The sequence below is a fragment of the Schistocerca gregaria genome, chromosome 7, assembly GCF_023897955.1.
Source record: "Schistocerca gregaria isolate iqSchGreg1 chromosome 7, iqSchGreg1.2, whole genome shotgun sequence".
Classification (NCBI taxonomy): Eukaryota; Metazoa; Arthropoda; class Insecta; order Orthoptera; family Acrididae; genus Schistocerca; species Schistocerca gregaria.
The window spans coordinates 475843429-476996861 of NC_064926.1; the positions used below are offsets into that span (position 1 = coordinate 475843429).

At 43.1% G+C, this 1153433-nt stretch overlaps 1 protein-coding gene and 1 non-coding gene across 3 annotated transcripts; both read right to left on the reverse strand.

Annotated features, from left to right (window-relative positions):
* Window positions 1-71270: 71270 nt before the first annotated feature.
* Window positions 71271-955190, reverse strand: LOC126281270 (soluble guanylate cyclase 88E). 2 transcript variants are annotated; one of them, XM_049980094.1, is made up of 16 exons: window positions 955085-955189; window positions 736361-736489; window positions 433379-433517; window positions 211749-211924; window positions 193802-193928; window positions 189099-189253; window positions 183051-183256; window positions 162700-162823; window positions 162452-162593; window positions 134244-134370; window positions 126085-126289; window positions 120126-120272; window positions 111473-111605; window positions 89462-89689; window positions 75735-75959; window positions 71271-75639 (listed from the first exon to the last, which is right to left on the reverse strand). In XM_049980094.1, exons 4-16 carry the CDS (start codon window positions 211914-211916, stop codon window positions 75062-75064), a joined length of 2565 nt encoding a protein of 854 aa, XP_049836051.1. In that variant the 5' UTR covers window positions 211917-211924; window positions 433379-433517; window positions 736361-736489; window positions 955085-955189; the 3' UTR covers window positions 71271-75061. The 2 variants fall into 2 exon arrangements, with proteins under 2 accessions (XP_049836051.1, XP_049836050.1); XM_049980093.1 differs by having other exon boundaries at window positions 71278-75639; window positions 736357-736489; window positions 955085-955190.
* On the reverse strand, window positions 153647-153753 carry LOC126282675 (U6 spliceosomal RNA). The gene has a single exon (XR_007551363.1). It is a non-coding gene; the product is annotated as a U6 spliceosomal RNA (small nuclear RNA).
* Window positions 955191-1153433: the final 198243 nt, after the last annotated feature.

The window sequence follows — 1153433 nt, forward strand, 5'->3', positions numbered from 1 at the left end:
ACACATCTCCTGTGACAGACTCGTTTTTTGGTGAACTTCGAACACTTCGGAAGGCTGCTTGTGACAGTGTCTAAAGCTCTAACTTAGCTGATTATTTACTGTGGGTCCTCGATAACCACAGAAAGAAAGTGCTGAAAATGTATGCATCACTTGGTGTGCTGACTCGTTTGCAGTGTATTTCAAGTGTCTCAGAAGACAGCTGCTAACAGGGTCTACAAAAGTAACTGTGTTTAAACTCTCCCTGTATTGGCCGGTGTCTTGTGATCTTACGGCACTGACACAACCTTTAGAGTACCACTTAGCTCTTTCTGACTAGGACAATATCTGGTGATTCAGTGTTCAACGGTGTCAATAGTTAGCACACATTTTACCCAACCTTGGCGTTCGTACTTACGTGAGATTTTTACGTTTTCTTAACACGGACAGAAACAGAGTTGATGCCTTACTTGTGGATAGTTTTCTGCAGTGACTATCTATGGTTACATTTTTTAAAAGTATTTTTCGTGTAATCGTTAATGTCAATTGATGAACTACTTTTTTCCAAAACTTAATATTTCACAATATCTGATCCTGGCTGATCAAGACAAGAAAACTGAAGCAGTGTACTGTTGCAACATATTTTTCTATTTATTGTTATTTATCATGATGAATTTCATTGATGTTTAACATAAATGTGAAGTGAGTGTGGACGTTATGTTTTTGTGTGTTCTAGGTAACAATGTCTGCTCTTCGTTGTGGAGCAAAGCAAAAATAAACAATTAAAAATAATGCAGTACCTCGTGCAAGTAATTTGCAAGTCCTTTCGAATGCACACTCACGGAAAAGAATCGCAATACCACGAAGGAGGCCGGCCGGAGTGGCCGAGCTGTTCTAGACTCGCGACCGCTACGGTCGCAGGTTCGAGTCCTGCCTCGGGCGTCGATGTGTGTGATGTCCTTAGGTTAGTTACTTTAAATAGTCCTAAGTTCTAGGGGACTGATGAGTTCAGAAGTTAAGCCCCATAGTGCTCAGAGACATTTGAACCACGAAGGAGCTCTGCTACACAAACGAAATTTGGTAGGCATTTTTCTACATCTCACAGACGACGCCTCTTCAGATTTCGCGCCAGTCGCACAAGACTGCCGCTAGCAGCGCCACTGTGAGGATGCAAATCAGGTTCGCTTTAAATACAGGCTGTAACGGTTGTGAGCGTTATTTGCCGTCGAGGTAGGACGTGGTGAAATGATTTCAGTCAAGAATGCCTTTTAGGCGACAAAGGCGCCATTAGCAGCAACTCACTGAGTCCGAACGTGGTGGTTTAATAGGGCTACGAGAAGCTAGATGTTCCTTCTGCGATATTGCAGACAGACAGGCACTAATTGCAACTGTACAAGGTTGCTGGCTGTGCTGGGCACGAGAAGGCCGGGTTCCGGACGGCCATGTGGGACTGCCGAGACGGAAGACCATAGTGTTATGCGTGTGGCTTTGGTGCACCATACTGCTTCTGGGCAGCAATTGGCACCACAGAGAAACCACGAAACGTTACAAATCGGTTTCTTCAACGACAGCTCTGAGCCAGACACCTTGTAGCGTGTGTTGCACTGCCACCTGCGCACCACCATTTGCTACTTCAATGGTGTCAAGCGAGAGATCTTTGAAGAGCAGAGTGCAGTTCTGTTGTGTTTCCTAACAAAAAGTGGTTCTGTCTTGATGCCAGAGATGATGGCCGTTTGTTGGTTAGTCGGAGGCCAGTTGAGGCCCAACAATAAAACTATCTGTGTGCTAGACACATGGACCTACACCTAGAGTTGTGGATCTGGGGTGCCATTTCGTATGACAGCAGGAGCACTCATGTGGTTATCCCACACAGCATGACTGAAAATTTGTACGTCAGTCTGGTGATTCGATCTGTTATGCTGTCATTCATGAACAGCGCTCCAGGGAGTGTTTTCAAACAGGACAACGCCCTCCTACACACCGCTTTTGTAACTCAACATGCTCTGCAGAGTGTCGACTTGTTGCGTTGGCCTGCCCAATCAACAGATCTGTCTCCAATCGAGCACATAAGGGGCATCATCTGACAACTCCAGCGCCGTCTACAAACAGCCTTAAATGTGCCTGTATTGACTGACGAAGTGCAATAGGCATGGAACTCCATCCCACAAACTGACATCCAACGCCTGTGCAACACAATGCATGCACGTGGGGAGTATGCTTGCATTCAGCGTTCTGATGGTTATCCCGGTTATTAATTAATCAAATTTCACTTTTGCAATCTCGTATCTCGCGCTTACATTAACCTGTGAATTTGTAGTGTTCATCACTTAAATATGTTACATAGACGAAAGTATTCGCGACGTTTCATTGCTCTAAATTTTTGGTATTGCAATTTTTTTCCATCACTTTCTTTCACATGTACCTCATGTGTAATTACATTTCGTGGAAAAAGGGGAGAGAGAGAGAGAGAGAGAGAGAGAGAGAGAGAGAGAGAGAGAGAGAGAGAGAGAGAGAGAGACCGGGGGGAGGGAGGGAGGGAGGGAGGGAGGACGAGAGGGAACTGAGATGAAAAATATTAATGAGGTACCATCACAGTTATTTGATACTCGATTTGCGTGGGCATGATCTGTTAGTTTCAATCCAAGTTCTTCGTCAGTGAGGTGGTATTTCAGTGATTTCCCAAAATCAGACAGAGCGAATACTAATCTTACTGTCTGTTTCCTTCCATTAGGCCATGGTCATTTACTGCTCCAAACACATTCCAGTCAGTCTCCTACAGTCCAGAATTCTGAAGTTTATATGAGCACTGTGAATGAAAAAAAAGGAATAACTGAGTAATATAGTTGTTCAGTAACTGACTGATAAAGAAATGAGAAATAATGCAAAATCAGTTCCTTCCTGCGAGTGACGGCTTTCTCAGTTTAAATATAAGACAGTATAGTAAATATAATGAAGCGCCAAAGATACTGGTATAGGTATGCATATTAAAATGCAGAGAGATGTTGAAAACAGGCACAATACGGCGGTGCGGTCGGCAACGCTTATGAGACAACAAGTGTCGCGCAGTTGTTAGATCGGTTACTGCTGCTACAATTGCAGGTTACCAACATTTAAGTGAGTTTGAACGCGGTGTCAGTCACCGTATGAACGACGGAACACAGCATCTCCGCGGTAGCGATGAAGTGGAGATTTTCCCATGAATGTCAGGAATTCGCTAAAACATAAAATCTCCGCCCTCGCTGCGGCTGGAAAAAGATCTTTCAAGAACGGGACCATCGACGACTGAAGCGAATCTTTCCACGTGACAAAAGTGCAACCCTTACGCAGATTGCTGCAGATTCCAATGCTGGGCCACCAAGTGTCAGCGTGCGAACCATTCAACGAAACATCATCGATATGGGCTTTTGGAGCCGAAGGCCCACTCGTGTACCCTTGATGACTGCACGACACAAAACCTTACGCCTCGCTTGGGCCCTTCAACACCGACATTGGACTGGTGATGACTGGAGCCATGTTGCCTGGTCGGCCCAATCTCGTTTCAAATTGCATCGAGCGGATGGATGTGGACGTGTATGGGTACGGAGACAACTCATGAATCCATGCACCCTGCATGTCAGCAGAGGACTGTTCAAGCTAGTGGAGGCTCAGTAATGGTGTGGGGAGTGTGCTGTTGGAGTGACATTGGACCCCTGATACGTCTAGATACGACTCTGACAGGTGGCACGTCCTCAAGCATCCTGTCCGATCACCTGCATCCATTCATGTCAATTGTGTATTCCAACGGACTTGGACAATTCCAGCAGGGCAATGCGACACCTCACACGTCCAGAATTGCTACAGAATGGTTCGAGGAACACTCTTCTGAGTTTAAACACTTCCGCTGGCCACCCAACTCCCAAGACTTAAGCATTATTGAGCGCATCTGGGATGCCTTGCAACGTGCTGTTCAGAAGACATCTCCACCCCCTCGTACTCTTACTGATTTATGGACAGAACTGTAGGATTCACGGTGTTAGTTCCCTCCAGCACTACTTCAGACATTAGTCGAGTCCATGCCACGTCGTGTTGCGGCACTTCTGCACGCTCGCGGGGGTACTACGCGATATCAGGCAGGTGCACTAATTTCGTTGGCTCTTCAATGTAAAACACATCATATGGAATAGTTAATATGGATAGTGACCAGGGTTCAATTCCAAGTACTGGCGAGGATGTTTCGTGGATGGGAGGATTGCAACGGCGTCCACGTAGCCTCGTGATACCAACTGTGGAGCTGCTTGAATGAGAAGTAGCAGCCCCATGTCTGGCAAACCATCGTCAGGTGAACAGTCTGTTGACAGAATCTCTCCGTACCACATGCGAATGTCTTACTATGGCAGAGGGTGACACAGGGACCGGTCGACAACATTCTGTCGTCTGGGCCTGATCGTGAATTTACTTTGGTGCATTACTGAGGGATGAAAACTAAAAATACTGGTATTTTATGTATCGAGCAACTATTAAAATACTTAAGAAATGGCGGTGGTGGTTAGTGTTTAGTGTTTAACGTCCCGTTGACAACGAGGTTACTAGAGACGGAGCGCAAGCTCGGGTTAGCGAAGGAAATCGGCCGTGCCCTTTCAAAGAAACCATCCCGGCATTTGCCTGAAACGATTTAGGGAAATCACGGAAAACCTAAGTCAGGATGGTTGGAGACGGGATTGAACTGTCGTCCTCCCGAATCCAGTGTGCTAACCACTGCGCAGCTCGCCCGGTAAAAATAAGAAATGAAACCATAATGGAAAATTTACTCCTAGTTCATTTCATCACGATGTAATATCTACGAGAATCCTAACCCTTACGCAAACAGTATTTGCCGTGTATCAAAAACAAATTTGAATTACTTTGTATGATCACAAATACAGATACTGCTGTCGCATATTTAAGGTCTTAAGGATGCTGTTAATGGATAATAGCTTCGACAATTTAATGCGGATGCGCAACAGGGTCTGAGCCGATTACAGGAATATTGATATCGTTGTGAGCAAGTAGGTGAACGGACAGTGGACGTTACTACCGTGTGACAAGCTGCGAATTTGCATCGGACGATAAGCGTGTCTGGATGCACGAGGAACTTCGGGTAACCCCTTGCGTTAGTCGGGAGATCAGGGTTAGTGTCCCAGTTCGGCCCAAATTATCAACTTTCCCCATAGCATTATTTCGATGTTCCACAGCGGCTGGTACCGGACTATCCTTCGAAAGGTTAGATAACATTCACTTTCTGATGACTGTACGAAAAGATACAAAGGGCATTTTTGCTTGAAAATGACATTAATACCCATTAATGTTAGAGATAAGTATCATACACTACTAGGATAAGAAAGAGACTTAACCTGCTGACTATTCCATTGGCTCAGAAACTTGCGAGCTACATGGCTTCAGAAATATGATAAATGGAACAGATAGTAAGTAGCAACACATTAGGAACTGACTTCTCTGTGACAAACATGATTTTGCACTGTATGAAAGTAGGAACTGTTCATTAGTATCTCTCAGGTTTCAGACCAATCTGTTCTACCACAACATATTCTGCCAGTCACAGATTTCATTTATTCATTAATTTTATAACTGGCTTTCGATATATGCCAACAGTGCAATCTCAATAGGGGAAAGTCAGTTACGACGATTCGAGCGTAAGGACAACACAGCACTCAATCGCAGAGCGGAGAAAATCTCCGACGCGGCCGGAAACGAACCCGGGCCCCTTCTGATAGCAATCCGAGGCGCAGCTACTGGAGTAAACCTGTGACGCTGTTTCGACCAATATTGGTAATACAACAAATTGTAGGACTAACTCCTGAACCGAATTTTCGGCGGTGGGTATCGTTCTTACTATTTGTATGACCACCCCTCATATGCTATTACACATCCGAAGAAACGTCTCGTTTCCACACCCATATTTACCGTAACGATTTTGCTTTTGTCATCTTGTACTTTCACGTCTATTAGTTTCGATATTACTTGCGATACACCCTGTATGGTCGACAAATATCTCAGCGATAGCACAATGGACAACTTGGGTTGTTACATAGAGTAATACAAGGTAAACATGCTTTCCTTTGAAAAAAAGAAATGAAAGGAAAAAAAGTCATCAGTCTGCTTTTATGCGTCCCGCCACGAATTCCTCTCCTGTGCGAATCTTTTCGTCTCAGAGTATCAATTTCATCCTATGTCTTCGATTATTTGTTGGATGTATTCCAATCTCTGTCTTCCTTCCAGTTTTTACCCTCTGCAGCTCCCTCTAGTAATTCCACAATGTTTCAAAGACGTCCTTCAATTCTTTCCCTTCTTCTTATCAGTGTTTTCCATATATTCCTTCCCTCCCCGTTTCTGCGTAGAACTTACCAGTCCACCTGATTTTCAACATTGGTCTGTAGCACCGCATTTGAAAGGCTTGGATTCTCTTCTCTTGTGTTTTCCCCACAGCCATGTCTCACTACCATACAATGTTGTGCTCCAAACGCACATTCTCTCTCTCTCTCTCTCTCTCTCTCTCTCTCTCTCTCTACGCGTCGGAGAAAAGTACTCTTCACATGCTGTCTACGTGGCAACGTCTGCTGCTGGATAAGGGTAGACTGCTTAGTGGTAGCTTTTCATAAAGATAGCACTGCGGCCAGTAATTTCAAACTAAAGGTGACCGCAAATTTGATTGTTCCTTCGACACACAAATTTAATAACAGTGCTAATGAGCTGCAAGTCGGGATTACACCCATTGTAATAGAGCTTCTTTTTCACCTTTGAATTTCAATAATTTCATGTCGTGTGTAGATACAGTGAATGTTTGTCCCCGTACGTCATTCGTATCTTTCACAGTATTTAGAACACCATGCCGATCAGGTGCCATCGTTTGCCATTGGAGATGCGTCGTTAAAGGCAGAATAGTTCACGCACTCCTTCAGTCTTCCAGACCATATACACCTAAGATTGTCATTCAGAGGCGCAGCTATTATGTGAATTGCTAATTCAGATTACCGTTCTTTCCGGCCGGCGGTGCAGTTGGTTCGCAATAATGTTTACGTAGTTCACTGCTGTCATGGTCTCTTAGATTACCACCACAGACCTCACGGAAGCCCAACTCAGTGTACCCCATAGCATAATTCTCACCTCATCGGCCTGAATCTGTGGCTCGGCGCACGTTTTGTGCAGCCATTCGCCTGAATGGCGGCTTGTGCAGACCCATCCATCAACTCGGTGTAACAAGAAATGCGGTTCATTCGACAGGCGACACATTTCTATTGATCCATGATGAAAACTCAGTAATGCTCTACCCACTGAAATAGCAACTGACAACATCGTTGGGTCAATACAAGAACACGTAGGGGTCATGTGATGTTGAGCTCCATGTTAAATAATGGCCTTCGAATGGTGTACTCGGAAACACATGTGCCTGCACTAGCATTATACTGTGTCGTCAGATATGCTACAGATCACTGCCCATCGCAGATGGGGGATCTGCATCTACATGGATACTCTGCAAATCACATTTAAGTACCTGGAAGAGGGTTCATCGAACCACCTTCACAATTCTCTCTTGTTCCAATGTCGTATAGCGTGCGGAAAGAATGAACACCTGTATCTTTCCGTACGAGTTTTGATTTCCCTTATTTCCTCCCTATGTAGGTCGGTGTCAACAAAATATTTTCGCATTCGGAGGAGAAAGTTGGTGACTGGAATTACGTGAGATGATTTCGTCGCAACGAAAAACGCCTTCTTTTAATGATGTCCAGCCCAAATCCTGTATCATTTCTGTGACACTCTCTCAGATATTTCACGATAATACAAAATGTGGTGCCTTTCTTTCAACTTTTTCTATGTACTCCGTCAGTACTTCCCGGTAAGGATCCCACACCGCGCAGCAGTATTCTAAGAGGACGGACAAGCGTAGTGTAGGCAGTCTCCTTAGTAGGTCTGTTACATTTTCTAAGTGTCCTGCCAATAAAACGCAGTCTTTGGTTAGCTTTCCCCACAACATTTTCTGTGTGTTCCATCAAATTTAAGTTGTTCGTAATTGTAATACTTAGGTATTTATTTGAATTTACTGCTTTTAGATTAGACTGATTTATCGTGTAACCTAACTTTGAGTTCCTTTTAGGACTTACGTGGATGACCTCACACTTTTCGTTATTTAGGGTCAACTGCCACTTTTCGCACCATTCCGATATGTCTTCTAAATCGTTTTGCAGTTTGTTTTTATCTTCTGGTGACTCTATTAGTCGATAAACGACAGCGTCTTCAGAAAACAACCGATGATGGCGGCTCAGATTGTCTCCCAGATCGTTTATATAGATAAGGAACAGCAAAGAGCCTATAACACTACCTTGGAGAACGCCAGAAATCACTTCTGTTTTACTCGATCACTTCCCATCAATTACTACGAACTGTGACTTCTGTGGCAGGAAATCACAAATCCAGTCACATAACTGAAAATCCTCCGACTTCTACGTTTTGTGATGACTAGACGTGGTTTTCCGACGTCAAACGCCCTGCTCTTCACGACCTGCCTCTTTATTTGACCATCCTTCAACCACTTCCCATAGGTGCTGATGACAGTATTACGTAAACGGGCGACCAACTTCGACGTTTCAAAGATTCTCGTTTCAATGGATTTCCTGATTTGTGACCCGTATCTTATTCGCCTCTCTTCCGCTTACGTTCTTTGCTTATTGCGTCGCGTGCTCGCAACACCACCAAGAGGCATTCACCGTCGCGGTGGTCTGTGCTCATCATATTTTGCGTGATCAGTGTAAGTGTATACTGTACAGTTGTGAGGGCCTGTGAAACTGTAGCACGCACACGTTAAACTTCGCGGCCCCTTGATGCTATTAGAGAACAGTAAGCTACCACCACTATCATCATCATATCACCATGACATACAACGCGAACATAACGAAACCCTACAGGCGCATCCATTACACTCACCTACACTCCGCAAATACTGATCAAAAACAACTCTCACGTATCTGCAAGAAAAGTGGCAATTTCGCAAGAATACCGTTTCCGACTAGGCAGCTGAAACTACACCCCTTGGGGCTCCTAGCCAAAAGTGCTGTAAGACTTCACGATGATATACTGCGCACTTCTTCACTATGTAATAATTCTACAAATAATAACACTACAATTTAGCAACAAACCCAAATCTCTTCTTAACAGATTTTTATCGTCCCAGTGTTTCTCTGATAGGGTTTTTAAAGAGCGTCTTCCAGAACAATGTACAGATTATGATGCGGAGTTCTATGGCATTCTAATGGCACTGGAGAGGGTTCACAGACATCACCGGACGAGTTTTCTTATCTATTCCGACTCTCTTAGTGTACTGCAAGCGCTTCACCAAATGTATCCGATAGACCCGCTGATTCAGCTCATCCATAACTGCTTACAGCGGCTCCAACGCCGTGGCAAGATGGTGATCTTTTGCTGGCCACGTTGGGATACAGGGTAACTACATGGCTGATAAAGCTGCCAAGGAAGCATGTTGGGATGGTGGTGTCCATAAATGTCCCTTCCCGTTGCATGCCATTTCATTTTCTGACAGATGCGTCATGCGTCAGTGGTTGCAGGTGTCGGACAACAAACTGCGGTCGCTCAAACCGACCACAAAAGCTTGGCGGACTTCGAGTCAGCCTCGCCACGGGAAGGAACTGCGCATCGGGCATAGCCCTTTCACACATAGCTTCCTCCTCCGGGGGTAGGATCAACCTTTCTGTGAAGCTTGTGGCGTGCCGCTTTCAGTTCAGCATATTGTGGCTACGTGTGTCCTGTATACTGATAATAGGGCAGCCCTTGGTCTCGCTGGAGATCTGCCCACCGTCCTCGCAGATACCGATACCATTGTTAACACAGTGGTGAAATTTTGTGAGCTATCAAGCCTCATCCCCAAACTGGTGGGGAAGGGCGGCAGACATTAGTAAGTTATAAACTGCTCTTCACGTGGGGACAGCTTTCGTCCCCACCCATGAGATTTCATGTTGACTTTTTCTTTTGTCAGGGCGCTGATGATCGTGATGTCGAGCGCCCTCTTTACCCCAATCATCATCATCATCATCATCAGTGGTGTGTTTTTAGGAACTTACATTCTTTTATTCTTACTCATACAATAACTATTAAATTCAGTATTTTCAAGGATTTCCAGCTTGCTGCATTGATAGCAGGCCTTGTGTTGGCCAGTCCGACATAGAAACAGCTAAAGTAACAAGATTTAAATTTTTAACTGATGGCTATGTGGCAACCCAATGAGCTCAGTGGTTGTAATATGTCATAATGACCGAGATGCATCGTTTGGGAGAGAGGGTTGACTCACACTGAAGATTGCAGAGAAACACCAGCAAGAGTGTCAAGGACGCTCTTGCATCGAAGTACACACAGGCCTTCCACTGATCCCGGTGACGGCGCCGAGTGGAGTGCATGTCTGGGTCAGCGCCAATGCCAACGCCGGAATCGGCTGCGTCGACGTCCAGCCGCCCAGCCTTGCACATGTAGTGCTCCTACACACGGCACGGCTGCGTGGCCGCCGCGTGTGTTGGCTGCGCCGCTCCAGCCCTCCACCCAGGCAGCTCGTTCAGTGACCGCAGACAGCTCTACACCCAGAAGGCCGCAAGTTCGTGCTCCCGGTCCACCCCTACGGACGGCTTGTTGCAGTCCGCCGGACGATGTCACCCAGAGACTGGAGGACAGCAGCCTTCTCGCGCCGATGCAGCTCTGAGGCGCTGTCCAGCCCATGCAGAGGAGGTTGGAGGTAGTTTCAGCGGGCCGGTTGGGCGCCGATACCCATCACCAGAAGATCGTCGTGATTGGCCTGCAATTTAAACAACTTTCACTCTCTCCGGTTCTGGACACTGACAGAGAGGCGACATGACTGCCTGATTTGAGCCTCCGGGCTCGCTCATTTATACTTCTTTTCCCTAGGTCTCTGATGTAGTGCCTCTGGAGGGGACAAGTGGCGTGCTCTTTGGTAAGTATGTCAGCTTTCCTGAGCCCACTCCGGCCCCTACACCCAGGTCACTAGGTGCTGTTGTGACTGTAACGTATGGGCTCTTCAGAGCACGTCAGTGCCCTGTGCTGCCCTGACTACTTCACACTTGCATACAGTACCTTGCCGGGCCGTGCCTTCTCGTCTGCGAACGGTGTCGTACACCTGCCTCGCAGACTCGTTTACAAAATATCAACATTGCCTGCACCTGCCATCCAATGTGTCAATCCGTCCTTTAACTACTACCTTCCAGCCATAGCTGTACGAAATTTACAAGAATTCCCCAAATTGTACTTACTGGTGGCACAGCATATATCCCCCTTCCGAGAAGATTCGTCTCTAATCTTTAACATCCTGAACCACTCAACTAATTTAACTCTAATAATTTACTTACTGAGGACAATCTCCCGAATTTACCGTACAGGACTTACGTTCCCACTTTACTACTACTGTGTATCCCTTATCATACCCTTACACAAGTATTAAGAACTCTAAAACTAATTGATTCCCCGACCAATGTCGGTCAACCATACTGGTAATTAGTGTGTTTGCATGTCCACAGCCTGTGGCCACTTGCGTCTTACCCAGAGAGACAGTGCGCAAAAGCTTGCTAGAAATACACCACAACTGGTGGCCAATAAGCTCACCACTAATAACTTTTTCTCCTGTTTTTCCCGGAAATAGTGTATGAGACGCCCGAAAAACCTGCAGGCCAGAACAGGTGATTAGGACTGTCAAAAGGACCAAATAAGGTGTCGGTCAGGTTCACTCAAAATTGCAATTTTGTAACACCTTTAAACCAAAAAGGCACTAAGAATTTAAAAAAGGCAATTATTTCGCGGCTGAAGGCCTCCAAACAAGAAATCTTAAAAGTCAAAAAAACAAAAAATGCAGTTCAAAATCAATTAAAATAATTAAAGTACATATGGTATCACAGCTAGGTTGGAAAGCCTCAACGCAAAAGAAGACAGAACAAACATAGGGAAGGTGCAATACAGTCGGCTGAGGGCCACAATTAAATTTGAAAGTTTTAAAATATCCTACGATAATCTTTTAAGGCAGAAGGCCGCAATGTTTTTGCTTAAAGGATAATTTCAAGAATAAGGTTTTAATTGGCTTAAGCCCACAATTGATTTTCCAAAATTCAGAAGATATATTAAGTCCAGTAAAAGCTAGAATTTTTAAATCATTGTCTATGATAGATTGTAAACAAACACCGGTGAGAAGGACAATAAAGAAAACGGCATTCTCTCCTCCAGGGAGGTCAGTCTGCCCTTGTTCAGAGACAGGTGGTGGGCCCAACTACACTTGATCCGTCGGAACCCAACCATGGACCGACCGACACGACGGATTGCTTGCCACCAATCAGTACACGAGAATTCAAACACAAAAGGTTACCAACGTAATTATCCACACTGAAATATATATTAGGTGTCCCAACTTCACACCATGTTGGACAGCGACAACAGGTGAGGAAAGGACGCTGCCTGAAGTTACGTCAGTGGCCAGGGCAGGTAACCAGAACACTAACGCGCACAAGGCAGAAAATTATGTTGGTGCACTCGAATTGTAGTCAACCAATATATTTAATTGCACCGCATGGCTGCTAAATTTCAGCAATAGAAACACCTCGGTGTTGCTCACAGGAAAACCTCCCCAACAGCGAACCACCTAAACGAACCACACCACATGAATGGACGTGGCTTGGGTACTTGAAACCACTACTCAACTTTGACGTCCTAGGTCGGCGAACCACGGAGCTCGTAGCGATCAGACAGCTCCACACACGCTCCGGCACTGTGCAGAGACTGCCAGCGGACCCAGCCGACTGCACCACTTAGAGATAAATTCCCTGGTCCGCGGCAGTCGACCGGCTCCCTGCAGACCCCCTAACCGGAAACTATGTGCAAAAAAACCAAAGATGGTACACGGTGTAAATATCGATACACATCGCTGTTGCCACACGTAGAAGGAAGAAGAACTACGCCGTAACCGCAACAAGGGCAGGAAACCAAATATAGACAGCGAAGTTCACGAAAGCGCATAGTTGGCAGTGAGCACGGCTCAGTGTACATGCTGCCACATTTGTTCGATCGATATTCCCCTTTTTGGGACTCTATTAATCTGTCCAAGGACTGCAATTGCTTTGGACTGTGTATGTCATCTATATACGTTAAATTTTGAACAGATAACACCCTAAGAGATCCTTCTGACCAATACGATGTGTTCCACGACAGTGTCATAACGGTTGAGCCTTTATGTGTAGCTAGAAGACGAAAATCCGTCTCAACGACAAGTCGTGCCATTAATGACCATTCCACTTTCCCGAAGCTCGAGTTTTGTCAACCATACCGGTCTGCCTCCTTCACAGCAATTCAACGACAGTTTCCTGCGTGAATGCTAAGTATAACCAATATGTACCCATCCTCTGGAAGTGCATTTGGGCTGGTAGAAGGTCCTTCCCAAAGCTCGTCCCATTTACTCCCCCACAGAAATACTCTCTTCTCACATGTGGCCACTCGGACAGATCAAAACTTTCCCTTGTATACACCTTTCCAACTCTACCTGTGACATTACCACATGAGCCTGTCTGTCCTATGAGACTATCAGTATCTCCCGTGTTCTCACCTTCACCCAATGACCCCCATTTCACTGCATACAGGTGAAAGCTGTAGCAGTGAAACCCAGACTTTCTCCCTGAAACAGGTACACAGATAGCTAAATGCACCCTGGCTCCATCTGTTTCCACCTCCACCCTAACTCTACGATAGAACAGTGCCAGACTATCCTGCAACACTTCGACTATATTCTGTAACTACTCAGGAAGCTGCCTTTCTGCCCGCCACAGTCCCATCATGAATTCTGTCACTGTGACGAATATGGGACTAAGCAGCCCGTTCACTGCATGAAACATTGCCTCCTCTGATATCGCCACTTTACTCCTAGCATCCTCAAGTCGGTCCGCTAGTAAACACAGCAACCTTGCCACATTCAATTCCCTGTCCAACGCACCTAACTGCTTCTGCATTTTTTTTCCTTATTAGCACCTCCCTCGCTTCATTAGCACAGCAGTTTAGCTCTGTTGCTAATTCCTGTACTAGTCTCATGTTATTCAACACCCTTGTTCTACGTCCTATAACCACACAGTGCGCCACTCCGTGGCATCCTTCATAGAACTTGCCATCTGCTGAACCTGAACAACTGTGCTATTTTACTCCTTCACTTCCTTTAGTCTGTTGTTCCAAATCTGCTCAAAAATTTTCATCCAGCATTTATCCAGCCCCTCTTCCGTCGACTCCCAGCTCGAGGAACCACATCCACTAACTGTGACAACTGCGCCCTTAATATATCGTAAGTGAACTGCAACTCCTTATAGTCTCCCTTTATCTCCGCAAAATTTATTCCCCCGTGCCTCCTTATATAATTCCGAAAAGGCATCCTACAACCTAGGCACCTCATTCCTAATCTCCCAGACCTCTACTGTTGTTTTAGGCGTCCGGTTATAACTAGTAAACCACACATTGAGTTATCTCGAGAACATCACACCTGATTGTATAGGCTGAACAACCGCTACCAGTTCTGCCTCGCCCTTCCAGACATACGGCAACAGCAGGCCTATTCTCGCTCCACAAGATGTCGTTAAGCATTTGCCATCTGTAGAACAAAATCATTCTACCATCCGCTTCACCATTCTGAGAATGCACAATCCATAAAAAGCAATATCAGTAATAATGACATGAAAAGCAAACAACTTAGGAAAAAATTCCTATGGCAATAAAATACATACTCCCTGATATACTAAACAAAAAACAACAAATTACAATTATACAACATATTTACGCGACTGTAGCCTACACGACATGTCATACACCTTACGTTGCTCACCAATTCTAGGTTTCTCCTTTTTACCATACGTAACTTTAACCTCCTGTTCGGTTGCTGATAACTGTGGTATCCCCTCTACCATTCTTTTAAACGGTTTTGAGCGACTGACGTGTATAACAAACGTTTTGATAGGGAACTTTACCTTCACGTAAACCAGTGTAGTCATTTCGACGACCTGGTGTGGTCCTTGGTATTGAATCGTTTTCCCATTTGTCGTATCGCGACTAGTGACCATTACCCACTTTCCCACGTGGTGATGCGTCAGTTTGAGCATGCATCTGTTCGATTGTGCCCGGCGTTCTAGTGCCTTTTGTACTTTCCTCCAAATTTTCCTAATTCTCCTGGTAAACTGCTCACTGACTCTCAATCCGATCCTAATTTAGGAACCAAAATGTTAAAGGGGAGACTATATTTTCCTGCCATAGCCCACGTCAGTTGGCCACAGCATGAACCTTCGAATTATATGGAACATTGTACAAAGGTAAGTAGGCATCCCAATCACCTTGCCTGGAACCTACTAATATCTCAACGTCTTTGCAGTGGTCTTGTGCACACGTTCAGTTCTTCTATTCGTCTGCGGATGAAACTCAGTTGTCAGTAACTTCCGTATATCCCAACGTGTGGCATAGTTTTTTTTCTTTAAATCCTAGACAAAATTCGTATTCTGACCCACAATTACGATTTCAGTCACCCCAAACTTTAATATCGAGTTAACTGACGCTTGCACTAGAATACTAGCCCATTTGTCCGCCATTGATACCATTGTCAAAAATTGGGAAAAATGATGTATGAATATGAGAACCTATTTCCTGCAAGTGTTCTATTTTATAGCCCGAGGACATCCAACCCTAACGTAGAAAATTGACTGGACACTTCTGGTAATATTTGCAATGGCACTTTGTAATGCGAAATGTTGGCCCTCTGCATACATGGCACACAGCCCTTAACATACTGCGTCATATCACGCTTCCTATTCCTCCAGCAGCACTGCTCTGTTACGTCTATCAGTCACGTGTCGCCCACCATGACCTGACAACATAGTCATGAGCTTGATGAAGAACTTCTATCCAAAATACTTCTGCAACCTCGTTCTTCACAGCAAACACTCACATGAAACAGTGCTAAATGGCCACACTGGATGTGCTAGGACACAAATTAGTGAGCAAACAATATCGCCTACAAAAAACATCACACATTATGCATGCATGGAGATCAAAAACATTATTGAACAAAAAATGGATAACTAATAACTCAAGAAAGAATGCAAGATGGAGTGCCAGAGTGACACCAGCAACTACTAGCTCTAAATACAAAATTGAAAATAAAAGGTAAATTTTGATTTTAAAAATTGAACTATAAATTCTAGATCATGAAATTCATTATTATTTTTAAGCTTCCATTAGAAAATATAGAAAAACTTACTTTTATCTTACTTACTAAATTTATTAAACGACAAATTAAAAATTAATTTTACTACCCATAAGGCACTGTACCTTAATTTTCTAGAACTACTCCTTATCATACTGAAGTGAGAATTCTTTCTTAACTTGATTGTTTGTTAAACTTTTAGTGTCTCCATCTCTTGTTGTCTGATTGTACTCTAACTGCATCTTTTCTTCCACTTCACTCTCAATCTCATCATAGATTCACCACTGAGTTTTTCAACGTTCTTATAATTTAAATTAAGTCCCTTTACCTTCATCACTGCTCTTTTATCATTTTTCTCTTAATAATAACTTTTAGTCCAGTCAAAGCCCAATTTCTAATCCATTTATTGTCTCCTATTACAGAAAACCTTTTTCCACAAGACTTCACCATCGTCAGTGTATATTACACTGCACTTTTGAAACATTTTTTACAACTATGCCTAAAACAGCCAGAGTATTGATAAGTAGCATTGGTTTCCTTATCAAAGCCAAAATAATACTTGAAATTGTAGTTCATCTGTACTATATTCTCATAAATAAAATTTATATCTATATTACCTAATCAGTCATCCAGCAGTATTTCATAAAAGTGTGGTAAACATACTCATTTTCACTCATGTCACCATCCAGATTTTCTCCCTGATAAATTGAGATCTATCTTGGCAGCAGCTCGTTTTCCTGTTTTCTTCATACATTCAAGATATGAGTCAATATTCAATTTTTCTTTCTCTTTTGTGATACATATTTCACTGCTTTCAGAATTATGTTTATTGGTTTCTCATTTTGTTTTCATATAGTCTTGCACATAATTACGTTCTACATTTATTCAATACACAAGAAAATTAAAATTACATAGGACCAATTCTGATTTCAAATATTATTGTGGTGATACCATGAAACTGAAAGATAAGGGAGCAATTCTCTAATGCCGCAGTCAAAACGTTAAAGAAAATTCTGTATTCAATATGAAGTGAAAAATTGAGTACTGTCATTCTGATGTAGGTACATTGAGAAGAGGTTGCATAAAACAAATAAAAAAAATCCTAGAGATAGCTAATATAGATCCATTTTGCTGTTTAACAATTGCTGGAGTCTGTATGGCTATATACAGATCTAAACATTTGCCTGAAGGAAGAATTGCTGTGTTGGATGAAGAAGAGAGAGAAAATTATGGTAAAGAATCCACAGCCTGGTTAAACAGTTTCAACAATAATAATATTCAACATGTTCTTAATGGTGGTGTAATAAAAGTATCTGGAGCTAAAGGAAGTGGCTGTGATAAGGAAACCAATGCTACTTATCAATACTCTGGCTGTTTTAGGCATAGTTGTAAAAAATGTTTTAAAAGTGCAATAATTAACAATAAAAGGTTAAGAATCGATGGATGATCCATATCAAAAGATATTAACAAGAAGTACAGAAATAAGAAATGCTTGGATATAATTTAGTGTAGGTGTTGGAATTCGACTGACTTAACTTAGCAGAGTTAAAAAAACTGAAAAACTAAAACAGTTACCCAAAGTTGTCAAACCATTGAATTCAAGAGATGCTTTTTATGGTGGTTGAACAAACATGATAAAATTGAGAGATAAAGCAGGTGGTGTTAAGACAAAAAGAAAATTTGTTGACATGTATTCTAAAAAAACTGGTACAGATTTATACAAGTACTGGCCCCAACACGATTGTATCAACTAGTTTCAGGAGTACGAATAAAGACTGATAAAAATGAAAAACTGTTGTTTCCTTGTTCAGAAGAAAAAAAATAATAAATGCAATCACAACTAGGAGGAGAGAGGTTTTATTGGCACTTAGGTAACTGAAGAAGTAGAGAAGTCTTTGGAAAAAGAAATGACATTGTAGATGTCTATGAAGTGATGAGAAATAAAAACAACAGGTTGTTTAAAAATTACATTTAACGAGAATAAAATTAGAAACCAGTAAACAGAATTTTGCAATCAGTGAGAAGTGAAAGAAAAATTGAATATTAACTTAGATCTTGATAGTATAAAGAAAGCCAGAAAAATGAGCTGTTGCCAGATACGTATTAATTCATTATGGAGGGGAATTTGGATGATGACAAAATATGAGTAAAACTTAATCTGTTACAGATTTACAACAATTTTATGAGATACTACTGGATGACTGCATAGATAATATAGATATAAATGTTGTTAATGGGACTACGGTTGACATGAAATACAATTTCAAGGATTATTATGTAGAAAATAATACAGCCAAATACAGGGTGTGCATAAAGTTCGGGATCACTTTCAATTATTTATTGCACAAGAACTAAACATTGTCCCGAGTTCGAGTCTCAGTCCAGCACAGTCTTAATCTGCCAGGAAGACTCAAGTTTCACTTTTTTTTTTTTTTTTTTTTTTTACAAGAATCCGGTATGCGAACCATGAGTGAACCGGCAGACGTCAATACGCTAATCGAAATCTTGACATACACATCCCTGTACGGCATCGTCGACTGTGACAGTCGCTTGCCGAATTATCTCCCGAAGCTGTGCTACATCACGTAGCAGAGGCGGTACATACACCAGATCTTTGATGTTTCGCCACAGAGAAAAGTCACACAGAGTGAGATCTAGTGGGAGTCTATTTCGTGTAACAGCTGTCTCCTTCTGTAGCACGCCATGTTTGCGACTAGCGCTGACGATCGGCAAATTACCAAATTACGCTACATGGAAAAAAATCTTTCAGGGTCTCTTCAAAATGACATATGTATGATATATGTACAATGTTTGGTTCTTGTGCAGTAAATAATTGAAAGTGTTCCCGGACTTCATGCACACCCTGTATTTTTATAGCAGCATTCACCATATCAAATGCAAGCCTTAGTTTGTAGGACAGGTTAGAGAAGTTAGTAAAAAAAAAAAAAGGCCAGTGTAGTATACATCGGCGATGGTGATGCCTATCTAGAAAATGGTGAATGACGCTTCAGTGCAGAACCGCGCTGCTGCTACGGTCGCAGGTTCGAATCCTGCCTTGGGCATGGATGTGTGTGATGTCCTTAGGTTAGTTAGGTTTAAGTAGTTCTAAGTCTATGGGACTGATGACCTCAGATGTTAGGTCTCATAGTGTTTAGAGCCATTTGAACCATTTTTAGGTGAATGGACAGATTAATTAGGAGACAGTAAATGGATTACAAGTTGGGCCTTGGCTGGACCTAAAAGCTATTATTATGAGAAAAATGATAAAGGCATTTTGATGAGGGTAAAGGGATTTACTGTAAATAATTCCAGTCAAAAATTCGATGGTGAATCTATGATGAGTTTGAGAGTGAAGTCAAAGAAAAGATAGTTGCAGTACAATCAGATAACAAGAGATGGAGGCGGTAAAAATTTAATAAGCAAACAAGTGGACAAGTATTCTTATTTCTGTGTGATAAGAGAATGCTAGAAATTTATGATATCGGGCCTTATGGCTGTTAAAATTAAATTTTAATTTATTATTTAATAAACTTAATAAATAAAATTAAAATAAGTTTTCTTTATCATGTACTAGAACCTTAAAAATAATAATGAATTTCATGACAGATTTCTAGTTCTATTTTTAAATTCAAAATATAATTTTTATTTTCAGTTTATTTATAGCTCTTAGTCGCCGGTGCCCTGCTACCACGATCTGTTTGATTATTTTTCGAGTTATTAGTGACCAATTTTTTATTCAATAATTAATGTTTTTATATCAATGCTTGTAGTATGTGGGATGCTGTTGAGTCTTATGTAGACGATATTGTTTACTCATTAATTTGAGTCCTAGTGCAGCCAACGTACACGCTTACTAATCATAACGAAATGTGGCTATGGCTTAAACGGCTGACACTCCTAGTCCCTTGGGTGTGCCTGCTGCCACTTTTCAACGTTCTGATGGATTACCTCGTACTCGAATTCACTAAGCTTAAGTGCCCACCGAGATAATCCACTAGCTCGATCTATCAAACCAAACAGCCGTTTCAGTGAGGCATGGTCTGTCACGACCGTAAACTGCCTACCATACAGATAACACCGAAAATACATATTACAATATATGATGGCCAACATCTCTTTCTCCATTGTTGAATAGTTATCTTCCACCTCCTTTAACTGCCTAGAAGCGTAAGCTGCCGGATGTCCCTCACCATTACCACGTGTCCCAAAACATAGCCGACTGCCTCATTTGAAGCATCACACGAAGGGTAACTCTTTCTCGAAATCCAGAAAAAGCAGTACTGGATCTGAAACTAATATGTCTTTAATTTTTTCCAATGTCTCCTGAAATTTTTGTGACCAATGGAATTCCGCCCTCTTCTTCAGTAGCTTGTTCAAGGGTCTGGCTATTTTCACAATGCATTTTGCGAGCCGTCTATAATAATTATGGAGGACAATGAACCACTATATCTACTTAGTTGCTTGTGTCGGATAATTTTGAACTGCGTCTGTAAGATGACGGTCTGTAGACGACGGTCTACATCTACATCCATACTCCGCAAGCCACCTGACGGTGTGTGGCGGAGGGTACCCTGAGTACCTCTATCGGTTCTCCCTTCTATTCCAGTCTCGGTCTGTGTGTCACTGTGCTTCTTTTGAGCTTGGCAGGAAACACACACAACGTATTTTATTTCCACATGACACACATACATGGATAGAAGCCCTCCATTTCAACACATCATAACAACAAAATAACAAACATATCAAAAGTGACACAAGAAAGGTAGTCCATATCACACTGACACCCCCGCTGGTCCACGACCCGCATTAACTTCAGAAGGGTTTTAAACTTCAATTGTCGACTGCCGTTGTCAAACAGTCAGCGATGCTTTCTAACTTTCGACGATTCCAAACTGACGTTGTTGGCCTCCACCTCCTGTGCCACGAACATCTTCAGATCCTTATGTTTAGTTCTTTCTGAAGCCTCACGATTTTCAGCAGTTTTCTTCGCATGTTGATGAAAACGTTTATAGGATGGAACAGAAAATAATCTTGACCACTCTCACTGCGAACGCTGTTCATCAACTTCGCTTCTCCAAGCCTCACTCAGTGCAACGAACTCTACTTTAACAGTACTTAGCGCCACAGTTAGTTGTTTCTGCTGCTACAACTTCCGGCTGCACCCTCTGATACTGACAAATATTCACTAAAGGATATACAAAGATTCGGATCAGCTCTCCAGTCTGCGTCAGTATGCATGTCAGTCTTCTCACCAGTCTTCCGGTAAGCAATTTTGTCATTCACTGTACTTCGCAAATAAGGTAGTGTGTGTTTCACAGCATTCACACGGATTGCTGCTGAACTGGCCTTGAACCCGTTCCCAAGTAGAGATGACTTCCGACTGCGGTTCTGTACCTCTCTGCATTGCGTTCGTTGAGCTTGTCTTCATCCACTGCATTTTGTAGCTTTACGTTCATGAGTGGAGTTTGCACCGGTTTACAATTTTCCACTTGAAATTGTTTTAAGATTTCTCTTGCATATGCTGTTTGGTCTAAAACCAGTGTTCCATCTTACCTCGTGACTCGAATTGACTGTACATGTCGTGCTACTCCAAGGTCCCTTACTTCAAATTCAGTGCTTAAAATATCTATTATTTACTTCAGTTCTGTCTCCTTACAATATTGTATCATTTAGATATGCAGTTACTATGAGCTGATGCTGTAGATCATAATAAAACATATGTCAGTTACTGACCGCAGCATTCCTTGCTTGCGCAGGAACTCTCGAGTGTTGTATTTCATCTGCGGGACTGATACAAGCGATAGATCCACTTTACAGGTATGCAGATCCACTCACCATTTTGTAATTCTTCATGACTCGGTATGCAACTGAAATTTCTTGCTAGTTTGTCGATAGCATATCTGAAACCCATGGGTAGTTCCACATAGGCTTCAACTCGTGAATCAGCCATCAAATACGCTGCAACGTCGTTTAAATGATAGACCTCCCACTCCCATTCAGCTGCTGTTCCCATAAGTAGTCTCATACTTTTCATTTTTACGACTGGATTGTCACATTTGTCAAAGTATCTGCCTGGTCTTTGCTCACTTTCTAAAGCCACCATTTGTGTTCTGTGTCTAGCAATTTTTCCATTCTGATCATATTTCCGCTTGAAGACCCATTTTGTTCGTACGGTTTTTCTGTTGTTGGTACATGATACAGATGTCCAGGTTCGGTGTTTCCTTAGGTTTTCTAGTTCTTCCAACATTGCTTTTTGCTTAACTTCAGCTAACATAGCTTCCCATACACTTTGTGCGTCTCTTTATTTTGGTGTACTCTCATTTTCAACCGCATATGTCGTCTTCTTTTCGTATGTCTTGTAATCCATTAGCCATTTCGGTGGATTGACTTGACTTGTCGCCCAGAACGTGTTCTGCAGTTTCCATTTATTTCAGGTTCTTGCAGCTGACAGTAATTATCCTGTTATGGAATAATCATTGTCAGCACTCTCCCTGCCCCTTTCCGTCCCCTTTTCTATGTCAGTTTTTTCGGAAAGGATACTTGTTTCCGTAGCTTCACTTCGTTTTCAGAAGCTTCTCCTTTTTCCATAATATCCACATTCTGTAATGGTTCTTCATTATCTATTGTTGTTGTGATCTTCATATAGATTACTTGTGCAACACCTTTGTCTAATTCTGAAGAAAAGATTCTTTCATCAAATTCAACACCTCTGGCAATAGTTAAATTTCCTGTTGTTGGATGCGACAGTCTGTAGGATTTCATGGTTTCTGAAAATCCAACCATCGCATGAGGTTGTCCTTTCGGTTCAAATCTGAAATGTCGGTTTTTCATTTTTGTCCATGCTCGACATTGGAATAATCGCAGATGATCAATATTTGGTTCTCGTCCATGCCATCGTTTGTAGAGACTTTCTCCATCGTTTGCTGTTGTCGGACACCTATTTCGCAAGTAATGTGTCGCAGCTATTGGTTCGCCCCTGAAATTTTGTGGTAATGCGCTCTCGAATAGCATACATCGCACGATATTTAAAACAGTTTGGTTGAACCGTTCTGCTACACCACTGTTTGTTGAGGTGTGCCAGGGACGATCAACTGCCTCCGAATTCCTCCTTTTAGAAGGTATGTTTCGAATGCTTTATTCATATATTCGTCTTCATTGTCTGAACGCAGTGTCCGTATGCTTTTCTGTTGACAGTTTTCTGCATACGCTTTATATTCTTTGAATGACGGAAACACTTTGCTTTTGGCTTTTAGTAAATTTATCACCGCATATCTCAAGTAATCGTCAATGAGTGTAACTGCATATTTTGCTCCGACAAGTGACTGTGAGCCAGAGAGACGCGTTAAATCACTGTGTATTTGATCTATACTCGGTCAAGTTGGGGAAATGCGAAACTTTTCATCTCGCCTTCAGTGCAGACACTGAACATTTAATTTATCGTCAGATACTTCGAGAGTTATTGCACCGCATTTGATTTATTTCTTTGCTTTATAGACGTGAATGTGGCCTAGCCTTCACTGCTATAAATCCAGTTTCCGACTAGTGTTAAGATTTGCGACAAGGCCACATTCACTCACTGTAGCACTGGAATTGTCTTCGCTAAAGTGATAGAGATTGCCTTTCCTTGAACCTTTCGCAATTATTTCCCCACATTGTTTCATTCTTCTAGCTTCAGTTTTTACTAATGATGCCAACATCCCTTTATCAGTCACCTGAGGAACTGATATCAAATTACACTTGATGTCTGGTATGTACAAAGTGTTGTCCAAGTCAGCTATTCGTCCTCCACATTCTTCTGACCAGCATATGCGTACAATGCCGAAACCGGGACCCAACAAAAATCCATCCCCAGCTATCTTTACTGACGCTTCATGGGCGGTGAAAGTGACGAATTTATCACTTTGTTAGGTCATGTGCTCTGTTGCTCCATTGTCCAGAATCAACACATGGTCTCTTTCGTTTCCACACAAAGTGGGGTATGTCACACGTCGATACACAGTAGAGTCCACTATGATCGGATGTAATTCATTTGCACAGTGACATTTCGTGTCACACCGTTCTACTGCCAATAATTCTCTTTTGTTGACAGTTAACGTAACAGAATTTGAAGATGTTTCATCCACCTCTTTCCTATGGTTTGTTTGCTCGTTGTATGAAATGTAATCACCGAATTGAGGGCGGCATTTTCCACTGCGTTCGTATTCCGGACAAAGAAAACATCGTGCCCCACGGTCATGTGTTTTCTCGTTATTTCCTTGAATGTTATCACGCTGGCCGTTCACACCGCTTCGTCCGCATTGAATACTTCCGCCACTATTTGCTTGTTGTGGCTGGCCTCTTCTGAACGTCGGAACTTTAATTCTCTCCCATCACTTTTGCATTCCATGTTTGTAAGCAATCTTTCTTCTAACATTCGGCTTTTGAATTTTTTGAGGGAGAAATACGTCTCGTCACACCGCATACTTCTTGCAAAAGTCTCTTATTCAGCAGGTAAATCCATCAAGGTATGCACAGCTGCTTGTTTATCTGATGATAGCAAGCCAGAATCGCGAACTTCGTACAGCAGTTCTTTGCGTCTAGCAAAGTTAATCTAACATCGATTCTTCCTCCTCCTTTTCGATGTTCGCGTGATGTTTTAACGCAAGCATTCCGTCCCACAAATCAAAATGAGTATGTGAATCAGCGCGTTCAATATCTCTTTCGCTGTTTGGCAGTCTTGTATATCACCAATTGAGTTATTATCTACCGTATTTAGTAGAGTTCCCACCGCCCTTTCATTTGCTTTTCGTTCGTCCACTGTAGGTGTGTATCCCATGCCAGGGTCGATAGCGCAGCAAATTAGTTTATCCATTATTCACTAATTATCTTCATTCAACAGTTCTAGTTTTCTCTCATCCGACATGTTTGAACTGTAAATACATCCCGCAGTAAGAGAGAGAAAAACTTTCCGTTCCTTTATTTTTCCTCTTTTTTTTTTTTTTCGAGGAAATCAGTCGCACATATCACTTTAACGCTGATTGCGTAATATCGTTTACGAATCCTCTTCGCAATCCGCAAAAGGGAAGTTTTCAATACCCACAGTTTCTCAGCCTTTCGAATGATTTTCCAGCCTGTCTTCATTTAGACGTCACCTTTACTCCCAGTCGCAGTGGATCGGCGATCCTCGGCCCATAACCCGTTAATCTTCTGAGTGCGGCAGGGAACACACACAAATGTGTAGCACATCACAGTTAAAAGAACGTATTTTATTCTCACATGACACACATACATGGAAAAAAAACCACTATTTCACACATCGTAACAAAAAATAACAACATATCAAACATGACACAAGAAAAATAGTCCATGTCACTGACAGTCATGTGCCCCAGATAGTTTACCCGAGTTTGCGCAAAATAGCACTTGTCTACAATTAACGTAAAATGTGCCAGTCGTAGTCCACTAAAGGCATCTCCAAACGTGTCACATGTTCTGGTAAATCCTTCGAATAGACGATAGTCATCAAGGTAGACCAAACAAGTTTTTGGCTTTAATCCTCTCAGTACCCCATCCAGCAACCGGTCAAAAGTTGCTGGTGCGTTCTTTAGTCCAGATGGCATGCATCTGTAATAAAAATGTCCCGATGGGAAGGTAAATGCTGTTCTCTGTCCATCTTCAGGGGCGTACTGATCATGTGTGTAGTAGGTGTACTGAGCGTAGATTGGCTGTGATTCACCAGAGAAATTACTTTGTAGTTATATTTTTTGTGTAGGGTTATGGGAGTTAGTGTAACCTTTTTTTTCTTTTTTTTTGGGGGGGGGGGGACCAGCACAATACGTTGGCTTGGAAAATTATAGTGCCAGTGAGATGTCCATTTTGCAACTTGAGTGGGCATCCGCCATTGCCTCTAAACAAAGATAAGTTCATGTGTTCCTATGCCTTCACAAAAATAACTCTAAACATTGAGTGCCCTAGCTCACACAACTAACTTTGTCAGCGAGAGCAAACCTCAAAAATAATATAAATAAAACTTAGACCCACTGCACCATATTGTGCTGAGCTGGTACCACCGAACCTATGTCAACTGCCACTTCCTCACACACCACTCACCAAACTGTCTCAAGAAAACATAGTGCTGGTCATGGAAATTAAAATTTATTCAGTCAACTGTTACAAAAATTATTGAGAACATATAACAACATACAGAACGTATCACACCAGGGTGCACGTACCACACAGATGAAACAGTATTTTCCGATACAGTGTATAAACCAGGTCAACTATACATATACGCACAACAAAGTCAATTTTAAACACGAACAGCGACAGAACAAATACATAACTTGTGGTCTACTCCCCACACTGCCACAAGGAAAACTCAGGTAGACGGGCACCGTATCAGGATGTAGGGAATGTCTTTCTTACCACCTCCAATTAACAAGGAAAAAATAACCAACACAAAAGTACAAATCAGTTACCACACGTAACCTCTTTAAACTTTTTTCCAGAATCAGCAGGGTGTTTAAACCAATGAACAGTAAACAGCACAGCGCCACATCGGCGTATACAAAGTCGTATGTTACGGTGACACTTTACATTGTTCTTTGTGAACGATAAAACAGTGCGTGCAGAAACCAAAACTTATATGACACTGAAAAACCATCAGCACCTTTCATGTTACATGACACTCGTAACATGCTTAACCAGAAACAAATCTAACAGAATAAATAACTGTAAAAATTAGAAATTTGGTGATGATTTTTCGGTGTCATACTATTTTGTGATTCTTCTCATGATTGATGATATCTGTTCTGGAAGAAAGAAAGAGTTTTTAAGTCCGTAAAACGAAATGGTACGCCGATTTCCGAGTTAACAGTAGAAAGATAAAATTAAGAAGGAGTAGCACGAAAGGGAAATCGAAAATACTAACACTCGTTAACTGTGTAAAGTACAGTACAGGATATGAATCAACTGCAAGAGAGAAATTTCGTGGTTATTCGGAGAAGCTCATTTTCTTCCAGAAAGAAATTAAATTTGTCGTAGGGACAACCTACCGATACCGGACATCAGCTTGCCTCGTGACGTAAGAGTGTAGCGTGTGGCGCCATACGTGCACGAACCGAACAGAACATTGATAATACTTATTTTGCTTCTGTATTATTTATGACTGTAGTTTGTGGGGACAGATTGATCTGCAGCTTAGACTAGGTTGGAAGTTGACAGTTTGGTTGGAAGCCGGCAAGAAAACATAAATAAATAAATAAAACAAAATGGCTCTGAGCACTATGGGACTTAACTTTTGAGGTCATCAGTCCCCTGGAACTTGGAACTACTTGAACCTAACTAACCTAAGGACATCACACACATCCATGCCCGAGGCAGGATTCGAACCTGCGACCGTAGAGGTCACGCGGTTTAAGACTATAGCGCCTAGAAACACTCGCCACTCCGGCCGGCGAAACTGACAGAGCCAACGAATGTGTTGTCATGGTATATGTTACGGCACTTACTTAATGTTTACTACATTTTTAACGTTTTGTCCGCAATTTAGATCGTGTCACGAGTTACGGTATATACATGGTATAGACAGGTTCAAAATTTCCGAGACAAGAACCTAAAATAGGAACTCATGACTGAAACTGTGTTTTGTGATAGAGCTCGGGATTAAAAGTGGAATTGTACAATGAGCAATTGGAAAAGTAGAGATAGGTGTGTTAGTAATTAATTGGTCTGATCTGATGAATGAGAAAATATCGCTGGAAGCGTTTTGCGAGAAGAAGGAACAGGATAGCCATAAGACAAGACGAAACTTTTCGACATACTAAGTTTAGCAAACGAGAAAATAACTAGCGGAATACTGAGTAGGAATAAAATGGCTCTAAGAGGAGAAAGTATATTAGGTTATGAAGATGGCATCTGTTCTTTCGGACATGTCCGAAAGAGGAGATGCCATTGGTGACCGTGTGGCTCTCTAGAAAGAAATTACAATTAAATCAGTACCATTAGCTGCTGACGGTCGTTGATATACATCAACGAGGACGTTGAAAATGTGTGCCCCGACCGGGACTCGAACCCGGGATCTCTTGCTTACATCGTAGACGCTTTATCCATTTTTTTTCATTTTGTTCGGTATTGTTCGTTGCGTTTGTGTGTTTGGATTGGACGGACGTCACAAGACATCCGTTCAAGTTGATCGTTAATTCCATTACTCATATTTTTACTACAGAGAGCGATCAGACTTCTGACCGAACACGCTGAGCTACCGTGCCGGCATCCATTTGACCCACCGAGGGCACTGCGTGCAAATATCGGACGATGGTGGAATGATCAGCTTTATCACACTTGCCAGTTCTCGTGTACACTGACGTGGATCATAATGGATTAATGCGTCTAAACGGTCGTCTTCAAACGCAGACGGTCTTCCTGGACATGGAAGCCACTAGTGTCAAAACGATACTCCGTAAAACTAGGAAACCATTTTCTTGCCCTGCTCTCTCCAATGGCATTATCCCATACACAGCGCGAAAGTTTCTGCCTGTCTCCGCTGCTACCACCCCTCGACCGAACTGAGACAGAAGAATATGTCACAAATGTTCCGATTTTTCCGCTTGACACTCCATTTTCTAGCATCCCCACCTCCACTCACTAGCTCCAAATAACAAAAGGACAAAATGTAGACTGAAATAGCAACGGTGAAATACAAATAAAAAATAATTATCGGCAAATAAACCTATAGCAACCGGAATACCAACATGTAAAACACAAACGCTGCGTACTTGGCACCAACGTAACATCTCTGCGTATCGAGGACACCTTTGAATTTACGTGTTTAGGGAACGAGGTATTCAGGGCAGAAACAGAACGGAAACAGCGTCCAATCAGTCGAAAGGCTGAGAACAGCAGAAAAAGGGAGTCACGTCCTTTAGCAGTGACCAGCGATCTAAAACTATCCAACAGACTGCCAACTCATAATTAAGGTCATAGCCATCCAGACAAGAAATAAACGAGAAAATAACAGATGGAATGTTGTGTAGGAATACAGAGCCTGTAAGAGGTGAAATTTGGTTCAATTTGGTTTTCGTGTCCTCAACTCAGGAGCTAGGGCTAGTAACAGTTCCCCCTATCGCTGTAAATGAGCGAGACGAATGAGGGAGTTTTCGCTCTGTACGGGAATCGTTCGAATATTAGACCATTTTCTTGAGCCCATACGCAGTCTGCAGCAAAACGGAGATCTCTGTGTTAAAAGTAAATAAACCTGTGCTTTATAATCACCAGAAAAAGCATAAAATCTATAATTGCGAAGTGTACTAACAGGGGGTGTATATGAAGGGACAATGTGTATTATGTGTACCATCACGCTTCACTCTACAATGTGGCTACATTTATGTCAAAATATAGAATTAATGAGACGAATGACGTATTCCTGCGGTATCACATTGTTTCTACCCCAGTCTGTAATAAGCTATTATCAACTTCCGGAACACTGCATTGCTGAATCGTCTTATTCTACAAGTTTTCCCCGTACAGATATATCATATATCTGTCACAACTGCCTCTACCCAGCACGACGAGAAGAGGTGCTTCGTACTTTGGTGTACAAGGTTCATGTTAATAGTAACCTTGAAAGTCCATATGCTGAACCAGACAAACTCAACAACGCATTCAGTCACAATGGTTCCAACAAGCAACACCTAAAACTTCACGGCTTTAAATCGGTCATATTCGAGTATATTGGTGTATTCAGATCCCTCCCGATGATTAGGTCCTTACCAGATTACTACAATGTTGACAGTGCCACTAAGTCAGACTTACTAGTCTCTTTTTTTCCGAAATTCCCCCGCCAAAGAAGACAAAGTAAATAGACACAACGTATCTTATTTCAATGCGAGGCGAATGAAAAGTGTGTTTTATACTAAGGTATTTTAAAAATCTATGTATTTACTTGGAAACGAGTTTTTCGTATTTCTGACAGATGATACGGATTTTTACTTCGGTTTAAAAGGTTAATGACAGTTACTAAATTATAAATTTATATCTAAATAAATGATTAACTTTTTTCTCTATTTCCTTTCCTCCTGATCTCCACCCTTCAGCAATATGCTCTTTCGTTAAATGATGTGACGTGAACAGAAAGCATGTAAGACACAACTTTTAATTGCTTGGTGGCTTAATGTCTTGCAGGAAATATTGCTTTCACGAGAATTGCGATCATCATTTCTTCAATTAATGTGGTTTCGGTACATAAATCATCCTTGTACACTGAAGAGCCAAACAAAGTGGTTCACCTGCCTAATATCGTGTAGCACCTCCGCGAACACACAGAACTGCACCAACACGACGTGGCATGGACTCGACTAATGTCTGAAGTAGTGCTGGAGGGAACTGACTCCATGAATCCTGCAGGGCAGTCCATAAATCCGTAAGAGTACGATTGGGTGGAGATCTCTTCTGAACAGCACGTTGCAAGGCATCCCAGATATGCTCAATAATGTTCATGTCTGGGGAGTTAGGTGGCCAGCAGAAGAGTGATCCTGGAGCCACTCTCTAGCAATTCTGGACGTGTGGGGCATCTTATTGTCCTACTGGAATTGCCGAAGTCCGCCGGAATGCACAATTGACATGAACGGATGCAGGTAATGAGACAGGATGCTTACGTTCGTGTCTCCTGTCAGTCGTATCTAGACGTATCAGGTGCCCTGTATCACTCCAAACGCACACGCCCTACATCATTACAGGGCCTCTACCAGCTTGCACAGTCCCCTGTTGACATGCAGGGTCCATGGCTTCATGAGACTGCCTCAATACGAGTACACGTCCATCCACTCGATACAATTTGAAACGAGACTCGGTCCACCAAGAAACATGTTTCCAGTCGGTGTTGATGGGTCAATGTGAGGCGTAAAACTTGTGTCGTGCAGTCATCGGGGGTACACAGTGGCCCTTAGGCCCCGAAAGCCCATGTCGATGATGTTTCGTTGGGTGGTTCACACGGTGACATTTGTTTGTGATCCAACACAGTTTGCGGAAGGGTTGAACTTGTCACGTTAAACGATTCTCTTCAGTCGTCGTTGGTCCCGTTCTTGCAGGATCTGTTTCCGGCTGCAGCGACGTCGAAGATTTGATGTTCTACCGGATTCCTGACTTACTGTACACCTGTGAAATGGTCGTACGGGAAAATCCCAACTTTATCACTACCTCAGAGATGCTGTGTCCCGTCACTTGTACGCCGACCATAACAAGACGTTCAAACTCTCATAAATCTTGATAACTTGCCATTGTAGCAGCAGTAACCGATCTAACAAGTGTGCCAGACACTTGTTGTCTTACACAGGCGTTGCCGACCGCACCGCCGTATTCTGCCTGTTTATATGTCTTTGTATTTGAATACACATGCCTAAACCACTTTCTTTGACGCTTCACTGTGGAAACCGTTCAGGAAGATTCAAAAAGAAAGAACATCGTGCATGTCACTGAACAGAGGAGGGTTGCGAGTTTTATTATCTCACAGACACTACACGTTACACTCAACATGAACACGCGGTCTTCTAGAAACATCGAAAAGCTAGTCCATTTGATTCCACACACGAATGGACAGCTTCATCAATTTGGTTTCTCAGATCTTGAAGAGTAGCTGGCATAGGTGAGAGGAAGATTATTTCAAGTATCTTTACAGAAAAAATTGCAAGGTATGAGGTAAGGTGATCTGGGAGGCCAAAAGCAGTGAAGATGTTGTTGGCCACCTCTTCCAGTCCAATGTTGTGAGACTGTGTTGCTAAGAGGACGCCGCATTTGAAGAGGGAAGTGAGGCGGTGCGCCGACATGCATAAATATGACGTTATTGCTATCCTCATGAAGTTGAGAAAACAGTTCTGCCCCGTGTCCGCATATGACATTTCTGTTACAGTTTACTCTGCAAAACAGGTAGGTCTATAAACTTTGTGAAAGGAAACTACACACAACACAATCAGTTTCAGCGAGTCTCTTTCATGCTCGACGACACCAGGATTTTGTGACCTTCAAGTTCTTACACTATGGCAGTTATTTTTCCAGATGGATGAAACGTCTATTCGTTCGGGAAAAATGTCCTCTGCCATATTCTGGAGAACTGACACGCAAAAGTCGTACGTTCAGTTACGGTCACCGGAACCCAGTTGCTACTGTAACTGTAACTTGGAAGGCTTCATATGCAAGCGTTGTTTCAGGAGACAGCATGTCGTTGTTCGAGGAATGTGGAGTTCCTGCACTGCCATCTTGTTGACTTCCGAGGGCTCCCTGTGAAGGCATGTCTTATACGCTCGACATTTCATCAAACGTGCCTCGCCGACCAGTAATCTTCCCTTTGCAAATGCAACCGACGTCCATGAATTTTGAGCGCCAGTCAAAAATCTGCTTTTGAAGAATGGCTTCTAACTGAATCTACTACGAAATGCACGTTGCATTTGAACGATGTGCAGCAGACATAGCGTGCTGTAGTCGCCGTGTTGCTACAAAGAACAGCGCAGCTGTGTCTGTTTTTAACATTCCTCTATCCAGTGACATGTGCAATGTGTTTCTAACTTTTACTGTTTGTCTGTAATAAGCAACTGAAATCTGTCATTTCTTTTTTTAGCCACTCGGTATATCGCAATGAATTTATCTTCAGAATCACTCTTTATCCTACTATGAGTTCCCATTCTCACACCACTAAGCATTTCGGCATTCTGATCCACACTATTGAGTAAAGGCTTATTCATAAAAATGAACGAAAAATTAAACCAAAAGCTACATATCGTTCGATGAAACACAAATTTTGGAATGACAGTAAAAATGCTGACAGGCGATGTCAGGGTGTAGTCGGCAATACCGATTTAACAGTGCCGAAACCGAGCGACCGCTACGGTCGCTGGTTCGAATCCTGACTCGGGCATGGATGTGTGTGATGTCCTTAGGTTAGTTAGGTTTAATTTGTTTAAGTTCTAGGCTACTGATGACCTCAGAAGTTAAGTCGCATAGTGCTCAGAGTCAAAAGTGCCAAAACGATCGAATGTTTCCGCTCAGAACTCAATGCGCCGTAGGCCAGATGGCTCCACGTCTCTCTCCCGTGCATTCCAGAGGGATTCGAACGTTGGTACACTGTTCCCAGTGATAGCATGAGACAGGCTTATTCGTGAAACTGGAGCACCAATATGTGAATATGAATAGCACTTCATGCCTGTCAAATACTATACCTGCTTCTTTTTCACAGGCTGTGAAATGTAAACAGGTTTGTTTGCATTAGTGTGATGTGCACCTACGTAGCTGCTGACGTAATTTTCTCCACAATAGATTTACCTTCCACAAGAATAAATAGAAGTGTTTAAGGGCTTTACAGTTATTTTCAATTAATGATCATCATCATCATGCCTTTTCAGTTCCACGGAATGCAAACAGTGCTAAAATATGACAATTTTTCTTTCTTCTTCGTATATTCGTAAGGGAAACGTTTATGCTCAACTTTGTACCACTCCTCGATGACAAATCAGCTTGATTACTTAAATGTTAATTTCATCTGGAACAATTTAATTCACAGCATACATTAATCAGTTTTAAATAATGGAAGAAGAATTATTCTATTCAGTACATAATGAAATGAAATGAATATGAATAATGCCTATTTTACGTACCTCCTAAGATGGCTTCACGCTCCGCTTGGGTAAAGTTACTCTCAGGGGGTATGTGTACCCTCGTTGTATACTACCGGTTTAGTTCAACTACTGACATTACTCCAGACTGTTTTCACTCAGATGAATGAATGAATAGTTCTGTCAACTGAAACACGAAATGGTTTCAGTTGAAAGAAACACACATGGCTCAACTAACAGAAAAACTATAGTCTTGTTTTACTTGAGGAAAAAAAATGAATAATTCTGTTAATATGCAAAACAACGGACGTAGTCAAGTATTTTCATCCGGTTGCGCCCTTAGACTGGTTTCACTCGAAAAAATGAATCAATAATAATTCAGCCGATACGTAAAGTGCACCCGACTCAATTGTGTTTATTCGCTTGCTACCAGTCTTGTACAGCTGCTTCGAAAGTCAACACGCAATGGAAATATTTTACAAAAAAAGGTACAAATGGCTCTAAGCACTATGGGACTTAACATCTGAGGTCATCATTCCTCTAGACTTAGAACTACGTAAACCTAACTAACCTAAGAACATCACACTCATCCATGCCCGATGCAGGATTTGAACCTGCGACTGTAGCATCAGCGCGGTTCCGGACTTAAGCGCCTAGAACCGTTCGGTCTCAACGGCCGGCGAAATATTTTACACCTTACAGCTACTAATGTTAATAAATCAATCAAGAAGGCTAAAAGAGTATTTGTGTTAGAAAAAGCAGATTAGGAGTCAGTCGCATCCCGCTTAGACAATGAACTGACATCATTTAGTTCCAGTAACATCGATGAAGAGAAATTATGGGCAAATTTTAAATGGACTGTAAGTCAAACTCTGAAGGAGTATGTGCTGATTAAGTGGATTAAGGACAGAAAAGATCCGACATGGCTTTACAACGAAATTCGAAAAATGCTGATGAAGCAAACCGGTTCAGAAAAGAACGCGCAAATGACGGCAGGCAAAAGTCAATACAAATTCGTGTGTTCGTAAAAACATCGATGCACGAAGCTTGAAACAATTGCCACCGTCATACCTTAACAAAAGATCTTGCCGATAACCCGATGAAATTCTGGTCCTACGTAAAATCGCTAAGTGGGTCTAAGGCTTTTAGCCACTTACTCGTTGACCAGTCCGGTGTGGTAGTAGGAGACAACAAAAATAAAACCTAAGTTTTAGGTTTCGCGTTCAAGAAATCGTTCACGCAGGAGAATCGTACAAACATGCCGTCGTTTGAACATCCCTGAGTGCCGTACGGAGGATAGTAATCAGCATACACGGCATACAGAAACAACTGAAAGAGTTGAATGTAAGTCGCCATGTCCTGATGGATTTCAGTTCGCTATTACAGAGAGTACTCTACAGCATTGGCTCCTTACTTAGCTTGTATTCATCGCAAAGTCCCAACTGACTTGAAACAAGCGCAGGTGACTCACGTATACAAGAAGGGTAAATTACACGCCAATATCCGTAGCATCAATTTGCTGCAGAATCCTTGAACATATTTTCAGTTTGAATATAAGAAATTTCCTTCAGGGGAAAAAAAGTTTCTTACCGCAAATCGGCGCGGTTTTAGAAAGCATAGTTAGTACGAAACTCAACTTCCCCTTTTCTCAGATATCGTGCGAACTATGGATGAAGGGCAACAGGATGATTCCATATTCCTAGTTTTACGCAAAACATTTGACGTAGTGCCATTATCGACTATTAACGGAGGTACAAGCATAAGAAATAGTCTCCCAGATATGTCACTCGAAGACTTCTAAAGTAACAGAACCCAGTATGTTGTCCTCGACGGCGAGACAAGGGTATTGTCAGGAGCGTCCCAGATAAGTGTGATAGGACCGCTGTTGTTTTCTATATACACAAATGATCTGGCGGACAGAGTAGCAGCAGTAGGCGGCTGTTTGCTGATGACGCAATGGTATACGGGAAAATATCGGCGTTTCGTTGAATGACTACAGCAGGATACAAGATGACTTTGTCAAAATTTCTAGCTAGTGTTATGAATGTAGAAAAATGTAAGTTAATGTAGATGGGTAGGAAAAAACCCATAATATTTCAGTACAGCATTAGTAGTATACTACTTCACACAGTCACGCTGATTACAAATTAGGCGTAACGTTGCAAAGCAAAGCAAAATGAAATGGAATGATCGTGTAAGGATTCTAGTAGGAAAGACGAATGGTCGACTTTGTGTTATCGGGAGAAATTTAGGAAAGTGTGTTTCATCTGTTAACAAGACCGCATATACAGCACTAGTACGAATCATTGTTGATTAGTGTTTGAGTATTTGGAATCCTCACCAGGTCGGGTTAAAGGAAGACATCGACGCAGTTCAGAGGCGGGCTGTCAGATTTGATACCGGTAGGTTCGAACAACACTCAGGTATTACGAAGATGCCTCCGGTACTCAAATGTGAGCCACTGGAGGAAAGGCGACGTTCTTTTCGAGGAACCTATTGACGAACTTTAGACAGCCGCCATTTGAAGCTTATCGCCGAGCGATTCTATTGCCGCCTACGTACATTTCGCGTAAGAACCACGAAGATAAAATTAGAGATTAGGGCTCGTACGGATGCATATAGATAGACTTTTTTTCTCGCTCGCTCTGTTTGCGAGTGGAACAGGAAGTAAAATGACGATAAGTGGTACAGCGTACTCCTACTATGCACCACACGTTGACATGCGGAGTATGTATGTATGTATGTATGTAGATGCAGATTGGTATCAGATTCAGCTGATATGTAAAACTACAGCCGCATGAGCCGATTGTTCTCCAACAACCGACTGAATCGATAGTTTTCATTCGGTTGTCCTCATCACTAGCTCAGGCGCCATCTTATTACAAAGAAACAACATAGACCGCCTGGAACCGGCTTTTCAGAAGGTCGCTCCATGGATTCCTGCGTAACCGGTAACTGTTTACTGGTTGTCCCGAGCATGATGAGCTAAAAGACCTGTACCAAGATTACAGAAACTGGTAAATGGCTGAAAATCCCACTACAAGATAATGGAGAAATTTAATATAAAAGTAGAACAACATCTGAAGTATGGGAAACTTGATATGGTGCCAGAGACGAATAGGCCAGACGTTAGAAGAGCTGCTGTATGTTCGTCCATAAAACAACCTTCCATAAGAAGACTAACAGGAAAGGTACGTAGCAAGGGCCTAATGAAACTGATTGTATTTTATTAAACAGTAATAAAACTGTATGATACCGGTATTAGGGAAAAAAACAACTCAGCAGGCTGGATTTCAGTAATGTAGTTGATGTGAATTTATTTACGAGTTCAGAAGTCTAGTAGAATAAATTACGCAACTAGTTTGGCGCCTTAGATTATTTAATAAAATCATATTTTCAAACACAGAAAGTTATTGCAGGTTTAAAGAAGGCAAAATAAAATAAAACTAGTTTAAAGAGTTTAACGTATCAGCTCGCCACTCCAAACTTTTATCGTTCTTTGGTAACTTCCAAGAATGATTGCCTATCGAAGTCGCGGGGTCCAAACGATACATATCGAACGTGCGATATTAAATCGATCACGCGACACTGGTGGCTGGCGTCATAATCAAATATTTGTGACAGTCATTATTATCTGTTTTCCATCATTCCCTTACTTGCTCTAAATTACATACATCCGCGAATTAATGGCAAAAAGGGAATTGTTACTGTAGCATACACGTTACATGGGCTTTCACATGACATCATCACCGACGACGAGTAAGGTAAGTCATCTCCTTTGTAATTACAAGTATATTTGAAACGATCTTCTTTTGTCATTGCTGTAGTGACAACCGTAAACATACTCATAACGCCCGCCACCAGAGTAGCGTGATCGATTTAATATACACGTTCGATATGTATCGTTTGGACCCCGTGACTTCGATAGGCAATCATTCTTGGAAATTACCCAACCGTTTTTTAATAGTTGCAGGATGCTAAAAGTTGCCTATAAAGTGGGAGCAACTGCAATCCTCTTGAATTCCGCTGACATTTTACACAGATTTTAGCCTTGTCAGTCATAGTATTAACCAAATTTTGTTTATTCTTACAAGGAAATCAATGGCCCGTTTTCTGTCCTTTTTGCGTCATTGCAGCTAGACACAACAGAGGTAAGTCCGTCCTTGTTTTTCTGTGTAAAGTTTTTACGATCCTGATTATTTTATCATCTCTGACAGGCGTCAGACGGATAATCATCCTTTCACAAAAATTCCCGCAAACATGACATCTTTTTTACATCACGCTCAATATCGATGATCGGTTATTGACTATCGACCTACCTGTTAACTCGATTCACTCTCAGCATTAAGCTGTACTCTTAAGTTCCAGTCTAACCACTGACTCGGAAATCTCCACATATTCGGAAATAAAGAGCCAATATTTGTGAGAAGGAGTAATATGAATTTTATTGTTGCTCGTTTCAGTTGCAGCAAATCAAGGTGTCCTCTTAGGATCGCGCCTAACCACATACTCGGAAATAGCTAAATATTTATTTCGTCAGACTAAATATAAATAACATCTAATAGTGCAGAAATACTTGTATTACATTCATAAGAAAGTAACAGAACGCGTTAAGAATGAAAACAGGAAAAAATACACGTAACCGTATGCGAACCAACAACCATAGACTCCAGTAACCACGACAATATTCATTATGCTAGCATTTGGCCATCCAATATCTAACTCCGGTCTTGGAAATCATATTTGATCTTGGAGGTATGAGTCGTTGATGCGTTATTAAGTGACATTCAGTCAATGATAAAGTGTTACCGATAGTAACGAATTTTCAATGCTCCGTTAAATTGAAACGGCATACTGCAAATTATAAAAGAAGTGTGTTTCATTCGTAATATGTAAATTACTGACGACAAAATCTCACTCCCAAGAAAGCGCACTTCTATGAACGCGTGTCATTTTGTTACAGCAATAATTATAATAAATCATTCCAAGAGTGATATGTTTTTGTAACTCTCCGGCACGCTAGAATGAAATCTTGAGAGAGGCCCGTATCGAACGCTAAGAAATCGATGGCCGATCGAGCGGTCGCAGATATTATATGTGACGTCAAAATGACGTCACTGTTGCTGTAACTGTTGTGAAACGAGCGTTACCCATCGTCGGAGAGATAGATAAAAAGATTCAGTAGGACGTCGCAGACATACAATAGGCTGTTTAATCGACTGAAAAAGCGAAAACAGCAGGGAAGTTCAAAGGCGTTATCGAGACGAAACTCAATTGATTGTCTTATGTTCCCCCAGGGGTGACGATATCACACAAGGCAACTAATAGTGTCGACAGTAGTCTGAAGCAGACGATAATAGGAACACGATAACATTTCTGAATTAAACAAGAGTATTCGGAAATTTCTTCGACAGAGATGACAAGGTGCAATTAAAATTTATTATGAAAAATACTTGGAAACAATATGACCATGAAAAAAAAATATTACGTCTTGTTACTGAAAACTGCAGATAACACATTAACTAACAATTGAATTCGAGATTTCGTTAAATGTTTGTATCGTTTAAGTGACAAATCAGAAATACGGAAAGATAGTAATGAAAACAACCACAGCTCAGATGAACGTCGTCTTCAAGGGTGCAAACTTAACTGTACTACATCAGAAGAAAGGAACCAGATAAGATAAAGGCATAGGCTGAGGTGCTTCCTCGCCGTAACGTAAAAGACGTTCACTAGAATTAGCACCAACCACATAGAAAAGTATATTTTAGTCAAGCAAAGAAACATGCTGGCATTAGAAGAGTGCACATTATAATTCACCAACTGCTAGTCGTCGACAGTGATTTCTGGTATGCATAAATTTTGATAAAATAGTACCAGAATTACACTATTGGCCATTAAAATTGCTACACCACGTTGATAAGGTGCTACAGACGCGAATTTTAACCGACAGGGAAAAGATGCTGTGATATGCAAATGATAAGCTTTTCAGAGCATTCATACAAGCTTGGCGCCGGTGGCGACACCTACAACGTGCTGACATGAGCGAAGTTTCTAACCGATTTCTCATACATAAACAGCAGTTGACCGTCGTTACCTGCTGAAACGTTGTTGTGATGCCCCGTGTAAGGAGGAGAAATGTGTACCATCACGTTTCCGTCTTTCATAGATGTCGGATTGTAGGCTATCGCGATTGCGGTTTATCGCATGGTGACATTGCTGCTAACGTTAGTCGAGATCCAATGACTGTTAGCAGAATATGGAATCGGTGGGTTCAGGAGGGTAATACGAAACGCCGTGCTGGAACCCAACGGCCTCGTATCACTAGCAGCCGAGATAACAGGCATCTTATCCGCATTGCTGTAACGGATCGTGCAGTCACGTCTCGATCCCTGAGTCAACAGATGGGGACGTTTGTAAGACAACCACCATCTGCACGAACAGTTCGACGACGTTGGCAGGAGCATGGACTATCAGCTCGGAGACCATGGCTGCGGTTACCCTTGACGGTGCATAACAGACAGGAGCGCCTGCGATGGTGTACTCAACGACGAACCTGAGTGCACGAATGGCAAAACGTCATTTTTTCGGATGAATCCAGGTAATTTTTACAGCATCATGATGGTCGCATCCGTGTTTGGCGACATCGCGGTGAATGCACATTGGAAGCGTGTATTCGTCTTCGCTCTACTGACGTATCACCCGGCGTGATGGTATGGTGTGCCATTGGTTACACGTCTCGGTCACCTCTAGTTCGCATTGACGGCACTTTGAACAGTGGACGTTACGTTTCAGATGTGTTACGACGCGTGGCTGTACCCTTCATTCGATCCCTGCGAAACCCTACATTTCAGCAGGACAATGCACGACCGCATGTTGCAGGTCCTGTTTGACTGCTGCCCTGGCCAGCACATTCTCCAGATCTTTCACCAATTGAAAACGTCTGGTCATTGGTGGCCGAGCAACCGGCTCGTCACAATACACCAGTCACTATTCTTGATGAACTGTGGTATCGTGTTGAAGCTGCATGGGCAGCTGTACCTGTACACGCCATCTAAGCTCTGTTTGACTCAATGTCCAGGCGTATCAAGGCCATTATTACGCGCAGAGGTGGTTGTTCTGGCTACCGATTTCTCAGGATCTATGCACCCAAATTGCGGGAAAATGTAATCACATGTCAGTTCTAGTATAATATATTTGTCCAATGAATACCCGTTTATCATCTGCATTTCCTCTTGGTGTTGCAATTTTAATGGCCAGTAGTGTAAAAGAGAAAATATGTACTGACACCAGTAGCGTATCAATTGTTATTAGTGTGAAATAGACGTAGTTCTTCATTTTTCAACAAAACCGATAAGCACGCGCGCTAGTGCGCACACACACACACACACACACACACACACACACACACACACACACAAAAAAAAATTATATATAATTTGCATGTACTTGTGTCGGCAACGAATGTCGGTATGTTTTCCGTTACGACCAAAATGACTTTTTAAAGCGGAATTGTACGTACTCATTCGAATGAGATTGCCTAAATTGATGTAGCTCGATTTTTCTTGTAATGATATGCGTTAACAAGGACGTAAAACACGTAGAAAATCCAGTACTGCGGCAGTTAGTGAGCAGCGGTGCCGCAGTAGTCAACGAGAGCCTGGGCCGTGTCGTCGCTGCAAGAGTACTGGTTATTCTTCGTGTTTTTCTGTCCCTATAGAAGCTTTCGGAATGTGGTGCTACAGAAGAATGCTGAAGATTAGATGGGTAGATCATATAACTACTAAGGAAGTACTGAATAGGATTGGGGAGGAGTTTGTGGCACAACTTGACCAGAAGAAAAGATCGGTTGGTAGGACATGTTTTGAGGCATCAAGGGATCACCAATTTAGTATTGGAGGGCAGCGTGGAAGATAAAAATCGTAGAGGGAGACCAAGAGATAAATACACTAAGCAGATTCAGAAGGATGTAGGTTGCAGTGGGTACTGGGAGATGATGAGGCTTGCACAGGATAGACTAGCATGGAGAGCTGCATCAAACCAGTCTCAGGACTGAAGACCACAACATAACAACAACAACAACAACAACAACAACTAATTCATATAGATAAAATAACTATCGCACTAGACTAATCTGGGACCGCTCACTCGAATGAGCACTTAAAATTTCGCCTTTAAAAACAATTTTGTTGTAACGGGAAAGTAAACGACGCTTCCATCGACAATGGGCGTCGCAGGAAAGACGTGATGAATAATATTTGTTTGGGCTGACTCCATATACACATTGCAAAAACGAAATTGCAAATGTCTGACCAAACACCTGAGGAGTTGCACCTTACAACCTGTAGGAGGGACATTGGACACAGTCACTTTGTTGTTCTACAAAGAGAAACAATAGATTTACAGGGTTATCATGACCGGGCCAAATATCTCACGAAACATGCATCAAACGAAAAAGCTACAAAGAACGAAACTCGTCTAGCTTGAAGGGGGAAACCAAATGGCGTTATGGTTGGTCCGCTAGATGGCGCTGCCATAGGTCAAATAGAACCCCTATTTTTTATTACATATTTATGTAGTACGTAAAGAAATATGAATGTTTTAGTTGGGCTACCTTTTTCGCTTTTTGATAGAAGGCGCCGTAATAGTCACAAACGTATAAGTACGTGGTATGACGTAGCATTCCGCCAGTGCGGACGGTATTTGCTTCGTGATACTTTACCCATTTTAAAATGGACCGTTTACTAATTGCGGGAAAGGTCTATATCGTGTTGATGTAAGGCTATTGTGACCAAAATGCCCAACGGGCGTGTGCTATGTATGCTGCTCCGTATCCTGGACGACATCATGCAAATGTCCAGACCGTGTGCCGGATAGTTACGTTATTTAAGGAAACACTAAGTATTCAGCCACATGTCAACGACCTGCAACAAATGATGATGCTCAAGTAGGTGTTTTAGCTGCTGTCGCGGCTGATCTGCGCATCAGTAGCAGACAAATTGCTCGAGATTCGGGAATCTCAAAAACGTCGGAGTTGAGAATGCTACATCAACATCGATTGCGGCAGTACCATATTTCTATGCACCAGGAATTCCATGGCGACTACTCTGAACGTCGTGTACAGTTCTGCCACTGGGCACAAGAGAAATTAGCCGGCCGGTGTGGCCGAGCGGTTCTAGGCGCTTCAGTCAGGAAACGCGCTGCTGCTACTGTCGCAGGTTTGAATCTTGCCTCGGGCATGGATGTGTGTGATGTCCTTAGGTCAGTCAGGTTTAGGTAGTTCGTAGTCTAGGGGACTGATGACCTCAGATGTTAAGTCCCATTGTGCTTAGAGCCATTTTTGAACAACAGAAATTACGGGAAGATGGCAGATTTTTTGCACGCGTTCTATTTTGGGACGAAGCGTCATTCACCAACAGCCGTAACGTAAACCGGCATAATATGCATTATTGGGCAACGGAAAATCCACGATGGCTGCAACATGTGGAACATCAGCGACCTTGGCGGGTTAATGTATGATGCGGCATCATGGGAGGAAGGATAATTGGCCCCCATTTTATCGTTGGCAATGTAAATGGTGCAATGTACGCTGATTTCCTACATAATGTTCTACCGATGTTACTACAAGATGTTTCAGTGCATGACAGAATGGCGATGTACTTCCGACATCATGGATGTCCGGCACATAGCTCCCGTGCGGTTGAAGCGGTATTGAATAGCATACATTTCATGACAGGTGGATTGGTCGTCGAAGCACCATACCATGGCCCGCACGTTCACCGGATCTGACGTCCCCGGATTTCTTTCTGCGGGGACAGTTACAGGATATTTGCTATCGTGATCCACCGACAACGCCTGACAACATGCGTCAGTGCATTGTCAATGCATGTGTGAACATTACGGAAGGCGAACTACTCGCTGTCGAGAGGATTGTCGTTACACGTATTGCCAAATGCATTGAGGTTGCCAGACATCATTTTGAGCATTTATTGCATTAATGTGGTATTTACAGGTAATGATGCTGTAACAGCAATGCATTCTCAGAAATGATAAGTTCACAAAGGTACATGTATCACATTGGAACAGCCGAGATAAAATGTTCAAACGTACCTCCGTTGCGTATTTTAATTTAAAAAAAAACCTACCTGTTACCAATTGTTCGTCCAAAATTGTGAGCCATATTACAGCGCCATCTACCACAAAGCGAAAAAGTGATCCAAGTAACATATTCATATTTCTTTACGTACTACACGAATATGTAATAAAAATGGGGTTCTTATTTTTTAAAAACGCAGTTGATATCCGTTTGACGTATGACAGAGCCATCTAGAGGGCCAACCAAAGCGTCATCTGGTTTCCCCTTTCAAGCTACACTCCTGGAAATGGAAAAAAGAACACATTGACACCGGTGTGTCAGACCCACCATACTTGCTCCGGACACTGCGAGTGGGCTGTACAAGCAATGATCACACGCACGGCACAGCGGACACACCAGGAACCGCGGTGTTGGCCGTCGAATGGCGCCAGCTGCGCAGCATTTGTGCACCGCTGCCGTCAGTGTCAGCCAGTTTGCCGTGGCATACGGAGCTCCATCGCAGTCTTTAACACTGGTAGCATGCCGCGACAGCGTGGACGTGAACCGTATGTGCAGTCGACGGACTTTGAGCGAGGGCGTATAGTGGGCATGCGGGAGGCCGGGTGGACGTACCGCCGAATTGCTCAACACGTGGGGCGTGAGGTCTCCACAGTACATCGATGTTGTCGCCATTGGTCGGCGGAAGGTGCACGTGCCCGTCGACCTGGGACCGGACCGCAGCGACGCACGGATGCACGCCAAGACCGTAGGATCCTACGCAGTGCCGTAGGGGACCGCACCGCCACTTCCCAGCAAATTAGGGACACTGTTGCTCCTGGGGTATCGGCGAGGACCATTCGCAACCGTCTCCATGAAGCTGGGCTACGGTCCCGCACACCGTTAGGCCGTCTTCCGCTCACGCCCCAACATCTTGCAGCCCGCCTTCAGTGGTGTCCCGACAGGCGTGAATGGAGGGACGAATGGAGACGTGTCGTCTTCAGCGATGAGAGTCGCTTCTGCCTTGGTGCCAATGATGGTCGTATGCGTGTTTGGCGCCGTGCAGGTGAGCGCCACAATCAGGACTGCATACGACCGAGGCACACAGGGCCAACACCCGGCATCATGGTGTGGGGAGCGATCTCCTACACTGGCCGTACACCTCTGGTGATCGTCGAGGGGACACTGAATAGTGCATGGTACATCCAAACCGTCATCGAACCCATCGTTCTACCATTCCTAGACCGGCAAGGGAACTTGCTGTTCCAACAGGACAATGCACGTCCGCATGTATCCCGTGCCACCCAACGTGCTCTAGAAGGTGTAAGTCAACTACCCTGGCCAGCAAGATCTCCGGATCTGTCCCCCATTGAGCGTGTTTGGGACTGGATGAAGCGTCGTCTCACGCGGTCTGCACGTCCAGCACGAACGCTGGTCCAACTGAGGCGCCAGGTGGAAATGGCATGGCAAGCCGTTCCACAGGACTACATCCATCATCTCTACGATCGTCTCCATTGGAGAATAGCAGCCTGCATTGCTGCGAAAGGTGGATATACACTGTACTAGTGCCGACATTGTGCATGCTCTGTTGCCTGTGTCTATGTGCCTTGGTTCTGTCAGTGTGATCATGTGATGTATCTGACCCCAGGAATGTGTCAAAGTTTCCCCTTCCTGGGGCAATGAATTCACGGTGTTCTTATTTCAATTTCCAGGAGTGTAGACAAGCTTCGTTCTTTGTATTTTTTTTTTCGTTTGACGCTTATTTCTTGAGATATTTGGCCCGGTCACGATCAATGGACCACCCTGTATATTACAAATTCTAAATGTCAGCCGAATTTTAAAGGTCCTGATTCTGGTAAAGAATTTCGTTTGAAAAATATCACATAGCAGAGAAGACAATAGTTCTACTTTTCTCTGAAGTCACTTACAAACAGTAGTATAGATGTACTGTAGACTGTTATAACAATGAGCCATTGATAAACCTATTTTTTTATTGCTAATAGATGAACCGAGGATCACATTCCAATGTCAGTTCTTTCCTTTTCTTCCAGTATGGTTTCATCTGTTATTCTTCCTGTCTTCAGACCATTTTGAACCAGTTTTTTTTACCTACCCTGCCTTGGAATCCTTCCAGTTTCAATACTTATTCCCTAAGGCTTCTCTGTTTTTATACCTTCTGTTTTTATATTGTTTCTTAATAAATCCTTTTTTACTTTGTTGACCCAGCTTGTTGTGCACTTCTTACCCCATGAATATTTGAAAATCTTAACAGTTAATCTACTATTGTCTTGCACTCGAAATAATTGTCCAGAAAATATGAGTCTTCTTTTCCTTATTACATTTGAAATATTTTCTGTATTTTGGTATATTTCAGCATTGCTTCATAATCTCCAACCTTCTGCTGTGTTTTGTGGTCTTAATATTTTCCTTATAATTCGCCTTTCTAGTACTTCAAATTTATCTAAATTATAGTTTAATGCCACGCATTCGCTTACATATAGGCGTTCTGGCTTTACTAGTGCGTTGTAATGCCTAATTTTTGCATTTTTGGATATGCAGATTTTATTGCAGAGGTCTTTGGTGATACCATATGCTCTCCCCATTTTATGCAAGCTTTCCTCTACAGCAGATTTTTCTAAAGCATTTTCTTGGATCATCTCCCCAACGTATTTGATTTTTTTCACCTCCTCTATTTGGCCAAAATCTGTTTTCAGGAATTTTGGGGCATCCTTAACTTTGTTACAAAGTTTGTTTTTCTGCAAAAATTCTTGAGCCAGTTCTGTTGGCTATTTCTTTCGGGAGATTTATTTGTGTTATAGAAGATTCCACATTTTCTGAAAGTATAGCAAAATCATCTGCAAATGCTAGGCAGATGATTTCGATCTTCTTGCTTCCTCGGAAGCCATATAGGCGAGATGTTGAATTCAATAAGTTTTTCGTACCATATTCATACTGTTTTCTATAGCACACTGTTAAAATGAATTGGGGATAGGACGTCACCTTGCCGTACATGTGTATTTATTTTGAAAGGCTGTGAAAGTTTTCCCATAAATTTTACTTTTCAGACTATCTGTAACTATTTCACGGATTAGATTTGCCAGTTTAGATTTTGCACTAAATTCTCGAACTATTTTCTCTCTATTTGTCCTCATTACACACCTTTTCCCCCTATTTATTGCACAGCCTATAATCTAAATGACGGGACTCCACAGCAACAAAGAAATTAGAGGTATGGCAAAAGAAAGAAACGGGTAAGACTACGAATTCGCACTCTTAACCTCTTCATAATTCACCATCGTAACCACAGTCGACGTTTTGATGCAGACTGAAACATGGACAAAGTCTAACAGAATAATTTCATTAAAACATTATTAAAACGCCAGCAATCCTATAAGGCTTAAGACGAATCATCTAATATTCAATAACATAAAAAATATTATACTTTCATGAAACTTATTTAAACCGTAGGAAAAATTGTTACTAAAACGGTATCCACTTCCAAGCCTCTGTTCTCAGTAAAACGACCAAGTGAGTCTAATTGAATAGACATGCCTGCAGAGCGCGTTAAGGAAGCAGTACCGTAATGTATGCAGCACCATCTGTAGAGTTACTGGAGAAATTAAAAATTCAACATCTTAGACTCCTCGTGAACTTATCCAGCCTTCCCCCAGTCTAAGTAAGGTGATTTTCTAGAATGTTTTCTAATGCGTAATCTAAAAAGTGAGAAATTATGTAGAATGGAACGATTCAAAATTCCACATACTAACTTTGGCAATACTCCAGAAGATAGATCCATTCAAAAGACGCACATCGCTGCAATTATTATTCATAGAAACAACATAGTCGCGCGGGATTAGCCGAGCGGTCTAGGAGCTGCACTCATAGACTGTACAGCTGGTCCCGGCGGAGGTTCGAGTCCTCCGTCGGGCGTGGGCGTGGGCGTGGGCGTGGGCGTGGGCGTGGGCGTGGGCGTGGGCGTGGGCGTGGGCGTGGGCGTGGGCGTGGGCGTGGGCGTGGGCGTGGGCGTGGGCGTGGGCGTGGGCGTGGGCGTGGGCGTTTGTTTGTTTGTTTGTTTGTTTGTTTGTTTGTTTGTTTGTTTGTTTGTTTGTTTGTTTGTTTGTTTTTAGGATAATTTAGGTTAAGTAGTGTGTAAGCTTAGGGACTGATGACCTTATCAGTTAAGTCCCATAAGATTTCACACACATTTGAACATTTTTTTGAAGCAACATATGGTAACTATTAAGTTTTAAGGTATTGGTACGGCAGTCAACAGATTGTTTTTCTTACTTATTGACTAGCCCCGTTGGGTAAATTGTAGAGTGTGATTGGCGTGCAGCGAGCTATGATTCTACAACTTACTCTTCTCGTTTAAAAGTTTTTGGGTTTACATGAAAAAGTGTGGTTTTCGTATAAATGTTCACACATAACTCGCGGCTTTTTTTAGTTCTGAAATCGAACAGAAGTAGTGAACATGTAACAAACCATTCCCTTTTCTTTCACATTCACGTAGCGGCGATCTCCAAGCAACTCACCTAGATCATTTGCGCCAAGCAACTTTGTAATTTCCTACATGGTACGCTAAGGGTCACAGCATTCGCGTGACGTGGTCATGCTACATTGAAGAGCCAAAGAAACTGCTACTACACCTTCCTAATATCGTGTAGGGCCCCAGCGAGCACGCAGAAGTGTCGCAACACGACGTGGTATTTACTTGACTAATGTCTGAAGTAGCGCTGGAGGGAATTGACACCATGAATCCTGCACGGCTGTCTATAAATCCGTAAGAGTACGAGGGAGTGGAGATCTCTTCTAGACAGCACATTGCAAGGCTTCCCTGATACGATCAACAACATTCATGTCTGGAGAGTTTGGTAACCAGCGGAATTGTTTAAACTCAGAAGTGTTCCTGGAGTCACTTTGTAGCGATTCTGGACGTGTGGAGTGTCGCATTGTCCTGCTGGAATTACACAAATTCATGGGAATGCACAATTGACACATCAGAGGTCCCACATCACTCCAAATACTCACGCCCCGTACTATTACGGAGCCTCCACCAACTTAATCAGTCCCCTGCTGACATGCAAGGTCCATGGATTCATGAGGTTGTTTCCATACCTCTAAGCGTCCATCCACTCGATACAATTTCAAAAACGAGACTCGACCGACTAGGCAACATGTTTATTGTCAATGTCTTGTTGACGGACCGAGGCGAGGCGTAACGCTTTGTGTCGTGCAGTCATCGAGGGTGCACGAGTGTACCTTTGGCTCCGAAAGCCGATATCGATGATGTTCCGTCGAATGGTTCGCACGCTGACAAAGCATTGAAATCTGCGGCAATTCTGTCACGTTGAACGATTCTCTTCAGTCTTTGTTGGTTCCGTTCTTCCAGGATCTTTTTCCGGCTGCAATGACGTCGGAGATTTGATGTTTTACCGGATTCCTGGTATTCACGGTACACTCGGGAAATGCTCGTACGGTAGATCCTATGTCTCATCGCTCGTGCGCCGACTACAAAACCACGTCCAAATTTACTTAAATTTTGATAATCTGCCATGGTAGCAGCAGTAACCAATCTAACAACAACTCCAGACACTTATTGTCTTGTTTAGATGTTGCCAACCGCAGCACCGTATTCTGCCTGTTTACATATCTCTGTCTTTTAATACGCATGCCTATACCAGTTTCTTTAGCGCTTGAGTACGACTTCCGTGAAGATACGCTTACTTTTTTTTTTTTTAGTACCGCTCAGAATTCCGAAGTTTTCATGACGCTTGCCACCGTACTAGCCTATCTACACGAGCTTACACTACATGCCACTGGACTAGCCTCGACCTGGAGCTGTGTATTGACTTAATTTAATTTCATATTCATAGTTACAAATAAGTACCAGATGTGAAAATGAACATACCGGCAGCGGTAACACACTTTCACGAAACCTTGTTACTTGCTTGCGTCATTTCCATCACAGTAACTGGTCAGAACGTAAGGTGGGCACTACGAGAGATTTTCCTCCATAGCATTCCACTGAATGAGTTATACTGCTATTGTCACATGGCAGATAAACAGGTCTGCCATACTTGATTTACATGATTTCGTCGTATTCCACAATTTTTCGTTTTCCCCACATTGTCATCATTTTTTGTGGTTTCCTAATGAACGTAATTCGAAGATTTTCCCAAAGGTGCGTGTTACACTATGTGATGAAAGGTATCCGGACACTCCTAAAAACATACGTTTTTCGTAATAGGTGCATGTGCTGCCATGTACTGCCAGGTACTCCATATCAGCGACTTAAGTAGTCATTAGACATCGTGAGAGAGCAGATTGGGGCGGTCCGTGGAACTCACGGACTTCGAACGTTGTCAGGTGCTTGGGTGTCACTTGTGTCATGCGTCTGTACGCCAGATTTCCACACTCCTGAACAAACCTGGGTCCAGTGTTTCCGATGTGATAGTGCAGTGGAAACGTAAAGGGACACGTAGAGCACAAAACCGTACAGGCCGACCTCGTCTGTTGACTGACAGAGACCGCCGACAGTTGAAGAGAGTCGTAATGTGTAATAGGCAGACATCTATCCAGACCATCACACAGGAATTCCAAACTCCATCAGGGTCCACTCCGAGTACTATGACAGTTACGCGGGAGGTTCGAAAACTTGGCTTTCATTGTTGAGCGGCTGCACATCACGCCGGGAAATGCCAAACGACGCCTCGCCTGGTGTAAGGAGCGTAAACATTGGATGATTGAACAGTGGAAAACCTTTTTGTGGAGTGACGAATCACGGTACACAATGTCGCGATCCGATGGCAGTGTGTGTGTATGGCGAATGCCTGGTGAACATCTGTCAGCGTTTGTAGTGCCAGCAGTAAAATTCGGAGGCGGTGGTGTTATGGTGTGGTCGTGTTTTTCATGGAGGACGCTTGGACCCATTGTTGCTTTGTGCACAGGCCTACATTGATATTTTAAGCACCTTCTTGCTTCCCACTGTTGAAGAGTAATTCGGGGATGGTGATTGCATCTTTCAACACGATCGAGCACCTATTCATAATGCACGGCCTCTGGCGGAGTAGTTACACAACAACAACACCCCTGTAATGGACTGGCCTGCACAGAGTTCTGACCTGAATCCTACAGAACACCTTTGGGATGTTTTGGAACGCCGACTTCGTGCCAGGCCTCACCGACCGCCATCGATGCCTCTTCTCAGTGCAGCACTCCGTGAAGAATGGGCTGCCATTCCCCAAGAAACCTTCCAGTAGCTGATTGAACGTATGGCTGCGAGAATGGAAGCTGTCATCAAGGCTAGGGTGGGCCAACACCATATTGTATTCCAGTATTACCGATGCAGGGCGCCACGAACTTGTAAGTTATTTTTAGCCAGGTTTCCAGATACTTTTGATCATATAGTGTATAAGGCATAATTTGCAAGCGTGGCATGTCAGGGAAAGGATCGGCAGCCCTTACAAACTATTGGCGAAATGAAACTGATTCGAAGGCAAAATAATATCTTACGGTATACCAAACTATAGAATGGCTTCTTTGTGACCTCTCTGTTCCTCGATACGGCAGGTTCTGTGGGCATAGTAATTACATCCCCAGAATTAAGTGAGTAATGAAACATTTTCTGTTCGGTTATGGCTCTGAGCACTATGGGACTTAACATCTGAGGTCACCAGTCCCCTAGAACTTAGAACTACTTAAACCTAAGTAGTGGTCTTGTGGTTCCAGACTGAAGCGCCTAGAACCGCTCCGTCACACCGCCCGGCGAGGAATTAGTATTTTTCTTTGAATTCTGTCAGACGTAATACAGATACAGTAGTCTGAAATATATGCCACACTGCTACCCATCTAGACTCCGTGAAACTTTGCATCAGGGGCACGAGCAAACTTTCAATTGTGAACCTTTTAAGTGGCTTCTGAGCATGCACGACTGGCATAACGGATTGCCCTAGGGGTCAAATACATGCGGATCAGATAAACAACGCGCACGGTACATGGTGTGCACAGCTAGGCCTTACCACTCAACTACAAGTCTACGTCAACACCACTAGATGGTAGAGCAATCCATTTCGTTGGTAATTGACGTTAGGTGGTAGGTCACTCATCAGATATTGCAATTCTTTCGACATAATACTAAAATTAAATCGCACTTCAGTATATGTTATAGTTACACTTTCAGAAAAACCTATTTGTGGACTTTTGAATGAGTTACAGTATATTAAGTTTTGGATTTTATCATACAGTAATCCTTCAGTGTTCCTAACAGGAGAGTGCACCAGTTTAGTTGGTTTCATTTACATGTAGTTATGTGACTATGTTGATAGACCTTAAGGCGTTACTACCTGAATACATGTAGTTAGGTTCAAAAGGTTCTGAGCACTATGGGACTTAACATCTGAGGTCATCAGTCCCCTAGAACTTAGAACTACTTAAACTTAACTAACCTAAGGACATCACACACATCCATGCCCGAGGCAGGATTCGAACCTGTGACCGTAGCAGTCGTGCGGTTCCGGACTGAGTGCCTAGACCCGCACGGCCACCACGGCCGGCTGTCGTTAGTGACTATGTTGGTAGACCTTAAGGCGTTACTACCTGAATTTAATCATTTCCATGAACGTCAGTCTGTGTTGTTATTGTTGGTTGGATACTGTGTGGGTGAAAGTACAGACATGAAACTACAAATTGGCTTTAGTGTGCAGTGTCAAGATGAATCCTGTTGAATAGATTTTAAGAGCTAACAGAAAATTAAATTGCCAGGACAAGTTAGCCACAAAGGAACTAGCGTCCCTCAGACCAGATTTGTTGATTGAGAATGTTACAAAACCAAATAAGCGTGACTATACGCAAACATTTAACAAATAAGTGTACAATAAGCATAAGTGATTGTGTGGGTACAGCGTAAGACAAGCTTGACAGCGTATACAGAGAGTTTGTCTGGAAACATAATGAGCAAGGCAAGAGGACAGGAGTAGACATACCCTCTCCGGGTTAATAGACTGCATAAAGTTTTGAGGAGCGTTTCCGTCACGATGAAAGGGCAGATTCAGAAAACCCAACCGTGGACTTTTCAATTTAATAAGTACTATTGGATGGCTCAAAGAAGGAACACTTAGCCTCGTGATGACTGGGTGTTGTGTAATTTCCTTAGGTTAGTTAGGTTTGAGTAGTTCTAAGTTCTAGGGGACTGATGACCATAGATGTTAAGTCCCATAGTGCTCAGAGCCATTTTTTGAGCACTTAGAAACTGCAGACATGTTTAAATGTACATCCAAAACAGTTCAAAATGAACTTCTGGATCGTATGCTAAATGTACGCAGAGAAATAATAACGCAAGAAATTTTAAGTGCGCATTATTTGGCTATAATGGGGGACGATCAACAGATGTATCGACCACGCAACAATTGCAGATGGAAAGAAGGAAAAGGCGGTCGCACAATGCTATGATAGTGCTGTTGTTATGAGCGAAGGCATTAAAGGTGTTCAGGCTAGGATTAGGCAGGTATATTCTATGGCTTATTATGTTCACTGCCATGCTCATTAATTGAATCTGGCCCTGAAAAACTTCCATGTGTAAACAAATCTGCTAGAATATTTTTTTTTCTGATCTCTCCAGCTTTTCTCTCCCGCTTGCCACACAGAACAAGTGTGCTAGGCAGAGTTGTGCAGACTAGACTACCATGGATAGCAGCTACAAGATGGCTGTTTAACATTCGAATGAAAAACCCAGATGACAAAGTTACGGCCTCCTCTCCAGTCTGAAAGACCCTGAGTTCATATTTTGGTTTAAGTATTTTCATAGGATCATGCCACATGCAGTCATACTCTTAAGGAAACAACATCGAAATCTTGAAGCAATAACCACTGGACAATATTTATTGGAGTTTGAAGATGTAATTACAGGAATAAGAAATACTGCTATTGAAGAAATTTCATAATCATGTGTAGAACAAATTCAGAAGAAAAAGAAAATCAGAAAATAAAGTAGCAGATACAAAGAAAGTTTGTGACGCAATAATAAGTCATATGAATGACACATTTTCATTCACTAATCACCTTGTTGTATCAAAATTGTTAGATGTGAACACACATTCTCTATATTCGACAAATTTTTCCGAGGAAGAACTTGACATTACTGTTGAAACGTATCCATGATTATCGAAGGCGCATTTGAGGGCAGAGCTAGAAGCACTCTACAACAGAAAAGTCTTTCAACGCGCAGGTGGCGCTGTTGCAATGCAGCAGCTTCTACTAGCCAACAACTTGGATCTAGACACATTTCCACAATCATGTGAACTAATCAGGAACAGCTCATCTCACAACAATTGAACCTGAACATTGTTTTTCAACAATGAAAAGGATGAAAACATTTCTTCAAAACACGACAGAACAGGCATTCGGTGTTGGCAATGCTTGCAATTGAGAAAAAGTTTGTGAATCATACTAAAGACTTCAATCATAGTGTGATCGAGACATTTGCGTGATTGGAAAACAGACGCATGGATTTTCCTTATAAATAGACAATGTGAATCATGTTGCTGTATAGTTCTCTCTATTTAACGTGTATTAATATAAACCTTTGTCTGGACTATATGGAAGGACGGGACATTTCATAAGAAGAGATTTTGCTGGTTCAGAAACTGAGACTAGGTAAGTGATATTTGGCTGACGAGATGAAGAGTAGTGGAAGTTTCTACATTATTTCATTCTTGCCCTAAACTCTACTCAATTATGTACAAAAAACCGCAAAATATCACAAAAGAGAATTTTCTTTTTTCAGACGATTTATGCCTATTATAATAATTATTACTATTTCTATTATTATGTTATTATTGACAGTGACGGCAGTTGTATAAATTTGTTCATAACCATAAGTCAATTGTTACAAAACAGATGCCATTTCTCTAAAAATTTGTTATGTACTCAGTAAAGGAATAAAATCTTCGTATTCTAGGTTCCACGACTGGTGGTGGTGGGGATGGAGGGCGGCAAGTGCAAACTATTGCCTCCGCTTGCTGACGTCTATAAGTACACTGTTGTTACATCACTTAAAATTAAACTCTGAGACGCTCAAAAGTCTAAAGCATTAAGGGCTTTCACGTGCCTGGTAATCAATATCTTGTTCTTTTGTTAGAACTTTTAGTTCTCTAACACCCTGTAGTTCTGCTACGTAGATATTGATAAAAGTCAAGTCGGTGCTAAGTTAAGCTTCAGCCTTCATGTTGTGTGAAATGTGGAGGAACTGCAGGAAGCAGAACTTTGTGCCGACGTTGTGGAGGGACATAAGAGTGGACGTATCATCTGTGTGCTATACAGTGAGGCCACATTAGGCATTCATGCGTGCAGATAATCAGCAATTATTATATAAATTACACAGAAAAGTTACTAAGTTATGTGATTCAAGCATATCATAGAGTTGTTCATACTAACATACTCGTTACGCTTTTTATACTTCAGTTGACGCACACACACAGCACCAGATTGCTGTGCTACTTTAGTGCTACAGTTGCTACTAGAGTTGATAGCAGTCGTGAACATCAAACAGTTGACACGAAGCATACACTCATGTGCTGAGTGCTGAAGGTCAACTTACTGTCACATTGTGCCACTTTTCAGTGCTGCCAAACTTTGAATCTAACAGTCATAGTAAGCATCCAACAGGCAAAATGTAATCTCGTATTTCTTACAGCTAATAATTGTCATATTTGACCGTGAGGGACATTGGAGGGGAAAAAAACCTTGATGGCTCTAGGACACAGTGTGGATGGGGGTCTTGGGGGCAGTTGGGGGGGGGTGGACACCCTCCCTCCCCTTCCCCCTCCCCCCCATATTTAAGCCCCTGACGCAATTAACTTACTTTTTTAATCTTGATCCCTATGAGAGCAATGTATAGGAGTTATCATTTAAAGCCAGTTCTTGATCCTTTGTAAATAGGCTTTCTTGCGATGTCTATCGTCAACCATCTGCCACTATAGTTCCTTCTGCATCTCTATGCCACTCTCCAATGTATCACACAAACTTGTGCCCATTGCTGCTGCATTTCTCTGTTTACATTGAATTTTTGTTAAGGTACCACACACTTGAGCAGTACAGTATTCTTGGCTGGGCCACATGAGTGATTTATAAGCAGTCTCCTTTGTAGACTGACAGCATTTTGCTTATATTGCACCAATAAACCATTTGTAGACTGACAACATTTTGCTTATATTGCACCAATAAACCAAAGTCTACCAGCATGCTTTACCAACAACTGAGACTATTTGCTTGTTCCATTTCATATTCTTACGAAGTGTTAAACACAGGTGTGGGGGTTGGCTGATTCCAGCTGCCACTTATTGATATTATAGCCATAGGATACAAAGTATTTTTTTGTTTTGTTTTGTGATGAGCGCAATTTTACATTAATGAATTTTGAAAGAAAGTTGCTGACCTTTGCAAGTGCAATGGCTAGCACACTGGACTTGCATTCAAGAGGATGATGATTCAAACCAGCATCTGGCCATCCTGATTTAGGTTTTCCACAATTTCCCTAAATCGCTTCAGGCAAATGCTGCAATGGTTCCTTTGAAATGGCCTGGCTGACTTCCTCGCGCATCCTTTCCTATTCCGATGGGACTGATGACCTCGCTGTTTGGTCCCCACCCCTAATCAGCCAACTAACCAAACTTTGTACCACTTTGAAATCTTATAAAGATGTGACTGAATATTTGTGAGGCTTGTTTTAGATAGTAATTCGTTATAGGTAACTACATCATCTGCAAAAAGTCTGATGTTATTATTAATATTACCCAAAAGGTCTTAATACACAACGTGAAACAACTAGGATCGCAACACAGTTTCCTCGGACACACCCAAAGTTACTTTTACATCTGTCAATCTCCATGAAAGTAACAGTATTATGAAAAGGAAAGTTGCTTCTCCTCATATAGTGGAGATGCTGAGTTGCATATAGGCACAACAAAAAGACTCTCACACTTAAAGCTTTCGGCCATTAAGGCCTTTGTCAACAATAGAAAACACACACACACACACACACACACATATATATATATATATATATATATATATATATATATATATATATATATATATGCAAATGCAACTCACATACATGACTGCAGTCTCGGGTAACTGAAAACACACTGCAAGTGCTTGATGGGAGTGGCAACTGGGTGGGCGTGAGGAGGAGACTGGGATGGGGAGGGGGAGGGATAGTATGTTGGGGGTGGCGGACAGTGAAGTGTTGTAGGTTAGACAGAGTGCAGGAGAGAGGTGGAGAAGGGGCAGAGGAAGTAATGGAAAAGGAGAGAAATAGAAATACTGGGTGTGGTGGTGGAGTGACCGCTGTGTGGTGCTGGAATGGGAACAGGAAAGGGGCTGGATGGGTGAGAACAGTGGCTAACGAAGTTTAAAGCCAGAAGGGTTATGGGAAAGTAGGATGTATTGGAGGAAAGGTTCCCACCTGTGCAATTCAGAAAAGCTGATATTGGTGGGAGGATCCATGTGGCACAGGCTGCGAAGTAGTCATTTGAATGAAGGATATCATTTGTGGCAGCAGATTCAACAATGGCATGGTCTGCTCGTTTCTTGGCCACAGTTCCATCCTAGATTTCCATCCTAGATTTCCATCCTAGATTTCCATTGTTTGACTCTCTATCAAAGATAACTAGCTACATCCTCCTTGCCAAAAATCCTCAAGTCAATCACGAAGTTCGTTGATACCCCATACAATCATACTATTGATAATAAGCATTGATGTGGTAATGAGTTAAATGCTTTCCAGAAATAAAGAAATACTGCATCTACCTGACTACCTTGATCCAAAGCTTTCAGTACTTCATGTGAGAAAAGTGTGAGTTGGGTTTCACATGATCCTTGTTTAAAAATTCAGTGCCGGCTGGCATGGAGGGGGTCATTCTGTTGAAGATATTTCATTACTTATGAACTTACAGCATGCTGGAGCAGCTTGGGTCAGCAACTTCTGTTAATCATTAGATCGAAAAACCAGTCTAAGTTGCAGATGTTTACTTTTTATTCATTCAATGACTAGTTTCAGGTTGAGACCAATTTTCAGATCATCATAACATAGTTGAAACCAGCATTTCTGAAGGTCTCAAAAATGCACAATGAACGTCTACAGTGCATACAGATAACTAGTGTCTTCTGTTCAAGGTATCAATATTAGATGAGATTTAACGTGGACTAGCTCTGCCACATATTCAATATAGAATATAATATTAATAACTTCAAAGATTCCAAGACTTGACAAGCGGGAAAGCGCCGGTAGGCAGGCACAATAAAATAACACACAAACACACACACACACACACACACACAAAATTATGAGCTTTCGCAACCGGCAGTTGCTTTGTCAGGAAAGAGGGAAGGAGAAGGAAAGACAGACACACAGAGATGTCAGTCGAGGCGGAAGTGCAGTGGCAAAGATGATGTTGAATGACAGGTGAGGTAAGAGTGGCAGCAACTTCAAATTAGTGGAGATTGAGGCCTGGTGGATAACAAGAAGAGAGGATATATTGAAGGGCAAGTTCCCATCTCCGGAGTTCGGATAGGTTGGTGTTGGTGGGAAGTATCCAGATAACCCGGACGGTGTAACACTGTGCCAAGATGTGCTGGCCGTGCACCAAGGCATGTTTAGCCACAGGGAGATCCTCATTACCAACAAACACTGTCTGCCTGTGTCCATTCATGTGAATGGACAGTTTGTTGCTGGTCATTCCCTCATAGAGATGAGAATCACCCTGTGGCTAAACATGCCTCGGTGCACGGCCAGCACATCTTGGTTATCCACCAGGCCTCAATCTCCGCTAATTTCAAGTTGCCGCCACTCATACCTCACCTGTCATTCAACATCATCTTTGTGTGTGTGTGTGTGTGTGTGTGTGTGTGTGTGTGTGTGTGTGTGTGTGTGTGTGTGTGTGTGTGTGTGTGTGTGTGTGTGTGTGTGGAATGGCTCCTTACCCTCCTTTAAAACCCACATCCTTTCATCTTTCCTTCTCCTTCCCTCTTTCCTGACGAAGCAACTGCCAGTTGCGAAAGCTTGAATTTTATGTGTGTGTTTGTGTGTTATTTTATTGTGCCTGTCTACCGGCGCTTTCCCGCTTGGCAAGTCTTGGAATCTTTGTTTTTAATATATTTTTCCCATGTGGAAGTTTCTTTCTATTATATTAATAACTTCGATACAGAAGTTTATTGACATGGAACTGATAGTATTACATGTCATACATATAATTTTAACTTTCTCATATCTCAACTGTATAAAATGTAGTTTTTCCTGTGTCAGATATAAGGGATAATACTTGATATTTTCGAAAAGTGATTCAATAAAAAAGGAAGGTAGCTGAAGGTGAAGGGAAGTGCAACCACCCATTATGATGATGTGATTAGCTGGTTTGGACCACAAATTTAAAAATATATGATGCAAAATTAGAGAAAAACTAAAGCTTAGATTAAAAAATTTTAATTTAAAAAGTCTATTTTGAATTAAAAAAGACATCAAATCTATTAAGTGACATTCCTGGCAAAATTATGAGCAGCTGACAGCTTGGTTAGAACTGAATGATATAAAGATAGCGAATCACAGGTTGTATAGGAAAGATCAACTTGCACAAAAGTGAGAAGCTCAACTTAGAAGTAAGTGTAGATGGCACAAGAGTAGACATTTGACAGGATCAAATAAACTTGAGTTGTGTCATGTACTAGTTATTTAATGTAATGTTCCTTTTACATTCCCATTTCACACCCGTATCTAAATATGGCTGCATGCTGACCACTTACAATTTCATTTTATTTTTTTTTCCTCTCAAATTACTCCTCAAAATTGTCAGATATTGGAAAGAATTTGAGATAGTAGGAAATAAATTAAAATGTAATAAAACTCTATTGGGTAAAATGGTAAACTTAAATAGATATTTTCCTGGGAACAATTAACTCGCAACACTCTACTGCGAATCTGAACAATTGATTATGGACTCTTTATGTTGCATCCAGTGCGAGCCATGCATATGGACCATTTACTTACATGCCACACTGTAAACAAGTTCAGAATTATGCAGAGTTTGAGTGAAAATTCTCAGAATAGGAAAAAATGCAAGTGCTTCCACAACCTACCAGAACACCAGAGATGGAGCAGCTACCAGAAAAGTGTGTTGTGAGTAGAAAGTGAAGGGGTTCGATATTGGCACTCCTACATGATGGTAATCTCCAGAAGTCCTTTATATTGAGACCTATGTGCTGCCTGGGAGCTTGTTTAGACAATGACACAGGTGATACTGCAAAAGATGTGGGACATAGCTAACAATATTTCGTAGTAGTTGGTAACATCAATACTTGGCTTTTGCAGCAGATTATCATCTCACTAAATCAAAATGCAATGCATACAGTGTCTAACATGAAAATCTTCTAAAATTTTATTTACCTTAGAGTCAATGAAGTTGACCAATTTAAATTCTTTGGACTGATGATGGATTGAAAGCTTCTTTAGAGTTATATATATGTAGGAAAGTTCAGGTAGAATGTAAATAATTTAGGAGTCCTACTTGGTGCAACCTTACTGTGTGCTGACCTCAACCTCTCTGATGTCTCCATCCAGAGCTCTGTCCATATTAAACCCACTAACTACCAACATTACCTGCATTTTGGTAGTTGTCCTCCCTTCCACAGCAAAAAATCACTGCCATACACACTAGCCACCCATAGGTGGTCTACCTGCAGTGACAAGAACTTCCTTGCTCAGTACGCTGGAGATGTCACAAGGGCCCTAACAAACTGGCACTCATACAGTCACTCACATGCCCCCCCCCCAAAAAAAAACACAGTCTGTGTACAAATTTCCCATGCCATAGCTCCCACATCCAATTATCCTCCCTCTACCCTAAGAAGCAGCTACAAAGGAGACTCCTGCTCACCACCTAGTATCATCCTGGACTGGAACAGAACCGTATCCTTCTCTAGAGCTATGATTACATATCATTATGCCCAAAGAGGAGGGTATCATACCAAAGATCCTTCCCGCCCCTCCTAAAGTGGCCTTGTGTCTGCCACCTAGGCTACATGACTTCCTGGTCCATTCCTCTGCCACTTCCACTCCCAATCACTTACCACAGGGATCATATTTCTGTGGAAGACCCAGGTGCAACACCTGTTCAATCTATCCAACCAGCACTTCCTGCTCCACTCTTGTTACACACTTATCCTATCTCATCAGAGCTTTGAAAGCAGCCATGTCATATACCAGCTCCACTGCAATCACTGTATAACTTTTCATGTCGGTATGATTGTCCGCTTGAATGAATGGCCACCATCAAACTGTGGCCAAGAACAAAATTGACAAACCAGTGGCACAACATGCGGCTAAGCAGAACATAATCATTTTCAGATGAGGCTTCACAACCAGAGCCATCTGGATGCTTCCCTCCACTACCATATTTTCTGAATTACGCAGATGGGAGTTATCCTTCCAACACATCCTTTACTCCAACAATCCTTCTGGTGTCACTCTCCATTAACCCACTGTGCCCACAACCTCCATCCAAAGTTTCCTCTTCCTCTGTCCTGTCGCCCCCTCCAAATTGATGTCTCTGTGTCACCTTCATTATGCAATGCCCCCCCCCCCCCCCCCCATCAGCTCCGGCACCCTTGCCTCACTTACCTAGCCCTTGTACCTGCCACCACACTTTCCTCCCTCACTTCTAGCCAGTGAACCTGCTGCCTCCTGAACCACTAGCGTTCCCTCACAACTGATCTTCCCGTCTCCCCCCTCCTCTACCCACCCAACCCAACACAACCCAAATCCTGCCCCCACACTAGCCCACTTTTTACTCCAGCTCGACAAAGCATTTATTCCAAAAGCTAGTTTTCTTTCTCTTTTGGTTGTACCTGTTGATGAATCAATCCCTCTGTTGTTTGGTGAGAGGTCTCATTTATTCCTAAATTTCTTGGAAGTATGGTATTTAAGGTGGTGTACAGAAACTGTGTGCTTCTGTCTGCACTACAATAATAGTGTCCACTGTCTCTGGCACTGAAACATGACGTATGGATTACTTTCCTTACTTCCACTCCATTATCTTTTATGGTGTTATGTTTTGGGATACCTTGGTGCACTCACAAGTAATATTCTTAGTGCAGAAATGGGCAATCAGACTGAACCATGGTGTCAGTACACAAAGTTCATGTAGGCTGTTGTTGAGGTATTTCAGAATTCTAACTCTGCTAACCATATATGTGCATTCCATCATGGAATTAGCTGGTGACAGTATTGATTTATTCAGTAGAAACTGCAACATTCAGTCTTTGAGCATTACACAAAAAAATGAACTAGACTTGTATTACATTTTCTTAAGCACTATACAGAAAGGCAAGCAATATTACACAGATTTCATTTTCTGTAGGTTTCCAGTGGAACTGAAAAGTATGTGATAAACTATAGGTATTGAACTTTTATCTGTAATGTATTATTTATTCTTATACTCCTTACAGTTTTTTGATTTATTAATGTTTTAATAATTTTCTAATCATAATTTAATATACTGACTCATTCCATAACAAAACAACTTTGGCTTGTGTTGTCCCATGGAACCTGATAAATAAAAAAATAAATCATAAACACAAATTGTGGCTCCTGATTGTCCATTGGATTTCAGAGATGGGAGCCATTTATCTAATACTAGAGTGGTTTGAAAAGTTCTCAGAATTGACTAGAAAAAAGGTACATCACTGAAACTTTTTATTTTTTTTATTTTTTAATGTAGTCTCCTTGTAGATTGCTGCACTTGGTCCAACAATGTGCCAGTGCCTTGATGCCATCTCAAAAATGAGTTTCGTCCAGGCCTGCAAAATAATTGTCAACTCCAGCTATCAATTCTTTGTTTGAAGTGAATTTTCAGTTTTGGGGAGAGATGGAAGTCTGACAGAGCCATATCAGGTGATCAGGTGAGTAAACGGGGGGGGGGGGGGGGGGGGGGGGGGTGTAATAGTTCATGTAAGTAATTTTGCCATGGCGACAGCACGTGTGCATTGGCGTATTGTCTTGATGGAAGATGACTTTCTTCCTTGCTAAACCTGGCCTTTTTTCGTGTTTGTTTGTTGCTATTTGTCCAGGAGGTTAGCATAGTATTCTCCAGTAATTGTTTGCCCCGTGCAGAGATAATTTACAGATACAATCTCCTTCGCATCCCAGAACGCTAATGCCATGACATTTCTCACTGAAGGGGTTGTGTTTGCTTTCTTTAGTGGCGGAGAGTCAGTGTGTTTCCACTGCTTTGACTGTTTTTTGTCTCTGGGCTATAGTATAGCAGTTTCATCTGTGGTCACAAACCAGCACAAAAAATCTTGTTTCTTTCTCCTAAAACGGGCCAAACATTGTTCTGATATGTACATTCTCATGCGTTTTTTTATCCAAAGTCAATAGTCACAGCACCCATCTTGCAGATAATTTTTTCATTTCTAGTTCTTCAGTTAAATGTGATATATCCTTTCAATGATATCTGGAAAGCATGAGCAATTTCACGCGGTGATCCTCCATGACCATTTTTTGAACTTTTGCAATGATTTCTGGAGCAGTGACACATCTTGGTTGACGGCTGCGCAGATCAGCATCTAAGCTCTCCGGACCAAATTTAATTCATTTGTCCACTTGGCAACAGTTTGAATATGAAGGAGCAGAGTCCCCCCATTGTATTCTGGAAATGGACATGAATGTCCTTTGCTTTCATACCCTTCTTCATGAAGTACTTAATCACTGCTCGAATCTCGATTTTTTTTTTTTTTTCCACCTTCGCAAATCACTGCGTGGGAGCAACAACAGAGTCATGCCACTGCCACAGCTCTCTTCCAAGAGCATTGACGTGGCACGTGTTTACAGGCAACAGTCCAATGAATATCAAGTGAGCAACTCGTGCTAGCGCTAACCTCTCATAGTGCTTCCAAGAATTTTTCAAACCGCCCTTGTACCTTGTAAGACCTCATTTTACTTTATTACTGCACTCACCTTCAGAGGTCACTTTCCACTAAGTTATGATATGAAGAATTTGTGTCCATTCTTCCAGCCAGTTTTACGTGTCAACGTGTGAGTTGTTTGACACACAATCCATCCCAAATATGTTAGAAGAAAATCACACTAGATATTTGAGCAGGCCAGTCCAGCTAATTCACTTCATTTTCTTCAAGCCATGATATGGTATATTACCATGCTGATACAGGACATTATGGGAAGCAAGTTCATTCTGCTATGGGAAATAAGTAATGGTATGTGCTCCAGCAGAGAAAAACAATTTCAGACTGTTGTTGTGGTCTTCAGTCCTGAGACTGGTTTGATGCAGCTCTCCATGCTACTCTGTCCTGTGCAAGCTTCTTCATCTCCCAGTACCTACTGCAACCGACATCCTTCTGAATCTGCTTAGTGTATTCATCTCTTGGTCTCCATCTATGATTTTTACCCTCCACGCTGCCCTCCAATGCTAAATTTGTGATCCCTTGATGCCTCAAAACATGTCCTACCAACCGATCATTTCTTCTACTCAAGTTGTGCCACAAGCTCCTCTTTTTCCTAATTCTATTCAGTACCTCCTTATTAGTTATGTGATCAACCCATCTAATCTTCAGCATTCTTCTGTAGCACCACATTTCGAAAGCTTCTACTCTTTTCTTATCCAAACTATTTATTGTCCACGTTTTACTTCCATACATGGCTACACTCCATACAAATACTTTTAGAAATGACTTACTGATACATAAATCTATAGTCGATGTTAACAAATTTCTCTTCTTCAGAAACGCTTTCCTTGCCATTTCCAGTCTACATTTGATATCCTCTCTACTTCGACCATCATCAGTTTTTTTACTTCCTAAATAGCAAAACTCCTTTACTACATTAAGTGTCTCATTTCCTAATCTAATTCCCTCAGCGTCCCCAGACTTAATTCGACTAATTATCCTCGTTTTGTTTTTGATGATGTTCATCTTATACCCTCCTTTCAAGACACTGTTTATTCCGTTCAACTGCTCTTCCAGGTCGTTTGCTGTCTCTGACAGAATTACAATGTCATCGGCGAACCTCAGAGTTTTTACTTCTTCTCCATGAATTTTAATACCTACTCCAAATTTTTCTTTTGTTTCCTTTACTGCTTGCTCAATATACAGATTGAATAACTTCGGGGAGAGGCTACAACCCTGTCTCACTCCTTTCCCAACCACTGCTTCCATTTCATGCCCCTCGACTCTTAGGACTGCCATCTGGTTTCTGTAGAAATTATAAATATCCTTTCACTCCCTGTACTTTACCCCTGCCACCTTCAGAATTTGAGAGAGAGTATTCCAGTCAACATTGTCAAAAGCTTTCTCCAAGTCTACAAATGCTAGAAACGTAGGTTTGCCTTTTCTTAATCTTTCTTCTAAGATAAGTCGTAAGGTCAGTATTGCCTCACGTGTTCCAACATTTCTACGGAATCCAAACTGATCCTCCCCGAGGTCTGCATCTACCAGTTTTTCCATACGTCTGTAAAGAATTCACGTAAGTATTTTGCAGCTGTGACTCATTAAACTGATAGTTCGGTAATTTTCACATCTGTCAGCACCTGCTTTCTTTGGGATTGGAATTATTCTATTCTTCTTTGTGACACCAATAACTGAATTTCATACCACTGTAACAAATTGGGCATCCACTAGGGTTGTGCATGTCCACATGAATAATACATTGCGTACTATGCTCATCACTTCACACCATCTGTCACTGTGCCACAGATAAATGTTTTTGCACCTTGGTAAGCAACTGCGTGCACTCAGTCTCATGATTAATGCCTTATGAGCAAAACAATCAACCATGTAAATAGAGTGAATTCTATGATCTCTGCAGATGATCATATTAATGGTTTCTCTACAGGAGCTGTAAAGCAAGTCCTCTGTAACAGTTAAGCAGCATACCTGAAATTGCCCTGAAACGACATGTTTTATAGCCAGTGGCCATTTTCAGTTCATTATGCCTTTCCGTGTGTTGGTTGATATAAACATTTTCTGACAGCATCATTGACAGTGGAACTACCAAGTTATGTGACATAGTGGTGCAGTGTAGCAGTTATGACAAAAAAGTGGAACTACCAAGTGATGTGTCATAGTGATGCAGTGTAACGGTTATAACAAAAAAGCCATTGTCGGAACAGGTAGAGATCAAATCTCCAACTGGATAGCCAAAATAAACTTTTCCACTGTTTCCCTAAATTGATTAAGTTGAATGCTGGGGTAGTTCCTGTTAAAAGATGTGGTTAATTTCCTTCCCTTAATTTCCTTCCTCATGTCTGAGCTTGATTCCAGAGAATACTATCAGCTGTTTGTATACTGTAAGAGTTAAAACCTGTTAAATATTTATATTGATGTCAGCTGGAATTTATATCCCTCGGTTCAAGTATTTTGCCAATAACTTACAGAAAGAGTGGTCAGTAAGTACTCTTTTACTTTGCATTCACTTCAAATGTATAACCTGACAGCAGACTTACTGCATTCTGTGGGTTATAGAAAACTTCTTTCTGTATAATTTACCTGATGAACCTTGTAAGGTCATGCAGCTATTTCTCAAATATTTTCTAGTCATCCTGATCACACAGGAAGCAGTGGGGATGGTGAAGAGAGAATTTATATAACTTTTAGAATCACATTTAACAGCAATTTAGGAAATGCGAATGATGCAAGGTATGTCAGGTGTTCAGAGACTGTACGTATGTATCTTGAGAGAACAGCTTGGATAACAGTGTGAATGACTGTATTCTGATGCACACTGTACCAACAAAGTAACTTTTGTTCACTGTATTTCATTTTGCTTCTCGTATAAATGAAACAGCTGAAACTGTGAAGGCAACAGGATTTATCAAGCGTGGAGCCTCTCTCTCTCAAATATGTACATATGTACATTCAGAAGAAATCGGTAAGTTGTCATCCAAGGATTTCATTTTACTACTCGGCGGCTCTAATGACATGTACCGCAATGAAACATTAGTAGCCTGCCAAGAACTAAAGAAGTGTTTGTGTTATCTAGGACACACAAATGTAATATATGTAAACACTCCACAGAGGTACGTCTTACATCAGTCGTCTTATGTGAACAGAGAGATCAAACTTGCAAATGAACAGCTCTCAAATGTATGTAAACAGTTTAAAAATGTAAATGTGCTAGATGTAAGTGGTGTTGGTCGAAGATTCCATACCTCACATGGGCTTCATTTGAACAGTGTTGGGAAAAGGTTCCTAGCACAAAAACTAATTGAAATAAGCACAGGCTTCAGTTTTACTACAAATTAAACAGTAATGACAAAATTTGTTTCATCGCCAACCACAGAAAAGAAAAATAGTGATTTTTTCCACAGCAACACATTCCAGTAATAGTCAACACTCAAATAAGATATTTTTAGGCTAAAGAACAGAAGAGAGCACAGTGTAAGTGTTGTACCTTTTGATAATTTAACTTGTGTGAAAACTAATATTAAGGAACCAGTTAAAAATACGATTGATAAGCTATATTGTTTAAAAATGTTTCATCAGAATATAAGACGTCTTTTGAAAAAAAAAAAAAAAAACAAAACAAAAAAAAAATACAAATAAGAAAAAGAGCTGATGCTTTCACTGCAAGAAACAGCTGACACAGATGGTATTATTCCTGATGTGCTCTGCCTAACTCATCACTTGGAAGCCACAGAAATTAATCAGCTACATTTAAATAGTTATAAAATTGAATCTTCCTACTGCCGGAGCAATTTAAGATAAGGCGGTGTGGCAATTTACACACACAATACTATTAGGTCACAAGTTATAGATGTATCTAAATATTGTATTGAACAGCACTTTGAATGTTGTGCATTCAAATTAGAGCTTGAAACACAGTTCCTGATCATAGTAACACTTTACAGGTCACCTACGGGAGACATTCAAAAATTCCTCTCTCAGCTAGAAACAGTTCTTACCTAAACTTTATAGAAACAGTAGTAATGTCATCGTATGTGGTGACATTAACATAAACTTACTCACAAAAAATAACAACCAGAAACTATTAGAATCACTACTGTTAACCTTCAATCTGTGCCCCATGATCTCATTCCCAACAAGAGTATATCGGCAGAGCAAGACCCTGATTGATAATCTGTTCCTAGATCCCACAAATTACAATGAAGTGATGACATGGGCAGTAACAAATGGTCTGTCTGATCACAACGGTCAAATGACAACCTTAAAACTTGCCAGCTGAAAAACAACAGATGGCCATTGTAACCAAGTTAAACATGTTAGATCAATAAATGCTGAATGTACTTGCTTGTTCAGAAATAGTTTATGCCATGAACAATGGGAGGAAGTATACCAGGCTGACAAAGTGAATGAGAAGTTCAACTCATTCCTGAACTTATTCCTTAAACATTTTAAGCTTCTTTCCCCCAAAGACAGATTAAAATCACACCAACCTGTAGTAAAAGGAAAGAGTGGCTGACTACAGGCATAAAAATATCATCTAACAAAAAGAGAGATCTGTATGTACAACAGAGGACTAGTACAGACCCAGCAGTAAAGTTACATTACAAGAAATACTGTAAAATTCTAACAAGTGTAATCAAGAAGGCCAAACAGTTGCACCATGCACAAAAAATTAGCAATTCAAACAATAAAATAAAAACCATATGGCACGTCATAAAAAGTGACACAAATAGGAACATAAAACCTGACAATAATAAACACAAAGCTGCAGCTTCAGATTTCAACAATTTTTTTCTCTCTGTAGCTGAAAAAACAGTGAACCATAATAAACAGGCTCACACAAAAGCTGTTGAACTACTTAACCACATGCAAATAACATCTAAAGTAGCACTTCATTTCAGAGGTACATCCCCTAAAGAAATTGAAAAAAACCATAAAATTACTCAAAAACTCAGATTCCTGTGGATACAATGGCATATCAAGTAGGATTCTAAAATCATGTGCAGGCTTAATCAGTCATATATTGTGTTATTTTTGTAACCAATCTATGGAAACTGGTGTGTTCCCAGATAGATTGAAACATGCAGTAGTGATTCCAATCCACAAAAGTGGAGCAAGGGATGAAATATCCAACTATCGGCCCATCTCCCTGCTGCCAGTATTTTCAAAGGTATTTGAGAAAATAGTGTATGATAGAGTTTATAGTCACACTACACAAAATGGCTTACTAGCTCCTACACAGTTCGGCGTTCGTAAGGGCTTCTCCACAGACAGAGCTATGTTTAACCTAACACATGAAATTGTAGGTGAACTAAATTACAAAAGGTATCCAGTGGGGATATTTTGTGACCTTGCCAAGGCATTTGATTGTGTAGATCACAACACACTCTTAAAGAAGCTTTCACATTATGGCATTAAAGACAAATCTTTGACTTGGTTACAATCATACTTACAGAACAGGAAGCAAAGGGTTGTTTTAAGGGGAGACAGGAACAGCATTAACATCAGACTGGGGAAATATAAAGTATGGAGTCCCACAGGGCTCAATTCTTGCACCATTAATTTTCCTGATCTACATTAATGATCTACCAATCACAATTAACAACAGAGCAAAAAATAGTAATGTTTGCCGATGATACAAGTGTCCTCGTAAAAGGACCCAACTCCACAATGCAGGATACAGCCATGACAGTCTCTACTCAAGTACACAAATGGTTCACAGCGAATAGCCTAACCGAAAATATTTCAAAAACCAATATGATACAGTTTCTGTCAAAAAATAAAAAAAAAAATTAAAGCTCCTGAAATACATGTTAACAATCACAAAATTAATGAAACCACAAAATTCCTAGGTATCCAGATAGACAGTCACTTAAGATGGAAAGAACAAATTGATCAGCTGGTCAAGAAACTTAGCTCATCGTGCTTTGCACTAAGAGCTCTCCATCAGTTAGTAGACAGAGAAATAATGTTGTTGTCATACTTTGCATATTTCCATTCTGTTCTCTCCTATGGCATAATCTTCTGGGGAAATGCTGCAGGTGTTGAAAAAGTCTTCAGAATACAAAAACGAGCAGTGAGACTAATATGTGGGGTCCCTAATGGGACATCTTGCACAGGTCTCTTCAAATCTCTCAGGATACTTACCATCACAGGTCAGTATATATGCTCACTGATGTTATTTGTAGCCAACAACAGGTAACTATTTCAGAAAAATTGTGACATCCACAACCATGACACAAGACAGGTGAAAAATTTTCATCAAGGCACTGCATCTCTCACTAAAGTACACAGGGGAGTTACTGAGTCAGGTATAAAGATCTTCAATAAGCTCCCCATCAATATAAAAAAGGAAATAAATAATGTACAGGTTTTTAAAAGGAAACTAAAATTATTTCTCATTGAACAAACTTTCTATAAAATGAATGAATACTTAGAGTTAGGATGTACAAGAGTGGGGGAAACTGCCTAAGAAAAGCACTCCCTTAAAGATAGTGTGATGCTGTTACTTCTAGTTTAACTGAAATTGTGGTGATAAAATGTAAATTTATCTGTTTCATTATGATAAAATGTGAACTCCCATGTATCCCACTCTCTTGAGCATTCACTTAAACCTCTTCTCGAGGAATGCAGTTAAAACTTGTATTCATTCAAACCATGACCATGAAGAAAATTTACTTCCTTATATATGTCAGCAGCATAAAAATATGGACTGTCACTTATTCTACTATTTTAAACAATCACTTAAACTGTTTTTGGCATAATGCAGGCTTTAATACTGCATGCAAGTAAGTGTTCTTGTAAAATAAACCAATGTCTGTGCAATGTGATATATAAATGTTAATGTACTACTGTAATTGCGTCAATTGACTTGTCCTATATTACTTGTACACTGGCTGTATAATATGTAATCAACAGGACCAAATAAATAAATAAACAAATAAATAAATAATTTAAAAAAAGACGGTATACCAAAAAAATTGTTTACCTTTCTATTGTTAGTTGACACTAAAAATAATTTTGTCTAATATAATTTAATTTTATATGTTCTAATTTCTATTTCTATTGAATATACTTCCCCTTGAGCTTTCCAAATAAATCTTGCAGAGTCAGTTTCAAGCATTTCATTTACATTTCAAGATCAGCACTGTTTCATTGCTGGCATAATTTTGTGTAGTCTAGATTTGAACCTGTTTTCAGTTTCTTCCTTCAATTGTTAAAATTATTTTCATAACATGTTTGCCTTTCATTATTTTCCTCTATTACTGTAAAAAAATTTAGCATATCATGCTCTACTATATTTTTAAATCAGATTAAAACTGCAGTGTGTATACAACAGTCCTATACTGTTTTGTGTAATCAGGTACATAGCTAAACTCCAACTCTAAAACACTATTTACAGTAACAAATGGATATCGCATACATTTAGAGTAAAATTATCTTTTATTACAGTCTTTTAAAACAATTACATTGTAGTAAAATCATTATCATCCAGTGCTTGTTTCTTCACAAATGACAGCACAACAAAGGCTACATTATTTAATTATCTCTTAGCAACTGATTTTATAGGCAACACATGTCACTGAAGAGCTTCATTTAAACCAGTAATTTTTTTATATTAATTTGTAGGTTGCTTTATATATGACTTTTTTGGCTGATAACTTACATACTTTCTTTTTCAAAAATTGTCATTTTGAACTGTTTTTAAAGCTTAAGTTAATAGGCAGCTGCATTCCTACACAACCTACTGTACTGGAAGAACATGAAGGAAGAGTAGGGTTTAACACTGGAAGAATTTCATAGAAACATGAGAAGAAACAACAATCACATACTGATTTGAATGTACACCTGGTGAAAATGATATATACAGGACATGTATAAAACCGACTGAGTACAAAATACATTTAAAAGTCTTAGTTCAGGACAATGTACAGAAATAATTAAAGCTGTTTTTAAGCAGAAAACAGTGTAAAGCAATGGATAAAAAGCAAAGCACAACTTTTGTTGGAAGCAGTTAATCTCATAGTAACTGAAATCAGTCCCTATTGATCAACAGTATGTGAAACAGATAAGTCAAATACAATGTGTGACTGTAAAACAAGCAACTTAGTTATTCTTTTACAGACTGCAATTTTTCTAGAAGTAACCTGTGAAAATATCACTTAGGCCTATATTTGAATTTTGTTTTCATTTGTTGTGTTGTTCAAATAATGAAACCTTGTAAATTACTGTTAATGAATAAATGTGTGAAATGTTTGCTCATTTCTCCAAATTTCAGTTGTGTATCCATATAAGTTTCCCATGTTAATGAACTAAAACTGTGATGTACAGTATCTTATTCTCTGCACATATGTCAGTAACTAAATGTTGATCAAGAATCAAGAAAAATCAGTAGTGTTCCATGCATGAACGCTAGAATATATCATTAGGAAATTGTTGATGATAAACAGTCTTATTTTCCTGCAGTGAAACTGAAATCTTTTATCCTTGAACAAATAGTGTCGTAAGAAATATTTCCAACATCAGAAATAAAGTATCTCATTATATCTACATAACATATGTTCCTCATTTCCTTCAATTTCAAAACATTCATATACCAAATTATAGTACCTTATTGCTTGAACCATAGAATCATTGTTGGACCAGCAATAAGTGTGAGAGATGAACAGTGCTGCCTTCAGAGTTATTTCTGCCCGCATTACCTATATGGAGTCATAAGTGAAAAAAATGAAGCAACCATATGGTATTATTGCCAGGGAGATCCAATGTGGGGTTGTTCAGTCATCTGGTGCAAGGCTTTCTCTTTGACACCACTTAAGTTACTTTCACATCAATGAAAATTACATGAAATGACAAACACAACACAAACACCTAGTACCCAAGTGAGAAAATCTCAGACCGAGCCAGAAACTGAACCTGGGATCCTGCACCCTAGAGGCAGCCATGCTAATGAGTAGACCCCAGTTGTAGACTAGTCACAGGTAAATGGGAGTTTATTAAAAAGCAAATCTAGGAGCAGTTACAAAAGCATCCATACCACATATTATTGTCATTGAAAAAGGTTTTCTCAGAGAGCAGAATGCAGTGATAATTCTATAATTGTAATTAGCAAGAAACATTTTTCATATTGTTGCAAACTATCATATTACTACAAAATCAATAAAGACACTGCTTACAGTGGTTGAAGACTGTGTCTAAGAGACAAAGAAAACTTATATATGTTGTGGGTGAGGTATTTTTTCTACACATCCTACGTCATGCATAAATAAGTCTCTCAGCTCACAGTCAGAAGTATACTTCTTTGGCCATAAATTGCTGAGTCTGGGCATGAGTAATATTACATTATTTGCATGAAAAAGAAATGCAGTGATACAAAATAAAGAATAGAGCACTGAGACAATGAGCAGACCAACAGATGTAAGTGAAGTTTCAAGGAAAGCTAAAATATAATTTTAACAATCCCAGTAAAGTATAATGTAGTAAAAATAATATGATTCTGTGTGCATTTGATTTTATTCTTTCTTTTGCCTATACCCTCTTCTTGCTTTCCTAACACACTTTCTAGCTCCTTCTGTTTCCCATATCATGTTCCTCAGCCCTTTGATTCACATCTGGACATTTTCCCTGTTCTTTCTTTTCCTTCTTGGTATCCATTAAAACAACATCTTTTTAAAAGTTGTGCACATTATTTGTATGGTTATGATTTTGTTCTGTTACATGTAACTCAAGTCCATTAATTTTCTAAGAATAACAAGAAACTTGGTTTTTCTTTAATCATTTCCATTATCAACAGTTTTCAGTTCTCACACTGTCTGCATGTGCAGTGTATTGGTGTAAGTATGGAAATCACCAAAAAGGAATGCAGTAAAATGTATTAAATGGGAGGTATCTGATTTAATTCTTGCATACTTGTTTCATGCACTTAACACTGTTTTGGATACTGAGATTTTGTGTCCTGAGATACTAAAAAAGTTGGTGAATGTCTTTGTAGTAAAATAAACAATACAGAAATGAATGTGCAGAATGATACTAAATGTAAGGAAAAATTACAATTGGAAAGTCATTGTGTCACAAGGCTATTTAACAAATGTAAAATTAAGTTTGTATCAGTATTTTGCTAATATTAAAAGTTATAGTTTTCAATAACTTAGATTATACTAAGGTTTCATAACATAACACAGCCTGGTTTGTGAATAATCTTCAATGGTAACATTTAATAAATTAACCTAATAATTAAGCAAACACAGCTATGTTCAGACACAGGTACACGAAGCTAAATTTAGCTATTGTAACTACATGGCTATAAAATTTAACATTTTGTGTAACAGATGGTCAACATTATGAGGACTCTAATGGTTTATATATTTTCAATAGGCAGTTTAATATCTACATGTGTCAATAGATAACATGAATTGTTACTTGCATATGGAAATGTACAGAAGTTTTAAAACAGTTTAGAATGTGAGTATCCTTGATGAGTATTGTCTGTAATAGACACCATAACAATGCTCACTGCTTTCAGAAAAACATTTCACTCAACAACACTCATTAATGTTCACAACATAAAATGAATTTGCATACAAGTGAGAGTACACTAATATTAGAAACATTTGATTTGAGACGAACTACTTTTGTTACATTCTTTATGGTCATGAAAAGGAAAATTGAACAACATAAAACTTCAAAGGGATGACAAATAAATGGTAAAAAGTAATAGATCCCAAAAAATTACACAGACAGAAATTCATTTATCATTTTGTAATGTTTGTTGCTGTCTCCTTTTTATGAGTATGAGATTCATCTGATCTCTATGCACAAAAAGAAAAACACAGTAACTAAAGATGTTAAATGTTGTGATTTTATGTTTGGTTTCTCTTTCTATGGAAGAGGAATGTGGAAAGTAGAAGAAGATTATTTAAATATGTTCAATAACAGACACACAATTTCATGTAGAGGAGTGAGAAATAAGATGTAATTTATTTCTATGTTAAGTGATGATGTAAGATCTCTTTCTGTTTGTTAGCTACTTTTTCTCCTGTTGAAGGATAAGGCAGTTCTGGAATATGAAACTTTTTATTTTTTTTCTCTGTCATGCCTCCTCCAGCTGTTTGTCTCACATAAAATGAAATAAACACTTCAACACTTGAAAAATACTTCCATGGTACAACTGTATGCAAATTCATTAATGTTAATAACTAGAATCAATGTTTAGCTTCAGAGAATATCACAAGAATTGCTGTGCTGCTTGTCTTTTGACCCAGAATTGCCAAACCCACCACAACACTGTTGCTGGACCATTCCCTGTCCCTGGCTACGGTGAATCACTTTCTTAGTGCGGATGCATAGGCTCCCATCAGAACGTGAAGTGGGTGGAAGCTGCATCTTCACAGGCACACTGTCTTCTTCCTCATCTCCCTCTTCATCTTCTTCTGGAACTACTGTTGAGCTTTGTATATTTCCATACGTATTATGATGCATGTCACACAGAGTACTTTCCTTGTGACAAGTCAGTGTAGGGCAGTTACCGAAGTGAGAATTAACAGTTTCACAATCTGTGCCAGGAACTGGAGAATTTAGAGGAGGTATAGGCAGAAGAGCTCCATCTGAGGACACACTGTTTATTGATGGAAACTTCATCAAGGGAGCAGCCTTCCCTTGTGGTGAGATAGCTGTACATGTAGTTTGTATCCGTGCGAAGGAAGTGATTACATCTGCCCGATCAATGTCACTTACTGAAGATGTTGCCATGCAGGAAGTTGCAAATACAGCTCCCATGGAGTTGGAACGTATTTCTGTTTGTGTGGATGAATATATAGAAAAAAATTATATTAGACTGTTGAGTTGGATGCACATTATACCACATGAAATAATGTACTTTCCTTATTACCTCGATTCCCTGTGGTTTTAACAGGTGAACTTGCTATAGAACGCCTTGCCACATCTTGAAAAGTGACTGGTGAATAGACACGGCGTTCATCTGAGGGGCCTAGCAGACCATGCATAGATGCACGATCGGCATCATACTCCCACTGTGGTTTTGGGCCAGGAATAGCCATGCGCATTAATGGATTACGATACTCTTTTTTGTCCAGCCAATATGTCTTCATTGAACCTGCAACATTGTACAGAAAAAATCCCATTATGCAGAATGTACTCTAATAAAAATATATCTTCTTGTATCAGGAAAAATGTGTAACTGACTTTTACCTCTATCCTTCATTTACTTTTTGGTGTACTGCCAGGAATATGCCTCTTTAGATTTAGGGGCAATAAATGAGATTCTACACCATTGCCAAATGTTTCTGTAGAATATTACTGCAGTCACCACGAATGGCAATCTCATAAAAGAAAACATAATCTTTATAGATGGGTACTGCATGGCATTAATGTTCAATGATATACTACTTAATTCAATGCTGTGTGGCCCTCAGCCATGTGTGCATTCCTTTATTACGGCCTCTTGAAAGAAACTGTTGCAATAGAAAAGAAAATGCTTGAACTGTTTTTCAGTAAATTGCATATTATTTACGCGTATCACCTCTCTGTCATCTCACACTATTTCTCCCAGTATCTTGCTGACTCCAAAACGATAACCTTTATAAAGATGGTGAAATATGTCTTCATCTACGACTCCTGTAAGTGTAAGATACAAAAGAAGTATGGCATGAGCACACGCATTTGCCAAACCACACTGTGTAACACAATTAAAGGGTAAATTTTTTGAAACTCTGTAATTGTCTCCCATCGCAATGTAGAAGTTGGAATTGGTTCGAAGGTGTCTACAACCTTCTTTTGTAATGGTGCAGAAGCTTGGTACCCTGAAACATCACCCTCAGGCTCAGTGACGCTTCAAACAATGAGGTGTTGACAAATGTGAAAAAAAATCCCAGAGATCAGAAGTTCATGTGAGGTGTAAGGATGGAGTTATCATCAGAGTTCTGCCCAAAGTCACCATGGACACATCACATAATAGGAATGTCATCGCAATTCCTCTTACCCACATTTCACCCCTTATTTTGACACTTGTGTGATGAATGTCAGAACTGCAATACCCAATGTTTAAATCGCGCAGTTTTCTTATGGGTGCTGAGAAAACATTTCAGACACACTACTGCTCAGAATCAACACTAAAAGGTCTTAGGAGGTGGAATAAAGGGTGTCAATGAAATGACCCCTTTTCCTCAGGGCATTTATACACACATATTTTGCGGCTGAAGATGACAGTTCGCAGTGTGATGAACAGCAGGACGAAGTTCTTGACAACCCTTGACATTCGGATGATTCAACCTGTCTCTGAGGACATTGTGGACCAGCAACCACATTGAATGTGATCACATCCTTTTGGAGTGCAATGTGACTACTGTTTTTGCTCTGGCGTATAGGATGAAGCCATGAGGAGCCATTGAAGACCAGTTGATGAAATTTGAATGTGATCTGAAGCAACACAGGGGTGCTTATGCTTCTTTGGCCCTCTTTTTCATGGCCTCTTAGGGTGTGATCACAAAGGGTGACTCATGTGTGACTAAAACAGCAAAGGATCCACTAAGACTATCCAGTTTGGCAACACCCTCAGCGCCACCTTCTGCCATTTTTGAGCGTGTCAAAAATGTACCTGTACAGAGACAAACTGTGATAATAGTCCTAGGGACATTCAGGCAGGCTATGGTGCTGCTCTTGTGGGTGCCAGTAGGCATGTGGAACCAGAGAGGTTGCCTGTCTGGAAGCTCCTAGGACTCCATCACAGTTTGTTTCTGTACAGGTACATTTTTGAAGTGCTCAACAGTGATGAGCAGGTGGAACTAAGGGTGTTGCCAAGCTGGGGGTGGGGTCTTAAAGGGACTATTTTCCATTTTATTCACACATTTGTCAAAGTTACACCCCTCCTTCCACCCCCGGTCACACCAGAGTGGAGGACGTGAAACAGGAGGGCTGAAAAAGCATGAGCAACCCTGCTGCTTCAGATCATGTTCAAATTTCGGTGAACGCTTTTGAATAGGTGCTAGTTCACCCTGTACAACAGAGCAAAACTGTTGTTTTACTGCGCTCCAAGGGGTTGCAATCAAATTTAATGAGATTGCTGATCTATAATGTCCTTAGTGAAGGGTTGAATCTTTCAGGTGTGTCACTTGTGTCAAGGATTGTAAAGAACATCGTCCTGCTGGTCATCACAGTACAAACTGTTGTTTTCAGCTGCAGGGTGTGTGGGAGTCAGTGTCCAAAGGAAAGGAATGGTTTCATTGATGCCCTTTACGCCACCCCTTGAGGCCTTTTCATGTTGATTTCGAATGATGGTGTGGCTCAAATGTTCCCCTCAGCCATCAATTAGAGAACTGTGCCATTAAAACGCTGGGTGTTGTGGTTCGGACCTCCAATACAGTGGCAACTAAAGAAAGGATGAAAGTGGGTAAGAGAGATTGTGACGATTTTGACATCATGTGACACATCCATGGTGGTTGTGGTCAGTACTTTGATGAAACTAAGTGCCAATGTGCCAGCATCAACCCATCTTACACTTCTGGCCCTTTTTTTGCATGTGCCAGTACCTATCTCTTTAAATTGTCACCAGGCCTGAGGGTGACATTGCAAGGTCCCATGGTTTTGCACATTTACAAGGGATCATTATAGGTATCTTTGGCTCTAATTCGAATTTCTGCATTGCAATGGAAGACAATTACAGCATTTCTAAAATGTGATCCTTTAATTGTGTTGTGAAGTGCTTGCCACTGAGAAATTCCTTTAGGTTGAGGGACAAGTGAAAACCACTCAGCACCAAGTCTGGACTATGCAGTGGATGGGCAAGCTGTTGCCATCCAAAAGATCTGATCAGATTTTGTACGTGAATGGCAGAATAGCGTCTGGCATTGTCACACAGCATCAACTCTCCAGCCATCAGAAGGGCAAGTCGCTTGTTCTGTAATGCACTTTGAATTTTATTCAGGGTAGCACAGCAAGCAGCTTCATTTATTGTTGTTCCTTGCTGCATTAACTCAACTAACAAGACTTTATGTGTGAATGTATGCTTTCCCAGCATCTACAGCTGGTGAAGAGTTCTCGGGCTTCCAGCCGGGTGGTGGTGTCTTCAAATTGTGATGTTTCGATGAGTGACATACTCATCATCTTCTGATGAAGCGCAGAGACTTTGCGGATGCCGGTCCCTTTATACCTGCACCTGGCCACAGGAGGCTGGATCCAGAGGAGGTGGCAGGCTGGGTGGAGGGGGAAGTGGGTGCACTGTTCGTGTCTCCATCAGAGCATTCCAGTCGCATCTCACGAGCTGGATGTTTCTTGGTGCATTCACTGCATATTGTGGCTAATGCTGGATTCCAGGCTGCACTAAGTTGATAACTTTCATCCCTGTTCACAAGATTCTTGTGGACCCGTATTTCTATTGATTCTTTAATGACGCTGTCCCAATAGCTCCCAGCTCAGCGCAGCACCCTGGTGTTCTCGAAATCAGAGGTGTGGTTTTCTTTGATACTATGTTTCGCTATAGCAGATTTCTCTGTCTGTCCAAGTTGGATGTGTCTGATGTGTTCCTTGCACCTTTTCAAGATGCAGCACTGTGTTTGTCCGATGTACATATGCAGGCAATGCTATATATGCCAGGTGTGTTGAGTTTGAGTGGGTCTTTAGCTGAGCCCAGCAGCTCTTTTGTCTTTGGCGGTGGTTGGAAGATGGTATTTATGTTCGATTTTCTCAGTAGCCTCCTGATTTTGGCTGACAGGGACCCCAAATATGGCAGAAAGGCGAGTCTCTTGTTGTCTTCCTCTTCTTCTTCTTCCTCTTCCCAAAATTTGTCAGCCTGTCTCTTCTTAAAGGCCCTACCAATCTGTGTTTCACTGTACCCATTTTTCCAAAATACCTCTCTTAGGTGGCATAATTCATCTGAGAGGCTTTCTTTGTCACAAATGACGCGTGCCCTATGTACCGATGTGGTCAGTTTTGACTGGCATTGCACCGGATGGTGGCAGCTGTTTGCATGGAGGTATGGGTCTGTGTGCGTCTTCTTTCTATACACTGAATGGCCCAGGGTGCCGTCCGCCTTCTTCATCAGTATGTCCTGGAATGGACATACTGGACTCTATGTGCATCCTAAAACATGGTTGCAATAACCTTGAAAGTTGAGATTGTCTGCTTGGCATTGACTTTGACTGGTGATGATGTGTGACACCATTTCATTGACTGATGTTTAGACTCTGGGGTCATGTGAGAAATCCGGAACTTGTCCCCTGTGACAATATTCTCAAAAAATTCACCTTTATTATGATATTAGTCCAAAAAATCAAAAGCACAAGGCATTCTTTCTATTTTGTGTATCACAGCAAGTAGCCTGGGAACCCAACAAGCACACAAGTTGCAAAATTCCAACTTTTTAGGGCCATTTTCTGCAAAGTTGTTCTTCCTATATCTGGAAATTCTGCTAAATTTGAAATTCCGAATTTCTGGTCTTCATAAATCTTTTTGTCCTTGGCTTTGACCAAATCCTCTGAGATCACTGATGTTTGGCCTCATAGAGGTTCAGCATGGACACTTTCCCATCCATCCTTGAAAGCTCTCACCAACTTCTGCACTTTGCTGTCACTCATTAAATTAGGATCATACACCTCACTTATCTGTGGATGAATTTCCAAGGTTGCAATGTTCCTTGCTGTCAAAAACTGAATCACTGACTGTATTTCACAGTCAGCAGGCTGATAAATTCTTTTAAACATTTTGAATTGATGTAAACAGCACACAGTGACCATACAAATGCAAATGGCATGATTTGATGAGTAAGGCTTGCTGGGAGTCAGTGCTCATGCAGTTACAGTGTTCATGTGTCATTATATTACCTACAGTGATTCAGACCTTACTTTCCAAATAACCTTCATGATTACTTTGCCAACACTCACACGAAAAAGCACATCCGAAATTGATAGTCCACATGTAATCACTATTCAGCTGCACACAAGGCTTTCGTTTTTATCTGTATCACCCTCCGCTATGAAAGGTGAACTTCTGCAAATGCTTGGACAACAATTTATCATGCTCTGAAAAGAAATATTTCCATTGTGGGGGAAAAAAAACCAGTTCCATGTTTTCCAAAGAGCATTCAATTATTTATCCAACATACTAAATTTACTGTTCCACCCTTATACAGTGAAACCCTGCTTTTACACTTTTCAAGGGACTTAAAAAAAATGGTGCAACATGCGGGAAAATTTAGAATATGTAAAATAACATTTTAAGCTGTAAAAGTTACATATAGGATACCCCCTTGCATTTTCTCATTTTATGTGTGATATATGTACATAACAGGAATCAAGAGACTTGTTTATTATCTTACAAAAGTTTATTATCTAATAAAAATTGCTGATGTAACTGGAACTGGTAACTGTCTGGGAAGTAGGAACGTTCAGTTCAATTTCATACGTCACAACAGGTGTTTTTGAAAGCGTGCAGCAGTCATTCATTACTTAAATAATGAAATACTGCACTAGTTACATAATTTTTCATGCTTAGCATGACACGTTTTGAGAATTTTTTCTCGTTGTCAAGTGCAAATATGCACATAAGTATTTTGTGTGGTGTTTGGATGTGTATTGTTCTGTATCTTTTGCACTGTAGTCATCTTTTTGAGGTTATCAGGCACTGTGCCTCCTCAGTCATGTGGAAAACCACACATACACAAACTGTCACTCACATTGTTTGTGTACCATCACAAAAAATATGTAAATACAGCTCTTGACAATTGAGGATAAATTTGCGAAACAACTTTTGTTCAGCATGAAAAAAATACTTAATCAGCACTGTGTTTAAACTAAAAACATTTGAGCACCCCAAAGTCAATGACAGTGTCAACTAACACTGAAAGTAGAGTGGCCAAGTGCCGAAACATGCTACAAATGGTTCGAAAAAGGTGTCACAATGTTCACAATAATCACAAAACTGCCTTTGTGCAGTAGAGATGGTTTGGAAATGGTTGTGATTGGTCATGATATCTTTACTAGAATGAGCCTAGTTACTCCCATCAGCCACTACATCAAGTAGAGCTTGGCAGTGGCAGGAGATATGGCATAAATTGTTCCAACTTTTACATGTTTACTGGTTAAATCTGCTGAGTAGAGTGCCCTGGTGTCAAGAAACGTAACCACATAATATTTGTAAACACTACTGGATGGTCAACATCATGCCAGCATCAGTTTTTCCTTCATGAACATTTTTTTCATAATGCGTAAATTGTGGACAAATTATAAATATGTTGACACAAAATCAGGTGCAAATTAACATTGAGGGCATAGGAAATTTGACAGGAATGATAAAAAAATGACATTATCATTGGGACAACATTAATTCTGGGAACGCAGAAAAGGGGTACTCTAATATTCCTGTTTCCAAGTCCTTGCAACATGGATCATACATATGTGATACTTTCAACTGATGTGCAAGACTTGTTCCATCTATCCATCAGTCCAGCACAGTTGATTTCAGTCCTGTTACATGGAAATTAAGCAGGTAATTACACCAACTCCACTGCAATGACAATGTGGTATTTTACTTGCACATGTTTGTTGTCCAGTTGTTAAGTCACGTAAATTGTCACTACTAAGCTGTGGCCAAAATGTTTGATCACTCTATGACAAAACATTCTGCTGACTACAGCATGGCCAACTCCAGCATATTGCTTTATAACATGTACAGGAGTAATCATGACCTTGTAATGGTGCAAGATCCATTCAACTGAATGGATGCCTGCCAGAAGCTGGTACACCATATATGCCATCTGAGTACAGTAAAGGATAGTTATGTACCTTTAGATTTGAGTATGTAATACCTTGTTGGAGTTGCATGTGAATGTAACCAGTTCCACAGTAATTGAAAAGCACATTTTTGTGTGCACAACAGCATAAGGAAAAGAATCAGTTTTTAACATAATAAATTAACTGGATAGATAGAAAAATGTTATAATTAGGCAAGCTATTGGAGCCAGTGGCTCTTTCTTCAGGCAGAAGAGTTGAAGAGGAGGATAAAGGGGTAAAGGGAAAGGATTGGAGAGGTCTACACAAAGGGGTATATTTTGGGAAACTCACTCAGAACTGCAGGTCAGGGAAGACTTACCACATGGGATGAGAAGGAAACCTGATTGTTGGGGACTGATTCTGACAAGATTTGAAAACCTGAGAGATTAAATGGAGAAGAGTGGGTAATATGCAAGACAGAGATTACTGCTTAAATATCATGCATGAGTTAATAAGAGTGAAAAGCTGAGTGTATTGCACATAACAGAGATGGGAGGAGGTGGTGAAAAATATGTGGGTAAGACAATGAAAGATGTAGAAAACTAAAATGGAGTGAAAAAAAGAGTAGTTACTGTGAAGAAATGCTGAGACAGAAGAAATTAATGTAAATTTATGCCAGAAGGGTGGTGAGAACCAAGGACTGCAGAGTTCTGAGAAACTGGTGTCTGTAATCCCATTAGCGCATGTGGTGAAACAGGTATCGAGCCCACGACTGTCATGTTGTAGAGTATGTGTCATTTCACAGGTGGATCTCCCTTTGATAGTATATGCTTTGCCAGTTACAGGGCTGGTATAGGTGGTGGTAGGAGGGTGCGTAGGAAAGGTCATGCAGCGGGGATGGTCACAGTGGTAGGAGCCAAAGAGTAGGGAGATGGGTGCACAAGGGGTGTAGTGTGTGACAAGAATAGTGCAGAGATTGGGAGGGTGACGAAAAGCTATTCTAGATGTGGTGTGTAAAATTTCAGACAGAATGGATCTAACTTCAGGGTATGATTTCAGTAAGTCATGGCCTCATTGAAGTAGCTAATTAATTCATTCGAGACCAGGATAATACTGAGTGACCAGTGGTGTGTTCTGAAGTTGTTTTGTGGAGGGATCACCAGTACTGTGATTGGATTGGTGGACCACCTATACCAGCTCTGGAACTGGCAAAACGTATACTATCAAAGGGAGAGCCACCTGTGAAATGACACATGTTATAGAGCAGCTGTTATGTAAAAACTGTTCGGCCTTTCACATTGGCATGACTACCACCAAATTATCAATTAGGATGAACGGGAATAAGCAGAGGGTGTATACTGGTAACACCTCACCGAAAGCCAGCTACACACTTCTGTCCATATTAAACCTACCAACAAAAAACGGTACTTACATCTTGACAGTTGTCATCCTTTCCATGTTCAAATGTTCCCTCCCATATAGCCTTGGCATTCAAGGCAGAAGTATTTGTTTGGATGCAGACTCTACAGCAATACACCTACCATTCTCACCTCAGCCTTCACTAGATGTATTTAACCCCCCCCCCCCCTCCCTCCCCTGCCTTCCTATAGCCTAGTTCAAAAGAAGATTTCCCGAGCCTTCACATCCAATCCTGGTACTGCTGATCCCTTGTAAAAACAAGTTCAGAACACACCACAGCATTTCTTCACAGTGACTACTCTTTTCTTCACTCTATTTTAGTTTTCTACATCTTTCATTGTTTTACCAGTCTTCACAGCCCCCCTCCCACCTGTTACATAGAATGTGGTTAGCTTTTCACACTTATTAACTCACACATGGTGTTTAAGCAGTTATCTCTGTCTTGCATATTACCTTGTCCTCCACCTTTAAGCTCTCAGGTTTTAAAATCTCATCTGATGCAGCCCCAAAATCACCCTTTCCTTCTCATCCTGTACGGTAAGTCTCCCCTGACCCACGGATCTGGGTGACTTTCCTGAAACCTACCCATTTTCGTGGACCTTTCCAGTCCTTTTCCTTCACCCCGCTGTCTTCCTCTTCAACCCTTGTGCCTCAAGAAGAAACAGTTGGCTCTGAAATCTTGCCTAATTGTAACATTCTTTATGAGTGTGTTCTGCCACCACATTGTGAGTAGGTTTTTTTATCTACCCTATTAAATTATTTTAACATGAGGAAAAGGATAGATTGCTACCCGTTGTAAATACGATATGATGAATTGCAGACAGACACAATAAAAAGACAGTTACACATTTAACTTTTTGCCGAAACCTTCTTCAGAAAAGGAAACACATGCAAATTCTTTCACACAAGCAAGTGCACCTCGTGCACACATGACCACCATCTCTGGGAGCTTGGATCGGAATGGTGCATTGTAGCAGTTTTCGACCATTGTGCATAAAACCTACACAACTGTAAGATCTGTGCCATACCAATGATGTTAATGAACATTCTGTAGTGTCTAAAGTGTTCCCCTCTCTCTCCACACTAACTGGTGGCCAAAATCTCTTGCCCCAGGGAAATGAATTTCCACAGAGAATGTCACTCTGGACCGCTGTTCCTAAACCCAACCAACATGCTCCTTACACCAATGAACTCTTTCTCAATAATAGTATGTTGAAGGGGGATGTATTTACCTAGCTTCCAAGCATACAAAACAGCCTGATTTGATTGCCATGAAATGGTGTCGGCAGAGGCATGTGCACTAGTAGCAGTCGCAAGGTCTGCAGTGATCTGCCAAGCAGTGAGATGTCTGCTTTCCTTCACCACTAGGGCTACGTATCAATCCTTTTGTGGTAAGGGGGGCTGTCTATGACCACTGGCATGCTTCTACATAGCATTTTCAACTTCAGCTGCCTTTTTCTTTGGATCACCCCCACTACTGTGGCCACAGTAGTGACAGTTTGACCAGATTTGAGCCGTTCCACTGCTTGTCAATGGTTGTAAGCACTCAAATTATGCCTGCAGACTTGTCACAGTACCACACAGAATGTCATACTAATTGGTTCCACAACAACCTTTGTCAAAAACTGACTGCATTAACTGTCAAATGCATACAGAGCTTTTGTGCACAGGCTTCACTGCAGTTAACACATGCCACTTTCTATATGTTGCTTTACTAGCATTGGTCAGGTGTTCCATAGCGATTGTCAAGCAGTGTAGTAACTCTGATCCTACCACTATCTTTTTGCTTTCAGACTAAAATTTCTGTAAGTGAATTTAAACTTCTTGCCTACTGTTATTCTTGTCGTATAGCACCTACCACACTATTTAGCCTATTCTTATGATAAATACTTTCTATTTCTCTCAGAGATCTCAACCCTCACTGTTTATGGTTCTAGCCAACATTTAATACTGAGTATTATGTGAGCTAAAATGTGTTTGGAAATGTTTCAAATTTCATTACTTTTATGCCTCATTTTTATAGTCATTTACTAATCTGTTAATATATAAACATCTTGGAAGCATTTCCTCCCAATGTTTTACAGCTTGGCAGAAATTTACATTCATACTCGCCAGACAGTGACATAATTAAAAACTCAAATGAAAAGAGGTAGGTTCTGTGCACTCAGTCTGTGCACTCAGTGTATATGAGGGCCTTACTAAAAGTAACTGAGGACCATACTGTGAAAGTAACTAGCAATAGCTTTCAAAATTTTTAATCTTCATATTTTAGACAACCCAAGTACATCAACTTCATCTACATTCTTTGTTGCTTTTCAATGTAATCTCCGTCCACCCCAGGTAGCTGAGTGGTCAGCGCGACGGACTGTCAATCCTAAGGGTCTGGGTTCGATTCCCAGCTGGGTCAGAGATTTTCTCCACTCAGGGACTGGGTGTTGTGTTGTCCTAATCATCATCATTTCATCCTCATTGACGCGCCAGTCGCCTAAGTGGCGTCAAATCGAAACACTTGCACCAGGCGAGTGGTCTACCCGACGGGAGGCCCTCGTCACATGCCATTTATTTATTTATTTAATGTAATCTCCTTTTATTTGCACACAGTTTTTCCATCATTCTACAAGTTTGAAAATGCCCTTACGACAGAACTCTACTTCAGCAACCCCAAGATGGAAGCATTGCATGCCAAACATTTTCCACCATGTTGCACCACTGCCCTCACATCTATTCTGTAACACAACTGAAGTCAGAGGTGAATTTCAGCAGCACATTTTCCCATCTTAAGCAAGGAATTTAGTGGCAGCTCGCTGTTGTAGTGAATTTTTCATGTCAATTATTTTGAAAGTAATGTCTATTGTCACGTAACAGACATTAATGGCAACACAATATGGCAACATGAGGTGTATAGTCTGCAGTCATTTATGTTACATTTCTGGAGATATAATTTTAATAATGAGTTTCTCACCATTTCTAGTATGGATCTTGTACATTCAATTTAAGAAGTGTCTACCTCAACTTTTTAATAAACGCTGGAATCAGCTTTCAGCCCTATGACACATTCTTGTTCTTGTTGTTGTGGTCTTCAGTCCTGAGACTGGTTTGACGCAGCTCTCCATGCTACTCTATCCTGTGCAAGCTTCTTCATCTCCCAGTACCTACTGCAGCCTACATCTTCTGAATCTGCTTAGTGTATTCATCTCTTGGTCTCCCTCTACGATTTTTACCCTCCATGCTGCCCTCAAATACTAAATTGGTGATCCCTCGATGTCTCAGAACATCTCCTACCAACCGATCCCTTCTTCTAGTCAAGTTGTGCCACAAGCTCCTCTTCTCCCTAATTCTATTCAATATCTCCTCATCAGTTATGTGATCAACCCATCTAATCTTCAGCATTCTTCTGTAGCACCACATTTCGAAAACTTCTATTCCCTTCTTGTCTAAACTATTTATCGTCCATGTTTCACTTCCATAGATGGCTACACTCATACAAATACTTGCACAAATGACTCCCTGACATTTAAATCTACACTCAATGTTAAAAAATTTTCTTCTTCAGAAACGCTTTCCTTGCCATTGCCATTCTACATTTTATATCCTCTCTACTTCGACCATCATCAGTTATTTTGCTCCCCAAATAGCAAAACTCCTTTACTACTTTAAGTGTCTCATTTCCTAATCTAATTCCCTCAGCATCACCCAACTTAATTCGGCTTCATTCCATTATCCTCATTTTGCTTTTGTTGATGTTCATCTTATACCCCCATTTCAAGAGACTGTCCATTCCGTTCAGCTTCTCTTCCAAGTCCTTTGCTGTCTCTGGCAGAATTACAATGTCATTGGTGAACCTCAAAGTTTTTATTTCTTCTCCATGGATTTTAATACTTCTCCGAACTTTTCTTTTGTTTCCTTTATTGCTTGCTCAATATACAGATTGAATAACATCGAGGATAGGCTACAACCCTGTCTCACTCCCTTTCCAACCACTGCTTCCCCTTCATACCCCTCGACTCTTATAACTGCCATCTGCTTTCTGTACAAATTGTAAATAGCCTTTTGATCCCTGTATTTTACCCCTGCCACCTTCAGAATTTGAAGGATTGTATTCCAATCAACATTGTCAAAAGCTTTCTCTAAGCTAAGGAGTGGGAAAGGGGAAAGACATGGGCAGGAGTGTTGGCAGAGGGTGGCACACAAAGAGGGTGGGAGATAAGAATAGGGAGGAGGTGAGAGGGCAGAGAGGGTGGAAACTATTGAGCAGAGTGTGTGAGAACAGTATATTAGCATAAGTTGAGGCTGGGATATTTCAGAAGCAGAGAATGTGTTGTAAGGATAACTCCTATTTGCACCGTTCAGAAAAGCTTGTGATGGAGGGGAGCATCCAGATGGCTGAGGTATTGAAGCAGCCATTGAAATCGACCATGTTATATTCAGTTGCATGTTGCGCAACATGGTGGCTTACTTTGCTCTAGGCCACTGTTTGGTGGTGGTCATTCATCCTGATGGACAGCTGGTTTGATAGTCATACCAATACAAAAAGCTATGCAGAGATTCCCACTCCTCTCCTTTTTTGCTCCCTGCCCCCCCCCCCCCTCCCACCTCCACCCCACCATCCTTCTCCCTGCCCTAGAGAGTCCCAGTGCTGCACCTGTTGACAGGGTAGTCCCTGCACCCTGCACCAGACAGTGCTCTGATCTCTGCCCCATCCATACACTGCTATCCATTCCTCTTACCCACACCCCTCCAGATAGGTGCTTATATTCTATGTGACTTCAATTCTATGTGACAGTGGCATTCCAGTCCAAGCTGCCACAGATGACGGTCATGTGTGCATGAGGTGTGCTTTCTTTATGAATGAGTATGTGTGTGTTTCCATTTCTGAAGAAAGCTATGGCCAAAAACTAATGTGTAAGTGTCTCTTAGTTGTGCCTGTCTGTAACATAACATGCCATCTTTATGGTAAGTAGCAATCTATCTCTTAAAGCATTTATTAATGACTCTGTCAACAGTTGCAGTAGTTATATTGGGTGACTAGTTTTGAACCTTATAGGTTCATTTTCAAGCCTGGCCTAGTGAGCCTGCACTGACAATGCCTGGTCTTTATAATAAACATCAAAGTGGCAACACATGCTTTATAAATGTTTGCAGAATGAATGCCACAATCCACACATGCCTCTTACCAAATTCAAATCATCAGTTTGATTTTGATTTGGTAAGAGTCATATGTGGATTGTGGCATTCATTCTGCAAGCATTTATAAAGCTGATTCAAAACTAGTCACCCAATATAACTACTGCCACTGTTGACAGAATCAGTAATAAATGCTTTAAGGAATTTAATAAAGCTGCTGGTTCCCTGTCAACAAAATGCTGAAACTGATGAATCTATCTTTTTCTCACATTGTAGAAAGTAGAGAATAATTGAGGACCATCACAACTTCATTTTTAAATGGATCTTCAACTCTTATATTTTTGTAATTTACCTTTTCCTTTTACTTGTATTTCTCCTCTCTCTGATACGTGGTATGTTGATGGAAGAAGATCACGTGTTGACTGTGAAATGTGTATTTTCATTGCTTCACTTGTTGATTCCATTCGTGATGCTGTATTAACTGAATCTCCAAAGAGGCAATATCGTGGCATTTTGAGGCCTACAATTCCAGCCACAACAGCTCCAGAATGCACGCCGACACGTATCTGTAAATGAGATCCTAAAACAGAGACACTGTTACTTACTATTAATTTTCGAAGCCACTTCCTTCTGTAGCACCATACAGCTAATAAACACATAGATAAACCTCTTGTGAAATACTAAGGTCAAACAGTCATATCAAATTGGTGTGCACTGACGTCACACAAAGTCTGAGTTATAAGGGGACAAACCCTTAGCATCATTCCTTTATTATAAAATAAATATAAAACATTTTAAAAAAAAACCAAGAAATTGATGTTGACACCTGTTCATCCGCCAACTCTTCATATGGTATTAGCAATACTGATTCCTTTATATTGTGAGTTTCAGAGCTTCCTCTGAATTACAGGGTGGTGGCATTGATCTGAAAGTGTTCACCTACCAATTTTGGGCAGTGAGTGTGTCTGCTGCTGACAACTGGTCAGATGGAAACTTTGAAAGAATAGGCAAACAGAAACTGCAGTGATGTAACAGTGGCTTTGATTGAAATTAATATCAACACAAAGTTTTTCAATTAGTGTCCTTTTGTAAGACCTTGTGTACTGATCAGAGTACTTATAAGCTTCATGTTGATGTCATTTAATAAGTGAATGTTACATATGAAGTTCATTAGTGGCTTTGATTGAAATTAATATCAACATGAAGGTTTTTCAATTAGTGTCTTTTTGTAAGACCTTGTGTACTGATCAGAGTATGTATAAGCTTCATGTCGATGTCATTAAATAAGTGAATGTTATATATGAAGTTCATCAGTGAACATTTTGGTATCTACACCTGCTCTAAATCGAAAGAAATATGTCAACTGAAAATCAAAAAACAGAGCAAGTGACTAGAAAGATGGCATTAAGGTAGTGGTGCTTTGATCATCACTGCAGGGTCAGTTTTTGTACATAGGTTGTTGCCTGTATTTGTCACATTTACAATATGGATGGTTTGAAAATGGACACAGGTGTCAGAAATTAGTCACCATCAAGAAATAAAAAATGATACTTCTCAGTGCAACTCACAACAGAGCTACAACCATTTATTTCAACTGTAAGACAAGTTGTGGAACTATTTTTCATCTGCAACATGCTGCAAGTTCATAAACAAATCAAGAAGTTAACCTCTAAAATGGGGATTACAGTCCTAAAGTAATACACACAACTGGACTCTTGCAGAGTGTAATTTCAATGTAATTTGTCCATAAGCACTGATTTAAATTTATGTTTTTGATTTCCACACTTAAATTTCAGATATATAAATTAAATACAAAGTCTTCCAGAATAAAGATTATACCATTCATTGCAATATGATGTACATGTTCTTACCTTTCAGGTTCAGTGAGATAATACTGTAGTTAGAGGAAGAACATTCACCCACAGAAATAAATCCTAAATTAAATGGGAGCAAATGGCCATTGTGTGAAGTCCAGCTGAAAAGTAGCACTAACAAAGGGCAGTGTGATGGAGGAAGATGAAGAGTCGCAAACAATACAACAAAAAAGACTGATAAACAAGTGAACCTTTGGCCAAATGGCCTTCTAAAGTAGACATCACACACACACACACACACACACACACACACACACACACACACACACACACACATTCAGGCAAACAGAACTCCAACACACAAGTCTGCTAGCTCTGGCTACTGAACCCAGACTGCGAGCGACTGCCAGACTGCGAGCGACTGCGCATGATGGGAGAAGCAATCTGGGTGGTGGGGGTAAGGAGTAGGCTGGGGCACGGAGAGGGAGGGATAGCAGAGTTAAGCTTTAGCTTGTACAGTTAAGTTCCTTGCTCAGACTATGAGAGCACCTTAAACTGTACCCTATGCAAATTAGTGAACATAGGCAGAAGTTACTTATCTTCACTCTCCAAAACATCAGTAACATTTCCAATCTTGTTTATATGATTCTTATCTGCCCAGCTTGTCAACTCTACAAGCACTGGCAACTGACCTGCACAGGCTTGAGATAGATGCAAACCATCCTGATGAAGCCTACTTACATGTTCCTAGAATCAGCTTTAAGTGATGAATCCAGGACTGTACAACTCCTTATGTATCTCTTAAATGGGAATCAAGAGGACATTATTAGTAATTACAGCACATGCAAAGGCATTTAAACAGTCATTCACCCTGTACTCTAACAACTACTAAAGAACAACTACTAAAGTAGGGAATACCCTCTGCTGTGTGTTTTGACAGTGGTTCATACAGTGTGGATGTAAGTGTAGAAGTAGAAGTAAGTGTGATGAGTTAACATTACTGTATCTGTTATTTACACTACACTTATCTATGTTGATGTTTAGCTGCTAGCCGCTGCTTTAAGTGCAAATTATCTTCATACATGCTTGCATTTCCACAATGATATGACCACTGTGTATACAACTGCTTTATCCACCAACAACATCCAAGTAGGACAAAATCAGGCCACTTACGCTCAACACATAATGAAATGTTGGAGAACTCTAAAGTTGTACATTTTGAGATTTCCAGTCTAGTTTAATTATGTGCCTGTCAACCACTCAGTGCTTCAACTATATGGTAAGTGGTTACCTATAACCTATTATTTACATTACATTTATGTATGCTGAGGGTTAGCTAGCAGTCTTTGTTCCAAGAGTAAATTACCTTCAGATCTGCATGCATTTTTACAATGAAGTGGCCACTCTGTTAGGAATGCATCATCCACTAACAGCCACAAGAGCAGTCAGCATTAATTATCAGGTCATTTACATGCAGCGTGATTTTTGTAAATGAAGACAAACTATGCAGGAATGATCCTTGAAAATTATGAGAATGATATGGACATATGGCTGAAAATGCATTCCAAGGGAGGTGCACCCACTTGAAGGTAGAGATACAAGATGTTGAACACTACAGAATATTACACCAGTATCAGCACCATGCAGCCCACAAGTGTGGGATAAGCCAGATGTCCATGTTTCTCCATGCCAACTGCCATTACCTCTTTTGCTAACAATACATGCAGAGCTTATAACCTATGGACTTGCCCATGTGGTGATGGTTTTGTCAATAGTTCATCGTACTGGCCACCGGGGTGTTGGGGTTCCTGTCATGCATTCCATTCAGGAATGAGGCTGTTTTTATGAGTGATGGTCTCACAACACTCATGTATGGGCTACAGAAAATCCCCATGTCATGGTGATACCAAATCCTCAACAATGGATCAGCCTCAGTGGGTGAACTACCTCTTGAGTTTGGAGCTAAAACACTAGTGCAGACAGAGCATTCCCACTTGCCTGGGGTGTTCTCATAAGTGCTTTCAATCATTAAAACCTGCACTCTTATAGATCTGTTATATCCACCTACAAATAGGTGTACATCCCTTGAACCTCATTTCTGTCAATCTTTTTTTTATTCCTTATTCTCAGATCATTTCCTACTGTTTTTTCCCAATTACTCCATTAGAGAACTCCAATGCTCTATTCCTGACTATATGTAATGGTTTGTAAATGAACATTGTTTCTGAAACTAGTCACCAACAAATTTGAATGTGAATGCAACTGTGTTGACATATTCCACATCCATGATCTACGGAATGAGTAACTAATCTAATCTAATCTAATCTAGAAAACCAAAACAGTGGAATGAATTCTATTATCTGATCCTTCCATGTGCATCAAGTTGGAGTCCCCAAAATAAAGTGCAAAAGTGGGTATTATTAGAGACTGTTATAGGAATTATGAATTTGAATAAATGCTAATTAAAAAAAAAGTATCTCATATCATGAGAACTTTCAACTGTGACTACTGTTTCTCAGTGATGGAAATTACTGGAAAGTTGAGAAGCCATCAGTTTCGGTTCCGATTCTGATGTTCAGATTGTAATGGAACTGTTCAATGTACCTCTCTTTTTTATAAAGTGTCAGAGAACTGGATACATTATAATTCAGAACATGACCGAAGAGATTGAAATTGCAGATAGTATACTTTCTATAATTTTGATGTAACTGTACATTGGTGAAGTATAAAGCTGAAACAGATTAACTGTTTTATTGGAAATATAATTGTTTTTGTATTTCTAATATACTTTACAGTTTTTTTCATTGTGAAGTCAAGAATATTGAGATTTAGTATCATAACCATTCTTATTCTTTCCCATGATTGTTCAAAAAGATGAAATCAGTAGAAGACTGTATATCTTTTTGCTTGTATGAAACTTTAATCAACTGTATATCTTTGGCCAAGGACATCAGTTATATTGATCATGTATACATATCTTTGTACTGAAATTGTTATATGCTGTTCTTGTCCATGCAGATGAAGAGAGTGTGTGTTATGTTTAGATGAGAGATAGTTGGAAGTTAGTAGTTCTTTTTAAGAAGTGCATTAAATTATGGAAAATACAAAATATGAAATAAATTAATGTTTAAGAGAAATTACATTCCTGCTTCATGGTATTACTGATTTTATGTAGGGATAAACCAAACCCGGCTACCTCTTTGCACGAAGGAATCACTGACCTACAACTACTGTGCCAAGAACAAGAATAACCTACACTGAGTGACAAGAAATGAATGAAGTGCAAAATTCTTTTCTCTGCTTCTCTCACTCTCTACTTCATGTGACAAACAGCTGAAGATTTCTAATCTCTGGTATACTTCCAGTTATTGCATAAAATGGAATAATTAACAAAACTGCTATTAGACTTAGGTACTTTTAATTGATCTAAAAAGAGTAGAAGGGTCAGAGGATCTCAAACACTCTCTGTCCTGCAATACTTCAATGCTGTGGCTAACAAGAGAACCTGATATTCATCCAATTTCAGTTTTTCTTAATGTCACTTTATTGGTCCCATGAAAATTTAACTGAAATGTAAACAACAAGCTTAAATATGACAATCATAAATAAGAACACAAACAGAGAGTTGACCTCTTTCCAAATAAGGTTGAAATCATTGTATGATCAGTGAAATTTAATTAATATACACTTTGAGCTTTTACAGTCTTATTCTGGGTGCATTTTCAAAAATTGCTGGAGAAATGAAAAGAGGGTAGTCATGGCTGAAGTCTCCTGAAATTAATATAAAAATGTTTGATCAGCTGTGAGAAAAGAGAATAGTGTGGTTCTAATGTCAAATATGTAAGACTGAATAATGCAGAAGTCATTTTACTTGCCAAAGGCAAGAAGGAATGATGCTAAGATGAGTCAGTTCAAGTTTTTCAACAAACTGAAGATCATGTGTCCTATAAAGTAACCAATAGTTTTTCTTTTTATGAGGATACTTAAAAGATAAACAAGCTAGTGTCCATTGAAAGATAAGTGGTGCAATTATTGATGAATATGTATCTAGTGTGTTAATTTATTTTACATCTTTGGTGTTCTTTAATAATTAAAGTCAGTATTTTATGTTCCGTGGCTGGTAATATGCGCCTGTGTATGGTTTCTCTGTATGTTGTTGTTGTACGTGCATTTTGTTGATTCGGTACCTAATGAAACATGTGTATTTCCAAGTATACAAGTATTTGTTTTCTAACAAAATTTCAGTATGTTATGGGCCCAGGTGAGTGTTAAAAGGACAGGTGTATGAAAATAATAACATAATTGTGTGCAAAATGTTTTTTAAAGTTATCCCCAAAAAGTCATTTTTGGAGTTGTTACTTCCACACAACCAACGATGGATTAAATGAGAATTATCACAATTGGACTTCTGGAAGGCAAAACAAATTGGAACACTTGTAAATACAAAATAAGTATTTGTCTGCGAGGGATTCCTGGCGCACTTGATGTCGAAGAAGGCAGGTTAGTGAAACCTAGTATTCTTTCAGAAGGTGCTACCGTTAAACAAAGGGTGATCTACAAAAGTGAATTTTAATAAAGCAGACAGTGATGCTCTTCTTGTTTTGACTACAAATATGTCGGAAGAAACTTTGCAGAAAATAATGCGTCTAAATACAGCTTGTAAAGTGTGGACAGAATTAGACAAAATATTTGATCCTGTCTCTGATGACAAAGTTAGCAACCTTTGTTTGCAGTTCTTTAGTTACACAAAAAGGTTCCTGAAGACAATATTGCAACATATATTTCCAAACTGAAAAATTTGTGGAGTGAATTGAAACAGGAAATGGCTAAAGATATTGTATATAATTCAGAAATGCCTGATGAGTTTTTGATTTGTAAAATATTAGGTACACTACCAGAAGACTATTTTTTGTTTAAAATCTAGTTGGATGCTAATGTCTAGAGATGACAGAACAACCGATAATTTAACAAATCAATTGTGTGCATATGACAAACCATTGAGCACAAAGGAGGATGATTTTAGTAAACAAGAAGCTCTCACTACAGACTCATCAAGGCTGTCATTTCAGCAAGTAAATCCAATTGAGATAAATAAGAAAAATAAATTAATATGTAATTACTATAAGAAACGAAACCATACAATTAAAGTGTGCAGAAAGAGGGCAGCTGAGGGAAACCTCCAAAACCAGCTACCACAGATACAAATATGCTACTTCCTTCTGTGATTCTGAATGTAGATATCAAGACTGGTATATAGACAATGGTGCAACAAGTCATATTACAAATGATAAAAATTGTTTCAAGACATTTCAGCCTTTTCTAAAAAAATACTCAGTTGCTACAGCTAATGGTGACATAATTGAAGCATTTGGAAAAGGTTCAGTAGACATTGAAGCAGCAGTTGGAGGAAAATGGAAAAGAATTACCTTGACAGATGTATGGTATGTACCTCAGATTCGCAAGAATCTATTCTCTGTTCTTGCAGCACAGGGTAAACATCCAGAAAGTAAATTCACATCAACTGCAGAAATTTGTCATCTTAAGATTGATAATGTCACTAGATTGGTAAATGTCCATGATCACTTCGGAGGCCTTTTTAAACTTGCTGTATGAAATTTGAAACCTATCTCCCTCAGTAAAGGTAATACCATGAGCAGAGACAATATATTGCAGCTTATCGTGAAAGATTTGGACACCAGAACAAGCGCCATGTGAAGTCTGTACTTCATAGCGAGTTAAATATTGAGGTGGAAAGGGACAGTGAACTTTGTGAAGGCTGTATTTATGGCAAGGCTCATCGTTTACCATTTGGCACCAGAAAGAGGACAGCAGAACCAGGTTAGCTTATTCACACTGATGTATGTGGTCCGTTTCAAGTACCTTCTGTGTTAGGGCATTGGTATTTTGTTCTTTTCAAAGATGATTGTACAAAGTTAAGGGCAACATATTTCATAGAAGATAAGTCTGTAGTTGCAGAAACGTTAAGGCAGTTCATAGCTGAAGCAAAAGCTGCTGGACATACCATCAAGGAACTTCTGAGTGATAATGGAGAAGAATTTGACAACAAACAAGCAAAAGAGATTCTTCACAAAGAGGGTATAGTTCAATGCCTCATAATGCCATACACTCCAGAACAATGGGTGCAATGAAAGAGAGAACCGCACAGTTGTGGAAACTGCCAGAGCCATGATGCTTGCACACAAAAACATTCCACAGAAACTTTTGGCAGAGATGGTGAACACTGCAACCTACATTCTGGACGGAACAAGGCCTTCCAGTATTCCAGGGACATCTCCATATGAACTGTGGTATGGAAAGAAGCCAAGACTGAAACATCTGCGGCTGATAGGCTCCACCTGCTATGCTCATATTCCAAAACAACAGAGAATGAAGAGGGCCCAAAAAGCACTGAAAGGTGTCCTTATTGGATATGATCACAGTGAGGGTTACAGAATTTATTGTGGGGAGGTGTGCAAACTCATTAGGTCACGAGATGTCATCTTTGAGGAGAGGCCACTGAAGAGTGAGAAAAGTTCAACTCTTCCTGTGAATGTTATCAATCATCAGGATCCAGCACCTCAGACTGAAGACCAGTATGGTATTGATAGTGAGAGTGAATAGGATGGCAGTTCTTTGGATGTAGATGAAGACCCTCAGGAGGAAGATCAGGAGAAGCTTTACCACGTCTGTGTGATAGGTTAAACCTCAGACCTCCACATAAATTTAATGATTATGTAATGCACCTCTCAATGTCTTTCCAGGAACCAGAAACAGTGATGCCATGAGGTCTGTTCAAAACGATTTCTGTAAGAAAGCCATGGATTCTGAAATAAAAGCTCTCCAAGAAAATAAAATGTGGGATCTGGTTGGCCTGCCATATGGAAAGATGGCCTTTTCTATTAGATGGGTGTATAAAGTTAAAACAAATGTTAATGGCTAAGTCAATAAATTCAAGGCAAGATTGGTGATTAAGGGTTATTCGCAGCAGAGAGGAGTTGACTATGACCATACATGCAGTCCTGTAGCTAGAGTGTCTACCATTCGAGCATTACTAAGTGTTGCTGCAAGTGAGAGCATGAAACTTTTACAAATTGATGTTTCAACTGCTTTTCTTTATGGTGATTTAAAAGAAACCATTTATATGCAACAACCTGAAGGATGTGATGATGGGTCTAGAAGAGTATGTTGCTTGATGAAAAGTCTACACAGACTGAAACAGACTCCGCGTTGCTGGAATGAGAAGTTCAGTAATCATCTCACTGAATTGGGCTTCCAGAGGAGTGAATCTGATCCTTGCCTTTTCATGAGACAGAAACGCTGTAAGAAAATATTCCTTGCACTTTATGTTGATGATGGTCTGATTGCAGCTCACAGTGAACAGGAACTTTTAAAACATTGTCAGTGATTTAAGAGAAGAGTTTAAAATTACTTCAGTGCCTGCATCATTTTTCTTAGGTCTGGAAATTGACCAACAAGAATGTGGAACTGTACATGCAAGTCAAACTCATTGGACAGAGAAAATACTAGAGCGTTTCAACATGAAGAACTGCAAGACTGTAACTACACCCATTATAAAGGACAGTGATACAGAGGAAAGTCCTTGCAACTCTTAATTTCCATACATGTAAGCTCTTGGAACACTGATGTTTCTGATGTTGCATATGCTGTCAGTGTTGTATCAAGAAATCTTGAAAAACCAACAGATCATGATGTAGTGAAAGCTAAAAGAATCTTACGATACCTGAGAGGCACGACAAATTGTGGACTTTTCATATAAAAACAATTAGAAGAAGCAGGTTTTAGAGTGTTGTAGTGATGCTGACCATGGTGGTGATCTTGGCTCTGGGTGCTCAATGTCATGTGTTCTTTGTCTGTATTCTGGGGCACATATCTCCTGGATTAGTGTATTAGTCAAAGGAAATCTGTTGCCATATCCACAACTGAAGCTGAGGTTGTGGCTGCCACTGAAGCTGCTCGGAAAATTGTCTGGATCAAGAAGCTTCAGACAGAATTGGACCAATTGGAGGCAACACCAGTTCTGCGGGTTGACAATGAAGTTGCTATCTGGCTTGCCCAGAATCCCGAGTTTCACTGAAGAACGAAGCATGAAGCATATTCGTATAAGGCATTTCTTTGTTCATGAACTAGTTAGTGCTGATGAAATCACAGTTGGAAAAGTAGACACTGAAGAACAACTTGCTGGTATACTAACAAAGCTACTGTTTTTCATTAGATATCAGTATTTATGTGATAAGATTGGACTTTGCAAGTTATTAAAAAAGGGAGAGTGTTAATGTATTTTACATCTTTGGTGTTCTTTAATAACTAAACTCAGTATTTTATGTTGGTAATATGCACCTGCGAGAGGTTTCTCTGTATGTTGTTGTTGTTGTTCTTGTTGTTGTTGTTGTTGTTGTATGTGCTTTGGGTTGAACCTAATAAACCATGTTTATTTCCAAGTATGCAAATATTCATTTTCTAACAAAATCTCAGCATGGTGATTAATGGCTAGTAAGTGCTTACATCACCATTTTGTAAGAATATTTCTGATATTAGTGAGAGATTTAAAGTAGTTCACTCCTACTTGCATAGTTAATCTCTTGCCACATAGGTCATTTCTCAGTTGAGGATCTTGTCCTATGCACCCAACCAGTAAATTCCATTCTTTTCTGTTCTCATCATAGCAATATTCTATCCAGTCAGGGGCAAGGCTACCTGTGAAAGCAGTCATATCATATAATAACCCTGCCTTTAATGTGGACATGGTCACCCATACGAATGGCCACTGCCAAACTGTAACCAAGAGCTAAATTGACCAGCCAGTGGCTGAACATGCTGCTAAGTGCAACATACTCAACTTCAGTTCCTGTTTCAGAACATATACCATCTAGATTTCCCCCCCCCCCCCCTCTCCATACCAGCTTCACTCAATTGCATAGATGGGCACTGGCCATACAATAATCTCCAATCTTGTCCCCATGCCTTCTACTTATTTCTGTTGACTTAAACCCAATGTGTTTCCCTTTTCCTCTGTTCTAGTGCCTACTGTAAACTCCATACTATCCCCACACTCACTTCATCTTGTACCATTTGCAATTTTCACTATCTGTGTAAGAAGGAGCTCATTAGTACCACATTTCTAACCTGATCATTGGCCCTCTCCCTCCCACCCTTTGATCCTTCCTTGCTCCAATTCTCCCTTCCCCTTTCCTCCTCCTCCTCCTCCTCCTCCTCCTCCTACTGCCTCTCACCAGCCCCACAAACACAATATCTCACGCCAGATGAGTTCAAGAGCTAGGATGTTGTGGTGAGTATGTTTTGTTTGTTACAAAAACACATATCATGTATTAAGTGGAAAGGTCTCAGCTCCATGTTCAAACTAAGTTTTTCTGTTTTTACATTGAGTGGGTGGGATGATGGATGTTCCATATTTCACTCAATATGTTCCATATATCATTCACTGGACTAGTTAAAGAGCTTTTAGTCAGCAAAATTACATATTTGGTATATATAACTGATTTTATGCTGGTATCGTCCTGATAGCCTTATACATAGTCTCATGGCTTCTCCAAATCTACCATGGAAATATTGTGGTAAAATACTTACAAGAGGTAAACATTAACTCTAATGGTATGAGCATGCAATGAAAATGCACACCAGAATAACCAAAATGTGTTTTGTCAGGGAAATTGAAAGCAAAAACATCAAGAAAAGAACACTAAAGACATAGGAGGAAAAAATGGCAATAGAACTTGAAGAGATATGATCTGAAGTGGGGAAAAGTACAGTAGTAGCAAATTTATGACTACAGGAAGCTATGATGACAGCTTGTGAATCTTGCCGAGGGAACTATTATAAGGAAGGAATAGCAGAGGGATTTTAATGGTTAGTAGTATGTGATAGTAAACAGTAGCTGGATTGTCCAGTTAGAGTTTTGTGCAAAACAAGTTTCAGTAACACAAAAACCAAAGTTATCTAGTTTTCGTCACTGTATTTCAGGGAGTATTCTACATACATAAAAGCTACTATCACAGACACACTTCTTTTTCCACAGAAGGGTTTAATAACGGCAAAAACTATGCTTCATATATATTCAAATAATGAAACAAAGAAAAGATAGATTAGAAAGAAAGCAGATTAAAGGACTATTGTTGTAGACTTAAATGCTGCCTATGACACACATAACCATCAATACTAATAATGAATAGAGAGTCTAACCGACAATCATTCTTCCTACGCACTATTTGTGAGTGGAACAGGGTTGGAGGGATCAGATAGTGGTACTGAAAGTACCTTCTGTGACACGCCATTAGGTGGTTTGCGGAGTATGATGTAGGTGTCTAACATATTATTACACCTTTATCAGCATTATTAGGTATCTCCTTCACAGAAAATATTTCTACCTTGAACTCCAAAAGAAGAGTATAATTTAACTAAGTGAGGTCTCTTCTGATGGACTTGTCCAACAGAACAGACACCACTCATGATGATGCAGCTGGTGCATATATTTATATGAAACAGAAAATGAGGAAAGAAAGGGAAAGGTCAAATGGGAAACTCAGGACTTCCAGCTCCTCAAGAAATTGCGGTAATGCAATGGCAAACCTTGATGCTCCACTTCTTTTGAATGGCTGCCTTAACACCCTCAGCCATATAGACGCACTTTCCATGCAATCCAAATTGCCAACTTATTGCATGCTGCAGTGCAGCATGCAGTAAGTTGAGCATCTTGATCAGACAGAAAGTGTATCCAGATGGCCAAGGGGATTAAGACAACTGTTCCAGAGAAGTGGAGCATCCAGGTTCGAGTCCCAACCCAAATCAAATTTTCAGCTTTCCCCATTGCAGTATCACAATTCCCTGTGCTGCTGCAGGCCACAAGTTTCTCACACATCATTTCTCTCTCTTTCCCCATTCTGTGTTTAATATAGAAGGGCATCAGCTAGGAAGTAAAAAAAGGAAAAAAAAACTTACCACTAAATCAATGTGGCTATGCCTATAATTTTTAATGTGTACACATAATGATCAGCCACTTCCACAAAGTACTCATAGCTTCATTTGTGTAGATGAGAGCATCATAGCAACTGAATTAGATAGTTTAACATTCTATGTGGAAACAACTACTGGCTGACTGAAGCTCACTGTGCACTATGTTAATAGTTAGCAAAGTCAAACCAATCCAAATTGTAAATGTAAGTAAGCCATACAAGAAAATAGAAGTATCAGTAAATCAATCTCTACTAATGCAGCCTAAGTGGTAAACTGGTCATTTCAACCATCTGAGTCAGGTGCAGCCATGGACACTGAGTAAGTGCTGGAGAAAGCTTCTGCCAAGCCACGAGAAACAAGAAATTCTGCATTGTTTCCTAGGTGGCCAGCCATATTGCTACAGGTGGTGTTTCCACAGTCAGTTACATAATGGGAGCCTGCTACCTATGACAGTACACCTGGCTCAGCCAGCAAAATAAATATGCGTCCTCCATTTGACTAGTTTAGTTTCCTTGCCAAACTTTGATGGAATGCATGGCTAAAACACACCATGCCTCACTAAGCAGTGGCATCTATTGGTCACAACTGTTGGTCTACAAGCCAACAACTGGCCCTGATGGTTCTGGGCTTTGAACGGGACTGAGTGGGATGACACCACCATCTGACTTGCCAGCCAGTCTCAGGTGAATCTGGGTTCAACTTGGAATGCCTGCACATGCCAGTGGGTCACCATTTGGTGTATGTCAGCTGTCTGGCCTTACACTATCTAAGCTGACATGCTACTGGGTCAGCAAGGATGCCAACACCACCAGCTGCTGTTGCAGTGTCAGTGCCAAGTTAGCAAAGCATTCCTGGTTCTGTGTCTGCCACACTATTGAAGAACACATTCTGGAAATGCAGCACTGGAGTCCAAAGCAGCTGCACTGCAAAACTGCTGTCAGAAGAGCCAGTAGCTGGAAGTGACATTCCAGAGCAGCAGTCTCATCATGGATCACCTCATTACAGAGTAGAAAAATAAACTGTTTTCTTGCAGTGTCTAAATTGCCGAAAAGATACATCTTAGAGGTGAAGGTTGATTTTGGGAGTTTGATTTTTAAAAGTGAATTCAGGCAGTGATTTGAGTATCTGTAAAGGACACAGTGAAAGACAGATGGAGGTTTATGTCTCATTGCAACATGTTGGGGGCACAGTGCTTTAAGTGTAGGATGTCTGGACATTAGGCCAGGTAGCTTAGAGATTGCTCATAGAATGCATTGAGAATTAAGAAACTGATTTAGGTGTGTTCACTGGCAGTAAGCATGGCTGTTGTGTTGATGATTGGTTGCTTTATTATCATTTTTTGTTGTTGTGGATGTAGGCTTTGCAATGGTCAAACTATGTAGTGAGAATGTTACTACCACAGAAGTGGTTTTTGACCTTACTGAATCAGATGGTGTAAATGAAGGTAGATAATCTGGAGCTTTGCAAGCAATTGTATCATTATGGGAAAACAGGAGGGAACAAGCCCAATCTAGTATGTCAGTACCCTAGTCTTTCGTTTTGTGGATAAGGCAGGGGAAGACATGTTGGCATTCATAGACAAACTGTGAACTGCCACAAAACTAGGATGTTGGTCAAAAGAAAAACTCTTATATCTGGTCAAGTTACACTTGATGGGAGATGCTAAAGCAAATGTGATGTATCACAAAAAGTTAAGAAATGAGTGTAAATCTGAAATTTTAATGATACGTTTTGTGCAATGTTACAGAAGGAAAATTACCTGTAGACATTAGAGACAGGATTAAACAATGTGCTGCAAAAGCAGAGAGAGTCCATGAAAAACTTTCTAGGCGGTGTTAGATACAGTTTCCCAAGAACTTAGCAGGACCCGTAGCTGCTGCAACAGCATTACAAGAGACTGATACGGTGATCTGAGTTTGGGGTATGGAGCTAAAAGTTCCATGTGCAGACAGGCATGGCACATAAAGTGGAAATTCTATTAATGACAGTGTAGGAAATGGGTGTGAACAGGGCATCTGGAATGGAAGAGTACGCGGAAGTCTACCAAAGAGCATGACAGACTGATTAAAGTTAGTGTGGCTCAACAGCCTGCTGCAAGCCTTTCAACTGGCCACCACTTCAGTGACTATCATGTCAGTAACCTACCACATTAGCAGTCCTGCATCTACATGGATACTCTGCAATCCAGCCACACATGGCGGAGGGTACCCTGTATCACTACTAGTCATTTCCTTTCCTGTTCCACTAAAAACAGAGCTAGGGAAAACAATTGCCAGGATGCCTGTGTATGGGACATAATTTCTTGTATCTTATCTTCATGGTCCTTACACACAATGTATGTTGGAGACAACAGAATCATTCTGCCATCAGCTCCAAGTATTAGTTCTCTAAATTTTATCAGTAGTGTTCCATGAAAAGAACATTGCCTTTCCCCAAGGGGTTCCCAGTTGAGTTCCAAAACCATCTCCATAAAACTTGCATGTTGTTCAAAACTACCAGCAACAAATCTAGCAGCCCACTTCTGAATTGCTTCAATGGCTTCCTTTAATCCAACCTGACACAGATCCAAAAAACTCTAGAAGTACCCAAGTATAAGTGGCAGTAGCATCCTATATGCAGTCTCCTTTATGGATGAATCACACTTTCCTATAATTCTCCCAATAAACCAAAGCTGACCATTTGCATTTCCTATCTCAGTCCTCTCACGCTCTTTCCATTTCATACCACTTTGCAACGTTATGCCCAGATGTTTAAATGACAATACGTTGTCAAGCAGGACACTGCTAATGCTGTACCCAAGTACTATAGGTCTTTTTTCGTACTCATCTGCACTCAATTACATTTTTCTACGTTTAGAGCTAGGTGACATTCATCACACCAGCTATAAATTTTGTCTAAGTTGTCTTGTACCTTCCTACAGTCACTCAACTTTGACACCATACCATACACCACAACATCATCAACAAACAACTGCAGATTCCTGCCCACCCTGTCCAGAAAATCATTTATGTATATAGAGAGTGACAGTAATCCTATCCTGCTTCTTTGAGTCATACCTGATGATGCCCTTATCTCTGAGAAACACTCGCTGTAGAAGACAACTTACTGGGTTCTATGACTTAAGAAGTCTTCGACCCACCTATATATCTGTGAATGTATTGCATAAGCTTATACCTTCTTTAACAGCCTCCCGGAAATCTATAAATATGGAATCTGCTTGTTGCCCTTCATCTATAGTTTGCAGTATATCATTTGAGAAAAGGGCAAGCTGAGTTTTGCATAAGTGGTGCTTTCTAAACCCATGAAGATTTCTGGATGTAAGCTTCTTGGTCTCAAGAAAATTTATTACATTCAAACTGAGAATATGTTCAATGATTTTGCAGCAAACCAGTGTTAGGGATATTGGTCTGGAATTTTGCAAGTCCATTCTTTCACCCTTCTTATACACAGGAATCACTCGTGCTTTTTTCCACTCACTTGGGACTTTGTGCTGGGATAGAGATTCACAATAAATGCAAGATAAGAAAGGGACCAATGCTGTAGAGTACTCTGAAAAACTGAACTGGGATTCCATCTGGATCTATCTACCTATCTATCTATTGCTTGTGCCTGTATCCTGTGGTAATGCAGGATCGGCATGGTTAGGTATGGATTTGGCAATGTTAATGTTAAGAAGTGGCCAGATGCCCTTCCTGCTGCCACCCTGTACCCCTGGGGACAGAATGAGTGTACCCTAGCTGTCTGTGGCCAGCGCAATCCATGGAATAATGCGAATGTGTTCAGATGTCTGTGAGTCATGTAACTGAGGCGGGACACAGGGACCATCCCAGTATTCACCTAGGGGAATGTGGAAAACTGCCTAGAAACCACATCCAGGCTGGCTGGCACATCAGCCCGCATCGTTAATCCACCGGGTGGATTTGATCCATGGCCGGCGCATCTGCCTGAGTCCAGGAAGCAGCGCATTAGCACTCATGGCTAACCTAGCGGGTCTTGGATTCCACCTGGATCTGGTCACTTATTTGTTTTCAACTCCTTTAGTTGTCTCTCTATCCCAGAGACACATATTACTAGATAATCTGTAAAGGAATCTGTACAATTCTCCTGTGTGAACAATTTTTTGAACATGAAACTTAAAACTTCAGCTTTTGTTTTGCTGTCTTCAACTGCCACACCAGACTGGTCAACAAGTGACTGGATGGAAGCCTTAGAACCAATCAGTGATTTTATGTAGGCCTAAAATTTTCGTACATTCTCTGCCAGACCTGTTGATAAGGTATGACAGTGGTAGTAGTTGTATACTTCATGCATAGATCTTTTCCCAGACATTAGAAGCTCTACTAACCTTTACTTGTTGTCATTTGTATCTTCTCTTTTGAAACAAGAGTAACAGCCTCTGCTCCTTCAGCATTTTCCAACTCTTTTTATTACACCATTGTGGGTCTTTTTCATGCTTAATCCACTTACTAGGCACATAATTCTCCAGATCACAATTTGCCCATAATTCCTCTGTGTCCATTTCACTGCAACTAAGTCCTACTAGGGAAAGGGGACCTATGGCTAGTGTGGAACCTGGACCACTTGTCATTCCTGGTGAATCTCCACGTTCTTTGGAGGTGAAAGCTTGGTTAAAGGCAGACCAGGATCCTAACCTATGATCTCCAGGTTTCCAGGCATGCACTTTTACTGTTAGATCATCAGTCCTGACATAACAGATGGATGTGAGGTGGGAATGGTAACCCAGTGTTAAATAAAAATGGGAGGTCCAGAGCTGTCAAGCAAATGCTCCAATTGAATATAAACACAACCAAAATATGTGCAATGCAAAATTTTGTTTATTGAGTGGAAAGAAACATAAATTTTTATTGAATGCATGTTTGTAGGTACCTATGGCAAGTTTGGACCTCATAGGGGTAGGAAGTTGGGTGCATCGCAGTGTGTAAGTCAAGTGAGGTGGGTGGAAATGATGTACATTTGCTGTGTTCAGATGTAGAGTTTTCAGGTTGGGGCAAAAAATTTGTGGGCTTTTGCAGATGTTTCATATCATTTAGACAATGACTTCTGTGCAATCTTAGGATAGATTTCTTGTCTGTACCTTGTGCTGGAATTGATCTTGAGCACTTGGCAGCACTCAGAGCTACATGGCTGCAAGGCTCATTCCAGGTGCATGAGGAACCATTTTAACTGCATGTACAACCACTAAATATCAGTTTGTGTGGTAGTTGGGCATGCACTGGATAGATATGTACCCAGTAGGACAGTTCATAATGGGAAGGACCCTCCATGGTATATAGTCACTGTAAATAAACTTCTAAAGAAACAGAGACTACTGCATAATAAGTGTAAAACATAGTGTGGGGCTATATATAGAGAGATGCTGAAGGAAATGTATTTGGGTATCATATGAGCACTCTGTGATGTCTTCAGTGACTACTGTTAGTGGGATATTGTCAGACAATCTTACACAAAACCCACAGAAATTCTGGTCATATGTAACAGCTGTCAGCAGCATGAAAAGATAGTGTCCACACACTTATGGATGTGTCGGGAACAGAAATTAAGGGTAGGAAAGCAAAAGCAGAAATGCTAAACTCTGTTTTCAAATGTTCCTTTACAAAGGAAAACCCACGAGAACCTCCCATTTAATCCTTGTACTACTCAAAAGATGAGTGAAATAAGTGTTATGTCAGTGGTGTTGAAAAACAACTGAAATCATTAAAATTGAGCAGAGCTCCAGGGTCTGATGGAATTGCTATCTGATTTTGGACTGAATTTGTGGCTGAATTAGCTCAGCCTTTAAGTGCCATCTAGTATAGATCCCTCCGACAAAAGAAATTGTCCAGTCACACCCCTCTACAAGAAGGGTTGCAGAGTTGATCCATAAAATTACCACCCATTCTTGACATCCAATTGTTGCAGAACAATAGAACATATTTTGAGCTCAAACATAATGAGACATCTCAAGTAGAATGACCTCCTCCATGCCTGACAGGATTGATTCCGAAAATATTAATCATGGGAAACCAAACTTTCACTTTTCTAACATAACATATTGAAAGCTTTAGATCAAGGCAGCCAGGTAGATGAAGTGTTTCTTGATTTCTGAAAAGTATTTGACTCAGTACCACATCTACACTTATTATCAAAGTAAAATAGTATGGCATAGCAAGTGAAATTTGTGACTGAACTGAGGATTTTTGTGGAAGGAAGGATGCAGCAAGTTGTCTTGAATAGAGTGTCATTGACAGATGTAGAAGTATCTTCAGGTGTGCATGAGGTAAATCTGTTGAGAACCTTGCTCTGCATGTCATATATTAATGACCTCAAAGAAGATATTAATAGTATCTCAGACTGTCTGAGAGAAACTGCATAAATATTCAGTCAGGTTTTGATGAGATTTCAAAGTGGTGCAAAAATTGGCAACTTGCTTTAAATGTTCAGAAATGTAAAATTGTGCAGATAACAACAAAACAAAAAGTATTATCATATGACTATAATATCAATGTCTCTGATAATCGATCAGTGACATCTGGACAGCAAATGGACATGGAGTACTTGAAAAATGATAATTGAAACCAAAGCTGTATTGTAATCCAATGTCATTTATTCAAAACATGCTACCAGTTTCAATGCTGAAAAGAATCATCTTCAGGTCCCAAGTGTAATCTGCCATCAAAGTATGAACCACAGTGACAAACTGAGCCTTCAAATGGAAACAGCATGCATCAAGCATGCTTATTAAGCATGTGAGCATATACAGCCAACAAAGTTGAGTGCAGAGGGCCAAAATCAACTGGATTCCATAACTTCCAGTAACAAGCCCACCAATGGGTAGATGTCTGACCATTAGTGGGCTTGTTACTCGAAGTGCTCATGAAATTTGAAACTGAAAGATTAAATAAAAAGATTGTTTCAGCACAACTGAATCTGTCACAGAAATCCAGTGCTCTGTTCCCTAATCATACTGTGTGGCACCATTTACTAATTATTTGACATACATATTTATATAAATTAGTTAATGGGGAATCTGTGTGGCATCATAGTATTAATAATATTGTCCATACAACTTTGGCATTTTCCACTTATCTAACATGTTGTTACGGCAGATTACTTCCAGATCACTGTGATTCCAACAACATTGGTAAGGTCTTACGGGACTAAACTACTCAGGTCATTGGTCCCTAAGCCTACACACTACTTAATCTAACGTAAACTAACTTATGCTATGGGCAACATACACACCCATGTCCGAGGGAGGACTCGAACCTCCAATGGGAGGGACCAAACTGCTCAGGTTATTGGTCTCTAAGCCTACACACTACTTAATCTAACGTAAACTAACTTATGCTATGGACAACACACACACCCATGTCTGAGGGAGGACTCGAACCTCCAATGGGAAGCCCACAACACTATTTTGCCCTTTTTGTCATTATAAACTAAAACATAATTGCCAAATTCCACAATTATCCATACACTTGTCTATAACTAGAGCCACTAGACACTAGTTGGGGTAGTCCTTGTCTAGCTACCAACCACTTAATACCTTACAACCACCACAAGTAAAAATGTATCCAATTTTCTTTGTTTATCTCCATGAAGTTAGTTATGTACACGAACTGTGTCAACTAGCCTGCTTTTGGTATTCATGTTTTTAACATCTCCGTGTTAAATGTTTTTGTGACTCACTCGATGAAGAATCCAGTACTGACAATAAACATTTAACTTGTGGTTTATGAACATTTAAATAGTCACAGTGGCACAGTTCTGAAATAGGACTAAAGTATGTTGCCACTGTTTAAAGTGTGTACCTGATAGCTTGCATTGCATAAACTACCTATAAAATCAATAGAAGAAGCTGCTAATTGCAATGTGTTTTGAGAGTAACAAATGTAAAAAATTTCATGTTTATCTCAGTGGTGTTATACGAGTTATTTAACATCAGATTACTAGATTCACCAGACTGAGGAAGAGTGATGTTAATATTTCAAAGCTGTCATGGTATTGCTGTAAACACAGATTCGTAATTCTGCAGACACCAAAAGATTTATTTTGCTTCAATGACTATTAGCCATATCACAGTTTGTCAAAAGTATTGCCAAGGGAAATTGCAAATATATAAATTTTTAAGTGAAGTATTTCCAGAATGAAATGTCTGTTACAATGTGTGGCAACATAGTAGGTGATCAGTACCATACTTCAGGAGGTAAAATTGTATGTACTTCCAATGAACACATAAAAAAATTAAAAAAAAACAATCAAAGCTATTAGTTCCTTCCTCAGGAAAGAAAGATGGGCAGGTTGGAGACAGTTAAAATGGAACCTATTCCTGTTTTCTCTCTGAGGAAGGTACCAATAGCTCCTAATACTAGAACTGTTTTTTGTGTTTTTATATGTTTCTGTTGACAATATGTACAATTTTAGCTCCTGGAGGTAAGCACTAGACAACCATTTTGTCTTAATGTAAATTTGTAGTTTTGCCAGTTGAATATTCCCTTTGACAGAAGAATTACAGATAGACTTGTGCCCAAATCCTTAATGCAAAATTCACATGTATATATCCAGCACTTCAACAATATTTGATTACACACAAACCTGACTGTCATGTAATGTCAAAAGAATGGCATGAGGATATAAGCCACAAGCACCTTGATATATTTATATATAAGCAGTTCGTGGGTTATTAAGTGAATCATTACTGTCTTACTTTGCTGAGGAATGCCAAGTGACAGAAATTGGGTTGGCCTCTAATGAAATCATGCAGGCACTAATTTTTAAAAAGCATTTCAGAAGGGTTACTGAAAGGGTATAAAATTGGAATGACGCAGAGAAAGGATATAGATATGAAACTTCCTGGCAGATTAAAACTGTGTGCCCGACCGAGACTCGAACTCGGGACCTTTGCCTTTCGCGGGCAAGTGCTCTACCATCTGAGCTACCGAAGCACGACTCACGGCCGGTACTCACAGCTTTACTTCTGCCAGTATCCGTCTCCTACCTTCCAAACTTTACAGAAGCTCTCCTGCGAAACTTGCAGAACTAGCACTCCTGAAAGAAAGGATATTGCGGAGACATGGCTTAGCCACAGCCTGGGGGATGTTTCCAGAATGAGATTGCCCGCGAAAGGCAAAGGTCCCGAGTTCGAGTCTCGGTCGGGCACACAGTTTTAATCTGCCAGGAAGTTTCATATCAGTGCACACTCCGCTGCAGAGTGGAAATCTCATTCTGGAAACATCCCCCAGGCTGTGGCTAAGCCATGTCTCCGCAATATCCTTTCTTTCAGGAGTGCTAGTTCTGCAAGTTTCGCAGGAGAGCTTCTGTAAAGTTTGGAAGGTAGGAGACGGATACTGGCAGAAGTAAAGCTGTGAGTACCGGCCGTGAGTCGTGCTTCGGTAGCTCAGATGGTAGAGCACTTGCCCGCGAAAGGCAAAGGTCCCGAGTTCGAGTCTCGGTCGGGCACACAGTTTTAATCTGCCAGGAAGTTTCATATCAGCGCACACTCCGCTGCAGAGTGGAAATCTCATTCAGGATATAGATAGTTAAAAATCAGATTATCTTACCTGTTGAAGGATCTTTGAGATCTGTGATTGCCTCCACCATGTCAAGGGCCATATCACATACTTTCTCTGCATGGTTCTTTTCTTTCTCTGGAGCACCGGACACAACCATGTAAGCATCACCTATGGTCTCTACCTGGCGGCGCAAGACAGAAATATCCTGGTCAGGCCTATTTCGCACAAATGCCTTTTGTGCGTGAGACAATGATGGAGGCCAAAGAAAGAAAGGGAAAGAAAAGAAACAGAAAACTTAAGAGAGTCATGCAAACTGTAACTAAAAGGATCTCACTGAAAAGAAACCACTAAATGAGAGAAAAAGTGGATAGATATCTTACAGGAGGAGCAGCTAACTAGTTTTAATATGGGTGCTAGAAACTAATACGCAGAAAGGTTTAGTGACTTGCTGTAATTATTACTAATAAATAGGCTATTTTCCATCAAACAAAGGAAGCATCAAAGTTTAAGTCATATGTGTAGTGGAATTCTTGTTATTATTATTCCTATTATTGTTATTATTATTGCTTAAGTTTAGGAAAATCTTTTGCTGCACTAATTAGAAAAGTACAATTCAGACTACATTTATTGTTTTTAGAAAATTTAGAAATAACACTTATTTCTTAATGTTTCAGTTTCCCAATTTTGAATTGATCTGAAATTAACTAAATAAAAACTTTTATGTTGTGGAACGAACATAATGAATAACATTGGAGTTATTATATTTTGTACTTTCTCATCATTCAGGATAAAAACATTCTGCTTCTAACTGTGGATAAGAACATTACATTTCTTGCTCTGTGTAAATCACGCTCCCCCCCCCCCCTCCCCCACCTTTTTTTTTTTTTTTTTTTTTTTTTTTTTAAAAAAAGAAGGCTTTTAAACTATCCATCTAACACAGTGATATGTAACACTTAGATTTAGGATTGGTGGATATTAAATTATCAAATATGTTTTGGCATGTTTTAAGAAACAATATAGCAACAATGAATAGAAATGCTAGGTACATGATTTTTAAAAATGTTGACTTTCATTACTTTTGTTTGTTCAGTCTGTAATAGGGATATCACTTTTTATCGTTACACTAATGTAACTACCAACACTTAACATCTTAGAAGAAACGAAGTCACAGGAACAAATAAATAAATAAATAAGAAGCAGGTAACAGAAAATCATAAAAACAGGTTTCAAACACGTATTAACTTACATTTGTATGCTGAAAATAGACTTATAGCTTAATAAGCAAGTAGGCAAATATACATTTTTATGATAGTCCAGCTGCATATCTTACATAGACATGTTGGATAACACAAGCTGGTCTTCCAGTGGGTATTATGTAAGCCATACACACACACACACACACACACACACACACACACACACACACACACATACACACACACACACACACACACACACACACACACACACTGCAAGCCACTGTTAGTGTATTGTGGAGATTATTTTTTACCATTGCTCATTATTCAAGTTTCTATTAAAAGCACATGTTAAACTGTACCATTTTAGGAAGTAAAACACAGTTAATAATAAAGCCAGAAAAGAAGGTTATGTGTTGTTATAAGCTTCTGTCAAAAGATTGGTTTGATGCAAACTTGGGGTATCTGACCTGGGTGGCAATTTTTTTTTGGGGGGGGGGGGGGGTGCCAAATGCATTCCTGTTGATTTTTTAACATATTTTAAGTTGGTTTCTGAATGTATCATAAACTGATTTTTGAATGTGTGCATAGGGTACCTGATGTCACTGCCAGGGGAATCCTCTTCGCATCTAGGAATAACTGCTGACAAAAGGGGACAGGGCTGTACGAGCTGAGCGGAATAAAGCCAAATGGATGAATGACAATCGCTGTTTGTCTGTGTGGTTGACTGGGTTTGCAAATGATCAGTGTTGTTAAAATTACTAGCAAAATCAATAAATAACTAACAGGAATAACAGATAAGAAAGATTGTTATTAACTTCTCGGTATATCCAAGAAAATGAAATTTTGACAGAAAATTTTTGGCCTGATTGCTACACTAGTAAGGGCCAGTTTTACAGTCTCTGGCTAGCAGCCACAGGAAGTTCTATTCTGGGAGTACCACGGGAAACACATTGCACAAACACATAATAATACCTATTCAGAGAATATTCGCAGGTTAACTAAAGCAGTGATTCTGGCCGGGTTAGTAAAGATAACTGGAGAATAAGTTTTGACACTGGCAGCAATAGTTACAGAATTATTGATGACAAGATTATTTGTTAGAACAAGGAAGGAGAAGAAACAGGGACATCACGCAAATTATGGAAGAATATGATGATTGCAAATTTATATAAAAATTTTGTACTACTACTTTTCAGTCACTTGCTTCAGATAACTGGAGTATATTAATGAAATGTGAAACTGTTTCTTAACATAAAGCGTTTTGCTTGTAGTAGACCTAATAGGCATTTGATATTGGTAATTTGTGAATTATATTCTGTCGCATTATAGAAATGAAATTTTTGTGCCAAAGCAGTCTCATTTATTTTGTGTGTGCTACAATTGCTGCAATATTAGAAAGACCTATTTTGTTTTATCTAGCAGACAGTGACCAAATAGATGTAATCAGATCAAGAAACCAAACAGTCTTGGGTACTGGTACTACTTGCATTAACAGCTTTTTCAGTATTAGATAATGACATTTCGATTTTTCATGTGGCAAAATGTTTGATGAAGTTTGCTGAGGTAATAGATTCTTTCATAGGAAGGAAAGCAAACAATGTAAAGCTGTAGCAAGATTAGAGAGAAAAATATGCTAGGACGTAAGGACTGAAGAAGTATGTACTGTCTTGCTTGTCTCTTATCTTTACTAGTTTTATGTATCCTACATTTAATTTTATGTAACACAAAACAGCAAGTTATTAGCTAATAGGCAATAAAGAGTGCATATTTTCTGAATAGTTCTTGTTCGCCCACTTACAAATAATCCAATCAAGTATTAATTTCGATTTTTTTTTTTTTTTTTTGGGGGGGTGGGGTGGGGTGTAGTGGTGTAGAATATGAAACTGGCTGACTTAAGAACAAATAACATGTCTTACATTTCCTCAAGAAATGTTGATTTTTTATAATTTTTCTCAAGGGACGGAAAGGGGGGGGGGGGGGGGGGCTCACCACCATGTAGTATTGCCACAGTGTGGAAGTATCGTAAATCCGTGGCTGACGCGCAGAGCAGCTTGAGTTATAGTGCGGAGGAGGGTAGTCTCCATGTGTGTTTACAATTAGTGATTTTGCTGTTTGCTCTTTGTTTACTGCTCTCACATCAGATGAAAACAAAATGGAGTTAGCCCACTGGACCCGCATTCGAGAGGACGACAGTTCAGTCCCGCGTCCGGCCATCTTCATTTAGGTTTTCCCTAAATCACTCCAGGCAAATGCCAGGATAGTTCCTTTGAAAGGGCATGGTCAACATCCTTCCCTAATTCAATGAGACCAATGACCTCACTGTCTAGTCTCTTTCCCCAACCAACCCAACCCAACCACACAAAACGGATTGCTGTGGCCGGGAGCTATCAAGTGAATTAAAATACATTCACGTAATTACAGAAGGCTAAAATATGTTACTAATGTCAGATTTTATTTTATTTCCACCTTTCTGACAGTCAAGCATTAATCACCTTGCTTCCAATGTTAATTTATTTGAATCAAAATTTCTAATTCCACGCTATTGGCTAGTTTCAACTGTTCACTGCATTTCAAATGCACATTTTCATCTTCTAGCACCTTTGGCATTATGGCATAATACAGAACCAAACATGAGATAATAAAATACTGGTACTCCAAGAGAATTTATATCCTGGAAACCACATTGAAAAGCTTAATATCAGGTCGAGGCCTACTTCATTGGGAAGCTGGACGTAGGAATGTACACTTTAAGTGGGATTATGAATTTTAGTATGGTTCACAACATTCTGATGCTCTTGGAGTGTCCTCTAATGTCTTGTTTCTTTTATGAGACAATGTAAAATCTTTTAATGTTTTGCACGTATAAATGTATGGGCTAGCTGTGCAAGTGATGCCTGTTATCTGACCCTTTTTGGCAACTGCTGAAATGAACCTATTTCTAATAGGTCACAGGAAAATATTTGGAATGATGGTTTCAAAAGCATTACTTTCAAAGCAAATTTCCTTTTACAGAAGATGAACTATGTGCGAGAATGTACCATGAATTTCTTAAATCACAGAGCATTTGACTCTCATTTAAAAATAAACTCTTTGATGACAAGCCATTTGGAAGAAATTCAAGCCCAGAAGATCAAACATTTATGTCATTATTAAAAATTTTACTGGGAGATTTGTGTGATATATCTTAAAGTGTAAAATGTGCAAAAAAGATCAGCATTATATGAGAAAGCTTAGCTTCTCTTGCAGCTTATTAACCTTCGTGACCAATATTAGTGAAAGCTTTGCTTTCCTTATAGCAACACTATGTATATTAATTTAAACAATTAACTTTTGCTGTTTGTGTGTTCACACTACATAACAGTGATGTTGCTATTGGCTGACTACATCACGTGTCCTATGATCTGAATATCCACTGTCATCTGCTGATGAGATAACGAGACATGAGCTATGACTAGCTTACAAAAGCGCATCACATTCTCGATTTCAATGCTTTGAAAGTAATGTGGTTTTTGGTGGAATTCGAATTTATACTTAAGTAATATAAAAATATGCAGTGTACATGTTACTGCACATCAAAGATCTTTCCAAAAAGTGCTTTTTTCCCCTGAGTTTTGTTTTATAAAGTGCCAAGAAATTCTATGTCAGTCTATAAAACAATAACCATTCAAAGGATTGATTCATTTTACAGCTCCAAGGGAAATTATACTGTCACTTAACAAGGAAAAAGTGTATTTTCACCCGGGAGAAGGTGTGTTTTTAAAGGGGAAATCCAGGAATTTCTTTTCCTTGTTTGTGTATACACCCTGTACCAGTACATTTTACTTCTGATATTTAAAATTTTCGCAGAATATACCTTGTTCTATGGTATTTCAGGGAAATGCTGGATGTCAGTAGCTTCTTGTCATGATACTTTAACACCGTCTTCTGGTTATCTTCTGTTTTACACTGATGATGGTATATAGAGCACCTCAGATTAAATTAAGCCCACAGCGAGACTCAATTTTGCATGTCTTTGTTGCATGGCTGAGTCGAGCCTGAGTCAGCACTGCTGTGATTCTGACTCACAACATGTTCCCATGTCTCGAAGCTGTACTGCAGGTTTAAAATGATTTCTCTGGAACAATGTTGTATGACATTACAAGTGTCAATGCATTCAGGAAAAGTTTAGTTCAGTCTGGTATATAGAAGTTAGTGTTACTGTTGTCACCTGAGGTGGTTGTATTTTATATTTTCCTTTATGCTGATGATGGAATCTTTTTTGTAACTAATTGAAGATCTTAATGTAAAAAACTGCTTGTGGGATATCACACATATCAAATACAGAATCTATGAGAAATGAGGACAGGCATTAAAATGTTTGTTGGAACTGTTTGGCATTTTATTAGCGGAAATGGAAAAAAAGTCACACTTTGATACGCCAGTCTTGGTGGAAACACAAATTAGAGCAAAGTAGTAACAGTGGCTCTTCTCCTAACAAATGTTTATGTTTCAGATGTGAAACTCACGTTTCTCCTGCATGCCAGTCAATCGAAAGGAGGTCATAACACTGACATAGAAGAATATTAGGTAAGATAGTACAACATTGATATTTGTTATGAGCTTCAGATCATATGTATCTTCTTTACAGAAACTCAGAACAAGAATTAGAAAAAGGTAGCGTGTGCATGTGTGATCACACGATCACACACACACACACACACACACACACACACACACACACACACACACGCACACACACACACACACAAACACACACTGATGGAAAAAGAATTGCAACACCAAGTAGGAGTTATGGGCATCTCAAATATGGTGTCTATTCAGATTTTTAGCCAGGTGCATCAGAGTGGTGCTAGTAGCTCCACAGTGAGGATGCAAACCAGGTTTGTTTTAAATACACACTGCAATGATCATGAGCGTTAGTTACCTTCAAGATTGGGCATGAGGAGTTGATGTTAGCTGAGTATGCCTTTCAGGTGGCAAAGACACAATTACCAATACCTTACCAAGTTTGAACAAGGTTTTATAATAGGGCTATTAGAAGCTGGATGTTCCTTCTGCATTATTACAGAAAGGCTGGCAGAAATGTAGCCGCTGCACATGACTGCTGGCAGTGGTGATCATGAGAATGTACTGTCGCAAAAAAAACTGGGCTCCAGACATCCACATGGCACTACTGAGAGGGAAGATGATTGTATTCAGTGAATGGCTGTGGCACATGGTACGGCATCTGCAGCAGTAGTATAAGCAATGGATGGACCCAACACTGACACAATAAACTGTTACAAACTGGATACTTCAATGACAGCTCCAAGCCAGATGCCCTGTAGATGTATTTCACGTACTGTAAACCGTGACTTTAATGGTGTCAAGCAACAGTTCATTGGAGGGCAAGGTGGAGGTCTGTTGTGTTTTCTGATGAAAGCTGGTTCTGACTTTGTGCCAGTGATGGCTGTATGTTGGTTAGAGGGAGACCAGTTTAGGGCGAGACACAATGGACCTACACCTGGAGTTATGGTGTGGAGTGTGGGTTTTTATGACATCAGGATCACCCTGGTGGTTATCCCATGCTTGCTGACTGCAAATGTGTCTGGTGATTCAACCTGTTGTGCCGCAGTTCATGAACAGCATTCGACGGGGTGTTCATAACTTTCAACCATGTACCGCTGTTGTAACCCAATACACTCTACAGAGTGTTAAAATGCTGCCTTGGCCTGCTCAATCACCAGATCTGTCTTCATTTGAGCACATATGGGACATCATAGGACAACAACTTCTGCATCATCCACAAACAGTATTAACTGTCACTGTATTGACTGACAAAGTGCAACAGCCATGGAGCCCCATACCATTAACTAACAGCTGGCATACACATTTGCATGTTAGCATTCGACATTCTAGTAATTACAGTGGTTATTAATGTAATAGAATTTCAAATTTGCAATAGCTTTTCTCACACTTACGTTATCTTGCAATGTTTATCACTTACATAATGTTACCTAGACAAATGTATTCCAAAAATTTCATTACTCTACATTAATTATTTTTTGGCATTGTAATTTTTTTCCATCACTGTATATTTTAAAATCATTACATCCTGCCAATGCACTGAATTTCACATGATATAAAGAAATCTCTAAATTAATTTCTGATTTCCTGTATTTTATTTGGAAATCTCCTTTGTACAGTTTGTAGCCCAAGAGGTTCTGGTTCTTGTAGTTCCATCAGAATCTTCTTTGCCAAAAGGACCAAGTGGAGTGTAATTTGTTTTTGAATGACATTATAAAATATCATGCAGATAGGCACTTTCAAGAACCACTGTTTCCACCTTACTGTACTGTGTAGTTCTATAGGTTTTACCAAAGTCCAGAATTTTGTGGCCCATATGCCTAAAAAGTTTTCAGTAATGTGGTGCACGTGGCTTTTAGATGGTAATTAAATATTGTGTCAGGATGTGATAATGATCGTTTGTTTCAGCCACCAAATTTCTGAACACGGGAAACACACACAAATAAAATGAGATTTTCTATCCTTCATAATGAGGTGGGGTGAGGCAAATCCAATGTCCCATTATTTACTTGTTCATAAAGTGCTGAAAGCCTCTCCTGTCAGAAATTTTTGCATGGCACCACACATCCAAGTATATGACACTGGAGTTGGAATCAGCTACAGCAAGCTCAACAATATTAAAGAACTGTATTAATTAATTTAAAAAAAGCATGTCCAGAGTGCTCTGGAGCCACAATCTATATGTTTTCACTTTTAATCAGAAGTAGAAGCTAAACAGAGAGACCTGCATATACTTTAGTTCCCAAGACATTTCAAGCAGAACTGCCCCATGTACTGTGGACAAGGCTCTCTGTTGTGGTGCTGTCACCTACAGATGTGAGGCATTGAATCAGGGCAGCTCCACAACAAAGGCCAACAACATCGCTCCAGTGTAGATGAGGCTGAAAACTTTATCAATTAATGCAGGTTGCACTTGTAAAGTTGTGTGCAGGCATTATTTAAGGATGTGCACTTTTGTTGCAGGTCTGTATTTTGGCTCAAGCACCCTCTGTGCCTTATCAATGTTAGATCGATTATCCTCATTTTGGAAAACTGCAGTGTCAGAATTCCAACTTCTGTCCAGATTACTTTGGACCTTAGAAAGTTATATTTCCACTGATTTTATAATGATGGACTCACAAAAGTTCAATGTGTGATCCACATTGTTTATCCCATTATAATCCATTGAATGACTAGTAGAAATACAATGTTCGGTAACAGCAGATTTACTGGCTTGCCCCATGTGAGATTTATCATATTCCATTTTGTTCTAGAGATACTTACACTGGATAAAGAGAGGGACCTCTGAAAGTAGTTAAAGCTTTCAAGGTTTTTCAAAGACGGCTTTTAAGTAGCACATCAGTTATATGTAGGTGAGTGGTTGCATTACCTATTTTCAGTTTGCTTATGGATCTTAGACAAACACTTGACAGTTTTAAACCATTAGTGAGATTTACCTTATAGACACAGTTCCTTTCTGTCAGTGTATCAAAAATAGAGTACATAGCATTCAGCATTGAGACAACTTCCATTGGTGTGATCCTGCTGCAGATTTCTGTGAAAGTCACCACATCTGAGAATAGTATAGACACAGTGTCAAACATCTGCAATTAAAAATACAAAATATTTTAGTTAACTCTGAACTTGATTTAAAATGCTACATACTGCTTTAGTAAAGGTAATAAGATTAAATTAAAGTTAATGGTCAGTCAAACATTTATGAATAGAAATGCTAATAATGAAAACATGTCATGGCAAAATATAATGATTTACTATGGGATTTATTCGTTTAAATCTTGGAGCACAAGTAATTTATAAAGATTTGTAGCTGCACTGTTTAAAGGCAACACAGGAATCATAATAAGAGAGATCATCTTCTAGAAGGAAATGGAAACAGACTGGACTGCTTGTATGGAGTCACAAGTGCATGGCCACAGCCTTGAAACACTGGCATTGGGGCACCTGTGTCAAAAGTTGTTACCTCTGGTTGCAATCGAATCCTGTGGAAGCCATTATGTTAATAATACATCTTCCAAACCACAACATCTGAATGATTTGTCTTCACTTGCGGGCGAATTGCTAATAGTAGTAGGTTCATGTACCTATGGGGAGAAGGTTAATGTGGTAACTGGACACACAGGTGCCCCTTACTTTTTAGTAACAAGTACAATGTGCTGCTCTGTGCTAATATTGCACCTGGGTCAGCATAGGATGCCTCTTACGTTGAGGTAGTGTCCAAATTTCCTGCTAAGTGTGGACAGGCATGAAGGTTGGGTATCTTGCTCAGTCATAGTTCCAGTGTCAGGTGGGTAATGGTGCCCCCTCAGAGAAACACTTGACATGTCAGAGAAAGGCCAGTGTGCACTTTACGCGTTCATCAGGAGGTCTTGTCTGAAACATGGAGGTTGCTCTGTCATTGGCTATTGAATGCCTTGTGTGCAATTGACAACAAATCGTAGCTCATGTCAGCATAAATGACACTTTCTGCCTGGGTTCTGAGGCCATCCTCAGCAACTTAAGATGATTGGCTGTAAGTGGTCAAGACAGCTAGCTTCACATGTAGGGTTGAAGTCTGCCTTACTTCTGCAATATATTCAGAATCAGACATGGTCCTCTGGTTTGGAGATGAATGGAAGGCCTGATAGAGGTGCTCAGGCAATTCTGCATTGACCTCACATACAAACTTTTTGATTTGTGCTATCAAGTGAAGAAGTGTTCTTCCCTCTCAATAGATAAGTCAGTAATGTACTATGCAAAGGAAGTGGCTATTCATATAGCAGAGTATGTGTGGTGTACACATGGGGATTTTATAGGTTAGAAGAACCCCTCCATAGAGTCAATGTTGAACTACTTGTCATAATCGAAGAAAGCTCACACACATTAATGTGATATTAGAGAACTGCAGGAGTATTCAGGTTTAAGATCCAAGAGTCAGTGTCACTTGTTAAAGGTAATAAGAGAACATGGTGGTTCCAGGTTCAATGCCTCTTCTCCAGCCCCTCCCGAACAGTCTTAGCTTCACTCAGCTTGCTGTTAAGATGAATACAATGGATCAGGACCAGGGGTGGGGCAGGTATGGGGTGGCTGGGATGAAGGAACCACAATCCTTCGTTCTACTACTGGTCTGGCGGATAGAAGGGCTGTACTCTACTGGCAGTCAGGCCAACAGTCTGGTCACAGACTTTAATGTGAAATAATCTGGAGGAAGGTAATTGTCAAAGTTGGTTCACACATATTAATCAGGTACTTTTGTAGATCTCGAGATTCAGGGTCTGTAGTAGCAGACTGTTTGGAGAAAACTCCAAGAATACTGCACGTAAGTTTCTTGATAATGTTATTGTAATAGAGGAACACTGCAGACTGATATTAACAGAATGGGATACCCACATGATTACAACTGGTGCAAAGACTTGGATTTGTGAGAGATTGTTCCATATGTGTTGTCTGAAAATTACTTCATGCTGATGATTAGAGAACTCTACTTCTTTCTATGTCTCTCTGCGCACTATGTTCGTACATTCTTATTGTATTCGCCTTGTTCATTGTTTAAATAAATGTTCCTTCGACTGCGAAAGTGGGTTATTACCGATCTATGACTCGTAATATCCACAGTGGTGACCTCAACATTGTCGTCGTATGTTCGCTAATTGTTTTGTGCTTCTTTTCATCATTAATGGAGTTTGTGTGCCGGTCCACATTGTCTTTGGAATGATGGGTCAACCAGTGTAGCAGACCTAATTGACTTTGCTTCCAATCACGATTATACAAGAATACCTAAAGTGCATCTGGTTAAAAGTGAACAGTTACCTACGCCTAGCCATACTGGCAGCCACTTAAGCTTAACTGGCTCAACATGGCCACTGTCAAGTGCAACTGGGGCAACTGCGCAGCAACAGCTGCTTCATGGATAGTGCATGCCGCTTAGTGACATTGTGAACGATAATACAGTGAAGGACGTTGTGTTTCAACGCTCAGCTTTGCAGTCTCCTTCGGTTTGGTGGATGCACAGCCCACTTCCCACTGCCCTCCCTGCATGCTGTCTCAGTGCCGCTGCTTGCCTCGACCGCACCAGTTTTTGCGCCCATCGCTCCGTGGTCACTTCACGATCACCTTCCGCCCACTTTCGTAACACACCGGCCATTCCAGCTATGACAGTTACCAGATCAACCACCCCATGACTGCACCGCAAACGCCTTCTGCCCACTGTTACAATCCCTCTGGCCGTTACACCCACACCGCGTTCACCATCCCTCCTGCAGTTGGGACACATCACGGCTTCAGTTCAGTTGCACCCGCACACTCCACATCGTGTGATGATTGCGCCCCTCCTCCCCTCCCCCCCATGCACAGCTTGGGCGACACACCATCCACTGCTACTGCACTCCTGGTGTTGGGGTCTTTCTGCACCACTCACATAGATATTTGCCTACCAGTGCTGCATCAACAAGTTACCCGGTAGGTTTTCTAAGCTGGCTGCATTGCAAAAGAACAATCCTGATGATGCATGTTTTGTGTGCCTGGTGTGCCACCTCCATGAACATCCAGACCTCATCAGTGATCTGCTCCTCTTGCCGCCTGCCTCGCCCAAGTATTTAACGGCCAAAACATTGCTCATCGAATGCCTTTCTCGCCCACCAGCAGAGGCTATCCACCACACATTCTGTAATGAGCACCTCGACGACCGCACACCTTTGCAGCTTTGGCGGCACCTTCATGCAGTAATTGATGATTAAGCAATACCAGACACTGTGCCTTGGACTTTGCGGATGGTTAAACTGCCATTGGACCTACAACTTCACCTGCTATCTCACGTCACTGACCTTCTTGAAGTTTGCCTATGCATGGAAAATCGGGCCTACGCAATCATTCATCACTGACACCGCACTTCACAGTTGACATCCCCATCACCATCAGTTGTCACGCCTGCACCTTCAGTTCTGCACTTTGCTGGCAGAGACCAGCTCAGTTGCCTCCCTACCTCAGCTGCTTGTCAGGAGCTGCCACCTAGTGGCCTACGGGGGTACTGCCTGCAGCCCCCCTACAACTGCAGACCTCACTCGAGCAGCAACCCGATTGGCTTGTGGCCCCAATGCAGTCAGCTGCGCTGTGCTGGTTCCACACTACTTACAGGGACAGTGCCCACAACAGCCGCACACCTTGCTCCTTTTCCAACTGAGACCATGATCCTTCATGGCTCCTACTGTCTGTCACCGCATCGCTTGTTCCGGCGGTGCCACTCCTCTATGTCACTGACTTGTCATCAGGCACTCGCTTTCTCATCGACACAGGCACCAACATTAGTGTTATCCTGGCCAAGCACGTGGGTAGCATGCTTTCACCTGATAACCTTGCTTTGATCGCTGCTAATCATTCTCTTATCACAGTCCTTGGCTCCATCAAGATGTTGCTTCACCTGTCACCAGTCGCCACCTTTCCTTGGACTTTCAACTTCACCAATGTGGATGAACCTGTGGTTGGGTTGGACTTCCTACAAAATTACGAGCTTTCACCACACCTGCAGGCTGCCATGCTCTGCCACACATCTGGTTGTACCGTTCCATGCTAGAACGAGTTCAGCACAACTTCACTCTCTGCCTCCTTGGCTACACTTTCCACATGTGCATCTCTGCTTGAGTGTATTACTATACAACTCTCTGATTTGCCGGCCGTGCACCCACAAATCAACGAGCTCCGCACACAGAAAGAGGTATCATGCGCCCGCATTGCTGGTGCCTCCACTGAATTGTCACACATGTGGAGTACGATTGGCAGCCTGTGTGCAGAGCCGCAATAAGGTGAACCAACACTCACATCTACTGCATCTTTGCACTACATGGCTCTTGTGTCGAGGCATCCCCCACCTGCTGCCATTTCCATGCCATCATGGACAAATCTACAGGATGTTCATGTTTTGGCTTCATAGGTTTCCTCGCATCGTGTTGCTGCTACGCGATGCCTTTCATCGTTGTCTGCTGCGAATGCCTTGCTCACACTGTTCCATCCTGGCAAGGTCAGTGAACCATTGACAGGTCCCCCTTGCCCTCCCCTGCCTGGCTCCCTTTGCAGGTTTTGGCCATCAGCATCACAGATGGCTCACCTATATGTAATAAAGCCTGGCCTCTTAACGGTTCCAAACTACTGCGCACGAATGAAATCAACTGCCTTTACCCACCTCTGCCTCATGCTCATTCCATGCCACCGGTGTTTGTACACAAAGACCTGGCATTGTGAAAATTCGTCGCACTACGAGACGACTCCATAAGTGTGGCCCTGCAACCTCCTTACTCTTGTCTGCACCACATCTTATGCTGTGGAGTGAATACTTTTGTGGTACTGCTCAATGGACGACTGAGTATGGTTTCAGTTAACCAATTAAAACCTGTGTGGTCCCTCTCCGAGCCACGTTCCGACACCCCCGGCTGGCCTGCCATTGCTGACACCTCACCCGCTGGCACCGCAGACGTGGTCTCCAACAACTCTCCACCACCTGCGCAGCAGTCCAACGCACTTGCCCCTGTTGGCGGGGCTTCCAAGGCACCCACTTCGCATGCTGGATGCTGCCTTCAGATGCCGCACTGGCACCATGATTTTGTGTTGAAGTGAGCTGGCTTCACCCTGCTGTGCTCCACATTGCTGGGTGGGGGGGGGGGGGGGGGTGTCTCTGTGGCGCTTCAGGTGTGAAGCATCATGTCTTTGGACCTGATAATCTTTGACTCTATTTCTTTCTATGTCTCTCTGCGAGTTATGCTTCTTACAGCCATTTTGTATTTGTCTTGTTCACTATTTAAATAAATGTTCATTCAACTGCAAAAATGTGTTATTACCAATCTATGACCAGTAATATCCACTAACCCATTTCTTAGGGCAGTGTGTTAGACTTCCCAGTGCTAGACAGACATGAAATGCTGGATATGTTATATTGCATATACACTGAATCATTTCACTGTGCCTTTATAGGTTGTGATTCCTTTATGATGTTGCAGATCTGACAAGAAATTTCTGTTGAAAAATGGTAAGTGCTGTGCAACCCAAGGTTTAAAACAACTATGAATCTACTACGACAAGTTTTTCTTTTGTGGCTACATCCTGGGATATGGGCTATGGAGAGAAGGTAAAATGCTACAATCTCACACACACTGAGGCTCACTGAATCACAAAGAGTCATACTGACTAGTTCTACTTTTCACCAGATATTTAACAACCATAGAACAAAGTGAACAAATCATTGTGTGATTTACACATAAAAAATTGCTGGTACACAAATTGTAATAAAATAAACATTAAAATTAATAATAATAATAATAATAATAATAATAATAAATCCCAGAAGACATGCTACAATTGTGTGTGTCAACAGATTCACAAGTTCATAATAATTCATCAATTTTGAAACAAAAGGAGACAGGTTTAAGTCACCTCACAAGTATCGATAGGATTCTCGCCAGTTCTCAGTCTGTCAGCAACTTGCTTTGGTATCATCTGGTAAAGCAGTTCATCTGTCCTCCGCATCTCCTCATCAAGTTTTCTCATGGATTCTTCCAATTTTTTTGATTTCTGTTGTTCTTGATCCAATGCCAGTTTCAGCTCCACAGACTGTTGGGTGCCAGCTAGCATGAGATCTCTGCACAAAAGTATTACATTCAGAGTTCAGTGATACAAGTACTTTATGTTTGTTTATTGGTCCTTTGAATCAGTTTTTGTATGAAGCATGCAAATCATGATATAAAGGTACATTATGATATGGGAAAATCTGATGACATGAGGTGATATGATGAAAATGTAAAAGCGTTATACTAACATGTTTTACTGAAACTAACATGTTTCACATTACACACACTCACACACAAACACTCTACATGACTCGCTTGGTTATGGAATAAATAAACATGTAAAATATTTTTGCACAGATTTTTACATTAGTGGTTATTTCTGTAATGATAATCATTCCCATGTAGCTTCTGTTCTTGATAACATAGAGTATAAACATTAGTGCTTTGTAGATTGCTTTAAAATTGGAACATGATAGTACACTGTACACTCCCTTAGTCCTTTGGCAGTGACATATGTAATGCAAAGCACATTACAAAATTCATGAGCAGATGTTGAGATGTTGCATGAAGCAGAATATCCAGTTTAAAACTTAACATCTGAGCACATAAGATTCACCACTGAATGTGTTATTATTTTCCTGGAACGGCAAATTTAACCCTTAATCACAGTCCTGAGTACTTCTCAAGCAGCTACATTTTCATGTGGTCCCATGGTCTGCATACAGGAGATGAGAAAAATACTTAGAAACCACCATCTAATGCATTTAGTACTACATATTTATTCTTCAGTTATACATAAATGGTAAAATATGTACAAAATATTGCTTCAGTGCTGTGGAGAAGATCTATTCATAATGCACTAAAAATTCTCATCAAAATTTACATTGATGGACATACATCGAAATATTTAAGAGCAGTTCTTTACATGAAACTTGGTTGTTGCAGGTTGATGTTGAATAGGTACCATCACTGTTAAAATTAATGAGTATTGTTGACAACGAATTACATGAAAAACATCTGCACTAGTGAAAGTGGGCACATTTTGAGTCATCTTACACACACTGCAGACACACCTTACTTGAGTATTTGAAACAAATTGGGACATTGCACTGTCAACACAAATAGCTTGTCATCCTCTTCTTTTCTGGTGGACAATTGCGACATGTCTTCCTTCCATCCTTAGGTGGTTTGTCCTTCTTTTCTAGGACTTCATAGAGATGTACTTCAGCTGCTAGAACTTGAATGATAGAAAATCTCAATTCTCGTGGAAGGTTTTGTCCATTAGTCTTTTGTGCTATGAAGTTTTGACCAGTTCTTTTGCCAGAGCTTTCATGAAGTTCATCCTGTAAGTCCAGTTCTTTCCTTGAATGACTGATGAATAATATATGCATTGATTAAACTCATATCAGTAATAGAGGAAAACACAGTCATGGGCAAGCATTGAGGATGGCAACTTGAACAAAATTTAGCACTCTTTTCATATACATTATCAACACCACCCTTTGTGTTATTATAGTGGGCTATAATTACAGGTTTTTCACCTTACACATCATCCTGTGTGGAGTGATGCATTGTTTATATAAGAATTACTGTTCTTCCTTTCTTAGGCATGTGGGAAATTAGCACTATGTGTTTGGTAAATGTATACAGCATTGTTCCAACTTCACATTCATGGGAAGGTAAGAAAGATACTAGAATTTCCTTTCAGTTCTTTTACATTGTTCCCGCCATGGTCAAAACCATTTCTCTGCAGCACATCTGCAAGTTTGATTGACACATGCCAGTTATCATCAATAATGTTTCAGTCACTATGTGCTACTGGCTTGCACTATCTGAGGACAGCCTGAGTGGGAAGGGTGCATTTCTTCCCATCTGGGGAAGACTTGCTCCATTGGAACCTTTTTCACAGTAAAGATATTTGTTAAAGACACAATTACTCCTGGAATGAGCAAGCTTCAAGCTGTATTTCACCAATTTAGATGTAATATACATTTTGAACTTACAGCATCCACTAAAGCATTTCATCAACTATAGCATCAACACCTATAACATAGGACCACTCAGAATTTTCATTGAATTTATGCCAAATGTTTGTTATAGTCACTGCTGGATCAGAAATCTTATGTAACTCCCTGTCAGGGTTGTCCAATCTCAAGCAGTTGAGAACTGCAAAAAAACTTGCTGCTGACACATTGTTATGGAAAATATCTCAGCCAGTCCTATCAGTACAAAAGAGAGAACGTATATCATTGTCATGTGATTTGAATACAAATGTGTAGATTAGTGGGCTGATAAAACTCTTTATTTCATGCATTATACAAGGTCTGACTTCTGTTCTCTCTGTATTTGTGTATTTCCCCAGTTTCTTCCAAGTTTTTCATTTGTGCATGTGAGCATTTCGTTCTTCATTTCATCACTAAAAATATAAGTCCAAGCGGTGAGTGGGTCAACCTGTGATTGTTTTCTGCGATTGTGGTGAAGTGCTGGTATCTTCATTATATTATATGCTGGGATTCTGACATTCCTGTATGGGTCTACTGCCAACCATTTGAACCTATTTCTGCCATAGAAGTATTTCCAAGCACATTTCTCACCATCTTTGCTTTATAATTTTCCTTCAGCCCTTTCCTCACCACTTCCACTCTCACCAGACACTCTGGATTCTGAATCATGTTCACTGTGTATAAAATCCCCGTCCTCCATGCAAGAAAATTCGAAGTTGGATGTGTCACTCCTCACTCCATCAATAACTCTTGAAAGCTTTTCTTCAAATATGGATCATCTGCTCTCACATATAATAGGTCGGGGTTACCTGACATAGCTCCAGTGTTATTGTCACTAACAGACATGAAGAACAAAACAAACAAAAGCAATGAACACGGCAAACAAGAAAAATATCCAGTGTGGCACTGAGTTACAATAACACAGTTTTGGGGTCCACTGGACATTATTTCATTGAAACAAAAGCAAACAAAGTGCTTTCAACAATGACTACCATGGAAACAAACAGCAGACTAAGAATATGAAGGCTACTGGGCAGCCCAACTCTCCAATGCCAATAGTGTTCCTAGAAACAGAGGTGTGAAAAGCAGTGCGGTCCCAGGGATAGCACAACTGCAGTTAAGGGCTTACATCAAATAAGTTTTAGGTATGCTAATGAATACAAAACAAATTTTCATTAGTTCAGCTGCTACATGTGTCAAGAATTTGTCCGAGTCATATCAATAGGGACAACTAATGCTGAAACTACTCATTATTAGAACAAAGAATAATGATTGGTTATAGTTCCATCATCTTCAGAACAGATGGCTCTCATAGTGCATATGTCAAAACTGTTAGTTATTGACAGTTAATGGCCCAAGCTCAAGATGTGCAATATGATGTGCATTGCAAGAATCACATCATCTTGCTAGTGTGGTCATGGTATTGGACTACAAAGTGGGTACCATTGTGCAAATATCCCTTACACTTCTTTTTTTCCCCCACAGAATTATGAACTTTTCATCTGGTCATTGACATTATCCTGTTGGAAGGCTCCCCCTGGAATGCTGTTCATATTAGCAGCACAACAAGTCGAATCCCAGACTAACGTACAAATTTGCAGTCAGGTTTCATCGGGAAATAACGAGCGCGCTCCTGTTGTTATACGAAATCTCACTTTGGATGATAACTCCAGGTGCATCTAGCATGCAGACTGGTTGGTCGCAGGTCCTCAGCTGACCTTGTTATAACCAACACACGACCATCACTGGCACTGGGTCAGAACCAGTTTTCATCAGAAAACGCAACAGACCGTCACTCTGTCCTCCAACTAGGTCTTACACTACTGGAAATTAAAATTGGCAAGAAGAAATGCAGATGATAAATGGGTATTCATTGGACAAATATATTATACTAGAACTGACGTGTGGTTACATTTTCATGCAATTTGGGTGCATAGATCCTGAGAAATCAGTACCCAGAACAACCTCCTCTGGCCATAATAACGATCTTGATACACCTGGGCACTGAGTCAAACAGAGCTTGGATGGCGTGTACAGGTACAGCTGCCCATACAGCTACAACATGATACAACAGTTCATCAAGAGTAGTGACTGGCGTATTGTGACGAGCCAGTTGTTCAGCCACCATTGACCAGACGTTTTCAGTTGGTGACATATCTGGAGAAAGTGCTGGCCACTGCAGCAGTTGAACATTTTCTGTATCCAGAAAGGCCCTACAGAACCTGCAACATGCGGTCGTGCATTATCCTGCTGAAATGTAGGGTTTCGCAGAGATCGAATGAGGGGTATAGCCACGGGTTGTAACACATCTGAAATGTAAAGTCCACTGTTCAAAGTGACGTCAGTGCGAACAAGAGGTGACCGAGACAAGTAACCAATGGCACCCCATACCGTCATGCTCGGTGATACGCCAGTACGGCGATGATGAATACACGCTTCCAATGTGCGCTCACCGTGATGTCGCCAAACACAGATGCGACTATCATGATGCTGTAAACAGAAATTGGATTCATCCGAAACAAAGATGTTTTGCCATTCATGCACCCAGGTTCGTCGTTGAGTACACCATCACAGGCGCTCCTGTCTGTGATGCAGCATCAAGGTTAACCGCAGCCATGGTCTCCGAGCTGATAGTCCATGCTGCTGCAAACGTCGTCGAACTGTTCATGCACATGGTTGTTGTCTTGTAAACGACACCATAAGTTGACTCAGAGATCAAGATGTGGCTGCACGATGCGTTACAGCCATGCGGATAAGATGCCTGTCGTCTCGACTGCTAGTTATACGAGGCCGTTGTGATCCAGCACTGCATTCCGCATTACCCTCCTGAACCCACCGATTCCATATTCTGCTAACAGTCATTGGATCTCGACCAACGCAAGCAGCAATGTCGTGATATGATAAACCGCAATCGCGATAGGCTACAGTCCGACCTTTATCAAAGTCGGAAACGTAATTCTCCTCCTTGCACTAGGCATCGCAGCAACGTTTCACCAGGCAACGCTGGTCAACTGCTGTTTGTATATGAGAAATCGGTTGGAAATTTCCCTCATGTCAGCACGTTGTAGGTGTCGCCACAGGCGCCAACCTTGTGTGAATGTTCTGAAAAGCTAATTATATGCATATCACAGCATCTTCTTCCTGTCGGTTAAATTTAGCGTCTGTAGCACCTCATCTTTGTGGTGCAGCAATTTTAATGGCCATTAGTGTACTCGACACCACTGAAGTCGCAAATGGCGGTGGTTGGGGGTCAGTGGAATGTACTGTACAGAGCGTCTGGCTCGGAGCTGCCCTTGAAGTAACCGATATGAAACAGTTCGTACTAAATGCTATTTCAATATTTGATGTATAATGTATAGCTAAAAATAGTCCAGTTACGATTTGAATTACCAAACACTGTGGTACCAAACGCTGCCCAAATTGCAGCTGCAGAAGCAGTACAATGGGACAGAGCCATACACCATGATAGTCTTGTCTCTCGGTAGTCCCATGTGGCCGTCCCAAGTCCGGTTTTCTTGTGACTATCTCGTGAACACCGCTGCCAGCAGTCATGTAGAGTGGCTGTGTTCCTGGCAAGTCTTTCTGTAGTTTTTCGAAAGGTACATGCAGCTTCTGGTAGCCCTGTTACACGACCTCATTCAAACTTATTTAGATGTTGATAATGGCATCTTTGTTGCCTTAAAGGCATTCTTGGCTAACATCAACTCACTACGTCCGATCTCAGAGGTAACTAACGCTCACAACTGTTACAGCGAGTATTTAAAACAAACCTGATTTGCATCCTCATAGTGGCGCTATTAACGCCACACTTATGCGACTTCCGCGAAAGTTGAATAGACATCATATTTCAGATGCAAAAACACGCCTATCAACTTTCGTTTAAGTCGCACAACTTCTTGGTGTTGCAGTTTCTTTCTCACTAGTTACGAGGGTCACTCCAAAAGAAATGCACACTATTTTTGTAAAAATAGAGTTTTCATTCTGCATGTGTGAAAGTTTTACAGAGTGTAGATACATCCTTCCCGCTTGTTTTCAGATTTAGTTCAACTTGTTCCCGTGAGTGGCGCCGTCACAGCATGTCTTCAAGATGGCTGCTACACTTGATGTTCGCCAGAAGCAACGTGCTGTCACAGAATTCCTGTGCTGTGAAAACGAGACAGTGGGAAACATCCACAAGAGGTTGGAAAAGGTATATGGAGATGCTGCTGTCGATCGCACTACAGTTAGTCGGTGGGCGAGCAGGTTACGTGATGAAAGCGGGCACGGCAATATTGAGGAATGTCCTCGCAGCGGCAGGCCTCGTACTGCACACACTCCAGACAGTGTGCAGAGAGTTAACGAATTGGTGACTGCTGGCAGGCGCATCACAGTGAACAAATTGTCGCGCTACGTTGGGATAAGAGAAGGACGTGGTTGCAGAATACTGAAAGTGTTGGCGTTAAAAAAGGTTTGTGCCAGCGGCTCACAAAGAAACAAGGAAAACGGTATGCAGCGAACTTTTGGAACAGTACAAGAATGGTGAAGATGAATTTCTTGGAAGAATTGTGACAGGTGATGAAACATGGCTCCATCATTTTTCAGCAGAGACGAAGAGGCAATCAGTGGAAAGGCATCATGCAAAATCACCCAAGAAAAAAAAATTCAAAACCACATCCTCTGCAAGAAAATTTATGGCTACAGTGTTTTTCGATTATGAAGGGCTCTTGCTTGTGGACATCATGCCAAGTGCAGCAACCATAAATACTGATGCATATGTGATGACACTGAAGAAACTTCAAGTTCGACTGAATCGTGTTCGACCACAACGGCAAAAGCAGAATGGTTTGCTGTTGCATGACAATGCACGGCCACATGCCAGTCAAAAAACCATGGAAGCGATCACAAAAATCGGATGGGCAACACTGAAACACCCACCTTACAGTCCTGACCTGGCTGCATGTGACTATCATCTCTTTGGGAAACTGAAAGACTCTCTTCGTGGAACAAGGTTTGAAGATGATGACTCCCTTGTGCACGCTGCCAAACAGTGGCTCCAACAGGTTGGTCCAGAATTTTACTGTGCGGGTATGCAGGCGCTGGTTCCAAGATGGCGTAAGGGAGTTGAGAGGGATGGAAATTATGTGGAGAAATGAAAATATTGTTCCTTAAGGATGTATCTACACACTGTAAAACTTTCAAACATGTAGAGAAAAAGATGGATTTAAAAAAAAATACTGTGTATTTCTTTTGGAGTGACCCTCGTAGTTATCTACGAGTATAATAAAGTGTGGTCTAAAAAAAGCTATTTCATTAGCATTCACAGTCAGATGTTGATAAGACTGCAAGGCTATCAAAGACTGGTAACTTTATTTAAATGTTCAGAAATAAGAGACTACAGCTGTCATAAAACGTAGATACATAGTATTCTACAACTACAATATCAGTAAGTTACAGTTCGAATTAGCCAGTTCATACAAATACCTGGGTACAGGAATTTATAGATACATGAGATGAAATGACCACATAGCTCATAGGAAGGGGCAAATTTCGTTTCGTTAGTATTGTACTGGGAAAATTCAGTCACTATATAAAGGAAATTGCTTGCAAAACCCGTGTGCAGACCATTCCGGAATACAGTTATAGCATGTGAGACTAACAGGGGATACTGAATGTAGGCAAAGAAGTACAGTACTAGTGGTCACAGGTTTGTTTGACCACCGGAGAGAGCCACAGGGATATTGGAAAACCTGAACTGCCAGATACTTGAAGAGAAACTCCAACTGTCCCACGAAAGACAACTTAAAAAGTTTCAACAATTGGTGTTATGTGAGTAATGTCCTACAAACCCCTACAAATCATACAAGTAGAGACACCAAAGTTACGATTAGACTAGGTAGAGCGAGCTCCATACGCGAGTGGAACAAGGAGAATGGGAAATACTCTCTCGCATTGAAGGGTATAGATGTAGATGTAGTTTATGCGGTACGTAATGTAAATCAAATTAAAATAACAGTTTGCTGCGTATGATGACACTATGGCTTACCTGCTGAAGTCATGCATTGAGAGATCGTTGATGTAGAGCCCTGTAGTAATGAGGGAATTGAGGTCAGGCATCACCGGTGTTCCCAGGTACATCATCATTTGCCAGCTGTCCATGTATATCATTTGCCCTGCAACAAGGGTGACAGTGTAAACACACACACACACACACACACACACACACACACACACACACACACACACACCAACACACACACACACACACACACACACACACACACACACACACACACAACCATTGTAAGTGGACAAAAATATTTGCACGACATTTTTCTAATTTATTGCACCAACAAAAATGATGGTGACCTATTTTTATTACACTACTGGCCGTTAAAATTGCTACACCACGAAGAAATGCAAATGATAAACGGGTATTCATTGGACAAATATATTATACTAGAACTGACATGTGATTACATTTTCACGCAGTTTGGTTGCATAGATCCTGAGAAATCAGTACCCAGAACAACCACCTCTGGCTGTAATAACGGCCTTGATACGCCTGGGCATTGAGTCAAACAGAGCTTGGATGGCGTCTACAGGTACAGCTGCCCATGCAGCTTCAACACGATACCACAGTTCATCAAGAGTAGTGACTAGCGTATTGTGGCGAGCCAGTTGTTCGGCCACCATTGACCAGACGTTTTCAATTGGTGGGAGATCTGGAGAATGTGCTGGCCAGGGCAGCAGTCGAAAATTTTCTGTATCCAGTAAGGCCCGTACAGGACCTGCAACATGCGGTCGTGCATTATCCTGCTGAAATGTAGGGTTCGCAGGGATCGAATGAAGGGTAGAGCCACGGGTCGTAACACATCTGAATTGTAACGTCCACTGTTAAAAGTGCAGTCATTGCGAACAAGACGTGACTGAGACGTGTAACCAGTGGCACCCCATACCATCACGCTGGGTGATACGCCAGTATGCCGATAACGAATACACGCTTCCAATGAGCGTACACCGCGATGTCTCCAAACACGGATGCGACCATCATGATGCTGTAAACGGAACCTGGATTCATCCGAAAAAAATGACGTTTTTCCATTCGTGCACCCAGGTTCGTCATTGAGTACACCATCGCAGGCGCTCCTGTTTGTGATGCAGCGTCAAGGGTAACCGTAGCCATGGTCTCCGAGCTGATAGTCCATGCTGCTGCAAACGTCGTCGAACTGTTCGTGCAGATTGTTGTTGTCTTGCAAACGTCCCCATCTGTTGACTCAGGGATCGAGACGTGGCTGCACGACCCGTTACAGCCATGCGGATAAGATGGCTGTCATCTCGACTGCTAGTGATAAGAGGCGGTTGGGATCCAGCACGGCGTTCCGCATTGCCCTCCTTAACCCACCGATTCCATATTCTGCTAACAGTCATTGGATCGCGACCAACGCGAGTAGCAATGTCGCGATATGATAAACCGCAATTGCGATAGGCTACAATCCCACCTTTATCAAAATCGGAAACGTGATGGTACGCATTTCTCCTTCTTACACGACGCATCACAACAACATTTCACCAGGCAACGCCGGTCAACTGCTGTCTGTGTATGAGAAATCGGTTGGAAACTTTCCTCATGTCAGAACGTTGTAGGTGTCGTCACCGGCGCCTACCTTGTGTGAATGCTTTGAAAACGAATTATTTGCATATCACAGCATCTTCTTCCTGTCGGTCAAATTTCGGGTCTGTAGCACGCCATCTTCGTGGTGTAACAATTTTAATGGCCAGTAGTGTACATTGCCATCTTAATTTTCAATGCTTTTGATGCATCGTTGCAGAAAGTTTCTAATACTCTTAGAAGAAAGAGTGTTTAGGCCGAGAAAGAATCACATATGCAGCTCTTCCTCCTCCTCTTCAACAGACGTCTGTAAGTGGACCAGATAAATGGAAATCCGATAACACGATTTTAGGACTATATACAGGATACTCCAACACATCGAAATGAAGAATATGAAGCGTTTAAACGATGCAAGAGCATTGTCATGGAAAAAAAGAACTGTTACGATGGACCTAGGTGTTTGTTTTGAATTGCAGGCCTTAGCTCGTTGCAAAACATATCACTGTCAAGTATGTTTACTGTTGAGCCCATTTCCAGAGTTGGTCCTTGTATGCCCCAAAAATCTTGAGCCGCGAAAGGTTGACTCTTGAACAGCATTTTGGAAGAAGATCCGGTGTGTTTCCATTCTGCAGGATAGCATTTGCTCTCTGGTTGAAAGTTTAAACCCATGTTTCATCTTCAGTGATGATTCGTTTCAGAAACATTTCCTCTCCATTAGCATGTCAGTCCAGTAGCTGCTGACAGATTCTCATACGACTATGATTATGCTCTTCACTGAGTTGTTTTTGGACGCATCTTCCGCAGACTTCAGTATATTTGAACTTGTTATGGATGACATCATATGCAGAACGATAACAAATGTGCATTTCGTTTGCTCCTTCCTCAACAGTCACTCTTCGGTTTTCCAAAGTCACTTGACGGATTTGCTCCATGCTGGAATCAGTATTGGAAGTCAGTGCATGCCTTGATCTTTCCCCTTCCTTCACGCTTATTTGGCCGCTTTTGAATTGTTTAGTCACGGTAAAACATTGCCACAATATTGTGTCTCTTGCTCCTGGTACACCATTAGACCTCAAAAACCGGATTACAGTACACTGTTATTCATTTGTACAAATGTAAAGTGGGGCAGCCTTAATTTCTTCACAACAGCACACCTCGAACTCAAGAGTAAACTTATGTGGCGACGCTGAACCCTGCCATAAGCGAAGAGAATGCTATCTTCTACTGGCTGGCGAGCGCCCCGAACTGTATAACCAATCTAAAGACGCTTAGAATGGAAGTACACACATTTATTTGCTTGCTTTCATATCATAAAAAATTACAACGGTCGTTGGTTTCATAATTGTAGGTATCAGATTGTTGCTGCATGTGATATTTTTCCTGGTGATGATGATTATGGGTTTAAAGGGACTACACATATTGGTTATTAGTCCCTTGGTGCTCTGGAAATTCACGTAAAACGTTGTGGAATGACCAGCTCCAGCGTGTGTGGCCTTGTCGCCGTGGTCGAAAATTCTCGTGACAGTAGCTGAAGTCAGTAAAACCCAGGAGCTAAAAACTGTAGCCAGTCACTGAAGGATACTCCACGAAGAATCATTATAGGCAGTACTACTAAATGGCGTGAGAAAATTAAGAATGTACGGATTAGACAGATAGTTAAGCTTAAACTGGTCGATAAATAAAATTCCTACCCAAAACATTAAAAACACAGTGCAGAGGTAAATAACTTGGAGGCTACTAGAGGCACACGCCGTAGTGAGAAGTGTCCCCTCCCCCTCCCCGCCACACACACATACACACACACACACACACACACACACACACACACACACACATCCCTGACACTGACTCTGAGATGCATTAAATCTTATGTCTATTACTAACTGCACCCCGTCGTGTTACCCATGGCGAAACAGCAATTTACAATACAAAAAATGTTGCTACTGCAATATGTCTCGACTGCTACGGTCGCAGGTTCGATTCCTGCCTCGGGCATGGATGTGTGTGATGTCCTTAGGTTAGTTAGGTTTAAGTAGTTCTAAGTTCTAGGGGACTAATGACCACAGCAGTTGAGTCCCATAGTGCTCAGGGCCATTTGAACCATTTTTGCAATATGTCTCTGCTGACAACATTCTGAGACTTGTCATTCTCTGCATGTATGTAGAGAGAGCTGAGTACCTGGCATTGCCCGGGTATGTATTTACTCCAGTCTTCTATTCGTCCATCTCCTCCCTCCTCATCTCTCTGTTCATCTTCCCCTCACCCCCTCCCCTCCCCGCCATGTGTATCCGTTAGAGTTCTGTATGGCCGAGTAAGTGAACACACAATGCGAGATAGCGCGAGTACAGCCTAACTGAATTGGCTGCCCGCACCAGCTATTGTGGCCAAGCAAAGACACCATGATCGAATCCTAGGTAATGTCTGCCAAATATGGTAAACGTGCGTTGATGTGCAGCTGTTGCCAGCATAGGCTTCTCATTCGTGATGTGTCTGCCTGTAATCATGCAACGTGAGGAAGCCCGTTCGGTAAGAATGAAAGCACTCCACAGACACTGAAGAAATGTGAGGGGTAAAAAGCAAACTACAAAATAAATTTCTATTGGCTGTAGACGAAAACAGCAAGTCCACTGGTTACGTATCTCACATGGACTGCTCTGGACTGTTGTTTCCAGTCGGAAATGATTCACTTAAAGAAACAGAGTTTTACTAAATCCCACACTGACACAGCTCCTTCAGTCATATCGGCATTGATAAAATAAGTATAACGGTGAAGTGTGTTGCGCTGTGTGCGATTTGCATGGACTTAAGCTAAGGAGGTCTAGATGTACATCCCTCTAGATGCACATCCCTCTTCTAGGAAGAGACATGCCAAAAAACAGGTTGATACAATTTGAATCAGAATAATACCTCCTGTTATGAAGGAAGTTATTAATGAAACATGTGCTGCAACAGTTGATACGTGGACTGATTCACTCAATGAGGTGCATTATCTGATGCTTGCAGCGCATTACATAAATACGGATTGGCCTCTTGTGAATAATGTTTCATTTATAATTTAATTTTCAGGCGTCTAAAAGATGGGAGTAAATTAACAAACATAAGGGATTATGTATTTTCAGTAGGTTTTGCCCCACAGCTCATATATATTTGAAAAAATGTCATACGAGTGTGGTCTGAAAAGTTCTCGGAACGGAGTAGAAAAAAAGTATTTACATCACTGAAACTTTTTTTAGTTTTCAATATAGTCTCCTTGTAGATTAATGTACTTGGTCCAATGATGTTCCAGTGTCTTGATCCCATCTCGAAAATGAGTTTCCTCCAGGCCTACAAAATAGTTGTCAACTTCGGCTATCAATTCTTCCTTTCAACTGAATCTTCGTCCACCAAGTAAAATTTTCAGTTTTGGGAAGAGATGGAAGTCTGATGGAGCCATATCACGTGAATACGGCGGGTGTGGCAATAATTCATACCTTAGTTTGTGTAATTTTGCCATGATGACAGCACATGTTTTTGATCCAGAAAGAGTCGTGGCACCCGTCTTACAGAAAATTTTTTCCATCCTAATTCTTCAGTTAAAATGTGATATACCCTTTCAGATGACATCTGGCAAGCGTGAGCAATTTCACACACTTTCAATCGGCGATCCTCCATGACCATTTTGTGCACTTTTGCAATGGTTTCTGGAGTAGTGACACATCTTGGTCGATCTCTGCGCGGATCAGCATCTAAGCTCTCCCGACCAAATTTAAATTCATTTGTCCACTTGCCAACAGTTGAATATGAAGGTGCAGAGTCCCCCAGTGTATTCTGGAAATCGACATGAATGTCCATTGCTTTCATACCTTTCTTTACGAAGTACGTAATTACTGCTCGAATCTAGATTTTTTCCATCTTCGCAAATCACTACGCGGGAGCAACAACAAAGTCACGTCACCGCCACAGCTCTCTTTCAAGAGCTCTGACGTGGCGATTCCGTGAACGTTTCAAACCACCCGCGTGTTATCACTCTGAGCTTGTGGTAAAATACTTTATAGCCAGTTTTAGTCGTCTGATCATCATCAGGTGATACTGAAAAATGCACTGTATGGCACATGAAGAAAAGTGATATATTCTAATTTTTTACCTAGAGGTGATGATGGTTTGGCGACTGAAACTGGTTGTATAAATAAAGAGTTTTACCAGCAGGTCAAGGTGGTAAAATTAAATTTTTTTCCCAAATAAGAGCGTATGGCTGATTGAAACATTTCACCAGACATGTTGCACTTTCTTTTTTATTGGTCACAGACGATGGTGCCAATATGGTAAAAACATCGGAATATAACGAAAGGCTTATTTGTGCTGCTCATTGTATTAACGCAGCACTTAGCCACACTTTCGATGAAGATAGTTTTTTGTTAAATGATGCCCCAAATTTTGCAGGAACAATAAATACTGAAAAATGTATTGCACAATACATGAAGAAAAGTGGTGTCTGCTTGATACAATAGGTCAGTACACGGCGAAACAGCTAGCACATTTACGCTGAAGTCCACACACATTTACTATAACGAAGTTGCTGCTTTAATGGTGCAAAAATAATTCCAGTAACAGGTTACAGAGATATGACAATGAGTTTACAGGAACAAATGTGGACAAAGAACCTACGATCTACTTAGTTCTTCTTTGGTTTGACAACAGATCTGCCGTGTCAACGAAAATGACCTCAAATCATGTGAAGTGTGTTACATTAGTGCAGTTGCAAGTACTTTTTCATTATGATACGTAGGAAGGATAGACCTGTAATTAACTAGCGTAACTGATGTATTCTAACAGATATGTATTTTTAATACGAGATACAATGGATTAAAAATTGAACCCCGACTTTTGTACTTTAGAAGGTCGTAATTATCTCCAACCATAAAATTGCTACTTTCCTTTGGTCCTTCCCTTGATGTCAATACGCTTGACAAAAATGATAAACGGGAAATTCTTAGGAGTGTGTGTCAAAGTAGCGAAAGGGAAATAAAATAATTTGTGTGCTTTTTTATCAATGTAAAATACATTTTTTCCAGCTGTACCTTCGTTCAGTTCTGTATCACTTCTCTCTCTCTGGTGTTTGTTAAGATAGAGTCGTGAGGTACAATGTCATCGCCATCCAGAAAGAGAGATAGTTTCAACAACTGCGACAATAACTAGCTCTCCGTTGCAGACAAGGTAGGTCTCTGTATATCAACACACGTTGCAGATGACGAGTCGATCTTAAAATGCTGGAACAGACATATTCTTCCAGGGATGGCTGCAGTTACAAGACGTATTTTATATATTCCAGCGACAATCACACCTAGTGAACGGTACTTTAGTAAAGCTGGCATGTTATTAACAAATCGGCAAATCCATTAAATCCCGAGTGCGTCAGTGGACCACTGCTGATCAACAGTAACTATAAATTTTCTTCAAGCAATAATTGTGAGTAGTTACAGCCATGAATATGTTATGTTCTTCATATATTTTCTTTACAGATGTAGTCATGTCCTAAAGTTGCGGAATGGTGTTTATTTGATGCGTACATACACTCCTGGAAATGGAAAAAAGAACACATTGACACCGGTGTGTCAGACCCACCATACTTGCTCCGGACACTGCGAGAGGGCTGTACAAGCAATGATCACACGCACGGCACGGCGGACACACCAGGAACCGCGGTGTTGGCCGTCGAATGGCGCATGCTGCGCAGCATTTGTGCACCGCCGCCGTCAGTGTCAGCCAGTTTGCCGTGGCATACGGAGCTCCATCGCAGTCTTTAACACTGGTAGCATGCCGCGACAGCGTGGACGTGAACCGTATGTGCAGTTGACGGACTTTGAGCGAGGGCGTATAGTGGGCATGCGGGAGGCCGGGAGGACGTACCACCGAATTGCTCAACACGTGGGGCGTGAGGTCTCCACAGTACATCGATGTTGTCGTCAGTGGTCGGCGGAAGGTGCACGTGCCCGTCGACCTGGGACCGGACCGCAGCGACGCACAGATGCACGCCAAGACCGTAGGATCCTACGCAGTGCCGTAGGGGACCGCACCGCGACTTCCCAGCAAATTAGGGACACTGTTGCTCCTGGGGTATCGGTGAGGACCATTCGCAACCGTCTCCATGAAGCTGGGCTACTGTCCCGCACACCGTTAGGCCGTCTTCCGCTCACGCCCCAACATCGTGCAGCCCGCCTCCAGTGGTGTCGCGACAGGCGTGAATGGAGGGACGAATGGAGACGTGTCGTCTTCAGCGATGAGAGTCGCTTCTGCCTTGGTGCCCATGATGGTCGTATGCGTGTTTGGCGCTGTGCAGGTCAGCGCCACAATCAGGACTGTATACGACCGAGGCACACAGGGCCCACACCCGGCATCATGGTGTGGGGAGCGATCTCCTACACTGGCCGTACACCTCTGGTGATCGTCGAGGGGACACTGAATAGTGTACGGTACATCCAAACCGTCATCGAACCCATCGTTCTACCATTCCTAGACCGGCAAGGGAACTTGCTGTTCCAACAGGACAATGCACGTCCGCATGTATGCCGTGCCACCCAACGTGCTCTAGAAGGTGTAAGTCAACTACCCTGGCCAGCAAGATCTCCGGATCTGTCCCCCATTGAGCATGTTTGGGACTGGATGAAGCGTCGTCTCACGCGGTCTGCACGTCCAGCACGAACGCTGGTCCAACTGAGACGCCAGGTGGAAATGGCATGGCAAGCCGTTCCACAGGACTACATTCAGCATCTATACGATCGTCTCCATGGGAGAATAGCAGCCTGCATTGCTGCGAAAGGTGGATATACACTGTACTAGTGCCGACATTGTGCATGCTCTGTTGCCTGTGTCTATGTGCCTGTGGTTCTGTCAGTGTGATCATGTGATGTATCTGACCCCAGGAATGTGTCAATAAAGTTGTCCCCTTCGTGGGACAATGAATTCACGGTGTTCTTATTTCAATTTCCAGGAGTGTAGTTTCCTGTTATTGACAAGCAGCGTAAATCCATTTGGAACTGAGTGTTTTTTGTGCTTGTACTCAATATCGAATTATTTTATACATACTGTATCAAGTTAATTGTATGACGTAAGAGTTCTTGGAAATGTTAATTTTGTGGAGAGAGAGAGAGAGAGAGAGAGAGAGAGAGAGAGAGAGAGAGAGAGAGAGAGAGAGAGAGAGAGAGAGAGGAAGGATGACAGAGTGAGGCATTTTATGCAGTGCGACGAGTCGGAGTGAGATGTCAGCGATGACCGGACACGCTCGATTATTCGCATGTCCGGAGCATAGACTAAACATGTCTGTGGAATGAGCATTAGGATGCACAGAGCTACAATTCTGTCCGCAAAATCTCCTGGAGCGCAAGTCTGTGATTCTGGGACGGCGCTTTTTAGCCCGCATTTTGAGTGCTATTACTTCTCTTAGAAGTACTGTTAAAACCTATACGGCCGGCCGCGGTGGCCGTGCGGTTCTAGGCGCGCAGTCCGGAACCGTGCGACTGCTACGGTCGCAGGTTCGAATCCTGCCTCGGGCATGGGTGTGTGTGATGTCCTTAGGTTAGTTAGGTTTAGGTAGTTCTAAGTTCTAGGGGACTGATGACCACAGACGTTACGTCCCATAGTGCTCAGAGCCAAACCCTATACACCTTTTACAGACATCTTAACAATTTACATCAGGAACTGAAATGAAGAGCAATGGTATTGCCCTTTTTCGCCATAGTACCGTAACTTTCCACTTTATTTACGTTTTTTTCTGTAACGGGTGAAGACGTGACAGCCAACATTTTTTTTCGTTTTATATTGCACTTATCCATATTGTCGAATCTCTGTTCTAATTAATTACATTGACATTGTAGACGGCGTCAAAGTGTAACGAAAAAACAATGCATTTGGAATCATGAAATTATTACAGTAAATACGGTACGCGATTTGCACCAACTGCTTGTCCGTTATTATTTACAGTTTTCCCCTCATTCAAGCCTCTGACTTTTATAAACAAGTAAAGCGTCTAACATTTTTCATCATCCCATTAGAAAAGAAAAATCACACACTATGCACACAAAAAATACAAGATCAGGGTTAGAATTTTGGAGTAACAAAAGAATTGACAGGCAACAATATCTTTTTACGTTTTCTATTGCACTGATTCATACTGTCGAATCTGTTTTAATTAGTTACGTTACAATGTTACTATATAGGGAACTGTCTCACGCAGAAATTGTTAGATGTACAGATAAGGGTTGGAGAACCTGCATAAACTGGAGAAAATTAATCAGACTGTTATGTATAAATTTTATCTGCGTATGAAATTAAGCCCAATGTATATTCAGTGACTGGTAGTTTACTCAAACGTACTTGCAAATTTATCCAGCAATTTTCTCGCGAACACAATGGCTATAAGGTCACAGAAATTATGCATATAAGTAAGACTTTGTAATACCGTGTCTCGATATTTTTCAACATATGAAGTGCCTCATATCATTACGAAATTACGAGTATACGTTTGTTGTACGTACTTACGAAAAGTAAATGATTCTCCTTTGCATACTTCCGTGTACATCCGCAGCAGCGACAATACCATAGCTGTTACTAAAACTCAGACGTGTAGAAACGTTTATGTACGTCTGAGTTTTAGTAACAGCTATGGTGCAGTGTTGTCGTTGCTGCGGATGTTTACGCGTAATCTTTAAGTTTTGCTATTACTGCAAATTGTAGAGAACGGCGTCGTCCCAAAATCACGTGACAAGCCCGCTTTCATATAGAGAACATGCGCGGTAGGCTATGCTCATTCCGTAGATGTATATATTCTCTATGCTCCGGAGTCCGGGCATAAGACATTGACGGAGTACGTGGCCGAGCAGAGCCGTAATGGGGCCGGACAGGGGTGGCTCGGTCCCCACTTCAGCAGACGAGCCGTAACTGGTCAAAAATTGAGCTTTGCAGCAGTCGAGTGTCCATCTGCACGTACGCCTTCTCTCTCCACGTTATCACCCTCACTCCAAAAGGAGGACGGTGGCTCTTACCCCCCACAATATTTCTTTTGAGATCGTAACTGCAAAGGGCGATCAAAAGTTTCTGTTCGAAGACCGTACAGTCAAGGATCGGTATGCCAATCAGTCAAAATCACAGTGAGTATCGAGGCAATCATCCCACCGATGCTCCAAGTTGGAGATATCAGTTTGGTAAAACACTGTGTGAAGATGCTGCACATCCTCCTCCAATAGAAACTGTGGGTGAGATCAGTACTATAGGCCGGGTGTTCGAGTGTCTACCGCTTGAGCTGGTGTAACTTGGGGACATGGGTTATCATGAAGCAGCATGGAATTGGCACGCCACTCCATAACTGTGGTTTCCGACAGTCATGCTGCCGCATGCACATTATTCACTCTCTAATGCATGTCTATCTGCGTTTGTCCTTCGGCAACCAAGACAATAATAACAACGCGTTGGTCCTGTTTGGACACATTTCCTAATAACGTCTCCATAGTCCAAGGTTCCGCATTTACCACACGCACGTCGGAAAGACATGAATGGCAACTAATCTCTTGCATACATGTCGGCACTTACGTAGCTGCGTCAGAGTCACGCTACGTTGCATATCTAACTCCCTCAAACGGAAAGCGTTTGATCGACTCTTATAATAATAATAATAATAATAATAATAATAATGATAATAATAACACGACGAATCACGAAGGAATTATCATAATGGGACGTAAATCGGTAGGTATCACGTACATAAACAGACAAACAAATGATTACAATTTAAGGAAAATTCAATGATTTATTCAAGAGAAAGAGCTTCACAAATTGAGCAATTCATCAACGTACTGGTCTCCTCTGGCCCTTACGCAAGCAGTTATTCGGCTTGGTATTGATTGATGGACTTGTTGGATGTCCTCCTGAGCGATATGCCAAATTCTGTCCAATTGGTGCTTTAGATCATCATAATCCTCAGCTGTTTGGAGGTCCCTGCCCATAATTCTTCCAACGTTCTCAATTGGGAAGAGGACCAGTGACGTTGCTTGCCAAGAAAGAGTTTGCCAAGGCGAAGACAAGCAGTAGAAACTCTCGTCCTGTGCGGAGGGGCATTATTTTGTTAAAATATATGCCCAGGATTGCTTGCCATGAAGGGCAATAAAACAGGCCATAGAATATTGTCGACGTACTGCAGTGCTGCAAATATGCCAGGGGTGACAACTGATGGAGACCATTGCTCCTGATTGCTGGGCCATATTGCGGGCGACGGTAAGATTGGTACCCCACTGCTGTCAGGGGCCTCTCCAGACGCGTCTTGGCTGGTTATCGGGGCTCATTTTGAAGTGGGCCTCATCACAGATGACTACTCCTGTCAATGAGATTCCAGGTCGAAGACGTCACTCGAGACGCCCTGGACAGCGGTGGGATACCAACCTCACTGTCACCCGCCATATGCCCCGACAAGCAGAAGTGATGGCCTGCGTGCCATTTCTTTTCCCCCTTTGGTTGTCATCCGTGCTACCATTAAGCACAGCGGTATGACGATGATATTGTACGCCCCGTTTTGTTGCCTTTCATGACAAGCCATTGAGGGCTTACGTTCCGCAAGCTAGTGCTCGCCCGCTGACCCGCTGACGGCTGGAGTTGCTAGTGATTCCTTTCGTGCTCGCAAAACCAGAAATTCACCAATAAGGTGATCTCTCCCCAACTGGGGAGGGTTTGGAGCATTATGAGCAGTGCCGTCCAACGGTCTGGGGATTTTGACGGTCTAAGGCGCCAGTTGGACAGAATTTGGCGCGGTATCCATCAGGAAGAGATCCAAAAACTCTGTCAATTAATTCAATTAATGCAAAGCCGAATAACTGCTTCCATAAGGGCCAGAATTGGATCAACGCGTCATTGACTTGACCAATTTGTGCAGCTATTCCTCTTGACTAAATCACCCGATTTTTCTAAAAATTTAATTACTTGTTTGTCTGTTCATATGCATCACATCTACCGATTTCCGTCCCATTCGGATGATTCCTTCGTAGTGCGTCGTTTTCTTTACTTATTTTTTTAAAAATTATGTTTGCAGTGTATTTCTATAAAACTTTGTTAAAATAATTTACGACGAGCTTTTCCCAGGTATGCAAATGTCAAATCTGTTCCACGTATATTTAACATATTTCTAAGGTTTTTGAACACATATTTCATCTGTATATATAGCGAATTTCTCCCTGCAATGTCATTTTCGCGCAGCTGTATGTCGCACAACGATATACATCCTGTGATATATGTGCATACTGTCTGCGAAATGTGTTGTGAGTAGAGTTACTAGCAATGAAGTACATACAAGCAGCAATACATGATGCGGCAGTATGTCACGCACTCAGTGTTTATGACGTTCTGTCTGTTGACCTATGTGCCATACAATGGTATAATTGTGCTGGTACAGTCAGTGGTATGTATGAAAACTGTCTGTAAAATGTATCACGAATACAGGTAGTAGTAAAGAAGCAATAAATTAATACGTCACGCTCCATGCGGTAGTTTTACTGCCCGATAAGTGAAAAGTGTAGTAAACGATAAACTTTTTTCCTTTCATCATTTTGTGGGGGTTGTCGGCGAAGAAAAGTTTCTTAATGCTCTGAGATTACGTGTAAAGTTTGTTGCAAGTCATTAAGTGCACTCATTCTCAAATACTGGATAAATAAGAATGGGTATACGCACGTATGGGCTGCACTTGTTTGTCAACCCCACTCCCCATCCGTTTGACGTTAGATAGCGCGTGTCAGGGTACAAGCTATCGCCATTCCACATTTCATCTAAATCCATCCAGCCATGTCATTTACAAGGAGTAATAAACATTCTAACACACACACTCACAAACTTTCTCATTTATAATGTATAATGATGTAAGATAAGCATAAGGAGAAAGCAAACTTGAGTCGAACAACAATGTCGTTACCTGACTTGTTTTGTATCTAGACATAATAAAACTTATGGAGGTCGAAATTTTATGACTAACACATTGCATTAGGTATTGTTGCTTGAAATACTTTTGTGCGATGTGCCAAGTTTGAGATTCGTTAGTTGGTATGAAATGTTATGGTCGCCAATTTCCCTATGAATGGGATTTACAAATAGACATAATCAAACAGGTTTACTTTATAATATGTTACAGCAAGACTTACTGAGGAAGAAAAGTTATAAAATATTTTTAATCGGGTATATTTGACGGTCCGGCTCAGACGTTGATTCCACCGTAATAAATTATTAAGTTATTCAGAATGAGATTTTCACTCTGCAGCGGAGTGTGCGCTGATATGAAACTTCCTGGCAGATTAAAACTGTGTGCCCGACCGAGACTCGAACTCGGGACCTTTGCATTTCGCGGGCAAGTGCTCTACCAATATTTTTTTTTTGTTTCTTTTTTTCTTTCTTTCAGTTATTGGCCTGGACAATCATTAACGAAACCTCTTATTCATTTTTTATTTTACATTTAATCAGTTGGGCATCTGTGTCAATGAAAATGAGGTTTGGCGTTATTGGCCAGGAGGCCCCTTGCAGGGCAGGTCCGGTCGCCTTGGTGCAGGTTTTATTATATTCGACGCCACATTGGGGGACCTGCGCTCCGAATGGGGATGAAATGATGATGAAGACAGCACAACACCCAATCCCTGACCGAAGAAAATCCTCGACGCAGATGGAAATCGAACCCGGGCCCATAGGACGGCAATCTATTACGCTGACCACTTTTTTTTTTTTTTTAATAATTTGTATTGAAGAAACTAAAAGTACATATATATTCACTATGCAAGAGTTCTTCAAGGTACCATTCCATTTAAACATATACAAATAACTGTTAGTTAAGCAAAAAAATAAATACATTAAAAAGAAAAAAACATTAAATACAACAAAGTATAACATATTCTGTATTTTTGCTTTTTTTAATTATTTTATTATTATTATTATTATTATTATTATTATTATTTTTTTTTTTTTTTGGTCGATGCATGGGAACGTGGATAAGGGTGTTGCATCATGTGACAGGTACACCCCAGCTTTGAGGGGGGTCAAGAAGACGCTGCGGAGATAACCGGCAAAAGTTTGTCGGTAAGATGGTTTTCGGGTGAGGGTGCTATGCGAGGTCACAACTTTGTACCAGAAGTCAAGGACTGTATGCGGACCATTTTGAAAGAGGTATTCTAAAGCCAGTCCTCGAAACCAGATGAGAGTATGGTGCTTAGCAAAAGGGTAGTGAAAAGTCTGGGGCAACAACAGGAAATCCGGGGTTACCGTCGTTGGCGGGGCACGGAGGTAAAAGCCCACGATTCGTTGGATGAGGAACCATACGTTTTGTTTCAGGGAGCACGTAAGACGGTGCTCGTCGGTGTCTTCGAGCTGACAGTCAGGGCAGAGTGGGGAGGTGGCCAGTCCTATGCGATAAAGTCGACTGTTAGTCGGGAACTTTCCATAAACTAAAACATACCAGAGTGCAGACACAGACGACGGTAAAAAGGGTGCATGCACACAACCCCAAACTGTGCGCCAGTTAATGTCAGGATGCCGTAGCACCATGGGGTCGCAAGGGTTGGACAGCATAAACAAACGATAATAATCTTTTGTACGGGGAGGACGGGCGACTGGAAGATCGGCCCGAACGTAGCTGAGTTCTATGAAACAATTGGCGACGTGGTACAATAATGGAGAAATAGGTGCCACATTGATCGGTGGATCGAGAGAAGCTGGTCGGAGGATATCTAAGAGACTACGTGTTAAGGACGGAACCGTCCCCTGCCAGTGCCGCAACAGAGTGTGGACAAAGAGTGCAGAAGATCGTGCCCGCACGTTGACGAGTCCGAGGCCACCTTTTGCAGGAGGCAATGTTAAAGTGCTGTAGCGGACTTTGAAAAGTGCCCCTGCTGACACGAAATATCCAAAGGCTGATTGGATGCGGCGGCCAAGGAGTAACGGCATTGGGAGGATCTGGGCGACGTGTACCAGTTTAGGGGCTATATACATGTTGACATAGGACACACGTTGGAGTAGGTTTAAGTTACGGTGCACTTGACCGCGGACATGGTGCCGAATCGACTGCAAAAGCCGCCGGTATGCCAGGGCCACTGTGCGGTGTGTGGAGCTCGTAAATTCGATACCCAAGTAACGAAGGGTGGTACTGACTGGGAGTGGGTTCGGCACCATAGCCGGGAGGCCGCGCCCAATGTGCATCATAGTCGATTTACGGACATTAAGAATGCTACCAGAAAGATGTCCATACTGGTGGATCCATTGGATGGCGTCATTGAGTTCCGTGGAGGAGCAGGTGAGAAAGAGGAGATCGTCCGCATAAGCCCTACAGTGAAAAGTGTAGTCACGCAAAGTGAGGCCTTGCAGTCTAGAGGTAAGTCCAGTGATGAGGGGCTCAAGTGCAATGGCATATAGTAAAGTAGACATAGGGCATCCTTGACGTACAGAGCGGCGTATAGGAATCGGTCCTACAAGCCTCCCATTGACTTGTACCATCGAGACGGCGGGAAGTAGTAACCGGCGAATGGCATCGACAAAAAGTAATGGGAACCCCATACGTGTCGCCACCATGAGGAGGAATGGGTGTCGAACGCGATCGAAGGCACTCGTGAAATCGACGGATACCAGTGCTGCACGAAGGCGACAAACCGACGCCAGTGCAATGAGGTCACGGCATTCTCCTAGGGCTGTTTGTAAGGTGGCCCCACAACCACGTGCAGTCTGCTCAGGTGAAAGGACCGTAGGTAAGACGGTGCGCATGCGCGCTGCTAAGAGGCGTGCATAGATTTTATAGTCTGCATTCAGGAGGGTAAGGGGGCGATATGCAATGAGACCCTCCCTTCGGTTTAGGCACAGGTAGAAGAATGCCAGTGACGAATTCAGGTGGAATTGGGAAGGATGGAGTAAAGAGTTCCTGAATCATTTCCGTCCAGCGAGGAAGCATCAACGTGGTGAACGCCCGGTAAAACTCCACTGGGAGACCATCTGGTCCTGGTGATTTGTTCTTGGCCCCTCTGTTGATCGCATCTACTACCTCTTCTGCGGTGATTGCAGACATCATGGACGTTGACTCCGCTACGGTGAGTGTCCGGTCAGGGGAAGGGCGGAGATCATCAGGAATGGGCGTCGCCATCTGTTCATCATCATAAAATTGGCGATAATGTTCAGCAAAGGCAGACACCACCGCCGCCTGTGTTGTGTGGTGCACACCATCGGAGGTCGTGATGTGGGAGACGAAGAGTCGACGTCGACGACTGTGGTCGGATGCGGCATGGATTGTGGATGGGGTTTCGTCGTGGAGGAGGTCTTGTCGTCGGGAACGCACCACGACACCATGCAGTCGTGCACGTTGAAGAGAGAGGAGACGAGCTTTGGTACGTTGTCGTTCCCTGTGGGTGTCAGGTGATGGAGGGAGTGCATCGAGCTCACGGAGGACGGCGTAGTAAAAATTTGTGGTGTCTCGATGCCATGCTGCTGCTTCCTTGCCACATTGTATGAAGGCCTTTCTGATCGCAGGTTTGGCACATTTGAGCCACCAATGGAATGTGGATGTGTACTGCGGAAGGCGTCTTTCGCAAGACGCCCACGTAGTGGCAATACATTGTCGGCAGTGTGGATCATTAAGGAGGGAGGTATTAAGCTTCCAGTAACCTCTGCTGCGCCACACTGACTGAGGTGGCAGAGCCAGGGAGCAAATGACGGCGCAGTGGTCTGAGAATGCAAGGGGCCACCGTTCAGCTTGGGCGACGTCATTGCCAAGGTGGGCAGAGACATATAACCGGTCCAGTCTGCTCGCAGAATGTGCTGTATAATGGGTGAAACCGGGGGTATTGCCATGAATTTTCTCCCAAGCGTCCACTAGGTGAAAATCTTCGATTAAGGTGAGAAGCGCCGGGCATGGCGAATAACCAGGCATTTGGTCCTGCGGATGGAGGACACAGTTGAAATCGCCTCCCATGATAAGGCGATCATAGAGTCCAGAAAACAGGGGCGCCACGTCATGTCCGAAGAAAGTGGACCGCTGCCGACGGTTTGTGGAGCCAGACGGAGCGTAGATATTGATGACGCGCGTGTCGAAGATGGTAACAGCCATGCCTCTTCCACAGGGAAGGATTGTCGTGTCCTTGAGTGGGATTCCTTCGCGTATGTAGAAAGCTACTCCACGCCCTGATTGATCACATGTGGACGTGTATGAGTCATAGCCGTAGACTGGTGGTAGTGTGGCAACGCGTACTTCCTGAAGAAGGGCGACGTCGACGTCAGAGGCCCGAAGCATGTCACACAGGAGTTGTAGCTTGGGTACAGTGCCGGTCATGTTGATGTTCAGCGTGGCAAACCGATACGTTTGTTTCAGTGGTGGTGGACGCGCATCTACCATCACCAAGGCAAGTAAGAGGAGGGCACCGACAGGAAGTCCCGTCCCATCAGGTGCAGGGCCTCGCTTTTGATGTTAACAGGCAGCCTTGTCCGGCGAAGGCAACTCATCCGGAGGAGGGGGCGTATCTTCCTCAATCTCGTCGGCCCATGTTCCTATGCCATGGGTCCGTCCAATGTCCATGGGAATTGCGTCGTGGTGAGAGAGATCTGGAGTTGTCGGCGGGGAGACAGGCGTCTCAACCGGCGCACCGATCGTTACATTGTGCGTGGCGACCTCCATAGAGGTCCCGTCCTGCGAAATGTCTTGATCATCATGAAAGTTGTCCGCCGACCTCTGCATGGAAATGTCGGTTGGTTGGGTGTCGTCTTCGTCGTCGCGGGTGGCGACGCTTTGAGAGCCCGTGGGTGAACGGCGACGGCGCTTGCGCCTACGTGGCGAGCGTTGTTTGCGCACGTGTTCCTCAGTGTCGGACGACGGCAAGGAAGAGCGTCGACCTGGTTCGAATGCGTCGGTGGGTACAATGAAATTGTCAAACAGGTGTTGTGAAGAAGTACTGTTCTCCTCAGCGTCCGGTGCGGGAGCCTGTTCGGCGGCAAGGTTGTCAGGTGGGACGTCCGCACCGTCCATAGGTGACTGGGACGGTGGGACGTGCCGATCGGAAGGAACGGGCGACGGACTGGACGAAACTGTAGACGTGGCAAGAGCCGCTGCGTAAGTGACCGGTAGGGCGGTCATAGTGGGTGTGACGGACGCTTCCGACAACGGGAGCTGCGCGACACGTCGTTGAATGCATTCAGACCGTAGGTGACCTTCTTTCCCGCAACCGGAACAGGTTCGAGGTTGGCCGTCGTACATTATAATGGCACGGCAGCCTCCGATACGTAGATAAGAAGGCACGTGTTTCTGCAACTCGATGCGGACCTGTCTAACACCGTTTAAAACGGGATAGGTCTGAAATTGTACCCATCGTTCGGCAACATGTTCCAGAACGTTGCCATAGGGACGGAGCGCCTCGATGACGACGTCTGCAGGTTGTTCGAACGGCAGTTCGAAGATCCTTATCGTCCGTGTGCCGAGACCTGCGTGATCGACGGTAACGGGTCCGACGTTGCCGTCGGAATGGCAGAAGCGCAGTCCACGTTTTGCCTCTTGAAGCACCTTGTCGCACGCCGCATCGTTGATCATTTTGACGTAGACGGTACTGCTAACTATCGACAAGTGGATACCAATTAGATCCGTTGGTGGTATCTTAACTTCATCGCGAATAAATCGTTCTACCTCCAGGGCCTTGGGTCGGGCAAAGTCAGAACAAAAGTTGAAACGTAATGTCTTCTTCCGATAGTTGTGCGCCATGGTGGTCTATGAGGGAAAACGGCACTTACAGCGGCAGAAGTAAACACAAACACACCGTGCGCGCCTCGCCCGCAGCGCTCTGGCGCGTGACCGCCTCGCAGCACTGCCGGCGGCAGACTGCAAAAATGTGGAACGCTTCACGATTTTGCGTGTCATCCTTGCGCAGGGGCCATGCTAATCTTCTCTGTATCGTTCCAATTTTAGTATATGTACCGCCGAAGCCAGTACGACAGCTTTACTTCTGCCAGTATCCGTCTCCTACCTTCCAAACTTTACAGAAGCTCTTCTGGCAAACATGCAGAACTAGCACTCCTGAAAGTAAGGATACTGTGGAGAAATGGCTTAGCCACAGCCTGCGGGATGTTTCCAGAATGAGATTTTCACTCTGCAGCGGAGTGTGCGCTGATATGAAACTTCCTGGCAGATTAAAACTGTGTGCCCGACCGAGACTCGAACTCGGGACCTTTGCCTTTCGCGGGCAAGGGCTCTACCAACTGAGCTACCGAAGCACGACTCACGCCCGGTACTCACAGCTTTACTTCTGCCAGTATCCGTCTCCTACCTTCCAAACTTTACAGAAGCTCTTCTGGCAAACATGCAGAACTAGCACTCCTGAAAGTAAGGATACTGTGGAGAAATGGCTTAGCCACAGCCTGGGGGATGTTTCCAGAATGAGATTTTCACTCTGCAGCGGAGTGTGCGCTGATATGAAGGTAAGAGACGGATACTGACAGAAGTAAAGCTGTGAGTAGCGAGCGTGAGTCGTGCTTCGGTAGCTCAGTTGGTAGAGCACTTGCCTGCGAAAGACAAAGGTCCTGAGTTCGAGTCTCGGTCGGGCACACAGTTTTAATCTGCCAGGAAGTTTCATATCAGCGCACACTCCGCTGCAGAGTGAAAATCTCATTCTGGAAACATCCCGCAGGCTGTGGCTAAGCCATTTCTCCACAGTATCCTTACTTTCAGGAGTGCTAGTTCTGCATGTTTGCCAGAAGAGCTTCTGTAAAGTTTGGAAGGTAGGAGACGGATACTGGCAGAAGTAAAGCTGTGAGTACCGGGAGTGAGTCGTGCTTCGGTAGCTTAGTCGGTAGAGCACTTGCCCGCGAAAGGCAAAGGTCCTGAGTTCGAGTCTCGGTCGGGCACACAGTTTTAATCTGCCAGGAAGTTTCATATCAGCGCACACTCCGCTGCAGAGTGAAAATCTCATTCTGGAAACATCCCGCAGGCTGTGGCTAAGCCATTTCTCCACAGTATCCTTACTTTCAGGAGTGCTAGTTCTGCATGTTTGCCAGAAGAGCTTCTGTAAAGTTTGGAAGGTAGGAGACGGATACTGACAGAAGTAAAGCTGTGAGTACCGGGCGTGAGTCGTGCTTCGGTAGCTCAGTTGGTAGAGCACTTGCCTGCGAAAGGCAAAGGTCCCGAGTTCGAGTCTCGGTCGGGCACACAGTTTTAATCTGCCAGGAAGTTTCATATCAGCGCACACTCCGCTGCAGAGTGAAAATCTCATTCTGGAAACATCCCGCAGGCTGTGGCTAAGCCATTTCTCCACAGTATCCTTACTTTCAGGAGTGCTAGTTCTGCATGTTTGCCAGAAGAGCTTCTGTAAAGTTTGGAAGGTAGGAGACGGATACTGGCAGAAGTAAAGCTGTGAGTACCGGGCGTAAGTCGTGCTTCGGTAGCTCAGTTGGTAGAGCACTTGCCCGCGAAAGGCAAAGGTCCCGAGTTCGAGTCTCGGTCGGGCACACAGTTTTAACCTGCCAGGAAGTTTATTAAGTTATTGTTAGATACACATCTGGCCGTTAGAACTGCAACACGAATGCAACCTGCAACAAACGTCAGATTGTCATGAAAGGAACTGCATGCTTGGATATGCAAATTATTAGTATTTCAGTGAAACCACTGTGGGTACCAACATGTTCAGTCGTATATAAGGAAAGATTGGGCAGCGGGTTTCTGATTCCGAAAGTCCATTTGAATGTTGGTCGTTTGTGATAAGATTGTGTTATGCCTCGCATAGGAAACTGAAACGTCTAGAAGCCATGTGATAGTAAAATCCTATGCCTTGGACTCTTGCGTCTCGTGAGCAAAATCCTTACCAGCTGAGCTCTCTAGAGTCTACTCAGATGATGAGGGGGGTTTTAGTGCAATCGAAATCAGAGTGCGAGACAACGCAAATGTCTTGTCGGAATCGAAGGTGATACTTACGTAATTACCATTTCTCAATAACAACAGCACTGCCCAAAATTTAGAGTTTATTTATGTATTCCACAAAATAAGTTTTATCGGAAAATTATTCATGAAAGATTACTAATAAACAATTTAAAGATTCAATAGAAATCAGCTGAATCAAATCCTGAAACTGTAAAACAGTAAGTTATATTTAATGAATTTTAACTGAAGGGATTTACATACGTGGCTCATGGTGTGGATTCCTGTAGTTATGTCCTAGTTCATGAACTACGGGCAACGTATGAGTGGTCCCGACAGTCGGGATACGAGTTACTTTGGAATAAGGCTGGGCATCGCGGACGTATTCTGAGTCGTGGTCACCTTTGTGCTCATACGGCAAAGACTACCAAATCCACCGGTTAGTCCCTCAACCGTTAGGGGTAAAACTCAATGTGACTCGGGGCAAGTAAGGCTAGCAACCTGCTTCCCTGATACTTTAAATATGATGCTGGCAACAATCAGAGCAAAATGCCTCAGACCTTTGGAGGTGACGGAGTCCCACCTCTAACTGACAAACCAGGGACTCCTAAGATACGACTTGGCAAACAAATGGTAATGAGATGGGGAGCTATTAATATCAATGGGGGCTACTCTGGGAAGAAGGTAGAGCTGGCAGAGGCTGCAAGTAAGATGGGACTGGACGTTTTAGCTGTAAGTGACATTCGGGTAAGGGGTGAGAAAGAAGAGGAAGTGGGAGAATACAAGGTCTACCTGTCAGGAGTCAAAGCAGGAATAGCACAATGGGGTGTAGGGCTTTATATCAGGAAAGAATTGGAACCCAGTCTAGTTGCAGTAAGGTATGTAAACGAACGACTGATGTGGGTAGATTTGACAGTGTTTAGCAAGAAAATTAGGATTGTGTCAGTATATTCGCATTGTGAACGGATAGATCAAGATAAGATGGATAGTTTTTATGAGGCACTCAGTAATGTAGTTGTTAGAGTAAAGGACAAGGACAGTGTTCTGCTCATGGGTGATTTTAATGCCAGGATTGGAAATCGAACAGAAGATTTCTGTGCCAGTATGGGCTTAGTAATCACAAACTCCTTTTTTAAACATAAGAACATTCACCGGTATACTTGGGAAGGCAGGGGAACCAGATCTGTCATTGACTATATAATAACAGATCAGGAATTCAGGAAGGCTGTGAGGGACACACGTGTATTTAGGGGATTCTTTGATGACACTGATCATTATTTAATCTGCAGTGAAATGGAGATTGTGAGGGCGAAAGTGCAGGAGGTCAGGTCCATATGTAGGAGGATTAGAGTGGAGAAACTTCAGGATAAGGAAATCAGGCACAAGTACATAACAGCGATCTCTGAATGGTACCAGTTAGTTGAATATAGTCAATTACAGTCATTGGAAAAGGAATGGAAAAGGTACAGGGACACAGTACTAGAAGTGGCTAAAGAATGTCTTGGAACAGTAGTGTGTAAAAGTAGGATGAAGCAAACAGCTTCGTGGAATGACACAGTCAAGGCAGCCTGTAAAAGGAAAAAGAAGGCATATCAAAAATGGCTACATACTAGAACTCAGGTAGACAGAGAAAGTTATGTTGAAGAAAGAAACAAAGCCAAACAGATAATTGCAGCATCCAAGAAGAAATCTTGGGAAGACTTTGGAAACAGGTTGGAGACTATCGGTCAAGCTGCTGGAAAACCATTCTGGAGTGTAATTAGCAGTCTTCGAAAGGGAGGTAAGAAGGAAATGACAAGTATTTTGGACAGGTCAGGGAAACTGCTGGTGAATCCTGTGGATGCCTTGGGCAGATGGAGGGAATATTTTGAAGAGTTGCTCAATGTGGGTGAAAATAGGATCAGCAATGTTTCATATTTCGAGGTAGAATGGGATAGGAATGATGATGGAAATAGGATCACGTTTGAGGAAGTGGAGAAAATGGTCAATAGATTGCAGTGCAATAAAGCAGCTGGGATGGATGATATTATGTCGGAACTCATCAAATACAGTGGAGTGTCAGGTCTTAAATGGCTACACAGGATAACTGAAATGGCCTGGGAGTCGGGACAGGTTCCATCAGACTGGACAAAAGCAGTAATCACACCAATCTTTAAACATGGAAACAGAAAAGATTGTAACAACTACAGAGGTATCTCTTTAATCAGCGTTGTGGGTAAAATCTTCTCAGGTATTGTTGAAAGGCAAGTGCGAGTATTAGTTGAGGACCAACTGGATGAAAATGAGTGTGGGTTTAGGCCTCTTAGAGGTTGTCAGGACCAGATCTTTAGCTTGCGGCAAATAACGGAGAAGTTATGTGTGGAACAGCGAATTATATCTATGCTTTATAGATCTAGAAATGGCATATGACCGGGTTCCTAGGAGGAAGTTATTGTCTGTTCTACGAGATTATGGAATAGGAGGCAAACTTCTGCAAGCAATTAAAGGTCTTTACATGGATAGTCAGGCAGCAGTTAGAGTTGACGGTAAATTGAGTTCATGGTTCAGAGTAGTTTCAGGGGTAAGACAAGTCTGCAACCTGTCTCCACTGTTGTTCATATTATTTATGGATCATATGTTGAAAACAATAGACTGCCTGGGTGAGATTAAGATATGTGAACACAAAATAAGCAGTCTTGCATATGCGGATGACTTAGTTGTGATGGCAGATTCGATTGAAAGTTTGCAAAGTAATATTTCAGAGGTAGATCAGAAATGTAAAGACTATGGTATGAAGATTAGAATCTCCAAAACGAAAGTAACTTCAGTGGGAAAGAAATATAAACGGATTGAGTGCCAAATAGGAGGAACAAAGTTAGAACAGGTGGACGGTTTCAAGTACTTAGGATGCATATTCTCACAGGATGGCAACATAGTGAAAGAGCTGGAAGCGAGGTGTAGCAAAGCTAATGCAGTGAGCGCTCATCTACGATCTACTCTCTTCTGCAAGAAGGAAGTCAGTACCAAGACTAAGTTATCTGTGCACCGTTCAATCTTTCGACCAACTTTGTTGTATGGGAGCGAAAGCTGGGTGGATTCGGGTTACGTTATCAACAAGGTTGAGGTTACGGATATGAAAGTAGCTAGGATGATTGCAGGTACTAGTAGATGAGAATAATGGCAGGAGAGTGTCCACAATGAGGAAATCTAAGAAGAACTGGGAATGAACTCTATAGATGGAGCAGTCAGAGCAAACAGGCTTAGATGGTGGAGTCATGTTACACGCATGGGAGAAGCAAGGTTAGCCAAGAGACTCATGGGTCAGCAGTAGAGGGTAGGAGGAGTCGGGGCGAACCAAGGAGAAGGTACCTGGATTCGGTTAAGAATGATTTTGAAGTAATAGGTTTAACATCAGAAGAGGCACCAATGTTAGCACTGAATAGGGGATCATGGAGGAATTTTATAAGGGGGCTATGCTCCAGACTGAACGCTGAAAGGCATAATCAGTGTTAAATGATGATGATGGCTTTACATACGTTTAATCTCTTTATTAAAAAGTGGTGTATTAAGCAGCTCGACTAAAACATTTCTCTCTTGCCACTGAACCCATCGATAGACAATTACTTCCGTAGTATAAGAGGGAACATTTTTGTGTTTGTGTATTCTCAGATGTGAGAGTACAATTATTATTACTGACTAAAAGCATTTCCTTAAAGAGAATTAGCGTCAAGTATTCCCGTAGCTCAGATTTATCATTAATATCTTCATTATAGCAGCTCATTAAAGTATTTGGTAACAAATACTGGACATTGTTATTTCCTATGTTGTCACAGTTATAGACTTAGTGCGAGTGTCAGTAGCTTCTGCTGGGTTAACTGTCAACAGTTTTATCGTTGGTCGTTTATGGACAGAGGCACCAGAATCTTCAGTTTGGCTAAGAGACTCGTACAATGCATTCAAATACACAAATAAAAAAGGAGTTTTGCATCACGTCGGTTCCGTGAGTTCCGGAACCTGTACAGAAAATTGGAACAGAGATCAACATAAACATCATTTCCGCCCTTTTTAATGCTCATTAAATCCTCACATTGCATGTTGTACCGCCACACAGCGAGACCTTCAGAGGTGGTGGTCCAGACTGCTGTACACACTGTTACCTCTAACACCCAGTAGCACGTCCTCTTGCATTGATGCATGCCTGTATTCGTCGTGGCATACTATCCACAAATTCATCAAGGCACTGTTGGTCTAGATTGTCTTACTCCTCAACGGCGATTCGGCGTGGATTCCTCAGAGTGGTTGGTGGGCACATCGTCCATAAACAGCCCTTTTCAATCTATCTCAGGCATGTTCGATAGAGTTCATGTCTGGAGAACATGCTGGCCACTCTAGCGATGTCTTTATCCTGAAGGAAACCATTCACAAGATGTGCACGATGATAGCTCGAATCGTCGTCCATGAAGACGAGTGCCTCGCCAATATGCTGCCGATATGGTTGCACTATCGGTCGGAGGATGGTATTCACGTACCGTACAGCCGTTACGGCGCCTTCTATGACCACCAGCGGCATACGTCGGCCCCACACAATGCCACCCCAAAAAGAGCAGGGAACCTCCACCTAGCTGCACTCAGTGGACAGTGTGTCTAAGGCGTTCAGCCTAACCGGGTTGCTTCCAAGCACATCTCCGACAATTGTCTGGTTGAAGGCATATGCGACACTCATCGGTGAAGAGAATGTGATGTCAATTCTGAGCGGTCCATTCGGCATGTTGTTGGGCCCATCTGTACCCCGCTGCTGGTGTCGTGGCTGGAAAGATGGACCTCGCCGTGGAAGTCGGGAGCGAAGTTGCGCATCATGCAGCCTATTGCACACATTTTGAATCGTAACAAGACGCCCTATGACTGCGCGAAAAGCTATATTCAACATGATGGCGTTGCTGTCAGGATTCCTTCGAACCATAATCCGTAGGTAGCGGTCATCCACTGCGTAATAGCCCTTGGGCGGCCTGAGCGAGACATGTCTTCGACAGTTCTTGTGCCTCTGTATCTCCTCCATGTCCGAATAACATCGATTTTGTTTAATCCGAGACGCCTGGACACTTCCCGTGTCGAGAGCCATTCCTGGCACAAAGTAATGCGGACGCGATCGAACCGTGGTATTGAGCATCTAGGCATGGTTGAGCTACAACACCAGCCGTGTACCTCCTTCCTGGCGAAATAACTGGAAATGATCGGCTGTCGGACCCGCTCCATCTAACAGGCGCTGCTCATGCATAGTTTTTGACGTCTTTGGGCGGTTTTAGTGACATCTCTGAACAGTCAAAGGGACTGTGTCTGTGATTCAATATCCACAGTCAACGTCTATCTTCAGGAGTTCTGGGAACCAGAGTGGTACAAAAAATTTTTTTAAATGTATGTATAATAGTTTCACCGCATTTAATCTGTAACAGTGTCACTGAAAAGCTTTGTTTTATACTGCAAGTGTAAAACGTGGAACTTCATTAAACCATTCTGAATCAGATATACCCTGGGTTGCCAGGTACTAGGTTTTATACTGAACAGTTCGGTATTTCAGTCCCGTGTTCGGCACCGAAGTATGGATGGTTCGAGATTTTTGGAATTTCGTTCATGTCACTAATGTAGACAGTTTATACGAAGAGATGCGTATAATACATAAAACTTTGGTATAATTACAAAGTTAAGCTTCTATGTTTCGTGGAATGCGTATAATACATAAAACTTTGGGATAATCACAGAGTTAAGCTTCTACGTTTCGTGGAAAACGTTTTTAAATGGAGAAATAACGTCTAACATACAAAAATATCAGAAGAGGAATGACACCGAGCGAGGTGGCGCAGTGGTTAGACACTGGACTCGCATTCGGGAGGACGACGGTTCAATCTCGCGTCCAGCCATCCTGATTTAGGTTTCCCGTGATTTCCCTAAATCACTCCAGGCAAATGCCGGGATGGCTCCTCCTAAAGGGCACGGCCGACTTGCTTCCCCATCCTTCCCTAATCCTATGAGACCGATGACCGCGCTGTCTGGTCTCCTTCCCCAACCAACCAACAAACCAACCATGAAGAATGACTGTTCCATGCAGCATACATATTTGGAAAGAGTCTTCAATCACATGAATCATGTATGGTCTGTCACTAGAAACAAATTGAATGTCGATATGATAGTTCGTTGTAATTTGAAGTGTGCGCCGAGCAACGGCTTTTATTCAGAAATTAAAATTATCTAAAATTCGAAGAAACCTTCAACTATTAGTAATCAATACCGTTTTAATATTCAGTGTTTTATTGTGTTCGCCATCATTTCAGCAAATTATTCGGCCAGGCGATGTTCGGTAATTTTGTCTTTGTAATGTGGCAACCCTAGATACACCGGAGATGATTTGTGAACAGCGGTATTCGTTCGTGGTGGGCCGAGACAGATCGTTAGCAGTAAGGTTCTTTGACCGATCATGTTATATTGTTGGCAGCGTTATTACTGCAGTTTTATTTTTGATATTTGAGGTTCAGACTTTGAACCTTCACCTTCTGTAAAACATTTTCAAAAGTGTAGAGTCGGAGATGGAATTTCAGCCGGAAGTCCCGACCTTTCGGAGTCGGAGACGATGCATCGATAATCCAAACACTCATCGCGTTGCTCTTTCGTAGTTTCAAACTGCCTTCGCCCTTCTCCGACGTTTTAAACTCCACACAATTTCTCCCGTAAATCTCGCTGAACTAAAACTCCTATGTTTGCTTTTTCATTAAATTGATCATATTCTACAATTAATACCAAATTGCCTTACCTTTCAGCCTAAGCTTTTTCTCGTCGACTGAATCGGACTGGTCGCTGAGTATTATCTCGTGTTTCTTCCTGTCCGACGGCCGCTCCGTCAGAACCGGTTCCACGGTGACCAGCTCGAAAATATTGTTTGTGCGGTTCAAGATCTGAAACGGAAGCACAGGCGTATGACAGTTACCGAGACAGATCCACGTGCGTAGACTGACGGTTGCCAACACTCAGAAATAAAATACCTTTGTAGAAAGAGCTTACAGTTTCAAATCTGAAGGCAATTAAGGGGCGCACGAGGTCAAACCAGTTTGTAATCTTCTTACTGATGAGGTCGGGCAGAATAACCATGAGAGAGTTCCCGATGCTCCGAATCACCATGTCGTTCCTAAGTAAACAGAAAACATCAGCAAGTCATACAACGGGGGACTGCACTGCGGGCTGTTAGCATCAGCATCTAAAACAACAAAAGACTAGGGTCATTCCGAAGCTAAAGCCTCCCATTTCTTTTCATGAAAATTACAGCAGGTACAGGAAGTACAATAACATACTTAAATAGAAAAATATCTCAGCTAAACACTGTCGTTTTTCCACATAGTCAACACTATTCGTTATTGCAGTGTTGCCAACGATCGACAAGAGCGAACACGCCGCACTCGTAAAAACCTGGACCAGGCGAAATTAGAATTATATTAATACCTTCAGCTGCTGACGGGCGTTGATATATACCAACGGGGACAGATGAAAATGTGTGCCCCGACCGGGATTCGAGCCCGGGATCTCCTGCTTACATGGCAGAAGCTCTATCCATCCGAGCTACCGAGGGCATAGAGGATAGTGCGACTGCAGGGACTATCTCACGCACGCTTCCCGCGAGACCCACATTCTCTCCACACACTACATTCGTAGTGTCCCACCCCAGCTCACTCATTACTCGTGGAAGACATTCTTACCAAGTCCCGTAAGAGTTCGGGGAATATGTGCGCATTCGCACAGAAGAAGGAGGTCACGGCCAGTATAGCCAGTACTATATACTTATATGGATATGGTGTCTTTTCTTTCGGACATGTCCGAAGGAACAGACACCATATCCATAAAAGTATATCCATGTAAGTATGTGAACCAGACGAGGCTAACTACCGTCTTGCAGCTTAGTGGCCGAGTTTGGAAAATGGTGGCCACGTAGTCCATCTTTCTTAGGCCCGAAAAGAAGCACGTCTATAGGTGATAAATCAGGACTATGCGGTAGATGTGATAGGACAGCCCAGCCAAATTTGGCATTGAGTCCTTTCATGGTTACAACACTGTTGTGGAATTCCGCGTTATTGTGTTACAAGACGCCAACTGGCCTGACAGTAAAAATTCTTTCAACACGGTCAATGTCGTCTTGTAGCGTTCTGAACTGACAATTGCTTTGGGTTTCGAGATATGCAGAAGACCCTCACCCTGGCTTCCCTTCAAGATAGTGCACATCAGTTTGCCTGCAGATGCCGTGTCTTGAACTACTTCTGTGTTGGAGGACTCGCACGTTGTCACCCCTTGGACTGTCTTTTGAATTCTGCCACGTAGTGATGGCAACACGTCTCATCTCTGGTGCTGACGGTGTTCAGAAGGTTGTCATCTTCAGCAGAAGTTTCCGACAAGTTTCCGTTCGAAGACGTTTTGGTCTTAGCATCCGTGGACCTCTCTCCGTCACAGTTTGCGATACCTGAGGTTACGTAACATCTTATTTAGCTGCTGACAAAATCTCTTGGTCGTAATCCCCCGATCATCACGGCTGAGCTGACGAAGCCGCTGTTCGTTATGAAGAATGCGAGCTGAGCATGGTAGACTTCGACGTGACTCATGCACACTCTTTTCACCACTATTGAAATCCAGTACCCACAGCCTCAAATTTCCCTTGACAATTGTAACTTCACTATACACCTTTAGCATGCCTCCATGGATTTCAATTACCGCTGTTTGTTTATCAGTGAGGAATTGAATGGGACATGTCTGATTAACAAGCATCTCGTTGTCCAGAATCCATTTCCGAACGTTTCCCTGCTGGTGTTAAACACTATATGATAAAAAATGAAGGCACACCTATTGTTGTTGTTGTTGTTGTGGTCCTCAGTCCTGAGACTGGTTTGATGCAGCTCTCTATGCTACTCTATCCTGTGCAAGCTTCCTCATCTCCCAGTACTGGTACTTACTGCAACCTACATACCTCTGAATCTGCTTAGTGTATCCATCTCTTGATCTCCATCTACGATTGTTACCCTCCACGCTGTCCGCCAATGCTAAATTTGTGATCCCTTGATGCCTCAGAACATGTCATACCAACTGGTCCTTTCTTCTTGTCAAGTTGTGCCACAAACTCCTCTTCTCCCCAATTCTATTCAATACCTCCTCATTATTTATGTGATCTACCGATCTAATCTTCAGCATTCTTCTGTAGCACCACATTTCGAAAGCTTCTATTCTCTTCTTGTCCAAACTATTTATTGTCCATGTTTCACTTCCATACATGGATACACTCCATACAAATACTTTCAGAAACGACTTCCTGACATTGAAATCTATACTCGATATTAACAAATTTCTCTTCTTCAGAAACACTTCCCTTGCCATTGCCAGTATACATTTTATGTCCTCTCTACTTCCACCAAATAGCAAAACCTCTTTACTACTTTAAGTGTCTCATTTCCTAATCTAATTCTCGCAGCATCAGCCGACTTAATTCGACTACATTCCATTATCCTCGTTTTTCTTTTGTTGATGTTCATCTTTCGTCGAAGTTGTTATGGCTCATCTTGTTGATTCTAGGGTCATTCCGCTTTGACTGCTAGAAGGTCCAGATGTGTATTTTAGCAATATTTGAAGACCTAACAAATGCGTTTTTCAGGAAATACTTAATGATCAAACAATCCCAGATCAGAACAATGGTATGGTAGAAATAATTTTTGACTTGGTGTTCACGATCCTCATTTTTATTAAACTTCTCGTAAATTCACATATACCTCTTCTTAATTGTCAGATCATGAAGAAAACGGTTTTGTATCAATCTTCATATATTTAATTTCCACTTGAACCAAACACAAGACTTGACCTTTTACAAAGCGAAATAACAACTTAACTTCTGCAAAGTGAAACAAAGACTGCTCTGTGCGCATTCGCGCCAAAACGGTTACAAGTAAGTCAAAGATTATGACAGTCTCACAGAAATGAATACACACCAGGGCCACTGTAATCACTGTAATATATCGATATATCGGAGTACCTATACATTAATAAAACCAAATGTGAATATTGTAAAAAAATATGTCTCTTACTTCGCAGAAAAGTAGTACGATATTACTGGTATCGAGAACTGGGGTTGGAGTGCCGTAATGGTCACGTAAATAAAGAACCATTACAATCTGTTACTCAGGTGACATTCAATGACCACTTTCGAAGCCACTGGCCGATCTGTTCTGCAGTTATTTACTGACAACGAAATAACCTCCGCCTACTTATAAAAGTGTCCAAATACTTTTGATCAGATAGTGTAAGTCGCAGGACAAAGAAATCGTCAGGAAACTAGTTGCTAGATTCAAAAATTAATACTAAATAGGAATCTACAGAAATTTATAAAGGTGAAGGGCAATACTGTAAAATTGCCATTTTTTATGTAAAGGAGTTCGTCAGTTTCGAGACGTGTCATTCCTCAAGAAGGTAATTTTGTGGATAGCACAAAAAAAATATTTTACCACAGAGAATTGATGGCTATCGACTGGATATTTTTATAAGTTGTGGAATGAATAAAAACTCTGTATTGCTGTCTTCAGGGCAGTGAGAAGCGGGAGGGAGGGGGGGGGGGTTGGTGGTGTTTGGAGTGATCACTTCTTGCCCCCCTCGTCCCCCTCCCCACTTGTGGCGGATGCTTGTGGGACTACATCTACATAATTTGGCCCGGATACTTAAAGTCAGCACAGAAAACAGGAGGCATTAGTTACAGAATGGTCCTCGAGATACTAATGAATTGCTTAAGGATGAAAAAGTGGTATAAAAAGATTTAAAACAGCATAGTGCAACTAACAAATCTTTCCTCATCAAATAAATCGAAATTAAATCCACTTTTATAAAATTAAAGCGTTATTCTACATGTTTCTTATATTTCATGAATAAAAATGTTTCGTTGCATTGTTCCTGCTTCTTACGTTTTCTGGCCAGCACTTCTTTGGCACTGTTCCGTCACGTATAATGCTTTCTCTTTCCAGTCAAGCCACTTCACAATTAAAGCGAACACTATTCGTACATTGGAAATTTCGAAAAGTTCTATTTGTACTCGAGTATAAAAATTTACACCTCTGCCTTATGTATATCACTTTATTCCGGTAAAGATTCTGAATCTTTCTCCATTTACACTATTTAAAACAGGGAATTTCCATAGATGATAAACAATACTTTAAATTAAAAGAGATAACGGCACTTGGCGCACAGTTTACTCAAAATTAAAAGAGATATCGGGAAACATTAACATGTTAAAGCCTGTGCTACTTATCAGTCATTTGTGCTTGAACACATCTGTTTTGTTTCATGATCTTCGCACTTTGTTTTTAATGTGTGTCATGTATTTCCAAATTTTAGACGTTTGGTTTGACAGAGATTTTATGAAGCTGTCCACCTGGGTTTCTTGTGACATTGCAGATTAACGCCAGCCGCGGTGGCCGAGCGGTTGTAGGCGCTCCAGTCCGGAACCGCGCGACTGCTATAGTCGCAGGTTCGAATCCTGCCTCGGGCATGGATGTGTGTGATGTCCTTAGGTTAGTTAGGTTTAAGTAGTTCTAAGTTTTAGGAGACTGATGACCTCAGATATTAAGTCCCATAGTGCTCAGAGCCATTTGAACCATTTTTTGCAGATTAATATCACACTGGCGGAGCCTTGGTGCACTCATAACATTACGAAATACAACGTATTTTCGATTTAGTTTCAGAGGTAGAGGCACTACGAAGAGATGAATGTCATTCAATGCTTCTGAAGCCGAAATTGTTACTGCATAATCACAGCCGAACAGAATGGGGTAAGTCTTTGCAGGTGGTAAGGCTATACAATAGCTTCAATGATGAGCCAAAATATTACGAGTACTACCCAGCGTGAGACTGAATGGCTTCTGGTGGCACTGATGCACGTGATGCGGTGAGGAAGATATGTAAGCCGTGCAGAGGTGAATGAGACATGATTATAGCGACGACACGGGCCGGAAATGGGACAGTCAACTGACAGAAGCGACTATGACAAACGACAGACTGTTATGGCACAGCGCCAGTGAACAAAAATCTCAGAATGGTAAAGCTGGTTAGTTGTTAGCATGCTACTGTCTTGAGAATCTATAAAAAGTTGGTGGGGACCGTAAAACCATGAGTAGGCCATCAACGTTTTCGAAGTTCACACCTTATCACAGCACGAGGAGGACGCAGGCCTGCCCACTCTGTAAAGCGGGACAGATGGCGATCTGTGGGAGATATGATGACTGAGTATAATGCTGGTGCAGGCACAAATGTTTCGGAGCACACCGTTCAATGCATATTTCTCGACACACGGCTCCTCAGCAGATGGCACCCACGCTGGCCAAACGACATAGTCACTTATGATTATAATGGGCAAAGGGTCATCGAGATTTGATTGCACATGAACTGGAACTGTCGCCTGGTCGGAGGATCACATTTACTGTTACACCAGGTCCATGGTTGTGCTGATAAGCCGTCATTGAAGCGAACGGCTGCTAGATCAGTGAACTGCGCCATGACACAGACTGGTCGAGGCAGAATTATGCTATGTGAGACATTCACCTGAGATTTCATTGGACTTGTAGTTGTAATCAACGGTACGACGAGAGCTGTGGAGATAAAGTAGCTTGAAAGCTTTTCTCGAAAATGGCAAGGAATTAACAAAAGACGTTTATTCATAACTACAGTATTATTTTCGTAGTCAAGCTACCAAAGGCTTACTAACCTGGGTAGAACAGCCGAAGTGGAAGACGTGCCCACAAATTTCAGCTGCGATCGTCTATAAACATTAGCCACAATCATCGATATGCAAAGAATTAAAATTTTTCATAATCACACCCAAAAGTAGCTGTAATCGAAGGTACGACGAGAGCTGTGGAGATAAAGTAGCATGAAAATGGCAAGGAATTATAGAAGTTATGTGCTGCGTTTACCACAGGATATTCAGCTGCTTTCTTGGGGACTATCCATGTGCATGTGTTTGTGGCCTGACTGCCTGCAGAGAACATTACAGCCACAGACAAGCACTTTTCACAAGCTGATCGTACCTGCCACCAACACAGGTATGTGAGACTACAGGCAGAACCTACAAAACACAAGAACTTGAGTAAAGACAGAAAGGGGAAGACCGTACAGTAAGAGGGATGTAGAACAAAACCTTTTTCTTATGTGGTATGTCCATGGAGAGCTGCATCAAACCAGTCTCTGGATTGAAGACCGCAACAACAACAAAACATGTGCGGATAGCAACATTGGGGAAGGGAAGTGGCGCCGAACCGTGACTTACCCTGCTGCAATGGGTATGTTTTGAATGAAGTAAATGGACTGATATGTAATGAATGGATTGATGAGCATGAAATTAATAGTGCGAAATGGCAAATAATACCACATATAACACATTAACATCACGATGAATCTGCTATACCCCTGACAAACTGAGAGGGTAAGGTAACACCTCTTTACTTGCTTCGATTAAAGTACAAGAGGACAGAAGTGCTGTGAGTAGACAGATGACAAGAGCTCGAGCCCAGTCTGCACTGTTACCAGATTTTCCCCTCCCTCAACAGTGTTCAAAATTTCCGCCCTCCCTCTCCCCCTCTGACATGCGCCACTTGCTCTTTGTGTAAATTGGTAACAAAATAAAAAAAGGCAGGAAATCAAAATATGGCAGGAAATAAAAAAAATGGCGAGAAATTCAAATTTTGGTAGGAAGTTAAAAATAGCCCAATTGAGCTCCAGGGTGTGCAACCTCCTATGATGTCACTGTTGTAAGTAGGGTTATCATATTAAGTATAGATTAATGACAAATTCTAAAAAATCCAAGAATTTTAGTTCTCCTGTTTGTGTGAAATTTAAAATTCCAAATAGCTATACAAGATGGTGACTTTTGTGTACTGACACAGGATCTATGGCATTAGCATCCAAGACGGCTGATCTGAGACACTGGCCTACTCTGCGTTTCTGTGAAGGTAGGGAGCGCATTTTCCATGGTTTCTGGGCACCCTGGTTGTGAAGTCTGCTTGCAGCTATACAGGGGTGGGACCACATGCTGAGCCAGGTCTCTTTTTTCTCATGCACCACAGGTCGCAGGAGAACTGCCTTCATAGCGATGTATGAGGCCATAGCTGACATATGAGTCTGGCACAACCATATACGTAACCCGAAGTCGGCCCACTATCTGCCAGCAGCAGCCTTGCAGACAGAGATTCTTCACACATCTGATGATTCGATGGACTTATACAAAGTGGATGACAAGAGGTCTGATTTCCACTGCTGATGTGCTGTTGTGATGTCACTGTATCCATCTCCACAACCTCTCAAATACCACAGGCCGCATGAGCCAAGTTAAAATGGCGAGAAACGTGTAAAATACAAGAGGCACACTTTTACTTTAACCTATATTGAAAAATAGCTGAAAATTCGAAACATCCACTAACCCACAAGCACACTCTCCAGGGTAATTAAGAATCTGAACATTGAACTCTCTTTAGGAGAACATGTGCAGTGCCTCAGAATCTGAAAAACAGAAGTTGCTGTGCTCATAAAATTCACCATTAACAATCTATGCAATGTGAGACCTATAAAACGATCAGTAATCTGCCTTATTTAAAGCCAATCATCCTAGTTCCTCCCAGATTATTTGATACTATGTACACATAGCATGTATGAGCAACATTAAAGATCTAACGTGGTTGTACGTATTTACAAGTCAAATTGTGTCAAGAAATGTGGCAAATACAAAGGTCTAAAAGAATGAACTGTTATGAGAATTTTGGTCTCTATCATTCATGTGCATAGCATTTCAACTTGAAAAACCTCTGCTTTCCACAGTGACAGAGTGTGGCACCATCCAGTGACTGCATCCCGAATTCATGAGAAATGTCTAAACATTTAACGTCAGACACCTCTGGAAACCTGGAAGAACACATGATGGCATGTGTGGTCTGTTGTCAATCCTAAACACCCAAGTATAGTGCTGTGTAAGCTGTAGCCACAATAGGTTAAGATACTGAGTTGGACTCTTTCCATACAAATGAATATATTGTCACTGACTGAGAGTGTAATTTCTTAGGTTATCGTGCTTACAATTATGTTTCACAATGGTATCTAGAAAATTTAGCATTAATCAGTATACTAAAACTACTAACAGGCTGAACTTGGGGATTACACCCCATCACTATTCTCCACATCCACAAAAACCCTGATCTGACTCATCCTCAGCTATGCAAATGTTAAATGAATATCTGCCCCATCAAAGTTCAATAAGTCCCTCCAAACCCTCAAATGCCATGCACTCCATCTCACTTTCCACATGTGTTTACCTTCTACCACCTGGATCCTCTACCATCTCATCAAATTCCTACCACTCTTCACCCACATCAAACTCCTCAGGATTTCCTATACTTTCCACAAACTGGATTCCAATAGCCAATCGTCTCCCCTCTGATCACCAACCCTGGTATGCCTTCACAAACACATCTCCCCATCCATGCACTTACACATGCTCCATATCCTATCTGAACACAACTTAAATCAATTTCTTCTCACTGAAAATGGAATCTGACCCAATATTTATCCCTCCTACCAACTTTAATTCTTCCCCATCTACCCCACTCCACATCAAGGCTCCTCTCTCCTTTCTTGTTCCATCTATCCCCATCCTTTACCTTTGTAACCACTACTCTACTCAAACAACACACTACTTCCGAACCTCTGTCTATATCAGTGACTGTATTTCCCATTGTCCACCTCAGCTCCTACGTATCGTCTCCATGATTATCCTATCTAACAGACCTCTATCTTTTCCCCACACCCTTCTACCCTCTATGCGGTATTAAATTTCTACGCACAGGTCATGTACACAATTCACGTAACTAACAAGTTGCTGCTTTGCGTTCGCGTACGCACCGATAGCGTTGGATAGGGACACAGATGCGTTCCATAGGATTTACATCCGGCGAATTTGTTCGCCTAGACTTCAACGTGAGTTCACTGTAGTATTCCTCTAAACACTACAGCACGGTTCTGGCTCTCAGACACAGACAATTATACTGTTGACACATGAAATAGCCACCGAGGCAGACATCAAGCATGAAGGGATGTAGTGTTTGCAGCTATCAGCGTGTCTTCGATTACTACCACAGGCCCAATGTAAGCACAGGAGAATGCCTCCCACAGCATAATACTGCTCCCACAACTCTGCGTCCGTGACGCGCAGCTCGTTTCGAGCCCCCGTTCACCTCGATTGTGGAAACGATCATCGATCTACTGTAGCAAAAATGGATTCACCAGAAGAGCCGACACGTTTTCAGTGATAGACGGTCGATTTCCGACGGTCCCGTGCCCACTGAAATCGTAACTGACGAAGTCGTTGGGTCAACATGTGAACACGTAGGGGTGATCTGTTGCGGAATTCCATGTTCAACAATGTGCCGTGAATGGTGTGCTCCGAAACACTTGTGCGTGCACCAGAGTTGTGCTCTTTCGGCAGAGATGCCACAGATCACAATCTATGCCACTTTACAGAGAAGACAAGCTTCCGAACCCTACATTCTGTTAAGAGTCGTGGACGTCCAACCATTTAGCACCTAGTGGTAGTTTCACTCTCCTATCTCTTTCCGTCGATGCTCACTTAGCACTTGAACATTCGACCAGCTTCGCCGTTTTCGAGATACTCGATCACATGCTCTGAGTAATAATAATACGTCCTTTGTGAAAGTCGCAAATCTCAATGGATCTCGCCTTTGCACCCCACATCTTCGCGAGGGTGCTCCACCGTCTATGTTTGCTCCGCTTACATACTTTTGTTACCGCGTCGCGTGTCTGCAGCGCCACCAGGTGGCATACAGCGTCGCGGTCGGCACTGATCATAATGTTCTGGCTTATCAAGGTGCACTACTGTTAATACTTGTATTAACGATTACTACTAAACTTAATTCTTTTGCTGTTGGAGTGGTGTAGCCAAGTATTACCTACATTGGTATTGATCAAATGCCTTAATCTTTAGGTTTACTCATGAGTCAATTTCATTATGAGATCATTGATAGCGGAACTGCATTAGTTCCAAATTATTTTTTATTTACTTAACTTTGAAATATACACTACTGAAAAAAATCAGATGTAGGTTTAATTACAATCTGCTCTATTCCCTTTTTAAGTACTGACTAATTCAACCATAGTAGTGAAAGGACTGGAGTAGTATTAGCTGGTGCTCTTGATATGGAAGACTTGTGGAAGAACTCGTACCTTTACACACTATACTATGAATATACCTTACACGCAATTTCCCGTGCAGTCTTACTCTCACTTACTTAGTAATGGTACACTTTAGTATATAGAGGTAAAGCTGTCTTCAGCTCGAAGACTGGCTTGAACGTCACATTTCTTTACTAGCTACAGTCGTATTGGAGTTGGTACGTTGCACCCTTCCTCCATTTTCAAAATATCGAGTTTTTAAAATTGCATTTTTGGATCCATAAAAGTGTTTAGAATCCACCCCTGAAACGGTTTTTCCGAATACGGAACGGAAATGTTTGTTATTCGCGGTTGAACAAAAAAAAAATGCATCTGCCTGAAATCGGCCTTTTTCAGGCACCGGTTTTTTTTGGTAATTTTGACTTTGTAGCCGCGAAAACTCATTCTGCGTGCTTTCCCATGACTAAAAATGATAACCATGACTAAAACTGATAAAGTGATCAAGGAGCTTACGACGTACTACGGCTTGGCAATCCGACGGCATTACAATTCGGTGGAACAGATGGTGGAGGCAATTTGGATAGCATATTTCCACAAGTGTTCGACGGATGACCACCCTCAACATCAAAACTGTCCGGCTGGGGAAACTAGATGGTGCAAGTTATTGTACCGGTGCTTGGGAGTAAACGCACAAAATTCAAATGAAAGTTTGCACGCGTGTGTTAGGAAGTAAGCCTCCAAGCATTTGCATTCTGGTGCGAAGACTGTGGAGATTGTGACTTTCCTAGCAGTGAGCAGCTTCAACGAAGGGTATTCAGAAATTCTGAAGACCATGACAACGATGGACGTCACCCTGGGACTCTATTCGACACACTTGGCCAAGCATTCGGACGACCACCGGATTCAAGCGGCCGAAAACCGCTTGTCACTGGCCGTACGAGCAGCGCAGGATGGCCCAGATCGAGCAGAACGCCCTCTATGAGGAGGAGGAGGAAGGACTAGTTTATGGATCCGGAATAGCAGATTGAACGTAAGTTTCATAATATTGCATTTATATGTAGTCAAAACTTCAAACGCGTTTTTCTCGAGATGACCATTTTTTATCGCGCGGTATGGTAACTCCAAATCTACTGAACCAATTAGCATGATTCTTTGTTTCCGACGAACCTAACTAAATTGTCTATGAGTTGTACCACTTTTATTACGATCTATCAACTATAAATATTTTTATTTGGCTGACGAAGTCGAAAAATCGACGAAAAAAACACTATATTTTTTTCAAATGGACATTTTGTTTCCTATGGTCCAAATTAAGCGAGGTACAACTCCTAAAGAATCTTATTTACGTCGCTAATGTCAACTCAATTTTGATTTCAGACGGGTCTGCTGACCTGTGACATACCGCGCGCTGAGATCTACATCGAAATTTTGTTTCGTTCCGACGGCACTTACGCCTTTGCTCTTCTACATTTCCGGTCGAAAAAATTCCAGTTTGTAGAGGAGATAGCAATACAAATTTTGACCAAATTTGACATTGATATCTATAACATTTCCCAAGAAAAAAATTCTCAAAGAACATGCTTTTTTTCGGGCCAAAGATAGTAAACTTCCCCTTAATAAACATACACATGGTCCTTAGTAGGCTGTAATGCTATGTTTACTTAATCGTGCGATAAGTTTACTTCGACTAAGCGTCATTATCAAGCACATTTGTAACATCTGTATTTCATCTCATTTTCAAATCACTCTTACTTACAAATAAAAAGTAGCCATATCGTAATATGTATGTAAATATCGTAAAGTGTCTGTAATTAGGAGTGATCTGAAAAGTGACGTGAAAACAGATGTTACAAATGTGCTTGACAATGACGCTTAGTCGAAATTAGCTGATCGCACGATTTACAGCGTACTATGGACCGTTTACGTTTATCAGAAACCGCTACAGATTCTTAAACGGAACAAGAAAATATTAACGTTCTACATCTTTATTCTTCGTGTTTGCATATTTATTTATCAACGTAGTCACACCGGCGACGAGCACATTTCTCCCATGAGTGGACCAGTTTGCTGATACCTTCACTGTAGAATGTTTGACATTCTGACGGAGCCACAACCCGACCTCCACTTTCACTGTTTCATCATTATCGAAGTGAAGGCCTCGAATGTGTTCCTTAAGATTTGGAAACAGGCAAAAATAGGATGGCGATTGTTGAAAATGAACCCAAGGCGTCGCATTGTTGCAGATGTCGCATCGCTTGTGTTTGATCTGCCTCTGTCACGCTCAAAGAGAGGGAGCTCCATGGGTGGACAAATTCTTCGAATCCGAAATTAGATTACAGCATGCTGTCTCTCACGCACCGAAATAGTTACGATGACACTGCCATGTTACACGCTACATTCGAAGCCCTCTAGCGGCAGAGGGCTTAAAAAATACTGAGTTTCAAAAGAACTGATGGAAAAAGAAATTACAACACCAAGAAGGAGTTGCGCGATATAAACGAAAGTTGGTGGGGGTGTTTCTACATCGGAGAGATGACGTCTATTAAAATTTCGCGCCCGTCACACAATAGTGGCGCTAGTAGCACCACTAAGAGGATGCAAATCAGGTTTGCTCTACACTTTGAGCGTAGTTACCTTTGAGTCTGGACTTCGTGAGTTGATGTTACTCAAGAATGCCTTTAAGACGACTGAGTTTGAACGAGGTCGTGTAATAGGGCTATGACAAGCTGGATATTCCTTCTGCGGTACTGATGAAAGGCTTGGTAGGAATGTAGCCATTGTACGTGGTCATGGCAGCGGTGGTCATGGGAATGCACAGTCGCAAGAAGACTGGGCTCTGGACGGCTACGTGGCACTGCCAAGAGGGAAGACTATCGTGTTCAATGTGTGGCTGTGGCACATAGTACTGCATTTGCAGCAGCAATTTGAACAACAGTTGGCACCTCAGTGACACAAGGAACTGTTAAAAACCGGTTACTTCCGAGCAAGACGCCCTGTAACGTACATTCCACTGACCGCAAACTCCCTCCATTTGCGACTTCAGTGGTGTGAAACGAGAGCTCATTGACGATCAGCGTGGAGGTCTGTTGCGTTCTCTGATGAGAGATGAAGCTTCGTTGCCAGTAGTGGTCGTGTGTTGGTTAGAAGGAGGTCATTTGAGGTCCTGCCACCAGCCTGTCTGCTTGCTAGACACACTATACCCGGATTTATGGCGTAGAATACGATTCTATATGACAGCAGGGGCACTGTAGTGGATATCCCATGCACCTAGACAGCGAAATTATACTTCAGTCTGGTGATTCTACATTCGTGATGCTGTTAGTGAACAACATTCCAGGGGGTGTTTTCCAACAAGATAACGTTCACCCACATACCGCTGCTATAACTCAGCATGCACTAGAGGGTGTGGACATGTTGCCTTGGTTTGACAGCTCCAGCGTCTTCCACAAAGAGCATTAACCGTCCTCGACCGACCAAGAGTGACAAGCATGGAATTCCATCCCATTGTATTAAGCATTTTGGCTGTTACACCGATCGTTAATGTACCAGCTTTTCACCTGTTCAATTGCTTCTCTCGCGCTTACTTTAGCCTGTGAGCTCACAAAGTTAATCATTTAAATCGCCTAATGTCCAAAAGTGAAGCAACAAACGGATCTTTTGAAAGGTTGGCTTTATTTTGCCACAAAATATAAACAGGTGATAGTAAAGTAGAAACAATGTGAAGAATACAGAACGTAATCAGCTGCAACTGCGCAGCGGCAGACAAAAATGTTCTTCATTTTTTTTCAACTTAACGGATTTGCAGACACATTCTGACAACTGGTTAATGTGCTCAGTATGGGATGTGGCCACCCCTGGCACCAATACAGATCTCACAACGACGGGATATGCTGTGAATGATGTCATCAATTTCACTTTGAGGCAGTAACACCCTTCTTCCTGCAGAGCTGCTCACGAATCTTGGAGAGTGGTTGGTGGATTCTGACCTGATGCAGGCCGTCTCCATCGTACATCCCTGATGTGCTGTGTGAGATTCAAATCGGGAAGCGAGCAGGCCACGCCATGCGTGTAATACCTGCTGTTTCCCAAAAACATCAACCACCCGTGCTATATGATTGTAAGATTCCCTACAACATCCACCAACAACTCGTCTGAAATCACGCACACCACCCTCGGTTGATTCAGAAAGTATCGGGGCTTCCGTTGCGACCTCCAAGTGGCGAGAACACTGTAACGACCATCCACCCAAGAATACTCACCTGGTACAAGAGCCAACAAAGAAGCCTGAGGGATTAGAACTACTGCGCCAGAACTTGTCGAAACTGAACCGCGTTAGGACGGACTAAGGGCCACCTTGAAGAAGGGGGGTTTCGGTCCATGTGCTGAATGAGAGTGCAGAGCGGAAAAGCAAACAATATATCACATTCGTAATGAGTACCCACTTCAGTCATTTGGGGGTGATGTGAGGAGCCTACTATATCAAGTGACTCCGAGTGCTCTGTACTCGTTTTCAAATTTGGACATTAACATTATAACTTGTGTGTGTGTGTGTGTGTGTGTGTGTGTGTGTGTGTGTGTGTGTGTGTGTACCATATACTCGTACAGTGTGTTTCAGAAATACGTTTACAAACTTTGGGACAGGTTCGTTAAACAAAAACAAAACAAAAGTTCATAAACAAATATCCAAAGTCCGTCGCTTTCGAGTTATTAACGAAAGTTTATAATTTAGGGACTGAAGCTCGTCAGCACATGAAGTCATAATACATGCTCGAAATGTCCTCCTCTTGCATCTCAACACGGATACACTTGCCTAATCACGGACTTCCACACCCTTTCAGAAGCTCCCTGACGGTTTCGAATGTTGTCGCAGGCGTTCATGACTCCTCAATCAAGAGTTTCTACATTTGGGTGATCTGCTGGATAGACCAGTTATTTATGGTTGCCCCATAAACTATAATCCAAAGAACAGAGGTCAGTGGAACGTGCAGGGCACCGAACTGGCCCTACTCTATCTATCCATATGATACCAGCCAGTGGCAGTTAACAGCCAGTGCTTCTGGAATACTGAGAATGCACCAAGCAAAAAGTACATGTTGCTTCTTATTTGCAGGGAAACACCTAGTAGCAGATCTTGGAGAATGTTCTGACTCAAGTTCCTGTAGACAGCACCTGTGAGACGTGCTGGGAGAACGTATGGCTCTACCAGACAGTCACTTACAATTCCAGCCCACACATTAAACTTATGCATGACGATTGCGATAGGTCGGTATGTGTCGGTTGTGGAAATTCGTTATTCCATCTTTCCGACACGTTGCCTTGCCTGTGAACAAAGCAGAAGAGACAATCAACGGACTGACAGTTTGTGCTACAAACCATCGGCAAAATTTCTCCCCTGGTGGGTGATTGGCAGCTGTAATGGTTCAAATGTCTCTGAGTCACTGAGGTCATCAGTCCCCTAGACTTAGAACTACTTAAACCTAACCAACCTAAGGACATCACACACATCCATGCCCGAGGCAGGAGTCGAACCTGCGACCGTAGCAACAGCGCGGTTCCGGACTGACGCGCCTAGAACTTCTCGGCCACAGCGGCCGGCTAGAATCCTTTCTCTTCTGCCGGCCGGCAAGTGTAAAACTCTATACATGTTCAAGATGATACAGATACATGAGCTTCCCGTGAAGTATCCTCTATGCTCAACTTTAGCGACGTACAACATGCCAGGACTGTTTGTCTTTTTCTGATAGCTGGCTCTTCTTTGACAGCCCGTAGGAAGCGCTCTTCCTGGTCAGGCGTACGAGCAACGCGTGGTTTTCCTCTACCAATAGTATGTGACGCTACGGATCCTATATCGGCATCGCGAGGATACACAGCACCGTATGTTGAATTACTCGGTTGTCTTCGACCTGGAAACGAAGTATGATACAGCCGCGCCACCTCATTCCCTTGCCATTTGCGCGGCCGTACTTAAAAATCATGTCTGCCTGCTCTTGAAACGAATATCCTGCCATGTTTGAAAGGAGCACTTTTCGCTAAAGAACGACGAATGAAATCAATTCTCCCTGGCAACACAACTCAGGCTAGAATACAACAAGTGAACGGATGCATTTTAAATAAGTGAAGTTGTTGGGTTTTACCGGGAAAGCCACTGAACGTTAATTTTCATAAATATCTCGAAAAAAATGATTTTCGGACATATGTTTGTATGGACTTCTCTCTTTCTTTCTGTATGAAACTTGTACTCAAAGATAGTAATGAAATTTTTGAAGCACCCTCTACATAAATAATGAAGTAAACGGTACCTTTTGTTCCTCTTGTTTGGAAATTGAATTATTTTTCGTCATGTCTCTCACTTCAACAGATTCTACAATAACTTACGAAGATTAGAATTTGAATCTAATCAATTTTGTGCATAGAACGATCATTGACCTGGAGTACTTATCGTCGTGCTGTATTCTGCAGTTAGATTAAAACGGCTTTGTGCTGACGTGTCAGCGAGTCGAGCGAAACTGGCTAAGCACCAGTCAGTTGTACGTTTTTCTTGAGGGCCGCGTGTTCCCTGCCTTGCCGCTATTGTAAGTTTATGATGAGTCTTGTCAAGAATGGTTCGCTGCACAGTGGCACCGCCGCCCCAACCCTTTTCCAGTGGTATACTGTCATAATAATTCCTACCTTGGAAGCAACTGGATCCTCATGTACATATTCCGCAAGCCACCGTAAGGTGCGTGGTGGAGGGTACCCTGTACCGCTGCTAGTCATTTCCTTTCCTGCACCATTCACAAATCGACCGAGGGAAAAACAGTCGTCTGCATGTCTCCGCATGAGCCCTAATTTCTTGTATCTACGTGGTCCTTATGTGTATGTTGGCGGCAGTAGAATCGTTCTGCAGTCAGCTTCAGACGCAGGTTCTCTAAATTTTCTCAATAATGGCCTTCCTTCCAGGGATTGTCATTTGAGTTCTAGAAGAATATCTATAATACTTGCATGTTGTTCGAACCTACCGGTAACAAATCTAGCAGCCCCCTTCTGAATCGCTTCGATTTTTTCCTTTAATCCGACGTGGTGTGGATCCTAAAGATCAGACCAGTACTCAGTAATAAGTCGCACTAGCGTCCTATATGCGGTCTCCTTTACAAATGAAGAACACTTTCCCAAAATTCTTCCACTAAACCGAAGTCGACTACAGTCCTCAAAATGCTCGCATGCTTGATGCAGGCTGCAATATTTTCTGGCCGCAGCCATGTGGAAAGATATGAATTATTATTAAAACCTTAGTGTTTACAGACAAGGGAACAATTAACTTTCTGAGGCTTTACGGACTACATACATTGGCTACAGGTGGTCAACCTCGAACACAATGGACAACAGACTTTGCCAGCGCCCCTTATAGCTCCATACCTCTAATACTCTAATGATTTATTTTGCCTTTTGTTTTATTTAATGTTACATCGTTGAGCTTCTGTAAATGTTAGATCGAATAGATAACACAAAATTGTATACTCCTTTCTTTGTAAAAACTTTGATGTCATGATTTGATTTTATATAATGTAGTGTATCTGTCATTAAAATTCTTTGTCCCAGTTGGAGGGAGACAAAACTTATTTTTGGAATTTGTTTAAATAATTTTTTAGAGAAATGTCAATATGTGGAAAGGTTCTGTTTTATTTAAAATGTTTGTTTGCTGTTATGTAAACTGCTGACCTTCTCTTAGGGTTCTTAGTTATTTTGTATGTAAAAGGTGTCATGGTTCCCCTAGGGAACGGAACTGTGTAGCGCGCGCAAATTGTGGTTGGCCTAGGTAGAAAAGATGGAACCAAGAGTCAGTCGGGGACGAGCTACCAAACAGTGAACTGATCATGTAGAAGTTGTGTTCCGAGAGAGGCTTTTCCTGACTCTTTGCAATGCCTCGGATGGATGGATAAAGAGCTGGAACTATTCTGAAATTGGTATCTATCATCGACACCAAGAAATGACAGAATCCAGCCATTCTACTTGCGAATCCACCTACCAACATGCATTCGCCACCACGTGGCGCAATCACTAGAAAAGAACCAAGAATTGTAAATATGTAAAGTGAAGGATCAGCTCATTGGATGTTTTAGTGTGCGCAAAAATAAGGTAACTTATACTCGAACTCTTATACCTACCTTGATTTCTTTTATCCCTAGTCACACAACTACTTAGCGTTCTTCCCATGCTAAACTGATTACCGAGTGTCCTTATTAAAAGAACATTAAAGCTCAGTGTTATAGCAGAATTGAGTAATGTAGTGAATAATGCTTGCTGAAAATAATTTTTCTATTAAAACTGCTTATTAAATTTTTTTTGCCAGCTTCTAAAGTGAAAGTTCTCAAAACTGAGGCTTACAAAGTTTTGTTTAGTAAGTGATCACAGTGCAGTCTGTTGAAAATCAACCAAAGGTGAGCTATTGTCGTATAACCACATCAAGTTGTGTTCTACTGCAGTAAGAGTTGAGAACTGATACTGTTGAAGGTTACATGTTCATACTTGTTAAGGGCTTGTTTCTTAAGTGTATTGAAAGTGTGTTTAGTATGCGCTGCTACAATGGTCAAGATTAAGGGCCCCCTTCCACTGAAAGTAGTTCAAATGCACGAAGTTACTTAATTATAGTATGTTTCAATTACTCTTCCTATTAAAGTGAACTTCTGTACAATATTGGACTCCCCTTGTGTATTAATAGTGCATATTTATGGTGTAACAAGATCAACAGTTTTTCTATTGTGTTCATGCTAGATAAAGATTAATAGAAATATGAACTCAATAATTTCTTTATTCAAAAGACAGTGAGAAGTAATCTGTTAGAGAATTCCATTTAATTTTCATTCTAAATAAAAAGGTATTTAGCTGAGAGAGACTTAACCTATGACCAGTTAATAATCTTGCAGTGAAATGCATTTACAATTTTTTGTCAGATAGGAAAATGTTTGAAAAGTGATACTGAAATTATACCCAATTTACGATCCTGCAGTGAATATTAATAGTAACATTATTGAGACCATTCAGTTTGACTAAGTCCTCAAGGTAATACTGTGTTTTGTTGTCTGTTATATTTATGTAAATAATTTGTTCTGCTCTAGCTGTTAGTTTCAACGTTAACGTTAACATACTGTATTCAGGTTCCAGGGTTCATTGCACTCTCGTGTAGGAAAATATAGGTTGTGTTTGTCCGTTAAAGTTACTCATACTTATTTTCTTGAACTAGAATGTCAATCATTCTCTTGCCTAATTAGTCTGGCGACCGTTTTCTTTATTCTTTGAACAGTGTAGATAAGTAAAATATTTTTTGGTACTGTTTAAATATTTACGTAATTTTGAGAGTGCAAGAATTCAAATACCTAGGGGCACTTTTCACTGAGAACTCGTCATGTGAAGCAGAGATCAATGGCAGAATACAAGCAGGAAACCGATCTAACCACAGCCTAGCACAACTGTTTCGGTACAAACATCTCTCCATACAGTTCAAGATTCGACCGTGCAAAACCGTGATCCAGCCTGTTGTTCTATATGGCTGTGAGACATGGAGTATCCGGAAACAGGACTTCCATAAGCTCCTTGTTTTTGAGAGAAAAGTGGTTCGGAAGATCTTCGGTCCGGTTCTGGATGCAGATACAGGGGAATGGAGGATCAGATACAACCAATAGCTTGAGGAACTATACCAGCAGCGCAGCATAGCAGGAACTGTCGAAGCCAAACGAATGCAGTGGCCGGCCATGTGGCCCGGATGGAGGATCACAGATGGCCTCGGAAGGTCCTGGATTTCACACCTACAGGAAAGAGAGCGCCAGGGAGACCCAAGAAGTGGTGGAGGGATGGACTCCATGAGGATTTAAACCAAGTGGCAATAGATGTGAATGGATGGCGGATGGCAGCAATGGACAGAATACAGTGGAGGAGGAAACTTGTAGATGGGTGCGGTCCACTGGGCCTGATCACGTAGTAGTAGTGACTTTCACTTCCGATGAGCCACCTTCGTTAGGTACAACACGGTCAATATAACGAAATTCCTCTTAGAAGGTAACACTGCTCTGTTGCTTTATACCATAATTTAACAAAATAGTCCCATTACACGATCAGCTTCCCACTTTCAGGTTATGGTATAACAGTAGCAGACGGTATCGTTATACCCTGACTGATCGGAATAGGCTACTCACCCGAAGACGATGCAGAAAGGGAAGATCTCGAAGAGCATGGAGGCGCTGATGGGCAGGTGCTTCTCCTCGCGCGTCATGGTGAGCGAGGCGAGCGTGAAGGCGCGGTTGTCGAACGTCAGCTGGAAGGTGACGTGCACCGTGTCGAACAGCAGCTCCTCTCGCACCAGCTCGATGCGCATCTCCTTGTGGTAGAAGTGCCTCGCCACCTGCCCAACGGCAAACAGCGCCACGTTAGTAACGACTCCAGTTGTCCCCGCCGTTCCTGCAGTGTATCCAGGCTGAGGGCAGGCGCGGCCAGCAAAGACCTACTGCGCGAATACGTGGGTAGGTGGTTACCAACCTATCTTAGGCCATTACCCATGATTGCAATCAGACATTAGCTAGCATGCCCGTCCACCTTCTGCCGTCTGTTGCCATTGCTGCTCGCGTTGGTCGAGATTCAATGACTGTTAGCAGAATATGGAATCGGTGGGTTCAGGAGGGTAATACGGAATGCCGTGCTGGATCCCAACGGCCTCTATCACTAGCAGTCGAGATGAGAGGCATCTTACCGCTTGGCTGTAACGGACCGTGCAGCCACGTCTCGATCTCTGAGGCAACAGATGGGGACGTTTGCAAGACATCTGCATGAACAGTTCGACGACGTTTGCAGCAGCATGGGCTATCAGCTCGGAGACCATGGCTGCGGTTACCTTTGACGCTGCATCACAGACAGGTGCGCCTGCGATGGCGTACTCAACGACGAACCTGGGCACACGAAGGCCAAAACGTCATATTTTCGGATGAATCCAGGTTCTGTTTACAGCATCATGATGATCGCATCCGTGTTTGGCGACATCGCGGCGAACGCACATTGGAAGCGTGTTTTCGTTATCGCCATACTGGCTTATCACCCGGCGTGATGGTATGGGGTGCCATTGGTTACACGACTCTGTCACATCTTGTTCGCATTGACGGCACTTTGAACACTGGACGTTACATTTCAGACGTGTTACGAACCGTGGTTCCACCCTTCATTCGATCCCTGCGAAACCCTAAATTTCAGCAGGATAATGCACGACCGCATGTTGCAGGTCGTGTACGGGCCTTTCTGGATACAGAAAATCTTCGACTGCTGCCACGGCCGGTACATTCTCCAGATGTCTCACTAATTGAAAACGTCTGGTCAATGGTGGCCGAGCAACTGGTTCGTCACAATACGCCAGTCACTACTCTTGATGAACTGTGGTACGGTGTTGAAGCTGCATGGGCAGCTGTACCTGTACACGCCATCCAAGCTCTGTTAGAATCAATGTCCAAGCGTATGAAGGCCGTTATTACGCGCAGAGGTGGTTGTTCTGGGTACTGATTTCTCAGGACCTATGCACTCAAATTGCGTGAAAATGTAATCACATATCAGTTGTAGTATAATATATTTATCCAATGAATACCGGTTTACCATCTGCATTACTCCTTGGTGTAGCAATTTTAATGGCCAGTAGTGTAGAATGAAAGCCTTTTCTTGGAGCACTTCAATTTTTAAAGTGATGAAAGATGAATGATGTTTAGTTTGTGTTTAGTTTGTGTGTGTGTGTGTGTGTGTGTGTGTGTGTGAATGAATGATGAAGGAATTCGTGGTGCATCGAAAGTGCTACCTACAATTCCTTGGCAGATAACAAAGCTAACTATCCACAGTGAGGGTAGACACTGCTTACAAAACATCCTTTATTACCCCTCTCCATTGTGGCACTTGCTTGACCTGAACACTGCAACCCCATTTGAAACTAAACAAGTCCAGATGTGTGCACTATACTGACTGTTTGTAAATTACTTGATTGCTGCACTCCTTCCTTCCGATCTGGCAGAAATTGGACAATTTCAGGCTGTTAATGCTTTGTGTGTAACCACTGTAAAATAATAATAATAGTAATAATAATACTGTGTGCAGCACTATAGTAGACCTTATGTAGTTGCTGCTGTGTTGAGCTGGCAATTAATTCATTTATCTGTTTCGAAGCGAGTAATTAAGCAATTTCTTGAGTACTGCAGGTACTACCTACAACTTGAAGAAGACGTTTTCTTGAGATATTTAGCATTTGTTACGTAATGTCTCTCTTTTATTATCAGCAATGTACAGGACAAAGCACAAGGTATGTAGGTAGTGGGTGGACTGTGTGAGGAATCCGTAATCTCCACAGTAATGCCAGTAATTGAGAAAAAGTAACTATTGATACTTATATAATCAACATTAGAGCCTTACAAAATTGTGTTAATAGTGACGATCCTTTGAAAATAATTGACAGAAACATAATCGAACCGTTTAGTTTTTACCCCACAGAAAATTTCGTTTTACCCCTCAGGCGGCAATTACCCCAGGCAAGGAACAACTAGTCTAGGTAGTGCTGGGGTCATTTAAATGGGTCCAGGTATGCGAAATGTGACAGGGGAAGAGCTTTAAGGTTTCCGCTGTGTTTTGCCTGCAGTTTTCTGACACTCTGTGCTTTGTTTCGTTGGAAGGCACTATTCATGCTGGACGAGGCGACCAGCGTATGTTAATAGTACTGATGATGGATGCACCTACAGAGCAGCTGGACACTACGACGAAGTCACAGCTAGTTTGCTATTTTCCACCGATGACTGGTAGGTGCTTGTTCTTCGTTGTTACATACAAGCTGATTCAGCTGCCCCTACTGCTAAGTTTCATGCTACCCGCAGTCCCTTCAAAAGATTTTTCATACTCTGTCTCTTGCTGTGCATAAATATACGTCCTATAGAAAAAATGAACAGGATCTTTTTGTAGGAAATTTAATGTAGTTAAATTTTGTACTGGGATGCTTTTTCGTTAGAGGCCGCATTTTTCGAATTATTAAAGAAAAACGTGAATAAAAGACTTTTAATGGCGTTTTTCTTACATAACTCGAAAACTGTAGCTTCAGGCAAAACTGTAACCCAATACTATAATTTAACTACACTAAATTTCACACAAAAAGTCCTGTTTATTTTTTATGTAGGATCAATAGTCTGCACATAGGGGACGACAGAATACGAAAATCTTGCACCTGGTATTTGATGGCGTTGCAGGCTGCAAAAAGTCCAGTAGTAGCGGCCGCTGACCGTCCTGTATATTACTTCAGTTATCAACTTCACATATAAGTAGTATACGATACTTACTATGTACTTCTGTAGATTAAATACCTTTTAAACATCAGTTGCATCGTCCCACGTGCGACTGCTACGGTCGCAGGTTCGAATCCTGCCTCGGGCATGGATGTGTGTGATGTCCTTAGGTTAGTTAGGTTTAAGTAGTTCTAAGTTCTAGGGGACTAATAACCACAGCAGTTGAGTCCCATAGTGCTCAGAGCCATTTGAACCATTTTTTTGCATCGTCCCAGACGATTAGGCGGTAGGAAAGTACGGAGTGAAAGTAGTTGAATTATGCCAGCAAAATCCCACATGCATGTCAACTCAATGGGATAGATATGCAGTATTTATGCAGAACGGAGCTTTCTTGTCAGCCTATCGACATACCGTGCCATCACAGTTTTTGTATCTATGTGGATGCATAGAAATTTCACACATGGAGAAAATACGTTAGAGAAGTATTATATTACAAAACTCGGTTTGCTCTACTTATCGGCAACATATTATCATCTGGGGTACCATGGGGCAAGACCAGCAGTTATCTAAGAGTGGCTCAGCGTTACGTTATATTCCCTTGTTTGAGAAACATTTACATTATCTGTTTATTTGAATAAGAGCGACTGAAGCTACACTTCAGCATTCTTGTCTGTCGGAATATCTATTGAGATTTGTCATCTGTAAGATTGTCAAAGTGTCCATTTTGAAATTTTTTTGTATTTAATCTGATCAGGAGTGGAGAAACAGTCACTAGCAACTCCATCTCCCAACAACACTACTCGCAGTGGTACACAACACAGGAACTTGTTTCAAATACTCACACGTAAAAAAACGGAATCACTACACGCCAGTTGTCATATATCTTTCAGTCACACACAGCTATTTGTTCATTTCAGCTGCTGTACCCAGTAAACGTTTCTGTAAGGGGGGTCATGTGGATTGACACGTGCTCGTAGATTACTTCCATGGAAGTTGATGGGTCATTTACAGAAAAAGAAGCACCTTAATCTGATGTGCTGCTACTTGTTGACAAAAGTTTGTTCCTGATTACTTACATCTTTGATGTCGTTCATGATATACACTCATGCTCATAAATTAAGGATAATGCTGATACGTGGTGAAACAACGCTCTGGTGGGCGGTTTGTGGGTTTAAATCACGTCTGCGTATGACCTTGAGATGCATTTGACCTGCGGTCGTCGCATGGTGGCGCTGGCAGCAGTCCACATATGCAGAGATGTGTTGGTGCATGTCAGAGTACGGTGCAGCGAGTAAGTGTGCAGTGTTTTCAGGCATGCTAATGGTGACTGTGTGTTGAAAATGACCCAAAGAACACATATTGATGAAGTTATGAGGGGTAGAATACTAGGGCGACTGGAGGCAGCAGGTCGTAGCTCGGGCCCTCCGTGTGCCACAAAGTGTGATCTCAAGATAAAGGCAGCGATTCCAGCAGACAGGAAACGTGTCCAGGCGCTACAGTATGGGACGTCCACTGTGTACAACACCACAAGAAGACCGATATCTCACCATCAGTGCCCGCAGACAGCCACGGAGTACTGCAGGTAGCCTTGCTCGGGACCTTACCGCAGCCACTAAAACAGTCGTCTCCAGACACACAGTCTACAGACGACTGAAAAGACATGGTTTATTCGCCCGGAGACCTGCAAGGTGCATTCTACTGACCCCTGGTCACAGGAGAGCCCGTAAAGCCCGGTGTTAAGAAAACAGTACATGGTCATTGGAACAGTGGTCCCAGGTTACGTTCACGGACGAGTCCAGGTATACTCTGAACAGTGATTCTCACCGGGTTTTCATCTGGCGTGAACCAGGAATCACATGCCCACCCATTAATGTCTTTGAAAGGGACCTCTATGTAGGTCGTGATTTGATGGTGTGGGGTGGGATTATGATTGGTGCACGTACACCCCTGCATGTCTTTGGCAGAGGAACTGTAACAGGTCAGGTGCATCGGGACGTCATTTTGCACCAGTATGTCCACCTTTTCAGGGGTGCAGTGGGTCCCACCTTCCTCCTGATGGATGATAACGCACGGCCTCACCGAGCTGCCATCGTGGAGGAGTACCTAGAAACAGAAGACATCAGGCAAATGGAGTGGCCTGCCTGTTCTCCAGACCGAAAATCCATTGCGCACGTCTGGGATGCTCTCGGTCGACGTATCGCTGCACGTCTTCAAACCCCTACGACACTTCAGGAACTCCGACAGGCACTGGTGCAAGAATGGGAGGCTATACCCCAGCAGCTGCTCGACCACCTGATCCAGAGTGAGTCAATCCGTTGTGCGGCCTGTGTACGTGTGCATGGTGATCATATCCAATATTGATGTCGGGGTGCATGCGTAGCACGTGTTTCGGGATGGTTTTCGCAACTTATCACCAATACAGATTTTACAGATCAATACAGATCTTACAGATCTGTGTCGTGTGTGTTCCCTATGTGCCTATGCTATTAGTGACAGTTTTGTGAAATGCCACGTTGTGTGGCACCACATTCTGGAATTATCCTTAATTTATGAGCACGAGTGTAGTTGCAGTTTGGTTTACCTTACTATGAGTTCTACAGTGAAGAGTGTGAGTAGCCTTTTTGATATAGCTTGCACGGTAACAAATTTTTGTCATACCTCCCTCGCTGGTCGTATGGTGTAGAAGGCCTATGACTGGGTCCTCTGGACTGCCCTACTGTGTAGTAGTAGGTTTATGGATTACCTCGATGGTCTGCTCCATGATGTAATAGTCTTACTGCTGAAGTAGAGGTAAAGATTACCTTCCTGATCAGCCCCATGGTATAATTGGCCTATATAGTACCTCACTGTTCTTACTCATAGTTTAGTACACTTATGGTTTACCTTCCTGATCTGCCCAATGGCGTAGTACACTTACGGCTTACGTCCCTCAACCCGTGGTTTACAGCTTACCTCTCTTATCTGCCCCATGGTGTAGTAGACGAAGCCGCGTCGCTTGCTGCGGTAGTGCAGGGTCAAGCCGTGGCGCGTCTCGTTTTCACAGATGAAGGAAGGCGCGCGCATGCGCGGGTACGAGAACTTCAGGTATTCGTGGAGGTTGTCCAGACCTGTGCAGAAACATGTGGCAAGAGATTCCAGCTCTGACTGTACCTTAAAGAATACAAGAGGCAGTCAAATGAAAACGAGACAGATGGAAAAATTGTAAGTGAACTGTTTTTTATTTCTAAAGAAACCACTATTACTGTTAATATGTTTACCGCTTGTAATACAACACGGCCACTGACTCCGTGGGAAAATGTATGTGTTTGCCTACCGAACCACGACTCTATCCAGCCATACAACTCTTCATCTGAAGCATATTGACTGCCATGAGCGTCTTTCTTCAGGAAATCAAAAACATGGATATCGCATGGGGTGAGATCTGGACGGTAAGAACGATGTGTAAGGCCTTCCCACCGAAATTTCTGCAGTGTAGTGGCCCCGCCCCCTCCCCCCACCGAGAAAGATATCCATTACTGAGGAACGCATATGTAGAATAACACACCAGCAGCTAAAAAGTTGATCTTCTGTTAAAGTGTTTATAGGGGAAAGGGGTATATCTTTCCTCCCCTCTCCCCGTTTCATATTTTCCTTACTTCATGCGTTGATAATGCTGTCGAGTTATGAGTATCTCTGTACTCTGGAGCGAAGTCTGTTGGTTCAGATTGCTTTGCGTAGGCTAGAATGTGGATGGAGACGTAGGAACGAACACATTTACATCAGTTTAGCGACCGAAAATGTTTTGGGTAAGCATCACATTTGGTTTACGATTAAATTCGCATTTAATGCTTAGTCTTGCGATTTTTGTTATTCGTAGTCCTAGTCAGACCACGTGCCATCAGCACAGTCGTTTTGATATAGGTCAGTCTCTCCCTCATGGCCAATAAGTTAATCTATGTGAGTTCGAGGAGAGCTTAACTGTCGTAGTGTGTAATTTGAATGAGTGTGGTCAGATGTAACAGATTTTACGCATCATGAGTCTTGGGACAGAGTGCTGGTTGCTGGTAGCCTAAATTTCACAAATCATTTCTCACCTAACCTCCTTTAGGGAACTAACAACATAAACTTGATTGCGGTTCCCATTGGCGCATCAACTTTTTACTCTCATTTGCCTCTTAAGTATCCTTTTTCTTGTACTGACCAACATGTGTACTTGAATCTGTGATTCGTGGTTAGGACTCCTTCCTATTAGAGAGCTAAACATAATGAGTAAAGCGAACCTCTATTCCGATGTTGTCAGTTTCAATAAATTAATTTTATCGGAATTAATATGTCTTTTGCGAGCTCTCTCATCCCATTGTCTGTCCCTAGCTTACTTCTCTAACTGCATGGTGCAAATTTACAGTTTAGCGGAGCCGTATGTATCCACATGTTGTGATGTCAAGTGCAATGGACTGAGCTTCCATCCTTTGAGACGTCCTGTAATCGTAGGACTCTTTTTGTATTGGGACAGAATGTAGTGTTTTCCTTTAATCTGCCTCTTGTGTGATTGACTATTCAGTACAGTTTAGAAGTAATCATTTCCCATAAAATCCCAAACACATATTCTAAATCCTCTCGAGAGGTCTTTGCTATTGATTACATTAATGGAATGTGTTAATTTTTCCGTGTATGTATAAAGGACAACGCAGAATCAATACTTGAGCGTGGTGTCCCCTTCATGTAATACACTAAAGAGCAAAAGAAACTTGTACACCTGCCCAATATCGTTTAGGGCACCTGCGACCACACTGAAGTGTCGCAGCACGACGTAGCATGGACTCATGTCTGAAGTAGTTCTGGAGGGAACTGACACCATCAGTCCTCCAGAGCTGTCCATAAATCCGTAAGAGTACGAGGGGGTGGAGATGTCTTCTGTACAGCACACTGCAAGGCATCAAAGATGTGCTCAATAATTTTCGTAGCTGGGGAGTTTGGTGGCGAGCGGAAATGTTTAAATTCAGAAGAGTGTTCCTGTGGCCACTCTGTAGCAATTCTGGACGTGTGGGGTGTCGCATTGTCCTACTGGAACTGCCAAGTCCGTCGAAATGCACAATGGACCTGTATGGATGCGGTGGTGATCAGACAGGATGCTTGCGTAGGTGTCACCTGTCAGAGTCGTATCTAGACATATCAGAGATCCTATATTACTCCAACTCCACACGAATTACTCCATTACAGAGCTCCACCAGCTTCAACAGTCATCTGCTGACATGCAGGATACATGGATTCATGAGGTTGTCTCCATACCCATGCACGTTCATCCCCTCGATTCAATTTGAAACGACAGTCGTGAAATCAGGCAACATGTTTCCAGTCATCAACAGTCCAATGCCGATGTTGATGGGGCCCAGGCGAGGCGTAGAGCTTTGTGTCGTGCAGTCATCAAGGGTACACGAGTGGGCCTTCTGTTCCGAAAGCCCATATCGATGTTGTTTCGTTGAATGGTTCTCACGGTGACACTTGTTGGTGGCCCGGCGTTGAAATCTGCAGCAATTTGCGGAAGGGTTGCACTTCTGTCACGTTGAACGATTCTCTTCAGTCGTCCCGTTCTTGCAGGATCTTATTCCGGCCGCAGCGATGTCGGAAATTTGATGTTTTACCGGATTCCTGGTAGTCATGGTAACTCGTGAAATGGTCGTACGGGAAAATCTCCACTTTATATCTACTTGGTTGATGCAGGTGATCAGACAGGATGCTTACGTATGTGTCCCCTGTCAGAGTCATATCTTGACGTATCAGGGGTCCCATATCTCTCCAACTGCACACGACCCACACCATTACAGAGCCTATACCAGTTTGAACAGTGCTCTGATGACACGGATGGTCCATGGACTCAAGAGGTTGTCTCCATACGCGTACACATCCATTCACTCGATACATTTTGAAACGAGACTCGTCCGACCAGGTAACATGCTTCCAGTGATCAACAGTCCAATAACGGTATTGACAGGCCCAGGCGAGGCGTAGAGCTTTGTGTCGTGCAGTCATCGAGAGTACACGAGTGGGCCTTCTGCTCCGTAAGCCCATATCGATTATGTTTCGTTGAATGGTTCGCACGGTGACATTTGTTGATGGCCCAGCACTGAAATCTGCAGCAATTTGTGGAAGGGTTGCACTCCTGTGACGTTGAGCGATTCTGTTCAGTCGTTGTTGGTCCATTTCTAGCAGGATTGGCACCGGAGATTTGATGTTTTACCGGATTCCTAATATTCACGGTACACTCGTAAAATGGTCGTACGGGAAAATCCATACTTCATCGCAACCTCAGATATGCTGTGTCCCATCGCTCGTGGGCCGGCTATAACACCACGTTCAAACTCACTTAAATCTTGATAACCTGGCATTGTAGCAGCAGTAACCGATGTAACAACTGCGCCAGACACGTGTTGTCTTATGTTGCGTTGCCGACCGCAGCGCCGTGTTCTGCCTGTTTACATATTTCTGTGAACCGGCCGCCGTTTCATCCTCTGCCATATGGAATTACTCTGATGCGGTATGGAGGAGCATGGGACAGCACACCAGCCTCCCGTCTGTTGTCGACATTTAGACCTAGGACCCGTCACTACTTGATCAAGAAGCTCCTCGACAATGAGTCCACTCTGGGCCACTTTCTGTAACGAATCGTTACGGAGGTCGAAAACAGGGTGCACCACTTTGCCCCGGAAACGAAAAGGCAGTCCATGGAGTGGCATCATCCTCATTCACCACAAAAGAAGAAATTCAAGTCAACCTCCTCTGCCGGAAAAGTCATGGTGACAGTCTTCTGGGATTGTGCCGGCGTCATTCTCGTGGATGTGATACCAAGATGGTTAACCTTCAATTCAGAGGCATACTTGAAGGCTCTGAATAAACTCAAGATCCGTTGCCGACGTGTTCCATCGGTTAATAATCCAGCAGAAATCTTGCTCCAAAACGATAATGGACACCCACACACAAGTCTGAGAACCCGGGATCACATCGCCAAATTGGGTTGGACACTCAATGCCCCATCCACCCTACAGTCCAGACCTGGCATCCTTGGACTTCCATATCTTTGGGCTGCTGAAGGATTTTCTACGAGAAACACGCATTGAAGATGACGAGAGTGTCAGTCATGCGGTGAAAATATAGTTACGTCTGCAGGCCGAGAGCTTTTAGCAGCAGGGAATACATGCTCTTCCACAACATTGGCGTACGGCCATAGAACGAGATGGAGACTACGTGAAAAATAGGACATGGACAAGACATGTTGATATATATTGTCACCGGATTCTGACTCTTAACAATAAATATGTTCTGAGGAAAAAAAATGTGGGGGGGGGGGCATTTCTTACCGAACGATCCTCGTATCTATCTATCTATCTATCTATCTATCTATCTATCTATCTATCTATCTGTCTACCACCAACTGACACAACACGTACTATTACGTGAGATATTAAATGTCTAACGACACGCTTTTAATATTTTATCACATGCCTGTCTGAAGCAGATCGCTTATGTTTTTCAGTGCAATCGGTACCACTCCGGTTTGTGGGATAATGATTTCAGACAATTTGCTTACCCCTTTTTTAATGCAAACATGCTTAGCATTTACACCATGGCGTACGTCAACAGCCTGGGACGTGGAGCAGGAGGGTAGACAGGTGACGTACCGTTGAGGAAGTCCCTCATGTGGCGGCCCAGCACGGAGAGGACCCGGTCGTAGCCGTACTGGCTGACGAAGCCCACAAAGTGCACTCCCATCTGGTCGAAGAACTCGCGCTCTGTAATTCCCAGCACCTGCAACGGAACGCCGCCACACCTGAAAATTGCTGCCACTCACTCCAGGCGCCGGATTAGCATTGCCTTGCGTCTCGTGTTGAAACCAGTTCAAGCACGCGTGCACACGTGCACATGCACGCACACAAACACAGACAAACACGCACACACACACACACACACACACACACACACACACACACACATTATACAGGATGGAATGCCTCATGTTTTTGCTTTAGATTAAAATCAAATGGCTCTGAGCACTATGGGACTTAACTTCTGAGGTCATCAGTCCCCTAGTACTTAGAACTACTTAAACCTAACTAATCTAAGGACATCACTCACATCCATGCCCGAGTCAGGATTCGAACATGCGACCGTAGCGGTTACGCGGTTCCAGAATGAAGCGTCTAGAACCGCTCGCCCACACCGGTCGGCTCACCTCAGATTACTTTTGGGCCGTTAAAGACATTTGTAATCCGTTTCCACCAAGATGGACAGTGACCAACGTGTCATGAAAGAAGCAGTAATGCGTTTTCGCAACTTCATTAATGATCAAGATACAGGTATAAAATCTGATTTCTTAAATGAAACCATCTCGTTTTTGCCGCCAGAGCAGCAGATCTAGATGAGACAAAGTCATTAATATAACTCTTGAGAATTTGGCGTAAAATACACCGCGCAACAAAATTAAAGGGTCACTTTTTCGAAAACGCTATTCCGCCTCGTAAGTTTGAAATTTGGCTAAAAGGTGCCTACAACCTTCGTTTGTAATGGTGCAAAAGCTTAAATCCTTGTGATGTTGTCCTTGGGCTCGATGACGCTTCAAACAACAATATGTCGACACACGAGGAAAATTGACCACTTCTCAGTAGTTAAGGTGGGTTAACGATGTCACAGAAAATCCAAAGAGATTCTGATTGTACGTAAAGTATGCTAGTGGCAAGATGCAATCAATGCCTGTTGTGCTTGATAGCAATGGAAATGCTCTAGACGACAGTGCTGTGAAAGCAGAGTTACTGAACACAGCCTTCTGAAATTCCTTCACCAAAGGAAGATGAAGTAAATATTTCAGAACTCGAATGAAGAACAGCTGCCAAAATGAGTAACTTAGAAGTAAATATCCTTGGAGTAGTAAAGCAACTTATATCATTAAATAAAAGTAAGTCTCCTGGTCCAGACAGTACACCATTTAGGTTCCTTTCCATATATAACGATCACATACACTCAATGAGACATACCCAAAGACTGGATAGTTGCACAGGTCACACCAATATTCAAGAAAGGTGACAAATCATATCATTAATGTCAATATGCAGCAGGATTTTGGAACTTATATTGTGTTTGAACATTATGCACAACTAGCTCTTTACTAACTTCAAATGAAGAGTGACAGCTAGCTTTTTACTTACTTCAAGTGATGAGTGCTATTGACAAGGGATTTCAAATTGATTCCATCTTTCTATATTTTCAGAAGGATTTTGACTCTGTGCCATGCAAGTGGCTTGTAGTGAAATTGTGTGCTTACGAGTATCATCTCCGTTATGTGTCTAGATTCGTGATTTCCTGTCAGAGAGGTCACAGTTCATGATAACTGACAGAAAGTAATCGAGTAAAACAGAAGTGATTTCTGGTGTTCCCCAAGGCAGTGTTATAGGCCCTGTACCATTCTGTATGTATATAAATGTTTTAGGAGACAATCTGGACAGCCGTCTTAGGTTGTTTGCAGATGATGCTGTCATTTATTGTCGGATAAACTCATCAGAAGATCAAAACAAGATGAAAAATGATTTAGAAAAGATATCTGAAAGGTGCGTAAATTGGCAGTTGACCTTAAACAATGCAAAGTGTGAGGTCATCCATTCGAGTGCTAAAAGTAATCCGTTAAACTTTGGTTACATGATAAATCAGTCAAATCTAAAGACTGTAAATTCAGTTATGTGCCGAGGAATTACAATTACAAACAGTTAAAATCGGAAAGAACACATACCCAGTCTTGTGGGGAAAGGAAACCAGAGACACTGTTTTATTGACAGAACACTGAGAATGTGTAACAGATGTACTAAAGAGACTGCCTATGCTATGCTTGTCTGTCCTTTTTTTTTTGGAGTACTTCTGCACGGCTTGTGACCCTTATCTGGTAGGATTAAAGGAGGAGCACATTGAGAAAGATCAAAGAAGAGCATATTGTCTTGTATTATCGTGAAATAGTGTAATGAGTCACCAACATGATACAGGCTTTGGGGTGGACAGCACTAAAACAGAGGTGGTTTTTTGCTGCGGTGGAATCTACTCATGAAATTTCAATCACCAACTTTCTCATCGAAATGCGTATAATAAAACAAGGAAAGTGAGAACTTGCACAGAAAGATATAGGTGTTCGTTTCTTCTGCAAACTGTTAGAGATTAGAATAATAGAGTATTATTGTGAAGGTGGTTCAGTGGACCCTCTGCCTGTCATTTAAGGATGATTTGCAGTGCCCATGTAATTCTAGATGTGTGCTTTATTGGACAGATGGCCATTGGCATGTACGGTGTGAAACATCTGAAAGTAGACACTGTGTCACAATCGTCAGATGGATCCAGGCCGAGGACGGAGCGATGTTTTTGTGACATTATCTGGGTGATGTCGTCATTCTGGAAGGCTCAGTGGATCAACAGGGGGGACAGGGGCGGGTTTCTTTTTCCATGGCATGATGGCAGGACAGTGCAGTATACATGCGTGGTTTAAAGAGTACCAGGATGAATTTACTGTACTCACCTGGCTATCATACTTCCCAGATTTAAATCCAGTTGATGCTCTGTGAAACCACCTCATTGGGCTGTTGGCACGATGGAGCCTTACCTTCGAAACCTGGTACACCTGGACAACGATTTTGAGTCCATACCATGAACCATGGACCTTGCCGTTGGTGGGGAGGCTTGCGTGCCTCAGCGATACAGATAGCCGTACCGTAGGTGCAACCACAACGGAGGGGTATCTGTTGAGACGCCAGACAAACGTGTGGTTCCTGAAGAGGGGCAACAGCCTTTTCAGTAGTTGCAAGGGCAACAGTCTGGATGATTGACTGATCTGGCCTTGTAACAATAACCAAAACGGCCTTGCTGTGCTGGTACTGCGAACGGCTGAAAGCAAGGGTAAACTACGGCCGTAATTTTTCCCGAGGGCATGCAGCTTTACTGTATGATTAAATGGTGATGGCGTCCTCTTGGGTAAAGTATTCCGGAGGTAAAATAGTCCCCCATTCGGATCTCCGGGCGGGGACTACTCAGGAGGATGTCGTTATCAGGAGAAAGAAAACAGTCGTTCTACGGATCGGAGCGTGGAATGTCAGATCACTTAATCGGGCAGGTAGGTTAGAAAATTTAAAAAGGGAAATGGATAGGTTAAAGTTAGATATAGTGGGAATTAGTGAAGTTCGGTGGCAGGAGGAACAAGACTTTTGGACAGGTGACTACAGGGTTATAAACACAAAATCAAATAGGGGTAATGCAGGAGTAGGTTTAATAATTAAGAGGAAAATAGGAATGCGGGTAAGCTACTACAAACAGCATAGTGAACGCATTATTGTGGCCAAGATAGATACGAAGCCCACACCTACTACAGTAGTACAAGTTTATATGCCAACTAGCTCTGCAGATAACGAAGAAATTGAAGAAATGTATGATGAAATAAAAAAAATTATTCAGATAGTGAAAGGTGACGAAAATTTAATAGTCATGGGTGACTGGAATTCGGTAGTAGGAAAAGGGAGAGAAGGAAACGTAGTAGGTGAATATGGATTGGGGGAGAGAAATGAAAGAGGAATCCGCCTGGTAGAAATTTGCACAGAGCACAACTTAATCATAGCTAACACTTGGTTTAAGAATCATGAAAGAAGGTTGTATACATGGAAGAACCCTGGAGATACTAAAAGGTATCAGATAGATTATATAAAGGTAAGACAGAGATTTAGGAACCAGGTTTTAAATTGTAAGACACTTCCAGGGGCAGATGTGGACTCTGACCACAATCTATTGGTTATGCCCTGTAGATTAAAACTGAAGAAACTGCAAAAAGGTGGGAATTTAAGGAGATGGGACCTGGATAAAATGAAAGAACAAGAGGTTTTACAGAGTTTCAGGGAGAGCATAAGGGAACAATTGATAGGAATGGGGGAAAGAAATATAGTAAAAGAAGAATGGGTAGCTTTGAGGGATGAAGTAACGAAGGCAGCGGAGGATCAAGTAGGTAAAAAGACGAGGGCTAGTAGAAATCCTTGGGTAACAGAAGAAATATTAAATTTAATTGATGAAAGGAGGAAATACAAAAATGCAGTAAATGAATAAGGCAAAAAGGAATACAAACGTCTCAAAAATGATATCGTCAGGAAGTACAAAATGGCTAAGCAGGGATGGCTAGAGGACAATTGTAAGGATGTAGAGGCTTATCTCACTAGGGGTAAGATAGATACTGCCTACAGGAAAATTAAAGAGACCTTTGGAGATAAGAGAACCACTTGTATGAACATCAAGAACTCAGATGGAAACCCAGTTCTAAGCAAAGAAGGGAAAGCAGAAAGGTGGAAGGAGTACAAAAAGGGTCTACACAAGGGCGATGTATTTGAGGACAATATTATGGAAATGGAGGAGGATGTGGATGAGGATGAAATGGGAGATACGATACTGCGTGTAGAGTTTGACAGAGCATTGAATGACCTGAGTCGAAACAAGGCCCTTGGAGAAGACAACATTCCATTGGAACTACTGACGGCCTTGGGAGAGCCAGTCCTGACAAAACTCTACCATCTGGTGAGCAAGATGTATGGAACAGGCGAAATACCCTCAGACTTCAAGAAGAACATAGTAATTCCAATCCCAAAGAAAGCAGGTTTTGACAGATGTGAAAATTACCGAACTATCAGTCTAATAAGCCACAGCTGCAAAATATTAACACGAATTCTTTACAGACGAATGGAAAAACTAGTAGAAGCCGACCTCGGGGAAGATCAGTTTGGATTCCGTAGAAATACTGGAATACGTTAGGCAATACTGACCTTACGACTTATCTTAGAAGAAAGATTAAGGCAAGGCAAACCTACGTTTCTAGCATTTGTACACTTAGAAAAAAGCTTTTGACAATGTTCATTGGAATACTCTCTTTCAAATTCTAAAGGTGGCACGGGTAAAATACAGGGAGCGAAAGGCTATTTACAATTTGTACAGAAACCAGATGGCAGTTATAAGAGTCGAGGGACATGAAAGGGAAGCAGTGGTTGGGAAGGGAGTGAGACAGGGTTTTAGCCTGTCCCCGACGTTATGCAATCTGTATATTGAGCAAGCAGTAACGGAAACAAAAGAAAAATTCGGATTAGGTATTAAAATCCAGGGAGAAGAAATAAAAACTTTGAGGTTCGCCGATAACATTGTAACTCTCTCAGAGACAGCAAAGGACTTGGAAGAGCAGTTGAACGGAATGGAGAGTGTCTTGAAAGGAGGGTATAAGATGAACATCAACAAAAGCAAAACGAGGATAATGTAATGTAGTCAAATTAAGTCGGGTGATGCTGAGGGAATTAGATTAGGAAATGAGACACTTAAAGTAGTAAAGGAGTTTTGCTATTTGGGGAGCAAAATAACTGATGATGGTCGATGTAGAGAGGATATAAAATGTAGACTGCAATGACAAGGAAAGTGTTTATGAAGAAGAGGAATTTGCTGACATCGAGTATAGATTTAAGTATCAGGAAGTCATTTCTGAAAGTATTTGTATGGAGTGTATCCATGTATGGAAGTAAAACGTGGACAATAAATAGTTTGGATAAGAAAAGAATAGAAGCTTTCTAAATGTGGTGCTACAGAAGAATGCTGAAGATTAGATGGGTAGATCACATAACTAACGAGGAGGTATTGAATGGGATTGGGGAGAAGAGAAGTTTGTGGCACAACTTGAAGAGAAGGGATCGGTTGGTAGGACATGTTCTGAGGCATCAAGAGATCACCAATTTAGTATTGGAGGGCAGTGTGGAGGGTAAAAATCGTAGAGAGAGACCAAGAGATGAATACACTAAGCAGATTCAGAAGGATGTAGGTTGCAATAGGTACTGGGAGATGAAGAGGCTTGCACAGGATAGAGTGGCATGGAGAGCTGCATCAAACCAGTCTCAGGACTGAAGACCACAACAACAACAACAACGATGTCACACTGGCACCAAATGTCACCACACTTCTGTCCAACGCCACAGTGGACGAGTCACAGTATGGGAAGGTCGTCACAGCCTCTGCTAACCCACATTTCACCCCTTATTTTGACGCCTTTGCGTTGGAAGTCGGAACCACGACGCCCAGCGTTAAAATCACGAGGTTTTCTTATGAGAGGCCAAGGAAAATATTTCAGACAGGCCGCCACTCAGAATCGAAAGAAAAGACCTCAGGGAGTGGCATAAAGGGCGTCAATGAAACTTGGATGTTGATCCCCACACATATCGCGGTCGGAAACGGTAGTTTGCAGTGGTTCTAATGGCCCTGAGCACTATGGGACTTAACATCTGAGGTAATCAGTCCACTAGAACTTAGAACCACTTAAACCGAACTAACCTAAGGATATCACACACATCCATGCCCGAAGCAGGATTCGAAAATGCGACCGTAGCGGTCGCGCGGTTCCAGACTGTAGTGCCTAGAACCGCTCGGCCACACTGGCCTGCAGTTTGCAGTGGCAAGAGCATCAGAAATACGTTCTTGACAACCTTCTGTAGGTACCGCCTGAGCGATTCAACGCTCCTCGACAGATAGCAAGGCGCTATAACCCTACTGAAAGTGATTTCGACCATTTGGAGTGGAGTGCGACTACAATTTCTGCTCCGATGCGCAGGATGAGACCACTAGGTACCGCTCAAATGCAGTCGACGAAATTTGAACATGATGCGAAGCAACACACTGTACGTATGGTTTTTCAGTTCTTCTGTGGCGTGATCAAAGAGGAAAACGACACTGACACATGGGTGAATGAAATCACAAAGGGTCCCTCTAAGATTTCCCTGTTCGGCAAAATCTTCTGTCTCACCCGCCCGCAGTTATCGAGAATTTTAAAAATGCACCTTTACAGAGAAAACCTGCGAAGTAGCCCGAGGTGCCTACAGGTAGGCAACCGCTTGACACACCTTTGAGGCCAGTTGCCTGCCTACCAGGCGTTCTAGAGGAAGGACTGGCTTCATTGACGCCCGCCCTTTATGCCCCTCCCCCCCTCCCCCAGCCCTCCAGCCTCCCCCCCCCCCCCTCTTAGTGTGTTTGAAATGTTATCCTCGACCATCCTTTTTTCGCTTGTGTCGACGCTTTGCCGTTTGAAGAGTCGCCGTACCAGAAGGTGACATCGCGAGGTCCCATGCGTTTGCACCGTTACAAAGTAAGGTTGTAGGCACCTTTGAGCGAAGTTCCATACTTTGGCGGCATTGCAATGGGAGATAATTAGGGGTTTCAGGTTTCAAAAAGCGATCCTTTAATTGTATTGCGCTATATAGTGTGAATAGACATACGTAGGTACAAGGAATGTAACTGCGAAGAAACCTTGGGTAACAGAATAAATTCTTCAACTGATCAACGTAAGACGGAAATACAGCATTATAAGTCATTTATGAAAGAACTAAATGGAAAGTGCAGAGAGGCCAAGGCTAAATAGCGGCAGGCAACATGTGGCTAAATCGAAAACAAATGGTCATCCGAAGGACTTATTCAGCATACTAAAAAAATTACAATAACCTGTGGGGAAATTTGAGGGAAGGGCGTCAACGTTATTACAACAACTGGAATTCCACAGTCAAACTCAGAAGAAACAGTAGGCAGGTGAAAGGGTACACTGAAATCGTCTACGATCGGGAGGAACTGTTTAATGACGAGACAGAAGAAGAAATGAGAGTCGATATGGAAGATATAAAGGATCTAGTATTAAAGTCGGAATTTAAATGAGCTCTGGAAGACTCGGGATCAAATGAGGCATAAGGGACAGATAAATGTCCTTCGAAATTTCTGAAATCATCGGGTTAAGTGGCGACCAAACGACTATTCAATTTTCTGTGTAGCATACCATCAGACGTTCGGAAAAATATGATATAAAAAATCCCGAAGATACCGAGGGTATACAAGAATGACAACTACCGCATAATCAGCTTAACAGCTCCTGCAGGCAAGTTTATGTTAAGAATAACATATAGAAGACTGGAGAAGAAAACAGAAAACCTGTAAATGGTGGTCAGTTTGACTTTAAGAAAGATGGAGGCACCAGAGTGGAAGTTCCAACTTTCTTCTTGATAACTAGAAGCAAGAATTAAGTAAAAAGAAGACACATTCATAGCATTTATCGACCTAGAAGAAGTGTTCGACAATGCTGAATGTTGAGAGATGTTTTAAATTATGAGAGAAATAGAAGTGAGCTATAGGGAAAGATGGTTAATATACAATATGTACAAGAACAATAAAACTGGAAGACGAGGAACGAAGTGCTCCCATTAAAAAGTGTATAAGACAGGGATGCAGTCATTCGTCCCTATGTTTTAATCTATACATCTAAGAAGCAATGACAAAAATAAAATAAAGCTTCAAGAGTGCAGATAAAATTTTAGGTGAAAAGCCATAACTAGTAAGACTCGAAGATGACATTGACAGTCTAACGAGCACATAATACGGTTTGAGTGTAAACTGAAGAAAGATGGAAATAATGACGAGTAGCAGAAATGAGATCAGTGATAAACTTAACATCAAAACCGGGACCATAAAGTAGACGAAATTAAGAAATTATGCTACCTTGGAAGCAAAATAACATAAGAAGGATGAATCAAGTAGTAAATAAAATGTAGAGTAGCACAGGCAAAGAGGGTATTCTTGGCCAAAGTAACTCTGGTAGTATGAAACATCGATCTTAATTAGGGGAAGAAATTTCTGAAAATGTATGTTTGGAGCACAGCGTTGGATGGTAGTTAATCATTTTGGAAAATCGGAATGGAAGAGACTTCAAGCACTGAAATGTCGTGCTCTAGAAGGATGCTGATAATTAGGTGGAGTGAGAAGGAATGAAGAAGTTCTGCACAGAGTCGGCGAAGAAACTGACATACGAAAAATAGAATGGAGAAGAAGGGACAAAATGATAGGACATGTGTTAAGACATCAAGGAAAAACTTTGATTTTGCTATAGGGAGCTGTAGAGGGTAAAAACTGTAGAGAAAGGCTGAGATTAGAGGTAGGGTAAGGTAATGTAGAGTAATCCACCGTTTCTTAGTGTGCCATAGAATCATACGGATACAGGAATGTGTGCAGCAAAAATTCTATTTACTTGCGAAACTGCCGTGACCGCAGACAAGAGAAGCATCCTGGATGGTCTGTCAAAAGAAGGGAAGAATTACAGTCGGATCCGTTGACACCTACCCACTCCCCTCTGGAAACGTCTGCCCCCCCCCCCCCCCCCTCCAGCCCCCTCGTCCCGCCCCAAATTCCTGACCATTACTCGACCAGCCAGGAGTGAACAGTTAAGAGCTGATGACAGACCTAGTGACACAGCAACATCAATAATATCACCATTATCTGTAAGACCGATTACACTTTGACGCAGACCAAAAACTGGTCATGCCCTGGAGACATCGCGCGAATGCCGTGTAACACAGCCTCTAGCATTGATTGTGGTCTCAATGCGGCGAGGAAGAGAAGTCTGTATGTTTGTTCATGTGTGCCATATCCGGTTCAGACTACTGATGGACAAAAATATTCCCATAAATTTCCTGTGGCATTAAGATCGGATGATTTCGCGGGAAAGCTGAAGTGTTGTAGAGTACGTGAGAGTCAAACCCGAAACGTACACGTGCAGCCCTGATGAAACGACTGTTGTCATCTTGGAAGACAGGAGTACATCAGCATAGTCATTGGAGAAGTAAAGAAAGGGGAACATTTAATCACCGGGAATGTACAAATAAACATTCCCGTTCATGTTCATGGTAACCTGAATGAGTGGGGTGCAGAACACTGCAGAAGCACTTCTGTACTTTACATTAAATGTGGGCTGAATGCCTCACTGGACCATCGGTGCATTCGACATATGATTCACAAATAAGGTAAATGTCATTCGTCGGAACACACTTCCCTTCCACTCAGCTACTGTCCAGTTTCTGTGCTGTTTGATCCATTAAGATGTGCAATATTATTTAATGCCCTAAACAATGAGGTTTTTGTGAGGTGCATGCAATTTCCTTCACATTATTAGCTTATAAACTAGTTGAGATAGACCTGAAAGCAGAAATTCGTGTCGGGTTTGAAGCCGATTATCTAAATTTATATCACTACACTCGAATTTAGAATTAAGTTCTAGGCAGAGGGTTAGCAGAACCACTTTCAGACTATTTTTTGACCGTTCCACTGTCCAATAGCATTCGGGTAAAATCAGCACCAGAATCTTTCCACGTGAGCTCTTATATGTCTTACTTTATTACAATGACCATTGTGGTGTGTGTAGGGCCCCTGAATATTCGGTCACCAAGTTGACGGATATGCTTCGCGCGCCAGGGACGGCCCCTGGCTCGCCTTCGAGGTTGTTTGTCAGCAGAAGAGTCGCTGAGCTGTTTACAGCCAAGCCTCTTGCAGCCGCCACAATCCTCTGGGGGGCGCAAGCCTCTCCGTTACCTGGCGTGTAGGCCGCAGTAAACAGCGCTGCAGTCGCAGGCACCTATTTGCATCCGCATAGTCACGTGGCCACGTAATAGTGTGCCTGTGGTATTTCGGGGGCGGGTACTTAGATCGCCGGTCAGCCCCTCGACAGCCACGCCAGTGATGGGGAAATGTAGCCCCTAGCCGCGTCAAGCGACTACGGACTATCCAGAAGAAAATCCTGCACCGAGTGTTCCATGTGCCCTACCACTTCCCAGAACACTACCTGCATGACGTAGAATGCGGGCCTTACTGTCTGGATAGATGCCAACGCTTGGCAAGAAGACTCTACACCAAGTAGGGACGAGGAACGGCGACCGTGACTGCTACAAGCGGGTAGTGATGCTGCGCCATCGGTTGGCAGAGCCCAACGATCATGAATTTTCATATAAGACAGGCACCCAAAACGACGCCAAACACACGAAGTTCCTAACCATGTATAACATCTCAAGGCTGCAGTACGCTAAGCCGTAGGTTGAACATTGCGATAAGCTCGTTGTTGATTTACTGACCTGCCCCGAAGAAGCAAGCCTGGTTGACTGCCGCGTGAACCAGTTCCGCTCCGGGCTACAGACCGACCACCAGCCACTCTCGAGTCTTCGCTACGATTCAAAACGCCTGACGCTGTTAGCCAGTCTCTTTAATGGAGTTGTTATATTTTTGAAGCGTTCTGCCAATAAAGCATGGTCTTATAACTAACGAGGCATGACACTATTTGCTAGTCGATGTGGATAGATTGTTTTAACAACTGCCGTTCTCACGTTGTGTGATAGGGCTATGCGTGGTACGCGATAACTAGTAGGGATGTAATATATGAACAAACCACGTAATTTAATTCACGGAGTGGTCACAGGCACGTCCAAATCAGTACCTCGTTTCTGCCACTCTGTCACATGTCCACATCGATCCATCCTACTGCACTGATTCCATACGACTGACTGGAAAATACACATCACTTCACTGCCACGACCTGTAAGAGCAGCGGATGGTCACATGGAGGCCTGGTACGTAGTTCTTCCCCATTTACTGTGCTCCACAGTGACTAGTGCGCTTAATGGGGTGAGTAATATTTTACTCGATGAGCTTATAAACAAATACTGCCACTGTTCGTTGAGCAACAACATCCGATTTCAGTTCTGATTGGAGGCGTTTTACTCTGACCAGACATCACGTTTTGGACGACATTTGGACAGTTTAGATTCCGTTTAGACCTTGCCGTGAGCCGCTCTCGAGGGCCGCGATTCGTTGGACCTGCGCATGGACTAATCAAAAGCCACCGCCACATGGGATCTCGTCGCTTATCGTTACAACAGCTGGTTACTCATCGGTATATCCACGACCCTACAGCCTCACGGAGGCAATGGCCTTCCCGTCAGATCACCGAAGTTAAGCGCTGTCGGGCATGGCCGGCACTTGGATGGGTGACCGTCCGGGCCGCCATGCGCTGTTGCTATTTTTCGGGGTGCACTCAGTCTCATGATGCCAACTGAGGAGCTACTCGACCGAATAGTAGCGGCTCCGGTCATAGAAAATGATCATAACGACCGGGAGAGCGGTGTGCTGACCACACACATCTCCTATCCGCATCCTCAGTGAGGATGACACGGCGGTCGGATGGTCCAGATTGGCCACCTTTGGCCTGAAGACTGAGTGCTTAGCCTCAGGGAACCCTGTCGCGGCTCCTCCATGGCACGTTTTTGTTCTTCGCCAATCCGATGTTCATAGACTTCGTCAGAGTAAGCAACTGTTACGCATCATCAGATATTGACGTTTCAATTGTAATCAGGTTGTGTGGACATCCGTCCTCAGAAGCAGTACTGAGCGTGGTTAGTAAATAGACAGTTGTCATTGCTCATGTGTATTTCAACTCTACTGCCACTCTACATCAAGTTCCGACTTTACCAGAAACCACTCATCCGCGAGCTCAGGACGAGGAACGACTGCTAAAAGCGGGAAGCGGCACTACTCCATCGGTAGACAGCCCCCACCGATGTTGAATTAACCTCATAAAAGATCTGCAGTCGAAAAGACGCCAAACAAACGAGGAGCCTCAAAATTTATCACACCTCCACACGGCAAGGTCAGAAGAGTAATTTCTCCTTATGTAGGTGAGTGTCAACAAAATATTATCGCATTCGCTTGAGAAAATTGGTGATTGAAATTTTGTGAATAGATCTCGCCGCAACGAATGTCTATATATTAATGGCTGCCACACCAGCTCTCGAAGCATGTCCTCTATTTCGTGATAATACAGAACAAACTTTCGTGTTTCGAGCTTTTCCGAACTTTCCTTTTTCGAACTTTCTCGGCGTCCTCTCTGGTACGTATCGGATACTACGGAGCAATATCGTACCAAAGGACGGACTAGTATAGCCAGTCTCTTTAATGGGGTTGTTATATTTTTGAAGTGTTCTGCCAATAAAGCGTGGTCTTATAACTGACGAGGCGTGACGCTATTTGCTAGTCGATGTGGCTAGATTGTTTTAACAACTGCCGTTCTTACGTTGTGTGATAGGGCTATGTGTGATACGTGGTAACTTGTAGGGATGTAATATATGAAAAAACCAGGCAATTTATTTCACGGTGTGGCCACAGGCACGTCCAAATCAGTACCTCGTTTCTGCCACCCTGTCACATGTCCACATCGATCCATCCTATTGTACTGATTCCATACGACTGACTGGAAAATACACATCACTTCACTGCCACGACCTGTAAGAGCAGCGGATGGTCACATGGAGGCCTGGTACGTAGTTCTACCCCATTTACTTTGCTCCACAGTGACTAGTGCGCTTAATGGGGTGAGTAATATTTTACTCGATGAGCTTATAAACAAATACTGCCACTGTTCGTTGAGCAACAACATCCTATTTCAGTTCAGATTGGAGACGTTATACTCTGACCAGACATCACGTTTTGGACGACATTTGGACAGTTTCGGCAGTATAGGGCTGAATTTTAATACGTAGCCCTTTGACACCGTTGCATCTTGCCAATATTAGAGCCCGAAGAGAAAACTTCAAGTGTTCTTTTTTCCCACGCGCTGTTCGAGAGCGGAAAGTTAGAGATATAGTCTGAAGCTGATTCGATAAACCGTTTGTCAGGTACTTAAGTAGCGACATCGATTTCGCTACGGAAGATATTGACGGTGTGGCCACCTAGGAGCCGGAATGTCTTCATAAGCAGCGCATGGTGGCTCAGATGACATATCTTCCGCCCTCTGAGGACTGTTGACATCGTCCTCGTGACACACTACTTGGACCTGACTGCCCTGTACCAGACTGGACTATGGGCTGATATACGGGCTGTTAATTGCTCCACTGATGACGACTTTGCGAAGTGTTACGAAGTTTGTGGTACTTTTCATCCACCATCAAGTTTACTCGTAGATTCAGCACGTTCAGGTTTTGTGGATTTTAAATTTGATCTGTTGTTGTTTTATTGTGGATTAATAAAAGCTCTGCATTTTGGTTCATATTCACTCTTAACCATCTCATTGAAAAGAGACTAGAAAGGGGAATGATAGTTCATTTAAAGTTTATTGATCTGCAGAAGACGTATGATACATTCCAACTTGGAAAGTTGTGGTTAGTAATGAAAAATTTTAATATCGCTAATAAGTATGTTCAGGCAATGAGAAACTTGACAGTTGCAACAATACGGTTAAGTTACGTAACAAAATTTCCTAAGGATTCTCCGTAAATAAGGTTTGCAGGCAAGCACGTCCACTACCACCGACTTAGCTTAAAGTATAATTAGAAGAAGCTTTTTAAACCATGGAAGAGCAAAAGCTTTGAATGGGAATTTCTGCAGGACAAGAAATACTGTAGACTTTATTTCCTATAATCTTCGCCGATGACCAGCTCCGTATAGAGAGAGACAAAGATAACTCCAGCTACATGTTCAGAGAAATGCAAGAACAATAATCAAAATAAGGCTTGACAATAAACATATCAAATAGGGAATATATGGTAGCGGTTGAAGATGAACGAGAAGACTTGGATGTAGGATTCGGCATATTAAAAATTTCTGCATATTTAAATACTTAGGTTCGTTGTTACAAGAAATGGAAGAAGCGCACATGGCATCTCAAATAATATTGGTCAAGGACAAAGAGTAACTTGTGGACTCAAGTTCTTGCTATGAAGCGCCAACATTACGAACAAACAAAGGTCTTGCTGTACAAGTCAGTCGTAGAGAGCATCACCACATATAGCGCTCAAATAAGGGATCTAACCAAAAAGGACAAATAGAAACTGATGTCCCTTGATATAGATTTCTGACGAAAACGTGTCGCATCGCTAGACTGAAACACATCAAAAACGGAGGAATACGGGTAATGATAGGAGAAAAAGACATTTTTCGCGATTCCACATACGGTAAAATATTAACTTGGTATGGCCACCAATGGCCAAAAGGAATCAATGGACAATAGCTCAGCGGAGAAAACGTGGAAGACCACACTGAAGACGAATACAAAATACTAATGGTGCGGTGAATTCACGAGGCATTCAAGAAGAAGACTGGACACGTAAGGAAGCTAAGAAAGTTGAGAAGCAGAAGATGACGACCGCCATACAAGCGGCACAATATACAAGATAGTCAGAAACAGCCTGGAAAGCTCGTAAGGGTGTTGCAGAGTAGGCTGTGTTGTGAAATAATTGTTAAGAAGAAAATTCGATACGTTGCGCCGTTTCTGGTTTAACAAACATTCACGTTAGCCAATCAGGTAACTGCACACGCAAATTCAAGCACTTGCACGCGCTAAAAGAGGGCAATGCATAGAAGTCTGGAGATAATTGCGTTACCATTTGTTGAAATGCTCATTACCAGTTGAAATATGCCTTTTATGGAAGAAATAAATTACAGCTGGGTGTTCGTTCGGTTTGAGGAAACCAAACGAAAAACATGTTTGGCGACACTGTCTCTGGCAGGATGCTTGAATTTGGGTGCGCAATGACCTGATTGGCTAACTCCAGTACTAATTCAATCGGAAACGGTGCAAATTATCGAATTTTTTAACGTTTATTTCCAGGATAACCTAATACGCAGACAGTTGCAAGCTTTTCAGACTGTTTCTGAACACCCGCTTTATATGTTACTACACGGAATTGAATTTTATACATGCGGCGTCAGTCCTTCCGAAAGTAATTTCTTTTCGATTTCTTTACATTTTTCATGCAGTCATTTGACATTAGCTTACCTACACTTTCTATTTAATTCATTCCTAAATGACTTAGATTTCTGTAGTCCTGAATTCCCCTGAACATTTGTGTATTTATTTCTTTTATCGATCAACTGAAGTATTTCTTTTGTTACCTATGGTATCTTCCGAACTACCTTCTTTATACCTATGTTTTTCTTGCAGGTTCTGTGATTGCCCTTTTTTAGAGACGTTCATTCCTCTTCAGCGAACTGCCTACTGAGCTACTCCTTATCACAGTACCCATACGTAGCCTTAGAAAACTTCGAGCGTATCAATTCATTCCTTAGTACTTCCGTATAAGACTTCTTTGCGCATTGATTCTTCCAGACTAGTCTTCTAAACTTCAGTCTTCTTTTCATCACACTAAATTGTGGTCTGAGTCTAACTGCTACCGGTTACACCATACAATCCAGTAATTTATAATAACGTTAGAGTAATGATATTTTTGGATTTTCATTGATTCCTGAATATCTTCAATCTTGTGTAGCTAATCGATTAAATGACTAAAATTACATGAAGGCGTAACGTATACTGAAGAGCCAAAGAAACTGGTACACCTGCCTAATATCGGGTAGGGCCCCGGTGAGCAGTCAGAGGTGGCGCAACGCGACGTGGCATAGACTCGACTACTGTCTGTAGTAGTGCTGGAGGAAATAGACACCATGAATCCTGCAGGGCTGTCCATAAATCGTAGAATACAAAGGTGTAGAGATGTCTTCTGAACAGCACGTTGCAAGGCATGCCAGATATACTAAATAATGTTCATGTTTGGGGCGTTCGGTGGCCAGCGGAAGGGTTTAAACCCATAAGAGTGTTCCTGGAGCCACTGTGGAGCAATTCTGCACGTGTAGGGTGTCGCATTGTCCTGCTGCAGTTACCCAAGTCCGCGGGAATGCACAATGTACATGAATGGATGCAGTTGATCAGACAGGATGCTTACGTATGTGTCACCTATCAGAGTCGTATCTTGACGTATCAGGGGTCCCATATCTCTCCAACTGCACACGACCCACACCATTACAGAGCCTATACCAGTTTGAACAGTGCTCTGATGACACGGATGGTCCATGGACTCAAGAGGTTGTCTCCATACGCACACATCCATTCACTCGATACATTTTGAAACGAGACTCGTCCGACCAGGTAACATGCTTCCAGTGATCAACAGTCCAATGTCGGTATTGACAGGCATAGGCGAGGCGTAAAGCTTTGTGTCGTGCAGTCATCAAGGGTACACGAGTGGGCCTTCGGTTCCGAAAGCCCATATCGATGTTGTTTCGTTGAATGGTTCTCACGGTGACACTTGTTGGTGGCCCGGCGTTGAAATCTGCAGCAATTTGCGGAAGGGTTGCACTTCTGTCACGTTGAACGATTCTCTTCAGTCGTCCCGTTCTTGCAGGATCTTATTCCGGCCGCAGCGATGTCGGAAATTTGATGTTTTACCGGATTCCTGGTAGTCATGGTAACTCGTGAAATGGTCGTACGGGAAAATCTCCACTTTATATCTACTTGGTTGCTGCTGCGTCCCATCGCTTGTGCGCCGACTATTACACCACGTTCAGTATCACTTATATCTTGATAACCTGCTCTTGTGGCAGCAGTAACCGGTCTAACAACTGCTCCAGACACTTGTTGTCTTATATAGGCGTTGCAGACAGCAGCGCCGTACTCTACCTGTTTGCGTCTCTCTGAATATGCATGCCTATGCCAGTTTCTTTGGCTCTTCAGAGTATTTCTGGTGGAAACCTGTTGGAACTGCAAATATGTGTTTAATTTCGTTTTGTATGTCGCAGCACCTCAAACTGTATGGGAGGCCATCGCGAAAACACACACAAGAATATGTCAAGCGACTACACATGTGAGCTGCGACCTTGTATAGGGCAATGCTTACTGTGTATGTGATTACTTAGAGTACTACTAACCCAACGCCATATGCAGTGCGCCCCCTCGTTCGGCCGGCCGCTTACCTGGATGGCCTTCTTGGCGAGGCGCGGGATCAGTGTCTCCGGGTAGACCTGGTGGACGCTGAAGCTGGGCTGGTCCACTGCCGCCTGGCGCCGGATCTCTTCCCATCGGTCCTCGCCGTACACCTGCTTGATGTACTCGGACATGTTCTCCAGCAGCAGCCCGTACATCCTGGCACCTGTCGCGAAAGAGAGCAGAACAGCTGTCAGTGAAGGAGGGCGTCTGGCGACTGGAACATCAACTGCTTCACAAAGGTAACCTAACTTCACTGGTGGCCATTGAAATTACAACACCAGTATCGAAGGAAACTTTGCGGATTTTACATATACAGTATAGCAGGAAGAATAAATCATTAAATTTGTAGGTGGTATCCGAGTATACATTGTAAGGGTTTTGTTTTACACAGAAAATTGTAATTTTGGTAATGTTTTGGATGTCATGCTGAAAATTAAAGTTCAACAGCGTCTGAATAATAGCGGGTTGTGCTGCGAAAGATTATTAGTAGAAACTTTCAAAATGGTTCAAATGTCTCTGAGCACTATGCGACTTAACATCTGAGGTCATCAGTGCCCTAGAACTCAGAACTACTTAAACTTAACTAACCTAACGACATCACACACATTCATGCCCGAGGCAGGATTCGAACCTGCGACCGTAACGGTCACGCGGTTCCAGACTGAAGCGCCTAGAACCGCTCTGCCACACCGGCCGGCAGTAGAAACTTTGCTTGTGAGTGGATGAGTGGAGTGGAGTACAGTCTAGGAGAGAGAAAGAGAGAGAGAGAGAGAGAGAGAGAGAGAGAGAGTAGGAGGCATCGAGTTGTATCTTGTGACGTGGTAAGATTGTAAGGTGGATGTAATTTCGCACCTTACAAGCACACACCTACATACTTTGCCGTGATTTACAATCAGAATTAGGTATCATTTGATAGGTTGTACATCGTATATATGAATATTTTTGGAGACCGACATTGTCAGGTACACCTAGTAAATAGTTGTTAACGCTTATTGCATGAAAGGTGACGGAGTGTCTTTATTTTCAAAACGGCCTAATGAATGACTGCCTATACTAGTAGAGGTTGGAACGCCAGTGGAAATGAAAAGGCAGGCGTAACTCAACCCCTATGTGGAAAAGCCCGCACATGTGTGTTGATCCTGCTTGACACAGGAAGTAGCCAAGACGGACGGTCGGGGCACGTGAGAGCTGAAGCACAATACAGCGGCGGGGAATTATAGCGGGGCCGTAAGGATAACCGGATAATACTTCGGAAACTCTGAAAAACTTGGACGCAGCAGAGAGGAACGAGGAAACGTTACCTAGGAAATCACGCAGGCTGCGTTATTTCCGAGGATATTTACTTTGAGAAGCGTACCATTGTATGTATTCCTAATTAATGGGGATAGATATTTCCTTGCAAACTTTCCGAACTGGACGACCAAAGAATAAAATATGGTTGGTTGGCGTTCGGAAGAACCTGTAGAGAGAGAGAATATTCCGTGGTTTCGAGAATATGATTCGCCTTCTGCAGTTATGAGGGAGGGGAGCGAGCTTTGCTGGGTAGCCAGCGGTGGAACAAATGAGGTTCTTCCCTTTAGAGCACCTGTGTCTGACGGTTGGTCAGTATCAGCTTTATTGGTTCAGACGGACTTGCTATCTTTGCTCTCAGGAGATTTTATAGTTAGACGGTTAGGCACTGTACTGTTGCGAATTTACACGATTCTGGACTTCACCTCCGGGTAGGGCGCCGTCGTTGATTACGCAGCGTTCAGTGATTGACAGCACTTCTTCTGCCTATACATTCGTTGATGCGTTATCTGAACTCCGTCCTTGCGGCTGGGAGTTCAAGTTTCTCGTCTGTAGAACACATAGAGGAGAAGACAGTATTAGGTTATACTAGTCAGAGGACCGCCATCTGCCGTCCTAGTGTTTGAATGAGTTTTTATTTTGTGGCTGGAGTACTTCCACCATCGCAGACGTGTACGAGAACCAAGTCTCCGACACTCCGGACGCAGTACATACTGTGATAATGCTGATTGCTTCGGCTTTTAGGGCTATAAAGTTAAACAGATGTGATCACGTAAATTTTATTTCCACTGAGGTTGCACACCACTGTGGATCATCTTTGAAAGTAGTGTTTCTAGTGTTTGGTACGTAGGTGGTGTAAGTCATCTCGCGTTATTTATATTAGATCACATAGCCATAAAAAGGGGCAGATGATAAAAAGTTCGTAGATTACTTTAAACTTAGTATCGTTAAATGTATAAAAAAGACCATTATTCCATCTACTACCGTTAGGAATATGGACGATAAAAAAAGCACGTACATGTCACAAGATCCCTTATTTTGCTACTATCTAGGAAAAAATAGGCCGCGGGGGAACAATACTGAACCTGCCTTTTTCATCCCTAACAAAGTAGGCGACAAGCATAGCCACAGAGAGCAGCCTACTAGTGCTAAATTCAATGCAACAGGCGTGTACAGAAATAACTAAAATGATTATTCAAAGTGTTGTGTAGGGAAAACACGTAGATGTGTTTCAGTGTTAGATTCAAAGAATATCTTAAGGGTTAGGGTTGTAGATCGGTACGTGCCCACTTCCGGAAGCAAGGGCATACGGCAATTGATACAGCCTCAAATTTGTCCATTTTACATCGAAAAAGCAAGGGGAACACACTTAAAATCCTTGAGAAGTGTGAATTATGAAGTCCGTTGAAACAGTCTTCAGAGCAGACGCGAAACAGGAAAATGGAACTACGTCGTCTTAACATTCTGGTTAACTTTAATTTTTTAAATAAATACTTCAGGTAAGATTTTCTGTTTCTTTAGCATTGCATTAATGACTGTGTGTTTTTAATGCTTCAGTGTACATTACTTTATCCCTTATTTTATGGTTTTCGGTTACTCAGATTTTGTAACATAAAAAAGGATTTTTTGTGATGTCATTACTTTACTATTGAAACAGCATGTCACCTTTGTTCTCTAAAGCGTTCAGTTCTGTGTCGTTTACTTATCATTTATTTCTCACAATATGCTTAAGTAAGCACCCGTCAAATAATAACATTATACGTTCCATATCCTGCTACTGATTTCCATCTATTTTATTTTCATCAAATGCTTAATTAATAAACAAAAAAATGTATCAATTCCTGCTCATAATTCTTTGTCACGTATAACTGTTCTGTTACGGGTACTATATGTTATTCGGGATCAGGATTTTAACATTTTTTGTCTGCGAATGCGATCGCGCCACGCTAATATTTCTGCAGCTAATATTTTCCCACTGCACATGCGCGGTCCCGGTTTCCATCACTGAGCACGACTTAGCACTGCAGGCTGATTTATTTCTTGTGTGCCACTTTCAGAAGCATACAAAATTCCCTATCAGTTATCGTTTTAATATTGTTTTTGTTACCAAGTGAGTTCTTATCGATTCTTCCTGCGCTCTTTTTTATCAATTTATGAGCACTTTGATGGATTGTGATCCTGAATGTAATGGTTAACCGGTTATGTCTGGTCTACTGCCCTCCTCTCCGGGTTCATGGTAGATGTTCTTATTTTTCACTGTGTGTTCGAGTCCTTTATTGGTTTTATGTCACACTGAGTTGGGCGAATATTTCTTGAAGATTCTTACAGCTTTTTAAAAAAGTAATTGAGGCATGACTGAGGAATCGTGGACCCATAATTTCCACTTACTGACGATCCGCTAATTATGTAATTTATTCATAGACAAAGAATGTTCGGTCCCGTCCATGTCGGAAGTTTAATGTCATGAAAGTACTTACCCTTTCGTATGCAGCTATAATGGATCACAACTGTAGAGAATGCTTTTTCTAATTTAACAGATCTAACCTGATGATGTGACTTATAAGCTACGAATCGGTCGTTAAATAAATTATTTACAACGGCAGCCGAGCGTCTGTAACTTTTATTTTGTGGCCTTCCGAGCAGCAACTCAGTTTAGCCATCAATAACACATAGTTACAGTGTACATAGAATTGAATAAAAGAATACAGAAATGCAAAATTACAACGGCGCCTGTTATTCAAGACACTAACAAGGATGTTTCCGATGACCACGTTTTGTCATTTGTAAGTAAATGACTGCTACATCTTGATGACGGACATACCATCTCCCGCCTTCCAGGATGGTAACAGCACTGTTCAAAAGCGCGAAAGCATACGTTAGTAGTTTGAACAACACCTTGATTGGTCCACAAATCTTTCAGTCTTAGCCAAACAGAAAATATTTGGAACTCTTTGGAATGGCAAGTGAAACGTAGAAACTTGTTAGCTCTACGGGATCTGATTGTCAATGAGTGGAGTGAATTGGATTTGGTACAGATGAAGAAACATAGAACTACGTTGTCGAACTGAGGCTACTGTGAAGGCTAGAGACGGCGTTACTCGGTATCAAAGTAATGGCTATCGCGCGGAGGACCCGGGTTCAATTCCTGGTACTACTGGGAATTTTTCCTCGGCAGGAGAACTAAGCTGGGGCCCCTCAATCTCCTGATGCCAATTGAGGAGCTGTTCGAAATGCTCCAGACCCAGACTAATAGTCAGGAGATCGGTGTGCTGATCATACACTCCTCTGCACCACATCCAAGTGACGCCATTGGTTGATGGATGACATGGCGCTCGGTCGAAGCCAACTGGCCGGTCTGTGGCCACAACAGCGGAGCTGCTTATGAGGCAGAGCAACACAGTACGCATGTTTGTGACTTTATGGGTCCTGGCAGTTGTCAGGAAGTAATCGGTAGCTGTTGCTTTTCTTTTCAGTCAGTTGTAAACAAATTTCCTTTCTGTAACCCGTGCAGCAATGGACTTTAGCTGGGCAAAGACGGGAGAGTGTTCGTGAGCTCCGTAGTGCTGCGTGTCGCAAGTGTTCTGGAGGCTTTGTGACTGTGAGCCATAGCCATGTCGGGTCCTGACCGCCCACCCAGAGGCTGCCGGAGAAAACGTCGCACGTGTGTAGTACGTGCGTGGCCATCTGGGGATGCACGTGTCCATGTTCTGTGTGCCAACGAGTCGTCAGAAGTTGTAATCTGCACGTCTCCGTTTGGCACTTCATAGTTACACACGCCTCGTACGTAAACAAAATACGTTGCGACCATTTAAAGATCTTTTTAATGTCAAGCATGCTGTCTGGTGTCCTCACTTACGGATGTGTGTGTGTGTGTGCGTGTGTGTGTGTGTGTGTGTGTGTGTGTGTGTGTGTGTGTGTGTGTGTGTGTGTGTGTGTGTGTGTGTGTTCGTGTGTGTGTGTGCGTGTGTTTTCCAGGACATATCTGGAACTCGTGGGGAAATTTCAAACGAACTTGGTACGCCTGTAACTCAGTACCATTAAATAATTACTCTGTGGGTAAGGCATCCTTAGCATCCAAATACTTGGTGGATGGTGTGGTACAAAGGTGACATGCAACTTCTGGAGCAATTTCATTCACAGGGTACAAACAGCGTATTAAAAAATTATTCCATATTTTGAGAGGTGATAGTATGGATAAAAGGAAGAAAAACTGCCTCGTAAACATGCGCTCTAAAATGCATAACTTAATCCTTTGAGTACCAATGGTTTCTTCCTGAAATCACCACTGTATTATTATTATTTTTTAAACGCCATTACCTTTAGTATGAAACCACCGATGATGTTGCAAGACAGAGACATCTAGTGGTAAACTGAGGTGCTTCTACGAATCTAATGTAACAGTCATAGAGTTCAATGAAACAGTCGGCGCTGAGCTTGTGTTATTTGACTGTAGGAGATTGTGACATGTGTATTTTTTTCTAGTGCCCATCTTGAAGAGACCACTGACAGTGTAAGAAGGCAGGCTATATCTAAGGTCACTGTAACGTAAATTGAAGTTTGTACTACTGATTTTATGAATGGCTCGAAATATTATATAGTCTTCACACAACTTTTGTTATAATTTGAAGCTCATTGTTGCTCGATATTTATGACTGTAATTTATTTGAGGCATTATGAGTGCGTGGAGTTTTGTGATGCGGGATTGTCTAGGAAAAATAAGAATTTGTTTAAACATGAAATTACAATGAAATGAATACCTCTAGCTGCTTAGAGGCGTTGATATAAGTCAACGGGGACAGTTGAAAATAACTGCCTCGACCGTGACTCGAAGCCGGGATCCTCTGCTTACATGGCAGACGCCCTATCCATTCTGAGCCACCGAGGACACAGAGGATAGTGCGACTGCAGGGATTTATCTCTGGCGCGCCTCCTGTGAGACCCACATTCCCAACTTATTGTCCTGAGCTATATTCATGGTGCCCCTGCTCATTATACTCATTTCTCGCGGCGTGTTGCTGATTCCCGTAAGAGTTCGGGCACCGTTTGTGCATCCGCACACAAGAAGATGGTCAAATGTACGGGTATTCGTTGGACAAATATATTATACTAGAACTGACATGTGATTACAGTTTCACACAATTTGGGTGCATAGATCCTGAGAATTCAGTACCCAGAACAACCACCTCTGACCGTAATAACGGCCTTGATACGCCTGGGCATTGAGTCAAACAGAGCTTGGATGGCGTGTGCAGGTACAGTTGCCCATGCAGCTTCAACATGATACCATAGTTCATCAAGAGTAGTGACTGGTGTATTGTGACGACGCAGTTGTACGGCCGCTATAGACCTGACGTTTTCAGTTGGTGAGAGATCTGGAGAATGTGCTGGCGAGGGCAGCAGTCGAAAATTTTCTGTATCCAGAAAGACCCGTACAGGACCTGCAACATGCGGTCGTGCATTATCCTGCTGAAATGTAGGGTTTCGCAATGTAGGGTAGAGTCACTGGTCGTAACCAATCTGAAATGTAACGTCCACTGTTCAATGTGCTCTCAATGCGAACAAGAGGTGACTGAGACGTGTATCCAATGACACCCCATACCATCACGCTGCGTGATACGTCAGTATGGCGATGACGAATACACGCTTCCAATGTGCGTTCACCGCGATGTCGCCAAACACGGATGCGATCATCATGATGCTGTAAACAGAACCTGGATTCATCCGAAAAAATGATGTTTTGCCATTCGTGCTCCCAGGTTCGTCGCTGAGTACACCATCGCAGGCGCTCTTGTCTGTGATGCAGCGTCATGGGTAACCGAAGCCATGATCTCCGAGCTGATAGTTCATGCTGCTGAAAACGTCGCCGAACTGTTGGTGCAGATGGTTGTAGTCTTGCAAACGCCCCCATCTGTTGACTCAGGGATCGAGACGTGTCTGCACGATCCGTTACAGCCATGCGGATAAGATGCCTGTTATCTCGACTGCTAATGATACGAGGCCGTTGGGATCCAGCACGGCGTTCCCTATTACCCTCCTGAAGCCAACGATTCCATATTCTGCTAACAGTCATTGGATCTCGACCAACGCGAGCAGCAATGTCGCGATACGATAAACCGGAATCGCGATAGTCTACAATCCGACGTTTATCAAGGTCGTAAACGTGATGGTACGCATTCTCCTCCGTACACGAGGCATCACCACAACGTTTCAACAGGCAACGCCGGTCAACTGCTGTTTGTGTATGAGAAATAGGTTGGAAACTTTCCTCTTGTCAGCATGTTGTAGGTGTCGCCACCGGCGCCAACCGTGTGTGAATGCTCTGAAAAGCTAATCATTTGCATATCACAGCTTCTTCTTCCTGTCGGTTAAATTTCGCGCGTGTAGCACACTTTCTTCGTGGTGTAGCAATTTTAATGGCCAGTAGTGTATATTTATATAAAAAACCATTTTAGCAACAATCTTCAAATTTATTTAGTTCAAACCCACGGTGAGGGCCTGGTGTGAGACACTGTCAGCTTCAAGAATCAGACCTCTAGACAAGAAGAACTGGAGCCGTATCAGCATGACAAGCTAGGTAAACTTGAAAGTTTACTGTAATCTTAGCTCTTCTCAAAATCTTCATAAAGGCTTTGCTTATTAATTACTTGTACTGCGCGTTATTTAATGTGGACAATAGCTGGAAGAAGAAAGGTGGGGGGAGATTACATATTCCTCGAAAAGAACGTCTCCTTCCCTCCAGGAATTCCCATTTGAGTTCCCGAAGAATCTCTGTAACGCTTACGTGTTGTTCCAACCTGCCGGTAACAAGCCTAGCAGCCCGCCTCAGAATTGCTTCAACGTCTTCCTTTAAGTCGATCTGGTGCAGTACTCAAGAATAGGTTGCACTAGCGTCCTATGTGGGAACTCCTACACTTTCCTAAAACCCTCCGAAAAAACCGAAGTCGACCATTCACCTTCCCTAGCACAATACTCACATGCTCCTTCCATTACATATCGCTTTACAGCGTTAAGCCTAGGTTCTTAAACGACATGACCGTGTCAACCAGGACACTACTAATGCTATATCCGAACATAACTTGTTTGGTTTTCCTAGTCATCCACATTACCTTACATTTTTTTACACGCAGAGCCAGCTGCCATTCATTACACCAATTAGAAATTTTGTCTAAATCATTTTGCATCGTACCACAGTCAGTGGCACACCTTCGACATCCGCTCATACACCATAGCATCATAAGCAAACAACCGCAGATTGCTGCTTATCCTATTCAGCAGTTCATTTATGTATAAAGAAAATATTTTCGATGCTATCACTCCGACGCACTCCTGACGATATCATTGTCTCTGAACACTCGCCGTCGAGAACACCAAACTGGATTCTATGACTTAATAAATATTCGAGCCACTCACAATCTGGGGACCTATTCCATATGGTTGTACCTTAGTTAACAGTTTGCAGTGGAGTATGTGTCTAATGCTTTTCGGATATCTAGGAGTACTGAATCTACCTTTTACCCTGCATTCGTAGTTAGCAGTATATAATGTGAGAAAAAGGCAAGCTGAATTTCACATGAGAGATGCTATCGAAAACCGTGCTGATTCGTTGACATAAGCTTTTCGGTCTCTGGGAAATTTGTTGTATTCGAACTGAGAATATGTTCTGGAATTCTACAACAAACCGATTTTAAGGATACTGGTCTGTAATTTTGGGAGTCAGCTCTTTTACTCTTCTTATATACAGGAGTCACCTGCGCTTTTCCCAGTCGATTGAGAATTTGCGCTGGACGAGAGATTCGAGATTAATGCAAGTTACGTAAGGGTCCAGTGCCCTAGAGTAATCGTTGCAAAACCGAACTGGGATTCTATCGGGATCTGGTGAGTTATTTGTTTTCAGCTCTCTACTTTGACACCATTACCTGGAAGGAGTGCTAGAGGAAATAGAGGACACATAAAGAAAAGAATTCGCGTTTCCTAAGTTGTAAATTTAGTGAGCGCTCAAGCGTGTTCGGAATACTCTTCCAATTCCAGTAGCTAACGCAACAAGACAGGCGTTGTGTACCACGTTGTGCTGCCGTTAAAAATTCCGAGAGCGTCCGCTCCTAGGAGAATGACCGAGAAATCCTTATTCGCATGTTTCTTCGCAAAATCACCGTGATGGTAAAAGCAGAGAGATTCGATCTGATACTGAAGCCCACAACTATCCCGCGCACCATTGGCGACTGAAATGAGAAACACGAGAAGTGACAACGGTACATGAAGTGCCCTCAGTCACACATCGTACGATGGATTGTGAAATATAAGAGCCAAAGAGACTGGTAGACCTACCTAATATCGTCTAGTGACCCCGCGAGCACTCAGGAGCGCCGCAACACGACGTGCATGGACTCGACTAATGTCGGAAGTAATGCTGAAGGGAAATGACACCATGAATCCTGCAGCATGCCTGTACATCCGTAAGAGTACGAGGGCGTGGAGATCTCTTCTGAACAGCACGTTGGAAGGAATCCCAGGTATGGTCAGTAATGTTGATGTCTGGGGAATTAGGTGGACAGCGGAAGTGTTTAAACTCAGAAGAGCGTTTCTGGAGCCACTCTGTAGTAATTCTGGAATTTCCAAGTCCGTCGGTATGCACAATGGACATAAAAGGATGCCGGCGATCAGACAGGATGCCTACATAACGTGTCACCTGTCAGAGTCGTATCTAGAAGTATCAGGAGTCCCACATCACTCCCCTCCACCAGCTTGGACAGTCCCCTGCTGACATGCGGACTCCATGGATTCATGAACTTGTCTCCATACCCATACACGTACATCCATCGATACAATTTGAAACGACAGTCGTCCGACCAGGCAACATGTTTCCAGTGTCGGTGTGGACGGTTCCAGGTGAGGCGTAAGGCTTTGGCTTTGTGTCGTACAGTCGTCAAGGGTACACGAGTGGGCCTTCGACTTCGAAAGCCCATACCGATAATGTTTCGTTGAATGGTTCGCAATCTGACACATGTTGATGGCCCAGCATTGAAATCTACAGCAATTTCGGGAAGGGTTGCACATATGTCGCGTTGAACGATTCTCTTCCGTCGTCGTTGGTCCTGTTTTTGCAGGATGTTCTTTCCGGCCGCAGCGATGTCAGAGATTTGTTTTATCGGATTCCTGAAATTCCCGGTACACTCGTGAAGTGGTCGTATGGGAGAAACCTCACTTCATCGCTACCTCAGAGATGCTGTATCCCATTCTCGTGCGCCGACTGTAACTCCACGTTCAAACTCACTTAAATCTTGATAACTTGCAATTGTACCAGCAGTAACCGATCTAACAATAGCCAGACACTTGTTGGCTTATATAGCCGTTGCCGACCGCAGCCTGTTAGGTGTGTATGTGTTTGAGTACGCAAGCGTATGCCAGTTTCTTTGGCGCTTCAGAATAGTGCTCATGCAGACAGATGACCTCCAGAAATCTCTGAGTATTAGTGTCCTCCCGGTCTCAGCAGGAGAGTGACCAAGAAATTCTTCTTGGCACGTTTCTTCGCAAAATAACCGTGATGGTAAAAACAGAGAGATTAGCTCTCATACCGAGGCTGGTAGTGAAGAACGCCATAGGCAACTCGCCGGAAGGCGAGCGACAGCTATGATGCAGAAAGCACGTTCCTCGCACCCGTATGAGCTCGCTGTTGGGTGCCAGCTGGCATACGGGCGGGGCGACCGCCAGATAAGCGGCCCGGCCGCACCTGCCCAACTACACTCCTGGAAATTGAAATAAGAACACCGCGAATTCATTGTCCCAGGAAGGGGAAACTATATTGACACATTCCTGGGGTCAGATACATCACATGGTCACACTGACAGAACCACAGGCACATAGACACAGGCAACAGAGCATGCACAATGTCGGCACTAGTACAGTGTATATCCACCTTTCGCAGCAATGCAGGCTGCTATTCTCCCATGGAGACGATCGTAGAGATGCTGAATGTAGTCCTGTGGAACGGCTTGCCATGCCATTTCCACCTGGCGTCTCAGTTGGACCAGCGTTCGTGCTGGACGTGCAGACCGCGTGAGACGACGCTTCATCCAGTCCCAAACATGCTCAATGGGGGACAGATCCGGAGATCTTGCTGGCCAGGGTAGTTGACTTACACCTTCTAGAGCACGTTGGGTGGCACGGGATACATGCGGACGTGCATTGTCCTGTTGGAACAGCAAGTTCCCTTGCCGGTCTAGGAATGGTAGAACGATGGGTTCGATGACGGTTTGGATGTACCGTGCACTATTCAGTGTCCCCTCGACGATCACCAGAGGTGTACGGCCAGTGTAGGAGATCGCTCCCCACACCATGATGCCGGGTGTTGGCCCTGTGTGCCTCGGTCGTATGCAGTCCTGATTGTGGCGCTCACCTGCACGGCGCCAAACACGCATACGACCATCATTGGCACCAAGGCAGAAGCGACTCTCATCGCTGAAGACGACACGTCTCCATTCGTCCCTCCATTCACGCCTGTCGCGACACCACTGGAGGCGGGCTGCACGATGTTGGGGCGTGAGCAGAAGACGGCCTAACGGTGTGCGGGACCGTAGCCCAGCTTCATGGAGACGGTTGCGAATGGTCCTCGCCGATACCCCAGGAGCAACAGTGTCCCTAATTTGCTGGGAAGTGGCGGTGCGGTCCCCTACGGCACTGCGTAGGATCCTACGGTCTTGGCGTGCATCCGTGCGTCGCTGCGTTCCGGTCCCAGGTCGACGGGCACGTGCACCTTCCGCCGACCACTGGCGACAACATCGATGTACTGTGGAGACCCCACGCCCCACGTGTTGAGCAATTCGGCGGTACGTCCACCCGGCCTCCCGCATGCCCACTATACGCCCTCGCTCAAAGTCCGTCAACTGCACATACGGTTCACGTCCACGTTGTCGCGGTATGCTACCAGTGTTAAAGACTGCGATGGAGCTCCGTATGCCACGGCAAACTGGCTGACACTGAAGGTGGCGGTGCACAAATGCTGCGCAGCTAGCGCCATTCGACGGCCAACACCGCGGTTCCTGGTGTGTCCGCTGTGCCGTGCGTGTGATCATTGCTTGTACAGCCCTCTCGCAGTGTCCGGAGCAAGTATGGTGGGTCTGACACACCGGTGTCAATGTGTTCTTTTTTCCATTTCCAGGAGTGTAGTTCTTTTGCACTGGGTAATAATAAACCTCTTCAGCTGTATTTAGTTTTTTATTGCTGCATCGCTACAGGCTTCGTGGCACTGAAAGCCACGTCTTCAGGTGACGGACAATGAAAGCTGGGTAAAAAGGTTCCGAGTTTTTCCGCCCTAATGTTTTAGTTGTATGTTCACCTGAAGATGTGTCTTTTAGTACCACGAAACATGTTGTTGTTGTTTTTGTTGTGGTCTTCAGTCTTGAGACTGGTTTGATGCAGCTCTCGATGCTACTCTATCCTGTGCAAGCTTAATAATCTCCCAGTACTTACTGTAACATACATCCTTGGTGAATCTGCTTAGTGTATTCATCTCTTGGTCTCTCTCTACGAATTTTACCCTCCACACTGCCCACCAATACTAAATTTGTGATCCCTAGACGCCTCAGAACATGTCCTACCAACCGATAACTTCTTCTAATCAAGTTGTGCCACAAACTCCTCTTCTCCCCAATCCTACTCCTTACCTCTTCATTAGGTATGGGATCTACCCATCTAATCTTTAGCATTCTTCTGTACCACCACATTTCTAAAGCTTCTATTCTCATCTTGTCCAAACTTGTTACCGTCCATGTTTCACTTCCATACATGGCTACACTCCATACATATACTTTCAGTAACTTCTTCCTGACACTTAAATCTATACTCGATACAAATACTATACAAATACTTTCAGAAATGACTTACTGATACATAAATCTATAGTCGATGTTAACAAATTTCTCTTCTTCAGAAACGCTTTCCTTGCCATTGCCTGTCTACATTTTATATCCTCTCTACTTCGACCATCATCAGTTGTTTTGCTCCCCAAATAGCAAAACTCCTTTACTGCTTTAAGTGTCTCATTTCCTAATCTAACTCCCTCAGCATCACCCGACTTAATTCGACAACATTCCATTATCCTCGATTTGCTTTTGTTGATGTTCATCTTCTATCCTCCTTTCAAGACACTGTCCATTCCGTTCAACTGCTCTTCCAAGTCCTTTGCTGTCTCTGAGAGAATGCAATGTCATCGGCGAACCTCAAAGTTTTTATTTCTTATCCCTGTATTTTAATACCTACTCCGAATTTTTCTTTTGTTTCCTTTACTGCTTGCTCAATATACAGATTGCATAACATCAGGTACAGGCTACAACCCTGTCTCACTCCCTTCCCAACCACTGCTTCCCTTTCATACCCCTGGACTCTTGTAAATGCCATCTGGTTTCTGTACAAATTGTAAATAGCCTTTCGCTTCCTGTTACTCCTGCCACCTTCAGAATTGGAATGAGAGTATTCCAGTCAACACTGTCAAAAGCTTTCTCTAAGTCTACAGATGCTAGAAACGTAGGTTTGCCTTTTCTTAATCTAGCTTCTAAAATAAGTCGTAGGGTCAGTATTGCCTCAGGTGTCCCCATATTTCTACGGAATCCAAACTGATCTTCCCCAAGGTCGGCTTCTTCCAGTTTTTCCATTCGTCTGTAAAAAATTCGCATAACTATTTTGCAGCCATGACTTATTAAACTGTTAGTTCGGTAATTTTCACATCTGTCAGCGCCTGCTTTCTTTGGGATTGGAATTATTATATTCTATATTTTTTCTGTCTCATACATTTTGCTCACCAGATGCTAGAGTTTTGTCAGGACTGACTCTCCCAAGGCTGTCAGTAGTTCTAATGGAATGTTGCCTAGTCCCGGGCCTTGTTTCAACTCAGGTCTTTCAGTGATCTGTCAAACTCTTCACGCAGTATCATATCTCCCATTTCATCTTCATCTACATCCTCTTCCATTTCCATAATATTGTCCTCAAGTACACTGCCCTTGTGTAGACCCTCTATATACTCTTTCTACCTTTCTTCTGTCCGTTCTTTGCTTATAACTGGGTTTCCATCTGAGCTCTTGATATTCATACAAGTCTTTCCCTTTTCTCCAAAGGTCTCTTTAATTTTCCTGTAGGCAGTATCTATCTTACCTGTAGTGATCCAATAATAAAGGACTAAATAAAGCTGAAGCAGTTTCCTAACACCCAAGATGACTACTCATAGCTGTGCTTCCTCTACCTAGAAGGTTATCTCATTTTTCTGCGTCTCTTGCCTTTCTGGGAACATTCCCCTTTTAGACCAGAGGTCTGGAAGAAAGTACTGTATGCGTTCATTGTAATAGTTAGACACCTGGTGATAACTGATGCATAGGAGTGGGTGTCGTGGTCGAGCCGGGTGGAAGTGGAGCGACGTGAAAAGAATTTGTCGAACAATTTCAACCAAACCTGGTACATATATAAGATATTGGCTTGGAAAAACAGCCGGCCGTTGTGACCGAGCGGTTCTAGGCAATTCTGTCCGGAGCCGTGCGACCGCTATGGTCGCAGGTTCGAGTCCTGACTCGGGCATGGATGTGTGTGATGTCCTTAGGTTACTTAGGTTTAAGTAGTTCTAAGTTTTAGAGGACTGATGACCTCAGATGTTAAGTCCCATAGTGCTCAGAGCCATTTGAACCTTTTTTTTTTTTTTTTTTTGAAAAACATTGGGCGGGAGACACGTCTAGCCTCACTAGGCGTGGGAATCACTTGAAAGTGGGTGTTAATACATTGCCTGACAGAGAAAGTGGAGCACCCATAAGACATGGTCGGATATCAGTGTAATTTCGTACACGTACACGCCATAGACGGGTATGCTCCCTGCCGCCGTTGGATAAGCAGCTGCAGCAGCAAGTCGTATAACCCTAGCTTCTTATTTGTTACATAGTTTAATTTCTTTGCGTGTTTTTGGGTACTTGCATTGTTTAATTCGTATATTTCGGGCGTATTATAGTATTTGAGGGTTGTAGCATCGCGCCTTAGTACCTGAATAGTGCAAATTTGCGTAGTCGTCTGTCTTCTGTTTTTGTTGTGAACGGCCAGAGTCGGTTGGCCAGTCAGTGTGCTCCCTGCCGCCGTTGGATAAGCAGCTGCAGCAGCAAGCCGTATAACCCTAGCTTCTTATTTGTTACATAGTTTAATTTCTTTGCGTGTTTTTGGGTACTTGCATTGTTTAATTCGTATATTTCGGGCGTATTATAGTATTTGAGGGTTGTAGCATCGCGCCTTAGTACCTGAATAGTGCAAATTCGCGTAGTCGTCTGTCTTCTGTTTTTGTTTTGAACAGCCAGTCTCGGTTGGTCACAGTCATTGTGCTCCCTGCCGCCGTTGGATAAGCAGCTGCAGCAGCAAGTCGTATAACCCTAGCTTACTTATTTGTTACATAGTTTAATTAATTTCTTTGCGTGTTTTTGGGTACTTGCATTGTTTAATTCATATATTTCGGGCGTATTATAGTATTTGACAGTTGTAGCATCGCGCTTTAGTGTTTACTTCGTAGATTCTTATTTAAATTGCGTGTGAGTTTCGTATAGGAGGTGCAGTTTCGAGTTTTAGTTACTGTAATCGTAAATTCAGCAGATTGTAGCGCAGTCGTTAGGCATTTGTACAGGTTAGTTGATACATTCTTTGCGTGTTCCGCTTGCGTTATCTAGGCACCGACTCGTGTTTCAGTAACTGTTGTTAAACATCGATTAGAATGGACAGGGACTGCGATTGCTGTGTTCGGATGAGGGCTGACTTGGCATCCCTTCGCTCACAGCTGCAATCGGCGCTGACTTCGGTCGCGCAGCTTGAGGCTGTTGCCAATGGGCACCACTGTGGGGAGCCGGACTCGGGTATCACGGGGATGTCAACCTCATCCCGTCTGTCCCCAGATCGGTCTGCCGCTGTGGTTGCCCCGGTTGCTGCCCGCAGTGGAGCTGAGCCCTCGCCTGTGGTTGATTGGGAGGTCGTTCCAAGGCGTGGCAGGCAGCGAAAGGCGTCCCCGGAAGCTGACCAGAAAGCCTCCCCGGTGCGTCTGACAAACCGGTTTCAGGCACTGTCTCTGGCTGAGCCAGATGCAGCTGCCTGCCCTGTTTCAGAGGATCATTCTCAGCCTTCAAGGTCCGGGCAATCGCAGAGGTTGGGCTTACTGGTAGTTGGGAGCTCCAATGTTAGGCGCGTAATGGGGCCCCTTAGGGATATGGCGGCTAAGGAGGGGAAGAAATCCAGTGTGCACTCCGTGTGCATTCCGGGAGGAGTCATTCCTGATGTGGAAAGGGTCCTTCCGGATGCCATGAAGAGCACAGGGTGCAGCCAGCTGCAGGTGGTGGCACATGTCGGCACTAATGACGTGTGTCGCTTTGGATCTGAGGAAATTCTCTCTGGATTCCAGCGGCTATCTGATTTGGTGAAGGCTGCCGGTCTTGCTTATGAGATGAAGGCAGAGCTCACCATCTGCAGCATCGTTGACAGAACCGACTGCGGACCTTTGGTGCAGAGCCGGGTGGAGGGTCTGAATCAGAGGCTCAGACGGTTTTGCGAGCGTATTGGCTGCAGATTCCTTGACTTGCGCCATAGGGTGGTGGGGTTTCGGGTTCCGCTGAATAGGTCAGGAGTTCACTACACTCAGCTGGCGGCTACACGGGTAGCGGAGGCTGTGTGGCGTGGACTGGGCGGTTTTTTAGGTTAGAAGGCCTCGGGAAAGTGCGGGATGGGCTGCAATGTCAAAGGGTGCTTGGCAATTACAGGACGTGCTTGGATCAAGGAACAGTCGGAATTATAGTTGTAAATTGTTGTAGTTGCGCTGGAAAAGTCCCTGAGCTTCAAGCGCTAATAGAAAGCACAGAAGCGGATATCGTTATAGGTACAGAAAGCTGGCTAAAGCCAGAAATAAGTTCTGCAGAAATTTTTACGAAGTCTCAGACGGTGTTCAGGAAAGATAGATTAGGCAGAATTGGTGGTGGAGTGTTGGTGTCTGTCAGTAGTGGTTTATCTTGTAGTGAAGTCGAAGTAGATACTCTGTGCGAATTGGTGTGGGTGGAGGTTATACTTAACAGCCGAATTAAGTTAATAATTGGCTCCTTCTACCGACCCCCAGACTCCGATGATACAGTTGCGGAACAGTTCAGAGAAAGTTTGAGTCTCGTAACAAATAAATACCCCACTCATACGGTTATAGTTGGTGGGGACTTCAACCTACCCTCGGTATGTTGGCAAAAATACTTGTTCAAAACCGGTGGTAGGCACAAAACGTCTTCCGAGATTGTCCTAAATGCATTCTCCGAAAATTATTTAGAGCAGTTAGTCCAGGAACCCACGCGAATTGTAAATGGTTGCGAAAACACACTTGACCTCTTGGCCACAAACAATCCAGAGCTGATAGAGAGCATCATGACTGATACAGGGATTAGTGATCACAAGGTCATTGTAGCTAGGCTCAATACCATTTCTTCCAAATCCATCAGAAACAAACGCAAAATAATTTTATTTAAAAAAGCGGATAAAGTACCACTAGAAGCCTTCCTAAAAGACAATTTCCATTCCTTCCGAACTGACTATGCGAATGTAGACGAGATGTGGCTCAAATTCAAAGATATAGTAGCAACAGCAATTGAGATATTCATACCTCATAAATTGGTAAGAGATGGAACGGATCCCCCGTGGTACACAAAAAAGGTCCGAACGCTGTTGCAGAGGCAACGGAAAAAGCATGCGAAGTTCAGAAGAACGCGAAATCCTGAAGATGGGCTAAAATTTACAGACGCGCGAAATTTGGCACGTACTTCGATGCGAGATGCCTTTAATAGGTTCCACAACGAAACATTGTCTCGAAATTTGGTAGAAAATCCGAAGAAATTCTGGTCGTATGTAAAGTACACAAGCGGCAAGACGCAGTCAATACCTTCGCTGCGCAGTGCCGATGGTACTGTTATCGACGACTGCGCCGCTAAAGCGGAGTTATTGAACGCAGTTTTCCGAAATTCCTTCACCAGGGAAGACGAATGGAATATTCCAGAATTTGAAACACGAACATCTGCTAGCATGAGTTTCTTAGAAGTAGATACCTTAGGGGTTGCGAAGCAACTCAAATCGCTTGATACGGGCAAGTCTTCAGGTCCAGATTGTATACCGATTAGGTTCCTTTCAGATTACGCTGATACTATAGCTCCCTACTTAGCACTCATATACAACCGCTCGCTCACCGATAGATCTGTACCTACAGATTGGAAAATTGCGCAGGTCGCACCAGTGTTCAAGAAGGGTAGTAGGAGTAATCCATTTAACTACAGACCTATATCATTGACGTCGGTTTGCAGTAGGGTTTTGGAGCATATACTGTATTCAAACATTATGAATCACCTCGAAGGGAACGATCTATTGACACGTAATCAACATGGCTTCAGAAAACATCGCTCTTGTGCAACGCAGCTAGCTCTTTATTCGCACGAAGTAATGGCCGCTATCGACAGGGGATCTCAAGTTGATTCCGTATTTCTAGATTTCCGGAAAGCTTTTGACACCGTTCCTCACAAGCGACTTCTAATCAAGCTGCGGAGCTATGGGGTATCGTCTCAGTTGTGCGACTGGATTCGTGATTTCCTGTCAGGAAGGTCGCAGTTCGTAGTAATAGACGGCAAATCATCGAGTAAAACTGAAGTGATATCAGGTGTTCCCCAGGGAAGCGTCCTGGGACCTCTACTGTTCCTGATCTATATAAATGACCTGGGTGACAATCTGAGCAGTTCTCTTAGGTTGTTCGCAGATGATGCTGTAATTTACCGTCTAGTAAGGTCATCCGAAGACCAGTATCAGCTGCAAAGCGATTTAGAAAAGATTGCTGTATGGTGTGTCAGGTGGCAGTTGACGCTAAATAACGAAAAGTGTGAGATGATCCACATGAGTTCCAAAAGAAATCCGTTGGAATTCGATTACTCGATAAATAGTACAATTCTCAAGGCTGTCAATTCAACTAAGTACCTGGGTGTTAAAATTACAAACAACTTCAGTTGGAAGGACCACATAGATAATATTGTCGGGAAGGCGAGCCAAAGGTTGCGTTTCATTGGCAGGACACTTAGAAGATGCAACAAGTCCACTAAAGAGACAGCTTACACTACACTCGTTCGTCCTCTGTTAGAATATTGCTGCGCGGTGTGGGATCCTTACCAGGTGGGATTGACGGAGGACATCGAGAGGGTGCAAAGAAGGGCAGCTCGTTTTGTATTATCGCGTTATAGGGGAGAGAGTGTGGCAGATATGATACACGAGTTGGGATGGAAGTCATTACAGCATAGACGTTTTTCGTCGCGGCGAGAGCTTTTTACGAAATTTCAGTCACCAACTTTCTCTTCCGAATGCGAAAATATTTTGTTGAGCCCAACCTACATAGGTAGGAATGATCATCAAAATAAAATAAGAGAAATCAGAGCTCGAACAGAAAGGTTTAGGTGTTCGTTTTTCCCGCTCGCTGTTCGGGAGTGGAATAGTAGAGAGATAGTATGATTGTGGTTCGATGAACCCTCTGCCAAGCACTTAAATGTGAATTGCAGAGTAGTCATGTAGATGTAGATGTAGATGTAGATATGTAAATGATAAGAGATGCAATTCTCTGCAACAGGCGATGTAGTGTAGTTTGTGTTTAGTATTGTTTTCAGACCTGATAGCCTACGGATGTTGACTGATCACCGAGAAGGAGACAGAGATGCCGCGTAGTCTTGTGAGACAGCGTTGTCAGCTGTTTGAAATGGGCCTCTCTGTGGATCTTCGTTGGATCGAATCGTGCCGAATCCAGATTTGCTGGTCACTCTCGTGTTGGACAACATGGGAAGGTGAGCGCAGGCATCCTCGTCGGCAGTGGTTCTGGTCGACCACATCTTGACCAACACAAGCATGAATCGCCTTATTGTGCACCAAGCACTTCGCAAATTATTCAAAGCTGTACATACCATAAGAGTAGAAGCGATTGATTCCCTTCAGAAACCTGTGTCATCTCGGCAGCTGGACTAGGGAATTACCGTCCCATGAGTTGGCTGATATTAACACCACACCACGAACGGCTGCGTCTGGGGTGGTGCCGTGGCTGGAAAGTATCAGCTGCGGATGAGCGGCGTCGCATAGCGTTAAGCGAAGATCGTTGTTCTGTAGTACTCTGGATGATTACTGAGGATGGAAGAGGAGGAGATTAGCGTTTAACGTCCCGTCGACAACGAGGTCATTAGAGACGGAGCGCAAGTTCGGGTGAGGGAAGGATGGGGAAGGAAATCGGCCGTGCCCTTCCAAAGGAACCATCCCGTCATTTGCCTAAAGCGATTTAGGGAAATCATGGAAAACCTAAATCAGGATGGCCGGAGAGGGGATTGAACCGTCGTCCTCCCGAATGCGAGTCCAGTGTGCTAACCACTACGCACTGAGGATGATTGTGGGGACTACATGGGGAGAGGTCCCACTCTTCCAATGTCTTGGAGAGGAGTGTGAGTGTGAGTTAAGGTCAGGGTTGACAGTGATGGACATTCTGCGTTCGCCTCTTATGCGACATGGTACCTGTCTGATCTGTTTACGTGATATTGTACTACTCTTGAGGCCAGCAAGATTCCCAGATGAGATAGATAAAACACCTGTGGGATCAGCTCGGTTTTCACTTACGTCTCAGAATGACACCTAGCCGGCCGAGCAGTTCTAGACGCTTCAGTCTGGAACCGCGCGACCACTACGGTGGCAGGTTCGAATCCTGCCTCGGGCATGGATGTGTCTGATGTCCTTAGGTTATTTAAGTTTAAGTAGTTCTACGTTCTAGGGGATTGATGACCTCAGCTGTTAAGTCCCATAGAGCTCAGAGCCATTTGAACCATTTGACGACACCTTTCAAATCCGAAGCAATGGCTCTGGCTCTGAGCACTAAGTGTCTTAACTTCTGAGGTTATTAGTCCCCTAGAACATAGAACTACTTAAACCTAACTAACCTAAGGCCATCACACACATCCATGCCCGAGGCAGGATTCGAACCTACGACCGTAGCGGCCGCGCGGTTCCAGACTGTAGCGCCTAGAACCGCTCGGCCACTCCGGCTGGCCCGAATCAATGGACGGATCCAGACCAGAAATGGTGCAAAGTCATAGTGATAACTGGGCTATTACTGCCAAGTTCATAGTAAATCTGATTTGGTTTTGTAACGACTGTAACAACAAAAAAATGGCTCGGAGCACTATGAGACTTATCTTCTGAGGTCATCAGTCCCCTAGAACTTAGAACTACTTAAACCTAACTAACCTAAAGACATCACACACATCCATGCCCGAGGCAGAATTCGAACTTGCGACGTAGCGGTCGCGCGGTTCCAGACTGTAGCGCCTAGAACCGCTCGGCCACCTCGGTCGTCACTGAAAAAACTCCACATTCACTCTCGGCCCCTGTCCTTCCCTTCTGCATGCCTCGCTTTTTTTTTTTTTTTTTGACAGTCAGTCTAGATATTCAAAGGCCCCTGAGGTCGTTAGATGATTGGTGACGATCCCGACGACGGTTCACCCCTACTCATTGAGTGGAGGTAGGTAAGGAAGCTTGCAATGCCGAGTAATCTAGTACCTTTTTTAAAATTAAAATTAATTTTTATTTGTGTTTCTCCCACGCATTACGTGCCAAATAACATGACCTTTGCAGCTAGATGTAGGTTAGATGCGCTAAATGAATTTCCGCGTCTATGAAGACAGGTGCTACGACTGTACTCTGCCCTGGAGCACTCTGCGGCCATTACGGCGGCCAGGTCTGGCACGCTGACGAGAGAATGCGGTGTGCTTGCTCGCTCGTGGGCCGCCCGTAAAAGCGGAGAGCATCTGCCCGCGTCTGCTCGCCTTCCCAGTGCTCCTACCTTCCTGACAAACGCCTAACGCGAGGGGTCTGCGCCACTTAGGACTGCCCAGCGGAAATGAGACCGCCGAATTTGCAGTGCAGCGAGTTCCGTAATGACCTATGCAATTGCGGGAACAAAGGAGACGCTCCGGAAACCGCCTGGGGAAGCCTGCGGTGCCGTTGGCTCCGTCATATGAGGCGGAACACTAGTAGAGTACTAAGAGTGATGCTGCTGCGGCACAGTGTTTGTCTCCAGCTCGCAGTAGAACGTGCAGCCACGAAGACAACGTTGAAATATTGTATAGTGGATAGTAACGCAAGCACGGCTGAAAATTCGAGGCATGTTCCTGAACCGACAGGACAGGATGATAACAGGATGAAGACACTCAGAATCTCATTGGGTGTTAACGCTTGTTCCAAATTTTATTCATTTGTCTCCTGTTTCCTTTATACGGATAGTGAAGGGTGGGATGTTCAACATGCTGCGCTTCAGTCTACGAATAAAATAATAGAAAAGAACTTAAAAGTAATCTTTCACAGCCGGTGTTTAAGTTTTTGGTGATTTTTGGGCACTAGGCTGTGGTCCATACCACATTTTATTACAGAGAGAACTGTGTCACATACTGCTGCTGTGTAGGAATCAAAGGCACTATTTCTTGCATAAGAAAAGTGAGCTTTATCATTGCACTACCTCTGATTTTTATTATCTCTGTTGTTGAATGCAATATTAAGGACTCTGGGTTTGCTCTTGCTGTGGTAAACACGAAAGGGACTTATGATTGTGAATATTACGTATTACAATTCGATAGTAAGTGTAAAAGTTATATTAAATGAAGAAATAAACTAGTGCTCATCTCTGATAAATAATTAGGTGAATCTCGGACGTAAATATTACTCTTTCTAGTCATTCTAATTACTATAGGAAGTTTCGCGTACAGTACGTCGATGTGGAGCTGGAGAGTCGCTGGTGAGATTGGCGAACGAACCTGCAAATAAAACCTGGGACACTGAACGGATACAAGAGTAAGAAACAATAAATCTGCCACAGCTCTTTACCAACTGTTTATGACATTTCAGCGCTTTGGTCGTAAGTAAAACAAATTTTTCAGTGGACAAACAAATTGACTTCAAAATAGCCGCTTAATTGTCTCTACCTGTGAACATTGAAGGATAAATATTAATACTATTTTTGCGTTAAACGATTTATAGTTTTGCAATAGTTTTGTATGGATAAAAGTAAAATATATGTAACTGCCACATTTTACTTTTCTCAGCACAGAGATACTGTTTTGAAGAATAATTAAAAAAAATATTTAGAGCAACTTTCATTTATCGAGTTTATTTCAGTGGTCTAGAAGTGTTGATTACATTGAAACCAAACAACAATCCATAAAGGCGCGATAGGATGAAACCATGTGGTGTTTATGTTACACTGTATAGGTATAAGCGGAAATGACTGCTGGAGTTCCCCACCAACGATACAAAATTCCTCAGGAAACAGTTTTCTGATGACATGCAACTATTCTGCAGGTATAAATGTAAAAGAAGCTACTGCTCCTGCAACACTGCATGAAATATGTAGCTTATGATATCTTCTATTTAATTGGAACTTCATTTAATGCGCCTATTCTTTGGTGTTTTCTTTCAATCCAGACATCGAGAGAGAGAGGGAGAGAGAGAGAGAGAGAGAGAGAGAGAGAGAGAGAGAGAGAGAGAGAGAGAGAGAGATAGGAAAGTGCAGAAATTAAGACACCCACTCATTTTCAGACTCCTTTTAAACTGAAAACTGTTGTAGCATGTTGTGGATAAAATTAGTAAGTACACACCCACCCTCCCACCCACCCACCCACCCACACACACGCACACACACACACACACACACACACACACACACACAGGTGGATTAAAAGGAGAAATGAAGACTTATACAAAAATACAGTAAAGATCACAGATACAATGAGGAAGAGACGGCTCCAATTTTATGGACATTTGAAAAGAATGGAAGAAACACGGATTAGAAAGAAAATTTTTAATTACGTTAGCAAGCTGAAAAAACTGTAGGATGTATAGAAGCAGTAAAGAAAGACTCCAACAAAATAGTTGTTACGGAAGAAATAATACGTGACAGGAATCACTTCAGGCTACTGATAGAAAATGCAAACTACGAAGAAGATCAGCCAAAACCTCAACCCAAGAGAGTGTGCACAGATGAGCAGAGACGAGCAGTTGGCGAGAAAATGAAGAAGTACTGGGAAGAACGAAAGAAAAAGAAACACCATAAGTCTTAAGTTGTATGCAGTCCATAGCTGGCCAAATTCATATATATTAATTACATCTGTATAAAGCAGAATGTATCTGTGTATGTTCAGGATCTCCACCAAAAACCCCTGGATTGACTTCAGCCAAATTTGGCACGGAAACAGCAGGCCACACGACCGTCAGCACTGTGGGGTATGTGACTTCCAAGGTTCAATAGGAACAGTGAGATGGGCTGTCAGCATTTTGTGTGGGAACAGATCAATGTGCTTTGCAGGGCAGCCTACACTGCTTTGGTAGGATATAATTTTCTGAGCCCAGACATGTAGGCGGTCCTGCATGATATGTCAGTTGTGTTAGAGTAGCAACAGCCCACTTTGTGGACCTGCTTGCAGATGAACGTCAGGGGCAAATAAACGATATTCAAGCCACTGATGTGTAGTCTGTCGTGCATGACAGGTGTGTCGTGGTAGTAGTGCAGCCTGAACTGTATTTCACTGGCAACATATGCCGATGAGCAAGACTGGGGACAAGTTGAGATGGATAGAGGAAGGTATGGACAGATTAAGGGAGAGGAGGAAATCGACAGAGAGGAGGAGGGGCGATGTATGAGGCAAGTGGAAGGTGAAGAGGGGTGGGGGCGAGGTGGAAATGGAAGATGGGGAGCTGGAGGTGCAGAAAAGAGGGGGTGAGATGGATATAGTCAGAAGGAGGGGGAGGAAGATGTTGGCAGAGGGATGGTATGGAAGAAATGGGCAAAGTGAGGGGGAGAATGAGTAAACAGATAGAGATGGAAAGACAAAGTGGAGAGACAGAGAGAAAAAGAGGGGGAGAAAGTGTGTTGAATGAATACACAGGTGAAGCTCTGGGGAAAAGGCTAATAAAATAATACTTTGTGACACAATTTTTTCCAATCATTACACTTTTGCAGTTTTCAAAATAAATTAAGATGTATGGAAAAGTATTAAATGACGTGAAACATATTAGAATTTTGAAATCGAGGGCTGTGGAATGATCTGGTAGGCTTCCTTTTCAGCTGTTTCATTTTCTCACTTTTCAAGAAAAGACTTAACGATTTTTCCCCCCTGAAATTTCGTTTGAAAAATCTATAATATTGTATCTTCCTTATGTGGCTGTTTTTCACAAAAAAGCTTTCCCTACGAAGACAATACCAAACTAACTCTCCTTCACTACCCTTATCCAAATATAGCCCTAATCTTCTAAATTCAATAAAGGTCGAAACAAATCAGTTATGTACTAAAAGCAAGCCCCGTTTAAATACACCTTTATGTTAAAAACACACTGATGTGTCAAAACATTATGACCACTTGCTTGATAGCGTGTTGATCCAATTCTGAAATCCAATACAGCAGCGATTTTGCACAACATGTATTTGACAAATCATTGCTAGGTTTCCCGAGTATGTGGCTCCAGATGTCTACACACAGGTCACGTAATTTCCAAAAGGTTTTTGGTCTGTGGACGTAGAAATGTCGCCGGACAGTGTCCCAGATGTATTCCAACGAGTTTAGATCAGGTCAGTTTGGTGGTCAATATATCAACGTGAGTTAGCGTCATGAGGCGGTGCAGGTGATGACTTTTCTTACTACAACTGGACCCATGTAAGTCCAGATGCGACCTGCCTCGATGGCGCGATGCTTGTTTCGAGCATTCGTTTGCCTGAATCCGGACACAACCATTGGCCTACTGAAAAAATACCACTGGTCTACTGAAAAAAGTAGAAAATTCTCCACTGCAGTTGTAACTGACGATTCCGTTGGGTCAATATAGAAATACACACTGATGTGGAGCTGCATGTTCAATCATGCACGTTGAACGCTGGTGTGTTTTGACAGTCCTTCAATCACTTTCCATAGACACTCAAGACAGTAGCTCGCAAACGAGAGCCACCAGCTCCGGCGTTTTCGAAATGCTCATTCCCAATCGCCAGGCTGTAACACTCTAACATTTGTAAAAATCGTCACTCGCGGCCCGTATCGTTCCTAGAATGGTTGACTGTACTTCCCTCGCCACGTCACGTATCACCAACGCCACCAGGCGGTATTCAGTCTTGCGATGGGCAATGGTGACAATGTTTTGGCTTGGCAGCGCATTTACCAATATTTAGGAACAATGTCGAAATAACTGGTTGTGTTGTTGTTGTGGTCTTCAGTCCGAAGACGAGTTCGATGCAGCTCTCCAAGCTACTATATCCTGTGCGAGCCTCTTCGTCACTGAGTAACTACTGCAACCTACATCCTTCTGAATCTGCTTACTGTATTCATCCCCTTGTCTCCTTCTACGATTTTTACTCCCACACTTCTCTCCAACACTAAACTGGTGATTCGCTGATGTCTCAGAATGTGTCCTCTCAACCGATTCCTTCTTATGGTCAAGTTGTGTCACAAATTTCTTATCTCCCGAATTCGATTCAGTACCTCCTCAGTACTTACGTGATCTACCCTTTTAATCTTCAACATTCTTCTGTAGCACCAAATTTCGAAAGCTTCTTCTCTGTCTTTGTCTAAAGTGTTCATCGTTCAGGTTTCACTTTCATACAAGGCTACACTCCAGACAAAAACCTCCGGAAAAGTCTTCCTAACACTTAAATCTAAATTTTCTTCTTCATAAACGTTTTTGTTTCCATTGCCTCCTACATTTTATATCCTCTCTACTTCGGCCATCATCAGTTATTTTTCTGCTCATACAGCAACACTCATCTACACCTATAAGTGCCTCGTTTTCTAATCTGTTTCACTTAGCATCACCTGATTTAATTCTACTATACTCCGTTATCCTTGTTTTACTTTTGTTGATGTTCACCCTAAATCCTCTTTTCAAGACTCTGTCCATTCTGTTCAACTGCTCTTCCAAGTCCTCTGTCTCTGAAACAATTACAGTCATCGGCAGACCTTAAAGTTTTTATTTCTTCTCCCTGAGATTTAGTTTCTACTCCAAATTTTTCTTTCGTTTCCTTTACTGCTTGTTCAGTGTGCAAATTGAATGACATCATGCCCCTCGTCTCGTGTAACTACCGTCTGGTTACTGCACAAGTTGTAAAAAGCCTTTCGCTCCCTGTATTTTACCCCTATTAAGTAGCTGGTATTCTTTTAAAAAGTCAGTATCAATTATTGATGATCATTCAAGCAAGAAATGAAGTGTCATGTGAACTGCGGTGCAGACTGGTGGGAATTTAGACGCCTGGTCTCGGTAGACATCAAGTCAATAGACAGGCAAAGGATAACATTTAGAGGGAGGGGTTCTAACTGGGGCAGTTTTCTATCTATTGTTCCTACCGTCTTTAATTAACTAATATTCCTACAGAACACCTATATTCTCTTTGAGTTTCGTTGAAACTTAATATTTTTTCTTTGACTCTGCATCCAGATGTGCGCTGTTTTGAAGCTTGCTGGCCGCTGTGGCCGAGCGGTTCTAGGCGCTTAAGTCTGGAACAGCGCGACCACTACGGTCCCAGGTTCTTATCCTGCCTCGTGTATGGATGTGTGCGATGTCCTTAGGTTAGTTAGGTTGAAGTAGTTCTAAGTTCTAGGGGACTGATGACCTCAGATGTTAAGTCCCATAGTGCTCAGAGACATGAGAACGGTTTTTTTAATCTTCCTCCTACTGTGTTAAGTTCAGAGTAACACCTAATGCATAGCAACGAGCACATACCGGTACTAACAAGCGAAGCTTCCCGTTGCACCCCCTATGATTTACTTGTAAGGGGGCCCATTGGATAGCCAGTAAAAAACTGAACACAGATAACAGGAAGAAGGTGTAATGAACTATAAAAAAAAGAGCAAAATAGAGACAGTGAACGTCCAATGTCAAGATATGCATCATCGAGCGAATTGGGCGAGCTACGATGTCGTGGTTATGTCGTCACGGCGTTGGACAGCAATGTGAGAAATCCCTGTTCTAATCTCCCTCCTACCGCATTTTCTTTTTTTTTTCATAAAATTGTAAACTGTCCGTTCGTTCATTGACGTATCTCTCCTCTTTCTGTAGTCTTGGTATTTGTCATGCTATACATTGGTTATAGAATATGAGTTATGTGGGAAGAATATGAGTCATGTGGTAAGAATATATTACCGTCGCACGTAAATGTGATGAATAGTGAGAGCAGGCGAGATGCCGCTTAGACCTCTAACAGAAATCAAAACAACGAATAAGACGGTGTGAACTATGTTATAACAAAGGAATTGAAGAGTCAAAACTTCAAAAACGTTAAAAACGTCTGTTTTGAATGAGTACAGGGAACACTTTATGATTGTGAAATTGTCACGTTCATTTGTTGCAGTTTATGTGACAAACTATTATGTTTTCATCACTTCTTTGGGAGTGATCACATTCATACGAGTACCTAAACCGGGCAGGGAGGGATATGGTACTGACTCGCCAGGCGTACAAGTCACATGGGTCTACAAGAGATTCCTGTTATATGACACACATACTGTCACCAATGACGAGTACGACTTATCAGAGTTGTTTTCCGATGGGAGATTCGGTTGCATCGCCGCCTGGTCATCAAACGTTTGCGGTTCCCATTCAGGAGCAACTTCCTTTCGGCTGCTATCAGAATAGTTGCGCGCAATCAACTTTCATTATAGGTCCCTTCCTTACACCTCGCTGTTACACAATGACACAGACACATATTCGAATGCAGCGATCAGACACGTCAGTGACCGGACGGACAAAGACAGGGCACGGGAGAGATCTGAACACCACTCTGGACATAACCAGAATGCCACGGCGCTTCGTATTCGCTCCATGTAGCACACCTTGAGTTTGAACCGTTCACTGTTTCTATTTTGCTTCTTTTTTCACATTTCATTACATCTCCTTCCCGTTTTCATGCTTGATCTGTGTTCATTTCTTGGCAGGCTACCCACTGGAGCATCTTACCACTAAATCATGGTGGGCGCAATGGAGAATTTTCCTTTTAAGAATGTACAGGGTTTTATTTGTACTGTACAGATGGTTCCAAAGCCACTAAGAATTTCTTGGGGGAAGTCATTTTCCCGCGTAGGCTGTTTTTATTTTTGAAACAAACAATTTGTTTCATGCTTTTGCTACTAGCTAATGTCGCTCCCCTTGTCTGCTTGCAAGCTACTTCTGCCACAGCGAAAAACTTTAGTCACGTGGTCTCCTTTCTTTCACAAATTTGTATAGCAGTATCGTTAGATGGAAACGACTCCACACAAAAGCGTGAAAGATAAGATGTTATCTGCCTACAGTTTTCACTGTGGCAGAGGTAGGGGGGCGAAATTAGCTAACAGCACAGACTTAAATGTAGTAAGACCATCAAGGTCGCAATAATCATTTGTTTAAAAATGCTGACCGATTTCGGCCTTTATGCTGACCATCTTCACATCCAACGCACAGAGAAGAAAAAAAGAGTTCCAAATCGAATACGAAAGTCGGAAAATAATATAGTATGCGAAGAAAGAAAGAAAAAAAGAAAGAAAAGAGAGAACAAGAAGAGTTAAAACAGCGTAGCATTTACCCATGTGGCTGCAACCGGTGATGCTGTGAACAGTTGCGTGAAATCACAATTGTTTACAGCTGCTGGTGGCTAATCTGCCTTCAGATTAAATAATGTGGAATACGCGAGCTTCGGTCCCATGAAGTAAGCCTCAGCCAATGCGCAATAGCTTACGTAAGACACCCTCAAATTAACATATCACTGCCCTACTACCAACACAGTCTTCCTGTGCTTCACTGCTTCATTCTTGCCAGTGCATATCGGTAACTACACGCCCTCGTCCTGGTACATCCTTGACTACCAGCAGTATCAATCAATGCCACCAGGCGGTAATCGGTTATCATGTATCCTATCACATTCGCTCTTTGAATTTCAAATGTTTTTAACTTACACGATTATTAACAACGAGCTGCGATAGTTATTTTTAAGCTACTTTTCGTCTAATTTTATACTAATATTTTCATATTTCGTTTTATAGTTTACTCGTTCATTACGCATCTTGCTAAAGTCATTGTCAATGGCTGATGCTGACATCATGCGGCATAAACGCACGTTTTCATCTCTATTTAACCTGTGGAAAGTTAGTCATCAACAACTGTGAAAAACAGTGATTTCACGCAATTGTTTTGTGCACCGCTGGGTGCAGCGAAACGGGGAATATACTGCGCTATTTTAACTGCTGTTGGTCTTTCTTCTCTGAAGATCTGCACACTATTTTTGTAAGAATACAGTTTTTATTCTGCATGTGTGAAAGTTTTACAGTGTGTAGATGCATCCTTCCCGCTCGTTTTCAAACTTAGTTCAATCTGTCCTCGTGAGTGCCACGGTCACAGCATGTCTGCTACACTTGACGTTCGTCAGAAGCAACGTGGTGTCATAGAATTCCTTTGCTGTGTAAACGAGACAGTGGGAAACATCCATTGAAAAAGGTGTGTGGAGATGCTGCTGTCGATCGCAGTGCAGTTAGTCGGTGGGCAAGCAGGTTACGTGATGACAGCGGGCACGGCAATATTGAGGATTAACCTCGCAGCGGCAGGCCTCGTACTGCACACACTCCAGACAATGTGCAGAGAGTTAACGAATTGGTGACTGCTGTCAGACGCATCATAGCTCGACTGAGCCGTATTCGACCACATCGGCAAAATCAGGATTTTTTGCTGTTGCACGACAATGCACGGCCACATGTCAGTCAAAAAACCATGGATGCGATCACAAAAATCGGATGGACAACACTGAAACACCCTCCTTATAGTCCTGACCTGGCTCCATGTGACTATAATCTCTTTTGGAAACTGACTCTCTTCGTGGAACAAGGTTTGAAGATGATGACTCGCTTGTGCACGCTGCCAAACAGTGGCTCCAACACGTTGGTCCATAATTTTACCGTGCGTGTTGCAGGCGCTGGTGCCAAGATGGTGTAAGGGAGTTGAGAGGGATGTAAATTATGTGGAGAAATGAAAATACTGTTTCTAAAGGATGTGTCTACACACTGTAAAAAATTCAAATATGTAGAATAAAAGATGGATTTAAAAAAAATAGTGTGCATTTCTTTTGGGGTGATCCTCGTATTATCTAAGTTTTCAAATAAAGACTTCATTTAAAAAATAAAAAGTCCTTTCCAGGACAACGACTTCCCTGAAGACAGTAAATAGTACTAGAATGAGATTTTTCATTCTGCAACGGAGTGTGCGCTGATATGAAACTTCCTGGCAGATTAAAACTGTGTGCCGGACCGAGGCTCGAACTCGGGACCTTTGCCTTTCGCTGGCAAGTGCTCTACCAACTGAGCTACCCAAGCACGACTCACGCCCCTTCCTCACAGCTTTACTTCTGCCAGTACCTCGTCCCTTACCTTCCAAACTTTACAGAAGCTCTCCTGCGAACCATGCAGAACTAGCACTCCTGAAAGAAAGGATATTGTGGAGACATGGCTTAGCCACAGCCTGGGGGATGTTTCCAGAATGAGATTTTCACTCTGCAGCGGAGTTCGAGTCTCGGTTCCGGCACACAGTTTCCATCCGCCAGGAAGTTTCAGTTACTAGTACTGTTTCTCATGGAAGCCTTTACTAGTGCAGCACTCCACATTGACAGTTCGTCGCTTGTCTTGCTACAACCTGTAGCCCGTGGCACGGATGATATGGGATCGAAGTTGGCCAATTCGAAAAAGGGACCCCGACGGGAGTGGCAGAAGCGCCGTCGCTTCGCGGAGGCAGTCGTATCGGCTTATTGAGCGGCTAAGCCCCGACGCAAGGTCGCCACCCGTCCGTCGTAAAGTCTTCCCACAGGCACCGAACCTCGTTGTCGAGCCGTAAGGCTGTCTTTAGTGCACATCCTGGGTAATTTAGAGACGGCCTTCGTCCACGAATCCGCGGCGGTGCCGACAGCGCTGGAGCTGCGGCGGGCGCTCTCCCAACACTGTACGGCAGCGAAGTTACACTAGAGGTGACGAAAAGTCAGTGGATAGAGATATGCACATACACAGTAGTATCGTGTACACGAGGTACAAAAAGACAGTACACTGGCGGAGATGTCATTTGTACTCATTTGTGATTCATGTGAACAGTCGTGATTGTGGCCGCATGATGAGAATTAAAAGACTTTGAGCGCGGAATGGTAGTTGGAGTTAGACGCATAGGACATTCATTCGGAGATCGTTAGTTGATATAATGTTACGAGAACTAAAGTGTCAAGAGTGTTGTGGGGCGGCGGCTGGAAAAGTTTGTTATAATATATAGGTGCTGTTCTCAACATAGGCTCTCTAACTACAATGTTGTCAACCAGAAAGTGATTAGCAAAAACATGATGCCTGTGATTATAGTTCACTGTGCCCACTCTGATGGAGAATTAGAGTCATTGATTATTGAAGTTCATTACTCTGAGGATTTACGTTGATGACAGGGATTCAAAAATGGTTCATATGTCTCTGAGCACTATGGGCTCAATATGGCTCTGAGCACTATGCGAATTAACTTCTGTGGTCATCAGTCACCTAGAACGTAGAACTAATTAAACCTAACTAACCTAAGGTCGCTCAGTTCCAGACTGTAGCGCCTAGAACGACACGGCCACTCCGGCCGGCATCGCTATGGGACTTAACATCTGAGTCGTCAGTCCCCTAGAACTTAGAACTACTTAAACCTAACTACCCTCAGGACGTCACATACATCCATGCCCGAGGCAGGATTCGAACCTGCGACCGTAGCGGTCGCACGGTTCCAGACTGTAGTGCCTAGAACCGCTCGGCCACTGTGGCCGGCGATGTCAGGGATTCATAGATAATGCAGTTTACTATAACAAATGGTTCAACTGGCTCTGAGCACTATGGGACTTCTGACGTCATCAATCCCCTAGAACTTAGAACCTCTTAAATCTAACTAAAGTAAGGACATCACATACATCCATGCCCGAGGCAGGATTCGAACCTGCGACCATAGCGGTCTTACTATAACAATTTTCACTATATTCTGAAAACGATAAGGCATAAAATTCCAACAAATGATTACCCACGTCAGCTACTGTACTATCAGAGCTGCTCATAGTCTATTGCGCGGATCCTATCCCTAGATAACGAAACTGTTCAATAACTGTTATCGATGTAAATGTTCAAAGTGAATGCTCGCCAAAATTTGATGTTAATACTCATGAAACGCCACGCTAGTAATGGTAGGACATTCGTCCTGAGGCGACACGTGAAAATACGACATACGCAAACTGAGACTAAATCACTGGAGTCGTTCCGTAATTAACACTTTACCCCAATGCGAACTCATTATTATGTGCATACCGAGTTATATAATACGGTATCCAAGGCTGTTCCTGGCAATTGCACAAACGCGATGTGGCTTCCGACATGAAGAGCGCACTGATACGAATCTAGAAGAGAACTGGGGCCTCACTCTAGCTCGCACACTCTTATTTATATAGCCACGGTGCGGACCGCCAAATGCGCAGCCGACAACATTTGCCTTACTGACTTGTCGCTGGGCTAGCAAAACACCACTTCAAGTTACTAAATAATTAATTGCTTAATTTGCCGAAGGCCAATAAAGCTCTAGATTTAACTGTGCAATCAGAACACAGGTAAGTATCTATAATAAAATTCTAATGTGGCTAGGTTAAATACTTTTGGCGAGAGAATTATATTGTACTGCACGCAATAGATCAGGTCTGAACTTGCCCTTTGGAGAGACGCTACAGCTATAGTTTTATAGCTACCTTTTTGAAACTTATCATATCTTTGTTATTATAGCGTATCTCCCTTCTACCTAGCTTTATATAATCACTTAGTTAATCTATCTTGCTTCTGAACTTTTAGGACACAAAAACAGAAAATCATAAATTTCAACCAAAATATTACTTTGTGAGATCCAGCATGCTGTTTCCATTAAATTACAACGAAAAAGGAATCCGAATATAAATTCTGAATTTTCTAGCCCCTTCCTGTTGCGCCGATGATTTTTACGTAAAACGTCCAAATTTCTAAAACTGTTTAAGTTACTAAACTGAAACTTAATACATTATCATTTTAGCATCATTCCTGACATGCTATGAACTTTTCAGATTGTTTACTTTATTTTTAAGGTATTGTGCAACATTCGTGACGTCGTAGCTAGTTACAATGGACTAGGCTGGCATACAGTGGAAAGCATATGATTTTTATGTGGCTTGAGTAGGCTGCTTCCCTACAGTGTGCCGAGAATACCAAACTTCGGGCATTATATCTCACCACGGGCAACGCAGTCTTTCACGATACGACCGAGTTGCAGCGTCTGCATAGGGTTGACAGTGCTAGCAGACAAGCAACACTGTATGAAATAACCCCAGAAATCGATGTGGGACGTACGACGAAAGTATCCGTCAGGACAGTGCGGTGAAATTTGGGTTTGATGAGCTATGGCAATGGCGCGAGTGCCTTTGCTAACAGCTCGACATCGCCTGCAGCGCCTCTTCTGGGCTCGTAACCATATCGGTTGAACTCTAGACGATCAGGAAACCGTGGTCTGGTCAGATTACAGATTTCAGTTGGTAACAGTTGATGTTAGGGTTCGAGTACGGCGCAGACCCCACAAAGAAATGGACTCAAGTTATCAACAGGGCACTATGCAAGCTGTTAGTGGCTCTTTAATGGTATGGGATGGTCCACCTGAAGAGACCATTACCAGAAATGGTTACTTTCGGGTACTTGGAGACTTCGTGTTCCCAAACAACGATGGGATTTTTGTGGATGACAACGTGCCATGTCACTGGGCCACAACTTTTCGTGATTGGTTTGAAGAACATTCTGGAGGATTCTAGTGAATGATTTGGTCACCCAGATCGCCTGACATAAATCCCATCGAATATTTTTGGAACATAATCGAGAGGTCTTTTAGTGCACTAAATCTTGCACCGGCCGCACTTTGGCAATTGTGGAAGGCTACTGAAGCACCTGGGCTCAATATTTATGCAGGGGACTTCCAACAACTTGTTGAGTCCATGCAAGCCGGCCGGGGTGGCCGAGCGGTTCTAGGCGCTTCAGTCTGGAACCGCGCGACCGCTACGGTCGCAGGTTCGAATCCTGCCTCGGGCATGGATGTGTGTGATGTCCTTAGGTTAGTTAGGTTTAAGTAGTTCTAAGTCTATTGGACTGATGACCTCAGCTGTTAAGTCCCATAGTGCTCAGAGACATTTGAACCATTTGAACGTGTGACTCGTCAGCTGACAACTCTTACAGAACTACGTGAACAGGAGCAGGCGTTGTATAATGTATCCCAGGGCAGCATTCACCATCTGTACGATTGACTGAATGACAGACTCAGTACAAGTATAAGTGGTACCTGAGAATCGCTTGAGCCATTGATCTGTAAAGGCAATCATTTCATGTAGTCCACATGCACTGTTGCAACAATAAATCTTGAGTGAGTTGGAAACTTCTGAAAGGGTGCACTAAATTTTTCCGGCAGTATATTTTAAGGAAATGTTTCATTTATTTCTTTTGTAAACGTATGTCTTCAAATTATTCAGGGTGTAAGGTTTTAAGAAAATAATGTGCAGCACTGGGGAAGTGCAAACGTGTATTAGAACTGGTGTGTCTTTAATCACAATTGCTACTGGTAATCAGTGAATTTTTATATTATCATACGGGGTGTTTATAAATGAATATCGGGGTTTTAACGTTTTATAATATTTATTATATTAAACTTACAGTTATAGATGATATGTCAAATGAAAGAGCAAACTCAAACAGCTTTACCAAGAACCTTATAAATTTCAATGTGAGCACCATTTGTCACACATCAAGTCTGTAGCTGAGTTCTTCCCAAACGTTGATAAGTGTGTCTTCAGTGATTGTAGCAACAGCTGCTTCAATCTGGTTTCTTAATTCAGGGAGGTCTGCTGGTAGCGGAGGCACTTATACACGATCCTTGATGGAGCCCCAAAGGAAAAAATCGCATGGTGTTAGGTTCGGTGAACGTGGAGGCCATGCAAAGCAAGCCCTGTCATTGGGCTTGGGAAGAACTCGGCTATAGACTTGATGTGTGCCGTGTGAGAAATGGTGCTCACATTGAACATTGATAAGGTTCTTGGTAAAACTGTTTGAGCTGCTCTTTCATTTGACATATCATTTATAACTGTAACTTTAATGTAATAAATATTATAAAGCGTTAAAACCCCGACATTTATTTATAAACACCCACTATATTTCTAAATTAATTGCATCGTAACGGTGAAATTTTTGAAGAGAGAAATATTTCAGATTTTGCATGTTGTGTATATATTCAGTGATAGGTAATCCTGCATCTTGAACTGTTGCTTTGAGACCCGATAGAGTGTAGAACCATATAAAATAAGAATAAATTAAACGAATTCAATACAGTGAAATGAAATGAATCAATCGATGAGGACGCAGACGCAATTAATGATTAAATTTGCATTTGTTACTAAATATTTGTTCAACTGCCGGCTTAGGATATCATTTCAAGCAATTCGCGTCTAGATCTTTTTTTCGCAAAAACTCTTTAGTAGTGTTCCTAAAACAACACACCAGTTTTTGTTTTTTTCTCATACGTCTTCTTCTCGTATTTTAGCATTTGCAGCCTATGGCGTACACCATCCTGCGCCAACTTCTCATTTTCACTCTGAGTTCTTATAGAATTTTCGAAGTTTTCCGAAGAGATCAGCCTGGCATCGTAGCTGCTGCAAATGAAGCATGAAAACTTGGCCGAAGTTAATCAGAGGTACGTGACGGAAGCCGTGGCGCCGCCGGCAGAACTAATCAGACATGAGCGGTGGTTCCAGTCGCTTCACGGCCTCTGAGAGCGAGCGAAGTCCCGATGGCGCCGCACTTGACCCAGATCGCGCCCTGCCGCCTAATCTCGTCATCCCGAGTGTGAAATAACGCCGACCTGCGACAGTAGGGTAACGGCTGCAGCCGACCCGCTGACCCACTGCGCACGAGAACCATACTTGGGAAGCTTGGCGGAGTTCGTACTGGACCAGTAACACATCGGCGTGTGGAGACCATCGACAATACTTTCTAAGATCGCTTGAGAACAAATTATCATTTTTTTCTGTTTCTCACTGGTTTATTTCGCTCTAAAAGGAAAGGAATAGGTCTGATTTCAGAGCATCGATTATTAATCTAAATTCTGGGTCGTCAGTGAAGATGCTTGCCAGGCTAGGCTGCCAGATGGAATCCATCATATGAGGAAGGCATAGTGCAACTACTGTAAACGGATAAATAATTTTTTTATTACTCCGCTCTTCGAAAATTAACGAAAACTGTTCCTTTTCCCGTGAGACAAAATCTTTGAGACTATCTGAAAATGAAAATTTATAAAGAAAGTATAATTGAGAACTGTTAATGTTTTGTTGGCTTTAAATAACATGCCAGAGTATTATTTTTGTTTATTACATATAAATGATTCAGCAAGTATTTCAGGGTACATAACTTTCAGATTTTACTCTGACATACGTTAATTTAATAAACTTACGTAGACATAAAAATAAGATGGGTTTGCGAAGTATGAAAAACAGGGGAACAAAATAGGGAAAACATGTTCAGAAGGTACTGCGTGCATCTGCCGGTTTCAAACTGAACAAATGTGCGTATTAATCTTTTAATGACTCATTGATACTTTCAACTGCTAATTTTTATTTATTTTTGTACCGTTTTACATTTCGGCCTTAGACCAGTTCAAGTACCGCTGTAACATCATTAGATCTAAAGGTCACTGGTAAACTGCATATTTACAAAGGCGATACATGTGTCATAAGTTTTCCATATCCTTTTAATATCGTGCACATGGGGCTAGGAGCAATGACTAACTTTAATGACATTTCCACTACGACAGAACATAATCTACAAGTTACAATCATATAATAATAATAATGCCGTGAGACGAGGGCCTCCCGTCGGGTAGACCCCTCGCCTGGTGCAAGTCTTTCGATTTGACGACACTTCGGAGACTTGCGCGTCGATGGGGATGAAATGATGATGAGTAGGACAACACAACACGCAGTCCCTGAGCGGACAAAATCTCCGACCCAGCCGGCAATCTCTTTTTGTCCGCTTTTGTTCGTTGTGTCTGCTCTGGGCGGACGTCGTAAGACATCCGTTTCATTCCGTTGATGATCGGTTAACTCAATTTTTTTTTATTACAGAGGGCACGTAACCCTCTGACCCAACACGCGGAGCTACCGTGCCGGCTCCGCTCAGCCACCGGGGGCGGACAATAACATAATAAAATATGACTGTATTCAAAATCTACTCATTAAAATCACGGCATCTTAAGATTAAGGACTATATAATTATCTGTGGGACGTCCGCTCATAGGTTGTAAGGTGCTGCAGCATTTTGTCGAAGAACAGATACAAAATACTCAGGGAGTTCGTTACTTCGTAAATCGTCCGGTTCAGTTACAAAACTTTCGGACTGATTTCTAAAGTTGTTGCAAATTTCCACTTACTGCAATTACACACTTAATTTACCTTTATGTATTTTGTGGAGAACTTGCATCGAGTGATTTGTGCTTGGATTTCTTTAAATGTGCTGAGAAGTTGGAAGGGGTAACTATCACACAACATCGTATGTTCTTTAACACATGTGCTGAACGTTCCCCTTCGGTCTAGGTAGAAGTTTGGGCAGCTTTCACAACCGATTTTGTAAATTACAGATTCTGAAAATGGTCTAGATTTACGGGGTGTATACTGCAGTGTCCGTCGTAAGTTATTGTTTGTTTTGAGATTGGTTCTGACTTATGCGATCTTCAAGTAAAGCGTTTTCTTACCAGTAACTGAGTCTAAATATGCAACACAATCGCCCTACTCTTACTCTGTTCTTTTCTATCTCTAGCCTTGCTTATTTGCTCTACAACACTGATGGTTACATTTTTTGTGTTATTCGCGAAAGTAATTATAGTTACCATATACAAATGAAAGATATATAAATAAGTGAGAAACAGTAAAGAATATAACAGTGAAAATTGTGGAACATTAATAATAATCCAGAACGAGATTTTCACTCTGCAGCGGAGTGTGCGCTGATATGAAACTTCCTGACAGATTAAAACTGTGTGCCAGACCGAGACTCGAACTAGGGTCCTTTGCCTTTCGCGTGCAAGTGCTCTACCATCTGAGCTACCCAAGCACGACTCACGCCCCGTCGTCACAGGACTGCTTCTGTTAAGTTTGGAAGGTGAGAGACGAGGTACTAGTAGAAGTAAAGCTGTGAGGACGGGGCGTGAGTCGTGCTTGGGTAGCTCAGCTGGTAGAGCACTTGGCCACGAAAGGCAAAGGTCCCGAGTTCGAGTCTCGGTCAGGCACACAGTTTTAATCTGCCAGGAAGTTTCATTAACAATGATGTTCCTCCAGCTCTAAAACTGTTTCCTTCTCTATTTCGTAAGTTATTTCGTTCAAATTTTGCATTTTTTGGTATACTGTGAACTAATAGTCTGTTGCACCCTTTATTCTGTGGAATGACAGATTTAGTAGCACAATGCGAGCTGTTCAATGGCTTGAAGAGATAAAGATGACAACAGATTCTGTTTTATTAATTAACACCTTTTGGTGAGTAAATGCAAATGTGGTTACTACATAATCTGATATCTTCTCGCACATAACCAAGTTCAAACCAATAAGGGATGTTAATTTCTGACACTACATACGTACATCGCATTCGCGCAAGTTCCAGCAGTCAGCCTGCAAGCACTCAGACTATCCACAAACAAGAGAGCAGCATTGATCGTGGCAGAGAATGGAAAGCCTTGACTTTACGTTGGGAGCGGACCCGACAAGATGGATGAGGGTACCGAGCTCCCTGCTAATTAACCACACCTGTCTGGGTACCTCGTAGCGCCCGTGATGGACGCGGGCACCATCTGAGGACTCCAGAGGCGGCAGGAGAGCGGGCAGCTCTGACAAGGACAAGTAGAAATTGTGTCATCCTAGCAGTGAAGGACTGAAGTGTATCCTAAGCAAATTACTTTTAAAAATACTCACAGAAAAGCAGAAATATTGGGTTGTTGATAGGCATACACAGATGAAAGACAATTTTCTAGCTTTTGGTGTTATAGTCTGACAAACTAGAGTAAAAGTCTCTCTCTCTCTCTCTCTCTCTCTCTCTCTCTCTCTCTCTCTCTCTCTCTCTCTCTCTCACACACACACACACACACACACACACACACACACACACACACACACACAACAACAACAACAATAACACACACACACACACACACACACACACACACCTCAGCCCCAAAATGGTGCCAGGTGGACTAACAGTGCCAATACTTTATTTCTTGGCATATGGACTGATTGTGGTGGGGGCAGTGTCGGGTGGGCTAAGTAGAGAGAGAGGGAGGCGGGAGGCAGGAAAGGAGAGCCAGTTGGGTTTTGGCTAGGAATGCAGAAGGCAGAGGAATCAGATATGGTATAAGGGCTATGCATGTAATGCATGATTTTAGGGACCAGTGGGGAGTGACACACGCTGTAGGGACATTGGAACGTGAACTGGGAGAAGGTAATTCGATGGAGGAAAGGTAAACTGTTTTGTGGAGGGTGCATGGTTAGTAGGTTACCTGAGACTGAGACGAGGACGATTATAGGAGTGGAGAATGTTGCAGAACCTGGCCAATCTACCCACCCTGCAACTCCTACTCCTGTCCTGTCACAAGCTGATCCTACTTCATCAGATCCTGGGCCGCCTGTGCAAGCAGCCATGTCATACACCTACTCTACTGCAAACACTGGACAGCTTTTTATGTTGGTATGACCACCAATCAACTCTCCATTAAGATGAATTACTTCTCTCAAGCTGTTGCAAAGAACTAAGTTGACAACCCAGTGGCAGAACATGCACATGAGCATAAATTGTTCAGTTTCAATCTGGATTCTGCCCTCCACCACCAGCTTCTATAAACTATGCAGATAGGAGTTATCTTTTCAACCCATCCTCCACTCCTGTAGTCGTCCTCGCGTCAATTTCAGGTAAACCATGGTCCTCGCACTCTCCACCCAACAGTTTCTCTTTCCTCAACCCACTCATCCACAACAAAATCAAACCTACATGTCGCCTTCAGCGTGCGCCACTCCCCATTGGCTCCTAGAATTGTGCATTACATGCTTAGCCCATATACTTGCTACCTGTCTCACCCACATTCCTGGGTGGCAAACCAACCGCCTCCCTCTGAGCCGCTAACCACCCATCCCACCTCCCTGCTTTCTACCTATCCCTCCATCCATCCCACTCAATAAAACCTAACGAGAAACAAAACATTGATACTGTCAGTCCAGCAGCACCATGTAGGGACAGAGGCGTGTGTATGAGTGTACTCACTTGTGTGTGTGTGTGTGTGTGTGTGTGTGTGTGTGTGTATTTTACTTTAGTTCATCAAAATATAACTCCGGAAGCTAGCAAGTCTTCTTTCTTTTGTGTGGGGCTATCGATAACTCAGTACCTCTGGCTTCTGGTGTGTGGTCTCCTTTAATCCAAAAGTATTTAAATTCTACAAGAATTTTGGTGCTAATTACTTTTTCAAGGTAGTTGTCTTTAACGTCTGAACACTTTTCTTATATTCTGGCCCATCGAAAACTCAATTTTTACGTTGGTATTAACACAGCACAATCGCTAACATACACCTCGACCTGCGCTAGGTGTCGATCGCAAGTACATGTGCTATCTGATCAAAAGTATCTGACTTTTATTCGTGGATATTAATCTGGGGTGTGTCCACCATACCCCTTTATCGCTGGTTTAACTCTGCTGGGGATACCTTCAATATGTCGTCTGAATGTCTGTGGGGGAATGGCAGTCCATTGTTCCTGAAGAGCCACAACCAGAGGAGGCAGTGATGTTAGACTATCGGGTCTGGAGCGAAGTGTGTGGTCTAAATCATCCTAAAGGTGTTCCTGTTTTGTTCAGGTCTGGACTCTGGACAGACCAGTACATTTCCAGAATGCCACTGTCCTGCCTCACAGACGCTGCCTTATGACATGATGCATTGTTATGTTGATCCAGTCACTCATCGTGCTCGAGCTGTTCCTCTACTGTACGCAGTAGACAATGCTTTAAAAACGTTCATATCCTTCCGAACGAAGCGTTTTCTTAAGCGCAATACGGGGACGACACTCTGAGTGCAAAAAGCTCTCCAACACACTAACACTCCCTGCTCCGTAAGTCACTTTCCGCATTACAAGTGATGGCAGGCAACGCTATCCAGGCAGTCGCCAAACCCAAACCTTTCAATCAGACTTCCACAGGGTGGATGATGTCATTATCCAATGTTTCACGACCTATCAGTCGAGAACAGTTCTTACGCAGAAAAATACCTAACTTAACGGAAAACGATCAGCAAATTAATTTCAGAGCCGGGGCTTTCTGTCTGCGATTAAAAAAAAAGTTAACGATAGAAGACGAATAATGTTCGGTCGTTTCATAATCGAACAATTGGCTTCCTGTTACTCGTCTGCGGCCACTGGAATTCATGAAGACGCAATGAAAATTATATTCATGACAGAGGAAGTGAGAAAGATCGCTGATTCTGAAATAATTGCCAGGACCAAGTATAGTAAATAGGTCACTTACTGTCAGCAAACAGGAATGAAATACAGTTATACGTGACCTCTCCGAGCTCACACTGCGAAAAGGTCAGAAAGCATTTACAAGACAGCTGAAATAATGTGCCTTCGTTCGTCATAAACAACGTAAGTTCTACAGAATTCCAGACTCTGCGATTGTTCGATAAATGTTCACTTTGATTACGTAGGGAAAAAGATAACTTTTTGGGTACTCATTTCTTTCACACACAGAGTGGTTTAAATAGCACTTTAAAATGTGACCAATCTTCAAGAGATAAAGATTCTCTCCACCTCTGAATTCCGTATACATTTTTTAAATGTTACAAGTGAAGGAACGCAATCACTACAAATTATAACCAACTTTGACTAACCTTCTTTTCACGTCAAACGGTCGAGAGATTTGTGCTATCATTTACCTTTCTCTGCTTTAGTGGTCTTCAGTCCGAAGACAGATTTGATACAACCCTCCACGCTAGTCTGTTCTCGATAAGTCTCTCCATCTCTGCGTAACTACTGAAACCTACATACACTCGAACCTGTTCACTGTATTCGACCCTTGGTCTCCTCCTACCATTTCTACCCTCCACGTTTCCCACCACTGCAAAACTGACGATCCCTTGGTGTCTCAGTATGTGTCCTATCAACAGATTCTCTCTTTTGATCTGATTGTGCCTTTAATTTCTTTTCCCCCCAGTTCGATTCAGTAGCTCATTTGTTATTTATTTACCCATCTACTTTTCAACTTTCGTCTGTAGAGAAATGTTTACTGTTCACATCTCACTTCCGTGAGAACTGCACTTCCAACACTTGAATATACATTCGACGTTAGTAAATTTCTCTTTTTCAGAAACACTTTGCTTGATATTACCAGGCTGGATTTTATATCTTCTGTACTTCCGCCATCATCAGTTATTTTACAACCCAAATAGCAAAACCCTTCTCCTGATTTCAGTGTCTCAGTACGTAATGTAATTTCCTCAGAATCGCCTGCTTTCTTTAGTGCTAATGGTTTAAGAGATTGCGTCCTAAAGAAGGTCAAATGTTTTGCAAGCCTCGAACTAGTATTTTATGTTTCCAAAATTCTGACAATCATAATCCCCCTACTATACATTTGATACCAATTTACGTAGACTGGAGGTGCGCAACGTGTAGCAAATAAACTAAAATAAATAGTGGTATAGAATCATTGTGACTGATACATTAGTATAAATAAATTTTTAAAAAGTTGTATTAACAAGCCGTCCCGCATAGGATTATGACGCTTGGCTTTTGTTATTGCTGAACATATACAGGGTGTTTCAAAAATGACCGGTATATTTGAAACGGCAATACAAACTAAACGAGCAGCGATAGAAATACACCGTTTGTTGCAATATGTTTGGCACAACAGTACATTTTCAGGCAGACAAACTTTCGAAATTACAGTAGTTACAACTGTCAACAACAGATGGCGCTGCGGTCTGGGAAACTCTATAGTACGATATTTTCCACATATCCACCATGGGTAGCAATAATATGGCGTAGTCTCTGAATGAAATTACCCGACAACGTGTCTGGCGGAATGGCTTCACATGCAGATGAGATGTACTGCTTCAGCTGTTCAATTGTTTCTGGATTCTGGCGGTACACCTGGTCTTTCAAGTGTCCCCACAGAAAGAAGTCACAGGGGTTCATGTCTGGCGAATAGGGAGGCCAATCCACGCCGCCTCCTGTATGTTTCGGATAGCCCAAAGCAGTCACACGATCATCGAAATATTCATTCAGGAAATTAAAGACGTCGGCCGTGCGATGTGGCCGGGCACCATCTTGCATAAACCACGAGGTGTTCGCAGTGTCGTCTAAGGCAGTTTGTACCGCCACAAATTCACGAAGAATGTCCAGATAGCGTGATGCAGTAATCGTTTCGGATCTGAAAAATGGGCCAATGATTCCTTTGGAAGAAATGGCGGCCCAGACCAGTACTTTTTGAGGATGCAGGGACGATGGGACTGCAACATGGGGCTTTTCGGTTCCCCATATGCGCCAGTTCTGTTTATTGACGAAGCCGCCCAGGTAAAAATAAGCTTCGTCAGTAAACCAAATGCTGCCCACATGCATATCGCCGTCATCAATCCTGTGCACTATATCGTTAGCGAATGTCTCTCGTGCAGCAATGGTAGCGGCGCTGAGGGGTTGCCGCGTTTGAATTTTGTATGGATAGAGGTGTAAACCCTGGCGCATGAGACGATACGTGGACGTTGGCGTCATTTGGACCGCAGCTGCAACACGGCGAACGGAAACCCGAGGCCGCTGTTGGATCACCTGCTGCACTAGCTGCGCGTTGCCCTCTGTGGTTGCCGTACGCGGTCGCCCTACCTTTCCAGCACGTTCATCCGTCACGTTCCCAGTCCGTTGAAATTTTTCGAACAGATCCTTTATTGTATCGCTTTTCGGTCCTTTGGTTACATTAAACCTCCGTTGAAAACTTCGTCTTGTTGCAACAACACTGTGTTCTAGGTGTTGGAATTCCAACACCAGAAAAATCCTCTGTTCTAAGGAATAAACCATGTTGTCCACAGCACACTTGCACGTTGTGGGCAGCACACGCTTACAGCAGAAAGACGACGTACAGAATGGCGCACCCACAGACTGCATTGTCTTCTATATCTTTCACATCACTTGCAGCGCCATCTGTTGTTGAAAATGTAACTATTGTAATTTCGAAAGTTTGTCCGCCTGAAAATGTACTGTTGTCCCAAGCATATTGCAGCAGACGGTGTATTTCTATCGCTGCTCGTTTAGTTTTTATTGCCGTTTCAAATATACCGCTCATTTTTGAAACACCCTGTACAACCATAACTACATCGATATCAGCGCCATACGTGGCAGTCAATACTGACCTGATGGTTGCCTGACTAGTAGGCGCACGACGAGCCCTTCGCAGTCGCTGTGGTGTGGAAACGGAATAGGAAGAATCGATTGTGACGTGGAAAACAGGCTCTTTCGGAAGAACGCTGCACCTGCCGTGCAGAGCTTTTAGAATGTTTCCCATCTGTCACGGTACAGCGTTCCTAACGATAATTATGTTAGTAACCAGCGCTTGTTATTGCTATTTATACATCTCGCGAGTTACATAGTGCTTTAGTTGGTTATTAACTGTGTTGTTTTTATTTAGACAAGAGATTTCTAGGCTTCCTGCTTAACAAAATTACAGGAAATCAGCCGCAATGAAACATTACCCTCTGCTAATACTTTGGCCGTAAACCGATCACACATGTTCGTAGAAATCAGTGAAGATTGCCTATAAAACGCCCCTTTCTCCATTACAATTTGTAGAGTCCGTTGCATTTGCCTAAAATTATCCACCGAAGGTGATAAGGGATGTCAGCAATCTATTCGTAAAATTCCTTATTAAATAGAAAATAATTCGGGGAGAGCACGTGTTGGAACAAGGTTTATCAAGATTACTTGCACTCTAGTGTAAGGGGAACGTTTTAAACCTTTCTCTTTTGGAAGTTTTCGGATGGCAGTTTTGTAGTTAGGTCCCCTTCAGGAAGATCTTCATGACTTCTTGGACCATATGAATGCCATTAAGGGTAACATCGAATTCGCTGCCAGCTGTAAAAGGACTGATGCCCCCTTTTCTTATATCGAAAAACCAAGGGCACTCTTTGAGACTTTGTCAGACATATACTGATCTGTATCTGAGAGCGGACAGTTCTCATCATTTCGCGCAGTCCATTCGCCATACACACTAAGTACACAGGGCACATATACTGAAGCGCCAGAGAAACTGATATAGGCATGCATATTCAAATACAAAGATATACAAACAGGCAGAATACGGCGCTGCGGTCGCCAACGCCTCTGCCAGACAAGTGTCGGACGCAGTTGTTAGATCGGTTACTGCTGCTGCAATGGAAGGTTATGAAGATTTAAGTGAGCTTGAACGTGGTGTTATAGTCGGCGCACGAGCGATGGGACACAGCATCTCTGAGGCAGCGATGAAGTTCGGATTTTCCCTTACGACCGTTCCACGAGTGTACCGTGAATATTAGGAATCCGGTAAAACATCAAAGGATCTTGCAAGAACGGGACCAACGGCGACTGAAGAGAATCATTCGATGTGACATAAGGGCGACCCTTCCGCAAAATTGCTGCAGATTTCAATGGTGGGCCATTAACAAGTGTCAGCTTGTGAACCATTCAACGAAACATCATCGATATGGGTTTTCAGAGCCGAAAGTCCACTCGTGTACCCTTGCTGACTGCTCGACACAAAGCTTTACGCTTCGCCTTGGCCTGTCAACAGACATTGGACCGTTGATGAGTGGAAAAATGTTGCCTTGTTGGACGAGTCTCGTTTCAAATTCTATGGAGAGAATGGCGTGTACAGGTATGGAGACGACCCCATGAAACAATTGTGGAGGATCAGTAATTGTATGGAGCGTGTGCAGTTGGCGTGATATGGGACCCTGGTACGTCGAGATACGTACGTAAGCATCCTGTCTGATCACCTGCATCCATTCATGTCCATTGTGCTTTCCGACGGATTTGAGCAATTCCAGCAGGACCATACGACACCCCACACGTCTAGAGTTATTACAGATTGGCTCCAGGAACACTCTTCTGAGTTTAATCACTTCCGCTGCCCACCAGACTCCCAAGACATGAATATTATTTAGCATATACGGGATTCCTTGCAACGTGCTCTTCAGAAAATATCTTAAACCCTTCGTGCTCTTACGTAGGTGTGGACAACCCTGCAGGATTCATGGTGTCAGTTCACTCCTGCACTACTTCAGACATTAGTCTAGTCCATGCCACGTCGTGTTGCGGCATTTCTGTGTGCTAGCGGGTGCCCTACACGATATTAGGCAGGAGTACGAGTTCCTTTTGCTCTTCTGTGTATGATGGCTCAAGGGACCATCTGCAGAGAGTGCTCGAACACCTCAAAAATGTTTTTGAAGGTGATGGCTATCTACCATGGAAGGTCCACAAGTATTTGGAATTCGAACCGACTATTCGTAGAGAATCTGTCGTAATCTGTCTACACATAAAGTAAAGCTTATTTTTCTTTAATAACCAAAGAAAACCGTACTCCTTGCCTCTGAGAATAATGACTCGGCCCTAAGGAAGGCAAGTGTTCTTAAGATTCGCTGTTGTTGTGGAGTTTCATGTATCGGACATACTTCACTTGCAGTTCGAATATGTTATGTGAAACATCGACGTTAAGCGCTCCTGTTAGAATTTATCAATCTGTCGTGGCCATGCATTGTATTGAGCCAGGCTGTGTATACGAGAACGTCCAGATTTTGACATGTGTAATATCTTTATGGAGTTCGGGATTCAGAGAAGCCAGTGAAATAGGTATGACGTGTGATCTAATTAATTGTGAAGATTTTATTTTTGAGTCAATAGTCTTTTGAGTGCTTTGATGGGCCCGCCACTACTTCCTCTCTTGCACAAATCTACACTCCTGGAAATTGAAATAAGAACACCGTGAATTCATTGTCCCAGGAAGGGGAAACTTTATTGACACATTCCTGGGGTCAGATACATCACATGATCACACTGACAGAACCACAGGCACATAGACACAGGCAACAGAGCATGCACAATGTCGGCACTAGTACAGTGTATATCCACCTTTCGCAGCAATGCAGGCTGCTATTCTCCCATGGAGACGATCGTAGAGATGCTGGATGTAGTCCTGTGGAACGGCTTGCCATGCCATTTCCACCTGGCGCCTCAGTTGGACCAGTGTTCGTGCTGGACGCGCAGACCGCGTGAGACGACGCTTCATCCAGTCCCAAACATGCTCAATGGGGGACAGATCCGGAGATCTTGCTGGCCAGGGTAGTTGACTTACACCTTCTAGAGCACGTTGGGTGGCACGGGATACATGCGGACGTGCATTGTCCTGTTGGAACAGCAAGTTCCCTAGCCGGTATAGGAATGGTAGAACGATGGGTTCGATGACGGTTTGGATGTACCGTGCACTATTCAGTGTCCCCTCGACGATCACCAGAGGTGTACGGCCAGTGTAGGAGATCGCTCCCCACACCATGATGCAGGGTGTTGGCCCTGTGTGCCTCGGTCGTATGCAGTCCTGATTGTGGCGCTCACCTGCACGGCGCCAAACACGCATACGACCATCATTGGCACCAAGGCAGAAGCGACTCTCATCGCTGAAGACGACACGTCTCCATTCGTCCCTCCATTCACGCCTGTCGCGACACTACTGGATGCGGGCTGCACGATGTTGGGGCGTGAGCGGAAGACGGCCTAACGGTGTGCGGGACCGTAGCCCAGCTTCATGGAGACGGTTGCGAATGGTCTTCGCCGATACCCCAGGAGCAACAGTGTCCCTAATTTGCTGGGAAGTGGCGGTGCGGTCCCCTACGGCACTGCGTAGGATCCTACGGTCTTGGCGTGCATCCGTGCGTCGCTCCGGTCCGGTCCCAGGTCGACGGGCACGTGCACCTTCCGCCGACCACTGGCGACAACATCGATGTACTGTGGAGACCTCACGCCCCACGTGCACGGCAAACTGGCTGACACTGACGGTGGCGGTGCACAAATGCTGCGCAGCTAGCGCCATTCGACGGCCAACACCGCGGTGCCTGGTGTGTCCGCTGTGCCGTGCGTGTGATCATTGCTTGTACAGACCTCTCGCAGTGTCCGGAGCAAGTATGGTGGATCTGACGCACCGGTGTCAATATGTTCTTTTTTCCATTTCCAGAAGTGTATTTTAGAATCGCGCTCCCATTCTTCGCCTCCTACAGTTTTCCCTCTCTACAGTTCCCTATAATGCATGGAAGTTATTCTCTGATGCCTTAACACATGTCCTATAAACCTGTGTCCTTCTCTTGTTGATGCCTTCCAAATTTTCGTTTCTTCTCCGAGTCTGCGGGAAACCTTATCAGTCCACATAGTTTTCGACATCCTTCTACAGGCAAACCTCAGACGCTTCGATTATCTTCTGTTCGGTTTTCCCCATTCCATGTTCAGTATCACAGAATTCTGTCCTTCAAACCTACATTCCCAAAATTTCTTCCTCGGGTTAAGGCCTACTTTTGATTCTAGCAGACTTCTTTTCGCCAGGAATCTCCTCTTCGCCTGTGATAGTTTGCTTTTTGTATTCTCCTTTCTTTGTCTGTCGTGTTATTTTGCTTGCAGAGTAGAAGTATGTCGTCACTTCTTCTACTTCATAGTCTCTATTTTGATGGTACGTTACTTACGTATCTCATTTCTGCTTCTCCTCATTACATTCGTCTTTCATCGATTTACTCTCGGTCCATGTTGTGTGTTCTGTACACTGTTCATTCCTTTCGGTATTTCCTGTAATTCTCCTTCACTTAACGATATCATCATTGAATCTTGTCACTGACCTCCTTTCACCGTAAATTTTAAACTCACTCCTGAACCATTCATTTATTTGTGTCATTGTTTCTTCGATATAGAGCTTGAACAGTAACGGGAAATACTGTATTCCTGTCGTACACCCTTTTTAATGCGAGCACTTCCCTCGTGATCTCCAATCTTTATTCCTTTTTGTTTCTTTTACGTGTTCTGTACCACATCTTTCTCTGTAGCATACACCAATTTTTACGAGAATTTCGAACATCTTGCACCATAGCACAACTGTGTCAGTGTCATGAAGCAGTTATGCGACGGAATACGGAATAGTCTACTGAGGACAAGTCGTTGACTGGAAGCAAGCAGACTTTATTGTTCTAATATTACTCGTTTTCGATATTGCCATCATCAAACATGTGTTGGAAATAAGATAAAAATGCTTAACTGCATATGTAATAAAAATTGGTTACAAAAGCAACGTAATCTGACATTCAAATTATTGCAATTCATTTTGTAACTAAGACACACACCGTGATACAAGTCTTCTAAAGAACTGTAATAATTTGAATGTGCGACTATGTTTGTTTTGTAAGATATTTTTATTTCATATATAGTTATGTATTTCTATTTTATTTTCGATATGTATCTCATGATGACAATGGTCAAAACACGTAATATTGGAATAATGAAGTCAGTTTCCTTCCAGTCAACGACTTTTTACTTCAGCGACCTATTCCGTATTTTCGAGATTACAAGTATCTTTAACCAGTTTACATTGTGGACAAATCCTGTCCTCGGTCGAGAAATCCTATGAACGTGTCTTCATTTTTTTTAAGTCTTGCTTCCATTATCAAGCGTAATTTCAGAACAATCTTTCTGCTGCCTTTACCTCGCCGAAAATTAAAGTGATCATCTTTTCCTATGATTGTTATAACTCTCACAAAATGTGGAATCTTGCACTGGCAATGTCGACTAGAATTTGCGACACAACATTTTTCACTCAGGGCGTCACAGTAACACATATATCTGCTGCCCTTGTGGTATATCTTCCACTGTCATCATCTGTGTATACTTGCGCAATGGGCTCGGGCTGCCAGTATGTAAGGTGGCTGAGAGAACTTTACCGTCAGTCTTCACGGATCGCTCCGAAAATGGGTGAACGAGTTACAGCTCACCAGTCAGTAGAAGACAAAGTTTTGGTACGACAGAATTCCTGCAGTTTTGTTGATCATGACCAGAAGGTATTTGAACAGTCGAGGGACTTAAGATGTTTCTAACATGATAATTGAACAAATTGACGTTTTTATTCGGATTAAAAAAAGCAAGGATACCGCCTGTGATGCGCTGAAGTTGTACTGTGCAGAACTTCGTTGGCAGGTGATGTACTATAACTCGCGTCATGTAAGAAGGCGCTTCCACGCATAGAGGCGGAGCAGTGGAGGGATGAGAACTGTGCATGCGTGGCAGCAGAGAACGGGCAAACAAAGTCCACATTGCCGAACTGCATTGCTGCAGACAACAGTCTGACTCATTTTTGTATGGTTCATCGTATTATACGTTCAAATCTATGAGGGGAATAGTAAATATTAAAACCTATTTCAGTCAGTCGTTATGAGAGAAATATTAATCCAGGTCTTGACGACGTTGCATCCACATCTCCACAGATTTACTCTGCATGACGTCGGGAGGCAAGAACAGCTGTCACAGCTCCGTGGAGACATGAAGTACAATTTTGGTCAAAATGACAATTGTCTAACGACGAGGTCATTGACACTGCTTGCAATAATTGTCATTTATTGCGATTTGAACTGTATTATAAGTAAAAATTTAATAAACAACGAAATTCACTTCAAGCACAAACCGAAATCATTATATTTGCTCGATAATTGCTTCTATTCAATAGAATTTTTAAAAATGTGTGCAAGGTGTGTGTGTAGATGTTTATGACAGTAGTAAAGTGTAATCACTGTGCATAAAAAAGAATTAGTGGTAGAAAAGACTAATGAAAAGACTATCAAAAAATAGTAACTATGTTGTCATATTCTTCGCTGTTAATGGGCATTATGAGTGTAAACTAAATCGTTCGACATTAAGTGGGAGACCACATTTATAATCCATTGAACAAGCAAACAACTAACGATAACCTGTGAATAACTCCAGGGAATGATGACCGATAAACCGAAAACCAATGATATCTCGACAAGTAACAGTTACTGTCATTTCATACCCTTATCCAGTTCGTACCTTGAAAATAACAAGGGTGTACATGTGGAAATATTAGACTTTCGATAAATTTATGCAGCTGCATTCTCACATATTATTAGAGCATACAATACGGTGGGAGGAACTTAACTTCTCCTTGGGTATTATGTTCAACATTATAGTCTGCACAATTCAATGGATACACATCCTAATCAAAAAGGCTACGAGGTTCTCATTATTATGTATGCAACTGATATGTTGATGAACACATGTTTTAAACCACGAGTCTTTAAAACTAAGAAATATTATTATTGCTTTGTTCCAAAGTCTACATCGTAATACCATCGTCACTTCTATTTGACTCTGTTTCCGAACGATCTGATTCTAAATTTACGATGGTAGGTTCAAGGCTTCCATCATCACTTCCATGTCAAATCATTCTTTCTGAAGCTTTTCAGCATGCTGCACAGACTGTGCCCACGCTACAGGTGGGATGTTGTCTATTGCCTTATGCACAAGTCATTCAGTGAATGTTATCTTGAATTTTTTTCCCCTCCCACATAGCCTTATCGTTTGCTCAAATTAATTCCATGTGGCTACACTGAGAACGACACGTGGGTAAATGCAACACTATGTGACCCCATTCATGTGCAATGAATTCACATTTGTACGTTCTGTCACGTGACTTGTGTAAATTAACGAGCTGCAGGAGAACGACAAGAAACTGGTTTATACTGTGCTTAGTATCTTTATTTTTAAGCCAGGGAAAGATGTGCTCTTTTCTGTTATTTGTGCTTGGTGTTTTCTCTGTATCAGTTGAAACATAACTGACAATGACCGACTTCGAAGCAAGGTACGATAAGAATTGTGAAACACGTCACGAGCCTGGCAGCATTCATTTCCGAATGGTATTCACTACTGTTTCTCTTACACGTAAATGCAAGTTTACTCTCAGAAACAAAACCAGGAGTAGAGTCAGCATGCATAATGATTATCCCAGAACCAATCCTATGAAAACTTTAAAACTGCCACTACCATCACTCATTTTTCAGCAGATCTTCCTGGAATTATTCTAATCGACCCATATTTGAGCAAGGTAATACGCTGTTGAACTACCTCCTTCTGTTGTACCGTGAATCTTTGTATGGGATGTAGTTTCTGCTGCACCTATGTCACTTCTTTGAACGAAAACCTCTCTTCTTATCATATCTAGAACCAATGTCTTTTCAAGTTCTTTACATTGACGAAGCGCTTACCACTGAAGCCAATTTTCTCCTGTAGATAACACGTATTTGTGATGTTGGACATTCATAATTCACACTTTGAAATATCGTTGTTAAGACCCTTCATTTGTGTTACAGATTCCTTGCGATTTCGATGCTTTTCAGATGGCACGAAACCAACTTTTTCTACAGTTCCTACAGCTCTGACACTTTCGTTTACAATTCTCTTTACAGTTCTCTTGCTGGCACCACATGGTTCTGATGTTCGTTTCCGTGTCTTCAAATGTCAACAGTAGGAGACTTGCTTTCAAATTCACGTTTGAAAAAATTATAAATGCAGTAAATAATACTCCTCGCCTGCTTCTGAAGCACTTCACATTATTGCTGTCATCTGCCTTTTTTTAAAAAATCGCGCTTAAACATTTACAGTGGCACTAAATGAATAATTCGGCTGTCGCGAAGTAAGGAAACAGTGCAGCATTTAGGAGCGAGATTTTCGCTGTCTAGCTGTAACTCGCTGCTAGCCGCTCGGAAAGAGAATGAATATTATTGGCTGCCAGTGACTAGTGGAGAGGGACGCGCAGAACGGCTTAAAATTGGGCCACCTTCCAACGTGATGCGGGTTTTAGTCGTAGGGTATTTAATGTTCACGATACACGAGTTGAGTGTCATATTTCGCTGCAGTCACTCACATTACGGCTACTGAGTCCATTTCTGAGAAGGATTGACTGATATGTAACTAATCCGTCAACGTTTTTCGATGAATCAGACGACATTCACAGCACCATTCTTGAACGTAATCTGCTGAACAAACGGTTTCCAGCATCTACATGTCTACGAGCAGCTAAATAAATTAAAGGAGAATTGGGACTGGAAGAATATGCCTTATTCATCAAAACTAAATAACTTTACTGTGGAAAAAAAACAAAAAGTAACGAAAATGGCGATTTATTGTTATGCGCACTCCTCTGAAGTCTCCCCTGCGCACAATGAAAGCCTAGTTTCTCGTTGGTACGTTGTTCGTAGCAAGGTCGGAAACGATGCTGCTCAAGCGTGTCCCACACTCCGATGGCAGTCCAGTTGAGGTTACCCACTGCTTATTAGCTGACTGAAATATGTAACATGGTTTGTGGGAAGATAGTACAGTGAGCATTATGACTGATGTTCATGAGCCTTCGGTAGCATTTAAGTAATATACTGACAATGGATAACCATTCTGTAGTTCGGTTGAGGGTATTTAATTCATATGACCGATTTCAAAATTATACAATTTGATCCTCAGACGTGCTTTCGGCAGTTCAATTAAAGCGAAACAGTCAAAGTGATTCGAAAGCCAACCTCACAAAAACCGTTTGAAGTACAGCAAACATAAAATGGACCTGTCATTTATTATATGTACCCTTTGAGGGCCCTTTTGTGTAACATTATCTTGCAGTGGTCCAAACGAAGAGCAGTTTCTGGTATGCCGATTAGCTAGTTGAATGTCTTTGTTTAAAATTCGTACATAATTAGAAAGTATTAAAGGAACGGACGCTCAGTCATTTTATCTTGTTACAGGTTGGCAAAAAACAATATGGAATTGTGGTCCGCCTTGATCCAAAACAGTTTTATACCTTTTTCTTTATTTATTCCCCAAACTAGTTTCAGCGATAGTCTCGCCATCATCAGTGGATGCTTTAATTGTAAAACATGCAAAAAATAGCGTATTATATTTATAATACCTTATTCACTGTAAGTCACATCATGGTTTTTACGTTTTTTGCCACTGTCACCGGCATATTTTGTGCGATTTTGATGCCGTTTCTTCGTCATACAGTGTAACTGCATGAGTTGCTGTTAGTAAACAAATATGAAATAGTGAACTTACATACGTCAGCGGTACACTGTTGGGATTGCGATAATGTTGTGGATACAGTTCTGTGTTCGTTAGGTTGTTACGTAGTTTGACGTGTACTCACGTTCACTGGTTGGCATGCACTTGCTTAAAAAAATCATAAACTTTCCACTTTCTTCGTAATTCAAGTATTAGGTCATCTTGCTGTTCGCGTGTGTCGCGAGAGTGTATCGTTTATTGAGAGGTTGTTTTAAAAATTGTAGCGAGAGTTCTGACGACTTCTGTTCCATATTTATGTCTCTGTGTGTGTGGAAGTGTGTGTGTGTGTGTGTGTGTGTTTTGTTGTGTATCCTGTGTCAGTTCTCTTAGAGCGCTAAAGAGTGTGTTATTGCAAAGTGCTGTGTTTTCGTTTATTACGCTTTTCCCTTCCACTATAGCCTCTTGTGTGTAATAATTTTCATCTATTGTCAGTTTTCGGTATAAATTGTTGCTGTGTTTCAGGATGTGTAGATTAGTTTCGATATTAACGGAGTGGTGGTTTTTATATATTAGGTGTTCTGAAAAGGTGGAATGTGTACTGTCACTTTCCAGAGTTCTCATGTGCTCTGTGTACCATGTTCGGAAATTTTTGCTTCTTTGTCTTATGTATTGGCACGATAGGAGTTATATGTGAGTTGGTATATTCCTGTATATCTGAATTTTTCTGAAGCTGTTCTGTCTGATCTTGGCTTTTGTTTGTTTATTCTGAGTGTTACTTGGATCTCTTACTTTTTCAATATGTTTCCAATACTATGTGCATCTTTGTTATTGTACGTTAGTGTGTACCATTTGTTTCCTTTTTCTTGATGTGGTGTAGTCTACTGTGTTATCTGTGTGTTCTGCCTCTGTTTTTGTCAGACTCTTTGGTTGAGCTCTTGAGTGGCTAGCCGTTGTCACTATGATTCATTTTTACCTTGTTGTTGAACTTGTTTCTGGTGTCTGTTTTGTATTAATTTTCAAGAGCAATTTTTTAATTATATTTAATTTCGGTGCGTATTTTTCTGGTTTAAGAGGTGTTCTGTTTATCCTATGGAGCAAGTGTGTGAAACTGGCATATTTATGAGCTGTCAGGTGGCTGGATGAGCTATGGATAACTGTGCTTGTGGTTGTGAGTTTTCTGTAGATGAAAATTCATGTTGGTTGTTGTTTCTTGTGATTGTAAGATCCAGAAAATTCAGTTTATTGTTTTTGTCATCTTCCATTGTGAAGTTGATTTATAGGTTTGCTGTTTTGATGTTACTTTGTAGCTCTTCTATCCCACTTTGTGTTCATCTATGAGGCACATTATATGTTGATATCGGTACCAGTACATTATTTTGTACCCTTCTTGTTTTACAATGTTAATGAATATTCTGTTCTGTATATGATCCAACAAAATATTCCACTGAAGGGGGACTCTATGGGTAGCCCCTCTTTTTGCAAATAAAAATTATTGTTGAAAGTGAAGTGATTTTGTTCTTCTGTGATTAGCCTAAGAATGAATTACATTTAATTTATTTGTATATCTGGGAATTTCTTGATTTTTAGCAGTTTTTGTATAATGGTTACAGATTCTTCTTTGGGTATGTTTACTTACAAGGATGTAACATAAAAAGACATCCGTTTTGCTGTTTTGTGTGTGTGTGGGGGGGGGGGGGGGAGGGGGGGTGTGGGAGGGGGCGGGGGGATGTTGATGTTCTTAATTTTTTCTACTATGCCTCCTGTGCTTTGAGACTTCTGTTGTATGTGTATGCGTATGTTTTCTCTAGGAATGTGTGCATGTGTCTCCCTAGGTAGTAAGATGTGGCTTTTCAGAAATCAACCACTCGTTTGACTGGAATGAGAGGTTTGTAGACCCTTGAAAGGCTTGTTAAGAGTGGAGCTTTAGGATGATTTTGTGTCATTGTGTCTGGTTCTGTATCAGGCTGTCTGTGATGCTTTTCAAGAGAGCCTTCAGGTTCCTTTGGTATCTGCACTATATTGTTTTAATTTTTTGCGTATACTGTTTATGGTTTTCTCGACACATGTTTTTATATTTGTGTTCATGGATGGTTTGTTCTTTCTGATTATTAGTTTCATTTCCTCTGTCACTAATTCTGTTTGTGTCATTTAGATTTTTCATGTACCTTTCGTGAACGGGAGATGGATGGAGGAATTAATTATTTTTCAAAAAGTCACTTGTGGCGACGACGACAGCAATAATCGCATCTGGTTGTGCTGAGCTGGCAGTTGGAGTACCACTGAGAGTCAACACATGGCAGCGCATTTGCCTTAATACTTAGACACCGAGAATGTAACAAAGAATATGGTATTTCTTAGTGTAACATCCTTTTTGCATCAGGCTATAAAAGTATGAAAATCTGTAGCTATTGTAATATGTATAACTTCATTATAGCTCTTGCATTCAGGTATTTTTTTTACTATAAAAAGAATGATTTCGTTTTAGAGTTGGTTATTTGATCTGAGAGGGAGACGAATAGCAGTCTGAGTGAAAAACATAATAGTTCGCTATTAATCAGATGTTGTAACTGAGTCTTTGACAGGTTCATTTACAATTGTTATTCACACTGAAGCAGCATTTTTTACATAGCATCACGCATATGCTCTATGGCACTCATAATACTAGCAAGAAAAATAGCGTTTGATAATGGCGGTAGTAAAAATGGACAGACTCGATGTTACATCTAAACTAAAACAAATTATTATTATTATTATTGTTATTATTATTATTCTACTCGTTTGTGCCTCAGGCGCGGGTGATAACTTCCAGTTGCATGACAATTACTGGTCTCATTGCACTTAAGACACCTTAAGAAAAAGTATTTGCTTAGCATTGTCATAACTTGTAGTAAGTTGAAGCCGACGTTGAAAATAGGCTTTCTTTGCCATTAGGCCGGTAATTTTCTTCGCGTGATTCAGCCACATACTTACTTACGCGTAACGTCTTCCATCAACACCATCTGTCGAAGACATCAGTTGGGCTCGCGGTCCAGGTCTTGCAGCTGTACAAGTACATATGCAGCACCAGTGATTCCACAAAACGTGTCTTCATTGTTTTGGATACTGCATGGTGAGTTCTATCACCACGGCTCGGCCAAGGATGATTCATGGTTCTAATACTATCGTAAAATGTAGTCTACGATACTAGAGGTCTCATTAACCAGTTAGAGCCCATATATTGCGTGGTGTTTACTACTGGTATGCTTTGTGGCTGTTTTCCAGTCATGTAAACGTACCGATGCCACAGCGTAACACCGCGAGCAGTCCAGTATTAACAACAGCTTCATTCAGTTTGTGTTCAGCACTGCAGTAACATGCCACGTAGAGGCATACAACACTTTTGATAGAGTGAGGGCAGTAGCTTTACTTTCAGCGGGTCACACACAGCAAGATGTTGCCGATCGGTTACATGTCAATCAAAGTGAAATGTCTAAAGACTAGCATTTGTAGACTTGGAGAAAGCTTTTGACAATGTTGACTGGAATACGCTCCTTCAAATTCTGAAGGTGGCAGGGGTAACATACAGGGAGAGAAAGGCTATTTACAATTTGTACAGAAACCAGATGGCAGTTATAAGAGCCGAGGGACATGAAAGGGAAGCAGTGGTTGGGAAGGGAGTGAGACAGGGTTGTAGTTTCTCCCCGATGTTATTCAATCTGTATATTGAGCAAGCAGTGAAGGAAACAAAAGAAAAATTCGGAGTAGGTATTAAAATCCATGGAGAAGAAAAAAAAACTTTGAGGTTCGCAGATGACTTTGTAATTCTGTCAGAGACAACGAAGGACTTGAAAGAACAGTTGAACGGAATGGACAGTGTCTTGAAAGGAGGGTATAAGATGAATATCAACAAAAGCAAAACAAGGATAATGGAATGTAGTCGAATTAAGTCGGGTGATGCTGAGGGAATTAGATGAGGAAATGAGACACTTAAAGTAGTAAAGGAATTTTGCTATTTGGGGAGCAAAATAACTGATGATGGCCGAAGTAGAGAGGATATAAAATGTAGACTGGCAATGACAAGGAAAGCGTTTCTGAAGAAGAGAAATTTGTTAACATCGAGTATAGATTTAAGTGTCAGGAAGTCATTTCTGAAAGTATTTGTATGGAGTGTAGCCATGTATGGAAGTGAAACGTGGACGATAAATAGTTAGGACAAGAAGAGAATAGAAGCTTTTGAAATGTGGTGCAACGGAAGAATGCTGAAGATTAGATGGGTAGATCACATATCTAATCAGGAAGTATTGAATAGGATTGGGGAGAAGAGAAGTTTGTGGCACAACTCGACTAGAAGAAGGGATCGGTTGGTAGGACATGTGTCGAGGCATCAAGGGATCACCAGTTTAGTATTGGAGGGCAGTGTGGAGGGTAAAAATCGTAGAGGGAGACCAAGAGATGAATACACTAAGCAAATTCAGAAGGATGTAGGTTGCAGTAGGTACTGGGAGATGAAGAAGCTTGCACAAGATAGAGTAGCATGGAGAGCTGCATCAAACCAGTCTCGGGACTGAAGACCACAACAACATGTCTAAGGTGTAGAGAAAGTACAAAGAGACGGGAAATGTGAATGATTGACCTCGCAATGGTCGTACTCGTATGACAATACCATTCCAGGATCGTTTCCTACAACTGGCGGCCTGCAGGGGCCCATCAACTGCCAGGAATATTGGAAATGATTTCTCCCAGTCAACAGGGATTTGTATCTCAGGCGAAACGGTGCGTAGAAGCCCGCGTCAAGATGCTCTTCATTCCAAAAGAACAATGAGAAGTTTTACACTGAACCAGCGGAACCGACGCAATGGAAGAACCTGGGTCCTTGCTCATCAGCATTGGACCATATTTGCTCACGGGACCAACATCGGTTTGAGACCAAACACAAGACGTGTTTGGGTTTGGAGAAGCGCTAGATGATACCAAAGAGGCCGATGCGTTCAGGAAGCCCATTCGTTTGCAGGTGGAAGTGTAATGTTCTGGTCAGCAATAATGATGGAACGGCGGACCCCTCTAACTCGGATCTACGGTAATTTAACTGGTCCTTGATACCTCCAAGACGATTGTAAGGCCTTACAGACGTGACGTCGGAGACAACTTCATCCTAGTCGATGACTTTGCGAGACCGCAACGTATTCCAGCAGTGTATCGGTGTCTTCAAAGAAGTAACATCAACCGAATGTGTTGGCCAGCACAGTCCCTAGACAGGAATGGAATTGAGGATGCTTGGAAACTGTTGAAGGTGGCTGCTGCACAGCGTCCGAATCCACCCAACCATCTCCAGGATCTCATTGAAGCTGCCATCGATGACTGGGACTTGACACCCCAAGATAAACTTGAGGGTTTCATCCAGAGCATGCATCGTAGAGAAGAAGAACTCATCCGTGTGCAGGGAGGACATATTCACTAACAGAGACTGCTAATCATCACCATGAGATAAAGATTTTCGCAGTTTTTGTTTCCAGGAAGTCCACTTAGGAGAGAGACTGCTTTGTTTTGTAAACATTTTTTATAATTAATCAAAATCATTCTTGTCTGCAGAAGGAATTATCTTCATTTTGTTAATAAGGTATTGTACAAACCTCAAAAGGTGTACTATAAGAAGCCTTTATAGTAAACTATGATATTCCAAACTTTTGTAGAGGTGTGTATTTTTTTGTGTCATTGATCAGAGATTCTAGGTATACAGAATCATTCAACACTTTTAAGCAACTTTTAAGCTGGACTGATCTAAAACTTTTCTACTAGTAACTATAAGTTTGATGTTTCTTCATCTTTATCTGCGAAGCGAAATTTAAACCATTAGTCTTCACTGTGTAGAATGGAACACTATGTTCTTTCTCACCTCCTGCAATGAGGGTAGTATCACCAGAAAAGCGCAAATTGTTAATTTTCCTGTCGCCAATGGAAATTCCATCATTCCAGTCATCGCGTGAGCCGCTGATGACATACTCTGGATACGTTTTATAGTATTAATGTGACGTTATACAGCCATGTTTGACTCCATCCGCCACTACGAAAAACTCCGAGTATTCACCATTCACCTTTATGAGAGTAATATGACTGCTATAAACACTTTTAGTAATGATGCTATGTGTTTTGAAACCCCGAACTCATTGAGCACAACTTGTTCCACACGACGCAGTCAAAGGCACTTTTTGTGTCTAGGAAACAGTTGTAGAAAGGGATACTAATCTCAAAACATTTTTGAGTTATGTTCTTCAAATTTATGATTGTCTCTTGAGTACCTTTATTTGTCACAAAGCCTCTTTGTTCTCCAGAAATCTGAGATCAGGCCTATGTTAGAGGAAATGTAATAGATTTAGAGATTAAAATGATACAGTTAAATTGAAATTTCATTTCATAGGTGAATAACTTCAAGTAGAGCACATATAACTTAAATTATCATTTAAATAAAAATTAATTTTTAATTTACCATATTTTTAAATCGAACTAAAAGGTATAAAACAATTTCCCTTAGTTACTTCCAGATTCATAACCTCACACAGATAGTCCTCAAAACTGGAGGCTGTGAATTTTAAATAGCTATTAAAATACTTGAAAGATTTGAAACGAAAACGTGGGGCACATGCAGTAGATAATGGTAAGGAGGTGAACTATTCATGCATCAATTAGTAAGTAGTATAAAAGTAAGAAGTTGAACTATTCGCGCATCAGTTAGTAAGCACTGTAACAGTAAGGTAGTAAACAATCAGTGCATCAGTTATGTATTGCATGCAACCCATGTTCATCGTTTTAAATCTTACAAATATTTTCATAGCTACTACAAATTCATAGACAGAAATTTTAAGGACTTTCTGCATGAAGTTAAGAGCAATTACTTCATACCTTTCAGTCTGATTTAAAAAGTGATACATTAAAAATTCGTTTTCTCTTAAATAATAATTTTCTGCTTTTTAGTCTTGAATGTGTAAAAATTTTCGTTCGATTTCCAACATTTTGTTGAGATTACAACAGAGACACGTGGTAAATTTCAGGTTTATTTTAGTTTCTCTTTACGTGGCTTAACCAATATATTGGAATCGTTTTTCCCACGAACCAATCGCGACTGGAACAGGAAAAGAGAGGCTTGGCAGTGAGACACAAAGTGCCCTCCGCCGCACACCAGACAAGAATGCCAGTTAATATTGCATTGTAATCCAATTCTGAGCTATGTTTAAAATTTTAAGGCTCTTGCTCACCAAGAAGTTGTTTTAAAATTAATTGCAAAATTTATACCGAACGGACAGAGAAACAAGAAAGCGTTCGAGTGAAAACATACTAATAAAACTTAACGAATGAAACTGTACGTCAGTATTATTTATTTAAGGATGCGCTTTTCAGAAGGGAACTCTCTCAAATTGCAAACCTGATGAAGCATTCAGGGAGATTAAAGACAAGGGCGAATAAAGGTCGTGTTGGTGAAGCACTTTCCCGCGAAAGGTTAAGCTCAAGATTCGAGTCTCAATTATGATCTCCCAGGAAGTTTCTAATCAGCACACACTCCGCTACAGAGTGGAGATTCGTTTCGAAATTAAATTTGTGTCTCTTCGATGTTGTTTCATGGCGTATTGCTGTGTCGGCGGCGTCAGCAATGGAAAGGAGCTACCCGTCTTCTCCGACAGAAGCGAGCTGTGAATCGCACACTGCCACTGATTTCGTCCTCAGGGACGTCCAGTATCAGATCTAGCGGGCGGGTGGCAGTCTCCAGTCCTAAGGGGTAAGGGGGATGGATCCTCCTGGAATTACGACTTCAAGACGAAAGCTGAAACGCTCCCTCCCCCCCCCCCCCCCCGCCCCCACCTGCTCAGTCATCCATCCGTTAAGAGGTGAGGGGACGAATTTTTTTGGTGGTTGAGGGAAGGAAAAAGGGGGGGCTACTGTGGCAATCCGGTCACGATCCGCCCCTGCAATCTGCCGGTTGGAGTGCGCGCTCTTACTTGAGAGTCCCCTTGCGGCCCATTAGCGGAGGACGTGACGTCACGTGACGTCTCTCTCTGAATGGCAGCTCCTGCGGCACCTGCCGAGGGGGAGCAACAGGTGGGACTCGCAGAACCGGCTCGGCTCGCAAGTCCGCTGGGAAACCAACTGCTGCGACATGCAACTCCCAGTCTATTCACTGCTCTGCTCCCAGATGAAGCAGCTCCACAGAGAGACAGTTCCACGTTAATTGGTAACAGAGATTTATTTAGAAGGATTCTTGTAGCTTTGACTTTATGCCGTGATCTAAGACTGCAGTCACAGTGGTACCGATATCGGTGGATTCCGCCGACGACCGACATCGTCCGAAGATGGGCGATCTTTTCAAATCACTATGGCACTACGTGCGCGGCCAGAATGTAGCCTCCCTCATCGCCCGAACGTACAGATTTCGGACGAAATTCGGTGAAACTCAGATCATTTCTTTTTTGCTCATAATTTCCGACACGTTACGAAACACGGGTAGCGAGACTCTGGTAAGTTTACTCAAAGGAGTGATTTGTGGCATCCTGAGGATGAAAAACATAATCGGGACGTAGTTCGCAATCTGTGAATTGAAATCGCGGATTTATTAGGCAAAATATTTATCGGAAATTTTAGGCGTAGATTATAACTTCGAAAAATAATTTGTTCAAGTGACAAGGATGATGTAATGTAAAGTATTCGGGCACTTCTGGCACCAAATGTAGAGTATACGGGCACTTCTGACACCAAATTTTAATGTTTATGATCCCACTCCTGACACCAAATGTAAAGTATACGGACTCTTCTGGCGCCAATTATAAATGCATACAGTGTTTGGGGAAGGGGGGAGGCGGTTGTTGGATGTGCCTCATGGCGGCAGTGTGCAGGAGGTGGAGCGGTCACGATAAGAGAGTGGGCATCCAGGGCTGCCGTTAAATGACAAAACAGGAAATTAGGTACAATAAAGAGGATGTATTTCAGTGTACGGTGTACAAGGGGAGCGTCGAGGGTCGGAAGTTACCAGGTTTAGGCCAGTCTAGGAGGTCGAACAATTAACTGAAATAAGTAACGGAAGGGGAAGCGGTTCGTGTTAACTTATGCTGGTGGCCGGTCGTGAAAAGCAGAGCGAGAGGCTCTGCCCTCCATGAAGACGTCTGTTCTGCTCGAGGGCTGGATTACAAGAGAGAGAAGCAACTGTGTTCTGCACTGCAGGACGCTCTGGCGTGCACACACGTGATCGGCATCCCGTGCACGCTATTGGCTAAAATCAATGGCGTGAATTCGCTAGCAATTGCAGCAGAGGGATCAGGGAGTCTGCTGTCAGCAGCTTTAACTGGACAGAACTGCCTCTGTTTTTAAAGGCAAGCGACTTGTGCCACGTAGACACACCGTGAATTGCTTTGGGAGAAAACTTGTAAAGATTCCACTGGGCCTTTGAAATAAATATCTTAAACAAATTCCCTAAAATATTCCTTGACTGGCTGCCATGTTGTACAGTATCTTATGTTTAAGAATGTTGTAGAGGATCTTTCTGAGTTGTGGTAGGTGGACATTAGCTGTCTACAAATCATTATTACTACTTACTGGTGTTTTTGCGCCAACAGGCTGGTGATTCTGTTACATAAAGTGGTTTCCAGAAGTGGTGCCACACTGTTTGGCATTGGTTGTATTCGAACAGACAACGGCAATGTCAAATATGCCTACATGAGATGAGATTTGTATTCAGCCTGTGTGCTCACTTTCGTGAGCTTTGTACCTAAACTTGACTTGTTCACTTCATTCCACAGCTTCAGTCTGATGATGAAATTTTGAAACGCGTAACTCTTAGTAAAGAACTGTGCGATCAAGACCTTTCCAAACTGAAGCGCCAAAGAAATATTCAAATACAAAGAGATATAAATAGGCCGAATACGGCGCTACGGTCGATAACGCCTATGTAAGACAGCAACTGTCTGGAGCAGTGGTTCTCCCTCGCTCTCCCCTCTGCCTTCGTACTCTATAGAACAGTTTTCCGTGAGTTTTCAGTGTTGTGCGTCCCCTTTTCTAATGTTGCGACCAGCCACCATACTGTTGCTAGGTGTTCTTTTTACTTTTGAGAACAGAAACCAGACTGTCGCCATGTTTTTTAATTGTACCTGTCTAATTACTATGTGTTTTACCCAGCATCACCGACCCTATGTTTTTACATTTTCTTCGCAAATTTTTCGCCATTCTTCCGTTTTTAACAGCCACCGTTTTATTGTTATGATCTCTCCTAATTCTGTTTTTAACCTTTTTGTAGGCTGCAGAGCGGCGCATTATGCTGCTGCCAGCTAACCCCCCCTCCCCCCTTGGGGGAATTGAAATCCAATAAAGAAAAAAAAGAGCAATCGTTAGACCGGTTACTGCTGTTACAATAGCAAGTTATCAAGATTTAAGTGAGTTTCAACGTGACGTTATAGTCGGCGTACGAGCGATGAAGTTGATATTTCTCGTACAACCATTTCACCAGTCTACCGTGAATGTCAGGTATACGGTAAAATTTCAACTCTCCGATATCGCTACGGCCGGAAAATGATCCTTCAAGAGCGGGACCAACGATGACTGAAGAGAATTGTTCAACGTGACAGAAGTGCAATCCTTCCGCAAATTGCTGCAGATTTCAATGCTGGGCCATCAACAAGTGTCAGCGTGCGGATCATTCAACGAAACATCGTCGATATGGGCTTTCGGATCCGAAGGTCCGCTCGTGTACCCTTGATGACTGCACGACACAAAGCTTTACGCCTCACTTGCGCACGTCAACACTGACATTGGTCTGTTGATGATCAGAAATATGTTGCTTAATCGGACCAGTCTCGCTTCAAATTGTATCGAGCTGGCGGACGTGTGCGGATATAGAGACAATCTCATCAATCCATGGACCCTGCATGTCAGCAGGGGACTTTCAAGCTGATGGAGCCTCTGTAATGGTGTGGAGCGTGTGCAGTTGAACTGATACATCTACATCTACATCTACATCTACATCCATACCCCGCAAGCCACCTGACGGTGAGTGGCGGGGGGTACCTTGAGTACCTATATCGGTTCTCCCTTCTATTCCAATCTCGTATTGTTCGTGGAAAACAAGATGGTCGGTATGCCTCTGTGTGGGCTCTAATCTCTCTGATTTTATCCTCATGGTCTCTTCGCGAGATATGCGTAGGAGGGATTAATATACTGCTTGTCCCTTCGGTGAAGGCATGTTCTCGAAACTTCAACGAAAGCCCGTACCGAGCTACTGAGCGTCTCTCTTGCAGAGCCTTCCACTGGAGTTTATCTGTCATTCTCTGTAACGCTTTCGCGATTACTAAATTATTCTGTAACGAAGCGCGCTGCACTCCGTTGGATCTTTTCTATCTCTTCCATCAACCCTATCTGGTACGGATTCCACACCGATGAGCAGTATTCAAGCAGTCGGTGAACAAGTGTACTGAAACCTACTTCCTTTGTTTTCAGACTGAATTTCTTTAGGATTCTTCCAATGAATCTCAGTCTGGCATCTGCTTTACCGACGATCAACTTTATATGACCATTCCATTTTAAATCACTCCTAATGCCTACTCCCAGATAATTTATGGAATTAACTGCTTCCAGTTGCTGACCTGTTATATTGTAGCTAAATGATAAATGATCTTTCTTTCTATATACGTTACACTTGTCTACATTGAGATTCAATTGTCATTCCCTGCAACATGCGTCAACTCGTTGCAGATCCTCCTGCATTTCAGTACAATTTTCCATTGTTACAACCTCTCGATATACTACAGCATCATCCGCAAAAAGCCTCAGTGAACTTCCCATGTTATCCACGAGGTCAGTGATACATATTGTGAATAGCAACGGTCCTGCGACACTCCCCTGCGGCACAACTGAAATCACTCCTACTTCGGAAGACTTCTCTTCATACGGGACTCCTGATAGGTCTAGATACAACCGTGACTCGTGACACGTACGTAAGTATCCTGTGTGATCACTCTCATTGATTCATGACCATTGTGCATTCGGACGGACTTGGGCAATTCGAGCACAACAATGCGACACCCCACACGTCCAGAACTGATACAGAGTGGCTTCAGGGACACTCTCATGAATTTAAATACTTCCGCTGGCCACCAACCTCTCTAGACACGACCATTATTGGCCATATGTGGGATGCGTTGCATCGTGCTGTTTAGAAGAGATCTCCACCCCCTCGTAGTCTTACGGATTTATGGACAGCCCTGCAGGATTCACGGTGTCAGTTCCCTCCAGCACTGCTTCAGACATTAGTCGAGTCCATGCCACGTTGTGTTGCGGCACTTCTGTGTGTTTGCGAGGGCCCTACACGATATTAGGCAGGTGTACCAGTTTCTTTCGCTCTTCTGTGTCTATGTCAAAGTTGTGCCATTTAATTTTTGGTTCGGGGCCTCCTCCCCTGTCTTTGCGACGTATTTTGTAGACATTGCTTCAAGGGGAAGTTCTTGTTTCTAGCTCTCTTTCCTTCTGTTGATTGGGCTTAAAGCGTAGTCGGTTTTATCTTCTTCAATTAGTGTTCTACGATTATGTCATGGGCGCTGATGACCTGTTAATTTTGTGCCCCCCCCCCCCCCCCCCACTATACTCGGAAGTACACAGAAGGTTGCCATGACCACAACTGACATTGAAACGTGCTGAGGACATTGTACATGTGCCGTTTGTGGTCAAATACAACAGCGCAACTTTGCAGACTTGGCGACCATCTGCATTTATGTTCAAGCACACATCTCTCGCGATATTCCCATATTTTAGTCCAAGCCCTGTATACCTTGTATGGATAAAGCTAGCGGTGTATCACACGATTTTGCATTTCTCCAGGAACAATTTCGGAGCTCAGGATTTGCACCAGGATCCTGCGACAGACGGTCGTCTGCAGTTCTGGGCGAGGCTTGTACCTACAGCTTTTAGGGGGGGGGGGGGAGGGGGGCGGCAGGTAGTGCGGGGAGGCTAAGCCGCCGAACTGGCGCGGGACCATCCGTCTCCTGCCGTGAGCGCTGACCCGGCACTCTTATCAGCAAGGCGAGGACACGGCCCACGCCCTGTGCCGCCGCTGATATCAGTGAGAATTGATGAGGCGCGAACTGCCAGCCCGGCCGTACAATGGGGTCACGGCTGCTCGCTCCACGTAGGTTATCCAACTTTGCCGCAGTCGCCTCTGCTGATGCCTCGGATGCCTTCAAGTGGAAGGTGATCTGCATGGCGTTCCCGCACGTGGGGTACTTCTTCACTTGTAACTTCATAATGGAGACCAGTGTGATCAGTGTATAGTAGAAGTAAAGCTGTGATACGAAAAGTACTAGTATTGATTCGTGAACCGTGATTTATTTTCAAAGAATATTCTTAGGAATTTATTTTATTTACTAATGATTCATCAAGAACATTAACACATTTAACCACACTATGTAAGCTTGGAAGTAGTTGCCACGGAGTAACTGATGAAATCATAACCAAATTCCTTGTAACAAACGGGAATTTTATTCACTTTAATAGTGCCTAAAAACTTTTTTTAAAGAAACAGATTTAAAATTATAATCAGAAAGCACCCTCTAAATATCAAAGTTACAATTTCTTCAGAGGCAGAAAGAAACAAGTTTTGACTGTATGAGCTTTCGGGCAGAGAACCTTGCTGCTCCCTTTTGACACGGCTGTAGTTAAGCCAGTTCACAACAGCCTCTGAAAGACTACACCGGTGCAAATCTGCAACACCAGATAACTTTAAACTAAGAGTTTTAACAATTTACACAAGCACACAAACTCTGCACTTCCCGTAGGAGGGATGGAAATGATACAAAACACTAACAATTAAAATATTAACCTTGCCACCGAAGGTGCAACTTGATTTTAACTTATAAGAAAAGTCTTACGGTGAAAGGGTGGCATCTTTATATACTAAAATGATCATTTAAATAAAAACCCATGAGATGCAATCTTATATAAAATTATACAAGGTTGGCCAAACAACAGTTAAGATGCTCTACAGTACACACATACCGCCTCTCAAGATCATAGGCAATAAAATCAAAGTTTCCAAAGATCAAAACATTTCAGGCATTAGGCCGTTACACTCCAAGCAATAAATTCGTTAACACACCAAATCCGACAAACATGACAGAGGCAGCTACTAACGTACGGTAGATTGATAGGGAGATTACAGAACAACACGAAACGCAGGTTGCTCTAATCCGCCCCTACTCCACATGGGAAAAACGGACCACCCAATTTATAAACAACCACATTCCCGCGGGTGGGCAAGCGGAGACGAATGCAACTTAAATTACTGACCTCACAAAGAAAACAAGTAGAATTTAACAAGAGTAAATCAAGCAACATATCACAAATCACTTAACTTCTAATAAATCGCGATTTCTCGAGAAGACCTGTTGCAGCACCCCCAAATCGCTCTCCCGAACCATCCGCTGCCAGCCGCTTCAAAGGACGCAGGAAGGCGCGCCGATCTCCCGTCTCACGGCGACACGGCTCGCACCAGCCAGACCAATGTCGTGGGTTGACTTCTGTTGCTCTCGTGTTGACAGCGAAGTCACCACCCCTCGCTATTCGCCGCGGCCCACTGGACTCACGCGGCGACCTCACATGCGCCTACGCTCAAGATGGGCAAGTCATCTTGTGTCTCAGTGCGCGATCGACCAACCGATCAGTTCATCCGCCAATGACCGTTGCCTCAGCAAACTCGAGCAGACTGGCGGCCTAACGCGCAGACTCACGATGCAGGAACTAAGCCCCGACCGGGCGACCACTCGCTGAGTTCTCTTACTGGAGGAGTGGAAAGTCTCTCATTTGCTGGCTTTGAAGGTTGATCCGAACGACAGACATACTAGCACTCCGAACGACAGACAGACAGACACTGTTTGCCCCACACTGGCCCGGCTGACCAACTGACCGACTGGCGAGCTCATAGACCCCTTAAATGCACGTGAACAGCCAACCTTTCCCCTTTCCCACCAGAGGGAGACACCAAAGGTGCGATTGACACAGCGGCGCCACCGCCAGAAACGGAGCGCGACTGCTTCACACTACGTGCTGCGGCGTGCTCTTCAAAACAGCAATTTTTACTACGGCTCAATTCGATTTAAATGCAAAATCACAAACGTTTGTAGCAATGCATTTGCTCAAAGACTGAAACATCGTGAACGTGGTACTACGCTGCTGCAATGCAGAGCGTGTTCGTCTGTTCTTTTATAATAGATATCACCATACAATACGTTTGCGTGGAACGAAATTCATGTTCCTCTTCAAGAGATGTAATCAAATAGCAGTTCAAAAAACGTCCACCGAAAACAAAATACACGTATTGGCAAATATATCCACTCGGGAGAACAATCGTCTCTTTCAGTTTAATGTAGTATTTTTGTTCATTTTTAACTAATTCTGCAATGCCGTCACTTGTGCTATATTATCTTTGTTCCTTTTGCATTTCTGTCACTCATGTTGGGCGCGTACGTGTTCAACTACGCCCTCTCATTTTGTATTCCAGTAAATTAAGTTGCATTCTGTTCAAAATTTTGAGTTCCCGACGCACATATCGTGCTGTCTTTAACCAACTGACGTTCCACGCATATGCATTTTGCGATCTTGCCGCGTATGTTATTTTCTCATCGCTCATGTCGTGTTCCTATTCTCACTCATTTTACGTTACATCATCTCGTTTTGAGCATCTTCATTTATGAGACACGTTGGATATGATGCGTTGCTTTTGTGCACATTATACACCCTTCAGTCCCTTTGGATTTCCTTCAGTCATGTTGTGGTCTCCTCACTCAGTCTGAATTCTTTTCACCCAATTTTCTTATCATTACTCAAGTTAAGGTCACTTTCGTTATGCTGCAGTCATTTCCCTCATTTTGCATTCTCTTGACTCATGTTACTGTTCATTAACTCACGCTGCTTCACTCACGTTGCATTCTTTGAACTCATTTTACAACACTGTCACTTATGTTTTGTTCGATTAATACCTGTTCCTGTCCATTCATTCATTTTGTGCTCCCTTCAAAAATTTTCAGTCCTCTTTAAGAAAGTTTTGGTCTCTTCACTCAGGTTAAAATTTACTCAGCTGCATTTCCATCACTGACGTTATATTCCCGTAAATAAAGCTGCTTTTCTATCGGCCATGTTTCACGGTCACTCATGAAGAGTTCTTCAGTCATTCATGAAACGCCCCCTCCTCGTACATTGTATTCCTTTCACTCACTTCTGGTTCCCTTCACTCATTGAGTTTTGTCTACTAACGATCATTCCTGTCCCATCCAATCACGATTCCATTCAATCATGATTCTTACCCATCACACATGATGTGTTCCAGTTACTCATGCTGTAGTCTCTTATGTTGGAATCCAGGTACTGCCGCGAGGCGTTAGCCGATCGGTCTCAGGCGCTGCAGTCACGGACTGTGCGGCTGGTCCCGGCGGAGGTCCGAGTCCTCCCTCGGGCATGGATGTGTGTGTTTGTCCTTAGGATAATTTAGGTTAAATAGTGTGCAAGCTTAGGGACTGATGACCTTAGCAGTTACGTCCCATAAGATTTTACACACATTTTTTGAATCCAGGTACTAGTTTCGGAATTCTGTCAGCCAGTTTGCTTTCTTGTCACTTAAGCTGTAATCCATTTCCTCATGTTGAGTTTACTTCATTCATGAAGCACATTTTGCTGTCTCGTCACTATTTTTGCGTTCTTGTCGCTCCTTTTATTCACCTCACGTTCCTGTTTCTCAACTGGAATTTCTGTCAGTTATGTTGTGTTTTAGTTACATTGTGTTCACTTAACTTCTTATGTGTACCCTTCATCTTAGTTGTGCTACCTTCACTCGAGTTGTGTTCGGATCAGTCACGATGCATTCATCTACGCCTACATCTACATCGATACTCCGCAAACCACCGTATGGTGCGTGGTGGAAGGTACCCTGTACTACTGCTTCTCATTTCCTTTCCTGTTCTACTTGGAAATAGAACGGGGGGGGGGGGGGGGGGACAACTGTCTGTATGCCTCCGTATGAGCCCTAATTACTCGTACCGTATCTACGCGCTCCTTACGCGCAATCTATGTTGGCGACAGTAGAATTGTTCGGCAGTCGGCTTCAAATGCCGATTCTCTAAATTTTCTCAGTAGCGTTTCTCGAAAAGAATGCCACCTTCCCTCCAGTGATTCCCATTTGATTTCCCGAAGCATTTCCGTAACACTTTCGTGTTGTTCGAATCTACCGGCAACAAATCTGGCAGCCCCCCTGAATTGCTTCGATGTCTTCATCAATCTGACCTGGTACGGATCCCAAACACTCGAGCAGTACTCAAGAATAGGTCGCACCAGCGTCCTGTAAGCGGTCTCCTCTACAGGTGAACTACTCTTTCCTAAAATTCTCCCAATAAACCGAAGTCGACCACTCGCCTTCCCTAACAAAGTTCTCACAAGCTCGTTCCGTCTCATATCGCTTTGCAACATTACGCCCAGATATTTAAATGACGTGACTGTGTCAAACACGACATTGGCAATACTGTATTTGAACATTACAGGTTTGGGCAGGCAGTCCACAGCTCACTTCTTTCACGGTTCTGAGATACCTGCCTTTCCTAGTAGACCCTCAGTGTAATGGTTCTCTGCAAACTATTACTAGGAAATCAAATACTGGGCTTTCCCTGTGCAGTGAACTTGAACGCAAGATTTCTTTGGCTCAATACCACACCTACTCTTAGTACCGAACGTACGATCGCATCGGATATCATGTGAAATTTATGACTGGATTGAGGATTCCTTGGTATGGAGGTATATCAATGACCCTGCTGACAGTACGAGTAGAAACCTCAGGCTCTTTGTAAGTGATTTGCTGATCTGCAATTAAGTACTGTCTGAAAATAGCTGCATTAACATTCACACAGATCTTTACATTTCAGTGGTGCAATGATTAGCAACTTGCTCTAGATGTTCAAAAACTGTACCGTTAAGTCATGCAGTATCATGCCTTTAAAGACACTCGCTTCTGTAACATAAAGGCACAGTATCATTATCTACAGTGTATCTGTTAATTTGAATCGATAATCCCATTTTAGGTATTTAGAGGTATGTTCCAATGTTCTGTAAATGAAACAAGTAAGGCCGTCTCTTAGTACCTTAAAGAACTATTTGGATAAATGTTGTCATATTTCTGGCTGAGGAACTAGGACCTGCAGGTATTATTATTTTTGTGGTCAATTTATTGCAAGAATTAAGCACATAAATGTAGGAACTGTAATAAGTATATACATCATTTTATTATATCTGTAAGAGAACTGTAGTATATGAGCAGAGACTTTATTTGTTGTAACAGCATAAAGAGTGGTAGCCTGTGGCCGTCTGCCGTTGTTGTGATGTGTGCTCTGTGTGCAGCTGTGTTTGTTTGTGATGATAGAGAAAAAGCATAAGGAGAAATACCTGTAATACCGTTATGTATGGTGATATCAGAAGAAAACGTTGGATACTATGAAAGGCTGCACAGAAGGAATGAAAGAGATTATAAAAATTCTGTATCCACCAATGAACCGCAAAGTCTGTTGCAAAAGACCACCTAAGTTTCATTTGTAAAGTGCAGTTGCGATTCGAGAATTAAATGCACTGCAGACAGTTTGTTTCTTATATTCACTATTTTTGGAGTCCACCATAATACATTATTTTGATTGATGATACACTGAAAAGCCAAAGAAACTGGTCCACCTGCCTAATATCGCGTGGGGCCCCCGCGAGCACGCAGAAGTGTCGCAACACGACGTGGCACGGACTCAACTAATGTCTGAAGTAGTGTTGGAGGGAATTATACCATGAATCCTGCAGGGCTGTCCATAAATCCGTAAGAGTACGAGGGGATGGAAATCGCTCCTGGAAAGCGTGTTGCAAGGCATCCCAGATATGCTCAATAATGTTCATGTCAGGGGAGTTTGGTGACCTGCGGAATTGGTAAATTCAGGAGAGTGTTCCTGGAGTGTTTCTAGAGGCCTTGTGTACCAATTCTGGATGTGTGGGATGTCGCATACTCCTGATAGAATTGCCCAAGTCCGTTGGAATGCACAATGGACATGAATGGATGCAAGTGACCACGCAGGATGTTTACGTCCGTGTCACCTGTCAGAGTCGTAACTAGATGATATGAGGGGTTTCATATCACTCCAACTGCACACGCCCATACCATTACAATACCTCCACCGGCTTGAACAGTCCCCTAGTGCCATGCAGGATCCCTGAATTCGTGAGATTGTCTCCATACCCGTCCACGTCATCCGATCGATACAATTTTAAACGATACTCGTCCCACCAGGCAACATGTTTCCAGTCACCAATAGTCCAATGTCGGTATTGACGCACCGAAGCGAGGCGTAAAGCTTTGTGTCGTGCAGCCATCAATGGTACACGAGTGGGCCTTCGGCTCCGAAGGCCCATATCGATGTTGTTTCGTTTAATGGTTCGTATACTGACACTTGTTGATGGCCCAGCTTTGAAATCTGCAGCAATTTTCGGAAGATTTGCACTTCTGTCACGTTGAACGATTCTCTTCAGTCATCGTTGGTCCTGTTCTTGGAGGATCTTTTTCCGGCCGCAGCGATATCGGAGAGTTGATGTTTTACCGGATTCCTGATATTCACGGTGCACTCGTGAAATGGTCATGCGGGAAAAATCATCAATTCATTGCTATCTAGGAGATGCTATTTAAGTATCTCTGTATTTGAATACGCATACCTATACCAGTTCCTTTGGCGCTTCAGTGCAGAAATTAGGCACTAAAGTAATAAGTTTCTTTTGAATGTACTATTCGTCCATTGCAGTAAGTGAATAGATTTACACACATCAAAAAAAAGTTCCCAGAACTCCTGAAGTTAGACGTTGACTGTAGATATTGTATCACAGACATAGTCCTCTTGACCGAGCGAGGTGGCGCAGTGGTTAGCACACTGGACTCGCATTCGGGAGGACGACTGTTCAATCCCGTCTCCGGCCATCCTGGTTTAGGTTTTCCGTGATTTCCCTAAATCGCTTCAGGCAAATGCCGGGATGGTTCCTTTGAAAGGGCGCGGCCGATTTCCTTCCCAGTTCTTCCCTAAACCGAGCTTGCGCTCCGTCTCTAATGACCTCGTTGTCGACGGGACATTAAACACTAACCCTACCACATAGTCCTTTTGACTGTTCAGTGATGTTACTAAACCCACCTGAAGATGTAAACAACCATGCATGTGCAACGCCTATTTGACGGAGGGGTCCGAAAGCCGATCAGTTCCAGTCATTCCATCATGAAGGAGGTACACGGTTCGTGTTGTCTGTAGTTCAACCATGTCTAGACGGTCAATACCGCGTTTCGATCGCGTCTGCATTGTTACTTTGTGCCAAGAAGGGCTCTCGACAAGGGAAGTGTCGAGGCGTCTCGGAGTGAGCCAAAACGATGTTGTTCGGCCATGGAGAAGGTACAGAGAGACCGGAACTGTCGATGACATACCTCGCTCAGGCCGCCCAAGGGCTACTACTGCAGTGGATGACCGCTACCTAAGGCTTATGGCTCGGAGGAACCCTGACTGCAACGCTACCATGTTGAATAATGCTTTTCGTGGAGCCACAGGACGTCGAGTTACGACTCAAACTGTGCGCAATAGGCTGCATGATGCGCAACTTCTCCCCCGACGTCCATAGCAAGGTCTATTTTAGCAAGCACGATACCATGCAGCGCGGTACAGTTGGTCCCAACAACATGCCGAATAGACCTCTCAAAATTGGCATCACGTCTCTTCACTGATGAGTGTCGCATGTGCCGTCAACCAGACAATCGTCGGAGACGTGTTTGGAGGCAAGCCGGTCAGGCTGAACGCCTTAGACATGCTGTCCAGCGAGTGCAGTAAGGTGGAGGTTTCCTTCTGTTTTGGTGTGGAATTACGTGGGGCCGACGTACACCGGTGGTGGTCATGGAAGGCGCCATAACGGCTGTACGATACGTGAATGCCATCCTCCGACCGATAGTGCAACCGTATCGGCAGCATATTGGTGAGGCATTCGTCTTCATGGACGACAATTGGCGCCCCCATCGTGCACATCTTGTGAATGGCTTCCATCAGGAGAACGACATCGCTCGACTAGAGGGGCCAGCATGTTCTCCAGACATGAACCCTATCGAACATGTCGGGGACAGATTAAAAAGGGCTGTTTATGGACGACGTGACCCACCAACCACTCTAAGGGATCTACGCCGAATCGCCGTTGAGGAGTGGGACAATCTGGACCGACAGTGCCTTCATGAACTTGTGGATAGTATGCCACGACGAATACAAGCATGTATCAATGCAAGAGGACGTAGTACTGGATATTAGAGGTACCGGCGTGTACAGCAGCCAGGACCACCACCTCCGCAAGTCTCGCTGTATGGTGGTACAACATGCGACGTGTGATTTTAATGAGCAATAAAAAGGCGGAAGTGATGCTTATGTTGATCCCTATTCCAATGTTCTGTACAGGTTCCGGAATTTTCGGAACCGAGGTGATGCAATCCTTTTTTTGATGTGTGTATTAACTGCACAGTATCATCTGTCTAAATGTTTATCTCGATTTTTTATGATTAGTGATATAGTCTGCAGGTATGATTGTGTAAGTGTTTTCCATATTTATTACGATGCAAAGTTATTATATGATTCAGTGATACATTATTTTATATCATTAGTAAACGTACGTCAATTCTCCAACTGCCGTAAATTTGTTTGTTTTTTTCTTTCTAATTCGAATTTAAGCATGTGTACTTGACAGTGAAATGTTAGTACAGTGTATAGCTGAATTTTCAGCATAACACGGCGTTGAGGGGTCGTGTGCATTCACGGTCATAATTTTAATAAATCAGTATAATTAAAAAGTAAATCCCGACGGCAGCGTCATAAAATTACGAATGTGCATTTCACAACATGAAAAAACTAGTATCCTATGACTACAGTATTAACGAGCAAAACCTGGATTCGGCCAAATCGTAAAAATATATTAGTATACCATTATGTAAGGATATGAAATGAACAATCAAATAGGTTCAGTCTAGGTTAAACAGGTGGCATTGTAGGATATTATAAAAATGCAATGTCTGCAAAACTAGCTGCTTAGGAAGCACATATGCGACCCATCGTAGAATATTCGTCATATTCTAGGACGCATACCAAATAAGACTAACGAGGGTTTTAAAAGTATACTAGGATGGAAGGCACATATAGTTATAGGTTTGTCTGACCTGTGGGAGAGTGTCGCGAAAATGTTGAGCGGAACTGGCAGACTCTTCATGATAGAAGCAGACTGTATCGCGAAACCATACTTACAAAGATTCAAGAACTACATTTAAGTGAGGGATCTGCTCGTATATGTGCTAGATGCCCCTGCGATCGTTCCCGTAGGAATTGTGGTGGCGAGATTAGATTGCTTACAGTGTATACAGAAGCGTTTGACCAATCATTCGAGCCGCGCTCCATACTCAAACGGAACGGGAAGTACCCTCTGTTATGAATGTAACAGTTGTTTGTGGAGTATAGATGTAAGTGAAGAACTGGATTACCTATTAAGCCTTAGGCGACAGACGGCCTGTTTTGCGAAAGTATGTGGACCAATGAGTCGCTGTCTAGTAGCTCTCACTAAAGTTTTCCACACTTTAACGTGACTGTCATGTAAATGGAATGAATGGAACATCAATACAGCCTCGAAGACAAAATACTGAGTCGGTTTGTGTAATCCCCTTATGACATTTGACATCAAGTTATTTAGTATTTACATTTTCTTGTACTTTTAATTTACGTTTACGAACCTTTCGAACATTGTTGTACGAATAAGGTGTTCTCTAGTAAGTCATTTAGTTCCCAAGAAAGGCATTTGTGATATACCATTATGACATTTAACATCAACTTATTGAGTGTTTACATTGTCTTAGACATTCAATTTTAGTTTTAACAACCTCGACTTATTTAGTGTTACATTGTCTTAGACGTTCAATTTGGGTTTACTAACTTTCGTAATATTTCTCTGCGAGTACACACTGTGAACGTTTTTCCAAGAAATAATATTTGTTTATCAACTGTGAGAGAGAGCTCCGCATTCTGTGCCGTGCAGCGCTACTCTGTGGGACTAACATGAACTGTTAAACAAAAATGTATGATTACTCTGTTCTTAACTCTCACGAAGAGTGAACGTGTTTAATAGATATTGTCTTTTGTGTAATTGCGAACTTTTGTTGCAAGCCATCATATTCGAATTCAGGTTAATTACAAAGTTTCACGTAACGTTACGGCAATAACATTAGCGGATGCAATGGGACTTGTAACCTGAGTCTGAGGATCCTTCAGAATATAATTCAACTTTCTTTTGAGAAAAGGTAATTAATGTTATTTATTCCAAGATTGAGTGAAACCCAGTCTCGATGTGTTGCTAAGCTTTGTAAACATTCGGAATTGATGGACATTGGTTTGGCACCACGAACCTGAGGACGGTCCAGTTCTCTAACGGATGAATCTCATCCAACATCGAACTGTGTTTTCCTCTTTCAGTTTTTTTTTTTGGGCCGACCTATCTGACCAGTATCCAGATGAGTGTATCTTCACTGCACAACGATAATCTCCAACTGATCTAAGAGAGAGCATTTCACAGAGCCGTCTCACAAAGGATGACGACATATTTAGCAGCGAGCAGCAGAAGAAAAATTCCATTCAGTTGCCGAATGCTCAACATATATTATCAATGCCATTTAATGAGCGCACCATAGACTGCTACAGAGTTAAAAGCATTTTTCCTTTTTTTCTTCAAAGCTACCTAAAGTCATTTCACGAAATTTAATTACGAGTTTCAAATTTAATTAATCAATTTTCAATTCAGAGTCTTCTTTATTTCGTGGCAAACAGATTGGCTTCCATTTCAGGGGTTATCTATTTCAAAAGCTAATTTAACTCTAAGTATCTTTCACCTGTAAAATTTTAATAAGTTTTTTAGAGTATAATGGAAATCGTTTCCTCACAAGAACATTACACATTCTGCAGTGCGCGGCGAAGAGGACGAGAAGGCGGTGAATGCTGTCATGCAGCGCCGCTACACCCGCCAAGAGGACCGCGTGGCGAGCGGTGCAAACAACAGCTGCGGTCGATCTGCGGTCGATAGCTCGTGAGCGATCGACAGTGAGTGCCTCCCCCTCTCTCTATTTACTGGGTGAGCCACTCGATTGGCCGATAAGCGACTGACGTAACCCATTAAGGACCCTTTCAGCGAGCAGAAACGTAAAGAGATGTGCGCCGACAGCGCCATTCACAGAGGGCGGGCTATTTCCCCCTACGAGTTTGGCAGCGCAAGGAACACGGAGTTTGGTCCAGTCGGGAACGCATATCATGCGTCTCAAAATAAACTGATTCAGTACATTCATTATTCAAAGAGGAATATCTATCACATTATTGTTAAAGTAGCTTGGATGTTCGAGCTGAAAAGTTGTTGTTGTTCCTGTTGTTGCTGTTGTGATCTTCAGTCCGAAAACTGCTTTTAATGCAGCTCTCCATTCCACTCTATCCTGTGCATTGTACTTAATCTGCTTGCTGTTTTCCTCTCTTGGTTTCATTTCCATACATGGTTACATTTCGCAAAAACACTTCCTGACCCTTAAATCTAAACTCGATGCTATTAAATTTCTCTTCTCCAGAAACGCCTCTCTTGCCTTCATGCATTTCATATCGTATGTACTTCGACAACCATCAGTTAATTTGGTGGCCAAATAGCAGAACTCATCTACTATTTTAAGTGTCTCATTTCCTAACCTAATTCCCTCAGCTTCACCCAAGAATAATATACAGAAGAATGGAAAATAAAATGGAGGATCCGGTAGATGACGATAGTTTGGCTTTAGGAAAGGTAATGGCACGAGAAAGGCAATTCTGATGTTGCGGGCCGGCCGGTGTGGCCGAGCGGTTCTAGGCGCTTCAGTCTGGAACCGCGCAACCGCTACGGTCGCAGGTTCGAATCCTGCCTCGGGCATTGATGTGTGTGATGTCCTTTGGTTAGTTAGGTTTAATTAGTTCGAAGTTCTAAGGGACTGATGATCTCAGATGTTGAGTCCCATAGTGCTCAGAGCCATTTGAACCATTTTGATGTTGGGGTTAATAATGGAAGCAAGACTAAAGAAAAATCAAGACACATTCATATGATCTTTCGACTTGGAAAAAGCACTCAACAATGTAAAATGGTGCAAGATGTTCGAAATTCTGAGAAAAATAGGGCTATGGAGAGAGGCGGGTGATATACAATATGTACAACAGCCAAGAGGGAATAATAAGAGTAGACGACCAAGAACAATGTGCTCGTATTAAAAAGGGTCTAAGACAAGGATATAGTCTTTCACCCCTATAGTTCAATCTGTACATCGAGGAATCAATGATGGGAATGGAAGAAACGCTCAGGAGTGGAATTAAAAGTCAAGGTGAAAGGATATCAATTATATGATTCACTATTGGTATTGCTATCCTGAGTGAAAGTGAAGAAGAATTACAAGATTTGCTGAATGGAATGAACAGTCTAATGAGTACAGAATATGGATTGAGATTAAATCGAAGAAAGATGAAGGTATTGAAAAGTAGTAGAAATGAGAACAGCGATGGTCACGAAGTAGATGAAGTTAAGGAATTCTGCTACTTAGGAAGTAAAATAAGCAATGACGGGCGGAGCAATGAGGACATCAAAAGCAGACTAGCAATGACAAAAAGGGCATTCCTGGCCAAGAGAAGTCTACTAATATCGAATATCGGCCTTAATTTGAGGCAGAAAATCCTGAAGATGTACGTCTGGACTAAAGCATTGTATGGTAGTGAAACATGGACTGTGGGAAAACCATAACAGAAGAGAATCGAAGCATTTGAGATGTGGCGCTACAGGCGAATGTTGAGAATTAGATGGAGTGATAAGGTAAGGAATGAGAAGTTTCTGTGCAGAATCGGAGAGCAAAGGTATATGTGGAGAACACTGATAAGGTGAAGGGAAATGATGATAGGACATCTGTTAAGACATGAGGGAATGACTTCCATGGTACTAGAGGGAGCTGTAGAGGGCAAAATCTGCAGAGGCAGACAGAGATTGAAATACATCCAGCAAATAATAGAGCACATAGGTTTCAAGTGCTACTCTAAGATGAAGAGGTTAGCACAGGAGAGGAATTCGTGGCAGGCCGCATCAAACTGGTCAGAAGACTGATGACCCATAAGAAAAAGTAAAAGATCGCCAATCCTGGCGATTTTTCATTCGTTTAAACTTGGCATGCATTTTTTGGGGATTCTGGAACAGTGTTTTGACGCATTTTGTGTACCAAGGAGGGATCAGCCTTATCGTTTGTTATTTTATTTGGTATAAATCTCTCAATTGGTGTCAACACTATTAAATTCAAGCCACTTCTGGTTCGGCTTATTGAGCACAATGCACACTGTAACTCCATCAACAATTCACATGTTGTATCTGTACAGGTGCGAGTATCCAGAGTATCAAGGACTACTTAAAACGGTAGTAAGTCAGCTTGTCTCAGGATGGGATACAACGGCTTCATGGCACCTTTTAACACTGATCAGTGTATTCATCCAGGCCAGTGTAACACCATACTCGTTAGTGGGGTCATTCTGCCAAGTCCTTTTTATTCACTGAAATAACACCTCAAACCATCTCACAGGAAGTTTCACTTCGTTTCCACCTGCCATTGCAGGTAGTTCAATTTCTTTTTCTTTTTTTTCTTGGCAGGCAGTGAATTTCACAACTTCTAAATTGAGAATAATCTGCTTGTTTAGTCGTATTGGTATTGAGGAACAGTGGTGGCAGAATGTGTGTGTGTGAGAGTTGTGGTGTATGCAGGTATTTACTTATCTATGTAACTGATTTTGGGGACAATCTGAGAAGCCTTATTATGTTGTTTGCAGATTATGCTGTCAGTTATTGTGCTCGCATAAGCTGGCGCCAGCACTCCAGGCGGCGAAGAGGTTTCGAGAAAATCGATAGAGGCCAAAGAGAGACCCGCAAGAACCGCGCCGACAACGCCCTCTCGGCCCCCACTACTTAGACCGCCGCCGCAGACCAGAGGACCCCAGTCAGTCATCCAGTGAGTTCCAGTCTGTTATCCAGTGAGTCAACGAGTCGAGTTATCAGTCATAGCGCAGTCACTTGCAGTCGTAGACAGTCGCAGGCAACACATAGAAACCAGAATAGTGGATATAGTGGGACTTCGTACTTCATCAGCAGTGATGCTAACGTGGACTATTACAGAGAGCTTGTACCACAACACCTGGACTATCATAAGTAGCATCCAGTTTATATTAATAAAGAACACTGTTAATAAATGCGTGTAGTTGTGTTATAGGAAGAGGCTACCCCTCACCAAACAACGTCCTATCCATGCTTCTCATGGTACAAGCCTAGAGTGACAACGAGAGGGCACAAAAATTGTCGTCTAATAAAGTCATCAGAAGATCGGATCAAGTTGCAAAACGAATTAGGAAAGCTATCTGCAGCCGGCCGGGATGGCCGAGCGGTTCGAGGCGCTACATTCTGGAACTGCACGACCACTGCGATCGCAGGTTCGAATCCTGCCTCGGGCATTGATGTGTGTGATGTCCTTAGGTTAGTTAGGTTTCAGTAGTTCTAAGTTCTAGGGGACTAATGACCACAGAAGTTAAGTCCCATAGTGCTCAGAGCAATTTTTGAAAGATATCTGTATGGTGCGAAAATTGGCAGTTGACCCAAAATAATGAAAAATGTGAGGTCATCCACATGAGCGCTAAAAGGAATCCATTAAACTTCGGTTACGTGATAAATCAGTCAAATCTAAAGGCCGTAAATTCAACTAAGTATCTAGGAATTACAATAACGAACAATTTAAATTGGAAAGAACAGACAGTAAATGCTGTGGGGAAGGCGAACCACAGACTGCGTTTTACTGACAGAACCCTTACACGATGCAAGAGACCTACTAAAGAGACTGCCTACACTGAGCTTGTCCGTCCTCTTTTGGAGTATTGCTGCGAGGTGTGGGTTGCTCACCGGATAGGAGTAACGGAGTACATCAAGAAAGTTCAAGATGAGGAGCACGTTTTGTATTATAGCGAACATGGGGGAGAGCGTGCCACCGACAAAATAAATGATGGGTGGACATCTTTAAAACAAGGGCGATTTCAGTTGCAGCGGAATCTTCTCTCGAAATTCCAGTCGCCAAATTTCTCCTCCGAATGCGAAAGTATTTTGTTGACGCCGACCTTCATATGCAGAAACTATTATCATAATAAAATAAGGAAAATCAGAACTCGCACTGAAAGTATAGGTTTTCCTTTCTTCCGCGTGTTGTTCGAGATTGGACTAATAGAGAATTATTGCGAAGGTAGTTTCATGAACTCTTTTCCGGGCACTTAAATGCGATTTAAGTAGTATCCATGTAGGTACATGTAGACGAGGTGCTGGCAGGACAAAAGCTGTGAGTCGGCGATTGTGGCTGTGCGGAAACGGGGACGCAGTATAACTCTCGGTTCTCTGATAACCGCTTATCACCTGGTCCCATCCGTCCGTTCAGATGCACAGTACATACGCCGAGCGCCAGATACGTATACCCCTTGTTGCGAGCGGCGTAGGGGGCCGTGGCAGATACAGGGGGATGTGGCCATACGGGCTAGAATTGTGCTTTCCACAACGCGCGACGCATGCTGATTTCAGGGCGTCCCTACTTCTCCCTAGCGCGCCACTGAGAAAACCCAGAGCTCACTGATTACTGTTTATATTTTCCTGCTACATCACACTTATTTATTTTAAGTTTAATGTAACATATTAAAATGAGTTTCCAGCATAAAACCGTCAGAGCTCTTGACGCTCTCGTGTTTACAAAATTACCTGCAGCCAACGCAACAAGTATTAGACGTGCCCCACTGAGAAAAATTTTCTGAACACGATTTAAAGAACATTTAGAGAACATTCAAAGAAGATTTAGACCTGAGAAACGTAACAAATCAGTGGTAGCAACACACATTAATGACGTAGGCTATCTTTTGAAAATCAAAGATAATCTTGAAATTTTGCACAAAATCGAAAAATGTGAAAGAATGGATATCATAGAAGGAATGGAAATTTCAATTCACAGTACAAGAAAATGGACATAATATTCTTATAGGTATAACTGAATTATAAAACTTAAAATTTTTCAATAGACTCTAGCCAGTTCAAATCGAACGGGTTTAAGAAGTACCAGTGCAAAACAAATGAGTACCTAACACTTATGTAGTTACACGAATGTCGCTGTAAAGAAGCGATTGTCGATACTCATCCACAGACTGCAACGCCGCCATATTGTATTAAGTGTATTCTGTTTACATCTACACTCCTGGAAATGGAAAAAAGAACACATTGACACCGGGGTGTCAGACCCACCATACTTGCTCCGGACACTGCGAGAGGGCTGTACAAGCAATGATCACACGCACGGCACAGCGGACACACCAGGAACCGCGGTGTTGGCCGTAGAACGGCGCTAGCTGCGCAGCATTTGTGCACCGCCGCCGTCAGTGTCAGCCAGTTTGCCGTGGCATACGGAGCTCCATCGCAGTCTTTAACACTGGTAGCATGCCGCGACAGCGTGGACGTGAACCGTATGTGCAGTTGACGGACTTTGAGCGAGGGCGTATAGTGGGCATGCGGGAAGCCGGGTGGACGTACGACAAATTGCTCAACACGTGGGGCGTGAGGTCTCCACAGTACATCGATGTTGTCGCCAGTGGTCGGCGGAAGGTGCACGTGCCCGTCGACCTGGTACCGGACCGCAACGACGCACGGATGCACGCCAAGACCGTAGGATCCTACGCAGTGCCGTAGGGGACCGCACCGCCACTTCCCAGCAAATTAGGGACACTGTTGCTCGTGGGGTATCGGCGAGGACCATTCGCAACCGTCTCCATGAAGCTGGGCTACGGTCCCGCACACCGTTAGGCCGTCTCCACTCACGCCCCAACATCGTGCAGCCCGCCTCCAGTAGTGTCGCGACAGGCGTGAATGGAGGGACGAATGGAGACGTGTCGTCTTCAGCGATGAGAGTCGCTTCTGCCTTGGTGCCAATGATGGTCGTATGCGTGTTTGGCGCCGTGCAGGTGAGCGCCACAATCAGGACTGCATACGACCGAGGCACACAGGGCCAACACCCGGCATCATGGTGTGGGGAGCGATCTCCTACACTGGCCGTACACCTCTGGTGATCGTCGAGGGGACACTGAATAGTGCACGGTACATCCAAACCGTCATCGAACCCATCGTTCTACCATTTCTAGACCGGCAAGGGAACTTGCTGTTCCAACAGGACAATGCACGTCCGCATGTATCCCGTGCCACCCAACGTGCTCTAGAAGGTGTAAGTCAACTACCCTGGCCAGCAAGATCTCCGGATCTGTCCCCCAATTGAGCATGTTTGGGACTGGACGAAGCGTTGTCTCACGCGGTCTGCACGTCCAGCACGAACGCTGGTCCAACTGAGGCGCCAGGTGGAAATGGCGTGGCAAGCCGTTCCACAGGACTACATCCAGCATCTCTACGATCGTCTCCATGGGAGAATAGCAGCCTCCATTGCTGCGAAAGGTGGATATACACTGTACTAGTGCCGACATTGTGCGTGCTCTGTTGCCTGTGTCTATGTGCCTGTGGTTCTGTCAGTGTGATCATGTGATGTATCTGACCCCAGGAATGTGTCAATAACGTTTCCCCTTCCTGGGACAATGAATTCACGGTGTTCTTATTTCAATTTCCAGGAGTGTATATACAAACGCACTGTGCAGTGAAACATGTCCAAGTCAGTGTCAGATTAAGCAATGCAAATGTCTGATGTTACATAAGCACTATGGGACTTAACTTCTAACGTCATCGGTCCTCTAGAACTTAGAACTACTTAAACCTAACTAAACTGAGGACATCACACACATCCATGCCCGAGGCAGGATTCGAACCAGTGGCCGTAGCGGTAGCGCGGTTCCAGACTGTAGCGCGTAGAACCGCTCTGCCGGCGTTACATAACAGTTCCGCCGGTGTATCAACGACTCCAAAATCGTAAGTGAGCAACCGGAAATATTGGAAATGTCTCGCAAGATAATCGCAACATAACAACTGATGAAAAACTATTCGCATCCCACACTGGCCTTCGTTTCAACCACAGTAAACGAGTCACAGCTCCACGCCAGCAGCAAATCCACTTCTGACTATCCTCTAACTCCTCTCTCCCGAAATACCCCGGTAGCTACTCGAGCAGCGGGACAGTGAACAATGCAGTCTGTGTTAATCCAGATTAAGACATTTTATTTATAAGTAACATGCGCATGTATGCATAAACGCCTGATAACGAGCAAAGACAAAATGAATACATGTGGCTAGTGGCAGAAATATAGAAATAATTTTTCCACTTAGTCGCGGTTCCAGAACTTAACCAACATGGATACAATTGATTCAGATAGTGAGCTTCAACGTTTTGTTGTAGTCTTCTTTCTGAACTTCCAGAGTCGTATAATGTTGCGGCCGCAATCAGAATGTGAATGGAACGAGTAGAAGCCGTAATACATGGTCCAATGGAAGCACGCTTTGCGATTCGCTTCATAGTTGTATGCAACCTCTGGATTTACATGTAAATATTTTGTTGTGAGGGGAGGGTATTATTAGAAACTGAGAAGAGTTGCACTGCGTCATGTGACTATTATGATTATATGATAGCGGAACAAACACTGGTAGCAGTTACTTCTGTAAAATATCTGGGAGTATGCGTGCGGAACGATTTGAAGTGGAATGATCATATAAAATTAATTGTTGGTAAGGCGGGTACCAGGTTGAGATTCATTGGCAGAGTCCTTAGAAAATGTAGTCCATCAACAAAGGAGGTGGCTTTCGAAACACTCGTTCAACCTATACTTGAGTATTTCTCATCAGTGTGGGATCTGTAACAGATCGGGTTGACGGAGGAGATAGAGAAGATCCAAAGAAGAGCGGCGTGTTTCGTCACAGGGTTATTTGGTAACCGTGATAGCGTTACGGAGATGTTTAGTAAACTCAAGTGGCACACTGTGCAAGAGAGGCGCTCTGCATCGCGGTGTAGCTTGCACGCCAGGTTTCGAGAGGGCGCGTTTCTGGATGAAGTATCGAATATATTGCTTCCCCCTACTTATACCTCTCGAGGAGATCACGAATGTAAAATTAGAGAGATTCGAGCGCGCACGGAGGCTTTCAGACAGTCGTTCTTCCCGCGAACCATATGCGACTGGAACAGAAAAGGGAGGTAATGACAGTGGCACGTAAAGCGCCCTCCGCCACACACCGTTGGGTGGCTTGCGGAGCATAAATGTAGATGTAGATGTATTTACACGGAGCTCAAAACTGTGCAGTTCACTTGCAGGGAATAATGTCCGAACGTAAAGCAAATACACTGAAGAGCCAAAGAAACTGGCACAGCTGCCTAATATCTTGTAGGGCCCCCCGCAAGCACGCGTATGTGCCCCAACACGATGTGGCATGGACACAACTAATGTCTGAAGTAGTGCTGAAGAGAACTGAAACCATGAATCCTGTAGGGGTGTCCATAATCCATGAGAATACGGCGGGATGGAGATCTCTTCTGAACAGTAAGTTACAAGGTATCCCAGATAAGCTCAATGATGCTCTTATCTGGTGTGTCTGGTGGCATGCAGAAGTGTTTAAACTCAGAAGTGTGTTCCTGGAGCCACTCTGTAGCAATTCTGGACGTGTGGGGTGTCGTATTGTCCTGCTGGAATTGCCTAATGCACAATGGACACGAACGGATTCAGGTGATCAGACAGGATGCTTACGTACGTGCCACCTGTCAGAGTTGTATCTCGATGTATCAGGGGTCCCATATCAATCCAACTGCACACTCCCCATACCATTTCAGAGCCTCCACCAGCTTAAAATGTCCCATGCTGACATGCAGGGTCCATGGATTCATGAGTTTGTCTCCATACCCGTACACGTCCATCCGCTCGATAGAGATTGAAACGAGACTTGTCCGAGCAGGCAACATGTTTACAGTCATCAACAGTCCAATGTCAGTGTAGACGGGCCCAGGCGAGGCGTAGAGCTATGTGTCGGACAGTCATCAAGGGTACACGAGCGGGCCTTCGGCTCCGAACGCCGATATTGATGACGTTTCGTTGAATGGTTCGCTCGCTGATACTTGTTGATGGCCCAGCATTGAAATCTGCAGCAACTTGCGAAAGGGTTGCACTTCTGTCACGTTGAACGACCCTCTTCAGTCGTCGTTGGTCTCGTTCTTGCAGGATATTTTTCTGGCCGTAGTGATGTCTTAGATTTGATGTTTTACCGGATTCATGATATTCACGGTACACTCGTGAAATGGTCGTACGGGAAAATCCACACTTCATCACTACCTCGGAGATGCTGTGTCCCATGGCTCGTGCACCGACTATAACACGACGTTCAAACTCACTTAAATCTTGATAATATGCCATTAAAGCAGCAGTAATCGGTGAAAATACTGCGCCAGACACTTGTCTTACATAGGCCTTGCCGACCGCAGCGCCCTATTCTGCCTGTTTACATATCTATGTATTTGAATACGCATACCTATTCCAGTTTCTTTGGCGCTTCAGTGTATTTGCAGAAGCTGTGCAGCACTTCACGTGGCTCTGATACATGTTCTCCACTACGATAAACATTTTTACGGTTATTTAGCAGTATTTCTGTAGGACATTTTCTTAGCCCTGATACTGTACATTCTATTTGTCACCTTTGCCCACTTGACTTGACAGAAGATGCTCACATGTTAGTCAGTATTCTTCCTAGAAAAGGGTCTGTGCTTCTTGATTTGATCTACGAATAGATAATTTTACAATACAAACCAATGTATCAGATTTTTAAGAAACTGGCATATTGACATAGGGAAGTATGTGACGTGTTAGTTCTTTATATAATAATTTATTACGTCGGGATAGCTTCATAATTATAGTGTTCACATTACTGGTGTCGTAAATCTTAACGTAATAAATTGCTATACAGTCCTTCAGAAATCGCTGCATAGAATTCTATCCGGTTGTGTAAAGTTCCTAAAATAAATTCTTACACAATAACATTTACTAATTACGGATTCCTTTGAAGTGTTAACGTTAAGGGTATTATTTAATTATAAGTCTTATTTACTATCCCCATATCCACTCATTTTTCAACAGAATGCTTCTTAACAAAATGTGGTTTTGTACAAAATTGTGCATGGTATGTTTTCTATTTTTTTCTTCCTGACTGAGATACGTCGTTTTTTTACAAAATTGTGCATATTACTGTTGCTATTCTTTTCTTTCTGATAGGTATACGCTCTAATTAAGTTGAATTGCTGTTACTTGTATTCAAAGCTTTTTTCCTTTCTTTGAGACACACCACTACAGTTGGAAATGCCATTGCAGACCCGACTGCACTTATACGAATTCTTGCTTTACGACACCGATCTAAAAAAAGAACACTTCCTAAAACGTTCAAATGTGTGTGAATTCCTAAGGGATCAAACTGCTTGGGTCGTCGGTCCCTATACTTACACACTACTTAAAAACTAACTTATGCTAAGAACGACACACACATCCATGCCCGAGGGAGGACTCGAACCTCCGGCGGGAGGGGTCGCGCCAACGCTTCCTAAATCGTGCCCATTGTATTCCGTGTTCCGCCATTTCGTTCGGTTTTATTCATATGGTTTATAATTCCAGAGGCTTATAGGAAGCAGGCTTTAGGCAGTAAATACAAAGAGAGAAGTCGAAACAAAAGAATAAACCACAGACGCGCCTAATTGTTTATCGGACGTGGTTGTGGATGATTACTGAGGATCATGGCCGCCGGCACGTGCACTGAATGTTGTTCCGGTTGCACCGGGATTAGAGCTATTCATAGTGTTTGATGCTTCAGTTAAAAACTATTACTGTTACATGTAGACTGTGAAACTTATGGACAGCATATTTTCAAAAACTTCATCTATCACTCATTGGAAAAATTAATACGTCTAGCGTGTACAGCCAAAACACAAATGGCCACTAGCAACTGCGACGTTGCTTGCCGCCTGCTGTTCTTGTGGACACGTGACGCAGTAACAAAAAAATGGCTCTAAGCACTATGGAGCTTAACCTCTGAGGTCATCAGTCCCCTAGACTTACAACTACTTAAACCTAACTAACCTAAGGACATCACACACATCCATGCCCGAGGCAGGATTCGAACCTGCGACCGTAGCGGTCGCTCGGTTCTAGAAACTTTTTAGTAGTAGTAGGGAGTACATTATCGTGGATGGAAAATGTTCATCAGAGACAAGGCTATCTTCAGGAGTTCCTCAGGGAAGTGTGATAGGAATCTGTTGTTCACTATATACATGAAAAATCCAACTGCTACTAACGATGTAGCGTAGGGGAAAATGTTGTCTTTAAGTGGATGTACGAGTGTATAAGGTGACTTAGGCAGAAATTGGATTTGATGTGATGAATGGCAGCGTGTTGTAAATGTGAAAAAATTTAAATTAATGGAGAAGAGTACGAAAAACAGTTCCTTATCTTTCGAATAAATTATTAGCGGTTTACTGCTTGACACAGGTTCAGTCAATTTAGGTGTAATATTGCGGCGTGAAACGGCACAGACAGAAAAGGACGGTAGTATGAAAGGTGAATAGACGAGTTCTGCTTATTTAGAGAATTCAAGTGTAGCTCTCTATATACGAGACCGCGTGTAGAACAATAGGGCGACCCATTCTTGAATACTGTCAGAGTGATTGGGATGATCAGCAGGTTGGGTAAAAGAAAAACATCGAAACAATTCAAAGACATGCTGCTATATTTATTACCGACAGGTCTGATCAGCTCGAAAGTATTTCGGAAATGCTACGTGGCCTCAAATGAGAATCCTTTTTAAATGGTTCAAATAATTCTAAGAACTATGGGACTTAACACTCTGAGGTCATCAGTCCTCTAGACTTATAACTACTTAAACCTAACTAACCTAAGGACATCACACACATCCATGCCCGAGGCAGGATTCGAACCTGCGACCGTAGCAGCAGCGCGGTTCCGGACGGAAGCGCCTGGAACCGCTCGGCCATAGCGGCCGGCTAGAATACTTTCTCTTCGTGAAACACTATTGAGAAAGTTTAGCGAACCATCATTTGCGACAGAATGCAGATTGAACTGACTACCACAGCATACATTTTGCCTAAGGACCGTGAAAACAAGGAAAAAAAACCGACTGTCTATATGCTGCCGTACAAGACCTGATTCCTTTTACCTTGCTGTATATGCCACTGGAAGAGGAAAGGGAATGACTAGCAGTGTTGAAACGCATCCTCTGCCATACTCCATGTGGTGGACTGCGGAATATATATGCCGATGTAGGCGTAGATATAGAATGTGGTAGGACGTTCGTCCAGGGATCTGGAAACAACTGCAGCACACCATACACCTAAGAATTTTTCACACTGTGAGTCAGTTACCCAAGAGCTTGACAAACTAAAGAAGAACAGATTAAGGAATGGTTGTGAAAGTCGGATTTTACTGATCGTAGGAAACAGAAATCTAATATCACATACTGCTGCATTTTCGGAATAACCTCCCTCATTATATTAGAGAACTGAATAGCATCTCCAGCTTCAGAAGACGGTTAATTACGTGTCTACTAAAGCAGCAATAATGAATACCATTGTCCGTGTACACATTGGTTGCCCCTGAACATCATTGTTTCCAACTGCAATTTGTTCATTTCCCAGTATTCTTAGCTGGGGCAGTCTCCTTAAATCTCCTTTCTTCAGGACTCCATAAATCAGAAAACATCTATATTGTTACCTATAAATTCTTTTTATATCTGCCACTATCACCAGTGTAATTATTACTATCATTATTATTATTGTTATTACCGTCATTAGTGGAGCAGCAGTAGTAGAAGTACTGCCAGTATTAACTTTATTAAGTTTCCTTTAATTTACGTCCATGGTCACAAACGTTTTGTTATCAGATTACCGGTTTCGATCTACAATGACCATTATCATATTCGTTTTATAAAAACAAAGTTCTAATATACTGTTTTTATAAAACAGAGCTGATTCTTGTCATTATAGACCGAAACCGGTAATCTGTTAACAAAACTTTTGTGATCATAGACGTAAATTAAAGGAAACTTATTGTATATACGCGTCACTGTTTCATTCGCGACAATGTCGCAGCTTGGTTAACTTTATTAATTCACAGTCAGTACTATTTATACACATTGCCACTGCAGACTTTGCCTGTCTTATTAAAATTGTCGCTTCTCTGTAACTATGATGTAAAAAGGTACTGTATGTGTGAAACCCTTGTCTGATGTAAGAGCACGCCTGGTGGCCCTCAACATATCAGATTAAATAAATACATAAGCTCATATTGCAGTCTTTCCTTCCTCGTGTTCAACATATACAGGGTAGTCATAAACTATATGTCAAAAATGTAAAGGCGGGTAGAGGAAATCTAAATGAGCAGATTATGTATAGGAATGAGTGTGCGGTAATGACACATTACAGCGCTAGCTTGTGCAGCAGTATGAATCACAGGAAACTGAAAAGGCACGTGGAGACAAATGACATCAGCAATTTGTTAATAATGTACAAGTGCTCGAACGGCCGCCATCAGCGATATAGGATTCACAGCGAAGGCGCTTGGATCGGAGTACATTAGAAAAGACGTCAGGCATGTCGATCACACGCCCAGCAGAAACAGACACGCGAAGCACTAGATTTTCTTTAGATTGACGGGTTCTCGTACACCAGGCTTTTCGTATGAACTGGACAGGAAAACATCCACATCCACATCAATCGGAAGAATGCGTTGTCCAGGGAACTGGACAGCTCCGTCTTATTCGGTGCTGGCCGTAGATACTGTCCTTGTGATTCCTGAAGTTTCGACTGAAGTTAGCTGGTGCTCCATCGTGCTGAAACCACATTCGTCTGCGGACAGCTAGAGGAAAGGCCCAGAAGTTCGGGTAAGACTTCCTGTAATTGTGGCCAATTAAACGACTAGGTAGAACGTACCTTCCTACTAAGTTCTTGTGCACAGTGCCTGCCCAAACATCAATGGAAAACATTTCTTGGCAGGTGTGTGCTATTGTGCTATGTGGGTTACCGTGAGCCCACTGGTGAGAATTATGGATGTTCAACATACCTGGCCGCGTAAAGGCAATAAATGAAACATTTGTAGGGAAAGTTTCATTGGCTGCAGTCTTCTGTAGGCAGCTACGAGCAAAGTTGAGACGTGGAAGATAATCACCTAGGGTAGTTGCTTGCACTCTCTGTAAATGATACGGACGCATTGCGTCTTCACGTAAAGTCTCCAAAACACTTTGATAGCTCACATTCAACGCACGTCCTACAGCTCTCGAGGTTGTCGAAGGATTAACCTCTACTGTGTTTTGTATTCCTTCTTCTACTGCAGGAGTTCTGCGATATTTACCAATGCCAATTCCGCGCCTGGAAGCATAAAACGATCCACTCACGCGTAACTCCCGATGAAGACCCTCGAATATTTAGCTATCCGGCTGATTCCTATCCAGCAATCGCTCCTTGTACACCCTTTGAGCAGCTAATCCATTTTCTTGTGCAGACCCATACACGAAACGCATATCGGCCAGCTCCGCAGTGGTGAAACGATGTATGCTGCTCCAGATCCGTGCAGGAAGTGATACATCCAGCTGGCACGCGCTTTTTTACACCGCGGTCATCAGTGCTCTCTACTGGTTCAAAGCGGGCATTATCGCACACAGATTCCTAAACATCTGCTTATTTCGATCCCCTCTACCTGCCGTTACATTTTCGACATATAGTTTAGGACCAACCTATATATCAAAGACGTGTCATGTCCTGACATAGGTGGGAGAGGGAAAAAAGGGGTTACTGGTCAGTTTACGCTCCCGAGCGGTACAGAGGAGAAGGCAGAACGACAGTTCACAGTGAAGGCATTTGACTGTTTTCTTCTATCTGATCCAACACTCGTACAGGCAATTACTAAAAATGCAGGTGGTGAGACTCGGTAGGGAACTCGTTGTGGAGACTCTTGGACAAACAGGATATTGAAATAGTTGTTTATTCCAGACAGGACTAACTAATATACTGCAGGCTAGTCCTAGGATTAGAAGAAGCATGAACAACACTGTTGCAACGGAAGCCAGAGCAGAAGTACCAGGAGTGGATGCTAGCCACAGTAGCAAACACTAGCAGCATCTTAAGGCAACAACTTAGTTGCAAAACAAAACACACTGAATGTGACACTGTTCACTGAGGCACTGCAAGTGAGATAGCAGACTTACGCGGAGCTGGACCGAGGCTGGAGTCGACGGACGCGAATTCGGTGCCCAGATCGTCTGACTGAGGACTCCGCCAAAATGCGGAATCTAAGGGTTTTAAAGAGTCGTGTGGGGGTACTGTTTTTCCCACTTAAAGCCATCCAGCAAATCCCGCAGGTCTCTTGCAGGCGCCTGACAATCATGGTTTAGTTAGGTCCCCTCTACTGCTCCTAAGGCGGGGATGTTAATGCAGTTGCACTAACTAAGTCCGTATTTGGTATCAACATTTTTCAGCTGAAAGCTAAACGTAGCTGCTCTGCCAAATAAGGCTTGCAACGTTATTGTTATACGTCATTTAGCCCCCTCCCTCTCAGAACCCCGGTGTTGGGACTGCTAGGTCAACACTTTTTGGCGTTTTCGCTCTCTTTGTAACACTTGTGAGCCTACTGACGTTGCTGTTCTCAGGGCAGTTATCAGGCTGACTTTATACTCTCCTACGTGCCTGTTGGTTACAAAGTTCTAGGGTGGCAACCTGCCACAGCATCTAGACGACATATGAAGTTACATGTTAATTCCTTGAAGAGAAACTGCGTCTGGGGGCGTCTGCATTTTCGCAAGGCTCTCCCCTTACGGTTTACTTCATGTAACAGTATCTCTCCTAGTTTCGTCTGCCCTCAGCATCGTCTCTGCTTCTGGGCCTTGGAGCGCCCGTCCTCCTTTCTCACAGCTTCAAGGTAACACTACAGTAGCAAGGGATAATCAAGATATTACAGAAGCAGTGAAGATGTTACAACAGATGGGGGGAAGTGGGAGTACAATTGAGGATGAATGAACATAAATGATAAAATTCGCTTCTGATATTGCTATACTGTGTGAAAGCGAGAACGAATTCCAGGATATGTTGAGTTAACTAACCTAAGGACATCACACACATCCATGCCCGAGGCAGGATTCAAACCTGCGACCGTAGCGGTCGCGCGGTTCCAGACTGCAGTGCCTAGAACCGCTCGGCCACACCGGCCGGCCATGTATTACGTGCCAACGGCCGTCTGCCCGATGGAGCATAAAATGTGATTCATCTGAAAAGGACACATGTCCTCTCCCAGTGGATTTTTCAGTACCAGTACTTACTGCCATGCAGACTCCACCTTTCGTCGCCGATGAACGGCAACCAGCATGGATGCACGAAAAATGCAACTGCTACGGAGGCCCATACGCAGTAACTTTCGCTGAACGGTCGTTGAGGAGACTCCATTGGTAGCTCTTGGCTCGTCTGGTCGGTCAGTTGCTCAACAGTTGCACGCATATTCATCTGTACGCATCTCCGCAGCTGTCGTTCATCACTGTCATATGTCCTGGTTTTTGGACAACGCCTTTTTGCCACGTGTACTTAAGCGAACATTACACAATCCAACCTGATCTGGAAAGTCATCCACCGTTGGCCCAAAAGCCAATGATCACGCCCTTTTGGGTGTCAGATGAATCACTCGCTTTCCGCATTACGACAACGATGCACTGTTTTTCACGTCCCCTCCACTGCTAGTGCTGCCAGATGCCATCTGTGAGTCGTTATTGCACACTGACGTCGAACATTGGTGGCGGTTACAATAATGTGACTAGACAAAATAATATCCAACACGGGTTTTATTTTGAGAAAGAAAATTCTGAACATGAACGTCTGAAGTACAGCATCATACGGAAGTAAAAAAAATGGTTCAAATGGCTCTGAGCACTATGGGACTTAACTACTGTGGTCATCAGTCCCCTAGAACTTAGAACTACTTAAACCTAACTAATCTAAGGACATCACACACATCCATGCCCCAGGCAGGATTCGAACCTGCGACCGTAGCAGTCGCGCGGTTCCGGACTGCGCGCCTAGAACCGCGAGACCACCGCGGCCGGCTCATACGGAAGTAAATCACTGGCTGTGGGAAACTTGGCAAAGAAGAGAATGATAGCATCAACGTTGTGGAGCTATAGGAGAATGCTCCGATGTAAAAGGACAGATAAAATCAGAAAAGAGGAAAATCGGCGACGAAAGGAAAATGTGGAAAAGACTGTCTATTAGGAAGGACGGGATGAGATGTCATGTTTCAAGACATAAAAACGTCCATGGGACTGGAAGGAACCGTAAAGGGCAAAAACTAAAGAGGAAGGAAGAGGGTAGAATGTTTCCAACAGATAATCGAGGACGTCGGGTGCAAGAGCCGCTCTATGATGAATAGGTTGTCACAGGACAGGGAATATTGGAGGGGCGCATCAAACCACTCAGAAGAGTGATGATGAAATGACGGAAGCATCAGCCACTCCTCGATAAATAGATGTCAGGCCGCACTTTACGCCTCGGATGCCAAATAAATTGACTGCAGATAAGACTTATCTTTGATGTAGTAGATCGTGGTAGCCACAAACCGCTAGCACAGAGTAATGAAGTGGCTTTCTGCAGGTCAGCCGACACGTGATAAATTGCCTCTCTTCTACCATTACTGGTCGAAGTTCGCTGCAGACAGCTGAGTGAAGGTGGCAGCCTACCGGCAAGGCAACGCTACAACGGCCGATTGAGTTCATGGCACCTGTTGCAGACGTGTCTGTGTTCCTCTGCAACTGCTGATCCCACAACGCGATGGTTCGAAGACTCTGTCAGACATTACGGACATTACGTCGCCGATGGTAGCCCAGAATATGAGCACGCAACTAACGTAAAACCTGAATTATGCATCGCTGCTGTAGAGAAAGGGAGCTTATACGTCGTCTTTGTGGAACACTTCACTGACAGAATTAGATACGCATGTTCCCTCGTAGTCAATCAGTCTAAATACTGCTACTCTGGCTGAAGCCCCGCATAGGAACATGTTTTGGTGACTCTGACACGTACAGGGTGATCAAAAAGTCAGTCAAAAATTTGAAAACTAAATAAACCATTGAATAATGTAGATAGAGAGGTAGAAATTGACACACATGCTTGGAATGACATGGGGTTTTAATAGAACAACAACAACAAAAAGTTCACAAAATGTCCGACAGATGGCGCTGGACAGAAAAACGTCAGTGAATGAGCACGACAATCGTGTATAAAAGGAGCTCTAATGAGAGAGAGAATCAGATGCGCCAGCAGTCGCAGTATGTTGACGTTACCTGAAAAGGCGCTTTTAGTGAAGCTGTATCATCAGATGCGTGAAAGATCGCTTGCGCGCGTCGTTTGGTGGTGATCGTGTGCTCAGCCGCCACTTTCGTCATGCTTGGCCTCCCAGGCCCCCAGACCTCAGTCCGTGCGATTATTGGCTTTGGCGTTACCTGAAGTCGCAAGTGTATCGTTACCGACAGACATTTCTAGGTATGCTGAAAAACAATATCCGACGCCAATGCCTCACCATAACTCCGGAAATGCTTTATAGTGCTGTTCACAACATTATTCCTCGACTACAGCTATTGTTGAGGAATGATGGTGGACATATAGAGCATTTCCTGTAAAGAACATCATCTTTGCTTTGTCTTACTTTGCTATGGTAATTATTGCTATTCTGATCGGATGACGTGCCATAAGTCGGACATTTTTGAACGTTTGTATTTTTTTTGTTCTAATAAAAACCCATGTCATTCCAAGCACGTGTGTCAATTTGTACCTCTCTATCTACATTATTCCGTGATTTATTCAGTTTTCCAATTTATACTGACATTTTGATCACCTGGTACAGTAAGTCCGATGATGACAGCAGTTGAAACGACGTCATAAACAAAGAAGTATATTAAGTGATCTAAACAATTTTATTCACAAAATGTACACTATGAGCGCTGACTCAGCAAGGAAATTTATTTCCTTTATTAATACTGCTTGCGTGTAATAAGGCACTGAGCGGCAGTTTTCAACACTGGCTAGTGGTCAGTCACGTGTAGACTGTACTAGGTACATTACAGAAGCAACATCATGTGTTTCTGTTGTGGTACAAATCTGACGCTTATGAAATTTTAGATTTGTAATGTTGGTGTATATTGCACCAGTACCGTACCATAATCTGAGGAAAAGTTACATGTATTTGAAGCAGAAATGTATTAGCTGGAATGTACTTGTGCCATAAAGTCATTTATTTTAGACGGTTAAGGTTACAGGTTTATAAGAATATCCTCCATCGTTTTAATTAATTTAGAAATCATTTAGAAGTCACAAACCTCATTCCATGAAAATGATGACATGATGGACGTCCAAGACAAAGACCACAGATCAAATTTCGATATACCAATCTGAGGTAAACTACTTCACCCCTGAATCACTCAACTACCTGGCGAGTTGCCACGAGGCCGGTGTAACAAAGTATAAGTTTATTTCCGCAAGCAAATTTACAAACCACTATCCTTAGTTGCTTAACTGATGAAGGCAGTTAATACTCACTACCTAGATCCGTGGAAGGACATCAGTAATGTTTCTAATATCAGGTTCACAATTTCCAAGTTAAAGTCAAATCTTATGACAGTTTAGAGAAGATCAACGTCAGCAATGTCAGAAGTAAATGGACCAAATATTTATGCCGGCCGAGCAGTTCCAGGCGCTACAATCTGGAACCGCGCGACCGATACGGTCGCAGGTTCAAATCCTGCCTCGGGCATGGATGTGTATGATGTCGTTAGGTTAGTTGGATTTAAGTAGTTCTAAGTTCTAGGGGACTGTTGACCTTAGAAGTTAAGTCCTATAGTGCTCAGAGCCAATTGAACCAAATATTTATGGGTCATAGGTAGCATCACATTATCAAAATTCTATTGCGTGTTTGAAACGAGTGTCCCATATCGTTAAAAGAGATTGTTGAAGCTAGAAAATAATTCTATGTGTCCGTAAATACGTACATACTGTTACATGGGTACGTTACTCGTCTCGCGAACGGTCAGTACTCACTGATGTGGTCAGACTTTTTGTTGACGTTCATTGTTCATTCTGCACAAGCTCTTAGTTTATCCGTATTACACAGAGAGTGCTCTAGATATCAGGCCACTAAACTACCATCCTGATTGCAATTCTGCCATTGGATTTGAATATGGAGCGCTGAAGAGCTGCAGTTGACAGCTTGCATTTTTATTACGGATTTTAAATACTAGACTTAGAAACATAGCAGAACCATTACTGTATGAGGAAAAAATGGGTGTTAGGACAGGACGCACCCCAATAGATGCAGTTTTTATTCTACAGCAAATAATTGAAAAACGGAGAGAGTATAATAAAGAAACACACATTGCTTCTATTGACTTTAAAAAAGCTTTTGACAGTGGCAATAGACAGAAAATTTGGAAAATAATGACGAATCGCGGATTTCCAAAGCATCTAGTAAATGCGAGAAAAAGTTTATATCAAGACACAAATATCACTCTAGATCTCAAAGGTAAAACACCTAATGAGGTGCCAACTAACAAAGTGCATCTCTCCAACTTTGTTCAACATCTACATTGATGAAATAATACGTATATGGAAATCAGAATTTCAGAAAGGCATCTGCCTAGATAGGAACCTTCTTTTAAATAGTTCACTTTATGCTGATGATGCAGTGATCCAACAGATAAGGAATCTACTTGGTAAAAAAAAAAAAAAAAAAAAAAAAAAAAAAATACGTGCAAAATTTAACTTGGAAATTTCAAAAGAAAAAACTAAGATAATGGTCTTCATGGGGGAAGGACCAATCAGAACCAAAATAGTGAGAGCAGAAGATTTTAGAGCAAGTAAACTATTTCAGTTACCTCGGATGTGAAATGACAATGGCTACAGCAGAGATATTGAAATTAAGCTTAGTAAATTCAGTCGGGTCTGTGGAACAATCAACAGGAACCTAAAAAATAAAACCAGGAAAGACACCCAAATTAAATTTTACAAAACTGTTGCATTTCCCACACTTCTCTATGGAAATGAGACATGGGTGATTACCAAGAAGCAAGAAAGCCAGATTCAGGCACAAGAAATGAAATTCCTTAGAGGTGCTAAAGGTTGTACAAGAGAAGACAGGCTAAGAAATCAAGATATTAGAGAAGAAATGCAAATCTTTAGCCTGTATGATAAAATTCGAGATTACAGAAGAAAAATGGAACGAACATCTGCAAAGAATGGAGGGTGAGAGCCTTCGTTAAAGGCAAGAAATTATAAGTTCCATGGGAGAAGAGACAGACGGAGACCACGACAGAGATGGGTAGCGTAACAGGCAATTCATGCCTGATACATGAGGAGAAGATGAAGATGGTAGGATTCACACGCAATGGGATTATAAATCACAATAACCATGTGATTCCAGATGCTAATCCCAGAGCATCCTTGGTACCAACGTATCAAGAGGTCAGTGTGGGTAGCTTACGGAGCCATATAATTTAAGATGTTGCAGTGCATGTGTTGTTAAGAAGAATGATGGAATGCTCATTCGGACGTGCATGCATGTCCTTAGGAGCAGGGACTGCGGCGACTACATTAGTTATGAAATACATGAATTGTACTCGCAGTTGCTAATACGAACAACCATCAGTATACAGGGTGTTACAAAAAGGTATGGCCAAACTTTCAGGAAACATTCCTCACACACAAAGAAAGAGAATATGTTATGTGGACATGTGTCCGGAAACGCTTACTTTCCATGTTAGAGCTCATTTTATTACTTCTCTTCAAATCACATTAATCATGGAATGGAAACAGAACGTACCAGCGTGACTTCAAACACTTTGTTACAGGAAATGTTCAAAATGTCCTCCGTTAGCGAGGATACATGCATCCACCCTCAGTCGCATGGAATCCCTGATGCGCTGATGCAGCGCTAGAGAATGGCGTATTGTATCACAGCCGTCCACAATACGAGCACGAACAATCTCTACATTTGGTACCGGGGTTGCGTAGACAAGAGCTTTCAAATGCCTCCACAAATGAAAGTCAAAAGGGTTGAGGTCAGGAGAGCGTGGAGGCCGTGGAATTGGTCCGCCTCTACCAACCCATCGGTCAGCGAATCTGTTGTTGAGAAGCGTACGAACACTTCGACTGAAATGCGCAGGAGCTCCATCGTGCATGAACCACATGTTGTGTCGTACTTGTAAAGGCACATGTTCTAGCAGCACAGGTAGAATATCCCGTATGAAATCATGGCGGGGAATCGAGGAAGTACAGTACACACTGACGAAACTAAAATGAGCTCTAACATGGAAATTAAGCGTTTCCGGACACATGTCCACATAACATCTTTTCTTTATTTATGTGTGAGGAATGTTTCCTGAAAGTTTGGCCGTACCTTTTTGTAACAGCCTGTATAAAGAATGACGACACTGAAAATTTGTACCGGACCGGGACTTAAACCTGGATTTCCTGCAGGATAACCTGCTTTAGCACACACATTATATAATTGCCCCTCAGGGGAAGACCCTTTAATCGAAAGTAGCTGCCCGGTATCAGAAGATAAATACGGTAGTGCAGTGACAGACAATTCAATATTGCTTTTATCCGCCGATGCCATCCCCCCTCCCCCATGCACGGGCCTACACGAAGCCGCAAGTCGTGCACGGATAGCCAAATGGTAATGCGGCCTCTCACGTGAAGCGGGAAATCCGGGTTCGAGCCCCCGCCCGGCACAAACCCTCACTACCGTCATCCCTATACACAGCTGAGGGTTCTTCGCTTTCGCATCTGCAGGTACATTTCATGTAGGGCATACAATTTCTTCTCTTTTTTTCTTATTTTTCTTCTTCTTCTTCTTATCTTCAGGTATTAGGCAAAATTGAGTGATACGGTACCCACCGTTGCTAGAGTCCTCCTCTAGCTCTTCTTCCTTGGCACTTATAATTTCTAGCCCTTAAGGCGAGTCTGTCACCATTCATTCTGGGTGTTCGTTGCATTTTCTGCTATACTCTAGACTCACGGAAACAAACCAAACATTCAAGAGTGGAGTAAAATTTCATGGTGAAAGAATGTCAATAAGATTGGCTGATGACATTACTATCCTTAGTTAAAATGAAGAAGAGTTACAGGATCTGTTGAACGTAATGAATTGTCTAGTAAGTACAGAAAAATGATTGACAGTAAATAGGGGAAAGACGAAAGTAACGAGAAGTAGCATAAATGAGACCAGTGAGAAACTTAATATCTGAATTGGGGATCACGAAGTAGACGGAGTTAAGGCATTCTGCTACATGGGTAGCAAAATAGTCCATAATGGACGGACCAGGGAGAACATAAAATTAGACTAGCAATGGCAAAATAGGAATTCCTGGCATTAGTATCAAATGGTTCAAATGGCTCTGAGCACTATGGGACTTAACTTGTGAGGTCATCAGTCCCCCAGAATTTAGAACTATTAAAACCTAACTAACCTAAGGACATCACACACACCCCATGCCCGAGGCAGGATTCGAACCTGCGAACGTATCGATGGCGCTGTTCCAGACTGTAGCGCCTAGAACCGCTCGGCCACCCCGGCCGGGCATTAGTATCAAACATAGGTCTTAATTTGAGGGAAAAGTTTCTTAAAATACATTTTTGGAGCACAGTATTGTACGGTAGTGCAACAAGGACTGTGGGAAAATCGGAATAGAAGAAAATAGAAGCATTTGAGATGCGATGCGACAGAAGAATGTTAGAAATTAAGTGGGCTGATAACGTTAGGAATGAGGAGATTTTCGTGAGAATCGGCGAGGAGAGGAATAAGTGGAAAATATTGACAAGAAAAAGGGTTAGGATAATAGGACATCCGTTAAGAAATCAAAGAATAACTTCCGTGTTACTAGATGGAGCCGTAGAAGTCAAAAACTGTAGAGGAAGACAGAGATGGGAATGTATCTAGCAGATAATTGAGGACGTTAGTTGCAAGGGCTACTATGAGATGAAAAGGTTTGTGCGGGAGAGGAACTCGTGGCGGGCTGTATCAAATCAATGCGAAAAAAGTCAGCAAATTGAGTCAAAATGGAAAAATAAAAATGGTACACCAAGAACGAATAAATCGGATTAGAAAGGGTATAACACAGGGATGCATTCTTCATCCACTACCATTCAATTTATACAATGAAGAGCCAAAGAAACTGGTACAAGTATGCGTATTCAAATACAGAGATATGTGAAAGGGCAGAAAACGGCGCTGCTGTCGGATACGCCTATATAAAACAACAAGTATCTGGCGCAATTGTTAGATCAGTTACTGCTGCTACATTGGCAGGTTATCAAAATTTAAGTGAGTTTGAACGGCGCACGAGTGACTGGACACAGCACCTCCGATGTAACGATGAAGTGATGATTTTCCACTAAGACCGTTCACGAGTGTACCGTGAATGTTAGGAATCTGGTAAAACATCAAATCTCAGACATCACTGCGGCCGTAAAAGGATTCTGTAAGAACGGGACCAACGACGACTGAAGAGAATCGTTCAACGTGACAGAAGAGCCACTCTTCCGCAAATTACTGTAGATTTCATTGCTGGGCAATCAACAAGTGTCAGCGTGCAAACCATTCAATGAAACATCATCGATGTGGGCTTCCGGAGCCGAAGACCCACACATGTTCCCTTGTGACTGCATGACACAAAGCTTTATGCCTCGCCTGGGCACGTCAACATCGACGTTGGGCTGTTGACGACTGGGAACATGTTGCCTGGTCGGGCGAGTCTCGTTTCAAATTGTATCGACCAGATGGAAGTGTACGGGTATGGAGGCAACCTCATGAATCCATGGACCGTGCAGGTCAGCATGGGACTTTTCAAGCTTGTGGAGGCTCTGTAATGGTGTCGGGCGTGTGCAGCTGGAGTGATATGGAACCTCTGATATGTCTAGGTACGACTCTGACATGTGACACGTACGTAAGCATCCTGTCTGATCACCTGTATCGATTCATGTGTATTGTGCATTGCAACAGAGTTGGGCAATTCCAATAGGACAATGCGACACGCCACGCGTCCAGAGTTCCGAGGGAGTGCCTCCAGGAACTCTCTTCTGATCTTAAACATTTCCACTGGCTACGCGTCCAGAATTGCTACAGAGTGGCTCCAGGAACACTCTTCTGATCTTAAACACTTCTGCTGCCCACCAAACGCCCCAGATATGAACATTTTTTAGCATATTGGGGATGCCTTGCACGTGATGTTCAGAAAAGATCGCAACCCCCTCATACTCTTACGGATCTATGGACAGGCTTGCAGCATTTATGTTGACAATTCCCTCCAGTACTACTTTAGACATTAGTCGAGTCCATGCCACATCGTGCTGCAGCACTTTTGCGTGCTCGCTGGGACGCAACACGATATTAGGCATGTGTATCAGTCTCTTTGGCTCTTCAGTGTATTTTGAAGAAAGAATGACTGTTTGGCAGCGGGGTTAAAATGTAGAGTGAAAGAATATTAAGAGTAAGGTTTGCTGATGTTATTGATATTTTCAGTGAAAGCGAAGAAGAACCTAAGGACCCACTGAATCGAGTGATGTGTAATAAGTACACATTAGAGCCTATGAGTTAATCAAAGAAAGAGGAAGTGAATGAGAAGTAGGAGAAAGAGATAAGCGATAAACTTTAAGATCAAAATTGGGCACCACGAAGTAGACAAAGTGGAGGAATTCAGCTACCCAAGAAACAAAATTACGCATGACTCACCCTGGAAGGAGAAAATATAAAGCAGTTTGGCATAAGCAAAGAGGGATACCCTGGCCAAAAGACGTGTACTATTGCAGTTTCCTTCCTACAAGAGAGCAGACTGCAACCAACCACACACTTCTGTTCTGCGGGTTGCGACGGTTTAGGCGCCGTCTGCCGCAACGAGTTTCAGCGCATACAGCCGAGCACTGATCTGCTCCCACCTGGTGTTTTGGTAAGCTTTCCGAGCAACAAGAGCAAGTGCAATCGTTGTCCAAGGAGCCTCTGGCAGGCAGTACGAGAGGGCCCAGGTCCTCTGCCACCAGAGCGTTTTTCTACGGCGACGGTCCTGTGATCAGGGGCACTATTTTCCTACAGTACGTCACTGCCCGCGAACAGGCCGCGTCTACCCGTGTGTAGCGACTGCGTTAGAGGCCAGTGCGCAGCCACGTAACTGAAGTTCGGTCTCAGTCATCGAACCAGTCTATTCCTTCGAGTTCTCTGGGGCAGGTGCTGACCACAGGAGTGGCCCATCAGTCAGAGCTATCACTAAGGAACCACCGTCGAATAGCCGCTGTTCTGTATTTGATCACTATCGAGCTTATAGCAGTGACTTTACTTGTTCAGACTTCGGTCTTGTGCCAGCTCAGTGCATGTGGCTTCCCTCTGCCGACGCCAGAATTACTACTCCACATCATTCAGAATAAATCTGAACTTGAGCCTTTCTCGCACTCACTTTGGCCCTCGTCTACTTACTCATTATTTGTGTTCCTTATTGTTACTCAAAGAACCAAATGAACTTCAATTTGAAACTTCCTGGCGGATTAAAACTGTGTGCCGGATCGCGACTCGAACTCGGGAACTTTGCCTTTCACGGGCAAGTGCTCTAACATCTGAGCTACCCAAGCGCAACTCACGCCCCGTCCTCACAGCTTCACTTCTTCCAGTAACTCGTCTCCTATCTTCCAAACTTAACATAAGCTCTCCTGCGGATCTTGCAGAACTAGAACTCCTGAAAGAAAGTATATTGCGGTGACATGGCTTAGTCACAGTTTTAATCTGCCAGGATGCTTCATATTAGCGCACACTCCGTTGCAGAGTGAAAATCTCAGTCTGGGAACTTCCATTTCTCTGTAGCTTGAAATCCCACCAAGGAGTCTTTATTCTTGAATATTTAATAAACTTGTTCTACATTGTTTCCCTCTACCGTGTTTCCACTGCCCCTCCACAGGCACGCAGTAGGTCTTAATTTGAGGAAAAAATTTCTGAGGATGTACAAGGGACGTTCAGTAAGTAATAAAACACATTTTTCGGCCAATTTAGATTGTAAAAAAAAGCTCAATTTGCTGTGGGACATCGCAGAATATTCCCACTCTAGCCCCTTTAGTTCCACGATGTTCCGACAGGTGGCGGCGCTGGAGGTGCTTTCCCAGCAAAGAGCTGTCATCGAGTTTCTTTCCGCAGAAAACTAGAGAATGGCAGACATTCATAGGTGCTTGCAGAATATCTACGGAGACCTGACAGTGAACAAAAGCACGATGAGTCGTTGGGCGAGGTGTCTGCAATCAGCGCAATAAGGTCGCATAAACCTGTCCGATCTCTCGGTTGACGGCTTGCCGCACACAAACTGTGACTCCTGTGACGTTGGAACGAGTGGAAAACTTCATTCGAGGTGATCGACGAATCAAAATCAAAGACCTCGGTGCTCAACTGGACGCCTATGTTGTTAGTGCTGGGCGGCCGATGTGGCCGAGCGGTTCTAGGCCCTTCAGTCTGGAACCGCGCGAGCGCTACGGTCGCAGGTTCGAATTCTGATTCGGGCATGGATGTGTGTTATGTCCTTAGGTTAGGTAGGTTTAAGTAGTTCAAAGTTCTAGGGGACTGAGGACGTCAGATGTTAAGTCCCACAGTGCTCAGAGCCGTTTGAGCCGTTTTTGTTAGTGCTCACACACTCGTCAACCAGTTCGGATACTCAGTGGTGCGTGCCGATTGGTTTCCTTGCCTTCCGACTTCCAACAGTTTGGCCAAATGAAAGATGCACTCCGCGGGAAGCATGTGGACTATGGGGAGGTTACTGATGCAGCAAGACGTTGGCTCTGACGTCGACCAGTAGAGAGCTACCATTCGGGCGTAATGACCTCGTGGTAAGGTGGCGTAAGGCCGTCGTATTGAACGGAGATTATGATGAAAAACAGGGTCTTGTAGCCAGAAGAGTGGAGAGTAATGTGGCGTATTGGAATCTTGCATAAAACAAACCTGCTTTCAGAAAAAATGTTTATCATTAATTATTGAATGCTAGGTTTGGAGTATAAAATTGTACAGAAATGATTCGTGGAATCTGGGAACACTCTAAAAGAATGAAATCAAAGAATTTGAGATGTAGTACTTTAGAAGGACGGTGAAAATTATCTAAAGTGATAAAAAAAATGATGAGGTTTCTCTGCAGGAACAGTGATGAGACGAACACGCGGAAAACATTGACAAGAAGTGGGGCCAGGGTGAGAGGACGTGTGTTAAGACATCAAGGAATAATTTCCGTGGTACTAGAGGGAAATGTGGGGGGCAAAAACTGCAACTCAAGACGAAAGACTAGAATATATCAAACATAACTAAGGACGCAGTGTGCAAGTACTATTCGGAGATGGAAGAGCTTGCTTGACACAGCAGAGGAATTGGTTGTGAGTTGCATCAAACTACTCAGAAGACTGATGTACTGGACAACTTTATGATGCATATGATTGGACTTTATCCGCCCTTTTTCCTTTTAAAGCAGGTCATCATCATCATCTTCTTCAGGATTTCCTTCCAGCTAGCAGGGAAGGAACTCTGTGAACGATTTATGGGCTGGTATTCACTGCATTCCACGCTACTCCTCTTCTCTCGAGATTTTCATTAGTTTACTGTATATCTCTCTTCCTAGGAGGTCGCCCAATGGGGTTCAAGTCGGGAGCATTCGCTTCACATAACATAACCAGTTTAATGTTTCAGGGCTCATTTTTTTTCTCTGTAGTCAAGATCACCTGCAGGTCTCTTCTTACATATTCGTTCCCGACTGTCTCTCTTGGTTTTTTGTTGAGGTGACCTAAGAAACATCATCTCACATACCTATATCTGATTCTCTTCTGTCTTTTTTTGACACAGATCTCCAGACTATAGGTCACAATTGGAAGGAGACAGGTTTTATACACGGTCTGTTTAGCTCTAAAGGCACTCCTTTGTCCCAAATTAGATTTCGTACTTGGTGGCAGAAGCTAGACCCGTTTGCAACTGACTTTAGAACTTCTAGTTTGGTAGTTTGGTCATTTGATATGATACTACCGAGGTAATTGAAACTTTTAACACATGCAACCTTCTCTCCTACCAGTGTAGTGTTACAGGACGAAGGTGTGCTACTCATCTTCCTGGCCTCTGTCTTGCTCTTGGTCACTGTGAAATTGAGTTCATTAAAATTTCTACCCGAGTAATTCAGTCTCTTCTGAACCTCCATTTCCGTCTTACGCCAAATGGCGCTGTCATCAGCAAAAGCAGAAGCACAGAGATCTTCATTTTCTACTTCCTTAATTTCTTTCATGATTTTGTAAAGAGGCTAACAAAGAGTAACAAGGAAATTGAATTGCCCAAGAAATTGGATGCTATTCTTTACTTTAATGACTTCCGTGTTACTTTCTTGTTGATTTTTCGCAGTTCAGTAACCGGGGGGGGGGGGGGGTTCCTTTTCAGGCCAAAGGTCATACCCTTAAGATCCATCCGGCTGATTCTCCTTTTAGTTTCTGTGATATGTGTTTTTTTTTTTGGTGGTGCCGGTTATGAGCCCACAGCCCCCGAGTGTCCTGGTGGGGTTGCCACTTCATGGCCTGGACACCTGCCAAGGTTTTATTTCAGGGCCTTACCCCTTAGATAGCTTGTCTTTACCACGACTTCAGAACGCTATCCATCCATTTACAGTAAGGCCTATGTGCATCAACATTGTCCTGGTTTCCAAGGATCTTCCGCTGTCCACATTAGGGGACTGTGTCTGCTGCCACACAATCACAAGCAGGGAAAGGAAAGGAAGGGAGTGTATAGAATGGGACAGAACAGAATAGGATAGGACAGGACGGGGCAGGACACTAGACGGAACGTTGTGAGACACATTTTGTCTGGATCCTCTGGGGAGACCTGTCTGGCTTGGGAGGCCCTGCTGGTAGTTACACCACCGCCGGCACAGACCCCCACTTCATTGGATCACACAAACCCCCTCGCCCACACAGACAGTGTTTCGTTAAGGCGGTGTCTTCTGAGAGGGCCCATTCAGTAAGATTTCAAAATAATTCTTCATCAGTTCCCTGATGCCTTCCATGTCTCTGTTTCGATTGCTTCTTAAAGCACAATTTCAAATTTTCTGTTACAGTCGTCGGCTGCGGCGACCTCTGTCCAGTTGTTACACTCGGTAGCCTCATTCACTGTGCTGGACTGCTAGGCGCTTGGCATGCAAGCGGCGGCGCCGGTCGCACAATGGGCCGGCCGTGCGACACCTCGAGCACGTGGCAGCTGTTTCGAGCTCCCGCGGCCATCGCCATGCGCGCGCGCGGCCGCCAGACGTCAGAGCGGCCGCCTTTCCCGGCGTCGCCGTACATCAGTGGCGCACGTGCGCGTCGCACAAGGCGCTCCGGCCGGCGCGAGGCGGCCGCTTCCGCTCTGCCGCTCCATCCTTGCCAGCGCTGGAGTCGTGTATGTGTAAGCGGACGGCTGCGTGATGCGTTCTGCCCAGGCGGAGGCCCAGAATACATTTCGACGCCGTGCACCCTGTCTCGATCACACACTGCGCTCCCTAGCTGCCTCTCGCCAGGCACTGGCAACAGTGTGTCACTCTCCATATGAAGCCACTATTTCTGTTTCTGACTTTCTTTCAAAAGCTTTTATTTCATCGTCACTGTAATTCTCCTGTGTGACAAAATACGAGGGTGAGTCGAATGAAAACCTTAAATATTTTTTTCAAAAATATTATTTATTTGTGAGCAAGGTGTATGAGACAGGCGAAATTCCCTTAGACATCAAGAAGAATATAATAATTCCAATCCCAATGAAAGCAGGTGTTACAGATGTGAAAATTACCGAACTATCAGTTTAATAAGTCACAGCTGCAAAATACTAACGCGAATTCTTTACAGACGAATGGAAAAACTTGTAGAAGCCGATCTCGTAGAAATGTTGGAACACTTTACTTGATTTGTAACGCTACGACTTATCTTAGAAGAAAGACTAAGGAAAGGCAAACCTACGTATCTAGCATTTGTAGACTTAGAGAAAGCTTTTGACAATGTTGACTGGAATTCTCTCATTCAAATTCTGAAGGTGGCAGGGATAAAATACAGGGAGCGAAAGGCTATTTACTATTTGTACAGAAACCAGATGGCAGTTATAAGAGTTGAGGGACATGAAAGGGAAGCAGTGGTTGGGAAGGGAGTGAAACAGGTTTGTAGCCTCTCCCCGATGCTATTCAATCTGTATATTGAGCAAGCAGTAAAGGAAACAAAAGAAAAGTTCGGAGTACGTAATAAAATCCATGGAGAAGAAATAAAACTTTGAGGTTCGCTGATGACATTGTCATTCTGTCAGTGACAGCAAAGGACTTGGAAGAGCAGTTGAACGGAATGGACAGTGTCTTGAAAGGAGGATATAAGATGATCATCAACAAAAGCAAAACGAGGATAATGGAATGTAGTCGAATTAAGTCGGGTGATGCTGAGGGAATTAGATTAGGAAATGAGACACTTAAAGTAGTAAACGGGTTTTGCTATTTGGGGAGCAAAATAACTGATGATGGTTGAAGTAGAGAGAATACAAAATGTAGACTGGCAATGGCAAGTAAAGCATTTCTGAAGAAGAGAAATTTGTTAACATCGAGTATTGATTTAAGTGTTAGGAAGCCGTTTCTGAAAGTATTTGTATGGAGTGTAGCCACGTACGGAAGTGTAACATGGACGATAAATAGTTTAGACAAGAAGAGAATAGAAGCTTTCGAAATGTGGTGCTACAGAATAATGCTGATGATTAGGTGGGTTGATCACACAACCAATGAGGAGGTACTGAATAGAATTGGGGAGAAGAGGAGTTTGTGGCACAACTTGACTAGAAGAAGGGACCGATTGGTAAGACATTTTCTGAGGCATCAAGCGATCACCAATTTAGTACTGGAGGGCAGAGTGGGGGGTAAAAATCGTAGAGGGAGACCAAGAGATGAGTACACTAAGCAGATTCAGAAGGATGTAAGCTGCAGTAAGTACTGGGAGATGAAGAAGCTTGCACAGGATAGAGTAGCATTGAGAGCTGCATCAAACCAGTCTCAGGACTGAAGACCACAACAACAGCATATTATTTATTGTGTAGAAGTGGTACAAAGATGTTCACTTTTCAAGATAATCACCCCCACGCTGAATTCAAGTCCTCCAGTTCTTTAGAAAAAAATTCTTTTGGTAGTCCGCGCAACCACTCATGCACCGCGTGGCGTACCTCTTCATCACAACGGAACACATTTCCTCCCATTGCATCGTTGAGTGGTCCAAACATATGGAAATCGCATGGGGCAAGGTCTGGTGAGTATGGTGGATGAGGGAGACACTCAAAATGCAGGTCTGTGATTGTTGAAACTATTGTACAGGCAGTGTGGGGCCTTGCATTATCATGTTGCAAAAGCAACAGCACAAGCTGACAGCAATCCACGTCACTTTGATTTGATTGCAGGCCACAGATGTTTTTTTTTAGGAGATGCACTGGTGACAGTGGTCCCTCTAGGCACGTAAGGCTCCAAAATGACGCCTTTTACGTCCCATAAGAGAGTCAGCATTACCTTCCCTACTGGTGTTTCTAATAGAAACGTCTGTGGTTTTTGTCATGAGGAATGACGCCTTTCCCTGCTCGCTCTCTTCGTTTCCGGTTGGTGGACGTGAACCCAGGTATCGTCCCTAGTTACGATTCTTCCAAGGAAGCCATCACCTTCTCGTTCAAAGCGCCAAAGAAGTTCTTCACAAGCATGAACACGTCTTTCTATCATTTCAGGACTCACCTGCCGCGGCACCCATCTTGCAGACACTTTGTGAAACTGGAGCACATCGTGCACAATGTGGTGTGCTGACCCATGACTAATCTGTAAACATGCTGCAATGTCATTCAGTGTCAAATGGTTCAAATGGCTCTGAGCACTATGGGAGTTAACTGCTACGGTTATCAGCCCCTAGAGCTTAGAACTAATAAGGCTAACTAACCTAAGGAGAACACAGACGTCCATGCCCGAGGCAGGATTCGAACCTGCGACCGTAGCGGCCGCGCGGCTCCAAACTGTAGCGCCTAGAACCGCTCTGCTACTCCTGCCGACCATCCAGTGTCACTCGGCGGTTTTCGTGCACTATGGCTTCAACTGCTGCACTGTTCTGTGGAGTCACAACTCGTTTTGCTTGACCTGGACGAGGAGCATTCTCCACTGAGGTCCCACCATTTGCGAATTTCCTACTCCATTCGTAGACTTGCTGCTGTTACAAACATGCTTCACCGTACTGAACCTTCATTCGTCGATGAATTTCAATTGATTTCACACCTTCACTAGGCAAAAACCGAATAACAGAACGCCGTTCTTCCCTGGTGCAAGTCGCAAATGGGACGGCCTTCTTTATACTGATACTGCGACGGTATGTGTGCATCTGCATTATGCTGCCACCTATTGGTCATTCTGCACGCTGTTTGGAGCACGCTTACCAACTTACAGGATGACGGCCCGAAATTTCGATTTGTTCTTAGCATAAGTTAGTTTAAGTAGTGTGTAAGACTAGGGACTGATGACGTCAGCAGTTTGGTCCCATAGGAATTCACACACACACACACACACACACACACACACACACACACACACATACACACACACAATCTGAATCAATCAGTCAATCTATCTATCTATCAACAGGGTAACACGGTGAACATTAAGAAACCGAAAAACTGCAGGGACGCATTCTTGACTGGAAATGGTGGAAAGAAAGGTCCTATGAAGAAGTGTCGGGAAATCCGTCATTGCCACTGTAGATGGCGCTGACGAATGACTGTTTTACTGACCACATGTCGTGTGTTCCTTGTATGTTGCAGCCCGTGTGATAGACAAAGCTTTACTGTGAGCAGCAAAATGGTTCAGTATTCATATCGGTAAAAAGCCTATGTGGTGTATGTGTACAGCCAAGTAGATGGAAACAGACGAGATTCAGCATGGCACCAACCACATCGCATATTTCAAGCCTATTTTGGGGTCCTTCGAGAGCACGGAGGCGGCGGACTATACGGTGCGCCAGATCTAGAGGACAGGGTGCTACAGGGTAGTGGGACGAATCCCTGTGCAAGCTACCAGGCAAGTGGTCCACCAACATGGTGTAAGAAAAAGGACGATTATGTATATCCTGCATGAGAACCTCTACTATTCCTGCCACCTGCAACGAGTGCAAGGATTACCATCTACGTGCATCTGCGTGATTACTCTGCTATTCACAATAAAGTGCTTGACAGAGGGATTCATTGAACCATCTTCAAGCTGTCTCTCTACCGTTCCACTCTCGAACGGCACTCGGGAAAAACGAGAACTTAATTTTTTTTCTGCGAGCCCTCATTTCTCTTATTTTATCGTGATGATCATTTCTCCCTACCTAGGTGGGTGCCAACAGAATGTTTCCGCAATCGGAGGAGAAAACTGGTGGTTGAAATTTCATGAGAAGCTCCCGTCGCAACGAAAAACGCCTTTGTTTTAATGACTGCCACTCCAATTCACGTGTCATATATGTGACACTATCTCTCTATCTCGCGATAATACAAAACGAGCTTCCCTTCTTTGTACTTTTTCGATGTCATCCGTCAGTCCCACCTAATGCGGACCCCACACCGCACAACAATACTCCAGAAGAGGGCGGACAAGCGTGGTATAAGCAGTCACTTTAGTAGACCTCTTGCACCGTTTAAGTGTTCTGCCAATTAATCGCAGTCTTTGGTTTGCTCTACTCACAATATTATCTATATGACCGTTCCAATTTAGGTTATTTGTAATTGTAATCCCTAAGTATTTAATTGAATTTACAGCCTTCAGATTTATGTGACTCATCGCGTAATCGAAATTTAGCTTATTTCTTTTAGTACTCATGTGAATAACTTCACACTTTTCCTTGTTCAGGGTCAATTGCCGCTTTTCGCACCATACAGATATCTTATCTAAATCATTTGACAAGTCGTTTTGATCATCTGATGACTTAACAAGACGGTAAATGACAGCATCATCTGGAAACAATCTAAAACGGTTACTCAGATTGTCTCCTATGTCGTTAATATAGTTCAGAAACAACAGAGGGCCTATAACACTTCCTTGGGGAACGCCGGATATTAGTTCTGTTTTACTCGATGACTTTTCGTCTATTACTACTAAATGTGGCTTTTTTGACAGGAAGTCACTAATCCAGTCGCACAAATAAGGTGATACTCCGTAGGCACCCAGTTTGTTTAGAAGACGCTTGAGGGGAACGGTGTCGAAAGCTTTCTGGAAATCTAAAAATATGGAATCAATTTGACATCCCGTGCTGATAGCACTTATTACTTCATGAGTATAAAGAGCTAGTTGCGTTTCACAAGAACGATATTATCTGAATCCGTGCTGACTGTGTGTCAATAAATTGTTTTCTTCGAGGCACTTCATAATGTTCGAATACAGTATATGTTCCAAAACCCTACTGCAAATCGAAGTTAGTGATATAGGACTGTAATTCAGCGGATTACTCCTACTTCCCTTTTTGGGAACTGTTCAGCAACTATATCTCCTGACTCGGGGGTCGGTAAAACGATCCAATTAATAGTTTAGTCCGATTGTCAGGTATAACCTCTATCCATACTATTTCACACGAACTATATACTTCAATTTCGCTACAAGGCAAACTACCTCTGACAGCAATAAATACTCCACCGCCAACTTTATTTAATCTATCCTGTCTGAACACTGTTAGATCGTTTGAAAAAATTTCGGCTGAACTTATTTTCGGCTTTAGCCAGCTCTCTGTACCTACAACTATTTGAGCTTCAGTGCTTTCTATTAGGGCTTGGAGCTCTGGTTCTTTCCCAACACAGCTACGACAATTTACAACTACAATACCAATCATTTCTACTACTACCTTACTGTGTTTTACCTGCCCACAGCAGCGGATTTTCCTCCACGGGAAGAATTTGTCGATGATTTTTTGCACCAGACCATCACAGTCGTGGTATTTCTGTCATCAGTCCTCTTTACCGCTTTACAGTCGAAGCAAATTTTTGTTTTTTGACCCATTAGTCTTCTGACTGGTTTGATTAGGTCCTCTTATGCCAACCTCTTCATCTCAGAGTCTCAATTGTGACCTACAGCCTCAATTATCTGCTGGACGTATTCCAGTCTCTATCTTCCTCTTCAGTTTTTGCCCTCTGCAGCTTCCTCTAGTACAATGTCATCTGTGGCTTACAGACAATTCTTGGGGAATCGATGAGACGTCTCATCAGCATCGGTTCAGCAGCAGTGTGTACGCAGTGTTTCTTGGGGACCAGGTACTTGTATTGGTTATTAGTCCACAACGCTGCAACAGAGGAACGTACCCGGACTTCCTGAGGAATATTCTGCCTGGGCTGCTTGGGAATGCGCCTTTGACAATACGACAGGTTATGTGGTTTCTGCATGACGAAGTAACGCCCTACTTCCGCATTACAGTTCGCCGACACCTTAACATCTTGCCCCGACTGCGGCGCGGTTGGGTTGGTAAACTGCGTTGTGATTTAATTATTAATGTACACCTACCTCAGTATAGCGTTTATTCATCTCCCGTTGCTCTGCATTCGTAGGTACTATGTAGTCGATGACAAAAGCAACGTTGAAGAAAACCAACGTCCATACTTACGATTACAAAGTCTGCGTAACTCAAGCAACAAGATAAACCTGTAAATCTCTATTAGTAACGGTCAAAGTGGGTGCTTCCTCCCATAACTGAAAATGTTTGTTTGTAGATATTGATGTTTTATTACGGTCCTTTTCATTTACGAAGCCCACATTTACGTTATTAGTACATCTACTACTAGTTAGTGCAGCTTATATCACACGTAAGACAGCCAGAAATGTGCTAAGTACAACCCGAAATATTACGAGTCTCACACAGGCAACACACTGTTACAAAAACAGTTCAAGTCCGGTCCTTTTCAGTGGATTCTTCGGAAGAATATTCTCGTGAAAATGTTCTGTACATGCATACGGAACTTGCCACGCAAAATATTCACAAAGGCCGATAGCTACACACGCGACTTATTGTGCAACCAACATTCCAAAACCTTTCAAAACTTCAGCGAAATTTCCGTAATTGCATCTGCTAGCACGACGATATAAACGGAGCGCGATTTAACCGTGATTTCTTCATCTTATAGATAATTTTTTCGGACACATTTAACATGACCTCGTCCGACAGCGACTCCACTACTGACTCAATGTCGCCGCTCACAGGGCATATAACTCATTCAATTACGCGGTAAAGACTCTTCTCTCATTGGTTAATCAAAATGATCATAAAATCAGATTAACCTCTCACGATTAATTTCGCTCGCAAACCGCTTTACTCAAATCAGCATTCGCAGATGCATCTACGTCATTTCATATTGCAAAATTTCACAAAATGTTTCACAAAACCAAAGGAAACGAAAATCAAAAGAAAACTGCCTTATTACAAAAGCAAACGCTTCCGGACGTACGTCATCCACCAGTTATAGGGGTTCACCGTTTTCAGGACATCGTGGTTACGCAACACGTGTTAGTTACGGATGGTGTAATACACTATAAAATTGAAATTTGACGTATGTCCCCACATACACACTCACATTCACTCTCATCTACTCCAACCCTAACACAAAATATAAATATCAACTTTTAAATTATTATTTTCCTTATGAAAGCAAAATTATTAAAAGTTTAGAAGTAAATTCTTTAAAAATAACTTGTGCGCACTGAGAGTGCTGTTAGTATTTTCAAATGACAATCTCAAACTGTCGTGATTTTTATGTGAATTTACTTTACTAAGTGTCGGTTAGGTACTTTTTTAATAGGTCTTTTATATTTTCAAAACTATTAAAGTTATCCGCTTGAAAATTTTACACACTGTTCTTCTAAATTATAAAAGTTCCTATACCAAATTTGAAAACAAACAGATAAAATTTATCACAGTTCTTTAGTTTCGTAGGTGAGTTGAATAACTGATCTTAGTACACCGCGACAGATGGCATTATGACGCCAGCAGCCGACCACACAACGGCCGGGGCTGGAGGCTTCATTGCCAGCCTCCAACACAGCTTGACCTAACGGAATAGAAGTACTTCAAAACTCTGCAGCCGTGCAAATAGCTGCGACGTTACACGACGTTGGATAGGACGAGGGGGCCCTGTAGCATGGCTTGCTAGATCACACCCTGATTCGGTTCCGGATGTAAAGACCCTTCAACAGCGCCTTCACGACGTCTGTGACGCTATTCGGAGAGAGGCCGGAACATACGAAAGAATGCGGAAAGGCATGATGCGACGTGTGAAAGAGTGCATTGCATTCCATGGAAGACACATTGAACATCAGTTGTAACGTGGATGCGATGGAGCTCTGTACTGTATTCCGGGACGATTTGTTGTCGTTTAATTCACACTGTCCATTTTCGGTCACATGTTCATAGGATCTTTTTTCCTCCATTTCCAATAAGGAATTCGTCGCTGCAGTTTGTCGCTTCTATTAACTGTATAAAAGGCTCTCGTGTGCATGTACTGACAGATTTTTCTCCATGACCACCCACTGCCACCGACTCGTGGTTGTGGTGGTATGTAGCTCTTGGTCTCATGCTGCAAGTAAGGTAGTTCGGTTACGGCGCTTGGCAGTGGGTGAGTGTGGCGAGCAAAAATCTGCGAACTATGCAGCTATAAATACTCTTAGAAAAAAGCTATATACTATGTGACTTACGAATTTTAGCGTACATGTGAAAATGTGTTTATCGTTTCATTCGTCCGACGTATGATTGCTCGGTTACATCATTCAGACTTTAATAACGACGTGTAATATCAAGTAGATCAGTTTTTAATCTCTCAGCGCGCTTTCATCAGTCACAATTTACCGAAGATGTGAATACAAAAAACTGCAACCAGTCACTTTTTGAAACAGTTATTTATTATTCCATGAACCGGTTTTCGAACTATTAATGCATCATGATGAGTGTTGTTTACTTATCAATTTGGGTCAAAAATTTAGTTTTGGACATACTGAAACAATATAGAGGCTTTTTCTCTTTATTTTTAGTATTTATCTGTCTGCTTCCATTTTGATGGCCAATTCGTACTATAATGCAGTACTTTTATACATGTTACCTTTAGCTGATATAAACAAAAGCTGCCTTTACTAATATTCCAGATCACGTTAATCTTCATTTTCTTGAGGCCTTATTCCCACTGCAATGCAGAGTCGGTCTTATTACTCCATGGTGTTAGTTGCTGGATGCCCTTCGTGCTGGCACCCCAAACCCCCGGGATGGAATTAGTGTACCCCAGCTTCCTGTCTCTAGTGTAAGCCATGGAATAGTGTAAACGTGTCTCAAATGTTTGCAAGTCGTGTAACTGAGGCGTAACATTGGGACCAGCCCGGTATTCACCTACTTGGATGTGGAAAACCACCAAAAAACCAAATCTAGGCTGGCCAGCATACCGGCCCTCGTCGTGAATCCGCTGGGCGGATTCGATCCAGGGCCTGCGCGCCTACCAGGAAGCAGCGCGTTAGTGCCTACGGCTACCCTGGCGGGTCATTCCAGATCATGTTAATGTAAGATCAGAAATAAGTCAGCAGTTCATATGACGGTTTGGTCTTGTTTTTAAATTTAAATGTAAAGTTCATGGTCATACAAACATCTTCAGTTCATTGCAAATACTATAACTCTGTATTATTTTATTTCTGAGCATTCATGTTAATGCCAATCTTGATTAAAGTATTTGCTCCTAAATTGGATGTATTACACATTAATATACGAACAAAAATAAGACATCATATCACTTGAAGTTCATTCTTGTAGTAAATTATTTATTTACTTTATTTCGCGCTGTCACGTTAGTACCAGTTTTGATTAAAGTATTTGCCCATATATTGATTTTAATACATGTAGACAAAAACAAAAATATCGCTGAGCAAAGTAGGCCTATGTCATATCTTTGTGTGAAGGCCTTTGTATCGTATCGCACATGCTGGATGCTGGCAAAGTATCGCTGTCACAGTGTATTTGCATACATATTGTGTAAAAGTGTGTGATGTGGTACCAACTGGCCATCAAAATGGATGCAGACAGATGGACAAAAGAAGCTTCCCATACTGTTGCAGTAAGCTCAAAACAAAAGTCTGGATCCAAATCGACAGATATACGATACTCATGGGAATGCTTTAAAGCATGTCCCCTCTTCTTGTCACAGAGCAGCACCAAGCATTATACATGAAACAGATATGTAACGTCTGGAAAACCGTGTGAAGATAAACCTGAAAATGTTCTAAAACCGATTCATGGAATAATAAATAACTATTTTATAAAGTGATTGGTTGAAGTTTTATTTATTTACATTAAATAAACGGTCACGGGTTCTAAAGCATCCGTAATGGATAAGCTTCATCGTTGCCGAAGGTCAACAAAGACGCAAGTAAAAAATCCAGGTATACTCAACGATATAAATACTCGTAACGTACAAATGAATAGTCGAGCGGTACACTACAGTGATTTCAGATAAATATTTCGCTTATAAAAATACTCGTAACTAACACAACAATATTCGAATGGTATACTACAGTGATTTCGGATCAATTTTTCGCTTATTCTTCCTGAGTATAATCCTTTTCATAATTTAGCACGTTTCCGTAATCATTTCGCTAATTCTTCTTCGTTAGTCTTGTTGAGAATAATCCTTATCACATTTAGTTCCATTTCTTTTTAGTTTCATTTAAATTATATTATGTTAAGACCATATTACTATACTAGCATTGGCCCCATGCTGCTACACTGCGTTATGTAATGTTAATACCAGTGTGGACTGAACAGTTGAGAATTTCATAAGCGATTATATTCACTGATACGGTAAAGTTCAAAAGTCATACAGAATATACCCTTTTCTAAGGGAACTAAGTGTTCCACATTGCGCATTATATTGAGATATCTGCCAACAACAATCACCCACTTAGACCCACCACGGGATGTCATCAGTACATTGCATAGTGAATGAAATAATAAAAACATTTTCACATATACAATGAAGTTCGTAATTCATGTATTACTTCGCTTTACCTAACAATTCGCGGTTTTTTGCCCACCACATTCACCTACTGCCACGCACCGCTATCAAACTTACTAACAGGATAACATCCCTAATGAGATATACGTCTGCATGCATTTCATGTCCAGAATGGTACTCAAGCCTTCTCACACGCCATATATTCTGATCCGGACAACGCCAGGTTTATCATCTAGTGATAACTATGGGACTAATAGTGCGTAAACAATGGCTGAGCCCACAACGGATCGCTTAGTATGTACATGTCTGTCGCTCAGTATCTGTTTGACCTGATACGTCACAATACCAGCGCAGAGGCACGCTCAGCTTTGTGTAAAGCCATAAACTAGGGTAGCCTGGAAACACGTTCAGCTAGGACACCGATTCGCGTGTCATTGTGAAGAACTGGCGAAGCCCTAGTACGACCGACAGTAAGGCAACAAAACTTTTCGCCAAAGTATAAGTGAAAATCGGAATTAAGTTGAAAATCACAAAATAATGAAAGATGTCGTCCCATATCATTTGTAAATACGTCCGGAGCCATAGAAAACCCAGAAAGAGGAGAAGTCGCCTCAAATGGAAACGGACTAATGCTAAAAGGAAATGAAGAAAGATTACGAAGATGACCCTACAGGAATTTAACGGCGCCGTATTATATCGAGTCTATTGGAACTCATGTCATGTACTCCTGTGATCTGCTTCAGATGGATATCTATTTCATGAAAAATACCACTGCTGATCATACTAACCTCATCCAGGCCCAGATCTAGGGGAGGTGAATGCGGGGAGGGGGGGGGGGGGGCATACCGGGGTATCTGCACCGGGCGGCAATTTCAGGCGCCTCAAATTCATGTTCTTGAAGAAAAACATGTGTAGTGTGGTTATTGGGTGTGCAAATGATAAGAGTTGTTACAATTAATGGCGAAATCCATAGTTTCACACTGCCAGGAATAACGACTAACAGGAATAACAGGTAAAAAAACATTATATTCTTGGTGCATCCAAGAAAATGAAATTTTGACATCGAATTTTTGCCAGATCGCTACACTACTAACGGATAGTTGTACAGTCCCCCGTTAGCAGCCGCTCAAGTTCTAGTCTCGAAATAGCGAGGAAAACGCCTTCTACGAAGATGCAATAACGTCTAATAGAGGATAACTAAATTGGTGATTCTGGCAGGTTTAATGAAGTTAACCGGAAAATAAGTTTTGACAATGGCAGGAATAGTTACAGAATTAGTGATGAACCATGGACCTTGCCGTTGGTGGGGAGGCTTGCGTGCCTCAACCATACAGATAGCCGTACCGTAGGTGAAACCAAAACGGAGGGATATCTGTTGAGAGTCCAGACAAACGTGTGGTTCCTGAAGAGGGCAGCAGCCTTTTCAGTAGTTGCAGGGGCAACTGTCTGGATATTTGACTCATCTGGCCCTGTAACACTCACCAAAACGGCCTTGCTGATGTGGTACCGCGAACCACTGAAAGCAAGGGAAACTACAGTCGTAATTTTTCCATAGGGCATGCAGCTTTACTGTATGATTAAATGATGATGGCGTCCTCTTGGGTAAAATATTCGGGAGGTAAAATAGTCTCCAATTCGGATCTCCGGGCGGGGACTACTAAGGTGGACGTCGTTATCAGGAGAGAAAAAACTGGTGTTCTAGGGATCGGAGTGTGGAATGTCAGATCCCTTAATCGGGCAGGTAGGTTAAAAAATTTAAAAAGGGAAATGGATAGGTTAAAGTTAGATATAGTGGGAATTAGCGAAGTTCGGTGGCAGGAGGAACAAGAGTTTTGGTCAGGTGAATACAGGGTTATAAATACAAAATCAAATAGGCGTAATGCAGGAGTAGGTTTAATAATGAATAAAAAAATAGTTGTGCGGATAAGCTACTACAAACAGCATAGCAAACGCATTATTGTGGCCAAGCCCATGCCTACTACAGTAGTACAAGTTTATATGCCAACTAGCTCTGCAGATGACAAAGAAATTGAAGAAATGTACGATGAGATAAAAGAAATTATTCAGGTAGTGAAGGGAGACGAAAATTTAATTTCGAGAGTAGGAAAAGGAAGAGAAGGAAACATAGTAGGTGAATATGGATTAGGAGTATGAAATGAAAGAGGAAGCCGTCTGGTAGAATTTTGCACAGAACATAACTTAATCATAGCTAACACTTGGTTCAAGAATCATGAAAGAAGGTTGTATACACGGAAGAACACTGGAGATACTAGACGGTTTCAGATAGATTATATAATGGTATGACAGAGATTTAGGAGCCAGGTTTTAATTTGTAAGGCATTTACAGGGGCAGATGTGGACTCTGACCACAATCTATTAGTTATGACGTGTAGACTAAAACTGAAGAAACTGCAAAAAGGTGGGAATTTAAGGGGATGGGATCTGGATAAATTGAAAGAACCAGAGGTTGTACAGAGTTTCAGGGAGAGCATAAGGGAACAATTGACAGGAATGGGGGAAAGAAATACAGTAGAAGAAGAATGGGTAGCTTTGAGGAATGAAATAGTGAAGGCAGCAGAGGATCAAGTAGGTAAAAAGACGAGGGCTAGTAGAAATCCTTGGGTAACAGAAGAGATACTGAATTTAGCTAGAGGGCAAATGTAAGGATGTAGAGGCTTATCTCACGAGGGGCAACACAGATACTGCGTTACAGGAAAATTAAAGAGACCTTTGGAGAAAAGAGAACCACTTGCATGAATATCAAGAACTCAGATGGAAACCCAGTTCTAAGCAAAGAAGAGAAAGCAGAAAGGCGGGTCTATACAAGGGCGATGTACTTGAGGACAATAATTTGGAAATGGAAGGGGATGTAGATGAAAATGAAATGGGAGATAGGATACAGCGTGAAGAGTTTGACAGAGCACTGAAAGACCTAAGTCGAAACAAGGCCCCGGGTGTAGACAACATTCATTGGAACTACTGACAGCCATGGGAGAGCCAGTCCTGAAAAAACTCTACAATCTGTTGAGCAAGATGTATGAGACAGGCAAAATTCCCTCAGAAGAATATAATAATTCCAATTCCAGAGATAGTAGGTGTTTACAGATGTGAAAATTACCGAACTATCAGTTTAATTAGTCACAGCTACAAAATACTAACGCGAATTCTTTACAGACGAATGGAAAAACTGGTAGAAGCCGGACTCGGGGAAGATCAGTTTGGATGACGTAGAAATGTTGGAACACGTGAGGCAATACTGACCCTACGACTTACCTTAGAAGAAAGATTAAGGAAAGGCAAACCTACGTTTCTGGCATTTGTAGACTTAGAGAAAGGTTTTGATAATGATGACTGGAATACTCTCTATCAAATTCTGAAGGTGGCAGGGGTAAAACACAAGGAGTGAAAGGCTATTTACAATTTGTACAGAAAGCAGATGGCAGTTACAAGAGTCGAGGGACATGAAAGGGGAGCAGTGGTTGGGAAGGGAGTAAGACAGGGTTGTAGTCTCTCCCCGATGTTATTCAATCTGTATATTGAGCAAGCAGTAAAAGAAGCAAAATAAAAGTTCGGAGTAGGCACTAAAATCTATGGAGAAGAAATACAAACTTTGAGATTCACCGATGACATTGTAATTGTGTCAGCAAAGGACTTGGAAGAGCTGTTGAACGGAATGGACAGTGTTTTGAAAGGAGGGTATAAGACGAACATCAATAAAAGCAAAACGACGATAATGGAATGTAGTCGAATTAACTCGGGTGATGCTGAGGGAATTAGATTAGGAAATGAGACACTTAAAATAGTAAAGGAGTTTTGTAATTTGGGGAGCAAAATAACCGATGATGGTCGAAGTAGAGAGGATATAAAATGTAGACTGGCAATGGCAAGGAAAGTGTTTCTGAAGAAGAGAAATTTGTTAACATCGAATATAGATTAAAGTGTCAGAAAGTCGTTTCTGAAAGTATTTGTATGGAGTGTAGCCATGTATGTAAGTGAAACATGGACGTTAAATAGTTTGAACAAGAAGAGAATAAAAACTTTCGAAATGTGGGGCTACAGAAGAATGCTGAAGATTTAATGGGTAGATCACATAACTAATTAGGAGGTATTGAACATAATTGGGGAGAAGAGGAGTTCGTAGCAGAACTTGACTAGACGAAGGGATCGGTTGGTAGGACATGTTCTGAGGCATCAAGGGATCACCAATTTAGTACTGGAGGCAGCGTGGAGGGTAAAAATCGAAGAGGGAGACCATGAGGTGAATACACTAAGCAGATTCAGAAGGATGTAGGCTGCAGTAGGTACTAGGAGATGAAGAAAGTTGCATAGGATAGAGTAGCATGGAGAGCTGCATCAAACCAGTCTCAGGACTGAAGACCACAACAACAACAACAAGATTGTTTGTTAGAATGGGGAAGGAGAAGAAACGGGGACATCACACAAATGATGTGGAAGAATATGACGATTCCAAATTCATACAAAAATTTCGTACTACTACTTTTCGATGTCATGCTTGAGAAACTGGAGCGTATGAATGCTGATACTTTATGAATTACCTTCAGTCGTGTTATTCATGTAAATGAGCTTGATGAAAATGACCATTTGTGTCAAAAGAGTCTGCTTATTTGGAATTTGGTACAATTGCTGCATTACTAGAAAGGACTATTTCGTTCTATCTAGGAAACAGTGACAAAATAGACGTACTCAAATCGAAAAAGGACACAAGTCTTGAGTCTATTCGTATTAACATCACTTTCAGTATTAGACAACGACATTATCATTTTTCATGTAGCAAAACTTTTGAGAAAGAAATAGATTCTTTCGCAGAAAGGATACCACGCTATGTAAAGTTGTAGCACGAGTAGAGAGAAAAACTGCTGGGACCTAAGCATTGAAAGAATGTGTACTGTCTTGCTTGTCTCTTGTCTTTACTGGTTTTATGTTTTCTACATGTCACTTTATGTCATCATAAGAGAAAGTTATAGGTAATAGGCAATAAAGAGCGCAAATTTTCTGAAGAGCTCTTAATCTCCCTGTTACGGGTTGCAAATAATCCCACCCAGTATTAAGTGTGAGGTTTTTTTAAAAGGTAGTATGTCAAACCAGCTGACTGGGAGCAGGAGAGGCCCCATGGGATATTTTAATTTCCACTGACCTGAATATTGGTTTGACAGCTTCCGTTACAAAACATACAAATTTGAATTCCACAGAGCGAAATACAGTGACGTGCGACAGAAGAATACTGTGTGAAAAGGAGTGGCTCTGCACTCTGGCACACTTAAGAACTGAAGTCCGAATAACATGTCTTACGTTTCCTCGAACGTATGTTTTATATATCAAATTCTTCAGAAAGATGTGCACTACAAGTGGAACATATTTTTGAAAAAGCTTTTTTTTTAAATTTTTGATGTCCTATCTCAAACGCTCGGGCCGTGGTGGAGTGGGGGGACGCCACTATTTTTTTTCCCCAGTTCGGAAATATCGTAGATCAGGGGCTGACCTCATGGACGACGATACTACACACATAGTTAACGATCCATCGACAGACATAAAGGCTCAGACCTTTGCTACATGCGATAAACTTGTGATTTACCTATTCTGTAACCATGATAGTATAGTCCGATTGCCAGCCGGGGTGGCCGAGCGGTTCTAGGCGCTATAGTCTGGAACTGCGCGACCGCTACGGTCGCACGTTCGAATCCTGCCTCGGGCACAGATGTTTGTGATGTCCGTAGGTTAGTTAGGTTTAAGTAGTTCCAAGTTCTAGGGGACTGATGACCTAAGAATTTAAGTCCCATAGAGCTCAGAGCCATTTGAACCATATAGTCCGATTAAAGTTACGTGACAGTGAAGTCTGTCACTTACCGCTACAGTGTTGCCACGTCGGCCGCCAGAAACCGCTCAGTTATAGAGGGAACACAAACACGGCGGGTCGTTTCATATACGCTATTAATGTACTACGCCGATCGGTGTTGGCAGCGGCCGTCCCGACGTGTGACAGAAATACGAGTTACTCTATCGACAGCTGGGTTTAAGTGACCAATGACTGAACTGCGGCAGACAGCGCATTTTATAGCCTTGAAAGCTAATCTGTATGAGCAAACTCACGAAAGAAAAATTTTAGTTTCAGCGCTGAAAGCAAATTGCAGTTTCTCGCTATCATTGGTTGCCTAAAACTGTTACTGGCTACCGTGTTCTCAACCGATGAGCATATTTGGCATTTGGTTGCAGATTATGGGGGAAACAGGCAGATTCAAAATGTAAACAGAAAGACAGGAAGAAAAATTAGAGCACATCGAAAGTCAGTAAAATGATGAAAATGGCGCGGCAAAGTACTAGAAAAAAATTACATTTAAATCAATTAATTGAATAAAAATAATAATCCAGTCCTTTGGATTAAATTTAGAAATAAAAAAATTTCGGTGCATTTGACGAGATCTGAACACACGATGTCCTATACATCGGGTTTATAAGCTAACCACCGCGCTTCGCCTCTACACTGCTTAAGGATGTTATATTTACGACACTGCTGATCTAGTCGCAATGATAGATTGCAGGCTTATAAAATAGTGCTTGACGCAGTGTCATGCGAAGTATTCGTAAGCCAATCTCTGTGATAATTACGTTTCTTTTTTTTTAACGTAGTTATAATGTGTGATGAATTATAAAATGGAAGAGCCGTTCCCAACTTTCGGGATCCAAACACATAAAGATAGAAAGCCGGACAAGGAACCGGAAGTGAAATGCGCAGTTGCTGTGGCAGTTTGGTAACGGCGAAGGTGTCGGGCGTGAAGTAGAGCGCTTTGATTAGAGGAATCCAGATGCCACACCTTAAGTTCAAATGTTCAGATGTGTGTGAAATCTTATGGGACTTAACTGCTGTCATGAGTCCCTAAGCTTACACACTACTTAACCTAAATCAACCTAAGGACAAACACACATACCCATGCCCGAGGGAGGACTCGAACCAACGCCTTAAGTGTCAAGTAATTTTAATCAGACTATAGTTGTGTGAACTATTGTATTAAAGAGATTGATAATTAAATCACTCACTAATACAAAACATGATTTGATCTTGACGATTTCATGAAAAACACTAAGGCGCGGACCCGAACTGCGAACACAGATTTGTTTTGTTTTTCTTGTTTTAGACTTTGGATTATTTCTTTTCCTGCCGGAATTTCTGTATTCTTTCGCTTCTTCTTTCTTTCGAGACGATATTGGTCCTTGTTCTTTGCCTTTCCTGGAGCCTTTTGATTTTTGAGCCTTCATTCGAAATGTCTTTTTATCCCAGATCTCTGGGCGATTGATCCCAGCTTCCTCCATATTCATTCTTCTTCTCTCAACCTATCTTGTGATTGTATTTAGTTGGAAGATGTAGTTGAAGATTTTGTTTGACAAACTGCAAGCGCTTATTTTAAGGAAGTGTCCATAAAAATTCAGCCTCCTTTCCCGTATTGTGTCTGTGATCTTTTCCACCTGTTTGTACAGATCTTAATTTTTCCTCTTGTTCCTTGTGCCATCGTTTCTTGTTTGCTGTCCTAGCATCTTCCTTAAAATTTTTCTTTCCTTCTTCTCTAATTCCTCCAGCTCTTTTTTTCGTATTTAGCATCAGGCACTCTGAACTGAAATCGGTTTGTGGCTTAACAACTGTGGTGTAATCCACTAATCTCTGCATTGTAGGAGATTGTTTTCTTGTTGTATTATCTGTTCTGTACTAACCTAAATTCTGATTCTATCTTTCTGGCTCGTCTTTTGTTCGTCCTATTATCAACCTCATTCAGTTGGATCAGTTTATCAAGATACTTCAATTTATGTAGTTCTCCGTGTTATAGCAGTAGTGGACAACATAAGATCCTGAGGAAGATCGCAGCAGAGGGGTCGAAACGTCTATCATTTTTGTAGGAATATGACGCAGCCAAATAACCCAGAAGATATTTTCAATGCTTCAACTTACGTGTCTTCTTGACTTTTTGAAAGCTTGTTTATGAGTTCCTCGATGATGTTTTTAATCAGTGCATTCTGTTGTTTATTTTTGTCGAAGGAGATTACGAGACCTGTTTTTTGCCGTATATCGTCTACTGTTTCGAGCGTCATTGGAGCTGTTTCTCTATCTGTAAGTTACAACGTCAAATAATCTCTCCAAACGCTAAGCATTACGTCTGCAAATCATGCTTCATTGGACCTAAACAGATGTCTTCTGTTCCTTTTTCAAGTCCGGAGGCATCATCTGAGGTTTTAAGGACTTAGTGACTAGGTAGTAATGATGTAGAGGCATCTTACCCTAGGGGTAAGATAGATACTGCTTACAAGAAAATTAAAGAGACCTTTCTGAGAGCCACTTGTATGAAATTTGGCAAGGACTTCAATGCGAGATGCCTTTAATAGGTTCCACAACGAAACATTATCTAGAAATTTGGTAGAAAACCCAAGAAATTCTGGTCGTATGTAAAGTACACAAGCGGTAAGACGCAGTCAATACCTTCACTGTGCAGTGCCGATGGTACTGTTACCGACGACTGTGCCACTAAAGCGGAGTTATTGAACGCAGTTTTCCGAAATTTCTTCACCAGGGAAGACGAATGGAATATTCCAGAATTTTTAAACACGAACAGCTGCTAGAATGTGTTTCTTAGAAGTAGACACCTTATGGGTTGCGAAGCAACTCAAATCGCTTGATACGGGCAAGTCTTCAGGTCCAGATTGTATACCGATTAGGTTCCTTTCGGATTACGCTGATACAATAGCTTCCTACTTAGCAATAATATACAACCGCTCGCTCACCGATAGATCTGTACCTACAGATTGGAAAATTGCGCAGGTCGCACCAGTGTTTAAGAAGGGTAATAGGAGTAATCAATCGAACTACAGACCTATATCATTGACGTCGGTTTTCAGTAGGGTTTTGGAGCATATACTGTATTCAAACATTATGAATCACCTCGAAGGGAACGATTTATTGATACGTAATCAGCATGGTTTCAGAAAACATCATTATTGTGCAACGCAGCTAGCTCTTTATTCTTACGAAGTAATGGCCGCTATCGACAGGGGATCTCAAGTTGATTCCGTATTTCTAGATTTCCGGAAAGCTTTTACACCGTTCCTCACAAGCGAATTCTAATCAAGCTGCGGGCCTATGGGGTATCGTCTCAAGTTGTGCGATTGGATTCGTGATTTCCTCTCGGGAAGGTCGCAGTTCGTGGTAATAGACGGCAAGTCATCGAGTAAAACTGAAGTGATATCAGGTGTTCCCCAGGGAAGCGTCGTGGGACCTCTGCTGTTCCTGATCTATATAAATGACCTGGGTGACAATCTGAGCAGTTCTCTTAGGTTTTTCGCAGATGATGCTGTAATTTACCGTCTAGTAAGGTCATCCGAAGACCAGTATCAGTTGCAAAGCGATTTAGAAAAGATTGCTGTATGGTGTGGCAGGTGGCAGTTGATGCTAAATAAGGAAAAGTGTGAGGTGACCCTCATGAGTTCCAAAAGAAATCCGTTGGAATTCGATTACACGATGAATAGTACAATTCGGAAGGCTGTCAATTCAACTAAGTACCTGAGTGTTAAAATTACGAACAACTTCAGTTGGAAAGACCACATAGATAATATTGTGGGGAAGGCGAGCCAAAGGTTGCGTTTCATTGGCACGACACAGAAGATGCAACAAGTCCACTAAAGAGGCAGCTTACACTACACTTGTTCGTCCTCTGTTAGAATATTGCTGCACGGTGTGGGATCCTTAGCAGGTGGGATTGAAGGAAGTCATCGAAAGGGTGCAAAAAAGGGCAGATCGTTTTGTATTATCACGTAATAGGAGAGAGAGTGTGGCAGATATGATACGCGAATTGGGATGGATGTCATTACAGCAAAGACGTATTTCGTCGCGGCGAGACCTTTTTACGAAATTTCAGTCACCAACTTTCTCTTCCGAATGTGAAAATATATCGTTGAGCCCAACCTACATAGGTAGGAATGATCATCAAAATAAAATAAGAGAAATCAGAGCTCGAACAGAAAGGTTTAGGTGTTCGTTTTTCCCGCGCGCTGTTCGGTAGTGGAATGGTAGAGAGATAGTATGATTGTGGTTCGATGAACCCTCTGCCAAGCACTTAAATGTCAATTGCAGAGTAGTCATGTAGATGTAGATGTAGGTCAAGAGCTCAGATGGAAACCCAGTTCTAAGCAAAGAAAGGTGGAAGGAGAATGTAGAGGGTCTATACAAGGGCGATATACTTCAGGACAATATTATGGAAATGGAACAGCATGTAGATGAAGGTGAAATGGGAGATAGGATACTGCGTGAAGAGTTTGACAGAGCACTGAAAGACCTAAGTCGAAACAAGTCCCGGGAGTAGACAACATTCCGTTGGAACTACTGACAGCCTTGGCCTTGGGAGAGCCAGCCCTGACAAAACTCTACCATCTGGTGAGCAAGATGTATGAGACACGCGAAATTCCCTCAGACTTCAAGAAGAATATAATAATTCCAATCCCAGAGAAAGTAGATGTTGACAGATGTGAAAATTACCGAACTATCAGTTTAATAAGTCACGGCTGCAAAATACTAACGCGAATTCTTTACAGACGAATGGAAAAACTGGTAGTAGCCGGACTCGGGGAAGATCAGTTTGGATTCCGTAGAAATACTGGAACACGTGAGGCAACACTGACCCTACGACTTATCTTAGAAGAAAGATTAAGGAAAGGCTAACCTACGTGTCTAGCATTTGTAGATCCAGAGAAAGCTTTTGACAATGTTGACTGGAATACTCTCTTTCAAATTGTAAAGATAGCAGGGGTAAAATACAGGTAGCTAAAGTCTATTTACAATATGTACAGAAGCCAGATGGCAGTCATAAGAGTCGAGGGGCATTAAAGGGAAGCAGTGGTTGGGAAAGGAGTGAGACAGGGTTGTAGCCTCTCCCCGATGTTATTCAATCTGTATATTGAGCAAGCAGTAAAGGAAACAAAAGAAAAATTCGGAGTCGGCGTTAAAATCCATGGAAAAGAAATAAAAACTTTGAGGTTCGCCGATGACATTGTTATTCAGTCAGAGACAGCAAAGGACTTGTAAGAGCAGTTGAACGGAATGGACACTGTCTTGAAAGGTGGATATAACATGAACATCAACAAAAGGAAAACGAGGGTAATGGAATGTAGTCGAATTAAGTCGGATGATGCTGAGGGAATTAGATTATGAAATGAGACACTTAAAGTAGTAAAAGAGTTTTTCTATTTGGGGAGCAAAATAACTGATGATGGTTGAAGTAGAGAGGATACAAAATGTAGACTGGCAATGGCAAGGAAAGCGTTTCTGAAGAAGAGAAATTTGTTAACATCGAGTATAGATTTAAGTATCAGGAAGTCGTTTCTGAAAGTATTTGTTTGGAGTGTAGCCATGTATGGAAGTGAAACATGGACAATAACTAGTTTGGAGAAGAAGAAATATAAGCTTTCGATATGTGGTGCTACAGAAGAATGCTGAAGACTAGATGCGTAGATCACATAACTAATGAGGACAAGAAGAAGGGACCGGTTGGTAGGACATGTTCTGAGGCATCAAGGGATCACAAATTTAGCATTGGAGGGCAGTGTGGAGGGTAAAAATCGTAGAGGGAGACCAAGAGATGAATACACTATGCAGATTCAGAAGGATATATGTTTCAGGAGGTACTAGGAGGTGAAGAAGCTTGCACAGGATAGAGTAGCATTGAGAGCGACATCAAACCAATCTTAGGACTGAAGACCACAACAAGAACAGTAACTAACTCGAAATGTTTATACAGTGCGGGTGGTGTCAACAGACCGCTGCCCGCAATTCCCGAGACGCACGGATGTGTGATTCGTTAAACACTAATTCCTACAACTAATTTAATTTCAATCTTTCTTTTTCCTTGTTAAAGCTTTATCGTGGCTGAAATTTCTATATCCTAACGCACATCCTTTTATGGTAACACATGATCCGCTCACAATGTGACCAGTGCCTGCGTTCGTTATCAACACACAGTAACTCAAAGGCTGCAGGTGGCAGCAGTAGCAGTGGAGGCTATAGTAAGAGTGTTGAGAGACACGGAAAACGTTGCCGTCGCGGAAATGCGGAAACGTAGCAATTTATCTGACGTCCGAAAGGACATGATCATTGACTTTCGAGCCAAGGGCGCAAGCATTTTTGAAACGGCTACCTTTATAAACTGTTCACTTGCCACCACGGTTTAAGTGCCGTACACAGCCAAATGGCACTATCCCAAACCGGCGCCGGGGCAACGGTGGCGCAGCAACGGGCCATAGACGACAGGGGTGAACGACGGTGCACGGTCGAATAGACATGCAACCGATGAGCAACAGACTGTCCTGATCAACCAAGTGGTCACCAACAGCGTCTCCTCGATGACTGTTCAGCGGGTTTCGCATCAGACACCTGGTTCATGAACCCATGATGACTGCTGTTCGTCGGCGACGAAGGCTGAAATTTGCACGCCAATAAAGCAACTATGCGTTCATTGAGTGGTTACAGGTGGCCTTTCTAGATACAGATGTACGTTAGTGTGAAAAGTCTTGTAACGATAGTCGGAAGGTTCAAATGGTTCAAATAGCTCTGAGTACTATGCGACTTAACGTCTGAGGTCATCAGTCGCCTGGAACTTAGAATTAATTAAGCTTAACTAACCTACGGACATCACACACATCCATGCCCGAGGCAGGATTCTAACCTGCGACCGTAGCGGTCTCCTGGTAGCGCCTAGAACCGCTCGGCCACTCCGGCCGGCAATAGTCGGAAGGATCCAGGCCGGAGGGATATCCCTGGATGATCTCGTCATTCTGGAAGATGCAATGGATCAACACTAGTACGCATCCATCCTTGGGGAACGTGTCCACCCCTACATGCACTTTGTTTTTCCACAGCAGTATGGCACCTACCAACAGAACAGAGCAACGTGACACACAACTCACAAGCGCCCGTGCGTAGTTCGAAGAGCACAAGGATGAGTTTACGAGCTCCCCTGTCCACCAAATTCCCCGGATTTAGAGCGAAGCGAGAATCTGTGGGACTATCTCTATCAGGCTGTTCGCGCCAAGGTTCTGTGCCGTGTGCTCCTACGATTTGATTGTCCCGCTGTAGTGTGTTCGATATCTTTCGATTCGCTTTGCGGTGCGCGGGTTGATGTGCCCTCTGGGATTCCGTGGGGGGAGCAGGAAGGGAGTCTCGGGCAGAGAGAGACGAGCGGGACTGGGCGGAGCGACGCCGGAAAACCGCGGAAGTCACGTCGGCAAGTGGTGTGAGCGTGGCAGTTGCATTGGGGCCGGCCGAGCAGCAGAACTGGAGGCGTTGCAGTGACTCGCTGTCGTTCGTCCTGTTTGCGAGTTCAACCTTCCTCCCGCTGTAGGTACGGGTTGGTGCTATTCTGGACATTAACTTATTAGCGGCATTTCGTTAATATTGTTAAAGGTGACCTGTTAGTTTGGTGCATCTTCATCTGGTGGAGTTACATCGAGACCTTTCTGTCGTATTCTGGTTTGCGCTGCTGAGCAGTGAGTGTTCCCGCGTCGCGTGTCGAAATACTGACTTGTGCCCTGGTTGATTTACGTATGAACTGGAGTTCCTATGTGGGCGTGTTTGCTTAAATTGTCGATGAAGTGTTTCACAATACCTTTATTTGAGTGTCTTTAAATTGCCCTTCAGTTTGTTACTGAACTTATGTCAGTTAAGGGACGCCCAAATTGTCACGCTAGAGAAGTAAAGTTTAAGTCTACTGTGACACCACTGTTTACCTGTTGGATTAAAATTAATTCAGTCTCAACCACAGCTAGGAATAATGCAAAAGTGCCGTGTGTGTTCGTTTTTTGTCCTTTTCTCGTACTCACTACTGTTGAGTGTTTAACTGTTTTGGAAACCCCTTTGACGTCATTTCACGGCGTGGTTTTAGAAATAGTTCTGTGGATACTGTTGTTAACGGCTCCTGTTGCAACGGTGTTTCTGGCCCATACATCTATCGCACGCCAGGGGTTTAGTGACAACCGCCAACAGTGCGGTAACTTGTTATCAGTCCTAGCCTACCACTACAGATGGATTTCTGTGGCAAAATTCAAATGGAGGCACTGTCTTGTTAACTTGCCTAAACTGAATGTGCTTGCCTTGTAAAACAGTTCATTACTGTTTCTGAGTGGTTTAAGCAGTGGTAGGGCACTCGTTATTCTGGACCAGACTGTACTTGGCATTAGTTGCATTGTCTTGGTAAATCGGTGTGCTACGTAAGATTATAACGCAAGCCCCATTGAGGGTAATATTTATCATTTAACTATATGAGTTGGTTCTGTGAATCATTATGGCACGCAAGGTCACGCAAGACGGTGCTGTAGTGGGCAGATATTGCTATACGTCTTTGATATTATTTCCTGTAAGCCATTGTGCCCATTAGGTTATATAAGGCTTCAATACAGTGACCAGTTTGGTAATTCTCTGTGTTTCGTAATAACATTATACAAGCATTTAAATTTTGGGAAAGGTTTAAATCTCATATTTGCAGATTGTTTGATGTTAGATAACTTGTTGATGATTCATGTTAAATCAGCTGATGTACATTTAAATTGAACAAGTTAAATGTCAATATGTTATTACCAATACCTTGCACGAATTTTCTTTCGTAATAAATTAAATTTCATATTCTATCCCCAATTTGTTGCTCAGACTTCCACTCCAGCAGCCCCTGTATCCTGCTCCCAACCATATCAGGTTCCTCAACTGAGAAACCTAGCACGGCTAAGGCACTGCAGTCGGCATGGCTCCACATGGCCGTCTGTCCCTTCGAGAGCTTCACTGATTCTTTTTCTGCACGTCTCGCACCGATCTGCGCTGCAAAAGGTTACTATCTGGCTTTTGACAGGTGGTCACATTACTGTGACTGGACAGAATAAATAGACCTGTACAAAACTACAGCGTCCAGAAACGAACATGGCTGTTCCCTGATCCCAGTGTATGACTGCTTCTTCCAAATTATCCGGATTGTCCAACTACAAACTACACTAGTCAACACTGAAATTCTTTCCGACTTAAAAATTGCTATTTCTAATTCATCTCGTCACTGGGAAAACTAAAATGACATTTGAAACATTGTTAGCTCTTTGTTCTCAGATATAGCTCATTTAATCATTTAAGGATAGTTGCTACGAAATTTGACGCCTGGAGATCGTGTTGACGCGTCTGAGCATAGCAGTGATAAGTGATGAGAAATTTGTATAACTAATAGGAAAATGTGGCATCTGCAGGTAAAGTTAGCGCAACTGACTGCAGGAATCACCAGTCACGACTGCTAATGTATTTTGTCATTCGCTCTGTAAAGTTTCTTTCGTGTATTAAATTACATAGAGTTTTTATTGCTTTGTGTGTAAATGAAAGATACAGTTTATTCCGAAAAAATAGTTTTTTTTTAAATTCCGGTTACATAGACTCGAGGATGCCTTTTAACCGCCAAAACTCTCCTGATAGTTTTTGACAAGTGTGTTATAAGGTGACTTTTCTCTCCAGAAACGTCGAATTACTCCAATAACAGAGACAGCATATCACCACTATTTTTGAAGGAAGGGGGGGGGGGAAGTTTAGTGTTTAACGTCTCGTCAACAGCAAGGTCATTAGAGACGAAGCATAAGGGCTGATTAGGAAGGATGGAGAAGAAAAGCAACGTTGACCTTTCGAAAGAACTGTCCCGGAATTTTGCCTTAAGCGTTTCAGGGAAGTCACGGAACGCCTAAATCAGACCACTATTTTGGGATGCAATTCTGTGACTCTATGTACTGTTTGCATCATGTATAATTACTCCCGTAGCAAAAAAGACTCCCGGTTCCTCCCAGATCTGTCGCCGATAGAACATGTGCGTTACCAGGCGGGTCATTAACTTCGTCCCAGTGCCAGTATCTTGCATAACAGGGACGAACTTGCATCAGCAGAGGAGAAAACGACTTTATGACACCACCTCCCAGTCGAATCAATGAAACCATCCAGGCCAGAGGGCGTGTAACGTCATGTAAGTGGGCTCCTACTGCTAAGTTCTGTGCAGTTTTTACTCGATTTTATAATCATTGAATAACATCCCATATTCTCTCAAACGGTAAAGTTCCATTTAAGTTCATTTTCCTCTCCTGGCTGTTGTGCTGTTTTTGTCAGGCAGTTTACGTAACTACAATATTCAAGCTAGTGCTTTTAGCACGAAGCTGTGGCGGATCGTTAGTAAGTACATATTTTCATCTGCTTCAAACCAGAACCCAGATACTTGTAGCTCAATGACGAATAACGCTCCACTCGACTGCTCTTGAAAAGTGGTCGCCCGCTGGGATTCGATCACTAGGTTTATATAAGGAGCGATCAAACAGTTTCCGACTGGGGGCGTTTCTGCAGCTTATATGCAAAGTAGAGCGACTCCGAAGCGGGTTAATACCGGGGGGGGGGGGGGGGGTGTTTCGCAGATTCCCATTATAAATTTATAGAAATTTATAGGAATGAGTTCATAATATTATGCGACGGTTTCAGTTCAGTATACGTAACGCGTCACGTCTGCTGGGGGAAAGAGCGAAGTCTCGAGAATTTCTTGTTCTGGTATGCAACGGGGAAGACAGGATGACGTGTACCACTTTTTGTGGGGTCGTATGCAATGTTTAATTTACGAGAGTTCTGTAGCGACAGAGGAAGATTTGCTAGCACAAATTTTGACGGCTGCACTAGAAACTGAAGAGACATCAGGTGGGATGGAGAATTTGTACCAGAACATGCTTCGTAGGTGCAAAGTCTGTAACAGCGCTGGTTGTTGCCACATTGAGCCGCTCTTGTAATGCATCTATACTGTTCTGCACGTACAGTGTGCTCAGTTCTTTATTGTTTTACATAATGTAAACACTTAATGGTTAAGTGTTAATACAAAAAAATGTGCTTGACTGATAAATAGATGTTTCACTATGTTTCCTTTGGAATTGTTACCTGATAATTTTACTGTGTCAAGACAAGTTCTCAGGCATAAGTCGATGAGTAAAGCATCGGAACTGAAACCGCCATAGGACGGAAACGGTATGTTTCCGGACATGAGTTCCTGTTCATAATATTATGTACTTACTTTCCTCTACAAGTCCTAGAAGTATGTAACGGAAATTTCCAAATTTCCGAAGGACCAACGTGCTGCTACTCATTTCTTTGCTGCCGAAGGACAAGCACCGTACACATTCAGGGGGGGGGGGGGGGAATGAAGGATGTATATGGGGCAAAATGTCTATTAAAAACCACCGTTCCGGAATCTTGCGCCTATTTCCATGGTGGTTGCAATTCGACACAAGACGGCAGTCGATCTGGGAGGCCAGCATCATCAATTGCACAAACTCAAATGGGAGACGCTCTAGCATCCGGTCTAAAATCTGATCTCTTACCATGCGAACATCACGCCTTCGGTCCCTTAAAAAAGGTCTAGTAGGGACGACTGTACCTGCCACGCGAAGATGTACAGCAGGCAGTCACAAACTTCTTCACGCAGCAGAACAAATGGCATATTGATGGGATGATTGCCTCAACGCTCACTGCGATTTTGCCTGATTGGCACGACTGTCTTGAAATAGACATGCTTCAGTAAGGATAATGGATGATGGATGTTCGACTTTGAAATATAAACAAGCACTTAATGACGTATCTCATTATCATCCAAAGGATTTACGAAGGTTGGAACTTTAATAGTGGCAACTATTTATTTACAGCTCGTACAAAACAGATACGTTTTTCAAAGTTTTACTGACCTTCAGAGTAGTCACCAGCATTGTGTATAGGCTGTTACCAGCGATGTGGAAGTCGTAGGATACTCTTAGCAGTGCCAGTTGTGTTGACAGTTCGAGTGGAGCTGTCTATTGCCCGACGAATTTGTAGAAATTCTGAAGACAATGCCTTGAAGTGTTTCCTTCAGTTTAGAAATCAAGTTGAACTCACTTGGGCTTAAGGCAGGAGAGTGCAGTAGGTGGTATAGCACTTAGCAATCCCATCAGTCAAACAAATCAGTTACAACTTGCACTGTACGTGCTTGAGCATTGTCCTTCAAAATGATCGTCAGGTCCTGCTGAAAGTGTCATCATTTCTGTATCTAAGCTGATCGTAGGTTGTGTTCCAAAAATGAACAGCACAGAGCCAGAAGTGATGACACTTTCTGCAGGACCTGACCATCATTTTTGAGGACAATGCCCAAGCACGTCCAGTGCAAGCTGTTACTGATTTGTTTGACTGATGGGGCTTCTAAGTGCTATAGCACCTACTGCACTCCCCTGAGTTAAGCCCTCGTAACTCGATTTCTAAATTGAAGGAAACACTTCACGGCATTCGCTTCAGAATTGCAACAAATTAGTCGGACAATAGACCGCGCCGCGCGAACGGTCAACACAACTGGCACTGCTAAGAGTATCCTACGACTTCCACATCGTTAGCAATGCTGGTGACTACTTTGAAGGTCACTAAAACTTTGATACTCATATCTATTTTGTATGAGCTGTAAATAAGCAGTTGCCACTATTAAAGTTGCAACCCTCCTATTTTGGTAATCGGCCAATCCATTCATCATTTTTCTACCCAGTTTTAATCTTCGATGATTTTCCAGTCTCCGGCTTTTTTTACAGTAGTTTATATTTTGGTCCTAAACTGCAGGAGCTCTTCCAGCAACCTTGACAATGGAGATATGCGGGTTACGATCAAATTTTTCTTTCTCGAAACAGACCACAACTCATCTCGTGAGATAATCCCATGCTCAAGAGAACAACGTCGAATGGTTCTGCTCATAACATTTGACGAATTTGCTTGTGACACAGTTCAGCATCACACAAAAAATTACATTAATAACTGCGACAGACACAAGAAACAGCAGGATGTTGCCGTGGCTACAGCTCTTAAGGGATTGGAAGAATGTCTGCCATGTCTCCAGTACGAGCCTCCCTCCACTACCTCCTCCGTAGCTACGAATCCTAAGGGAATTCTTAACAGAATATCGATGCTGTCGTCACCCTAAAATACGCAGCTCTGGTAGGCCAAATTTCACTGTGCTCTCGCTACCAAATACGTCACTGAATTGCTGTTTTGCTCTTGCAACGCTTTTGCGATACAGGAAGGAGACACAATATTCTTTGTAGGCCACAACCAATACGAAAGCCATTGTGATTAACATCAGGGGCACGCATCTCTCCTTGCAAATAGGTGCAGATGTCTAGATTACTTATGCAAGTGACGAATCATAATAACTTTCGCCGGGAGTGGACTGATTTGACAGGCAGAGCGACGCCTCCCGGAAGGGACCGCCTGTTCCCGCTGCATTTCGTCTCCGGGTTGCCACACCTTGTTGCCGTAACACCGCGCTGGGAGAGCAGGGGATTGGCTGCGAGCCGGCAGTGACCTCAGCGCGGCGGCCCTGGATTTGGCAGACTTCCTGCGCCGGCGCGCCCCGCGGCTTAGTGAATGAGTAGCGAGCAGCGCCGGAATGCGAAGCGGGGGCGGATGGCCGCAAGGTCGCCTTCGGTCGCTGCCTCCATCTTTACCGACGCCTCCACCGCGCTGCGCCGCGAGACACGCCACTATGTCGGGCAGTCTAACATGTAGGCGCCAGCCGCTGAGGCCGCGGCTTCTACGGTCTGTCTCTAATCCTTCATCAGGGCTCTATCACGGCTCTCGGACATGTTAGTGGACATTAATATGGCTGTGAGTACACTTTGCCCTTACGGTGGCTTGAACTCTGCTAGAGATGTTTTCGGTGAGGTGTCTGTATGTCTGTGGAGGATTCTTCCTCAAGAGTTGAAACCAGAAAAGGTACTACATCTACATGGATACTCTGCAAATCACATTTAAGTGCCTGGCAGAGGTTTCATCGAACCACCTTCACAATTCTCTATTATTCGAATCTTGTATAGCGCGTGGAAAGAATGAACACCTATATCTTTCCGAACGAGCTCTGATTTCCCTTATTTTATCCTGGTGATCGTTCCTCCCTATGTAGGTCGGTGTCAACAAAATATTTTCGCATTCGGAGAAGAAAGTTGGTACTTGGAATTTCATGAGAAGATTCCGTCGCAGTGAAAAACGCCTTCCTTTTAATGATGTCCAGCCCAAATGCTGTATCATTTCGGTGACACTCTCTCCCATATTTCGCGATAATACAAAATGTGCTGCCTTTCTTTGAACTTTTTTGATGTACTCAGTCAGTCCTGTCTGGTAAGGATCCCACATCGCGCAGCAGTATTCTAAAAGAGGAAGGACAAGCGTAGTGTAGGCAGTCTCCTTTGTAGGTCTGTTACATTTTCTAAGTGTCCTGCCAATAAAACGCAGTCTTTGGTTAGCCTTCTCCACAACATTTTATATGTGCTAAGTTGTTCGCGATTGTAAGACCTAGGTATTTAGTTGAATTTACGGCCTTTATATTTGACTGATTTACCGTGTAACCGATGTTTGAGTTACTTTTAGCACTCATGTGGATGATCTCACACTTTTCGTTGTTTAGGATCAACTGCCACTTTTCGCACCATTCCGATATTTCTTCTAAATCGTTTTGCAGTTTCTTTTGATCTTCTGATGACTTTATTAGTCGATAAACGACAGCGTCATCTACAAACAACCGAAGACGGCTCCTCAGATTGTCTTCCAAAACGTTTATATATATAAGGAACACCCAAGGAGCTATAACACTACCTTGGGGAACGTCAGAAATCACTTCTTCTTTACTCGATGACTTTCCGTCCGTTACTACGAAGTGTGACCTCTCTGACAGGAAATCACAAATCCAGTTACATAATTGAGGCGATATTCCATAAGCACGCAATTTCACTACGAGCCGCTTGATGGGTATAGTCTCAAAAGCCTTCCGGAAATCGAGAAATACTTAATCGATCTGAATCCCTTGTCAATAGCACTCAGCACTTCATGTGAATAAAGAGCTAGTTGTGTTTCACAGGAACGATGTTTTCTAAACCCATATTGACTGTGTCAATATACCGTTTTCTTCGAGGTAATTCATAATGTTCGAACACAATATGTTCTAAAATCCTGCTGCATATCGACTTTAACGATATGGGCGTGTAATTTAGTGGATTACTCATACTATCTTTCTTGAATATTGGTGTGACCTGTGTAACTTTCCAGTCTTTGGGTACGGATCTTTCGTCGAGCGAACGGTTGTATATGATTGTTAAGTATGGAGCTAATGCATCAGCATACTCCGAAAGGAACCTAATTGGTATACAGTCTCGACCAGAAGACTTGCTTTTATTAAGTGATATTGGACACTGGGGTTTGGAGCGAATTCGACGATGTAACTCGTACTATAGATGTTCAATTGGGTTAAGGCAGGGGCTGTAGGCAGACCAGTCCTGTTCAGGAATATTATTGTTGGAAAAACCATTGCCTCAGCGATGCTGCCTTATGCCAGTGTGCGTTGTTATGCTGATACAGTCACGATCTACCTACTGTCCCTGCAATGTACGCAGTACAGAATGCTGTAAAATGTTTCATATTATTCTTCATTTAGCAGTTTCTTATGCACAATAGTGAGACCACACACTAATCACGAAAAATCGCCTCCTCCATTATCCATAATTTACTGTTGGCTCTAACTACGATGGTAGGCTACTCTCTCCACTCATTCTGCAAACCAAATCCCTTCCAGCGTATTGCCACAGGGTACAGCGTGATTTCTCTCTCTAAATCACTCGTTTCTAGTCATCCAGTGTCGGTTGGCGTCGCTCTTTACGTCATTTCAGGTGTTGTTCAGCACTCACTACGAAAATTTATGGCTTTTAGGAGCTGATCGACCTTGGCACCCCATTACTTTTGCATTCTCGACGAATAGTCATTGTACGAGAGTTACTCCAAAAGAAATGCACACTATGTTTGTAAAAATACAGTTTTTATTCTGCATGTGTGAAAGTTTTACAGTGTGTAGATACATCCTTCCCGCTTGTTTTCAAACTTAGTTCAACTTGTTCCCGTGAGTGGCGCGGTCACAGCATGTCTTCAAGATGGCTGCATTTGACGTTCGTCAGAAGCAACGTGCTGTCATAGAATTCCTGTGCTGTGAAAACTAGACAGTAGGAAACATCCACAAGAGGTTGAAAAAGGTGTATGGAGATGCTGCTGTCGATCACAGTATAGTTAGTCGGTGGGCAAGCAGGTTACATGATGAAAACCGGCACGGCAGCAATGAAGATTGTCTTTGCAGCGGTAGGCCTCGTACTAAACACACTCCAGAGAGTGCAGAGAGTTAACGAATTGGTGACTGCTGACAGACACATCACAGTGAACGAATTGTCACGATGCGTTGGGATAGGGGAAGGAAGTGGTTGCAGAATACTGAAAGCGTTGAGGTTAAAAAAGTTTTGTGCCAAGTGGGTTCCCAGGATGTTGACAGTGGCTCACAAAGAAACAAGAAAAACGGTATGCAGCGAACTTTTGGAACAGTACGAGAATGGTGGAGATGAATTTCTTGGAAGAATTGTGACAGATGATGAAACATGGCTCCATCATTTTTCACCAGAGACGAAGAGGCAATCAAGGCAGTGGTATCATGCAAATTCACCCAAGAAAAAAAATTCAAAACCACCCTTTCTGCTGGAAAAGTTATGGCTACGGTGTTTTTAGATTCCGAAGGACTCTTGCTTGTGGACATCATGCCAAGTGGAACCACCATAAATTCTGCTGCGTATGTGACGACACTGTATGTGTTCGACGACATCGGCAAAAGCATAATGTTTTTCTGTTGCACGACAATGCACGGCCACATGTCAGTCAAAACCGCATGGAAGCGATCACAAAACTCGAATGGACTACACTGAAACACCCGCCTTACAGTCCTGACATGGCTCCATGTGACTATCATCTCTTTGGGAAACTGAAAGACTCTCTTCGTGGAACAAGGTTTGAAGATGATGACTCCCTTGTGCACGTTGCCAAACAGTGGCTCCAACAGGTTGGTGCAGAATTTTATCGTGCGGGTATACAGGCGCTGGTTCCAAGATGGCGTAAGGCAGTTGAGAGGGATGGAAATTATGTGGAAGAAATGAAGATATTGTTCCTAAAGTATGTATCTATAGACTGCAAAACTTTCTAACATGTAGAATAAAAGATGGATTTTTTTAAAAAAAAATAGTGTGCATCTCTTTGGGAGTGATCCTCGTAGTATCTGGATTTTTGGTTGCACTTTGGAATTCATCGAGTGATCGCTTCCGTTGAGTTCATGTGATTCTTTACAACCGCCCAATGCAAAGCTCGATGTTTCCTGTGCAGGATCTACCGGATCTTTGCTTAGCGCGGTTGATCATTCACGTTTCCATTTGACAGTCAGATCATCACCAGTCGACTTAGGCAGCTTGAAAAGGATTAGAATGTCCCTCATGGATTTGTTATAAAGATGGCATCTCGTGACTAGTCTACGTTCGAACTCGTCGAGCCCTCCTGGACGATCCAGTCTGCTGTTGCTGCTTCTCTGCTGACGTCACAATAATTCGCGCACCCTTTTCTATTGGCGAGCCAGTTTGTCGTGACGTCTGGTGGTCAATTCCACGTTACGTGTAGGTGACCGGATACTTTTGATCAGATGGCATACATCAGAAGCAAATACAGGGCTCGGTTCCGGGGGAGCGGAACGGGAGTGGCAACTGTGTCATGGATAAGTATTTGGAATGAAAGAATGCAAAATGTCGCCACTCGTGCAAGGTAGAATGAACATAGGTGTCGCAATAAAGCGCCTAGCATTTTAGGATGATGGTTCAAATGGCTCTGAGCGCTATGCGACTTAGCTTCTGAGGTCATCAGTCGCCTAGAACTTAGAACTAAGTAAACCTAACTAACCTAAGGACACCACACACATCCATGCCCGAGGCAGGATTCGAACCTGCGACCGTAGCAGTCGCACGGTTCCGGACTGCGCGCCTAGAACCGCGAGACCACCGCGGCCGGCTTTCGGATGATTTTGCCATATTATCTAAAGGACAGACGGATGCAGCAGTGAAAGTAATCTTCTGGACGATACACTCAACACGAGAGGGTTAAGAAGACCTTCGGAGACAAAAACATTTAGTGCTTTGACCATTCTCGGTAGCTGCAAGAATATTTGTTAAAAATGTATATTTCTAAATTAATCGCCGTAACTGTTAATACATTTACCCCACTGAGAGACAATGGAAATATGTTTGCGGTTGCCTACAGAACTATGATTGTACCAGGGAGTGCACCTCTTGGTCCTGTCAAATGGGCGCCCGCCACCAATGTCTTTCTTCAGGGCTCCAAAAATATGGTATTGTCATGCGGAAAGATCGGGACTGCGTGCAAGATGTGTAAGGGATTCCCAACGAAACTTCTGCAGCATAGGCGAAACAACGTTGACAACATGTGGGCGGGCGCACTTAGCGCTACGCCGGTTGGGAAGACGTTGACCGTCTTGTCTCACAGTAAGATGAATGTGTTAACAAACATGGCGATTGCTTCTGAAAGGATAACATATGGCGAATGTAGGGGTTTATATTCCAGAAGAAGGTAGAAAAGAAGAGAGGGACAAATTCTGCGAGAAATTACAAAATGTCACGAAAGAGTTTAATAAAACATACTAAACCTCTGCGGGGACGAATGCCCAAGCTGGGAAACTCTATTTCAGTATATTGTATGAGAGTCTGGGGAATACAGAATTAAAACTAATAGTGAGAATATGCGAGAATTTGGCACTATAATGCCTTGAAGGTAACTAATACATTCTATAAGGGATATTCGCAAGTGGTAGAGGTTCTAGATCAATCATAGACTATGTAATGGCTAATAAAAAAGGATATCTTTAGTGCAATCGGTTTTACTTAACCCTGAGCCACCTCTAGCCGAATTTTCCACACTGCAATCTGTTGATCTGCAGAGCTCGATGAAGGCATCGCAGTTGTTCCTGAGCTCGTGAAACGGCCGAGTGTGTTGTTGTTTTCAGATCTCTCTCAAACAATGGGCTCCCTGCAGCCTGGATTACAGCAGTACGCCACTACTCCCTGCTGGGGGTTGGGCGACGGAACACCTGGCGTGGAAGCTGAGTGAGCGACGTCGAGTTCTCGTCAGTGCAGGAGTCGCCTGACGCCTGATTATCGTCGTAAAAGCATATGGAGGCTGTCGAGTAGCAAAACATGTCTCAGGCATGCAGTCATAAAGGTTTATCAGCGGGACGGCTCAGATATGTTTGGACCATTGGGACACGACAAACTGAAAATGTATACCGAAATATACAAGGCTTGGATCTTAAATTGTGGCAACTATTTATTCACAACCAATGCAAAAGGGTTGCATGTTTGCACCTGTTACTGTCCTTCAAAGTAGTCACCAGCGTTGTGTAGAACCCGTTGCCAGCGACATGGAAGGCGTAGTATACCGTTAGCAGAGCCTGTTCTGTTGACGGTACGAATGGAGCGGTCAAAAGTTATGGTGATCCTGTGTACGACTGTGATGGTGTTATCCTACCGCACTGCCTTCCTCCACGGCAGACCGTCAATGCACAGTATTACTGTTCGTTTTTGGAGCATCACCTGCGACCAGCTTTGCGAAAGAAGCGGCGTACCATCCGCCATACTCCCCACACATAAGTCCTTGTGACTTTGATTTGATTCTGAAGGTGAATGAACAGTTCCAAAAGTTCGATAGGCAGTAGACCGCTTCATTCGCACCAACCACAAAACAGGCTCTGCTAACGGTATACTACGCCTTCCACATCGCTGGCAACGGGTTCTACAGAACGCTGCTGACCACTCTGAACGACAGTAACAAGTTAAGCCGACCGCGGTGCCCGAGCGGTTCTAGGCGCTTCATGCCTCGGGCATGGATGTGTGTGATGTCCATTAGGTTCGTTAGGTTTAAGTAGTTCTAAGTTCGAGAGGACTGATGTCCTCAGATGTTAAGTATCATAGTGCTCAGAGCCATTTGAACCAGTAACAAGTGAAAACACGTAATTCTTTTGTATCGGTTGTGAATAAATAATTGCCACTATTTAGGCTCCAACCCTCGTATACAAATGATCTACTAGAAAGCGTCGGATGCTCTTTAAGGCTATTCGCAAGATGATGCAGTTGTTTATACCAAAGTAGCAACTCCAGAAGACAGTAAGAACTTGCAGAACAGCCTGCAGAGAATTGATGAATGGTGCTGAATCTCGAAGTTGATCCTGAATGTAAATAAATGTATCATATTACGCATACATAGGAAAAGAAATCCACTACTGTGCAGCTACACTATTGATGACAAACAGCTGGAGACAGCGTCTGTCATAAAATATCTTGATATAACTATCCAGAGCGATCTGAAGTGGAATGACCACATAAGACAGATACTGGGAAAAACAGACACAAGACTCACTAATCAGAAGAATCTTAAGGAAATGCAACTCATCCACGAAAGAAGTGGCTTATAAGGCACTTGTTCGCCCCGTTCTTGAGCGTTGTTCATCTATCTGGGATCCCTATCACGTAGGACTGATAGAGGAGATAGAGAAGATCCAACGAGGAGTGACGCGTTTCGTCACGGGATCGTTTAGCTGGCGAGAGGGCGTTACGGAGATGCTCAACAAACTCCACTGGCAGACGTTGCAAGAGAGAGAGAGATTTACTACTAAAATTTCGGGACAGCACTTTTCAGGTGGAATCAGCCAACATATTACTTCCCCCCCCCCCCCCCCCCCCCCCATACATCTCGCGTATTGACCACGAGGAGAAAATTCGAGAAATTATAGCCAATACAGAGGCTTACCGACGATCATTCTTCCCACGCACTATTCGCGAGTGTAGCAGGATTGGAGGGATCAGATAGTGGTGCCGAAAGTACCCTCCACCACACACCATTAGGTGGTTTTTCGTGGTATGATGTAGATGTAGATGAAAAGACCTCGCGGTGACCCGTTTTGGTTTGGTCGCGCATCCACTCGTCTGCGTGCTGTTCAGAAGTTTGATGGGTGTCTAGTGGGTGTGGCGCTAGAGGGTGGCAGTGGCGGTAGGGTCTGATTCGCCAGCGTCCGAACGTGGCGTCACATACATCGTTAGCAGTTCGCACAAAGACAGTCATCGTGACAGACATTCGTGCACGTGGAGCGTAAATGGCTAAACGTACAGCATAGCACTGTACACTGAATTACAGAGCTCAACAAGACGATTATTTTGAAGTATAGATTGACCATGGACGCGAAGTATTTCATTACTGTATGAATGGAAATGAATCTGTAACAATTTTTTGAGATAACTGTAATAACATTTATACTAATTAAGCCACAGAGAAGCTCGACCCATCACATGAAAGCGCTCGTCGAGGCCAACTGAATGAGCTACTCACATGTTTATTTATGCATTTAATTAGCCGATGAGAAGAATTAATTAGCGAGCATAACTAATTATACTAAACAGATATGCAAATTTAACTGCAGCGTGTGTTGCAAAACAGAAGTACACATTATGAACAACATTTAGATTGTAAGATTTCAGCCTTTAATTGCCACTCATGATTAATGTTACCAGTTTTTACCGTTCTATCAGAGCTATAAACTTTGCATAACACTAGTAGAAACAACACTTTATTTTCTATGAGAATGCTGTGCCACTTATTGATGCTGTAAATGTTCAAGGCACAGTTCACTAACTATAGTTCTAATTATATGAAAACTGCAGTCACATTGATTACGACTGTGGGTTAACTACTCCTTCTAAATTTGTTATAACTTATCATTTTAATCACCATCGAAGCTAGCATCTGTTGGTGTCTTTAGTTTTAAGATTGCACACAAGGACAAGATGTTGTAATCCAGACCGTTGAACGATTTTACTAGTTAAGGAAAATTGGAAATTTGTGGTAAGGACTACGAGACCAAACTGCTGAGGTCATCGGTCCCTAGGTTTACGCACTATTCAATGTAACTTTAACTTAGGTGAAGGCCGACACACACACCCATGCCCGATGGAGGACTCGAACCTCCGACGGGGGTAGCCCCGCAGACCGTGATAAGACGCCTGAGACCGCACGGCCATTCGCGCGGCCTAGTTAATGGGAAACTGTGGAGTCGTCTATAAAATGGGGCAGTCTTATTGGCTATAACACAGTGTTAGAAGCGTTTGAAGAGACAAGCTCTGTGCCACTCTGGCCGGCGATTCAACTGATTGAGTTTCGGACTTAGCTTTTTAGCACCTGTGGACATTCGTGACTTTCCGCGAAAGCTGTGACCGGAGACTCGAGCCTGACTGTGCATAACAGGCAGTCGGTCACACATGTCTTTTCTACGTGCAGAACCAATATGCTCTTTGAGTTAGTTCGCAGTTCACGTCGTTGGGACTCTGCCTCAGCTTGAACAATTTCGTTCTGAGTCGCTATACTTTACGAGATTTTAGTTCTGTGAACCTACGTGTGGGTTGGCAGCACTTTAAATTTTAAAAGCTGACACAAACAGTATTTATTTAAATTTCTTAGTGACCCTAGTTATTTTAAGGTCGGTCTACACCAGTCTACTGCTGAATATGCGGAACTGATTAATAAACAGTGACGATTTTTGATTATTGATCTCGTTGCTGGGTGTCGTTATTTATACGCCATACCATATACACAACCTCACATACTTCTGTTCATGAAGATGCATATCAGTGAGATGCAGTTTAAATATTTATCGACACGGACAGACAGCGAGCAAGGCGACAACAGCCCCTGAAATGTGGACGAGCCAAAACCTTTAGTCAGTATCGCATTAAAATTTATTATATGGTTCAAATGGCTCTGAGCACTATTCGACTTAACTTCTGAGGTCATCAATCGGCTAGAACTTAGAACTAATTAATTCTTACTATCCTAAGGACATCACACACATCCACGCCCGAAGCAGGATTCGAAACTGCGACCGTAGCGGTCGCACGGTTCCAGTCTGTAGCGCCTAGAACCGCACAGCCACTCCGGCAGGCAAAATTTATTATACCGTAGCGTCGCACCGTGAACGCGTATCTTACACCTCCAGTGGCTATCAAGGATAATTTGACATTTTTTGGTGTACTGTGCACGATCCCCCACGAACCAATTAACATTTCAGCTTTGGTTTCGTATTTCAACACAAAAAGGTCCAATCATATCCTACGGCTCACAAACGGCGCCTCGAAACTGGAATCATACAAACTGAGCGGTATACGGTATCTGAAGACACGAAATCGATTGTGCAAGCCTGGAACGAGTTGAAACTTGTAGTGCGTGGTCGCAGAAATCCTCCTCACACACTGGATGCCCTCAGTAGCACTGCCTTGAAAGAACGGGGACGACAGCCAAATTGGTGAGACGATGTTGAACCATGAAAAGCATATCGAGGCAACAAACGGGGTAGATTTTGGTGAATCTAAACACATAATTGGCGCCATTATTTGTAGCCGTAGCGCGAGATATTCACGCCCACCAAGTGAACAAACGGGGAGCGTATTTGAACGGCGTTAGTGTGTTCTGTTCAAAGTATTGACCAGCTAAGCTGCTACTGTTGCACGGGGTTAACTGCCTGCAGCAACACGCGGTCGTGAATAGAGATCAGCCGCGCGGGAGTAGCCGAGCGGTCTTAGGCGGTGCAGTCATGGACTGTGCGGCTGGTCCCGGCGGAGGTTCGAGTCCTCCCTCGGGCATGGGTGTGTGTGTTGTTTGTCCTTATGGTAATTTAAGTTAAGTAGTGTGTAAGCTTAGGGGCTGATGATCTTAGCAGTTAACTCCCATAACATTTCACACACATTTGAACATTTGAATAGTGTTTTGGCTGCAGCTGTTTGTTTGTCTAAAAGCTCAAACAGAAAGGGGCGGGCTTAGCTACGGCCTGAGGTTGTATGGGCTGGTCTGTGCCACACACGGACTGTGTTTTGACTTACCAGGTATAGAAGTATGAAACCGAGATTTGGTTGCAATAATTGCACGTCTATTGTTTGAAACGGATAAACAATATTTTTGTTATTTATGCAGTTCTCTCATCTCTCCGGCAGGCTGTGAATGCCACGCCAAAAAACAGTTCTTCTTTTGAAGCGAACCAGTCAGTGAGGCATTTTCGTACATTTTTATACGAACTGAAGCGTCGTTCAGCGAGAGGGTGTCCCAGTGGTGCAAATAGATGATAATCGAACTGAGCCAAGTCTGGAGAATAAGCCGCATGGGCTAGTATTTCCCAACTGAATTCCACGATCGTTTCGCTGACGTGCTTTGGTGTGTGTGATGGAGCGTTATCATGGAGAAATGTGACTGTGTTGCCTTTTTCCATATTCCGGTCGTCTTTCACGTAATGCTCGATTTAAACTTAAATTAGAAAGACAACATAGATAATATTGTGGGGAAGGCGAAACAAAGACTGCGCTTTGTTGGGAGAACGCTTAGAAGATGCGACAAACCCACTAAAGAGACAACCTACATTACACTTGTCCGTTCTCTGTTGGAATATTGCTGCGTGGTATGGGATCCTTACCAGGTAAGATTGACGGAGGACATCGAAAAAGTGCAAAGAAGGACAGCTCGTCTCGTGTTATTGCGCAATAGGGGTGAGAGCGTCACTGATATGATACGCGAGTTGGAGTGGCAGTCACTGAAACAAAGGCGGTTTTCTTTGCGGTGAGATCTATTTACGAAATTTCAATCACCAACTTTCTCTTCCGAATGCGAAAATATTTTGTTGATACCCACCTACGTAGGGAGAATTGATCATCATAATAAAATAAGAGAAACCAGATCTCGAATGGAAAGATTTAGGTTTTCCTTTTTCCCACGCGCCATTCGAGAGTGGAATGGTATAGAAGTAGTATGAAAATGGTTAGATGAATCCTCTGCGAGGCACTAAAGTTTGAATTGCACAGTAACCATGTAGATGTAGATTTAAATTGATCACTTGCTGTTGGTAGCGATCAACGTTAACGGTTTCACCAGGCTTTAGCAGCTCAAAATGACACCTTTATGATTCCATCAAACACATAGCATTGTCTTCTTTCCAAAGCAGTTTGGTCTTGCAGTGGATGTCGATGGTTTGCCTAGATTCACCCATGATTTACGACGCCTAGGATTCTCAAAATATGTACATTATTCATCGATGGAGAAACGACTTTTATTTGTATCATATGGAACCCATTTTCCGACCTTTTACACCTTTCCCGTAGGTTTCAACCGAAGAGAAACGGCTTTCTGGGTCACATTCAATTGTTCCGCGAGTTCCTGTTGAGGTTGAGTATCATCATCCAATAAGGCCTGCAATTAGTTGCCTTCGAACTTTTTCGTTGGTTTCCCGTGCTCATCGTTTCTCATGTCAAAATCACCACTTTTGATTTTTTGAACCCCTCGAAACACTACGTTTTGAATTTTCTGAACCCCTCGAAGCACCGTGTTTTCCCAAGAGCATTTGATGCGATTCTGCAGCAGTTTTCTGTAAATGATAACAGAAAACCAATGCTGTCGACAAATCGTAGTTCGTAGGCACAAAACTCGACATGTTTACGGGTTTTGAAACATATACTGTGTGTTGACATTCGTCGTCTGCCGATGCAGGAAGCAGATGGCGCTGCAGGCGCTGTCTCATAGGCCCCACACTGACGGCTAGCACCATGTATAGGGAAATTCCGGTTTCATACTTCCACACATGGTAAAGCAACAGAGCCGAAGCATACTGCCTGCTCACACATACCCTGCGCAACAGACTTTCCATTTTCCGAAACCCCATGACTCCCTGCTATTGCGACGCACAGATTTGAATGTGACTCAAAGTTGCCTGTAGCATTCCTCTGTAATGGCAATGAAGTGTGGCGCCCTGCGACGTCATTCTCGGGCAGGACGAAGCTTCGAACAACAAGTGTCGACACATATGAAAAGATGCCAGAGCTCAGAAGTTCATGTTACGTCACATTGGCGCCAAATTTCGGCACACTTTTGCCCGTTGGCAGGTGTCACAAGATGGGAAGGCCGACACAGCCCCTCTTACCCACATTCCTTTGACGCCGCTGCGCTGGAGGTGAGAGTCGCAACGCCCGGCGTTGAAATCATGCTGTTTTCGTATGAATGGCTGCGGAAAGTACTCGTATTTCAGCCACGCCGTTTCTCGAAATCGACACGAAAAGGTCTCACGGATGATATGAAAGCATCAGTGAAGCTACCCATTTATTTGTTACGTCGACTGCCTTGCATTTCGCGGTCAAAAATGGCCGTTGCTCAGGATCGTCACGGAAAGGTCTTAGAGGTTGCATGAAGTCGTCAGTGCAGCCACCCATTTCTTTGCGACGTTGATTCCCAACCATTTCGTGGTCGAAAACGACGGTACGCACTGCGATGGGCAGCAGGCCGACTTTCTTTATGCCACCACTTGAGACCTTTCGGTGTCAATTCTGAGCGACGGCGTTTCTGAAACGTGTTTCTCAGCCAAGAAAAGTGAAGGATGCCTGAAACTCCGTCGGCACACTCTTCACATTGTGGATCTCGGAATATGGAATTCCCCAACGATTTTCGAAATGGACTATCGCATATGTGTGACTCTGGCGACCATCCCGTGACCAAATGCTCTTTATTCCCGTTATGCGGCCTTAACGACGACGGAAACCTTTTTACACGAGTCACCTGAGTAAAAATGACTGCTCCATCGATGCACTGCCTTTTTGTACCTTGTGTGCGCAATACTACGACTATATATATATATATATATATATATATATATATATATATAGGGTGTTTCAAAAATGGCCGGTATATTTGAAACGGCAATACAAACTAAACGAGCAGCGATAGAAATACACCGTTTGTTGCAATATGCTTGGGACAACAGTACATTTTCAGGCGGACAAACTTTCGAAATTACAGTAGTTACAATTGCCAACAACAGATGGCGCTGCGGTCTGGGAAACTCTATAGTACGATATTTTCCACTATATCCACCATGCGTAGCAATAATATGGCGTAGTCTCTGAATGAAATTACCCGACAACGTGTCTGGCGGAATGGCTTCACATGCAGATGAGATGTACTGCTTCAGCTGTTCAATTGTTTCTGGATTCTGGCGGTACACCTGGTCTTTCAAGTGTCCCCACAGAAAGAAGTCACAGGAGTTCATGTCTGGCGAATAGGGAGGCCAATCCACGCCGCCTCCTGTATGTTTCGGATAGCCTAAAGCAATCACACGATCATCGAAATATTCATTCGGGAAATTAAAGACGTCGGTCGTGCGATGTGGCCGGGCACCATCTTGCATAAACCACGAGGTGTTCGCTGTGTCATCTAAGGCAGTTTGTACCGCCACAAATTCACGAAGAATGTCCAGATAGCGTGATGCAGTAATCGTTTCGGATCTGAAAAATGGGCCAATGATTCCTTTGGAAGAAATGGCGGCCCAGGCCAGTACTTTTTGAGGATGCAGGGACGATGGGACTGCAACATGGGGCTTTTCGGTTCCCCATATGCGCCAGTTCTGTTTATTGACGCAGCCGTCCAGGTAAAAATAAGCTTCGTCAGTAAACCAAATGCTGCCCACATGCATATCGCCGTCATCAATCCTGTGCACTATATCGTTAGTGAATGTCTCTCGTGTAGCAATGGTAGCGGCGCTGAGGGGTTGCCGCCTTTGAATTTTGTTTGGATAGAGGTGTAAACTCTGGCGCATTAGACGATACGTGGACGTTGGCGACATTTGGACCGCAGCTGCAACACGGCGAACGGAAACCCGAGGCTGCTGTTGGATCACCTGCTGCACTAGCTGCGCGTTGCCCTCTGTGGTTGTCGTACGCGGTCGCCCTACCTTTCCAGCACGTTCATCCGTCACGTTCCCAGTCCGTTGAAATTTTTCAAACAGAGCCTTTATTGTATCGCTTTTCGGTCCTTTGGTTACATTAAACCTCCGTTGAAAACTTCGTCTTGTTGCAACAACACTGTGTTCTAGGCGGTGGAATTCCAACACCAGAAAAATCCTCTGTATAAGGAATAAACCATGTTGTCCACAGCACACTTGCACGTTGTGAACAGCACACGCTTACAGCAGAAAGACGACGTACAGAATGGCGCACCCACAGACTGCGTTGTCTTCTGTATCTTTCACATCACTTGCAGCGCCATCTGTTGTTGAAAATTGTAACTACTGTAATTTCGAAAGTTTGTCCGCCTGAAAATGTACTGTTGTTCCAAGCATATTGCAACAAACGGTGTATTCCTATCGCTGCTCGTTTAGTTTTTATTGCCGTTTCAAATATACCGGTCATTTTTGAAACACCCTATATATATATATAGACTTTTGTCACCTCAGTGTATAGTGTCTCGGGTCTGTCATGTGACAGACTACTTAATTTCTATTAAACTCTTGCGTCTCTCACCACGTGGCGGTCCTAAGGAGCTTGGTAACACCACACATTCAGTGCCATATACACCAAAACAATGACAATAAAATTTCATTCAATTAGTGTCATCTCTGATACCACCTGGAGACCTTATCAATTTGACCTCCTGAAGGTAAAATAATACTAGCTAAGGAAACAAGTCAGAGGTAGTAAATTCTTGTAAAATATGAAGAAAAGTAAAAGAACCTGAATAACATTTGCATATAGACACAAACAGGTATTTCAGTCATAGGTGACAATTATTCAACAGTAACAGAAAAATCAGTCAGTCTTACTGTAGGAGTTAATCGAACCAAAGTGCAAACAAGCTTCCGTAGCGACATCGATAGGGAGCGGAAGTTAATCTCCGATATATCGCCCTTCAGTGGCAGCAGCTCCGCCCACACCCACACCCAGCCACCGGCTTTCAGGCCGCGCCGCAAGTTAATTAACTTTGTGTTTTAGCCTAATTAATCGAAAATGAGAGTCCACGGAAAGCCCACTCAGCGGTCGTTTTTCCACTCATCATAGAAGGGGGCTGCTACTTCACCCTCTGTGGTGGCCCGATTGCGCCATTCAGATGAAATAAATACGTACAATGAGATGACAAAAATCATGGAATACCTCCCAACACTTCCTTTTGGCCGCCGTAGTGTTGCAACTCTACGTATCACGGACTTAACAGGTCGTTGGAAGTTCCCTGCAGAAATATTGAGTCATGCTGCTTCTGCAGGCGTCCATAAATGCGAACGTGTTGCCCGCGCATGGTTTTGAGCACGAACTGACCTCTCGATTATGTCCCAAAAATGTTCGGTGAGATTCACGTCGGGCGATCTCTGTGGCCATATCATTCGCTAGAGACGTCCAGAATGTTCTTCAAACCAATCGCGAACAACTGTGGCTCGGTGACATCGTTGTTTGGTAACATGAAGTCTATGAATGGGTGAATATGGTCTCCAGGTAGTCGAACATAAACCATTTCTCGTCAGTGATCGGACATAGGACACAATCTATTCCATGTAAACACCCACACCTCGAGGGAGCCACCACCGGTTTGCATTGAGCCTTGTTTACAACTTGGGTCCATGGTTCAAATGGCTCTGAGCACTATGGGACATGACATCTGAGGTCATCAGTCCCCTAGAACTTAGAGCTACTTATACCTAACTAAACTAAGGACATCACACACATCTATGCCCGAGGCAGGTTTCGAACCTGCGATCGTAGCGGTCGCGCGGTTCCATACTGAAGCGCCTAGAACCTCTCGGCCACACAGGCCGGCCTTGGGTGCATGGCTTCGTGTGACCCGCACCACATTCCATTCCTACGATTAGTTCTCATCAACTAAAATCGGAACTCATCTGACCGGGCCACGTTTTCCCAGTCGTCTATTGTCCAGCCGATAGGCTACGATCGCGAGCATAGGAAAGGCGCTGCAGGCGATGCCGTACTGCTGCCATAGCCCATTAAAGCTAAAGTTCGCCGCACTGCCCTAACGGATACGTTTGGCGTGCGTCCCACATTGACTTCTACGATTATTTCGCTCAGTGTTGCTTGCCTGTTAGCACTGACCACTCCTCGCAAACACCACTGCTCTGGGTCGTTAAGTAATGGCTGGCCACTGCATTGTCCGCAGTGAGAGGTAATGCCTGAAATCTGGTATTCTCGGTACACTCTTAACACAGTGTATCTCGTAGTATTGAAGTCTCTAACGATTTCGGAAATGGAATGCCCCATGCGCCTAGCTCCAGGTACCATTCCGCATTCAGAGTCTGGTAATTCTCGTCAGTCTATGGTCAGTCGGAAATGGAAGTGAGCGTATGGCGTCAGTGGCTTGGGCGTCGACAATGGGGATGAAATGATGATGACAGCGCAACACCCAGTCGCTGAGGGGAGAAAATCTCCCTCCCCAGCCGGGAATCGAATCCGGGCCCCCTGCGTGGCATTCCAACGCGCTGGCCATTCAGCTAACGGGGCGGACTGGTCAGTCGGAAACCTTTTCACATGAATCACCAGCTCCACCATTGACAGGTTCACCAATGCACCGTCCTTTTATATCTTGAGTAACCGAAACTACCGCCATCTGTATACGTGCATATCGCCATCTCATAACCTTTGCCACCTCAATATACAAGGTTGGCAGAGCATGGTTCACACAAATGACTTGCGTTGCTATTGTGTACGCCACTAGTGTTGTAACACCCAATACGTAAGTGTAGTCTACAACTGTGTAAATGAACGATTATTGTGATCTGGGCATTATCATCTAAAATAACCACACGATTTACTGAAAGCTTACGAAGCAAGCATGTGCAAAAATTTTGAGCAAGCATACTTGGGGAATTTTTGCATATGTGGTTTAATCATTCATGCGGACTGAGCAGTCTTGTGGAAGCATCAATGTTTGAGCGTGGGTGCGCAACTTTTGCTTGCATCTGCAAACAGAGGCCAGTCTCGAGTTGTAGCGTAATACACGATCTCACACAGACCAATCGTGATATGTTACAGTGTTTTATTCGAAAACATGCAAAGCAAATCACGTCTGTGGCGATTCAGAGAGAAATAATGCCATGATCAGAGTGAAAACAAGTAATCGATTAACCGCTGACAAGGGAACCATCTTAAAGAAAATCACCTCCTTTATGAAGAAAAAGAAAAGAAAATGTATGAGAGAAATGAAATAACAGGAGGGTAAATGGAAGTCTCTTTGCAGCTTATTCCCCTTTGCGGGAAAACGTAATTTCGCTGCCAAACTTTCAACTGGTGTTACAGTTTCTGTTGTGGTTACATACCCCGTTAGTCCAAAAAGTTTCGGGACTAGTTTAATAAATGTAGAGAAAAGTTAAAATGGCGGTTTTAATGCTTTTCAAGTGTTCTGCATACCCTTCTCTCCCCTCCCCTCCCCCCCACTCACACACACAGACACAGACACACACACACACCCCCACACACACACACACACACTCGCTCATGAGTCCAATGGAGAAAAGGTATTGTGATGAAAACGTTCGTACAACCACATGATAATATCAGAAAACTCCTTCTTTGGTATGTTGTTCAACTCGCACTTCACATTCACGTCTTATTCTGTCTTGGCGAACTATCAGAGACCATCTCTGCACTCTGACATTTTGCGGCAGGCTCGTATTGATTACACCAACTTTCATCACGTGTGATGATCTTTTTCCAGAAAAGAATGGTCCGCGTATTTCATTGCAATCAAGTCGTGCCAGACGTCCACGCTTCGTTGTTACTGTTCGGTAGTCGAGGGATGAGGGAGAAACTTTGTGCACACTTTCCTCTTTTTTCAGTTGATTCTGGAGAATGTCTCGAACGTGTGATTTAGAGCTATTGCTCCATTGTGATTTGTGACGCAATATCGTTGACACACTACGGCTGCACGTCCACTACCTAACTTGGCCCGCTCACAACTCACTGATCGACGGCGCACCTGTTGTTTGCAGTTGCCAGTTCAAGGTGCAGCGGCAATTTCTCAGCAGACGTCGCTTATACGGCGGCAATAAAATCAGTCTCGTACATTTTAGGACGGACGATATATTCCCTGTATGTCAAGGAAAATTCGAGAAACTTTTCTCTTATTCACCCTTAAATAATTACGCCAAAACTCGTGGACATATCTTCAATTAAGGCTTGAGCTAAGTTTCCCTTTTCACTACCTATCCTTTACATCACGTATCAAGTATCCTGTCTTTTTCTCCCATCTCAAGTGCTAATGCGACCAAATCGATTTTAAGCCGAGATCGTCATACTGATTACGTAACTGTAGAAGCACGCTTGAGATGGGCCGGGCGAGAGAGATTTGTGCACACTTACGCAAAATACTTTCACACGTAAGCCTTTAGAGTTTTTAGTAAGGCGTGAGGCCTCCTGCACAGGTACTGCAAGCGTTATATCCAGCGTTTGCATGAGTATAAAAGGAGTTTCACCTGACGATCCGCGCACTACTAAATGGTTCAAATGGCTCTGAGCATTATGCGACTTAACTTCTCACGTCATCAGTCGCCTAGAACTTAGAACTAATTCAACCTAACTAACCTAAGGACATCACACACATCCATGCCCGAGGCAGGATTCGAGCCTGCGACCGTAGCGGTCACGCGTTTCCAGACAGAAGCGCCTAGAACAGCACGGCCACTCCGGCCGGCGCGCGCTCTGCACTTTTGTAAATACATTAAAGTACTGAAGCAAATGCTGTGAAAGCTTTTGTAAAGTCTGCAATACTCTTGTGAGCCCGAGATGTAGGCGAGAAGGCAAAACGATAATCTTCCCATCTAGCAAAAGCTTGCAGTTGTTATGAATGAAATTTAATTTTTGTTATGTACTAGGATATAATGTAAGTTGAGTATCGGTTACGTTTACAGGATATTTAAAGTAGTTGCGTTATGTACGTTAAGTTCAAGAGGATGAACTCTAATAACGTGATGTCAAAAAATGTTATTCGGTAAGTGACATATCAGCAATGAAATCTGAGACAAAGCTGGAAAGAGCTGCTTTGATGTGTTCTATGAATGAGTGCCATTACGCCGTTGTTGAGATGAATAGTTGTGTGTCAGTGAGAGAATGAATGGCAGGAGGTACAAAATAACAAAATTATGCTGGTGGAGCCTATGTTTTTGCGATAGTGAACTCCATTCCAGGCACACAGATGGAAAGAAGTGGCTCTAACATGACTGAGAATAGGACTCTGTCTTCTGACACACAGGAACCTCCTGCAGTGGGAGGACCGCCCCCCCCCCCCCTCCCCAATCCCTAACCCCTTCCGTAGTTTGCGGTCTTTGTAGGATAACAAATGGCTCTGAGCATTATGGAACTTAACATCTGAGGTCATCAGTCCCCTAGAACTTAGAACTACTTAAACCTAACTAACCTAAGGATATCACACACATCCATGCATTTGGACCGTTGAGATGCTGTGTGGCGTGGGACTCCTGCCTAAATTATTGTGTAGGTTATATCAAAGCATCTCAGAGCGGCTGTTTCATCCTCTTTTTTTCTTTTTTAGCCAGTGATCAAGCTAACCACTACGATCAAAATCAGTTTTGCGAATATGACTGCGTGTCTGTTTCTCATTTAATGTTTATTGTTGACAATCGGGTTTTTATTTCAACACCTTTAAAATTAATCTATAAGACTATTAGCCAATAATGTATGTGTGGCTGGACCATTCTTCATTTTTATTACTGGTCACCCAGCCACATGCACCACGCAATAACGCTTAGCCCTTTCTTCAGCTAATTCTCATTTTATTCACTATATTACAGTTTTATTTAAGAGCCATGAAAGGGCATGGAAGCGCATGTAGATGTATCCGCTCCAAAAAGTTTTTTCTTTACTATCCATTTTAATTTAGTGATATGAAACCACTGTCTCTCTTGTAACTCTGAAACTGAACTGTTCAAATTTCTGTGTGTTCAGGTAGATAGTGAACTGTCTTGGAAAGCTCACGTTCAAGTTCATGCTGAAAGACTTCATGCTGCCATTTTTACACTTCGAACCATTTCTGTAGTAAGTGATAGTTTGACAAGAAAAGTAGTCTACTTTGCTTATTTTCGTTGTGACGTATAATATTATATTTTCGGGTAACTCTTCTCAATTCAGTCAGTCAGTATTAGGCAGAAATCCAATCTGCATTAGGATCGCTCTTCCTTGACTCTTGTGCAGAAAGGTGTCCAGTATACTGTTGCATCCATTTTCAATAAGCTACCACAAGAATTCAAAAATCTTAGCAGTAAGCCACGCGCTTTCGAATCGAAACTGAACAGTTTCTTCATGGGTCACACCTTCTACTATGTCGAGGGATTCCTTGAAAACTTAAGCTGATTCCTGTTTTATATTGTTGACTGCGTTTACATAAACTTATGGCTTGTCTTTTTGTGGGTTCATAAACATTTTATTTTATCTGTTATTACTTTTAAGTTGTAATTTCATGTACTGACACGTTCCATGACCTTGGGGATGTGATCCTCCATTTGGTTCTACGGAACTAGACGTGTAAAACGAAAACGTAAAAATAAAACAACCTTCCAAGTGTGTAACATGTGCCAATGGGCCATCCTCGCTGGATGATTGCTTAAGAGGAAAAGCTTCATTTTCACTTAGCATTTAGTTGACACTCTGCAAAGATGCTAATAACCAAGCCTTTGAACACATCCGTATTAGAAGGATGGCACTTCCGTATCAGAAGGGAGAGTTTGAGACATTTACGTGCAAAAATGCCAACGGGCGACCAATTTGTTCAATTCTGAGCAAAGAATAATGCGAAAAGAAATTTCTCGCCAAGCACTGACCAGTTGCCTCGTTTTTGTGCGTCCGTTTGTTACTGTAGATGACAAGTATATGTACTACTTCCTGTTAAGAAATAAATAGTTACCGAAAAAGATGACTAAAGCCGTTGGTCTAGCACGAAAGAATGTGAAGTCTGAAACTTCCTGGCAGATTAAAACTGTGTGCCCGACCGAGACTCGAACTCGGGACCTTTGCCTTTCGCGGGCAAGTGCTCTACCAACTGAGCTACCGAAGCACGACTCACGCCCGGTACTCACAGCTTTACTTCTGCCAGTATCCGTCTCCTACCTTCCAAACTTTACAGAAGCTCTTCTGCGAGACATGCAGAACTAGCACTCCTGAAAGAAAGGATACTGTGGAGACATGGCTTAGCACTTGCCCGCGAAAGGCAAAGGTCCCGAGTTCGAGTCTCGGTCGGGCACACAGTTTTAATCTGCCAGGAAGTTTCATATCAGCGCACACTCCGCTGCAGAGTGAAAATCTCATTCTGGAAACATCCCCCAGGCTGTGGCTAAGCCATGTCTCCACAGTATCCTTTCTTTCAGGAGTGCTAGTTCTGCATGTCTCGCAGAAGAGCTTCTGTAAAGTTTGGAAGGTAGGAGACGGATAATGGCAGAAGTAAAGCTGTGAGTACCGGGCGTGAGTCGTGCTTCGGTAGCTCAGTTGGTAGAGCACTTGCCCGCGAAAGGCAAAGGTCCCGAGTTCGAGTCTCGGTCGGGCACACAGTTTTAATCTGCCAGGAAGTTTCATATCAGCGCACACTCCGCTGCAGAGTGAAAATCTCATTCTGGAATGTGAAGTCTGTTTCGTCTATCGAAAACATTATGATTATTTTTTCTGAGACACAAAAGAGAAGTTTCTTGTTCTCTACCTATTCTGTCGCCGAACATTCGTTTCGCCTGTGAGTTAGAGCAGTCATGTCAGCTAAACTGGTGTCTAGTTCAACGGCACAAAAAGCATTGTTACTGGTAACTTGAAATCACCACCACTTCCCTGACTTCAGCTGACCAGCAGAGCTTGTTGTCGAGGGATGTCACTGACTCCCGCTATGCGTGGCGTATGCAAAGGAACGCCACTGTCTGTAAATCGCTTCAGGTGAATCTGCTGTGGAGATGATTATCAAAATTTCAAGAGATCATTCTGTAATAGAGAAGATCATGCGCGATGCGGGAAATGGGAGCATCCCATGTGACGTCTATACATCCGAAGAGTGTGTGGAGCCAGCTTTTAGGTATAGCCTTTCTTGTGTTTTTGAGATGCACAGTGTGTGAGGCAGTCTGCATCTATCAGCCTCTCCTGATTCTGGAAAATAATCTATGCTAAGTGTCATTTCGAATTACATCAATAAAGTCGGTGCAAATACTGTGAAGTAAATAATTTGTTTTCGGTGTAAAAGTAGTGAAACCACCTCTTTAGAAGAACATTAAATTCTTCACGTACCGCTGAATATGAAGAATGTAGTAAAGTCGAAGATGAGGAGGGAGCTAATAGATCACCCTCTTCTTCAGCCGCGCGAAAAGAAACTACACTGCTTAGCCAGAACATTATGATTACCGACCTACTATCGACATAAATCCGTTACCTGGCGAGGAATGACTGCTAGTCAGACACAAGCACGGTACATGCACGCCGCACGCATGAGTGGGCGTGCTGTCCGTGTGTAGAATGGGGAAGGCGAGTGGTCTACCGAGGGCAGATTGCGATTGCCCGGAGGCTCGGCACAGGGATTTCGGAAACTGGGCGACTTGTCAGCTGTTCGAGGAGTACTGTGGTGAATGTTTCCAAAACGTGGCGAAACCAAGGTGGAAACACATTCAGACTGTAAGTAGGCTGTTAAGGTTTTTTTATTGGTAACGCCGACGCCACGTAGCGCTCTGTATAAAAATCACTAGCTGTGCCGTGTGCAGTCTGTGGCTGGTTTGCATTGTTGTCTGCCATTGTAGTGTTGGGCAGCGGCAGCTGGATGCTAACAGCGCGTAGCGTTGCGCAGTTGGAGGTGAGCCGCCAGCAGTGGTGAACGTGGGTAGAGAGATGGCGGAGTTTTGAAATTTGTAAGAATTGGTGTCACGAACTGATATATATATTATGACTATTAAGGTAAATACACTCCTGGAAATTGAAATAAGAACACCGTGAATTCATTGTCCCAGGAAGGGGAAACTTTATTGACACATTCCTGGGGTCAGATACATCACATGATCACACTGACAGAACCACAGGCACATAGACACAGGCAACAGAGCATGCACAATGTCGGCACTAGTACAGTGTATATCCTCCTTTCGCACAAATGCAGGCTGCTATTCTCCCATGGAGACGATCGTAGAGATGCTGGATGTAGTCCTGTGGAACGGCTTGCCATGCCATTTCCACCTGGCGCCTCAGTTGGAAAAGGGTTCATGCTGGACGTGCAGACCGTGTGAGACGACACTTCATCCAGTCCCAAACATGCTCAATGGGAGACAGATCCGGAGATCTTGCTGGCCAGGGTAGTTGACTTACACCTTCTAGAGCACGTTGGGTGGCACGGGATACATGCGGACGTGCATTGTCCTGTTGGAACAGCAAGTTCCCTTGCCGGTCTAGGAATGGTAGAACGATGGGTTCGATGACGGTTTGGATGTACCGTGCGCTATTCAATGTCCCCTCGACGATCACCAGAGGTGTACGGCCAGTGTAGGAGATCACTCCCCACACCATGATGCCAGGTGTTGGCCCTGTGTGCCTCGGTCGTATGCAGTCCTGATTGTGGCGCTCACCTGCACGGCGCCAAACACGCATACGACCATCATTGGCACCAAGGCAGAAGCGACTCTCATCGCTGAAGACGACACGTCTCCATTCGTCCCTCCATTCACGCCTGTCGCGACACCACTGGAGGCGGGCTGCACGATGTTGGGGCGTGAGCGGAAGACGGCCTAACGGTGTGCGGGACCGTAGCCCAGCTTCATGGAGACGGTTGCGAATGGTCCTCACCGATACCCCAGGAGCAACAGTGTCCCTAATTTTCTGGGAAGTGGCGGTGCGGTCCCCTACGGCACTGTGTAGGATCCTACGGTCTTGGCGTGCATCCGTGCGTCGCTGCGGTCCGATCCCAGGTCGACGGGCACGTGCACCTTCCGCCGACCACTGGCAACAACATCGATGTTCTGTGGAGACCTCACGCCCCACGTGTTGAGCAATTGGGCGGTACGTCTTCCCGGCCTCCCGCATGCCCACTATACGTCCTCGCTCAAAGTCCGTCAACTGCACATACGGTTCACGTCCACGCTGTCGCGGCATGCTACCGGTGTTAAAGACTGCGATGGAGCTCCGTATGCCACGGCAAACCGGCTGACACTGACGGCGGCGGTGCACAAATGCTGCGCAGCTAGCGCCATTGGACGGCCAACACCGCGGTTCCTGGTGTGTCCGCTGTGCCGTGCGTGTGATCATTGCTTGTACAGCCCTCTCGCAGTGTCCGGAGCAAGTATGGTGGGTCTGACACATCGGTGTCAATGTGTTCTTTTTTCCATTTCCAGGAGTGTACATTGTTTGTTCTGTATTAAAATCTTTCATTTGCTATCAGTAGATAGTGCCTTCAGTAGTTTGAATCTTTTATTTGGCTGGCAGCAGTGGCGCTCGCTGTATTGCAGTAGCTTGAGTAAGGAAGATTTTTGTGAGGTAAGTGATTCGTGAAACGTATAGGTTAATGTTAATCAGGGCCATTCTTTCGTAGGGATTTTTGGAGGTCAGATTGCGTTGCGCTAAAAATATTGTGTGTCAGCTTAAGCACAGTCGTGTATAAATTGTTCTAAGGGGACGTTTCAAGACGTCGTCGTGTTAGGACGCCACTGCTCATTGCATATGTCACACGTTGCAGGCTGGGTAGACTGGTAAAACTGGACAGGTGGCGAACTGTGGGAGAACTAACATCAGACTGATACTGAGCAGAGCACAAGTGTGTCTGAACACACAGTTCACCGAACACGCCTGACGATGGGCCTCCGCAGCCGACGACCCACCCATACATACGCCAATGTCAACACCACAGCATCGACAACTACGATTGAAATTGGCACGTGACCATCGGCACTGGACGTTGACGCAATGGAAGAGCGTTGCATGGTCTGATGAATGCCGGCACCTTCTTCATCATGCCGGTGGGAGGGCGCGAATCCTCCCAGGGGAACGGCTCCTTGATTTCTGTACTGCATGACGGAATGACGGAGACAAACCGGCGGCGGCTCCATTGTGCTCTGGGAAACATTCACGTGGGCGTCCATGGATCCAGTAGAGCTCGAGCAAGGCACCATGACGGCTAAAGAGCATCGTACACTGGTTACAGACCACGTACAACTCTTCATGACGATCATGTTTCCCGACAGCAGTGGCACAATTCAGCAAGATCATGTGCCACGTTACGAGGCCAAGAATTAGATGGAGTGGTTCGAGGAACACAATGGCGAGTTCCATTTGATGTGATGATCCTCCAGCTCACCAGATGTGAACCTAATCGATCACGTGTGGAATGTGAATGACCGTGGCGTCAGACCTCGTCGCCTCCCCTACCCGAAATTTACAGGAATTAGTTGACTTGTGTGTGCAGATGCGATGCCAACTCTCTAGCGACCTACAAAAGCCTCATTGCATCCATACCACGTCAGGTCGCCACTGCTATCCGTGCCATAGGTGGACATACCGAATATTAGGTCGGTGATCGTGCTGTAGGGTGGGTGAGGAAGAACAATCCAATAAAATTTTGTGAGCACCTGTGGTGTGCGTAAACTTGAGTGAGACATTGCGTCGTCTTGGAGAATGAGTAGTTCGTTTGCATTTTTGTGACGATGAAAAGTCCATTGATATGCTTTTACCGGCTGAGAGTGCGGCTTAGGAGGAGAGGTTGTAAGTGTATTGTCTTATCGCTGGCTTAGTTCTGGATTATCTTTGCGGGCAGCTGCGTTTGTAGAGTCGAGCGCGGGATACCGAACTGTTTTGTTGTGTTGTGGATAGCTCTGTATGTAAGAAGCATTGTTAGTATGGAAGTTTCAAATGGTTCAAATGGCTCTGAGCACTATGGGACTTAACATCGTAGGTCATCAGTCTCCTAGAACTTAGAACTACTTAAACCTAACTAACCTAAGGACATCACACAGATCCATTCCCGAGGCAGTATTCGAACCTGCGACCGTAGCAGTCGCGCGGCTCCGGACTGCGCGCCTAGAACCGCGAGACCACCGCGGCCGGCTATGGAAGTTCAAGTGCTGCTACAAGTGCTATTACAGTAAAGTGAGGAAATTGGGAAGTGATTGAGAGGAAAGTGTGTAATGATGTATTTAAAAGTGAGCAGTGCCGCCGGTAACGTATTTGCGTATACTCTCGTTGCGTGTCGCACAGCATCAATCATCCGCGCACTCTTCGATCTCCGAGAATGAACTGATGTGAATCAGTAGATATTAGTTACCATAAAAGAGTGCAGTCAAGTGCCAGTGTCTTGCAGCGAGTGTGAGAACGTGCGTTCGGCCATCGCGTTCCGCATTATCCACAATCAGCCGCGCCGCGACGGTTACGCGCACGCTCGTACAAGTGAGAACTGAAAAATTAACTTTACGGACAGCGTTATATCATTACTAGTATCAAGGAGAACTGGTACCAAGAAGAAATCTGCGCATGCTTGACAGCGTAAGAACTTTCGCATATAACACGCCCGGGAGTACAAATGGGTATGGGGGTCCCTAAAACTGACAATTCCACATCTGGACCGTGCGCCCTGTCCACACGACGTACCCGGTAATCCCGCGGCGGTCGTACTGCTCTGCTCCACACTGCTGCTGGCTTGCCTGAAATTATCTATCGAAATATGCAAGCGAGTCAGGGGAGCCACTCATCGGCAGAACACAACACTGTTCTACGTCTGGTATGAACAACTGTATTCTGAGACGATAAAGGAAGTCGCAGGTTGCACTGTTTACACTCTAAGTCGCAAATGTTTATACCAATTAACAATCTTGATGATTATCTGTCCACAAGTTCATCTGGACGAGCGTACGCGTTCCGAACACGGCGCGGATGATTGTTGATGATGCCAAAGCCGAATAATCGTACAAAGGTTCTTACGCCTACCACGCATACACAGATTTCTTTTTGGTGCCAGTCCTCCTTGACACTAGTAATGATATAACGCTGTCCGTAAAGTTAATTTTTCAGTTCTCAGTTCTGACTTTTACGATCGTGCGCGTAACCGTCGCGGCGTGGCTGATTGTTGATAATGCGGAACGCGATGACCGAACGCACGTTCTCACGCTCGCTACAAGACACTGGCACTTGACTGCACTCTTTTATGGTAACTAATATCTACTGATTCACATCAGTTCATTCTGGGAGACCGAAGAAGGCGTGGATGATTGATGCTGTGCGACACGCAACGAGAGTATACACAAATACGTTATCGGCGGCACTGCTCAATTCTAATTACATCATTACGCACTTTCCTCTCAATCACTTCCCAATTTCCTCACTTTACTGTAATAGCACTTGTAGCAACACTTCAACTTCCATACTAACAATGCCTATTACATACAGAGCTATCCACAACACAACAGTTCGGTGTCCCGCGCTTGACTCTACAGACGCGACAGCCCGCAAAGATACTCCACAACTAAGCCAGCGATATGACTATACGTTTACAAGGTCATTTGGCGCCACTCCATGTATTGTCGTTCTGTTTACCTGTCGAAGAGATTAACCCGTGTGTCATCGCCTGTGACGATATTCAACAAAAAAATAATCACACTTAGTCTTGTGATGCGCAAGCAATTCCGCACAGAGGTCCTTCGTTGCTCTTCATGATCTTCTGTTAGGCGGCGAGGAATCCAGCGGGCGAACACATGTTCAAATGTGTGTGAAATCCTATGGGACTTAGCTGCTAAAGTCATCAGTCCCTAAGCTTACACACACACACCCATGCCCGAGGGAGGACTCGAACCTCCGCCGGGACCAGCCGCACAGTCCATGACTGCATATTTGAGTATTCCAACTGGTGGACGAGTGTGTCAGCACTACCACAGAGACGTCCAATTGCGCAGAGAAGGGTTTGACTGTGATCTCTCGATCACCTCGAGTGAAAGTGTGCCCACCTTCCAACATTGCAGGAGTGACAGCTGTGTCCGGAAGGCTGGCAAGCTGCAAATCGGACAGGTTTGAGCGACCTCGCTGCGATGATAACAAACGTTTCGTCCACCAACTCACCACGCTTTTGTTCACAGCCAGGTCTTCGTACACATTCCGCAAACGCATCTGAACATCTGCGATGCTCTGGTTTTACGCCAAAAGACACTCAGTGACAGCTCTCCGCTTGGAACGTACCTACGTTATAGACGCCACTTTGAAGGCTGTATATAGCGGAGCATCAATCTACACTAATGGCCATTAAAACTGTTACACCACAAGATGACGTGCTACAGACGCGAAATTTAACCGACAGGAAGAAGACGCTGTGATATGCAAATGATTAGCTTTTCAGAGCATACAAGCAAGGTTGTCACCGGTGGCGACACGTTCAACGTGCTGACGTGAGAAAACTTTCCAACTGATTTCTCATACACAGACAGCAGTTGAGCAGCGTTGCCTGGTGAAACGTTGTTGTGATGCCTCGTGTAAGGAGGAGAAATGCGTACCATCATGTTTCCGACTTTGATAAATGTCAGATTGTACCCTATCGCGATTGCGGTTTATCGTATCGCGACATTTCTGCTCGCGTTGGTCGAGATCCAATGACCGTTAGCAGAATATGGAGTCGGTGGGTTCAGTAGGGTAACATGGAACGCCGTGCTGGATCCCAACGGCCTCGTATCACTAGGCAACTTATCCGCATGGCCGTAACGGATCCTGCAGCCACGTCTCGATACCTGATTCAACAGATGAGGACCTTTGCGAGACAACAACCATCTGCACAAACAGTTCGACGACGTTTACAGTGCTTGGACTATCGGCTCAGAGACCGTGGCTGCGGTTACCCTTGACGCTGCATCACAGACAGGAGCGCCTGCGATGGTGAACTCAACGACGAAGCTGGGTGCACGAATGGGAAAACATTTTTTTCGGATGAATCCAGGTTCTGTTTACAGCATCATTATGGTCGCATCCGTGTTTGGCGCAATCACGGTGAACGCACACTGGAAGCGTGTATTCGTCATCTCCATACTGGCGTATCACCCGGCTTGATGTTATGGGGTGCCATTGGTTCCACGTCTCGGTCACCTCTTGTTCGCATTGACGATACTTCGAATTTTCAGATTTTCAGATTTGTTACGACCCGTGGCTCTACCCTTCATTCGATCCCTGCGAAACCCTACATTTCAGCAGGATAATGCACAACCGCATGTTGCAGGTCCTGTACGGGCCTTTCTGGATACAGGAAATGTTCGACTGCTGCCCTGGCCAGCACATTCTCCAGATCTCTCACCAATTGAAAACGTCAGGTCAATGGTGACCGAGCCACTGGCTCGTCACAACACGCCAGTCACTACTCTTGATGAACTGTGGTATCGTGTTGAAGCTACATGGGCAGCTGCACCTGTACACCCCATCCAAGCTTTGTTTGACTCAATGCCCAGGCGTATCAAGGCCGTTATTACGGCCGGTGTTGGTTGTTCTGGGTATTGATTTCTTACGATCTATCCACCCAAATTGCGTGAAAATGTAATCACATGTCAGTTCTAGTATAATATATTTGTCCAATGAATTCCCGTTTGTCATCTGCATTTCTTCTTGGTGTAGCAATTTGAATGGCCAGTAGTGTAAATACGATCATAAAATCATAGGGGCTCAAACGGGAATATAATACGATGTACCACAACAAATGCAACATTTTTTCAACCGAGGCTGGCCGAGAAAAGAATGTTGCTTTACTTGTTGAACACCCCTAGTTCATCGAACTGGAGAACCTGGGCGCTGACTGGCTTATCTGTGAATATATTACCTTCGAAAATATCCGATTTAGTTTTATATTTTCGTTATCCAGCGACTTCACGCACTTCACAGTGCCAAAGTGTATGTGAAGGGGATCGATTTTCTCGTTGTTTTCATACCACGAAAGTCGATCATATATGGTAATCGTTAATTACACTTTTAATTTATTGTAAAACAAATTCTATCATATAAATAAATTACCTGACAAGTTTCAACGGTTCTGTCGTTATTAGGAAATGATAATTACCTTAATGACTTCTCCCCTTTGACGCCAACTTCTGTTCCAATAAAACCACGTCCTTTTCGCCCCTAATGGGGACACAAAAACACATCCTCCCACAGAGATTACGTTTAACAGTTACACCGAAACTGGAAAGTTTTTTTTATAACTGTAGGAGCTACCTGTGAATTAGTAGTGCAGGCGTGGATTGCAGTTGTTCGTGTGTCTCACCTATTTGGGTCAGTGTGGTATATCAGCTGGAACATGAGCAGTCAGCGATATCGCAAGGCCCCCCGCATACTACGTATCGTCTAGGTAACACTAACAAGGCCATCTAGGTGAAGTACAGTGGTTCAAGGTGGTCTCTAACAAGCAGTGTAGCTCTCTCGGCTACCCGAAACACTCACCTATCTGCCTCGGTTTCCCTCCTGAAAGCAGTATGGACTCTACATATCATGTCTCTCGATTTTTTAGGGAAGTGCCGTCAACATATAATGGTGCTAGCGCCACGTCATCATAACGCGTCTCCGCGTAGCGCGCAAGTATTGCAGCATAATTAAGTATAAAATAGAAAGCCAAAATTTACGTTTAAAACTTTGTTAAAATATATTTTATTGTAATAATGTTTAAAATATCAAGTCTTAATGTACCCAGACTTGACAGTTTCCGTACAAATGCGGTTTTAAGAAAGAAATAAGTGGCTCTAAACAATAATGCTAGGGAACAGAATTCGGTCAGAATGTGCCTATGGAACTCATAATTAAGTGGTGCAAGTTTCAAAGCTAAAGAACGAAAATTACGACCGGAATCCACGTTTTTAAGAAAAATGAAGGGCACTAAAAACTGGTCTTTGGTTTTTGCTTAATTTCACCCTAAAAATAATAACTAAGTGACCACGGTAAGCTACCTCTTATAGTTTTTGACTAATTAAGTAAAAACCAGATTTGTGACTAAAATATACCCATTTGTAGTAGATTAAGTACCTGTAATTTTAATGGCAGAGAAATTCGGTTACAGTACATGGTAAAACCTACTAAATAATAGAGCTATACCAAATTCTAGAACTTTAATAACAATAACATTCAATACAAGTTCTAATAAAGGTATGGTTCAGAGCTAACGATCTGCCGTTAGTTCCACTATAAAAATTCTAGAAGGCACACAGTTTTTATTCAGGTGAGATGAAACTTTTTCTGTGCTTTCAAACAACTTACCTAAACATATGAAAAAATTAAGAAGTTTCTGAATTAATTCATAACTATGTTATTAAAGATTATGTGTCCGAAAAAGCGGTCTTTCTGAGGATGCTTCCGTCGTGTGTTAAGGCAGCAGACAACAGATGTTCCCACGGCCGTCCGCTGCGGCACCTATATAAATACAGCCCGGGAGGCAGGAGAGAGGTTAACTTCGCGCTCGCCACTGTGAGATCCACGTATGTTAAACGACGGATCGCGCTCTGCCTCGGATGACGTCAGAGACTGACTGTGACAAATCACGTATTTGAGGTAAAAACTGATAGAGGGCTATCGAGGACTGTACACCGTCCTGGATCGCTTAGAATTCGCCAACGTTACTGTAAGCGCGCCGTCCGCGCTGTTTACAAATCCGCGTGGCAAGTGGTGAATATTACTTCCACTTTTGTGGCGAGCATTTATTTCAAACATTTATTTGAATATTATTAGTGAGGGCGAGAGACTGATAGAAACGTAACTTAGAAGTCGCATCTGAGCTGTTAGTTAGTGCTGTTTAAGATATAAATATTTACTGTTAACTAAGCATAGTGACTTTCAAAGCCGGCCGCGGTGGCCTCGTGGTTCTAGGCGCGCAGTCCGGAACCGTGCGACTGCTACGGTCGCAGGTTCGAATTCTGCCTCGGGCATGGATGTGTGTGATGTCCTTAGGTTAGTTAGGTTTAAGTAGTTCTAAGTTTTAGGGGACTGATGACCACAGCAGTTGCGTCCCATAGTGCTCAGAGCCATTTGAACCATTTTTTTGACTTTCAAAGTGTTGTACACGAAAGAGTTTTCTCAACATATGTTTGGACTAAAATTTTATACCTGACCCCGCTAAATAGGATAGAAACATTGCTTTCAGTGGGCTGGACTAAAATGTGGCCGTGCAGACTGCAAACTAAGATCAGTATGTTCTCCATCGCTTTCTGGCTGACCACAAAATTATTTTCCAGGCTCGCTTAAGAAAGACGGCCAACTGTATTAATATACCAATATTCAAACCCGCCACCCCACAATGTCTGCAGAGTTAAGTGGGTATCGTATAGTTCTATTTGTCCTCCTTTGTAATTAATATTCAATGTAATTATATTTCTACATAACTCTCCATTGGTTACACCACCCAACTTTCCGATTTCTAGAATTTGAAGCTATATTTGTTAGTTTTAAGTATGTAGTCAGGTAAAGCATGAGGCTCTACAGTTTGGAACCGCGCGACCGCTACGGTCACAGGTTTGAATCCTGCCTCGGGCATGGATGTGTGTGATGTCCTTAGGTTAGTTACGTTTAAGGAGTTCTAAATTCTAGGGGACTGATGACCTCAGCTGTTAAGTCTCATTGTGCTCAGAGCCATTTGAATCTTTTTTTTCGGTACTGTCAATAAATGTTAGTTACAAAATACATACTGTAGCTAATTTCGAGACTACAATAATACGAAATACATTATTGCAATCAAAGTTGAAATTGATTTTCATGTTTAAAACCACTGATGTCACGATAAAAATTATGTCATTCGATTTTGTATTTTATACCATATTCGACCGTATTATCAGTTTCATTATGTTTTGTAAATTTTAATTATAACATCGAAATTGTACGAAATTAATAATGGGTTATTTTGAAATTCATTGTTGAAATTCTATATAAACAAACGCAACAGTGTTGCTCTGCCCTTGTCTTTCGTCTCAGTCTCAGTGTTTTGTCTTGATGTGCTTTGGACAGACGGTCTTTCGGTAATGGTATTTATATCATGTGGAGAACAATTAAACGACGATAAAATAGTAAATATACTTGAATCATTGATTTACGTACTTACCTGATGCAAGTACAGAACCAGGCAAATGCCAAAAGAAGAATTCGACAAGGTGGAGGCAGCAACAAAAACAACAGGTCATGCATCATTTTTGTGTAACTTCCGTTCATCTCGATACTGCTCAGAATGTTAAAAACTTTGTTTATTACGGCAGAACACCACTTAGGCCGTATCACTTTGACGTTTGGTTATTTATTATTAAAGAGAGGGTGGTACAGCTACAAACGGAACCTTCGTAATGTCCGCCCTTCCACCATTCCTTCAATTTCCTGGTTTCCTTAACCCTTTGAGAGGGCATGACGGATACAGGCTGAGGCAGCTAACATGTTCTCATTAAGGACTGACCCTGTTCGAGTTTCTTCATTGGATTTATAGGTCAGAGGCCGAACATAAATGTCTTGAATATTATAACGGAGTTCTAAAAAATACTAAAAAAATCAGTTTTGAAGGCTAGAACAAATTTGAGTGCTCTGAAATGCAAAACATTTGGCGCAATTTAAAAGAAGTAGCTCGTGTAGTTCTTTGTATATCGGTACAGAAAAAATTGTAATTTTAAAATGTACTTGACCACGAAGCGTAGAAGCCTTGTAAATGCTTCCTGGTTCGATTACCCGAAGCACCTTTTTTTTTACTTTTATTTAAATTATTTGTTTCCCGTCTACTGGGAATGCTAATTAACAAATGATAAATCGTAATTTTTAATGAAAATACCTAATTTTTAACTGTTGACATTAAGAGCATGAAAAATCAAACAGAAAATAAATTTGTCTTATTTCTGTATTTTCTTTTCATTTAAAAGTAAGACATATCGCATGTATCTATCGAATTTCAAGTTTTATATCTCATTAATAATTAAAAACAGAATGATGTTATTTTTACAGAAAATCCTTGGTAGAGTCGTCTTGTCTATAGTCAAAGACGGCCATCAGATAATGTGTGACATGGGATCCTTGGAGATGAAATCATCGGTCCACACTACGTCACATGTACACTGACAGGTGAGATCTACTCTCCAGGGCAATGTCCATTCAGACATTAGAGGCAGTATGTGAATGCAGCACTGTGGTCACCCAGATCATTCTGCGTGTAATGTTACCCAAGAGCTGAACAAAGATTCCCCGGAACATGGTTGGGGCGCCGAGGTCCCCAGGTATGACCAAGACGGTCGTGCGATTTAACACCAGTGGCTTTCTTATTGTGGGGTTACCCGAAAAATCGTGTTTGTCACTGAATGCACAACCCCAGATGACCGCAAACGGCGCACTGAGGAAGCTAGTCGCTCCGTGACACCGACGACGTTGCATCTATTCCGAAGTTCGTTTCGAAGGCGCATTGTGCTGTGCATTCAGGAATATGGACAAACATTTGAGTACCTCACATCAACATTCCGCCACCAGAACATCCATCTGCACACAGTCAAGTATTACGCACAGCACGTTGCATCCACCCCTAACACTGTGAAGGTTTGTAGCTCACAAACTAATCCTGATAGAAATGTGGTTCAAATTGATTTAGACATCTGGTTTAAATACATCAACTGCATGATAGAAAAAAGCTAATATTGTGCTTAGAAAATTGTATCTCGTTGCTGTAACTCTCTGCAGAATATCTCAAAAAACTATGTTTATAGTTCTTCAGAAACTGTAACGTTTCTTATGTGGATCTGTCTCAACAAATTATTTTGTGAGTTACTGAGCCATACGCTTTATCTGAAACACCCCATATGTTTCTAAGGTGCACAAATTATCAAAACTTTATTCCTACAGTGTTGGGGAATAACAGCACTCAGCGACTTCCAAGATACTTCAAACACGATTTCAAACCTCTTAGAAACTCTTTCTCTTTCATAGCCCTCACAAAATAACCAAAGTATGCAAATGATAGAAGTTTAAGAAATGAATTAAAATTTGTGCGGCGGCCAGAACTTGTTCCTGGGTCTTCTTGCTTACTAGTCAGGTATGTTAGCCATCACAGAATGGTTTAAATGGCTCTGAGCACTGTGGGACTTAACTTCTGAGGTCATCAGTCCCCTAGAACTTAGAACTACTTAAACCTAACTGACCTAAGGACATCACGCACATCCATGCCCGAGGCAGGATTTTTTATGCATTCGGAGTTGGGGTTACTGGTAGAATATACAAAACCAGCAACTTCAGACCACATGTCGTCACACCGATGGAGCAAGTATACAATAGTAGCAGAAAAGTCGATAGTTTTAACATATAATGTCATAGTCACACATTCAGAAGACACGATTGATGTAGACGTCAAGTATGAAAGTCTACGTTCATATAATAGTAATTGCTGTTACATCAAGCTGCCAACGGCCTTGCTGCAGTGGTAACACCGGTTCCTGTCGAAACATGGAAGTTAAGCGTTGTCGAACTTGGCTAGCACTTTGATGGGTCTCCGTCTAGGTCTCCCGAGTGCTGTTCGTAAGTGGGGTGCACTTAGCCCCTTGTCAGGCCCGCTGAGGAGCTACTTCATTGAGAAGCAGCGGCTGCTGTTACGGAGACTGAGAACGTCGAGTAGAGCAGTGTGCTGACCACATGCCACTCCATATCCCCATTCGGTGACGTCTGTGCTGAGGATGACACGGCAGTCAGTCGGTACTGTCGGGCATTCGACTTCTGTTCGGACGGTGTTGTTATATCAAGAAAAGGCGACATTCATATTAGTGCTGGTGGAAGTCAATGGGAAATGAATTTTCTTGTCGAATATTAAAAGCTTATAGAAGTTGGCGACAAGAAAGTGCGAAGTTACAAATTCTAATTAGTTCATGCAATCAGTCTCCTAAATTAAATGAAGTGCACGGTGGTGTTAATTAAATCTTGGAAAAGGAAGAGCTCCTTTGTAAAGAGAAAAGTTTATCTATTGTTATTATGGGCTCCTACTGCTTTTGGGCATTGATTTCTGTTGCTGTTGGTGCCTGCGATTGGTGGGTGTTGTTGTATTCCAGATTCGATGATGACGATTATGATGAAGCTGTTAATACTGAGGCAGATGGCCCTGGTCTGACGCGTCATGGTGCTCCTGGTTTACGATCTGGCCTGATTCCGTTCGCGTTGATTATTATTTTGTCTCGGATGATGACACAATGAAGCTGTACTTATCATGGGTTCACAGTCACGATGTAAAAATCACATTTTCACCTAGAAATGCACTATTCATTGTAATTACTGTAACTGTAATTTCGACATTTATGGCACTTCCTAGTGGGGACAGCAGGAGAAATTAGAAGTGTGGAAGGGGTCGTATCTTTGGTTCATACCGGAGGAGATTCATATTACGATTGTTGGCATTTGAGAAGGACAGGCGTACTGTGTGATGACTATAGAGTACGTCACTATGCAGTGGAGAATCACTGGTGGGCAGAAGACGGTAATGCAGCGTCACTGACGGTAATGCAGCGTCACGGACAAACTGAGGTTCTGGCGTGTCATAGTGTGTCGAAGTCGACGACCGATCAAATCACAACATATCCAACGAAGACACTGCGAAGAAGGCACCAGACGAAGCGACAAACTATGGACAAATAGACATGGCACATAAATTTTTTGACGAGACGAGGACGATATTTCTTTGCGAATGCACTTGAGAATGACCCGTGCTCAGAACAGGTAGTGCAGAATAAAGTAGTTAAATATTCAGTCTGGCGGAATAATATCCTCCTTCAAATTCATCGAGAAGTTGGTGCCCATCCAGAGAGATGAAAATGATACGCTGCTCTGATATGAGGTTCTGTTACGGAAAAGCTGGGTTGCTGACGCAACTACTAAGAACTGAAGATGATCCAAAGAGATGGAAAAAGTGACGTAATTAAATATGTGGAACTGGGACTGAAGAATAAATGAGAATTGCTTTTAAAATGGTAAAAAAAGGTAGAGGACAACAACACATACCACATACTCATCTCTGGCCACATCCAAGGGCGCTTGAGCTTGGTTATTGTTGGTGGCAAAGGCAGTTTCCGATATCCAGTGTAAAGATCTGTGGCAGGGGGGGCGGGGGGGGGGGGGGCTATTCATCACAGACATGATCGTTTGGACATTTATTAATCGGCCTAAATGGTTTGTAATCGGAAACTACTATGCTGGATTATGGATTGTTGACATAAAAAGTGTTTTGCAGAAATAAACTTCTGAAAAATGAAGGAAGCAGCAATTTTGCAGAGGAATCCTGTTAGTCGATTTTGGAAGTAGCCCATGAAAGTTTATTCATTCTGCTCCTGTGGCTTATTGGTTGAATGTCCTGAAACAATTTCGAGGATTTTATGGGAGTGTACGAAATCGAAAGTTTTACCTGTAGTCTTTGCTTGTATTGGAGGCAAATCGTATGTCTTCTGGAGTGAATTTTGTACTTTAAAGTGTTCAACACTTCGGAACTCGACTACTGTGAGCGCCTTCTGAGAATACGGAGGAGCAGCGTTCCACTAGCATTAACAGCTCTGTTCTCTTGTTTATATTTTGTGTGGCGAAGCCGAAGAATCTAAGTTCCTCTCTGGAACGTTAACGACCAGTCGATACCATGGACGGTGACGCCAGTGACAGCACGAATACTAGGGAACTGAATGGTGGTAATAGTCAATTTCCAAGTGCTACGATAGTAGGCGCTTCAAATATTTTGAACGGAATGTACAATATTTCAGTACAAAATGAAGATACCGAGTTGACAAGCGCTGAAAAGAATGTACTGAAACGATCGATAAACAATAGTGACAACAACCAGAAGAGGAACAGATCCGATAAAATACAGCTTGTAGATGCAGAAAAACAGAGCGGATGCCGTTCTAATGATACTGCCGGTCATCATATGGAAGCTGCAACAGCACGTGCAGGCCCGGTGAGTGACAGAGCTCAATATGCATAGCAAATAAATGTATCCTTTGAATCTGACGTTGGCCCTTTCCAGGACTTCGTTGAAAGCAAGGATAAGAATGTCGATCGCTTACATCCAATGTGTTTGGGTAAACTACTACATGGCTTGTGCAAAGACATAAATACATACAAATTTAAAGGCTCACCTTTCAAAATATAGTATCTGTCTCCGACTGCGATGCTTAAGTCTGAAAATTGGCTCAAAGGTGTCTGGATCCTTCCTCTGTAACGGCTCATAAGCGTCGTGCCCTGAAACGTCACCTCCGGGGTCGGAGACTCTTCAAACAGCAAGGGTTGGGTTGTTTGGGGGAGGAGACCAGACCGCGACGTCATCGGTCTCATTGAATTAGGGAAGGAAGTCGGCCGTGCCCTTTCAAAGGACCCATCCAGGAATTTGCCTGGAGGGATTTAGGGAAATCACGGAAAACCTAAATCAGGATGGCCAGACGCGGGATTGAACCGTCGTCATCCCGAACGCGAGTCCAGTGTGCTACCACTGCGCCACCTCGCTTGGTTTCCAAACAGCAAGGTGTCGAGACATGGGAAGGAAAGGTCTTAGGTTGGAAGTCATGCCAGCATCTCGTGGTCGTGTGGTAGCGTTCTCGCTTCCCACGCCCGGGCTCCAGGGTTCGATTCCCGGCGGGGTCAGTGATTTTCTCTGCCTTGTGATGGCTGGGTGTTGTGTGATGTCCTTAGGTTAGTTAGATTTAAGTAGTTCTAAGTTCTAGGGAACTGATGACCATAGCTGTTAAGTCCCATAGTACTCAGAGCCATTTGAACCATTTGGAAGTTCATGTGAGCTGTAAGATGGGTTAACGGTGACCTATTGGCACCGAATTTCACCATCACTCTGCCCAGCGCTCCAGTGGACGTTTCCTACGATGGAAAGTTCGTCACGCCCCTTGTTACACACATTTCGCATCTTCTTCTGATTCGTCTGCGATGGAGGTCACAACCGTGACACTCAGCGTTGAAATCATGCGGTTATCTTATGGGTGGCCGTGAAAAGCCGAGGAAAAAATTTGAAACACACCGCCGCTCAGAATTGAGACGAAAAAGCATCAGCGGGTGGCATAAAGTGTGCGATTTAAACCACTCGTCCTCTATGGGCATTGATTCCAACACATTTCGCCATCGAAAGCGACAGTTTGCAGTGCGATGAACAGCAGGTCGGCGTTCTTAATGCAATATCCTTCTTAACATCATTGGCAACCTCGCCTATCTACTTAAATACAAAGAAATTTGAAAGTTGAAACTTCCTGGCAGATTAAAACTGTGTGCCGGACCGAGACTCGAACTCGGGACCTTTGCCTTAGAGAGCAATTGCCCGCGAAAGGCAGAGGTCCCGAGTTCGAGTCTCGGTCTGGCTCACAGTTTTAATCTGCCAGGAAGTTTCATATCAGCGCACACTCCGCTGCATAGTGCAAATCTCATTCTGTAATTTTGAAAGTTGATTATAGCAGCATGGCACTAAGGAGGACGAGAAAGGGCACTCTGCAAGGATCACCTCTCCCTCATCTGCTTAATATCTACAATGCAAATACGCACGCCATTTTCTACAACAGCATCAACATACTACAGTATGCTGATGATTTGTACTTATAGCTAATAAGCGACAGTTTAAAGGAAGTACAGCGTAAAACTGATGCAGCCATGGCAGCTTTCGACTACTGGGTGGAGCAAAGGGGCTGGCCATTTCACAGCCCAAGTCTGCTGTGCGTATCTGCACCTGACACCGGATACAAGAGATCCTCTCTATGACGCTATGTAAGCATATGTTCCTGCGCTGCAACCAGTGGTGGAGTACCCTTGCTTGTACATCGATTGTGAACTATGATGGACAGCACATATAAATCAAGTAGTAGTAGTACCAGCAACGGGTGAGAAAAACATTAACTTGTTAAGAACAGTGGAAGGTGTAACATGGCGTGCACAGCACTGCACACACATGAACGTGAATCGTGGCCTAGTCTGCAGTACGGAGTACGAATATATTCTACAGATAGGTGACTGACACCTAACAAAAAAACTTAATACGATACAATACAAAGGGCTTAGAATGAGTCTTGGTGCCACGAAATGAACCCCAATTAATGCATTAACTGTGGGAATTAACAAACCACCTTTACAACTATATATTTAAGCACACAATTCCTAATGAAAAGCGATTAGTTTTCAGAGGCTGTCTTGCTATATTGTACCCAGGAACTTTCTGTACTATGTTACACGTCTAATTATCAGTTGTGTAAGAATCAGACTCCACTTGCATGGGAATGCACAGGGTGTTCAGAAACATTCTGAAAAGCTTGTAATGGTGTTTCAAGGTAAGCAGTACTAAGTAGCTATTGAGAAAAAAATTCGATACGTTGCGACATTTCAGAATTAATTAGCATTGAAGTTAATTGGAGGGTCTTGTCCATTTGTTTCGTATAGGGTGGCTAAGGGATGCTGCGTCCTCAGAATTCTATACAACAACTGAAGCAATAAACGTTATTTCAATAAAGCAGACTGACAATTGACAACACTTAACTTTGAAATAAAACTGGTGTCGCAAGCGATTAGCGACGTGCAACATAAATCCGAATCCTCTGCTATATGTAACGTTCATGCAAGTTTGACACACAATTCGTGGATCCCTAATAACTGCTATGGTAGCACTCTCTGCTAGGCCGTGCTAATACTCTGCGAATACTGTCCAGTAATGTCCCGCCGAGGCTGGTAGGAGGTGCACTTATATTCTCTTCTTGTAGAGGCCGCTCCTCTCGTGGTGACGTCCTGGTCAGCGCGCTACTGGCCGACGTCTCCTCACCGCTTTCTGTGGTCTTGGGTTCTTCCTCTTCGTTCCGGTGCTTGTGGTTCCGCCAGAACATCAACCAATCACGCCGATGCCCACGCTAATTCAAGCGGCCCGCTAAAGATGGTGTCGCGAAACTTGTTCCTCGTTTGGTTTTCTTAAGCCGAACGAGAGGACGATACAAAAATTGGACATGGGACATAGTAAGGATCGAACCCGATTCATAATAGGCTGAGCAGTCTCGTCCGTTATCATCTGTGCTATGACAACAGCTGACACTAATTGAATCTGGTGGGCTTCTTGAATTTTGGCGCGAAACTATCTGATTGAAGTTAGCCAATGTTCATTAACGCGAAAACTCTGCAACGTATCGTATTATTTTCTTAACTGTTATTTCTTAGCGCAACCTACGATGCAACACTGTTAAAAGCTTTTCAGACTGGTTCTGGCTACCCTGTATGGCAGCACCAGACATTCTATTAGCCATCTCTGCACCGTGTCTGCTCGTGCTTGAACGAAGCTACTTATTCCTATCGTTGAATCTGACGTGACATTTGATTGCAATTTCTGCATCTGTTTCCAAAAATTTCCTGCTTGAGCTCAGAGCGAAATATTCACAGGTGAGGATACTACACACAGACTGCTCAAAGAATCAGGAGGGAACAGGATGTACATTTCAGGATACGTATGCAGAAGCAGGATTTTACGACAAGCTGCCAAAGGAACTGACAATAACGTGGGCAGAGCTTACTGGTATCTCGGAAGCCCTTAAGTGCTGCTGTACGTTCCTGGAGGAAAACGTTGTCGTCTTCGCGGTCTCTATTCTGCGCTCACTCTCTTTAAATATTGTCATCGAGGGCATAAATACCACACGATAGCGTCCGAGACAATACTATGCGTAAACGAACCAGAAAACAATAGATCCAGGATCTCTATGTATTCGATTAAAGCGTACAACAACGTCTTGGACAACGAGATCGCTGACACTCTTGCTAAGGAGGCGGTGATTTCAGGTATAGAAGACTACACGCACGTTCCAGTGCTGGCTCTAATACAGTCTTACAAGAATAGGATTGAGACTAAGTGGGGTAAAGAGTGGCAAGCTTCACAGACAATTAAAGGAAAATACTATGCGCAAGTAACACCAGTGCTGCCAACCACCTCTTGTTACAAATAACTTCCATGTTCAAGGAAATTTGCAGTTACCGTAACACGGTTAGGTTCAATCATTGTCGATTTGCAAAGCACGTGCACTGCGTAGTATCATCTCCATTCTGTGACCGTGCCGAAGTGGAAGACAAAGAATCACATATTTTTTGGATGCACCAACCGGCGACACCTCACATCAAACTTGTTGAGGAATACTGTGAGAAAAAAATACGTTACCAATACTTGTGCCAATATTACTGGCAACCACAGACTTTGCAGCGTATAAATAACTCAATTCCTTTCTACTGGAAACGAAGACAGGTATTAACTAACTCACGTAAGCGAAAAATCTTTGTGTAATCTCATTACGTTATTTCAAGTTGCTTTCGCATTTGTTTTATGTCAGCATTATTCGTATTTTTTTTATCGAGTTGTATGTCATAATGATTCACTTACATCGAAGGCTTTTTGAGAATTACTCACAGACCATTCAAAAAATTTCAGTGACAGTCGGTAGTTAGCAGTCCTTCGTGGTGAGGATGTTTAGTTTTCCTATATGGAAAGCGTACCTGAATTCCCGTGTGCAGGCGTGGTGTTGTTCTTAGACCTTCTGGTTTTCCAGAGCGAGTGTTGCATTTTGGTGAGTGTGCAAGTACTCCGTGAGAAGGGGTCTAATTTCAGAGAGTGGATCCACTACCTAGCGCACGATGGTTCACTATTCACCAGAAGTGTCCAGACACCTGTCGGTGGACATTAGTGTGGTGTGTGACCACCTTTCGCCTTTAAGAAGGCTCGAAATCTGCTGAAGACACTTTCAGCGAAGTGTTTGAATGTCAGTGGAGTAATCCCGGAACATTCTTCCTTAAGAGTCCAACCAGACAAGGTAGTGATGTTCGATGCTCGGGCCTGGAGCCAATTCGAAGTTCTAACTCATCCCAAATGTGTTCCATTGGGTTCAGGCAGGATCTCTGGTGAGGCCTGTCCATTTCAGGAATATTATTGTCAACAAAAGACGGTTCACAGACGCTGCTGACATCACAGATGTGCTAACCCAGAGTTGTCTAGAGACGACTCGAACAGCGGTGGGATAACAACGTGACTGACTGTCGCCCCGACAATCAGAAATAATGGTCTCGGGTGGCATATCATTTAGTAGCAGCACTCCATCGGTTGTCATTCACAGTACAGCGGTCGTCGAAGATATTCTACACCCCCTTTTGTTGCCCTTAATGGCAATGTCTAGGGCGTACATTTCAAAAAGGTAACGCCCGCCTGCACATGGCGAGAGTTTCTACTGCTTGTCTCTGTGTCTGCTAAACCTTACTTTCGTCAGAAAGGTTGTCAGATCTCTCCCCAGTTGAGAACATTTGGAGCAATATGGGCAGGGTCCTCCAACTATCTCAGGATTTGGTCGATCTTTCACACCAAATGGACAGAACTTGTCACGATATCCCTCAGGAGGGCATCCGACAACTCTCTCGATTAGTGCCACACCGAAAAAGTGGTTGTTCGGTGGTGAGACTGTATCAACGTGTTATTGACGTGCTAAATTTGTGATGCTCTTTCTTTTGAGAAAATGGTCCAATTTTTTTGAAATTTTAATAATTTGTTTGCCTGCACATGTACATCTAGGAATTTCCGTCCCATTCAAATAATTATTTCGTGGTGCGTCTGTTTTGTTTCGGGTCTTAGAGCGTACAATGAGGAGCGTATATGATGCCTTAGCCAGCTTTATATCACAAGAAAAAGTCTAAATGTCATAGGAAATGGTAGACATTGAACTTAATTGACGAATTGAATTAACTGCTTCAACAGAAACGAGCGACTAGCTGTCAACTCTTTCTAATAGTTTAAGTAACTACGTATAATTTTAATGATGAAGGACAAATGTGATCTTGCTATATTTGTCAATACTTCTAATTTTTGATGGATAGAAGGTACGTACACTGAGGTGAGCGAAGTCATGGCATAGCGATATGCAATACTCAGTTGGCGGCAGTAAGGTGTAAAAGGGCATTGTAGTGGCGGAACTGTCACTTGTATTCATGTGATTAATGAGAAAACGTTTCTGACGTGATTATGGCCGCACGACGGGAATTAACAGAACGTGAACGCGTAGTTGTAGTTGAAACGAGACGCATGGGGCGTTCCATTTCGGAAATCATTAGGGAATTTAATATTCCCTGATTCACAGTGTCATCAGTGTGTCGAGAATACCAAATTTCAAGAATTACCTCTCAGCAAAGACAACGCAGTGGCCAACGACCCGGAGCAGCGGTGTTTGTTTAAAGTTGTCGGTGCTAACATACAAGCCATTCTGAGTGTAATAACCAGAGGAATCGATGTGGGACATGCGACGAAAGTATCCGTTAGGGCAGTGCAGCGAATTTTGGCTTGAATGGGCGATGGAAGCACACGAACGCTGCTAGCCTTTGCTAACAGCACATCACCCGCAGCGCCTCTCCTGGGCTCTTGACCGTATCGGTTGGACCTTAGAGGACAGGAAAAAAAGTTGGCCTTGTCAGAGGAGTCCCGATGTCAGTTGCCAAGAGTTGATGACAGGGTTAGCGTGTGGCGGATACCCTACGAAGCCATGGACTGAAGTTGATGTCAAGGCATTGTGCAAGCTATTGTGGGCTCCATAGCGGTCGGGCTGTGTTTGCATGGAATGGTCTGGGTCCTATGGTCAGAAGGAACAGATATTTGACTTCAAATGGTAATGTTAGGCTGCTTGGAGACCATTTTCAGCCATTAATGGAAGTCAAGTTCCCAAATAAAGATGGAATTTGAATGGATGACTGTGAGCCATGTCACCAGGCCACAATTGTTCGCCATTGGTTTGAAGAACAACCTGGACAGTTCGAATGAATGGTTTGGCCACCGAATATTTGTGGTATACAGTCGAGAGGTCAGTTCGTGCACGAAGTCCGGCATCGGTAACACTTTCGCTATTATGGATGACTATACAGACAGCATGACTTAATATTTATGCAGGAGACTTCCAACGACTAGTTGAGTCTATTCCATGTCGACAGAAAGAGGACAAAAGGAGGTCAGACACGATATTAGGAGGTATCTCACGACTTTTGTCAGCTGAGCGTATGCTGGAAGCCAGTGATAAATTAATAAGAAAATCCTTGCTAACGGAGGACATTTTGAATATTTTAACAAAGTGTTTCATACTGTGCAGGTATGTTCTTTTCGCGTGTGTTTTTTATGAGTAACGTGTTGAGGAGTTGAAGAAACTGAGCCAGACGGTGTGACCGAGCGGTTATAGGCGCTTCAGCCTGGAACAAAGCGGCTGCTACGGTCACAGGTTCGAATCCTGCCTCGGGCATGGATGTGTGTGACGTCCTTAGGTTAGTTAGGTTTACGTAGTTCTAAGTCTAGGGGACTGATGACCCCAGATGCTTAGTCCCGTAGTGTTTAGAGCTATTTGAACCATTTTTGAAGTAACTGATCTCTAACACGGAAATAAAGCGTTTCCGGACTCATGTCTTTACAACATATTTTCTCCCTCTACACGTGGGGTATGTTTCCTGAAAATGTCCCTATGCCTTTTGTTACACTCTATATACGAGGGTGAGTCAAATGAGAACCTTAAATATTTTTTTAAAATATTATTTATTGTGCTGAAGTAGTACAAAGCTGTACCACTTGTCAACATAATCTACCCCACGTTCAATGCAAGTCCTCCAGCGCTTACAAAGTGCAAAAATTCCTTTAAAAAAATTCTTTTCGTAGTCCGCGCAACCACTCATGCACCGCGTGGCGTACCTCTTCATCAGAATGGAACTTATTTCTTCCCATTGTGTCTTTGAGTGGTCCAGTCATATGGAAATCACTTGGAGCAAGGAGTATGGTGGATGAGGAAGACACTCAAAATGCAGGTCTGTGATTGTTGTGACTGTTGTACGGGCATTGTGGGGCCTTGCATTGCATGTTGCAAAAGGACACCTGCTGACAGCAATCCACGTCGCTTTGATTTGATTGCAGGCCGCAGATGATTTTTTAGGAGATGTGTGTATGATGAACGGGTGACAGCGGTTCCTCTAGGCATGTAATGCTCCAAAATGGCGCCTTTTTCGTCCCAAAAGACAGTCAGCATAACCTTCGCTGCTGATGGTTCTCTTCGAAACTTCTTTGGTTTTGGTGACGAGGAATGGCGCCATTTCACGTTCGCTCTCTTCGTTTCCGGTTGGTGGAAGTGATCCCAGGTTTCGTCCCCAGTAACAATACTTGCAAGGAAACCATCAACTTCTCGTTCAAAGCATCTAAGAAGATCTTCACAAGCATCAACACGTCGTTCTCTCATTTCAGGAGTCACCTGCCGTGGCACCCATCTTGCAGACACTTTGTGAACTGGAGCACATCATGCACAGTGAGGTGTGCTGACCCATAACTAATCTGTAAACATGCTGCAATGTCATTCAGTGTCACTCGGTGGTTTTCCTTCACTATGGCTTCAACTGCTGCAATTTTCTGTGGTGTCACAACTCGTTGTGCCTGAAAAGGACGAGGAGCATCTTTCACTGAAGTCACACCATTTGCGAACTTCCTACTCCATTCGTAGACTTGCTGCTGTGACAAACATGCATCACCGTACTGAACCTTCATTCGTCGATGAATTTCAATAGTTTTCACACCTTCACTGCGCAAAAACCGAATAACAGGACGCCGTTCTTCCCTGGTGCAAATCCCAAGTGGGACGGCCTTCTTTATACTGATACTGCGACGGTATGTGTGCATCTGCAGTATGCTGCCACCAGCAGGCCATTCTGCACGCTGTTTGTAGCACGCTTACCAACTTACAGGATAGGGGCGCGAAATTTCGATTTGATATTAGAACAGACGAACTATCAGTTTAATAAGCCACGGCTGCAAAATACTAACGCGAATTCTTTACAGACTAATGGAAAAACTGGTAGATGCAGACCTCGTGGAGGATCAGTTTGGATTCCGTCGAAATGTTGGAACACGTGAGGCAATACTGACCTTACGACTTATCTTAGAAGAAAGATTAAGAAAAGGCAAACCTACGTTTCTAGCATTTGTAGACTTAGAGAAAGCTTTTGACAATGTTGACTGGAATACTCTTTTTCAAATTCTAAAGGTGGCAGGGGTAAAATACAGGGAGCGAAAGGCTATTTATAATTTGTACAGAAACCAGATGGCAGTAATAAGAGTCGAGGGGCATGAAAGGGAAGCAGTGGTTGGGAAAGGAGTGAGACAGGGTTGTAGCCTCTCCCCGATGTTATTCAATCTGTATATTGAGCAAGCAGTAAAGGAAACAAAAGAAAAATTTGGAGTAGGTATTAAAATTCATGGAGACGAAGTAAAAACTTTGAGGTTCGCCGATGACATTGTAATTCTGTCAGAGACGGCAAAGGACTTGGAAGAGCAGTTGAACGGAATGGACAGTGTCTTGAAAGGAGGATATAAGATGAACATTAACAAAAGCAAAACGAGGATAATGGAATGTAGTCAAATTAAATCGGGTGATGCTGAGGGAATTAGATTAGGAAATGAGACACTTAAAGTAGTAAAGGAGTTTTGCTATTTAGGAAGTAAAATAACTGATGATGGTCGAAGTAGAGAGGATATAAAATGTAGACTGGCAATGGCAAGGAAAGCGTTTCTGAAGAAGAGAAATTTGTTAACATCGAATATAGATTTATGTATCAGGAAGTCGTTTCTGAAAGTATTTGTTTGGAGAGTAACCATGTATGGAAGTGAAACATGGACGATAACTAGTTTGGACAAGATGAGAATAGAAGCTTTCGAAATGTCGTGCTACAGAAGAATACTGAAGATAAGGTGGATAGATCACGTAACTAATGAGGAGGTATTGAATAGGATTGGGGAGAACAGAAGTTTGCGGCACAACTTGACTAGAAGAAGGGATCGGTTGGTAGGACATGTTTTGAGGCATCAAGGGATCACAAATTTAGCATTGGAGGGCAGCGTGGAGGGTAAAAATCGTAGAGGGAGACCGAGAGATGAGTACACTAAGCAGATTCAGAAGGATGTAGGTTGCAGTAGGTACTGGGAGATGAAGCAGCTTGCGCAGGATAGAGTAGCATGGAGAGCTGCATCAAACCAGTCTCAGGACTGAAGACAACAACAACAACATTAGAAACGAATAAAATACATGGAGCGAAAGGCTATTTACAATTTGTACAGAAACCAGATGGCAGTTATAAGAGTCGAGGGATATGAAAGGGAAGCAGTGGTTGGGAAGGGAGTGAGACAGGGTTGCAGCCTCTCCCCGATGTTATTCAACCTGTATATTGAGCAAGCAGTGAAGGAAACAAAAGAAACATTTGGATTTGGTATTAAAATCTATAGAGAAGAAATAAAAACTTTGAGGTTCGCCGATGACATTGGAATTGTGTCAGAGACAACAAAGGACTTGCAAGAGCAGTTGAACGGAATGGATAGTGTCTTGAAAGGAGGATATAAGATGAACATCAACAAAAGCAAAACAGGGATTATGGAATGTAGTTCAAATGGCTCTGAGCACTATGGGACTTAACTTCTGAGGTCATCAGTCCCCTAGAACTTAGAACTACTTAAACCTAACTAACGTAAGGAGATCACACACATTGATACCCGAGGCAGGATTCGAACCTGCGACCGCAGCGGTCCCGCGGTTCCAGACTGTTGCTCCTAGAACCACTCGGCCACTCCTGCCGGCATGGAATGTAGTCTAATTAAGTCGGGTGATCCTGAGGGAATTAGATTAGGAAATGAGACACTTAAAGTAGTAAAGGAGTTTTGGTATTTGGGGAGCAAAATAACTGATGATGGTCGAAGTAGAGAGGATATAAAATGTGGACTAGCAATGGCAAGGAAAGTGTTTATGAAGAAAGTATTTGTATGGAGTGTAGCCATGTATGGAAGTGAATCATGGACGATAAATAGTTTGGACAAGAAGAAAATAGAAGCTTTCGAAGTGTGGTGCTACAGAAGAATGCTGAAGATTACATGGGTAGATCCCATAACTAATGAGGAGGTATTGAATAGAATTAGGGAGAGGGAGAGTTTGTGGCACAACTTGACTAGAAGAAGGGATCGGTTAGTAGGACATGTTCTGAGGCATCAAGGGATCACCAATTTAGTATTGGAGAGCAGCGTGGAGGGTAAAAATCGTAGAGAGAGACCAAGAGATGAAAACACTAAGATTCAGAAGGATGTAGGCTGCAGTGCGTACTTGGAGATGAAGAAGCTTGGACAGGATAGAATAGCATGGAGAGCTGCATCAAACCAGTCTCATGTCTGAAGACCACAACAACAACATTACAAATTTAAGATTTTCATTTGGCTCACCCTCGTATTGTGAACTGTGAATGGAGCCCAATAACTGAGTGAAACATGCTAAACCTTGAGTTCCGCAGCCCCGAAAATTCGTCGAAGCTATGTGACCTTCCTGAAACAAGGTGCTGTAACTCGGAGCGACTATAAAACTGGAGGAGCGGCGAGGAGTGGTGTCTGTATGGCTTTGGCAGCTCGCGGCAGGAGGTCGGCGCGCGGCGAGTCGCTGCTTATCTGTCGGCGCCAGGGTCCGAGCCGCCCTTGCCCTGTCCCTGGACATAACTGGACGAGACGAAACGGCGCAAGCTGGGCCTGGCAGTAAAGGGCGGCTCGTGGCCCAACGGCCGGAAGGAACGCCGCGCCCTCCATCGCCGGCCCTTATCTGGCCGGCCCTTCACTTCCGAGACCAGGCGGGACCTTTGCTTCCCGAAAGCCGCAGCCTCTCGTGTCGACTCCTCCCCACGCGAGAACCACGTGGCACGCAACAGGGGGCTCCTTCCAAACATATCTCGCAAATAGAAGACTCAGAAGAATGGCGTTTTTAACAGATCTCCTCTCTCTCTTGGCATCAAAAACAAGAAAACTAACAAACATCAGAATTGCAAGCATTTAATAACAAAGCGACTATGCGCCAAGTATCAGAACTTGAGCAAGTGTCTGTCAAAAAGAATAAATGTTAATGTTGATGTAGTATTCTTCTTTAGCAAGTTGTCTACCTCGATGGTATTGCTTCTTACAAGAGGGATGGATGTTACTTTCATACAAGCTGTTTCACAATTCATGTTACACGTTCTAGAGAGGACTCAGTAGATCAAGTTATACTTAAGAACACAAGATCACAAATGTTATCCAATGACGCCATACAACATCAAAGGTGCCCGCGCATATATATATATATATATATATATATATATATATATATATATATATATAGGGTGAGTCACCTAACACTACCGCTAGATATATTTCGTAAACCACATCAAATACTGACGAATCGATTCCATAGACCGAACGTGAGAAGACGGGCTAGTGTTATTGGTTAATACAAACCATACATAAATGCACGGAAGTATGTTTTTTTTTAACACAAACCTACGTTTTTTTTAAATGGAACCCCGTTAGTTTTGTTAGCACATCTGAACATATAAACAAATACGTAATCAGTGCCGTTTGTTGCAGTGTAAAATGTTAATTGCATCCGGAGATATTGTAACCTAAAGTTGATGCTTGAGTACCACTCCTCCGCTGTTCGATCGTGTGTGTCGGAGAGCACCGAATTACGTAGGGATCCAAAGGGAACGGTGATGGACCTTAGGTACAGAAGAGACTGGAACAGCACATTACGTCCACATGCTAACACCTTTTTATTGGTCTTTTTCACTGACGCACATGTACATTACCATGAGGGGTGAGGTACACGTACACACGTGGTTTCCGTTCTCAATTACGGAGTGGAATAGAGTGTGTCCCGACATGTCAGGCCAATAGATGTTCAATGTGGTGGCCATCATTTGCTGCACACAATTGCAATATCTGGCGTAATGCATGTCGTACACGCCGCAGTACATCTGGTGTAATGTCGCCGCAGGCTGACACAATACGTTGTTTCATATCCTCTGGGGTTGTAGCCACATCACGGTACATATTCTCCTTGAACGTACCCCACAGAAAGAAGTCCAGAGGTGTAAGATCAGGAGAACGGTCTGGCCAATTTATGCGTCCTCCACGTCCTATGAAACGCCCGTCGAACATCCTGTGAAGGTTCAGCCTAGTGTTAATTGCGGAATGTGCAGGTGCGCCATCGTGCTGATACCACATACGTCGACGCGTTTCCAGTGGGACATTTTCGAGCAACGTTGGCAGATCATTCTGTAGAAACGCGATGTATGTTGCAGCTGTTTGGGCCCCTGCAATGAATTGAGGACCAATGAGGTGGTCGCCAATGATTTCGCACCATACATTTACAGTCCACGGTCGCTGTCGCTCTACCTGTCCGAGCCAGCGAGGACTGTCCACGGACCAGTAATGCATGTTCCGTAGATTCACTGCCCCGTGGTTTGTGAAACCCGCTTCATCTGGTAAACAGGTAGAACTGCAACGCATTCTCTGTTAATGCCCATTGACAGAACTGCACTCGATGATTAAAGTCATCACCATGTAATTGCTGATGTAGCGACACATGAAACGGGTGAAAGCGGTGACGCTGCAGTATGCGCATGACACTACTTTGACTCAGTCCACCGACTCTCGCAATGTCCCGTGTACTCATGTGTGGGTTCATGGCAACAGCAGCTAACACACCAACTGCACCCGCTTCTCCTGTGACGGGCCTGTTACGGACCCGTTTGCGTGCTACGCCCATACCTGTTGCATACAGCTGGCGGTAGATGCTTTGCAATGTGCGGCACGTTGGATGCTCTCTGTCCGGGTACCGTTCTGCATACACCCTGCAGGCTTCAGCTGCATTTCGTCGACACTCGCCATAGATGAGTATCATCTCCGCCTTTTCAGAGTTCGAATACACCATGGTCACAGTTCCTACAACACTACACTGTCACAGACGTCTGGTAAGACGGTGTACTACAGTTGGTCTGCGTGCGGAGACGAATGCAGAATAACAATAGCAGCAAGCGCCACATGCGGACACTGCGACAGCTAGACCAAACCACAACAGTGCACTACAGCCACACTCGTATACACGGCCGTCATCGTAAACATGTCCCTGCAGATGCTGCTCGCTGACCGTGGCCCGTGTTTGTTACAACACCAACTGAACGTCGGAGGTTTCAAGCGTCAACTTTAGGCTACAATATCTCCGGATGTAATTAACATTTTACAATGCAACAAACGGCACTGATTAATTACGTATTTGTTTATATGTTCAGATGTGCTAACAAAACTAACGTGGTTCCATTTTAAAAAACGTAGGTTTGTGTTAAAAAACATACTTCCGTGCATTTTTGTTTTAAACAATTACACTAGGCCCTCACCTCACGTTCGGTGTGTGGAATCGGTTCGTCAGTATTTGATGTGGTTTACGAAATATATCCATCGGTAACGTTAGGTGACTGACCCTGTATTTGAAAGCTACAAGCGAAACTCTTTGCGATACCTCTGACAGTGGAATAAAGGTCCTGCTACTGGTGTTGCTAAGAATGTAAGGTTTTGATAAGAGTAGAGGGTCATGAAATTTAAGCAGTGGTTAGGAAGGGAATGAGACAGGATTGTAGTCTATGCCCGATGTTATGCAATCTGTATATAGAACAAACAGTAAAGGAAAGGAAAGATAAATTTGGAGTAGGAATTAAAATCCATTGAGAAGAAATAAAAACTGTGAGGTTTGCCGATGACATTGTAATTCTGTCAGAGACAGCAAAGGACCTGGAAGAGCAGTTGAGCGGAATGGATAGTGACTTGAAAGGAGGATGTGAAATGTACATCAAACAAAAGCAAAACAAGAAAATGGATTGTAGTGGGATTAATTCAGGTGATGCTGAGGGAATTGGTTTAGGAAATGACACACTTAAAGTAGTAGATGTGTTTTGCTATTTGTGGAGAGAAATAACTGATGATGGTAGAAGTAGAGAGGATATAAAAAGTAGACTAGCAATAGCAAGAAACGCTTTCCTGAAGAGGAGAAATTTGTTAACATCGAATATAGATTTAATTGTCAGAGAGTCATTTCTGAAAGTATTTCTATAGAGTGCAGCCAAGTATGGAAGTGAAACATGGACGATAACTAGTTTAGACAAGAAGAGAGTAGAACCGAAGCTTTCGAAACGTGGCGCTACAGAAGAATGCTGAATATTAGATGGGTGGATCACGTGACTAAGGAGGAGGTTCTGAATAGAGCTGGGGAGAAGAGGAATTTCTGGCACAACTTGACTAGAAAAGGGATCGGTTGGTAGGACATGTACTGAGGCATCGAGGGATCACCAATTTGGTACTGGAGGGCAGCGTGGAGGGTAAAAACCATAGAGGGAGACGCAAGAGATGAATACGCTAAGCAGATCCAAAAGGAGGTAGGTTGCAGCAGTTACTTGGCGATGAAGAAATTTGCGCAGGATAAAGTGGAATGGAGGACTGCCTCAAACCAGTCTCTGGAGTGAAGAGTACAACAACAACAGCAATGTGCCAGAATAATATTTCCACTCTGTAGCGGAGTGCGCGCTGATATGAACTTTCTGGCAGATTAAAACTGTGTACCGGACCGAGACTCGAACTCGGGACCTTTGCCTTTCGCGGGCAAGTGCTCTACCATCTGAGCTTCTCAAGCAGGACACACGCCCTGTCCTCACAGCTTTACTTCTGCCAGTACCTCGTTTCCTACCTTCCAAACTTTACAGAAGCTTTCCTGATAACCTTGCAGAACTAGCACTCCTGAAAGAAAGGATATTACGGAGACATGGCTTAGCCAGAGCCGGGGGGATGTTTCCAGAATGAGATTTCCACTCTTTAGCAGAGTGTGCACTGATATGAAACTTTCTGTCAGATTAAAACTGTGTGCCGGACCGAGAGTCGAACTCGGGACCTTTGCCTTTCGCGGGCAAGTTCTCTACCATCTGAGCTTCCCAAGCACGACTCACGCCCCGTCGTCACAGCTTTAACAACAGCAATGTGGACAGAACTAATATGTTGACAACTCTTGTCTCCGTGATGCAGAAAGCCTCTCTTGTAACACCTGCCAATGGAGTTTGTTGAGCATCTCTGTAACGCTCTCGCTGCGGTTAAAGCATCGCGTGACGAAACGCGCCGCAAAATTTATCATGCATTCTTCCTACTTTACTGTGTAAGGACAGAAATTAAAATTTAGTTTATAGCTATCCTTCTCGGTGCTTCAATTTTAAACGCTAGCAGTGTTTTGTGAAGCAATACGTCCGCTGTCAATCTCACGCGGATGCTGCCCCAGACTCATTAGCCCATCAGGCTACAAAGGAGTCTTAGACAAAGGCTATAGTCTCCTTGGTCTTCTACGGCAATGACCCCTGTACCTTCACACAGCTGTTGTTCGCTAGGCTATATGACCGACTGATGCTATGCGATGTGTCTGCTGCGCATCTAGGGCCCATCGGCCGTCATTGCAGGCCATGTTTGCCGCGGCCGGCACCGGCCCAAAGCAAACTGCCTGTGGCACGACAGAATATCGACCTCCCCACACGCTTCCCTTCCAGCCGATTGGTGTAAACTGTTGGCTCCGGCAGTAACGGTGCAGCCGTTAAACGCTCACGATGCGCCGAGGCACCGCTTTAGAACACCCTCTGTATTCACTTCGGCCCATTCCGAAACACCTGCTGACCATAAGACCGTAACCTGTGTAATGATTAACCGGGGGCGACACGCGGAGTAAAAGCGCTGGCTTTAATGCCGTCTGAGGTGACCTGAACACTGTTTTTTATCTAAACACGACGTTCGATATTCCAGATAGTTCTAAATTACCTACGTAATCGGCACGGATGCAAATAGCCGCGTTTAGTGATGCATCTACTTCTATATCCATACTACGAAAATTACTGTGAAGTACATGGTAGAGGGCATTTCATGTTGTGCTCCAAATGACATTTTCTTTGTGTTCCGCAAATGAAAAATAATTGCGTTACATTTAGATGTGTACACAGTTCTCATTTAGCTTGCCCGTGCTTGCCTGTTAGGTAAGCTGCCACTCATTATCAGCGAGCGAGCAGTCTGCTTTAATCTCATCCAAACCAAACTCTGTCAAACCAAAGCAGGCTAAAGGAGTCTTTATATACTACAGGCCATTAAAATTGCTACACCAAGAAGAAATGCAGATGATAAATGGGTATTCATTTGACAAATATATTATACTAGAACTGATGTGTGGTTACATTTTGACGCAATTTAGGTGCACAATTCCTGAGAAATCAGTACCACCTCTGGCCGTAATAACGGCCTTAATACGCCTGGGCATTGAGTCAAAGAGAGCTTGGATGGCGTGTACAGGTACAGCTGAACATGCAGCTTCAAAACGATATCACAGTGCAACAAGAGTAGTGACTTGCTTATTGTGACGAGCCAGTTGCTCGGCCACCATTGACCAGACGTTTTCAATTGGTGAGACGTCTGGAGAATGTGCTGTCCTGGGCAGCAGTCGAACATTTTCTGTATCCAGAAAGTCCCGTACAGGACCTGCAACATGCGGTCATGCATTATGCTGCAGAAATGTAGGGTTTTGCAGGGATCGAATGAAGGGTAGAGCCACGGGTCGTAACACATCTGAAATGAAACGTCAACTGTTCAAAGTACCGTTAATGCGAACAAGAGGTGACCGAGACCAGTAACAAATGGCACCCCGTACCATCATGCAGGGTGATAAGCCAGTACGATGATGACGAATACACGCTTCCAATGTGCGTTCACCGCGATGTCGGCAAACACGAATGAGACCATCATGATGCTGTAAACAGAACCTGGATTCATCCGAAAAAATGACGTTTTGTCATTCGTGCACCAGGTTAATTGTTGAGTACACCATCGCAGGCGCTCTTGTCTGTGATGCAGCGGTAAGGGTAACCGGAGCCATGGTCTCCGAGCTGATAGTCCATCCCGCTGTAAACGTCGTCGGACTGTTCGTGTATATGGTTGTCGTCTTGCAAACGTCCTCATCTGTTGACTCAGGGATCGAGACGTGGCTGCACGGTCCGTTACAGCCATCCATATAAGATGCCTGCCATCTCGGCTGCTAGTGATACGAAGCCGTTGGTTTCCAGCACGGCGTTCCGCATTACCCTCCTGAACCCACCGATTCCGTATTCTGCTAACAGTTATTGAATCTCGACCAACACTAGCAGCAATGTCGCGATATGATAAACTGCAATCGCGATAGGCTACAATCTGACCTTTATCAAAGTCGGAAACGTGATGGTACGCATTTCTCCTCCTTACACGAGGCATCACAACAACGTTTCACCAGGCAATTCCGGTCAACTGCTTTTTGTGTATGAGAAATCGGTTTGAAACTTTCCTCATGTGAGCACGTTGTAGGTGTCGTCACCGGCGTCACCCTTGTGTGAATGCTCTGAAAAGCTAATCATTTGCATATCACAGCATCTTCTTCCTGTCGGTTAAATTTCGCGTCAGTTCCATGTCATCTTCGTGGAGTAGCAATTTTAGTGGTCTGTAGTGTATTTAAATTGGAGAGGGGGAGAAAGGAAAGGAAAGGGAGGTGATCACTACTATCAACTCCATCAGGACTTTACACGGAATCGGCAGTTAGGAATGCCGATGCGTTAACCACAGCGCCATCCGGAACACAACGTCATCGCAACTTGTCTATCTCGGCACGCCCCACTTCCTCCCCACATTCCCATCCAGAGTCACCTATCCGCAGCCCTTGTCAATTTCCTCCATTTTCGCTCTACCGAGATTCCTACAGGACTGCGGACGTATTTGGTGCATCCACACTGAAGAGGGTGGATCCGCTGCCCAGGTAGCCCAGTCAAATTATATGAATGCGTTATGTCCAAAAGAAAAGACACCCCGGGCGTGTTTGTCCATCAGTACTGAAGAGGTTGGATCGATTGCCCAGTTAGTCCAATCAAATTATATGAATGGGCAGTGGATCCGCCCTCTTCAGTGCGGATGCACAAATACGTCCGACCTCCTATGGGATTCTCAGAGAGCGAACATGTAGAAAATGTACAGGGATTGCTGATAGATGACTCTGGATGGGAATATGGATAGGAGGTGAAGCGTGCCGAGGTAGTCCGCCCAGTTGTGACGACCCTGTGTACCGGGTGGTGCAATGGTCAACACATCGGCCTATAAGCAGGAGATCGCGGGTTCAAATCCTGGTCTGGTACACATTTTCACTCGTCGCCGCCGATTCCGTGTAAAGTTCCGATGGCGTTGACAGCAGTGATCGCCTCCTCTCTTTCCTTTCTTTTCTTCCCCCCCCCCCCTCTCCCCCCGCCCCGTCTTCAGTTCACATATATATATGTAACAGCTTCGGATTCTGCGTGGTGTCTGTTCTTTCGGACATGTAGTCTTGATGTATCCGAGTGTCACAAGGCGAGGATCAATGTAAGATACGAGGGTTGGAGCTTTTGTAGTGGCAACTATTTATTTACAGCTCGTACAAAATAGATACGTGTTTCAAAGTTTTACTGACCTTCAAAGTAGTCACCAGCATTGTGTATAACCCGCTGACAGCGATGTGGAAGTCGTAGGATACTCTTAGCAGTGCCAGTTGTGTTGACAGTTCGAGCGGCGCAGTCTATTGCCCGACGAATTTATAGCAGCTCTGAAGCGAATACCGTCAAGTGTTTCCTTCAGTTTAGAAATCGAGTTGAACTCACGAGGGCTTAAGTGAGGGGAGTGCAGTAGGTGGTACAGCATTTAGCAGCCCCATCAGCCAAACAAACCAGTAGCAGCTTGCACTGTACGTGCTTGAGCATTGTCCTGAAAAATGATGGTCAGGTCCTGCAGAAAGTGTCATGACTCTTGGCTCTGTGCTGTTCATTTTTGGAACACAACCTACGATCAGCTTAGATACAGAAATGATGACACTTTCAGCAGGACCTGACCATCATTTTTCAGGACAATGCTCAAGCACGTACAGTGCAAGCTGTTACTGATTTGTTTGGCTGATGGGGCTGCTAAATGCTGTACCACCTACTGCACTCCCCTCACTTAAGCCCTAGTGAGTTCAACTCGATTTCTAAGCTGAAGGAAACACTTGATGGTATTCGCTTCAGAGCTGCTACAAATTCGTCGGACAATAGACCGCGCCGCTCGAACTGTCAACGCAACTGGCGCTGCTAAGAGTATCCTACGACTTCCACATCGCTGCCAGTTGGTTATCCACAATGCTGGAGACTACTTTGAAGGTCAGTAAAACTTTGAAACACGTATCTATTTTGTACGAGCTGTAAATAAACAGAATCCTTAGATGTCAATTATACTGACCCCCGAACTACAGTAAGGTTTTGGATATCTAGTTTCTGTAACCTTAGTGTGTTCCAGGCAGATATGACGGCAGTTATATAAACTTTCCTTACTTTTTTCCAGGATGTGTATTGCAGGTTCCCTGAATTCATTGTAAGTGGGCAAAATAGTTCGTTTTAAATTCCCCAAATGCATTTTAGCAAACACAAAAGTTTTTGAAATTATTGTAACCTAAACAGTACGGGTTTGGAAGAGGAAGCTTTGCTTTCATACTAAGCTTACGTCGCACTACGTTTCATACCACCAGAATGTGGTTTTTAGTATCCGCTGTGCCATATTCATTTGCTTTTTCAGTCAATGTTTGTCTTAAATTTAGGAAGCCTATATACTAATAAATGACCTCAGGTGCTTAGCACACATTCTCACACACTTGTCTGCAACTAAGTCTTTGAAAATAGTTACGGAGTGAGGAAGCTGCTGGTAAAATTTACAAACATGTCGTAACATACTCGAGGGTCTCAAATGAAAGTTGAACTAACTTTTTACACAGTTTGTATTGCGAGACACCTATCGATTTATTTAAAGCTGCGCCACAAACAGACGACAATTTTTTCACTGCTAGTCTTGTGCTCTCTTTCGCGACTGTTCCCCAATTCTTAATTTCTCCTCAGTCTCCTTTAGGTTTTGTTGGTTACTTTTGCTATTCCCACAGTTATGGTAAATGAGCCGCAGTGAAACTACCTACGCAAACATATACGTGATTGCACTGATAGCACAACCTGTTGTCAGGTGCTGCAGGCTGGACGGGTCTCGTGAAGCTTGCCAGGCCTGCGGAAACCAAAGTTGGCCTGCTTTAATCAATGTGCTTCAGTACACGTGTACTCTTGTGACTCTGTAGCGATGGGCTGCTTTAATTGTTGCGGCGGAGATAGGGGCAGGCAGGCTTGAAGGAGAATTTGCACACCTCTGCTCGCAACCCCTCTGCGTGCAGAATAATTTATCTCGTATTGTATTCGCAATTCCTACGCAACCGGCACTTAAGGGGTTGTAGTATATTCCTAAATCAGATCAGTTCAGATTTTTTTCAACATTCCGGTGTCGCTCTTCCTTGATTCAGACAAGCCTGTCGTTATTTGTATTGTGCTGTCGGTCGCATTGTGTTTGACATCTACCTTCAAACGTCTGCGAGTTCAGATTTTAAAGAATTTTCGTGACGCTCTCCCGAGAATCATACAGACTTGTCACTATTAGTGTTGCGCGTCTTTGTATAAGATCCATATCCCCTGTTAGTCCTATCTGGTACGGGTATCACCCCCGCTTGATCAATATTCTCGGTTGTGTTACACGGGTGTTTTGTAAGCAGTTTCGTTGTTAGACAGACCGCGTTTTCCCAGTATTCTACCACTGAACCGAAGTCTACCCTCTGCTTTACTTACGGCTTAGCCCATGTGCCCCGTCCATTTGAAATCCCTTCTAAATGCTGCATCCAGACACTAGTGCTATTGTGATTACTGACACTATAGTGAGTGGGTACTATATTTTTTGCGTTTTGTGAAGTGCAAAATTTTACATTTTAAAACAAACCGCTAATCAATGCGCCAGTCTGAAATTTTTTTTCCTTAGCTTATAGGCGTCGTCAGCTCATTAGTCACGGTGGCAGCTGGAACTCTTTGACTAAGAACCAAAGTCTTGAATTAAGAATAGTAAACAAAAGCTGTGCTGTCCACCAGTTAGTTTGTTAGTAGGCAGGATTAAAGAGTGGACGTGCGGTCGTAGTCAACGTTTTTGTGCCACAAATCGCAAGGCAGCAACATATCATAATCAAGTGTTTAGGATATTCTCAAGATTGTTTTGGAGAAAAGAAAAGTGTGTGCAAATTTTCTCCCGTGCACCTTGACTCCCGAACGAAAATAACGTCGCGTCGTCAGCCGTGAATTGATTGAAAGGCAAAACACAGACATTTCTTTTCAGGAAAAATTCGTCTCAGGTGACGTGGTTTGGTGTTATCAAGACAAGCCTAGCACAAAACGAGTCAGTGAAGAAATTCACATGAAAGGTTGACGCTGTAATGATGTAACCGACAGCAAACGCGACGGGCGAATGGAGGAACAATGCAAAGGAGGACATTTCTGACTGTTTCACATGCTTGTATGAACGTTCCGTGGGTTTTACTTAAGTGGGGGACGACTTTGCAGAGCACCTGAAGCTTTAAAACCACCAGCACTTATCTATATTTTTTATTAATCCAACATCAAGATTTTTCTATTTTTTCTGGGTAGTACTTCATTCCAGATGGTAACTGAATGTGAAAGAAGTCTGATATTACAATTATTATTCCAGGTCATTAAAACATGGCACAGGAATAGTAAGGATCCTAACACACTTGTGTCGGGCACATCACGAGAACCTTCTACACGATGATACAAAAGACATTTCACTTAGGCCAAGAAAGGTGAAGGAGAACTCCATTGACAAACTTTCAGAGGTGGTAGTGTGGACAAAACAAGAGAAGGTCCATTAGCCAAGGCCTTAATGTGTATACGTTAAGAGATAAGAACACTTGTTCAGTAGATGAGATGTGCTTCACAGCGGAGAAGATGAATATGTGCTCCTAGCCCATAAGGCATGCATTTTAGAGCCCGTGCTGACTAGACTTTTATTTTTTGTTTTGGTTCATACTAACAAATCTTAGCCGTCCGCTGTGACAGAGCGGTTCTATGCGCTTTAGTCCGGAATCGCGCTGCTGCTGCGGTCGCATGTTCGAATCCTGCCTCGGGCATGGATGTGTGTGATGTTCTTAGGTTAGTTAGGTTTAAGTAGTTCTAAGTATAGGGGACTGATGACCTCACATGTTAAGTCCTATAGTGCTTAGAGCAATTTGAACCCTTTTTGAACCAAATATTTAAATTTGTCTCTCGCCTTTTGGTTCGCCCTATTTGCCCAATGCGATATGACAATGAGGTGACAAAAGTCGTGGGGTACCTCCTAACATCGTTTCCGAACTCCTCTTGCCGGCGTAGCACAGCAACTCGACGTGGCATGGGCTCAAGTCGTTGGAAGTACTGAGCCATAACTGCGGAAGTGTTCCCGGTGCAAGATTTTGTGCACGAACTGAAATCTCAGCTATGTCCCATAAACGTTCGATGGGATTCATATCGGTCGATCTGGGTGGCCAAATCATTCGCTAGAATTGTCCAGAGTATTCTTCAAACCAGTGGCGGACATTTTTGGCCCAGTGACATTTCGCATTGTCATCCTTATAAATTCCACCGTTGTTCCGGAACGTGAAGTCCATAAATGGGCGCAAATGGTCTCGAAGTGGCTGAACGTAACCATTTCCAGTGAATAATCACTTCAGTCGGATCAGATGACCCTGTTAATTCCACGTAAACACAGCCCACACCATTATCGGGCCATCACCAGCTTGCACGGCGCTTTGTTCACAACTTGGATCCATTACTTCGTAATGCCTCCGCCACACACGGACCCTATCATCAGCTCTTACCAGCTGAAATTTGGACTCATCCGACCAGGTCACGGTATTTCTGTCGTCTAGGATTCAACCGATGTGTTTACGAGCCGAGGACGGGCACCGCAGGCGATGTTGTTCTGTTAGCAAAGGCACTTACATTGGCCGTCGGCCATAGCCTATCTACGCCAAATTTTGGTGTTCTGTTCTAAGGGATACGTTCGTCGTACGGCCCACTGTGATTTCTGCGGTTATTTTGTGCATTGTTGCTTATCTGTTAGTACGCAAACGCCGACGTTCAGTGAAAGCCGTCGGCCACTGTGTTGTCCGTGGTGAGAGTTAGTTATATATTTATTAAGATGGTATCCGTTCTTCTGACATGTCCGAAAGAACAGATACCATCGGTGACCAAGCAGCTCGTTAGAATGAAATTACAATGAAATGAACACCCTTAGCTGCTTTCAGGTTAACATACGTCAACGGGGACAGATGAAAATGTGTGCCCCGACCGGGAGTCGAACCCGGGATCTCCTGCTTACATGGCAGACGCTCTATCCATCTGAACCACCGAGGACACAGAGGACAGCGCGACTGCAGGGATTTATCTCTGGCACGCCTCCAGCGAAAACCACATTCTCAACGTATTGTCCCGCACTACATTCGTAGTGCCCCCGCCTATTATACTCATTACTCGCGGCTCGTTGTCGATTCCCGTAAGAGTTCGGGCAATGTTTGTGCATTCGCACAGAAGAAGAAGATAGTCAAGTGGCCGGTGAGCATTAACTATATATTTACTGAGACGGTATCTGTCCTTTTGGACATGTGGGTTTCGCGGGAGGCGTGCCAGAGATAAATCCCTGCAGTCGCGCTATCTTCTGTGTCCTCGGTGGCTTAGATCGCCATCACGGTAGCTCAGCGTGTTCGGTCAGAGGCCGAGCGTCCCTCTGTAATAAAAAAAAAAACTGAGTTAATGAATGAACAACGAACTGAAACGGGTGTCTTTCGACGTCCGCCTAGAGCAGATACAACGAACGAAAAAAAAAAAAATGGATAGAGCGTCTGCATTGTAAACAGGAGATCCCGGGTTCGAGTCCCGGTCGGGGCAAACATTTTCATCTGTGCCCGTTGACGTACGTCAACGCCTGTAAGCAGCTAAGGGTGTTCATTTCATTGTGTGAGGTACTGCCTGGAATCTGGTATTCTCGCGAAACTCTTGATACTGTGGATTTCGGAATATTGAATTCTATATTTTCGAAATGGAACGTCCCATTCTTCTAGATCCAGCTACCATTCTGCGTTTAAAGTCTGTTAATTTCGGCCGTACCGAGCGAGGTGGCGCAGTGGCACATTGGACTCGCATTCGGGAGTACGACGGTTCACATCCCGGCCATCCTGATTTAGGATTTCCGTATATCGCTTCAGGCAACTGCCGGGATGGTTCCTTTGAAAGGGCACTGGCGGTTTTCTGCCCTATCCTTCCCTACTCCGATGGGATCGATTACCTCGCTGTTTGGTCCCTTCCCCCAATTCACCCAACCAACCAATTTTCGCCGTGCAGCCGTAATCATGCCGGGAACTTTTTCACATGAATCACCCGAGTAGAAATGACAGCTCCACCAATGCAACGCCTTTTTATAGCTTGTGTATGCGATACTACCTACCTCTGTATATTTGTATATCGGTACCGGATGACTTTTGTCCCCTCGGTTTATATTTGCCGATGACTCTCCACGGACGCTAACATTCTACCTTCTCCCTAGCAACAAATCATCAGTCCAATCACATAATCGTACATTAATTATTAATCATCGGCGGAATACACAGTTAAAAGGATTAACGAAGTACTGCATCCATCTTTCTGTTTTGGCCCACGGTTTTCAGAATGTCATGCTTAAAGAACACCAGTTTGATTTCTCTTGACCAGTATTGTTGGAATCCGTGCTCATTGGCATGGACGAGGTTCTTGGCCACTGACGTGTAGGAAGATTCTAGATCTCGAGTAGGCAGGTGATGGTTGAAGTGATCGTTATAGCAAAAATCTACTAATACCAGAATTACTGTCCCATGCGTTGATCAGACCCGAGGTAGGATCTCCCTACACGTCGGTCAGGGGGTCGGAAGATGTTCTACATCTACATCTACATACATACTCCGCAATCCACCATACGGTGCGTGGCGGAGGGTACCTAGGATCTTCTCTCCCTGTTCCACTCCCAAACAGAACGAGGGAAAAATGACTGCCTATATGCCTCAAAAATGGTTCAAATGGCTCTGAGCACTATGGGACTTAACATCTGTGGTCATCAGTCGCCTAGAACTTAGAACTACTTAAACCTAACTAACCTAAGAACATCACACACATCCATGCCCGAGGCAGGAGTCGAACCTGCGACCGTAGCAGTCGCTTGGTTCCGAACTGAGCGCCTAGAACCGCGAGACCACCGCGGCCGGCTATATGCCTCTGTACGAGCCATAATCTCTCTTATCTTATGTTTGTGGTCTTTCCGCGAAATATAAGTTGGTGGCAGTAAAATTGTACTGCAGTCAGCCACAGATGCTGGTTCTCTAAATTTCCTCAGCAGCGATTCACGAAAAGAACGCCTTCTTTCCTCTAGAGACTCCCACCCGAGTGCCTGATGCATTTCCGTAACACTCGCGTGATGATCAAACCTACCAGTAACAAATCTAGCAGCCCGCCACTGAATTGCTTCTATGTCCTCCCTCAATCCGACCTGATAGGGATCCCAAAAGCTCGAGCAGTACTCAAGAATAGGTCGTATTAGTGTTTTGTATGCGGTCTCCTCTACAGATGAACCACATCTTCCCAAAATTCTACCAATGAACCGAAGACGACTGTCCGCCTTCCCCACAACTGCCATTACATGCTTGTCCCACTTCATATCGCTCTGCAATGTTACGCCCAAATATTTAATCGGCATGGCTGTGTCAAGCGCTACGCTACTAATGGAGTGTTCAAACATTACGGGATTCTTTTTCCTGTTCATCTGCATTAATTTACATTTATCTATATTTAGAGTTAGCTACCATTCTTTACACCAAACACAAATCCTGTCCAAGTCATCTTGTATCCTCCTACAGTCACTCAACGAAATAATAAAAAGTTGAACGCTGAAACTGGTAGCCAAATAAAACATGTTTGGAAACTGAAAGGTGTTTAACTTGACATCCTGTATCGAACAGCCAGGTCCCGCAACCATGTCTAGAAGGATGGACAGCTATCACCACAAGGTGAACCCTGCATGGTCCTGTATTCCCCAGGCTCTCTACAGCGGCCACTGCCGCGGCGCCACCGCCTCGTCGTGCCCAGCTGTTCGCTGAAGCGCCGCCTCCAGAGGCGTCACCCAGCGACTCTGAGCAGGCCTGCCCTCTCATTAATCCCAATTGAGTCGCGGCCGGCACTGCCGAGCACTCGCTCGTCTGCCTTCAGACTCTTTCCTCGGGTCGATGGCGCTCCGTGTGTCAGCTCAGCACAGCTCCACAAACACTCGTCACGTCGCTACCATTCCACGCCTGCAGCTCTCTCGTGCAGTTCTCGCCATCCAACAAGGGAACCCTGTAGCCAACTAGTCGCCGATTTTACTCTTTTCGCGCTGATGTAGTGCATACTTGACGTCATAGATGCTGCTGTATACTTTTTTTGTTATAGGTTCGATCCTAAGGTAAACGAACGATCATACCGCATGCTCTGCGAATGTTCGTCGGGCGCAAGCAAATACCTTATTCGCTTAAAAGTGTCCGGCCAAGACTACGTAACACGGAACTGAACACTAGATGTCACGATATAAGGGCACGTCGGTAGCGAAGAGTCGTGCAGTATCGGCCGTCTTAGGTTTCATGACATTGATTTGTAACTGTAGTGATTAATCCTAATATTAATGAACACAATTACAAGCGAAAATTAAACATTATAATTCAGTTATTAGGACACAAGCAAAGCATGAATCAGAGTGCCTAGCATTGAATAAGAAAGGTGAATTAAAAGAACTAGAAAAAAGAAAGATAATAAGAAAAATTCTGCGTCCTGAGAAAAACAAGGAATATATGTGGATTAAAAGGAGAAATGAAGACCTATACCAAAGTACAGAAAAGATCAGAGATACAATGAGGAAGAGACGGCTAAAATTTTATGGACATTTAAAAAGAATGGAAGAAACAAGGATTACAAAGAAAATTTTTAATTACGTTAGTAAGCTGAAAAAACTGTAGGATGGATAGAAGCAGTAAAGAAAGAGGTCAACAAAATAGGTGTTACAGAAGAAAAAATACGCGACAGGAATCACTTTAGGCTACTTATAGAAAACGCAAACTATGAAGAAGATGAGCGAAAACCTCGACCCAAGAGAGTGTGGACAGATGAGCAGAGCCGAGCAGTTGGCGAGAAAATGAAGAAGTACTGGGAAGAACAGAAGAAAAAGGAACACCATAAGTCTTAAGTTGTATGCGGTCCATAGCAGGCCAAATTCATAAAAAAAATGCACACAATTAATAAAAACGTGAATAGCATTGTGTAATTATTTTTGTTATTTATGGTAGTTAATTGAATCTAAAGTAAAGGAGCCACAATTTTAAGGTATGTACAAGGTTTCTTTCTGTATGGGAGATGGTCTTTCCCGCGATAGTATCGGTTCTTAGTGAAAAACGGCACTGATACTTACTGAATAACATACAGAAGAGCCAAAGAAACCGGTACACATATCGTGCAGGGCCCCCGCGAGCACGCAGAAATGCCGCAACACGACGTGGCATGGACTGGACTAAAGTCTGAAGTAGTGTTGGAGGGAATTGACACCATGAATCGAGCAGGGCAGTCCATAAATCCATTAAGAGCACGACGGGTGGAGGTCTCTTCTGAACAACAGGTAGCACACCAGATATGCTCAATAATGTTCATATCTGGGGAGTTTGGTGGCCAGCGGAAGTGTGTAAACTCAGCAGTTCTAGACGAGTGGTGTGTCGCATTGTCCTGCTGGAATTGCCCAAGACCGTCGGAATGCACAATGGACATGAATGGCCGCAGGTGATCACATAGGATGCTTACGTTCGTGTAACCTGTCAGAGTAGTATCTAGACGTATCAGGGGTCCCATATCACCTCAAACTGCACACGTCCCACAACATTACAGAGCCTCCGAAAGCTTTAACAGTTCCGTGCTGACATGTAGAATCCATGGATCCATGAGGTTGCCTCCATACCCGTACACGTCATTCCGCTAGATACAGTCTGAAACTAGACTCTTCCGACCAGGCAACATGTTTCCAGTCGTCAACAGTCTAGTGTCGGTGTTGACGGGCCCAGGCTAGGCGTAAAGCTTTGTGTCGTGCATTCATCAATGGTACACGAATGGGCCTTCGGCTCCGAAAGCCCATATCTATGATTTTTCGTTGAATGGTTGGCACGCTGAACTTGTTGATGACGCAACAATGAAATCCGCAGCAGTTTGCGAAAGGGTTGCACTTCTGTCACGTTTAACGATTCTCTTCAATCACCTTTTTCCGGCAACAACGATGTCTGATATTTGATGTTTTGCCGGGTTTCTGATTTCACGGTACACTCGTGAAATGGTCGTATGGAAAAAAGTCTCCGTATCATCGCTATCTCGGAGATGCTGTGTCCCATCGCTCGTGCGCCGACTGTAACAGCACGTTCAAACTCACTTACAGTTTCATAATCTGCCATTGTAGCAGCAGTAACCGATCTAACAACTACGCCAGGCAGTTTTTGTGTTATATAGGCGTTCACGAGCGCAGCGCCGTGTTCGGCGCTTCAGTATAATGGAACACATAAGCAAAGGAATTTATTGTTGCTATTTCAGCTCTGTTCTCCAATGCTTAACTCACTATTTTACGTAGATTGCAAAGAAACTATAAAATATTCTCCTGCTCCACACATTCGACACGTGCCCAGTCTCAACATTTGCTATACAGCACCCTGTTTTCTTCAAATGACTCCAAAGACAATACACATTTCAGTCTCTTCTGCTGACCAATTAATCCCAGTACATTTCCAGTGCATTCAGATTTTCTTCGTCGCTTTCTAAATGTCTGTCTATGGCCACCCGTTGCGTATTCCTTTAATTTTGGGACAACCGCCATGTCCAGCTTTCTTCAACTCTATTTCAAACTTTATTTCTTCTGTTTTTATTCTCTTCTATTCGGTGACGATCTGTCTCTTTTACCGATACACTTCAGCTGCATTCCTGGCTGTTATTTTGTTACACATAACCTTGCTCACAGCCCTTCTCACGCACTCTTCATTCCATTTTCCTGTTTTTTCCCCCTCATTTTCCGGGATTTCAATCGGTAAAGAAGTAAGAATAAGAAAATGTAATTTATTAATTGACATTTCTTCCGGCTGATACTGAAAGACAATGGAGTGGCCGGTACTGTAAGACAAACACGCAGTAGGATGTAGTAATATTGTTTGTCCCTTTATAGAGATTATCACGAAACGTTATTTAGATGTTATTTTTGTAATGACATAGGTCACCAAAACACTTCAACGAAATTAATCAGTTATATAAAAAGGGCCCAAAATATGTTCCGTGTGCTAAGAGCTACAGCAACCACTGTCATACAGTAGAAAAAGCACTGAAGAGGGGAAGAAAACATCCTACCCCAGTGCACAAGCTTGCTTCTGGTTACTGGACACTTCTGCCAATTGGAGGCAGAAAGAGAAATCACAGCAGTTGTCGCTGCTGTAAGCCGGGCGATAATGCATGAGTCCACCCTATAAATGGAGGTGATGAGTGTAGTGTCGTCAGTAGACAAGCAGTAACAGCAGAACGGATCGGTCAGGAAAGTTCAGTGACATCGAACGTGCGCTAGTTAGTGAATGTCACCTGAGTTAAAAAATCCATCAGACACATTTCACCCCTTCTAAATCTGCGGAAACGACTCTTAATGTGTTCGTTGCTGTGGCCTTCTCGACCAGACATCACGGCACCTAGAGTATCAGCAACCAAACTGACAGCCTGCAGCCGCGGGTTGTCCGCTTCGCAGGAATACCGAAGCACTACACAACCGACAGGCAATATTGATGAATGGCCACAACAACAACACAGCAAAGACACCAGCGGCCACCAGGGGACACTACCAGCCCACATAAACATAAGGAAGAGGTCGCTGCAGATTCCGGAACTATTTTCACACGTCAAACCACGTGATGGAAAATAGTTCCGAGGTACTCATCCGCCGAAGCGCTATAAAGGCCGGCGCTCGGGCGCACATTGGCAGTTCATCGACCGCCAGCAGACATGGATAGCTGCCGCCCCGGTAGCCCGGCTCTGATCTTCTCGCTGATCTCTGGATTGGGCTTGGCATATCGGAGAAGTCTCTGGCGAAGACTAGTAGGAAATTATTTCAGTTGTTTTCTGTGTTATTCTCGTATGTAGTTGTCATTTGTGTTGGTGTTATACTTGGAGAATTTGTTTTGGTTGATTGAACAGTCCAATAAATTGTTTTCGGACTTTGATCGTTAGTTTCTTCTGTTTACGCCGACATATCATTCCTGAAATTAAAACACGATGGAACAATTACTGCTGAACCAAGATCATTTAGACCTCATGTAGTTACGGAGGGGCACTGTAAAAAAGCATGAACATAGCCGAAGGAAATATTCGTGATTCCAAAGTTCTACCAGAAGCACAGCTAGCATGTGCAGCTCCTCGCAATCCACACATTTCCGTTGTCAATGCTATCCGACGTTTGAGGTGATGCAAGAGGCGACGCCACTGAACAGTCGACGACTGGAACCACTCGATAAATCGCGCTACACCCTGTTGTAGCAATCCAATGCGAAGGTTTTGGTTTTGGTGAATGCCTAAAAACTGTACCTGCTGCCATATGATCACACTTGGTTGTAATTGACCGAAAGTCATCGAGTAAAACAGAAGTGATTTCTGCCGTTCCCCAAGGTGTGTTTTATAGTCCCTTTGCTGTTCCTTATCTATATAAACGATATGGGAGACAATCTGAGCAGCCGTCTTCGGTTGTTTGCAGATGACGCTGTCGTTTATCGACTAATAAATTCATCAGAAGATCAAAATAAAATGCAAAACGCTTTAGAAGAAATTTCGGAATGGTGCGAAAAGTGGAAATTGACCCTAAATAACGAAAAGTGTGAGGTCATCCACATGAGTGCTAAAAGGAACGCGCTAAACTTCGGTTACACGATAAATCAGTCTAATCTAAAAGCCATAAATTCAACTAAATATTACAATTACGAACAATTTAAATTGGAAGGAACACATAGAAAATGTTGTGGGGAAGGCTAACCAAGGATTGCGTTTTATTGGCACTTAGAAAATGTAACAGACCTACTAAGGAGACTGCCTACACTACGCTTGTCCGTCCTCTTTTAGAACACTGTTGCGCAGTGTGGGATCCTTTCCAGATAGGACTTACTGAGTACTTCGAAAAAATTCAAAGAAAGGCAGCACATTTTGTATTATCGCGAAATATGGGAGAGAGTGTCACAGAGATTATATAGGATTTGAGATGGACATCATTAAAGAAAGGCGTTTTTCGTTGCGACGGAATATTCTCACAAAATTCCAGTCACTAACTTTGTCTTCTGAATACGATAATATTTTGTTGACACTGACCTACATAAGGATCACCATGATAAAATAAGAGAAATGAGGGCTCGTACGGAAAGATATAGGTGTTTATTCTTCCCGCGCCCTATACGAGATTGGAATAATAGAGAATTATGAAGGTGGTTCGATGAACCCTCTGCCAGGCACTTAAATGTGATTTGCAGAGTATCCATGTAGATGTAGTGCCAACAGTGAACTGTGGTGGACGAGGTACTGTCACTGTATGAAGCATAGTTTTCGTGGTTAGGGTGTGATCCCCTTATTGAGTTTAAGAAAAAGAAACCATTAGATGCCCAAGGATATGAAAACATTTTAATCATTATGTACTGCGTATGATAGAGAAATAGTTCGGGGACAATGGCTGTTTCAGCATGACAAAGCATAATGCAGCAATGGTTTGTGGGCAATAATATTCCTGATACGAAATGGCCAGCCCTCCCATGTGTCTCGACCTGAACCCTATAGAACACTTTTGGGATGAGTTAGAATAACGAATTCGCTCCAGATCTATGCGACTAACATCACTACCTATAACGGTTTCTGCTCTTGAGAAAGAAAGGGATGCCATTCCTCTAATTCAGACACTCCTTGAAAGTGTTCTCAGCAGAGTACAAAACGGCATAAAGGCGAAAAGTGGACATGCTCCATACTACTTTCCACAAATAGATGTCCGTTTGCGTCAACAGATGGTGTACTGGATGTAACAGACTAGTCTACACTTCGTTTATTGTAAGTTCAACCATACTGTGAACAAGCGACCACTCAGCAAGTTCTGAAATTGGTGGTCGGGTACAGTGTAACTCCATCTTGTGCTATAACGTTACTGGAAATAATTTCTTCTTACGTATCAGTTTTGATTATTATTCTAGAGTGAACGACAAAATGACACACATCTTTACTGTTTTCGTCGATCATCTGATTAAATATTTAATTTGTGTAGTTCTTCTATAAAATGACACTGAACAGCCGCTTCCTCTGCCCCGCCATGAGTGCTCATCTGGTCTTGTTGTTCGTGTGTTCTGTGAAAATGTGTGCAGTTTTGTCGTTTTCTGTAGTGAAACATAGGCGCGGAAAGCAAAAGAGCAGCGAGGAATGGATTGTGTACCAAGTTTTACCTTGTTCATTCTCCTTATAAATTATTAAGTGAAATTTGAAATTATACTGTTTGGCTGCTGTAAATTGCTTTTAAGAATTCGGTATCCAGGGAATTTGACATTATGTATTCGGATGTTTGGACACGTTAATGCGACAGCCAACTAATCCTAGCTTGCCGCGGACCCCAATGGCTCGGAGGGCAGCTTAGTGCAGCTCTGCAGATTAAACGCATCACCTGATAAGAAAAAGCGACGTACGAGATGCGAGGCTGACTTACAAACGTGCACACGCAGCTGTACTCGACATGGCGTAATTGACGTTTCGCGAGAAGGAGAATCTGCTTGGATAGTGACAAACACGAAGGATACATACAGTAGTGGAATTCAGTATAAAGGCAGGGTTTCTAGTAAAGTAGTTTTACAACGTCTGAAGCAAACAAGTATTGAATTTATTATGAATCTAGTAGATACATGTAAGACATAAACAGACATGACAGAATTGCGTGGTTTATTTAATATCACGACTATCGAAATATGCCGTTTCCATTTCCTGTCTGGAGACTAGAATAAAGGCACTCACCGTCCTGTTGCGGTATTGCACTGTTAGTACTTTGTCCAACCTCCGCTCTTCCTAATTACCTCAAAAATTCTTTCCAGCACTAAATCTGTGAGGGTTCGTAGTTCTTGCAGTGAAATTGTCGCCCATTCTTCCCGTATCGCTCTTTTCAGCTCACATACGGCCTCAAATTATCTTCCATCACGATAAACACGCCTTGCAAGTGCTCCCCAAAGATTTTTCACGGGGTTCAAATCGGTGCTACCCGCATGCAAGAGCAAGACATCAATATCTTCAAACCATTTTTTTGGTTGTTGCAAAAACGTTCACAGATGCAGTATCTTGTTGAGGAATTACATTTTCGTCCCTAATGCCTCATACATTCTAATCGCCTATAACATTTCAGTGTAAATGTTGGAGTTCATTCTGGTGTTCAGACAAGCAACGCATGTTTAACTTTAGTGCAGAAAGCTGCACAAATCGTAACACCTCCACCACCAAAATTTCTGCTGACTCTTATCCTCAGCAGTGTTCTCAGATCATGCCAGTCGCTCTGAAATCCATCTGGTCCATATAAATTAAACTTCTTCTCATCACTGAGGATCACTTTATCCCACTGCGAAGTCTATGACATATGGTTTTTTTCAGTAAATTCTAATCTAGACTGTTTACGTTTGGGTGTCAGTGCATGTTTCTTGGATACAAGATGTTTTCATGTGACAAAATTTGTTCTAAGCGTCTGCCAGTTACTGGGAACAGTAAATCAGAAATAAGTTGACAATAATACTGATTTGTTACCGTTGCTTTGCGTAAAATTAATCGTTTCGATGCCTCAGATACTTCTCTACTTTTCCGCTGTCTCCATATGGTGCCCCCTGTCTAAAAATGAGCTTTTTGACGATTAATGGGTCTCATTTCCTTGTACGCGCCATTTTTTTCTTTTTCATGACATGGAGACTGTTTTCCGTGTTTTACTGTCACAAACGTGGTTTATGTACCGAACACGCACTGCCAATAGTGGTGTATGTTTCCTGTCTGCAGTAAAGGCATGTACGCACACACTATACTGTACATAACCGAGTTCTACCCTCTGCTAACTGAACTGCTGGTATGTCGTTATATACTGTACTACTGACACCAAATGCGATACCAATTGACTGCATTTGTCGGTATACTGGATCTCATACTATGGCAGTGCACCACAAGCACCAGCGACCATATCAGAAGCTGTCAATGACGCTGCTGGAGAAGTGGAACGTTGTACGACAAGAACTCCTTACCAACCTTCTGGCCAACATGGGAGCACCTTGCAGAGCACATACTGCCGTCCGTGGTGATCAAACAACCATGTCACGCCTTTTGTAATGTCCAGAAGATCGACATGAATCGCGATGATTTAAGGGTAATTATTGTCATTTAATAAAACTGTCATTTTGTTCGTCTCAGCGTATTTCTTTTAGTTGTCCTTTATACTTAACTGTAGCAGTTCTATCTATTTATGGCTCGAGCTTCATCTAGATGTGTTGCTTGGCAGTGAAGTATAATTGGGAAAGTTAGTTTCAGCCTTACGTTTTGCACACAGAGTTGTCATAATTCAGATCTCTTATCTTGTTCCGCCTGGCTACGAATCCACTGTGTTAATGCCACTATCTTTTAAACGTTAAATTCAGTTGGAGCTGTAGGCTACAGCGTCCGACAAAGGTCTCCGATTTTTCTAGTCTTTCGTAATGGGACTTTCAAATGTCATATGGGAGCGGCAGCCGTCGAATAGCGCCGATGACGTAACTGGCCAAAAATTTCCTGAAGCGATTAAATAATACTTCTGTACTATAGCAGGGCCAGAGGTAACTATCACATGAAGACTGCATTACTCTTCATACCCCGGTGTAGCATCGGCTGAAAGCTTCGATAGTCGTACAAGTGTTGAAACACGCGTTGTTTGAATCAAAATTTGTTTCTGTATTGCCATTCTTTTTAAATGTTAACGAGTGAGGAACTATTTTCCCGCTATCCTTATTGCGAGGGCTTGCTGAAAAGTAATACCTCCTAAAATTTTATAGTATTTTCAATGTCGGTTGCGGAGTTACAGGGATCGATGGCCATGATTTTTGTAAAAGCCAAAATTAAACCCTAATATACAAAAACACTGATAAAATTACACATTGTTCCATGTATTTATAAAAAAACAAAATAAAAATTTGGTCACCAAATTTGAACAAATTTCAAACTAAATACGATTTCTTTTTAGATTTTGTAACTTCCGGCCATCTCACCCGTGTGTGAGGTTTAGACGGACAGACACACATGGGATAGATGGTAAGTTGCCAAAACGCTTTAAAAACTAAAAGGAAATGGTGTTCATATGTGTGTGAAATATAATGGGACTTAACTGCTAAGGTCATCAGTCCCTAAGCTTACATACTACTTAACCTATATTATCTTAAGGACAAACAAACAAACACACACACACACACACACACACACACACACACACACACACACACACACACACACGCACGCACCCATGCCCGAGAGGGAGGACTCCAACCTCCGCCGGGACCAGCCGCACAGTCCATGACTGCAGCACCTAAGACCGCTCGGCTGATCCCGGCGGAGGTTCGAGTCCTCCCTCGGGCATGGGTGTGTTTGTGTTTGTCCTTAGGATAATTTAGGTTAAGCAGTATGTAAGCTTAGGGACTGATGACCTTGGCAGTTAAGTCCCATTAGATTTCACACACATCTGAACATTCTGAAATCGAATTAAAAGAATATCCAAAAATGTTAACATGTTTCATTGAACTAATTGTTACAGGTAAGTGTTGTATGAGAGATTATAGGAAATGACACGTCATCTTTCCTCATTGGCTAAACCCAAGCAGGAATCCATGCACTTCAGTTTTTGAATCGCAACCGATTTTTTTATTTGGCTCTAGGGTTTTACTAGGAATTTCAAACTCTATATAACCTTTTCTGACTGAATATCTATCGTTTTGTACTATCTTAATAGCAATATGAAGCCTCCTTCTTTCTCTATCTCCTTTTGGTAGAACCAACCTTGGAACTTAGTTGGCATCCGGAAAAGAAAGAAAAAGAATTTCCGACAAAACTAAAAAATACACGAACTTTTACGGGGTGGCTAACCATCCCAAAGATGATATGCCTACCTCCTCTAATCGGCAGGGAGAGATGGCCAGAATGCGGCATGAAATATCAACACGACGGTGTGTAGCTAGAACTGTACAACCCTAAAATGTAAGTTTCCGTAACTACTCACAGTCTAACTTCCGGAAAAATTGAAACCTACTGACATGCTATATAATCTTAAGGTTTATTAAAAAAGATGGTTCCAATGGCTGTGAGCACTATGGGACTCAACATCTGAGATCATCAGTCCCCTAGAACTTGGAACTACTTAAACCTAACCAACCTAAGGACATCACACACATCCATGCCAGAGGCAGGATTCGAACCTGCGACCGTAGCAGTCACGCGGTTCCGGACTGAAGTGCCTAGAACCGCACAGCCACCGCGGACGGCGTTTATTAAAAACTAAAACCATGAAAAGTGCATCCTTTTTGTTGAAATAAAGTGTCGAGGAAAGCACCAACATGTCACTATCAACTGTCCGGGAACGTTGTAATGCGGGTAGTTTGAGAACCACGGCTGTTTGTCATCTCCCCCTGTTTTATCCTACACTCCTGGAAATTGAAATAAGAACACCGTGAATTCATTGTCCCAGGAAGGGGAAACTTTATTGACACATTCCTGGGGTCAGATACATCACTGACAGAACCACAGGCACATAGACACAGGCAACAGAGCATGCACAATGTCGGCACTAGTACAGTGTATATCCACCTTTCGCAGCAATGCAGGCTGCTATTCTCCCATGGAGACGATCGTAGAGATGCTGGATGTAGTCCTGTGGAACGGCTTGCCATGCCATTTCCACCTGGCGCCTCAGTTGGACCAGCGTTCGTGCTGGACGTGCAGACCGCGTGAGACGACGCTCCATCCAGTCCCAAACATGCTCGATGGGGGACAGATCCGGAGATCTTGCTGGCCAGGGTAGTTGACTTACACCTTCTAGAGCACGTTGGGTGGCACGGGATACATGCGGACGTGCATTGTCCTGTTGGAACAGCAAGTTCCCTTGCCGGTCTAGGAATGGTAGAACGATGGGTTCGATGACGGTTTGGATGTACCGTGCACTATCCAGTGTCCCCTCAACGATCACCAGACGTGCACGGCCAGTGTAGGAGATCGCTACCCACACCATGATGCCGGGTGTTGGCCCTGTGTGCCTCGGTCGTATGCAGTCCTGATTGTGGCGCTCACCTGCACGGCGCCAAACACGCATACGACCATCATTGGCACCAAGGCAGAAGCGACTCTCATCGCTGAAGACGACACGTCTCCATTCGTCCCTCCATTCACGCCTGTCGCGACTCCACTGGAGGCGGGCTGCACGATGTTGGGGCGTGAGCGGAAGACGGCCTAACGGTGTGCGGGACCGTAGCCCAGCTTCATGTAGACGGTTGCGAATGGTCCTCGCCGATACCCCAGGAGCAACAGTGTCCCTAATTTGCTGGGAAGTGGCGGTGCGGTCCCCTACGGCACTGCGTAGGATCCTACGGTCTTGGCGTGCATCCGTGCGTCGCTGCGGTCCGGTCCCTGGTCGACGGACACGTGCACCTTCCGCCGACCACTGGCGACAACATCGATGTACTGTGGAGACCTCACGCCCCACGTGTTGAGCAATTCGGCGGTACGTCCACCCGGCCTCCCGCATGCCCACTATACGCCCTCGCTCAAAGTCTGTCAACTGCACATACGGTTCACGTCCACGCTGTCGCGGCATGCTACCAGTGTTAAAGACTGCGATGGAGCTCCGTATTCCACGGCAAACTGGCTGACACTGACGGCGGCGGTGCACAAATGCTGGGCAGCTAGCGCCATTCGACGGCCAACAACGCGGTTCCTGGTGTGTCCGCTGTGCCGTGCGTGTGATCATTGCTTGTACAGCCCTCTCGCAGTGTCCGGAGCAAGTATGGTGGGTCTGACACACCGGTGTCAATGTGTTCTTTTTTCCATTTCCAGGAGTGTATTACTCAGTCGACTTTCCCCCTTCGCTGAGCCGGTCGTTGTGGCCGAGCGGTGCTAGGCGCTTCAGTCCGGAACCGCAGGTTCCATTCCAGCCTCTCTCTCTCTCTCTCTCTCTCTCTCTCTCTCTTTTTCTTTCTTTCTCTCTGAAGCCTCTCCTGTGCCATTATTTTCACCTCAGAGTAGCTCGCACAACGCCCTATCATAAAAGCATGACACGTTTTACGGATGCCAGTCTGACACGCACATCTGATTTTTATCAGGGCGCGCTGAAAGGTAATGTATCCGAAATTTTTATATGAAAACTCTTATTTAAAATAAAACCAACTTTATTAAGATTCTGCATATTTGCTATCCATCTTTGCATACTTATCTCTCAACGTATTGAACCTGACGGCGAACACTTTTCTCCCAACGAGAGTCCAATTTGTTGAGACCGTCACTGCAGTGACTCAGTTGACGGAAACCTCACCCCTACTTGCACTGCATCATCACTGTCAAAGTAAAGTCCTCGAAGGTGTTCAAGTTTTTATTACACTAAAAAAAATGTGAATTCCTAAGGGACCAAACTGCTGAGGTCATCGGTCCCTACGTAACACTCTAAGCTCTGTCACACACGTTGTTATTGGCAACGTCAGTTCGTTCATTACGAACACTATCAACACAACGTCGCACATTACTGATGTCAATAGAATGATCTACCTACAAAACATCAATTCTTTCATGGGTTTCAATTGGTAGGCACGTTTTCTGCAGTTAGAAACCCGATTACAGTACGCTGTTTCTCAGGCAACGACATCGTTACGTTGCACGGCACCATTTTACACGCTGGAAATCGGAACTCTCTCGGCAATGGGTCACAACTTGCGTCAGCGAAGGGGTTGTAATGGTTCAAATGGCTCCAAGTACTATGGGACTTAAGATCTGAGGTCATGTCCCCTAGAACTTAGAACTACTTAAACCTAACTAACCGAAGGACAGCACACAAATCCATGCCCGAGGCAGGATCCGTACCTGAGACCGTACCAGCTGCGCGGTTCCGGACTGAAGCTGTAGGAATGCATTGTGTGCATTGGCATAACTGATTCGCCTAGACGGATAATGGATCCACCTTCTTCGGTGCGGATGCACAAGTACGTCAGACCTGCTGCGGGGCTCTCAGAGTAGCGAACATGGAAGACTGCGGATAGGCGGTGCTCGTTGGGAATGCGGGTCAGCGTTGAGGTGTGCCGATAGTCTGCGCAGTTGCGATAAGGCTGTGTCCCGGATGGCATAGTGGTTCATATAGGAGATGCCATGTTCGAATCCCGGTCCGGCACACATTTTCAACGGCCTCCGCTGATTCTACGTGATGTCCCGATGTACCTGATATCAGTAACCCCTTTCCCCCTCCCTTCAGTTTACGTAGAAAATATGTATTTCGATGAGAACCTTTTACACACGTACCCCGGGGCGTGATGGCTGCACGGCCTGCCAGTGCAGAGGAATAGCCCCCAAGACGTATAAACCTTTCTGGATTTCACTGACGGCAGTACATGTCTATGACCTTTATGTGGCTTTTTTGTACGCTAGTTTTATATACCCTGCCTACAGATAATCAGTACATGCGGCTTTCTGAATACAAAATTGTCACTTTTATTATGAAAGCGTGTGGAGCTGGAGATTAACAATGAAAAAGTGTGCACCTCATCACAACTTGTGCGAAAACAGCTTCCCTTAGGAAGTGTGCGATCAAGTCGCGTTTTGACTTCTTCAATTACATATTTATTACAAACTACAAAATTTAAAACACAATTATATAGTTTTCTCTATAAGTAATGGTTAATTTTCGCACCATTATGGTAGGTAACAAACAGTGTCATGGCTTTTAGGGTACAAACTACAAATATCTTCAGGGAGCTATTGATAGAACTCATACATTGCTCAGGCATAGAATTAGCTCATAATTCAGTGGGGGTAACGGCACACCTGCTACGTTATTAGAAACTTGGAACCCATGATAATTCATCAAGTAATATTGCACCTGGCGTCCAGAATTTATGAGAGAGCTGAATGTTCCCTGATTGCACATTACAAGTCCCATTTCACAAATCTGTCGCTCCGTTATTGTAGCTCGGAAACAGATTGATTATGCCACCAGCAGATTGAAGGCGACGTGATGTAATTATTCCGACTGTTTACTCGTGATAATGAGAATACAGCGCAGGTTTCCACCGTCTAACTACCTCTGCTCATTTCAGTTGACATATTCGCTACGCTTTTTGCATACAATATTCACATGTGCCAACAAAATTATATAATTGCACGACACGTAGTTCAGGAGATACGGCGTCATAACACTGGGATTCGTGAGAAACTGCCGCATCATGCATGGCTTTTAAATTTCTTATTCCTTTGCCATTAAATCTATTCGCGATACATTTCACAGACAATATCCGCATATGCCGTTGAATATACCTACAAAATTGTATCTCTGTAAAACAGATAGTTCAGTAGACATGACGGCATAAATATTAAGCTGAATGAAAAAGAAACTTCGGGACCAAATTCGTTAGTGATACAGATGAATTACGTGTACAAATACGTGTCAGATATCTTACATGTGTGTGATAAGTGCGTTGTGGGCAAAGCCACGGGAAAAAAGCTTCTCTTGCACCCCTGGATACGTTTAAACCAAACTTGCTATACATGCAACTTACTATTTGGAAGGAAATACTATGGATAAGATGGACAGATAAAGAGGTGGTGGAAGAGATAGACACAGATAATTGGGAGGGGGAAATGGACAGAAAGAAGGGGGAAATAAACAGAAAGAGAAGAGGAGATAATATACTGAGAGCAGGGAGAGGACGAGATGGACTGAAGGACAGAGACGAGGAATTGAACGAAGAAAGATAAGAGGAGGAGATGGGCAGAGAAAGGAATAGATAGAAAGGGGGAAGATGATGGAAGAGAAGGACAGGGACAGGGAAAGGGAAGAGGAGAAAATGGATACAGTAGGAGATGAGCAGAGAAATGAAAGAGGAGAAAGGCAGAGAAAGGGAGGAGGAGGATATGGAGAGACAGAAGGATGAAGGAGGAAATGAACAGAGGGAGAGCAAAGGAGGAGATGGACAGGACGATATGGATAGAAAATGGAAAGTCGCAGTGATGGACAGAGGGAAGAAGGAGTGGTCTTAGAGAGTGGGAGAAAATAGAGTGGAGGTGGAGATTGACTTAGAAAGGGGTGGAAGGGAAGATGCACAGAGAGAGTGGGAAGGAGGTGATGCACAGAAGGGACAGGAGTAGATGGACAGATGAGAGAGGAGCAGATGCACAAAGGAAAGACGTAGAGATGGACAGATGGGAGTGGTGGGTTTTGAGGGGTTGAGGAGAGATAGAGGAAAAGAGGAGATGGATGGAGGTGGGGGATCATATGAATGGAGAGAGGGGGAGGAGGAGAGATGAACTTACTGGTGGAGGAGAAGACTGACAGGGATGAGGAGCAAATGGATACAGAGAGGGGAAAAGAGGATTTTGACAGAGGAAGGAAAGAGAAGGTGATGGAGATAGACAGAGATGAGGTGATGGTTGGAGGGGGACGATGAGGTATAAGGTGAGCAGAAGATGGACTGTGAGGGGAGGGGAAGATGAGATAGACTGGTGATGGGAAGGGGAGGAGATGGACAGAGTTATGGGAGAGGAAATGAAGAGAAAGAGCAGGGAGGAGATGTGTGGAGGGGGAAGGAGAGAAGGGAAAGAAGCAGATGGACAGAGAATGGAAAAAGGAGTAGATGGACGTAGGGACGGTTGAAGGGATCAGATTAGAGGGGGTGAGGGAAGCAAAAATGGAGGAGGAACTTGACTTAGAAGTGGAGGACCATATGGCTCTCAGCTAGTTTTGACTGAAATTGTGGTTGAGCGAAAATTAGTTAATTTGTCTCTACATTTAACTCCAGTTTATAAGCTCCCTTCTAATTAGGACAAGAAAGTGACCTATGGCTTGAAAAATCGCAGCTATATTAATTACGGAATGATGAAACCCTATTAGTAAAAGCCTACCGGCTGACGATAAAAGTAATGGAAATGGAAGATCGCAGCCAACTAAGTTGGACGTATATCATAGCTTATGCTAAGTATACAAGCACGTTGTAGAGTTACACTTTGCCATACACATTTACAAATGGCAACCAAATATAACGCATACACGACTGTTGGGGGGATGCGACTGAGATGAAGCATTTTCCTGCTGTCTGACCTGGGGCGTCCGGCGCTGTAGTGAGGCTGAGAGAGGCTGCGTCTTCAGCTGTCAACGGGCGAGAGGCGTGGCGGGGGCGGCGGGGGCGTCAAGGCTGCGACGCGACGGCGGCGGGCGTCGCCCCGGCATGGCGGCCGCTCTGGAAGCAAGCAGGCAGGCCGTGGAACGTAGCGCAGGGGCGCGGAAGCAAGTCAGTTGCGTTCTTTTAGAGAAACCACTTCAGCTTTCTTTTTGAACGACTTGGGGAACTACGGAAAATCTAGATGGCTGAAACTCGTCTTAAAGGGCACATTTAATTTCTTATTACACTACTGGCCATTAAAGTTGCTACACCAAGAAGAAATGTAGATGATAAACGGGCATTCATTGTACAAATATATTATACTAGAACTCACATGTGATTGCATTTTCACGCAATTTGGGTGGATACATTCCTGAGAAATCAGTACCCAGAACAACCACCTCTGGATGTAATAACGGCCTTGATGTGCCTGGGCATTGAGTCAAACAGAACTTGGATGCCGTGTATAGGTACAGCTGCCCATGCAGCTTCAACACGATACCATCGTTCATCAAGATTAGTGACTGGCGTATTGTGACGAGCCAGTTGCTCGGCCACCATTGACCAGACGTTTTCAGTTGGTGAGAGATCTCGAGAATGTGCTGGCCAGGGCAGCAGTCGAACATTTTTTATATCCAGAAAGTCCCGTACAGCACCTGCAACATGCGGTCGTGCATTATCCTGCTGAAATGTAGGGTTTCGTAGGGATCGAATGAAGGATAGAGCCACGGGACGTAACACATCTGAAATGTAACGTCCACTGTTCAAAGTGCCGTCAATGCGAACAAGTGAGCGAGACATGTAACCAATGGCACCCCATTCCATCACGCCGGGTGATACTCCAGTATGGTGATGACGAATGCACGCTCCAATGTGCGTTCACCACGATGTCGCCAAACACGGATGTGACCATCATGATGCTGTACACAGAGCCTGGATTCATACGAAAAAATGACGTTTTGCTACTCGTGCACCCAGGTTCGTCGTTTCGTACACCATAGCAGGCGCTTCTACCAATGATGCAGCGTCAAGGGTACCCGCAGCCATGGTTTCCGAGCTGATAGTCCATGCTGCTGCAAACGTCATCGAACTGTTCGTGCACATGGTTGTTGTCTTGCAAGCGTCCCCCTCTGTTGACTCAGGGATCGAGACGTGGCTGCACGATCCGTTACTGCCATGCGGATAAGATGCCTGTCATCTCGACTGCAAGTGATACGAGGCCGTTGGGATCCTGCATGGCGTTCCATATTACCCTCCTGAACCCACCGATTCCATATTCTGCTAACAGTCATTGGATCTCGACCAACGCGAGCAGCAATGTCGCGATACGATAAACCGCAATCGCGATACGCTACAATCCGAACTTTATCAAAGTCGGAAACGTGATGGTACGCATTTCTCCTCCTTACACGAGGCATCACAACAACGCTTCACCAGGCAACGACGGTCAGCTGCTGTTTGTGTATGAGAAATCGGTTGGAAACTTTCTTCATATCAGCACGTTGTAGGTGTCGCCAGCGTGTGAATGTTCTGAAAAGCTAATCATTTGCATATCACAGTAACTTCTTCCTGTCGGTTAAATTTCGCGTCTGTAGCACGTCATCTTCGTGGTGTAGCAAATTTAATGGCCAGTAGTGTATTTTATTACCTTATTTCGCAAGTAGTGTATTTTATTACCTTATTTCGCAAAGGAGTTACGCCTAAGGCATTCAATGATGGTAATGTGTATCAAGGGTCGACTGTCAGCAGTTTGGTTAGTTGGTGTAGTCTTTGAAGCTTACTGGAAGTCATGAGTTCTGACAACGATACAACACTCCTCGCTAGGCAGGTACTCTGGGTAAAACGTTTCAACAAGTCAATGGTGTAGCGGTCGCGGAGCAGTTGATTCAATTTTTCAGTGATAAACGCAGCGAGACTCCAGTGAATTCTGCGATCAGAAGCACGCCAGTTCCTTGTCTTAGTAGATCCGTAGACGTAAGCTTCAGTACAGAATACGAACTTAGTCATTCAATCCGAATAGTTTTTAAAAAAATGGCTCTGAGCACTATGGACTCAACATCTGTGGTCGTAAGTCCCCTAGAACTTAGAACTACTTAAACCTAGCTAACCTAAGGACATCACACACATTCATGCCCGAGGCAGGATTCGAACCTGCGACCGTAGCAGTCGCGCTGTTCCGGACTGAGCGCCTAGAACCACTAGACCACCGCGGCCGGCCCCGAATAGTTTAGACAACTTACTCAATCTTTCATTTTGGCTTACGATACGTTTCACATCGTGTATAGAATTGTTTCCTATCGTGTATCTGGTTTAGTTGCCACGTTTTTTGTGCTGCTAAGAGGTCACGTGTGAACTGTTCAGTAGCTCTTGAATGACACTCTAATACGAGAAAAACGGACGCACCGCGAAGGAATTATCCGAAAATCGGTAGATGTGATGTACATGTTCAGACAAACAAATTATTACAATTGACGAAGATTTCTCGGGTCTCCAGCCGGGTGGTAGCGTTGATATCTCGCGAAGTTTCGGGAAGTGTCATACTACCCATCTTCTGGCGAAGATGGGTTAGTATGACACTTCCCGAAACGTCGCGAGTATGACACTTCCCGAAACGTCGCGAGATATCAACGCTACCACCCGGCTGGGGACCCGAGAAATCTTCATCAATATTTTACGTTGAAAAAGCTTACAGTCACATAAGTTTTTACAATTTCAGAAAATTTTGATGATTTATTCTCGAGAAAATTCTTCACAAATTGAGGAAGACAGTTATGCATTGATCCACCTCTGGTCCGTGCACAAGCAGTTATTCGGCTTGTCACTGACTGACGGAACTGTTTGATGTACTCCCGAGGGATATCGTGTCAAATTGTCCAAATGGCTCGTTGGTTCGTCAAATTGATGAGCTGAATGGAATGCTCTGCCCATACTACTACAAGAGCTGTCAATAAGGGAAATATCCGGCGACCTTGCTATCAAGATACGGTTTGGCAGGCACGAAGACTAGAAGTAGAAGCTCTGTCCGCCCCCAGTAGCTGAGTGGTCAGCGCGACAGAATGTCAATCTTAAGAGCCCGGGTTTCAATTCCTGGTTGGGTCGGAGATTTTCTCCGCTCAGGGACTGGGTGTTGTGTTGTCCTAATCATCATCATTTCATCCCCATCGAGAAGGAAGTCGCCGAAGTGGCATCAAATCGAAAGACTTGCACCAGGCGAACGGTCTACCCGACGGGAGGTCCTAGCCACACGACATTATTATAGTAGAAGCTCTCATCGTGTGCGGGCGGGCATTATCTTGCTGAAATGTAAGCCCAGGATAACGTGGCATGAAGGGCAACAAAAAATGGCCTAAAATATCGTCATCGTACTATTGTGCTAGAAGGGTGCCACGGATGACAACCAATGCAGTCCTGCTATGAAATGAAATGAAATGAAATGAAATGGAACCCCTGACCACCACTCCCCCTTTTCAGTCGACGGTCAGGCTGGTATACTCTGTGGCAATTGGATATGCGGCCTATCAGAATCGAAAATGCCCCCTTCATAGCACAAGAAAGGCGAATACGTCCTCGGCTGAGTTAGGGATGTAAAGGAAGGGACCTAGCTTTTTGACTTATCTGGTAGCTTCAAAGACATTTAACTTAAAATATTTTGACACATTCACACATTTCCACTTGTTAGTAGCTATGCAGCACTGAAAGACCTGAGTCGAAACAAGGCCCCCGGAGTAGACAATATTCTATTGGAACTACTGACGGCCTTGGGTGGGACAGTCCTGACAAAACTCTACCATCTGGTGAAATATCCTCAGACTTCAAGAAGAATATAATAATTCCAATCCCAAAGAAAGCAGGTGTTGACAGATGTGAAAATTACCGAACTGTCAGCTTAATAAGTCACAGCTGCAAAATACTAACGCGAATTCTTTACAGACGAATGGAAAAACTAGTAGAATCCGACCTCCGGGAAGATCAGTTTGGATTCCGTAGAAATGTTGGAACACCCTACGACTTATCTTAGAAGCTAGATTAAGGAAGGGAAAACCTACGTTTCTCGCATTAGTAGACTTAGAGAAAGCTTTTGACAATGTAGACTGAAATACTCTCTTTCAAATTCTGAAGGTGGCAGGGGTAAAATACAGGGAGCGAAAGGCTATTTACAATTTGTACAGAAACCAGATGGCAGTTATAAGAGTCGAGGGGCACGAAAGGGAAGCAGTGGTTGGGAAGGGAGTGAGACAGGGTTGTAGCCTCTCTCCGATGTTATTCAATCTGTATATTGAGCAAGCAGTGAAGGAAACAAAGTTCGGAGTAGGTATTAAAATCCATGGAGAAGAAATAAAAACTTTGAGGTTCGCCGATGACATTGTAATTCTGTCAGAGACAGCAAAGGACTTGGAAGAGAAGTTGAACGGAATGGATAGTGTCTTGAAAGGAGGATATAAGATGAACATCAACAAAAGCAAAACGAGGATAATGGAATGTAGTCGAGTTAACTCGGGTGATGCTGAGGGAATTAGATTAGGAAATGAGACACTTAAAGTAGTAAAGGAGTTTTGCTATTTGTGAAGCAAAATAACTGATGATGGTCGAAGTAGAGAGGATATAAAATGTAGACTGGAAATGGCAAGGAAAGCGTTTCTGAATAAGAGAAATTTGTTAACATCGAATATAGATTTATGTATCAGGAAGTCGTTTCTGAAAGTATTTGTATAGAGCGTAACGATATATGGAAGTGAAACGTGGACGATAAATAGTTTGGACAAGAAGAGAATAGAAGCTTTCGAAATGTGGTGCTACAGAAGAATGCTGAAGATTAGATGGGTAGATCACATAACTAATGAGGAAGTATTGAATAGGATTGGGGAGAAGAGAAGTTTGTGGCACAACTTGACCAGAAGAAGGGATCGGTTGGTAGGACATGTTTTCAGGCATCAAGGTATCACCAATTTAGTATTGGAGGGCAGCGTGGAGGGTAAAAATCGTAGAGGGAGACAAAGAGATGACTACACTACGCAGATTCAGAAGGATGTAGGTTGCAGTGGGTACTGGGAGATGAAGAGGCTTGCACAGGATAGAGTAGCATGGAGCGCTGCATCAAACCAGTCTCAGGACTGAAGACCACAACAACAACAACAACAACAACAGTTACAGACATCTTATTCGTATAAGCATGAGACTGTATACGCGAATATATGAAGAAAATAACGGCAATCAAAAATTCCATACCGAACAAAATATTTTGTGAAGTTTATGACAATAATATACGTAAATAGTTTATATTATGTTGATAAACTTACTTTAAAGCTTACTTCTCGTAATTGCAAGATGAATGATTCATGCAACAAATAATAAGCTACTGAAAAGCACACATCTTGTTATTACCTCATACCTTACAATTCTTGTCATTATTTATTTATAGTATGCAATATTAAAAACTGGGAATTAAGAAACTGTCGTTCGAAAAACTCACGTGAATAATTTTAGCGCAAAATATTGCATCAACCACTCCAAATTAAGTATGATTATGATTGGCTGAAATAAGTAGCAATCTGCAAAACAGTGTATGCAAAGCACAATACTATCAAGTGCTTAGTCCTGCACGGAAATGACGAACTTAAGCTTGTTTTGTCCGAAAACAAATTTTCTACAGAACAGCATACAAGTTTTTGAGGAAAATTCATTAAAACATTTTCTATTGGATAGAAATGGGGTGACCTTTCTTCTGACAATTCTTATGGTCATTTTTGGGTTAGTTTACTTTTCTATGTGGTCATAGAAAAAATTTAAATACTTGATCAAACTGCAGTTCATTTTGTACAGGGCTCAGCATAATTCTACTTTGGTACATGCATTGTTCTGCACGTCCAAATATTTTTCGGTGATTTTAAGCCACCGGTGAATAAAATCTTTAACGTATAAACAACGAAACGAGAATCAACTGTAATAACATTTTTAAAATTATATCCAAACGCAATGCTTAAAATGCTACGCATTTCTAGGAAACACGGTTTCAGGTTGGGCGTAAAATTTTTGCAAACGTTTCTTATAATTCCGTAAGAATATATTTTTCATTTTCACTTCGAAACGTCTCAGCAAGTCCAGTTCATGTAAAACCGGAGTTTAGGTGCCATTTATACGAAAATTTGGACGGCTATGTCGTGGCAACGTATAAAGCGTTCACAAAACAACACGACGACCTTTAATTATATGCATTTGTCTGTCTACTTACAAAATCTGACCCCATTCGCACAAGTCTGAAACACAGAAGTGGCGTACTTCAAAAAACTTCCTCAAAAAGTTCTTCGCATGTAAAATCAGGCAGTTTTTTTTTTTTCAAACAGTTAAAAGTTATCCTAGACCTAGGTCCGAAACACCAGTGGACCTACTCTGAACCATCTATCTTGGATCAGTCCATATATGGGTTACTGCCTTTGCACGTAAAACACGGACGTTGCACATACAAATGATGCCATTAGATCAGCATTAATTTCAGTCCAATTAAAAACCTTTGAAAAGGAATTAATAGTCGCACAATTGACCTGGGCGCAGCTCCGATTTGTTGTTCAAACCTTGCGTAATATACTGTAACATAGCTACACTAAGACAGATGCTCCAATGGCTATACAAATGACCACTGGTCCGGGATGAAACCAATAACTTTTTGCCCCATGTTGCTAGCCCAAATAGGAACCGAGCACCAAGACCCCAAAACGGCGAATCTGTGCGCGGCCTTTACATACATATTTGTTACAGCGCTTTCGCGCTCCAACAATTATCTCTTTCTCCGCCCTGTTTCTGTCCGTCTTCTCCTTTCCACCATGTATGTCCATTTTCTCCCACTCATCTCCTCTTGCTACTACTCTCATCCTTTGGCGTTGAGCCTTGTTCACTGTTATTGCAAATTCAGAATCAGTTGTAGGCACGCTGGAACGCTATATAAATACAGATTACCTGCAGAAAAATTACCTGTGGGAAAGAAAACAAGCCAGCACGTTGTTGTGTATACAATTCATGTTTAAAAATATGTATAATGAGAAAGAATTTTTGCGTGAGAAACAGTTTTTCTCTTGGTTTATATGCAAATATCTTTAATAATGTATCCTGTTTTCGTCCAAACGTTTATTAGAGTAACGTGTAAAAAATTTGGTAATAATGTTACCGCTTTATGTATTTTTCATGTATATTTATATACTATATGTATTACGATATATATTCTTTGTCCGTCTGGATGTTTATTAGAGTATTGCGCAAAAATTTGAAATAAATTAGTCAAGAACTTTTCCAGATTTTTGGTAACACCTGTCTCATATATATATATATATATATATATATATATATATATATATATATATAAAGATAGGTATAGAGAAAGACGAGTGTATTCGAATGAAACATTGTGTCACATTATACATATATAATTATACGCCATATAGGACTCCAGCAGCTATGTAAAAACACGTGCGTATTCTAATCAAATGCTGTATAAAAATTTCACGTTAATTGACCGACTGGTTTTCGAGTATTGCGAGGACAAATATACGCAGGCTGAATTTTTGTAGATAAAGATTAACACAGTTCGTGAATCCTATCATAAACCTGCTTATAGGTGAAGTTTTAAACATGGCTGTGTAGTCAGCGACCGTTTACAAATTAAAGTTAAAACAGTTACAGCCTCGGTCTCAGAATTTAAGTCACTTCACCAGGTTTCGACACTTCTATGAGTGCCTTAATCAGAAATGAAATATTCAAATTGGCCTATAACGTAATTACAAAATTATGGGAAGTATTTTTACATAAAAGTGTAAGTACTGACTAACAGTACAAGAAAGAAACATTTTATATTAAATTGTAAGTACTGGCAAACAGTAGAAGAAAGAAAATAAGCCAATTTGAATATTTAATTTCTGATGAAGGCACTCATAGAAGTGTCGAAACCTGGTCAAAAGCCTTAGCTTTTATCACCGAGGGCTGTAGTCGCTTTAACTTTAATTTGTAAACGGTCGCTGACTACCCAAGCATATTTAAAACTTTAAGATTTGTGGGCCTTCCCAAGCATCCAAGGATTCCTCGAAATATAAAGATCTAAAGAAGAAACCACTAAGTACAGGTATGGGAATTCAGTTTCATAAGCAAGGTGAGTCAAATTCAACTATTTTGAATTTAATAGTCGGTTTGTGTTATTTCAAAAAAAGATCTTTCAGGTGAATGTTAAGTAGCCTACTTATATTTACGGCTACTAAATGGCACTCTTGGTGTAATGTTTACCTACCCGTAGTTGCTAAAGCGGGCGCCTCAGTCTGTTGCTACCTGTGGCTTATTTGTATGAGCAGCCCGTAGTGGCTCGCCTTCCATGTATGTTTTTTTAAAAATTTTGTGACTAAAGCCTTATCGCTTGACATTTATCTTATACGTGACGTGTAAGTACTGCTTCTTTCTTATACTGTTAGACAGTACCTACACTTTTATATAAAAAAAATTCCCACAATTTGGACTTCTGTTATTGGCCGATTTGAATATTTGATTTCTGATGAAGGCACTCATACAAGTATCGAAAGTTGTGACCGAGGGCTTTAATTGCTTTAACTCTAAAGATTGGTAATTTGGTCATTAAAATTCAGTTTAAATATTCAGTTATGGCAATGGACGTTGCGCAGTGTAAGATTTCCCGCGGTGAATTTGTTCCTGTAAACTCAGACAACGCTAAATGAAAATATGTGGGTTAAAACTTTGTGTTATAGACGGTATTTCAGACAGGGCAACATTTTTTAGACATTTTCATAGGCACCCAGAACTAAAATATACAGTGGTGCAGCGTTAGCTCAAAACTTTCACGTGTAGAAGCTACTTTCCGTCCCTAAATCTCAATCTCTGAACATAACAAAGAGTTGGTAAGTGAAAAAGGGACAAGAGAGAGAGGGGGCTCATAGCTCCATTCCACTTTTCATCCCACCTGATTTCCCAGTCACTACAGTAAACATGATGCATCCTTGTGCCATCCCTGTAGAGGATTTTCACCTACGGTTACAACAGTTTAATCAAATTTAACTGAGAGGCACGAGTATCTGTCCTCTGAAAAAAGTACCATAATTGAACAAAGTGGTTCAAATGGCTCTAAGCACTATGCGACTTAACACTTGAGGTCATCAGTCCCCGAGACTTAGCACTACTTAAACCTAAGTAACCTAAGGACATAACACACATCCAAGCCCGAGGCAGGATTCGAACCCACGACCATAGCAGGAGCGTGGTACCGGAATGAAGCGCCTAGAACCACTCGGCCACAGCGGCCTGCCATAACTGAACAGTAGAAAAATCTGTGATTGGTCTTAGAGTTATCTTAGCAACTTATTGTACATGTTGTCCGAAAAGTCTCTGTCTTAACTACGTATAATTTGTGAAATAAACAGTCGCGTTAGCAGTATCCCTTCGCAAAATAGCAGCTGAACTTCAAGTGTCGAAGTCATCAGAGTATGGAGAGTTTAAAAAAAAATTGAAAACTGATTTGCGAGCTGCAACGTGCCGTGTTTTGTTGCCATAATTTCAAAATGCACTGCTTCGCTCAAAAGTGTCATTTTCAGATTAATGTGCGGCATATTGCACTTCAGGGAAGGGTAATGTGGTTTCCTGATCAAAGGAAAATTCTCATTGCGTGCAGCAGATGGAATGGAATATGGTACTCGTTTTATTATGGGCCAGGATATCATCAGTGTACCTGTTTGGTTCATGCTTTTCTGAAGGCAAATTATTATTAGTAAATGTTGCTAATGTGATTAATACCTGCACTTTAAGAGAAGAAAATCGTGCTTACAGCAGGATAGCGTTCCAGCTCACTTTGATATTCATACAAGCGAGTTGTTGTTTGATTATCAGTTTCTAGGCCACTGGACTGGACGTGGTTCAGCAACATGGAAACAGTTTTAACATGCCAGGCAACCAATTATAGGGAATAATCAAGTCACGTGCGAGTCAAGACAAGATAAAGGAAGAGCTGCACAACAGTATTGAGATAGCCACTCGAAGCTGAGTCCTGCCATTCCAAATATAACTTGGAGACGCACAGGTCTGTATAAGGCACGATGTTGCACACATAGATCAGCTGAACCCATAGTTTTAAAATGTGAGTACTCCACTGTAGAATTCACTGTGGTGTTTGAAGCTTTCCTGACGTAACAACTGTTTGAAAAGTTCTCGGGCATAGCATCGGATAGTGTTATCTAAATTGCTCAATATTTCCACGAAGTACTGCTCGTCATCTTCAGATTAACTAGTTCTAACAAAAGTGAAGTGTCGCAACAGAAATGTAGACTTAAAGAAAAGTAAGCATCCAGAAGACACGGTTGGATGACAACGAGACTTCGACGGCACTGGTTGGGCGTGGGGGTATGTAAATAATTAAGGTCGCAATTCTCTGTGACAGTTAGAATGAGCATCAGAGTACATTGGTTGTGTTCATGTTGTTGTATTCAGGTTGTTGTATTCAGGTTTTTAAATACCGTGGGCTGCATCAAATACTGTATGCGGCGTCACCGTGTCTTTCAAAGTGACCACTCAACGTCTGGCGCTATTCACACCACCTACACACTACCAGAGTCAGCATTATCTTCACCTGATAGAATTTGACAAGAGTCTAATAGTAGATCTCTATTTAGACAGTTGGTCGACTCGCACGAATCCAGATTGGTGAACAATACGGGTGTGAAAATGGTCCTACGTTTCGGGTATGATAATGCTGTTTTCAGCTCAGCAATAGCTCAAATGGTTCTGAGCACTATGGGACTTAACTTATGAGGTCGTCAGTCCCCTAGCACTTAGAACTACTTAAACCTAACTAACCTAAGGACATCACACACATCCATGCCCGAGGCAGGATTCGAACCTGCGACCGCAGCGGTCTCGCGGTTCCATACTGTAGCGCATAGAACCGCTCGGCCACAGCGGCCGGCTAGCTCAGCAATGGTTTTAAAGTGCTCCTCCAGGATATCAAACACTCTCTTGCTTCGACGGGGACGAACTGCGTCTTGCATGAACCACACCTTGTCAAAATGAGGTTCACTTTGGGTAATGGAGATGAAATCCGAAAACCTTCACGTACCGTTCGATTGTCACCGTGCCACCAAGTAATGTCACACCGATTATTCCGTGATCAGACTTTCCACATCACGCAGTCACGCGTTGACAGTGAAGAGACTTCTCGATCGCGAACTGCGAATTCTCAGTCCCCAAAATGCGCCAATTTTGCTTGCTGAAGAATGCATCCAAATGAAAGTGGGCATTCCCACACTAATTCCCATCACGGCTCGGGGCCGTCGGTGCAATCTGAAAACCCTAATGCAAACCGTTCAGAAGATATGACTACTTTATTTCAATAGTTTAATTATTGTCATCCTGTATGACTATCACATCAATAAGTCCAAATTGTAATAAGGCAATTCCTACAAATACCTGAGTGCAACAGTTTGTCGAAATATGAACGAGAATGATCACATCGGCTCAGTCGTAGATGCTAGACTTCGGTTCAAGGGCAGGGCACTGGGAAAGTGGACCCTACAAAGTAGATTTTTTTGTTTACAGAAGTTCGTTCAAAAATGTTCAAATGTGTGTGACTTCTTAAGGGAGCAAACTGCAGAGGTCATCGGTCCCTAAACTTACACACTACTTTAACTAACCTATGCTAAGAACAACACAGACACCCATGCCCGGGGCAGGACTCGAACCCCCGGCAGCAGGGACCGTGCAATAAGTGAATGGCGGAAAGTTCGTCTGACTCATCTTAGGATATTACTGAATTATATGTGGTCAGCCAAAGATATGTTTAACAGAGCATCTTGAACGTATACAACGAAATGCAGCTCCAATTGACACTGGTTTGACTCAAGGAATAGCGTCACAGAAACGCTGGAAACCTAAAATATCGCATGTTGGAAGGCAGGCGTCAAATGTGGGCGCATTATGGATTTCATTACCGGCATCTTCACTCAGAACTAGTAAGTCGAATTACACTGCCAGTTTCGGTAAAACAAACGCCTAACTGGAGCTATCGAACTTTTTTTGTCTCACCCATAATGACGAACAGAGAATTTAAAAAATATATGTGTTTTGAGACACGGTAGTATGGCCTGAAACAAGAAGAAAGTGTCCAGTAAACAAGGCTCTATAATGCATTCCTTAAAAGGTAGGGGCACTTCTCCATCTCCGCCACTTTGCTATTAGAAACGAGCCACAGAATGCAGAAAAACAAATGAGAACACATTCTTCTGATATTGTCCGTAGATACAATATGCAATAAACATTTGTTGGTGCTGTTAATGTAAAGCGAATTCACAGTTCCGGGTAGGTGCAGACGCATACATTAGCTATAATGGGACCTGTTTGTGTTTTGGTAAGTTCGTGAAAAGCTTTTACGTTGCAGTTTTATCACTGCACTTATCAGTATAATTGAAGCCTATTATTCCACAGGGTAATGGCAGACGTAATCTTCTGTGGTGGTCTGTCAAAGCTGAAATCACGATGTAAAGACATTTTACGCCACTATAGAAAAAGGCCGTACCATTAGGATTAATGTATGCGATGCACTTACCCAGAACAGTACATACTGTCTAAGGTAATAATCTTAAAGATGTTTACTGCATGCTGTATCGATGGAAAATAACAAATGTGTCCTCATTTGGTTTACTGCATTCTGTAGGTGTTTCACGGTAGCGAAGGTAATAAAGTTACAGTGAAATGAATACCCCTGGCTGCAAACAGGCGTTGATATAAGTCAACGGGAACAGTTGAAAATGTGTGCCCCGACCGGGACTCTAACCAGGTATCTTCTGCTTACATGGCAGACGCTCTATCAATCATCTTCTTCTTGGTTCTTTTTTAAGCCTAACAACGATCCCTCACGCTACCACTTTTTTTATCTCATTTTTGTTCTACATATTGTTCGTTGAATCATGGCGGACGTCCGATGACACCCGTTTACTCAGTTTTTTTATTACAGGGGGTAACTAAACCCTCTGACCGAACACACTGAGCTACCGTGCCGGCAATTTTTAATTTTTTTTAAACTTCATTGTGTTCGTTAATGTTCGTTCTGTTTGTTCGGGGCGGACGTCCCATGAGGCTTGTTCAAGTTCATCGGTGATCCATTAGCGCAGATTGATATATGAAGATGGTATCTGTATAGGTAATGAAGTTATAATAGCTCAAGTTATGAGGGTATGTGTTTTAAAGCCCATGGAAAAATATGGAATACCTGTTATTGAACACCTTGCATATTAACGTGTGTAGAAAGGTTTATTCACAAAAATGCACTTTTTGAAGAACCAGATTTATGTGAAGAATTGTTATAACCGCCCAAGAACCGCATTGGCAGGATTACAGTTATTTTACTTTGTTACTATTTCATCCCTCTCGTCCCGTATGGGTGGTGGGTAGGATGCCGGCAGTAGAATATTCCGTTCTTCAGCCAAGAGCAATTATAAAAATATAAGAAAGATGAGGAAAAAAATAATTTAGCATTCTTTACCTCTCTTAAATTAAAAATCAAAGGCGAACAGCTAAAAAACGAAAAATAGGTACATTTTAAGAACACATACCAGAACGGTGAAATTATTCAAAGAAAAAGTACCGAAGCAATGCACTTTCACTTAAAATCTCTAGGAGCTGCACAGGGAAAGGAGTATTTCGGGAGGAAAAGAACATGTCCCATAGGGATGAGGTGTGTGAATAGAAAATATATTGGTCTGTTAGGTAGGAAATCTACGGAGATGAAGGAAGTTGCTAAGTGGATAATGGGAGGACAGAAGGCAGGAAAGACAGAGGGCGAGGAAGAGTTTAGTGTGTGAGTAGGGTAGTGGTAACGAGAGGAAAGTGATGGGGATGGATGGTTGGAGAGGAAAAGGAGCGAGGAGCGCTGATATGGAGAGGTATAGGTGGGGAAGAGCCAAAGCTGGTAGGAGAGTAACTACAGAGTGCAATGGAGCATTTAAACGATGAATATTTCCGAAATCGATATGTGAATTGAAACGGAAGAGACAATGGAAAGTACCGTCCATCATGCACTACGTTGTGGTTTTAAAATACACATTTTAAAGGAGAGTATGGCTGAATAGTTGTTAGCTGACAACGGAAATCGGCAGAACGCTTCAATACTGCCCCGCAGGCATCAGCGGCGGCAGTAACAAGAGACTGGCAGTAGAGAAGTGCGCCACTGGGGCGCCACCTGTGCCTGGCAGCGAATATTGCGAAGGGGCTCATAATGCGCGGGCTCCCTCTGTAGAAGCAGACGTTTCGCTCGGCAGCGCTGCAGCGAGACCGTCCCCTGGAGCAGAGCTATGTATGTATGTATGTATGTATGTATGCCTCCTGGGGCTCACACGTCTAAGTCAGGGCGAGTCAATTACCGGAGCAGGGCCAGCCAATCGCGTGGTCCTGATGTACCGTACGATCTCCCGTACCCTCTTGTAACCTGTCTCGTAGAGTACGCTGCATCGCGCTACCGGTGGAGTCATCTCCGGCAACGTATGTAAGTTCATACGTATCTCAGTCCGTCCTCACAAGGGACGTGTTTATCATCGTGGAGTACGGCAGACGCGGTGCTTCTCGTGTTTGATGCATCTATATCTAAATCTACATATATACTCCGCAGGTGGCAGTACGGTGCGTGATGGAGGGTACCCTGTACCGCTACTTGTCATTTCCTTTCCTGTTCCACTCGCAAACAGAGTAAGGGGAAGACGAGTGTTACCACGTTTGAGCCCTAATTTCTGGTAACTTATTTTCGTGGTAGAGAAAAAAAAAGATTCAAGTGCCTCTGAGCACTATGGGACTTAACATATGAGGAGATCAAAAAAATGTTCAAATGTGTGTGGAACCTTATGGGACTTAACTGCTAAGGTCATCAGTCCCTATGCTTACACACTACTTATCCTAAGGACACACACAGAGATGCCAGAGGGAGGAATCGAACCTCCGCCGGGACCAGCAGTGAGGTCATCAGTCCCCTAGAATTTAGAACTACTTAAACCTAACTAACCTAAGGACATAAAACACAGCCATGCCCGAGGCAGGATTCGAACCTGCGACAGTAGCGGTTGCGCGGTACCAGAATGAAGCGCCTAGAACCGGTCGGCCACATCGGCCGGCCTCTTCGTGGTCTTTACACGCTATGTATGTTGGCGGTAGTAGAATCGTTCGGCAGTCAGCTTCAAATGCCGGTTCTCTTAATCCGACCTGGTATGGATATCAAACACTCGACCAGTGCTGAAGAATAGGTTGCACCAGCCTCCTATACGCAGTCTCCTATACAGGTGAATCACTCTTGCCTAAAATTCTCCCAATAAACCGAAGTCGACCATTCGAATACCCTACCAGATTTCTCACATACTCGTTACACCTCATATCGCTTTGCAATGTTATGCCCAAATATTCAAACGACTTGAATGTGTCAAAGAAAAAAAAAAGGCTCAAATGGTTCTGAACACTATGCGACTTAATTTCTGAGGTCATCAGTCGCCTGTAACTCAGAAGTAATTAAACCGAACTAACCTAAGGACATCACGCACATCTATGCCCGAGGCAGGATTCGAACCTTCGGTCACTCGGTTCCAGACTGTAGCGCCTAGAACCGCACGGCCACAACGGTCGGCTTGAATGTGTCAAACAGGGTACTAGTAATACTGCATCAGAACATTATAGGTTTGACCTTCCTAGTCATCCGCCTTAACTTAAATTTTTCCACATTTAGGGCTAACTAGCATCCATCATAGCAACTGGGAATTCTATCTAAGTGGTCTTGTTTCGTCCTATAGTCACTCAACTTCGAAACCTTACCATACACCACTGCATGATCAGCAAAGAACCACAGGTTGCTGCCCACCCTGTCAGCGCAATCATTTACGTATATAGAGATCAGCTGTCCCATCACACTTCCCTGCGGCATTCCTGACGATACTCTTGTCTCTGATGAACACTAGCCTTCGATGACAACATGCTGGGTTCTATTACTCAAGAAGTCTTCGAACCACTCACATGTCTGTGGACTTATTCCAATGCTCGTACCTTCGTTAACAGCCTGCAATTGGGCACCGTGTCAAGTAATTTTCAAAAATCTAGAAATATGAAACCTGCATATTGCCCTTCATCCATAGTTCTCAGTGTATCATGTGAGAAAAAGAGCAAGCTGAGTTTCGCACGAGCGACGCTTCCTAAAACCATGCCGATTCGCGGACATAAGCTTCTCTGATATGACCCGCTACATCTCAGGGGACATGCTCCTCATCGCGATTTGCGACCCAAGCGTTTTCCAGCTGCAGTCTGCGGCATCTGGCGTGTAAATCACACATTTTCTTTAAAAATGAACGCGCATAAACGAGTTGCTTTAATTCTGTTAGTGATTGACGAAGAAAAGCGGAGGAAGTCACGAAGGGGACTGTGGAGTCGTCGATTGCTCGAAAAAATGGCTCTGGGCACTATGGGACTCAACTTCTGAGGTCATCAGTCTTCTAGAGCTTAGAAATATTTAAACCTAACTAACCTAAGTACATCACACACATCCATGCCCAAGGCAAGATTCGAACTTGCGACCGTAGCGGTGGCGCGGTTCCGGACTGTAGCGCCTAGAACTGCTCTGTCACACCGGCCGGCTCGATGTCTCGAACAGCGAATAATGCTGTACAATGATCTGCATACCTACTAGAAGAAGTTATTCGCTAACTCGAGTGAACCTTCATCCCAATTCTGGTTTTAAAGTGACCATAGTTTGTCAATTTGCGCATGCATAATATCCATATTCTCGATGTTGCATTGGCTACCATTACTCTGAAGAAACTTTATTCATCACGTAGATACCAAAATCAAGATCCGTTTCATAATTTCATTTCAGTGAACAGATTTTTTCGATGCTGCTCACCATTATTGAAAAAGATATTTACCGATAATATGCAAACAGTCCAGGCAGTTCATAAAACTAATGGATAGGTATATACGTTTTAAACAAGCTTTCATGAGAGTAAAAACTTCCAGAGTGTCATTGGAGTTTACTTTCTGGTATAGACTGACAGTTACGTTACGATTTATGGCCACTAAGGAAACATTCCAGTACTTGGCATTTGTAACAAGAATTAGAGGAAAACTTTATTTATAAGAAATAACATCGCATACTGTGATTAACATTTCTATGAAAGCAATAAAGACCCAGAATCTCTTAGAAAACAAAACAGAAAGAAAAAAAAAAAAGTTCGCTTGCTTAGATGAGTGGTAACCGGCCCGAATTCAATTTCCGGCCGGGTTGGATATTTTCTCCACTCGCGGACTGGGTGTCCTGTTATCCTTATCATCGTCATGTCATCACCGACGCGCAAGTCGCCCAATGTGGCGTCACCTGAAATATGAGTTGCCGAACTTCCCCGGATGGGGCCTCCCGGCCATCAATGCTGCACGATCATTTCATTTCAAAGAAAAAATAATTTTTCGAACGACGTTAACACGAACATGCTATCATTCGATTTACACCTCATGACGCTATCGACTAAGCTACAACGTGGAACCTAGCAGCTCATTCTCTGTGTATGATACTGTCAACAAACATGCAAAGTAAGTTGACACTCGGCGCGGTGGCTCATGTGGGTGAGCGTAAATGATAAATGCCTTTACGTTCGCTCCCATCAGCGTGGACATACACATCTGTAGACTGTATCTACAAAAGTCATTATTTGATATTTAACTATCTATGAAAAAATATATTAAAACGACGCGCTTTTGATAGATCGCCATTGTGCCGTAGTATTGAAACGGCACACTTTCGTAGCACAGAAGTTATAACGCTGAAAATATCGAATACAGTAAGCTTTTATCTATCGATATGTAGTTCCCTGTCTTTTTATTATAACAGATCTTAGCTAAAATGAGACGTTCTCAACAGATCCTCAATTTACTGATGCTTTGAAGCAGCTTATATTCATACCACGTGCTCTATGATAAAATACGTATTTGGTGGCTTTTCTTTAATTCAGTACGATATGGCGGCTCCTCAGACGTGCTTGTGAGGTAAAACGATGTCGCATCTCACTGGCAAAAATCTGACACGACAGGTTCTTCATTTCACGCTCCGCAGTATAGGGGAAAGTGAAATTCCGCCGAGGCCCACGAGAAAGACGGGCCGTAGCGCGTACGTCACAGCACGTGACACTGCAGGTCATACACGAGTGCCATCAGCCGTCTCCGGCGAGGAACGAGTAAGTATTTCAGACTACTTTAATAATTCTTGACTGCACATTTAAATTTGTGTAAGCTCCCGACAGCACAAGAGAAATTTAAGACCTTTAGTGGGTATATTTCAATTACACACTGATTTCCCGTAGGCCCTACACGGAGCAGAGCGTTCGCGAAGTACTGTGCACAAAGCGACTAGCGTGACGTCACAAGTTCGTTGCACTGCGCCTACACCTCATTGGTTCCGAATTCCAAGCTATGACGTCATCAGCCCGTAGTCCATCTGCGTGTTCACTTCTCGTGAGATGACGCTTTAGGCGTAGAACGAGGGTGGCCCAGAAAGTAATATACCGAATTTTTTTCTTCAACAATTCTGTATTACGCACAACGAGAATTACACAAAAGAAAGAATAGTATTTCGTCTACTCTATTTTTCCATTCCGTTCTTCGGCCTTCCTCCAGCGCGAAACAAAGGTGTGTATGCCCTGTTGGTACCAATCCTTGTCCTGGCGTGCTTTAATGGCCCAAACAAGTGGAAGTCCAAGGAGGCTAGATCAGGGCTGTAAGGTGGATGGGGTAACACCGTCCAACCCTGTTTTGCGATGTGTTGAGCAGTTCTCAGACTTGTGTGGGGCCGAGCGTTACCGTGTTGCAGCAAAACATATTCTGGGTTGCTGTGGCGCCGAAGTCTGTTAATGTGTTGACATATGCTTCTGAATTAATGGTACCGCCTCTTGGCACCACATCAATGAGAATTGCACCTACACAGTCCCAGAATATGGTGATCATGACCTTCCCGGCGGAAGTAGTTTCTTTCTTTTTTTAATGACGCCATTCCATCGACTATCGTTTTGTTTACAGGCTGAAAACGATGAACCCAGGTTTCATCACCTGTCAAAACCCGTAACATGAAGATCTCCCCTGAGCTTCGAAACGCTGCAACAAATCAAGACAAATGTTTTTTTCTGTCGGTTTGTGATCCACTGTTAAGACACCTCAGGACCCATACTGCACACACTTTTGAATATCTAAGAGTGTGGGTAATTGCAACCACACTTCTTTTGCTGAATGACAGATGCAGCGCCAACTGCCGAGTCGTAATACGTTTGTCCTCGGGAATGACAACATCAGCTCTCTGTAACATGTCAGTTGTGACAGCCGTGGATGGTCTCCCCGACCGCTGAAAATCATGGAGCTCCGCCGAACCCCCTTCTGATGACTTCACCCTCCGTGCCCAGAGACTAGCTGCACATCTGTCGACAGCAGAGGCTCCATAGACTTCGCACAAACATTTGTGATTATTCTCCACAGTTTATTTCTTTGCAATGACTAATCAACGCGGCACGTTGTTTGTAACGTACATCACCTACAGACGCCATTTTGAAATTGTCCTGCAGCTACGCTATCTGTCGGAAGTGAAAACTTGGCGCGCTACAGAGGAGACAGGAGAATTCTTAGAATACATACTAATGGTTTCGCTTTGGTAGCATTGTTTCCAACTGTGAAAAAAAATGCGATGCATTACTTTCTGGGAACCCCTCGTATCTAAAGACTGCTGCTGTTCGTGCTATGGATAGAACCAATGGTGTAGCCAAGATTGGCAACCCAGACGCTTGCCCTGGACGCCGTTACCCATGGTGGTGGTGGGAGGGAGGCAGTTTTGTGACTGCATATCTGAAGATATGATGATAATTTTTATTGTTTGGCCTCATGATACGGATAATTTGAACACCTTTTTAGAACATCTGAAGTCTATCCACTCGAACATTCGTTTTACAATGGAGGTGGAAGAGGATGGTTGCCTTCCGTTTCTTGGTGTTTTGGTTAGGAGGAAGGTTGGTGGATAATTGGGAGATGCAGTTTACCGTAAACCATCACACACTGACTTGTATTTACAGGCTGATAGTTGTCTCTATCAGGCTCATACCTTGGTACAGAGGGCACATGTTTCCGGCACTGAGACTTTGCCATCTGAGCTGGCCCACTTTGAAGCTACATTTCGTCATAATTGGTATATTGATAGATAGATTAATCATGCGTTGCGCTAGCTACCAACTGTGCATCGGGTGACTGATGATAATACTGAGTCGACACCTAAGTCTACTGACCTTTTGCCTTGCGCAGGAAGCACATCAAGCAAGTTCGGTCGTATTTTACGGAAATACGATGTGAAACGTATCTTCCGATCTCCATCTACAATTAGAAAGCCTTTGGGTTCTGTTAAGGATGATCTCTGCCTGCGTAAAGTAGGTTTATATCGTATTCCTTGTTGCTGTGGCGTGGCATACATTCGTCAGACTATCTGTACCGTGGGGGACGGATGTACTGAGCATAAACGGCACACAGGATTACAGTAGCCAAGTAGATCTGATTTTGCCGAATATTGTTTGTATATTGGTCACCATATGTTATATAACAGTACCAAGAAATTGGCATAAACGTCTAGCTATTGGGACAGTGTTGTTAAAGAAGCTGTTGAGATTAAATTAGCAATCAACCTTGTAAACATGGATGGAGGGTTTTGTTTAAACAGAGGGACGGACAGTCAATGTTACCTCGCCTGCTAGTTCGTGGTCTTTTGCTATCCATATCTCTGACTTTGATCAAGTTTGGTGGCACTAGTGTTCAGTGTGTGTGTGTGTGTGTGTGTGTGTGTGTGTTTATGCTTGTGTTATCTTTCCTGAATTCCTCCAAGAACCGAGGTTTTAGAATTTCGGTAAGTTGTTTGAAGTGTGTTAAAATGTTGTGTGTAATAGTGAGCTATCAGCTCATAGACATGTTTTTCATAGACAGAACAGTGAACGCGCACAAGCGTCGCAGCCTCCTAACAGACCATCTTTCGCGGACGCTAGAAGACGTTCCTCTGCAGACTAAAAGGGTTGTTTGGGGGAGGAGACCAGACAGCGAGGTCATCGGTCTCATCAGATTAGGGAAGGACGGGGAAGGAAGTCGGGCATGCCATTTCAAAGGAACTATCCCGGAATTTACCTGGAGCGATTTAGGGAAATCACAGAAAACCTAAAGCAGAGTGGCCAGACGTGGGATGAACGCAGGAATCTGTCGTACCAACATAATGATTGTCCAGGGCAGCTTTGGAAGGTCAGTTAGTGGCATGCAAAGTATGTATATATATGCCGCAGTGATAACACCGGTTCCCGTCAGATCATCGAACTTAAGCGCAGTTGGGCTTTGCTTGCACTCGGATGGGTGACTGTCAAGGTCTGCTGAGTGCTGTTGGCAAGCGGCGTGCACTCTGCCCAGATTGCGAAATAGTGATACCGGTCACGAAAACTGACAACGGCCGGGAGAGCGGAGTGCTGACCACATGCCCCTCCGTATACGCATCCGGTGAGGCCGAAGGGCTGAAGATGACACGACGGCCGGTCGGTAACGTTGGGCATTCAAGGGGTCTTTGGATGACGTTTTATGTATATATTATGGAGGATGGGATCCGAGCCCATGATAGCATAGCCCCCTGTTTTAAGCAGCTGATCGGCCATATAAATTTTTCCAAACTTGCTGAAGTTGTTTGCTCTTTCAGTTTGATTAAAAAATGCACATCTATAAGTAAACAACTATACATCTCCCTGAAAAAAATAAAAATAAGTTGGAGGTATGATGGTGAGAGTGGATTACAGAGGGTGCCGGGAAACCGTTGATGATGTAGGATGTAGGGAATTAGCCAACGCAGCGAAGGTATAAAGAAGATATTTTGCGTTTGTTGTTTTGCTTGAAACAGCTTTACACTGAGTGGCAACGAAATAATGAGAAATAAATTACATTATTGTTGCAAGGAATGCGAATATGGACTGACTGTTAACAATGGTTTTTTAAGGGTGTCACACAAAAATTATTATTAAAATGTGTACTATTTACCAGATTGTAAAGTCGTTTTGATCTTAATACAGGTTGCTCCATTTTAGAAAAAAAAGGGGTGATGTTGGCGGGGCAGAGGACGGGGGCGCAATGATGAAGTTACCCTAATTACGTCAATGGATACAAAACTTCGAGAAGTCGGAACTTCCAATAGAAAGTCCACCTCCAGTTAGATTAGTTTTGAAATTAAAGTTCAACTTTTGAATCTTGTACTTAATATATGAAAACATAAAATAGCAGTAACAGCTACTTTGCCAGCCGTATACTCCGTGTGGTACATAGGCATTATCGTCTGCCGAGCTCTCTTCGCCCACTACAAAGCAATGCCGCTGTTTACAATTCGCTGCTATTATGGCAAGAATCAGTGAAATTTTCATAGAACCTGCTATAACAGACAAGACTATTCGAAACGCTGAAGATAGAAACATCCCTGAAACGGCTTTGGGGCGATGGCCACAGATCTTAAACTCAATCTTTTAGTGTATTCTTTCACATGCTGTTAAGTTCGTGTGTGAGGCAATCGCCAGTTACCAGTCGCTCCTGAATCTAAAGTAAAAATCACAATAAAGTCTGAGAAAAGCGCTCCTGGAAGAGAAAGTACAACTACTTTGGATGAGACCAGTGGAGAAAGGCTATATTTTTCTGCCTGATCTAAAAAAGCCAAATGACGCCGAGGTGAGGAGCAGTGGCAGCGTTTGACGGTCTGCTACTGGGTGACAGTTGTTGAACTATATGAAATATAATCATCATAGCTTCTGAACGGTTTGCATTAGGACGTTCAAATTGCACCGTTGGCCCCGGGGCATGATGGGAATTAGTGTGCGCAGGCGTGGTTTGGTTTAGCGACGAAGCCCACTTTCATTTGGATGGGTTCGTCAGTAAGCAAAATTGGCTCACTTGGGGGACTGAGAATCCGCAGTTCGCGATCGAGAAGACTCATCACCCTCAACGGATTACTGTGTGGTGTGCAATGTCCAGTCACGGAATAATCGGTGTGACATTTCTTGATGGTACGGTGACTACCGAACACTACTTGTAGGTTTTGGAAGATGATTTCATCCCCATTATCCAAAGTAAATTTTATTTCGACAAGATGTGGTTCATGCAAGACGGAGTTCGACCCCATCGAAGGAGGAAGTGTTTGATGTCCTGGAGGAACACTTTGGAGGCCGCATCATGGCTCTGAGGTACACAGAGGCCACTGGTATGGGCCTCTATCGGCGCCATATGCTCCAGATCTGAACACATGCGACTTCTTTTTCTGGGGCTATATTAAGGACAAAAACACCAAAACCATTGGTGAGCTGGAAACAGCTATTTAGGAGGTCATCGACAGCATCGATAGTCCGACAACTCATTGGGTCATTTTAGCTATTCATCTACGCCACATCATCGCCAATGATGGCAGGCATATCGAACATGTCATAACCTAAATCCAAATATCAGTAGTGACGTTTACATGTCAAATAAAGTGTGTGCATGCCATAGTTTGTAACTAATTTACGTTTTTTTTCGTACAGTTCTGTGAATGTCACCTTGTATGTACGCGTCGCATCAGCTTCTGCCCTCTGCTGTCTCCTCCGCAAGCATCTCCGAAGAAGGCTCAGTCCATAATTTCTGATGAAGCCTCCGACCCTAACGTTTCTAAAACTGTGCTCACCGCTTCTATCCTCGTGTGCCACAAAAATTTCTGGTAAGCCAATATAAATAAACGTGTGAGACTCTGCCAACGTCTGCTGTGACGCAGCATGTGAAAATTGCTGGATTTGGACGGGTTACTCCCGTAACTCAAATATCAGATCTGAAGATGGTTCTGGATGAACCGAAACCGGTCATATGAATAAAAAATTTTGCAATCGAGACGGATTATAAGTAACAATGTACAATCGCTGATTGCTGCTATCCCATCAGACATTGTCTGTTTTTGCAAAACTGAAAGGTAATGTTAGACAAGTGTATCCCTTTGAAGTGTTGTGCTACATCCAACTTACGTTAATTGGCCGGCCATAGTAATGGGTAACTTACTTTTTGAAGTCACCAAGTAAAGATCTGCAATTGGAACTAAGTAGCGATATTGTACAGGGGGAAAGTATGCAGTCAACACGTTGGCTTTCACTGCTAGGAAACATGCTAACGCATGAAAACTGTATGATAGTTTGGGGTTCCAACATAGACCACTGTCTTTCATGGCCAATGCTCTTACCACCTTGGCCGTTTTAGGCATACCGAAGAATTCTGTTATAGCACAGAATAGAAAGGGGCAGAAATTAGAAAAAAACTCTTTCCCAGTGCCGAAGGAAAGCTCAGTTCATGCCAGAGGTAGAAGCAGATGCAGAAATTGAGCCAGTATGTAGCATGTGGGTCAGGTTGTCGACACATTACAACACTGTCTTCCGGGTGAGGATAAGCATTCAACAGAAAGGACACTGCAACAGAAAACCAAAAGAAGCTAGGCAAGGCTATTTGTTAGCTCATAAGACATGTAGCAAGAAACTCTATCTCTTTCATAACAGTACATAGCAAGGAGCAGTTAATAGCCTGTTAAGTGAATTTTGCAGGATAATGAGGGCACTTGCAGTCATTGCAAACTGAGCGTTGCATCATAGCCCCGTGAGCTCCCTTTAAATACCCCAGCTCTCATCATGAGATGATGATTGGGATCGATGGTATTGACAATAACAGCACTCGATTGCCCTAGATGCTCCAGCACTGTCTATGGACCAGCTGTAGATGTACTCAAGATGATGGATTTCACCTGGTGAACTTCTTGCTGCTCGCGGTCTACCATCTAGTACTGAAGAAACTGTTTTCCAAGAACACCACTTCATAGGGTGCTGCCAGCACAGAACTTCAATGTAGGAGCCAGCAACAGAACTTCTTGGAGTCCACGTTCCCGCTCAAGAGCCAAGTGCCTCCGTGTTGAAACTACCAGTGGTCTACCATATAGTACTGAAGAAACTGTTTTCCAAGAACACCACATCATAGGGTGTGCCAGCACAGAACTTCAATGTGGGAGCCAGCAACAGAACCTCTTGGAGTCCACGTTCCATCTCAACAGCCAGGCGCCTCAGTGTTGAAACTACCAGTGGTCTATCATCTAGTACTGAAGAAACTGTTTTCCAAGAACACCACTTCATAGGGTGCTGCTAGCACAGAACTTCAATGTGGGAGCCAGCAACAGAACCTCTTGGAGTCCACGTTCCACCTCAACAGCCAAGTGCCTCAGTGTTGAAACTACCAGTGGGAATTAGGAGGTCAAAGATCTTCTCCTGGGTGTGTAGCCACTGAGCTGGCTCGACAGATGTCAACTGGAATTGAAGACGCAGCTGAATGAGCAGTGGTGCGGGAGGATGACAACTTGACTACTGAGGTACATCGCGGATGGGTCATCAAGGATCATCGTAGAATTTGAAGTGGGACTGAGGGCCCATCAGCAGCCAGCACTCTGGGCACCGGCCGCCCGTGCTCTCCGACAACCCGCCAAAGCACCATAGTTGCTGACATCATGTCCTGAGCGAGTAACTGCTGAGCTGACACGACAGACTTCAGCTGTAGCTCGCTTCAGAGCTCCAGTCTCCTTGTACCTTTCTCCGAGCTCCCAAGTTCAAAGAGGTTCTTTGGCTGAGTAGAATTCCTGGAGGACTGGCAGATGTCGAATCCATCCGCATGTTGATTGACAAACGATAAAAACTGAAGTGTTTTCAGCTTATGGCAGCATGTAGAATTTACATTATCATCAAATGTTACCACATAAGTTGTGGTCACTTTACATACTCATTACAGACGTGTAAGGTGTCAGATTAACAAGAGGAAGTTTCTACAGAGAGCTATATTTGCTGGTAGTACCGTGGAAAAAATCCCCATTAATGTAAGAGTACAAAATAAATGCCCAGTCTTTGGAAGCGGTAACATCCATCAAGTATCTGGGTGTGACTATTGGAAATGATCTCAAATGGAATGATCAGATTACACAAGTAACAGGTAAGGCGAACTCTAGATTGCGGTTTATTGGTAGAATCTTGAAGCGATACAGTCCTTCAAGAAAGGAAATAGCTTACAATACATTAGTTCGTCCAATCTTAGAGTTTTGTTCGTCTTAATGGGACCATTACCAGTTGGGTCTGCTTTAAGAGATTCACAAGGTCCAAAGAATATCGGCAAGATTTATGACTGGTACATTTAGCCATCGCGAGAGCGTTACAAATCTCATAGAAAGTTTGAAGTGGGACACACTTGCAGATAGACGACGCGCTAAACGGAACGGGCTGCTCACTAAATTCCGAAATCCGATCTTCACCGAGGATATAGAGCATATATTGTTACCACCAACTTTAAAATCGCGCAATGATCACTATTCAAAGATAAGGGAAATTTGAGCTCGTACTGAGGCGTTCAGACAGTCGTATCTCCCTCGCGCGATCCGCGAGTGGAAAAGACGGGGGAAATATGACTTTGGCGCGGATTGTGCTCTTCGCCACACACCGCTTGGCGGCTAGCGGAGTGTATATTTAAATGTAGATGTAGATAGAAAAAAACTGGTGTGTGTGTGTGTGTGTGTGTGTGTGTGTGTGTGTGTGTGTGTGTGTGTGTGTGTAGCTCGTGCTCAAGCCGTAGATTTTTAGTGGAAATGTGTACATCATAACAAGTGTTTCATATTAATATGTAATGGTCTCGGTGGGTACAAGAAGCTATTCGCTCTACTTAGTATTGGCAACGGCACGCTATCGGGACTCCTAGTGAGGTAAGAAGCCGACACTAGTGAGACACAGGCACTTAGCCAAGATCAGAGGTTTTGAGTTGCTAACGGATTGCACCGCATACTTATATAGAATTAAATGTTTAAAAATATGTGTCGTGTAACCAATCCGCTACAGGCCGTGCATTATGAGCAGGTGTTCGATCGTGTTGGAAAATGCAGTCGCCATTCCCGAATTGCTCTTCAACAGTGGGAAGCAAGAACGTGCTTAAAACATCAATGTAGGCCTCTGCTGTGATAGTGCCACGCAAAAACAGCAAAAGATGCGAGCCCCACCAAAACATCACCGCCTCCGAATTTTACTGTTGGCACTGCACACGATGGCAGATGACGTACACCGGGCGTTCACCATACCCGGGCCCTGCCATCGGATCGCCACATTGTGTGCCGTGATTCGTCACTCCACACAAAGTTTTTTCACTGTGCAGTCGTCCAATGTTTACGCTCCTTATACCAAGCGAGGGGTCGTTTGGCATTTACCGGCTTGATGTGTGCCTTACGAGCAGCCGCTCGACCAAGAAATCCAAGTTTTCTCACCTCTCGCCTAACTATCATAGTACTTGCAGTGGATCCTGATGCAGTTTGGATTTCCTGTGTGATGGTCTGGATAGATGTCTGCCTATCACACACTGCGCTCGTCTTCAACTGTCGGCGGTCTCTGTCAGTCAACAGACGAGGTCGGCCTGTACGCTTTTGTACTGTACGTGTCCCTTCACGTTTCCACTTCACTATCACATTGGAAACAGTGGACCTAGGAATGTTTAGGAGTGCGGAAATCTCGCGTATAGACGTATGACATAAGTGACACCCAGTCACCTGACCACATTCGAGGTCAGTGGTTTTCTCGGAGCGCTCCATTCTGCTCTCCCAGGATGTCTAATGACTACTGAGGTCGCTGATATGGAGTGTGTGGCAGTAGGTGGCAGCACAATGCACTTAATATGAAAAACATATGTTTTTGGGAGTGTCCGGATACCGTGGTGGCCGAGCGGTTCTAGGCGCTTCAGTCCGGAATCACGCGAATGCTACGGTCACAGGTTCGAATAATGCCTCGGGCATAGATGTGTTTGATGTCTTTCGGTTAGTTAGGTTTAAGTAATTCTAAGTTCTAGGGGACTGATGACCTCCGACGTTAAGCCTCATAGTGCTCAGCCATTTGAACCATTTGGATACTTTTGATCACATAGTGTACGTCGCGCTTTACCCACGTGTTGTTCAGTGACTCCTCTGGCAACCAGAGAAGTGTGCCTTTCTACTAAAGATGTTTCCAATTAATAATATGAAACTCAAATATTCACTGATGATCCTTACACACAAATACCTGCAGTAAAAAGTCGTTCTGATATTACGGATTTCCTCCGTTATTATAACCCACTGTGCTACAGGGCCTCAGAAGCAGGCACCGAAGCATATGCATGTAGCAGCAAACGACACGGACACTTCGTTAGGAGAGCCCTCAGTGCTTCCTTGGCCAAATATTTGAGCGAAGGCAAGACTCACTAGAATTCACAGAATGGATTTTTGACCGAAGTTTCATAGGCAAACGAAGGGCGGGAATCAGAAAAATACTGTATCATATTGACAAACGTGACATCTAGTTTTGCAAAAAACTTTAATATAAACAATGAAAAAGACGGTCAAATGTTTTTTTCACATAATTTGTCTAAAAAGAAGAATCAAAATATATTAGAGAAACATTTACACCACCCATGAATGATTCTCGGCATCATGTACAGCAAACGAGGTGCAGACAGAGAATTTAAAATTCAATCCTTCACTCAGAATCTTGATATGCACAGCAATAGTACCTCAACTGGCTGACTTCACACACAAATTTTCTCTCGAGGCTACACAATGTCAGGCTGCACAGTCTACATCCTCTAGTTCAAAGGGTTGAAATGGCTCTGAGCACTATGGGACTTAACACCTGAGGTCATCAGTCCCATAGAACTTAGAACTACTTACACCTAACTAACCTAAGGACATCACACACAGCCATTCCCGAGGCAGAATTAAGACCTGCGACCGCAGCAGTCGCGCGGTTCCGGACTGTTGCGCCTAGAACCAGTCGGCCATGCCGGCCGGCTATATCCTCTATTACTTACTCTTTAAAATTCTAAGTTAAGCATTGACCATTAAATTCTTAATCGCCAACTTTTGCTGCACCGCATTGCGAAAGGTATTCAAAGGCAACTCAAAAGCTTCTATGACCTATTTTATTTCTTAATTTTAGCGAAATTATTTCACAAAATACTAGATCTTTCTCTTTCACATTTTTTTTCTGTAATTTATTCTCTGAAGCTGTACGACAGCAGCGTAAATATCTTTCTAATGGCGCCTTGTTGGCAACTTGATGGCAAAGTCAAAATATTTCTCATCCTAGGGAGCCAACTATAAACATTTATGAGAAGCGCAAACAGAATCGGGTTCCACTATCCTGCGGCGAATACCAACACTTATTCACATCTGTGTGTAGACACTGCAGCGCGTAAGCGTATCTGGATGACTGGTATAGTTAAACGGGCGCTTTTTGTTGTAAGCAAGATGAAAGAGGACTCGGCAGACAATGCAGTTCCCTTTCAATATTTCTAGGTAGTTCTCTACTGTTGGGCAACCACAAACGTCGTTATGAGGTGCCACTGACGGATACCACAAATTTGGATATTTCCATATGGCTACCGTGTGTTTGTTCATCTTGGTTCGGTCTTTGATTGTAGACATAGGTTGTTGCAGGTTTTGCAACGTTATATCTACAATATCTGCGATGCTCTTCTCTGATGATTGGTCTTGATCTGTTCTTAAAGATTTTCAGTCTTGGTGCAGTGGCATCAAATAGTAACTAGATAACGGTTTCCGTTGATCAACAACCGTCTTCATATCATACAATCATTGTAATGGGTACCTGAGACATCAGTAAGTGTTAACCACCACAAAATCGTTACTATCGGTGTCTTGTCAAAGTATCCTAAATCCGACCAGAAAATGTCTCTGGCCGTATGTTAACAACTTTATGGGCGCTCAGCACGTGTGATGACTCGGTAGTAATGACAGTTAAAGTATGATAGTAAATGCGTACTAAATGACACTTGTCACTGCGTCTCCTTCACCTGACGGGGCCAAGCTATGCAGTTTCTTCGTTGTTATCACGAATGGTATACGTTTTCGTAACCTTCGACCCCCTGTTCTCGGTGCACTTAAAAGCACTTCAGACTTTCTGCTGCTAAACTCATTGTAAAAATCTGCTCTTAATGGAATTAGGTTTCATCTTGCTTCATATTCAGTGAATTCGACTGACCAATATAGAATAAACTGAGTTTCCCTGACAGAAATAAGAAACGAAATCGTCTCTGCCGCCGTTGACCAAATGAAAAGTGTTAGCAGCTCACACAGATATTTAAATTTCGAAAGTCAGTTCGTCATTTTCTTAACCATAGGCAGATGTATATTTATGTTCTTAATGGAACTTGAACATTTTGTAAAAGTCCTTAACAGGTTATATTGTGCTGTTGTCGTGGCCTTCAGTCCGAAGACTGGTTTGATGCTTCTCTCCATGCTACTCTATCCTTTGCAAGCCTCTTCATGTCCGAATATTTCAACCTGCATTCTTCTGAATCTGGGCACTGTATTTATCTCTGGGTCTCCCTCTATGATTTTTACCTCCAATACTTCCCTCCAACACTAACCTTGATGTCTCAGAGAGGGGGTTCTTTCAACCGATCACTTTTTCTATTCAGGTTGTGCCACAAACTTCTTTCCTCCCCACCCCCGTTCAGTCCCTCCCAGTTAGTTATTCGACCTACCCATCCATCTTCAGCATTCTTCTTAGCATCACGTTATAAAAGCTGCTGTTCTCTTCTTGTTTAAACTGTTTATTGTTCGTATTTCATTTCCATACATAGCTACACTCCATACATTTTCAGAAAGCATCTCTTGACACTAACATCTAAATTTGATGTCAATAAATTTCTCTTCCTCAGAAACACTTTTATTACAATGCTAGTCTACATTTTGTATCCTCTCTACATCTACATCATAATCCACAAGCCATCTAATAGTGTGTGGCGGAGGGTACTTTCTGTACCATTATCTGATCCCTCGAACCCTGTTCCACTTGCGAATAGCGCGTGGGAAGAATGATTGTCGGTAAGGCTTTAATTTCTCGAATTTTCTCCTCGTGGTCAATACACGAGATGTATGTGGGGCTAAGTAATATGTTGTCTGACCCCTCCTGACCGAACGAGGTGGTGCAGTGGTTAGCACACTAGACTCGCATTCGGGAGGACGACGGTTCAATCCCGTCTCCAACCATCCTGATTTAGGTTTTCCGTGATTTCCCTAAATCCTTTCAGGCAAATGCCGGGATGGTTCCTTTGAAAGGGCACGGCCGATTTCCTTCCCAATCCTTCCCTCACCCGAGCTAGCGCTCCGTCTCTAATGACCTCGTTGTCGACGGGACGTTAAACACTAACCACCTACCTACCTGACCCCTTCTGAAAAGTGTTGTCCAGAAATTTCAGTAGTAAATCTCTCCGTGATACACAACGTCTCTCTTGTAACGTCTGCCAGTGGAGTTTGTTTAGCACCTCCGTAACGCTCTCTCGCCAGCTAAACGATCCCGTGACGAAACGCGCCGCTCTTCTTTGGATCTCCTCTATCAGTCCTACCTGATAGGGATCGCAGATAGATGAACAAAAGAATCGTGGGCGAACAAGCGCCTTATAAGCCACTTCTTTCGTGGATGAGTTACATTTCCTTAAGATTCTTACAATGAATCTGAGTCTGGTGTCTGCTTTTCCCACTATCTGTTTTATATGGTCATTCTTCTTCGGTCGCTCTGTATAATTACGCCTAGATATTTTACGGCAAACGCAGTCTCCAGCTGTTTATCATCAATATTGTAGCAGTACTGTAGTGGATCTCTTTTCCTATGTATGCGCAATATGTTACATCTATTTACGTTCAGGGTCAACTGCCGGAGTCTGCACCATTCATCAGTTCTCTGCAGGTCGTTCTGCAAATTCTTATTATCTTCTGGCGTTGCTACTTTCGTATAAACAACTGCATCAGATGCGAATAGCCTTAAAGAGGATCCAATGCTTTCTGCTAGATCATTCATACACATTATGAACAGAAACGGTCCTATCACACTTCCCTGTGGTACTCCGGATATTACCTTTACATCGTTTGATTTAGTTCCGTTAAGAGCGTAGTGTTGAGTTCTATCTGTAAGAAAGTCTTGAATCCAATCGCATGTCTGCTCCGATACTCCCTAAGCTCGAATTTTTTTCATCAAGCGGCAATGCGGGACGGTGTCAAATGCCTTACAGAAATCAAGGAACACTGCATCAGCCTGAGCGCCGTTGTCCACTGCGCTGTGGATCTCGTGCAGGAAAGAGAAAGCTGAGTTTCGCAGGGTCTCTGTTTGCGGAATCTATGTTGATTTTCTTTTCTTTTATAATTCTTGAACATAAAACAAGTTCCATAATTCTACAACAGATTGACGTCAACGATATAGGTATATAATTGTGTGTATCTATCTTACGGTCTTTCTTGAAAACGGGAATGACCTGCGCTTTTTTCCAATCATTATGTCCATTTCGCTCCTCAAGCGACCTACGATAAATTACTGCTAGAAGGGGAGCAATTTATTTCCCAGAATCTCATCCGGTCCTGAAGCCTTTCCACTATTAAGCGATTGTAGCTACTTTTCAATTCCGCGGTCGGTTATCCCAATATCTGCCATTTAGACGTTCGCACGACGAAACAGTGTTACTATCTTTCGCGGTGAAACAACTTCGGAAGACCGAATTCAGTATTTCGGCCTGCTCTCTGCTGCCTTCCGTTTCGGTGCTGGTATTGTCGCTGAGAGAATGAAGAGATGATTTTGACCCACTTACTGATTTTACATGCGACCAGAATCTCTTAGGGTTTTTACTCAGGTCGTTTGACAACGTCTTAATTTCAAAATCATTGAACGCTTCTATCATTGCTCTCCTTATGCTCTTCCTCTCTTCGTCCAGTTTTTGTTTGTCAGCTAGGTTTTTACTTCTCTTAATTCTGAGATGAAGTGCTCTTTGTTTACGTAGCGCTTTTCTAACACGGCTATTAAACCATGGCGGATCTTTCCCATCCCTTAAAACCTTACTCGGTACATACTTGTCTAGGGCATATTGAACGATGCCTTTGAATTTTTTCCATTTGTTCTCCACATCTTCGTCCTCGTCACCGAATATTTGATGCTGACTGCTGAGACATTCTGAAATTTGTATCCTGTCACCTTTGCTGAACAAATATATCTTCAAAACATTCTTAAAATTCCTTGTAGGACCCGTCGTCACAGATGGAGTCACAGCCTTATGATCACGGATACCTTCCTCTACGTTAACTGATTCGATGTTCAGATCTGTTTGTTGCTAGGAGGTCAAAGAGTTGGTTCTCTATAAGCTCAAGGTAATTTTAGGACACGAGATCCAGAAAAATGAAACACGGTTCCCTGTCTCTGGCACCAGTTTTGATGGCATAACATTCCTAATCTATACCTGGCAAGTTGAAGTCACCCCCTATTACAAAAGAATGATAAGGAAAATTGCTATTGATATTCTGAAAGCTCTGTCTGAAGCGCTCTACAACCACAGATCCTGACCCAGGTGGTCGATAAATGCATCCGATCACCATTTGTGGCCGTTCTTTGGCATTCAATTTCACCCAGATTAATTCACATTCGGAATCCGTGATAACATCGCTAGTTTTTTTATATAATTTTTTACTGTAATAAACACGCCGTTACCATTGGCGACTATCGTATCCTTACGATAAACATTCGAGTCTGAACTTAGGATTCGCTGTCATTGAAGTCTGGCTTCAACCATCTTTCTGTTCCCAATAATATCTGTGATTTATAATCTTCAAAAGCGATTATAATTATGGCATCTTTCCTTGGATGGCCCTGCAGTTTATTAAAATCATTTTAACCTTTTCTATCTCTGATCTGCGAGGACCCAGATTCTCTGAGGACGCTGTGGCTGATTTAACAGGCAAATTGTGTTTGCTCCCGAGGGAGGGGTCCTCTAACCTAAGAAATCCCCATGTGCACGCCACACGTACTCCGCTACCCGAGTAGCCCGCATCTCGTGGTCGTGCGGTAGCGTTCTCGCTTCCCACGCCCGGGTTCCCGGGTTCGATTTCCGGCGGGGTCAGGGATTTTCTCTGCCTCGTGATGGCTGGGTGTTGTGTGATGTCCTTACGTTAGTTAGGTTTAAGTAGTTCTAAGTTCTAGGGGACTGATGACCATAGATGTTAAGTCCCATAGTGCTCAGGGCCATTTTGAACCGCTACCCTAGCAGCCGCTTCCTGTGTGTAGTGCGCGCCTGATCTTAGGCCATCATCCTTTCTCTACTGAAATATCGAAACTCATATGCTACTTTAAGTGTCTCGTTTCGTAACCTAAGTCCCTCAGCATCATCCTATTTAATTGATTTTGTTGATGTCCCTCTGATATCCTTTTTTCAATACACTGTCCTATATTGTTTCATTGAATTATTTTAGGACACGACATCCAGAAAAATGACACACGATTCCCTGTCTCTGGCACCAGTTTTGATGGCATAACATTCCTAATCTATACCTGGCAAGTTGAAGTCACCCCCTATTACAAAGGAATGATAAGTTTCAAAAACCATTCGATGCTAAAAGTGAAAGATATCCTCATTAAATTTCAGATTAAATTAACAAGTTGTGGAAAATATGGAAAACTGGCAATATAAAACACAAGCGTGTGTAGGGAATTATGTAACACTTTTCACGGATTAGGTGTCGAAATTTATATAAATGATTGTAGATATCGAGGGAAGTTTGTTATATTCTTTTCAGTGGCAAAGTTTTGCCTGGTGACAAATGCAGAAAGAACCAAAAGTAAAAGTGATCCATTGTCGTTTGCAATCAAAAATTGTTCAAATGGGTGTGAAATCTTATGGGACTTAACTGCTAAGGTCATCAGTCCCTAAGCTTACACACTACTTAACCTAAATTACCCTAAGGACAAACACACACACCTATGCCCGAGGGAGGATTCGAACCTCCGCAAGGACCAGCCCGTTTGCAATCAATATGAGAATTCTCCAATCGGTAATACAGTAGATGTGAAACCAATAAACAGCAGACTGATGACGATGAGGCTCAAACGTACTAAAAAGGCGCACACAATAACCAAGGCACGTGAGCAGTAAACCAAAATAACAAGAGAGATGAAGGTCTCGATAAGTACTGGGACTAGCTAGAGAAAACTATGAGAGAAACGCCTACAGAGGACGTTAAAATTGTAAAGGTGATTTAAAATCACGATAACGCTGAGGAAGGAGATTCAAAAGAACGGTGGGAGAATATTCAGGACACAGATTCATAAACAACACAGTTTAAGGATAACATCAACTCACTTAAAGAACGATGTCAAGAAAACCTAGGCGAGGAGAACAACCGTCAAAAATTTAGGAATGAGTAAGAAAACAATGCCGATACCAGAGTTCGATATGACAAAATTAAAGTTACCCGGGATCAAACAGAAATGGGAGGAAGAGACAGCCACGACCTGGGAAGAATTCAAGAAGTAGAAGAGACATTAGTCTACTAAAAAATTATAGGGATCCGTAGCGGAACGTCGCCTACAGTAAAGCAACTGACGACAGGAAACTAGCACACAACTATTGGAACACCGTCAAAACAGACGTTCATCTGGCAGCTTACGCGGGGGCGATAAAGCAAATAACTGAAATCAGGAGAGTCGAAAGAAAGTATGAAAATAAGCAGTTAACAGGAGTAGAAGATGATTCTCGAAACAATAGTACGAGAGACTACTACAAGAGAAGGGACAGTGCCAAATCCAGTAACTACCATGCCGTGATGATATGGGATGGAGACGAGGAGAAAGAAGAAGAAATTGATTAGGTGGCAGCAGAACACGCGCAATGAGGGTTCCGTACAAATTTAATTATGTATTAAGTCAGTTAGTCAATTCTCGAAATCGATAATTCCGACGATATTTGCTTGTTATCGTCATTTCTACTTGCAAGATATCGGTCCCAGCGATTGGAAGACTTTCGATAATGATTTCATTTCAAATTTTGAGTGGGGTAAGAGATGACCAAGGAATAATTTTTTCGGTGTGATATAATTAAAAGTTAATAATTGTATTATTTTTCCCTTTACTTATAATGTGGAATCTTGCTTCTTGCCGAATTTCATGATTCTATACCAACAGAAAGTACCCCAAAGGTTTTAATGAGGGAGCTTTAGAGAATCAAAATATGTGACATCAATGACCGTATCTCTGATTGCATTGATTTAGAAACTTAAATTCTTTACACTATCAAAGGACCATAGGCTGTAGTATGCGACATGAATTCAAACTTGATACATATAACCATTTATGAGGAAAATGGGACTTAACGGACAGATGACCTTACAGGCATTCAGCTAACAAGTGACAAAAGAATATCGTCGTGTGATACAAATGAACACTTTTCGGATGTTTTTCTTTTGCTGTACTGTGAATCCTTGCCTCTTGCCTGATTTCTTGAATCTAGGTCAACAGAAAGTACCCTAAAGTATCTGATGAGTGAGTTCGCAAGCATCAAAATACGTGACGTAAACGGCCACATACTTCGGTTTCATTGACTTATAAGGTTGCATTTATTATACCACTACGGGACCATAGACCTTAGTAAGTGACATAGATTTCCAGTTAATACGTCACTCATTCCTGAGAAAAAGGGCGCCCAACAGATAAACGTACAGTCATATAACAAATGAAGAAAACCTTTTTTGTCTGGTATATTTAAAAATTCACAGTTTTAGGATTTTTGCCATTACTTGTGCAATGAAACCTTTCTTAATGTCAAATGTCATTTTTCTAGGTCAACGGGAAGTAACCCTATAGGATTTAATGAATGAGCTTGCGAGTATCAATGTATGTAACATAAATAGCCGTATCTTTTTAACTACATTGATTTAAAAGCTTAAAGTTCTTACACTACCAAGCGGTTAAAGAGCATAGTGTGTAACGAATATTTCTATTTAATACGTTTACCAGCTCCTGAGTAAAAGGATTTTTAACAGTCGGACAGTCAGACAGACAGACATACGGACAACTAAGTGACCCCAGGATTCCTTTTTTACCGACTGAGGAACGGAATACTAAAGAGAAGAGTTTTTGAAGCCAACGGATACTCTCCATAGCAGATACGTGAGGCACTACAAACGAAACCAACAGTGGGCATAAGGATTTCAGAAGAAGACGCGGAAGGTTTTAAATCCATGGCTTTTCTGTCATACCTTGGAAGTCTATCGTAGAAAACAGCACGGATGCTCAGCAAACACAAAGTGACAGTGATGTTTTGGCTTCCACCAGACACAGGAGCACTCTTGAGTTCCGTTAAAGATGAGGTGGTGCTTCGGAATCCAGGGGTCTATAAGATTCCTTGTGAGTGTGCCCGCTGATGCATCGGACGACACGAGCAGTCCATGAGAGATGCACAGAGCACCGCAGGTACACCCGGCTCTTACAACCTAATAAATCGGAGGTGCCAGAGCACTATATTGACACACTATATTGATGTACGATAACGTCGAAATCTTAGCCTCGACTTCATCTTTCTGGGACTCAGTAGTGAAAGAAGCAACTGAAATTCGCTCGCGACGGTGCAGCTCACAGTGATACATCGATATCTCCGTGTCGATCGACCGTGCAGCCACAGATCTAATTTCATGCATATGATATATCTCTTCTGCCGATCAACTTCCCTGGAGGCTTTTGTATCCGTGGACGCTTGCGCAGTAGCGCGTTCCGCGTGTTTAAAAGGACATATTGAGTGCTGGAGCGTCGGTCACCTCACCTCACCTCACTCTGAAGATGGTTGGACGCTATACAGCCGAAATATTCGAAGAAGTAGTGAAATTTATGCGGCTGCAAGCCAGAAATTTTGTACAACAAGGAGAAGGTGTCTTTGATTCATGGCACAGCAGGGATACTGTTCTTTACTTGAAACCGTACAGGAAAGGACTAAGTCTCTTCATAAATAAATAAAAAAAAGTCCGTCAGTTAGCCTACCCGACCGAGTGCTCACGAATAAAGATCTAGTTAAAATTCTTAAAGAAAAACTTCACATTCGTGCATTCCGCGGCGTCTTGATGCGCAATACATTACCGAAGACCATGTGGCGGACTAATCAGCGCGGAATTGTAAATTTAAATGTTGCTGGGGGTCCAGGGACCCGTTGGGTGGCGTACGTTAAGAAAAGTGCAAATACAGTATAGTATTTCGATTCATTCGGGGATTTAAAGCAGCCTGAAGAATTACAACGCTACTTCACCAGCAAAAGACGCGTCTTCTACAACTTCCGGCGATATCAGGCCTTTAACACATACCTGTGCGAGCATCTCTGCGTTATGTTCCTCATCACAGCGACGGCGAACCCCCGGAATGTGCGCTATATTTAGACCGAGAAGTCCAGAATGTGCGCTTTCTCCTGTCCTCGTGAGAGCAGCTGTGCGACATATAAAAGAGCCGTCATTGAACGCACGGCCATCATTTGATGTTTAGATGCAATGTCGTACACTCTGACTTTAAAAGAGCGAGGCCCAGTATTACGCGCAAATTACTTTCCGCCGATTGATTTAAGTGCAGAGGAGTGGAGTATTGCGCTAATTAGTCTACAGACGTATGACAGCATTCCAAATATCACAAAGAACAACAATAAACTTCATCTTGAAATTGAAGGTCGGAAGGAGATTCTACAAATACAACCTGGTGCCTACGATACTGATGACTTAAACGCAATCTTAAAACAGTCGGGAAAAGGTACTGAACTACGAGCGAACACTATTACCATTAAATCTGAAATACGGACAGAGTGTGCTAAGATCGACTTTACACAGTGATTCAATAGTTCCACTGCCAGGTTTTGCAAAGGATCGTCTTTTGGTGAAGGACGCGAATAAATTTCACGTATCGGATGAGTGTAATATTGCCACAAACTCATACCCCAACGATAAGTTCATTCACTCAATTTACCTCTTCGGCAAGATAAGAGTACTATCGAAACGTAAGATTTTCTCGTAGTAGTCTGTGATTAAAGGTTGGAAGGCTGGGATTTTAACGTCCCGTCGACGGACACATCATTAGAGATAGGCCACAAGCTCAGATAGATAATGGTGGGGACCGGATTCGTCCGTGTCCTTATCAAAGCAAACATTTCAATATTTGCATTTAGTGATTTAAGGAAATCACAGGAAACCTAATCTAGATGCCCAGACAGGAATTTGAACCTGCTTCCTCCGAAAGCGACTCCAGCGGCTTTGTCCTTTACGGCGGGTCGAGCGGTGGTCTGTAGTAATTCTTTGTCATTCGCCTTGTATTTGTGGAACTACTTACTCTCGAGTGTGTTTTAAATTTGTTACTCACAAGTGCCGCGGTGTTTCACTGAGATGTCTGCGCTGGCAGTCACGTCTGCTGTGGCTCATCAGTGGCCATTCACAGGACCGGACATAACAGCAGCAACTGCTGCGTCTGGCGTCTGAGAGAGAGAGAGAGAGAGAGAGAGAGAGAGAAGGTGGTGGCGTGGGGCGAGGTGAAGGCTTGGGAAAATAGCCTGCAGCAGTGTCCACAAACCCGTGCGGATTACCGAAGTTTGGCGTATCACTTTGTGGACTACGACTTGTGTTGAATCACGAGACGGCGATTTAAATGGCTTTATACTTTTTCTGATCTAACGTATCCGGATACCTGTCAGCAATGGGGAACTGACCACTGTGCAGTGTGAAAATTATTTAAATCGACATACTCTGTGAAGTTGTACGGAACACCAAAACGAACAGTTTTCTCTGCATCCGATTGGTTTCTCTGCGGCAACGCGGTTCCGGACTGAAGCGCCTAGAACCGCTCCATCTTAGCGACCTGCGAAGTGGTGTTAGCGCGGCACCTTACCACTCCCTCATATCTACTACCATACCACCTCCCTTCAGACGAAGAATGAAATGGTTAGTAGGGAACACATTGATTACACATGCAATAGAATATGACACACGAGTATTTTCTAATATTGAGCAGCACAGTCAGAACATCACGCTTGTAATCTACAAGCAACTTTGTAAAGAAAAAAAATTGCGAAATTGATCTTCCACTCTACAGCGGAGTGTGTGATTTACTTAAACTTTGAAGCAGTGTGAGAGATCGAGACTCGAACCTTGGACCTTGTCTTTCGCGGGCACTGCCCTTTTCTCCAACAATGACCTACGACCCGCCCTCACCGGGTAACTATTTCGCCAAGTTTCGCGCTCGACCCGCAGTCCGGCGCATAGCTCTGTCAGGAAGTTTCGAAATATTGCTCAGTTCTTTTCAATGTAGAAGACTGCCTCTATGGAAACGTGCCCAAGAGGACAGGTACTCTCGTGTCTTCATTTCAATACAGTGTGTGTTGTATATTAATGAGCAAACGTTTCAGTGTGAGATCAGGTTTCCCTATCCTCAAATGACTGAGTCGAAAGCTTCGAAGACAAACATATTGTGGGATAAATCTTGCAGAGGGACGCAATAACCTGCAAATCATTTTTGGTATGATGTTATGAACTATTTATTATGTATGTAGCCTTTAAAGTTGTTATCGTTGCGTTTGTTGTTTTTGCTGCTGTTGTCTTCAGCTCGAAGTTTGATTTGATGCAGATCTCCACTCTGGTCCATCCTGTGCAAGCCCCTTCATTCCTATGTAAGTGCTACAATCTACACCCATTCCATCCTGCTTATGTAGTTCGGGCCTTGAGCTCCCTCTACAATTTTGAGTCTCCACCTTTCATTACGAAAGTACCATGTCCTATAAAACAACTCTTTTTTTTTAGTCAGGTCGTACCATAAATTTCCATTTTTCAATACATCCTCATTAGCTGTTTTTTATACCCATCTGTAACACCACAATTCAAAAGCTTCTTTTATAATCTTGTTGGAACTGATTATGGTTCACGTTTCACTTCCGTACAAGGCTGCATTCCAGGCAGAGAAATACCTTCAGAAAAGGCTTCGTAACAATGAAATCCATATTCAATGTCAAAAAATTCCACTTTTTCAGACCTTCTTTTCCTGTTATTGCCAATTTTATATCCTCTCTACTTCTATGATCGTCCGGTATATTGCCGCACAAATAGCAGCTGATTCTTAGCGTATGTATGTAGCCTTTAAAGTTGTTATCGTTGCGTTTGTTGTTTTTGCTGCTGTTGTCTTCAGCTCGAAGTTTGATTTGATGCAGATCTCCACTCTGGTCCATCCTGTGCAAGCCCCTTCATTCCTATGTAAGTGCTACAATCTGCACCCATTCCATCCTGCTTATGTAGTTCGGGCCTTGAGCTCCCTCTACAATTTTGAGTCTCCACCTTTCATTACGAAAGTACCATGTCCTATAAAACAACTCTTTTTTTTTAGTCAGGTCGTACCATAAATTTCCATTTTTCAATACATCCTCATTAGCTGTTTTTTATTCCCATCTGTAACACCACAATTCAAAAGCTTCTTTTATAATCTTGTTGGAACTGATTATGGTTCACGTTTCACTTCCGTACAAGGCTGCATTCCAGGCAGAGAAATACCTTCAGAAAAGGCTTCGTAACAATGAAATCCATATTCAATGTCAAAAAATTCCACTTTTTCAGACCTTCTTTTCCTGTTATTGCCAATTTTATATCCTCTCTACTTCTATGATCGTCCGGTATATTGCCGCACAAATAGCAGCTGATTCTTAGCGTATGTATGTAGCCTTTAAAGTTGTTATCGTTGCGTTTGTTGTTTTTGCTGCTGTTGTCTTCAGTTCGAAGTTTGATTTGATGCAGATCTCCACTCTGGTCCATCCTGTGCAAGCCCCTTCATTCCTATGTAAGTGCTACAATCTGCACCCATTCCATCCTGCTTATGTAGTTCGGGCCTTGAGCTCCCTCTACAATTTTGAGTCTCCACCTTTCATTACGAAAGTACCATGTCCTATAAAACAACTCTTTTTTTTTTAGTCAGGTCGTACCATAAATTTCCATTTTTCAATACATCCTCATTAGCTGTTTTTTATTCCCATCTGTAACACCACAATTCAAAAGCTTCTTTTATAATCTTGTTGGAACTGATTATGGTTCACGTTTCACTTCCGTACAAGGCTGCATTCCAGGCAGAGAAATACCTTCAGAAAAGGCTTCGTAACAATGAAATCCATATTCAATGTCAAAAAATTCCACTTTTTCAGACCTTCTTTTCCTGTTATTGCCAATTTTATATCCTCTCTACTTCTATGATCGTCCGGTATATTGCCGCACAAATAGCAGCTGATTCTTAGCGTCTTATTTCTTAATTTAATTTTCTGAACTTCATCTGATTTAATGCGACAACATTCCATTACCCTTCTGTTATTTTTATTGATGTTCATAGCGTTTTTTCAAGACACTATCCGCTTCATTCAACTACTCTTGTAAGTCCCTTGTCGTTTCTGATAGATGAAACTGTATGATTCCAGAGTTCTTTTCAGATCTCAAGCCGGTCGTTGTGGCCGAGCGATTCTAGGCGCTTCAGTCCGGAACCGTGCGACTGCTACGGTCGCAGGTTCGAATCCTGCCTCGGGCATGGATGTGTGTGATGTCCTTAGGTCAGTTAGGTTCAAGTAGTTCCATTGCGAACCATTTTTCAAATGTCAAACATCTATGATGTGTATATGCAAACTGAAGCGACGAATGAAAACTTCTACAAAGATCAGGATTCGAAAGAGGGTGTTACGCTCACTAAGCAGATGCGCAAACCACTACGCCACCTCTCACACTAACAAGAGTAAAAACAATTTATTTACTTTAGTTACGATTAACTGCGAATACCATGATTGACACAATGAATGTACCATTAACATTGTACCTTACAAAGTCTGCTAAAACTGACGACCATCGCCCTCAATGCAAGCATGAAATCGGCAACCAACATTACGACACACCCTGACAAATATCCCTGGTGTGTTTCGAATCGCATTACAGGCAGCTACAATTCTAATACCACCTCCGTATCCACTGGGATCTCATACACAATCGTCTCCAGATATCTCCATAGGAATTAATGAAGGGGATTCAAGGCAGGCGACCTCGCAGGCCATAGAATAGGACCTTTCCTTCCAGTAAAGCGACCAGGAAATACAGCATTGAGATGGTTGCGGATACTGCCGTGAAGCGAGGCCATCTACCGTCATGTTGCATTCACATCCTCTCGCGAACAGCCAGGAGCATGTTCTCCAACAACTCAGGTAGAACTCTTTGCATGAATTTCAAGTGCAGCTGATCATTCAGACGGTCAGGTAGAAGATATGCCCCAATGAGACCGTCGCCTACAAAGCCGGCCCAAATATTCACAGCAAAACATACTTGATGGTGTGACTCTACTACAGCGAGAACGTTTTCCTCATCCCACACATGGCTATTTCTGATGTTCGAAGTACCATCACGATCAAATGAGGCCTCGTAAGTAAACAGCATGATTTGGAGAAAATGTCGATCAATTCATTGTTAGAGCAACAACTGACACAATGTGACCCTTGCTCCAAAATCAGTCACAAGCATTGCATGGACTCGTTGTGGGTGATGTGGGTGTAATTGATGTGCAGCGCCCATTTCAAGTGCAATACGAGGAGTAATTGTAGTGGGGTCCGCTGCAAGACGTTTCCGCACGTGCTCTTCAAAATTGGGTGTGAGTGTGGTCCTCATGTTGCTAGGTCCGTCGTTTCTTCTTCCCAATGAACCAGTCTCCCTTTTTCGTAGATCGAGAGAAATAAACACTTGCCGTGACGGATGATGCCTGTTAGGAAATCGTTTCCTGTACAGCCTTTCCGCAGCGAGAGCATTGCAATGTAGTTCCCTGTACACAATGTGCATATCAGTGAGTTCTGCGAAACTGTAGTGGTACTGCTCCGTCGTGTTGTACTGTACATTATGAATAGCATTGGGTTATGAATGGATCAGTTGTTGATTAAAGCACTGTCTATCGTGGGAAAATGTAAGTGCGATAGAACAAGCCACCCTATGGACAAAGGGAACAAAACCTGCATCCTGACTTCCTAGTTCTCTGCTTCGTCCTCCTTGTCTCCTTGCAGGAAATGATGTACATGTAAATAAACAGCACAGCATGCGTAAACTTGTAAGCATGTTAGTATTAAATAAGCTGGAAAACAGTAATGCTAGACACAGCGGAAGACAAGTTTACTTCCATATCTCCTTATGCTGGCTTCTCCTACCGCAGGTTCCCTATCTCAAATAGTTCGGTGGACGATTCTTTATGACCTGGTCCATGTTTGCACGCTCTTACGGAAACACCCTGTATAATGAACTGCATAGCCGCTATTGGTTTGTACGTGTACACACTAAAGCCGTCGGTACACGGACCGTGCTGTCGAACGTTAACGTTGAGCGTGCCAAGTTCAACGTGCTGCTGAACGCTCCGGAGCGATGCGACTTGTGCATACGGTACGTGGGCCCCAACGTGGTATACGCGATCGCAACGCAATCCAGCGGCAGTTGAGGGATGCTTCTAGTTCGTAAATCACACTGTTTACTCAACGCTAGGTCTATTAAAACGCGCATTTCCTCCATCGTCCACGAAAAGGAAAGTACCATGTCCGATCAAGAACGACACAGGCTAATAAACGTTCCATTACAAACAGTCCGGTACAAATTTGGAATACTTCTCCGCATAAAATAAACATCATTTCATCATTCCCACATTTTAGCAAAACCCCAAGGCCAGTCTCACTTGATCACTGTTCCTACCCAGTAGCAGAATCTTTGTAACATGTGAATTGGGAAGCGTAAAAGGAGCAAAATATCTTTATACAAGTAGCGCAAGCTGTCCTGTAGATTAAGCCAATGGAACAAAGTCACCCCTCAAAAAAAAAAAAAAAAAAAAAAACTTATATTTACATAACATCAAAGATTATAGTATATATTTATAGTAAACTAATAATAAAGCATCAGAACCTAATAAAAACGCGAATGTTAGGGAAAAAACTGGGAGTATCAAGACGTGAACCACCGCCCCTAGCTGACAACTCTTTTTCAGGACAGTGACGGTACTCATTGCGCTGAACCATCAGACAGCTTAAATGTAATCATATTATGTTACCCCTTGCTGGAAACCTTAATCGTAGATACGTTACTAATTGAAATCTAATTATAACAAATTGTACCAAGAACAATACGTTTTGGGTGGATCTTCAGTATGTCGCTGCCTTCAAATTGCCTACTCTCATAATACGCAAGCTACAATAATTCTTTTGCCACGAATATGATGTTTCTCATTATTTTATTGGAACGAATCACACAGTTAACAACGGGTTTTCCAGCGTTTCTCAGTTTGCTGGTGCTCAGAAACGGCATATATACATATAGGCTTGAAATGGATGCCAATATGGCGCCTCACAACTCGATTAAAGGGAGACGGCGTACTTGTGACGTAGGTGTACCATCTCATTGGTCAACGCTCAGAGGCACGCTCAGAATATCTGACATGCCAGACGTTGCTCTGCACGTTCGGAAAGACTCCTGAGCGTGCTATTCCACGCTATGACGTCAGAAACTCGGCACGCTCAACGTTCGGATGCACGGTCCGTGTGCCGACGGCTTTAAATTGAAATTCACCCATGTTATATGGTTGTTTCACCTTTTTTTTTTTGTCAGGCATTTCAGACGCGCAAAGTGACGGTTATGTAACTGACTTGCGGGCCATGTGCCTCAGTCAGAGGACGCACTGTTAATGAATCATCGTCCCTCACACGTGCAGAGAAATGTACCTGCCGCACGGATATTTTACGCCATCGAGCGGGGTTGGCAAGCCTCCCCGGCCTCGGCCTGATTCCGGGGATGAGAGTAGCTCGGAAAGGTGGTGGTGGGCGCAGAAAGAAGCCACGAGGCGGCCGCGAACAATAGCGTGCGCGGTGGACCGTGGTCGTCCCCATCACAATGGACTGGCGCCAGCTTCGCGTAGCATTGTCCGCCCAAGTACTGTGTGCTGTGACGTCACGCAGCCAAATTACCAGCACTCCTCTCATAATCAGAGTTTCGGATTCAATTCATTCTACGCGTACTTCACCCCCGGCAGCAATCATTGTGGGAGCTGAAAACCGCCATTTTACCGAAATAAATGTAAAGCTAAACATAAAATGATGTCTTCTTTATTCTCTCTGCAGTACCGATTCCCGAACCCGTATGAACTGCATTTGGTCCTCCGAGGCCGGAGAAACATATTTACGTATTCTCCCATTGACGGTGTACGAGTGGTACGCAATAATCAGTTGAATTTCATACGCTGTGTACATAAAGCGAAGCTTTCTGCGTAACTGAAGGTGTAGACGAAAGTCAAGCACTATAGCCGACACATTCGTCCCTAGAGAATCAGCAGCTCTATTGATATTTAAAACAATTATCGTTTATTCTTTAGTCTTTTAATTACATGTTTCGATCACTCTGAATTATCTACAGATATACCTAGTTGGTCACACCGTGCGCATAGTATCCAGCGACTCCTTTGTGGATCTGCCGCCTCTATGTTAGCACTACGCAATCTGCAGTTGAGATACCAGATATATTCAAGTATATATACTTGAATATTTCAGGCATCTCGAATGCAGATTTTTCAGCGCTCTTATAACTTTAGGGCTCTGTATCTCAGAATGAAGAAAAATGGACTTGTACAATTACTGAAATAAGCTCTTCATATGTTTACAACTCTTGTTTTTTATAGGGAATGTCGAGCATGCGCATATATTATTCTTCGGAAGTTCAGATGGCTCTGAGCACTGTGGGACTCAGCTTCTAAGGTCATCAGTCCGCTAGAACTTAGAACTACTTAAACCTAACTAACCTAAGGACATCACACACATCCATGCCCGAGGCAGGATTCGAATCTGCGACAGTAGCGGTATCCCGGTTCCAGACTGTAGCGCCTAGCACCGCTCGGACACTTCGGCCGGCTCTTCGTAAGTAACGTGTAATGCAATCTCAGCCATTTCTTCTAATTCTCATCAACGATTTTTCTGTGACGAAACTTTCTCAGCTTCAAGTAACGTTTTGAGAAGTTTCATTATTTTAATAAAAAGGTTTATTCTCTTACTCATTTGACACGTAAAATGGTCATCTAAAAAAAAAAGTGTTCCACTAACGCGATAGATAGCCAACGAAATCCGATTCGCATTTTCATTGGATGTATGAAGCAATGGTAACTCATTACGATTGACACAAAGGGGTGAAGTATATTGTCCCATTAAAGAACTCGGGTTACACCGAATTCAGCTAGTGTTGTGCGAGTGGATTTTACTGGTGCTACACAGGGTAGAGAAAACGGCTTTTGGATATAGCATTTGCCGTCCCTTCAAATTAAAATCTCTCTCAACAGTCGTAAAATTCGAGCCGAAGCGGGAGGGAAGATTAGAGCTGTGCGCCATAAAGTTTGTGGTCCGGCCATAATATTCGGTTCGAAGAACTGAATGAAGGCAGACAAGGTCAGTCATGCGGCGTTGACAACGTAAATGCAACCTGATCTAGACCGCCGAATTTTAGGATGATATATTGGATTTTTATCTTTTTGGCATAAGGGTCCGGTGGTCTAAAGCACTCGTTACAGAGTAATAATGTATCCAAGATTCATCTGAAATGTTGTCTCAATTACATTATGTAAGTGGGGAATTAATTGTGGAGCTTCGGAACAAACACTGTCCAAAAAGAAATTCCATAGTTACTTGGAATGACTTCGTAGACGCAACACCTGCAGCAATTAATTGGCTGGAGTCTCGAGGTATCCATTTTCCGCCATAGCTGGCTATCTAAACTTCTTTTAGCAACTGTCAATTCTCCAATTTTCATTAGTACCTATGCATACATGTATATAGACGTATCTCCTTGTACGGTTTCATATCATTGCGTCTGTTCTTGTATCAACTTAATTTTGTGTACTTGTAAAATATAATTCCGTGAGCCATATGCTAAATAAAATAATAAAACTTCAAATCCGCGACAAAGCCTGTTATATTCAACCACCGAAACGTCCAAAACAAAACACAGTAGTTCAACAGCTCTCGGACTAAATCCTCTATCTGGGCAATCCTCTGTGACGAGTGGTAGTGCCGCCAGTATTATAACAGGCGGGAGTTTTTTTTTGTCAGTAGAGAAGCAGTATCAGCAGAATAGGTAGAACACTAGATTCCAATGAGTGGAGTAGTCACTGGATGTCATCTGAGTACCAAATCGATCAGCGACGTTTCAACGCTTCTAAAGCTACCCAGGTCGACTGTTTGTGACTGTGAGATGGAAACGAGGACATAGAAAGCAGACTAGCACTGGAGAAAAGGACATTCTTGGACAAGAGAAGTCTACTAGTACCAAACATAGTCCTTAACTTGAGGAGTAAATTTCTGAGAATGTACCTTTGGAGTACAGTATTGTATGGTAGTTGTAATGGTACTTGAATTACGTAACCATTACGGCACCTCACCTCAACCTCTCGACACCAGCTACAGGGTGTCCAGAAGAGGGCTCCCTGATTTCAAAATTGAATATCTCGAAAACAAAGATCGATAGAGGAATGCAGTAAACGGTATGTTTATTGTGAAAGCTGTAAGAAGTTTATACAGCAGTTTGAAATAACTGTTATAAGCTTCCCAAGAAGAGTTGTTCGTCTTGTGTTCAGAGATGGTACTACGCATCGGCTACTGGTGAATCGATTGTCACGAGTTGGGTGTAAAGGCGGCCCCACACATACCTGCATGCTTGACAAGCATACTTGCACAAGCGTGGTTGCATAAGCGTGGTTGCAAGTGTGTAGTATAAATGAGTTCAGTCATCATGACTGTACAAGCAGCTTGATGCGTGATCGAGCGTGTGTGCTTTTTGAGTGTGTGCACCAAGTATAAGGAAGGTAGTGCAAGCATTTGTCGCTTATCTGGCTTGATTTTATTTTCAATTCGTTGTTTTAAATTACATTTTTAAAGGTTATATTTTACTGTAGGTTAAATCAAATAACATAATATTACATAGAGAAAGAGAGAAGAAAATCAACTGCACTGTGAGAGTTTCCATAGCGTGCCTACCACTAATAGATAACATGGGAATAATTTCTCGTTTCTTCAACCACTCCTTACTCCACATATCACTTTTTGTTTTGTAGCACAGACAATATGGTTGCCAAAGACAGCGCATCGTCCTCTCAGCTCGACATTTTCTGATGAACTAATGCGTGTACAAGCATGCTTGAACCATGTGTAGGAGCCCGGAGAATGGTGCATGCCTGCCCAAGTACACTTGCGCAAGCGAGCTTGTCAAGCATGCAGTTGCGTGTGTGGCCGCCTTAAGAGATCCTCTGCCACATCGCATGTTTTCGCATTCTCAGAAGGCAAGTATCTTTCTGTCTAACGAGGAAGGTTTCGGCTCCTCGTAGGTGACTATGCTCAGATGCAAAAGAGCTGTGATGTGACTGTCGTCTCTGCCGGAACAACTGAACATAACGCCATTGTGCGCTTACCGCCGCATTCAGTGAACCTGTACATGAGGAGCATATCGGCTGACTCGTAATCAGTAAACTTATCCATACTGCTGCTGTGTATCACTATTAATACGAAACTAACACCGACGAGAGAAACGAACGCGAGACAGAACAGTGAGGTACTGGATACAACTTTGAGAGCAGAAACTAAGTGAGCATTACTAATATCAACAGCGAGTTCCATGAATGACTGGAACAAGTCTGTTTCCAAAAGAAATATACAGCTCAGACTGTAGACATTTACACTATTGTACTGATATTTTCAGTGCAATACATAACGAGATAAAAAAATTAAATGAAATTGTGTAATGCTATACCGAAGGCTGCGGGTCCGTTGTCCCACGAGAATAAGAAAACATTGAATGAGTCCAGGTTCACGCAATACATAACAGGATGATCCAGTAGCCACCGACAAACATTTAGAGGTTGTTCAGGGATACATTCTGAGTACGAAACTTCCTGGCAGATTAAAACTGTGTGCCGGATGGATACTCGAACTCGGGACCTTTGCCTTTCGCGGGCAAGTGCTCTACCAACTGAGCTACCCAAGCACGACTCACGCCCCGTCTTCACAGCTTTACTTCCGCCAATACCTTGCCTCCTACCTTCCAAACTTTACAGAATCTCTCATGCGAACCTAGCAGAACTAGCACTCCTGAAAGAAAGGGTATTGCGGAGACATGGCTTAGCCGAGTTCGAGTTTCGGTCCGGCAAACAGTTTTAATCTGCCAGGAAGTTTCATATCAGCGCACACTCCGCTGCAGAGTGAAAATCACATTCTGGAAACATTCTGAGTAGTTTGGCACAAGGGACCTACGGTCTCGGGTTCTCCTTAAAGAGGTATAACATTTCGTTTGGTTTTGTTGCCCCAGTTACCTTCGTTTCTGTACTGCACTGGAAATTGTGCACAAGAGGGCAAATGTCAGAGGGGTCCGCTTTGTGTTTCGTTTCCATTCACTCACGGTACTTGATGTTGACAGGAATAATGTTTTCTTCACCTCGCTGCCCTCAAGTTTATTTCAGTACTCCTTGGTTCTGTCTAGGGACCTGTTTTCTGTAAGTGCGTTAACAGTAATAAGGTAAAGTCGTATGGCATGACTGGCTGGGAGTCTCGGACGGACAGATTCAGTCACCTAACTAGACAGGTTTTCCCTGTCCTTTCCGCTCACAGGCACCTTTCCTTCGTGAAGTATGAGCGGTGTGTACGTGAGTGTATCTGTTAAATGAAGGGGACTGTAATACATGTGTGTAGTGCAGTGTCAGGTTCCAGTTGGAGATGGGAATGATGATGAAGAGCTGTATGGCTGGATGAGGGTTGGAACCGTTGTCCCCCAATACGAATCTACTGCGCCACGTCCCTCGGTCATAGCCTACTCTTCTCGAACAGCACCAAGGGGAATCACCATCGCCGGCCGTTGTGGCCGAGAGGTTCTAGGCGCTTCAGTCTGGACCCGCGCGACCGCTACTGTCGCAGGTTCGAATCCTGCCTCGGGCAAGGATGAGTGTGATGTCCTTAGATTAGTTAGGTTTAAATAGTTCTAAGTTCTAGAGGACTGATGACACCCGATGTTAAGTCCCATAGTGCTTAGAGCCATTTGAACCAGCCAATGCAGTGTTATTGCGGCACTGCGACACCGTGCTGAGCTGTTCACGTAGCGTCGCTGAAGTTCTGGGTCATCCTAAATAAATATACACTGAAGCGTCTAAGACACTGTATATGCAAACGTATTCAAATACAGAGATATTTAAAAAGGCAGAATACGGCGCTGCGGTCGGCAACTCCTATACAAGACAACAAGTGCCTGTCGCAGTTGTTACATCGATTACACTGCTGCAATAGCAGGCCATCAACATTGAAGGGAGTTTGAATGTGGTGCTATAGTCGGCGCACAAGCGGTGGGACCCAGCATTTCCGAGATAGCCATGAGATGGGGATTTTCCCGGACGACCATTTCATGAGTGTACCGTGAATATCTGGAATCTGGTAAAATATCAAGTCTCCAACATCGTAGCGGCCGGAAAATGATCCTGCAAAAACTAGAACAACCACAACTGAAGAGAGACGTTCTGCGTGACAGAAGCGCAACCCTTACGCAAATTGCTGCAGATTTCAATGGTGGGCCATCAACAAATGTCAGCCTGCGAACTACTCAACGAAACATCATCGATATGGGATTTCGGAGGCGAAGGCCCACTGTGTACCCTTGATGACTGAACGGTACAAAGCGCCTCGCCTGGGCTCGTCAACACCGTCATTGGGCTGTTGATGACTGGACGGACGAGTCACGTTTCAAATTGTATCGAGCGGATGGACGTGTACGGGTATGGAGATAACCTCATGAATCCATGGACTCTGCATGTCAGCAGGGTCGGTTCAAGCTTGTGGAGGCTCTGTGATGATGTGGTGCATGAGCAGTTGGAGTGAGTGATATGGGACCCCTGATACGTCTAGATACGACCTCGACAGGTGACCCTTACGAAAGCTTGTTGTCTGATCACGTGCATCCATTCATGCGCATTGTGCATTACGACGGACTCGGGCAATTCAAGCAGGACAACGCGACACCCCACACGTCCAGTGGCTCCAGGAACACTCATGAGGTAAAACACTTCCGCTAGCCATCCACTCCCCAGACATGAAAATTATAGATCATATCTGGGACGCCTTGCAACGTGCTGTTCAGAAGAGATCTCCACCCCGTCATACTCTTACGGATTCGTGAACAGCCCTGCAGCATTCATGGTGTCAGTTCCCTCCAGCCCTACTTCAGACCTTAGTCGAGTCCATGCCACGTCATGTTGCGGCACTTCTGCGAGATCGCAGGGGCCCTACACGATATTAGCCAGGTGTACCAGTTTCTTTGGTTTTTCAGCGCATCTAATGCAGTCAGAACAGTGTAGTTTATTATTATACGTATATTTGACACTCAGCTCTGACTGCATTGTACATACATGCGAAGTTTCTTCTCGGGCGACATTCATACTTTACGAGTATACGACATAGTCGTTGCCTTATCGCAATTCACAAGGGCACCACATTTCGACCGAACTGAATTCTGTTATACAGCTTTCTTAATACCGTTCTCATAAACCACTTACCGTACTTATTTCGCGGCATTTATACTAGTTAAGTTCGTTACTATTTTCACACAACAGGTCGTAATGCGGCTTATTGCTAACGTATGGAATTCTCGAGTCGTCTCTGAAATCACGAAATTAACAACAAACTTCTTTAATTGCTGCTTATTCGTGCTCTCTCTCGGCAATTATGCAATTGCACCAAGAAAAAGCTGGTTTTTATTTACAAAACGAATATTTCTGTGCTTGCTGCGGATAATGGAAACTCAAACAAACTTGTTATAATGCAATAGATATAGCAGCCATGAACCATAGACCTTGACGTCGGTTGGGTGGCTTGCATGCCTCAGCGAACCAGATAGCTGTAACGTATAGACGCCCACAGCGGAGGAGTATCTGTTGAAAGGCCAGACAAACGTACGGTTCCTGAAGAGCGCCTGCAACCCGTTCAGTAGTTGCACGGGCAAAAGTCTAGATGATTGACTCATCTAGCCTTCTAACATTAATCGAAACGGCCTTGCTGTGCTGGTTATGCGAACAGCTGAAAGCAGTGGGAAACTACAGCCGTAACTTTTTCCGAGGACATGCATCTCTACTGTATGGTTAAATGATGATGGTGTCCTCTTGGGTAAAATATTCGGTAGGTAAAATATTCCCCCATTCGGATCTCCGGGCGGGGACTACTCAGGAGGACGTTATCGGGAGAAAGAAAACTGGCGTTCTACGGATCGGAGCGTGGAATGTCTGATCCCTTGAAGCGGGCATGTAGGTTAGAAAATTTAAAAAGGGAAATGGATGGGTTGAAACTAGATATTGTGAGAACTAGTGAAGTTATATGAAAAAAGGAACATGACCTCTGGTCTGGTGAATACAGGGTTATAAATACGAAGAAAATAGAGGCAATGCAGGAGTATGTTTAATTATGAATAAGAAAATAGGAATGCGGGTAAGCTACTATGAACAGCTTAATGAAAGCACTGTCATAGTCAAGATAGAGACGAAGATCACACCTACCGCGGTGGTACCAGTTTACATGTCAAGTAAGTCCGCAGATGATGAAGAGACTGTAGAAATCAGTTATGAGAGAGAAGAAAAAAATCAGATAGTTAAAGGAGACGAGAATTTAATTGTGATGTGGACTGGAATTAGATAGCAGGAAAAGTAAGAGATGGATAAGTAGTAGGTGAATATGGACTGGGGGGTAAGGAACGAAGGAGGAAGCCACCTGGTAGAATTTTGCACAGAACATAATTTAATCACCGCTAAAACTTAAAAAAGAGGGTTTTAAACGTGGAATAGTCTTGGAAACACTAGAATGTTTCTGATTAGACAGAGATTTACAGGGGCAGATGTAGACTCTGACCACAATTTATTCCTTATGAACTGTAGATTAAAACTGCAGATATTAGAAAAAGGTAGGCAATTAAGGAGTTGGAACTTTGTTAAGCTGTAAAACCAGAGATTGTTCAGAGGTCCGAGGGAACATCAAAGCAACAGAATAGGGTAATAGGGAAAAGGAACACAGTTGAAGACGAATGGGTAGCTTTAAAAGATGAAATAGTGAGGACAGCAGATGATCAAATAGGTAAAAAGGCAAGGGCTACATGAAATGCTAGGATAACGCAAGAGATATTGAATTTAACTGATGGAAGGAGCAAACTTAAAAACGCAGCAGATGAAACTAGTTTTATGTACCTGATGGAATAGAATGACCATGAGAGTAGTTGTTTTTTAATTTTTATTTCTGTGACAATGATTTTATATCAGCTGGCCTGCCTCATGTATCGTTATATCCAAATGATTTATACATGTTAAGCTACTCTCAGATCCGATGATGGCACCTTTAGTGTGTTGAAACCTGTAATCTAGTAAACAGCGTTTAAGCGATCTTGGCTTTTGAATTATTTCTACTACAAACATATTCCCGAACTTCCATTACTCTAATCATTTTTTGGTGTAGCGATTTTTCCCGTCAGTGTAGATGTACAATTCCTGCGCTTCAACATGAAGGAGGACATTTTCCTGAATCGATTAATGTAATCATTTATATGTGTAAAGAAGCAGAAGGGGAATTAATGTCAAGTAAACATGCCACGGGTGAAGGAACTGCGCGGGAAATCATTTTTGTATTTATCTTTGCAACTCTACGTAATACGATATAGTGGTTCAAAAATGGTTCAAATGGCTCTGAGCACTATGGGACAACGTCGGTGGTCATCAGTCCCCTAGAACTTAGAACTACTTAAACCTAACTAACCTAAGAACAACACACACATCCATGCCCGAGGCAGGATTCGAACCTGCGACCGGAGCGGTCACGCGGTTCCAGACTGAAGCGCCTAGACCGCACGGCCACACCGGCCGGCTACGATATAGTGGAAATGAGCGTTTGGCGTCATTGGGCTGGACACCCCTTAGGGGGAGGTGCGGCCGCCTTGGTGCAGGTCTTATTACATTCGACGCCACATAGGAAATGATGATGAAGACAACACTACACCCAGTCCCTGAGCGGGGAATATCCCCGACCCAGCCGGGAATCGAACCCGGGCCTGTAGGACAGCAATCCGTCACGCTGACCACTCAACTATCGAGGTGGAAATACGACTCAGGAAACGCATCCTTATTGCGGGGACGACTAAGTCCCACGTGTATATGTTCAATAACATTTCGAGAAGGTGGACTTCCTATCTACATAAATATTAGGACACAGTGATTGAGCGAAGATATCCCTGTGCTAAGTGGATTGACTCGTCCATCTGACTTTGTCGGCCGGGTATGCAAAATAGAGATCAAGAAAATCACAGTTAAAGCGGTGGTTGAAATCAGAATAAGCCCTCTGGGAACTTCAGTTGGGAGTCTGACCTCTGAAGAAGTCGTTAGAAACACCCAAGTTTGTATGAGATGCGATAATTCGGAATGATGAATGGCGAATCAAGAGATGGCCCGAGTCACTTGGAGAGGGTGACGACTGGCTTGAAGCGAGGATGGGCTTTTGATGACGGATGAAAGCAGGGTTTATCTAGCTCTTTCAAGTGGCTGCGGAGATTAAGAGATTAAACTGCAGTTATTTAAGCGTGCACTCCCTGTAATTGCCCAAGTTTAGAGGACGCCGTTAGCTATCAGAATAAGTTCACGACTTTAGTTTTCATTAAAGTTAGTCTGAAACACTGAATGATGTGGTTGGAGACGAACTACACACTACAAAACTTGGTGTCCCTCCTCGTCGAGTAAGCCCGCTCATGAACAAATCTTCACAGTAATATTATTGTCATGTTGTAAAATAGTGCAGGTAGTTATTTGGCAGTAGAAAAAGTGTTCAGATTGCTATATTCAAGACCTACGTCGCAGAGAAAATGTTTTTACTGAATGTTGTTGGTATGCGAAAGTTTGTGCTCTCCTTTTATGTACAGATAAAATTTTCGTGGGTTTCACAATTCCACGCTGAATGCACAGGGAAAGTGTGTTCCTATTTTATGGTTTTACGTGTTGGTCTTATGAGCGTTGGTGCCGGGCACAGACTGCGTCGAAGTGGTCATGTTATTTGTCAGGGAAGAATAGAGGTCATCGAATATCCATAATAAACCGTCTAAAACTGTATTACTTGGTACTGTTTCCTGCTAACTGTATTCAGCATTTCGATTCAGTGAAATCGTGTGAAGCAAAGAACGGATTGCGTGGGAATATTCCTGTAATAAAGTAAGCAGGTCGGCTTTCTCATAGATAGACAGCAGAAAGGTTGCCAGCAACTATAATATTGAGGGTAGTCACTGCATAGTCAGAGTTCGTTTCTGAACGTAACCTCATATACCAAAAGGACAGAAAAGCGAGCAGAAAATGGATATCAGTATCACGAAAAAGCTCCTGGATGTGGTCCAGTTGCTTGGGAGCGTGTGGTCATGATTGTACAGCAATGGAAAAAATATGTATCTGAAATCAAATCGTGTTTTCGTAATTCTACTTCATTAAACCACACTGTACGTATTACAAAATACCGCAATAGTTTTTTAATATATATAACGAATTGCATCTCAATACTTTGGTATATAGATAAACATCCATGAGTTTCATATTATATGCTTTACCAGTAAACTCCAGATTCTTTCAGTAATAGAACTCCTATGTAGAAAAAAAAGTTTCCGGTGGCTCTGAGCACTATATGACTTAACATCTGAGGTCATCGGTCCCCTAAAACTTATAACTACTCAAACCTAACTAACCTAAGGACATCACACACATCCATGCCTGAGGCAGGATTCGAACCTGCGACCGTAGCCCCTAGAACCGTTCGGCCACACCTGCCGGCCCCACGTAGAAAACAGCCTTACACTTCTTACTACTTTCTTCCTGTTAGGGTCTTTCTCCCGATGGAGGTTGGCGATCCACTTAGCCAGCCATCTGTGGACGCGACGCTTCAGCATGAATATCGTATTCTGATGCATAGTCGTACCCTCTCCGAATGTCCTTCAGCCACGAGTTCCTTTGTCTTACAGCAGAACTCTTCCTTTGTATTTTTCCTTCTATGATGAGTTACAATACCTTGTGTCTTTCGCCCCTCATGCGTCCTGTATTCTGTTTTTTTTTTTTTTTTTTTTTTTTTTTTTTTTTTTTTACACACTGGTGTTCAAAATTAAAGCAGCAAACCACTATTTTTCCGTCCTGTGTTTAATTCACGAAATAATCAAACAAACTATCAACAGATGTTCGCACTATCGTGTTTTGTGCGGAAGATGGCATTCCGGTCAACGACCAACCACGCCACCGATGACGTAAGGGCATATATCAGACGGGATAGTCTTTGCCGGATAGTCCAAATCCACAATGGCTGTCTACAGCCACAGACGGTGCTGTATGGCACAGTGAAAACGCCTTCCAGACTCTCTGCGGTGGAGGACGATAGGAAGAATGTAAGCTGTGCAGTCGCAAACTGATACGGCGCGATGGCTTAATGTGAATCATTCTGTTGTTTTTCCGACGTGGTGACAGTTCAGAGAGACTGGAAACTGTACCCTGAAGACCAGAGCAGGGCCGACCAAGCGTGACATCAAAAAGAGAGTACCATTATTTCGCTGTCACGGGACGAGGGTACCGTCTTAGTACTGCGTGGCAACTGGCATCTGACTTCGCAACATCCACTGGACGTATTGTATCGAGACATACGGTGTACAGAAAGCTTCTGCAGAGTGGCCTTTACTGTCGGAGACCTACTGTATGTCTGACGTGTCTTCACAGAAGGGAACGTCTAGAGTGGAACTGCCAACATGCCACCTGGACCGTCGAACGGCGGGCCAGTGTTCTTTTCGTAGATGAGTCCCGATTTGGTCTGGAGAAATATTCTCGACGGATTCGCATCTGGAGGGAGCGCTGAACATGGTTTTGGGACAGAAACATTGTGGAAAGAGACCGATATCGAGGAGAGCCCCTAATGGTGTGAGCAGAATTATGCTGACTAATCGAAACTCTTCTTGAACTTGTATGGTTGAACAGTCAAGGTTTAACTGCTGTCAGTTATCGTGACGAGATCTTGGGATCTCATGTAGGCTTGTACATGAGTCCCCAAGATCTCGTCACGAGGTGCTGTGGGCACAGATTTTGTATTGATGGACGATAATGCTAGACCCTATACAGCACGGGTGATTAATATTTTATTGGAAATTGAAGAATTAGCACGCATGGCATGGCCTGCTAACTCTCGCGATTTGAATCCCATGTAGCAGGTCTAAGAAAATGGTTCAAATGGCTCTGAGCACTATGGGACTTAACATCTGTGGTCATCAGTCCCCTAGAATTTAGAACTACTTAAACCTAACTAACCTAAGGACATCACGCACATCCATGCCCGAGGCAGGATTCGAACCTGCGACCGTAGCAGTCGCACGGTTCCTGAGTGAGCGCCTAGAATGTAGCAAGTCTGGGATGCACTAGAGACAAGGCTTGCATCACGTTAGTATCTACTCTCCAAGACTTATGAGCAGCTCTGCAGGAAGAATGGCCGTTATTGCCTTAACATCAGATTGATGACACCATTTACAACATGTCCCATCGTGTTCCGGCCTGTTCTGTTGCCAGCGATGTTAACACACCACAGTGAGCACATTAACCAGTTGTCGGAATGTGTGCCTAAATCCGTTAAGTTGGAAAAAGAGAGGAACATATTTGTCTACCGTTATACATATCTACGTTGTGTATTCTTCACATTGTTTCTACTTCAGTATCACTGTTGATGCGGTTTTATTGCCAAATAAAACCAACTTTGCAAAATTTTTGTTTGTTGCTTTAAGTTTGGACACCAGTATAGTTATTTTTGCTTTTTCATTCCATGAACGACTTATTCGTTTCAAAGTTTCATCACCCAAGCTATGTGCAAGGGACGGCGATACAGATACGTTTCAAAAGCATCAGTTCTTTTCAGTAGATATTGGTCAAGGATCCAGCTTTCGGATACATAGAGGAAACTGGAGAACACGTAGTAACGAGTCAATCGCATTCTCAAATGAGACTAAGATCCGATCTTATGAAAAGTATTTTTTTCATTCTAAGATGTCTCATGGCCTGTTCTATTCAGGAAAGAGTGAACGTGTTAAATATCTGATGTTAAGCATGTACGAGAGAAAATGTTTAGAATAGGCTTTAAATTACGCTCCAAGACCGTTGGAGTTCACTAAGTGTATTAATGATGAAACATTGGTGAGTATAGTCTGTTGTTGTTGTTATTGTTGTGGTCTTCAGTCCTGAGACTGGTTTGATGCAGCTCTCCATGCTATTCTATCCTCATCTCCCAGTACTTACTGCAACCTACATCCTTCTGAATCTGCTTAGTGTATTCATCTCTTGGTCTCCCTCTACGATTTTTACCCTCCACGCTGCCCTCCAATGCTAAATTTGTGATCCCTTGATGCCTCAAACCATGTCCTACCAACCGGTCCCTTCTTTTTGTTAAGTTGTGCCACAAACTCCTCTTCTCCGCAATTCTGTTCAATACCTCCTCATTAGTTATGTGATCCACCCATCTAATCTTCAGCATTCTTCTGTACCACCACATTTCGAAAGCTTCTATTCTCTTCTTGTCCAAACTAGTTATCGTCCATGTTTCACTTCCATACAAGACTACAATCCATACAAATACTTTCAGAAACGATTTACTGACACTTTAATCTATACTCGATGTTAAAAAATTTCTCTTCTTCAGAAATGATTTCTTGCCATTGCCAATCTACATTTTATATCCTCTCTACTTCGACCATCATCAGTTATTTTGCTCCCCAAATAGCAAAACTCCTTTACTACTTTAAGTGTCTCATTTCCTAATCTAATTCTCTCAGCATCACCCGACTTAATTCCTTTATCCTCGTTTTGCTTTTGTTGATGTTCATCTTATACCCTCCTTTTAAGACACTATTCATTCCGTTCAACTGCTCTTCCAAGTCCTTTGCTGTCTCTGACAGAATTACAATGTCATCGGCGAACCTCAAAGTTTTTATTTCTTCTCCATGGGTTTTAATACCTACTCCGAATTTTACTTTCGTTGCCTTCACTGCTTGCTCAATATAAAGATTGAATACATCGGGGAGAAGCTACAACTCTGTCTCACTCCCACGCAACCACTGCTTACCTTTCATGCCCCTCGACTCTTATAACTGCCATCTGGTTTCTGTACAAATTGTAAATAGCCTTACCCCTGCCACCTTCAGAATTTGAAAGAGAGTATTCCAGTTAACGTTGTCAAAAGCTTTCTCTAAGTCTACAAATGCTAGAAACATAGGTTTGCCTTTTCTTAATCTTTCTTCTAAGATAAGTCGTAAGGTTAGTATTGCCTCATTTGTTCAACATTTCTACGGAATCCAAACTGATCTTCCCCGAGGTTCGCTTCTACCAGTTTTTCCATTCGTCTGTAAAGAATTCGCGTTAGTATTTTGCAGCTGTGACTTATTAAACTGATAGTTCGGTAATTTTCACATCTGTAAACACCTGCTTTCTTTGGGATTGGAATTATTATATTCTTCCTGAAATCTGAGGGTATTTCGCCTGTCTCATACATCTTACTCACCAGACGGAAGAGTTTTGTCATGACTGGCTCTCCCAAGGCCGTCAGTAGTTCTAATGGAATGTTGTCTACTCCGGGGGCCTTGTTTCGACTCAGGTCTTTCAGTGCCCTGTCAAACTCTTCACGCAGTATCTTATCTCCCATTTCGTCTTCATCTACATCCTCTTCCATTTCCATAATATTGTCCTCAAGTACATCGCCCATGTATAAACCCTATATATACTCCTTCCAACTTTCCGCCTTCCCTTCTTTGCTTAGAACTGGGTTTCCATCTGAGCTCTTGATATTCATACAAGTGGTTCTCTTCTCTCCAAAGGTCTCTTTAATTTTCCTGTAGGCAGTATCTATCTTACCCCTAGTGAGATAAGCCTCTACATCCTTACATTTGTCCTCCAGCCATCCCTGCTTAGCCATTTTGCACTTCCGGTCGATCACATTTTTGAGACGTTTGTATTCCTTTTTGCCTGCTTCGTTTACTGCATTTTTGTATTTTCTCCTTTCATCAATTAACTTCAATATTTCTTCTGTTACTGAAGGATTTCTAGTAGCCCTCGTCTTTTTACCTACATTATCCTCTGCTGCCTTCACTACCTCATCCCTCAAAACTACCCATGCTTCTTCTACTGTATTTCTTTCATCCATTCCTGTCAATTGTTTCCTTATGCTCTCCCTGAAACTCTGTACAATCTCTGGTTTAGTCAGTTTATCCAGTTCCCATCTCCTTAAATTTCCACCTTTTTGTAGTTTCTTCAGTTTTAATCTACAGTTCATAACCAATAGATTGTGGTCAGAGTCCACATCTGCCACTGGAAATGTCTTACAATTTAAAACTTGATTCCGAAATCTCTGTCTTACCATTATGTAATCTATCTGATACTTTTTAGTATCTCCAGGATTCTTCCATGTATACAACCTTCTTTTATGACTCTTGAACCAAGTATTAGCTATGATTAAGTTATGCTCTGTGCAAAATTCTACTAGACGGCTTCCTCTTTCATTTCTCCCCCCCCCCCCCCCCAAATCCATATTTAGCTACTATGTTTCCTTCTCTCCCTTTTCCTACTGACGAATTCCAGTCACCCACGACTATTAAATTTTCGTCTCCCTTCACTACCTGAATTATTTCTTTTATCTCATCATACATTTCATCAATTTCTTCATCATCTGCAGAGCTAGTTGGCATATAAACTTGTACTACTGTAGTAGGTGTCTGCTTCGTATCTACACTCCTGGAAATTGAAATAAGAACACCGTGAATTCATTGTCCCAGGAAGGGGAAACATTATTGACACATTCCTGGGGTCAGATACATCACATGATCACACTGACAGAACCACAGACACATAGACACAGGCAACAGAGCATGCACAATGTCGGCACTAGTACAGTGTATATCCACCTTTCGCAGCAATGCAGGCTGCTATTCTTCCATGGATACGATCGTAGAGATGCTGGATGTAGTCCTGTGGAACGGCCTGCCATGCCATTTCCACCTGGCGCCTCAGTTGGACCAGCGTTCGTGCTGGACGTGCAGACCGCGTGAGACGACGCTTCATCCAGTCCCAAACATGCTCAATGGGGGACAGATCCGGAGATCTTGCTGGCCAGGGTAGTTGACTTACACCTTCTAGAGCACGTTGGGTGGCACGGGATACATGTGGACGTGCATTGTCCTGTTGGAACAGCAAGTTCCCTTGCCGGTCTAGGAATGGTAGAACGATGGGTTCGATGACGGTTTGGATGTACCGTGCACTATTCAGTGTCCCCTCGACGATCACCAGAGGTGTACGGCCAGTGTAGGAGATCGCTCCCCACACCATGATGCCGGGTGTTGGCCCTGTGTGCCTCGGTCGTATGCAGTCCTGATTGTGGCGCTCACCTGCACGGCGCCAAACACGCATACGACCATCATTGGCACCAAGGCAGAAGCGACTCTCAGCGCTGAAGACACGTCTCCATTCGTCCCTCCATTCACGCCTGTCGCGACACCACTGGAGGCGGGCTGCACGATGTTGGGGCGTTAGTGGAAGACGGCCTAACGGTGTGCGCGACCGTAGCCCAGCTTCATGGAGACGGTTGTGAATGGTCCTCGCCGATACCCCAGGAGCAACAGTGTCCCTAATTTGCTGGGAAGTGGCAGTGCGGTCCCCTACGGCACTGCGTAGGAGCCTACGGTCTTGGCGTTCATCTGTGCGTCGGTGCGGTCCAGTCCCAGGTCGACGGGCACGTGCACCTTCCGCCGACCACTGGCGACAACATCGATGTACTGTGGAGACCTCACGCCCCACGTGTTGAGCAATTCGGCGGTACGTCCACCCGGCCTCCCGCATGCCCACTATACGCCCTCGCTCAAAGTCCGTCAACTGCACATACGGTTCACGTCCACGCTGTCGCGGCATGCTACCATTGTTAAAGACTGCGATGGAGCTCCGTATGCCACGGCAAACTGACTGACACTGACGGCGGCGGTGCACAAATGCTGCGCAGCTAGCGCCATTCCACGACCAAGACCGCGGTTCCTGGTGTGTCCGCTGTGCAGTGCGTGTGATCATTCCTTGTACAGCCCTCTCGCAGTGTCCGGAGCAAGTATGGTGGGTCTGACACACCGGTGTCAATGTGTTCTTTTTTCTATTTCCAGGAGTGTATCTTGGCCAAAATAATGCGTTCGCTATGCTGTTTGTAGTAGCTTACCCGCATTCCAATTTTCCTATTCATTATTAAACCTACTCCTGCATTACCCCTATTTGATTTTGTGTTTATAACCCTGTAGTCACCTGACCAGAAGTCTTGTTCGTCCTGCCACCGAACTTCACTAATTCCCACTATATCTAACTTTAACCTATCCATTTCCCTTTTTAAATTTTCTAACCTACCTGCCCGATTAAGGGATCTGACATTCCACGCTCCGATCCGTAGAACGCCAGTTTTTTCTCCTGATAACGACGTCCTCTTGAGTAGTCCATGCCCGGAGATCCGAATGGGGGACTATTTTACCTCCAGAATATTTTACCCAGGAGGACGCCATCATCGTTTAATCATACAGTAAAGCTGCATGCCCTCGGGAATAATTACGGCTGTAGTTTCCCCTTGCTTTCAGCCGTTCGCAGTACCAGCACAGCAAGGCCATTTTGGTTAATGTTACAAGGCCAGATCAGTCAATCATCCAGACTGTTGCCCCTGCAACTATTGAAAAGGCTGCTGCCCCTTTTCAGGAACCACACGTTTTTCTGGCCTCTCAACGGATACCCCTCCGTTGTGGTTGCACCTACGGTACGGCCATCTGTATCGCTGAGGCACGCAAGCCTCCCCACCAACGGCAAGGTCCATAGTTCATGGGGGGAGTATAGCCTGGGTAATACTAATATGTGCCGCATTTTAAGCAAAGGCTAGGTTTTCACACATCTCAGTGATTGTGATGTCTTATGAACTAACGAAAAGTAAACAGCATCCGAACAGGCCTTGAAGACCTAACGGTACCGACCGGCTGCCGTATGATCCGCAATCCTTAGACGTCACCATATGCGGATGGACATGTGGTTAGTTCACTGCGCTCCCATTCGTTGTCAGTTTTCGTGACGGGTGCCACTAATTCTGGCTCAAGTAGCTCCTCAACTGGCCTCAAGAGACCTAAGTGTACCCAGCTTGCGAACAGCACTCGGCAGACCCCTATGGTAAGCCATCCAAATGCTAGCCAAACCCGACAGCGCTTAACATCGTGATCTGACGGGATAAGGTGTTACGACTGCAGCCAGGCTATTGGTTCCTATAAACTAACTGTCATAAAATTACGTAGTTTTGAAGGTCATTCAGTGATATATATGCTGATGCTGTCTGCAAAATTTGTTGCTAATACAGTTAGTATTCTCAAATACTGGAAAAATATGATGAGGATATTTACACGTGGGTGATTTACGCTGCCGCAAGAATGTACACATTTTCTAACTGTAGTACTTGATTTATTGTGTTAAATCTTCAGCATCAGATTATACCTTTTAATGAGCAGTTTATGACTGCATTTTAAATTCATCCAGTGACTATACGAAATACTGAAAATAAAATTTTTTTTGCCGCTGGAAGCTGTTACAAAGGCAACCTGCATACGCAACTGTGATCTATGAATCGGTGTTGGCGTTAAGATATATAGATTTGACTAGTATCGCGAGCATCCACAGATATTCATTGCCCTTTTGACTTCATGTTGGAGTATGCTGCTCCATCTCGTGCACCCAATGACTAGGACTAGCAGTTAACGCTGGAACAACCGCCTTTCGGTTATATCGTTTTTTTAGGCTAGTTTTACTTCACTATTTAAAACTCTCAAAATAACCGGTTTCTGAAATAAACGATTTTCCGCTTTTTATTCCGATTGTTTCCTGTAATAAACGAAGAAATCAAGCAAAGATTGAAATATTTTGACTCACTAGGTTTCAAAATATATAGAATCAAAAATATTAAATTAAATTTGCGAAAAAAGGAACTTAGTCTGTCAATGGTTTACTGCTTTCCTCGAAAAGTGGAAGGCGGCTACAAAAAATCACTTGTATTCTCCTATTGACTACAATTTTTTTGAAACTTTGCTCAAAAATCATGTTGTAATTGGGGGTCTCAATTGGTCATTACAAATAGTCAGTGCTGAAGGGTGGAAACTGAGGTTGAAGAGTTATAAGCAAATAAAGGCATATTATGTAGACACAGGCAGCAGATAAGCCACTTTCTGTGTACTAAGAATAAATTTATGTTAAGTTTTTAATTCATCACTATTACCATAATATCCTTGCTCTCTTATTTCATAGAAATGGCAGACGAAACATTAATTTTTTAAAGCAAGTGAAGCATTGCACTTCATTGCTACATCACTTGGTAAAAATATTAGCAGACTATGTACTATGTTAGATGCCGTTGCCGGGCAACGATAGCAAGAAACTACCGTTAGACTAGACGGGCGCAAGTCTTGCATACTGAACATACACACGTAACTTTAGCTATGACACACGGCAACTGGGACATTATTGTCTCAGCAATGTTGTGCAAATTCTTATGTCATGTGTTTGTCGCTCGTTTCTGTCGGCACTGTTATTAAAATAGCACTGACTCATTTTCACATTTCCTGCAAACTGCAGTATTTCAAACCATTGCAAATTTTACGAATAAACATTAATCCTTTGTTAAAAACGGTTTACTTGAAAAGTAAATGTTTTACCGCTGTTGCTGTGGCCAATTGATATTTCGGTTTTTTACTCAGCTGTTAATAACAAGTAAAAAAAAAATGCATTCAAGCACAACTAATATAGGCTACCCGCCAGGCGACCGTGTTACAGGCATTCCGCGCAGGCACTAACCATTTGGCGAACAAATACGGCACGCGTTCGACCGGTGCTTATTGTCGCCCAGGCTTCTGCCTGTGACTGCCCATGCGGCAGTCTTTTGTCGACCCCTGCCCACGTGCGCTTATAGGCGCCCTGTCGCCCGATGGCGAGAGAGATGGGAAAAACCGACCGGTTACAACCGACACTGGTATTTTTGTTCTTAATAACCGCTAATTTACGGTATATGTTTAGTCTTGGTTTTTTACTCAGCTATTAATAACAAGTAAAAACCGAGACCATACACTATGCGAATACATGAAATGTATTGCATTTTCGAATATGTGCAATCGTCAACTCTGGGATGATATGACAACAATAAAAAATTTTGATGGACCGGGACTCGAATCCGGATTTCCTACTTTTCGCGCACATGCGTGTACGTCCGAAGGAACTTTGCACAGTACTTCTGAACAACATAAACTCTGCAATATTGTATCGCTGTAATTACGCGAGTGGACTACGGCGGCTAACCAAACGTAGGGTAAAGGGAATCAAAGATCGCCAAGTAAACATTTAAGAGATGCAATGATGGAGTTTAGGATTTACTGTAAAAAGTTAAAACACGGACGACGACAGGAAAGAAAGGTGACACCTTGAAGAAACAAGAGGATACCGGCAACAGCTGATCCAGAAGGAGATCAACATGTGTGAGAGAAGACATCAACTGGCAATTATTGCAAATCAAGAGATAAAACCAGAAATGAGAACTGCAAGGTAGATGTGCAAGTAGAAGTAGAGTCTGATGTAGATAGAAAAGTTAATGTAGAAACAAACGAGGTCGAGACACAAAGAGAGGAAAACCAAAAAATTGTAACCAATAATTTTTATAGAAAAACGTAACTGTTCAGGTAGAGACTGACCCAAATATAAACTATAGTAACACCAAGCTGGCACAAGACACATATAAAGCAGCAGACCCCCAAAATATATAAACAATTTGTGATGATTCAGTAGAACTAACGAGACTAGAAGAACAGCACTTCTCACCGCTGCTCTAAAACAGGCTGTAAGAGGGGCACGCATATACTCACACCAAATCACTTTCATTCCCAACTCTGGAGCATGTCGCCCGTGTTCATCTGGCATCCAACAACATACAAATCACGCATGCAGAACTAATGGGAACACTATCCAAATTGTATCACAGAAGAGGACATATTTTCAAACTCGATGAGATACACAATCCGATGGTCAAAATGTATGGCCGACTAGATTTCGACAGTACTAAAAATTCACTTCAAAGTCAGTTGAACAGATATCATCCTTAGACATGGATATTAAGGTTCAAATAAACACAATGAGAAGTCCACATGTACTAAACGAGGTTCGCAAATTACACTAGTCCCCATTACAATTGTTCCACAAAGAAGAAATTCAGATGATAAACGGGTATTCATTGGACAAATACAATATACTAGAACAGACATGTGATCATATTTTCACGGAATTTGGGTGCATAGATCCTGAGAAACCGGCACCCAGTACAACCACCTCTGGCCACAAGAAAGACCTTGATACGCCTGGGCATTAATTCAAACAGGGCTTGAATGGCGTGTACAGGTACAGCTCCCCATGCAGCTTCAACACGATACCACAGTTCATCAACAGTAATGACTGGCGTATTGTGAAGAGCCAGTTGCTCGTCCACGATTGACCAGACGTTTCCAGTTGGTGAGAGATCTGGAGAAGGTGTTGGCCAGGGCAGCAGTCGAACATTTTCTGTGTCCAGAAAAGCCCGTACAGGACCTGCAACTTGCGGTCGTGCATTATCCTGCTGAAACATAGGGCTTCGCAGGGATCGAATGAAGGGTTGAGCCACGGGTCGTAACATATCTGAAATGTAACGTCCACTGCCGTCAATGCGAACAAGAGGTGACCGAGACGTGTAAACAGTGGCACCCCATACCATCAAGCCCGGTGATACGCCAGTATGGCGATGACGAATACACGCTTTCAATGTGCGTTCACCGCGATGTCGCGAAACACGGATGCAACCATCATGATGCTGTACACAGAACCTGGATTAATCCGAAAAAATGACGTTTTGCCACCCAGGTTCGTCGTTGAGTACACCATCGCAGGCGCTCCTGTCTGTGATGCAGCGTCAAGGGTAACCGCAGCCACGGTCACGAGCTGATTGTCCATGATGCTGCAAACGTCGTCGAACTGTCCGTGCAGATGGTTGTTGTCTTACAAACGTCCTCATCTGTTGACTCAGAGATCGAGACGTGGCTGCACGATCCGTTACAGCCATGCGGATAAGATGCCTGTCATCTCGACTGCTACAGATACGAGGCAGTTGCGACCCAGCACGGCGTTCCGTATTACCCTCCTGAACCCATCGATTCCATATTCTGCTAACAGTCATTGGATCTCGACCAACGAGAGCAGCAATGTCGCGATACGATAAACTTCATCGCGGCAGGCTACAATCCGACCTTTATCAAAGTCGGAAACGTAATGGTACGCATTTCTCCTCCTTACACGAGGCATCACAGCAGCGTGTCACTAGGCAACGGCGGTCAACTGCTGTTTGTGTATGAGAAATCGGTTGGAAACTTTCCTTATGTCAGCACGTTGTAGGTGTCGCTACCGGCGCCCACCTTGTGTAAATGCTCTGGAAAGCTAATCATTTGCATATCACAGCATCGTCTTCCTGTCGGTTAAATTTCGCGTCTGTAGGACGTCATCTTTGTGGTGTAGCAATTTTTATGCACAGTAGTGTATTACAAGAACATGTGGATGGCGTATGCATACAGGAACGACGCTCACAAAGGGGGACAAGTTTCCTGGCTTGCCAAAGTGTTATTACAGTTATAGGGGATAACCTGATGTGAGCGTTTGTAATTCTAAATAAAAGGTATAGAACAGCTGTACTATACCAGTATAAGAATTAACATATACTGAGGTGATAAAAGTCATGGGATACATCCTAATATCGCGTCGGATCTCCTTTTCCCTGGCGCAGTGCAGGAGGTCGATGTGGCGTAGACTCCACAAATCATTGGAAGTCCCCTGCAGAAATGATGAGCCATGACGCCTCGATAGCCGTCCGTGAGTGCGAAAGTGTTGCCGGTGCAGGATTTTGTGCACGAATGATAGCATCCCACAAATATTCGATGGGTGGACAAATAGTTTGCTCGAATTGTTCAGAATGTTCTTCAAATCAATGGCGAACAAGTGTGGCCTGGTGACATGGCGCATTGTCATGCACAAAAATTCCATTGTTGTTTAGGAACGTGGAATACTGGAATGGCTGCAAATGGTCTCCAAATTCTACAACATAACCATTTCCAGTCAATGATCAGTTCAGCTGGACTACAGAACCCAGGCCATCCCATGTAAACACAGCTCTGACCATTACAGAGCGCCGGCCGGTGTAGCCAAGCGGTTCTAGGGGCTTCAGTCTGGAATCTCGCTACTGTCACGGTCGCAGGTTCGAATCCTGCCTCGGGCATGGATCTGTGTGATGTCCTTAGAACTACTTAAACCTAACTAACCTAAGTTCTAGGGGACTGATGACCTCAGATGTTAAGTCCCATACTGGACAGAGCCATTTGAACCATTGTGGAGCCACCACCAGCTTCCACAGCACCTTGTTGACAAATTGAGACCATGGTTTCGTGGGGTCTGCGCCTCAATCGAACCGTACTACCAATTCTCATCAACTGAAATCGAGACTCACGTGACCAAGTAGGGTCATGAGCCCAGCAGAAGTGCTGCAATCGATGTTGTGCTGTTATCAAAGTCACTCTGCTGTCCATAAACGCCAAATTTCACATCCTATCCTAGCGGATAAGTTTGTCGTATGTCTCACGTTGATTTCTGCGGTTACTTCGCGCTTTTCTGCTAGCGCTGTCAACTCTAAGTAAACGTCACTGCTCTCTGTCGTTACGCGAACGTCGTCGGGCACTTCGTTATCTGTGGTGAAAGGTAATGCCTGAAATATCGTATTCTTGGTACTTTCTTGACGGTGCGGATCTCGAAATATCGAATTACCTAACGATTTCCGAAATGGAATGTTCAATGCGTCTAGCTCCAACTACCATTCCGCATCCAAAGTCTGTTAATTCACGTAGTGCGGCCGTAATCACGTTGGATACCTTTTCAGATGAATCACTTAAGTAAAAATGACAGCTCCGTCAATGTACTACCCTTTTATACGGTGAAAAGCCGAAGAAACTGGTTCACCAGCCTAATACCATGTAGGGCCCCCCGTGAGTACGCAAAAGCCCCATAACTCGACGTGGCATGGCCTCGACTAATGTCTGAAATAGTGCTGGAGGGAACTGACACCATTAATCCTGCAGAGCTGTCCATAAATCCGTAAGAATACGAGGGGGTGCAGATAGCTTCTGAACCACGCATTGAAAGCCATCTCAGATATACCGAATAATGTTCATGTCTGGGGGGTTTGGTGGCCAGCGGAAGTGCTTAAACTCAGAAGAATGTTCCTGGAGCCATTCTGGACGAGCGGGGTGTCGCATTGTCCTGCTGGAATTGCCGTAGTCCGTCGGAATACACAATAGACATGAATGGATACAGGTGATGAGACAGGATGCTATGTCACTTGTCAGGTTTGTATATAGACGTATCAGGGATCCCGTATCACACCAACTGCACTCTTCCCACAACATTACAGAGCCTCCACCAGCTTGAACAGTCCCCTGCTGACATGCAATGTCCATGAATTCACGAAGTTGTCTCCATACCGTACACATCTAACCGCTCGATACAATTTGAAACGAGCCTCGTCCGACCAGTCAACATGTTTCCAGTCATCAACAGTCCAATGTCGGTGTTGACGGGTCCAGGTCCAGCGTAAAGCTTTGTGTTGTGAAGTCATCAAGGATACACGAGTGGGCCTTCGGCTTCAAAAGCCCACATCGATGACGTATCGTTGAATGGTTCGCACGCTGACACTTGTTGATGACCCAGCATTGAAATGTGCAGTAATTTGCGGAAGGGTTGCACTTCTGTCACGCTGAACGATTTTCTTCAGTCGTCGTTAGTCCCGTTCTTACAGGACCTTTTTCCGGATGCAGCGATGTCGGAGATCCGATGGTTTACCGGATCCCTGATATACACGGTACACTCGTGAAATGGTTGTACGGGAAAATCTCCACTTCATCGCTATCTCGGATGTGCTCTATCCCATCGCTCGCGCGCCGACTATAACACCACGTTCAAACTGACTTAAATCTTGATACCCTGCCATTGTAGCAGCAGTAACCAATCTAAAAACTGCGCCAGACACTTGTTGTCTTTATCAAGGGACCGGAATAGTAGGAAGGAGAGCTTCCGCTCCACCGTCGCCTTTGTTGTTCGCCTCGTTAGCCTGGTTACCACGGGCTGTCTTGGACAGGACGCGGCTAGCTGGAGAGGTCCTGCTACGAGTAGATGGTAGCCTCATATCCATATACCCACAAAGACAGATGTAGGTGCCGGCCGGAGTGGCCAAGCGGTTCTAGGTACTACAGTCTGGAACCGCGCGACCGCTAGGTCGCAGGTTCGAATCCTGCCTCGTGCATGGATGTGTGTGATGTCCTTAGGTTAGTTAGGTTTAAGTAGTTCTAAGTTCTAGGGGACTGATGACCCCAGAAGTTAAGTCCCATAGTGCTCAGAGCCATTTGAACAGATGTAGGTCCAGAAGTAGATAGCGGCGATTAGTAGGTAGTAGGACAGTACAGTAGCAGTAGGTATACGAATAGAAGAGTAGAGTAATGAAATCAAAAATGGAATAACTAGTAGCTTAGAGCAGTGGCTTGGATAGCAGCCCGCTAGGGGCTTCACTCCTATAGAAGGTAACCTGCTGGGATTAGGCCGCAGGGCTAATTAAGACAGGACATTATTGTTCTAGTTATCAGTGAATTTTTTATGGAAGTCTGGTAATAAACTAATCACTGTAAAAAGCAATCTCTGTAGTAAATTTAAATTGTAATGTAACAAATAATATGATGCAGTACGGTCCATTATTTTTTGAGAATGAACCTTTATGTAATTAACCATAAATTAAAAGTAGTAGCGTCAGCGGACATTAATTGGAATCAGCGGCGACGAGCGATAATTTGTACTGAACCGGGATTCGAACCCGGCGTCTCCTGGTTACTTCTTTTTTTTTTTTTAAGTCTGGCTTTTAGCGAGTCTCGAAAGGCGAACAAATGCAGCGTATACCTGACAGGCAAGCACGTTACCTTTTTTGTTTCTTCGTCTTCTTCTTTTTTTGTTAAAAATAAAATAAAAATAAAAACGCAGTTCATCCGCTTTATGGTCCAACAACGTTACCACTTTTTAAGGCAGGGTAAACAAACAATCTTCATTCGTACAACTGCGCTTTACTAGGGATAAGAAAAGTATCGAGACACCGAAAACAATTTGGAAACCATAAAATCAACGTAAAGGCCACCCTCTTTTTTTTTTTTTTGTTGCATGAATCAAGATAATGACAGTCCAGTCACGGGCGGGAGTGAAAATGAAGATTATCATCTGCATCACGATCCGTGCAGCACGCTGTGTCGCGTCATAAATCTGGCAGAAAGCCATATAATCTTGACCATTTCTGCCATTGTGGGCGGCATGTATTTCTCCTGCGTCGACCATTCGAAGGACCATTATCTGAGGCGGTTTCGATGTTTACCATTGTTGTGTGTGTTTTTTTCTTTTCTTTTCACGTTAACATAATCCAGTCATAACTGGCGCCAATACTAGGTATGTGTGGTAAACACTGCGCCATCCGGGACACAGCTTTATCGCAACTGCATGGACTATCTCGGTACGCCTCAAGACCGATCCACACTCCCATAGAGAACCACCTATTTGCAGACTCTGTCCATTATACTAGTGTTCGCTATTTACAGATCGGACGTATTTGTACATTCGCACTGGAGAAAGCGGATCCATTCCCCAGCCAGGCTTTTCAGTTATTTCAATGTGCAGTGTCTGTCCCTTCGACAGAGCAACACCACGCAGATCATGCACCCGTGAAACACTATATGTAAATTGAAAGGGGATCACTACTGTCAGCTGCAGCGGGACATTAAGCGGAATCAGCGACGACGAGCAGTGGTTTCCGCACCTGCCTAGTAAACAGGAGATCCTGGGTTCGAGTCCCGATCCGGTACACATTTTCGCTGGTCGCCGCTGATTCCGAGTAATGTCCCGCTGCAGCTGATAGGAGTGATCCCTCTTCAGTTTACATACAGTGTTTCACAGCTGCTGGATCTGTGTGGTGTTTGTTCTTTCGAAGGAACAGACACTTCGCATTCAAAAAAAATTAAAGGAAAATGTTGCCATGTGCCACACAGGCCGACATAAATTTTCACTCTGTTAAACAAAGCTCAGCTAATAATCATTGGATGTTGTAGCCTCGCACGAAAGGACACGGTGCGCTAACCGCAACGGTCGAACAATCAGAATTCACTTAAAACTTCCGGGCTGATAGGACGTGCTCGATGTATAAAACTCTCCCCTGACGTTTCGTCTCCGACTGCGGGAGACATCCTCCGAGGTAAAGCGCCGCTTTAACTTCAGCCAGTTTATCTTTACAGTTTGTTTGTTAACCAGTTTTCATCACATTACTGTGCGGTATACATACGCGCTTTAATCTGTTCAGATATGCCGGTCTGCTCATTTTCTCCCACTGAACGCCCCAGTGGCAGGTTCCGGGCTTACACCGCTAAGCAATGTGAAGGTCAGGTCTGGCGGCACACAGTACTTTTCTCTGTAGCAGTGTGGTAAGGTTTGTTACATCTAGAGCTCTATATTTTACGAGCTTATAACTTTGTAGTGTCAACTCTAATCAATTGGAAGACAGTGTGGAACACGTTAGTGCAAAAATGGCGGTCGACTATCATCACCTCTGCCTCTCGATAATTTTGTCGATTGTAAAATACTGGAACAGTACTTCCTGTTCACACATAGTGAAAACAAGAACATCCTAGTCACCTGGTCAGTTTCAGTGCACAGACGACCTTCGTAGGTACTGGCCCAAAAGTTTCATTTCAGCCCTGTGATGGAGAACCTTGCTATACGTAAAAGGCGAGCTAGTGGTCAAATTCCCCGGGCAAAGAATATAAAACAATAAGGGCTGGAGAAGTACCAAACACACTTCTGACCTTCTATGTACACACTTGGGCGAGTTTTCCCTCAAGAACGAATGTCTTTTATATCTTGTACAGTGTAGCCTCGCGATGTGTTGCGGTAGATCAGAAAAATATGAGGCCAAAGGCTAGAGCTAAGCTACCTCTCTCCAATTCCATCAAGGGGAAGGAAGAGCTTAACATACACATCTACCAGATTATCATCAAGAGTGTCACATGCCTTCACCCCACGAGACACAGTGGACAGGAACGGCAAGTTATCCCGGGCCGCCGCACAGTGGGCCAGAATCTTGGAAACGTGGCCAAAAAGGAAAAAAAGTTTAAAGATGGGGATTTTGGACTATCAGGTTGGCAGCAGCAATGCTGGGACAACTGAATGCCGGCTGTGCGGACGACCAGATGTTCATTTGTTCGGTAATATCTCAGGTCAAATGCGGCAGTTCATTGTTAGCTTGCGCGCAGCTGGCGAGGCTACAAAAACAGTCGTGTGTTGAAGGAAGTTATTTATGTTTTGTGCAAGTGAAACCAATACTTTCAATATGGAATGTATTCCAGGAGGTATGTACTAGTGAAAAAACACTTATATCACTATTAAATCATCAATTATGCACGTTTACGTTTCAATTAACGTACTACAGGAAAATGAATGACAAAATCGTAAAATGCGCTTAAAAATAGATATAAGTTACGAATTCCACGACATTCCGCTTTCTTTTGCGCTGTGTACGCAAGTATACGTTATTACCTTTGTAAATTAAGCTTCAAATCCTGCCACTAGTTGCGACTCTGGCTTTGAGCCACGTTTTAAGCGACACTTGCAAAATGTCATTGTTCAGACATCTTCAAAAATGACGGTAGAATCAATTAATTATGAGTTTTATTTGTACAATTTAAATTACAATCGACACGTAGAAGCATTGTAAAGAATAAAATAATTAGAAAAATGACGAAATATGTAACACAGATTTTTTAAATTTCAGTTTCATCTGATCCAGCGTATTCCACAATCGGATTTTCGAGGAAAGATATTTTTCTAATAACAAAAGAGTATTTGTCAAATGATTTGGAAGGGGTCATAGAACATTTGGAAAGGTCGTTGACAGAAAAAAAGTGGACATTCAATTAAAATTCCCTATGATATGAGGGCTACCATTTCGATTTTGTTAACAAAGTTAAGAAGCAAGTATAAGGAAGCAACTCGGCGACAAGGATATTTTTTCAAGAAGAACGAAACCTGGTTAAATACAATAGTATATATTCCGACTGATTCGAAACCTGCAAGTGTGACTAAATCAACAGGCCGACTTGCCACAAAATTTGAAACATTATCTGATTGGTCTAAAAGAAGGAGAACTGAGGATATTCGTACGAAGTTCAGTCCTGTCGTCTTGCGGTAGCGTTCTCGCTTCCCACGCCCGGGTTCCCGGGTTCGATTCCAGGCGGGGTCAGGGATTCTCTCTGCCTCGTGATGGCTGGGTGTTGTGTGATGTCCTTAGGTTAGTTAGGTTTAAGTACTTCTAAGTTCTAGGGGACTGATGACCATAGATCTTAAATCCCGTAGTGCTCAGAGCCATTTGAACCTTTTTTTTTTTTTTTTTTTTTTTTAACCAGTCCTGTCGAATTATCGTTCGCCGCGCAAATGATTCTTCGATCTTCGAGGCACCCAGATGCTACAGAGATTGTGAAAGACGTCACACTCTCAAGTCCATCCATGGTGAAAAAATACAAGGCAGGCTTGCGATTTTCAACATCATTGCCATCCTCATATGATGCAAATGAAGGTCTAGCACTCCTTTTCGACTTGAAATTGTCAAAAGAATCTTACCAGCATTTGAGAAATGGGGCTAAAGGAAAAGGTTTAAATACACTATATCCACCGTATTCCGCTGTTTTGGTAGCAAAAAAAGCTTGCTGCCCTCCAGACGTAACCCTCACTTTTACCGAATCAGTAGCTGAGGTACGGTTGAAAGTTTTGTTAGACCACACTGTTCAACGTGTTCTGCTGCTGAAACGAAACGATATTTTACATATGAGTGATTCGGAAATGTCTAATATGGCCCTTATTTGTAAGTGGGGCTTTGACGGAACCTCCGGGCAAAGCATGTATAAAATGAAGTTTTCAGATTCGAGTATTTCAGATGCAACTTTATTTTTCACTTCGCTTGTTCCACTGAAACTTGAAGGTGTAAATGAAGAAACTAAAGAAGAAAAGATCTTATGGATTAATCCGAAGCTGTCTTCAACCCTCTTTTGCAGACCACTGAAGTTAGAATTTACAAAGGAAACAGGGCAAACGTCTTTAAATGAGAAAGTGGATTACGACAAACAGATCGAACAACTCCAGTCATTCGAAACAGTTATTCATGGGAAAGACATTTCCATTAAATACAATTTAAGCATGACCATGGTAGATGGTAAAGTGTGCAATGCTATCAGCAAAACGAAATCTGCGCAACGGTAGAGATATCTGAAAGGCTACGTCTGCCCAATTTAATAACATTGACGATGTTTTGAAAAAACACGTTACCGCCGATTATCTGCAGTACGGACTATCAACTCTTCACGCCTGGATTCGATGTTTTGAATGTTGTATTCATTTGGCATACCAAATGAAAACAAAAAAGTGGCAGGCACGTAAAGCAGAAGACAAAGAGGAAAAAGCAATACTGAAAGCCAACATTCAAAAAGCTTTCAAAGAGCAGCCTGGAATTGTAATTGACATGCCGAAACAAGGGTTTGGCAGTACGAATGACGGAAACACCGCTCGACGTTTTTTTGAAAACACTCCAACATCAGCGCTGATAACTGGAGTTTCCGAAGAACTAATCCACAGTTTCCATACAATTTTGCAGACGATTTCGAGCGGACGTGAGATCGACGTAGAAAAGTTTCGGACATACGCCTTAGCAACTGCCAGGCACTACGTGAAAGAATACCCCTGGTACAACATGCCAACAGCAGTCCATAGATTGTTGATTCACGATCCAGATGGTCTTCGCCCATTTTACCCATCGGTCAACTATCGGAGGATGCTCAGGAATCAACCAATAAGTTGATAAAGCAATATCGCCTGAGTTTTTCTCGATAGTTTTCAAAGTTAAGACTATGGAGGACGTGTTCAGGAGATTGTTGGCAACGACGGACCCCTACGTTTCTTCCTTACGCAAATCTTCGCCGAAGAAACAATATTCTGTGGCCAGAAGCAGTTGCCCTCTTAGTTCCTGTGGCGGAAGACTATGAAGATTCAGATTCAGATGCAGATAATGAGGAAACAGTGTTTGAGGATGATGACAATTCAGTTGAAGCAGAAGATGAAAAAGAATAAGAAAATGAAATCTTGTAAATTAAGTTATAAAAAATTTACAAAATAAATAATTGCAATTAAAATGAAACATTTTTTTGTAATATTTTACACCATATTGTAACCCAAATTTGGTCCTTTTTTCGAGTTTTCCACTTTTTGGTTTATTTTTTAAGCATTAACTACAATAACCCCATAAATACTGACTTTTATATGAATAAAAATACACTCCTGGAAATTGAAATAAGAACACCGTGAATTCATTGTCCCAGGAAGGGGAAACTTTATTGACACATTCCTGGGGTCAGATACATCACATGATCACACTGACAGAACCACAGGCACATAGACACAGGCAACAGAGCATGCACAATGTCGGCACTAGTACAGTGTATAGCCACCTTTCGCAGCAATGCAGGCTGCTATTCTCCCATGGAGACGATCGTAGAGAAGCTGGATGTAGTCCTGTGGAACGGCTTGCCATGCCATTTCCACCTGGCGCCTCAGCTGGACCAGCGTTCGTGCTGCACGTGCAGACCGCGTGAGACGACGCTTCATCCAGTCCCAAACATGCTCAATGGGGGACAGATCCGGAGATCTTGCTGGCCAGAGTAGTTGACTTACACCTTCTAGAGCACGTTGGGTGGCACGGGATACATGCGGACGTGCATTGTCCTGTTGGAACAGCAAGTTCCCTTGCCGGTCTAGGAATGGTAGAACGATGGGTTCTATGACGGTTTGGATGTACCGTGCACTATTCAGTGTCCCCTCGACGATCACCAGAGGTGTACGGCCAGTGTAGGAGATCGCTCCCCACACCATGATGCCGGGTGTTGGCCCTGTGTGCCTCGGTCATATGCAGTCCTGATTGTGGCGCTCACCTGCACGGCGCCAAACACGCATACGACCATCATTGGCACCAAGGCAGAAGCGACTCTCATCGCTGAAGACGACACGTCTCCATTCGTCCCTCCATTCACGCCTGTCGCGACACCACTGGAGGCGGGCTGCACGATGTTGGGGCGTGAGCGGAAGACGGCCTAACGGTGTGCGGGACCGTAGCCCAGCTTCATGGAGACGGTTGCGAATGGTCCTCGCCGATACCCCAGGAGCAACAGTGTCCCTAATTCGCTGGGAAGTGGCGGTGCGGTCCCCTACGGCACTGCGTAGGATCCTACGGTCTTGGCGTGCATCCGTGCGTGGCTGCGGTCCGGTCCCAGGTCGACGGGCACGTGCACCTTCCGCCGACCACTGGCGACAACATCGATGTACTGTGGAGACCTCACGCCCCACGTGTTGAGCAATTCGGCGGTACGTCCACCCGGCCTCCCGCATGCCCACTATACGCCCTCGCTCAAAGTCCGTCAACTGCACATACGGTTCACGTCCACGCTGTCGCGGCATGCTACCAGTGGTAAAGACTGCGATCGAGCTCCGTATGCCACGGCAAAGTGGCTGAAACTGACGGCGGCGGTGCACAAATGCTGGGAAGCTAGCGCCATTCGACGGCCAACACCGCCTGTTCCTGGTGTGTCCGCTGTGCCGTGCGTGTGATCATTGCTTGTACAGCCCTCTTGCAGTGTCCGGAGCAAGTATGGTGGGTCTGACACACTGGTGTCAATGTGTTCTTTTTTCCATTTCCAGGAGTGTATATAAATATAAATAAAAAGAGATTTTGACCGCCATCTTGGATCCACCATTTTTAAATTTTTTGAACTGTCATCATCAGCAACCTCGATAATGCCCTAAAAATTACTTTTATACGTAAAAAATGATAGTAGTGTACATAGAGCCTGCCATCTTGGGTCCGCCATTTTGTTTTTTTCACATTTTGATATCATATTCTTAATCAGAAACTCCGTAAACCCTTACACACTAAGTTTGGTACAAATTGAACAACTACTTATATTTTGACCAGCTTTTTGAGATTCTGAGCCACTGTGCGCCGCCTCGAACCACTTTACGCCGTCCCCTTCTCTGCTCCTATTTCTTTCCAAAATGTTTTCAACATCCAGGAATCGAACCAATTACCTATTGGTCAAACACCACCCCACCCACAGTTGAGAGCGTTACCAATACGGGCTACAACGTTAGATGAGGTCGGCAGGACAACTAAAATGCGAGGCGGAAGTAATTAGAAGGCCTTCAAGTTTTTTCCATATTCAAAAGGCACTCGGACGAACGCTTTTTTCGCGAGTGTCTCGTAGAGGGAGAGAGGGAGGCAGCGGCTGTCGGAAGTTTTTCCGCTCGACTGAACTGCAGAGTTCTTTCTTCGGAAGCGCCTTCAGTGTAGTCGATACCGTTATTGCAATAAGAGAGCCGGTCCGATCGGCGGGCGAAGAAGAGTTTCCAGAGTTCCTCCAGCAATAAAAGGCAGCAGCTCCTTCGGGACTATGGTCGGCGAAGCAGTTAGGCACAACACAGGCAGCCTCAGAAATTTCTAGTACAGTCGATCCATCCACAGATACTACTATGAACTGTCCGAGTTCAGTGTGAACTCCAACGACAATATGCAGATTACTGAGATACGTTATTTAAGTATGAAGGCTCATAAACATACTCTGTCGTGTTATTTCTGATGATTGTGCGGCATACGGAGTGTTAGAGGAATAAGTGCAGATATTTTTATTGATGACACTGAGGGCAGTGTACTCAACAACATCACATCAGTATTTACTTCTTGTGCAGACTAATAATTAGAGATATCATGGGTAACATGTTTTTATGTTGGTTAGTACTTCCTAGTTCGCATGACACAAGTAAGCCGTTAATGTTTCTTTGTCCCTGGGCAGCAGGTCAGATACTGTAGTCTGGACAGGTGAGCACAAAAGCCTGCCGGGGTGGCCGAGCGGTTCTAGGCGCTACAGTCTGGAACCGCGCGGCCGCTACGGACGCAGGTTCGAATCCTGCCTCGAGCAGGGATGTGTGTGACGTCATTAGGTTAGTTAGGTCTATGTAGTTCTACTTTCTAGGGGACTGATGACCTCAGCAGTTAAGTCCCATAGTGCTCAGAGCCATTTGAACACAAAAAGAAAAGTCTATACTTAGAAATGTGGTCCACTTCTCTGGCACAGTTACGACACTGTAGCAAGTTCTCGGTAATATTTTTGTGGGAAGACTGTTAAATACAGAGGGAAATCAACTGACACAAAGAAGGTGGTTGGTATTGAGGTACCAACAATCACTATATCAGTACCTCTATCCCGCGCACCCTGTATAGTATTTCATACAGGAAGAATGTGGTTTTCTGGCCTAAGGAAAATTTCCATTATGTGCAGGAGTTAGAAGGGAACCCACCACATATTATATCGGCCATGATGTCGTCACAGTACGTGTTCGGGCATAGAATTTTCAAGGATATTGTGTTCCTTAAGTGATCAGTCTTACATCTAAATGAGCTTTCATTCATCGAGCTTGTTTCAGTAGCTTACTCCTGTTAGTGGGACGTAGCAACTATTCGGACATCAGCAAGGTTTTAATTACTGCTGAAAGTCTATGTATTCCAAGTGTAGCTCAAAGTGCCGTAAGTGGACACATTAAAACATAATAAGTTTTGTAGAAGTAAAAAAAGCTGAGAATTTTTTAGATGATTACTTAAGATAAATCAGGACACGTTGTCGAACTAGAAGAACCGTCGATACCGTAAAACGAAGCAAGATCCTCGAAATTGTCAGGAAAACAGCTGTAGGCCATAGGAAAAGACGGTAAATGCACAGTATGTATAAAAAACAAGAGGGAAAAATTGGAGAGGAAGACCAAGAAGAAAGTGCTCATATCATAAAGAGTGTAAGACAAGGATGTATTATTTCACCTCTAACTTTCCATCTACATGTACTTTAAAGAAGCAATGATGACACAAAAGATTCAGGACTGGGACTACAATGCAGGGTAAGAGAATATCCATCATCAGACTGGCAATCTTCCTGTTGGCTTCCATCTCGCGTTCTCCGACCGACGTTTGTTTGCTTATTTTGCTGACATTTCGCCAGAACGAATGGCTGCCTTAACTAAGCCGCACCCTCCATTGCTGGTGATGGACTCCAGCTCGCGGCCGCTGTTTCTATGTAGCTGGCCCACCAACGTCCAGAGCTTTTCCGTGGTCATTCCCGGAACGGCTCTCCTCTTACCATCTGCAACAGTCGTTCGCTGCAGCACGGGAATCCAGAATCTGTTCACCCTTTCTTCTTTCTTGTTCAAGCAATTCTCATTTTTATGTATTTACATAGCTTTTCTGAACAAGCGGGTGTGATACTCTTCTCTACAGCCACGATTTCCGTGTCTGCGAATTTTGCTATGCGGTCGATCTCACACAGCGCTTGCTCCACCATGGTAAATTTCTCCACCTGCCCCAACCGGCAATGTCGCTTATGTTTTGTGATCCTGGTGTTGACTGATCGTCTAGCAGTCCACCGTAAACTTTCCCGCACATGCATGATATGCGTTATATTCCCGACACTGCAGGTGAGTTCCTTTTCTCTTTTGCTCATCTGCGACACTGCTTGATCTTCTTTGTCGGTTTCTAAATAGTGTTTACGTCGTGTTTGCCCAACACGCTGCCGAGTCTGTCAGTCACTCTGGGAATCTATGACAGAAAAGCCGCACCCGACATTTATTTTACCTATGTGTCACTTCGTCGAGTGTTTCACTCTATTACGCTTCGTAAAAAGTTGGTGGAGTCCCCATTGCTCCACAGAACGCTTTCCATGTGCTGCATCTCTTTCCAGGTGTTGCATCTGCGGCTCACATGTTTGTCTTGCTGGCGTTACGAGCGTATTAATAATGCATCTTTTCTGGCTCCGGTGGTGTTTTGACAGTTTGTGCAGGTATCAGTTCATATGTGTCGGTTTTAGATACGCGTTTCATCGAAGGTTTTCACCATCCCATGTGACCAGGACATTTAGAAATTATAGGTGTTTGTCCTTTCCTACTTTCAAGGCAAATTTTATGTTGGCATGTAGGATGTTCAAGTGTATTAGGAAGTTATCGGGCTGTTTCTCACCAAGGCTCCACACAAGGAAGGTATGATTAAAGTGTCTGTACCACACCTTAGTTTTACAACGTGCCACGTCCAGTGCCTGTGATTCGAAATGTTCCATGAAGAAGTTGAGTACCACTGGCCTAAGAGGATTACGCATGACGAAGCCTTCCAGCTGTTTGTAGAAGTTGATCCATGTGTCAACACGAGCTATTTTGCGTGGAACGGCAAAGAGCTTGGTGATGTCTGGCGGGGAAATGGAACCGATGTGCTCCAGAGACTCACTGAGTGGTACTATGGTAAACAAAGAAACAACACTAAAACCGACCAGTGGAATGGCAACTTCTATGAAGAGGTGGAAGGCCTCGCCATGGGTAGCCCTCTTAGTCCAGTGGTGGACAACTTCTTCATGGAACAGGACAAACAGATGTGTTGGTCACAATGAGTGATGAAAACCTGCGACACATCGCATGTCGAAAACGGACCGATACCTGCACAAACTGACAAATCACCGCCGGAGCAAAAACGACGCGTGATTAATACGCTCGTAACGCCAGAAAGACAAACATCTGAACCGCAGCACCTCAGACGCGAGATGCAACACCTGGAACGTGTTGTGAGGAGCAATGGGTACTCCTACAGTTATATAAGAAGCTGAACAGTCTCAAACACTCGGCGAAATAAAACATCAGAGAAAGAAATGTCGTGTACGGCGCTGCTGCCATAGGATCCCAGAGTGACGGACAGAATCGGCCGTATATTGCACAGACACAACGTAAAGAATATTAAAAACCGACAAAGAAGATCAAACTGTGTCGCAGATTGGCAAAAGAGAAAAGGGGCCGTCCTGCAGCGTCGGTAATATAACGCATACCATGCATATGCGGGAAAGTTTACGGTGGACTGACTAGACGATCAGTCAACACCAGGTTCACAAAACATAAGTGGCATTTCGGGTTGGGGCAGGTGGAGAAATCTACTATGGCGGAGCAAGCGCTGTGTAAGACCGACCGCATAATAAAATTCGCAGACACGGAAATTATGGCTGTAGAGAAGAGCTACCACACCCGCTTGTTCAGAAAACCTACAGAAATACATAAAAATAAAAATAGCGTCAACAAGAAGGAAGAAAGCCTCAGGGTGAACGGATTATGGATTCCCGTGCTGCAGCGAACGACCGCTGCACGTTGCAAGAGGAGAACCGCCCCGGAAATGACCACTTATAAGCCCTTGGACGTTGGCGCGCCAGGTACATACGAGTATTATCAGCGGCCGCGAGCTCAAGTCCAGTTCGTCACCAGCAATGGGGGGTGAAGCTTTGACAATGCCAGCCACTCGTGCTGGCAAAACGTCGGTTGTAGAAACCGAGCTGGCCGCGGAGGTCTCGCGGTTCTAGGCGCGCAGTCCGGAACCGTGCGACTGCTACGGTCGCAGGTTCGAATCCTGCCTCGGGCATGGATGTGTGTGATGTCCTTAGGTTAGTTAGGTTTAAGTAGTTCTAAGTTCTAGGGGACTAATGACCACAGCAGTTGAGTCCCATAGTGCTCAGAGCCATTTGATCCATTTTTGAAGAAACCGAGACAAACGCCAACAGATAATTTGTCAACAAGTCGCCACGAAAGCCTTAACTGTAATGATCTTGTTCATTGACCGCACTAATACCCTCGGCGAAGGTCAAAGTAATTGTAGGACTTGTTAAATAGAATGAACAGTCTAACGACAGACTATCGCTTGACAGTAAACTGAAGAAAGACGAAAAAGCAGCAGAAACGTATTTACTGACAAACTTAACACAAAATCGGGAACCACTAAGCAACCGGAGTGAAAGAATTCATTCAACTTGGAAGCAAAGTATCACGCGACTGGTGAAGCAAAGAGGACATAGAAAACAGACTAGTACAGGCAAAGAGGTAAGTCCTGTCCGAAACAAGTTTATTAGTCTCAAAACCGGCCTTAATTCGAGGAAGAAATTTCTGAAAATTTATGTTTGGACCACAACATTTATGGTAGTGACTCATGGACTGAGGGAAAACCGAAAAAGAAGGGAGTCGAAGGGTTTGTGATGTGATACTACAGGAGAACGTTGAAAATTAACTGGAGTGATATGAAGAGTTTCTACACAGAAGGAAATTTCTGGAAAACACTGACAAGAAGAGACAGGTGGTAGGACATGTGTGATTCTAGAAATGTTCAAATGTGTGTGAAAGCCTATGGGACTTAACTGCTAAGGTCATCAGTCCCTAAGCTTACACACTACTTAAACTAAATTATCCTAAATACAAACACACACAACCATGCCCGAGGTAGGACTCGAATCCCCGCCGGGACCAGCCGCACAGTCCGTGACTACGATTCTAGAGCGAGGTGTATACGGCGAAAACTGTTGGGCAAGGAAGGCGTTGGGATATGTCAGATAATAATTCAGGATATAGGGTGGAAGTGCTATACTGATAATAAGAGGTTGGTGTGGGAGTGAAATTCCTTGGCGGACCTCATCAGACCAGTTAGAAGACTGATGACTCTGACTCAGGTGGAGAGTGGGGGAGGGGGGTGTGTGTGAATGGATCGAAGCTCACAAATATTATCGGTCCGAAAATTCTGCCTTGAGGAACTTTGTAGACATGTCACGGATCCAACATCAGAATACACCTTTGTTTGAGGACGGTTATGGGAGGGAGCAGCTATTTGCTTGTGCGACGTCTGTCGCGCAGGGGGGACTGCTATTTTTCTGCCTCTGACCGGGACGGCCGCTGGCAATTAACACTGACCTACAACTGCTGCCGTAATTGCGCCCGCCGTGTTTATCGGCCCGCTCGGAGGAAATCGCATTAAGGACGTGACGGCGGTAGCAATCAGCAGGGCCACGTACCGGCCTGCAGCCATTTACGACCGAGACGGCGAAAGCGAACGCGGTCGAGGCTGTAGCCGTCCAAACTGAGAGGACCGACACCCAGGCAGAGTGGTGACAAGGGGCGGCAGTGGGCGGGAGAGAAGCGATTACATGACCGTCCGCGGGGGGGCAGGGCACTGCCAATAAACGGCGGCCCAGTCCACATCACGGTATCCGGGGCAGCAGCGGACGCCGTACTCGTAACACTGCATAGACTTTCTAGCTACTGTTGGCATTTTAGCCTATACCACGAGACTCGTGCTTTGAGCCTAAATTACACTACTGGCCATTAAAATTGCGACACCAAGAACAAATGCAGATGATAAACGGGTATTCATTGGATAAATATATTATACTAGAAATGACACGTGATTTTCACTCAATTTGGGTGCATAGATCCTGAGAAATCAGCACCCAGAACAACCACATCTGGCCGTAATAACGGCCTCGATACGCCTGGGCATTGAGTCAAACAGAACTTGGATTGCGTGCACAGGTACAGCTTCCCATGCAGCTTCAACACGATACCACAGTTCATCAAGAGTAGTGACTGGCGTATTGTGACAAGCCAGTTGCTCGGCCACCATTGACCAGACGTTTCAATTGGTGAGAGATCTGGAGAATGTGCTGGCCAGGGCAGCAGTCGAACATTTTCTGTATCCAAAAAGGCCCGTACAGGACCTGCAACATGCCGTCGTGCATTGTCCTGCTGAAATATAGGGTTTCGCAGGGATCGAATGAAGGGTAGAGCCACGGTTCGTAACACATCTGAAATGTAACGTCCACTGTTCAAAGTGTCGTCAGTTCGAACAAGAGGTGACCGAGACGTGTAACCAATGGTACCCCATACCATCACGCATGGTGATACGCCAGTATGGCGATGGCGAATACCAATGTGCGTTCACCGCGATGTCTCCAAACACGAATGCGACCATCATGATGCTGGATTCGTCCGAAAAAATGAAGTGCACGCAGGTTCGTCGTTGAGTACACCATCGCAGGCGCTTCTGTCTGTGATGCAGCGTCAAAGATAACCGCAACCATGGTCTCCGAGCTGATAATCCATGCTGCTGCAAAAGTCGTCGAACTGTTAGTGCAGGTGGTTGTTGTCTTACAAACGTCCTCATCTGTTGACTCAGGGATCGAGACATGGCTGCACGATCTGCTACAGGCATGAGGATATAATTTGCGTCTGTAGCACGTCATGTTCGTGGTGTAGCAATTTTAATGGCCAGTAGTGTATTGAACTGCACATGGAATGATTCGACAAATGGTTCAAATGGCTCTAAGCACTATGGGATTTAACATCTGAGGTCGTCAGTCCCCTAGACTTAGAACTACGTAAATGTAACTAACCTAAGCACATCCTACATATCCATCCCCGAGACAGGATTCGAACCTGCGACCGTAGCAGCAGCGCGGTTCCGGACTGAAGCGCCTGGAACCGCGCGGCCACAGCGAGCGGCAATGATTCGACGCAACTGAGAAATGTGTCCGATGGAATCTTTTGACATGCGTTGATGATACGCTTCACTCTTCAAGTAAACCCACAAAAAGAATTGTGGCAAAGTAAGTTCTGGCGATCTTGCAAGCCATTACACTGCATCCCTTCTTCCAGCCCATCGACGACTGTCCTCGTGATTTAATACTTCCCACGCTGCTACAGAAAAATGTGCTGAACAACCATCCTGTTGAAACTACATTTTTTGTCATATGTCCGCGGGAAGTTCTGCAAGCGATACTGAACGATCGTCCTCCGAGAATATTGGTCGCCATTTAAGGCGGCAATGCTGAAGAATGAAGCAATGAGATTGTCACAATTATTCTACACCAAATATTCACATTCCGCGGAGATGATGTTCAATGTGCCTTTTCTACATTCCAATAATGCTTTCTGGGTCGATTAATTATTCCGTGGTTCATGAAGGTCGACTTGTCGGATAACAATACTCGAGCAAAGAAATTGGTCTCCCTATAATTGCTGAACCGACCACTGGAAAAATGTTTCTCCGCTCTGGAAATCATTGTCATGAAGATCCTAATGGGAAATATGTAACGGATAATGTATTCTATGTTTCAAATTTCGGAGAACGGTAGTCTGATTAATTCCCGATTCACGACTTAAATTGCCGAGTGCTAATTTGGGGGCGTTATTATTCACTGCAGCTTATACCGTAGTTTCATTATTCTCTTCAGCAACTATTCTTCGACCGTTACTTTTTCGTAGCTGTGGAGTCCCCTTGGTGAAAAACTGTCGGGTAAACCAACAAAAAGAAGTCCGTGATCGCATTCTGTTTGGTGAACGTCGAGCATAACGAGTTATAGCATTATCGATATTCCGGACACTTTCTCCACAAATCTAAACCATTTCAGTTAGCTTGGATTCTAACTGCACTGAAACGCCAAAGAAACTGGTATAGGCATGCATATCCAAATACAGAGCTATTTATACAGGCAGTACTGCGCTGCGATCTGCAACTCCTATATAAGACAACAAGTGTCTAGCGCAGTTTTTACATCGGTTACTGCTGCTACAATGATAGGTTATCAAGATTTAAGTGAGTTTGAAAGTGGTGTTATAGTCGGGGCCCGAGCGATCGGACACAGCATATCCGAGGTATCGATGAATTGGATACTTTCTCCTACAACCATTTCACGAGTGTACCGTGAATATCAGAAATACGATAAAACATCAAATCTCCAACTTCGCTGCGGCTGGAAAAAGATCCTGCAAGAACTGGACCAACGACGACTGAAGAGAATCGCTCAACGTGACAGAAGTGTAGCCTTTCCGGAAATTGCTTCAGATTTCAATGATGGGCCATAAACAAGTGTCAACGTGCGAACCATTCAACGAAACATCATAGATATGGCATTTCGGAACCGAAGGCCCACTCGTGTACCCTCGATGTCTGCACGATACGAAGCTTTACGCCTCGCATGGACCCGTCAACACCGACACTGGGCTGTTGGTGACTGGAAACATGTTGAGTGGTCGGACGAGTCTCGTTTCAAATTGTGTCGAAAGGATTGACGTGTACGTGTATAGAGACCACCTTAGAAATCCATGGACCCTGCATGTCAGATGGGGACTGTTCAAGTTGATTGAGGCTCTGTAATTGTGTGAGACGTGTGTGTAGCTGGAGTGATATGGGACCCCTGATCCGTCTACATACGATTCTGACAGATGACACGTACGTAAGCATCCTGTCTGATCACCTGCATCCATTTATGTCCACTGCGCATTCCGACGGACTTGAGCAATTACAGCAGGTCAAATGCGACACCCCACCCGCCCATAATTGCTACAGGGTGGTTCCAGGAACACTCGTTTATGTTTAAACACCTCCGCTGGCCACTGAACTCCCCAGACATGAACATTATTGAGCATATGTGCGATGCCTTGCGACGTGGTTTTGATATCTCCATCCCCTCGTACTCTAACGGATTTATGGGCAGCCCTGCAGAAGTCATTGTTTCAATTCCCTCGAGCGTTACTTCAGACATTAGCCGAGTTAGGCCACGTCGTGTTGCGACAAATCTACGTGCTAGCAGAGCCCCAACACGATATTAGGTAACTGTACCAGTTTTTTTGGCTCTTCATTGTAATAACTCAGCCAGATTATGAAGGAACGCGTTTAAGAAATGAGGGACTACGCGCTCGCAATGAGATCAAGTCAAATAATGAACGAACGGACGGTTAAAAACAGCTACACGAAGAAATCTGCAAAACTCTGAGTCGTTTTCCACACAGTCCGCTTTTATGTTTTGATTGAATGCATTTCTATCGAGATAATACCACTTTTAAACTCAGTTCTGTTATTTGTCGATTTCTGCGCCATCGAACAAGCGACGGCAAAAGCATTACACAAAAAAGTTACGTATTTGTCCTGTAGAATACAAATCTACAATAAAAATGGGATGTTCTTATTTAAGAATTCAGTTTCACCCCGCCCCATCCCCTGGGGTTGGACAGGGGTTGGGGGGGGGGGGGGGGGGAGAGTAGGTCAACAATGGTATCGTCGTATAGCATTTTACGAATGCTGATCACGAATTTTTTCGTTTTTTAATCTGATGTGTAGTTTTTAAGGTATTTCGTTATATCAAGACGAAACCCTCATCCAGTATAAAAGGTATCTGTTATTAAATACATATTTTTCAAGAATTATAATTAAAGCTTCATCGTTTCCTCACAGCCTTAGCTGTAAAATGAGTCTGGACAAGTGATTACAGATTTTTTAACAACACGAAATCCATCTGTTACACAAGCGCTGGCAGCTGAGAATCTCTGCTCCGTAACATTCAAACGGAGAGAGGAATATTATGTATGGGAGAACGTTCGCTAACATCCAATAATTCGATATATTGAACTTGGCTTTGCTTTTGTCTCATTTCAACATTTCACACAAAGGGACAATGTCGCAGAGACCGAGGGAGGAAGACAGAGAAAGAGAGAAGAGAAGAGAAGAGAAGAGAGAGAGAGAGAGAGAGAGAGAGAGAGAACACGCGTACAAAGGAGATGGATACGCATTGGGTTGGTTGTGCGAAGAGTTGTGGAGTTGTGGGGCAGTGGGGGTTGGGGAAGGCGACCATTGTGCAACGGGTAGCTGCCTGCCTTTCAGTTAATGAGCAGCCAACGTCAAAAGCCGTAAAGAACACCAACTGCTATCTAGACACTTCGGATAATTTCAGGAACAGAGAAACAAAGAGTGGGAATAATATTACGCAGAAACAAGACTCATGACATTACAAACAGTTTTTCTAATAAGTCGCAAGTGTTTACGGAACGACATACACTTTAAAATTTAATAACAGTGAATGGAACATCAAATCCACTCTAATGTAAATATGTATGAGAACTCGTCATCGTTCTCTCTTTTCACGCTTCAGAACTGGTGGCATTTTAACGTAGCTTACAGCTACGTGGTGCTTCCCTCTGGAGACACCAGCAACTCCAAGGAATACCACGTGCCCTATTCTCACGCTGCAACACCGGTTTGTCATTTACTGTTCCAGAAGCTGCGATTTACATTAAGTGCACTCCCTTGTCGCAATTATTGCCCTGTTGTATTTCTGAAGCGGAAATAAGAATCAAGATAGCGATTCTAACGTAAAAACAGCAGATTCGTTCATGCTGGTTTACCAATCTTAAACCCAGCACGAGATTTCGACGAGGATGTTGCCGACATTAAAGACAAATCTTTCACGAAATTTGCAGAGCATTTAGGAAAAAAGTTTCGAGATAGTTATCAGTTTGAAATTTCTATCATTGTATTTTCAGCTTTGGTGATTTCGATTCACAGTTTTTTTATGTTGTATTACATCCATGTTTTTCAGGAAGCATGTGAAAATGCAGTTTCAGCATCATAGTCGAGTTTTCAGTGTAAAAAGGCCTGGACGGTAAAGCAGTGTAACAGGTTACTCTAGTCCACTGGTAAAACTCTGCATCAAAGATTATAACTTGTCGACGTATACATGAGCAGTTAGTCACGAAACTGTTACTGGGCTCTGTAAATCCGTTCCCTCTTGATGCCTTCGAGCTCAAAAGAGAACATCAAAAGTGCAGAGCAAATTTCATAGATAACATCTTACTCGTTGTTTGAAGATGTCCACCCAGACTGAACCATGAATTTTGCCGTTTGTCGGGTGGCTTGTGTGCCTCAGCCACACGTACAGCAATACAACGGAGCGCTGTCTGTTGAGAGGCCAGTTCCCGAGGAGCGGCATTAGCCTTTTCAGTAGTTTCAGGGGCAACGTACTGGATAGTTGACTGATCTCTTCTTTAACATTATCAAAACGGCCTTCCTGTGCTGGTACTGCGAACCGCTGAAGGCAAAAGAAAACTACAGTCGTAATTTTTCCCTATGGCATGCAGCCCTACTGTATAGTTCAATGATGATGGCGTCGTTTTGCGTAAAATACTCTGGAAGTATAATAGGTATGCATTCTGAACTCCGAGCGGGAACTACTCAGTAGGACGTCGTTGTCGGGAGAAAGGAAACTGGCGTTCTAGACTGTTCAGAAAAACCAGCCTGTAACAAATTTCACATTTTCAACTATTGCATCGATTGTGATTCTCTGGTATTCGAGCAACAGGATCACCCTTTCTCTTGGGATTCTTCAGTTCTTCACAGAGCGATGGTCTGTCACTTCGTTCTTCGTCATTTAGATTTGTTTCACCACACTGTAAGGATCTGCATCGCCTGACCAGGTGTGACATGATGACGCATTGCTGCCTTACACTTTCACCTACTCAGTATGGGTTTTTGCAACGTTTTTTACCTTCAAATGGAAAAGAAACGAATCATCACATGACACTCCACTCTATCAATGAGCTGCGCCAATTTGATGTAGTCCTCTATTGGCTTGTTACACTGTTAACATACTTGTTTCTTTTTTAAGCTTTTCATTTTCGTCTGCAAGGAGTGGAGCGGGGTGTTCGAGATCCAGCCCATCAGTGTGTCACGGTTCTCTTCAGCCAGTTATTAGACAAGCTGGTAGTGTGGCAGATGGGACATCCCTACTGGAAAGAAGTGGAAGGGGTTACCAGTTCTGAAATGTGCCTTACAACCAAAGAAAAGCTCCCGAAAACCTTGATCAGAACCGGGGCATTAGAACCACATTAATTTATTTTCGGGACATCATCCTTCGTTGAGGTCGTTGACTTAGCAAAAAATTAAAATGTTCTGTTTGTGGGAAACTGGTGCCCAAAAGTCTCGCGATCGAACAAAAAGAAACTCGTGAAAATTTTTGTACTGACACTTCGAATAATACTGAAAATGATCCTAATTTCTTGGAAAGAGTGATCTTAGTTTTACATTTACGATCCAGAAACGAAGCGCAAACGCAGGCACAAATCAAGATTCAAAGCATTGATGATTCTTTTGTTTTAGATATTCATTTAGTTGCGTGCCTTTACTAGGCTCCTTCAGGTCGTGCTATTAATCCACACTACTACCTTGAGATTCTTACTCAATTAGTGAGAGAAAAAAACCGAATTGTGGAAAAACAACTCATGGTTTCTGCAGCAAGACATCTCACCAGCAGAAGTACATGGTCTCCTAAGATATTTCTAGCGAAGTATAGTTTCCTAGTGTTAAACCTCCCACCTTATTCGCCTGACTTTTATCTATTTCGAGATCAAATCTGCAGTCAAAGGAACAAGATTTCAGTCCGTTGAAGCAGCGAAACATAAAGCGGCACACGTCATCAAAGCTTTCACAGAGGAAGACTTCCAGCACCGTTCCCACCAACGGAAAATCCGCAAGAAACGTTGTAGTGATAGAGGAGGGGGGTATATAGAGGATGAAAAGAACCAATTACCATATTTGTGATTTTGAAGTTCGAAATGGTTCAAATGGCTCTGAGCACTATGGGACTCAACTGCTGTGGTCATTAGTCCCCTAGTACTTAGAACTACTTAAACCTAACTAACCGAAGGACATCACACACATCCATGCCCGAGGCAGGATTCGAACCTGCGACCGTAGCAGTCGCACGGTTCCGGACTGCGCGCCTAGAACCGCGAGACCACCGCGTATATTGAAGTAAAATGCTTTACATCATTAGTCCTGTTATTTTATGGCCACACATCGTGTGTTTAACGTGTGTGTGTTACTGAACAGGGTGAAGTGTTGTGATGATGGTCTGAGTCCTGGGTAGTTAAATATGTACCGAGTAAGGCAGGTATGTACTTGCGAACGAGCAAAGAAAGAGTTACGTAACTTTATTTTTCCGACGTGGTAGTCCAGAGTTTATGGCTACCTCTTGAACTTTACCTTCACGCTCGATACATCATCAGTTACGATAAATTCCAAATCTGGAAAACAAGGAGCAGTTGGACTGTAAGCAAGAATAGTTAGGAATCTCACATATGGCGACGAATGTTACGAACTTGGTGATCATCGAAGTCTTTGACGATCGTTAATGCAAATACGCAACATTACGCAATACGTATGCTACAACATAACGGCATTTCAGTTTCGTAGACATAAATTTGGTTCAGATGGTTAAAATGGCTCTAATCACTATGAGACTTAACATCTGAGGTCATCAGTCCCCTAGACTTAGAACTTTTTAAACCTAACTAACCTAAGGACATTTGAACTTGCGACCGTTACGGACTGAAGCGCAAAAAACCGCTCGGCCACAGCGGACGGCTGCAAATTTGGTAAGTAGTACAAAAATAATGTGCGAGATGTTGTTGTTGTGGTCTTCAGTCCTGAGACTGGTTTGATGCAGCTCTCCATGCTACTCTATCCTGTGCAAGCTTTTTCATCTCCCAGTAACTAAGGCAACCTACATTCATCAGAATCTGCTTAGCGTATTCATCTCTAGGTCTCCCTCGACGAATTTTACCCTCCAAGCTGCCCTCCAATACTAAATTGGCGATCAATTGTTGCCTCAGAACATGTCCTACCAACCGATCCCTTCTTCTAGTCAAATTGTGCCACAAACCTCTCTTCTCCCCAATCCTATTCAGTACCTCCTCATTAGTTATGTGATCTACCCATCTAACCTAAAGCATTCTTCTGTACCACCACATTTCAAAAGCTTCTATTCTCTTCTTGTCTAAACTATTTATCGTCCACGTTTCACTTCCATACATGGCTACATTCCATACAAATACTTTTAGAAACAACTTCCTTACACTTAAATCTATACTCGATGTTAACAAATTTCTCTTCCTCAGGAACGCTTTCCTTGCCATTGCCAGTCTACATTTTATATTCTCTCTACTTCGACCATCATCAGTTATTTTGCTCCCCAAATAGCAAACCTCCTTTACTACTTTAAGTGTCTCATTTCCTAATATAATTCCCTCAGCATCAACCGATTTAATTCGACTACATTCCATTATCCTCGTTTTGCTTTTGCTGATGTTCATGTTATATCCTCCTTTCACGACACTGTCCATTCCGTTCAACTGCTCTTCCAAGTCCTTTGCTGTCTCTGACAGAATTACAATGTCATCGGCGAACCTCAAAGTTTTTATTTCTTCTCCATGGGTTTTAATACCTACTCCGAATTTTACTTTCGTTGCCTTCACTGCTTGCTCAATATAAAGATTGAATACATCGGGGAGAAGCTGCAACTCTGTCTCACCCCCTTCCCAACCACTGCTTCCCTTTCTTGTCCCTCGACTCTTATAACTGCCTTCTTCTTCCTGTACAAATTTTAAATAGCCTTTCGCTCCCTGTATTTTACCCCTGCCACCTTCAGAAATTGAAAGAGAGAATTCCAGTCAACATTGTCAAAAATTTTCTCTATGTCTACAAATGCTAGAAACGTAGGTTTTCCTTTCCTTAATCTAACTTCTAAGATACGTCGTAGGGTCAGTATTGCCTCACATGTTCCAATATTTCTACGGAATCCAAACTGATCTTCCCCCAGGTCGGTTTCTTCTAGTTTTTCCATTCGTCAGTAAAGAATTCGCGTTAGTATTTTGCAGCCGTGACTTATTAAACTGATAGTTCGGTAATTTTCGCATCTATCAACACATGCTTTCTTTGGGATTGGAATTATTATGTTCTTCTTGAAGTCTGAGGGTATTTTGCCTGTCTCAGATATCGTGCTCAACAGATGGTACAGTTTTGTCAGGACTGGCTCTCCCAAGGCCGTCAGTAGTTTTAATGGAATGTTGTCTACTCCCAGGGCCTTGTTTCGACTCAGGTTTTTCAGTCCTTTGTCAAACTCTTCACGCAGTATCATATCTCGTATTTTATCTTCTTCATCTACATCCTCTTTCATTTCCATAATATTGTCCTCAAGTTCATCGCCCTTGTATAGACCCTCTATATACTCCTTCCATCTTTCTGCTTTCCCTTCTTTGCTTAGAACTGGGTTCCCATCTGAGCTCTTAATATTCATGCAAGTGGTTCTCTTTTCTCCAAAGGTCTCTTTAATTTTCCTGTAGGCAGTATCTATCTTACCCCATGTTAGATAAGCCTCTACATCCTTACATTTGTCCTCTAGCCATCCCTGTTTAGCCATTTTGCACTTCCTGTCGATCTCATTTTTGAGACGTTTGTATTCCTTTTTGCCTGCTTCGTTTACTGCATTTTTGTATTTTCTCCTTTCATCAATTAACTTCAATATTTCTTCTGTTACTCAAGGATTTCTAGTAGCCCTCGTCTTTTTACCTACATTATCCTCTGCTGCCTTCACTACCTCATCCATCAAAACTACCCATTCTTCTTCTACTGTATTTCTTTCATCCATTCCTGTCAATTGTTTCCTTATGCTCTCCCTGAAACTCTGTACAACCTCTGGTTTAGTCAGTTTATCCAGGTCCCATCTCCTTAAATTCCCACCTTTTTGCAGTTTCTTCAGTTTTAATCTACAGGTCATAACCAATAGATTGTTGTCAGAGTCCACAGCTGCCCCTGGAAATATCTTACAATTTAAAACCTGGTTCCTAAATCTCTGTCTTACCACTATATAATCTATCTGAAACCTGTCAGTATCTCCAGTCTTCTTCCATGTCTACAACGTTCTTTTATGATTCTTGAACCAAGTGTTAGCTATGATTAAGTTGTGCTCTGTGCAAAATTCTACCAGGCGGCTTCCTCTTTTATTTCTTCCCCCCAATCCATATTCACCTACTATGTTTCCTTATTTCCCTTTTCCTACTACTGAATACCAATCACCCATGACTATTAAATTTTCGTCTCCCTTCACTACCTGGATAATTTCTTTTATCTCTCATACATTTCTTCAATTTCTTCGCAATCTACAGAGCTAGTTGGCATATAAACTTGTACTACTGTAGTAGACGTGGGCTTCGTGTTTATCTTGGCCACAATAATGCGTGCACTATGCTGTTTGTAGTATCTTATACGCACTCCTATATTTTTATTCATTATTAAACCTACTCCAGCATGTGCGAGATATTATTACCAAATACGAGTCCAATTGTGTCATCGCAATAAATTATTTAGTAGAACCAAACAATAATTTCAATTTACGAAACATCCTCTTCAAAAAGTTGTTTCTTATGTAACAGTGAGAGAATAATGTGAAACCAACAACAAAGTGATGTGTTTTGAAACATTATCTAAGTTATTTGGTATATAAATGCAACGCATGTGTATTACAGGCTACTGAAGATGCTTCACAAATAAAAGGAAAAGAAACGTGTGAGACATAGAAATAAACGTTACATTTACTTGCAAAACCTCCATTTTCTACAGATTGAAAAGGTTGTGCATCCTTACAAATCGTCTACACGATTGCTTTAGACAAGAGCACATTTTTCATTGCTGTTTCTGAAGCATATTCTGAGATATTAGGAAAACTTGAATTCAGAAAACCTGCAGAAAGTTTTTAGACATTGAATCTGAAATAATGCATCTATTTGATTCTCTAAAAGTATTATTTCCTCCGTCCCACCTGGTAACGTTTGGAAAGTCGCCAATGTGTTGTGGTGGTCTCTTATATACGTCAAAAAATTAATTTAAATGACTATAAAGTTATTTTCAGTGCTAACAAGTAGCCTGTTGCTTTTCGACATCTAAGGTCTTCATTTCATCTTTATCATCGGTATCGCGATATTTCGAAGACTTCAGTCTCGACATTGGAGCACCAATTTTTATATCGCAATATACACTCCTGGAAATGGAAAAAAACACATAGACACCGGTGTGTCAGACCCACCACACTTGCTCCGGACACTGCGAGAGGGCTGTACAAGCAATGATCACACGCACGGCTCAGCGGAGACACCAGGAACCGCGGTGTTGACGGTCGAATGGCGCTAGCTGCGCAGCATTTGTGCACCGCCACCGTCAGTGTCAGCCAGTTTGCCGTGGCATACGGAGCTCCATCGCAGTCTTTAACACTGGTAGCATGCCGCGACAGCGTGGACGTGAACCGTATGTGCAGTTGACGGACTTCGAGCGAGGGCGTATAGTGGGCATGCGGGAGGCCGGGTGGACGTACCGCCGAATTGCTCAACACGTGGGGCGTGAGGTCTCCACAGTACATCGATGTTGTCGCCAGTGGTCGGCGGAAGGTGCACGTGCCCGTCGACCTGGGACCGGACCGCAGCAACGCACGGATGCACGCCAAGACCGTAGGATCCTACGCAGTGCCGTAGGGGACCTCACCGCCACTTCCCAGCAAATTAGGGACACTGTTGCTCCTGGGGTATCGGCGAGGACCATTCGCAACCGTCTTCATGAAGCTGAGCTACGGTCCCGCACACCGTTAGGCCGTCTTCCGCTCACGCCCCAACATCGTGCAGCCCGCCTCCAGTGGTGTCGCGACAGGCGTGAATGGAGGGACGAATGGAGACGTGTCGTCTTCAGCGATGAGAGTCGCTTCTGCCTTGATGCCAATGATGGTCGTATGCGTATTTGGCGCCGTGCAGGTGAGCGCCACAATCAGGACTGCATAGACCGAGGCACACAGGGCCAACACCCAGCATCATGGTGTGGGGAGCGATCTCATACACTGGCCGTACACCTCTGGTGATCGTCGAGGGGACACTGAATAGTGCACGGTACATCCAAACCGTCATCGAACCCATCGTTCTACCATTCAAAAAATGGCTCTGAGCACTATGGGACTCAACTGCTGTGGTCATTAGTCCCCTAGAACTTAGAACTACTTAAACCTAACTAATCTAAGGACATCACACACATCCATGCCCGAGGCAGGATTCGAACCTGCGACTGTAGCAGTCGCACGGTTCCGGACTGCGCGCCTAGAACCGCGAGACCACCGCGGCCGGCATTCTACCATTCCTAGACCGGCAAGGGAACTTGCTGTTCCAACAGGACAATGCACGTCCGCATGTATCCCGTGCCACCCAACGTGCTCTAGAAGGTGTAAGTCAACTACCCTGGCCAGCAAGATCTCCGGATCTGCCCCCATTGAGCATGTTTGGGACTGGATGAAGCGTCGTCTCACGCGGTCTGCACGTCCAGCACGAACGCTGGTCCAACTGAGGCGCCAGGTGGAAATGGCATGGCAAGCCGTTCCACAGGACTACATCCAGCATCTCTACGATCGTCTTCATGGGAGAATAGCAGCCTGCATTGCTGCGAAAGGTGAATATACACTGTACTAGTGCCGACATTGTGCATGCTCTGTTGCCTGTGTCTATATGCCTGTGGTTCTGTCAGTGTGATCATGTGATGTATCTGACCCCAGGAATGTGTCAATAAAGTTTCCCCTTCCTGGGACAATGAATTCACGGTGTTCTTATTTCAATTTCCAGGAGTGTATTTTGAGATATCGTTTATAACCTAACATCCCAAGTAGTGCATGATTACGGAGCTCCGTATAAAATTTCAGACAGTTTTAATGCACTACAAGTCCCGCTGTGTTTTCCTTTGCATTGATATACGATCTCGATTTCATTTTCTAGTCCAGGAAGTTGTTGTCTACTGTGTAGTATACACCACTGAATAGCACAGAGTCCGTCACAGATGTGACGTTCCCAGGTGCAGTTGAGCCATCTTGCGATGAATGTGGTGAGAAAGAGAAATGTTAGAAATGTGTTCACTTACTTATAACTGAGAAGAATATTTCCTTGTTTTGCCTTTTAGTCACAGCCATCTTTGACAAAACACACACATAAAAAAAATGTCACCTCAGTTCCGAGAGTTCCGGACCCTGTACAGAAAATTGGAACAGAGATCAACATAAACACCATTTCCGCCGTTTTCATTGATCATGAAAACCATACATTGCCTGTTGTACCACCATACAGCGAGACCTTCAGAGGTGGTGGTCCAGGTTGCTGTACACACCAGTACGACTAATACCCAGTAGCACGTCCTCTTGCATTGATGCATGCCTGTATTCGTCGTGGTATACTATCCACAAGTTTATCAAGGCACTCTTGGTCCAGATTGTTCCACTCCTCAAACGCGATTCGGCGTAGATCCCTCAGGGTAGTTGGTGAGTCAATTCGTCCAAAACAGCCCTTTTCAATCCATCCCAGGCAAGATCGATAGTGCTCACGTCTGGAGAACATGCTGGTCACTCTAGTCGAGCGATGTCGTTACCCTGAAGGAAGTCATTCACAAGATGTACACGATGGGGACGCGAAATGTCGTCCATGAAGACGAATGCCTCGTCAGTGTGCTGCCGATATGCTTGCACTATCGGTCGGAGGATGGGATTCACGTATCGTACAGCCGTTACGGCACCTTCCATGACTACCAGAGGCCCCACATAATGCCACGCAAAACAGCAGGAACCTCCACCTTGCTGTACTGGCTGGACAATGTATCTAAAGCGTTCAGCCTGATCGGGTTGCCTCCAAACACGTCTCCGACGATTGCCTGTTTGAAGGCATATGCGACCCTCATCGGTGAAGAGAACGCGTTGCCAATCCCGAGCGGTCCATTCGGCACGTTGTGGGACCCATCTGTACCGAGCTCTATGGTGTCGTAGTTGCAAAGGGACCTCGCCATGGACGTCGGGAGTGAAGCTGCTCATCATACCGCCAATTGCACACAGTTTGAGTCGTAACACGACGTCCTGTGGTTGCACGAAAAGCATTATTCAACATGATGGCGTTGCTGTCAGGCTTCCTCCGAGCCATAATTCGTAGGTAACTGCCATCCACTGCAGTAGTAGCCATTGGCCGGCCTGGGCGAGGCATGTCATCGACAGTTCCTGTCTCTCTGTATCTCCTCCATGTCCGAACAACATCTCTTTGGTTGACTCCGAGACGCCTGGACACTTCCCTTGTTGAGAGCCCTTCCTGGTGCAATGTAACAATGCGGACGCGATCGAACCGCGGTATTGTCTGTCTAGGCATGATTGAACTACAAACAACATGAGCCGTGTATCTCTTTCCTGGTGGAATGCCTACAACTGATCGTCTAACAGGTGCTGCTCATGCATGGTTGTTTACGTCCTTGGGCGGGTTTAGTGACATCTCTGAACAGTCAAAGGGACTGTGTCTGTTATACAAATCGACAGTCAACGTCTATCTTCCCGAGTTCTGGGAACCGGGGTGATGCAATTTTTGTTGTTGATATGTTTATCTTTAAGAACCTATTTGTTGATAATCTACTTTGACTGCTATTGCGGGAATGCTACTGTAGTCATAATTGCGACACACGGTACAAATTTTAAGTCTGGAAGAATGTTGTGCTGTCGCTGCCACCCTTAGCCTGACTGACTTCTCGAACCATCTCCCGCCTCTACCGCAATCTCATGAATAGCGATTCGATTCTCCACATAAATTTTCACTTCCATCCTCCGCACTTGCGAGAAGAATATCGCCGAGAATATACGGGGTCACAAGCATGTGAATGAATTTAAGGAAGGCTGCCGTTGCCATGAAGATGCCAGCACTAAGAAATCGCACGAAAATGGGGCCATTCTAAAAGTGGGGCTTGGACTGCTTCCCTAATATGTCCCCTAACACAGGATTATCTTTTAAAATACGACTGTACATTGAAAATTTCCACCCAAACCGATTTGCTTATGGAAATGAGCACACAGTGTACTTCCTTCTTTTAACAGAGTGCAACTGATGACAAAAAATAAAATGGTTCAAATGGCTCTGAGCACTATGGGACTTAACATCTAAGGTCATCAATCCCCTAGAACTTAGAACTACTTAAACCTAACTAAACCTAAGGACATCACACACATCCATGCCCGAGGAAGGATTCGAACCTGCGACCGTAGCAGTCGCACGGTTCCGGACAGAAACGCCTATAATCGCTCGGCCACCGCGGCCGGCAACTGATGACAAAATTTCAACTTATGTGTAAATGGCGTAGTGGTCGCGCTCTCCATGGTCTTCTGCAGATTTGCTAATAATTTACCGTAATATAGTAATATGTCGCCGGGGATTTGTCAGCTGATGTTACTCTTATCGTTCCTGAGGATTATCTATCTTCTGCCTTCAGCGTGTGTCCAAGATACTTGTTGTTTTCAACGCTATTTCTGTTATTCCATATGTGTTTGATTTCTTTTTATTTGAGAAGCATCTTCAGTGGCCTGTACTACATGTTTATTTTTGTATGTAACGACTGCAGTATATAATAATTACAGATTTGTTATTATTGGTTTTTGTTGGTTGAAAAATATTTTGTAGCGTAAATTTCCTGAAGTTAAATTACTGTTTGTTTCTACTTTCTACCTTGTCAGTACATATGTGCAGTTCTGGAGTTGTACGTAGATGATGTACGTACCAAGGATGAGTATCTCCGAATTTCGACGTTTCGCGAACACATTTCAACATAACATCTCACTTCCACTGAACACTTTTTTTCTTACGGTATGTAATGTTAGCAACTGTCGCTCTGTGTTTTTTGCATCCGTCTTTTGTTTGTGTTGTGGTGTCTGTATGTAATTTAATATTCTTTTTTGTTGTATTTGTGTGTGTGTGTGTGTGTGTGTGTGTGTGTGTGTGTGTGTGTGTGTGTGTGTGCGTGTGTGTGTGTGTGCGTGCGTGCGTGCGTGCGTGCTTGCATTACGTACCTCAGTCGTTGAAAATGTATCCGCTGGTCCGGGAGCACGCTTGGCGTTTTTGTCCTCTCGGTATTTTCACCATCGCCACCGTACAAGTAGTCGCGGGTAGGATGGTATTGCGGCGTATACAATGTGTGGAAATATGGACGACCGGATTATTTAACGCCAACGGCAGCAATGCAGCCGCCCACTGCCACTGCGATCGACGGATTGTTTACGGGCTCCCTCGAAATGGTGGCTTACGTGACTAAGTGCACGGTTACACACTCATCGTCCAGGCTGCTGCCGACCGCTGCTGTGTACGTGGCGTAGTGCTGGGATTTTATCATGGCCGAAGTGGTTGTAATTGACAATTTTGTGTAAGAAAGGCCTGTGCTCTGGTACCAAAACCTTGGACATTTTTAAAGCTGGGAACGCCACAAGGAAGCAAAAGTAATAAAAGTAAATTAAGAATCATTTATATTATATGATATAAATGTAAGGCTATTAAGATCAATTAAATAGTATTTCAACTAATAATTAATAGTCTTTAAAATATTTTTTAATATTATTGTGTTTACATTTTTAAAATTTCAGTATAGGCAGTACCTGTTGATATCGAACTTTACTAATCAGTGAGATAGGAGTTATTTTTTACGCTATCCAGTGTCAAATCTGTCCACAATGTATGTGATTATGCTTATTTTTCCTGATTTCACGTACTTGCGACCTCAGATCTTTGACGTCTACCACGGAGTGTTCCCAAAACTTGACACGAAGTCCTTTCGAGAATGTTTCTCACGATGTTGGCTTTTAAACCTTGTCTTGTATAGCACGCTACTCGGATGTTTTCAAGCCCTGTAATTAACGTAGCATCCTCAGCTGCTTACCCATCTAACATAATACTGCCATTGACAGTATTAGTAGCAAAATGAGGTTGTACATTCACGGAACGGTGAAAAATTCGCCATTTCTTACTGACTGTTCCGAAAATACACTCTATGTACTTCCTTGCTATGGACAGTCTGTAGTTAAATATCCTCTTTTCAATAGTCAAATGAGCACCAGCTTAAGGCCTCAGCAAAAGATTAAGTAAGCCGAATACAGCGTCAGTCGCAAAGAAATAACATACTTTCGCTCTTTCTGTTCCTGGTACAGACATCTCTTCCGGTAGATTATGTGAAACACTTTCAGCTAACTTCCACAGTTAAGTGTCTTTGAAAATAGAAGAGTCACAGTCGTTTCCATAACTTCCAATATTCACGAAAGTAAATCGGTACGAACTGTCTACGATTGAACAATAATCTTTATATCTGAAGAACATAGAGCCACTTTACGCTGGACGCACGAGACGGATGAGCTTTTCATCTGTCTCAGCTATACAATGAGGGAAATTTGCTACTGATTAAAATCCCTTCGCTGATTCCTCCTAGGTTTCTTTAGTGGGTGACAGCATGCACTTACTTTGCAATACTAGACACAAAGTTTAAAAGACCTCTTTAACAATCAATCTTGCTGTACACATTCTAACTTGTTCGATTAATGGATGTCGTAAAGGTGCAGCCATTACCTCGACTATCGATAGTACCTACTGCGACCTGCGTGAAGCAAAGATATATTGTTCTCAATACGTAAGACGCAGTTGACCCCTTACATGCATTACCGAAATTATTCTCAAATGACCCAGGATGATAATGTTCAATTTCACAGCCCTTCAGTATCTTCATTATTTTCAACGAACACTAATGATTTTGCCGAGCTGTAATCCGTAATGATCAAATATTGCCAAACATGAAATAAAATGCTGTAGCTTATTCTGTATAGAAATTTAAGGTTGTGGTGAAGGAATTCCCAACTTACCTTAAAGTTATTGACAGATTTTGCACTGGTTGAATACGATTCCTCATTCTAGTATTTTTTAGTCCTACATAATTTTTCAACCGGTTGTGCAGTTACTAGAATAACGAAGTTGACATCCTAAAATAATTGTAAAACTTTTCTTCATCGTTTCTTAAATCAGGAAACAAAGTGTAGATGACTCCAACTTCCTCTCTCCATTGATTAATCGGATGAATCGAAATAAGTCTATGTTTTCGCTTCTTCTTCATTCGATGGTACAACAACAACGCGAGAAGTCGTTCTCTATTCATGTTGTACACAGCACAATAATATGATAACATTAACGTAAGAGCGACGACGGTAAAAATTCCAATCGGACAAAAACGCCAAATGTGTTCCTAGATTATAGAATCACTCTATTGTTCGTGTGTCGGTATGTCAGTCTATCCGTCCGAGTACTAAGAAATTAAGAACCCTTTTTCTCAGGAACGTGTAGACTTATCAAATTCAGATTTATGCCACGTGTTAAGGTCTATAGTCCCTCGGCCGTTTAAAAAGGATTAAGTTTCAATGCAATCAAATGATTTATTAACGCCACGTAATTTTATACAAACCGAATCATCAAAACCTGTAGGCTACTTGCCTTTGATCTAGAAGCATAAAATTTGGCAGGCAGCAAGGGTTCACAGTACATCTAAGCAAAAAGTTCGAAAATTGTTAATTTTTAACCAAAAAATGTTTTTTGGCATTGTTAGCCGACTTAAAATTAACACATTCTCGAAAGTCATCGATTCCCTGGGACCGATATCTTGCCAGTACAGATACCGATATGGAGATGCTTTTACTAGGTTCCACAACGAAACATTGTCTCGAAATTTGGTAGAAAATCCGAAGAAATTCTGGTCGTATGTAAAGTACACAAGCGGCAAGACGCAGTCAATACCTTCGCTGCGCAGTGCCGATGGTACTGTTACCGACGACTGTGCCGCTAAAGTGGAGTTATTGAACGCAGTTTTCCGAAATTCCTTCACCAGGGAAGACGAATGGAATATTCCAGAATTTGAAATACGAACAGCTGCTAGCATAAGTTTCTTAGAAGTAGATACCTTAGGGGTTGCGAAGCAACTCAAATCGCTTGATACGGGCAAGTCTTCAGGTCCAGATTGTATACCTATTAGGTTCCTTTCGGATTACGATGATACAATAGCTCCCTACTTAGCAATTATATACAACCGCTCGCTCACCGATAGATCTGTACCTACAGATTGGAAAATTCCGCAGGTCGCACCAGTGTTTAAGAAGGGTAGTAGAATTAATCCATCGAACTACAGACCTATATCACTGACGTCGGTTTGCAGTAGGGTTTTGTAGCATATACTGTATTCAAACATTATAAATCACCTCGAAGGGAACGATCTATTGATACGTAATCAGCATGGTTTCAGAAAACATCGTTATTGTGCAACGCAGTTAGCTCTTTATTCGTACGAAGTAATGGCCGCTATCGACAGGGGATCTCAGGTTGATTCCGTATTTGTGGATTTCCGGAAAGCTTTTGACACCGTTCCTCACAAGCGACTTCTAATCAAGCTGCGGGCCTATGGGGTATCGTCTCAGTTGTGCGACTGGATTCGTGATTTCCTGTGAGGAAGGTCGCAGTTTGTAGTAATAGACGGCAAATCATCGAGTAAAACTGAAGTGATATCAGATGTTCCCCAGGGAAGCGTCCTGGGACCTCTGCTGTTCCTGCTCTATATAAATGACCTGGGTAACAATCTGAGCAGTTCTCTTAGGTTTTTCGTAGATGATGCTGCAATTTACCGTCTAGTAAGGTCATCCGAAGACCAGTATCAGTTGCAAAGTGATTTAGGAAAGATTGCTATATGGTGTGGCAGGTGGCAGTTGACACTAAATAACGAAAAGTGTGAAGTGATCCACATGAGTTCCAAAAGAAATCCGTTGGAATTCGATTACTCGATAAATAGTACGATTCTCAAGGCTGTCAATTCAACAAAGTACCTGGGTGTTAAAATCACAAACAACTTGAGTTGGAAAGACCACATAGATAATATTGTGGGGAAGGTGAGCCAAAGGTTGCGTTTCATTGGCAGGACACTTAGAAGATGCAACAAGTCCACTGAAGAGACAACTTACACTGTAAGGTGTCTGGCAAATCCAACACCTTCCATGAAAACCCTGACATGATAAGCAAATCCAGTAGTATGTCACATAGCTCCGAATAAATCGTGACATTAAATTAACAATAGTAATACGAGTAACGAGTGAGCAAATGGAATACCACAGACTAACACAAGAATGCCTAAATGCATGTCATACCTTCCCACTGTGAGACAGACGCAGTTCCGAGGGGAGAAACGAGAACAGAAGCCGAGAGCAGAACCGTGTTAAGCTAGAAGGCCCTACGATAAGGGACGGACTGGACACCCACGTCGCCAGCTAACCATTAGGACGACACCACCCACCTATGTTAAAAGATAGAGCCCTCCAGGAGAACAGTATAGATCTTACGATAACGCTATGTTAAAAGATAGAGCCCTCCAGGAGAACAGTATAGATCTTACGATAACGCTAAAAGGACCACACCAGCTGCGAGTTTTAGCGTGAGACCTTTTCGCGTCTCTGTTTTGTTGCAAACTTTAAAAACATTGCCCCACCACGAAAAGTATAACGTTTCTCGTTGAATAGACAGAATTTTTGTAGGCGGAGCTTAAGGTTAACATTGAGATCCTGATTGGTCAGATGAAAACACAGCCAGATAGTTTTTTTTAAACCAACTTCGGTAAATTGTAGTAAGGAGAAGTTAGGGAAGTTGCTACCGAGATGGCGAGGTGAGCGGAGCTGTGCTGCGCCGGCCGCCGCCTTGACGCTGCCTAAATACCGACAAGGTAATGAACGCACGCGATGCCGCAGTTTTGAGCGCATAAGGCTTCACTCAGAACTGCAGAAGTCTCATCTGTTACACCCCTTTTTGCGTAATGCTAGTGTCGATCGTCAATTAAAGCTCACGGTGTTCACATTTGCCGCCTGCCGCGGTGGTCTCGCGGTTCTAGGCGCGCAGTCCGGAACCGTGCGACTGCTACGGTCGCAGGTTCGAATCCTGCCTCGGGCATGGATGTGTATGATGTCCTTAGGTTAGTTAGGTTTAAGTAGTTCTAAGTTCTAGGGGACTAATGACCACAGCAGTTGAGTCCCATAGTGTTCAGAGCCATTTTATTTTTTTTGTTCACATTTGCCACTTGAAGTAAAAATCTGAAACGCGATGATTTTTCTGTTATATAGTTATTGAGAAGCCACATCAGCCACTGTAATTTACGACAAGTTAGATAAGTAATTAAAGATAATTGAGGGTCACTGTAGACCATTTTGATAGTTTGCTCTTTTCTGAAACTTAATTTAAACCTAGATTATAGATGTGATATGGCATAGGTCATCCTTCGATCCATTGTAGAACTTGGAAACCTATTCAGGGAATATTCGTTCACATTTTTCTTGAACGCAGTTGGATTTTACCATCCTGTATTAAAACATTTCCTTTTATCAATTGTGCAATTTATAAACGATGTTTTGTGAGTAGAATAAAATTTCCAATGGTAAACTTAACTGCTTTTTCGGCGTTATTTTACCAGTTAACTAAAAATAGGAAAGCCTTGAACCCCAACCCCTAAATTTAGTTAGTATTAAGATTCTTTTACAGGGAGTGCAGTGGAGCTGACGCTGAGATCATTTAGTATTTGGTTATATCATCGCTAGTCTCACTGAACTCTTCTGAATTCTACGTGTCATGTGTGGCCTGGCGTCTCCTTACTAGCAACAGGTCCCAGGTTCAAACTAGTCAATTCCCTAAAAAACACGCTCAGAGCGTCGTTGTGCGAAAGTGGTAAGGAGACACGATATAGAACAAACAGACACCATCATGAATGTTAGAACTCGTGCGTCCTCTGTTAGAATATTGCTGCGCGGTGTGGGATCCTTACCAGGTGGGATTGACGGAGGACATCGAAAGGGTGCAAAGAAAGGGCACCTCGTTTTGTATTATCGCGTAATAGGGGGGAGAGAGTGTGGCAGATACGATTCGCGAGTTGGGATGGAAGTCATTAAAGCAAAGACGTTTTTCGTCGCGGCGAGAACTATTTACGAAATTTCAGTCACCAACTTTCTCTTCCGAATGCAAAAATATTTTGTTGACCCCAACCTAAATAGGTAGGAATGATCATCAAAATAAAATAAGAGAAATCAGAGCTCGAACAGAAAGGTTTAGGTGTTTGTTTTTCCCGCGCGCTGTTCGGGAATGGAATGGTAGAGAGATAGTATGATTGTGGTTCGATGAACCCTCTGCCAAGCACTTAAATGTGAATTGAAGAGTAGTCATGTAGATGTAGATGTACATGTAGGCAAAAATCATCGATGTAATAGATTACCGGGATGGATGAAATGTCTGTACACATTAATAAGTTTCTAGGGAATCCTTACAGTCCGAGTCATACTTGCACTTGGGCACTTTGTTTTATGTTATCTAGGTGTGTTCCATTCTCTGTTTTTTATTGTTTAGTGGTTAGTGTGATCAATTCTTTGTTATAAAATAATATTAAAATACATACACACATCACAAAACAAACAAACAAACGAATGTAAAAAGTACAGGGGGACAGTTGCCAACACTACATATCGTAAAAAAACCGTACCAAAATACAGTGAACTGTGGAAGTAAAGAGTTACGTCGAAACACGTTCGTGAAAAGTCGAAACCCTGACAACCTCGGTATGCATACCATCTACTAAATACAACACAAGGACGGAACATATAGACTGTTAAGATCACAAATCGCAAGTAGAAACAATAATTTAACTTCACGAGATCTGTGCCACAAAAAATTCTTTCTCACCTAACAAAAAATAAGAAAAACTGTAATGTACAAGAAAATCTGAAATTACTATATAAGGCAGTTATTCTATACAAAGATAAACATGTATCACAGGGCACTGAACATGCTTCACAAAAAAACAAGTGAAACGCGTATGGTACAATAAAATCCACCCTTTTATTTGGTTATATTAGATGAATCGCATTCCAAGAATATAGAAATAACTGAGGAACGACGGAAAACAGGAAAAAAAACTGACGAAGTTATTTTTTGTTTCTCGAAACACTCACCCGCCGAAGGTACTACTCAGGCCGGCGGTGCTCGACATGCAGTACGTTAATATCATTGGTACCTTGTTTACTGTATGTTGCTACATTTTATACAATAATATACCACAAGTCAAGTAATGATCTGCACAGTAGATTCGTTTGAGCAGCTTTTTAAAACAGTCGCGTTATGTGTAATTCGTTCAAGTGGACGAACTGGAATTTTGGGTCGCCAGAAAATTCTTCCTTTAAGATGGCTGGTCGCCACTTGAAATCAATCTAAGGTTGGTGAGTGAAGAGTCAACTCCTGCGATGAAAAACGGGAAGCACATTGCAGAGATGCCGAACTTCTTTGGAACGGACCCAAGTAACGGACATCCCAGAGTTGCAATCACAGATAACATCATCACGAAAGTGCGCAATATGGCGTTGGAAAATTGACGTTTGAAGGTTTACACATAGCAGATGGCATCGCGTTATCACTAGGAAGTTAGAAAGCATGAAAATCTTTTGTGCAAAATACGTGCCGCTTTTGTAGAACACCAATTTCTCAGTGGTGTTTTAATGTGTTTAAAACCAAATCCAAGTGATTTCGTCTACCACCTTCTTAATTTAGATGACGTGAATCCACCACTTCGTAGAGGTTCGAATCCTGCCTCGAGCATGGATGTGTGTGATGTCCTTAGGTTAATTAGGTTTAAGTAGTTCTAAGTTCTAGGGCACTGATGACCTCAGGTGTTAGGTCCCATAGTGCTCAGAGCCATTTGAACCGTTTCTACCATTCGGAAATGAACACTGACAGTTCAGTCGGCTGGTCCCGGCGGAGGTTCGAATCCTCCCTCTGTCATGGGTGTGAGTGTTTGTCTTTAGGATAATTTAGGTTAAGTAATGTCTAAGCTTAAGTACCATAAGATTTCACACAAATTTGAACATTTTTTGACAGTTTCGTGACTTGATTCATAATTCTTGTCGTACCTTGCTTCGAAGTCGGTCATTGCCAGTTATAATTCAATTCAGGAAAGCGGATATTTCTCCCTGGCTTAAAAATAAAAATATCAAGAACAGCATAAACCAGATTCTTGCCGATTTCCTGCAGCTCGTTAATTTATACAAGTCACTTGATAACTTGATAGAAAGTATAAACTTGACTTCCTTGAACGTGAATGGGGTCACACAGTGTTGCTTTCAGCCATGTGTCACTGTCAGGGTAGCGCTATTGAAATAATGTGGGCTGTGTGGAAGACAAAAAAAAAAAAAAAAAAAAAAGACCGTGCAAGATAAAATCACTGAATCACTTGTGCATGAGGCAATATGCAACATCCCACCTGTACCATGGGCACAGTCTGTGCGGCATGCTGAAAAGCTTCAGAAAGAATAATTTGACAGGGATGCGTCGATGGATATGAGTCTTCAACCTATCATCGTGAATTTACAGTCAGATTGTTCGGAAACAGACTGCAATAGAAGTGACGCTGGTATTGCGATGTAAACTTTAGAACAAAGTAATAATATTTCTTCGTTATAAATACTCGCGGTTCAAAAAATATTTTTGTCACTAAACAGTTGCGTACATAATAATGTGGACTTCCTAGCCTTTTTGATTGGGACTTCGTATCCTTTGAATTATGCAGACTATAATGTTCAACATATTGTCCAAGGAGAAGTTAAGCTTCTCCCACTATGTTGTATGCTCTAATGAGACTCGGGGATGCAGCTGGATAAATTCGTCAGAACTCCTATATTTCCGCATGTAACCGCCTGTCATTTCCATAATCTGGAACACATATTAAAATGACAGTAACTGTTGTTTGTCGAGATATCGATGGTTTTCGATGTTATCGGTCATCATTCGTTGCAATTATTCGCAGATGATGCTTCACTGTTTGCTTGTTCAATAAATTATAAATGCGGTCTCTCACTGTAATGTCGAATGATTTAGTTTACACTCATAACGCCTGTTAATAGCGAAAAATATGACAACTTACTGACCATTTTTACGATAGGCTTCTCATTTGTCTCTTCTATCATTAATTCTTTTTATGATTACACTTGACTACAGTCAAGCACATCAACACACACACCTGATTCACATTTTTAAAAATTCTATTGAATAGAAGCAGTTGTCAAGCAAATATAATGATTCCAGTTTGTGCTTGAAGTTAATTTTGTTGTAGATTGAATTTTTACTTATAATACTGTTCAAATCACAATAAATGATAATTATTGCGAGCAGCTTAAATGAACTTGCAGTTAGACAAATGTTATTAAGAGAAAAATTGTGCTTCACAAAGCTGTTTCAGCTGTTCTCGCCTCCCGACTTCACGCAGAGTTGATCTGTGGAGCAGTGGACGCAACGTCTTCAAGACGTGAATTAATATTTCTCTCATGACGACTGGTCGAAATTAGGTTTAATATTTACTGTCCCTTGTATATTTTAACGTATAATACGATGTACCGTAGGCAAATGAGCCTGATTGTTGTCCGCAACAACGCATTTCGGCAGCTGTTCCGTCTCTATGCGCGGAAGCACCGTCTTACGTGACGCGAGCTTTAATTTGGCAGACAGTTATACGATTTCTTAGTAAATCGTCGGTGTAATTTGTGGAGGGCCGTTGTGACCGAGCGGTTTAGGCGCTTCAGCCTGGAACTGCGTGACCGCTACGGTCGCAGGTTCGAATCCTGCCTTGGGCATGGATGTGTGTGATGTCCTTCGGTTAGTTAGGTTTAAGTAGTTCTAAGTTCTAGGGGACTGATGACCTAAGATGTTAAGTCCCGTAGTGCTCAGAGCCATTTGAACCATTTTTGTAGTTTGTGTGAGCTCTTCCACGATTTGAAAAGTTTTTTATGGTGGTTGCTTTTTTAGTACACGCAATTATTTATTTGTCATTCGAATTTCCTGGATAACACTCTCACTGTATTCCTCTGACCTTGCTGTGATGTCACGAGTCAACTGGAAATCTTCCAGGCGCTTGGGGCTCTGAGGGCATATTGTACGTTTCCTGCAGTACCTCGTTAACGAATAAACTTACCTGAATTTTGCTTTTCCAGTTTCAAGAGCTTAAAAATTCCGCTTGTACTGGTAGGAAGTAAAACTCGTTTACAGGTTCTGGTTTGGATACATTGAGACTGGGAACAAATAAGCTTTATCGGGAAATCGAACTCATTTCAATCTGTCAGATTCCCGTTAGGCATTCTTTTAAAATTTTCAGCGATTTTCTCTACTGACATGTTAGGCGTTTGACAGGGCGGCAATGGAAATTTGAAACGAGGAATCGCGGAGTTTGAGCGTCGGATGCTCAGTTAATTCGTACCAGCTGTCCACTGAAAATTTTAGCCGAATAAACCGATGCAAAAAATTACGTTTATGGGTTTTATAATGTTGAGAGGATCCATACTGTACTACGAAAGAAAGATTTTTTTGTTTTTCAGTTTTTTTTGGGCTCCGTTGTGGTGCGCGTCCCTGCGACAGCGTAAATGCAGCGTTGGGTCTGCCAGCTGTTAACTTTGTCTCATCATAGTTTATCAGAGGCTGACTGTGAATATGCTGCATGTTATCGATGTCCAACTAATAAAGAGAAGCCTATTAATGGTTTTCAGAAAACTTATAATCACAGATCGCACTTGTAGGGAGGACATGCAAACGTATCACCCGCTACGTATTGTCACAATGAATTAGTTCACGCGTGCAGATAGGCAACTCAATAAAGAGATTTGCAAAGCAGATTGCTGTCGCGCCTTTCCGGAAAATTCGTATCAGTGGATTGCAAGCATTAATTGACGTTTGCAGTGTCACAAACGGTGCCCATGTTGAAATCCTGTAATGTGAGTTGAAAAGTTGTAGAGACGCGCTATTTACTAATGTGTGTCTGTTTCGTCTGTGTCTTTTAGTTTTGAAAAGGCATCTTCTGAAACACCGGAGGCAGTTTGGAATAATCCTATATGTCCTACCCTCCACAAACTGGAAAAAGAAACAGCAGCGAATTATTTTTTTACATTTTTTCTTCTGTGTCATTATTTAAAACAACCATACATGAGTGGCTTTCAGTCCCACAAAAAGTTTGTAGTGAAAGGGTTGAAGAGTATCTGCATCGACGGAATTTAATAAAGCTGTTTCTGGTGGCAACAAAGCGTATAATCGTAGCCGTGTTCACTACTGAGGAGCTCGCGTTTCAGAGTGCTATTCAGCGGAAGCACTTGTTGCCATTTACGGGATACGCATCAATTTAATGCTAGTATAACTTGGGCTGAAGCATATTGATTAGTGCAGTTAGAAGCAAGTTTTTTTTACTGGCATGCGCCACTGAGGCGGAATTATGACTCTCCACATTTCTGCCGGCTCTGATCTGACTTCAGCGGTTCCTGGGTTGGTCAATAATATTGCTCAACAGTATTGTGCAGTATTACTGGTGACATCCTAGACTGCTCAATAACACTGTCACAAATACTGACAAATAATATTGTGGTTCGGAATGTTGAACCATAAAGACGATGCTGTTGTCATAATTGCTCTACTCTGTTGCAAGCATAAAAAAAGGTGAATGAAAAATTTATTCAAGGAACATCAAAAATTACTTACGAAAACTTACTGAGAAAGTTCAGGTTGATGGGGAAAAAAGCTTGTTGTGTGTTGACGGTCCAACATTTGATACATTACTGGAGATGGTTCTCCCAAAACATCGACGTCCCCACGCATATGCACCTTCTTCATCCCTCTCCCCAACTTCGGTCTACCATTCTTCGGATGCATTTCTGTGACGCCCATATCCCCATCATCCAAGAACCCCAGGAGAATTCCACTGCGTCAGATATTTTCTTTTACGCTACGGTACCTGTCTACTTGCAGTTCTTTCGAAGACTTGAAATTTACAAGTTTTGTTTCACCTTACAGTGTTTGACACATATTTATGGAAATGTGTCCTGCGATAAAAGGTGCACTGAAGATTTATATTAGGGTATGTGTCGTATACAACAGACATACATCTATATACGTTGAGGCGTCAAAAATCATGGAATACATATTAATATCGTGTCGGACCTCCTTTTTACCGGTGAGGTGCAGCGACTCTACGTGGCGTGGACTCAAGAAGTCACTGGAATTCCTCCGTAGAAGTACTGATCTACGCTGTCTCTAGCTTCTGTGACTGCGAAACTGTTGACGGTGCAGGTCGTTGTGTACGAATGTCCCATGTATATTCGATGGGATTCATGTCGGGTGTTCTGGCTGGCGAAACCATTCGTTCGAATTGGTCAGTGTGGTCTTCAAACCAATAGCGAACAACTGCGGAAAAATTCCATCGTTGTTTGCGAACAGAAGGTCCATGTATGGCAGCAGATGGTCTCCAAGTAGCCGAACATAATCATTTCCCGGCAATGATCGATTCACTGGACCAATGGATCCAGTCCATTCCACGTAAACACAGCCCGCACCATTACGGACCCACCACCAGCTCTCACAGTGCCTTGTAGGCAACTTGGGTCCACGGCTCCGTGGTGTCTGCACCAGACTCGAACCCTGCTATCAGCTGTAACCAACTTAAATCGGGATTAATCTGACCTGCCCTCTGTTTTCCACTCTTGTACGGTCCAACCGATTTGGTCACGAGCCTAGGAGAGGCGCCGCAGGTGATTTTCTAATTTCAAACGCACTCGCATCGGTCATCTGCTACCATAGCCTAATAACGCCACATTTAGCTCCACTTTTCTAATAATTAGTTCGTTCATACGTTTCACATTTATTTCTGCGGTTACTTCACTCAGTGTTGCTTGCTAATGTCACTGATCTCGCTCGTCAAGTAAAGGCTGTCGGTCTCTACTTTGTCCGTGACGAGTGGTAATGCCTGAAATTTGTCAACACTGCCCAGCGCAGTGTATTTCCAAAGTTGTTTTTGTTGTCATTATTCTCGGAACACTTTTAACACTGTGCATCCTGGAATATTAAATTTCCTAACAATTTGCTAAATGGAATGCCCCATGCGTCTAGCTCCAACTACCATTCTGCGTTCAAATTCTGTTAATTCTCGTCGTGCGCTATAATCACGTCATAATTCTTTTCACATGCATCACCTCAGTATACATGGTGACTCCACCAAGGCACTGCTCTTTTATTCCTTGTGTAAGCGATAGTACCGTAACCTGTAAATGTGCATATCGCTATCCCATGGTTATTTGTGACCTCAATGTACACTTTTATTCAAAATTTTACTCCAATTAAATTACAAACATCTTTCTTCGTAGCCGATCCCTATATTTTCTGAGCAAAAAATCATACACTCCTGGAAATGGAAAAAAGAACACATTGACACCGGTGTGTCAGACCCACCATACTTGCTCCGGATACTGCGAGAGGGCTGTACAAGCAATGATCACATGCACGGCACAGCGGACACACCAGGAACCGTGGTGTTGGCCGTCGAATGGCGCTAGCTGCGCAGCATTTGTGCACCGCCGCCGTCAGTGTCAGCCAGTTTGCCGTGGGATACGGAGCTCCATCGCAGTCTTTAACACTGGTAGCATGCCGCGACAGCGTGGGCGTGAACCGTATGTGCAGTGAACGGACTTTGAGCGAGGGCGTATAGTGGGCATTCGGGAGGCCGGGTGGACATACCGCCGAATTGCTCAACACGTGGGGCGTGAGGTCTCCACAGTACATCGATGTTGTCGCCAGTGGTCGGCGGAAGGTGCACGTGCCCATCGACCTGGGATCGGACCGCAGCAACGCACGGATGCACGCCAAGACCGTAGGATCCTACGCAGTGCCGTAGGGGACCGCACCGCCACTTCCCAGCAAATTAGGGACACTGTTGCTCCTGGGGTATCGGCGAGGACCCTTCGCAACCGTCTCCATGAAGCTGGGCTACGGTCCCGCACACCGTTAGGCCGTCTTCCGATCACGCCCCAACATCGTGCAGCCCGCCTCCAGTGGTGTCGCGACAGGCGTGAATGGAGGGACGAATGGAGACGTGTCGTCTTCAGCGATGAGAGTCGCTTCTGCCTTGGTGCCAATGATGGTCGTATGCGTGTTTGGCACCGTGCAGGTGAGCGCCACAATCAGGACTGCATACGACCGAGGCACACAGGGCCAACACCCGGCATCATGGTGTGGGGAGCGATCTCCTACACTGGCCGTACACCTCTGGTGATCGTCGAGGGGACACTGAATAGTGCACGGTACATCCAAACCGTCATCGAACCCATCGTTCTACCATTCCTAGACCGGCAAGGGAACTTGCTGTTCCAACAGGACAATGCACGTCCGCATGTTTCCCGTGCCACCCAACGTGCTCTAGAAGGTGTAAGTCAACTACCCTGGCCAGCAAGATCTCCGGATCTGTCCCCCATTGAGCATGTTTGGGACTGGATGAAGCGTCGTCTCGCGCGGTCTGCACGTCCAGCACGAACGCTGGTCCAACTGAGGCGCCAGGTGGAAATGGCATGGCAAGCCGTTCCACAGGACTACATCCAGCATCTCTACGATCGTCTCCATGGGAGAATAGCAGCCTGCATTGCTGCGAAAGGTGGATATACACTGTACTAGTGCCGACATTGTGCATGCTCTGTTGCCTGTGTCTATGTGCCTGTGGTTCTGTCAGTGTGATCATGTGATGTATCTGACCCCAGGAATGTGTCAATAAAGTTTCCCCTTCCTGGGACAATGAATTCACGGTGTTCTTATTTCAATTTCCAGGAGTGTATGATTCATCTGTCTTAACACTTCTTTTGATGTCTCATCTGCCCTAACATCCTACAATGCCGGCTATGATTTACACATTTCGATGGGCTCTAATAGTGATGTTCTTCCGTATTATTTCGAACTCATTTACCAGTCAACAACAACAACAACAACAACAACAGCAAATCTAACCTGACCTAACGCCCTTGGTCTGTGTGGTATGCAAGAGATTTTTAAGGTTTTGTCAACACTGCCCAACGCAGTGTATTTCCAAAGTTGTTTTTGTTATCATTATTACTGCGCAACCTCTAAATCTCACTCCAAAACGGTCAGCATTATTGCGCATGTGGGAAGAGTTGTCAATATTATTGACTGTCTAGGGGCGGCTTTACGTTCAGTGACTGCTGGGGTGACGTGACCTCCGTTTCCCAAAGACTTGTGGTCGTTCTGTGTGGCGGCTCACGAATGTGGAAACATTCTCTGGATATTGAATATCCACCCTAGACAGTATTGTTGTGTATTTTCCGATATGCTATGAACCAAGCGTCTTGCACCACGTACTTTCACTCCACTTTCAAATTCGTTTAACTCGGTACTTGCTACCATTCTCACTACTCAGCATTTCGTAAAAGAATTGCCAGATATCATATGTGCACTCACGACATACATCGCTTCTAGACGCAGCATTGAAGCGTCATACACAACAGATTTTCAGACGAGCAACCCAAGCAGTCACTTTAATAACATGGAAATTATTTTCAAATTGTTTTCCAATTGTCATGAAAGATACCTACTGGAGTACACCTATTTGTGGCTCCCTAATATTGTAATGCTACTAATGTTAACTAAAATGAAACTATTGGATTGTAAACGATGTATGCCTCTGATGGACTCTATAAATGGATCGCTGACTTTGCACGACCGCAGAGCCAAAGATACTGCTTCTGGTCTCATATTGTAGTGTTGGAGAGAGAGAGAGTGCTCTTGGCGCATAGCAGTGGCCGTGTAGCAGTTGTGAGCGAAAGAGGATGCAGTAGACAGTTTCTTGTGGTGTTCTCTGTAAAGCCACCATGTGTTAGATTACAATGTAGGAAGTTTCTCATACCAATATTTTGTATTACACCTCACGTAAAAATGATGAATGATTTTTTAATGTAATGTAAAGTTAAATGTTAAAACGTAAATTTAATTGTGACAAGAAACGTATACTGGATTGATATTACAAAGAGCTTTACACGTGTTATTGGAAATATAAATGTGGAAGCTTCTCGCAGTTAAGGTAACGAAATTAATATTTTATTACTTTCCTTTTGCCAGCGCTATGGTGTAGATGAGTTGGCTGATAATTGATAACAGTGAGGTCTATGTTGAGTAACTCCAGAATGTACGTACACAGATTTGATGTGTAGGCTAGTTAGATATTTCCCTTTTGTAATGTTTCTAAGGTATGTTAACACAGGTATATGTTATTTGATGACTTGTCTTGGAAATTTGTGGTAAGTTTCTATGGGATCAAACTTCTGGGGGCCATCGGTCCCACTAACGTACGCTAAGGACAACACACACACACACACACACACACACACACACACACACACACACACACACCAATGCCCGAGGGAGGACTCGAAGGTCTGGAACCGCGCGACCGCTGCGGTCGCAGGTTCGAATCCTGCCTCGGGCATGGATGTGTGTGATGTCCTTCGGTTAGTTAGGTTTAAGTAGTTCTAAGTTATAGGAGACTGATGACCTCAGAAGTTAAGTCCCATAGTGCTCAGAGCCATTTGAAACATTTTGTTATGAGGTATTCATGCACACATACGTAATTGGTCGCATTGTGAAAAATCTGGTTTCTGGACCTATAATTATAACACTATTTGCTTGTTTCATTGTTCTGCTCACCCCTTCTCAGACACCATGCGCAGTGTACATCAACAATGGCATGGGATACAGCAGCTATGTTGAAATTAAGAAGGCTGGGAAGTGACAGAAATGTCATTATGCTTAATGACAAACAATAACAGTAATAAGAAAGCAAATTATTATTACACATTTGCACGTAAAGGTAGGTCACTCCAGTGATTTTCTTTTTTAAGAGCGATAGTTTACATGTGCATCCGCATCCACACACAACAAGCCACGTCACGGTTGGCGGCAGAGGATATTTCTGCTACCTTTTACCCCTTCCCTGTTCTGTTTGCTAAAGGCGCGTGGTAAGGACGAATATCTGTAAACCTCCGTATGAGCTCGGTTTTCATTGATTTTATCGTTGTGATCACTTCGCGAGGTAAACGTTAGAGGAAGTTATGTGTTGTTCTACTCTTCTTGGAATATAATCTGTTGGAATTTCAACAGTAGACCTCTTCGTTCTGCGCAGCGCCTCTCTTACATCGTCTGCCGCTGGAGTTCCTCAATTATCTTCTTAACGCCCTTACTGAACGATTACGTCATAAAATTTTCCTTCTTCGTCAGATTTTCTCTTTCTCTGAGACTGGTAAGACTCCTAGACTAATGAGCTTGTTCGACAAGCCATTTCTTTCCTGGGTGAATCGCATTTCCTTAAAATTCGTCTGACAGATTTTAGCCTGGCACCTGTCTTTCCTTCATTTAGCCGTATGTGGTTATTAAAAAGGCGCTGTGGACTCTTACACCTGGGCATTTTAAGTTTTTTCCTCTTTCCAGTGATTTTTCGCGAATAGAGTAATCGAACAGTGGTGCATCTCCTCGTCTATTTATGGACAATCATATACATTCAAGTGCATTAAACCTGAACTGTTAGTGTCTACATAAATTATCCTCTGTAGATTTTCCTACATTGCGTTAGACCTATATCCACATGTAAAGGCTGTAGGTCTCTGTACCATGCATGACGAAGAGTATATCGTCACTGTTTTATCGATTTTCAGTCCTATTCCATTCGATTAATGAGGGAGAAAAAGATGACTACCGAAATTCCTCTGTACGAATCTTAATCTATCTTAGTACGACTATTACGCTGCCACAAACGTAGCCTGTACCTCATGCAGTGATAATGAGAATGAGCTGTCTTCTTCGAATATTGGTTCTCCAACAATCTTTGGCGAAAACTACCTCATTATTCCGAGGATTTCAATTGAAGTTGCCAGAGTATTTCTCTTCCCAAATCATACGGGATAAAAAGTACTATTGCGATTCTAACAGAGAGCCTCTCAATTCGTTCGATGTCTGTAGCCAAGTTGTTCTGCGTGTTCGTACTTCCCATCACGTTGGCTGGCACAGCATGCTCTGGCGTGGAATTCTCTCCGCACTAGTTCTTTGCGCGTGATGCTTTCATAATGTTTCTCCGGTATCCGCACCTGCCAATGGTGCCATGGCAACGAACGACGTGGTACCAACTCTGCCGGCTACAACGGCCGCAGACAGTGTGCGCCAGCGCTCTCTGTATTGGAAAGAGCCCCTACCGTCCGAGGCGACAAGGTAAGGCGGCCATCTGCTTAGGTCACTCGTGTGTTTGCTAATTTAGAAGCCAGACTTGCTGCTTTTCTGCCACATTTAGACGTTTGCTTGTTTAGGCGTATCTCTTTTTCGATTTGCTCTCTCGTCATATTAAGTGCAATGTTGACGTTTCTGGATTGTGTACGGTTTCATTGGTTTAGCTCTTCGGCTGCTAGAACACTCGCTGTTGACAACCTAGTTAGGCTTGGACACAATGTGGTGTTTTCCTCCCGATTTGCGAATTCATACTTTTTAACCCGTAATCCGAGATAAAGTTGTTAAAATTTTACTTTGCTCATCCTTTTCTTATATATTATAAATATCTAATTTACTCGTAGTATATTCATTTCTTATTCGGTCTTCCCTGATACAGCTACGGTTTGATAAAATTTTAGTTTCCTTTTCTCCCGTATTTTGTTCTGGAAAGTTTTCTTTATCATTCCGCATATTAACTGATATTTGTTAATCTTATTTTCTATGTCTTTGTTCAAATGATAGCCTACGTCGAATCCTAAAGAATTAAAGTTCGATACCCGCTCAAGTAATGTGTTACCTACACGCAAGATAAGGACTCCAATCACTGGAACCGTAGACTGGCATCTTGTATGCGATTTCGTTTAAGGATGCATTGAATACTCACAGAACCGTTCCAACAAGTCTGTCTTCCATTCGTTTTCAATGGTATTGTTTCTAGGTAATTATCGAATTTCATATTCATTTATTAGTTATGACCTGCAGATTAAAACTCAAGAAACTACAGAAAGGCAGGAATTTAAGGAAATGGGATCTAGATGAACTGAAAGAACCAGAGGTTGTAGAGGGTTTTATGAGGGAGCATTAGGGAACGATTAACAAGAACAGGGGAAAGGAATACGTGAAATAGTGAAGGCAGCAGAGGATCAAATAGGTATAAAGACGAGGTCTGGTAGAAATCCTTGCATAAAAATTCAATCAATGACACAGGCGAAAAGGAATAAAAAGTCTGAAAAATGAGATCGACAAGAAATGCAAAAAAAAAAAAAAAAAAAAAAAAATAGGCAGGAATTGCTAGAGGACAAATGTAAGGATGTAGAAGCATATATCACGAGGGGTAAGGTAGATATAGGAGACGTTTAGAGAAAAGAGAACCACCTATATCAAGAACTCAGATGGAAAACCAGTTCTAAGCAACGACGAGAAAGTAGAAAGGTGGAAGGAGTATACAGAGGGTCTATATAAGGGAGGTGTACCTGAGGGCAATTTTATGGAAAGTAAGGGGGACGTAAAAGAAGATGAAAACGGAAATGCACAAACGAAAAAATGGCTGACATCGAAATAAGTGCCCAAGGAATAGAAAAGCAACTGAAATCACTCAACAGAGGAAAGTCCACTGGTCCTGACGGAATACCAATTCGATTCTACACAGAGTACGCGAAAGAACTTCCCCCCTTCTAACAGCCGTGTACCGCAAGTCTCTAGAGGAACGGAAGGTTAAAAATGATTGGAAAAGAGCACAGGTAGTCCCAGTCTTCCAAAAGGGTTGTCGAGCAGATGCCCAAAACTATAGACCTATATCTCTGACGTCGATCTGTTGTAGAATTTTAGAACATGTTTTTTGCTCGCGTATCATGTCGTATCTGGATACCCAGAATCTACTCTGTAGGAATCAACATGCATTCCGGAAACAGCGATCGTGTGAGACCCAACTCGCTTTATCTGTTCATGAGACCCAGAAAATATTAGATACAGGCTCCCAGGTAGATGCTATTTTCCTAGACTTCCGGAAGGCGTTCGATACAGTTCCGCACTGTCGCCTGATAAACAAAGTAAGAGCCTACAGAATGTCAGACCAGCTGTGTGGCTGCATTGAAGAGCTTTTAGCAAACAGAACACAGCATGTTGTTATCAATGGAGAAACGTCTACAGACGTTAAAGTAACCTCTGGCGTGCCACAGGGGAGTGTTATGGGACCATTGCTTTTCAGAATATATATAAATGACCTAGTAGATACTGTCGGAAGTTCCATGCGGCTTTTCGCGGATGATGCTGTAGTATACAGAGAAGTTGCAGCATTAGAAAATTGTTGCGAAATGCAGGAAGATCTGCAGTGGATAGGCACTTGGTGCAGGGAGTGGCAACTGACCTTTAACATAGACAAATGTAATGTATTGCGAATACATAGAAAGAATGATCCTTTATTGTATGATTATATGATAGCGGAAGAAACACTGGTAGCAGTTACTTCTGTTAAATCTGGCAGTATGCGTGCGAAACGATTTGAAATGGAATGATCATATAAAATTAATTGTTGGTAAGGCGGGTACCAGGTTGAGATTCATTGAGAGAGTCCTTAGAAAATGCAGTCCATCAACAAAGGAGGTGGCTTACAAAACACTCGTTCGACCAATACCTGAGTATTGCTCATCAGTGGGGGATCCGTATCAGATCGGGCTGACGGAGGAGATAGAGAAGATCCAAAGCAGAGTGGCGCGTTTCGTCACAGGGTTATTTGGTAAGCGTGATAGCGTTACGGAGATGTTTAGCAAACTCAAATGGCAGACTCTGCAAGAGAGGCGCTCTTCATCGCGGTGTAGCTTGCTCGCCAGGTTTCGAGAGGGTGCGTTTCTGGGTGTGGTATCGAATACACTGCTTCGCCCTGCTTATACCTCCAGTGGAGATCACGAATGTAAAATTAGAGAGATTCGAGCGCGCACGGAGGCTTTCAGACAGTCTTTCTTCCCGCGAACCATCGCGACTGGAACAGAAAAGGGAGGTAATGACAGTGGCACGTAAAGTGCCCTCCGCCACACACCGTTGGGCGGCTTGCGGAGTATGAATGTAAACGTAGATGTAGATGTGACACTGCGTGAAGAAGTTGACAAAGCACTGAAGACTTAAGTTGAAACAAGGTCCCGGGAGTGGACAACATTCCGTTAGAGCTACTGATAGCGTTGGGAGAGCCATTCATTACAAAACTTTTCCATCTGGTAAGGAAGACATATGAAACACGCGAAATACCCCCAATCCTAATTCCAATGAAAGCAAGTGCTGACAGATGTGAAAATTACCGAATTATCAGTTGAGCAAGTCACGGCTGCAAAATACTAACACGAATCCTTTCCAGAAGAGTTGAAAAACTGGTAGAAGCCGACCTCGGGGAAGATCAGATTGGATTCCGATGAACTGTAGGAACACGCGAGGCGATACTGAACCTACGTCTTCTCATAGACGGTTGGTTAAAGAAAGGTAAACCTGGGTTTCTATAGGTTTCTATCATTTGTAGACTTAGAGAAAGCTTTTGACAATGTTGGATGGAATATTCTTTTTCAAATTCTAAAGATGCGAGGGGTAAAATACAAGGAGCGAAAGGCTATTTAAAATTTTTACGCAAATGGTTAAAAAGGCTCTGAGCACTATGGGACTTAACTGCTGTGGTCATCAGTCCCTAGAACTTAGAACTACTTAAACCTAACTAACCTAAGGACATCACACACATCCATGCCTGAGGCAGGATTCGAACCAGCGACCGCAGCGGTCGCGCGGTTCCAGACTGAAGCGCCTAGAACCGCTCGACGACACCAGCCGGTTTTTACACAAAACCAGATGGCAGTTATAAGAGTGAAGGAGTACGAAAGGGATACAGTAGTTGAGAAGGGAGTGAGACAGGATTGTAGCCTATCACCGATGTTATTCAATCTGTATACTGAGCAAGCAGTAAAGGAAACGAAAGAAAAATTTGGAGTAGGAATTAAAGTACAAGGAGAACAAATAAAAACATTAAGGTGTGCCGATTAGACTGTAATTCTATCAGATACAGCAAGGTACAAATCAAGAATAATGGAATGCAGTCGAATGAAATCAGGTGATGCTGAGGGAATTAAATTAGCAAATGAGACACTGTAAATGAGTATTGCTACTTGGGAAGCAAAATAACCGATTATGGTCGAAGTAGGGAGGATGTAAAACGTAGACTGGTAATGGCAAGAAAAGTGTTTCTGAAAGAGAGAATATTGTTAACATCGAGTATAGCTTTAACTGTCAGGAAGTACTTTCTGAAAGTGTGTGTGTGGAGTGCAGCCTTGTATAGAAGTGAAACATGGACGATAAACAGTTTAGACAAGAAGAGAATAGGAGCTTAAGAAATGTGGTGCTACAGAAGAATGCCGAAGATCAGATGTATAGATCACGTAAGTAATGAATAAGTACTGAATAGAATTGGGAAGAAGAGAAATGTGTGGTACAACCTGCCTAAAAGAAAGGATAGGTGGATCGGTTGGTGGGAAACGTCAGTTAGTAGGTAACATTCTGAGGCATCAAGAGGTCACCAGCTTAGTACTGGAGGGTTGAAGCGTGTAAGGGTGGGGGGGGGGGGGGGTTAAAATTCGTAGAGCGGATTCAGAGGGATGTAAGTTGCAGTAGTTACTCGGAGATGAAGACGCTTGCACAGGATAGAGTAGCCTGGAGAGCCGTATCAAACCAGTCTTTGGACAGAAGACCACCTCAGCAACAACAACAATATATTCATTATCTGATCAAAAGTGTCTAGCCGGTGCTACGTCATGCGCAATGGACCACTACATACCAAGAGTGTGGACCCGTCAGTATAGAAAAGGCGATCAGTAAAGGAGCAGTTCGGACTTCATGATCGTATTAGCTTGATGATACACCCTTTCGAAAAAGAACCATGTTTGAGGTGATAGTTTGTGGACACTAACATTCATGAAATGGACTGGCCTACACGAATCTCGATATGAACGCAATAGAACACCTTTGGAAGCAGTCAGAACTTTGACTTCGCTCCACACCCCTGTTTGCAACCTCAGCACCTTCTCTGGTTCTCATTCAAAGTGTCTTCAGGAGAGTTAAAACATTCGTCATAATAATGTCCACTAATAGGTGTCCGAATACTTTTGATCCGATGTGTATTTCCTTAGTAGTACCCCGAAACAGCTGTACGATTTGACCCCTTCGAGGTGTTCGTCACTAATCTTGTAATCAAATATTATCAATATTTTCGTTTTGCTGTTTATATGCATCTCGCAACGCTCCTACGGGCAGCAACACCACTCATATTCTCCACTATATCACTTAAATGATTGTTGAGAGTAACAGCCACTGAGCATTTCCATGGGGTAAACCCGACAATTTAATTGGGTTAAAAAAGTGTTGAATCGAGTCATAGATCTGGTCTAATTCTTGAATTTGCTCAATAAACAGGTAGTCGAGGAAGACGGCAGTCTGTGGCCGAGCGGTTCTAGGCGCTTCAGTCTGGAACCACGCGGCTGCTACGGTCGCAGATTCGAATCCTGCCTTGGGCATGGATTTGTGTGATGTCGTTAGGTTAGTTAGATCTACTTAAACCTAAGTCTTCTAAGTCTAGGGGACTGATAACCTCATATGTTAAGTCCCATAGTGCTTAGAGCCATTTGAACCATAAGACGGTAGTTTTCTCGAATTGTGAGAGTTTTTAAGGGCGATATGATTCGATTGTTAAAAAGCATTCAAAAGCCAACATCGGACAAAGGGCGTTTTATTCAAGACAACCGGTTTCAACGGTCTTTGCTGTCGTCTTCAGGTCTTAAACATCTCTTTGTAGTAAAACATGGCCGGCCGAAGTGGCCGAGTGGGTCTAGGCACTACAGTATGGAACCGCGCGACCGCAATGTTAGCAGGTTCGAATCCTGCCTCGGGCATGGATGTGTGTGATGTCCTTAGGTTAGTTAGGTTTAAGTAGTTCTAAGTTCTAGAGGTCTGATTACAAAAAAATTGGTTCAAATGATTCTGAGCACTATGGGACTTAACTTCTGAGGTCAACAGTCCTCTAGAACTTAGAGCTACTTAAACCTAACTAAACTAAGGACATCATACACATCCATGCCCGAGGCAGGATTCGAACCTGCGACCGTAGCGGTCGCGCGGTTCCAGACTGTAGCACCTAGAACCGCTCGGCCACTTAAGCCGACGGTCTGATGACCTTAGATGTTAAGTCCCGTAGTGCTCAGAGCCATTTCAACCATTTTTTTTTTAGCAAAACATGCTTATTTTTACGTTGAACCTCTTACACAACATGCCGGGGGGACAGTGTGCAAGTTTGCAGAATGGAAACTAGCATGGAGACGAGATACTGGCAGAAGTAAAGCGTGTGTCGTACTTGGGTAACTCAGTTGGTAGAGCACTTGCCCGCGAAAGGCAAAGGTCCCGAGTTCGAGCACAGTTTGCTAAATTTTACGCACTTGACAACTGGATGACGTCCAGCGTATACTGAACAAGTTTTATTACAAAAATATGTTTAATACATGGAGATGACTGCAAATACTGTTGAAACCGGATGTCCTGAATGGTTTTTAACGTAAATTTCCTGTTAGATGTGTGCTTTACCCGCCGTGAAATTCGTTGACTCCGAGAGCAACCTTGTAGAAACCAGCCGCCTGTGAGTGACAGTCCACGTGCAGCGGCGGTGCAACCTTTCCGTTTCGCGTGCCCTTCCTCCGCGGTGTGCGCACACTGCCGCCGACGTGCTGACTCAAAACGCCTCTCGCGAAGCCGGCCGCGCGCGACACGCCGGCCGTCAGTCGCTCTGCTACCGGTGTGGCGGGAAACCGGACTCCCAGGCGCTCTGTTCCTACCCTCGCGCTCACCCCACACAGCGAGCAGCCCCCGTCAATCGATAGGCGGGGTGGCAGGGTGGCACGGCGGTACAATACGCTGCAGACTGCAGACTGCTGGCCGCCACCGGCGCGGCGGTACCCCACGTCCTGCCGAGCCCAGACAGCGGGTCTGCTGCTGCAGCTCCGCCAACTTCAAGTGGCTCGTGGGTTTGACCTCAGGATGGGAACTCGCTGCTGGAATGAGACATCTACAAATCCATCTAAAACGCAAGCTATCCTGACTGATCATACTAGGGCTCGTTAGCTCCAGTTATCAGTAATCCCTACCGTCTTTAATCCTAAATTCCCTGACAAAGAGTCTAGGAGTGTTGTTGTTGTGGTCGTCAGTCCTGAGACTGGTTTGATGCAGCTCTCCATGCTACTCTCTTCTATGCAAGTTTCTTCATCTCCCAATACCTGCTGCAGCCTACATCCTTCTGAATCTGCTTAGTGTATTCATCTCTTGGTCTTCCTTTACGATTTTTACTCTCCACGCTGCCCTCCAGTACTAAATTGGTGATCCCTTGATGTCTCAGAACATATCCTACCAACCGATCCCTTCTTCTGGTCAAGTTGTGCCACAAACTCCTCTTCTCCCCAATTCTATTCAGTACCTCCTCACTAGTTATGTGATCTACCCATCTAATCTTCAGCATTCTTCTGTAGCACCACATTTCGAAAGCTTCTATTCTCTTCTTGTCCAAATTAGTTATCGTCCATGTTTCACTTCCATACATGGCTATATTCCATACAAATACTTACAGAAACGACTTCCTAACACTTAAATCTATTCTCGATTATAACAAATTTCTCTTTTTCAGAAACGCTTTCCTTGCCATTGCCAATCTACATTTTATATCCTCTCTACTTCGACCATCATCAGTTATTTTGCTCCTCAAATAGCAAAACTCCTTTACAACTTTAAGTGTCTCATTTCCTAATCTAATTCTCTCAGCATCACCCGACTTAATTCCTTTATCCTCGTTTTGCTTTTGTTGATGTTCATCTTATACCCTCCTTTCAAGACACTGTCCATTCCGTTCAACTGCTCTTCCAAATCCTTTGCTGTCTTTGACCGAATTACAATGTCATAGGCGAACCTCAAAGTTTTTATTTCTTCTCCATGGGTTTTAATACCTACTCCGAATTTTACTTTCGTTGCCTTCACTGCTTGCTCAATATAAAGATTGAATACATCGGGGAGAAGCTACAACTCTGTCTCACCCACTTCCCAACCACTACTTCCCTTTCTTGTCCCTCGACTCTTATAACTGCCATCTTCTTCCTGTACAAATTGTAAATAGCCTTTCGCTCCCTGTATTTTACCCCTGCTACCTTCAGAATTTGAAAGAGAGTATTCCAGTCAACATTGTCAAAAGCTTTTTCCAAGTCTACATATACTAGATACGTAGGTTAGGCTTTCATTAATCTAGTTTCAAAGATAAGCCGTAGGGTCAATATTGCCTCACGTGTTCCAACATTTCTACGGAATCCAAACTGATCTTCCCCGAGGTCGGCTTCTACCAGTTTTTCCATTCGCCTGTAAAGAGTTTGCGTTAGTATTTTGCAGCTGTGACTTATTAAACTGATAGTTCGGTAATTTTCACATCTGTCTTCTTGAAGTCTGAGGGAATTTCGCCTGTCTCGTACATCTTGCTCACCAGATGGTAGAGTTTTGTCAGGACTGGCTCTCCCAAGGCTGTCAGTAGTTCTAATGGAACGTTGTCTAGGAGTACGAAAGGTTAAAATCCAAACTGTAATGAACCCTTAACTGCAACGTGTAAGAAGACATCAACAATATCCTTCTCCTAGAAGCTCTTCTTATTCGATCGTAAGAGAAAGTTGCACAAACGCTTTTTTTCTCAGTTGTCGACTAACTCTCATGGCACTTGGAACTGGCGATGAACACCTGTACACGATATAGAAACATGACTTTCAGCTTTTTGATTATACTTTATGATCTTATGTACAGCTATAATGGCTATATGCAGACAAGCTCAGAGACTTCCACACATATTGCCTCTTCTACCCCCTTATAAAAGAATACCGTTCATCATAGCTCTTCTTTTTGTCAACTCGCCTTACTGAACAACACACCAGAGACTCTCTTTGCCCTCGGAGAAAGATCTTTTCTGGTCCACTCTATCACTCAGCCACATTCTCGAACTGCTAATTTCACAGCACTAACGTGACCTTGGAATGACCTCCCTCATTGTCTCAAAGAACCGGATAACGTCTCCAGCTTTAAAATACAGTTAACGCCGTATGTGCTACATCAACAATAATGCCAGCCATTGTTACTGTGGGTAGACATTTTACAATCCTTGAAATATTGACTCCACATATTGACATCATTTTATTCGCGATCTCACTCTCTTTGTGTTTACATCCTTATCAGTTTACGCCTTTTGTAAGTTAGTCACCACATTGGCTACACGAGCGATTCGTTTCACTGTCTATTGTGGATGTAGTTTTATGTTTATACAAGCTGTTTGCTGTTATTACGCTTGCCATGTGGCACCCGCTCGTGTGGTGGGTGGAGGAGCTTATACTACCTTATACTACGGTAAATATTTGGATTCAGTGAATGGTTACCGTTGAGGGTCCACGTGTGAGCATGAGGGTCAGAGGGGATGAAATAACAATGAAGAAAACAAAATTTGGATTCAGATTGTTGGAACATATGTTCCAGCAAATCACAACGTTGTGGAGTGGGCTTTAACATCCACCACAACTGTCCTCATGTTTTCAATTTTAAGCTTATTAACTCCAGCGTATTTAATTTGGTGGCTGTTTACTTTCATAGTGCTTGACTACAGCAAAATGTCAAAATTTCATTCTCAGTAAATAGTCTATTTTTAACACCCAAATGCGAAAAGGTTACATTCAATAAACTTTTAAAATTTATTGTGATAATTTCTTGATAATTTTATGACATTAGGGGGCATATTTCAACTTCTAATCATAGATGGGAGGCATAAGTGATTTGGGCGGGAAAGCGATTCTGAATATCATATCTGAAATTTACCTTGAGCAATTAATCAAACAGTTGATTGGTGAGGTAATGCCTTATATCTCCTGGTAACAAACATACCCAAACTTACTGAGTCACTTATCATAGAGCAAGAAATAAGTGAACAAGAGACCGTTGAAACCTCTCTGGCTACGAGTCTGAATAGAAGTGTGATGAACGTTAGGAAAATGGTTCTGCGTAGTAAGTGTGACAGGTACAGATTTCAGCATCTGAGCAGTGAACATCATCTCTGAGACAGAAAATGTTGAGTAAAAATGACCAAAGTACAAGAATACCATACTTAAAATTATATCACGATGAAGATGGCATGCAAAAACATTAAATGCGTACTACATTCTTAGGATATACAGTCCAGCACAACCACATAAAGTAGGTAGGTATACAGCATGTGATCAAACTTATCCGGACACCTGGCTGAAAGTGACTTGCAAGTCCGTGTCGCCCTCCAGCGGTAATGCTGGAATCCAATATGGTGTTAGCCCACCCTTAGCCTTGATGACAGCTTCCACTCCCGCAGGCATACGTTCAATCAGGTACTGGAACGTTTCTTGGGGAATGGCCGCTCTTTCTCCACGGCGTACTGCACTGAGGAGTGTTATCGATGTCGGTCGGTGAGGCCTGGCACGAAGTCGGTGTTCCAAAACATCCCAAAGATGTTCTGTAGGATTCACGTAAGGACTTGTTGCAGGCCAGTCCTTTACAGGAATGTTATTGTCGTGTAACCACTCCGCCACAGGCAGTGCATTATGAACAGGTGCCCGATGGTGTTGAAAGATGCAGCCGCCATCTCCGAATTGCTCTTCAGCATTGGAAAGCAAGAAGGTGCTTAAAACATCAATCTAGGCCTCTGCTGTGACAGTGCCACGCAAAACAATAAGGGGTGCAAGACACCTTCATGAAAAACACGACCACACCATAACACCATCGCCTCCGAATTTTACTGTTGCCACGGTGGCGGATGAGGGTGGAAGGGCATTCGCCATACCCACACCCTGCCATCGGATCGCTGCATTGCGTACCGTGATTCGTCACTTCACCCAACGTTTTTCCACTGTTCAATCGTCCAATGTTTACGCTCCTTACATCGAGCAAGGCGTCGTTTGGCATTTATCAGCATGATGTATGGCTTATGAGCGGGCGCTCGACAATGAAATCCAAGTTTTCTCATCTCCCGCCTAACTGTCTTAGTACTTGCAGTGGATCCCGATGGTTTGGAATTCCCGTGTGTTGTTCTGGATAGATGTCTGCCTATTATACATTATGACCCTCTCCAACTGTCAGCGGTTCTGACACTCAACAGAAGAAGTCCGCCTGTACGCTTTTGTTCTGTACATGTCCCTTCACGTTTCCACTTCACTATCATATCGGAAACAGTGGACCTAGGGATGTTTAGGAGTATGGAAATCTCGCGTACAGACTTATGACACAAGTGACACCCAATCACCTGACCACGTTCGAAGTCCGTGAGTTCTGCGGAGCGCCCCATTCTGCTCGCTCACGAAGTCCAATTACTGAGGTCGCTGATATGGAGTACCTCGCAATATGTGGCAGCGCAATGCACCTAATATGAAAAACATATGTTTTTCAGGATGTCCGGATACTTTAGATCACATAATGTATATTCTGCACATTAGGAAAACTTACGCGGCGGATTTATCATTTAGAAATCGCATTTTAATGATGGTTTTTGTGAGAATAACTTATTATGCCTCAGGTATGGAGGATAAAAGTCTATAAGTACGTGTCTGAATTCTATAGCGGCAGGATAATATACTACCGAAGGCACGGTATCGATATCGCTTTTCGTGTTGATAGCGATCAGATGACTGCCAAGCAAATATCCCGATGGACCCAGGATTCCATTATTCACCGTTTATAGGATCTCAGCGTCCCCAAGCAACCAGCACCGGACAAGACAGTCATATTGTTTGCTCAGGCCCACACATTCACATCACGAATCTAGAGTCATAAAATGGACTTATTTGTCATAGGACAACTATCTTTTTGGACGATGAGACGGTGACAGAAGCATCATGGACTGCCAGGAAAGTGACCTTTGTTGTGGCTTCCCTCGATTTTGCTGCAGAGAAAGGCAGTCTTGCCCCCAATGGCTACAACACTGGTCACAGAAGATGCACTACATCGTCTCTTCAGACGAGAATCGGTTCCGTATACAGATGACTGTATCCGTCTGTGAAAGCTTCGAACAGAACGGACGTTGGTAGATTGCATTCTTTAAGGTCATATGGGCTCAACATTTCACGTGGTTTAACGGGTGTCACGGGGATTGTAATAAGTCCCCTCTACAAACCGAGCAAGTCTGGAATACTAAATGTTAAACGCGCTATTTGATTGTTCACTATTGTTGAAGTTCAGAAGCGAATTTGTGTATGTATCGACCGGCCCGGTTGGATATGAAAGTTATCCGTAAAATCTTTGCGGCATTACGCTCTACGCCTGCCTTCATACATTGGTCAGCCAGAATATTATGAGCACCGACCTAATATCGATATAAACCCTTCCAGACTGTAGAAGCGCGTCTGGCGAGGAATTACTACTACTCAGACACGCGCACGGCGCTTGTAGTATCAGTGAACTTGTTGTCCGTGTGTCTAATGGAGAAAGCGCGCGGTCTGAGTTTGACCGAGGGCAGATTGTGATGGCCCAGAGGCACGGCACGAGCATTTCGAAATCTGCATGATTTTTCGGGTGTTCCAGGTGTGCTGTGGTGAGTGTTTTCAACACATGGCCTCTGCAGCCGACGATACATGCATGTGCCAATGTTAACACCATGATATCGCCAACTACGACTCAAATGGTCAAGTGACCTTCGGCACTGGAGGTTGGAAGAACGGCAGAGCTTGCATGGTGTGATGGATCCCGATACATTCTTCATCATTCCGATGGGCGGGAGCGAATCTGTCGTCTTTAAGGGGAACAGCTCCTTGAAATCTGTACTGCGTGATGTAGACAAGCTGGTGGCAGCTCCATTGTGATCTGGGTATCATTCACGTGAGCGTCCAATGATCCGGTGGAGCTCGTGCAATGCGTCATGAAGGCCAAAGAGTATTGTACATTGGTTGTAGACGATGTAAATCCCTTCATAGCGAACGTGCTTCCCGACGGCAGTCGCATTTTTCAACAAGATAATGCGCCATGTCACAAGGCCAGGAGAGTGATGGAGTGGTTTGAGGAACACGGTGACTAGTTTCAATTGACTGAGTCCCCAACTCGTTAGAACTGAAACCGACCGAACACATCTGGGATGTGATCGAATGTAGCGTCAGAGCGCATCGCCCCTCTGCCCAGAATGTGCGGGAATCAGGTGACTTGTGTGTGCATATTGGTGCCAACTCCCTCCAGAGATCTATCAAGGCCCCAGTGCTCCCATACCACGACACGTCGCCGCTGTTATCCTTGCCAAAGGTGGACATACCGGCTATTTGGTAGGTGGTCATAATGTTCTGGCTGATCAGTGTATCTATTCTGTTCACGACTGAAATTGCATTCAAACAGCAAACAACGAAGCTTTACTTACTGTGCGTATGCAGTGTAGCACGAAGCATACGTGATTAAACATGTAGGTGATTAAAGGTTTTAAAATTTGGCATACAGACCTGCCATCTCTGGAGCAACAACCGTCTCCAATCCGGTTGGGCATGGAGTCGACATGACCCTGCATGTTACGTAATTCCATTCTGCTTTTAGTCTGTTCAAGGGTTCGTCACTCGTAGAGTCTGGAGAGCAGTGGTGTGCCAAGCTCTGGGCAGCCAATGACTAGATGCTTCCGGTGGCTGAGACATCTGGAGGAAGTGTTGATCAGGTAACAGTCGAACACCATGCGTATCGAAATAGGTCACGATGTCTTCTTTGTACTTAGTCTGAGTTATCATGTTGAGAGAACTTGAAGACAGAGCACAACCACCGCCTTCAATGACCCAGTAATTTAATATGGTCCTCCTGGAAACATCGAGTCCATACTCACATCACAATCGCGGGAACCCGATCAATACGAACAACAGTATCGCAGGACGGTAAACTGCAGTATCAAAACGCCATTCCCTACTGTTGTCGGATTCTGATATAAGGTAAAAAAGGTATAACACAATCTTCTCCAAAAGAACCAACAACCAATGCGAATTCTGAACCAGTAACCCATCGTGTAAGAGAGAGAGAGAGAGAGAGAGAGAGAGAGAGAGAGAGAGAGAGAGAGTACTGTATGCCGCGCATATTACTGCAGCAGAAAATTTTTTATCCGTGACCGCACTTTACTGGGCGCCTAGTAATCCAGTTTACTCGTGGTACTTTGGATCGGAGCCACGTCACAGGGGGGATTACCAGTCCCAGGCCGTAACTCTCAACCTAGCTGCTTGTCCCGCTGCTATCCCATGGGACGCTTTCCGTGTTCTCTTTTTGTTCCTGAAGCACGCCACTAGCTGCGTCTACTCGCTAAGCAATTAAGCAATTAATCGTTTGAGTCTCGACCTGGCCAGCTTTTAAACATTACTTCAATACAATGGGAAAGCCTATTTTGAAAGAAGATGGATTTATCTCTACACTCCCTCCGTCCACTTTATGCATCGTAAATTAAATTAAAAGTGTGATATGTAGTAGTAAAATCATCAATCTTTGTTCACTGTGTATTACAGTTTACTCAGTAAGTAAATAATTTATCAGGAAAGGTTCACAAAATTTATATAACTGAAAGACAGTACTCTTTTAAGCTGGTTGGTAGCTTAAACATTTGTAAGAGAATAGTTACAAACAACCGAAGAATTAACATATTTTTGAATTAATATTACGAATATAAATTGAGACTTTGTCAGGGTCTTTACCAGAATAAGTTGCGAATTTAATTTACAGCAGCAAAATATAATTATTTCCTGTAATAAGTATTGTTTGACATCTTGATAGAGTATTAATAGGACACTAAAACGGTGTAAAAATCAAGCGAACTCTAACACAAACACATTAAAAAACAAACTTTGTGAGGGAACCCTCGAGAGTGTATTTAATTAAAGCTAGAGCCCGAGAGTATGATGGACTGTCTGCAGTTCTCTTCAGCCGAGCGCTAAAGAAAGTTATCTGCGGATGAGAAACGACATGAACTGCGAGAAGGCTATCGAAGAAAGGTCACATTGGAGGATCAAACTTCAGTCAATTGCCTTGCCATCGCTGATCTCCTGGAAAGTCTGTTAAGAAACGCAGAGACTGCTGTAGAACAAATAAACATGCTGAAAGAACAGGCAGAAAAAACTGGCCTCCAACTTTCTCTCGGATAAACGAAGTACCTAACCAACACCCCAGTACGGTAAAATATAAAAAAAGTGGACAGTTCTCATCTGCCTTGATGAGATAGGGCAGATGAGAACTAGCGAAAATCAAACCAACGATAGCAGGCGAGGGAAGATGCTTGCTGCGTTTTGTATGACACAAAGGCAATCTCAAGATGAGCTAAACTAAGGCGCTCTTAACACAGCGATGAAAACAAATACTTGCACGCAAATGAATATCACATATTGACAGAAAAGGCTGGACTGTGATAAGCCGAGAGTTTGAGCTAAAGGCGCATCCCAAAATAAGGTGCCCTAAGGTAATGAACAGAGCAGAGTTCCAGGAAGAGCTATACACGTGTAATGAACGGCTGATTGAGTCAAAGAAGAAACAACGACTGAAGTTCTATGAAAGCATGGATGTAAGTCGATTAACGAAGAAGGTTTTTAATGTGTTAGTCATCAGACCTAAAATGGTTCGAGAGAGTAAGGAAGGACGTCAGTAGGCCTGAAGTGAATTAGGAGGACATCTCTAACCGATCAAAGTACAGATCACTGATCAACAACTTTACGTGTGTCCACGATGAGCAAAAACAGAACAGCGGCTTGACAGAAGAGAGAAGACAGCCAGACAGAGAAACTATGCAAAGGTTTTGGGCTTTAGAGATTCCAGAAATGCCTAATAACTACTTGAAGTGGTCTGCAAGGGCCCTAAACGAGGGAAAAAGGGAAAAAGAGAGTCCGGTACCCTCGCGTTTTTTTTTTTTTTTTTTTTGTTTTGTTTTTTGTGCCCCCACATCATTGCGGTTCTGACAAGGGTATGCAAACGAGGCAACCTTCCGCTCAAAAGAAGTTACATGCTTATCCACACCCCGTAAATCACCTTATGCTAAGCGAAAGAGTGAGTTTCGTGACCACCTTGATTCATATTCCTGTTCGCTTTGCGAATGGTAAGGGCGATGTACTGCCGGTAAGTCTCTTTATGAAGTCGAACCTCTAATTTTGCCTTCCTGCTGTTTTCGAGGGGTATGTGTAGAAAAACATGTTCTTTTAGGGATGGGCACTCTTGAAATTTCAGTATTAAACCACACCGTGATACAAAACGTCACTACTCGACGCTATCCCCTTCACTTCAGTAACCCGTGCCGAAATACATTGTGAGTAATATTATTTTTTATATTCTACATTTGCTTCATCCGTCCTACTGGTTAAGGATCAATGCACAAGTAAAGATCTAACGAGGGTCTTTTAAGCTACACACCGTCAGGCGACTTGCGGCGTATGGATGTAGATGTAGATACCTCATTCGTGGGTTTGGCTACAATTTCTAAGGAGCCTTCCAATAAATGAACCGTTATTCATGTGGACGTAGCGGTTTGAATCGCTTCGTACACATACTGGATATTTCATGGATTCAGTAAAACGAATCCCTGCGTAAAAAAACAAGTTTTATTTCAACTGTCAATACTCTTACTTTGCCAATTTCCTCGTTTTGCCGCATGTATCTGGCATTGGAACTTCTCAATACAGGGTGAAGGAAAACAGCCTGATAAAAAGGTCATGGCAGGGTACAGAACGTCAAATCGAGCAGAAATTTAGAACAGAAAAAAAACAGTCTTGGTTGCACACGATAATTTGATTTAATCTTCACATGTGATGCGTTTCGCCTGTTGTAGACATCATCAGACAATTTAGGAAAATTACAAACTGGTATAAGCATAAACAACTATTAAAGGCAATAATAAATGAATAAATCAAAAGTAATAAGACGAAGGCATACCCCGATAGCACTATGGAGTATAGTGCAGCTTTTGTGCTTAACGGGGTGGTGAAGGATATAAATTTCAGTTCATAAAATACTGCACCTTAGCTGAGTGTATAGACAGAAATTCTTGCTTGCTGTAAACGAGGCATAGAACGCAATTAAGAGTCCCGTGGAACCAGATAACCACTGTCACCGCCTTCACTGCAACACCGATAAAATTCTTCCTCCTAGTGAGCGAGACTGTCGCTGTGGACAGTACACGTCATAGTTGTTTTCTGGCTTCATTCGTCACTATGTGCGACAGGCTGATCGTGCACAGTCGCTTTAAAGCCCATATATTAAACGCAGAACTAATTTCCAAAACCCATTTTTTTTAGCAAATAACCAAACTGACGAAATATAGAGAGATTACCCTCTGCCAATCACTTAAATGTGAATTGCAGAGTAATCATGTAGATTTAACTTGTAGAGACGTCAAACGTAATTAGGAATTACAAATAATTGGGAGATCACAGCCAGACAGCCACTGTCAATGCTTAATTACATCAACTAGAAGCAACAAGACAAAAGCTAATAACAGTAGGAAATAGAAAGCTGCTAAAGCGTGCAATGGGCAAATAAGCATATTTGTGAGCAGAAAAAACGCACGAGTGCAAAATACACCAATATACTGGCTAGGCTAATACAGTTTTGGCAAATAACTGAGCGCTAACAAGAATAAAGAAACAGTTAAAACGTTTTTGGTAAAAATATGAAGCAACGAAGCCAGAAGCAACGCTAAACCGGAAAACTAACTGAAACGAACAAATAATACCCGTATTTCTTCCTGTGCTAAGGATTTATCACGGCTGCTCCACCAGTGACGCTGCGGTAGTCATGGAGTGGAGTCATTTTAATCGAACAGAAATTCCCAGACGGCCTTACGTGGGAAATGCGTCACTGTGGAGGTATGACCATAAATCAACAGCCAATGAGCGACGAGTGCATGGAATTGTGTGCATTTAATGTAACTTGTTCCACTTAATGGATATTGTGTTAAAGATGACAGCTAATATTTAAATTAGATGAAGGTAATGGTTTAGCTGGACAGTCAAAGCTAGGTAAACTTTAGATTCCTGTCGTTAGTTGGTTGCGTTGGTTTTACTCTTGTTTACTGAGTAAAGCTTGACTATTAAATGAAATTCGCCGAAAGTACCTTTTGCCATTAATATATTAAAGGAATTAGCTGTGCTGCTGAAGCAGCACTGCGGTAACATAATGGACATGGCATACTGTTAGCTTATGGGCGCACTGGTGGTTTTACAAACCGCAGTCTACATCTACATCTACATTTATACCCCGTAAGCAACCCAACGGTGAGTGGCGGAGGGCACTTTACGTGCCGCTGTCATTACCTCCCTTTCCTGTTCCAGTCGCGTATGGTTCGCGGGAAGAACGGCTTCCGGAAAGCCGCCATGCGCCCTCGAATCTCTCTAATTTTTACATTCGTGATCTCTTCGCGAAGTATAAGTAGGGGGAAGCAATATATTCGATACCTCATCCAGAAACGCACCTTATCGAAATCTGAACAGCAAGCTACACAGCGATGCAGAGCGCCTCTCTTATAGAGTCTGACACTTGAATTTGCTAAACATCTCCGTAACGCTATCACGCTTACCAAATAACCCTGTGACGAAACGCGCCGCTCTTCTTTGGATCTTCTCTATCTCCTCCGTCAACCCGATCTGATACGGATCCCCCACTGATGAGCAATACTCAAGTACAGGTCGAACTAGTGTTTTGTAAGCCACATAGTGGACTACACTTTCTAAGGACTCTCCCAATGAATCTCAACCTGGCACACGCCTAACCAATTAATTTTATATATTCATTCCACTTCAAATCGTTCCGCAGGCATACTCCCAGATATTTTACAGAAGTAACTGCTACCAGTGTATGTTCCGCTATCATATAATCATACAATAAAGGATCATTCTTTCTATGTATTCGCAATACATTACATTTGTGTATGTTAAAGGTCAGTTGCCACTCCCTGCACCAAGTGCCTATCCGCTGCATATCTTCCTGCATTTCGCTTTAATTTTCTAATGCTGCAACGTCTCTGTATATTACAGCATCATCCGCGAAAAGCCGCATGGAACTTCCGACACTATCTACTAGGTCATTTGTATAAATTGTGAAAAGCAATGGTCTCATAACACTCCCCTGAGGCACGCCAATGGTTAGTTTAACGTCTGTAGACGTCTCTCCATTTAAAACAACATGTTGTGTTCTGTTTGCTAAAAACTCTTCAATCCAGCCACAAAGCTGGTCTGATATTCCGTAGGCTCTTACTTTGTTTATCAGGTGGCAGTGCGGAACTGTATCGAACGCCTTCCGCAAGTCAAGGAAAATAGCATCTACCTGGGAGCCTGTATCTAATATTTTCTGGGTCTCATGAACAGATAAAGCGAGTTGGGTCTCACACGATCGCTGTTTCCGGAATCCATGTTGATTCCTACAGGGTAGATTCTGGGTATCCAGAAACGACATGATACGCGAGCAAAAATGTTCTAAAATTCTACAACAGATCGACGTCAGAGATATAGGTCTATAGTTTTGCACATCTGCTCGACGACCCTTCTTGAAGACTGGGACTACCTGCGCTCTTTTCCAATCATTTGGAACCTTACGTTCCTCTAGACACTTGCAGCACACGGCTGTTAGAAGGGGGGGCAAGTTCTCTGTGCACAGTACACGTCATAGTTGTTTTTTGGCTTCACTCGTCAATATATCTGACGTGTTGGTCGTGCACAGTCGCTTTAAAGCCTATATATTAAACGCAGAGCTAATCCTCAAACCCCTTTTTTTTTTAGCAAATAACCAAACCAGCGAAACATAGAGAGGTATTTTGATTATTTGGTTTGTCTCTAGCCTGTCTGTAATATATGTTAAGTATTTACATGGAAACTGTATTAATTCATGTTTCATTTCAACCACGTTATCCGCCACTGGGAGCCCTCAGCTGCTCCAGTCAAGCGAGCATGTACTGGCCGACCACGAGTGGTAATAACCCGCCTCTCTCAGCCTGCCTTCATTTTTTATTGTGGTTCCCGCTGCCTGCTAGTCTACACTCGCTTGGCAAGCCATCTGCGAGCCGTCAGAATATTGAGTGTGTTCGGGAATTACCGTTACAAACCTCTAGGACTTGTGGAGGGGAGTGAGTAAATCATATTTTGAATTGGAACCCATGGAACGTCATCCAACGATGCTACAGAAGTTTTAAGTTACAGGCGCTGTCGCCTTAAATGTACGTATATACAGGGTGAGTCACTAACTATTGCCACAAAGAATAACTCCGAAAGAACAATAGGAGCTGAAAAGGTTGTGGGACAAAAGTTACACGGGGCAACGGGAGCCACAATATGGCGTTGGTTTTTGTTGCTAGGTGGGGTCGCTTCAGAGATATGAAGGTCAATTTTGTTTCTGTAAATGGGATGCTATATGTTGGTACTTATTTTCTGACAGCGGCTATCGAGACGAATCCAATTATGTGTAACAGTAAGGTCTTTGAAGATCAACGAAGGTGAAAAAGGTGGCATGAACGTCCATTTACAGAAGGTGTTCGAAGTGATGTCCATTGGTATCAGTGTGGTGCTGCAATCTTTGATCATGGACTGAGAGGTATTCCTTATCACATTGGAACTTACCGAAACACATGCTCTGACAGTTCTCTCTCGCATATCATCAGGTGTAGTTGTAACGTCTTTATGAACACAGTATTTTACGAATCCCCACAAGAAAAAATCGAGAGGCGTCAAGTCTGGCGAATGAGCCGGCCACGGCACATCTCCTCCGCGTCCAGTCCAACGATTTGGGAATTGTCTCTGCAACTCATTTCTAGCCATCAGCGAAAAATGTGCCGGACACTCACCGTGTTGATACCACATTCTGTTCCTTGTTCCAAAAGGTATTTCTTTCAATAACAGACCTAATTTTTCTTGCAGAAATGTGGTATACTTCCTACCATTAAGATTTCCTTCGATGAAATAGTCCAGAATCCCACCGACCATGGTTTTTCAACTTGTCGCAGCCAACATGGATTTACAGTTGCCCAATAATGCATGTTGTGCAAACTGACATTTCCGTGGTTCTTGAATGTCGTCTTGTCAGTAAATAAAGTCAAATTGATAAATATGTCATAACTCTGAATCTTAACTTGACCCCGTTGGCAGAATTCAATGCGACCCATACATCCGTACCACTTAATTCTTGAAGGAGATTGATATCGTAAGGATGATATTTATGGCGATGCAGAACACGATAACACCGCTCATGCCAGATTCCCTTGCGATTTGATGTGAACTAACACAAGGATCTCGAACCACAGTGGCAAGAGTACCATTTTCCGTTTCCCCGTTAGTAACTTTCCTTTGCCGAATACGTTTCCGATGCGTTAAAGATCCAGTTGTTCTCAATTTATCATTCACATATTTAAATGTAGGGTGTGTAGGGTGAGTACGCTGAGGATATCTTTCAGCGAATAAGTCTCTAGCTCTCACTGAATTTCTATCGCGGTCTCTGTAAATGAGAAGCATATCGACTTGTTCTTCGAAGGAATACATCATTCTTATTCCCTTGATTCGACGATACCAGTCTTACCGTTCCTATTAGTGTTGTATTGCGAAACCGTCGAATGGTGTTTACATGGCAATGGCACTTTAGATGGATATGCCGTCTTCGGCGAATATTTACTATTTACACGATGTAAAAGAGGGAACTGTCGGAGCGTATGCTTCGATAAGTGCCGAAATGATAAGGTATACCACTCAATCCATGATATTGCAGTACTACACTGTTACCAATAGTCATCACTTCGAATACCTTCTGTAAATGGACGTTCATACCACCTTTTTGACCTTAAAACACCTTATTGTTACACATCATTGGATTCATCTCGATAGCCGCTATCAGAAAGTAAGTACCAAACTGTAGCATCCAAATAAAAAAGTTGACGTTCATAACTCCGAAGCGACCCCACTTAGCAACAAATAACCAATGTCATATTGTGGCCCCCGTTGTCCCATGCAACATTTGCCCCACAAACTTTTCAGCTACTATCATACTATCGGAGTTATTCTAGGAGGCAATAGTTAGTGACTCACTCTCTATAGCGGGTGATTACAAACTTTCTACAATAATAGAGAAGGATAAATGTATCAATTTCTGGTAAAGATCCCAGGTTCGGAAACCAACAAACCGAAAGTCATAATCGAAAACCGTTCTGATACCTCCGATAGTGAAAATACCTGTTCCGTTACTATTGTTGCTGAGAGTGTAGGGTATGTAATTTTCAGAGGTAGTAGTATGGACCAAAGCAAGGAAAAGTCTGGTAACCAATAGCTCTGCAACGCATACCTGAGGAGCTGTGACCTCTTGTTCATTTTCCCAACTGTGGAACACATCTCCTCAATGGAGAGAAGTCTTCCGAAGTAATAGTGATTTCAGGTGTGCCGCAGGGGAGTGTCGTAGGACCGTTGCTATTCACAATATACATAAATGACCTTGTGGATAATATCGGAAGTTCACTGAGGCTTTCTGCGGATGATGCTGTAGTATATCGTGAGGTTGTAACAACGGAAAATTTTACTGAAATGCAGGAGGATCTGCAACGAACTGTCGCATGGTGAAGAGAATGGCAACTGAATCTCAATGTAGACAAGTGTAATGTGCTGCGAATACATAGAAAGAAAGATGATTTATCATTTAGCTAAATATAGCATGTCAGCAACTGGAAGCAGTTAATTCCATAAATTATCTGGGAGTAGGCATTAGGAGTGATTTAAAATGGAACGGTCATATAAAGTTGATCGTCGGTAAAGCAGATGCCAGACTGAGATTCATTGGAAGAATCCTAAAGAAATGCAATCCGAAAACAAAGGAAGTAGGTTACAGTACACTTGTTCGCCCACTGCTTGAATATTGCTCACCAGTGCGGGATCCGTATCAGATAGGGTTGATAGAAGAGATATAGAAGATCCAACGGAGAGCAGCGCGCTTCGTTACAGTATCATTTAGTAATCGTGAAAGCGTTACGGAGATGATAGATAAACTCCAGTGGAAGACTCTGCAGGAGAGACGCTCAGTAGCTCGGTACAGGGTTTTGTTGAAGTTTCGAGAACATACCTTCAAGCAGTATATTGCTCCCTCCTACGTATATCTCGCGAAGAGACCATGAAAATAAAATCAGAGAGATTAGAGCCCACACGGAGGCATACCGACAATCTTTCTTTCCACGAACAATACGAGACTGGAATAGAAGGGAGAACCGATGGAGGTACTCAAAGTACCCTCCGCCACACACCGTCAGGTGGCTTGCGGAGTATGAATGTAGATGTAGACGTTGATATTGAACAAATGGTCACAGATCTTAAGGCGCACATTTTAGTGTCCATGCTGATTAGAGATTGTTTGTAGTTTTGGTCCTCTGAAAGTTGGCTTCCTTATAATCTTAGCAACAACACTAGAGGTACATACATTTCACTGTCAGAGTTAACATAACCGTTTTTGCTCGTAACTTTCGACTCGTTCGTTTCCGAACCAGGGACCCTTATCTCAACTTGATATATTTATCCGTATCCATCATCTTAGAAAATTTGTAACATTTACGGTACGTGTAGCTCAGAAACTGAAGCAGCAATCACACAAAGCCGTTAGACGCAACTCTGAAAAATTCTCGAGAAGACCGTCTCTAAAGTTTTACAAGCGTCTTTATTTTGCTGAAGTCAAGACTTACTCCAAGTCGTCGCACGAAAACGGCCCTTCTTCCTTCTCTGTCTACGGCGTCATACGTCGTAGCTTACTGTCAATTTTATTTCCACTCCTTTTTAATAAAGGCTTTCGCTCGCCTTATTCGAGTGTAGTGCCTAATGTTTGTTCCTCTGGGAGGATGGCCTTTACGTTGTATTTACGCTTCTACGGATAAAGATGTTTTGTTTAATCTACTTCTTTTTCCCGCCCCCCCCCCACCCATGATATAAAACGGAGTGGAGCGATTCAGTGACGGGGAGGGGGGAGGTATCACAGCCAGGCCTCGGGTTTCGACCACAGCCTAACGTCTCAGTAGCGGTTCGAAGTTGACCACTGTAAATAAAAAAAGTAAACAAATGAATACATAAATAAATGAAGTGGTAGAGAGGTCGCATGCCACGTGAGTGGTCTAGTTTAGATGCACAGCTAGCGAAATTTTTTAAACAAAGGTGCGTTTTCTAACACATTTCCGTGAAGCGTAAAATACATGGAAAAGAAATGGTACTGCTTGAGACTGGATCATTGATTAGAGTCTTGTTTTGGTCGTACTTTTTCCGTTCACTTCCAATACATACGTCATTTAAACAAAAATTCGTCGTTTTTATGAAAAATATACTTCTTAGTTCTAATTGCAGATTGCACAGAAAGATCCAGTTCTCATTTCAAATATGAATTCTTAATTATTGTTCGCCTGTAACAGATCGTTAAAAAAGAGCGCTGAAATTTAAAAAAATTAATTTCTTATAATCATTATGTATTTTACTCTTCACGGAAATGTTCGTAGAATATGCAGTTTAGTTTAAAAATTTACCAAGGCCAAGAACTGAACGCCGGCTGCCCGCTCGTTAGGTGAGCATTCGGCAACAGAACCACGTTAGGGTATTAAAGACGCTTAGAAAATTTCAAAATCGATATTCTCGAGGCTTTTGACACGCATATTGACTTGCTTTCTGCGTTTGATACTTGAGTTCTGAACTCCAATACCATAAATATAAAAAAGTACTAAAATCCGACACCCGTGTGTCCGACTTGTTAGTAGGGCAAAACAGCACTGCCGGACACACCCAGATACGTTCGCTTACGGCACAAACTTCTGCGCACTCCTCTCTGATTGGCTGTCGGTTTATGGCTGCAACTCCAAAGCGATGCGTTACAGGCCTACAGTTATTTGAAAACTTTAGATCGATCCAATGTCATTTGCTCCCCTGCTCCGACCTTGTAATCAGGTTGTCATAATACACACTGTGCATAGAAGTCCCAATTTGTCGCGAAATGCATAGGACAGATGGCATAGACGGGATCTTGTCGGCGTGTAAGACCTCGGTGTGAGGAAGCATTAAAAATGTGAGGACGCAGGAGCAGTCACTACTGGTTTCCATATGGTACAAGCGAACCTGGCACTACTTCGCAACTGCCAAGTAAGGTTGGCAATTGGATGTACTTCCTAATCTCTGTCTTCCTCTCTTTCTATCAGTCTCCTCCCCCGCCCTCTCTTTGTCCATCTCCTACGCTAACTCCTTTCTCCGCTCATCACATTCTTCTGCTCCCTCTATCGTCATCCTTCTCACCCCTCACCCCCTATCTCCTCTTCCCCTTCTCTCTGTTCATTTCTTCTCCCTTCTCTTTTTCGAGATCCTCTTTTCTTGGACTTTGAGCCTTGTTTATTGGTGCTGCAAATAGACCTCGACTGGCAACTGAAGTAAATCGGTTGGTATCACTGGTATGTGGTGCATCAGAAAGACCTCCCCAGGTGCTGGTTCTGTCAGGCTACTGGGCTACAATATTTCTGCGAACGGCTACGGTTATGGAGTTACGGATGATTCCGATTCCGTAGCAGTGGTCTACTGTATTTTACAGACTATAAGACGCTACGACTACAAGGCGCATCTTAATTTTTAAGCAATTTTTTTAAATATTATTTTTACCATTTTCATCATTAGATTTCAAGGCCAAACTAAAAAAAAAAGAAATTATTAGTTTATAAAACCGAACTGGCATTTAAAGTAAAGTGCTTTTTTATTCCAGTCTCTGATCACAAAATGAATTCTTTAGGCGATCACCAGTTTCAGTCTGTCATGACCATCCTCAGATCTTTTTTACGCCATGTGCTAAAGTGATAGGTCCATAATGGCATCGCCAAAACATACACTCCTGGAAATTGAAATAAGAACACCGTGAATTCATTGTCCCAGGAAGGGGAAACTTTATTGACACATTCCTGGGGTCAGATACATCACATGATCACACTGACAGAACCACAGGCACATAGACACAGGCAACAGAGCATGCACAATGTCGGCACTAGTACAGTGTATATCCACCTTTCGCAGCAATGCAGGCTGCTATTCTCCCATGGAGACGATCGTAGAGATGCTGGATGTAGTCCTGTGGAACGGCTTGCCATGCCATTTCCACCTGGCGCCTCAGTTGGACCAGCGTTCGTGCTGGACGTGCAGACCGCGTGAGACGACGCTTCATCCAGTCCCAAACATGCTCAATTGGGGATAGATCCGGAGATCTTGCTGGCCAGGGTAGTTGACTTACACCTTCTAGAGCACGTTGGGTGGCACGGGATCCATGCGGACGTGCATTGTCCTGTTGGAACAGCAAGTTCCCTTGCCGGTCTAGGAATGGTAGAACGATGGGTTCGATGACGGTTTGGATGTACCGTGCACTATTCAGTGTCCCCTCGACGATCACCAGAGGTGTACGGCCAGTGTAGGAGATCGCTCCTCACACCATGATGCCGGGTGTTGGCCCTGTGTGCCTCGGTCGTATGCAGTCCTGATTGTGGCGCTCATCTGCACGGCGCCAAATGCGCATACGACCATCATTGGCACCAAGGCAGAAGCGACTCTCATCGCTGAAGACGACACGTCTCCATTCGTCCCTCCATTCACGCCTGTCGCGACACCACTGGAGGCGGGCTGCACGATGTTGAAGCGTGAGCGGAAGACGGCCTAAATGTGTGCGGGAACGTAGCCCAGCTTCATGGAGACGGTTGCGAATGGTCCTCGCCGATACCCCAGGAGCAACAGTGTCCCTAATTTGCTGGGAAGTGGCGGTGCGGTCCCCTACGGCACTGCGTAGGACCCTACGGTGTTGGCGTGCATCCGTGCGTCGCTGCGGTCCGGTCCCAGGTCGACGGGCACGTGCACCTTCCGCCGACCACTGGCGACAACATCGATGTACTGTGGAGACCTCACGCCCCACGTGTTGAGCAATTCGGCAGTACGTCCACCCGGCCTCCCGCATGCCCACTATACGCCCTCGCTCAAAGTCCGTCAACTGCACATACGGTTCACGTCCACGCTGTCGCTGCATGCTACCAGTGTTAAAGACTGCGATGGAGCTCCGTATGCCACGGCAAACTGGCTGACACTGACGGCGGCGGTGCACAAATGCTGCGCAGCTAGCGCCATTCGACAGCCAACACCGCGGTTCCTGGTGTGTCCGCTGTGCCGTGCGTGTGATCATTGCTTGTACAGCCCTCTCGCAGTGTCCGGAGCAAGTATGGTGGGTCTGACACACCGGTGTCAATGTGTTCTTTTTTCCATTTCCAGGAGTGTATAAATATAATCAGCATTGCATCGTCACATAGATCTAAAGTATGGTGTAGAATAGGCCACATCGTCGACATAGTGATAATTGCCAATTCAACTTTAGGACATGGTGTAAAAAAGATCTGAGGATGGTCATTACAGACTGAAACCGCTCATCGACTAAATAATTCATATTGTGATAAGAGACTGGAATAAAAAAGCATTTTACAGTATTGGATCACTGTTTGTATACGCGATTATGTCGCAGTTGGTGAGACATTTAAAGTTCTTGTTGTTGTTATTCTTCTTCTTCCTCTTCGTCATCATCTTTGTCCTCTTCATATGTAAGATGGTCTTCACTACCATCGAGAGCGTTAATTAAGTCAAGCTACTTGAAAGATTTAACAATAATGTCGTCTCTCACTCTCGACCCGGACTGTTTTATCAACGGTTACACTTGTTGGACTATTGATCGTTTTAAAGCTCCCTTAGGTGTGAATTTATGTTGGGTTTCATCCATCATCCATTTGTTCCATTCCTCTCTCTGTATTAGCAAGCCTGTGAATCCCTGAACTAATGTTCGTCGGTGCAGTGCTGCTGCCAATGGAATCCAGTGTTGTCAGACAGAAATGAGTGTCCCGCGGAATCGAATATATTATCATTTTTAAGATTGGCGGGAATTTTAAATCAAATATTGGATATTTTTATCTTAATTTTCCTCTTAATACGCACCTGAGATTTGGGGGTAAGTTTTCGAAAAGATGTGGTCTTATTGTCCGTAAAATACGGTAACCATAAGCCGATACGGCATAAACACAGATTTTATGTTTTCTGTTAAAGCCACCTACGAGGAATAAAACGAAACAGCACATTTTCGAGTATACAAATTTCGTTTAAAACTATATACAAGGAAAAGAATATATGGTAGGAAAACCAATTTCTCTAGTAGTTTAAAAGCCCAAGGTGTGAGAGAGAAAACTAAACCACACATTTTCACAGCACAGCATTTTTTTACTCGTAGTCTGTTTTAACAGAAAATCCGTACAATGTGCAGAAAATATGTAGTAGATGTTCATATGAATGTTATTAGAGTATCGTACAAAAATGTGGAGGAAAGTGATAGAGAACTTTCGAGATCTCTTTCTTATATATTACACAAATATATATTTGTACAAATACATTTAAAATTTGTAGCCTATGCCCATGTGAACGTTTAGTACAGTATCGTGTAAATATTTTAGATTAATTGGCCAAGAACCTTCCAGGTTTTTGGTAACAACATTACAATAAAACTTGTCCTTCTATGTATGTCCGGTTTATTAGAGTATCGTGTGAAAATCTAAAGTAAACATTGTATAGTATGTTCCATATTTATGTACCATATATACTAAAAAATGTAGAGCCTGTGTCCGCTGGAACGTTTATCAGAGAATCATACGAAAACCTGAAGTAAATCGACATTGTAAGTCAAGAACTTTTTTAGATTTTTAGAAACAACGTTAGACTACTTGTGTTTATAATGTAGTATACATTACTGTGTCCTCCGGAAGATATGGAACACAGTCGTGTGTCTACATATTATTTTGGTGCATACGTTTTGAATGTCGGTATTACGGTTGCTATGGATTTATTTATCAGTTGTTCATCTACATCTACATCTACGTCATTACTCTGCTATTTACAATAAAGTGCATAGCAGAGGATTCAATGAACCACCTTCAAACTGTCTCTCTGCCGTTCCTTCTCGAACGGCACGCGGTAAAAACGAGCACTTAAATTTTTCTGTGTGAGTCCTGATTTCTCTTATTTTATCGTGATGATATTTCTCCCTATGTAGGTGGGAGCCAGCAGAACGTTTTCGCAATGGGAGGAGAAAACTGGTGATTGAAATTTCATCAGAAGATCCCGTCGCTACTAAAAACGCCTTTATTTTAATGATTGCCACTCCAATTCACGTATCATGTCTGTGACACTATCTCCCCTATTTCGCGATAATACAAAACGAGCTTCCCTTCTTTGTACTTTCTCGATGTCATCCGTCAGTCCCACCTGATGCGGATTTTATTTTTTATTTCTAGTTCACTGTTGCTATTCGAGTTTACAAATTTTTGTTTTGGCTGTGGACGCTAGAAAATTGAGTGCCAGGAAATCGGTACATTTCACCCGCATTCTTCTGTGACATTTCAATAGAGGGGTTACAGCAGCGGAGGCAGCCCGAAACACTGGCGCCGTGTATGGAGATAATGGCACTGGACAAAGCACGGCAAGAAAATGGTTTTATCGTTTTAAGAAGGACCGTTTTAACATTAGTGACTCTCCATATTCAGGAAGACCTTCAGTGTTCGACGAACATCGTTTAAACGCATCAGTCCATAATGTTCCACGTCAGTGTTCTCGAGAACTGACAAATGTGATAAATTGTGAGGGTTTCACCATCGTGAGATATTTGCATGAAATGGGTTCGATTAAAAACTCAGGTGTATGGATACCGTATGCTCGAAGCCAAAATCACAAAAATCAGCAGGTGGACGTATGTAGAACTCTGCTCTCTCGTCATCAGTTGGCTCATGAACATCACCGACCATTACTATCCTGTATAGTTACTGGTCACGATATATTGTGTCTTTATGATAACATAAGGAAAAGGGACGAATAATTGCGCACAAACATAGCAGAAACACCTCAAAGATCTGGGCGCATCCAAATAAGATAAAGTTATGCATCTGGGGGAACAATGACGGTGTGGTGTACTACGAATTGCTTCCCCGAGGTGTAACCATCACTGCTGACATTTTTGGTCAACAACTGAGAGGTCTTGCAGACGCAATCCAAGAACGACGACCAGAAAGACTGCATGAAGTGGCGCTACTCCACGATAGCATTCACCTGCATCCTACTAGACTGACAAGAAACACTATACGGAAGTTGGTTGGGAAGTCGTTCTGCACGCACCTCATTCACCTGATCTTACGTCCTCAGATTTTAACCTTTTCCGTTCTTCACCGAACAGACTTTAAGGAACTTCATTTCCGGATGAAAATGCGTCCCGCATATGGCTCATTGATCTCTTCGTCTCAAAACCACTTCATTTCTACTGTCGCGGAATCGTAAAGTTACCCCACCGTTGACAGACTGTTGTAAATAGTGAAGGAGCATCTATTACTGATGACTTAAGTCTCTGCTATGTGTATCTTTTTTATCAAACTAACGGAAAACACTACGAATTGATGCAACCCGATAGAAGTGCAACAGACTGCGTAGTAATCAGCTGCAACTGAGTTAAGGCCAGCGTTCAGAAAGGGCTGCATATGGGAAAGACAATTTTCCGCTTCCGCCTCACGTCAGACAGTCCCCAAGTGCATATCCATCCGCCAAATGTGGATGTAAGCTGAGGCGTGGCTTCAGTCAAGGCAGTATCACTTCAGTACCAGCGGTACTTCAAGACAGCATCCAGACTCATCTATAGTCTACCGCAAAGAAGAGCCAGGAGGGACGGTATAAAGTGATCATGATTTAACATTCACTGGGTTCAGGGCTAAGCCAGAGTTAAAGGAATATCGGTGTGGATGTACACTTAGCTATTGCCATGTACCGTATTCATACTGCAGTTAAGTATTCATAAAGTTTGAATTCATAAGTTATTGTGAATTGTTGAAAAAATTTGTGGTAAGATCTTATGCCACCAAAATGCTGAGGTCATCGATCCCTAACCCTACACACTACTTAATCAAACTTAAACTAACTGACGCTGAGGACAACACACACACCCATGCCCGAGGCAGGACTCGAACCTACGACGGGCGGAACCGCGCGAACCAAGAGAGAACGCCTGAGAACAGCGTGGCTACCCCATGCGGCTTGTGAATTGTTGTTAATCTGTGTAACCATTATCATTTTACACCACTTTTGCCCAACTTTACTGGTCCTGTGACTGGCTGGTGCAAGCAGGCAAGCCACCTCAGAATAACTACTTCACGCCGGCCGGAGTGGCCGTGCGGTTCTAGGCGCTACAAACGGGAACCGGGCGACCGCTACGGTCGCAGGTTCGAATCCTGCCTCGGGCATGGATGTGTGTGATGTCCTTAGGTTAGTTAGGTTTAAGTAGTTCTAAGTTCTAGGGGACTGATGACCTCAGAAGTTAAGTCCCTTAGTGCTCAGAGCCATTTGAACCGTTTCTACCATTCGGAAATGAACACTGACAGTTCAGTCGGCTGGTCCCGGCGGAGGTTCGAATCCTCCCTCTGTCATGGGTGTGAGTGTTTGTCTTTAGGATAATTTAGGTTAAGTAATGTCTAAGCTTAGGGACTGATGATCTTCCTCCCAACTGAAAAGGAAGCGTGGCAGTTCTCAACTTATTTTAAAAGCAATGTACACGTTAACATGACACACACTACTACACTTCACTTCAGGAGGAAACGCAGTTCACCAAATTCCTTAACAGCAAACTATAAATATTACAAAACAGGGCAGCACTGGAGAAAACTGAAGCTACAATGTGTTTTAAACGTACAGGTTGTATCATAATTGATAACGTAAACGCATATCGTTGAAAGTACACGATACTATGAGCAAAAAAAGTCCAATAAACATGGACTCTGCCATGTATACCTTAAGAGCTATGAGCAAATGTTCAGTAGAAAAGATGTTTTCCACATTAGCGAAGATGAAGAAGAGCTTAGAGCTCTTAAGCTATGCGCTGTAGAGCCCATATCTATTGGAATTTCTTTCTTGTTTTGGTCCATGCTACCACATCGCGAAATACGGAGAGCAAAGAGCTTGCTGTAGAAAAGATTTGCTTCACAGCATCGATGATGATGAAGTGCTAATAGCTCATAAGATATGAATTTTTAGCCGATGTTTATTAGACTTTTTTGCCTGTAGTATTGCGTACTTTCAATTGTATGCCATTAATTATGATACCCTCTGTATACTAACCGGATGAAATACGTGCGATTCAACATAACTGGAATTTAGTGCTCTAGGCCAATAAGTATAATGGTTTATTAAGAGCATCTTGGTTGGCTCTGTAGTCGACTTACTGTTAGAATATCTGGGCCTGGGAATTGCTAGTAGAAGTAGTGGTAGGAGTATACTAATCATAAGCCGATAAACCGTAAGTACACCTTTCCTCTTTTCTGTGAAATTGACAACATATTGTTGTGTTTACAATTTTTCTTATGTATAATAACAAGAAAAAATTTGTAAGGGAGAAACAATTTTTCTAATGGATTAGATGCCCTACTAATACAGTTAAAACTATCTGCGATAAAGAAAACGAAATCGCACATATTCACAACAGAGCACCGAGCACTTTCTCGTAGGTAAATTTTTGTGCTTGACTCAAATAGCATTGCCACCGCTGAAGAGTGCGTACGGGTCTCCTGGCTCCACCGCCACACCTCCAAAGTGCATTGCAGTGACTCAGTACCACTGCCTTGCGGTTCAATTTACTGCCTTACCAACGCAGTTAGACCGCAAAATACCGATGATGCTCTGTTGTAACATAACACAAAAAGTTATATATATATATATATATATATATATATATATATATATATATATATATATATATCCATTTCTTGTAATAACCTTGTGACATATTTTTCAGATACTCTCCTCCAACTAGGCGGAACGGAGTCCTTAGCTTTCCACAGTTTTAACGTACCTCTTTCAACAGTGGTTGTGAGTAATTTAATATTCTCAGAAAGTTCTTCTCGGATTTCAGTCTCTGCATGTGCATTTCCTGTCTGTCTAATGAATGAGTTAATTCCTACTCTATTGTCTTCCTTTTCTTGTTCACAGCATTTTCTATTCAAACATAAGTTGGAGTAGATTTTAGAATGCCTGTTGTAAGTGTGCTTGGTGTTCCGTTGAGGGCTACATCCACACGTTTGGCGTGACTAGAGTTATACTAGGTGGGTCACACGTATTCTTCTCAGAAATTAGATTTATTTCGCTCTGGTTATGCCCCTCAAATCGTTCGGTTTTCTAAGCAGATTACACCTAGTGGATCTTGATGCAGTGCTTCTTGTATGTAAGACATCTTCCGAGTGTTATTCCCATGTATTTTGGAGTAACGCATGGTTTGCCGATCAACTCGTGGCTTCCCTGTTAATATTTCCATGATACCAACGTAAGACTTACCGTAGAGGATACAGAATCATTGCACAGCCATCCTTGAATACCGAATTCCTAAATTTATCAAACAGACTTACACGAGAACCAGACAGTTTCATTTGAGATTCCTGAACATCTCCCTAACGCTTTCATATGGGAAGTACGGACTTGTCACGATGGTAGCACCATATCTCTGAATTCGTCATACGTACGTGATATACACTGCTAACCCTAGCGTCTTGTATACGGTTTCCCTTACACATGTACCTCACATTCCGACAATGAGCACGGTCCCTCCCCGATATACCTAATTCTTATCATTTATCCGATGGAATTATATTTCCCTGTAGACGTATTGTGTCTTAACTTTATCTTGGATAGGTGTAGAAGTTTGAAGTAATGAATTCAAATCTTTATCATTTTCTTTTACTACTACTTCTGCTACTACTGTTCACCACACGTTTTCTACCATTCCAGTAGTGCCTGTTTCAAGAGAGGTTAAGCGGTGTGCTACTTCCTCTCATGTCCCACGATGAGAAATTCATACCACCTACAGTTCACACAGAGACTAATCAACAACCGGTTTTCTTCCAAATCTTTCGTACTTCGAATAAGAAAGTTCTGACAGAAGAACTCTCCACCACACACCGAAATATATGTTGCGAAGTACAGATGCAATACATACCCAACAGCTGGAACGTCGTCGTTTGCGAGTAATCGCAACTGAAATTTATTTCTGTTTGGTGAAATATTCAACACACAGCTTCCCTCATGAAAAGGAGTGAGTCGTATTGATTTAAGGTAGTTCCGAAGTCATCCGATACCTAAGATATTTTCGTCTTCCCTCATTAGTAATGTTACGTCTTTTATTAATGAAGGTCCGTAGCTCACTGAGTTTTAACAGGGAAATTCAATCACTTTGTGTCACATATCTCACCGTCAGAAGAGTGTCTTGTCTCTTTCGACTGACAATAAGAAGATGACTGCTCAAATTAACATGTAGAAATTTGGAGAAAAAATCTTCAAACTTATTAAATAAAATTTTCAACTTTTTGAATAACATTTCTAGATTTTTGTGATCTGAAATATAGCAGATTGATAGTAACACATTTGTTTAATTATAGCTGCACTCTTGGATCACAATGTTTACTTGTAATCAGGTAATTAATTTCGGAATGACCATCATGAGGCCTAGAAAAATATAAACGCAGAGAGGCAGCCTAAGTTACAAACTCACTCCTAACTATACGAATGTAAAGCAGAAAACAGTATAAACAACTGTAGAACATATCGATACCTGAGTTGAAATATGCTGTATTATACAATTAAACATTTCTGACTTTATGACGAAACAAGCAGTATAGGTTAATATAATGTGGAGAAGTGATGTTTGCTGTCAAATTGTGGTTCACAGTAGTGCTGTACTCATTGTCAGTTACGTCGCGTCTGCAAGAAATGAACCTCACCATGCTTCTAACGTCGACATAAACGGATTGCGACAAGGAGAAGGCTGTAACATGCCGACATAGAAGGCGACGGAGTGAAAATGAAAACGTTGAGAAATTCCATGTAGCGCAAATCACGAGAGGGGCAAATAATTCTAGGAAAAGTGGGATTCGAGCAAACTAGACATAGCAAATACTTTATACTCCATTAACCGTGTAGATAAATCGGTTGGCCAGGAAACTGCAAACACGGCGGGGAATGCATGCTTGAATATAAATGCAGATGCTACCAAGTTTGCAGGTTGTACTTAACTGCAAACGGCACCTATCGATGTCCTAAATACGTTGCTATTGAGATTCGAGGTCAGAACAGTGTTCTGTGTTTCTGTGAGTGCGTTATGTCGGAAGTAAGTGACTTCGAAAAGGTCAAAAACTGCGGGTGCTCCTATGCTGGTGTCTTCGAAACCAGGAGAGCAGAAGTATTTGGCGTTTCAAGAGGCGCCGTATCCAAGATTTACTGCGCTACAGGGAAAGTGTAAAAAAAAATCCTCGGCTAAGTCACCAAGTGGACGAAGGTGTGCTGGCTGATCGTGCCCCCACCGCCCGACCCTCCCCCTTTGTTGTCAAATTCCAGGCTTCTGCCGAAACTATGAAATCATTTCTCTTCTTCCCTCTACCTCCCGTTTGTCCTACCTGTCTTAGTCTTCGTTTACATTCCTTCGATCGAGACTTTGCATACATTAATGCTCCAGTATTTCTCTCTGCCTCCTAGACCACCCTCACCCTTTGCTTTTGCAGCCACCACGCACTTGCCCCCCTCCCTGATCCCTCCCAACATTACGCACTTAATGTTAGCCGACCTCGAGGGCTAACCAGAAGAAGCGGTGTTATCGAGATCTTTGACATCATCATTACTTCTGCACCAGCCATATTATTGCATGTGTGTTAATAAGCCAACAAACTAAATAACTTTTATTTTATTATAGTACTATAATTTTAGTCGCTTTAGCAGTACAAACAATGTACACAATTTAACAGCATTTGGCTGAAGAGGAGCAATGAGGAAACGGACCATAAAAAACAGCAATATCTACGATTTTGTGAACAATATGAGAAAACCTTTTAAAAACCGTTGTTGCCTTTGATTGTTGAAGCTATTTATAAAATCCACAGTTCCATTACTTAGCCGTTTTCAAGTGGAACACAGCGGAATTTTCGTGCATTTGCACTAGTCAAAGTTTAAAGAAAAATAAAAAAAAGGTAAATTAATTTCATGCAGGAAAGTTTTAAAGCCTTTATTACAGAACTGAGTTTAATCCTGTTTAATGCTGGCAACGATACACTGAGAAAAAATTCTCTCTGTGACGTCTCCTTTTTACAAAACTTCCACATGACAAGTTTTAAAGTTTATTATTACTGGGTTGTTTGGTTTCGATCCATATCGAAGATTCATACACAAAACGTACTACACGTTAGTTAATTGCATGTTATATGGATCATTATAACTATTTTTTGTGAAATTGATGTGGATCAGCTGATTTTACATATTATTTTCTTATAGTGCTAATCATGGAGCAACACTTAAAATCCAATTTATTTTATTGCAAGCTACTGATTTATATATAAACTTTCGTCTACTGAATTGAAATAGTTGTTTAAAAGAAATGATTTTAGTTTAAATTTAAATCTTGTTTGCTACCTGAGAGATTTTATGTTATTGGGGAAATGAGCAGAAATGTTTATTGATGCATACTGAACTCATTTCTGAGTCATTAATATGAACACTGAAAATAATTTTATTTATAGTGTATTAGTTGCAATCTTCACTGTTGTTCCCAAATTCTGATGGACCATTTATGGCGAATTTCGTTAACAGGTATACACCCCTCGAGCCAAAAAGATAGGAACATTAACACGGTGAGTTCAATGGTTCAGGTGTTCTACATAATCTCCCCTCATTTCAGTACAAGGTGCTTAATATCCATATAACCATGGGAACTGTGAGGAAAGCTCTTCTTTCAGACGTTCTTCAAGTGAGACGTCACACTGGCTTGAATGTCGGTTAAGTCGTTATTGCGTTGACTCTTCATGTGAATTTCTGTCCTTTTTCGTTTCGTAATTGTAACACCAAATCTTGCCACCGGTGACGATCGTTTCCAGAAAAGAAGTGTCTCCTGTTTTGCATTTCAGTCAAGTCACGGAAGGTATTCTCGCGTCCGTTTCTGTTTGATAGTCAAGGTGAGCAGGAAAAGCTATCCACACACTTTTCTCTTCTTCCGAACATTTCGCGAAATTTCTGGAACACGTGATTTAGAGATACAGTTCCATTGCGATTTGTTCAACAACTTACGTACAATACGGCCGCACGTCCACTACTTAATACTGTCAGTTCACAACTGACTGATCGAGTGCACATCTGTTGTTTACAGTTGTTAGTTCAAGCTGACACCGTAGTTATTGTACTGCCACGCTAGGAATAAGACCTGGCTCGGAATGTTTTGGGCAGAAGGTTTATGTTGTGAAAGCACAGTGAAATGAAATGAAATGATGGCCCGGAGTCGCCACCTGGGGAAGTCTTTTCTTTGGTTTTTCAGTCTTTTAAGCTGACTTCACACTGCGTGACTTGCGTGTCGATGATGATGAGGACAACACAACACCCAGTCTCCAAGTGTGAAAATCTCCGACCTGGCCAAGAATCGAACCCGGCGCCACTGCATGGCTGTCAGACTCACTGACCACTCAGCTAAAGTGACGGACTGCGAAAATACAGTTATAACGCCTAACTGCTTGAAGAGATACCTCCAAGATGACTGCAGGTGGATACCACATAATATTCTTATTGTTCACTTTCGCGCAGACAGCACTCTCTTAGTCATGAGTTATCCCAAAAAATTAGTCTATAAGGTATTATTGAGTGGGAAGATACACAATATGTTAAGATAGTGATGCGTTTATTTTCAAAACATGAAGAGCAAAAGCAGCTGAGCTTAATAATGAGTAATTGAGCAGCTCAGCAGTTTACTTTTTGCTGTTTTGTTTTCTTCACTGCGTGCATCCAAAAATTTGGAGATTTATCCTGTTTACTGATTCCTGTTCATGTGACACATCAGTTGTTGATATGACTATTTGTTGTACAGAACTGCGTATAGTGCGTTTTCTCAAAATTTGGTGGAAGTCCATTTTTAGCGACCCACTTAACAATTGTTTGAAAAACACCAGTAAGAATTTATTCCCCTGCTTTCTCTCTCATTTATTGCTACACAAATATCGTTTGAAAAAAGTAAAATTTTCTCTCCTTTCACCATTGTTTGAATTATTCAGCACAATTTTTTGCAATCTGTTTGTTAACTATGATTCAGACTAATTGTCTGTAAAGCTACCAATTCCATAAAACTTAAGCTTTTCTCAGAGAGTAATATGATCTACGCGATAATATGTCATCGGAAGATCACAGAAAGTACCACCTGGCGATATTTTATTGTTTAAGTCACGCAATAGTTCGTAAGTTAACGTATAAATACCTTTTTCAGTCGTGCAACTGTTCTGGAATTCAAACTGTGATGTGTGGAGTAAATTACTTCTGTTGAATGTAAAACTACTCATTACTTTTTCGAATATTTTGGAGCAAGACGTCAGTAGAGAAGGTGGAAGATAATTATTTAAATATTTCGTATTACGTTCCTTCTGAAGAGGTTTAAAAATGATATTTTCTGTCTAGAAAAATTTCCTGTGTTAATGACGCATTACTTATATCACTAAAGAACATAGCCTATTAAATCAGAACAACTCTTAAGAATTATGTTTGAAATTTCATAAATATCACAGGAGCTTTCGTTTTTGAAAACTTTTGTCATTTTATTAATTACAGTGAAGGATGTTGCTGGTACGTCTCATTGTTTAAAGTCTCGTGGTACGGTATTAATAAATTTATTCACCAACTTCTTAAACTGAACTGCTTAATTTTATTCAGGAATTGATTGTAAAAAATATTTGCAGCTTATGAATCATCAGCGACAACATTGATATTTAGTTTAATTGTGATGGTATCTTGTCTGCTGACTGGTTTTCCTGTCTCCTTCTTCACAATAGCCCACAGAGTTTTAGTCTTATTATTAGTAGCAATAATTTCTGTCAGAACGCAAATATGTTCGAAACTTTTTAATTAATGACTTCCCTTAAAGCATAACGATATTTTTGGTGGAAAGTAAGTGACCCCAGACCTTGACTTTTTCCGGCCTTTAAAAGGTTTCACTTCTCCTCTCAGATGACATTTTAATTTCTTTAGTTATGCACGGATTCGTTGTATTTTGGTGGTATTTTTGGATAACGTTTTAGAAAAGATAATTTCAAATGTCCTCACAAATTTACTTTGGATTACACTGACTTTCAAATTAGCGTCTCTTTCCGTATCCACATCATGTAATACCATCTATTTTAACTTATTCTCGCACCTTGTAGGCTGGTAACGTTAGCCTTAATTATCCATATTGCCCCAATTGGGACACTGAGGTTCAAATGGTTCAAATGGCTCTGAGCACTATGGGACTCAACTGCTGTGGTCATTAGTCCCCTAGAACTTAGAACTACTTAAACCTAACTAACCTAAGGACATCACACACATCCATGCCCGAGGCAGGATTCGAACCTGCGACCGTAGCAGTCACACGGTTCCGGACTGCGCGCCTAGAACCGCGAGACCACCGCGGCCGGCTGGGACCCTGAGGCAACTGATGTTTTCCGCCAGGATTTCGCTGGGTCCTTGCCCAACTGACAGTGGACTTCTCACCACGGCAGTATAAATGCTTGGAAATCGACAGTGTGAGGAAGTTGTATTTTCGAAGAAAATTGCCGGTCTACGGCTAACTGTTGTTTATGTAGGTGGTGATGTGGGTTTGATACTGGGATCACTGCTCGAATATAAGTCAAAGAGTGAAACTAGAGGTCATCTCCCGGAAAAGTGGAAAAATGGTAATAAACGAAGGTTATTACGGGATCAGTTCCTCAAAGTAGTCATTTTTGATAAGGGGTCAAGTCACACCAAGGAAAGGCGTACAGCTGCTTTCACTACATGGTGGTACATAAATAGAAAATATTTTTCTAAAGGAAAAATAGTTGATAAACAGAAATTTAAATTAAAGTAGTATGAGATGGGAGGGAGAGGTGTGGAGTGAGCCATTTTGGAAGCGGCCTACTTGAATACAACTCCTAACTTTCAGATAGAAAGGTGATCATGAGGTGTATCAAATAGTGCCTTTCATTAGGACTTAGCTTCATTGATACTTTATTTACGACTCATGTTGGGTCTTTACACATGACCTCAAATATGACGGAATTAACAAAGGAGGCCGAAGGCATTGAGATCGTTCTGATTGTCACGAACGATGAGCAGAGGATTTCAACCAATGCTATCGAGACAAACCTCTCATTAACCACAGTTCGCTGGTGAAACTTCAAGCGAAATTGCGTGAAGATGCAAAGCTGGATGATTGACAACGGCTGCGGATGAAGCTGCTGTTGTGGTATCGTTCACTAAGAGTCCAGCACACAGTACTTGCCGCATCGCTCAGGAAACTGGGAGAATTTCACTGGCAATTCATTTTTCAAAAGAAAAGTACAATGGCAACCGATAAACCACAGCACTGGTCACTCAGGAAACTATTACTGTTTGATGACTGTGGCTAATGACAATCTCCGGCGTGCTGCCGTGTTTCCGCAGTGACGTCACAGCAGACAAACCGACGCCCACGAGAAAACAGGCCGCAGTTCGTACGTCACGAAGGTGGGCATGGACTAGCTCGCTCGCTCAGCTCAGCAGACAAATTGCGTTTATAACCTGTTAACTCGCAGCTGGGTGAGTACGTACTAACGAGAATTACATCTTCTACTGGACTCCGCTGTTAGGAAATCTTACTTATTAACAATACTACAACAAAATTTAATTTAAACTCAATACTCAATATAAATGGTACAACCGTTTGTTTATAGCATTTATTATTTTCTTTTTAACAGTCATCATTTCACACAAGAAGTGCGCCTTATGTAACTGATAATAATTTTGGCGTGATTTCAATTTTATTGGCCTCGGGTGGACTTCCGATCATTGTAGGACTAATAATGCGGATTCCAGTAAAAGATACAATTTTCCTTTGTACGTACACACCTAGTTACAAGTTAACAGCTGTAGAAACGCAGTTTGTCTGCTGAGTTGAACGAGCGGACGAGCTCAGGCCTACCTCGTGACGTACGCACCGCGGCTTGTCGTTCTCGCAGGTCTCGAGACGAAACTGGCAGGCTGAGTTCGACGTGGGAAGTCGAAATACACTCCTGGAAATTGAAGTAAGAACACCGTGAATTCATTGTCCCAGGAAGGGTAAACTTTATTGACACATTCCTGGGGTCAGATACATCACATGATCACACTGACAGAACCACAGGCACATAGACACAGGCAACAGAGCATGCACAATGTCGGCACTAGTACAGTGTATATCCACCTTTCGCAGCAATGCAGGGTGCTATTCTCCCATGGAGATGATCGTAGAGATGCTGGATGTAGTCCTGTGGAACGGCTTGCCATGCCATTTCCACCTGGCGCCTCAGTTAGACCAGCGTTCGTGCTGAACGTGCAGACCGCGTGAGACGACGCTTCATCCAGTCCCAAACATGCTCAATGGGGGACAGATCCGGAGATCTTGCTGGCCAGGGTAGTTGACTTACACCTTCTAGAGCACGTTGGGTGGCACGGGATACATGCGGACGTTCATTGTCCTGTTGGAACAGCAAGTTCCCTTGCCGGTCTAGGAATGGTAGAACGATGGGTTCGATGACGGTTTGGATGTACCGTGCACTATTCAGTGTCCCCTCGACGATCACCAGAGGTGTACGGCCAGTGTAGGAGATCGCTCCCCACACCATGATGCCGGGTGTTGGCCCTGTGTGCCTCGGTCGTACGCAGTCCTGGTTGTGGCGCTCACCTGCACGGCGGCAAACACGCATACGACCATCTTTGGCACCAAGGCAGAAGCGACTCTCATCGCTGAAGACGACACGTCTCCAACCGTCCCTCCATTCACGCCTGTCGCGACACCACTGGTGGCGGGCTGCACGATGTTGGGGCGTGAGCGGAAGACGGCCTAACGGTGTGCGGGACCATAGGCCAGCTTCATGGAGACGTTTGCGATTGGTCCTCGCCGATACCCCAGGAGCAACAGTGTCCCTAATTTGCTGGGAAGTGGCGGTGCGGTCCCCTACGGCACTGCGTAGGATCCTACGGTCTTGGCGTGCATCCGTGCGTCGCTGCGGTCCGGTCCCAGGTCGACGGGCACGTGCAACTTCCGCCGACCACTGGCGACAACATCGATGTACTGTGGAGACCTCACGCCCCACGTGTTGAGCAATTCGGCGGTACGTCCACCCGGCCTCCCGCATGCCCACTATACGCCCTCGCTCAAAGTCCGTCAACTGCACATACGGTTTCGTCCACGCTGTCGCGGCATGCTACCAGTGTTAAAGACTGCGATGGAGCTCCGTATGCCACGGCAAACTGGCTGACACTGACGGCGGCGGTGCACAAATGCTGCGCAGCTAGCGCCATTCGACGGCCAACACCGCTGTTCCTGGTGTGTCCGCTGTGCCGTGCGTGTGATCATTGGTTGTACAGCCCTCTCGCAGTGTCCGGTGCAAGTATGGTGGGTCTGACACACCGGTGTCAATGTGTTCTTTTTTCCAACCAGAACATTATGACCGCCTTCACAATAGCCGGTATGTCCACCGTTGATATGTATAACGGAGGCGAAGCGTCGTGGCATGACAGCAATGAGGCCTTGATAGTCGCTGTTGCAGGAAGTTGGCACCATATCTGCACTAACAACTAACCTAACTCCTGTAAATGCCAGGTATGGGGACGATGAGCTCTCACACTGAGTCACATCCCAGATCTGTCCGACTGGTTCAGAAATGGCGACTTGGGGAGACAGCACTCGATTGGAACTCACTACTTTGCTTCTCGAACCACTCCATCACACTCCTGGCGCATTATCTTGTTGAAAAATGACACTGCCATTCGAGAAACATGATCGTCAAGAAGGGGTATGTATGGTCTGAAAACAGCGTACGACACTCTTTGACCATCATGGCGCCTTGTACGAGTTCCTGGACCTGTGGATGACCACGTGAATGTTCCCCAGAGCATATTGGACTCGCCGCCAGCTTGTCTCTGTCTCGAAGTACAGGTGTCAAGGAACTGTTCCAATGGAAGACGACGGATTCAGCATGACGATGAAGGTATCGGGAATGTCCAGCGCCTATGGTCACGTGCCAACTTCAGTCGTCACCGATGTCATAGTGTTAACATTCGCACATGGATGGATCGTCGGGCGTGGAATCCCATCGTTAAGAGTGTTCGGTGCACTGTCTGTTCAGTCACGCTTGTATTCTGCCCAGCATTAAAGTATGACGTTAGTTCCACTACAGTTCGCCGTCTACTCTGTTTTACAAGTATGCGCAGTCTACGACGTCCTACATCTGTATGGTTTCACCTTGGTTCGCCACGTGTTAAAGACATTCACCACAGCACACTTCGAATACCCGACAAATAGTGCAGTTTCAGAAGTGCTTGTGCCAACCCTCCAGTCCATCACAATCTGCCCTCGGTCAAACCCACATCGATCGCGCACCTTCCATATTCTACACACAGGCAGCCCCCCCCCCCCCACTGATGCTACACGCACAATGCGTGTGTCTGACTAGAAGTCATTCCTTGGTGACGCTGCTATCGCCTGCATGGCTTTATATCAATAGTAGATCGGTGATCATAACGTTCTAGCTGATCAATGTATGTCAGTTACACCTACATTTACGACTCAGACCGGATATTATGTACATGTTTTACATGCATAAGTAGGGTGACTTTGAAACTCTGTATCTCGATAACAGATAATGATATCGAAATAAGTTTCAAGGTTCCTGAGAACATCATCTTACGAACACATGGTAAAAGTTTCGACGATTTACTATGAACAGAGATTATACAGGGTGTTTCAAAAATGACCGGTATATTTGAAACGGTAATAAAAACTAAACGAGCAGTGATGGAAATACACCGTTTGTTGCAATATGCTTGGAACAACAGTACATTTTCAGGCGGACAAACTTCTGAAATTACAGTAGTTACAATTTTCAACAACAGATGGCGCTGCAAGTGCTGTGAAAGATATAGAAGACAACGCAGTCTGTGGGTGCGCCATTCTGTACGTCGTCTTTCTGCTGTAAGCGTGTGCTGTTGACAACGTGCAAGTGTGCTGTGCACAACATGGTTTATTCCTTAGAACAGACGATTTTTCTGGTGTTGGAATTCCACCGCCTAGAACACAGTGTTGTTGCAACAAGACGAAGTTTTCAACGGAGGTTTAATGTAACCAAAGTACCGAAAAGCGATACAATAAAGGATCTGTTTGAAAAATTTCAACGGACTGGGAACGTGACGAATGAACGTGCTGGAAAGGTAGGGCGACCGCGTACGACAACCACAGAGGGCAACGCGCAGCTAGTGCAGCAGGTGATCCAACAGCGGCCTCGGGTTTCCGTTCGCGGTGTTGCAGCTGCGGTCCAAATGACGCAACGTCCACGTATCGTCTAATGCGCCAGAGTTTACACCTCTATCCATACAAAATTCAAATGCGGCAACCCCTCAGCGCCACTATATTTGCTACACGAGAGACATTCGCCAACAGTACAGTGCACAGGATTGATGACGGCGATATGCATGTGGGCAGCATTTGGTTTACTGACGAAGCTTATTTTTACCTGGACGGCTTCGTCAATAAACAGAATTGGCGCATATGGGGAACCGAAAAGCCGCATGTTGCAGTCCCATTGTCCCTGCATCCTCAAAAAGTACTGGTCTGGGCCGCCATTTCTCCCAAAGGAATCATTGGCCCATTTTACTGCATCATGCTATCTGGACATTCTTCGTGAATTTGAGGCGGTACAAACTGCCTTAGACGACACTGCGAACACCTAGTGGTTTATGCAAGATGGTGCCAGGCCACATCGCACGGCCGACGTCTTTAATTTCCTGAATGAATATTACAATGATCGTGTGATTGCTTTGGGCTATCCGAAACATACAGGAGGCGGCGTGGATTGGCCTCCCTATTCGCCAGACATGAACCCCTGTGACTTCTTTCTGTAGGGACACTTGAAAGACCAGGTGTAGCGCCAGAATCCAGAAGCAATTGAACAGCTGAAGCAGTACATCTCATCTGCATGTGAAGCCATTCCGCCAGACACGTTGTCAAAGGTTTCGGGTAATTTCATTGAGAGACTACGCCATATTATTGCTACGCATGGTGGATATGTGGAAAATATCGTACTATAGAGTTTCCCAGACCGCAGCGCCATCTGTTGTTGACAATTGTAACTACTTTAATTTCGAAAGTTTGTCTGCCTGAAAATGTACTGTTGTCCCAAACATATTGCAACAAACGGTGTATTTCTATCGCTGCTCGTTTAGTTTGTATTGCCGTTTCAAATATACCGGTCATTTTTGAAACACCCTGTAGAACTTTCCATCCCCACAACTGGTACTTTTTGTACCCAAAATTCATTGTTATTCAGGTGTATCCTGATAATGGATATCGATTTTCGAAAACGGGAAAGTACGTACATTGTGTCATCAAAAGTATCTGGACATCCACAAAAACATACGTTTTTCATATTAGGAGCATTTTACTGCCAGGTACTCCATATTAGCGACCTCAGTATTCATTAGACATCGTGAGAGAGCAGAATGGGGCGCTCTGCGGTACTCACGGACTTCGAACATGGACAGATGATTGGGTCTCACTTGTGCCATGCGTCTGTACGCGAGATTTTCACACTCCTAAACATCCCTAGGTCAACTGTTTCCGATGTGATAGTGAAATGGAAACGTGAACGGACATGTACAGCACCAAAGCGTACAGGCCGACCTCGGTTGTTGACTGATAAGAATCCACCGACCGTTGAAGAGAGTCGAAATGTATAACAGGCAGATATCTATCCGGACCATCAGACAGGAATTCCAAAGTGCATCACGATCCACTGCAAGTATTATAACAGTTAGGTGGGAGGTGAGAAAACTTGGCTTTCATTGTCGAGCGGCTGCTCATAAGCCACACATCACGCTAGTAAATGCCAAACGATGCCTCCCTTCGTGTAAGGAGCGTAAACATTGGACAATTGAACAGTGAAAAAACGTTGTGTACAAAATGTGACGATCCGATGGCAGGATATGGGTATGGTGAACGTCTTCTGCCAGTGTGTGTAGTGCCAACATTAAAATTCGGAGGTGGTGCTGTTGTGGTGTGGTCGGGTTTTTCATGGAGGGGGGTGTGCACCCCTTGTTGTTTTGCATGGCACTATCACAGCATAAGCCTACATTGATGTTTTAAGCACCTTCTTGATTCCCATTGTTGAAGAGCAATTCGGGGATGGCGACTGCATCTTTCAACACGAACGAGCACCTGTTCATAACGCACGGCCTGTGGCGGAGTGGTTACTCGACAGTAACATCTATGTAATGAACTGGCCTGCACAGAGTCCTCATGTGAATCCCATAGAACACCTTTGGGATATTTTGGAACGCCTTCTTCCTGCCAGGCCTCACCGTCCGACATCGATACCTCTCTTCAATGCAGCACTTCGTGAAGAATGGGCTACCATTCCACAAGAAACCTTCCAGCACCTGGCTGAAGGTATGCCTGCGAGAGTGGAAGCTGTCACCAAGGCTAAGGGTGATCCAACACGATACTGACTTCTAGCATTACCGATGGAGGGCGCTATTTTCTGCCAGGTGTGCTGATACTTTTGATCACATAGTGTATTTGTCAGGCACAGTTCTGCATTTTAATAATCGCCTGCAGTATATCTCCGCCGTCTTTAATACGTATAAGAACTGTGATTTTGCTGTGTTCAGATGCAAGCTGAGTTGATGACCCTTTACTCACAGCTGCAGGCGCTGCTGGCTTCGGTAACGCAGCTTGAGGCTGTTGCCAATGGGCGCCATTGTGAAGGGCTGGACATGCGAGTCTGGGGAACGTGCAGCACATCCAATGTGCTCCCCGATCGGTCCCCTGCTTTGGTCATGCCTTGTAATGCCCACACTGAGATTTACTCCTCATCTGTGGTCAGTGGGGTTTCATTCCAAAGTGTGGCGGCCAGGGAAAGAATATTCGGATGGCCTATCAGATCGCCTCCTCAGTTCCTCTGACATTCAGGTTTCGTCGCCAAGGAGAAGGAATCCAGTGCGCACTCTGTGTGTGTAGGCCAAGAGGCGTCATTTCAGATGAGGAATGGATGCTTTCAGATACCATGAAGAGCATAGTGTGCAGTCAGCTGTAGGTGGTGGTTCATGCCAGTACTAACGATGAGTGTCACTTCGGACTGGAATAGATCTCTGGTTTCTGACAGGTAGCTGAAGTGGTAAAGACTGCCAGTCTGCCAGTCTTGTTTGCAAGATGAGGGTGGAGTACACCATATGTAGCATCGTCGATAGGACGGTACAGAGCTGAGTGGACGATCTGAATTACAGGCTAGACGGTTCTGCTACCGGCGAAGTACATTGTGCTTACAACGATCGAAACCACAAAAATTTGGTAATTTGGTAATCGATTTTAATTAGTTAACGAAATGATATTAATGTTGAACTTAAAATTAGCAAATTTGAAGTTATTTTACAAAATCATACGGCTACCAGATCGCTTCTGGACGAAAATTGTGAAACTGATTTTGTAAAATGAATTTACTGAAATTTCAGTAAGTGGTGACAGTCAATGAACGTGAGAGAGCTCGGTTCAAAATGTCAAGTGTTATAAAATGTTTGAAAGTTAATTTGCATGAGACAGAACGCTTTGTAATAATTCAAAATCGAAAGTAATTTTTTAATCGTGATACGTGACACGATAAAAACAATAGAGAAACTTTATTCACTATAATGCCTACTGTCTTCGTGTTTAACAAATCATTTTCTTTAAATAAATACAATGCGCTACCAGAAACAAACAAAAATGAACATGGAATACTAAAACTCTGACTCCAATACTGAATGCCCTATGTCTACCATTTTGACTCCCATTTCTTCCTCAATATCGTCATCAGACAAATCACAAGGTGACCGAACCATTTACCTTCGTATACAGGCCATTTGACTTATTCCTTGGCAGTGATCAAGGAGTAGCCTGCCGGAAGCTCATACAAACTGCATCGTGTAAGGCGGCTGCTAACTCGAGAAGAACCCTCGTCAGTACATCCAGCGCGGACAGCACGCACTACGTGCGATTTCCCGTGGTACTCCGCAGACTTCGTGCGACTCGACTCCGGAATGCAGGCTCCTGAGGAAGAAGACGGTGGCCGCGAGGGAAATCCTGGGATCGGCGCGAGGGAGGCAGCAGCCGACGGCGCAGCTTCCGCAACTGTGTCACGCCCAGCCCGACCCCTCGGGCCGGACGTCCTGAGAGCATGCGGTCGTAAAAAAAGGCGCCTTTTTGCCAAAAATAGGAATTACTGCCGTTGAACACGGAAAATAACTTTAGGCCTCACCAAGAAGAAAAGTAGCCGTGCTCATGGTGGCTGCCGACGCTGGAACACAGAAGTTCGGTATTGCTGAAGTCTCATACCACGCGGCGCATGGCGTGATTGTATTTGCACCTGCAGTCCACTGGCCACCTCGGGGTGCATGGCGGACCGTGATACGAGAGCCACAGTCGCTTCCCTATCCTCCTGTTCCAGTCGCAAAGAAATAAATGAATAAATTGTTGTAGTTACCAAAGAAAACTGCACCCAGCTCAAAGACGGCAAGAAGCGAACCACCTACCGGGGAAAGTACTGGCTGTATTGGTGTCCTAGCACCCTGCAGCTGCCTGGTTGCAGGGATAATTTGACTACGACAAAAACACAGTAACACTTAAGTTTTTTATTAAAAGAATGTACACAACAAATATTGAATTTCAGTGTGATGAAAAGGCGTGGCAGTGAAGTAAACTGCCAATATCTACACTAAATGTCAACGCTCTACATGTCTTCCTAAATATCACCACAATTTTCTAGCGTTACGATTCCCCAATATACAGCATTATAGCATCAGCCGCTTCTTGCTGGACAACCCAAGTAAAAGTTCCTGATTCGCTCCTACAATATTTTTCTCTACTTAGATCACGTAGTCTCACGATTTTCTTGTTCTACATCTATATCGACACAAATCTCCGCTAGCCACCGTACGGTGCATGGTGGAGGGTACTCCATACCACTAGTAGTCATTTCCATTCCTCTTCGACTCTCAAACAGAGCGAGGGAAAAACGATTCTCTTTGTCCCTTCGTGTGAGCTCTAATTGCTCGAGAATCTTATCTTTGCGGTCCCTACGTGCAATGTATGTTGCCGGTAGCAGAATCAGTGGTCAATCAGCTTCGAACGCCAGTTCTCTAAATTTTATCAGTAGTCTTTCTCGAGTAGAACATTGCCTTTCCCACAGGGTTCGACATTAGAGTTCCCGAATCATCTCCTAGCACTTACGCGTTGTCCGAACCTACCAGTAACAAATCTGGCAGCCCGCCACTCAATTGCTTCGATGTCTTCCTTCAGTCCGACCTGGCCCGGATCCCAAACACTCGAGCAGTACTCAAGAACAGGTCGCACCACCGTCCTAAATGCAATCTTCTTTGCAAGTGAACCACTCTTTCCTAAAATTCTGCCAATACACGTAAGTTGACCATTCGCCTTCCCTACCACAGTTCTCACATGCTCGTTCCATTTAATATGGCACTGCAAACATTACGCACATATATTTAAAGAACTTGACTGTGTCAAGCAGCATACTAGTAATACCGTAACCGAACATTGCAGGTTTGTTCTTCCTAACCATCCGCATTAACTTACATTTATGCACATTTAGGGCTATCTGACATTCATCACAACAATTGGAAATTTCGTCTAAGACGTCTTGTACCTTCCAACAGTCACTCAACGTACACGTACACTACAGCATCATCAGCAAACAGCCACAGATTGCTGCCCACCCTGACGGCCAAATCATTTGTGTACATTGAGAGCAACAGCGGTCCTACCGCGATACTGACGATACCCTTGTCTCTAGCCGGCCGGGGTCGCCGAGCGGTTCTAGGCGCTACAGTCTGGAACCACGTGACCACTACGGACGCAGGTTCAAATCCTGCCTCGGGCATGTATGTGTGTGATGTCCTTAGGTTAGTTAGGTTTAAGTCGTTCTACGTTGTAGGGGACTGATGACCTCAGAAGTTGTCCCATAGTGCTCAGAGCCATTTGAACCTTGTCTCTGACGAACTTTTGCCGTAAGGACAACATCCTGGGTTGTATTACATAAGAAATCTTCGAGCCACTCACGTATCTGTGAACTTATTCCATATGCTCGTACCTTCGCTAAGAGTCTCCGATGGGGCACGTGTCAAGCGCTTTCCGAAAATCTAGAAATGTGGAATCGGCCTGTTGCCCTTCATCCACAGCTCACCGTATATCATGTGAGAGAAGGGCAACCTGGAGCGATGGTTTCTAATATCATGCCGGTTCGTAAACGTAAGTGCAAGCAGTTTACTGGGGCAGGTAGTATGCGCACACCTGATTAGCAGAACCTGCTAGTTCTGTGAGATCTCGTCATCCCGTGGCTGGCAAATACTTCAAATGGTTGAAATGGCTCTGAGCACTATGGGACTTAACTTATGAGGTCATCAGTCCCCTAGAACTACTTAAACCTAACTAGCCTAAGAACATCACAAACATCCATGCTCGAGTGATGATTCGAACCTGCGACCGTAGCGATGGCGCGGTTCCAGACTGAAGTACCTAGAACCGCTCGGCCACATCGGCCGGTGCTGGCGAATACTAAAAGGCGCCTAGCGTACCTGGAAAACATCAGGGAAGATTTTGTCTGTAAGAAAAGTTGCTTCCCATGTCGTTATGGTCACTCTTTGACGTTTGTCGCAGATACTTTGAAACATTCTGTATATACAAAATGTTGCACTAACGTAAATTACTTTGTTATAGACATAGTAAATAAATATTCTATACATTTTTAATATTAAGAAGTGTTGCTGAGTTTTATAAATAAATGTATTCAGTTTTGCTTTCTGTGACGTGTGCATTAAAAATTGCTAAGTGTGAATCGGTGGTAATGCTACCTCAGTCGCTTTCGGCTCGAATTTCGCGTTTCGACTCGCCGGTGCCTGCTTTCTAAGTTCTGTGAGGTCAGCCCAGATTAGCCTGCCATTGTACCGGCTACCAACCATTAAGCATCTCGGCCACTTCTAATGGCATACCACACTGCGTCCGAACAATAGCACCACATTTCAGCCTTCAGAACTGGAAATATCTCGTCTCATTAACACACAGGAACGTCCTGTCCTGAAATATTCCTAAAGGGTGACCCAAAAATTCTTTAATTCGGGTTGCACGTTCGTGTCTTACATTCTCACTATTTAAATGTTTGATAGTCAGCATTCGTCGTCGAAATCCTACAATATATCTAATTCCCCCATTCAGAAGCTCCCCAGCAGCCATTTGCATCACTTGTAATGTCTGTCGAAGTCATTCAGAACCGCATTCACCACACTCCAGTCAAAACAAATGTAATCTTTCAAGTGTGAAAGATTAAAAGCTGTAGAGAGAGACCACATCTTGAAAACGCATGTAGGTTTTAGTAATTATGCAAGTCTAGGAAGACTTCGCAGGATAAACTGAGGTCGTGGGTTACTTCAAGTGAGTCATTGAAGTGTGAAGACAGAAACAGCAACAAATTAATACATTTCGTAATCTTTCCTCTTGGTTGTCGGAGAACAACGGCAAAGGGTCACTCACTATTTATTATACTGTATTAGCTGTTCCCAGCCACACCTTGCTGTGGTTTAGTCTGTTAATTAGAAGAGAAAGAAGGGAGAAAGCACACACTTCTAATATAAACAGGAATCGGATATACGTCGTAATCTCGTTCTTCCCCCTGGCTTTGTCCATCTTGTCCTTGGCCGTCTCTCTCCATCCCCTCCTGTCACCTCTCTCTTCCCGTCTCTCTGTCCATCACTACCTCCACCGTTTTATGTGCATCGTATTCTCCCCCTCTCTCTCCATTTCTTCCTGCCCTCTCTCTGGTCCCGTCTCTCTGTCCAACACCTCCTCCCCCTTTCTATGTCCAGTTTTTCCTCCTCTTCTATCTCCTCCTACCCCCTCCCTATATCAATTTCCTCCTTTCCGCTTCCTATGTCCATTTCCTCCCACCTTCCCGTCTATATCCTACTCCCCACTCACTGATCTTGAGCCTTGTTTATTGTTATTTCAAATTCAGAATCATAAGCTGATAAGCCGTAAATGCAACTTTCCTGTTTGGTAACAACGTTTCAGTAACACTACTGGCGATTAAAATTGCTACACCAAGAAGAAATGCAGATGATAAACCGGTATTCATTGGACAAATGTATTATACTAGAACTGACATGTGATTACATTTTCACGCAATTTGGGTGCACAGATCCTGAGAGATCAGTACCCAGAACAACCACCTCTGGCCATAATAACGGCCTTGATACGCCTGGGCATTGAGTCAAACAGAGGTTGGGTGGCGTGTACAGGTACAGCTGCTCATCCAGCTTCAACACGATACCACAGTTCATCAAGAATAGTGACTGGCGTATTGTGACGAGCCAGTTGCTCGACCACCAATTACCAGAAGTTTTCAGTTGGTTAGAGATCTGGACAATGTGCTGGCCATAGCAGCAGCCATGGTCTCCGAGCTGATAGTCAATGCTGCTGCTGCAAATGTCGTCTAACTGTTCGTGCAGATGGTTGTTGTCTTGCAAACGTCCCCATCTGTTGACTCAGGTATCGAGACGTGGCTGCACGATCTGTTACAGCCATGCGAATAAGATGCCTGTCATCTCGACTGCTAGTGATACGAGGCCGTTGGGATCCAGCAAGGCGTTCCGTATATCCTCCTGTACCCACCGATTCCATATTCTGCTAACAGTCATTGGATCTCGACCAACGCGAGCAGCAGTGTCGCGATACGATAAACCGCAATCGCGATAGGCTACAATCCGACATTTATCAAAGTCGGAAACGTGAAGGTACGCATTTCTCCTCCTTACACGATACATCACAACAACGTTTCACCAGGAAACGCCGGTCAACTGCTGTTTTTGTATGAGAAATCAGTTGGAAACTTTCATCATGTCAGCACGTTGTATGTGTCGCCACCGGCGCCAACCTGTGTGAATGCTTTGAAAAGCTAATCATTTGCATGTCACAGCATCTTCTTCCTGTCGGTTAAATTTCGCATCTGTAGCACGTCATCTACGTGCTGTAGCAATTTTAATGGCCGGTAGTGTATATATATAGCCTATAAGTATCCGAGCAGTTACTACAGTAATGTGTAAAAATCTGAAGTAAATCTTTCAAGAACTTTTCAGATTTTTTGGTAATAAGGTATACAGAAACGCGCGTATTTAAATGCAAGGTTGCTTGAAAATTTGAAAGCAATTGCTTGATTTTGAACAAACGAACATTTACATTTTTATTTTTATAGATTTAGATGTATCTCGCAGATCATCTTCACAGTCAAAGCTAGTGTTACACGATGAGGAGTTTGTCAACACTGTAAGGATACAAGAATCTCATTTTGTGCCGAATCCTTAATCAGAGTAAAAAAAAAGTCTTACGCAGAATGTATTTTTGATTATATACTAATCATCACTAAAATACCTGCCACACATTTCAGGGAGGGTATGCCGGGCCACGAGGTGGTATCCATTAGCTGGTATAAGACGGCTCCAAATAGTCGTTCCGGCCTGTACGGCAGCGGGTAGCATTGCATGTATGTGCACTATACCCAGACGACACGTTCCACTGCAGGTTGTCCACCTAGACGAGTTCTACAGGAGCCGCATCGTGGGGCTGCTGGAGGCTGGGTGGTTCTATCGCGGTACTAAGGGTCACAACGGCCTTAGTAGTATCACCATTGCCGGTAGTCGACTGCAATAGATGGAGGAAAGCACGCATTCGCGACGTGTAGGATCTCCACGTCCGACACGCTCTGTGAGAAGACAGGGCCGACAGATTGCCCGCCAAGCTCCAGTAGATACAACGGCAGCGATAGGTACCATTCAGGAGACTGGTCTGCCTTCTGAGCAACACCCCGTAAGTGCTGGTACCATTGGCAGAAGTTTGCAGGAGGCATGACTCGCCGCACGCCAACCGCGACCCTTCGAGCCCGACTCGCATGTCGGTAGCTACAGATATAGGGACCAGCAGGCTGGTAGCTTATTTTCTTTAGTGACAAGTCCCGCTGGCGAGTTGGAGGAGATGACCACACAGTTCGTGACTGGAAGCCAGTCGACAGTGCTGTGAAGAGCGGCTTGTGGTCTCCCAACACGCGCCCCTCCAGCCCGGTGTGTTGGTGTGGGAAGCGATAGCCCATGTCTGTTCACAGTTAGTGACAGTCGCACAATATGTGGAGAAGGTCCCGAAGCAGGTTGGTATGCCATTCGTGAAACGCCGAGTGCTATTTCAACAGGACAACACTGGTTCGCACATTTCTGCCAGCTCCCGAACATGCCTTGCAGCTGTGGATGCTCCACCATGGCCAGTGGCATGACCCGATCTGTCCCCGCTCGAGATCTGAGGACCGACCGATCTGCAGAGATGGGGTGTCACAGGACTTCCTTCGAGACCTGCACATCACCATACCAGGACGTCTGGAGGCTTCTACACAAAAGCATGGAGGCCCGACACCATATTAAAACCCGTACATTTTGCGCGCTTGTGGCGTAATAAATATTCGTCCTTCAAAGCTCAAAGTAAGATTATTCCCTAGGTGTGGTATCATCTACTCGCCTACCAATAATGATTACAGTCTTCCTTGGCCTTCCAGGTGCAGTTCGTTTTATGACGATCAGTATACTTAAATTGGTCACTTTTTCCCAAAGGCGCCATACCTTCATTTATGAAATATTACAGAAGGCTGCAGAAAGCAGGGCATGATTTCCAACTTAATGTAACTCATTATATTTAGCACTGAAACATGCACATTTATAGGAACAGGCAAATAGCCGTATGAAGATGTAACAGAGATACTAGGGTTGCCCAGAAAGTAATACACCACACATTTTCCTCAGCCGAAAACAATACTACGACTGCGAAACGTTATGTATCTACTGAGTGAGCGCGCCTAGTTTCCGTCACTTCTGACAGATAGAGTAGCTTCAGGACAGTCTCGAAATTGCGTCTGTATGTCATGTACGTTACAAGAAATGGCCGTCATTGAATTTCTCACTGCAGAGAAAGAAACTGCGGTGAATATTCACAAACGCTTGTGTAAAGTCTATGGAGCTTCTGCTGTCGACAGAAGTACAGTTAGTCGCTGGGCACGGGGGGGGGGGGGGGGGGGGGGGTGAGGTCATCAGAAGGCGGTTCGGCGGGGCTCCACGATTTGCCGCGGTCAGGGAGACCATCCACGGCTGTCACATCTAACACACCTGATTTACCCCCTCGGACTTCCACTTGTTTTCACCATTAAAGGATGCCATTCGTGAAAGACTTATTGAGGACGATCAGGAGGTGATTCACACAGTGAAACCCTGACTCCGCCACCAGGACAAGGATTGGTGCCGACAGGGCATACACACACTTGTTTCGCGCTGGACGAAGGTCATAGAACGGGATGGAGATTACGTGGAAAAATAGGGTATGTAGATAAAACACCATTATTTCATGTGTATAATTCTCATTATGTTCAGTAAAGAATTGTTGAAGAAAAAAATGCTGTGCATTACTTTATGGGCAAACCTCTTATTATAGCAAGTTAAGGTTATTAAGAACAATATTTTTAAGGCTCAATTTTACCATTATCTTTGTGCTTCCATTCTCACTTGCAAGCAAGTAACGTCGGAAATAGGACTCAGGACTTCTTGTCGTGGTGTTGATCATATTTAAACCCATGCCTGCGTGTCGATAACTTGGATGTACAGCAGTGAAGATTTTAAATCGGTGTGTATTTTCCATCAATATACCTTGAAGGCATTTTATATTATAAATTCTGGTTCCGGAGCATATTTACTTATAAAACTTCTCTCCAATATTAGCTGAATTGTGTGGAAGCTGCAGTTGAAAGGAATCAGATCTATATTTTCATTCAGGATAAATCGTTTAATTACTAATCGAATCACCAACAGTCTCATTGAGAGGGGTTTCACAACATTAAGAATTAAGATTAGATTGTAACACTCTATCGATGAGATGAAGCTCAGAATGATGAAACATGGGAGACAGAATCCAAAGTAAACCACCTGCGAATTTTACCTGGGTGCGTAAGTGGCAGACATAAACTGGATAGCGGATGGCGATTTGAACCACCATCTTCATGCATACGATTCCAATAGCTTAACCAAACTTCCACCTCAGAATCGTAGTGATACACCCTTATTTCCCTTGCTGTACAAAAGAACACTTTACTAAAATGATTTTTATTGCTACACATATCAGTTCACTATTTTCTGTTCATTTTTGAAGAATAAAATACACTATCTTACCAAGAGTACCCGACACATATTAGTACACATTAGTACGAGGTGTGCCCACCCTTTGCCTTTATGGTTGCTTGCACTGTGCTGGCAACATTTTCACTCAGGTGGAGGAGGAGGAGATTAGTGTTTAACGTCCCATCGACAACGAGGTCATTAGAGACGGAGCGCAAGCTCGGGTGAGGGAAGGCTGGGGAAGGAAATCGGCCGTGCCCTTTCAAAGGAACCATCCCGGCATTTCCCTGAAGCGATTTAGGGAAATCACGGAAAACTTAAATCAGGATGGCCGGAGACGGGATTGAACCGTCGTCCTCCCGAATGCGAGTCCAGTGTGCTAACCACTGCGCCACCTCGCTCGGTTCACTCAGGTGTCTGGATGGCTGTGGAGGAATAGCTGTCCATTTCTCCTTAAGCGCTAAACCAGGAGAGGTGGAAACGTCGGATGCTAGAGTGTGGAACAAAGAAGACTGGCTAACTGATTCAAATGGCTCTGAACACTATGGGACTTAACTGCTGGGGTTATCAGTCCCCTAGAACTTAGATCTACTTAAACCTAACTAACCTAATTACATCACACACACCCATGCCCGAGGCAGGATTCGAACCTGCGACCGTAGCAGTCGCGCGGTTCCAGACTGTAGCGCCTCGAACCGCTCGGTCACCCCGGCCGGCGGGCTAACTGATCTCAAAGCTACTCTATTGGGTTTAGTCGGAACTCTGGGTAGACCAGGGCATTTCAGGAATTTTATTGTCCTCAGACCATTGCCTCACAGATGGTGCTTTCCTACAGGGTGCATTTTCATGGTGATACTGTCAGTCATCGTCTCCGAACTGTTCCTCCACTCCACACAGTACACAATCTGTGAGATTTGTTCATATCCTTCCACACTCAGCCTCTTCTTAAATGCAATGTCGAAACTACTCCCTGACCACAAAAACAGCCGCATACCTCAGCACCACCTCTTGCGTACTTCATGTTCACACATCACAAGATGGTAGGTGATGTTCTCCAAGGATTTGTCAAGCCAAAATACTTCCATCGCACCACTACATGGTATAGGGTGATAAACTACTCCAAAGAAATTGTTTCTAGTCATCCACTGGACAGTGTCAGCCCTATTTATATCACCGCAATCGTCATTTAGCATTGACTATGTGTGAGGTAGCAGTTCATCTCTTTAACATACCCCTAGGATGCTATAAGTAAGGTACCTTGTGACCTACAGAGATGGGAAGCTCCCCATAACAATATGCAGATTTGATAAGAACACAATGATGCACAACGGAGCGTCTTACTGAAAGAAAGCTGTAACGATGGCCCAATCAAGCATGAAATCATGGGCACCACACCACATTAATGAAGGAGCTCGTCTATCAGCAAACAAGCGATATCACTATAACAATTTGGTTCATTGCTGTGAAATATCATCACATGAATTACTGAGATATGCATGTTAAATATTTATTAAATGGACAAGGGATTTAATTGTGAAATTTAACCTTTCCAGATGTGGGTGAACGCAATAAAAGCATAATCATAGAACAAATCGCAGACAGATTCAACGGCTGCAAGGTTAGTAGTTGAAAGAAAGAACATAAAGAAATAAGTATGAATACCACAACAATCGCCGAAGTGGATATTGAAGCAATTAGTTGGCTGAGAGCATTAAAATTGTGCAGTTATGCCCTAATGAAAGTTAACTAGCCTCGCGTCTCCCTCGAGTTGGTGACTGTATACCTGGCTCTTTCTTACCACTCCCATAAAAAAGGGCAGCTCGTTTTGTATTATCACGTTATAGGGGAGAGAGTGTGGCAGATATGATACACGAGTTGGGATGGAAGTCATTACAGCATAGACGTTTTTCGTCGCGGCGAGACCTTTTTACGAAATTTCAGTCACCAACTTTCTCTTCCGAATGCGAAAATATTTTTTTGAGCCCAACCTACATAGGTAGAAATGATCATCAAAATAAAATAAGAGAAATCAGAGCTCGAACAGAAAGGTTTAGGTGTTCGTTTTTCCCGCTCGCTGTTCGGGAGTGGAATAGTAGAGAGATAGTATGATTGTGGTTCGATGAACCCTCTGCCAAGCACTTAAATGTGAATTGCAGAGTAGTCATGTAGATGTAGAAATGTGGAAGATGGCTAGAAATACTGAGCACAACTCAACCTATGTACTCCTTCCTAACATGGAACATCCTTCTGTGCTGCTCCTCGGCAGAAAGTGTCTCTCAGTAGCACAACACCTTTTCTCCATAGAGTAGCTGCAAGTGTTCTCTGTATTCACTCTCTGAAACGTGTTTGTTTCTGTCAGTGTGGGAATCTCGCCAGCCAATTACAACAGATCTTGTGAGTTCTGATCGACAATACTTGTAAAAATAAGTGAAAACAAACTCCTGGTCCACCGGATTTTGTCATGGTTAACCATTGACCTACCACGGGGAGGAAGGCACAGAAACCTCTCCCATTCCAAACAGGATTCTAACACCAGCCTATTGATTAGCTCCCGTGTAGACATGCACAGGAAAGAGTGTGTTCTACAAAAATGAGACGAAGTGTCTGTTGCAAGAATTTTAAATTAACATTCTTTTATGATGTGATTGTGGAGAAATGCAACGTCTCTTGCTTCTCGAATTCATCCGATTACACATGGCTTCACACGTTATATTCCCAAAAGGATTCCTTCAGGCGACTCGCACAACGAAGTATTACGGCAGACAGCCTGCAGCGGAGGGATCGTAATGCGGTGCAACATAGAATGAAAAAGAAAAAAAACTTTTATTGTGAGCGGTTGGATGAAAAAAGCTGCTGTTAACTACCATACCTGTTTTTGTAAGCTTTCGATAAATTCCAAATTTATGTTCCAAATTGGTATTTAACTTTTTTAAATCAAGGAAGATAATACTCTTTTCCGACTCTAATTCCACAGCAAATTTCAAATTTTTGTGTATGCAGTTTAGCTGTTGGTACATGCAGCTTATCTCTTCGATGCATTTTTGAACATAAACATTATCGAAAGCCTACAACAACAGATTTGGTAGTTAGCAGCGCGTTTTGCCATCCAGCCACTCACAAGAAAGCAACGGGGAGAAATTTTAGCACACCGTTTAAAGAACTCGTCAGATAGAATGAAAGTAATCCGCCCATTTGTAGTGTACATTTGAGGTAAAGCAGCCGTTCTACATTTGACAAAAACAAAATATTAAAAATTTTACACGGAAAAGATAAGGGAAAAACCATGTCTCTCTTGGGAGAGGTTGGCATATATGAACACCTCCTGAAGCGGCCAATACAAATGTTAAATGGAAAGTCACACTTGCGTTACAGATGATTTTGAGACAATTTTAATCGTATTTTATGAGCTACTTGAATTAGGTAACAAGAGTGACTATCTATCGCCGTGAAATTTGGTTGGTGATTTCAAAGGAGTATCGTATCTTTGCACAGAAGTTGATTTTCAATTTTACTAATGACGAAAATTATTAATTTTAATACATTATTGTAGGGAAACGAACACGTGACACCACTCCAGTGAAAAATATTCAAAGAAAGACGTTTGCTTTCATACAGAAATAACGAATATAAATAATTTTATTATTTGAGAATATAGTAAATAGTTTTAACAGTTTTGTGAATAATTTTATAAATTCGCAGATCGATGTGACGTGGGCCTGTGATCAGATGTAAGGACTGTTATACTACTGTAGGATGGAACAGTAACGTTGTACTACTTTATGATATGTATAATGACAACATGCAAACAGGCTATCTTCAGCAGTGGCATAGACAAAACTGTATAAAATTGTGGACAATTTTTAAAAACATGTATTAACACCACGTGGCATCATTTCAGCAGTAACTTAAGTTTGATTATGCGTGTAATGGTTGTAACTTGCAAGTATTGTCGAATTCCATCATGGAACAAGTTTAATAAGAACTGATAATATGTACGCACGACGGTGATCAGATGACTGTAGCTCCCTCTGGAAATAAATTTGTTTCTAGCCAATGACAGATTTTAGCATGCTTTTTGGTTAATGTATATTTCGCTCCATTTGTAACAGTTAAGTGTATGTATTAATGCGGAAGAGGACATGGCATGCTACTAAACGATTGACATAATGTGAAAGTTGTTCTTATAAGCTGATCGGTTTCTGCAATACCTGTACTATTATACATATTTATGTGTGGAAACGTGTCTATCTCTACATGAAACGAAACAAAGTTTTTGAATATGACACACCCATCACCAATATCAAGTAAGTAATTTAAACAATTTAATACGCAAGTGAAATCCACTAATACGTCTTACCTATTTACTTTTTTTGGCATTATATTACAGACATTTGATAATGCCCTAAGGCTGCAACTGGGTAGTAATTTAATTTATGTGCACGGTTCATTATAGAAACAAAACTGACAGCCTACGGTGGTTAAATGGTTCCATTATCTACGAAGATAGAAAGAACCTCTCCAAGGCCATAGAAAATAAAAGATCCGTCACCATAATATACTGAAGAGCCAAAGAAACTGGTACACTTAGCATGGTGTAGGGCCCCCGTGAGCTCGATGAAGTGCCGCAACACGACGTGACATGGACTCGAATAAAGTCAGAAGTAGTGCTCATCTGAAGTGCAATACCAAGTATTTCACTATTACCTGATGTGGTACTAAAATTGTCTCGAAAGGAATAGAAGGCAATTGTTCACGAAATTCAGTACTTAGTAATTTGTTAAGATACTAAAATTACTTTGGACTTTTTCGTATTTATTTTGAGTCCCAGGATTGTCATCCATCTTACCTCTAAGACAGATTATCATTCATGTGGACAATGTTAGTATTTGTGTATTCAAGTAAACCTGGGAGTCGTTGGCTTACACATATTTGTAAGAGGAAGGAAACGACGAGCTATCGCTGATTGTACAGCAACAATAGTGGTCCTAGGACTGACCCACTTGATACACCAGAGATGACATGCTTCTACCACTTCAGTGTCACCTCGTGTCTTTACCTCACTTTCCTCTGACGCCCTGACCGAAGCGCTGAACCTTTCGGACCGCTGACAAAAACAGCGCCATGTCGACACGCTGGAAGGAGCTCCGTTTGAGTGACTGGACGCCGCACAGTGCAGCGTAATCCAGCCTCCAGGAGGCGCTCCCACAAGAAGCGTCGCTTCCAGCTGGGCAGCCTCCAGCTCTGACAGCCCAGCTGCCCGGGGCCGGCACGTAGCCTACACGTGGTCCACGGCACGTGCCGCTCCGGCTGGCGGCAGCTTTTCTTGCTGCTGCACTCTTCGGCTACAAAGTCGTTTACATGAGCGCTGACACCGACATGCAGAGCTGGTCAGCGGATGCTCCCAACTCGCGAGTGAGTCGGAGTAAGCCCCTACCGGTTACGACAGTTTTTTAATAAATTACACAAGTCTACAAATTTATACTTTGCAATATTTTCTTAATCATTTTAGATGATTATAACGTTTTTTGATATCCTAATTTCAGAATAGATTATGGTTTCTTTCTACCACAGCAAAAAGGTTTTTCACAAAGTAATAAAGATTCACAAAGTTCAACGTCGTTATGAAGTGTTTTGCTCTGCAGGTTTACTACAAAGGCATAAATCGTAGCGTCTCTTCTTTTTCACTGCAAATCTCCTTTGCTTTTCTTTGTAAGCACTGACTGATGACACCCCCTGTGCAGCGTTCAGGTTTTAGGTATCACATTAACATTCTGTCGGTCTGGTAACCCCGTTCAACTTGTTTAATGTTGTCATGGAACCTTTCTCCCTGTTCCTCACTCACAGAACCTAGAATTTCTACAAAACAGCTGGCGTGGGAGTCCAGAAACTGCAGCTTCAATCTCACTGACCTATCCAGTACTCTGAAGATATCCAGTATGTTCGTTACTAATTCTCGCAGTCAAGGATTTTGCAGTTGCCAACAAACTTGTGGACTACTTGTTTAAAGGCTAGCCAAGATGAAATTTCATTCATTTTGTTGTCAAATTTTTCGTCTTTCATTTGTTTCTGAACGTCAGGGCACATGAAAACCCCTTATTTCACCTTATCTTCAGACACTCACGGTGACTTACTTGGCACATACTTCGAAGTGTCACTATCTTTTGTTGGGAAGACTTCAAGAAATTGTTTCACAATGCCAAGTTTTATCTGAAGGGTCGGCGTCTTTTTTTTATTTTTGTGTGTGTCTGGGGGGGGGGGGGGGGGGGAGGCAACACGTGGCCTTCGAATTAACTAAATTTTTTGTGCCTCTGCAGAAGTGTCCCACTTGCATAGGAAGTTGGGGATCCTTCCTCACAACTTAAGCACACGTGGTGTAGGGCCCATGACTTGTTCTCATCCCAAACTTTTACGCCAAAGGACGCAAAATACACTTTTTTGACAAAGAGTCAGTTGCTGCTTTTTCACTGTACGTTTGACATAAATGTATGAAAATGGTCAAAAGGAGATGCAGTCGATTTATCGCAATTTGCTGAAGTTCTCTTGAAAAACGATATGAAAAATAAACATACAAGCCTCAACGTAGCAGTATTACTGAAATATATAGGCATCTGCAATGTAGAATACAAAATGAAACATATTTTTTTAGCACGTCACATTGAAAACCTTCACAGATCGATACTGGCGTCGTTATAACGATTAAATACACTTGCGGAAAAAAATCGCAACGCCAGAAAACAATTAATGTAGAGTGATGAAATTTCGGGAGTAGAAGTGATCAACATTTCAAATTCACAGGTTAATGCAAGCGCGAGATAAGTCACTGCAAATGTGAAAAGCTGGTACATTAATAACCGGTGCAACCGCCAGAATAGTGAATGCACGCATGCAAACGTGCATACATTCTGTCGTACAGGGGTAGGACTGTGGGGTGGACTGCCATGCCTGTTGCATTTGGTCGGTGAGTATAGGGACAGTTAATGCTGTTTGTGGTTGATGCTGGAGCCTTCGTCCCATGGTTTCCCATATGTGCTCCACTGGAGACAGATCTTGTGATCAAGCAGGCCAAGGCAACATGTCAAAACTCTGTTCAACATATTATGTTACAACAGCGGTATGTGGGCAGGCGTTATCCAGTCAGAACCCCCACCCCCTGTAATGCTGTTGATGAATGGCAGCGCAACAGGTCGAATCACCAGATCGACGCACCAATTTCCAGCCAGGATGCTACTGTTATACGAAATCGCACCGTAACTCCAGCCGTAGGTCGAGTGTGTCTAGCTCACAAACGGCATCACTGCCACCGAGGCAGAACCAACTTCTATCGGAAAACGTGACAGACTTTCACCCTGACCTCTAATGAGCTCACGCTTGACACAACTGAAGTCGCAATTGGCGGTGGTTTGAGATTAGCAGAATGCACGTCGCAGTTCGTCTAGCTCAAAGCTGTCCTGAAGTAACCGATTTGTAACAGTTCGTTGTGGCACTACGGTGGCAACTGCTGCTGGTATAGCTGCTACAGATGCAGTACTTTGCGCCAGAGCCATATGCCGAACACGATGGTCTTCCCTCTCGGTAGTTCCAGTGGTCATCTGGAATCTGGCCTTCCGCCACCGTACATTCTAGTGACCACCGCTGGCAGCAGTCATGTACAGTGGTTAAATTTTTGCCAAGTCTTCCTGCAGTATTGCGTAACATCCAGCTTCTCGTGCCTTAAAGGCATTCCTGACAAACATCAACTCACCATGTCCAATCTCAAAGGTAACTAACGCTCACCACTGTTATAGCGTGTATTTAAAGCTAACCTGATATGCATCATTATAGTGGTGCTATTAGCGCCACTTTTATGCAACTGTCGCGAAATTGTAATGGGCATCTTTCATATCTAGGAACACACCTACCAACTTCCGTGTACGTCGCACCACTGCTTCTTGGTGTTGCGATACTTTTGCCGTCAGTGCAGCTACATTTTGCAGACTTAACAGAAATTCTAAATTTGTGTCATAATTGCGCGTGGCTGAGCATTCTAAATACTTTACCTGAAATGATCACCCAAAAATACACCGAACAAACCTTTTACCTTTAAGAAAAAATAGTTCGTCAACCAGAGTTATTCCTTCGTTTAAGAGAGGAAGTAATAGTTGATGTGTAAGAGTTATAGTGCAGTTCATACTTCTAACATGAATTCTCTTGCTCATGCTCTCTCTTTATCTCTAACAATAGCCTACAAATATTGTCACTTTATCCAGCGTACTCGTCTCATTTGTACGGAAGCTTGAGAAATATTTTAAATAACATGATTGCTGAATCAAAGTTGATAGTGACACCTATCAACAGATTTCTTGACAGTAACTTAAACTGATGTAATGTATGTTACCTTTTTCATGTGCAAGATACATTTCGAAGAATAACACAACATTGTTGTTTGTCTCTGATTCCATAGATAGGCCCCCTACCGTATAATCCTTCTGAAACCGTAATTTAGAATTCATATTCCGAGTGTTGAAACCAGTTGAATGCATCGCCTGCCATTTTGCTACCATGAACTGAGGATGTATGTCAACTAAAGATCATAATAGAGTAATAGATTTCATGGAGTACCTACTCGGTTGGCTACTTCCAAAATTGTATCATGTATTTTCTAAGGGAGCTGTGGTGCAATATTAAAATTCAATTAAATGACTGTTTTCAAAAGAAACGTTCAATCAACTAATACTGGTCGAGGAAAGATAATGATTTACTCATGCAGCTGTAACCCAAACGCGTCCGGTGAAGAAATATTACTACAGTATTAATCGTAATAGAAAATTATCCGTAAATTCAGACTCGCAAAATCTTAGACCAGTTTTGGAATCGACAGGAACATTCCTTTAAGATTTTACAGATTATTAAGGAATTGTTTTCAATTTCGTACAAAATTGCATTAATTGTATTTTGTTAATACAGCAGAAAGAGTTGTGGAATGGAAAATGGAACCATGTAGTTTTACTACCACATTACTATAATACTATAATAATTTAATATACTAAGGGGAAACTCTTTTGAGTTAAAACTAATATAAATTAAAATAGCGATAGCTGTCAGGCAGCATAGTTTCACTATGAAGTGCATAATTCTTCATCGTTTTTGTGGCGTCACAAATCTTGAAACTGTGGAGAGAGGCAAACCTATAAATACATTTTAGACATACGCCAAAAGGCAGTTCAGAGTTAACTGTCGTTGTAGAAGGTCGTGAAAATCCACAATACTTTTATTTCTGTGAATGTCTTCCATAATTTTGTCGGCGCCGGCAGTGGGAAAACATGGCCGATGGCTGTTGGTACTGTGACCTGTGAACTGCGTTTACGAAACAATTGTTGTGGTATAACTACATGGTTCTGAATTATTAATATTCAGATAGCACTAGTGAACTCTGAGATCAGTCTCCTGGAATGGACTGCAGCCAGTTTAATCCATGACACATTATTGATAAAATCCATAAATAGGATTTGTGGCATCATTTATTGTAGCTCAGACATTATTTTCATCTTACACAAACTGCAGACAGTGTGGAAATCACGCGTCGCAGAAGATTGCAAACTTCTGTAATTTGTGCTGACCTAGTGTCTTCACTCCTGATATTTCTCCTAGGACAATGAAAAGCGAGGTGTCCCATTATCATCAGGTAGAGCCGGTTGAAATGGATTGCTACTACACGTGACTCAGATCTGTAGGTTCCAATAGACGTAAGTGCCATAGACGAAAATGGCTGTCAGTTATTTTACTTACAAAGTTATCATTGGTTAACAGAGGATAATATCACGAAGTCTCGTCTTCACATCGGTAGGCGATATCCACATCCACACTCCAAATTATCCACTCATATAATCAATATGTTAATAAGAAACCACCACAGCTGAACTGATAGACAAATACTCTGAAGAGCCCAAAAAACTGGTACACGTGCCTAACATCGTGTGGGGCCCCCGCGAGCACGCAGAAATGCCGCAATATGACGTGTCATGGACTCAAAGAATGTCCGAGGTAGTGCTGCAGAGAATTACAATGAATCCTGCAGGGTTGTCCATAAATCCGAAAGAGTACGAGGAAGTGGAGATCTCTTCAGAATAGCACGTTGCAAAGCATCCCAGATATGATCAATAATGTTCAAGTCTGGGGAGATTGGTGACTTGTGGTAGTGTTTAAACTCAGAAGAATGTTCCTTGGAGCAACTCTGTAGCAATTCTGGACATGTGGGATGTCGCATTGTCCTGTTGGAATTGCCCAACTCCGTTGGAATGCACAATGGACATGTATGGACGCAGGTGATCAGACAGGATGCTTACGTACGTGTCACCTCTCAGTCGTACCCAGACATATCAAGAGTCCCATATCACTCCAACTACACACGCCCCACGCCATTACAGACCATCCACAAGCTCAAACAGATTCCATGGATTCATGAGGTTGTCTCCATAGCCGTACAAGTCCATCCGCTCGATTCACTTTGAAACGAGACTCGTACGACCAGGCAATGTGTTTCCAGTCTTCAACAGTCCAATGTCGGTGTTGACGGGCCCAAGTGAGGTGTAAAGCTTTGTGTTGTGCAGTTATCAGGGTCACACGGGTGCGCTTTCGGCCCGAGACCACATATCGATGGAGTTTCGTTGACTGGTTAGAACGCTGACACTTGTTGATGGCCCAGCACTGAAATCTGCAGCAATTTGCGAAAGGGTTACACTTCTGTCACGTTGAACGATTCTCTTCAGTTGTCATTGGTCCCGTTCTTGCAGGATCTTTTTCCGGCAGCAGCGATGTCGTAGAGTTGATATTTTACAGGATGTTGACGGTACGCTCGTGAAATTGTTGTACGGGAAAATACTTACTTAATGCTTAACTCGGAGATGCTATGTTCCATCACTCATGCGCCAGTTATAACTTACTTAAATCTTGATAACCTGGCATTGTAGCAGCAGTAACTGATTCAGAAATTGCGCCAGACACTTGTTATCTTATACAGGCGTTGCCGACCGCAGTACTGTATATTGTCTCTTTATATATCGCTGTATTTGAATACGCATGCCTATACCAGTTTCTTTGGCACTTCAGCGTAGTATATGACGACCATTTGCGCACAGAAGAACATCAGGTTACAGTGCCAGCAGTCTTCATGAGAAATCCCACACAATTATGCCTATATCATGACCTAAGAGGCCTGAATATCTTACTCAACGTTAAGTACGAGTTCTGGAACGTGGCGATGAAGTAAAAATCCCACCGCCCCGCTGAAAGAAGAACGGCGAGCAGGCAACTTGGCATGCTGTATACACTAGACTCCAGTCTGCACGAGAGAAAAAATGGTGTCTTTTCGTTGGAATAGAGTTTTCTCTATACAGAGAGTTATGTCTCGTTTTGTACAAAACAAAGCGAATGTTGTTGACAACACGTAAAACTTTGGTTCGTGATGGATACGGTTGTCCGTCACTTTCTGAGTTGATTGCCATCCGCTTCACCCATTCCTCATGGACTTTAACGACACATGTAGCAGAATTCGAGCATAAGCATTAATAACCCGCTGTCTGATAAGTGGCATGGTTTCTGATCTTCATCACATACACAACCGCATTCACGTGTTCACACAGAAATCTAATGGAATCCAATATAAGGAACGTGCCAGCCGCTCGACTCGACCCCTATGACCTGTCCTCTGTGGCCAAAGTGGACAGCCAGGTATGTCTAAATAGCCGCCCTTTAATGGTGTGGAGCACCATCTGCGGAGGCGCGGTTACTTTTCCATTACTTGCGCTTACCTGTGAACTCGTAGCAGCAGATCGTCGGTGGGAAAGCCGAGCGCAAACATACGGTACTGCAGCTCGCACCAAGCTGCACGTAACGTAACTATTCCAGGAATCAGAAAATGGTCTTAATTTTGAATGAAAGGTGGAAGTACTGGCAAAACGTCGGTATATTCTGGATCTTAATAATAAACACGTTCACTGCCAAACCCGTGCTAATCCTATCACACTCATGCTCAAACCCTTTCATTCACGTTAGCAAGTTTATGGTAACTTATTTTCCCAAATCTGAACGGCTACTAAACACGGATTGTTCTTAAATAAAAATGCTTGTCAGTCTGTTAAGTTTATAGGTACCTAATGCACTCAGGTTTTTAGCCACCGATCTCCTCAATATGCCATGCGGAATTAATGTGTTTTCACATACACAAAATTATTTTAAAAAATCCGAACTTTCTAAAAAACATACTGGAATAAATATGCTTTCACTTTAAAACACTTTTGAAACACGTATCACAGCTAAAACTGGCAAATTATAAATTCCTTTGGAGCTCATACTACACATGGCGGTACCATTGAAAGGCAATCCTTAGACTGCTGTAAGCATTCTGTATCCCCAAGAGAAAAGACATGCGAAGGGTACTCCGTTCTGACTGGTCAGTTTCCTTTAAGGCCAATAGAAAAATATTGTTCTCCACCGTTAGTCCGCTCTTTTCATGACTTACCAATCAATAAATAACACACTTTCGAACAGTACTTTTTCCCGAAATAAAGATTTAACATTCTGACATTTGGTTTACACTTTACATTATTAAGTATTTTCGCCGAGAGGTTCTATGCGCTACAGTCTGGAACCGCGCCACCCATACGGTCGCAGGTTCGAATCGTGCCACGGGGATGGATGTGTGTGATGTCTTTAGGTTAGTTAGGTTTAAGTAGTTCTAAGTTCTAGGGAACTGATGACCTAGAAGCTAAGTTCCATAGTAAATTAAAAAATGCTATTTTCATTCGCACTCAAATTAACTTCCCTTTTACCATAAACTTACTAAGCATATAATGATACAAAATTTCCCGTCGTCTGCATTCACAGTGTCTTAAAACTTTCTAACACTAGTTCGTACAGCGTTCGTCAGCAGAACAATGATTTACATATTTACTTTAGACCACCTTTACTTATCATTCACACCACTAAAAGAATACCAAAAACTGTAGAAACATAAATAAACAAAAAACCTTCAAGAAATAAACAGAACAATTCACAAAAACATTCTCTTGGCCTGTTCCTTGAATGTCTCTGTCCGCTACTGTCCTCTACAAGATGAAAATTAGAACTACGTACTCCTTTGAACCCGCTTCAGACCATCTGTCATTGTGCACACATGAGTCATTCTCCCGATGCACAGATTCTAGACGGGAGCGATGTAAGGCCCGTCTTTATACAGCTGCGACGGCAGCAAATTTTCGTTCAATAACTGTTTGTGTATCCATGAAGAAAGGCCCAATAAAGCGAGAACACCCTTGTTCCACATCACATTCGATGCGCCATTCACCTTCTAACGATCCACCCAAACCTGACATTGGGCTAAAATCTGTGATGCTGTTTATTTACCCCTCCGTTCACATAGAAATGATCTTTAAGACTTGGGGTAAACAACCGTTGCATCAGTATGCAACACACCTTTTTCTAGGCCAATTTCCGTTGAAATAAATACAGAATTTGCTGTGAATATTGTGGAATATTTCCCCTTCGCACCCTGTAGTTTCATAAAGTTCCGATAGGTGGTGCCGCTATACTGAACCTCCAAAATAGCGTCTGTAACTGAGGTACGTTCCGAGGAAAGAGTTGTCGTTAACTTTCTTTTGGTGGAAAATCAGAGCATCGCATATATTCATAGGCGCTTGCAGAATGTCTGCGGAGACCTGGCAGTTAACAAAAGCACGGTAAGTGGTTGGGCGAGGCGTCTGTCATCATTGCACGAAGGTAGCGAAAACTTGTCAAATCACCCGTGAGCCAGTCGGCCAAACAATTGTGACTCCTGCAGTGTTGGAACGTGCGACACTCATTCGAGGAGATCGACAAAAAACAGTTAAACACCTCGCTGCTGCGTAACTGAACGTCTGTGTTGGTAGTTCTGACACAGTTGTCCGCTAGATGGGGTACTAAAAAATGTGTGCCCGCTGGATTCCTCGCCAACAGAAGACCATAAAGAGCAACGAAGGTGATGTGTGTGGAATTGCTTGCACGTTACGAGGCTGATCGTGACAATTTTTTGTCGAACATCGCCAAAGGCGATGAAACATGGATTCATCACTTCGAACCGGAAACAAAACTGCAAACTACGCAGTGGCGCCACACCAACTCTCCCCCGCAGAGAAAATTCAAAGCCACGCTCCGAGGCGGTAAAGTCACGGCAAGGGGGTCTTCTGGGGTTCTGAAGAGATTATTTTGTTTGACGTCCTTCTTCACGGCGCAACGATTAAATATTAACACTTTGCCGTCCCCACGTCTCGTACAAATTTATTCGCTGGCGCCGGCACCGTTAAGTCGGATTACTTGGCTTGTCGCCGGGCGCTTGCCACCTTTCCGTTGATGACAAGCTTCAAACACATTGATTTTTGCGCCCTTTAATTTATCGGAAATCCTTTATTTCTCCATATCGTTCGACACTCTCGAATTTTCTTTTCAAGTAACTTCTCTGCAAGTTCTACACTGTTATATCCATGCAGAGGTGATGCCACTTTCCATCAGAAGGTGTCGATAGTTCCATCACTGTTTTTACTAAAGGCTGTCCAGCGCCGGAATATATCTTGAATGAGGAAATGTATCCCGTACGCGAATCACACAGCATCCGAATGAGTATGCCACATTTCGTAATTTTCGACAGATTTTAAACTTTAAAATGTAGCCGTCCACGCCACGGTATCATTCCTTCATCAACTGAAATGTTTTGACTTAGGTTAAACGTTTCTTTAAACTTTTTGGAAAAATAATCAGTTACCAATTGCACTTTGACAAGCCGGCTGGCATTATCCAGTTTATTGTTGCTGTCGGAAAAATGGAAAAATGATAATATTTGTCTGAATCGGTTGCGGGACATCGTTTTGTGAAATATCGGTGTGTCTATGAATGGGTTCGTTGACTAATAATCATTGATCCTTGCTTTTCTGACAATTCCCATAAGTATAGCAACCCCAACCCATTTTCTAAGTTCGGGTCCCGTAATGTCGACAAATTTGGCATTTTTTAAAACCAGTTTCCTTCTGTTTCAATTTTGACTGTAGTACTTTTTGGTTTTGTTGCTAATATATTCAGATAGATCGTTCCCAATATACAGGGTGGTCCATTCATAGTAACCGAGACAGATATCTCACGAAATAAGCATCAAACGAGAAATTACAAAGAACGAAACTCGTCTAGCTTGAAGTGGGAAACGCGATGGCACTATGGTTGGCCTGCTAGATGGCGCTGCCATAGGTCAAACGGATATCAACTGAGTTTTTCTAAATAGGACCCCATTTTTATTACATATTCTTGTATTACGTAAGGAAATATGAATGTTTTAGTTTGACAACTTGTTTCGCTTTTTGATAGATGGCGCTGTAATAGCCACAAACATATAAGTACGTGGTATCACGTAACATTCCGCCAGTGCAAACGGTATTTGCTTCGTGATACATTTCCCGTGTCGAAATGGACCGTTTACCAATTCCGGAAAAGGTCGATATCGTGTTGATGTATGGCTATTGTGATCAAAATGCCGAACGGGCGTGTGCTATGTATGCTGCTCGGTATCCTGGACGACATCATCCAAGTGTCCGGACAGTTCGCTGGATACTTACGTTATTTAAGGAAACAGGAAGTGTTCAGCCACGCGTAAAACGTCAACCACGACCTGCAACAAATGATGGAGCCAAGTAGGTGTTTTAGCTGCTGTCGCAGCTAATCCACACATCAATAGCAGACAAATCGCGCGAGAATGGGGAATCTCAAAAACGTCGGTGTTGACAATCCTACATCGACATCGATTGCACCCATACCATATTTCTATGCACGAGGAATTTCATGGCGACGACTTTGAACGTCGTGTACAGATCTGCCACTGGGCACAAGAGAAATTACGGGACGATGACAGATTTTTTGCACGCGTTCTATTTAGCGACTAAACGTCATTCACCAACAGCGGTAACGTAAACCGGCATAATATGCAGTATTGGGCACCGGAAAATCCACGATGGCTGCAACAAGTGGCACATCAGCGACCTTGGCGGGTTAATGTATGGTGCGGCACTATGGGAGGAAGGATAATTGGCCCCAACTTTATCGATGTCAGTTTAAATGGTGTAATGTATGCTGATTTCCTACGTAATGTTCTACAGATGTTACACAAGATGTTTCACTGCATGACAGAATGGAGATGTACTTCCAACATGATGGATGTCCGGCACATAGCTCGCGTGCGGTTGAAGCGGTATTGAACAGCATATTTCATGACAGGTGGATTGATCGTCGAAGCACCATACCACACGTTCACCGGATCTAACGTTCCCGGATTTCTTTCTGTGGGGAAAGTTGAAGGATATTTGTTATCATGATCCACCGACAACGCCTGACAACGTGCGTCAGCGCATTGTCAATGCATGTGCGAACATTACGGAAGGCGAACTACTCGCTGTTGAGAGGAATGTCGTTACACGTATTGCCAAAAGCAATGAGGTTGACGGACATCATTTTGAGCATTTATTGCATTAATGTGGTATTTACAGGTAATCACGCTGTAACAGCATGCTTTCTCAGAAATGATAAGTTCACAAAGTTCCATGTACCACATTGGAACAACCGAAATAAAATGTTCACACGTACCTAAGTTCTGTACTTTTATTTAAAAAACCTACCTGTTACCAAGTGTTCGTCCAAAATTGTGAGCCATATGTTTGCGACTATTATCGCGCCATCTATCACAAAGCGAAATAAGTGGTCCAACTAAAACATTCATATTTCTTTACGTACTACGAATATGTAATAAAAATGGGAGTTCCTATTTTTAAAAAAAACGCAGTTGATATCTGTTTGACGTATGGGAGCGCCATCTAGCGTGCCATCCATAGCGCCATTTGGTTTCCCCCTTCAAGCTAGAGAAGTTTCGTTCGTTATAGTTTTTTTCGTTTGACGCTTATTTCTATGAGACATTTGGGCCGGTCACGGCCAATGGACCACCCTGTATAATTGTACGATATCCTCGACGCTCCCCTTTGGGACATATGTTTGGACCCGGGGATGCTTCAAATTTATTATTGGCCCTCGGTAAATCAAAGTCTGACCACTGTGCACTGTCTTCTTCGTATGATTCAGCCGAATCAGTTGACAACCGTAGCGTTCGCCGAATTCTTCTTGGACTTATTGAAGTGTCTTCCTTCGATTCTGCTTCACTTTAATTTTTTTTTGATACCCAGTGTCTTCTTGCCTATCGGCCAAGTCGTCCGGAACGTCAGACAAGACGTCCGTGCATTCATCGTAAATAATCCTATTGTCTCTTTCGTCCGCTATGATGAAAGGGCGCAAGTACTTATAAAAACAAAACATTTGTTGTCGTGTGTAACTTATTGTTACTTTAAAAAAAGACCAACAGAATGCAAAAGATACTAACATGCTGTCGCCGGCCACTGCGCGATACTACGCAGACGACACCACTGTGGTGTCGCCGGACGGCATAGTGTTAAGTATATTGTGCTACCCTCAGGAAACTGAAGAAACGGCTTCAACGTGTTCGTCGCCACAAAATTGCAAACGAACTTCTTTTTCTGATTGAAACGCAAGGCCTCACACAAGTCTGCACTCACGCCAGGAGCTCACAAAACTTCATTGGACTGTTCTTCCTCATCCTCCCTACAGCCCAGAATTCGCACCTGCCGACTTCTGTTTGGTCCAATGAAGAATGCACTCCGTGGAGAGCAGAACGTGGACGGTGAGGTGGTTATTGACACAGCAAGACGTTGACTACGAGAGTAACCATGTGGGCAACCAGGCCCTCCCCGTAAGGTGGCGTAAGGCCTTCACATTGAACGTAGATTATGCTCAAAAATAGGGTTTTGTAGCCAAAAGAGTGGGGAATAATATAGAGTATTGGAATCGTTAATAAAACCAACCTCCTTCACAAAAAAGTGTTACATTAAGTATTGAGCGCCACTCGTACAAGCCGAAACCGACGAAATGGATTTTCCTCTTTGGAGTGTGTCGACATTTGGAATTTGCAAGGGTGTCATTTATGAGTGGCCAAAACTCTCGTTATTGCTGGACGGCTGAACCCAGTTTTGTGTGAGTGCGGTGAGTACAGAGCTCCGGAGTCTCACTGAACGGTGCCATATCAGCCATTGATGTTTCATCCTTAGTCATTTCCGATCGTCCATCTCTCAGTCTGTCTGTGAGACAGTCAGTTGCATGGAATTTCACAAGAACTTTCAACACATCGCAGTGCGTAGTGGTTGCTTTGTTTGGGTGCCGCTGGACCAAAGCATTTGCAACAATACTGGTGCTCCTGTCTCCTGATATCACGACGAGTCAGTGATTTCATCATCTTTCATGTCACCCGTAAATAAGAAACGTCTGTCAGAATTTATAAAGCTATGCTCAGATAAATGTCAGGATTGTTTTTTTTTATTCTTTAGGTACGTCACATGACCCACTTTGAATGTGAATAATATTAGTTGCATCCAAGATGGAGGCTTCTAAAATGGCTGCCATGTTGGTAACGTAACCTCATAAGTTTTCCTCCTCTCCCATTCCATACAATCTGACTTAAAATTTCTGTTTATTGGCCTGGTTTTGTTTCAGAAGAGTAGCTCCACACCTATGACCGCCAAGTACTTTGCATTGCCATACACAAATGTACTTTTTCGGAGACAATGTTGTCTTCCAAACAGTTACATTTATATTCCATGTTAACAAGTTTCTCTTTTAAAGAAATGCTTTTTTTGCTATTGCCAGTCGGCATTTTACATTCTTTTTACTTGCGAATGAAGTCACTTATTTTACTGCTCAAGTACCAAACAAGCATGTACTACTCTTAGTGTCTTATTTTCTAATCTAATCACTTCAGTATCAACTTATTTAATTTAACTTCTTTCAGTTACCTCTGTTTTGAGTTTGTTGTTGTTCATCTTAATTCTCTTTTCAAGATATTTTCCATTTATTTAAATTGCCCTTCGAAGTCCTTTGTAAACCAAAAATTTTATATTTCTTTTCACTGATCTTAAACCGTTTTCAAATTTTTACTTTTTACTTCATATATCACTCGAAGTAGAACTAAATATCACTGTATCTCTCCCCTCTCAACTACTGCTACTTTTATGTCCTTCAGCTCTTAAAGCTACCGTCTGGTTTCTGTGCAAGCTGCTGATAACCTTTCACTTCCTGTATTTCATCTCTGCCCCCTTTTGAATTTCAGAATGTTTTCCGGCTCACATTGCCAGAAGTTATCTCTGAATCCTCAAATGCTATAAATGTAGACGTGGCTTTCTTCAGCCTATCTTCTAAGGTAAATCGTATTCCCCAGTATTGCCTCGTGTGTTCCTGTTTTTTTCTGGAACCCGAAATCATCTTCCCTGAGGTTGCCTCCTACCATTTTCTTCAGTTCTTCTGTAAATTATTCGTGTCGGTACTTTGTGATAATGGCAGATGAAACCTCTGGTTCACGTAGTATTCGTACTTATCAGTAGCTGTCTATTTTTGAATTGGAATTATATATTCTTGTGGAAGTCTGAAGGTATTTCATCTGTATCATACGTCGCAGCCCAGGTGGAATATTTTTGTAATGGCTGGCTCTCCGAAAGATCACAATAATTCTGAAGAAATGTCGTCTGCTCCAGGTGCCTTATTTCTTTCAATGCTACATCTAATTTCTATCATCTTATCATATCTTCAACCTTAATTCATCAACATCTGCTTCTGTTTCTATAAAACTATCTTCAATTTCGTTTTCTTTACATATATTCCCCCCCCCCAGTTTTCAGCTTTCGCTTCTTTGATTCTGTTTTGCCATCTAAGCCGTTGTTATTAAAGCAAATGCAACTTGTTTTACGGTAGTTACTGTACAATGCCTAGAAGTAACCAACCGCAATGAAAATATCATTCTTGTGCAACGCAGTTAGCTCTTTATTCCCATGAAGTAAAGAGTGCTGTTGTCAAAGGATCTCAGATCGATTCCATATTACTAGATTTCCAGAAGTCCTTTGGTGCCGTTCCTCACAAGCGACTTTAATCAAATTGCGTGCATATGGAGTATCGTCTCAGTTGTGTGACTGGATTCGTGATTTTCTCTCAGAGAGCTCACAGTTCGTAGTGATTGGCGGTAAATTATCGAGTAGAACAGAAGTGATATCTGGCGTTCCGCAATGTAGTGTCATAGGCCCTCTGCTGTTCCTGATTTACATAAATGATCTAGGTGATAATCTGAGCAGCACCCTTAGATTGTTTGCAGATGACGCTGTAATTTACCGTCTAGTAAAATCATCAGACAATCAATTCCAATTACTAAATGGTCTAGAGAGAATTTCTGCATGGTGCGAAAAGTGGCAATGGGCACTAAACAAAGGAAAGTACGAGATCACCCACATGGGTACTAAAAGAAATCCGATAAATTTTTTGTACACGGTAAATGGCAAACATCTAAGGGCTGTCAATTTGACTAAATATCTAGGAATTACAATTACGACCAACTTAAATTGGAAAAACGACATAGATAATATTATGGGGAAGGTGAAAAAAAGACTGCGCTTTGTTGACAGAACACTTAGAAGATGTGACAAACCCACTAAAGAGACGGCCAACATTACACTTGTCCGTCCTCTGCTGGAATACTGCTGCGCGGTATGGGATCGTTACCAGGTAGGATTGACGGAGGACATCGAAAAAGTGCAAAGAACGGCAGCTCGTTTCGTGTTATCGAGCAATAGGGGTGAAAGTGTCACTGATACGATAGTCACTGAAACAAAGGCGGTTTTCTTTGCGACGAGATCTATTTACGAAATTTCAGTCGCCAACTTTCTCATCTCAATGCGAACATATTTTTTTGAGACCCACTTACGTACAGAGAAATGATCATCATAATAAAATAAGAGAAATCAGAAGTCGAACGGAAAGATTTAGGTGTTCCTTTTTCCCACGCGCCATTCGAGAGTGGAATGGTAGAGAAGTAGTATGAAAATGGTTCGATGAACCCTCTGCCAGGCACTTAAGTGTGAATTGCAGAGTAACCATGTAGATGTAGATGCAGGTGAAAAAGTAACATAACATGTTGGAGAATCTGTCTCACATAGAGTGAGAGATTCTCATCGGCATCATCATCTCTATCTACATTCATGGATGAGGTTCGAGGAGCCTGTTGTGGCTTCAGTGTCTTAGTTCCACCACGTCCTGGACCTGCCCAAGTCCCTTACCACTTTGCTATATAATGAACAGCCTTTTAGGATATCTTTCTACATGTTGCTTCCATTTCTGCTTATATGTGTCGTTTTGTTCTGTCCTTGCAAATACACTCCTGGAAATTGAAATAAGAACACCGTGAATTCATTGTCCCAGGAAGGGGAAACTTTCTTGACACATTCCTGGGGTCAGATACATCACATGATCACACTGACGGAACCGCAGGCACATACACACAGGCAACAGAGCATGCACAATGTCGGCACTAGTACAGTGTATATCCACCTTTCGCAGCAATGCAGGCTGCTATTCTCCCATGGAGACGATCGTAGAGATGCTGGATGTAGTCCTGTGGAACGGCTTGCCATGCCATTTCCACCTGGCGCCTCAGTTGGACCAGCGTTCGTGCTGGACGTGCAGACCGCGTGAGACGACGCTTCATCCAGTCCCAAACATGCTCAATTATGGACAGATCCGGAGATCTTGCTGGCCAGGGTAGTTGACTTACACCTTCTAGAGCACGTTGGGTGGCACGGGATCCATGCGGACGTGCATTGTCCTGTTGGAACAGCAAGTTCCCTTGCCGGTCTAGGAATGGTAGAACGATGGGTTCGATGACGGTTTGGATGTACCGTGCACTATTCAGTGTCCCCTCGACGATCACCAGAGGTGTACGGCCAGTGTAGGAGATCGCTCCCCACACCATGATGCCGGGTGTTGGCCCTGTGTGCCTCGGTCGTATGCAGTCCTGATTGTGGCGCTCACCTGCACGGCGCCAAACACGCATACGACCATCATTGGCACCAAGGCAGAAGCGACTCTCATCGCTGAAGACGACACGTCTCCATTCGTCCCTCCATTCACGCCTGTCGCGACACCACTGGAGGCGGGCTGCACGATGTTGGGGCGTGAGCGGAAGACGGCATAACGGTGTGCGGGACCGTAGCCCAGCTTCATGGAGACGGTTGCGAATGGTCCTCGCCGATACCCCAGGAGCAACAGTGTCCCTAATTTGCTGGGAAGTGGCGGTGCGGTCCCCTAAGGCACTGCGTAGGATCCTACGGTCTCGGCGTGCATCCGTGCGTCGCTGCGGTCCGGTCCCAGGTCGACGGGCACGTGCACCTTCCACCGACCACTGGCGACAACATCGATGTACTGTGGAGACCTCACGCCCCACGTGTTGAGCAATTCGGCGGTACGTCCACCCGGCCTCCCGCATGCCCACTATACGCCCTCGCTCAAAGTCCGTCAACTGCACATACGGTTCACGTCCACGCTGTCGCGGCATGCTACCAGTGTTAAAGACTGCAATGGTGCTCCGTATGCCACGGCAAACTGGCTGACACTGACGGCGGCGGTGCACAAATGCTGCGCAGCTAGCGCCATTCGACGGCCAACACCGCGGTTCCTGGTGTGTCCGCTGTGCCGTGCGTGTGATCATTGCTTGTACAGCCCTCTCGCAGTGTCCGGAGCAAGTATGGTGGGTCTGACACACCGGTGTCAATGTGTTCTTTTTTCCATTTCCAGGAGTGTAGTTTAAGCTAATTTTTGATATCTTCGTTTCCTATTATCTTTACTTCATTTAACTGATCTGAGGAATTTTATTTCTGACGTCACTAGTACTCGGTTTATGTCTTTCTTGTTTGCTATCCAAGCCCCATATCCGAAAAGTAGCACTGAAACAGCTATTCAGTTGTATTTCTTTAGCTGTCTTTATGGTTAACATTCGTTTTATTTCTCCACAGCCATCCTGTAATTTTGCTGTTTTATTTGTATTTATCGTGATTAAAAGAAATGTCGCAGCCCAGGTAGTTAAAGTGACCTACTTGTTCTATAACTTTGTCTTAAATCATTATTTATGAGCACACCTTTTGTTTCCCTCGGGATGCAATTACTTTTTTCTTTTCTGTACATATTTTGAAATTATAATTTTGGTTTAATGTAAAGATATGTCTTTGCAGTTCTTCTTCTGAAATGACTGGTCGTCAGCATACGTTGATATTTTTATATGATAGTAATTATGTAGTTTTAGCCTTTTGTGTTTCTTTTTCCATTTTTAATCGTATCATTGATGTATAAATTGAATAAAATTGTAGAAAGACTGAAACCTGGTTAGTAAAAATGTCATTCTTACATATTCGTCAGAGGACCATATAGTAAGTGCGAGACAGTTACGGAGATGCTCACACAGTCTTCAGCAGCAGACGCTACAAGAGAGGCGAAGTGCATCATGGAGGGATTAGTTGCTGATATTTGCTGTAACATATTACTTTAGAACCACATATGTATCGCGATATGACCACAAAAATAAACTGGAGTTCATATGGAGGTTTACCGACAGTACTCTTTACACTTGCCATTCGCGACTGCAACAGGTAATAGGGAGGGGAAGGTGTGAGGGAACATATAGTGGTAACAGAAATACCCTATGCCGCACATCGTAAAGTGACTTGTGCAGCATAGATGTAGATGTATATGCGGTCAATTCAGGTTTACTTCAATCTCAGTATCACATGTGGCGGTATGTAGCTGTTTCCTATGATTTATTTTCTGATTTTTTAAAAAGTTTACAAGCTATGAGGGAGACATAAAACTATTTCCTTCAGTGTATTGGGTTCCGTTTCATGGGTACTGGGTTGGTGCCATTCTTTTCGAGACGCGGTAGCAATCATCTGTTTTTTATTTTGAGTCCGTATGCTTAATTTTTTTTTATATTTTCTGCAAGCAAGTTTTACATGAATTACAATTGTTTGTGATTCTGTCACACCTTTGTAATTTTTTGGTGACTGTATTTTTATCATACTGTAACCCTGCTATATTTTAAGAAATATTTGAAATTTGTAACAACAGGTATTTTAGTGAAATATTTGCAGTAACATTTTCATGAATGATATATATATATATATATCGAAACAGTCACTTATAACTAATATTTTATCAGCACAACGTATTTCGACATGCTGCCAGTATTAAGTGCGTTTACTGTCACTTTTACAATTGTAGTTAATATGAAGTGTGGTTAGTTTCCTTTGCTGTGTGTGCCAGTGAGATTATGTGTCAAAAGGGCGCCTGTTCAAGAAGATAAATATGTTATAGTGTGCACGTTACGTAATAATCACGATTAGTCATTTTGCTAGTGGATTTACTTACATTTTTGTTGATAATTATTTGTCTGGCTATGATAACCTAGTTTCTATCGCCAAAACAGTAGTACACAGTGAAAGTGAAGCATTTATACCTAGATATACTTAAGTCATGGCAAGTATTAGGTGAGCAGCTGGTAAAGACAAGTCATGTGGATTCAAATATTTCATCTTCATTGTATTCTTTTAGCAATAATACTAATTTATCTTGCCTCTTAAGACTCTTTGGATTGGTGCATACAAATGATTGTGAAAGTGTTAAGCTATGATGGACTTGTTACTGTGGTCTGTGTGCAGACAACGCAACTTAAAAAAAAAAGTAAATGCAATAACAAAATGACTAATCGCGTTTATCACATAATGTACACACTATTACAGGTATGTTTTAACTCATAACCTTACTGGCACACACAGCAAAGAAAACTAACCTGTAGCTATACATACACCTGACGATGGCAGTATGCTGCCGAAACTCGTCGTGCTACAAAATATTAGTAACAAGTAACTGTTGCAGTATATGTCATTTCATAAAAACTTAAAATACAGTCGCAGCTCTCAACTAATATTATTGTAACTGTTTTAAAAGTCAAAACATAATTTGGGAGCTATTTAATGTATCTTCTTCGTTCACGACATCTTTGACAGTTACATGTCTTTTGTACAGTTTCCTCTATGATGTAGATTTTCAGAAGAAACCAGATGGGAGGTTCAGTTGTGGGCGAGAGCAATGTGTTTCTGTTGAAATTTTAGCGAAGAACCCGAGTACCAGAGTAAGTTATCTAACATCTAGCTGCGAAGAAATATCTTCACCACAAAATACAGTAGATAATTGAAAATTTGTTTACTCCATATTCCCGGTAAATTTTAACATGTGGAAAACGTCCGTTTGCTAAGTAAATTGAATTCAACTCAATTTTTCATGGCTGCGTGGGAATTGTTGCTGTGGCAAAACACCTTTTTCATTCCTAGCTATGTAAAAGTTAATCGACAACTGTACAGCGTTTCAGAGAGACCATCAAGTTGGGTAGTGTGTGTTCCGAATTTACTGCAGCGATAGCCATTCGCGTTTCATTACCTGCAGCCAGTGACTGGATGTGTGCGTCGATCGCCGGAACCATTACAGAAGTTGTTTGCCGTAAGAAATCGACCGGAAGGGGAAATTAAACTGATTGGCACGGCCCTTGACTGCGGCGGTTCGCGGAATTGGAGTGTTATGGCAGAAGTCACAAAGCGTTGCTTTTAAACTGGCGTCGTTGGCGCTCACAGCGGAGCACGGCTCTTCCAATTTCGTACTTTAGTACTCACTGTCGCAAGCCCTCGTTCACTTTCAAATGGTGTCGTACTCACACAACAGCACTGCGAAACGAGCAAAACACCTCATATTCTCCCATATTTTTTAGTACTCAGAGCTGCTCAGGGCAGTCCGCAATTAGTCAACCACACGGAAGTAGAGAGCAATTTTTAGTACCATAAAACTGCGCATTAAACAGGATTATGAGACAGTCAGCAGCCAACAGCTGTTTCTAATCGAGCTTTAGTTCCGTTACAACTTCTTCTTAGCTGACTTTGGACGCTGTGTGATTGTTCGGAACGTTTATTGATGTCAACAGGGACAGGTGGGCCCAATGTTCAACACTCCCGTAAATGAGACTACTTTCTTGTAGGTGTATATCGTACCTCACTGAAAGGGAAGTGCAACTTTTGGTGGTTATCAAATAGCGTAAAACAAGACGTAATGTCACTCAACTTTTAATATAAAATTTTAAAAAGACGGTACATGCAGATGCTTCTCAAACTAATGAAAATCTGTCTTAAATGGGATTTGGATAACCTTCTACAGCACTGTAACTGCCATTCGACTATAATGGAAACGAGCTGGAGTTGCTAAAATTGAACGATGCCTCAGGTACCTAAGGGACCCCTGTCAGATTTTATACAGAAATAGCTGGGGTACTCACCTTCTCTCAGGGAGTTTATTTGAGATTGTGTGTTAATTGGAATAAAAGGATAAACTTTATAGCGTAACTTTTTTTTAAAGAGAATATTCTGATAATTGAATGAAATGTTTTGTTAAAAATTCTTTTTCATATTAGTTAACACCACGGCTAAATTTTCTGAAAAAAAAAACCATCATCCAGACTTATTTTGGTCTGGTCTTCGCCATTTTTTGTTTATTTATTTTCTTAACCTGACATGATTGGGACCATCAGACCCTCTCTTACATCGGACCACGGTTCCCCACTTACAGTACCTTTCTACATCACAGTTTCCTAAGAAATAAAAATTTTAATACGGAAAACATAAAAATGATCTCAGTTTCTATGATAATGTAAGTAATACTGAGTATAAATTTATAAAGTTAACACTTGCAGTACTTGTACTGCTACTGTTGATGCTGCTGCTGCTGCTGCCACTAATAACGATAATAATAACAACAATATTGACAATACTGACACTAATAAAAATAATCATAATATCAGATATAAAAAGAATTTATGAGCGTACATAATAGATATTTTTTGATACGAATTCTGGGGGAAAGGAAATGTATGGAGACTGTGCCAGCTAAGAATACGGGGAAATTAGGAAGATCTGGTTGGAAAAGAAGGACGTACGGAGGTTAAGAGTGCCTACAGGGAGAATGGTACTTATTATTGTTGCTTCACTAGATACCTCAATAGCTGCCTTTTGAAACTGGAGATGTTATTCAGTACTGTAATATAATGTGGAAGATTTTGTTAGCGTCTGGTTCCTGCTACTGGAATAACATCGAGTAAGCAGCTGAACGATGGGGTGGGACAGAAAGGATTTTGCTCTGATGAGAGCGGGGCTTTCTGCCTTGGTGTTGAGACAAGACAGTTAAGGACAATGAGAGAAATGAGGAACAATGTAGGTTGATAGGACAGATGAAGGGTATGGAATTCTCTGCACAGACAGGATAGCTACGTATATGATGAAGAATGATCAAAGAGAAGGAAATCGCAGATATAAGGAATACAGGTGCTCAATCAAATTTAGATTTCCATGTATTATTGTTCCTAGACTCTTTCCTGATGGAGAAAAGTTGATACTTGTTCCATCATAACAAAAGGTGGTAAGGGTACCCGATATTTCGGGTTTAGAATGACCAACCAGTACCGTTTGGGTTTTTGATGGGTTGAGGTCATTCCTGTATTCAGCTCCCATTTTGGTAGTTCACCCACGTCGGTCTTAAGATTCCCAATAGGTGTATTCACGTTGTTTTTTTTTTTTTGCTTTTATACTTCTGTACAACTGGAGGTCATCAGTCAATACGTGGTATTGCAGTCGAAGAAAAGGGATGACATGTCATTGACGTGCAATAAAAGGAGTACAGGGTCTAATACCGAACCCTGGGGAATGCATGGCGATGGTGAATCCAAATGTTTCCTCTGTTTTGCTCCTACGTCTCGGGGTCGTAGTGACACACTCAGCACTCGTCCATGGTCATTAGGCAACTAAAGATGTCATCTAGATTGGGCCGACACTGCAACATTTCCGATGCTGCCTCATTTCTGTTTGGCTTTGTGGGCGGTTGTGAGCATTCGCGGAATGTAGACGTGGTCGGCGAACTTTGTCATGTTCAAAGGCAAGATGTTGAAAACTGATCCATGAATGGTTCTCATTCTTTCCCTATCGTCTCGAATTTGATACTCAAGACTTCGATCACGGGGTCCTCTTTTTATTGTATGTTTTACACAATAGAATGCTCTGCCGCTTCGTCCGCCATTCATAGGTTACTGACCACACTGGAACAGTCTGTGCCAGCTAACCACAGTGTATGACTATGATGGCGTGTTGTTGCCTTATACTGTCACAAACTCTGTGTGGATCGTTGCAGCGTAGTTTCCCTCAAGTGTAAAAAAGAATTACAGCACGATACTCCAATTCACCAGTGGGCTGGGCTATACTTGTTTGGCTCCTCTAGAGCTATGTGTACCAGGACTTCAAACGTATAGATGCTAAACAACAATTTATTAACTAAACTCTATTTTCTCTCTCGAGATGATGAAAGCTTTATGACTATCCATTTTAGTTACAAAAAACATACTTAAATTCATTGTCAAACTATATATATATATATATATATATATATATATATATATATATATATATATATATATATATATATATATATATATTGTCAAACTATATAAAATTTTCCAACCGAGTAAAAACTTCCATGCTGTAACTCGTCGATTAGCCTTGAGTGGAAACAGATGGAAACGAATGATAAGTCTGTTTCTTAAGTTCTACATTAAAAATCTGTTGTTGCACGGAAGGCGGCGTTACGGTGAAAGTGCCTTATCGCTACACAAACTTGCAAACGAGTGATAGCAAAAGAAGAAAACTCAAGAATGCTAAAAAGGAATTAAACGCCAGGCGTATGTTAGGTTTTACATCGATTAGGCTGCATTTAATTTACATTTATGGAAAATTTCTCGTGTAGCTCGAACAACTGCAGGTTCCCTCGCTTTATAATGCTGTATTTCTTTTTGTTACAGACGGCCTGGAAATGGGGAGGAAAATCCGGTGTCTGGCCGTGGCCATTCGCCTCACACAGCGGTACGGCGGACAGCCGATACGAACACTGGACGGGCCACTGTCTGCAGAATCACAGGACTCACCCCGTCGATTCCCTGTGGGGAGGTCAGGACATGGAGCTGTAGTGTCACTGTGGCCAGCTATCTATCTCCCCTCCCCCCTCCCCCCTGTTGATCAATTACTGGTCATAGAAATTTATTCTTCTACCGACGTACTTAACAGAAGTAAAATGAAGGTGTAAATAATCAAACTTCTTCGAAGTCATATTCGGCTTGTACCGGCGTGAAAGCGACACAAATACTAGTGACCCATGTTTGGCAATACGACAATGCAAAGCAACATACGGAACCTGACCAAAAGTATCTAGACACATACCCTGACTGAAAGAAAATCACACCAACAAGGTGGAGTTTCGCGACATAAATGAAAGTTGATAAGTCTGTTTCTACATCTGAAAGATGATCGTACCAGTCTCATAAGACCGGCGCTAATAGCGCCACGTAAGGATTGTTATCAGATTAGCTTTAGATACACGCTGTACCGGTCGTGAGCGTTAGTTACGTTTGGAATTGGACTCAGTGAGCTGATGCTAGGCAAGAATTTCATTAAAGCAACAAAGACGACTTAATACGTGACTACTTGTTGGATGTCACTTCAGTAATAAATCAGTCAAAGATATTTAAGACCGTCTACAGATTCCCAAGTCTACTGTTGATGTGATTTTGAATGGGCAACCAAAGCGTTACTGAGTTTGAACGAAGTCGATGTACCTTATGCGATACTCCAGAAAGACTTGACAGAACTGTAGCCACTGCACATGACTGCTGGCAGCGATGGTCACAGAATGTACGTCGCAAGAACATCGGGCTCCCGACGGCCACGTGGCACTACCGAGAAGGAAGGCCAACGCGTTCGGTACATGGCTATGCCGCATCGCCCTGCATCAGCAGCAGTTAGCACGACAGTGACAAAATGAACCGCTACAAATCGGTTACTTCAAGGACAGCCAGAGGCGGTGTAGACTGCTTCCTATTGACCCCAAACCACCGCCATTGACCCCAAACCACCGCCATTTGGGCTTCAGTCTGGAACCGCGTGACCACTACGGTCGCAGGTTCGAATCCTGCCTCGGGCATGGATGTGTGTAATGTCCTTAGGTTAGTTAGGTTTAAGTAGTTCTAAGTTTTAGGGACTCATGACCTCAGAAGTTAAGTCCCATAGTGATGAGAGCCATTTGAACCATTTTGAACCACCGCCATTTGCAACTTCAGTGGTGTCAAGCGGGAGGTCACTGGGAGGCAGGGTGGACGTCTGTTGCGTTTTCAGATGAAAGCTGATTCTACCTCGGTGCCAGTGATGGCAGTGTGTTGGTTAGGAGAAGCCCAGTTGAGGGCCGATATCCAACCTCTCTGCATGATAGAGACGCTGGACTTGCACCTGTAGTTATAACCTGGGTTGCGATTTCGTATGACAGCAGGAGCACCGTGTTAGATGTCCCATGCACTCTGATTGCAAATGTGTGTGTCAGTCTGGTGATTCGACCTGCTGTGCTGCCATTCATTAACACCATTCCAGGTGGTATCTGTCACAGGATAACTCTCGCCCACATACTGCTCTTTTAACCCCACATGCTTTACAAAATGTCGACACGTTACCTTGGGCTGCTGGCTCACCAGATCTGTGTCCAATAGAGCACACATGCGACGTCATCGGAGGATAACTCCAGCATCATCCACAACCAGCATTAACCGTCCTTTTGTTGATTGACCAAGGGCATGGAAGTACACCCCACACTTTGTTAATACTAGGTAGGTAGATAACCAACCATTTTAACTGCTAATACAGTTATTTTATATTATTATTCCGGAGACAAGAACCTACAAAATAATGTAGCGAGGGCTATTTCAGCACACACATATCAAATAATGTAGAACCATTCGTTTTTTAGTCATACAAAGGCATCTATCATGTTTCAAGGCTGAAAATATTAAGATGATAAACACAATTAACTTCAAAATTAGTTTCAGGTTAACAAAGAAGTTTCGTCTTCAAACAAACGCATAAGTCTAACAGGGCGAATCAATGAGCATAAAAAATGTGTGTGCTATGCATATAAAAGGAGAGCGGAACTACATGTTACAGAATAAAAGTAATGCACCAAGATGTCAATTAAACGTAAATATATGACTCGAGGGACGTGGTAGCTAAAGGGATGTGAGACGTGGTATTTACTGGTATTAAGAAAAACGTGGAAGAGAGGACCTATCAACGTAACTTTCTTTTCACACAAACTCTTTATTTAACAATATATAATCATTAATTTGTTTTCTTAACAAATTAAAAAAATTGTAGAAAGAATAAGCGTTTGCAAGAGAACTCAAAATAAGAACAACATGACAATGATTACAAGGGCCCGGACCTGCAACCCGCCCGTTACCGGGTGAAACTGCGGTGTCTACTACCGCGCCGGACACAGTTTCTCTTATTATATACCCTTCTGCAACACACGAAAACTTAAGTAAATTGATGACAAGAGTGTTTCAATTACTCAAAGAGATGACGTAATTTTACTTAAATTTGGAATCTGTATGTCTAAAGGTTCGGGTTAAGATGCGCACATATGCTTAAATGTTAAACAAATTGGGAAACAATTATGACAATGATAAGGCTTGCTTCAACGCGAGCAACCTTTTCACTTCAATCAGCAACGAAAGTGCGACTGGATCCCAACCCGTGCCTTTTGACAATCTTATTCTGACTAAATCCCAGCCGACCGGAGTGGACGTGCGGTTCTAGGCGCTACAGTCTGGAGCCGAGCGACCTCTACGGTCGCAGGTTCGGATCCTGCCTCGGGCTTGGATGTGTGTGATGTTCTTAGGTTAGTTAGGTTTAATTATTTCTAAGTTATAGGCGACTGATGACTTCAGAAATTACGTCGCATAGTGCTCAGGGCCATTTGAACCATTTTTGAACTAAATCCCTGGTGACATTTGGCTGTTAATATGTCAAACGTTAAACTGCTTGACTTTTATAAAAGCCGCTCTGAAGGAACATTTCAAAACATTTCGTATGAGCACTTATTACAAGAGAACTCAGTCGGCGGAACCTCAAGATCCAGTTAAAAATACACCAACAACGACCCGGTCTTTCAAAGACAGAAACGCACAGCTGAGTACAACAGGTACTTCAGGTTATGTCAAATGCAATTATAATCAAGGAATTGAACTGGTTAATATCTAAAACTAATCACAAGACCCCTGTTTGTTTAACGGCGACTTGTGTCTTCGTACAATTGTTCCGACTATATTTCTGACCAGGAACTGATTCATTAAAAAATTAATGATCGGGTGCAAACTACAAAGTTTGGTTGGTTGGTGTGGTCTTCAGTCCTGAGACTGGTTTGATGCAGCTCTCCATGCTACTCTATCCTGTGCAAGCTTCTTCATCTCCCAGTACCTACGGCAACCTACATCCTTCTGAATCTCCTTAGTGTATTCATCTCTTGGTCTCCCTCTACGATTTTTACCCTCCACGCTGCCCTCCAATACTAAATTGGTGATTCCTTGATGCCTCACAACTAGAAAGGAAGGGAAATATAACATCAGAACAAATTTTCAAACTATAGCTAGGGTCTAGTACAATACTACGGCCTATATTTACGACCAAAGAGGCGACCGAGTGAAACTCTGAGGGTCCGGTACAAACCAGAAAATAATTAGGATGTCGGGTAGACAATGACACCAACCACCACGAGGTTACAGAATGTTGCTCCCCTTTATCGGCAAGCAGCTGCATGGATCCACGGTGCGTCGCGGCGGTTACTGAGTGGTGCCAATGAGAGGCAGGTAAAAGGGGGCAGCCAGGCCATGAGCGGTCGTCCGACACGATGTCGGCCAGCTGCTTGTAGCCGACGCCGATCCCGGTGCAGTACTCCGGTATCTTTACTGTGCGCAGGACCTCCGAGCGTAGCTCGTGGTGTCGGCCGCTCGGACCTTGTGTCCCCGCCTTTTGTCGCGACGCTACCGCCAATCCCCAAACTTTTTAACTCCTCCCTCGGGCCAGAGAACCCGAATATATTTCGGCAAGCAAAGAGCTTCTGAGAGCTCAACGCACAGATACCAACTCTTCCTCATAGTTATTGGCATTAGGGCCGCAAGAGGGATAGTCGATGCTGCACCTGAGCCAGTGGCATCAGACAGAACAGTCCACTAACATAATAGCGCCGCTGCTCAGGATGATTATTTTGCACAGCTGCAACACTCGAAATGCAGTCCATAAAAACGTAGTATTGATGAATATATAAGTGTACAATGGCAACTGAAAGTAGGTAATCGAGCGCTTCGTGGCGTAAATAAAGCGTAATTAAATTTATACCAACATTTTTATGGATGAACTAAAGTTAACTCGTAGATATTAACGGTATAAGACGTATAGAGAAGAAACGCCGACCATTCCCACGACGATATTAGATATATGGTGCATGAATGAATGAGAAATCTCAACTATTAACAAGAATCATACCATCAACCAAATGCATCTGACTCTGGTGTCACATTATACCTGAGGATGGTCGGTTTCTGACCGGAATTAGTTGTTTGATAAAGTGACAATACAGCCGTGTGCAATCCATGGTTCAAATGTCTCTATGGGACTCAACATGTGAGGTCATCAGTCCCCTAGAACTTAGAAAAGGACATCACACATATCCATGCCCGAGGCAGGATTCGAGCCTGCGACCGTTGCAGTCGCGCGGTTCCAGACTTAAGTGCCTAGAACCGCTCGGCCACTCCGGCCGGCCTGCAATCCATGATTCTCCAAAAATGTCTAGAACCATGACTCGCGTAAAATAATGTACAACTAAAGCTTTGTAAAGACGTATGCACAGGGTGTCCATAGTTAAAATTCCAGTTTCGAAGCCACTACTCAGAATGTCGTCAAATTTGGACAGCAGTTATTGACACTAAGGGACACTTCATGAAAAAAAAGAAAAAAACACAGAAAAAACGAAAACTTTACCAATAACTGTAAGTGTATTAACGTAAATGACAGGTGACGAATCGCAATACGATGGCTCTGGTTTGAATTGTACATTACACCATCCGTACTGTTCAATATCCATGACTGCGCAAGTCGACAGGCTACTGTTGTATCACTGTCCATATCCACTACGGGAAGGTCACACCACCTTGTATGGGAATAATCGGTTTTTGTTGTCCTGAGGCCAAAAACCACATAAGAATCGAAATGACCTCGGCTTTTATTTGCCCTGGGGCCAAAAACCTTATACAAAACAAAATGACATCTGTTTCAAATCGTTGTGAGACTGGCGCTATACATGTTCAATATGCTGTCCGTCGTTTCCTGCCACAAGTTGAAATCGAGAAACAGCAAGTTCCACAAGAGATCGGAATGTCTCTGTAGTTATATTCGGAACCCGTTGCGCATTGCGTGCCTTCAATTGAGTTAGGCTCACGTTGCTTGGGGCTCTAAACACAACATCTTTCAGATAAACCCCACAGCTAGAAGTCACACGGATTAAGATAAGGTGATCTGGATGACTGGATGTAGCGAAATGACGGCTGATAATTCTAACATTTTCGAAATACCTGTCTAGCAGCCACTTCAATGGCTGTGCAATGTGCGGAGGAGCGCCACATTGCATAAAATCATCCTCCCTCCCCTCCCCCAACGCCCCCTCCCCCCCCCCCTTCCCTACACACACACATCCTCGCTGCTGAAGGGTTAGAGTGCCGTTGGTGCGCAAACAAATCTCTTAGCGTTTACCACTGACGGTACAGGAAACAGGACCCGCAGGCCCCTTATCCTCGAAAAAATACACCCTACGACGAATGATACCGTCAAACCGCACCACGCACTCACCTTTGCAGAATTAAGTTATACCGGTCGAAAATGCGTGCAGAACGAATTTTCCGTTGCCTACATTCTGAATACCGCGTTCTGAAATGTCCTCAGTGATAGTAATGGGCTTCGTCTACCCGCAGAATGTTCCGTGGCCGTTCATTGACCACTTCCATGTGAACAGGAAGTTCCAGAGTGAACTTTCGTCTTCCTAGCAATTCAGCAGGAAGCAACTCGTGCACGTAAGAGATCTTGTTTGGATAGCAAAGCAGAATGTTTCGTAGGGTTTTATGCACCGTGCTTGCAGGCATGTCCGACGTTCGCTCAATTCCCCGTACAATGCATGTTTGCACGCCAGCGCTCCACCCCTTCTGCAGTGCTGTGGCAACATCTTCGACAGACCTCGGATCAACTGCTTTCCTCCCTCTCCTACACTGATATGTAAAGAAAAGTGTGTTTTCGAATTTTGTAATCATTTTCTGTAGGCCCTTAGCGGACGTCGGATCAATGCCTTTTTTCGTACCCTCGAGTGTCCGAAAGTTTTGCAGGGCTGCTGGCCCACAGTCACCTATCTTGTAAAAGATCTGTACCAGCAGCGCGCGTTCCTTCATGGAAACAATATGTTGGGCGCCTCAGACGCAAACTTAAGAGCAACCGAGTGTCGCGCGTCTGTTGGTGTGCATATTCTGATGCTTACAGCGTCATCCACTGATGAGATTTCCACTGATATTTTTTATTCCATAAAATTTTGCTCTACATCAATTACATCGCTATTCAAAATTTAAGTCATTCTAAGCAGTGGTTCTCTTTCTAAAGCGTTTTGAAACTAACTTTAATTTTGGACATACTATATATTTAGAGCATTTTGGAGTTAGAAAGAGGGTCATTCTTCAGAGATGAATAGACGCAGATATAGAAATGAATCTTTCTTATATTCCCAAAAATCTTGTGTGGGAGAAAATTTATATTAAAAAAGTGACTTCTCTGGGTTTGCAACGATGGTGGAATTATTGCTTCATTCACCTGAAGAAATTGTAGAAGACTACAGCGAACTAAAATCAGGACACGAAGAATAGTAAAAGCAAGAATAGGCTGTCTCTTCGATCTTCATAAACAACCTGTCCAAAACACAGAATCCCGTGAAAGTGCTTTTCTCCGTATAAACACTTAATAAACTTGAAAAAACTCGTAACTGATTTGAAACCGACTGCGTGAACAAAACTATGTCACAGTTGGCAACTGGAGCGCTTATTTTTACTATATTTTCAAAATATATTCGAGACTGTGCAAGACTTTTTTCGGTTCTGTATTTTAAAAAGATTCACGCGATTTCACGGGGGCGTATCTTGCACATTAGTGAAATAGAAATTTGGGGTGTATTTTAACTTACGCTACGAAACTAAAAGTTTACCTTGGCGCCAGTTGTAAGTTGCCTGTTCATGCGGTTAGCGGTAGTGGTTCCCGTGATAGGGCTAGCTGGCTAGTCCATTCGTTACACAACGTGCGTCGAGTCAACATGGTGATAGGGCATCGAAAGGAATTTCCCGTTCTTTGTTTCAACATGTGCGATTCAATTACAACTGTGAGGCGTGATTTTCGTGGAGAGTACTGCAATGCATCTACTACAGAGCAAAACATTCGACCAAAGCACCAGCATTTTAAACACACTGGTTATTTATGTAAGTGGGAATCTACAGGTCGCCTCCGTGTGCTCTTTGAAGACTTAGAGAGCACTGAACAGAACTTTGCACGTAGTCCGCAAAAGTCTAGTCGCTGTGCCAGTTAAGAGTTAACTATTCCTCAGGTGTAGGTCTGGCTTGTTCTGCAGCGATGTTAGTGTTTCAGACTATGGAGGAATCAACTGCTAAAAGCATTCATGATGGTAATAAACGACAATGTCAATTTTTTTGTGAATCCTTTATGGAAGTGAAGATGGTAGATAACAGTTTATTTTTACGTTTAGTGAACCGCCACAACGTCAAAACATGGGGAACACATGAACACTTTCACATTTCAGTTCAATTGGCATTTCTCACAGTTCAATTATTTCGCTTGTTTCTTATTGCAGCGTCGCTGCAAAGATGCTATTCTGTACTTAGTATCGATGACAATCAACTTGCTTACCTGAGAGGTAGGCTGTGAGGTTTACGGGAAATGTGCTTTGGGTTTCCGGGTGAACGAACCGGTCAGATCACTACCCACTGGGCTCTAGGTTTGAAGAGACGGCTCTTGTGTTACGCTAGGTGGAACGCGATCACGTACCCTCTTCTCCTAAGTAGACTATAATGGGTCATTAATATTGAGATCTGGTGATTATACTGGGCAGGGGAGAACCTCACCCTCGTGCTCACAAAATAAGTCCTGGGTGATGGAATGGATGCTGTATGAAAATAGACCCTATCGTCTTGGAACGCAGCATCATTGGGGAACATCCGTTTTGCCATGGGATGGACCTGATCAGCCGAAAAGATCACACATGCCTTGGCAGTAATACGACCTTGCACAGTAATAAGGGTCCCATGGAGCACTATCATATCACTACTCAAATCATCACCGACCCCCTGCCAATTCACTCTTAGACGTGGACTCGTCCAGAAGTTGAAAACAGTGTTAGACAAATCTCATCTGAACTAAAGACTTTCTTTCATTGTTCCATAGTCCAGGTTTTATGGCTTCTACATCATGTTTCCCTGTTACGGGCATGTCTATCATTGATGAGTGATTTTTGATTACCCGCTCGCCCTGCAATTCCCAGCTTACGGAGCTCCATTCGTGTTGTTTTGGTGCTGACAGGGTTCGCGAGAGCGATATTCAGTCCTACAGTGACTTTTGCAGCTGGGTCCCCTTATTTTTCATCAGAGTCCTCTTCAAGGACCGTGTATCACCATCACTCAACACACATGTTAGTCCGTGTTCAGATTAAACGGATGATGCTTTTCTGCTTTCCTTCTACGTCGTATAAATGTGACACAGTGCCTCTTGAAACACGAAACACTTCGACTCCTTTGATTGCTGAAGCATCCACCATACGAGCACGTGTCCGAAGCTTGTGGTCTAGTAGCTAGAGTTGCTGCCTCTGGACTCGGGGTTCAATTCACGGCCAGGTGTGTGATTTTCTCCGCCTGGGTGTTTGTTTTGTCCTCATCATCCCATCACCATCTCACCATTCGGGACGTAGCAAGACAAGAAATGGAAAGATTGGGAACTGATACGGGCGCTGATAACCAAGGTGCTGAGCGCCCCACAAATCGTCATCATCATCGTCATCATCATACGAGCACCAACACTTTGCCCACCTTCGAATTCCCTTAGCCAAGACATAACGCACTCACAACTATACAGAACACTGCTCTGATCACGACTGACTCTTGCAACGTGTTGACAACGTTGCACAGGTGTCGTTCGTGATCAACTACAACAGTGCCACGTGCAGTGTTGGCTTGCATATGGATTTATGAAACCTCTTAGCAGATTAAAGCTGTGTGCAGGACCGAGACTCGAACTCGGGACCTTTTCCTTACGCGGACAAGTATTCTACCACCTGAGCTACCCAAGCACGATTCATGACCCGTCCTCACTACTTCAATTCTGCCAGTACCTCGTCTCCTACCTTCCAAATTTCGCAGAAGCACTTCTGCGAAACGTGCAGAACTAGCACTCCTGGAAGGAACGATATTGCACAGACATGGCATTTATGTTCAAGCATGCCTTTCTTGCGGTGTTTCCGTATTTTTGTCCAATCCCTGTAGGTGTTAAGTGCCGAGGTAAATTTGTATATATTGAAACTTCCTGGCACATTGTTTGTAATTAGAATGCGTTCCTGAATTTGATTCATGGGTTAACATTTTGTATATGAGAGCGGATTGTTTCGCAATAAAAGGATATTCGGACCTACTTTGATTCGTGATCCGAAATGAAAACCGTGGCAGTAACTATACACACCAGCAGACACGTACCACACTCGAGCACGAGAGAGACTAACCGAAACTTCTTAAATTTTGCCCCGATATTTACGCCTGGAGCTATTTTGTGGATAATAATCGCGTACCTGAGAGATGTAATTCTTTCCACATTTGTGACAACGCGCCGAAAATTTCATTTTTAAACTCTACGGAACACCACCGTACTCTCAGCTGCATGGAACAATATTCCTTAACAATGAGCCGCCCCAGGCACGGTTCGTCTATTGCACAACTGGCCTCCAATGTTGTCTTATCTCCCTGTCTGTGATATTTTGGTGGGTTTCGTCTCTGTTACTCCATTTCCAAGACGAACTGTGTAGCTGCGTAGAAACATCAATGAACGCAGCCGCTCCACACGTGGTTGCAAAAGATCGGACCGAGTTTCGCTATCTCCTTCGTGTCTGTCTTGCGTTTGATGGTAGGTACGTTTAATATTTATGAAAGGAAAACAAAAAGTTTGGTACTAAGTGTAATTATGGAAATTTTGCAAAAATTGACATAACGTCCTTGGAGAAAAAATCCCCTATTATTGGTTTCAAAAGAGACTACAGTAATTTGAAAAATAATAATAATAAATTAATGCAGTCAACACGCATGCAAGCAAAGGATATAATCATTAAATTCAGATGGTTGTTTTGAAAATAAATTCAGGCAAAGTTTTCACCTTCATTCATGTAGAAGATATACGAGAGCTATTAAGAAAGTAAGGTCCGATCGAATGCGAAATTGAGACCAATGTGTTGGACACTGTCTCTAATACTCCGGCTGATCGCGTCACATCGGTCCTTTCAGCTCTTAACGTAGAGTGAGCACGCAAAGATGGCTAGAAAATAATATCTGCCACCATGTATGAGGACCTGATAAGATATTTCGTCTGATACCATGCAGCCTATACAACACACGTGTCATGCGTTTCCTTCTTCATGACGATTCTCGGCCGCATACTGCAGGCGCACTGATGATGCTCCTTCAGCGTTTTCGGTGAGAAGTGTTTTATCAACCACATACAGCACTTATTGTCTCCCCATGATTTTCATCTCTGTTCAGATGAATCGCCTGCTATGAAGACAACATTTTGAGACAGACAATGAGCTGTTAGAGGAGCTGTGAAAGTGGGACCCATGGGTAAAAGGATACAAGAGAGCAGACTAAGGTGGTACGGACACTTACAGAGAAAAGGAGAAGAGTATATCGGAAACAGAGTTGAACATATAAAGATTGAAGGAGCGGGAAGGAGAGGGAGACCAAAGATGAGGTGGAAGGATAAGATATGCGGGGACCTAAGGGAAAAAGGATGGAAGAAGGAAGAGGCAATGGATAGAGAACTATAGAGGAGAAGTATCTGGAAGAGCAACGCCGACCCTACGTGACATGGTACAAGGCGACGATAAAGAAGAATGAGCTGTACACCAGTGTAGAGAACTGGCGGAAAGCACAGGCGGCCTTCCTTCTATGTCGAGTGTATTGGAAAGTTGGTACAACGCTATGATAAATATCTAAGTAGGTGTGGTGACTACGTAGAGAAATACCTGGAAGGTGTAGCGAATTGCTGCAAATGAAACATTGTTGATTTTCACAGTGGTTTCCATTTTGCGACCGATCGGATCTTGCTTTCCGAATAGTCTTCGTTGTTTCGTGCATTAGATGAATTTTTTGGAACGCACTGTATTGTTCCGCAACAACAGTAGGAGTAGGACCCACTGTGTGGATTTTGCAGTTACTAATCGTGTATATCAGAGGAAACAGAATGTAGGAGACAGCTATGCAAACGTCAGATGTCCGAGTTAAAAGCCAGAGTAATGTATATAAAGCTATTGCCAAAATCATTAACCGGGTGGGCGTCTAGGTGCTGGGCTGTCAAGCCTGCCTCCCCGTGTTTCCGCCCAAGTGGCTCTGGTGTTGGCGCGGCTTGCCTGTCTACGCACCCAGAGTTACCAAATTTTGGGAAAGTTTAAAGGCTGGCCAAAGCAGAAACTCGGCTGGGAGGCTGAAGTGCTGTGTCGCGTCTCAGGCTTAAGACGACAGGCGGCTCGCGACAACTGGGGGGAGGGGGGGGGGGGCAGCGCCTCCGTTAAACACTGACGCGATGACTTCGTTAGTAAAACAGCGTTCTTTTCGGTCTGTCGATCATTGTTTATTATGTCTGCGTTACTGGTTTCACACACTACCACACATCTTTAGCCCAGTTGAAAATATAAACTCAAATACTGGTGCTAAGCAGTTTAATATTAAGTTAAAATATTATAAAACTAGTTTATCTGTCATATTTACCAAATCAAAGATTCCTAGTTACGCAGTAATCACTATTGTTGTTGTTGTTGTTGTCTTCAGTCCTGAGACTGGTTTGATGCAGCTCTCCATGCTACTCTATCCTGTGCAAGCTGCTTCATCTCCCAGTACCTACTGCAACCTACATCCTTCTGAATCTGCTTAGTGTACTCATCTCTCGGTCTCCCTCTACGATTTTTACCCTCCACGCTGCCCTCCAATGCTAAATTTGTGATCCCTTGATGCCTCAAAACATGTCCTACCAACCGATCCCTTCTTCTAGTCAAGTTGTGCCACAAACTTCTCTTCTCCCCAATCCTATTCAATACCTCCTCATTAGTTACGTGCTCTATCCACCTTATCTTCAGTATTCTTCTGTAGCACCACATTTCGAAAGCTTCTATTCTCTTCTTGTCCAAACTAGTTATCGTCCATGTTTCACTTCCATACATGGCTACACTCCAAACAAATACTTTTAGAAACGACTTCCTGATACATAAATCGATATTCGATGTTAACAAATTTCTCTTCTTCAGAAACGCTTTCCTTGCCATTGTCAGTCTACATTTTATATCCTCTCTACTTCGACCATCATCAGTTATTTTACTTCCTAAATAGCAAAACTCCTTTACTACTTTAAGTGTCTCATTTCCTAATCTAATTCCCTCAGCATCACCAGATTTAATTTGACTACATTCCATTATTCTCGTTTTGCTTTTGTTAATGTTCATCTTATATCCTCCTTTCAAGACACTGTCCATTCCATTCAACTGCTCTTCCAAGTCCTTTGCCGTCTCTGACAGAATTACAATGTCATCGGCGAACCTCAAAGTTTTTACTTCGTCTCCATGAATTTTAATACCTACTCCAAATTTTTCTTTTGTTTCCTTTACTGCTTGCTCAATATACAGATCGAATAACATCGGGGAGAGGCTACAACCCTGTCTCACTCCTTTCCCAACCACTGCTTCCCTTTCATGCCCCTCGACTCTTATGACTGCCATCTGGTTTCTGTACAAATTATAAATAGCCTTTCGCTCCCTGTATTTTACCCCTGCCACCTTTAGAATTTGAAAAAGAGTATTCCAGTCAACATTGTCAAAAGCTTTCTCTAAGTCTACAAATGCTAGAAACGTAGGTTTACCTTTTCTTAATCTTTCTTCTAAGATAAGTCGCAAGGTCAGTATTGCCTCACGTGTTCCAACATTTCGACGGAATCCAAACTGATCCTCCCCGAGGTCTGCATCTACCAGTTTTTCCATTCGTCTGTAAAGAATTCGCGTTAGTATTTTGCAGCCGTGGCTTATTAAACTGATAGTTCGGTAATTTTCACATCTGTCAGCACCTGCTTTCTTTGGGATTGGAATTATTATATTCTTCTTGAAGTCTGAGGGTATCTCGCCTGTCTCATACATCTTGCTCACCAGCTGGTAGAGTTTTGTCAGGACTGGTTGTTCCAAGGCCGTCAGTAGTTCTAATGGAATGTTGTCTACTCCGGGGGCCTTGTTTCGACTCAGGTCTTTCAGTGCTCTGTCAAACTCTTCACGCAGTATCGTATCTCCCATTTCGTCTTCATCTACATCCTCTTCCATTTCCATAATATTGTCCTCAAGTACATCGCCCTTGTATAAACATTCTATATACTCCTTCCACCTTTCTGCCTTCCCTTCTTTGCTTAGAACTGGGCTGCCATCTGAGCTCTTGATATTCATACACGTGGTTCTCTTCTCTCCAAAGGTCTCTTTAATTTTCCTGTAGGCAGTATCTATCTTACCCCTAGTGAGATAAGCTTCTACATCCTTACATTTGTCCTCTAGCCATCCCTGTTTAGCCATTTTGCACTTCCTGTCGATCTCATTTTTGAGACGTTTGTATTCCTTTTTGCCAGCTTCATTTACTGCATTTTTATATTTTCTCCTTTCATCAATTAAATTCAATATTTCTTCTGTTACCCAAGGATTTCTAGCAGCCCTCGTCTTTGTACCTACTTTATCCTCTGCTGCCTTCACTACTACATCCCTCAGAGCTACCCATTCTTCTTCTACTGTATTTCTTTCCCCTATTCCTGTCAATTGTTCCCTTATGCTCTCCCTGAAACTCTGTACAACCTCTGGTTCTTTCAGTTTATCCAGGTCCCATCTCCTTAATTTCCCACATTTTTGCAGTTTTTTTCAGTTTTAATCTACAGGTCATAACCAATAGATTGTGGTCAGAGTCCACATCTGCCCCTGGAAATGTCTTACAACTTAAAACCTGGTTCCTAAATCTCTGCCTTACCATTATATAATCTATCTGATACCTTTTAGTATCTCCAGGGTTCTTCCACGTATACAACCTTCTCTCATGATTCTTAATCATAATCACTATTACAGAAACATAATCAGTTTCATTGTCATCAGTAGTGAAAAACAAATTTTACGTTCGTCAGTTTGGGCGGAATTTTGAAGTCTGTTACAAAAAAACATTCTGGTCACAGCATTAAGACGCAAGTGAGAGGTAGTAAACGTGAAGTCCACAATACAGACAAACAGATGAAGGTACACCTCAGGACTGAGATCTGTAACATTTATTCTCGAATTTACGACGAATTTACGAATTTACGAATTTTTAACTAATACTATGGGCGGCAGTACCTGGAACCTGTAGTCTAGAGACAATAAACAGCGACTGACAGCCTGAAAGAAGAGTATTTTCTCGAGTAAAAAAACGTGGATCACTCCCTACTGATAGTATGTCCAGTTTTTAGGATGTTTTTGTTGTTGCTGCTGAAACCTGCACAGTCTTGAAATGAGCGAGAAACACGTCAATAATATGTGTACAAACATGCTCTTCTTCAATTTTATGAGTTAATTTGAGTTACTTTTCGATCTGGACAAATACAGAAAAAACTTACCTTTGGGTAAATACTGATTCCGTGGGCAATATAAGTGACTCTCTTAGTATGCATTGTACCGCAGATGGCACTCCACATGCAGTAGCAATATCTTAATATTTTATTCAATCTATACATTGAGAGCCCGTACTCTGTAACCGAGCGGTTCTAGGCACTTCAATCCGGAACCGCGCTGGTGCTACGGTCGTTGGTTCGAATCCTGCCTCGGGTATGGATGTGAGTCATGTCCTTAGGTTAGTTAGGTTTAAGTAGTTCTAAGTCTAGGGGACTGATGACCTCAGATGTTAAATCCCATGGTGCTTACAGCCATTTGAACCATTTTTTATACATTGAGAAAGCTGTGAGGGAAACCAAGAAGAAATTTAGAAAGTGATTTAACATTCAGGAAAAAGAAATAAAAACTATGAGGTCATATTTTAATGACGAATTACAGTGCCAAACACTTAAATTTATTGCTGAAATGAAACTTAACGGTAATAGGTATAGATATACTAGCTAAAGCGACATATGCGACTTTGTGCCTGAACGGGACTCGTACCCGTATTTTTCGCTTATCGCGGGCGGTCGTCTTACCACTTGGGGTATCAGAGCGCGCTTACCACACAGACTCAATTTCCATACGTCACACAATTATCTATTTCTTTGCATCAGTTATTGCGATGGGTAGATCGGAAATTTTGTTCGGATAGTTTAAGCGGTAAGGTGGCGAAGCGGGAAATCCGGGTTCAAGTCCTGATTCGGGACAAATTTTCATATATTGATTTAGTTAGTGCATCTATACCAATTACAGTAAGTTGAATTTCAGGATTAAATTTCGAAATGTTATCATCTGCCAATGACGCTGTAATAATAAACGGCTAAGGATTTGGAAGACCAGTCGAACTGAATGTCTTAGAAAGACATCCTAGGTATAACATAGACAAAAGTAAAATTATGGCAATGAAAAGTAGTCGAATTACACAGAAGACCCAAAGTAACTGGTACACCTGCCTAATATCATGTACGGCCCGCCCGAGCACGCAGAAGTGCTGCAACACGACGTGACATGGATTCGACTAACGTCTGAAATAGTGCTGGAGAGAATTGTCAACATCAATCCCGCAGGGCTGTCCAAAAGTCTGTAAGAGTACGACGGGGTGGAGACCTCTTCTGAACAGCACGTTGCAAGGCATCCCAGATATGCTCAATGTTGTTCATGTCTGGGGAGTTTGGTGGCCAGCGGAAGTGTTTAAAGTCAGAAGTATGTTTCTGGAACCACTACGTAGCAACTCTAGTCGTGTGTGGTGTCGCATTGTACTGCTGGAATTGCTCAAGTACTTCGGAATAAAAAATGGACATGACTGGATGCAGGTGATTAGACAGGATGATTACGTACGTCGTATCGTGAGTCCCAGCTCACTCCAACTGCACACGCCCCACTTCATTACACAGTTTCCACCATATTAAAATAGTCTCTCGCCGACATGCACGGTCCATGGATTCATGACGTTGTCTCCATACCCGTACACGTCCATCCGCTCGATACAATTTGAAACGTGGCTCGTCCGACCAGGCAACATGTTTAGAGACATCAACAGTCCAATTTCGGTGTTGACGGGCCCAAGCGAGGCGTAAAGCTTTGTGTCGTGCAGTCATCAAGGGTACATAAGTGGGCCTACGGCTCCGAACGCTCATATCGATGACGTTTCTTAAAAGGTTCGCACCGTGACACTGCTTGATGGCCCGGCGCTGAAATCTGCAGCAATTTGCAGAAGGGTTGCACTTCTGTCACTTCAAACGGTTCTCTCCAGTCGTCGATGGTCCCGTTCTTGCAGGATCTTTTTCCGGCTGCAGCGATATTGGACATTTGATGTTTTACAGGATTCCTAATATTGACGGTTCACTTGTGAAATGGTCGTACGGTAAAATCCCCACTTCACCGCTACCTCCGAGACGCCGTGTGGTATTACTCGTGCACCGACTATAAGACCACGTTCAAACTCACTTAAATCTTGATAACGTGCCATTGTAGCAGCAGTAACCTGTCTAACAAATGCGCCAGACACTTGTTGCCTTATACAAGCGTTGCCGACAGCCTGTTTACATGTCTCTGTATTTTAATACGCGTGCCTGTACCAGTTTCTTTGGCGCTTCAGTGTAAATCAGGCGATGCTGGAGTAATTAGATAAGGCAATGAGGCACTAAAAACAGTAGATGAGTTTTGCTATTTGTGCAGGTAGCGACATAACACGCCTCTGCCTGGACGACCACAAACGCCGCTGGGACGCCAAGACCGGCCTCCTGTACGGAAGTCAGGCTGAATAAACAATGTTTGTACTGAATGCACTCTCCTGACTCCACACTTGCCGTGATACTTGCTCCTCCCACATGACACTCAGGGGCGTAAGCGGCCTTCCAGGCTAATAATAGAGTCGGGATTCCTGACTCTGATACAAATTCAATAATGCACGAGCACGCCACGCTTGCCTTGCTTCGTAAACATCTTTCTCCATCCTCACATGTACTCAACTGAGAATGCTTGGTAGCATTTCATACTTTCAGTTTGGCGACGCAAGAAGCCTCAATACAATCTGTATGAGCTCAGCAGGGCCGATACTCCTCCGTAACGAACATTCTTAATATTTCGGCTGGCAAGTTCCAGCAGTATATAGAAACCCTTGTATGCAGAAGAACTGAAAATTATCATAAACTATGAAAATTTGTGCTGGCCGAAGTGGCCGAGCGGTTCTAGGCGCTTCAGTGCGGAACCGCGCGGCTGCTACGATCGCAGGTTCAAATCCTGCCTCGGGCATGTATGTGTGTGATGTCCTTAGGTTATTTATGTTTAAGTAGTTCTAAGTACTGCGGTACTGATGACCTCAGACGTTAAGTCCCATAGTGCTGAGAACCATCATTTTCTTTTTTTTTTTTTTTTGAAAATGTTGTGAAAACAGTTTAAAAAGGTTTGACGATGTGATAATCATTACTATTTACCAACAAAGTTTAACTTAGATTTATGCGTATCATATTGAAATGTTTGATGTCTATGTCTGTATTGTAAATTTATAAAATAATTTTATAAAATACTTCATACTGCTTCAGTCCCTTTCACTCATATTTATTAGCATGATGCGTTTCGGCAGGATGGTTGCATCATCAGGTCCATTGCAGCTACATGTACGTTGTATTAATCTGAATCATGATGTTCATTTTTTGTGTGTGATACTATTTAACGAACTGTAACCCTGAACAGAAAGATACATTTATTTTAGTGTGTACCTTAAGTGAGCTCTATGTGTAAACCATTTCATTAGTGTATTTATTTACATTTATGCTAGCAGTTAATTTTTCTGGCATACCGAGAACAGTAAAAAACACATCAGCCTTTAACAATTTCACAATCAGAAGTGTACGTCATTGTGGAACTGTTAACTACTAAGATAAACAAATTTTAGTTGCTAAGATATTACACACACTGAAGATTAAATCTTTTGTGTATAGGTTTGCTTACGTCTTGGTACATATTAAGTGATATTGTTATTTGGTTGAAGATATTTATATTGTTACTGCCTAGCTTATCATTCAGTAGCCTGTTACCATACAGTACGCCATAAATGAAAATTTAAATTCGTTCGTTGACAACAAAGTTGCATAAAAGTATAAACTGGCCAGTTACACTGCATAGTACAGTCAGCAACATACACAACCTACAAATATGGTGTACAAAGGAAAACAAGATGCTATTTAAAAAGTATTTTGCTCAAGGTGGAATTCTAAAATTATGCTTATACTTTATTTTGTTAGTATTTGCGGTGCAATAACGTAAATCAACAGTCTACTTCATCTGTGAATCAGTTCTCTCGCACACCTTTCCAGCATAAGTAGACTACTTTCAATAGAATAATAAACTGAAGAGCCAATCTGTAATTAAATTCTTTGATTCGGGTAGTTTATCACCAATAGAAAGGCATTGTTAAGTAGTGAAGATACCTGTATAGAGATTGATCATTTTCAGTCGCTTGAATTCAATCTTAGTCTTACTTTTCCCAGATTATCCATCTAGTAGAGTTCTCAACTTTAGATTTTCAGATGAAAACGCCGTGGGATGATACTGGACGATCTCAGATTAAAACATTTAAAAAGAAAGATCACATTCAGCTTGCAGCATTAAAATGAGGAAGTTCTGTGAAAGGAGAATGTTCGTTTTTTATGGCCAGAAGGAAGTGCGAAAATTAATGTTTCATCATCAAACAGATAGTTTCAGAAAGAATCCAGTTGTTTTTTTCTTTACTTCAGAAAGGTGTCAGCAATAAAGGCAGTGGATGATCGCCAGTGTTCATATCAGAAGCGTAGCGGCCAGTAAAATTTGGGATGCTAAAGGCGTCTTTTATTGTTGATTACCATGAAAGCGTAAGACAATAACTGGCCCTACCTTTAGGGCGCAGGCAGAGGCCGTCGGAGATCCGATATATCTAAAGTCCGCCAGAAACTAGTTTGCTGAAGACATTAGAAGCCACCTAGATCTCTCCGACGCTGCATTTAACCAGCTACGTACGTCCTCTAAAGTTTTCTCATGACTATTGTAACTCTAAGTAGGAACGGTAACTAGGACAATACGAAAGGGTGGACAGGAATACAGAGGAACACAGTAACAACAGTTGCTTACTAACACTCCCAGAGCCACGCTTGTAAACTGTTACAAGGAATGTTCTTCGCAGTTGGTCCCTGTGGAGACAATCTCGTGAAGCAGGACAGATTCATTAAAGATACGGCTTCTTTCTGTAGAAAAGCCAGGAGTATCAAGTTTTGTGTTCCGACTATACATTCCTCATTATCCACGAATCTAATTCGTCATCTCAAAGATAGGAGATACACACGCGAGAGAGTAATGAAAATAATGACAAAGAAAACACTTAATATGATTTATAAATGCTTGACCCTGTCATACAGCCTAAATTCGTAAGGTAATACTACAGTACAAAATCAATGGCGTCGATTTAGTTACGCAGAATCTTATAACATATTCTGAACAGAAAAGTAATGAGGTATCTTGTACAAAACGACTTTCTTAGTGACAACCACCACAGGTCCTGAAAATATCGGACGTGCGAAGCCCTACTCGCACTTTCTTTACATGACATCCTGAAAGCCATTGATCAAGGAAATCAGGTACATAAAGATAAATATCCCGTTTCTTTTTTCTTCCTGTATGTGAAGGTTAACATCAGAAACTACTGTAGGGATTTTGGTACTGTTTTCGCTAACAGACGGACTACTCCCGAAGCAGTTTTCTGTGTACAGTTTATTACATCTAGGCCATAGATCCTTACTGGTACCCGTGCGAAGCTGGGTGAGGCCGATAGTGTTGTATATCCTGACTTAAGTAGCATTTGACTCAGTACCACATAAAAGTTAACTATCGAAAGCACGGTTATATGAGCTTCAAACAAAATTTGACTGGACCGACGATTTTATGGAGGGCAAAACATAGCATGTTACCTTGGAGAGATAGTCATCGATAGATGTGGAAGTAAATACAGGATAATGTGTTGGGACATTTTATGTTCATATTATGCGTTAATGACCTGACAGACAATATTAGTAGTAAACTCAGACGTTTTGCGAATGATGCAGTTATCTATAATGAAATACAATACGAAGAAAAGTGCATAGATAGGTCTTGATAAGATTTCAAAGAGGTACAAAAACTGACAACTTGCATTAAATTTTCGTGAAAGTGTAAGATTATACAATCATAATAATGCAGATGACAAACATCAGTTCACTGGCATGATACTAGGAAAATACGATAAGTGTACGTACGATTGCTTAAATAGTACTGTTGTGACCCATTTTAGAACAGTGGTCAATCGTGTACGACAGATATCTAACAGTATTAACAGGGATATTGGACGATGCAGAGAAGGGTGGCAAGAATGGTCACAGGTTTGTTTGACTCACGGGAGAGAGTCACAGAAATGCTTAATAACTTCAACAAACAGGCATTTAAAGAAATACACCACCCATCCGGCGAAATCCCCAATACGAAGTAGGGAATTCTAAGACGATGGAAGAACAATTACGCTGCACACAGACGTGTCTGAGAAGTATTCCTTTCGGTACTACACACACGAACTGAGCGGGAATCAACCCCAATTGGTGGCAATATGGCAAATACCGTAAAAGAGATGTTGGGAAAGAAAGCCAATGGGAGGCCAAGAAACAGAATGATCAGAGAAATACTGGAAGTGGCAAAACTTTCAGAGCGTACATAGGCTTACTATTTGCAGAAGCTCTACGTCTACATCTGCATACATACATCCATACATACATACATACATATATATATACATACTCCACAAGCCACCGTACGGAGCGAGGTGGAGGGTATCTTGTACGACTGCTAGTCATTTCCCTCCCTGTTCCAATCGCAAATACACTCCTGGAAATTGAAATAAGAACACCGTGAATTCATTGTCCCAGGAAGGGGAAACTTTATTGACACATTCCTGAGGTCAGATACATCACATGATCACACTGACAGAACCACAGGCACATAGACACAGGCAACAGAGCATGCACAATGTCGGCACTAGTACAGTGTATATCCACCTTTCGCACCAATGCACGCTGCTATTATCCCATGGAGACGACCGTAGAGATGCTGGATGTAGTCCTGTGGAACGGCTTGCCATGCCATTTCCACCTGGCGCCTCAGTTGGACCAGCGTTCGTGCTGGACGTGCAGACCGCGTGAGACGACGCTTCATCCAGTCCCAAACATGCTCAATGGCGGACAGAATCGGAGATCTTGCTGGCCAGGGTAGTTGACTTACACCTTCTAGAGCACGTTGGGTGGTACGGGATCCATGCGGACGTGCATTGTCCTGATGGAACAGCAAGTTCCCTTGCCGGTCTAGGAATGGTAGAACGATGGGTTCGATGACGGTTTGGATGTACCGTGCACTATTCAGTGTCCCCTCGACGATCACCAGAGGTGTACGGCCAGTGTAGGAGATCGCTCCCCACACCATGATGCCGGGTGTTGGCCCTGTGTGCCTCGGTCGTATGCAGTCCTGATTGTGGCGCTCACCTGTACGGCGCCAAACACGCATACGACCATCATTGGCACCAAGGCAGAAGCGACTCTCATCGCTGAAGACGACACTTCTCCATTCGTCCCTCCATTCACGCCTGTCGCGACACCACTGGAGGCGGGCTGCACGATGTTGGGGCGTGAGCGGAAGACGGCCTAACGGTGTGCGGGACCGTAGCCCAGCTTCATGGGGACGGTTGCGAATGGTCCTCGCCGATACCCCAGGAGCAACAGTGTCCCTAATTTGCTGGGAAGTGGCGGTGCGGTCCCCTACGGCACTGCGTAGGATCCTACGGTCTTGGCGTGCATCCGTGCGTCGCTGCGGTCCGGTCCCAGGTCGACGGGCACGTGCACCTTCCGCCGACCACTGGCGACAACATCGATGTACTGTGGAGACCTCACGCCCCACGTGTTGAGCAATTCGGCGGTACGTCCACCCGGCCTCCCGCATGCCCACTATACGCCCTTGCTCAAAGTCCGTCAACTGCACATACGGTTCACGTCCACGCTGCCGCGGCATGCTACCAGTGTTAAAGACTGCGATGGAGCTCCGTATGCCACGTCAAACTGGCTGACACTGACGGCGGCGGTGCACAAATGCTGCGCAGCTAGCGCCATTCGACGGCCAACACCGCGGTTCCTGGTGTGTCCGCTGTGCCGTGCGTGTGATCATTGCTTGTACAGCCCCACTCGCAGTGTCCGGAGCAAGTATGGTGGGTCTGACACACCGGTGTCAATGTGTTCTTTTTTCCATTTCCAGGAGTGTAGAATGAAGGTCCGCAGCAGCAGAATTGTTCTGCAGTCAGTTTCAAATCCTGGTTCATTAAACTTTCTCAATAACTTTACTCGAAAAGAACGTTAGATTTTCCCCATTCCTATTTGAGCTCACGAAGCATCACTGTAATATTTGCATTTTGATCTAACCTACCGGTAACGAATCCAGCAGCCCGCCTCTGATTTGCTTCGATGTCTTCCTGTAATCCGACTTGGTAGGGATCCCACATACTCGAGTTGTACTCAAGAGTGGGTCGCACTACGTTCTCTACGGGGTCTCCATTACAGATGAACCACAGTTTCCTAAAAATTGTCCCAAAATACCGCAGTCGCCCATTCGCCTTTCCTACATGATGGTTCCATTTCATTTCGCTATGCAACGTTATGCCAGAATATTTAATCAATTTGACTGTGTCAATTAGCACACCAGTAACGCCGTGTTCGAATATTACGCCATTGTTCTCTTACTGATCCGCGATAACTTATATTTTTCTACATTCAGAGCTTGCTGCCATTCCCTGAATCAGCTATAAATTGTGTCTATGTCATCTTCCATCCTCCTGCAGTCATTCAACGACACCTTTCCATACGTCACAGCGTCACTAAAAAACTGCCACTGATTGCTGCTCACCCTGTCCGTCAGATAATTCATGTATATACAGAATCAGAGCGGTCCTATCACACTTCCCTGGAGCGCTCAGACGATACTCTTGTCTCTGATGAACACTCTCCATAGAGGACAGCATTCTGGGTTCTGTTACTTGTGACATCTTCGAGGCACTCACATAGCTGGGAACCTACCTTCCTTACAGGATGCAGCGGGGCACCGTGTCAAATGCCTTTCGGAAATCTAGAAATAAATTCTTGCCATTGCTTACGCAATGCACCACCTGTTCCATTAATCAATTATTAATCAGCAGATTTGTATCCGATAGGTACTCAAAGATCGATCGCATATGCTCCGAGATATCAATTATGGTGCTCGAGAATGCTAAAAGTTCATGAATGTACGATTCATTTCACACATGGACTAGGGAAAAAGTGTGAAACTCTATGCGTCATCATTGGAGAAACTCTTCGGTTTTACGAAAGTAAATTTGAAGTGCTTGCTTTCCTAGGTCACTAAAATTGTTTCATAGATCTCGATCTAATTTTTTATCTAATGCAAGGATCAAACGAGTATAGTGAACGTGCAACCCACCTCACCTCGACGCCGCCTCAGATTTTATGGTGTGATGTACATGGTCAGATTCATAAATTTCATTGGCCTTTTGTCACACATAAATGTGCGATATTATTGTAAACAAGATTAATAATGATTTATGCGGCTTAATTTATAATTGACCTGAAATTGCTATATGTCGTGTTGTCTTGGCTTAATTGGCTACACGATAACATATTGTTTTCAGTGATCAGAAACTGTGACTGAATTGAGGTCACCCATCTCTAATATGCTCTATTCAGTTCTTTGAGGTAACCCTTTAATTAAATTGTGTAGAAATGAGATGACTAATTGCACAATTTTTTTGTCATTTTAGAAAAACAAATGGAAGAAATTCCAAGCGAAGTGGATCATTCCCCGCTAGTACTAAATAAAAGGACCATTTCCAGGAATATAAACAGAGCGCTTTAAATTGGTGTATTTCCCCGACACATACATTTATTACCATGTCTAGATTGTGAGTAGTTCCCTTTGCCCTAACACAATCCATATTTTTCTATCAACATTACAATTATAAATTAAGAAAATAATTGTATACCTATTGTTATCTCAGACACTTTTCAAGCTCTCATCTGCTTCTGCATCTATGCTCTGTAAGCAACTGTGAAGTACATGGCAAACGGTGCGCCCCATTGAACCAGTTTTACGCTTTAATTAGTAAATAGAACATTCTTGATGAGTGTGTGTTTCTTTCAGCTTGGAAAAAGAGAGCGCTACGCTAACCAATATTTGGAATGGCGCGACGAAGAATCCGAGTTATCCAATCAAATGTGTAGATATGGCTGTGCAAATTTACCCAGTGCTAAGGGAGAGATCCTGCTAGACTGGGACAGTTTGTTAAGAGGTAGGTAATTCAACTGAGAAGGAAAGAAAAACTTCTATTTTGGGAAATATGACTTTGAAAGTACTGCATATGTTAACATATTTTGCTTCAAATAAATGTTTAAATTTTTCGAAATGATACATACTTTGTCTTGTGAATCTCCTTGTCATAATTTTCGGCTACAAGTTATTATTTCTCAGACAGCTCGTGCTTCTCGTTGTATGGATTCAAACATCGGCCGTGTACAGATGAAGTGTTTTAGAAATAAGTTACCTCAATAAGTCGTACGATAGGCAATTCTCCGTATTTTAAATTCATTTTTATTCATTTTTGGCCTTTGAAGTTGCGGTACTTAGCTCGTGAGTAACGTGAGTATGGGAATCATTACTTATAGCGGGACAGAGTAATGGACTCGCTCTGCTGCTGTAAACTGTTTGTATGTCCTGATAGCAGCATCGAACTGCTGATACTGTTGCCGACAATGCTCAGAAAAAATAACACCACAGCATCTGTACGGTATCTCAGACGGCAGCCACAGGCCGGAAGCAGACTCTGCAAGGAGTGGCAATAACCAAGCAGCAGTTCCCATTTTTCTAATTACCTTGACGCGCCGCTACCCCCCCCCCCCCCCCCCCCCCAGTTCCCTGCAACTCTTTTCTCTCTTTCCGGGCCGTCTTCTCCTCTGGACCTCCGCGCTACCTCCTTCTCTATCTCCCCCTGCCTCCAAGCTCTGAACCCACGGGGAACTGCGGCCGTCTCATTTCCGCCGCTTATACAGCGACGATAGCAATCTCCCTCCGTCTGCCGCTCTCCGATCTCTAGTTACTACCCCACACCCCGCTACCCTCGCCCAATCCAACAAACCACAATGAGGCCAAGGCGCGCCCTTCTGCAGCTCTGAGACACCCATCGCCCTTTCCACCGTTTCCTCCCTTTCGCCATTCCTGCTCGCATTTGCTTTCGTTTGCTGACTTATTTCAAGTTCTTTTAGGCCTCAGGCATTAGCAAAATCCTGACGACTTCAACGATCTATTGTAAATTGTGATTTTTTTTCGTTTTGTCGTCTAGTAGGTGAAAATGATAATTTCAGTATATCGCTGCTGGAAAGGCAGGTGAAAATTTAAGAGTGTGGTGCAGCGTCACCCAGGTTACTCTCCCGTGATTTGGTAACGCAAAGAGAAAAATAAACTGCCCAAGAACATTAAAGAACGATAGCGACCTTTTTGCATATGACAAGAAATTAACGAAGTACTAGAAATTCAGTTTTTCTTGTTTTTAGGTAACTAAATATTGTTATTCGGTTACTGCCAACAAATCTTAAATACGCTGCAGTGCAAACTTAAGAGCGAAAGTTATTTTCACATGAAGTGTCATTGCTAAGTAACATAGCTGGATGGAACCTGAACCATACTTAGTCAGAACTGCTACAGTATAGCGCAGAAACAAAGATGCAACCTCACAAATAGAAATTGAAATGCCTGGGCTAGCAGGACAGAGCGGATTGGGTTGTGGAAAGGGGCCAAAAAGAGTTCCTGTCAGTTGCACTCAACATACAAACTTTATTTATCAACATAGGATAGTACAACAAGGATGCAAAACACTCAAAACTTTAATCGAGCTGCTGTGATTAGCTTTAGATCGGCTGATGGCCACATTCAGAATCCAAGACACAAGGCTTAAGCTAAATTGAAATACAAGGTCCTTCTGGAGGTTTCACTCAAGAACGCCGGCCACGGTGGTCTCGCGGTTAAGGCGCTCAGTCCGGTACCGCGCGACTGATACGGTCGCGGGTTCGAATCCTGCCTCGGGCATGGATGTGTGTGATGTCCTTAGGTTAGTTACGTTTAAGTAGTTCTAAGTTCTAGTGGACTGATGATCACAGATGTTGAGGCCCGTAGTGCTCAGAACCATTTCAACCATTTTCACCCATGAATATTTTCTAAATCTTTAATCTAATCGGCTAGAGTTCTTAGCAATTTAATTTTAATGGAACTAGGCTGGAGGTCACATATTACGCAATAAGAGTAGTTTCAATCGAAAGTTAGAATGCCTTATCTTAAAACATTTCATACAAATTGGGCTGCCGGACTCTGTGACCGAGCGGTTCTAGGCGCTTCAGTACGGAACCGCGCTACTGCTACGGTGGCAGGTTCGAATTCTGCCTCGGGCATGGATGTGTGTGATGTCCTTAGGCTAGTTAGGTTTAAGTAGTTCTAAGTTCTAGGGGACTGATGACCTCAGATGTTAAGTCCCATAGTGCTCAGAGCCACTTGAACCATTTTTGAGTAAATTGGGCTGAAGTCCCCATTCAAAAGCACAACAATCTTCTGCTTTAAGGGCAAGAGAAAAGATTAATTTAAGATACATTAAAACTCGGCTGAAGGTTGCTCACCAACAAATAATTTAATGGCTTAAGCCCTAGAAAGAAGACTTTCAATTTTAAAGGGCAGAAGGCCATATCTTGAAACATTTCATATAAAATAAAGAATGACAATCTTATGGCTTAAAGGCAAGATAAGGACATTAATTTAAGAGATATTAATACTTGGCTGAAGGCCACATATCAAAATATGTTTAATGGCTTAAGGCCTAGAAAGAATTTCAATCTAAAAGGCAGAAGGCCTTATCTTAAAACCTCTCCAGTAAAATTAACAATCTCATGCCTTGAGGGATAGACAAGAACACCAATTTAAGAGATATTGATACTTGGCTGAAAGCCACACATCAACCAAATAACTAAAATCCAAACAGGGAAATTACTACCTAACACACAAGGAACGAAGCTCAGAATTTTCAAAGGGTCGGCCTGAGATTGTAGCACTAACGCCCGTTTAGGTGAGACAGGCAGCCAGTCCAACGACTTCTTAAACTGGAGGCAACCCAACCGACAAACAGCCGACCAATCAATCAACCAAATCAGTTCCACTCCACGCAACCAGCAAAACGACCACAAGATTTCAATACACGACACACAGAATATTGGCGCCCACAAAGATCAACAACACCTCAGCTGTCGAACTACACGCCGCACTGGAAAGCAACAACATGACGAGGAAAATACACTGCCTAAATGGCTCTGAGCACTATGGGACTTAACATCTATGGTCATCAGTCCCCTAGAACTTAGAGCTACTTAAACCTAACTAACCTAAGGACAGCACACAACACCCAGTCATCACGAGTCAGAGAACCCGGGAACCCGGGCCTGGGAAGCAATAACGCTACCGCACGACAACGAGCTGCGAACCTACACTGCCTAAAATTACAACAAAGACCAGGGCAGGTAAACGGAACGTCAACGGCCACAAGGCAGAATATACCGCTGGTGAACTTCTATAACAGGGAATAATTTAGTTAAGTTAAATTTCACAGGAAGATGGCTGGAATCTTGGCTGACTTAAATACACACACGTTGTTGCTCGCGGGAAAGGCGACAACCAGGATCAAACGAAGAAACGTAAACAGTTGAGGCTCGATAATAAGTGAGGACTCGCCCAAGATTCGTGGGCGACGAACTTCGTAGCACTCGCAAGCAGCACATTATACTCCGACCGCGCGTGCACGCCGCCAGCGGCGCCAGCCCGACTCCAGGCAACGGAGACTTGCTTGCTGCTCCACGCCAACCGACCGACTGGACTGCTGGTCCGTCCGCGACATCTGCTCCATCGCGACTGCACTCCTGGTGCGTCTCCCACTCTCTCACTACCAGACACACGACGACCCGGAAACACTATCGGTCGCTCCAGAGATGGTATGACACTGTGCTTATCGATACGCGCTGCTGCTGCCACCCATGGGCAAGTAAGAAAGGAAGTTGGTAATGCCAGTAAACGGAATAAGGAAACGAGGCGACTCTCTCATAATAGAAGATAACAAACAATTAATGGGAAGAACACGAGCCGTGCACCCCTCAGAAATAACAATCTACATCTACATCTACATCTACATGACTACTCTGCAATTCACATTTAAGTGCTTGGCAGAGGGTTCATCGAACCACAATCATACTATCTCTCTACTATTCCACTCCCGAACAGCGAGCGGGAAAAACGAACACCTAAACCTTTCTGTTCGAGCTCTGATTTCTCTTATTTTATTTTGATGATCATTCCTACCTATGTAGGTTGGGCTCAACAAAATATTTTCGCATTCGGAAGAGAAAGTTGGTGACTGAAATTTCGTAAAATGGTCTCGCCGCGACGAAAAACGTCTATGCTGTAATGACTTCCATCCCAACTTGTGTATCGTATCTGCCACACTCTCTCCCCTATAACGTGATAATACAAAACGAGCTGCCCTTTTTTGCACCCTTTCGATGTCCTCCGTCAATCCCACCTGGTAAGGATCCCACACCGCGCAGCAATATTCTAACAGAGGACGAACGAGTGTAGTGTAAGCTGTCTCTTTAGTGGACTTGTTGCATCTTCTAAGTGCCCTGCCAATGAAACGCAACCTTTGGCTCGCCTTCCCGACAATATTATCTATGTGGTCCTTCCAACTGAAGTTGTTCGTAATTTTAACACCCAGGTACTTAGTTGAATTGACAGCCTTGAGAATTGTACTATTTATCTAGTAATCGAATTCCAACGGATTTCTTTTGGAACTCATGTGGATCACCTCACACTTTTCGTTATTTAGCGTCAACTGCCACCTGACACACCATACAGCAATCTTTTCTAAATCGCTTTGCAGCTGATACTGGTCTTCGGATGACCTTACTAGACGGTAAATTACAGCATCATCTGCGAACAGTCTAAGAGAACTGCTCAGATTGTCACCCAGGTCATTTATATAGATCAGGAACAGTAGAGGTCCCAGGACGCTTCCCTGGGGAACACCTGATATCACTTCAGTTTTACTCGATGATTTGCCGTCTATTACTACAAACTGAGACCTTCCTGACAAGAATAGTTGCACTAGTTGCACTAAAATCACCATGATTTATTATGGTATCCTGGCTGCTACAAAAGGCAGAACAAGGTTTTTAACAGGGTGTGAGATCACCATGGATGGCAATGCGTGCTGTGGAACGTGCTCCCTTGCAGACCACAAAGTTGATAAGGGGTGCTTGTGGTAGGGCTTTCCATTCCTCCAGCACCGCTGCTGATAACAACTGGATGGAGTACAAGAAGTGCATTCAGATTTGCGAATGTGATCAGACTAAAAATTCACGCTCTATTGGTGACAATGAAAATCTGTTTCGCTACGGGACTAGAACCCGAATTTCACTATCGACGCAAGCGATCGTCTTAACCACGCCGGCCGTTGTGGCCGAGCGGTTGTAGGCGCTTCAGTCCGCAACCGTGCTGCTGCTACGGCCCCAGATTCGAATCCTGTGTGATGTCCTTACGTTAGTTAGGTTTGAGTAGTTCTTAGTCTAGAGGACTGATGACCTCAGATGTTAAGTCCCATAGTGCTTAGAACTATTTGAGCCTTAACCAGCTCGGCCATCTGAGCACGCCTCCATGACCGACCCAAACCTCCGCACATCATCATGTACCTGTGTGCTGTACTCGCATAGTTGCTGTGATTTCCGCACAGGAAGAGACATGATATTTGTCGTTGCCTTATCGTGGCATGAAAAACTACATTTTAGTACTATATTGCATTTTACGATGTACCCTGATATGTCCTTCAGACATGCACGCAAGTGCTGAAAGGTATGCTTGGGTGGCCTAGGTGTTTATAGCTAGCTCTCGCGCAAGGTAGGAAATGAGTATTCGAGTCGCAGACTAGCACAGATTTTCATTGTCACCAATGCATTGTGCAGCTGGAATCTGATCATGTTCGCTAATGTGGATCTATTTGTTTCATTTCATACAGCTGTAGATAGCAGCAATGCCAATTGCTTCAGATTTACATTTCTGGAGAACATACCAAAGCAGATCGTAAAAGCACAGGCATGCTAGCATTTCTGAAGGACATTGCAGAGTGAGCGGTGGCGCCGTATTTTACTCCTTATGGATTTTATCTGGCGCCACTGGCTAGAGTTTGCTATGAATTTACTATTTGTTCAGTAAGCATCTTTGGTCAAAGTCGAGCCAGGAGGAAGTGCTGGCTGTGTGGTGTGTCTCTGAGTGGGAACACAGTTGGTCTGAGACAGCTTAGTTGCACACTAGAGCCGAGTTGTTATGTAACTCCGGATTCCTATGTGAGAGCAGAGTTGGGCTGTTTGAACCAACCTGGTCTGCGAAAGCCGCATACGTCCGACACCGGAAATTGGCTGTTGGACTCCGGCTGTGGAAAGGGGCAACTTTGTGGCCGTCCGATCGTTGGTTGACACCGCAGTTCATCGGGCTCTATCGACTGCCGCGTCACGTTGCTCGCAGCCCGGTTCATCTGCTTCACACTGGACCTATCTGCCGGATACGTCATCCGGCTGTGTTTAAAAATTATGACCTCAAGTCACATCTTGCATCCATGTAGCGCCGACACCTTACACAGGATGAGTGTTAACTCTGGCTTTGTTTGACTACAGTATTCTGAAAAGAGTGGTCATGTAGTGATATTTCTCCAAACTGTGGTCGTAAGATTTAAATTGCAAATTTAACCTGAAATTTAACCTGGCTGCCCCTTTTCTTGTTATTATTATTATTATTATTATTATTAAAAGCATGTTATATTTCTCACAAGGGAACCTCCCCATCCCACCCCCCTCAGATTTAGTTATAAGTTGGCACAGTGGATAGGCCTTGAAAAACTGTATACAGATCAATCGAGAAAACAGGAAGAAGTTGTGTGGAACTATGGAAAAACTAAGGAAAATATACAAACAGAGTAGTCCATGCGCAAGATAGGCAACATCAAGGATAGTGTGAGCTCAGTAGCGCCGCGGTCCCGTGGTTAGCATGAGCAGCTGCGGAACGAGATGTCCTTGGTACAAGTCATCCCTAGAGTGAAAGGTTTACTTCCTTTATTTTCGCAAAGTTATGATCTGTACGCTCGTTCATTGACGTCTCTGTTCACTGTAATAAGTTTAGTGTCTGTGTTATGCGACCCCACCGCAAAACTGTGCGATTTCGTAGACGAAAGGACGTGCCTCTCCAATGGGAACCGAAAACATTTGATCGCAAGGACATAGGTCAACCGATTTCTCCACAGGAAAACAAGTCTGATATATTCTATACGACACTGGTGACGGCATGTGCGTCACATGGCAGGAATATTTTGTCGACCCACCTAACTTGTACACTTGGCGAATGGGTAAAAAGATTCTTCCACCTTGCCCGATTTAGGTTTTCTTGTGGATGTGATAATCACTCCCAAAAAGTGACGGACAAATAATAATTGTCTGAAAATACAAAATTAAACCTTTCACTCGTGGGAAGACTTGAACCAAGGACCTCTCATTCCGCAGTTACTCGCGCTAACCGCGGGACCACTGCACTTCTCAGCTTGCATTGTCTTTGATGTTCCCTATCTTTCGCATGGACTACTCAGTTTGTATATTTTCCTTATTTTTTTCATAGTTCCACACAACTTCTTCCTGTTTTCTCGATTGATCTGTGTTCAGTTTTTCAAGGTCTATCCACTGTGCCAACTTATAACTAAATCTGAGGTGGGTGCGATGGGGAGGTTCCCTTGTCAGAGCTGTGGTGATATAATTTAAATTGCGAATTTCCGTTGCTGGCCCTTTTATTATTATTGTTATTAAAAGCTAGTTATATTTCTTTTAAAATGTTTTTTTAAGATTTAAATTGCAGTATATGTGTCTTTGATTTTAAGTTAAATTTTAACTTATCAATAAATTGTTATTTGCATGAAATAATAATCAGTTGATTTGTGGACCCGGTCCTTCTGGTTTTTCTTAACTTCCGATTGTCCGGTTCGCAGAGTACATAGTAAAAACACAGGCACTGGAATGTAGTGCTGGATAGACACTGGTGCGTGTCGACGTGCGTCTCCCCAACGCATTCCACGTGTGCTTGATGGGATTTAAGTCGGGGGAATGGGCAGGTCAGTCCATGTGCGAATATCCTCTTGTTCCATGAGCTTCTCCACTTGCGCTATTCGATGTGGTCATGCATTTTTATCCAAAAAAATGGAGTCAGTGGCGAATGCATCCCTGAAAAGTACGTGGGGGAAAGAGTAGTGTCACAATACTGCTTATCCATCAACAAAAGCAAAACGAGGATAATGGAATGTAGTTGAATTAAATCAGGTGATGCTGAGGGAATTAGATGAGGAAATGAGACACTTAAAGTAGTAAAGGAGTTTTGCTATTTGGGGAGCAAAATAACTGATGATTGTCAAAGTAGAGAGGATATGTAATGTAGATTGACAATGGCAAGGAAAGCGTTTCGGAAGAAGAGAAATTTGTTAACATCGAGTATTTATTTAAGCGTCAGGAAATCGTATCTGAATGTATTTGTATGGAGTGTAGCCATGTATGAAAGTGAAACATGGACGATAAATAGTTTAGACAATAAGAGAATAGAAGCTTTCGAAATGTGGTGCTACAGAAGAATGCTGAAGATTAGAGGGGTAGATCACATAACTAATGAGGAGGTATTGAATAGAACTGGGGAGAACAGGAGTTTGTGGTACAACTTGACTAGAAGAAGGGATCGGTTGGTAGGACATGTTCTGAGGCATCAAGGGATTACCAATTTGGTACTGGAGGGCAGCGTGGAGGGTAAAAATCGTAGAGGGAGACCAAGAGATATATATACACTAAGCAGATTCAGAAGGATGTAGGCTGCAGTAGGTGCTGGGAGATGAAGAAGTTTGCACAGGATAGAGTAAAATGGAGAGCTGCATCAAACCAGTCTCAGGACTGAAGACCACAACAACACAACGGTGTAAGGTAGGAACGCGTAATCCATGAACGTCGTCAGCCTTGATCGTTTTAGTGGCGAAGCACACTTTTCTATGAGCGTAGTAACCTCCAAATCTTTGTACGCGGTACACCCACCAGTCAGTTTTATTGTGACATTAGAGCCTTCCCCAGGTGAGTCTTTTCAGTTATGCATTCGGCCCTCACTGTATTGTTATGATGATAACGCGCGACCACACTGAACATGTCAGAGGTAGAATTCTTGGAACGAGAGGGTATTCGGCGAATTGATTGGGCTGCGTGTCAGCCCTACTTAAATACCATCTAGCACGTGTAGTGTGCGTTTGTGAGGCGTATTTCAGCACATCATCAAGCATCCTCGACCATCCAGCAGTCGTCAACCGCTCTGGACATGGAACGGAACGCCCCACCGCAAGAACTTATCAACCTCGTGGCCACCATGAGAACGCGTTACAGAACATGCAATGCCTCTCGTGGTGATGTATGTCCCACTTTTTGAAATGTCCAGGGAACTATCATAAATCACGGTGACTTGAGTGTAATTATCGTCGTTTCTTTTCGTCTCAGTGGGTAGTTCTTTCAGTTACCATACGTACTGTTCTCGTACTGCAGCAGATCTTTCTACGAGTCTACGTGTCGAGCTATGTTTCTTGGCAGTGACAGAGCATCCTAAAGTTACCTTAATCTTTATGTTTCGCGGGGGTAGCCGCGCAGTCCAGGGCGTCTTGTCACGGTCCGCGCGGCTGCCCCGGTCTGAGGTTCGAGTCTTCCCTCAGGCATGGGTGTGTGTGTCGTCCTTGGCGTATGTTAGTTTAAGTTAGATTAAGTAGTGTGTGAGCTTAGAGACCCATGACATCAGCAGGCACAAATTTCCAGGAAACCCACGGCTACGTTTGCAAGTAGCTGTGGCGGAAGTGGAACTATGGTGGTGGGTTCATCGGTCTTGTCTAGCGCTAGATCAGCTCAGTCACTGCGGTATCAATTTCGTTATGCGATCGCAGTTGGTCCATCATCTACAATGAGTATCATCGTGCTGTGCTCTTAAGAACTGTCATTTGTCTTACTAGTGTATCATCTTCTCAATCCACCCAACTGCAAGAAGGGCAGCAGAAGTGACCCACAAAACTACTGTCCAATATCCTTGAGAGCGATTTGCTGTAGAATCTCAGAACATATTTTGAGCTCGAACACAATGGGATATCTCGAATAGAATGACATCCTCCTTTCAATCCAGCAAAAATTCTGAAAACATCTATGATGTGAAACCCTTGGATCAAGGAAGTCAGATATATTCAGTATTTATCAATTTTCAGAAGCATTTGACTCTGTTCCGTAAATCAAATGTGCATCAAAGTAGTTTTCAAGCTCCAAAATCGTAAAAAACTAGCATTCGTTAGTTGCGGTAAATGGCCAATAACTGCATTTACGATACACGGAATGCACTGTCGCAGACGATTTTAATATAACTCCTGTTTAAGTTTCCTCCAGTGTTGTTTGATGTCTGCAGAACAAGTCGTGTGCTGATCTTGTTGTGTTACTTGATTGTGTTTGTATTTGCATTTTCCGGGGAGAACTGATTCATTGTGACCGCTAGCCATTGCGTCTGAGAACAGAGATTAAATTATTTATTTCGGTGCCGAGATAATTCCTGTCCGATATGCTTTTGCTTTATGGAGCTCAATATGGGTCGCTCCCGGGCAGGGTGATGAGGAAAGTTCCCCACTCAAATACTGACCTATGTGGGTCGGTTTACCCACAACAACAGTCCGTACGACCGCCTAAGGTAAGTAGCCACTATAATAAAATGAGCTAAAGCGGATTATTGTGCCCGACGACAAATTATGCAAAATGGAGCTCTTGTAATGCAGTCAGCGCCGGTCACACACCCGCAGTCAGGATTAATATTACGCGGACAGTTAGTAACGAAAGTCCGTTAATGTTTGCGTCTTGTGTTGCTACCTGCTATTGTCGGTCCTGACACCTAACTCTTTACGTAAAAGTGTCGAGTAATCTTTTGCTTAAGGCTTTTTAATCTAGAATGGTCTGATTTATATAGCATTATACTACGACCAACACATCAAGAACTTTTTTAAGACACAAAAGATTCACTACGTGTGTCCTGTCATTAACTGAGCCAACTCGGAACAAAGTGAAATGCATTTTTCGGTTGCCTGATAGAACTAAATCAGTAAATCAATTACCACGATTCTTTAAAGAATCGAACACCCGTATATAGCCGGCCAGAGTGGCCGAGCGGTTCTAGGCGCTACAGTCGGAAACCGCGAGACCGGTACGGTCGCAGGTTCGAATCCTGCCTCGCGCATGGATGTGTGTGATGTCGTTAGGTTAGTTAGGTTTAAGCAGTTCTAAGTTCTAGGGGACTGGTGACCTCAGCAGTTAAGTCCCATAGTGCTTAGAGTCATTTGAACCAACCCGTGTATAAAATAGCTTCTAACTTTTGATTGCTCTAAAACAAAATATTAAATATTTGACATTGCACATGTAGGGGGAAAAGCTTAGAAAGGGTTTGAAACTGCGTTTAAAGTTTGTTGTAAGTTGCTAAATGCTGTCATTATTCATGACTGCATGAGTATTTTCTGGGTTCGCATTCCAGTGTTGATGACGTTGTATATCCTGAACTTTGAGTCGTAAAATGATATAATTTCATTACTAGATACTGCCTACGAATATAGAGAATAAAATGATTAATAAAGAAGTAATAAATTAAAATGTCGTGCCTGATGCTTAAATCTTACTGCACTAACAACGAAAATGTAGTAAGCAATTTTTTTCCTTTCATCATTTTGTGGGGTGTGTCAGAGAGACAAATTTTTGTAAAGGTTTGAAATTATGTTGTTGGAAGTCGCAAAGTGCACTCTTTCTCAAGTGCTAGATGGGAGGTCCAACAGAACCGGCTGACGGCCGTGTCATTCCCAGCCGACAGGCTTCTCCAGATGCGGACAGGGAGGGGCATATAGTCAGCACACCGCTCTCCCGACTATTGTCAGCTTTCATGACTGGAGCCGTTACTTCTCCGGCAAGTAGCTCCTTAATTGACAAGGGCTCAGTGCATCTTGTTTGTCAACAGCGCTCGGCAAACCTGGACGGTCACCCATCCAAGTGTCAGCCAAACTCAACAGTGCTTAACTTCAGTGGCCTGACGGGAACCAGTGTTACCACTGCGGCAAGGCCGTTGGATCAAGACATACGGGAAGTAACTACACTACTGGCCATTAAAATTGCTACACCAAGAAGAAATGCAGTTGATAAATGGGTGTTCATTGGGCAAATACACTCCTGGAAATGGAAAAAAGAACACATCGACACCGGTGTGTCAGACCCACCATACTTGCTCCGGACACTGCAAGAGGGCTGTACAAGCAATGATCACACGCACGGCACAGCGGACACACCAGGAACCGCGGTGTTGGCCGTCGAATGGCGCTAGCTACAGAGCATTTGTGCACCGCCGCCGTCAGTGTCAGCCAGTTTGCCGTGGCATACGGAGCTCCATCGCAGTCTTTAACACTGGTAGCATGCCGCGACAGCGTGCACATGAACCGTATGTGCAGTTGACGGACTTTGACCGAGGGCTTATAGTGGGCATGCGGGAGGCCGGGTGGACGTACCGCCGAATTGCTCAACACGTGGGGCGTGAGGTCTCCACAGTACATCGATGTTGTCGCCTGTGGTCGGCGGAAGGTGCACGTGCCCGTCGACCTGGGACCGGACCGCAGCGACGCACGGATGCACGCCAAGACCGTAGGATCCTACGCAGTGCCGTTGGGGATCGCACCGCAACTTCCCAGCAAATTAGGGACACTGTTGCTCCTGGGGTATCGGCGAGGACCATTTGCAACCGTCTCCATGAAGCTGGGCTACGGTTCCGCACACCGTTAGGCCGTCTTCCGCTCACGCCCCAACATCGTGCAGCCCGCCTCCAGTGGTGTCGCGACAGGCGTGAATGGAGGGACGAATGGAGACGTGTCGTCTTCAGCGATGAGAGTCGCTTCTGGCTTGGTGCCAATGATGGTCGTATGCGTGTTTGGCGCCGTGCAGGTGAGCGCCACAATCAGGACTGCATACGACCTAGGCACACAGGGCCAACACCCGGCATCATGGTGTGGGGAGCGATCTCCTACACTGGCCGTACACCTCTGGTGATCGTCGAGGGGACACTGAATAGTGCACGGTACATCCAAACCGTCATCGAACCCATCGTTCTACCATTCCGGGACCGGCAAGGGAACTTGCTGTTCCAACAGGACAATGCACGTCCGCATGTATCCCGTGCCACCCAACGTGCTCTAGATGGTGTAAGTCAACTACCCTGGCCAGCAAGATCTCCGGATCTGTCCCCCATTGAGCATGTTTGGGACTGGATGAAGGGTCGTCTCACGCGGTCTGCACGTCCATCGCGAACGCTGGTGCAACTGATGCGCCAGGTGGAAATGGCATGGCAAGCCGTTCCACAGGACTACATCCAGCATCTCTACGATCGTCTCCATGGGAGAATAGCAGCCTGCATTGCTGCGAAAGATGGATATACACTGTACTAGTGCCGACATTGTGCATGCTCTGTTGCCTGTGTCTATGTGCCTGTGGTTCTGTCAGTGTGATCATGTGATGTATCTGACCCCAGGAATGTGTCAATAAAGTTTCCCCTTCCTGGGGCAATGAATTCACGGTGTTCTTATTTCAATTTCCAGGAGTGTATATTATACTAGAACTGGCATGTGATTAAATTTTCACGCAATTTGGGTGGATACATCCTGAGAAATCAGCACCTAGAACAACCACCTCTGGCCGTAATAACGGCCTTGATGCGCCTGGGCATTGAGTCAAACAGAGCTTGGATGGCGTGTACAGGTACAGCTGCCCATACAGCTTCAACACGATAGCACAGTTCATCAGGAGTAGTGACTGGCGTGTTGTGACGAGCCAGTTGCTCGGCCACCATTGACCAGACGTTTTGTGTTGGTGAGAGATCTGGAGAATGTGCTATCCAGGGTAGCAGTCGAACATTTTCTGTATCCAATACGCTGTCGTGCATTATTCTGCTGAAATGTAGGGTTTCACAAGGATCGAATGAAGGGTAGAGCCAAGATACGTAACACATCTGAAATGTGACGTCCACTGTTCAAAGTGCAGTCAATGCGAACAAGAGGTGACCGAGACGTGTAACCAATGGCACCCCATACCACCAGTGACACGCCGGGTGATACGCCAGTATGGCGACGACGAATACACGCTTCCAACGTGCGTTCACCACGATGTCACCAAACACTGATGCGACCATCATGATGCTGTAAACAGAACCTGGATTCATCCGAAAAAAATGACGTTTTACCATTCCTTCACCCAGGTTCGTCGTTGAGTACACCTCAGGGATAGAGAGGTGGCTGCACAATCCGTTACAGCCATGTGGATAAGATGCCTGTCATCTCGACTGTTAGTGATACGAGGCCGTTGGGATCCAGCACGGTGTTCCGTATTACCCTCCTGAACCCACCGGTTCCATATTCTGCTAAAAGCCATTGGATCTCGACCAACACGAGCAGCAATGTCGCGATACGATAAACCACAATCGCCATAGGCTACAATCCGACCGTTATCAAAGTCGGAAACGTGATGGTATACATTTCTCCTCCTTAGACGAGGCAACACAACAACGTTTCATCAGGCAACGCCTGTCAACTGCTGTTTGTGTATGAGAAATCAGTTGGAAACGTTACTCAGTTGTAGCTGTAGCACGTCATCTTCGTGGTGTAGCAATCTTAATGGCCAGTAGTGTAAATACTCTTTACAGACTTTGACAGGTGCCTTACACCAAAACAAAAAATGAAGTATAGGAAACATAGGCTCTAAAACGCATGTCTTAAGAACTATGAGCACGTGTTCACCTTTGCTACTATGAAATTAATCTCTTCTATTGAACAAGTGATCATAGCCCTTAAGGTATGCACTTTAGAGCCCATGTTTACTGAACTTTGTTTCTTATTTTGGTCCTTAGAACTTCCTTCAAAAAAGTTATAGGAAAAGACCTTGCAGTGGCAGAGATGTGTTTCACAGTAATGAAGATGAACAATTGCTCATAGCTCTTAAAGTTCGCGTTTTAGTGCGCCTGTTTACTAGACATCTGTCAACTGTTTTGTATAAAGAAAATGCCCTCAAAGTCTTTAAAGGAATTTGGTTCCACACTGTGTGCCCAGTTTCTAACTGTAGTACTTGCCTATTAAATCTTTAATATAAGACTATACGTCTGAATGAATAGGTGATTACAGCATTTTAAATTTTTAAATCAGTAATTACGTGAAATACTAAAAAACAAGTTTCTGCTGGGCCTGGGCCCGCATCTCGTGGTCGTGTGGTAGCGCTCTCGCTTCCCACGCCCGGGTTCCCGGGTTCGATTCCCGGTGGGGTCAGGGAATTTCTCTGCCTCGTGATGGCTGGGTGTTGTGTGATGTCCTTAGGTTAGTTAGGTTTAAGTATTTCTAAGTTCTAGGGGACTGATGACCATAGATGTTAAGTCCCATAGTGCTCAGAGCCATTTGAACCATTTTTGCTGGGCCTGGAAGCCGTTACATAGGCAACCTGTAGCTGGGATTGAGCATCACTACAGTGTTAGCCATTTAGTAATACAAACAAGACGAAAAGGCCGTTACATATGGAGCTCATGTTTCTTCCACTAAATGAAATGTTTTTCTATTTCTATACACAAATGTTTCGCATCATATAACCAACATCTCCGTAGAACCTAGTCGTACAAATCAATACGCACAGGTACGTTTATTTGTTTACCGTTAAACTCTTTCTCCCTGTTCCTTAGAAGTTCCAGTTAATTTCATGAAAACACACACACACACACACACACACACACACACACACAGAAAACAATAACAGCGAAATTTCTGAACGAGTTGTTTCGCTGAGCGTCAATTTTCTGTTTATTTTCGGGCCACCGATGTTGCCAACTGTCACAGCGCGGCCTTGTGTTTTGTTGGCAGCTGTCGGAACGTGCCGCTCACTACAAATACATGTAGCTGGAGTACAACAAAACGTCTCACGAACTGACGTAATGGCGTGCATTTTACGAAAGATGCTCCATTAGAACACGATGCAATTTTGGTTTCCGACCGTTGCCATCTCAAGCTTCTGGAGTATGCGTTCACCCTTTGGTCGACATATCGCCTTTACGACACTAACTCGCGCACTCTGCTGCTAAGTCATATCTCCTTCAACTCCTTAATAATTGGATTGTTCTATTTACTGTGTGTGTCTTTCATACGATTAGTCAAGAAATAATTTTTTGAGTCTAGTCTGAAAAACTAGCAAATAAAGTTTCAAGAATGCCACCGATTAACTATAGTACTCATTCAGATTGAAATATGACCGTCGTTCCCTACAGAAGTCCACGAGAAAAGGAACTAAATAAAATGAGAACTTAACATTGCAGCGCGTCAGCAATCGTGATTAATTTAATGATTATAAGGAATGCGCCTCGGTTTCTATTTGCAATCGAGGCGGATTCTTTACAATCACTAAATAAAAAAGTCCAAGACATCCTAACAGTAGAGAGCCACTTTGTCCCCGAAGTTTTATGTTCGCGGCAATTACTAGAGACTGCAGATTTTTTTCACAACTTAACAACAACTGCTCCGAAAAATTTTACCAACCAAAAATTCATCACCAGTGGTATATGATAGTCACAAATCACACTCTTAAACAGGTCCAGCAGTTACGAAGATGGGTTCCCTAGGCTTCTTTCAATCATGCTAGTGCGTCATCTCTTTTATAAAAAAGGTGATTGGCTTTTTTGCGTGTTTTGGTACATACTATAGATTCTCAAAATATAAAAATGCAACACAAGTTCGCACGCATGCTGAGTGATGACAAACTGAAATTTCAATAGCATAAATTTTGCCTGTAATTTTGTTTGATGATTATAGCTGATAATTTTAGAAACTACATAATTAAAATACTTGTGACTTTAATCACGGTATTTACAGGCATGCATGAAATGGTTGATAGAGAAATAATGTTAACCAGGTGATACATGGGCATTGTTAGCGACAGAAAAAGTTTCAATTTTAAATAGAGAATTATTATTACATGATTAGGTGGCAGAAAGTTTGCTCTTATCATTTCATCCCAAAAATATGTGGGATTTGGCGGCGTTTTACCTGGATGTTGGGTTACAATCTGTTACATCGACAACGGCTGATGGAGCTGGTGTTGTGTCTTGAAATTATATTTTAACTACTCGTCCATTTCAAGAGTTGATGTAATTAATGTTCTTTTGTATCAATTATTATCGACACTTGGAAGTGGCAGCGTTTCAGCAACCGACTGTACGCGGCGTTTAGAGATACCAAATAGTTGATCAGTCAGGATAAATTCGTGTCCACTATCACAGTCTATATCTTCCCAGTATAAAATTGCATTTTTCGTTTCAATTTCTAGGTTACAGTTTACCAGGTGCAGAAGTACGAAACCGGAATTTCCCTATAGTTGCTACTAGCCGTAAGTGTACGGCCCATGAGATCGCGTCTGCGGCGCCATCTGCTTCCTGTAACGGCTGACGACGAATGTCAACACACAGGAACCAAAGTTCCATACATCGGTATCTGTTTCAAACCCGTAAACATGTCGAATTTTGTGCCTACGATTTGCGGAAGCATTGGTTTTCTGTTATCATTTGAAGAAAACTGCTGCAGAATCACATCGAATGCTTATCGAAGCTTTCGGCAAACATGCTATTGGGAAAACTCGGTGTTTCGAGTGATTCAAAAAACTCAAAGGTGGTGATTTTGGCATGAGAAGCGACGAGCGCGGAAAGCACCAAAAAAGTTCGAAGACAACGAATTACAGGCCTTCTGAAATGCTGCTCGGCAGATGCAAAAGAAAGTCCTTTCCCCATCGAATAGTGACAGATGATGAAAAATTGATGTATTTTGTGAATCCTAAGCGCCGTAAATGATGGGTGAATCCAGGCAAAACGATCAACATCCACTGCAAGACCAAATCGCTTTGGAAAGAATACAATGCTCCGTGTCTGGTGGGATCAGAAGGGTGTCATCTATTACGAGGTGCTAAAACCTGGTGAAACTGTTAATAGTGGTCGCTATCAATTTCAAATGATCGATTTAAATCGAGAATTACGTGGAAAACAACCATAATATGGAAAACGGAACCACAAATTCATAATGTTCCGTGATAACGCCCCATCACACACAACAAAAAGGGTCAGGGAAACGATCGAGGTTATCAGTTGGGAAATACTAGGGCATGCGGCTTGTTCTCCAGACTTGGCTCCATCCGATTATCATCTGTTTGCATCACTGGGACACGCTCTCGCTGATCAAGGCTTCAATTCGTATGTATGAAAATAGCTCGCTGACTGGTCCGCTTCCAGTTCTTTTTTTGGCGTGGCATTCAAAGCCTGCCGGAGAGGTGGGAGAAATTCATAAATACCAATGAAAATTTATTTTAATAAAATATTGTTTATCAGTTTCAGATAACAGATTTGTAATTATTGCAACAAAATCCGGTTTCATTCTTCTGCACCTTGCAAGATCCCCTCGCTTCTAAACTGATACTGTTATTACTCAGCATTAGCCGCGAGGCCGTAGAGGGTGGTATATGTGACGTACAGTATAACTGGTCAGCATTTCCACCCGGAATTTGCTAGTGTAAGTCGGACCTTCCTTGATCCGCCTTGGTGGGTAGGGTCGTCGGATTTCCTCCTACCTTTGCGCGTTGCAGCTCTCGTCAATGTCGTTCCGTGGAGATTCTTCATTGGCGCATTGGATGTCTTTGTCGGTGGAAGCTAATTATCTGAAATTGCTGTCGATCAACTTTCGGGTAACTATTTACTCGAAATTAACATTCAGAATGCCGTAATATCACTTTTATTCCAATTAGATCAATAATGACACACTCATGTCACCAACTACTCGTAACCGAGAGCATGGCTACCATCGAACAAGACAGGAAGAGCTCTTAACGTCGACTACCGACTTCGGCGCGCAGTCCGTGTCTCTTACTAGTTTCGTCACAGTTCGTGGATTTCCGATCACGTGCGTACTTACTGAGATATGCATTTGTTAATGAACGAGTGTGAAATTTAATGAGGCAAAATTATGATAAATTGTTTTAAACATCCAGAGGCTCCTCATAGTATTCATGTTGTCATAAATGACTTTAATTATTAAATATAAATAAACAAAATCGGTGATTTGGGCGCAAAGATGGCGATACTTCCCGTCATGTATATTTGCCAGGTTGACGCTTGTTTGCTACGGTCCAGCGCCTAGGCCTACCCCACTACGCACGACATATGGTCGCTTCGTCACCTAGCCAGCCAGAGTGGGAAATGCTCTCCGACTCATAGCCTGCTACGGACTACAACACTTTCTAACTATCGTGAATACATCAATAAGAGACAATAATTTATTAAAACTGGTGAAAATGTCTTCCTCACGTAAGAGGCACCTTACAACCTGGTGGTTACAATAGGTCGCAGCTCACAATCTTCTTGCAGTTTACGTTCGTATCACGGATGCGTTGTTTTAGCTGTAACACTCGTGGAAAGGCTTTGAAAACTGCCTTAAACTTCACTGTATATTGAGTGACTGTCGGTAATTACTGTCTACTGGCCGTGAGATTATAAAATAGAGAAGAACAAAAGAAAAACATTCATACCATCTTTTGATAGCAGTTTCATTATACATTTAAAACAGAGAACGTTATGCCCTGACTTCCAGTCAACGACGGTGTCCATCGGCAGTGTCATTTCCAATGAAACCGTCCAAATATATTCCAAGCATTTCATGTAAACAACAAGAAATTCGAAATATGGAAGCCCTCGAGACCGTTGTCTTCAGCACCCCACCACTTTTGTTGCAATTGTCCCAAGTAGAACTTATATCGCGCAAGTAGCGTTGTGGCCCGTGAAATACGTTGTGCAGTGATATATGTTAGAGGAGGCGTACTTTTACTGCTGTCCCTTGTAGCCCATAAAACTCGGGATAAAGCTGACCGTAGTTCCCCTGAAGACGTTACCTATTAAAGTAATTTGAAAACAAAACTGGGTTGTTATGGAAGTCTTTACGAAAAATACTGAATACGGTGTTGTACCTTCGAAGAAAATATCTGCCACACTGACCCAACAGGACGTCACAAAGAATAAGCTAAACGTTCCTGATCATGTTAATTAGAGAGGTATTAACAAACTGTTTTCTTTGCTGATTCCGAAGTTTTTGTAGTAATCTATGTGTACAACGTGAAAGATAATTATGAGGTTTTGGTGTTTTTTACGCGCAGAACATTACTCAGAATTGTCGAACAAATGCATAAAGCCAATTACAATGCTAGTCATTAAAACCTCAACATCAGGAACGATAGTAGTTAATGAAATTTAACTTACTGTGTTCACAGTATTACTGAAAGAATGCACGATTGAATTCTTATATGATTTGAGGGTATACATGGTATGAAATAGATGAAGAGATTCACTACTGTTCGTTTACATTATTAGCTACCAATTACTGGAAATAGTAGCTACCGTACATTACGTTGGAGAAACAATCCAGAGCTACCTTTAGTGAAATGACCACATAAAACAAGTAGTATAAATGCAGATGCCACATGAGGTTGATCGGCAGAAACTCATAGAAACGTAATTCATTCACAAAGTAACTTAGTGGCTTGCAAAATATTCGTTCTACAGATTCTGAAGTTTTGATCATCAGTCTGGGACCCTTCACAAGTAGGAGGTAGAGAAGGTGCAACGAAGAGCAGCGTGTTTCACATTGCGATCGTTTAGTCGACGGGAGAGCATTACGGATATGCACAAGAAATTACACTGCATCACGAAGAGGATTTTTGTTGAAACTTCGAGAGCTGATGTTCGAAGAAAAGTCGGGCAGCATATTGTTTTCTCCCGTGTACGTGTCGCGAAATGACCACACCGGTAAAGTCAGAAAAATTAGTACTCATACAGAAAAATGGTTCAAATGGCTCTGAGCACTATGGGACTCAACTGCTGTGGTCATTAGTCCCCTAGAACTTAGAACTACTTAAACCTAACTAACCTAAGGACATCACACACATCCATGCCCGAGGCAGGATTCGAACCTGCGACCGTAGCAGTCGCACGGTTCCGGACTGCGCGCCTAGAACCGCGACATACTCATACAGAGCTTTAATCATTGTTTCCACACTCCATTCGCGAATGGAAGCAGGAAGAGGAAAAAAAAGGCAGTAGTGGCAGAAAGTACCCTCTGCCGTAAGGTAGTTTACGGAAGATACATACAGATGTAGATCCAAATTCCGTTTGCTGAGACAGTGATTGACTTATTCTAAGGTATGATTTTTTTATTTTTACCCACTTTTTATGATACAATCATAACCGGTTTCGGCCGTCAGAGGCCGTCTTCCGGCCCTACAATAGAGAACAGGAAAGCTTAAATTAAGACCTGAAACAAGTGCAGTTATTGTCATTAGATGTACTTGTGAGATCAGTAAATTGCTCAGTGCATAGCTTTCATACCTTTGCGCGGCATTTGGTGTACAAGCTCTCATGCGTTGTCAGATAAACAAAAAAAAACCAAGCGTACTTTTCCTCATAAATGGTTCAAATGGTTCTAAGCACTATGGGACTTAACATCTGAGGTCATCAGTCCCCTAGACGTAGAAGTACGTAAATCTAACTAACCAAATGACATCACAAACATCCATGCCCGAGGCAGAATTCGAACCTGCGACCGTAGCAGCTGCTCGGTTCCTGACTGAAGCGCCTCGAACTGCTCTGACACAGCGGCCGGTGTACTTTTCCTCCTCTGCTCTTTGCGCTAGATGCTGTCCCTCTGCATAAGACAATCTTCAATCGTAAAAACCATAAAACATGACAATTATTACAATAATATTTCAGTCAGATATTCATCAAATACGAAAGTCAATACAGGTCGTTAAAACATTGAAACCTGTTTAGAACAAAGTGAGGCCTTTACAAAAAAAAAAAAAAAAAGGGACACAGTAGCAATGTTAATGCTATACTTTTCTGTGCCCGTGGCGCCGCACTTCAGGCTGCTAGATGTTTAATCCACTACACATAGGCCTGGAAGAGACGACACGGTATGAACGACCAGGGCAGTTCCTTGTTGCAGCTCGCTACCGCCCTTCTTCCGGCTGCGATGTGTCTACGTTAGCAGGCTAGATATTAGGAAGCGCAGATGCGGCCCGGATAGCACAGTGCAGCACTTGTTCACAAGGTGTCAGTTGATCGGCTGGAGCATCTATCCAGGAAGCAGCGACTTCCTCAGCCAAGTAAATTGTTCTAGACAAAAGTATGCATTAGATACAAATTCGTTTTGTGCATTGAGCAGTTTATTCTAAGGAACCAAACTTCTTAAGTCATCGTCCCCGAGACTTACATACTACTTAAACTAACTTACGCTAAGAACAACACAGACTTCCATGCCCGAGGGAGGACTCGAACCGTGGTACTCGGGAGAGCTCCCTCTAGCCTATGATTCATCAAAATCTATCATTAACAAGTCCGATGGCCTCTGGTAAGTCAATTCCGCACCAGCGACAGACAGCTCCTCACTAGCAATTAGATAGTTAACTTCACAGCATGCAGTTAGCTCACACAGAACTCTTAAGATTAACTTCCCATATAGCAGTCACTACTCAGCACAGAACTACGACCAGTAATAGGGTGTCTGCAAACAATACTATCAGTGATTCTATGTATAGGCTGCCAAGTGCGAGTACAGTTACTTAGATATCATCGTATTAGGTTTAGAACATAAAGTCTCATGTCATCCAATGTAGGCTTTCACGACCGTCGTTTTCATCAGTAAACACTTCCGGGCTAAATTTGCCGAGGTCGATCTGTAGAACTTCTTCTCCCTGACGTTTCGTTCTCAACTGCGGAGAACATCGTCCGAGGTGAGTCGACGACTGGCTGCTAGGAGCTGGGGCCGCCGCTTATATGGAGATCGTAGAGGGCGCCACCGCACGTCACGTGGCGTCGATGTGTAGCTATCTCTGGCTATCGTCTGTTCTCTCGATTGCAGGCAATCGATTGTCACGTGATTGATGCAATGTCGACCGCCATATTTTGTCCAATTTTTATCCTTCTTCTTTATTGTATTGATGTTTGTGGATTTCAATTGCCTTTCTATATATACGTGTATAATAATGCGACGTCCTCGCTAGCAGACTTGTATCACCAAATTTTATTTCGTGATCTCCATCCTCAATGATGATAAAGTCCCATGCATCAACTTGTAACAAAGTGAAGGACCATTTGTAGCACACTCTTAATAAATGTTATTTGTTATTGATTGATGCGTTGCCTTTTCTTTGTTATAGTGCCGCTCTGTCAGAAAAGTGTTTAATAATCATAGCGACCACCACCGCTAAGAAATTGTAGCGAGGAAACACACTTCTGCTACAATGGATGTTGGGGCTGAGTCGATGGCAGCATTCAGTTGCTGCATTCATAATAACAGGTAGGTCCTACTTCGAATGCCCGGGGTACGGCATCAAACTGTTTGCGGATGTGCAACCGGCGACACGTGTGGGCACACGTGGTCGTAGGAAGCCACAGGATGTCCGCATAAGGCTGCCGCAACAGCAACGGCAATCGCAACAGGTGCCTGCCCGACCCCTGCGTGGTACGCAACCCGCGCAGCGTACTCACTGGGCTGCCACCTCAAACGATCGGAGTTTCAAAACCCAAGAAGCGAGGCACACAAGGAAGGACTACAGCATAAAGGGTGTTCCAGAAGGAGGTTTTGAAAATTTGGTCACAATAAAAATAGTCGAGGAAACATGGGATCTATAAGGCATATTATGTGAGCTATGAGCACGTTGTTCAATTTAAATTTATCCGTGTTACATGGATGTTGTTTGAGGTCTGCGACTGTATTATAAGATTATGTGGAATAATTCATACTGCTGCAGACACTTAGTAGCTTTCTTCGGCAGCGACACTGCGAAACAAATTTCTTCTACTGCAAGCTCTGTGCTTTTCTTATTTTGGGAGGAGATAGTATGAATGAAAAAAAAAATCCGGTAAATATGGGCTCTCAAGTGCATACCTTAAGAGCTATGAGCAATTTTTTCAGTAGAAGAGATGTGTTTCACACTAGTGAAGATGAACAAATGCACTTTAGAGCCCATGTTCACATTTTTCTCTTTTGTTTTGGTGTAAGAAACCTATCTACAAATTTTTAGAACATCGTTCAGAAATACCTGAATATCGTAAATCGTTTGTCATAACTAACAGCGAAAACTTACACGCGTTAATGCACATGCTAATAATAATAAGAATAATAATAATAGAAGCAACAAAATATTTGAAACGAGTTGTCTGCGAGACAAATGCAAATCTGTATCTCAGAGTCACCGTGAATTTCAATATGAAATATTGTCATAGTTAGTACAAATGTATTTGTAAGCTTTCGGGTTAAATCATTATCTAATCGTGCTTGAATTTCGCCCATGGTCCAATGCTGTGGACTGTGATGCATGCGTGATGGTGCGTCGGCACATCCTGCTGGTAACGTTTGATTCCAGATTACCAGGAAGTTTTTTTAATCCATGAATCGCTCTCTTTGAACACTGAATGATTATATTTTAGAACCATTAATATCTACGAAATCTCACGTCAGTCGACTTATGACACCGTTAGAAACTCAAGGTACTGAACTACTTACTCCCTTGCTAAATTAGTCTACACTCTAGTGAAGGGTACTGAAACACGACAGGAATTTCAGACACTTGAGTATTGTAGCGCTATAACCGGTCTGTCCAAAAAATTTAGAGACTGGATTAGAGAAAAATAGAAAAGAGTGAAGTGGCGGTTTTAATGTTACAGGTGTTCTGCGTAGTCTTACCTCACTTGAGAACAACGCACAGAACGTTCACACAGTTCTGTGACTCCGTCAGAAAAGTCTTTCTTTGCGATGTTGTTCATCTCGCGCCTCACATTGGCTTCAATAGCGGCTATGTCGTGAAAGCGTTGCGCATTATACGAATTTCTGCAAATTGTCATTTTGTAGTAGTTGCGTATTGACAATACTAAGTCTCGTCAATGGTGTTGATCTTTTCCCGAGAAGCGTTGCGCATGTTTTGCATTTCGATCAACTCCCTGCAGGCATCCACTCATCTTAGTTTTTGTTCAGTTATCAGCGTGTGTGGGATAAATTTTAGACACGCTTTTCTCTTCTTCTAAACAATCTGGAGATTCTCCTGTAGAACTGTTTTACATATGTCACTCCATTGTGATTTACACTCTAACGCCGCGTCTCCACGACTTTACACTGCCTGCTCACGACTGTCTGTTCAAATGCGTATCTGTTGTTTACAGTTGTCTGTTTGGAGTGCCACGGTAGCTATTGCATTGACGTCTCGTGTACGTCAGAAATAAAATCAGTCTCTAAACTCTTTGGACGAGTGGTGTATCTACTTTATAAGATGATGCGGGAATACACCCGAAGGATTTTAATGAGAATCTTTAACTGTAATCGTTAGGATTCCACTGTTCGTGTAGCTTGGAGATCCCCATGTTTACAGAATAAGAGAAAATATGCAGGGCGCGTTATAAATGCGTAAGTATATTCCCAGGACCGCTTGCTGTTACGCACAAGGTCTCAAGCTCCGTTCTTATTTTTTATTTTCAGACTTACTGTTCGCAAAAAGAGAAAATATTAGCTTCTTAACGATACGCTTAGGAATCTCAAGATAAAGTTATCTTATTCTCCCGCGTATACAGTATGTCATACGACATTGCAAATTTCATTATTTGCATCAGGCAGCATTAAGAAAACATGGAAAAAAATCTCATCTTTTCGTAGAGTATCAACAATAGAAAAAGTACTTGTGTACCACACGTTGCCGACAGTTGCAGAATGTACAGTCTGGTGCCACGTAAGCTGCATCTGCAAGCGGAATGGGCGCCCGGTGTCTTCACGTAGAGTGCTGGCTACTTATGCAGTCTTGGACCGAGTAGAACAAAACAAGAATAGTAGGTTTGGCGGTGGGAGAAACTCGCTAAGGATTTGGAAAATATCACGAGGTTCCGAGATATACCGGTACACTTTTACTTTGTGAAAAATGCAACCAATAATTTAAGATGGTCGTACACTTACGAATTTTACAGCAAATGTTTCATTTTCCACCGAAATATTAATTATTTATCCTATAAATGTAATTAAAGAATGAGAAATACGGTTTGTTTTGCAATAAGCTGAATGGAATTGAATTCCGAAATCGTCGTCAGTGTTGTCCCATGCTGAAGACATACACGCGTGCAGGCATCGCAGCCGTATGTGGTTGTCTTAGAGACGGTATAGGGTAATGAATCACGCTGTTTACAAAATTTCATTAAAAGCATGAAAGAGAATACTCGTTGTTAATTACACCTCATCACGGGAAGTTTGCTAATTTATTTTGTCATATAATTTCAGCAGATCTCGTTAGAGAACGACTTCACCACAGTAAAGAGTTTCATCGAAGAATTCAAGTAGGGCGGCTTCTAAAAAGAAAACGTCATTCGTTCCCACGCAAGAGCGAACTTACGGCTTAGTTCAGTACAAGTGGCTGGTTGTAAGTGGACAGTGGGATGAGGCGCTAGCAGATCGTATCTCACGTCTTTCAGGCAGGAAAGAGCCAGTGATAAATATAAAAGACTTGGATTTCAGGATAACTGAATTTCTTCATTAATTATGCCAGAGTGACATAAATTATTATCTCAGTACTAACTAAAGCAACTAATGTTTGTACTGCAAGAGGGCCATATCAAACTGCAGTCGAAGATTTAAAAGTACGGTTCAATGTTTAGGATACACACAGAGTTACGACAAGGTAACTTACGATGCTGAGACCTGATATTGCCAAATGTACATGTCGGGTTGAACTACGTCTCACAACAACATGTAAGACAATGAGAAGCGCTAAGTGCTTGAGTTCGTACCAAGATAAACGTCGTATCAGGTCTCGCAATTATCTTGACTTTACTGTAATTTGGAAAGTCATGTTTCTATGCACGAACTGTTGCTATTAAAATCCGAATATTTCACGGATACTTGCATGCGATTCGAATCCGAAATAATGCGAATGTTTTAAGATGAGCGTACTTTCTTTTTTTGTGCCTACACTTCCTGCAGTAGTCACGTACTTATTTGTTTTCGTCATTAAATGTAGACACATATGTGACATAGAACTCGTGCACATGACAAAAATAGGTCGTTTTGAGTCTACACGCGAATCTGTGCAAGAAACAACATAAACTACTGGCCATTAAAATTGCTGCACCAAGAAGAAATGCAGATGATAAACGGGTGTTCATTGGATAAATATATTATACTAGAACTGAAATGTGATTACATTTTCACGCAATTTGGCTGCATAGATCCTGAGAAATCAGTACCCACAACAACCACCTCTGGCCGTAATAACGGCCTTGATACGCCTGGGCATTGAGTCAAGCAGAGCTTGGATGCCGTGTGCAGATACAGCTTGCCATGCAGCTTCAACACGATACCACAATTCATCAAGAGTAGTGACTGGCGTAGTGCGACGAGCCAGTTGTTCGGCCACCATTGACCAGACGTTTTCAATTGGTGAGAGCTCTGGAGAATGTGCTGGCAAGGGCAGCAGTCGAACATTTTCTGTATCCAGAGAGGCCCGTACAGAACCTGCAACATGCGGTCGTGCATTATCCTGCTGAAATGTAGTGTTTCGCAGGGATCGAATGAAGGGTAGAGCCACGGGTCGTAACACATCTGAAATGTAACGTTTACTGTTCAAAGTGCCATCAATGCCAACAAGAGGTGACCGAAACGTGTAACCAGCCGCACTCAATAGCATCACGCCGGCTGATACGCCAGTATGGCGATGACGAATACACACTTCCAATGTGCGTTCACCGCAATGTCGCCAAACACGGATGCGACTACCATGATGCTGTAAAAAGAACCTGGATTCATCCGAAAAAATGACGTTTTGCCATTCATGCTCCCATGTTCGTCGTTGAATACACCATCGCAGGCGCTCTTGTCTGTGACGTAGCGTCAAGGGAAAATGCAGCCATGGTCTCCGAGCTGATAGTCCATGCTGCTGCAAACGTCGTCGAACTGTTCGTGCAGATGGTTGTTGTCTTGCTAACGGCCCCATCTGTTGACTCAGGGATCGAGACGTGGCTGCACGATCCGTTACAGCCATGCCGATAAGATGCCTGTCATCTCGACTGCCAGTGATACGAGGCCGTTGGGATCCAGCACGGCGTTCCGTATTACCCTCCTGAAGCCACCGATTGCATATTCTGCTAACAGTCATTGGATCTCGACCAAAGCCAGCAGTAATGTCGTGATACGATAAACCGCAATCGCGATAGCCTACAATCCGACCTTTAGTAAAGTCGGAAACGTTATGGTAGGCATTTGTCCTCCTTACACGAGGCATGACAACAACTTTTCACCAGGCAACGCTGGTCAATTGCTGTTTGTGTATGGGAAATCGATTGGAAACTTTTCTCATGTCAGCACGTTGTAGGTGTCGCCGCCGGCGCCAACCTTGTGTGAATGCTCTGAAAAGCTAATCATTTGCATATCACAGAATCTTCTTCCTGTCGGTTAAATTTAACGTTGGTAGCACGTCATCTTCGTGGTGTAGCAATTTTAATGGCCAGTAGTGTACTTATATCAGTCGCTAGCGTCTATGTTGACAGATTTGTCGCAGCTATGGTCAATTGTCTCGTTGTTGGTAAGCATTCGGAAAACTAGTGTATGCACTTGTGCTTTTCTTGAGTGTGTGAATCACAGGTATTGTAGAAGTGTCAGCGTGGAAACTTCTGAAAATACGATATCACGTAAACGACTCGCACTAGCATACTGCAGCAAACATCCCTGTCATTCTAATTTATCATACTTTTAGTTTGTTAATGTCAATAGGCATTGTTACATTTAAAAGGTGCATGTTTGTACAAGAAAGACACATTTGAAGCGTTATTACAGTCTGTGTATTGGTTAACAGCACGAGCCCTTGCCTACCAATCTATTCTGTGAAAACCGGACATTAATAGCGCTTTCCATTTCCTCAATATTTAGGTTCATGTTTTAGTTGATTCGCCCTGTATATGGACGACTCGGAGTGGGTTTGCTGCTAACCTGTGACATAACATCTGTACAAGATATCGAGCACCTCTTTCCGCGACATTTGTCCCGTAACAATGGAGCATCGGTGCGAGGGAGCTTCCTGATACGAACTTCGTCCCGGCCGGGTGCGCCCATCTTCAGAAGTTGGTGCCTGTCCCCAGTGCCGGCCCCAGCTCTTGGGATGAGGAACGGCGCCATATTTCACGCCGGCAAGCGGCTGCGCAGCGAGTCGCACCCCACTCGCCTTTCCGACGGCTCCCTCGAGATCGCATTAACTCGTCTGCGAGGTGTGCCTCTCACGTTACACCACGGGAATCGATAATTCAAGCAAACGACTTGCAACATTTTCTAACGATGCACGGTAATTTTTCATGAATACTGACACAAGGCCAGTTACTAGCAACAAACAAGCAAAGAACGTCAATTTTCGGCGACTTTCTCGAAGTTGTTAAGAGTTTTTGAATACTGTTACAGGGCCATTCTTACAGAATCCGTTGAAGGTTTAAACGATTCGACAGTGCTTGTAAGCATTTGTCAAAACTACACTTTTATTAAACGTTTGTTGTTTTGTCCATTATAATTATCCGGGCTGTTATGCCGTGGTCGGTCGATGAATTCTGTGTCGATTGCCAACGTTTCGTCTCCGACTGCGGGAGACATCTTCAAGGGAGTCCGTAGGTCGATGGAAGGTCCAACACACCCACTGGCTCGCTACTGACTGCCGCTAAATTCCGTGTCCGCGCGCTCCCGCGCCGCGGTGTGACGTCACGTGTTTTGAGAACGTCAGTGCAATTGGCCGCTGTTCGTTGCCGTCGATCGCCGTTGCCATCACCCAGCGGTGGACGGGTGGTACACATCTACTTTAACACCGGCATCCATATACCGTTTAATTTCACGCCCTCCTCCTTTCGGTTGAAATTATTTGGGTGTTTAGCGATTTCGATTGCCTCCCCGTAGAGCCTTTCGTAATATCCGCTTGTGGCCGCTAGTACTTGTGTCTCGTCTAAACGAATATTGTGGTTCCCTGGCTGGAAAGCATGCACCGCAACAGCTGATCGTTGCGTTTCTCCTCTTCTACAATTTCCCTTGCGCTCCTCCAAACGTTTAGAAACCGTTCTTTTAGTGGTACCCACATATACATCACCACAGCTGCATGGGATCCTATACACTCCAGCTTTTTCCAATGGTTTGCGAGCGTCCTTGGCAGGCTTAAGGTATTCCTGTATCTTCCTGGTGGGCTTGTGAATTACGGTAATATTCCGCTTCATCAAAATCCTCCCTATTCTTTGCGTTATATTTTTAACAAACGGCAGGAAAACCTTAGATTTTGCAGTAGCCTGTACGTCAGTATGATTTCTGCGAGGCTGCTTCAACGCACGTTTTATTTCGGCGGAGGAATATCCGTTCTTCATTAGTGCATTGTGCAGATGTTCCATCTCAGCGTCGAGCAAACTCAGGTTCACAAATGTGTCTAGCTCTGTCCGCTAACGTCTTGATAACATCCCGCTTCTGTTGATAATGGTACAGCGTGACAGAAGTTCAGCCGTTCCGCAAATTTCATTGCTGGGCCATCAACATGTGTCAGCGTGCGAACCATTCAACGAAATATCATCGATATGGGCTATCGGAGACGAAGGTCCACTTGTGTACCCTCGTTGACTGCACGATATAAAGCTCGCCTAGGTCTGTTAACACCGACATTGGACTGCTGATGACTGGAAACATGTTGCCTGGTCGGACGAGTCTCGCTTAAAATTGTGTCGAGCGGATGGACGTGTACGGGTCTGGAGACAACCTCATGAATCCGTGGACACTGCATGTCAGCAGGAAACTGTTCGAGCTGGTGGAGGCTCTGTAAAGGTGCGGGGCATGTGCAGTTGGAGTGATATGGGACCCTTGATACGTCTCAATACTACTCTGACAGGTTACACATAAGTAAGCATCCCGTCTGATGGTCTGCATCCATTCATGTCTAATGTGCATTCCGACGGACTTGGGCAATTTCAGCAGGAAACTACAAGCTCCCACACGTCCAGAATTGATACATAATGGCTCCAGGAATACTCTTATGAGTTTCATCACTTCCGCTGGCCACCAAACTCACCAGTCATGAGCATTATTGAGTAGTTCCCTCCAGCACTACTTCAGACATTAGTCGAGTCCATGTCTCGTCGTGTGCGGCACTTCTACGTGTTTTTTTGTGTGTGTATATGTGTGTGTGTGTGTGTGTGTGTGTGTGTGTGTGTGTGGAGGGGGGGGGGGGGGTCCTACACTATATTATGCACCTGCACCAGTTTCTTTGGCTCTTCAGTGTATATGCACCAGGAGAAACTTGAGCGCATAATAGCGACCCGGTCCGTCTTCGCACGAGTAACACTACGTCCGGACGACCTGCGTGGCGTAGTTGTAAATTTGTTTACGGGGCACTGCGTATGTTTATGATTAAAAATCAGAATAGCAGCAGGTAAAAAATTGGTGGACAAAAAATCCTACGTCAAGATCCCTCAAACTCTGTTATTTGATAACTAGTTTCAGCTAACTGACGAGCCATCCTTAGATCAATAAAAATTTTAATATTTGATTTTTATTGATCTAAAGATGGCTTGTCAATCAGCTGAAACTAGATATCAAATAAATGAGTTTTAGCGATCTTGACACAGGACTTATCTTATCCACATATTTCAACGTAACAGATCGTTTATTTTCCGATTTGACAAACTCAAATAACAACGTCATGTAACTTAATAACATCATGTCCATATGAGTTAAACGATTTAACCCCCGGAGTACCAAAGGGTGGTGGTGGGGGGGGGGGGGGGGGGGAGGGGGAGGATAGTTTCTACCTACAATTTCAGAATATTGTAATGTATTCAGTCACATTTTATTTTAAAATTCTGAAGGAATATTTATTGTTTTCAGTGATACCTAATACCAGATTACATATATGATTTCAACTTTCCAGTTAAACTTAATCCAAAAAAGTAAGTCCCAGTAGTGGATGTACTTTCCCCAATGGCTCTCGTTTTCAATATATCCAGGTTAAATGCCTTATTAACACATACGTGGCTCTTTAAATGTATGTTGAGAGTGAAAAATCAGTAACATTAACGAAGACATTATTGGTAACAGCGATCCTTCATTAATATACAGTTAGTACAAACAGTCTTGATCACACTGTCTTTTATTAAAAATACGACCGGTTTCAGCCTCTAGCACTAGGCCATCTTCAAATGATGCACCATCTCTTATCTTATCTTTGCGGTCTTTCCGCGAAATGTAAATTGGCGGGAGTAAAATTGTACTGCAGTCAGCCTCAAATGCTGGTTCTCTAAATTTCCTCAGTAGCGATTAACGAAAAGAACGCCTCCTTTCTTCTAGAGACTCCCACACGAGTTCCTGAAGCATTTCCGTATCACTCGCGTGATGATCAAACCTACCAGTAACAAATTGCTTTTATGTCCTCTCTGAATCCGACCTGGTAGGGATCCCAAAAGCTCGAGTAGTACCCAAGAATAGGTCGTATTAGTGTTTTATAAGCGGTCTCCTTCACAGATGAACCACATCTTCTGAAAATTCTACCGATGAACCGAAGATGACTATCCGCCTTCCCCACAACTGCCATTACATGCTTGTCCCACTTCATATAGCTCTGCAATGTTACGCCCAAATATTTAATCGACGTGACTGTGTCAAGCGCTACACTACTAATGGAGTATACAAACATTACGGGATTATTTTTCCTATTCATCTGCATTAATTTACATTTATCTATATTTAGAGATAGCTGTCATTCTTTACACCAATCACAAATCCTGTCGAAGTCATCTTGTATCCTCCTACAGTCACTCAACGACGACACCTTCCCGTACACCACAGCATCATCAGCAAACAGCCGCACATTGCTGTCCACCTTATCCAAAATATCATTTATGTAGATAGGAAACAACAGCGGACCTACCACACTTCCCTGGTGCACTCCAGATGATACCATCACCTCCGATGAACATTCACCATAGAGGACAACGTACTGGGTTCTATTACTTAAGAAGTCTTCGAGCCACTCACATACTTGGGGAACAATCCAATTGTTCGCACCTTAGTTAGGAGTCTGCAGTAGGGCACCGAGTCAAACGCTTTCCGGAAGTCAAGCAATATGGCATCCGTCTGATACCCTTCATCCATGGTTCGCAAGATATCATGTGTAAAATGGGCGAGTTGCGTTTCGTAGGAGCGATGCTTTCTAAAGCCGTGCTGATGCATGGGCAGCAACTTCTCTATCTCAAGGAAATTCATTATATTCGAAATGAGAATATGTTCGAGAATCCTGCAAAAAGCCGATTATAAGGATATTGGTCTGTAATTTTGAGGATCAGTCCTTCTACCCTTCTTATATACAGGCGTCACCTGCACTTTTTTCCAGTCGCTCGGGACTTTACGTTGGGCAAGAGATTCGCGATAAATGCAAGCTAAGTAAGGAGCCAATGCAGTAGAGTACTCTCTGTAAAACCGAATTGGAATCCCATCAGGACCTGGCGATTTATTTATTTTCAACCCATTCAGCTGCGTCACAACCCAATGGATGTCTGCTACAATGTCCTCCATACGGGAATCTGTACGAGACTCATACGGCAGTATGTTTGTATTATTCTCCTGCGTGAAAGATTTCTCAAATGCTAAATTTAAAATTTCAGCTTTCGTTTTAGCTGTCTTCCGTTGCCAGGCCAGACTGATCTGTGAGTGACTGGATGAAAGCCTTTGACCCGCTTACCGATTTTACGTAAGACCAGAATTTCCTTGGGTTTTCAGCAAGATCTTCTGCTAAGGTATGACCGTGGTAGTGGTTGAAAGCTTCGCGCATCGCTCTTTTTACAGCAGCACGAATCTCTACTAACGTTTGCCTGTCCTCATTCTCCCGATCTTTCTTGTACTGCGAGTGCAACTGTCTTTGATTCCTGAGCATTCTCCGAATTGCGCTGTTAAACCACGGTGGGTCTTTTCCGTCCGTAACCCACTTTTTCGGCACATACTTGTCCAATGCGTGATTTACAATGTGTTTAAAATTTGCCCATAATTCTTCCACGTCCATCGCACCGGAAGTAAATGAAGTCGATTCATTTATTAAGTGGGATGCTAACAACTGCTTATCTGCTCTTTCTAGTAAGAATACTCTCCTAACCTTCTTGACCGACTTTTTAACTTTCGTAATCATAGTCCTAATGACAACATCATGATCACTAATCCCTCTCTCAACACTGACACCGTCGATGAGGTCTGGTCTGTTCATGGCTACCAGATCTAAAATATTTTCATTGCGCGTTGGCTGTCGATTTAGCTGCTCAAGACAGGTTTCGGATAATGTGTTCAAAAGTAATTCACACGACGGCTTGTCTGTGTCACGTGTAATGAATGCATAAACATCCCAGTCTATACTAGGTAGGTTGAAGTCGCCTCCGACTAATATAGCATGATCCTGGTACTTCTACGATACAGAATGTAGACTCCCTTTGAATGATTCTAGAACTTACGATGAAATGAACACCCTTAGCTGCTTACAGGCGTTGACATACGTCAACGGGGACAGATGAAAATGTGTGCCCCGACCAGACTCGAACCAAAGGATCTCCTGCTTACATGGCAGACGCTCTATCCATCTGAGCCACCGAGGACACAGAGGATAGCGCGACTGCAGGGATTTATCTCTGGTACGCCTCCCGCGAAACCCAACGTATCGTCGCGCACTACATTCCTAGTGCCCCCGGCCATTATACTCATTACTCGCGGCGCGTTGCCGATTCCCGTAAGAGTTCGGGCACTGTTCGTGCATTCGCACAGAAGAAGAAGATGGTCAAGTGATCTGTCCCCGTTGACGTATGTCAACGCCTGTAAGCAGCTAAGGGTGTTCATTTCATTGTAATTTCATTCTAACGAGCTGTATGGTCACCGATGGTATCTGTTGTTTCGGACATATCTTAGTATAGATTCTAGAGCTGTTACGTTGGAACCTGGTGGCCGGTAATAACAACCAACAATTAACTTTATTTCCCCTAGCCCTGTTAAACGTGTCCAGATAACTTCACAATCATACTCTACTTCCCAATAGACACAATATTTTTGTCAACTGCAATGAAGACACCACCTCCTACGGTGTCTAATCAGTCTTTCCGATACACGTTCCAACCCTCACTAAATATTTCAGAACTTCCTATCTCAGGGTTCAGCCAGGTCTCAGTCCCGAGAATAATTTGCGCGCCACACGCTTCCTGGAGGGCAGTAAATTCAGGAACTTTATTCCGAACACTCTGAAAATTTACTGCTAATATCTTGATTGCTGAAGTGTCTTTACACTGAGCGCGTCCTGATTTCGCTGCCTGCACGTCGACTGGTGAGTGTTCATCAGGACACATTCCACTACTGCCTAGCCTAAAAAAAAACCATGTGCACGCCAGTAATTCTTTAAACAGTTTGTTTATATAATTCAGCAACAATGAACGAATTTTGGTTGGCTATGAGCACTATGGGACTTAACATCTTAGATCATCAGTCCCCTAGAACTTAGAACTACTTAAACCTAACTAACCTAAGGACATCACACACATACATGCCCGAGGCAGGATTCGAACCTGCGACCGTAGCGGTCGCGCGGTTCCAGACTGTAGCGCCTAGAACCGCTCGGCCACCCCGCCGTTGTTGTTGTTGTTTTGTGTAGATAACCTGGGGAGGCGAACATCCATCCTTGTTTCCTTTGCTATTTGCCAGGATTTGGATGTTGGTGGTGGTTAGAAATAACACTGCATCGAGGTACAGATACTTTCACCGTTTTTTCTGCAGCCACGCCAGATGCTTTTTTCCGTGATGCCTGTTCTCTGGCAAAATGGTCATTCAGATTCTTCCACTTCTTTTGAATTTCTTTACCTGTTATGAATGCAATTAACACTGCGTACACTTTATCGCAAATATGCAGCCTAATATTCCTATGATAAATATTAATGCTGCTGCTGAACATTATTTCTTCGAGATAACTTTGAACTGGAAATAGCGTCGTTCATTATACTGTGAATATCTGCTAGGAGCCACTACAATCAGAGAAATTGTGAAGGACACATGCGAACAGTTGTGGAAACAGCCTCTACAACCTCTTCATGCTATATGGCAGAAAAAACTCAAGATGACTGCATGATTATACTCAAACAGTTTTTAGACAGAACTAACTTTCAAAATTGTGTTGGTGCCGTGGACAGAAAGCATGAAATACTGAGGAAACCTGCTAATAGTGGTGCAGAGTTTCATAATTACAAGAAATTTTTTTCGATAATACTTTTGGATGTAGTGGACGCTGGCTGTTGTTTCTCTGTGATAGACTTGGGTTCATACGGCGCCAGTGGGGACTCTAAGGTACTCAAGAAATCCGACTTCTATCAAAGACTGATAGCTAATCAGCTAAACTTTCCAAATCCTCAAACATTACCTCACGACGAGGATGGGGAATTTCAGACTTTTAATTTTGTAGGAAATGAAGCATTTTCACTATCTAGACATATTCTGCCGCTTAATTCGAAGAGACATTGTCGTGATTGTAGAATAGTTGAACGTTCTTTTGGAATTTTGGCTAACAAATGGAGAATGTTTCAACGGGCTGTCGACGTGGATGTATAAAATTATGTTGTATTCTACATGTATTCTACATGTATTCTTCGAGTGGAGGACGAGTCAAACGAATGCCTCCTGCAACACTGAGAGCCTATAGGAATTAGAGCTGCTGCGTGTGGTACGCAGATTAGGGATTACTTTGCAAATCACTGTGTGATTCCACAAGGATATGTACCTTGGAAATATGACAAAATATAAACTGTGGTAATGACATGTTCTACGTGAATGAACAAAATTAATGAACTTTGAAGTACCTATGTAGCTCTTTTCTGGTCCAGACAATTTAGTCCAGTTCCGAATGACGCTGCAACACACTTCACCCCATAGTTTCTCTTTCAAACTGCGATCACTGTATTCTTATAATTTCCTATTGTGCAGAGCTGGCCTCTTTTCTACGCCTGCAATTTGTCTTTCTGGATCGGCAACACAACTCACAATGCGTTCCGTAGCGCAGCTCTCGTCATCAGACATGCTGCTGTCGCACAGAACGTGTCTGTCTGCAAGCACATTCCGAGAGAGCGACCGAGAAGCAGGGTCGCCAGTGCCCGCCGGCACATGCCAGGGCGTGTGGTTCACACATCTGCGACTATCGCGTCCCATGTGTAATAAAGCGGGTTGCGTTTTTTAAATCGCCGCTACTGTTTGATCGCAGGTGTGCGCGCTCGTATTCCAGCCACAGTGTTTCATTCTCGCGACAAACAATTAGCACGACGGAAAATCGAATGTGCGCGCCAAGCCTTTAAAGGCGTGAGCGGACTGGCCGACGGCAACCCGTATAACCATGCGAGCAGTGTATCAAAGGGGCCGCATCTCGAAGGCCGCTCGATTCTCAGCGGGCCGCCGCGCCAGTGTCTCTACAATAGTTCCTGAGAGTGGCCTTCACATACTGGCTGAGGAAACGCCACGGGACACTGTAATTGATCTTTTTGGTTTTTTTTTTTTTTTTTTGGTCATCAATCGTATGACTCGTTTGATGCGGCCCGCCACGAATTCCTCTCCTGTGCTAACCTCTTCATCTCGAAGTAGCTCTTGCAACCAACGTCCTCTATTAATTACTCGACGTCATTCCCTCATGTCTTAACAGATGTCCTATCATCCTGTCCCTTCTCCTTGTCAGTGTTTTCCCCATATTCTTTTCCTCTCCGATTCTGCGCAGAACCTCCTCATTCCTTACATTATCAGTCCACCTAATTTTCAACATTCGTCTGTAGCACCACGTCTCAAATGCTTCGACTCTCTTCTGTTCCGCTTTTACTACAATGTTTCACTACCATACAATACTGTACTCCAGACGTACAATCTCATAAATTTCTTCCTCAAATTAAGGCCGATATTTGATATTAGTAGACTTCTCTTGGCCAGGAATGCCCTTTTTGCCATTGCTAGTCTGCTTTTGATATCCTCCTTGCCCAGTCCGTCACTGGTTAGTTTACTTCCTAGGTAGCAGAAATCCTTAACTTCATCTACTTCGTGACCATAAATCCTGATGTTAAGTTTTTCGCTGTTCTCATTTCTACTACTTCTCATTCCCTTCGTCTTTCTTCAAATTACTCTCAATCCATACTCTGTACTCGTAGTTCAGCTAATTTACAAATGGTGCAAATGGCTCTGAGCACTACGTGACTTAACATCTGAGGTCATCAGTCCCCTAGAACTTAAAACTGCTTAAACCTAACTCACCTAAGGACATCACACACATCCATGCCCGAGGCAGGATTCGAACCTGCGACCGTAGCGGTCGCGCGGTTCCAGACTGTAGCGCCTAGAACCACTCGGGCTAATTTACACCAAACATTTATACTTACATGGTCCTTCCTTGTGAATGAATGTGACAACTTCATCAAGTCAATACTGTTTCTGCGTTTAGCCTTCATATATTGGCAGAATAAAGCGGCGAGCGGCCTTAATTTTTTAACATCGAGCGTTTATAATTAAACTTTCCCTCTTTAACACGTTATAGCACGGAAAATAATTACCGTACGAGTACTTGGTAGCGTTAATGTCCATATATATGGGATGCATGATTTCCATGTGTCACAGCGCCGTCGTCCAGTTTCAGCTATGGCCTGGAGGTGCCGTGATCAGTCATCGTGATTCGTTGTCTCAGTCGCAGTGCACTCGTTGACGTGTCAGCATGAGCTTAAAAGGAACAGGGCATTATTTGTGGAGCTCTGTTTTAAAAACAACAGTAATGCTGCAGCTGCACTTAGAGAATATCGCCCGGTGAAAGGATTACGGAAGGGTCCACTTTCTCCATCTGCTGTGCAGAGCATTTACGAATAAGTTTGAATCAGGAGAACCGGGATTCGCTCTAGCAAGATGACAACGACCGGTTGTACCACAGGTGATTCATGAAATCCCTGTTGCTATGGCAGACAACGCAGCGCGCAATTCCCAATCGTCAGGCAGTTTGCGTGCTTCGTCACGACAGTTAAACATACCGTGATCCACTGAACGGAAGGTGCTTCGAACCATTCTCAAATAGCATCCGTACAAGATCCATATCGTACAGCAGCTTGAATCACAGGACGTACAACAACGTGTTGACTTCACTCTCCACTTTCTCGTAAGGATTGAATTTGACGAGGGCTGACCTTGGACCGTCCTATGGACAGACGGAGCTCATTTTTCTCTGATGGGTGAGATGAACACACAGAATTGCCGAGTGTGAGGATGTTCACCGCCAGTCACTAAGTTCTTCTGTATGGCGAACGTGTCACAGTATGGTGTGGCTTCACGGCTTCGTTCATCTTTGGCCCATTCTTTTTTGATCAGGACCAAAAACGTGCAGTGTGACTGGCCAGCGTTACTGCGATATGCTTCTCCAGCACGTCATATCCGCCCTACAAGAGAGAGACGCATTGAACTTTACGGTTTTCGTGCAGGATGTGGCCCCACCGCACATCGCCCGTGAAGTTCACCTACTTCACCAAAACACATTTGCGCGGGACGATCACCTGATCCCACTTTCTGTGATTTTTGGTAGTGGGGCCACCTGAAAGAGAGGGTTTACCAGGGGAACATTCACAAATTTGCTGATCTGAAGCGCAGCATATCAAGAGAGGTATCCAGCATACCTACGGACAAGCTTCGTTCAGCTGTGCGGAATGGAGTCCTACGCTTCCAGACCCTTCTGGACACTGATGGGGGCCACATTGAGCCCTTTTTGTAGCAGTAATGGTATCGGTGTGTAATGGTATAATGTACCGTAGCAGTAAATTAAAAGCGTTTCAATTGAATTGATTCTGCATTATTTCTCTTCCCCATGTCCTTGACATTAACGCCACCAAGTTTGGTACTCGTATGGTAATAAGTTTCTGTGTTATAACGTGTTAAGTAGGATAAGTTTAATTATAATTACTCGGTATGTATAGAAGAAGAAAGGATGTAAATATGTATAGTTTCTTAAAACACACTTTTTGCTAAAATCATTTTCTACTATATTTTCACCAAACTTATTCTTCCTACTTCGCACGACCTACACCACGTTCACTCAAGTAGCGACACGTATTTAGTGCCGCGTCTAGCTACAGGGAATTCCGGTAGTAGCTGGTAAGTCGCGTTTCTCCACTACTGTTTTTACGTTGACATGTTGTACTTTCGAGTTGCACGTAAGTGTATATATAACTTACAGTGCCATTCACGCAAAATATGTGTTACTTGGCTGTGACACGCCACGAAAATAATTTCTTCCTCTCCCCGCATCCTTACGTCGTTCTAGAAACTTCCGTCAGCGTGTTTAAAACAGCCATTTTGGAGGATAATATTCCGAGGGTGCGATGTAATATTACCTGCTCTGTAAAGTGATATACTCTCATCTTTTTTTGATGCTGTTCAATATACACCGATGAGCCGAAACTCTATGACCATCTGTTTAATAGTTCCACTTTTCAAACACAGTACAACAAAGATTCTGCTTGGCATGGATTCTACAAGCCCTTGACAGGATTCCAGAATTGTGTGTCCCCAGATGTCTACGCATAGGTTAAGCAGTTCGCACAAATTACGGGATGGTTGTTTTTGGGCAAGCAGTTGGCGTCCAATATGTGTTGCAATGGGTACAGATCAGGCACATCTACTGGCCACGACATCAGTGGAGTGCACTAAAATTGTCCTCAAACCACTGTAGCATTATTCTGACCTTGCACAACGGACAGTTACCTGCTGGAAGATGTCATCGCCGCAGGAAGCGATTCAGGTGATCCGAAATAGTGTTCACGTAGCTCACTGTTGTCATGGTCTGTTCGATTACCACCACAGATCCCATGGACGACCAACTTAATGAAACCCATAGTATAGTTCTTCCCTCACCGGCCTGCATATGTGGCGCGGTGCATGTTTCCTGCAGCCATTCTCCTGAACGACGGCGTGTAAGAATCCAGCCAGTGACCTGATGTAGCAACAAATGCGATTCATTCTACAGCCGACACGTTTCTACCGATCCAAGGTGAAAACTCAGTGATGCTGTGCCCGCTGCAACGATACCGGACGATGCCGTTGGGTCAACACAGCAACACGTAAGGATAGTGTGATGTTGAGCTCCATGCTCAACAATGGCTTTAGAACGGTGTGCTCCGAAACAATACTGCCTGCACCAGCATTGTACTCTGTCGTCAGATGAATTTGCCACAGAGCCCTGCCTCTCCTGGACTACACATTGGGGCATCCTCCGATCCCTACGTTTCGTGAAGAGACGTGGTCATCCAGTCCCACACGGCCAGCTCGTTATTTCAGCTTCCTTCACCCACTTTCTATAGGTGATCATGACAGCAGTACGCCAACAGGCGACCAGCTTTACGGTTTCAGAGATTCTCGTTTCCAGCCGCAGTAATGTGTCGTTTGTCAGAACCGCTAATATCAGTGCATTTGCAGTCACTGCTGACATAATTTGCTGCGGCACTATGCAAAGTACAATGTGGAATGTATCAGGTGGTAGTGTCTTACCAGTGTGACGGCAGGAAAACCCGGTGTTTGGCAAAGTAAAAGCGGCCCGTACCAACGACAAAGAGAGACTAATTGCCTGACGGAAAGGAAGCTATCCATGTGCAGAGTGTGACGTAGTATACTCATGACTAAGAGCACCAGCTCGCAACATTTCCAAGAGAGAGTACGTACAAATACCTAATCATATAAACAATTAAAATTAGTCATAATGCTATGGTGCTTTAATTATAACTGATTATTCAAGGTGAACTGTGGATTTTCTTTTCCATATCTAAAAATTTCTATTCCTCTAATATATAAAAATAGTGCTTTTTTTCAAGTAGTGTTACATTTTCTAAAGGGCTTGTTATTCTGTACATCTTTTCGCGTAAGCGCGCTGTTAATCTAGATACGGGATTATTTAAGCTAAGGTGTTCCTGAAATTTTATTCGAAATGACCTACTGGTTAGCAATATGTATTTTTTAGGGCAATCATTGCTTGTAATGCAGTCTACACCCACTTCGTTACCTTTGCTTAACACAGCTGTTTCCTTATGCCTCAGTTTTCTACCTAGATCCGAAAAAGTAAAATACTCTGGAATAATGTTTTTAGGTCTCATACACCCGCCAATTTTTTCGGATAGTGAACTGAGATTTTGTCCGTTCGTCTGGTCTAATGGTTGTAAAATATGCCTCTGACCTGCTGTGGGCAGGAAGATTTTTCTTTTAATTTTTTTTTTCATTAACAAATCGTAACCGTTTTGATACTGTACACACTGCATACGCTCACATTCAGCTATTTCAGCTTCACTAGTAAGGGCACTTCATACATACATTTTAACATGGTTCGGAATATCGCGGATTTGTATTCCGTTAGATGACATGAATGCCTGTGTAGAACAATATCTGTCGTGGTTGGGTTTCGGTAAATATTTTAATATTTGTGTTGCATAGAATATTAGTACTTAACGGGGCTCAGATCTTCCGATATCAGACATGTGTAATTTTATGTTACTACGCTTCTTGTAACTTATATTGATGAATGCCAAGCACCACCTTTGACCAGTCAGATGTAGGAATTTTAATCTTTAGCAACATTGCTGTAGTTGTTGCCAATCACTATGGGCTTGTTTGAATTATATTTGATGGTACTACTTTCATGTTAGTCCTTCCTAAATCGGTACATTTTATTCGTTTAAGTTAACTAATTAATCATCAGTTAGCTCCATTGGAGTAACTGCCTGAATCACTTTTAGTTTATTAGTGTTTTTGATAGTTGTGCAATAAAAGATAGTTGTTGTGAAGTAACAAATGACTTGTGATAAATTGCCTGCACCTTTACCATGCCTGTTTAGTTGTTTCCTTATGCTGGGCCGTCCACTGACATTTCGCACTATCCTGTTGAAAAATTGCACTACGATACCGTCGCATGAAAAGTAGTACATGAATACGCGGGATGTCCATGACGTACCGTTGTGCAATCAGAATTCCCTCAATCACTACGAACCGTGAGCTAAAGTCATATCCAATGTGTCTCGACTCAGTGGCGCCAGAAGGAACTTGATTGTGCCTCTCCAAAACATTATAAGAAATGGGCCTCTTACCCGGTTGCCACCATACACGCCGACGTTGGTCTTCCGGAGTAGCGCAGAACGGTATTTAATTACTGAACACAAAACGATGCCATTCGTCAGCGATCCATGCTTCTCGATCATGGCACCACTACGAATTCAGCTGTTTTTGTTGTGGTGTTAAGGGCAGCCTGTGCTTGGCACAGTCATTGCGTAGTCCGCCTGTTGCTAATCTCCGCCCAATGGTGGTGGGATGCCACAGAATACTGTAGGGAGCCATTACTTGCTGTCGGATGGTAGGCGCAGATGTCGATGGGTCACGATGTGCTTTCTACACAATATACCGAGTGAGACGGCGGCGCAGTGGTTAGCATATTGGTCTCGCCGTCATAAGGGCGATGGTTCAAATCCACGTGAGCCTGTCCAGATTTAGGTCTTCTGTGGTTTCCTTAAACCACCGCAGGCAAGTTTCGACATGATTCCTTTGAAAGGTCATGGCTCATTTCCTTCGCCATCCTTGAAACGCTACCAGCTTGTGGTCCGTCTCTGATCACCTCATTGTCAGCAAGACATTAAACCGTGATCGTCCTCCCTTTCTTTTTGAGCACTACACCGCGATCCTCCTTTGTGGTGGTCAGATGTGGTTGATCAAAACCTTGACACCTAGTGTGACTGCCCTCATATTCAAATGCTGTCCAAAATTGGGCCACTGCCACATCCGAATGCCTGACAAAGCTGGGTAATGCACGATTCGACCAGGAGGCCAAATGAAGACTTTTAATAAGGTCGTTTTCTAATTAAGTCACGTGCTGATAACGCTGTCTCACAAACTACGCGGCTTCTTCGTATCCTTCATAGTGGTCATTCAACTTCCGACGCTGTTCATCCCCCTTATATACCCTACTGGACTTAGTAACATCACTAAACACGAACAACTTTATTTCACTCTGGTGGCCGTTCTAGAAGTGACAGAGAATTTTTATTCTAATAAATTACACATTCGCCGATGGTACATACGGATAGGACGCTACAGTGCCTTCTGACTACGTGTCCCGAGTGCTTCACTTTGCCACGTAATGTACGTGTAGGTACAACATTAACGTATTTTTAAGTTTTAAAACGTTAGTTATGAACAAAAAGGAAAGGAAAACAAAACTCGCAATCAGGCGTTGAAGACCAGGGGCTGTTGAACGGCTGGCGGCGTATCTTCCTTACTGTGTGGCGTCATGCGGATGCCGTGTGGAAGGGAGGTGCATGTGGCCGACACACCGCTCTACCGGCCGTTGTCGACGTTTAGGACTTGGAGGCGCTACATCTCAGTTAGGAATCTGCTGAAGCGGCATCAAGAGGCTGAGTGCATCCCGGGCCAATACTCTCACGAAGGAAAAATCCGAGGCAGTACCAGGAATCGAACTCTGACCCTCTGTAAGGCAGCCATCTACAACGGTCACTCAACTACGGAGGCGCACTAATTATGAACTGTTTCACAATTCTGGGACAGGATAGAGTTCGTCCAAATATCATACTAGCGTGACGTTCAGGTACTCCCCTGGCCAGCAGGTACCCCAGATCTGTCTTCGACAGTACAGTTGTGCCTCCAGCATGTCAACTCTGTTCCCGTTTTCCCCATGAGAGGATACAACGACTTTTTGACACCGATCCCCACCGAAACAGATCGCGTATTCAGGCCAGAGAAGGTGCAACGTCATACTGAAAACTGGGCTCATACTGTCAAATTATTTTTTTAAAATTTGACGCGATTTTGTAATAACTGGAATAACATCACGTACCCTCTCATCCTTTGAAGTTTCATTTCGTTTCCTCCATCCATTCCAGGTACTTCACTGTTTTGGCAGGCAGCCAGTCTCTAAGACTTTCCGTTGGTTGTTGTTTCTTTGAGGGTGGACGCAATATACTGATTATTATGATTTAGTGAAAACATATCAATCCAGTATTAATTCCTGTTGCAGTAAGAGAGTTATAACGTTTTTGATTTACTTGTTGAGTTTTGAATTCTAGTTATTCTGTCTGTAGATAACCCGAATCTAATAAAACCATCATAGTTACTGACTTTCGTCTCTAAAGATAAAGGTTTTGTGTGCTTCACGTCAAATATATAACACATGACCTCATTTGGATAGTAATCAGACGTATGAAGCTGTTTTATACATCGAAGGTTTGCTTAACCTTTGAGTCCCAATAATTAAAAAAAAAAACAAGAATTTCAATTTTTTTGCATAATTGACCTTTATCATCATAGTAAGCAACGAGTACAAGATGAAATTGTCAAAAACAAACTATCAGTTGTTTTAAGGAGGTGGTTTCAATCTGGAAGCACTGGGACATAAAATTTTCAACCAACCACTATCTTATGAGATCTGCCTGAATGCAATTTCGCACGTATCCTTCATAGAGTCCCACATCTCCAAACTTCTGTGAACTCATAATTCCTCAAATAAGTTATAGTACTAAATAACAAGTCAAATTGGCCTAAAATTTAATAACTCTATCTCAAAAGCACTTTGTGCCCCAGTGGCTTCATTTCGAAACAGCTCAAAAAGGCAGTAGTACAATTTCAAATTTACATTACACAACCTTAGATGAAGTGCTCCCTGCCGCCGTTGGATAAGCAGCTGCAGCAGCAAGTCGTATAACCCTAGCTTACTTATTTGTTAGATAGTTTAATTAATTTCTTTGCGTGTTTTTTGGGTACTTGCATTGTTTTATTGCATATATTTCGGGCGTATTATAGTATTTGAGGGTTGTAGCATCGCGCCTTAGTACCTGAATAGTGTAAATTCGCGTAGTCGTCTGTCTTCTGTTTTTGTTTTGAACAGCCAGTGTCGGTTGGTCACAGCCATTGTGCTCCCTACCGCCGTTGGATAAGCAGCTGCAGCAGCAAGTCGTATAACCCTAGCTTACTTATTTGTTAGATAGTTTAATTAATTTCTTTGCGTGTTTTTGGGTACTTGCATTGTTTAATTCATATATTTCGGGCGTATTATAGTATTTGACAGTTGTAGCATCGAGCTTTAGTGTTTACTTCGTAGATTCTTATTTAAATTGCGTGTGAGTTTCGTATAAGAGGTGGTGCAATTTCGAGTTTTAGTTACTGTAATCGTAAATTCAGCAGATTGTAGCGCAGTCGTTAGGCATTTGTACAGGTTAGTTGATACATTCTTTGCGTGTTTCGCTTGCTTTATCTAGGCACGGACTCGTGTCTCAGTAACTGTTGTTCAACATCGATTAGAATGGACAGGGACTGCGATTGCTGTGTTCGGATGAGGGCTAACTTGGCATCCCTTCGCTCACAGCTGCAATCGGCGCTGACTTCGGTCGCGCAGCTTGAGGCTGTTGCCAATGGGCACCACTGTGGGGAGCCGGACTTGGGTATCACGGGGATGTCAACCTCGTCCCGTCCGACCCCAGATCGGTCCGCCGCTGTGGTTGCCCCGGTTGCTGCCCGCAGTGGGGCTGAGCCCTCGCCTGTGGTTGATTGGGAGGTCGTTCCAAGGCGTGGCAGGCAGCGAAAGGCGTCCCCGGAGGCTGATCAGAAAGCCTCCCCGGTGCGTCTGACAAACCGGTTTCAGGTACTGTCTCTGGCTGAGCCAGATGCAGCTGCCTCTCCTGTTTCAGAGGATCATTCTCAGCCTTCAAGGTCCGGGCAATCGCAGAGGGTGGGCTTACTGGTAGTTGGGAGCTCCAATGTTAGGCGCGTAATGGGGCCCCTTAGGGATACGGCGGCTAAGGAGGGGAAGAAATCCAGTGTGCACTCCGTGTGCATTCCGGGAGGAGTCATTCCTGATGTGGAAAGGGTCCTTCCGGATGCCATGAAGAGCACAGGGTGCAGCCAGCTGCAGGTGGTGGCACATGTCGGCACTAATGACGTGTGTCGTTTTGGATCTGAGGAAATTCTCTCTGGATTCCAGCGGCTATCTGATTTGGTGAAGGCTGCCGGTCTTGCTTACGAGATGAAGGCAGAGCTCACCATCTGCAGCATCGTTGACAGAGCCGACTGCGGACCTTTGGTGCAGAGCCGGGTGGAGGGTCTGAATCTGAGGCTCAGACGGTTTTGCGACCGTGTTGGCTGCAGATTCCTTGACTTGCGCCATAGAGTAGTGGGGTTTCGGGTTCCGTTGAATAGGTCAGGAGTTCACTACACTCATCTGGCGGCTACACGGGTAGCGGAGGCTGTGTGGCGTGGACTGGGCGGTTTTTTAGGTTAGAAGGCCTCGGGAAAGTACGGGGTGGGCTGCAATGTCAAAGGGTGCATGGCAATTACAGGACGTGCTTGGATCAAGGAACAGTCGGAATTATAGTTGTAAATTGTTGTAGTTGCGCTGGAAACGTCCCTGAGCTTCAAGCGCTAATAGAAAGCACAGAAGCTGATATCGTTATAGGTACAGAAAGCTGGCTAAAGCCTGAAATAAGTTCTGCAGAAATTTTTACGAAGTCTCAGACGGTGTTCAGGAAAGATAGATTATGCAGAATTGGTGGTGGAGTGTTTGTGTCTGTCAGTAGTGGTTTATCTTGTAGTGAAGTCGAAGTAGATACTCCGTGCGAATTGGTATGGGTGGAGGTTATACTTAACAGGCGAATTAAGTTAATAATTGGCTCCTTCTATCGACCCCCAGACTCCGATGATACAATTGCGGAACAGTTCAGAGAAAGTTTGAATCTCGTAACAAATAAATACCCCACTCATACGGTTATAGTTAGTGGGGACTTCAACCTACCCTCGGTATGTTGGCAAAAATACTTGTTCAAAACCGATGGTAGGCAGAAAACGTCTTCCGAGATTGTCCTAAATGCTTTCTCCGAAAATTATTTCGAGCAGTTAGTCCACGAACCCACGCGAATTGTAAATGGTTGCGAAAACACACTTGACCTCTTAGCCACAAACAATCCAGAGCTGATAGAGAGCATCATGACTGATAGAGGGATTAGTGATCACAAGGTCGTTGTAGCTAGGCTCAATACCATTTCTTCCAAATCCATCAGAAACAAACGCAAAATAATTTTGTTTAAAAAAGCGGATAAAGTGTCACTAGAAGCCTTCCTAAAAGACAATTTCCATTCCTTCCGAACTGACTATGCGAATGTAGACGAGATGTGGCTCAAATTCAAAGATATAGTAGCAACAGCAATTGAGATATTCATACCTCATAAATTGGTAAGAGATGGAACGGATCCCCCGTGGTACACAAAAAAGGTCCGAACGCTGTTGCAGAGGCAACGGAAAAAGCATGCGAAGTTCAGAAGAACGTGAAATCCCGAAGATGGGCTAAAATTTACAGACGCGCGAAATTTGGCACGTACTTCGATGCGAGATGCCTTTAATAGGTTCCACAACGAAACATTGTCTCGAAATTTGGTAGAAAGTCCGAAGAAATTCTGGTCGTATGTAAAGTACACAAGCGACAAGGCGCAGTCAATACCTTCGCTGCGCAGTGCCGATGGTACTGTTACCGACGACTGTGCCACTAAGGCGGAGTTATTGAACGCATTTTTCCGAAATTCCTTCGCCAGGGAAGACGAATGGAATATTCCAGAATTTGAAACACGAACATCTGCTAGCATGAGTTTCTTAGAAGTAGATACCTTAGGGGTTGCGAAGCAACTCAAATCGCTTGATACGGGCAAGTCTTCAGGTCCAGATTGTATACCGATTAGGTTCCTTTCAGATTACGCTGATATTATAGCTCCGTACTTAGCAATCATATACAACCGCTCGCTCACCGATAGATCTGTACCTGCAGATTGGAAAATTGCGCAGGTCGCACCAGTGTTCAAGAAGGGTAGTAGGAGTAATCCATTTAACTACAGACCTATATCATTGACGTCGGTTTGCAGTAGGGTTTTGGAGCATATACTGTATTCAAACATTATGAATCACCTCGAAGGGAACGATCTATTGACACGTAATCAGCATGGCTTCAGAAAACATCGCTCTTGTGCAACGCAGCTAGCTCTTTATTCGCACGAAGTAATGGCCGCTATCGAAAGGGGATCTCAAGTTGATTCCGTATTTCTACATTTCCAGAAAGCTTTTTACACCGTTCCTCACAAGCGACTTCTAATCAAGCTGCGGAGCTATGGGGTATCGTCTCAGTTGTGCGACTGGATTCGTGATTTCCTGTCAGGAAGGTCGCAGTTCCTAGTAATAGACGGCAAATCATCGAGTAAAACTGAAGTGATATCAGGCGTTCCCCAGGGAAGCGTCCTGGGACCTGTGCTGTTCCTGATCTATATAAATGACCTGGGTGACAATCTGAGCAGTTCTCTTAGATTGTTCGCAGATGATGCTGTAATTTACCGTCTAGTAAGGTCATCCGAAGACCAGTATCAGTTGCAAAGCGATTTAGAAAAGATTGCTGTATGGGGTGTCAGGCGGCAGTTGATGCTAAATAACGAAAAGTGTGAGATGATCCACATGAGTTCCAAAAGAAATCCGTTGGAATTCGATTACTCGATAAATAGTACAATTCTCAAGGCTGTCAATTCAACTAAGTACCTGGGTGTTAAAATTACGAACAACTTCAGTTGGAAGGACCACATAGATAATATTGTCGGGAAGGCGAGCCAAAGGTTGTGTTTCATTGGCAGGACACTTAGAAGATGCAACAAGTCCACTAAAGAGACAGCTTACACTACACTCGTTCGTCCTCTGTTAGAATATTGCTGCGCTGTGTGGGATCCTTACCATGTGGGATTGACGGAGGACATCGAAAGGGTGCAAAAAAGGGCAGCTCGTTTTGTATTATCACGTTATAGGGGAGAGAGTGTGGCAGATATGATACACGAGTTGGGATGGAAGTCATTACAGCATAGACGTTTTTCGTCGCGGCGAGACCATTTTACGAAATTTCAGTCACCAACTTTCTCTTCCGAAGGCGAAAATTTTTTGAGCCCAACCTACATAGGTAGGAATGATCATCAAAATAAAATAAGAGAAATCAGAGCTCAAACAGAAAGGTTTAGGTGTTCGTTTTTCCCGCTCGCTGTTCGGGAGTGGAATAGTAGAGAGATAGTATGATTGTGGTTCGATGAACCCTCTGCCAAGCAGTTAAATGTGAATTGCAGAGTAGTCATGTTGATGTAGATGTAGATGTAGAAGTTCCTTTCACTGTCAATGATCTTCTCAATATGATCGCGATAGAAGAACACACGTCACAGTCTCCTACAATCACTTAGCTTCATCTCCGCGGCGGCTGTTGGTTTGAACGCTGTAAGGGACTGTTACGATGCACTACATAGTGGAAGTATCTCAGTGAATCACTAGTGATATATATCCTGCAACAGTATTGAAGGTTTCACGCAAAAGGCGGTGGTACGAAAAAAAAAATGAAATGATGGTTTCAGGCAGAAACCATTGGTATTGAGATGGTTAAAGAATCAGATGCTGGGGCGGGAATTAATGATGACATGTAACAGAAATATTTGGTAGCAGTACAGAAGTCATCACACGAGAAGAAGACGTTGACTGATCAGAAGAAGAGCTGTGAATAACAGGTATAATTTACTGATGAGATGGAACTGAGTGGGATGAGAACAGCATGGGTTGTTTACAAGGCGACAGAGCTACTGGTGACCTGTTCGACACAAGCAAAAGTCATAGTAAATTCAGAGAGAGAAGTGAGGGCGCAGACAGATGAAGCTTTAATTTCTTGTTGAATGAAAAGTTGGACTGAATAAGACTCACATTGCAGGGTACTGAGTTTCAGAGTGGTATGGCTGAAATGTTAAGATGTTGAAAGATTTAGGTTACGTGAACATACAACAAAGATACCAGACGCAACTGAAGGAAGGATAGTCAATGTTCTGGAAGCTTTACAGGAGCCCCCATGGATGCAAGTTGGAGCGAACGTCTTGGAAAAAGTATTGCTTCGGTTCTAAAAGATAGCTTTATATTCTGGACGCACTGATGAATGCTAAATAATAGGGAGGAAAAAAATGTAAACACCGCAAAGGGTCAAGGAGGCTATAAAAGACCGTCCACCCGCACACCACCCCATTTTCGCCGTTCACCGGCAGAGCACTAGTTTTACAGGTCGTGAGGGCTCACCAGAGGTCAGTAAGTGGGGAGACTGCGTCACACCCGTGTGGAAACTTGTATGCTGCGAGACTTTGAAATAGAAAGAGTTAAAAGAAAGGAAAAAAACGAAAAATGGCTGTTGAAGTAAGTGCTTTTGGCTGTAAGAGTATTTTTCGGGGTGTTGTGAACGTATGACACAATATATCTTGTTCCTCAGTGTGAAGTAACGGCCATGTATTTGCGCATTCTGCACGTTCAGTGCGCTGCGCGTTATTCTTCACAAGAACAAAGCCATGTTGGAAGCGATTTATGGGCGACCTTGACCCACAAGCGAATGCATAGAGCGCATTACGAGATGCATGCAATGTTTCAAACTGCGCCGACTGATTTTAATATATTGCCCTTACGGAATAATGACAGAGGAAGGAAGCTTCAGTATTCGGGGGAGGAGGGGTTGCAATGCGTCACGCTAGCGCTCCAGCTCTGACAATGGAAGCTTCAGTCCCCCCACCCTGAGGATGGAAACTACTGTCCTTTCTCGCTTAAGACAATCCAAGCTTACAACACTGAAATCAGTAAAAGTGGTATCTAGAGTCTTATCTCGTGCACGTTAGACTATTAATTCAAAATATAGCCACATTTTTCGCAAGAAATCAGAATATTTAGCGTACTTTGGAAATGCTCCCTTAACAGCTTTCTCGCTGAGATCAATATTATTGTAGGAGCACAAATGAACGCTGCACCTGTCGCTATCTCAGAACGTCAGTCATTTGATCATTCTTGTTTCTTCTCTAGCAAAAGTAGTGGCGCCGTAATATGATACAAGACGTACATTCAATAGAAAGCCGGTTCAATTTCCAGATCTAGGATTCTGTTAATTTTTGTAGATATATTAAGGCAAATGCCCAACGGTCTTGTCGCAGTGGTTACACCGGCTCCCGTCAGATCACCGAAGTTAAGCGCTGCTGGGCTGGGCTAGCTCTTGGGTGCGTGACCATGCGGTCTGCCGAGGCCAAGCCCTGTTGGCAAACGGGTGTACTCGGCCCTTGTGAGGCAAACTGAGGAGCCCCTTGATTGGGAAGTAGCGGCTCCGGTCTCGTAAACTGACAGACGGCCGGGAGAGTGGTGTGCTGACCACATGCCCTTCCATATCCGCATCCAATGACGCCTTTGGGCTGAGGATGACACGGCGGCCGGTCGGTACCGTTGGGCCCTCATGACCTGTTCGGACGGAGTTTAGTTTAGTTTCATGAAGGCAATTGCCGGGATGCTTACTTCGAAAAACCGCGACCGATTTTTCTGCACATCCTTCCTGAATTCGAATTTGTGCTGTCGTCCTACTATGACTGTGCACATCTGTTGTCATGTGCACCAAGGCACTGCAGATTTTACTTAAGATACTATACACATGTCTACTTATAGGAAACTTTACATACGACATACATCAAGCTTAACGTGTTGGTGTACATCTGTCATTTTCGATTCATTCGATGTTTGTGTATATGTAAAGATATTTGTTTTACTTTTATTATGTTAAACAGTTTTCTTACTGGTGTGCAACCGTGATTTAGGCAGGCGATTAACTTGTGTGAATGTGTGGTAAACTGAAGCAATCTTTTTCTGTTTCAGAGTAATTTATCTTAATTATAGCTTAAGTGTGTTTTGGATACCATATAAAAGTGAATGGGAATATCGCAGAGCTAAAACTGATTGTACAACTTCACTCTTCGTCTCTTCCATGTTTTCTGTTTTGATTTTTACATTTTCGCTTTGCGGTGAGTTGTGAAAAATTGTCTGAGAAAGGTATCACTACATTTATTGGTGAAACCTCTCTTGGCAACAGATTTAAATGTGACATGGGGGCGATGTGAGGGAACAGCCTGTTCCAGGCGTTACCTTAAATGTTATCCTGTCTTCCATTCACGATTGGCGTATCACACTTTCATTTCTTCATGTTGCTTTCAGAATCATTCTGTTTTTTACCGTGCGCTTCTCGTAATTTCTCGGATGTAGCTTATGAGCGGTTAGGACATAGATGCTGACAGAATTGATGCGTGACCACTTAGGAGTTTAGTGTCAAGCTCACTTCTGGTGACATTAAGATTTCTCTGTTCACTTCTTGGCACCGCAACTGTGGCACACGTAATTTCTCATGCTCTGCAGAACGACATGTCAGTCAATCATCGTTTTTCTAGGACCTGAGTTCCTTGACGATGGCACTGGCGTACGGAGGCTCGGAGATTGTCTGTCGGCCGTGTCTGGCCAGTGAGACATGGAACCGAAGGTAGTCAAGATAACTTTGCATACAGTAACACGGGTGGTTTGGCTGAGACCTGGCTCTCGTTACAGTCATCTACAGACAGTTTGGCCGTCCACAGTGAAACTGCCTACTATGTTCCTCATATGGCGCTGTCTTGCTAACCTGGAATTATTGCCGTCCATGCACCTTGAAAACCTCCCCAGCGCTCCTTCCGTGGGAAGAAGGCTGGTAGCTTTTCTTAAATTTGCAAAACTTCCCCTCCTGGAGAACCGGCCTTTGGAATCTTTGCCCCGACCTTGCCCACTAGTGAAATTATGGTTTTCATTGACTGATGCATGTTAAATTATATGGTGGCAGGCACAGAACCAACATTCAGATCTGGGATTGGTAACGTGACAGTAAGCCCTTTTGTTGGTTGGTCACGGTTTTTTTAAAGTGTTATTCCAAGGTTGGGGAGGAAGGTCTCTTGCACGGCAGAAATCGGTGGCTAATTAAGTGAAGGAGATGGTTGTACTTCGACCTTCTGCCAAGTCGTTCTGAAATTGTACTTTAACTTTTTCGTGACTGAGATTATTCAACCGCGTCGGAATCTACAAGATGATGTTTTCGACTTCCAGAAGTCACCCCACTACAACAAGTGGCATACTCCATCAGCAAATCTCACCCCTGAGCGGTTGGCTCAGACATCTTCACCTACTATCATTGCGGCCACGGTAAAACTTCAAATTGCGATGTGTGCTTTCAATTTCAGATTAAGGGTAAGAGTGTAGAAAGAGATGTTTTATCTTGATTTAAAGTTCAGCTTTTTTCTACAAGGCAACTTTACTGCTCTCTTTGGGATTTTGGGGATTTTCAGTCGTTGTTATCAGCTGCAGGTCCCGCGCCTATTCTAATGATTTCCAGTTGTGTACACTGTTGATATCAAACTAATTTGTTTCTTTTTCTAGCATGATTGAAATTGTGTGACCGTAAATTTTTTGAGGACCATCATTTCCATAGACTTGTCCAGTGTGACGCTGGTGACAGCCCTTTGTAATTAATTACTCAATATACATCTTGTTTAAGAAACCCACATTTCTATACCTCTTGTCTTTCCTACCTATTCATGAAGTTTTCTGATTTCCCTAATTTCTTCTTGAATTAAGATGAAATGTTACCTGCTCCAGCTCTTTCATTTGGTACTTAATTGATTACCCTACACATTGATAACCCAAATTCTCTAACAGTAAGCTAGTGGCAGATGCCGCCTTATAGTTTCAGGTATTTAATTTCAGTGTTTCTTATACGTAACAGTCGGTATATCCGTGTAATCCACGTGCTTCATATTAATCTCTCAGGAACAGCTATGATGAATTAGCAAGATTTGGTTACTTGCATACCCGTAGTGAAGTCGTTAAGGCGATGCCTGTGTTCACAGAACACAAAGTTCAGACAGTATAACGCCAGATGAAGATGGGTGAAATTCCGGAACGCTTATTGGCATAAATAAAAATACATAAAAAGAGTGGCTGGTTGCTGTATATCTTAAAATAGTAAAATAGAATAACAGAGTCGGGTGTCTTAAATGTCAGTTGCGTCACCGGTGACGGCCCATCAGGTCATGTACAGCCACACACCAGCGATCGAGTTCGAGTTCACATGTAAGAGTCGTGTGGACCTGCGTTCCTGGCAACCAGAAAAGCAACACTTATTGTGATTTCTCTGCAGCTGTAGCTGTCGAATATGAAGTAAATATTTATACCACGGACACAATGCATTAATGGGCAGTGACTTATTTTTCAACTTTGGTCCAGCAAAATTACTTATATTCTCATAGATATTGTTAGGTCAATGTTGCCATACATCTTCAAATAAGATACTTATAATTCTTGAGTTCTGATGATCATGGAGATAGTAGTATAATACTTTGGAATTTTGTGTACTATACTTAAATGCTATTTTGATATTTGCCAATATAAGCCACTTATGGTCAATACTACATTTTTATCCTCCCATGGAAGTTGTTCACTGTCATAACTTACAAATGCCTTCAACATCATTTTCTGACCCTTCTGGATTACTGTAATGTTCAACTATTGTTGCACTCTTGAGTTGCCACTTAACCAATTTTATACTTGATGCAACATTGCATTTCCTGACACTTAGCTAAGGGGTATAAGTCCGTTATTGTCTGACTTTAACTAGTCAAATACTTTGACCAGTTTTTAGGTACCGTGACGTTTCGACCCATGCAGATAGTTTATGACTCATTAAGGTCATTAGATAGAATATTATGACACTGGATGATGTACTTAAGATCTGGATAGTCATCTCATACGCTACTACATCTGCCCTTAATGCAACCTCAGAATGATTTGACATGGTTATACGTCATACCCTTAGTCTTAGGGATTGTGTAAATTTCAGTTTGAAATTTATCTTCATACATATAGACGGCCTCCTATATTTCTCTTTTTCTTCCTTTCCTTTTTGTTCAATCGATTTCACTTGGTACAATCGTGCATAATCGTATAGGACTTATATGTAGGGAGATAGACATTTCTTGATATACAGAGATTGAGAAACTTCCTTGTAACTATGACTACACGAGGCAGCATTAATCCACTCAGCACAATGTGGAGTTGTCCTACATAAGGGTCCTAATGAAGTGTCTACGATGACCAAGTATTTGATTATTTTATAGTATGATTGCATTGGTTTACTTCAGGAATGCAATTAGGTTTTAAGACAAACTCTTTTATGCTTTTATCGTTAATATTGCTGCAGCTGTTTGTCGTACCACACATAATACGACATAGGCCACACATAAGTAACTATGTATTCTGACATGGTTGTAACATTTTCTTGTATTTTAATTTATTTTATTGTTATTTATATTAGTCAATTTTTATTAAAAAATAATTCTTCCACTGTTCCACTGGACATAAGAATGTATGCAGTACATCTGATGTGTTGCATGGCCTATTACAACTGTGCGTTACGGTTTTATGAATAATAGCGTACACATGTGTTCATATATCATGCGTTATTTGAGAAAAACAGGGAAAACTATGAACAACAGCATGACATAGGCAGAAGCATATGTGCCCTAATGTTAAATATAGCTTTAATGATATACAATATATCTCTTTGAGCTACTTACATAGTTAACCTGATACCCGTAAATTGTTAACGTATGTTCTAAATGTTTTATAATTTTTTATATTAGTACATTTCTTCTACTCATTGCACAGGGACCTGAAGATGGCATCCAATGTAATGCCGAAACTGGTAGCACATAGAAGTTCATAAAATAAAATAAACTTCTACAAATCATACGGCTGTTGGTAAATTATTGCATCAAGAAAAACAATGTCATACAGTTGCGTGAGTTAAATGTATCCACTTTTATTTACAATTTTTACACGTATTCAAGCTGACGAATGTAAGTGACACGTATTTAACTTTTTCTGGTGTATTTTTAATGGCTTGTCTCACTGAATACTACTTTGGTTCTGAATAGTTACTTCCAGTAATTGATAACTGAGCGCAGGTGTTGGTGGCAGCTCTTCAAGGTTCTGCGTGTCTCCAGCGTGTCTTCTGCCATATAACTGCATGAGCCGGCTTAATGCGCACCAGCCTTTGGCTTGCGGCGTCGTGTGCGAACGGTATAAACGCTGAGGATCCCGTATGTTGTGTAGGGGTCATTCCTCGTAGCAATATTTGACGTGAATGATCGGGTTTTAACGGGGTATTTCCGAGTATTCAGCAGAGCTGTTGATACCATTGGGTCAGTACCTCTTCTGACCACCTGGAAGCTCAGTATTAAGACGTAACTAGACTCTGTAACTGCTATTAGAATACGTGGAAGACCATAACAGTGGCTAATCTTTATAGTCAATTGGAAGGATACTGTTGCATGCAAACGTCGTTATAGCTCAGGTCATCTTACTCAAAGACTGTATAAAATCTGAGTTTATTGAGGTGATGATCAGGATCCAATCACATGTTACAACGAGAGTAATCTGTCATTTATTGTACGTTTATGTAGGTGATTGAAGCATACTAAAGAGCTTGATTACACTGATCAAGGATGTGTTCGATTTAATAAAAAATACTTTGACTCATTTTTCGAGAGGTAACATCAAAAATGTTCGAGACTGATAGAAGTAACATAGAAGGGGATGTTCTCTCATGTAGTCTTTTCGTGTCCTCTTAAAGCATATAACAGGGGAATTGAGGCAACGGGACTGGAATAGAGTGTAGATGAGTCGTAATTTCAGTTGTCTCACATATGCAGATAATATAATACTACTAAGTGGATCACACTATGTGCTGGAAGAAATGCGCGTGAAAATAGTCAAGTATGCACAGAAAGACAGGCTAAAGGTGAATTAAGGTAAAACGTACTTCATGCAATTAGGAAGAAGGTAAGAGCAGGAAGAGCTTCTTAAGGTTGGTGGCATGAATTTCATAAGAGTTCACCAGTTCAACTCTTGAGCTCTTGCTTTAGAAGTGACAGGAGTACAAAAAATGCACATCAAGGACGAATAGGTGAGAATGAAATGCATGCATTCCTCAGAGAGACGCTCATCTCAAAATCAACATTAGTGAAGACTAAGATGAGAAATATAACACAGTGATATGCCCAGCAGTCACTTAAGGTTCAAAAACCTGTAACATCAGCAAACAACAAACGGAAAAACTGTTAATATTTGAAGGAAGATATAGGGACTGATGTTAGATATAGGAGAATGGAAGAGGAGGAAGAACGAGGAGATCTACCTCTTGGTGCAGCAGCCAACAATCCTGCCGAAGACGAAGAGCCAAAGAACCAGATGTGCTTGCCATGGAACTCGTATCGGGTTAAGAAAGCACTTTAGGGGAAACCAAACACCAGACGCCTCACAGGAAGATGAGAGCAGCAGTGGATGGACGACCTGGTGAAGGACCTGGGAGCTCTAGGGAATCTGGACACCTGGAGGAAACACGCACAAAACGAGAAGGAATGGACACAGTTTGTGGAAGCAGCACGTGGTCTACAGGCATGTTGGCGCTGGATATGTACGTATGCATGTACGGTATGTATGTATGTATGTACATACTTTTAGCCATACCACCAGAAGCTATAGCCGTGAGGTCTAAGGCGCTGCAGTGATGGACTGTGCGGCTGGTCCCGGCGGAGGTTCGAGTCCTCCCTCGGGCATGGGTGTGTGTGTTTGTCCTTAGGATAATTTAGGTTAAGTAGTGTGTAGGCTTAGGGACTGATGATCTTAGCAGTTAAGTCCCATAATACACTCATGGAAATGGAAAAAAGAACACATTGACACCGGTGTGTCAGACCCACCATACTTGCTCCGGACACTGCGAGAGGGCTGTACAAGCAATGATCACACGCACGGCACAGCGGACACACCAGGAACCGCGGTGTTGGCCGTCGAATGGCGCTAGCTGTGCAGCATTTGTGCACCGCCGCCGTCAGTGTCAGCCAGTTTGCCGTGTCATACGGAGCTCCATCGCAGTCTTTAACACTGGTAGCATGCAGCGACAGCGTGGACGTGAACCGTATCTGCAGTTGACGGACTTTGAGCGAGGGCGTATAGTGGGCATGCGGGAGGCCGGGTGGACGTACCGCCGAATTGCTCAACACGTGGGGCGTGAAGTCTCCACAGTACATCGATGTTGTCGCCAGTGGTTGGCGGAAGGTGCACGTGCCCGTCGACCTGGGACCGGACCGCAGCGACGCACGGATGCACGCCAAGACCGTAGGATCCTACGCAGTGCCGTAGGGGACCGCACCGCCACTTCCCAGCAAATTGGGGACACTGTTGCTCCTGGGGTATCGGCGAGGACCATTCGCAACCGTCTCCATAAAGCTGGGCTACGGTCCCGCACACCGTTAGGCCGTCTTCCGCTCACGCCCCAACATCGTGCAGCCGGCCTCCAGTGGTGTCGCGACAGGCGTGAATGGAGGGACGAATGGAGACGTGTCGTCTTCAGCGATGAGAGTCGCTTCTGCCTTGGTGCCAATGATGGTCGTATGCGTGTTTGGCGCCGTGCAGGTGAGCGCCACAATCAGGACTGCATACGACCGAGGCACATAGGGCCAACACCCGGCATCATGGTGTGGGGAGCGATCTCCTACACTGGCCGTACACCTCTGGTGATCGTCGAGGGGACACTGAATAGTGCACGGTACATCCAAACCGTCATCGAACCCATCGTTCTACAATTCCTAGACCGGCTAGGGAACTTTCTGTTCCAACAGGACAATGCACGTCCGCATGTATCCCGTGCCACCCAACGTGCTCTAGAAGGTGTTAGTCAACTACCCTGGCCAGCAAGATCTCCTGATCTGTCCCCCATTGAGCATGTTTGAGGCTGGGTGAAGCTTCGTCTCACGCGGTCTGCACGTCCAGCACGAACGCTGGTCCAACTGAGGCGCCAGGTGGAAATGGCATGGCAAGCCGTTCCACAGGACTACATCCAGCATCTCTACGATCGTCTCCATGGTAGAATAGCAGCATGCATTGCTGCGAAAGGTGGATATACACTCTACTAGTGCCGACATTGTGCATGCTCTGTTGCCTGTGTCTGTGTGCCTGTGGTACTGTCAGTGTGATCATGTGATGTATCTGACCCCAGGAATGTGTCAATAAAGTTTCCCCTTCCTGGGACAATGAATTCACGGTGTTCTTATTGCAATTTCCAGGAGTGTATTTCACACTCATTTGAAGATTTAAACCAGAAGCAATAAGAAGCAAGGAATTTGACAAAGTGCGATTGGTACTATTCAGGCTGGACGCAGGACATAATTCATCGGTGTGATGTATCTTTCCAGTCGCCTAACATAGGCAAGCCGCAGTTACATTTATATTGTGGTACGAATATCGACAATTCCACATTGACATTCGTCGGGAGCACTAAACTCTTATGCCGCATTCTTGGATGTGGTCCAGTTGGTGTCATGTATATAATAGACATCTTACAAAAAAGTCGTCACTTTGATTTCGTAACTCTCACTACAGCCTTGGACCTCACCATCACACACGCAACATTGAAGTACACTGTTATAGCTCTGCCATTTACCAAAAGTGCCGGAAATGCTTTGGATGAGCTTACTAACGTCATTTTCTGCCTCAAGATGCGGTGGAGCGCACCGGAGGCACGCGTGCGGCAAAATGGGTATCGATTCGCCAGAATCACGACGGTGGGTCGAGTGGCCGCCCTAAGGCACAGACGGTAAGGCTGGAGGCCGGCTAAAGACGGCCGCCTGGCCCGGGAAAGCCAGCGATATCTCGCCGGCTTTGCCGGAGCTCAGCTGCAACGCCTGGTTCAAGCAGGCACACAGAAGTGTTTGCGACTGAAATACATACACACCGCCTCCTTCTGAGGGAGCACGGTCAGGGAGGCGGTATGCGCCTCGCCGTTGGGACCCACATTTCGAGAACGATATTGCTCTACTAAAACATTTCAAATGACAGAAGGAGTTTAACTAACATCCGCTAATTTTAACTATTATTTTTTTGTTTGCGATGTAATATGACTAGCTGTATCCGGCGATGGGTTGCTATGCCTTAGGCTAGTCAAATGGAAAAAAAGGAAAGAGGAACCTCGTCCTAGACTCCTCTTTCACCCTGCCTTCGCCCGTCTCCCCCTTTCCTCTTCCTGTCCCCCTCCCCTCCTTTCCCCTGCTCTATGTCCATCTCATATGCTGCGTCCAAACGTTTATTACACTTATGTGTAAAAATATGAAGTACCTCTGTCAAGGACTTCTTGACATTTCTTGGTAACAATGTTTCATCTTTATATAGTAAATATAAATTTATATATATTAAAATATAAAGCCATATCAAACAAGAATATAAGCGAAATTCTGAATGTGAGAACACGCAAAGGATTCTTCGGATGCGAACATCACTTGCTACAAATAAAAATTAGACCAGTCCTAAGAAACAAAGACACTACAGAAAAAGTTTATAGGACCTGCCCAGAATACTTGAAGATAAGCAAAGACTAAATTATTGAGGAAATTAATCAAAGTTCAAAACAAAATTATTTATTTATTTATTTAACCTGGCAAGATTAGGGCCATCAGGCCCTCTCTTACATCTAACCAGGCATTCTACTTATTTTACAGTCATATGTTTTAGTAGGCATGTTAAACTACATCTAATACAAAAAGTGAGATAAACAATTAGAAAGGTACACCTCGAAAAATACATTATTGAAGAGAAAGATTTTAGATAGGAGTGCTGGCAGCAGGGAGTATGAAGGAGACTCATGGTGAAGGGAGGAGAAGAATAGAGAGACATGATGAAACATTATTAAGGAAAATATAAAGGAAAAGAAGACTGCGTGGCTAATAGAGATAGATGAAGAGGAAGGCATCTCAGGAGCAAGATAGGAGACGCTAGCTTTGCTATTTGACAGATGAGAGGATTGGCCTTGCACATTAATTTTGTGGAGAATTTTATGCGGATGATAGTAGGAAATGCTTCAACTTCTTCTTAAAAGCAACAGGAGATTGAATTTTCCTCAAGGTAAGGGGCAGTTTGTTCCAGAGGCGGACAGAGACAACTGAGAAGGAGTTTGCAAAAGTTTTTGTTTTGTGAGTGGGCACAGTTAGGATACCAGATACGAGTGACCTCGTGTTTCGATTATGATAGCATGACAGGTTTTTAATCTCTGAAGCTAGGTACTGGGGTGCTTGCGCGACGAGGAGTCGCTGAAGTAGACTAGAGTGTGGTAGTCACGCAATTTGTCCGGCCGCAGCCACCCTATACGGAGTATGAAGCACTAACATGATCATATCGGCGAATGTTGCAGGTGTAACGCACACAGGCATTCATGGTTAGCTCTAGTCGTCTTTTGTTTTCACTACTCATGCCTTGTTGAATCACATCACAATAGTGGAGGTTCGGTAGAACGAGTGCTTGCACGAGCTGGCGTTTCAAGTCCTGTGGGAATATGTTCCGAAACTTTTTGAGAGCATAGAGACAAGCAGACGTCTTTCAGCACAGTGCGACTGTATTCTCCGCCCAGTTGAGATGCTCGTCCAAAGTTACACCCAAGTTCTTCACTGTTTTCTGATATGGTATTGGAGTACCTTCGAGCAGAATAGGAGGTAGCCGTTCGCGGAAATCTGAACTTATTAATTTCTGATGGCCTATTAAGATTACTTGCGTCTTTTCTGCATTTAATTTAAGTCCCAGGTTTTTCGCCCATGTCACTACTGAAGACAGATCATCATTCATCAGAGCGATTGCAGTGTTTACGTCTTCAGGTCTGACGTTTATGTAGAGCTGGAGGTCATCGGCATAGAAATGATGTTTACAGGAGGACAAAACCGACGAAATATCGTTGACATATAAAGAAAACAAAAGTGGTCCTAAGACTGATCCTTGTGGCACTCCTGAAGAAACATGTTTCCAGGAAGATTTTTCATTTGCGCAGACAACACATTGCTGTCTGTCTTTTAAGTAGCTTTCAAACCATCTCATTGCACTATCAGAGAAATTAAGCTGTTGCATTTTTCTGAGTAATATGTCAAAGTTAACAGTGTCAAAAGCTTTGCTGAAGTCCAGTAGCGTCAATATTGTTGCCTTTCGATTGTCGATGGCATATTTCAGGTCATCAGTTACTTTAATTAGAGCAGTGTTTGTGCTGTGATGTTTACGGAAACCGGATTGAAATTTGTCATATAGACTGAATTCATGCAAGTGTTCAGTGAATTGGTCATGAACAATATATTCAAGTGCTTTGGAAACAGCAGGCAGTATGCTAATTGGTCGGTAATTACTAGGCAGTTGCGGGTTTTCGATCTTAGGGATGGGTCGAATTATGCTTCTTTTCCATGCAGTGGGGTATATTCCGTTCACGAGGGAAAAATTAAATATGTCAGTTAAGACAGGTACTAAGATATGGGCAACATACTTAATCATGGTTATACCGATACTGTCGTTGCCTATTGCATCAGAAGAGATTCTCATTATTGCTTTTCTTGCCGTATTTGTTGTTACATGTTTTAGATGGAAGGTATCGTTGTTAGTTATCCTGTTTGGGGATTCTTGTGGACGGTAATTATCAGCCATGCTGGTATTCAGAGGTGCAAAGAAGAATTCATTTAATTCGTTAGCTGACACATGAAAAGTAGTTTCCGATTTTGCCTTTCCGACCCCCAAGCTACGGAGATTCTTCCATAGAGTCGTGGGTGTCAGATCGCTGCATACAAGGGAGCGAGCGTGCCTGATTTTGGCATTGCGAATGCATTGTTTCACTCTGTTCCGTAGCTTTCTATATTCTTCGAAACGCTCGGGTTTCGGATCTGCCTTGAAACGCCTGTGGACAGCATCCCTATTAGTCATCATTTGACGTAATTCAGCTGTCAGCCGGGGAGCAGGAGATTTTCTTACACGGACTGTGCGCACAGGTGCATGTTTGTCATAGAGGGCAGTGAGTTTATCACCAAGTTCATTAATTTTGCCGTCGATTGTAGGTTCTCTGATTATTTGATGCCATGAGATTTCTGAGCAATCGGCTGTTAGAGCGTCAAGGTCAATACGTTTCATGTTCCTACAAGTTATGTAACGGGATTTGATCCTTGGGGGCTGCACAGAGTAGACCAGGAATATTACATCATGTGCTGAGAGGCCAGGGGCCGATGATTGACCAACATCTCTTACTTTGTCAGTCTGTTTCGTTGCGATCACGTCTATAGGAGTAGGACTGTGCGCCGTATGGTGTGTAGGTTGTAATGGAAGAATGTTCATGCTATTGCAACTAAACAATCTTCTTGGGTTTATTGCGGAGGGAGTGTCTCTTAGCAGGTCTATGTTCAAGTCACCCATTACGATGACATGTTCGTATTGACACTGAAGTGAATGTAATTCCGACTGGAAGGAACTCATTGAGCTTATTTTTGGCGGCTTGTACACGACGCCAGTCAAGAATTTCCGACTTTGTATATTTATTTCAATGAACATGAATTCAGCCTCTTTTTCTTCAGCAGGTTTTGATGTACATAAGACTTTAGCTTTGAGATCTGTTCGTATATATGCGCCGACCCCGCCACCTCGCTTTTTTTATCTGTCTGCCCTAAGAAATGTGTACCCTGGGAGATGAATAGATGCAGAGGATATGTGTGGTTTCAACCACGTTTCGGATAAGAGGATTACGTGGTAGTTTAGTTGGTTGAAGAGGAGGCTAAGTTCTTCGTAATGCGCAGGTAAAGACTGAATGTTGCAGTGAGCTGCTAAAAGCTCGGACGCGTTCCGCTGAGCAGCCTGGAGTAGGGTGGCAGACTGGTTTGTCCTTTTGTTAGGCACTACCTGCCGCGAGGTACATAATACAAGGGTGTCCCAGATTTTGTGCGCCCTGTTTGTGACTCCGCGAGTGCCGAAAGAAAGGCGACTGCAAGAGATTTCCTGAGGTTGCGGGAGTATAGAAAATGGATTAGTGGTATTCGGTGCAGGGAGAATATGACCAAAATGGTGACGGCTGTGTGTCACTGAGTATCCTATGTCGTAAGAGGAGAAATGTAATTAGAGTATTTGAAACACCTTAGGGTGGAAATAAGGGAAAGGGGAGTGATTTAAGAGGCCGATGCTGCCACCAGAGAGAAGTAAGCTTAATATTTAATAGATTATCGTAAGAAGCTAGAATTAAATTGAAATTTACTAGAGTGATACTGGTAATGATTATCGTAGGAAGCTACAATTAGATTTAAATTTACTAAAGTGATACTGATAGTGATTTTTGTTATGAACAATTTAAACCGAAGAGATGGTTGATAAATGAACTAAAGGAGAGACTAATAATTGCAATAGAACTATTACAGAATGGAAGAGAATAAACTGAGAAAATGAAAAAAGTATTAGCAGTAACTAAAACTAAGCTATGGCTACAGCTAAAGACACAAAAAATAGTAAAAAGTTAATACAGTTACAAAAACAATTAGTTGAAGGTACAAATAATTAAAAAGTTAATACAATTACAAGCCTATATCTGAGTATAGGACTTTCGTACTGGACGTGCAGACCGCGTGAGACGACGCTTCATCCAGTCCCAAACATGCTCAATGGGGGACAGATCCGGAGATCTTGCTGGCCGGGGTAGTTGACTTACACCTTCTAGAGCACGTTGGGTGGCACGGGATACATGCGGTCATGCATTGTCCTGTTGGAACAGCAAGTTCCCTTGCCGGTCTAGGAATGGTAGAACGATGGGTTCGATGACGGTTTGGATGTACCGTACACTATTCAGTGTCCCCTCGACGATCACCAGAGGTGTACGGCCAGTGTAGGAGATCGCTCCCTACACCATGACGCCGGGTGTTGGCCCTGTGTGCCTCGGTCGTTTGCAGTCCTGATTGTGGCGCTCACCTGCACGGCGCCAAACACGCATACGACCATCATTGGCACCAAGGCAGAAGCGACTCTCATCGCTGAAGAAGGCACGTCTCCATTCGTCCCTCCATTCACGCCTGTCGCGACACCACTGGAGGCGGGCTGCACGATGTTGGGGCGTGAGCGGAAGACGGCCTAACGGTGTGCGGGGCCGTAGCCCAGCTTCATGGAGACGGTTGCGAATGGTCCTCGCCGATACCCCAGGAGCAACAGTGTCCCTAATTTGCTGGGAAGTGGCGGTGCGGTCCCCTACGGCACTGCGTAGGATCCTACGGTCTTGGCGTGCATCCGTGCGTCGCTGCGGTCCGGTCCCAGGTCGACGGGCACGTGCACCTTCCGCCGACCACTGGCGACAACATCGATGTACTGTGGAGACCTCACGCCCCACGTGTTGAGCAATTCGGCGGTACGTCCACCCGGCCTCCCGCATGCCCACTATACGCCCTCGCTCAAAGTCCGTCAACTGCACATACGGTTCACGTCCACGCTGTCGCGGCATGCTACCAGTGTTAAAGACTGCGATGGAGCTCCGTATGCCACGGCAAACTGGCTGACACTGACGGCGGCGATGCGCAAATGCTGCGCAGCTAGCGCCATTCGACGGCCAACACTACGGTTCCTGGTGTGTCCGCTGTGCCGTGCGTGTGATCATTGCTTGTACAGCCCTCTCGCAGTGTCCGGAGCAAGTATGGTGAGTCTGACACACCGGTGTCTGTGTGTTCTTTTTTCCATTTCCAGGAGTGTATTTAGTTCTGTCATGTTTGTGACTGTCTTCTTTCCAGCTGCAGTCTTAATGATTACTCTGAAATCCTGAGTCTACACATTCTGAAGACCGAAATGGGATATGGCACTGTTTAAAATCTTTAGGCGCTCGTGTGTCAGACCTCGCGAAGACAGTTCAGAACGCAATGCGTTGGGCTCAAGCTCCTACGAAACGGAAACGTAGATGGTAGGATGCAACTTGCTATCAGGCCACTTAACGTAGAATCCAGAATCGGAAGAAGTTTAGCAGTAACAGAACAAAAGAGTCATTACAGGATTTCCACAAAAAATGAGGTATGTGTGTCAGACAATCCTCGAAAGATAGTAAAAAAGTGAAAAGGACATACGACAAATATAGACTAAATGAAATCGAGACTGCAAGAGAAATAACACGAGAAATTTCTACAGAATATTCAGGGAAAATATGAAGGGTTATCAGCCTCCACGTATTTACTTCATATGAACAGACGGATCTCTGGAAATAAATACTAAAGAAAATGGCAAAATTCTTAAAAACTATTTTGATAAACTTCCTAATTGCCTAAAGAGAAATTACACTTTACGAAAGCAGTATCAAACCGAGATTCAAAACCGCTTTCAGTAACAGAGTTAGAAGAGATTACGAAACAACTAGAAAACAACAGAGTCCCAGCAGAAGACGGCTTTATCTCCGAGATCTGGAAGCCCAAAGCCCAAACCAACATAAAAAAATCCATAAAATTCTCACAGAAATATAGACTACAGAGAAAATTCCACATGAATGCAAATGTGCGTTAATTCTCCCGCTTCACAAGAAAGGGCGACAAGACAAGACCTAATTACTACTCAGGTATTTCATTATTACCGCTCATTTACAGAATTCTCTCTCTCCAAGGCATTACTCAACACACTAAAACCACAAGCTGATACAAAGATATGTGAATATCAAGCACGCCTCGGAACACGAAAAAAAATAAATTGAAATGAGCGTATGGCATTGTTAGCTCGGAGGCCCCTTTCTGGGAAGTTCGGCCGCCGAGTGTAAGTCTTATTTCAGTCGACGCCACATTGGGCGACTTGCATACCGGCGAGGAGGATTAAATGATGATGAGGACCACACAACACCCAGTCCACGAGCGGATAAAATCCCCAACCCGGCCCGAAATCGCACCCAGGCCCGCCGCATGGGAGGCAAGCATGTAACCACCCAGCTAAGCAGGCGGACATCAGAACAGGAAGAGCATACAGATTTGGAACTTGCAAACGCTCCCGAATTTCAGACAGATGAACAACGCTGAAGTCGCAGTCATCGACTTTAATAAGGCTTACTACCCCATAGGCAGGTAGATTCTCTTTGTCACACTAGAATAACATTGCACAGACAGAAAAACTAAGACATTCATACAGCAGACACTTACAGGCACTACATACCAAATAAAATTTATGGGAGAAATCTCAGGCCCATTAGAGGTACATACAGGGGACAGTCAAGCAGATGATCTCTCACACCTTCTTTGCAACATATTCGTGGACAAAATTATCAAGTAATGAGGATAAAAGGTAAAAGGAATTCAGTTAGATAGAACGTGTGCATATAAGACGATCACAAAATGCGTAACATTTTCAGACGTCCAGGAAACGCTCTGCCACGATAGACAAAAAGTACAAGAAGCACTGGAATATTTAATGAATCCTGTGCCTAATCAGATCTCTATATATCATATGAGAAAACGCAACACATGGAAAGAAAGAACAACTACAACAACCAAGCCATGTCTACAAAGTACGAAAGGTTAGCAGAGTAGAAAAATTCAGTTATCTTGGGGAATACATGTATACAAATAGGATTATCAAACAAGGCATCCAACACAGAAAGAACAGATACACTTCATAAATTGTACAAATTGACATGGACGCACACAGTGAAAGATATATTTCAAGACAGGCCAAACTCAGACACTACAGTACAGTACAGTTGTGCTGCCAGAAGCACTCTACGGATCATAAACGACCACAATCGGATCATCAGGCATCGCCGAGACAAAAATAGTACATAAAATTCTCAGAAAACCTTTTGGAGCGGTACACGGAGATAGCATACGGAAGAAGAGACCAACCAAGAATTATAAGAATGTACAGACAATCAATATCGAAGAGATAAATGAAAGTGAGAAATTCAGAACCAAAACTATGAACAAGAAATTTGAAGTAAAAGAGTAGTATGAAACAGGCAAAATATGGACAGACCAAAGGAAACAGGAAGACAGCCAAAGACTGAAAACGTTTTGAGAAGAGAAAAAGATGACGAAAACAAGAAAAATAAAGAAGCCTGTGACATTAACGTTAAATGCTTTCCTTGAGTCAAAAATATGTAATAATAATAATAATAATAATAATAATAATAATAATATATTGCCTGTTGCCGGTCTGAATGTCCCTTAGAATATCGTGCAAAAATTTCAATTAAATCGGTCAACAGTTATTCGAAATTAATATATTATATATTTATAAATTAAATATTCATTTTTGTATTACATATATTTTAAAAATATATGTAAACACGCACGTATTCGTATGTGTAACTTACATAAAGAATACCGGTTACGGCTGTTAGGAGCCGTCTTTTACCTACAGAATGAAATAAATGATAAGAAATATACAGAAAGCACTAAGGTATCCTATTGAAACAATTAAGTATATACAATCTGTTTTCCCCTCTTGTCTCTCATATGTATTACTGCAGGAGTTAACATTATAAATCTACCTGCTGTAATTTATCTGAATTGTTCTACCTAACACAAATTTCTGCCTTAGCATTTACTTCTTTCACTATTTATCTCATAGTTGTTGCAAAGTGCAAGATCCGTAAGGTTTCGCATAATCTGTTGATGGCAGTTAAATAAATTAAACATAACCTCACCCAAAAATACTAGTGATCCTTAGAAATAGTAGACTGGTTATTTGGAGCGCTGTAGATGAGTAGTGGGTCAGTGAAGTGAAATCGAAAGAAGATAAGGATTTATCGTCAAATGAGTATAATGTAACATCGACAACAGCATAAAATTGTGTAACGAGAGTAGAATTCGTCACTAATAGGACTGTAAGGTATAGAGTGAATTATTGTCAACAGTTCAGTGATAGGAATATTCTCAGCAGGATAGACGGCGAGAATAGAACAGGTACACATGCCGACATTACAAGCAAAACATGAAGAGATGGAGAAATAATATGAGGATACTGAACGGGTAATTCAGTATGTAAACGAAGATGAAAATGTAATAATCATGTGTGTCTGGAACGCTGTAGTAGAGGATCAAATAAAAGAAAAGTATTACAGGAGAATATGGGATCGCCAGTATGAACGACAAGCGACAAAGAGAAGAGTTCTGCAGTAAATCCAGCTAGTAATAGCTGATGCAATGTTCAGAAATCTCAAGAGGAGCAGGGTATATTTGGATACGACCTGGAGGCACGGAAAGAAATTTACAAATGAGATACTGGATTCTAAGGCGAACCCAGGAAGAGAGACAGCTTCGGATCACAATTTAGTAATGGCGATCATTATACTGACGTTTAATAGAATCAGTATGTAAAGAAGCGGGATACTGTGCTACTAAATCTGCGTTTCGAGTTCTTTACAGGAGCAGATACTGTGATAATGAATATCAGAGTATGCGCTTCTGGGTAATCGCAGAAGTTTTACTAATAATGATAGAAAGAAGGTAACTGTGAACAAATATCGGCTAACAGAAGAAATATTTCAATTGATCGACTAAAGAGGAAAATACACAGACTTTCAGAAAATTACAGTAATACAGCTGTATAAACCACTTAGGAATGAAATAAGTAGCAAGTGCAAGGAACCTAAAGCGAAATGGTTCAAGAAAAAGTGTGATGTGAAGACATCGAGAAAGATGTGGTGTTCGGAAGAACTGATTCACTATGAAAAAAGTAAAAAATTAAAAGCAAGGGCGTCAACACCAGGAGTACAAATGGAACTAAGCTGTTCACCGCAGAGGAGAGAGCGGACTTGTGAAAACAGTTCACTGAAAGCCTCTACATTGCCATGATAGCAATAAGGTAAATGAACACCAGACTGTTCTCTGTATTAAAAGTGATAATTTACTGGAATGCAGTAATGTTTTGTAATAGAATTGATATAAACATACACAGATCAGTCGGTTAACACTTGTTTGGCCTTTTCTCATTTCGCGTGCCGCTTTGCCCCGCGCTGCATGCTTCTGTCATGCAGCAGCGCTACTGAGTTGCTACTGGAATACTGGTTATTCGACCTGTTTTGCGTCCATGTTGATATGTATCATTAATTGTAATTTCGTAATGCACAAATTTGGGACTGTAATAAAGAATAAGCTAAAGTAAATTAAACTCCGGCCGACAGACCACGAAGGCCTAACGGTACCGCCCGGCCACCATGTCATCCTCAGCCCTCAGGTGTCACCGGATGCATATGTGGAGGGGTATGTGGTCAGCACACCGCTCATTCGGCCGTGTGTCAACTTACGAGACCGTGTAACAATGAAGAGGTACATAAAATCCCACTATAAAACACACTGAAGCACCAAAGAAGCTGATATAGGCAAGTGTATTCAAATACAGAGATACGTAAAAACGCTTACATAAGACAACAAGTGTCTGGCGCAGTTTACATCGGTTACTGCTGCTACAACGGCAGGATATCAAGATTTAATTAGTTTACACGTGGTGTTTCAGACGGCGCACGGGCGATGGGACACAGCACCTCCGAGGTAGCGATAAAGTGGGGATTTTCCCGTACGACCATTTCGCTAGTGTACCGTGACTATCAGGAATCGAATAAAACATCAAATCTCTGCCGGAAAAACATCCTGCAAGAAAGGGACGACTGAAGTAAATCGACCAACGTGACAGAAATGCAAGCCTTCCGCAAATTGCTGCAGATTTCAATGCCGGGCCAGCAGAAAGGGTCAGCTTGCGAACCATTCAACAAAACATCATCGATATGGGCTTTCGGAACTGAATGCTCACTCGTATACCCTTGATGACTGCACGACACAAAGCTTTACGCCTCGCCTGGGCCAGTCAACAACGGCATTGGATTGTTGACGACTGAAAACATGTTGCCTGAACGGACGAGTCTCGTTTCAAATTCTATCGAGCGGATGGACTTTTACGGGTGTAGAGACAACCTCATTAATCCATGAGCCCTGCATACCAGCAGTGTACTCTTCAAGTTGGTGAAGGCTCTTTAATGGTGTGGGGCGTGTGCAGTTCGAGTGATATGGGACCCCTGATACGTCTCTGACAGGCGACACGTACGTAAGCATCCTGTGATCCCCTGCATCCATTCATGTCCATTGCGTATTCCGACGGAACTTGGGCAATTCCTGCAGGACAATGTGACACCACACACGTCCATAATTGCTACAGTTTGGCTCCAGGGACACTCTTCAGAGTTTAACCACTTCCGCTGGTTACCAAACTCCCCCACACATTAACATTATTGAGCATATCTGGGATGCCTTGCAACGTGCTGTTCAGAAGAGATCTCCACCCCTCGTACTGTTACGGATTTATGACCAGCCCTGCAGAATTCATGGTGTCATTTCCTTCTAGCACTACTTAAGACATTATTTGAGTCCATGCCACGTCGTGTTGAAGCACTTCTGCGTGCTCGCGGGGACCCTACACAATATTAGGCAGGTGTACCAGTTTCTTTCGTTCTTCAGTGTAAATTTTTCATTGTAAGACGAAACGAATTCGAATTTTTCTGTTGATAGCGTAAACACCTGAAGCCCGCGATGGACAGTGTTTATTTCAGCTAACAACATCTACACATATCAAAATTTACATCGCAAATACCTGCCGAAACGGAAGAGAAAATGATCTGACGAGTCTTAGGAAAGACAGACCTCAGTTGTCTCTTTGTACTGCTACATCGCAACAGATGTAAAAAATGAAATTAGCTCTGAGAGAGATTCCACAAAGACTCAGAGAATCTGAGCTTCATTCTGAGATGAGAACCACAGTTTATAGCGACAGGGTGACATTTGAAGGCATGCTGTAATGGGTCCGCCGATGTGAACGGTGGGCTGCATGCGTGAGACCTTCCTACACAAACCAGAAACCTCAAGAGTCAACTGACAGAATAGACAGACAACAGACAGTTCTAGAGACCATCACTTGGAAGATCTCTAGGAAACGATGAAGGCATAAACCTTGCACTTACTACAAGCACTGGATCATGAGAGGAAAAAAGAACCTCTCCTGACATTAAATTATAAACCTACGTCTCATCCATGGCAACAAAACGGAAAGCAGAAACAGTAGCATTCGAATACTGCACATAAATTCATTTTCGGTCTGGACTGCAGGCGGTATTCAATAAATGTGGCAGCCATATTGTACGTAGCTTTCTCGTACTCCATATCTTCACGTAAAATATGTAGTGCCACTCGTTTTCTTCTGATATCTATTAGGAAGGGCCACACATAGAACGACTGTTTTATGCTAATTAAAATATTCCGCAGTTGATGTTTGCACTTGACTTGCGTAATAGCTCCGCTGCGCCATATGCGGCAAGATGAAGGAAATCTGACTGACGTGGAAACCATCGTTTTAGTAGAATGAGGGTTCTTCCTTGCCCTCATAATATCGCTTTCAAAAATAATCAAAGTTAACTAGACGGTTCAGCTTCTAGCAACACCAGCATTTATTGAAATATCGTATGTGATAAACGATTGATGTGAGTCGCAAATTAATTACCCAAGAAAGTTATTTACACTCACCTACCTGCAGTTGTGTTCAGCGGGTGTTCGGCAGTGGCGGCCACTTGTTAGGATCGCCTCGCCTCTGAGCAGCGGCCTGGTCGCAGCAGAGCGGAGTACAACGAAAGCCACGAACTCTCGTCCCGCCGGTTGCCTGAAATAAAGGGGCGGCCGTGCATGTAACTCCCTAGCCAATTCTACGCTCTGCTCATCAGCAATCAAACAGAAATGCAGTGACTGGTCAGGAGCCGTAGCACACGTACATTGGTGTTGTTACGTTCTTGAAAGTAGGTCCTACTTATGTATTAGATTTATTATTACTAAGTTACGTTTCATGAAGCTTTAAGATATTCTAACGTGTTAACAGCCATCAACGGTTTTCTTAATAATGGTATAGCTTTGCAGTTTTTATTTCAAAAATTGTATATAGTCTCAGTCTCTGTGCTGTCGTACTCTGATTGTCGCGCTGTTAATACGTAGTATGAAAATAGTTGAGGCTGTTTCCTGTTTCGTAGTGAAACAACAGTGTGGAGCACGGTTAAAAAGTGCCGAGAAATAGGTTCTTCTCAATGTTTTTTCGTAAATTTACAGAAAAAATCGGATTTGAATTTTTCCAAACGACTGTATTTAATACATATGAGATACAATCTTTTTTTCCTTCAATTTGAAATACCTGCATCTCGTAATTTTAAAATTCATCATCATTTTGTATGAATAATGCACGTCTTTTTGTTTCTAATTCAATATTGCACGCGAAATTACTCTTTTCATTTGAAATATAAATTCTTAACTATCGATATTTTATGAAAGGTTGTTAAGAAAGGTTGCTTAAATTAATCAAACATAACAATCTAATCTTTTACGGCAAAAATGAAAAACCAAATATTTTTTATTTTGACTATTCCATTGTTTTATACCACAGATGTAGTCTCACACGAACGACAGTGAAAAGTGTCGTGCAAACATGAAAAAACAATAATTTTCAGAGCATCGAGCACACCATACAAATGTTGCGTTTTTACATTTGCCACTGTACGGTTACTATATGAACGCAACAGAACTGATCTGGAGCCAAGTTAAGGGATTTGTCATGAGAAATAAGAAGACTTTTAAGCTGCCAGAGTCACTGGACCTATCGCACGCAGCTTTTTCACATGTTACTGCTGAACACCGGCTGGATATGGAACGGCACGTGGATTCTGTTGTTGATCGACTCGTTATCAACGTACCAGGTGACAGTTCCAAAACTGAAATATATTTCTTGGAGTCGGATATGGAAAGAGATAAGAGATTACCAGACGACTGCCTGTAATTAATACCTTCAGTAATTTCAGTATTCAACAGTACTGTGAAATCCCTGCAGTATGCCTTTACATTACTCTGTGTTTAAGTTAGGAATTTTCATTACTCTTTTTTGTGAGTAGAATATTACGTTAGGTAAGGACGAGAGCATTTTATGCTGTCCGTCTGGTCTCCTAAGAAGCGCGAGGTGCTGGAGTTTTGACGAATATTGTTTCATTCTCTTTAAGAATTGAATGAGATTGGAAGCTATATTATTTCTTTGCCCGTCTCTTTTTACGTCTGAACTGCAACTGCTAGGTTAGTAGGACCAGCTGGCTGGCCAGTGCTGTCCAAGTTTGAGACACCGGTAAAACTGTTGTCCCGCAGTATCACTCAATCTATGTGCGTGTAACACAGCATAAAACGTATCCTTAATGCCGTACTTTACTGTACTGGACACAGTTCAGCTTCCACTCCACGTGAAACAAAATCCAATGAAATTGAAGCAAACGCGGAAGCATACTCTGTGTAATGTCTACATCAGGTTTATTCTTATGATGAACAAACTATCCGTAATCTGCTTCTCTCTCACGTCCAAAGAGATCATCACTATTTCAATAATATTCGTACCCACTACCCTAAGCGTAGCAGCGTAACGTTGTGGCAAGGTAGTTTCTAGACATGGCGAGGACTGGGCTGTGATTTCAGTCACAGCTATTCTGTACCAGAACTACAGTCTCCAAACGAAATGTGAAATATTTTAGCTAGATTTGATTGCTAAGAGCAGCTTTGTGCTGTAGGAACAGGAGACTCACTAGCGAGGTGGAAATTCATTTCATCAACTGATTCTTTGGTAATTCATTATTTTGGATAAAGTGTGGCGAAATAAATAAAAAAAATTATTGGTTTTTTGAAAAGAGGAAAAATTACGGACATGGAACTGTAACCTTAGAATTTTTGAAAGGCTTTTCAACGGACTGTATTGACCGAATTGAATGCGGAAAAATTCAGTGCTGCGTGAAATATGCCTGTAATATAATTTACCATTCCGATTAATTACATTTTTGAATTCTACGTCACTGTTGATTTAACCAGAGTTCTCACCTTAGACGTAGAATTAGTCCTTCTGTCACAATTTTAAGTCATTAGTCGCCATCGATGTTCTTCTCTTTGTTGACCGTGTGTATCTTCCTAAGTCGGCATCGGTTCACTTCAAGAAGACGTTGGAAACCAAGTAAATACAATGCTACGTCACTTTAAATAATTTTCGTAACACTTCGATACTTCTCACTATTTTTTATTCACAAGACAATAAGACTTGCTCTGCTCGTCGCACAAACCATAATTGCTAACAACATGGCTGCCTTTCCGCACCCTCCAAAATTACGTCCGTCCTCCACAAGGCAACAATCGAAAGGGTCTCTTAGCTCCTTCTTGGAGTATGAAACAAAAGAGAATTCAATATGCACATTACAGAGATTATATTCTACATCCCTCTCAATTTGGTCTTTGGCGCAGCCTTTAAGGTGGTGAATGTCTCTGCGTCGGAATGTGTCATTACAAACATTATTGGGAAAAATCGATCTGTCAATTAAGTCAAATTATTAAAAAGCAGCGTCAATTGCACACTCATTTATTAAAAATATGACCGGTTAATGCACCATCCGGCTGACGCTGAAGACGCCTGAAAAAGCTGTGTTGACCCCAGTCGCAAACCGTGACTGAACACAGCTGTTCGAAGTGTCATCATCGTCACCTGGAAGATGGCCTACTACTAGAGGCCAAAACCGGTCATATTTCTAATACATGATTACGCGATCGAGAATGATTTTTACTAATTTTTGTACTTGGTAATAATGAATGACTAACGTTACAATCAAAAACGTAAAGCGTAATATTGTGTATGTTCATCTGAATTAATTTATTTTGTTAACCATTTTTTGGCTTACGAGGCCATCATCAGACTAAGTGACCATCGTCATAGAAGGAGATACAATATTCATGAACAATACTGAAAAAGACGTTGCACCTCAAGAGTGAGTTACGAACACAACGTAAATGTCATCTTTGACCTTTCAATGACAACGCAGTGAAAAATATTAAATTTGAACCGTATAGAAACGTAAAATAAGAAACCAGCAAGACAACGCTAAACTCGAAAATGGCTCTGAGCACTATGCGACTTAACTTCTCAGGTCATCAGTCGCCTAGAACTTAGAACTAATTAAACCTAACTAACCTAAGGACATCACACACATCCATGCCCGAGGCGGGATTCGAACCCAGGTCCTTAGCGGTCGCTCGGCTCCAGACTGTAGCGCCCAGAACCGCACGGCCACTCCTGCCGGCCAAACTCGAAAACATAGTTCCCATGTAACGATTCAAATTAAATTAGCAGCCCCAATCAAATTGATGTGTTAATTTAATATAAATTGCTGTTCTGCTACGGTTTATTCGATTTTAGTGTCAGTGTTTATCAAACACGACTCTTTTCGTCAACAACTTATCTATACCAAAGACTAATTCCTGAACAGAAATAATTAGTAATTTCTACAGAAAAAACTGAATGTCAAGCTTGTCGACATATAAATACTTATTTCATGTTTTGTTGATACATATATGTTGTACGTTTGTTCCTTAACAGATTCCACACCACTACGTTAGTCGTGAATGTGATATATGGAAGAGGTGAATAGCTCACTAACTCACTCACTCGCTCACTCACTAACGCTAATTGATGAGATCAACCTACCACTCCCGTCCTTGAAGAAATCAGAATAAAAAGATATTACAGCATGTCACCGGTCGTGATACTATCAGCCGGTAACGGCTGCAGTCAGCGTCATGACAAGAAGAGTGACGTAATCAACCTCGAAACGACTTCCGTAGCTACCCACTGTACGTAAATAAAAATTGAGTACGGGACAAATTTTGCAGAATTTTAGTGCTGAAAATGGAAGTAAATGAACAGCGGAGAGAACTTTTTTTGCGGAATGCAAATCTCCCGCCGGGAAGTGGAAACTAGGACACTTGTGTAACATGCCCAGAAGAGACATTCACATTTGTAACTCACTGTAGGGCGGTGGCTACGAATCTGCATAGCACTCCAATCGCGCCACCGGCCTAGAGGGTTTGCGCCGTGCGCCGTTCTGTCCTGTTCCTGCTCGCCCACCCCCCCCCCCCCCCCCCCCTCCTACCCTTGCTCACACACCGCCCAAATTAAGATCCGGCGTCCCCACAGCCCCGCCCCCCTTACAGCCCCGGGCTCTTTCATGCGCCGTACTTTACGACGTCGTACCCCAGCCGGGTGCGCACACAGACTCGTGAGGTCGGTGTCGAAAAACTGCGCAACAACTTCCCGGAGGAAAAAAGAAAATTTAGTACCGAACAACTTCCGGAGAAACAAACTCCTTGGCGTGAAAGACAAACTAAATGGGGACATGCTGAACTACGAGCGGGAAAAAAATTTACAAGATAAAGTCGGAAAAGGAAGGAAGAATACTGTAAGTACATGCGTTGGCGGCACAGAAACTCGCTTCCACTTCACCCCTCCGCCGCCCCACACCGAACCCAGAGGGAACGTCTCACACTAGACGTGTATAACCCCTATGTTTGCTTGGTAGAGTAATGGTGGTGTACGCGTACGTGGAGAACTTGTTTGCGCAGCAATCGCCGACATAGTGTAGCTGAGACGGAATAAGGGGAACCAGCCCGCATTCGCCGAGGCAGATGGAAAACCGCCTGAAAACCATCCACAGACTGGCCGGTTCACCGGAGCTCGACACAAATCCGCCGGGCGCATTCGTGCCGGGGACCAGGCGTTCCTTCCCGCCCGGAAAGCCGTGCGTTAGACCGCCTGCCAACCGGGCGCGCTGTCCACACAGCTTAGGTTTAGAAATATTTAAACTGAAACGTATCCGTGGTATGCAGAATCCACACGGATAGCCAAGCGCGTCAACGCGCCTAGATTCTAAGAAGCGGGTGTGTCCTGGATCGAATTCGCCTCGCGACCTAACGACGACGGCTGTTGAGAGGGTCAAAAAATGACTCTGAGCACTATGGGACTTAAAATCTGAGGTCATAAGTCCCGTAGTATTTATAACTGCTTGAACGTAACTAACCTAAGGACATCACACACATCAATGTCCGAGGCACGATTCGAAGCTGCGACCGTAGCGGTCGCGCGGTCCCAGACTGCAGCGCCTAGAACCGCTCGGCCACACCGGCCTGCGTTGAGCGGGTCAGCCTGTATGTGATCTTCTGGCTGTTTCACACATGCAACTAGGTTCAAATGGTTCAAATAGCTCTAAGCATTATGGGACTTAACATCTTAGATCATCAGTCCCCTAGACTTAGAACTACTTAAACCTAACTAACCGAAGGACATCACACACATCTATGCCCGAGGCAGGATTCGAACCTGCGACCGTAGCAGCAACGCGGTTCCGGACTGAAGCGCGTAGATGCGCTCGGCCACAGATGCAGGCATGCAACTAGGTAAATGCCGTCTGATACCCACGTCCCGTCTCAGATACACGCTAAGAGATTATGTAGAAAATGTCCTCAGGCTTGAATGCGAGATTTACGCTATACACAGACAGATGGGTGTAACCTCCCAACAGTAAAATAATTGTAATATTCACATTTAGTGTAACCTCCCAACAGAAAAATCTCGTTCAAGTACCCTATAGAAAAATTTCTTTCTAACAATAAAATTTCAAGTTTTAATGTGAACTACATATCAAGATTAATAATTTTGACGTCAGCAGCGCCGCGTCATGGCCCCGTGAAATCATCATGAATAAACGGAAACATTCTGACCTCACAATGATGTCGCCAGATAACGCTATCTTTACATCTGTTTCTATAAGATTTTCTTTGGCAAAGTCCAGTGCAATGTGGCCACTAGATTTTCATTTGAAGGAAAATAACTGATTTTGTTTGCTTAATCAACATGAGTATGGCAACGGCCTTGCCGCGGTGGATACACCGGTTGCCGTGAGATTACCGAAGTTACGCGCTGACGGGCGTGGTCGGCACTTGGATGGGTGACCATCCAGGCCGCCGTGCGCTTTTGCGATTTTTCGGGGTGCACTCAGCCTCGTGATGCCACCTGAGGAGCTACTCGACCGAATAGTAGCTGCTTCGGTCAAGAATCCCATCTTACGACCGGGATAGCAGTGTGCTGACCCCACGCCCCTCCTATCCGCATCCTCCACTGAGGATGACACGGCGGTCGGATGATCCCGGTAGGCCACTCGTAGCCTGAAGACGGAGTGTTTTTTTTTTTAACCAACATGAGTATGCATAGGAAAAATTCGTAAAATCTTTGAACTAAGATAAATGACTGGCAAAAGTTATCTTCAGAACAAACGTTATTATTGAAACATTTCTGCGAGGAATTACGTGGGACTTTAACGTTACAATTGTGGTTAAATCAGTTGTGGCAATTAACATATGCGAGCGGCAACAATGAACAATCTTTTTTTTTTTTTACCTTATACTACATCGCTCAGGTCTGCCATCGTTCTGTTCGACCGACCTAGCACAAGTCAACCACTGGACTGCCCTGTCCGAACTCCAGAACTCAAGCGCTCTGTGCGAGCTACAAAACTCGACTGCTCTCCGCTAGCTACACTGTTCTGACCTGCGATTCTATTGTAACATAGATATTCCATACCGCAGGCAGCGCGTGAGCAATCCATCGAAATTACATCTGCTCAATTGCGCCAGCGAATAGTAATGGACCCCTAATGAACCCCTTACAGCGGGTATAGAATTTTCGTCCCGGGGGGAGTGATGTCGATCGCCAACTGACAATGGCAAAAAGCGTAAAACAATGTAGCCTCCTTCGAGAGACGGAAAACGGCAAGGAAGAAATTCTTATTTTTCTTGTTCCTTTATTTTGAATCGGCGTAGGGTCGTTATACATATTTTACGGATGTGGCATGGTTAGTTTAAGAGGTGGCCGGATGCCCTTTGTGTCGCCATGCCTTTACACGCCCCTCCTCCCTCCAGGACGGTATACGCACCATTACTATCTGCGTGTAATGTCAATCGTGTCAAACTTAGCGAAAGATTCCTAAACGCTTTAGAATTGTGTAACTGATGCGAGACTGGTGTGCCAGTGCGATATTCACTTAGTGGGATGTGGGAAGCCGCATAAAATCCATATTCACGTTGACCAGCTCATCGACCCTGGTCTTCCCAAAACTGGCCTTTTGTCATGCACGGCTACCCGGGCAGTAGAGAGGAAGAGTAAGTATCCATGGCATATGCTTCAGGGTGAGATCTGCAGCTGTAACATGAATTTTGTAAACAACGTAATCTGCTACTTGACTCACATTTAATAGTAATATTTTGCTGAACACAACGACTTTCGGCAGGATGCTGCTAACAGCTGTACTTTCATTTTGTATTAATAGTTGTCTTACTGAAATTGAAGAATAATAATGTCACCGTTCAACACCAACCATCTTTGGTTCCACTATAAAGTTAGCCATATTGAAATATAAGCGACATATTTTTTTTTCCTTTAGTGACCTATGTGCCAGGAATACGAAGGTACAATATATTCACTCCATACGTAAGTAAGTGCAATAAGCATGGCAGGAAGTATTCGAAGGGGTGTAAGAGAACGATCTAATATTTTGCTCCTACTGTTCATTCCATACTTCGAAGAAGCAATAATAAATAAAAGACAGTTTCATGGTTACGATGAAAATGCAGAGTAAAAGGATATGAATGCAGAGATTCGATGATGACATTTCTCTTCTCAGTGAAAGTGAGGAAGAACTCCAGGACTTGCTGAATGGAGTGAACAGGCTAATTAGCGCACACAGTGGGTTGTGAGTAAGCCAGAGGAAGACAAAAGAAATGACGAGAAGCAGAAACGAGATTAGCGACAACCGATAAACTTAATATCTAAACTGGGGACAATAAAGACGACGAATTGAGGGACCTGCTCAACCTTTGAAACAAAACAATACATCCTGGACGATGCAGACGAGCACAGGAAAAAGTGAGCATTCCTAATCAAAAACCACTACTAACCCTTTCGTGGGTTATTCGATACACATGTGCCATAGAGTAACACGCATTTTTGATCGTTGAGACGTCTGTCTCATGTTTGTCCACTGCTAACCCGTAGCGAGATGCTTTCGTCGGTCGGAGAAAAATACTATGAACCGAGGGATGGGTATATAGAAAGCTGTGAGGGATCAAATGAGAAGGCGTTTGTGTAGAGGTGCCACAAAAATCAGATCAAATCACCATCTCCTCCATTCCAATAATGCCGGAGGTAACTAAGTGCGTTTTCTTTTATGTAATAGACATTCTTTTGAAATATTGCTATACATCTCAGTAATCCTGTTGGTTTGTACATAATTTGGGATCGATATGCTCCATAAAAAATTCTTATGTGATATGTCAAAGCTATCTTCAAACGTTATGTTGAAAATTTGTGTGTGATAGTTCATGTTTTTCATTGTCTTGAGAATAAATGTGTTTCGGTACTGATTAGTTACGCTTTTTTCCAAGTTTTTCAACCTGATAAATCATTATAAAATTAAAAATTTAGTGCTGAAAATCCTCTGTTCACATGAAAACATGGATCTAGCTACATTCGTGGGACACATCTGACGTACTTCACTGATTTTCAATATCGGTTATCTTAAAAAGTTCAGTAAAAGTGTATTATTCATCAACAAGAAGACAGTTTTCCACTTTCTCTTTTCAGATACGTGCAAAATGAATTTTAACCATTAAAGGGTTAATATCAAGCAGTGTTCTTAACTTGAGGAAGAAATTTCAGAGAATGTGCGTTTGGAGTACAGAACTGTGAGAAGGCGAATCATGCACTGGGGAACAACCACGAAAGAAGAGAATAGAAGCGTTTGAAATTCTATGCTATAAGATGATGTTGAGAATGAGGTGAACTGATAAAAAATGAGGTTTTCTGCAGAGTCGGTTAAGAGTGGAACAAGTGAAATACATGAACAAGAGGAAGCGACAGGATAATAGGATATGTATTGAGACATCAGGTACTGAAGCAATGGCTCCCAAACTTTGAGAATCCTGGCACTTTGATGGAACATCTTGTTTATTTTGAAGGTTAAAAATATTAATACAACTTTTAATACGAGAAAAATTTGATTACTTCAATTTTAAATCACAACGAACAGTGCAGAAATCATTATAAAATTTTATCAAAACAAGAAAAGACGTCTAAAAGAAAAGACCATTTTATGAATAGTTTTTCGCGGAGCATTAATTCACTCACATCGGATCACCAGTGTTCCGCGGAACACAGTTTGGGGAACGCCGTACTAGAGGGAGCATTTAACGATAAAAACTCTATGAGAAGACAGAGACTGGAATATATTCAGCAAATAACTGAGTACGTTGGGTGAAACTCTGAGACGAAGAAATTGACACAGGATAGGAATTTGTGGAGTGCTGATCAAAACAGGAGACTGACGAATCCTCCCTCCCTCCTCAAAGGAAATGTAAGTACTAGGTTATTTCCATCAACATATGCCCTGGTCAACCAAAAGACTGTTCGAGCGCAGTCCACTGTAAATTTATCGGCAAAACATCGCCACCTAAAAGCGCTGTCACAGACCACGACTAAAACATTGTACCTGTTGCGTATTAGTCATGCAAATAGTGTTTAATTTATAGGTGCTCAGCTGAAGATGGCAATATGATGTCAAAATACATTCCGATAAACTAAATATTTCTATAAAACTTGAGTGAAGCGGAAAACTATTTTGTTTAAGAAAGTAGATATATTTGAAAATAGCGTCGTTAAAGGATCCTATTACAGAAAATCACTCGCATCTGCGCACTTAGTGTTCTATACGCACCGAGCGAGGTGGATCACTCCGAGTCCGAAACTGTGCTCCATCCCTAATGCCTTCGTTCCCGATGATCAGTGTTGTTCTACAGAAGTGGAGAGCTGGTTGGAGAAATAGCCACACTTAGCATGACTTACTAAGGCACGGAGAAAGTATTTTGACTGAAAGACTGCTTTTGGCAAAAGTTCCATTCCTCCGACATCTTTCGTTTGTATCAATCCACTTATAATATTATTCCTCTAGTTCTCCACTTAATAAAATGTCAATTCTTTGTGTTTTGCATTTGTCCCAATTAAAATTATAATGAGGTGAAAAAAGTCATGGGATAGCGATATGCTAATGTACAGAGAGCGATAGTATCGCGTAGACAATGTATAAAAGGGCAATGCATTGACGGAGCTGTCATTTGTACTCAGGTGAGTCACGTGAAAAGGTTCAAATGGTTCAAATGGCTCTGAGCACTATGGGACTTAACTGCTGTGGTCATCAGTCCCCTAGAGCTCAGAACTACTTAAACCGAACTAACCTAAGGACATCACACACATCCATGCCCGAGGCAGGATTTGAACCTGCGACCGTAGCGGCCACGCGGTTCCAGACTGTAGCGCCTAGAACCGGACGGCCACTCCGGCCGGCCGTGAAAAGGTTTCCGGCGTGATTACGGTCTTACAACTCGAATTAACAGACTTTAAACGCGGTGTGGTAGTTGAACCTAGACGCATGGGTCATTCCATTTCGTAAACCGTTAGGAAATTCGATACTCCAAGCTCCAAAGTGTCAAAGGTGTGCGAGAATACCAAATTCTAGGCACTACTTCTCACCATGGACGATGTAGTGGCAGACGGCCTTCACATAACGACCGAGAACAGTGGCGTTTGCGTAGAGTTATCAGTACTGACAGACACGTAACAACTGCGTTAAATAACAGCAGAAATCAATGTGGGGCGTACGACGAACGAATGCGTTAGGACTGCGCGGCGAAGTTTGGCGATAATGGGCTATGGCAGCAATCGACCGATGCTAGTGTGTTTGCTAACAGCACTATGTCGCCTGCAGCGCCTTCCCTGGGCTCGCGACCACGTCGGTTGGACCATATACGACTGGAAAACCGTGGCCTGGTTTCGGTTGTTTAGAGCTGATGGTAGGTTTGAGTGTGCAGCAGACCCCACGGGGCCAAAAAGGTACAGTGGAAGCTAGTGGTGGTTTCTTAATAGTGTGGGCTGTGTTTACGAGGAATCGACGGGTCGTCTAGTCCAACTGAACCGATGATTGGAAATGGTTATGTTCGGCTATTTGAAGACAATTTGAAGCCATTTGTGGACTTCACGTTCGCTAACAACGATGGAATTTTTATGGGTGACAATGCACCATGTCGCCGGTCCACAATTGTCCGCGATTGGTTTGAATAACATTCTGGAAAATTCTAGCGAATTAGTTGACCACCCAGATCGGCTGAAGTGAGGCATAATAGAGTAATAGAGAGATACGTTAGTGAGCAAAATCTTCCACCGGCAACACTTTCATAATTATGGACGGCTGCAGAGGGAGCATGGTTCAGTATTTCTTAAGAAGACTTGCAACTGCTTGTTGAATTCATGCCATGTCGCATTGCTGTACCCAGCTGGCAAATGGAGGTGTGACATGATATTAGGAGGAATCCCATGGCTTTTGTCATCCCAGTCTATTTAACCATTAACCGTATCGCGTAATTAAGCGGTATCTTACATTTTATATTATTACTTTCTTTCCCTCTTCGTAGGATTCTGGTAACAGAAAATAAATTTCTTGATTAATGAAGCACAGGAAACACAAAGATTAACTTTTAATTATCCTTTTAATTATCGTTTTTCCTGGTGTAATCACATTTGAGCGTCAATAACATTTCGAGTGCGCACCCCTACATATTTCTTCAATTACATTACAGGTAATTACGCCACTTTTTTTCGTAAAAATTATGCCCCTTCTAATGGCGATCGCAGATAATCGCGAAGTAGGTCACAAAAATCATCTTTCTAATAAATAAGATGAACTGAGACTGAATTTCTCGGGCGTCCCTTCCATCTTAGAAAAGACATAGACAAAAGAACAAACAGAGAGAAATGTAAATATTTGTACTTCTTTGTTGTAGGTAATAAAATTTGTTTAGTACCACGCATCAATACAATTTTTTTTATGTTGGAGGCAGAAGAGAATAACAGAGATTTTGCATAGTAGGTCCAATACTTTTCCAGTGAGTAAAATGCATCGCTCATATGAGTTTTTAGAGACATGCACAGACTTATCACAATCTCTCAATTGAGCTTAAAAATGGTTTGCATGTATTATTTGGTTTTCAGATGTCAGTGTATGCGGATATCACTAACTGTACTGAAGGACCTAATAATACATCAGCTGTGTTTATCATTGCTGTTTGTTTCGACAATACTTTATCGATTTCAGAGCTGTGCATCTCCGTATTTCGACGTCCATACGACTCTTTTTGACTGTGGAGAACTGCGAGTAAATCAAACATCGTACACGTAGAAGTTACTTTATCAAAACCCAGTTTACGTGTATACACGTAAAGGAGACACTACGAACAGGTATTTTGATGTGGAGTTACATACGCCTATCTGACAAATAAACAGTGTTACGAATTATGTGAATCAAGAAGTCTGTACGAAAATCTGAATTTATGCTGTTAATGGCTCCTTTACTAACACACATACATAAAGTGGGTTTGCACACTATATCTACTATGTACACGCTGTTTGATTTGATTTCTATTTTCCACAGTCGATTTATTTAGCAGCCATGTGCCTGTAAAGATGTATCACTATAGACTTCTACCCACTGCTTAGACTGCAGTGATATGTCTTGCTCCTGGAGAGCCTTACCGCCCACCGAAAGAAATAGGCGCACATCATCCGGATTATTTTAGAGCGTTCAGAACACTCATTTTTCTCAGAGTTCAACAAATGAGCTACTAATCTTCCACGTAAGTATCTTGTAGCTAATCCCGCATTGGAACTTTGCCGTTCTCTTTCTCTACTATGTCTACGTCATCGGCTATTTCATACACGTTAAATACCTGAAATTGTTATAGATACTGGGCCATTTATCAATGTTTTCACCTGTGGTAGCAGACGTAGGACGTCCTTGGTGAGGATCATATGGGAGAAAACTTCGGTCACATTTGAGTTTGGCTGTTCATTCCTTAAATTTTGGTAATGAAGAATTAGAGACCTTATGAATCACCACGAACTGTGGATGAGTTTTCGTTGACGAAATACCGTCGAAAACGAGGAAATCTCTGGCGGCATAGAAATTCACAGATAAGAGGGTCGTTTGATAAGTCTGGTATATTTCCACGAAAGAATGGAACATTTTTGTTGCACTTCCGTAGTTGGTAAGCTTCATTATACCAAGGATCGTATAAAGGATTTCAACAGTGCACACAATGAAGTTCATTGTTTAGAAACATCTGAAAATCGAGACAACCGAGTTTCGTGCGGTTGTTAAACAGTTTCATTAGAAGGGTTTGACAGCTGCACAAAGCGAAACAGAACTGGATGAAGTTCACGCGGACTCTTCACCATCTTTGAAGCGCATTTACTTTTGGGTTAATGAATTTGGAAGTGTCGGACAAGCATTTGAGACGAAAAGAACCCCTGCCATACCACTGAGGTCATCAGAAAAGTAACCATTGACAAAATTCGTGATATGGTAACGCAAGACCGCAGAATAAGAATCAGTGAGACCGCTGAGACGTGCGAGATGGGTGCAGCGATTGCTCACAGTCGACCAAAAGAGCATCCAGCACAACATTTCAATAGAATATTTGGCCATGTTTAATCCCAATCTGCATGACCTTTTGCGCCGACTTATGACTATTAATCAAAAATAGATCCATCGTTACATATCAGAGTCAAAATGTGAGTCAAAATACTCGACAAAGGCTGGTGAATGTGCGCCGAAGAAAGCAAAGACAATTTTGTCAGGTGGTAGGATGATGGATAATGTTTTTTGGGAATTCCCAAGGACCACTCCTCACAGATTACTTGGACAAATGCAAAAACGTAACTGGACCCTATTACGCTTCATTGTTGGATCATCTGAAACTTGCGTGAATTGAAAAAAGACCAAGGTTGGTATGCAAAACTCTTTCACCAGGTATGCACTAACTCACACATCAGCGGCAACAATGGCGAAAGTGCATGAATTGATCTTTGAACTGGTTGCTCATCCATCCTACTCAACAGACGTAGCCCCAGGTGACATCTTCCTTTTCTCTAACTGGTTAACGTGAAAATTTAGCATGTTGGGAAGAAATTTTCATCAAATGCGAAAGCGATAGTTGCAGTCAGCTTGTATTTTGTGCCGGCCGGGGTGGCCGAGCGGTTCTAGGCGCTACAGTCTGGAACCGGGCGACCGCTACGGTTGCAGGTTCGAATCGAGCCTCGGGCATGTATGTGTGTGATGTCCTTAGGTTAGTTAGGTTTAAGTAGTTCTATGTTCTAGGGGACTGATGACCTCAGAATTTAAGTCCCATAGTGCTCAGAGCCAGTTTTGAATATTTTGTAGAGCCTGACAGAACCTGTTTCCCTGATGGGATGAAAAAGCTTGAGGGTCGCTAGACCAAGTGTAAATCCCTCAAAGTAACGTGAGACGTTTACGAAAGAAATATATTTCTTGCTTTCTTACCAGACTTATTAACCCATCCTCGTAATAGTATGAAATTAGCCAAATCGATAAATCTAACCTGTAGGTTTATGTTGCTGCACACCATTAATGCCGTCCGGCTAAACACGTTTCACATTTACGTCTTGGTCGTCCTACCAAACATTACTGGCTCCCACATTATTCATGTATCATGAAAACAGCCTGAGTCACTAACATACGATTAGCACTGTGAAGAAGGAATTGGTGCCAACACGCTGACAGGTCTTCATTTCGTTCATTGCCTGCGTTCCAGTTCTAAGAATCGCAGTTTACTTTCATTCATACTCTCCGTTCATTCTTCAAACGAATTATTCACAGTTACAGTCCTTAAAATAAGAACGGAGACATCATCGACATTACGATTTTTCTCATTTCGCGAACTCGTAAAGCATTAATAGGTCGTAACAGTTTATATTGTCGCATTTTATCTGAATCATCAATGAATTCATACCTCTTTAGATGTTAACTCAATATTGTGTAATTCATGAGAAACTTGCCCGTCGGGATTATTTAACAGACCACTCCCACTGGCCCTCTAGAATTCTTGTTTTATGTTAAAGGCCTGTCATTTCATTTGAATCAGAAGGCAGAATTCGTCCTATTTTCAGGCAATTTAGAAACATTACATTGAAGGCAAGCAAAGAAGTATTGTCAACAGAGAAAACAGTAAATGAACTTTTTATGAAAGTCACTGACTGATTTTGCACAGATCGGTTAGCTTCAAACTTAAAAAAGGCACAGCTCATCGACTTTTTCCTGTTAAAAATATTCCACATCTCATTAACTTCCTATATAAATAAGGAATGATAAATACTGTAGAAAGTTCTCACTCTTAGGTGTGCACATTGATGAAAATTTGAAGTGGAAAATTATACAGTACACATTCTTAAACGAACAAGTTCGTCACATTTTCCATAATAATAACTGCCAACTGTGGTCACATATAACGCAGTAAGTTAAGGTATTATGCGTATTCATGAGTTAAGCAAAAAGTATTCATTTCACAACAGAAAGCGATTAGAAGTACGTTTAGAATTTACACGAGTACATCTTGCAGTCATTACTGTGAGCAGCAGGGAATTTTAATCACAGCATCACAGTATATTCTTTTGCTTCTGAAATTTGTTATCAACAATCCGTCTAACATTGAGATTAACAGCGATAATTACGAGTACAACATTGAAGAGAAAAACTTTCAGCATTAGCTTTTAATGAATATAACTTCGACACAGAAAGGAGTGAAATGTGGGGCTATAAAACATTGACACTCTACCCATCGAAATAAAATGTGTGACAGATAGCACAAACGTTTTAAAGTTGCGCCCTCAACAAGTCTTCCTCTACCACACAGCAATTGTCCAATAGAAACCCTGCAACTGTGTGTTTAATAAGACATGCATGTTACTTTATTGTATCGGGTTCTTGACACGTTTTCAGCACTGAAGATGGCCACACAGCGACCAGAATCTATATATGCAAAAAGTGTAATTTACGACTGACTGCTGTGCCCTTTAGCACTTGAAAATGAACAGTTTTCCCTATGAAACCAAACCTGATAAAATTTTAATTTAATTTTTTATAATTTTTTCTTGTTAGTTTTGAATAAGTAGCATAGCTGCTCTGATATTCCGGAAGTTACCGTTTATTTTTTTTTAATTTTTATTTTTTCCATTCGACGGTGCGAGGTTGTGTGGAGATATTTCTCGCCCGACAGACGCTGACAATAAACGAACGTTTGTTCGCTGTAAGAGGATTTCCTGTGTTTCAATTCCTGGTACATAAGTTCCGTACGTTTTGTAGCCCCTTAGTATGGCAGAAAGTTAGTAATTGTGAGCATTGTGAAGCTATGAAAGGTGACCCTTGGCGACCTAAGAAAAACAGACGCAGAATGGCGGGCTTCATTACAGAAGCGCCCCGAAACTGGAGGCGCAGTTAATTACACAGCACGCGGGGAGCAGGGGACAGGAAATTGGACTCTGGCTTCGGGCGCTCGGGCGCATTCGGTCAGCCGTCCATTCCCAAGTTACTCTTCCAAGACGGATCATGAGCCTGCAGTCGCAAACGAGGCAGTTGGAGAAATCAACACTCTGTCCCGATTACGCTGGTCACGGTTATCCCAACTGACCTACACTAAAGCGTGAATGTGCTGCTAATCTGTAGGAAGTTGCTACAAGGAAAACTAGGTTTCTCTCTCTCTCTCTCTCTCTCTCTCTCTCTGTGTGTGTGTGTGTGTGTGTGTGTGTGTATGTGTGTTTATACCAGGAGTTGGAGGAGAGTAGGTGGTGACATGTGACTCTGGAACGCCTGAAGAATTCTCACCCAAACGTGGTACGAATGTGACTATCTGGAAATAATAATTCGGGATGGACGAACTGAGGGGGGGGGGGGGGGTGGAGGGAGGAATAGGTCAGAAGGGAAGAAGCTGACCAGCAAAGGAAGAGGGATCACTGCTCGCTAAAAGAAATCTAGTTGTGTAAAGCACTGCCCTCAGTTTGAGGAAGATGAATCCGAGAATGAACACTGACACAGTGGACAGAGTGAAAATTGCAGGTATGGAGATTGGGTTGGGTTGATTTTGAGGAAAGAGACCAAACAGAGAGGTCATCGGTCTCATCGGATTAGGGAAGGATGGGAAAGGAAGTCGGCCGTGCCCTTTCAAAGGGGCCAGCCCGGCATTTGCTTAAAGCGATTTAGGGAAATCACGGAAAACCTAAATCAGAATAGCTGGACGCGGGCTTGAACCATCGCCCTCCCGAATGCGGGTCCAGCATGTGCTGACCATTCTGCCACCTCGCTCGCTGCAAAAATTGAGACTCTAAACGTATGACAAGTGGTGTTATCGAGAAATGCTGTAATTTAATAAAAATGATCTGCCCCTCCGCAAAATCCTCAAGTACAGGAAATGTGGAAAAGGCTCATTAGAAGAACGGAGAGGAGGAGAGATTAGTGTATAACATACCGTCGACAACGAGGTTATTAGAGACGGAGCAGAAGCTCGGACTAGGGAGGGATGGGGAAAGAAATCGGCAGCGCCTTTTCAGAGAAACCATCCCGACATTTGCTTGGAACGATTTAGGAAAATTACGGAAGACCTGGGTGGCCAGATGCAGGTTTGAACCTTTGCCGTCCCGAATGCGAGTTCAGTGTGCTATTCACTGTGCCACCAAGTAGGAAGAGTATGATAGAATATTTGATAAGACATCAGGGAATAATTTCCATGCACAAGAGGGGATCGTACAGGGGAAAAACTGTAGGGGGAGACAGAGACTGGTATGTTCTTGTTGTAGTCCTCTGTCTGGAGACTGGTTTGATGAACTCGCCATTCTAGACTGCCTTCGTCAATAATTACTGCTGCCTACATTTTGAATCTGCTTACTGTGATCAAGGCTTGGTCCCCCTCTGCAATACACTACGTGATCAAAAGCACCCGGACACCCCCATAACATATATTTTTCATATTAGGTGCATTGTGCTGCCACCTACTATCAGGTACTCCATATCAGCGACCTCAGTAGTCATCAGACATCGTCAGAGAGCAGAATGGAGCCTTCCGCGGAACTCGCGGACTTGGAACGTGGTCAGGTCGTTGGGTGTCACTTGTGTCATACGTCTGTACCCGAGATTTCGAAACTACTAAACATTCCTAGGCCCGCTGTTTGCTATGTGATAGTGAAATGGAAACGTGAAGCGTACAGACCGACCTCATCTGTTGACTGACAGAGACAGCCGACAGCTGACGAGGGTCGTAATGTGTAATAGGCAGACATCTATCCATACCATCACACAGGAATTCCAAACTGCATCAGGATCCACTACAGCTACTATGACAGTTAAGCGGGAGGTGATAAAACTTGGATTGCATGGTCGAGCTTGTGTCACTTGTGTCATACGTCTGTACCCGAGATTTCGAAACTACTAAACATTCCTAGGCCCACTGTTTGCTATGTGATAGTGAAATGGAAACGTGAAGCGTACAGACCGACCTCATCTGTTGACTAACAGAGACAGCCGACAGCTGACGAGGGTCGTAATGTGTAATAGGCAGACATCTATCCATACCATCACACAGGAATTCCAAACTGCATCAGGATCCACTACAGCTACTATGACAGTTAAGCGGGAGGTGATAAAACTTGGATTGCATGGTCGAGCTTGTGTCACTTGTGTCATACGTCTGTACCCGAGATTTCGAAACTACTAAACATTCCTAGGCCCACTGTTTGCTATGTGATAGTGAAATGGAAACGTGAAGCGTACAGACCGACCTCATCTGTTGACTAACAGAGACAGCCGACAGCTGAAGAGGGTCGTAATGTGTAATAGGCAGACATCTATCCATACCATCACACAGGAATTCCAAACTGCATCAGGATCCACTACAGCTACTATGACAGTTAAGCGGGAGGTGATAAAACTTGGATTGCATGGTCGAGCGGCTGCTTATAAGCCAAACATAACGTCGGTAAATGCCAACCGAAGCCTCGCTCGGTGTAAGTTCGTAAATATTGGACGATTGAACAGTAGAAAAAAGTTGTGTGGAGTGACGAATCACGGTACACAATGTGGCGATCCGGTGGCAGGGTATGGGTATGGCGAATGCCCGGTGAACGTGATCTGCCAGCGTGTGTAGTGCCAACACTAAAATTCGGAGGCGGTGGTGTTATTGTGTGGTTATGTTTTTCATCGAGGGGGCTTGCACCCCTTGATGTTTTGCGTGGCACTATCACAACACAGGCCTACATTGATGTTTTAAGCGTATTCTTGCTTCCCACTATTGAAGAGCAATTCGGCGATGGCGATCGCCTCTTTCAACACGATCGAGCCTGTGGCACTGTGGATACACGACAATAACATCCCTGTAATGGTCTGGCCTGCACAGAGTCCTGACCAGAATCCAATAGAATACCTTTCGGCTGTTTTCGTGCCAGGCCTCACCGACCGACTTTGATCTCTCTCCTCAACGCAGCACTCCGTGAATAATGGACTGTCATTCTCCAAGAAACCTTCCAGCTCCTGTTGAAGGTATGCCTGCAAGAGTGGAAGCTGTCATCAAGGCTAAAGGTGGGCCACACCATATTGAATTCCAGCAATACCGATGGAGAGCACCACAAACTTGTTTGCTATTTTCAGCCAGATGTCCAGATACTTTTGATAACATAGTGTGTTTATGAATCACACTTATTTACATTAAGAAACTGAGAAATTCTTGATGACGACGGATGTGTCTTATCAACTGGTCGCTTCTTTTAATCGTGTTGTGGCATAAAATCCTCCGTTTCTCTATTAGATTCAGTAGCTCCTCATTAGTTATCCGATACACCCAACTAATCTTTAACTTTTCCTGTACCAGTACATTTCAAAAGTTTCTATTCCGTAATCGTTTTCACTTCCATACAAGACTATGATGTGTACGAGGGGTGGCCATAGCACTCAGCCTCGCTGCACACTTACCTCGCTGCCACGCATTCTGAGGGGGAGGAGGGTGGAACTGCAAACTAGCTTCATTTAAATGGCAATGCAGTCGCACTGCATACGACTTAGCTCCATACTTAATGTGTATCAACAACTTAGATCACAAACCAGATAAACTTTTGGTATTAATAAATTATTTTTGGAGTGCTCAAGATATAATTTTTATCTGGTACGAACAGTCGGCATACAGACAGAGAGAGACAATTTCACAGATTTTCGCACTCATGTTTCCAAGTAATAGTGATTTATTTAGTTTTACAATCGAAAAGACGTGTTCTTACACATATGTTAATAGAAATACTGCAGCACTTCTACAACCTCTTTATGAAGACGTGGAAATTCTAGCAGAGGAAAACAGTACAGACGTTCTGGACAGTTTTAATGTAAAAGAAATTGTCTTTAAAACGGGAATTACAATGCATTTCAATCATTTCCCTTCGGATATGTACAGTGCCGTTTTCAACTGAAATGGCAAACGGGCTCGAAAACAGCTCGAAAACATATGTAAGAGTGGCAGTTCCCCAAAACGCTTAGGAAACTATCCATGTAATTCTTTCAAGGTCACAATGAATTCTTCAAACCTCGCGTTTCCCGTAACGTTAGTGAGCTTAGAGAGCTGGGTTGTGTTTGTAAGAATTTGTCCCTTCTACAATCCGATTTTCTTCTCAAATCCTTGTCTTAAAAGTTAAATGTTGCTTCTCCACTTGCAATGTCTTACTGTGGGCAGTGGGCAGCCAACTCCCTTTACAATGCAAGGTTCGCAGTCCATTCCGAATATTCTAATTTCCTTTGTTGATACATTCAACAACAGCGAGTTTCAAATCGAAAAATCGTTCCAGGCGTTTTCCATGACTTACCCTATGTACTTTGCAAATAATATATAAAGTCTACATACTCTTCGTTCAGTTCCATCGAAAGCTGTTTGAACTGACAATGGAATAATGCGTGTAGCTTCAAAAATTTTCTCATCGATTTCTTCAAATGCTCCATGCCTGAAAAGTTAGCAAAAAGTGCTTCCTGATGTACAGAACAACGAATCCTCCCTCTATTGTTGTAATTTTTTGCTCTTTCATTGTCAACTAAATCTTTAAAAATATTTCCGAATGTTATTGTAATGTCGTTTCAGAGCACATTTGTAGTACCCGTTGATTAAGTGTCTCTATAATAGATCTTCTGTTATTCTCGTCCATTTTAAAGCCTTGTGACGATCGTTAGACTGCCTCTGTTTGTCCAAACAGCCAAAGGACCTGTGAACATCCTTCTTACCACGTAGCAGAAGGTAAACAGCGCTGACACCAAGATTCTGCCAAACTGAAGAGAGTTGTGTCGACCGAAAAATGCCGCACTACAACACTAAATGAAATGCGGCGCTACTCCAAGAATTCCCGAGGAGCATCCAGCAAAGCCAGCCTCTGTTTGTCCAAACAGCCAACGGACCTGTGAACATCCTTCTTACCACGTAGCAGAAGGTAAACAGCGCTGACACCAAGATTCTGCCAAACTGAAGAGAGTTGTGTCGACCGAAAAATGCCGCACCACAACACTAAATGAAATGCGGCGCTACTCCAAGAACTCCCGAGGAGCATCCAGCAAAGCCAGGCTCGACCCGCACGCTGTTTGGCACGCCTGATATCGACAAATACCTTCACAGAAAACTCTCTAGCACTTAAATTTATATTCGATGTTTATTCATTTCTATTTCTCAGAAATGTTTTCCAGCAATTGCCAGTATTTAGACCTATGTCCTCTCCACTTCCACCACTGTCATTTATTTTCCTGTGAAAATAATAAAATTCATTTACTGCTTCTAGTGCCTCATTTTATAATCGAGTTCTCTCATCATCACCTGATCCGTTTTGACGACAATCCATTACTGTTACTCTCCTTCTGTTTATGTTTATCTTATAAGCCTCTTTTCAAGACACTACCCACTGCATTCCACTGATCTTACAAGTCCCTTACCGTCTCTGACAGAACTACATCACTGCTAAACGTCGAAGTTTCTATTCGGTATTCGTGATCCTTGATTCCCTTTCCAGATTTCTCTTTGGTTACATATACTGCTTTCTCAATGTGTATATTTAATAACATCAGTCAATCAGCAGCTATTGGCAGAGATAGACATAGCAACATGGAAGTAACCGATTTTGTGACTTTTACGAGTTCCTAACGAGGAGAGAATTGCATAATTCCATCTGTGTGCTTTGATAGTTCACTTTCTTGAGTTTGCGCATATTAATTTAATATCTAATAGCCACAATTCTCGCGTTTTCCTTTGCGTCGTAAAGTAAACCGATTTTGTGACTTATTACGAGCTCCAAATCAGGGGGCGAAATATTTAGTCTCTCTTGAATGCTTCGGTAGGTCGATTTTGAATCTCTGCGTATTGATCTGATTTATTAGATACAGTTCCTGCGTTTTCGTCAGCGTCTACAGTAGAATTCAGCAGCACATGCTGATAGTCCATTTATCTGGGTATTCAGCAGCACATGCAGATAGTCCATTTATCTGGGTAGTGTATTTTTCCACGGTCTTTAGTATGGACAGGGACTGTGATTCTTGTGTGTGGATGTGAGCCGTGTTGGTGAGGCTTCGCTCTCAGCTGCAGGCTGTGATGGCTTCGGTTACACACCTTTAGGCTGCAGTGGGTGGGCACCACTGTTCTGGTCCGGCTGTGGGGATCCAACAGACGTCCAGCACGTCCTCACCAGTGGCCAGCCCAGTTATTGATCGCACTGAGGTTGACCCCTCATCTGTGGTCGAGTGGGACGTCGCCTCGGGGCATGGTTGGCGGTGAAGGACTCCCCAGGGGACCGAAAATAAGGGTTGCCCTGTTAGTCTGACAAGCAGGTTCCAGATGCTTTCTCTGGCTGATACTGTCGTTCACCCAGATACAGTCGCCTCCTGTTTCAGATGAAACCTCTCAGCCTGCATGATCCGGGCAATCACAGAGGCTGGTATTATTCATAGTTGGCAGCACCAACGTTAGGCACGTTATGGGACCCCTTTGAGACATGGCTGCCAAGAAGGGGAAGAATGCCAATGTGCTCTCCGTGTGCATACCGGGTGGAGTCATTCCAGACGTGGAACAGGGACTTCTGCATTTCATGAAGAGCACAGGGTGCAGCCAACTGTAGGTGGTGGCTCACGTCGGTAACAATGATGTGTGTCATTTTGGATCGGAAGAGATACTCTCTGGTTTCGAGCGACTAACAGCAGTAGTAAAGGCTGCCAGTCTTGCAGACCCGGGTGGAGGGTCCGAATCAGGCGGTTCTGAGAACGTGTAGGCTGCGGATTTCTCGACTTGCGCCATAAGATGGTTGGGTTTCAGGTTCCGCTAAATGGGTCAGAAGTCCACTACAAGCAGGAGGCGGATACACGGTGGCAACGGCTGTCTGGCGTGGACTGGGCAGTTTTTTAGGTTAGAGGTTCTCGGAAAAACACAAAAAGGGCTTCAGTCACAAAGTGTGCAGGCCGAATACAGGAAGGACGTAGATACAGGAACCATCGGTATAACAGTTGGAAATTGTCGTAGCTTTGTTGGGAAAGTACCAGAGCTCCAAGAGCTAATATAAAGCACTGATGCTCAAATCGTTATAGGCACTGAAAGCTAGCTAAAGCCGGAGATAAGTTCAGCCGAATTTTTTGCGAGGAACCTAATGGTGTACCGAAAGGATAGGCTAGACAGAGTTGGCGGTGACGTGTTTCTTGCTGTTAGAAGTTACCTTGCCGCGAAATTGAAGTAAATACTTCCTGTGAGTTAGTATGGGCAAGAGTCCTTGTTGGCAACCGGAATTAAATAATAATTGGTTCCTTTTACCGACCTCCCAATGGGGATGATACAATTGCTGAAAGCTTCAAAAGAAACTTGAGTTTGATTTCAAACACACACCCGATTCACACCATTATAGTTAGTGGTGACTTTAATTTACTCTCAATACGTTGGCCAAAATACATGTTTAATTTCGAGGTACGCATAACACATCATTCCGAATTGTGATAAATGCATTCTCAGAAAATTATTTCGAGCATTTAGTTCATGAGCCCAAGTGAAGAAACACTTGACCTCTTAGCAACAAACAATGCTGAGCTAATAACCAGCGTCAAAACGGATACAGGTATTAGTGACTGCAGAGTTGTTGTAGCGAGAATGAATATTGTAACCCCGAAATCCTCCAAAAATAAACGAGAAATATACCTATTCAAAAAACCAGAAAAAATTCACTTGAAGCCATCCTGAGAGACAATCTCAACTTCTTCCAAATTAACAATGTAAGTGCAGACCAGATGTGGCTTGAGTTCAGAGAAATAGTACCGGCAGCAATTGAGAGATTTATACCAAATAAATTAAACGACAGAGTTGATCCTCCTTGGTACACAAAACGGTTCAGATCATTGTTGCACAAGCAATTAAAAAACATGTCAAATTGAAACGAACGCAAAATCTCCAAGATTGGAGATGTTTTACACAAGCTCGAAATTTAGCGCGGACTTGCAATGAGAGATGCTTATAAAAGTTCCAACAACGACACTTTGTCTCCAAACCTGGCAGAAATTCCAAAGAGATTCTGGTCGTATGTGAAGTATTCTAGCGGTAAGACAAAAGCAATGCGGTAGCAATGGAGATACTATCAAGGACTGTACTGCCAAAGAAGAATTACTTAACACAGCCTTCCGAAACTCCTTCACCAAAGAAGACAAAGTAATATTCCACAATTCGAATCAAGAACAGTAACGTAGAAGTATATATCCTCGGAGTAGTGAAGGAACTTAAGTCACTCAACAAAAGCGAGTCCTCCGGTCCAGATTGCATATCTGTTAGGTTCCTTCCAGGGAATGCTCATTCAATAGCTCCACACTTAACTATCATATACAACCGTTCGCTCGACGAAAGATCCGTACCTAAATACTGGAACGTTGCACAGGTCACACCAATATTCAAGAAAGGTAGTAGGAGTAATCTACTAAATTACAGGCCCATATCATTTACATAGATATGCAGCAGGATTTTGGAACATATATTGTGTTCGAACATTATGAATTACCTCGAATAAAACGGTCTATTGACACACAGTCAACACGGATTAGAAAAGCATCTTTCATGTGAAACACAACTAGCTATTTATCAGCACGAAGTGTTGAGTGCTATTGCAAGGGATTTCAAATTAATTCCTTATTACTGGATTTCCGGAAGGCTTTTGACACTGTTCCACGCAAGCGGCTTGTAGTGAAATTGCCTGCATATGGAATATTGTGTCAGTTATGTGACTGGATTCGTGATTTTCTGTCAGAGAAGTCATAGTTGGTAGTGATTGACGGATAGTCATCGAGAAACACAGAAGTGATTTCTGGCGTTACCCATGGTAGTGTTATAGGTCTTCTGCTGTTCCTTATCTATATAAACGATTTGGGAGACAATCTGAGCAGCCGTCTTAGATTGTTTGCAAATGATTCTGTCGTTTATCGATTAGTAAAGTCATCAGAAGATCAAAACAAATTGCAGGACGATTTAGAAAAGATATCCGTATGGTGCGAAAATTACCGGTTGAATCTAATTGGCGAAAAGGGTGAGGTCATCGACATTGTTGCTAAAAGTAATCCGTTTAACTTCGATTACACGATAAATCAGTCAAATCTAAAGGCCGTAAATTAAACTAAATACCTAGGAATTACAATTACGAACAACGTAAGTTGGAAGGAACACATATAAAATGTTGTAGGGAAGGCTAACCAGAGACTGTGTTTTATTGGCAGGACACTTAGAAAATGTAAAAGATCTACTAAGGAGACATTACGCTTTTCCGTCTTCTTTTAGAATACTGCTGTGCGGTGTGAGATCCTTACCAGATGGGATTGACGGAGTACATCGAAAAAGTTCAAAGCAGGGCAACACGTTTTGTATTATCCCGAAATATGGGAGGGATTGTCACTGAAATGACGCAGAATTTGGGGTGGACATGATTAAAACAAAGGTGTTTTTCATTGCGGTGGAATCTTCTCACGAAATTTCAATCTCCAACTTTGTCCTCCGAATGCGAAGACATTTTGTTGACTCCGACCTACATAGGAAGAAGCGACGACACTAATAAAATAAAGGAAATCAGACTTCGCACGGAAAGGTATATGTGCTTTTTTTTCGACGCGTTATACGAGATTGGAATAATAGAGCATTACTGTGAAGGTGGTTCGATGAACCCTCTGCCAGGCACTTAAATGCGATTTGAAAAGTATCCATGTAGATGTAGATGAGCTGCAACTCCGTCACACTTTCTTCTAAACTACAGCCCGCCACGAATTCCCCTCCTGCGCCAATCTCTTCATTTCAGAGTACTGCTTGCACCCTACGTCCTCAATTATTTAGTGGATGTATTCCCATCTCTCCCTTCCCCTAAAGCTTTTACCCTCTACAGTTCCCTCTAGCACATTGGAGGTTATCCCCTGATGCCTTAACACATGTCCTGTCATCCCATCCCTTTTCCTTCTCAGTGTTTCCAGTATCTTCCTTTCTTCAGCGATTCTGTGGAGAACCTCCTCATTCCTTATCTTATCTGTCCACCTGATTTTCTAGATTATTCTGTAGCGTCATATCTCGCACGTTCCGATTTTCCCACTGTCCTTGATTTCTCTATGCTCTGTGCATACATCCTCAGAAATTTATTCCTTAAATTAAGGCGTAAGTGGGCCTCTCTTGTCCAGGAGTACTCTCTTTACCAGTTCTATCATGCTTTTTATGTCCTCTTTGTTCCATCCTTCATGGGTTATTTCGCTGCCTAGGTGGCCGAACTCATTAACTTCGTCTACCTCGTGATCCCCCGTTCTCATGTTAAGTGTCTCGTTGTCCTCATTTCTGCTACCTCTTATTACTTTCGTCTTTCTTCGAGTTACTCTCAATCAATATTCTGCACTCATTAGAATGTCCATTGCATCCAACAGTCCCTGCAACTTTTCTTCACTTTCACTGAGGATAGCAATATCATCATTGAATCTTATCGCTGATCTCCTTTCACTCTGAATTTTAATTCCACTCTTGAACCTTCCTTTCATTTCCATAATTGATTCTTCGATGTACTAACTAAACAGTAGGGGCGAAAGACTACATCCCTGTCTTACACCACTTTTAATCTGAGTACTTCGTTCTTAGTCGTCCGCTCTTATTATTCTCTCTTGGATGTAATACATATTGTATATTATTCGTCTTTCCCTGTAATTTACTCCTGTTTTTCTCAGACTCTCGAATAATTTGCACCATTTCACATTGTCGAACGCGTTTTCTACGTCGGTAAATCCCAGAAGCGTATCTCGATTTTTCTTGCGTACTGCTTCCATAATCAAGGGCAAAGTGAAACTGCGTCTCTGATGCCTTCACCTTTCCTAAATCCGAACTTATCGTCATCAAATAGATCTTCTTTGTCATTCTTCTGTATATTATTCTCGTCAGAAGATTGAATAAATTTTATGTTAAGCTAACTATGCGATAATTTTCGCACCTATGTGCACTTACTATTTTCTGGGTTGTGGGGATGATACTTTTCAGAAGCTGTAGTGGTATGTCGCCAGTCTCTTAGATTCTCCACACCAACTTGTATAGTCGTTTGGTTGCCATTTCCCCCAGTGATATTAGGAATTCGAACTGAAAGTTGCCTATCTCATCTACTTTATTTAATCCCAAATCGCCCAGTGGTCTTTTAAATTTTAACTAATACCGAATCCTCTATATCTTCCTTATCGACTCCAATTTCTTCTTCCGTTCAGGGCTTCATAGAAGCCTTCAACTTACTCTACCTAGCCATCTACTTTTTCCACTGCGCTCAACTGTGGAATTCCCATTGCACTCTTAATGTTACCACCCTTACTTTTTATTTTGGCATAGGTGATTTTGCTTTCTGCACGCTGAGTCAATCCTTCCGACGACCATTTCTTTTTCGGTGTCTTCACTTTTTTTCCTGCAGCCTTTTGGCCTTGGCTGTCGTGCACTTGTTGTATATTTCATTCCTCTACTGTTGTATTGCCATCTTTCCATGATCATTTCTCTACTTCTTCCTTTCGTCGATCAGTCGAAGTGTTTCTTCTATAACGCAAGGTTTCTTGGGAGTTGTGCCTGAATGATCAATATCTGTGATTGTCCTTTTTAGATATGTCCATTTCTCTTCAACTGAGCCGCCTACTCTGATATTCCTTATTGCAGTATTCACATCCTTAGCGAACTTCAAACACATCTCATCGTTCTTCAGTACTTCTTTATCACACTCCCGTCCAAACTGACTCTTCGTACCCTACTCATCATTACTAAATTACGATCTGAGTGTATATCTGTTACTGAGTAATCTCTCAATCCAATAACTGATTTCAGAATCTCCATCTGACAATACATAATCTAGCTGGAATCTTCCCTTGTCGCCGGGTCTTTCACGCTTGCTCTTCTTGTGATTATTGAACACAATATTGGCTGCCACAGTCTGACATTTATTGCAGGACTAAGTTGGTCTTTGTCCTTCCTCATTCCTAGTACCAAGGTCATATTCTCCCATAACTCTTTGTTCTATTCTTTCCTCTACAAGCACGTTCCGGTACCCCATGATTATTAGATTTGCATCTGGCTTTACGTACTGATTACCTATTTAATATTCTCATTGTCTTTCTTTGTTGCTTCGTCTGCTGCCAGCGACGTCGTCATGTGTACCTGAACTATCGCTATCGGCTTTGATCTGGTGTCGAATCTGATGACAACAATCTAAAACTGAACTCTTCACAGTAGCTCCCTCTCTGCCTTTCTTTCTTATCATAACGAATCCTACTCCGGATACACCATTTTCTGCTGCTGTTGATTTTACCCTAGATTTGTCTGACCAGAAATCCCTATCTTTCATCTAACTTCACTGACCGCCACTAAATTTCCCTCTTTATATTTCCTAGCTTTCCCACTACGTTAAAATTTCTGACACTCCATGTAGAATAATCTTATCCCTTCGTTGGTTATTCAATAGTCATGGCTATATCCCCCCCCCCCCCCCTTTCCGCCCGTTGCGGTGTCTACCCGGAGGTCCGAATGGGAGCTAATCTGGATTCTTTTGCCAATAGAGAGATCGTCATGGCATTTTTTCAGTTATTTGCCACATATGCTGTGGGTACACGTTATGTGTCTTTAATGCAGTGTCTCCATTGCCTTCAGCATCTTCAGGCCTTTAATCATTGCTGATTCATCCACACCCCGAGGGCTAGAGAGTGCGTTAAACATTTGTCTGCTCCTCCGTCCTCTATGACAAGGCTATTGGCAAAGTGATGGTGAATTCTCATGCCAAAAGCCTTTTTTCGCCATTTCTGATGATTTCTGTTCAACATTTGAGTAGTGGTTAGTTCTGAACCCGGGACACATGAAGTTTTGATTAGTAATCAAAGACGCTAACCCTAGAACTTAGTTCGGTTTCTAAAAGAATGATGACGTAGTTTCGCTCTCTGTATTTTATTGCTGCTATGTATCCAAGTCAACACCGTCAAAACCTCTCTCTAATTCTATAAATGACATAAACGTAGGTGTGCCTTTGTTCAGTTTTTTCTGAGGTAAGTCGTAAAGTCGTTATCACCTCGCATATGCCTAGGTTGCTCCGATACCCAAACTGATATTTGTAGAGACCGACTTATAACATTCTTACCATTCTTCAGTAAATAATTCGTGTTAATATTTCGCAAGCGTGACTTGTTAAACAGAGGTCTGTATGCACTTGTCAGCATCTGCCCTCTTCGAAATTGGATTTATCACTTATCCAACAAACAATACAGAACGTTGACTGTAGCACTAGTGTGAGTGGCAGAAATTGGCACAGGAGACTACAAGCAAACAACTTTCTATATACTCAGTCTTCGATATTTAAATATGCCATGCGAGGGATTTAGTCTATTCATACATTCAAGAGACTAAAGCTGCATGCATCAGTAGCATGTTCAGCGGTAGATCTTTGGTTGAATGAAACACTGATACATATATCGGCGCTCTTACAGCATTTCTTCTGTTATAAACAGCACGCAGAATGTATAGTTTTAGCCACGTGTTAAATACCAAACCCAAAATCGAGAGAGTTTTTATAAAAGAAAAAAATGGAGCACTTTTTCCTTCACAGAATATCGGACTTGCTTACTACTTGACAGTCAATTAACATATGAAAATAAGACTACACATACAAAAAGTAAGAAGCAGTCAAATGAAAACGAAACAGTTGCAAAAAAGTAAGTAAACTGTAACTTATTTCAAAAGTAATCCCCATAACTGTTAACATTGTATCCTAGTGTGTAACAAGACGGTCAATACCTACAAGCAAAAATGCTTATGGCTGCAACGAAACCATGATTGAACCCAGGCGTGTACCTCTTCGGCCACGAACAGTTTCCTCCATGGTTCAAAAATATGGAAAACACACGGTGAGACAAAGGTACTGTATGTAGAACGTGTAAAGGCTTCCCAGCGAAACTTCTGCTAGTTTCGGAAACGTCATGATGACCTTCATCTTTGAATAGAATGGCCCTCTGCTCATTAACTTTCTGGAATACGGCGCGACAGTTAACACACAGCGGTACGTGGACACATTGCAAAAACTGAAGTGCGCCGTCACGTCCACATGTTCACGGACGGCATCATTCTGATGGACGAGAACGCTCACCAACATGTTGCCTAGGCCGTTTCGACTAAACTGGAGCCGTTTTGTTGAGAAGATTTTACACTTCCGATGTCTCCCCACTTGATTTCTACATTCTTGGAACTCTGAAGAAAAACTTTCATGACAATCGATTTGCTTCGGACGAAGATGTGGCACGCCTAGATACAACCATGGTTTCGTTGGGAGTACCAAACCTTATTCCCTGAATATGAAGAAGGTGTCTTCATCGTGATCTTGCAGCTCTCGAAGAATGAAATTACTATGAAATCCAGACCTTTAGCTGCTTACAGGCGTTGATAAATATCAACGGGGATAGTTGAAAATGTGTGTCCCAACCGGCACTCGAACCCGGGATTTCCTGATTACATGGCAGACACTCTGTAGGTCTGAGCCACCGAGGACACAAAGGATAGTGTGACTGCAGGGACTCATTTCTGGCACGCTCCCCGTGAGACCCACATTCTCAGCTTACTGTCCATACACTAGTGTCCCTGCCCACTATACTCATTACTCGCTGCAGTCATTGCTCGTAAGAGGTCGGGCAATGTGAGTGCAACCGCACTGAAGATCATTGGCCGGTAAGGCTCATCTATCTGAAGAAGATATCCGTTCTTTTGGACATGTCCGAAAGAACCTGTACTTAGTTGGGAATGGCTTATTAATAAGGGGTTGGACCCCCATTTGCCCGTAAGACAGCTGTGATGATTCTTGCAATACTGGCATATAATGATCGTATAGTCTCCAGTGGCATGTTATGCCACTATTTGATCAGAACCTCTTCTAACTCCTGTAGTGACGAGGGAGGCGGAAATCTGCTCCGGTGTCTGCACTCCAATGCCGCCAACAAGGATTCGATAATGTTCAAGTCCGGGGCTGTGCTGCCCAGGGAAGGCGCTGCAGTTCAGTTGCACGCTCTTCTCACCACGATTGTACTGTCCTGGCTGTGTGACTGGGTGTATTATTATTCTGAAATATGGCATCATTGTTGGGGAACAACATTTCCGTCATGGGGTGCACCTGATAACCTAAAATGTTCACATAATCGTTGGCTTTAACACGGCCTTTCAGAGTAATGGCGTTCTCCACAAGTAAACCAGGCCCAATGTTGGAAATAACAATAACGTTCACTCGTCGGACCATACGTCGACAGATACGGGGTCTCGAAGATGGCTGTTGAGCTCTACAGTCCCTTTACCCGCCGTGACACAATTCGTGTTAGCGTAGGACGACCGCTGTCATTTAGTTTTGTTTCGCGCCCGCTATTACGTTCATACGATGATGTCTTTCCACGTTTTGTGTAAACTGTCATAACTGTTGAAACACTTGCTCTTGAAATACACTACTGGCCATTAAAATTGCTACACCAAGAATAAATGCAGATGATAAGCAGGTATTCATTGGACAAATATACTAGAGCTGACATATGATTACATTTTCATGCAATTTGGGTGCATAGATCCTGAGAAATCAGTACCCAGAACAACCACCTCTGGCCGTAATAACGGTCTTGACACGAGTGGGCATTGAGTACCACAGTTCATCAAGATTAGTGATTGGCGTATTGTAACGAGCCAGCTGCTCGGCCACCATTGACCAGACGTTTTCAATTGGTGAGAGATCTGGAGAATGTGCTGGCCAGGTCAGCAGTCGAACATTTTCTGTCTCCAGAAAGGTCCGTACAGGACCTGAAACATGCGGTCGTGCATTATTCTGCTGAAATGTAGGGTTTCACAAGGATCGAATGAAGGGTAGAGATACGGGTCGTAACACATCTGAAACGTAACGTCCACTGCTCAAAGTGCCGCAAATGTGATCAAGAGGTGACCGAGACGTGTAACCAATGGCACCCTTTACCATCGCGCCGGATGATACGTCAGTATGGCGATGACGAATACACGCTTCCAATGTGCGTTCACCGCGATGTCGCCAAACCCGGATGCGACCATCATGATGCTGTAAACAGAACCTGGATTCATCCGAAAAAATGACGTCTTGCCATTCGTGCACCCAGGTTCGTCGTTCAGTACACCATCGCAGGCGCTCGTGTCTGTGATGCAGCGTCAAGGGTAGCAGCAACCATAGTCTCCGAACTGATAGTCCATGCTGCTGCAAACATCGCCGAACTGTTCGTGCAGATGGTTGTCGTGTTGCAAACGTTCCCATCTGTTGACTCAAGGATCGAGACGTGGCTGCACGATCGGATACAGCCATGCGGATAAAATGCGTGTCATCTCGACTGCTTGTGATACGAAGCCGTTGGGATCCGTATTACTCTCCTGAACCCACCGATTCCATATTCTGCTAACAGTCATTGGATCTCGACTAACGCGAGGAGCATTGTCGCGATACGATACACCGCAATCGTGATAGGCTACAATCCTACCTCTATCGAAGTCGGAAACATGGCAGTACGCATTTCTCCTCCTTACACGAGGCATCACAACAACGTTCCACTAGGCAACGCCGGTCAACTGCTGTTTGTGTATGAGAAATCGGTTGGAAACTTTCCTCATGTGAGCACGTTGTAGGTGTCGCCACCGGCGCCAACCTTGTGCGAATGCTCTGAAAAGCTAATCATTTGCATATCACAGCATCTTTTTCCTGTCGGTTAAATTTCGCGTCTGTAGCACGTCATTGTCGTGGTGTAGCAATTTTAATGGCTCCAAAAACCATCTGTCCTTTCAACGCATCAACCAAAACGGTTAAATTTCTCGTCTGTAGCACGTCATCGTCGTTGTGTAGCAATTTCAATGACTCCAAAAACGATGAGGCATGCTGCCGACTGTGCATCTGCTACCGGAAACACGCTATATACAGTCATATCACCAACTATTTTACATTGCATATGAATACCTCAACCACGGACAAAGACACAAATATTATCATCATGAGAGAGTTTACAAAACCAACGGGTCCTAACACAGCAAAAAATAAACCTGTTGGATCAGTATGAATGACTCATCCCAAAAATCCCAGTTACTCATATCTTGATATATCTCGTGAGTTAGGACCCCTTATAGATAGGCTGCCCCCTGTTGGGCGACCTGCCAGCGGCGTCCAGCAGCCGTCGCGCTGACTATTGAATCATATCACGTGAGCGAATGAGTGTAGCAGCACAGCCGTCATTTAGGTCGTTGTGTCTCAGGACGTGGTCGCGTAGGGGAAAGTAAACTGCCTCGGTACTGATGAGAAAGACCGATCGGAAATACTATATTCGAGAACTGGAGGACAGCTCAGCTCAGCACGGCACAGCTCGGCGCCGCTGGGGAGCGGATATCGTGTTTACAAACACAGTGGTGGTACAGCAGCAGAGCAGCGGCGCCCGTTATAGCGGCGGCCACGCGCCCACGCCCACACACGGCCGGCCACTTTACGTGTGGTGTCGGCCGACCGTGACCCTCCCCCACACCCCACACCCCTCTTCCTCTGGAGTGGCAGACGCGTCTGCACCACGAGCGACATGGCGACGACCGCAGCAACGCCGTCTCTGCGGCCGACGAGGCGGATAGCAGGTTCGACTGTTAGCCTCTGTATCTGGGCTAGAGCGGCCAACCCCCCGCTAAAGGTTATTGGAGAGGCGCACCAGAATAGCTGCTTATAATAATTGCCGGCCGCTGTCGCCGAACTGTTCTAGACGCTGCAGTTCGGAACCGCGCGGCTGCTACGGTGCGAATCCTGCCTTGGGCATGGATGTGTAAGACGTCCCTAGGTTACCTAAGTACACTACTGGCAATTAAAATCGCTACACCACGAAGATGGCGTGCTACAGACGAGAAATTTAACCGACAGGGAGAAGATGCTGTGATGTGCAACTGATAAGCTTTTCAGAGTATTCACACAAGGTTGGCGCAGGTGGCGGCACCTACAACGTCCTGACATGAGGAAAGTTTCCAACCGGTTTCTCATACACAAACAGCAGTTGACCGGCGTTGCTTAGTGGAACGTTGTTGTGATGCCTCGTGTGAGGAGGAGAAATGCGTACTGCCATGTTTCCGACTTCGATAGAGGTAGGATTGTAGCCTATCACGATTGCGGTGTATCGTATCGCGACAATGCTCCTCGCGTTAGTCGAGATCCAATGACTGTTAGCAGAATATGGAGTCGGTGGGTTCAGGAGGGTAATATCAAACGCCGTGCTGGATCCCAACGGCCTCGTATCACTAGCAGTCGAGATGACAGGCATCTTATCCGCATGGATGTAACGGATCGTGCAGCCACGTCTCGATCCCTGAGTCAACAGATGGGGAAGTTTGCAACACGACAACCATCTGCACGAACAGTTCGACGACGTTTGCAGCAGCATAGACTATCGGCTCGGAGACCATGGCTGCGGTTACCCTTGACGCTGCATCACAGACAGGAGCGCCTGCGATGGTGTACTCAACGACGAACCTGGGTGCACAAATGACAAAACGTTATTTTTTTGGATGAATCCAGGTTCTGTTTACAGCATCATGATGGTCGCATCCGGGTTTGGCGACAGCGAGGTGAACGCACATTGGAAGCGTGTATTCGTTATCCCCATACTGTCGTATCACCCGGCGTGATGGTATGGGGTGCCATTGGCTACACGTCTCCGTCACCTCTTGTTCGAATTGACGGAACTTTGAACAGTGCACGTTACATTTCAGATGTGTTACGACCCGTGGCTCTACCCTTCATTCGATCCCTGCGAAATCCTACATTTCAGCAGGATAATTCACGACCGCATGTTGCAGGTCCAGTACCGGCCTTTCTGGATACAGAAAATGTTCGACTGCTGCCCTGGCCAGCACATTCTCCAGATCTCTCACCAACTGAAAACGTCTGGGCAATGGTGGCCGTGCAACTGGCTCGTCACAATACGCCAGTCACTACTCTTGATGAACTGTGGTATCGCGTTGACGCTGCATGTACCTGTACACGCCATCCAAGCTCTGTTTGACTCAATGCCCAGGCGTATCAAGGCCGTTATTACGGCCAGAGGTGGTTGTTCTGGGTACTGATTTCTCAGTATTTATGCACCCAAATTGCGTGAGAATGTAATCCCATGTCATTTCTAGTATAATATATTTGTCTAATGAATACCCGTTTATCATCTGCATTTCTTCTTGGTGTAGCAATTTTAATGGCGAGTAGTGTAATAGCAAAAGTGGTCTTATTTAAAGTTACCGTTACACTAAAACGCCTATTCATTTGAGACAGTTCGATCATTCACAATCTCATCACCAAAGACAAGTTCGATACTCCACCTCGTTATCTACGCCAAAAGTTATGAGTTCACGCCAGGCGCACGGCTACTCACCACTCAGAGTCTAAGTCCAGCGATACCACACAACGCGAAATTTTGTAAATCGTTTCACTTCCTAGCTCACTAAAGACGAACCGTCCGCTTTCCCGTCTCCATCTGAACTGTACTCTTTGGTGTCTAGACCAGAACTGCTCTCTGCCGTCTCCGACCGCGTTTCCCGGGCGCCGAACATCTTCGCTCAACTGATTCGTGCAGTTACCTCTCCGAAGCCGTCCATCTGATTAGCTGCAGCTTATTTTACATTATTTTACATTTTAACATATTTAAATAAACTAAGCTTGACCACTGTAACGTTCAAAATAAAGTCACAATAATATCCGTTACATAATGAACAGCGGTGTCCGTGCAGTTCTAGGCGCTTCAGTCCGGAACCGCGGGACAGCTACGGTTGCAGGTTCGAATCCTGCCTCGGGCATGGATGTGTGTGATGTCCTTAGGTAAGTTAGGTTTAAGTAGTTCTAAGTTCTAGGGGACCGATGACCTAAGATGTTAAGTCCCATAGTGCTCAGAGCCATTTGAACCATAATGAACGTCAAATTCTTTTACATGAAACCAATTCAATTTCCTTCTTAGCTTTGAATGCCACTGCCAGTAGCCTTGCCCCAACGTGCTTTCTGATAAATAAATAAAGAACAAAAGTAACTATTATGCACTAAACCATACAACATATTCTATTACCTAATGATTCAATAAGGGGTCATTCAGTGTGTTTTGTGTGGAGGAAATGATGATCTGATGCTTAAATGTAAATACTGATAATTTAAATTTACTATAGCTTTTAAACTAATAAAGTTACAGGGTTTATATTTACAATGTTTGTCATTTTAATGATGCGCTTCCCTATGAAATGTCGATCGTTAAGATCGATCAAAGCGTCCAGAGTTTAGCATTCGGGTCTTTGTTACAAAACTCGTTAATTTAACTTTAACAGTAAATCCTATACTATTGTATATGTGATCAATATTCAAGTTTTATTGGGATCACCATGAAAATTTATGGAGGATGGCAGATTAAAATTACCGTGGTTTGACTGCCTGCATTACGACAGAATTAAATATTTTTCATAAATGTTTCCCTTTATGACCGATCTTAGGTCCGCCATATTTAACACTGCTGCATCTCCTTGGCCACAAACGGTTTCTACTGGGTTTCCCTCTGACGTAGGTTCTCGTCTGTCTCGCTCGCACCCTGAAACGCCTAGGCCTGAATAGACAATAGACACCTGTGAATTTCCCCATCTCGTGGTGAATCTGCGCCCTTTGTGGCACCTGGTCCTGGACGATAGGGTTCGTTTCGCAATTCTTATAGGCTGACTCTTTCGGCCAAATATTTAAATGAGAGCGCAGTGCTCGTCGGCTCATAGGGTGTATCAAAATAATCATCCGGTTTGGCACATCTATATTTATGAAACTAATAAACATATACAGTAAACTGAATTTTGTTTTTTGATGAACGGTAAACTCAAAAAGCATTTTTTTCATTCATTTTCATAGGTGTTCAGTATGCGTCCTTTGAGATACATGGCATATGTCAATATTGTATTCAAGTTGTTACAACACTGTAGCGAGCATTTCGTGAGTTACAGCTTTCACACCTGCTGTTATGCGATGCTTCAGTTCATTCATTGTTATTAGCAATGGAGCCACATAAACAGATTCTTTTATATACCCGTTCAAGAAATAATCACATACAGTCAGGTCCGGCGACCTTTGACTCCAGTAATGTAAGGCTTAATCATTTGGTCCAGTTGGACGCATCCATCGTTCAGTAATCCTTTGATATAAAAATTCCCGCACCTCGAGATGCCAGTGTTGCGGTGTTGGTAAACGCAGCCGTTCGAATCAGTCTCCAACTGTGGGAAAAGATAGTTCTCAAGCACATCGAGATATAAGCTTCCTGTAACAGGGTTCTCCGCAAAGAAAGATGGACCATACAACTTTTCCCGCCAAGCTGCATAGAACACATTAAATTTTGGAGAGTCCCTCTCATGTTGTACAACTTCAAAATGGTTCAAATGGCTCTGAGCACTATGGGACTTAACATCTGTGGTCATCAGTCCCCCACAACTTAGAACTACTTAAACCTAACTAACCTAAGGAGGTTACACACTTCCATGGCAGAGGCAGGATTCGAACCTGAGACCGTAGCAGTCACGCGGTTCAGGACCGAGCGCCTAGAACCGCTCGGCCAGCGCGGTAAGCTGTAAAACTTCATGTGGTTGTTCCGTATCCCTTATTCTCACATTATGACAGTTCATCTTACCATTTAAATGTAATGTTGTGTCCTCAGTAAACACTAAGCGCGGAAGAAACCCCTCATCCTCCATCTTGCTAAGAACAAAATCACCGAACTCCACATATTGTTGTTCGACACCTTCAAGAAGAAATTTTCGCAACTGAATTTTGTATTGCTTCGTGTGTAAACATGCCATACGGACGTCGGTGGCATGCTGAGCTGTCTAGTGCCACGGCGAACTGATTTCTGCGGACTCCTTGTGAAACTATGACGAATGCGTTTGACGTCTGTGTCAGACACTCAGGGACGGCCCGTAATTTGCCTATCCACAAACAACCTGTTTGTTCAAATGTGTGTGAAATCTTATGGGAATTAACTGCTAAGATTATCAGTACCTAAGCTTACACACTACTTAACCTAAATCATCCTAAGGAGAAACACACACACCCACGGCAGAGGGAGGACTCGAACCTCTGCCGGTCCAAAAAATGGCTCCTAACACTATGGGTCTCAACTTCTGCGGTCATCAGTCCCCTATAACTTAAAATTACTTAAACCTAACTAACCTAAGGACATCACACACATCCATGCCCGAGGCAGGATTCGAACCTGCAACCGTAGCGGTCACGCAGTTACAGACTGTTGCGCCTAGAACCTCTCGGCCACCCCGGCCGGCGAACCTCCGCCGGGACCAGCCGCACAGCCCATGACTGCAGCGCTCTAGACCGCTAAGCCCGCACGGCCAAACAACCTGTTTCTCAGAGTTGTTCATGCCATCTTCTAATGCTCTGTGCTGTAGGAGGATCCACACCGTACCTAGTACGAAAGTCACGCTGAACAGTTATTATTGACCCTCACTACCCAAAACGTAGAACACCAAACGCCTTCTGTTGTCCCGACACTATTTTTATTAGACCTGAAGTGGGTGCACACTGCTGCTATAAAAAACCAGAGAGTTTGCTCTTTCCAACATTGCTCACGCAACATATGACAAATAACATAATAACTATGATTTTTTTAAAAATCGGATGATTCTTTTCGGTACACCCTGTACTTTAATTGTGGTTTGACAGTTCTACCCTTACGAAGCTACACGGAGTAATAGGCAATTGCCGATACTAAGTTCTATGACTTGTCGAGGGAAGTGAGTAGATAACATTTCGAATTATAACCCATCTCCGGAAACGTATAACTTCCGTGCTACAATCATTTGAAAACATGTTGGAAACGCGACCACTTTTGCAAGTAACTGATCAGGCGTGACCCTGTACGTAACTTGTTTCACAATTCCACTCGCAATAGCCAAATCAGTTGTTCGTGTACTCGTTGACGGGTTCTCTTCAATGTGATGCAGTACGACTTCTTCCGGTTCGGCTGTGTCGTGTGTCTTTCCAGAGCACCACAGTCCCACCTAGTGACGGTAAATATATCCTTCCTGGGAGCCATTGTGTAATTGTGGCGAAGAAAAATGGTTCAAATGGCTCTGAGCACTATGGGACTTTACTGCTGTGGTCATCAGTCCCCTAGAACTTAGAACTACTTAAACCTAACTAACCTAAGGAAGTCACACGCATCCATGCCCGAGGCAGGATTCGAACCTGTGACCGTAGCGGTCGCGCGGTTCCAGACTGTAGCGCCTAGAACCGCTCGGCCACACCGGCCGGCTGTGGCGAAGAGGGTACGCGATTGAGTCGGAAGTTGTGGAGAACTATTTTGATAAAGGTCACTCACAGGTTTTGACTGATAGCGCATTCGACAGCTGTTTTGATTAAGGGCATAGTGTGGCACTAAGTCAAATGCTTTTCGAAAATTGATAAATACTGAATATATCTGACTTCCTTGATCCAAGGGTTTTACATCATAGATGGTTTCGGAATCTATGCTAGATGGAAAAGAGGAGGTCATTCTAATCGAGATATCTCATTATGTTCTGAGATTCTACAACAAATCGCTCTCAAGGGTATTTGACAGCTGTTTTGTGGGTCAGTTCTGGTACCCTTCTTGCAGATGGCTGTTACGGATTGAGATGATGATGCGCCAATAAGACAAATGGCACTTCTTTTCTTTAGAGAGCAGTAAGATGATACTCATTGTAGATGACGGACCAGCTGCGATCGCTCCTTCATAACGAAATTGATACCGCAATGACTGAGATGATGCAGCACTAAACACGACAGACGACCCACCACCACAGCTCATTCTCATAACAAATTGTCACGCAAAGTTTGAGTAAGACACTTTATTCAATTTTCATTTAATTATCAGCCAACCAGCTGCGTGATTATTGGTACACAAAGGGACCGCGCCTACTCCTCAGCACCGATTTCGTTCAGATTTGTGATGTACGCAGAGCTCGGCCAGAAATGAAAGTGACAGAAGAGGGAAATCCAGAGCGCCTAGCGGGTCGAGCAGAGGGAAGTGTATGAACGGAGTATACCAGTTCCGTGAGGACTGTGGCTATGAAAATTTAAAGGTATGGATTCTGTCGACAAAATCACTGTATTTGTATGAAATAGTTTCCCTCTGAATCAAAAACTGGCTGAAATCGTTTTAAAAATGTTCTGAAATTGTCGCTGTGGTTCTTTTTTGGAGTCGCATTTATTAATGCATTGCTAATTGCACCATAACGGTGTTCTTTATTGCCAACTTCAATTTGGGCAACAGCCAGAAGTCGGCTGGGCCAAATCCGGTGAGTGATCCAGGAATGTGATCCATTTATCGGTCAAACACTAGTGCGCAATGTTCGCTTTTTGGGCTGGGGTGTCTTCATGGAGGAGCAGCGAGGAGCCTGTCGCTTAGTGTGGTTCAAATGGCTCTGAGCACTATGCGACTTAACTTCTGAGGTCATCAGTCGCCTAGAACTTAGAACTACTGAAACCCAACTAACCTAAGGATATCACACACATCCGTGCCCGAGGCAGGATTCGAACCTGCAACCGTAGCGGTCGCTCGGCTTCAGACTGCAGCGCCTAGAACCGCACGGCTGTCGCTTAGTAGTCGAGTCAGTTCAACGAATTCTCGTCCACAAGTGCTGAAGGACTGAAGTTGCCTCACTGCTCCATTGCCATTTTACGGCGAGTGTCAGACACGAACTGTTACATTTGCGGCCACGATGCCTGTGGCAGCAATGCCAGCGCTTTGACTTTCTACACAACTGTTTTTGAAACTTCGAAAATAGTAACTCGCCACGAGATAGCATTGCAGTTTGGGATTTCAGACAAGCAGTCCTAAAGGAACTGGGACACACTGTGTAGAATAGTAATGTGAGGATCGTGGGTCGGTTCCGCAGAAAATAAACAGAAATAAAACACAATACATTTTATTTATTAATTTTTTCGTAAAAGACTTGAAAAGAAAGGCAAAGTAAAATTTGGGGCTGCAAACAAATTCCCAGGAATGGATTGTGAGGTGTAAACGAGAATTTGGTATACAAAATTAGATACTTTTATTACAGCTGATGATTTACACGTGCTGGGATGATGTTCATACGTAAAAGCAAGGGAAACGATGATTTCTCGTTATCTTTCACAATTACATGGTTGTTTTAAGGTTTGTGTAGGAAAAAACGTCCGCTACTCGTGGTCTCGCGGTAGCGTTCTCGCTTCCCGAGAACTGGGTCCCGGGTTCGATTCCCGGCGGGGTCAGGGATTTTCATCTGCCCCGAGATGGCTGGGTGTTGTTGTGTCGTCTTCATCATCATCATTCATCCCCTTTGCGGTCGAAGCAAGGCAACGGCAAACCATCACCATTAGGACCTTGCCTAGTACGGCGGTGCGGGGCTCCCGAATCGTTTCCCGACGCTCTGTCAAGTAGCATGGAACTTCATTTCCATTCCACAGAAAAACAATATGCTCACTGTGTTCCCACAGTATTCTAGAAAAAATCACGTTACTTGGTCGAAAGCTAACAAGCGAATGAGCCCCGTATCCGTAGCTATTGTTGCTCCCAAAGGCCAGTGGGCCGTTTTTACCTGCACTGGGTACCTACTTTTCGCGTGGCAGGTTCCGTGGGCTGCTCGAGGCTCAAAATGAAACTAATCCGTAGTCATGTACGCATTAAATACAATCCCTTCTTGGAAAATTATTTGCCGGATCCTTGTAGACGCTGTAAGTACAACCACTATTTAGAAATTTATTTGCAATCTCAAGTTTTCGTTTGTCGTTCCTCTTCTTGCCTTTTATTAAAATATTAATGAACACATTCTATTGAGTATTATACCGGTTTATTTGCTATATAAGCAATGTAACTCGGCCCCTACGAAACTGTGATTACCGTTCTGCAGTCTTTCCGCTGCACCAACCACTGCTCTCAACTTACTCCAACATAAATGGCTCCACCCACTCCAAAAATTCCTTTTGTTCTGCACGCTTGGCCATCTAGAGCTCCCACTTCAATCACTTTAATTTTGACCAAACTCTGCGTACACCATAAATCTGGGTGAAGTGGGTGATGAATAGGCGCAGATTGTCTAGTGTGAATATGGAGTTACTTAATATTCTGACCTATATTTGTGTCAGCAATTCATTTTGAGCTTGGACGGGCTGTTGATGCTAGCCGTAGCGTAACACACAGTATTTTGACCAGCTTTGTAAAACAGGCAGTAGAACGCGGTACATGTTGGTACATGTGAGTACGAAACTTGTGTGAAACATGAAATTTAGCTTCTGTTTGGTATAGAATGCTTGTAGCCAGGCTTAAATCAGTTTTGACGCTTGGAAAATTTGCTTATTTTGGATCAAGTAGTTCAGTTTTCGTGACTTAAATAAAATGTGTTCTGACAGCCATGAAAAGCTTTATGCCACTTGAAACATGTAATCCGAATGGTCAGAACTATGTGTCTGATGCCTAAGTCAATAACCAGCCTCTTCCGTTGAGACCTACAATCACGTGTAATACTGTTTTGTACATTCCTCGTCTGCATCTACGAGGCTGAGTTAATAGAAAACCTTAAATATTTTTTAAATATTATTTATTGTGTAGAAGTGGTACAAAGCTGTATCACTGTTCGACATAATCTCCTCCATGCTCAATGCAAGTCCTGCAGCGCTTACAAATTGCATAAATTCGTTTGGAAAAAAATTTTTTTGGTAGGCTGCGCAACCACTCATGCACCGCGTGGCGTACCTCTTCATCAGAACGGAACTTCTTTCGTCCCATTGCGTCTCTGAGTGGTCCAAACATATGGAAATCACTTGGGAAAAGGTCTGGTGAGTATGGTTGGTGAAGAAGACACTCAAAATGGAGGTCTCTGATTGTTGCAACTGTTGTACGGGCAGTGTGTGGCATTGAACTGTCATGTTGCAAACGCACACCTGCTGACAGCAATCCACGTCGCTTTCATTTGATTACACGCCGCAGATGATTTTTCAGGAGGTCTGTGGGTGATGCACTGGTGACAGTGGTCTCTCTACGCATGTAATGCTTCAAAATGACGCCTATTTTGTCACAAAAGAGAGTCAGCATAACCTTCCCTGCTGATGGTCCTGTTAGAAACTTCTTTGGTTTTGGTGATGAGGATTGGCGCCATTCCTTACTCGCTCTCTTCGTTTCCCGTTGGCGGAAGTGAACCCAGGTTTCGTCCCCAGTAACTATTCTTGCAAGGAAGCCATCACCTTCTCGTTCAAAGGGCCAAAGAAGTTCTTCACGTCGTTTTCTCGTTTCAGTAGTCAGCTACCGTGGCAGACACTTTGTGAAACTGGAGCACATCACGCTCAATGTGGTGTGCTGATCCATGACTAATCTGTAAACATGTTGCAATGTCATTCAGTGTCACTCGGCGGTTTTCCTTCACTATGGCTTCAACTGCTGCAATATTCTCTGGATTCACAACTCGTTGTGCCTGACCTGGACGAGGAGCATCTACCGCTCAAGACACACCATTTGCGAACTTCCTACTTATTGCTGTGACAAACATGCATCGCCCTACTGGACCTTCATTCGTCGATGAATTTCAATAGGTTTCACACTTTCACTACGCAAAAACCGAATAACAAAACGCTGTTCTTCCCTGGGGCAAGTCGCAAGTGGGGATGCCATTTTGTACTAATACTGCGATGGTATGTGTGCATCTGCACTATGATGCCACCTACAGGCCATTCTGCACGCTGTTTGTAGCACGCTTACCAACTTACAGGATAACGGCGCGAAATTTCGATTTGTTATTACAAATTTAAGGTTTTCATTTGACTCACCCTCGTATATCTGTAGCCCGCAAGACCAGTTGCAGTGTGTGGCCGGCCTTAGTGGCCGAGCGGTTCTAGCCGCTTCAGTCTGTAACATCGCGACCGCTACAGTTGCAGGTCCGAATCCTGCCTCGGGCATGGAAGTGTATGATGTTCAAATGTTGAAATGTGTGTGAAATCTTATGGTACTTAAAAGGTCATCAGTCCCTAAGCTTACACACTACTTAACCTAAATTATCCTAAGGACAAACACACATGCCTGATGGAGGACTCCTACCTCCGCTGGGACCAGCCGCACAGTCCATGACTGTAGCGCCTTAGACAGCTCGGGATGTGTATGAAATCCTTAGGTTGGTTAAGTTTAAGTAGTTTCAAGTTCTAGGGAACTGATGACCTCAGATGTTAAGTCCCATAGTGCTCAGAGCAATTTGAACCATTTTTTGCATTGTGTGGCTGTCACTCTCCGTCTTTCCTGTTACAGTCGAGAATAGGTCGCGGGAGCAATGGTTGCCACTTAGCCTCTATGTGGGCTCGTATCTCTCTGATTTTATCTTCATGCATTTTCGTAACATATACTTTGGAGCAAATTGAAAATTTTTGGTAAGTTTCTACGGGACCAAACTGCTGAGGTGTTCGGTCCTTAGGCTTACACACTACTTAGTCTAAGATAGCTAACTTATGCTAAACACAACACACACACACACACACACACCACACACAAAACCTATATATACTCTCCTAGGAATTTGTTGACTCTTCTAGAATCGTACACTCTCGTAACTTTAACAATACACCAGACAGTGATGCAGAACGCCTCTCTTGCAGCGCCTGCCACTGGACTTTGTTGATCATGTTTCTGGCGCTTCCGTGCTTACTTAATTGAAATTGACAGTGCAGTGCCAAGTGTAACAGTTCGCTGCAAACTGTGCAGGTTACGAAACGCGGCTGCAGATTATTTTTTCCAGTTAAGACTTTAATTGCACTATGCAATTATACCGTTCATGTACATACATGTCCACAAGAATAATAATACTACAACAACGCTCTCCAATTTGCTTCAGCATTATACGCTCACCGTCTCAGTGAATAAACGATTGTGTGCTGTCGTAGCTGTGTGCACCTGCGTGTAACCTCCTGCTCTAACACGTGCATTGTATACAACGGTTTCGCTGTGCTGGTGAGTCGCTAATTCTTCCAGTACGCTGTCAGTTTACCGCGAGGGCCGTAGATAGGTCCAGGATTATGATGGGGCGGTTATTCAGTGAAAGTTTGACGCCAGAGTCTTAAGACGGCGCCGTTATTATTAATCACGAAGCTGTAAAAACCCTCCCTGACCCAGTTTCACAGTTACGGGTGGAAGGGGAAAGTAAGCTGCTTTGGGATTAAACGGTCACGCTAGCAGCAGTCAAAGAGTCTCTCAGCCACCAAACACGCTTAGTAAGTGGCTCTTTCTCTCCTCTAGCAGACTCATCCTGAAACTCATACTGCAGTGGAAATGCTCCCAGCTGAAGGCTACTGTTGATTTCATACCATTGCAATACCACCTGTTTATTCGCCACTTTACAGACCCATCAGAAAGTGTTAATATTTTCTCAGTCTTGTTGCTGTATAGGCTCTATTGTCACACATTTACGACTTTGTTTTTATTAGTCGTCTTACATTCTAAAAAACAAGTATTTGTTTAAATTAGATCACATTTATGAATCAGCCAACGATTTACAACAATGAAGCATTTAAAAATTAGTTATTTGACACAGCAGCTTTATGTTACAGTATTAAAGTTAACTGTTTCTTTTGTGCCTGAGAGGTATCTTTTGCTTTTTCTTTAAGAATGAAATTTGCCAACAGCCGTGTAATTGATACGTTATTTTATTTTATTTTGACTATCATTTTCGGCATCCGATATCCCATCTTCAGGCCACATACGCATCTTTCAAAACTAAACGATATTGGCCGACTTGGGCCATATGTTCCCGGATGTCGTGAATTCTAAACCGGATCCCTAGTGCTTCATTCGAAGACTTGATTGCTGCTGGCGAATTTCATTGTTAAATTCTTCACTAGCCGCTGCCCCATGTCCACAATAGATCAACAGAGACAATCTTTTATCTGACCGAAACTAGTTTCAACAAAGATACGCAGCTACTGAGCCATAAGATGATTTTCGGCTAGTATTTATATTTCTTTTGTTCTCAGGAAGAATGATGATAACCTAGAATAATCAAGAAGGAAAGAACAACAGACCTGCATCACAAACAAGATTTTTATTTAAAGAAAAAGCATTTCGATCCCTGATGGTCCATCTTCAGCAGCTTAAAATAATATTTTGTCATTTTGGCATGGCAGATACCTAAAGGTCTTATTACACAAATAAATGATGATGAAAAAAAAAAATGCAAGTGAAATTAAAAAATTGTCAAGAACAGCTTTTCACTTCTGTTAGTAGTTGTGTAGGCTTCAAGTATAGATACTTGAGACTATCTGATCAGAACTATCCGGACACACCTTGTAAGCGTATTGTCATATCACTGGCTTAGTTGTGGAGTATTTTTGCTGGCAGCCACGTCTGTAGAGTAGAGCGCGGGACACGGAACTGTTATGTTGTGTAGTGTGTAGCTTTGCATGTGAGAGGCATTGTTAGCAAGGAAGTTGAAGTGTTGCTACAAGTGTTATTACAGTAAAGTGATAAAATAAGTAGATGATTCAGAGGAAAGTGCGACAAGAAGTAATTAAAAATGAGCAGTGCTGCTGATAACGTATTTGTGTATCCTCTCGTTGCGTGTCGTACCGTACAGTATCGACCATCCGTGCCGTGTGCGACCTCTCAGAATGAACTAATCTGAATCAGCAAAAATTAGTTACTACAAGAGAGTACAAACAAGTGCCTGTGTCTTGTAGCGAGCGTGAGAACGTGCGTTCGATCATCGCGTTCCACATTATCAACAATCAGCCGCGCCGCGACAGTTACGCGAACGCTCGTACAACTGAGAACTGAGAACTGAAAAACTAACTTTACGAACAGTGTGAAAATTACATTACTAGTGTCAAGAAGGACTGGTACCAAATATCTGTGCATGCGTGATGGGTGTAAGAACTTCCGTGCGATCATTCGGCTCCGGCATCATTAACAATCACCCGCGTCGTATGGGTTACGCGTAAGCTCGTTCGAATGATATTGTGGTCTGTTAATAATCCATTAATTGGGATAACACTTCTGAATTAGAATGTAAACAGTGCAACCTGCGATTTTCCTTTAATCGCCTCAGAATATAGATGTCCATACGAGACGTAAAACAGTGTTTTGCTTAACGTTGAGTAGCTCCCCTAAACCCGCTTGCATATTTCGATAGATAATTTCAGGCAAGACAGCAGCAGTGTGGTGCAGAACAATAAGACCGCCGCGGGATTACCAGGTACGTGGTGTGGACAGTCAAGGAACGACATGCACTTTAGGGTACCCTCACCCATTTGTACTCCCGGGCGTGTTACAACCTCTCTATTGCGGAACTGACCACTATGTATTATGAGAGGTGACTCTGCCAGTACAAAAGGAGGCGGAGAATGTTGTGTTATCAGAACAGTAGAACAGCAGAATGAGTCGCCCAGCAGAGCTTCGAATGTGGACTAGTCGTTGGACGTCATATCAGTAGCAGATTCATCAGGGACATTTCAGCCCTTCTAAAGCTGGCCAAGTCGGCTGTTGGTGATGTGACTGTGGAGTGGAAATGCTAAGGAACGACCGCAGATAAAGCAAGACCAGACAGACCTCATGTATTGACGGACAGGGATCACCGAGCACTGTGTACGGTTGTTGCTAAAAACTGCTTGAAATCAGCGGAGAAATTACCTGTGCGTTCCGAAGGTGCCAGCAGTAGTTACAGCCAGCTCTGTAACTGTCCGTAAGCAGTGAAAAAGTGAAACGCGTCACGCTCTGCTAGACTGTCATTTCATCCTGATTATCATCGCAAGCCGAAATGCGGTAGATTTTGTTTCCTTATTCTCGATTAATTCAGGCATTTATATCCAAATGGGGTGATACAGATTATTGCACAGATCACGCCAACCCTTCACAAAGTAAATCTGATTAACTCTGAGTATTTACACTGAAGAGCCGAAGAAACTGGTACACCTGCCTAATAACACGTAGGATAACCGTGAGCACGGAGAAGTTCCCCAACACGACGTGGCATGGACTTGACTAATGTCTCAAGTAGTGCTGGAGGGAACTGACGCCATGAATCATGCATGGCTGTCCATAAATCCGTAAGAGTACGACGGGGAGTTAGGGGAGATCTCTTGTGAACAGCACGTTGCAAGGCTTCCTAGATATGCTCAATAATGTTCATGTCTCTGGTGACCAGCGGAAGTGTCTAAACGCAGAAGAGTGTTCCTGGAGCCACTTATAGCAATTCTGGACTTCTGGGGTGTCGCATTGTCCTGCTGGAACTGCCCAAGTCCGTCGGGATGCACAATGGATATAAATGGATGCAGATGACCAGACAGGATGCTTACGTATGTGTCACCTACAAAGCCTCCACCAGCTTGACCAGTCTCCTGCTGACATACAGGACCATACATTCATGAGGTTGTCTCCTTTTCGTACACGTCCATTCGCTCGAAAGAATTTGAAACGAGACTCGTCCGACCAGGCAGCTTATTTCCAGTCATCAACAGTCCAATATTCGTGTTGACATGCCCAAGCAAGGCGTAAGTCTTTGTGTCGTGAAGTCATTAAGGGTACACAAGTAGGCCTTCGGTTCCGAAAGCTCATATCGATGATGTTTCGTTGAATGTGTAGCGTCGCAAGTTGTTCTGAGCGAACGTTTGTTTTAGGATAGCTTGCTGTATGTAACTTCGGGGGCTGACATCTAGCGGCCTACCCGGGAGACACACATGCGTCTGTCACCTCCTGCCGTGGGAAAGCTATTCAATGTCTCTTGCTGAACGCGTACATTCACCACCTATAAGAATCTAAATAAAGGTTAGTAGTTTTGTGTAATCGCTTTCAAAATTTGTATACTGCACTTTGTTATTAATAGAAAGGTGTTGTGAAAATCTCAGCTTTCTAGTGGGCATATTTTCGGAGATAGAAAAATTTACTTTAAAGTTAGAAAAACTACACTTAAGAAAGGAAATTCACTTGGGAACATTTGTGACTTGTTTTTGGTTGTCAATTGAAATTCTCATATGAAGTATCAGGCCATTGAATTATTTAAGTGAAATTTAATTTAAAAATTTCAAATACTTTACAATTTACGTAGTATGAAATCTATAACAACTTTAGAAGGAACTATTAAAATCTATATTTATTTTATTATGTGTTATGTGAACCTGTGAGTAAATGAGAGTGTGTATTTGTAACATTCGTTAAATTTCAATATTGCATTATATACCATCTTAAGTAACACAAGTCTGTCATGGGAAAATGATGGTAGGGGATTTGCCCACTTTGCTGATGATGTATGTCTAGGTGTGACTGCTATTGTAACACAGCAGCCAGAAAGTCAGCTGGAGTAAAATTTGTATCTAAAGAATATTTCCAGAATTATTGTCTTTTCGTTTTCGTTTATTAAACATTACTGTAATATTTGTATGTCAGATTGACGCAAATGCACCTGTGTATAAGGATTGGTGTAGACCAGTTTTGGCGTGAGTATGGTCACGAGTTAGTATTCTGGTTGTCAGTCAGTATGGTCAGCCAATCAGAATTGAGACTGTTCCCGCTCGTTAGCTGATACATATAATGGGAGTGAGGCTGGAGTCGCTCGGTAGCTTTGAACGCGGACGGTCATGTTACTAGAGCCAGTAAAAATAATATGTAAGATGAGGAATTAGTGTTTGAGTTTTGGTGAGCTAAGTCGATAGCAGCTCTTGTTGAGGACTGCTTGACAAAATTTCAGAGATTTTGACTGAATATGTTGGACAGATAGTCGCATGTGAAATATTGCCCTTCATAGTATCCGTGTGGCATGTTTCAGTATTCAACCACTGAGCAATTTTTGTCGAGCCGTTTCTTTTTTAGAAATTCACAAGAGTGACCGAAGGTAATAACTTATATTAGTAGTGAGATTAATGACTTTGAAAATGATGTTTAATTCGGGTCGGGTTTGGAAAGATTCCTGTGCTGCTCTGCATGTGAAGTGTGTGTATGACTTGTCAACTGGAAGGAAATAGACAGTAGTTTAAATGTGGACTGAATAGTACCTTTTCTTTGGCTATCAGGGAAAAATAAACATTTTTGTGTGGAAATTTCGGACATTATTTTCCAGAAGTCAATCCATTTTCTTACTGCTCGATAAAATTTTTAATACTGTGTTTCTACAGAAATTTCTTTCATCAATGGAATTGCGTGACTTCGATAATTGTAGATATTAGGTGCTATTTTACATCATCTCTGCTTGCACATCTTGTAAGTATCTACGTTGCCGAGTGAACGGACATTGAGCAGACGCCGTTCTGAGGTAGGGGAAATTTAATTTACAGCTTGCTTCACTCAGTGCTAGCGAATAAATTTAAAACCCCGCCACGCCGCAAATGGTTCGTACGATGACACTTGTTGATGTTTGTAATGGTACTTGAATTACGTAACCATTAAGGTACCTCACCTGAACCTATCGATACCAGTAATATTCTGCTGTGTTTCTGTAGATCGCTTCCCACGCCCGGGTTCCCGGGTTCGATTACCGGCGGGGTCAGGGATTTTCTCTGCCTCGTGATGGCTGGGTGTTGTGTGATGTCCTTAGGTTAGTTAGGTGTAAGTAGTTCTAAGTTCTAGGGGACTGATGACCATAGATGTTAAGTCCCATAGTGCTCAGAGCCATTTGTTTCTGTAGAAGTAGTTAACATATCTCTGATACAACATTCAGATTTGATTTGATTGATGTAGAGGTATTTTGATACATCGATATGTTTATATTGCAATGATATTATTCTTCTTTCTTTTGTCACTATGATCTTTGACGTACTTATAACTCTGATTTTTGGGCGCGTAAGCGATTATTAGTTAGTTGTTAGAGAGTCGGAACTTGAAAAAGTCTAGTCTTGGACGTCATGTTGGAAAGACGCATAACGTAGTCAGCTTATAAAATGTGAACTTTAACAGTGAGGAAGATGTTTCCAAGTATGTTTTGTATTGTGGAGTGATGTTTTGTGTGTTACGTGATATTGCAATAAAAGCAACTAAAAGGAAGTGTAACTTCAATTCGGAGTGCTGATTATTTTTTGTACATCACTATTGTGCTAACTTTGAAAGGTTTAATCTTTAAGAATTTGGTAAAGCGCATCTACAAAACTTTTGAATATCTCAGAATAAAACCTAGGCCTCTTTGCATCCGAGCTTGGAATCATCACCACCTAGATTTTCTGCGATTGAGCCATGATTTTACAACGAGGTCAGCGTGGGAAACACGAAAAGATCAGTGTCTAGTTTATTCATTATTAAATGAAATGACTTTATTAACTGTGTTCTAATGACACCTGCCACATAATAACTTGCCCGAAAATGCAGTATTTAGCAGCGTAAGAAACACCACAATCATTAAATTTTGACCGTTTTTGTGGTAGGGTTGTTAGATGGTCAAGCATTGTTTTGCAGCAATTTGCATAAGGTTGCACTTTTGTCACGTTGAACGATTCTCTTCAGTCGTCGTTGCTCCCATTCTTGCAGGATCTTTTTCCTGTCGTAGCGATGTCGGAGAATTGGTGTTCTATCGGATTTCTGATATTCACGGTACACTGGTGAAATGGTCGCACGGAAAAATGTCTACTTCATCGCTACCTCGAATATGTTGTGTCCTATCGCTCGTGCTCCGACTATGACGTCACGTTTGATCTCACTTGTTGTTGTTGATGTGGTCTTCAGTCCTGAGACTGGTTTGATGCAGCTCTCCATGCTACTCTATCCCGTGCAAGCTTCTTCATCTCGCAGTACCTACCGCAACCTACATCCTTCTGAATCTGCTTAGTGTATTCATCTCTTGGTCTCCCTCTACGATTTTTACCCTCCACGCTGCCCTCCAGTACTAAATTGGTGATCCCTTGATGCCTCAGAATATGTCCTACCAACCGATCCCTTCTTCTAGTCAAGTTGTGCCACAAACTTCTCTTTTCCCCAATTCTATTCAATACTTCCTCATTAGTTACGTGATCTACCCATCTAATCTTCAGCATTCTTCTGTAGCACCACATTTCAAAAGCTTCTATTCTCTTCTTGTCCAAACTATTTATCGCCAATGTTTCACTTCCATACATGGCTACACTCCATACAAATACTTTCAGAAATGATTTCCTGACACTTAAATCTATACTCGATGTTAACAAATTTCTCTTCTTCAGAAACGATTTCCTTGCCATTGACAGTCTACATTTTATATCCTCTCTACTTCGACCATCATCAGTTATTTTGCTCCCCAAATAGCAAAACTCCTTTACTACTTTAAGTGTCTCATTTCCTAATCTAATTCCCTAAGCATCACCCGACTTTATTCGATTACATTCCATTATCCTCGTTTTGCTTTTGTTGATGTTCATCTTATATCTTCCTTTCAAGACACTATCCATTCCCATCAACTGCTCTTCCAAGTCCTTTGCTGTCTCTGACAGAATTACAATGTCATTGGTGAACCACAACGTTTTTATTTCTTCTCCATGGATTTTAATACCTACACCGAATTTTTCTTTTGTTTCCTTCACTGCTTGCTCAATATACAGATTGAATAACATCGGAGAGAGACTAAAACCCTGTCTCACTCCCTTCCCAACCACTGTTTCCTTTTCATACCCCCTCGACGCTTATAACTGACATCTGGTTTCTGTACAAATTGTAAATAGGCTTTCGATCCCTGTATTTTACCCCTGCCACCTTCAGAATTTGAAAGAGAGTATTCCAGTCAACATTGTCAAAAGCTTTCTCTAAGTTCAAAATTGCTAGAAACGTAGGTTTGCCCTTCATTAATCTAGGTTCTAAGATAAGTCGTAGGGTCAGTATTGCCTCACGTGTTCCAACATTTCTACGGAATCCATACTGATCTTCCCCGAGGTCGGCTTCTACTCGTTTTTCCATTAGTCTGTAAGGAATTCGCGTTAGTATTTTGCAGGTGTGATTTATTAAACTGATAGTTCGGTAATTTTCACATCTGTCAACACCTGCTGTCTTTGGGATTGGAATTATTATATTCTTCTTGAAGTCTGAGGGTATTTCGCCTGTCTCATACATCTTGCTCACCAGATGGTAGATTTTTGTCAGGACTGGCTCTCCCAAGGCCGTCAGTAGTTCCAATGGAAAGTTGTCTACTCCGGGGGCCTTGTTTCGACTCAGGTCTTTCAGTGCTCTGTCAAACTCTTCACGCAGTATCGTATCTCCCATTTCATCTTCATCTACATCCTCTTCCATTTCCATAATATTGTCCTGAAGTACATCGCCCTTGTATAGACCCTCTACATACTCCTTCCAACTTTCTGCTTTCCCTTCTTTGCTTAAAACTGGGTTTCCATCTGAGCTCTTGATATTCATACAAGTGGTTCTCTTATCTCCAAAGGTCTCTTTAATTTTCCTGTAGGCAGTATCTATCTTACCCCTAGTGAGATAAGCCTCTACGTCCTTACATTTGTCCTCTAGCCATCCCTGCTTAGCATTTTGCATTTCCTGTCGATCTCATTTTTGAGACGTCTGTATTCCTTTTTGCCTGCTTCATTTACTGCATTTTTATATTTTCTCCTTTCATCAATTAAATTCAATATTTCTTCTGTTACCCAAGGATTTCTAATAGCCCTCGTCTTTTTACCTACTTGATCCTCTGCTACCTTCACTACTTCATCCGAGCTACCCATTCTTCTTCTACTGTATTTCTTTCCCCCATTCCTGTCAATTGTTCCCTTATGCTCCCCCTGAAACTCTGTACAACCTCTGGTTTAGTCAGTTTATCCAGGTCCCATGTCCTTGAATTCCCATCTCACTTAAATCTTGATAACCTCTCATAGTATCAGCATTAACCGATTCAGCAACTGCACCAGACGTATATAGGCGTTACCGACCATTCTGCCTGTTTACATATCTCTGTATTTGAATACGCATGCGTATACCAGTTTCTTTGGGCCTTCACTATAGTTTTCATAGAAGTTGGTGGAATCTTGGAAACCACGCGAATATGAAAAACTTGCTAGACATAGGCTTGGAAAGGGCCCCTGGGAGACGGCGTAACTTGAGATCTGAAGAAACACACTGCACAGTGCAATTTGATTCCACACGGAGCTACCAATCACATAGGCTGGGGGTCACGTAACCGGTGCTGTTCTGCAAAAGACGATATCGTGGTCCACTGGCTTTTCGGAGACACTGGGGCGGCATCTGGCGGACGGTCATCGTCGAATCAATCTTAACAACGAACTGTAAAGACAAAGCTGGGAATTTGTGTGGCCTGTGCGTTTCTCCACGTGGTTCCCTGTTCAGCTAAAACGCTCTCACACGGTGCTTGTTGGCCGCAGGCGGGACGCTGGTCGTGAATGAGTAGTTTGAGGGTGACCAGAAATGTAGGTAAGATATTATTTGTCTCATGAGAGTACAAAACTCCTTTTTGAGAATGTAATGTCGGCCACGCTTTGTAAAGAAGCGGTATGCCAACAGTCTGTCGCTGGGCTAGGAAATTTGTTGATCTGAGCACTGCAGAAATTAGCGGGAAAAGCAGTGATTGGACAGTGCGTAAAAATTGGAGCTTGACTAGGGGACTGGACAGCATTTTCTGAGAAAAGCTAGCACGGAGGCTGGCCGCATTGTTTAGCACAAACAAAGGCAAATAAAGATGTTTAAAGACAGAATCTCAAGTACGATATGAAGATTCACTGGAGTGTGTGGCAGTAAGGAAACGGAGGGTAGAACTTAAGTCAGATGGAGATGAGTAAGAGAAATGTTAAAGTTTGCACGAAGGACTTTTGGTTCTACAATCTTGTTTTGTGATGTGCGTGGTTGGTAGAGAAGGAGTGCTTGTGTTAGGCATAGTTATGAGGTACTTGATGTCCATGCCCAGTGGACCTTCTTGATGATGAATGTGAATATGTGAACCCTTTTTTATTTTTTATTTATATCGAGAGATCGAAGAAGCACGAAGATATATGATCAGCAAGTTCTTTGACTTGCTCTGTAGTAGATGGGAATCACAGGTAACAGAGAAGTATAACGGAATGAAAGACGACCAGGGGTAGAAAACAGGTCACATGTGGGTAACATGAAGACTCAACTAACCATGTGCAGCGGCCTGTTGGCCATTCAGGGAAACTCGCCAAGCGTTAGGTGGAAGCGCGTCACCGAATGGACCTTAGAAATGAGCTTTGAAGAGAAAGTTGGGACTGTAGGAAACCTGTGCCTTTCTTTACTTGTGTCCTATTCAGCTAAAATGGCCGGGGGTGCGAATGTAAAATTAGAGCGATTCGAGCGCGCACGGAGGCTTTCAGACAGTCGTCCTTCCCGCGAACCATACGCGACTGGAGCAGAAAAGGGAGGTAATGACAGTGGCACTAAAGTTCCCTCCGCTTGAGGAGGATAAATGTAGATGTAGATGTAGATGCAGGCCGCAGACCCGAAGCTGTCGTATAAGAATGATGTGAGGGTGGTCACAAAGGTACGTAAGATCTTATTTAACTCCTGAGAGTAAAAAATTCGTGTCTGAGATTGGAATTCGAGGTCTGCTTTGTGGAGGGCTGGTGTGCTGACAGTCTGTCATCAGGCTATGGAGTCTGTTGACCCTAGAAGCACAGGCAGTAATGAGAAGAACTATGATTGGACGATACCTAAAAAGAGGAACTTGAGTGGGCGATCAGACGCCGTGTTACGAGAAACGCGAGTACGAACGCTGCTCGCACTGGTTAGCACAGAAACTTTTCTCAAGAGTGGGAGACTGTTGCTAAACTGACAAAACTTGGAAAAATAATAGATTTTCTAGCACTTAAAAAAACTTTTTCGGAGTAGTGAACGCAAGTTTTGCTATCGATTTCCCATCGGGAGAACGACTGTCAAACTTTTTGACTGGAGGACGGGTGTATTTTGGCAGGGGTTTTTGGAAAAACTGGGAGTAAAGAGGATTTTGCGAGATTACATTTGGAATTGGGACTCGAGGCTAGGAGGTATTCAAAAAGTAGGTAGAGACACATTCTGAGGCTGCAGCCTTCAGATGGGGCTCACATCCAACATCTAACACGTACCGTGAGTGGCAAAACGTCGGATGCAGTCCACGTTTCAGCGCAGAGGAAATCTCGTTGCTAGTCTGTCTTTCAATCTGTCTCACCTGCGAGTCACTCTGAATACCGGACGCAACCTGTGCATTGCCCAAGTAGTGCTGACGTCGGCCGAAAGTGTTGAGACCAAGTCCCTCGGCCCGCTTCGGCGATGGGCAGTGCTTTTTTCCGAGGCGGTCTCATTTCTTGTCGAGACGCGCACATGCAGACGTCCTACGGACAACCTGCGTTGTACAGGCACAGTTTGCTACTTGTCTCGGCCAAGATACCGAGCCGTGATATGACATTGTGGTTTTAAAGTGTCTATGATTTTTTGGATCACTGCAAACCTGTTGCGTGCCAAGATGCAATAGATTATGGACGTCTGACGGAGTTCACTTTTGCCAAGTAAATAAGGTAATGGCGTATGGTACATACTAATCGTCAGCGCGAGATTGTGTGGTAACTTGGCATGGCCTATTCTTTCAGTGAAATAGGTTTACTCTTACGTAGAAGATAACAGCAATCAAGCATTTTTGACAATGCTATTTATTTAGTTAAATTGTGCCGTTCCAACCGACAGGTTCATCTTCAGAAGGCTAGTTCACATTAAGATGCATTTTACGTTAGCTTTCGCCTTTTGTTATGTATGTACACATACCTCTATGTGGTAAAACTTCTTAGTGTATGAGAGGTGCTTTAGATTATGTGCATACATATACCTGAACAAAGTGCATCATAGAATTTTCCCTGCAGCAAGATCACAAGCAGTCTGCACTTAAATGTAATGGCGTGTATTTTTCAGCGGCACCACAACCAACACAACGAAATTTCATCAGTTGTGAAAACAAAAGCCAAAAGCTAATGCAAAATGTATCTTAACGTGGACTAGCCGTCTGAAGGTGAACCTGTCGGTTCGAAACCGGTAACGGCGTTATTTAAATACATAAATAACACTGTAAAAAGTACTTGGTTGCTGTTGTCTTCTACATGAGAGTCAGCCTATATTTTGTACACAACCACGGCCTCAGAATACCAGTTTTCGACAAAATAGCATATTTCCATAATTATCGATCTGTGGTTTCTGTTTTGTACCCCTTGTTTGAGTCCTGTACATTTTGTGGGCCCCATTCAAACTAAGGTGTTCCTTGTATTATCAGGTTGTTACGATTTGAAGCTGATTTTGTGCAACTGACAGCCTGAATTGAAAATATATGTGAATGTTTTAATATTGATGTTTTAAAATGGTTTGTAGAAAGGTAAACCTAATGTTCCAAGTAATTCTTTTTAATCCTGATTGTTGCGAGAATTTACCATTTTTGTGAATGCACTGAGTAATTGGTGGCTCACTAAGAATTCAGCCACTTTCGGGTTTTGCATGTGATATTCTTCATTAGAAGGCAGATCTAATCAATTATATCATTATTAATCTGATCCCTTTCTTCACCCAACCTTGCTGACTTTGTTATTCTACAGTCTCGTCTAACTGAGTCTATTTTAAGGTTTTTTGTTTTAATTTTGTTTTACCTCCTACCATTGGAAACTGATATCGTCTATTAGCAAAATCATGTCTCTTCTTGGTTGCACTTGTGATTATACTACATTTGGGGCAATTTCGGGCATTCTTTAATTTCAGTAGCTAGATGAAACCCATATCCTTCATTTTTGTAGGGACCACGTCCTGGAATTATTTTTATGGTCATTAGTTTTCTAACATTTCCCTTTCGACACAGCCTTTCGCTTCACATCTGAGTCGCCGGCCGCGGTGGTCTCGCGGTTCTAGGCGCGCAGTCCGGAACCGTGAGACTGCTACGGTCGCAGGTTCGAATCCTGCCTCGGGCATGGATGGGTGTGATGTCCTTAGGTTAGTTAGGTTTAAGTAGTTCTAAGTTCTAGGGGACTGATGACCACAGCAGTTGAGTCCCATAGTGCTCAGAGCCGTTTTTTTCACATCTGAGTCAGTGGGGAGCCATCTGCACCTCGGTATGGTTCGATCGACGCAGATCAGAGTAACAGCCACTAATAGTCACGAGCTCTGTGGCGATCTTAAAAAAGAATGGGGCACAATGGTTGTCGTGCGGTCCCCTTATTCTGTTCAACAAAACGCTAAATGCGGAAGGATAAGATTACATTTTACAGCATTATGTACTACGTACGGCAGAGGAACAAGACTGAGACGATGCTTATTTGTATTACCATGAGGGTGGACTAGGCTGTCCCCAGTGCCCACCAGATCCAAACGGAACACCTGTTGATTCATCATGGATAGGGGACATCAGCCTGTTAAGTAATTGTCAATATCAATTAAATTCACCAACAGCCTTGGAACTGATATGTTATTTTATTTTATTTTGACTACCAGTTTTGGCATTCCACTATGCCATCTTCAGGCCCGATATGCATCTCTCAAAATGAGCGATATTGTCATACAGTTCAATACACCTCTGGATGTCATGAATTCAAACCGCTTCACAAGTGCTTCATTCGAAGACTTGATAGCAACCAAGTATGGAATGGAAGGTATCCCCAGCGGTGTTCAAGCCGTCATAAAGACGAAGGGTAGACAAAAAATTGTTCAAATGTGTGCAAATTCCTAAGGGACGAAACTGCTGAGGTCGTCAGTCCCTAGACTTACACACTACTGAAACTAACTTACGCTAAGGACAACACATACACACCTATGCCCGAGGGAGAACTCGAACCTCCGGCGGGAGGGGCCGCGCAATCCGTGACATGGCGCCTCAAACAACGCCGCTACTCCGCGAGGCAAGGGTTGACACACTCCACATTGACCGGATAATTTATATAGTTTTGATCAGATAATCTACGTTCTAAAAACAGAGATTTCACAAATTAATATTTTTAATAATTGCTTAAGTTCTAAAAATAGAAACATTCCAATAGACAGTAAATGTGATCCCTAAGTGTGGAACCATTTTCTATAACAAACGCAGGTGAAAGGCAAGTAGAATAAGATGGGAGAAAGGGAATATTTGTGAGGCTATGTTTCTTAATTGGTGGCGACTTCTTTTCATTCGGTAAGAAACTTCTAATGGGAGTCGATCTTTCTCAACTGATGTCTCCCATTCTGTAGAGGGTATATCTACTATACTGCATATTGCAGTTGACGCGGAAGTAGCCTAGCTCTGTACCCTAATTATGGCAAAACAACAGACACGAGAATTTGTCCATTAGTCACAAAGGTTTATTTAGGAGAATGAGAGTAGGCGCTACCCCTGAACGCGCACTTTCCGATTCGTTTCAACCTATTGTCACGGCGCCTGTGGTCGGCGCAACTCTTTAAACAGTCAGTTCATATCGAAAACATCGGTTTTTCGTGCTGACTAGCGTACATTGCCATGATGCCTCCTTTCTTCGTAAGACTCACTGCAAAACCCGAGAACTCTGCAGCATTCCTTAGACACACACTTGTCAGATGTCGATTATTAACAAGAAAAATACCAATGTTGACTCCCATGTTTGGTAAATAATACATTTTGTTTCTTAATTCCTAAAATAATCTTCATGCAACTCGGCACGTCCATGATGTGCCAGAGGAAACGAAAGAATGTAAGAGACGGATATGCGGCAATAGGGGGCTACGTAAATATTTGGCTGCCAGTTCGTCTAGTTTTCCTATTGAAACAGCTGATTCGCCAGTATTGTATTGCTCTGCAGCTTACTGTGTTTCAGCTTGAGAGCTCTCTCTGCTCTTCTCGCGGTCACACTTGACATAAGAGAGCGACGGTACCCCGCTGTCTTCTTTGGCCCGTGCTGTCTAGTGGTCTCTGAAGGAACACACGGCCGGTGGGGCAGTGCATGTGTCGTTCTGCCTGTACGCCGCTTAGAATATATGGTGACATGAACTGCCGCGAATCTGTTGGAATATAACGAAAATGCACTGAAGATGGCTATGTATAGCCGAAATCTAGATTTGCAAGAATAATAAACGCTAATGGCATAGCGATTGACTGCTATGTACCTCACCTTCTCCGTATCTTCTATTACCTACTGGCGACATGGATGGTCGCGGGGCGCATTCAAAATGGTTCAAATTGCTCTGAGCACTACGGGATTTAACTTCTGAGGTCATCAGCACCCTAGAACTTAGAACTACTTAAACCCAACTAACCTAAGGACATTACACACATCCATGCCCGAGGCAGGATTCGAACCTGCGACTGTAGCGGTCGCGCGGTTCCAGACTGTAGCGCGTAGAAACGCGGGGCGCATTAAGCTGGCAAATATCGCGCAGAAAACTAATTACCCTTTTCGATTATTTCTTTTCTGTAGCTTTTGTCGTTTTCTAAAATTAATTAACTGACTTGGACTTGATTGAACTTCAATCAGCCGAACGACCAGGCATTTACATTAGCTCACTTTGTAATTATGAGACCCATTACATAATAAAGAGAGAGAGAGAGAGAGAGACAGAGAGAGAGAGAGAGAGAGAGAAACGGGGGGGGGGGGGGCGAGGAAGAGGAGAACGTTTGCGCGTTGAAAGCTTTGACCTAAGGTACGCTTTTTTAACTTGGGGTTTGAATGACACCTTTCACTACTACCTAAAGATAGAGATACGGACAGGAGGATTCGAAACTTACAAAAGCATTGGGAAAAATGACAAAGAATTACAGTGAAATTGCTTTTTGTGCTGTAAGATATGCTTTGCGGAGAACTTCCAAAGGGAAGTGTAAGCGCTTGTTTAGTCTCTTCCCATTAACACAAGCTATAACAGCCACAGATGCTGCTTTCAGCTTTCTACAATCCTACGTCTCTAGATCATGAATATCACATAGAAAGCTGAGTCTCTCTCTCTCTATGACTGAGCGCAAGCCGAAATTTGTCATTTAATTAGCAGATAGTTGCATCCAGAATCAAGGCGAAAAAATGTACGTTAAAGCAGAGTTACGCTTCACTTTCATCAACAGGACATCGTTAGAGTCACAGGTAAATTGCTTCTTCATTCTACTTTTCTTTCTCTTCTTTTTATGGTTCCGTACCTCAATCTGTAAAAACAAAAATCTTGTGGGATGGATCACTTTGTTGTCCGTCTATCTGTCTGTTTATCCGTTCGACTGCTAAAACCTATACGTCACATACTTTGATACTCACAAACTCACTCATCGAAACGTATGTGGTTCTTCCGATTGACCTAAAGTCATGAAATTTGACAAGAAACAAGATTTCACAGTACAACTAAAGGAAAAAATCGGAAAATTGTTAATTTAGAAAAAATTGTTTTTGTGATTTATTACCTTACTGTGTATCCGTACGTCTCTTAAGTCCTCTTTTTTTTCTCAAGAGCGGATACTCGTATCAAGTTGAAATTTATGTCACATACTAAGACCTATAGTTCCTTGACGACGAAATACACGTAAGTAACTGCAACCAAAGGACACGGCCATTTATATTGCATATTTTGATACTCGCAAACTCAGTCATCATGACCTATAGTGTACTTACCGTTGACTTACAATCACGAAATTTGACAAGTAACGTTCCTCAATACAAAAAACGTGGCTCGGAGCACTATGGGACTTGACATCTGAGGTCATAAGTCCCCTAGAACTTAGAACTACTTAAACCTAACTAACCTAAGGGCATCACACACATCCATGCTCGAGGCAGGATTCGAACCTGCGACCGTAGCAGTCTCGCGGTTCCGGACTGAAGCGCCTAGAACCGCTCGGCCAACCCGAAGTCCGTTCAGAGCAATCTTTCTGAACCATTGATACACACTCGCAAGCAGATATCGTTTTATTGACGTCCACAAGGCATACCAGTATCTACTGAGCGTGGCGTGGTCATACAAAAGAGGGAGCTGCTAGTCACGTGAACACGTCTTTTCTCTGCAGTCTTGAACACTGTACTATACGTCCTCAGACTCTGGTGTGATTCAGAACACTGCTTCTATGTGTCGCAATTTGTATAAACAGCAGTGTAGCTACACAGCCGAAACTGCTGGGCAGATTTGAAAATCATGGTCACTCAGTCTATTCAGTAGCTCAGAGAAGATCAGCACAAATAGTAATACTAATAACAGATATGACCACAACAGTTCCAACGTGTCTCTCTGACCAAAACTGTCATATGGCTGCTGGTTCGGTGGCTCAGAGCTCAGACAATAGATTCAAAGATCTGGTGTGCGATATCTGGTCAGTCCAACTGTTTTTCTCCGCCACTTATCATTTCTGTCTCCTCTGGCAATGTTTGCTAAAGTGAAAAATGACGTAATAGCGTTGGCTTCCGCGGCCAGAGTCAGTCGACATGAAAGTTTTCTACCATAATACCATGATTTTCACGATCGTTTTACCAGAGAAACGTCAGCTGACCGTGCTGTATCAGTCAGTCCTGCAGTGATTGTGTGGACGAGGTTTAACTCATTTGTCCTGTAACAGTTTTGAGCGCTGGATCAGGGGCGCACGTAGTTTAAACGGGGCAACAGTTCACTTTACACGTGATTTATAAGTAAGCTATTTTCGTTCTTGTCAATCTCTAGAAAACGAGACGCGCCCTTTATTTAAGATAACTGTCAACAAACAACAGGGTGCAGCATGGTGAAAATAGTAAATGGCTACAAAACGAACAACGCTCAGCCAAAGTTAATATCGTTTAACAATGTGTGCTGATATTTCTTAGTAACTTGTAAATATTCTCTAGTGCTTCCACAGCCGTATCCACTTCCATTTTCTTTGGCCCATCTTTATGGCTCAGACACCAAAGTCAGCTATCACAGTAGTCCCTTTTTTTATTATTACTTCTTATGACTTCCAACACCATCCCACGCAGCCAACCTCAAATACATGAATTTCTAAAACGATGTAATTTACAAACGGCCAAGCGCTACACCTTTTTGCTCCCCCTTTCTCTTCCCCCGTCCGCAGTTCCTCTCCCCCCCCCCCCCTTCCCCAACCCTCATCCCTCACAGCACACACTCTTAAGTCTCGGAATAGCCTCTTGCTGCAAGTGAGACGTCGCACACAGGAGATGAACAGCGACGCCTCGCCTTCTTTCAAGCATGTAAGACGTTACACGATGGTTCACGTCGCATTGTACCCACTGTCGCTGTGTTCAGTATTGGACGCTGCAAAGTTCGTTGCAGAGACCAAGTGAAGCTGACTGTTAACACTCAAATCGTTTTATATCTATATGACGAAAGGTTCTAGAAAATATTATTACATTACTGATTAGCACTGCGCTTAGTTTCTGAGTCATCAGGCTTCTGATAGTAACGTATATTTATTTAAAATTACGAGAGTGTGCTAAAGATTTTTATTTGAAAACTTCTGAGGCTTTTTAAGTAAAACAAACTTTATTAATACTCTACGTCTTTATTCTTCACGTCTACATATTTCCAACCCACTGCCGCTAGAGGTCTCCGAATTGTAGCATATAACATGGCGGGATGTGACGTATGACTGACGGTACATAAGAAAAAGCCCGCTGTAAGCGAGATTCTAACACAGAAAACGTTCGTTCACACATGGAGCAACCTATCATTTAATGTGAAAATGTCAGAACACACACGCGTTCTGCGACGTCTGCAACAATCATATGCCTTGGGTTCACTGTCATCGATTATCCTCCATTCAGTTCCGCTCTGACAACAGCCGTAATAGCGGTGTGCTGACCACATGCCCCCTCCATATCCGCCCCCAGAAACGTCTATCGGCTGAGGATGACACGGCGGCCGGTCTGTACCGTTGGCCCTCAAGAAGTCTGCTCAGACGGAGTTCAGTTCAGTTTTCAGTTCAGCTAGAAAATACAAAAAACATCTTCGAGGACTTCACAATGATAGTGATGAAGCAAGGCAAACAAAGGTGAGGTTGTGGCACCGTCAATAAAGTCAAACATTCCATGGTGACGGTGTCAACAAATTGGTCTCTCGCTGAGAGAAAAGTGTTGGTCACCAGGTTGGCTATGTTGAGAAACAAGAATAAAGGTGTAGACTGTAAATACAGTTTGTTTTATTTAAAAAGCTTTAAATGTTTACATATAAAAAATTTCAAACATCCCCTTAGAAAAATTAAGAATGACAGTGCTGGTAAACCTCTTACGTTATTTGATTTTCAAACAGCTGAGCAAAACTGCTGAACGTACTCCGACATTTTTCTCTTTACTTATTCTGATCAACAGTAAACTGGCACACAATTTTTTTTAATAACCCTGACTAACAATAACCTATACCTTTCATGAATTACTTACCTCACAAAAATCTTCGTTACTCAAACTACTGCAATACAGCGTGTGCCAATACTGCCAGCTAAATAATATATTCTAACTACTGAAGGCACTAACTACTGATAGGCATAGTTAGCAAATGAAAGATTTTGATGGAGAACAAAGAATGTATTTACCTTAATAGTGTTCAAAAGTCATCATATATATATATATATATATATATAGTTCATGACAACCAGTCTTACAAATTTCCTTTTTCTGACGGACACACGTCCAGATCGACCGCTCTCAAAACACTGCCATCTCTCTCCCCACATTCACCACGGCTGGCACCTCACTCCCAACTGCGCAACGCTACGCGCTGTTCACATCCAACTGCTCAACACTACTATAGCGAATATTCCAACAATGCAAATCAGTCGCAGACTGCACACAGCACAGTCAGTGATTTTCATACAGAGCGCTACGTGGCATTACCAACATAAAAACCTAAACAGCCTACTTACAAATTAGAAGGAAGAGTATTTCAAAAAGAATGTCATAAAATCTCGCCTCCATAAAGCTAGAATTGACACGATAGGAAACGAAATTTCAGACGGAACGGAAGTGTTTACAACATCTAACAGTACCATTCCCTCCGTCCAGTCAACAAGAATATATTGTAACGGTGTAAAAGAATATTCACTTTTCTTTATCGGAACTATCAGGTTTGTAAATGCTAAATACAATGTGATGGGAATAAGTACTGTGGAGTATCAGATCCAGTAATGGTTTTTGCAATACCCAAAAGCACAATTTGTATTCATCTTTCATTTTTAAGCATCTGCCGTTCAGTTCGTCGTTATGATGTTTATCTTAGGGCATGATTATTGATGTCCGGCTTGTAAAGTACCAGTATAGACGTTTTCAAATCCGATATTTCAAACAATTAGCTTCACGTTCCAACTTCATGAACTCCGCTAGTGGCAGTTACAGTTAAATAAACATTGATTCCAAATTGATGAGACTACATTGCGTTTAGCGGATTCAGAAGGATATAAGCTGCAGAAGGTACTGGGAGATGATGAAGCTCGCACAGGATAGAGTAGCATGTAGAGCTGCATCAAACCAGTCTCAGGACTGAAGACCACAACAACAACATTGCGTTTCAGCTCCATATTTCATTAAAAAAAATGGGTATGAGCACTATGCGACTTAACTTCTGAGGTCATCAGTCGCCTAGAACTTAGAACTAATTAAACCTAACTAACCTAAGGATATCACACACATCCATGCCCGAGACAGGATTCGAACCTGCGTCCGTAGCGGTCGCTCCGATCCAGACTGTAGCGCCTAAAACAGCACGGCCACTCCGGCCGACGTTTCACTAAAAGTTTTAGTATTAGGCAAAAATGACATACAGGTTACACACTGAATTCACAGTGATCAGGGCGCTCCATAACATGCACAAGACCAGACAGTACTCTTCGAAAGCTGAACAGAGACTTTGTTACATGAAATACTATGCAGAGATAGCACAACTCTTTGTTGCAAAGTACCAGCGATACAATTTTACTGCATTAATGTCAAAGTAAGTCTTGTACATGTTTTTCTCTGTGTGCTTGCGTTAATGTTTATCAAGAAAACAAGCCTCAGGACATAAGCAAAATGTTCAGAAATAATAGGACTTTGAAATGGAATCTCAGTTATCAAACACTGAAAAAACACAAGAAACGTGTCAACAACAGAAGAAAGAAACAAAAAAATACTTATTGTATCATCGACTTCCTTTCAATCAGAGATAAACATGGATTCCAAAAACAGAACATGAACAAGAATGAAGTTATAAAAGAATGTTCTCATGCAATGCATTGATCCCATAAACTTCCTTACTGAACCTCACATTTGCAATTTTCGACAAAACCATAGATGAAAAATGAATGGAATCGTAAATTTATTTAGTCATGGTTTGTATCGTAGTTTACTGTTGAACAGCCTACCCTGAGGTACTGATTCCTTATGAGCCCAACGGACGAGGCCTTTTAACTATCCGATCGCCATAAACTTTACGTAGGGAGATGGGCAGAGGGAGATTGTACTTACTTATACTCTTCACCTCTGTTTGAGAAGCACTTGAGGGTGTTACCAGCCGGTATGCAAAGTGTTTGTACACTGATATTGGATGAAGTGAAGGTCCTCATTGCATCGAATCAAAGGAACACGTTGGAAACTAGTTATATTGGTAAAAATTTAGCTGTGACATCAGCGATACTTTGTGTTGTATTTTTAAGTGTTGAAAAACATAGGTCGAGCCAATTTTTTTGTGCTTAGAGGCTTCGCTTATAACAAGTCGTGTTCCGTGTTTCGTTTAAATAGCTAAACAGTAACAGAGTAAAGACATAAAATTCTATGTTTGACAGTTAGCCTCCAAAAGAAATTCATGTTAATTTGGTCCAAATTTATATCAAATCCGTCTCCTTCATTTTAAACACTTGACTAATCACTGCCTGAACTCAGACATGGATGTAGGTTTTTTGATAATCCAGGTGAGACATCCCAAAATTACCTCATATGAACACTTTGAAACATGCTAATGAGAAGTTGTGGGTAAGCAAGCAAATATTGAAATGCGAATGATGTATTGAGTACCCCTCATTGATTGGCCAAGGTCGAGACAGCAACGCTAACATGTGACCTGAGCTGTTAACTAAAAGATTGCATGATTTACTTATGTAGAATTAAATATTTAAATATTGCTTCAAGACTTGGTCGGATTATGTAAGTACATGAGAAGGCTAAATATTGTGAATCTCAGCTAGAAACTATAATTATGGAATTACACTGAAGCGTCAAAGGAACTGGTACACTGCCTAATATCATGTAGGCCCACCGCGAGCACACAAAAGCGCCGAAAGAAGAAATGGCATGGACTCGACTAACGTCTGAAGTAGTGCTGGATGGATATGAAACCATACATCCTGCAGGGCTGCCATCAATCCGTGAGAGTGCGAGTGGGTGGAGATCTCTTCTGAAGAGCACGTTGCAAGGCATCCCAGATATGCTCAATAATGTTCATGTCTGGCGGGTTTGGTGGCCAGCAGCAGTGTTTAAACTCGGGAGAGTGTTCCTGGAGCCACTCTATAGCAATTACGGCAGTGTGGGATGTCACATTGTCCTGATGGAATTGCCGAATTGCCGTCAGAATGCACAATGGACATGAATGGATGCAGGTTATCAGGCAGGATCCTGCCAGAGTCGTATCTAGACGTATCATAGCTCTCATAACTCCAACTGTGCACGCCCCACACCACTTCAGAGCCTCCACCAGTTTGAAGTCCCCTGTTGGCATGCAGAGTCCATGGATTAATGAGGTTTTCTCAATACCCGTATACGTCCATCCACTTGATACAATATGAAACGAGACTCGTCCGACCAGGCAACAAGTTTCCATTCATCAACAGTCCAATGTCGGTGTTGACGGACCCAGGCGAGGCGTTATGCTTTGTGTCGTGAAGTTGGTTGATTTGAAAGAGGGGGGGGGGGGGAGGGGGGGGGAGGGATCAAACTGCTAGTTCATCGGACCCTCATTCCAATTATAATTATTCCACAAGGGTGGGAGTAAAATAATCGAGACATACAAAAAACATGAAGAAAGGAGATAACCACAACAATAACAGAAGGGCAACAAACACTAAAATGGACAAAACTGGACAAGAAAACCACAGAGGGACGCAAAAAACATGTATATCAAAACAAGAGAGCAGATTACCATGGCTGGCTGACCATGAGAATTAAAAGGAGAAGCCATCCACTCTGCAACACATTAAAACCTCTTCCCTAAAAGCACTAGGGTGGAGTAATGGTTCAAATGGCTCTGAGCACTATGGGACTCAACTGCTGCGGTCATTAGTCCCCTAGAACTTAGAACTACTTAAACCTAACTAACCTAAGGACATCACACACATCAATGCCCGAGGCAGGATTCGAACCTGCGACCGTAGCAGTCGCACGGTTCCGGACTGCGCGCCTAGAACCGCGAGACCACCGCGGCCGGCCTAGGGTTGAGTACACAGAGGGACAAAGGACATGTGCTAAGACTTAGATCAAAATGATAAAACTCAGCCTCACGAATGAAACGTGAAACTAAAGCTGCCGTTGAGGCATTGTCGCCCAACACTGAAGGTAGGGTGCTGGGAAAGTTAAAAGTCCACCGCAGAGCGGCTAAAAGTGGGCAGTCCAGCAAGAGGTGCACGACCATCATTTGTGAGCCACAGCAAAACTGAGATGGGTCCTCGCGACGGAGCAGGTAACCATGCTTTAGCCACGTATGGCCAACGCGGAGCCGGCAAACTGATTCCTTGTGAGAGGACTGCATTGAACACTTCCACACATTCGTAGTGTCCTTAACGACTCGCAGTTTGTTGTGCGTACTGTTATGCCATTCCGTCTCCCAAAGACGAAAAACCCTGTGGCGTAAGACAGAACGCAGGTCAGTTTTGGAGATGCCCATCTCCAGAAGCGGTTCCCGTGTAGCCTGTTTGGCCACCCTGTTGGCAAGTTCGTTGCCTGGGATTCTGACGTGTCCTGGGATTCACAAAAACACCACTGAACGAAGGGACCATTCCAGGGCATAGATGAACTCCTGAATGGACGCTACCAATTGATGGTGAAGGTAGAACTGGTCTATAGATTGTAGGTTGCTCAAGGAGTCACTGCACAAGAGAAATGACTCAACAGGGCACGAGCGGATGTGCTCTAGAGCACGGGATGTGGCCGCCAGCACTGCAGTGAAAACACTGCAGCCATCTGGCAAGGAGTGCTGTTTAATATGTCCTCCATTAGCATATTCAAAGTCTATGTGACGATCAGCCATCGAGCCGCCGGTGTAAACCACGCCATGGCCCCAGTACGTGTCGAGAATCGGGAGGAAGTGATAACGGAGAGCCGCAGGGTTACTGGAGTCCTTATGGCCATGTGAAAGGTCCAGAAGAATCAGCGGCCTAGGTGTCCACCTTGGAGGAGTACGTGAATGGACCTCGAGGAGAGGTGGTATTGGGAAGGACTCCAGTTCTGACAGAAGGGACCATATGCGAACTGTAACCCATTACACGAGTGGGCCTTCGGCTCCGAAAGACCATATCGATGATGTTTAGTTGTATGGTTCATACACTGACACTTGTTGTTCGCCCAGCACTGAAATCTGCAGCAATTTGCGGAAGGCCTGCACTTCTGTGACGTTGAACGATTCTCTTCAGTCGTCGTTGGTCCCGTTCTTGCACGATCTTTTTCAGGTCGCAGCGATGTCGGAGATTTGATGTTTTATCGGATTCCAAATATTCGCAGTACACTCGTGAAATGGTCGTGCTGGAAAATCCCCATTTCATCGCTAGCTCGTAGATGCTGTGCCCAATCGCTCGTGCGTCGATTATAACACCACTTTCAAACTCAATTAAATCTGGATAAACTGCCAATGTAGCATCCGTAACCGATCTAACAACTGCGTCAGGCACTTGTCTTGTTTGGCCGTTGTCGACCGCAGCGGCGTATTCTGCCTATTTACATACCTTGGTATTTGATTACGCATGCCTATACCAGTTTCTTTGGCGCTTCAGTGTAGATGCAGTTTATGTTAAGATCTGGTGGTAGAAGTTTCCATTAATTTACCCCTTTTAGTTTTCCAATTACCCCACTTTCTTCGAAATTTTAGAGGCAAGCAATATTAAAGTTAGACAGATTTACGTCTGTAATTATGTTCAGTTTGTCGTAAAAACATATGGTAAAAGGGTAAAGGTTTTCATGTAGCTACCGTATCTATCTTTTGAATTAATAAGAAAAAAAACTTTTCGCTCGTAAAATTTGTTAAAAGAGATTAAGATGCAATGCCTAGACGATAGCAGTATATTTAATACACTAATACTGAGGCTGTACTAAGTTTCAAGGTAATATTGTAATTTTACGAAGGTACAGAAATTAAAACTAAGAAGGTTCAAAGGCCGCCATTTACACTCGGCTCCGTCTGAAAAATTTGGGAGTTAAATTTAACAGTTATTGTCCTAAGATGATTTTGTGAAACGTAAGTGAAGACAGATTTACTTATAGAAAAGCTAGAATCGTTGTTAGTCTTCACATAATAGAGATATAAATAATGTTGTAGTCATAAAGGGTGCTAACTGGGCGCTGTTGCCGAAGATGGAAGCGATTTTGTTCGCCGTCCATACCGACTATATATAAAGAACGAGGTGTCTGCACCTCAGAGCTTATTCTACCACTGTCAGTCATACGGAAAGGTGCTACGTGGTGATACAGAATGTGCCGTGTTTTTGTCCACGACACTGGCCGCTTAAATCTTGGAGAGTTTTAATGATTACTGATGTTAGTGTGTTTCGGTGGAATGTTACATCGCTTATATCTTGTGAAACTGTACAAGTGAAAATACCTGGATAGGTATTTTTTGTTTGCCGCCCACTATGGAACAGAAAACCGTGTGCAAGTGCCCAAGACTATTATTCATTTTTGAAGAGTGGAATTAACTTGACATAATTAGGAATAAGGAATAGTGTCTGAGATGTTTCGAGTGCTTTAACAATTTTCAGAACTATTACTTGTGCGTATGAACTCTTATCAGAATATACTGGTCTGTTAAATGACAGTAGACTGTCATTTATTGTCGTGATTCCTGACTTCTCTACAAAATTCTTAAAGGGTTAGAACATATTATCACTGTTTCTGAGACGAAGATTATTAAACAGCACGTTCTCCACCATTTTCACGCTGTTCGCTGTAATAGTTTTCAGTCCCTCGTACAAGGTTGCGGTATCCAAAAATCGCACTACGTCCAAAAAGTAAAGAAGAAACATAGTTACTTTAATCCGCCATCCCACAAAGTGATTCAAACTGTACAATCCGAAAAGTGGTAGTAGTTGTTGTTGTGGTCTTCAGTCCAGAGCCTGGTCTGATGCTGCTCTCTTTGCTACTTTATTCTGTGCAAGCTTCTTCATCTCCGAGTAACTAATGCAACCTACGTCCTTCTGAGTGTGCTTAGTGTATTCATCTCTTGGCCTCCCGCTACGATTTTTACCTTCCACGCTTCCCTTCAGTACTAAATCAGTGATACCTGAACGCCTCAGAACTTGTCCTATCAACCGATCCCTTCTTCTAGTCAACTTGTGCACAAGTTCCTCTTCTCGCCAGTTCTCCTCCTCATCAGTTACGTGATCTACCCATTTAATCTTCAGCATTACTCTGTAGCGCTAAATTTTGAAAGCTTCTATTCTCTTCTTGTCTTAACTTTTTATCGTCCATGTTTCACTTCAAAAAAATGTTCAAATGTGTGTGAAATCTTATGGGACTTAACTGCTAACGTCATCAGTCCTTAAGCTTACACACTACGTAACCTAAATTATCCTGAGGACAAACACACACACACATGCCCGAGGGAGGACTCGAACCTCTTCCGGGACCAGCCGCACAGTCCATGACAGCAGCGACCTAGACCGATCGGGTAATCCCGCGGGGCTATTTCACTTCAGTACATGGAAACACTCCATACAAATATTTCCAGAAAAGACTTCCTGACACTCAAATCTCTTCATAAACGCTTTCCTTGCATTTGCAAGTCGATATTTCACATCATCTCTACTTCGACAATCATCAGTAATTTTGCTACTCAAATAGCAAAACTCGTCTACTACTTTAAGTATCTCGTTTCCTACTCTAATACCCTGAGCATCACCTGATTTAATTAGACTACATTCCCATATCCTCGTTTTGCTTTTGTTTATGTTCATCTCATATCCTCATTTCAAGACACTGTCCATTCCGTTCAACTGCTCTTCCAGGTCGTTTGCTGTCTGTAACAGAATTAGAATGTCATCGGCGAACATCAAAGATTTTATGCTGAAGGTATGAATTGAATTTTGTGCTGGGTGGGCACTTCGGCTTGGATAGTTCGTGCAGCAATGTTCGCGATAATGCTGCGGTTGTATAATGATCAGCATTTTTTTCCCAGTAAACAAGGAGACCTGAGTTCCAGTTCCGAAAGCAGAACAAATTTTTATTGATTTCTTCAGCTTCCAACACTATCGTACTCAAAGTTTTTATTTCTTCTCCATGGAGTTTAATTCCTACTCCAAATTCTCCTTTGGTTTCCTTTACTGCTTGCTCAATATACAGATTGAATAACATCGGGGAGAGGCTACAACCCTGTCTCACTCCCTTCTCAACCACTGCTTCCCTTTCACGCCCCTCAGCTCTGGTAGAGTAGTATCAAAAGCTCTAAAATCTATTACTTTTGCTGCAAAAGTTATGGTCAGCACTTGCAGCGATGTCAGAGAATCTTACTAGTTATAAGGCAAAAGGCAAATTTATGAAATATGTAGTTTCCTAGGGGTGGGAAATTGCCCTAAAGGCGGAAGAATCAGCAATGATCAACGACATGAGGATGCAGAGGGCAATGGAAACCACTGCATTAAAGACACATAACGTGTATCCGCAGGACATGTGGCCTGTAGTTGATGAAGTGTCATGCTGATCTCTCCATTGGCAAAAGATTCCGGAATAGTCCCCCATTCGGATCTCCGGGAGGGGACTGCCAAGGGGGAGGTTACCATGAGAAAAAGATTGAATAATCAACGAAAGGATAATGTTCTACGAGTCGGGGCGTGGAATGTCAGAAGCTTGAACGTGATAGGGAAGCTAGAAAATCCGAAAAGGGAAATGCAAAGGCTCAATCTAGATATAGTAGGGGTCAGTGAAGTGAAGTGGAAGGAAGCCAAGGATTTCTGGTCAGATGAGTATCGGGTAATATCAACACCAGCAAAAAATGGTATAACAGGTGTAGGATTCGTTATGAATAGGAAGGTAGGGCAGAGGGTGTGTTACTGTGAACAGTTCAGTGACCGGGTTGTTCTAATCAGAATCGACAGCAGACCAACACAGACAACGATAGTTCAGGTATACTTGCCGACGTCGCAAGCTGAAGATGAACAGATAGAGAAAGTGTATGAGGATATTGAAAGGGTAATTCAGTATGTAAAGGGGGACGAAAATCTAATATTCATGGGCGACTGGAATGCAGTTGTAGGGGAAGGAGTAGAAGAAAAGGTTACAGGAGAATATGGACTTGGGACAAGGAATGAAAGAGGAGAAAGACTAATTGAGTTCTGTAACACGTTTCAGCTAGTAATAGCGAATACCCCGTTCAAGAATCACAAGAGGAGAAGGTATACTTGGAGAAGGCCGGGAGATACGGGAAGATTTCAATTAGATTACATCATGGTCAGACAGAGATTCCGAAATCAGATACTGGATTGTAATGCGTACCCAGGAGCAGATATAGACTCAAATCACAATATAGTAGTGATGAAGAGGAGGCTGAAGTTCAAGACATTAGTCAGGAAGAATCAATACGCAAAGAAGTGGGATACGGAAGTTCTAAGGAATGACGAGATACGTTTGACGTTCTCTAACGCTATAGATACAGCAATAAGGAATAGCGCAGTAGGCAGCACAGTTGAAGAGGAATGGACATCTTAAAAAGGGCCATTACAGAAGTTGGGAAGGAAAACATAGGTACAACGAACGTAGCTGCGAAGAAACCATGGGTAACAGAAGAAATACTTCAGTTGATTGATGAAAGGAGGAAGTACAAACACGTTCCGGGAAAATCAGGAATACAGAAATACAAGTCGCTGAGGAATGAAATAAATAGGAAGTGCAGGGAAGCTAAGACGAAATGGCTGCAGGAAAAATGTGAAGACATCGAAAAAGATATGATTGTCGGAAGGACAGACTCAGCATACAGGAAAATCAAAACAACCTTTGGTGACATTAAAAGCAACGATGGAAACATTAAGAGTGCAACGGGAATTCCACTGTTAAATGCAGAGGAGAGAGGAGATAGGTGGAAAGAATACACTGAAAGCCTCTATGAGGGTGAAGATTTGTCTGATGTGATAGAAGAAGAAACAGGAGTCGATTTAGAAGAGATTGGGGATCCAGTATTAGAATCTGAATTTAAAAGAGCTTTGGAGGACTTACGGTCAAATAAGGCAGAAGGGATAGATAACATTCCATCAGAATTTCTAAAATCATTAGGGGAAGTGGCAAAAAAAACGACTATTCACGTTGGTGTGTAGAATATATGAGTCTGGCGTCATACCATCTGACTCTCGGAAAAGCGTCATCCACACAATTCCGAAGACGGCAAGAGCTGACAAGTGCGAGAATTATCGCACAATCAGCTTCACAGCTCATGCATCGAAGCTGCTTACAAGAATAATATACAGAAGAATGAAAAAGAAAATTGAGAATGCGCTAGGTGACGATCAGTTTGGCTTTAGGAAAAGTAAAGGCACGAGAGAGGCAATTCTGACGTTACGGCTAATAATGGAAGCAAGGCTAAAGAAAAATCAAGACACGTTCATAGGATTTGTCGACCTGGAAAAAGCGTTCGACAATATAAAATGGTGCAAGCTGTTCGAGATACTGAAAAAAGTAGGGGTGAGCTACATATACAATATGTACAACAACCAAGAGGGAATAATAAGAGTGGACGATCAAGAACGAAGTGCTCGTATTAAGAAGGGTGTAAGACAAGGCTGTAGCCTTTCGCCCCTGCTCTTCAATCTGTACATCGAGGAAGCAATGATGGAAATAAAAGAAAGGTTCAGGAGTGGAATTAAAATACAAGGTGAAAGGATATCAATGATACGATGCGCTGATGACATATCTATCCTGAGTGAAAGTGAAGAAGAATTAAATGATCTGCTGAACAGAATGAACAATCTAATGAGTACACAGTATGGTTTGAGAGTATGAGAGTAAATCGGAGAAAGACGAAGGTAATGAGAAGTAGTAGAAATGAGAACAGCGAGAAACTTAACATCAGGATTGATGGTCACGAAGTCAATAGTTAAGGAATTCTGCTACCTAGGCAGTAAAATAATCAATGACGGGCAGAGCAAGGACATCAAAAACAGACTCGCAATGGCAAAAAAGGCATTTCTGGCCAAGAGAAGTCTACTAATATCAAATACCGGCCTTAATTTGAGGAAGAAATTTCTGAGGATGTACGTCTGAAGTACAGCATTGTATGGTAGTGAAACATGGACTGTGGGAAAACCGGAACAGAAGAGAATCGAAGCATTTGAGATGTGGTGCTAAAGACAAATGTTGAAAATTAGGTGGACTGATAAGGTAAGGAACGAGGAGGTTCTACGCAGAATCGGAGAGGAAAGGAATATGTGGAAAACACTGATAAGGAGAAGGGACAGGATGATAGGACATCTGCTAAGACATGAGGGAATGACTTCCATGGTACTAGAGGGAGCTGTAGAGGGCAAAAACTGTAGAGGAAGACAGAGATTGGAATACGTCAAGCAAATAATTGAGGACGTAGGTTGCAAGTGCTACTCTGAGATGAAGAGGTTAGCACAGGAAAGGAATTCGTGGCGGGCCGCATCAAACCAGTCAGTAGACTGATGACAAAAAAAAAAAAAAAAAAAAAAAAAAAAAATGTAGTTTCCAATGAAGTAAATATCACAATATCACATTCCGAGAATATTTCAGAGGTAATGGATAAATGTAAACAAGTTTTCTTTCGCTTGTGGTACTACTGCTCGACGAGTAGCAAAATAAATAATTAGTAACTACTATTCAGTTTCAGTGCATTTTTTCTCAAGTAATGGAGGTGCAGTAAGAGAATTAAGGGTGTGGTCGGGGAGTGTTGAGAGATTCCAGTAGGAAGCGGCTGTCTGGAGGGTGGGGGGTGTGGGTGGTAGGTGTGTGTCATGGAGCACAGCCTGTGCCTGACGGCCACCATGGCTTTGTGCCTAGAGATCGATAGGCCCGAGGAACTTAATTTGCGATGCAGATGGCTACCTGAGTTGCCGTTTGATTTACGCTGCTGCGTCTCGTATTCTAGAGCGAATCACTAGAATAATGGGATGTTAGACTTTTAGACCTTATTGAAGGAATATACCGATGTGAGCATCAAAAGACAGAATTCAGCTTCAAACCCTAACAGCCAGTTCGATTTTCTTCGGATTTTACTTACACTCCTTTCGAGAAGAGCACAATACCGGACTGACGTATTTCCATCTCAGACCAATAATCGGTTAATATTCTCTAACAATCGAGGGAAGATGATTTCCTCTCCAAATTGATTATATCGACGCTGGTCTCACAGTTACGAATAATCCAATACCACTTCTGACCGATATCTGTGCGAGTCTCAACTTTTGCTGGGGAACTGGTTTTTTATCGTACTTAACCATTATTTCTTTTCCTTTATGCTACTGTACATTTACGAAAACATTCGGCACGCTTATTACACAAAAATATGTAAGCTATAAAAAGCTAATCCCCCACGTATCTTTGCATTTAACTTACACAGACTCGAACAAAAATAATTATTATAAACGCAAATTATATTTTATCATAATGCATGAACCTCTACTTTTCTAATATACAAGAATGTCTCAGTATAGTTGAATGTAACCTCTCTGACAATTGTCTTTAGTGTATTAAGGTTTTTGGCCGTAAGTGGATACCATGTGAGGCAATCTGTGTTGAAAGATTGTTGTGGTTATAGCTCCACTCCTTTAAGTCTTGTTTCTAAACAGTCCTGTGAAATTATGGTACACGTGCAATGTGAATGATAAATAAACAAATATGATTTCAGGAGCTACGTGAATTTATGTTACTTGGAATATGTTCGCATTCAAGAACAACGTCGAAATCAACCAGCAATAGTAAAACAATTAGTTTTCAGTCATTTACAAAGCAACACCCGGACCTCCATATTGAAAAGTTCTGATAAATGAATTTTAGCCCCTGGGTCACTGAAGCCGTCAAAAAGTTAGTAGAAATCAATATTTTACGTAACTGCCACTCAACGGATAACTTTTATTTTGCCAGAATCACTAAAGATGCAATTTATACATTTTTCCGACTATTGTCAGTATCACCATTGTGACCCGCAGGTATATCTTACAAAACGTCGTCTAAACGTTTTTCTATTTTGCTACTTACTTTTACCCTTTCGAATCGGCATTTATCCTGATGAGATCAGTATCAGAAAATTGGTGTTGTGCACAAATTACCGAACATATATTTTGTGGCATTTCTGCGCAGTCAATAGAAACTCCCAAGAATGGTATTAATTAATCAAATTAAAACCAAAATAAATTATGATGCAGGTGTCAACTCTTGAAATGTATACTCTGGAGCCCAAATAGCTTCTTGTAGCATTAATTATTATCCATGGCTTGATATGAAAAGTGGTAGGTCAAGGAGGTGTGAGGTGCGGGGTAGAGTGTACTTGCCTTTCTGATATACACTTTGCGATTAAAAGTATCCGGACGCCCACAAAAACGTAAGTTTTTCGTATTAGGTGCATTGTGCTGCCGCCTTGTGCCAGGTACTCCATATCAGCAACCTCAGTAGTCAGTAGACATCGTGAGACAGCAGAATGGGGTGCTCCGTGGAACTCACGGACTTCGAAAGTGAATAGGTTATTGGGTGTCATACGTCTGTCCACACTGCTAAAGATCCCTAGGTCCACTGTTTCCGATGTGATAGTGAAGTGGAAACGTGAGGGGACACGTACATCACAAAAGCGTACAGACCTCGACAGCACCGGCTAGATGGCGCTGTCGTCTGTGTCTCTCGTAGTGCCAACTTGAGAAACTATTTGGCTCTGAGCACTATGCGACTTAACTTCTGAGGTCATTAGTCGCCTAGAACTTAGAACTACCTACACCTAACTAGCCTAAAGACATCACACACATCCATACCAAAGGCAGAATTCGAACCTGCGACCGTAGCGGTCGCTCGGCTCCAGACTGTAGCGCCTAGAACCGCAGGGCCACTCCAGCCGGCTGAGAAACTATTCTGTGGGATCGTTGCTATCGATACCACAATCATCATCATCCTTTTCTGCTTGCGGGTTCGCCTCTCGTGACATACAGTGGTCACTTCTACAATGCATTCACGTGTCCGTATATTTTCGATCACATAGTGTACGAGTACTTCGTCTGACTCACCAAGTATCCACTTTACCGTTACGTTTATTGTATACTGAGTGCCTGTTAACGGAAAACACTGCGAGGTCTCGATCGCAAATTCTTAATACGAACAGTAGTTCATACTGCCGCTTTGTTAAAGACATACAGAAAATATTAGGCTGGTGCATGAGTTTGTAGCGTTTTTGTTTTGCATGTTTGTATTCCGGTTGCTATGGGTTTATTTATCGATTGTCTTGACAACATTTATTTGCAAATCACTGTTACTATTGGAGTCTACATGTTTTCATTCTGTCATCTGGAAATAGTGAGTGGAGCTGTGGACGCTGGAAAATGGAGTGTCAAAGGGAGAAATCGGAACATTTCCAGCTTATTTTGTGTTTGCCTTCAGTAGAGGGGTGACAGCATCCAAGGTAGCGAGAAACATTTGCGCCGTATTTGGGGATAATGACAGTGGAGAGAGCAAGGAAGAAAATAGTTTTCTAGTTTTAAGGAGGATTATTTCGACATTAGTGACAGTATCCATATCCATGAAGACCTTGGGGGTTTCAACAAGATCGTTTGAACGCATTAATCCACAATAACACTGTAACACTTATATCCATTAGCAGCAGGTTTGCGCTGGATTAGCCGAGCGGTCTTAGGCGCTGCAGTCATAGACTGTGAGGCTGGTCTCGGCGGAGGTTCTAGTCCTCCCTCGGGCCTAGGTATGTGTGTTTGTCCTTAGGATAATTTAGGTTAATTAGTGTGTAAGCTTAGGGGCTGATGATCTTAGTTAAGTCCCATAGGATTTCACACATACCAGCAGCAGGTTTATATTAGGTTACTGTGTATCTACGATTATGGAGTGTGTGTTCTTTGTTAGTTACGGTCATTCATTTCTGACAGGGAATTTAAAGTTTGTGACGTTTATATGGAAAAAGATAAAAGATTGTTTAAAATAATGAAATTTTTTAATGTGTGTATTTTTATAAGAAAAACAATGTATGTTGGTTCATGCTTAGGGTACTTGCATTGTAAAATGTAATAGAAGTAGTGAAGTCCCTCCGCAACGGAAGCAGTATGGAGCGATATAAAAGGTGCTTTTGGCGGTCGAAATGGGCGGATCCTTGGTGTGAACGGTACGCAGTCAGTGGCCAGCCGTTGCACGGTAAACATCGATGGTGCCAAGGGAGTCGTCGAATTGTTCGTATAGATGGTTGTTGTCTTGCAAAGATCCCCGTCTGTTACCTCAGGGATCGAGACGTGGCTGCACGATCTGTTACAGCCATGCGGATAAGATGCCTGTCATCTCGACTGATAGTGATACGAGGCCGTTGGGATCCAGTACGGCGTTCCGTATTACCCTCCTGAACCCACTGATTCCATATTCTGCTAACAGTCAGTGGATCTCGACCAAGGCGAGCAGCAGTGTTGCGATACGATAAACCGCAATCGCGATAGGCTACAATTCGACCTTTATCAAGGTCGGAAACGTGATGGTACGCATTTCTCCTCCTTACACGACGCATCACAACAACGTTTCACCAGGCAACACCGGTCAACTGCTCTTTGTGTATGAGAAATCGGTTAGAAACTTTCCTCAAGACAGCACGTTGTAGGTGTCGCCACCGGAGCCAACCTTGTGTGAATGCTCCGAAAAGCTAATCATTTGCATATCACTGCATCTTCTTTTTGTTGGTTAAATTTCACGTCTGTAGCACTTCATCTTCGTGGTGTAGCGATTCTGATGGACAGTAGTGTATATTTCCAAATTGATGTGCCTAATTGTGTTGGCGACCGTTCATTTTTTTTCATTCGTATATGAATTTTACTACTCTCATTAAACCCCAGAGTTAAAGTCTGTTTAGTTTTCCTATTAACTGCACTATATTCCAAATTATAGTCCGATACCCTTATCCGTTAGACAAAGACGCGGTCAGACTTCTAAAGAGAGTAACATTAATTTGTGTCAGGGCAAGTTAGTGTTATAATAGCAATCAGAACTGACAAATATGAAGAACTGAGATCATTCCACCAACGTGCGACATTTGCATGCAACGAGGAAGTTTCAGAAATCGGATGTATGGGCACAGCAAGCTCTAAGACAAAATCACAAAAATTTGCGGGTGGTTACATGTGCATCTCTGCTTGCTCGCCATTAGTTGTGAACAACACCAACCATTCATATCCTTTATGCTAAGATACAGAATAGAAAGGAATGGTTGAGCCCAAACAAAGCAGAAATCCCCGTGTAAAGACCTACGCGCATCCACATATGTTATGCATCTGGAGAAACAGGTACGGTGTGATGTAGTATGAAACGATTACCCCGGGCTGTAACGATCACTACAAACGCCCGGCCACATTCTGCTAGACTGACAAAAAACGCTAATCCTATGAAGGAATTGAGTTGGAAGGTCATTCCGCACCCACGTTATTCACCTGATCTTGCCCCCTCAGATTTTCACCTTTTGTGCTCTCTGTCGAATATCCTTCAAGGAACGTCCTTTCCGGATGAAAATGCGCTCCGAACATGACTCGAAGAATTCTTCGCCTTAAAACCATGTGATTTCTACAGACGTGGAATGGAAAAGTTACCCCAATGTTGACAGACGGTTGTGAATAGTGAAGAAGATTATGTTATTGATGAGTAAAGTCTCTGTTATGTTTATCTGTTGTGCTCATTATACTTATAGAAAAACACTACGAACTTATGCACCAACCTAATAGAATCAGTAAGTCTTTAACGGGCGTGTGGACTACACGCTCTGCCAAATTACGGTCTCGCCGGCAGTCTGTCAGGCTGTGCAAATGCCGGGAATACCTGTGCGGGCTGCGACCGGATGCTGGCGCGTTCCTGGCCGGAATGAAATGTTGCGCTGTTGTAATGAAACCGGCGTTCCTGGGGGTCCAATACCGGCCGGAGCTGTCCGCGTCAACGGCCGAGCGCCATCTACCGGCACTCCGCCACGTGCTACAGCCGACTGACGAGCTCACACGTGGATTTATGCTTCAGCGCAGGACAACCACTGCTGCAAACTGCTACTGAATAACTCGTGAAAGGTAGTCGTGCTTGTGGACGTGGGACACTGGCTGACAATATAAATAATGGAAATGCACCACCGCAGCAATATTTTCAGAGTGTCTAATACAAGGACGACTACTTCCAACGCTACATTTAAATCGTCAGTGCCTGTGTCTAATAACTGATGTAAGACTAAGGTATCCAAATGTTTTAAAATCGTTAAAAGAACAAATCTCTATCAAATTAGCCTTTGAGTGTTTACATCAACACAGCACCGTTTCCATTCTACGTCGGTTTCAGTTCAGATTTGTGACGCGTCCACGTCAGCTGAGGGAGAGAGAAAAGTCTCATAGTTGCGTGTCCTGGCATGTAATAGGGTAGACAGGAAGCAGTATAACGTGTACTATGTCAGACAGTCACCTGATGTCATTTAGCGTCTGCCTTGCTACGAGACTCCTGTAGAGACTGAGAAGATCTGCTGCACTAGAAATCGAAGAGACACCAGGTGGGATGGAGTGTGGTTCAGATGGCTCTGAGCACTATGGGACTTCAGTCCCCTAGAACTTAGAACTACTTAAACCTAACCAACCTAAGGACATCACACACATTCATGCCCGAGGCAGGATTCGAACCTGCGACCGTAGCGGTCGCGCCGTTCCAGACTGTAGCGCCTAGAACCGCTCGGCCACCCCGGCCGGCCGATGGAGTGTGTATACCAGAACATGCTTCATAGATACAAAGTCTGTTTCAACGTTGGTGGTCGCCACATCTAGTCCCTGCTGTTATGCATCAGTACTGTTCTGTACACACAGTATGCTGGGTTCTTTTTTGTTTTGGAATAATGTAAACACTTAATATAACAAGTGTTAATACAAAACATGTGCCTAAGTGACTTTCCTAACATCATATATATAGACAGTGTCGTTCATTGATACTACAAAGAACGAAACTAGTCTAACTTAAAGGGGGAAAACCAGATGGATCTATGGTTGGCCCGCTAGATGAGGCTGCCATACGTTAAATGGATATCAACTGCGGTTTTTAAACAGGAACCCCCAATTTTTATTACAAATTCGTGTAGTACGTAAAAAAATGTGAATGTTTTAGTTGGACCACTTTTTTCGCTTTGTGATAGATGGCGCTGTAATAGTCACAAACGCGTAAGTACGTGGTATCACGTAGCATACCGCCAGTGCAGACTGTATTTGGTTCGTGATACATTACCCGTGTTAAAATTGACCGTTTACCAATTGCGGAAAAGGTAGATATAGTGTTGATGTAAGGCTACTGTGATCAAAATGCCCAGCGGGCGTGTGCTATGTATGCTGCTCGGTATCCTGCACGACATCATCCAAGTGTCAGGACCGTTCGTCGGATAATTACGTTATTTAAGGAAACAGGGAGTGTTCAGCGACATGTGAAACGTCAACCACGACCTGCAACAAATGATGATGCCCAAAAAGTTGCTGTCGCGGCTAATCCGCACATCAGTAGCAGACAAATTGCGCGAGAATCGGGAATCTAACAAACTTCGGTGTTAAGAATGTTACATCAACATCGATTACACCCGTATCTTGTTTCTATGCACCAGGAATTGCATGGCGACGACTTTGAACGTCGTGTACAGTTCTGCCACTGGGCACAACAGAAATTATGGGACGATGACTTTTTGCACACGTTCTATTTAGCGACGAAGCGTCATTCGCCAACAGCGGTAACGTAAACCGGTATAATATGCACTATTGGGCACCGGAAAAACCACGATGGCTAAAACGAGTGGAACATCAGCGACCTTGGCGGGTTAATGTATGGTGCGGCATTATGGGAGGAAGGATAATTGGCCCCCATTTTATCGATGGAAATCTAAATTGTGCAAAGTATGCTGATTTCCTATGTAATGTTCTACCGGCGTTACTACGAAATGTTTCATTGCATGACAGAATGGCGATGTACTTCCAACATGATGGATGTCCGGCACACAGCTCGCGTGCGGTTGAAGCTGTATTCAATACCATATTTCATGACAGGTGGATTAGTGTCGTCGAAGCACCATACCATGGCGCGCACGTTCACCGGGTCTCACGTTCCAGGATTTCTTTCCGTGGGGAAAGTTGAAGGATATTTGCTATCGTGATCCACCGACAACGCCTGACAACATGCGCCAGCGCAACCTCAATGCATGTGCGAACATTACGGAAGGCGAACTACTCGCAGTTGAGAGGAATGTCCTTACACGTATTGCCAAATGCATTGAGGTTGACGGACATCATTTTGAGCATTTATTGCATTAATGTGGTATTTACAGGTAATCACGCTGTAACAGCATGCATTTTCAGAAATGATAAGTTCACAAAGGTACATGTATCACAATGGAACAACCGAAATAAAATGTTCAAACGTATCTACGTTCTGTACTTTAATTTAAAAAACATACCTGTTACCAACTGTTCGTCTAAAATTGTGAGCCATATGTTTGACTATTACAGCGCCATCTATCACAAAGTGAAAAAAGTGGTCCAACTAAAACATTCATATTTCTTTACGTACTACAAGAATATGAAATAAAAAATGGGGGTTCCTGTTTAAAAAACGCAGTTGATATCCGTTTGAACTATGGCAGTGCCATCTAGTGGGTCAACCATAGCGCCATCTGGTTTCCCCCTTCAAGCTAGACAAGTTTCGTTCTTTGTATTTTTTTTCGTTTGACGCTTATTTCGTGAGATTTTTGGCCCGGTTACGATCAATGGACCACACTGCATACATCAACATAGCACCATTTCCATTCTACGTCGGCTCCAATTCAGATGTGTCACGCGTCCACGTCAGCTGAGGGTGACAGGAAAGTCTCAGAGTTGCTTGTCCTGGCATGTAATACGGTAGACAGGAAGTAGGATGACGTGTGCTATGTCAGACAGTCGCCTGATGTCATTTAGCGTCTGCCTTGTTACGAGACTCCTGTAGAGACTGAGAAGATCTGCTGCACTAGAAATCGAAGAGACACCAGGTGGGATGGAGTGTGTATACCAGAACATGCTTCATAGATATAATGTCTGTTACAGCGTTGATGGTCGCCACATCTAGTGCCTGCTGTAATGCATCAGTGCTGAGAAATGTTTTATAGTGGCTCTGGGCACTATGGTACTTAACAGCTGCGGTCATCAGTCCCCTAGAACTTAGAACTACTTAAACCTAATTAACCTAAGGACATCACACACATTCATGCCCGAAGCAGGATTCGAACCTGCTACCGTAGCAATCGCACGGTTCCTAACTGTGCGCCTAGAACCGCGAGACTACCGCGGCCGGCTTTGTAATAGTAATCGTACGTGTAGTTATTAGCTTGTGCGGGAAAGGTGCAAACTTCTAAGGTAACTATTGGCTTATTTCAAAGCTTTCCGGGCATAAAACAATACGGTGTCCAATAATTGTGAATTTTAAAAAGAGCCAAATATCAAACATGATCCAACTGAAAAATATTCGGTGATACATAAAATACGTAATACGAAAAGGTCGTAAAAGTAGTGTAAGGTACGCAGAATGACAGCAAGGAACCCACATAGTGAAGATCAGCCGCAAGCTAAGTATAAATGCATAACAACGTACGTCAATCGGTCCCGAATATAGACTGGTCGCCATTTACGCATGAATTGTTGTCCGCTACGAGCAGATACAACAACAAATAGATAAACTTGTAATAATTAAACACTAAATAAATAACAAGTAAGCTAACGCAAGCAACAGCTTCCAAACAATAGATGACAATCGAAGGGCGAAAATGAGCAGTCTAGTACTAGGGGTCAGTTCTTCATGCACTATCCTGCACAATGTTTGGTACAGACGACCACTAAGAAACAAAAGTAACAACCTGATCTAAAGCCCCTGGTTAATATAAAAGAGACGTCAATAATTGTGAATACTAATAAACAAAAGCCGGCCGCTGTGGTTATTTTTAAATTAATCAACCCCGCATACAATTAGTACACGAATAAGGATAACGTTATTTCAGTATACACTAGAGAACATTCCTGTAGTAGTCATTTACAGACAAGCATAAATAAATGGAAAATAAAAATAAAAATGATAATCCGGCTTCCAACACAGAACGCAGCAGTCTGAAGCCGCTACGCTAGCCACTGTGGCATCGCTTCTGTTAAACCATTTTATCGCTAAAATGCACATAAAGTACCTCAGAAATGGCCGAATATCTATGGTTAAGCCGAGACAAGTGTTCATTTATTTTGACCCCTCTTCCCCTGTGTAAAATTTCTGGGAAATCGAGTTATGGCACGTGCTGTCTTCTCGTAAGACCTTACCTAGAAGGGCGTTCCAGGATTCGCGCATCTGCTAACCCTGTGCTCATTCCCTGAGTGTGGGGCTACTTTGACTTTTGACCCTTTAGGTATCAAGTCTTTACTACTGTTCAACCCTTTCTCATGCAAGCAATCAACGAAATAAAACAAAATCTCACGAATGGGATTGTGAGGATACAATGATAAGACTTTGTAAGTACGCTGTTTAGGTTTTTATATTGGTAACACCATGTAGCACTCTATATGAGAATCACTGGCTGTGCTGTGTGCAGTCTGTGGCTGGGTGGCATTGTTGTAATATTCGCCGTTGTAGTGTTGGGCTGTTGGCTGTTATCAGCGCATGGCGTTGCGCAGTTGGAGGTGAGCCGCCAGCAGTGGTGGATGTGGGGAGAGAGATGGCAGAGTTTTGAAATTTGTAAGAATGGATGTCATGAACTGCTACATATATTATGACTATTAAGGTAAATACATTGTTTGTTCTCTATTAAAATCTTTCATTTGCTAACTATACCTATCAGTAGTTAGTGCCTTCCGTAGTTTGAATCTTTTATTTAGCTGGCAGTAGTGGTGCTCGCTGTATTGCAGTAGTTCGAGTAACCAAGATTTTTGTGAGGTAAGTGATATGTGAAACGTATAGGTTAATGTTAATCAGGGCCATTCTTTTGTAGGGATTTTTGAAAGTCAGATGGCGTTGCGCTAAAAATATTGTGTGTCAGTTTCAGCACAGTCATGTATAAATTTTTCTAAGGGGACATTTCATATGTCGACCCTTAGCCGAGGATACCTCACTGGAATCTTCCGATTTTTTTCTTGTAGTATGTGTAATTAGTGTAGCTTTTGTTTATTGCTAGCGCGTAATTGTAGAGAGAATCTCCTTTGTAGTTGTAATCTTTCATTGTTGTACAGTAAAACAGTTGTGGCATGCATGTAGATTTGCACCAAGTATTTCGCAGCTGCGCTTGAATTAACTAGATATTATTTTCTATGTTATGTGTTCTCTTATTTTTGCTCTTCAAATTCTGTTTTTCTGTGTTGTCGTTTGAAATATTGTGACAATAATGGCGTGTGAAAAACGTAATACTAGGCTCCAAAGTAAAACTGAGAAATGACAGTGAAGACGAAAGCAGTGTGTTAGCGCCACCATGCAATGAATTAACTAATGTTCAAAGTAGTAATTTGGTAATAGTGGATAGGGAAATGGAGCGGGCTGCAAATAATGGTGTAGGCAGTGAAACAATTAGTGAACAGGGAAGCATTATCGATCTATCGGTCGGCAACAGCTCGCGTCAGGAATCCGAAATGACAGGACACAATCTAGGAAATACTGTGCATTCAGGTTTTGCGTCCTCACCGTTTTCTCAAATAAGTCGAGACACATTTTCTGCTTCTCAAAATGTGAATGTTGCCGGTGCAAATGCACTGCCGAAAAGCATAGAGGAACAGATTCCAGACACTAATACATTATTATTGCAATTAATGCAACAAATGAAACAAAATCAGAGACAAACACAGCAACAGTTAGACACAATGGAACAAAATCTTCAAAAGTTAGACACAATGGAACAACACCAGAGACAAACACAGCAACAGTTAGAAACAATGGAACAAAATCTTCGGAAGAACAACACCAGAGACAAACACAGCAACAGTTAGAAACAATGGAACAAAATCTTCGGAAGTTAGACACCACACTTGAACAAACACGTGAAGATTTAACTACTGAGTTACATAACATTGAATCGAAATGTCAAAAAATCTGTAACGACGTAAAAACACAAATTTGTGAGCATTTTCAACCTATTTTTTCGCGGCATGAAAATGCATTACAGAATCACGAAGCAGCCATAAAAGAACTGCAAACTATTGTTCGTGAAAATCACGACACCTTGCAAGCTAAAATGGACTCAGTTGCATCCACAGAGTCGGTTACGCAACTTGCAAGAACTCAGGAAAACTTAAAGGACACAGTAGATTCGATTTCGACACAAATGGACCCACTGAAACTTGGTGCAGAAAAACACACTGAGGAAATGTGCTCACTATCGGAGAAAGTAGCCGAACTTTCGGATCAGTTCACTAATTTATCTGCAAAGGAAGATGATCATCTGAATGACACAAGACCTGTAGCCATCACTGACATAGAAGAGTATGAACAAATTAAGAAATTCAAACAAAATCAGAATCAAATTAATACGCAATACAAAAGAGAAATCCGAGAAGTACAAGATCAGTTGACGCAGGTAATACAAAAATTACATACTTCAGAGGACACTCGCGCTCCAACACGGGAAGAGGAACTTAGAAATACGGAAAAGCCACAAATTAATAACACAGGTCATTTCGGAAATCATGAAAGAAATTGGAAAGGTGCACCGAATTTTGAGATGGAACCGCCGACACGACGTAACAATGACCGATATGCTACTCGCCGACATGATGATTTTGACTGTAAGCTGTTCATTACTGCACGTAAATTCAAAACATTTAAGAATTCTGGCAACGACATTCATCCACAAGCGTGGCTCCATCAATTCTCTCATTGTTTTCCTCCCAACTGGTCATTAAAGCACAGATTAGAATTTATGTGTGGCTACTTGGAGAATGAACCAGCTGTAAGAATGCGATCGGTCATTCACGATTGTCACAGTGAAGGAGAATTTTATCATGCCTTCCTCTCAGCATATTGGTCTCAAGCTACACAAGACCGAGTAAAACATAGTATCATAATGATGAAACATTTCGAACAATCTGAATTTTCCAGTCTTGTCAAATATTTCGAAGACATGTTACATAAGAATCAGTATCTTTTAAACCCATACAGCCCATCAGAACTCATCCGCATTTGCTTAATTAAATTACCTGAACATTTATGACAGATTATTTTAGCAGGATGATGCAAAGACGACACTGAAGCTTTTCAGGGACTGTTACAAGAACTGGAAATTGAAACTGACAATCGCGGAACGCGAAAATAGGAGCACAACAATTACAGGTCACTCCTGTCACAATTCCGCGATGACAGAAATAATACACAAGGCTATTCGTACAACGTAAATCGTGACCAAAACAGACACCAACCGTATGACAACCGTTGGCAGAGTAGTAATAATTACAGGGAAAGATCACCTGTCCGCGGTAATGACTATCACAGAGACAATCAGAGAAACAGACAATATGGAAACCAAAATAATTATTATCAAGGGCGACAGAATAACTTAAGACGCAACGCAATCTGACTTTCAAAAATCCATACAAAAGAATGGCCCTGACTAACATTAACCTATACGTTTCACAAATCACTTACCTCACAAAAATCTTGGTTACTCGAACTACTGCAATACAGCGAGCACCACTACTGCCAGCTAAATAAAAAGATTCAAACTACGGAAGGCACTCACTACTGATAGGCATAGTTAGCGTATGAAAGATTTTAATAGAGAACAAACAATGTATTTACCTTAATAGTCATAATATATACAGCAGTTCATGACATCCAGTCTTACAAATTTCAAAACTCCGCCATCTCTCTTCCCACGTCCACCACTGCTGGCGGCTCACCTCCAACTGCGCAGCGCTATGCGCTGTTAACAGCCAACTACACAACACTACAACGGCGAATATTACAACAATGCCACCCAGCCACAGACTGCACACAGCACAGCCAGTGATTTTCATATAGAGCGCTACATGGCGTTACCAATAAAAAAACCTAAACAGCCTACTTACAACTTGCTTATTACATTACTACCCACTGCGAAAGTGAAGAATCCTTCTAGGACATTTTGAATAAAATGAGCAAGTACAGAAAGTAGATTGTGGGTAATTCAAAGATAGGTGAAAGTATTGTGGAGTGGCAGAAAAAAAATTTGCGATAAACTAACCAAACTTACAGACCATGTAATACATAAAATGTAATAATTTTGCTACTTTGGAACCAAAAATAAGTATAATGAACCAAGCCAGAAGTACTTGTGAAGCGGAATAGTACAGGTAAAAGGAGTACTCCTCGCCAAAATTATTGATATCAAGCATATGCTTCAATCTCAGTAAACATTCTCTGTGAATGTATGCCTAGAGCTGAAAATTTTACAGTTGTGAATCACGGTCCGTGAGAAAACCGGAAAAAGACATGTATAAAACCTTCATCTCCATCACAACAGGCGAGTGAAGAGAGGACCGTATCTAGTCAATACAGAACCTCGAGTAAGAACCACATCTAACATTTTTTCCGTAAGTTAAGTCATCGTCGTCGTCATCATCGTCATCGTCATCATCAGATGACAGTTTATTGGCGCAAAGACTGATGATCAGCCGGCCGAAGTGACCGAGGGTTTCTAGGAGCTGCAGTCTGGAACCGCGCGACCGCTACGGTCGCAGGTTCAAATCCTGCCTCGGGCATGGATGTGTGTGATGTCCTTACGTTAGTTAGGTTTAAGTAGTTCTAAGTTCTAGGGGACTGATGACCTCAGAAGTTAAGTCCCGTAGTGCTCAGAGCCATTCGAACCGTTTTTGACTGATCATCAGGAACTTTGTCATCATCTCTCCTCCTATTTCCGGTTCACCAGTTAACTTTTTAGTGACGACGCACACTGGATCTTCCTGTGGATACGCATACTATTTTGGTACTTGACTTTCATCCGTTATCAGGACGTTTGTGAACAATTAATTTGATTATGAACTAATTTTGGTTTCTATCTAATGGATGCCTAGTTTTTGTTTTGATACACCTATTTGGATGGGATCTTTTTGACAGAACTCAGTAACTGAAAATAAGAACCTCATTTCTATTGCTTTGATCTGTACGATATATCGCCCATGTCTCACTCACAGATAAACCAGATGAGCCAGTTACTGTTTTGTTGACCTGCATTTTTGTTTATCTTATGCATTCCATTCTAAGCGTCCTATCAATTGTGCCACACACCATAGAGGAAGTCCCTCAGTCGTATTGGTGCATAAAATTATGCTTATGAAATTTCGCAGGTATCACCTGATTTGTTGTCATATTTTTGATAGTGATTTTTCATGGAATGAGTTCTGTGCCTCAAAATGCCATGATCTGTCCTTCTCATGTCGAGATTTTGCAGCTCTGTATTTTAGAAATTTCGTCTGGCAGTTGAGAACGGATTTCTTCGGGTCATACACCAAAGTTGATAAATTTGCTTCGTTTTATGTGAATAACAAGGTAATCGCTGTTTTCTGATAACTTAGCTGAATCTCACCAGTTACTACTATTACTATGGGGAGATTAGTTTGAGCAATGATGCGTATCAAAACAGTTGCCCATATCTACTTTGTGCTCCAATGACACTGGTTGTAAACCTCCGGTAGTCGCCTGTTAAAAACTGCTGTTAAGAGTCAATCAGAATCTTCGGATGGAGAGTGGAGTTCTTCGCCTACAGTATTATCGAAAAACTCCACTTTTAGTCTGTTAACGTCTGCGCTTGTCATAAAACACGTATAAAAATGAAATTCGTGGAATGATTCTTTCGACACTTGGCAGTAAACAGGGTTTTATAGCACCGAAGATGGAAATGAAAACATTTTTCGTGTACCAACATGCCGCAGCCATTATTACCTGGAGTGGCGATCCACTGCTATGTATTGCGCTAACACAGCTTGGTCTGCTATGTTGACATCGTGACAGCGGCAAAAACAGAGTGGAGATTCAATTTAAGATACATTTTCTTTCCAGTACTATTCCATTTATTTTCTCTGAGTTCGAGTTTGTCTATAATGGAAAGGTTTCAAAACAGGTTTGAGATTACGAAGTGGGAGACCGTTATGCTCTATTAATGACTAGGGAACGGGTTTCTTGTCAGATGGATCACAACGTATCATCTTCCAGTGACAGTCACTCAAAGACATTTTTCTCTGGGTTTCGCTGAAGAATGATACGACCACTACTACTCATGTGGTAAACTCTTGTGGAAAATAAAAAACGAATAACTGTAATGATGTTAAGCAGAAAAACTATATTTGTTAGACACAAAGTTGACACAGTCGTCAACGAGTTTCAGAAGGTGTTCGATACAGCTTCCGCACTGTTCCTTAATGAGCTCATTACATGTGTACGGAAGATCTGACCAGACGTGTGATTGAATTGAAGAGTTCCTAGAGAACAGAAGTATGTTGTTCTTAGTGATGAGAAATTCTCAGACTTCAAAGCAGCTTTCGGCGTACAACCCCCCCCCCCCCCCCCCCTAGTGTAATTGGACCATTACTGTTCATAGTATAGGTAAACCACCCAGTGGAAAACGTTGGGATCTCTACGAGACTGTTCATACATTATGCTCTTGCATATAGAGAAGTCGTAACGCTAGAAAACTGATACAAAATGCACGAAAAACTGCAAAAGATGAATGCGTCCTACAAGGATTGAATGAAAATAAGCATATTTCAAGTATTCCAAACAAATAGGTAAAGGAACTTTGTTTGATAACGCGACTGCTGTGCACTGCGTGGAGACATTCACATCCACGTTCCTGGTCTATACGTACGATGGGTTTTACACCACAATGACCATTTGCAACTAAACGTAGCAAAGGTAGATGCCAAACTGAGATTCTTTAGGAGGCTTCTCATCAATTGTAGACCACCGTCGAAAAAAGTTGCTTACAGAGCCTTAGTTCGACTGACAAATGTTACTTCTTAGTAAGGAGCCGTCACCAGGTAGGAGAGATAGACTAAAGGGTGGAGATCCAAAGAAGAGGAGTGATTTCATCACCGGTTAATTTGTTAAGAGCGAAAACCCAACGCAGATGTTCGTCCAACTCCCCTGGCAGTGACAGTACCTTGTCCAATATTTCACAAGCTGCGACATAGTAGCGAATATAAACAGTGACCCAGGTATTGTCAAATGTTTTTTTTTATTCCAGTCTTTGAAAACAATATAAAGTCCTTCGATGATGTCCGGTTTCAGTCAGTAATGACCATCTTCAGATCTGTTCTACGCCATGTCCTAATGTGATAAAGCCGCAATGGAGTCGTGAAAACATATAAATACACTAAGCAAAGCATCGTCACGTAGAACTAAAATATGGAGTAAAATAAGCCCTATCACAGTCATTTTGCAACTGGCGTTACTGCACAATATTTTACATCATATTTTATTTCTACGAGACGATCCTTTGCTGAGTGCATTTATAGGTTTTCACGATGCCATTACGGCTTTATCACATTAGGACATGATGTAGAAGAGATCCGAAGCTGGTCATTGATGACTGAAACCGGTCATCGCCGAAAGACTTTATATTTCACCAAAGACTGGAATAAAACAGTTGATGGCCAATATTCTTGTAAAAGTGATCTAAGGAAGAATAAGGAAGGAAGGAAGGACGCAAGGAAAATGGGTTCAACGTCGTGTCGACAAGGAACTGATTAGAGACGGAACACAAGCCCGAATTGGCAGGGATGGGGATCGAAATCGGCCGTCTCTCTTTCAAAGGAACAATCCCGGCATTTAGGGAAGTCAGGGAAAACCTAAATCTGGGTAGCCAGAAAGGGATTTGGACCGCCGTCCTCTCGAATACGAATCCAGCGTGCCAACCAATGCCTTACCTCGCTGGGTACGGATGCTACTGCTACCGTTACAACCACTAATACAAGAGAGATATTTTGTATCACAGTGTAATTCTCAGGGACGATCAAAAAGTTTCCGTATGGGAGCGTTGATGCATCATAAATGCGGGTCTATACGTACCAACGTGTAGGCAAGGGATTAGCGAGCAATTCGTGTCTTTCTGACGAGACTGCATTAAATACGGAAAATTGAATTACGACCGACATTATTACCAAACGCATGCAAACAGGATCAATGCACTGTTATTCTTTTCTTGGCCGCCGAAAGACAAACACCGGTAGACATCCGTCGGAGAGTGAAGAATGTGTGTGGGGCAGAATGTTCGTCGGAAACCTCTGTTGTGGAAAGTCATTGCTTTATGATAACATACGTTCCCAAATCGCAACACGAAATTGCGTCATCTCAAGCGGGAGACACTCGAGAGCGCGCCCTATAGTCCTGATCTCTCTCCAGACGTTTGTCACGCCTTCGGTCCCTTAGAGAAGGGGTTGAGGTGTCGGACGAGGATGTGTAGCAGGCAGTTACGAACTTCATGCAACAGGACACGTTGTTTTACCAAAAGTTTTTCTTCAACCTGGTGCGCCGGTGGGACGATTGCTCCAATGCTCACGGTGACATTGCCTGACTGGTGCATCAGTTCTGGACAGTACGGCCACCGAACGGAAACTTTTTGATCGCCCCTTGCACAATTCCGAGAGACTACGTACCTGGAAAAGTCAGCATTGTGTGCCTTCTGTGGTATCGACGGCACCCGAGTCTACCGAATCCGGCGAGTCATGCGGCGCCCACAGCCATGCGAGGGAAGGCGCTCTTTAACTTCCCGCCAGCGTGCCGCCAGGCGAGGCTGCCGTTACATCGCTCGCCGTCTCCGATAAAGGGCGTGACGACACAAACACATTCACACCACTACCACCACCAAGGAACAGTCAAGTCACATGGCGACACTGCTCGAGCCTGTGATTGACCAGCGCATCCTTTAAGCAGCCGCAACTCAGAGCTCACACCGAGATAGCGTACTAAAAGTTGATAGCGGTTCTGATATTCAGATACTTATATAATCGTATCAACAATTAAGACTATTTGGTTCTATCAAGAAAATAATTAATATTCAGAGGCTTGTATAAGTGTATCACCATTCACGACTATTTGGTTCTATAAACAAAATTACTTTCTTTCTTTCACTGGTGCCATGTCCCGCGCTGACGCCGGGTCGGCATTGTTAGGAACGGATTTGGCAAGGTTAGTGGAAAGGGGTGGCCGGATGCCCTCCCTGCCGCCACCCCATACCCCCCACGACGGAATGAGTGTACCCCTGCTGTCTACGTCGAGTGTAATGAGTGGAATAGTGCCAGCGTATTCAGATGTCTCTGAGTCGTGCAACTGAGGCGTGTTCAATTTTTGTAGATAACAGTCTTGGCTGCAAAGTGGGCTACATACATTTTAATTTTTTAATTAAAGCCACTATGAAATTCAATAAAGCTTCAAGAAAAAACACGTTTTCTTTTCCATTATCATACGAAACCCTGCTGAAAAGCACTGAACGCAAACTACTTGACAACATGAGCTCTTGTAGCCGGCACCTTCGCACAGATACATCATGTAAGTAACAAACGCATAAAACCGCTCTTGTGATTCTCTTGGAATTGCCCGAGTAGTCCATCTTACTACTTGCACATTATGTTCTTTTAATGGCCTATTAAAGATATACAAGGTTTGAAGTAAGACCGTGATCCCAGCGTCTTGGCCTGCTCTTCTGAGATCCAGAACATTCTTACTCACTGGCGACAACTGCACAAAGTTTTCTCACTATCTTATCAAGATATTATTAGAGACAGAGAATCGTTGTTTCTTGTACAAATTTTAGTCAGTTTTTTCTTCGTTCCAGATTTGAAAAGGATTGTGTCAGAATGGGACATACCAGTAGAAGGCGCAATGTGTCATCTGGTGTGCAGAATCCTAATATACTGAAGCGCCATGCGTATTCAAATACAGAGTTATGTAAACAGACAGAATACGGCGCTTCGGTCAGCCTATATAAGACAAGTGTCTGGCGGCTACTGCTGCTACAATGACACGTCATTAAGATTTAAGTAACTTTGAACGTTGAAACGGTACAGTCGTTTCCGTTCCATAAGCAGCAGGTTTCGCTGCTCGCTCGCAACGGGAAATACTAACAGAGGCGGTTCCACCACCAATTTCATTGCACGACGCGGCCGGAAGCGATTGCAACAAAACCCTTGTGGTTGGTTGGTTTGGGGAAGGAGACCAGACAGCGTGGTCATCGGTCTCATCGGATTAGGGAAGGATGGGGAAGGAAGTCGGCCGTGCCCTTTCAGAGGAACCATCCCGCCATTTGCCTGGTGTGATTTAGGGAAATCACGGGAAACCTAAATCAGGATGGCCGGACGCAGGATTGAACCGTCGTCCTACCGAATGCGAGTCCAGTAAAACCCTTGTGGACGGGTGGAAATAAATGTGTCAGGATTAATAATACATATTTATATGTGTCGTGTATTATGCATTTCTCTTACGTGAATGTGAATATGCACATGAACTTTTCTAATCCTCCTCACACCTTTCCATAAAGCGTGTCCAAATCTTAGTTGGGAAGTAGTTCTGTAGTATAGTAGTGACAACCTTACTCTCGGGTAGGGGATCAGAGAGACAGCACAGGCAGGTAAAAGTCAAAGACATTCCAGTGTCACATGATTTGGGGTGGAGAGGTTGGTCACGGCCAAGTGGTTCGACCCCCCCCCCCCCCCCCCCCCCCACCGGGGCCCAGGGAGACCTCTGGGTGCCCGCGGTATTCTGGGAGTGCTACAGAAGACGAGTAAGTGAGCAGACATGTCCTCAATGCGTCTGTCTAGATGTTCACGCATGGAAGAGAGGTATTTGGAGGTATTTGAATATTTGGACTAATTCTTTTATTTCCAGCTTTGAACTGTGTAAGGAAATGATTGTTCTCGTTTAATTTCGGAAATCTTACCCCCTGTGTTGATGTATCTGGTCCCCAGTTTGCCCCTTTATTCTTCTCACATAGTGGATGCCCCATGTAAAATATTGGGTGATTTTGGTGGTATACATTTGTCCAACGCAATTCCGTCTTGTCCGTAGAAATGTGCGTGAAGATTAGTGTATAATATACCCGAGCTGTAAGTTGTAAAACTGTAATATCTGTTAACTGGAACAATTGCTGCAATCGCTGTAAAGTTGAGTGATAGTGTTTAAAATAAATACATAAACAATTGTCATCAATCTTTAAAATACCCTAAAAATCACAAAGGAGTCAAGTTAAGGGAATTCATTTAAAGTGATAGATATAGAATGCAGTGACCCACACATCAGCGTGTGAGCCCTCTAGCCCCTTGCTTAGTACAGAGTAGGGCACGCTCTCTAGGTAGCTCCCTCAAGCTCCCCTCCCCAGTTATCCGTTGCACAATTTTCTTTCGGGGTTTGACGACATCAACTTTCATCTGGCGTCGCTACGCAAGGAGGTTTGACGGTAACCTTTCAACCTGGTCTTATAGTCGGCCCACGAGCGGTGGGACACAGCATCTCTGAGGTAGCGATGAAGTGGGGATTTTCCCGTATGACCATTTCATGAGCGTACCGTGAATATCAGGAGTCCGGTAAACATCAAATCTCCAACATCGCTGCGACTGGAGAAATATCCTGCAGGAACGGGACCAACGACGGCTGAAGAGAATGGTTAAAAGTGACAGAAATGCAACCCTTCCGCAAACTGTTGTAGATTTCAATGCAGGGCCCTCAACAAGTGTCAGCGTGCGAACCCTTCAACGAAACATGAAAGATATGGGCTTTCGGAGCCGAAGATCCACTCATGTATCCTTGGTGACTGCACGCCTCGCCTGGGCTCGTCGACACCGACATTGGACTGTTCATGACTGGAAGCATGTTGCCTGATCGGACGAGTATCCTTTCATATTGTATCGAGCGGATGGACATGTACGGGTGTGGAGACAACCTCATGAATCCATGGGCCCTGCATGTCGGCAGGAAACAGTTCCAGTTAGTGGAGGCTTTGTTATGGTGTGGAGCGTGTACAGTTGGAGTGATATGTGACCCCTGATACGTCTAGATACGACTCTGACAGGTGACGTGTACGCAAGCATCCTGTCTGATCACCTGCATCCATTCATGCCCATTGTGTATACCGACGGACCTGGGCAATTCCAGCAGGGCAATGCGACACCATACACATCCATAATTGGTACAGAGTGGCCCCAGATACACTCCTCTGAGCTTAAACACTTCCGTGGCCACCAGTCCCCAGACATGAACATTATTGAGCATATCTGCGAAGCCTTGCAACGTGCTGTTCAGATGACATGTCAACTCCCTCGTACTTTTACGTATTTATGGACACCCCTACAGGATGCATGGTGTCAGTTCCCTCTAGCACTACTTCAGTCATTAGTCGAGTCCTTACCACCGCATGTTGCGGCACTTGTGCGTGCTCGCGTGGGCCTTACACGATATTAGGAGGTGTAACAGTTTCTTTGGCTCTTCAGTGTATGTGGAAACGATATTGCGGAATCATCACCGTCAGTATGACAGGATACCGCCGACAAAAACATGTATAATCAGGTGGTTTACAAAACATTAAAGAGGCAGGCAGTGTATAAGTCCTGTTTCGAAGTGCACATCCGCTCAAGCACGTGTTGACATCGCAAGCTGCATCGCAAGCCCTCGCGAACTACAGGAAGCAAGATCAACTGTTCAAATGGTTCAAATGGCACTGAGCACCACGGTACTTAACATCTGAGGTCATCAGTCCCCTAGAACTTAGAACTACTTAAACCGAACTAACCAAAGGATATCACACACATCCATGCCCGAGGCAGGATTCGAACCTGCGATAGTAGTGGTCGCGCAGTTCCATACTGAAGTACCTAGAACCGCTCGGCTACACCGGCCGGCCATCAACTTTTCATTAGAGAAAAAAATTTTAACATAGTGACAGAGTGGCTTTAAAGATGTTCAGCCTAAAGGTTAAAGATGAAAGCAAACAGTAGTCATCAGCACCTTTGCTATATATTAACTGTACTTTCAACAAATTACTGACTGATTCATCAGATTACAGTTTCTCCCTCTTATTTTTCATCTCATAATGCTGTTATTATAAAAACAACAATGATTATGCAATGGTTCTTTTACAATTTCGTGAAAACCGTACTACTCATGTCTTCAACATTGTCTGTTATTTTAGGCAACTTTATGGAGCTTGTTTTGTTATTTTGTCGTTTATATGACGTAATCACTTCTGTTGACATGTGTGTTATTGTTATATTGTTCATTAACTACCAGTTGATTGAACCCAGACAATATTTTCATTCCTCACGCGCCAGTCTACAACATCAGAATAGTAGCCTTGTACTTTCTTCTCATTACAAATATAACTTTGTATTCTATCCTTAGTATATATATTTTATATTACATATGATCTCTATCCTGCCGGCCAGGGTAGCCGAGAGCGCTAATGCGCTGCTTCCTGAACTCTGGTAGGCGCGGTTGCCCCGGGTCGAATCCGCCCGTCGGATTGCCGACGAGTGCCGGTATGCCACCAGTTTGGATGTGGTTTTTAGGCGGTTTTCGACATCCAGCTAAGTGGATACCGGGATGGTCACCACGTTCCGCCGCATTTACACAACTCGCAGACATTTGGAAAAAATGGTTCAAATGGCTCTGAGCACTATGGTAGTCAACATCTTAGGTCATAAGTCCCCTAGAACTTAGAACTACTTAAACCTAACTAACCTAAGGACATCACACACACCCATGCCCGAGGCAGGATTCGAACCTGCGACCGTAGCAGTCCCGCAGTTCCAGACTGCAGCACCAGAACCGCACGGCCACCGCGGCCAGCAGACATTTGGAAACGTTCGCACTGTTACATGGCTTACACTAGATGCAGGCAGCTGCGGTACATTAATTCTGTCCCGGGGGGCTCGGGGTGGCGGCAAGAAGGACATCTGGCCACCCTATGTAACTACCACTGCCAAATCAATAGTAACACGGCCGACCCCACCTGCAGCGGGACTAAGGCCCCAAGAAAGAATGAATTATCTGTATCCTCTTAAACTTTTCAAATGCTGTATTACCTGATAGTACATACATCATTATACACCAGTGGTATCTAGTTTTGAACATGCACACCAAACTTTTTATAGTTTCAGTATTAAGCAAAATTTTTAATTTAAATTATTATAAATGTTATATCTGAAAATCTGTTACTTAATATTGTATGGTCGCAACATGTATATCATTGTTGTAATGCCAAAATATAGTATATTATAGCCACCATACATTAAGTGCCATCTGGTTGTTTCGATACTACATTCCGATCAGTTTGCACTTACATTTCATGACGTTAAGACTGAATGGATACTTTGTATTTACATATCTTGGACATATTCATTTTTTATATTTGTTGGTCCATAAGACACTGTGTGTGTGTGTCATACATTTGATAAGGGTTAATTTTCATTACTTTTATTGTTATTTGATGTCATCTCATGTTTCTCATGTAATTCTATTTTGTCGTGGATCCTTTAAAAATGGTGTAATACCCATAGGTGCAAGGTGTAACAATGCCAATAAAAACTGTCATCAAGACAAAAGTGTTAATGGTGCCGATTATTGGTCTCGGAATGATTTTCGCAGAGGATGGCTCACAGCTAAATTTCCCATATGACTGAGTATTTTACCCTGATTCGATGACTGTGTTCGAGACCTCACGTGAACTTGATTTATGGCCCTTCAGGAAGCTGAGAACCTGCTGCAGTAAATATGGTATTGAGACTCGCACTGGTGTACTTGTTTGCTTGTTTTCTCAGTGATTATTTAGAACAATGAATTTTAGTTTTATGTCACGATTAACAGTGTGAGTTGTGATGTCGGACTTTGTTTGCAGTTGAATTTCATGGATATTAGGATTTTAAATGAATTTTGCACCCACTTGTTCCGTTTACGTCGCTCTGCTGCACAACATTATTTCTTTGTTTTCATTGTAATCCACCACTGGATAGTCCACCATTCGCAAACCCGTGAATTACTCTCGGAAAACATTTATTTGATTTCTATGCCTATATTTATACTCCGCAAACCACCTTTTGCTGTGTGCCAGAGAGTATTTTGAGTACCACTGTTATTTACCACTTTTCCTGTTCCAGTCGCGAATATTTCGCGGGATGAACCCTTGCAGGTAAGCCTCTGTGTGGGCTCGTATCTCTCCGATTTTATCTTCCTGGTCTTTTCGAGAGGAGTACGTAGGAAGAAGCAATGCATTTGCTAACTCATCTAGGAACGTTACGCTGTCGGAAATTTTTAAACCGTAAGCCACACCGTGATGCACAACGTCTCTCTTGCAGCTTCTGCCACTGGACTTGGTTGATTATCTCTGTGGCGCTTTCGTGGTGTCTAAATGAACCTGTAACGAAACGCGCTGCTCTTCTTTGTATATCTGTTTGCTCTATGAGCCCGATCTGACACGATCCAAAACTGACGAGTAACATTCAAGTATCGCTCGATCGAGTGTTCTGTAAGCGACTTCCTTTGTTAGTGGAATCCATTTCCTGAGGATTCTTCCATTGAATATGTCTGGCATCTGCCTTACCTGGGATTACTTTTACGTGGCTGTTCCATTACAAATCGCTCCGCTTCCAGTGATTATTCTGCAAACATGTAATCATAGGTAATACATATTTCTGCATAAGTATTCGCAATACGTTTCGTTTGTTTTTGTTGAGGGTCAATTGCCACTCCCAGCACCAAGCATCAATCCTCTGCAGATCTTCCTGCATTTGGCTGCAATTTTTTTACATCATGACTTCTCTGCGTACAGCAGCATCGTTCGCGAAAACCATGCACAGCTTCTGACTAGATCTGATTAGGCATGAAATGGAAACCGCTGTGAAAATCCGATGGAACTTTCCACACATATGTTGGGCCGTGTATTTAGAAGTGCCTGTCGATAGCTTCACGTCGCTGTTTTCTGTTCAGAGAGCAAAGTGAACATGAATAAATGCCTAAAAGAACAGTGTCTCCCGCCAAGTATGTGGATCTGGTGAGAGATATCGCCTGGAGCTATGCAGCCCACATGACATAAATGTCATGCATCTCTTTCTTCATGCTAGTTTTCCGCCGCATTCCGCAGGGGCAATGAAGACTCTCCTGCAGCGTTTTCGACGAGAAGTGTTTGATCACCCACAATACAGCCCTTAATTAACTCCGTTGTTCGTCTCTGCTCATATGAACCATTGGCTATGAAGACAACATTTTTGCACAAACAACAGAAGACAGACCAGTGTAGAGAATTGGCAGAAAGCACAGGCGGCTGCTCTCTGTGACGAGGGCACTGGAAAGTTTCTACTACGCCAAGACAAATGTCTAAGTCGGAGCATCAACTATTTAGAGAGGCAGCTGGAAGGTGCGGCTAACTGTTGCGAATAGAAAATTTTTGATTTTCACTGTGGTTTTCATTTTGCGACCGATCGGACCTTACTTTCCGAACAGCCCTCGTATATTTATTGTGAAAAGCAATGATTGCATAAAACTCCCCTGACGCACGACCTAAGTTACTTTTGCGTCTGTGGACTTCCCTCTGTTCAGAATAACACGCTGTGTTCGGTTTGCTACTCCTCGGTCACACAGTTGGTTTGATATTCCGTACGTTCGTCTTTTGTTCATTAGGTGGCAGTGCTGGACTTACTGAATGTCTTCTAGAAGTCAAGGAACACGGCATCTACTTGGACGCCTGTATCTACTGCTTTCTGGGTCTCGTGGTTTAACACAGCGAGCCGGGTTTCCGACGATTGTTGTGTCCGGAACCTACGTTAGTTCCTCCGGACGCGATTTTCAGCCTCCAGGAATGTCGTAATAAACAAACATAAAACTTGTTCCAAAATTCTACAACTGACCGACGTCAAAGATATAGGCATAAAGTTTCGTGCTTCTGTTCGACGACCCTTCTTAAAAACGGGAATGATCTGTGCTTTTTTCCAATCGTCAGGAACACTTCATTCCTCCAAAGACCTACGGTACACTACTGCTAGAAGAGGAGCAATTTCTTTCGAATACTCTATGTACAAATGTAATTGTATCCTGTCAGGTCCAGCGGCTTTCCTTCTGTCGAGCGATTTCAGTTTGTTTTCCAATCATGGTCACTTATTTCGATATCAGCGATTTTGTCGCTCGTGCGACGAATTAAAGTAGGCAAAGCAGTGCGATTTTCCTCTGTGGAACAGTTTTGGTAAAAGATAGCAATTCGGTCTTCGCTGTGTCGTCCTAAGTTCCAGTGCCATTATGGTCGCACATTTAAATGATAATCACCCTGTTTCGGCAAAATTATTATTCAAGGCAGTGTAACTATAACTCACCAACCTGCTTACTAAATTATAATGAAATGTTCTGCTCTTGTCTAAGATGAAATTTAATGTATATTGCAGGCGGCAATGAGAATTTGGATCAAGGAGGGAGGCTGGCAGAGTAATACGGGCAGTTGCTTAAACCGCTCTGCGTAGGTAGCTTAGTGGCTAACACACTTACCTCTTAACCGGGAGACCTGGGTTCGATTCCCGGCCTTGGTCGAAATTTTCACTCTCCCCTTCAGTGTATATACATAATTTATGATGCCTAAGGGTAAGCAGACAACATTCCATTAGAAGTACTGCTAGCTATTGGAACTACTGACAAAACTCTACCATCTGGTGAGTAAGATGTATGATACATGCGAAATACGGTCAGACTTCAAGAAGAATATAATAATTCCAATCCCAAAGAAAGCAGGAGTTAACAGGTGTGAAAATTACCGAACTATCAGTTTAATAAGTCACGGTTGCAACATACCAACACTAATTCTTTACAGACGAATGTAAAAACTGGTAAAAGCCGACCTCAGGGAGGATCAGTTTGGAATCCATAGAAATGCTGGAACACGTGAGGCAATACTGACTCTACGGCTTATCTCTGAAGATAGATTTCTACCATTTGTAGGCTTAGAGAAGGCTTTTCACAATGTCGACTGGAATACTCTGTTTCAAATCCAAAAGTGGCAGGAGTCAAATACAAGGAGCGAAAGGCTATTTACAGTCTGTATAGAAACTAGATGGTAGTTATAGGAGTCGAGGGGCATGAAAGGGAAGCAGTGGTTGGGAATGTAGCTAGACAGGGTTGTAGCCTATCCCCGACGTTATTCAGTCTGTATATTGAACAAGCAGTAAAGAAAACAAAAGAAAAATTTGGAGTAGGAATTAAAATATATGGAGTAGAAATAAAAACTTTGAGGTTCGTCGATGACACTGTAACTCTGTCAGAGACAGAAAAGGACCTGGAAGAGCAGCTGAACGGAATGGACAGTGTCCTGAGAGGAGGATATGAGATGAACATCAACAAAAGCGAAACGAGGATAATGGAATGTAGTCGAATTAAATAAGGTGATGCTGAGGGAATTAGATTAGGAAATGAGACACTTGGAGCAGTAGATGAGTCTTACTATTTGGGGAGCAACATAACTGATGATGGTCGAAGTAGAGAGGATATAAAGCGTAGAATGGCAATGGCAAGGAAAGTGTCTCTGAAGTAGAAAAATTTGTTAACATCGTGTATAGATATAAGTGTTACAAAGTCGTTTCTGAAAGTATTTGTATGAAGGGTAGCCATGTGTGAAAGTGAAAGACGGACGATAACTAGTTTAGACAAGAAGAGAATAGAAGCTTTCGAAATGTGGTGTTACAGAAGAATACTGAAGATTAGATAGGTAGATGACTTAACTAATGAGAAGGCACTGAATCGAATTGAGGAGAAGAGGAATTTGTGGCACAGTTTGACTAGAAGACGGGATCGGTTGGTAGGACATGTTCCGAGACATCAAGGGATCGTCAATTTAGTATTAGAGGGCAGCCTGGAGGGTAAAAACCATAGAGAGAGACCAAGAGATGAATACACTAAGCAGATTCAGAAGGATGTAGGTTGCAGTAGCTAGTGTAGATGAAGTAGTTTGCTTAGGATAGAGTAGCATGGAGGGCTGCATCAAACCAGTCTCTGGACTGAAGATCACAACACAACAAGGGGACGTAGTTTAGCAAATGCGTAGGCTTCAGGATGCTGGTTTACGACGACCCAACGACACTGAACGGAGCCAAGTTAGCAATGTAGGCCGTGCACTGCGCGTGCGAGTGGTAATTTCAAAAACTACGGACGCAGTTGTAAGCAAAGCCGAACAGTGACAGCTAAAGAAGCTAGTGGACGCAGTCGTACTATACACGGTATGCCAGTGCGGAGATGATGATACTGTCGCCTCCAGCATGCGTGCACTGAGTCTGTCGAGCGCTCATTAAGAGAGGTCCTTGTCACTCAGCATTCAATCAATTCCGGCCGCTGGATGAACCGGCTACAAATAGCAAGGCCAGTGCGCGCCTCAGCTCGAGAATAGACTTCCAAGAAGGCGTTCATTGTGGTCGCAGACCTACACCAAACTCGTGGCAGTCGCGAACAAGGAAACAATTTCGTGGCTCGTTTCTCGGGAACGCCGAAAGTCTCATACAGTCCCGCAGTCGTTTGCTGCTCGCTTACTCGCTTACATGTGTAGCATATAGTATGCAACATTATGAAAGGAATAGTTGCTGCTCACCGTATAGCGGAGATGCTGAGGCGCAGATAGGCACAACAAAAAGACCGTTAAAAGTGATCTTTCGGCCAGCAAGGCCTTCGTTAGAAATAAACGCGCAGGCAAATACATTGAAACTTCCTGGCAGATTAAAACTGTGTGCCGGACTGAGGCCCGAACTCAGGACCTTTGCCTTTCACGGGCAAGTGCTCTACCAACTAAGCTACCCAAGCACGACTCACGCCCCGTCCTCACAGCTTTACTTCTGCCAGTATCTCGTCTCCCACCTTCCAAACTTTACAGAAGCTCTCTTTTCTTTCGGGATTGCTAGTTCTGCAAGGTTTGCAGGAGAGCGTCTGTAAAGTGTGGAAGGTAGGAGACGAGATACTGGCAGAAGTAAAGCTGTGAGGACGAGGCTTGAGTCGTGCTTGGATAGCTTAGTTGGTAGAGCACTTGCCCGCGAAAGACAAAGGTCCCGAGTTCGGGTCTCGGTCCGGCACACAGTTTTAATCTGCCAGGAAGTTTCATATCAGTGCACACTCCGCTGCAGAGTGAAAATCTCATTCTGCACACATACATTGATCACAGACTCAGTCTGACCTCAACAGCCAAAGACTGTGGTCGTGTGTGAAACTTGCGTTAGTGTGAGTGTGTGTGTGTTGTCTAATTCCGATGAAGGCCCTGTTGGCCGAAAGTTCACTTTCAGAGGGTCTTTTTCTTGTGCCTATCTGCGCCTCAGCCTCTCTCCTGTATGATGAGCAGCAACTATCCTTTTCCTAATATTGTTATATTCGACCCCGGATTTTCCATTCTTTGACAATACTGCACTTAGTTTTCGGCCTGTCGGTGGCAAGATCTCCTCGTTGGGGTCACTAGTTGTGAGAAAACTGCACAACTCACTGCTATGGATGAAACTAGCGGTGATTAGAGTAGTGGGAAGACTGCTGATGACCTCCGCAGCTCCAGTTTGGGGATCCAAGACATCTGCGATCCAAGACATCTGCGCTGTCCGCAGGTCATTCGAAAGAGGGTACTACGTATCATAAGCAACAGTCCACGATACACACGCACCGTGGAGATGTACAATGGACAGCACCTTGATACTCTCACTGAGGTATTAAAGAAACTCGTCACACGACTGCACAGCCACTAGAGATATTCGAATAACCCCTACGTCCTAAACCTAGAGAATAAAGACGACGACCACAATATTTCGAAAGGGGAACTGATGGCCAATGGTAAGTTTAAACACAGTACCAAAACGCATACAACTTGCCGTCACTCAGCAGTACTGCCTGGCTCCACCAGTTACTATTTTTACAGCCCAACATCGTGTTGCAACAAGGAAAGTGGTTCAAATGGCCCTGAGCACTACGGGACTTAACTTCTGAGGTCATCAGGCCTCTAGAACTTAAAACTACTTAAACTAACTAACCTCAGGACATCACACACATCCATGCCCGAGGCACGATTCGAAACTGCGACCGCAGCGGTCGCGCAGTTCCTGACTGTAGCGCCTAGAAGCGCTCAGCCACTCCAGCCGGCTCAGGGAAGGTGGCAATAAGTTAATCACAGACACAACTTACACGATAATCAACACCGAATGGCGATTTTTTAGTCAAACTGACCTCTCTGATGACGATTTTTGCATCTTTCAGCATTGAGATAGCTGTATATGGCCCAGGAGACATCGTCAGTATACTTCCTCACTACTAAAAGTCGTTGGACCTTCAATGAACTGTCGCTGGCAGTAGGAAGATCCGTCAAGACGGTCGCAGAGCTTTTGTTGGACATAGCTCCTCGTGGTGCACTTTTTCCTCTGTCTTATACCGCTATCCTTCAAGCGTTTCTTTGTGCTAAATCCCAGATGGGTGCACGTTAATGAGTGATCGCACCTAGACGAATCGACAACGTCGCAGACTCGCAACCTGTGAATTCCACGACAGCAGACTAACGCTTTCCCAGAGGTGACAGCAGAGCTCTGTCACCGCGTAAGTGCTGGCACGGAGGGATCCCATTTTCAAACGTCAATCACCGACATAAACGCGGGAGCTGCTAGATAATGTTGCATTGTACACTGAATTGCGTCTTGCAAGACGCGTCCTCGGTGTATTTCCTTCGTAATGTACGATGGGACTTAGGTGTTTACGACGATGGTCAATAGCTCCGGTTTCGTCAGGAGCATCTGAGTTATGCGTGTCAGTGCCATGTCACCGAAGTTCAACGACCATTAAGGTGGAATGTATGAAAAAATACAGGGGTACATAGAAGCTTATGTAACTTTTACTCTTTAAGACGTAATTCAGCCACATTATGCACATATTGTCATTATGTTGCTGATTCCATATATATTTTCAAATAATTTGATAAGGACGTTGCTGGATACTTTTAGATGACATACTATCACCTGAAGAACATTTTCTCAAGGATGACTTAACATATCACTCTCAAAAGTGATAGGTTATTCTTAGTAATTAGACAGACAAGTATTTTTATATCAGTCTTAGAACTCATGCAGCAGTGTGTGATATACAGCAAGTTTTATTTCACATGAATTTAAATAAAATTGACTGTAACGTACTTCGAACAGTTTTCTGCCACAGGAAGCAGTGTTATAATACTTACAAAGCCTGTACCAAGTACCACCTTTTTATCAGCAATGGTTCAGCGGAAAATGTTTCTTATACAATCGAAAATACAGGTGTGGAAATGCATAAGAAAACATTTTATTAGCATTTATGCCAGAAACAAGTATCTTAACGTTGACCGTAACCTTACATTTTGTCTTCAAATAGCTGTTTTCTTTCACTACGATCTTTCTGGTGTGGTCTTTTGGGAATATCCTTCACTGACACTTCAGAAGTAGCGATGCCCAGTCTTATCACTAGGTTTTCAGCGAAGCAACTGGCATCAAATATCAGTCTCATAAGGGTCTTGATTCTTCCATTGTTACCATCAGCGAACACCAGACAACCATCACATCAGGAAATTTTAACAACAGTAGATGAGCAAAATGTTTTCTTTGGGCGTCTCTTCTACAAACGGTTATTAAAGCTTTCGTTTGGATTTTGTGTTCCACAAGATTTGCATTTCTTCCATAAATCGTAATTACCAGCATTGCAGATGGGCTCGCAGGCTCGCTGATGTCTTCGCTGATGGTGGGAAATAATAAAATATCGAAGACAAGGCAGAGTATGTAGAGAATGGGGCCTGGTGCCGAGCATTAGTTGAAACGAGACGAATTTTTACATCATTTTTTTCAACATTTCTCCATTTTTGAGTAATTTTACATACATTATGTAAAATGTAAATATATATTTCGTTCTCCTTTGATACAAAGAAAATTCACTGGAACATTGTCCTCGTCTACTTCCAATCATTACCAGAACTGCATAATTTTCCCGTTCTACGAATATGTTGATGATTAGAGTTGTTCAGCCTCTGTTGGCAACTCTGAATAGCTCCGCACTTTCCGATGAACTGTATAGTCTCTACGTAGGATGTATATGAGCTGTCGAATAAGCCACTATTTTTATTGCTTTTGTCTTTCCTAAAATAAAGTTCCTACATGAGGAAGGGAAACACAGCAAACGGAAAAGAAAAAAATTAATCTATGGTTATTGACAGTATATGGTTTAGTTCTAAGAGAAATGCGCATAAAAATTTGATTTATTAAAAACTAAACTGGTAGAATTTTTCACTAGATGGTGACACTTGTGGTTTCACAAATTATTAACTGTCCTGTACCTGAGTGATTTGCTGATTGCAACAGACGGAAAATAGCTATACTTTCTCACGAGAGATCCGACTGTTCTTTTCATGAGAGTGTTAAGTTCCGGTTACCACGCAGACTGCCGTCTCAACTGAAGAGCTGGGAGCCCTACGCTCAACAGGCGGTCTGATGAATTCCCGTCAGTTAGAATTAAGTGTGAGAAGATGCGACACATAGTTCGTGTTGAATAATCCTTTCTCAGGAAGAATGATATGGGCTAGGCACTCTTGATGTTGTCTGTGAGCAGTCTTCACGGGAATTCATGTGTTCAACACCCTCAGATACGAAACACCGGACGTCCGTCTACAGTTCCTGTGGACATGTATTCCCCATTGTTATCGTAATATCCCCCTTACATTTCAACTAAACAATGTGTGTCATGACGTTTAAATTGTCTCAGTGTAATTTAAAATATCTGTGTTGCATATATAACATTGAATAACAATTCTGTAAAGACTTGCATATATGACATTGAATAACAATTCTGTCAAGACTCACTTCCCTGGCTAAGTGGCTAACTGCACTCACGTTCACAAAAAACAGAACACGTTGAACGTCTAAAGGTAAAATGCTCATATTCACAGGACGTTTACATTTGTATGTTCTGCAAAAATAATTAGCAATGAACCACGTCGGCCAGCGGGTTCAAGGTGAACATCGATATCGAGGCGCAACACCACCTACCGGTAAAATGTGCCTGCCGCTCTCGTTGACGCTATAAACCGAAGGTAAATGGCCAGAGTGACTTTGACTTGAGCAGACGTGCAGGATGCCTCGCAGACGTATGCACGAACAGTACCGTCAAATCAGTGAGTTTGAAAGAGGGTGCTTTATTGGCATGAGAGAATGTGATGCATCCATCTGGGAAATTGCTGCTTGTGTGGAACGAAGTGTTTCGGCAGTGCAACGGGTGTGTGCAAAGTGGTCCACGGATGGCCGTAGAGCACGATGAGATGTTCAGGTCTCACCGCCGGACCATCCCCACGATTATAAGTACCTCGTGTGAATGGCTTTGCAGTACAGATCTGCGTCCTCCTCGGCTCTGGTGCAACAGTGGAACGCATCATACACTATCAGGGGTGACAGTCCGTCGCCGTTAATTACGCCATGCGTCACGTGCGCGTCGTCCACTTCCCCACCTACCTTTGACGAATGTGTAGAAACGTGCTAGACGGCAATGGTGTACGTAACGACAGCACTGGGGACAGGAATATCATCAGATAGTGTTTTCGGACACATCCAGATTCAGTTTGTATGAAAATGATGGTCGCATTTTGGTTCGCCAGACAGGGAAAGCAGCATCGCTGTGATTGCATTCGCACAAAACATACAGTACCAACTCACGGTTTTATCGTGTGCTGTGCTATCGGCACAACCACAGATCACATCTGGTGCGTGTTCAGGGCACTGCAGTGTGACCTATGTGAATGACATCTTGCAACACCTTTCTGTATAACACCCGAGACGCCATTTTTCAGCAGGATAATGCACAACCACGTGTCGCTGAACGAACACGTGCTTTCTTGGTGCCCCAGCTCACCAGATCACAAGAATTGTCGCAAAATGAAAATGTGTGGGATATGGTGAAACAACAGGTACAGAGGGGTGACCCAATGCCAACCACCACTGATTAACTCTGGAACCAAGTGAATGCATCATGGATGGCTATACCACAGGACCTCAATTGCGCCTTACAAGCCTCGATGCCATCACACATGGGTAAAGTTATCAGGGCCCATAGCGGTTCCTGTGTCGACTAAAAGACAGGAATCATGCTGAACCGAGGTGACTGACATGCTAATTATTACTGCAGAACATACTAATGTGCTAATGTGCATTCCTGTGAATATCTGTAGTCGTTCAAGTTGTTCTGTTTCTTCTGAACATGAGTGTAAAAAGGACAATTGATTAAAAATAAATAAATACATAAATAGACATATAAATAAAAACACGGACCTCAAACATGGAGTTATTCTGTTAACATCGTTTCACATTGGAATAAAAAATTGTTACATCTTTTTTATTGTCGCTCTACTACTCTTACTACTGGAATTATTACCTCTTCACTTTTTTATCAACCGGTACAATGGAACAGCATAATAAGGACTGGTGCATAGCCACTGAACGTTGGGGGGGGGGGGGGGGGACATGTGGATAAGAACAACCGTGTATGGACATTTGTAATATTTCTAGAAATGAAACAGATGCTGCACAAAGAGAAGTTGTTTCCGCATAGCATGTAAAATATATCTAGAAATATTCAATCGCGGAGTAAGACAAAAAGAATATACTGGACACACACATTATTTTGCTAGTACTTATTTTGATGGGAATGGGTTTTCGTGCTGTCAGGATAACCTGAAGCAAAGCAAGCGCTGTATCATGTATAAGATACAGAGGCGAGCGAGTGCACGGGACTTACCCTAGTTCACTGCTAGTAGCGTCACGTCATCGTAACGCGCCTGCATATAGTATTGCACCACATTTAACATAAAAGTAAAAATTAAGATTTGTGTGTAAAACTTTGTTAAAGTATAGTTCTATGTAATAATGTTTCAGGTAACAAATCTTAATGTTATAAAATTAGTAGTTTACGTAAAATTCACGTTTTGAAAGAAAAATAGGAGGCGCTAAATAATGACGCTAGGAAGCCAAAATTTGGTGAGAAGGTGCAGTAAGAAGTCATTAATGAGTGGTGCTGGTTTCCAAAACCATAAAACTAAAATTGACTCCAGAATCCGCGTTTTTCGGAAAAATCAGAGGCGCGAAATAATAGAGCTACAATATTGAAAATTGGTAGGATGCTTCAGTTCACCCTAATAATAATAATGGAAATACCACAATCAGTTACCTCTTCTAGTTTTTTAGGAAATTAGTAAAAACTACTTTTGTGAGTAAAATGTACATAAGCATTGTAGATTAAGTACTTTAAATTTTAATGATAAAACAAATTCTTTAAGACCAATGATCAGATAGGGCAATTAACAAAGCTACACCAAGTTTTAGTCTTGTAGCATAATTAACAGCTGATACAAGTCTTGATAAAGCTATGGTTCAGAGGTAACAATCTACCGTTAGTTCCATTGTAAAAATTCTAGAGAGTAAAGTTTTAATTTTAGCGGGCTGAGATTTTCTACGTGCTTCTGTACTGCTCAGATGTATGTATACAAAAATTGAGAAGTTTGTAAAGCTATTATTAAATGTGATATTTAAGATTATGTGCCTGAGATAGCGATCATTTGGAGGCTGCAGGCATCTGCATAGGAACGGAAAGAACAGATGCTCTCTTGGCGGTACGCGCCGGAGCTATATAAAAAGAGCGGCAGAGGCAGTAGTAAGCTCACTCCGCATTAGACCAACGCCTAGTCCACGCGAGCTTAACGTCCGATCGCGCCTCGCCTCGGGTGACGTCATAGCGGGCTGTAACATGCGCGTACTTAGCAATGTAAACGGACATTGAAAATCGCGAGGACTGTACACCGTCCTGGATCGTTTAGACTTCGGTAACAAACTGTTATTGTGCCGTCCGTGTGAAGTATAATTCCGCGTGGCAAGTGGTGACTAACTCCACTTTTAAGGCGAGCATTAATCTTTTTTTTTAACATTATTGCGAACTATTAATAGAGCACCGTTAGTTAGAGTAACGACTATTCGGGAGGAACTTGCTGTAGAAGTCGCCTCTGAACTATTAAACGATTGGCTGAATTAACAATATTTAATGTCTTTAGCATTTTCAGAAGTTTCGAGTAATTTGTGTGAGCCTTTAAGATAATAAAATCTTGTTTGGAACTTTAAATTTTATTGAAGCAGCCCTAATCCCGTGAAGAACTATGGATATTTTTCGTTTAGCTGGGCTGTACAGGAATGTGGCCGTGCAGACTGGGAACTAAGGTCAGTAAGTTTCCCTTCGCTTTCTGACTGGCCACCAAATTAGTTGCCAGGCTCGCGTGATTTAAGGTGGCAATGTTCAACTTTCATTCAACATTAAACAACGACTTCTTCGCCGTCCCACATATGTTGCATCGGCAATAGTCTGTTACGTGAAATGAACATTCAAACAACTCATTCGACAACTTCTTCGCCGCCCCACATATGGTGCTTATCGGCCGGGAAAACTGAATTAAAAGCAAATAAAAGTGCTCGATGTGTGAAAGCGATTGGTATAAATTAACGAGCTCGGTAGGCAATAACAGGACACTGAATTGAACTAGTGTGGGAACAGTGTTACCAGTAAAGGCGGGTGTAGTGTATAAACAATAAGTGTCTACCGCTGTACGTTGGTTAGTGACGATGGTGAGGAAGGCGACGATGCTGGATCGCGGCTGCCGACGGCGCTGAGACTAAAGGAAGACGGTGCGTCATCGCGGAGCTGCGCTGATCTGCGAGACAGCTGCCGGCTGCGCCGAGCGGTCAACGGTGCCTTGCTGCCCCCCCCTGGAGCTATTGCAGTAGGCGATTCCTGTGGCGGTACTCGACGCTACAGCTGCTGCTGCTGCCTTCAATACGTCGCGACGCGTCGCATCACGATTGCTGGTACACCGCGACGACATCATTCGTCGAAATCAAGCATTTAAGTTAAGTCAAAGACTTTTAAAATATTTATTAACTGCTGCTAACAAACTAAAAGATATGGAAAGTAGTGTACATTTCAGAAGGGAACCGGTCTCTGACCAAGAATCCTCAGGATCAGGAATTGAGATTAATGAGGATGGTTCCATTAATCCCTCAAATATTGAACTAGAACGTAATTTGTCACCAGTAAATTATGACTTTAATTTAAATGAGAGTGCAGGGATGCAATCAATAAGTGAAATAGAAGTCAAAAGGGAGCCAGTAGAGTTGCTAACTTTGTCAGGTAGTGAAACTGAGCTCAATATATCTCCAGCTCAGTCAAGTCAAGAGATACAAAGTATCAAGGTAGAAGCTCCGGATTGGATGCAAATACTGTTTGCCAAACTCGAATCAAACCAAAATAAAATTGAGGCTAAAATTGAGGATAGTAATAAAGAACTAAAAGAAGAACTGCAATCAAAATGGAATAGTTTGAATTATAAGATAGATGCTATTCATCATGACATTCAAGTAAAAGTAGGGCAACAGTTAACTAAAATGCATAGTACTTTCAAATGTGAAATAGATCAAATTCAAAAAAATTATCAAGAGGCAGATGAACTTTTGGAAGTGAGGTTGTCCGAAAGATTGAGCAACGAGTCCAAACTTTGCTCTGACAAAGTTAAAGAGGTACAAATTAAAGTAGATACTTGTCAGAAAAACATTGAGAAAGTAAAAGAAACCTGTACCGAAATTCGTGGTGCAGTGGAACAAAGATGTTCTGCCAGGATAGAAGCAGTAGAGTCACAAGTAGAGGAATTAAATACTAACATTGCTAACCTAGAAAATAGAGTAACCTCTGTTAATTCTAGTCATTCTACTTTACAGCATGTGACTTCAGTTGACGCCGCTTTTATAGGGTGTCGACAGTTTTTGCGCTTTGATCCTGATAAGTACATTCACCCTCTTGAATTTTGGAATGACTTTGAGGATGTTCTCCCCAAAACTTGGTCAGAAAGAGAAAAAATTTCATTTATAAGAAGTCATTTGTCAGGTGATGCTTTGCGATGGTCAGCGGATGTAATGATCAAATGTAAAACTTTATCTGAATTTAAGTCTGCATTTCTCAACGAATACTGGTCACATAACAAACAAAATGATGTGTTAAGGGAATTCTGGAGTGGTAAGAAGTTTTTCCCAGGGCGTGAATCAGTAAAGGATTTCGCTAGGAAGTGGGTTTCAAGACTGTCACATTTGACAGAAAAGATGAAGCCAGATATGATCATTATGGGTTTAGAAGGTAAGCTGCCGTGGTACTGGCAGAAGAGGATCATTTCCGCCCCTAGAGATAATATAGACAAATTTATTGAATATCTGGAAAGAGTGGAAAGAGTAGCTGCTGCTGAGGAGCAGGTGCAGCAGAATAACAAATCTTCTAACAATCACGTACAAAATAATGGAAACGTGAACGTTAGAAATATGGAAGTTAGGCACACCAAAACAAACTATCGAAACCAAAGCCGTGGCAGAGGAAGAGGGGGTAGATACTCACCACGCTTTCGTAACAACTACTATGACGAAAGTGGAGAAGTAAATACTATGCCATTAAGACAAGAAGGGAGTCATGATGCTACTATATCTAGTGGTGTCACAGATGAACACAACAGGCCGCGTGTGGGAAACTAAATCCCGTCTATGAGGAAACTGGCGCTCACCAGGCGGTAACAGTAACACAGCCAGTAACGGAAACACAGACAATCAGCCAACATACACAGACAGACAACATGGATGACGAAATAAATACAGATAATACCAGTGATGTGTTAAGCCATTCTCACAAAATAGTGGATAGTATTTTGGATACACTAGAAAAATGGGTCAAGGAAGAACAGGAACTCAAGGTAGATAATGGGGAAGAAATAGATAATGGGTTTGAGTCTGATGGGAATAATGATGAAGTAAAAGCTTACATCTTCGATGAAAATGGCAATCTAAAAGCTGAAGTAGAAGTAGCAGAAGTAGAATCAGTACTGCAAAACTTTAGAGAGGAGGAAATGATGAATGAAGGGGGTAGAAATAGTAACGAGGTGAAAGAATCTAGTAGCTGTGTAAACGTGCCACAAATGGTTGAAGGTGACGACATTCTTATGAACAGCAATATTGCGCAGGGACGCAGTTGCTCAGAGGTAGAGGATAGTTTGGCTGATGTGCAGCAAACAAAAGTAGAAAAAGTCGTCAGATGCTTCGATTTAAAGTTAGTGGACAGATTAGAGAAAGCGGCTAAGATTATAGAGCATGATGAGCCCCAGGATGTAAATGTAAATGTAATTGCAACTGATCAGAATTACTTTAGCTGGAAGAACATAGAACGAGATTTATTGGACGAGGTGTGTGAGCAACCTGTTCAATGTGAAATAACTCACCCTGTTATCAAAGTAAACATATCAGGAGTCACTGTGCGTTGTCTGCTTGACAGTGGCAGTGAAGCAAGTGCTTTATCACAAACATTTTTTGACACCATACCCAATAAAGAGAAGTTAACAGTTATGAAAGTAAGTGGCTTAAAGATTATAGGTGCTACTGGAAAAGTCTCTAGACCAGTTCAACACGAAGCTTTGATACCCATTGGTATAAATGACGTAGTAATAGATCATCCTTGTTTGATTGTGCTAGGCTTAAGTGTTGATATGTTGATTGGTACTGATTTCTTATCAAAGTACCAGGGAAAGATCAATTTTGATCAGAACAACTTAATTTTAACTTTACCTGACTCTAAAGTGATAAGAGAGTCTTTTATAGGAAGTCATATAGGCGGTAGTAATGAAACTTGGGAACTGCCTATTAGAGTAATAAAGAATAAAGGATACTTGCAGGAAAATTTGGTTTTCAGTGAGGATGAGAAGAAAGCACAGGCCAGGGCAAATATACGCAAAAGAGCTTTAGATAGGAAAAAGAGGCATGATGCAAGGGCTTCCCCCACTAGTTTTAAAATTGGTGAGCTAGTGCTGGTCAAAACAAAAGAAAAATCAAAGAAAATTTCTGCAGAAACTAAAAAGTTTATGCATGTATATCATGGACCATTTAGAATAGTAAGTAAACCTCATGCAAATGCCTATCGTTTGGAATATCCAAAGAGTAAGAGAGAACTAGGTCTAAGAAATATTGTGGATCTAAAGGAATTTAAAATTAACAGTAATTAAATACTGTAGGGAGTCTGCCACTCTTTGGCGGATACACGGTTTGGCGTACCGTGCAGTCCCAGCTGGGTGAAACTTTATTTCCTTTTCAAGTTTCATTCCCTTCTTCTGGTCTATCATAACAGGTAAGAATCACATATGTCTTCATGTTGTATATATGCTATTAGGTTTTAAGTATTCTTAGTAAGGATCTACCTAGTGAATGGCAAAACAAAAGTCTGAGTACCAATAAGAGGCAAACATGGCTAATATAAATAAATTAAAATATTTCATGTAATTGTAAAGGGTTAGAAACTACAACTAAGAGAGACACTTTGCAGTATACGAAGTACGGTATGAATATGAATAATCCATGAGATTATGCAGAAGGTAGTATGTTGCTAGAAATAAGGTTGTCTGAAGGAAAACAGCGTAAGAAGGTAATGCTCATAGAGGCAAGCAGTGGCGTTTTAGAATTAAATGAATGGAGATGTGTGGAAGTGGTGTGAGGATCGCACCAAATATATAGAAACAGGACGTCAATAGGCTGACAAAAGGAAAAGGGAGAAAGAAGTGGAGAAATGAAGTATTTTTGAATCTGGAAGAAAAGGGAGAAAATGAATAAGGTGAAGAAGTGAAGTAAGTAAATTGAAGTAAATGATGTAGGATTAAAGAATAATTCCCTCACGTCTCGTGAAATGGTGAAAAACGCTAAATCTTGCTTGAGGCAAACAAATAGTTAAACAGACAACAGAAACACACAAATATTGGAAAATGCAGAAATTTGGAATCGGTATACTGAAAATAACTAATTTCTTTAGTAATTCATACAATAAAGCAAAGTGCTGGTCAGCAAATGACTTCTTTGATGAACTAATCCATACGATAATTAAGCCAGAGTACATTAAAACTAAAAGGTTACTCAATTTTCTAAGTTGAAGCAAGATCTTAATATATTAATTTGCTAAAAGAATTTTCACTATTTAGGAACCTAAAAGATTATTTATGAAAGAAGAAAGTAGGAGCTATTGTATCAGATACGACTTAGTGCTAAATGTCTTTCTGACAACTTCACAATTAGTAAAATAGTGCCAGAATATAAACTATAAAATGTACTTTGTCCTACCTTAGATATAAGTTGAAAACAGAAACTTAGACTGTATTGTCTGTTTCTCAGGGACATGCAGGCTGCATGAATGACTGACAACAAGCGGTAGGGAGATTGGAAGTAGAGACGCAAACCACAGTGAATACAATTTCCTCCCACTATTTTGTCAATCAGTGAAATTAAATGAGTGTTACAATAGGACACCCACCACAGTGCCGAGTATTATAGTAAAAGAAAAATGTGAGTGCGTTGCAGTGATAAAAGTCGTGTGTATTTTCTTTTTCAGGAAGAGACTGATTTTAAAGAAAAAAAAAATAACTATTTTGTAACCATTGAAAAATTTATATTTCCATGTAAATGTATGTAAATAATTTGTGAATGTCTTCTGTACTAGGTTTTCTATGTGTATATGAGTATGGTTATTTTGTGTATGTAGTAATAAGGAATTTCCTAAGAAGAAGCCACTTAAGTTGAAAGAGGTATACTAAAGTAATCCATCGCTTGTTTGTTCTTTTAGAAATTTAATTTTGTTCAAAAATAGATTTTCACGAAAATTAAAAAGGGGGTGATGAAGCAAAGCAAGCGCTGTATCATGTATAAGATACAGAGGCGAGCGAGTGCACGGGACTTACCCTAGTTCACTGCTAGTAGCGTCACGTCATCGTAACGCGCCTGCATATAGTATTGCACCACATTTAACATAAAAGTAAAAATTAAGATTTGTGTGTAAAACTTTGTTAAAGTATAGTTCTATGTAATAATGTTTCAGGTAACAAATCTTAATGTTATAAAATTAGTAGTTTACATAAAATTCACGTTTTGAAAGAAAAATAGGAGGCGCTAAATAATGACGCTAGGAAGCCAAAATTTGGTGAGAAGGTGCAGTAAGAAGTCATTAATGAGTGGTGCTGGTTTCCAAAACCATAAAACTAAAATTGACTCCAGAATCCGCGTTTTTCGGAAAAATCAGAGGCGCGAAATAATAGAGCTACAATATTGAAAATTGGTAGGATGCTTCAGTTCACCCTAATAATAATAATGGAAATACCACAATCAGTTACCTCTTCTAGTTTTTTAGGAAATTAGTAAAAACTACTTTTGTGAGTAAAATGTACATAAGCATTATAGATTAAGTACTTTAAATTTTAATGATAAAACAAATTCTTTAAGACCAATGATCAGATAGGGCAATTAACAAAGCTACACCAAGTTTTAGTCTTGTAGCATAATTAACAGCTGATACAAGTCTTGATAAAGCTATGGTTCAGAGGTAACAATCTACCGTTAGTTCCATTGTAAAAATTCTAGAGAGTAAAGTTTTAATTTTAGCGGGCTGAGATTTTCTACGTGCTTCTGTACTGCTCAGATGTATGTATACAAAAATTGAGAAGTTTGTAAAGCTATTATTAAATGTGATATTTAAGATTATGTGCCTGAGATAGCGATCATTTGGAGGCTGCAGGCATCTGCATAGGAACGGAAAGAACAGATGCTCTCTTGGCGGTACGCGCCGGAGCTATATAAAAAGAGCGGCAGAGGCAGTAGTAAGCTCACTCCGCATTAGACCAACGCCTAGTCCACGCGAGCTTAACGTCCGATCGCGCCTCGCCTCGGGTGACGTCATAGCGGGCTGTAACATGCGCGTACTTAGCAATGTAAACGGACATTGAAAATCGCGAGGACTGTACACCGTCCTGGATCGTTTAGACTTCGGTAACAAACTGTTATTGTGCCGTCCGTGTGAAGTATAATTCCGCGTGGCAAGTGGTGACTAACTCCACTTTTAAGGCGAGCATTAATCTTTTTTTTTAACATTATTGCGAACTATTAATAGAGCACCGTTAGTTAGAGTAACGAACTATTCGGGAGGAACTTGCTGTAGAAGTCGCCTCTGAACTATTAAACGATTGGCTGAATTAACAATATTTAATGTCTTTAGCATTTTCAGAAGTTTCGAGTAATTTGTGTGAGCCTTTAAGATAATAAAATCTTGTTTGGAACTTTAAATTTTATTGAAGCAGCCCTAATCCCGTGAAGAACTATGGATATTTTTCGTTTAGCTGGGCTGTACAGGAATGTGGCCGTGCAGACTGGGAACTAAGGTCAGTAAGTTTCCCTTCGCTTTCTGACTGGCCACCAAATTAGTTGCCAGGCTCGCGTGATTTAAGGTGGCAATGTTCAACTTTCATTCAACATTAAACAACGACTTCTTCGCCGTCCCACATATGTTGCATCGGCAATAGTCTGTTACGTGAAATGAACATTCAAACAACTCATTCGACAACTTCTTCGCCGCCCCACAAACCGTAATTAACAACTGACTACTCTCCTGAACGTCATGGTCTCATGGATATGTAACTGAACCAAGCCTTGAAAACTAAAGATATTACAAATGGCACACAGCGTTTGATCGTAGAAGTAGGACGGTCTGATCGCTTTTTCTACTACTATTCTACTGCTGTTGCTGCTGCTCCTGCTGAGACTAGCGAAAGAAATATTGTTTGGGTTGTTCGATATTCTCAGCTTCTCTGCCTCATTTTGAAAATGGATATAAAATGGTTAATTAGTTTAGCGAATCAAAGACTTTTATGCGGCGAAAATCATCAACAGAGTAAGATATTCCTAAAGTAAGAATCACCTGCAGCGGATAATTACTTTATGATTAGTTTAGGGAATAACACAAATGTATTTTGACACTCATCCTTGATTTAGCAAGTGTAGTACAAAGTGTACGCTCAATTCCACAGCAACCCCGGAAGACAAATTAGCTGTGCTTTTTTTCATTCGTCTTGAGAAATGAAGATTAAACGGCGGCAGGGATAAAATTTCTAATGTGAATGTCTAATGGACAGTAATGTATGCCTGATACAATAAGGTATGCCTGTTACGAAAACAGTACGTAAAATTACAAACCTTAACGGAAAAAATTGCAGCCAGGGGAAGAGTGATACATTACAGCATTCCAGTTTCACTGTTATGTTGTGGAGCTTCGTTTTATGGTTTTTACATGAGCATTTTGATGTGCTTCTTCTCAGTTACACCGTAAGCGCTTTTCATCTTTTTCACCCTTTTCTCTATAACAGGTATTTGTAAACCATAGTCTTAGATTGTTTCTCCAAATACGTGTTTCATTACCTTCTCTATTGGATCACCATTACTACTTCAAAACTGTGTGTCTGCGGGTATAGGTGACTGCGATGACAAAGTGTAAAGTGAAAGTGTCATGATTTATCTGTCGATGACTACGAAAGAGTAAAAAGAGAGGTTGAATCCCGGTATCGGCTGACAGTCTAATCCTCTCTGAAAGCACTGAATGGACCGCCCAATTCGCTTCTCTGTCGTGCTAGCGAATCGCCATGAACATAGTCACGTCTTCACATTATGAGAGAGTGTGGAGTTGTTTTGAATTAGAATTTAACTACTAATACTGGATTTTTTTAACTAAAGTTCAGTCTTGATCACAACACATATGTCTCAATAACATAGGTGACCGGTTTCTGTTATATTTATATAACCATCTTCAGACTCATGGCTTCCTTGGAGGATGGTAGGCGGAGTTCCAAGATCAAGATTGAACTTTAGTTAAAATATAATACTTTACTGATCATTGTTCCAAAAATGTTTACCAAAATTGTACTAAAACTGGCGCTACGTCTGATGACCAGGAACTGTACGTGAGCCGTTCTAGGCGCTTCAGTACGGAACCGCGCGACCGCTACGGTCGCAGGTTCGAACCCTGCCTTGCACATGAATGTGTATGATGTCCTTAGGTTAGTTAGGCTTAAGTAGTTCTAAGTTCTAGGGGACTGATGACCTCAGAAGTTAAGTCCCATAGTGCTCAGACCCATTTTTTTTTAACCAAATTCAATCATTTTATTCATTAATAATGCCATACCAAAAATATTATAGTTGACAGTTTCATTAAATCATTACTATTCCTGGAGTGATTTGTATACCTAGAGATCATTATCTCCGCATCTACACGGTCAAGTGGTTTTACCGAGCGGAGTCTGGGGACGCTACAAATCGTCCTCACGTCCAACATCAGCACACTCATAAACTGTTGAAACACCACCAATCTGAACACACTTAAATGGCTGTACTCTATTATAATAATATATCAAGGACCGTATGTATGTGTTATCGATATCAAGTAAAGAAAGAAGTTTGTCAACAAGATGCATAGTTTAAAATCGTAAATTTCACAACTGTGGTTTGTAAATATACTTATGTTGACCTGCCATTAATATAAGCAAGTAATGTTAGATGCTATCAGTCGTGATTCAGGCGTCTCAAGAAGTCCGATGCGATGTACTATTTAGTAATGATATGCTGAATCATCTGAACAATGTCAGATTCTCTGTGTTGATTTACTTTTACCATTTCTTATAGTTGGTGCTACGCAGTATGTCATGGAAGGTCATCTGTGTCTCCAGACAGATTTTGCAAAGGGAAAACCTCCTGTGCGTATACTACTCGAGTTTGTAAGGAAGGGGTTATTGTTATTGACACTTCTAAAAAGATCTGTTCATGTTTATAATTAGGTACCATTGGACACTTATCAATAATGTAGATTGTCTTAGATGGTGGCGCAACGCGACTTTCGATTGGAAAAGATGTTCAAATATTTTAAATAGCAATCGGATCGTTGGAAGGAAATTGACGTTCTCTCGAAATCGTATACCGCACTTTCAGACGTCTGATCTTCTAGAACCACTGTATAACTGTACTACTGCTTCCACCGTATATGTGTCGTAGGTATCTCGTAAATACGAGTAGCATTATAGAGCTTGGGTCTGTACGGAGACAGATAGTTCATAGCTTGAAACCTCTTCTTATGCTAATGTAAAACGATGAGCAGCGCTAAGACATTCCCATCAGGTATCCCCCGTCCAATGTGTCTCTGTCTATTCGCACAATTAATCAATATCGCTTACATCCGACTACTGCGGAATCATAGTTCACATCTATGCTTAAAAATTACAAGTTTCCCTCCAATAATCATCACGGATTCAGAAACTACCGTTCGTGTGAAATACAGCTTGCTTTACTCCTAGACTATATCTTCCAGACATTGAAAAAATAATCATGTGTACAGGTAGAGTCTGTCTCGTCACATTCCCCAAGGTCTGAGTGCACGGCATGATCGACTGCTAACCATGTCACGATCATGGTTACTATCTTAGAGTACTAAGAGAACCCAGTACGCTATACTGGACTGCGAACATCTCACAGAAACGAAAGTACTATTAGGTGTGCCTTAAGGAAGCATTACTAGCGTCTCTGATGTGCAGGCTGAGACAGGAGGAAAGGCACATGCTTCGAGGGATGACCGTAAGAACAAGTGATACGAACATATGTCCTGCTCTTAAGTTTCCTAGGAAGCCAGTGAAAACAGGGGGAAACTGGAAAAATGCAGGTGATAGTAAATGAAACACTGTGATCTAATGTTTTGTTTAATTGTATACATTTCCTTGTAAAAATGTTCAAAAAGTCCGCCGTCAACTGCACTGCATTTTCAGCTGTCGTAGATAGGTGCTGTGTTGCTGATTTGAGCTCCTTCGTACGGTCCTTTACTTGAGCACAAGCATGTAAAATACCGGCGAGAAGTCCATCCTGTGATTCTAGACTTCCCTCTTAAGCCAGTCCCAACACACAGTAATCTATGGAGTAAGATTGGGTGACCTCGGAAGCCAAGAAAACACTCCACGGCGACCGATCCCATGCCTAGGATACGTTTCAGTGAGGAACTTTGTCACTGGGCGTACGGAATGTGCAGGAGTTTCGTCGAGCTGAAAGTACATACGAAGTCTTGTTGCCAAATGAATGTCCTCCAGTATTCTGGTAACACATTTTGAAGGAAATGAAGATACTGTACTCTATTAAGACAGTTATCTAATACACCTGGACCGCACCATGAGTTCACCGACAAACGCCGCTGAAAAATTTTTTCGACATTAGCGTCCAGATTTTGCTCTGCTCACATGTGAGTGTATCTGGTAAATGTTGGCTCATCAGTGAACAGAATACGTGGAATACAGCGTTCATTGGCAATGATCCTTTGACAGAATCCCTTTCGTTTGGTGTCATCTCCTACATGCAGATGCCGATGATGTGGATACAGACACTGTTCACGTACTATACGTATCACTCGTGTTTTTGGAATACCATAAGCTTTGCAGAATTCTTCTAGACCTGGTAGCTGCGCTTTGTTCTACTATTTCAAGAATGTCTCATCTTCGTTATGATCTCGTTCGACGTGGCGTTCAGATATGCACGACGCCTACATAGTTTGTCAAACTCCCTGCTAAAATACCCTAGTATCCGGAACTGCGTCGTTCATATTCGCCAACGGCAACTTTGGAATTCCCGTTGCAAAACCCGTAGACAAAGATCATGTCATCATACTCCCCTTGTGCGAAGGAGAACTTCGGCGTTTTGACTACATGGACCCGTACCATTCTAATTGTACACGTATTATTCGACTACAGTATTATTGCACCTAGGAGTAAGGTTACTTCTGTTGTCTTATCTCAAGTCAGAGCGTAATCAGGACTGATAATATACTCACAACCGACCTGAAAGCATTAACAGTGCGAAGCGCTTTTCTTACAAGGAAAGCTCCCTATCGCATTCCGCCCAGATTTCGTAGTAAAATGACCCAGTGGGTAGCCCGTCAGAAACTGAAAACAGATCAGGCACGAAAAGAAGAAGGTGAACTGAACTGTGAAAAGAGGAACAAAATAGGAACAGTAAATGGTCCAAGCACAAGATGGGCAACATCGAGCGCGGTACAGGAACCAACGCGCCGTGGTTGTGTGGTCATGGTGTTGACCTACAAAGCGGGAGATTCGTATTCAGATTTTCCTCGTGCCCGTTTCTTATCACAGCTTTATGAAGTGTCTGTCCGGTCACTGACGTGTCTCTTCTCCTTCTGTAGTCTTGTTAATTGTCATATTATTCACTGGTTATAGAATATGCGTCATGAGGTAAGAATGTGTTACGGTCGCCAGTAAATGTGATGAGTACTGATGGCAGGCGAGATGTCGCATAGATCTCTCACAGAAATGAGGACAACAAATAAACGGGTGTGAGCTATGTTACAACATGGGAATTCAAACCTTCCGAAACGAAACGCAAGAGTCATAACTTGTCGTACTTGTGTAAAACAAATAGGGGGTACGTACGTGTGGCGGTCCCTTAGTTACACGTCGCTGTTGCAGACTTGACACCACGACGCAGACACAAATATGAATAAAATGAACAGATACGTTAATGAGCGGCTGGACAGTTCATAATTTTGTGGAAAAAAAGAGCACGAGTGAGATTTGAACATCAAACTAACTGCCGCTTTGTAGTCCGGCACCGTGACCACATAACCACGCCGTGATAGCTGTTCAAAGTCGCCCCATGTTCCACATCCTGAATTTAGACAGTTCACTGTTTTTTCCCACAGTCCTGTACACGTTCTTCCTGATTTTATGCTTGATCCGTGTTCAGTGTTTGACGAGATATCCACTGGGGTATCTTATCACTAAATCTCTGGGGGAGTCACCACTGTACCTGTTGACTGCAACGTCTTAGCGCGAGTCCTGTAACGGTCAAGTGCAATAATATCGCACTTGGCTACTAACAACATTGTGAGTACACTGGTTCAACCACTGCAGCACTGAGACCTGAGGTAAAAGTGTACAGTTGCAGTACTCGTCCCCTCATCATGAGAAAGTGAAGTGCGCATAGAAATGGCCAGCAGAGACAACACCACGTAGCGAAATGTGGCTTTGGTTGTATTCGCATTAATGCTGGCGAAGAATGATATGCGAATGATGCCCGTGGTTTTTTAGGAGCTGTATGTCAGATGCGGTTAAAAAAATATCATACATTCACTTGATTTTTTTGTTCAGGATCACCAATATCATCACTTTTCAAAGCACTTCTATTTCCTCCTGTCTCATCCTGTATACCGGCATACAAACGATTTGCAAGATACGATCAACAGTAAAACAGTTCACTGATGATGTTGTTGTGTGGAGGAAAGTACGATTGTCGAAAGATTTTAAGGTATTGAAGAAAGACTTTAACAACATTCCCACTGGGTGCAAGAAATGTTCTTATAACAAAGAGAAAGAACAATGTAGTATTTGATTAGAAGATTACAGGTGAACATATTGAGCACGTCACATCACGTATTCTGGCAATAATGTACATCTCGCGTAGGTATCACGAGAAAATAAAAACAGTGCAATTCGTGTACAAAGACATACAGTAAGTTTTGCCTCGCTCAGTACCCAAATGCATCTAGAAAGAAAAGTAAAAATATTGGTGCGATGTTCTCTCCGTCATGCACTGTACAGTAGCTTACGGAGTCGTAGTGGTACAGCGATACTTCACTTTTACGTAGTGTGTTGTCGCGATTTGATATGATTCAGTAGTGATTATATAATGATGATTGTATAGCAAGAGATGTGTCGCAAACATTTGCAAAAATGTAGTGGGATAAGGAATTACCCATTTCTTTACTGTTCTATGATGAAGAATGTGAAACAAACCAATTTTTAGTTCAAGTTCTTCCTTAGGATGTTATAATTTATAATTACGAACAGCATAAAATTCGACTAATGAAATGAGGAATCCTTTGGGCCTTTTGCCTGGTCGTTCCGTCTATTCTACAAAGCAATATGTGCAGTATGCAGCCGGCCGCTGTGGCCGAGCGGTTCTAGTCGCTTCAGTCCGGAACCGAGCTGTTGCTATGGTCTCAGGTTCGAATCCTGCCTTGAGCATGGATGTGTGTGGTGTCCTTAGGTTAGTTAGGTTTAAGTAGCTCTAAGTCTAGGGGACTGATGACCTCAGATGTTAAGTCCCATAGTGTCATTTGAACTATTTTTCAGTATATAGGCCCCAGTGGACCGTCTAAACAGGATCGGTAGGTGAGCCTGGTCGTTTCCGTCTTTGAGAACATTTTTTATGTGGAACGAAGTTTACCACTTACAGACTAAACTGATGAGTGGTAGTCAGCCAGGTGTTAGAGTAACGTCACGTATTGCTGCTGGACTTTGCAACACTTTAAATATTTTTCCTAAGATTGACAAAATTATGGAAGAAGGTAATAATTAGCACTTCTGCATTAGTAATTCGTCTCTTGGAAATTGTAGCCGTGGATGCAAGTCTTATCCAGGCTGAAGAATCTGCAGAAGTATTTTTTGCACCACTTTCTCAACTTTGTTGCATCTGACAGTGTCAGCTACAGACAAACTATTTCACTATTCACGTACTGGAAAGTCAAATTATGTCAACATGAATAGTGTTGTAAATACATTTATCAGTTAACTAAGCAGTGTCACTTTATTTCAAGCACCTATTATTATTTTGCTTAACTAGTATCTTAAGAGCAACACTTACTATGAGGAAAAGCAACAACGGAACATAAACTACAGTACATGAAGTGTTTGTGTGGTTTATTAAAATAAAAAAGTGGTTAAATTTTCTCATTTTGTGACAACTGAAGGGCGATCTGTTTAAACTGTTAAAAACCATCAAAGACCAAGATCGTATAATTTTTTTTTTTATTTATGACATTCGGTTTCAACAGATTATGCTGTTATTTTCAGGTCTTAAAATCTTCTGTTGCGAAACACGTTCATTTTACGCTGACCCCACTCACAAGATGTCAAGTGAATAAAAACAGCATATTATTAAAAGTTTGTCATCACTGAAGTATTTAAAATCACAAAGCACATCGTGCAACAGGATATTTCCGTATACTTGTTGACAGTTGTTTGTTGCATCACACAAACACGTTACATAATAGAACAACTGTCTACATATGCTGAACGTATTCTAAACACAGCGAATCCACTTTAAAAGACATAAAAGATACCTTATAAGCCAGTTAAAGTGGATTCGAACTGATCAGAGTATGTCCAGCGTATGTAAACAAATATTATTTAACGATGACAAACCTTTTGTAATGTGTTGTTTTCATCCACTTTACATCTTGTGCTTGAGGTCATCGTAAAATGAACGTGTTTCACATCAAAAAATGAAGGCCTTTTGAAACCGATTGCGTTGAACAAAAAAATATTTTATGCGATCTTGGCTGTTGAATGGTTTTTAACAAATAAGAAAATGTCATCACAGAATTTTGATGTATCACTTTGTTACAGTACTTGCTTAAGTTTAATTTGTTTAAAATCAGTGACTGAAAGCCTTAAGACTGAAGGAACATTAGTCTAACTACAATTATATACTTCATTTCGTAACGTAATGAACATGTCAACACAGACGGAAATTTAGTTTCGATGATCACCGAAGTGACTCTTCAAACAGGTCTCGGTAGTAAATCTAATGGTCCAGTCTTTGCTTGTGCTCCAGCTACAATTACCTCGAAACAGAAAGGTCACTAAATTCTAACCTCTTTCTCCTTTTTATCTTCGAGCATTCGGCAGTTTCCACCCGAGTACCGTAGAGGCGTTGACAGTCGATCATCGAAATCTGTAAGCAGAATCCCACAGGGAAGAGAACGCAAGCTCAGTGCCGGGAGTTAAGTAGCGTGGCAGAGGTCGCATGGTGCTGGCGGCAGAAGCCACTGGCGTGAAACGTACTAGGAGAACGGCGGAGAGCGGACTTTTATGGTGGCCTCCACTTATCGGGAGTTCAGCGGTGGACCGTGAAGCGTCACCGACCGTAAACGCTTTGTGCTCGCAGAATACGCGCCAGCGGCAACTGGCAACCACTCTCGGTCAGAAGCCAGACAGCGCATGCTCGGCTGAAGATCACAAGGCACAGTGCCTTCCCTCCTACAACACGGTGGGACCGTAGCACCATAAAAGAAACATAAAAAATAGAATGTAGCATGCACTCCTATACCGCTCCTCTCGAAAAAACAACAGCTTACCTATAAACTCTCAGACAAAGAACCAATGCCCCAAGAAGGGATTATACGAATGGGACAGAAATCGATAGATATGATGTACATGTACAGACTTATAAATTGTTGTTGTTGTGGTCTTCAGTCCTAAGGTTTAAAGCAGCTCTCCATGCTACTCTGTACCTACTGCAAACTACATCCTTCTGAATCTGCTTAGTGTCTTCATCTCATGGTCTTCCTCTACGATTTTTACCCTCCACGCTGCTCGTACTAAATTGGTGCTCCCTTGATGCCCCAGAACATGTCCTACCAACCGATCCCTTCTTGTAGTCAAGTTGTGCGACAAACTCCTCTTCTCCCCAGTTCTGTTCAATATCCCCTCATTAGTTATGTTATCAACCCATCTAATCTTCAGTATTCTTCTGTAGCACCACATTTCGAAAGATTCTATTCACTTCTTGTCCAAACTATTTATTGTCCATGTTTCACTACCATACATGGCTACACTCTATACAAATACTTTCAGAACGACTTCCTAACACTTAAATCTACACTTCATGTTAACAAATTTCTCTTCTTCAGAAACGCTTTCCTTGCCATTGCCAGTCTACATTTTATATCCTCTCTACTTCGACCATCATCAGTTATTTTGCTCCCCAAATAACTCTTCTACTATTTTAAGTGTCTCATTTCCTAATCTAATTCCCTCAGCATCACCCAACTTAATTCGACTACATTCCATTATCCTAGTTTTGCGTTTGTTGATGTTCATCTCATATCCTCCTTTCAAGACACTTTCCATTCCGTTCAACTGTTCTTCCAAGTCCTTTGCTGTCTCTGTCATAATTACAATCTCATCGGCGAACCCCAATGATTTTATTTCTTCTCCATGGATTTTCATACCTACTCCGCATTTTTCTTTTGTTGCCTTTACTGCTTGCTCAATATACAGATTGAATAACATCGGGGAAAAGCTACAACCCTGTCTCACTCCCTTCCCAACCACTGCTTCCCTTTCATGTCCCTCGACTCTTATAACTGCCACCTGGTTTCTGTACAAATTGTAAATAGCCTTTCGCTCCCTGTATTTTACCCCTGCCACCTTTTAGAATTTGAAAGAGAGTATTCCAGTCAACACTGTTAAAAGCTTTCTCTAAGTCTACAAATGCTAGAAACGTAGATTTGCCTTTCCTTAATCTATCTTCTAAGATATGTCGTAGGGTTAGTATTGCGTAACGTGTTCCAATATTTCTACGGAATCCAAAAATTAAACAAAAATTGGATGATTTGTTCAAGCGAAACAGCTTGCACAAACTGAGCAAGCCAATAACGCTTTAGTCCACATCTGACTCTTATGCGGGCAGTTACCTATTCGGCTTGGAATTGATTGACAGAGTTCTTGGATATCCTCCTGATGTATACCAGCCCAAATTCTGACCAATTGGCGCATTGCACCGTTAAAATCTCGAGCCGGTTGGTGGGTCCTGCCCATAATGCTCCAACCGTTCTCACCTGGAGAGACATCCGGCAACTTTCTGGCCAAGACAGGGTTTGAGAAGCTCTAAGACAATCAGCAGAAACTCTCGTCGTATGCGGGTGGGCGTTGTCTTGCTGAAATGTACGTTCTGAATTGCTTGTCATGAAGGGTAATAAAACGGACTGTAGAACGTTGATGACACATCGCTGTTCTGTAACGGTGCCGCGAATGACAGCGATAAGGCTACTGCTATGAAAAGAAATGGCTCACCAGACCATCACTCCTGAATGTTGGGTCGTATGGCGGCCATCAATCAGGTGGGTATTGCAGCTCTGTCAAGGATGTCTTCAGACACGTCTTCGCTGGTCATTGGGGCTCATTTCGAAGCGAGACTCGTCATCGAAGACAATTTTAGTCCAATGAGCTTCCAGGCCATAGACGTGTGTGGAGAATACATGAACAGCTGTTAGATACCAAGCGGTATCCTGCACGCCATAACACCCGATGACTTTGAGTGATGGTCTCGGGTGCCGCATTATTTTCATAGTCGGACCCCTCTGACTATTTGTGGCACTTCCAGCACAGCGATACCTTACGCCCCGTTATGATGCTCTTCATAGCAAGCTATCCCGGGCTCACATTTCCGCAAGATAATGAACCCCCCATCCCCACCCCCTGCACTTGTCGAGAGTTTCTACCGTTTGTCGCCGGCCGCTGTGGCCGAGCGGTTCTAGGCGCTTCAGCCTGGAACCGCGCGACCGCTACGGTCGCAGGTTCGAATCCTGCCTCGGGCATGGATGTGTGTGATGTCCTTAGGTTAGTTACATTTAAGTAGTTCTAAGTTTTACGGGACTGATGACCTCAGAAGCTAAGTCCCATAGTGCGCAGAGCCATTTGAACCATTTTTTCTACTGTTTGTCTTCGTGCTTGCCAAACCTTCCTTGGTCAGCAAGGTCGCCGGATCTCACCCCCATTGAGAACATTTTGAGCATTATGGGCAGGGACCTCAGACCAGTTCGGAATTTTGAGGATCTAATGCCTCAATTGGGAGGACATGCAAGAACTCTACCATTCAATGGCAAGCCAGAGGTGTACCATCGTGTTATTGACTTGTCCAGTTTGTAAATCCCTCTCTCTAGAACAAATTATCCAGTTTTTCAGCAATTGCAATCATGTGTCTGTCTGTACATGTACATCATGTGTACCGATTTCCCCATTCGCATAATTCTTTCGTTATGCGTATGTTGTAGTTACGTATCAGGGAATATTTTGAAATAATGCAGTTGTACAGTACAGATAGAAATTACATATTATGAAGCATATTATAACGGTATCGGGACGATACCCATTTCTATCACTTTTAGTGTGCATCAATGCGGGTGTTGACCCGTACACGAGCCTGCCTTTTGTATAACTCGCCTGTCAGCTCGTTCATAATGCATACGAGTGACATCGTTTCACACGATCAATGTTGAAATTGCCTCTCGACACACATGTATACTAATTTACATTGCTAACGTGTCCACTGATGCATATGTGCAACAAATTTAACAGAGTGGTTAGTGCAAAAATACTGTTAATGCGCAACTACACGCATGTATTACTTGACAATGGCTTTCTAAACCGACGCAAATCTGTAGCGAATGGCAATATGTTTTTTTTAACTTTAACAAAACGTTTACGTCTCCTGTAGAATCACGATTTAACTTTTTCCGAGATCAAGAAAGAAAATATTTTCACCTCAAAAGTAATACTTACGTTTCGCTTGACTAGTTTCAACCGTACGAAATGGCAATCTCCAAATCTGAAAATAAAACAGACTTATATGCATAACACAAAATAAAAGTGATGGAATCGTTTTATTAATATGCATTATCGTGGACTTAGACACGTTGAGGACCATGAATTTTCTCTAATGTAACGTGTTCTGTACGACTTTATGTGGGATATTCTGTAAGAGTAAAACAGGCAGTGAAGTCATAAAACTGCATCCTGAAGTTCCATAATTGATCACAAAACAGGGCCCGATAGGGACTCGAACACTGAACTTCGGTGGCAATGCTCATACCGACTAATCTATTTTTTCTTTATCTCTCTTTGTTTTCCTTTCACTTTTTTACGCTTGAAAATAAAACTGAATGGGAAATTTTATATCTTTTGAAATTAAAACCTTCTTCTTACTTTTAATTTTTGTTCTCTGAAAATTAAATTTCTTCCCTCTTAATACCTAAAGATTGTTCGTTCTTTAAAAGTTAAGTGATTTTGTAAGGCGAAGTTGTCCTTCTTCTTTAGAGCTGAAATTATTCCATCCTTGATTTCCCTTTTTTAATATCTTATCTGCTGATGGTACTCAAGGTGTTAAATGAAATTCTCCCGACGGGATTTTCTGTCTCTATCAGAAGACTAATATCAAGAAATGCTATAGAGATTTTGATACGGTTTTCTCTAATATAATACCTGACAAGATAAGTGTAGTACCCAGGAGAAATCACTCAATGTCAATGTAACTTTGTGCACAGGAACATCGTCGGCGGGTTAGTCGAGTATGTAAGTAATTAGAAAACATAGAAATTACACAGCCAACCGGTTCCAGACAACTGTTTGGTCCACTGACCTGGACTTTGACACCTACTAAGGGTGTCTTCATCACAATGAAATTTTGAAAAACCGTAAAATTACATTGCGGGTAAGCAACGGTCAGACTTTAGAGCAGCTATGCTCAAGTCAAAAATAAAATATAACACGTTCCAGCCTTGTCACTGTTGCCTAGCTAGGAACAACATCAGAATTACTCTCTGTAACAGGTGGAAAGACCACCAGAGTGAATTGGTGGTGTTCTTGTTCAGTATTGCTACCAAGCCTGATGGGTATGTGGCAGGCCTAAACAGCGTCAGATGTTGAGTGATCACTTTGAAGGACACGGCGATGCTGCTTACGCATGTGAGACAGCGTTATCAGCTCCTGACAGAGTTTGAAAGGGTCCTCGCTGCTGGTCTCCATTTGGCTGCCTGACTGAATCGTGCAGTATCCAGATTTGTGGGGCATTGTGTCAGTGGTCCTATGTTGGACTGCATGGGGACGTGTGAGCAGGCAACTAGGCACGTTCGTCATCAAAGTTCTGGTGGACCCCCTGACCACCACAAGTGAGGATCGGCCTATTGTACACCAAGCGCATCGTAACCTGTTTACATCTGGGCCTGTCATCCGTGAAGAAGTAGCGGACTCCGTGCAACATTCTGCAATCCTTCACCATTGGTCAGAGACCAACAGCACCCGGACTACGGAATTATCGTCGGATGCCTAGGCTTCCATTAACACAAAAACACAACGGCTGCATTCGGAGTGATGCCGTTACGGGGAGACATGCACTGCTGATGAATGGGGCTGCATTGCGTTCAACAATGAACAGTGGCTCTACACTATCCGGTACGAGCATCGTCTGCTAGCATGTCGGCGATCTGTGAAGAGGTTCCATTCTTCAAGTGTTCTGGAAACGCGCGGCAGTCATTGTTTGGGGAACCATAAGGTGTGACTTCAGATCACAGGTGGGAACCCTAACAGCAGCATAATACGTCAAGGACATCCTGTTTCCTGATGTTCTACCCCTCATGCGACAGTATCGTGGTGCCATATTACAGCAGGACAATGCACGTTCACATGTACGCTTCTCCGTGGACTGCCTGCGTGAAGTTGAGGTATGTCTATGACCAGCAAAATACCCAGATCCGGTCTCGATATAACATGTGCGGGATCAGCTCTAACGTAAACTACGTCCCCGTGACAGTACCTAGGGCATCAAAGACAATAGTTGTGGACCATCTTCCCTCGGGAGAGGATACGACGGCATTATGAGATACTCGCGAACCGAATGAGTGGATGCATCTAGGCACGAGCTAATGCAGTATCTTACAGGTAACTCGACTCATAGAGCCAAATTGTTTGTAACTTAGAGTCAGTTTTGCAATGTCTGAAACTGCACCAGATACCCTTTCAACCTGTAATGTTTCATCCCGTTGCCTTCTCCTCTTCTGGATACTTTTGTCAGTCGGTTTAGATAGATTGATTCACGCGGATGGTTTGTGTATATAATTTATCACAGCTATGTCACATAAGTTGTGAAGCGTAGATACATAGCGACACCCCTGTGAAGCAGGGGCAAGTCTTTATTTAGGATATAAATAAAGTTACGCTGGAGGTGAAGTTTCTGTCTACACCATATTCAAGACTCCCGTCGGAATTCTCTCCTTATTAGAACAAGCAAATAACACGATTGAATAAAACGACCTATCAAGAAGCTCGCTGGGTTTTTAAAACAATTGGCCGACGAATTTTATTATATACAACTTATAGGGAAATCAGGTTTCATTTATAATTATCATTTAATGGGAAGTAATAATTAAGAACAGAGACAGATAGGCCTGTAGGCGGTCTTAAACAACCAGTTGATCAGGATGTGATGTATCTTTAAATTTAGAAGTAAATTTGTTTTACAAGCAACAAACATTTTTTCTTCTTTTCTACCGAGACATCTTTCGCTGAAGTTTCAGCAGCATCGTGACTTTTTAATTTACTTTCTATTAAGCAACAGGAAAAATTGATTTTTTGATATTTCTATATATAGAATTTCAGATTTTGATGAAGTATTCACAAATTTGGAAGTAGATTTCTCCATAAACTTTGCAAACACTGGCTGTGGTTTTTGGAGCTTACTGTACATTGCATTATAGCGTTTTCCTTTCACAGTCTGCCATCTACACCTGTAGACACGTTAGTATAAGAGGACCAGCAAATAACTAATGCAACATGTTCTTTTTTTCTAAAATCAGGTTGGTTTTATTTAGTATTCCAATAAACCATATTATCCCCACTCTTTTGCATACAAAACCATATTTTTCAACACAATTTCCGTTCATGTTGCTGGGAGGGCCTGTATGGCCGCATGGTAGCACTGCTGGTCCCAGCGGAAGTTCGAGTCCTCCCTCGGGCATGGGTGTGTGTGTTTGTCCATAGGATAATTTAGGTTAAGTAGTGTATAAGCTTAGGGACTGATGACCTTAGCAGTTAAGTCCCATAAGATTTCACACACATTTGAAGATTTTTTTGTACTGGTCGAAGTCAGAGCCAACGTCTTGCTGCATCAGTAATCTCTCCAACATCCACGTAGTGCTTCCGCAGAGTGCATGAAGTCTGAAGGTGCGAGATCGGCCTGTAGGGTGGACGAGGAAGAACTGTTCAATGAAGTTTTGTGAGCTCATTTCGGGTGCGCAAACTTGTGTCAGCTTTTGCTTTGTCATGGAGAAATTGGTTTGCATTTTTGATGCAACGAAAACACTGAAGTCGTTTCTGCAACTTCCTGAGTGTAGCACTATAAAGTTTCAAGTTGCGCCATGCGGGAAGACATCAAACAGAATAACCTCATCACAGTCTCAAAAGACTGTTTGCATGACATTACCGGCTGAGGGCGTGCCTTGAACTTTTTCTGCATTGAAGAGCGATGTGGTGCCAACTCCATGGATTGCCATTTCGTTTCCGGTTCGAATTGAAACCATGTTGCACAGCCTGTGACGATGTTCGTCCAAAAGTTGTCACAATCAGCCTCGCAACGAGCAAGCGATCCCTCGCAGATGGTCCTTTGTTGCTCTTTAATTTCTTCTTTTAAATAAAAAAGAAACCAGATGGCACACCCCTTGAGTATCCCAACTGGTGGTAGAGTGTGTCGCCACCAGCAGAGGTGTTTCATTGTGATCCATTTATCACCTCGAATGAGAGTGTCTGCATGTTATGACACTGCAGGAGTCAGAGATGGTTGCGGCCGGCAGGCATGCCAGGAGATGGGATAGATTTGTGCGACCTTGTTGTAGTGATGACAGACGTCCCACCCAACGACTCACTGTGCTTTTGTTCACTAACGACTCACAGTGCTTTTGTTCACTAACGACTCACTGTGCTTTTGTTCACTAACGACTCACTGTGCTTTTGTTCACTGCCAGGTCTCCATAGATATTCTGTAAGCGCCTATGAATATCTACGATACTTTGGTTTTCCGCCAAAAGGAACTCAATGACAGGTTCTAGCTGGGAACACACATCCGATGCAGACGCCATTTTTAAGGCGTATAACGCCGCCACCAATTGGGACTTCATGAAACTATAGGGGCTGATGCGGGAATATTGCACGATGCCCAACAACAAATCCCGCAATTTTTAAAGCAGTACTGGCTGAGAAAAAAGTGTTGTTTTACTTATTATATGCCCTCGTAGAAAACACTTTCACATCCGTAAGTAATCCACTGATGGTACTAACTTCAGTGAGACATGTTTGGATAGGAAAGAAAAAATAAAATTGTGTTTGCTCAAGGAAGTAGCTATCCAAAAACAAATTTATTTGTAAGCAGACGCGGATGCAGGAGTAAGCTTCAGGGAGAAGTTAACAAAGCGAACGTCGATAATAGTAAAACTGCGGTAACGAAGAGCAGTGGAATTAAATCAGGTGATGCTGAGACAATTGAATCTGAGGATTACATGATCAAGCAGTACACAAGTTTTCCATTGTGGGCATTTAAATAACTGACTTCTTCAGCAGTAAAGTTATATTAGGTAGAGGGGCAATAGCAAGAGGGCAAATAATTTTATGTGAGTTACAATTCTTGGAGAAGAGTTTACAGCATTGTGAGGTATCGTGTGTAAGCTTTTATTACTTTTGCGCCCTCACTCGTTATTGTTCATCTTTTTTCATCCTGTTCAGAACTTAGAATTTGGATCGAGTGGAGCTATGTCAAGCTTGGAAATACTTCGACAGTTCACTGGTGGATGTACTGACGCTGAACGATGCGATGTTGAATATGTCGGGAAGGTGGAACAATAACTGGGTACTTCTAAGTTAGTTGACTGCGTTTGGAAACATTGCTGATGCTCTTCCATTCCATATATTTTGTAATTATTAGTCGCTGAACCCTGATTAAGTACTCACAAGTAACAGGTCATGGTCTCAAAAATGGTTCAAATGGCTCTGAGCTCTATGGAACTTATCTTCTGAGGTCATCAGTCCCCTAGATCTCAGAACTACTTAAACCTAACTAACCTAAGGACATCACACACACCCGTGCCCTAGGCAGGATTCGAAACTGCGACCGTAGCGCCCGCGAGGCTCCTGACTGTAGCTCCGAGAACAGCTCGGCCACTCCGGCCGGCTTTCATGGTCTCATTTTGTGAAAATAAACTGTTTTCTTGCAGATTAATTCACGATATATCACCTAAAGTTGAATTAGGATTACGTTACATTTCCATAACTTTAATCTCAGTAGTGGTGGTAGCTGAAGAGAAGTGTCAAAAGTAAATGGCGGCAGTGTGAGACCTGGTCAGTTCTTGCCAGTCAGCGAGCCACAGCTCATTACCGGTGAGCACACGCTGTCGCACCGACGTTTTGGCAAGTTCCCAAACAACTGACAAATTACAGGGCTTTAAATATTTTTACCGCAGCCCACCTGCACTTGGTAAGGCCTCCGGCAAAGTGGGCGACGCCGGGCTAGCCGCACCGGGCGAGATGGTGCAGTGGTACACTTTGGGAGGACTGGGGTTCGAAGCCTCGTCCGGCCATTCATATTTAGGATTTTAGTTATTTTTCTAAACTGAACGTTACTCTGAAAGGGCACAGTATGTTTCCTAACCTGTGATTCCCATCATGAAATCATCCAAGCATCATCTAACGAGTTTATTTGTGAATTCTAGCTCAGTGAAGTAGGCACTCTTTGCTATTCATTTCAGAGTAATTAAATTTTTTAATAAGTATAATGTAATTATTGAATAAATGTGTTTTTTTCGTAACTTCGTTAAAGATCACATTATATCTTTTTTCTTCAAATTTGAGTAGGACTATGTAAACCTGTAAAGGCTACCACTATTGCTGGTTCCCTGGAACATTCAGCGTGGGATCCCCCTTTTCGGCAGTGGCATTGTCTTGCTGTTTCGTTGAACAATTCCTAAGCGCTACCTTTCACATGCCTTTATGCGAGGGCAGCATTGTTCATGTTTCGCGTGGAACGGTCGTATACAGTCGTGTCGCAATAAAAATATGTCAGCAGGCTGCAGATGTTGACAAAATATGAGTTCGGAAATTTTCCGTCGAATAGTGAGGAAACATTAAGTGAGTAATCGGTTTATTCGTGAAGGGTTCATCTATGTACAAACGAAAGAGCGGACAAGTCAGTGTCGTCATTCTTAGTCAGTATCATATATCGGCTGTATTATTATTTGGACAATTACAAAAATTGACGCAAACTTCTAGTACAGAAAACCAATACAGCAATGCAAACGTGAATGTGAAAGTGGAAGCAAATTTAACTGCTGATATGAACAGCCACTGTTAGGAAGAGTGTTACTTACGAACTCAATAAAAAAAACTAAATGGTATGAACGGTTATGCTTTCAAAAGCTGAGCTACTTTGATATTAGTGAAGAAAGGATATACGCATTTGCTTCAGGCAAAACTGTCAAGTTTCACACGAAGTGTGCTCACCGAGTTAACCATCCCTTACCCATGTCTGACAGCCGCAAAACAAAACAAAATAATAATAATAATAATAAATTAATAAAATAATAAAAAAATCTGTTTCAATTAAGGATCAGTAAAACACAACAGGAGAAGGTTTACAACTGTGATCTGAGTGTGTTGAAAGTTCAGGTTTTGCTCTGTAATTGTAATAAAGCATTCATCACGTCAGTTGATATTAAGCAGAAAATATGTTCTCATTGGACTCTGCCAGTGGGATATGAAATCTGATTTACGGAGATAGAGAGCTACGACGCAGGTTCCCATTTTTAGCAGAACTCAACTGAGCGTGAGGGAGAATTTGACTGCTCCACCAATGCGTAAACTGTCTTTTTCTAGGACCGAAATGGAGATGTAGCCAACTGATTGATTGCATCTGCATGGTGATCAGTAAATAGAACAGAATGCTGTTGGGAGCTTGAAAATCGACGGTCTGCAAATAGGTGGCCTTAAACTGGAAAAATCTCATGCCTACCGACATTACACTCAATAGAACGTGCCTGCGTTGTCAGCTTGATGGAAATGAAGCGTACTCATTCGGAACATAGCTTAAATGTAATTACTGACAATCACTCTTATGGTAGTACATCAGTCCAAGGTTCGAGAGTTTGGTGCAACGACTATACGCAGCAATTCTGTGAGGTGCATTAGTAATGGTCATTGGTGTACATGAACTTTCCATTTTAGCTACACAGTGCGCTCTGATGACCAGAGGGAGAGTTCGTAATTTAAAGCAGCATTGGCTTTCCTAATCATCTCCCATGTATCAACGTTTTTTCCACACTGGCATTGCAACTGTATAACATTACCACCCCTCTTCCCCCCTTCTCTATTCTTTACCGAAGGTATCTTAATGTATTATTTCAAATGACCACTTCTACCTCTATATTCTACAACCTGCATTTCATGGTATACCTATTGTAATTGACAAAGTTATATTAATTGTTGTCATATGTTCAAGAGTATAGTAACATTCAAAGAAATGTCAGCATTACTGTAAAACTGATTTCGTGAAACAATTTGAATAATTTCAATTTAAAATGTTAGGGAGAGGTGTTATTAATTTTGGTGTTTGACAGATTTGAACTTCTGGTCTAATTTACATTATGGAGCTTTAAGCTACAATATCTCACCACATTATAAAGAAATTATGTCATTTGTTGATTTATTTATTCTGGCAAGGTAAGTAAGTTATAAGGAAATATACATCCATGTTGTTGGACTCAATCAAACCAATGTTATACAAAAAGTAAATGTGGGAACTATAAATTCAGTTACAAAGTTACAATTAATTTTAAAAAATCATTTATAAGGGTTAAATAACTGTGAAACAACAAAAGCTTGACAATTAAAAATTATACTTTATAAGACGCTATAATAATGTATTTTTCATTTGGTGCAAATGTCAAGGTGAGTAGTTACAGTAGTCCATATTCATTCAAGATCAATAAATTGTAGGAGTTGGATGCTTGTATTATTTGATTAGCACATACGTTGTTGCATTTGAAATGAAAAATAAAATGTTTTGAAGAACGAAACCAGAAAAATTATAAGTGTAATTTTACGAAAATTCTCAGTTAGGTCCGGTACAGATCATGAAAGATAATTCGTAAAACTAGAAAATTATGCATACTAAAAATTGACAAGAACAAAGAGATCTCAGTCCAGAACAGTATAGATATGATTGTCGTTTGTACTTCTCATTCTCAAGTAATTTTTTAACATATGTAAGACCTTTGTTAACGTTCAAAATAATGTACTAAATATGTTTGGAAATCCGGATCAAGTGTGTAACACAGAAAGTACAGTATCCAACTTGCCAAAATGCCTTTTGTTAAACTGATGACATCATTAATTTCATATTGCATTCCATATTTCATGTCTTCATAAAATGATATTATGTCAACATATGTTCTCTTAGTTGAATAGGTAGCTCACAAATAAAGCAGTTATTCATAAAATTTACATTCCTCTTCTGCACCATCGCCACATAAAAGACAGAAATGTTCTTTTATATTCATCTTTGAAGATACCTTCTTGAAACTTAATTCTCAGTATGACAAATGACAGATTTATTATAGTGTCTCCAGTTGGAAATTTTTTAAACAGACAAAACCAGAGAATGTGTGTGTAGTATAAACTTCGAGTTCTTCAATTATTCAAACATTAAATTGATGCCACAAAGATAAGCATGGCACAAGGTATATGGAGTGCTATTAATGTTGTTGAGTATCAACACCCTCTGAGTAATGCTATGGGTGAACAACAGCCAGTTCCACCTTTTCCACAGCCTTTTAACTTTTTAATGCTCACACCAAGTTGTTTACATTATACTGTTGACCACAGGTTTACATCTGAAAGTTTATCAGAACATCACAGATCCATCCATTATTTAAGGTTTTAATTTCTTCACAAAAAAAGAAAAAAAAGCAACTAACCCATTGACCAATTTCAACAACACTTGTCAGACAAACAGCAAACTTTATCAGCACATTAGGGTTTACAACCTCTTAGCTCCAAAAATAGGCAAAATCGTGTTTTTTACCATCCCTTCTATATAGACCGCCCTGCATGACAGGTTTTTGTTTGGGAATAGTATTGGCTTCCACTGTCGACATTCTTTGCAAGCCAGCCCACATGTCAAAGGTAAGAACCAGTTTTCCAGTCCCCCTGAGATGTAGTCTGTCAAGCACGACCGGTGTGTTGTGTTGGAGTACTATCTGCCTGCATTATTGACCTATTTTGAAGGAAGTATATGTTTGTATGGGTACATATGCAAGAAAGTTGAGATGGATAGAGGAAGAGATGGACAGCAAGAGGGCAAAAGGAGGGATTCCATAGGGTGAGAGAGGAGCAGAAGGGATAGGATAGGTAGATTGAGGAAGGATGGGATAGAGAGAGAAGGGGCTGGAGGAGATGGACAGAGAAAGGGTGGAGGAGATGGACAGAGATGGGGTGGAGGAGATGGACAGAGAAGGAAGGACAAGATGAGCAGAGGGAAGTGCAAAAGGGTGAGATGCAGGAGGTAGGTGGAAGGTGTAGAGAGCTAGGGAACAAGAGGATGAGGAGTTTGACAGTGAGATGAGGAGGACAAGGATATGTACAGAGGGAAGTTGAGAAAGGTGCAGTTACAGACATGGGGCAGAAGAAATGGGCAGAGAGAGGAAGCAGGATAGGATGTAGAGACAGAGAGAGGGGGGAGAAGGAGATGGACAGAAATATGTGGAAGGATGAGGTGGACAGAGAGACAGGTGGAAGAAAAGGTGAACTCAAAGGGAAGAGAAGGAGATGCACGCAATATATTTGTGAATGGGTATATGCTGTCATGAGTGTCAGGAGGTGATTGAGCAATATACGTGCTTGACAGCTACATACACTTGCCAGTACCAGCACTGTGAGATTTATAACGTCCTGCACAATGGATGTGTTGTCTGGGTGTAGTGTGAGTGTCTTATCGACCTGCTTTGCAGGACAACCTACAGGTGAAAAGGCAAAAACAGCTCTCAAGCCACTGACAGGAATGCTGCTTGCACAGCAGGCACAACAGACAACACAATTATTTACGCCGGGGCTACTCAAGCGGATGAGCATATCTGGGGGAAGACTGACATGGATAGAGGGGGATGGACAATAATAGCAGAGCAGGAGGAGTTCTGTAGGGAGAGAGGGCAGGAGGGAATGCAAACAGAGATGAGACCAGGGAGGACAGATAGGAAGAAGAGAATATGGACAGGGATCAGAGAAGGATGAGGTGGAGAGAGAGATCAGGGGAGGCTGATATGATCAGAGAGATCAGGGAAGGACGAGATGGACAGAGAGATCAGTGCACAAGGAGAAGGGTAGAAAAGGAGAAGGTATAGAGGGTGGGAGGAAGAGATAGGCAGACAGGGAGGGGCAAAGTGGTGAAGGGCTGACAAGGGGAAGAGGACGATATGGACAGAGAGAGATAGAGGCGGAGAAGGTCAGAAAGAGAAAGGAGGAGATATGCAGGGTGTTGAGGAGGAACTGGACAAAGAGAGGGGGAGGAGGATATGTGGGTAATGTGCATGCCAAACGTGTACACTGACAAAGCCGTGGGGAAAAGAGTGGAATTCATAATAAAAACAAGAGTACAAGAACAATGTGTAAACCATACAACATGCAATTAGGAGCGGTAGAGAGGAGCAGAAATAATACAGGTTGGAGGAAAATGGGACAGGAACTAAAACGTGACACAATTACGAGTCGCTGAAAATTACTGATACAAAGAAGTAGAACGTAAAGCAAAACGATTGTTCTAAGTGCCTACTGACAATCATAAAAACAGAGCAGTGGATCGGAAGGAAACCAGGATGAGAGAAAGACGCATTAGATAAATTGAGCCAAATCGACGGACTATTCGATATATAAGTGGTTTTTACAGTACTCAGTTGTTCAGTAGGCAGTGTATGCAAGGCCACTTGGAGCCTACTCGGGCTAAAATACCACAAGACACCGGAAAAATTTTAAAATCCGTAAAAATCAGATGTAAAATACACGACAATATAATATCTTGTCCCAAGTAGCGTGACTAAGCTCTCATTGTCTAGTGTACAAGCACACACCGAATCATTGTGAAAAATAAAAGCTAGTCATGTAGTTAATATTCAGTACGTGTGGCACCGTTGATCTAATACAGATTTCTTTCCTCATCCCAGATCCTTCCTCTCTACCTTGCTGTTTTTGTGACTGTTGTTTGGCGCTCAGAGTAATCGTGTAGCTTGACATTGCGATCATATGTAGGGAGCTTGTATTTTGAGTGACTTGCAATTGTGTCATTTTTTTGTTCCTGACCCTTTTTTCTCTTCAGTGTATACTTTGTATCCCATCCCTATCGGATCTAATTGTACCTAGTGGGGTTTATACACTGTTGTTACACTTCTGTTTTTATTATATACATTTTGTTTTATGTTTAGGTCTCCTGTTATATTTCTATATTATTTTATTTTAGTTATCGAAAACTGACAAAACTCTACCATCTGGTGAGAAAGATGTATGGCACAGGCGAAGTACCCTCAGACTTCAAGAAGAATATAATAATTCCAATTCCAAAGAAAGCAGGTGTTGATAGCTGTGAAAATTACAGAACTATCAGTTTAATAAGTCACAGCCGCAAAACACTAACACGAATTCTTTGCAGGCGAATGGAAAAACTGGTAGAAGCCGACATCGGGGAAGAACAGTATGGATTCAGTAGAAATATTGGAACACGTGAGGCAATACTGACCTTACGACTTATCTTAGAAGCTAGATTAAGGAAGGGCAAACCTACGTTTCTAGCATTTTTGGACTTAGAGAAAGCTTTTGACAATGTTGACTGGAATACACTCTTTCAAATTCTGAAGGTGGCAGGGGTAAAATACAGGGAGCGAAAGGCTATTTACAATTTGTACAGAAAGCAGGTGGCAGTTATAAAAGTCGAGGGACATGAAAGGGAAGCAGTGATTGGGAAGGGAGTGAGACAGGGTTGTAGCCTATCCCCATTGTTATTCAATCTGTATATTGAGCAAGCAGTAAAGGCAACAAAAGAAAAATTCGGAGTAGGAATTAAAATCCATGGGGAAGAAATGAAAACGTTGAGGTTCGCCGATGACATTGTAATTCTGTCAGAGACAGCAAAGGACTTTGAAGAGCAGCTGAACGGAATGGACAGTGTCTTGAAAGGAGGATATAAGATGGACATCAACAAAAACAAAACGAGGATAATGTAATGTAGTCGAATTAAGTCGGTTGATGCTGAGGGAATCAGATTAGTAAATGAGACACTTAAAGTAGTAGATAATTCTGCTATTTGGGGAGCAAAATAACTGATGATGGTCGAAGTAGAGAGGATATAAAATGTAGACTGGCAATAGCAAGGAAAGCGTTTCTGAAGAAGAGAAATTTGTTAACATCGAGTATAGATTTAAGTGTCAGGAAGTCGTTTCTGAAAGTATTTGTATGGAGTGTAGCCATGTATGGAAGTGAAACACGGACGATGAATAGTTTGGACAAGAAGAGAAAAAAATGGTTCAAATGGCCCTGAGCGCTATGCGACTTAACTTCTAAGGTCATCAGTCGCCTAGAACTCAGAACTTATTAAACCTAACTAACCTAAGGACATTGCACACATCCATTTCCAAGGCAGGATTCGAACCTGTGACCGTAGCGATCCCTTGGCTCCAGACTGTAGCGCATAGAACCGCATGGCCACTCCGCACGGCGACAAGAAAAGAATAGAAGCTTTGGGAATGTGGTGCTACAGAATAATCCTGAAAATTAGATGGGTAGATCAGATAACTAATGAGGAGGTATTGAATAGAATTGGGGAGAAGAGAAATTTTTGGCTCAACTTGAGTAGAAGAAAGGATCGGTTGGTAGGAGATGTTCTGAGGCATCATGCGATCACCAATTTAGTACTGGAGGGCAGCGTGGAGGGTAAAAATCGGAGAGGGAGACCAAGAGATGAATACACTAAGCATATTCAGAAGTATGTAGGTTGCAGTAGGTACTGGGAGATAGAGTAGCACAGAATAGAGTAGCACAGAATAGAGTAGCATGGAGAGCTGCATCAAACTAGCCTCTGGACTGAAGACCACAACAACAACATCAATAAAAATGAAATTGTTGTACACTGTAAAAAAGGCACCACAGAGGAGTTATGAAAATTTACAAATTTTTACTCTTACAGGTATCGACGGAAAATGCAAAATTGTAAACTTTGGCGAACGATGGATGAAATGTGACGCTACAGAATATATTCACTGTGCAGCTGGCAAGGATAGTAGACATGGGACACGTCGATACCAGGACATATAGTTTTTGCGAAATTTTTTCCGTGTACTCAGGGATAGTATTTATGCCTCGCAGAGAGGTGCGTGAACAATATACGCAGATGTCAGCATTCGAGAGAGGGCAAGTAGCTGGGCTAAAAAGAAGCCGGTTGGAGTAATCAGACACGCGCTTGACGTTTGAACAGCAGAAATGTCACTGTTCGATTACGCTGGCAGGGGTGGATCAATCAAGGCCGAACACAGGTTCAAGAAGGAAGCGACCCACCTAGAGCGACGACAGAATGAGAGGACCGAGCAGTCGCCAGAGAAGCACTCAGAGCCCCGGATTCATCATTACCATCGATCCGACGTGCAATTGGTGTTCCAGTGACCACAGAGATCGTTAACAGACGACTCACAGGATGGGGACCTGAGCTCACAGCGCCCCTTGCGCAGACATTGCTATTGACCTCTTTGCGCTAACATATCCAGTGGTGTCGGGCACGTTCGGCCTGAAATCTCATTAACTGGAATGGAGTTGTGTTCAGTGAAGATTCCCGCTTCGAACTGAGTTCCAATGACCCACAAAGACCTGTCTGGAGAGGCCCCGACAGCAATAGGATACCAATCTGTCGCCCGCCATACGGCCCTACGACCCGGAATCATGGTATGGGATTCCATTTCATTTCGTAGCAAGATCTCTTGCGCTGTCATCCGCGGTACCCTTACACAACAGCGCTACGTCGAGGATACCTCTACGCCCCACTTTGTTGCCCTTCATGGCAACCCATCCTCGGCTTACCTTTCAGCGAGATGATACGAATCCGCACACGGCTAAAGTTTCTAATGTTTGTCTTCGTGCTTGCCATATCCTGCCTTGCCCAGCAAGGTCACCGGAACTCTCTCCAATTGAGAACGTTAGGAGCTTTACAAGCTGAGCTTCCTAACTAGCAAGTGATTTTCAGGGTCTAACGTGCTAATTGAGCAGAACGTGGCACGATATCCCCCAGGAGAACATCCAATAACTCAGTCGATCAATGAGAAACCGAAAATTGCGTAAGGGCCAGAGATGGACCAACGCGTTATTGACTTGCTCAATTTGAGGAGCTCTTTCTGTTGAATATATCATCCAATTTTTCTGAATATTAATAACTTTCATAATACTTTACCTAGACAAAATTAATTTTATTTTCGTGCTTGACCGTTGATTTTTGATTTTGTCCGTTTTCAGCCCTACCAGACGCCTTTCAACCGGGGTGAGTCGGTACAATGTAAACACATTTGAATGTGTACAGAACCAGCACATCGTCAAGGACTCCGATCATTATTTTGATGCGGCAATATTGGCCGACAACATGAAGTGAAATTGTATGAAACTTAATTTGATTCAGAATACGCTGAGTAAATCAGGCGTAAGCCTTGTTTGACGACGTGGTAATGGTGGGCAGATGTGTAGGTGTTTTCTGGAGAGTGTTGAGAGTTAGACCAGTGGTTCCGATTTTTCAGTTTTATTAAATAATATTGAGATACAAATAGTTATAGAGAACACAATCACAGCGCAAGTAGACATATTCACATTTTAGGGACCACGCTAGCGAAGAGAGGGGACCTAGCTGAAAAAGAGAAAATGGTGAACGTCAGTTACCTAACCGTCACCATTCGATAAGATCTCTCCAAAATAAAGCAATAACAGGAACTTTTTTGGTTTTCATGAAGCTAAGTCGGTACCAACATTTCAGTATCGGAGTGAAACTAAGGTAAAGGGGAAATGAAAAATAAAGCAAGACTTAAGGCCAACGACATTAACTTGCGCACGAATATAGTAAGATACACAAAATTAGATACTGAAAGAACCATAAATGTTACGAAAGAACTGAAAATATTTTACATAAATTATACGGTTCAAGTAAATGGGCAAAATAGGATATCAAAACTGGTAGGAATGGTGGAGTAAGACACCATTACATTTTCCGCCGTATATTTCACAAGGTAAAAGATGTATCGGAAGATCATAATATAGTTGGAAGGAGGAAATGTGACTGCAACAGGCCAATGAATAATTAATGTATAATAGAAGAACTAAAACATTAAATAATACATCATCAACACTGACTGAGTCATGTCGAAGACATCTTGGTTTCTGAACTGAACCTTAATAAAAAAAAAACCAGAAGGCTTCATTCGTGACACCAAGATCGTTCCAATAATAAGATAGATGCTTTCATCGGCAACTCCGGGCGATCAGCGACCACATGATAATATCGCCGGCCGGTGTGGACGAGCGGTTCTAGGCGCTTCAGTCCGGAACCACGCTGCTGCTACGGTCGCAGGTTCGAATCCTGTCTCGGGCATGGATGTGTTTGCTGTCCTTAGGTTAGTTAGGTTTAAGTAGTTCAAAGTTCTAGGGGACTGATGACCTCGGATGTTAAGTCCCATAGTGCTCAGAGCCATTTGAACCATTTGATAATAATATCGACAGGAGTTGTGGATTTGGAAATACGGTGATGGGGGCTTTTTACTAAACAACGAAACATAGGTAGATGCCAAAAGCAACACGTAAAAAATATTAAGATCTCCGTGGAAAATGAGGCCATGAAAGCCACAGCAGGCTAACCCACTATGGTCACGAATTCAACGGTTGACTTACGTGGAGCTCCTTATTACCAACATCAGTACATAGCATCTCTGTGACTCGTAATGGAAACAACCGTCCCTACTTCTATGTGTGACTATGGACTAATCCATCGTTCAACGAAACAGGCCCACCGGCTGCCCTTTAAATCGTGGATGGTGGTTGACGTTTCACAGCCAGCTCACGTGCATATGAGTCAGGTATATGTTCTTCATAAAACGCGACAACATGCACATGTTGATGACGGTTTCTCATCCCGTTATTGAAAGAGCTATTACAAAATACTTATTTCCAGTTTCTTGTCAACACTGTACTTACTAGGAACAAATTCTGAGATGTAAGCCTATGTTTCTCCTTGAGGGTCTAATATCATAGAAAACCGGTAAAAAACAAAGACAGGTGCTTACGCTGATCACTGTGGAAAAATGATGACTACCTGATACGTTATCTCTCTATTAACCGAAACACATGTGGACGTAGGTGTTAGTTTGTTATTTGACAACTGAACTCTATGTATCTAGAACAAAGTACAGGTAATGCATGAGGCCAAGTGGTTTGGATAGCAAATGATATAATGTAATGAGTTCGTACTACACAAAACACACACACACACACACACACACACACACACACATACACACACACACACACACACACAGACCAGGCTACTTATGCTGAGAAAATTATGAAGTTCGAAGTAGCTGAATATTTCGACTATTGAATCAATAGTTCACCAAATAGTACTATCAGTTACCAGTTTAGACCTTTTGAAGCAGCTCTTGAGTATGAACTTGGCTTTCAAGTGACAGCAGTCGTCGCCATGAATCATGAACAATTACATTGACTGTACAAAGATAAGATTCTTAACTGATATGAAGATGCAATTATTGATCTTTAATACCGGCTGTATGAGTTATTCAACTGCGTAGTACGTCGATACAGCCTTAATTCATGATCACTCACACCATACACATAGTTTTCACTTACTTAATGAAGTTCAGTCATCTTTAACTTGATCTCAGGAATTCTGGAATTCTAGAGCACGACACACACAGAAATAGCTTCTACACCGTGCAGATGGACTACGGGCTTGCCTGGGTGTAGTGGTGTATTGTCACATATAAATTCGGAGGTAGTTGACGGGAGTGAATGTGATTTGCAAGTTAAATTGTCCAGGAGTATTACGATCGTGTATAAAGTACACATTCTTCCACGCAACGGAATTATATCCAACCCCAGCCTATAACATAGCCGTCGCTCGAGGATATAACGATTCTTGGTAAGTAAAAAATTAATTTCAAAGACGCACCCTAATTTCATATATATACTGAGTGATCATCTTACGGCACTCTCCATACATTTGATATCATACTTTCATTTCCATTTAATTACAACATGAAACTTCTCTTATATGCTTAAGATGGCACACGACAGCTAACAAGATGGTCCGTCAGTCGAAACAGTTTTGATCGATGTATGGATTTAAAACTGTTGGGCGCTAGACATCTTGGTCTGCAACAACCTACAAGCTCCAGTAGATAAAGACAAACCATTGTCACTTGTTAGAGGAAGTAATAAAGCAGTGGAAGTCAGTAAGAAGGCTGGCGAAAGCGGAACTAAAGAGATAAGCCAGTAACTAAACAACAGTTAAACTGGGCAGGAGTATTGACGCCTCACAAAATGTCAACAATCGTTGTGTCATTGTTTCGTCATCTCCCAAAATGCAGTGTAAGTCCCTTGGTAGACCAAAGGCATACAACACACAGGAGGTTAAGAGACTGGATTAATTTAAAAAATATGGTAACGTTAACACAGTGGTTCTAATGTTTCACGTTTTCTACGTAGACCCCCCACCCCTCTCCACTTGTGTGCAACACACACAACGTTCATTCAACACGTCAAAATTTAAAAAAAAAGTCCTTGTTTGGGATGTTGTCCTACTTGCGTGGAACAATGGCTTGAATGCTGATTATGTAGTCAAAGCGTTGACCCTTCGGGCGAATAAAACATGTGTGGATAATTTTCTTTATTGACTACCAGTTTAGGCTCATTACTGAGCTGTTTTCAGATCAGTCTAAAATGTTGTTCAGTATGTGACACTCATTACACATCATAGTATTTTTAGAGCTAAATACCCTAGTTAAATAAAAATTCCTAAAGTGAAAATCGTAGACGGTTATATAATTTGACAACGTTAAACACTAATCAGCAATAGAAAAACAAGAGTGATTAACGTTGTCAATGTATATCATCGTCTACGATTTTCACTTTAGGAATTTTTATTTAACTAGGGCGAATTAGATCTAAAAAATACGACGATGTTGTATGAGTGTCACACACTGAACAGCATTTTAGACTGATGTCAAAATGGCTGAGTAATGAGCTGAAACACGGAGTGAATAAAAAAATGTCTTCTATATTCCGACAAAATTGTCGTAAGAAGTGTGACCAGAATGTAAATTAAATGTTTGGCACTACAATAGTGAATCCATAGTCACAGTACATAATTTTTTTCTTAAAAAAAGGAGGGGGTTAAATTACCGGTTTCAACGAACTATGTCGTCATTTTCAAATGTAAAACATGAATTAGAGAATATATAATGGGAATTATGACCACACACCTCACAAAAATTGCGAGAAACAGTGAGACCAGGCAACCGAGGCAATGGGGGCAGAACCAAGCCACTACAAATTACGGCCATGCTTGCCCAAACGTTCATTCCGTGTCCTAATGTGGAATAGACAAAAATCATGCCAGGACAGAAATTGTGAAGAATTCTTGCAAAGTATCCTGCTGTGTCACAGCAGTCGTATGGCTGGTATAAATTCACAACTCTGAAAATTAAACGCACATACACTGTGTGATCCAAAGTATTCTGAAACCCCCAAAAACACACGTTTTTCATACTAGGTGCATTGTGCTCCACCTACTGCCAGGTACCCCATATCAGCGACGTCAGTAGTCATTAGACATCGTGAGAGCATAATGGGGCGTTCCTCGGAACTCACGGACTTCGAACGTGGTCAGGTCATTGGGTGTCATTCGTCTGTACGCGACATTTCCTCACTGTTAAACTTCCACAGGTCCACTGATGCCGCTGTGATAGTGAAGTGAAGACGTGAAGGGACACGTACAGCACAAAAGCGTACGGCCGACCTCGTCTGTTGACTGACAGAGACCGCCGACAGTTGAAGAGGGTCGTAATGTCTAATAGGTACACATCTATCCAGACCATCACACAGGAATTCCAAACTGCATCGGGATCCACTGCAAGTACTATGACAGGCGGGCGGTGAGAAAACTTGGATTCCATGGTCGACCGGCTGCTCATAAGCCACAAATTACGCTGGTAAGTGCCGAACGACGCCTAGATTGGTGTCAGTAGCTTAAACATTGGAGGTTCGAACAGTGGAAAAACGTTGTGTGAAGTGACGAATCACTGTACACAATGTGGCGATCCGATGGCAGGGTGTGGATGGGGCGAAAGCCCGGTGAACGTCATCGGCCAGCGTGTGTAGTGCCTACAGTAAAATTCGGAGGCGGTGGTTTTATGGTGTGGTCGTGTTTTTCATGGAGGGGCTAGCACGTCGTTGTTTTTTGCGTGGCACTATCACAGCACAGGCCCACATTGATGTTTTAAGCAGCTTCTTGCTTCCCACTGGTGAAGAGCAATTCGGGGATGGCGACTGGGTCTTTCAACATGATCGAGCATGCCATTCCCAGAGAAACCCCGCAGCCCTTACCTAGAACATATGACTGCAAGAATGTAAGCTGTCATCAAGGCAAAAGCGTGGGCCAACTTCATATTGAATTCCAGCATTACCGATGGAGGGCGCCACGAACTTTTAAATCATTTTCAGCCAGCGGTCCGGATACTTTTCATCGCATAGTATATGTACATTAAATCCCTGTCACGGTGCAAACTCCCATGAGATAAACACATATAAGAATCTCACCGTAATTGCATCAAGGGCAGCAAGCTTCCATATAGAATGGAGCACATAATTTTACTACGTTCCGAAAAAAGAATCTCAAAACGCACTATATCTTCATGCCAGACTGACACACCACCAACTTGCCAACATAACTTTGCTTCATTTGCCTGGTAACCCATTCTGTCACTAGAGGGGATGAACGTAGCACAGAAACACAAGGAAAAAAAAACAGGACCTACGTAATGAACATTAAGAGGCCCTAGACGGGGCCACTTTCAAGTCTTAATGAAGTTAGTATCTAGTTAAAATATAAACAGAAACTGAACACTGGTATACAAACCAAAACATTGGTTTGCATTGTTTACAGCTTTAAAATTAGTTATCACAGCATAATCGATAAGATATCGTAACAAAGAAACGAAGTTTCTTCTCAGTACAGCATTATAACAACCGAAATACTGTTTTACACGCTTTACAAAATGCCACTCTCGTGTTTTCCATTAAGATGTCGATTGCTGCAGTTTTTCACACAGACAATTACAAAAATAAATTAAAATTTACTAGTTATAATAACTGTGTATCGCGTCAAAACACTATACGAGTATATGACAAGTATGAAGGGGTGTGTGTTAGTATTTGAAGGGAGGGGGATAGGGAAGTATGTATTTTCTTTTAATACTACATTCCAGAAATCTTAAGCAATGATAAAGACAACCTACGATAATAGGTACAGAGTGTGTACAAGGTATTAACTAACACAACAGCTACATATGAAAGTAATTCATCGTAATGCTATTTATATGCAGTAGTCGTCACAGAATTGAAGACAGCTATACAATCTGCAAGATCCTTTACCTTACGTAAAGGGATAAACACCACAAAAAAAGTATTGAAAGCAACTAAAAGTCCATGCTGGTAGGCAATTGCAAAGTACAGTGAGTATCGAATTGTGCCGTAGTGACATAAAAACAACCTGATCCTAAAACTAGTTAAGCAACTTAATTTTTTTATATTAGCCCAGTAACAAGGTGTACATGTACTGACCTACAACTATGTAGTGTTGAGGATGTACAAAGTGGTAAACTAAACATTGTTTTATTCAGATTATTCATCCTCCTTAATTTACCCAAAATGAAGGACATTTCATTTTAAAAAATTATGATCTTGACGTAGGATTTTTATCCACACATGTTTTAAATCAAAAGATCGCGTATGTTCCCACCGAAAACGTCAATGAATAACTCCATGTGAATTTCCGCAGTTTACGGTTATTAGTCCAGTGAAACTGTAAGAATAAAAGCCTGTACCTTGCAAAACCCCCCCATGAACCATGGACCTTGCCGTTGGTGGGGAGGCTTGCGTGCCTCAGCGATACAGATGGCCGTACCGTAGGTGCAACCACAACGGAGGGGTATCTGTTGAGAGGCCAGATAAACGTGTGGTTCCTGAAGAGGGGCAGCAGCCTTTTCAGTAGTTGCAGGGGCAACAGTCTGGATGATTGACTGATCTGGCCTTGCAACATTAACCAAAACGGCCTTGCTGTGCTGGTACTGCGAACGGCTGAAAGCAAGGGGAAACTACAGCCGTAATTTTTCCCGAGGACATGCAGCTTTACTGTATGATTAAATGATGATGGCATCCTCTTGGGTAAAATATTCCGGAGGTAAAATAGTCCCCCATTCGGATCTCCGGGCGGGGACTACTCAGGAGGATGTCGTTATCAGGAGAAAGAAAACTGGCGTTCTACGGATCGGAGCGTGGAATGTCAGATCTCTTAATCGGGCAGGTAAGTTAGAAAATTTAAAAAGGGAAATGGATAGGTTAAAGTTGGATATAGTGGGAATTAGTGAAGTTCGGTGGCAGGAGGAACAAGACTTCTGGTCAGGTGACTACAGGGTTATAAACACAAAATCAAATAGCGGTAATGCAGGAGTAGGTTTAATAATGAATAGGAAAATAGGAATGCGGGTAAGCTACTACAAACAGCATAGTGAACGCATTATTGTGGCCAAGATAGATACGAAGCCCACACCTACTACAGTAGTACAAGTTTATATGCCAACTAGCTCTGCAGATGATGAAGAAATTGAAGAAATGTACGATGAAATAAAAGAAATTATTCAGATAGTGAAGGGAGACGAAAATTTAATAGTAATGAGTGACTGGAATTCGAGTGTAGGAAAAGGGAGAGAAGGAAACATAGTAGGTGAATATGTATTGGGGCTAAGAAATGAAAGAGGAAGCCGCCTAGTAGAATTTTGCACAGAGCACAACTTAATCATAGCTAACACTTGGTTTAAGAATCATGAAAGAAGGTTGTATACGTGGAAGAACCCTGGAGATACTAAAAGGTATCAGATAGATTATATAATGGTAAGACAGAGATTTAGGAACCAGGTTTTAAGTTGTAAGACATTTCCAGGGGCAGATGTGGACTCTGACCACAATCTATTGGTTATGACCTGTAGATTAAAACTGAAGAAACTGCAAAAATGTGGGAAATTAAGGAGATGGGACCTGGATAAACTGAAAGAACCAGAGGTTGTACAGAGTTTCAGGAAGAGCATAAGGGAACAATTGACAGGAATAGGAAAAAAAATACAGTAGAAGAAGAATGGGTAGCTCTGAGGGATGTAGTAGTGAAGGTAGCAGAGGATAAAGTAGGTACAAAGACGAGGGCTGCTAGAAATCCTTGGGTAACAGAAGAAATATTGAATTTAATTGATGAAAGGAGAAAATATAAAAATGCAGTAAATGAAGCAGGCAAAAAGGAATACAAACGTCTCAAAAATGAGATCGACAGGAAGTGCAAAATGGCTAAACAGGGATGGCTAGAGGACAAATGTAAGGATGTAGAAGCTTATCTCACTAGGGGTAAGATAGATACTGCCTACAGGAAAATTAAAGAGACCTTTGGAGAGAAGAGAACCACGTGTATGAATATCAAGAGCTCAGATGGCAGCCCAGTTCTAAGCAAAGAAGGGAAGGCAGAAAGGTGGAAGGAGTATATAGAAGGTTTATACAAGGGCGATGTACTTGAGGACAATATTATGGAAATGGAAGAGGATGTAGATGAAGATGAAATGGGAGATACGATACTGCGTGAAGAGTTTGACAGAGCACTGAAAGACCTGAGTCGAAACAAGGCCCCCGGAGCAGACAACATTCCATTAGAACTACTGACGGCCTTGGGACAACCAGTCCTGACAAAACTCTACCAGCTGGTGAGCAAGATGTATGAGACAGGCGAAATACCCTCAGACTTCAAGAAGAATATAATAATTCCAATCCCAAAGAAAGCAGGTGCTGACAGATGTGAAAATTACCGAACTATCAGTTTAATAAGCCACGGCTGCAAAATACTAATGCGAATTCTTTACAGACGAATGGAAAAACTAGTAGATGCAGACCTCGGGGAGGATCAGTTTGGATTCCGTCGAAATGTTGGAACACGTGAGGCAGTACTGACCTTACGACTTATCTTAGAAGAAAGATTAAGAAAAGGCAAACCTACGTTTCTAGCATTTGTAGACTTAGAGAAAGCTTTTGACAATGTTGACTGGAATACTCTTTTTCAAATTCTAAAGGTGGCAGGGGTAAAATACAGGGAGCGAAACGCTATTTATAATTTGTACAGAAACCAGATGGCAGTCATAAGAGTCGAGGGGCATGAAAGGGAAGCAGTGGTTGGGAAAGGAGTGAGACAGGGTTGTAGCCTCTCCCCGATGTTATTCAATCTGTATATTGAGCAAGCAGTAAAGGAAACAAAAGAAAAATTTGGAGTAGGTATTAAAATTCATGGAGACGAAGTAAAAACTTTGAGGTTCGCCGATGACATTGTAATTCTGTCAGAGACGGCAAAGGACTTGGAAGAGCAGTTGAACGGAATGGACAGTGTCTTGAAAGGAGGATATAAGATGAACATTAACAAAAGCAAATCGAGGATAATGGAATGTAGTCAAATTAAATCGGGTGATGCTGAGGGAATTAGATTAGGAAATAAGACACTTAAAGTAGTAAAGGAGTTTTGCTATTTAGGAAGTAAAATAACTGATGATGGTCGAAGCAGAGAGGATATAAAATGTAGACTGGCAATGGCAAGGAAAGCGTTTCTGAAGAAGAGAAATTTGTTAACATCGAATATAGATTTACGTATCAGAAAGGCGTTTCTGAAAGTATTTGTTTGGAGTGTAGCCATGTATGGAAGTGAAACATGGACGATAACTAGTTTGGACAAGAAGAGAATAGAAGCTTTCGAAATGTGGTGCTACAGAAGAATACTGAAGATAAGGTGGATAGAGCACGTAACTAATGAGGAGGTATTGAGTAGGATTGGGGAGAAGAGAATTTTGTGGCACAACTTGACTAGAAGAAGGGATCGGTTGGTAGGACATGTTTTGAGGCATCAAGGGATCACAAATTTAGCATTGGAGGGCAGCGTGGAGGGTAAAAATCGTATAGGGAGACCGAGAGATGAGTACACTAAGCAGATTGAGAAGGATGTAGGTTGCAGTAGGTACTGGGAGATGAAGCAGCTTGCACAGGATAGAGTAGCATGGAGAGCTGCATCAAACCAGTCTCAGGACTGAAGACAACAACAACAACAACAACCTTGCAAAAGGTGGGGTAGAAGATTTAATTTTTTAAACTCGTTCATATTGTTGGAAAGGTTAGAAAACCAAGTTTTGCCAACAACATTTCTCTTGTGAAAACTTTCTACAGTCAAAAAACTTCTAAAATTTAGGACTTTTTTCAGTTTTATTTGCTCCTATCGCTTTGACGTCTATTTTCTTTTTTAAAGGGCACAAAATTCTCTACAAATTTGATTTTTATAATTTTTCTCTACTCCCAATATCTAAGGCGCTACAGTGCGTCGAAAAATACCATTTTTTCAAATTTCGAGGAAAGTGGCAAATTACGTAATTTTTGAACACTTATTTCAGTTTCTATTTGTGTGGTATAAACATATTACTCATCATGTTATTTATTGGAATTTACCATCTCACTCTGCTGCAGGGCAAGGACAAACAGCGTCATATTCAGTAACTACGAACACATTCACGTCGGATTGCGTGAAGTTTATTTGTGTAACACGATTGCATGTAGGTGCCGCATATTTTCTACAGTTGATTGACGTTGATGATCAGTTATAAGAAAAAGTATGTAGGAATTGTTCTTTAGCTGACAAAAGCGAATATATTCTTTGGCGGGCGGAAGGCAATTATCTCTAGTGATTGTTCACAGCGCGCTGACAGCTATTAGCACACAACAATAAGGGTCTTACAGTTTGGAGTCGCTTCCATTCAGTATATGTTGTGGTGCTGAAAATGAGTATGTCTGACATGAATTCGTGTTTCATTTGCGAAAAAACTGTGGTGACTGGTGGATGCAATGTAAAAAAAAAAGGACTGAGCACACTTATCGATTGTAGTGCTAAATGCAGGGAGTCTGCTCACTCCCGTTTTTTGAAAACGCTCGGTGAAGTGATGGTGCATGAAGCATGCTACAAGAAGTACATTAATGAGGGAATTATAGCAGCTAGCCTTCGACATCCTCAGGAACCAACAGGCGTGCTACGTCGGCCGCAGGGAAAAGGTCAGTTCAAGTTCAAAGAGAAATGCTTCTTATGTGCAAAAGGGAACTCGGATGACTTTTAACCAAGCAGTTAAGACTGCCATATGCCAAACGAAATTTTGATGGAGGGTACCTTATCCACAAAGTGACTTGGACTCGAAATGTTTGCTTCAAGTTAATAGCCCAAAGCTATGTTTCTTACCTGCAACGTCAATTTGGATCTCAATTTGGTATTGTATTTGATGGGTATCCATGTGAGGGAGCCAAATGTAGCACAAAGAGTGATGAGAGGATTCGTAGGTCCGAAAAACATTCTTCGGTTGACGTTGTGGTTGAATCAGAGATGGTGAACCAAGTCCCGCAGGACAAGTTCTTGTACAACGAACGAAACAAGATGCGTTTGATCACACTTCTTGAAAAGGAATTTCTGGAGTGTAGCGTTGAAGTGCACCAGCCACAAGAAGATGCTGACGTTATGATTGTAACATCTGTCATTTCAAGAACTAAAGATTTTGGAAGTGTTGTCATTGTAGGAGAAGATGTTGACCTGCTTGTGCTCATGACCGGTTTGGGGCAAGGCATTGCAAACTTATTTTTCTTAAAGCCAGGAAGAGGAAATGCAGAAGACAAGTGGTCTTCCACTGCATCTTACAAATCTGACAGTGAATATATTCTGTTTACTCACGCCTTTAGCAAATGTGGTACAACATCCGTTTTTTTTGGTCAAGGAAAAATTAAGTGCTGCAATATTGTTGCGAAAAATTAACACCTAACCTCAGCGCTTTGCACGTTCAATAAACCACATGCACCCGTGAAGAAATAATAACAGCAACAAAACAGGTTACTATCGTATTGTATACTGGAGGTGTCAGCAGATCCCACACACTACATCATTTACGGTACCAGCTATTCGCCAAGTCTGCCACAAAAAGCAAACAATCTTGCACGGTTGCCACCTACACTAGATGCTGCACAACATCATTCGTTACGGACTTACCAACAAGTTCAAAGTTGGATGGGAAACTGGAAACCTCCTGAGAAATGGGGCTGGAATCACGGTGACCACGGTCCAACACACGTTAAAATGAGTCAAGATCCAGAACCTGAAGCACTTCTTCACAATTGCTTCATGCTCATGCAAGCTGAACTGTGGCGGAGCGTGCTCCTGCAGAAAAGCGAGTTTGAAATGTTCTTCAATTTGCAAGAAATGTATTGGGGTCAACTCTGAAAACGTGCCAAAATTTTTATATGAAGACAGTGAAGATGTTATGAAGGATGTTGAGGAAACCGCTGACGAAATCAACGAACTTGCTGAGGCTGACTCGCTGTTGAAAGAAGAGGTCAATCTGGGATCAACTCTAGGTACAGACCCTGAATCCGTAACTCAAGGTATTTCTGGTGACGCAGAGGAACCTGGCCCAACAAAACGTTGGAAGTGATGCTCATATCTGTCTCAAGTTCGCTAATGTGCGATATTACAAGTATTACACACCCAGAACTGTCAACATTTTTTAGTAACTTACAATGCATTTTAATTGTAATAAAGCTACTTATTTTTAGTGTCAACTGTGTGGCTTTTATACACAAGAAGAATTACCTACCTAATTAGGTTGCCTATTGCAGCTAAAAATAGTTCCGTTTCCTGAGACAATTTATTGTGTGTGTGTGTGTGTGTGTGTGTGTGTGTGTGTGTGTGTGTGTGTGTATTAATGATGTATTTTTATATTTATAGTTTTACAAATACCAGGGCTGAGGTGGCCAATAGTGGACTTCAGGTAGTGATGTAAGAATCACAATAGTTGGGTGCCCAGCAATCCTCATGTTGCATACAGAGAAATTGAACACTTGAAAGTGAGGTGGTAAATTGCAACATATAACATGATGTATAATGTATTTATACTACACAAACAGAAACTGAAAAAAATAGTGTTCAAAAATAAGGTATCTTGCCACTTTGCTCAAAATTTGAAAAATTAGTAATTTTTTAGGCGCTGTAGCGCCTTAGATATTGGGAGTAGAAAAAATGGCAAGAATCAAATTAGTAGAGACTTTTGTGCTCTGTAAAAAAGAAACTGGACGTTAAAGCGATAGGAGCAAATGAAACAGATATTTTGAAAAAACGGAAAAAAGGCCGAAATTTTCTAGGGTTTTTGACTGCAGAAAGTTTTCCCAAGCGAAATTTTGTTGGCAAAACTCGGTTTTCTAATATTTTTAACCATATGAACGAGTTGAAAAAGTAAACTCTTCTATCCCACCTTTTGTAAGGTATTTCTGCAATTTGTATGGACTATTTGTGGTGGATTTGTATTTAAACACCAAGTCTGGTAATCCATGTCGATTTTTTATGGAAAAGAATTTTCGTGTTTTGTGTTTCAGCTAAGTTGCGGCATGCGTCCACGTGTCACGCGTTGCCGTTTTTGTTCGGGAGTCAAGGTGTGCGGGATAAACTCGGCACACACGTCTCTCTTCTTCAAAACATTTTTCCCTCCCACCCCTCCCCCCACACCGCCACCACTCTCCAACCACCAAAGACAAGTGGTACAAGAATAGAGTTTCAATACAGTATCAAAACCATACTTCCAACGACGGATATACAAATAACTGAGGAAGAATTGAAAGTTCTGAAAGAAAATATTGTTACAAGAATCGAGCCAGTGGCGCAATCATCTGGAACGAAACTCCGCCATGGAATGACAGAATAAGAACTTCCGTCCTGAACAAGAACAACATGTTTAAAAGATTCTTTAAAGGCTGGACTAACATAATAAGAAACTACACATGTTCGCTATTAATCAAGTGAGACTGTTCTTACAGAATAACTAGAAGATTGGTTGAACAAATGAAGCGAATTGAGAGGAGTTGTTAACGGCGATAAAAAGACACTATACGGGATGATGAAAAATAAGACACAAGATAAGGAAAACTGCAGATTCCTAACAGATGATAATCTATATCTCAACACAGATGACGATATAATTGAAGCAATTTTGAAGTCTTAGTTGGATAAGTTGTTAAATGTAAATTTCATGCAGCATACACAAGAGGATAGTGCTTTATCACATTCTTCTGACTCAGCCACTGGGAGAGGCAGGGCTTGGAATATTGTAGAATGTGGCAGAAGTACATCAAAACGAAGATCTACTGGCTTTGATTAAATAACTGGAGAAATAACTCAAGACATGGAAGTTCCTGGAAAACAATCGAAGTACAGGCTCTTTTGTAAGATATGCAAAGGAGGGAATGTATCTGCTGATTGGAAAATAAACATTATAATCCCATTTTTCAAGAAATGGCGACGGAAGGAAATGTCGTAGCTGTAGGGATGTCATTGTAATGCTTCACGTGGGTAAACTTTTTAAAGAAATGATATAGCGCAAGGTTAGAGCCATAACAGATGAAAAATTCTTGGAAGAACAGTGTGAATTCAAGACAGGAGTATCAAAAACTGCTATAATTATTGTTGCCAGGTTCGCAGGAGAGCTTCTGTAAAGTTTGGAAGGTAGGAGACGAGGTACTGGCAGAAGTAAAGCCGTGAGGACGGGGCGTGAGTCGTGCTTGGGTAGCTCTGTTGGTAGAGCACTTGCCCGCGAAAGGGAAAGGTCCCGAGTTCGAGTCTCGATCCGGCACACAGTTTTAATCTGCCAGGAAGTTTCATCATTCTTGCTATCTGCCAATGAACGGGAAAAAACTATGAAAAGAATCGAGACTTACTAGGTAGTCCCCCTCTGTAGCTGAGTGTCAGCGTAATTGGCTGCCATGCGGAGGACGCGGGTTCGATACCCCGTACTGCTAACGTCTTTTCCTTGGTGAGAGGACTGGTACGCGGTACGCCCAGTCCCGCGATGACAATTTGATGAGCTATCTGAATGATAAGTAGCGGCTTTGTAGTATAGAAAGTCGACAATACGGCCGGGAGAGCGGAGTGCTGACCACATCACATTCCACACCACACCCCCATGACGCTGCAGGGCAGGGGATGACACGACGGTGAAACGAGATAAAGAGAAAAGTACACTAAGCCAAGGGAGGCAAAGAAACGAAATCCATGTTGTTTGATGATGATGTATGTCCTGTGGGGCGACTATAAAGAAGTCCTGCAAGATCAAATAAACAGCCCTGGGCAGTAACTGAAATAGAATATGGTCCTGCCTTCAACCAGGACAAAATCGAAGTAATGATCATGAGAAGATATGGGCAACCAACGGGACACGTTGAAGCGGAGGGGAAGCAACTACAGATGACCCATCATTACAAATCTCTTGACAGTGTTGTCTCCTATAGTGGTTCTATAAACAAATAAATCACTCACTTAAGTCGAAGGGGTAGGACTTCTGTCAAATAGCTGGGGATCTAATATAGAAAAAGAAAGTGCCATTAAAAGCGAGGGGTCACCTATCAAACACATGCTCATTTTGATATATTATTGTGAAAGATGGACAATGAGAAGTAAAGACATCAGCACAATTCTTGCGGCGGACTTGAGGTTTCGTTGCATGGTTGGAAAGACGCAAAAGGATAGAATCCGGAATGGGGAAATTCGGAATCAGGCTTAAGTTGTAAGACTGGAAACGGAAATGATCTCGCAGAGCCTGAGGTAACGTGGACACAGACAACGCGTGCATGCCAACAGGCTACCACGAGTAATGAATGATTTGAAACTCAGAGACGAAAAACCAAGACTCAGGTACGAGGAGATGGAGAAACCTGACATCAAGCAGGAAGAACATACCTGAGACAGAATCTAATACATCCTTACTTCTACGAATCTCGCTCCGTCTGCCGCCCCTAGCAGCCATAATGATGGAGAAATGCTTAAAGATGGCCTGAGGAAAGGGCCGTAACCGGTTGCGAACGAATAAAAATCTGAAAACGCGATCCAGACTGTTTTCACTTGATTTTTAGCATTTTATACCGATCGCTGCTTTGTTCCAATTAAAGAATGTTTACTAAAATTTTAGAATCGAAGTGTTTAAGGACTGTAATTGGTGGAGGAGTGTCGTTTGCTAGACAAATGAATAAGATGGAATGACTTGGGATGATGATGATGATGATGATGACGAATAAACTTGGCTAAAGTGTGATATGGTACATACCTTATCCAGTTACTGAGTACCTTCTGGATCACTGCTTTATATGTTCGGTAAAAGTGGTTGGTATTATTAAGGCATCAGATTAAACGGCTTTGCTAACTCAGAAGCTATCGCCTTCCTAATTAACCTACGCCTTGACATACTCTACTCTTGCGGGAAACGTATCTATGTGGAATGACTTCAGTTGCGGCGCTCATTTTCCTTGAGATATACGAGTCTCAGCTTATCTACGATAATGACAGAATCTGAAGAAATGAATTGAAATTTGTGCCTGCCGTGCCATAAATTTTAATTCATTTCTTCAGCTTCTATAACGGTCAATAAATGTTTTCCACCAACTGTATATCGTGAACATTAATGGCATTATATTACAGGGTAGCAGGGAATGAAATAAGCTTTGTGAAACTAAGAAAGTAAATTTGTTGTAAAATGGAAACAATAATAATCAAAATAACACTGTCTTTTCAAAAGCGCAGTCTTTGCTTATTTGTGAAACAAAAAACTACAACAGGTTCTAACAAAACCACCAATTGCAAAGTAGGTTAGAAATCAGATTAATAATGCTGCTCACGCAGCATATGTTCGGTTTATAAGGGCAACAACAAAGTTATTGACTGTGGATGGTATCGTCAGAATGGAAATAATGAAGTCACTGTAAAAAAAGCCATTAATTTTGGCACTTATCTTGAATTGATTCCCACGTAGATTTCGTCGAAGTTGTTGTGGCTCATCTTATTGATTTTAGGGTGATTCCACTTTGACTGCTAGAAGGTCCAGATCTGTATTTTAGCAATATTTGAAGACCTAACAAATGCGGTTCAGGAAATTCTTAATGATCAAACAATCCCAGATCAGAACAATGGTATGGTAGAAATAATTTTTGACTTGGTGTTCACGATCCACATTTTTATTAAACTTCTTGTAAATTCACATATACTTCTAAATTGTCACATCATCAAGAAAACAGTTTTGTATCAATCTTCATATATTTAATTTCCACTTTAACCAAACATAAGACTTGACTATTCTTTTACAAATCGAAATAACAACTTAACTTCTGCAAAATGAAATAAAGACTGGTCTGTGCGCATTCGCGGCAAAACGGTTACAAGTAAGTCAAAGATTATGACAGTCTCACAGAAATAAATACACACCAGAACCATATCACTTTAATATATCGATACATCGGAGTACCTATACATTAATAAAACCAAATGTGAATATTGTCACAAAAATATGTCTGTTACTTCGCGGAAAAGTAGTACGACATTACTGGTATCGAGAACTGGGGTTGGAGTGCCGTAATGGTACGTAAATAAAGAACCATTACAAGGTTAACATTCTGTATGAGCATTCTAACGTGCTCTGATCCTCCTTAGCATGCTGCCCGCTAGGCGGCAGCACTGAAGCCTGTGCAGATCTCTTCTTTTTTTATATTTATTTTTGACTTGGGGAGTAAAGACCACCACACAGCCAACAATAGTTACGAAAGTGACACACTAATATAATTGCAATTTCCACAGTCGAACAATAAAAAGATTTCTTTGTACTAACGTAAGTTCTTAATGTAAAATAAAAACACTGAAAGTCGAACACCATACAGCCAACAGTAGTTATAACAGTGTCACTTTAAGATTAGTGCCATTTTCACAATATAACAATGACAAGAGCGTGAAGTACAAAGTTAACTTCATAATATAAATTAAAAATACAAACTTACGTCCGAGAAATCAGGCCGGTACCATAGAAGAATGACATCCGCAACAACTTATAATTTAAAGCTGGACAACAGTATAGCTTACAAAGACAAGATCTTAATGCAAAGTAAACACACAAACAGACGTCCTAGTTTTGGAAACGGGCTGGTTCCATAGGAGGGGCCAAAGCTGGAAACGCATCATTTGAATAGTTCGTGAGCAAATAAAACCTACATATATTTAACCGGTGAGGTAAAGTAGTTACACTTGTACAAGACAACATGTGTGGCTGAGTACAGGAGGCACGCCAAATGACATGGTTCAGACCCGCCAGCGCCGTTGAGTCCTGATCACAGTGTCGTGAAGCGACGATTTTCAACCAGTACCATCCTCTTGCTGATAAGAGAGGTCACATGGCGTCTGCTAAACTTCACCAAGGTGGACTATGGGCTAGAAAAGACGTTCGGTTGTATGGTCATCGGGTGGCCGCTCTTATAGTGATGGAAAAGGTGCCATTCATAAGTCTAGTAGTGATAAGCAGCTTTCTTGAATGTTGAGTTGAAATCCGTATAAAGGATTGCTTTTGTGCGGAACTGTCCTTAAGTAATGTTCCTCTTAGCGAAGCGGTCAAATTTCATCTGGAGAATGCTATGATGCCGTTTTATCTAAGGTGTGCGGACTCAGAGCCAATATCCGCGAGTATACTATGGCCGCAAAGACATCCAAGACCAGTTTTCTTTTCTTACTTTACTACCTTCAAATCCTTTCAAACTCAATGCATTTTTCCTAAGAACTTTCCTGTCAGCTGTTTCTTCAGCATTTATATTATTTTTTTCGAAATTCCTCTTTACTTCATCGATCTGACCACTTGCTGACATCTCAGCCCACAAATATTTTAAGACCTTTCTGGTTAACCTATTGTCTTGCATTTAATATAGATGTCCCAAAACTACCAGTCTTCTGTTATATTATCCATGTTTTGATAAAAGACATCATTAGTAAGTAATTTCCAACCTTCCATAGTTTCTCGTGGGCCTCATATTTTCCATCCACGTTTCTAACATGTAGTTCGGATGAAGATGAAGATTCAGTACGTAAAGGGAGATTAAAATCTAATGGTCACAGGAAACTGGCATACAGTTGTAGGAGCTATGGGGAAATATGGGTTTGGTACTAGAAATTAGAGAGGAGGAAGACTAATCGAGTTCAGCAATAAATTTCAGCTAATAACAGTGAAATCTCTGTCCAAGAGTTACAAGAGGAAGAGGTATACTTTGAAAACGCCAGAACGCTGGGAGGTACGGGGAGACTTCAGTCAGATTACATCATGGCCAGGCAGATTTTCCGAACTCAGATACTGGATTGTAAGGCGTATCGAGGAGCAGATATAGACTCAGATCACAATTTAGTTGTGATGAAGAGTAGGATAAAGTTTAAGAGACTACTGAAGAAGAATCAATGTGCAAAGAAGTGGGATACGGAAATAGTAAGGAATGAAGTTCTGTAAGGCTATAGACTCTGTGACAAGGAGCAGTTCAATAGACAGTTCAGTTGAAGAAGAATGGACATTATTTCTAAAAAGGACAATCACAGAATTTGGAAGAAAAAGATAGGTACAAGGAACGTAACAGGGAAGAAACGATGGGTAATATGAGAGATATTTCAATATGTCTATGAAAGGAGGAAGTACAAAAATGTCAGGGAAATCCAGGATACAGAAATAAATTTAGGAATGAAATAAATAGGAAGTGCAGGGAAGCTAAGGTGAAATGGCTGTATGAAAAATGTGAAGGGAACGAAAGGAAATGATTGTCCGAAGGACTGATTCAGTATATAGAAAAGTTAAAACAACCTTTGCTGAAATTAAAAGCAAGGATAATAACATTAAAAGTACAATAGTAATTCCACTGTTAAATGCAGAGGAGAAAGCTGATATGTGGAAAGAGTATACTGAGGTAATCTATGAGGAGAAAGACTTATCTGATGACGTGATAGAAAAAGGAACAGGAGTTAATACAGAAGAGATAAGAGAACCAGAATTACAATCAGAATTTAAAAGAGCTTTGGAAGACTTAAGACCAAATAAGGCAGAAGGAATGGATAACATTCCATCAGAACTCCTAAAATCACTGGGGGAAGTGACAACAAAAGGACTATTCACGTTGGTGTGTATCTGGCTATATACCATCTGACTTCAGGAAGAACATCACCTACATATTTCCGAAGATTTCAAGAGCTCATAAGTGCTAGAATTAACGCACAATCAGCTTAACAGCTCATGCATTCAAGTTCCTCGAAAGAATAATATACTGCCAGAAGAATGGAAAAGGCAGTTGAGGATGTGTTAGATGACGATCAGTTTGGCTTTAGGAATTGTAAAGGCACCAGAATGACAGTTCTGACTTTGCGGTTGTTAAGCAAGACGAAAGAAAAATCAAAGAAAAATCAGGATATGTTCATAGGATTTGTCAATCTGGAAAACGCATTCGACAATGTCGAATGGTGCAAGATGTTCGAAATTCTCTGAAAATTAGGGGTAAGCTGTAGGAAAAGACTATTAATATACGACATGCACAAGAGCCAAGAAGGAACGTTAAGAGTGGAAGGTCAAGAACGAAGAGCTCGGATTAAAAATGTTGTAAGATAAGGACGTAGTCTTTCACCATTACGTCGAAGAAGCAATGACGGAAGCACATGAATGGTTCAAGACTAGAATTATAATTCAAGGTGAAGGAATATCGATGATAAGATTCGCTGATGACATTGCTATCCTTACTGAAAGTGAAGGAAAACTACAGTATCTGCTGAATGGGGTAAAAAGTCTAATGAGTACCGAGTACGAATTGATAGTAAATCGGAGAATTACGGAAGTAATGAGAAGCAGCAGAAATGAGAACAGCGAGAAACAGCGGACTGGTGATCACGAAATAAATTAAGTTAAGGAAATCTGCTATCCAGGCAGCAAAACAAGCCGAGACGGACGGATCAAAGAGGACAACAAAAGGAGACTAGAACTGGCAAAAAGGGCATTGCTGGCCAGCATCAAACATAGGCCTTAATCTGAGAAAGAAATTTCTGAGAATGTACGTTTGGAGAATAGCGCTGTACGGTAGTGAGACATAGACTGTGGGAAAAGCAGAACAGAGGAGAATGGAAGCATTTGAGATGTGGTGCTACAGAAGAATTTTGAAAATTTGGTGAACTGATAAGGTAAGGGATGAGGAGATTCTGCGTACAATCGACGAGGAAAGGAATAAATGATGAACACTGGCAAGAAGAAGTGACAGGATGGTAGTACATCTGTTAAGGCATCACGGAATAACTTCCGTGGGACTAGAGGGAGCTGTATCTAAATAATAGTGTAATGTTAGGTATTCACTTACATGTAGATATTTTGCCTTCACTACTGTACCGAAATGCCTATTTTTGTATTTTTAGACAGGCATTTTCTGTCGTAAAGCCTTTACTTACATCACATGCCAGTCCCTTTTTATGTGCTCCATTCCTCTATAGAAACTTTATAAACTATTTGCTTGAATTAACCTCCCAAGGTATTAAATTTTTTAACCTTTTCAATTTAGCTTTTATCGGTATCTGAAACTTCGGTGCACTTAAAAGTTTGAAAAAAAATTTTTTTTTTATGTGCAGAAATTCTTCAACCGGTCCTATTGGTTATTACTTCTAAGAGGTTATTTTGTGTTACAGCAAGACGTCACATATTCAGAAAATGTAGGAAAATTATCTGCATATGCGAGGTAGTTTATTCCAATATTTTTATTTCCAGCTTTGAATCTCGTTGGTGAAATCATATATTAAAGCAGTTTTTCATCCCAAATTCTCACTGTTTATTCTGGTATACAAAAGAATAGGGGATACGCCATGACACTGCGGTACATCTGTGTATCTTTCGAAGGGGGGTGAGCTACACCTCCCATAAATTTCACTTTAGATACTGGGTCTGTAAGTGTTTTACAAATCACATTCGCTAATTTAGACTTCACACCCAATTCACTGATTCTAACGGATTATATTATCTATAGTTTGTCTGTCACTGCAATCAACGGCCTTTTTGATATCAGCAATCATTACTAAAATATCTTTTGAAATTATTAATCTGTGTCGAATGGCTGATTGCAGGCCCAATATTTGTTCAGAACATGATCTGTCCTTCCTAAAATTTAAATGATACTCTCCTAAATGACTGACCAGTGCCGTTTCTACATTGTTTAGTAATATATTTTATATGCAACAGGTAACAAAGAATTTATTCTGTTGTTGTTGCCACATTATGCCAGTCAATATTGGAGTCACAGCAGTCTCTACCGAACGCCATTTAAAATGTAACTTTAATTTTACCTCCGTTACACACTTTGCTGTATGTAGAGATTTCCTGTGATCGAACAGTATTAAGGAAGACACATTTTTCAAGACGTTCAGTTGTGTCCGTTGCCTTTCTTCTCGCCTTTCAAAGATTGCCTACAAAAATATTTCCATTTCACACTCTAGTCGTGGTGGGTTGAAGTACACCCGCTCAATAATAGCCATCAATACAAAATTGACATACTTTTTGTCACTCCAATAAAATGTATCGTCTGGGACAAACTCAAGGTCACTAACGCACAGGAATTTATGCTATTTTTGTCATTGCAACATTAGACTCTCAGATCTCATATATGTTGTACAAACCACATATCTACTGTTAGTGTACAATTAACAGCGTGTGATTCTCGTGAAATGTTAAGTACTGAAAACGACACCGCAGAGTTCACATCGAAGACAACAACACGATCACCCGATGGAACAAGACAGTTGGGAAAATAATTAAATTACTAAGGAAATAGTTTAAATTTCAAATGTCTGCAGACTAAGGACAAAGTATGGTTTAGTATAACTGTAGACCTTTTTTTTTCAATGAAAGCGAAGAAAATTATATGTTTCGCATTTAATTTAATTTTATTACGTGTGTTGTGTAGTTGATGGGCTGGCATATGGAAGGGAGTAAGTCATGAAAAGTACATTTGACAGGAGAAGCAAAACACTGCTTTGACACTGAGAAATACAAAGTTGCATTTACAAAATCGTTACATAAACCCAAATTAAAATCACAAATATTTTTACAGCAAGCTCTTACATTTGTGTCAGAAGTATAATTATGGCGTACAAAGACTGCGGTAGAATACATGATATTTGATGTCCATGTGTTCAAACATTGTAACGATGTCTTTTTTTTAGCATCACTAATGATGGAGCTTCATGTATATGGTGATAGAGAACGAACTACAGACATGTTCTTGACAGACTGGCCCTTTTTCAAAATTATGCACTCCCTCCATTTCATTGAACGAATCGTTTATTTCTTTCATGGGCAGCTTATCTCTCACAATTCTAATTCCAGAAGGAGATTTGATCTTTACTGGTGCTGTATACAATCATATATCAAATGCCGAAGTGCAATCTCAGAAATTTTCCGCCTTCATCTTTACAACATTAATTGGTTCTACATTCTTTCCTTTTCTAATTATATCAGCTATTCCGTCAAGAGTCATTTGTTGTGAACCTTCTTTCTCTTCTCTATTATGGCGAAATCTCGGTCACAAGGCACGTACGATTGCCCTGACATTATAAATTTCGAACTGACATTATCAACCATACTTTTTACCACTGCGTAGATTAAAGTGTTTAAAACCATTCGGTTTTTATCCTCACTGGTTCAGTTGTCACACCACACAATCAGGGTCAGAATCAGTGACTGATATTTGTATTCGCTCAAAGCAGGATCATCGATATTACGCGACCTTCCTTGTTTTATCCGTGCTATGTTGATTAAACTAAAAAGAAAATTTTATTGACTTATTCACTTTTGGTTCCAAAAACCTGAGTGCAGTTCCATACGCCATTCTCTTCAAGACTATGGCAGTTACATTTACATTTACAGGCAACCAACACAAAGGATGTTCACAAATCGGTTATGTCATAATAAAACACAGACGTATGTGGTACCGCTGAATGTAATCAAGTAAATTTCATTGCAGATGACTTACCAGTTTGTACATATCACGTTTCGGAGTCATTTTGTCATACTAAAAACTCTTTGGCGCATTAATACCGAATCAATAACACAGTAATGAACGGTTCGTCACAGAGTAAGATCTGGTAACTCGGTGGCTTGTTGACTTACTCCCATATCCATGGCAGTTCACAGCATGTTGTTACGAAAAACATTTTAAGTCGATTATAAGAACGCAATCGCTCGCAACTTTGACATTCTGCTACTTCTAAGCCACCAGCGACATATCTTACTATCGTACAGATAAAAAACCTCAAAATCATTTGTTTTAAAACTTAATACCCGTCCCATGTCAATGCCACAATTAACAAAACTTTAGAAAAATGACTTCCATATAAAATAATTTATTCCCTGCCTGTTCATTTTCTTGTTGATTAATTCCTTGTACAATGTAGCAATTTGCCCGCATCCGTAGCTGAGTATTCATCGCGGCCGACTGCCGTGCGGAGGACCTGGGTTCAGTTCCCGCTGCTGACAGTGATTTTTCCTTGGTGGAAAGACTGTAACCCGTCTACCCACCACGTGGTGTCAACTGGAGATCTACTTGAAAGAGAAGTTTTGCAGACAACGGCCAGGAGAGCTGTGTGCTGACCCCATATCCAGCCATACCGCATGTCGGTGTCGACAATGTCGGAAGGTTACACGGCGGAGCCAGGCGCTGAACGGCGGCTAAGTGCCGAAACGTGGAGCCCGAGTGTATGTTTGGGACGATGTGGCAAGCTCTTGTGTGCCATCTACATTAACATCGAGTAGTTTTCCAAGCTAACAGAGCAGGTTTTAAAGACAGCATGAAAAATCCGCATTCAGTTTTACAGACATAAATTTCATCCAACACATGTGATCCAGTTGTCACTTGATTCTCAATTTTCGATATCCCGTGACCTCACTGGTTCTCGTATTCAGAGCAAAATGGCGACTGCGTGCTTCCGTAGTGCTCAGGCGGCCTTGGCAACCATGTTCCCCGGCAAGGTCTCCACCATCAGAAATTTCAGCACAGCCAGTGGCCCTGCTTACACGTAGAAGACCAGGCGGACAGGCAGTCCGTGTCGTGTTGACGTCTCTCTCAAAACACTCGCCAAGTGATGGCGTGAAAGCCTTCGCGGTGAGTGAGCAATATCAGCTGTCAGATTTAGCCGTTGGTTAGAGGTGTACAAGAGACACGTACACACGACAGACCCACACAGACATAGCTGGACGGGGAAATAATCAACACTACTTTCATAAATACTATAATATTTGCACAGCATGACCAAGGAAAATGTGCTCTTAACAATGAGAGCAACTGTGTGTCAGCGTCAAGTTTCGGAAGCAGCTGGATGTAAGTCACAAGAGAATGTGGCCAGCCCGAACCGAAAAAACTATTTTAAAATAGGAGATGTATCTGTTCTACCACCTACAAAACTCATTTATCTTCGAAACTCTGCGTTTGTGTACAATCTGTCTTTGTAGTTTACTGAATCATAAGTCTGCATAAGTATGTAGTGCTGAATAAACAGTACCGTGTGAGAAATAACTGTGGCCGGCACACTTACAACAGTCATAATTAAGAAATTATACTGTTCAGTCATATTACTGTGACCATATGTCAAAAGCCTGAATAACCAACTTTGCAGCGATGATGTGGAGGGAGAGAGTCAAAGAGGTTCTGGAAGGTACTGCCGGAGTTATGGAGCCATTCCGAATCCACTGCCGTAGCCAGCTGCCATCGGTTTCTCGTTTCAGGATCCATGGTGCAAACACTCCGATCGAGGTGGTTCCAGCGATTCTCGATTAGTTCGTGTGAAAAAGCAGACGGGGAAGAAAGGGAAGGGATGAGTAGGAATTTGTGCCTTCCAGTCGCACAGGACATTGTGGTAATACGATTGTAAAAGTTGAAAACTTGTGCCAGACCCGGACTTGTGCCAAGATTTACAGCTTTTCATGATTGGTTGCGTTAACCTCTTCGGCCACCGGGACACGGTCCCTGACAGTCTCAAATTTCCAACTTACCGTGCGATACAATGCAGCATCACTCGTCCGGTAAACATGTATGTAAAATTGTGACGACTCCTTGATATCTGTTTCAATGCGGATGCAATAAATATCGTCTGAATTTCTATGGAAATCAGCAATATGAGGTCCGCTCCCCGATAGCTGAGTGGTCAGCGCGACAGAATGTCAATCCTAAGGGCCCGGCTTCGATTCCCGGCTGGGTCGGAGATTTTCTCCGCTCAGGCACTGGGTGTTGTGTTGTACTAATCATCATAATTTCATCCCCATCGGCGCGCAAGTCGCCGAAGTGGCGTCAAATCGAAAGACTTGCACCCGACGAACGGTCTAATTGACGGGAGGCCCTAGCCACACGGCATTTCATTTCAGTAATATGACAGTGGGGGCTGTTGATCCATTGTGCTTTCCATAATGACGATATCACGCAGCGAATGGCACGAAAACACTGATCACACCATAATGCTCCCTTCTCTGGCCTGGACCCTTACGACGACTGTTAGAGGACCATATATACAAGGGCTATCTGTTCGACGTAGCATAAAGCACGAAAATGCACCGTGTCGTCAGTAGTGGGCGTCCAGCTGCGGTACTGGAGTGCAAACTCCAGCCTTCGTCGCCGATGAACAGCAGTCAGCACGGCTGCTGTTGTGGAGGCTAACACACAGTAACGTTCGCCGAACGGTTGTTGAGAAGCGACTGTTGCTAGCCCTTGATTCCTGTGTATGGTCAGTTGTGCAACAGTCGCATGTCTGTACGCCCGATCACATCTCCGCAGCCATCTTCAGCCCCGGTCATCTATGGCCCGGGGTGCACTACATTTGCCGGTTTTGGAGAGCGCCATTTTGCCGTGCAGGGTATACTTAAACCACGACGACATACGAACAGTTTAGGACATACTCCCACCCTTGGCCCGAAGTCCAATGTGGACGTCAGGTATATCGCTTCGTTTCCGCATTACGACATCGGTTGCAGTGTTTCCCGCGTCCCCTCCCCCACTCTACCCTGCACATCTAGAGTGCCTCCTGGTTATTCCATGTTGACGTAGAACGTTAGCAGAGGTCACGTTAACGTTAGTGGACTGTTTATTAGGCGAAAAGCGAATACTGTTTTTAAACCCTGTGTGATAATAAGTTCACTATTTACAGGCTGGTACCTCCCAAAATAGAAGTGACTGTCTTGTCGTACATCCATATCTTATCCATCATCAAAGCAGAGGTATGTACCTTCAATAAAGCGCTTAACACTAACATAATTTAAGAGGTATCAGCAGTGCAGTAGTCCAGTTTTAATATTGACAGTCGTCATATTATCAAATGATGCAACAAAAATATCAACTTCGTACCTTTATGCCACAAGTATGTTTCCCTAGCTCTGTGTATCTGAGCAGTAAGTTGGTTGTAAACAACTGAGAAGTTTATCTTGTAATGTCAACTAGTATGTCAGTTTGCAGCAGTAAAAAATCGACAGACATTTACATCCAGATGTTGTCAGTGTTCGGTTATCCATGGTGGAAGTATCTTTAATGTACTATCGTTGTTTCGAAAATGTTCTTCAGCCGACTGCAGTGTTTGTGTCTTAACGAGAACTGTAAATTAATAGACTTATCTCACCATCTGTTCACTGAGGACTGATGACAAAAAGTTTTTAGTCTTAGGTAGTTACCAGCTCCATCATTGTGATATCTAACATGTGAATTCAACAAACATGGTAAAAAAACAGGGAAGTACCCAGAAGACATAGTCGGATGTACTTGTAACATCGTATACATACAACCCATCGATGGGTATGTAAATGATGAAAGCTGCAATTCTATGCGACAGATGCAAAGGCTACGAGAGTGCATTAGTATTGTTCATGTTTAGTGTTATCAGGCCTCGTGCAGAATGGTATATAACAGACGTGAACAGCGTCAGACGTTGAGTGAGCTATCGTGTTGTTGACGTATGTGAAGGACACCTTGTACTCATGTGGAACAGCGCTATCGACAGCTGACCGAGTCTGCAAGAGGACACTTTATGGACCTTCATTATGCCAGCTAGTCGAATCGTGAATTATCGAGGTTTGTGGGGCATTCGAATGTGACGGTAATCCGATGTTGGACTCAAGGGTACGTGGGGGTAAGACATACTCGTCAAAGTACCGGTCTACCACGACTGACCATCACAGAAGGCAACGTCGTCGGACTGTGTGTCGAGCACGTTTTAACACATTCGCATCTGCGCTTACCATCCGAGAACAAGTAATGGAATGCGTTAAACATTCTGTGTCATCCCGCACCATTGGTCACGGATTAGCAGAAGCCGGACTATAGAACTACCGTCGCATACGTAGGCTGCCGTTAACGCCACTAAACAAACAGCTACGTTTGGTGTGGGGCCGTCAGTGGGCAGCACAGACTACTGATAAATGGTCTAGCATCTTGTTTAGCGATGAATCATGGTGTGGGGAGCCATCGGATATGAATTCAGCTCACGACTGGTGGTCACTAAGCGAACTGACGGCACAACAATAAGTCATGGATATCCTGTATCCTCGCGTGCTACCTCTCGTGTACAGTATCGTGGTACCATTTTTCAACATGATAATGCTCGTCCACAAATGGCAGGTGTCTGTACCAACTGTGTGCCTGATGTCAGTGGCCAGCAAGATCCTCATATCTGTCTCCAAGAGAACATATGTATCGAAGATACGGGACCAGCTGTTTGCCATCTTGCCTCACACCAGAACGTAACCCACTCACTGTATACTTCAGGGTTAAGTGGGGAGTGGGGTCAATGTACTCATAAGTGAGCTCAAACCACTTTCTTTTTTAATTTGACTCGGTTTTGTAATCACTGTAACGACATCACATACACACTCAACTCGTGAAGTTTCATTTCATTTCCTCCTCCTCTTCTGGCAGGTTCATTTTTTTTTTTTTTTTTGTATGAAAAAATATTTACATGGCTCCATGCTGGCCTTTTAGAGGTATTTTTCTGTGAAACGTGACTATGCTGATGGACCAAAACATTATGGCTGGCTCTGAGCACCATGGGACTTAACGTCCGAGGTCATCAGTCCACTATAACTTAGAACTACTTGAACCTAACTAACCTAAGGACATGACACACATCCATGCCCAAGGCAGGATTCGAACCTGCGACCGTAACGGTCGCGCGGTTCCAGACTGTAGCGCATAGAACCGCTCCGCAACTATGGCCGGCAGTATCATAATACCCGATCTCTTTACCACGGATGACAATTGTGGTTGACTTTGAGGAATTGTTGTATTACTCTCAAAGTACTGACGACATGAAAAAAAGGTTTAAAACTATCCGGAACAACGCCAGTTACCAGAGTCCACCCTTGAATATGCCAGTAGTAAATTGTCTCTAGCTATGTCAAACTCTGCCCTTAAAGATTTTGTTTACGTCACAAGTTAAGGATAATACATAACTCATGCGAAACGAAAAATTCTCTTATAAGAAACGATCTCCTTTCCCTGACAAATTTATTTTTCATGATTGATATAGCCTCGAGGTTTTACTTATTCACAATGAGTATTAACAGCTTTTTTAATTGCACATGAATCTTTAACGAGCGAATGAACCATTTTAATATTTATCGAGCACCGAGCCGCTGTATCCCATTATAACGGGCCTACTGTGTCCAGAGTTTTGTTTTTGAAAATTGTTATATAGAACAATTATACTGGGAATCTTTTAAAATGCTATTAATACTGAAGTTACGAACTTCGTGATGTTGCCTGAAATAATTAAGAAGGCTATAAACCAACGGTGATGCACACCGGGTGTATCACAATTAACAGCGGAAACTGACAGGCATGAAGGTATACAACAGAAGAGGCACGTTCCACAAACATGGGTCGGCAAACACCCCAATTGTGAGGTAAAATCGGACGAATGGTTACGATCCGCCACTGACTTCAGTAAAAGTTATTGTCCTAGTTTGTATTTGAAATATAAACAGTTCACACTTAAGTACCTGCAAGACGGTTGCGTCGAGCCACTTTCACACTATTTCTCTACCGTTCCACTTTCTAACAGTGTGCAACAAGAATGAACACTTAAATCACTCCGTGCGACCTCTGTTTTCTCTTATTTTGTTATGATTATCACTTCTGCCAACGTAGGTTCGGTCCAAAGCTTTTTTTCGGATTCAGAAGGGAAAGTTGGTGATTAACATTTCATGACAAGATCTCGCAGCATCGAAAAACTCCTTTGTTTTATTGATTGCCACTTCAACTCGCGTGTTATATCCGTGGCACTGTTCCCCATATTTTGCTTCATTACAAATTGGGGTACTCTTCTTCGAACTTTTCTACATATTCTGTCAATCCTATCTGGTAAGGATCCCATATCGCACAGCTATACCTTAGCTGATGACGGATAAGTGTAGTGTAGTCAGGCTCTTTGGTGGATCTGTTGCATCTTCCAAGTCGTCTGCCAATAAAACGCAGTCTTTGATTCACCTTTCCGACAACATTATCTGTGTGATAGTTCCAATTCAAGTTGTTCGTAATGGTTGTCCTAGGTATAGAGTAGAACTTGTAGCTTTTACATTAGTGTGACTTATCGTGTAATCAAAATTTAACAGATTCGTTTTAGGTCTCGTGTGGATAACCTCACGCTTTTCATTATTTAGAGTCAATTGCCACTTTTCGACCCATACTGATATCTTGTCTAAGTCGTTTTTCAATAGGTTTTCATCTTCTGATGACTTTTCTAGACGGTATGTGACAGAATCATATACAAGCAATGTAAGAGGAATGTTCAGATTATCTCCTAAGTCATTTATGTAGATTAGGAGCAGCATAAGGCCTATAATACTTCCTTGGGGAACGGTGGATATCACTTCTCTTATACTCGATGATTTTCCGTCGAATACTACAAACTGTGACCTTTCTGACAGGAAATCACCAACCCCGCTGCACAGCTGGAGACATACTCCATAGACACGCAATCTGATTAGAAGCCTCTTATGAGGAACGGTTAAAAGCTTTAGGTAAATCTAGAAATATGGAATCCGTTTGAGTTACCCTGTTGACAGCACTCGTTCCTTGTGTTTCGCAATAACGGTATATTCAGTATCCGTGTTTATTGTGCGTCAATAGTCCGTTACCTTCGACGTAATTCATAATGTTCGAAAACAGAACATGTTTTAAAATCCTATTGCAAAACTACTTTAGTGAAATGGGCCTGTAATTCAGCGGATTACTCATATTTCCTTTCTTGAGTATTGATATGACCTGTGCAACTTTCCGATCAGTAAGTAAGAATCTTCCATCCGAGCACGCGGTTGTGTATGATTGATTGGAATGGGGCTATTGCATCAGCATACTCTGAAAAGATAGTTGGTACACATTTCGTATACCTTTGTACTAATTAGGGCAATATTCGATACTGAGGTCAGTGGCGGCTCGTAACCACACGTTTGCAGTTATCTTGTAAACGTCTCATTAGCGGATATGTGTTTATTGGATCGTGTTTGCTTCTTTTATCCTATACTTCCACCCTTGGCAGTCTTCGCTATAATTATTATACACCACAGATTTTCATATTCTACTTGTACTTCTTGAAAAATTCGTCTTTTACATTGCGTACACCGCTTTTGTAACATTTTCATTCCTTTCTTCTGATTTAAAAAATTTATTTGTATTTCATCAAGATCTTTCTTCTCGAATTCTGTTTCAAATCGTTTAAGAAACAAGTAGCATTATCTCACAATTCATTATTATTTATATTACAGTCAAAGTTAATTGTAAGAAACGAAAATGTTCAACAAAACAATGTGTATGAAGAATCAAACGAAATTGGTTTACGCTACCCACCAACAGACACTTAACTCGATCTATTTTAATGCAAATCTTATTCTATTCTACATTTAAGTCGTCACGGCTGTCTTGGAAAAACTTCGAGTCTTGCCAGTATCTTCTCTTGCGTTCTGACCCAAGTAAGTACAATCTATCACGTGTGTTTCGCGACTAGAGAACATGTGGTGATACTGATATTGTTAGATGAGTGGTTCCCAAACTTTCTGACATCATTATCTTGAGTGAAATCAGATACTACATAGAACCCCCATCCGTTCACCCCACCACCATCAATACTAGCGACAAATTAAACTTAAGAAAAAAATACTTTAGACACTTACTTTAAATATATGAAAGATCCAGTTTATGGGTGTTTTATTAAATCACAAACTACACTAAAGAGTCAAAGAAACCGGTACACCAGTCCAATATCGTGTAGGGCCCCCGCGACCACGCAAAAGTGCCGCAACACGACATGGTATGTACTCGACTAATGTTTGGAGGGAAATGACACCATGAATCCTGCAAATTTGTCCATAAATCCGTAAGAGCACGAGGGGGTGGAATCTCTTCTAGGCAGCACGTTGCAAGGCATCATAGATGCGCTCAATAATGTTTATGCCTGCAGAGTTTGCTGGCCAGCGGAATTGTTTAAACTCAGAAGGAGCCACTCTGTAGCAATTCTGGACGTGTGGGGAATCGCATTGTCCTGTTGGAATTACCCAAGTCCGTCGGAATGCACAATGGACATGAATGGATGCAGGAGATCAGACAGGATGCATACGTACTAGACACCAGTCAGAGTCCCATATAACTCCAACTGCACACGCCCCACACCATTACAGAGCATCCACCAGCTTCAACAGTCCCCTGTTGACACCAGAGCCCATGGATTCATCAGGTTGTCTCCAGACCCGTGCACGCCCATCCGTTCAATACAGTTTCAACAGGTAACATGTATCCAGTCATCAACAGTCCAAAGTCCGGGTTGACAGGCCCAGGCGAGGCGTAAAGCTTTGTGTCGTGCAATCGTCACGGGCAAACGTGTGGGCCTTCAGCTCCGAAAACCCATGTTGATGACGTTCCGTTGAAAGGTTCGCACGCTGACACTTGTCGATTGTCCAGCATTGTAATATGCAGCAATTTGGGGAAGGGTTGCACTTCTGTCACGATGAACGATTCTCTTCAGTCGTCGTTGGTCCCGTTCTTACAGGATCTTTCCCTGGCCGCAGCGATGTTTGATATTTGATGTTTTACCAGATTCCTGATATTCACGGTACATTCGTGAAATGGTCGTACTGGAAAATTCCCACTTCATCGCTATATCCCATCGCTCGTGCGCCGACTATAACACCACGTTCATAGTCACTTAAATGTTGATAACCCGCCATTGTAACAGTACTAATCGATCTAACAACTGCATCGACATTTGTTGTCTTATATTGGCGTTGCCGACCGCAACGCCCTGTTCTGCCTGTTTACATATCTCTGGATTTGAATACACATGCCTATATTCTTTGGTGCTTCAGAGTAATTAACCATTCAGGCAATAGTTACTGCTTATTTCTAACAATTTTTACAGATTGAGAAAGCAGTTACACTGCATCGCAAGTGCTACCTACAAATCTTCCGCCAAGAAAGGTAACTACTCAAATTAAGGGTAATACTTTTTATAAAAGAAGCTTCTTCTGCATCACTGCTCTTCCAAACTTCGCCCACACACACACCACCAGCATTTACAATCAACCATGTTAATAGGAGTGTGCACTATACTTACTGTTTATACTTGACTGATGGACTCCTTGCTTCTGAAACGGCAGAGAATGGAGGACTTCAGGTTGTCAGTGCTGTGTATCTGGCTGTTGCTGCTGCTGCTACTACTACTACTACTACTACTATTACTACTACTTCAGTATAATAATAATAACAGTAACAAGAAAACACTACGTTAGATGGTGTATGAATCTTTTGTTTCCCTGTTGCCTGTCAGCTTCAAGTATCAGTTTCCATGCGCCACTAATGATATAGCCTGCAAGCAGTAGTTTGCAGCTGTGGTCTAATGCATTTATAAGCTATGTTGTTTTACGATGTTTGAACACGTGTGCTCGCACTGTGTAACAACGACACGAATATATTTAACAGGAATTACAACGACATACAAATGTGTCAGCTTACATTACGTTGACATGGCTTGAAGCCGTAATATCAGCACTTGATAAAGGTCTAAGGCCGAAATTGCAATAGTATGTAATAAAAACTTATAACCGTCAGTGGCATAAAGATGATGGCCTTCAAAAATGATACAGCAGCTGTCCCGGTTAAAGTTGTCGTTACACTTTCTGGTCTCAACGGCTGCTTTGAATGCAGAATCCAGTAGGTAAAAGCTGGAATAATATTTCAGTTGTGATTCTTGAGTTTCTCCCGGCGTATTTGATAATCAAAATATCCACGGGTGTACTGCCGGTCTATAGTGTCCAACGGGCCCGTTGGACACTATAGACCGGCAGTACACCCGTGAATATTTTGAATATTTCAGTTCATCCAACAAACGTATGTTTGTTCTTGAGCCTGAGTTCGGCAACAAATAACAGATTTGTCGAAATCATGATACTTAATGCGACATCGGTGCTCTCTGTGGCGTTCTTAAATCTTTCGAATCATCTGACCAACTTAACTGCTACCACATTTACTAGGTATCTTATAAGCTACAATAACACCGAGATGAAGGTTGTCTATTACTTGTTGAAGCACACAAGTGTGATTTCTTAAGAGTCTCTACTACATTTAACACACATTTCTAGTAGTGTTTCAGAAGACATCAGTAATCAGTTTTGGTACATATTATATTACTTTAGACTATCGTCGCATCATGTCTTAAAGTTTTTATTCCTACAGCGAATATCCACATCCATCGTCACTCACAATGTCAGTATTAAAGTTATTTTAACACACATAGGAAGACAGCTACACACTCACACACAACGCTTAGAAAACTTACAAAGATCACATTTATCTACTGGATCATCACATTCGTTACATGATTTACAAGCACTAGACACCTGGCTGCCTACATTGCAGCGAACATTCAGGGGATGTGTGACGTGGTCTCTTTGCTAACGCTGACTGTGCGTTGTTACACGGAGTTGCCTGTATAGCAGGCGTAAGGGGCAACGCGGAAAAAGTGTTCTTGGTTTGCTGAGGTTATTTCAGCTGCTTCAAACAAACGTTTGTTCCCTGCACATTAACAAGAAATTGACATTACTTCGTTATACTGACTTTTTCTCAAACTTTGGTATAGCAATATAATACAGACGAACGTAACAACAGCAACAACAAACACCCATGAAATGCTTTCAAATATTGTAGTTACTGCACGAAAGGAGCCTTATCTAAATTACCAAAACAGTTTTTTGTGACAGAATGTTTATATGCAGAAAATCAGGTAAAGTATCACGTTCAATATTGTGCGCTAAGCAGTAATATTTAATGGCATGCAATGTTTATATTCGAATAAATTAAACTTTATTCGTGTATAGAAGACATATTCTGTTATAACTGACATCTTAAGAGGTTTCCACTTTCTCCATATGCACACTGGAAACAATGATAATTCAAGGGAAATTTCGACTGACTTTATTGCTTGGATGCGGTGAATTCTAGTAATCTAATATCAGTGTTCACTGAGCGCTGACACTATTTTGTATCCAAGCACTGTAATGAAAAAAGCCGCCTGGAGACTCGGAAGACCTCTACTGCTTTTGTGGGCTATACGTCATAAGACGTTGAGTTACCACAAATACGCGACTGAAATACATCAGATATTTCCCATAAAATAAAAGCTGCTATGGTGCAGCTGTCAGCTATCTCCTAACCGGCGATTACCAAAAATTTCTTTCATGTATGTCCTGGGATACCTCCCTACTAATAAAAACAATGCTGAAAAGTGCATTTGCGACTTTGACCATTAAGAGTACGTTTCTTTGAAGTTTTGTATCCATTTTTACTTTACACCTTATTAAGCTACATTCGCTGCAAATTCTGAGTGGGTTAGGACATTGACTTTATGTACGATTGTTTTATAAAGTGTATGGATCTTCATTTCTGATTCTGGTCGCACCTTGTCACGTCCGTTTTCTATTTAGCTTCTCCTAGAAACATATGTTAAGTACATGATGTTCTTCCGTTGGCAAATTTTAACAATGTACAACATGTCGTTTCTTGACAAACATCTGAAGTCTCAGACTCGAGAACTGATGTTTAGTTCTTGATCAGCTTTCGCATTATATCCCCGTTATCATTTTGTAGTGGAATTTGCTGTCAGTGTAGTTCTTTGTAAAGCCCTTCTACCTCCCCATGAGAAAGTGAGTAATTTGGTGCATTATTTGTTTATTTTTAAAACAAACCGTATTATTTTCTCTGAGATTACTTTAACAGTGCAATGCGTTAACAATTTCTTTTTTCTATACAACGTATTCCGTACTTCACTTCACATTCCGTTTTGTTCCTCTATGTTAAAGCATAAGACTTGGGTCTTAGCTCTATATCCTCTTTCTTTTTGTCGCATTTCAGCTAATCCCACTACTTTGTATTTTACGTTACGTTACTCCTATGCCGTTTACACTGACCTGTCTTCGAATACTAGAGTCCTGGACCTACCTTGGAATCCGATTATTTCACTTCATCGTCTGCCTTTTCTTAGTTTTGTTACTGGTTTCATGATGTATGCAATGACTTCCTCTGTATTACCAACCCGTTCACCTCATTCACCCAACATCTTCAATTACTCTTTGGATATATTCCAATCTGTCTTCTCCTACAGTTTTTACCATTTACAGCTCTCGCAAGTGTCACAGAAGTTATTCCTTGCTATATTAGCACATGTTCTGTCATCTTGCTCCTTCTTGTTTAAAGTGTTTTTCACAAGTTCCTCTTGTCGCTAAATTTGTGGGGAACCTTCCATGTAATTTCGAGTTCCTAACATAGATTGTCACTAATTTACTCTTCGTATTGAGGCAGGTGTTTGATACTAGTAGAGTTCTCCTTGCTTCGCCATCATGTGTTATTTTCAGAATGAGATTTTCACTCTGCAGCGGAGTGCACGCTGACATGAAACTTCCTGGCAGATTAAAACTGTGTGCCCGACCGAGACTCGAACTCGGGACCTTTCCGTTTCGCGCCCAAGTGGTCTACCAACTTGCCCGCGAAAGGCAAAGGTCCCGAGTTCGAGTCTCGGTCGGGCACACAGTTTTAATCTGCCAGGAAGTTTCATGTCAGCGCACACTCCGCTGCAGAGTGAAAATGTCATTCTGGAATCGTCCCCCAGGCTGTGGCTAAGCCATGTCTCCGCAGTATCCTTTCTTTCAGGAGTGCTCGTTCTGCAAGGTTCTCAGGAGAGCTTCTGTAAAGTTTGGAAGGTAGGTGACGATATACTGGCAGAAGTAAAGCTGTGAGTACCAGCCGTGAGACGTGCTTCGGTAGCTCAGATGGTAGAGCACTTGCCCGCGAAAGGCATAGGTCCCGATTTCGAGTCTCGGTCGCGCACACAGTTTTAATCTGCCAGGAAGTTTCATGTCAGCGTGCACTCCACTGCAGAGTGAAAATCACATTCTGAAAATAACACATGATGGCGAAGCAAGGAGAACTCTACTAGTATCAAACACCTGCCTCAAAACGAAGAGTAAATTAGTGACAATCTATGTTAGGAACTCGAAATTACATGGAAGGTTCCCCACAAATTTAGCGACAAGAGGAACTTGTGAAAAACACTTTAAACAAGAAGGAGCTATAGTAATGGCGGCCACTGAGTGAAGCACGTTTCTTCGGCTCGCGAGTTTTTCCGCTCATCGAAGGTGTTACAGAGAAGTGCGGCAGTCCACAACGTGTGCATCCGGCTAAACAAGTGTTACTTGCCGTGGTGTATTGTTCTCCATTGATTACCACAAGTGATAAGTGGTAAGTGAGTGAAAAATGGGAAGAGCACGAGTAAGCGGCAGCAGGCGAGGCTACAGGGGCGCAGGCAGCGCGGGCGCCCGGTCTCCGGCGGCAGGTGAGGCCCCGCTTCCCGACATCGGGGAGCTCGTCCGGTCCCAGGTGAGTGCGGCGCTGCACAGCAAAGACACGCTAGACGTAATCGTGCAATCCATCACGGACTCTGTGACGGCCGCGGTCATGAACAAACTGCAAGAGACTGTCGGGCGCAACAGCACCGAAATCCAGTCTCTTAGAAAGTCCCTGGCCGCACAAGAGAAAAAAGCCTCCGACCTAGAGGCTAAACTGTCTGCTGCCACCGATGAAATTGAGCAGTATCAGCGAAGGAACAGCTTGCGCTTGTTCGGGGTAGCTGAAAACGATCGCGAAAACACCGACGACCTGGCCATTAGCCTCGTGCGTGAGAAACTTGGCGTGCAGATCGACGTGGCCGATATTGACAGAAGCCACCGTGTTGGGCGCAGGATACCAGGTGCCATGAAACCCAGGCCCATAGTAATTAAATTTGTGTCTTACCGGAAAAGAGCTGAAGTGTTTGCTCAGAAAAGAAAACTCGCCAAGAGTGGGGTTACCCTGAGGGAAGATCTGACGCGCGAAAGACTAAAAGTTTTGAACGCTGCGATCACACAGTTCGGCCTTCAAAATGTATGGACCCAGGATGGCAGGATCGTAGTCAAGACGAAAGGAGGGAGGAAAACGGTGACGAACATGTTCGAACTGAAAGACTGAGCGAAATCTCGCGAGACACAAAGTCTCATATTGTAATCTGTCTAATATAAGTTAATTTTTATTCTTTCTTTTCATTTTTTTAGCTTAAATATTGCTCTGTTATTTCTATAAGTACCATAACCCGTATGTTTATACTGTTTACACTGTCAACTATATCTTAACTAATGTTTTATCAAATTATTCGTTTCTCTACATAACTATTTTTTATCTCTAATTACTTTTTCTCATGTAATTTTTGTTATTATTTGTATTATCTTTTCGTTTCTCCACATAACTATTTTCATCATTAATTGTTTTTCTCATGTAATTTTGTTAATTATTACATAAGGTAGTCTCACTTCCATGCTTAATTAGCAACCCACCATCATACTTTAGTTGTAATCCTCATAAGTGAAATTAATATCACACTCTGTCGTAACGTGCACATTACTCCCGTTGTGTTTAGCGAAATTCCTTCCCCTGCCAGCCCACGGCTGCTTCCAGAACCGTTGCAGACGTTGCTGACCTTGGCCGCAGACCCCGTTGCCTCCCAGGGGACCTACCCCCTCCCCTTCCCGACCGCTTTCACTGCACAGAACTGGGAGGACACTCCCTCACCCCCCCTCCTTCACACGCCTTCCGCATTCCTCATGCCAGACTCTCTAGTCACCGCCAACCACGACTCGCAAACATCGGTCGGCAGCCTCCTCGGGCAATCAACACCCGAACGCACCAAGTTGCATATTGCACATGCAAATGTCCCGTCTCTGCCAGCTCACTTCGACGAGTTCAAATATATATTTCAAACTGCTGATATACACGTAATACTTTTGTCAGAGATTTGGCTCAAACCAAGTATTCCTACAACTTCCGTAAACCTAGATGGCTATATCTTTCTCAGGCAAGACAGATACAACAGACGAGGGGGCGGAGTAGGGGCGTACATACGCTCTGATTTGTCACCTACAGTACTACACACATCCGACAACAATGTAGACAAACAAGTGGAATATATGTTCATAGACATCAAATCGCTTAACAGAAAGTGCTTAATATGTGTCCTTTACAAACCTCCTAAAGTAGGTGGGTTCGCCTGCTTCGAAACTGCCCTCTCTAGTCTCGAATCGTCATATGAACATGTAATTATAGCAGGTGACACTAACATTAATTTTCTGTGCAATAGTCCTTCCACTGGGAAATTTAAGAGGATGCTTTCTTCCTCAAATATGACGCTACTTCAGCTGGCACCTACTCAAGACTACCAGTCACACTTTCATTGATATATTCGCAACGAAATCTCCGAACAGAATAATCCGCACCTCTCAAATATCTGCGCCTGGCATGTCTGCCCATGACATCATTTCCATGACGTATTCACTAGAATGTCCTAGAAAGAAACAAAAACTGTCTACATACCGAGACCTCAAACGCATAAATTTGCCTGAACTCGAAACTGAGGCACAAGAAATAGTTTGGGGGATGACCTCTACTCCCCTCATGGACATAAACGACAAACTCCAGGATTTCACTAACAAAATTACTCGACTCTTTGACAAATATGCTCCAATAAAGACCAGAAAAGTAAAAAGGCAACCTGCACCCTGGCTGACTGATGAACTAAAACAGCTCATGAATCTCAGATATGCTGCATATCGAGCCTACAAGATACACCCTACACCTGAAAATCATGCTGTATACAAGCAGAAACGAAACAAAGTCAGTCAAGCGGTGAGAAACCCTAAGCTCAGACATGCCCGTACATTAGCTGACAATAGATGTAGACCAGCTATCCTGTGGAAAAATCTTCGTAGTCTCGGTTTAGGCAAAATAAAAGTTGCAGAAAATCACATGGTCACAACTGAAGAACTAAACCAATTCTTCACGTTACCTACAACCAAAATTGTACCGCAAAAAAAAAACAGAGAATCATTGATTACTTCATGGGGTTGAACGACTGTAGCAAATAAAAATTCTATCTACAGCACGTCACTTGCAGTACTGTCAAGAAAGCCATAATGCGGATTAGATCAGCATCTACTGGACATGATGGTATCACTATCCAGATGGTAAAACTTATTATTGACCAACTACTGCTCTCTATAACAGACATTTTCAACGATTCATTAATCACAAGTGTTTTCCCTGAGGCCTGGAAACTGGGACAAATTAAGCCACTGCCTAAAAAGGACATAGCCACAGCACCCTCTGACTACCGCCCCATCTGCCTTCTTCCTGCACTATCAAAGGCCTTAGAATATATAGTTCATGACCTGCTCACCAACTACCTCACTACTAACAACCTACTAGACGAATACCAATCAGGTTTCCGTAAACATCGAAGCACAGTATCTGCTCTGATAAAGGTGACAGATGACTTGAAACTTGCCATGGACAGACAAGAAGCGACTATCATTTGCTTCTTAGATTTCAGCAAAGCATTTGATACTGTCGACTTCGACATCTTACTGGCCAAACTTAGCGGTCTAAATTTCTCACCAAGTGCAGTGCAATGGTTTCGCTCATACATGACGTCTCGTCAGCAACGCGTCCTATCTGGGAATATAAGATCACAATGGCGGCAGGTAGTGTCAGGCGTTCCCCAAGGCTCAGTATTAGGTCCTATACTCTTCTCTCTGTATGTCAACGATGTGTCATCGGTTCTGACCTATTGCAAATACCATATGTATGCTGATGACCTTCAGTTGTATCTAAGTGCGAAACCAAGCAATCTCAAGAAAGCTATTGAAAATTTCAATACTGACCTCGATGCACTGTCAAAATGGGCACAGGACATAGGTCTAAAACTAAACCCATCCAAAACACAAGCGGTACTTGTTGGTCACTCTAAGCTCATTTGCCCAAAACATCGGGAATCCTTACCACCTCTTACCCTAAATGGAACAAATATTAACTTCTCTCCCTCAGCAAAGAGTTTGGGATTAATAATAGATGAAAATCTAAATTGGACAGAGCACGTAACTGCAGTGTGCGAAAAAGCATCAGCATCCCTTCATGTCCTACAAAAATATAAAAAAACTCTTCCCTTTCGATCTGAAAAAGAAATTAGTACAAACGCTTATACTCCCAATCATTGACTACAGCGATATTATCCTACAAGGCCTCTCTCAGGAAATTTCCCGACGTCTAGAACTGGTCATTAATGCCTGCGTCCGATATATCTGTGACGTTCGACTTTTTGATCACATTTCACCAGCATATGCAAAATTGTCCTGGCTGCGTGCAGACAAAGGCAGAGATTTCCATACACTCTGTCTCATCTACTGCCTTATAAATGTAAACTGTCCCTCATATCTCTCCTCGTCCCTAACGCTCATGTCGGAACAACATGACAGAAACACACGTTCCCATTATAATAAAATCCTCTCCGTTTCACTGCATCGCTCAGTCACCTTCTCCAAGTCCTTTACAGTAGCGGGAACCCGACTCTGGAATAACCTCCCTCGTTATGTTAGAGAACTTAAAAACATGTTCAGCTTCAAAAAACAGTTAATGACGTATCTACTTAAGGAACAGTAATGCCTTCCTCTGTACATGAATGCACTTCACCTCATTACTTCCCTCTTTCCCCCTCCTTAAATCCCCATTCCCCAAAACACGCTAAACTAGTAAACATCTACTTTACACACCTAGATATTACGTACACCTGCACAAACCTTCGTTACTATTGCCAATCCTTCTCATGTTTGTCATTATTATTTGATTTTTTTTACTGTTATTATTATTGCTTATTATTGCTTTTATCATAATCTGTATGTATAGCACCTGCTGTAAAAATACTGCCAGCATTTAATTTATTAAGTCTTAGTCATGTTTATCATTACATTTTATTATTGCTTTTATCATAATCTGTATGTATAGCACCTGTTGTAAAAATACTGCCGCATTTACTTAATTAGGTCTTAGTCACTACTCTTTATTCATATTGTCACTAGAGTAAGCTAACATTCTCATTTAAACTATTGTCATGATGTAACTCTGATATGTGAAATGCTGCATGTGTGGAGCACTGGTCCGATGTAAGAGAGGGCCTGATGGCCCTAATCTGATCAGGTTAAATAAATAAATAAATAAATAAATAAAAAATAGTATTTCGCTTCGTCTGCTTGGTGGTCCCCAGTTTATATGTTAAGTTTACCGCTCTAATTTTATTTCTGATATTCCTCATTTCATCTTCCTTCTGTTTACTCTTAATTCAGAGTGTGTGCTCACTAGACTGTTCATTCCATTCAGCAGGTCGTGGAAATCTTCCTCACTTTTACTGAGGATGGAAATGCCATGAGCGAATCTTACTCTTTCACTCTCAAATTTAGTCTCACTCTTGAACCTTCCTTTTACTTTCGCCATTGCTTCTTCGATATAAAGCTTGAACAGTCTACACCCCGTTTTTAATCCGAGCACTTTGTTGTTCCATTCTTATTGTACCTTCTTGGTTCTTGTTCATATTGCACATTATCCGTCTTTCCCTACAGATTATTCACATTTTTCTCAGAATTTCGAACGTTTTGCACCATTTTACATTGTTGAACTCTTTTTCTAGGTCGACAAATCCTATGTGCGTGCCTGAATTTCACTTGTCTTGCTTCCACTGTCAAGCGAAGCGTCTGAACTACCCCTCAGGTGCCTTTACGTTTCTGAAAGCCAAACTGATTGCCATCCAACAGATCCCCAGTTTTCTATTCTGTTCTGCTGTACATTATTATTTCCAGCAACTTGGATTAATGAGATATTAAGCTGACATCTTGCACTTATCACCGATTGTCCATATCCTCAGTCAGGTACAGACAATTGGCTGAACACGTTGTCTCCGAGTGCTTTGGTAAGCAGCCCATTCTCCATGTTTGTTCCTAAAAAGGTGAAAAACGCTGAAACTATTGTATTTTACAGGAGAGGGAACAGGCGAAGAAAGATATAAACAATACTAGCTAGCAGCCTCCTCTCCGTAATGTAAGAAATATTCCTTAAAATTATTACCAGCCAGATACAAAAACATTAGATTTTGGTAAGGTGAAAAGGAAACAGTGCTTTAAAGAGTTGATATTGCTCAATTTGTAAGAGGTGATCGAAGTTACAAAACGAAATATGTATATAACTACTTTGTCTGAAATACGCAGATTTTGAAAAAGCTGTTTCAAGGAAATCTGTAGCAAAAACTTCTAAGAAAATAGGTACTGATTCAATCTCTGATATTAGACTGTTGCATATATATTAATGCATCTACATTCATCAATGATTCCATATATATCATCATCATCATCATTTAAGACTGATTATGCCTTTCAGCGTTCAGTCTAGAGCATAGCCCCCTTATAAAATTCCTCCATGATCCCCTATTCAGTGCTAACATTGGTGCCTCTTCTGATGTTAAACCTATTACTTCAAAATCATTCTTAACCGAATCCAGGTACCTTCTCCTTGGTCTGCTCCGACTCCTCCTATCCTCTACTGCTGAACACATGAGTCTCTTGGGTAACCTTGCTTCTCCCATCCGTGTAACATGATCCCACCATCTAAGCCTGTTCGCCCTGACTGCTACGTCTATAGAGTTCATTCCCAGTTTTTCTTTGATTTCCTCATTGTGGACACCCTCCTGCCATTGTTCCCATCTGCTAGTACCTGCAATCATCCTAGCTACTTTCATATCCGTAACCTCAACCTTGTTAATAAGGTAACCTGAATCCACCCAGCTTTCACCCCCATACAACAAAGTTGGTCGAAAGATTGAACGGTGCACAGATAACTTAGTCTTGGTACTGACTTCCTTCTTGCAGAAGAGAGTAGATCGTAGCTGAGCGCTCACTGCACTAGCTTTGCTACACCTCGCTTCCAGTTCTTTCACTATGTTGCCATCCTGTGAGAATATGCATCCTAAGTACTTGAAACTGTCCACCTGTTCTAACTTTGTTCCTCCTATTTGGCACTCAATCCGTTTATATTTCTTTCCCACTGACATTACTTTCGTTTTGGAGATGCTAATCTTCATACCATAGTCCTTACATTTCTGATCTAGCTCTGAAATATTACTTTCCAAACTTTCAATCGAATCTGCCATCACAACTAAGTCATCCGCATATGCAAGACTGTCTATTTTGTGTTCACATATCTTAATCTCACCCAGACAGTCTATTGTTTTCAACATATGATCCATAAATAATATGAACAACAGTGGAGACAGGTTGCAGCTTTGTCTTAAACCTGAAACTACTCTGAACCATGAACTCAATTTACCGTCAACTCTAACTGCTGCCTGACTATCCATCTAGAGACCTTTAATTGCTTGCAAAAGTTTGCCTCCTATTCCATAATCTCGTAGAACAGACAATAACTTCCTCCTAGGGACCCGGTCATATGCCTTTTCTACATCTATAAAGCACAGATACAGTCCCTGTTCCACTCATAACACTTCTCCATTATTTGCCGTAAGCTAAAGATCTCGTCCTGACAACCGCTAAGAGGCCTAAACCCACACTGATTTTCCTCCAATTGGTCCTCAACTAATACTCGCACTTTCCTTTCAACAATACCTGAGAAGATTTTACCCACAACGCTGATTAAAGAGATACCTCTGTAGTTGTTACAATCTTTTCTGTTTCTATGTTTAAAGATTGGTGTGATTACTGCTTTTGTCCAGTCTGATGGAACCTGTCCCGACTCCCAGGCCATTTCAATTATCCTGTGTAGCCATTTAAGACCTGACGTTCCACTGTATTTGATGAGTTCCGACTTAATTTCATCCACCCCAGCTGCTTTATTGCACTGCAATCTATTGATCATTTTCTCCACTTCCTCAAATGTGATCCTATTTCCATCATCATTGCTATCCCATTCTACCTCGAAATCTGAAACATTGCTGATCGTATTTTCACCTACATTGTGCAACTCTTCAAAATATTCCCTCCATCTGCCCAAGGCATCCACAGGATTCACAAGCAGTTTTCCTGACCTGTCCAAAATACTTGTCATTTCCTTCTCACCTCCCTTTCGACGACTGCTAATTACACTCCAGAATGGTTTTCCAGCAGCTTGACCCAAGGTCTCCAACCTGTTTCCAAAGTCTTCCCAAGATTTCTTCTTGGATGCTCCAATTACCCGTTTGCCTTTGTTTCTTTCTTCAACATAACTTTCTCTGTCTACCTGAGTTCTAGTAAGTAGCCATTTTTGATACGCCTTCTTTTTCCTTTTACAGGCTTCCTTGACTGTCATTCCACCAAGCTGTTTGCTTCATCCTACTTTTACACACTACTGTTCCGAGACAGTCCTCAGCAACTTCTAGTACTGTGTCCCTGTACGTTGTCCATTCCTTTTCCAATGACTGTAATTGACTACATTCAACTAACTGGTACCTTTCTGAGATCGCTGTCACGTACTTGTGCCTAATTTCCTTATCCTGAAGTTTCTCCACTCTTATCCTCCTACATATGGACCTGAGCTCCTGCACTTTCGGCCTCACAATCCCAATTTCACTGCAGATTAAATAATGATCAGTGTCATCGAAGAATCCCCTGAATAAACGTGTGTCCCTCACAGCCTTCCTGAATTCCTCATCTGTTATTATATAGTCAATGACAGATGTGGTTCCCCTGCCTTCCCATGTATACCGGTAAATGTTCTTATGTTTAAAAAAGGAGTTTGTGATTACTAAGCCCATACTGGCACAGAAATCCAAGAGTTGTTTCCCGTTCCTGTTGGCCTCCATATTCTCTCCAAATTTAACCATTATATATATATATATATATATATATATATATATATATATATATATACTTAATGGCCTTTGACCTATTGCAACGGGTGCTACTAGGTTTCATCAGGACGGTGAGAGGTATAGGATTGAAAGGGGAGTGAGACAGATTAGAATGGTCAGAATAATTCTCAGTGACCCTGGGGAAGTTTTTAGATCATCACTTATATCCAAAGCAACTTAGTTTTGTTGATGAAATTGTAGCGCTTGTTTCTAGCGTGGATGAACTTCGACGACGAATGGAAGAACTTAAAAGAACAATTTCGAAGGTGCGCTTCAAAGACAATTGTAATTATACTGAAGTAATATATAACCAGCAAGTCTAAAAGTAAACAGAAAGTGTTGAAAATTACATATGGATGGAAACAAAAATAAAAAGGAGGCTAGAAATGCCGTACCGAATATAAATAAAATTAAGTTTTCTGTTATTCTGATGAGTCTGAATAAGGATGTTTAGAACCTGTGGACATTGAGAGTTTTCAATTACGGAAGTGATATACGATATTTAATGTGAAAACCATTCAAATCTGATAGTCACTCAGCGAATAAAGGAGAGAGAAATGTTTAGAATAACTGGGAGGCACGGGAAACAAAGAAATGCATCACGGAACCCACTGTAATGGAACACGCTTTTACGATCGTAATGGGGACAAAAGGGAGTTGGGTGAGACACTTAGCCAAGAAAATTGATGGTAGGTCGACGGGCGAAGTCCTTCGCTAGTTTCCATTACGGACGTGACGACCGAAGGAATGTTTTGTGGATGATAATAAGGAACACACAGGAGCAATATGGCTAGGAACAGCAGTGGATGGATACGTGAAGAGCAGCAGATGTCAAATGCATGGAGATGGTGGTGGTTGTAGTGGTGGTGGTGATGATGATAATGATTATGATGATGTGTTTTGTACGGATAGCAATTACTGGTCCATATCTGTATCTGAAAACTGCAGTCCACGAAGTTAAGTCACTCATTTTGTAATTAAAATGGAAGAAGGCGAACAAGCTTAGAAAAAATGATTCAACCTGGAGGAGACGTGAACTGTATGTGAGACTCATAACACTTCCCTGAGCTTTTAAATCGATTGCTGGTGCTGATAGCGACTGAGAGGTACTTGGTTGTATGCCTACAGCAACTAGTGTGTTCTCGTTATGTGTGGCTGAAATGTAATATAATTCTTGTAATTGTGATGTGGAAGATACGCAGAAACAATGTGCTAATGTACAGCAGTTTCAGTCGAAACTTTATGGCCAAAGATTACAAACAGTTTGTTCCTGTTTGTCTAAGTTTTGATGAGGCGGGGAGAGCGTTGCCGAGCGATGTCGCGCAGAGATTACAACGCTGGAGATAATTTACAACGACTGGACAAGAATTTAGATGTTTCTCTCTCCAAAGATAAGGAGCTATTGCAATTTACAATCATTCGCGACTGTACGCAATCATAGTTCTCCATTTTTTTAAATGTCGTTGAGGCACTACACCTTTGAAAATGTGTGAGAATACGAGGTTTTACTGAGACTGTGCAACCGAGAAACGTTTTAGACAGATGTTAAAATTGTTCTCGAGTATTGTGAAAAGTATCTGAAATACATTAAATTTAGTATAAATACAACATATGAAGCTTGTTCAAACCATTACGAGAATTATTGTTTTCTGGAAATAATTTTATATACTCTTCTACATCAATGTTTTCCAAATTCCCCATTTGCTGTTATATTCCGATACTAGTGCTTTTACCAACCCAAAAACTATATGGGATCGCTCTTAACTCTCTCGGTGATACGTGTTTAATGTAATATAAAAAAGGGAAACTCCGCGATCAGACCCTGAAGACCATACGATTGTCGACCGACCGCCCGCTCATCATCGTGTGTACTATTGATGGCAATGGGGTCCGAACACCGTTCTACCGCACGATGCCGACGTTTCTACCTTTGAGCCACTACCTCTCGACCAGGCAGCTGCTTAGTTGTCTTCTCGAGGATGAGTGCATCCCGGTACAGTACTCCCAACAAGGAAAAATCCCTGACAGTACCGAGAATCCAACCTGGATCCCCCCCATGAGGTAGATATGGCGGTTGTCACTTAAACAGCCGGTTTTTGGTTATAACGTTTGTTTCTTTTTCGAAGCCAGTTTAACCTGATTGTTAAAACCAGTCGAAATAACAAATTTCTGAACTAATCGTTTTCTGGTTTTTTATTCCCGTAATAAACGTAGAAATAGAACAAAGACTGAAAAACTTTGACTCTCCAAGTCTGAGGGCATACATAATCAAAATATTCAATTAAATAGGCAGATAAAAGAAACGTAGTCCGTCCACCGTATACTGCTTTTCTCTAAAAGTGACGAGAGGTTGAATACTGCAAAACATCACCAACTTTCTCCTACTGATTCTAATTTTTTTTTTAAACTCTGCCCAAAAATCTGTTACTGGGAATTACAAAGTCAGTGCTGAGAGGTGAAAATTTGGGTTAAAGAAATCTATTATTCGTGCTAATTCGTCCGTTAGGAAGGACTACAAGTAGACAAAGGCACATTATGTAGATACAGGCAGCAGATCTGGTAATTTCTATTTTTATTGTATACTATACAACAGTCAGGTTAAACTGGCTTCGTAAAAAAAGAAAAAGCGTTGTAACCAAAAATTTGTTGTTTAAGCGATAAGCGCCATATCAAGTATACTGCTGTTAAGTTTCTACTTTATTATTATTATCGTAATGTCCTTCTGCGTATTATTTCATAGAAATAGCAGACACACCTTTAATCCTTTAAAAAGAATGAAGCACTGTAGTTTACTGCTACTTCACTTCGTAAAAATAGTTGCAGACTGGTTGATTCGGCACTACGACAAATGTCCGGCGATGACGCGCGCACCTTAAGCCATGACACACAGTAACAGAGGCATTATTGTCTCAGCAATGCTATTCGTTTGTTGCTCGTTTCCTCTGGTATTGTAATTACAATAGCAGTAACCGCTTTCCCAATTTTTCTTAATAACGCAATATTTTAAACCAATGCCAATTTTAGGAAAAAATTACACATTTTTTTAAAACAGGTTTATTTAAAAACGAAAAACTAGCGCTGCTGCTATGGATAATTGATATTTCGGTTTTTTTACTCAATTATTAGTAAAAAACAAAGACCTGTTATAAGCGAGACTAAAAAATACCAAAATATACCGGTTATTCAGAACTAAAACACCGGTATCGGTTTTAACCGGACGGTTTTTCTTATCCCAAGCATGATGCTCTGTCAAGTTGACCACTCCGCTATGGAGGCGGACTTTTAATGTAGAGTAGCCTTATAACTCGACAACTCCAAGTTTTCCTTTATTTTTGGCGACATAAAGAAAGGTCACATGGGGCCATACCTGGCCAATATCGAGGCTGGGATATGGGTACAGTGAGGAACAGAACTGTGCCGTTGGAACACGTTTCAGACCTTTGTCTCTAACGATATCCATGACAGGAGTTAATATATTTTGTTATTTCATTTTCAAACGATAGCGTTCACTTTTTATCTGATGTAGTCTTTTTCTGGAACTACAAAAATTTCTTCGAAGAAGCAAAATTCTTCCAAATGTGAAAAAATTCTCTTGTGGTCTTTTTCCTAGGACAAATATTCTATTGAAATTTTGAAAGCGTTGCCATCAAGAAAATTTTCTTAGTACTGGAGTTAATAGTCTACATGTTATTATTACTCCATTACACAGCAACAGTAATTAAGTAACAGCAAATTAGGTGGTTGCATTCTCAGAAACAAGTTATTAGTCAAATATATTGTCAAACGGAAGTTACCACAAACTAAAACAATATTGTCTGATTCACTCTTATGCAAAATAATCACTGATATTACCAAAGCACATGTAATTTTTGTGACAACTGTTAACAGACTGAATACGAGATACTACAAACACTAGAAAGACATGTTTTCCAACTCAAAAACAAAAACAATAAAATATTAACAATCGGGCTAATAAAACACGCTAAATTTCCAAATTCGCCGTCGTTCATAATGGATAAACGTTATGAATTCTCTTTACTTCTTGAACAAACCTCGTATATGAACACGAGAAAAACTTAATACAAACGCTAATTAAACGTTACTGAACGTCAGAAAGAAGTATTTTGTGTAGATATTGACGTCTCAGGCATGCAGCCCCACTAATTCTCCAAAGTGGTGTGTTAGTTATGATTTGGGCGTTTACCATGTAAGGCTCTCGGACGTCCATTGAAGCTATCGAAAGTAATTTGATGGCTGTGCGGTAACCTACTGTACTGCCTAATATTCAACATTTCCGCGGGGCGTTCGTGTTTCGAGACGGTACCCACTTCGTGAACTCCTTTCCAAGTACGATTAAAAGTGTACTGAATCGTCTCTGGAGTCCATCTCAGGAGCGCCACAGTCATTGAGCGAGATAGGCCTCGGAGGCAGCTTCTCGACTGATTTGTGGTGAGCACGGCAGTGGGAAGCCAGGCACACTATTTGCACTACTGCGCATCTTACAAGGTTGCATTGTCATGCTCACACCATCAATTATCGATTCTAAACTGACCCTCTACTGCGAGCTGTACACAGCGCTGTAAATGTGTCCATATCGTTCCGCATTCAGCATCTTCTTAAGAACAATAAAGGGACAACACCATAAACACTAAAAATACCGTCATATCGCAACAGAACCTCCTCAGTACATCGCCGGTAGCACCACACATTATGGCAGGCAGCACCAAATGGTTCAAATGGCTCTGAGCACTATGGGACTTAACTACTGAGGTCATCAGTCCCCTATAACTTAGAACTACTTAAACCTAACTAACCTAAGGACATCACACACATCCATGCCAGAGGCAGGATTCGAACCTGCGACAGAACCGCTCGGCCACTCCGGCTGGCAGGTAGCATCCCTCAGGCATTCGTCTAACCCAGTCTCTTCAGTCGAATTGTCCACAGCGTGCAGAGTAGTTCAGATCACTCGTTTCCGGTCATCCTCTTCCACTGGCGGCGCTCATTGAACTAGATGAGGCGTAGCTTAGCGCGGACTTCAGAAATGTGCGGCTGAGGATCGCCTGCTCTACCACTGTACCCCATTCTTTTTTAACTCCCTACGCACAGCCACTGTGCTAGATGGACAGCTGGCAGCACTTTGGAACGTGTGACTCCTCCCACTTATTTCATGCAATTTTTTATAACTTTACTTTAAATATGATGCTGGCAACAATCAGAGCAAAATGCCTCGGACCCTTGGAGGTGACGGAGTCCCACCTCTAACTGACAAACCAGGGACTCCTAAGATACGACTTGGCAAACAAATGGTAATGAGATGGGGAGCTATTAATATCAATGGGGGCTACTCAGGGAAGAAGGTAGAACTGGCAGAGGCTGCAAGTAAGATGGGGCTGGATGTTTTAGCTGTTAGTGACATTCGGGTAAAGTGTGAGAAAGAAGAGGAAGTGGGAGAATACAAGGTCTACCTGTCAGGAGTCAAAGCAGGAATAGCACAATAGGGTGTAGGGTTTTACATCAGGAAAGAATTGGAACCCAGCGTAGTTGCAATAAGGTATGTAAACGAACGACTGATGTGGATAGATTTGACAGTGTCTAGCAAGAAAATTAGGATTATGTCAGTATATTCGCATTGTGAAGGGACAGATCAAGATAAGATGGATAGTTTTTATGAGGCACTCAGTGATGTAGTTGTTAGAGTAAAGGACAAGGACAGTGTTCTGCTCATGGGGGATTTTAATGCCAGGATTGGAAATCGAAGAGAGGGGTATGAAAAGGTTATGGGTAAATTTGGAGAGGATATCTAGGCCAACAGGAACGGGAAACAACTCCTGGATTTCTGTGCCAGTATGGGCTTAGTAATCACAAACTGCTTTTTTAAACATAAGAACATTCATCGGCATACTTGGGAAGGCAGGGGAACCAGATCTGTCATTGACTATATAATAACAGATCAGGAATTCAGGAAGGCTGTGAGGGACACACGTGTATTCAGGGGATTCTTTGATGACACTGATCATTATTTAATCTGCAGTGAAATTGGGATTGTGAGGCCGAAAGTGCAGAAGGTCAGGTCCATATGTAGGAGGATAAGAGTGGAGAAACTTCAGGATAAGGAAATTAGGCACAAGTACGTGACAGCGATCTCAGAAAGGTACCAGTTAGTTGAATGTAGTCAATTACAGTCATTGGAAAAGGAATGGACAACGTACAGGGACACAGTACTAGAAGTTGCTGAGGACTGTCTCGGAACAGTAGTGTGTAAAAGTAGGATGAAGCAAACAGCTTGGTGGAATGACAGTCAAGGAAGCCTGTAAAAGGAAAAAGAAGGCGTATCAAAAATGGCTACATACTAGAGCTCAGGTAGACAGAGAAAGTTATGTTGAAGAAAGAAGCAAAGCCAAACAGATAATTGCAGCATCCAAGAAGAAATCTTGGGAAAACTTTGGAAACAGGTTGGAGACTATGGGTCAAGCTGCTGGAAAACCATTCTGGAGTGTAATTAGCAGTCTTCGAAAGGGAGGTAAGAAGGAAATGACAAGTATTTTGGACAGGTCAGGAAAACTGCTGGTGAATCCTGTGGATGCCTTGGGCAGATGGAGGGAATATTTTGAAGAGTTGCTCAATGTAGGTGAAAATACGATCAGTAATGTTTCAGATTTCGAGGTAGAATGGGATAGCAATGATGATGGAAATAGGATCACATTTGAGGAAGTGGAGAAAATGGTCAATAGATTGCAGTGCAATAAAGCAGCTGGGGTGTATGAAATTAAGTCAGAACTCATCAAATACAGTGGAATGTCAGGTCTTAAATGGCTACACAGGATAATTGAAATGCCCTGGGAGTCGGGACAGGTTCCATCAGACTGGACAAAAGCAGTAATCACACCAATCTTTAAACATGGAAACAGAAAAGATTGTAACAACTACAGAGGTATGTCTTTAATCAGCGTTGTGGGTAAAATCTTCTCAGGTATTGTTGAAAGGAAAGTGCGAGTATTAGTTGAGGACCAATTGGATGAAAATGAGTGTGGGTTTAGGCCTCTTAGAGGTTGTCAGGACGAGATCTTTTGCTTACGGCAAATAATTGTGAAGTGGTACGAGTGGAATAGGGAATTGTATCTATGTTTTATAGATCTAGAAAAGGCATCTGACCGAGTTCCTAGGAGGAAGTTATTATCTATTCTACGTGATTATGGAATAGGAGGCAAACTTTTGCAAGCAATTAAATGTCTTTACATTGATAGTCAGGCAGCAGTTAGAGTTGACGGTAAACTGAGTTCATGGTTCAGAGTAGTTTCAGGGGTAAGACAAGGCTGCAACCTGTCTCCACTATTATTCATAATATTTATGGATCATATGTTGTAAACAATAGACTGGCTGGGTGAGATTAAGATATGTGAACACAAAACAAGCAGTCTTGCATATGCGGATGACTTAGTTGTGATGGCAGATTCGATTGAAAGTTTGCAAAGTAATATTTCAGAGCTAGATCAGAAATATAAGGACTATGGTATGAAGATTAGCATATCCAAAACGAAAGTAATGTCACTGGGAAAGAAATATAAACGGATTGAGTGCCAAATAGGAGGAACAAAGTTAGAACAGTTGGACGGTTTCAAGTACTTTAGGATGCATATTCTCACAGGATGGCAACGTAGTGAAAGAACTGGAAGCAAGGTGTAGCAAAGCCAATGCAGTGAGCGCTCAGCTACGATCTACTCTCTTCTGTAAGAAGGAAGTCAGTACCAAGACTAAGTTATCTGTGCACCGTTCAATCTTTCGACCAACTGTGTTGTATGGGAGCGAAAGCTGGGTGGATTCAGGTTATCTTATCAACAAGGTTGAGGTTACGGATATGAAAGTAGCTAGGATGATTGCAGGTACTAGCTGATGAGAACAATGGCAGGAGGGTGTCCACAATGAGGAAATCAAAGAAAAACTGGGAATGAACTCTATAGATGTAGCAGTCAGGGCGAACAGGCTTAGATGGTGGGGTCATGTTACACGCATGGGAGAAGCAAGGTTACCCAAGAGACTCATGTGTTCAGCAGTAGAGGGTAGGAGGAGTCGGAGCAGACCAAGGAGAAGGTACCTGGATTCGGTTAAGAATGATTTTGAAGTAATAGGTTTAACATCAGAAGAGGCACCAATGTTAGCACTGAATAGGGGAACATGGAGGAATTTTATAAGGGGGCTATACTCCAGACTGAACGCTGAAAGGCATAATCAGTCTTAAATGATGATGATGATGATGTTGATGATTTTATAACCATCCTCCACGGTGGCCGATGTTGCCCCGCCGTCAGTACATTAGCTCCACTTGGTTTTGATTTAGTTGAGATTACTCCTTCCCGTCTCTCCTTCATATCATCATCAGTCTACTTGGGGAGCTCTAGATGGTTGGAATGCCCATAACAAATTTATTTTTGACTATTTCAAGTTCGAAGATTCTGCTGTTACTAGCCGGCCTGTGTGGCCGAGCGGTTCTAGGCGCTTCAGTCTGGAACCACGCGACCGCTAAGATCGCAGCTTCGAATCATGCCTCGGGCTTGGATGTGTGTGCTGCCCTAAGGTTAGTTAGGTTTAAGTAGTTCTAAATTCTACGGGACTGAAGACTCCAGATGTTAAGTCCCATAGTGCTCAGAGCCATTTGAACCCCCCCCCCCCCCACCACTTTTTTTTTTGCCTCTCTACTGACAACGCAATACTTCCCACCTCCTTTTGTAGCGGCATATCCGCCTCTCTGGCAACTAATGACTAATTCCGTTTTACGTGTGGATGCCGGGGTACTTTTGATCAGATAGTGTACGTTACAATGAACAGGCTGGAGCGAAATGTTACTGAATTTTAAACAACAGTAAAGTCTGTTCTCACAGGTGTGCACTATCGAACAGAATGATTTTGCACTCAAAGACAAAAAAAAAAGATGCACCACGAAGGAATTATCCAAATGTGATGGAAATCGGTAGATACGATGTACAGACAAATAATGATGATGATGAAGTCCCATACTCCTTGACAAAGCGTAGGGAAACGATGCGGGAGACACGCAGACACGCATCGCCGTACTAGGCAACGTCCTAGTGGACTAGTGGAGGTGGTTTGCCGTTGCCTTCCTCCGACCGTAATGGGGATGAATGATGATGATGATGATGATGATGATGATGATGAAGACGACACAACACCCAGTCATCTCAAGGCAGATGGAAATCCCTGACTCCGCCGGGAATCGAACCCGGGACCCCGTGCTCGGGAAGCGAGAAGGCTACCGCGAGACCACGAGCTGCGAACACAGACAAATAAATGACGAAAATTTCAGTATAACTGGATGATTTATTCAAGAAAAAGAGCTCCTAAATTGCGCAAGTCAATAATGCGTTGGCCCACCTCTGGCCCCTATGTACGCATTTATTCTGCTTGGCATTGATGGACAGAGTTGTTAGAGGTCCTGCTAAGGGATACCGTGCGAAATTCTGTCCAACTGGCGCTTTAGATCGTTAAAATCCCGAGCTGGTTTGCGGGCCCTGCCCATAATGGGGTTGGGTTGGGTTGTTTGGGGAAGGAGACCAGACAGAGAGGTGATCTGTCTCATCGGATTAGGGAAGGACGGGGAAGGAAGCTGGCCGTGCCCTTTGAAAGGAACCATTCCGGCATTTGCTCGAGCGATTTAGGGAAATCCCGGAAAACCTAAATCAGGAGGACCGTGCCCATAATGTTCCGAACTGGGTAGAGATCAGACGACCTTGCATGGCAAGGCAGGGCGGATAAGGTACCAACGCGTCATCGACTTGCTTAATTTGTGAAGCTCTCTCTCTCTCTCCTGAATGAATGAATCACCCAGTTTTTCTAGAATTGTAATCATCTGTTCGTCTGTTCATGTTATCACATCTACCGATTTCTATCATGTTCGGGTAATTCCTTCGTGGGGTTAGGTTAGGTTGTTTGGGGGTGGAGACCAAACTGCGAGGCCATCGGTCTCATCGGATTAGGGAACGGAAGTTCTCTCTTCCTCCTGCTGTGATTTCCAGGCTTCATCCTTCTGTCTGGAAAATGGAAATTGTGGAAGACAAGGCTACATATCAAAATAATTTTTTACCTTTGTTGGTAGGTTGATTCGGGGGAAGGGACCAAACATATTAGGGAAGGATGGCGAAGGAAGTCGGCTGTGCCCTTTCAAAGGAACCATCCCGGCATTTACCTGAAGCGATTCAGGGAAATCACGAAAACCTAAATCAGGATGGCCGGACGCGGGATTGAACCGTCGTCCTCCCGAATGCGAGTCCAGTGTGCTAACCACTCCGCCACCTCAATTCATTCGTGATGCGTTGTCTTTTGCTTTTGTTTCATTTTCTTTGTTTTTCTTTCTTAGAGTACATTTTAGTTATTTTTTGTCTATATTTAATAGTAAATTGCTTTCTTGATTTTCATGTGCTGCTTCCACCTAGTCTAAGCCCACGCAAGTTTGGAAGTATGCGGGTAGTCCGAAACTTACTGTGGCTTATTTACTTATCGTTATAGTATGCTGCGCTCAATCTTTAATACTCTTGCTGCGGCAAACGACTTTCGCGGCGATTTCCCGTTTACTCCATTTAATCTCACGTATCTTAGCCCAGGGCACCCTCTCGGCTGAATGAGACAGTGTCGCCTCTTTTACCATGCATAGTGCAACTGACAAAAAACGACAAAGAGCTTACGGCATTCATCCAAACATAGTTTGCACTAGCGCAATTCTTTGTCTGCATAACGAAGATTATGACATTTTTCGCCTTGATGGACTGTCGCTAAGCATTCATCAAAACACGGAAATATGATTTCATAAATATATTGATCACTGAGTTAATGACACGACTTTTTTCCAAAATAGAAGGAAGAAATTTTCTTTCAGGGTAGCAGTTTTCAGAGAAGCTAAGGAATTGTCAGTTTTAGTAGGCCTGACTTGGAGTTACGGAGTAAAATTGTGCCCCACATTCTTGTGTCGATGCGGCAGTATGAACGGCTTGCCAGTCGAAATTTCAGAACACTCTCGAGGGAAATTTACGTTGCTGATGCGCGAGATACTTTATCAATAACAGTTCTGCTAGGAGGCTTGAATCAGATGTACCGGAATGACTGTGTATACAGGGTGAGTCACAAAACAACAATACTGCTGTGCACAACCGATCAAAAACAGTCGTTTTTTTCCTTTTTGACTTGCTGTTCACCAAATTACGTGAACAAGTTAACAATTTAACGAGATTCTGAAGAACCTCAAGATCTGGTAAAGCAAATGCTCCATAGAAAGTGTTCTAGGAGGAACAGTAAATAATTTAGTCGATGGTAGTTTACAACAATTCGAATAAAATGTTCCAAATAACACAAGTCCAATTTTCATCGCTTACAGAGATACAGCTTGTCACAAGGATAAGTTTTCGTTTGCGTATCGATGAACTTGTGCACGACTTTGTAATGGAAACATTGCTGCTGCTACTAGGGAATACGGCAGACGGTTTCCTACCTGCATAATAGCATATTTCAGACTTTTTACCCGTGTTTAAACTTACTGCACAAGGCGGGTGCAGTGCCCATCTGTCACATTTCGTCTTAACGCGCAAATGAACAGAGTGTGGATGATTTGGAAGACATTCTGTTGATAGAACGCAGTTCCTCAACACACACACACACACACAGAATTTCCGAACAGAACCGTGTTCCACATACAAGCATATGATGGACATTCAGATGTACTGTCCCTGTCTTTATCTTTTACAGGAAATAGAGCACTTTCGGAAAGGAAGTGGAGGGACATAACTGACTTATGATATTGGCTAGTTGTAAACCTGCAAGTAAACCCATTAATATTGTTTACTGATGAAGCCACTTTTACTCGTGATGATATCAATAATACTCGTCCCTCAAACAGGTGATATGACGAAATCCAACATGACTTTTTGGAAACACATTTTAAAGAAGGCCTCTGTGTTAATGTGTGATGTGTCACCTCGTCGACTTAAAAAATGAGCTTCCATCGTTATGGGGAATGGTTCGCATGGGGACCCAGCGGATCCAATTATGAACGCCCGCTGAGCCATACCTTCAGCAGCTCCGAGTACAAGTGCACTCTGCTGCCGCAATATAGGACGGCCGGCGGCAGCTCCACGCACCAGTCTCCATCGAACTCTTCCACAGTCTTCAGTTTTAATCAGCCTTCGACAGCTCCATCACGCCTTAGTAGCGGGAGCCTCACACTGGATGGTGCTCTTCAGTTTCCTTCTTGTAACAGCTGGACTTTATTGCTGTTTGTTTTTTTGTAAAAAAATCGTGCAAATGGATCTGAGCACTATGGGACTTAACTACTAAGGTCATCAGTCCCCTAGAACTTAGAACTACTAAAACCTAACTAACGTAAGGACAGCACACACATCCATGCCCGAGGCAGGATTCGAACCTGCGGCCGGAGCGGTCACGCAGTCCCAGACTGTAGCGCCTAGAACCGCTCGGCCACCCCGGCTGGCGTTCGTTTGTAAAGTTTCTTCGCAATGCTTGGAGAAAGTTACAAGATAAGTGAAGCGTTTGTTTACTGTATTAACGTGTCCGCTTATCATTTCTGCTGTCCAGCTTACCCATGAAATGTCGTGTGATGAGGGCCTCCCGTCGGGTAGACCTTACGCCTGGTGCAAGTCTTTCGATTTGACGCCACTTCGGCGACTTGAGCGTCGATGGGGATGTGACGACATATGTTGCACCTTACTGTTGCGTATGAGGTAGTACACAACAAGTACATCTAGTAGCTCAGTTCCACTGCTGTTTAGGTCCTAACAGCCCATGTTAACATGGTAGCAGCATAACAGTCTCAGTATGTAGCGATAGAGTCTATAGAATGTCTTCATAAATTTAAAAAAGCTATGTATTTGAAACTCGTTTTTTTTCATTGAGTTGCAACTTTGTTGTTTTTGCTTATGTGTTCCTTGAATATGGAAATTACGCCCTGTCTATCCCATTTAACATTTATCACACATATAATGGACGGCTACGAAGAAAAATTCCGTAGATCACGAGTATGAGAAATTAAATGTGCAGGGTGTGATAAATTTTACATAGGACAGACAGGGCGCTGTTTCGGCGCTCCATGGAAGGCACAAATAGTGAAACTACTTTCGTTGCACACACAATCGGTGCGGAGCAAATGAAAATATAGAACAGCAGGTGTAAGTGAATCATACAGCTCCAAAAAGTCGTTTCTTTGGTATCAGGGGCATTCAAATGAAACCCGGTCACTACTGTAAAGTAACTGTACCGATTTTATTAACTCAAAAATATAGTTATATATAGTACACACATACTCAAAAATAGTCACAAAAACTGTTGGCACATTTATCTCATTGCGACACTAGCCGGTCGATTCCATCCTTGAAAAAGCTAGTGGGCTGCTGTCGGATCCACGCCTGAACCCAGTCACACACTTCGTCGTCCGTTGCGAATCGATGTCCGCGAATAGATTGTTTTAGAGGTTGTAATGGTACTTGAATTACTTAATCATTACGGCACCTGACCTCAACCTCTCGGTACCAGCAATATTCTACTATGTTTCTGTAAAGTAGTTAACATATTTCTGTGACAACATTCAGATTTGATTTCATTAATGTAGAGGAACTTCGATACATCGATATGTACATATTGCAATGATACTATTCTTATGTGTATTCTTTCTTTTGTCACTATGATCTTTGACGTACTTGTAACTCTGATTTTTGGGCGCGTAAGCGATTATTAGAGAGTCAAGCTTTGGCCGTCTTGTTAAAAAGACGCAAATTGTAGTCAGTTTATGAAATGTGAACTTCAACAGTGAGGAAGATATTTTCAAGTATGTTTTATATTGTGAAGTGATGTTTTGGAACGAGTTACGTGATATTGCAACAAAATTAATAAAAAAGAAGTGTAACTTAAATTCGGAGTGCTGATTGGTCTTTTACATCACCATTGTCCTAACTTGCAAAAGTTTAATCTTCAATAATGGTTTAAGTAACACATCTATAAAACTTTTGAATACAGCAGAATAACACCTAGGCCTCCTTGCATCCGAGCTTGGAATCATCACTACCTAGATTTTCGACGATTGACCATGAGTTCACAACGAGACCAGCGTGGGAAACACGAAGAGATGAGTGCCTAGTTTATCCATTATTTCAAGAAATGACTTTATTAACTGTGCTCTAATGACACTTGCAACATAATATAACTTTGTTGTAGCCCGAAAATGCAATTTTTAGCAGCGTGAGCAATACTGCAGTCATAATTAATTTTTGGCCTTTGTTGTGGTAGGGTTGTTGGAAGGTCCAAACACGTTACTAAAACGTTCACTTCCGCAACTATTTCCGGTGTGATGACACGCTGAGGCTGTCGAGCATCGTCTTCCAGTGACTCGCCCCCCTCATGGAATCGTTTGCGCCATTCCACAACACTTGAACGACTCACACTGTACCCACCGTGCATAGCCTTCATAAGTCGATACTATTCACAGCCTCCAACTTCCTGCACCGCCAAAAATCGCATCACTCCTCGTTATTCCTTCTAACTCGCCTGCATTTTCGGTAGTGGACGATAACTTGCGTGACCACCTTCTCTTCGGCGTGAAACCACACTGGCGGCGCTGTGCAACATCAAACGGTCCGCACGCGTCAGCCTCTACCAACAGATGACGCCGCCATACCCGCAGTTACGTAGTGCCACCTTACGTGTAATGCAAAGGTAGACGCACTGACGAGGTTTCACTCGAATGAACCTCATATAATAGAGGCACTCGAAATTTTGGCGCAACACTTAAAATAGCCCGAGGAACTGCTCAATGAACAAAATCGTACAGAAAGTTTTTAGACACACATCGCTATGAACATGCTGAAACAGTTACGCAACTACGATGTTTACGCTAGCTAATGGAATCAGCTCAGCACTGAAGTCGAACTGCGCTCTGTACAAGGCATGTCGATTACTCTGCTGCTCACTATCTACTTGTAACAGCACCGTTAATAATACGAAATTTGACTCTTCCAAAGCCTGCGTAATCACTAGACTCCAGATCTTTCAGCAGGAGAAATTTAAGGTAATAGAACAAAAAAAAAAATTCTAGTTATGCAGCCACGTGCCCAAATGCACAAGTAATGTATCTACATCTACATGTATACTCTGCAAACCCTTATGAAGTGCAAGGCAGGGGGTACTTCCCATTGTATTACGTACAGGGATTTCTTCCCATTCCATTCACTTATGGAGAACGGGATAACATAGATGTCTCAGTGCACTCCGTACCTAGTCTAACCTCGACATCACCGTCCCTGCAGAAACGATTCCCAGATTCCCCAGTTAATTGTTCGTCTTTCAGCTCAAGTTTCTCAGCATTTCCGTGAAACTCTTCCGTAGCTCAAGCAATCACGTCACCAATGTAGCCCGTCTTTGTATATATTCAATAGTCTCTGTTAGATTTATTTCGTGAGTCTCACACACATGAGCAACTGTCTAGTACTATTCGCGGGAGTACACTGTAAGGCAAAAACGACCAACCACGAAGGAATTATCCGAATGGGATGGAGATCGCCAGACGTAATATACATGTACAGGGTGTTTCAAACATGACCGGTATATTTGAAACGGCAATAAAAACTAAACGAGCAGCGATAGAAATACACCGTTTGTTGAAATATGCTTGGGACAACAGTACATTTTCAGGCGGACAAACTTTCGAAATTACAGTAGTTACAATTTTCAACAACAGATGGCGCTGCAAGTGATGTGAAAGATATAGAAGACAACGCAGTCTGTGGGTGCGCCATTCTGTACGTCGTCTTTCTGCTGTAAGCGTGTGCTGTTCACAACGTGCAAGTGTGCTGTAGACAACATGGTTTATTCCTTAGAACAGAGGATTTTTCTGGTGTTGGAATTCCACAGCCTAGAACACAGTGTTGTTGCAACAAGACGAAGTTTTCAACGGAGGTTTAATGTAACCAAAGGACCGAAAAGCGATACAATAAAGGATCTCAACGGACTGGAAACGTGACGGATGAACGTGCTGGCAAGGTAGGGCGACCGCGTACAGCAACCACAGAGGGCAACGCGCAGCTAGTGCAGCAGGTGATCCAACGGCGGCCTCGGGTTTCCGTTCGCCGTGTTGCAGCTGCGGTCCAAATGACGCCAACGTCCACGTATCGTCTCATGCGTCAGAGTTTACACCTCTATCCATACAAAATTCAAACGCGGCAACCCCTCAGCGCCACTACCATTGCTGCACGAGAGACATTCGCTAACGATATAGTGCACAGGATTGATGACGGCGATATGCATGTGGGCAGCATTTGGTTTACTGACGAAGCTTATTTTTACCTGGACGGCTTCGTCAATAAACAGAACTGGCGCATATGGGGAACCGAAAAGCCCCATGTTGCAGTCCCATCGTCCCTGCATCCTCAAAAAGTACTGGTCTGGGCCACCATTTCTTCCAAAGGAATCATTGGCCCATTTTTCAGATCCGAAACGATTACTGCATCACGCTATCTGGACATTCTTCGTGAATTTGTGGCGGTGCAAACTGCCTTAGACGACACTGCGAACACCTCGTGGTTTATGCAAGGTGGTGCCTGGCCACATCACACGGCCGACGTCTTTAATTTCCTGAATGAATATTTCGATGATCGTGTGATTGCTTTGGACTATCCGGAACATACAGGAGGCGGCGTGGATTGGCCTCCCTATTCGCCAGACATGAACCCCTGTGACTTCTTTCTGTGGGGACACTTGAAAGACCAGGTGTACCGCCAGAATCCAGAAACAATTGAACAGCTGAAGCAGTACATCTCATCTGCATGTGAAGCCATTTCGGCAGACACGTTGTCAAAGGTTTCGGGTACTTTCATTCAGAGACTACGCCATATTATTGCTACGCATGGTGGATATGTGTAAAATATCGTACTATAGAGTTTCCCAGACCGCAGCGCCATCTGTTGTTGACAATTGTAACTACTGTAATTTCGAAAGTTTGTCTGCCTGAAAATGTACTGTTGTCCCAAGCATATTGCAACAAACGGTGTATTTCTATCGCTGCTCGTTTAGTTTGTATTGCCGTTTCAAATATACCGGTCATTTTTGAAACACCCTGTACAAACAAGCAAATGTCTACAATTTCAGAAAAATTGGATAATTCATTCAAGAGGAGGAGTTTCACAAATTGAACCAGTCAGTAACGCGTTGGTCCTCCTCTGGCCGTTATGCAAGCAGTTATTCGGCTCGGTATTGATCGACAAAGTTGTTAATATCCTCCAGAGCGATAACGTGTCAAATTCTGACCATTTGGCACTTTAGATTCAAATTGAAACAGATACAAAATCCCCAATATTGGCGATCTTTTACAGAATCTAAAAATTTTGCGCGGGCTTCCAATGCGAGATGCTTATAACAGTTTACACAACGAAACTTTGTCTCGAAACCTAGCAGAAAATCCAGTGAGATTCTGGTCGTTTGTGAAGTATATTAGCGGCAAGAAACAATCAATGCCTTTTCTGCGCGGTAGTAATGGAGATACTATCGAAGACAGTGCTGAAAAAGTAGAGTTACGAAGCACAGCCTTCCTAATGCCTTCACAAAAGAACACGAAGTAAATATTCCAGAATTAGAATCGAGAACAGCTGCCAACATGAGTAACGTAGAATTAAATGTCCTCGGAGTAGTGAAGCAACTTAAATCATTTAATAAAAGCAAGTCTTCTGGCCCAGACTGTATACCGGTTAGGTTCCTTTCGTAGTTTGCTGATGCATTAGCTCCATACTTAACAATCATATACAACAAGTCGCTCGATGAAAGATCCGTACCCAAAGACTGGAAAGTTGCACAGGTCACACCAATATTCGAGAAAGGTAGTAGGAGTAATCCACTAAATTACGGGCCCATATCGTTAACGTCGATATCCAGCAGGATTTTAGAACTTGTATTGTTTTCGAACATTATGAATTACCTCGAAGAAAACGGTCTATTGACACACAGTCAACATGGGTTTAGAAAACATCGTTCCTGTGAAACACAACTAGTTCTTTATTCACATTAAGTGTTGAGTGCTATTGACAAGGGATTTCAGATCGATTCCGTATTTCTGTATTTCCGGAAGGCTTTTGTCACTGTACCACACAAGCGGCTCGTAGTGAAATTGCGTGCTTATAGAATATCGTCTCAGTTATGTGACTGGATTTGTTATTTCCTGACAAAGAGGTCACAGGGCGTAGTAATTAACGGAAAGTCATCGAGTAAAACAGATGTGATTTCAGGCGTTCCCCAAGGTAGTGTTATAGGTCCTTTACTGTTCCTTATCTACATACACGATTTGGGAGACAATCTGAGCAGCTGTCTTCGGTTGTTTGCAGATGACGCTGTCGTTTATCGACTAGTAAACTCATCAGAAGATCAAAACAAACTGCAAAACGATTTATAAAAGATATCTGAAGGGTGCGAAAAGTGACAGTTGACCCTAAATAACGAAAAGTGTGAGGTCATCCACATGAGTGCTAAAAGGAACTCGTTAAACTTCGGTTACACGATAAGTCAGTCTAATCTAAAAGCCGTAAATTCAACTAAATACCTAGGTATTATAGTCACGAACAACTTAAATTGGTAGGAACACATAGAAAATGTTGTGGGGAAGGCTAACCAAAGACTGCGTTTTATTGGCAGGACACATAGAAAATGTAACAGACGTACTAAGGAAACAGCCTACACTACGCCTGTCCGTCCACTTTTAGAATACTACAGCGTGAGAATCTTCTCACGAAAATCCAATCACCAACTTCCTACTCCGAATGCGAAAATATTTTGTTGACACCGACCTGCATAGGGAGGAATGATCACAAAGCTAAAATAAGAGAAATCAGAGCTCGTGCGGAAAGATATAGGTGTTCATTCTTTCCGTGCGCTATACGAGATTGGAATAATAGAGAATTGTGAAGGTGGTTCGATTAATCCTCTGCCAGGCGCCTGAATGTTATTTGCGGAGTATCCTTGTAGATGTAGATTGTCAAAATACCATGATGGTTGGAGGGTCCTGCCATATCGTTCCTAACGTTCTCAACTGGGGAGAGATCTGGCGACCTTGGTGGCCAAGGTAAGGTTCGACAAGCGCGGAGACAGACAGTAGAAACTCTCGCTGAAGTATCACCTACGTACTGCTGTGCTGTAAGGGTGCTGCGGATGACAAAAAAAAGCGTCTTGCCATGAAGTGCACCGTCACCCCAGACCATTACTTCCTGGTCTTGGGCCGTATGGCATGCGATACTCGAAATTTCAGTCACCAATTTTCTCCTGCGAATGTGAAAATATTTTTTTGACGCCAATACAGATAGGGAAAAACGACCATCATAATAAAACAAGTGAAATCAGAGCTCGCACCGAAACATATAGCTGTTTGCTTTTTCCTCGCGTTGTTCGAGAGTGCAATAACAGAGAATTATTGTGAAGGTGATTCGATGAACCCTCTGCCAGCCACTTAAGTGTGATTTGCAGAGTATCTATGTAGACGTAGATGTAGAATTGTGCTGAGTGCACAGGTGGTACAAGAGACATTTCAGAAGCAAATAACCTAAATTCACATTTGGAAAGCTAAAGAGTTTATCTGTTCTAAGTAAAAGAAGTACATGCGACTTCCTGCATAGTGCCGCACTCTGTGATGATAAATTTTAAGCCCTAACCAAATGCCCGGTGGAAAAAGTGATATGGTGGATAGAAGAGCATTTGTTGCTATCTTTAATGAAGGTACAAAAAAATGGTTCAAATGGCTCTGAGCATTACACGACTTCACTTCTGAGGTCATCAGTCGCCTAGAACTTAGAACTAATTAAACCTAAGTAACCTAAGGACATCACACTCATCCATGCCCGAGGCAGAATTCGAACCTGCGACCGTAGCGGTCGCTCGGTTCCAGACTGTAGCGCCTAGAACCGCACGGCCACTCCGGCCGGTGAAGGTACAAGTATCTCAATTTTTTGGAAGTACAGCAATTGCCTAATGTGCAGCATTTAAATGTACCTATAATAAAATTTAATGCATGGTTAAAGAGACCAGTTTTTGAAATACCGCTTGAACATCTTTTGGAAAAATCAGCATACTCACACAACAGATCACAAGATCCTTAAACCTGAGCATACGTATATGCAATGCGATGAATATTTCGGTCTCTCTGAAGGGGCAAAGAAACATCGAGCATGCATTTGTTTTCCAGGAAAGGACGCAAACATGAAGCAGGGCATCAGAAAATTTTCCAAAGTGGAACTTAAAACAGGTAACTTACTTTCTATTAAAGCCTTGGATTCCACAGCAAATGATAAAGTTACTTACGCCACTAAAGGAGGAATAACCAGGTGGATCTGAATTAGCAAAGAGGGTCCTCTAACAATGAAGTTCTCAAGTGTTCACAAAATTGTGATCTTAAGCTAACAGAGGCGGATTTTAGGAAGCCCAATATTCGTTCCCACCAACACCTCTTCTGGAGCCTTTGCATCAAGATTAGTTTTAAATAAAATTTGATAAATGGGAAAATCTTCTGGAGACGAGGAACTACATCCCGCCACTTTGTCGAGAGTCCCGTAACAATATAGTCCAGTCCTCACAACAGTCACCATGAGTGCAAGAAAAGGGAGTGCAGAAAGAAGAGGACGTGGAGGACTGAAAAGTGCACAACGCAATGGCGGAGCATCACGAGTTTGGACCAGAGAGGACATTCTTCAAGAAATGATTATGGATCTATAGACACTGGCTGACTATTTTATAGAAAGTGACTGAATAATCTCTCGTACGTCTTCCATATATTTTCATTTTGGTATTTTAATTTTATTTGCTTTTTACGTATTATTTTTCAGCTTGTTACATTAATTTCGGTTTAATTACTCCCATATCCTTGTTTTTCAAAAATATTTATTGTACTATGTATGTTGTGTGTGTTTTACCAAAAAATATTCAAAATATAGCACAGTAAATAAAATGTTTTGTACTTCTACCAGTTTTACTCTAAAACGATATAGGACACAAGAATTATAAACATTTTAAATATATTATGAAATGCATCACGGGGGCACTACAATCTCTAACCATAGCTTCCACCATAGACAGACTAACTGACCATCAGGAAAAAAAAACATCTGATGTTTTGATAGCAACTCACATAATTTTTAAATCGCCATTTAACTCTGGCAGAGATTTACTCGGTTTGCTTCAGCATGCACTTGCTAATATACCGTACGATAAAAAGCGTTATCGGTCATGTAGTTCACAGTGGATTCCAGAGTAAGGTAGCAGATACTCGAAAGCTATCATTGTTTTCTTACGCTACTGGCCATTGAAATCGCTACACCACTAAGATGACGTGCTACAGATGCGAAATTTAACCGACGGGAAGAAGATGCTGTGACATGCAAATTACTAGCTTTTCAGAGCATTCACACAAGCTTGGTGCCGGTGGCGACACCTACAACGTGCTGACATGAGGGACGTTTCCATCCGATTTCTCATACACAAACAGCTGTTGACCGGCGTTGCCTGGTGAAACATGGTTGTGATGCCTCGTATAAGGAGGAGAAATGCGTACCATCACGTTTCCGACTTTGATAAAGGTCGGATTGTAGCCTATCGCGATTTCGGTTTATCGTATCGCGACATTGCTGCTCGCGTTGGTCTAATCCAATGACTGTTAGCAGAATATGGAATCGGTGGGTTCAGGAGGGTGATACGGAACGCCGTGCTGGATCCCAACGGCCTCGTATCGCTAGCAGTCGAGATGACAGGCATCTTATCCGCATGGCTGTAACGGATCGCGCAGACACGTCTCGTTCCCTGGGTCAACAGTTGGGGACGTTTGCAACACAACAAGCATATGCACGAACAGTTCGACGACGTTTGCAGTAGCATGGACTATCAGCTCAGAGACCGTGGCTGCGGTTACGCTTGACGCTGCATCGCAGACAGGAACACCTGCGATGGTGTACTCAACGACGAACTTCGGTGCACGAATGGCAAAACGTCATTTTCTCGGATGAATCCAGGTTCTGTTAACAGCATCATGATGGTCACATCCGTGTTTGGCGACATCGCGGTGAACGCAGACTGGAAGTGTGTATTCGTCTTCGCCATACTTGCGTACCACACGGCGTGATGGTATGGGGTGCCATTGGTTACACGTCTCGGTCACCTCTTAACGGCGCTTTGAACAGTGGACGTTACATTTCAGATGTGTGAGGACCCGTGGCTCTACCCTTCATTCGATCCCTGTGAAACCCTACTTTTCAGCAAGATAATGCACGACCACATGTTGCAGGTCCTGTATGGGCCTTTCTGGATACAGAAAATGTTCTACTGCTGCCCTCCAGATCTCTCAGCAGTTGAAAACGTCTGGTCAATGGTGGCCGAGCAACTGGTTCGTCACAATACGCCAGTCACTACTCTTGATGAACTTTGGTAACGTGTTGAAGCTGCGTGAGCAGCTGTGCCTGTACACGCCATCCAAGCTCTGTTTGACTCGATCTGCATTTCTTCATGGTGTAGCACTTTTAATGGCCAGTAGTGTACTTGGCAGCGAGTGGGGTGGGACACATGACGCAAAAGTACAATGTAATAACATTACTTGCCACACTTCACGGCGACTTGCCGATATTATATGTCAGCAACAATCATTAAAGTGGATTACATTCTACAGCCTCCTCTTGTAGTCAGGTCACAGGGCGCAAATTGGGTAATAGTCGGATGCCGCCCACGCAATGTGACCACTAAGAGAAAGCTGACGTCCAACAAGGCGCAGTCGCATTTTCATTTCCACAGTGTGTAACAAGGCTGATCTCTTACACCGCATGATGTATCAACAAACGATCCAATATCAGTAGTCTGGTGTTACTCATTTGCTAAATAAACAGAGAATGGGAACGAAAAGCTAAGAGTTTGTCGTCATTCATTATAAAGGAAACCTTGGCTTGTATTAGTTTTCAATCGAGGACCTTCTACCTCTCACATTGTCAGATTCGTCGAGTTATCAGAGTGAAGTCAGACGTGCACTGTAGCTAGTAAGTCGAAGACAGAGTATCTGCTCAGATATCAAATTCTAGATCGGAACGGAAATATGATTTAGGTTGTTTTAGTTTTCCAGTTATTAATGGGCATGTATTCGAATTTTTATGCAGTTGGCTTGGCTTGGCTTGGTGTATACTCATTGTACTAGACGCTCTGCATAACAATGAACTATTTGTTTCTCATAAATTGTATAGCTGCTACAGAAGAATACTGAAGATAAGGTGGATAGATCACGTAACTAATGAGGAGGTATTGAATAGGATTGGGGAGAAGAGAAGTTTGTGGCACAACTTGACTAGAAGAAGGGATCGGTTGGTAGGACATGTTTTGAGGCATCAAGGGATCACAAATTTAGCATTGGAGGGCAGCGTGGAGGGTAAAAATCGTAGAGGGAGACCGAGAGATGAGTACACTAAGCAGATTCAGAAGGATGTAGGTTGCAGTAGGTACTGGGAGATGAAGCAGATTGCACAGTATAGAGTAGCATGGAGAGCTGCATCAAACCAGTCTCAGGACTGAAGACAACAACAACAACAAATTGTATAGCAAAGTTTACACGAAAAACTTATTTCACTGTTATGAATTTCCTGCAATGTTCTTCATTAGCATTCTTGCTGACTCATTTGAACCACCGAAATTGTAGAGAAAAATGTTTTGATGCTCTTAATGATGAAACAAACGCTTATTCAATAATACGTGCTCTATTAAGAACAGGGAGTGAAACAAGTTGATATCTGTATTTGGCAAGTTTGCTGGCGCCTGTAAAAATATGTTCTTAACAGCGATTACATATGTTTCATCCGTGTTTCGTTAAATGGCATTGTAAGCACATGCGCTTATTTGTGGTAGAATCCCTACAACGAGACAGCCTTAGGAGGGCTTTGTTCTCGCTTATACGGGCACCTCAGTCAAACGGGACGCGTCAGGTACTTCTAACCAAACTGCATGAGTATGGAGCAACGCTTCGGATGTGCGACTAGATCCGTGATTACCTATCACAAACGTCACAGCATGTAGTAATCCACGAGAAATTACCGACTAAAACATAAACGATTTCAAGCGTTCACCAAGAAAGTGTTATAGGCTCTCTGCTGTTCCTAATCTACATAAACAATTTAGGAGATTTTGTGAGCAGCACTCAGATTTATTGCAGATGATGCTGTCATTTACCTCCTAGTAAATTCATCAGAAGATGAAAATAAAATTGCAAAATGACTTACATACGATATCTCAGTGGTGATAAAAATGGCAAATGTTTCTCAAGAAGGAAAAGTATTAGGTCATCCACATGAGTACACAAAGAAATCTGTTAACTTTCGATTACACGATAAATGAGACAAACTTAAAGGCTATCAAATAGACTAAATATCTAGGAACTACAGTTAAGAACAACGTAAGTTGGAACAGTCACATAGACAATGTTGTGGGGTAGGCAAACCGAAAATAACGTTTTATTGGGAGGACACTTATAAGATGCAACAGGTCTACTAAAGAAATTGCCTACACTACGCTTGTTCGCCCTCCGCTACCGCGTTGCTGTGCCGTAAGGGATCCTTACCAGATAAATCTGACGAAGGACATCGAAAAATTTCGAAGAAGGGATGCTCGTTGTGTATGTTCGTGAAATACTGGAGAGAGTGTCACGGATATGATAAAGCGAATTGCTGAGAGATCTTTTCACGGAATTTCAACCACCAAATTTCTGCTATGAATGTGAAAATATTTTATTGTATCCAAGCTACATAAAGGAAATGATCATCATCATAAAATAAGAGAAATCAGAACTCGTACAGAGAGATTTAAGTGTTCGTTCTTCCAACGCTCTGTTAGAGTGTGAAACGGTAGAAAAATAGTTGAATGTGGTTCGCAGAACACTCTGCCAGGCGCTTAATTGTGAGTAGCAAAGTAGGAATGTAGATGTGGATGGACGTGTCAGCAGAGCAGTGACGCGACACACGTGATCGAATCCACTTCAAGTCTTCCGCGATCTTATTGAAACCTGTTATGGTACCAGTCCACCAGAAAATACAACACTGCGAACAAGGATTCTTTCTAGAAAAAACAAATTCTCTATATCCTAGAGATTGTACTCTAGACGTACTCTGACCATATTCCACACTGAAAATTCGCTGCACTGCCACAATGATCCATGAAGCGACAGGTCTTCCTGAAACATTTAAAGAAAGTAAACGTGGGCGCGATGGATTGGTGGTCTTGAAACCTGTACTGTGCGCAGTGTGAGCATTCTGAACGAGAGTTTCTAGCCCTGTGAGGACGACTGTGAACGCTCTTTCCTCTCTCGTCGTATTTGAGAAAGTTAAACTCCGTTTACGTGGAGAATGGTTTCACAATTGTTGCAATTGTGCAGTGCATGTCAGTGGAAGGGTATGCCTACTGTAACTTGGCACGTAATGTTAAAATCACAGTAACGATTGACAGGGCTATCTTCTCAACAAAATTCGCGAAATGCCACGTTAAAGTGGTTAATTAGCTATCGATGGAACTGTTCCGCGAAGGAAGTGCGTGTTAACAGAGCGCGGGCTCGGGCAGCGGGTGGAGGCGCTGCGCTGGCGGTGCTGCCTACCTTGCGCTGCGCGCCGAAGAAAGGCCGCCGCGCGACCGCTCTCAATGCTGGCCGGCGGAACCCGAACGACGAAGCAGCCGACGCCGCGTGTGCCGACGCACTGAGCCACGGCCGCGACGCCCGGCCCGCGAGGCGCCCGAGAGCGGCGGCACTGCGCATGCGCCGCTGGCCGCGCGCGGGGGATCCCTCCGTCGGGAATCCCTCTAGCGGCCCCGACGCTGGCTCTCCACGATCGTCGGTTTCGCCGCTGTTTGTCGAACTGTCTTCCTTCAGAGACATAACGTGGTGTCCCATGGCTCTGTTGTCCAGGAGGCAAAGGCTACGCGACACGGCAGCAGGCCCCTTCAGCTTCTACATCTACATCCATACAGCGCAAGCCACCTGACGGTGTGTGGCGGAGGGTACCTTGAGTACCTCTATCAGTTCTCGCTTCTATTCCAGTCTCGTATTGTTCGTGGAAAGAAGGATTGTCGGTATGCCTCTGTGTGGGCTCTAATCTCTCTGATTTCATCCTCATGGTCTCTTCGCGAGATATACGTAGGAGGGAGTAATATACTGCTTGACTCCTCGGTGAAGGTATGTTCTCGAAACTTTAACAAAAGCCCGTACCGAGCTACTGAGCGTCTCTCCTGCAGAGTCCTCCACTGGAGTTTATCTATCATCTCCGTAACGCTTTCGCGATTACTAAATGATCCTGTAACAAGCGCGCTGCTCTCCGTTGGATCTTCTCTATCTCTTCTATCAACCCTATGTGGTACAGATCCCACACTCCTGAGCAGTATTCAAGTAGTTGGCGAACAAGCGTACTGTAACCTATTTCCTTTGTTTTCGGATTGCATTACCTTAGGATTCTTCCAGTGAATCTCAGTCTGGCATCTGCTTTACCGACGATCAACTTTATATGATCATTCCATTTTAAATCAATCCTAATGCCTACTCCCAGATAATTTATGGAATTAATTGCTTCCAGTTGCTGACATATATTGTAGGTAAATGATAAGGGATCTTTCTTTTTATGTATTCGCAGCTCATTACACTTGTCTACATTGAGATTCAATTGTCATTCCCTGCACCATGCGTCAATTCGCTGCAGATCCTACTGCATTTCAGTTTAACAACAGTTGGCTAATTTGTTACAGTTCCGTAGATCATTTGAGCGATTTTTTTAACAAAATGATGTGGATCGAGTCAGTTTACAGAATATGTTTACATGATTAGTTTTTAATTGATGAACACTTTTCTTTTTACAATCGTATTGACTAACTAGGATCACGTCAACAACATCAGTTCCTCTTCTTCCTTTGTCGTTGTTTCCAGTTTTTCCAGGATTTCCTCATTTTCTCCCCGTGAAGTCTCTTCTTTTCTTCTGTCCATGTTGTTCCCAATTTTTATTTCTTCTGCTTTGAAAGCCTTCCACATTTAGTGTTTGATTTTTAAAACTGTTTCTTTCTGTTATTTCTGATTCTTTGATGTTATTTCTTTCTAGGTCTTTCCTTACATCCATAATCCATGCTATTGTAGATTTCTTCTTCCAGAAATACAGGAGTACTTGTTTTGTTAGTCTAGTTCCATCCATTCGGTAGAGGTTTCCGAAAAAGGTTAATCTTCGTTTGGACATTACTTCAGATATTTTCTCTACTTTTTTATATTTTTGTATATCTCCTCATTACTTCTTTCGCATGTTCGAATCCTGCCTCGGGCATGGATGTGTGTGATGTCTTTAGGTTAGTTAGGTTTAAGTAGTTCTAAGTTCTAGGGGACTGATGACCTCAGATATTAAACCCCATAGTGCTCAGAGCCATTTGAACCATTACTTCTTATTTTCAAAAAATTTGCAGTTTTGATTGCACCCATTATTTTTCTAATAATCGTTATTTCCAGTACCTCTAGTTTGTCCATCTTACAGTTCATCGTTAGGGATTCAGATCCATACAAACATTCTGATGAACAAATTATTATTTTCAGTTCCACTCATGAAACAACAAATAATTTTTCTCCTGGCTACTAGTTTGTAAGCAGAAATTCGTCAATAGAATAGAAGTTTTCCGGGAGAAATTATTTTAAATTAGATTTAAAACTTGCTTCGTTATCTGTCAGAAAGTTTATGTTATTAAGCAAATTATCAACAATTTTTGATCAGGGGTACTGAATTCCTCTCCGAGCCACTGACGGCTCTAACAGTGGGTAATAAAGGTCGTTTTTCCCTGTAGTTTACAGGTGCGTACATCAGTGTTCTTCCCAAATTGCCATGGCTCGTTTATGACCAACTTCATTAGCGAACATATATAAAGTGACGTCGCTATTAAAGTGCCTAGCTTCTTGAAGAGGTACCGACATCGTGGGCGAACACCATAGATTATTCTTACTGGTCGCTTTTGTGCGATCAGTACTTTCTGAGTGATGCGTTATCCGAAAAAATTATCCCATATGACATTATTAACTGAAAATGTGCAAAATATGTCAGGTGGTCGACATGTCTGTTTCCAGCATCAGCAATTATTATAAGATCAAAAGTAGTTTAATTTCATTGTTTGAGAAGCTCAGTAACATGCTTCTTTCAGTTCAAGTTTTCATAAATATGTATACCGAAAAATTTGGAGTATTTTACCCCATTTACAGACTCGTGCCCATGTACTACATCAATTGTTGGTATGATTATTTGTTCTACAGAACTGAATATACTGTGTTTTTTTTCAGAATTTAGTGCGACTCCAGTTTTAGAGACCCACTTAATAATTTTTTGGAAAGTATCGTTTACCAACTCTTCTGTTGCTTTCTCTCTAATGGGATTCATTATAGCACTAGTATCATCTGCAAAAAGTAGTTTTGAATGTTAAGTGGAAGCTCATTCACATGTATAACGAATAGAAGTGGGACCAAAATTGAACCCTGTTGGACTCCCTTTTGATTTCGTTATTCCCCCACTCACCAAAATTTTCTATCTTTCTGGCATTGTCAGAATTATTTAGTACAAACTTTTGCATTCAGTTTGATAAGTTTAATTCAAACCAGCAGTGTGTAAACCTATCAATTCCATAAAACGTGAGTTTTACTAAGAAAGTAACATGATCTATACAGTTAAACGCCTCGGAAAAATTGTAAATAATACCAGGTGGTAATATATGATTATTTAAGGTTGTGCTATTTGAGCACAGAAACTTCAAACTTGTGTATCAAGCTGAGTGCCTTCCGTTACCTTTGTGTTTGAGTCATCATGTGTCGGACACGCCCACTGTCCACTGCCTTACACGTTTGCAGCCGCTGGTGGAAGGGCTTCAGGAGAATCTGAAGATATCCTTTTGATATCACACCACATGCTGCAATAATTCGACCTTTTAAATCGTCTGAGCTTACCCCACAGAGAAAAAGTCCAGTGGAGTCAAATCAAGCAAACGTGCATGGCAGCTGTTAAGGCAATTATATCCGCATTCAGCGACCGTAAATGTGCTGATGAGTACTTCCCTAGCCACAAACCAGTAGTGAGCCAAGCGTCCATTCTTGGTGGTACCACTTACATCTACGTATTTCAAACTGCACTTCCTTTAAGAGACACGGTAGGCATATCTTTTATCCGCTACGTTTCTCCAATGAAGTAATGATGAATCACTCAGCCTCCAATAATCCACACCAAACGTTTACACTCCACTGACTCTTTACTCCAACGTGCCTTAACTAGTGCAGATTATGAGGATCTCAGTAATACATATTTCTTCCATTCAGCTTTCCGTGATTTGCGGGCAGTGTCTCCGCCAGAGAATTGTCTGATGAAAGAATCTAGACTCACCGCCAAAAAATTAGTGACCCCTAAAAAAATTTGAGACGCCCTGCTAAACCAGCAGGACAGGAAAGGGGCCAGAATGAGTGGCTATCAGTTACACTCCAAACATAACACTTTATTTAGTTGTCCAAACATTACAGCGCAACCTCTAAGCTTGACTGTCGACAGAAAACATGCTTAATTCTAAAACGGCTGAAGTCCCATGAATTAAGTACAATTGCTATAAATATATTTTTTTGAGACAGAAGGCTCTAGGGTTTAACCTTAAATAGTATTTAAGGTCAAGAAATGTAAGGCTTGACTAGTCAGATAGATTTAAGCGGTTGAAGGCCGATAAATTTAAAACAACGTAAATACAATAACCTTTCAACAGGCAGAAGGCCCAAGCTTTATGACCATAAGAAACTTTACTCCAAAACGGCTCTAGGCTTTTGTTTAAAAAAAATTGCAACCAATTTTCCAAGGCCGAAGGCCCAAAGCTTTTAACCTTAAATATTATTTAAGCCCAAGTGTTGTAAGACTTGATAAATAAGAATCCCAAATTTTAAAGTGGCTGAATGCCCATCATTTTGAGAACAATACAACTACGATAAATTTTCAACAGGTAGAAAGCCCACAGCTTTATCTTCCAAAAGGTGTTACTTGATAAACAAGATCCTTAAAACTTAAAGCGGTTGAAGGCCGATGCTTTAAAACAATACAATCAATTTTCAACAGGCAGAAGGCCCAAGCTTTACCTTCAGACAATGTAAGACTTGCCTAATTTAGAAAAACTTACTTTTAAAACGGCTGAAGGCCTTTGATTAAAAAAAAAAAAAGAAACATAATTATAAGCATACAAATTCCAACCAAAGGCTATGAGCCATTAAAAATACACTATTAAACGCCAACAAGAAAGGCAGTATAGGCAACGGCGCTCAGAAATTTCCAGGGGCTCGGTCTGTCCTTGAAATCTTAACATTCGCTTAGGTGAGACAAGAAGTTGGCCCAACTATACTGGATCCGCCGGCAACACAACCAAGAGACAGTCAGGGACCCAGCGACAAGACGACTTGCTATCCACTGGCCATTATACGAGATTTCCAGAGCCAAAACGTTACAAACATTGCCGCCCACAACCAAAAATACGTTAAGTTGTCAAAAACTACACACCATGTTGGACACAGACAACAGATGAGGAAAGGACACTGCCTGAATTTACGTCACCGACCAGGGCAGGTAACCGGGACACTAACTGCCACAAGGCAGAAAATTCCGCTGATGCACTTGAATTTCAAACCGAAAAATATAGTTAATTCTACAAGACGGCGGCTAAATCTTCACCATCTCGAACGCTCGCTGTCGCTCAAAGGAATACCGCCAACAGTGAACCACCAACCAAGGGGACAACATGAGCAGACGTGGCTTCGGCAATTCAATCACCACTCAACTTTCACGTCCTGGGTCTGTGAGCCACGAACCTCATAGCACTCGGAACAGCACCCACATGCTCTGACACTGCATAGAGACCACCAGGGCGCCCGGCCGACTGTGCCGCGAGGCGACTTGCTTGCTGATCCACTCCAAAGGACAGACTGGTTGCACACCGGCAACCCGGAAGTAAAAGCACCAGCTGCTGCCACACGTAGAAAGAGGAGGAACCACGGCTTAACTGCAATAACCGCGGGAAACCAAACACAGGGCAACAGTCAAGTCTTAAAAAATGGTTCAAATGGCTCTGAGCACTATGGGACTTAACTTCTAGGGTCATCAGTCCCCTAGAACTTAGAACTACTTAAACCTAACTAACCTAAGGACATCACACACATCCATGCCAGAGGCAGGATTCGAACCTGAGACCGTAGCGGTCGCGCGGCTCCAGACTGAAGCGCCTAGAACCGCTCGGCCACCCTGGCCGGCAGTGAAGTCTTAAACCAACGCATAAGCTGTTGGTAGCACAGCTCAAAATCATTACACGCATTATTTAATATCACGTAATTCCACCCCTCGACGTTGTAACCAACTGGATTCGATTAGCAACAGAGTCCACATGGTTGTGCAAACACGTCACTTTCAGGTGAAACCACTTACTGAAGATTTGGTCATGTAGTTCCTCCAAATTGCGGAGATGCTGATGTCGGCGTATTATCCGCTGTTCCAACAGGTACGACAGATTTTCTGCGAGCTTCAGGTCAAGTGATTTTACAAGCCAGTTGAGATTTAATAAGGTGGGAGAGTAGTCAGAATAAAAGGCACATATTCTTCCAGGCGGATGAACTTTGCTGTCGTCGTTTTGGAAAAGAGGGATGTCAATAGCACATTCATCATGCGGATGTTGACTCAGAGGCAACATCTGGTCATTCATAAAGGTTCATGTTAGTGGCCACACATGCCACAGATGGCAGCCATTTGCATGCAAAATGCGATGAATGCTGGGCTGACGTATTCAAAACACTCCCAGTTTCTCTATAGTTAACATGGGGACTATGTATGACTTTGAACGTGTGGTTGGAAATTTTTAAGAATTGGCTTGTAATTGTTCAATGGTGTTACTTACATGCTACTGTGATGCATCTCCTTCAAAATAGTCCCCTTCTGATTCAACATATCGGCTCCAACGCTGTTTCCACTTTTGGAAACATTCCTGGTTTCTTTTCTGAAATGTGTTAAGGATACAGTCCGTATTTGCTTGTATGTCTTCAATCGAGTAAAATGGCTTCTCTTTCAGGGAAAATTTCAGTTTAGGAAACATGTAGAAGACCACAGGGTCCAAATCAGGGGACTATGGCAGTTTGGTCAAAAATTCGATGGAGAAGGCACGATGAGCCATAGCATTGTCATTGTGTAGCACCCATTTCTTGTCTTTCCACAATGCAGGCCTTTTCTTTCGCTGGTTAACTGTATGTCCTCCAGGGGTAAATTTATGAAGCACAATACCGGTAGAATCGAATTTTGTCTTCACCTTCGACCGACTTTGCCGTGCTTTTTTCGGTCATGGTGAACCTGGAGTCTTCCACAGCGAAGACTGCACTTTGGTTTCAGGATCATATCCATATACCCACTAATCGTCACCTGTAATTACCCTATTTAACAAATCTGAGTCATTTTTGGTCCCATTAATCAGTTCTTGACACACTTCAAGTCGGTATTGTCTCTGGTCACTTGACAACACCTTTCGAATGAATTTTGTGGACAGTCGACGCATGTTCAGATCTTCAGTTAAAATTGTCGGAACTGCATAGAAACTTAAATTAATTTTCCTCGTTATAAGTCTACGATCAAAGAGCACTAAGTCGCTTCACAATATTTTCATTCGTTTTTTAGGTGGAAGGACAGCCGGACCGTGGTTCAACCACAAATAATTCGCAGCCATTTTTAAATTTGTTGAACCAGACAAAAGCATTTGACTGGCTCATACAATTATCTCCAAAAGCCGTTTTTAATAGTTCGTAAGTCTCAGAAGCTGATTTCTCGGTTTTAAAACAAAATTTCACACAATCTCTTTGCTCCGTTTTTTACGTCCATTTTCACACAGACAGAATCCGCCAACAAGTCCTAACAGACCCGTTTTTTACGTCCATTTTCACACAGAGAGAATCCGGCAAGAAGCCCTCACAGACCCACACTCAACCAGCTGCCACAACGAACTGAATAAAGGAAACGCGGTTTCCTGTCAGAGGGTGTTCAAAGACAATGTAATGACTCACTTCCTACCCTCCGTGTAACTCCCCGCGAAACTAGTAAGCAATAGCGGATCCATTCTTAAAACTTTCCAACCACACCTCGCAAGTACAAATACTCTCTTCGCGCTCCTTCTGCATTCTCCTCAAATAAGTAGCATAACAAGTATCTCTTGGTTTGTGAACGGCATTTATCTTTCCAAACAAACCAGTACTCGATACCCGTGAGCGACACTGACTGAATGAGAACTAAATTTCATCTATGCCCCTGTTGTACCGGTACAGTGGCTTTACAAAACTGTTTCCTCCTTATCCAACATAACGCATTTTCATATCTTGATATCAAATTACCATGTTTCTCTCACGACTGCAGTCGATTTCATGTTCAAAATAAATGAACTCTATTCTCTAAATATTGTAATTACTCCGAAACGGAAAATCAGATTCTGAAGGGTGAAACGACGTACAATTCGTGTTTTATCTTTTATACACCCTAAGAAAAAAAGACGGGCTGTGAAGGAAGTATAAGAATGGGGCGGAAATCGGTAAATGTGATGTACATGTAGGGACAAACAAATGATTTCAGTTTCAGAAATGGTTCAAATAGTTCTGAGCACTAAGGGACTAGTCTTCTGAGGTCATCAACCCCTAGAACTTAGAACTACTTAAACCTAACTAACCTAAGGACATCACACACATCCATACCCGAGGCAGGATTCTAAACTGCGACCGTACCGATCGCGCAGTTCCAGACTGTAGCGCATAGAACCGCTCGGCCACTCCGGCCGGCAGTTTCAGAAATACTGGATGATTTATTCAAGAGAAAGAACTTCAAAAAATGAGCAAGTCCATAACGCGTTGGACCAACTCTGGCCTTCATGCAAACAATTACTTGGTTTGGCACTGACAGATATTGTTGTATGTGTTCTTGAGCCATATCGTACCAAATTCCGTACAATTGGCCCGTTAAATGTTGAAAATCCCGAGGTGTGTGGAGGGCATTCCCCATAACGCTCCAAACGTTCTCAACTGGGGAGAGATGTGGTGACCCTGTTGTACAAGGCAGGATTTGGCAAGCACGAAGACAAGCAGTAGAAACAATTGCCGAGTGCAGGCTGGCGTTATCTTGCTGAAATATAAGCCCAAGATGCCGTGTCACGAAGGGCAACAGAACCAGGCGCAGAATGTCGTTGACGTACCCGTCGTTGCCCAGATGACAACCAACTGGGCTTTGCTACGAAAAGAAATGGCACCGCAGACCATCACTCCCGGTCGTCGGATGTCATGACCGGTGACAGACTGGTATCCCACCACTGCCCATCTCCAGGCACGTCTTCGGCCTTACATCTCATTCACTGATGTAGAACCGCCTTCAACGATGAGTCCCGATTCGAACTGAGCCCCGATGACCAGCGGCGACCTTTCTTGGGAAGCCCCAGAGAGCGGTGGGGTACCAACTTGATTGTCGCCCGCCATATGGCCCGACACCCAGGAATGATGGTCTGGGGTGGCATTTCATTTCATAGCAGGACCGAATCGGTTGTCATTCCCGGCGCCCTTACGGATCAGCGCTATGTCGGCAATATTCTACGGCCCGTTTTGTCCCCTTCAGGGCAAACCATCATAGGCTTACATTTCAGGACGATAAAGCCCTTCCTCACAACGGCGACAGTTTCTACTACTTGCCTTCATGCTTCCCAAACCCTATCTTGGCCAGAAAGCCCGCAAGATCTCTCCTCAGTTGAGACCTTTAGAGTATTATGGGCAGGGTCCTCCAACTAGTTCGGGATTCTGACAAACTAAAGCGCCAGTTTAGTGCGATATTGCTCAAGAGAACATCCATTTGTGGCATGCCGAGTTACTGTCTGTATAAGGGTCAGAGTTGAACCAACGCGTTATTTGCTTGCTCAACTTGTGAAGCACTTCCTCTTGAATAAATCATCAATGGTTTCTGAAATTATAATCATTTGTTCATTGGTATTTTCGGGGTGCACTCAGCCTCCTGATGCCAATTGAGGAGCTACTCGATCGAATAGTAGCAGCTTCGGTCAAGAATACCATCCTAACGACCGAGAGAGCGGTGTGCGGACCCCATGCCCCTCCTATCCGCATCCTCCCCTGAGGATGACACGGCGGTCGGATGGTCCCGGTAGGCAACTCGTGGCCTAAAGATGGAGTGTACATTGGTATGTCTACATCTCAAATACCGATTTCCGTCCCCTCCCGATAATACCTCCGTGGTGCGTCTTAAATTGGTAGCGATGTATGTATAATTCATGTATTTACAAAAAACAACTATACTTTGTTTTCAGAAAACTTTCTCACAATTAACATGAAGTGCGCTTTTGTATAGGGAAGAGCTTAACCAGTTAATTCCTGGACGCTAAATACGACGTGAATGCCTTAATAGCTGGCCTGCACGTTCGCTTGATTTGGAGCCACTGGGCGTTTCTGTGAAGTGAACATTAACATTCTAGAAGTTATCTTAAATACAGTGTGTAATCCCATTCCATGTAGGAAACAAGCAGTGTCTGGAGATTTTGGTGTTTCAGTATTAACGGTGAAAGCTATAGCAAAAATAATGCTTCAAGAGCTCGCGGAGGAAGGCTATTCTCAAATACTGGAGCAACGCTCTAATTATCCTGTTTTACCGCAAAGAGGACAGAAAGGTATCAAAAATAGATCCATCACCCTGCTAGCCATTTTGTGTTGGTTTTTACTAAATTATCACAAACCGCCTGGAGGAATATTGGAATTTAGTCAGACAATATAAGGAAATTTGACTTTTAAACTTGGTGTAGTACAAGTGATCATTTGCAAAACGTAAACGAAATTATTGAAGCCTTGAGCATTAATTGTTACTTCAGCGATTCTGAAAGAGCCTTCGTTTGGGTTGCGACGAAATCTGTGCTATATTCCTTGAGATACAAGGTGTTGATTTATTATCTACAGTACACTGGAGAATATTTGTGTCAGTGCCACAGTTGCCACTAAAATTCATAAAGACGGTGAAAAAACTGCTCGCAGTAAACTAGAGTAAGTTTTCATATTATTAAACTGGGTACGTAGACCAATACTTCTGAGTGGTGTACATCTGAACCCCATTTATTTTGCATATGCCACTGCACTGTTTGTATTAAGTAAAATTTTGTTCAAAAGGGTTTTGAATTCGTTATGAATTTTGGTACGCAATTTTTCTTAGCTTTAAGGCTTTAGTACATTGGATGAATTAAGAACAGTTTGCTAGATTAGTTTGGTAATAAATTGAATGTGTCTCCATAGGAGTTCCAAATGTTTTTTCTAGACTTCATAAATATAGATACTTGTATTCGGTAATTACTTAGTGTTTACCACCGAAAATGCTCAGAAACTACCGAATTAGCATAAAGAGTCGACCTTCAAGAGGTTGCACTACTGTGTGCAGCCATCTCTGTAACAGCCTGGACACCAGAACCTGAAATACAGTTACGACTAGCGGTACGTAAGTACACGGATAAAGTTTTAACACAATATGCCGGTCCGTAAACTGAAATCTGCAGATTTCAACCTACACTCTCGACGTGCTGGCGATGGAACTGCTGTGAAACGGAAAGCTGTAAAATAGAATGGCTGCAACTACGGGTTATCTGGTAAGCAGATAGTCTAAATTCTCGTTTGCGTTGCGGCAGGCTACAAAAGGATGATTACAGAAGTGTATTAATAAAGTGGTGAAAGAAGGGTGCAAACCAAAAAAAGCACTTTTTTCGCTCTGTACGTGAAGCAGCGGGCATATCGTTATCACAATCAACGAGTTCCATTCACGAAGCAAAGCCCGCTGTTTGCGTCCCATAGCCGTTCCCCCTCTCACCCTCCCCCAACTCACCCAACCCATTTCCCAGCATGAAACGACTCAGTGAATGGTCCTGACGTTATCTCAGGTATACACCTCCCGTCTCCATCAGCTGGAAGCGGCTATAAGCTGTTGTTCTGAAACATAAGCGCGGTCACCAGCGAGTTTCATACCTTAGAGTTAATTGGTGTAGTTACTCTTTAAAGCGGCCTTATAGCAAGAAATAATGACCTCTTTGCAATAGTTATTTTACCAAACAGGCAACTAAGGGTCCTAGGGACTCACTACACCGTTGTTAGCCATTCTGGATGTATTATCTTCTCCCAGCAGTTAATTTTCTTATTTATCTCTACTTTTACATTTTTTATGAAATTGAATTACTTTTTGCTTAGATTCCTAGAGCCTACAACTATCAGACCGTGTGATGAAAAATGGGAGTAGGGACGGGAGGCTGGAGGTAGGATGGAGAGGGAGTTGGAAGGATTCGTAGTCAAATTCTGAAATGACATAAGGGCACCACACACACACACACACACACACACACACACACACACACACACACACACACACACACACACATACACACACACACGCACGCACGCACGCACGCACAAGCACAGGTGTTAAAAGAAAAAAAAACGACAAACAGGTGGTTCAGGTAATTTTGGTCTGTGATCGGTGCGATTGCGACAGGATACTCTGACAGTATGGTCCAAAACGCCGGTCATAAAAACGGGATTTTTCCGGCGCTTATACCTCTGATTCTATTGTTAATAGAAAGGTAGAAGCAAGTGTTTTGGACAGCTCTTGCGCTGGGAACCATTGGTATACGCAGCAGAGAGATTGTCTTACTGTAACTACCCTACAGTGCAGGGTCAAAATTTGAATATTACACTCTTCCGCCAGCTTAGGTAAAAGAGGCAAATCGGTTGGTTCTTCTTGCATTAGATGTAGTCAACAGTGCGCCTTTAGGGGCTTATGGATGTATCATGTAGTTCATGGGCGGTTTCTGAGAAATCCAAAAACAGCGTTTTTCACTATTTTCTTCGTCAGCAGCGGGTATCTACGCTGAAGAGCCAAAGAAATTGGTACCATCTGCCTACTATCGTGTATGGCCCCTGCGAGCACGCAGAAATGCCGAAACATTACATGGCAAGGAGTCGACTAATGTCTGAAGTAGTACTAGAGGGAAATTAAACCGTGAATCTAGAAGGGCTCTCCGTAAATCCGTAAGAAAACGAGGGGGTGGAGATCTCTTCTGTACAGCGCGTTCCAAGGTATCCCAGATGTGCTCAATAATATTCAGATCTGGGGAGTTTGGTGGCCAGCGAAAGTGTTTAAACTCAGAAGAGTGTTCCTAGAGCCACCATCCTGTAGCAATTCTGGAGGCATGGGGTATCGCATTGTCCTGCTGGAACCGCCCAAGTCCGTCAGAATGCACAATGGTCATCAGTGGATACAGGTGATCAGACAGGATGCTTGCGTGCTTCTCACCTGTCAGAGTCCTACCCAGACGTATCAGGGGTCCTATATCACTCCAACTTCACAAGCCCCGCACCATATTAGAGCCCCACCAACTTGAACAGTCCCCAGCTGACATGCACGGTCCTGGGATTGATGAGGTTGTCTCAATACGCATACACGTCCATGCGCTCGATATAATTTGAAACGAGACTCATACGACCAGGCAACATGTTTCCAGTGCAGTCGTTGTTGGTCCCGTTCTTGCAGGATCTTTTTCCGACCGCAGCGACGTCGAAGATTTGATGTTTGACCGGATATTCGTACACTCTTGAAATGGTCGTACGGGAAAATTCCTACTTCATCGCTTCGTCAGAGATGCTGTGTCCCATCGCTCATGCGCCGACTATAGCCCCACGTTCAAACTCATTTAAATCTTGATAACCTACCATTGTAGCAGCAGTAGCCGATCTAACAACTGCGCCAGACACTTGCCGTCTTGTATAGACGTTGTCGCCCGTATCTCCTGGTCGTGCGGTAGCGTTCTCGCTTCCCCACGCCCGGGTTCCCGGGTTCGATTCCCGGCGGGGTCAGGGATTTTCTCTGCCTCCTGATGGCTGGCTGTTGTGTGCTGTCCTTAGGTTAGTTAGGTTTAAGTAGTTCTAAGTTCTAGGGGACTGATGACCATAGATGTTAAGTCCCATAGTGCTCAGAGCCATTTGAACCATAGGCGTTGTCGACCGCAGCACCGTAGTCTGCCTGTTTAAATATCCCTGTATTTGAATATGCATGCCTATATCAGTTTCCTTGGCACTTCAGTGTAAATAACTAACATACGAAAATTTCTCAGGTTTACATGGCATGTTCTCCAGGTATTTTTCTAGAAGCGCTGTGTTCCCATTTTCAAAACTCTTTATCCGTTGTCGAGAAACACCCCAAAACAAGTTTTTCCGATACAGAAACCGAGCCGTTGATTCCAAGATGGGTAAGCGCAGCAAACTGCTGTAATTTTTATGAGATGTTACTAACATCCGGATATCGAATAACTGTGAAAATGTTCTTCATACCTTTTCCGTTTCAAAGATACAGGGGTTCAAATTAGTCCTTCCTGCACACGTAAAATATACACGTAAAATCCACTTTGAAGCGAAATCGCAGTTTATAAGGGGTGTAGCACGGAGACATGTGCTGTAAAGTGTTTGCGTTATCATCAGAAAAAATGTTAAAAAGAGCGCGAATATGTTCGCATGCCAAAATTTTTGGGGAAATTTTTGTAGGTGCTAAAGAAGGTAGAATGAGGCAGATGGTGCCCCACTTTTCAGTCAGAGTTTTTTATTTACACAGGAGCACCCCGATAGGAGCAGTTTTCCTCTGGTACTATTGTAGCCAAAGTGCGATCAACGAACTGGCGATACTGAAAGAAAACGTTTTAGATTATTCCCAACACAGACAAAGATTTGAAAAAGTACAGGAGAGAACAGGGATTTATTATGACTTGATTGTAAACAGAGAGGACGCAGCGTGAAAAGAAATACTCCCTCCGCCGCTCGTGTATTCAATATGGGTACGATTTCAAAAAATGTTCAAATGTGTGTGAAATCTTATGGGACTGAACTGCTAAGGTCATCAGTCCCTAAGCTTACTCATTACTTAACCTAAATTATCCTACGGACAAACACACACACCCATGCCCGAGGGAGGACTCGAACCTCCGCCGGGACCAGCCGCAGTGTACGATTTATCTGTGTGTTATATGGCAGCTGCTTTCAGAAGACGGCGAACTACTAATGCGAAAATTACAGTTCATCCCAGATATAAAATAGTAACCGTTGGGAAAATACACTATGTGATCAAAATTATCCGGACCCCCCCCCCCCCCCCGAACATACGTTTTTTGTATTAGGTGCCTTGTGCTGCCACCTACTGCCAGACACTCTATATCAGTGAGCTCAGTAGTCATTAGACATTATGACAGAACAGAATGGGGCGCTCCGTCGAACTCACGGACTCTTCGAACGTGGTCAGGTGATTGGGTGTTACTTGTGTCATATGTCTGTACCCGAAATGTCCACACTCATAAACTTCCCTAGGTCCACTGTTTCCGATGTGATAGGAAGTGGAAACGCGAAGGGACACGTAAGCGCAAAAGCTTACAGACCGACCTCGTCTGTTGATTGACAGAGACCGCCGGCAGTTGAAGAGGGTCCTAATGTGTAATAGGCAGACATCTATCCAGACCATCTCACAGGAATTCCAAACTGCATCAGGATCCACTGCAAGTACTATGACAGTTAGGCGGAAAGTGAGAAAACTGGGATTTCGTGGTCGAGCGGCTGCTCATAAGCCACAGATCACGCTGGTAAATGACAAACGATGCCACGCTTGGTGTAAGGAGCGTAAACATTGGACGATCGAACGGTGGAAAAACGTTGTATGGAGTAACGAGTCACAGTACACAATGTGGCAATCCGATGGCAGGGTGTGGGTATGGCGAATTCCCGGTGAACGTCATCTGCCAGAGTGTGTTGTGCCAACAGTAAAATTCGGAGGTGGTGGTATAATGGTGTGGTTGTGTTTTTCATGGAGAGAGCTTGCACCCCTTGTTGTTCTCCGTGGTACTATCACAGCACAGGCCTACTTTGATGTTTTAAGCACCTTCTTCCTTCCCACTGTTGAAGAGCAGTTCGGGGATGGCGATTGCATCTTTCAACACGATGGAGCACCTATTCATAATGCACGGTCTGTGGCGGAGTGGTTACATGACAATAGCATCCCTGTCATGGAATGGCTTGTACAGATTTCTGACCTGAGTCCTATAGAACACCCCTGGGAGGTTTTGGAACGCCGACTTCGTACCAGGCCTCGCCGACCGATATCGATACCTCTTGTGAGTGCAGCACTCCGTGAAGAATGAGCTGTCATTCCCCAAGAAACCTTCGAGCACCTGACTGAACGTATGCCTGCGAGAGTGGAAGCAGTCATCGAGGCTAAGGGTGGGCCAACACCATATTGAATTTCAGCATTAGCGATGGAGGGCGCCACGAACTTGAAAGTCATTTTCAGACAGGTGTCCGGATATTTTTGATCGCGTAGTGTATTTTCTGCTAGTACTCATGCCTGCACCCATCATGGACCCTGAGAATTAACGGTTGCTTCGATAAGCAAACGTGAAAGTCCTCTGAGAAGTTTTCCTTTCAAGATTAGTTGTGAAATAGGACATTTTAAATTGAACAAGCTGAAACGGTGACCTTCGCTAGCAGCGTATCTGCCTAGCAGACTCGTCACACGGGAATTCGGCTGTAACTCTCATATCCGCTGAGTCAGACGCCATTCTGCGAATGTCTGCAAGCGCTGCCAGTGCTGCGACTCAGTTTTCATATCGTCAGTTAGATTTTTTCGTACTCTTCTAAAAAATACAGAGCAGTTGGTGGCCACTCACCGTAAGAATACAGACGGTTACTCGCATAGGAAATTAATTGAATATAAACAATAAATGTGAAATAAAATCTGATTAATGAAACGCGTGCCACTACTTGAAGAGTAGACTGTTTATGTTGCTAACTTGTGTCAGATGATATACTGCTGGAAAAGGCGTCGATCTAAGGGGAGAAAAAAATTATAAAAATAATGCCTGTGAATCTATTATGGAAGAAATAAGTTTTCTGATACAAAAGCAACACAGTAATTAAAACAAAGCACTCGGACTAAAGTGTACAAGTTCGTACACAGTTTGATCGGAAGTATCAGGACACCTACTAGAGCACACTGACATGACGGTTGTCAACACATCGCGTTGAACTCTGCTGCGGACAGCTTCAGTGAGGTGTCTCAATGTACGAGGGCCGTTTGAAAAGTCCTTGCAAAGTCCAAGAGATGGCACGACCGGCGCGTATCGAGGTCATGTTTAAGATAGCAGCATCTTTTGGAAAGAAGCACACCACGTTTCAGCCACATTGGTATATTTCTTTGCGTTTGGCATTCGTGTGAAGCAAGGAAGGCGAGTGATGTCAAAAAATGGAAGAAAAATGTGGTTAAACATTACTTTATGAAAGGCAAAACGCCTCAGGACACTAAAGAAAAGCTTGTTAAACATTACGGTGAATCTGTACCTTCAATTAGAACAGTTTGTAAGTGGTTTCAAAATTTTCAGAGTGTCCATATGGGCACAAGTGATGCTGAACGTCCTGGATGCCCTGCTGAGGTTACGACTCCATGAATCATTGATAACATCCATGATATGGTGATGGATGGCCGAAGAATCAAGGTTCTAGTGCTGTGGGCATCGCGAATGAATGGGTACGTATTATTTTGCATAACATTTGGACATGAGAAAGCTATCCGTAAGATGGGTCCGCAATTGCTCACGCTTGACCAAAAACGGAATCGTGTGAAGTGTTGCAAGGACAATGGGTTACCAAGGGAGAATCTGCACCAAAAAAGGTGAAGATCTGTACTTGGGCCAGAAAAGATATGTCGACTGTCTTTTGGGATTCGCAAGGGATAACTCTCATCGACTATCTGGAAAATGGTAAAACTATTGTAGGTGCATATTATTCATCGTTATTGGACCGTATGAAAGCCGAGCTGCAAGAAAAACGCCGGCGATTGGACCGCAAAAAAAATCCTTTTCCATCACGACAATGCACCAGCACACCTCAGCAGTTGTGCTCGCAAAATTAATGGAAATAAGATTCCAACTCGTTTACATACCCCCCCCCCCCTTCTATTCTCCAGACTTGGCTCCCTGGGACTACTATTTGTTCCTCAGTCTGAAGAAATGGCTGGCGAGATAAAGATTTTATTCAAACGAGGAGGTGATTGCAGCATCTAATAGCTATTTTACAGACTTGTACAATTCCTATTATTCGGAAGGGATCAACAAATTAGAACAGCGTTGGTCGAAATGTATAAGTCTAAAAGGAGACTATGTCGAAAAATAAAAAAAAGGTTTACCCCAAACACGTAAGCAGTTTTTATTTTGGCACGGCGTATTATGATGAGCCAGTTGCTCGTCCACCATTGACCAGACGCTTTCAATTGGTGAGAGATCTGGAGAATGTGCTGGCCAGGGCAGCAGTCAAACATTTTCTGTATCCAGAAAGGCCCGTACAGGACATGCAACATGCGGTCGTGCATTATCCTGCTGAAATGTATGGTTACGCAGGCATCGAATGAAGGGTAGAGCCACGGGTCGTAACACATCTGAAATGTAACGTCCATTTTTCAAAGTGCCGTCAATGCGAACAAGAGGTGACCGAGACGTGTAACTGATGGCACCTCATACCATCGCGCCAGGTGACAAGCCAGTATGGCGATGACGAGTACACGTTTCCAAAGTACGCTCAGCACACCATCGCAGGCGCTCCTGTCTGTGATGCAGCGTCAAGGGTCTCCGACCTGATAGTCCATGCTGCTGCAAACGTCGTCGGACTGTTCGTGCAGACGGTTGTTGTCTTGCAAACGTCCCCATCTGTTGACTCAGGGATCGAGACGTGGTTGCACTATCCGTTACAGCCATCCATATAAGATGCCTGTGATCTCGACTGGTAGTGTTACGAGGCCGTTGGAATCCAGCACGGCTTTCCGTATTACCCTCCTGAACCCACCAACTCCATATTCTGCTAACAGTCATTGGATCTCGACCAACGCGAGCAGCAATGTCGTGATACGATAAACCGCAATCGCGATAGGCTTCAATCCGACCTTTATCAAAGTCGGAAACGTGATGGTACGTATTTCTCCTCCTTACACGAGTCATCACAACAACGTTTCACCAGGCAACGTCGGTCAACTGCTGTTGGTGTATGAGAAATCGGTTGGAAATTTTTCTCACGGCAGCACGTTGTAGGTGTCGCCACCGGCACCAAGCTTGTGTGAATGCTCTGAAAAGCTAGTAATTTGCATGTCACATCATCTTCTTCCTGTCCGTTAAATTTCACGTCTGTAGCACGTCATCTTCGTGGTGTACCAGTTTTAATGGCTAGTAGTGTATTAGGAACAGCTCAACCATCGTACCCCATACTTTTTAACTGCCGACACGCAGGCACTGTGCTAGCTGGACTCCGGATAGAACTTAGGAACATACGAGTGATTCATTTTGCTGATTTCCTGCGATGTGTACAACCACCCTGATCAACGCTCGACGCTGACTGTACGTCAGTACATGATGTCTGCCAGGCCCTTGTTTAGCGTGGTTTGATCTTGGTTTATCTGCGGTTGTTTCTTCGCGTTTCCACTTCACACTCACATCACCTACAGTCGACTTGGGCAGCTTTAGAAGGGTTCAGATGTCCCTGATGTGCCTGTTACTCAGGTGACGCCCAATGAGTCGTCCACGTGCGAAGTCCCTGAGCTCTCGGGACACACCCATTCTTCTTTTCCTACTTCTCTGCTGACAACACAACACTCCCAGCCTCGTTTTGTACTGGTAGTTCCGCCTCTCGTGACATCTGATGGTCACTCCCGCGTTACATAGGGGTGTCCGGATATTTTTGACCAGACAGTGTATTCATTGTGTCCCACGACAACTGTTCAATATTCGAGTGACGTCTCTGTCGCACAGGTCAACTCTGAGGGCAATTTTCCGCAGCCCTTCCCGTCGTGAAGTGGCAATTCTTGTGCGGTGTGGGCTTTAATTGACCATTCGAGGCATTCTGACAGTGTTCTGAAGCCTCACTGTCTCGACCACACACACAGCACAGAGAAGGTAAGAAGGTAGATATACTTTTAATTCCATGACAAATGCTGTGCTTTTGTAGCGATTTCCTGTGTTTAAACGAGTATCGCCGAAGAATTCCCTAGGAAAAAAAAAAAGGGCGGGGATTCACGAGGGCGGCAACAAACTTTTTGAACTATTTATCTTTTGGAACTTCTGAAATATCCTGATTAACAGTAACGGATGGTTTTCATGCGATAACATTTGTTCCAAGGACAGATTCAGCATATAGATGAATCAGAACACTCTTAAAGTAACGTTGAAATAAAAAGCAAAACAGTCACCATTAAGATGCAGAAGGAATTCAAATGTTAAACGCAGAGGAGAGAGCGGGTATGTGGAAAGAATGCACTGAAGCCCCCTTACAAGAAGAAGGAAATGTCTGATGATAGGATACAAGAAGAAATGTGAGACGACGTGGATGAAGTAGGTGATCCAGTATTACAGTCAGAGTCAAAAGAGCTTTGGAAGAGTTGCACTCAAACAAAGCGGAAGGTGTAAATAACATTCCTTCGGACTTTATGATAGCGTTGTGAGAAGTGGCAACCAAATGACTAATCAGTTAGTATATAGAATATATAAGATTGGAGACTTACCATCCAACTTCCTGAAAATATCATCCACACAGTATCGAAGATAGTAAAGGGGGATTAGTGTAAAAACCATCGTACAGTCAGGCTTAAAGCTTTTGCATCACACTGAACACAATAATTCAAAAGAAAATTGACGATCTGTTAGGAGAGGACCTTCATGAAAGGTAAAGGAGCCGGCGAGACATTTCTGGACACATTTCTGACGTTGCGCTTGATAATGGAAGCAAACCTTGACGGCTTCCGCCATTTCACTGTTAATTTTTTTATACAATTTTGGTTTCGGATTTTTGGCCATTCTCGAGCGGATTATGAAATATTAAAATTTGTCTAATCTGTATGCGACATGTCACGGTCACCAGAAACATATATCTGGTCTTATACATCAGTTGTCGTATTACAGGATATGAGTACAAATCGAAGATATATAACATGGCTGATATTGGGCACAGCTGATAAACAAAAGTGACGAATGCAGTTCACAGGAATATACTGGCTGTTAAACACGCCGTATGTGTGTTGATGGTTTTCCATTATGAACAATGCCAGCCATATTAGTACCATCAATATGTACTCATATGCTGTAATACAACAACTGGCCTATAAGACCAGAAATATGTTTTCTCGACGATGACATGTCACAGTCAGGTCAGACGAGTATTTTAAAATTTCAACATTACCTGTAAATGGTTATAAAGCCGAAAGCATGATCGTGTAAAATAAATGAAAAATTAACTATCAAATGGCTTAAAGTCCTTTCAAGAACTTCTACATGTCTGTGGTCCCTCACGAAGGAGAGATCATTAACACTTCAGAAAACTCAAGACATGTTCATAGGAGTTACAGACTACGAAGAAAGTTTGACAATATAAAATGGTGCAAGATGTTCGAAATACTCAGAAAAATAGGTGTAAACTATGAGAAGGCAGGAAACATATAATACGAGTATGTATAAGAAACAAGAAGGGTCAGTAAGAATGGTAGACGAAGAGCGAAGTTCTCGGATTGATATACGCTGTGGGTGCTTTGACACCCAAGTCCGAACTGCTGATTGGAGCAACGGTTTTCTTTGATTTCTTTCATGCGAAACTCCTGATCGTCCAGTTCAGCTAAAACCGTCATGTCACCTGTCAAAGTCTGAAGAACGGACCGAAGCACATACAGCGATCGCAGCACGCCTACCATCGTATCCTGTCCTCTTTCTCACGAAACACCCGGCTCAACGCTTGTCTCGTACGTCAAAGAACCTGCACAACAAAAACAAGACGTGTGTTCATACACTTCATACGTATAGCATATTGCTTCACTTCCACACTTTTGTACATTGGTGGAAATTCCAACTTCCCAGTGGTCCTCAAACGAACATTACCAGGATATTTTATACTTATGAGCGAAATAAGGAGTTTAATCATATTCTCTGTCTTCCAAAAGAAAAGTGCACTAATTAAATAGCTTTGCTGTAGTTTGTAGTTTATTTGCTTTAATAAGTTATTAGGCAGATAATTAGTTAAAGTCCAGCGCTTCGCGGAATTTGCACGCAAAACCGAAAGGAGGTACTAACTTGTGCTAGCCAATGGCGCAACGAAGCAATTACACAGAAAGCGTTTTCTACCAGGGACAACGCCAAGGAAAAAAGGCGAGCAGCACTGAACATTGGGTTTGATGACCAGGTTTTCCGGGTTAACACCACTGGGAATCTTGCAAGAACAAAGCAATGTAACTTGGTGTATTTGCTGCCGCCCCCCAGTAGCACTGGCCAGTATCACGCGAAGGTGCCTACCAGAGGGACCTGAATTAGGAAGTAAAGTCTCCGGCCCCAGAGCTGCTTAATGCCTTACGAACTGAAACCGTGTACTGCATTTATACAACCAAAAAAGAGAGAAGACCTACAATCTTTAGAGACAGGTTCCTTGTACAGAAATACGCAAAAAATGTGTGGCACACATGGGCATTTAAATGCATATCTTAAGAGGTATGAGTGCTTGTTCATCTTCGTTACTGCAAAACAGATCTCATCTACTGCGAGGCCTTTGCTTTTATATTTTAAGAGGAGCAAGTACTGACTAAAACAAGCAACAATGTCGACTGAACATGGTGTCTAAAAAGCATACTTTAACAGCAGTGAACACGTTTTCATCTTAGCTAGTATGAAACACATATCATTTACAGTATAAGTGCTCATAGCTCTTAAGGTATGCATTTTAGATCCTATGTTTACTAGATTTTTTTCTTGATTTAGTCCATGCTACCTCCTCCCAAAATATTAGAAGCAAAGAGATTTCGGTAGAATAGATGTGTTCCATAACATCGAAGATGAACAAGTGCGCTTTAGATCCCTTATTTCCTAGATATTTTTTATGTTTTTCTTGTTCTGGTGCAAGGAACCTATTCCTACAGATTTTTTTACACCCTTTACATGCCACGACTGAGCAGCAGCCGTTGCCAGACATTACACGAAACTATCGCTTGCTGCCATAACCTCGTTTGATTTATCGCGCTGTTGCAGACTTCGACCCTGTGATCACTTTCAAGTAATCTTACAAGCAAAAGCAGTCCAGCATGGGTATCCACTGTATGGTACGCCATCTGTTGATCGTATTCATCTATCAATGTCGATGAAGGTTTTATATCTCGTGATGTAGACTTCATACTTTACTACCAGGACCCAGACGAAAGCTTTGCTATATGAACCATTGAGACGCCATGCGACCGCTCGCTCGCTTCTCCTATTATGGCTGTAAAGAAGGCCGAAATGTTTGTCTTACAACCTCTTACTCAGGCACATATTAGCTTCCATCTTTCATAAGTGTTAGCTCTATAAGTTTTAAGAGTTAATTAAAACATTTTATAGGAATTATTACCGCTGTAAACACATGGATTAAGATGGCTTTCGGAAAACTAATAAGAAGTAATGCAAGTGAGAAATCGTGCTAGTTAGGAAAGTGACGACCCTTAGACGAAAGGAACACCGAACAAAGTGGAATTCAGGTTCGAGATGGAAATGAAATGCCGTGTGGCTAGGGCCTCCCGTCGGGTAGACCGTTCGCCTGGTGCAAGCCTTTCGAGTTGACGCCACTGCGGCGACTTGCGTGCCGAAAGTTCGAGATACAAAATACTAGTATTTCATGCTGAAATATATATTTCCAAAGAAGCAGCGAATTTCAAAGGATTCTCTAGGACTTACTTAAACTCCTGCGGAAGAACTCAGAAACAGTCTGATGAGCAAAGACTACGAAACAGGAGAGGTAATATGAAGCTTCTGTATGAGTACCAGTCACAAATTATCCAAGAAACTATCGGAGGAGATTTGTGAGAGCTATGTCACATCATGTTATGGGCCAGAATTTCTAATTAACTTGGCGCACAGGAATACTGAAATAGAAATAAAGAGGTTTTGAATTTGACTTCAGAAAATGGTTACATATCCCGACTTTTGCAGTTAGTGCAGGAAACGAGAGATTAGTGACATCTTCATAAAATGTACGAAACTGCGATAAATGTTCGAGAATGTATAGTCGAGGAACACGTTCACAATTCTGAAGAGGAATAGGACCAAGTATGTAAATGATAAGTAACAATATCTACAACTACCAAATAGAAATAATAGTAGTCGATAATCATAACAAAATCTTAGATTAAATTGTGTAAGATGCTTCTTGGAGTAAATATCCATTTCTATTTAACTTGTAAGTTGAAAGAATAAAATAGAAGATGAAAAAATAGAGAACTATACGTAAATTACGAAAGATATCGCAAAGGCGTTTGGCTTTCTTGTTCAAAGTAGGCGAAATTACTGAAATGGACAGGTAGTTAAACACAGTCGTTGTATAGAGACTAGAGAAACAAAAGGTAATAAAAATACACTGACGGAAAAAATAGCAAAGCCAAGGAGGAGTTGTGTGACAAACGAAAGATGGTAGGCGTATTTCTACATCTTAAACCGGATGTCTGTTCAAATTTCAAGCCAGTTGCAAGAGTGCCGTGATTTGCTTTAAATACTTACTGTAAAGGTCGTGAGCATTAGTTAGCTTTTCAACTGGGATGCTGAATTGATGTTAGTCAAGAATGCCTTTAAGGCGACAAAGACACCCTTATCAACACCTCTCTGAGTTTGAACAGGGTCGTGTAATAGCACTACGAGAAGTTGGATGTTCCTTCCGCGATACAGCAGAAAGAGTTGACAGGCAGTCATTGTCCATGACTACTGACACTGGTGTTCACGAGAATGTAAAGGTTGCAAGAAGACTGGGCTCGAACGGTCACATGGCAGTACCGAGAGGGGAGACCATCGTGTTGAGTGTTTGACTCTGGCACATCGTTCTGCGTCTGGCGCATCGTACTGTCTCTGCAACAGCGATTTGAGTAGCAGTTGGCACCACGTGACACAACGAACTGTTACCAACCGGTTACTTCAAGTACAGTTCCGACACAGATGCCCTGTAGCGTGCAATCCACGGTCACCTGCGACTTCAGCTGCGTCAAGCGAGAGCTCAATGGAGGCAGGGTGGAGGTCTGTTGTGTCTTCTGGTGAAAGCTCGTTCTGCCTTGGTGCCTGTGATGGCCGTGTTTTGGTTAGAAGGAGGGAAATTTAGTTCCCGCAACCAGCCTGTCTGCTTGCGGGACACACTGCACCTACACCTGGAGTCACAGTCTGGAGTGCGATTTCGTATGACACCTGGAGTACCGTCACATCAACATTGTAGTTTAATCTGGTGATTCGACCTGTTGTACTGCCACTCATGAACAGCATTCCCCAGGGTGTTTTCCAAAAGGATAACGCTCGTTCACATACCGTTGTTGTAAACTAGTATCCTCTACACAGTGTCTACATGTTGCCTCGGCCGGTTCTTTTACCAGATATCGAGCATATGTGGGACGTCATCGGTCGACAACTCCAGCGTCATCCACAAACAGCATTGTCCGTTCCTCTACTGATCGACCAAGAGCAACAGACATGGAACTCCTTTCCACAAACTGAAATCCTGCATCTGTATAACACTATGCATGCACGTTTGCAAACTTGCATTCATCATAAATTTTGACTACATAGACTACAGAGAGCAGCGACTGATGTCATATTTAAGTTGAAATGAACAGTTGAGATCGCAATAATATTTCGTTATTGATCGGTTTCAGCTTATATACAAGCCATCTTCAGATTTTTCTTGGCCCCTATGGGTGTTGCTGAAGGCTCCTCGGTTTTCTCGTGGTACCACGATCGTACTCTCAACACCACGTACGACCTTGGTACCACGAGAAATCCGAGTAGCCGTCAGGAACAGCTATAGGTGGCCAAAAAAAAGAAATTGAAGATGGCTTATATATAAGCCGAAACCGGTCAATATTACTGCTATCCCGACTGTTCATTTTAACTTAAATTACACTCTACAGCCTAGGAGTTACACCGGTTATTAAAGTACCATTATTTGACATTTACAATGGCTTATCTTGCACGTATTAATCTTTGATCTTGCATTACCTAGACAAATGTATTCCAGAAACTTCAGTATTCTACATAAATTTTTTGGTGTTGCGATTTTTTTGTCCGCCAGTGTACAAGAGGCTCACTCTGGAAGTTAATTATCATTCCAGAACGGTGCATATTTTTAGAACTTTTTAGATATTCTGAATTAATGGCATAGGCAGTATACCAAATGGTTAAGTATCGTTCACAGCAGCCGGCCGTTGTGGAGGAGCGGTTCTAGGCGCTTCAATCTGGAACCGCGCGACCGCTACGGTCGCAGGTTCGAAGCCTGCCTCGGGCATGGATGTGTGTGATGTCCTTAGGTTAGTTAGGTTTAAGTAGTTCTAAGTTCTAGGGGACTGTTGACCTCAGATGTTGAGTCCCATAGCGCTCAGCGCCATTTGAGCCAACTCCTATATGTTCCCATATTGACACAATGAAGTCACCAGTTCTGTTGCAGTGGCCAAGGGATCACCGAGATTGCACCGTGGATCAATGTGACACGTGGTCGGATGAGTCACGTTTCTTGTTGCACGACGTCGATGGTGGTGTCCGCATGCGCCTTCATCCAAGAGAACTGCTGCTCAAAACATGTACCACAGCACGGACGCAGGCCAGTGGCGCAGTGTTACGCTATGTGGGACGTTCACCTGGATCCCTGTGAGACCTGTGGCAGTAATCAATGCCAGCAAGACACAGTAGGCGAGGTGATCATTTTTGCGCACCATATGCATCCCTCCATGTTTGGTTGCTTCCTCGACGGGTTTGGTTGTTTGGCGTGAGGAGACCAGACAGCGAGGTCGTCGGTCTCATCGGATTTCAAAGTAACCATCCCGGCATTTGCCTGGAGCGATTTGGGGAAATCACGGAAAACCTATATCAGGTTGGCCGTACGCGGGATTGAACCGTCGTCCTCCCGAATGCGAGTTCAGTGTACTTCGACGGCGATATTATCCTTCAGCTGGATGTCCTTCACAAGACCGGAATCTCGCTGAAATGGTTTCAGAAGCATGATACTGAACTGACGTTGATGCCTTACCCACCAAACTTGTCTGATCTGAACTCCATGGTACACGTCTGGGACTATATCGGGCGCTAGCTCCGCATCTACAAACCACCTGCCCGCAATTTAAGGGAGTAGACAGCTGGTGCCAATCTGCTGAGGTCTTGTCGAATCCAGGCCACACAGAATCGCTGCTGCATTTCGTAGATAGCTTCTGCAACGCAGGGTACCTAGCGATTGGAAGAAAGCGCAGGACTTTCCCCGTTTTTAAGAAGGGCCGTGGGACAGATGTACACAATTATAGACCAATATCGCTGATGTCAATCTGTTGCAGAATTGTGAAACTTGTAATTTCGAGAATACCCCAAGGAAGCCTGATAGGACCGTTGCTGTTTACAATATACATAAATGATCTAGTAGAAAAAGTCGGATTCTCTCTGAGGCTGTTCGTGGATGATGCACTTGTGTATAACAAAGTATCAATGCCAGAAGGTAGTAAAGATTTGCAGAATTATCTCCAGAGAATTGATGAATGATGCAGGCTCTGGCAGTTGACCCTTAAAGTAAATAAGTGCAATATACTGCGCAGACATGTGAAAAGAAATCCACTACCGTATACTACACTATTCATGACAAATCAGTATCTGTCGTAAAATGTCTAGGTGTAACTATCCAGAGCGACCTTAAGTAGAATGACTACATAAAACAAATAGTGGGAGAAGCAGACGACAGACTCAGATTCATAGGAAGAATCTTAAGGAAATGTAACTCATACACGAATAAAGTGACTTATAAGGCACGTATTCGACCGATTCTTTTGTTCATGTATCTGGGATACCTACCAGATAGGACTGATAGAGGAGATAGAGAAGATCCAACGAAGGGCGGCACATTTCCTCACGGGATCGTTTAGCCGGTACGAGAGCATTACGGAGATGCTCAACAAACTCGATTGGCAGACATTACAAGAGAGGCGTTGTGCATCACGGAGAGATTTGATATTTAAATTTCGAGAGAGCACTTTTCGGGAAGAACCGGACAACATGCTACTTCCCCCTCAAATGATTAAGAAGAGAAAATTCGAGAAATTGGAACCAATACAGAAGCTTACCGACATTAATTCCTCTCAAGAGCTATTCGCGAGTAGAATAGCGTTGAAAAGCTCACTTAGTGGTACAAAAAGTACCCTCAGCCTCACGCCATTAGATGTCTTGCGGAGAATGATGTAGATGTGCTTGTAGATGAAACCGGACCAACGCGCTGTTAAACATTAGGTCATAATGTTCTGGCAAATCAGTTGATTACCGCGGTAAGTTGCTTGCGCATGGTAAATGGCTCAAATGGCTCTGAGCACTATGGAACTTAACATCTGAGGTCATCAGTCCCCTAGACTTAGAACTACTTAAACCTAACTAACCTAAGGACATCACAACATCCATGCCCGAGGCAGGATACGAACCTGCGACCGTAGCGGGCGCGCGGTTCCAGACTGAAGCGCCTAGAACCGCTCGGCCACACTGGCAGGCTGCATGGTAAATGGCACGGTTTAAATCCCTGTAAAACTTTGTTGCTGCAGAGTGCTTTAATATGATAGCTTCAAACTCTGTTGCACGAGCTAATGTGAACTCCAACAGTTGCAATGCGCTGATAACCTCGCCGTTGAGCGCCACTAAAACACACACACGTAAGCACACCACAGTTACTTGTGCTGCTCACATAACGTATCCATTTCCAGTAATGGTATCGCAGTTGAAACTAGAGTTACTTGGTCTTGAAATTGGGTACTAGAAAGAACAACAGCATCTGATAGGAAACTGTTAGTTGCTGTTTAAGAGTTTATTACTCACAAGTTTAGGCGCTTAGCTACTTTGTTCTACTTAGTTTTTACTGAGATTTGGCCACGTAATCTGACCGACTGCCTGTTGTCAGCACTGTACCCTGACTTCGTTGCCGCTGTCGTGAAGCAGTGCCCTAATATGTGACCAATTTAATCGGACACATAGCCGCGTCTGTTTTCGCCAGGATACACGCAATTCCGTTGACTTCCAGTGTTAACGTGATCTGGAGCTTTCTATACACTGTAGATACATAGCACAGACTGCATAGCAAGCAGTGTGTTGAAGGATTGTATTTCTGACTGCTGGCAACACTGCCCATGTTCGTTGCAAGCAATACATATGACGTCACAGAATGGCCTGTGACTTCTTTCATATCTGGTGCTGCAGCTGGTATATACGGTGTGTGCGAAACTTTTTCTACATTTGCATCTACGTCTATATTCTGCACACCACTGTGAAGGTCATGGCAGCAGGTACGTCCCATTGTACCTGTTATTATGGAAACGCCGCCGAGCATGTTGTAATTAATCTAATCTCGTCCTCACGGTCGCTATGAGAGTGGTACATAGGGGTCTGTTGTATATGCACAGAGTCACAATTTAAAGACGCTTCCTGAAAATTTGCAAGTAGGCTTTCTCGGAATAGTTAACTTCTGTCTACAAGGGCCTGCCAGTCCAATTTCTTCGGCATTTATGAGACACTCTCCCACCGGTCAAAGAAACCTGTGATCATTCGTGCAGCCCTTTTCTAGTTGGTGAGGGCCCCACACATTTGAGCAGTATTCTGGCATGGGTCGCACGAGTGATCTGTAAGCAATCTCCTTTCCGGACTGCTTACATTTCCCCAATATTCTACCAATAAACCGAAGTCTGCCACCTGTTTTACCCACGACTGAGCATATGTGATTATTCCATTTCATACCACGGCAAAGTGCTACACTCAGGTACTTCTATAAATTGATCGATTCCAACTCTTTCATTGATTTAGATAATACAGTACTGCGTTTTTTCGTTTTGTCAATTGCACAGTTTTACGGTTCTGAACATACAGTTAACATAGTCTGCAAGGTCATTAATATACAACGTGGACCCAACACACTTTCCTGCGCCACACTCTAAGTTACCTGTACACCTGTCGATGTGTCTCCGGCTGAGATAACGTGGTGCCTCCTTCCTTCCAAAAAATCCTCAGTCCAGTGACAAATTTCACTCGATACCCCATACGGTCATACTTTTGATAATAATCGTAAATGTGGTACTGAGTCAATTGATTTTCAGAAATCGAGAATTACTGCACCTACCTGACTGCCTTTATCCAAGTTCTTCAGTGCGTCACGCGAGAAAAGTTCAAGATGGACGCTCACTGTGAACGAGGACGGTGAAGCAAGCGTTTTTCTTCTGTGAGCATCTAACCGCTCATGAACTACTGTATCCCCAACTTCTGGAAGACCGAATGCTGGGCAGCTTAGATAGTTACGTTGAATGACTATCATCAGGTTATTTATGAGCACAGTGTAGAATGCAAGTAAGAAATTATACACTAATGACATTCGTTGATAGATGAACACGTCGAAGGCTACCACTAACTATTTAACACTATTGTTATCATTAGACACAGCCTAAATTGAAGATGTTGTTTCGTGAGCTTTAATAACTTATAGAACTTCATTTAATGTAGAATCAGCTGACTCCGATATGTCTTTGCGCTAACTCTTTTCCGTTGCTTGACGTATCACGGATGTGATACGTTGCTTAAACTTGAATTGCAACCATGTTCATTGATAACCGTTTCAGTCAGTCGTCAAATTACAAAAATGAAATAAACGAATTGAAGTTCTTTGGTCCGTCAGTGGTCGTAACCTTTTCGCCACTGCGTACAATTTTTTACTAGGCAATAGTAAGAAAGCATTTAGGAAATATGCGACAATTATTCAACTTGCGCCGGCCGTTGTCACCGAGCTGTTCTAGGCGCTTCATTCCGGAACCGCGCTGCTCTTACGGTCGCAGGTTCGAATCCTGCCTCGGGCATGGATGCCTGTGATTTCCTTAGGTTAGTTAGGTTTAAGTAGTTCTAAGTTCTAGGTGATTGATGACCTTACATGTTAAGTACCATTGTGCTTAGAGCCATTTGAACCATGTTATTCAAACTTACCGTTCAATGAACAACTAAAAAACGCAAGTAGACGTCCCAACGCTGGCTTCTTACATCAGAGATGGAGCCGTTTCAATTGCTGTTAACAGCCTATTATCGTCGTCATTCTTGTAGTTTATGTTGCAACAATTGCGGCACCTGCTGGTATTGTAGATGTTGAATGAGTACTGTTGGTTTAAAACTCACTGGTGTTACTGTAGCAGTTCCAACTGCTGTTGATGTTGAATTTCCTATTTCTGTTGTGCTTGTTATCGCCGTTGTTATTGTTATTGCTGCAGTTACAACTGCAAATTCCACAACTTCAGAAACTGTAGAGTCGTGCTAAACAATGGGTAGTTTAATGCTGAGAAACGTTCTCACCGCCACTTTTCTATCTTGTTATGACGTGGTTAAAAAGAAAGTTTATGATTACTCGCACTGTGGTTCACACAGACCAGTTCCGCAGGGTTCATGTAGTGAACGACCGAATAGAGAAGAAATCCATAATACTGTGAAGGTTTCGTAAAGTAGGATAAATAAGTCCAGAGAGTAAATCAAACTCAGAAATGTACATAAGGAAGGTTTAACTCTGAATATTCCTATGACTTCGTAGAATACATGAGTTTGTGTTTATTAGTAACTGTGCCTTGTTTGATCTTCCAAACCACTTTCAGATTCCAATATTGGACTCGCTATGGGTTCCAAATAGACACCGCTCGTCTAGCACATTATCATCCAGTGGCTTCCCATCGCAGAGGCTCGTGATGTACTGTTTTCATCTATCTTCTGTCTCCTCTGCGTTTACCTGCGGAATTCATTTTGTGCTCTTACTGTTGAGTCGTTTCCTATCAGTTGCTACGACATTATTTTAACTTCTCTGTAGGCTGAATCTATCCTTCCAACGATCATTTAGGCTTCAATTTTTCCATGCAGCCATTTGCTCATCCACGTAATATGGTCCAATACAGTGTGTGTAAACGAACTGTGGAAGAACGGGAGTGAATTTTCACCTACCTGGTGCTTTAGGACACCGTCGCGGTCCGGGTTAGCTCGTGGGTTAAGTCCGTGGGAGGGGAAGTCACCGAGCGGGACACTGGATGGTGGCGTCGCGGGGAGGGGAGGAGGTAAGGCGGAGGTTTTCGCAAGCCGCGCACCGCGCTGCGCCACGCAGCATTCTTGGCTCGCACCAAGGGCTGCGCCCGCCGCATCGCAAAGAGGCTGCTAATCCTTCTCGGCAGCGGATTTGTACAGAGCCTAGAGAGGCGCGGCTCCTTAAGCCTGCTACGCCACGGGGCGATCACAAACGAACGTCAGTGGGAGGCCAGTCTGCTGCGTGGTGACGGTAGACAAGCATTCGGTGATGTTCGGTTCGAATTCGGAAGTGTTCAGCGGTGCTGTCGATCTGTTAGCGAATCATCGGGGAAAGTTCGCGCTCGCCTCGGTGTAAACGACACAGATATACTCGTGAACCGAAATATTACGACCAGTTTCTTAACAGCTTAGCTGTCCATCTTTGGAACTAAATACATTACTGATTCTTCGTATCGGAGATCTGACAGTTTATGGTAGGTTTGTGGAGGTATACTGCTGGCCATTAAAATTGCTACACCAAGAAGAAATGCAGATAATAAACGGGTATTCATTGGACAAATATACTATACTATAACTGACATGTGATTACATTTTCACGCAATTTGGGTGCATAGATCCTGTGAAATCAGTGCCCAGAAAAACCACCCCTGGTAGTAATAACGGCCTTGATATGCTTGGGCATTGGGTCAAACAGAACTTGGATGGCGTGTGCAGCTTCAACACGATAAAGAAGTTCATCAAGAGTAGTGACTGGCGTATTGTGATGAGCCAGTTGCTTGACCACCATTGACCAGACGTTTTCAATTGGTGAGAGATCTGGAGAATGTGCTGGCCAAGGCAGCAGTCGAACATTTTCTGTATCCAGAAAGACCCGCACTGAGCCTTCAACATGCGGTCGTGCATTATCCTGCTGAATTGTAGGGTTTCGCAGAGATCGAATGAAGGGTAGAGCCACGGGTCGTAACACATCTGAAATGTAACGTCCACTGTTCAAAGTGCCGTCAATGTTAGCAAGAGGTGACCGAGACGTGTAACCAATGGCACCCCATACCATCGCACCGGGTGATACGCCAGCATGGCGATGACGAATACACGCTTCCAGTGTGCGTTCACCGCGATGTCGCCAAACACGGATGCGATCATCATGATACTATAAACAGAACCTGGATTCATCCGAAAAAATGACGTTTTGCCATTCGTGCACCCAGGTTCGTCGTTGAGTACACCATCCCAGGCGCTCCTGTCTGTCATGCAGCGTCAAGGGTAACCGCAGGCATGGTCTCCGAGCTGATAGTCCATGCTGCTGCAAACTTCGTCGAACTGTTCGTGCAGATGGTTGTTGTCTTGCCATCTGTTGAGTCAGGGATCGAGACGTGGTTGCACAATCCGTTACAGCCATGCCGATAAGATGCCTGTCATCTCGACTGCTAGTGATACGAGACCGTTGGGATCTAGCACAGCGTTCCGTATTCCTCTCCTGAACCCATATTCTGCTATAAGTCATTGGATCTCGACCAACGCGAGTAGCTATTGTAAGTAGGCTGTTTAGATTTTTATATTGGTAACGCCACGTAGCGCTCTGCATGAAAATCACTGGCTGTGCTGTGTGCAGTCTGTGGCTGCGTGGCATTGTTGTAATATTCGCCATTGTAGTGTTGGCCAGCTGGATGTTAACAGCGCGTAGCGTTGCGCAGTTGGAGGTGAGCTGCCAGCGGTGGTCGATGTGGGGAGAGAGATGGCGGAGTTTTGAAATTTGTAGGACTGGATGTCATGAACTGCTATATAAATTATAACTTTTGAACACTATTGAGGTAAATACATTGTTTGTACTCTATCAAAATCTTTCATTTGCTAACTATGCCTATCAGTAGTTAGTGCCTTCCATAGTTTGAATCTTTTATTTAGCTGGCAGTAGTGGCGCTCGCTGAGTTGCAGTAGTTTGAGTAACGAAGATTTTTGTGACGTAAGTGATTTGTGAAACGTATAGGTTAATTTAGTCAGGGCCATTCTCTTGTAGGGATTACTGAAAATCAGATTGAGTTGCGCTAAAAATAATGGCTGTTAGTTTAGTGTTGATCAGAATATGTAAAGAGCGAAATGTCTGAGTACGTTCAGTTCTGCTCAGCTGTTTGAAAATCAAATAATGTAAGAGGTTTATCTGCATAGTAATTCAATAAGTTTTCTAAGGGGTCGTTTCATAATGTCGCGTGACGATAAACCGTAATCGCGATGGGCTTCAATCCGACATTTATCAAAGTCGGAAACGTGATGGTACGCATTTCTCCTCCTTACACGACGCATAACAACAACGTTTCACCGGGCAACGCCAGTCAACTACTGTTTGGGTTTGAGAAATCGGTTGATAACTTCCCTCATGTCACCACGTTGTAGGTGTGGCCACCAGCGCCAACCTTGTGTGAATGCTCTGAAAAGCGAATCATTTTCATATCACAGCATCTTCGTCCTGTCGGTTAAATTTTGTGTGTGTAGCACGTCATCTTCGTGGTGTTGCAATTTTAATGGCAAATAGTGCATGTGGCATTAGATGTCCAGGCACAAATCATGTAATTCACATACGTAACTGCCGGCTGATATGCGTAAGAGATATAGGCGCCTTTCAGCGACCCAGATGGGCTCCGTAGGATTTACATCAGGTGAATTCGGTTGCAGAGGCATCAACGTGAGTTTTCTATGATGCTCCTCAATCCTTCAAACCAGTGCGGGTGGTTCTGGGTTCGAGACACGGAAAATTACACTGCTGAAAGATGACGTCCCCGTCGGGGAAGACATCAAGTATGAAGGGATGCAGATAGTTGGCAGCTGTCAGCGCTTCTTCGATTACTACCACAGGTCCCATGCAAGCGCAGGAGAATGTCTCCCATAGCATGATACTGTTCCCACCAGTGGCGTGCTCCACGTTTCGAGCCGCCATTCACATCGATGACGGCGTTTGGACACAACAATCGACGTAGTGCAGTAAGAATGAGGTTCAGCCGAAGTGCCGACAAGTTTCCGTTGATCGATGGTCGAATCCCGATGGTCCCGTGCCCACTGCAATCGTAATTGACGATGTCGTTGGGTCAACACGTGGAAACATCTGCTGCAGAGCTCCATGTTCAATGAACGGTGTCCTCCGAAACACCTGTGTGTGCGCCGGCATTGTGCTCTTTCGTTAGAAATGCCACAGTTTACCATGTATCCTTCTTTACAGAGCAGACCAACTTCCGAACCCCACGTTCTGTGAAGAGTCTTGGACGTCCAATCATTTAGCGACAAGTGACAGTTTCACTGTCCTGCTACTTCTTTCCGTAGACGCTGACGACAGTAGCACGTTAACATTCGACTATTTTCGCCGTTTTCGATATACTCGTTCACAGGCTCTGCGTAATAGTGATCTGCCCTTTGTTGAGGTTGGTTACCTCATTGGATTTCGCCATCTGCAATCCTTATCTTCGCTACGGTGATCCCCCTGTCTGTGTCTCGTCAAAAAATGTTCAAATGTGTGTGAATTCCTAAGGAACCAAACTGCTTAGGTCATGGGTTCCTAGACTTACACACTACTTAAACTAATTTATGCTAAGAACAACACACACACCCATGCCCGAGGGAGGACTCGAACCTCTGGCGGGAGGGCCGCGCAATCCGTGGCATGACGCCTCTAACCGTGTGGCCACTCCGAGCGGCTGTGTCTCCTCCCCTTACATACTTTTGTTACCGCCTCACGTGACAACAATACCACCAGGCGGGATCAAAAATCGCAGTAGGCACAGGCTTCTCAGCGTAGTATTCGCTTTCTAAGTCTGCTGTTTTTCATCTGCGACCTACCTTGTTAATTTAAATAATATGAAATAATAATATTATCCTTTTACCAATATCGCAACTCAGATGATAAAATTGCTAAAAGGTTCAAAGAAAACTTGTGTCAAATTTCAAACATGTACCCGAGCTATACAATTATGGTTGGTGGTGATTTAAATTTACCCTCGATATGTTGGCGAAAAGAAGTGTTTAAATCCGGAGGTACGCATAAAACATAGTCCGAAATGGTGCTGAACACACTCTCTGAAAATTATTTCTAGCAGATAGATCATGAGCTCACTAGAATAATAAACGGTTGTAAAAACGCACTTGACTTCTTAATATCAAATAATGCTGTGCTAATAACGAGCTATAACGAGCAACGGATAAAGGGATTAGTGAACACAGGGTTGTCGTAGCGAGACAGAATATTGTAAACGATCAAATCCTTCAAAAATAAACGAAAAATATATCTTTTCAGAGAAGCTGATAAAAATTCACTTGACGCCTTCCTGAGCGACAATTTCCACTCCTCCGAAATTAACACTGTACTGGTAAGTGTAGACCAGATATGGCTTGAATTCAACGAAATAGTATCGACAGCAACTGAAAAATTTGTACCAAATAAAATAACAAACGACGGAGATGATCCCCCTTGGTACACAAAACAGGTCGAAACACTGTTGCAGAAACAACGAGAAAAGCAGGCCGAATTCAAACTAACGCAAAATTTCCAAGGTTGGCGATCGAATCTCGAACTTTAGCGTGGACGTGAGTCCGAGATGCTTATAACACTTTTCCACTACGAAACTTTGTCTCGAAACCTGGCAGTAAATCCAAACAAATTCTGGTCGTATGTATGCTAGGGGCAAGACACAATCCCCGCCTTTTCTGCGCAATAGCAATGGAAATACTATCGAAGACAGCGCTGCTAAAGCAGAGTCACTAAACACAGCCTTTAGAAATTTCTTAACCAAAGAAGGCGAATTAAATATCCAGAATTCGAATCAAGAACAGCTGTCAACATGAGAAACGCACAAGTAGATATCCTTAGTGTAGTGAAGCAACTTAAATCACTAAATAAAAGCAAGCCTTCCGGTCCAGACTGTACAACAATTGGATTCCTTTCAGTGTATACTGATGCAATAGCTCCATATTTAACAATCATATACAACCGCTAGCTCGACGGAAGTACCGTACCCGAAGAGTAGAAAGAAGAACTGGTCACACCAATATTCAAAAAAGGGAGTAAGAATAATCCACTAAATTACAGGCCCACATCATTAACGTCGATTTGCAACAGGATTTTGGAACATATATTGTGTTCGAACATTATGGATTACCTCAAAGAGAATGGTCTATTGATATACAGTCAACACGGATTTAGGGAACATCGTTCTTGTGGAACACAAGTAGCTCTTTACTCATACAAAGTGTTGAGTGCTATGGACAAGGGATTTCAAGTTGATTCCGTATTTCTGTGCTTCCAGAACGCTTTTGAGACTGTACCTCACAAGCGGCTTGTAGTCAAATTGTGTGCTTATGGAATATCGTCTCGTAAATGTGACTGGATTCGTTATTTCCTGTCAGAGGTAACAGTTCGTAGTAATTGACAGAAATACAACAAGTAAAACAGAAGTGGTTTACGCCGTTCTCCAAGTTAGTCGTATAAAAACAATTTAGGTTGTTTGCAGATGATGTTGTCATTTATCGCCTGGGAAAGTCATCAGAAGATGAAAACAAACTGCAAAACTATTTTGAAAAGATATCTGCATGGTACGAAACTTCTAAATTGACCCTAAATTAAGTGATACGTCATCCACATGAGTGCTAAAAGGAATCCGTTAAACTCCACTACACCTGAGAATTACAACTACGAACAACCTAAATTGAAAAAAAAAAACGCATAGAAAATGCTGTGGGGAAGGCTAATCAAAGACTCTGTTTTACTGGACGAACATTTAGAAGACGCAACAGAACTACCAAAGAAACTGCCTACACTACGCTTGTCCGTCCCCTTTTGGAGCACTGCTGCGCGGTGTGGTATTCTTACCAAGTCGGATTAACGGAATACATGGATAAACGTCAAAGCAGAGTAGCTCGTTTTGTATTATCGAGAAAGAGGGAAGAGACTGTCACTGACATGATACAGAATTTGGGGTCGTCATTATTAAAACAATGGCGTTTTTCGTTGCGGTGGAATCTTCTCATGAAATGTCAATCACCGATTTTCTCCTCGTGACAATATTTTATTGACGCTGACCGACATAGGGAGAAACGATCATCATAATAAAACAAAGAAAAACAGAGATCGCACGGAAAGAAATAGCTGTTGATTTTTTTTCCGCGCGCTGTTCGAGATTGGAATACCAGAGAATTATTGTGACCGTGGTTCCATGAACTCTTTGCCAGGAACTTATGTGTAATTTACAGGGTATCCACGTAGATGTAAATGTAGATGCAGATGTAGATGTAGATGAATATACGTTTTGTGAGCGATGCAGGAATCAGGAAAATGTAATGATCCTGTTGTTGTTGTGGTCTTCAGTCCTGAGACTGGTTTGATGCAGCTCTCCATGCTACTCTAACCTGCGCAAGCTTCTTCATCTCCCAGTAACTACTCTAACCTACATCCTTCTGATCTGCTTAGTGTATTCATCTCTTGGTCTCCCTCTACCTTTTTTACCTTCCACGCTGCCCTCCAATACTAAATTGGTGATCACTTGATGCCTCAGAATATGTCGTACCAACCGATCCCTTCTTCTAGGGAAGTTGTACCACAAACTTATCTTCTCCCCAATCCTATTCAATACTTCCTAATTAGTTATGTGATCTACCCATCTAATATTCAGCATTCTTCTGTAGCACCACATTTCCAAAGCTTCTATTCTCTTTTTGTCCAAACTATTTATCGTCCATGTTTCACTTCCATACATGGCTACACACCATACAAATACTTTCAGAAACGAATTTCTGACACTTAAATCTATACTCGATGATAACAAATTTCTCTTCCTCAGAAATGCTTTCCTTGCCATTGCCAGTCTACGTTTTATATCCTGTCTACTTCGACCATCATCAGTTTTTTTCTCCCCAAATAACAAAACTCCTTTACTACTTTCAGTGTCTCATTTCCTAATCTAATTTCCGTAGCATCACCCGATTTAATTCGACTAATTTCCATTATCCTCGTTTTGCTTTTGTTGATGTTCATCTTATATCCTCCTTTCAAGACACTATCCATTCCGTTCAACTTTGCTGTCTCTGACAGAATTACGATGTCATCGGCGAACCTCAAAGTTTTTATTTCTTCTCCATGGATTTTAATACCTACTCCAAATTTTTCTTTTGTTTCCTTTACTGTTTGCTCAATATGCAAATTGAATAACATCGGGGAGAGGCTGCAACCCTGTCTGACACCCTTCCCAAGCACTGCTTCCCTTTCATATCCCTCGACTCTTATAACTGCCATCTGGTTTCTATACAAATGGTAAATAGCCTATCGCTCCCTCTATTTTACTCCTGCCACCTTCAGAATTTGAAAGTGAGTATTCCAGTCAACGTTGTCAAAAGCTGTCTCTAAGTCTACAAATGCTAGAAACGTAGGTTTTCCTGTCATTAATCTAGCTTCTAAGATAAGTCGTAGGGTCAGTATTGCGTCACGTGTTCCAATATTTCTACGGAATTGAAAATGATCTTCCCCGTGGTCAGTTTTTACTAGTTTTTCCATTCGCCTGTAAAGAATTCGCTTTAGTATGTTGTAGTCGTGACTTATTAAACTGATAGTTCGATAATTTTCGCATCTGTCAACACCTGCTTTCTTTGGTATTGGAATTATGCTAATGATGCTAATAGAAGAATAAACAGTGATGTGACCTCCTAATATCGTGCAGGACCTCCTTTCGTTCACCGTAGTGCAGCAACCCAACACGGTATGGACTCGTCGTTGGAAGTTCCATCAGAAATACTGGGCAGTACTGCCTCTATAGCCTTCCGTAATTGCGAAAATGTTGCCCGAGCAGGATTTGATATACGAAATGAGGTCTCTATTATGTTCCATAAATGTTCGATGGAATTGATATCGGGCACTCACTGCAATTTTCCCGAATGTTCTGCGATCCAATTGCGAACAATTAAGGCCCATTGAAATTGTGCATCGTTATCCATGAAAATTCGATTCCTGTCTGGTGATATGAACTCCGTGAATGACTGCAAATGGTCTCGGTAGCCGAACATAACCATCGTCAATCTATGATAGATTCATTTGGACCAGAGGACTCAGTCCATTGCATATAAACACAGTCCAAACCATTACAGAGACACCACCAGTTTGCCCAGTGCCTTGCTGACAAATTGGCCCTATGGCTTCCTGGGGTCTGTCCCAGAATTGAACCCTACCTTTAGCTCCTACCAACTGAAATCGGGAAGCATCTGACCAGGCCACGCTTTTCCAGTTGACTATGGTCCAACCACAGTGTGAGAAAGATTAAGGAAAGGCAAACCTACGTTTCTAGCATTTGTAGACTTAGAAAAAGCTTTTGACAATGTTTACTGGAATACTCTCTTTCAAATTCTGAAGGTGGCAGGGGTAAAATACATGGAGCGAAAGACTATTTACAACTTGTACAGAAACCAGGTGGCAGTTATAAGAGTCGAGGGGTATGAAAGAGAGGCAGTGGTTGGAAAGGGTGTCAGACAGAGTTGCAGCATCTCCCGATGTTATTCAATCTGTATATCTAACAAGCAGTAAAGGAAACAAAAGAAAAATTCGGAGTAGAAATTAAAATCCATGGAGAAGAAATAAAAACTTTGAGGTTCGCCGATGACATTGTAATTCTGTCAGAGACAGCAAAGAACCTGGAAGAGCAGTTGAAAGCAATGGACAGTGTCTTGAAAGGAGGATATAAGATGAACATCAACAAAAGCAAAACGAGGGTAATGGAATGTAGTCAAATTAAATCAGGTGATGCTGAGGGAATTAGATTAGGAAATGAGACACTTAAAGTAGTAAAGGAGTTTTGCTATTTGGGGAGCAAAATAACTGATTATGGTCGAAGCAGAGAAGATATAAAATGTAGACTGGCAATGGCAAGGAAAGCGTTTCTGAAGAAGAGAAATTTTTTAACATCAAGTATAGATTTAAGTGTCAGGAAATCGGTTCTGAAAGTATTTGTATGCAGTGTAGCCATGTATGGAAGTGAAACATGGACGATAAATAGTCTGGACAAGAAGAGAGTAGAAGCTTTCGAAATGTGGTGCTACACAAGAATGCTGAAGATTATATGGGTAGATCACATAACTAATGAGGAGGTATTAAATAGAATCGGTGAGAAGAGGAGTTTGTGGCACAACTTGACAAGATGAAGGGACCGGTTGATAGGACATGTTCTGAGGCATCAAGGGATCACCAATTTAGCATTGGAGGGCAGCGTGGAGGGTAAAACTCGTAGAGGGAGACCAAGAGATGAATACACTAAGCAGATTCAGAAGGATGTAGGTTGCAGTAAGTACTGGGAGATGAAGAAGCTTTCACAGGATAGAGTACCATGGAGAGCTGCATCAAACCAGTCTCAGGACTGAAGACCACAACAACAACATGGTCCAACCGATATGGTCACCAGCCCAGGAGAGGCGCTGCAGCCGATGTCGTGCTCTTACCAAAGGCTCTCGCATCGGTCGTCTGCTGCCACAGTCCATTAACACCAAATTCCGACGCATTGTCCTAAGGGAAAAGTACGTCGTACGTCCCGGATTAATTTCTGCCTAAAGGCACACGATCGAGACCCATTCATTAAAACTTTTTTTCTTTTCACGTGTAAAACTGTTAAATGCGAGAACATTTTCTTCACATGTAAAAGGACTTTTTGCAGTTTGTAGCATTTCTTTAACAGTCTGCTTTCTCTTCATTAGCTCAAAGTAACAAACCTGTAGAGTACAGTGGTATATACAGGTGTGCTAACGAAACGAATGCACACTGCCAAAAGAATATTGCTACAAACGGGTAAACAGTAAATTAAAATTGTCATTAATGGGGTTGGGACGCCGGGTCCGTGGTACGATGACCTAACGCTCTGCCGACTCACCTACGCGGGATCTTTAAAACAATGGCTCATAGATACGCTTTTCCTGTGCTCCGTAGTTCTGGTGTTACTTTTAGTTACTGTTTACGCACATGCTGCTGCACGACAGCACGCAAACTAAACTCAGTCCGAACATGCCTCGAAAGTCACTAACGATACTGACCGACCGCCGAGTCGTCCTCAGCCTATAGGCATCACTGGATGCGGATATGGAAGGGCGTTTGGTCAGCACACCGCTCTCCCGGCCGTATGTCAGTTTTCGTGACCGGAGCCGCTACTTCTCAGTCAAGTAGCTCCTCAGTTTGCCTCACAAGGGCTGAATGCATCCCGCTTGCCAACAGGGCTCGGTACACCAAACGTCTCCCGTCCAAGCCCGACAGCGCCTAAGTTCCGTGATCTGAAAGGAACCGGTGTTAACCATACGACAAGGTCATTGGCGGGCGACAGCCCGCAGTACGAACTAAATCGGTGTTTTGGTTGACAACGTACAACGTTTGGTACCGATCTGAGTGTCTGACATCTGTAAGCTGAAAGGTATATACACAGGGTAAAATTCTGTAAGAAAATTTTATACTGAACAAGAGAAGGACAAATGTAGTATCGATTGTGTAGTAGCGTCGCTTTTGTGTTATGTAAATTCATGAAGTTTTGGTATGGTTCGAAACTGACAGTTTAAATTCTCGCAGTCAGAAGTTCAGTACTGGGCAAGGCGGATAAGCGACGAGATAAAATATACTTTCGCATGCTATTCCCATTCTAACAGATGTGTTGCGGGCTACTCTCAGTTACGTTACTTCAAAAGAACGTGTTTCAAGGCTTTGCGTGTCAGCTCTACCACAAACTGTACATTTGTAAGCCAACTTTGAGCAAATTTCGAGTAGCCATCTGTTACACGCTATGCACTTGATACAATCACATTTTTAATGAGGTTTCATCACATCCTTCCAAGCACTGTGAACGCTGTTTCTCGTTCACTTCTATAAGACCTTTACTGTCTGTTTCTTGTCATATAATTTGTGTCCTCGTCTGAAGCAGATTCTCCCATTCTTGTCTCTGACTTGTTCTTCGTAAGCAATTCATGTTCAGAAGCGCCAGAACATTCTGCCAAATCAAGAAGTTTGTCAGGATTTGTATGACGTTTATGCCCATCCGGTATCAAAAGAAATTTTCTTTGTGCCTGACGACTAATAAAACGATTTTCTAACCAGTCTAAAAAATGAAACTTCCTGCCAGATTAAAACTGTCTGCCGGACCGAGGTTCAAACTCGGGTCCTTTGCCTTTCACGGGCAAGTGCTCTACCAACTGAGCTACCCAAGCATGACTCACGGGAAAGACAAAGGTCCCGAGTTCGAGTTTCGGTCCGGCACAAAGTTTTAATCTGGCAGGTAGTTTCATATCAGCGCACACTCCGCTGCAGAGTGAAAATCTCATTCTGGAGTGGGGCATACGACGACTTTCCGATTGGAGTGTGTAGGATCAAGGAGGCATCTTACCATCCCATTCAGTCTTTTTATACCCTCCCTTGATGATGCAGACTGGGAAGACAATATTTCCTTCGGCATTTCAACAAACAATAACTGTGGTATTTCTCCTTTTTCTCTAGACGTAAGTTTATTGACAACTCTGCTTCCCTTACCAACAAGAACATAGCCAGGCTCAGTATTGAGAGGCAAACCTGTATCATCCACTATGTTATTCTCAATAAGAATTATTTTTAAAATACTGAAATAGGTATCTGAATCCTGTCTTGTAAGGCCTGGAGCTCGTGAGAGAGAAAGTCCCTCGGTTTTTCTTATGGATATGTAGGTGTTTCTCGCGAGAAACATGTACTACGAGCCATCCTTTTGTAGCTGCTAAAATTGTGCTTTATCTCGTAGCGTTCAGCTATTTTGTACGCAAGTGTTCTTACTTAAGCCACTGTTGGGCAAAATGCTGCAGTTTTTTAATTGGCATAGCAACTTGTTTTCAATTTCTGCACCTAAGAAACACCTTTACGTCGCAGACGAAGTTTTTTATCTTCATTTTTAAGGAGCCTTCCTATTCTTAGCGTTTTTTCCGGGGTATTGCGTCTTAGACTTGCTTTGTACACAGTCATTCCATCTTGTCTGACAGCCATAAAAGCTCCAAAAGCCCAATCAGCATTATCTCTTAAGATTTCGTTCCAAAAGCTGTGTTCCCTAACGCTCGTCCTGCGTAAATTACGTCACGAGATTTGCACCTTTTGTGTACCTAGCAGTTAGGCTACCATTATTTTTCAACTTGACGTGATGCCCAATTGCTCCGGCTGAACACACTCTCCTCTAAAGGCTACCAAAGCACTAATCAGTCTCCCTTCTTTCAGTGCTCTCATGATACCCAGTGCTATATTTCTGCGTGTGCAACGTTAAGCATGAGTAGGCGTGCTAACCAGCCCTCTAGGATTGCTACGATATTCGGTAAATTTGAGAAGCTGTGTGACCCCAGAGCCCAGGGCATACCGCAATCGGGCGGGTCGCAGTGGCCGCTGCAAATAAACCAGGTGCAAGGGGGTCAGCAAAGGGCCAGATATGAATAAATCCTAGTACGGTATATTCTGAAGATGGACGGTCGCTTAAGAAGACGGACAATGCTCCAGGTAATGGAGGAGTGTCAGACAAGATGAACGGCCGCTTCTTACAGCTCTTTGAGAACCTATAATAATTCACAGTCAAATACACTCCTGGAAATGGAAAAAAGAACACATTGACACCGGTGTGTCAGACCCACCATACTTGCTCCGGACACTGCGAGAGGGCTGTACAAGCAATGATCACACGCACGGCACAGCGGACACACCAGGAACCGCGGTGTTGGCCGTCGAATGGCGCTAGCTGCGCAGCATTTGTGCACCGCCGCCGTCAGTGTCAGCCAGTTTGCCGTGGCATACGGAGCTCCATCGCAGTCTTTAACACTGGTAGCATGCCGCGACAGCGTGGGCGTGAACCGTATGTGCAGTTGACGGACTTTGAGCGAAGGCGTATAGTGGGCATGCGGGAGGCCGGGTGGACGTACCGCCGAATTGCTCAACACGTGGGGCGTGAGATCTCCACAGTACATCGATGTTGTCGCCAGTGGTCGGTGGAAGGTGCACGTGCCCGTCGACCTGGGACCGGACCGCAGCGACGCACGGATGGACGCCAAGACCGTAGGATCCTACGCAGTGCCGTAGGGGACCGCACCGTCACTTCCCAGCAAAATAGGGACACTGTTGCTCCTGGGGTATCGGCGAGGACCATTCGCAACCGTCTCCATGAAGCTGAGCTACGGTCCCGCACACCGTTAGGCCGTCTTCCGTTCACGCCCCAACATCGTGCAGCCCGCCTCCAGTGGTGTCGCGACAGGCGTGAATGGAGGGACGAATGGAGACGTGCCGTCTTCAGCGATGAGAGTCGCTTCTGCCTTGGTGCCAATGATGGTCGTATGCGTGTTTGGCGCCGTGCAGGTGAGCGCCACAATCAGGACTGCATACGACCGATTCACACAGGGCCAACACCCGGCATCATGGTGTGGGGAGCGATCTCCTACACTGGCCGTACACCTCTGGAGATCGTCGAGGGGACACTGAATAGTGCACGGTACATCCAAACCGTCATCGAACCCATCGTTCTACCATTCCTCGACCGGCAAGGGAACTTGCTGTTCCAACAGGACAATGCACGTCCGCATGTATCCCGTGCCACCCAACGTGCTCTAGAAGGTGTAAGTCAACTACCCTGGCCAGCAAGATCTCCGGATCAGTCCCCCATTGAGCATGTTTGGGACTGGATGAAGCGTCGTCTCACGCGGTCTGCACGTCGAGCACGAACGCTGGTCCAACTGAGGCGCCAGGTGGAAATGGCATGGCAATCCGTTCCACTAGACTACATCCAGCATCTCTACGATCGTCTCCATGGGAGAATAGCAGCCTGCATTGCTGCGAAAGGTGGATATACACTGTACTAGTGCTGACATTGTGCATGCTCTGTTGCCTGTGTCTATGTGCCTGTGGTTCTGTCAGTGTGATGATGTGATGTATCTGACCCCAGGAATGTGTCAATGAAGTTTCCCCTTCCTGGGACAATGAATTCACGGTGTTCTTATTTAAATTTCCAGGAGTGTATTAAAGCTAATCTGAATATGTCTGTGACCTCAGAAAACTGAGGTGCATCCAAAGACACGAGAATAGTTCCAATATCTTTAGAACTACAGAAGTCAACATTTCACAGAGAATAAATATTTTCATAGTGAACCTCCGAATTAACAATTTTTAAACGCTTCATACGATTTCAACATACAGTATATCAGATGACTAAGCACTTCACTATAGCTATCATCTCTGAAAGCCACGTATCTGTATCTATTTTATTACTTGGTTTATTATGTTTTTAAAGTCTTTCCATTACGCTAATGTTTGCCAGAACATTGTGTAGTCCCCAGTTACACAGTAAATGAATACACCATGAATGCCTCATATTTTGTCATACTTGTGTCGTTATTTAATGAACCATTTACTGTTTTGTAAATTTATTTAAATATTAATTACAATTGTTAATAGAAAATCAGAGTAATTTAAGAAGTTATCAACCCCACTTTTAAGCTGACACCGTCTTTCTAAAAGAGTCTGAAAAGAGCGTCTGACCAGCAGGCCTAAATAATTGCTTAAATAACATTTAACGACAATCTGTGTCATTTAGCATGAGCATGCCTGCACAAGAATACTGGCTTCTTTATTTGTGGAAAAACCTTTATTTATAGTAACTGGGAATGGTTTGAGTGTGACTGAGTGAGACCGAGTGTTTCTAACACTTATTTTTTTAGATATCGTTGTAATATATTAGCTCAGTCTGTGAAATGGTAGAGCTGTGTCAAATCATGTCTGTCGAACTTAAGAACGATGTATTTTGGTGAGAATGGCCTACAGCCTATGGAAAAGCAGACAGTAACAGAGCAGTATGATAGTCTAGGACTTTTTCGTATGAAGGGCTCAAGGGAGCGATTCGGGTCACCTTTACATTTTTGCTGGGCGAAGGGAGACCTGCCTCTGGTAATGAGCGGTATTCGATCGAGAGGTGTTTGATTCTGGGAAGTGAACGGCTACTACCGTACTCTAACTTCTGAAGGGACGTTTCGAGGGGTCTGAATGTGCCCCAGAATGGGACTCTTCCTTTGCCTGCTTGTATTATCGAACTGAGCATATACAGAGTACGAGTTGCTATTCTTTGTATGATGATGATGATGATGATGATGATGATGATATTTGGTTTGCGGGGCGCTCAACCCGTACAAATTCCCAACCTTTGCTCAGCCCAATCCCGCCACTTTCGGGAATGATGATGAAATGATGAGGACTACACAAATACCCAGTCATGTGGAGGCAGGTGAAAATCCCTAACCCCGCCGGGAATATTCTTTTTATGTGTGTTAATCTGAAAATCTCATTTTGATCTCTGAACCGTTTTGAACTGGTGAATATTTTGTATATTGTCATTACGAAATGGACTTAGTTGTGAAGTATCTTTGATGACTATTTACTTTGGGGATTTGGCTACCATTCTCTTAATGCTCTTAACGTAACTTTACAGCGTTTTAGGGTATTTTCTGCCTCCTTTTATGTGAATCACGTAGGACCACTTCCCATTTATTTGAGTTGTCCTTTCTTGATCAAACATTATTCAACATAATTCTCTGTCATCTACGTCAATTACAGGCGTTACAAAAGAACACATGCTGTTAATTATTCGTCAATCATTTATTTTATATGATTTGTGTATTTTATTAATTTCCAATTCTAGCCATTGCGTAGACTATTTGACTGCAGAGTCACAGCAACAGATTATTATCTGCAGCGAGTTAGCTGCGGGGTATGAAAGAATGCTATTTTTTTTAAACAGAGCCATGCATAGCTCAAGTACCTAAAGTACGAGTAACCGCAAGTAAACACGCGCCAGTTTTGCGCGTATTGGATGCTGTTTAGAAGAACAACAATTCAGCAGCATACCTAGGTGCTGTTGCATGTGCCAGATAGACTCTGATCGAACATCGCACTGTCTTTATGTGGTGTTTATCCTTTATGTCGGAGAGAAATAAACTCCATACGAAGTTGTACATTTACAAGCGATGTTATGCTCATCTTGTCCATGTTCTACACATTGGTAAGCAATAAATATTATCACCTAACTCTAAGTCATCGAATATCTGTTTTATGTTTTTACATACACTGTACGCCAAATTTCCAGCAAGCATTTCGACTTCTTCTACAAATGGCTTGCGGTAGCTGACGTGTTGAACCTCTAGCGAACTCACTGTTTTTATTGATTCTATCACGACATTGCTCACTAGCGCACACCCCCATACTCTTACGAGATCGTTACAGAGCGCAAAGAATTTGTGACACAACTTGTTTTCTGTTTGCTGGACAATCGGCGGGCTTCGACAGACACCTTTTGTCCTATTACGAATTGTCGCACTTGCACCTTCTGGTCGACAGTGCCTTACGCTTCCGTCCTGCGAGTCGCCTTTCCCTCAGTGTCTCTGCCACGATGGCTCAACGCTGTCGGCTCATCCTTGGAGGGAAGTCCACTAACTCATGTAAACTAGCCCGTTAACCCCGACACGTTTCCGCCCGGCGGACTTGTGTCGAGGTCCGATGAGCCGGCCAGTCTGTGGATGGTTTTTAGGCTGTTTTCCATCTGCCTCGGTTAATGCGGGCTGGTTCCCCTTATTCCGCCTCAGCTACACTATGTCGGAGATTGCTGCACAAAGTTCTCCACGTACGAGTACACCACCATTACTCTACCACGCAAACTTAGGGGTTACACTCATCTGGCATGAGATGTTCCCTGGGGTGGAGGGGGTGGGGGAGGGGGGGGGGGGGGTCCACCAGGGGCCGAACCGCAAAATAACCCTGAAAGAGTGGTTCGGTGTGGGGCGGCGGAGGGATGAAGTGGACTGCGGTAGTCGTCGTGGGGTTGTGGACCACGGCGGCTGCGATGTGTACGGAACCTCTCCGTCATTTCTAGGGCCCTGGTTAACATAACAATACAATACATCTCATGTATGATGTTAGGTGGTTGTTTGTTTTTCTGAACCATAGGAGGCGACAAAGTGGTGCTGTGTGGAAGTTAGTTAATCTCATTCTGTACCTCCTTCAGGAAGACGTCCCATCTGGCAAATTTTCTTCCACAGTCCAACCTACATAGTTCCCCTGACTCTTCCACGGTCCTCGCTGACGGATTAGAGCTGGGATTATAACGCGAGATAAATACCGGCTTCATCTTATGCCTCTCTAATGTCCTCCTCCAGATCTCAGATCTGTACTGTGGACCATTATCCTAAAATACAGAATCCACGAGCCTTACCACAGCTAGGAGTCCTCTGTAGAGCATTTTGCTAATGGACAGGCAGGTGGCGCTCCGAAGTGACGTTAGAGTAACAAACTTCGAAATGAGTTCAACGACTAACATTATATATTTGTGACCGCTATTTGTCGCAACGTGTGTGGGATAATAGGATAAAGCGGAGCTTGAGTTGTCACATTTGTGGCCGTATCCTTTGGCACAAATGGCACGCATCGTCCCTACTCATATTTACCTGTATTTCAAAAAATGTGTGAAATCTTATGGGACTTAACTGCTAAGGTCATCAGTCCCCAAGCTTACACACTACTTAACCTAAATTACCCTAAGGACAAACACACACACACCCATGCCCGAAGGAGGAGTCGAACCTCTGCCGGGACTAGCCGCACGGTCCATGACTGTAGCGCCCGAGACCGCTCGGCTAATCCCGCGCGGCTACATATATTTCAAATCATACACACTTCATAAAACTTTTTCGAGACTCGAAAGTCAGGTTATGTACCTAATTAATTACTTCTCTACTTGTTTTGGTCCAAACAGAACCCACAATGAATCGTTCAAGTTCGCCTGTGGAAATGAACCCCGTTTCTCAGCAGGTAGCGCTCGCTAATCCTGATTTCTGTACGGTACCTCAAAATGGTTCAGATGGCTCTAAGCGCAATGGGACTTAGCATCTGAGGTCATCAGTTCCCTAGACAATGAACTACTTAAACCTAACTAACCCAAGGACATCACACACATCCATGCCCGAGGCAGGATACGAACCTGCGACTGTAGCAGGCGTGCAGTCCAGGACTACGGTAGCTCCACCTCCCTAAGAATTTGAGCAAGTCCGGATCTTTATATCCATCATTCCTAATGTTCTGCATAGTCAAAGTTATAAAGTTCTCGAGTGCCACTTTTCGCAGATAAAACAGTGAAAAGTGCTTCTCCAAGTCATTCGCAGCATTTTCTGTTATACCGCTTAGTGTTCGAGACAGGGCGTCCACGATTATGTTGGTTGGACTGGGCACGTAAACAATTGTTAAATCGAACTCCTGAAGGAGTGTGACCCACCGTCACAATCTCCCGTGTGTCAGCTTCGCAGTTAGTAGGAACTCCAAGCTTTTGTGGTCCGTGTAGATCCTTGTCTTCGGACCAAACAGGAAATAAATAAACTCCGTGAAGCCCCGTACAACCGCCAAAGCCTCCAACTCGGTAACAGAGTAGTTCTTTTCGATTTTGGATGACACTCTGCCCCCAAACGCGATCGTTTTCCATATCGTTTGTCCATTCGCCGCATATTCCTGAAAAAAAAAAGAACATAAGTTTCAAACCAGATTTTGCGCTTCCTGTGGCCATGCAAAAATCTTGGGATAAATCAAAGTGAGATAGAATGAATGCCGCTGCAACTGCTGATTTTACAGCACTGAACTCGAAGTACGCACGATCGCCCCATTTCCATGGCGTTTTCTTTCCTGTTGGTTGACAGAGATGAGCAGTAGCTAAAATTTCTACGCATATGAATTTTTTATAGAAATTTATTACTTCCAGAAATCCCTTATACTGTTTACTGATGGTCACTGTCGTAAACTTCGCTATTATGTCCATCTTTTCAGGGTCGGAATAGATGTTTTCGCATTTATGGTCTGCCCTGAGACATCTACATGACTGCTTCCAAAGCATGATTTTGTAATGTTGGCTGTCACCCCATATTCCTCTAGCCTGCTCAGTACTTCTCCTAATAATACACGTGCTTTTCCCAGGGTCCCTCAGCGATTAGTATGTCATTCATATAATATCTGATCTTCTCTTTGAACTCATCGATCAGAATCTTCCCTGAATCTGAAATGAAAGCCACGAATGAAAAGCGCAATCCGAAAAGTAGTCTTCTGAATTGAAAACCCTTTCCAGACGCAGTGTATTTGTGGCAATCTGGGTCGAGATCTATCTCCCAAAAGCCCGACCGCAAATTCAGTGAGGAGAATACTGACACCCCACGGAACTTCTGTAGTAATTCCTCCAGTCTTTCTGGTCAGCCATCTCTGACACGATAACAGTATTCATTTGCTGGGAATCGAGCACCAACCGGATGTCCTTGGCATTCAAATTCCAGGTGCGTCTTCTGCTACATATTTGTGTTAATGCACCTCTTACGAGGGTAATCCCAAAAGTAAGGTCTCTTATATCTTTATAAGTACAGAACTCTGTTTGTGCGGCAGTTGGTCACACTGTTATGAAGAGTGTTTCACGCACTGTCTGTAAACATGCGCAAGTCGAGCTGATGCGTTCAGCCTTGGCGTGGCAGCCGTTGAGAATGGAGCTCCAGTTGGATGTTACCGCCAAGTGCGAATTGCGCGTAGTTATTCGGTCTTTGAACGCAAAGGGCATTGCGCCTATTGAAAGCCATCGCCAATTGACGGAAGTGTATGGTGAGTAGTGCATGTATGTCCAAAATGTTCGTAAGTAATGTACAGAGTTTGCAGCTGGTCGGACGGAAATTCACGACGAATAAAGGAGCGGGAGACGGTCAATTTCTGAGGAGACAGTGTTAAAGGTTGAGCAAAGCATGCGTGAAGATCGGCGGATCACCCTGGATGATCTCTGCACTTTGGTTCCTGAGGTTTCCCGAAGCACCGCTCACAGAATTTTAACGGAAACATTGAATTACCGGAAGGTGTGATCAAGGTGGGTGCCACGCATGCTGACGCTTGCGGCAACGAGTTGATGCTTCCTGCGCATTTCTTCACCGCCTTGCAGCCGAGCAGGACTACTTTCTGGACTCAATTGTCACGGGTGACTAAACCTGGGCATACCACTTTACATCTGAGAACAAGCAACAATCGCGCCAGTGGCGGCATCCTTCTTCGCCAAAGCCGCGGAAATTCAAACAAACACAGTCTGCCAGTATAGTCATGACAACCGTTTTTTGAGATCGTAAGGGGTATTGTTGGTCGACTTTACGCCCACTGGGACCACAATTAACGCTGACAGGTACTGTGAGACTCTGTAAAAATTTAACCGGGCAATTCAGAACAGGAGAAAGGAATGTTGAGCAATGGCGTACACATTCTCCATGACACAGCTCGCACACACATCGCTCGCTCTCCTTTAACAGTTTAGTGGAACATGATCACCGACCTTCCCTATAGTCCTGACTTGGAGCCCAGTGACTATCACCTCTTCCCTAGGTTAAAAGAACATTTGGCCGGAAAGCGACTCAGCTCCGACGACGAGGTGAAAGAAGAGGTCCATAACTTACACAACAGCATACGGCGAGATGGAATGACATGGGCATACAAAAACTGCCACAGCGTCTACAAAAATGCATCGACAGAAATGGTGATTATGTTGAAAAATAGCTAAATGTTCAAACTGTAAACTGATGTATACCATTACAGTAACAAACAGGTCTATGTACTTATAAAAAAATAGACCTTACTTGGGGTTACCCTCGTACCAAACCAAAGGGTCCGGGTTCGATTCCAGGCTGGGTCGGAGATTTTCTCCACTCAGGGACTGGGTGTTGTGTTGTCCTAATCATCATCATTTCATCCCCATCGACGCGCAAGTCGCCGAAGTGGCGTCAAATCGAAAGACTTGCACCAGGCGAACGGTCTACCCGACGGGAGATCCTCGTCACACGACATTTCATTTCATTTCAGTGGCTTGATTGATTCCCGACATTTCGCGGAAAGGCTGTCTGATGTCGATTATAGCAGTGCACGTCATTTCTACAAATTTTACTGTGACAATGGGATAGACTTCTTCTTTTGGTGCTTTTTCACTCTCCTCTAATAGTACCTCCTTGATGTCTTCATGTTTCATTTGCTTAATGGGTCATGCACCGTTACTCGTCGGGGATGCATTTTCAATCTGTCCTGCGAAGCGGCGCAATCTGGCGTGCACTCCACTGCTTCCCTTACTATCCCGTCCGGATTTGGTGGTCTTACCTCAACACTTTTACCCCTACTTTCATTATCGTTTAGTGACTGCCACCTCTCTTCACAACGTGGTCGGTTACCGCGTCCGTTGTTTCTCCAAAGGGGATTATTTTCATCTTGACTTTTTTTTGTGCTGTGGCTGCCTGTTCCCGTTCCCTTGCCAATTCAGACTTCTGTTATTCCCAATGTTGCCATCCCTCCTCTCATACTGCGTCTCTTTCTGTTCCCTCTTTTCGCGCGCTTGCTGTTCATTAAACGCAAACTCTAGTTGTCTGAGCATTCCTTTAAATACTTTCACATCGTTCCCACATCTACCTACGAGATTCTGTTGCTGTGAGATTGGCAGTTTCATGAAACAAAGCCGTATGACCTCGCCAGGACTCTACGGGTCGCCTAAGTACTGGTTCTGTTTTCATCATTTGCTTGAATAATTTTACGGGGTGCGAAATCCGCAACCTTCCATATCCCTATTCATCATGAGTTCCTGTTTTCTTCGGTCTTGTGTATCTCTAGACAAGTACTTATTCAAAAATACGTCAAAGAATTCCTGGTACAGCCTACAAGATCTTGCAATATTTCACATGCTCTCTGCAGTGGCGCTTTCCAAGTGTGCACATACAAATTTAAGGTTATAGACGAGAGGCCAGTTCGTTGCCAAAGACAAATCGAACTGGTCTGTAAATATTCCCGGGTCGAGCGTATTCCCTCATCTTCCTAATTTTGGAACTTAAGCATGTATATGAACTGTTTAAAGTCAGATTTCTACCGATATCTGTTTTACTTCAAGTTCTATTCTTTCTTTGAAACGGGAAAAGTCAGAAGCAGTTCTTCCCTATTTTTTTTATTCGTCTGTGTAAATCGATAAATACATTCTTTTAGACGTGCGTGGTTCTGATGCTCCCTCAAGTGTTCCACGACAATATGTTTCGCTCTCCTTGCAATTAATTTTCCTTCATTTGCGGTGTGCTTTGCTTCAGCAACATCCCGCTCGGGCTACGTGCGCATTGGTTTTACCTCGTCCTTAACTTCGCATGTCCCGTGTTGTAACACTATTACCGACATTACCTATCGTGGTATTATCTACCTTCTTTGTCTGTTTTTACATAATGTGACTTCTGCATGACCATGCTCTTGGCCGGCCGGTGTGGCCGAGCGTTTCTAGGCGCTTCAGTCTGCCTCGGGCATGGATGTGTGTGATGTCCTTAGGTCAGTTAGGTTTAAGTAGTTCTGAGTTCTAGGGGACTGATGACCTAAGATGTTAAGTCCCATAGTGCTCAGAGCCATTTGAACCATGCTCGTTGATATAGCATCCATGTAAATCATTTATTTGTTATTTATGATGTTTTATGTAATTGTAACTAATTTACGGGTGTAATTTCGAAAGTTATGTGCTGTAAAAGACTGAAAACGTTAGAACTATACTTGTAATACTGGTTCACGCATGTGGCACGTGGGTTTGTAATCACGTAAAATGTGGAGGGAAGACCCTCTGCAACGAAAGTAGGCTGGCGAGAATCGAAAAGGTGAATCTGTCGGTCGAACTGCAAAGTTCCTTTGTCGCAAAATTGAAAATTTGTGTAAAGTCTTAGGGGACTTAACTGCTAAGGTCATCAGCCCCTAAGCTTACACATTACTTAACCTAAATTATCCTAAGGACAAACACACACACCCATGCCCGAGGGAGGACTCGAAACTCCGCCGGGACCAGCCGAACAGTCCATGACTTCAGCGCCTCAGACCGCTCGGCTAATTCCGCACGGCTCCTTTGTCGCATTTGTCAGTCGGTGACTAGCAGCCAAAGTGCGTGCATTTTGCGAACTGAAAGAGACTAGAAGAACTGCAAGATTATGTAATAAGCCAGGGATGCGGAAGTGATTCGGCTTATTGATCATGCCATACTTTGGTTAGCTCACTACTATGAAAATCCAACGCTAAGAAGAGGAATTTCAGAGCTTGTTACACAAGAAGACCGATGGATACAAAATGGTTCTAAGCACTATGGGACAACATCTGAGGTCATCAGTCCCCTAGAAGTTTGAACTACTTAAACCTAAGTAACCTAAGGACATCACACGCATCCATGTCCGAGGCAGGATTCGAACCTGCGACGGTAGCAGCCGCGTGGTTCCGGACTGAAGCACCTAGAACCGCTCAACCACAGCGGCCGGCCCATGGATACATTTGCCGCCTTTTTTGAATAGCACAGGAGATCGATGCTGCCACCATTTTCATCTCAAATTGTCAGCTGAGTACTGTATAATTGTATGGACCAGGCATGTTGTTTCATTTTCAATAGTAAGTTTGTGTTTCGTAAACTTTGTGTTGAGCCACCGTATTTTATCCTTAGTCGTCCTATTACATGTGCTACTATAATTCCGAGTATCTTATTTTACTGAACTGAAAAGCAGTTATCTTCCTTAACAAAAGTTAATAAACTTTCTGGAGCTGAAAATCACATAATTATATTGAGCATAAGTCTTGAAATAGTCCACGCAAGTTTCTCAAGTTTCATCAGAGAACAATCACTAAGGCAGAGATTCTTCTTATTGAGGTAATGGTGTTTATTATTTCATGCTTTCTATACGGTACTGGCCATTAAAATTGCTACACAACGAAAAGATGTGCTAACATACAGGAAGAAGATGCTGTGATATACAAATGATTAGCTTCTCAGAGCATTCACACAAAGTTGGCGCCGGTGGCGACACCTACAACGTGCTGACATGAGGAAAGTTTCCAAACGATTTCCCATACACAAAGAACAGTTGACCGGCGTTGCCTGGTGAAACGTTGTTGTGATGCCTCCTGTAAGGAGGAGAAATGCGTACCATCACGTTTCCGACTTTGATAAAGGTCGGATAGTAGCCTATCGGGATGGCGGTTTATCGAATCGCGACAATGCGTCTCATGTTGGTCGAGATCCAATGACTGTTAGCAGAATATGGAACCGATGGGCTCAGGAGGGTAATACGGAACGCCGTGCTGGATCTCAACGGCCTCGAACCACTAGCAGTTGAGATGACAGGCATCTTATCCGCATGGCTGTAACGGATCGTGCAGCCACGTCTCGAGCCCTCAGTCAACAGATGGGGACGTTTGCAAGACAACAACCATCTGCACGGACAGTTCGACGACGTTTGCAGCAGCATGGACTATCAGCTCGGAGACCATGGCCCTTGACGCCGCATCACAAACAGGAGCGCCTGCGATGATGTACTCAACGACAAACCTGCGTGCACGATTAGCAAAACGTCATTTTTTCGGATGAACCCAGGTTCTGTTTACAGCATCATGGTGGTTGCATCCGTGTTTGGTAACATCGCGGTGAACGCACACTGGAAGCCATACTGGCTTATCACCCAGCGTGATGCTATGGGTTGCCATTGGTTACACGTCTCTTTCATCTCTTGTTCGCACTGACGGCACTTTGAACAGTGGACTTGTTAAGTTTCAGCTGTGTTACGACCCGTGGCTCTACCCTTCATTCGATCCCTGCGAAACCCTACATTTCAGCAGGATACTGTACGACCGCATGTTGCAGGTCCTGCACGGGCCTTTCTGGATACAGAAAATATTCGACTGCTGCCCTGGGCAGCACATTCTCGAGATCTCTCACCAATTGAAAACGTCTGGTCAATGGTGGCCCGAGCAACTGGCTCGTCACAATAAGCCAGTCACTACTCTTGAAGAACTGTGGTATCGTGTTGAAGCTGCACGGGCATCTGTACCTGCACATGCCATCCAAGCTCTGTTTGACTCAATGACCAGGCGTATCAAGGCCGTTATTACTGCCAGAGGTGGTTGTTCACGCTACTGATTTCTCAGGATCTATGCATCCGAATTGTGTGAAAATGTAATCACATGTCAGTTCTAGTATATTATATGTGTTCAATGAATACCCGTTTATCATCTGCATTTCTTCTTGGTGTAGTAATTGTAATGGCCTGTAGTGTAGTTAACAGTGTTTCTAATATTGTGTTGTGACCAAAATATTCAACCTAGATCCGAGTCTAGTGATAGAATAGTTTCTGGGTGCCTATGGTAAAAGCTGAGCCAGATTTAAATTTCATATTACAATAGCAGCAGTCAAGAAGTACACCTGCCATTCTTACGTCTTGTGTGTATTATAGTAAGCAAATAGCTACAACTACTCAGAATATACTAGATTCACGTACCATATGTCCCACCTGAGCTAAACAGTAGAAGGAAGTGAACGTTCCTTGATAATACAAATAATAATCACTACAAAAAATACAATACTTGATAACATTTTCTGTGGTATTAATTTCCAATAATTAAATTCACAAAAGAACGCCTTGTCGAAGTTAGTAGGGCTCCACCATTAGTAATTATTTACCTATAATGATCATTAGATTCCTACTGTAATGTACAGGTAGTAAGTGTTATTGAGAGACAGACGCTGCCTAAACGTGTTAATACTGCTCCTGTGTAGTTCATATCTTATCATCGGTAAATTACTTGCTAAATTGCGCTACTGTCTTGTATCTTATCAGCAAAACAGAATTTCAGTTTCAAGTAAAGTCGTTTCCAATATTTATCTTTCTTATGAACCATGCTAGTACTTGGTACAACTTTTTCCAGTGAGACTGGCGACCATTTCCTTTTGCTTAGAGTTTAATTGATTACTAATAGAAGCTTTGTTCAATTCCCGTTTGTTCTGCTGTTGCTTCCTTTCTATGCAGAAATCTTTAGAGAAACAAAAGTAGCCCGATACCTTTCCATTACGCACGATCACGGTTAAATAAATATCCTTTCACAGGAGTAACGTTATCGTTGTACTGCTAATTTAGTAGTAGTCGGTAATCTCATAATGTCTGACGGTCTGTATCTCACCCTTCAGTTCGGTGCAGACGGTATCGACCTTTCTGATCTCGTTACGTAGTTCTGTACTGTCGGTACTGACCCTTTTGATCTCGTTACGAGTTTCTTCTCCAATTCTCTTTATAAGGTTAAGACACTCGAGAATGCTGGACACGCCTGTACCTAAACCCCGTCCACTATTTTGTCGTCCTCCATTCAAACTTTCAATGGATCTCCTGCCCTGTGCTATTTTGACATCTGCGTGGGCGTAAAATACGTGCCTCCGTGTACCAATTGGAATGCTGCTTGCTGGCACTTACGATGCTGTCCCACTACAATTATGAACTGGCGTTTTCGCCCTGTGCGGACACCCAACTTCATAAACGCGAATGCTGACTAGTGCCTCAACGTGTCTCTGCTCACCATCTTCACTAAGTTCTAGTTGATCAATATTCTCCTCACCGGTTCTGCGTCCTGTCTGAAACTCTTCTCCTTGGTCTTACCACAGACTTTCCTTACTCCCACGTGTTTTTCGACTTCGCTACTACTGCCTAAGTTTTTCTGCTGCACTGCCATGCGAGCTTTACATCTTGTTAACATATGAATTTCAATACGATCTCTGCAAAACATGAGTCCCTGAAATAATTACTTTTGTTCAAACTGCATCTCATAGAACGTTGAATAAAATCTCATTATGCGAGAAATCCAAATCTCTGTAGTTATCACTCTATAGTACATCCAGACATACGCTGCATCAAATGATACAAGTTGCAACATTGTGCTAACAGTGCAGTACAGCGGTAAAGTCCACATCACACAGTAAATTCAAACGACAGAACACTAAGAAAAAAAAATTGTCAGCAACCAGTGAGGCGCAAGCGATACATACAACATAAAATACAGCTTTCAATTATTACTAATAATAATGATACTGCTTGCCATTAGCGGTTGCAGCTTGAGCAAATTTGAAACACCCTGCTAAACCCGCAGGACAGGACAAGCAGTAGGAATTGTGGAGGGGGGCCAGAATGAGCGGCTGTCAGTTACACTCCAAACATAACACTTTATTCAGTTGCTCAAACATTACAGCACAACTTCTAAGCTTGACTATGGACAGAAAACGTCTTTAATTCTAAAATGGCTGAAGGTCCATGAATTAAATACGGCTGCTATATATAATGTGAGACAGAAGGTTCTAGGCTTTAACCTTAAATAGTATTTAAGGCCAAGCGATGTAAGACTTGACTAGCCAGATAGATTAAGTTTTTTAAAAGCGGCTGAAGGCCGATAAATTTAAAACAACGTAACTACAATAACCTTTCAACAAGCAGAAGGCCCAAGCTTTATGACCAACAAGAAACCTTACTCCAAAACGGCTGAAGGCCTTTGTTTAAAACAAACTGCAACCAATTTTCCAAGGCAGAAGGCCCAAAGCTTTTAACCTTAAATAGTATTTAAGCCCAAGTGATGTATGACTTAATAAGTAAGAATCCGAAATTTTAAGGCGGCTGAAGGCCCATCATTTTAAGAACAATACAACTAAGGTAAATTTTCAACAGACAGAAGGCCAGTAGCTTTATCTTGAAAGAATGTAATGCTTGATAAGTAAGAACCTTAAAACTTAAAGCAGCTGAGGGCCCGTGGTTTAAAACAACAATACAACCACAATAAATTATCAACAGGCAGAAAGACCACAGCTTTATCTTCCAAAAGGTAGAATTTGATAAGTAAGATCCTTAAAACTTAAAGCGGCTGAAGGCCGCCGTTTTAAAACAATGCAATAAATTTTCAGCAGGCAGAAGGCCCAAGCTTTATCTTCAGACAATGTAAGACTTGCCCAATTTAGAAAAAAAGTTACTTTTAAAACGGCTGAAGGCCTTTAATTTTAAAAACACAAAGCATACAAATTGCAACCATCGGCTATGAGCCATTAAAAATACACTATTAAACGCCAACATGAAAGGCAGTATAGGCAACGGCGCTCAGAAGTTTCCAGGGGGCTCGGTGTGCCCTTGAAATCTTAACGTTCGCTTAGGTGAGACAAGAAGTCGGCCTAACTACACTGGATCCCCCAGCAACACAACCAAGAGACAGTCAGGGGCCAACCGATAGGACGACTTGCTAACCACCAACCAGTATACGAAAATTCCAAAGCCAAAACGTTACAGACACAGCCACCCACAGCCAAAAATACATTAAGCTGTCAAAACTACGCACCATGTTGGACAGCGACAACAGGTGAGGAAAGGACACTGCCTGAATTTACGTCAGCCACCAGGGCAGGTAACCGGAACACTAGCGGCCACAAGGCAGAAAATTCCGCTGGTGCACTCGAATTTCAAACCGACTAATTTAGTTAATTCCACCACACGGCGGCTAAATTTTCACCAACTCGAACACTCGCTGTTGCTCTCCGGAGGGCAACGGGAACAGACGTGGCTTCAGTAATAAAATCGCCACTCAATTTTCTTGTCCTGAGTTGGTGAGCCACGAACGCCGTAGCACTCTGAACAGCCCCCACACGCTCCGACACTGCACAGAGACCGCCAGAGGACCCGGACGATTGCGCTGCGAGGAGATTTGCTTGCTGATCCGACTCACTGCATGTACTCTAACAATATTAAAGCAAGTTGTCAGTGGCAGTGACACCAACTACACACACTGTTTGACAAATACTTGCACGAAGACTTGAACGACACTCAGCAGTGGCTGGGCAATCACGAAGACAAATCAGGGGTCGATACGCACACACAGCCAACCCATAAGCGATCGGCGATCCAATTCACGTCGTCCAGTAGGGCGACCGACCGACGATCCACGAAAACCGTCCCCGGCTCAAGTGATGCGTGGCGGCAACGGTCGCGCGAGCCATGGACATCCAGGCCTCACTGCTGCTCCAACCCGACTGAACTAGTGCTGCGTTCCAACTCCACGACTGGCAGGTCCGAACTGCCCTCCTGGCACGTTCCAACTGATTCCACCACATACGACAACCAGGAAGTAATAGCAGTGCAGCAAAGATAACACGTGAGAGCTATATCGATAGGCGCTGTCGCTGCCGCTGACGGGCAGACTAAGCAGCAACTCAGTGACAACAGAGATTGAAACTAACCTATCGATGTGGCAATACGAAAAAACAGAATGTAAAATAAGAGATGGCACGAGCGCGAGTCACGCACGGCTCAAAATTCATATTTCTAAACCTTAAACATGGCTGCGAAACAGCAATAGTCTAAATCTGAAGAGGTTGAATAATCAGCCAACCAGCTGCAAAATAAAGGTTTATTAGTCCTTGAGCTAGGTGTAAATACTTCTACAAATATCTTCTTCAGAAGGAGTGGGCCTTGTTACCTCACATGGTGGCACATTAGATTCGATGAAGAAAAGCGGCTCTAGTCATATACACTCATGGAAATTGAAATACGAACACCGTGAATTCATTGTCCCAGGAAGGGGAAACTTTATTGACACATTCCTGGGGTCAGATACATCACATGATCACACTGACAGAACCACAGGCACATAGACACAGGCAACAGAGCATGCACAATGTCGGCACTAGTACAGTGTATATCCACCTTTCGCAGCAATGCAGGCTGCTATTCTCCCATGGAGACGATCGTAGAGATGCTGGATGTAGTCCTGTGGAACGGCTTGCCATGCCATTTCCACCTGGCGCCTCAGTTGGACCAGAGTTCGTGCTGGACGTGCAGACCGCGTGAGACGACGCTTCATCCAGTCCCAAACATGCTCAATGGGGGACAGATCCGGAGATCTTGCTGGCCAGGGTAGTTGACTTACACCTTCTAGAGCACGTTGGGTGGCACGGGATACATGCAGACGTGCATTGTCCTGTTGGAACAGCATGTTCCCTTGCCGGTCTAGGAATGGTAGAACGATGGGTTCGATGACGGTTTGGATGTACCGTGCACTATTCAGTGTCCCCTCGACGATCACCAGAGGTGTACGGCCAGTGTAGGAGATCACTCCCCACACCATGATGCCGGTTGTTGGCCCTGTGTGCCTCGGTCGTATGCAGTCCTGATTGTGGCGCTCACCTGCACGGCGCCAAACACGCATACGACCATCATTGGCACCAAGGCAGAAGCGACTCTCATCGCTGAAGACGACACGTCTCCATTCGTCCCTCCATTCACGCCTGTCGCGACACCACTGGAGGCTGGCTGCACGATGTTGGGGCGTGAGCGGAAGACGGCCTAACGGTGTGCAGGACCGTAGCCCAGCTTCATGGAGACGGTTGCGAATGGTCGTCGCCGATACCCCAGGAGCAACAGTGTCCCTAATTTGCTGGGAAGTGGCGGTGCGGTCCGCTACGGCACTGCGTAGGATCCTACGGTCTTGGCGTGCATCCGTGCCTGCGGTCCGGTCCCAGGTCGACGGGCACGTGCACCTTCCGCCGACCACTGGCGACAACATCGATATACTGTGGAGACCTCACGTCCCACGTGTTGAGCAATTCTGCGGTACGTCCACCCGGCCTCCCGCATGCCCACTATACGGCCTCGCTCAAAGTCCGTCAACTGCACATACGGTTCACGTCCACGCTGTCTAGGCATGCTACCAGTGTTAAAGACTGCGATGGAGCTCCGTATGCCACGGCAAACTGGCTGACACTGACGGCGGCGGTGCACAAATGCTGCGCAGCTAGCGCCATTCGACGGCCAACACCGCAGTTCCTGGTGTGTCCGCTGTGCCGTGCGTGTGATCATTGCTTGTACAGCCGTCTCGCAGTGTCCGGAGCAAGTTTGGTGGGTCTGACACACCGGTGTCAAAGTGTTCTTTTTTCCATTTTCGGGAGTGTATAAAATCGACAAAACAAGAATTAACCCAAGCGATGGTTTTAGAATCGTGCCACTGGAGCGGCAGCGCGACCAGGAAAAAAGACGAGCCCTTAAGTAACCGTGCACGAGTAGAAGTTGTGAGTTGCAAGTTGTAAGCCCGAGTCTTCGCAGGGAGTTCCTGCAAAACCATTGTCTTCAAGTCGTCGAGTGAGATAGTGGCCCAAAGACACTGGTTAGTCTGCAGTAAAAAAAGAACAGTGAATGGAATTATGGTATATGGGCAGAGAACGCCTGCCTACAGATTTAACTAGGTACTGTTAGTTTCGAACTGTTCTTCGTATAGCATTTCAAGGAAGAAGATTAGTTTTCTTTCGACTTTAGTTTAGTAGTTTAGAGAAAATTAATTGGTTTGAGTTCATGCAACTGTATTCAACGTAGGACATATAAGCTAAACCAGCATTCTACAGATGCTGTAATCAGCTATATCATAGTTGAGTAATATATAATATTACTAATTATTCTGTGCTACTTTCATCGTGTGAGCGCTGCCCTACAACCCAAGCATCCGCCATACCAGGACACCTTTGTTAGTATTTTCAGCGGCAGCGAGATTTTCATGAAGTGGACGCCTCCAGTCCACAGCAGAACTAAATGACTGTAGTAAATAAGGAGCTGTTAATTCAAATCCTCAGTATGTTCATCCTGTGGTCGTCCAAGCTGATGTATCGAATGAAGTAGAAAATAAAACAAAAATTTACCTGCCCGACAATCTTGTGAGTAAAAGTAAAATGAAATATGGCTGACGAGAATGGCCTGCAGTGTCTCAAACTAACAGTATGTATCTGTGTATTAACAACGCTATGTCCGCCCCGATAGCTCAATGGTCAGCGTGACGGACTGACGTCCTAATGGGCCCGGGTGCGATTCCCGGCTGGGTCGGGGATTTTCTCCGACCAGGGACTGGGTGTTGTGTCGTCTTAATCATTTCATTCCCTTCCGGCTAGCAGGTCGCCCAGTGTGGCTTCGAATGTAATAAGACCTGCACCAAGGCGGCCGCACCTGCCCCGTCAGGGGCCTCCCGGCCAATGACGCCAAACACTCATATCACAATAACGCTATGGAATTTTTAAAACGTTATCTTCAGAGGTCGCCCTGTCTCTCAAAAATGCCTTGATGGAGGAGACGTTTAGAGCACAAATTATGGAGAACTTTAACTGTTCCTCAATAACGTAGTCTTCAACATGAACTTATCCAATCGATTGTTCTGTTCAGTGCGAGGTTAATCAAATATTCAGTCTCGCTCCCTGCCGACACAGATCAAATACTTGCTCTGATCCGCGTTTAGTAAATACACAACATATGATCAAATGAAATGAAATGTCGTGTGGCTAGGGCCTCCCATCGAGTAGAACGGGCGCCTGGTGCAAGTCTTTTCAATTGACGCCACTTCAGGAAAATGCGTGTCGATGGGGATGAGAAGATGATAATGAGGACAACTTAACACCCAGTGACTGAGTGGATAAAAAGATCCCATTCAGGCAGGAATCGAACCCGGGCCCCTTTACATGGCATTCCATCTTTTTTTATTATTATTATTATTATCAGATTGACTTGGTATATTTCACGAGAATTCAGACAACCATAGTCAAATCATCATTTAATATTAGCTGCAAAAAGAAAATCAACAAATTAGGTGAAACACAAATAAAACATTTCTTCTGAAGGGGAAGACCAACCCGTTACCCCACCTGTATGAATTTTGGGTGTATATATATACATGCAAAAGAGAGAGAGAAAAAAAAATTACGAAAAAATACAACAAGGGAGGGGACTCGAGCTCAGGGAAGAAACAGGAATCACAGGGGAACTTAACCAACCCCTTGACGGTTAAACACAAGAAAAAGCATATTCGCAAAAAGCGTTCGGTATTGTGGTAACCGCTGCCATTTCCAATGCGCAGTTGACAAATAATGGTGAAAAACGCGGGGATCTGGGTCATTACCGCCTTCGATGACGTAATGGACATAGTAACCCAAGAGCCAGACAATCGTGTTCGTTTTCGCCTGAGGAAAATAAGAGATGTCCGGATGTAAGAAGATGTCGTCTGGGAATGCGGTTTCAGGCCCTCTAGTAAGAAAAGCTAATTGACGGCGGACCCAGAGCCAATGATCCCGTCCGCAAGCAACTAGCCTGTGAAGTAAGGTGTCAGTTTGATGACAATCCTCACACTGATCAGTCGGACGAAGGCCAATACGAAAAAGACGATCACCAGTAGGTATCAGACGGTAAATGACCTTATACCACGTTGAAACAATCTCCATCGGCAAAATGGGAAGACTAAGATGAGACCAGACCGTTTTCCATGACGTTGACGGGGAAGCAAGTTCAACAGAAGAAGGGAAACATGCTGTACCCCAACGGATTTGTAGCATGTTGGTAGGAATATGCGTCATAGAAAGTATATCAGCACCCAGAATACCGACAAGTACAAAGTATTCACGAATGTGCCGCAATTTAGGATTAATCCGTCCAACATCAACAGGAGGGGTCAGACTGGCCGGCCGGAGGCGGGAAAGTAAACGAGAGGTGACTGAATGCGGAGCCCGCGTACAGGTTAAAACATTGCGGCGGGCAAATAAGATGGACGTCTTCACTTTGATATCTGAAAGACCCAATCCTCCAAGCTTCCGAGGCCTGGCCACAACTTCATACCGGACACGGAAGACATGGCGGCGCCACAGAAATCGACTAGACAGCTGTTTCAGTCTGCGGGCCATCATCGCGGGAAGCGGGAAGACCTGCGCAACGTAGTATATTTTACTGAAGACATAGGTCTCTAAAACCCGTGCCTTGTGAAGGAGGCTAAGGGAACGGCGGTCATGTTCAAGGATCGCCCCGTGAACACGACTCGTAACCTCACGCCAATTTAGTGCCGCCATTTTGATCGGAATACGATCCACTATGATCCCCAAGGTCTTATGGCGATCGACAACCGTCGCCCAAGGAATGACGACATGATCAAAGCCTCTCAACGGCAGGAACGTGCATTTGCGATCATTAATGCGAGCACCAGCAAGACCACAAAATGAATCCAAGGTATCCTTAAGCCGCGGTATATCCTCGGCATGTCTTACTAAAACCATGACGTCATCGGCGTATGCACGGACTGCAAAAATTTCCCCCAATATATTCCAGCCACGTAAGTGCATGGTGAGATGGCGAAGTAAGGGCTCTAAGGATAGAACAAAAAGTGACATGGATAAGGGGCTTCCCTGGGGTAACCCCCGTCTGATCGATATCCGGGGGGTAGGGTGACCGTTCACAATCACCGAGACACTGATACCGGTAAAAAGATTAGTTAAGACTTGTCGAGCATCATTATTAAAGCCGACAGCGGTGAGCACTCTCGATAAAAAATCATGGCTGACGCGATCGAACGCTTTTTGGAAATCAAGAAAAAGCAAAGCCCCTGGGACATTAGCGGCAGCCGCCACCGAGATTACATCGCGACATTCGAGAACGGAAGTCAGTATCGTGCGTCCAGGCACACAGCTTTGGTGGGCGGCAATAATGGTATCGAGCAGCTTAGAGAGACGGATATTAATTGCTCGAGCGACAAGTTTATAATCAAAGTTAAGGAGAGTAATAGGACGGAGGGAATCAATTGCAGGTCGACCTGTGGATTTCGGGAGGAGGACCATTCTGCCTTCCTGAAAAGGAGCAGGAAGTGAGACTCCCCGCATCACTTCATTTACCATTGACGTTAAGGTGTCACCAATGAGCGGCCAAAATTGAACATAGAACTCTTTAGGAATACCATCTAATCCAGGCGACTTGCGGGACTGCGATCCTGCAACAACATCATATATGTCATCCTTCTGAAAGGGACGCAGAAAGGCGTCGTTTAATTGAGGAGTGACGACGCGAGGCAGCAAGGAGGTAAAGTCGTCAAGAGAGGTTTCCGCCGGGACATGAGTATCGTACAGATCAGTAAAATAGGTGTAAACGAAGTCAGAAATGTCACGGTGAGAGGTGAACACGCGGCCGTCAGCGGTTGTGAGGGAGGCAAGGCACCCACGTTTCCGGCGCGACCGTAAACGGACTAGATGGTAGAGTGACGTCAGTTCCTCTTGTAGAAGGGAACGTGGTTGAGACCTCGTCCGCAGGCCCTCCATTTGAATGCGTTTGAGCTGCAGCAATTTGGCTTTGATGCGCTGTATATCAGTAACCCGGAGGGGAGCATGCGTAGCACTATCGTACAGTTGACGTAAGACAGAATAGTAAAATTCTTGCGTTCGTCGATCTTCTGCCACCTTCGCAGCCCCAAAACGCATGAGAGCCCTACGGATGTGTGGTTTTGCATACAGTGTCCACCATGCCACGATAGACGGGTACCGGTCCATAGTACGAGAACAACGAGTCCAAATGTCCTCCAGGACGATACCAAGGGAGGTATCTTGCAAATACGCGATATTGAGCATCCAAGGAGGACGAAACAATTTTACCGGTTGTCGCTCGTAATTAAACGTAACGGCTACAGCGCAATGATCAGTAAAACAGGCTGGTATCACATCAACAGCCAGAAGTTGCCCACACAAGGAATCGGAAAGGTAAAAGCGATCGAGGCGACTGCTAGACGTGGGAGTAAAGTAGGTATGTCGCACAAGTGTAGGATAGCGAGAAACCCACACGTCACGCAGGTGCAAGGAGCGCACAAGGTCGTCGAGTTCTTTACTGAAATTAAAATTAGAAGACTGATCTACCAGCCGTAGAACACAATTGAAGTCCCCACCTAAAATTATCTTTGTCGGGGATTTACGAAGCAGGTAAATGACTTCTTCTTTATAGAAACTCGAGCGTGCGGTAGTACAACCCGAACCAGAAGGGGCATAAAGAAGGAGTAAACTGAGATCATAAAACGTGCACCCGATCCCCCTTCCACTGTCGAGTACTTCGAAATTCATCAACGGAATGCCTTCTCTATAAAACAAGGCAGTGCCCGTAGAAAGTTCGGAAGCGACATTAAAAAACGTCGAGAACCCAGGAATGGAAAACTGGTCGAATAGGACTTTCTGTAAAAAAACAACATCTGCCCCAGACTGATAGATAAACTGTCGCAAAGCGACGAGCCGAAGCTCAGAACATATTCTGTTAATATTCAGAGTAAGAAATGTATATGCTTGCATGGAACTTCAACCTAGAAAGAAAAACAAAGATCGGTAGAGAGCCGTCAGCTGACGGAGCAGCATACAAGTAATCATACCAGAAACAAGCGCTGAACCACAGAGAGAAAAACTACGAAACAGAACCCTCATCTTCCCACTGCTTTTTCTTCGGCCGTGACGCGGCTCTCCGTGGCTGTTTACGGATTCGACTGCGGCTCCGCGGTGCCGACGCTGCAGCGTTCGGCTGCGTAGGAGCATCATGTAGACATTCCGTGTCAGATTGCGAGAGAGAGGCCTCTACATCCCACTCGTCCGCAGACATGGGTTCACGGTGGGACAGTTGGTGAATAACAACGGGATCCACTGGCTCTGGAGAATCAATCAGTTGTTTGATGGGAGGAGGCTGTGACCCAGAGGGGGCGACAGAAATTCCAGAAGGGGGATGCGAAACAGAGTCAATAGGAGATGTGTCAGAGAGCACCGGAGAAGACACGTGGCAACCAGAAGCAGGTTCCGTCACGGGCGTCTCCGAAAAGGCTGCCGCGGTAGCAGGAACAACGTCAGATAAGGTGTCAGGGAGCTTCTGCAAAGGCGTGATAGCACCTGTGGCTTCCTCATCCACGATTTCCGACTGAGAAAGAGAGTCCTTTACCGGAGGCCCATCGGAAGGGCGAGCCAATAAGGAAGATTCATCAGCCGCATCATCCTGTGTTCGCCGACGCTTGTTGTGAGAAATCAGCGCGGGAACATCGGAATTAAGGGCAGCAACATCCCTACTCAAGGACAACGGGGGAAAATCACGGCCGTTGTCGGGCAACGGATCACTGCGTCCCTCAGTAACAGTGAGCGATTCAGTCCGAGATCCTTGCGGGAGAAGATCAGCTAAAGTCAATTTTTTACGCTGTTCGTATGTAGGTTTTAATACCACCACACGCCGCGGACAATTAGTACGGAAATGACCAGTTTCATTACAATAATAACATGTTCCTTCCTGGCCACTGTACGTGATATGGACCCTATAACCACATACCTGTAGGTGAGAAGGAATAGGTTTTTTGACCACCATTTCCACCGACCGAATACCACTATATACCTGTAAGCGGTGCTGAGCAGACCAGCGTTCCTTTCGAATATGGCGTACGTCCCCATAAGGAAGCAAAACGGACTTCAGAAAAGAGTCGTCAACCTCGGGCGGAAGGTTAAATACCCGAACTTTCGTATATATCACTTCTGCATTTGCCAAGAGAACCATACTAGTGGAACCATCACGGTGCGTAAAGGGTACCTGAGAACCATGACGAGAAAGTAGCCTATCAACCTGGAGCGGGTCAAGAAACTTAACAAAAAACACATATAATTCGCTGTCGAAATATGCGGTATGCACCTGATCAGTAGTGACCTTAACTGTATCGACTAACCAGTCATGTATCTCCAAAGAACCGGGCTGGACGTGACGCGTGGATTTGTCAAAGGTAAAACTGACTGTACCTGTACGCGGAACTTTCGTGGGAACCATGGTGGACATCACGGCGAGAGACGACGCCGCGACAGGAAGGGCCGCACGAACACCAAACACCAGCCGACAACCAGCGATGCGACGCGCACGGAGACCAACACGGCACTAAACTGGCAGGAGGAAAACACGCTGCGCTACGATAGAGGCGGAACTAAGAGCACGACCTAGTCGCCCGACGCGCGAAGCGAGAATATCGAGCTTACCACTCACCTACCGAAGGTGATAAATTAAACGGTGGATGGTAGGCTACGCTTCTACTGATAGGACAATTTATTGGAGTACAATCCATGTAATGAACATGAACAATAAATAAGTCACGTAACATCCTGTGAACACACAAAAACATGAAATGGCTGTAATAAACTAATATTAACTGTCAGAATGAGATTATCACTCTGCAGCGGAGTGTGCGCTGATATGAAACTTCCTGGCAGATTAAAACTGTGTGGCATACCGAGACTCGAAATCGGGACCTTTGCCTTTCGTGCTCCACTAACTGAGCTATCCAAGCACGACTCACGCCCCGTCCTCACAGCTTTACTTTGCCAGTACCTCATCTCCTGCCTTCCAAACTTTACAGAAGCTCTCCTGCGACCTTACAGAACTAGCACTCCTGAAAGAAAGGATATTTTCATTCTGGAAACATCCCCCAGGCTGTACCTAAGCCAAGTCTCCGCAATATCCTTTTTTCAGGAGTGTTAGTTCTGCAAGGTCGTAGGAGAGCTTCTGTAAAGTTTGGAAGGCAGGAGATGAGATACTGACATAAGTAAAGCTGTGAGGACGGGGCGTGAGTCGTGCTTGTGTAGTTCAGTTAGTAGAGCACTTGCCACCGAAATGCAAAGGTCTCGAGTTTGAGTCTCGGTCCGGCACACAGTTTTAATCTGCCTGGAAGTCTAATATTAACTATCTTCTGCCTAATCTTACCACATTCTGAACATTGCGATCCGAGAATCTCTACACGAAATGCTTCCGTACTGAAAAACCAGAAGTATCTATTCCGGTCAACTGTCGTGAAACCTCAGTGGAAATACTTTTGCAGATGATCCCAGCAATTTAAATTATGTGCCTTGAAGGGAGCGGAGCCGTGTCTGTTTCACCGTCTCAGTCTACTGGCACCGTGCAGTGACAATTCTCGAAGTATCGTACGCTGCTAGGAAGGTTGCGGCCTCGCAATGCCTTCAGTGCTGACACCTAAATCCTCAGACTGCAGCCTACTGTCCAGAAACTGCTAAGTCCAAGCTCTATCAAAATAGCTTCACTGTAGACAACTAACGTAAGATGTGGAAATGCCAGCTTTGAAAAACACGGAAAACAAGCTGGTGGACGTGACTTCGTGTTAATAGCTGGTGGCGCCGGCCTGCTTCCCGAACATTCCAAGCAGCTTCTGCATTGTCTAAAAAACTGCAAGCAGTCATTGGATGCCGCCTGCCCTCGCATTCCGTTCCGGACGCATCCTCGTGAACGCTCTCCGACTCGGCGACTGCTCTCTTACAATAGCCGTGCCGCCTGTTGCATCTCCAGATGTCCCCTGTTGTGGCGTGCCGCCGCAGTAAGCGCCTTTCTGCGCCCAGCCATCGGCTGACTTCCTGCTGTCTATCCCACTCGCCCGCTTCTGGCAGCACTCCGAACGAGACCCCCATGTCCCGTTCCACCTCTGAGATTTTCCCCCTCAACGCTACGTATAAGACAGATCACCCAATGTGGAAGTGAGGTTCAACTACTAGTGCCAACTACTAGGTTTACCTTTCCATGTCAGTCATATTCTGTACTCTGTATTCATAATAAAACGGGCCTGCTCCTATCAGATAATATATAAACTCAATCTAATTCCATGTCATAGAGTGCATTGTGTGGTGCGAATTGTTACCACCTTACACACAGAAGTAACTTAAAAACACAAAGAAAACAAGCCGGCGTCTTACCCCAAGGGAAATTATACGGCATGTTCCCCAAAAATAATTTCATCACCTCACCCTTAAGTGTTGGACAAGACGCCGGTCAGTTTATCAACGTACAGGATGTGGCTCAAATGGTTCAAATGGCTCTGAGCACTATGGGACTCAACTGCTGTGGTCATTAGTCCCCTAGAACTTAGAACTACTTAAACCTAACTAACCTAAGGACATCACACACATCCATGCCCGAGGCAGGATTTGAACCTAGCGGTCGCACAGCTCCGGACTGCGTGCCTAGAACCGCGAGACCACCGCGGCCGGCAAGGATGTGGCCTAGCAGATATTACACTCCTGGAAATGGAAAAAAGAACACATTGACACCGGTGTGTCAGACCCACCATACTTGCTCCGGACACTGCGAGAGGGCTGTGCAAGCTATGATCACACGCACGGCACAGCGGACACACCAGGAACCGCGGTGTTGGCCGTCGAATGGCGCTAGCTGCGCAGCATTTGTGCACCGCCGCCGTCAGTGTCAGCCAGTTTGCCGTGGCATACGGGGCTCCATCGCAGTCTTTAACACTGGTAGCATGCCGCGACAGCGTGGACGTGAACCGTATGTGCAGTTGACGGACTTTGAGCGAAGGCGTGTAGTGGGCATGCGGGAGGCCGGGTGGACGTACCGCCGAATTGCTCAACACGTGGGGCGTGAGCTCTCCACAGTACATCGATGTTGTCGCCAGTGGTCGGCGGAAGGTGCACGTGCCCATCGACCTGGGACCGGACCGCAGCGACGCACGGATGCACGCCAAGACCGTAGGATCCTACGCAGTGCCGTAGGGGACCGCACCGCCACTTCCCAGCAAATTAGGGACACTGTTGCTCCTGGAGTATCGGCGAGGACCATTCGCAACCGTCTCCATGAAGCTGGGCTACGGTCCCGCACACCGTTAGGCCGTCTTCCGCTCACGCCCCAACATCGTGCAGCCCGCCTCCAGTGGTGTCGCGACAGGCGTGAATGGAGGGACGAATGGAGACGTGTCGTCTTCAGCGATGAGAGTCGCTTCTGCCTTGGTGCCAATGATGGTCGTATGCGTGTTTGGCGCCGTGCAGGTGAGCGCCACAATCAGGACTGCATACGACCAAGGCACACAGGGCCAACACCCGGCATCATGGTGTGGGGAGCGATCTCCTACACTGGCCGTACACCTCTGGTGATCGTCGAGGGGACACTGAATAGTGCACGGTGCATCCAAACCGTCATCGAACCCATCGTTCTACCATTCCTAGACCGGCAAGGGAACTTGCTGTTCCAACAGGACAATGCACGTCCGGATGTATCCCGTGCCACCCAACGTGCTGTAGAAGGTGTAAGTCAACTACCCTGGCCAGCAAGATCTCCGGATCTGTCCCCCATTGAGCATGTTTGGGACTGGATGAAGCGTCGTCTCACGCGGTCTGCACGTCCAGCACGAACGCTGGTCCAACTGAGGCGCCAGGTGGAAATGGCTTGGCAAGCCGTTCCATAGGACTTCATCCAGCATCTCTACGATCGTCTCCATGGGAGAATGGCAGCCTGCATTGCTGCGAAAGGTGGATATACACTGTACTAGTGCCGACATTGTGCATGCTGTGTTGCCTGTGTCTATGTGCCTGTGGTTCTGTCAGTGTGATCATGTGATGTATCTGACCCCAGGAATGTGTCAATAAAGTTTCCCCTTCCTGGGACAATGAATTCAAGGTGTTCTTATTTCAATTTCCAGGAGTGTATATGGTTGTCAGAAGGGGGGCGACACAATACTACCTAAAATGATCCGATTTTTTTGTACTTTCTTGTTTATATGCGACTTATAGAGAGGGGTCCAAAAAATGTATCGTCTGTTTAGAAGTCCACAACATCCAAACTAATTCAGGGAGTTGTCTCATTTTTGGTGAAAGTGTAGCTTAAAGTCCAACTTAAAGACATCACTGTAGGTGTTCGAAATGGTCACCATTAACGTCCACACACAAACGATGCCGCCGAACTGCAGCACGAACTACTGACTGCCACGTGTTCAGTTGGATATTTGCACGTGAATGTACCATGGATTCTCGAAGTTCATCCCATGTGCGTGGCTTTTGGCGATAAACAACGTCCTTCAGTGTCCCCCACTGGTAAAAGTCCAGGGGGAACGTGGTGAATACTCCACAGCACCTCTACGGCCTATCCATCTTCCTGATAGATTTTCGTCGAGATACGCCCTAACACTATTTTGATAGTGGGCTGGGGCACCATCTTGTTGAAAGTAAACTCTTCCGTCTCCATACAAGTCTCGGATGGCAGGTGAAATGGATGTCTGGAGCTTCTGAAGGTACACTCACTGGTAACTGTGCCGTCAAAGAAGAATCGCCCAATCAAGCCCCGGTAAGACAACCCATACCACACATTTACTCCTGGCAAATTCACGGCTTTGTCTACATGGACATTTGGATTTTTGGCGGCCCAGTAGAGGCAATTGTGGCGATTTACTGTACCATGGAGTTTGAACTGTGCCTCATCAGACCACACAATAATCTCTGCAAATTCTTCATCGTTGCGCACCATGTCAGTAAAGCACTCGCAGTACTCCATTCTACGATCTGGGTCGTCCTCGTTCATTGCGTGTAGCAATCATGGGATGTAGCACTTCCACTTTGCTGTCTTCATAATTGTACTCACTCCAGTTTCACGGGCATCCTGTCTCACAGCCTTCTGTGGTGAGCGAGTGAATTGTTGTAACACACGACGGGAGTTATCTGGACTTGTTACTGTTACAGGTCATCCAGATCGTTGTTTGTGTACATCTTTAACACAGCCTTCGGCTTCAAATTTCTCTCGAATGCGGCGAATCGTTAAACATGTCGATGGCTCTGTTTTATACTCGTTTCGTCATTGCCGTTGAAAACCATTAATATTTTCGTACTTAAAATACCACTTCATAACTGACTTCCTTTCATCGAATGTAAGCCTTGCGCCAGCCATGTTTACTCGAGTAACTAGGTGCAACTAAGAACAAAACACTAGCTACCTGGCGACTGTCATCTAACAAAACAAAATAACGGAATACAACGCTTGTGTGGCGATTGCCGGAACTACAAACTAGTACACTACCAAAGATGAGACAACTCCGACAATTAATTTGCCTTTTATGGACTTTTAAAACAGTGGATACATTTCTTTGGGCCCCTCTGTGTAAGTAAGAAAAACAGACACACGTAAACTTATTACACACTTACCTGGTATGCTGAGACGAAATAACAACAAAAATCCAAAACTAAAATCATTTTAAAAGTACCACGAACTGAACAAAAGTCTCAATCTTGAAGCCTCTCTCCCACCACTGGCCAGCACCCTTCTGCCGCGCCTGCACATAATAGAACCACGTGACGTCGCATCTTGTTCAGCACGGCATCTCACCTCGATTTACCCTAGAGTGAGCAGTTACTAGTTCTTCAATAATAATTTTAAAAAAGTTTTCATAATCCATGAATCCACCGTCCATGAATACTTATGTTGTATATTATATTTTCTCGAAACGAACATGGAAACTTTGTCATTAAACAGCCAAACATGAAATTATGAAATACAAAACAAAACTATGTAAAAATGTACTTAGAAGGATCAGTAACAGAAAATAGCACTATGAACACTTAAAACAATTATTAGTGCATTGCTGGAGAAAAAGGACACCAAAGAAAGAATTTTAAAATCATAATGTCATACTGTTAAGAAACAAATATTTGGCATCGGTCCGGTCACAATAAAAGCTTCACATTATCTCAAATGCTAAAACGTTTGATACTTTTAACACTTCTTTGATACCTTAAAATTCTACAGCTTGTGTAACTTGTGCTATTGTGTTTAAAGTGCCAGCTCGGTTTATTTAACTGTGTGTCCCGCGATCTAATATAGAATTTTCCAATCGACGCCATTTGGGCTGCCTGGGAGTAAAGTGTCTTTAAATGAAAATGTCCTATCGTGTAGTGGCGAGCCTGTGTTCTTGCTTGTGGAAGAAGGGACTGGGTGAAACCCGGTGCTGTCAGATAGCTTACTCATCTCTAATAGCATCAAGAAAGCAGCAGATCACCAATAACAGTGCCACTCCACATCACACTACAGAGAGATTTGGAATTTTACCCAGGGCTTTGGCGTGTAGTTTACGATCAAGAACTATACACGTACACCTATCTCCCTCTTGCCGGTCAACTACTGGCTATGAAAATTTTTAATCATACTGATTCGAAGGGGATACCTCTGAGTCTAGTGCCACCACAGAAACGTGTACTAGACCTCAGCTCTGGAGACGAGAAGAATTGCCAGTAATACATCACTGGCTTGAAGCTTACTGTTTTCCTAAAGATGCACAGTGGTTCCGAACTACGCCGACAAAATTTTGGAGGTTGTTCAGCGATATTTTCTGAGTGATTTGGTATGAGGGGCACATCCTCACCAGTGGCTCATTGCACAGTGCTATTCGCGAAAACTAACTTGACACTCGGCGCGGTGGCTGATGGGAGCGACCGTAAAGGCATTTCGCATTTACAGTCACTCCCATCATCTTTTCTATATGTCTCTCGAAATATATACTTAAGGCTGAGACTCTAGTGCCTTTTAGCTAAAGTATTAGAGGATTTAAAGAACGTTACTCAGCCCTATCACTATTATATACATGTGTTGTCAATATTCCTCAAAGCCAAATTTGGGCACATGGTTGGTTACGCTGTGGTTGTTTATCCTCATCCACTTCTTTATGATACTAGTATTGCTCACATTCTAGGCTTCTAATTAAGCACAGTAACGAAACTTTATTTACATATGAAGTTTTCCTTTAAATATAGTCGATATTTGAAAGTAATTGTTCACTACTATAAATTAGATAGATATGAATGCTGAGTGACATTCCAACCCATTTCTGAACACTGTATTTTAGCTTGTTTTAATTTTAATGTTAATGTTCTTTTGGCAGTCTGCCTTCGCTTCGTTAGTTTAAAGTAGCGTACCTATACAGATGTACTTTACAGTTATGATACTTTCAACTAACGAAGCGAAACCAGACTGCCAAAAGAATGTGTCTGCAAACTCCGAAAAGTCTTTTTACATGTCAGGAAAATGTTCTCCCATATAACAGTTTCACAAGTAAAAAGTACAAACGAAGGGTCACCATTAGAATTTGAACCCGAGATTCTTGCTACGACGACCTAAAGCACGACCAGCTCACTCACGGAAGCCATAAGCATCATACTCTTACAAGAAACGCTTTCCCTGTTCTCTGGTAGTTCTGGTGTTATTTTTAGTTAACGTTTATGCCCGTTCTGCTGGACGACGGCACATAGTACGAACTAAATTGGAATTTTGGTTGATACTCTTTCGACATACAATGTTTGACACAGATCTGAGTGTCTGGAGGTTCGGATGTGAGACCCAGTGACCGATCAATTCTTTTCATTCGTTACGGAGATTTTATACGTAAGAAACATGGTAGATTGGCCGGTCAACTACCTTCGAACAATGACGACAGCAGTCGCTTTAATGGCTGGATTAATATCATGCCTCTCGACATTACGTCTCTTGAAAGTAATCATTAATTTCATTGATCTACATTTTTTCCTTAGGTTTGCCGTCTTTGAACGTTTCTCTCACTTGTCACAGAATTGCATAATAATCAGTATTTTCATTTGCCGTGACTTACTGGGAAAAGTTTTCGTAATAATAATATCCCAGACCTTTCTCTTGTACTATAAATTATAGAAGGAAAAGTTTCAGGTTCCACTAACGATATCTCTGCTGAAAATCAGATGAACATTTGACTTATGACGGGCGCGAGCTAAGCTTTTCGTTTAGATGCGTGGGCTAAAATACATCCGAAGTTTCTGTCTCAATTCGTGGAGCATAAACAGTTTTCTAAAATCATACGAATCTTATTGAAGCACACTGTAGAATATATCTAAAACAGATTTTAAGAAATGGCTATATTTAATGTGGCTTCGCACAGTGCAGTATTTGTTCCGAAATTCTGTCCAGAATTATTTTTCGCAGTTTTAAATTTTTAAAGCACTCTCGTTCACTTTTAACTAAATTGTGAGTGTACATACTCCTAAATTACTAAAAGTGCCAACCTTAGAGAGGAGCCACGAATTACTTGGTACGCATTCGTTAGTTTGTCTAAGTTTGTACCACACTACTTTCCACAGTTTCGGGCATTTTGGCACGAAACCTTCCACGTACACGCATAAGATAACTTGAATTTGCAGTGTAAATTAGATGGTGGTAAGATGACGGGAGTGTTGCACTTACGGCAGCCAAATGCCTCGCCATGTACATTATTGTTCCATAAATACGTAGATGGTTTGCTATAATTTCTAACAGTAATTATTTTAAAAATATTCTCTCAAACTAAATCAGTAATACTAGCTATATTTACAATAGTACTTCATGCACTTTGTTATAAGTAGATACATGTACTGAAGTGTATATGTCAGTATGTGTAGTCTAGGTTGGTGTGGCTGCCATTCATTTGTTTGATGATCTCAATCACTATAGGCGATTGATCCAGGTTTCTGACCAACTTTTTTCAATTTCAGTTCATGATTTTGTTTATTCATAAGATCATGATATTTTGGAAGAAACATATGAAGTATACCTGTAACTATTTACTTAAGAGTATGCCCGTATGCTTAAAGTAGGTATTATAAATTTTTAATGTACGATTTTGCGTAACAATCTTGGTTTGTAGATTCATTAATATGGATATGAACATGTGAGTATCACTAAACGTGAATAAATAAATTTTTTGCGTTCACATTGAGTCAGACAGATTACATAATATTTAGTTCAGAGGACGTTTGTAATCGAAGTACATGTGATAAATAAAAAATAATATGTAATTTTAAAAATCTCCTGTTTACATATGGGAATTTTGGGGAATTTTCTATTTTTCCAGTTGGCTCTTAGTACCGTGCCAACCACAACTATACTTTAGAATAGGTCTGACAAGCCCCGACATGCATTCAAAACTGCTAAAGGAAACAACAGACGACATAATACTGTGTAGTAAAACTTTTTAATGTCGAATTATTGTCATAAATTTAAGTAATTACATCAGCCTATATTTAAATTCAAACTTTTACAATCCTTTAATGTCTAGATCTGCTCCAGTTTAAAACAATCACTTAACGAAACCAGAAAAAATTAGAATCAAGCTAATACCTCAATCAAGGAAAACGTCCTCCGGCAGAAAAATATCTTCTTCAAATGCTCCTAAGGGCTAACGAACATGTCTTAGGCCCCTGAAAATTGAGTTACGACCCACCAGTTGGTCAATTAGTGCAAAGTATACTTGCTTCAGTCGTTGGACAAACGGTAATTTTTTACATTTTGGGGAGGATTCCAGTACAAATACTCCACTTTGTATCGGTGGCCTGTGCAGCATTCTGAAACCGTTCACATTGTCTCACTAATGTATCTGCTACCACATTTTGCTACTCGAAAGACAGGAGGCAGAGATATAGAACGAAATTTCGCGACGACAATCTCCATGTTTTCATTCTACATTAATATCTCGCTCGCTATAGCCGTTGTTCCGGTGCAATTTCTTTAGACATCTGATGTCGCAATTCAAGTGGCCCTTAACGGAAATACTTAAACTGATGGTTCCTTTGCAGGGACACGGCCGGTTTCCTTCGTCCTCCTTCCGTCATCCGAGCTCGTGCTGCGTCCCTAATGACCTCGTTGCCGACGGGACGTAATGACCTCGTTGTCGACGACAGGTTAAGCTCTGATACTCCTTCCTTTAGAAACACGTTTACCTCTCAGTATCGTCGTGTTTAAAACTGCCCTTTCTCGTATGGATGATGGAAGTCTTGCACACTGAGATATAAGCTTCTGGTAAACAGAATGACCGAGCTGCAAATCTAATTTTAGTTGAAGCAAAACTTGCAAACATGGTATTTTGCCTTCTACATCTACATCTACATCCATACTCTGCAAGCCACCTGACGGTGTGTGGCGGAGAGTACCTTGAGTACCTCTATCGGTTCACCCTTCTATTCCAGTCTCGTATTGTTCGTGGAAAGAAGGATTGTCGGTATGCCTCTGTGTGGGCTCTAATCTCTCTTATTTTACCCTCATGGTCTCTTCGTGAGATATACGTAGGAGGAGGCAATATACTGCTTGACTCCTCGGTGATGGTATGTTCTCGAAACTTCAACAACAAAAGCCCATACCGAGCTACTGAGCGTCTCTCCTGCAGAGTCTTCCACTGGAGTTTATCTATCATATCCGTAACTCTTTCGCGATTACTAAATGATCCTGTAACGAAGCGCGCTGCTCTCCGTTGGATCTTCTCTATCTCTTCTATCAACCCTATCTGGTACGGATCCCACACTGCTGAGCGGTATTCAAGCAGTGAGCGAACAAGCGTAGTGTAATCTACTTCCTTTGTTTTGGGATTGCATTTCCTTAGGCTTCTTCCAATGAATCTCAGTCTGGCATCTGCTTTACCAACGATTAACTTTATATGATCATTCAATTTTAAAACACTCCTAATGTGTACTCCCAGATAATTTATGAAATTAACTGCTTCCAGTTGCTGACCTGCTATATTGTACTCGAAATATTTTCCAAATTATCCTTCAGGTGCTCAGCCACATCAGCTGCTGAGCCAGGGGGCCTATAGAGACATCCAATTACCATGTCTGAAACTGCTTTAACCGTGACCTTCACCCAAATTATTTCACATTTCGGATCTCCGTCAATTTCCTTCTTATCGCTATAAACACGCCTCCCCATTCACTGTCCAGCCTGTCTCTGTGGTATACATTCCAATATGAGCTTAGAATTTCATTACTGTTTACATCTGGTTTCAGCCAACTTTCTGTCCCTAGTACTATGTGGGCATTGTGACCGTTTATTAATGAGAGCAGCTCTGGGACCTTCCTATAGACGCTCCTGCAGTTTACTATTAGCACATTAATATTCAGGGGGACCCTACATTTCTCCACCCGATAGTGGAGGTCGAGAAATTGGCACCCCAGCTCTCCGCAGAATCGTCTGAGCCTCTGGTTTAAGCCTTCCACTCGGCTCCAAACCAGAGGACCGCGATAGGTTCTGGGAACGATGCTACAAATAGTTAGCTCTGATTCCACCCCGCGAGTGAGGCTTTCCGCGTTCACCAATTCTGAACCCAGACGGCAGGAGCCATTGGTGCCGACATGAGCAGCAATTTTCTCTTTCATCTCAGCGGTGAAACTAATATTATTGCATTTATGTGATCAGTGAAGAGGACAACAGGTCAGATTCTGTGTTCTTCGAAATGGTCCTTAAAGAAATTAGCAATTGCCGGAGACAAACTAGTATCCATGGCTATTCCGACAATCTTTTCATAAAATTTATCACTATATCCTAGCTAGATGGTTGTGAAAGTATAGTGAAACACTTTGATGGTCTCGGAAGGTAAATGCTAAACTATGGTAACAACTTTAGAAACCTTCCACAGCAACTTTTATGAAAAAAGACACCATATCCATGCTGTTCTTGTTGTTGTTGTTGTTGTTGTTGTGGTCTTCAGTCCAGAGACTGGTTTGATGCAGCTCTCCATGCTACTCTATCCTGTGCAGGCTTCTTCATCACCCAGTACCTAGTGCAACCTACATCCTTCTGAATCTGCTTAGTTTACTCATCTCTTGGTCTCCTTCTACGGTTTTTACGCTCCACGCTAAATTGGTGATCCCTTGATGCCTCAGAACATGTCCTACCAACCGATACCTTCTTCTAGTCAAGTTGTGCCACAAATTTCTATTCTCCCTAATTCTATTCAATACCTCCTCATTAGTTACGTGATCAACGCATCTAATCTTCAGCGTTCTTCTCTAGAGTCTATTCTCTTCTTGTCCAAACTATTTATCGTCCACGTTTCACTTCCATTCATGGCTACGCTCCATACAAATACTTTCTGAAACGACTTCCTGACACTTAAATCTGTACTCGTTGTTAACAAATTTCTCTTCTTCAGAAACGCTTTCCTTCACATTGCCAATCTACATTTTATATCCTCTCTACTTCGACTATCATCAGTTATTTTGCTCCCCAAGTAGCAAAACTGATTTACTATTTTAAGCGTCTCATTTCCTAATCTAATACCCTCAGCATCACCCGATTTAATTCGACTACATTCCATTATCCTCGTTTTGCTTTTGTTGATGTTCATCTTATATCCTCCTTTCAAGACACGATCCATTCCGTTCAGCTGCTCTTCCAGGGCCGGCCGGAGTGGCTGTGCGGTTCTAGGCGCTATAGTGTGGAACGTAGCGACCGCTGCGTCGCAGGTTCGAATCCTGCCTTGGGCATGGATGTGTCTGATGTCCTTAGGTTAGTTGGGTTTAATTAGTATTAAGTTCTAGGCGACTGATGACCTCAGAAGTTAAGTCGCATAGTGCTCAGAGCCATTTGAACCATTTTTTTGCTCTTCCAGGTCCTTTGCTGTCTCTGACAGAATCCGGAACCTCAAAGCTTTTATTTCTTCTCCATAGAACCATATTCATACTGACCACAATTTCATCTGGAGAGTTCTGTTGTTTAATTATGTCCACGAACATTTGACAATTTTTGATATAATATTCACATATAAAAACTGTTGGCTTTAGTAACTTGGTTACACATGTGTCTTCCGTGGCAGCATGTCTGACTAATATCTTTTCGGTTTAAAACATGCGTCATTTCGAATAAAGCACTCGAGCTTTAGAGGGCTATCTTTGACTTCGCCGTCAGGAATAAAAGCAGTTGACTGCCACGGTTTCCTGATTATATGGTCACGACTGCAGCATCTGGCACCAATCAGAGAGGGCAGAAACGACGCATGCGCAGAAAGGCTCACATCAGCTCCGGTCAGCCGCGTACGAGGCCCACGAGAGAGACGCGCCGTGGCGCATACGTCACAGCACGTGACGCTAGAGGTCTTGCGAGTGCCAGCAGCCGTCTCGCCGTCTCCCGTAACTGATGCAGACGAGTTTAATACACTACTGGCCATTAAAATTGCTACACACCGAAGATGACGTGCTACAGACGCGAAATTTAACTGACAAGAATAAGATGCTGTGATATGCAAATGATTAGCTTTTCAGAGCATTCAAACAAGATTGGCTATGGTGGCGACACCTACAACGTGCTGACATGAGGAAAGTTCCCAACCGATATCTCGTACATAAACAGCAGTTGACCGGCGTTGCCTGGTGAAACGTTGTTGTGATGCTTCGTGTAAGGAGGACAAATGCCTACTATCACGTTTCCGACTATGATAAAGGTCGGATTGTAGCTTATCGCGACTGCGGTTTACCGTACCGTGACATTGCTTTTTGCGTTGGTCGAGATCCAATCACTGTTAGCAGAATATGGATTCGGTGGGTTCAGGAGGGTAATACGGAACGCCGTGCTGGATCCCAACGGCCTCGTATCACTAGCAGACGAGATGACAGGCATCTTATCCGCATGGATAATTCAAAGAAGAACAGAGATAACGCAAAAAACCTGAACTCCGTGATTTTATAAAATATCAATATTTTACAAGGAGTTTCATACACAATTCTTTTAAAAGATTTTCAAATTATTATTCAAAATAAATTATAGACTGTTACTGATAAATTCAAATATGATTCCAATTTCTAATTTAATATGATGTATGAAAACATAATAAAGTTTTCTGAAAAATAAATGTTATGTAAATTTCATGTTTCTTTTATATCTAAAAACAAAGATGGTGTACTTACCGAACGAAAGCGTTGGTATGTTGATAGGCACACAAAAACACAAACACACACACAACATTCAAGCTTTCGCAACTCACGGTTTCTTCATCAGGAAAGAGGGAAGGAGAGGCAAAGTCGAAAGGATGTGGGTTTTAAGGGAGAGGGTAAGGAGTCATTCCAATCCCGGGAGCGGAGAGACTTACCTTAGGGGGAAAAAGGACAGGTATACACTCGCACACACACACACACACACACACACACACACACACACACACACACACACACACACATCCATCCGCACATATACAGACACAAGCAGACATATGTAAAGGCAAAGTCTTTCTTTCAGCGATTAGGCTATTGCTTGTGCCGAACTAACAAAGAAAATCATGCCCATGTTTTGTGAGATCTTCTAATATCTCTTTTCCCATGCAGCTTGTATTTCATGATCTTCCGGGTAATTCTATGACCTCGCATTATCATGAGGTATTGGCTCCAATTTTTAAGATACTTTTTTAATTTTTTTACTCATCTTGAAAATCTTTAATAATTTTCTAGTATCTTCTTTTCTAATCGTGTCTCTTCTTATGCAACCGTTCGTCCCCGTTAGGGACTTCATCTCTGCTGTGGTAACCCTGCTTTCGCTTCCATAGGGTAATACAGGTGCAGCTATCACTTAATAGAATTTCATCTCCTTTCGTACTTTATGGTCCAATGTTCTGCTAATGGTACCACAGACAACTTGGAATTTGTGTACTTTATTTTCAATATCAGAGACAAAATCTAAACGTATAACACAGCATAAGTAACAGATTTTAGAGGCTTTTTCTAAAAGTGAATTATCTCAAAAAGGGTTCAAATGGCTCCAAGCACTATGGGACTTAACATCTGAGGTCATCAGTCCCCTAGACTTAGAACTACTTAAACCTAACTAACCTAAGGACATCACACACATCCATGCCCGAGGCAGAATTCTCACCTGCGACCATAGCAGCAGCGCGGTTCCGGACTAAAGCGCCTAGAACCGCTCGGCCACAACGGCCGGCTCTGAATTATCTAAATAATTTTTGATATTACTGGAAACTTTCGTTGGAATGCCATTACTTTCGTTATATTGCTAGAAACTTTTAAATTATATTCCTTGCTAATTTCATTCAGCTAGTATATTGATCTTTGGAGATCATCTTCATTCTTTTGAATAATTAACGATATCATCTGTAAACAGAAGCATACGCCTTGGTTAATGATTATTTCTTCTAATTTATTCCATCCTGTGTTTATTACAATGCGTGTATTTTTACATAGACTTTTCACTACATCTATCAGGTGATAATGGTTAACCACATTCAGACGTAATCTTACGCAAGCTGTCACAGCTCACACGGTCGAAAACTTTCTAGATCAAATCGTCTGTAATTTTCTAGTTTGTTTTTGACCACAAACACTTTGTGCGCGCACGAACTATCTGACCTATATCTGTCTTGTTCCTCTGAAATAATTATTATTAATGCGGTTATTGACCAAATCTGAGTAAAGTTTGTAGACAAGTGTTTAGAAAACTGAGACCACGACAATTTTTACAGTCTCTGTGTTCCCCTTTCTTGACGAGAGAGATTCGTTCCGCTGTAAACAAAGGGTCTTGGATTTTGCAGTTCCTCGAACTTTCGTTTACTAACTGTAAAAGTGACATTTAGTAACAAGCCTCCTCGTTCATACTCAACGAAATTGACTCGACGGGCTGTAGGGACGGAGACCGCTGCGGCCAGTGTGACGACTCGTCGCTCTTCTGCCGCCGATCCGCAGAGCGTTTCGGCAGGCGCGAGGGGTCGCGTCATCAGGACGTGATTTACGAGCCTGCGGCGGCCGCTCGTCCGCCGCTTCCGAATGAGGCGAGGCGCGCCGTCGCACATGCCGATAGCCGGCCAGCACACTTTGTGGGCTCGCCTCTGACGAAACGACAGCCAGCCGTGAAATCTGCGGCAGCCGGCGGCTCAGCTGGCCTGCCGACCGTTCCAGCAGTTACCATGTCACTGCGCTCGATACCAGCATACTTCAGAACAATAACGTTAGTGTCACTGCCTCACAGGCAGAACTCTACAAACTGTACAGGAATTAGCGTTATTTGCACAATAGCTCTATTCTACGGTAAGTACCTCGATTAAGGATAATTGCAGAACGTGCTGCCACACAACGTGGCACTACACAAAACTGGCACTAACAGCATAGGCACATAGGAAACGCACACGACACAGATCTGTAAGTCCTGGGTACTGGTGATAAGTTGAGAAAACCGTCCCGAAACACATGTGCTGCAAAACGCCACTGTTTCCTGGGCGCGTACCCCGACATCAATATGGGATATTATCACCACGCACACGTACACAGGCCGCACAACGGGTTGGTATACTCTGGATCAGGTGGTCGAGCAACTGCTAGGGTATACCCTCCCATTCTTGCAGCAGTGCCTGTCGGAGCTCCTGAAGTGTCGTAGGGGTTTGAAGACGTGCAGCGATACGTCGACCGAGAGCATCCCAGACGTGCTCGATGCGGTTTAGGTCTGGAAAACAGGCAGGCCACTACATTCGCCTGATATCTTCTGTTTCCAGCTACTCCTCCACGATGGCACCTCGGTGGGGCCGTTTATCATCCACCAGGAGGAAGGTGTGACCCACTCCACGCCTGGAAAGGCAGATATACTGGTGCAAAATTACACCCCAATAAGCCTGATCTGTTACGGTTCCTCTGTTGAAGACATGCAGGGGTGTACATGCACCAATCATAATCCCAGCCCACGCCATCAAACTACGACCTCCACACAGGTCCCTTTCGAGGACATTAAGGCGTTGCTATCTGGTTCCTGGTTCATGCCAGATGAAAACCCGGCAAGAATCACTGTTCAGACTATACTTGGATTCGCCCGTGAACATAACCTGGGACCACTGTTCCAATGACCATGTACTGTGTCCTTGACACCAGGCTTTACGGGCTCTCCTGCGGCCTGGGGTCAGTGGAATGCACCTTGCAGGTCTCTGGGCGAATAAACCATATCTGTTCAGTCGTCTGTAGACTGTGTGTCTGGAGACAATTGTTCCAGTGGCTGCAGTAAGGTCCGGAGCAAGGCTACCTGCAGTACTCCGTGGCTGTCTGGGGGGAACTGATGGTGAGATATCGGTCTTCCTGTGTTGTTGTACACTGTGGATGTCTTGTACTGTACGCCTGGACACGCTTCTTGTCCTGCTAGAATCGTTACCATAATCTTGAGATCACACTTTGTGGCACACGGAGGGCCCGTGATTTGACCTTCTTTGTTTGACCATCCTCCACTCGCCCTAGTATTCTACCCCTCATAACGTCATCAATATGTGTTCTTTGAGCCATTTTCAACACACAGTCACCATAAGCACGTCTGAAAACGTCTGCACACTTACCCGCTGCACCGTACTCTGACATGCACCAACACACCTCTGCGTATGTAGACTGTTGTCAGCGATACCGTGCGACGACCGCAGGTCAAATGCACAGCATCGTCATACCCCGTGATTTAAACCCGCAAACTGCCCACCAGAGCGTTGTTTCACCATGTATCAGCATTATCCTTAATTTGTGAGCATGAGTGTATATCTACAGGGTGTTCGGAAGTTCCCTTTGCAAAGTACAGGACTGGTAGAGGGGAGTGAGTACATAATATTTTAAATTGGGACCCCTGTCCGTGAAAGCCACCCAACAACGATACAGAGCTTTTTATGTTTAGAAGAAAAAAATTAAGAGCGTGCTTGTGTTTCGTAGAGTTGTAGTGCGACCTCCAGAATGTGACCAGATGAGAGGAAACGCAGATGCCAACCAAAAACGCTAAGAACAGTAAGGAATCAATTATTTGCATAAAAAACAATACGTGAACTCCAGAATGAGATTTTCACTCTGCAGCGGAGTGTGTGCTGATATGAAACTTCCTGGCAGATTAAAACTGTGTGCCCGACCGAGACTCGAACTCGGGACCTTTTGCCTTTCGTGAGCAAGTGCTCTACCAGCTGAGCTACCGAAACACAACTCACTGCCGGTACTCACAGCTTTACTTCTGCCAGTATCCGTCTCCTACCTTCCAAACTTTACAGAAGCTCTCCTGCGACACTTGCAGAGCTAGCACTCCTGAAAGAAAGGATATTGCGGAGACATGGCTTAGCCACAGCCTGGGGGATGTTTCCAGAATGAGATTTTCACTCTGCAGCGGAGTGTGCGCTGATATGAAACTTCCTGGCAATATACTGCTTGACTCCTCGGTGAAGGTATGTTCTCGAAACTTCAACAAAAGCCCGTACGAAGCTACTGAGCGTCTCTCTTGCGGAGTCTTCCACTGGAGTTTATCTATCATCTCCGTAACGCTTTCGCGATTACTAAATGATCCTGATAGTCAACCGGAAAGTTAAAAATATCTTGCTTCACTTTAAGTTTGAAATTTTGTGGAAGCGAGCGGTTCTAGGCGCTTCAGTCTGGAACCACGCGACCGCTACGGTCGCAGGTTCGAATCCTGCCTCGGGCATGGATGTGTGTGATGTCCTTATGTTTAAGTAATTCTAAGTTCTAGGGGACTGGTGACCTCAGATTTTACGTGCCATAGTGCTCAGAGCCATTTGAACTTTTTTTTTTTTGCGAGCTTAAACATCTCCGACGCGATTGCAAAATGAATATACGAGGGCTGAAGCTTTAATAGTGGCAACTATTTATTGTATAACCCGTTGCCAGCCAAGTCGTAGGATATTCGTAGCAGTGCCAGTTGTGTTGACAGTTCGAGCTGCGCGGTCTATTGGCCAGCGAATTTGAAGCAGTTCTGAAGCGAATGCCGTGAAGTTTTGCCTTCAGTTTACAAATCGATTTGAACTTCCGAGGGCATAAGTCGGGGGAGTGCAGTAGGTGGCATAGCACTTAGGAGCCCCATCAGTGAAACAAATCACTGTATGTGCTTGAGCGTTGTCCTGCAAAATGGTCAGGTCATGCAGAAAGTGTCATCACTTCTGTCTCTAAGGTGGTCGTAGGTTGTGTTCCAAAAGTGAACAGAATAGAGACAGAAGTGATGACACTTTCTGTTGGACCTGACCATTATTTTGTAGGACAATGCTGAAGCACGTACAGTGCAAGCTCTTACCGGTTATTGCGCTTGAATCTATGGCCGGAGTCTTTAATGTGTTTCCACCTCCTTTTCCAATCCTCAAATGTAACGAAAATTAGAGCATAAATTTTACATTTTAAAATTCATAAATTAATCACAATTTCTTACGGATGCCATGTACATTTACAAAACACACGTTGTCTATATGAATAATAATAACAAATTCTTTTTTTCCCTTTTTTCTGATACATGGCTACAGGAAAAACTTTTAAATGTCTCATACGCTGATTGCATATAGACGGCTATATCTCCCGGATCGTTAGGAAAATTTTGAAGGTACTGAGAAAAAAACTGATGGCAATAGCCTTGCCCTCGCCAAATGAAAACGTTTTTAAGCATGTTGAATAATATTTCTGGCATGGGTAGTGTCGGCAAACATGTGCGCGTAAAAGCACCAAAAATAGCGGATCCCTTTTTTTGCTTCAATTACAAAAAATACTTTTCAATTGTTATGCTTTCAACAGTGGACGCCATTACAAATTCCTTTGCTTTGTAAACACAAACCGCCTTTCGTTGTTGCGCTGTATGTTATTTCTCTCAAACGCATTTCGCCTCTTTCACCTTATGGCATCGTCAGTGGGATCTAGAATGATACATTTTTGTTTTGATATGTGTTATTTGTAGATTACACAACAGTTCATATCTCTTTTTTATGTAAGTAAGTAATTACTTACAGTTCTTTGCGTTCTTGATCGGCATCTGCGTTTCCTCTCATCTGGTTACATACTGGAGGTCGCACTACAACTGTATTACCGAAACATAAGCACGTTTTTATGTTCAGAATTTTTTTCTTCTAAACCAAAAAACGCTCAGTATCGTTGTTGGGTGACGTTCACGGACATGGGTTCCTATTGAAAATATTATGTACTCACTCCGCTCTACAAGTCCTATATTGTGTAATAAAAAGTCTCCGAGCACTCCCAAAATCATACGTTTTTCATATTAGGTGCATTGTGCTCCCACCTACTGCCAGGTACTCCATATCAGCGACCTCAGTAGCCATTAGACATCGTGAGAGAGCAGAATGGTGTGCTCCGCGGAACTCCTGGTCTTCGAACGTGGTCAGGTGATTGGGTGTCACTTGTGTCATACGTCGGTACTCGAGATTTCCACACTCGTGGAACACAACATACGACCAACTTAGAGGCAGAAGGGATGACACTTTCTGAAGGTACTCACCATCATTTTGCAGGGCAATGCTCAAGCAGTTACAGTGCAATCTGTTACTGATTTGTTTGACTGATGGGGCTGCTAAGTCATATACCACCTACTGCACTCCCCTGAATTAAGCCCTCGTGAGTTCAAATCGATTTCTAAAGTGAAGGAAATACTTCGAGGCATTCGCTTCAGAACTGCTACAAATTCGTTGGGCAATAGACCGCGCCGCTAGAACTGTCTACACAACTGGCACTGCTAAGAGTATCCTTCGACTTCTACAACGCTGGCAACGGGTTTTACACAATGCTGGTGACTACTTTGATGGTCAGTTAAACTTTGAAAGACATATAGGTTTTGTACGAGCTGTAAATAAATAGTTGCCACTATTAAAGTTCCAACCTCGTTCAAGAAAGACGGAATATGTGCGTATTGAGCAGGATAAGTACAAAAATGTGGGTATACGCTGTCCAGCCACATTAACGTGACCACGTGTCAAACATCTGAACATTGTCTCCAAGGACAGATGCATACTTTAGGTGACCCACTGTGCCTTCCAGAGTGACGAGATCACCCAGGGAATGCCGCGAAAACATTCCCCAAAATACGAATATAACGCTCCCTCCTCCGGCCCGGATCCTTCCGACCTTTGTTGCAGGGTGTTTGCTTTCAGACATTTCGTGCTCTACCAGCCAACGGCCATCTGTCCGACGGAGCATAAAATGTGATTTATGTGCAAAGGTCAACGGTCGCCACGCGGTGAACGTCCATTTGCGGTATTGGCTTGCAAATCCCAGCGTTCGTCGGCGACGTTCAGCAGTCAGCATACGCACATTACCCAACCGCCTGGTGCGGAGTTCCATATGGAGCAACGTTTACTGAACGCTCTTTGAGGAAACACTGTTGGTGGCCTCTAGGTTCATTTTGCCAGTCAGCTGCTCAATAGTTGTATGTCTATACGCACTTATGCAACTCCACGGCCGTCGCTCACCCTACTCACCATCAATGGTGAGCTACAGTTGCCCCGGGGACAGTGTCGGATAGCATCATTTTGCCTTCAACAAAATACTTTTAACCACGGGGACGCGCAAACGGTTTACAGACTAAACCATTTCGTAAATGTTTCTACTCTAGGCCCGGAAGCCAATGATGGTAACCTTTTGGACATTAGACAATCGCTCCGTTTCTGCATTATCACAACGGCTGCGCTGTTTCCCGTGTCACCCGACGCGCTTTACATACCCTCCACCTGCCGGCTGTAAGTGGCTACTCACGTTGACATCGAATATAGACGGTGGTCGCTTTAATTAGTGGACCGTGTGTTCCAAATTCTATTATTTGAAACCGCTACTTTATTGGAAATGGCAGGTTTCGAACATCTTAAAATAATCGTAATAATTAATTGAATGTTACTTTACAATACATCATGCGTTTCCATTTCTGTCTAGCCGTTTCAGCCTCATGTCATCAGCAACACAGGAAAAATTGTGGTGTCACCGCCAGACACCACACTTGCTAGGTGGTAGCCTTTAAATCGGCCGCGCTCCGGTAGTATAAGTCGGACCCGCGTGACGCCACTATCAGTGATTGCAGACCGAGCGCCGCCACACGGCAAGTCTAGAGAGACTTCCGAGCACTCGCCCAGTTGTACAGCCGACTTTGCTAGCGATGGTTCACTGACTTCTACGCTCTGATTTGCCGAGACGATAGTTAGCATAGCCTTCAGCTACGTTATTTGCTACGACCAAGCAAGGCGCCAGTATCCGTACAATATTGTGAATCATGTACCATAAAGAGCGACATTCTCCATGAATGAATTAAAGTTAAGTATTCCACCAGCTACTTCCGTTTTTGTCAATTCTAATTCCCTTTTCATGTTCCAGTCCTCACGCCAGCGTGCGTGAGCTAAAACGCGTGCATTTCGGCCCCCTTCAGTGCCAAGGTGTTGGCTCTCCTGCCAACCACAACAAAAATCTATATCTTAAATTTTATGCCTATATCACTACGTCAAAAAAATATGCTATGAGGTGAGAACGGTTGTGTATGTCAGTTTTGATGCTTAAACTTATTGTTGTGGATCTTCATTGGATGATGGTAGGTAGGCATCAGCTGTCTACAAATTATGATTATTACTTACTCTTTCTTTTAATGCCAATAGAAGTGTGATTCTGTTATGTGAGGTGATTTGCAAATGCGATGTACATGATTACTGTCAAACGATTGGCATCTACTGCGAATCTGCGAACTAGTGAGATGGAAGGCCTCCAGACAGTCGTGTACTTGTGATACCGGTACTAGAGGTGCCCTAAGTACTATCCACTCATGTGCAACCTGTCACCTCTGCACGAAGTATAGGATCTGTCATTACTCGTCCACTTGACTACGAGTGGTATGTCAGTGGTAGATCTAGGCGTCCTGTCCAGGATGGACGGGGACAAGGGACGACTCGTGGTGTTTCACCGATCCCTCTAGTCAACCAATTGAGACTGAACCAGTGGGACCCTCATCGCCCGGTTCTGGGGAAACCTGTTTTGTCCGGTGTCAAAAGGAGGTAACGCACAAGAGTAGGGGTCTCTTAAACCTCGGAAGTTCAAACGTATGGGTCTTAGGAAAATGGCAGCGAGGGACAGGAAAGGACACCAGGTGCACACAGTGCGTATGCCTGAAGGCCATATTCAACTTGTAGAAGACGCTATTTGAGCAGCCGTTGAGGACTGTTTATGGCGCACGTTCGAACAAATTATGCTTGTCATCTGGGCTCCGAGGTCACACCAGGGTCATTCTAGCTACAGGCAAAGACGATTGAGAAGACCAGAATTGTGTATGGAGTATCAACGAGGCTCACAATTTGCAGCGTTGTGCCCAGAACTGATCGTGGCACTTTGGTTCTCAGACGCGTGAAAGGACTGAAACAGAGACTTCGAAGGTTCTGTAACAAGCCAGACTTCGACTTCCTGGACCTGCACCATAGAGTTGAGAAATGTAGCGTCCCCCTAAACGGGTCACGTGTGCACTACACGTCAGAGGTTGCTACTCAAGCAGCTGACTGTGTGGGGTGCACACGCGAGATTTGTAGATTAGGCGAATCTCCATCCAATCCAGTTAACGATATCTGTAGGAAACTCAGAAGTATCAGTGTAAGATCGAAAGTTGTACTTCCTAGAGGTGAGAGTATTTAAATCCTGGTAAACTACCGAAGCATGCCAGAGTTTGAAGTGCTCCTAAAAAGCAGTGAAGCTCACATAATACCAGGTACAGAAAGCTGAAAGTGATAGCAGTGAGATTTTTGCACTAAATTAACTTGTATATCGAAAGGACAGGCAAATGGCAAATGGAGGTGGTGTATCTGTCGTAGTAGACAAGGAACTCAAATTCACCGGTATAATTTGAAGCTGCGTGTGAAATTGTCTCCGTAAGACTCGGTATCAGGGGTGGGCATGAAATGATAACTGGATCCTTCTATCGCCCACCAGACTCATCTCCTGATTTAACCGAAAACTTTAGAGAAACTTGTACCTAAGTTCCCCATACTGTAATCATTGGTGGAAACTTCAGTCATCCAACAGTTAAATGTGTAAATTACAGTTCTATTAGTTGTGGGTACGAGAAACAGTACTACATGCCTTTTCTGAAAACTAAGTAAAACAGATAGTTAGGAACCCCATTCATGATGTAAATATATTGGATCTAATTGGACCTAATGTCGACAAATAGACCAGACCCCTTTGAAGATGTCCAGGTCGAAACTGGTCAGTGACCATGACGCGGTTGTGACAACAATGATTACCAAATTACAAAGGACAATTAAAACAAACAGAAAGATATGTACGTTCAATAAACTAGATAAAAAAGATCAGAAATGAAATACCTCAACGGGGAACTTGAAGCTTTCAGCACAGGTCAGAAGCATGTATTGGAACTAGGGCTCAAGTTTAAAAGAATACTTGACTATGTACTGGAGAGATATGTACCCAGTAGAAAAGTTCACAATGGGACTAATGGGACAGACCATCCATGGTACACAGTCACTGTAAATAAACTTCTAAGGAACGGATATTACTGCATAATAGGTGTAAAACAAAGCGTAGGGGCATAGGTAGCGAGATGCACAACGAAATGCGTTTGGCTGTCAAGAGAGCATTGTGTGATGCCTGCAATGACTACCATAGCACAACATGTTTAGTAATGCTTCACGAAACCTAAAGAAGTTCTGGTAGTACGTAAAGGCCGCTAGTGGCACTAGAGTTATCGTCCAGTCCCTAGTGAATCAGACAGAAACTGAAATTGAGGGTAGCAAAGCAAAATCTGAAATGCTTAACTCCATTTTGAAATACGTCTTTACAAAGGTAATCCTAGGAGAATACCCGAATTTAATCCTAGAACCACTGAAAAGATGAATGAAATAAGTATTAGTGTCAGTGGTGTTGAGACACAACTGAAATTATTAAAATTGAACAAAGCTCCAAGGCCCGATGGAATCCCTATCAGACTTTAATCTGAATTTGCGTCTGAGTTAACTACAATCTATCGCAGTTCCCTCGAACAAAACCACGTTCACATTTCTTGGAAAAAAGCACAAGTCACACCCGTATACAACAAGAGTGGTAGAAGTGATCCAGAAAACTTCCGTCCAACATCCGTGACATCGATTTGTTGTAGACTCTTAGAACATATTCTGAGCTCAAACATAATGAGCTATCTTGAACAGAATGACCTCCTCAATGACAGCCAATACGGACTGCGGAAACATCGATCATGTGAAACCCAACTCGCACTTTTCTCACATGACGTACTGAAAGCCTTGGATCCAGACAGTCAGGTAGATCCAGTATTTCTTGACTTGCGAAAACCATTTGACTTAGTACCACACGTACGCTTATTATCAAAAGCACGATCATATGGGGTATCAAGAGAAATTTGTGACTGGGCTGAGGACTTTTCGGCAGGGAGGACACAGCATCTTATCTTGGATGGAGAGTCATCGTCAGATGTAGAAATAAATTTAGGCATGACCCAGATAAGTGTGTTGAAACCCTTGCTGATCATTTTGTATATAAATGATATAAATGACCTTACAGACTATCTTAATAGTAACCTCAGACTTCTTGCTGATGATACAGTTCTCTGTAATTAAGTACTGTCTGAAAGAAGTTGTATAAATATTCCGTCAGTTATCGATAAGATTTCAATGTGGTGCAAAGACTGGCAACTTGCTTTAAATGTTCAGAAATGTAAAACTGTGCACTTCACAAAACGAAAAAACATAGAGTCATATGGCTATAATACCAATGAGTCACAGTTGGTCTCTGCCAACTCATAGAAATACCTGGGTGTAACACTTTGTAGGGATATGAAATGGAATGATAACATAGGCTCAGTTGTGGGTAAAGCACGTGGTAGATTTGGGTTTATTGGTAGATTACTGGGGAATTGCAATCAATCTACAAAGGAGATTGCATACAAATCGCTCATGCGACTGTTTCTAGAATATTGCTCAAGTGTGTGGGACACGTACCAGATAGGATTGAACGTATACAGAGAAGGGCAGTACGAATGGTGACAGGTTTTTTTTTATCAGTGAGAAAGTGTCACAGAGAGAAATGAAGAAACTGAACCGGAAGACTCTTGAAGATAGACGTAAGCAACCCCAGGAAAGTTTGTTAACAAAGTTTGAAAAACCGGATTTCAGTGATAACCCAAGAAATGCGCTACATCTCCCTACGTATCGCTCACATAGGGATCGTGAGAAAAAGATTAGAACAATTACTGCACGCACAAAGGCATACAACCACTTTTCCCGTGCCTCATACGTGAGTGGAACCGGAAGAATCTCTTATAAATGGTACAATGTGACGCACCCTCTGCCAAGCGCCTCACGGTGGTTTGCAGAGTAAAGATGTAGATGTGTTTACACTTTTCAATGCTTTATTTTTGTGTTTCACAACGATGCTGAATGCGCCACTGACTTTTAACTGTCATAGGACTGTTTCGCCGAATTTATTTGAAGTTGTGCAGAGTGTTTGCAATCTTGCTTTTTAGTGTCACTATGAATCATCTCGAGTATGCAACACAATGTTTCTCTGTTGATCTCATATACAGGGTGTTCAGTACGAATGGTGAAGATTGAGGGACGTGACAAGAAGAATCATTCGAAGCAAAAAAGTGAGGTGAAGATGCACTATAAAATCTATATCGTAACAGCTATGAGCACTTCTTCCTATTCGATATTGTGAAAGAAATCTTCTCTATTGTATGTTCTCTGTCATTCACAGTTTGAGAAACGGTAGTCTGGACCAAAACGAGGAAAATGTCCAGCAAAGATGGGCAAACAAATGGTTCAAATGGCTCTAAGCACTATGGGACCATCTGAGGTCATCAGTCCCCTAGACTTAGAACTACTTAAACCTAACTAACCTAAGAAGATCATACACATCCATGTCTGAGGCAGGATTCGAACCTGCGTCCGTAGCAGCAGCGCGGTTCCGGACTGAAGCGCCTAGAACCGCTCGGCCACCACGCCCGGCCATGGGCAAATCTTAAGCGCCATGAGCACTTGTTCATATTCGTTATCGTGAAACGCATCAGTTCTACTGAGAAAATTCCCATAACTGTATGGATTTTAGAGCCCATGTTAGCTAGATAGTTTCACCTTGTTTTGGTCCATGCCACCTCCGCCCTCAAATATGGAAACCCAAGACCATGCAATAGAAGGGATATGTCTGACAGTATCAAAGATAAAGAAGTGCTCAGAGTTCTTAAGATGCGCATTTTAGAGCTCATGTTTACTAAATATTTTTCCTTCTAGTGATTGTTCCTGTCATATATCTGAATACTGCTTTCTCATTGACACCCTGTATTCGTAAAACGTCTCTGGCTATTACAAATGAGGAAAGATTGTGCAGGACTCGCGACTTTAGGATAGATTCTAAACTCCACGATAGCGCCAAAAACTGACGAAGGAGTTCGGACACACCAAGTTTTGCCGGCCAGAGTAGCCGAGCGGTTCTATGCGCTACATGCCTGGAACCGCGCGACCGATACGGTCGCAGGTTCGAATCCTCCCTCGGGGATGGATGTGTGTCAGGTCCTTAGATTAGTTAGGTTTAAATAGTTCTAAGTTCTAGGGGACTGATGACCTCAAAAGTTAAGTCCCATAGTGCTCAGAGCCATTTGAACCACACCAAGTTTTCCACGGATGTTATCTAGTGGCTTTTGGCGAAGGCTCCTGGCAACCGTTGTCAGTGACATTGCGACCGCAGCCAGTTACATCCCTCGTACGCGTCAGACGGCACCACGTGGAATGAACCCTTCCTCAGGTTGCTGTTATCCTCCCGGCGTATTCGCGAAGTCTCCTGGAACAGCAGCCGGCGCTGGAGGCGTGGGCGAGCATCGTTAGCGCCTAAGTGGTGGCTACGGTCCCGCTATTAATAGCCGCGCGGTATAAATACGGCGTCGGCGGCCACGTGTCTCGCGGCGGTCATAACTTGGCGCACCCCGCGCCAGGAGAGACCGGAGGAGTCCAGGGCAGACGGACGGACTGTCGCAGCGCTTTGACCGGCCGGCGGCGAGGCGCCTGCGCAAATATTGACCTGGGCCGGCCGTGGCGGAGTGCGTCCGTGTCTCTGCTGACAGCTCGCCTCTGGCGGCCGTCGCGAAGACAGCGTTACGGCGTCACTGCGGTGACAGCGTTACTGCCGACCGGGGGTTGTTGCGGAAGAGAGCGCGCCAGCAAGTGCGGCGTTCGCTGCCCCCGCCTCCGACACCGCGCCATCGCGCACCGATCCCCAGGCGCCACAACACTACAACCAGTTTTAGAAGGCCTTCGAAGACCAACTGCAAGTTTCTAGTCATGCATCACTAGTGGGCTGATGGGTGGCAAAAGATTGCTGTGTTGGTTCAATTATATGTACTGTACTGTTGTTTTGGTCTGCAGAATGCCGTGGTTCATTGAGAGTGAACTGAGAATGCGGTAGCGAAGGGAACTTCACAGCAAACATAAACATAGCCAAAGCCTTGCAGACAAACAAAAATTACGCGAAGCGAAATGTAGTGTGAGGAGGGCTATGCGAGAGGCGTTCAATGAATTCTAAAGTAAAGTTCTATGCACTGACATGGCAGAAAACCCTAAAAAATTTTGGTCTTATGTCAAAGCGGTAGGTGGATCAAAACAAAATTTCCATACACACTGTGACCAAAATGGTACTGAAACAGAGGGTGACAGACTAAGGGCCGAAATACTAAATGTCTTTTTCCAAAGCTGCTTCACAGAGGAAGACTGCACTGCAGTTCCTTCTCTAGATTGTCGCACAGAAAACCCTAAGAAATTTTGGTCTTATGTCAAAGCGGTAGGTGGATCAAAACAAAATTTCCATACACACTGTGACCAAAATGGTACTGAAACAGAGGATGACAGACTAAAGGCCGAAATACTAAATGTCTTTTTCTAAAGCTGCTTCACAGAGGAAGACTGCACTGCAGTTCCTTCTCTAGATTCTCGCACAGATGACACAATGGTAGATATCGAATAGACGACAGAGGGATAGAGAAACAATTAAAATTGCTCAAAAGAGGAAAGGCCGTTGGACCTGATGGGATACCAGTTCGACTTTACACAGAGTACGCGGAGGAACTTGCCCCCCTTCTTACAGCAGTGTACGGTAGTTCTCTAGAAGAGCATAGCGTTCCAAAGGATTGGAAAAGGGCACAGGTCATCCCCGCTTTCAAGAAGGTACGTCGAATAGATGGGTTTCGAAAAAGATGATCAAATGAAACCCAGCTCGCGCTATTCGTCCACGAGACTCAGATGGCCATAGACACGGGTTCCCAGGTAGATACCGTGTTTCTTGACTTCCGCAAGGCGTTCGATACAGTTCCTCACAGTCATTTAATGAACAAAGTAAGAGCATATGGACTATCAGACCAATTTTTTGATTGGATCGAAGAGTTCCTAGATAACAGAACGGAGCATGTCATTCTCAATGGAGAGAAGTCTTCCGAAGTAAGAGTGATTTCAGGTGTGCCGCAGGGGAGTGTCGTAGGACCGTTGATATTCACAATATATATAAGATACCGGAAGTTCACTGAGGCTTTTTGCGGATGATGCTGTGGTATATTGAGAGGTTGTAACAATGGAAAATTGTACTGAAATGCAAGAGGATCTGCAACGAATTGAACGAATTGACGCATGTTGCAGGGAATGGCAATTGAATCTCAATGTAGACAAGTGTAATGTGCTGCGAATACATAGAAAGATAGATCCCTTATCATTTAGCTACAAAATAGCATGTCAGCAACTGGAAGCAGTTAATTGCATAAATTATCTGGGAGTACACATTAGGAGTGATTTAAAATGGAATGATCATATAAAGTTTATCGTTATTAAAGCAGATGCCAGACTGAGATTCATTGGAAGAATCCTAAGGAAATGCAATCCGAAAACAAAGGAAGTAGGTTACAGTACGCTTGTTCGCCCACTGCTTGAATACTGCTCAGCAGTGTGAGATCCGTACCAGATAGGGTTGATAGAAGAAAACAATGGTTCTGAGCACTTAACATCTCTGGTCATCAGTCGCCTAGAACTTAGAACTACTTAAACCTAACTAACCTAACGACATCACACACATCCATGCGCGAGGCAGGATTCGAACCTGCGACCGTAGCAGTCACGCGGTTCTGGACTGAGCGCCTAGAACCGCTAGACCACCGCGGCCGGCGGTTGATAGAAGAGATAGAGAAGATCCAACGGAGAGCAGCGCGCTTCGTTACAGGATTATTTAGTAATCGCAAAAGCGTTACGGAGATGATAGATAAACTCCAGTGGAAGACTCTGCAGGAGAGACGCTCAGTAGCTCGGTACGGGCTTTTGTTAAAGTTTCGAGAACATACCTTCAACGAGGAGTCAAGCAGTATATTGCTCCCTCCTACGTATATCTCGCGAAGAGACCATGAGGATGACATCAGAGAGATTAGAGCCCACACAGAGGCATGCTGACAATCCTTCTTTCCACGAACAATACGAGGCTAGAATAGAAGGGAGAACCGATAGAGGTACTCAAGGTACCCTCCGCCACACACCGTCAGGTGGCTTGCGGAGTATGGATGTAGATGTAGGTGTACGGTAATGTTGCCCAGGAGACCCTAAGCGGGGTGTTCGGCCGCCGAAATTGCAAGTCCTTTTTGGCTGACGCCACTGCGACGACTCGCAAGTCAGTGATGATGAAATGATAATGAAAGACACACAACACCCAGTCATCTCGAGGCAGAGAAAATCCCTGAACCCGCCGGGAATCTAACCCGGAACCCCGTGCGCGGGTAGCGAGACCGCTACCGCAAGACTACGAGCCGCGGGCTCCATTCAAATGATTATTAATGATTATAAAGAATCCGCCTCGACTGCAAATTGAAACCGGATGTTGACCTAGGTTTCGGCGCGGATAACCACGCCTTCTTCGGACACACTAAAACTACAAACTGCCTGAAGAGGCATGTTCCAACATTAACACAGAACGTCCAAAAGAGCAAAAGACTCGCACTTTTCGGCGTTCTGTATTGATGTTAGGCCGCGCGCTATTAGCCGAGCGGTCTAGGGGGCTGAAGTCGTGGACTGTGCGGCTGGTCCCGGCGGAGGTTCGAGTCCTCCCTCGGGCATGTGTGTGTGTGTGTGTGTGTGTGTGTGTGTGTTTGTCCTTAGTCTAATTTAGGTTCAGTAGTGTGTAAGCTTAGGGACTGATGACCTTAGCAGTTAAGTCCCGTAAGATTTCACACACATTTGAATTTTTTTTTATTAATGTTGGAAGGCAGTTTGTAGTTTTAGTGGGTACCGAAGAAGGCGTGGTTATCCGCGCCGAAACCTAGTTCAACATCCGCTTTCAATTTGCAATCGAGGCGGATTCTTTATAATCATTAAATTATTCACGATTGCTGACGTGCTGCAATGTTAAGAGTTCTCAAATAATTATTACTTTTATTTTTATATATTTACACTTCAAGTTCCGTAAGACCAAATTGAGGAGCAAATCTCCAAGGTCATGGAACGTGTCACTACATGAAATTACAACAAAAAAGTAATAACAGAAAAAAATAAAATTTTTATGAACCCGAAAAAAGTCAATCCATAAGTTTCAGTAAACGCAATCAACAATACAACAGTCGTCTTATTTTTTCAAGGAAGTCCTCAACAGAACATATGGTTTAGTTTCGATCTGAAAGCGGTTGGATTACTGCTAAGATTTTTTTTAATTTGAGTGGTAGCTTATTGAAAATGGATGCTGTAGTATATTGCACACCTTTCTGCACAAGAGCTAAAGAAGTCCGATCCACACGCAGGTTTGATTTCTGCTAAGTATTAAATGAGTGAAAGCTGCTTATTCTTGGGAATGAGCTAATATCGTTAACAAGAAATGACAGTAAGCAATATATATATTGAGAAGCCAATGTCAAAATAACCAGACTCGTGAACAGGGGTCGACGGGTGGTTCGTGCACTTACACCACTTATTGCCCGGATCGCCCATTTCTGATCCAAAAATATCCTTTTAGAATGAGAAGAGTTCCCCTAAAATATAATACTATACGACATAAGATAATGAAAATAATCAGAGTAGACAAATTTTCGAGTCGAACGATCACTCACTTCAGATATCGTTCGAATAGTAAAAATGGGAGCATTAAGTGTTTGAACAAGATCCTGAACGCGGGCTTTCCACGACAGTTTACTATCTATCTGAACACCCTGAAATTTCAACTGTTCAGTTTCACTAATCATATGCCCGTTCTGTGAAATTAAAACGTCAGGTTTTGTTGAATTGTGTGTTAGGAACTGTAAAAACTGAGTCTTACTGTGATTTAGCGTTAGTTTATTTTCTACAAGCCATGAACTTAGGTCATGAACTGCACTATTTGAAACCGAGCCAATGTTGCACTCCACATCCTTTACTACCAAACTGGTGTCGCCATCAAACACAAATATTTTAGAGTTACCCGTAATACTAGAGGCCATATCATTTATATAAATAAGGCACACTGATCCCTGGGGTACCCCCCACTTGACAATACCCCACTCGGATCCCACATCACAACCATTCTCAACATTGTGAATAATGCTGTCTGTTGCTGTCTGTTGCTAAAATAATAGGTGAACCAATTGTGAGCTACTGCCCGTATTCCGTAATGGTCCAACTTCTGGAGCAATATTTTGTGATCAGCACAATCAAACGCCTTAGTTAAATCAAAAAATATGTCTAGCTTTCGAAACCTTTTGTTTAACCCATCAAGTACTTCACAGGGAAAAGAGAATATATCGTTTTCAATTATTAAGCGAATTCTAAAGCCGAACTTACATTTGATAGCAAATCGTGTGATATAAAATGATCAGTTATCCTTACATACACAGCCTTTTCAATAACTGTAGAAAAAAATGATGGCATTATCTCTTTTTCCCGATCTCGGCTTTACTAATGAGTACTTTAATCGTTCAGGAAACTGACCATTACTAAAGGAAAAATTACAAATATGGCTAAATACCGGGTTGACATGTACAGCAGAGTACTTTAATATTCTGCTAGGCACTCCATCATAACCATGAGAGTCCGTAGTCTTCAATGATTTAATTATTGACTCAATCTCTCCATTGTCTGTATCACAGAAGAGTATTTCAGACATTAATTCCAGTAAGGCATTTGCCAAGAGAGTTATATGATTCCCTTCAGAAGCTAATTTTTTTCATTTAATTCACCAGCAGTGCTCAGAAAATGACTGTTAAGTGCTGTACATATATCTGATTTATCAGTAACAGAAATATTTTTACAGCGGACTGACTTTATATCGTCGATCTTGTGCTGCTGGCCAGACAATTGCTCCACAACTGACCAAATGATTTTAATTTTATCCTGTGAATTAGCTATTCTCTTTGCATATCACATACTATTTGTCTTCCTAACAACATTTTAAAGCACTTTTCAAAACTGTTTGTAATGGGCTACTGTAGCTTGATTGTGACTACTTCTAACTTTTTGATATAATTCCCGCTTTGTTCTACATGATATCCTTATCCCACCAGTCAGCCACCCTGGCCGCCTATTACTGCTAGTACCCCGTTTAGAATGATCTAATGGAAAGCACTCTCAAAGTGCATGAGAAACGTGTTAAGAAAAGCATTATATTTATCATCTATATTATCAACACTATAAATATCCTGCCACTCTTTTTCCTTGACAAGGTTCAAAAAATTCTCTATTGCTGTTGGATTAACTTTCCTACATAGTGTGTAATTACATGTGGCATTTGTTTGGGTAGAAAAGCCTTTTAGTGTTAAATTTGTGCATCATGGTCTGAAAGGCGATTCACGCTTTTGCTAATAGAATTCCAATCTAGTAATGAAGAATGCTATGGCTGTGCTACTGTACCCCTGCACTCTAGTTGAAAAAAACAGGGTCTGCACCAGATCATATCAATTTAGGAGATCTGCCAACATCATTTCTCTTGCACCATCAGACACAAAATGTATATTGAACTCACCGCATAACTAATTTCTGGTACTTTCTACAAAGTGAATCAAGAGCCCTTTCTAGCTGGAGCAGAAATGCTCTGAAGTCAGAGTTACGGGACCTATAAACGATAACAATTAGAAGTTTAGTTTGATTAAATTCAACTGCGCCTGCACAATATTCAAATATCTGTTCAGTGCAGTGTCGTGATAGGGCTACTCCGAAAGCAAGGTCTGGTCGGTCGCGATTTCAAAAATGTTTTATTTTCAACAGTTTGCTCCTCCTTCCAGTTACTTCTCTAAGCAGTCGCCATTCCGACTTAGGCATTCGTCGTAGAGTTATACTAGCTTTCCAATAGCGTCGTCATACAAGGCAGCCGCCTATGCTTTCCACCACTTTTCTCCGCTGGTATGCAGTTCGTTGTCTGTGCCAAAATGTTATCTACGTAGACAGCGGTTCATGCAGGCCGAGACGAACATCAGAGGGAGCCATTTCCGGGCTGTATGGTGGGTGAACAAACACTTCCCATCGAAAACGCTGCAGTGTGCGACCGGGAATTGTCATGAAAAAGGAAATGCGCAACATCTACGTTATATGGGGTTGCATGAAATCAAGCGAAGCCTCTCTGTGGGCACCCATACTTGGAGAGGGACACTGTTGTTCTAGGCATCTTTACGTCATCACTGCGTGCTCATAACTCAAAAGAGCGACGTGATGCGAACGACAGGCATACTAGAGACATTTTCCAACACATTTGTGCAAAGCTTCGTCGGATTTTCCCTATAGTTTTCACGACCGAGCTTACCTTACTTTCGAATAGCCCTCGCACTTAAGGGAGGTTAGTGCTCATGAACTGTTGAGTCATTATTTTCATGAAAGACGAACCATAATTGATATAATGACTACAGTGACAGAGACAATTGGAGCAGTGTGAATATTGTACACAATGAAAAAAATTGAAATAATATCTGTGAAATGTTTTGTGAAATCATTTGTCTAAAAGTAATAAATGCCATACGTAAGAGAAACTATTTGGCGCATCTCATTTGCTGTAAATGATTTCGACGATCATTCAAAATCACGTCAAATGTTTCTCTAATCTGTGTTATTTCTTACCTTTAGGTACACGCCCCCCCCCCCCCCCCCTGAACCATGGAACTTGCCGTTGGTGGGGAGGCTTGCGTACCTCAACGATACAGATGGCCGTACCGTAGGTGCAACCACAACGGAGGGGTATCTGTTGAGAAGCCAGACAAACGCGTGGTTCCCGAAGAGGGGCAGCAGCCTTTTCACTAGTTGCAGGGGCAACAGTCTCGATGATTGACTGATCTGGCGTTGTAACACTAACCAAAACGGCCTTGCTGTGCTGGTACTGCGAACGGCTGAAAGCAAGGGGAAACTAGGGCCGTAATTTTTCCCGAGGGCATGCAGCTTTCTGTATGGTTAAATGATGATGGCGTCCTCTTGGGTAAAATATTGCGGAGGTAAAATAGTCCCCCGTTCGTATCTCCGGGCAGGGACTACTCAAGAGGACGTCGTTATCAGGAGAAAGAAAACTGCGTTCTACGGATCGGAGCGTGGAATGCCAGCTCCCTTAATCGGGAAGGTAGGTTGAAAAATATGAAAAGGGAAATGAATAGGTTAAAGTTAGATACAGTGGGAATTAGTGAAGTTCGGTGGCAGAAGGAAAAAGACTTTTGGTCAGGTGAATACAGGGTTATAAATACAAAATCAAATAGGGATAAGGCAGGAGTAGGTTTAATAATGAATAAAAAAATAGAAGTGTGTGTAAGCTACTACAAACGGCATAGTGAAAGCATTATTGTGGCCAAGATAGACACGAAGCCCAGGCCTACTACAGTAGTACAAGTTTATATGCCAACTAGCTCTGCAGATGACGAAGAAATTGATGAAATGTATGACGAGATAAAAGAAGTTATTCATGTAGTGAAAGGTGACGAAAATTTAATAGTCATGGGTGACTAGAACTCGAGAATAGGAAAAGGGAGAGAAGGAAACATAGTAGGTGAATATGGATTGGGGGAGAGAAATGAAAGAGGAATCCGTCACCTAGAAGTTTGCACAGAACATAACTTAATCATAGCTAACACTTGGTTCAAGAATCATAAAAGAAGGTTGTATACATGAAAGAATCCTGGAGATACTATACGGTATCAAATAGATTATATAATGGTAAGACAGAGATTTAGGGACCAGGTTTTAAATTGTAAGACATTTCCAGGGACAGATGAGGACTCTGACCACAATATATTGGTTATCAACTGTACATTAAAACTGAACAAAACTGCAAAAAGGTGGGAATTTATGGAGATGGGACCTGGATAAACTGACTAAACCAGAGGTTGTGCAGAGTTTCAGGGAGAGCATAAGGGAACAATCGACAGGAAGGAGTGAAAGAAATACAGTGGAAGAACAATGGGTAGATTTGAGGGACGAAGTAGTGAAGGCAGCAGAGGATCGAGTAGGTAAAAAGACGAGGGCTAGTAGAAATCCTTGGGTAACAGAAGAAATATTGAATTTAATTGATGAAAGGAAAAAATACAAAAATGCAGTAAACGAAACAGGCAAAAAGGAATACAAACGCCTCAAAAATGAGATCGACAGGAAATGCAAAATGGCTAAGCAGGGATGGCTCGAGGACAAATGTAAGGATGTAGAGGCTTATCTCACTAACGGTAAGATAGATAGTGCCTACAGGAATATTAAAGATACCTTTAGAGAAAAGAGAACTACTTGTATGAATATCAAGAGCTCAGATGGAAATCCAGTTCTAAGCAAAGAAGGGAAAGCAGGAAGGTGGAAGGAGTATATAGAGGTTCCATAGAAGGGCGATGTACTTGAGGACAATATTATGGAATTGGAAGAGGATGTATATGGAGATGAAATGGGAGATACGATACTGCGTGAAGAGTTTGACAGAGCACTGAAAGACCTGAGTCGAAACAAGGCCCCGGGAGTAGACAACATTCCATTAGAACTACTGACGGCCTTGCGAGAGTCATTCCTGACAAAACTCTACCATCTGGTGAGCAAGATGTATGAGACAGGCGAAATACCTTCGGCCTTCAAGAAGAATATAATAATTCCAATCCCAAAGAAAGCAGGTGATGACAGATGTGAAAATTACCGAATTATCAGTTTAATAAGTCACTGCTGCAAAATACTACCGCGAATTCTTTACAGACGAATGGAAAAACTGGTAGAAGCCGACCTTGGGGAAGATCAGTTCGGATTCCATAGAAATGTTGGAACGCGTGAGGCAATACTGACCTAACGACTTATCTTACAAGAAAGATTGAGGAAAGGCAAACCTACGTTTCTAGCATTTGTAGACTTACAGAAAGGTTTTGACAATGTTGACTGTAATACTCTCTTTCAAATTCTAAAGGTTGCAGAGGTAAAGTACAGGGAGCGAAAGGCTATTTACAATTTGTACAGAAACCAGATGGCAGTTATAAGAGTCAAGGGGCACGAAGGGGAAGCAGTGGTTGGGAAGGGAGTGAGACAGGGTTGTAGCCTCTCCTCGATGTTATTCAATCTGCATATTGACCAAGCCGTAAAGGAAACAAAAGAAATATTCGGAGTAGAAATTAAAATCCATGGAGAAGAAATAAAAACTTTGAGGTTCGCCGAAGACATTGTAATTCTGTCAGAGACAGCAAAGGTCTTGGAAGAGCAGTTGAACGGAACGGACAGTGTCCTGAAAGAAGGATATAAGATTAACATCAACAAAAGCAAAACGAGGATAATGGAATGTAGTCGAATTAAGTCGGGTGATTCTGAGGGAATTAGATTAGGAAATGAGACACTTAAGGTAGTAAAGGAGTTTTGCTATTTGGGGAGCAAAATAACTGATGATAGTCGAAGTAGAGAAGACGAATGTAGACTGGCAATGGCAAGGAAAGCGTTTCTGAGAAAGAGAAATTTGTTAACATTAAGTACATATTTAAGTGTCAGGAAGTCGTTTATGAAAGTATTTGTATGGAGTGTAGCCATCTATGAAAGTGAAACATGGACGACAAATAGTTTGGACAAGAAGAGAATATAAGCTTTCGAAATGTGGTGCTACAGAAGAATGCTGAAGATTAGATGGGTAGATCGTATAACTAACGAGGAGGAATTGAATAGACTTGGGGAGAGGAGGAGTTTGTGGAACAACTTGACAAGAAGAAGGGACCGGTTGGTAGGACATGTTCATAGGTATTAGGGGATCACAAATTTAGCATTGGAGGGCAGCGTGGAGGGTAAAAATCGGTGAGGGAGACCAAGAGATGAATATACTATGCAGATTCAGAAGCATGTAGGTTGCAGTAAGTACTGGGAGATGAAGAAGCCTGCACAGGATAGAGTAGCATGGAGAGCTGCATCAAACCAGTCTCATGACTGAAGACCACAACAACAATACAACATCAACCTTTAGATAAATAATTTCGCTAAATGTTATTTTTTCAAAATATTATTTTTTATTTTCGAGTTTTATTTGGAAAGAATCGTCTAATCGGCCCCTCATTTGCTTCCCTGGCGTCTTCTATTCTCGAAAAGTCCTAAATTCAGTACCTGATTCCAAGGAAACTATTCTGACTGTTAAATACAGTGAGGTGAAGAAAGTCACAGAGTACCTCCTAATATCGTGGCCTACTTCCTTTTGCCCAGTGTAATGCAGTAACTCGACGTGACATGGACTCAATAAGTCGTTGAAATCCGTTGCAGAATTATTGAGTCATGCTCCCTCTATAGCCATCCATAATTCCTAAAGTGTTTCCGGTGGAGGATACTGTGCACGAACTGACCTCTCGGTTATGTCCCAAAAAATATTCGATGGAATTCACGTCCGGTGATCTGGGAGGGCAAATCATTCGCGCGAATTCTCCAGAATGTACTTCAGATAAATCGTGATCAATTTTGGCCCAGTGACATGGCGCATTGTCGTCCACAAAAACTTCATCTTTGTTTAGGAACGTAAAGTCCATGAATGGCTGTAAATAGTCTCCAAATAGCCGAACAATTAGGGTATCCAGTCTATTTCGTGCAAACACCGCCGAAACCATTATAGAGCCACCACCAGTTTCCACAGTGCCTAGTTGACAACTTGGGTCCATGGCTTCGTGAAGTCTGGGCCACACTGGAAGCCTACCATCAGCTCTTACCAACTGAAATCGAGACTCATTGCATCAGGACACGGTTTTCCAGTCGTTTAGGTTTCAATGGATATGGTCACGAGCCCAGGAGAGGCACTGCAGGTGATGTGCTGTTAGCAAAGACACTCGCGTCGGTCGCCTGCTGCCATAGCCCATTAATACCAAATTTCGCCGCACTGTTCTAATGGATGGGTTGATTGTGCATTTCCCATTGATTTGGACCCTTTTTTGTGGTGGACACTCTGGGGTGCAACTACAAACAGGAACCGAAGTGGGCTGTTTATACACTGGAGCTAGTCGTGTAGAGTTGAACGCTAACCCGTTTCATTTCAGATAGGTGCTGTAGTTCGCCTTTTTGTCCTTGCTCATTCTTTTGCGCTCTGTTGCATGTCGCGAAAACTTCTATCTTGGCGCTGTGAGACCTTATCAGTGCCATCCAAACCTCCAGTCCTTCACTGACAACTTTGCATCCAACCATCTGACCAGCCATCGCCATCGAGCACCAACCCAATCCCAATGTCTTGCAGCTTCTCACCATCCTGCTGTATCATCGGCATCACACCGTCGACATCATATCATTATCACCCCAACGTCGACATAATATCCAGAACGTGATTGTCTATTAAATGAATTTTGTGTTGTGTGAATAATTCCATTTTCAAAGACTCTCAATAGTTCTGCTAACATTTAAACGATTTTCTGTATTTTTTGGTTCCTTACTAACAGTGTAACATTTGTTCTCAATATTCGTGCTCAAAACCAACGTGTTTGATTCAAAATTCCTCTCTTTTTCTGAATATGATAATTACAACCGGAGTTTTGATCTCGGGTTTCCTCAACCAACCGCGCCCAAATGGGTGGGTCTCAGTCTCAAAGTTAGTATGATTGTCGCGCCAGCCGGTGATCAGACTCAGTACCTACCTGCGATTCAATGACGTTATTTGACTGTGGTCACATAATTGTTTTGAAAATTTAAAAGATCGAATGCCCCTATGTAATGTAATTTTATTGTAATATTCCGACTGCAAGTATCAGCGATGATGCGCTACCGAAATTTGATACGACAACGCTCTTTTGTCTGACGACAACGCTCTTTGCTATAAGTTTGCATATAGAAGTAATGTGGAGTGCAGAGGTATGTAATCGCGATTATCAAGAATAAAAAAATTAATTTATGAAAAATATAAATATCGTTTACGAACTTTTATTCGATATTGGATCCCCGGACCTTCAAAAAAACTGTTAGTGTGTTTTTCAATGCAGTGCATATTGATTTCTTCGCGAATTAACATTACTGGACGAATCTGCTACTATCACGGTCTGAACGACGCGCAGTATGTCGCCGTCAGCTTGTGTTTTCGAGACGATCCCTAAGCGACCAGTTTGTTAGTCAGAAGATACCAAACTGACACTGTTTGTTCAACCTTCTCATTTCGAAAGTGTTTTCCAGAAAATCTTACGGCGATTGTGAGAACGTTTGTGACCAAGACGGGGACGGAGTCTTCATCACGAGTTGTAGCACTTTCCTCCAATCTTGCCTGGCGTTCTCTGGGAACTGGAGAAGCTAAAACCTCTGACCGTCAACTCGTCCTGTACGTAACCCGTTTTCTCTTTACAGCAGCCACAATGGAAACATATTTCATCTATAGTCAGTTTTTTTCACAAATTTGTTTTTTACTTTAAGCAGGTAGAAGTTTTATAATGTATGAATCTAGGCAAAAAATTAAAAAGAGAGTTTTTTTTTTAAATGTAGTACCCTTCTTATCTTTGTCAAAGACAAAAAGTCAAAGAGCAAGCACGTTAATTAATTAATAACATTTTCTTTACGACGAAGAAGCAGTCTCATTTCATCAACAACCTTTTGCGTTTTCAAAAGCGACTCTAAACAAGGGACATGAACTTGAAGGCAATATTATAGAAATGAGAGAGGACGTAGATGAAGATGAGATGAAAGATACGATATTGCAAGAAGAATTTGACAAAGCATTGGAAGATCTCAGTCGAAACGAGGTCCTGGCAGTAGACAACATTCCATCAGAACTACTGATAGTCTTTGGATAGTCAGCTCTTTCATCTGGCGTGTAAGATGTATGAGACAGGCAAAATACCCTCAGACTTCAAGAAGAATTTAATAATGGCAACTCCAAAGAAAGTAGCTGCTGATAGGTGTGAATTACCAAACTGCCAATTGAATAAGTCGTGGGTGCAAAATACTAACAGAAATTCTGTACAGAAGAATGGAATAGCTCGTACCAGCCGACCTCGGGGAAGGACAGTTTTGATGCAACACGCGGTGCAATACTGACCCTACCACTTCTCTTAGAAGAAGGTTAAGGAAATGCAAACCTACATTTATAGCATTTGTATAACTTGAAAAAGGCTTTGACAAGATTGTTGAAATACTCTCTTTGAAACTCTGAAGGCAGCAGGGGTAAAATATAGGCAGCGAAAGGCCATTTGCAACTTGTACAGAAACCAGACAGCCGTTATAAGAGTCGAGGGGCATGAAAGGGAAGCAGTGGTTGCGCAGGGAGTGAGGTAGGTATGTAGCTTATTGCTGATGTTATTTAATCTGTACATTGATCAAGCTGTAAAGGAAGCCAAGAAAAAGCCCTCCCCCCTCCCTCCCCACACTCACAGTTTCACATTTCACTTTTCGCTCCTCACGTTCTCCTCTAACTCACACTCCATGACACTGTTATAAACTCATGTGCACTCATCACGGTTTCCACCTCCGCCCAAAAAAGTTATCTCCATGGCTATCTCTTCTCTACTCTTAGACAGTGAATAAATAACAGAAACATAATTGAATAGAATTACACACATACAATAATCTAATTTACGAAAAAAAAAATTGTGGTCAAAGACAAAGTAGTGGAAAGGTTGTGTTGTAAACACTACAAAACACAAGCAACAACACGTACTTGAAGTACAAAAACAAACAGAATACAGTGATGTGCATAAAAGTGTGTTGTGAGAAATGCATAGTGCTGAAGAACATCTAAAAATTAGACCAAAATTATCAGCGTCTAACACAGAAAAACAACGATGTGCTGGCAGATGGCATTTCCCGATGTAAGCGAAAAATGGGCCAAAAAATCACTGTAAGTAGAAATCAACCTGTTTTTGAAGAACTGCTTTTCGATCTAAAAAACAAATCAAAATGTAAATAACTTAATTACAGACCACTGATGATACGCGTCTGGTGAAAAGATCACGCATTTTTGTAGCTGCAACGACAGAACAAAAATACCCTCAAGATTTATAAAACAACTGCGGACGCCATGGCCTTACATATGAAAAAATACGAATTTATTTCATGAACTTGAGCACTCGAAATTTTGAAATTAACTGTTTTATCCCTGTTGAAGATAAGTGAGTTAACATGCACAGTTCCTTTCGTCTTTCCGATAATCAACGTGCAATCGTCCGTTACAGCGCTAATGCGCTTATAGACTTAATCTGCAAACTGTAATCAATTAGTTGGCCCTATGCGAGCACGAAATCTGCGTTAGCTGTTAGCGTAATTTTGGAATCGGCGATCATAACCGTATTTAAGGTGCTTGAGGGCAATTAACGGCAATGTTATTTGGCGGGTAATTTGCGCTCTCTCATTGTAGTAGCTTTACTGCGCGTCGTACCGAAGTTCGTTCTAGAGGACACGAGTGGTTTTCCAAATGCAGTGCTTCATAACAGACGAATGTGTGCAGCTGGTACTTCTGTTTAAGTGGTATCAGCATTCACATGTTGTTTTATGTTTTTGTTATCGATCTCGTCGGCAATTCTATACACAAGAAGCAGCTCCATTATTTCCCAGTGGCACGTAATTCCGAATCTGCTTCATACATATATATTCCGCAGACCAGTATACGGTGATGGCGGGGGGGAACCTCATACCACTACTAGTCAATTCCTTTCCCGTTCCATTGGCAAACAGGGCGAGGGAAAAACGACAGTCTCAAAAACCCTCGCATGAGTCTTAATTTCTCGCATCTTACCTTCATAGTCCTTACGCGAAATCTGCGACAGTGGAAGCGTCCTACAATCGGCCTCAATTTGTCGGTTCTCTAAATTTGCGCAGTAGTGGCTAGCGGAAAGAGCATCGTCTTCCCTCCAACGATTCCATTTTGAGTTCACGAACCTTTTTTCTACATCAGCCATTCACTGTCCATGCTTTTGTAAACTTATCAAATGATGGAAGAAAGATTAATGTTAGCACTGTGTCGACAACGAGATTATTAGAGAAGAAGCGCAAATTCGGGTTTCGGAAACATAGGGAATTAAGCCTGACATTCTTTTTACCGGTACCCGCCGACACTCACCTTACACGATTTGGGGGAACCACGGCAAATCTAAATATGAATGGTCCGATGGACTTGGATCTTCATTCTCTTGAATGCGTCTCCAGTGTCTCAGTATGACACCACATAGTTCAAAGTGAAGTAAGCTGGTTATGTGTGCCCAAAATCATATTCTTGTGAGCGAATAACTGATGTGTTGGATAAAATGCATTTATTTACTACAACGTACAGGTATGTAAGTCATTCGTCTGTATACTTATAAAAATGTAAACTCGAGAAAGACATACACATATCAAAATATAGTAATGTAGATAAAATGATAAATGAAGAACTGTTTGATACAAAAGGTGAGCGAAAGAGTAACAGCGAGAATAATGATTGAGAGCCTGTGCCCGAATATGTGCTGGATTTATTAATCTGTCTGGATAAGATATTGACAGATGTTCGATGTAGTTAGTATGCTGTCACGAATCGATTGGCGCAAGAGTAAAAGTACGTAATGATAGCTCCAGACTAATCAAATTACTATTACTTAAATCGTTTGGAATTTGGCTTGAATCTATAATTGTGACAAAGTTGTGGTAGACGTTCCCGAACAAATGGCAGCAAGTAATGTATTTCTGCACGAAATTTTTGGAGATGCTGCACTATTAATCATATGAACTTGCATTTGGAGTAAGTAGCAAACGTGTCTCCGTTCTTTCATCAGCGGCATCCGTAGAGATCCCTTTATCTACCTCGAAACTAGCCCACCTGCATCTGTTGTTACCTATTACATGCATTTTGATACAATCTAGAATGAAGTGCTGATATGGATTGTTATCTACCTAAACTAGCACTAATCGAACGTTGTACATTATCAGCTATGGAAACGAGCAGCGCAGTTCTGAGAGAAGATGCAGGTAATTTATTATTTAGCTTATGACAAAAATGCACAGTAAAGGGACATGTGTAATATAACAAAAATAAGACAGAAGGGAAGCATATAGTAATATTAACAAAGTAGCGTAAAACATTTAGAGGTGTTATTACCCTCACATTCCCCGTGCAGCTCTCGGATAATGTGGTGTGTTGATTGCTCCATCGCACCAAAATCGCATTCGTGGCTGCGTAAGATCTCCATTTCTAAAGATCTACCTTGCATCTTATATGCCTGATTTAGATGTGATTAAGATGGCTGCAGATGTTTCTTGGCACCAGCTTCCCTCTTGGCAGTACGACTGGGTCAGTCTGATTCTCCAGGCACTACCCAGTGACGATGTCCAATTAGACCTCTAGCACTCTTCTAAGTCGTAAGGATCACAATGGTAGAAATTACTGAGTTCCCACACAGGCTTTCTAGATTTAATCCTATCATGTGGAAGGTGAAGATGAATTTGGAGAGTCTCTGTTGGTTCTCTAGAATGTGTAAACATTAGGAACACGCTGTCAGAATAAGTCGCCTTAGTCAACACCCAAGAACGTGAGCGTGTCACTGCAGGATTGTACCAATAGCTCTAGATGACACCGTAAGTTATTTTACAAGTCTAGAGACTGGTAAAACACACACATCAAAAAACATTTTGCATCACTTCGGTTCTGACAGTTCCTGAACTTGTGCAGAAAATTGGAATAGAGATCAACATAAATCTCATTTCCACCCTTTTTATTGCTCATGAAAAGCTCACATTGCATGTTGTACCACCATACAACGAGACCTTCAGAGGAGGTGGTCCAGACTGCTGTACATACCAGTACTTTTAATACCTTTTAATACCTCTTGGATTGATGCATGCCTGTATTCGCCGTGGCGTACTATCCACAAGTTACTCAAGGCACTGTTGGTCCAGATTGTTCCACTCCTCAACGGCGATTCGGCGTAGATCCCTCAGAGTGGTTGCTGGTTCAAGTCGTCCATAAACAGCCCTTTGCAATCTATCCCAGGCATGTTCGATCGGGTTCATGTCTGGAGAACGTGCTGGCCACTCTAGTCGAGCGATATCGTTACCCTGAATGAAGTAATTCACAAGATGTGCACGATGGGGGCGCGAATTGTCTCCCATGAAGACGAATGCTTCGCCAATATGCTGCCGCTATTGTTCCACTATCTGTCGGAGGATGGCATTCACGTATCGTGCAGCCGTTACGACGCCTTCCATGACCACCAGCAGCGTACGCCGGCCCCACGTAATGCCACTCCAAAACAGCAGGGAACCTCCACCTTGCTGCACTCACTGGACAGTGTGTCTAAGGCGTTCAACCTGATCGAGATGCCTCCAAAAACGTCTCCATCGATTGTCTGGTTGAAGGCATATGCGACACTCATCGGTAAAGAGAACGTGATGACAATCCTGAGCGGTGCATTCGGCATGTTGTTGGGCCCATGTGTACTGCGCTGCATGGTTTCGTGGTTGCAAAGATGGACATCGCTATGGACGTCGGGAGTGAAGCTGCGCATCATGCAGCCTATTGCGCACAGTTTGAGTCGTAACAGGACGTCCTGTGGCTCAATGAGAAGCATTATTCAACATTGTGGCGTTGCTTTCAGGGTTCCTCGGAGCCATAATCCGTAGGTAGCGGTCATCCACTGCAATAGTAACTCTTGGGCGTCCTGTGCGAGGCATATCACCGACAGTTCCTGTCTCTCTGTATCCACTCCGTGTCCAAACCACATCGGTTTGGTTCACTCCGAGACGCCTGTACACTTGTTGAGAGCCCTTCCTGGGCAAAGTAACAATGCGGACGCAATCGAACCGCGATATTGACCGTCTAGGTATGGTTGAACCACAGACGAAACGAGCTGTGGACTTCCTTCCTGGTAGAACGACTGGATCTGATCGGCTGTCGGACACCCTCAGTCTAATAGGCACTGTTCATGCATGGTTGTTTACACTTCTGGGCGTGTCTAGTGACATCTCTGAACAGCCAAATGGACTGTGTCTGTGATATCCACAGTCAACGTCTATCTTCAGGACTTCTGGAAACCGGCGTGATGCAAAACTTTTTTTGATGTGTGTAAATGACGTCAATATCCTTGGCGCGTAACTGAGAAGTTAGGTTTCTCAACGGAAATTGCGACCTTGCCACGTATTCTAGGCGGATTAGTATGCGACATCACGGCGGGCGTGAGTTCAGCACCACTAATTCGGTCTTAGGAAAGAAATTTTGAGAGCTCGAATACTTACCATTGTTGAATAAATGTGTCATTGAGTTGTTCCCGCGTCAGATCTGTATTCAGTCTCAAGCCTTAGACGACTTCCTCCATCGTCAGGAGATTTCTGTAGGCTGTTAGGTTAATTACTTTATTTAGTTGGCCGGATTATGTCACGAAGACATCGCGAAGTCATGGAACTTCCATCTGCTACCAGAGATTGTGTGAATGACTGTGATGGAGGAACATTAGTATCGATGCTGGATGCTTTAGATGCCGGATGATTTAGCTGATTACTCTATTGCCTTACATCATCGAGTGACAGTTTACAAAAACGGCTGAGGGTGTAACCACTATTTCGGTTAAAGTTGATATTACGCATCCCGATCTCAACGGCTACTTTGATGCCAGATTCCCAGCAGGTAAATCGAGGGATAATGTTTCCGTCCCTCAGAACATAATTTCTTCGAAATCTCGATATTTAACATAGCACCTGTGCTCTGTGCTGCTTTCTGGAATCGTTCGTAATGACTGTTCAATGTATCTTTTATCATATTTGCAAAGTATTTTAAAAATTTCGTGAACACTGAGACCAAGGCCGTGTTTTATTAGGAGCCGCATCTTTTTAATTTTATTGGATGGTCAGAAAATGGACTGAATGCCACGTATCCCTATTTTATTTGTATAGCCCCGAAGGGAGGAAGGTTGAATCATCTTGTGATGACTGAGTATCTCAGTGTTTGTATTTCTTAGAGATGGCTAACTAGATACCTGTTCTTGTGGACTGGATGACTAAAGCTCTGTGCACTGAGATTTTGGTCAGTAAATGTTGGCTCCTGCCCATTTGTTGAAGTCCTCGAAGTCTGAATTACATTACTTATTACTCTAGGTTCAGTTACAGAACATTTGTATGTTTACAGTACATTAGTATAAAGTATTAGAAATAAGTTTTCAAATAACGTGAGCTTCAGTAAGAAGTATCTTCATAATTTGCTTCTTACATTTTCCTCCACTTGTACATTGCGTACATCACTGCTCTAACACGGATGACAAAACTTGCACCACGCTAACAAAATGCGAGAAAATTAATTGCCTTTCCGCTATAGAAAGTTTAACATGGAATTCCCTTCACCGCCATATGAGCGCCAAATATGACTCCAGATAGGCTGCTCTTCACGCAATGAATACACTTTTCATATATGAACTCACTTATTAACATCACTGATAGTCATTAAAAAGTAAACAAAACAACAGAATAATTTTAGGACTCTACTAGTATTTTCTCTATTTCTACACAATAATCACTACCTGTTTAAAACTGATTTAGCTTTTTTTCAGTAGTGTAGGCAATTTGATTAGATTGTTATCGAAATCATTTAACTCATTATTATAGCTAACAGTTTTATTTTGAATATGAGATTTTAAATTTTATATATTGTTTCGCTGTAACGAAAATTCAAAAGTTAATTCAATACTACTATGCCCGGCAGATGATGGTTACTATCAAACAAATGACCAGAAAAAGTAGAATTTATCCCACCACTTTTCAAGGCTCTTAGGCGTTCGGGGCACGTATCTAGTTCTTGAATTCCTGCGTATTTGACCTACATATACTGGGTAACTTTGATGCCTGTAAGGCGGTAGATGACACTTCTACTGTATTTGTCAAAGTGTTTAGTGTGAGCTTTCACTGAAATTATTTAAAGTAATTACGTGACATCCTGAAGGCACGAACAGTCATTTTCGCACGCTGGGAACGTGTACGAAAAAGAAATCGTAATACCTTGTACAAATACACTCGAATACTTCCAGAATGAGATTTTCACTCTGCAGCGGAGTGTGCGCTGATATGAAACTTCCTGGCAGATTAAAACTGTGTGCCCGACCGAGACTCGAACTCGGGACCTTTGCCTTTCGCGGGCAAGTGCTCTACCAACTTTTTTTTTTTTATTATCAGATTGACTTGGTATATTTCACGAGAATTCAGACAACCATAGTCAAATCATCATTTAATATTAGCTGCAAAAGAAAATCAACAAATTAGTTGAAACACAAATAAAACATTACTTCTGAAGGGGAAGACCAACCCGTTACCCCACCCGTATGAATTTTGGGTGTATATATATACATGCAAAAGAGAAAAAAAAATTACGAAAAAATACAACAAGGGAGGGGACTCAAGCTCAGGGAAGAAACAGGAATCACAGGGGAACTTAACCAACACCTTGACGGTTAAACACAAGAAAAAGCATATTCGCAAAAAGCGTTCGGTATTGTGGTAACCGCTGCCATTTCCAATGCTCAGTTGACAAATAATGGTGAAAAACGCGGGGATCTGGGTCATTACCGCCTTCAATGACGTAGTGGACATAGTAACCCAAGAACCAGACAATCGTGTTCCTTTTCGTCTGAGGAAAATAAGAGATGTCCGGATGTAAGAAGATGTCGTCTGGGAATGCGGTTTCAGGCCCTCTAGTAAGAAAAGCTAATTGACGGCGGACCCAGAGCCAATGATCCCGTCCGCAAGCAACTAGCCTGTGAAGTAAGGTGTCAGTTTGATGACATTCCTCACACTGATCAGTCGGACGAAGGCCAATACGAAAAAGACGATCACCAGTAGGTATCAGACGGTAAATGACCTTATACCACGTTGAAACAATCTCCATCGGCAAAATGGGAAGACTAAGATGAGACCAGACCGTTTTCCATGACGTTGACGGGGAAGCAAGTTCAACAGAAGAAGGGAAACATGCTGTACCCCAACGGATTTGTAGCATGTTGGTAGTAATATGCGTCATAGAAAGTATATCAGCACCCAGAATACCGACAAGTACAAAGTATTCACGAATGTGCCGCAATTTAGGATTAATCCGTCCAACATCAACAGGAGGGGTCAGACTGGCCGGCCGGAGGCGGGAAAGTAAACGAGAGGTGACTGAATGCGGAGCCCGCGTACAGGTTAAAACATTGCGGCGGGCAAATAAGATGGACGTCTTCAATTTGACATCTGAAAGACCCAATCCTCCAAGCTTCCGAGGCCTGGCCACAACTTCATACCGGACACGGAAGACATGGCGGCGCCACAGAAATCGACTAGACAGCTGTTTCAGCCTGCGGGCCATCATCGCGGGAAGCGGGAAGACCTGCGCAACGTAGTATATTTTACTGAAGACATAGGTCTCTAAAACCCGTGCCTTGTGAAGGAGGCTAAGGGAACGGCGGTCATGTTCAAGGATCGCCCCGTGAACACGACTCGCAACCTCACGCCAATTTAGTGCCGCCATTTTGATCGGAATACGATCCACTATGATCCCCAAGGTCTTATGGCGATCGACAACCGTCGTCCAAGGAATGACGACATGATCAAAGCCTCTCAACGGTAGGAACGTGCATTTGCGATCATTAATGCGAGCACCAGCAAGACCACAAAATGAATCCAAGGTATCCTTAAGCCGCGGTATGTCCTCGGCATGTCGTACTAAAACCATGACGTCATCGGCGTATGCACGGACTGCAAAAATTTCCCCCAATATATTCCAGCCACGTAATTGCATGGTGAGATGGCGAAGTAAGGTCTCTAAGGATAGAACAAAAAGTGACATGGATAAGGGGCTTCCCTGGGGTAACCCCCGTCTGATCGATATCCGGGGGGTAGGGTGACCGTTCACAATCACCGAGACACTGATACCGGTAAAAAGATTAGTTAAGACTTGTCGAGCATCATTATTAAAGCCGACAGCGGTGAGCACTCTCGATAAAAAATCATGGCTGACGCGATCGAACGCTTTTTGGAAATCAAGAAAAAGCAAAGCCCCTGGGATATTAGCGGCAGCCGCCACCGAGATTACATCGCGACATTCGAGAACGGAAGTCAGTATCGTGCGTCCAGGCACACAGCTTTGGTGGGCGGCAATAATGGTATCGAGCAGCTTAGAGAGACGGATATTAATTGCTCGAGCGACAAGTTTATAATCAAAGTTAAGGAGAGTAATAGGACGGAGGGAATCAATTGCAGGTCGACCTGTGGATTTCGGGAGGAGGACCATTCTGCCTTCCTGAAAAGGAGCAGGAAGTGAGACTCCCCGCATCACTTCATTTACCATTGACGTTAAGGTGTCACCAATGAGCGGCCAAAATTGAACATAGAACTCCTTAGGAATACCATCTAATCCAGGCGACTTGCGGGACTGCGATCCTGCAACAACATCATATATGTCATCCTTCTGAAAGGGACGCAGAAAGGCGTCGTTTAATTGAGGAGTGACGACGCGAGGCAGCAAGGAGGTAAAGTCGTCAAGAGAGGTTTCCGCCGGGACATGAGTATCGTACAGATCAGTAAAATAGGTGTAGACGAAGTCAGAAATGTCACGGTGAGAGGTGAACACGCGGCCGTCAGCGGTTGTGAGGGAGGCAAGGCACCCGTTTCCGGCGCGACGTGACGTGACGTGACGTCAGTTCCTCTTGTAGAAGGGAACGTGGTTGAGACCTCGTCCGCAGGCCCTCCATTTGAATGCGTTTGAGCTGCAGCAATTTGGCTTTGATGCGCTGTATATCAGTAACCCGTAGGGCAGCATGCGTAGCACTATCGTACAGTTGACGTAAGACAGAATAGTAAAATTCTTGCGTTCGTCGATCTTCTGCCACCTTCGCAGCCCCAAAACGCATGAGAGCCCTACGGATGTGTGGTTTTGCATACAGTGTCCACCATGCCACGATAGACGGGTACCGGTCCATAGTACGAGAACAACGAGTCCAAATGTCCTCCAGGACGATACCAAGGGAGGTATCTTGCAAATACGCGATATTGAGCATCCAAGGAGGACGAAACAATTTTACCGGTTGTCGCTCGTAATTAAACGTAACGGCTACAGCGCAATGATCAGTAAAACAGGCTGGTATCACATCAACAGCCAGAAGTTGCCCACACAAGGAATCGGAAAGGTAAAAGCGATCGAGGCGACTGCTAGACGTGGGAGTAAAGTAGGTATGTCGCACAAGTGTAGGATAGCGAGAAACCCACACGTCACGCAGGTGCAAGGAGCGCACAAGGTCGTCGAGTTCTTTACTGAAATTAAAATTAGAAGACTGATCTACCAGCCGTAGAACACAATTGAAGTCCCCACCTAAAATTATCTTTGTCGGGGATTTACGAAGCAGGTAAATGACTTCTTCTTTATAGAAACTCGAACGTGCGGTAGTACAACCCGAACCAGAAGGGGCATAAAGAAGGAGTAAACTGAGATCATAAAACGTGCACCCGATCCCCCTTCCACTGTCGAGTACTTCGAAATTCATCAACGGAATGCCTTCTCTATAAAACAAGGCAGTGCCCGTAGAAAGTTCGGAAGCGACATTAAAAAACGTCGAGAACCCAGGAATGGAAAACTGGTCGAATAGGACTACCTGTAAAAAAACAACATCTGCCCCAGACTGATAGATAAACTGTCGCAAAGCGGCGAGCCGAAGCTCAGAACATATTCTGTTAATATTCAGAGTAAGAAATGTATATGCTTGCATGGAACTTCAACCCAGAAAGAAGAACAAAGATCGGTAGAGAGCCGTCAGCTGACGGAGCAACATACAAGTAATCATACCAGAAACAAGCGCTTAACCACAGAGAGAAAAACTACGAAACAGAACCCTCATCTTCCCACTGCTTTTTCTTCGGCCGTGACGCGGCTCTCTGTGGCTGTTTACGGATTCGACTACGGCTCCGCGGTGCCGACGCTGCAGCGTTCGGCTGCGTGGGAGCATCATGTAGACATTCCGTGTCAGATTGCGGGAGAGAGGCCTCTACATTCCACTCGTCCGCAGACATGGGTTCACGGTGGGACAGTTGGTGAGTATCAACGGGATCCACTGGCTCTGGAGAATCAATCAGTTGTTTGATGGGAGGAGGCTGTGACCCAGAGGGGGCGACAGAAATTCCAGAAGGGGGATGCGAAACAGAGTCAATAGGAGAAGTGTCAGAGAGAACCGGAGAAGACACGTGGCAACCAGAAGCAGGTTCCGTCACGGGCGTCTCCGAAGAGGCTGCCGCGGCAGCAGGAACAACGTCAGATAAGGTGTCAGGGAGCTTCTGCAAAGGCGTGATAGCACCTGTGGCGTCCTCATCCACGATTTCCGACTGAGAAAGAGAGTCCTTTACCGGAGGCCCATCGGAAGGGCGAGCCAATAAGGAAGATTCATCAGCCGCATCATCCTGTGTTCGCCGACGCTTGTTGTGAGAAATCAGCGCGGGCACATCGGAATTAAGGGCAGCAACATCCCTACTCAAGGACAACGGGGGAAAACCACGGCCGTTGTCGGGCAACGGATCACTGCGTCCCTCAGTAACAGTGAGCGATTCAGTCCGAGATCTTTGCGGGAGAAGATCAGCTAAAGTCAATTTTTTACGCTGTTCGTATGTAGGTTTTAATACCACCACACGCCGCGGACAATTAGTACGGAAATGACCAGTTTCATTACAATAATAACATGTTCCTTCCTGGCCACTGTACGTGATATGGACCCTATAACCACATACCTGTAGGTAAGAAGGAATAGGTTTTTTGACCACCATTTCCACCGACCGAATACCACTATATACCTGTAAGCGGTGCTGAGCAGACCAGCGTTCCTTTCGAATATGGCGTACGTCCCCATAAGGAAGCAAAACGGACTTCAGAAAACAGTCGTCAACCTCGGGCGGAAGGTTAAATACCCGAACATTCGTATATATCACTTCTGCATTTGCCAAGAGAACCATACTAGTGGAACCATCACGGTGCGTAAAGGGTACCTGAGAACCATGACGAGAAAGTAGCCTATCAACCTGGAGCGGGTCAAGAAACTTAACAAAAAACACATATAATTCGCTGTCGAAATATGCGGTATGCACCTGATCAGTAGTGACCTTAACTGTATCGACTAACCAGTCATGTATCTCCAAAGAACCGGGCTGGACGTGACGCGTGGATTTGTCAAAGGTAAAACTGACTGTACCTGTACGCGGAACTTTCGTGGGAACCATGGTGGACATCACGGCGAGAGACGACGCCGCGACAGCAAGGGCCGCACGAACACCAAACACCAGCCGACAACCAGCGATGCGACGCGCACGGAGACGCGTGGATTTGTCAAAGGTAAAACTGACTGTACCTGTACGCGGAACTTTCGTGGGAACCATGGTGGACATCACGGCGAGAGACGACGCCGCGACAGCAAGTGCCGCACGAACACCAAACACCAGCCGACAACCAGCGATGCGACGCGCACGGAGACCAACACGGCACTAAACTGACAGGAGGAAAACACGCTGCGCTACGGTAGAGGCGGAACTAAGAGCACAACCTAGTCGCCCGACGCGCGAAGCGAGAATTAGCCAACTGAGCTACCGAAGCACGACTCACGCCCGGTACTCACAGCTTTACTTCTGCCAGTACCTCGTCTCCTACCTTCCAAACTTTACAGAACTTTACAGACGGCTTCATGCACTAAAGCCAATTGACTACATACTTTGATGTGGACATGATTATCATTCCAGTGCTGCAGTGTGTAAAAGTAACCCCATCTACATTTTTTGTTGATGAGGTGTTTCTCATTTCGAATTCGCATTTCAGTGTTGGTTGTTTGGAAAATAGTGTCAAGTCACTTGTAACAGTGAGATCTGCTTGCAGCACGGGACGGATCGTGGCCTTTCGATACTGTGAAGAGAGTCGATCTCCCACCAATCATCTAGGTCTGAAGATGATCCAGAGAGATCGAAACTTCTCGCTTAATTAAAAATGTGCAATTGACACGGAAGAATCAATGAAAATTGTTTCAATCCTCTAAGTAATTACGTTACCAAAGCCGCACTTTAAAATGGCATACAAAACTAAAGTAGCCTGGAATAGGATATCGGCCCCTGATTTTTTGGTACAAACATTCGCTGTGCCAGCCAGGCTGGAGACGATATCACTCGAAAAAGACACTTCGCCCTGGACGCTCTTGAGCTGTGGTCACACAATATTTCTTCCTCTACACTCATGAACTGGCAGATAAGTTTGGGTATAGTGGAGAACAACATTGGTGAGATGTGTATCAGTTGTTTTGCTCCACTGATGTTGGTCTTCCTTATCCAGCAACAATTCATAGCCTAGCCTGCTTAGTACATATAATTAGCGTAATATACAGTCAGTACTTCCGAAAAGTAAATTAATAATGACGTTGGAGTGGGTCAGTTGTAATAAAATCTGTCTTATCGTGACAAAGCTATGTTTATTCCTGGTTGGGAATCCGGTGACGATGTGGATGTTTGCATTAGTTCCTGCCTACGTCTCTGCACATGCTGTACGCAGATCGTAGGGGGTATTGCCTAATTAACAGGACACGGAGGTGAAGGTATAGGTCGGGATCAGTCGTATTTGAGGAGACATCCGTCCTCTGGATTCCGCATACTACGGAATCTGCAGGAGCAACTGCACTCATGCTTATAAATTAAGGATAATTGCAGAATGTGGTGCCACACAACGTAGCACTTCACGAAACTGCCGCTAATAGCATACGTACAAAGGAAACACTCACGATACAGATCTGTAAGTCCACGGTATTGGTGTTAAGTTGAGAAAATCGTCCCGAAACACATGTGCTACAAAACTCCACTGTTTCCTGCGCATGTACCCCTACATCAATATGGGATATTATCACCATGCACACTTACACAGGCCGTACAACCGGTTGGCATACTCTGGATCAGGTGGTCGAGCAGCTGCTGGGGTATAGCCTCCCATTCTTGCACCAATGCCTGTCGGAGATCCTGAAGTATCATAGGGGTTTGAAGACGTGCAGCGATACAACGACCGAGAGCATCCAAGACGTGCTCCATGGGGTTTAGGTCTGGAGAATAGGCAGGCCACTCCATTCACCTGACACCTTCTGTTTCAAGGTTCTCCTGCACGATGGCAACTCGGTGGTGCCCTGCGTTATCACCCATCAGGAGGAAGGTGGGACGCACTGCATCCCTGAAAAGTTGGACATACTGGTACAAAGTGACCTCCCGATACACGTGACCTGTTCCAGTTCCTCCGTCAAAGACATGCAGGTGTGTACATGCACCAATCATAATCCCACCCCACCCCATTAAACCACGACCTCCACACAGGTCCCTTTCAACGACATTAAGGGTTTGCTATCTGGTTCCTGGTTCATGCCAGATGAAAACCCGGCGACAATCACTGTTCAGACTATACCTGGACTCGTTCGTGAACGTAAACTGGGACCACTGTTCGAATGACCACGTACTTTGTTCTTGACACCAGGCTTTACGGGCTCTCCTGTGACCTGGGGTCAGTGGAATGCACCTTGCAGGTCTAAAGGTGAATAAACCATATCTGTTCAGTCGTCTGTAGACTGTGTGTCTGGAGACAACTGTTCCAGTGGCTGCAGTAAGGTCCCGAGCAAGGCTGCCTGCAGTACTCCGTGGCCGTCTGCGGCCACTGATTGTGAGATGTCGGTCTTCTTGTGGTGTTGTACACCGTGGACGTCCCGTACTGTAGCGCCTGGACATGTTTCCTGTCTGCTGGTATCGTTGCCATAATCTTGAAATCACACTTTGTGGCACAAGGAGGGCCAGTGCTACGTCCTGCTATGTTTGACCAGCCTCCAGTTGCCTTAGTATTCTATTCCTCATAACGTCATCAATTCGAGTTCTTTGAGTCATTCTCAACACGCAGTCACATCTGGAAACCTCTGCACCGTACTCTGACACTCACCAACACACCTCTGCGTATGTAAACTGCTACCAGCCCCACCCATACCCCGATGTGATTTAAACCCTCAAACCACCCACCAGAGCGTTGTTTCACCACGTATCAGCATTATTTAATTCATTAGCATGAGTGTACAATAGGAAAACCGTTTTTAAAACCCATAGTGATCGAATCAACTTTAAGCAGGCCAGTACAAAACACGATCACCTCTGGTTCACAAGGAAGCTCAGCTTGCCGTTCTCTCACTTGATATACTGCGAACAACCGATGAAGGGCAACAGGCAGATTCTATATTCCAGATTTTCAGAAAACGTCTGACATGGTGCTCCACTGCAAATTCATAACGAAGGTCGGAGCGTGCGGAATAGGTTGCCAGGTATGTGAGTAGTTCGAAGACTTCTTAAGTAACAGAATCCAGTACGTTGTTTTGGACGGTGAGTGGTCACCAGAGACAAGGGCATCGTCAGAAGTCCCCTAGGAAAGTGGTATAGGACCGCACTGACCTATACGGTGAGCTGAAGTCTGCTGCTCCTTGTTGATGATACGGGACACTATCGTCGAAGAGTGACTGTAGAAAAATATAGAATGACAGACAAAATTTCTATTTGCTTTGACGTAAATGTACAAAAACGCAAGTTAATGCAGATGAGTACGAAAAACAATCCTGTAATATTCTAATACATTATTTGGCGGTATGATGCGTGAGACATTCGCGTCGTTAAGTATATGGGCATAATGGTTGCAAAGCGATATGAAATGGAACCAGCACGTAAGGACGGTAGTGAGTCAGGCGAATGGTCGACTTCGGTTGCTTCGGAGAATTTTAGGGAAGTGTAGCTCACCTGTAAAGGAGACCGCGCGTAGAACACCATTCTTGAGTACTGCTCGAGTGTCAGGATCTTCACCAGCTCGTATTAAAGGAAGGCATCGAAGCATTTCAGAAGGGTGCTTCTAGATTTGTTGTCAGCAGATTCTAAAAACACGCAAGTATTACGGATAGGCTTCGGGGACGCAGATGGGAATCCTTGGAGGGAAGGGAACGCTCTTTACGAGGAACTCTATTGAGAAAATGTAGCGACTCGGCATTTGAAGCTGACTGCAGAACGATTTTACTGTCGCCAACGGACATTTCCGTAAGGACCATGCAGAACAGTGCAGAGAAATAAGGCACATACGGAGGCATATAAACAGTCGATTTTCTCTTGCTTCATTTGCGAGTGGCACAGGAAATGAAATCAGTTGTAGTACTAATAGTACAGGGTGGCACACGAAATGTGTTACCGATTGTTTCTCTCACAATTTACGACGCACATTACATATCCCTCTGGCATCTCTACAGCAGTACCAGCAGAGCTTGGAAAAACAAATGAGTTACGAAATGACATGTAATTCACGATACTGCCGCTAGGAGACTAGTAAGCAGCAATGGCTGACAACGGAAGACTGACGACACAGCAACGATCGGCAATTGTGTTACTTTTTCATGAAACGAAAAGCCTTGTTTTGACTCAGAGGCGTTTTCGACAACAGTTTAACACACAATGGGTCCCTTGCAAGAAGACCATCCACAGGTTGTATGATAAATTTGTTCAGGAAGGAACAGTATTGGAAGCGAAGCGACCTCGGCCTAAGCCTGTTTGTTCGCAGGAGAATATTGGAGCTGTACGAGTTGCTGTACAGAGAAGTCCCGGGAAATCGTGTAGAATGGCAGCAGTGCAACTGGGAATATCCAGACGCTCCGTTCAACGCATTCTTATGAGTGACCTCCATATGTTCCCGTACAAGATGACCTGTGCACGGAAGCACATTGAAGAAGACAAGCAGCAGAGACTACTGTTTGCTCAGTAGGCGGAGGATAGGGAAGAAACTCTCAACAACGTTTGATTTTCAGACGAGGCGCATTTTCATTTAGACGGTGTGGTTAACAAACAAAATGTACGCTTTTGGGCCACTGAAAACCCACAAGTGCTTCATGAACGACAGCTTGGCCATCATTTTCCAGTCACGGACTTATTGGACCCTTTTTCTTTGAAGAAACTGTGAACAGCGAGCGTTATTTGAGCATGCTTCGCAGTAGCTTCATTCCACAGCTTCTTGCTACTGCCTTGCCCTTCAACACGCAAGGTTCATGCAAGATGGAGCAAGGCCACATACTGCAAACACTGTGTTGGAGTTTTTACACGAGTATTTCGACATGCGGATCATTTCACTCAGGTTTCCAGGTCGCTTCAATGACGGACAAAATTGGCCCCCCAATAGTCCAGACCTCAACCCATGTCACTTTTTTCTTTGGAGGTACCTAAAGGAAAAAAATTTCCGGAAACATCCACGTGATTTAATGGAGCTCAGAAGACTTTTTCTTCAAGCTTGCAGTGAAATTACGGATGACATGTGCCGTAGGGTAATCACTAGCTTCAGTGTTCGTTTGAAGGAAGTTAGGAAACGAAATGGTGGGCATATTGAGCGGGTGCTGAGTTAGAACAAATCTCCGTGGACGGCTTTTCATTGTAGTATATGTTCCTTTCAGATGGTATTGACAATAAAGTTTATATTCAACCACAAAATGGTAACACATTTCGTGCGCCACCCTGTAGTACAAGGAACCCTCCGCCGTCCACCATATTGTGGCTCGAGAGGTATGTATGTAAATGTTTATTCGGACAGTAGCCCTAACATTTCCGATGCCTAAGGCCGACAGCCCTGTCCTATTATCGAGTTCTCCAATGCTTTATCTTTCAACAAGGGAACTCAAGACTGTGCTCTCTTGACCTACCGATATAGGGGGAGTTTGACAATTACCCTGGTCAGTGCGTTCTCCAGTCCTCTCACGCACTGAAAACATCTGGCCATGTGTTACCAAGACACTGGCACGCCACTACTTACCACTATTGTGACTCATAAAATCTGGCATATAATGAGACCCAGCTTAGAGCGACGCACCTGTAACAATCATCGAAGCTCAGTTCGACTACATGCCCTGTTGGGTTGGAACAGTGGTTGCTGCTAGTGGCGTACTGTAAGCTCCGTGCACTAAATTCCGCATCCTGTATATTCCCAAATCACCTTATAATGATGTATTCTTCCTACAAAAAAGTATACGAACAATAATTAAAATTTCGTTATTAGCTGTCTTTACTGTTATTACAATTTCACTGGTCACCTGTGTATTTTTTACTAAAGAGCACGTTCCTTCTAGAGATAACATTGGCATTTTACTTTACAGTTGAGGGCAGAAGATAAAAATACTTTTACGGTTTCGAAACTGTACCGGCAGGAGAGTTCCTCCACGCATTTCAGCCACAGCTAGCACGTACGATACCGGATGTTTTGAAAGCGACAGAAATAAAGGAGGTGTGTTGCGTGGCGAGAGATTTCTCGCTTATATTGAAAGCCACATTTTTCTCTTTTCTATGCGAAGTTAAAAAGCGAAAATTTAACTGAGCTACGTTCTGGAACACGCTCCGAGCATGCGCTTGTGTGACGTTATTTTTTTTTCAGTTTTAGAATTGCTTTTCTTTCTAACATAAATGTTGTCTGTCTGACCTGATAACGGTCGGTTCTAAGCAACGCCACAGCTTACGTTAAATACCATCTGAAATGTGCAAGTCACAGAGGATCGAAATACATTTTCAATACAAGGAGTAATTTTAACGATCGTAACACAGAAGTGAGCATTCATCTGCATTGTATCATTTTCATGTCTGGTTGATGTATTCAACACTCTGACTCCCTCTACAGCTATACCTCCACACCCTCCCCCAACACACATACACACACACACACACACACACACACACACACTTACACAAACACACACAAAAATAAGAGGAGTTGTCATGACGTCACAAACTTGAAGCCGACCCAAGTGAAGACCAGCCATATTATCTACCCCAAAACATTCGCTTCTGGTGGTTTGATTCCGTGTAGTCGTGAAGTGTTTTGAAAAAAAATACCGGCTTGCGTCGCTTACGGGTGTACTAATCGTTCTGATTGTAGTCAAAAGTTTTAAGCGTTATTTTCTTATATACACTCCTGGAAATTGAAATAAGAACACCGTGAATTCATTGTCCCAGGAAGGGGAAACTTTATTGACACACTGCTGGGGTCAGATACATCACATGATCACACTGACAGAACCACAGGCACATAGACACAGGCAACAGAGCCTGCACAATGTCGGCACGAGTACAGTGTATATCCACCTTTCGCAGCAATGCAGGCTGCTATTCTCCCATGGAGACGATCGTAGAGATGCTGGATGCAGTCCTGTGGAACGGCTTGCCATGCCATTTCCACCTGGCGCCTCAGTTGGACCAGCGTTCGTGCTGGGCGTGCAGACCGCGTGAGACGACGCTTCATCCAGTCCCAAACATGCTCAATGGGGGACAGATCCGGAGATCTTGCTGGCCAGGGTAGTTGACTTACACCTTCTAGAGCGCGTTGGGTGGCTCGGGATACATGTGGACGTGCATTGTCCTGTTGGAACAGCAAGTTCCCTTGCCGGTCTAGGAATGGTAGAACGATGGGTTCGATGACGGTTTGGATGTACCGTGCACTATTCAGTGTCCCCTCGACGATCACCAGAGGTGTACGGCCAGTGTAGGAGATCGCTCCCCACACCATGATGCCGGGTGTTGGCCCTGTGTGCCTCGGTCGTATGCAGTCCTGATTGTGGCGCTCACCTGCACGGCGCCAAACACGCATACGACCATCATTGGCACCAAGGCAGAAGCGACTCTCATCGCTGAAGACGACACGTCTCCATTCGTCCCTCCATTCACGCCTGTCGCGACACCACTGGAGGCGGACTGCACGATGTTGGGGCGTGAGCGGAAGACAGCCTAACGGTGTGCGGGATTGTAGCCCAGCTTCATGGAGACGGTTGCGAATGGTCCTCGCCGATACCCCAGGAGCAACAGTGTCCCTAATTTGCTGGGAAGTGGCGGTGCGGTCCCCTACGGCACTGCGTAGGATCCTACGGTCTTGGCGTGCATCCGTGAGTCGCTGCGCTTCGGTCCCAGGTCGACGGGCACGTGCACCTTCCGCCGACCACTGGCGACAACATCGATGTACTGTGGAGACCTCACGCCCCACGTGTTGAGCAATTCGGCGGTACGTCCACCCGGCCTCTCGCATGCCCACTATACGCCCTCGCTCAAAGTCCGTCAACTGCACATACGGTTCACGTGCACGCTGTCGCGGCATGCTACCAGTGTTAAAGACTGCGATGGAGCTCCGTATGCCACGGCAAACTGGCTGACACTGACGGCGGCGGTGCACAAATGCTGCGCAGCTAGCGCCATTCGACGGCCAACACCGCGGTTCCTGGTGTGTCCGCTGTGCCGTGCGTGTGATCATTGCTTGTACAGCCCCCTCGCAGTGTCCGGAGCAAGTATGGTGGGTCTGACACACCGGTGTCAATGTGTTCTTTTTTCCATTTCCAGGAGTGTATACTGGAAATTCTGATGCACTGTAAAGTTTTACAGTATGGTTTTATTTCTTTGATTTGACTTTAGATTTCCTATCAGTCCAACGCGAAGAGCTCTCTGGAGATGATCAATACACTTGATTTTCATTGTTTGGTTATTCAAAAGTCCTGGCAAGAAATATCCTGGAAGTGGGAGCTAATGTTTTGAAATTTAACAATTTAGTATAAAAGTAATGTAACTACATGAAGTTAATTAAATCTTCAGTAAAATGTGTGGAAAACCTGTTACAGTGGTTAAATTATAAGTACTTAAAGGTTTACATATTTGTTAAAGCAAAGTCCAGGCTATTTAGATCACTACATTGATCATTGTGTTGTCGTGTTACCCTGTAAATTGCTGTTATTTGCCACACCGAATGTCACTTGGTAGGTACAATTTAAAAACAAAGCTGATGTGTAAACTACAATGGGCTTGACTATCTTAAATTCAGTTCATTTCCTTCCTAATTTAACGAATCTTTCACTTGTTGAGATGATAACTGGCTTGTTTATATCATCCCTGCATACATCTACGGGACACCAAAGGAAATAAGGTAAATTTCTTGCAAACTTGAACATTTAAAATTTGCATTTGACTTGAAAATGCAACGAATACAAATCGGTGCCTATAATTATCAATCACTGCTTTTGAAGTTCTGGCTTTATCGATTATCGACACAAACACAACGAAAGTGAATAGAAATGGATTAGGAAAGCACGCTTTTCGTAGCACATACTTCTCTTCTCGGTTATTCGAAGTGTATAAACAAAAAGGAATTACAGAACTGAGGCCAGAAGCGTCGTATTTTCGTGTCATATTACTGTATGGTTCAAATGGTTCAAATGGCTCTGACCACTATGGGACTTGACATCTATGGTCATCAGTTCCCTAGAACTTAGAACTACTTAAACATAACTAACCTAAGGACAACACACAACACCCAGCCATCACGAGGCAGAGAAAATCACTGACCCCGCCGGGAATCGAACCCGGGCGCGGGAAGCGAGAACGCTACCGCACGACCACGAGATGCGGGCTATTACTGTATCGAGTACGCATTTAAGACCAGAAAAACGTTTAAAGTTGCGTTCTTATGCTGTGTTGTTCACTAAAACAGTGTAACATTTACTATATAAAACAAATATCGAGTGCACACGACAGAAATAACTAACAAGAAGCAATTGTAAACACTCGTCTGCTAAAATGAATGTGTGTGAAATCTTATGGGACTTAACTGCTAAGGTCATCAGTCCATAAGCTTACACACTACTTAACCTAAATTATGCTAAGGACAAACAAACACACCGATGCCCTAGGTAGGACTCGAACCTCCTCTGGGATAAGCCGCACAGTCCATGACTGCAGCGCCTGAGATCGTCTGCTAATGTTTTGGGGGATCCAAGATGGCGGTAGGTCCCGCCCACTGGCTTCAAAACAACGTACAGCGTAAGTTTGTAGCGCCATCTCCCCTTATTCTACCTTCATGGAGGACACAACGCTTTGTGAACGGAACGCGGCGGTGCGCGAGTCGGCGATTGGTTGGCGGACAGAAGCGGAGATGGCGTGCCTGAGGCCGGGCGGCGGTAGTCACGTGGTTGTATTGGAGTCGGCGGGAGTTGGCCGGCGCGGTGCGTTCTCCGGCAACCTCGTGAGCTGTGGACGTGCCCGCTTCCTGAGAGGGACGCGCTGTTATGGTCTTGCGAAGTGAGGGTCTGACATCTTGGCAAAATCGCCCTAGCATCAGGACACTCACTTACGTACGCTAATTACTAAGAGCGCTTAGGTAACTGTAATTGTGATCGCTCTTGGCACAATAAGACGTTGCAAGAGGTGTGATGTATGTTAGTTCGATTTCATATGAGGGCTCTAAGTGTGTGTTCTGCTTCCGCATAATATTGATGTATTTGCAGATGTGTGTCATTAAGTTCTAGTGAGTGCCGGTTCTCGTGAGCCTGTGCATTTCCCACTCTTAGTGTTTGTTTGTCAAGTACTGTTTCACTTAAAGGAAGCACTTCGTAATGAAATCAGTTGTTGTTTAGCCTTGGTTTTATAGAGTTAATTTACTGACCAATCTCAAATGTTAAGGTTAAGAAAGGTTTTTCTGCCTTACGTTGTCGCGTGTGGTCTGTGTTTCAGCAAGCTGAGGCAGTTGGCAATCGAAGCGCAGAGCTTCCCTTTAGATTACAAGTTTGGCTTACAGTCGGTGGACTTCGCCTGAGCTCGGGTGTTCCTGTTCGGTAGCGTTTGCTTGGTTCACATATTAGTGGTCTACTCGACGTGAGGTTGCAAACGGAGCCACGTCTTGGTTCGAAGTTAAGTATTACTTCTCTCAGTCGGTTCCACCGCGCGTGTTCAAACTTCGAGCTTACGTGCTTGGACCTTGCTTCTGTTATAACGCATTTATCATTGTACAAGGTTGTAACTTTCTACGCCCTAAAGGTCCACCTTAAAAGTCAATAGACATTTGAATAATTTCCTGATCCGCTCTGCAAAATTGCCCAAGTTGAGTTTAATAAATACGTTTAAAGCTTTCGTATTAAAGTTGAGGCTGTGTTTTTCAACTGATATTTTACATGTAATGTTAAAGTTTGAAATGAAAAGGGTCTTAAATAATGTGTCTTAACTTGAGTTGTCTGTTAAAGTTATGGTTAAATTCAGCCTTGGTGGCTCCTCAATTTTGGTGGAAAATCGTGGGCTACATGTAATCTTAAAGTTTGAAATTGAAAGGGTCGTAAATAATGTGTCTTAACTAGAGTTTTTTGTGAAAAGTTATTTATTAACTTGCTTATGATTTATTTAATGAATGTCTCTTAAATAATCTTGTCTGAGTGGCGTCTGTCAAATTGTATCTGAGGTTGTTTTGGGTAGCTAACAAAACCAATGGAAATGCAATGTTCACTTTATTGGTCAGCCCTTCCACCCCCTTTACATTTAATGCTTAAACAAAACACCCGTTAAGTAAAAGCGTACCAGCTCCTAGAGAGCAATATCTTTTAAAAAGACTTCCCGAGCAATTTGTGTGAGATGTTAAAATAATTCCCTGATGCGTCACCTGCTGACTACAATGCCCAGGAGACCCGTCATACTGGAAGAACATAATCGCCTCTGCAGCCAACGGAACGTCATCCAACAATGCTGAAAGCTTGTTGTCAAGAAAGTCTGTGGTCTCACAAGAAAATGCGTCAGTCTCATCAGTGTGGTGAAGAAACTCATGAATTTGGAATTCTGCGGTTAGAAAATCATCTTCGTATTCTCTATAATAAGCAGTAGAGTTTCCATTACAACAACCATACGCATACAACATATCTGCGAGAGGACACCATATTATCGGCTTTCTCGCCATTTCCAAATACACGTAGCATGCTTAACCGATAAAGAAGAATTGGCCAACAAATTACAGTCGCAGTCGAAAGATTCCGTAGTGTAATCTCAACAACAAATCACAACTTTATCTCCAAACGAAAACGGCTACCGATAGTTAATAAACCACTAGCACCTGGGCACCTTCTAAAATATTAACTATTTCTCTTAAAACGCCCTATACAGTATAGCCGAAGGACATATTCACTCTAGAAAAGTTTGTTTTTCTCAGAGCCTCTTCACACGAATACATCCATCACGACACTGTCAGCAGAAGCAGTACATGTCAGAAGAGATGGTGTCACTCCTGCGTCTAATGCTGTCGTTGGGCGCACCGCTGTCTCTTGTGCCTCTTAAAGGGAAGCCTTAACAACAGTCGCCCTGAGGACAGAGTTTGGTGCTCCATATGTCTTCGCGCTGTCCGTGTCGACACCTGTCATTCTGCAAACAGGCCCATTTCCTGACTCAAGGTTGGTGACTTGGCTGTACAGTCCTGCGTGGGCAAGCAAACAACTTGTCTGTCCTCTCTGGTGCTGGTCACTCAGAACCACTAAAATCTTGTGTTTAGTTGATTACGGCCCTCCTGAACCCACTGATCCCATTTTCGTACGAAAATTGTGGGACTTCAATCAATGCAAGCAGGAATATCGTGAAATGATATATCTCAGTCATGGAAGTACACGATCCTGCCGTTGTCAAATTCCGATATGTGCTGGTTGACGTTTTTCCTTCTTAAACGAGGCATAATACTATCTCCTCACAAACAAACGGCATTCAAATAAGATTCCTAAATGAGAAAAACGCTGCATTATCTTTCCTTGTGTACATAATGTAGATGGCATTGCTCATGCTTTTGTGCAGCTCCTCTGAAATACTAATCCTTAGCATACCAAAGCATATGGTACACTTCTTGTATATTCATGATCTCCTCCCAATCCCCCAGACCGATTTCAACCAAATTTGTCACACCCACAGCAAACTTCAAAAGTAGGTTGGGTTTATAATATATCAAACTAGCTAGTCTGACAACGCATGAACCTATGTTCAGTGTATGCAGCCTTTATAAACTGAAGATGGTCACTGTATGGTCGAAACCGGTTATGACTGTGTCATAAGAATGTGATTGCGTCTATAGATAAACAAATAATTTTTACTAAATAATCAGTCACTCATTCCATTGACAAAATGTCGTTTTTTCCAAAAGCAACAGACATTGACAGAACCTCTGTCTGCCGTTATGATGAATACATCAATTGTTCATGAAGTCCCCCCCTCCTCCCCCCAGATAAGAGAGTGAGACACGCCTTCTGCTGCTGCTGATCGTCGTACACTGGTCACAGGGGTTTCTTCCATCGAAAGTAACACACTCTGCTTATATCAGGCATGTGGACTGTGCGGGGACTTCCACTGTCAGACGCCAGGGTACCAGTGCCCCTCGCGCACTGGAAAGGTCTACCGAACAGCTTATCATAGGGTACTCCGCGCCGTGGATATTTTTCAGTATAAAGGGCACGGGCTAGCAGGCTAGGTCCATTTGATAAACCGTAGCAGAATAGAATGATATTTTCACTCTGCAGCGGAGTGTGCGCTGATATGAAACTTCCTGGCAGATTAAAAGTGTGTGCCGGACCGAGACTCGAACTCGGAACCTTTGCCTTTCACGGGCGGGCAAGTGCTCTACCAACTGAGCTATCTAAGCACGACACACGCCCCGTCCTCACAGCTTTACTTCTGCCAGTACCTCGTCTCCTACTTTCCAAAAGGTCCCGAGTTCGAGTCTCGGTCCGGCACACAGATTTAATCTGCCAGGAAGTTTCATATCAGCCCACAGTCCGCTGCAGAGTGAAAGTCTCATTCTGGAAACATCCCCCAGGCTGTGGCTAAGCCATGTCTCCGCAATATCCTTTCTTTCGGGAGTGCTAGTTCTACAAGTTTCGCAGAAGAGCTTCTGTAAAGTTTGGAAGATAGGAGACGAGGTACTGGCAGAAGTAAAGCTGTGAGAACTGGGCGTGAGTCGTGCTTGGGTAGCTCAGTTAGTAGAGCACTTGCCCGCGGGAGGCAAAGGTCCCGAGTTTGAGTCTCGGTCCGGCACAGTTTTAATCTGTCAGGAAGTTTCGTAGCAGAATATCTTATCCGCCATTTCACTTATTGAGTAGTAGGCTTCCATTGCTAACAAGTGGTGTAAGAGAGAAAAAGTAAATGTAGTACACCGTTCGTACGTACAAACAGCGCAATAACCGTACAGATGTAAGTGAATCCTTGTTTTGAGGAAGGTAAAACAGCATTACACGTACCCAGGGTTGACAGTTGTGTACAATAACGCACACAAACACGACGAAATCTAACGTAGTCTACAACACGACTCGAACCATACAACTGACTGCAGATCACCTAGTGGTAGGTAGAGTACATAAGACATAATATTACCCTGCTGACACATACGACGGATTACCAATGCAACGACTACGCAATCAAGCGTCGAGCAGCCCTCCCCACAGACACGTGTTTATCACGGAGAGTATGCTTTTCCCGACCCATATTTATTGGACTTACTTTTATTGTTTCGATGAGTTCTGCCACCTCTCAAAGTGTTCGACACTCTTTTGAACACCTTGTGTACACGGTGTCTCAGAAATGTTGCGACAAACTTGGAGGGGTTGTAGAGAATATGAGCCCGTGTCTGGAAACGTCATCCAACAGCGCTACAGGGCGCTCCAGTGCTCACTGGCTCCAGTGCCTGCCACTATGCCACCCTTCCTACAGTAAATGTGACTGTCGGACAATAGGTGGAATGTCTCACAATGTTCTTTGTTATTCAGTGATTGCGACTGATCGCCACGATCGTCAGAGGAGAAGATGGAGGTACCTGCCTCGTAGAAAGGCCCTCTAAAAAATCCAGTGCTTTTCAGTGCATGGAAAAAAACTACAAATGGAAACCTGTTCCGAAAACGTCATCCACCAAGGCAGCAGAGCATCGCATTCTTAAGAGTCAAGGTCTCAACACAGCAGATAGCTCCAACTTCTCATTTCGCTATCCAGGCAGTCGGTCGCGATCACCGAATAACAAACAACCTTCCGAGACGTTCCACCAACCGGCCGTAGGCGTAAAAAGTCAAGTTTGCTGCAGAAGGGATGACAAAGTGGGCGGCGCCGGTGCCTTTAACTTCGACGGTCTGTAGCATCGTTGGATGTCGTTTCCAGACATGGGTTCCTACACTCAGTTTGTTTCTCAAGATACCCTCAACAAAAGGTTCAAGTGGCTCTAAGCACTACGGGATTTAACATCGGAGGTCATCAATCCGCTAGACTTAGAACTACTTAAACCTAACTAACCTAAGGACATCACACACATCCATGCCCGAGGCAAGATTCGAACCTGCGACCGTAGCGGTCGCGCGGTTCCAGACTGTAGCGCCCAGAACCTCTCGGCCACTCCGGCCGGCTCAACGCTTCTGGGACATCCTGTGTATACAGGGTGTCTCTGCTAAGAATCGTCAGGAGCTATTTATCTGGTGTTTCATCAGACACTTGCAATTCTATTTCTGCATTGTGTAGTTGGAGTTAGACCAAACAAATAGTGCTCGTCACGTCTTCAGTGCGGCGCTCAGTGTGGACGGAGAGCGTCGGGCTGTTTCCCTCTCTAAACAAAATTATTTTATGCGCCAACTCGGCAGAATGGTCCCAGATTAGTCTCGTGCGATATTTGTTTTATTGATGTGTATTAAAAGGGACTGTGAACAGCAATGCAGCAGGATTCAGCAGCGGTGCATGCTTGGCGGTAGCTGTTAGCGAGGGCCAGGGAAGTACTGTCTCTGTTGGAGTACTCGTTATTCTTTGAGTCTTACTGTCCCTGTTAATACGTATCGAGAAAACAAATTTCGCACTAGACTAATTTAGGTCCGCTGTATCTAATGCGCATGCTAGATTCCACTTCAATAATCATTTTGTTTGCAACTGGAAACGAACCGATGCTTTTCGTCGACCCTGCGCGTCGCATGGAAGACATGGTGAGCACTATTTGTATCGGCTGACTCCACCTACACAATGTAAGACGGAAACTGCAAATATCTGCTGAAACGCCAGAGAAATTCGCATGACAGGTCTTACGAGAGGCAATATTTCCGGTATACCTGACATCAACTTATCAAAATGAGATTTTCACTCTGCAGCGGAGAGTGCGCTGATATGAAACTTCCTGACATATTAAAACTGTGTGCCGGACCGAGACTCGAATTCGCGACCTTTGCCTTTCGCGGGCAAGTGCTCTACCAACTGAGCTACCCAAGCACGACTCACGCCCCGTCCTCACAGCTTTACTTCTGCCAGTATCTCGTCTCCTACTTTCCAAACTTTACAGACGCTCTCTTGCGAACCCTGCAGAACTAGCACTCCTGGAAGAAAGGATGTTGCGGAGACATGGCTTAGTCACAGCCTGGGGGATGTTTCCAGAATGCGATTATCACTCTGCAGCGGAGTGTGCCCGCGAAAGGCAAAGGTCCCGATTTCGAGTCTCGGTCCTGCACACAGTTTTAATCTGCCAGGAAGTTTCATCAACTTATCAGTTTCTCGATCCTATGTACCAGTACATGATCAAGGAAACATTGCAACACTCCACCCCTACAATACAAGGTTTGTTTTTCTGTCATTTCGACATGCAGAGATGTCTCCTGCGATACAAATGGAGGACTATTTTAGATCCTGAATATTTTACCCGCGCAAATGCTATCGTCATCCAAGAATACAGTAGAGAAGCAAGTTGTCGCGAAATATAACGGGTGTACTTCCCCGTTGCTTTCATACGTGTCGCAGTACCAACATAACAAGAGCAGTTCGTCTACCGTTACAAGGTTAGCTCATTTTGTCACCCATTACTGCTGCCTATGAAACCACTGCATAGATTGTTACCCCATTTCTTAGTCTGACATAATACCCTTATTACGAGATTAAACATACAGTCTGGGACTATCTATATCCTCGAGGCATTCAAGTCTTCACACCGCATCAAAGTCAGGAGTTCGTAAGAAGTTTCATGTCGTAATCCGGAGAACTGAACATTGCCAATCTCCCCTTTATAATGACCGAAATTTTATGCATATGTTGAGTTTGTTCAGAAAATCATAGGATCCAGTTGTATCCATGGCAGAAATGTACCGTAGGACAGTACATAAATATTTATATCACAATTTTAAACTTCCAACTAGAAATATTACGAAATATCACTCCATTTTTAATAAATCAGTTTTATGACATTTTAATAAAAGACAGACTGAATCTAGCATAGATGTATACTTGCAGTCGATTCACAACTCACATATCGATATGATGCCGCAATGCCAAAGACCTCCACAACATCGTTGACTTTGAAACCATTGTGGTAGTACCGTGTTAGCCCATAGAGGGTACACTGACTATACATCGTCTGCACAATTATTTTAAAGCTTTTAATTGATATTTTATACAATTCCATTGTTGTAAAGAGATAGTATACATAATTATTTTTATGTTATTATTGTACTTTGTTTTTTTTACATTTTGACGATTATGCGAACCCATTTTATACTGACTGGTTGACGTGAGGTGGAGGGAGAAGAGGTAGGCGGAACATCTTCGTACTTACGCGTATGTTCGTCACTTGCTGGCATCAGTTGATATCACAGCAGCTGAGAAGAGTGCTCCACCTATCTTCTTCGAAGGATGCAGTGGGTATAACACGTGTTATTGTATGTTATCCTTATAAGCATTTTGTCTTATTTTATTGTAAATCTAGTAAGATTTCTATTACTTTATGAGCTAAATTACAGGTCTGATGATGGTCATGTGATATGACCGAAACCGGTCACCTATGTTCTTGTAACATATGTGGTGTGATTAAGACTGAATTTAAAAAACAAAAAATGACACTTCAAGGGCGGAGAATAAGTTATTGATTTTCAAGAACATTGTATTTAAATTCTCTTGTGGTGAAGTTTCTCCTTTAAGCCTTGTTCTAATACTTGAATCATCAGCAAATAAAATCGTTTATCCTTGTTCAACGTATACTGCCAGATCTTTTACAGTTACCAAGAACAACAGCGGACTCAATATTATCCTTGTGGTACACCTGCGGTGAATATTTCCGATTCCGAAGTTGCTTTAAGTGTTTGCACTTGCCCAGGCGACTTTGCCAATTCGTGTGACGTAACAGCCAACTGATTCCTCGCATCGGAGAAGGCCTCTTACAGGCCCTGAGATTCAAATCACACGCGCCGCGGGACCCTAACTGACTGGTACCGTTGCGACATTTGGCGTAATGTGCCACACGCCCCGTTCTGAGTAGCTGACGGGACACACATTTCAAAGCGTCCTCGCTCCGGCCGGAGGGAACTATTACAATTCCTGGCAGGCGCGGTTGCCCGTGGGCCTACCGTGCAAGCGGCACGCCGTCCGTGGATCACGAGAAGGAGCGGCGCCCGGCAAATCAGCCCTCCAGCGCTTCAGCAAGCTGAAGAAGCAAAGACAGACTATTTGTGTAGAATTTTCCAGTCTAATCCCGCTTCCGGGACTTAGCTGTTCTTTATTAAAGTGGACTTTCAGCGGTCATAAACTACATAGATTTTCGGCAATATAAAACTGTAACGTTTTTATTCAAAAAAATCTACTTCCTTGCGACAGTATTTTTCATACAGATTGAATCAAACCACGCACAGACAGGTTGTTAACATAAAACATGTTCCGTATTTTTTCAGGTGGTACTATGGACCAATAAACATGGGCACTAGAATGCGAAGCTTAGAAGCTATAAGCACTAGTTTATTTTCGATACTGAGAAATACATTTCTTCTGCTGCAAGTTCTTTACTTTCCATATTGTATGGACTGAAACATCAAAAAATGCTCGGTTATTTATTTATTTATTTATTTTGTGTATGGCAATACAGCGACAATATTTTATATAAGTACAACAATATGTAAACGAAATGTACAAAACAAAACAATGTGTAAATAGTACACTTGTAAAAAACAAGCAATAGCACAAAAGGATACAGTACAAACACTCAAGACAAAATAACACGTTAAAAGCTTGGCAAGCCTGACTAGAAACTCATTCATGAATTTAAAGCTCAATATCTAGATTGTACAGCCAATCCAAAGCAGAGGGTTTCACATATACACTCCTGGAAATTGAAATAAGAACACCGTGAATTCATTGTCCCAGGAAGGGGAAACTTTATTGACACATTCCTGGGGTCAGATACATCACATGATCACACTGACAGAACCACAGGCACATAGACACAGGCAACAGACATGCACAATGTCGGCACGAGTACAGTGTATATCCACCTTTCGCAGCAATGCAGGCTGCTATTCTCCCATGGAGACGATCGTAGAGATGCTGGATGTGGTCCTGTGGAACGGCTTACCATGCCATTTCCACCTGGCGCCTCAGTTGGACCAGCGTTCGTGCTGGACGTGCAGACCGCGTGAGACGACGCTTCATCCAGTCCCAAACATGCTCAATGGGGGACAGATCCGGAGATCTTGCTGGTCAGGGTAGTTGACTTACACCTTCTAGAGCACGTTGGGTGGCACGGGATATGTGCGGACGTGCATTGTCCTGTTGGAACAGCAAGTTCCCTTGCCGGTCTAGGAATGGTAGAACGATGGGTTCGATGACGGTTTGGATGTACCGTGCACTACTCAGTGTCTCCTCGACGATCACCAGAGGTGTACGGCCAGTGTAGGAGATCGCTCCCCACACCATGATGCCGCGTGTTGGCCCTGTGTGCCTCGGTCGTATGCAGTCCTGATTGTGGCGCTCACCTGCACGGCGCCAAACACGCATACGACTATCATTGGCACCAAGGCAGAAGCGACTCTCATCGCTGAAGACGACACGTCTCCATTCGTCCCTCCATTCACGCCTGTCGCGACACCACTGGAAGCGGGCTGCACGATGTTGGGGCGTGAGCGGAAGACGGCCTAACGGTGTGTGGGACCGTAGCCCAGCTTCATGGAGACGGTTGCGAATGGTCCTCGCCGATACCCCAGGAGCAACAGTGTCCCTAATTTGCTGGAAGTGGCGGTGCGGTCCCCTACGGCACTGCGTAGGATCCTACGGTCTTGGCGTGCATCCGAGCGTCGCTGCGGTCCGGTCCCAGGTCGACGGGCACGTGCACCTTCCGCCGACCACTGGCGACAACATCGATGTACTGTGGAGACCTCACGCCCCACGTGTTGAGCAATTCGGCGGTACGTCCACCCGGCCTCCCGCATGCCCACTATACGCCCTCGCTCAAAGTCCGTCAACTGCACATACGGTTCACGTGCACGCTGTCGCGGCATGCTACCAGTGTTAAAGACTGCGATGGAGCTCCGTATGCCACGGCAAACTGGCTGACACTGACGGCGGCGGTGCACAAATGCTGCGCAGCTAGCGCCATTCGACGGCCAACACCGCGGTTCCTGGTGTGTCCGCTGTGCTGTGCGTGTGATCATTGCTTGTATAGCCCTCTCGCAGTGTCCGGAGCAAGTATGGTGGGTCTGACACACCGGTGTCAATGTGTTCTTTTTTCCATTTCCAGGAGTGTATAACCTCAGAGACAGGTCCGGCGTATCTTCTTAAGGGGCATTCCTCAATAATATGGCGGACTTTCTGTTCTGGTGCTCCACAATCACAGGCTGGTGAGTCGCATAGACCCCACTTGTACTTATATGCATTGCATCTTGCATGGCCCGTTCTGATACCTTTTAATTTAGTCCAGGTACACCTCTTCAGGTCAAAGCCCGGTAATTCCAGAGTAGGATCTTGGGTACCTTGTTTATTAATTCCAGAATCATTCCAAAAGTGCCGCCATTGCTCCTTGAAGTCAGGTTGATGTTGTTGTGTATTAACCCATATAGGCTTCCGTGACTTCAAGCGGGTCGATGGTATTTCGTTCAAGACATCATGGATTGGTAGATTCTGTGGATAAACTGAGTCATGAATTTTGGACCACTCTCTTGCTGCTGCTTCTTGTCTTCTCAATTGTGGAGGTGGGATATTGTTTAGAGTATGCAGCCAAGGGACTGGGATGGATTTAATAGTAGCCGTTATTATCCTCATATACTCGTTCAACTGGACGTCTATTTTCTTAGTATGATTGCTCGAATGCCAGACAGCAGAGCAATATTCGGCAACAGGATATACCAGGGATATTGCGGAAGTACGTAAGGTGGATGCTTGAGGTCCCCAAGTCGAGTCAGCCAATTTTCTCAGGATGTTGTTGCGACTCTTTAGCTTTTGGCTTACGTTTTCTGGATGTTTTTTGTAAGTCAGGGAGCGGTCTAGTGTTATGCTAAGGTATTTGGGGATGAAGTTGTGTTTGACTCTTTGTTCACAGAAGTTCACATTCAGTTCCTGGTGGGCCATTTTATTGTTCAAGTGGAAAGCACATGGCCGAGTGGTTCTAGGCGCTACAGTCTGGAACCGCGCGACCGCTACGGTCGCAGGTTCGAATCCTGCTTCGGGCATGGATATGTGTGAATTCCTTAGGTTAGTTAGGTTTCAGTAGTTCTAAGTACTAGGAGAATGATGATCTCCGAAGTTAAGTCCAATAGTGCTCAGAGCCATTAGAACCATTTTGCCTTGGAAAGCACACACCTCAGTCTTGGTTCGATTAGGGCAGAGTCGCCATTTTTTATAATAGGAATTCAAGGACTCCAGATCTTCTGTGAGTACGCTCGCTCCTTCCCCAAGTGTTTTAGTTTGTACAACTAGTGCCAAATCATCGGCATAGCAAAATTACCTGCTGACTGTATTTGGCAAGTCGCTAATACATAAATTAAAAAGGGTTGGAGCCAACACAGATCCTTGAGGAAGGCCATTTTTTATTTTATACGATCTGCTGGTGTTGTGACCGATGCTCACTTTGAAAGACCTGTTCTTCAGCATATTGTTCATTAGGGTTGCCAGTTTTAAACTAGGTATGTGTCTCTTGAACTTAAGCATAAGACCCTGGAGCCACACAGTTTCGTATGCCGACGACAGATCAACAAAAACTGCACTTGACTTAATCCTCTTCTGGAATACGCTTTCTATATATGATGATAGGGCTAAAACTTGTTCGTAACAGCTGCGCTTGTTTCTGAAACCTGCCCTAAAACACATACCTTAAGGGCTAAGATAACTTGTTCATCTTCACTGCTGTGAAACGTATCTCTTCTACTGAATAAGTGCTCATAGCTCTTCACGCATGCATCTTAGACACCTTGTTTGCTTCACAGTTTTTTCTTGTTTTGATTCATTCTGCCACCTATGAATGTTCTTCGGTGGAGTTCTGCTTCATTCCGCATACTGTCGATTTCAAGACAATATTGTCTCATCTTCAGGTGCCGCTTGTTGTAGCATCATTCGCTTCTAACCTAAATTCTGCGATATGTGGTATGATGGAGACATATTGTGTTAAATTCGACAGTACATACATTAGATAAACATCAAAATAAAAAATGTAGCTGCAAGGTAACTGACTCTCATTAGAATCAATAAATAATAGCTGTTAATCATATGGATGTCCAGTACGTAGTCACCTTCCCTAAAATAAATCTGCACTACATCTACAGCCATGTTATTTTTATAGAAATTGTTTTTTGCATGAATGAAACGTCAGACCTGTTTTGCGTTTTGAGAAGGAAACAAGGAAGCAAAGAAGTTTTCGTAACTGACTGGTAAACAATGTACTGTCAGTACACATGAGTGTGTTAATTTTATGCTGTGATAAGCAAGAAAAAAATTCATAGATACTTATAATATTTTTATCACCTCAAATATTGGAATCGGTAAGTTAATCATTAGCTACTAAATTATTCCAGTTGTCAGTGATGATTTAGTTATCATCCAACTCCGATATCGTAAACTAGTGAATATGTAATGAATTATTTTGTTGTAGCATCATTGGATTACAATTTAAATTCTGCGGTATGATGAAGAATGCGAGACATCCATGGACCTCATGACCATAAACCGACAACAACGATTATTTTCATGTGCAGATGGAACAGCCACTAGTTGTCCATCATCAGAAACCATTGTCCTCGTGATAAAACGTTACGGGGGTATTGCGGTTGCACTAACATTGCCCGACCTCCTACGAAATCAATAATTTGCTAGTAGACGGTTAATTTACGAGGAACGCTGCTATACTGCGATAATTTGGGAATTTGAGTCCTGATGGCTGAAGCGGTTAAGGCAACGCAACATGTGAAACAGTAAATACGGATTCGAGTCCCGGACCGGCATAAATTTTCGCCATTGCATTACCACAATGCCCTGTGTGACTCGAAGTCACAAATTCCCATCCATCTTTTCCCTTTCTTTCCCCATTCTATGTTTCATATAAATGTATGCACGAGCCGCGTCATCAATAGTGGCGTCTGAGAGAACAGTCAGAAATCTAATACACACAGAGCAGAATTTACTGCAAGAGCGACAAGGAAATGTAATACACTCACGGAAGAGGTAGTTTACCAACACTTCTCAGATTCTTGAGTATTCCCGTCAGCCTGGGATGCTTGCGGTGTAGCATTGGCGCACGTAGAGAAGAAAGTTGAGAAGCTTTAGAAGAGAGGAATGTTTTCCACCGCGGATTCGTTTCGCAGCCGCAAGTACTTCGCAGAGACGGTCATCAAATTCCAGTGCCAGGCGTAACATGAGAGACGTTGTGCTAAAATTCAAAGGGCTTACTTACATGTAAAGTGATTCATATTACTTCTTCCCACGTACAACTCATAACATGATCATGGCGGGAAAATAAAAGAAACTGGAGCTCATACGGAACAGTAGGTATAACGTGTAAGGAAAAATGGATAATGTATCATACGTAAAGAAACAACAGGGAAAAATGAGAACAGAATACGAAGACAAAAGTGCTCGGATTAAAAATAGCGTAACGCAGGTGTGCTACCTTTCTTCATCTAAGAAACAATGGTAGAATTAAAAGATCATCATCATCATCATCATCATTTAAGACTGATTATGCCTTTCAGCGTTCAGTCTGGAGCTTAGCCCCCTTATAAAATTCCTCCATGATCCCCTATTCAGTGCTAACATTGGTGCCTCTTCTGATGTTAAACCTAATACTTCAAAATCATTCTTAACCGAATCCAGGTACCTTCTCCTTGGTCTGCCCCGACTCCTCCTACCCTCTACTGCTGAACCCATGAGTCTCTTGGGTAACCTTGTTTCCCCCATGCGTGTAACATGACCCCACCATCTAAGCCTGTTTGCCCTGACTGCTACATCTATAGAGTTCATTCCCAGTTTTTCTTTGATTTCCTCATTGTGACACCCTCCTGCCATTGTTCCCATCTACTAGTACTTGCAATCATCCTAGCTACTTTCTTATCCGTAACCTCAACCTTGTTGATAAGGTAACCTGAATCCACCCAGCTTTCGCTCCCATACAACGAAGTTGGTCGAAAGATTGAACGGTGCACCGATAACTTAGTCTTGGTACTGACTTTCTTCTTACAGAAGAGAGTAGATCGTAGCTGAGCGCTCACTGCATTAGCTTTGCTACACCTCGCTTCCAGTTCTTTCACTATGTTGCCATCCTGTGAGAATATGCATCCTAAGTACTTGAAACTGTCCACCTGTTCTAACTTTGTTCCTCCTATTTGGCACTCAATCCGTTTATATTTCTTTCCCACTGACATTACTTTCGTTTTGGAGATGCTTATCTTCATACCATAGTCCTTACATTTCTGATCTAGCTCTGAAATATTACTTTGCAAACTTTCAATCGAATCTGCCATCACAACTAAGTCATCGGCATATGCAAGTCTAGTAGTAGTAGTAGTAGAGGGGTTTTGGGCGCACGACAGCAAGGTCTTCAGCGCCCGTTTAGTAACTTAGTGAGACGAGTGTCAAGAAAAATCCCAGAACAGGAATATAAAACGGAACAGAAAACATGGGTAACAATCGTTGAAAAACATGTGCTCACCCACACCAAAGCGTGGGATGAAGCAGAGCGTCAGCAGTAAAACATGGACAACACAAGAAGAAAATGATAGAGGAAGCTAAAACAATGTAGCAGATGGAAGTGGCTGGCTGACCGCAAGGAAAAAAGGGGAGGAGTCAGCCACTCTGCAATACACTAAAACCTCCAGCCTAAAATTTTAGGCCAGAGTCCAGACACATCACAAAAGTTAAAAACCCTAGACACACACGTCTCATCATTAGCTAAAACACAAGGCAGATCCCCAACAACTTGTGCTTCTGCCCGTGCATCACGGCATAAAATGCAGTCTGTTAAAATATGCCGGACAGAGATGTGCACACCACAAGCATCACAAAACGGTAGATCCTCCCGCCGTAATAAAACGCTATGTGTGAGAGGACAGTGCCCGATCCGAAGACGTGTGAGGGCTACCTCCTCCCGCCTGAGCAACCGGCAGGAGGAACGCCACGGCCGAGTGGTTGACTTTATCAACCGCAGTTTATTGGCCGTCACCGCCAGCCATTCGTCCTCCCACAACTCCATGCACTTCCTGTGGAGTGCAGCGATGACTGCCTGCAAGGGAATAGGACACTGGACCACATCCTGCTCTCTGCAGGCCTCCTTGGCAGCCCGATCGGCTTGTTCATTGCCCCAGATGCCAACATGACCAGGCACCCAGCAGAAGGATACTTCCGTACCCCGCCGTTGGAGCAATTACAGTTGGTCATGTATCAGCTGGACCATCGCCTCAGTCGGGTACAGGTTCTGCAGTGATTGTAGGGCACTAAGAGAATCGGAGCAGAGAAGAAATCGATCGCTCCGAACATGATTCATCCGCTCCAGTGCCTTCAGGATCTCGTGGAGCTCCGCTGCGAAAACGCTATATTCAGCAGGGAGGCGAATCCGGGTAACTTGATCAGGGAACACTACAGAACAGCCAAGGAGCCATCAGTGTACACGACAGTGAAACCCTGATGCACATCTAAAATGTTAAAAAACAGACATTGGAATGTAAAATCTGGTGTGCGATCTTTCTTAAAACTAGTCAAATCTAAAATAAGTTGGGGTCCCCGGAGGAGCCAAGGTGGGGATCTGCTCCAACCGCGACGCAAAACACGAAGACCAGCCATAGACATCGCAACGAGGCAATCCTGTGCGCGAATCCCATAGGGCTGCGTCGCACGTTGCCGGTCATGAAATAACTGTGCCAGAGGAGGCTGGGCAATGGCGGGGTGTGCAGGGGTGTATGGTGTGGACAAAGTTTTATACGCCTGGCGCACTGTAAGTAGCCGTCGTCGCAAAGGAAGTGGCGGTTCACCAGCCTCTGCACAGAGGCTTGGTATGGGGCTAGTTCGGAATGCCCCAGTGGCCAACCGAAGCCCTTCATGGTGCACAACGTCCAACATCTTTAAGTAAGAAGGCCTCGCAGACCCATACACCGTGTACCCATAATCGAGCCGAGATCGCACAAACGCCCTGTAAAACTGGAGCAGACAAGTCCTGTCAGCTCCCCATGTACTGTGGCTAAGACATTTTAACATACTATACTTAAAGCCTTAAGCGACCGCCGTTTCAGGTCTTTAAGATGAGGTAACCACGTGAGCTTCGAGTCAAAAATGATCCCCAGAAACCTCACAGTGTCCCTCATCCGCAACTGAGGAAAGGATAAAAGCGAACGAGAACGGTTAAAAAGAACACATACAGACTGCTCGGTGGAAAACTTAAAACCACTCTTCCGCGCCCAGTCATCCAAACGTCTAATCGTAAGTTGCAACTGACGAGTTGTCGTTGCAAGGCTTGAAGAAGAGCAAAACAAAGAGAAATCATCCACAAACAAAGAACACTGGACAGGACTTTTCACTATGGACGTAATGCTATTAATAGCGATGGCAAAGAGAGTCACACTTAAAACGCTACCCTGAGGGACACCGTTCTCCTGCTCAAAGGATCAGACAGGACGTCACCAATTCGGTATCGAAAATATCGTGGCGAGAGGAAAGACTGAATAAAAAGAGGAAGACAACCCCGAAAACCCCATTCGTGAAGTTGCTCCAGCATGAGACGCCTCCAAGTGGTATCGTAGGCCTTCTCAATGTCAAAAAATACACCTAGAGGGTGATGACGGCGTAGGGAAGCTTGTTGTATAGCCGCCTCCAGTAGGGCCAGGTTTTCGAAGGTGGAACGAAACCTCCTGAACCCACACTGAAAGCGACTAAGGAGTTGCCGGGATTGTAACATCCAGACAAGGCGGCGGTTGACCATCCGCTCCAAGGTCTTCCTTATGCAACTAGTGAGGGCAAGACTACGGTAGCTACTCGGGCTCGTGCGGTCTTTCCCAGGTTTTAAAAAAGGGATTAAAAGTGCCTCACGCCACGCGTTAGGAAAGTGACCCGACGCCCAAATTCCATTAAAAAGTGCGAGGAGGATTTCTTTGTTGCGCATTGTGAGGTGCCATAGCATACTGTAATGGACCCTGTCGTGACCAGGGGATGTGTCACTAGCTCCAGACAATGCAGAATCCAGCTCCCACATAGAAAATGGGCAGTTGTAAACTTCATGAGAGGTAGACTGGAAGTCCAGACTACATCTCTCAGCAACGGCCCTATGGCGCTGGAAACCCGGATCCTGACTGGTTGTTGCAGTAACTGTGGCAAAATACGCTGCCATAGTCTGGGCAATGTCTCGCGGATCCGTGTGGAGAGTGCCGTTATTCATTACAGCAGCTATGGGACACCTCCCTCCTCTGCCAGAAATTCTCCTGATGGTCTCCCACACAATGGTACTTTTGGTGGAACGATTAATGGTGTTCAGGAACTGTTGCCATGACCTCTTCTTGCTCTCACGAATAATGCGGCGATACCTTGCCCTCGCCACCCGAAATACTGCAAGATTCTCAGCAGTCGGCCGAGACTTGAACCGACGCAGAGCCGCACGCCTGGTCCTGATTGCAGAGCGGCAGTCGGCACTCCACCAAGGCACAGGTGGCCTCTTCCGGGGGCCCATGGACTGTGGAATGGCTGCTGCAGCGGCGTGGTGGACCGTTTCGGTAATATGATCCACCCACACCTCAACAGTCGCACAGTGTTCGAATTGGGCCAACTGGCTATAAAGTGTCCAGTCAGCTCCACTGAGCACCCCTCGTGGTGGTCTCCTTTTGGGGCCCACTCCATCTGGCAGGTGAATCCAGATGGGGAGATGATCACTGCCATGCAAGCCAGCGACCAGTTCCCAGTGAGCACTGGCGGCAAGAGTTGGAGAGCAAAGCGAGAGATCAATGGCAGAGAACGACCCAGTTGCTGTGCAGAAATGAGTACTCTGTCCTCCATTGAGCAAGTAGGCACAGCATGACAGGAAAAGTCTCTCAGTTGCTCTACCCCTGGGGCAGGTAATTGCAGAGCCCCAAAGCACATTGTGGGCATTAAAATCACCACAAATAATGAATGGTTGGGGGAGCTGTGTAAGAAGGTCGGTGAGGGCCACTTCATCAAGTGCGTCATGTGGGGGCAAGTAAACTGAACAGACAGTCAATGGATGACGTACTTGCACAGACACAGCGACAGCCTGTAAAGTCGTTATAAGCGAGAGAGGCGATGAGTGGTAGTCCGTCCTGATGAAGATACCTACACCTCCTCTAGCTCTCTCTCCACGCAGGTCGTCCTTTTTGTGGAGTGTATAGCCTCACAGCTCAGAGGAGTATGAGGGATGGAAATAAGTCTCCTGGAGACAGAGACACAGTGGTCTACCCTGAGAGAGTAGACGAAGTTCCTCCACATGCGTCCTGAACCCTTGCAAGTTCCACTGAAGTATGGGAGCCATCTATGTTGGGGGTAGCACCTTCATCCTGTCTCTCCGACGGGGCGAGGAGACCGCTGCAGGTGGAGGGGCAGGTGTGGGGTGAGCTGATTTCCCCACACATACGTCGTATTCCATCAACTCTGGGGAAGAGTCAGATGAAGCCTCACGTAAAACAACATCTGCATGGTCAGACGGTTTACCACTGGATTTGACCCGGTGTTGCTGTGGTACAGGAGCTTTCTGTGGTTTGGTGGGCTTTGGGGCAGCTGATGTGGGAGTGGTAATTGGCGCACTGGGATTGGGAACAGCCTCAGCTGTTAGAGGCGATAGGGGCTGGCCCAAGTTCGCCACTATACCCTTGTCTGTCGTTCGAGTAGGGGCTACCGACTCTGAAACACTGGCTGTGTTGCAAGTGCACTGACAGCTGCAGGTGTTAGTGTCAACACCCACCAACTCGGTCCGCATTGAGGCATCGACTTTTGGAGTAGGCTCCTGAACCAGGGATGCGAAAGATGTAGCAAATGTGGGAGGTTGCATCGACTTATAGATCTTCTTGTCCTCACCATAGGGGATTCGCTTGGTTGTTTTGATTTCCTGGACTTTGCGTTCCTCTAAAAATATTCGGCAGTCCCTACTCCAAACAGGGTGGTTCCCAGAGCAATTAATACATTTAGCCGGAGACGAGCAACCAACTCCTTCATGAGCAGATTTACCATAGTTGCCACAAGTCGCTTCGCCGTTACATCCTAAGGTGGTATGCTCAAAACGCTGGCATTTAAAACTGCGCATTGGGGTCGGGAAATAAGGCCTCACACTAAGGCGAAGGAAGCCAGCTTTAACATGTTCAGGAAGTTTTGTGCTACTGAAGGTCAGAATAAAGGAGTCGGATTTGGCAAGATTGCCATCAACCCTCTTCATGATGTGTTGGACATCAACGATACCTTCTGGAGCCCATTCACGTTGCAGTTCGTCCTTGGGAATGTCAACTAGATCCCGGCATGTCACAACACCTTTGCTGTAGTTCAAGGTTCTGTGCAATTCATTGTCTATGGCATACTCTCCAAGACATTTAGCAGACTGGAGGTTACTTGCTTGCTGGGAAGTGGAAGTTTCCACTAGCAAGGTCCCATTACGTAAGCGCTTCACCGATTTCAAGGAGCCACAGATGCCCTCCAATCCCTTTTGTATATAGAAGGGCGAAACCTTCTCGAAACTACCCTCCTTCCGTTTCACAATGAGAAACACATTCTGAGCACCAGAATGCATCATGTTACTAAAGACTTCACTTGTCAAAGATGTGCTGCAGTCAGGGGGACTGACTGCACGAGCCCTCTTCAGAGACTGGGTGTCAGAACCCTCCAGCGGCCCACCCTTTCCGCTGGGAGGAAGAAAAGAGGATTTCGAAGGATCCATCTCGGTCCCACGAGCAGCTAGGGAACTAGAAGTCCACCTAGACAGAGCCCCGCGTGCCTAGGTAAGCCTTATACAACTGAGGTGCGGCAGGTTCCCCAGAGGTTGCCCGCTAATGACTGTTCCACCTCAACAGCCATGGATCTCATCGGCGAGCAGCACACCTTGAGATTGAGGGGTTGTTTATAGAGGTTTATTCCATCCTCGCGATCCGGGCGGCCAAGCCAAGATCCCCACTCACTGAGACACACAACATTCCACCGCCGCGCCGCACGGTGGTCGTTGAAGCATGCCCAGAGCTTACGGTGACAGGGGACTGGGGCGCTTACCAGTCCCCAGCTCAGGAACCCCGGGGTCGCCAAGCCCGTACCCAGCAGATGAATGCTGAGCCCCTGGGGGGGGGGGGGGTATGCAAGTCTGCTTACTTTGTGTTCATATATCTTAATCTCACCCAGCCAGTCTATTGTTTTCAACATATGATCCATAAATAATATGAACAACAGTGGAGACAGGTTGCAGCCTTGTCATACCCCTGAAACTACTCTGAACCATGAACTCAATTTACCGTCAACTCTAACTGCTGCCTGACTATCCATGTAAAGACCTTTAATTGCTTGCAGAAGTTTGCCTCCTATTCCATAATCTCGTAGAACAGACAATAACTTCCTCCTAGGAACCCGGTCATATGCTTTTTCTAGATCTATAAAGCATAGATATAATTCCCTGTTCCACTCATAACACTTCTCCATTATTTGCCGCAAGCTAAAGATCTGGTCCTGACAACCTCTAAGAGGCCTAAACCCACACTAATTTTCATCCAATTGGTCCTCAACTAATACTCGCACTTTCCTTTCAACAATACCTGAGAAGATTTTACCCACAACGCTGATTAAGGAGATACCTCTGTAGTTGTTACAATCTTTTCTGTTTCCATGTTTAAAGATTGGTGTAATTACTGCTTTTGTCCAGTCTGATGGAACCTGTCCCGACTCCCAGGTTATTTCAATTATCCTGTGTAGCCACTTAAGACCTGACATTCCACTGTATTTGATGAGTTCCGACTTAATTTCATCCACCCCAGCTGCTTTATATCACTGCAATCTATTGACCATTTTCTCCACTTCCTCAAATGTGATCCTATTTCCATCATCATTCCTATCCCATTCTACATCGAAATCTGAAACATTGCTGATCGTATTTTCACCTACATTGAGCAACTCTTCAAAAAATTCCCTCCATCTGCCCAAGGCATCCACAGGATTCACCAGCAGTTTTCCTGACCTGTCCAAAATACTTGTCATTTCCTTCTTACCTCCCTTTCGAAGACTGCTAATTACACTCCAGAATGGTTTTCCAGCAGCATGACCCAAAGTCTCCAACCTGTTTCCAAAGTCTTCCCAAGATTTCTTCTTGGATGCTGCAATTATCTGTTTGGCTTTGTTGCTTTCTTCAACATAACTGTCTCTGTCTACCTGAGTTCTAGTATGTAGACATTTTTGATACGCCTTCTTTTTCCTTTTACAGGCTGCCTTGACTGTGTCAGTCCACCAAGCTGTTTGCTTCATCCTACTTTTACACACTATTGTTCCAAGACATTCTTTAGCCACTTCTAGTACTGTGTCCCTGTACCTTGTCCATTCCTTTTCCAATGACTGTAATTGACTACATTCAACTAACTGGTACCTTTCTGAGATCGCTGTTATGTACTTGTGCCTGAATTCCTTATCCTGAAGTTTTTCCACTCTTATCCTCCTACATATGGACCTGACCTCCTGCACTTTCGGCCTCACAATCCCAATTTCACTGCAGATTAAATAATGATCAGTGTCATCAAAGAATCCCCTGAATACACGTATGTCCCTCACAGCCTTCCTGAATTCCTGATCTTGTATTATACAGGCAATGGCAGATCTGGTTCCCCTGCCTTCCCAAGTATACCGGTGAATGTTCTTATGTTTAAAAGAGGAGTTTGTGATTACTAAACCCATACTGGCACAGAAATCCAAGAGTTGTTTCCCGTTCCTGTTGGCCTCCATATCCTCTCCAAATTTACCCATAACCGTTTCATACTCTTCTGTTCGATTTCCAACCCTGGCATTAAAATCACCCATGAGCAGAACACTGTCCTTGTTCTTTACTCTAACAACTACATCACTGAGTGCCTCATAAAAACTACCCATCTTATCTTGATCTGTCCCTTCACAATGCGAATATACTGACACAATCCTAATTTTCTTGCTAGACACTGTCAAATCTATCCACATCAGTCGTTCGTTTACATACCTTATTGCAACTACGCTGGGTTCCAATTCTTTCCTGATGTAAAGCCCTACACCCCATTGTGCCATTCCTGCTTTGACTCTTGACAGGTAGACCTTGTATTCTCCCACTTCCTTTTCTTTCTCACCCCTTACCCGAATGTCACTAACAGCTAAAACGTCCAGCCCCATCTTACTTGCAGCCTCTGCCAGCTCTACTTTCTTCCCTGAGTAGCCCCCATTGATATTAATAGCTCCCCACCTCATTACCATTTGTTTGCCAAGTCGTATCTTAGGAGTCCCTGGTTTGAAAGTTAGAGGTGGGACTCCAATTGAGGAGTAAGCATACCAGCGATAAGATTCGCTAGTGACAATGTCATTTTCAGAGAACGTGTTGTGTCGGATGAAATGAGTGTCGGCGGCACGTTGCTTGGCACTCTTGATACGGCTCTTGCAGGATCGCGCGAAGCCCAGGCTGCGAATTTTATTTTACCTCGTCTGTCGTTGCAAATCTTTGTTCTCTCAACGGGATTTTCAACTTTGGAAATAAAAAAGTCTCATCACCAGTTATGATTCTGTTAAGGAACATCTCGTTCTCATTTGCGTAATCCAAAAGCTCTTCACAGATTGCGACACGAAGGTTTTTCTGGTTTTGATTCGCTCGTAGAGGGACGATATTGGCGGCAACACGATTTATTACAAGATGCTGAAATGCTACATTCTTCTGAAATCTCTCGAAAAGTCAGTCTACGATTGGCAAGCACAATTTCGTTGACTTTCCTGGCATGAGCGTCGTCGGTGGATGCTGAAGGGCGTCCTGAACAATGGTCGTCTATAACTTCCTTCCGGCCATTTTTAAACCGTGTGAACCATTCGTAACACCGAGTACGGCTTCAGCACTCATCACCGTAGGCTTCCTGCATCATTTTATGTGTCTGTGTAAAAGTTTTCTTGAGTTTCACGCAAAATTTAATACAGGCGCGCTGCTCCTCTAACCCTGCTATCTCGAAATTCTCAAATTGTGCGGCACAACGATCTCCTCAATACAGCACTGAACTACAAGTAACACACGTAAAACAATAAAACTTCAGACAGTTACACATTAAACACCAGCGTGTGCAGGGATGCCAACCGCATTTCGCTCCGACGCACCACTGGCGCGAATTTACGAATGTTCCAGAATTTTTTGAACACGACTCGTACTTCGAACAAGTCATTGCCACCTGAATGTCCTGGCGTATTTGGTCCTGTCACTGAACACTAACATATCACTTGATGCAGTTCAAGATAATAGTTTTAGTTTCTCCTCTCAAAGTACAGTTTTCTATAATCTTTTCTGCATAGTCTGCTTATTACAACTCTCGCACTCGTGACTGTAGAGAGGATATGCTGTCGTCTTCGGCGATGACTGGACTGAACCTCGCTCCACTCTGCCTCAAGTATGCATGCTGCAGCGGTGGCGCGTGGAATTCTTGATGGAGAGTCTACGCCAACGTTCCTCAATCGTTGTTCCTTCCGTCAGCGACTGTGCTGATTTGCGGTTCAGTCGCGAGGTACCAACCTTCCCTTGCGACCTCGTTCTTCGAACGACACCACGAACTGCAGGATCTGTGGAACGGAATGAACAGGCTAATGGGCACAGAATGAGGCCGAGAGTAAACCAAATTAAGACGAAAGTATCGAATAGTGGCAGACATAAGATTAGCGCCGAAGCTAACGACGAAATTGATGACTACTTAGAAAACGAGGTGAAGGATTTGTAGTTGTCTGAATTAAACGAGGGTTGTCCATAAAGTAAGTTCCGATCGGTCACGAAATGGGCACCACAGTGAAAACTCGATGAATCTTTGCACAGATGTGTCTCTAGTATGACCGTCGATCGCATCAAGGCTCTCTTATCAGTTGTGAGAGTACTATGAACGAGTAAAGGTGCCTAGAACAACGGTGTCTCGCGCCAAGTAGGAGGGCCCGCTGAGAGGCTTCGCCTTAATGAATGCAGCCCACCTAACACAACTGCCGTGCACTTCCTTCTTCATGGCAATTCTCAGCCGCACTCTGCAGGGGCAGTGAAGACGCTCCTGCAGCCTTTGCAATGCGAAGTGTTCGATCACCCACAACACAGCCCTAATTGGCTCGTCCTGAGTATCACCTCTGCTCACATGAAACCCTGGATACGAAGACAACACTTGGGCGCAGGCTACGCGCTATAGACCAGCGTAGAGAATTATCGGAAAGCACAGGCGGCTGCCTTCTACGACGATGGTGTTGGAAATTTGGTATAACGCTCCGACAAATGTCTAAGTCGGAGCGGCGACTATATAGAGAAGTATCTGGAAAGTGTAGCTAACTCTTGCAAATAAAATGTTTCTGATTTTGACTGTGGTTTCCAATTAGCGACCGATCGGAACTTACTTTCTGGACAACCCTCGTATACTCTACATCACAAGGTTGTTATATTCTCGGTAAGGTGTTACAACCAGTGTAGGCCATTTTCAGATCTACAGACGAACGTAAAAAATTAAAATTAGCTATGTGTTACATGTAATAAATGTATGGGCCAGCAAAGTAAAGTAAGTGAAACAGGCTATAAACGAATCTATCTGGTCTGAGATGGACAGTTTTCCTGCTGAAAGATGCCACCGGTTTCAGGGAAGACATTCAGCATTAAGGGATGCAGGTGGTCTGCAGTAGATTTCTAGCACAGCTTCTATAGAAGCCCAGTTGAAAGGCTTCCACAGTATAACACTGCACCCGATGGCATGGTGCATGTTTCGAGCAGCCAGTCTCCTGAATGACGCCCTATCCGCACGTAAACATCGACCTGCTGCAACGAGAAACTGAATCATCCGACCAGCGACACGTTTCCACTGATTCATAGTCCGATCTCGATTGTCCCCAGCCCTCTGCAGTCGTAATAGACGATGTCGTCGGGTAATCATGGGAGCGTGTAGGAGTCGTCTTCTGCAGAGCCCCATGTTCAGTAACGTGCGTTGAATGGTGTGATCTGAAAAACTTGTGCGTGCACTAGCAATCTTCTTTGGCGTCAGATATGCCACAGACCGTCGCCTATGTTTTACAGAGCGGTCAAACCAATACGTCTCTGCTACTCTTATACAGAGTGTTAAAGATGAAAGTGCAGATATTTTATTGGTGACTGAGCACAATGTACAGAACAACATATGTCAGTATTTATTTCATTTCCAGACTAATAATTATGGCTATTAGGAGTGGTATGTTTTTAGGTTGGTTACTACCTCCTACTACATGTGATAAGAGCTAGCCATTAATGCTTGTTTTCCCCTGGGTGTTGAAGTGTGGATGCGCAGACGTGAAACTGAAAGGCGTAGTCCATTTTATGCTGCGAATACAAACATTCAAACAACACCAGGTAGTATATTTAAAAATGGAATAAGATACTGTATTTAAACTTATGTTATGGGTCTGGCTATAGTCGAGGTATGAAATGTGTTGGATGGTACAACACTCCCCCATACTTGATTGGGGTCACATTACTGCAGTCGTAACGTTCACTTCCTGCACAGTTTTTGGCCATGAGTATAGCGCAGATTTTGGTTCCTATATACTACATGGTTCGCGAGAGTGACGTGCCTAGTCAGTGTCAGGTGACGACACAAAAGGTACCTGACCGCATCTGCATTTTACTGCAACAGTCATTCTGCGATTTCAGATACTACCACCACCCATGAAGAGAACCCAGTGTCATTAACAAAGGTTCCATTACAGGTTTTCTCTTGTCCACCTTCTTCACACAGAATGGTATTGGAGTAATTTGACTTTGAGCACCAAGAGGCACTCTCCTGAACTACACTGCCAGTGCATGTTTATTTTTATTTACATTACGCAGGTGGCTGTGGTCGAAAGAGTTTCGAGAACGAGTAATTAATACAATAGAAGTAGAAAATGCACATCGTGGCCGCAGTGAAAAACGTTTTTGAGCATTTTACTTGCCTTGTCGAAAACCGATCTCTTCCTCCCAGAGTAGCATTCACACAAAACGTCGTCGATTATTTGTTGAATGTGTTCCAATCTTTATACCGCCATAATTTTTTTACCTCTGCAGGTCCCTGTGGCTACATGGAAGATATTCCGCCATGTCTTAATGCATGTCTTCACATTGCGTCTTTTCTCCTGGTCAGCGTTTTCTGTATCCGTCGTAGAGAAATGTTACTGTTTCCCCCTTGCTAATCCACGGTTCCAGTACCGATGTCCTGATGTTTCGTATTGAACTAAAAATTTTCGAATATTTTCTATCGATACCAACATTAAACAAATCGAAACAAAACTGTCCATATTTACCATCCTTATTCCGTCTGGTTCACTGCTTTGATACGAACTGTGGTGACTTCATATCATTTGCCAACGTCTTCATACCAAGCACCGCTTGTAACCGACATCCTCAGTTACTTGCCGCATATAAGCAAATCTCTGTCTCCTCCAGAGCAGTTTTTACCTTTTACATCTGCCTGTGGTACCATGAAAGTTATTCCCTGAAGTCTTTAGACATGTTCTATCATGTCCTATCTTCTAGTCAGTGATTTCCATACATTCCCTTCTTCGCCGAATCTGTGGATGGATGGATGGAGAGGGTTTTAAGAGCGCACGACGGCAAGGTCTTCAGATTGAGACAGTAACAGATTGAGACTGGTGTGAAGAAAACTCACAACAATAAGATAAAACAAAACATAAGACACAGGAAACAAGCTTGGAAAAATATGTGCCTACCCATACGGAAGCGTGGGATGAAGCATGCCGCCAGCAGTAAAACATGGACAACCCAGGAAGAAAGTGGTAGAGGGAGCTAAAAGAATATAGCAGATGGAAGTGGCTGATTCTGTGTAGGACTTCTTCATTTCTGACATTATCATTATACTTAGTTGCAAGAATCCTTGTGCAGTATCACACCTCAGATGCTTCTATTCTCTTCTTTTCCAGTTTTTCCACAGTCCATTATTCACTTCCATACGAACAGTGCTGCAGACCTACGTACTCAGTAATTTGTTCCTCAAATCAGCCTTTTAATGCCAAATTCCGCCGTGTGACAAGCCATGAAAACTGTGGCTCACTAAGAGACGAAACAAAACTTGTGGGCTGTCATTATCGTCAACATAGAGACATCAAATGCAACACAGCTAATCAAAGTTTCAGAGTTTTCTTTCAGTGAATTCTCCACATAATGATTATGATGATATGTTGTGAGTAAAGTAATACTGAAATGATCAATTCATGCCATCGTTCTGATTTTTCTTCTGTTTCTAGACCTTTGACGAATAACGAAATCTATATACGTATAAAGCAGCATGTACATATGTAAGTATGTATACTGTATGTGTGTATGTGTCTGCTCCCAAATATCTGGATCGATTTCACCAAATTTGGCACATAAATAGCAAACGTGAGGCGTATTGACACTGTGGAGTTTATAACCCATTAGCTACATTATAAGTGGAGATACGAGAAACACGGTGTTTTTTCAGCCCATGCCATACAGGCTGTCCTGCACAAAAGGTGTGTTGTGTAGCAATAATATGAGGCAGAGAGAAGGGGACAGGAGGAGACTGGCAGAGAGGTTGGGGGAAAAAGAGAAATAGAGAGGAAGGTGGACGAATTGAGCAGAGAAGGGGTTGATGACGAGATGGGTCAGAAAGAGGGGAGAGGAGGCAGAGAAGGCAGAAGAATACTGACAGAGAAATGAGGAAATGAGGAGGTAATCGAAGTGAGGTAATGAGAAGATGGGTAGAGTGGGAGGAGGAGGGGATGGGCGACGAGCAGAAGGATGAGGAGATGTGTGAAATACATATGTCATATGTGGGTACGCTCCATGCTAAAGGCTAGGGAAATACTAAATTTATAACTACTATAGATCATACACCCATCTCTGTAGCCAGAGTCACAAATGCATACTAGTACGATAGTGCTCGATTCAGAAACATAATGGTTCTAATCCTGCTAGTGTAAAATTTTCATTGCCAGCATTTCACCAGCAAAAGCAAGGAGAGGTGTTGGGATAACATTCCTGATCACCAGTCGTTGCACGTGGATTAAAATCCAAACTTCTCTGCACGTCTCATGAAGTGAAGGCATGTGAAACTCTTGCTGGCGAATTGTCTATTGGATGGGAATGTTAAGCCTGGCAGTTCCTTTAGAGCTATCCAAGAGGAGCAGGCTTTGTGTCGGCACCTGGTTTCACCCTCTCCCTTCTGTTCATCCATAACAATAGAAACACACCACTACACTGTACAAGCAGTCAGCACAGTCATCCACATGATGTAGATACACGCACAGCACTACATAACAGGCAGGGAAGGCAATAAAACCACCTTGACCAGGAACTAGCCTAGAATGGCTGTGTGTGTGTGTGTGTGTGTAAAATAAAACTGAATATCAATAACATTGCAGAAATAATAGTGACCCAACCACCATGTACACATTATGGGAAAACACCTTTTTTGTTGTGCATAACTGGATGTTAACGCAGAACAGGGAATCAGCGATCATAAAGCGGTTACAGAATCGGTGATTTCAGCAGTAAATAGAAATATTAAAAAAGCTAGAAAGATTTTTCTGTTTAGCAAAAGTGACAAAAAGCAGATTTCAGAGTACTTAACGACTGAACACAAAAGTTTTATCTCAAGTACAGATAGTGTTAAGGATCTGTGGACAAAGTTCAAAACCACCATACAATATGCATTAGATGAGTATGTGCCAAGCAAGATCGTAAGAGATGGAAAAGAGCCGCCGTGGACAACAACCGAGTCCGAAAACTGCTACGGAAGTAAGGGAACTTCACAGCAAACATAAACATAGCCGAAGCCTTGCAAACAAACAAAAATTACACGAAGCGAAATGTCGTGTGAGGAGGGTTATGCGAGAGGCGTTCAACGAATTCGAAAGTAAAGTTCTGTGTACTGACTTGGCAGAAAATCCTAAGAAATTTTGGTCTTATGTCACAGCGGTAGGTGGATCAAAACAAAATGTCCAGACACTCTGTGACCAAAGTGGTACTGAAACAGAGGATGACAGACTTAAGGCCGAAATACTAAATGTCGTTTTCCAAAGCTGTTTCACAGAGGAAGACTGCACTGTAGTTCCTTCTCTAGATTGTAGCATAGATGACAAAGTGGTAGATATCGAAATAGATGACAAAGGGATTGAAAAACAATTAAAATAGCTCAAAAGAGGAAAGGCCGCTGGACCTGATGGGATACCAGTTCCATTTTACACAGAGTACGCGAAGGAACTCCCCCCCCCCCCCCCCCCCCTTCTTGTAGCGGTGTTACGTAGGTCTCTAGAAGAGCGTAGCGTTCCAAAAGATTGGAAAAGGGCACAGGTCATCCCCGTTTTCAAAAAGGGACATCAAACAGATGTGCAGAACTCTAACGTCGATCAGTTATAGAATTTTGGAACACGTATTATGTTCGAGTATAATGACTTTTCTGGAGACTAGCAATCTACTCTGTAGGAATCAGCATGGGTTTCGGAAAAGACGATCGTGTGAAACCCACTCGCGCTATTCCTTCACGAGACTCAGATGGCCATAGACACGGGTTCCCAGGTAGATGCCGTGTTTCTTGGCTTCAGCAAGGCGTTTCATACAGTTCCCCAAAGCCGTTTAATGAACAAAGTAAGAGCATATGAACTATCAGACCAATTGTGTGATTCGATTGAAGAGTTCCTAGATAACAGAACGCAGCATGTCATTGTCAGTGAAGAGAAGTCTTCCGAAGTAAGAGTGATTTCAGGTGTGCCGCAGGGCAGTGCCGTAGGGCCGTCGCTATTCACAATATACTGGGTGATCAAAAAGTCAGTATAAATTTGAAACTGAAATAATCACGGAATAATGTAGATAGAGAGGTACAAATTGACACACATGCTTGGAATGACCTGTCATTTTATTAGAACCAAAAAAATACAAAAGTTCAAAAAATGTCCGACAGATGGCACTTCATCTGATCAGAAAAGCAATAATCAGCATAACAAAGTAACAGAAAGCAAAGATGATGTTCTTTACAGGAAATGCTCAATATGCCCACCATCATTCCTCAACAATAGCTGTAGTCGAGGGATAATGTTGTGAACAGCACTGTAAAGCATGTCCGGAGTTATGGTGAGGCATTGGCGTCGGATGTTGTCTTTCAGCATCCCTAGAGATGTCGGTTGATCACGGTACACTTGCAACTTCAGGTAACCCCAAAGCCAATAACCGCGGCGGCTGAGCACACGATCATCACCAGACGACTCGCGCAAGAGATGTTTCACGCGTCTAGAAATATGGGGTGTTTTTTTCCTCCTTGGTTCTAATAAAACCCCAGTCATTCTAAGCATTTGCGTCAATTTTTACTTCTCTATTTACATTATTCCAGGGTTTATTAAGTTTTCAAATTTATACTAACTTTTTGATCACCCTGTATATAAATGACCTCGTGGATAACATCGGAAGTTCACTAAGGCTTTTTGCGGATGATGCTGTAGTCTATCGAGAGGTTGTGACAGTGGAAAATTGTACTGAAATGCAGGAGGATCTGCAGCGAATTGATGCATGTGCAGGGAATGGCAATTGAATCTCAAAGTAAACAAGTGTAATGGGCTGCGATTACATAGAAAGAAAGATCCTTTATCATTTAGCTACAATATAACAGGTCAGCAACTGGAAGCAGTTAATTCCATAATTTATCTGAGAGTAGGCATTAAAATGGAAGGACCATTTAAAATTAATCGTCGGTAAAGCAGATGCCAGACTGAGATTCATTGGAAGAATCCTAAGGAAATGCAGTCCGAAAACAAAGGAAGTAGGTTACAGTACACTTGTTCGCCCACTGCTTGAATACTGATCATCGGTGTGGGATCCGTACCAGATAGGGTTGATGGAAGAAATTTAGAAGACCCCACGGAGTGCAGCGAGCTTCGTTACAGGATCATTTAGTTATCGTGAAAGCGTTACGGAGATGATAGATAAACTCCAGTGGAAGACTCTACAAGACGGACGGTCAGTATCTCGGCATAGGCTTTTGTTGAAGTTTCGAGAACATACCTTCACCGAGGAAAAAAATGGTTCAAATGGCTCTGAGCACTATGGGACTTAACTGCTGAGATCATCAGTCCCCTAGAACTTAGAACTACTTAAACTTAACTAACCTAAGGACATCACACACATGCATGCCCGAGGCAGGATTTGAACCTGCGACCGTAGCGGTGCGCGGTTCCAGACTTTCACCGAGGAGTCAAGCAGTATATTGTTCCCTCCTACGTGTATCTCGAGAAGAAAAAGAAACCATGAGGATAAAATCAGAGAGATTAGAGCCCACACAGGGGCATACCGACAATCTTTCTTTCCACGAACAATACGATACTGGAATAGAAGGGAGAACCGATAGAGGTACTCAAGGTACCCTCCACCACACACCGTCAGGTGGCTTTCGGAGTATTGCGTTGTATGGATGTAGATGTTCCTTTCCAGAACAAACAGGTATTGACATGTTCTCGTCTTTGTTATACAAAACTGGTTTTAGATTCATGTGAAAAGTAAAAATAGGCAATAATTTATAAATTAAATGATAACATGAAAGGAAAGGATAGGGAAGGGATTACTGATGTCAGCCGCATCAGGACTTGTGCAGCATCAGCGGCGACGAGCGAAAATGTGTGCCGGATCAGAATCAGAACACAGGACCTTCAGCTTAGAAGACAATTGCATTAAAAACTGCCCCACCGAAACACAGTGTTCATTGCAACTGCACAGATCATCTCGGCATGCCTCTTGGCACATTCTCACCCAACGCCACCTACCAACAGTTCCCGTCTGTCCTCCATGCTGCCGGCCGGGGTGACCGAGCGGTTCTAGGCGCTACAGTCAGGAACCGCGCGACTGCTACGGTCGCAGGCTCGAATCCTGCCTCGGGCATGGATGTGTGTGATGTCCTTAGGTTAGTTACGTTTAAGTAGTTCTAAGTTCTAGGGGACTGATGACCACAGATGTTAAGTCCCATAGTGCTGAGAGCCATTTGAACCATTTTTTGTCCTCCATGCTAAGTACTGAGGGATTCCAGCGGGTGGCTGGACTAATCGTACATCTGCACTACATGTGGTGGATCCATTGCCCATCAAGTCGAATCACTTATATGACTGCATGGGGCCTGTTTTTCCAGACACGTCCAAAAGAACAGACGTGACACATTCATATCAGTTTGTTCGCTTTGATAGGCAATGCAACCAGCAAATTCAGTACGGATACACAATTACATCCTCCTATGGAAATCTCTGAATAGAGAACTTGGAGGGTATGTACAGAGACTGCAGATGTGTGGCGCTGGTTGGGAATTTGGATCGGCCAAGAGGTGTGCTGTGATAGTCCACACAGATGCGATAAACACTTTGTACAGGTGGCGGAGTTTTTAACGCAACTGCCTAATAAGCAGGAGACCCTGGGTTCGTATCCTGGTCGGACACACATTTTCGCCCGTCGCCGATGGTGCCACAAAAAGTTCTGATGCAGCTAACATCAATAACCCCGTCTCTCTTCTTTCCATTCTCCCCCTTCTACTTAAATTTACGTGTTATGTTTCACAGCTGCAAATTCATCGTGCTGTCTGTTCTTTTGGTGGTAATTAAGCCAAGAGGCGAGGAGGAGGAGGAGGAGGTGGAGGAGGGGATTAGTGTTTAACGTCTAGCCGACATCGAGGTCATTAGAGATGGAAAGAGACGAGGAGATGCCTATGTTTGAGACAACTGATATAGCGATGTCCCTATGAACGTGGCGTATTCTGCCGAGCACAGTTTATGCCCACACAGCTCTGGCTTTGGAAATACACTGGCGTGCAAAACTTAAGGACGAAATTAACTTTCATCTGTCAGTGCCCAGTAAGACAGTTCAGAGAAACTTGGACGATACACTGAAAGAACTGATATATTATAGTTCAGGAGGTAACTAAACGAAATACGCAATGAGTCGAAAACAAGTGTCACTTTCGTTCAGGCACAATAATTACACCCAAGTCACCACCATTTATGATTATCCCCTGGACATTACTAACGATGCGACTTGGTTTTTAATAGGGATGTGATCATCTTGGACAGCAATGTATTCCCATGCGGGCCACAAGGCAGGTAACGGTCGGCCTCGGTGGCCGAGTGGTTCTAGGCGCTTCAGTCCGGAACCGCACGAATGCTACGGTCGCAGGTTCGAATCCTGCCTCGTGCATGGATGTGTGGGATGTCCTTAGGTTATTTAGGTTTAAGTAGTCTAGGGGACTGATGACCTCAGATGTTAAGTCCCATAGCGCTCAGAGCCATTTGAAGGCTGGCAAGGAATTCTTGTGGCAGAACATTTCAATCCTTCACCAGTGCAGCTGACAATTGCTCGACGGTTGCTGGTGCACCTGGAGGCACTGCGGTAGGTCCCCAACGCAATCCAACGATGGTCGAGTTCTTTAAGTTAGGCTAGTTCATTCGCCAAATATCTTCTCGTTCCAAAACCTCCTTCAGCTTGGCTGCTCGATACAGTCGCGCATTGTCATCCATAAAAATGACATCAGGTCCGAATGAGCCCCTGAAATGGCGCAAACGTGGAAGGAGTACAATGTCGCAGTAACATTGACCAGCGATGGTACACCTACATCTACATGGTTACTCTGTAATTCACACTTAAGTGCCTGGCAGACGGTTCATCGATCATTTTCGTACAACTTCTCTACCATTCCACTCTCGAATGGCGCGTGGGAAAAAGAAACACCTAAATCTTTCCGTTAGAGCTCTGATTCCTCTTTTTCGATTATGATGATCATTTCTCCCTACGTAGGTGCGTGTCAACAAAAAAGTTTCGCATTCAGAAGAGAAAGTTGGTGACTAATAATTTCGTAAATAGGTCCCTCCGCAAAGAAAATCGCCTTTGTTTGAGTGACTGCCACCCTAACTCGCGTAAAATATCAGTGACGCTCTCACCCCTATTGCACGATAACACGAAAAGAACTGCCCATCTCTGCACTTTTTCGATGTCTTATGTCAATCCTACCTGGTAAGCATCCCACACCGCGCAGCAATATTCCAGCAGAAGACGGACAAGTGTAATGTAGGCTGTCTCTTTAGTGGGTTTGTCGCATCTTGTAAGTGTCCTGTCAACAAAGCGCAGTCTTTATTTCCCCTTCCCCACAATATTATCTACGTGGTCTTTCCAATTTAAGTTGCTCGTAATTATAATTCCTAGGTATTTAGTCGAATTGACAGTCCTTAGATTTGTGCGATTTATCGTATACCAAAAATTTATCGGGTTTCTTTTAGTGCCCGTGTGAATGACCTCGCACTCTTCTTTGTTTAGTGCCAATTGCAACTTTTCGCACCATACATAAATTCTCTCTAGATCATGTTGTAATTGGAACTGATCTTCTGATGATTTTACTAGACGATAAATTACATCGTCATCTGCAAACAGTGTAAGGGGGCTGCTCAGAATATCACATAGATCATTTACGTAAATCAGGAACAGCAGATTGCCTATGACACTGCCTTGCGGAATGCCAGATATCACTTCTGTTCTGCTCGATGATTTACCGTCTATCACTACGAACTGTGACCTCTCTGAGAGGAAATCTACTCGATGATTTACCGTCTATCACTAAGAACTGTGACCTCTTTGAGAGTAAATCACGAATCCAGTCACACAAATGAGACGATACTCCATATGCATGCAATTTGATTAATAGTCTCTTGTGAGTAACGTTATCAAAAGCCTTCTGGAAATTTAGGAATATGGAATCATTCCCTTCTCGACAGCACTCATTACTTCATGGGAATAACTATGTGTGTTGCACAAGAACGATATTTTCTGCATCTGTGTTGGTTATGTATCAATAAGTCATTTTCTTCAAGGTGATTCATAATGTTCGAGTACAGTATATGCTCCAAAATCCTACTGCAAATTGAGGTCAGTGTTATGGGTCTGTAATTCAATGGGTTACTCCTATTTCCTTTCTTGAATATTGGTGTGACCTGTGCTGCTTTCCAGTCTTTAGGAACAGACCTTTCGTCAAGTGAGCGGTTGTATATGATTGCCAAGAAAGACACTACTGTGTGTGCATACTCTGAAAGGAACCTGATTGGTATACCATCTGGTGCGAAAGACTTGTCTTTCTTAAGTGATATGAGTTGTTCTGCAGCACCTAAGATATCTACTTTGTACCGTGTTCAAAAATTTTGTCTCCCCACACCAGAACATTGGAACCCCAAAACGATCATTTTCGAGATCACGGCGAGCGGCAGGAATACGTAATGTACCTAGAAACATTGTCGAACACAGTGGTGTTGGTGGTCTAGATGTTATGGTGTGGCATGATTTTGCATGGGCGTACTGACCTCCAAATTATTGAACACGGTAGACTGGCCAGCCAACGTCATTGTGAAAGGGTAGTCTTTCTCCGTGTGCTTCTTTTGAGGGGTGCATTCGGCCTGACTACATCTTTGTGGATGACAGTGCACGATCGTGTTGTACAGTGGAGGACGAGAGAATATTCGTCGAATGTGCTGCTCGTTTCCCCACCTTAAGTCCCATACAGCACGTGTGGGACGCATTGGGGAGAGATACTGCAGCACATCCACATGCGCCAACAACCATCCACCAGTTGCCAGTCACGCTGGCCGAGGAATGGCACGCAGTTTTACCAACCAAGTAGGCAGCGTTGGATCACGTTGCAGTGTATTTATTGCCGTTCATCGTGCTCACGCAGGCCCTTAAGAATCATGTTCCCCCTTCTGCAATGTCCAAGTGACCATCACGAATCACGGTGAAATCATTGCAGATGTTGTCCTCAATAGTAGCGCCGTTTCTTTTTGCCTCACCGGTATTTCTTTCTGATACCCCTGCACTATACTGTACTAGTTCTTTCCCAAGTTCCCTCGCGGTGTGTTATTTGGCGCTAACATCGTATGAAAGTTACTTCCGGCCTGTTTTGCACACCTGTGTACGTCCCACCCAGCTGTCTGGCTCCCACTCCGACAACCTGTTGATGTCGAGTCGGCGCACACCGCCCGGTGGAAATAAACGGCCGCTCCGCGCCGTAGCGTAATCGGCTGGCAGCGGCTCCCGCCAGAGCGTAGCCTGAGGAGTGCAAGGTGCGCCCCGCCGCCATTATGCGCGGCTAATTCTGTCGGCCGGTGGGCTCGCAGTCGCCTCACGCGCCCGCCTGCCGCCGTAATGGTTTCCTTTAATTGTGGGCGCGCGCCGGCCGCACACTGATGAGGCGTATGACGTCCGCCACGTCTGCGGGCCGCCCTGCCACCCACCACTCACCTCTCGTCATCGGGCGCAGTCCAGTGTCTCCACTGCAGCAGGTGTTGGTCCGCGGGGAAAGTATGAGAGAGAGACATCTAAAACTATCCTCACCGCTCTTGCATTATTCCGAAGTATGCTGACAGAAAAAAAATCACAACACCAAAAAATAATTACTGTAGAGTCATCTAATTACTCGAATACATTTGTCGAAAAAACATACACTACTGGCCATTAAAATTGCTACACCAAGAAGAAATGCAGATGATAAACGGGTATTCATTGGACGAATATATTGTACTAGAACTGACATGTGATTACATTTTCAAGCAATTTGGGTGCATAGATCCTGAGAAATCAGTACGCAGAACAACCACCCCTGGCCGTAATAACGGCCTTGATACGCTTGGGCATTGAGTCAAACAGAGCTTGGATGGCGTGTACATGTACAGCTGCCCATGCAGCTTCAACACGATACCACAGGTCATCACGAGTAGGGACTGGCGTATTGTGATGAGCCACCATTGACCAGACGTTTTCAATCGGTGAGAGATCTGGAGAATGTGCTGGCCAGGGCAGCAGTTGAACATTTTCTGTATCCAGAAAAACCCGTACAGGACTGCAACATGCGGTCGTGCATTATCCTGCTCAAATGTAGAGTTTCGCAGGAATCGAATGAAGGGTACATTCACGGGTCGTAACACATCTGAAATGTAACGTCCACTGTTCAAAGTGTCGTCAATGAGAACAAGAGGTGACCGAGACGCGTAACCAATGGCACCCCATAGCATCACGCCGGGTGATACGCCAGTATGGCGATGACGAATACACGCTTCCAATGTATGTTCACCTCGATGTCGCCAAACACGGATGCGACCATCATGATGCTGTAAACAGAACCTGGATTCATCAGAAAAATGACGTTCTACCACTCGTGCACCCAAGATCGTTGTTGAGTACACCATCGCAGGGGCTCCTGTCTGTGATGCAGCGTCAAGGGTAACCGGAGCCATGGTCTCCGAGCTGATAGTCTATGCTGCTGCAAAAGTCGTCGAACTGTTCGTGCAGATGGTTGTTGTCTTGGAAACGTCCCTATCTGTTGACTCAGGGATCGAGACGTGGCCGCACCATCCGTTACAGCCAGGTGGATAAGATGCCTGTCATCTCGACTGCTAGTGATAGGAGGCCGTTGAGATCCAGCACGGCGTTCCGTATTAGCCTCCTGAACCCACCGATTCCATATTCCGCTAACAGTCATGGGATCTCGACCAACGCGAGCAGCAATAAACCGCAATCGCGATAGGCTACAATCCGACCTTTATGAAAGTCGGAAACGCGATGATACGCATTTCTCCTCCTTACATGAGGCATCACAACGTTTCACCAGGCAACGCCGGTATACTGCTGTTTGTGTATGAGAAATCTGTTGGAAACTTTCCTCATGTCAGCACGTTGTGGGTGTCACCACCGACGCCAATCTTGTGTGAACGCTCTGAAAAGCTTATCATTTGCATATTACAGCATCTTCTTCCTGTCGGTTAAATTTCGCGTCTGTAGCACATCTTCGTGGTGTAACAATTTTAATGGCCAGTAGTGTATTTCACTGATTAAAATTGCAAGACCACAGGTTAATGAAAGCGCTATATTAATCATTGCAAAGGTGAAATGCTGGCACATTAATATCCAGTGTAAACCCCAGAATATCGAACAGAAGCATGCAAACGTGCATGCAATGTATTGTACAGGTGCCCGATGTCAGTTTGTGCGATAGAGTTCCATGCGTGTGGCACTTGGTCAGTCGCTACGTCGACGGGTAAAGCTGTTTGTTGTTGCCCGATGATCACCCATATGTGCTCAATTAGAGACAGATATAGTAATCGAGCAGCCCAAGGTAACATGTCGACAGTCTGCAGAGCGTGTTGGATCACATCAGCGGTATGTGACAGAGTATTGAGAAACATCCTCTGGAATGCTGTTCATGAATGGCACATCAACAGGTCGAATCACAAGACAGGCGTATAATTTTGCAGTCTGTGTGCGTGGGATAACCAAGAGACTGTTCCAGCTGTCATACGAAATCGTACCCCAGACCATAACTCCAGGTGTAAGTCCAGCGGTTCTAGAACGCAGACAGGTTGCTTGCAGGCCCATAACTTGCCTCCTTCCAACAAACGCATGGCCATCACTTGCACCGAAACAGGACCGGCTTTCATCAGAAATCACAGCAGACATCAACTTTGCCGTTCAAAAAATGGTTCAAATGGCTCTAAGCACTATGGGACCTAACACCTGAGGTGATCAGTCCCCTATACTTAGAACTACGTAAAACTAAATAACCTAAGGACATCACACACATCCATGCCCGAGGCAGGATTCGAACCTGCGACCGTAGCAGCAGCGCGGATCAGGACTGAAGCGCCTAGAACCTCTCGGCCACAGTGGCCGGCTCTGCCGTTCAATGAGCTCTCGCTTCTCACCACTGAAGTCACAAACAGAGGTGGTTTGAGGTCAGTGGAATGCTTGCTAGAAGGTGTCTGGCTCTGAGCTGTCCTTGAAGTACCCATTTTGTAAGAGTTCGTTCTGTCACTGTGGTGCCAACTGCTGCTCAAATTGCTGCTGCAGATGCCGTACAATGCGCCGGAACCATATGCCGAACACGATGGTCTCCCTTCTGAGTAGTGCCACATGGCGGTCTGCAGCCCGAGCTCCTCTCGACCTTGCAATCTCATAACCACCGCTGTCATTTACAGTGGCTACGTTCCTGCCAAGTCTTTCTGCATTACTGCAGAAGGAACATCCAGCTTTGCGTAGCTCTATTACACGACCTCGCTGAAACTCAGTAAGGTGCTGACAATGGCGTCTTTGTCGCCTTACAAGCATTCTTGAATAATATAATTTCTCCACGTGTAACTTCTAACTAATGGTCAAGACTGTTACTTCGTGTATTTAAAGCGAACCTGATTTGCATCCTTATAAGTGGTGCGAAATTTCAAAAGAAATCATCTTTCAGTGGCAGAAACACGCCTGCCAACTTTCTTTTATGTCGCACAATTCGTTCTTGGTGTTACGATTTTTTTCCGTCATTGTATATGCTGCCACTTTTATAGTACGAAAATCTCCCCTATAAAAATCCATATGGATTCTGCAGATATCTTGTGAACCTCATTTCCTTTTGCTCGTCCACGCCGGCTGGAGTGACGGTGCGGTTCTGCAATCTGGAACCGGGCGACCGCTACGGTCGCAGGTTCGAATCCTTCCTCGGGCATGGATGTGTGTGATATCCTTAGGTTAGTTAGGTTTAATTAGTTCTAAGTTATAGGCGACTGATGACCTCAGAAGTTAAGTCGCATAGTGCTCAGAGCCATTTGCTAGCGATGGCATCGTGTTCATCGACTTCATTTAATACCGTTCCACACTCTCGATTACCGAGCGAGGTGGCGCAGTGATTAGCACACTGGACTCGCATTCGGGAGGACGACGGTTCAAACCTGGATCCGGCCATCCCGATTTAGGTATCCCGTGATTTACTTAAATCGCTGCAGGCAAATGATGGGATGGTTCCTTTGAAAGGGCAGGACCGGCTTCCTTTCCCATCCTTCCATAATCCCATGGCACCGATGACCTCGCTCTTTCACCCCTCCTCCAAACCAACCAAGCAACGGTCCCTCTTACGCCGTCTCACCATGGTGGCATCCGTTTGGCCACTGGCGCCTTTTACACCAGCCCAGCTGAGAGTCTGTATGCAGAAGCTGCCGAACTACTGCTGTCCTACCGCTATGACTTTCTCTTTAGCAGGTATGCACGCAGTTTGTCTGCCATGCGCGGCCACCCATCCTATGCCTTCTTCTATGACTCCTTTGATCGCCTGTATGGGGCGCTTCCCTCTTCCCTATTCTCCTGCAGTTCACTTTCGGCTCTTGCTCCGGCAGCTTAACTTCACGCTATCTGTCACTTCGCCGGTGAGTATGAAACCTTCACCACCTTGACTTCGTGCGGCGGTGCGTGTTCACCTTGGCCTTCACTCGCTTCCTAAGGAGACTACTGCAGCCTCGCTCTGTCACCTTTTTCACGACCTTCGCGTGGAATTTCGCAATAGTACCTTTGCTTACATTGATGGATGTCGGACTGACCGTGGTGTCTGATGTTCCATCGTCATTGGCACCGACGTTTTTCGGTATCGAAACATTGCTCAATGTTTACCGCAGAGCTCTTCGCCCTGTGTCAGGTCCCGCAGTACATCAATTGTGTCATCTGCTCAGACTCTCTCAGCTCCCTTCAAAGTCTCTCTGTGGTGCACATCGTGCATCCCTTGGTGCAACGGGTACAGGAAGGCTGTCACTTGCTCACTCTTCATGGAGCCACTGTGATGTCCGACAGAACGCATGTGGAACCAGTTCTTAAATATCAAGGACTAACAAAAGTTGTAGACCAGTCTGCCTTAATAGAGGGAGAAGTACATACATCCAGGCCAGAAGGATGAACTGATACTATCGCATGGAGAGGTAATCCATGAGGACGCCTGAATCATCGTCATTCCTACGGCACACTCATGCGGTACAATTATACACTACTCGCCATTAAAATTGCTACACCACGAACATGACGTGCTAGAGACGCGAAATTTAACCGACAGGAAGGAGATGCTGTGATATGCAAATGATTAGCTTATCAGAGCATTCACACAAGGTTGGCGCCGGTGGCGACACCTACAATGTGCTGACATGAGGAAAGTTTCCAGCCGATTTCTCATACACAAACACCAGTTGACCGGCGTTGCGTGGCGAAACGTTGTTGTGATACCTCGTGTAAGGAGGAGAAATGCGTACCATCACGTTCCCGACTTTGATAAAGGTCGAATTGCAGCCTATCGAGATTGAAGTTTATCGTATCGCGACATTGCTGCTCGCGTTGGTCGAGATCCCATGACTGTTAGCAGAATATGGAATCGGTGGGTTCAGGAGGGTAATACGGAACGCTGTGCTGTATCTCAACGGCCTCGTATCACTAGCAGTCGAGATGACAGGCGTCTTATCCACATGACTGTAATGGATCGTGCAGCCACGTCTCGATCTCTGAGTCAACAGATGGGGACGTTTGCAAAACAACCATCTGCACGAACAGTTGTTTGCAGCAGCATGAACTATCAGCTCGGAGACCATGGCTGCGGTTACCCTTGACGCTGTATCACAGACAGGAGCGAATGCGATGGTGTACTCAACGACGAACCTGGGTGCATGAATGGCAAAACGTCATTTTTTCTGATGAATCTAGGTTCTGTTTACAGAATCGTGATGGTCGCATCAGTGTTTCGCCACATCGCCGTGAACGCACATTGGAAGCGTATATTCGTCATCGCCATACTGGCGTGTCACCAGGCCTGATGGTATGGGATGCCATTGGTTACACGTCTCGGTCACCTCTTTTCGCATTGACTATTTCATCAAAATATAATAGGTATTAGAGATAAAGTTAGTGAACTGCTAATAGATGTTTACTCTGAAATTATTGGTATATCAGAGCACCACTTAAATAATTTGATAATTCAGAGGCTTCCTTTACCAGGCTACAGATTAGCTGGCTGTTTCTCAAGGAGTTACTTGCGGGGTGGAGGAGTGGTTCTGTACGTAAAAAACAGTATTTCATTTGAGTCCATAGACATATCACGACACTGCATTGAACAGATATTTGAAAGTTGTGCAGCATTAGTTGAATTTAGTGAAACTAAACTTCTAATTGCTGTTGTTTATAGGTCGCCTAACTCCGACTTCGCAGCATTTTTGCTTCAGTTAGAGAGGGTTCTTGATTCACTTTGTAGGAAGTACCAGAAAGTAGTTCTATGTGGTGACTTCAATATTAATTTTGTACATGATTGTGCAAGAAAAAGGATGTTGGTAGATCTCCTAAATTCATATGATCTGATGCAAACAGTGTTTTTTCCAACTAGGGTGCAGGGGTACAGTAGCACAGTCATAGACAATATTTTTATTCATTCTTCATTACTAGATGGGCATTCTGTTATTAAGAGGGTGAATGGCCTTTCAGACCATGATCACAGATTTTAACACTAAAAGGTTTTTGTACTCTAACAAATGTCGTATTTAATTACAAACTACGTAGGAAAGTTAATCCAAGAGCAATAGAGAATTTTTCAAAACTTGTCGAGGAACAAGAGTGGCAATATGTTTATAGAGCCGATAATATAGATGACAAATACAATGCTTTTCGTAACACATTTCTCGTGTTCCTTGAGAGTTGCTTTCCATTAGAACATTCTAAACGTGGTACTAGCAGTAATGGATAGCCCGGTTGGCTGACTAGTGGGATAAGGATATCATGTAGAACAAAGTGGTAATTATATCAAAATGTTAGAAGTAGACACAATCAAGCTACAGAAGCCCATTACAAACAGTATTGTAAGGTGCTTAAAAATGTTATTAGCAAGGCAAAAAATGTGTGGTATGCAAATAGAAAAGCTAATTCACAGGATAAAATTAAAGCCATATGGTCAGTTGTGAAGGAAGTGTCTGGTCAGCAGCACAAGGTTGACGATATAAAGTCAGTTTGCAGTAATAATATTTCTGTTACTGATAAATCAGATATATGTACAGTATTTAACAACCATTTTCTGAGAATTGCTGGTGAATTAAATAAAAAATTAGTGTCTATAGGAAATCACATAAATTTCTTAGCAAATGCCTTTCCGAGATTGACGTCTGAAATACTCCTCTGTGATACAGACAAGAGGGAGTTTGAGACAATAATCAAATTACTGAAGGCTAAGGGCTCTCATGGTTATGATGGAGTGTCTAGTAGAATATTAAAGTACTGTGCTGCACATGTTAGGCCTGTATTTAGCTATATTTGTAATTTTTCCTTTAGGAATGGTCAGTTTCCCGAGCGATTAAAGTACTCAGTAGTAAAGCCGCTTTATAAAAAGGGAGAAAGGGATAATGAAGATAATTTTAGACTTATTTCTATGCAATCAGTGTTTGTAAAAGTTATCGAAAAGGCTGTGTATGTAAGGTTAATTGATCATTTTATATCACACGATTTGCTATCAAATGTACAGTTCCGCTTTAGAAGTCGTTTGACAACTGAAAACGCTATATTCTCTTTTCTCTGTGAGGTACTGGATGGGCTAAACAAAAAGTTTCGAACTCTTGGCGTATTTTTTGATTTAACAAAGGCATTAGACTGTGTTGATCACACAACATTGCTCCAGAAGTTGGACCATTATGGAATAAGGGGAGTAGCTCACAATTGGTTCACCTCTTACATTAGCAACAGGCAGCAAAAGGTCATTATTCACAATGTTGATACCGGCTGTGATGTGGGGTCTGAGGGGGGTACTGTCAAGTGGGGGGTGCCCCAGGGATCAGTGTTGGGGCCGCTCCTGTTCCTTATTTATATAGATGATATGCCCTCTAGTATTATGGGTAACTCTAAAATATTTCTGTTTGCTGATGACACTAGCTTGGTAGTAAAGGACGTTGTGTGCAACATTGACTCGGTTTCAAGTAGAGCAGTACATGACCTCAGTTCATGGCTTGTAGAAAATAAACTAACGTTAAATCACAGTAAGACTCAGTTTTTACAGTTCCTAACACACAATTCAACAAAACCTGACGCTTTAATCTCACGGAACGGGCTTATGATTAGTGAAACTGAACTGTTCAAATTCCTAGGTGTTCAAATAGATAGTAAGCTGTCGTGAAAAGCCCACGTTCAAGATCTTGTTCTAAGACTTAATACTGTCATTTTCACTATTCGAACGGTATAGAAAGTGAGTGATACACTCCTGGAAATGGAAAAAAGAACACATTGACACCGGTGTGTCAGAACCACCATACTTGTTCCGGACACTGCGAGAGGGCTGTACAAGCAATTATTACACGCACGGCACAGCGGACACACCAGGAACCGCGGTGTTGGCCGTCGAATGGCGCTAGCTGCGCAGCATTTGTGCACCGCCGCCGTCAGTGTCAGCCAGTTTGCCGTGGCATACGGAGCTCCATCGCAGTCTTTAACACTGGTAGCATGCCGCGACAGCGTGGACGTGAACCGTATGTGCAGTTGACGGACTTTGAGCGAGGGCGTATAGTGGGCATGCGGGAGGCCGGGTGGACGTACCGCCGAATTGCTCAACACGTGGGGCGTGAGGTCTCCACAGTACATCGATGTTGTCGCCAGTGATCGGCGGAAGGTGCACGTGCCCGTCGACCTGGGACCGGACCGCAGCGACGCACGGATGCACGCCAAGACCGTAGGATCCTACGCACCGCCACTTCCCAGCAAATTAGGGACACTGTTGCTCCTGGGGTATCGGCGAGGACCATTCGCAACCGTCTCCATGAAGCTGGGCTACGGTCCCGCACACCGTTAGGCCGTCTTCCGCTCACGCCCCAACATCGTGCAGCCCGCCTCCAGTGGTGTCGCGACAGGCGTGAATGGAGGGACGAATGGAGACGTGTCGTCTTCAGCGATGAGAGTCGCTTCTGCCTTGGTGCCAATGATGGTCGTATGCGTGTTTGGCGCCGTGCAGGTGAGCGCCACAATCAGGACTGCATACGACCGAGGCACACAGGGCCAACACCCGGCATCATGGTGTGGGGAGCGATCTCCTACACTGACCGTACACCTCTGGTGATCGTCGAGGGGATACTGAATAGTGCACGGTACATCCAAATCGTCATCGAACCCATCGTTCTACCATTCCTAGACCGGCAAGGGAACTTGCTGTTCCAACAGGACAATGCACGTCCGCATGTATCCCGTGCCACCCAACGTGCTCTAGAAGGTGTAAGTCAACTACCCTGGCCAGCAAGATCTCCGGATCTGTCCCCCATTGAGCATGTTTGGGACTGGATGAAGCGTCGTCTCACGCGGTCTGCACGTCCAGCACGAACGCTGGTCCAAATGAGTCGCCAGTTGGAAATGGCATGGCAAGCCATTCCACAGGACTACATCCAGCATCTCTACGATCGTCTCCATGGGAGAATAGCAGCCTGCATTGCTGCGAAAGGTGGATATACACTGTACTAGTGCCGACACTGTGCATGCTCTGTTGCCTGTGTCTATGTGCCTGTGGTTCTGTCAGTGTGATCATGTGATGTATCTGACCCCAGGAATGTGTCAATAAAGTTTCCCCTTCCTGGGACAATGAATTCACGGTGTTCTTATTTCAATTTCCAGGAGTATATTTCTACACATAAATTAGTTTACTTATGTCGTATGGTGTTATGTTTTGGGGTAACTCTTCCCATTCTAGAAGGATATTTTTGGCTCAGAAACGGGCGGTTCGGGCAATAAGTGGTGTGAGTTCACGAACCTCTTGTCGACCTCTTTTCACGAGACTTCGTATTTTGGCATTGGCCTCTCAATATGTATATTCCTTATTGTCGTTTCTTGTTACCAATATTAGTTTATTTCCAACAATAAGCAGCTTTCACTCGATTAATACTGGGCAGAAATCAAACCTCCATTTGGATCGGACTTCCTTAACTCTTGTGCAAAATGGTGTGCAGTATGCTGCTGCATCCATTTTCAATAAGCTGCCACTCGAATTCAAAAATCTTAGCAGTAATCCACGCGCTTTCAAATTGAAACTGAAGAGCTTCCTCGTGGGTCACTCCTTCTATTCTGTCGAGGAGTTCCATGGAAAATTAAGATGATTCTGATTGTATTGCTGATAGCGTTTGCTTAAACTTACGGATTGATTTTCTTTCAGGTTCATGAACATTTATTTTTAACTGTTATTACTTTTTATGTTGTGAGTTCATGTACTGACACGTTCCATGTCCTTGGAGATTTGCTCCTCAATTTGGTCCTGCGGAACTTGATATTTAAATAAATAAATAAATAAGTGGTCGTTACATTTCAGATGTGTTACGACCCGTGGCTCTACCCTTCATTCGATCCCTGCGAAATCCTACATTCGAGCACGATAATGCACGACCACATGTTGCAGGTAATGAACGGGCCTTTCTGGATACAGAAAATGTTCGACTGCTGCCCTGGCCAGCACATTCTCCAGATCTCTGACCGAATGAAAACGTCTGGTCAATGGTGGCCGAGCAACTGACTCGTCACAATACGCCAGCCACTACTCTTGATGAACTGTGGTATCGTGCATGGGCAGACGTACCTGTTCACGCCATCCAAGCTGTATTTGACTCAATGCCCAGGCGTATGAAGGCCGTTATTGCGGCCAGAGGTGGTTGTTCTGGGTACTGATTTCTCAGGATCTATGCACCCAAACTGCGTGAAAATGTAATCACATGTCAGTTCTAGTATAATATATTTGTCCAATGAATACCCGTTTATCAACTGCATTTCTTCTTGGTGTATGAATTTTAATGACCAGTAGTTTTATATGTAATGAATGTCATTGCTTAAATCAAAAATAAATCGACTGAATATTATATCTTGGTTTCTAATCGATTCCACCGCTATGGCATTGTCAGTTAGTCCGTGACGTATTGTTCTACCGTTAGGGTTCCCTCAATCACCACCAGCCATGACATGAAGTGATATCCGGTGGATTCCTACACCGTGGCGCTCGCAGTAAACACTGGAAGAATGGGATCTCCCCAAAGGACACCGCCACACTCGCTGATGATAGTCATCCAGTGTAGAGCAGAACTGCCATTCATCGTTGGACTTTATGCGACACGGTTAATCAGCAGTCCGTGCTTCCCAGTCACGGCGTCATTCCAGGCTCAGCTGTTTGTGTTGTGACACAAACTGCAGCCGATTCACGAAACGGTTATTCCCTGGTCCAGTCACTGCCAGCCTGCAACCAATGATGCGGGATGACACAGAATGTCGCAGGGAACCCACTACTTTGCTTGGATGGCAGGCGCAATTGTGCAGGTGTCACTATGTGCTTGCCGGCCGCTGTGACCGAGCGGTTCTAGGCGCTTCAGTCTGGAACCGCTCGGCTGCTACGGTCGCAGGTTCGAATCCTGCCTGGCATGGATGTGTGATGTCCTTAGGTTAGTTAGGTTTAAGTAGTTCTAAGTTCTAGGGGACTGATGACCTCAGATGTTAAGTCCCATAATGCTCAGAGCCATTTGAACCATTTACTACATTCTTGGTGCGCAATAAGGCGTCGTCTGTTGTGGTAATCACTCAGCATCTAACATTGTTCACGTCCCTTTTATACTCGACAAGACCAGGTATCAAAACTAAACAGGAACAGTACTAATGCGCTCCGGTGTCGGTTCTACCTGTCACAGATAATTGTTACGCCAATCCTTTACGTACCTTCCGATGGCATGTATAGTATGTTACGGTGGCCTCCGACAATCTCTTCTGAATGGTTAATTTATTTTTATTTACTGTCAGACCGTGTATATAAATGATCTAGTGCATACCGCCGGAAGTGCCTTGAGGTTTCCCCTGATGGCACGGCTGTCTAAAAGAAGTTAGCAACGCCGGAAGACTGTAGCGAAAGACCTTAGGAGGATTGGTGAATGGAGCAGGGACTGGCAGTTGATACTGACTGTAAATAAATGTCATATATGTGCACAAACAGGTGAAGGAATTCACTTAACGTACAACTACTCCAATGGTGAGCAGTCGCTGGAAACAGTAAATGCCGTAAAATACCTAATACTAACCATCCAGAGCGGCATAAAAGGGAATGTCCATATATAACATATTGTGGGAACAGCTGATACTAGGCTGAGATTCATAAGAAGAATCTTAAGGAAATGTAATTCATTCACAAAAGAAACGGCTCACAAAAGACCTATTCGACAGATTCGTGAGTTTCGCTCTTCAGTCTGGGAGCCTTAGCAGATAGGATTAATAGAAGAGTTGGACAAGATCCAACGGAAATCGATGTATAGATTAAACAGTAGGAATGAAAAACTATATCCCTGTCTTAAACCCTTTTTAATCTGAGCATTTCGTCCTCGATCTTCCACTTTTATTGCTCCCTCTTGGTTCTTGTAGGTATTGCATATTACGTGTCTTTTCCTATAGCTTAGCCCTGTTTTCTTCAGAATTTCGAACTTCTTGCACCATTTGACACTGTCGAACGCTTTTTCCATGTAACAAATCCTATGATGGTGTCTTGATTTTTCTTCACTCTTTCATCTATTATCAACCGCAATGCCAGAAATGCTTCTCTGGTGCCTATACCTTTCCTAAAGCCATATTCATCGCCTAACCGTCGTTTAACACAACCTCTATTTTCTTTTCAATTCTTCTGTGTATTATTCTTGTCAGCAACTTGGAAGCATGAGCTGTTAATTTGTCTGTGCTATAATTCTCGCACCTATCGGCTCTTGCTATCTGTGGAATTGGGTAGCTCATGTTTTTCCGAGGTTGATCGTATATCGGCACAAGAACGAGAACAGACGTTTTGTTACTACTTCTTCCAATTATTTTAGAAATTCCGGTAGAATCCTGTTTATCCAGTCTGCCTTATTTGATCGTGTCTTCCAAAGCTCTTTTAAATTCTGATTCTAATGCTGCGTCCCCTATCTCCTGTCTGCTGATTCCTGTTTCTTCATCGATCACGTCATCGGATATGTCATCCCCCTCACAGAGGCCTTCTTTGTGCTCTTTCCATCCATCCGCTCTCTCTTTAGCACTTAATAATCGAATTCCCGAGACAATGTAATCACCCTTACATTTAATTTCACCGAAGGTTCTTTTGACTTTCCTATAAGCTGCGTCAATTTCTCCGACAATCATTTCTTTTTCGCTATCTTCACATCTTTCATGCAGCCGTTTCGTCTTAGCTTCCCTTGCACTTCCTACTTACTTCACCACTCAGCGACTTGTGTTTCTGTATTCCTAAATTTCCCTGAACGTTTTTATACTTTTTCTTCTTTCGTCAATCAACTGCAATATTTCTTCTGTTACCGATGTTTTCTTTACAATTACATTCCTTATATCTATGTTTCTCCTTCCAACTTCTATGAGTGTTCTTTTTAGAGACGTCCATTCCGCTTCAACTGAATTACCTACTGAGCTTCGGAGAACTTCAAGCGTACCTCTTCATTTCTTAACACTTGATTCTTCCTGACTAGTCTCTCAAACTTCAGCCTGCTTTTCATCGTTACTAAACTGTGATCTGACTCTACGCCTTAAAATTTAACTTCTGATTTCGGAATCTCTCTCTGGCAACGATGTAAACTTCCCGTGTGTCCCAGCGTTTTCCATGTATACCTCCTCGTCTTGTGACTAACGGAGTGTTCGCTATTACTAGCTGAAACGTATAGCAGAACTCAATTAGTCTTTCTCCTCTCTAGTACAAAGCCCATATTGTCTTGTAGCCCTTTCTTCTACTCCTTTCCCTACAACCGCATTCCAATTCGCCATAACTATTAGGTTTTTATTTTCCTTTACGCAGTGAATTATCTGTTCAGTATTCTCAACAATTTCTTCGAATGGCTCTGAGCACTATGCGACTTAAGTTCTGAGTCATCAGTCCCCTAGAACTTAAAACTAATTAAACCTAACTAACCTAAGGACATCACACACATCCATGCCCGAGGCAGGATTCGAACCCAGGTCCTTGGCGGTCGCTCGGCTCCAGACGGTAGCGCCCAGAACCGCACGGCCACTCCTGCCGACAAACATTTCTTCTATCTCTTCATCTTCTGCTTGTGACATCGGCACTTGTACCTGAATTACTGTTGTCGGTGTTGGTTTGCTGCCGCTTCTAACGAGATCAACCCTATCAATGAACTGTTCACAATAACTCACTCTTTGCCCTACCTTCCTGCTCGCAGCGAATCCTACTCCCGTTGTACCATTTTCTGCTGCTGTTGATATTGTCCTATACACATCTAACCAAAAATTTTTCCCTTCTTTCCATTTAACTTTACTGACTTCCACAACATCTAGATTGAGCCTTAGCATTTCCCTTTTCAGATTTTCTACGTTCGTTACCACGTTCAAACCTCTGACATTCACTCCCAGACTGGTAGATCGTTACCCTTTTATTGGTTATTCAGTCTTTTTCTCATGGTCACCTCCCAGAGATACCAATGGGGGACTATTCTGGAATCTTTTGCCAAGGGAGAGATTATCGTGACAATTTTTCACTTACAGCCCACATGCCCTGTGGATACGCATTATGTGCCTTTAATGCGGTGCATTCCATTGCCTTCTGCATCCTCATGCCGTTGATGATTGCTGATTCTTCCGTCTTTAGGGGCAGTTTCCCATCCCAATGGCAAGAGAGTGCCCTGAACCTCTATCCACTCCACCGCCGTCTTTGACGGGGCCGTTAGCACAACGAAGATGACTTCTTATGCCGGAAGTCTTCGGGCGCCAATCTTCTTCTCACGGTATTACAACTCTGTGTGGGATTGTGGCTTATTAAAAGCCATTGCACGTGCTGCAGACGTTTGTTCTGGTTTTCGCAGGCGTATCTCAGCGTCACGCTTTCGCAAGGTCATCAACCAATCTTTCGCTACCATTTGATAGTCAGCATCAAAAGAAAAATCAATGCCCGTTCTCTGATACAGCCAATATGCTAGGCGTTGAATGTCAATACAGGTTCAACCAAAACTTCGCGACCCCAGGCCTAAAATATGATGGACCTTTCTGATCTTGTGATCAAATACAACACGAAATCGAACAATCCTCTTCTTTGTATCTTTTGCCACCATGTTCTTTCCAGAACACTCTCGTCTTAAAGTAGTCTGACGTACGTTGGACATCAAAGATGCTTCAAGCCGTCAGATGATACCCTTTTCAATGGCAACAATGGCAGATTTCGTGTCGCTTTCATTCTGTAAGAACGTTTTTGAAGCCCGTATAAATTTATTCAATGTTGGCTCATCGCAATTTTCACTAAAATCCCATATGAACTCACAATTGAGGAGTTAAATGGCTCTGAGCACTATGGGACTCAACATCTGAGGTCATCAGTCCCCTAGAACTTAGAACTACTTAAACCTAACTAACCTAAGGACATCACACACATCCATGCCCGAGGCAGGATTCGAACCTGCGACCGTAGCTGTCGCGCGGTTCCAGACTGTAGCGCCTGGAACCGCTCGCCCACTCCGGCCGGCGAGGAGTTATGAATTTAACTTCACAGAAGTACGACCCGCTACACTGAGATGACAAAAGTCACGGGATGCCCCCTAATATCGCATCGGACTTCCTTTTGTCCAGTGTAGTTCAGAATTTCGAAGTGGTTTGGACTCATCAAGTCGTTGGGAGTCCGCAGAAGAAACATTGGGGCATGCTGCCTCTATATCCGACCATAACTGCGAAAGTGTAGCCGGTGCACGATTTTGTGCACGTACTGACCTCTCGATTATGTCCCATAAATGTTCGACGGGATTCATGTCCGGCGACCTGGATGGTCAAATCATTGGCTCGAATGGTTCAGAATGTTCTTCAAACTAATTGCGAACAATCTTGACCCCGTGACATGGCGGATTGTCATCCGTATAAATTCTATCGTTATTTGGGGACATGAAGGCCATCGCCAATGGCTGCAAATCACCACACTCGAATGTTTCTTGTTAATGAGCTCTGAAAAGAACTGTTTCTGTTATTTAGTTGATATGTCATTGCCAGGAGATCATATGGATAGTCTGGCTGCCTGTAATCTCTGTTGCTCAATTAGCACCACCCAGTAGGCACGTGAAGGGTATTTTAAGGTTAAACCTACGGACGTGAGCAACGCTACCTGTTATGCCGATGACCTGGCTCTAGCCGTCAAACACCAGGAAATGAAGACAACAGAAGAGATTTTAGCCAATGATCTGTCTGCATTAGACAATTACTTCAAAATCTGGAGACTCCAACCCAGTGTGAGTAAAACAGTGTGTTGCTTCCATCTAAATAACCTGTTGGCGAACGTGAAACTGGAAGTAAGTTTCAGAGGCAGAATATCTTGGTGTCATCCTGGATCGTACACTATACTTCAAACAACACCTTCATAACTTAGTTCAAAAGCTGAGGACTCGAAACAACATCCTCCATAAGCTATGCGGAACTACCTGGGGATCTTCAGCAACCACCCTGCGAACTTCAGCTCTGGGCTTGGTGTACTCAAGTGCTGAGTATTGTGCACCTGTTTGGACGAACAGTCATCATACAAGGCTTGTTGATACCCAGCTGAATACGACAATGCGCATAATATCTGGCACAATCAGATCTGCTCCAGTTTATTGGCTTCCACTGTTAACCGGTATAATGCCTCCTGATCTACGCAGATGTACTGCCCTTACGAGAGAATTCACACAAGATCTCCACGAATTCTAACCTACCCGTGCATAGCGACCTGCCACTTTTAAATCGCAAGAGACTGAAATCACGCCATCCAACTCTGTGCGATGCTGCTGACATGGTTGCTAAGAATTTCAAACCTCTTGAAGAATGGAAAGGTCGGTGGGAAGCAGTGACAGATGTGCACCTGCATAACATCTTCTCAGGTGCTAAACTTCCAAGTGGATTCGACTTACCACGCAAGACCTGGTCTACTCTCAACAGAATCCGTACCAGCCATGGGCTATGCATGGATGCTCTCTTTAAGTGGAAGAAGCTGCCTGATCCAGCTTGTGACTGCGGGGCTCCATACCAGACTGTCCACCACATTGTCAGTGAATGCAGGATTCGAGCCTATCACGGCGCCAAAGAGGACTTCCTGCTAGCAACTGCAGATGCAGTGCGCTGGATTGAAGGACTGGATATTCAGTTGTAAAGACAAACTTAAGTTTCTTGTGTGTCAATAGGTACATATGTATATGTAATTTCATGAAATGTCTGTATTAGCCATACGCTAAATAAATAAATAAAACCACACTCGAATCCTACCATCAACTCTTATCAACTGAAATCGGGACTCACCTGACCATAACGCAGTTTTCCAGTCGCCTAGGATCCAGCCGATGTGGTCACGAGCCCAGGAGAGGCGCTGCAGGCGTTGTGCTTTTAACAAAGGCACTCGCGTCAGTCGTCTGCTGCTATGGCCCATTAACGCCAGATTTCGCCGCTCTGTTCTAACAAGTACGTTCATCGTACAACCCACATTGATTTCTGCCATTACTTCACGCGCTGTTGCTTATCTGTTAGCACCGACACTCTACGCATGCGCCACTGCTCTCGGTCGCAAAGTGTCCACCGGCCACTGTGTTGCCCATGATGAGAGGCAATGCCTGAAATTTGGTGTTCTCTACACATTCTTGATACTGTGGATCTCGGAATAATGACTTCGCTAACGATTTCCAGAATAGAATGTCCCATACGTCTAGCTGCAAAGTCTGTCAATTTCCGTCTTGCGCCCATGAACACGTCGGAAGCTCTACATGAATCACCTGAGTAAAAATGACAATCCATGAATGCACTGCCTTTTTATACCTTGTTCACGTGATACTACCGCTATCTATGTGCATATCGCTGTCCCATGGCTTTTGTCACCTCACTGTATTTCTCGAATGAGATTTTCACTCTGCAGCGAAGTGTGCGCCGATATGAAACTTCCTGGCACATTAAAATTGAGTGCCGGACCGAGACTCGAAATCAGGACCTTTGCCTTTCGCGGGCAAGTGCTGTACCAACTGAGCTAGCAAAGCACGACTCACGACCCATCCTCACAGCTGTGGATTGCCATCATAACTGCATCTGCATTATTTTACTGATCAAGAACTATTAAACTTAGGATAACTTCAGCCAGCTCCTTTTACGAAATAACATTGATCAACTTAAAACTATTAACGTTTATTGCACTACAAACAGGGTGACAATTATTCAACTGTATGAAAAAAACGATGTTATTCAATCTGTATATTGAGCAAGCACTAAAGGAAACAAAACAATAATTCGGAGTAGGATTAAAATCCATGGAGAAGAAACAAAAACTTTGAGGTTCGCCGATGACATTGTAATTCTGTCAGAGACAGCAAAGGACCTGGAAGAGCAGCTGAACGAAATAGACAGCATCTTGAAAGGATATAAGATGAACATCAACAAAAGCAAAACGAGGATAATGGAATGTAGTCGAATTAAATCTGGTGATGCTGAGGGCATTAGATTAGGAAATGAGACGCTTAAAGGTGTAAATGATGATGGTCGAAGTAGAGAGGATATAAAATGTAGACTGGCAATGGCAAGGAAAGCGTTTCTGAAGAAGAGAAATTTGTTAACATCGAGTTTAGATTTAAGTGTCAGGAAGTCGTTTCTGAAAGTATTTGTATGGAGTGTAGCCATGTATGGAAGTGAAACATGGACTATAAATAGTTTGGACAAGAAGAGAATAGAATCTTTCAAAATGTGGTGCTACAGAACAATGCTGAAGATTAGATGGGTAGATCACATAACTAATGAGGAGTATTGAACAGAACTGGGGAGAAGAGGAGTTTGCGGGGCATGTTGACTAGAAGAAGGGATCGGTTGGCAGGACATATTCTGAGGCATCAAGGGATCACCAATTTAATACTGGAGGCCAGCGTGGAGGGTAAAAAGTCGTAGAAGGAGACCAAGAGATGAATACACTAAACAGATTCAGAAGGATGTAGGTTGCCGTAGGTACGGGGAGATGAAGAAGCCTACACAGGATAGAGTAGCATCGAGAGCTGCATCAAACCAATCTCTGGACAGAAGACGACAACAACATCATCAACAACAACAACAACAACAACACGAAAAAAAACGTAAATTAATTACAAACTAAGGTGTGTGTACACACTTTATTCAACATGTAAACGTCACTACATATATTCGGATTTATGTTGTGACATGTTCGATATGCCTGCCATCATTGGCGATGATGTGACGAAGACGAAAAGCGAAATCCTGCATGACCCGCTGAAGTGTCGGAACATCGATGCTGTCGGTGACCTCCGGAATGGCTGTTTTCAGCTCAGCAGTGGTATTGGGGTTGTTGCTGTACACCTCGTCTTTAATGTAGCCCCACAAAATCTAGTCACACGTGTTCAGATCAGGAGGATATGGCGGCCAATCGATGCCCACGCCAGAGCCAGAATGCAGCCCCCAAAGTGCTCCTTCAGGACATCAAACACTCTCCTGCATCGATGGGGTCGAGCTCAGTCTTGCATGAACTACATCTTGTCGAAATCAGGGTCACTTTGGATAATGGGGATGAAACCATCTTCCGAAGCGTTCACGTACCGTTCGGTAGCGACTGAGCTATCGAGGAATGCCGCACCGATTATTCCGTGACTGGACGCTGCACTCCACACAGTCACTCGATGATGGTGAAGAGGTTGCAGATTCTGAGCCCCCCAACAGCGCCAGTTTTACTTACTGACGAAGCCCTCCAAATGAAAGTGGACTTCGTCACTAAACCAAACCATACAGCCTGTGCCTGCGGATACTAATTCCCATCATCCCCCGCGGCCAACCATGCCGTTTGAACGTGCTAACGCAAACCGCTCGGAAGTTATGACGATTTTATTTCACATAGTTCAATAATTGTCATCCTGTACCTTCATGCAGGGGACATAGCTTCGCCTGATATGAACGTTACCATTGGTATGAGAAATTTCTCGCACAACTCTTTCTTTTAAAAACTATTAATCATTCTGACATTAATTTAGGTTACATTACAACTTATAAAACTTTTTTCTGTTGCTAGTTATTGTATAACAGTAATTTCTAATAGGTGTTTTATAAAGTGACACACTGGATTTCAGGTATGTAAAGAAGCAGTGAAAAGCCGATAGAGCCGTGTGTCATTTTACTCTTGCGGAAATGAAGCGCCATACCACGTAACTTAAATATGCAATCGACATTTCTTTGCTAAGTTAAGAATTGAGTGGAAGGCTATTGACTGTGACTCTAATCCTAACAGAACTAACCTGACTTTTAATCTGGCTCCTGGATACACCTACTAGTGCTGAAATCTGAAAGCTGATATACCTACTGGTGGAGCTGAATGAAGATGTCCCAGGAAAATGAAAGGGCGCATCTGTTGCTTGAACGCTCTTGTGTGGCTTCACAAACCCCTGATGCGTATGCTGAAGAACTTAGTTTAGACGGATCCCGCTTAATAACTTTCCACGCCTGAGATGCGGTGCGTAGCCGCAGTTGGTAAAAGGCAAAACTAAATGAATAGATGAAGAGCCTAGTGGCCGAGATTCTGTTCATGCAAGCACAAAAGTATGAACCTTAAACAAGGTGATAACAGGAAGGGAAATAGATGCATGTTCCAACATGTAATTTCGCGATTTTCGGTTTGGATTCGACAAAAAGCGCAGCCAGTTTATTGAGCTCAACCAGCTACTACAAATAACCAAACAAGATCACACGGAATAAGCATCGTTTAAACATAACTTGAAAATCCAACACTGAATATTTAACACTTTCTAGACCAAACAACTGGAGACACTTTAAATAAACGAACATGAAATATCTAGGGTGCGCATCTTCGAAAATGAAAACCAAGTATTGTGCAATGTGAAAATACAAAAACAATTTACATGAAACTGGAAATACCACTATCCAGTCTTCAAGGAGGCTCACAGAAAAAGAACTCGGCGCGCTGTGAGTGAAAAACAGCTTAAACACAGGGTTTGGTCTGAGCCGGTTAGTCCACGTGGACGCTTGCAATGCTAACACACACATCAAATGCGGCTACTGCCGAGCACAGAAAACATGCTAAGTCCAACATGAATACAAAACGCTGCCCGCGCCGTGCATGAAAAAAAGTTTGAACAAAGCGTTTGAACTCAACTGGTTAGTCCGCACAGACCTTCGTAACACTAACATAAACATCAAATGTGGCTCGTGCCGTGTACATAAAACATACCAAATATAGCATGAATGAAAAATATGGCCCATGTCATGCATGAAAAGCAATATGAACAACGCGTTTAAATTCAACCGGTTATTCTGCGTGGACGTTTGTAATGCTAACGCAGATATCAAATGCGGCCGTCTGGGGAAGCTACTCGGAAAGTGACAAGATGCCACGCAACAATAGCAAGTGAGGCAATGAATTCTGGGACGCAATAAAACAGTCTACTAGAGATGGGCAAACTGAAACATTTAACTGTTTCGAAACAAATGAAACAGTACAATGTAATGTTTCGATACGCTGTTTCGAAACAGTGAAACAGTTTGTGTTTTGTAACCTAATAAACCTACACATTTTATCATCTTGAATGTCTACTGTATAACTATGTCCACATAAACACAAATGAGGTGCGAGAGCGCTAATCATATAGCAGAAAGTATGAAACTATCACTTAGGCGTATTGGAAGTTTCGTATTTCCTGCAGCAAATGCACTGCTTTCGTGTCGTGTGACTTTCATACTTTTCAATTGGCCGAGGATAGCCTTAGCTGAAGACAGAAGAACCACCACGAACTGAACTGCAGGTGGGAGCAAACTGCAGAAACTACAGATATACCACTGGGATTCCCACATTCCGTTAGTGTGGGTAATATACCCATCCTGCTAATTTCCATGCACACAAAGGGAGTCATTGTGGATAATAGGCACATTGACTATACTCACAAATAACGCTAAATAATTCGAATAAATAACAAAATATAACAGAAAAAAATTTTGCCTTTCAAGGCGCTTCGAACCGTTACTATACATTCACCATACACCCCAACACTTCCCGTTCACCATTATAAGTGATACGTCAAACAGATTGCTTTCAATTATACCTACATCAAATTTATGTATATGTCTAATAACTGTCACTCTACGCCTTTTTTTATTCAAAATGTTGTAGGCTTACTCGCGTTTCTTAATATGATTACTTTACATGAAAAGGGAAGCGTATGTTATAAAAAAGTGTTATTTATTTGAATGATTTTCACATATTTATTATTTTGAATTTGAATAGTATGTGTTGTTTTATTGTTTGGTTAGTGTTTATGAAGCAGATGTTACGCCATTTCGGAATAGGACAGTCAGCTACAAACGAAGCTTTATTTTCGGATATCTTAAACTTCGTGCTATTGCCTGTCAAAAAGATTTCGACACTCTTTGAAAGTGTTTCATGGAGTGGTATGTTGTGTTTCAGTACCTGTGGCGAGCCCGAATCTCGTCGGACACAGAGCGGAATGAAACATCACTATTTCGATACAATTAGTCTGTTCCAAGCACAGGTGGACTGAAACAGCCTTGTTTAGAAACAACGATACAGTTTCTGTGTCTCGCTCGAGATCGAATGGGGCAGAATGAAACACCACTGTTTCGAAACAGTGAACCACAGCCGTTCCGAAACACTGAAACAGTTGCACGTATCGATACACTGTATCGAAACATAGAAACAGTGGCCAAGTCAACAGTCTACCAAATACTGTCTGGCAGCGGTTACCGCTGACCGTTAGTACCTACAGAAATGCGTAGCGCAAAGTTATTCTGAGCTCGCTGGGAAAAGGGTGGGGTTTTGGCGCGGAAAAATATGGAGGTTATCCACGAAGTAACAGGCGTTTTGGTCTATCACGGAGTTGGGCAGGGCTACAGCCGCCATCTTGGTGGCATAACGTTCCTAAACTAGGGTGACCAAACGCCCCGGAAAACCGGGATTCTTCCGGTTTTCATCCCTGTGTTCCGGTGTCCCGAAAATTTGTTTCGGGACGCTCAAAAGTCCCGGAATTCAGTTTTTAAATACATTTCGTGAAACTTTCTCAAATTTTTGGTATTTCGCTATGTTAAAGGAAATACAACACAAGAAATTAATATATTTTAGCTTCTTTGTCTAAAACCTCCATTGTCCCATACTAGTAATCACAGTATTAGTATTGATACCCTCAGACAATAATTTACTTTGAGCGGTACTTTGGCCAAGAAGTAGTAAGTTGTAATATTGTAACAGAGCTATGAAACCGTCCGATTGTCGCGCCACTTACTTACACACTCGTTGTCAAAACAGTGTAGTAGTTGATGTTTCGTCAGACAAATTGCAATAGTTTTTTCTCATATTAGTTGTATTATTGCTGCAGTACTGTGAAACGCAATGCCGAAACGTGCCTGCAAGCTCAGTGACTGTTATTCCAAGGAATGGAATTTCATTAAGAAAGGTCGTTTTGATTACGAAGCAGAGTGTTCCGTATGTAACTGTTTTATTAGTATAAGTCATGGTGGACGTTCCGACATAGTTGATCACATCAGGTCAAAAAAACACATTGACAGATACAGTGCACCAAGCTGCAGTAAAACTCTACAAAATTATTTTGTGAAACATCAGTCAAGTGAAGAGACGAAAGTTCGAGCAGCCGAGCTTACACTAGCCTATCACACAGTAAAACATCACCAAACTTATACATCTAGTGATTGTACTAATAAGCTTAACAGCATTATATTTGATGATTCTTCCGTTGCAAAAAAAGTTTAGTTCAACAAGAACTAAAGTGTCAGCCTTAGTGAAAGGAGTTATTGCTCCACAGAGTGAAAAGGAAAGTCTTGAATACATCAAAAAGTCTTCTCTCTACGGGATATCCACTGATGCCAGCAATCATAAGGCCACTAAAATATTTCCGTTTGTTGTTCAGTTTTTCGATATTAATCAGGGAATTCAGATCAAACTTTTGAAGGTGAGTTCCCTATCTAATGAAACATCTGACGAAATTTCAAGATTTTGTATGAATACTATCGAAATGTTTGATCTGGAGAAAAATAAATGTGTGGCATTTTGTGGAGACAACACCAACACAAACTTTGGTGGTTTAAAAAGACAAGGCAAATGCAACGTATTTACCAAATTAAAGGCAACATTGCATGAAAACGTTGTAGACATAGGGTGCCCTGCACATGTTTTACACAATAGCGTGCAGACATCTGCTGGCAGTTTAAGCTGTGATGTTGAAACTATCGTCATGAAGGTATACTCACACTTTTACATATATACTGTTAGAACAGAGAGGCTTAAGGAGTTCTGTGATTATGTGGGAACTGAATATATGAATGTAACATGTCACTCGAAAACTCGCTGGTTATCACTGTTTCTAGCAGTTGAAAGAGTAATCCGCCTGTTTGAACCGCTAAAATATTTTTCCCTAAATGAATATAAAGCCCCCAAAATATTGGTTCAGTTTTTCAGTAACCCTTTAAGTGAAGCCTATTTATGGTTCATTCACAGTCAGCTTAGCACTTTGCAGCATGGGATAAAGGAAATTGAGGGAAGCACGAAAAGTGTAATAGAGGTAAATGATGTTTTAAAAAATACTCTGGAAACTGTTACTAAGAGGAGAGAACAGCAGTTCATTTCTTTTAATGTTAAATCTGTACTTAAAAGAGCAGAAGTATCAGAAGCAGCGGAAAGGAGTTTTAGAGAAGAAGTTAACAAGTTTTATGACACTTGTGTAGAATATCTCTGCACTTGGAGCGCCTCATATTTACCCTGATCGACGGTGTTTGATTGGATGTTACTGAAGAGAGTGCCAAAATGGGAAAGTGTTGAATAGACAGTTTCTTATTTGAAGAGTAAAGAGATTGAAATCGATGATTCCATTCTCTTTGGTCAGTTCTGCATACTGACAAATTTTGTTGAAGAAAGTCTTCACAAGTGGAATGATGGGAAAAAAACACCACTGGAATGTCATAAGAAGTGGGTGAGTTTTTTTTTAAAAAAAAAAGCTGTTCAGCATTGCTCTGAGTTGGTAATAGTTTCAAGGTATTTATTTGAAATCCCAGCCCGTAATGCCAATGTGGAAAGAATATTTTCGTTCATGAATATCTAGTGGACAGTTGAAAGAAACAGAATGGAGGTGGACTCTCTTGAAGCAATCCTGCAGATCCTGTATAACTACAAAATGGATTGTGCCGAGTTTTATCACTGTGTCTCAAAGAACAAAGACATGATCAAGGAGGCTGGAGGCAGTGAAAAATACCCTTTTCTCCAAGGACAGTCAGTTCCATCTACAAGTGCTCAGTAATATTAAAGCTCATGTTAATATTAATTGATTAAAAGTTGAATGGCTGTAAAATTTTGTAAAATCGTAATACATTTCTTTATTACTGTATACGTTTAATAAATGTCATTAATTATACAGATAATCTAGATTATATCAATCTTTTGTATCCTCTTATTATTTATAATAATCGGGTTAACAAAATGTATCAACAAAACATTAATGTTTATAATTAAGAAACCTGGGTACATGTGGAATGAGGTGTCCATTGGTACCCGGGTGAATGTGTCCCGGTTTTCACCGAAAAATAATTTGGTCACCCTATCCTACACCCAGAACGTAACCCGCGGTGGTAGCGTGTAGTCTGTCTCTCGGCTACTTTGCTTTCTGTGACGAATTAAAATGTGCTCTGCAATAGAAAATCCCGCCATTTGTTAGGTGAGCTCTGCGCTTGGGTTTTTGTTGACAAAAAAAAAACTGCAAACCAGTTCAAATTTAACACGACCCTTGTGATGTGTACGGCAAAGGAATCAAGCGTGATAGAAGAGTGAGGCAATGGTGCACTGATTTTAAAAATGGCCATACCAGTGTTCACGATGAGGACCACAGCCCAGCCTTGTGACTGAAGAAAAAAATAATTCAGATGGCTCTGATCACTATGGGACTTAACATCTAAGGTCGTCAGTCCCCTATAACTTAGAACTACTTAAACCTAACTAACCTAAGGACATCACACACATCCATGCCAGAGGCAGGATTCTAGCCTGCGACAGTAACGGTGGCGCGGTCCAGACTGTAGCGCCTAGAACCACTCGGCCACAACGGCCGACGTGACTGGAGAACTGATGATGAAAATCAACGACAAAATTCGTGAAAATCATTATTTCACGATTACCGAGGTTTTGCACAATTTTCCTCTAATATCACGGAACTTGGTGCATGAAATTGTGGCGGGGAATCTTGATTATCACGACAGCAGGAGAAATGGTAACAAATCTTTCGATCGTATCGTAACATAACGAGACTTGAGTGAAGCATATCAATCTTGAAACAAAGCGGCGGTCTATAGAATGGGGACACACAAATTCCTCCCAGAAACAAAGGAAGTGTTTGCAAATGCTTTCAGCAAGAAAGATCACAGCTGCTGTGTTTTGGGTCTCTTAGTGAGTGATGCTCGTTAATTTCCTTGAACGCGGCACAACAGTTAATTCAGAGAGGTATTGTCAAACATTGACAAAGTAAAGGCGAGCGATGCAAAACAAGCGTCGTGGAAAACTTAAGAGTAAAAGTAGAGTTGCTCTTTTTTTTCCACGACAACGCTCGTTCACACACGACCAGTGGTACACGAGAGCTCCTACGGGTTTTTGGATGGGAGGTGTTTGTCATCAACCATACAGCCCGAATTTGGCGCCAACGACTATCACCTCTTCCTAGTAACGAAGAAATGGCTCGCTACATAACACTTTCATACTGACTCCCAACTGTATGCCTTTATAACTAGTGACTGTAATCGCAGACGGCAAATTTTTGCAGAGTCAGTATGAAAAACTATTGCCGTGGTTCGATAATTGCTTCAATTTAAATGGCGATTTTGTAGAAAAATAGCTTAAGAATGTACCTTAAAATGTACATAATAAAATTCGATTTTTCCATATTGTTAATTTTTAATTTCAAAACATGTGTTACTTTCTGGACAGCACTCGTACACTGATTAACGTACCTATCCAGGGCGCTGCAAAATTAACAACTAGAGGCCCATCTGAGTCGAAAAGCGGACTCATTTCAGCGACTAGAAAGGGCTAAAAGAGATTTCAACATATGAGCTATTAAATCCGGGAAAAGCCATCTGGTTCTGTGTCAGAAAACTGGGTGCGTGCCAAACCAGCCACTGCAAACAGCACAAGACCGACGTACGAGAAGTTCGCTCGAGGTCATGGGCGTGGCGCTCAGCCGCTGTCTCGCACCACTTGTATTCGGCCAAGCTGTAACGTTCTTCCTACACCATCTGAACATCACTAGCACACCAGAAAGAATGCCTAGCTTTGCACGTAGGCGGGAATTCCTGGACAGAAATTCGCTGGGACAGTCTCGGCGATGAGGGAGAGATATTTGTCGTGAATGAAAGTAGTATGCAGCGATACGAAGTCTAGCACACGTTTTACTTCCAAGACACAGAACATGTATAACTAAAAAGTCATATCTTAGGAATAGGTACACTAATCACAGGTACAAATGTCTTGACTATATCAATTCCAAACATCCTTCACACCCTGGTCAACTTCCAGGGGGGTGATCAGCTTAACTGGATGTGCTATTGTTGTCCTGCTCCCACCATCCTCCCCACCAAGACACCCGTGCTGCAATGAACTTCCAAGTGATTCCGTTTTTGGCGACGAAGCGGTGGGTCTTTGAGGTGACAAGTGAATAGTCTCACGAAGTGATGGGAACCATCAAGATGTATTGAATGTCGTTGCTCACTGGTGAGGTCTGCAAACCGTAATCTACATCACAGGCGAAGAAGGCCATCTTCAGTGAAAGTATGAAATCATCCAACTATAGAGTATTACGACATAGGTTTACCATTCTGGAATGTGTGAAGTTCTACATTTACATCTACATCTACATCTACATGACTACTCTGCAATTCACATTTAAGTGCTTGGCAGAGGGTTCATCGAACCACAATCATACTATCTCTCTACTATTCCACTCCCGAACAGCGCGCGGGAAAAACGAACACCTAAACCTTTCTGTTCGAGCTCTGATTTCTCTTATTTTATTTTGATGATCATTCCTACGTATGTAGGTTGGGCTCAACAAAATATTTTCGCATTCGGAAGAGAAAGTTGGTGACTGAAATTTCGTAAAAAGGTCTCGCCGCGACGAAAAACGTCTTTGCTGTAATGACTTCCATCCCAACTCATGTATCATATCTGCCACACTCTCTCCCCTATTACGTGATAATACAAAACGAGCTGCCCTTTTTTGCACCCTTTCGATGTCCTCCGTCAATCCCACCTGGTAAGGATCCCACACCGCGCAGCAATATTCTAACAGAGGACGAACGAGTGTAGTGTAAGCTGTCTCTTTAGTGGACTTGTGGCATCTTCTAAGTGTCCTGCCAATGAAACGCAACCTTTGGCTCGCCTTCCCCACAATATTATCTATGTGGTCCTTCCAACTGAAGTTGTTCGTAATTTTAACACCCAGGTACTTAGTTGAATTGACAGCCTTGAGAATTGTACTATTTATCGAGTAATCGAATTCCAAAGGATTTCTTTCGGAACTCATGTGGATCATCTCACACTTTTCGTTATTTAGCGTCAACTGCCACCTGACACACCATACAGCAATCTTTTCTAAATCGCTTTGCAACTGATACTGGTCTTCGGATGACCTTACTAGACGGTAAATTACAGCATCATCTGCTAACAATCTAAGAGAACTGCTCAGATTGTTACCCAGGTCATTTATATAGATCAGGAACAGCAGAGGTCCCAGGACGCTTCCCTGGGGAACACCTGATATCACTTCAGTTTTACTCGATGATTTGCCATCTATTACTACGAACTGCGACCTTCCTCGCAGGAAATCACGAATCCAGTCGCACAACTGAGACGATACCCCATAGCTCCGCAGCTTGATTAGAAGTCGCTTGTGAGGAACGGTGTCAAAAGCTTTCCGGAATATAGAAATACGGAATCTACTTGAGATCCCCTGTCGATAGCGGCCATTACTTCGTGCGAATAAAGAGCTAGCTGCGTTGCACAAGAGCGATGTTTTCTGAAGCCATGCTGATTACGTGTCAATAAATCGTTCCCTTCAAGGTGATTCATAATGTCTGAATACAGTATATGCTCCAAAACCCTACTGCAAACCGACGTCAATGATACAGGTCTGTAGTTAAATGGGTTACTCCTACTACCCTTCTTAAACACTGGTGAGACCTGCGCAATTTTCCAATCTGTAGGTACAGATCTATCGGTGAGCGAGCGGTTGTATATGAGTGCTAAGTAGGGAGCTGCGTGAAACGTTGGCGTTGGAATATTTTAATCTAATATGCGAGTTTGCGAGCTCGACTGTTGTCAGCTCTCCAGCAAGTATATCGTTGTGACGAATCTTATGTGTGAAGCGAAGGACCCAGCTTCTTCTATGAATTAGTCTCCGGTAGGAACTGAATTTGACAACGTCTATGAGGCTTGGAGGTGTAGTAAGTGCCATCACATCTTTTACATTCTTTTTCCCTTTCGGGAGGTAACGACGAGCATTTGGAGTGCCACATGGCCATTATTCTTGTGCGTCTGCAAGTCGTGGCGGTCCTTTCCACCAAACATGCTAACAAGGGAACCTCCCCATCGCACCCCCCTCAGATTAAGTTATAAGTTGGCACAGTGGATAGGCCTTGAAAAACTGAACACAGATCAATCGAAAAAACAAGAAGAAGTTGTGTGGAACTATGAAAAAATAAGCAAAATATACAAACTGAGTAGTCCATGCGGAAGATAGGCAACATCAAGGAGAGTGTGAGCTCAAGAGCGCCGTGGTCCCGTGGTTAGCGTGAGCCGCTGCGGAACTAGAGGTCCTTGGTTTAAGTCTTCCCTCGAGTTATAAGTTTACTTTCTTTATTTTCGCAAAGTCATGATCTGTCCGTTCGTTCATTGACGTCTCTGTTCACTGTAATAAGTTTAGTGTCTGTGTTTTGCGACCGCACCGCCAAACCGTGCGATTAGTAGACGAAAGGACGTGTCTCTCCAATGGGAACCGAAAACATTTGATTGCAAGGTCATAGGTCAACCGATTCCTCCACAGGAAAACACGTCTGATATATTCTATACGACACTGGCGACGGCATGTGCGTTACATGACAGGAATATGTTGTCGATCCACCTAATTTGTACACTTGGCGAATGGGTAAAAAGATTCTTCTCCCTTGCCCGATTTAGGTTTTCTTGTGGATGTGATAATCACTCCCAAAAAAGTGATGAAAACATAAGAGTTTGCCACATAAACTGCAACAAATGAATGCAACAGTTTCACAGTCGCACAGTTTTCCCTGTGCTCTGACAAAACATATGTTTTTAACGTTTTCAATTTTTTCCGTGTGTAGACCGTCAAATCCTGCATATGTCCAAGCAAATCTGAACCTGTACTGGAATTTTGGAGAGCAAAGTTGATTATGTGTGAGTGCCTGAACTTTGATAATTGTCTGAAAGTAAAAAAT

Coding starts and splice junctions, on each gene's coding strand:
- LOC126281270 (XM_049980094.1), bottom strand. CDS start 211,916: ATGTACGGGCTGCTGCTGGAGAACATGTCCGAGTACATCAAGCAGGTG. Junction 193,929..211,748: donor TCGCCAAGAAGGCCATCCAG/GTAAGCGGCCGG, acceptor GTTCCGTTGCAG/GTGCTGGGAATTACAGAGCG. Junction 75,640..75,734: donor TAAAACCACAGGGAATCGAG/GTAATAAGGAAA, acceptor CCACACAAACAG/AAATACGTTCCAACTCCATG.